We start from the raw sequence: 1153433 nt of genomic DNA, 5'->3' as shown, positions 1-1153433 counted from the left end.
AAAGTTAATGGCAGCCAGTGTAGACTTCTCAGGGCCGGTGTGATGTGGTCTCTTCTCTTTAGTCTCAGGAGTGGTCGTGCTGTGGTATTTTTGATGCATTGTAGTTTTTTGTGAGGCTTTCTAGTTTTCTAACATAGAGACTATTTGCGTAATCTATTCTTGATAATACCAAGGAGATGATTGCAAGGATTCTGTGTTGGAAATTGAGGTAAGGGACGAGGTAGCAACATTATTTGCTATTGCGTTGACTTGTGATTCTGAAGAGAGGATGTTGCCCAGGAGAATTCCCAGTCAATGTCTCCGGATGGGTACCCATTTTCGGTTGCCAGGTCAGGTATGCCTTTTTTTCTACGGTGTTCCGTAGGAGAGACCATTATTTCTGTTTTGGTTGGATTTAGCTTGAGGTTGCTGTTTGTCATCCAGATGTTTATGTCGGTGAGGCATTAGTTAAGGGTGTTGCAGGGTCTCGGTCAAAAGTTATCTTGATGATGAATTGGGTGTCATCTGTCATCTGCACGAGTTTCATTAGGGGGGTCATGTAGATTTTGAAGAGAAGTGGGAAGAGGCTTGATCCTTGTGGTACACCGCAGGTGATATTTTTAGTGTTTCATGTAAATGGCGTTAGGTGTGTTCTTTCGGGTTGGTTGGTGAGGAAAGATTTCAGCCATTGTAGTGTGGTGTTTTTAATGCTGCATTCCTCCAGTTTCTTCGTTAGCATTGTGTGGTGTCTGATTGTGTCAAAGGTGGCTGATATGTGCAGTAGTATGAGGTCCAATTGTGTGCTGTTGTCCATGTTTATTTTTTGGTCATCCCATATAGAGGGGAGTGCTGATTCAGGTCCTCTCATGAGTCTGAAGCCGACTTGGGATTGGTCTAGTATTCTGTTGCTTTGTATATGATTGGGTAGTTCTTTGTAGTCGTGGATCTCTAGGATTTCTGCTGGGTATGGTAGATTTGATATAGGTCTGTAGTTAGTACGGTCTTCTGTATTTCCTGTCTCATCTTTTAGGAGGGGTTTTATGTACGCTGATATTAATAATTTTGGTACCATTCCTGGTACCACAATTATTTGGTATTTAGGGATATATTCATTAGTAGTCAGCGGTATAAAACTGGTGTATAACATCAAGCTTTGTACAACAAAGTGCCTGCCAGTGATTTTTCAAAGCTGTCTTCTGACAGCTTTGAAAGAGTTCATGACTTGATTGGAACCGTAAACACACTACTGGTGTAATACAAATGTATAAACCAGGACTGCCTTCAGTCATTCCATGTATAAACAATATGTGTGTCCTTCACTGAAGACCTGTTAAAAACAAGCATTGGGGAAGCCAACAGTTTTTGCTTGTGTATGAGTATTATACATTTGTCAGGCGAGAGAAGGCAGGAGGAGAGGATGTATTGCAGTTAGTTAGTTAGTTAGTGTTCTTCATCAGCAAAAGCATCCCAGGGATCAGGGGCGTATTCATGCTAGACCCTGAATGCGACCAGTCATCCGGTGACTAGTCCAAAAAAGGAACTATGTCTATTAACGAGTAAGCCAGAAGACACGCTCCAAAGTCTGGTACCTTGAGGCCACCTCTATCACGAAGGAGCTGCAATTTCCATAATTTCAAATGTAGCTGTTTGTGATCCAACAAAAATTCTTGTATCAACCTCTCTATTTCCTTCAGCACTTCTTTCACCAGAAAGAGCAAGATCATGTTTAGAATATAATTGATTTGTGGTATAGTCATCATTTTAATTGAATTGACTTTACTTCAAAGTGACAAACTCATTTATGTCCATCTATCCAGCTCTGTCCACAAGCTCAAAACCAGCCATTTCATATTCTTATACAGGTAGAATATGTTGCACAATTTGGGGAGACAGTGGCGATTGATCGTCAAGACTAATATGTAATTTGCCAGAAGAATGTCAATTGGAAAGAGTTTTGTACTTTATAAGTTGATGGATGTTCTATGATGACAGAAAACTCATCAGCTTCCCATTTTTTGTCAGGTCACCTAACGGATTACCAATCAATCATTTACAATTATAACCACGGCAAATACGAGAAACATAAACAGTAAATAGTTTATGGTGGTTTTGTATACATCACTAACCGTTAGAATTAGGGACAATCACTGATGGTTTAGGTATAGATCCAAATTAGATTATCAACACTTGGTGACTTTTATTTTTATCAATCAGAATATCCAATAACGAAAACAGTTTCTTTGTGAAGTGTTGGTGGCAGACATAGAACTGCGGTGGTATCTTGCTCTCTGCTCTCTCTCTTCTTTTACTTTCCTGGTTTTCCAATTGAAATGCAATATAGCATTAAAGAAGGGAGACTAAACATTCATAATTGGAAGCAGTAGAAGGTTGCAAAGTATGTAGTTTAACAATGTATATAATGATCATGTTTCTTCATTTCTTTCTTCCCTTTCTTTCGTTCTTTCTTTGTTTTTCCCTCACTCTTCATGTGATACATCTCTGGTGCGGTACGGGTTTTTATGTATGTATTTATTACTTATAGTTTTTCATGTATTGATACTGGAGCGGTTTGCATAATTTGTAACTGTAATATGTTGTGACAGCCCTGAAGAAGACCTGAATTCTGAAGGTCGAAACACAAGTTTGTTGTTTACCAGTTGCAACGGCTGAGCACTAGTGAAGAAATTAAAATAATTATTGTACAGAACAAATAATGTTTTTGATAATTATCAGGTTTGGTAGATTGAGTGTGTGGCACATTGGTCTGTTAGTCCTTTTGCATTTATTTTTAAGTTGTTCGTGGGGTTTGGAATCACATTCAGGAACCAATGCTTCCTACGCATTCAAATTAAATGTGAGAATCAAAACAATACGGTAATGTCAGATTTAGAGGTGGTAAGCGCAGTGGAATATCAGCCCCCCAAGTTTTAGTTACATTTCCCAGAGGCCTGGGGCAGTCATGCGCATGTGTGGAGGAGGCAGGCGCAGTGAAAAGCGGGCAGCGCCCAGTCAGAGGTGCCTGCAATTAGCACTATGGCACATACGACTGGCACTGGCAGATGCAGAAATCCGGGCGCAGCCGCGAACTAAGGAGAAGCTGGGTACGATGGTGAGTCCTAGTATGGGAAAACAGGCCGCGGCAGTGAAAATTTCAGAAGCACATTCATTTTTAAGCAGCATCAACTTCAGCCTCTGGACTTGTCCGTGGGTCTGGAGGCCTCAGATAAGTGCCTCTATATTTAGCTACTGTTTGTGTGCAGTAACACAAGTAAATGGAATAGTTGTATCGTTTATTTAGTTTGCCTTCAGTGTTTGAAGCATTAAGAAGAACAGACAAGAGTTGACATGTGGAGTTGCTTCAATATATATTAAGTGTTTGGGCACACATGGAGTTGCTACCCTGAACATTAAGTGTATTGACACAAGTGGAGTTTCAAAGGAATCATAAGTGATTTGGGAGTCAATTCCCAGTGCCTATCCATAACCTCTTCCTAACCCTCTTCCCTCCATTGGTTGCCTCGAGGTGGCCTGTGTAACTAAAGTGGGCCCTTCGTGCCAATCAAGGTGGAAGGGTTTGTGCACATGCAGCTTCAGTGGTTAGCTTGAGAGTGTGGATCACACATGTGACAGAATCACCAGCCAACGGTATATTAGCCACCTGGGTAGCCTGGACAAAACAGCCTTCGCCTTGGCAGACATGAAGGCATTGCAAGAAGTTCAGAGAGAGTTGGTGAGGTCTAGAGCAGAGTTTGCAGTGTTGGCGACACAGTCACAAATGTTGACTGTTCAAGCCACACCATTAAATGCAGGTGGTGGGGCGGCACTAGCTGCAGGGGCTGGTGATGTAACACCGACAGTGGTAGTGGTGCCATCGGCACAAGTTCCACTAGCTGCTCCTGAGCAATTTTCAGGTGACGCACGTAAATTCCAGATGTTTACGACACAATGTCAGTTGGATTTTCTTTGTAAACCGCTGGCCTTTCAAACCACTCATACCAGAACTGCGTTTGTCATGTATATCATATTTAGCAGGTGATGCTGCAGCATGGGCAATTCCTTTGGTTAATACGGATGACCTGTATAACTGAGGTCAGTTTAAGCAAGAGTTTGGTAGGTTGTTTGATAGATGGACAATTGCACTAGCATCAGACAAGGAATTGTTAATGTTAAAACAAGGATCGAAGAATCTGATCACTTATGTGACTCAGTTTAACTGCTTAGTAATTGAAGCAGATTGGCCAACAGAAAAAAGACAGGTACTTTTCTATCCAGGGTTAGAGATGAGTTGAAGGATGCTGTCCCTCAAGTAGAACCTCAGCCACAGTCTTATACTGAATTAATTGATTTGGCCTTACGGTTAGACTATCTGTTGTTGGAGAGGAAGGGTGAGAGGCGTAAGGAGCCTCCCTGTTTTGTATGCCTAAATAAGGCCCATGTGTCAAAGAGTCAGGACACAGAACTAATGCAGATAGGGAGTGTTAGGGGGCCCCCTTAACCGTGAAGAAAAGGATAAGCAGAGAAGAAACAAACAATGTCTGTATTGTGGGATGTCTGGGCATTTTATACAGGACTGTCCCAACACACCCAAGGGAAGCCATTCTTCATTCTGAAAATTCCCTGAGGCAGGTGGAAAGAAGGGTGGGGGAATGGGCTCTGGCACAGGAGGAAAGGTACAAGCCCTGACATATACTTCTTCAATAACTCCCTGAGGGGAACCCGATATCTCGATTCTGGGGGCAATAAGGTTTGAGGACTATACAGTCACGGCTTCTGCTATGATTGAGTCAGGGGTGACAGAAATGTCAAAGATGTAGATTACGCTCAAAGTTTGAAGATTCCAATATAGACAAAGTCAGTCATAGAACCTGTATGGTCAGTAGATGGGTCCATATTAACGTCAGGGCTTATTACCACTCACACCAAAGTGTTAGGCATGGGTTGCTTCCCAATCATGAAGAAAACATTGGGTTTGACTTAATTGCTGCACCTCAGTTCAAGATCATTTTGGAATGCCATGGCTGGTGGTGCATAATCCCACTATAGACTGGCAAGCCAGAACAGTGTCATTTGTAGCAAAGCAATGCATAGGGCACGTGGAAAAGATACAGAGACTGATACTAGGTTTGGTGGCTAGTACAAGTTGTAACCATCAGATATGCACTGTGACTATTGAATTGCCAGCCTGGTGTCAGGATTATGCTGATGTGTTTGATTAAAAAAAGGCAGAAACATTGCCCCCTCACAGGCCTTATGGTTGTGCGATTGTGTTGGAGCCTGTGGCAACATTCCCATGCAGTCGTATTTATGCACTCATAGAACCTGAAAATCAACATCTATGACAATATTTGGATCCAATGTTAGTCATTGGGTTTATTTGACCTACTCAGTCGCCGGCGTGCACTCCACTGTTTTTTATTCCAAGAAAAGAAGGTATGCTTAGAATTTGCATAGATTACAGAGCAGAGAATAAGGTGACAATCAAGAATCATTTTCCGTTGCCTTTGATTTCAGTGTTTTTAGATCAAATTCGACCAGCTTGATTATATACCAAACTGGATTTGAGCGTAGCCTATTTTGTGTGGGTGAAAAGGGGGATGAGTGGAAGACTGCATTTCAGACTAAGTTTGCCTTGTTCGAGTACTTGGTAATGCCATTCGGTTTGTTCAACGCTCCATTGGCTTTCCAATTTTTTATGGAAGAAGTGTTGAAAGGGTGCCTGGATGTGTTTGTCATTGTGTATATCGATGATATTCTCACTTATTCAGAATCAGTTCAGGATCATCAAGAGCATGTAAGGCAAGTGCTACAATGGTTGAGAGAAAATCAAATATTTGTTAGGTTGGAAAAGTGTGTTTTTCAATCAAGTACAGTGGTGGAGGAGTGGTGTGAAGGCATCACGGAGTAGGCACAGACAACTGAATACAGTTTGGGCTATACACTTTTAATAAAATCAAAAGGAGGGTTGGAAAAAGGCCTAAATTGCCCAATTCTAAGGTGGCATTTCCGTACCCAAAGGAAACTAAGGATAGTCAATGTCAGGATGTCCAAAGCAAATATCTGCCTGTGTCCAAAACCTATACTTGCCCTCATATCTAATTGTATTTATTTTATTTTATTTTATTTATTATTTATATTGCGCCGGTAGCTCGCAAGCTTCGGGGCGCAGGAACAGGCACACGAGAAACAAGTGACGGGTAACTAACACAAAGCACAAGACAGATATATATAGGATATCGAACTGGGCCAGAAAGATTCATATGTTTTACTTAAAGATGTAAGTTTTCAATTGTTTTCGAAAGCGTTGATAGTTGGTTTCCATCCTTATCTGGCCCGGAAGATTGTTCCAAAGGCCTGCTACTGTGACAGGGAAGGATTTGCCTGCTCCGTTTTTGAGTCTGAAAGGAGCTTTCGTAATCAGACCATGTTCGGATGATCTTAGCTCTCTGGAGGGCTTATATGGAATGATTTTATTTTTCATGTATGCTGGGGCTTTGCCATATATACATCTGTGTGTGAGTGTGAGCGACTTAAATTGGACTCTTTCCGCGATTTTCAACCAGTGTAGTTCTTTCCTAGCTTTGCTAATATGCTGGTCCCTGGGAATTTGTTTGATGATTCTTACTGTATTATTTTGCAGGACTTGGTAGCTGTGGTAACAGTTTTTGTTAGAGCCTAGAATTAACGCGTTGCCATAATCGAGGCGAGATAGAATTGTGGCTCTTGCAATCGTGGCACTGTTTGCCTCCGATAGATAGGGTCTGATGGCTTTCAATAAACGAAGATGATAGGAGCATGTTTTTTTCACATAGAGGGTTTGAGCCTCGGATCCTAGAGATGCATCCAACATCATCCCCAGGGTTTTAACCTTGTTAAGGACTTGTATTTGAGTGTCTTTGATGGTAAAGGTGTTATATGCGGGGTGGAGCTTGGATCTGACCAAATTGGAGCCAAAAACCATGAGCTCGGTTTTATTGTCATTTAGACACATCCAATTTTGATCCATCCAATTTTCCACTGCTTTATACACTGTGTCAAGTTTTTTGTTGTCCTTTTGATGGTCTCCACTTAGTTCTATTACCAGTTGAGTGTCATCTGCATAATTGGTAAAGAACGTGTTGATGTTATCAAGGACTATGCATAGAAATCTAAGGTATATGTTGAACAGGAGTGGGGACATGCTGGCGCCTTGGGGGACTCCGCATGTAATTACTTTTTCAATTGAAAATAGATTTCCCCAATGTACTCTAGATGTTCTATCTTGTAGGAAGGACATGATCCAGCTTATAGCTTCGTCTGAGCAATTTGCTGTTTCTTTTAGAGCTGACTTAAGTAAGTTGTGGTCTAGTAAGTCAAAGGCCGCGCTCAGATCTAAAAGTATTAGTAGTCCAGCTTTTCCCTGATCAATAATGTTAAGCATCTTAGTCTGTAGGTCCAGCATAGCTGTTTCTGTGCTATGTGCTGGTCGAAATCCTGACTGTTGGTGATGGAGGAGGTCAGAGCTTTCTACATGTTCCTGAAGTTGTGTGGTGGCAATTTTGTCCATGATTTTAAGTATGAAATTGCAGTTAGTTATGGGTCTTAAGTTGTTTGGGTCCCTTTGGTCTAGGTTAGGTTTTTTTACAAGGGGTGTGACTGTTACCCTTTTTATGCTTTTAGGTACATTTTGGTCACGGAAAGATGTATTTATTACTTTGGTTAGAGCTGGTGCAAAAATGGCTGGATGGTCTAGGATCAGGTTGGCCGGGAGTATGTTTTCCGCGCACGTGGTGGGTTTCATGGATGCTAGGGTTTTTATCATATCGCTGGTAGTGATGGGATGGAATTTGAATTGGGTCGTCTGGTGTAGTATACAATTGTTACGCTCACCTGGTATCCACAGGGACGCCACCCAGCCGGGTTACTCGCTGGTATGCTTCTCAGCTTTGCCCTGATGTAGTCTGCGGGGAAGGTTCTGCCTTGTGGTAGAATTAGGCGTGCTCTCCGTCCTGCCTTCTTTGCAGGGGCGCGTTGTCTTTCATGGGCGAGTGCAGTCCAGTTACTTCACTGACGCCGGCCCGTTTGATATTGTTCAGATAGGTCTTATTGCTGTTCTTTAGTTTTGTTGCTATCCTGCATGCCTTTCTTTGTTTAAAATGTCTCTTTTTTCTCCCTTAGGTATGCAGAGCTTCAGCGCGGTGAACTGGCTTGGTTGAGCCCTGCTGGTAAATGATGGTGCATTAAGAGCGCTATTATGCGGTAAGTAAGCGATATGCGCAGCGCTGCGAAGTCTTGCGTTTGCTAACCAGTGTTTTCCTTCCTTGTAGATCGCAGTGTTCTTCAGCGCGAGTGGAATGTCCGGAGTGGTGCCAGCCGAGAGGCGACCAGCCAGGTAAGCCTTTTGAGCAGCTCGTAATTTGTAAATGTCTCTACTGCTTTCTTCAATGTTGCCTCTATCTTCCTCTTTCAGGTCGTTCTGTCCGGGAGGCATGCAGATTCGAGGAAGCTGTTCTCAGGAGCTGCGAGTGGCTAAAGATGAAGACTGCAGGTAAGATGCTGCTGCTAATGATGTTCCTTTTGTCTCCTCGCAGGTTCTGCTTCTCCGAGGTTCGAAGGAATAGCTGGACACAGTGAGCGTCCCGTTGCAAGCTGCAAAGTAACACGAAGCGTGTTGTCTTGCTCGGGTGTAGTTTAAATAGCCCCAACAAAATAGTCCAGGTAAAGTAGTCCCTAGGCTACCACACTCAAAACACTAGACCGCATAGCTTGGTTTTTACGACCCAAGCTATGTGGATGCCTCGATGTTGGCTGACAATACAATAAAGTAGTTCCCAAGCACATTGTTTTTCATGGTGTATGAGCCTGGTGCCATAGGCGCCAGGACTGGCCCCATGAGGGTTTTTGAAGAGGAGGCCAGGCTCTAGAGGCCCGAGTCCTGACTACACCTGGCCAATGGGTTTGCCAGAGGGGGTTTTGGGCGAGGGTCGTGACAGCACTTCCCCCTAAGGCCCCTCCCATGGTGTTCCTTCTGTCTGGCCCAGGTTTGGTTGGGAAGTTCCGATGGAATTTCCTGATTAGACGTGGTGCGTGGATATTCTCACTGGGCTCTCAGGATCTATCTTGTATTCCAAATCCTTTCCAATCGACGAGATAATATAGCTTGGTCCTAGAGTATTTAGAGTCCAAGATATCTTTGACTTCGAATTCTGGTTCTCCGTCAACAAGTATGGGCTTAGGTGGTGTCCCAATCCGTGTGCCGGGTTGCATTGGTTTCAGGAGGGACACATGGAATACCGGGTGGATGTGTGGATTAGGTGGTAAATCCAGTTTCACGGCTGCTCGGTTGATAATTGCCTTAATGGTATAGGGTCCTAAGAATCTGGGATGAAAGGTCCGGGTTCTCTTGATGGGTACGAATTTAGCAGCTAACCAAACTTTGTCTCCTACTTGATAATCAGGGGCCTTTTTCCAGTGTTGGTCAGCGAATCTCTTTTGTTTTTCTTTGGCATGAATAAGGTGTTCCTTTGCCCTTTTGAAAGCCTGAGTAATGGTTGTGTGTAGAGTCTTTACCGCTGGCATTTCAAGCTGGCTGGAGGGTCTAGTTCAGAGGTACGTGGATGTCTGCCATAAAGGGTATAGAAGGGCGTTTGTCCCATGCTTGAATGCAAAGAATTGTTATATGCATATTCAGCTATCCATAGTGGGTCTTTCCAATTCCTTTGTTCGTGGTGCAGCATGCACTGTAAATATTGCTCGAGTGTCTGATTGGTTCTTTCGGTTCGGCCGTCTGTTTGGCGATGGTAACTGGTAGATAGCCGAACGTCAATCTGCGCCATTGCACAAAATTTTTTCCAGAAGTTTGAAACAAGCTGGCTGCCTCGATCAGAGACCAGAATGGAAGGGAAGCCATGTAGCTTAACCACGCCCTCCAGGAACACTTTTGCTAAAGTGGCTGCGTCTGGGAGGCCTTTGAGAGGAATAAAATGGGCCATCTTCGAGAATAAGCCCACAACTACAAGGATGGTGTTGAACCCTTGGCTTGGAGGTAGATCAGTGATGAAGTCAAGGGAAAGAGTGTGTCATGGAACTGGAGGAATGTCCAATGGTTGTAGGAGACCAGATTTATTTTGTACGCAGACACTGGAGGACTGAATATACTGAATGATGTCCTTACGCCAAGTAGGCCACCAAAAGTTCTCTTTCACCTTAGCTAGGGTTTTGGTGATCCCAGGATGCCCTTCGATCAGTGAATCGTGATAGTTTGAAATAATATGCTGTTGTATTTCCTTCTTGGGTACATATAGGAAGGTTCTGCCTTGTGGTAGAATTAGGCATGCTCTCCGTCCTGCCTTCTTTGCAGGGGCACGTTGTCTTTCATGGGCGAGTGCGGTCCAGTTACTTCACTGATGCCGGCCCGTTTGATATTGTTCAGGTAGGTCTTTTTTTTAAAACAATTTTTATTATTTTAACCAAACAGCACACAAAACATTACAACCATTTAGGACAATCATATTCAATATCAAGGCATCACATCATATAATGTTTTCTTCCGTCCTCCCGCCTCCCTCCCCACAAACACGAGCCGTCTTATCCGTGCCATCTGCATGAGCATTTTCAGGTATCTCAGTGCTTATCAACTCGTCAGAGTCTTCCATTACATGATTGACCTGGTGGGGGTTTGCCATTGAGGTCACCAGTTGCCTCCAGGCTATCAAGGGGCCCACTTCCTCCTCACCCCCCCTAGTGACAGCCTCATACCATACCACAGTTTCTGCTTCTGCCCATTTCAAGAGGTCTGCCCACCACATCTCCACTCTGGGCCGCTTTCCAGCCCATTGCAATTCTGCGCTTGGCCAAGATATAGGCCAGGTCCTTCATCCTGCTGATATGTTTTGAGTTACGTGGCCTGGGGAAACTCCCAAGCATGCATGCCCAAGCAGACCTCACATCAAGCACCACTTACCCGCTGGCCATTCTCATCTTTATTTCTTCCCAGAATGTCTGCACCTCTTGGCAAGCCCAGAACATATGCAGCAGCCCCGCCTCTTCCTCCCCACACCTGGGGCATTTCTGTATAGCCGAGCCTCCAAACCTAGCTATTCTTCTGGGGGTCAGATAAGCTCTGTGGGTAACATACAGCTGGATCTGCTTGAGTCTCGCATTCCGGGACACCTTCTTATGGTACCTTTGAGCTCTATCCCACTGTCCATCTGTCATGGGTTCTCCCACCTCCTCCTCCCAGTCTAGCCTCAGCCTTCGCACTCAGGAGCTCATATATCAGAGATATTTCGTGCCCACCCTCCGAGACATCATACATCATTTCCAGGGTGGTATCAGGTTCCTCAGCTAGTACCGTCTCGGGCCACCTCTCCCTCACCCATTTCATGAGCCTGGTGTAAGTGATATATTGGCCTCCATGCACCCCTGTCTCATCCTGCAGCCTCTGAAATTCCAATGCCTCCCCCTCCTGCCATATATCTCCAAGGGTAGCTAGACCCACCGGTTCCCAGTATCTGCGGACCCCTTTGAAGAGTTGGGAGTCTTCCCCGCAAAGCACCGCCAGCAGAACCTGCTGAGAGAGCGGGTCTGGGTTGCCCACCGTTCTCCATGCTCTACGCCAAACTTCCCAGCCCAGCATCAGTAGTCTCCCCTTCCCCGCATTTTAGTTTTATGCAGCCACACTGTCTCTCTCAGGAAGTATGGAGCTGAATCTCCTTGCAAAAGCCTAGCTTCTGCCGAGTCCTCCGTAGACAACCATCTAGCCACATACAACAACTGTCCCGCCAAGTAATACAATTTGAAATTCGGCACGTTTATGCCCCCCTTATCACATGCGTTCTGTAATTTCCATAGGGCTACCCTATTCCTGGAGTTGTGCCATATGAAGCCCCTGCACAGGCCATGAAGTCCTACATAAAAGCGTCTGGGGATCAAGTACGGGACATTCATAAAAAAATGCAAGAGTCTGGGCAATACCACCATTTTGAGCAGCGCTGCTCTTCCCATCATGGCGAGGGGTAATCTAGACCAGAACGCCATGCTATTTTTACTTCCGTCAATTGCTTTGTGCTCTGTCTCAATCCAATGGTAAATGTTTGCGCCCAGATATCTAAACGTCTCGGTCTGCCAGGGTATCTGCAGGATGCGTAGCCTTTCCAATGGGATACTCTCATACCTTCCCAAGGGGAACACACTAGACTTCCCGGGGTTCACCGAAATGCCCGAGAGGGTGGCATAGCGGTCCATCACCTCCAGCACATATTGCAGATTCTCCTCCGATAGCGCAAATAGAGGAGCATATCATCCGCATACAGTGATATCAGGTGTGTGCCTCCTGTCGTACGAATCCCCACCTCCCCGTATTGCTGCCTCAAGCAGATTGCCAGCGGCTCTAATGCCAGAATATATAGCATGGGCGACCAGGGGCATCCCTGTCTGGCCCCTCTACTGAGTTGCCATTTGTCTGAAATTATAGTTCCTGTTTTAACTCTCGCAATCAGGGAGCTATATAACATCTGGTCCCATCTGATGTATCCTGGTCCAATCCCGTAACCTTTCAGGGTCGCCATCAACCATGGCCAGCGCACTGAATCAAAGGCTTTAACCGCGTCCAGCGACACGATAGCCAACACTCCCGGGTCTTCCTCAGCCTGATCAATGATATGATGCAGCCTCCTATGGTTGTCTGTGATATTTCTACCGGGGACATAGCCTGTTTGGTCCGGGTGAATCAGCTTGCCAATTACCCTCTTAAGTCTGTTGGCCAGCACTGCCGTTAGTATTTTGCTATCTTGGTTAAGCATAGACAAGGGCCTATAAGAACCACACTCGACGTTCGGCTTGCCCGGTTTCAGGAGCGGGATAATCACTGCCTCTCGGAGGGACTCCGGCAGTTCCCCCTGCTCGTAGGCTTCATTGAACATGGCTAGCAGCGGCTGGAGTATTTCCTGCTTATAAGTTTTATAAAACTCACTGGGTAACCCATCCGACCCGGGCGCTTTACATGTGGCCAGGTGTTGGATAACCGCCTCCAGTTTGTCCGACGTGATGGGGGCCTCTAGATCTGCGCGTTCTAAGTCATCCAGGGTGGGCAGCCATATATCATCTATTGTGTCCAGTATTTCCTGACCCACATCTTCTCCCGCATCTTCATATAATCGTTTGTATTACTTAAGGAACTCCTCGTTTACTCCCTCCTGGGTATTACAGATTTGACCTCCCTCGTCCCTGACCTCTCTGATCACCGGCCAGGGGGTCTCATTTTTGTATAACCAGGCCAGTAATCTACCCGGTTTATCCCCCCCAGCATGTTGCCTCTCTGTATATTTCTTATAATTTAGCTTACATAATCTGTCCCAGAGTTCGGTACAAGTCACCTGTAAGTCTCTTATCTTAACACTGTCCTCTCGGGTGGTCCCCACCTTCTGTATCAGGCCCTCTAGCTCTCTTTCTGTTTCCTGCAGCTCCCGTTCAATACCCCCTTGGAGCCCTTTGGACTTTGATATAGCTACCCCGCGCACCACCACTTTAAATGCCTCCCATATTGTTCCCATGGAGCGTACACTCCCCATATTGATTTCAAAGTATTCTTCGGTGGCCTCCCTCAAATCCTCCCTGAATCCCGCGTCCTGTAGAGCCTCAGCTCTAAGCCTCCATGTCGGGATTCGCGCCCTCGGGGGTTGGTGTCACCACTCTATGATCAGAGGCGAATGGTCAGAAAGTAACCGAGCCTTGTAGTCCGCGCCCACCATTTCTCCCACTTTCTCTGCGGCGGCAAACACATAATCCGGCCTTGTATGCAGGTCATGTGGCGCTGCGTAATGCGAGTATTGCCTGTCCATTGGGTGAAGCCGTCTCCACACATCCTCTAGGCCGAGGTCTGTCAACAGTGTCCTCAGCGCTTTAGCCGCCGGCGCCGGCTTATCTGACTTGCCATCTGACCTGTCCATCCCGGGGTTCAGGGTGCAATTGAAGTCACCTCCCCACACCAATGCGCCACCCAACAGGGGGCTAGTTTTTCTATAGAGGGACCTAAAGTATGCCTCTGTATCATGGTTAGGGGCATACAAATTTATAATGTTCACTTCCCTGTTCTCCAGGAGTCCCACCACCACCGCCATTCTACCCTCCAGGTCCGTCGTTGATCTGAGCAGCTGAAACGGCACATGCGGTGCCACCCATGTAATCACCCCTCTTGCATATGCCAAGTATGTGGCCCCTATGACATTACCCTTTCATTTTCTCTTGACCACCTCCAACTTCTCCTTGGTGCGGTGGGTCTTCTGTAGCAGAGCTATGTCAATCCGCATCCTCTTTAGGTACATCATCACCTTATTACGTTTTAGATAACTATTGAAGCCCCGCACATTCCAGGTCACGACTCTGAGGTTACCCAATGCCATTGTCTTGATATTCTCCTCCTCCCCCCTTCCCCTGATGTCTTCCTCAATGGCCCGTTTTCCGACTCTTAACCCTCCTGATCTTAACATTAACAACTCCCCCTGCCCCCTTTTCCCAGCCCTGCCCCACTGCACACAACCCTCTCCCTTCCCCCTCCCTACCAACCCCCAACAAATGCCCAGCTCGATCCCTGGATCTCAGGCCCACCCACGTCTGGTTCTGTCTCGTGAACTGAATGCTAGGACCCCGCGGGGCGTAACCGGCTAACGGTGACCTAACTAAGCGTTATGCTATGGGGTTCGAGGCTAGTCTCCCAGGAGCTCCCACCCACCCGATTCGGATTATTTGCTACTAGCAGATCTTGCAAGCATTTATTTTCTGCCACACATTCCCCACAGGCTTCATTTAATACTATACTCTAGTCACAGTGTTTTATGCTATGTCACCAGTGATGACCCAGCTGTGTGCTACTTATCTTCCGCGGCTCCTGTCTGGATATCCGGTTCTTGGGGGCGGCCCTGCATATCCAGCCAGTCCATAGCTTCCTCCGGTGTCTCATAAAACAGAGTTTTGTTCTTGTAAAACACTTTCAATTTGGCCGGATAAAGCAACAAATATCTGTGGCCAGCCTCTCTGAGCCTCCTATTCACCGACCCGAAGTTCATTCTGCTGCATTGTACATGCAAAGTGTAATCCGGATACGCTGTCATTTTCGCCGGCCCCCTTTCAATCGTGCCTCCCTTCTAGAAGAATTTGAGTATCTACTCCCGATCCCGATAGTTAAGAATCTTTGCAATCAGCGGCCTCAGGGGGGTTCCTGGGGGCGGTCTCCTTGCCAAAGCCCTGTGCGCCCTTTCAACTGCAAACCCCTGGGTCAGCGCTCCGCCAGTTATTTCCTGCAGAAGCATGGACTCCACATATTCTGTTGGGTTGGGCCTTTCCATTCCTTCCGGCAATCCAACAATACGAATGTTGTTGCGTCTGGCGCGCCCTTCCGCCTCCTCTGCTCTGTTCTCCAGGTTGCCCACACGCTGCACAAGGGCATGGAGTTCTGATCCGTGTTTGGGGCCATCTCCTTTTCCAGGTTTCCAGTGCGCTCTGCGAGCGTCCTCACGTCCTCTCTCAGCAAATTAACTTCTTCCTGGACCGCTCCGATCTTGAGGTCTAGTCCCACTTTTAGATTGTTCATTGCCAGGCCCAGTTTGGTCTCCCAGGCAACTTTCAGGTCTGCTATTGCTGCCAGTACCTCCTGGATCGTGCCCAGTGTCTCTGCTTCTGCCGTGGCTGTATTGTCTTTGCTTTTGCCCCCTTCTGCCCCTGGAGGTGTCTTAGTGTAGGCATCCAGCATGGGCTGTTTGATCCTGGGTCTGACAATTTTATTAGACATCTTGCCGTGCCGTTCTCTGTCGCGTATGCTTCAGTCGTTGGTGGTCGGGTGCCCACCCTTGCCCAGCGCGATCCCACACCAGCCCCCTGTTAGCCCAAGGTCATCCGGCCTACTGTCTTGCCTTAGGTGCTTTTGCCCAGTCTCCAGCTTGACTTGGCTGCCCTGTGCGATTTAGGGGTCCAGCCAGTGCTCTGGGGCGTGTCTACCCTCTTCTTCCTCCTCCTGCAGCTCTCAGTACGGTTCCACCAAGCTCGGATCCTACTTGTGCAGCCCAGCGCTTTGTGCGCTCAGTTTGGGCTGTAGTGTGGGAGCCATAGCTCCAGCAGATGGCTTAGCACCTATCTGCCTTCACAGGTGTTTCCTAGACAGTAGATGTTCCTGGGCCATTATCCGTGTCTCCAGCTTGCCGGTGTTGCACGCGTGGCTCCACTGTCATTAAGGTGGTGCCCACAATCCCATGTGCATCGTGTCTGCTAGCTCTTAATTGGTGCGTATGCTGCCTTGGGTCCCCCGCCCCCTTCTTTGTAGCTGAGAGTGCTTGCAGTACAGGACTGGACTGTGGTTTCCCACCCACTCCAGCACTTCTGTGGCAGTCACCAAGGCCCCGTCCGTCAGGCCTCCAGCAATTGCTCCCTCTTATTACTCCTGCATGTCCGGGGCTACACGCCTTTCGCCTCCTCCGCTCTACATTTGTGAGGTGTTGCCCAGTACGCCCCGGCTCATCATCTCAAGGGCACAAGGCTACTGCATGCGTGTGCGCTCTTTATAAATATTGTAATGTACATCCGGCGTGTCCTTGCGTGAGGCTTGCTGGCTTGTTACCCAGCAGTGCTCTCTCCTCTTCGGCACCTTAAGTACCTCAGTATATGATCCACAGTGCCTCTGCGAGCTCTCAGCTCTGCTGCTCTTTGTTCATCTTTGGAAATGCTTTCGATCGGTTCGTGCGTTCTCCTGATGCTGGGGCTCGCGTTACAACACAGCGCTCTGATTGCCGGTGCCGGTCCTCCGCGTCACAGTATTCGATTTCCTCGTCGCCTCGGTTCCATATGCCTCAGCTGGGGGTCCCGCTCTCAGCCCAGCCGCTTAGCCCGCTCGTGTGCCCTGCCTGTGTTCCGTGGCCACACCTCGTCTGCACAGCTGACGACGGTGATACAATGTATCTCCTGCTCCTTGATATTAGGTCGCAGCTGCCGTCTGCTCGCCCATTCAGCGCCGCCTTGCCTACTGAAGCTGCCGCTTGCTGCAGGTTTCTTCTTGAGGACTCTGGTGCTGCTCCTCCTCGAGACGGGGCTCCGTTTCAGTTCACTCACGCTGCACAGACAATCCTTTCCTTTGTTCGTGACTCATTTTGTCGCCCTCTCTAGCAGGAACTTCCAAACTTGTTTTCTGCCGCGTTTGGTTCTGCACGCATTTTCCGTCTCAGTCTTTGCGCTGCTGTGTGCCCGGCATATTCATACAGCTGTGGTGTTCGTTTCAAAGCGCATGGCTTGCTCGAAATGCATGTTCAGCATGCGGATCATTGTCGGGTTAACAGGAGCTCCGGGATGCACGTCCTTCTACGCGGCCATGTAGCCACGCCCCCCTCAGGTAGGTCTTATTGCTGTTCTTTAGTTTTGTTGCTATCCTGCATGCCTTTCTTTTGTTTAAAATGTCTCTTTTTTCTCACTTAGGTATGCAGAGCTTCAGCGTGGCGAACTGGCTTGGTTGAGCCCTGCTGGTAAATGATGGCGCATTAAGAGCGCTATGATGCGGTAAGTAAGCGCTATGCGCAGCGCTGCGAAGTCTTGCCTTTGCTAACCTGTGTTTTCCTTCCTTGTAGATCTCGTGTTCTTCAGCGCGAGTGCAATGTCCGGTGTGGTGCCAGCCGAGAGGCAACCATCCAGGTAAGCCTTTTGAGCAGTTCATAATTTGTAAATGTCTCTACTGCTTTCTTTAATGTTGCCTCTATCTTCCTCTTTCAGGTCATTCTATCCGGGAGGCGTGCAGATTCGAGGAAGCTGTTCTCAGGAGCTGTGAGTGGCTAAAGATGAAGACTGCAGGTAAGATGCTGCTGCTAATGATGTTCCTTTTGTCTCCTTGCAGGTTCTGCTTCTCCGAGGTTCGAGGGAATAGCTTGACACGGTGAGCGTCCCGTTGCAAGCTGAAAAGTAACGCGAAGCGTGTTGTCTTGCTCGGGTGTGGTTTAAATAGCCCCAACAAAATAGTCCAGGTAAAGTAGTCCCTAGGCTACCACACCCAAAACATTAGACCGCATAGCTTGGTTCTTAGGAACCTATGGTGCCAGCACTGGCGTCATGAGGGTTTTTGAAGAGGATGCCAGGCTCTAGAGGCCCGAGTCCTGACTACACCTGGCCAATGAGTTTGCCAGATGGGGTTTTGGGCGAGGGTCGTGACAACAATGTGAAGGGATGACAGAGTCAAAATAAGTAGTGTTAAAATAAAAGTTAAGTTCTTCCAGCTCTTGGTTTGTTTAAGGGTTTCCCTTCCCCAAGTACAAAGAAGTTCACAATGCAAAGTGGTTAATTCCCCAAGCTTTAAAGTCTTTCAATGTTACAAAACAACAGAATTCGTAAGGACATTTCACAGCCCTTCTGGTTTGATTACCTTTCACCAATTTCATATAGTTCAGTTCCTTAATTTCAGATCAGACACGATTTCATTTATTCAATCACAAGCTTCTTTCAGGGTGCTTTCAGTCGCTTTTCCATAGAGGGGTGGGCTCATTCTAGGTGCAGTTGTCGAACCACATGATCCACTCATTACAGGTCACACAACCGACAAACCTTACTGGCTTCTTCTTCTTATGCACGTTACCTCTGCTTCAGCTTTACAGTGGTTCTTGGCTCATTCTCATTTCACATCTTCATGTTTTTTTTTTATCATTGCTTGTTTTGCCACCATTCACTTGTTGCATTTTCACATACTCTGAAAATTCATCCAGTGTTTCATGTGTCAGTGTTGAAACCCGCTGATAAGAATGTCAAGACACAGGCATCACCTGATTGTGAGAGAGAGGAAGCGGATCAATTTGAGGTAGAAAGAATTTTGGATTCACAATGAAGAGGTCTGGTGTTGTGGTACTACGTGGATTGGGTGGTTTATGGGCCTGAGGGCAGATCTTGAGAGCCAGCAACCAATGTTCATGCACCACTGAAAGTTCAGCAGTTTCACAGACAGTGTCCTGATCGACCTCGGCCATGCCCTGAAAGAGGGGTTACAGTCAGACACACTCACAACAGAGTTGACTGTAGCAAAGGGGTACTCCAACGCCAATGCAGACTACTGTGAGAAACCTGAAGGTGTCTCCCTGTCTAGTTCCTGGGGGTCTGTCATCCAGATGGCCAGGACACGGCCATCGCTAGTGGATCCAGATCCTGAGGGCGGACCAGTGAGGGAGGATCACCTGGATGGGGGTCCTCGGGGAGTGGAAGTGGGGCACCGACGGGTGAGACATGGTATCCCCCTTCTTATGGCACCTTTTTCCCCAACCTACCACATAGGATACGCAAAACACTTTACCCCCCCTTTTTTTTCCGATGCGAACACTTTCACATTTTACAAAGTACGACAGACTAACACTCGAGCCATTTACCTGACATGTCCCAACACCAGGGTCAAGCAAAGTCAGGCAATTGACCAGAACTGCATACACCTGACAGCCCTTTCCCTTCCCCATAGGGATAAAAGGTGTAGTACGAGAGCACAATACAAGCAAGGCAGACCACACGTCGAGAGAGCTAACTCAGCACAGCAGTTCAAGAGGAGGAAAAAGAACCGAGAGGGTGACAAGAAGAGAAGCGACCTTGCCCTTCCCAACCAAGGCCCGTGAAACCTCTGCAGAAGGAATCGTAAGGCAACGAACAATAGCCAGTGTGTGTTGCAGCAGATGTCAACGGTACACAAGACCCTCCTCCGCTGATAACCAAGCCGGGGAGAGACACTTGTTTCCGTAGTGCCAACCTTGACTCCAGGGAGAAGAAAAGCCAAACAGTTCATCACAGCCGGTGAGTCGAGGGGAGAGCCAAAAAGAAACCAAACTGTGTTGAACGAAAGTAGCAAGCAGCTAATTGAACTGTGAAAGAATACAAAAAACTATTGCTACTAAAAGGAGGGAAACCAGCAACAAAGAAGTTTTGGGCGATTACCTGATTGTAAGAACTGCCAATACAAGAAGGCCTTGGGAAAGGCGAGAAAGGGGTCAAAGTGGTCATACAGAGGTCCAGTAAAATCCTACGTACAGTCAAAAGTCTTTGACCGACAGATGGTTGTGTAACTAGGGTAAGTGAAACCTACTTCAAAAGAATTGCTTGAGAAAATGTGTGATTGACAAAGTTGGGAAGAGTGAACCCGAAGGAGGGATGCCGATAAGAGAGGGCAATGTCTTAAGTCTCGATATACGGTGTGTTGACAAGAGTGAACCTGGCAGAGGGAAGCTAATATTGAGTAGGGTTCGAGCCCAGAAGAGGGGAACCCAGATGTGGAAAAGGCATCACCAAATGTACATGTGGAAAATAACTTTTTGTTTATTATTTTGGATACATCAAGTCCACAGAGGCATGAGACTTTTGGTATAAAAGAGACTTAGCCACCAAAGGCCCTGATTGCTGAGAGCAGAACTGTTGGTTCGTGCTGGGAAAGTTTGAGCGCGTGCTGTGCTCCAGGATCCTACCTTGTCCTGTGCTGAAAATGTGGGGAAGGGAGACCCCGACTACCGCATCCTGACGTACTATTTGTGAACAATTCTTTCTTATGAACATTATCCCACACTTCTTTTTGTATTTAGAGTAGGGATTGGCAAAAGGCTTTTCTTAGTATAGGCCCTTTTATTTGACAAGACGCCACAAGGACTGCCTTATTTTTGCTTGATGGTCGAAGCTTGCTCCCATCTTAGATTTAGGTTTAGATTAGGCGTTTTTACAACCTACTTTTACAGTTTAATAAACGCCCTTGAACTGTGATCACTTGTGCCTGCCTTTACTGTTTCCACCATGAATTCCTTACACTACATATCCAAGAATCCTGGGGCAGTCATGCGCATGCGTGGATGAGGCAGGCATGGTGAAAAGTGGTCAGCGCCCAGTCACAGGTGCTTTGCGATTAGCACCATGGCATGTGTGAATGGTACTGGCAGATGTAGGAATCCGGGCGTGGCGGTGGACTAAGGAGAAGCTGGGTTTGGCGGTGAGTCCTGGTACGGGAAAGCGGGTCACGGTGGTGAAACTTCCAGCAGCACACTCATTTACAAAGCATGAACATCAGCCTCTGGACAGCGTCCGGAGGCCTTAGATAAGTGCCTGTATATTTAGCTATTGTTCGTGTGCAGTAACACGCGTAAAGGGAACAATTGTATCGTTTATTTTGTTGACACGTGGAGTTGCTTAAATTAATATTATGTCTTTGGACAGTCGTGTAGTTGCAAAGGAATCATAAGTGATTTGGGTGTCAATTGGGAAACCTGGTCAGCATGCTCATTACTATTATGTTAGGCTGGGTGTTAGAGAGACATGAATTAGCAGATTATGCAGTGATGGGTCCAGTGGAATAACAAAAATAAGGTGATTCCATATTAAAAGGTGAATTCATGATTGTGCACATGTGGTATAAGAAATGAGAATTTCTTTCAAGTTTTCGTTGTTTGTAGGGTTCTGATATGAGTCTTGGAGATGCATAGATGTGCAGCGTAGGAAGACCTTTCCCTAAAATCCCCCTGCCTAAGCTTTTTCCGGTGTACCCAAGTCCCGGTACCTATCCATAACCTCTTCCTAACCCTCTTCCCCATTGGTTGCCTCGAGGTGGCTAGTGTAACTAAAGGGGGCCCTTTGTGCCAAACAAGATGGGAGGGTCATGCACATGCAACTTCTGTGGTTAGCTTGAGAGTGTGGATTGTACAAGTGACAGCTTTCTCACATCCAGCGAGACGATTGCCACTTCAGTGAACAGCTTTCAACATTCATATAATGTAAGGATCAACCTACGCATGCTGAGAGAGGCATGTTTCTCTTCAATGAAACCCGCCTGGTTTGAATCCAGAAGCTAAGGCAGGATGTCTTCCAGTCGCATCACTAAGGCCTTCACAAGTATCTTATTGTCCATATTAATCAGGCTAATAACTGCTCAAGGAAGTGGGATGCTTATCCTTTTTCAGAAAAAGCAAAATGGACGCATGTCTAGTAGCAATCGGGAGAAACCGTCTCTCCTTTGAACAGCGAAACATCTCAAGCAAACAATTCAAACACAACATCTGGCATTATTCTGTAAAATTCAGCACACAGACCATCAGGGCCAGGACATTTTCCTCCATTGAAGCGGAAGGCTGCTTTTTTCCAGCTCATCCACGTGAAGTTCTAAATCCAAGTTGTTTTTCGTAGACTGAGATTCTCGGCAAGTTGCAGACCTCAAGACATCAAACTAACTCAACATTACTTTCCGTAACTTCTGTCGACTAAAGACTTGCATAATAATCCTGGAATTCCTTATTGATAACTTTAGGATCATAATTGAGTACACCATATGCACTTTCGATGGCACAGATCAACCTCTCATTTTTTTGGACCCTCAAGCGATGTGCCAACAGTCGATCACATTTCTCACCTGCTTCGTAATAGTTGCATCTGGTCCTAAAGAGGAGTCTGTGCCTTTTCGGAGAGCTTCTTCTGTACCAGATAATTTTTCTTCAGCATAGTTGGGCTTATCATATAGTCTCTTTCCAACTTTTGTACTTCCAATTCCAGCAAATTCACCTCTGTATCCCTCGATTTCCATTTTTACTGGAGAGGTTTATTAAACGACCACGCATATAGGATTTAAACGCTTCCCAAGTGTAATCTACACTCACCTTCCCAGTCCGGTTGGTCATAATAAAAGAGCTCAGTCTCCCTCGCTATTGTGTTTACTTTTGTCTATTTCGCTATTTTGTCTATGGTCCCCACATCATCCAATAGTGTAGTGTTCATCTTCCATGAATTAGATTTCTGAATTGGGAATGGCAAGGAAACATCAATCTATATGAGGGCATGATCGGATATATGGATGGACCCAATATCCCCAGCAAGGAAACCAAGAGTACACTGCCCTGCAGTCAGGAGCACGTCAATGCTGGAGACACATCATTACACCCCAAATGAAAGCTATAACACCTATCAATTGGATTAGAAAGTTGCCAAACATCCATTAAATGGGATTCATCTAAACAAAGAAATGAAAGCCCTGCAGTTTCCACCTCCCATTCCAAGTGCAGACCCAATGCACCTGTCCAAAATTGGGTCAATCGTTTCATTGAAGTCACATGCTACAATAATTTTGTTCAGACTAATATTCTGTAAGAATTGGGCCAATGACCTAAAAAGGGACCAGTCTACCCCATTAGGTGCATACACATTACAGATCACAATATCAGAACCCTGTACTTTCACAGTTATTGATCGCATTCTTCCCTCCCTATCTTTATCGGAAGCTGTGGCAGCTGGTGAGTTTTTTAAGTGGTGTGGTGTAAATAGTTCTCCCACATATGCCATAGCGACCGATCATTGCGAGGGAGCCCAAACCAATCAAGGGGAGTTCCAGGGGGTTATCCCCATGAGAAATGTTTACAAATAATGGGTTCAAATGGTGCATTTTAGAGTACACTTTTAAAAGAAATTGGGCAAAAGCAGAACACTGGCTATACCCATACATTTCCATGCTGACTGCTATAGCCTAGTATTCCAATATAAGAACATACTTATGTCGGCTTTATTTAATTTATTTTCAATATTTATACAAGCGTGCATAGGCCATGGCAATCTAGGCGGTGGTTACGGTGTAACAATGACAGGTGCAGAGACGTATGCGGGAACAGGGAAAAAGTGGGGACACATTAATTGACTAGGTGGGTTTTGAGCTTTTAAGAGGCAATGCTTGTGGGCCTTTCTTAAGGGCCTTCCTGGGGTGTGTTTCTTGATTTTCTGGAGGTAGGTAGCGGGGGCATCGTTCGACAGGCAGCAGTGGGCAATGGACAGGATCTTGAACTTGATTCTGCCATTGACCGGAAGCCAGTGCTCAGATTTCCTGGCTTCTGAGATATGATCGTGCTTGCCAATGTCAAGCGCAGCCTTGAGGGCACTGTTCTGTATTACTCGTAGCTTATTCAATTTCTTTCAGACATGCCACATAATAGAGAGTTACAATAGTCATGTTTTGAGCCGATGAGAGCACGGGCTAATTCGAGCCAGTTCTTGGCAGACAAGAAAAGTTTACTGGCGTAAATGAGCTTGGTTCCAAAACCTAATCCATAGGTGCACACCAAAATATTTAATACGTTCAAGATACATATACAGGAAATTACAGTGATTTCAGTTGGTGCAGAGGAGGTAAAAACAGCCCTGGCACAAAGACTGTATAACAAATAGACAACAAAAAAAGTCTCTTAAATTCTAGGACACTCGCTTCCCCTGCACACCCATGTACTGTATGACAGTCAGTTGTATAGGTATACTTCAATCTAGATAACATACATTGGAGGTAGAATATTTTATGAAAAAATTTACTAATACATGAGTGGTAAATTCATAATCAAAATGTATACTTAGACAAAAGAAATAATGCTTTTACCAAGGCCACAGCAATGTGTCAGTTTCTGTAGAGCTCAACCCGTTTCGGGTAACTGCCCTTCCTCAGGAGCAGAAATACAAACAATCTGTGCATTTGTTAAATCAAAACATTAGTATTCTAGTCAATCTTATCGATTATACAATCTCAAAATAAGATAGAATATACAATTGATTCTTTGTCCCAATATTTCAATAAATCATAGCTAAGTTTCCCTGTCAGTATCTCAAAGTCCAGATGCATAGATCTCTACAGTGTTATTAATTAATACGTTAGCTCCCAACATGCGTGATTTGAAAAACCACCACCAATATTAATAACCAATAATCAGACGCCAATGAAAGAAATTATAGGGATGTGTGCATACCATCACCTGTAACCATTATTCACCACACAAGCATACCCAGTTGTGCTTGTTAAGATTTTGACTATGTCTTCAGAAGTGTATCCTTAAGACCAAGAAATAACACCCATACAACATGTGCTTACGTACCTTCTCGTCTGAATAATAATGAGAGCACTATATGTATTTAGTGGACTCAAGAAAATATGAGGCCGATTCATGGAATTAATGTGCGCTGACATTTTCGGCACAAGCGTGCGAATCGCAGTGCAAGCGCGAAAATCGCAGCGAAACCCACGCACAGCGATTCATGGAAGTCTGTACACGTGTAAATCCCTGGATGTGCACTAAAATTCTGCGTGGCGCACGCTGGCGCACATGTCTCCAAACAGCGTGCGCTAAGCACACAGCGAAAGCGCACATAACGCAGCGCACACAAAAAAAAGTAGGCGGAACAGGGGGCGTAACACACGGAATGGGGAACAACGCGTGAAAATGTGGGCATCACGGGGGAAGTACAGGAGGCAAATGCGTGGAACGCCCACACGCGCATCTACAACATGTATTCATGGAATTGAACGGGGCTAATACGTGTGCCAAAAAAGACACGCTAATCTGGAAACACGTACGCCAGCAGGAAGCAGGCGTACGTGGACCCGCACAGCATAAAAGTGCGCGCAAACAACAAACAAGCCCAGACGCCAAGATGAATATACAGTTCCTAGCAGGAGTGGTCGTGGGATACCGCAGGAGGAGGAGGAAGATAGTCAGGCCCAGAATTTTTACACCCAGAACCAGCCTTTTTGGGATGCCTGATGACCAGGTGTATGGGAAGTACAGGTTTCCAACTCACATAATACTCAACCTGGTGAGTGAGTGGGAGGATGACCTCACATCACACACCCTGTGCTCCCAAGCACTCAGCCCCCTGGAGAAGGTCCTCAATGTACTGCACTTCTTGGCCACTGGATCATTTCAGCGGACAAGTGCTATAGTGGGGGGGGTGTCACAGGTCACGCATTCACGCTGCCTACACCAGGTGTTGGCCATCATGACTGCACGCCCATCAGTCCGCAGGCACATATTCCTGCCCAGAACACCTGCAGAAAGACAGGCTGCCGTCCAGGATTTCTATAGGGTGGCACAATTCCCCAAAGTGCTAGGTGCCATTGATTGCACCCATGTGGCTCTACGTCCCCCCAGGGCATCTGAGCACATCTATAGAAACCGCAAGCACTGGCATTCCATCAACGTGCAGGTAATATGTGATGCCAAGGGAATCATCACCTCAGTATATGCCAACTATCCAGGGTCCACTCACAACAGTTTCACCTACAGAATGTCAACCCTAAACCCGGACCTAGAAGCTGGCCGGCATGGCGATACATGGCTGCTTGGTGAGTATAAATGCCTCTGCACATGCATGCATGTCAGATACTGAGTAATGTCACAACCCCACTAATGATAGCCATCACCACCTCCCCAGGGGACAGTGCCTACCCTCTGAGCACCCACATGATGATGCCAATTCGGAACCCCACCACGCCACCCGAGGTAAGATACAACACAGCCCATATTTCAACCCGGGGCATAGTGGAGCGCACATTCGGAGAGCTCAGGTCACACTTTCGCTCCCTTGACCGCTCTGGTGGGCAGCTTTTATATGCTCCCCCAGTAGTGTGCAGGATCATAGTGGCAGCATGTGTCCTGCACAACGTTGCAACACGCCGGGGCCTGCCGGTGGACATGGTGGTGCCCCACCATCCCCAACCACATGCACGCCCACTGCGCATGGGAGGGGACAAGGGCAGGTGGTGAGGCAGCCCGTACGCAGCTGGTGGCTAATTACTTCACATAAAATCACACCCCTGTGGAGTGCACACAGCCCTGGCACATACCAGCTGACAATCAATGATGATGACATAAGGGACACTCAACTGTCACAACCATACCAGCCTGAGATTGGTCACCTGGAAGTGTTACATTGTGTGCATCCCTACCTGCCCAAACACCACCAATGCTGTGTCATCAAAAGACATACATCTATGCTGCTAAATTCATTACCCCCTTGCTAAAAACAACATGAGAACAGCGCCATGTCACCCAACCCCTCCCCAGCTCCATCACCAAGCACAGCATGGCATGTCATGCAATGTGAAAGCAAAAAAAGCAATGCAAAAGACCTGACACAAGTGTCACAAAGTACACTGTCCCTAATGGAAACTGCCCACACACAATATGCTCCCAGTAATGTATAACTAACAGCACACATTACCAAATACTTACCACCAACACAATGCTGCAACACACCATCGAAAAATGCAAAAACATGACAGTACTAAGTTCAAGTAGTAGTAGTCTTACAACCTGAATACGCCAGCACATCGACCCTGTACAACTGTAGAGTGTTGCTGCCACGCAAATGTCTCAGTGTACTGCATACAACATGAACGGCATCTGCAAAGTAGACGGCCTTGTGAAGACATGAGGAAGGAACCTGCAGATTAGGAGGAAGACATGGATGCACAAGCACATATCAATACACCATGCAGTGTACAATACAACAACAATATCCACTAGGGATGTCTACACAGTATTGACTACAGACTGCCCACACAGCTCATGGGAGCCCAACGTCACTGTGTAATTCACTGTCACTTGGTCACACCCTCTGCAAGCCCATGGAAACGGGAAGCAGGAGGAGTGTGTGTCTCACGAACTCAAGCATCTAACCCAAACTCAGGACAAGCCTGCATGTGCCCAGTCGGAATACAGTGGATGCCCACGGGAGACACACAAGGCAACACACTGTAAAAAAAAAAATCAAAAATGGCCATGTGGGGTCAGGGGGGTGGAGGAGGCCACCCAGGAGGTTCGAGGACAGGGTGCACACCAACACCCAACCTCCTTGGGCTCATGGCCTGCACGGCTATGCCATTGTGGGAGAACTGCTGTCGCTCTGCTCATCCTCTGCTGCTGCATCAGGAGGCGATGGCACTATGGGAGGCAGCCCACGCAAAGCCCTGGTATGGTCCTACATGGCAGCAAGCATGCGGGTCTGGAAGGTCTGATTCTGGAGTATTAAAGTGCGGAGATCCCCATGCAGCACATCACGGGTTGCCTGCATTTCTGCATGCATGGCCTCGCGTGATGCCCGGATCTCCTCACGTGTTGCATGCAGCTCAGCTGAGAGCGAACGTGTGAGCTGCTCCAGCTGCTGTTCTGCCCTTAAATTACTGGAAGCCTCAAGTGCAACCAGAGTCTGCCTGAGGTTATGTAGTTCTACCCTCAGGGCTTCCCTGTGGCCCTGGGACTCTATTGATATGGATTTGCGCAGAGTCTCCAGTGCTGCCCGTCTGTCCCTGTTGGACGCCAACATGTCTTCCCTGTGTGATTGGCAAATGGAGTCTGTTGCCTGCTGTTGTTGCTCCATCTGCCTTTCAGGGGGGATAATGGAAGTGGCCACCCTCTCCATTGCCTGAGCCATCATTTCTACTGATGCTGCCTGTTGGGTTGCCATACTGTACATGGAGTTTTCCCATACAGTATTGCCTGGTGGGGCACGGCCACCGCGTCGACGGGCACCACACCTGTTTGGGGCAAGGCGATCTGCACCCTGCTGTGCTGGCACTGCCTGAGGCTGCAGGACTGCATTCCCCCTCTGATCTGCTGGCCCAGGAACAGGATCAGGTGCTGTGGAGTTTGACCCTGCATCCGTAACCGTCAAAGGCGGACCTACCAACACTGACATCCCCATAGAGGGTTCTACCCCTGGTCCAGGTGGGTTGAACAGAACAGAATCCCTGCCAGAAACTGCGACTGCACATAAGTCTCATCATCCGACTCAGCACCTGAATAGAGGTCTGGGGAGGTGCACCCAGAGGCACGCCTGGACAGTATGGTCTGCAGTAACATTGGGTTTTCACCCACCACCACACCACGTCCCCCAATGGTGCCCGGTCTTGCCTGAGATTCCTCCTGGGTCTGCACCATCTCCTCAACCTCAACAGCACCAAGTGCGTCATCACCTGCAAAAACATGAAAGACAACAAATGGAAACAGGCATGAGCACCATAGCACACACATAGGCTGTGACAAGGCAGAGATCCAGTACATGAATTACACATGTCCCACATGACTATAACCCTGCCATGCATGCACTGTCAAAGAGTTGGAAGTGGAGTCAAAAAGGCAGACACTGGGGAGAGCAAGATGGATATGCAACACATTTGCAGCATGTTGGGTAGCACTGGCATCACACATCAGGCTGTGAATGGCATGTCCAATACACATACATGACAAATGCCACCACATAGATGTCATATAGCATAGCCACGGTAAATTACAAAACTACAGCAATATGTCACTGAATGAGTACTGTCACACATCCATGTCACATCGACATGATGCGAAGATTGATGCTGAATAGTGTTGCAAAATATGCATGTGCCACACATTGAAACACATCCCGTGTCCAATAACACAGTCATTGTGGGCTGATAAATGGTTGGTCACTTTAACATTACAGGAAACACTTGTCACCTTCCACATACAAACAGGCCCTAATAAAAAATGTCTGCTGCCCAATACTCCATCGGCCTGAATGGTGTAATCATTAACATAACCAGGTTAAAGTAGTGGCCCAGTGTGGGCTGTAAACAATGAACGAAGCATATCACATATGTTGCAATAGGGCAGAATAATGCGTATCAAAAATGGGAGAGTGGAAACAATCAGCCTGAATGAACACTTACAAGATCTGAACAATGTAGTTGCAAGATGACAGTTCAAGGTAAAGTGCACTAATGTGGGCCTAATTGGAAACTGTGGGCAGAAGGGATACAGTGATACCCAAATCCAAGGCACGTGAATGTATGGGAGGAAGCAAATGGGTGACCCATAACACTCAGGAGTACACACCCTCACCTGGCACTCAATCAGAACCCGTCACCCAAACAACATACACATGGATTACACACACACGCATGGGCACTCACCTGACAATGCGTCGTAATCAGGTAGTTCTCCCACACCTTGGATCTGTTCCTGTGACGAAGGTCCCAGCAACAGACTCATGTTCAGTGAGTTCTTTGTCCTCTTGTGGAGACCCACCGCCAGTCACCAGAGTAGCGGCATGATTTGAGGCCAGCTTGTTCTTTGCTCTGCGTTTCAGGTCATTCCACCGCTTGTAGCAGTCATCAGCTGTGCGCCTCACAAATCCAAGGGCACTTATGCGGTCCGCGATGGTCTGCCAGTGTGCCCTACATTGACCAGGTGTGGTCTTGCACCCTGCAGTCCCCAACATTTCGCGGCTATGTGCCGACTCATAGCTTACAAGTGCATCAAGTTCAGGGTCATTAAATCTGGCTTCCTTGACGTGCCGGACTGTGTAGCCGTGTCTGGGGTCTCAGCCTGTAGTGCCAGAGCACCCTTCTTCCTCTTCTTCAAGGGTGGAGCTGAGCCTGAGTGGCTTGCGCCACTCTGGTCAGTAGGGGCAGAAGCACAGGTGGACTGGGTACTGGGAGTGTGCAAAGGCACAATGACCATAGGTCTTGGTGCAGGCATTGGCTGAAGTGTGATGTTGGCAGGGGCAACGTCAGTTTGATGGACCAGGACCGACACTGTCCTGGCTGGGAGACTCAGAGCTGGGGTGGATAGATCTGCAGCTGCCCTGCAGCCTCCCCACCCTGCCTACTTGGGGCAGCAGATGACATTGCTGCCCCAGATCCACGTGGCCTGGTGACACCAACTTGCACCGACACACGTGGCTTAGACTTGCTGACCTGGAAGTCAGCCTGGGAGTCATCCTGTGCCGGCTCAGGTGCCACAATGGGCTGGTCCAACAAGGGCTGAGCCGGGATGGTGTCAGCCACGTTTCCCTCAACCAGGGGGGGCATGGGTGTCCCTGATTGGTCCTCCACACATGGAGGTCTAGGGGCACCCTGCAAATCCTGGCCACGTCCCCTACCGCGCCCACCACGCCCACCTTTTGGAGGTCAGCCACCTTTGCCTCCCTTACCGCTAGGTCGCCTCCCAACCATGGCGCTGATGTTGTTGTGCGTATGGGAGTTGCAGTAAACAATTGTCCTGGGCAATTGGGGGTGAAAAGGGAAGGGTACTAGATGGAATTCGTACCGTAGTGCTCTAGCAAGGCTGTCTGTGACCCCTGGGGGAAGATGACGGGTCACGCAACGCACAGGCACCCCAAAAACAAAGTAACGTGCACGCAACCCCTCGTAGACCACGTGCGTGGAAAAATGAACCCGCACTACGCTGTGGCACCCAGAAACACAAAAACAAGCGTATGCGTATTACATGCAACCTACAATGACCTCTGAAGGGGTACGTGACACACGGGGCAAGCACAGTTGGTTGCGACTCACCGTCTGCCTGGAAAAATAACGTGAAAAAAAGCGCGTGTGCGTGTAGGCAATACCCCCACCAAAAGAAGAACTGTACGCTGTCTGAGGAGACAGGACAAAAGAAGAAGTGAACGCTGTTTGAGGAAAAAGGCCCAAAAAAAATAAAGAACGCTGTCAGAGGTAACAGGGAGTACGAACTTGAAACGCTGTGAAGTAATCGCGTGTGAACCGACAAGAAGTACAGAATTCACCCACTCGCTCTCCACGAAAAGTACCTACAAGGGAATGGGGTCCTACACGTACCTTTTAAAGCGGCCCACACGTACAGCGTCACTTACGCATGTACGCGCTAAGTCCCTTTCCTCCAATTACACGAGCTGACACTCGGACGTGCAGTTTTTGGACGTGTATGATGAACATGCACCCCTGTTGATGGAAACGCCCGCACGCGTCACGTCACTTACGCACGTAGGCCCTTTCCTCGGATTACACGCATCCACACGCAGACGTGCAGTTCTTCCACGCGCGCTGCCATGTCACGAGGGAAACGCCCGCGCGAGTCACATCACAGAAGCGCTTACGCGCTAAGGGCCTTTGGTCCAATGAAACCGTGTACGTGTGCTGACACGCTTACGCGCGAAGGACCTTTCCTCGAATTACACACTGACGTGCAAGATTTTCACGTACCAAATCACTCCGTATCAAGCTGGCCACTCAACAACACACGGAAGACCACGCTCCTGTCCAGAAGGCCGAATTACTGCCCCCCAGAGCCCCCGAGCACGCTCCCACCTGCCATCTGCTGCTGCCTGACTGCCTGCTGCTCACGTGCCCTGCTATTTGCTGCCTGCACGTCAGCCAGGGGTGAAGTTGCTGTGACCACCCCTGCTGGAACCGAAGACTCCCCACTGGGATACCATCGCTCCACAGCCCAGCCCCAGGACCCAGTTGCCCACCCACTCCTGCCTCTGTGGTTGCCATGTCGGGTACAACACCATCTGGCACCACTGGAAACCCCCAGCCAGAGAGGCAGAGGGCCACCAGCTTCAGTGCCAGGGAAGTTGGTGTCCTGGTGGAGCAAGTCCTGGGCAGTATGATGCCCACTTTGGAAGTTCGCGCGCCAACAGCGAAGGACGGACCAGGATCTGGATGGACATCGTGACTGCCATCAACGCGGAGGGGGTGGCAGTCCGTGACTTACACCATGTCAAGAAGCGCTAGGAGGACTTCAGGACCAGGACCCTCAACAAGGCCCAGTGCCTATTGAAGGCAGCGGATGCCAAGGGGCGCCGGGGCCACCTGTCCGACCACCAGATGAGGGTCCTGGAACACATATGCCCAGCGCTCCACGTCCAGGTCCTTGAGAGGCAGACCCGTCTGGAGTCGAGCGGTAAGTGTACATGCATACTGATTGGACGCTGTGCGTGTGGTGGTGTGCCAGTAGTGTGCAGGTTGCACATGTGTTTTCGTAGGACCATGTGGGGATGTGTATGAACAGGGGCATGAGGCTGCCACATGTGAGTCCTCTTAGGTGTGAGACACATCGATGGTGTACGTGTTGGTAAGCATGCTATGCAAATGCAGGTGTGGTAGCACACATGTTTGAATTTCTGTGTATGTACGTTGGCATGGTTGTGGTGTCACACATGGATGGTGGTTCCTGCTGCATGTATCGGCACTGTGTCCATGTGCATGTGTGTGTATTTGACAAGTGTGCAACTGTGATGCAACATGGATGCACATGACACTGATATGTAGAAGGCTGAATGCCAGATGTGACATGTATGGCGATCGCATCACTGCGACAGTTGGAGGAGATGTAGACATGCATGTAAGTGTGGTGGCAAGTGTGTGCGTGTCTAGTGCACTCCCTGTGCTTCATGTGAGATTCGAGGACAGGGTGCACACCAACACCCAACCTCCTTGAGCTCATGGCCTGCACGGCTATGCCATTGTGGGTGAACTGCTGTCGCTCTGCACATCCTCTGCTGCTGCATCAGGAGGCGATGGCACTATGGGAGGCAGCCCACGCAAAGCCCTGGTATGGTCCTACATGGCAGCAAGCATGCGGGTCTGGAAGGTCTGATTCTGGAGTATTAAAGTGCGGAGATCCCCATGCAGCACATCACAGGTTGCCTGCATTTCTGCACGCATGGCCTCCCGTGATGCCCGGATCTCCTCACGTGTTGCATGCAGCTCAGCTGAGAGCGAACGTGTGAGCTGCTCCAGCTGTTCTGCCCTTAAATTACTGGAAGCCTCAAGTGCAACCAGAGTCTGCCTGAGGTTATGTAGTTCTACCCTCAGGGCTTCCCTCTCCAGTGCCGCCCGTCTGTCCCTGTTGGACGCCAACACATCTTCCCTGTGTGATTGGCAAACGGAGTCTGTTGCCTGCTATTGTTGCTCCATCTGCCTTTAAGGGGGGATAATGGAAGTGGCCACCCTCTCCATTGCCTGAGCCATCATTTCTACTGATGCTGCCTGTTGGGTTGCCATACTGTACATGGTATTTTTCCCATACAGTATTGCCTGGTGGGGCACGGCCACCGCGTCGACGGGCACCACACCAGTTTGGGTCAAGGCGATCTGCACCCTGCTGTGCTGGCACTGCCTGAGGCTGCAGGATTGCATTCCCCCTCTGATCTGCTGGCCCAGGAACAGGATCAGGTGCTGTGGAGTGTGACCCTGCATCCGTAACCGTCAAAGGCGGACCTACCAACACTGACATCCCCATAGAGGGTTCTACCCCTGGTCCAGGTGGGTTGGACAGAACAGAATCCCTGCCAGAAACTGCGACTGCACATAAGTCTCATCATCCGACTCAGCACCTGAATAGAGGTCTGGGGAGGTGCACCCAGAGGCACCCCTGGACAGTATGGTCTGCAGTAAGATTGGGTTTTCACCCACCACCACACCACATCCTCCACTGGTGCCCGGTCGTGCCTGAGATTCCTCCTGGGTCTGCACCATTTCCTCAACCTCAACAGCACCAAGTGCGTCATCACCTGCAAAAACATGAAAGACAACAAATGGAAACAGGCATGAGCACCAAAGCACACATATAGGCTGTGACAAGGCAGAGATCCAGTACATGAATTACACATGTCCCACATGACTATAACCCTGCCATGCATGCACTGTCAAAGAGTTGGAAGTGGAGTCAAAAAGGCAGACACTGGGGAGAGCAAGATGGATATGCAACACATTTGCAGCATGTTGGGTAGCACTGGCATCACACATCAGGCTGTGAGTGGCATGTCCAATACACATACATGACACATGCCACCACATAGATGTCATGTAGCATAGCCACGGTAAATTACAAAACTACAGCAATATGTCACTGAATGAGTACTGTCACACACCCATGTCACATCGACATGATGCGAAGATTGATGCTGAATAGTGTTGCAAAATATGCATGTGCCACACATTGAAACACATCCCGTGTCCAATAACACAGTCATTGTGGGCTGGTCAATGGTTGGTCACTTTAACATTGCAGGAAACACTTGTCACCTTCCACATGCAAACAGGCCCTAATAAAAAATGTCTGCTGCCCAATACTCCATCGGCCTGAATGGTGTAATCATTAAAATAACCAGGTAAAAGTAGTGGCCCAGTGTGGGCTGTAAACAATGACCGAAGCATATCACATATGTTGCAATAGGGCAGAATAATGCGTATCAAAAATGGGAGAGTGGAAACAATCAGCCTGAATGAACACTTACAAGATCTGAACAATGTAGTTGCAAGATGACAGTTCAAGGTAAAGTGCACTAATGTGGGCCTAATTGGAAACTGTGGGCAGAAGGGATACAGTGATACCCAAATCCAAGGCACGTGAATGTATGGGAGGAAGCAAATGGGTGACCCATAACACTCAGGAGTACACACCCTCACCTGGCACTCAATCAGAACCCGTCACCCAAACAACATACACATGGATTACACACACACGCATGGGCACTCACCTGACAATGCGTCGTAATCAGGTAGTTCTCCCACACCTTGGATCTGTTCCTGTGACGAAGGTCCCAGCAACAGACTCATGTTCAGTGAGTTCTTTGTCCTCTTGTGGAGACCCACCGCCAGTCACCAGAGTAGCGGCATGATTTGAGGCCAGCTTGTTCTTTGCTCTGCGTTTCAGGTCATTCCACCGCTTGTAGCAGTCATCAGCTGTGCGCCTCACAAATCCAAGGGCACTTATGCGGTCCGCGATGGTCTGCCAGTGTGCCCTACGTTGACCAGGTGTGGTCTTGCACCCTGCAGTCAGCAACATTTCGCGGCTATGTGCCGACTCATAGCTTACAAGTGCATCAAGTTCAGGGTCATTAAATCTGGCTTCCTTGATGTGCCGGACTGTGTAGCCGTGTTTGGGGTCTCAGCCTATAGTGCCAGAGCACCCTTCCTCCTCTTCTTCAAAGGTGGAGCTGAGCCTGAGTGGCTTGCGCCACTCTGGTCAGTAGGGGCAGAAGCGCAGGTGCACTGGGTACTGGGAGTGTTCAAAGGCACAATGACCATAGGTCTTGGTGCAGGCATTGGCTGAAGTGTGATGTTGGCAGGGGCAACGTCAGTTTGATGGACCAGGACCGACACTGTCCCGGTTGGGAGACTCAGAGCTGGGGTGGATAGAGCTGCAGCTGCCCCTGCAGCCTCCCCACCCTGCCTACTTGGGGCAGCAGATGACATTACTGCCCCAGATCCACGTGGCCTGGTGACACCAACTTGCACCGACACACGTGGCTTAGACTTGCTGACCTGGAAGTCAGCCTGGGAGTCATCCTGTGCCGGCTCAGGTGCCACAATGGGCTGGTCCAACAAGGGCTGAGCCGGGATGGTGTCAGCCACGTTTCCCTCAACCAGGGGGGGCATGGGTGTCCCTGATTGGTCCTCCACACATGGAGGTCTAGGGGCACCCTGCAAATCCTGGCCACGTTCCCTACCGCGCCCACCACGCCCACCTTTTGGAGGTCAGCCACCTTTGCCTCCCTTACCGCTAGGTCGCCTCCCAACCATGGCGCTGATGTTGTTGTGCGTATGGGAGTTGCAGTAAACAATTGTCCTGGGCAATTGGGGGTGAAAGGGGAAGGGTACTAGATGGAATTCGTACCCTAGTGCTCTAGCAAGGCTGTCTGTGACCCCTGGGGGAAGATGACGGGTCACGCAACGCACAGGCACCCCAAAAACAAAGTAACGTGCACGCAACCCCTCGTAGACCACGTGCGTGGAAAAATGAACCCGCACTACGCTGTGGCACCCAGAAACACAAAAACAAGCGTAAGCGTAATACACGCAGCCTACAATGACCTCTGAAGGGGTACGCGACACACGGGGCAAGCACAGTTGGTTGCGACTCACCGTCTGCCTGGAAAATAACGTGAAAAAAGCGCGTGTGCGCGTAGGCAATACCCCCGCTAAAAGAAGAACTGTACGCTGTCTGAGGAGACAGGACAAAAGAAGAAGTGAACGCTGTTTGAGGAAACAGGCCCCAAAAAAATAAAGAACGCTGTCAGAGGTAACAGGGAGTACGAACCTGAAACGCTGTGAAGTAATCGCGTGTGAACCGACAAGCAGTACAGAATTCACCCACTCGCTCTCCACGAAAAGTACCTACAAGGGAATGGGGTCCTATACGTACCTTTTAAAGCGGCCCACACGTACAGCGTCACTTATGCGTGTACGCGCTAAGGCCCTTTCCTCCAATTACACAAGCTGACACTCGGACGTGCAGTTTTTGGACGTGTACGATGAACATGCACCCCTGTTGATGGAAATGCCCGCACGCGTCACGTCACTTACGCACGTAGGCCCTTTCTTCAGATTACACGCATCCACACGCAGACGTGCAGTTCTTCCACGCGCGCTGCCATGTCACGAGGGAAACGCCCGCGCGAGTCACATCACAGAAGCGCTTACGCGCTAAGGGTCTTTGGTCCAATGAAACCGCGTAGGTGTGCTGACACGCTTACGCGCGAAGGACCTTTCCTCGAATTACACGCTGACGTGCAAGATTTTCACGTACCAAATCACTCCGTATCAAGCTGGCCACTCAACAACACACGGAAGACCACGCTCCTGTCCAGAAGGCCGAATTACTGCCCCCCAGAGCCCCTGAGCACGCTCCCACCTGCCATCTGCTGCTGCCTGACTGCCTGCTGCCCACGTGCCCTGCTATTTGCTGCCTGCACGTCAGCCAGGGGTGAAGTTGCTGTGACCACCCCTGCTGGAACCGAAGACTCCCCACTGGGATACCATCGCTCCACAGCCCAGCCCCAGGACCCAGTTGCCCACCCACTCCTGCCTCTGTGGTTGCCATGTCGGGTACAACACCATCTGGAACCACTGGCAACCCCCAGCCAGAGAGGCAGAGGGCCACCAGCTTCAGTGCCAGGGAAGTTGGTGTCCTGGTGGAGCAAGTCCTGGGCAGTATGATGCCCTCTTTGGAAGTTTGCGCGCCAACAGCGAAGGACGGACCAGGATCTGGATGGACATCGTGACTGCCATCAGCACGGAGGGGGTGGCAGTCCGCGACTTACACCATGTCAAGAAGCGCTGGGAGGACTTCAGGTCCAGGACCCTCAACAAGGCCCGGTGCCTATTGAAGGCAGCGGATGCCAAGGAGCGCCGGGGCCACCTGTCCGACCACCAGATGAGGGTCCTGGAACACATATTCCCAGCGCTCCACGTCCAGGTCCTTGAGAGGCAGACCCGTCTGGAGTCGAGCGGTAAGTGTACATGCATACTGATTGGACGCTGTGCGTGTGGTTGTGTGCCAGTAGTGTGCAGGTTGCACTTGTGTTTTCGTAGGGCCATGTAGGGATGTGTATGAACAGGGGCGTGAGGCTGCCACATGTGAGTCCTCTTAGGTGTGAGACACATCGATGGTGTACGTGTTGGTAAGCATGCTGTGCAAATGCAGGTGTGGTAGCACACATGTTTGAATTTCTGTGTATGTACGTTGGCATGGTTGTGGTGTCACACATGGAAGGTGATTTCTGCTGCATGTATCGGCACTGTGTCCATGTGCATGTGTGTGTATTTGACAAGTGTGCAACTGTGATGCAACATGGATGCACATGACACTGATATGTAGAAGGCTGAATGCCAGATGTGACATGTATGGCGATCGCATCACTGCGACAGTTGGAGGAGATGTAGACATGCATGTAAGTGTGGTGGCAAGTGTGTGCCTGTCTAGTGCACTCGCTGTGTTTCATGTGATGTCAGGCTCACCTTCAGCTGTTCATGCTGTTGTATGTGTATCGATGTTGCTGCCTGTTGCAATATTGCTGTGTAAATACTCATGGGTGTGAGTTGAAATGACATGTGTGTCTCGGAGTGTGATGCCATGTCTGAAGTTTGACACTGCCACTCATGTGCAAATGTCATGTGTGTATCAGTCCATTGTACAGTGCCCTGATGTCTGTGTTTCATCTCTCCCTGTCTGCAGTGTCAACTGATGAAGAGGGTGGAGAGGGTGCTGTGGAGCACAGCGGCAGGGATCGCTCCACCAGCCGGAGACGCAAGGCCCGGCTCCCCTCCCAGATTGTCATCTCGTCGGGGAGTGAGGAGTCTGTTGCCACATCCCAGGCCGCAGCTGCCGAGGGTAGGTCCAAAAGGCAGAGGTCAGAGGTGGACTCCTCGGCAGCAGAAGGGGCAGCTGAGACCCCACAGTGTCCAACGGAGGAAGATGGCACAGAGTCATCCAGGTTGGTGGGGGGTTTGGTGGAGTTGGAGGCCGCGGAAGGGACACACACGGGGTCTGGAGGTGGGGATTCCACTGGTACTAGTGGTGCAGTGCAGGGGCAGGGACAGGAGGCAGCACAGGCCGCCGCAGAGGTGCCTGTGTGTAATCCTGTCCCTGATCCTGTCACTGCATCATCTGGCACCAGCAGGGATGCCTACGTCCAGACCCGTTTTCAGGGAGAGGATGAGCGCACGACAACTGGCCTTCCTCTCCCTGTGGACGTGGCTATCCGGGACCGTGTTGAGCCTGTCCTGAGTGGGATAGCGACCTGCAGTCTTTTCGTGGAGAGACTGCACGTCGTCTCGCATGCCTCTTTGACCACGTTGACCTACTGGGATGGGTCACCGGTGCTGGATTCCTCTGTGTGCTGGACCTTCTTGCGACCCCCTCCTCACCTGAACCCCCTACGTGCCAGTTGTCCTCCATGCCATCTTCCCACCCATGTGTCACCTGGGTACCCTGTGGAGCTGCCCCTGACCCAGCGGCCAGGCTGGTGGAGGACACATCCCTGCCACAGCCGGGAGTCGGACATCCAGCAGGGGTGGCCACCACGACAACTGCACCCCAGCCGGAGGAGGACGTGCAAGCAGCAAGAGCCAGGGCACAGACACAGGCACAGCAGCAGCAACATGGTGGGAGCAATGATGGCTCGGGCCTTCAACATCGGAGGGGCAGGCATCGGCCATAGGGCAGGAGGACCCCGGATTTCAAGTGTCTTCCGTGTGGCAACGGTTGGGCCATGCCATAGATGCGGAGCGGCAGCGGGCGGAAGAGGCACGGCTCACAATGGTCAGGGCGGAGAACTCCATGCGGAGGGCCCTGAGGCAGGCCGAGTGCCTCGAGGCAATTCGCAGGGAGTTGGAGGTGAACATGTCGTCGTCCAATCGCGTGTGAAACTTCCCGCGCACCCCAGGAATACACATACCCCACTCGCGCAGGGCCTATCGCATGTGAAACTTCCCGCGCACCCCCGAAATACACGTTCCCCTCTCCAATCGCGTGTGAAACTTCCCATGCACCGCAGGAATACACGTACCCCACTCGCACAGGGCCTATCGCATGTGAAACTTCCCGCGCACCCCAGGAATACACGTAGCCCACTCGCACAGGGCCTATCGCGTGTGAAACTTCCCGCGCACCCCCGAAATACACGTTCCCCTCTCCAATCGCGTGTGAAACTTCCAGCGCACCCCAGGAATACACGTACCCCACTCGCACAGGACCTATCGCGTGTGAAACTTCCCGCGCACCCCCGAAATACACGTTCCCCTCTCCAATCGCGTCTGAAACTTCCCACGCACCCCAGGAATACACGTACCCCACTCGCACAGGGCTTATCGCGTGTGAAACTTCCCACGCACCCCAGGAATACACGTGCCCCACTCGCACAGGGCCTATCGCGTGTGAAACTTCCCACGCACCCTTGAAATACACGTTCCCCTCTCCAAATGCGTGTGAAACTTCCTGCGCACCCCAGGAATACACGTACCCCAATCCACAGGGCCTGTTGCGTGTGAAACTTCCTTCGCACCCCAGGAATACACGTACCCCACTCGCACAGGGCGTTTCGCGTGTGATACTTCCCGCGCACCCCAGGAATACACGTACCCCACTCGCACAGGGCATTTCGCATGTGAAACTTCCCGCGCACCCCAGGAATACACATACCCCACTCGCACAGGGCCTATCGCGTGTGAGACTTCCCGTGCACCCCCGAAATACACGTTCCCCTCTCCAATCGCGTGTGAAACTTCCTGCGCACCTCAGGAATACACGTACCCCACTCCACAGAGCCTATCGTGTGTGAAACTTCCCCCGCACACCTGAAATACACGTTCCCCTCTCCAATCACGTGTGAAACTTCCCGCACACCTCAGGAATACACGTACCCCACTCGCACAGGGCCTATCACGTGTGAAACTTCCCGCGCACCCCAGGAATACACGTACCCCACTCGCACAGGGCATTTCGCGTGTGATACTTCCCGCGCACCTCAGGGATACACGTACCCCACGCGCACAGGGCCTATCGCGTGTGAAACTTCCCGTGCACTCCAGGAATACACATACCCCACTCGCACAGGGCATTTCGCGTGTGAAACATCCCGCGCACCCCCGAAATATACGTACCCCGCTCCAATCACGTGTGAAACTTCCTGCGCACCCCGGGAATACACGTTCCCCTCTCCAATCGCGTGTGAAACTTCCCGCGCACCCCAGGAATACACGTACCCCACTCGCACAGGGCATTTTTCGCGTGCGGAACTTCCCGCGAACCCCTGTTATACACATACCCGCTCCAATCGCATGTAACACTCTCCGTGCAGCGGGGTACGTATATTCGGAGGGGTGCACGGGGAGTTTTACAGGCGTTTTCGTGGTTGGGGGCCTGTGCGCCATGTACGGGATTTGTGCGCTGTGCATGGCGCACGGGGAGGGGTTGGGGGTGTAACTGGCGCTGCTGCAGGGTCGCTGTGCCACTCTGCTCCACGGCTGGTTTTGGAAACTAAAATCCATGAATACGCTGTGCGCGGAAATGGATTTTAGCGCACGCGGCTGGCGCAGAAATTCACACGCGCATACTGTGCACCAGCCGCGTGCGCCACTTGTGCGCTGAATTCTATGAATTACCCCGTATATCTCTCCCAAAAATATTGCAGTTCAATTCTGTAATAGGACAAGGGTATATCAGAAAACCAAGCCCTATTATATTACAAGACTACAGACCTATGAGGGAATAAATGTTACCCACCTTAAATTGAAACTGTCTGTCTTGATGACTGATTCTCTGCGGATAAAAGCGCAGTTTCACTGGCCCTTGCCAGCCTCAGTCTAAATACATGACTGCTTTTTGTTCAAAATGGTACACCAGTGGGGTAAAGAACCCCATGTAAGCGTTGACCATAAAATAAAAACTAAGGCAGTCCTCATCGCATCTTGTCAAAGTAAAAAGGCCTACACCAATAAAAGACCTATTACCAATCCTTACAACTAATTATAGCAATACTGTGTGATAGGGGTTTCAATAAAGAAGGAAGTGTTCACAAATAATAAGTCAGGATGTGATTGCCGGGGGTCTCCCTTCCCTACATTTTCATCACCAGACAAGGTGGGTCTCCTGAGCACAGCACACACTTGAGCTTTCCCTGAACGAGCCGACAGTTCTGCTCCAGCTATCAGGTGCTTCGATGGTTTAAAGTCTCTTTGTAACTAAAAGTCTTTGCCTTCGAGGGCCTAATAGTGCAACAAACAAACACAAAAGGTATATTCCACGTATGGCTTTGGGTGATGACTTCACCCCAGGGTCCCCCTCTTCCTGATGCAAACACCCAAACACAAAGCTCTGTTTCAAGCATGACTTTGGGTCACAACTTTACCCCTGGGTCCCCCTCTTCCGGGCGCAGACCCCTCACAGTCTGGCTCACCAATTCAAAATAAACAGTTCCCTTTTCCTGAACTTTGGTTGATGACTTTTCACCCCTGGATCTCCCTCGGCTGGGTACGGACCCCAAATGCCAAGAGGGACAATGAACTTCTCCTGGTATTATTATACATCTTAATTTCCCCAATCTTAACATCCTTTTAAGCAGCAGCACATGATTCATCTCTATTTGTAGGTATTTCTCTGCTGAGTTCACTCTGGCCACCTTGTAAAACAGTTCACTCTGTACCTTCCTCAGTAGGGTTACTTTCGGTGGTGACTTTCCAACCCTGGATCTCCCTCCTTTTGGTTCGGACCCCTTTTTTAATTGTCTGCCTCCCTCCTTCGGGTTCACAATGGCTTTCCTTGTACTCACAAATCACAATGGCCCTCATTACGACCCTGGCGGAAAGCGACTGACCGGAGCGCCACAGCGTAAATAGCGTTTCCGCCATTGCACGAAGGAGCAAAGTGCGGCCCATTCAGACCCATCGGGCACGAGCACCACGGCATGGCGGAAGTGCAAAGTCCGCGATGGCGGAAATGACCCCAAAACGGCCCACACCGCCGCCGTACGGCGCCCCAGGTGCAATACCGCCACCCCTCTTAGCGGTCACCGCAGTGTGCGCCTACCGGAAAGTACGGTGGCCGGAAATATACGGAAACGGAAGTTAAAACATGGGCCCGGAACGGGAAACATCCCGGCGTACACCTATAAATACACTAAAACCACACAACCACTAAAATCACTACCCTGAAACACACCCCAACCCGTCAACCACCCTAGCGAAACCAAGAAAAATGGGAAAAGTAGCGAAGAAAGCGTGCGACCGCAAGCGGCAGGTCCACTTCTCCCGTGAGGAACTCACCGTGCTAACAGAGATCCTCCAGGAGAATGCTGCCGTCGTCTTCTCCACGCAAATGACCAGGACGGCACTTGCAAACAAGAAGGCCATATGGGCCCTGGTGGCACAGCGGGTAAGTGCGGTGGGGACCGCACCCCGCACCCCACAGCAATGCCGCAAGCGATGGGACGACCTGCGGATACGCGTCCGCAGCATATTCTCTGCCAACCGCAACATTGCCACAGCCACCGGGGGAGGTCCTGAATCACCCATCAAGTTGACCCCCTGGGAAGAAATCTGTGCCTCCACCATCGGAATGGAGAGCATAGAGGGAGTCGGAGGGATGGAGAAAGGAGTGCAGACATCCGAAGATACAGGTAGGTGGGCCAGGAAAAACTATGCCAAATCCACACAGTCCATCCATGTGAAGTACCATGCGTCCACATAGTGCAACAGAAACACATGTCCAGGAGAACGTCCACACACATCGGCCTGATAGCGCACGTTAAAACCCACAATAAATACATAAATAATTAAAAACCCCTAATACACGCACTACACGTGCAGCAGGCACACCCTAACTGCAGGCTGCCAAACAACTGCACCCTCACTCCACACACAAATCAAAGCACCTCCAAGGGCCCGGCCCAAATCACCCTCAGGTACCACCCCAATGCATGTGACACAATGCAATTCCAATTCCCACAGACCCACCAATAACCCTCGCCCTCCTCTACTCCACCACAGGGTCCGATCCAAACGACGAGCTACAGGACACCCCTACCAGCACACCTGCAAAGAGGGCCAAGACCAACGGCCAGAGACCCTCCACCTCAGCTGCACGCATCAAGACACGGCAGCAGCACAAATCAGGTGGCAGCACAGAGGAGGGAACATCAACAGGCACCCCAGCAGCCAGCATGCCCACGACACCACCACCACAGGTCCCCCCAATGGATGCCACAGAAGGCACTGCCTCCGGTGGCAGCAGCAACATAGGTGACACCCCATTGATGGCAGCATGCTCCGACACAGAAAACGGGGATGCCGAAGTCAGATCCATCCATGACCTGTCCCAATCCCCCTGTCTGTCCCATCCCGTACAACATGAGGATACCACGCAGGGGCACCCACAAGACGACGACTGGCCATCCCCCACAAGCCCTGTGGCAATGCAACATGAGGACAACAGCCCCTCCGTGACACCCCCGCAAATGGCCTTGGCCCAGCAGAGGCAACAGTCCCTCGACCAGTTGATCGAACAACAGCAGCAACTGGCCACGCTCCTCAAGGACCATGCTGATGAATGTGGGGGCACTAAGGCAGACATAGAAACATCAACTGAGACACTTAGGGCACAAATCGAGAGTAGCACCGAGAGCCTGAGAGTCCAAATGGAGAGAAGCACCGAGAGCCTCAGGGGGGAACTGCATGCGACGGCCAAGGACGTATGTGCCGAACTTGCCGCAGTGCGCCGTGTGCTCACTGAGCTCTCGCAAACCCTTAGGGACATGCATGGACGTGAGCAGGCAGACACATCATCCGTTGCAAGCTCCGTCCAGGGCAGCCCCCAACGTAGATCTGGAAGGAACCTGCGCTCCACAGGCAGGGGTGCCCCTGATGCCCGCAGAGGGGGCCTGCAATAGCGACAGCCCACTGACAATGAGCATCTTTGGACACTGGTGTTCGGGGGGGAGGTAGGGGGGTGGAGGGGGTGTGTTGGGCTCACTTGGGTGGCGGGTCGATAGGGTGTTCAACATGACATCACATATGCCATAAAAAGTGCACGATCAACCAATGAGATGTGTGGACATTGATCTTTGTGTACTAGGCCATCATAGGCGTACAGTCCATATTGTGCATGTCCCAGACACACGCAGTGCCACGAGTCCCGTGTCCATGTATCAGCCACCAGGCGTGAGTGCTAGAAGCATACATCAATGAGATGCTGACGAATGTCACGGGCCTCCGGTGCCTCGCAGACTCCATGAGGTGCTGCCACATCCCCACCCTCATCATGACCATCATCAGGTGCTTGCAGTTCTGCGTCAGGGGGCATGGGCACATTTCTACGTACGCACATGTTGTGGAGCATGACACATGCCATCACCATCTTTGCAACCTTCTCATGGCGGTACAGGAGTGCCCCGCCAGACCTGCTGAGGCAGCGGAAACGGCCCTTCAGTAGGCCGAATGCCTGTTCTATGACTACACGGGTACGTGAGTGGGCATGGTTGTAGTCCTCCTCATGCTGGTCCCGTGGGTTCCGGACTGGTGTGAGGAGCCATCTCTTCAGTGGATATCCAGCATCACCTGTATGTGGACGAGAAACGTATGATGTGGAATGCCATTGATACGTACGCACACCCCCCCCCCCCTTCCTGCCAGGTCATTGCCAATTCACATACCCCACATCATCATGCATGTAATGAGACTCACCGAGTAGCCAGGATCTGTTCCCTGCGTGTCGCTCCATGTAGCGTGGTATTGTAGAGTTCCTCAAGACCAAAGAATCATGGGTTGATCCAGGGAATCGGGCACAACAATGTGTAATGATCCTGTTGGAGTCACACACCATTTGTACATTCAGGGAATGAAATTGTTTTCGGTTGCGGTACTGGGCCTCCATGGCATGTGGGACGACCAATTCCACATGGGTGCAGTCGATGGCACCAATGCAACCCGGTATGCCGCCAAGTGCATGGAATCCCACTTTCGTGTTTGTAATTTCCTGCTCCGAGCGTGGTAGGCAGATGTAGTCGTCTGCGTGCTGCAGGAGGGCATCGAGCACTTGCAATAGTGTCCGTGAGAACAGTGGCTGAGAAATGCCATGCAACTGTCCGACTGTGTGCTGGTAGGTGCCTGTGGCCAGGAAGTGGAGTACAGACACCACCTTCAGTAGGGGTGGGATGGCGGTTGGGCTATCTATCATGCTGACAAGGTCAGCCTGTGTCATGTCCACAATGGCGGCTATGGTGTCCCGGTCCAAACGGTAGAGGGTGTGGATCTGCTCATCAGTGAGGTTGAACGGATGTGCTCGGAGGCGTGGGATTGCGGGCTGCCTGCGTGGTGGTAGTGGCTGTGCTGGTGGGCCTTGCTGGCCCTGCCTTGCCCTCCTCCTCCTCCTGCGTCTCCTCCGTGCGGCCGGTTGTAGTTGGTGTTCGTCTTCCTCTTGGAGTTGGAGCACTTGCAGCGCTATCAGGTCCCCCAGGGCCAACATCGCGAGTCCTGCCGGTAGCATTTCGGTGTGGTTGTGGGAGGAGACTGGCTGTGCAATTCATGTGTTTTCAGGCTGTATGGCCTCCACCTGTGGTGATTCATTCCACCTGTGCAAACTGCTCTCCCCTTTGGCCGAGCACGTCACGCGCACAACGCTGCAAATCGGGGAATGGTATCTTGCTATTGCTATCATGTATTTGTACCCGATGGGCGTGTTGGATTGGTTGTTATGTTCATTCGGCTATGGTCCCATTGTTTCCCATTCCATCTGTGCAGTCGCGAACAGACTTGTGAAGGGTCAGTGGAACGTAGTACTCGAGTAACGGTGGGCCCTCATGCATCACTGTACCGAGTTGCAACGACGGGCGGGGCGTCCCATTCGTGGGTGAAGGCAGTTGCCATTTTCACACACAGCCGCACTCGATGGAATAATTAGGGATTTCAAACGGCCACAGATGCCTTTTCGACGTGATGTTGCAAATGAGGAATTCGAAGGGCGGCGCTTTCGGTTATCAGCTGGCGGCGAGGAGATGCCCACAGGTCTGACTGCAAATATAACGTTCTATTGTTCAATGTCCTTGTGACAGGGCCCATGGCGAGGGAGCAATGATTGATATGAATAGTTTGGGATGCGCATTAGCTACGTGGGCGATGAGGCCGGCCGTTCCAAAATACATGTTACTTCACAACACTGGAAATACGGGCTGGGGCACTGTGGATTTTGCAGGCTGCATAACGCACAGACTCAATGGATGTTTCTAATGTCATGTGAGTAATTATTCAGGCGTTTTGATCCCGGGATGAGGGAATGATGAATGGATGCATGGGCAGGTGATTTGATACAGAGTTTGCCATGTACAGGGCTTCTTGGGATCTATCCGCCTCCCCTACGCTATGTGATGCAGGCCTGCCATAGTGGGACCATCGTCTATCTGGCCTTGTTGAGCCCTCCCTGTCTCGAGGCGCCCTCAGACACTTGTGTCCATGCACGTTGACATTCCCATCTGATGGATTCTGTTTTGACAGACGCATGCACAGGTACACTCGTTAGTGATGGTGTTTGCACCTCGATATAGATGGTTATGAGTCGCAAGTGGTTTTGGGGTGGTGATGATCCTTTTGAGTGGGCTAGCATGCATATGGCTGTGGATTTCGTGTGATCATTGAAGTGAGTTGTTCGATTGTAGTTCTGATGGCCATTCTGTTCTTTTTCTTTTCTTCTGGTTGACAGGTATCTCCTCCCCTTTTGCCACTGCCATCTGTATGCCACTCCTGCAGATGGATTTTACTCCCGACACCTGCTGCTTCGTGTTAATCGGTGGAGCAGCATTACGATCTTATGGGACGATCGCCAATGGCCCACATGCCCTTACGCAGTACTGGTGTCTCGGAGCAACATTTCGGCCTTTCAGCTGGACTAGTGCCTCCCCATTGGGACAGCCCTGCGGTTCTGTGCGCTTCCATGTTGCCTTTTCGTACGTGAATGTGGCTCTGTGTACCATGGGGGTACAGGGCGACACACAAGTAGTGGCTGGTCATTTCTTGCGGATGCAGCCCACAATGGTGATTAGTGTTTTGGAGTTCATGGCCTGATGGCTGTATGGCCTTGGTGTCTTTGATGTGCATAAATTGCTATTCTGATTTGGCCCGTGTAGCGTTTTTCTTTGCAAGTGATGTGGCATATGCCTATTTGGGGGGCGATGTATTGTGAGGAGATCTGCATTGGGTTCCAGCTTCGGGGTTTAGTTGCGTGGTACTGTACTGGGCGCGTTTGCCTACTGAGCCCGTGAGGTCAGGGATGGGGGCTGCCTATATGACAGTGTGAATGTTGTCATGCTCAGGGGCGGGGGATTGGGTTTTGTGTAACAGATGCCGGTCAGCCAGGTGGACTGGTGGAATGATGTGATTTTCGGAATGTTGCTGGGCACAGGTGCCTGTGTTTGCGTGCGTTTCTTGGTGGGGGACTGTGGGTCATGTCCATTGGGATGGCTTCTGTATTCGTGCCATCTGTGACCTGCAGCTCCCATTGGCCCCTCTTGTGTTGCTTTTGTTCGTTGGCATGCATGGGTGCTTTGTACATTTCAATGGTTGCATTGTGACTTCATTGCACCTACAGGGAGTTGTACTTTGTGGGCAGGGAGCGGTGTACAGGCACTCAGTGGGGCCGTTTACGGTTGATTCGCGATGCCGTACTTCTCGCCATGGCGGAATGGTACATTCCGCCATGCCTGATGGCGTTAGGTACATGTCCGCTAGGGTCGGAATTGGCGTACCGTTGCACCATGGTGGTGTTTGCGGTTTGGCATGGCGCGCGCGCGCGTGCTTGGTGCAGTTAGCGTTGGCGTTCACTACGGTGTCGCTAATGGCTTCGTACTTTGCGGTGACGGGTCATAGTCGCACCGAGCGCTATTCGATGGCGGTATTGCATTTCCGCCATCGTTTTTCGATTTCCGCCAGGGTCGTAATGAGGGCCAATGTCCTTTTACACATATCACTCCGCCAGGTTCACTCTTGTCATCACAATGTTCAGGTACTTTGCATACCATGCGGGATTCGGTTCCCTTAGTTTCCCGTTCATCCGCTGGTCAAAGACTTTCGACTGTACAGAGGATTTGACAAGACCCCCCGTATGACCAGTTTAACCCCCTTTTGCCTTTTCCTAAGGCCTTCTGGTTACTGTAGTTTGGTAGTAGGGTAATCGCCCAGCGTCTCTCAAGTGAACACCCATGTGGTGTTTGGTTTTGTTATGCTGGTATTCCCCTTTCTTTATCTCAATAGTTCTTTGTTCGTTCAAAGTTCAATTAGCCACTTGCTACTTTCGTTCAACACAGTTTAGTTTCTTTATCAGCTCTCCCCTCAACTCACCGACTGTGATGAACTGCTTTGCTTTCTTATCTGTAGAGTCAAGGCCAGTACCATTGAGCCATGTGTCTCTCCTCGGTTTGGCTATCAGTGGAGGAGGCACCCGGGTACCATTGACATCTGCTGCAACACGCGCTGGCTATTGTCTGCGGTTTTACAATTCCTTCTCTTGAGGATTCGCAGGTCTCTGTTGATAAGGGCAAGGTCACTTCTCCCGTTGGTATCCTCTCGACTTGCGCCATCTTTCACCTTCTCTTGAACTGCCGTGCTGAGTTAGCTCTCACGTTGTGCAGTCTGCCTTGCTCGTAGTGTGCTGTTGTGCTCCACCTTTTCTCCCTGTGGGTAAGGGAAAGGGTCATCAGGAGTGTGTGATTCGGGTCAATTGCCTGACTTTGCCTGACCCTTGTTTTGGAACATGTCAGGTAAAAGGCTCTGGTGTTAGTCCATTGTCATTCGTGTTGTGCGAAAGTGTTTGTGTCGGCAAAGGGGGGGTAGTTTTTTTAGATCTCCTAAGTGGTAGGATGGGAACAAAGTGTTTAAATTAGGGGGATACCGCATCTCACCCATCAGTGTCCCACTCCCCCTCCCCAAGGACCCCCCATCCAGGTGATCCTCCCGCACTGCTCCACCCCCAGGAACTGGATCCAAAAGCGATGGCTGTGTCCTGGCCACCTGGATGACAGATCCAAGGGGGACTAGATAGGGAGACACCTTCAGGTTTCTAACACTATCAACTACTTAATCTTGCACAGGGAGCCACCTTTCTACTCATCAAAGAGGGGCTGTTAAAAAGAGTGGGACAAGCCTGCAGTTTTTATCGGCAGAAGTTGAGGGCCATTAAATTAAACCCAGGAGAAACCCTCTTAGAAATGGGTGCACGTGTCAAAAACACTGTGGCCCTGTGGATCAATAACAAATCCTTAGAAGAACTGATGAAGATGTGAACCCTAGAACAATTCACTAATACACTACCCCCTTTTTTGCAGAAAGCCGTTCTACAGTTAAGTCGACCTACCCTAGCCACAGCCATTGAGACTGCACAGAACCACTCAGATGCAGCTAAACAATTCCACTCAGCCCATCTTTCGGAGGAATGGAAGGATCATAGGCTTATCCCCCAACCTCAACCTCAGGGAATAGATAAACAAGGGGAGTCATATAGAATTAAAGAAGGGATGCCATGAGAAAAAGTCAAAATCAGAACAACTGATCCTAAAACCAAAGATGAAAGCAGAAGGGAGGAAATCAAAGAAAGCAGACCACATCCTCCTGCCTGTTTTTCCTGTAGAGAAACTGGACATGTAGCTAGACACTTTCCAAAGAATCTAAGGGACGACCCTATGGAAATAGGCTTTTTAAAGAGTGAAGAATGGGAAGAACCCGAAGAAGAGCTAGAGACCTTTAGTATCTGTCTATGCCAATCTTCTACCGACTTTACTTACGAAAAATGTGGGTAAATGGGAGGCAAGTAAGGGTCTTAATTGACTCAGGTTGTAAGCAAACTGCTATACGGGCCAATTTAGATACAACAAAGGATCTGGAAAATACGACCCTAGTTAGGGTTACATGTGTACACCAGAATAATTAAGTGTATCCCAAAATACCTATACACATTAATATCCGGGGCAAATCCTGTGAAATATCATCAGCGATAATTCCTGGGCTCCCCGAAGAAGTTATTCTAGGGTGGGATTTCCATACCTTCTCTACTCTTTTACAAGAAACTCCACCTCCATTTGGAGATTGTCCACCCCAGAGTTTTTGGCAAGCAGAGTACTACTCCCAAAACTCTCTAACCTGAAACAACCATTAAAAACCAATTCATAGGCTACTGTAGAGAGACCAGTAAAATCACTACACCTCTACCGAAACCGGCCACAGCAAATCAATGGAATATGCGAGAGTTCTTGGACATCTCTCGTCCCTGTTCTCTCACATGGAACCTGGACAAAGAACAGGTATATCCACCTCGCATAGGGGCAGGGTATGTGAGAAACGTGAAGGTTTCTTACTCACTAGTCCCTGGGGATCTTTCATCCAGGTGGCCAGAACACAGCCACCGCTATTGGATCCAGTTCCTGGGAGTGGACCAGTGCGGGAGTATCACCAGGGTGAGGGGTCTTCAGGGAGTGGAAGTGGGACACTAAAGGGTGAGATGTGGTACCCCCTTCCTTATGACACCTTTTCCCAATCCTACCCCATAGGATATCTAGAAACTCATCCCCCTAAATCTTGACACAAACACTTTCTCATAGATCGATTACCATGAAAGAAAATGGACTAACACCAGAGCCGTATACCTGACATGTCCCTATACAAGGGTCAAGCAGAGTCAGGCAAATGCCGATAATTACACACACCTGACTTCCCGTCCCTTTCCCCATAAGGATAAAAGGAAGAGCATGAAAGCATACTCTGAGAAAGGCCAAACGCATGAGGAAGCAGCTATTCCAGGACGGTAGTTCATACAAAGGAGAAATCCGGTGAGACCTGAAAGGACGAAGAGGAGGGAATTACCCTTGCCCTTTTCAACCAAGACCCAACGGAGCCTCCGAGAAAGGTAGCATAAGACCGGGAATTACAGCTGGCGAATGGTGCGAAGGTTGTCAGCAGTACATGGGACCCTCCCGCACTGATAGGCAGGGCGCGGAGAAGCAGTTGCCATCGTGGTACCGTCCCTGACTCCAGAGGCAAGAGAAGCCAACAGAGTTCGGCACAGCCAGCGAGTCGGAAAGAGCTGATAATAGATCGGACTGTGTAGGGCTCAGGGTTGCGACGAGCTACATTATATGAAGAAAGAAGACTAATGGACAAAGGTCCTTTGTAAGACAAATTGGTATCAGAGTTAGAGTGGTCCAGTGCCACATGGGCGCTCATTCGAAGGACTCTAACTGATTTTATTTATTTTTAAATTAGTTTATTGGCATTTCTTAACATTACATTCTCAGCATTTTCATCAGCATAATTCGCCAGCAGTAGCATTCTAACATAAAAGTACAACAAAAACATCACGAACAAACGGTAAAGGTCACCGGTGTGTGATATAAAATGTAGCTTGAAATGTGCAATGAGTGCATGGTAGGTGTGGGTGGGGGCCGGGGGAAGAGGGGGAGGAAAATGGTGAAGTGTCAGTGGTCACTGAGTTGCTGCTCTCCAGAGGGCTGTTCTGGGGTTGCAGCTTTGGTTATCAGAAAATAGTGGTTGCTCAGGGTGGTTTATCATCAGAGGGATGGAACAGGTCCCATGCCAGGGTTTCCCATACATCGAACGCCACACTGGTGCCATCCGGGGATCTGAAGACACCGTCCTCCAAAGCCTGGGTCTCTGCTTCTACCCAACGCTTCATCTCCCCATGCCATATTATGTACTGTGGCCCGTTCACCCGTTTCCAAGCCATTGCAATGGTCCTTTTAGTTAACAGACAAGCCATGTCCATGAGTTTCGTTATATGCTTCACTTTGGCCAGTCGGGGGTACATACCCAACAGGCATTCCTTAGAGGACCAGTCATATCTCGTTATTCCGGCCGTCGTGTAAGTGTGCTCCGCTCTGGACCAAAGGTAGCGCACCTTGGGGCATCCCCAAAACATGTGCAATAGATCCGCCTTTTCTGTGCTACACCACATGCATCTGGGGGGGGGGCTTGTTTGCTAAATTGAGCAATACTATATGGGGTCATGTATGTACGATATAATACGTTGATTTGTACCAGCCGAAACCCTGCGTTTCTGGATACTTCTCTGGGGAACGCTAAAGCTCTGTCCCATTTTCTGTCTGTGATCTCCGGGTCCAGATCTGATTCCCATCTATATTTCAGGTCAATGCTACGGGGATTGGGCCTGTCTATGAGTTGGGCATATATCTGGGATACCAGACTCGAGCCGTCTCCTAGGTTGTACAACAATGTTAGAAGGGGGTGTGCCTCGGGTTCTTCAGGCCACTTGCCCCACTTCATCCGAGCTGTCCACTTGACTCGCTGGTACCACAAGAATTGCTCTCCTGGTATGTCATCAGTAGATTGGAGCGATGCAAAATCCCTAAAGTTACCTTCTTTATATAAATCGCCCCATGTGTAAATCCCTTCTCTTTCCCAAAGTCTGATGTGTGTTAGATCTGTGTTAGATTTTTATAAGTCCGAGATCATCGTGTCTTCTGGAGAGTATGAAAAGGACTCTGACTGATACCCTGCTCCGGAACAAGTAGAATGTATTGAACTGGGGAATCAAAGTGGTCCTGCAGTGGGTTATGTTGAATCCTGTGCACAGTCGAAAGTCTTCGTTGTTCTATAAACTACAAGTACCAAGAGGATCTAGGGGAGGCCGGCATGAGGTGTGAAAGTGGTCATACGAGAGTCAAGACAAACCCCTTGTACAGTCAAAAGTTTTTGGCACGTTGTGGAGGCAAATGTGAACCTGACCGAGGCACACCAAGAGACAGCTAAGGAAAGTGAACTGTGTAAATTGGGCAAGTGTAAACCTGACTGAGGGATGCCTGCAAATTAGGGTAAACAGTGACCCATCCAAGAACACTGTGGTGATAGAATTGTGTGAAGCCTGACTGGAGGCTTTGGGGGAAGCCTGACTGGAGGCTTAAGGAAAAGCCTGACTGGGGGCTAAAACCCGGACTTAGGTAAGGGAAGAACCTAGGGGGTCTAGAATGACTTTCTGTTGAACTATGCTAAAATGGCAATGTGAACCCGGCAAAGGGATACCAGGAGAAAGCTAAGGGAAGTAAATCCTGCATTTGGTAAAGCTAACTGAACTGTGTATTTTGGCAAATGTGAACCCGGCTGAGGGATGCATGTGAATTAGGGTGAGCAGTAATACACCCATGAACATTGTGATGACAAGTGTGAATCACACTGAGGGATGTCCACAGTGAGTGGTTGGTCGGAGCCCGACTAAGGGAGGCTAACGTTGAGAGTGGTTGGTCTGAGCCAGACTGATGGAGGCTAACGTTGAGAGAAGGATCTGAGCTCGGCTGAGGGGGATCCAAGGGTGAAGAGTAATCTCCCGACGTGAAGATTACCAGAAGGAACTTTTGTTTTGTTGTTAATGGCATATCAGACCCTCTGAAGCAAGAGACTTTGCATGAAAGAGACTTGGACGCAGAAGGTCCTGATATTGAGAAAAGGAACTGTAACCTTGTGCCAAAGAAGCCCAGGAGTGTGCTGTGCTCAAGAGTCCTGCCTTGTGCCATGCTAAAATCAAGTGGAAGGGTGCCCCCGGCCATAACATCCTGACTTATCATTTTGTGAACACTTCTTTCTTTTCTTGTGAACATTATCCCTCACTATGTTTGTAGCATAGTGGTAAGGAATGGCAATAGGTTTTTTAGTATAGGTGCCTTTTTATTTGACTAGACTCCACGGTATAACTATTATTTGATGGTCGTAGCTTGCTCCCATCTTAGATTTAGGTTTAGATTAGGTGTTTATCTCACCCATTTTTACAGTTTAATAAACACCCTTGAACTGTGATCACTTATATCTGTCTTACTTTGATACCATGCCTTCCTTACAATGTGAATATGTGTGTATGCAAGGTGCTGGGGGGCCCAGGGGAAAAGCATGATATTTTTTACTGGACATCTGTTATAGATTTCCAGTGACAATATACCATCACTGTCCCTGGGCCCCTCAGGTCCTCAGAAAGAGAGCTGATTTTGGCCGCTGGGGAGGATTATGCAACAAAAGTATTTTTAAAATGCCTTTCTTGTACAACCCTCCCACCCCCCCCACTCTCCAAAATCTGCTCCACGGACAAGCACAAACACACACACACAGCATTCATACAGCAAGTACTCAATCATTCACAACGCACCCATCATCATTCACTCACTCATAACACAAGAATACACGCATCCATACACATATTTAAATAACAAATAAAAACACGTTAAAATAACAAACGTATCTGGCTTCGGTCCAGTCCTGAAGTTTCCTCCCCAGCACTCCAGCCCCTACGAGCATTAACAGGAAGAAGGATGTAAGGGCTTCCTGGTTCCTGCATATGTGTAGAGGGGTCTGAACATGGGTGACAAAATGCCCTGCTCCAGCCTGCTCTGTCTGTATGTGCGAGGCGGCGCAGGAACGACCCCTTGCACAAAGAGACATGCAGTTCCCCAACCAGCATTTCCAATGAGCTATGCAAGGCTGGGGAGGCAAAACGTTTCCGGCCTTGCATGGCTCATTGAGTACGCACGGCTGGGGACCTGAACTTTCAAAGGGGAACACAGTTTCCCTTTGACAACTCAGCCAGCCTAGGAGCGCTCTGTGAGGGGTTAGAAATAAATTTGAGGTGGACATGTAGATGGATATTTCTCACAGGTCGCCATTTTATTTAAATAATAAAGGGTGAGAATAACACCTATCTTTCCCTAGCTTAATAAATCAGAGCTAAAGGAAAATGACCTAGTGTCCAAAATAACTGTCCCTCATGCTAATACGCTGAATAAAAGCAGACAGTTATAACTTGGAAATTAAACTTCACAAAATACAATGTAAATTCAAACATCAAAAGTTATAAAGATAAATTCCTTGTGACCAGGGTTGAATCCCCTTCCCAATGATCATTACAGGATGTTTCAAAACAACAATCAAGTTTAGGAAAGGTCCTTTCACTATCCAAATTCTACTTCGGGTAGAACAAACAGTTCCAATATGTCTTTCACTTGGCAAAGTGCTTTCCAGATTCAAAGTGGGTTCTTCACTCTTGAGACAGTTATTAAAGTTCTCTGCTTGGCAAACCAAAATTATTCTCTCTTCCTATGTCAGTCCGAAAGTCAATATATATGTCCTTTTCTCAAAACAGTGACCACTTTTGTATCACAGTACATTTCTTCTTCATGAACAATACTTTTGTCAGGATGTTTGTATAACAGTTTATGTAAACACAGTAGTGGAATTATTTCTTCGATTTTCCAGCACAGCCTTCTACCACATTACAGTACTTCAAATCATATTCTTCCTGGTCCACTTGCCTGCGAGGACTAACCACTATTTGTCCCTTTCCTGGTAAACTCGCCTGCCAGGATTAAAAAAATCTCCTACCACTACTTCTTGTACTGTCTGGTGAGGTTTGTTCCCAACTTTCCACAAAGAATCCTTTTATGGGAAACTTGCCTCAGCAACTGTTCCTTAATTCAATCTCTGACTTTCAAAATACTTGATTCACAACTTTTTCAACATGTATAACATACAAAAGGACAATTCTTCTCATATTGATCTCTTTGCCATAGGCAATGCAGGTTATTCTTTTCTCACCATTGATCCTTTCTACAAGGACAGCCTTTCTCCCATCTCTTATCCCTTCTTACACAACCTATTGGTTGTAGGAAATGTAGTTTACAATTTTCTCCCACATGGTATCTCGTTCTAGGATTGTTACATTTAAATGGTCTTATCACTCTCAGCTTACTCTGGCTTTGGCAATGCTGGTTATAGTACCCTCTTGTTAGATATCCCTCTTTGGGTAAGTTGAATTCCCTTTTAACCATTGTCCCCTTTTGGCTTTCGCAATGTGGGTTATAGTTTTCTCTTACGTGACCTCTCCCTTTTGGGATATCATATTCTCCTTGCTTAATTATTGCCCCCTCTTGGCTATGGCAATACTGGTTATTGATATTTTATTTCTATCGATATTGATATTTTATTTCTATCGCGCTCATACACAAGTGTTTCAGTGTTCTTTCATTCAACCTCTCCCCTTTATATGTGAGTCGAGTCCAACTTGCTTAAATCAAAAGTTTGGTATTCAAAACTTATATTTATATGCAGCGGTCTGTCCCGTAGCGCCCCTGGGTCACCTATGTCAGGTAAACTAATTGGTCTTTCATGGTGTTTCCTCAGGACTCATTGCTGCTGCTGCTTCTGCTTCTTCAAGCGTCAGCATTTACTTTGCATTTGGCAGCTCCAGTCAGCCTTCTGACACGCACACGGTCTGTCAATGAAGCTTCCAGTGCTCCCCAAGCGTCCAAGCGTCCGGTGAAAACTTCACACCGAATCGATATGCAGGACTAGGAGAACTTCTCTCTCCGTTGGGACAGCTGGACTTCACAATGCTTCCCGCTGCGCATTCTATGCATCTCACAGGAACCTCAATCTCTGCCATGTTTTCTGCACTGCATACAGTGGTTGCTTCTACTTCTGCTTTCTCCTTCTGTGTCTGCTGCACTCACTGCTTTCTACTGACCTGCAACTGAAGGGCCTTTTAATATTTAAAGGTCCTTGCTCAGGTGTGGGTCATTAGAACAAGTAGACCACCAACTACGGTTTAGTAATTCTGTGCTCCTCTTCCTCATCTCAGTACTTAGAGCATTATGGGACTTGAAGTCCATAATGTTATTAGTTATTCTAAGATCATTTAATCCATTCCATTTGAGTGGTTTATAGGACATATTTCTAAGGGAAGGTTTTAAGGGAGGAAATTATTTTCTCTTAGGTTTATCTAAAACCACTGGAAAATCTAAAATCGAAAACTACTAAAAGTATTTGCATTATCTCCCTGTTCCCTATGTACATCCTGTTCAGGTTTTTAAAAAAAGGAAATTCATACTTGGTACCTTGAATAATCCCAGGAGGGGAGGCCTGACTGTGGCAACATGCTATTAAAAACTATAGCATTAAGATTTCTTCATCCTCAGAAGAGAATAAATACTGCGTCTCCTCCGACCGAGTCACCACATGCCCTTGATAGCCTTCTCCCATGTGATCCTTCCCCTTGATACCACACCCAGTGTTAGGATCAGGTAGCATCTGCCTTTCCCTGGCCACATGGGAGGAGACTGTAGGCTGGGATTCTGTGGTGGCTCTGCAGGATTCATCAAAGCTCCCTCACCTGGAAAAAGCAGCTGAGGCAGCACTCCGTGTTTCGCTGGGCTGACTCCTCGGCTTCTCCATAATGGTCGAGGGGCCCGATTGGTCGACGCAACCTCGCCCATTGTGGACGAGCCGCCCCTGATCAGTAGAAAGCAAAGTTAATGACAGATTCTTCCTAACTAAAATACAGACTCCCCTTGGACATGTACAAAAGGTTAAGCAAAAGACCTTGCCACCCATTATTTTCGTAATTTGTTTGCATAAGCTTCAATCAAATAGGTTTCTTGTAAGAGACACATCCGCCCTCAAGTTGTCAAGATGGTCTAAGATTCTCTTCCTTTTGTTAGAACAGTTAAATCCATTAACATTCCAGGAAACCAGCCTTAAACTTTGCTTAGAATGATCCACCATAGTCATATCATTTGATTCCCAGCCTACCACACAACTCAAGAAAGAAATAAACAGGCAACAAATAAACACAAACGACTTGGTACTGTCATTTCTTACCAAGAAGCACCTTGAATCCGTAATGACAACTTGCCAAATTCCCCACCCCTTCCCCAACATGACAAATCCATAAAGTAAAAACGTTCTCTCCCTTGAACCCTCAAATGTAAATCCCAAACAATAGTCGAACTACGAACGTAAACTATGCCCCACTCCAGGATCAAACTAAATGGAACAAACAGCACTTCAGAGCAGCGACTCCGACCATCGATACCACATGCCCTGAACATGATCTGCCACATAACAGGCAAATAAAGCCTCGTATCCCAAGACCCATTCCAGCACCACAGTCATTAGCCTCCAAGAATCCAAGAATGCATCTGTCAGCCTTCCTTTAGGAAACCCAGCGCTGGTTACCAAAGACCCAGATACGTTCGGTACAAACCCCAGACATGTGCTACGCCATGTTAAAGTACTTCTAAAACACATCACCACTAGGGAACTCTTGATGCTGATGCTCCACTGTGGAACTAAACAAAGACTAGCAAGTTTGTAACAACCTGGTGACTCAGCAGCGCCAACCTGGATATGTAGCACAGTGGAGAAGATCGGAGCTGGGTAAGAGAAGGAACGACACCCTACTCTAGCCTTCTGAATACAGCCAACCAGAAAGCATCTGTCAGCATCAGACCGCAAGGAACTGCTAGGATTACATTTCTGAGGTCTCCATGTAAGGAATGGGGGGCTGGTCTCATTAAAAGGCCTTTAAGTCACACAAATGTAGCCCCTGTTTTCTGGCACCAGCCACCAGCCTGGGCCAGCGAGCACACCTCCCCTGCCCCAGGCCTAGGACAGTCCCCATGGGAACCACCACCCCCTCCCACCTGGGGGGAGAGGGGGTGCAGTACCTGGAAAATAAAATGTCTGTAAAACAGGAGAATTCTTAACTTATGCCTTAATTAGACACAGATAACAAGGTGAATTTGCTAGGGATTCCAATAGGGGCACCTCTTTTAAAACCATTTAAACCGTTTATTAAACGTTCCTATTCTCTTAAATCTAATGCACTTCTAAATTCCCCCTGGTGTGGATCCCATCTAAATAGGGATCAGCACCGTCAGCCCACCCTTCATTGGAGGGGTCACATGGAGACACATAGGGTGGAACTGACAAAGCAGACCCCCCCCCTGCTTAACACCTGGTACCAACAACTGATGCATGAGGCCAGAGGATGGCCTCCATGGATGGTTCCATCCCCTGGGCAGCTTCAAGCAGGCTGCCACCCTCGCTCAATTACCTCACGCCAGGGTACATTCCCCTCTAATCCCTAAACGTAATCCTAACAACTCTACATAACATTCCTAATTGCTTCCCCCTCTTAAACATTCCTACTTCACTATTCCTAATAATTATATATACACTACCCTACTTAACTGTACTACACATTAAACAACATTATAACTATTAACATGCATTTAGCTATAAACAAAAATATACAAAGGACACACAATACATACATATCCTATAATATATGATGTCATATATGGGTGTTTGCTGCAGACATCCACCCCTCCACAGAACCTTCATTGGTCTGTCCTTGTTGGAGTGCAGTTTGGGTGTCCTTGTCCACCGCTTGGGGCCATCCTACCTCAGCATGTGCAGCCCAGACCCCTAACTTGTTTCTGGGCAGCCTTCTGCCCAGTTGGGGGCCCACCCATTGTAATCGCTGCAGCAAAGTTCCATCTTCAGGTGGCCCCATAGTTTGGGGTGCCACCCACATCACCAACGTACCCCTGTGGCCACTTATCCATCCATCTTTGGAGGGTCTCATAACCTGGTGCAATGTTAACTTCAGGCAGCGTCCCGTTGTCATGGGGATGCCACCAAACTTACCACCACATCTGCGCTGATCTTCACCTGGGATAACCTGCCATGGCAGCCTGAGACGTTTCTTCACTCAGGCTGCCCCGATGCCAGCCTTTCACTCTTCACCCGGGCTGCCTGACATTGACAGCCTGGGACCTCTCCACCACCCATCCTCCAGGGCAGAGCAGAATTTGAGGCTTTCACCTCCTGACCACCTGGCAGGCACAGCCTGGGAAGACTTTGCTACTGGGCTCACCTCGCTGGCCACAAGACGGGCCAATACAGAGTATGGCCAGGTTGCCCGGTCCGGGCCACCCCACTACACAGCCCAGACAGGACTGCACTTTGGTTCTTCGGCCTGGGATGTACCACACAAGCTGTCCAGGCCCTTTACTGTGGATGGGCTAAACCGGTCTGGCCCCTGGGCAGACCTATAGCCGTCATGGACCTGCGGATGTCCCGGCTGCTCCAGGCACCCATCCCCAGGCAGCGGTAACAATGGCAAGTCACTCAGCACACGCAGCCCGGCACAGCAAATGTTTCTTGGCCCTGGGGGCCAGCTCGAGGCCATCGCCTCCCCAGGGAGTTGTATTTTTCTCTCTCTTGCTCTCCTTTTTTTTTCCTTTAGCCTTTTTCTTTACCCCCTCTGGTTTTCTTCAAAATTCTCCCTAACCCAACCTATTATTGGGCACGGAAGTCTGGTCCTTTTGTTTTCTTTTTTCTTTTCTCTTCAACATTCTATCTAGCCTCGTGGTGGTCTGCTCCCTACACATAACCACAAACAAATACACACTACATAACATAAAGTATTTTAATTACAAGATTGTGTTTTTATTCTTAGGTTTCCCTTATGGGCCAAGCATGTAGCCCTATCTAGCCGGACTCAATCGGGTCCACAGGCTACCCAAAGCACCCTAAACTGGATTTGTCTCTTGACTGGGCGACACGGCAGAGCCCTCAGTGCTGCTGTGATGCGTTCCTGCCATTACGTATTTGATAGTAAACATTGTTATTGATGGTAAAGCTTATAAAACAGGGAACATGGAGGATTTTCATTAATAACAATTATGGGGGCATCCAATCAGAAGATTATTCTACCATCATTTTATGGAGTAGAAAATAGATTGGACTAAGTTACTAACTGGTGTCAAATATTAGAAAGCCAGATTTGGAAGACCACTCTTGGCGTGGCTGGATTAGCTCAACTGAAGTTAAGCTACCTCAGTACTTGGAAGGCTGCTCCGCGTTTATCATCGATATGGGGGTAAAAGGCCCGACAAATGCATCCTAGTGTTTGAGTATAAAATCCAGATGACCGCACTATACGTCAGTGAGATTTGGGGATCCACACCTTGCGGGTGCCCAGAGGTTATGCAGAACAGCTTCATGAGGAAGGTTTCCGGGTTAGCGTCCAGTTCCCCAGGAGATGTGTGGAGGCGCAAATTGGGAGGTCTATGAATGACCTGCCAGGACCAAAAGAGTTTTTGGGAGTTTTTTCTTAAGGTCCAGTTTGACACTTCAGCAAACCCAAATCCAGATAAAGCAATGGTTGAGTTGAGTCGGTCCCCTATCAAGGATCCCATCAGTTGGTTTGCTATCGGGTTCCGCTGATAAAAAGTTGGAGGCTGGAGGACACAGCAGCTCTAAGTAAACCTTCGAATGCACAGCTCATGACCCTTCTCAAACAAAGGGCAGTCAAAATAGAGTTTTGTTACCTAGGATAGAATTTGTACATTGCCATCGTTAAAATACTACACCCACTCCAGCGTGCATGGAAGGGCAGCAGCTTTTATATATAAATAACCAGAATGCTCATGGATAATACTGATGGTTAGGCTATATCTGCTCCTTCTAAAAGCAAGGATAACCTGGCTGAGACCAGAGATGAAGATTTAATACTTTTTTTTAACAATGTGTAGGTTTTTAAAATAACATAAGGACATGCACGGATGCCAAGTCTTTGTTTATGTCTTGTAACAATGCACATCATCGGGAGGATAGCTCAGCGGCAACGTGCTCGCCTTGGAAGCAAGACGACAAGGAGCAACACAGGTTCGAACTCCGAGTCCGCGCTTAGAAACCACTGGGTATTAAGCACGTTATAAATAACCTATCATATCACATTTCATGTATGTTTTATATTATGTTAAGGAAGCATTTACACAATGTATTGAAGTATGAATTTTATGAATACGCATTTTGTTTTATGTGCTGTTGGTAATTTTTGTAAATGGATACATTTCGAAAAAGCTTTTAACTCCTCCAACTGAAGAAGGTGACCATTTTCAGAGGAGGATACTTCAGTATATCCTGAGGGAAGCTTTGGAGTTAATAAGCTTTATATATGCTTTGAGGTGTGCCAAATTCTCCTCAAATATAGACCTAAAAATAGCTTGGTGAAAATATTTGAACATATTGTTGAAGGGGATTAAAAAAAAGCTGCCTTAAAGGGAACCTCTGTACGAACTCCCAGTATCTATTGGGATTAGTGGTCTAATTATATTTTCTTAGAAAAGATTATCTTCGTGATGGATTACAAAACGTTTTCCCAAATTTTAACATGGCGCAAACGTCTGTAAATAGATTTCCCGACAGGCAGGTGTTGGGATTAGCCTTCCTTCCTCTGCATCCATCCTCTGGATGTTGTATGTATGATGTGATGTCACTTGTGGAATGTATGAGGTAAGCTTGGAGTGTTTGTGTATGAATGGGTTCCAACCCAGGCAGTTGAGCTAGGTGAGCCTGGGTAGTGGGAGCCAGTGGGTCTCCCTCATGATTTCTTCCTAATCTCCTGATGGACTGGATGACATCTTATTTGTAACTGACGATACTAATAAAGAAACCGTGAAGAGTACGTCCAGCTTGACAGTGTATCCTTCTATGTCTTAATGACTGAAGGGCAGTCATAACAATTGGTGGCGAGGTCTGGTCTTGGAGAGGACTGGTTGGATGGACCCTGGAGGCAACAGGTACCTGTGTGTGTGGTCCAGATAAAGGAGAAAGGAGATACTGCTGCGAGGGGTCCAGAGCAAGGGGGGAGTTCAAGCGAGAGACTATTGCAAAGGAGAGGGAACCCACTGCTCCCCATGGTCCATAGGAAGTGTCCCACCACCCAGGGCTGAGGCAGTGTGGATGCCCTGGTAGGCCCCCAGAGAGCTGCAAGGGGCAAGTAGAAGCAGTCAGGGTGGAGGCCGTGTTAGTATGTGCCCATGTGATAGCGGATTGCCCCATCAGCCACCCAGGGAGAATTGAAAGAGGAAGTGCTGTTGGAGTGCCAGGAGGCAACAAAGCTGTTGTTCAGCTAAGAATCCAGGGTGGATTATAGGAGGCTGCCCTTAAAATGATTTAAAAGGAGAAGCTGGCCTCCAGGGCTACAGGGGAGAGTTCAGCAGTACAGTCGTGTTTGAGGAACGTGCCCTTTGGAGATGTCCTGGCAAGTGTGCAGAGGATGAATGTAGAGGAAGGAAGGTTAATCCCAACACCTCCTTCCTTTACTGTCACAAGCACACCCTGACATACAACAAGCATCACACCTCACCATCACAAGCACCTCAACACCTCCTTCCCTTAGTGTTTCAAATACATCAGAGAACATACACCAGTTTGAGTATGCATTGTATGGCAGTTTAAGGAATTTTGAGGATTTGCAGAGTGTAGTGTTGTTTCCTTTAATGGACAACATGGACTTTTAGATTCTGTCAGAATTAGTTGCAAAGGTGGCAATGTATATGTTTGGTGTTACCAGGAATTTCTTAGAAATCGTTGCACTTAACTGGTTACCTTTGATAAAATGGTAACGACTGAGTTTATGAAGTTGCACTGTGAGTTGGTCCTGACTCGAGTGTGAGTGTTCATTGCAGGGAGAAGAATGAGTGGTCATGAATGAGGACTGTTCTTGACGAGTATTTTAATTAATTGTTATTTCGTGCTGCCTGACATGTTAGTTTAACAAGTTTGCAGCATTTTAGGAACCTTACGTTGCGACATAGCAACATGGACATTGAGCCTCGCTTTTTGTTGGACGGTGATCACTGTCCTACGTATAATGCATGATGGTCGGGTTTGAGTATGCATTGTATGGCAGTTTAAGGAATTTTGAGGATTTGCAGCTTGTAGTGCTGTTTCCTTTAATGAACAACATGGACTTTTAGATTCTGTCACTACAGCTGTTTCAGAGCCATGTCATATTGAAGCTCTGTTATCTGTTATCTCTGACAACACATGTTATCTTGCTGTGTGACTTAATAAGCACATGTTTTTGATTTGAAGTGTGGGTAGGGTCCTGCCCACACTCCAGAGTTTCCACTTGTGCACATAACCATTGTGAGGTGTGTGTGGTGTTACTAGCTGTGTCTAAGTGTGTTTGGTGTGTTCAGTATGTGCTGATTTGTGCAGCTCTGTGGAGTCATGATAGTGATTTGTGCAGCTCTGCAGAGTCATGATAGTGTTTGGTGCGGCTCTGCGGAGTCATGATAGGGATTTGTGCGGCTCTGCAGAGTCATGATCGTGAATTGTGCAGCTTTGCAGAGTCATGATAGTGATTTGTTCGGCTTTGCGGAGTCATGGTAATGTTTGGTGTGGTTCTGTAGAGTCTTGGTATATATGGTTTTGTGCAGCTCTGCAGAGTCATGATAGTGATTTGTGCGGTGCAGCTCTGCAGAGTCATGATAGGGATTTGTACTTCTCTGCAGTCATGATAGTGATTTGTTTGGCTGTGTGGAGTCATGATAGTGATAAGTGCGGCTCTGCAGAGTCATGATGGCGATCTGTGAGGCTCTGCAGAGTTGTGATGGTGATTTGTGCGTCTCTGCAGAGTCATGATGGTGATTTGTTTATTACACGTTATTTACCTGAAGTGTTTGCTTCTGGCATCATCCTGGATTAGGTTCTTTGATGGGAGTATGGCAACAGAACATCTCAGTGGTGGAGTTCATCCGGTCTGGTTTAAAGAAGTTATGATGGCTCGGGTGTCTGGCCAACACTTAGAGGAAGTTTGGTGGCACGGCTGACCGGTGCGGCCACTGGTTGCCTCTGTTGTGAGTGCTTGAGACAAATGTTGAGTGTTTGGGAATGGGTCAGGTGAGTGTGTTCATATGTTTAATTGTATGCGCCTGTCTCGTCAGTTGTCTTGACAATATGGTCTGGAATAGTAAGTTAGAGATGTTCCTTGTAGGTGTGTAGCGGGCCTCGTGCCAGCCCATATAGATGGCTGATTGGCGCTCAGGTGTGGCAGCCCTGAGGTCTGCCAGTGGCAGTGGTGTACGGGAGGCGTCCAGTCTTCCCAGGTTGTGTATGGTTTGTTGGTTAGTAACCCATAGGGGCAGGTCTGTGCTCCAGCGTGGCAGGCTGGTGACCCATTGGTGGCGGCAGCGGCGGGTGGAAAGTGAAGAGTGTTTTTTTGGAGGGTAGAAGTTTATTGTCATGTTCGTGGGGTGCTGCTATTGGATTGTTAGGTAAGCCTGCTTGTCCAGCTGTTCACCTTCTTGGCTACTTAGAGTGACTTGGCGTTGGAGTTGTGCTAGGTTTGTTGTATGTCTTGTCTGTTTGTGATAGGTGTATGTTCTGTGGTGTGTTTGCGACAGTAAGGGAAGGAGGTGTTGAGGTGCTTGTGATGGTGAGGTGTGATGCTTGTTGTATGCCAGGGTGTGCTTGTGACAGTAAGGGAAGGAGGTGTTGGGATTAGCCTTCCTTCCTCTGCATTAATTCTCTGGATGTTGTATGTATGATGTGATGTCACTTGTGGAATGTATGAGGTAAGCTTGGAGTGTTTGTGTATGAATGGGTTCCAACCCAGGCAGTTGAGCTAGATGAGCATGGGTGGTGGGAGCCAGTGGGTCTCGCTCATGATTTCTTCCTGATCTCCTGATGGACTTGAAGACATCTTATTTGTAACTGAAGATACTAATAAAGCAACCATGAAGAGTACTGTCCAGCTTGACAGTGTATCCTTTTATATCTTAATGACTGAAGGGCAGTCATAACAGCAGGTTACACAGATTTTGTACTACTTTGTTTTATTTGGCTGGAAAGCAATGAAATTCTCGAGTGCGAAGAGGCATTGCGACAAAAAAAGGCTGTTGTAGGTTATGTAAAACACATAGAATCCTTAAAACCTCTCTGCCTAAACGATATCAATATGTTGGCTACAAAAATGTTTTGGAGACGAATATTGTGCGGCTTACAAATACCTGTGATGGCATCTTTTATTGCACTTTGGCAGTAGATATCGCTTCTATTTATAAAAATGGCAAATTCTTAGAAGGGTTTTATTGCAAATAATACTTTTAAGTGTTTTATTCAACTGACATTGAAACATTTTGTGAAAGGTTTGATGTACACACAAATCACTAGTAAATAAAATAAACTCGGGAAATCCTCTATTACCACAATCTAGCTGCTATTGAACCAGTGCCAAAACAGCCTATTTCTGATAAGGTGGGGGTACATTGGGAGATCATCATTTCTTCAACATTTCCAGGTGGAAGAAAGAGACTTTCACCACACAAGCAATTTGGACAGCGGGGCATGGGGAGAAATCTCCTTATCAGTGTTGCTAAATTCTTAATAGTGGCCAAAGATGAGGGATCATCTTTCAGGATCAGTGGTCAAAAGATGCCTGGGGCCCAGTGTCGTCAGACTGGCATGAAAATCTCAGTCTTGATGGGATTACCTTTGGGAAGATTCTGTCCAATAGAAATTTCTAGTGTGAGCATTAGGGCCCGGGAGAGTTTGACGGGAAGTGGTAGAAGTGGCGGCAACAGATTTACTGCCACTTTTACCACTCCGCCGAATCATGCACTTGTCGTTAATTCCACTGGTGGAATTACCACTGAGAATCGGTGGAATTAGCACCAGGGTTAATTCCGGCAGAGGATTTACCACCAGAACCCTAAATGGTATTTCTACCGTATTACAAATTATGTTATGTTATGTTACTTGCCATTTATATAGCGCCTTATGTATCATTGGTATGATCTCAAAGCGCTGGTAGGTTGAACGCCCTCGGGAACCGTAGTTCAAGTAAGTAGAGAGAGAAAGAGTCATAAGGTGCGTGTGTGCACCAGGTATGTGTGCAGCCGCTGTTGGAGTTGCATGATAGCTGCTTATTAGCAGTAGGTGTGGTGGTTGGGAGGTCAGGTATGTGTGTTCGTTCTGGAGGAACGACGCCCAGACTGATTTGTGGCTGCGTTAGGCCTGAGGAGACCCTGAAGCTAGCAGTGTGTGCTAGCTTGCTGTGTTTAATTTAGGATGATGAGGAGTATGTGACGCGTGTTAGTGTGAGAACAGCTATACTGAATGTGTCGTAGTATCGCTGTGTTCTAGTTGAGTGTTGGTGTATAGGAGAGAGTAAGCGTGGTAGTGTGATATGGTGGTTATCAGTTAGGCGCTTGAGATCGAGCACTCCATCAGTACCATTTATTCTATCCGTTTTATTTACTCTATTCGTTCATTCCACTTCGTCCGTTCATCCATTTCATCTGTGTTATCCATTTAATCTATTAGTGTTTCGATCATTTCATCCACTCCACCCATCGACCACATAGCTTACTCCATCCGTTCTGTAGACCTATTTTATCCTTCTCATCCGTTTAATGTGTTCTATCCGTTTCATCTTTCTTATTCATTCGATTAGTTCTGTGAGTTCTATTCATTCCGTCGGTTCCATCCACTCCTTCGGTTCCAATCTGCACCATCTGTTCCATCTGCACCATCCGTTCTATCCACTCCATCTTTTCTATCCACTCAATGTGTTCCATTCACTTCATCTGTTGCATCCCCTCCATCTGTCGCATCCACTCCATCTGTTCCATCCACTCCAACTTTTCAATCCACTCCGCCCATTCCATCAGTTCCTTCCACTCCATCTGTTTCGTCCACTCCATCTGTTTCGTCCACTCCATCTGTTTCGTCTACTCCATCTGTTGCATCCACTCCATCTGTTTCGTCCACTCCACCTGTTTCGTCCACTCCATCTGTTTCATCTGTTCCATCCGCTCCATCTATTCCATCCGCTCTAACTGTTCCATCTGCTCCATCTGTACCATCTGCTCCATTTGTTCCATTCGCTCCAAGTGTTTCATCCACTCCATCTGATCGATCCGCTCCATCTGTTTCGTCCACTCCATCTGTTTCATCCACTCCATCTGTTTCATCCACTCCATCTGTTCCATACACTCCATCTGTTCCATCCATGCCATCTGTTCTATCCACTCCATTTGTTCCATCCACTCCATCTGTTCCATCCACTCAATCTGTTCCATCCACTCCATCTGTTCTATCCACTCCATCAGTTCAGTCCACTGTGTCGGTTTCATCGTTGCATCTGTTCCATCCAGTCGGTTCATTCTGTCTGTTCTATTCATTAAAACTACTCATCCTTTTTATTTGTTCAGTCTGTTCGTTCGACACATCCGTTCCATCCACTCCTTCCATTTCCATCCACTCTTTCCGTTTGCATCCACTCCTTCCGTACCATCCACTCGTTTTGTTGCATCCACTCCTCCCGTTCCCTCCAATCCTCCCGTTCCATTCACTCCTTTGTTCCATCCACTCTTTTGATCCATCCACTCTTTTGTCCAATCCACTCCTTCCGTTCCATCCACTCCTTCCGTTCCATCCACACATCCCGTTCCATCCTCTTCTTCCGTTCCATACACTCCTTTCATTCCATCCACTCCTTCCGTTTGATCCATTCCATCTGTTTCATCCACTCCATCTGTTCCATCTGCTCAATCAGTTCCATCCATTCGACCAGTTCCATCCATTCGACCTGTTCCATCCACTCCATCTGTTCCATCCACTACAGCAGTTCCAACCACTCCATCTGTTCTATCCACTCCATTTGTTCCATCCACTCCATCTGTTCCATCCACTCCATTTGTTCCATCGACTCCATCTGTTCTATCCACTCCATCAGTTCAGTTCACTGTGTCGGTTTCATCATTGCATCTGTTCCATCCAGTCGGTTCATTCTGTCTCTTCTATTCGTTAAAACTACTCATCCTTTTAATTAGTTCAGTCTGTTAGTTCGACACATCTGTTTCATCCACTCCTTCCGTTTCCAACTGTTCTAACTTCCATTTGTCCCGTCTATTCCTTTTGTTCAATCTATAACATCCGTCTCATTCATTCCAACTAGTACGTCCACTCCTTTCCATCTGTTTCGTTTGTTCCATCCACTCCATTTGTTCCTTCCATTCCATCCGTTCATTCTGACAAGTGGATTCAGTCCAGCAAGCTCTCCGTTCTATCCGTTTGGTCCTTTTCCTTCACTCAAGCCATTCCATTTGCTCAATCTGTTCCGTCCGCTCTATCAGTTCCATCCATTGCATCCATTCCATCCACTCTTTTCAATTCCATCCACTCCTTCCATTCCCATCCACTCTTTCAGTTACATCCACTCGTTCCGTTCTATCCACTCCGTCCGTTCCATCCACTCCATCCGTTCCATCCATTCCATCTGTTCTATCCACTCCATCCGATCTATCTACTACATCGGTTCCATCCACTCCATTGGTTCGATCCACTCCATCCGTTCCATTCTCTCCACCCTTTCCATTCTTTCCATCCACTCCATCTGTTTCATCTGTTCCATCCACTCTACATGTTTCATCCATTCCGTTTGTTTTTTCTTTAATGCATCCGTTCCATCCACTGCATCCTTTCAAACCATCTCATCCGTTCTATCTGCTTCATCTGTAAAATCCACTGTATACGATCTATCCACTTCATCTGTTTCTTCCGTTTCCATTTGTTCCTTCTGTTCCAACTTCCATTTGTCCCATCTATTCCACTTCATCCGTTCTATCCACTTCATCCGTTCCATCCGTTCTATTCAGTTCTATTTAGTTCTATTCAGTTTTTATTTTATTTTTTTTAAATTTCTCCAGCATGGTGTCTGGCATAGATTCACGTGCTCATGAATATTCCCCGTCATCAGGCTGGAAATCCTCGGTAAAGAAAAAATCAGTTTCAATTTCGGTTCTGAACTGTCTTTCTACTAGTAACCAATCACTGGTCTCTGGGTCATACTGCCCCCAGCCAATGACTGCCCTCTACCTAAGCCCCTCCTCTGGCAGCCATCTTCAGATTTTTACCGCACGTTCAAGTGTTGTGAGTCCTCGTGCTTAGCTCTCGAGCTTTTACTGCGTATTGCGTTTTTTCAAAGAGTTTACTCTTATTTTTTTGGTCAATTCGAGCCTCAAGCTCCACTGATTCTTCTTCCGATTACCGGGGACCCGTTTCGGAAATTTTGTTACGCTCACCTGGCTCCCACAGAGGTGTCGATCTGAACTGGACAGCTGCGGTCTCCACCAATGTGACGCGTAGGGCCGAGATGACGGACTGGACTGGCCCACCTAGCTTCGTTTGCTTGGCCCTTAGGAATATTCTTCTGTAAATGGAGAAAGGGAATTAACCACCCGTGGGGTTGAGCGTAAATCCCCCTCACCCCCAGCTGTTCTCCACACAGATCACCCTTGATGTCCCCTCTTATAGTCTCACCTGATGGTTTGAAAAGATGAGCTCTCCATCCTGCATTGAGCGCAGGGGCGCGTTGATAACCAGTTGCTTCACTGGCTCGAAGGAATTGGTCAGTTCCAGAACAATATTGACTCCGAAAAGTATGTAGTTCATAAGAGTTCACGTCTGACTTTCACTCTTGTCTGATTCCTTGCAGTTTGCAGCTTAACCCCAGCGAAGAGTTCCTCGTGGTAGCTGACGAAGTTCAGGTAAGGATTTGGCTTATCCTACACAGTTCAATAAAATAAGGCCAGAATGTAACCTGTGGCTTGCTCCCTTATGCAGGTGTGGAGAGAAAATATGAAGTTCAGGGAATAGTGCCTCCGGCGGTAAAATTAGGTAAGTCTATTGTGGTGAGAAGAGTTCCCCTTGTTTGTCCCTTCGTTTCACCTTGTTGTCCTTTTGTTCCCCTTAGGGGCCGGAGTACGGCGAGGATGCAATGGAGACTGCGCCGACCCGTAATGAGGAATAGTACCCCCGGCGGTAATCAGGTAAGTCTATGGGGGTAGTTACTATTGCCTCTGTTTATTCCCTTGGCTCACCTTTGCTGTTCTCGTGTTCCCCTTAGGTGCCAGAGTGCGGCGGGAACATGCAGAAGGATGCGGTGGATCGTGAGGATGCTGTGAAGGCCGGTGAGTTCAGCGTGGCGCTGCAGCAGGCGAGGCGGCGTGCGTTAAATGCTTCTTTCTTCCAGCTCGAAGGCGTGGTGGATCCGGAATTCAGGTAAGGATCAAAGGTTTTGCTCTTATTCTAACCTCTTCTCCTTCTGTTCCTCCCTTTTTCTAGAAGCTGCAGACTCGAGGCGGGCGTGGCAGAGGACTGGATGCAGGCTTGCAGACACGGTGAGCGTTACGCTGCTGGATGCAGAATAACACAAAGTGTGTGCTGCTCTTTGGGCGTGGTTTAAATAGCCTCCAAAGTAGTCCCAAGTAAGTATTCCTCCCCAGCCCCACCCGAGTAAAAAAATAGTCTCTAGGTAAAATAGCCCCTTCCAAGCCTCATTTGGCTTGGAGCTCTGCAGCATGGTAAGCTTGCAGCATGGTCTGCATCAGGTAAGTTCTACTCTATGAGCCTGACGCCTATGGCGCCAGGACTGACTCTCCATATGAGCCTGGCGCCATAGGCGCCAGGACCGCACCCAAACAGCCCCTAGCAGGGGTTTTTGGGCTTGCTCAAAATAACTTGATGCCTGCTCCCGGGGTTGCTGGACCTGGTCTGGTTCCCCGGGGGTAGGCATCATGCCAGCACTCCCCCCCCCAAGGCCCCTCCTAAAGTCGTTCTTCCCCGTGGTTTTGGTTTGTCTGAGAAATCTCGGTGGAATCTTTTCACCAATCGATGTGCATGCACGTGGTCACTAGGTTCCCAAGACCTTTCCTGTGGTCCGTAACCCTTCCAGTTGATTAAAAAAGTTTTGACTTCACCATCTTGGAGTCCAGGATGTTCTTAACTTCAAATTCGGGTTCCCCGTCTATAAGGATGGGGTCTGGTGGCTTGGTTAGTCTTGTCCCTGGTTGCACTGGTTTCAAAAGTGACACATGAAAGACGGGGTGAATTCGCATATTAGCAGGTAAATCCAACTTGACGGCCACCGGGTTGATAATGGCCTTAATAGAGTAAGGTCCCAAATATCTAGGGTTAAAGGTCTGCGTTCCCTTGAGAGATATGTGTTTTGTGGCCAACCATACTTGGTCCCCTATCTGGTACTGTGGAGTATCACTTCTATGCCGATCAGCATCTTTCTTTTATTTCTCCTTCGCCTTTTTTAAATGTGCAGTTGCCTCCTTAAAGGCTTGTGTAATCGTAGCGTGTAGATGGTCCACTGCGGGCATTTCTAGGTGTTGGGGTGAGTCAAGGTCTGAGGTTCGAGGGTGGTGCCCATATAGGGTATAAAAGGGGCTTTTTCCAGTTCAAGAATGTACTTAATTATTGTATGCATATTCAGCAATCCAAAGAATGTTCTACCAATTACTCTCAGTCTGATGTAACATACAACGCAGGTATTGTTCAAGAGTCTGGTTGGTCCTATCCGTTTGACCATCGGTCTGGGGGTGGTGACTGGTCGATAATCTTACATCGATTTGCGCCAATTGACAACATTTCTTCCAGAAATGTGAAATGAATTGACTGCCCCGGTCAGAGGACGGAAATCCATGTATGCGAACAATGTTTTCGAGGAATTCTTTGGCCAGGATTGAGGCTGAATATAGTCCTTTTAAAGGAATAAAGTGGGCCTTCTTGGAAAAAAGATCCACAATAACTAGAATGGTGTTAAACCCATTACAAGGAGGTAGATTGGTAATAAAGTCTAACAATGAGGTGTGCCATGGTGTAGGCTGAATGTCTAAAGGTTGTAAAAGTCCAGCTGGTTTTTTCTTTTGACTTTTGTTTTGGGGGCAAATGCCACAAGACATCACAAATGATTTAATATCCTTTCGCCAGGTGGGCCACCAGAATTGTCTTTTAATTTTAGCTTCAGTTTTTGCAATACCTGGGTGCCCCTCCATTAGGGTATCATGATAACGGGAAATGACTAGCTCTTGTAGTGTCTTGTGTGGCAGAAATAGCGACCCTTGGTAATAAGGCAGATCATTGGTGACAGAGTAGTCTGGGCCTTTCTTTACCCAGTCCTGCAGGGCTGTAGGATCAAAGAGTTGCTGGATCTTTACCTGAATGTCCGCTAGTGTCTGTAGAGTAGTCATGCCAAGAATCCTTTGTTCGGAAATTATAGGTACTGGTTCTGGGTTCACTTCTGCCTCTCCCATCCCTATTCGGGATAAGGCGTCTGCTTTACCATTCTTACAACCTGGTCGATAGGTTATCACGAAATTGAACTCGGCAAAGAACAATGCCCATCGGAGTTGACGTGACGATTGGGCCTTGGCTGTTTTTAAATACTGTAAGTTCCAGTGATCGGTGATCAGAGTAATGGTATGCGTGGCACCGAGAAGTGTCAGAAATTGGGTGTCCGGAACTTTCTGGACCAAGATGCTACTGGGTGAAGTTGGCCAGTTTCAGGGTCCTTTTGAGACAGGACAGCTCCCATGGCTAGACTGGATGCATCAGTTTCCACTATGCATGGAAGTTCAGGGCGCAGGTGCTTTAACACAGGTGCAGACGTGAATTTCGCTTTCAGCTCTTGGAAGGCATTTTCAGCTTCTTCAGTCCACATAAAGCGTTTATTTTTTCGCAAGAGTGCTGTGATGGGATGTACGACATGTGAAAAATCTGCGATGAATCTGGGGTAGAAATTGGCAAAGCCGAGCATGCTTTGTACTCCTTTAACTGAACTTGGTGATGGCCACTTAAGGATTGCGTCCACCTTTCATGAGTCCATTCGGACTCCCTTTGGGGTCAGGATAAACCCAAGGAATTCAACTTCTGTGGCATGAAAAATGCATTTTTCTAGTTTTGCATATAGTTTGTGCTGGCGCAATTTCTCAAGGACTGCTCGGACGTGCTTCACATGGTCAGATTCTGAAGAGGAGTATACTAGAATATCATCGATATACACGACAACACAAACATCAATGAGTTCACGAAGGACATCGTTCATGAAGTATTGGAAGGCTGCTGGTGCATTGCACAACCCGAAAGGAATCACCTGGTATTCGAATAACCCATACTTAGTGCAAAAAGAAGTCTTCCATTCGTTGCCCTCTTTTACACGTACCAGATGGTATGCCCCCCGGAGATCTAATTTAGTGTATATACAAGCGTCCTTCACTTGGTCTAGTAGTGTCACACTTTAACACAACTTGAAAAAGGATACAGATTTATAAAGGATACAGAATCAGCATCCACCTTGGGAGCCCCTCTGCTCTGGGATATCTTGAACGCAATGTTAACAAGACTTTCCCCCCAAGAGCGCAGCCTGTAGAAATAAACTATAACTAACAGGCCAGGGGCTTGAGTGAAAAGGCAGGTGCAGCGACAACAGAGCTAAGGGAACAAAGCAAAAACGATGGTTCAAGAGAGCAGCCAGAGTTACCAAAGTGCAGCAATCACCCACACGCAATTACCCTCTCTTACCTGCTTAGTCAAAAGGAAGTCCCGTAACCTATGTGAGTTCAGCAAAGTGATGACAAGGTGAAGAAGGAAGAAAGTCTCAGTTGAAGGAAGTCAGTGTAATAATCCACCTAACCCGAACGGCACGAGGGCGAAACTAGATAGTCCAAATATAATCCCCAAGGAATTCAGCAAAGCGTCCCCAAAGTGAAAATATCCAATCCAAGTAGTGACCACCAAATCAGGAGAGCGTCCAATCGGTCACTTCGATGTGTAGAGCAATGTTTCTTGTGATGAGAGCAGCGTTGATGATAGATCCAGAAAAGAAGTGTTTTGTGGGCTTGTGAAATACGTGAGGTTGAAGGGTTCAGAAAGCCAGTGGAGTTAGCAGCCAGTAGAGAGAAAAGAAACTTGAACAGAGGTTTAGTTCAGATTTTCCTAATGTTCTGAATTGCGTTGAACTTGAGGTTAACAAATTCCAAGGCGTCACAACAAACAAGGGCAAGAGGGAAAAAGTCAGTTTGGAAAAGCCGTGAGTTTGTTTACCAAGGGAAAATAGCCGAGGGAAATGGCGCCAGAAATCGTAGGGACAAAACGTTCAAGAGTAATCCTAAAAGCACAAGCCGGGTCAAGGAAACACAGGAATCAGGATGTCAATAAATCGGGCACTCAAACTAATTACTTAGTTTAGGAACACCCGTTGCAGGGATACGCCTTACTAAATACTGGTATCATTTCCAGGACGCAAGACACGTTGCGTGCGCTTCACGTGACCGCGGGAAGAAGGAATGCTGGATAATGTAGCGCGGCGTATTCCACGAACTGAAAGCAGTCGCCAGGGCAGCTTCCACATGGAAATAGACGCCCTCGGACGTCTGTAAGCAGGAATGCGGGGCATGACAAGTAGTTCAGGGATCAGAGGCAACGGGTATCGGTTCTTAACAGTTATCTGGTTCAATGCGCGGTAGTCTACTATGCACGTTCTGAGGTCACCTTCCTTTTTGGGTACGAAGAACAAAGCTGAAGATCCAGGGGACTTGGATGGACGAATAAAGCCATTGGTAAGGTACTGTTCTAAGTATTGTCGCATGTGAAGGTTCTCAGGTTCCGTAAGGGCATAAATCCTGCTACAAGGGGGTTGTGCACCGGTATGAGATCGATTTGACAATCATACGATCTGTGAGGAGGTAAGGTGTTTGCCTGTTCCTTTTGGAAGACATCCTGGAATTCTTGGTATTCTGGAGGCAGTTGCATGATTGCTGTGGTTACTGTGGCCAGGCCTGCGTTCTGATTTTTCTTTGGGTAACAGGTTTGTGCACAATCCGGGAAGGTTATTCTCTTCTCTCGCCAATCTATACAAGGATTATGTGTTTCCAACCAAGGTATCCCCAGTATTATTTGGAACTGTGGGGCTTTGATTAGATCAAACACAATAGTCTCTCGATGCCCATCCTGACCCAATAGTGTCATCTCTGCGGTGGAATGAGTTACAGGCCCAGAGGCAATTTTAGTTCCATCGACTGTGGTGATGACATCTGAGGTGGTTTTTCGGCAGAGAGGTAGATTCATCCTGGAAGCCAATTCATAGTCCACATAGTTTCCTATGGCCCCGCTATCAATGTATGCCCTTACTGCGTGCATGCGCGATGGCTGCCTTGGATCTATGAGGACCATTGGTATGATGAAATGCGAGGTCTGAGTATCCTTCTTCAAGCTCGGCTAGCGGACCTCTACGCTTGTCGGGCGTGGTCGTTTCCCAAGTGTGACTCCATATGGCTTTTATCAGCAGCTCCTACCACCTTCTTGGGTGGTTTTACAGGGCAATCCCGTAGAAAATGTCCAGAAGTTCACAATATAGACACAATTGCATTTGCCGTCTCCTTTCTCTCTCCTTCTGGGTTAAGGGTCCTTTAACCCCTCCGATTTGCATGGGTTCTGAAGCATCTGCTCCTTTGGGGTTAGCGTGGGTTTTGACCAACACCCGATTCTCAAACTTGGCTCGATCAGCCTTTCTGTTCTGAAGTCTGTGATCTAACTGGACCACTAAGTCTATATATTCAGCGCAGTCTTGAGGTGGGTTCACGACTTGAGCCAAGACATCCTTGAGTTCTCCTCGAAGCCCTCGATGAAATAACGTGATTCGTTTTACCTCAGGCCATCCAGTTTCCACTATTAACCTATTAAAGGTCGCGATGTAGGATAGAAGGTAGGGAGTGCCGGGCAAATAGTCTTTCCATGCTAGTTTGAAAGCCCTGAAAATCTCGAAGAATTGGGTCATCCTGAGTAACTAGTGGAATTGACCAATCAGCTGCACTGCCGCTGAGATATGACAATACAAAGGCTACCTTGGCTTGATCGTTTGGGAAGGCTCCAGGTCTGCATAAAAAGTGCAAGCGGCATTGGTTCATAAACACGGCGAACCTTTTGGGATCTCCGGCAAAGCGTTCGGGTGGGGTTAATGGAATATTTCCTGGTAGGTTTATTTGCACAGGGTTACTCGATAACACAGGAGCTGGATTTCCCCCGGAACCAGGTAGGGGTGCTTGTCCAGCCTGGCTTTGCAATAGTTGCCTAGCAAGGTCATCAGTTCGCTCCTTTGACAAAATCAGTTCTCTCCTAAGAGCATTGGTTTCTTGACGGGCAAAACGCACTCCAGCCCTCAGTTCCCCTAGTAATTGGGCCAATTGGTCAGTCTCTGAGGTATCCATAACGCCCGGGTGGGAATTTGTGGGTAGGCTTCGCGTTCTGTTACGCTCACCTGGCTCCCCCAGAGGCGTCGATCTGAACTGGACAGCTGCGGTCTCCACCAATGTGACGCGTAGGGCCGAGATGACGGACTGGACTGGCCCGCCTAGCTTCGTTTGCTTGGCCCGTAGGAATATCCTTCTGTAAATGGAGAAAGGGAATTAACCACCCGTGGGGTTGAGCGTAAATCCCCCCACCCCCCGCTGTTCTCCCCACAGATCACCCTTGATGTCCCCTCTTATAGTCTCACCTGATGGTTTGAAAAGATGAGCTCTCCATCCTGCATTGAGCGCAGGGCCGCGTTGATAACCAGTTGCTTCACTGGCTCAAAGGAATTGGTGAGTTCCAGAACAATATTGACTCCGAAAAGTATGTAGTTCGTAAGAGTTCACATGTCTGACTTTCACTCTTGTCCGACTCCTTGCAGTTTGCAGCTTGACCCCAGCGAAGAGTTCCTCATGGTAGCTGACGAAGTTCAGGTAAGGATTTGGCTTATCCTACACAGTTCAATAAAATAAGGCCAGAATGTAACCTGTGGCTTGCTCCCTTATTCAGGTGTGGAGAGAAAATATGAAGTTCGGGGAAAAATGCCTCCGGCGGTAAAATTAGGTAAGTCTATTGTGGTGAGAAGAGTTCCCCTTGTTTGTCCCTTCGTTTCACCTTGTTGTCCTTTTGTTCCCCTTAGGGGCCGGGGTACGGCGAGGATGCAATGGAGACTGCTCCGACCCGTGAAGAGGAATAGTACCCCCGGCGGTGATCAGGTAAGTCTATGGGGGTAGTTACTATTGCCTCTGTTAATTCCCTTGGCTCACCTTTGCTGTTCTCGTGTTCCCCTTAGGTACCAGAGTGCGGCGGGAACATGCAGAATGATGCGGTGGATCGTGAGGATGCTGCGAAGGCCGGTGAGTTCAGCGCGGTGCTGCAGCAGGCGAGGCGGCGCGCGTTAAATGCTTCTTTCTTCCAGCACGAAGGTGCGGCGGATCCGGAATTCAGGTAAGGATCGAAGGTTTTGCTCTTATTCTAACCTCTTCTACATCTGTTCCTCCCTTTTTCTAGGAGCTGCAGACTCGAGGCGCGCGTGGCAGACGTCTGGATGCAGGCTTGCAGATACGGTGAGCGTTACGCTGCTGGATGCAGACTAACGCGAAGCGTGTGCTGCTCTTCGGGGCGTGGTTTAAATAACCTCCATAGTAGTCCCAAGTAAGTATTCCTCCCCAGCCCCACCCGAGTAAAAAAAAATAGTCCCTAGGTAAAATAGTCCCTTCCAAGCCTCATTTGGCTTGGAGCTCTGCAGCATGGCCTGCATCAGGTAAGCATGCAGCATGGTCTGCATCAGGTAAGTTCTACTCTATGAGCCTGGCGCCTATGGCACCAGGACTGACTCTCCAAATGAGCCTGGCGCCATAGGCACCAGGACCGCACCCAAACAGCCCCTAGCAGGGGTTTTTGGGCATGCTCAAAATAACTTGATGCCTGCTTCCGGGATTGCTGGACCTGGTCTGTTCCCCGGGGGTAGGCATCATGACAAATTTCTACACCCCTCAAGGGTGAACTTTCATCCAATTCCACTTCTTGGAGGATTCCGGAAGATCTTTGAGGCCTACCCTGCGTGGACATGGCACAGGACAAAGGAGATTGGACACCTACTGGATCCAAGCTATTTAGGAAATGCCCACGATGTGGACTGCACAACGTCTTTAAGGAGGATGAACACTCCCGGTGCCTCTACTGCCTGCACGCCGACAAGTCGCACGTGGAGGAGGACTGTGCATTCTGCAAGAACATGTCCGTCCGGACCATGAAGGACCGGCGTAAACGACTCGCTGACTGGCTGGAGGCGAAGAGCCCAGCAGCAGGTGAGAAGAAGGAGTCTGCGTGGTCTTCTAAGACCTTTGAGGGCGCTCTGGAGATGGGGGCCCAACAAAAGGCAAAGCACCACAAGTCCACGGGCACCGGGAGCAGCATTGGTTAGGGCTCCTTGGCTGCCAGGCAGAGCGCGAAGTCACTGATACCGTCAACCACGAGCAAACACTCTGGCTCGGTGAAAAGGAAGTCGGAGAACCCGGTAAGCTTCGGGAGAAGCCCCAGTCAATCCCGAAGCAAAGGGGGAGCGAAGCAGTGACCCTCCCCCCACGGTGAAGGCCTCAGATGTGCCCAAGCTCGCAAAGGCCCAGATTCATCCGGCTAAGTCCTCGATTGAGGGAGTCATGGTGGCCCTGGCAAAGCCTATGGTGGCGTCCCAGTGGAGACGACTTCAGGGTCTAGAGTTTCCCTGCCTCCCCGGAGGGAATCGTCTTTCCAGCCTATCGAGAAGACCCCCTTGAAACCCTGGGATGAGAACAAGGGGGTGGGCACGGTAGCCCTAACGGACTCAGATACCTCCTCCGAGGATGAGCTGTCTGGCGTCAAAGCCATCCTGGACAAGAAGTTCGAGGAGGTCAGGACCTACGGGAAGGATCCCGACGAGGCGGACGTAGAGAGTGATGGTGGAGCCGGCGAGGAGTGGTGGACCGAAGAGGAAACGGAGGACACCATGCCCCAGCCGACACCCCCGTCACAACCGATGCCTCCGCTGCAGGACAATTCGGGAGCAATCTTGGTGGCTTTGCAGACCCTGTGCACAGAGATAAGGAGATGGTTGCCCTTAACTCCAGCAGACGATCCAGCAGTGCCTGGACCGTCGGGGAGCCATCCGAAGAAGCGGAGGTGAGTCCATGCTCCCCAGCCCTTCCATCCTTCACCCCCATCCCCTCCGCCGAGGGACGAGATGGGGACGAAGACGGCGACGATGGGGACGGACGACGGTGGCGACGACGGAATGGATCTCCCCTCACCCCCCTGCCCGGGCGTCCCCTCCCGACGAAATTGGCTCCTTTCACGCCATGATCGCCAGGGCCTCAGAGCTCTTCCAGCTGTGCCCCGAGGAACAGAAGAAAGAGGGATTTCTTTACCAACGACGGTAAGCCAAGAGGAAAACCGTACTCTCAGTCCCGCTGTTAGACGACATATGGGACGAAGGGCTGTCCCATTTGAAGAACCCGTCCACGGCCCCTGCGAGGAGAGACGGGTACGAGAAGAAGTACCAGGTCCCGACTCCGCTCCTATGTGCCTCAGGGCACAACTGACCCCGGATTCAGTGGTCTCTGCGGCAGCCAAAAAGAAAGCGGCTGGGGCAATGTCGTCATCTTCCACTTCCCTGACGGACGGCGAGGGGAAGAAGCTAGATGCCATGGGACGTCGGGTCATCTCGTCGGCAGCGCCGACCATCAAGGCGGCCAACGCCCTCGCGATCGTGGCCTGCTATGATAGGGAGCTGTGGTTCAAGTTCGCTCCTATCCTGGACTTCCTCCCGGACGACAAGAGGGCGGAAGACCTGGAAATCCTGCAAGAGGGCCAGGTGGCGTCGGATCACGCCATCACGGTAGCTACGGATATCGCTGATACCGGATTTTGTCAGATGGGAAACAGCGTTTACCTGTGCTGGCGAGGTTGGCTCAGGGCCACCGACTTCCGTCAGGACGTGCAGACCAGGGTACTGGAAATGCTCTTCAACGGAAACAACCTCTGCAGGCCATCAAGGCGGACACCGAGACGGCCTGTGCCTTGGGCACTCTCCATCAGAGATGTCTGTCCTTTCGGACCTCCGGAGGAAAATCTCAAGGTGCCTCCAGAGCATTCAGCAGCAGTTCCGTGTTGTACCGCCAAGCGGCCCGTTCCATTTGCAGGAAGCATACAGAGGCCACAGCAAGGCCGGTGGATACTCTCGCCGTCGCCAAGGAGCCCAGGGTAGCAAAGCCTCAGTGAAACAGGACTGAACCAGCGGGCCCCCACCTGAGCACCCCGGTGGGAGGCCGGCTGGTGAACTTCGTTGGTGTGTGGGAGTCCATCTCCACCGACCGTTGGGTGCTGGATGCCCTGGTCCACAGGCACACTCTGGAGTTCCAAAGGAAGTGCCCCCGTTTCCCACCTGTGGCCAGGAAAGAAAACCACGTTCCACAGCTGCTTCTGGAGGAACGAGCCATGCTGAGAAAGGGCGCGATAGAACTCGTCCCAAAGAGGCTCTGGGGCTCCAGAGTATACTCGCGGTACTTCCTCGTCCAAAGGAAGACCGGCAGCTGGCGACCCATCCTAGACCTTCGCCGCCTCAACAAATACATCAAGTCCCAGAAGTTCTGGATGGTTACCCTTCAGCACGTACTGGGACAGCTGGAGGAAGGTGACTTCCTGTCATCGCTGGACTTGGAGGATGCCTACTTCCACAGCCCCATACACAAAGGACATCAAAAGTTCCTATGATTTGTGGTCCAAGGGCTGCACTACCAGTTCAAGGCTCTGCCCTTCAGGTTAAAGTCGGCTCCAAGGGTCTTTACCAAGTGGCTGGCACCGGTGGCGGTGCGGCTGCGCCTACAGGGGATCCACGTATACCCCTACCTGGATGATTGGCTCATCCGAGCAAAGTCAAGGGAACTTCACACAGCGAAGACTATCCACCTGCTCACAGAACTGGGATTCTCATCAACTTTGCGAGGTCTCACTGGGTACCGTCGCAGGATGCCCTGTTCCTGGGAGCTAGACTCGACACAGTGGCGCGGTTGGCTTCACCGTCAGAGGAGAGGACGAAGGCCATCCTGGCAAGGTACAATGGTTGTTGACCATGAAGTGGCCAGGGTGAGGTCCATGAAGTCCCTGCTCGGTATGATGTATCGTGCATCTACCTCATGCGTCTGTGCAGGTTGCGGATGCGGCCACTGCAGGAGTTCCTCGATGCCCGTTGGATGCAAGTGGCGGGAAGCTTCGAAGACAAGATCTTCCTCAACGAGACTTTCCACCAAGCGATCCAGTGTTGGGACACCTGCGTGCATCTCGCGGCGGGCATGGACTTCCAGACCCCATTGTATCAGGAAATGGTGACGACGGATGGACGCACACCAGAGATCTCCACGCAAGAGGCCTTTGGCTCCAGGAGGAGAGGTCCCTGCACATCAACGTCCTGGAGCTCCGGGCCGTGTTCTGGGCCCTCAGTTCTTTCCTTCCATCCCTCAAGGGCAAAGTAGTATGGGTCTTCGCCGACAACACCACCACGATGTTCTACACCCGGAAACAGGGGGGCACCAGATCCCCAGCCCTATGCAAGGAAGCGCAGGATCTATGGCACTGGGCCGTCGCCCAGGGGATGTTCCTGGTACCTTTTCATCTGGCAGGAGTAAAGAACACCGTCACCGACTCACTCAGCAGGGAGCTGCACTCTTGCCACAAGTGGGAGCTTCGGCAGGATCAAGTGGATCTGCTATTCTGACAGTGGGGAAATCCCCAGGTCGATCTGTTCACGATGGCGATGAAAACCAGGTACCGGAGGTTTGCCAGCAGGTTTCACCAACCAGGGAGCATGGCCGATGCGTTCTCCTTCCCCTGGGATGGCCTGTCCCTGTATGCGTTCCCACCGTTGCCAGTGCTTCTGCGACTCATCAGTCAACTCAGACGGTCCTGGTGCAGGATGATCCTCGTCGCACCGGCGTGGCCGAGGCAAATATGGTTCCCAGACCTTCTGGACATGTCACGAGTGGGAGCTTCGGCAGGATCAAGTGGACCTCCTATTCTGACAGTGGGGCAATCCCCAGATCGATCTGTTCACGACGGTGACTAACACCAAGTGCCGGAGGTTCTCCAGCAGGTTTCCCAACTGGGGAGCATGGGCGATGCGTTCTCCTGCCCCTGTTCCTGCATGCGTTCCCACCGTTGCCAGTGCTTCTGTGACTCATCAGTCAACTCAGACGGTCCCGGTGCAGGATGATCCTCGTCGCACCGGCGTGGCCGAGGCAGATATGGTTCCCGGACCTTCTGGACATGTCAGCGCCCCCCCCAGTCAAACTGCCAACAGACGCGGATCTTCTCGACAGGGAAGGAAGCACCGTCCTACATCACGACCCGGGATCGCTGAACCTGCAGGCCTGGCTCCTGCAGCACTAGAGTTCAGAGGCTACAATATCCCAGCGGACTGCAAGTAGGTGCTTGCAAAGGCCAGGGCGTCCTCGACTCTTAGGTGCTATGGACATAAGTAGAAGAGATTCTCTGTCTGGTGCCGTGCACAGAAGATCAACCCTCTACGGATTATGGCCCCTCAAGTGCTGCCGTACTTGTTGTCGCTGGCCAAGGCAGGGCTGGCGCATGCCTCCATCAAAATCCATCTGGCGGCTATCTCCCGCTACACCAGAACTCCGGGGCGGTCGTCGCTGTGGTCTCATCGCCTGGTGAAGGAGTCCATGAAAGGACTGTCCCGCTCCTTCCCGCCGGTGAAGGCGCCGGCCCCGGCGTGGGAGCTCAATGTGGTGCTGACCAGGCTCATGGGTCCACCATTCGAGCCCTTGCTTTCGGCACCTCTGAAGTTCCTATCGTGGAAGACAGCGTTTCTTGTGGCCATCACCTCTGCACGACAAGTGGGAGGGATCCAGGCCCTCTCCTGTAAGCCTCTATATCTGACATTCCACAAGACAAGGACAGTGCTGAGGATGCACCCCTCCTTCATGCCCAAGGTGCCATCGGACTTCCATCTCAATGAGCCCTTGGTGTTACCTGTTTTCATCCCGTCGCCTTCGTCGCCGGCCGAGAGGACTTTGCACTCGCTGGATGTGGCTAGAGCGCTGAAGTTCTACGTGGTCCGCACAAACAGTTTTCGGAAGACATCACAGCTGTTTGTGAACTTTGGCCCTGTGAACCAAGGAAAGGCCCTCTCGAAGGCTTCCATTTCCAGATGGCTCTCCGGCTGCATCATGCACTGTGACCGGTTGGCAAACCGACCGTTGCCCGGCCGCCCGAGAGCCCATTCAACCAGAGCGATCGCTGCTGCTACGGCGTTCCTGTCTGGTGTGCCCCTGCTGGACATCTGCAGGGCTGCTACGTGGAGGACAACGCACACCTTCACAAGATTCTACTGCGTCGACCAGGTTTCCAGGGAGGAATCCAGAGTCGGCCAGGCAGTGCTGCACAACCTGTTAGCTTGAAGGTGAGCCTGGTGAGGAGGTAAGAGATGCTTAATGTTGAGTTGCTGAAATGCTTAATGTTGAGCCTTGCCACCTCCCGTGGTTGTGCATGTTTGTACTGCTATGTATTCTTGTATTCATGAGCATGTGAATCCATGCCAGACCCCATGCTGGAGAAGGAACAAGTTACTTACCTGTAACTGTTGTTCTCCAGCATGGGTCTGGCATGGATTCACATGCAAACCCTCCCGCCTACCCCTCTGCGGCTCTTCTCTTGGTCCTCCTGCCACTTTATGTGCTACCAAATCTGAAGATGGCTGCCAGAGGAGGGGCTTAGGTAGAGGGCAATCATTGCCTTGGGCAGTATGACCCAGAGACCAGTGATTGGTTACTAGTAGAAAGACAGTTCAGAAACAAAACTGAAACTGATTTTTTCTTTACCGAGGATTCCCAGCCTGACGACAGGGAATATTCATGAGCATGTGAATCCATGCCACACCCATGCTGGAGAACAGTTACAGGTAAGTAACTTGTTCCTTACATTGGTCATTTTAGTTTTCTGTTTGTTCGATCGGGTCTCTATGCTGGATTGTTATCTTTGATTCAACAACCTCCGATTTCTGTTTATTGTGCTTGTTTTAAGGGAAGAGCCACGGTTTCAGTAATTTGCGGAAAGGCATGAGGTCTTTGGTGTGTCGAATGTGAGGTGGAAGTGAGTTCCACAGAGTGGGGGCCAAGGATGAGAAAGATGATCCACCTAACCTGAGTGAGTTGGTGTTTGGTATCACTAGCGGGCAGAGCTTGATCTTAAAGTCTGCGGTGGATGGTAGGGTTTTAGCTTGTCCTGAAGGTAATGGGGTCCGGTTTTATGCATTGCTCGGTGAGAGATGCATAAGGTTTTAAAGGTCACCTTTCATCCAACCAGGAGCCAGTGAAGAGTTTTGAGGGCTGGGGAGGTATGGTCTCTTGGGCCAAGTGCTAGTAGTAGTTTGGCTGCAGCATTTTGTGCTCTTTGTAGTTAAGTCAGATGGTATGCTTAGATTCCGAGGTAGAGGGAGTTAGCATAGTCCAGTCTTGACATTACATTTGTTTGGACCGCGGCTAGTCTGTTGGGAAAGGAGAAGTACGGAAAGATCCGCTTAAGAATTTTGAGGTGGTAGTGGCAGGACTTAGAGACCTTGTTGACTTGGTGCGAGAGGGTTAGTTCAGAGTCGAGAATGCATCCAAGGTTTTTTTTACTGAAGTTGAGGTTGTCGGGGGATTGCCCATAGATGATGGCCAGGGTAGAGGGTGGGGGACAAGTTTGGTGTTGCCACACACCATGATTTCAGTTTTGGTGGGGTTTAAAAGGAGGTGGTTTGTAGTCATCCGGTGATCAATGTCAAGTAGGCAGGCACCAAGGTCAGGCTGGTAGTTTGGTTGAGTAGTTGTAGCACAGGATATTGTACGAGCAGATTATTCGTGGGAGGGTGGACATATAGAGGTTGAACATGAGGGCTGATAGGCACGCTCCTTGTGGAACTCCGGTATTGACTGGTCAGGCAGCGGAGACAAAGGAGGAGAGGACGGTTATTTGTTTCCTATTTTTAAGGAAGGATGCTATCCACTTGAGAGCGTTTCCATGGATTCCTAGAGAGGGGAGGCGATCGAGGAGGATTGAGTGGTTGATTGTGTCGAAGGCGGCAGATAGGTCAAGAAGGATTAGTGCAGCGCATCCCACAGAGTCTGTAGTGTTTTTAAGGTCATCCCAGATTGAGGTCAGGGTGGTTTTGGTTCTGTGTCGGGGTCTGAAACCTGATTGAGCGGTGTCTAGGAGATTGTTGGCTTCGACAAAGGCATTTAGTTGGGAGTAAGCGGTTCGATCGATGAGTTTAGCAAGGAATCTGGTGTTTGAGATGAGGCGGTAGTTTTTGGGGTCGAGAGGGTCGAGGCACGTTTTTTTTAGGAGTGGTTTGACATGAGCAGTTTTGAACACGCTAGGGAAAATTCCTGAGGAGAGGGACTCGTTTATGATGGTTCTTGCGTATTATCCTGCGCAGGTAGATGCGAATATTTCTTTTAGGCTTGAGGCTGGGCAGGGGTCTAGCGGGGAGCCGGAAGGTTTCCGGGCAGAGGGAAGTTTGGTAAATTGGTCTGTTGATATTGGTGCGAACAAGTCGGAAGTGGGGTGGGTTGTAAGTGGTGGGTTGGGCAGGTGGGGAGGGTCGATTGTGCGGTCGGTGAAACAGGGCCAGTTTGTTGGTTAGGGAGTTTGTTCTTTCAAGAGCAGTGGTGTAGAAGTGGAGAGAGAGTGAGTCACAGAGTGATTGAGAAGGGGTTGATTCGGTGGTGGTACATGATGGTTTGCTGAATTCACAGATGATTTTGTGGAGTTCTTTGCTGGGGTTTTCACAGTTGAGGATTCAAGAGGTGTAATGAGCTTTTTTTGCTTTCCGGATTTCGGTTTTGTAGTGGCGATGGTTCCGGGCTAAAGTGGATCTGCTCAGAGTGGTATTATCTTTCCGCCATTTGTGCTCAAGGGATTTATATAGTTGTTTTGCAGTCTTCAGTTCTGGTGTTAACCATCTTGGAAAAGGGCCATGGCGAGCGGATGATTGGCAAGTAGGCGTGAGCGGGGTTAGTGAGGTATTGAGCAATGTGTCAAAGGCTTCGAGGGTTCGGCGTGCATTGCGTGTGGAGGTAGGGGGAGGGGACTGACAGAGCATGTCGGCTAGGTCGGGAAGGATTTTTAGTTTCTTCCAGCATTTGCGTCGATTTGTTGGTCTTTAGTTCGGGTGCGGGAGGGGGGCGGTTGAGCAAATTTTGAAAGGGACAATTAAGTAATTGGACCAGATGATAGGGGTGGGGGGTTTTCGATGTACTTGGTCGTGGGAGCTGAAGATGGCATCAAGGGTGTGTCCTTTACAGTGAGTTGGCCCGTTTGTGTGGGTATGGAGGTTAATTGCGTCTAGGCAGTCAACCATCGAGTAGGTCATAGGGTTGGTCAAGATGTCGAGCCAGATATTTAAGTCTCCTTGAAGAGTGAGGGTTGGATGGTTTAATTGGATGGTGGCTATCGAATCGCAGAGGTTGCTTGAGAATTGTTTGGCGTAGCCAGGGGGTCTGTAGATGATTAGGAAGCTGTGGGAGAAAGTTGGGGGGAGGGATAGTTTGACGAGAAGCGATTCGCACGAAGGGATGGATGGCTGGCTGTCGATGATTGAGGCGGAAAAGTGTGATTTGAAGGCGATTGCTACTCCTCCTTCTCTAGAGGGTCGGTTAAATGGGATGAGGGAGTAGTCTGGGGGGAAGGCTTCATTGGCGATAGGGGCAAAGTCGTTGGAGAACCAGGTTTCTGTGATAAAGACTAGGTATGGTTTGTCTGAGGTGAGGAGGTCAAAGATGCTGTGTCTGTCTCTTGCTACAGATCAGGCATTAAAAAGGATGCATCTTACTTCACTATCGGAGGATGATGAGGAGGTTGCAGAGGTGGAGGTTGGGAGGGGTGGGGGAGTGGGTCGGAGGGGTGGTGGGTAGAAGGGTTTGAGGGGAGGCAGTGGAAACTGGGGGGCAAGAGAGGGGGGATGGTCGATGGTCGGTGGGAAGAGTAGGAGGGCGGTTGAGGTGGTGGTCGTGGGGGGGGTTGGGGTTGGACGGGTGTGTGAGGTTGGTTGGATTTGGGTCAAGGGATGCGAAGGAGGGGTGTAGGGGGTTAGGAGTTCCAGTTGTGTTAGGTGAGAATTCAAGGGAGAGGGGTTTAAGGCAGGTTGAGGAAGGGGGGGTGGTGGTAATCGAGATTGGGAGAAAGAAGTGGTGAGTCGAGACAGGAGTGGCGAGGAATAATTAGAGATTGAGGGAGACCAGGTATGTTTTCTTTTCAGAGTTTTTTTTGCTGTTGGAGTGTGAGAGAGGGTAGGGGGGTCGGAGGGTGATAGGGATGCGGCTACTGCTCTTGCGCGGGCGAGACATGCAGTTTTTAGAGAGAGGAATGAGTGGGGTCGGGGGAGGATGTTTGGGGGAGTTGATGAAAGGATGGGGGGTGGTGGTGGGGCTGGGTGTGCCTGGGAGTATGGGTGGGCTGTTAGTTGGAGGGGCTGGGGGTGTGGCGATGATGATAGTAGGCGGGTGGGTGGAGAGGATGGGAGGAGCAGGGGCTCCTCTGGATTGGTGTTTGGATAGGGGTTGGGTTGGAGGTGTGGTGGACAGTGAGTGGGCTGAGAATGTGGTGGCGGGTTGGATGGTTTGGAATGGGATGTGGATAACACAGCTGAATTACCAGAAATCTGCAGTAATTCAGATAAAACACAGTGCAGTTACCTCATGCAGGTGATAGAAATTAAGTCACAGGTGCACCCAATCCACTCAGGAGGAGTACATAAGGACCATGTCTTCCCCAAACACACATCGAAGCAACATGCAGCCACAAGCAGACATTGACCATGCAATCTATCCACAACCTGTTACTATTCATGAAGCTACAGCAGCATGCAAGACGTCAGCAGGGAAGGAGACGAGCACCACAAAGGCCAAGGAGACATATGCTGCCGAGGGCACCCATACCATGTGTCTGTCCATCCCCATGGACACTGGCAGACAACCAATTAATGATAATCTATTGCTTGGACCGGCAAACCATCACAGATCTGCTGACCCTGATCGAGGCTGATGACCAGAGCACCATCGCTTTCCGAACTGCCACCCTCACCCAGTAAAGCTTGTGTCCGTCCTACACTTCTGTGCCTGTGAGCACACTGTTGGAAGGCTGGATGGGATGGCCCAGCCAACTTTCTCAAATGTGCTTGATCAAGTCCTACATGCACTCATGATGCATACCCACCACCCAGGCGAAGGTGCACACCGCAAAGGAACACTTCTACACCATTGCCCAGTTCTCCAACACCATAGCCGCACTGGATTGCACACATGTGGCATTAGTGGCCCTCCAGACAATGGAGCAGGCATAACGGAACAGGAAACTGTTCTATTCCATGAATGTGCAGATGACATGTCATGTCAACCTCACAATCAGACATTGCTGCACCCAATTTCCTGGTACCACACATGATGCCATGATACTGAGGAAGACCAGCATACATGGGCACACACAGAGGACAGCGTACGTGGTTTGTGAGTAAGTAGTAGTAGTCAATCTGACAAAGACCTAACCCCGTGACACATGGAGAACGGAATAAGAACACAATTGATGCAAGTCATCCACATGTACAGAAGAGTTCACATAGGCCAACGGCACAATAGGTCTATATACATGTACCTCAACAGACAAACGGCCATGTATAACCATGTACATTCAATCTCTTGTAGGTGGATTAGGCTATACGCAGTTAATCTGGTTGATGACACCTGTCGAATGCCTATAATGAGACCCACAGGAGAACCAGGACATGCATTGAGCACACCTTTAGAGTGCTAAAGGCTAGATTCAGGTGCATCCACCGGACAAGTGGTTGCACTCATGTACAGCCCTGAGAAAGTGGGTAAAATCGTTGTCATATGCGCTATGCTGCACAAAATGTGCATATGACCAACATTCAAATGCCTCCAGATGAGGATTATTCCCCCCTGGCTCTGATGACGAAGACATGGCAGGTGAAAACAGGGAACCTCAGGACATACATGGGGTGGTGAGGGAAGGGCGCATGGGCCCCCAGGACCTCATGGATAACTTTTCTTTTACTTTGCAGATATGCACCTCGTGACGACACAGATGATTCACTGAATGCACATGTATCATCACCTTAGAATAAATACTGTAAACATTGACTACACTCAACAGTGACTTAATATCAATTTTACAAACCCTCATCCCCAACACCATCACCCACGCCCTCAACCCCAAATGCCATCACCCACTGCACAGCCTCATCCCCAAAACCATCACCCACCCCATACCTTCATCCTGTCCAATGTGAGAGACCACTAGCGTTTCCTCTTGTCCCCTTTTAGGGCGGGTGTGGGAGCATGAGATGTGTGGCACTGGGAGCGCCTGGGTGGTGTGCTGGCCACTAATACCTCCGTAGGAGTGGCAGACACAGAACTTACTGGCTCACTGCCAGGGATGTGTTGCAAGGTCCTATTGATGCCCCTGACCATGGTCTCATGTGAGGCCAAGATTTGTTCTGCAAGCTCCCTCACCCTCTGGCTGCTGACAATGGAGGTCGTTCCACCTCTTCAATTTGTCAGTGTTCTGTGGGATATGGCCTACAGCGACCATCTTGTATCTTATGTCTGCCCAGATGGCGTTCTTCCGCTGCTGGGTGGTCTTATGTTGTTGTGACTCATACAACAACTCCGAATGGGCCACCAGCTGCTCCACTAGGGCAGTCAGCTCCTGGTCATTACATTTTGGTTTCTGCACCTGCATTGCCCGTACCTTCCCCTGCAAACATGATTGGCCTTTCGGCTGGGGATGGAAGGCACTCCTACAGGTAGATATTAAATGGATTGTGTTTTTAAAGATGGCTGCCGCAGTACTTCCTTTTCTGGCGATGACGCTATTTCTGCTGGTGCCAAGTACACGTCAGTAACAGAAATTCTGCAGATATTCAGAGGATTTTGCATTGCAGTTGAGATTTTCAACGGTAACGGAATTGCCCTCACCGCTGATGAGTATTGCTACTCAAGATTTAAAAAAAACAGACCACCATGGAGGTAATGGTAATTCTGCTAGTCGGAGTTACTACCATCTTTACTGCCGAACTCATAATGAGGGCCAAGGTGTTTAAATATATTCCTCACTTACCCAGCAAAGTGAGAGGATCCCCATCACAATCTGTGCGTCAACCGCATAGTTAAAAAACAGAAACCAAACGAATGGCTTAGCTGAGCAAGAGAGTCGGGATAAACATTAGAGGGGATAACGCTGAGCAATGGGGTGGGGGACACAACACTTCACTTTATATGAATGAGAGTAGTAAAGAAACAAAGTTATAATTTGCTGGCAATTGAGGTTTCCAGCTCCCAAGTGCATGTTCTCATGGCAAGCTCTCCTGTTCTGATGGCCTCATGCCTTGATGCTTGCTTTCTGTGCTGTTCTCTTGTCCCAAGTGTCTGTCCTGGTGATCTCAGTGCCTATTACGAGTGCCTTTCCAAAGGTCCTGAACACCTGCCCTCATGTACTGAGCGCAAACCTGTGGTCCATTTCTGTTCTTATTTGCTCAGTAAATTACATTAGCAGAAGGCCTTTTAGTGGGGCTATTATTGTTATGTGTCTGCAAGGCCTAACTTGCAGACATGGCTATAACGTTTAAAGTAAATAATGGGAATGTAGGACACTACTGCAGTTCAGGCTAAAATGAAGCAAACATCTGCAAATGCCCAAACTATTAGTTTTGCCAATGCTAAACGCCAGATTCTGTGCACTTCTAAGCAATGTAATGATACAGCCTATCTACTGAGGGAGGAGTCTCTATTGCGGGATAATGACCCACAGCCCAAGTCATGGGCTGTTTAATAATGAGTCATACACCCAAAATGTGCTCCAAATTAACTGTGCTTTCATTTTGTAATGTTTAAATAACTCGATTGCCTTTATATTGTAAGCATTTGAATTGTAAACTTGGCTGAACTGGAAACGTTTCAGGTGGCGCTGGCTTTAAGTGCAATTTTAAATTGATTTGATTTTATTTTATTTATAAAGCGCAAAAAACCAGGCCCAGGGGCAACCGGGCGCATACTCTTAAACATGTTACAAAAAGCAGTAGTTACAGAAGTTACAAAAATATACAGCATATGATATGATATGGTATTTGTAACGCGCCTATACACAAGTGTTTCAAGGCGCGACGAGGCAGGGAGGGAGGGAAACAAGGGGAAGACAGACAAACGATCCTACTAGGCCAGGTGTCATTCAGATCGCGCAAGTGCATACATGTACATACTCTTAAACATGTTACAAAAAGCAGTAGTTGCAGTGAGTTACAAAAATATACAGCATATATACATGTACCGAAGGGTACCATTAACAGCGTATAATACAGGGACAGAGCAGAGAGAAAATGTATATTCAGTTCTGTACCCCACATGGAGTCTGGACTGTGTCAAGGTCTCATGAGTCTTGGGAGAGCAGCCATGTTTTAGCATTGTTCTTGAAGGAGTGGAATGATGGTTCAATTCTGATAGGTGTGGGCAAGGTGTTCCAGAGTTTGGAGGCCAGGACGGGGAAGCTCACCCCACCAGCTTTTTGGAGTTTGCATCTAGGCACGATGAGGCTGTGAGTTTGGGCTGCTCTGGTAGGTCGAGTGGAGGTGTGGCGTGAGAAGCGAGTGGACAGGTAAGGTGGGGCGTTGTTGTTCAGACATTTGTGAGTCAAAGCTAGGGTTTTCAGGGCAATTCTCTGTTTTACCGGGAGCCAGCGTAAGTCCAATCTGACGGAGGAGATATGAGAGCGTTTAAGGCTGCCCTTAAGGCATTATTCTGTACAGTTTTTGTACAGTTTGCACTTTATTAAGGTTAGACTGACTGGTCCCTAGGTAGAGAGCACTACAGTAGTCAATTTTGGCCATAAGAAGAGTTCTGACGTGTGTGATACAGTTGGTGGAGTTTAGGAAGGGTCTACAGGCAGTGATAAGTTTGCAGGTATAGGCCGAAGCTGACCTAACTGCATTTATTTGTCTGTTCAGAGAAAGCGAGGGGTCAAGATAGACCCCTAGCGTCTTAGTATCTTTGGAGACTTTAATGTCATTGCCGTCAATAATGAAGGACTTGTAGGTTTGGTCTAGTTTGTTGAGCCGATGATTTGATCCTAAAAGTAAGAGCTCAGTCTTATCATCGTTAAGGCAAAGTTCGTGCTGTGCCATCCAGGCCTGGATGACCGAGTAAACATCGTTAAGGGCTTTGGTGTCAGCTGTGTAGTCTCCTGTGATAGGGATGAGTATCTGGGTGTCGTCCGCGTAGTTAGTGTAGGAGACACCCAGATAATCAAGCACATCGAAGAGGGGCTTGGTGAATATGTTATACAACGTAGGGGATACACACAAGCCTTGAGGAACGCCACAGTGAATGGGGGAGAGATCCGCTGATGCCAGCGGTGAGAAGACCCTCATGGATCTATTGCTCAGGAATGAGTGGATCCAGGCATTGGCAGAGTCGGAGAAGTGGGCTGTGGATTTGAGATGCTGGCAGAGTATTTGGTGGTTGACCAGATCAAAAGCCGCGGAGAGATCGAGGAGAAGGAGAAGAGCTAGCTTCCCATTGTCCTTCAGTGACTCCATCTGAGTTTTCAAGTCGATCAGAGCTGACTCCATGCCATGTTTAGGGCGGAACCCTGATTGTCTTAAGCCCAGGAGATTGTTTAGTTCGAGTTAATCCTGAATCTGCAGGTAGGCTGGGACTGTAGTGATAGGTCTGAAGTTAGTTGGGATATTAGGGTCAAGGGAGGGTTTTTTGAGGAGTGGGATAACCCATGCATCCTTTAGGTTGTCGGGGACAATACCCGTCTTGAAAGAAGCATTTATGAATGCTGTAATGAACGGGGCTAGCTCATGAGATGCTTCCTTGATAATAGGTGCTGGGCAGGGGTCACCTTGGCAATTGGAAGGTTTTAAATTGTTTATGATGTTTTCTACTTCGAGAGTAGTGAGTGGGGAGAAGGAGAAAGGTTTATGCGGATAGGTTAAATGTGTATTAAGTGTAGGTGTGGTAGGTAGTTGGTCAAGCTGCTGGTTGTCCCTGATTTTAGATTGGAGGGTAGCAATTTTACCCAGGAGTGCTGACTGAATATTGGTGCACCAAGTGTTGTCTTTGGAGCAAGAGTCAGGGGGGGCTGCAGGTGTCTCGAGTTCCTTAAGGATATTAAAGAGTTCCTTAGTATTGGACTGGGCTGACATAATGCGGGTATTATAAGAATCTTTTTTTGCCTGGAGTACAGCTTCTTTATAGTTAAGGATGGCTATCAGAAGACTGTCCTTGTGGGCGTTGGAGTGGTGACTTCTCCAGCGTGACTCTGCTGAGCTTTTCTCTTTGCGTAACACACTAAGCTGGGGAGTAAACCATGAGTTAAGGTGTGCTCGTTGTTTGGGTTTCCTCAGTTTGAGCGGGGCGATAGAGTTGATGGCTGCAAGCAGTGACTGGTTATACATGTCGGCTAAGTTGGTGGGGTCTGAGCAAGTGTCAGGAGCATTATTTATTGTGGGAAGGATAAGGGGGAGTATTTTTTCTGTCGTAATGTTCTTTTTATTTCTAGTGAGGGTGGCTGGGGCGACCAAAGGCCTGGGTGGTGGGGCTGCTTCAATGCTGAAAGTGATGACATGGTGGTCAGACCACAAGCAAGGGGCGTTGGAGATTACGCTAATATTGCAATTGGTGTCACTAAGCCAGTCAAGGGATCGCCCTTTAATGTGGGTGGGTTCCTGTATGTGGTGAGTGAAACCTAAATCTGTTAAGGTATTAGCTAGGTCGAGGGCCGCAGGATCATTAGGGTCTTCGTGTCCTAGATTGAGGTCGCCAAGAATGATGGTTTGGGAGTTGGATTTAGCATTGTTGAGTACTAACGTAGAGATATCATCCACAAAGGATGTGGGTGGACCAGGGGGTCTGTATATTAGGTGGATGGTAGCCGTTTGGTTAGCTGAGAGTCCAAGCTTGACAGAGAGTAACTCTGTCAGTTTCCACCTTAGTGCTCGGGATGGTTCTAAGTCCTAATGAGTTTCTAGCGATGAAAGCAATTCCTCCACCTCTCGAGGTGCGATCACATCTGATGATGGAGTAATCAGTGGGGATGGCCAATGAGAGTGCCGGGCCGGAAGCCGCGTGCAGCCAGGTCTCGGTGATGGCGATGAAGTCGAGTTCCTGAGTTTTGATAAGATTGAACACGTTCTTTACACAACTGAAACCACGGTTCCCTGTTTACCTATCACTTTGTTGTGTTAAATTAGATTGGAGTGTCTTGTTGAAAGAAGTCTCTCTGGGAAGTTGCACTGCTGCTTCTGGAATTCAGAAAAATGCTTTCTGTTGTTTACCTGGCTGCTTCTGAATTCAGAATGACTGGAATGCAGTCAGTACCAGTAAGTAGTGAGTGCATTGAAAACATTTTGATTGGCTGAGAGGTGGTCAATAATGACTTACTTGTACTTATATGTGTTATTTTCTGTATGTATTATTACACAATTTCTCCATCTCAGAAGGATTAAGGGTTGAGTTGGACCTTCTGGAATTCAAATCCATATTCCGTAGGCTGAACACAGATCTGGGGTTGAGCTCTGAACTCACTAGCTTAACAGCTTTTTTGAAAGTGGCACATTGAGACGCTTGAGAACAAAAGGAGGAAACCCACAGGCTGGAGACATTTGCATTTGGGAAGATGCACTTAGGAGTTGGAGAAAAACACGTAACCACCAGTAGTACAAGGGGATACCTTTTCTGTCAATGTTAAATTTGACAGGTGGCCCACCCCTATTTCCTGTCTTAACCCTGCCGCTTTACACAACCTCTGAACCCCTATAAATTTGACTGAACCCCACTAATTGTTTATATCAATTTGATTTCCCTAAAACATTTTTATATAAATTTGATATAAATGTGATTGAACCCTAATAATTTTGAAATACATTTTGATATCAATTCCAATATAAATGTTGATATAAATTTGATATACATTTTAATATAAAGACGATATAAAATGTATAGAATTTCAATATCATTTTGATATAAATTTGATTGACCCCCAAAATGTTTAATATACATGTTTATAGGAATTTGATATAAACTGGACAAGAGCATCATCATGGTGTATAAATAGATGATGTGAGGATAGCCCATACGTTTGATTGCACCCAAAATAATCCTACACATTCGAGTTAAATTCATTACCCAGTAACATCAAACTTTGCCTTGCACACGACTATACAAAAACCCAAACCATTGGCTATGGTGGTGGTGAAACACATTGTGTGTAGGTGCATTATAAAAGCCCAATAAATTAAATATGGCAAGTCTTGTTCCTTAAGGATTGGTCCACACCAGCTACTCCTTGGATGCAGCGGGCCACATCCCCATCCCCACCTCAATAACCCCAGAGCTTTAAAATGGAATGGAGCTCTCATGTCTTACCCCCAAATGCCTCCCGAGTCCAGGACTAGGCAAGCCTCACAGCGGTATTCAATTCCAAGCTTCTGCCCTTAAATACACAGTGTGATCTTGAGCAAAAGACCCTTATCTGAAGGGGATCACCATGTTGCTCTCTTTCAAAACACTAGTAGCCAACAAGCAGGCTGTAAATGACCCCTGGGCACTACATTAAGCCGCGGGTGGACTGTGATGAATCCTGTAGAGTCATCGCTCATCCCCAGCCTAAGATCTCCTCTCAATTGCCCAGGGGACGGCAGCCGCTACCTGATCCTGACCCTGATGTTGGTATTATGACGGAGGATCATTTGGGAGGAGATGGCTGTCGGGGAGTTCTGGTGACCCCACCAGGAGTGTTGCAGTATTCTGCCCTTTCATATGAGGAAGACCCTATAATTCCTAAATTCCTGATAGCAGGTTATCATTACACAAATCCTTTCAGTGGTAAAACCCTAAAACCCCTCCTTGCCAAACACCCTAGACAGGGATTGATAGGTCTCCAGCATTTTTTACAGCTTCTAATGAACATTCCAAATCGAATGGTCTTATAATCAATGCAGGGAAAACAAGAATATTCGAATTCTCAAGGAGGAAACAATTGTGCTCACCTAAATGGGTTTTGGAAAATATTACTTTGGGTTGTGCTTTAAGCATAACCTACTTGGATTTTCACATAGTGGCCTAGCAGTCTTAAAACAGAAAACCTTTGCCTTGACCAACCAATTACTCAAAGTCGACAGATAATCTGGCAGTTTTTCCATGAAACCGGCCATAGATTTCTATGAAGGTCAAATTATTCTGAAAATGTCATATGAGCTAGAATTGTGGAACAACGTATCTTTTGCTCTGTTGGCGGCTTCTGTTTGGTGGTGATTCTTGAGAGTACTGAATGCTGTTCCGCTTGCAGCGATTCGTTATGAATTGGACTTATTATCAATTAAGGTTTGTATCCAGTGGAGATAACTGGCTCTTCTCTACAGACTAATTACTGCACCTAAGGGCTTGCTATAGTATGATTTGAATTTGTATAGGAAAACACAGCTTGCACAAGGAAAATGCTCATGTCTAATTGGAAGGTTGGGGGTTTACTGTGTTAATGTGTTGAAAGAGGTCAATCAAGATATAGATACCTTGAAAGGCAACCCAGAGCAAGTGAAAGCTGCTTTGTATGACGGGGCGGCTGGAACGCTTATATTGATCAGTTCCACGGTTATCCCTCACTTTCCTATCTGGCTCATGAGCATAAGAAACAAGGCTTTGCAGTCTCATATTTGCTTTTAGCTCCAAATCGTTTTTATAGACAACTTCTTCTGCGTTTGAAATGGAACTTGCTGCCAACACATGAGGTTCAGTTAAGACAGAGATTGATTGGTTTTCGAGACGCTAGTGGTTAATTTTGTAAAGATGAAACTATTATTCAAACAACTAAACATCTGTTTTTGGAGGGCTCCGCACTGTCTCTTCAAAGAATGGCATATTTTAGGAAAATGCTTCTATTAATTCAGTGGGCAGACATCGAGTATTTATGGAAAAGATGCTTATGCCCCGAGTCAACACGGGTGGGAATTGCAGTAGCTGGATTTGTTAATTCACTGACGTTGGTACATTGGAAGGATGCTGAGGCAGTGTGCATGCATTAATTGATTTTTTTATTTTATTTTCATTTGAAATCAGATTTAGGACAGTGATACATCTATTTTTAAGAAGAAAAGAATTGTAGATCATTATTGGGTATATTACTGGACTGCTGCTGGTTTTTAACTTTGCTCAGTTGTGGTCATATCCGTTTTCAATTTGTATTTACTGTGGGTATCGTATTACTATTCTTATTTTGTACGATGATGAATTGCATTTAATCTGATGAATTGTAAATTGTACCGGCCTTGCAGCAAGGCCAGTAGGACTCGAGCAGTGCTGGCCACAGGAAAACAACGTGGGTGTGTGTGTATATATGAATGCGTCCACCCCTGGCTTAATGTAGTCCCTATGAGTCATTTACAGCCTGCTTGTTGGCTCCTTGTGTTTTGAAAGAGGGCTGAATGGCGATCCCCTGGAGATAAGGGGTTTTTGCACAAGATCACACTGTGTGTTTAAGTGCAGAAGCTGGGAATCGAATACCGCTGTGATGCTTGCCTAGACCTGGACTTGGGACGCTTTTGGGGGTAAGGCATGAGAGCTCTATTCCATTTTAAAGCACAAGGGTTATTGAGGTGCGGGTGGGGATGTGGCAGGCTGCATCCCGGAAGTAGCCGATGTGGGCCAATGAACAAGCACTACCATAGCCAATAAATGTTATATTCATCAAAATGAATATCAAAAAACATATACAATTTACACAAAATTTATATAAATGTGATTGAATCCCAATAATTTTGATATGAAATTTATAATAAAAAAGGTGAGGTGTCAATCAAATTGATAACACATTATTGGGGTTCAATAAAATGTATAGGGGTACAGGAGGTGTTGAAGTGGGCGGGGCAAAGACCGGAAATGCAGGCGAGCCACCTGTCAAATTTAACATTGACAGAAAAGGTACCACCTTGTACTAACACCTGCATAAACTGCTTAGATTTCAGAACAAAGGACTTTTATCAGAGAAATGGGACTTGAGTATGCTAGGTAGCATGGGCTGGTGCGCAGAATTTGCTATAAATACAACCATGCTTCAAAACTGGTTTTACTTTTGTGCAGTGCAGATAGAGCCATGATCACAGCCTTATCCATTATAAGCAGCTCATTAACATGAAGAACAAGCATTGGAAAAGTCAACAGTTTTGGCTTTTGTGTAGAAATGTGAAAGACTCTGGGTAAGACTCCCGTAACCAGGACTAATTTCTGGAAGAGGGACTCCAAGGAACCCCCTTGTTATATGCATATTTTAAGTAACTTTGGTTCTCACCCTAAGTTACATGGGGAAGCCAGATGTGGACCCCTTGCTCACTATTCTTGGAGAGGCACAGCTCCACCCTACTGATAAGGTCCAACTAGACCGAAACACGTGTCTGGGGTTGCTGTTGGTACTCTTGTTCAGAGGAGAACTGCCTAGCATTTCGATGCTGGACTGCCCCAGGGCAGGACAAAGACTGCTATGTTTTGGATATTTCTCCTCTGTGAAAGAGAGTGAGCTAAAGGCTCTGGGTAAGGCTCTCATAACCAGGACTCATGTCTGGCAGAGGGACTCTCAGAACTCCCCCTTGTTATATGCATATTTTACGTAACTTTGGGTCTCACCCTAAATTACTAGGGGAATCCAGACCTGGACCCCTTGCTCACTATTCTTAGAGAGGCACAGCTCCACCCTACTGATGAGGTCCAACCAGATCGTAACACGTGTCTGGGGTTGCTGGTGGTACTCTTGTTCAGAGAAGAATTGCCTAGCATTTTGGTGCTGGACTGCCCCAGGGCACGACAAAGACTGATATGTTTTGGATATTTCTCCTCTGTGAAAGATAGTGAGCTAAAGACTCTGTGTAAGGCTCTCTTAACCAGGATTCATGTCTGGCAGAGGGACTCCCTTGTTATATGCATTTTCTAGGCCCTGCCAGAACAGCACTACCTAGCGATAAGCTGGCATCAAAAAGTAGAGCTTGGAAAATGCCCAATGCCTACATACAAGCCCAAACTGTTGGTTTTGTCAGTGCTGTTTTTGTAAAGGAATTCAGAGCAAGAAACAGTTGCAAGAACACATTTGGTTTATAAATCAAGTGTCTGAAGCCACACTTTGTTAAGACATTTCTATTTGAGCCAGAGTCCCGATGCTCGGGCCATTGCCAGGGATTAGGTGCCTGGAAAGGCCAATTTAATGGTCCTAAGTAAAGCAGAGACTGTTAAGGAGGGTTGAGGGCACCAAATTTCAAGACAATACCGTGTCCTGAAGTCTGGAATTTACATAAAATCCTGATTTCTGATTGGCTGAGACAATAAGAATGTTCAGGACAGGGTGTTCATACACCAGTAATGCATTTACAGCAGCATCTAAGCCATTAAAATGTCAGAAGAATGTTTAAAAATACGACTTGCACGCCGTGTACAGAACAAAGGTTGCTTATACTGCTTTAGACAGTCAGCTCATAGAGATCCCAGGAGAATGTTTTGTGTGGGCGGGAGATAGTAGGTGGGAACGCCCATAGAGACTAGCATGTTCATGCACAGTCAATGGGTGGGTAAAACACCAAACAACATCCACAAACCAAATCTCCCTCCCCACACTCCCTCCTTGTTGTACTTCAATGTGATAGCTTTGGCTTATAGATGGGGCTTAAGGGCCCCCTAATGACCACAGTATCGGAGTATAGGACAGTATGCACCAAAATAGTGATGATTCAGTAATCAAACTCCCACAGAATGAAGAGAGGGTGCGTCCGAGGGACACCCCTACAGATACCAAGAACAAGGACCAATCCCGTCCTGAAGAAAGCTATAAATTCCTGCTGTAAAGAAGCAAGGGTGTTGTAGCAGCTGTAAGGGATGACCTCAGATCGCTGCACTATAAAATAGCCAATTTCTCAAGAAGTGAATGCATGTTGTCATTAAACCAAGTTTATTTTACAATGGCTGCTGGGAGAGAGGTTAGATAACTCCTTGAATATTGAACTAACCTGAGTATCCCAGAACCACAGAACAGATACATTATACATACATTTCCAGAACATTTAGCACACTCCCACCTTTCCCTCATGTTCCCTTACAAAGCCATCTCCCAAAATACAAATGGTTTAGCCCTATACAAGGAAATCTAGTCCCCACAATCTCATTGGCTGTCTTCACTGTGGCACCATACCCTTACATGTACAATTTTATGACATTACAAATAAAAGCCCAACCCTCTTCCTTGGTTCCTTCCTACAGGCCAAACAACCCCAACCTGGGCATAGAATACATTTTTAGTACTCATTCCACTTGGTCACAGACCTGCAACACTAAATCTGACACGCATGGTTTATGTATGGACACTTTGAGGCTATAAAGAAGCTCCTGTGAGAGTGCACTACTCGTTTCTCCAAACACTTTGACAATCTGGATATTTATTCTTGGTGTCCTCTCGCGCCCTTTCATTGTGCGTCCACCATTTTAATCCACCTGGCCTCCTCCCATTATACTCTTTTCCTTGCTAATCTATTTGACCTTCTCATAGGCCCGCTGTCATTTTCACTTCCAGTCACCCTTTTAAAATTTTACCCACTAACCCCAGATTGACAATGCCAGGTGGCAAATGCTTCTTCTGCCACTCAAACAACCATTTCTAAGCGCAAAACCCTGGGCCCATCGCTCTTCATTCTATTTCATCTCCCAATAGCTGTTCCATTTTTTCAGCTGTTCCTCTGCCATCGACATCTTCCCCCTTGGCTAGCCAGTCTTCCGAACAAGCTAGAAATCTGTTTCACAAACCCTGGCCTCAGCTTACACAGCCCAAAGCTGTGGCATACAGTCTCCCCATGTATTTTGCATGTGTGAATGTTTAGATTTATATATGTGTGTACAAAACAACTGCATCCCTTCATAATGGGTTTGTATGAAGCTGTGCGCTTTTAAATCTCATTGTATTAAGTTGCGCCATAGGCTCCCATATTTTATTCGCACAATCTTCATTATGCTGCTACATGTATACAAATCGAAAATGTATAAATAACACCAAAAATAACCTTTAACAAACCTCACTGAACTGTTCTAGATACATGCAAAACTGCAATGTTGTAACAATATCACATCCGTTCTTAACATCAATATGGTGTGCGCAAAGTGAATCTTCTCTCCTTTCTATCGGGATAAAATCCATCTACCCCAACATTCCCCCTTCAGTTAATTAATTGACTAATACATTTCCTGGACCAAAATATGAACACCCAATTACTCCCAATTTATAGGCTGAGTACACACATGGTATGAAATGGCAGTGGCCACAGCCTTGGACAGGTTGGCAGACATCATACAAGCAGTTCTTGGCATCCTAAAGGAACAGCATCTAGAAAAAACTTGACAAAGGCAAAAAAAAGCACAATACAAAAACAATGATTGGCATCAGGATCTTCATTGCAAGGCTCATCCATGACGGAAACCACACAAAACAAGATTCAATCCACAAATCTGATTTAATGACACTTTCAATGGCTGGTTTCAGTTTGTGCACTGTGGTAATAGTCTGTTGAAGTGTCTCATTCTCACCATCATATACAGCTGCGAAGGTGCAACACAAACTACCGATTTTGCTACAAACCCCACATTCTATAGCAGTGAGGAGGTTGAGGACGTAGCGATCTCTGTAATACCATAATCCTCAAAGCACACATTTCTTCCTTAATGGCACTAAATGCTAAATCTGAAGAGTTTACCAACAAAAGCAGTTTGAATAGGGTAATCTGGAGCCATTTTGCATCCTCTATGGCTTGAGCACCTGGAGCCAGGAATGAGGCAAACACCATCTCAGCCTTGCTAAAACGACTATACTGCTCAGGAATCCTGTTAAGTGCTTCTGTATGTGCTGCTGAAACATAATGTGAGCATTTGACCCTACTAGGAAGATCCATCTTCATAAGCTCAGAAATGTTTGATGTACTGTTCTCATACGGAAACCCAAAGGATGCAAGGGGCACAGGGGGAAAGGTAGGCACAGATATAGTTTTTGTTACCATACTTCCAAACGTCAAGTGTTTTTCCACAACAACATAAAAGGGCACATGCAGTGTAGTGAAACTGCACACACTCTGCCAGGCTGGAGGCAATTGCTGATAGGAATTTGCTTCACAAGTCCAGCCTGTGTCCAACAATGCAGATGCTCCTCCAGCCAGGTCAGCAAGGCATATTATGCGACTGCAATTTCCATTAGTGCCCACAGGCACCATGCCATCACCCTTAAAAAACAGAGAAAAATATTAAGTAGCTGATTCTTAACAGGTTTCTCTGACTCTTTGAGCCGTGTCAGACATCTTATGTGATGGTTCCAGATATTCCCACAATCTTCATTAATTTGTGCTACCATTTCATCAGTATAGCTCCTCATTCCACCAGCTCTACAACTCTGCATCCCTTGCTCCCACTGGTTATCTACGACAATAGGGCCTTGGAGATTCAGTTGTACCCTTCTGGTACAACATACATTATTTTTCTGCTCATTAACATCTTGTCTTACACATTCAACTTCATCGACAAAAAAATACTGAAGCTGTAACAGACTGCCCTTGAAACTGCCCTCTAACCCAACATAAGGCTAGATGAACCCAACACAGTGCAACTCTAGATTCTCTTTCATCTGGAATACATAGCCTAGGTATGCCAGAAGTTCAGGGAATGAGTAGATATAACAAGATCCTGCATATTTTGCTCTACCACCTACTTCATATGCCCACACAAAACATTTTGGCAGCAAGCCCATGCATGTTTACAGTCTTAACAGAATTTGGTTCATCATACATCTTTACAGATTCTGTAATTTCCTTTACAGATAAAGGACATTTCTTAGGCCATACTTAACTTAAATTTCTAGCCTTCTCCTGTGTCGGTGGGGGATTCCAGTGTCTCCCCTCATGTTGCTTGGAGCCAACCCTGATGTCCCTCTGCTTTAACCACTGTCAGAGAGGCGAAAACCACCTGCCCCCATCTCCACCGCCGCACAAATGTCTGAATTAAAATGCGAACCCTGGGGAGCAATAGCTGATGCTTCAACTCTTCAGATCCATTGGCACCGCCTTTCGTTGTAGTCGACCATTGATGAACAAACTCAATCTGTGAAGACAGAATTCTGACAGCTTTGGTTAAGGCCTGAAGGTACTCCCTAAACTTGTCGGCCAGAATCTCTGTAGAGTTTTGGGCATCTGCTGCAGTACGTACAGGTGTAAGTGTCATACCTATCCTATGCGCTGTGACTATTTCATGTAGGGGAAAGGCAATTACCCTTTCGCGGCTGGTTCCTCAGATGGAACAATGTCACTGGTAGGCAATAAAGCCAATGTTTCCCCAATTCACTGTATAATTTAGAAATGTTCATCTTTAACAAATCTTTTAACCTTTCCACAATCCCGTTGGCCTGAGAGAACCACCTTGTCTTTTTTGATAATCACAGTCTCTAAAACTATGCTAACAATGATACCTGGTGTTGTCTCTTGTGAATTTGCAGCCGGAAAAATAAATTCAAGTGGTATTAACCAAGACCTGTCGGAATTCCAGGGACCCATCCAAGCACAACCATGACCCCATTAAAGAACAGAGCCGGATGCACAGGCACCCCCATTATCATTGTGTATGCAGAAGTGCTGTTGATCTTACTGGGTACAACCCCAAAGTTGAGCATACAATACTTTTCTCTGTGAATGCAATGGTCATAGTTATTGCTGAGAATGTCTCTTCCCAAAAGATTCACTGGTGTACAATATAATACGGGAGCACATACATTTTGATTACCCACGTTAATAAGCAGATCGTCCGTGTATGTAACTGACAGGACTGCACCAGAAAATCACTGCATGTCTATCATTTTACCTGACAAGAGAAACTTATCTTCCTTGATACAAGATTTTTCAGCCCCTGTGTATATCATAAACAAAAAAGGTTTGATCTCCTATTGTTACACCTACCTGGGTTTCCTCATCCGGATCAGCAGAAACAGAGAGGACTGGAGACACTAGAGATTTCTGTGGGTTTCCTAATCTGGAAACACATTGGCACCCGGCAGCAGGGAAGGATTCCCTCCCAAAATCTTATCTCATGTTTGCACTGAAGCCTGTGCTGGCATGACCGACTGAGGTATATAGTTTGGTGCAGCTTCATTCACTGGGTTCTGACCAAACCAATGCTGCTGTGGTTGTACAGAGCCTGGGGAATACTGCATGGTCAGGGCTGCATCTGTTGCAAATGACTGCATAGAAAACTATCGGCAAGTCACTTTGGATTAACATGTGGGTCGAAACAAACACAGAGGTCTACTTCGACAATATCTTGACACACCTCATTTTCCCACAAGACCAGCATTGCACGCCATACAATCCTCCATACTGACCTCCTCTCGGCCCAATCAACCAGGGCCTCATCCTACCAAACATGCCAAATGCACTACATCCTCAAGGCAATGCTCCTCTTCCCCTCATGAATCCTCCCACCGGTCTTAAATCAGGAGAATACCCATCGGTCCATCCTGATTCAAACTGTCCCAGTTGTTGCAATCGTCCCTGCTGTCCCTGCGTGCAGTCGGTAATCACCGCTCCTTCCAGATTAATTTTAGCTAATTTCTTCTGGACAAGCATAGATTCTGCTTGTTGTACCGGTTCAGCATTCTCTTTTTCTAATATTCTTTTAACAAAAATGAATAATATGCGCCTGTATATTTGGTCACCCATTTGCCTCTGTCCCTAAATACTTGTCCAAATCATGCTGAAGCCCTTTAGAAAATCCCTTTTTCAACATACGATAAAAAATTGCTATGTTCTTATCCCATGCTTCTGCTGTTTCTGCTATCCACATTTCCTGAATTGACTGAATATGTATAGTAGGATCATCTTCCAATTTCATTGTTTTAGCTAAAATTTAATTAATGTCCGGCGTATCGTGGTACACCACCTGTAGTGCCTTCTAACATACGGCCTGCAATTATTAAAATGTGATGCACCATATTCATTCGATTCTAGTTTAACTTTGGGATACCCTCCTTTCCTCCACAGATCTTCTGATTGTTCCCCAATTAAAGCTTAAAATAAACTTAACTTCATTAAATGATTCTGGGCCATGTGCGACCAGGGGACATAAGCTTTTCCTCGTCCTTTCTGAAGCAATGGAAATTGAGTTGCCCATATTTTTCCTGTTCTTCCACTTGTACTTACAACCACCATGCAGCGACCATGGCATGTTATGTCATAAGACCCCATGGTGTGGATTCTGTGACCACTGCTACGGGGAATAGCGGGGCTGCTGTGCCCTGAGAACCCTCTCCAGTCACAGCTTCCCAATCCTCGTCTTCCTCCACTATTGATGCATTCATCTCTCTTCCTTCTTGTTAAAATCCTAGACCTAAAGCAGAACTATTCTCATCAAAGTCTACCTGAACATCTTTGATAGAAGATTTATCTAGTCTTAAAAGTACTTGTCCGTTCCTCCATTTCTCCAATCCAAACTCTCCTTTCTGTCTATTACCTTCTTCCCTGCCTTGCTGTTGTAGTCCCATTACCTCCTCCTCTCAGCAGCCACTGTAGTAGTTGCTGGGGACTCATATTCTGGATTGGAGTATCCTTCAGCGGGCACCAAGGGATAACACCCATATGGTAGTGCAAAGGGACACTCTGCACCTATCATGGTTGACCCCATTTCCTTATCACCATGGGTCTTTCTCTCATCATATATGTTCCAGAACTCTGAAATATTTAATCACTTTTCTAATTTAAAACCATTATACTGCGTAGCTAAAAAAGGTATGCATATTTTCTAACATCTCTTTATCAAATGTCACTTCCTCCCGCCATGATTTAAACATTTTCCCCTTAGTTTCTTGTACCCGTTCCCTGTGGTACTTTAGAATTTTTATTTTATACCTTGGAAGCAGCTGGCACAAGTGATCAACCCACCCTTGATCTCCCCACAAACTACTGCTCCATAGCAACAGTCCCATTCCTTCACAAAATCCTTGACCACACTGCCTAAACCCAAAATCAGTCCTTTCTTGAACACCACAACCTGCTTGGCCCTCGGCAATCCGGTTTCAGACCCAAGCATAGCAAAGAAACAGTCCTTCTGCACCTCAAAATACAACTTGACAGAATCCGTGACTCAGGCAACCTAGCTCTTCTGCTCCTCTGTGACTTATCTGCAGCCTTTGATCACCAGAGTCTCCTTTGGAGAAGCTGCTGCCGACCCCAATGCCTGTCCCCTACAACGTTCCTCAAGGCTCCTGCATATGTCCCACCCTCCATGACATTTACACCAAACCCCTGTTTGACCATCTGGAGAGCCTTGGCATCCCATATGCCAACTTTGAAGACGACACTCAGATACTACTATCACTGCCAACCACTCCCGCGATTCCACCACCATCAATCAGATCTATGGTATCATCCCGAACTGGATTGTCAAGAACCAACTGTGCCGCAATGATGAGAAAACAGAACTCCTCCCTGTGGGGTCTCCCAATAGCCCAAAGAACTTCGATTCCGCCTTCTCATTCCTCACCATACACGACAACGCAATCCCGGTCTCAGAACATGTAAAAACTCAGTCTACCTGGACGTAGACCTCAACATGTCCCAACACGTCAAGGCCTTTGTGTGTTCTGCTGCTTATATGACTAAACTCATAAACATCAGCAGACAATTCCTCCACAGCATGCGTTTCTTGTATCTTTAAAACCCCAGGTCTATGTCAGTCAATGTACGAAAGGAATTTCCTGGCCTTAATTGGATTATTCAAGCTTCGCACATTCCATGTCAAGAGCTGCATCAAAACCCCTCATCGCCTGTCATATCTGGTTTCCGGTCTTGTCAAATATGAAACCTCACCCAGTGTCCCACATTTTGCAACTTTCAACATGACCATCAAACATTTTAACTTTAAACCCGAGCCGGCACTCCAGTATCACCTCCAGCTCCTGATCACACTCACCCGGCACCGACCAGGACCTCCGTGCCAGCCCGTCTCCTGCCACAGTCCAGGCTCACTAGTCAGCTCAGGGCCAAATGGTCAATCTAAAGCCATATCGACTACGAGAAGCCTATAAACAGATAGTGATCGAAGAAGTCAACAAATTCTTGAAAGCCAATATCATTGAGCCCTCCTCAAGTAAATGGTCTTCTCCTATTGTCTTAGTCACTAAATCTGACCGTTCCTTGAGATTCTGCATAGATTTCCGTCAAGCCAATACCATCTCAGACTTTGATGCCTATCCCATGCCGTGCATCGATGACATAATTTATAAACTCAGAACAGCCACCTATTTATCAACCCTAGTTTTAACCAAAGGGTACTGGCAAGTTCCTGTATATGGGCCAGATAAGGAAAAAAAATGTGTTCAACGTCTTAAGGACTATTCCAGTTTAAAATCCTCCCCTTCGACCTACACGGTGCACCGGCCACTTTCCAACAACTCATGGATAGGATCCTACAGCCCTACTCTGATTTTTGTGGAGCCTATATTAACGATATCGTCATTTATAGTAAAACTTGGGAGGACCATCTCTTCCACCTTTATACCATCATGAAAGTCCTCAGAAACGCTGGCCTAACTGCTAATCTATCTAAGTGCAGATTGCCCCAATTAGGCTTCAAATATTTTGGCTTCTTCATAGGGAATGGGAACGTACAACCACAACCTGAAAAGGTAAAAGCTGTCTTAGGTTCACCAACCCCTAAGACCAAAAGAGACCTTAGAGCTTTCCTTGGATTAATAGGGTATTACCATAGGTTTATCCCCATCTTTTCAGACAAAATAGCTTGACTGACCGATAAACTTAAAAATGCCAAAGCTCATAAACTTCATTGGAATGAGGAAGACGAGATATGCTATCACATCCTGAAACAAACTTTGTGTCAGAACCCAATCTTGAAGGTAATCAACTTCTCAAATGGAGTTTGTGTTACAGACGGATGCCTCCGTTACAGCGTTAGCAGCTGTCCTGTACCAAATTTGCAACGGACTAGAACATCCCATACTATACACCTGTCGCAAGTTATTCCCACGTGAAAAAAACGACTCTGTGGTAGAACTAGGGGCCCTAACCATCAAATGGCTATTATCCATCTCAAGTATTAGGATGAAAGTTCACACTTGTCACCGACCACTCACCCCTAGTTTGGATTAGCCAATGTAAAGATTCCAACCCTAGGGTAATGCAATCCTTTCTAGACCTACAACCTTATTGTTTCATGGTGGAACAACGAAAAGGAAAAGACCAGGTAAATGTAGATTTTCTTTCCCGGTTCCCCTGTGAAACAAATGTGACTACAATGCATGGAGGAAGGATATGTGAGAAACCTGAAGGTGTCTCCCTGTCTAGTCCCTGGGGATTTCTCATTCAGGTGGCCATGACACAGCCATTGCTTTTGGATCCAGTTCCTGGGGGTGGACCAGTGCGGGAGGATCATCTGGATAGGGGGTCCTTGGGGAGACGGACACCGACAGGTGAGGCACAGTATCTCCCTTCTTTAAACACCTTTTCCCCATCCTAGCATGTAGGATATTCCAAAACACTGACCCCCCTTTTCCGACACAAACACTTTTGCACAACACGAAAGACAACAGACTAAAACCAGAGCTGTTTACCTGACATGTCCCAATACAAGTGTCAGGCAAAGTCAGGCAATTGATCAGAATCACACACACCTGATGGACCTTTCCCTTCCCCACATGGATAAAAGGTTGGGCACAAGAGCACAGGAAGAGCAAGGCAGGCCGCACGACGTGAGAGCTAACTCGGCACGGCAGTCCAAGAGGAAGAAGACGGCGTGAGTCGAGAGGATACCAAGGGGCAGAGTGACTCTGCCCTTATCGACAGAGACCCGTGAAGCCTCAAGAGAAGGAATCGTAAGACCGCGGACAATAACCAACGCGCGTTGCAGCAGATGTCAACGGTACCAGGCGCCTCTTTGCGGACCACCAAGCCAGGGAGAGACACATGGCCGAATGGTACAGGCCTTGACTCTATAGACAAGAAAGCAAAGCAGTTCATCACAGCCAGTGAGTCGAGGGGAGAGCCAATAAAAATAAACTTACTGTGTTGAAATAAAGTAGCAAGCGGCTAATTGAACTTTAAATAAACAAAGAACTGTTGGTAAAAGAAAAGGGGAGAGCCAGTATAGCAGAATCAAACACCACGTGGGTGTTCACTCGAGAAACGCTAGGCGATTACCCCGCTATTGAACTACAGTTACCAGAAGGCCTTGGGAGAAAGGCGAGAAGAGGGGTCAAAGTGGTCATACGGGGGTCTTGTAAAATCCTCCATACAGTCCAAAGTCTTTGACCAACGGATGATTGTGAAGTGAAGGGAAATGAAACCTGCATGGTGAAAATACATTAAGACTTGTGAGTGTAAGTCTAGCTCCATGAACAGTGTGTTGACAGAAGGGAACCCGGCAGGGAGATGTCCACAGTGAACTGCTTTGCAAAAGTTGACATGAGTGAACCCGAAGGAGGGAGGCTGGCAATTGAAAAGGGGTCTGAACCCGAAAGAGGGAGATCTAGGGGTAGAAAGACACCACCCAAAGTTAGTTGAGAAATGAACGGTTTGATTGAGTTGTCGAATACAACAGTGAGGGGCCTACGCCCGGAAGAGGGGGACTCGGGGGCGAAGCCGTCACCCAAAGCCATACATGGAAAATAACTTTGTGTTTATTTGTTGAAAATATCGGGCCCTCAAAGGGAAGAGACTTTTTCTTATTGAAAAGAGACTGTCGGCTCGTGTTGGGAAAGCTCGAGTGTGTGCTGCGCTCAGGCGATCCACCTTGTCCCATGCTCAAAACGTAGGGAATGGAGACCCCTGGCAATCACATCCTGACATTATTTATGAACACTCCTTTCTTTATTGAAACCCCTATACACACTCTTTTTATAATTAGTTGTAAGTGATTTGGAAATAGTTCTTTTTTTTAGTATAGGCCTTTTTACTTTGACAAGACACCACAAGGACTGCGTTATTTTTCTTTTGATGTTCGAAACTTGCTCACATCTTAGATTTAGGTTAGGCGTTTTTCCAACCTGCATATTGTTTAAATAAACACCCTTGTATTGTGATCACTTGTGTCTGTCTTTAGTGTTGCCACCATGAGTTCCTTACACCATGCACCAGCCAGCCGACTCCACAATTACAGCGAGGTGAGGCCAGAGGCAGTTTCAAAACCAATCAACCAGAAATTCGGTCATTTTACCCATTCCACTGTCAGGAGCAGGATTATGCTGTTAAATCTGTTAATCATGCCACGATTACAGGATATTTTCTGTGACAGATATTTCTGGACGCAGCGCTATCAGCTCAGGCAGCCATTACCCTTGCCCCCCACCCCCATTAAACAGGCATTTCACGTGTAACAGTTCTGATCCCTTAATACGAGTAGTAGCCTTTTTCACAGTGATTCTAAGACAGGCTAGAAAAATGATAGCCACCTACGATTTTTAAATGGCTGAGTAACCCAGGGGCACTAAATTGTTCAGTGCAACAAGCAAGTGCGTTCTAAACCAAGTTTCAGTGATGTATAATAGGTCTAGATTAAACTCCACAATTATCCTTGTGATTGTTAATTCATTTTTTACCGCCGAACAACCGTTAATCAGCATAGATCTAATCTTTTCCAGGGATCATCATTTTGGCGAACAGTGACCGACACGAGTCTACCTGGGGTGAAAACCCCTGCTAAGGTACCCCAGCCCGGGGCTGATTATCTAATACACCAGGTTACAAATACCCTCCTTCTGATCAAAAAAATCGCAAGGATCCTTGAGACTCAGGCAAGCTCTTAATATGATATAGCGTAATGCTTCTTGCCCTAGGCCAAGCTACATCCACCTCGCTCCCTGAAATAATGGCCCTCATTACGACCTGGGCGGTAAGTGAATGACGATGCCGGTAAAGGATTACCGGCATCGCTTACCGCTTTGCACGCTTAGGAAAAGACAACCCGCTATTAGCGGCACCGTACTTTACGGTGCCGAAATAGCGCCATGGTGCAAACAGGCGAACATCACGACTCATGCGGACATGCAATTAACGCCCTAGTGAAGGGCATAGCGTACCTTACCGCCATGGTGCAAATAACAGCATCGCAGACCACCCCTAAACGGCCATGTGCAGTGTTCCCAACTGCCACAGGTGCACACAATCAGCACAGGTGGAGGCAATGCAGACTGGGCAAGCACAAAAGGAGCACACCCCACCCCTTCCCACACCCAGTCGCACTCCACAATGATTCCAATACTACTAGCAATGCTGGGGCTGGAGGACCTGATTGCAGTGGAAGTGCTACAACAACAACAACAACAACAACAGGCAGCACAGAGGAGATGCAGGAGAAGGAGGGCAAGGCAGGGCCAGCATGCCCCGCCAGTGCAGCCAGTGGCACCACGCAGGCAGCCCCCAATCCCACGCATCAGAGCCAGTCCATTAAACCTAACCACTGAGCAGATCCACACCCTGTACCGTCTGGAACGGGACACCATCAACACCATTGTGGACATGTTACATGACGACATTGTCAGCCTGATTGAAACACGCACCGCCATCCCACCCCTACTGAAGGTAGTGTCTGTGCTCCACTTCCTGGCCACAGGTACCTACCAGCACACAGTGGGGCACGTGCCTGGCATTTCACAACCATTATTCTCACGTACACTGAACCAAGTGCTTGATGCCCTCCTCAAGGACACAGATGACCACATTTCCATTCACTGGCCGGCATCCCTGGTTGCATTGGCGCCATCGACTGCACCCATGTGGAATTGGTGCTCCCACATGCCATGGAGCAAGCGTACCGCAACCATAAGTATACCACTCAATCAACGTGCAAATGGTATGTGACCCAAACAGGATCATCACACATTGTTGTGCCCGATTCCCCGGATCAACCCATGATTCAATGGTCCTGCGGAACTCCACAATACCACGCTACATGGAGCGACATGCAGGGCAGAGATCCTGGCTTCTCGGTGAATCGCATGTTATGCCCATGGAAATGTGATGTGGGTAGGTGATTGAGGTATAGATGCATACTTCACCTGGATGAGATGGGGGGGAGATGCATACTTCACCTGGCTGAGATGGGGGGGGCGGGGGAGGGATGCATACTTCACCTGGCTGAGATGGGGGGGAGAGATGTATACTTCACCTGGCTGAGATGGGGGGGGATGCATACTTCACCTGGCTGCGAGTGTCAGAGGGAATGGAGCATGCTCATACCCCAAAACAGCCCAGACTGGACCTGACGCCTGACCACATAATGCAAGATGTAAGCAGCCCTACCATGTAAATGAAGCAGTGTCACAACCATTCCACAGCCATCTGCATGTGCACTGTACCAAATCAGACCAAATCCCCCTCAACACAATGCAGCTACAAACAATGACTATAGCCAATACACAGCACCAAACACCATCAACTGAAAGGACAGTCACCCATTACTGCGTATAAAGGAGTCACATGAGGGTCAAATACATCAATACACCACTATACTGTCACAGAGGCCCAACTGAATTGCATGACACCATCTGTTGTGCTTAGTGAAATCATCATTAGGCTGACATCAACAGGGCCAGGATGAAAGCATACAAATTACTGGACATCTGCCAGATCACAGAAACAACGATGGGGCAGCACCTCAGGGAGGCAGCGATGCACTGGAGGGACGTGACATGCGTCAGACTCTGATCAACCAATGTTTCTAGAGTTCCATGTAATAATGGCGACATTATTGCAGGGAACATGCGGGGGTCACCCCCGCAACCCCCAACCTTTTTTTTTCTCCTTTTTTTAAAAAAAGAAAATGTTTTTTTTTTGCCCCTGTCCCCATATATATGGTCACCCAAATAATATCGCCACAACATTTTCCCGGCGATATTATTTACGGCGACCATATATATGGGGATATTATTACCTGATACCGTTTCTAGCACACATGGACGGGGGTGTTACATGGAGATGGCACTCGGGGCACTGGGTGTGTCAGGGACATGGACACTGTAGACTGAACCAAAAAAAGCACATGTACGCAATAAGCAATGTCCACACATGTGAATTATGAGTAACCAAAATGTGTATTGAAGAAGCCTAACTAAGTGAACAAGCCCTCCACCCCACACACCCTCTCCCCTCCCCCCTCAACTCCCCCACACACCCTCTCCCCCCTCAATTCCCCCACACACCCTCCTCCCCCTAAACTCCTCCACACATGGTGTGCAGTACTGTGCACCAGTGGACCACATGGCACCAATATGCAAGGCTGTGCCTACTGGCATCCCCCTCTTCCAGCACCAGGTGCCCCCTGTCTGATCGGCGCAGGTTCCTGCCAGACCTGCGCATGGGGCTGGTCCTGGTAGAACTAGCAGCTGAAGATGTACTTGGTTGCTCGGATAACTGTGGTGGACGCATGTCCCGCATTGCTGCCACCATCTCAGACAGTACGTGCCGCACTGCGGCCAGTTCTGCACATATGTCCTTTGAGGATGACTCTATTGCTGACTTCAAGGAAGCAGCACATTCCCGGATGTTGTCCCTTACACTCCCACATTCAGTTATGTGCTGCGTCAAGAGGCCAGTGAGCTGCTGCTGGTGCCTTTGAATGTCCTGGATCCCCTCTTGGGTGTTTGGGGCTGCGGTGGATGTTTGAGGGGTTCCCGAAATACTATGTTCCTCAGGCACAGTTGGGGTGGGGCTGGGAGTTGCTGGCCATGAGTTGTCCGGAGACAGCCTGTGCATGCTGGTGTCGGGCAGGTTGCATGGGGACGGGAGTGGGGAATGCAGGGGGCCAGTGGGGGGAGTTGCAACATGCAGCAGATCCCCTTCCTCGTCATCAGAGATTGCTGCTGTGGCAGCTGTTTCGCCAACTGTGCTGCTTGCAGCCGATGCAGTCCCTTCTGCCGCCGACACTTGGGTGATGGTGGCTGTTGTGGGCGCTATAGTGGGGGACGTAGAGCACGTTGGTGCTGTGGCCTGTGGTGTGGTCTTGGCCTTCCGATGTCGTGCCGGTTGGCCTATGCCCCTTGAAGTGGAGGGGCAATGTTGTCCCTCCTCGGCCCTGGCCTTCTTCCGTGGTGTGGCACCGGTGTCCTCATCACCGCTGTCAGAATGTGTGCCTGTGGGGGACCAAAGGAGGGAGAGGGTTAGTGATGGGTCTACTGGCATTGAGCATGCATTGGGGTGGCTGCATTGATATGGATTGGTAGATGAGTCACATTGGGGGAGTGACATACAGGTTGCCTCACTCTTGGGTGGGTGATGCATGGAGGCATTTGGGTTGCAACAAAAATGGAGTGCATCATGCATGTGGACAAGGTGATGCTCTGCACTGCCTGTAGACAGTCTTGTGCTTATTTGTCTGGTGGACCCTGATATACATCATTGCACTGTCAGTTCAGGTGGACATATTCGTGGTGGCATTGACATTGTTTGATTAGAGACACCTACCTGCATCGGCTGATGACGGGGCTCCTCTCTCCATGTCCCCGACTCCCTCTATTGCCTCGGTGCCTATGGTGGAGGCACATATCTCCTCCCATGGTTGGAGTTTTGTGGGCGACTCCGCACCTCCACCTGTCGCCATCCCAAGGTTTCGGTTGGCCGAAAGTATACTTCGCACACGTAGACGTAGGTCGTCCCATCGCTTCTGGCATTGTTTTGGTGTGCGGGGTGTGGTGGCGACAGCACTGATTCTCTGGGCGACCAATGCCCAAATCTGCTTTTTACGCTGCAGCGCTGGTCGGGACATGTCATTTGCAAACACCACGTCTGCATGCTCCTGCAGTGTCTCTGCCAACATGGTGAGCTCCTCTCTGGAGAAGCGCTCCTGGCACAGCCGATCTCCAGGTTTTTTGACAGCTTTTGGCATCCTAAATTCAAACAGGTGGTGGTTGAGGTGTGTGGGAGTTCTGGGAGTCAGATGGCTCCTGGTTGTGGTGGATGGCAATGGATTGTGTTTTTAAAGATGGCCGCCATGCTCTTTCCCGTTCCTGTGTGATGACGTTACTTCCGGTTCCGCTTATTTACGGTCACCGCTGATAGCGGTTACCGCTATTTGAGGTGACCGCTATTAGTGGTGACCGCTAATGCCGATGGCTAGGATGCCGAAGGTGCTATTTCCACTGCAGACGATGCCGGAAAGGGGGATTTTCTGGGCTTTTGCGGCATGGTGGTAAATTCATTACCGTCATGGTGCAAAGCTTGTGCCCGCGAACTCGTAATGGGCTGCTTTTAGCGGTCTATTGCCAGCACGGACACAGTAATTGCGCCATGCCGGTAATGACCGGTACTCACCGCCAGGGTCTTAATGAGGGCCAATATGTTTATGCTTATTTTTTTATATAGCGCTGAAAGTCCACAGGCATCAGATTGCTACAACAGAGTACAGTTTGCAAGACACATGATAAGAACAAGACAAACAAAAATAAAAAAAACCATAGAAGGAAGCATTCCTACTAAAACAACAAATCTTAATCAACTATAAAGTTAAGCTTTGAGAAGCCTTTGGGAAAATATTGGCAGCTGCTAAGGAAATGTGGCAGATTACTAGTCCCACATCGTACCAATACCCAGTCCCTATTCTCCACAGTACAGCAACCGTCTATCTCAAGTCTGCACTGGATCCTCAGGTCAGAGCTTCTAACCACTCCTGGCCCAGTTCTTTGGAAGAGCCATACCATTACTTTATTTCATAAGGCTTCTCTCGGCTCTTTACCACACGGTTTCTCAATATTGGTAATAATAAAGTTTCTATGTTCAATGACAAGGTCTCTGGTATTCTTCTCCATACATGACAGCATTAGGGATTTTCTTATCTGCAAACTTCTAGACATAGCTAGAAGTGCACGAGCTTCAGCAGGACTACAAACCCCTGGAAAAACTAGCTTGGATTTATTTACAGCGACTGGGGGTAAGGTATTTGACACCGGCACTCGCTCACTTGACACTGACACTCGCTCGCTTGCTACAGAAGATCCAGACGAACACAAAGCCATAGGGAGGGAAGCGATTTCAAAGGCTGGCACATTAGATATAGTCTGTGTGGATTGTGGCAACCAGGTCATTTTCCCTAATTGACAGTCAGTCTGACAGCAACTGTCCACTTTATCCAGATGTTAGACTTCCTCAGGTGGAGGTGGGAAATCAGTTTGGGAGGAACTATCTGTTTTAGCAGGACGCGATTCCTCAGCACATTTATCCAATGCATTCATCCATGTACAAAAATCACTAAAACTATTGCACATGTTCAGTTCTTTGGACAGGTTGAACTTTACTTGTGACCATTGATCAGGGGTCAAATGGGGCTGTGGACTGACCTCGGAATCAGATAGCAGCTGTGTTGTTAAGGCAGTATATTGTTCAGGCATAGCCCTAATCCCCATGTCATCAATGGGAGTAGATGTACCATGAGCCCTAGAGAGGTTAGATCCCTGCTTCCTGCGCAAGCTCAACACCAGAGCCTCAACAGTGCAGTCCCTGGTAGGAAATGGAGAGGTGACCACCGGGGGAGTGGCTGGGTTAGCCTGTGTTTTTTTTATGCATAAATTCTTTTTACAGCAGCCATGGCGCCTCAGATACAGCGCACGCTGTATGCTGGATGCAATGCAATTCAGTGAAGATTGTGACAGTGAAAACACGCCGCTATCCACAGAGGCGATACCTGACAGGCTCTGCTTCCTCCAACTGCCAGGTGAGCCTTTCCAGACCGAAGATGCACAACCCTTTTCCCAGAACACCAAGACTGCGCAAAACACAGTGTCAGGCACCAAGATGACGGTCTGCTACAGCCCCGTCGTCGGTGCCAGCTCTTCCGCACAGCCGCCTCCAACCTGCGTTTGGGTTCAGAGGAAAGGACACAGAGTTTCCAACTGAGAAACATCAAGCTACACTGCCTCCTGACAGCCGCTTTTGATGTCAATTGAAGCGCTCAAGCAAAGATGCCAGAGGGGGTTCCCTCAGTATAAGACTGTATGGAGTGGATAGCATGTACCACTGGGTTGAAATATGTGAGATCCTCTGCCAACCTCGGTGGGACCTCTGCCGAGTTTCTCGCCGAGCAAGCTATCACATCGGCCGCTGCAATGCACATATTTATCCAGTACCCTTTTAACTCTTGACCCACCAGTTATATAGCCACTTTTAGAAACCCCACTGTATCTCCAATGTGTTTTACACGACTCAGCAAATAGACAGTGTATCGTGCCCCCAGTCTGCCCAGGCAGAACAGGACAAACATGCTTTGCGTCAGCGCTTTGCGCTGATGCTGACTTTTTATGCCATCTCCCAAAGATCGCCTCAGCAGCGTGCAGCGATGGAGGCCCTCAAAGGAATTGTACTTTCCCATATTAAGCTCAACGTTATGCACATTCAAATAGGGGAAATCAAGACAGATAAAAAAAAACATGAGTCCTACAGTGCTGAGAAAGACAAACCTTTCTACAAAGTCTAAATTCAAATGTGCAGTGCTAAAACAACTGAGATTATTCAATTAAAATGACATGCAGGGAGGTAGTACAAGAGGTTGGTTTCACTTAAAAAGATACATCGACACAGGTTGGCCCATCAGAGTATCCGATCAGGCAGTAGTGTTTGGAGAACACCCTGACTCCAGCTCACTGTTCTGCAGCAGAGGTCTCTTAATGGTAAATTCGCTAGAAGCACTTTTTTCACCAGCTTTCCTGTTCTTCGAATTACCAGTCATCCTGCCTGGTAACTGTCTTTTTCCTACCCCATAGCAGTCCACAATCCCACTAGTTATTGTGGCTTTAGAGACTGGAGGTTTTTTCCTGGCTGGGCAATAGGCAATAACAGTTGCAAAGTTCATCTGAAATCCTTTGTCCTGTCAGCATAGTAACTAAGGCAACTGTTGGCATCTAAAGTACAGCTTGATCGGTCCTGCCATAGCAGGGTCCTTCAAGAAAGTGAGGTCAATGTCTTGGTCAATGTAATTGGCAGTGTGGTCCAAGATCACTTTTGGAAGGAATCAACGATGTGTCTGGAGCAACATTGTCTGCATAAAACTTGTTGTACAGCTCAGATGCCTTTAAATCCTCATTTTACTGTCTGGATGCGGATGCTATCACAACCAAGTGATCCATATTGCAGGTCGCATTCGTCAAGTCCATTGAATCCATTGGGTTGAAGGAGGCTGACATGAAGCTGTACTTAACCATGTTCTGCTTTCAGGCGAGCAGTGGCGGCTTAGCTGCAGCAAACGTACATAGTAAACTCCTCAGTTCTCCAGTTCTAGAGTCAAAGAGTTTCTGAATTACCTGCTCGTATTTCTTTTTGTACATCGAAATGGCTGCCAGGTAGACTATTACTGAAGAGGGATGAATAGCTGACTCTGCTAGATGGATTAATGTTGCATGATGAAGGCAGGGAAGAGGTGGGCACCACTCTCTGTAATTCAAATAATCTCCATCAAATATTGCTTCTGTTTATTGATACATTGTATGCTGATTATAGCCTGGAGCTGTCAGAAAAATGATGGTCCCGTGACACAAGGACCAAAAAATTCAACAAACAAAACAACGAGGTGTATCCAACTCATCAGGTCTGATGCTTCTCAGTTGGCTCCAGAAGGAGCAGAAATTGTTAGTTGTCTTTTTATAAATGGAATTATTCCCAATTTCCTTTTTCTTAGAGTGCGCTTCTTAATTCGTTTTTGGAAAATAAAATAGAGGGAAACGTCAAAAGTACAGGAAATGTTTAATGCATATTCCTATAATCATATTATCTATAGTGGCTAGTGTTGAGACAGAAAAATAGAACAATGGTCAATTCTGTGTACATAAACCAATGCATTTCTGTTTATTTCATGCCTCGCACCATCACCATTGCAACGCTCATTTTTTTGTTTGTTTAATATGGCACGATGTCTTAAGGTAGGCAAGTTGTTGGGTTTAAGCTTGTGTTGCTACACCAGATCCAGAACCTCTTCAATTTACGAATGTATGGAGTGTTGGATTTTCCGGCTCCTGAATGCACCAATATTCCCATGCACTGTTGTGGTAGATGTAGGTGTCCATACACTAGCACCTCAGAGTTTAGCTGCTAAACCAACAGAGGACGGATGTGATGAAGGAACTGGCCTCATTGGTTTGGGAATAACAATAGGTGTGCTTTGAGCCAACTGTGGCCCATTACCAACTGGATCTGCCTCATTACATTGTAGGTGGTAATCATGGCGCTATTAGCGCCATGGCTACCCCTTACTGCCTTCTGGGTCCGGGTTGGCGGTATGGGGATTTACCAGGTCATTCCGACCCTTGGGGACCCGGTAAATCCCCATGCCAAATACCATTACCCATTCGAGCCCCGATAGGGCTCAAATGGAAATGGGGAAAGAGCTAATAACGGTACCACAATTTGCAGTACTGTTATTTGCTCTGAAGTCCCTCAGCGGGTCCCTTCCTTAACGTGTGGTCTGACCACATGTTAAGGACGGGACCCGCTGAGGGACCTTGTAGTAGGGCGGTAGGGGATTACCGGTGCCCTTACCAGTGCCGGTAATCCCTTACCACCATCCGTGTAATGAGGCCCAGGGTATCAGAGTAATTTCCATGCCCATATTGAGGCTATCAGGATCACATTGGTCTCCAGCTTCTGAGCAAGTCCTGCTACCAGAGGTAACAAGCAGAATGCGGAGATAACCTCATTGTTCCAGTATGTGAAATAAACTTCCCTGACATGGCCCTTCTGAGAAAGAAATGCCACTTCAATCCAAACAGTTGAAACTGCCAGTCCACTGTGGTCAGATCAAGCTCCCACTCGTAAATGTATGCAAGTGTCCTACCTGGATGTTTTGCACCTCTGGTGGATGTTCTGCAGACACCATCAACTGATGTTTGGCATACCATATCCAAAAAAACTGTGCTTCTTTGAACAATGTGATTGACCTTATTCCTCCTTGGTTATTTCGGTAAGTCATGGAGGTGGAACTCTCTGGATTAGCAGATGCCTCCTGTCTACGGTTATGTATAAAAAAAAACCTGAAGGACCAGTCTGCTGCTCTCATTCCAAAACATTCATATGAACCTTATTTTCAACATCAGCCCACGTGCCTTTGGTTGACAGGGAGCTAGAATGCTCCTCCCAGCCTTCAAGCACCACATCAGTCATTACCGGGACATCCACAGCCTGTGCAGTATCATGATAAGTCTGGCATGTGACTTGAGCCAGGATTATCATGTCAGTAATTCTATTGACATTGTCCCATTGCTGCACTGCCTGGAGCTCCACTTGCAAGATTCTCATGCTCAGCCTGCACAATGATATCAAGAGAATGCACAAGACCCAGAAGTACCTTGAACAGTCTTACTGTGGCTGAAAACGACTTTCTATTTTGTAAATGCGCTCATCCCTGCAGCCCACTGGTTTGGCAGAGATTGTGCCATCTATCAGTGCTTTTAGAAACATTATGCCATTTTGCTACTCCAAGGAAGATTTGTCCCACTTTACTGAAAGACAAAGGTTTTTGATTGGGCATAAGCATTGCTTGATGGCTAGGTGCAATCATTGGTCACGGTTGTTCCAAAACAGCCAATCGTCCAAGAAAGGGTAGATGTGAAATCATTATGTGAAGAAATGCCACGACTTGATCCAAAACTTTGGTCAACACTAGGACTAAAGAGTAACATAAATGTCATGACCGATAATCGCCAATGCTCTGCTTCCAACAGGAACCTGAGGTAGATGGTGGTTGTAATGAATTGGGCCATGAACATAGGTATCCTGTGGACCCAGGAAGCACAGACATCATTATATTTGTATATGCTTGGTCATATCTGCTGCCATGACCATTTGGATTTACTGGCGGCTGATGGATTTGTTGTGGATTCTGATGTCTATGATTGATCTCGTGCCTTTTGAGGGCACCTTTTTATACTAGAAAGTACCAGTAGTATAATTCCTGTCCATTTTGCTTTCTGCAAGCTGACTCCACTATATTGGAATGGCCATTAGACCAATCAAAACTCGCATTTGAGAACACGTTAGACCATCAAATATAATATCACTGTTGGTAGCATATTCTTTGGAGAATGGACACAAAGAGAACAGTCTCAAATGGACAGTACTAATAGTAATGCATGGCAACAATGTCACACAGAGACTGCATAGATGGGAACGATGACTAATTTTGAAAACCAACAGCCATGTAGCAGATTTATATGAGGAGATAGAATGGACATTGGGATAGATAGATGCATCATGAGATCCAGTATGTTGACAAAGCATCACAAATATTTGTATTCGTCAAGAAAGGTAAAATAAAATGCTGCATCAATAGAAGACTGCAATCTTAGATTTAAAGAAGATGTAATATTATTTGCTATGTAAAAAGATGTATTATGCTGCGACACATGATGATGAGAAACCATTAACAAGTACGATATGTTCATAGATCCAGAAGTTATTCTTTTGATGTCTGTGGTTATAGTAGGTTGATGTAAACAATCACATACTGTAACAAGGGTACTAAGAATAATATTAGAAGTCATGTTCCCAACAGTATGCTCTTTTGATGACACTATGATAATATGTCATATATTCCACAATATATGTATGAAAACTTTGGTGTGGTTGCCAGCGCAATTATCAATGCAAATATTTAAAGACAAAATGTAATTATTTTTCCTATTTTAGAACACTGTGAATCAATGTATTCAATGATGTTTTTGGACAATATATACATTAAAATGTATTTGAAAAGTAGTTGAATCAATGCACAGTTGAAATCAGCACATTCCGTTAAAGTAAGTTAAGATGGCTGCATTGAGCAGCATATCAAAAAAGAACAAAGACTTGCTAGAAGTCTAAATCAAAAATCATTGCCACCAAACTAATGGGAACAGAGTAGAAAACTAGTCACCACAAACATGGTAGCTGCGTTCAGTCTGGGAATGAGCATTCCCACATTCATGAGGTGTCCCCAGACACTAAATTAAGCATCATCAAGAAAGAAAAAAATGACTAGTTAGAAGTCCACATTCAAACTATGGCTGCCATTCTCTGGGTTGTCTTCAGTATCCACATAATTTAGCATCAAGAGGGCAAAAGAACATCTTAAAGCTGGTTCCTAAAAACACGTACGTCGTTCTCTGGGTGTAAATCAGCTAGTAGAACCCTGCAAGGTGTTCCTGCATATTTAACATGAACAAAGATGTAAGAAGGATAACATCTCATTGGCATGCTATACAATAATTATCAGGGCAACATGTGACCTCCATAATTAACAAAAAGTGCAAGGTTATATTTGATCTATTAGTGCTGCAAAAAAAGATTAATTCCTTTGCAAGCTTAGATGTTACGTTTCTTCTAAAGGTGAATTATTTTGTTTAAATGCAATTTTTAAATCAGAACAAGGATTGTTCTTTGACAATTCCAGACCCATTTGCACTACCCTTCTTACTTTTTCATTTGTACTTGAGATTCTTTAAGAACCTACAAATGTCCACCGTTCATAAATTGTTGTGGAAGAAGGTAAAATTATACAATACTATATGAATTGAATATTTTGTATCACAATATAAAAGAATCAAGTGTATTCTGTTATGCCTAGATTGTCATACACCTTTTTCAGACGTTGAAGACCACAGAAACAGCTCCCATTTAGGGGTCAGCTGGTCAAAAGAGCCTAATAAACAGGTAAAATACTTAATATTGAAATCCACATCTTAATGCATCTGATAGAATTCAGATTAGTGGTTAATGTATTTTTTAGACCACCCTTACTTCTCCCTAGAAATAACCTAGATCCCCTGAAGAATGTTCCAAGCACTAGGGAACTGAAACATGTTGTGACAATAGGTTGACCAGAGAGAACCAATTGGAAAACCTTTATAAATATATAATTGTTTTGTCAGAAACGCGTACTTGTATACATTGAATTACACTATGAATTAGTTCTTTAGTGGCATGTTGAGAATAGGTGTTATGTCACGCGGGAGACGGGGGTCTGCCGCTCTCTTCCCCTCCTGGCGAGTCTATCCGCGCATCTGCTTCCGGGGGCTCGCCGGGAGGGGAGTGGCGGGCTACAGGGCTGGCGGCCTTCGGCGCATGCGCGGAAGGCCTCTCTCTCGGCTCCGCGCATGCGCCGTGGGCCGAACTCATCTCCCTAGCGGGGCTTGCTTCTCAAGCCTCGTTATGGGTCCGCCGGCGTCCGGAAACGGAACGGCTTGCGTCCCAGGCCTTTCGGGCGCCGGCGGCCCATAAAAGAGGCTGCAATTCACAGCGAGTCGCGTCGCAACGCGGTTCGCTTCGCTCGCCTCGTTGTTCCTGCCTCTTACTTACCTGCGGCCTGTCCTGGGCCAGCTTGCCTCCTGCACTTACCTGTGGCCTGTTCTGGGCCAGCTGCCTCCTGCACTTACCTGTGGCCTGTCCTGGACCAGCTCTCTTCCAGCCTTACCTGTGGCCTGTCCTGGGTCAGCTTACCTCCATTCCTTACCCGTGGCCTGTCCTGGGTCAGCTTACCTTCAGTCCTTACCTGTGGCCTGTCCTGGGTCAGCCTACCACCTGCCTTTACTTGTGGCCTGTCCTGGGTCAGCCCATCTCCAGCCCTTACCTGTGGCCTGTCCTGGGTCAGCCAGTCTCCAGCCCATACCTGTGGCTTGTCTTGAGCCAGCCTGCCTCCAGCCTTACCTGTGGCCTGTCCTGGGTCAGCCAGTCTCCAGCCCATACCTGTGGCTTGTCTTGAGCCAGCCTGCCTCCAGCCTTACCTGTGGCCAGTCCTGGGTCAGCCTACCTCCAGCACTTTCCTGTGGCCTGTCTTGAGCCAACCTACCTCCAGCCTTACCTGGGGCCTGTCCTGAGCCTGCCTGCCTCCAGCCCTGACTTGTTGTCGGCACTGGGTCTGCCCATCTTCAGACTTACCCGGGACTTGCCCAGTACCAGCTAGCCTCCAGCTGTTCTCTCTCTTCCTGTTTTGCCTACCTCCGAACCTAATCCTGCAAACCTCTGGAACTATCAGCACCAACCGGACTTTTCTATCAACTGTAATACCTCACTGTTACATTGGTTCCGGAAGATTCATGACATCTACAATCGGCTCTACCTGAACTACAGTGTCACCAACCTGAGCCATCAATCCTCGAGTCACGCTCATCTGGCGAGTACTTATCGTGACATTGGGGGTCGGTCCAACCTTCACCCAGTTCCTCTTTTGGGTGGTGGAGGGGCTGATTCCTCGTGCCGCTAATTCATCAGTTCCTGGACTCCAGACTGGCGACCTCAGCAAGACCAACCACCAAGATTACAGGTACGCGGTCCTCTCGGGCCGATCAGCTTAACAGATTGAGACGCCTGCCTTCAGATTCGGAGATGGATGAATCGCAAGAAATGAGGAACGAATTGCTGGCACTCAGAGCTGAGATGACCGCCCTGCATCAAGAGAATCAAACATTACGCCAAATGATAACACAAGGAGCACCCAGTTCTTCTCAGATAGAGGGACCATTGGCTCACACAACACCCATCAAATTCGACGGCGATCCTAGACGGGTGGCAGAGTTTTGTAACCACTGTAGGATCCATTTCCTCTTCAGGTCCACCCACTTTAACAACGATAGGGCCAAGATTGGCTATATCCTGGGGAATCTAACTGGGAACGCATTAGCTTGGGCAACCCCGTTTGTGGTCACGAACAGTCCTATTTTGAATGACTTTGCTGCCTTCGAAAAAGCCTTTCTGGAAGTATTCCAGACGCCGAACCTGGCCTCCGTCGCACAGAATCAGTTGATGGACTACAAACAGGGAAGCAATGACGTCATCACCTACATCAGTCGCTTCCGACTTTTGGCTACCGACTCTCAGTGGCCCGAAATTACACAGAAAACGCTGTTTCGTCGAGGCCTGAGAGAGGAGTACAAAGACGAATTACTCCACATCCCCGAGCCGGAGAGTCTTCAACTCTTGATTGATCAAGTACTTCGTATTGACCAAAGGCTAACCGAACGAAAGGCTGAGAGACGTCGGTTTGACAGAAGCGGTTCCCGGACGACCAACTCGCCTGCTGGTTCATTTGGATCAACCGAGTCCGGATCTGAGCCCATGCAAGTAGGAGCCATGAGAGGGCCTTTGTCGGAAGAAGAGAAGAAACGAAGGAGGTCTTTGCGTCTGTGTCTTTACTGTGGAGCAGCTGGGCATTATCTGAGTATATGTCCTTTACGTCCGCAAAAGAAGAAGTCGGGAAACTAGGAGACCTGTCGTTTATAGGAAGGGCAACGACAGGTCCCATCTCCTCCTCAGACCCTTCGGTTATCTGTTCCATTCGTCGGCCCATGCAACCAGTGGTGCTACAGACCCTAAAGGTCAGGATTAAATTACCAGACAGAGACCTGGAGATATCTGGTCTGCTAGATTGTGGGGCTTCCGGCAACTACATCGACGAAACATTCGTCGCCCGACATAAAATACCACTCGTTTCCAGGCCTACTCCCTTGTCGGTGGAGCTTATTGATGGTACCCCCTTGTCTTCGGGGCCTATTAGCCAGTTCACGGTCGGATTGGCTCTTCAGATTACTGATCATTACGAGGAACTCTCCTTTGATGTTATTAAGTCACCTAACTACAAGATGGTCCTAGGACTACCATGGTTACAACATCACAATCCGTTGATAGACTGGAGAACTCAGACTTTAACCTTTTCCTCCGAAAGGTGTGCTCAAGGATGCAAGCTATCTGTTCCCACCACGACCGTTTCGACTTCCCTAAAGACGGACAACAATGGGGTTCATCTATGTTCCACGTCTCTGGTTCCACAGGTATATGCCGATTACAAACAGGTATTTTCTGAACCCGGCAACATACCCCTTCCTCCACACCGGTCCTTTGATTGCTCCATTGACCTGTTGCCGAACCATGTCATACCTCATGGGAAGTTGTACGCGTTGACCCGTGACGAGAAGCAAGTTCTTCAGGCTTATTTATCTGAAAGTCTAGAAAAGGGGTACATTGTACCGTCAAAGTCACCTGCAGGGTTTCCCCTGTTCTTCGTAAAGAAGAAAGAAGGCACGTTGAGACCCTGTGTCGACTACCGACAGTTGAATGACATTACAGCCAAGGACCGGTACCCGTTACCTTTGATTCGTAGTATCCTTGAAACCCTGCATACTGCACGAATCTTCTCCAAATTGGACCTCCGTGGAGCTTATCATTTGATACGCATCAGGAATGGGGACGAGTGGAAGACAGCTTTCAAAACTTCCTTTGGGCACTTTGAATACCGGGTTATGCCCTTCGGCTTATGTAATGCCCCCGCTGTTTTTCAACGATTTATGGACCACATCTTTGGTGACCTGTTAGGATTGTCCGTTTGGGTTTATCTGGATGACATACTGATATTCTCTAAGTCCTTGGACGAGCATGTGGAACACGTTCGTGAGGTCCTTCATCGACTATCCATCAACAATTTGTTCGCCAAGGCAGAGAAATGTAGCTTTCACCAGACCAGTATCGAATTTTTGGGATTCATTATCAATCAAGAAGGAGTTGGGATGGATCCCAAGAAGGTTCTAGCCATACAAGAATGGAAACACCCACACGATATCAAGGCTCTCCAACGATTTTTGGGGTTCGCAAACTTCTACAGGCGCTTTATTCCACATTACTCGCGGATCTCAGCTCCCCTCACCAGTCTTACCAGCAGCAAGATCGCTTTCGAATGGAGTCCTGTGGCTTCCCAGGCTTTTGGAGTATTAAAATCGGCTTTTATGGCTGCTCCCATCCTACGGCATCCCCAGGAGGACTTGCCCTACATTGTAGAGGCCGATGCTTCCAGCTTCGCGGTCGGAGCCGTCCTTCTCCAGAAAGATCCAGCCACGTTAGTGGAACATCCAGTTGCCTATTTTTCTCGCAAGTTGAGTCCCAGCGAACGAAACTACACGGTGATAGAAAGGGAATTGTTGGCCATCAAGACCGCATTCGAGGAATGGAGACATTTTCTCCTCGGAGCCCGTTTTTCTGTAGAAGTGCGAACCGACCATCGCAATCTGCAATATCTTCGCTCTCTGCAATGTCGGACTCCTCGTCAAGCCCGGTGGGCCTTCTTCTTCTCTCCATTTGAGTTCCATGTCACTTATATCCCGGGAACTTCCAATATAAAAGCAGATGCTCTCTCCAGGTCCTTGGAAAATGTTGATGGGACGCAAGGTCCTGAACAGCCATTGATTTCTCCTCGCCATTTCCTGCTGGCTTTGTCCTCTCACCTTAAGTCCATCGCAGAAGCCACTCGGTTGGACCCCGAAAGAACAACCCTTCTTAGTCGTCACTCAGTTTCTGAACGAGAGGGACTCTTGTTTTTTCAGAAGAGACTTTACATACCTAAAGGAGCCATTAGGAGGGGCATTTTACATGGATTCCATGATTCACCCATAGGAGGACACCGTGGGGTCAGAGCCACTCGAGAGTTGATTTCTCGACAGTTCTGGTGGCCAGGTTGGGCGACTGAGGTCCAGAAGTACATCGACAGCTGTCCAATATGTGCACAGTGCAAGGTTCCCAGAAAACGGCCATTGGGTTTATTAATGCCCACTGAAACAGCTCTCTATCCATGGCATACAATCGCTACTGATTTCATTGTGGATTTGCCCCCATCTGAAGGTTACACCTGTATAATGGTGGTCGTAGACTGCTTCACTAAACTGGCTCATTTCATCCCATTTTGGAAGATCCCTACAGCTACCCAAATGGCTTCGGCATTTCGGCATGACATCTACCGGCTGCACGGCCTACCAGAGAAAATCATATCGGATAGAGGAACCCAATTCCTTTCTTCATTCTGGAAACAGGTATGCGGTCATTTAGGAATACATAGAGCTCTAAGCTCAGGCTACCACCCACAGACCAACGGGCTGACCGAAAGGACCAATCAGACTTTGGAGGGGTACCTCCGTTGTTTTGCTAATGCCACACAATCAAACTGGAAAGATGGACTAGATCTGGCCGAGGTTTCATATAATAACACCGTCCATGCTTCCACCGGAGTCAGTCCATTCTTCTGTTCCACTGGTTTACATCCTCGACTGATGCCCTTTCAACCCATTCCATCTAGTACTGTTCCTTCTGCTGATGATCTGGTCAAACACATTCGGAATCAACAAGAACTGGCAAGCAAGATCCTAAGTGAGGCCAAAGATCGGATGAAGAGACAGGCAGACAGGAAGAGGAGTGTAGAACCCGACTTTCAGGAGGGTGACAAGGTGTGGTTGTCCTCAAAGAATTTGCCACTCCGCAATTTGCCCGTCAAACTGGCTCCTCGATACTTGGGTCCCTTTGTTATTACCAAACGGTTGTCCTCCGTATCCTTTCGCCTACGCCTACCCTCTTCTTGGCATGTACATCCCGTTTTTCACGTGTCCTTGTTAAAGCCCTATGTGGTCGATGCTTATGGCCGCACTCCTCCCCGTCCGGCCTCTGTCCTAGTGCAGGGTGTCCCAGAGTTTGAGGTACACGAGATCTGTGATGCCCGTTTCCGTAGAGGGGTGCTCCACTATTTGGTTGACTGGAAGGGGTACCCAGCCTGTGACCGTACATGGGAGCCACGCCAACATGTACATGCTCCCCGGTTGATACGTGAGTTCTATGTACGGTTTCCCTGGAAACCCGGAGCTCCGGGCCTTCCTGGGAGGGGGCATAGTGTTATGTCACGCGGGAGACGGGGGTCTGCCGCTCTCTTCCCCTCCTGGCGAGTCTATCCGCGCATCTGCTTCCGGGGGCTCGCCGGGAGGGGAGTGGCGGGCTACAGGGCTGGGGGGCCTTCGGCGCATGCGCGGAAGGCCTCTCTCTCGGCTCCGCGCATGCGCCGTGGGCCGAACTCATCTCCCTAGCGGGGCTTGCTTCTCAAGCCTCGTTATGGGTCCGCCGGCGTCCGGAAACGGAACGGCTTGCGTCCCAGGCCTTTCGGGCGCCGGCGGCCCATAAAAGAGGCCGCAATTCACAGCGAGTCGCGTCTCAACGCGGTTCGCTTCGCTCGCCTCGTTGTTCCTGCCTCTTACTTACCTGCGGCCTGTCCTGGGCCAGCTTGCCTCCTGCACTTACCTGTGGCCTGTTCTGGGCCAGCTGCCTCCTGCACTTACCTGTGGCCTGTCCTGGACCAGCTCTCTTCCAGCCTTACCTGTGGCCTGTCCTGGGTCAGCTTACCTCCATTCCTTACCCGTGGCATGTCCTGGGTCAGCTTACCTTCAGTCCTTACCTGTGGCCTGTCCTGGGTCAGCCTACCACCTGCCTTTACTTGTGGCCTGTCCTGGGTCAGCCCATCTCCAGCCCTTACCTGTGGCCAGTCCTGGGTCAGCCAGTCTCCAGCACTTTCCTGTGGCCTGTCTTGAGCCAACCTACCTCCAGCCTTACCTGGGGCCTGTCCTGAGCCTGCCTGCCTCCAGCCCTGACTTGTTGTCGGCACTGGGTCTGCCCATCTTCAGACTTACCCGGGACTTGCCCAGTACCAGCTAGCCTCCAGCTGTTCTCTCTCTTCCTGTTTTGCCTACCTCCGAACCTAATCCTGCAAACCTCTGGAACTATCAGCACCAACCGGACTTTTCTATCAACTGTAATACCTCACTGTTACATTGGTTCCGGAAGATTCATGACATCTACAATCGGCTCTACCTGAACTACAGTGTCACCAACCTGAGCCATCAATCCTCGAGTCACGCTCATCTGGCGAGTACTTATCGTGACATTGGGGGTCGGTCCAACCTTCACCCAGTTCCTTTTTGGGTGGTGGAGGGGCCGATTCCTCGTGCCGCTAATTCATCAGTTCCTGGACTCCAGACTGGCGACCTCAGCAAGACCAACCACCAAGATTACAGGTACGCGGTCCTCTCGGGCCGATCAGCTTAACAATAGGTTTTAGATCAAAGTTTAAATAAATCCTGTAACTATGTGGGTATATTACTATTTAAGTTGCTGATTTGTTTAACAAAATTAAAGAAAATGTAATATTAATAAGTAAAAGTTAAATATCGATCATTAACTATTGTTTAATACAGATGAATTAGTGCAAGGTAGCTTCATGTTCAGTTTGTTCAAATGCCTAAATTGCCCCTTCCTTGCAGAATCAGGTCCCTCTATTAGTTATTTGTATCAACATCTTCTCCCACTTAGAGGCAAAGAGGGATATTTGGCACTTCGGAGGAGATCATCAGTTGGCAATCCCATGGTGGAGTCAGGACTCTGTATATCACGCTGCTTCGCACCTTTTGGCACACTTGTAGCCTTGCTGTCCTCTCATGTGTCTAATGCTGGCAGTGTACTTGAGAGCTATAGTACATAAAAACAACTCCTTTGGGCTAGTGAGACTTTGTGAGAAGTTATTTTAGATTGAATTACACATGTTTTTATTCTGCATAATGTATATGGATATTCAAAAACTGTTAATAAACACATCACAAACATAGAAAAACAATTACATATATTAGTGCCTGTAAACAAGAGTCCACAAATAATTTGGTTCAAGTATCCAAAATCATATTGTTAAAGAACAACAAAGAGAATTTTTCTACACAGTTGAAATGGTGTGCAAAAAACATACAGGATAACACACAGCCAAGAGCACATTTGAACATCAAAAATAATTATAAATCTGTGACAGACAACAAATAACAATAATGCTCTACCAAAGCAAGAGCAGTAGCCCAACCTGGTCCCAATTGGGCTGTATATTGGGACTAACATTACATGTTACACAGTTAGATCCAATATTTGTTTATTTTTGAATCTGAACAATTTGTACATATACTAGATGTTGGTGTGTCTACCTAAGACATTACGTTTCGGCTCCAAGTCTGTTAGCTTGGGAACAAGACTTCATCAGGACACTTGTATGCATTCATGCGCTCTCAGCGGACATCCCATAGATATCGCACAAACAAAAATGATGCAAGAAACATTTTATTTTCAAACAATTTAAGCAGATCAATGTGACTTCTGGTACATGTCCACATGCTTTGTCTGTCCGTTTGGTCAAGCCCCCATCGCACCGTTTTTTTAATTCACCGGCCCAACAAAATGGCGTGTTGTGAAAATGCATCCATTCTGTATTATGTTGTATTGGCCTAAGAACACATTGATTTACGCAGTCGCACTTTCCAAACTCCATCTTGGTTGTTTTGCTCACTTTACCGGGTTTTGATTCTACACGCGGTAAAGGTTCACAAAGTTACCACTCCGAAAGCTCTTTAGCATGCCCCTGCATAGAAATACAAGGAATGTTGAGCATGTTTTGTCTTTAACTTGGGACCTCGAAGAACTGACACAAACATAGCTAATCTGTAAATTAGGTGCCTTCCTGTCTTGTTGACTCTTGACTCTCTGCGGCTAAATTATGGAAATATGCGTCTGGATGATTAAAAGAAGCACAATTCCTGCCATATGTATTTCTGAAAACCATATCTACTGAGTCCAAATGCAGACTGACCTTTTAGTCAAGAAACAACATAGATAAAGGAGCACAAGGAATGTTACCTTGTGTTAGGAACAAGATATACTCCTACAACCTGCTCTTGTCCGTTCCCAGACAGTAATTTGTCTGGGGCATGACGCAGAGCATTGTACCATGTGTTGCCATAGCAAAATGCCCACGTCTGCAGGTCATGAACCGTCTTCACATGATGGACCGTAACAAATTGTAACTGTTCTGTAAATTGTATAAAGTACTTTGATCCCCCTGGCCTTTGCTCATCTTCTCTATGCCTGTACACATACATTGATGAATCTGGGTCCACTTAAGCCATAATAAACTGTTGCTATATATTTGTTTCTTGTGACTGGTGTGTCTTCATTTATTTGCAGTAAGCCATATTTGGAACTAACAATGTCCGCAATTTTTATATGTAGCAGGGTGTAAGGAAGCAGAAAGTCACTGCAGACCACCTTCCGTCCTCTAAGTTTGCCTGCGATTTTCATTTATTTGCAGTAAGCCATATTTGGAATTAACAGATGGCGCCCGGAACGTGGGCTCTTCCGATGATGACCTGTCGCGATTTGTGAGGACATAGTTAACGGACCAAGATAAGTGAGTATCGGGGGCCCTTGCAGCTAGAGATGCGTTTCCTCGCAGACTGCTACTTACGGTCTCTGTTCGCCGCGCTTCGCCCAGAGGTTGTCACAGCAAGATTCCCAAACCAGAGGCAACGTATGTTTCACACTCTGGGAAGACGGCCAGCCACGATGAGGGTACATTCGATTTGATGGGGGAACTTTGATCTGAAATCAGGTGAGTCTGTTTCAAACTGACAGTACTTGATATTGGTTTTGATTTGGAAAATATTCTGTGCACAGCATATTGGCCAGGTAAAACTGTCTTTTTCAGGATGCCTGGTTCTAGTAAGTTTTCATCTTGTTGGGCAATGCTTTGTTGCAGGAGAAGACAACCGAATGGTTTGGAACATAGTCAGCCGGCACCACCCGAAGGGTCACCGTCATATGATATGTATCTAAAATTTGGTTTAGGAGTTATAGTGTTTAATAGTATTTGGCATTGTCAAACCAGACATGAACCAGAACTTCAATGGCCAGAATTGTGAAGTTTTGAGATGGCTAGAATTCAGCATCTAGTATTGTTGAGAAAGAAAGCAAGGCCTGCTGCCTTTGATGTCGTTAGGGATTGGTGAAAGGAAGTCAGCCAATGCCTCAAAAGAAGAGAGAAACACGCACGTAGACACCTTACTCAAGCAGGAAAAGATTTAGCTCATGACCAACAAAAGCAAGAAGAAGCTATTAGGAGTATGAATAGGGGGTTTCAATTAGAAGTGCAGAAAATATACCCGTTGAAAGAATTGCATGCATCCGTGTAGTTGATAAATAAGCTACTAAATGAAAGATGAACATCCCCTACTGCACCGTCTCCATATGTGCTGCCACAACCGCAAGCACAACAAACAAAGCCACCATTACCTGCACCAGCCACACACTCTGAGGATTTCCCTTTGCCACCTAGTGCACATGACTTACTCCTACTTTTGTTACCGACTACTTCAGCTACTCCACTTTTGGCATCTGCAATTACCCTTAGCGAACAAAGAATAGTAACACATAGCACGATACCTCCTGCACGTAAGAAGGAGTTGCGAAATTGGGCAGAGATGTGCATAGAAGGGGGTGACAAAGCAGCCACGTCGGGTTCTCTAATAGATCATGGGGGTATCCCTGAACAGAAAGTATTGATAGAACAGATGGGATTATACCTAGCTGAAATCTTGGGTGATATAACTGATTCAGCTGTTCCACAGCAATTGCGGGATTTGAACTTCCTGCCTTGTACTAGAGATACCACACTGAAGGTGCGAGAACACTTAGCGAATATCATTTTGCTTTAAACATGAACTTGACCGCTTACACCAAATAGAATTGGACCAAGGTACACGACAACCATCTGCACAAAATAATTTTGCCTGCACCAAAACCAGTTAGTGAAGAAATGCGCATATACAGAAGAGACACTCTTAGATGGATCTCAGATGCATCCATTTTGCCTATCAAGGTTCATGACACGTTTAGCCAATTTTCTCCACCTACGCAAAGAAAGGTATTACAAGTTATGGAAGAATATTTACAGGAAAAATGCTTGAGGAAGAAATGGTGTTGTCCCGCTGATATTATGGTAATTTATAAACATGCGTTTTCTGCTGATACCGTGCTAACTTCATTGTCCCTCGATTTGGCTTTACTCCTTAATAAACGTTCAGAATTTCCCACTGTACATTTGCCTACGAGAGAGGTTCCTCCGACTCTTGTACCGAAGGTAGAGATACCTGGTGTCAATGGAGGAGCTGCCGCGACTATTCCAGCATATTATATTTCACAGTTTGTTCATGTTCCATTTTCACGGCAAGAAGTAAACACTCTTAAACAGCCTATCCCAGACATTAGGAAGAATCCTACAGGGTTCTATAAAGAAATAGAATCCGTTTTGAATTCGTCGGTTTTCACTTTAGGTGATATTGATTTATTATTCCCTCTGATTCTGCCAGCAGATTTATGGAAGCAGATTAGGTCCGTAGATGATCAACCTGCTATGGGTGATACTTGGGTTGCATTAGAACTAGCAGACAGGTCTAGGAAAGCTGGGGAAAAACCACCTCAGAGTATATTAAAGTTACCAAACCACATTGTAATTAAACATAAGACTCTAGTGCTAGAAAAGAGAATTACTTGGGATAGACTAACTGCATGCATGCAAGGGAAGACACAGGGTGCAACCACATTTTTTAACAGGTTTGAGCAAGTATTTTCGGATTTCAGTGGCCAGGGCTTGAATACGGAACCGGGAAAGACATTGCTTGTTGACAAATTTGTGCGAGGGTTATTGCCTGACATTCAGTCGCAGATCACTGCCTCTGAAAGTGCATGGCAGGCTAAGTCGCAATCTGAAGTTCTCCATATGGCTCAATATTACGTGAATCGGGTCAACAATGAGAAAGAGAAAATCAAGACGAAAAAAGGTAGATTTAAAGACTAGGGTGCTTTTACAGCAAATTGTGAGAGGACCACAGGGTGGGAATACGCAACCGAGAGGGTCGTTTGTACAGCACACAGGGCCTGTTAATAAGAACCAGTGTGCCTATTGTAAGCAAGAAGGTCACTGGAGGGCACAATGTCCGGTCCTCCAGTAGAGAGCAGCGAATGGTACGATCAGTAGAAGATCGAGAGCATGCAATGGCGTGCCAGGACCGAATAGGGATCAGTTTTCTCAGAACCAACCACATGATAATAATACGAGTAATCAGGGGGACAGCAACAAAATACTGGGAATACAAACACTTATGACAATACTATACATTCTTATTTTACTGAAGATTTTACATCTGACAATGTTTTATTTTGCTAGGACAGCTCAAATCAGAGTCTGGAACCTATTCCTATTCCTGTAGATCAGAAAGGACCCTATGTAGAAATTAAAGTTGGAAATAGAGCGCATACCTTTTCAGTGGACACGGGCACAGAAATGCTCCATTGACCATCTGCGGGTTCAAGATATTCCACTGTCAGGGTAAAACAATCTATCTGTAGGGTTTTCTGGTACTCCAGTAGTGATGCCGGTTTCTCGACTGGTGCCAATAGCTTTGGGTCCATTTACTGATTCTTGTCCATTTTTATTAACTACGAATTGTGGTGAAAATCTGCTGGGATTGAATTTGTTGAAGAAACTGCACGCTGTGATTCACTGCTCGCCAGATGGAGTGTATTTGACCATTTCGGCCAAGCTGAATTCCACCTCACAATTTATGGCTTTGCCTTTACTGAGTGAATTGCACCAGGTGCCTACACATTTATGGTCAGTAAACGACAACGATGTAGAGATATTGAATGTTGAACCTGTACGCATAGTGTTAGAATCCAGTGTTACGTTACCACGCATCCCGCAGTATAAAGTATCTGTTGAGGGTGAACAAGCACTTAAAAGTATTGTATCTGATTTAATGCATCAAGGTGTTATCGAAAAGATTTATGGAAGTACATCCAATAGTCCTGTTTTGCCTGTTTATCAGAAAAGTGACAATGCATTACCCAATTGTTTTGTTATTGATTTTTGCGCAATTAACAAGGTAGTAGCACCACAGTTTCCCATTGTCCCTGACATCACCACCATCTTGACTATGATTCCTGCTACGGCTATGCATTTTTCTGTCATTGATTTGAAAAATGCATTTTTTAGCATTCCCATACAGTAGATACTTGTTTGCATTTTCCCTTGATGGACGCTCTTTCACTTTTACACGCATACCACAAGGACACACAGAGGCCTAGAATTTACAGCAGAGCCCTTAAAGAACAACTCGATATGCTTGAATTGTCTTCCACTTGCACATTGATACAGTACATTGATGACCTACTTATTGCTGCCGATTCAGAAAGCGCTTGCTTGACTGTTCCAAATACACAGAAAGAAGTTAGGGCTTTTATTGGTATGGATTCGTATTGCAGACAATGGATTCCGAATTTTTCACTTTTGATTAAGCCAATGTTGCCATTGACAAGGAAGGATGTAGCTTTACCATTACCTTGGGATACGGATTGTCAGAAAGCTTTTGATCTGCTCAAGACGGCATTATGTTCGGCTCGAGTACTGGGCAGACCAAATTATAAAAAATAATTTGCCTTATTTGTGCATGAGAGGAATGGATGTGATTTGGCTGTTTTGACACAGGAACATGGAGGAAGAAGCAGACCATGCGGCTATTTTTCCTCCACGTTAGACCCTGTTGTATGCACTTTGCCAAAATGTCTCAGGGCTGCAGCTGCTGCTGCCGCCTCAGTGAAACAAAGTGAGGGTATGGTTTTGGGTCACTCCTTAACCGTGAAGGTACATCACTCAGTAGATGTTTTGTTAAATAGAACCCAAACTCAGCATCTCACATCTGCCTGACTCACAAGGTATGAGTTGATCTTATTTGCACCACAAATCTAAATTAAGAGATGCTGTTCTTTGAATCCGGTTGAAACCTTGCCTCCTCTAAATGAGGACTGCATTAATAATGCATCCCACGACTGCCTGTATGTTACTGAGCAGGATACTAAAGGCAGGATTGATTTGAACGATACACCATTGACATTTTCTGATGGAGAGTTGTTCTGCGATGATTCTTGTTTTAAACTGCCTGATGGCACTTCCACTGCTGCCTATGCAATCACCACTTTAGACAGCATTATTGAAAGCAGGAGAATTACTCACAACTCTGCCCAGGCTGCGGAGATAGTGGCCTTGACTAGAGCTTGTGAGATATCCCAAGGGCTTAATGTAAATGGTCATACTGATAGTCAGTACGCCTTTGGAGTAGCTCACAACTTTGGAAGATTATGGGCTGAAAGGGGACTTTTAACATCTCATGGTACAAAGATTCAGCATGGTCCTTTGATAGTGCAATTGCTATCCACACAAGCCCTTCCCAAACAGCAAGCAATAATGACATGCACAGCACACCAGAGGGTGACTGATGACATTGGGAAAGGAAATGCGTTTGCAGACAAAATAGCAAAACAAACTGCCACCAAACCACACTCAAGAATATATGTGTTAGATTCGGCTAGGTGGGTTGTGGAAACTGGGATGATGTAGGAGGGCATTAGTAGTGTGAAGGAGATTCAGGCTGAATCAATGAAGGAACACATTGAATGTTGGGCTTCTGGACCTGCAGGGTTGGATAATAACGGTTGTTGGGTGGACTGCGAGAAACAGAGGTGGATGATGCCCAACGCATATGTAACAGCTGTAGTTACTATGGCACATGGACCGGTTTATAGTCATAAAATCGAATGCAAAAATGTCGAAAGTCAAAAAATGGAAAAAATAATGTCGAAAAAAAATTCGAATTTCTTTTTTAACACGTTTTTTATACGAAATGGGGGGTACCCCCAAACCCCACTTTTTCTTTTGACCTCTTTTTACATGCAGAACCCCAAAAAAATATATAAATAAAAAAATAAAAAATTCAATATTTTTTTTCCGACATTAAGTTTTCACATGTATTGTAATTCGACATTTATTTTCTCAATATTATGACTGACCACCACATGGACCAGCACACATCAGTGCGAAGGCTATTTGTAAGCATTTAGACCCAGTATGGTTTAATGACAATATTCAAAAAAGTGCACAACGATTAGTGCTGAACTGTATGATTTGTCTTCAACACAACATTGGTAAGGGAACACCAGCACCTAAGGGTAGTTTTGGACCTCCCTCCCAGCCATTTGAAGTGATACCCTTTGACTTCATTGAGATGGAGCGATGCCAAAACTACAAGTATGTGTTAGTAGTAATATGTGCCGTCATTAAATGGGTTGAGGCTTTCCCTTTGAAAGATAACACTCCCATATCCACTGCAAAAGTAATGCTGAAAGAGTATTACCCTAGATTTGGGTTACCCAGAGTTATTTGTAACGATAATGGGCCACACTTTATAGCGGCTGTCATACTACAGGTATGGGAGGCGCTGCAAATTGATAATCGATTTCACTTTGTGGGACATCCTCAGAGCCGGTTTGGTAGAATGTCATAACGGTATCCTTAAGAACAAACTAGCAAAGGTGTGTGCACACAGTAAACTGAAATGGCCTGACGCCTTCCCATTAGCATCACTGTCCATGAGAACTGAGGCTCCGACAAGAACAGGTATTTCTCCCTACGAGATTGTCATGGGGAGAACTGCCCAAATATGGAATGCACCTAGACCTAGAAAACTGTCAGAGATAGAGTACCCGTTATTAACTGATTATTGTGACCAATTGACTCAAAATCTGTGTTTGATTCACCAACAGGTTCGAGCTGCTTTGCCCAAGAAATACAAAGGACCGGGTCATCCCATTCGACCTGGTGACTTTGTGCTGATTAAGGACTTCGAAAGGAAGTCCAGCCTTGTGGCTCATTGGAAAGGACCCTATCAGGTGCTGCTGGCTACTCAGACGGTTGTCCGAGACGAGGGGAAGAAACACTGGATACATGCGGCGCACCTGAAACGAGTGCCCTATGCCTTTGAATAAGGGCACCCATTCTGATCCTGAGCATAGTTTTGAACCCAAACAAATTGAGAATTCATCATTTTCTTCAGATTCTGAACCCTTGTTTATAGACCACTCTGTACCTGGAGCAACAAGGTACATTCTTCGACCACGGAAATAGACAGGGAATGACATTTTGGTAGACTAGGAAAGTGTAGTATGTATACTGCACCAACAAGAAACCAATGACTTTCCATCCAATCCCCCTAAAGACGGTTCAAGGAGTTCCAGAGGGGGGCAGGGTAAGAAGACTACAAGCAAGATCAGCCACGTGATCAGGAGCCATCCACGGATGAACTTATAGAGCCTGTTTCAGTGAGGCTTCTTAACGGACACTGAAAACTATGCCTCTACTTGGGGAACGTAGACATAAAGATATGGAAAGCATAACCACTGCAAAGCCGGTATCAAATGGGCTATGGTCTACGAGGGACAAGCTAATAATAATAATAGCAATTGTATCATGTATTGTGATCACACGAATAACTGTGTTATGGTATCTGGAGAGTTCACATCCACTTAGTATTCTACTGCCTACTGTCAGCACAACCGCTTTGTCTCCTCTCTATGTACCCTCTCACACTCTTCGTCCACTTGATCTTAAACACAGAGAAGGATATCACAATAATACACTCATACAGATCATGAATGCCACTCATGCAATCTTGATCAAAACTAACTGCTGGGTATGTTCTCACCTACCACAACACAGTGAGAAAGGTTTAGGGTGGTACATCTATCCACTCCCACTATCAACTTCTTGTTAGACATCGTTTAGAGCTTTGATTTTTGGGAGATGGAACGATAGTGCCACTGTTAACTTTGATGGAACAAACATTAATGAGTTTGATCGACTAGTTCTGTTACCTATAGGGTGTTCCGTTTTTGTGAATAAAAGCACAACCAATACTGCCTCCACTAAGAATTCTGATAAGAATACTAGACCCTATCACCCTATGATCTCATTCAGAATGTTACCAGTAGGAAACAGGGAAACGATTCCTCCATCCTACACCATTAATCGTGATCCTGACATAGTACCATTCTGTATACAAAAGGAAGGTTCCCGGTATATGGGCATGTATGATAAATGTGTAAATACTGCAGTATTGGTAAATGAGAATAGGCCCTTACACATTGGGGGCTGCATTTACTTTGTCTGTGGAAAGGAAGTTTATCCATGGTTACCTAAAGGTTGGAAAGGAACTTGTTATCTGGGGATTCTATTGCCAGGAGTTTGTCACATCCACTGCAGACACAGTGAAACACCGTCCTAGGAGGGGAATAGATGATGATACCCAAGTGCTAGGGGATGTAGCAAAAACTATGGTTCCATTTTGGGGTAAAATAATACATTCTCGAGATATTAGGAGATTATCTAGAGTATTAGAAAACACTATTAATGAAACTACTGACATACTGTTCAACATGACATTAGAACAAAGAGCTGCTAGGCTAGTAGCTCTTCAGAATACAATGCTTTTAGACGTCATGCTAGCTGAAGTTGGTGGTGTATGCAAAATGGTCGGGTCTGCGTGTTGCGTGTATGTACCCAACTCCTCCCCTACTGTGTTTCAAGCAATCAATCAAAAGGTTACATATACTAAGGTCTGAAGTTCACATTCCTGAAGGTGATTGGGACATTGAAATATGGGCCTGGAACATGCTTAGAACTTAGGGTTGGAAAATATTCTCAGTACTCGCTATTATCATTGGGGCGATTCTGTTCTGCTGCTGCTGCTGCATACACTGCTTGCCTGTTTTACGTTCTGCACTAGGTAATTGCTGTTCTAGATCTCTGATGAAGTTGAAACCTGGTCCTCACATTCCTGTCAATATGACTAATGCCTTGATCATGCAAGATTTTGCTATCAAACAGTTTATTGCTATCAATGTATATGACTCTGATGACTCGGGTTGTTCTGATGATGATGATGATATATGATTTCAAAGTATTAGCAATGTGTTGGCGTAAGCCAAAAGGAGGGTTTGTGAAAATGCATCCATTCTGTATTATGTTCTTTTGGCCTAAGCACACACATTGAATTACGCAATTGCGCTTTCCGAACTTCATCTTGGTCATTTTGCTCACTTTACAGAGTTTTCATTCCACACGCAGTAAAGGTTAAAATAAAATAAAAAAGTCACCACTCTGAAAGCTCTTTAACATGCCCCTGCACAGAAATACAAGGAATGCAGAGCGTGTTGTTTTGTCTTTAACTTAGGACCTCATAGAACTGACACAAATGTAGCTAATCTGTACATTTGGTGCCTTCCTGTTTTGTTGACTCTCCTCGGCCTAATTATGGAAATGTGCGTCTGGATGATTAAAAGAAGCACAATTCTTGCCATGTGTATTTCTGAAAACCTGAGCTACCGAATCCAAATGCATACTGACTTTTTAGTCAAGCAACAACATAGATAAAGGAGTGCAAGGAATGGTACCTTGTGTAAGGAACAAGATATATTCCTACACCCCTCTCTTGTCCGTTCCCAGACAATACATCGTATGGGGCATGACGCAGAGCATTGTACCATGTGTTGCCATAGTAAAATGCCCACGTCCGCAGGTCATGAACCGTCGTCACATGATGGACGGTAACTAATTCTAACTGTTCTGTAAATTGTATACAGTATGTTCGCTCCCCCTGGCCTTTGCTTATCTTCTCTATACACATGCATTGATGAATCTGGATCCACTTAAGTGATAATAAACTGTTGCTATATATTCATTTCTCGTGACTGGTGTGTCTTCATTTATTTGCAGTAAGCCATATTTGGAACGAACATTGTCAGCAATTTCTATATGTAGCCGGGTGTCAGGCAGCAGAAAGTCACTGCAGACTACCTTCCTTCCTCTCAGTTTGCCTACGATTGAAACTTGAGAGCGGCATTTGGACATATTGCTGGTTGTTCTTGTTGGATATGCTTATCAGAAAGCAATTTCAGTGTTATAAATCCCTTTTAAAAATGGCTTCCTTGGCAGAGCATAGAATTGCTGATATGCAGTTCCCCTAGCCAAGATGGCAGATTTCCAAATACGGAGAGTGAGGAGAAAACAAACCAGTGTGTCTCCACTTCTGAATCACAATCATGCATTCCTGTGGTCATTCACAAATGAGAAGAAATATTCGCTGAAGAATATTGTGCAGTCTCATGTTTTAACAAGGTAGGTACAGTAGCAATTTGTAACATTTTTTACACAATGCAGACATTTAAAACAAAATCCAACACCACTTATTTCAATATAAAACATTATAAATGCATAGTGTCTGGGAATTTATGATATTGTAAACCTGTTGGCATATACTGTAAAAAATAGTGTCTGTAGCTGCCATTTAAATTGGCAGCCACTATTCTGAAAGTTTTTTTTTCTTATGTTTTTGGCAAAGGACCGTGGGAGGCCAACAAAGAAAGCTAGTGTGCTCTGAGCAATATGCAGCCAATCCTATCAGGAATATTGTCTCATAGCAGAGATTATATACATATCAATTAAAAGTACTGCAGCAGTTTTGCTGGGTTTGGCAGGATCACAGACTAGTCAGAAAAAGCAAAAGGCCCCCCCCGTCCATAAAGCTTTCATCTTCCGGAGCAAAATAAGTAGTGGCTGCATTGCATAATTGCGAATAGCACCTTGGCTGTATCCAGATCTGATTTTACTCGAAGGCTATATACACCTCCTACCAAGTTATTGACCAATAAAGGGAAGATAATGATGTTTGCCTGTGCTTCCAGTATAAAATCAGTGCATCTGAACCAGCACTGTCTCAGGAGAACCTGTACATTGCCATGTGGCTGCCACATCGAATGCTGTGTACATGGCATGCTTAGAAGCAAGCCTGCACTGTTTCAGAATGCTTAGGGCCAATTTCCGTGTGTTCACAGGAAGATGAAGAATTAGTTTAGAGATTTATTCCTACTATCCCCTAGTGTTGAAAACCTAATGTTAAGGGAATCTATTGTCTCTTTTTACGCATGAGCCCCACCTTTTCAGCCTCCTTCTCAGGAATCGCATGTGTCACTGGAACAAAGTTAGATGACCTTCTCATCACCGCGGCAGCCACCACCAAATCCAGTGGGGTCAATCCTCTTACACATATCGGTGCACACCCCATGGCCATGCACTTTTTCTCCATACTCAGTGGTACTGGCAAAGCAGAGGCAGCTCTTTCTCTCAAACGTTGGGTAAAAAGGGTGCAGTTAAAAAATAGCCCTTTCCTCTTCCAGTGCAAATAAACACTGACCTTCTCCTAATTACTTTTGGACCTGGATCCCAAAAATGCTATCAACCCTCTGCAATAGCAAAAGATAAGACACGGAGTACTACTCAAATGGTAACCACCCTAGAAAGATGGAAAGGGGATACCTTTGGGTTTTATATATTTGCCCCAGCAATTGTTCTGACTCCTGAGGTGGTCACAGAATACCCCTGCGGTTGTTCCTGTGGGTGGATTGTGTAAGGAACTCATGGTGGCAACAGTAAAGACAGACACAAGTGATCACAGTTCAAGGATGTTTAATGAACTTCACAATGGGTGAGATAAACGCCTAATCTAAAACCTAAATCTAAGATGGGAGCAAGCTACGACCATCAAATAAAAATAATGCAGTCTTAGTGGCATCCTGTCAAATTACAAAGGGCCTATAATTAAAAAAAAAGATTGCCAATCCTTACTACTAAATGACCAAAAAGAGTGTGGGATAATATTCACCAGAAAATAAAGAAGTTTTCACAAAATTATAAGTCAGGATGGTATGGCTGGGTCGCCCTTCCCCACGTTTGAAGCATGGGACAAGACGGGGCTCTCGAGCAAAGCACACTCCTGGGCCTCGTCCACACACGGTTCACAGTTCTGGTTCAATGATAACAAAATCTTCAGAGGCCAAGTCTCTTCTCGGACAAAGTCTCTTGCCTTAGAAGGCCTGCTGATTCACAATGCCAAACAAACAAAAGGCTTCTTTGGTACTCCTGTACCTTGGGTGATTGCTCCTTGCCCCCTTGGATCTACCTCTGCCGGGCTGGGATCCTTGTTGCAAAAAGGGGCCTCCCTCCGTGGGGTTCACTACGGCCTTTCTTTAACGCAGTTCATGTATTGCTTCTTTACATTAGAAAGCAGGGTCTTCCTTTTCCTGACTTTCTTTCAGCATGCCTCTGTCAGATTCACACTTGCCTTTTCGCTACAATTCACAATCCTCATGGAAAGCAGGGTTCCCTTTCCCTAGCTTTCCTCTGGCCACGGGTCAGAGACTTTCGATTGTATAAGGGATTTGACCTAAGCCTTATAGGTCCACTCGGACACCTTGCAGGACCCTGTCCTAGGGCTTCTGGTTCTTGTAGCTTCAAAGAACAGGTCCTGGTCAGAGTCTTTTGAATGAGTGCCCACGTGGCGCCGGACCCTTCTGCACCTGGACCTCAACTGGGCTTTCTTTAAAGTTCAAAACACATACACTACTTCTTTCTCTTTCAGTTTCCTTGCTTTCAAAATGTTGCTACTTGCAACTTTGGGATCAACACAGTTCGGTTTACTTATCAGCTTGTTCCAACTCACTGGCTGTGCTGAACCCATTGGCTTCTTTGTTCTCTGGAGTCAAGGATAGTACCACGGGAGCCAGCTTGCCTCTCTGCCTGTGTTATCAAAGCAGGAGGTCCGCGTGTACCATTGACGTCTGTTGCACAACACACCAACTGTAATTCCCGGTCTTATGCTTTCCCTTTCGGGGGCTTCGCAGGTTTGAGTTGAAAAGGGCAAGGGCGATACTCCCTTCGTGGTTTTTCCAGGTCTCACCACCTTTTTTCTCTGTGCGGAGTGGATCTTCAATTGTAGTTGCAACATTGTTCTGGTGTCCAAGCAAGTTTCCAGTGGTGCTCAACACCATGGCACAAACCCTGAGCCACCAGATGTACATAATCAATGGGCAGCATGCAGTCATCTTTCCAAGATACAACCTTGCTACTTCTTCTGTTGATCTCAAAATAGTTTCTTGGAAGAGGTCATTCTTAGGCGATGTTATTTGTGCTTTCTGTGTCTTCTAGATGTAGGCCCTTCATTTGGATGGTCTGTGACAATACTAAAAGGCAAAGGGCACCCATTCTTTCTTCCAAATGCCCTTTCAAAAATTCTACCTCAAACAGGAAATTTTGCTCTTTATGGCTTTGGTTTCTCCATTCCTTCAAAGGCATCAGAGTGCTTTCTGCACTGTGGATTTGGGTCGTTAGTTTCTCCGATATGTGATGTTTTATGGCAGATCATTTCCCAGAGCTCAGGATGCCGACTGGATAGTTCACACTTGAACGCTTACTATCTATGTGGCCTTCTGTCCAAAAAGGGTATCCATGACCATTTAGCTGCAGCCACGGGACCTTTGGCTGCTTTGAGGCATGTCTCCTTGAAAGATCAATGCAAAGCGGCTGCAAGGTACCCTCCTCATGCCTTTCGCAGGGAATATTTTCTAATTCCAGAGTCTACGTCCGTTTCTCCTCGATCAGTCTTAAAAACATGTATCTGTTGATCTGGCTGTCTTTGAAGCATTATTAACGAAAAGGGTGCTGAAATCTACACATTCACCCAGGATTGAGGAACGGGGAGGGATACAGAAATAATGAAAAGTTAAATGTACTCCTAAATCCCAGTCACTGTTCTGCCATTCATGCTCCACTAATAAGAGTCCTTTTCAATGGCATAGCGTAGTTCATGCTAAGGAGGAACAGCAAGAGTGAAGTCATTAACTTCAGAGCTGGAGGTTCTATGCACATGAACTCTCTGTAGCTTTTTAAATGTTTTTTTTTTTTTTTTGAGCCTGATGTGTAGATAGATCTAGTTTCGTACACTTCCTGGGAATACTATATCTAAAGTATGTAGGAAAGAGGAAAACAGTACATTAGTCTCTATGGAGGGTAACTTGTCATTTTAAGAGGGTACTATGTTTATAAATACATTTTCCTTGCTGGATCAATTCATTATTCAACCATGTATGTATATAACATTTCCAAAGGTTGTGAAGACATGGGGAAACATTTTGTTTCCTGGAAAAATTCAGAAATGGTAGGACATTAAAAATGTATATAATACCCAGTTTCTAAGGATCCTTTACAGATGGAAATTCAATTTGCTACATTGTATCATGTATATTTTAGCTCTAAATATCAAGAGGTTTGGTATACTGCATATTAATAATCCAAATTGGTATAGTTACCAAAGGGAGAGACAAATAGGTAACTTAATGGCTGGCCTATTTGCATATTATAGAGCCACAGTGGCAGAATTATATAATCTTACATCATACATTCTATTTTCAAATGGAAAATTACTTTCCTCTATAACATTGGAACCTTAACACATTTGGCAAGCTACTAGGCATGTCAAATTTGATAAGAATCCATACGCTCGAAGGAAAGTGATAAGCTGGAAAAAAAGCATTTTTATTCACATTCTTATAAATGGAGATCTCTATGGGGAAATAGAAACTTTAGCACTTGATTTCCCAAAATATGCTACTTGGATTTCCAAGGTGTTTGGCACACATACACTTAGATGCTTGTGCTTCAAATATGCAGTACCTTTATTTTTCACATACCTCAAATGCATGCAATTTTTAGTACCAGGACCAAGCAGAAGCATTCCAATAGGTTAAACACGCTTAATGTTGCACGGGAAGCAGATGAATAAGGAGAACAATGGTAATGTGCAATATGAAAAGCAATTAGAATCATATAAATAAGCTGAAAACGTATTGAAGAACAGAAGAACTCACAAAGTGAGAAGCATAAGAATAAGCTAAACAATTGTGATATTGCAAGGAGACGCATATGAAGAAGCAGAACAAAGGTTATGTTTTATATTATGAACTGTGTTTTGCTTATGTATAGGTTTCCAATAGTGTCAGACGTAAACATACAAAGGTTAACACAAGCAGGTAATTTCCCTTACCAGGGATTTCCTAGTCGCAGACCCTGCCCTGCCCCGCACCCCCCCCCCCCCCCAACAATCACAGTCATTCATTAGACCCACACTGCTCCCATCCTCGCCCCAGTTCCTCATTACCAATCCCAGGTTAAGGTTAAGGTCATAGAAGCTTCTCACAAGAAAACAGATATAACGCAATACTAACAAAAAGATCCAATTCTACTTTCCAACCAATAATGATGACATAAAAAGTGGCAAAAATACATCAGAAAATGTCCCCATCTGTACAATATATCTTAAATGCTATAATTCACAATTAAAACATCCTCCATTACAAACCATCATAGATGTAAAACTCATAACATTTACATTAAAAAAAACACAGGGGTTGTACTGTGCACCGAAATAAAACATCCAATGATAAACCTTGCATTCGAATAGATAACTAAATATAACCATAGAAAACCCCCATATGCACCGAAAAATTAAAATAGAAAATACGAACAAAAAATAAGACTTCAAAACATCAATTAAAAAAGCAAAATTTATCAAATGTAGGGTGAATTAATTTTACACCATTGGTGGTTCTAAAGTGCAATTGCATCTACACATGACTTCTTGTGTCAAGCTTCTTCTAACCTTAACATTGTTATTTTTCATGTTTGTATACTTGAAATGGAACTTTGTAGGTAGCATTCTTATGTAGTCTCTCTCTCTCTCTCTCTCTCTCTGTCTCTCCGTCCCACCTCCCCCCCCCCAACAAAAATACCTCAAACGACTCAATATCAATCTGCCTAAATTCTACGAACATGCCACAAACCTTACACACAACTTGCCAGCTAAGGACTTTGGGAGATCGAACTCATTGAATGAAAAGGTTTCCTATTGCTTAATCATGCCTCGCCTCCCTACACCATATCCTACCACCTTACACTTCTCACTATCAACCCTTTCACGCAGCTCCTAACTGCCCAAAACACACCACATTAACGGAGCAACATTACTGCTCACGTCTCTAGCATTTTGACCTCAACCCACCAGTGGCTAACTAGGTATTCGCAGCACTGACAGGGACATAATTTCACCAAAATGCAGGGGTAGCGGAAGTTCAATCTGTTGCAGTCAGTTCTCAGGGATATCATTTGGGGGTCACTGCGACCCCCAAGGTCCCTGTAGTCTCCCCTCGCTACCCCTAAAAATGTTTTACAAAAATAAATAGGTTTTCTTTTTTTTTTAAAATGGGCCTCTTGGGCTGTGGCCAGCGCTATGTGGGCCTTTGTTTCTGGTGTGGCTCGTGCAGGCCTCTTGAAAAAAACAGGGGTTCCACAAGTGTAACTAATTGAGCAGTGACCCTAAATAAGAAACAATAGGAATAACAAATCGGGCCTCATGACAAGTTTGCCAGTCCGGAAATAAGGGTGACAGTAAGCTCACCTGCACCCTTATTTTCAGAACAGCAAACTATGTTTTTGCCTGCTGGAGCCACTGTGCCCGACAGGTGTGACCTGTGCCGGTGCTTCTGTGTCCCCACTCCCATAGAATCCTATCAGACTCTTATGGGAATGGGGATTAGCAAATTTACCGGCACCTGACTTCCCGGCCACCGGACTCGTAATGGCCAAGTGGCACAGAGAAGTCAGGTGCCGGTACATTTTTATAGGTCCCGCAGCAACCCGCCAGTAGCACCGGCAGGGTTACCCGTAATCAGAGGCGTTGCTAGGGGGCTATAGCCCCGGGTCTTTTGGTTGTAGCCACGGATGGAAGCTCAGGGGTTACAACCAAAAAGGCTAGCTAGCCCCCAGTCCTGACAGCCCCAAAATTAGCATAGCCCCGGATCTTTTCCAGACCTAGCAACACCCCTTCCCGTAATGAGGCACAATGTCTTTCAGGAATTCTATACAATAATTGCTATACTCATTAAAGGTTTATGTTAGGCACACTTCAGGGGGTGAGTCACTGATTTAGTCTGTTCTTAAACACCTCAAATTCACAATGCAGACAAAAACTATGGGCCTAATTCACAGCGTTTTCCAATGGGGTTTTGCCATTGTAAAACGCTTCTCTGAATTAGGCCCTATATGTATTTTGGTTTTCGCAAGTTGCAGTGATAGCATGTTTATTTCTGTCGTCTCTGTTACGATCACCACAAGACATTCCATCTTGGTGTCCTCAGTTGCTTGACTAAATCACTGGGCCTCATTACGGGTTTGGAGGTATTTCAGAGGGAAATCCTCTAAAATACTACCAAATGGGTTTACCGCTACCACCACTTAGTCCTGTGGATTTACCAAGGGACTACAAGTCAGGGTAGGTGGTGTAAATGCCCATTTTCAGGAGTCCAAAGGACTCCACTGGGGATTTTTGGCGGAATTACCAAAGGTGGAATTACAAGTGGTAATTCCACTCATTTTTGAGTGTTGAGTGGCAAGATTTACCTCCAGAGTTTTGCTGGAGGTAAATCCTCCACTCATCACCAAAATTCATAATTTGGCGTAGTGGTAAAATTGGAGGTAACTCAGATAGTCAAAAGTCAAGGATGCCGTACATGCGACAGTCCAAGCTCCACTGAACCCCTAGAGCAGTGTTGGCCCGTTACGAAATATAGCTCCGTGTTTAACTAGCAAATGCAATCCTGCTGAAATTGCCCAGTGTTTTAATGTGCCTACTGAAAAGATGTGATGCATAACCTTGCGGCCAAATGTCAAAATCCCATCTGGGCACACGTATCATTCCACTTCTCAATAGGATTACAATACTTGCCAAGCGACAGTACACATACTTCTCAAAAAGGCTGCAATACCTTAAATTGCAAAGTAGTTTCATTGATCGTTTACATACCACTCAGTATCACCTTCCTGAGGCCTCAGTTTTGTGTACTGGTTATTCTCGGAAAATCTGAAATGCATTGAAACCGGGAAACATAGGCTCATCTAAGCAGGGCTGAAAACGTCTCACAGACAATCGTACTTCCCTGCAGGACGGCTTACTTTAAATAAGATTGGGAAGTTTTTTTTAAACCAGGGCTGCCGTTTGTTTACAGTGTCAGGACTTCGGCGCATAGTTGGTATACACTGAATGGGTAACACCAGTACTTCTCTGCTTATTAAAATACAGCACTAGAATATGCGTGCAGCAGAGATGCTTTACCTTTTCTTTTCAATCTCAGCAGTTCAGATTCCATGTCCAAATAAACATAGGCCCATCTTCTACTCGTAAGCAGATAGGATGCACCCTGCAAAGTGGACACATTTCACAATATTTACCGTGAATGATCCATCCGAGCCCAACAGACTTTTACAGAAATATCCCGTAATGTTACAGTCCAAGCCTGTGCTTCATCTGGAAGCAATATTGAAAAAGATGCTGGATAAATATTCCAAAATGTTTTTAATTTCGTTAGCACCTGTCTGTGCTCATTTGAAAGTAAGGAGTTAAAAGATGCCTTTTGCCACCTCTGCCTCCTGCGGACAGACCATTGACATACAGTGAACCTACTACCGAGTAGCTCTCACCGTTCAATGGCAGTACAAACTCCAACTTCGAAGGATGGTTCAAGAGTCTATTTAAAAAATGTATATATATATATATGGGATACGTTACTCACCATAATCTTATTTCTGATGCTTGTATCTGCTTGGATTGAAATGCTGTGCATAGGCCGACTTCTAGTGGAAGCTGCAGAGTATTACAGTTTGTTTTTTGAAACTCGAAAATGGGCGTCGACACAGGGCGTGCCAGTAATACTATCCCTAGTGTGACGTCCACTGTACCCATGATCCCTCATGCGTGTAGGACCCTCAGATTGTATTTTTTCTGACATGAGGTAGCATGAGGAGTAGCGAGAGTACAGATTATCCAAGCAGATAGGAAGATAAGACTACAAGCATCCATGCGCCTTCTCGCAGAGGGGAGGATGGACGGGTCGCATGTGAATCTAAGCAGATAGAAGCATCAGAAATACGATTACGGTGAGTAATGTATCCCTTCTGAGGCTTGTGGAATCTGCTTAGATCACATGCTGTGCATAGATTAGCGAGCAGTGTTAGAAGGAGGTGGGATGTGAGAAGGGTCATGAGCAAACAGATGTCTTAGAACCGCTTGTCCCACTTGAGTATCTGTCTTGGAATGAGTGTCAATGCAGTAGTGCTGAGTAAAAGTGTGAATAGAACTCCAAGTAGCTGCTTTGCAAATGGTGTCAAGGGGTACATTTGCAATGAAAGACAAAGTGGCCCCAATGCCTCTTGTAGAGTTGGCTCCTGGCGTAAAAGACAGAGTCTTTTCAGAAAGGGAGTAACATAGTTGGATACAATTGACTATCCATTTGGAGATGGCACCTTTAGAGATGCAATCTCCTTCTCTGCCTGTAGCTACGGAGACGAACAGTTGGTCTGTTTTCCTTAGCGGTCTGGTCTTGTCTACATAGTAGAGGACCGCTCTTCGCACATCTAGAGTGTGTAGTTTCACTTCAGCAGAGCTTTTGGGTTCTTGGAAGAAGGCCGGAAGCTCGATGGACTGGTTAACGTGGAATTTAGAAATAAACTTAGGTGAGAACCTAGGGTGTGTTCGTAGAACCAGTTTATCCTTATGAACAGTAAAGAAAGGATCCTGCACCGACAGAGCCTGAATTTCACTGACCCTTCTTATGGATGTAACGGCTACTAAGAAGGCAGTTTTATAGGTCAGGTGTTTGAGACTGGCTTTATGCATGGGTTCAAATGGTGGGCCCATGAGCTTAGCAAGCACCACATTAAGGTCCCAACCAGGTGGTGGGTTTGAAATTGGAGGGTGGAGTCTCTTTACCCCTTCCATGAAGGCTTTAACCACTGGTACTTTCCACCACAAAACCTTGTTGTGGGAAGTGGTGTAGGCCGACAGTGCTGCCAGATGTACCTTTAGTGAGTTAAATACCAGGCCTGCATCCAGCAGGTGGAGCATGTAAGTGACAATATTGGAAGGAGTGCAATCAACTGGGTTGATTTGCTTATTCTGGCACCAGATAACAAATCTTTTCCATTTATCAAAGTAACAGTGCCTTGTGTTTCCTAGATTCCTTTAGGATGTCCATACATCTCTGTGGTAAGTTGAGATGTCCAAACTCTATGGGCCTCATTCCGAGGTAACCACGCCACTATTTGCGGCATGGCTGCCTCCGAACTCGTCCAAACTCCGGCCTGGTGAATGGAGTAATTTCCGGTCCATTCCGAGGTCGGAATGAGGCCCTATGACTTCAGGAGCCATGCTGCCAGGTTCATTGAGTTGGGTTGAGGGTGCACGGTTTGTCCTTGGTGCTGGGACAGTAGGTTGTACCAGCACGGGAGTCTGATGGGTTCGCACACCGCTAGTCTGCGTAGGTGTGGGAACCACGGGTGCCTCGCCCACATGGGAGCAACTAGGCTGAGCGTCAACGATTCCCTGTGCATCTTGTTGACCACTTTCCTCATGAGAGGGGTTGGTGGAAAAGCATAGGCAAACCTTCCTGACCAGTTCATCCACAGGGCGTTCCCCTTGGAGTCTGGCTGGGGGAACCTGGATGCGAATTCTGGGCATTGCCTGTTTTCGCTTGTGGCAAATAGGTCTGTAGTGGGGAAACCCCACTGTGAGAAGATGTCTTCTACGACTTCTCTGAGTAGACACCATTCGTGTTCTCTTGGGAGGGGATCTCTGCTTAAAGCGTCCGCTAGCGAATTGAGATCCCCTGGAACATGTTGAGTTGACAGGTAAATGTTCCATCTGAGTGCCGATCTCCAAATTTTCTGGGCAAGCTTGGACAGATTTGGCGAACAAGTCCCTCCCCGTTTGTTTAGGTAAAACATTGCTATTGTGCTGTCAGGATCTGCACTGACAGGTTCAATATGTGGGGTTCGAATGCCTGAAGCACTCCGAATAATGCCAGAAGCTCTAGCAGATTGATATGATTCTTGGCTACTGTCTGAGACCAGAGACTCTGAGCTGTCGGGCTGAGGCCAGAGGCCTTCCAAGGCCCAACGTCCATCGTGCAGCTCTCGACAGTTGTTTCTTCTCCGGGTCGGCGTCGAGCTTCGATGAATCGACATGGAAGAAACAGGGAAATATTATATTTAGAAAAATATGGCTGAAAGCCAGGGAACTCCGTGAAATGCTTCCGTCAGGTATGGCAGAAAAAAACAATCCGAGGGTCCTACACGCGTGAGGGATCATGGGTACAGTGGACATCACACTAGGGATAATTACTGGCACACCCTGTGTCGACGCCCATTTTTGAGTTTCGAAAAACAAACTAATACTCTGCAGCTTCCACTAGATGTCGGCCTATGCACAGCATGTGATCTAAGCAGATTCCACAAGCCTCAGAAATATATATATATATTTTTTTTTTTGCTGTGGTCAGGTTGTGGGGCCATGGTTCAACAAAGGGTTTCGCCTCTCTCAAACTATGACAAGCTTCCTCCAGCCTAAACCAGGCATCTGTAAAATCCAGGGTTTCCAACTAGAGATCTGTAAGACCTACTGTCCAAGGTTAGATATCAGTTAAGGCCTTGGCTTTAGGCTCTCACCAGACACCCTTAAGGGATCTTCCAAGGATTCCTTAACATACAACTCCCCAGGTCTTAGGCACAAAACTAAAGGACCACTTTTTTGTTGTTGTAATGACAGGCACTGTGGTCCATTCTCCCTGATGTCCTGCCCCTGCTATCCTTTCCACAATGTTATTACTCCCTTTACTCTACTCCTGCTCTCCCCACAACCCTTTCACCGTCACTCGTCTTATTCCTTGCTCCTTCTCTCCTACTGTCCCCATGACATTCACACACTCAACTTTCTCCTCATGCCTTTCCTCTACCCACTCATTCTCCTTTCACTTCCTCAGTTACTCATTTGCTCTCAATCAGCCTTGTACTCTATACCTATCAGGTCCCACTCTCACTACCAACACCTCACCTGCAACAAGCTACAGTACTATCTCCAACACAAGCACTCCTGGGTATTCTGTTCGGAGTTTGGCTCGCGTGACAAGGCAGCCGTTAGTGGGTTGTTTGGGTGGTCCGGTACGGCAGGCCCCGTTTCAATAAACTTCAAGTTTGTACTCATTGTTGCGTCCGCTATTTCTCAGATTGGCGATGAGGATCAAGGGGGCCCGCCACAGCGGCTTCGAGGGTTACGCAGACCTCGACCTGCAGTAAGAGTTTTGCCAGCAAAGCAGCAGCGGCCGCAGCGCCACTGGAGTCCCTCCCGCTCACAGGCCTCTCACGATCTGAAGGGCTCAGGGCGGCATGGAGCAGCGGCGCTGCTGGGGGACGTCTACCCAACCCGTGCTGGGCAGCGGATACAGCCGCGCTCTCTTGGCCACAACACGGATGGGGCCCCGCTCTCCCATAGTGGAACGGGGAGCGGCAGTGGTTACGGCTGCATACGAGGTGAGGAGGGGCAGAGGGAGTCAACTACGGGTGGACGCACGACAAGGTGTGTACATGTAAGCAGCCCATCCCTTGATCCGCCCACAAGCCAGAATCACACCCTAACAAAACAAGCCCAACTGGCCCAGGAAATAAGAATCTCCCAGTCACAGAAATGTTTAAAGACTAAGTATCTTAAAGACACTCAAAGACACGTGGTCTCACGGCGTATGAAAGTGGGTTAATGCATTTCACCAGTAGCAGGAACAATTATAGTATACCGCATAACAGAACATTTACCTAGACAACAGAGCTTCAAGCAAGTTCCGAATTTCACTGCCGTTAGAGCTTGTGACACTTACAATTGATCATGGCTGCGGCCAGCATGGCCCCGCCTGTAACGCTCACCTGGTTCCCACGGAGGCGCGGCGTCGAAGGCGCAGAACTCTGAAGATGGACAGGAAGGTCCCCTCTATTCTGGCTTCCCTGGCTCGTTGGATACCCTCCTGTGCGTGAAAAGGGAGTATTACCAACTGTGGAACAATGCTCAAGCCTCCCACTCCCTTCCAACCCTCCACGATACCTCCTCCACGATTCCCCGTGAAACCTCACCTTAGGGTTTGGAAGGATGAGCTCTCCATCCTGCTTCTGATGCAGGGGCATGTTGAAACCCAGTTACTTCACTGGATTGAGGATTGATGGGAGTTCAGGTAAGCTTGACTGTTCAGGTAAGGCGCTGTAAAAGTTCTGTTCAAAAGTTCAAGCTTAATAATAATGTTCGTTGTCTAATTGCAGCAAGCGCTAATGCTTATGTCTTTTTCCCCTTAGGGGCCGGGGTTCGGAGTGCCGGAGATATGGCGCCGACCCGAAGTGAAACAGTTCTGGATGAGCGCTCAGGTAATGTCTTTGTCTTTTTTCCCCATAGGGGCCGGGGTCCGGAGATGCCAGGAAGCGGCAGGACCCGAAATGCAGTGGGAATAATCCAACAGGTAAGACTTAAAAAGAAACTGAGCTTTCCTTATTCCTTTTCTCCCTCTCACCTTTGTTCTTGTCTTTTTTCCTCTAGGCGCCGGGGCGTAGCTGAATCCGGAAGATCGCTGCTGAAGATGGAAGCGCCTTGCAAAGGTGAGTAAAATGCAGCGCTGCAGCGATCGAAACAAAATGCCTTTAAAATGATGTCTTCCTTTTCAGGGCCGTTGGAGAAATGACTCCGGGATGCAGATTTAGCAGGTAAGGGCTTTTCTTCTCCTATTCTCTTCCTTTCTCCCCTTGCAGGTGTTCCAGGGTGCTGGCAGGCGTGGCTGAAGTCAGGATGCAGGAGCTGACACGGTGAGCGTCCAGCTGCTAGGTGCAGAACAACGCGAAGCACGTGTGGCTGTTCGGGTGGGGTTTAAATAGCCTTGGAAGAAGTTCCTGGTATGTATCCTTCCACCAATCAGGTATGTATCCTTCCCCGACCACACCCGGGTGGTGAAGTAGTCCTACAGGTAAAGTAGTCCCATTCAGGCCTCAAGAGGGCCTGGATGAAGCAGCAAGGTCTGCATCAGGTAAGTGTGCACCCAAGCACTTAAACACATATCCTCTTCTATGAGCCTGGCGCCTAAGGCGCCAGGACTGGGGTCCGCTATGAGCCTGGCGCCTAAGGCGCCAGGACTGAGTCCAAAGGGCCCCGACTTGGGCCCGCTGAGACTTCCCTGGGGAAAATGATGTCTGCCTCTGGGGTTGCTGGGCCCAGCCTGGCTCCTTGGAGGTAGGCATCATGACAGTACCCCCCCTCAAGGCCCCTCCCAAGGTCTTTTCCTCCGGGGGTTTTGGTTTGTGCGGGAATCTTCGATGGAATCGTTGAATTAATCGTGGTGCGTGAACATAGTTACTGGGTTCCCAAGATCTTTCCTGAGGTCCACATCCTTTCCAATCAACAAGATAGAAGAGTTTCGACTTAACTATCTTGGAATCTAAAATGTCTTTCACTTCGAATTCTAATTCTCCATCAATTTGGACAGGGCCTGGGGGCTCAGACAGTCTGGTTCCAGGTTGTACTGGTTTTAGAAGAGATGCGTGAAAAACGGGATGAATCCGCATGTTGGATGGTAAATCGAGTTTAAAGGCCACTGGGTTGATAATAGCTTTGATGGGGTAAGGCCCAATGAATCTGGGATTAAAAGTTTGCTGACCCTTGAGGGGTAGATGTTTAGTTGCTAGCCATACCTGATCTCCTACTTGGTAAGGAGGAGTTTTACTTCGGTGCAAATCAGCGTTTTCTTTATACTTTTTCTTGGCTTGCTGTAAGTGGGTTGTAGCTTCTTTGAAGGCTTGGGTTATTGTGGAATGTAGGTGATTTACTGCAGGCATCTCCAGGGTCAGAGGTGGATCTAGGTCAGAGGTCCGAGGATGGTGACCATACAGGGTATAAAAAGGAGTCTGTCCGGTTCCAGAATGCACTGAATTGTTGTATGCATATTCTGCAATCCAAAGGATGTCTTTCCAATTTAACTCGGATTGGTGTAACATGCACCGCAGATATTGCTCGAGAGTCTGATTGGTTCTCTCGGTTTGTCCGTCGGTCTGGGGGTGGTGGCTGGTGGATAACCGCACGTCTATTTGTGCTAGTTGGCAACATTTCTTCCAAAAGTGGGAGATAAATTGACTTCCACGGTCTGAGACTAATATGGAAGGGAAACCATGTAACCGCACTATATTTTCCATAAATTCCTTGGCCAAGGTGGGAGCTGACGGCAATCCTTTTAAAGGGATAAAATGGGCCATTTTGGAGAATAGATCCACTATTACGAGAATCGTGTTGTAACCACCACAAGGAGGCAGGTCAGTTATAAAGTCCATTGACAAGGTGTGCAAAGGTGCTGGTGGAATGTCCAAAGGTTGAAGTAGGCCGGCTGGCCTTTTCTTTTGACTCTTATTTTGGGCACAGATTCCGCAAGACAACACAAACGACTTTATGTCTTTTCTCCAAGAATGCCACCAGAAGTGGCGTTTGATCTTTTCTTCTGTTTTCGCGATACCGGGGTGTCCTTCCATTAATGATTCATGATGACGGGTAATGACAAGTTCCTGCAATTCTTTACTTGGCAGAAATAACCGCTCTTGGAAGTAGGGTAAATCATCCTTAACGGTGTAGTGAGGACCCTTTTGACTCCATTCCAGTAAGGCAGAAGAGTCAAAAAGCTGTTTTACTTGAGCTTGGATGTCCTCAATGGTTTGCAATGAAGTCAAGCCCAGAATTCTTTGTTCCGGTATGATTGGCACAGGTTCTAAACTTGAATTGGGTTCTTCCATGCCTATCCGGGATAAGGCATCTGCCTTACCATTCTTGCAGCCAGGGCGATAGGTAATTACAAAATCAAATTCCGCAAAGAATAAAGCCCATCGGAGTTGTCGCGAAGATTGAGCTTTGGCCGTCTTTAAATACTGCAAATTTCTGTGGTCCGTAATTACGGTGATGGTGTGTCTTGCACCGAGAAGATAGTGACGCCAAGCCTTGAAAGCTGATTTAATAGCCAGTAGTTCTTTGTCGGTAATTGTGTAATTGAGTTCAGGTGGAGAGAATTTTCTGGACCAAAAGGCTACAGGGTGTAGTTGGTTAGTTTCTGGGTCTCTTTGCGACAGGACAGCTCCCATGGCCGAACTGGATGCATCGGTTTCCACGATGTAAGGGAGATCTGGGCGCGGGTGCTTCAATACAGGTGCAGAGGTGAATTTGGTTTTCAGGTCCTGAAAGGCTTGTTCAGCCTCAAGAGTCCATTCAAAGCGTTTATTTTTCTTTAGGAGAGCTGTGATGGGTTGAACAGTTCGAGAAAATTCCAGGATGAACCTTCGATAGAAATTGGCAAAGCCAAGCATGCTTTGCACTCCCTTCACAGAGCTAGGAGATGGCCATTTGAGAATGGCGTCCACTTTCCGCGAGTCCATTTGGATTCCTTGAGGAGTCAGGATGAATCCGAGAAACTCCACTTCTGTGGTATGAAAAACGCATTTTTCGAGCTTGGCAAATAATTTGTGCTGGCGCAATTTCTCAAGAACTGCCCTAACATGGTTTCTGTGATCAGATTCTGAGGAGGAATACACCAGGATGTCGTCAATATAAACGATGACACAAACATCGATAAGTTCCCGAAGAACATCATTCATGAAGTACTGAAAGGCGGCAGTGCGTTGCACAAACCGAAGGGCATTACTTGATATTCGAAGAGCCCAAATTTAGTGCGGAATGCAGTCTTCCACTCGTCGCCCTCTTTTATACGTACCAGGTGGTAAGCTCCTCGGAGATCTAGCTTGGTGTACACACGAGCATCTTTTACTTGGTCGATAAGCTCAGGTATCAGGGGCAAAGGGTAACGATTCTTAATCGTTATCTGATTTAGGGCGCGGTAGTCAATACAGGCCCTAAGGTCTCCTTCCTTTTTAGGTACGAAGAACAAAGCGGAAGAGACTGGTGACTTTGATGGGCGAATGAAGCCATTGGGCAGGTATTGATCCAAATACTGGCGCAAATGCAGGTTCTCAGGTTCAGTAAGAGCATAAATCCTACTACAAGGTAGTTGTGCATTGGGTACCAAGTCGATTTGGCAATCGTAAGATCGATGGGGAGGTAAGGTGTTAGCCTGCTCTTTCTGAAAAACGTCTTGGAATTCTTGGTATTCAGATGGTAGCTGTACAGGGGTGGAAGTTACAGAGGCTAGACCCATAGCTGGATTCCTTGGGTAACAGGTTGGTTCACAATCAGGAAAAGTTATCTTCTTTGCTCGCCAGTCTATTCTCGGATTATGTGTTTCTAACCAAGGGATACCAAGAAGTACTTGAAATTGTGGGGCCTTGATCACATCAAACACGATTGCTTCCCGATGTCCGTCCTGACCCACCAGAGTGATTTCAACTGTGGAATGCGTTACAGGCCCTGAGGCTATTTCGGTTCCATCAACTGTAGTAATTACATCTTGGGTTACTTTCGGGCGGAGAAGAAGCTTAATCCTGGAAGCCAATTCACGGTCTATGTAATTTCCAATAGCTCCACTGTCTATGTATGCTTTTATAGCATGCAACTGCTGAGGCTGTTTTGGGTTCACAAGCACCATTGGCATGACAAAATGCGAGGTCAAAGAGTTTGTTTTCAAGCTCGGCAAGCGGACCCCTACGCTTGTCGGGCTAGATCGTTTCCCGAACCAGGTGTCAATAACTCGTTATCAGTGGCTCCAACCACCTTCCTGGGTGGTTTAACTGGACAACTTTGAAGAAAGTGACCGGAAGTTCCGCAATACAGACAAAGTTGCATTTGTCGCCTTCTCTCTCGTTCCTTCTGCGTTAATGGTCCTTTAACACTGCCAATTTGCATAGGTTCGGAAACGTCAGTACTCTTGGAGTTAACGTGGGTCTTGATAGGTACTCTGGTTTCATACTTGAGCCGATCTGCTTTTCTATTTTGAAGTCTGTGATCAAGTTGAACCACTAAGTCTATGTAGTCTGCGCAGGCCTGGGGTGGATCTACTATCTGAGCTATAACATCTTTAAGCTCTCCGCGCAGGCCTCGATGAAACAATGTGATCCTTTTATTTTAAGGCCATCCGGTTTCCACAACTAGTCTATTAAAGGTGGCGATATAGGACAAAAGATCCTGATTACCTTGTCGTAAGGATAGCAGTTCGTTGTCAAGGGCCTGTCCCTGCGAGTGTCGAGCGAAGAATCTTTCCATGCTGGCCTGGAAGCCCTGGAAATCCCGGAGAATGGGATCATCCTGATTTACCAATGGAATAGACCAATCGGCAGCACAGCCACTGAGGTAAGATAGTACAAAGGCTACTTTGGTCTGGTCGTTGGGGAAGGCCCCGGGCCTGCATAAAAAGTGTAAACGGCATTGGTTCATAAAAACGGCATATTTCTTGGGATCCCCCGCAAAACGTTCCGGCGGGGCCAAAGGCATGTGTCCAGGTAGATTGATTTGTACCGGGTTATTCGAACCCATTGTTGTAGAAATATCTCCGGAAACAGGTAAAGGAGTGTGCTCTGCCTGGCCCTGCAATAACCTTTTGGCCAGATCATCAGTTCTTTCCTTGGATAGGATTAGTTCCCTTCTGAGAGCATTAGTCTCCTGGCGGGCTGAGTGCACTTCTGCCCGTAATTCCCCTAAAAGATGGGCCAGCTGATCTGTCTCGGAAGTCTCCATAGCGCCCAGGTGGGAAATTGTGGTAAGGCTTTGCGTTCTGTAACGCTCACCTGGTTCCCACGGAGGCGCGGCGTCGAAGGCGCAGAACTCTGAAGGTGGACAGGAAGGGCCCCTCTATTCTGGCTTCCCTGGCTCGTTGGATACCCTCCTGTGCGTGAAAAGGGAATATTACCAACTGTGGAACAATGCTCAAGCCTCCCACTCCCTTCCAACCCTCTACAATACCTCCTCCACGATTCCCCGTGAAGCCTCACCTTAGGGTTTGGAAGGATGAGCTCTCCATCCTGCTTCTGATGCAGGGGCGCGTTGAAACCCAGTTACTTCACTGGATTGAGGATTGATGGGAGTTCAGGTAAGCTTGACTGTTCAGGTAAGGCGCTGTAAAAGTTCTGTTCAAAAGTTCAAGCTTAATAATAATGTTCGTTGTCTAATTGCAGCAAGCGCTAATGCTTATGTCTTTTTCCCCTTAGGGGCCGGGGTTCGGAGTGCCAGAGATATGGCGCCGACCCGAAGTGAAACAGTTCTGGATGAGTGCTCAGGTAATGTCTTTGCATTCGCTCATTCAATGTCTTTGTCTTTTTTCCCCATAGGGGCCGGGGTCCGGAGATGCCAGGAAGCGGCAGGACCCGAAATGCAGTGGGAATAATCCAACAGGTAAGACTTAAAAAGAAACTGAGCTTTCCTTATTCCTTTTCTCCCTCTCACCTTTGTTCTTGTCTTTTTTCCTCTAGGCGCTGGGGCGTAGCTGAATCCGGAAGATCGCTGCTGAAGATGGAAGCGCCTTGCAAAGGTGAGTAAAATGCAGCGCTGCAGCGATCGAAACAAAATGCCTTTAAAATGATGTCTTCCTTTTCAGGGCCGTTGGAGAAATGACTCCGGGATGCAAATTTAGCAGGTAAGGGCTTTTCTTCTCCTATTCTCTTCCTTTCTCCCCTTGCAGGTGTTCCAGGGTGCTGGCAGGCGTGGCTGAAGTCAGGATGCAGGAGCTGACACGGTGAGCGTCCAGCTGCTAGGTGCAGAACAACGCGAAGCACGTGTGGCTGTTCGGGTGGGGTTTAAATAGCCTTGGAAGAAGTTCCTGGTATGTATCCTTCCACCAATCAGGTATGTATCCTTCCCCGACCACACCCGGGTGGTGAAGTAGTCCTACAGGTAAAGTAGTCCCATTCAGGCCTCAAGAGGGCCTGGATGAAGCAGCAAGGTCTGCATCAGTTAAGTGTCCACCCAAGCACTTAAACACATATCCTCTTCTATGAGCCTGGCGCCTAAGGCGCCAGGACTGGGGTCCGCTATGAGCCTGGCGCCTGAGACTTCCCTGGGGAAAATGATGTCTGCCTCTGGGGTTGCTGGGCCCGGCCTGGCTCCTTGGAGGTAGGCATCATGACACCGCCCCCGCCTTTCCTATCCGAGCCAGGAGTACCTTGTTTAAGATGGGACAGGTGGAAAAAGATGTTTGACACCTACCTGGTGGCAATTGGGGGTGAGAAATTTGCTGCATGGAGGAAGGAGGCAATTCTCTTACATAATCTGGGCACTGAAGGCTGTAGTGTCTATGATGGGTTGCCTCAGCCCCCTTTGGAAGGTCAATGAGAAATAGATCAATACACCCTGGCTGAAAGGAAGTTGGAAATTCACTTTGAGGCAAAGAAAAACATTACATTTGGGAGACACAAATTCTTTTAGAGAGCGCAAGATCCCCAAGAGCCAGTGGAGAACTTTGTGGCAGCTTTGAGATCTTTAAGTCACACATGTGAGTTTGGTATGTTGACTGATTCACTCATTCGGGATCAATTAGTACGTCGTACTAATAATATGAAGATACAGGAGAGGTTGTTGACTAAAGATGTGTCCCTGGAAGTGGCGATAGAGACAGCCCGAGGCATGGAGCAAACCCACAGGTACATGTCCACCACAAAGAGTGATAAGCAAGAGGGTGAAGTGGCGATTGTGAGAGGATTTAAGAAGATGAATTTTAGTAAGGAAGCCAAATGTTATAAATGTGGTAGCAATCGCCATATCTCTACAAGCACATTTTGTCCTGCGAGGAACGTCTTCTGCTTGAAATGCAAGAAAAAGGGACATTTCGCTAGGGTTTGTAGAGAAGCAGGACAAGTGCAATGCATAGGATCAGCTACAAGGGTTTCAGAACAAGAGAATTCAGAAATTATCCAAGTAGCTCAAACAAAACACGTTTTGGGAATCTCGGAAGTGTCCAACAAGCGAACTGCTCCGACAGATGTCTTTCTAATGAATGGTATAGTAGTGACCTTGAAAGTAGATAGTTGCTCCCCATGGACTCTGATATCGACGAAGACGTATGAAGTTTGTCTACAAAGGAAAATGAGTGAGTTGAAGGTGCATACGATAGAGCCATATGCCTATGGCAATGTCAAGATCCAACTTTTGGGAACATTTCAGGCTGTTATTAAATATAAGGGTAGAAGTTGTGATTCAGAGGTATATGTGACACAAGAAGGTTCGTCACTGTTAGGCTGGGAAGAGCAGCGCAAGCTGGGCATTAGGATACAGGCAAGTGCCGAGGAACCAGTTTCAGTTGCTGAGGTCCGGGACAAGTGGGAAGAAGAATTTCCATTAGTATTTCAAGGTGATTTAGGGATGCTGAGAGGCTTTGAGCACGAAATTCGCTTGAAGGCGGGAGCAATCCCCAAAGTACACAAAGTGAGACCAATACCACATGTCTTGAGAGACAAACTTAAAACTGAAATTGAAACTTTATTGCAGAAAGGAATTATTGAGGAAAGTGAGAGCTCTGAATGGCTGTCGTCGGTGGTGGTAGCAGCAAAAGCGAACGGAGATATAAGACTCTGTGTGGATATGAGAGACATTAACAGAAACATCCTAGTGGACAGACATCCCTTGCCAATAATAGGTGACAAGCTATCGACTATCAAGGACGCAAAGATGTTCTCTGTGATTGACCTTTCTCAAGCCTACCATCAGATTCCCTTAAAAGAAGAGTGCCAGCATTTGACAGCGTTCATCACTCCTTTTGGTACCTTTAGATATTGCAGAATGACATTCGGCCTTGCTTCGGCAGTGGCCGTATTTCAAAGAGTAATGGACACGATTATGGAAGGAATGGAGAACATTTTGGTGTTCCAAGACGATATCCTTGTATTTGCAAATTCGAAGTCTCAGCATGATGTGGTTCTGAGACAAGTGTTAAGCAGGTTGTCAGAGGCTGGTTTGACTGTGAGGGGAGACAAATGCAAGATTGCGGTTGGAAGAGTAGGGTACCTGGGACATGAGATTGAGGAGTCTGGTGTGAAACCGAGGAAGTGCCTAGTGGAGGCAGTAAAAGAGGTTCCCATTCCTACAGATAAGGATCAAGTGAGGTCCTTTTTAGGTCTTGCTAAATATTACCACAGGTTTATAAAGGACTTTGCCATGGTGTCTGCTCCCATAAGAATGATACTCAAGAAAGGGACAAGGTTTGAGTGGTCTGCAGAGTGTAATACAGCTTTTGGGAACATTAAGGAATGTATCAGTAAGGCACCTTCAATTGGAAGGTTTGATCCCACGGACAGAACGGTTCTGGTGGTTGATGCCAGTTTGTTGGGTTTGGAGGCAACGTTGGTGCAGTTCGACAAAGAGAACAAAGAGAGAATTATTGCTTTCGCATCAAGAGCTTTGAGAGGGGCGGAGTCCAGGTATTCAGTTATCGAGAGGGAAACCTTGGCAATGTTCTGGGCTGTTTTGCATTTCAAGTATTATTTGTGGGGCAGGCGTTTTGTGGTTCGCTCTGATCATAAACTAATAGTTCAGTTTGACAGTGGGAGATGGGCTTTAGGTTCACCCAGAATAAGCAGGTGGGGTTTGGGCCTTCAAGGGTATTATTGTGACCTGAATTTTTTGCCTGGGAAGAAAAGTATAGTGGCAGATTGCCTTTCTAGGATGCCTTTAGCTGAAACAGAGAACATTGAGGATGAGGCAATAGAGGAATTGGTGGTGGCTAAAGTCAGTGTGGCGACTGCTCAAGAGAAGTAGTTGCAGGCAGAAAGTGCTGATGAAGATCTCAAGCTCATTAAAGACTGGACTGTGAGGGGTTGGCCACAAAAGAAAGATTTGGATAAGAGATTTGACGTATGGTGGGAGGTCAAGGAAGAGCTGAATTTGCAGGATGACAGACTAAGGAGAGGACGATGTGTGGTTCCTCCTGAGTCTATCAGGGAGAATCTTTTGGATCTGGCCCATGAGGGGCACCCAGGGGAAGGGGCAATGAAGAGGAAACTGTCAGAATTATTGGTGGCCATGCATTGACAAAATGGCTGAAAGGTGGGAGTGATGGTGTATGTTAAGAATCCAAGGTTGGTGAACAAATGTTTGGACAGCAAATTCATGGGTCCTAGGATAATTTCTGCAGTTAGGAAGAGCGTGGTCATATTAGAAGGAGGGGATGTCTGGTCAAAAGGGAAAATTGCTAAATCATATGGTATGGATGGTAGTGTGGAAGAAGGTGAGTGGTGTGATAACGGTGGGATAAGGGGTGAAGAAGATGGGAGTGTCCAAAACAGTTCCGATAGTCCTCAGAGGTACAGGTCTAAGCCAGTTTGGATGAAGGACTATGTGCCATAAGTGCTCAAAGTTTTGTTTTGGGTTATCGTAAGTTTTTTTTATCTCAGCATGCTGCATTCATAGCGGATATTTGTGCTACACACTTTTCTCAGGCATGTGTGTTCTTTCACTTTGACTTTATTATTTTGCTCTACTGGTGTTCTTTTCTTTTTTCTTCATTGTATGTTGTTGCCTTAGTTTTTGTTTTCTTTAAGGAGGAAGATATGTAGAGTTTATGCATTTAGAACCATGTGGAATGTGAACCATTCTACTGGGTGTTCTCTTCGGAGTTTGGTTCGCGTGACAAGGCAGCCGTTGGTGGGTTGTTTGGGTGGTCTGGTACGGCGGGCCCAGTTTCAATAAACTTCAAGTTTGTACTCACTGTTACGTCTGCTATTTCTCACAAAGGACAACATTGACACCTTTGCTGCTGCCCTTGCTGACTTCTGCAACCACTCCTTTGCCACTGGAGCCTTCCCTTTCCCCTGAAGCCCTCTCTTGTGCACCCTCTTCTCAAGAAACCCTCAGCCGACCTTTCCTGCCCGGCTAACTATCACCCGATCTCCATCACTCCTTTCCTAGGCAAACTCCAGGAAAAGCTGGCCATCTCCCAGCTTAATGTTCACACTGAACCTGTTGGTTGTCTCCATGACCATCAGTCTGGCTTCAGAGCAGCCAGAAGCATGGAAACTGCTCTCCTGAACATCTGTGAAGACCTGCTTTCTAACCTGGATTCTAATCTCCCCTCTGTCCTCATCTTACTCGATCCCTCTTCTGCTTTTGACACGGTCAACCATGCCATCCTGTTCAATTGTCTATGTGATAACCTGGCTATCACCGATCAGGCGGCTCTGGCCTGGCTGACCTCTTTCCTCTCTGATCGACCCTCCTAGGTCTAACTTGGGTCCTTCCTTTCCTCAATCTCACTGTCGACCTGTGGTGTTCCCCAGGGGTCTAACCTCTCTCCATGGCTGTTCAACCAATACCTGGCACCTCTCGCCCACCGCATTGCCACTCTCTGCTCCAACTTTCAGTGCTATGAGGATGACACATAGCTCGTTTTCAGGCTCCCCTCTGCAACCTCTTCTCCTTCTCTCATCTCTGTCTGCTATCCAGAAGTAGTGTGCCGCCAACAATCTCTGCATTAATGCCATTACGACTGAGATTCTCCTCACTGGCACACCTGCACCCTCCTTTCCTGTCACTGGGCCTCATTACGAGTTTGGAGGCAGCCATGGTGCTATTAGCACCATGGCTGCCTCTAAACCTGGCTCCATTACCGGGTTCCTTCAATGAGGAATAACAGGGTCATTCCAACATTGGAGGACCCGGTAATTCCTCTTTGAAGGAACCATTCCCCATTCCGATTTGAGCCCCCATAGGGCTCAATGGGAATGGGGAGGGAGGTAATAATGGGCACATTATGAATGGCCCGTTATTACCTCCCTCTTCCCCTTGCAGGACCCGGAAAAGACGTCTGGTTTTACCAGACGTTTTTTCCGGGTCCCGCAAAGAGAACCTCGTAATCAGCGCTCCCGTAGTGAAGGGTAGCGGTCTCGTACAGGCATCCTTCATTACGGGACTGCAAGGGTCGTAATGAGGCCCCACTCTGGCCGGCCTTCCTTGGCCCTCTTATTGCTCCCACCTGTGAGGCTAAGAACCTCGGGGTCATCTTTGACTCCACTCTCCTTTTCGCCTCACATAGGGGGGAAATGCTTTACCTGCATGCTCCTGTTAGTGTCCTCCAATTGTCAGCTAGAATTGCATTATTGTTGCACTGGCCCTCCCTCAGTCACATATCACTTGATTAAATGGGGATTTCATAAATATAGTCTCACCAGCCATTCAGTGCACCAGAGACTTGAGTATAGCAGGGGAATGCATCAGCACCATCATTAATTTCATCACCTGTTGCCAGTCAGCTCTGCCTCAAAGGAGAATTAGTGCAACTCTTTTCTATGTAGTTTTATGCTGCTGCCATTTTCACGGTTTCTAGGAGCTCTCGGGATCTACAGGTGATAGTTTTTTTTTAATGAGAGACCTACTAATGAAATAATGATGTTCTTAATAGAAAAGTGAATGCATGTTTTTCCCTTCTGTATAAAGATGAAATCAACTACCCCAAAAAACATATTGGTACACATTTCCTTGCTTATGACCACACCACCAACCCACTAGTTCTCGCTAGTAGCCCCCGACTATCTGCCCTCAACAACAAGTGGCTCTTGCTAACGTACAGGTTGGAAACCCCTGGTCTATACGACCCACAGCTAGTTGGCTCTTTACCCATTTTCAGAAAAATAATTTGTTTTGCCTCCTCCATAGACCGTGTGATCGCCCACATGGTCCTGAAAGTGTTAAACAAGCACGTTATCCGAGGCGCTAGTTTAGATCAAGACTTTTTTATAGAACAAAGCCTATGCACGTCTATTCCACATAATTTGGGTATGGAGGCTGTCAAATGGCTTCTGTTAAAGGAAGGAGACCTAAAAGCAATTATAGAATTCATATTGACACTACTCCAATTCATTTCCGAAAACTCATACTTCCAATACAAGACTAGATTCTTCCTCCAGACATCAGGAACAGTGATGGGTGCATCAATGGCCCCGACTTATGCAAACACGTTCATGCACAAATTTGAAAAGGACTATGTTCTAGAACAAACAGAATGGAAGGCACAAATCTCTATGTGGGTCAGATTCATAGGCGACATCTTTGGGATCTGGACTGGCACCAAGAATCGCTACAGAACTTCTTTACTTATCTGAGCAGCATTGATCAACGGATACAATTTACACATGAAGTATCCAGAACAAATATTCATTTTCTATATGTCCAGATTCAGGTACATGAAGGCAACTACCTGACGAACATTTGCAGAAAGGAAACAGACCGTAACAACTTATTGCATCGTCTTCGCTTTCACCAGCCGAGTTTGATAAAGAATCTTCCCTACAGCCAAATGATGAGTACAGCGGATAGTGAGGATCCTACCACATGTGAGAGAGAAATTGTGAATATGGGTCAGAGATTTGCGGCGACAAGATATAAGCCAGGAGAGATAAGTGAAGCAAAGGAACGCTAACAGCCACACACAAGACAACAGTACCACAAAAGCCTACACCATCTATAGCTTATGTTTCTTGCTACTCATTACAGAGTAATAAAATCAAGTCCACAATTAAAAAGAACTGGTGCCCATTGACAAATGATGCGAGAGTGGAACCTCTTTTTAAGGTGTGCAGTCATAATGTCGTAAAAATAATGTCGAATTACAAAAAAGTTGAAAACGTAATGTCGAAAAAAAAAATGTGAATGCTTTCTTTTTTTATTTAATGTCTTTTTTGGGTTACGCATGTAAAAAAAAAAACAAAACAAAAAACAAAGTAAAAAAGACATTCGGATTTCTTTTTTTCGACATAATTTTTTCAACTTTTTGACTTTCGACATTATTTATTTCGACTTTATCACTATAAACCTCTTTTTAAAGAAACCCTGATATTTGCTTACACCAGGAGTGCAAATCTAAGAGACAAACTAGTGAAAACCAGAACAGTGATGAAAAAACAGGTCACTGGAAAGAAAGGAACATACCCATGCCTTCACTGCAGCAATTGCAATTTCATAACAAAAGGAGAAACTGTCAATCATCTCCGAACGTGAGAAAAGATCAAACTCAATAGTTATGCTACATGTGACACACCTAATATCATATACGCGATCAAATGCCCCTGTGGCATCTATTACGTGGGACAATCCAGAAGACCATGGAAAGTTCTTTGGAATGAACATAGATCCTGCATACAAACAATGTGAACTCAGCAGTGGAAAGACACTGGAACCAGATGAAGCACAATATGAGCCAGATAAGAATACAAGTACTGGAAGTTTTCAGACAACATGATGTACATGAAGATCTTGGCAAACGATTGAACCAACAAGAATCTTATTGGATAGACCGTTTAGATGCCCTCAGACCAGGGGGGATAAATGAAGAGATTAATTTCCTGTGCTTTTTGTAACTTGTGTAGCTTTACGTGGACACTCAGCATGAGTAATGTTTTGTTACTTCCCCTTGTAAATATTGTTTTGTTCTATTTGTAGATTGTGCTCTTCTTCTATAGACCAAATCACATCATAAAGGATCATTTGTCCTAGTTGCACAATGAGAAGTATCAAATCTCAGGGTAACATGAATACATGCCACATAGGAAACCTTTCCTGGAAGCTTTCCCCTGTGGGACGTAAGGCAGTGCAACCCACTGCCTGGTCATGTGTACCCGCAGCAGACTATATTAGGTACGTTCAGCAAGAATGTTTGGCGTATGCACAAATGTATCAATACCCTAAACACGTGATCGGAGTGAGATGAATCAGACAGTAGCCAAGTCCAAGGAGTGAGCCCTCGCTCCAATACCATATTGCACCATGGTACTCAGCCTAGGTTAATTGAAACCAGACTAACATATGTTCAGATATTCTTATTATATCCATGCCTAAAATTATCATTATGACATGTTGAATTTCAGACACGCGCGCACATTTGTCGTCCAATCAGCCAAGGTTAATGGAAATCCGCCCACATATTGTTCAGATATCTTATATCTATGCCAAAAAGCGCATATCATTATTACATGCTGAATTAGACACTACCATTAAACAAACACACGCACGCGCATCAGTGACTTACTATTACACTAACTCTGCGCGCATGCGCATATGGATCTTATACTCGTAACCTAAAGTGCAATGAGGTTTAATCTAAATATTGTCATAGATTAGAAAGGTGAATGAAGTATGCTGTATTTGATAAGTACGATGTCTTTTGATTATGTATCAGAGATAGCAAACTAAAAGAAGCGCAGGATCGAAACACGCATGCGCGGAGTAGATCAGCGTTAGTAAACCGCGTCCTTTGGAGCCGGCAACTCCTTTGAGCTGTCACTCGGCATCGTTTTACGGAAAGACTATGGAGGTAAGCGCTCACGCAGAACGGGAATTTCAGTGAATTTAAGGCAGCAGGGCATAACTAATTAGGATACCTTGTGATTCTTCCAGATAGAACAACCATAATGATCTGCACTTGGGTAAGGAAGCAGATGTTTTATCAATCAACTTACGTGTGGTATATCGAGATGTTAAGCTAAATAGATACAATGACTGCACTATTCTTTTGGATTTAACTTTGGACAGTGACATAGCTCAGTGAATATACAGAATCACAGGTAGGAACATGATTCGATTATGTTTTTCCGTTAGCAACAATACTGTCAAGCAAAGGTATTGATCTGAATTTACATTTGTTCTTTATTTGTTGCAAATCTTCTTATGGACTACTACTATGTTCGGGTACGTGCAATTTAAAAAATTGTTCTTGACATCATTGATAATGGTACACTATGCATATGTATAATGATATATATTGAAACCACCCTTGTCTGGACTTTGATGTGAACTTTCATGTAATAGATTAATGTGGATACTGGGTTATATTGACAATAGATGATTAACAATCAGTGCCTAGGAGTCCTGACGATGGACATAGTCTGAAATGCATTGGCAATGATAAAATTGGGCAACGATTTGTGAGGCAAGAAAGAAATAAACTAAGACACTGGAGTGTCACCATAACAATATGTATATCACACTCTACTTTGTTTCATTTAATCGTTTGGAGTAAATTTAAACAAGCATTATCTTGGAAAGAATTAAACATAACAAGCATTAACATACTCCGGAAGGAATATCACAAGTGAGCATACTCAGGAACTGAAGTTTCTCCGTTCTTATTTTTTCGAGTTTGTTGTTCCTAACCTGGTGCCAAGGCTACAGGGTGTGCTCCCATTATTATCAATTATACAAACTATTAATCTGACAGTACTTGAACATTTCTGAATATTGCAGTGCCCACCCTACCCCCCTATTTTTGCCCTTTAAAGGAGACCAACACCGTCGCTCGACTAACATCCAGAGTATCATTTTCTCCGAAGTATTGTTCTATTATTTTTCACCTTCCGGTGGGAACCAGATCCTTTAAGATGTCATATGGGAATCCCCATATTTTCTTCCATCCCTTCAGAGGGGCGTGATCAGAGAGCGACATTGATCCCAATTCCAGATTCAACACCTTCCTCCATTAGGTTGGGAGTAACCCAAATATAATCAATACTAGACATTGTACAATGTATGTGTGAGTAATAAGTATACCCTTTTTCACCGCCCTTCAACACCCTCCAGGCGTCCCAGAGAGTCCTCTCATGCTTATCTTTCAGTACCTTAGACGGGGGAGACATGCACCTTTGCCCACCGAGCTCCTGTCATCCTGAAGAACCCAAGCCAGGTTAAAGTCTGCCGCCAAAATTATCTCCTTTCAGCAAACTTGGCCAGCAAGGTAAGAACGCCCATTATGAAGCCATCCTAGCCACTATCGGGAGCGTACACAGAGGCCAGTGTATATAGCGATTGGTCATTTCCAGCTCCGACAAATGAATATCAGCCTTCCTCGTCTCCCAGGGTGTGTTACACCTGTACATTTAGGGGGTCCTTAAATGAAACAAGCACCCACTCATTTTACCCTGCGCGTTAGCCTGATATACGCGACAATAGTGACTTAGCCACCCCAGAGCTAGATCCCATTTCCTGATGCGTGTCTCCTGCAATATTATATCCACATTTTTCCTCATAAAAAACACTTGTAGCTTTTTCCTTTTGACTGGGATGTTCATCCCCCAAAAGTTATGTTAGACGTTAAAAGATTTCTACATACTTCCTGTAGCCTGTTCCTGGACTGCCCATTAGCCAAACCTTTGTGACCATTCCCTCCTCCTATGTGCTCCCCCATCCCCACTCAATCTCTATAACAACCGTGCAAAAACAAGGGGGCGTGGCTTGAGCAGCCATGGAGTAGGACGTGCTTCCCGTGGAGCTCCGGAGGATCCGACAGATGATCCGTACAAACTACCTTTAAAAGTGTGCCACTGGTTCCAGAATCGATCACACACACGCATGGGAATGGATGCTTCGCTCATTGTATAAAGATAGAGAAAAATCGTAAGCGGGAGTCTGGAGGAATTGCTCGACGAACGACGGCGGCGGCTCGGTCCATTGTTACACAAGATGGCCGACAGCAAAAGAAACAAAACCAGGGTACCCGAAGAGGACGAATAGAGGCGGTGGCCACGGGGAAAGAACAACAATGGCGAGGTGAAGGCGGAATACAAAAACCCCCAGGGGTCGTAAGCCTTGAGTCGTGAAAGCTTGGGTGCTGGCCCGGACGGCAGGGGCCCGAGGGCAGCAGAGGTGTGAAAATGCAGGCAACACCACGACCAGCACGAGAAGCGCTCGCTCGGCATTGAACTAGCAGCAGCGAGAGGAGGTGGAGGTTGCGACTGCCTGGAGACCACCGCGACAGTCAGTAAATAGCGGAAATTGCGGCTGGGGGGGGACACTCGGTCGCTAAATCGCGATAGGGAGACCCAACGGTAACCAGAAAATGGCGGCGCGAGGGGCCGTGGGCAAGAATAAGACCAAACAACCCACAATGGACATTTTTGCGAAAGCGCAACGGTCTCCTGCGGCCACCTCAACCAAAGGCCCGATGGCACAGGCTGAGGGCGCGACAGCGGCTGATAATCGTGAGATTTTGGAGGCCATTACGGAGCTGAAGGAATCTTGGGGGGTTGCGATGATGGACCTACGCACTTCCCTGGTGGCTAAAATTGAAGCAGTGGGCATCGAAGTCTCCCTGCTGAGACAGAATGTCAGGGGACTGGCGGAAAGCACAAGCAGCCTGGAGGGCGAGGTGAAATCTAATACAGACACCGGTGCCAACAATACAAAAGAGATGCATGTCCTCAAGCAACAGGTGGCCAACTTGGAGTCTCGAGCGGAAGAAGCAGAAGGGAGAGTGAGGAGAAACATGTAATAGATTACATGGCAGACCCACCACCTATTTGTGTGGTGGGTCTGCCGGAAGGCGAGGAGGGCCATGACCCGACTGATTATATCGAGAACTTACTCCTACAAGGAATAGGGGCCGGTACACTCTCGCAAGGATTTGTAGAGCCCTCATGCGGAAGCCGAGACCGGGGGCCCCTCCACGAGCGATAATTGCCAAAATACTGAACTATAAAGACCGGGAAGAAATATTTGAGTATTTCCGGAAAGGCAGTACAATCGAGAGGGCCTCGAGCACTATCACGGCATACCCGGATTACACTATGCTGGTCCAGAGGCAGAGGTACAGCTATGTAACCATCAAAAGGAGGCTGCGGGCGGCTGGGATAAAATATATGCTGCTGTACCCTGCGAAGTTGAAGGTCGTGAATAAGGGCAAAATGCACTTTTTTGACACTCTGGAAGAAGCGACAACGTGGTTGGATCTGCAGGGCTGCTCGGATCAAGACACGGAGGAGACACAAAATGGACGCGAAAAGTGACTCCGACACGGTATGCATTTTGCTATGGCGGCGAGCGAATATCCTAGGCGAAGGCTGAGGATGATGGGCCTGGCGGTAGGAGGCTGATATTCGATAACATATTGTGAGAGACTTGATGGACTTCAATATAGTGGCGGTTACATATATTTAAACTGTATAGCAATGTGTAGTTCTTTGATGTGCTATTGGAGCGGCAGGGCGGTAGCACCCTACCCCCCAAATTGTAGTTATAGTAGGTTGGCCACTAGGGAGGCCTCACCCTGCGGAGCTTCGAGTACAAGCGAAAGCCGGAAAGAGCTAGATGCGGGGGAACCTGAGATCCAGGGATGGAGCTGGGCAACAGTTGGGGGGGAGAGTGTTGGGGAAGGGTTGGGAGGCGGGGGGGAGAGGGAGTGGGAAGTTCGGTGTGTTTTTGGTTAACAGGGTTTTAGAAGGGGATGCGAGCCTATATAGATTGGAATGGAACTCAAGGTTACACTGCACCTGGGGGGGAGGGAAGGGGATCATACCAGGCTATGGGGGACCTTAAAATACTCACATGGAATGTGCGGGGGCTTAATAGCTATTTAAAAAGGAACAAGGTTATGCTGTATCTGCGCAGGCAGAAAATAGATATTGCATTGCTACAGGAAACCCACCTTACACGTGAGAAGATGGACACGATTGCGGGAAAGTGGAAGGGGGTGTTGGTGTGCTCTTCGTACTCGGCCTACGCAAGAGGAGTACTTATATGGGTGGCACCACATGTCCTGTTTCCGCGGTTGTAAGTGGTGGCTGAAACAGACAGGAGGATGGTAATGCTGAGGGGATTGGTAGAGAATAGGGAGATAAGTATTGTTAACACGTACGCCCCGAACCAGAACACGGCGGCGTACATTAGGATACTGAGTGAGAACCTGAGCGTGTGTGTGTGTGTGTGTGTGTGTGTGTGGGTGTGGGTAGCGCGGTGATCTGGGGAGGGGACTTCAACTGTGTATTGAACCCGAGGGTGGATAGATCGGACGGGAAATTGGATAGACCAGCCCCTGCAGCCAGGGCGCTACAGACACTGCTTGATGACTTTGGGTTGGAAGATGCATGGAGAGTGTGGCAACCTGGGGAAAGACAATATTCGCATTATTCTGCCCCACAGCAGTTATTAACAAGGCTGGACTATGTCTTCGCATCACCAGAAATGATAGCGGATATTGCGCAAATAGAGTACAGGGACAGGGTCCTCTCGCCCCCGATTCTTGCGTGGCAATATTGCCCCCCGAGGGCGATGATCCCGACATGGCGCCTACGAGCAGAGGCGTTGAGAGACCCCTTCTTTAGAGAAGATTTACGGGAGGAGATAGTAAATTATTTTGAAACCAATACTGGGAGTGTGGACTCGGCCGGGACACTATGGGAGGCCTTTAAAGTGGTTATGAGGGGGCGCCATGGCGAAATCCAAGGGCCTACAGGGCGGGGTTTCAACAGAACTGAGGGAGACGGAAGCAAAATTGGAAGAGGCCTTAAAAGCCGGCGTCGATACAGCGGAGAAACTAGATTTGATACTTAAGCTGCAGCAAAAATGTGCGGATTACTGGGAGAGGTTGTGTAACCTTAACTATAAAAGGTACATAGAGAGACAGCATGCGGGAGGTGACAAACCGGGGAGACTTGGCGTGGTTATATAAGAGCGGGACCCCCAGAGCCACAATCAGAACTATAGAGAGGGAAAATGGTAGTGTAGAGGACACCCAGGAGGGGGTTAATCAAGCGTTTGTGGATTATTATAAAGTGCTATATGGGGAAGACGGGGAAAGTAGCCAGGCAATGATAGAAGAAACGCTTGAGGATATGGGGCTGCCCAAGATAAGTGAGGAGGAAAGAGAGGAATTGGACTCCCCGATTACCCTAGAACTGGGGGAGGTGGTGAGGCAGTTGCCTACTAGTAAGACCCCGGGGACAGACGGGCTCTCAAGCGAATTTTACAAGGTATATATAGAAGAGGTTCCCCCCCCTCTCTGCTAGAGATGATAAATGAGGCGTTTGAGACGGGCCACCTGCCGGAGTCACTGAGAGAGGCAGTTATAGTACCTCTCCCTAAACCAAATAAACCAGGGCGCAGCTGTGGTTCCTTCAGACCTGTGTCAATGTTGAACCAAGACGGCAAGATATTAACTGCGGTCTTGGCGAATAGACTGAAAAAGGTCATTGGTAAGTTAATACATCCGGATAAAACGGGCTATGCCCCTCATAGACACATCACCAACAATCATAGGCGACTTCAGAGGATCATCGAGTTTGGCAGCGGAAGTGAGGAGGAAATGGCAATCGTGTCCCTGGATGCGATCAAGGCCTTCGACTCCGTCAAGTGGCCGTGGCTGCTGGCGGCCCTGAAACACTATGGGTTAGGGCCTGGCTATGTGAGGTGGGCGGAGATTTTGTATAGTGAACCGCTGGCCAGAGTAAAGACGGGATCTATGATATCAGAGAGGTGGCAGCTTAGTAGGGGTACTAGACAAGGATGCCTGTGGTCCCCTATGCTCTACATTTTGGCCCTGGAGCCTCTCGCGATCTATTTGAGGCAGCAATATGACACCATAGGCATCGAGGTGAACGGGGAGCGGCATTTGCTCTCCCTATATGCGGACGACATGTTGCTGTATGTGCGGTACCTGGAGGAGAACCTCCAGTACATTCTGGAAGTGCTTGGGAGATACGCTGTGCTATCATGCATAGCGGTGAACCCCCAGAAGTCTAGTCTGTTCCCGTTGGGGGGGTATACAGGGGTTCCAGCGGAGAGGTTACCGGTTTTACAGGTACCGTGGGCGGTTAGTACTTTTCGGTACCTGGGGATAGATATATATCACACCGTGGGGGAGGAGCATAAGGGTAATACAGAGGTGACAATCCAAAAAATGAGAAATGCATGCAGTTTTGGGCGAAGCTGCCTTTGGCGATGATGGGGCGGGGGAGCGATGCTAAAGATGGTGGTCCTGGCAAGGCTCCTACATTACTTCGGGAATATTCCGTATCCGATTCCTAAAGGGTTTTTTGCCAAACTGAATAGCATGTGTAGGGACTTTCTGTGGCATGGCACGCGAAACAGAGTGGCGTTATGGAAGCTCCAGAACTTCCATGACAAAGGGGGTATAAAGCTGCCCAATTACGAAGCGTACTATGTGGCGAGCCAGTTGCAATATGTTGCCAAATGGCTATCTGATGAAGAGACCTCTGAATTTAGGCTGTTTGGGCGGGATTGTGCACCCTTTTATTTGAAAGAAGTTATGTGGGCACCCAGGGCGGAGATGGTGGGGCACCCTAAAATGATGCTGCTGGGGTGGAAGGTGTGGCGCAGGGCATGCCAATTGATGGGGAACCCGTCCCCATGCTCGCCGCAGATGCCATTGGTGGTATTGACAGGGGCAGACGATCACTGCGACTGATACTCCTACCTGCTGGGGTGGCAACGATTGGGGATATTTGGCAGGGGGGCTCTTGGGTTACCTTTGAGGGGCTGCGGGAGGAGGCTGGGTTGCACGAAGGCCAGTACATCACGTACCACAGAATGGTATAGAGGCTTAAGAGAATGTGGCCCGAAACTGTGTTGGAGGAAGAACTGGACGCCACCATCGACGTTATATATGATATAGCTGAGGGGGGCCATGAGGTCTCCAGACTGTACGAGATGTTGATGTCTAAACTGGGGAAGGAGGTCACGCAGCTGAGATTGGACTGGGAAACGGAGGTTGGGGCCCAAGTGGGAGATGGGATGTATGAACGGGTGCAAAGGTATCATAAGAAGGTGTCTAGAAACGCGAGACTGAAACAGATACAGCTTTACATAACACACAGGGCTTATATGACGCCTTGGAGGATATCTAGGTTTGAGAATGCAGGTCGGCAAGCATGCCCCAAGTGCGACGAAGAGAATGCAGGCATGGTGCACATGTTTTGGTCTTGCCCGATCATAGAGAGGTTCTGGAGGGGTGTAAAAGAGAAACTAGAAGGAAGAGGGGTCAAGATAGTAGTGGACACGGTATGGGCCTGCCTGCTGCGGGGGTTCCCCAGACCACGGAAACTCAGGCATGTAAGCAAACTAAGGGACCTGGCTTATGTGCTTGCAAAGAGAAGGATTGCCAGGGGATGGAAGTCATGCCATGTGCGAAGGATAGAGGTGTGGTGGAAAGACTTGCAAAAATGGGCAGAAGCCGAAACCATAGCATGGCAAGAGGCGTGCAGCAACAGGGGGGAGGAGGAGAATGAGACCCTGATGGCCTGGAAATCACTGATAGCCGGATTGTTTGGGTCGTTAGATGACCCGACTGAACCTGTTGAGGAGGAGACCGAACCACAGGGTGTGGAATCTGATGACTCAAGGTGATAGACTCGCAAGGGGGGTGGGGCAGTGGGAGTAGTGGTTAGGGAATTTAAAAAGTGTAATGAAACTGTTGAACATGCACTGTTTGTTTGGTTTTATTGTTTGTTTAAAATTTAATAAAAACTTTTTTTTAAATAAAAAACGTGCAAAAACAAATGCCACCCTCCTTCCCCAGCACCAACCACCCAGGTCAAATTACTAATCCAATGGACCCCAGGGATTCACACTCCCCAGATGTGACCCTGTTGAACACCCGAGCTATGATACAATGTGGGACTCCATTTCCCCAACCCGGAGACAAAGGTAGCCCCATATCAACCTCCCACCTACCATTGAGGGCCCCCACCGGGCCTCCAAAATCTACAAATCCTTTAAAGAACTTTAACCTCCTTTGCCCACTTAGCCGTCCCTCCAACCAAGAGAGGAACATTAAAAATAACTTCCCATTAGCTTTGTATGTCATCCCCCAAAGTCCTGCAAGTATCGTATGTCTGGACCTTCTTGGTCGGCGACCCCGTCAGCGATTCTCATGGTCATGCCAGGCCCTCACTCTCTCAGTCCTTCCTTGGGACGAGTTCCCATTCCCAGCCCAGTCTGCTCTTCCCCAGCTTCCTGGGAAGACTTCAGTCTTGTTCCCTCATCTGCAAGCTGGTTTCTCCTTCCTCCACTGTTGTAATTCACAATTTTCTGCTGTCTCACAAACAGTAAACCAAATGGGAACGTCCATTTGTATCTGACATTTTTTTGTGTCATAAATTTGGTTATTGGCCCCATTGCTCTCCTCTTTTGTAGGGTAGAATTTGAGAGGTCTTGATAAAGGGAGATTTCCGTCCCATTCACCGCTAGATGCTTCGCCGTTATTGCCGCTCTCAAAATGGTCTCCTTCTGGCCGTATGATGCCATTGCATCCAACTCATCCATAGGTCTGGCCCCCAGTTCGGATCATTTTGGGCCCACCCTGTGGATTCAGCCTATGCCAATCTCTTTGCCTGAGAGATCAGTAACAAGCCCCCAAAGCAGTGCTGAACTGTGTCCTTAAGATCCTTGTCAGTGATCACGTCGGGGAGGCCTTTAATCCTGATATTCAATCTTTGTGATCTGTTCTCCAGAGCCTCACACTGGATCTCTAGGTTTTGTAAGAGTAGTCAAATGATTCAGGGCTTTGTCCATCTTTTTGGTGTCATTCAACAGTCCTGCAGGCCCATTCTCTGGTTTTCATTCTCTCCTCTAATTTCTACTTTCAGCTCCTTTGGGGATTGTTTGATCTCTTCTTTCTAAGCAGCAAACTGGTCCTGAAAAGATTATGTTATTTGCCCTTGGAAATCTTTCAGACATTGGACCAACTCTTCCTTGCTTGCCACCAGCAGTGCTAAGAGCCCTGCATTCCCTTGCTCTGGCTGGCTGTGTTCGGTCTCCAACAAGGCTGAAGTCCCCCTTCCTGTGGTTTGAGCGTTGGGTGCTGCAGAAGGGTATCACACAAACACCCCTGGACTGCCTTCATTTTTGGATGAAGCATCAGCCAGTCCCGCACCTCCCCGGGGCTCCTTTATTTCCTGTGGGGTACTCGCCTCGTACCCCAGGTCACTTGCCATGCCTAAATACACCATAGCAGCTTAACACAAGTCCGACGACAGTGTTGGTTTCAACACTGAGAACTGCGCTTTATCTGTGTCCACACACCGATCAAGGTTGACCACCTCTTCCCAGGGTTCACAGTCTTTTTCCTCTATCTCCCAGGTGCCTTAGGGAGTCTTCTATTGCCCTAAATGCAGGTCGTGACCAACAGAGCTCTCGGTTCTGCCCCTGCACACCAACCTGCTCCTGATGCAGCAATATCCAGGAGCTTCGTACCCACATGTGCCCCAGCAGAAGTACAGGAGCCAGGCCATAACGCATGGCCGTATTTGGACTCCTCTGCCCCCACTTGAACGAGTCACCAGGTGCATCCTCAATGCAAGTCGGGCCATGGCCATAATCTCCTGCGCCCCATGCCCACAGCTTCATGGTAACAGAGTGGTCGGCCTCCCTGCTGGCTCTCTGTTTTCCACTGCACTGCAGCTGCACCTTAAGGCCACCCCATCAGGCGAGTTTGGTCCTCCCTTCTCCAGCAACTATGCTGATGCGTCCCCACGTGTGCTTGAGGAACCAGCAGGCTGCACAGCCAGCCTCTGGTAACATGCTGGGCACAGTGAAACTCTGTGATGCTGCGCAGCAGGTGCCTACGCCATCCCTTCTCCACAACCTTTTACTGCACAGCAGTCTCACATCTGGGGGTCTCCGCCAACACTCTGGGAGTGTTTATGGCTAAGAAGGTGGAAAATTACAGTGCTCATTTGAAGGCCCGGAAGGAGAGCACAGACATTACATCCTCCCCATATAGCTGCCATTGTGGAATATCTGAAAAGGTTTTTATACCCCTTCGTTCCTTCCTTTGCCTTTCCTCCCCCTTCCATTGGTCATCTGACTATTTGGACCAATCTGGACTTATTCTTCCCCCTGGGTTAGCCCACCACACCTGGAAGCTCAAAACCCTCATTTATCTCCCACCCCTTTTTTGCACTTAGTGGTGGAATCTGTCTCTCTGGTGCTGGCGAGTACCCTTTGGTTGTTTGGACATGCTGCTTGACTAGCACTGCCTTCCTTGATGCACTTGTGAAGCCAGCAGCCTCCTTCTGCAGGACCTGGTGACTATCAGCTGCTGCATGGCCTTCCAGGACAGGTAGTACTGTAATTAAACAAAAATAATTCTGGCCAGAACAGGGTTTTGTCAGGCATTAGGCGATCAAGAGTGGCAGCACATTCAACAAGCATGGCACATGAACAAAGGGGGAAAAGGGGGTGAAAGGGTGGGAGCTGGGCATAGGAGGGGATCCTCAACTCCCTAAAACCCATCCCAACCCCCTTCTGGGGCAGGACAGGCTCTGGTGAAAACCAGAAGTTGATGGGTCCCTGCCCCCCCCATACCCCAACAGGGGCATGACCCTGTCACACTAGTTAAGTGCTGGAAGACCGATCAAATTCCAATGCACTCTTGAACATGGTCAGTTCCTGCTAATAGCTTTAGCATGCTTTATAAGGTTTACTACCTGCGTTGGATTTTGCCAAAAAAGGGCCCATCCCAATCTGCTCTATGCCCTATTTATGGGAGAGCCAAAGTTCTGGTTAACAGACATCAATGCTTTTGTGGTGTTCTGTTTAAGAGCAGCAGTGTGAATGTATTTAGCAAGATCATGAACAGAGTCCTGCTTGAGGCAGGAGTCTGGGTATTATCAAGAGAAAGTGCTCAAATGAATGAAGCTGGATGTTGTAGGCAAAACTATTTTTTTAGATATATTCAGGTGATACATGTGAGCGGGTGGGAGAGAAGGGAAGGGGTAGTCTAGGTAGCATTCAGAGTTGCTTCGAGTGTGCCTGTGTATTTTCATGCCAATAGCCAGAGAGAGCCTAGGTATTACCCAGTGAAAATCCAGATTATCTGGAGAATACGGTTTAGTGAGTATGGGAAGAGTACCGTTGACTGAGCCTGGGTCCCATCAGGTGTATGCTTCTGCATGAGCCATTTATTATCGGCTGTATAATTATGAGTGAGCCTGGGTTACTATCAAGAATGTGTATCTGAGTGAGCCTGGGTATCATCAGTTGTATATTTCTGAGTGAGCCCCTGGGAATTCACCATTTCTCAGAGTGACAAAAAATGTTTTTGTATATTACAGGGCCTGCAGTAGGTAGCGGCTCTGTAGTTATAGTTAAATTGCTCAACTCACAGGAGAAGAGCACTTTTTGGGCAGCTTTTAACTTTGCCCCCCCTGGACGAATCCTTACCAAACTTTGCAAAAAAAAAAAGTATATGGCCTCATTTTAATTTTCATGGCAAGTTTGGTGAGGTTTCATTGAGGGAGTGTGGGGGCGGGGGCAAAGTTGTAGGGTGTCCCAAAATTTCTGCTTTTTCCATAGACGCAATGGAAAAGAAATGTTGCTCATGTCTACAGACGAAACCACTAGACGGATTTCCAACAAATTTGCAGCAGGGGCGCTGGCTTGGTCCCGAAAGCATGTCCAAAAGTAGGTCAAAAACCAAACAAAACATTGCAATATTTGGGTTCAGTCCATGAACTAACTTCCCGGTTCAGTCCGCAGATGGGCCGCCAATTGGCGCAGGGGCCGACGTGATGTCCGTGGGCATCAGGTGCGCCCACAGATTGAATTGTAAAAAGCGTGAGGTGCGTCATATTTTCCGAAATGCCCGTAACGGACCGCGGACAGCACGGTGGGGAAAAAGTCTGGAAAACTCATTTTGGGTCATTTGGTGTTGGAAAGAGGGGTTGGGCAGGGTGGGGGGAGTGAAAAAAAGATGATATGTGGCTCTTTGTTTAGTGGAAGAAGAGCATACAGGTGGCACGGTAGTCCGCGGACAGACTCTTGGCCAGGTAGCTTCAGAAACACATTTGAGGTTATTTGGTGACTGCAAAAGGGCTTGGTCAGAGTAGGGGAGTGGCATCTAGATGATATGGGGACATTTGCATAGGTGAGAAATAGGGTTGGTGGTCTATTTCGATGTCTGCAGATGTCAATTGAATTGTGACAGTCAGGGCAAGTTGTGGTGGTTGTGGCCAGATTCTTGGGTGCATGGCCCTATTATGCTGTGGTGGTTGTGGCAAGTGGCCAGATTCATGGGTGCAGCTATGCACCCAAGAATCTAGGCACTGGCCACAACCACCACAGCATAATAGGGCCAAGCACCCAAGAATCTGGCCACAACCATTGTAATATGTGTACAGAAATTGAATGCAGCCATTGGACACAACCACCATAATAATATGTGTATAGTAATTATACATCGTGTGTGGGCAGTGTATAGTATTTGTAACATGGTGACAATACAATTGAAGTGTACTTATGATTGCTGTACCATTGGGGGTACAGGTTGAGCTTGTTGTACATGGTAATGCAGGAGAAATCTTTGCTTCTTTTTCTGTGAAAAAAAACAAAGCATAATATGTTAGGTAGGATAGTTTACAATGTCACATTGAATACAATCTCACATATTCATGTACTTTGTATACCCTCATAATCAGTACATTCTAAGTACTATGTTTGAAACAACATTAATGTGTGTTTTGCACAGTTGCTGTTTTTGTTTGTATAATCATTGGGGGTGGGGGGGGAAAGGGGGAAATCCATACATGATTTTAAAAAACCTACATTTATTTGACATTACATGTGACAGTATGTTTGTTTGAAGTGTGCAGTACTTAAGGGAATGTTGAAGATGCACAAATAAGTGTATTTGTTGTTACAAGCAGTGTTGCACTAGGAAGAATCATAATGCTGGATTTGCAATGAAGTGAATCAAGGGTATTTATGATGCAGTTTGATACCCGTTGGTGTATTAAAGTGTTTTTTTTTTATTACAGTGGGTTGTTAGATGACTTGCATCCTGACATGAACAAAACAATTACATAATATACAAGTTTAAAATACATTCATATTGATAAAAACATGCAATTCATACAGATGTTGTAAGTGTTTTGCTTTTCGAGTGTGCTGGTGGACATTTCTTTAAAGGAATTTTTGAAGTACTTCAATATCTGTGTCAGGCTAAGATTCTGATCTTGCGTCTGCGGAAGCTGCTGAACCCCCGACAATCCACCCAAAATGTAGTACTCAGAGCTCTGAATTGTTTTTCAGCTCAGTTTACCACACTTCTAGGGGAAAGGGGGAAAAGTGGATAAAATAACAAACACCATGCTGGAAGCTATTGACTAGCTGGTTCTTCACCTGTAGTAAAGACATAAGCATATACAACACCACATTCATCGAGTCACTGATCTCATAAGATATATCCTTTACTAAATAGTTTTAAAAACCATACCTGGTACTTCTCCTTAAAATGCCCCGAGAAGTGATTTAGTAGATAAGACTTCCTTACTAGTTGCCAGGAAACTTAATGTTCATTCAGCCTTCTTAGATAGGTCCTTGAATGCTTTAGCAATCTTTTCCTGTAACTTCTTATTCTTCAATTAACTTTAACAACGATTAAGTTTAAGATGAAGTAATGGAAGTTCCAACAAAATCCAATCTGGTAAAGTCTTTGTATGCGAAGATTAGTCTCTTAATGAAGAAGAGCTTGAAACTTGCGATGTGAATTCTCGTAGTAATCACACGCTTGCGCGCTAAAGTTCCACGTAGCCGAAAACACGTACACACGCTTTGGTTCCACGTAACTGAAAACACACGCAATTGTTCAACATAGCAGGAAACACGTACACGCGCTTTTGTTCCACGTAGCAGAAAACACGCACTGTTGATTCACGTAGCAGTATTCGCGCACACGCTGGGCGATTCCCGTAGAAAACTCACGCACACGCGCCGTTGATTAACGTAGCCGTATTCTTGCGCACGCGCACTTGACTCCCGTAGAAAACACTCGCACTATTGCTTTATTTAACAGCTATAACACGCGCCAGCTCTGAAGAGACACGTAGCTTATAAAAAACATGCACGCGCGTTACAGTTTATGCGTGGATAAGATTAACATGCTCGCGCTCGGGAACCTTTTCAATTAAATTAACCTTTTTACAAAAAATTAAGTTAAACTAGAATAGTTCTGTAATAAAGTTTCTCCCACTTGGAAGTAACAGAAAGCACTTATCTCTTGAACGAGTCTTAGAAAGGTTCTTCTCCCTGAAAATGGAATTTTCTCACTCCTGTCCTGTGTCCAAACGAACTCCAAACTCTTTCCCAGTTTAATACTCAAAGAAGCCGCTCGAGTGCTTGAAACTTGAAGCCCCTGATCAAGTTAAGCAGGAGCAGCTTTACACACGTCCTCTCAGCTGGGCTACGACGATGAAAGGCAGTTTAGAATGTTCACTGTCCTTGCAATAAACAATCACCAGCCAATCAAAACTTAGGCTGAGCACTTCCATCTTGGCTTGGGCCTTTTCCAAAGGCTGCAATTAAGGTTGAGGCTAAATTGTCTGCATCAAAATAAAACCAATCATAACACACCAAAACCCTTCCATACTACATATGTGCCACACCTGACCCAATATATGTAGGAATATGTCAATGTATGTAACCCCTGACCCTAGAACATGTCAATGTATGTAACACCTGACCCAATGTAAGTAAGAATGTGCCAACCTGACAGTACCCCCCTCCTAAAGCCCAGTCCCTGGGCCACTTTTAAAAGGAAATTTCTTATGAAATTTTTCTACCAAACGAGGAGCATGCACATCTCTTGCTTCTTCCCAAGTGCGCTCCTCCAGTCCAAAGCCCCCCCAATCAATAAGATACTTCAACTTTCCTCTCACTCTTCTCGAATCTAAAATTCTCTTAACTAAAAATTCTTCTGAAGCATCTTCCTCAACCACAACTGCCGAAGAAGAAGATGTTAATCTAGTTCCTTTAACCACAGGTTTTAACAAACTGACATGAAAAGTTGGGTGAGTTTTCATATGACTGGGTAACTTAAGACGAACTGCCACAGGATTTATCACCCTTTCTACAACAAACGGTCCAACAAAACGAGGGCTAAACTTATTCTTTCCTTTAATTCTCAAAAACTTGGTTGATAACCACACCAAATCTCCCTTACAATACTGAGGACTCGCCTTTCGTTTAAGATCAGCAAACCTTTTGTATTTTTGCTTACTTTCCACCAACACACCTTTACCCTTCTCCAAATTTCTTTTCATAACTTCCAGTCTTTCTTCCACCTCAGGGTTTCCTGAATCACTATTTATCTCAATACTTAAAAAACGAGGATGAAAACCCCATCCTAAATAAAAAGGGGACATATATGTGGCATCTTTACTGCAGTTGTTATATGCAAATTCAGCAACCCACATCAAATCCACCCACTCTTCACCTGCCTGTAGATAGCACCTCAAATACTTTTCCAACTCTTGATTTATCCTTTTCACCTGACCATTAGTTTCGGGATGGTAACCTGATGAAAGACATACCTCAACTCCCAACCTTTTACAGAAAGCCTTCCAAAATTTCGAAATAAATTGAGACCCTCTATCCGAGATGACCTGACTGGGGATTCCATGTAGTCTAACAACTTCTTGCAGAAAACTGTGAGGTAAACTATCAGCGGTAACCTCTCCCTCCATCGGTATAAAATGTGCCTCTTTAGTGAGTAAATCAACTGCAACCAAAACCGATGTAAACCCTTTATCTTGCGGAAGATCCGTGATGAAATCCAAGGACACTGAATACCAAGGCCGCGGTGGAACAGGTAAAGGCTCCAATAACCCAGACAACTTTCCGACGAGGCTCTTTGATCTTGCACAAACCTCACAGGTCTTAACAAAATTAAGTGTATCTTGTCGAATCTTATTCCACCAAAAATTTCTTCTGACCAACTCTAAAGTCTTCCGATATCCAGGATGTCCTGCCAAAACAGATTTGTGACACTCTTTCAAAATCTTTTCTCTCAGTTCTACAGAAGGTAAATAGAGTCGGTTATCGAGATAAAGCAAACCATCTTTAATCTTGCGAGCTGGGTCCAGACGAGCCCAATCTTCAAGTTGCGTCTCAGAGATGCATTCACGTACCTTCTTGAAAAATTCACTCTCCTTTGCAATTCCAGCAAGAACAAAACATTCAGGGCGATTAATGGAATTGGCTCACTCCCCGACTTAACTTCACTTTCTGGAAACTGCGGAGACAAAGCGTCCGCCTTTTTATTTTGATTTCCCCGCTTGAAAGTTACTACAAAATCATATTCTGCGAAGAATAATGACCACCTAAGTTGGCGAGGCGTCAGAGTTTTTGCTGTTTTCAAAAAAAGTTAATTTCGATGGTCAGTTAATACCGTCACCGTGTGACGTGCTCCTTTAGGGAAATGTCGCCATTCTTCAAATGCAACTTTAATAGCAAGAAGCTCACAGTCTGAAATGGTGTAATTTTCCTCAGCTGGTGAAAACCTCTTAGAAAAATAGGCCACTGGATGTAATTGCCCAGTCACATTATGTCTCTGTGATAACACTGCTCCCATTGCCACATTGGAAGCATCCGCCTCTACAAAAAATGGTTTAGATGTATCTGGATGAATCAAGATCGGACTGGAAACAAACCTCTCTTTCAAAATCTGGAAAGCCTCATCGGCCTTAGTCTCCCAAATAAACGGAACTCCTTTCTTCAAAAGCCGAGTAATTGAAGCTACTAAACTGGAGAATCCCTTAATAAATCTTCGGTAGAAATTTGCAGAGCCCAAACAAACTCTGGATCTCCTTTACCTTAGTTGGAGTTGGCCAATCTCGTACCGCTTGCACCTTTTTGGGATTCATTTCTAAAGCACTTGGAGGGATCACAAAACCTAAAAATTCTACTGAATCAGTATGAAACTGACTGTTCTCCAAATTAGCATAAAGATTATTCTCTCAATTTCCTTAAGACCAGTCGAACATGGATCTTATGTTCCTCTAAGTCCTGAGAAAAAAATGAAAATATCGTCAATATAAACGATAACAAAGATATCAAGATATTCTCTAAGAACCTCATCAATAAAGAATTGGAAAGCCGCTGGGGCACTGCAGAGACCAAAAGGCATCACCTGGTACTCATACAGTCCAAACCTGGTCTTAAATGCCGTTTTCCACTAGTCTCCCTCTTGGACTCGTACAAGATGGTAAGCGCCACGTAAATCCAACTTAGAAAAAATGGTGGCACCTTGGATCCGATTTAACATTTCTGAGATGAGAGGGAAGCATACCGATTTTTCACAGTCACTATTTACTGCCCTATAATCAATACAAGTCCTAAGGGATCCATCAGATTTAGGCACAAAGAACTATGGTGAAGCTGCCGGCGATTGAGAGTGCCGAATAAATCCCTTAGCCAAATTTTCCTATAAATATTCTTTCAAATAATCATTCTCTTTTTCTGTTAAAGCATAAACCCTACTGCTAGGTAAAATAGCCCCAGGCTCCAAATCAATCTTACAATCAAAGGCCCGATGAGGAGGCAACTCTCCAGCTTCCTTTTCATCAAATACATCCCAAAAATCCTGATAACAAGTAGGAAGTTCACCCAAAACTTCTCCGATGTCAAAACCTATTGCCCCTCCTTCTGCAAGCAAAAATGAAACTGAATTCACAACTCTTTCTCCCTCTTGTGGCCAAACTTCAGAAAAACAATGTTCCTGACAAAAAGTAGATTCTAAAGCTACAGTTCTTGCACCCCAATCAATTCTAGGATTATGAAGGGTAAGCCAGGGCATACCCAAAAAATATTTCAGGATTGGCACATCTATTAACTCAAAAGAGATATTTTCCTTATGACCTCCAGCCAACTCCATTACGAGTAGCGCTGTAGTATGAGTGATTGGACCTGAAGAAAGATGTTCCATCAACTGCTCTGACCTACTCCACCTCCTTCTTTGCCACCAAGGGAACCCCTAACATCTTTGCCAATCCCTTATCCATAAAATTACCTGTAACCCCAGAATCAATTATAACTGGCCCAGAATCTAAAATCACCTTTTCAAACAGCAAGGATACGTTCATAGTTATGTGAGGAACAGCTGTCTGTATAGTGTTAGCCACTTGTTGCATTCTGCCTGAAGAACTGAAGATCTTCTTGGGGTAAAAGGTCAGTTTCCAAGAAAATGGCCACTCCTACCACAGTATAGACACAAATTATTCTCCCTTCTTCTAGCCTTCTCTTCCTTGGACAGTGGACCCCTCAGCCGGCTCTGCTGTTCAATCCCTTTTGACTTCACTTCTTTGTTCACCATCTCAACCTTAGACCTCTCCATCCTTCCCTGAAACCTTACATCTCCCTGAGAACGTCTACGCTCAAGACGTCTTTCTGTAAGACGAAAGTCTAACTGAACAACCAAATCAATTAGAGCATTCAAAGCAGGAGGACGCTCCAAAACTCCTGCCAAGGCATCTTTTAACTCATCCATTATAACCTCTAGAATAATAAAGAAGCCCTCTTCTCCTCTGGCCACCTACTCTCTAGAATTAGAGATCTAAATTGAGTGATATAAGAAATCAACTCCTTACCTCCCTGACGAAGCTCCAATAGTTCACCATCAACCTCTAAAGATACCCGTCTCTTGTCAAAAATGTTTTTAAATTCAGCCAGGAAAAGGGAATAATTATTCAATGGCAAACTCTTTTGACTCACCAAAAGACTTCCCCACGCAGAAGCTTCTCCAGATAAATAGGATAAAGTAAATGTCACCTTCGAGGCATCCGTGGAGGATAACTCAGGACGACTTAAGAAATGCAATTCACACCGAGTCTGAAATATTTGAAATTTTTTAGAATCTCCCAAAAAGTGCTCCGGGGCTGCCAGAGGAACAGGCATAACTAAAGTTCCTAAACCTCCTACCGCCTCCACTCTACTTGGAAGCCTAGGTTTGTGTTCTTCCCCTTCTTTCACCAACTCAGGAGGAGACCCAGCACCCCCTGAAACTTCTACTTCTTGCATTTGAGTTACCTTTAAGTTTAACTCATTCAACTTTTGACTAAGATTTGAATATTCCTGATGAGCAACCCGTAACTCTTCACGCATTTCTCTAACCATTACTCCCAACGCCTCCATGGTTGTCTCATCGGGGTTCATAACAGCTCGGGCAGACTACTTTTATCGGCCTTTCTTTCTGTCAGGCTGAGATTCTGATCTTGCGTCTGCGGAAGCTGCTGAAACCCCAACAATCCACCCAAAATGTAGTACTCAGAGCTCTCAATTTTTTTTTCAGCTCAGTTTACCACACTTCTAGGGGAAAGGGGGAAAAGTGGATAAAATAAACACCACGCTGGAAGCTATTGACTAGCTGGTTCTTCACCTGTAGTAAAGACATAAGCATATACAACACCACATTTACTCATTGAGTCACTGACCTCATAAGCTATAGCCTTCACTAAATATTTTTAAAAACCATACCTGGTACTTCTCCTTAAAATGCCCTGAGAAGTGATTTAGTAGATAAGACTTCCTTACTATTTGCCAGGAAACTTAATGTTCATTCAGCCTTCTTAGATAGGTCCTTGAATGCTTTAGCAATCTTTTCCTGTAACTTCTTATTCTTCAATTAACTTTAACAACTTATTAAGTTTAAGATGAAGTAATGGAAGTTCCAACAAAATCCAATCTGGTAAAGTCTTTGTATGCTAAGATTAGTCTCTTAATGAAGAAGAGCTTGAAACTTGCGATGGGAATTCTCATAGTAATCACACGCTCGCGCGCTAAAGTTCCACGTAGCCGAAAACACGTACACGCACTTTGGTTCTACGTAACTGAAAACACGCACACGCGCAATTGTTCAACGTAGCAGGAAACACGTACATGCGCTTTTGTTCCACGTAGCAGAAAACACGCACAATTGTTCAACGTAGCAGGAAACACGTACACGCGCTTTAGTTCCACGTAGCAGAAAACACGCACACGCGCGGTTTATTCACGTAGCAGTATTCGCGCACACGCTCGTCAATCCCCATAGAAAACTCACGCGCCGTTTATTCATGTAGCCGTATTCTCACGCACGCGCACTGGACTCCCGTAGAAAACACTTGCACTCGCGCTATTGCTTTATTTAACGGCTCTAACACGTGCTAGCTCTGAAGAGACGCGTAGCTTATAAAAAAACATGCACACGCATTACAGTTTATGCGTGGATAAGATGAACATGCTCACGCTCGGGAACCTTTTCAATTAAATTAACCTTTTTACAAAAAATTAAGTAAAACTAGAATAGTTCTGTAATAAAGTTTTCTCCCACTTGGAAGTAACAGAAAGCACTCTTGAACGGGTCTTAGAAAAGTTCTTCTCCATGAAAATGGAATTTTCTCACTCCTGTTCTGTGTCCAAACAAACTCCGAACTCTTTCCCAGTCTAATACTCGAAGAAGCCGCTCGACTGCGTGAAACTTGAAGCCCCTGATCAAGTTAAGCAGGAGCAGCTTTACACACGTCCTCTCAGCTACGACGAAGAAAGGCAGTTTAGAATGTTCACTGTCCTTCCTATAAACAATCACCAGCCAATCAAAACTTAGGCTTAGCACTTCCATCTTGGCTTGGGGCCTTTTCCAAAGGCTGCAATTAAGGTTAAGGCTAAATTGTCTATATCAACATAAAACCAATCACAACACACCAAAGTCCTTCCGTACTACATATGTGCCACACCTGACCCAATGTATGTAAGAATATGTCAATGTATGTAACCCCTGACCCTAGAACATGTCAATGTATGTAACATCAGACCCAATGTAACACCTAGCCCAATGTAAGTAACAATGTGCCAACCTGACAATCTGTTGGCGTGTTGAAATGGTTTTCTATTTCACAAGGAGAATTGCAGTACTATAGATGTAGTAAGATACCTGTTGGCGTATTCTAACTGTTGATAGTTTTACAGTTCCGAAGGGTATGTTTTGAAGCATTTCGATTCCTGTTGGTGTATTCTAACTATTTTACTATTAAAAAAATGCCCCATTGCAGTACTATGGATGTAGTTCGATACGAGTTGGCATATTCGAACTGTTGATAGTTTTACAGTTCTGAAGGGTAAGTTATAAGCAGTTTTATTGCCGTTGGTGTATTCTAACAATGTTACTATTGAAAAGTAACATTGCAGAATTATGGGTGCAGGTAGATAGCAGTTGGCGTATTCGAACTGGTGATAGACGTACAGGTCAGTGACTAAACTTTGTAGACCCTCATCATCAGTGCATTCTAAGTACTATGGTTGAAACATTAATGTGTGCTTTACACAGTTGTTATTTCTGTTTGCAAAATCATTGGGAAACAAATCTATACAGCATTAAAAAAAAATACGACATGTATGTGAATTTAACTTCCACAGTCTGTCTGTTTGAAGTGTGCAGTACTTCAGGGAATGTCTAAAGTGCACTGTTGATAGTTTCACAGGTCAGTGACAAAATTTAGATTGAAGGAATATCAAGTAGGCATTTGTTAGATTTGCTGGTAATCTCCGTTTCAGAGTATTGGAAGTGTTCTTTCACTCAAACCAATCACATTTTTTTTAAATGTCTGCAGTATAGTGACCTGCAGTGGTTGTGGTAGATTATGCCTACTGTTGTCAAGGTTTTTATGACACGAGATACTTGCCTGTGTGTTAAGCTAGTAAGCTTGCAGTTGTTTTTGGTACTTTAAAAGCATTAATGCTTGCATCACTATTTGAATATAGGAAGTGCCTCATTGTGGAAAATAGGAGGTACCCGCTATCCTTTCCTTGATCAACTGATAAATACTGCATGCGTTGTACACGAATCATAGTCACGTTATACTAACCCCACTATAGAATTTCTGACGACTATTCAAAAAGCTAGACATGCACAGAATTTGTATCTGCACTTTGTTTCTATATGTATTGTATTTTATTTATTTGTATAGCGCTCCAAGCCCTGAGCCAACTGGGCTCATTTCTTGGTACAGGAGTTACAGTATTTACAGATACAGTCATATTCAGGAACAAAGTTTGTACACTTAGCAGGTAATATGGTTATTAAGGTTACATAAACCCCATAAATACACATCAAAAATATTTACATATATGGTTATTAAGGTCGTATAAACCCCATATAGACAAAAATATTTACACAGAAGTGCTAGAGTAACGTGGGATTTCACCAGCCTAAATTGTATGGCAGGGTCAGCAGGATTAGTTTTCATTCATCACGAGCCAGGATTTGGCTTCTTTCCGGAATTTGTTGAATGACGGTTCTAGTCTAATGTATGGTGGTAGTGTGTCCCAAGTTTTGGCTGCGAGGACTGGGAATCTTTTTCCTCCTGCTTTTTGCAGTTTAAACCTAGGAATGATCAGGTAGTTGGTGTCACGACCCTCGCCCAAAACCCCCTCTGGCAAACCCATTGGCCAGATGGAGTCAGGACTCAGTCCTATAGAGCCTGGCATCCTCTTCAAAAGCCCTCATGGAGCCAGTCCTGGCACCTATGGCGCCAGACTCATACACCATGAAAAACAATGTGCTTGGGAATTACTTTATTGTATTGTCAGCCAACATGGAGGCATCTACATAACATAGCTTGATTCCTAAGAACCAAGCTATGCGGTCGAGTGTTTTGGGTGTGGCAGCCTAGGGACTCTTTTACCTGGACTATTTTGTTGGGGCCATTTAAACCACACCCGAGCAAGACAACACGCTTCACGTTACTTTGCAGCTTACAACGTGACGCTCACCATGTCCAGCTATTCCCTTGAACCTCGGAGGAGCAGAACCTGCAAGGAGACAAAAGGAACATTATTAGCAGCAGAATCTCACCTGCAGTCTTCATCTTTAAACACTCGCAGCTACTGAGAACAGCTTTCTCGAATTTGCACGCCTCCCGGACAGAACGACCTGAAAGAAGAAGATAGAGGCAACATTAAAGAAAGCCGTAGAGACATTTACAAATTACGAACTTCTCAAAAGGCTTACCTGGCTGGTCGCCTCTCAGCTGGCACCACTCCGGACATTCCACTCGCGCTGAAGAACACCGCGACCTACAAGGAAGGAAAACACAGGTTAGCAAAGGTAAGACTTCACAGCGCTGCGCATAGGTATGTCGGTGCTTGGTCGTGTATACATTTATGTATGAGAGTGAGGGCCTTGAGCTTCACTCTTTGATTAATTGAAAGCCAATTATTATTGCGCCTCAGCTCCGAGATGTGTTGTTTTCTCAGGAAGTTGGTGGCTGCTCTGAGTGCATTGTTTTGGTAGATTGAAGTTTGCGCAAGTTCTATTCACTGGTGCCAAGGTATAGCGCATTGCAGTAGTCTAGTTTGGTTAGTACTAATGCTCTGGCCAGGGTGATGCAGTTGGCAGGTGTCAGGAAGGATCTGCAGGCATTGATTAACTTACATGTATAGGCAGTGGTGGATGCTGTGGCATTGATTTGTCTTCCTAGTGAGAATAGAGTCGAGGTACATACCTAGTGTTTTGACATATTTTGAGACTTTGATGTTATTGCCGTCAATGTTGAAGGTGTTGAATTTGTTGTCCAGTTTGTTAATTTTAGCTTGGGTGCCTACTAGGAGAAGCTCAGTCTTGTCATTAAGGCAGAGGCCATGTTGAGCCATCCAAGCTTGGATTATGAGATGTCATTGAGTCGTCGTGTGTCTATGACGTGGTTACCAGTGAAGTGAATGAGGACTTGTGTGTCGTCAGCGTAGTTAGTATATGAGATGCCTAGTCGGTCAAGTATGTCGAATAGTGGTTTTGTGAAAATGTTTTATAGTGTTGGAGAGAGAATCGCTATAGTTTTCACTCATTCAGCGCCTGTGCAATTTCCTATGCTGGGATTTACCCCATTGTCTTTTGCTGCATTTAAAAAATGTAGTTCCACAAGGTTTGTGATTTTCATTTTGTCCTCCCAGTGCCAATGGAAACAACTGATACCACACATGAACTGAACCACGGAATCATGTCTTAACTATTCCTAGTAGCTCAGCCCTTGGGCACAAAATATTCACACTAGTTTACCTTAATTCCTTATTCGTAGGTATTAACTGCTAAACCAGGCACTGGGCGGACTGAGCCCTTGCTATTACCACTACCCAGTAACTAACTGACCTACCTGCAATAAGCAGGAACCAGGACAATCCCTCTATTTTACCTACCAGGTGAGATCCCTTGCAAATGAGTCAATCATTACCAAACACTCTAAACCAATTAGGACCATTGCCAACCAAACTTACAGAAATCTCTTCTTTTCTCCCTCTTAACATGTACTCAATACTGTCTATTGATAATTGTTTTTGACTGCAAAACGTATGAACCAATCTGCAAATCACTATGAATCTGTATATATATCACGATCACTGGGAATTAAATAACCCACACATATGTCCAAACACAAATGTCACATGATATACACCCAATCACAAATGGTGAATGCCTGATCTTGGGACCACATTGGCACCAAATATGTATCAAATCCATTGTTATTCAAAATTATGAACGGTAGCCTAAAAAAAGACCTGTTAGGTCGAAACACGCGTCAGCACCATCCGTTATATCAATTGATGAATTTGAGACAATAAAACATTGGAAAAAATGAAAATCACAAACTTTGTGGAACTACATTTTTCAAACGCATCAAAAGACAATGGGGTAAATCCCAGCATGAGAAATTGCACACGCGCCAAATGAGTGGAAACTAACAATTCTCTCTGGATACACACAATAGGCACCACGAGAACGGGCCTTTTTACAAGTTTCCACCAACTGGCTGCTAGTGCACCGATAAAGATGGAGGGACACAGCAACCCACGCTCCCTGGTGCTCTTAACGCTAGTGTTGGGGAGATACATGAGCCTTGTGGGACCCCACAAGGGACTGTTGATGGAGAAGCCATGGCTGTTGGTGCAAATACTCTGGTCGTTCTGTTGTTCAGGAATGATTGAATCCATGCAATTGCATCATTAGAGAAGAGTGCTGCTGAAGAGAGGTGGTTACAGAGGGTTTTATGGTCAACAAGGTCAAATGCCGCTGATAGGTCTAGTAAGAGGAGGAGGGCAAGATTGCCCGAGTCTTTAATCTGTTCAATTTGGGTTACTAGATCTATCAGGGCTGTCTCTGTGCCATGTCTTGGGCAGAATCCAGATTGTCGTAGTCCTAGCAAGTTGTTGTTGTCTAGGTGTCGCTGGATTTGCAGGTAGGCTGCTTGATCAATTATCTTCCTGGAGGAAGGGTACCGTGGTGATTGGCCTGTAGTTTGACAGGTTGTTTGGGTCTAAGGTGGGTTTCTTGAGGAGAGGCATGTCCCATGCATCCTTAAGGTTGGCGGGAATGGTGTTGGATTTGAAGGTGGCGTTGATTAACGAAACGAAGGGGGCAATCTCTTTCGCTGTCTTTTAGAATAGGTGCAGGGCAGATGCTGCCCATACATCTAGAGGGTTTAAGGCCAAGAATAATTGCTTCTACTTCTTTGACGCTAAGAAGGATGAATTTGAATAGTTTGCAATGGTCAGTCGGCTTCGTAGATGATATAGGTGAGGGAAGATAGTTGGTTAGGTTCGCCTTTTTTGGACTAAATATTTCATTGTAGTAGTTCAATTTTATCTGATAATGCTTTCTGGATATTCTGACACCAGGTGGCGTCTTTAGTACAGATAGGACAAGGGGTTTAGTTTTACAAAGTTTTATAGGTGCTATTTTGTCAATGGCATTTAGAATGGTGGTATTGTAGAGGTTAACCAGCTGCGTAGGGTCATTGGTTAGATTGGTGTCTGTGACCACCTGTAAGATAGGTTTCAGTAGTGGGAGTAGCTTAGAGGCTGTGATATTTCTAGTGTTTCCAGCTGATCTAGGAGGGGCTATAGATTTGTCTTGCGTAAGGTTGCTTCTTGCAATGGAGAAGAGGATGGCATGATGGTCACTCCAAGCGAGCGACTGGTTGGCAGTAATGGTGGTATTGCAGTTACAGTCGGCTATCCAGTCTAGCCGTCTCCCTTTGGAGTGCGTGGGTTGTGTGAGTCTTTGGGTGAAGCTTAGTTCTGAGAGGCTGTTATTGATTGCTTGTGCATTTTTGTCATTGGTCTCAGAGGCCTAAGATCAAGTCTCTGAGTAGGAGGGTTTGTGAGCTTGGTTTGGAGTTATTGGAGATCAATAGTGTGATGCCTTTCTTCGAAGGAGGTGAGAGGGCCGGGGGGTCTTTAGATCAGATGAGCTGTGATGGTTTGTAAATGTGATGATGGTAGTTTGAATGATAGGTGCTTTGTGGAAGGGAGAGTTGGGCTAGGGATTTGTCCGAGACCCAAGGAAGATTTGGCGATAATGGTGACCCCTCCATCTCTGAAGGATGTTCTGTCTTGTTTTAGGATAGTGTATTGTTCTGGCATGGCTATCAAGAGGAGTGGGCCTGAGGCTGGGAGGAGCCATGACTCTGATATAGCTAGGAGGTCTAGGTCATTGGATAGTAGGTCATTGATATCTACTGCATGGGCTGCTACTGACCTGATGTGTATTCTTTTAATAAAGAATTGAATAATAAATGTGCACAAAAATGTTGCATGGTTGAATAGTGTTAAAAATAAAACAGTACAAAAATGTCAGTCCACAACAGTAGTGTGGACATAAGGGAGGGGTAAACCAGTTTACACTTTTGCTATATACTTTCTGTAATCTTCCCCCAATTGAACTGGTTCTCGGAGAACAAAAAAATAGGGAAGTACCCAATCACAGACCGCCAGAAAGAGTAGAGGAAATATTTGTGCTTCTACACTTTTCTTCCATATGCCGATGGGAGATCCTTTGGCTTGAAGCATTTGATAGGTTTCAAATGCATTGTCTAGGGTGTATTTGGAGTGTAGTGGGTGCATTGTATACTGGTATAAAATATTGGATGTAATAATAGGATCTACAAGTTCAAATTGGCCAGTTGGTGATGATTCTGGAATTATTTGGGTGGTTTACCTAAAGTTCTGCTCAATGTTTATATCATTGTAGTAGTCATTGCTTTCTTTTAGATATTGTAGGGCTTTTCTAACTTTAAGTCTACTAGTTGTTGCCAAGTTTTTGTGTCATTAGTTGGTAAACCATTAACTAGGATAATCAAAGATTGATCTATTGGTCATTGCACGCCTAGAAATTCTAAATTTTTGTTAAGATCGAACAGTAAATAAACTACTTTGCCATAAATGCCTTTTAGTAATTCAGAAGGAGGCAATTTTGCTGTTTTAGGTTGAAGCTGTCTTATAGCTTGAAATGGGTGTACTGTTTGGATTATAATGGTCTCATACAAATTAAACTGTTGGAGAGGTTTTGGAAGTGGGAATAGTTCCAAGTTATTAGTGAAAGCACATGAAGGCATTTGGTTATTATTAAGCTTTATATTGCAGCATGTGCAAAGTATTGAGGGGTCATTTATTTTGTATTTGTTTCCCATAATAAGATAAAGAGCTCATTGGGATTCCTCACGGTCTTCTATTTTGTAAGTTATACCTACAATTATTTTGCTCTTTTTATAAAAGGTTCTGCAACACACATACTTTGTTTGGTACGTCAGCAGATGTGCTTTTAAACTTTGCTATTTCTTTTTTGCATGTGTGTATTAGAAGAAAGGTGTTTGCAAGGTTTTTACAAATGTTCTCTAAAGTTACTGAATTTTCTAAGTCATCTTCACTTCAAAAATATTTACTTTGGATGTGGCCTATTTGTTGAAGGAGTTCTTTGGCTGTCCCATGTAGGAGAATGTTCTTAAAATGTTGCAGTTGCAAAGTAGGACTTTTCGCATAGTACAGTTTCTGGAGAAGATTTTGTATAGAGGAATGGTGCATTGCAAGCATTTTGATGTGGTGGAAGGTGCTTTTGCAAGTAAGTCCCGAAATGCAGGCTAATGAATGTGCTCACAGTCCAGTGTAGTTGCACACTGGACAGGAGTCCATTGTTTGTAAAGTTTTTATTCTAATTTTGTCTTTTTCACATAGTGATTGAGGAATTGTATAGATTTGAAGGATTGTTTACATATGTTACACATTGAGCTGCATGGCCATTTTGTAGACTGGAATGATTGGTTGGAAGGAACAGTTGATTGTAAGTTTGTTGGGGATGTTTTTTCATTAAGGGTTTCTTGTGCCATAATGGTGTTTTCTAGCATTTCATACCCTCAGCCATTACTATGTATGGCAATTGGGGTTTTCTGTTCTTGTTCATAAGCCTCTTCATTGAAATATGGTTAAGTGCCACTTGTGTGAATCCATTCACCTTCACAGAAGTTGGCAAAGGTATCTATGTTGACATTGCACATGATTAGAAGTACCTTTTGTAGTTTACCGATTAATTTTGTTAGTGGTTTCATTCTGGTTGAAAGTAATATAAACAATTTTCTTTTGAGCAGAATTGCACTGTCAATGAGAGATTACAGGATTAGTCTTCTGCTGTAATTTTTAAGGGTCGAGCAGGACCTTTCAGCTGTTTTCATAAGATTGTGAAGTACTCTACGGTGGAACATTTTGTGTAAAATTAATTTATTCTGTTGCTTAACTGTGGCTACGTTAACATTGGTAGATACAGTGGTAGGGTTATTAGCAGTTTTATTCTTCTTTAAATATTTTCTTCCATTTTAGTTTTTGGAAGAGGGGCCCTAATTTTTATTTTAGTGCTAGCTGGTTCAATTTTGTTGACTGAATTAGCAGTTTTGTTTGAATATTTGCTAGAAATTCTGCTAGAGGTGGCTCAGCATTTTGCATGCTTTCATTTTTATCGGCTCTATTTTTTCTTTATTTTCTACAAAGTTAATTTTTAGTAGGCATTCCGTTCTGTCTGTTGGAGAAAAAAGGAAATTGTGGGTTTGAAAGTTGTCAAACATACTTGCGTGTATTGTGAATATGAAGGCAGACAAATAGAGGGATGTGTGATTTTGGAATGGGCTGCTAGTTCTGGTTGGGAAGGATTTAAGAGTAGTGTGTAGATGTGTGAATGGCTTGGGTTAGTGCTTAAGAGTGGTAGTGTGAATGAATAAGTAAGGCCATTACGATGTTTTCACGATAACAGTGGGCGTTATGATAATGGTGTTCAGATGTGAAAAACAAAGTCTACATGCTGAGGTGCAATGAATAAGAGTGAAGTAAATATTGGTTTGAAAGGAATTTTGCAGGCTACTAAGCAGCTACACTGTACTGTATGAGTAACCGAAAGAATACTACTGCACGGGTACACTTAATTTGTATGAAATGAAGAGTAGTTTTCTTCAGGATGTCTTCCAGGAGGTAGTTATTCACTGCAATTGGGAAAGAAGAAAATAAGTGGGTATATATGGTAATGGCAAAGCAATTTTAGTACAAGACAACATTTATAATGTAGGAGGAGTTTTTGGGACAAAGAGTTAATAACATTGGGCCTCATTACGAGTATGGTGGTAACCCTGCCGTTGCTGCAGACAAGATTCCTATTAATTTTTCGGCAGCTAGCTTCCCTGTGCCACCAGGACATTACAGGTCCTGCTGGCATGTAAAGTCAGGTGCACGAAAATGTTAGCCCCTATTTCTGTGGAGTTGCATAGGACTCTCCGGGAATGGGGACACAGGAGCACTGGCAGTGTTGCAAATGGGGCTGTAGCAAGATAGTGACATTTTTATACAATACTAAATGGAAAATGCTGAGCGTTTAAAAAAAATTGTCCTTTTTGGGAGGATGTACATGAAAATTAAATGTTTTGGTGGATTTATAGCAGCACTGTGCGCAACTTGAAAAAATAGAAATGGAGATGGAAAATAATTGTAGAACACTTCTAAGTGGCACTTGTGTGAAGGTTTATGTTGTCAGTACATGCATACTTGCAAATGGGATGCATTGTAATGTGTACTTGTTTAGTAAACACTGGTTCTTTTGTTTGTATTGTGGTTGCATTAGAAAAGATGCACTATATATCCCAGAATGCAGAGACAAATCGAGGAGCCAATGAGCATGTACAGATTAGAAAGGGGAATGTTACCAAGTATGTATGTGTGGGAAAGTTAATGAAATTGCACACACTGAGTGTTATTGCAATATGTTGTAGAAATAGTTTCTATTTTCTTCTATTTACTTATTAAAAATTACACACAGCACTGTTGGAATACATGAATTTATTTGTTTTACTTGAAATGGTGCTGAAATAAATATTTGTAAACGCATTGCATTTTGCCATCTTTTCATTCCATGTACATGCCATGCTTTGGTAACATACATGCAATTTTCGTTTTCAGTTTGTATTGTGGGAGTTTTAGTGTCACTTTATTAGTGGGCGAAGTGGTGTTGAAAGTGACAATGAAAACAATAACACTTGGTAGATTGTAATGGGTCATATTGGCAAGTATGCATGTACTCATAATATATTGAACTTTGACACAGGATATGGCACTTAAACATACTGTACATACTTTGAAAATGTTTTCTTTTCTTTACCAATAAATACATTGTGCTGCTGAAATTGCAAACATGCGTTTTGAAACAGTCATGATGAAAAAGCTCAGTATTGTAATTAATTGCCAGTTGATGGCAGGAGGTGGGACAAATGAGAGTATGAATTTTGAGTAGGTTAGTGAAGGTAAGTGATAGGAACCCGGTTTATATGCATTTGTAAAAGAGTTGGAAATGTAATTTTAAAAATATATGCATACTTTTACAGTAGTTTTTGATGCAGATGCTTGGGAGCATTAGGAGACATGTACTCAGAGTGGTCAACAGTCCATCTGACGTGTTGAACTGAGATGACTGAGTTACATATACAGTTTTTGGATGGGAGTGTGACTGCTTGGAAATAGCCAGAGAGTGTTACAAAGAATGAAATGGAAAGGGAAGAAGGGCTGTCCTGTGTTATGTGTCCATGGACAGCATGGTAGTCCACAGACCGGGCACGCCACATCCAGGTCTTTTGAGGATGCCTGGAATGGAAAGGGGACTGTGTGGATTAGCCAATGAGATTATCTTATTGTGCTTTATAGGAAGAGAGGGTAACGGTTCTTTTCAGTGTTGCGTTTAGGGAAGATGGGTGTGTGAGCAAGCTTACTATTTGGATGGTGGGAGATTCATGGTGAATTTGAAAAGGTACACAGAAATGTGTGGCATTTCTGCTAACCTTGGATTGTAGGTAGTGGAGAGTTTTTGGTGTGGTGTGCCTGGGAAATAGTGGAAGACTCACTAAATAGGTCTCTTTTTCAATGTCATTGTAGAGGACATGGTTTGGGGTATATGAATGCAATAAGCTTGCAGAATACAGTGAAAGATATGCTGAAGGCACTAATGGAACTGTTTCTATGTGGAAAGGTCATCTTTTCAACTATACCTCCTAGGGCACTATGGAGATGCCCAGATGTCTTTTGCCCTCAACAAGACGCAGGAAGGTGCCTTGTGAACAAAAGAGTACGTTCTTTTTTGCATGTTGTTGGGATTACATCCTTCCCAAAGGAGAACATTCTGGTGGATGTACTTTGTTCAGTGATGGCATCACTTATACGGATTGTGGCAATGCAATCTTTCTTGACAATATTCAAAATGCACTCGGAAAGGTCTTGTGAAAATGATGTAGAGTGCATGTGAGTAGGTGTAGGAAAAGAAATCTCAAAGCCGCAAAAAAAAAAAAAAAACGTAAAAAAAAAATAATTGCACGATCTCTCCGCAGACATCCTGGTAGTCCACGGACAGCACGTGCCACATACAGGTCTTTTGAGGATGCGAGGCGTGGAAATGGGACTGTGCAGGCCAGGGGATTAGCCAATAAGGTTTCCCGGGTGTGGTATGCAAGGAGAGTGTTTGGCAGAAGGTGTGTTTGCTGAGAGGAGTGCAGATGGCTATGTTTTCAAGAGTGTGTGGATTCTGGGGGACTCATTGAAAGTACATGCAGAGAATCAAAGCATCCTTGGAAATATTGAGTTGGCAGAAGTGGACGTTTTCTGGCATGCAGTTTGTGGCGCAAACTGGGCAAGCTTGCTTTCCTTTTGTGAGAGTAAGGCGTATTTTAAAAGTCGTGATATTGTGATTGCCCATTGTGGAGGGGACAGTTTGAGGTTTGTGACTCCAGTGTCTTTGCAAGTTGCGCTGAAGGATTTTTTTTAAAAGCCTTATGCAACTGTTTCCTGCTGCTAAGATTTTTTTTTAGAAATAAATCAGACACACATGGAGATGTCCAACAAATTTTTTCAGTCCTCAAAATGAACAATCAAGACAGATTGTGAATAAAGTTGTACCTGCTTTTTCGTATGGTTCTGAAATGTCATCTTTTGAGAATGTTAATTCCCTGGGTGGATGGAATTCACTGTTCCACTATTGGAAATGCAATTTTCCTTTATAATGTAAGGAATGCATTGAAGAAACACCACTAAAGAGTAAATAACTTACCTTGCATTTAATTTCTGTCCCCATCCCCTTCAATTAGATGATCTATCCATGGACACTGAGGTAGTCTGCCGACGGCACGTGCCACATCCGGGTCTTTTGAGGATGGCAGGCATGGCAATGGGACTGTGCAGGCCAGGGGATTAGCCAATCACGTTTCCTGGGTGTGGTATGTAAGGAGAGAGTCTGGCAGAAGGTTGGTTTGCTGAGAGGAGTGCAGATGGCTATGGTTATAACTTTCAAGAGGCAGAGAGTGTGGATTTTGGGGGACTCAAGGATCCATTGGTTGAAGGTGTATGCAGAGCAGTGTGGAGTGGCTGTAAATCTTGGATTTCATGATGTTCATGTGCAATGGTATGGAGTGTGTAGCATGAAGTGGGTGGACTTGCTCCAATTTGGTCACACTGCAACATCCGGACATTAGCATTGTGGAGGAAACAGTTTAGGGCATGTAACTGGAATTTCACTGCAGTTTGCGTTGAAGCAGACCTTTGGCAAATTGAAGGAAATGTTCCCTAATTCTCGACTGATTGCTTTATCGCATTGCCCAGAGACAGATGTGGATGCACTCAAGTTAATGTGGTCCACAAACTGAGAAAGAGTGGTGCAATGTCAACAAGGCTGTGTGTGCATTTTTGGGAGATGCTAGCATGACGTCTTGCTACAATGAAAATATTAAATTTGACATCACCAATATTTTCAGCAGAGATGGAATACATCTTACAGATGCAGGTAATCCACTTTTTCTGCAAAACATTAAAAATGCTTTGAAGCACTTTTTGTAAATATACACAAAGCATTTTCCAGTAGGTGAAGAAAAAAAAAAAAGCATGAAAGCACGGCAAAAACAAAATATCTACTGTTTTGCAAGTTGAAAGAAAAGGTTTAGTTGCTTAGTTTACTTAAAAACTTGAAGAAAAAAAAGTTAAAAAAACAAAGTAATTTTCAGAGTCAGCACTTTGCCACACAAAAGAGTTAAATGTTTTTGATGTCACCCTCACCTACATTTTTTAGATGGCTGCCGACTACCGCACTGTCCACAGACTTCGCAGGCTGCATAGGGGCCTGCACCTTTTTTTGGTACTTCTATTTTTCCTCCAGTGAGACAAGGAAGGGAAGGGACACCAACCACAGGGACAAAGGGGTAGGTGGAGAGAGGAAGATGTTGGCTGGGCCTTAATCAGGTAGGGGACAGTGTTGCATGCTACTTAAGCACAGCCTCAAAAGCACTTCGAAACTGCTCTCCCCTACAGAGCAGTGTGTCACAGTACATACAGAGCACTGTCACCCTCGAAAGATAAGCGTCAACTGTGTCATGCATGGCATGAGAGGCTTCCGCAGGGATCCGCTGCCCCACAGGAGTGTCTCTTGTGGTGGCAGGAGTGGGTTAGGAGGGTGCTGTAGTGACAGTCAGCCTACTCATACCTTCAAAAGGTACAACCTTTCACACTGCTCCTTGATCTGAGGTGGCGCCGCATGGAAGTGGTCCCGTAGATGTACAGGCCTGGGTTTCCACGACTGAGTACAACCTTGCACTCAGTGCATCTAACCATGTCCGCCCGAGCCTTATGTACACCCCCCCCCAACGGAGGTAAAAAGCTGCCACACCCAAGATTCAAGTCGGTTTTGGAGGGATCAATTTCTGTATCACCACGCCTGTTCCCCTCTCCACACCCTCCAGATGGTGGTGGTGGGGCAGCTGCAGTAGCCATGCAAGCCATTCTCTGAAGAAAAGCAGAGATGGCCAATTCCAAAATCAGCAGCAGGTGCTCCCTCCTGGACAGCAACAGACACAAAGAGGAGCAGTAGTGGCTGGGTCTCGTTAGAGGGGCTGTCTGCAGATTGCGCAACTGTCCGCGGACTGTCGATCCACAGGTAAGGCTATAAAAAGTTGCCAGAGCAAATAGGACACCATCTAGGAGCTCAGCAAGGGTGAAGTTTCAGCTTTAAACACCCTGGATTGGCACAAAAAATGTAGTTTCAAACTGTCCAGGGGTACAGACACTGTCCGTGGATACTCCCGATGTGAAGAGCAGGTGTGGTCAAATGATGACACCGCCAGACGGCTGCAGCCACCTATTGCAAATAAAAAATGCAACACGTGCGACAGACATGTGCAGACAGGCGCGGTGTCCGGGGGCACAGTGAAAACGTGTGAGCATGCACACCAGTGTCCATAGGACAGGGCTGGAGTCCATGAACTAATTAAAAGTGCAACACATGCAAGCAGACATGTCCAGACAGGCGCGGCGTCCGGGGGCATAGTGAAAACGTGTGCGCATGCACGCTAGTGTCCGTAGGACAGGGGTGCAAGTCCCCAAAGTAATTAAATGTATGACAAAACAGAGCAGACATGTCTGAACAGGCATGGTGTCCAGGAGCAGCTCCATTTTGGTTACGGACAGTCACAGTCTGCAGACTCCAAAAACATACAATCAATTAGGAAAGAGAAGGGAAATCAGAATGGGAAACATGGGAGGATTGGGGTTTTTTATGCACTGTTCATGAGGGGAGAAAGGGATTGAAATGTCATCATAGCGTCTTTCATTTAGGGAATTTGATGGGGATGATTGGTTGGGACAGGGTGAAGGGGCACTGGAACAAGTCGGGCAGTGATATCGGATATTTTCTTTGACATGATTTTTAACAAATGTCAACTGCATAAAATTATTTAGTTCATCAATTTTTGCAGATAAGTTTATTAGTTCATTTTGTGCATTTGCAGTTAGGGGCTGTCTGTGGCCTTGTTCAGGTTCATTTAATTGTCATTCGGGCCCACTTTCCTCTTTCCCACTATGTACTGTTAAAAAGCAAACCATGTTTCACTGATATCTGAACATATTACATCACTTTGTCTGCTTGAAAACATGTATTCTGTACCATTAGAGTTGTTTCCTTCACTCATTTCGTCATGGGGGAAGTGTTCCTCCAACCACTCCAGTGTGCTTTCCATTTCTGTTGAAAGAAAACAATACTGTTATTTCTTACAAGTTATGTGTGCATAACAAATTGTAATGGTACACAAAGAAATATAGTGCACTTACTATTTTTGAAAGGGTTTCATCTGGAATAACGGTCAACTGCTCCTCAGTGTGTAAGGAAGGTTCCACTGAGGCGATACTGCTAGGTGTACAGTTGACCTTTGTGCTTGGTGCATTCCATTATGTTGTGCAACCTATGACAACATACTTCTGATTCTTCAAGTACAGAATTTCTATATATATTTTTTTTTGTATGTGGTACATATATCTGTTATATTATTTAATGTAAATGTCTTTGCCCGTTGCAGGGCAGAACAATATTAATATTAACAATATTAAATTCACAAAGTCATAATCGGATCTTTCTTAAAAACAGTCTTTTGAAAATGTCAGTGATTCAATTCTGGCTCATGCTTCTGAAAGATTGAGCTGGCTACCTAGTCATTGGTTTTAGTGAACTTTGTAGCAGCAGGTGAATATTTTGATGGATAATGTGCTCTGTATTTGAAAATACCCCACCGTATGTATGTGTACACTTCGAAAAATTTAACAAGGGCTTTATTTTTTAAAAATATATAATATTTGAAGAGTAAACCACAAATTTGCTATACATGACAGTACATTAGCACAATTGTTCGCAACAGTTATAAGTCTAGTGAGGCAACAACACTAGCCAGTACCACCACATTGAAAATGGTTCCAGCGCCACTGGTACTACTTGCTCTTGGGGTATAATGATTGTAATGTTCTAATCCTATAGTATTACATGAAAGTCTTGATTATAGTTCCAACATTGCAGGGAGTAAAAGGTAGCACTAAAAGTGTATTCATTTTAATAGAAAATATTTTGTAGGATTTGAAACTCCATGGCAACAAAACCGACTATGGAAACCTGCCCATCCGGGAAAATCTGTCTATCCATGTGGGCATTCCCAACGCAATTATTTTCTTTGCGATTTTCTGTAAAGGCAGAATAAGCACACATTTTTAAAAACAGGGGAAGCGTGCTATAGTTTCATTGTGTGACCTGTAAAATTCAAATAGAATCCATTTTAATTTTCAAAGACATCTGTGCTGAAAGCGCTTCTCTGATGCAGAGCACATGGTGGTGGTGACTGGCGTACAGACAGACCTGGGAATTACAGTTGCAGAAGAACAAGTTACTTTCTTACCTGGTAACGTTCTTTCGATGGGATGGTCCAACGACGTATTCCATATCTATGACAGGTAATGTCCACAGCTGTGCTGCTTCGGAAAATCTTTGGCGTCTGCGTCCGACGTCGATGCGCCGTCCCAGAGGACCTCCTCCGACGGCCGACGTCACCCGATGTAATAAGTAGGACGCACGACGCCCAGAGCCTCAGTTATAGTTTTTTCCCAGAACGTGTCCCACCAGTTTTCTGCCAGTCAGACACACAAGGCCTTGCTGAACGCAAGTTGCAATCGCAAAAGAAATTCTGCAGCGGGGAAGGCAGGGCGGAAGCGATATGGAATACGTCGTCGGACCATCCCATCGAAAGAACGTTACCAGGTAAGAAAGTAACTTGTTCTTCGAGGGGATTGGGTCCTCTGACGTATTCCATATCTATGACAGACTCCCAAAGCAGTACCAAGCAAGGAGGTGGGAAAGAATTTAGAATACAAATTTAGCATGCCCAATCAAATTGCGGAATAGAGAACAGCCTTGCCAAAGGCCAGATCTTGCCCTCTGATGGAATCGAGGGAATAGTGACGTACAAAAGTATGTACTGAAGCCCAGGTGGCTGCATCACAGATGTGACGAATAGGAACTCCCCTCTGCAGGGCAGTAGACGCAGCCACTCCTCTGGTAGAAAGGGCCCGCAAGCCAGCCGGAGGGTCCTTACCCGCCAAGCGGTAACACTCGGAGATAGCTAAAATAATCCAACGAGACAGTCTGTTTCGTCACGGCTTGTCCCAAACGCTTTCCAACGTAACCAATGAAAAGTTGATCGTCCACTCTGACCCGGGACATGCGCGAGATATAAAAGCTCAACGCTCTCCTAGGATCAAGCCTATGGAGCCTCTCCTCTTCCTTACCAGGATGTGGAGGAGGATAGAACGCCGGAAGAACAACCTTCTGGCTTAAATGAAATTCCGAAACCACCGTCGGAAGAAAAGGACGAACTCTAAGGACAACCCTGTCCTTGTGAAACACAGTGAAGGGTGGCTTAACTGAAAGTGCCTGTAACTCACTCACTCTGCGAGCGGAAGTAACCGCAACTAAAAACACAGTTTTCAGAGTTAACAGCCTCAAAGGGCAAGAATGTAAAGGCTCAAACGGAGCACCCATAAGAAACTTAAGAACAAGGTTCAAATCCCAACCTGGCACCAAAAAAGGTGACGGAGGGAACACATTAGTGAGCCCTTTCAAAAACTGCAAAATTAAAGGCATCTTAAAATATGAACACTCTTCAACGAGCGCTTAAATATGGACAGCTCCGCCAGGTAACCTTTAATGGTCCCCACTTGCAAGCCCCTGTGGGCCAAAGAAAGCAAAAAAGACAAAACCATGGGAATGTCGCATTCAAAAGGATCCACATTTTGAACTCTGCACCAGTCGCAGACCTTTCACCAACGGCACAGAGACTTAGTTGCCGGCCGCCCGGCCGAGAGCAACACCCCCATCACGTCTTCAGGGAGGTCCCAATCCTTATACCTCAACCTTTCAGAAGCCAAGCGTGAAGATTGAGGGATCTGACCTCTGGCTGGAGAACCTGACCCCCTCCCGTGAGAGCAGATCGTTTCAGTAGGGAAGACGACGTGGAGGGCAGATGGACAAGTCTAGAAGGTCCGGGTACCGCGTCCTCCTGGCCCACGCCGGAGCAATGAGGATCATCCAGGAACCGAACCTCTGTAACCTCCGCAACACTTGCGGGATGATGGGGACTGGAGGAAATGCGTACAGCAGTGTGAATGACCACTCCACCACGAATGCGTCTCCTAAGGCTCCTTTTGGAGGAAATTCCCACGAGCAAAACCTTTCGCACTTCCGGTTGACACTGGAGACGAACAGATCCACTTGAGGGGTCCCCCAAAGGGCGAAGATCTCCAGGAGAATCTCCTGAGCCAGCTCCCACTCGTGAGAGATCGTGCTCTGCCTGCTCAGAGCGTCCGCCGTCTTGTTGTCGTCTCCGGCCAGATGAACTGCCGAGATCGAAACTTCCTGCTGGATGGCCCAGAACTCGAGCTGCATCGCCTCCTGCACAGCGGAAGTGACCCTGCCCCCCCCCCTTTTTGTTGAGGTAGTGCATGGCCACCGTGTTGTCTGTCAGAATCAGGACACTTCCCGCGCACAGTCGGCAGAAAAGCCTTCAGGGCAAGTCTGACAGCCCTCAGCTCCAACAGATTGATATGGAGTCTGGACTCCGACAGAGACCAAAGACCGCTGTCAGCTCGTTGGCATGAGCTCCCCATCCCGTGATGTATGCGCCCGTCACGATCGTCACCTCCAGCCAGGGCAGCCAAAATGGGGCACCCTTCATCAGATTGCCCTCAACGGACCAACACAGAAGGTCCCGGGCTACCGAGGGCGGCACCTGAACAGGGTCCGACAGCCTGCCGGAGGACTGAGACCACTGAGCTTGAGTGCCCACTGCAAAGATCTCATCCGCAGACGAACCTCTGGCACCAGAAGAATGCAGGATGCCATGAGGCCGTGCAGTCTCAAGAACTCGGACGCTGGGAGAGTCTGGGCAAACTGAAACTTGTGCACCATCTGCTGAATGTGAAGAGCCCTCACCTGAGGAAGAAAACACTGCCCCAGGGACGTGTCGAGCACTGCTCCGATGTACTGGAGCCGTTGCGTTGGTGTCAAATGGGACTTTAAATTGTGAGAGAAGCCCAGCCTGTGAAGGGAGTGGCAGGTGACGGACAGATGATCCATGACTTGCTTGGGAGAGCTCCCCCTGATCAACCAATCATCCAGGTAGGGGTAGACGTGAATCCCCCCTTTCCTGAGATGCGCTGCCACCACCACCACCATGAGCTTGGTGAAAATGCCCGGGGCGGAGGTCAATCCTAACGGCAGGACCTGAAACTGAAAGCGCGAGTCGCCAACCGCGAACCTCAGGTACTTCTTGTGCTTGGGATGGATCTGCACATGGAATAAGCATCCTTGAGGTCGAGAGACACCAACCAGTCCTGACGTTGAGGGGCCTGGAGGACTTGAGAAAGAGTCACCATCTTGAACTTGTCCTTCCTGAGGAGTTTGTTCAAACCGCGCAAGTCCATGATGGGTCTCAATCCCCCGTCTTTCTTTGAAATCAAAAAATAAGGGGAATACCATCCCTTGTTCCTCTCTGCTACAGGCACCAGTTCTATGGCGCCTTTCTCCAGCAGGGCTTGAATTTCCTGCGCAAGGAGTGGATCCGGACTCTTCTAAGAGAGGTTCCCTGGTGGATTGTCGTGAGGCCTCTGCCGAAAAGGAAGACAGTAGCCGTGGGTTATGATCTCCAGAACCCACACATCCGAAGTAATGGCTTGCCACTCTACAAGATGCTGCGCAAGCTTTCCCCCAACCGGCGAACCATGGGACCTGGCCTCATGACTGAGTGGTAGCGGCTGCGGCGTTGAGGCAACTGCCCGAGCGGCCTTGGCACCTCGAGTACCTTTGTTTCCACCTCTGGCACTCTTATGATGGCCTCTTTGACTGCTAGCTCCTCTCGCTTTCCTGAAGGACCAGTAATAGCGAAAGGAACCTCCCCTCCATTGCTGTCCCCTAGGACGAAAAGGCGGAGGTTGACGAACTGCAGCGCCCAACGACTTCGCTGCAGCTTTGGAGGTCTGCAACCTCTCAAGGCTCTCGTCAGCCTTGCTGCCAAAAAGGTGTTCACCGTCAAAGGGCATGTTGAGGAGCTGGGACTGCACATCAGGAGAGAACCCAGACTTCCTCAACCACGCAAACCTGCACATTATGGTGCTCGCCGCCATGGACCGGCTGACACAATCCGCCAAGTCCAAACCCGACTGAACGCCTCACACATGGCATCCTTGCCATCCTGAACCATAGCAAGGAAACCATCCTGTTCGTACCCTTCGGGAATATGATCAGCCGCTAATGCAACACAGTTCCACAGAGTGTGTGTGAAACGAGACAAGGCACATATGGAGTTGGCCGCCTGAAGCGCCATACCCCCAGAAGAAAACACTTTCTTCGCCCAGCCGTCAAAACGTTTGTCGTCCCTATCCGGAGGGATGGTAGGATACGACGCCTGCTTAGCCGAGGCCGTAGCAGCCTGCACCACCAAACTCTCCGGGGTGGGGTGCCTAGACAAGTAGCAGGGGTCGCTACTGGCTGGACGGTATTTTCGCGACAAAGACTTGCCCACTGCCGGGAGACTCGCCGGAGCAGTCCAAGCCGCCGCCACCCTTCTCTGCAAAGCCATATGAAAAGGCAAAACCGGGTCAGTGGGTGGACCGAGATCAAGGATGTCCGTGAAATCATCCTGAACGAACTCCCCTGGGGGAGCTGACCAACCCAAGTACTCGGTAACCCGAGACAGAAGACGCCGATATGACAAATTGGCATGAGTGCCAGGCTCCGGCCGACAAAACTCCACCTCCGGAGAGGTGTCCAGTCCACTGGCATCATGCAGTGACTGCCTCAGGTCATCAAACTGACTATGGCCCGAGATAAGGTCATCCGGAACCGTAACCGGAACCAGACCGCCATCAGAGCCTTCATCACCCTCTGAAATGTACTCCAGGCGGGGAGAGGAAGACCTCTGCGGACCAAAGCAGTGCCGGACCTTAGCCATAGCCTTTTTAGGGGCAAACCCCGTGCCACGGGCCCCCTCCGACACCACCGCCTCGAAAGGCGTTGACTGAGTCGGCATTGACAGAAAAGGCGTCAACGTCAGCTGCAACGCCTGCAGCATCTGCGGCGTCGACACAATCCTCGAAGCCGGAGCTCCGAGCGTGTCTCTCAACAACCTGGGCGCCGATGGCAACTCCGAGTCGAGGCGTACCGAGATTCACGAAGCGAACATGTCCGCGGAAAAAACGGAACTGAGGCTATGGGCGTCGTGCGTCCTACTTATCACATCAGGTGACGTCGGCCGTCTGAGGAGGTCCTCGGGGACGGCGCATCGACATCGACGCAGGACGCAGATGCCAAAGATTTTCTGAAGCAGCACAGCTGTGGACATTACCTGTCAGATATGTAATACGTCGGAGGACCCAATCCCCTCGAATGAATATTTAAACCGCAGTAAAATATGACTGAGCACGTCGTGCAATGTTCAAGCCATAGGGATAAAAAAAAAAAAGTAGTTAAAAAAAAAAACATTTCAATGAAGCACTTCCTGCAAGAAAAAATGTAAAATATCACTTGATGTGATCACTTGTCACCCCAAGAGGGGTAGGGGGGAGTAAAATCTTACACCAGGCATAGATCACATTTTTGTACACCACTGTCACATTATCGGGTCAAAAAAGGACACCAACCTCATCCACCTTATCCACTATGTTTTCACCCATTACAACTTGATTTTGACAGCAACCGTGTGATGGGGTGGTGGGAGCAAAACCCTGGAACTGCCAGCTCTGAACCATTTGGTCTGCTAAGGTCAAGTCTACGGGCGTCATTACGAGCTTGGAGGTAGTCACGGTTCTATTAGCGCCATGGCTGCCTCCTAAGTCGTGTCCGGGTTCCTTGAATGGGGACTTACGGGTCATTCCAACCTTGGAGGAGCCGGTAAGTCCCCATTCAAAATACCCATCCCCATTCAAGCCCCCATAGGGCTCAATGGGAATGGGGAGGGAGCTAATAACGGGCCTGTTATTAGCTGGCTGGTCCTTTAGCAGCTCCCGCTAAGGACGGATGGTTTTACCAGATGGCCTTAGGGGAACCCGCTAAGGGACCTCGTAATGCGGCGGTAAGGGGTTAACGGCACTGTTAACCCCTTACCACCAGCCTCGTAACAAGGCCCTACATCTCACTCAGAAGTACTTCAACCAATTTCTAAGTGCTTCAGGTTATGGCAGTATAGCCTTTGTACACTAGCTGGCTCGACCTACACTTCACTGCTCCCTGTTCAGTTAACAGAAGAGATGCTGCTGGTTGCTCCCCTTTGAAGTCCTGCTATAACCATCACTCAATCACAAGACCGAGTCAGAGAAACTACCATCTCTAGGATGTCTGCTCCATACCCAAGCTTTACTTTAATCGAAAGGTAGTTCACAGCAGGCAATTACTTTTTTAAATACACTTGTACACAAAATTCAGACTTAACCTCAAAAGGTTTATTATTAAGCCTCGTCACCACCAAGCTTTGCTTTATTGAGAATAAAAATGGTGTATACTCTGCAGGACAGGTAAGAAAGAATATATTACACATTCAATTCAAAATAGATAAATGTACAGGAATTGCACAAGTAAAAATTAAGCTGCTTACTCCTCCCCCTTTTTTAAATAGCAGTGACGGGTAAAATGACTATAAAAATACTTAAGAAAAAACATTAACCAGATCAAGTAATTTCTCTGATCCACCAGTTGAATTCTCAAACCATATGCATTGAGTCTCGAAATTATTCCACAAACGTTCAATTGCAATCAGGCAGAATTGTTTTTGTTTCTTTTTTTTTTTTTTTTTAAAGAGTCACATTTAAACCACCATTGAAAACGTCACAGAATAAACAGTTCAGTATTACAAGACATGAAATAAAAACAGAGCAGAACACTCCCATCAGCAGCAAAATAGTGGAATGTCAAAGTTTCAGATAGAATGATATGGTCTGCAATGGTTCTCCCTACATCATCTGCAATCGTAAATACCGGGCAAATTCGTGACAGGATGTTAGCATCAGGAACCCAGAATAAGCACATTTCGAAACCTGAAAGACATATTCCATTTCCTGGTGTCTCACCCTACTGTGCACCAGATGTTGGTTTTATGTTAACAATTCCAGTTACAATAAGGCTCCAAGCAAATTAAAATTGAAACCAAACACAAGCCAGCATGTTGAGGATGTATCAGTTACCCATGATCCATTGGCATGCTGGGTACTTGCCATAAAATAAAAGTTGGCCACCTGTCATGTTGATTAGTGTTGAAGTCCTCCAGAGGTGGTAAAGTGCATGCTGCTTTTCTGATCGGTTTGAAATTGCATCCAATTCTTGTTAGGATAGTGTTTGCAGAAAGGCAGTGGGTGGTTATAAAAAGCCAGTGTTCTGGAGACTGCGAATCGAAATACAGTGAAGTCCACAGGCCAATGCCAGGACTAAATTAAAAGCCACTCTTACAAAAGAAAGTCCTAGCTGATACCAAATAGTCACCGTGTAATAGTCACAAGAAACTACTTACTGTAGTTTCCAATCTCATAACTTTGCGGATTCATTTTTGTTTTATCAATGCTTTTCATAGCAAAACCTTGAGAATTACCAAGTCATTTTATACAAAAAGCATGTTAAAAAGACAGCTGTAAACTAATGTGAGAGTCTACAACTGATGTTGGGCACATTACAGTGCCTAGCACAAATCTGCATTGCTGTTTTGGAGACTGTCCGGAACCAAGAGGTGGGCAACATCTGAGTCCCGTTCAAAACTGTCCCTTGGATCTTCTTTTCATCTGCAACTTAAACACCATAAGTGCTCAACACAAGACATCTGTCCTGGTGCATAGAAATAAAGAGCAAAGCACCACGATCACAAAGGAAGAGAGCAAGAACACCAATGTAGGGATCAGCAACAATGTGAAGCGTTCAACATGACACTCACTCTTCATCAGTATCATCATCCTCATCTTCATAACACCGATTCCTTTTGATTAGCTCTTCAACTGACAATTCTTCACCATCTTCACCTTCCCAGAAGCCAACATCTTGAGAGCTGCGATCCTGCCGTGGGGACAACTCCTTGGTAGTGCTCATCTCCTCCATACTCAAAGAGGTAAGAGGCTTGGTGGTAAAATCATTCTTCAGTGAGGTTTCCAGTCCTACAACTAAGTCTCCCTGTGGATCATCTTTCCGGTTTACATTTGCTAAAAAATGGATGTCTCCAGTTTCATTAAGAATACCCCCTTCTTGTGAATCCAGTGGCTCCCCCGTAATTCTCACATCCTCTTTATGAGCCTTCAAGGTGTTAACCGCTCGTTCTTCAGTTTCCATTTCTTCTCTCCTAGTATTTGCTATGTGGTCGTCTTCGTCTCCAGATAAGTTCACTGCTTTCTTGCCAGTTGAGGGCAACCTTTCTGTCTCCTTGTGGTTGCGCACAGTGACCACTGGCTTTAACCCACCCGCTACCGTAAAAGGTCTACTTCTTTCTTTGAGAGATGAGCTTCTTCGCAGCTTTTTCAAGTCTCCATCTTCCTTGGAATCATCTTTGAGGAGGTCATCTCCTGGAGGCCACTTGGGTTTGAAAACCTTGATGTTCTCCTCGGAGATACTTCCAGGGCTGGTGGGCTCTGGTGGAGGCGGCCAGGCAATGCGCAATTTCTTTGTTTCTGGTTGCTTTTCTTTTTCCAAAAACACTGCTGCTTTTGCTTCCATGGATGCTGCCAAAACACCCACTTTTGCTATTGGAGCCTCCTCTACCCCTGGGTTATGAGAGGTCTCGATTTCACTTGATGCCTGGCCCACATTCTCTACAGATTCCTCATTTTCACTTTTGCCAGACCAAAGCTCCTTGTGCTGTTTATGCCCGAAGCCTTCATCGTAATTTCCTTTGGCCTTGAAGAGTTGGTTGAAGTGGGGTTTACAGTAGATATTTCCATGCAGTGAGGCATAATTCACGAGGCTGTTAAAGACAAGAGGAACAAGTCAAGCGATTTTACAGTACAATAGCTAACACAAAACTGTAGTAGGGAAATGAGAGGAAAGGCAGTGGTGAAAGATGGTTGATCAACATCAAGGTTTCAGGAGGGGGGGGGGGGGGGGGGATGGTCCAACCTGATTAGACAAATCAAGTAATTTGAGGTCAATTATTTATAGGGCAAGGCTCCTTCGTACATGCGATATGCACATTATAAAATGACACATAGCAGTGGGGACGGACAGCAGTGGGGCTCATACCTGTTCACTGATGCTGTGGTAGCCCTTCCTAGCGTCTGGGCGACACTGCACATTAACTTTGGATACCACCCGCTTCTTGCCGACAAGGAACTAGGAAAGCCCATTCCCACTTTCAAAGAATCAGGTGGGCAGTCCATCTGGTGGTGATTGAAACTTCTTACTTGAAGTCAGGAAAGGAGGCTTGGTCTTTGATGCAGAAACTAGGCTTGCCAGAGATTTTAGCCTTGAAAAAAAGCAATGTTGAGGGCACAAAAACAATTTGCTACTTCGAAGAGTGAGTGATAGACTGGAATATGTTAGACTGAAGGCGTCTTGAGTTTAGGTTGCAGAGAAAGGCTTGTTTTTTTATTATGCAAGCTTTCTGGCAGAGTGGTGAAGTTATTTGCTAGACCTTTATAAGACCCAGTGTGTGGTCACAAATATTGTTAAAGGTGATGGACCATCATTTATAACTAATGAGGACATTTTTGATTGCTTTAAGGTTTAGGAGTCTTTATATACTGAAAATTTGAATCCAATTTATAGTGACCTGGACAGATTCTTTAATACCAACATGGTCAGGAGAGAATAGTTTATTATTGGAGGGAAAGATATCGGTTAACGAGGTATCATAAACTATCAGTTGCAAGTGGGTAAATCTCTGGGTTTGGATGGATTGCCTGTTGAGTTCGATCACAACTTTCCAGAGCGCATATCACAGATACTATGTGACTTGTATATTTGCCTATTGAACAGAGGGGAATTGTGTGTTACAATGAGTTGCCTTCATCCTCAAGCTTGGTAGAGATCCCTCAAAATTTGAAAATTATCGTCCAATCTAATTACTGAATGTGGATATAAAAATCCTGGCAAAGGTTTATGCAAATAGAATGAGTATGTCCATTACAGATGTGATGCATGCGTCACCGACTGGTTCATTAGAGATATGGGTATGACATCAGGACGTTTTTTCATATATTAGGACATACATTTGATGGCGATCACAAGGCAGCTTTGATTTTATTTTTAAGCTGAAAAAAGCATTTGATCGCGTTAACTGGACCCTTCTAGAATTTACATTACACAAGAGGGGCTTTAAAGACACTTGTGAAAATGGGACGCTATTTGCATAGTGGTGTAGTAGCAAAAATGTGGGTTAATGATGTACTGTCAGAGTTTCAACTACATAGAGTTACAAGGCAGGGTTGCCCATTGTCCTTTTTATTTAATATTGCTCTACAACCCTTGATGGCGCTCCTACGACAGGATCCAAATCTCAGTGGAGTGAGGATTGGAGCTGTAGACATTAAAGTATTGGCCTAGGAGGATGACTTAGTTGTTACTCTCGAAACCCTTGAGAATGTGGTTCTGTTTTACGAGATATTTATGATTCAGTGGAAAAGTTGTAGGGACATCAAATAAACTGGTTTAAAACAAAATATTCCCGCTGCCTGACAGATGTCTCAGAACTTGCTTTGATTGGAGTTGCAAGTGGTATAATTAATGATAGTGTGAAGTATTTAAGAATTACTTTGGTTCATGATTTAAAGAGAATCGTTGAGGTTAAGGTCAATAAGGTGGTAGCTGCTATGAAACAAGTAATTTGTAAATTCAGTCATGCTTAAAACGGCATTACTTCCTAAAGCCCTCTTTCATTCAATCACTGCACCTACCCTTTGTTAAATAGGAAGGACAAGGTTTTTAAAGATTTTTTGTGGAGTGATAAAAAAAGATTTGCACAATATATTTTAGCCCATGATGCAGCAAAGGGGGCTTTGTTTCCCTGACCTGGACAGGTATAAAGGCGTCATACTTAAAAAGCTGAAAATGTATTTTGATAACAATGAGGAGACTTTGCCACTGTGGTTACTGATGGAAGCCCAAACAGTTTTGCAGTTCAAGCTTGCCAATCTCTATACTATGTTTAAACCACTGCATACTATTAGATTACTTTCAACTATATAACACACATTTAAGATATTGGTTGAAGGAGAATGATCAATGTGTGTGACTGCATAAAAATGCCTCCCTGTGGAACAATCCAGCTCCTCAAATACATAAGACGCTATATTCAAAAAGGTGGATCAGTAAAAGGTATTTTAGAGCTAAATGATCTGTTAGATGATGACAGTTTGAGTCGTTTTGATATTTTATGTAACTAATACAATTTGCAAGCAAGGGATAGGAAGGGTTTCTAAAACGTATACAAGTTATTGTCTGAGAGAATTCCTTAAACAGGGGTTCCCTTGGCAGGCAGACCAGGGTTATGTGCGATGTTCGATACTCCGCCCGAAAGGTATGCATGTTTTTTAGGCTTATGCCAAATGGGATTGAAATAACCGATGGCTGGGACAGACCGACAGAAATGGTCCATTGAATTGGGTCATGATTTGTTCCACGGCAAATCAGAGGAGGCAACTAAACGTCCTGCTTCGGCAAAACTGATCTTAATCAACGCATTGTACAGCAAAACATTCGGGGATGGTTCTACTGGACGCCTGAAAAGATGCATTTTTTGGGCCTCCTAGACAATGATCGCTGCTGGGGATGTGGGAAAGTGAGCGGGACCCTCATATGCTATGGGACTGTTCAATGATTGACGATTTCTGGATGGGTGTGCTTGACAGGGCAGACCCAGTGGGTAGCATTACTATTCCAAGAAATCCTGGATGTTCTATGATAATTTTAGGGGGACATGACGTGGGGGTTACTTTTGGTACTACACGTTGGATTGTAAGAGTGCTTGTTTTAGCTCACAAGCAAATCTTAAAACTTTGGAAAACTAGGAAAAAACTCATGACTGGCTGAATGACTCGCTTATCCTTTCTTCCTTTCCAACTATGAGAAAGTCATACAGGAAGAGGGAGAATTCTCCCACATGATGAAATATGGTCAGCGTTCAATTAACTGTATGATTAGCCTCGGTTTGTTCCAAGTCATGTGATGTTCTGTTTTTATTTAATAATTTCTTTTATTATGTGTTCAGTGTTTGTCTTGTACATGTTTGATTCTCTGGATTGTGCTCAGCTGTAGCTTGTTAATGTTAAGGGCTCCATGGAGGTTTGGCATGTCTTGTATTTCCTTCTTAAGCCATAACTCAGTTATGTTGATGCAGGTTATGTCTAAACTGGTTTATGGTACGTTTAAAGACTATGAATTGTGTACACCATTATTACATTGGTTATAGCATTATCTGTACACAAAAGCTATAAATAAAAATTCAGTGGCCGTATGCCCAGATATCTATTTCCTCAGAAAATATATTATGCTAAGGGATATTAGGAGGGTCAATATTTACAGGAACCCGGACAAAACCTCCTTGAACATCTAACTATGTCTAGTATCCCTACACTCAACATCCATGGGAATAAATATTGTACATCATCTTTCCAGCTAAAATGTCATGTCTAGGGGAGGCCCAAAAGAAACGCTTGTTTAAAGGAATTGCCAGTCTAAATACAACTTTTTAGTCTGCCAATCAGATACTCATTGGAGAATTCCCTAGGATGTACAGAGACAGAAGATTGGGTTTTCCAAAATCCTCAGTCCTAAACAGTATATTGTCCCTCAAAAGGAGATGAGCCAGAAACCAGTGTTTTGGGAAACTTGGCTCTGAACCCATTTGTGCACTACTGGAGACCAGAATGTTCGGATAAAACCTTTAGATACAAGTTATTCCTACACTAAAGGTAACCAGGGGGCAGAACACAAATGGAAGCATCTCCCAGTGACGCTGCTTTGTGTGGGAGGCAGTCTACGAGTGCTCTTTAATTGCAGATTTTCTAAAGTGTCGGGTTCTACGATCGGTCGTGGCCAGCCATTTGGGAGCAAGGAGATCTGCAGCCCTTGGACTCCCTAGTGGGCACATAATTTAACCAGCTTTTTGCTAGGTTCCCCAAAGATAGGCTACCCCAAACCAGAAACTTCTTCTGAAGTCCATAAGTGCTACATCTGGTTTAGCATCTCCGAGAACCATAACCAGTATTTGCATTTATATAGCACTTTCAGCAAAGGCAAGTGAACAACTGCACACATAATATTCATGGGTTATGTTCAAACTTTGGGTATCATGGAAATAATTGAACCCAGCCTCGTCATTATTGCTTTATTTTTTAATAACATATGAATAAAGTGGATATTACTTTTCTGCTTCCAATACAAAGAAAACTCAAGTAATTATTTTCTGGAAGCTCTTCTGGGCAACACAGCAGGAAGGAGGAGTCTACTTTCCAATATTTTTTTTGGTTGGGTTGAACATTATTAAAAAAAAGAAGAAAAAAAAAAGAAAGTGTTGCTAAGCACAAAGATTCTGGGGGAAATACATCTGTCAATCAGTATGTCATAATTTATTGATATGCACATATGCAGCATTTCCGCACATGCACAAAAAGGTTCCATGAACTACACATTTGGGACTACCAGTTTTTTCTAATTAAAGTCTAAACATACACACACAAATACACACGTCTGCTCCCCCCTAAGTATACTGACCAATTTCCTTAAGTACAAAACGTAAGAAAATGAACAAATATTGGTCACTATTATTTTACACACAGGATCCACACTAGTAAACCATTTTGATGAAGCCAAAGGCCATTTACCCGTGTGACCAACAAGACATTGGAGTGTTGAAATAACTAAAGCCTCAGGAACAGATGTGAGAAACACCAATGGCAGTAAAAAGGTAAAAGGAAAAAGGACAGTCACAGAATGAAAGGAGGTATGGGTTTCTGCTTGGGTGGTTTGAACATAGCTCTGACCTGGAGTCTTGCTAGGAAATGTGTATGTTTGAAGGACTAAATGCTTGCTCGAGTGAACAGAAGTCAGGACATTGTGTCTTGGAATCACTTGCATGAGGCCCAAGTAATTACAACAAGCTTGGCTTCTTATGAAGGAGGTTAAAGAAGTGGGAGAGGCCATTGGACTGAAGAAGCTGTTTGGCTGTGGCTGGTCTAGATTAAGGGAGAAGTTTCTTACCTGTAACTCCATTTCTCCAGCGTTGGTATCTTTCATGGATTCACATGCTGTGAATATTTCCCATCAGGCTGGGAAACCTCATTAACTTTAACTTAAGAGTTATCCTATGGAAAACTTTGACACTTTAGTGTCCAATCAAGCAACGCTCTTTTTTGGTGCAATAGGCTACACCAATAGGACGTCCGATATAAATAGCCCCGCCCCCCGTTGGCTTCCCTTCAGATTTTTACCTCCAAAGTAGAGGGAACACGACCCAAGGTTTACCTGCAGGGGTGGCCGGCAGGCACTTGTGAATACATGAAAGATACCAAAGCTGGAGACATGGAGTTACAGGTAAGAAACTACTTCCTTCTCCAGCAGTGGATCTTTCATGGATTCACTTGCTGTGAATAGATTACATAGCAGAATGACCAACGTGTGGCGGTGTTTCATAGGCAAACCAACAAATAACACCCTTTAACATGCATGACAATAAAAACCCAGCAAGTGACAGAGTAATATAGAAAACCCCCGAAGCTGCGGGGCCTACTTTACTGAAACGGGCGCTGGAGGACTGCCCGTCCTACCTGCACATCTTCCACAAGTTGCTGCCCCAGACAGTAGTGCCTGGTGAAGGTATGCGGCACCGCACAGGAAGCCGCCTGGCAAATGTCCACAAGTGGTACACCAGATCATAGCACCGCCGATGACGCCGTGGACCATGTAGAATTAGCCTTTGGAGTGCCCCTCAAAGTCTCGCCAGCTTTTGCGTAACAAAATGAAATTGTAGACAAGACCCAACGGGAAAGTCCTCATTTGGAAATAGACTGCCCCTTGTTGGAGGGACCAAATGCCACAAACAGCTGCTTCGACTTCCGGAAGTCTTGGGTACGGTTCAGATAAAATTTTCGCACCCTCTTAACGTCCAGAGAATGAAGGGCCTTTTCTGCCGGTGTGGACGCAGTAGCAAAGAATGAGGGTAGCAGCCAGGAGAACCCTGTCCCTCAGAAACCTCAGATAAGGCGGGTCAATGACCTGTGCTTGCAATTCCGACACCCATTTGGCCAAGGTAATTGCCACTAGAAATGCAACCTTCCACGAGAGGAACTTCAAAGAAGCAGTCGACATGGGTTCAAAGTCAAACTGAGGTTTCATCAGAGCAGAGAATCATATTGAGGCTCCACACAGGTGCAAACCGCTTCTCTGGGGGGGGGGGGGGTAATGTCCGAAACAGTCCTTCCCAAAAATGTTTAACCAAGCGTTCACTAAACAAGAGGAGCAGCATGGCGCCTTCTCGTGAACCTAGAAATCACCACCAGATGCACCTTGGAAGATGCGCGAGGGGGCCTGGCGTAAGAACCTGTGCTGGAGAGACAACCAATGGCTGTACTCCTGGGTGACCCTCACACCAGGCACAGAATCTTGCCCATTTCTGACCATACGATACATTGGTAGAAGGGGCCCTTGCTGCCTCCAAGATTCGGCGACACTCCCGGGAGATACCTAGATGACCAAACTGAGTGGTCAGGAGCTACGCTGCCAGGCTGAGAGATGCTGGATCGTGGTGCCACACTCTGCCATCGTCCTGAGACAGGAGCTCTTGGTCCGCACCTAGACGAACCGGCTCTTCCACTGCTAGGTGAAGGAGATCTTAAAACCACATCTGCCTGGGCCAGAACGGGGCTTCCAAGATCACCCTGCACCGGTACCCACTGGATGGTCCTCCGGATCAGTGGAAACGCATAAGCGAAGGTCCGTTCATGGGAACGAGAACGTGTCCCCTCTTGACTACGTATGAGCCCCTCTGCTGGCAAACTCCAAACACTGTTTTCCATCGCAGCGAACAAGTCTATTGGGGGAAACCCCACCGTCAGAAGATTCTTGCCCCCTGCTGCATCTTCAGCCGCCACTCGTGCAGCTGACTGCCATCTCTGCTGAGCGTGTCTGCCTGAACATTCAGAACCCCTGGCAGATGGAAAGCTACAATATGGATCCCTGGAGCCAGAGACGAATGCCAAAACTCCTGCGCCTCTTTTGACAGGACTCTGGAATGCGTGCCGCCCTGCTTCCTCAAATAGAACATTGTGGTGGTATTGTAAGTCAACACCCTCACCACTGCTCCTCGGATGCGCGGGAGAAACTACTTCAGGGCTCAGTGCACCGCTCTCAATTCAAGCACATAGCTATTCAAGGACGTCTACTCCCGAGACCATAGGCCCCCTACCTGTAACTTGTCGAGGTGCGCCCCCCTCCACCCTGCCTGGGAAACGTGCGTCACGATCATGAACTGAAACTCTGGTTCCAGCAGGGGCATGCCACGTATGCGATTGTCCTGTAAGTCCACCACCGAAGGGCTTCCACCAACCCCTCGTCTACCACCAGCTTGTCTGACCATAACCCTGGACTCTGCGACCACCTCTCTACAAGAAATTCCTGCACTGGTCTTATGAACAGGCGGCAATTGGGAAGGAGCCGGATACATGATGCCATGGCCCCCAACATCGACATGTAACTTTGAATGGAGATCACTGTACCCAGTCCCCACTCGCCAGCTTTGGACGGCAACTTCACCACTCTCTCACTGGCAGGCTTTACCATGTTGTCTTGGGTACGAAACTGCACCCAGAGAAACACCAATTTCCTGGATGGCGTCAAATAGGATTGTTCGAAGTTGACGGCAAATCCCAGCTGTTGCAACAGGCCCATGGTCGCCATGAGAGACTCCCTTGCCCATTCTGGCGACCACCCCCTTACCAACCAATCGTCCAAGTAGGGGTGCACATGATGGCCTTCCCTGCGGAGGAAGGGAAGGCCACCGGAGCCAGACACTTTGTAAATATCCTGGGAGATGACTTCAGGCCAAACGGGCGGACCAGCAACTGGTAATGATCCTCTCCGACCACAAAACGAAGGAACTTGCAGTGTTTTTGCCTCATCGGGATGTGAAAGTAGGCTTCTTGCAGATCCGACGACACCAGGAATTCACCTGGTTGCACCGAGCGGATGACATCCTGAAGTGTGAGCATCTTGAACTTTAGGCGTTGCAGATTCTTGTTTAGTGCCCGAAGATCTAGAATAGGCCTTCACTTGCGACCGGGCTTTTTCACAACAAAATATCGGGCGTACACACCCTGTCCCTGCTCCGCAACCGGAACTGGTTCTTTAGCCCCTTTCACTAGCATGAGTACCACCTCCTGCCGGAAGTCTGGAAGATGCGGCTGTGCCACATACACCCGCGGAAGAGGGACCGGAGGACACCGAAACTTCAAGTGGCAGAGACGTACTGTATCCAGCACCCAGCGATCTGACATAAATTGCCACTCGTCCACATGGTTCACCACACTGCCCCCCAGCAGATTGTCCGTATAGCAGGCTTGTGAACCTTTCGTGCACCGAGCTTGAAAGGCTCTTCTCTTCTGAGCAGACGAGACGGAGCGCCTATAGCCTTGCGACGAGTAGCTGGAGCGCATGCAACTTCGATCTCTGGAGGAGGCAAACCGGGCATTACCAGATGCTCCACGAAAAGCCAGAAAGGAGCAAAAAGGGCAGCCACTCTTCAGGGAACCTAAAGACTTTGCTGTCTCAGTATCCTCTTCCATCCCCTTCAGGGCCTCATCCATCTTCTCCACAAACAAGTGCTCACCCTCACAGGGCATATTGATTACCTTATACTGGACTTCTGAACGAAAATCCGTACACTTCGGCCAGGCCTGCCATCAGAGCACCACACCATAATTGATTTGCTTAAACCCCGACTCCGCCAGTTCCACTGCAATATTGATGCTGTGGTTGGAGGCCTCCTCCCCTTCTCGAACCAACAGCATTGCCTCTTTGCAGTGTTGCTCCAGGAGATGATCTAGAATCGGGGCCAGCCTGTGCCACATCTCCCTATAATACCTGACCAAGGAATTTGCAGCTTTTACTGTAGTAGCCCCCACCATCAGGACCTTCTTCCCAAACGCGTCCTGTTTCCTGGTTTCACTGTCCAGGGCGTGACATTTGTGTAGGCTCCTGGCCTTAGGTCTAGGCGCTGTCGAAACCGACTCGGGCACAGACTGCGACAAGAGACATCTGGGGTGGACTCAGGAGCCTTTAATTTCTTTTCTAGACGGCCCTTCACTGCAGGCTCAGAAAACTGGTGGCTGATCGTGCGCAAGCCCTCCTGCCACACGTGGCCATGAAACGGAACCGAGAAGACTGCCTTCTGTCGCTTTCCCATATGGATGAAGAGAAATCAGTCCTTACTTTCTTCCTCAGAGCCAGACCAAACTCTTCACACTCTTTCACCATCATGGTGTGGAACGCCCCAACATCATCCGGCGCAGGTGGTTGTGCCGGGCTACTGGGCTATTCCACCTCATGATCCGTATCCCAGGCTCAGAATAATGCTGTGTGCACCATCTTTAACCAATCGCGCCACACTCACATTTCCACCTACAGAAAGAAACTACATTTATTCTGTGTTTTACCGGAAGCCAAAGTGTTAAAATGACACAAGTGTGTGTCCTTAAGCGGTCCCTTATATTTGTCAGAACGCATCAAAGTCAAGACAACTGGCAGGAACCCTTGTTCCTCTACTGCTAGAGTACTTGCTTCCCCAGATTCAAAAATCGCTAAATTTAGGAGGTACATCTCTCGATTTCCAGGGTCCTCTCCTATGGAATGTACTTCCACCTGCAATACGCCAGGTTCAGAACTACCCTCTTTTTAAGAGCTATAAAGATTCGCCTTTTTAACAGAGTAATTTTACAACTTTTCCACACTTCCTCTCCTTCAGTCTTTTAATGTTTGACTTGTTTTCGTTTTCTGTGTGCCCTGAGGCCAACGGGCATGTGGTGCGTAACAAGAATTAAAATAAAAAAAAAAAAAAAAAAATCATCCCTCATTGGCGACAAAGACAAGCATCACACGCAGCACTCTGGATCCGAATCAGGCAATTCCCCATCTTCAGGATGACTTCATGGATGGTCCAATCCCACTGGCAATGGCAACCGCACCGGAGGCGGCTTCCTAGGGGCCTCACCAGGCATGCTTCCAACCACCGGAACCGACCAACTGAGGCGGTGGCAACCTTGCATCCAGTTACCCCAACAATGACTGGAGCTTGTTGGGCACCTGCAAGGATAGCAGGGATTGAGGATTTATCAACGGGCAAAGGGGCGGCCCAGCCCCCACCCCATTCAACGTCGACGGCCGTGCACACTGCAGACCAAGAGCTGATGGATCGAAAAGCAGTTCATGTTTCTCCTCCATTTCAGAGGAAACGGAATATGCAGCCGGTTCTTGTTGCAGAATGTTCACAGGAAGCATGGGCTCAAAGCCGGCAGACTGCCACGGTCCACCCGTCAGCAACAAGCCTTCCGAATCCATCTGCGTCGATGACAACAGCGGACCACTGTCAGTCACAGTCCTGGACGGAGCAGACACCACTGTCGACGGCAGAAAAGCAGACTGCACCACCACCGTTGACGAGATAACATCAGTCGATGCTCTCATCGTCGGGACCGTGGCCTCCACGGTCTTAGCCCTCACTGGTGACCCACACTTTCTGGAAGAACCACCGGAACGGTGCTTCGAAGAATCCCAGCAGGACGAGCACCTATGATGAGCTTAATATGACGAGTGCTTCGAGGAAGACTCCTTTGGCTTTGCCTGTCCTTTGTCCGACACCTTTGACTTCTCTGGCATATCACCAGACCCCTTGGACTGGTCAGGCCGATCTGACTTGGATAGCAAGGAACCACTCGCCTCTTCGAATGATGCGACCTGGACGTAGACGATACCTCTCCCCACCTCTGTCATAGGCAACTCCGTCCGTTGCTTCTTAGCGGGGGGTTCTGCCGATGCCGCTAGTCTGTGCTCAGGGGCTTTCTCCGCCCTCACTAAAGACTGGCTCCCCCGGGCCGAACACATTTCCAAAGCCGGGTAAGTGCCCTTGTTTAGCCAACAGTTGAGCCAGCGGTTACAGTCTTTTAAGGTCTTCTGCAAAAACCCCTGGCATATCTTGCAGGCATCGCCGAATGATGGGGGTACAGACAGTCCGTATGGCCATCCCCTTCGAAGACCTTTAGGCCGCAGGTAGCACAAGGCCTAAACAGATTTTTTTTCTGGGCCACAGATTACAAACTGGCCGGATACAGAACGCACATGCAAAACACAAAGAGAAACACAAGGTGATCCCAACAGTTTGGAGATGGTTGAAATCCGGAGAGAAGCCGTGGGCCATTTACATCAGACATCCTAATGGTGTAGCCTAAAGCATCCAAAAAGGGACACTAAACTGTCAAAGTTTTCCATAGCAAAACGTGAAGTTAAAGTTACTGAGGTTTCCCAGGCTGACAGGAAATATACACAGCATGTGAATCCATGAAAGATCCAATGCTGGAGAAACATGGGTGTTGCTTCTGGAACTGCCGTTTATTGTGAGAAGGTTGTATCAGCCAAACTAGTACAGCAGATAATTGCTATAGATGGCCATTATGGTATTGCTAACCTCAAGTGTTCATGTGGCTGATATTGTCTTGCAGTGACATTCCACATATCACTGTCAATATGGGAGGAAAATACCTTGCTGTACTTTTCTTTAAAGCTTTGATGGCTTCACAAAGAGCATTCACTGTAGAAGGATAATCTTGAACATTTGGTGCTTTACAAATAACATTGTCGGAGGAGGGAGGGGGAGGGGCCAGTTACAACCAGATAAAGTTGCCATGACCACAACACACTGAGCAGGGCCATTGCATGCAACTAGAAAAGGGTTCAATAGGAGCACCAATAGTTCATGACTCAAAAGGATGTTTTTCCACATTTCTTGAGCCGGTTTCTAACCCTGAGGCACAACAGTAAGACAGGGTTTAACCAAAGGTATCGTTAAACATAAAAGCAAAGCTCCCGAAATGCCCATTTTGTCAATTGCGTGAGGGTTTACAGACATCACTACCAAGAAAAAAGGGTGGTGGGGAGGAAGTACGAGTTGTAAGATTCATCACACAATCCTCATGTATATATGGCTTGAGTTCCAAGTCCACAACAATGTCTGCCTCCCTGGGACAGAGCACGCAAGTGTTTGGGTCCCCACACTTGGATCTGGAGGAGGTAAAGGAAGTGAGATGCAGTAATAAAAGAAGCCATGTTGAGGATCCAGAACTAATTTATCAATATCCCTGAACGCATCTACGAGGGCCATGAGGAAGTAATGAGAGAGTACATACTTATGGCCATATCCAAACCAGGTCCTTACAATTCAGCTGTGCTGGGGTCCAGTAGAAGACCGTTTTACTGTCACCTTCTAACGGAGACCAAATGATGGAATCCATATGCTTGAAGACGAAGTCTGACTTGACTTGAGAAGCTTATGTAGCATTCCTGATTTTGTAGCATTTGTGGAAGAGTCGCTGCCAAGGGTTTTTCATAATTAAGGTTTGGAGCACTGCCTCAGACTGATGTGGTAAAACTTTGAGCCTAGTGACGGAGACTAGTTTGCTGTGTTTCTTCCTGGTCTTCATAGATAGCAGGATGGAAGAGGTAGTACTGGTTTTGGGGCATAACTTCATTTTTGGGGTTCCTGTTCCCCATATTCAATCCCCTAAAACAGGTTGCTGCTTCCTTGCCTTACCAACATATTTTGTTGCCAGAGGGTCTTCCACTGCAACAATTTGATATGATTTTGATTTCTGAAATTCTGATATGCCTCATTTAGTAGTCAATATTGGTTCAATTTGATCACTGCAAAAGTGTACTTTGGGGTAGGCTGGCAGCAGCAGCAATTACAATTCAGCAACACCAGGGGTATAGTCACTTACCACATTTGTATTCCTTTTCCCCTATGGGGTATCCAAAAGGTTAGAAATACATTTTAAGCTCTGCTCTTTTTCATTTTGCCCAATTCCTTTGTCTGTGGACCACAACGTATGGCCAAAATGGCAGTTTTACAACGTAGGCTCATCCTGAGCCCAAGTCGGTTCTTTTTTCATTTTACATCCTCCAGACTTTCCAAAGTATAATCAGTGAGGTGGGACCAGCTTGCATGGCGGTTTTTAGGGCCCATCTGATTACCTGGCAGCCAGCACTTGTGTGCTTGCCTGTAAATGTCTCTGACCAGGTCCTAAGCTATTATCAGTGCGAAACCCTATGCATTCCTCAGTTCTGTACTGGTATTTGAATATGGGCTGCTGCAGTGCACCCTGGTGAGCCCATATTGGCTAGACCCTCGCTCTGTTGCTCTTGTTCCCTGCCCCTTCTCTGCTGGTGGAATCTACCTGACTGGCCTGGTTGTTGGCTCATCAACATTTTTGCCTCTACTGTGCGCTCTCTCTGGTAAGTCCTTCTGGCCCAAGGAGTAGAGTTATCCTGGCATGGAAGTACAGCGGCATGCTGTTTTCTTGTCTTTGCTCCATTCTTCAGAGGACCTCCATCACCTCCTGCCATTTCCCCCATAATCTTAGGACTGTTTCTTGCTGGTTGGTTACCCCTCTGGGTCTCCATGAGCTGTCCAGGAACCTTGATTGGGGTCTTTTTTGCACGTGCCTCCATTCACCTCAATGCAGATGCTTTTGCCTCATAGGTATTCTGTTCAGGTGTCCTCCTTGTTGCTCCTTCTGCCGGGATCCTTTCTGGGTTGAGGGCTCGAGTACAACCATTGCTACCCAGAGACAAACCAGATATCCAAACTCAACTTTGCACCTGCTATTTCTGGGTCGATTTCTTCAAATCCAGCACCTTAAGTAATTGTATCAGGGTTCAGACATCCTGATTCTAAGTGCATTTCATCTGCAGGGGCACTCTGAATTAGGGAGTAACGGAGTTTCCAGGTGACCCTGTCTATGTGTTTTCTCTCGTTGCTTTCAAGTTGGCTTTAGACTCTTCAACCAGCTCTTCCTGGCGTGCTTATTTGAAAACCCTGGGCTTCAACTCTTCTTGGTGATCCCCTTTATTTCCTATGGCTAGTTGCCCTTCCGAATAGGACTATGGGATGAACAGAGCACAACCCCTACTTTTTCCTGTAATCCTTATGGGATTTGGCACCACGTATTCCTAGGGTGAACAATTGAACACCTAACTCATTAGTGATCTGCTAAAGGTACTTAGCTGAACTGAAAAGGTTTACCTGTGTCCCCCAAAGGACTTGGACATTTCAGTATTAAGACCGAAATGTTAGAATGTACAACTTTGAAAATAGCAATAAGCACCCATTTTAAGGATGTACATGGTACAGCGAGCGCACAATCTGTTGATTCACACAAGGGCATCATCACCCAACATGGCACCATTGAAATGGAGGTCGGGCTCAGGCCAGAGCCCCTCTTTCATTACCGTGGAGGCAGGTGAAGTGCAACGCAGAAGGACAGCAGCAGGCAAGTGGGGTCTGGTAGGGAACGGGGAGAGCAGGAAGGAAGATAGCCAGTGGATGCCTCCTCTGGATCTGGGCTTGGATTGTTTGATTCAGTCCAGGTTTTAAGCAACCTGATTGGTTGATGCACTTGCCAAGAGTTAATTTAACAAAATCACTGTAGTTCACTTGTTCAAAGAAAGTCATCTGTTACAGAAACTACTAGTGGTTACATTAGTTCGACTTGTCTATCAAGGTGAACCCGGTCCTCGTAAGGGCCAGCACAGCAATTCTAATTTTATTGCCTATTTTGGTGGCCCTCCTTGCCTCAATTTTCAGACTTACTGCCCTATTAAGTTAGTCTCCTGTATTTCATGCCCCTCGTGAAACAGTCAATGCTTTGTCCCTTTAAAGTACTTACTGACTAAGGAATCATAATGCAATTCTAAATAAATCTATATGACCGATCTTGCTTTTAAGTCACCGAAAGACGTACTGGGCATCAGTTCTTGGACCATGCTGTGGACCAGCCCCTACATGGCAGGTTATGCAGAGCATGTCATTTAAAAGAGGGCGTCAACAGGGGCACAACTGTGATTTTATCCCTACCCTACACGTGCAAGTATCCATGATTCTCTGCAGGTCAACATCCTTAGATTGATTCCAAGACTTGCGCTCCCCCGGTCAGATAAACAAGGAGTATGTTGTCAGTTAAGTGAAAAAGAGTAGTATGTGGATTGTTTCGGAGCCCCCATGTGGAGAGGATGCATAAGATTCTTAACAGATACGAACCATAGAGAAAATAACTGGCTAAGTAATGTCTGTATTCTGAGGCTTGTGAACTTAGTGTTGTGTAATCGTCTGACCAGACTCCATGAGGCAGCCTTGCAAATGGCCTCTAGGAGGACATTTGCAATCAATGCCAGCGTAGCCCTACCTAGAGTGGGTTGTAGGATTGAAAGAAAGTGTGCTGTAAGCCAATTTGCAGCACTCTTTAATCCAGTCTACAATCAATTGTGTGATGCTTGTTTTGGTTTCCATCCTGCAATTTTTTTTTGGTAACTGATCACTGGCTAATCTTTTGCGAAGTAAACCAAGAACTGGCACATTTTGTGCAATATTTGTTCTATCCATATAAAACGTCAAGCAAATCAAGTGAATATAGCACACCCTCCTCCACCCCCTTTTTGTGAGCTTTGGAAAAAATCTAAATCTGAAGTAGGATAACCCATTTGGACCAAGTCACATTACAACACCACCTAGCAGCCATCTTTGGAAGTTGAACTCCAGTTCAGAGCCATAAAACTGGAAATGCAATAGACTGACATGAAACCTAGAATAAGGTAGGTCAAAAACTGAAATGTGTTCTGAGAACCACTTGATATTAGTGTACTGCTACAAAGGGCAAATCTAATGAGAGTTTGAAATTCACAGACCTCCCGCCCTATGAATGTGATGGCTATTAAAAGCAACTTTGTAGGGGAGTCATTTCAGAGACGCTTTGCATCAAGGTTCAAAGTGGGGGGAGGGAAGGGCCCATGAGATTATACAGCACAGTGTTGCGATCTCACCCTAGACCTAGGTGTGCAACCAGCAGATAGACGTTTTGCCCCTTTCAAAAATGCCTTAAAAAGGCACATTGCACTTTGTGTTGAGGTGGTATATGCTGCTAGTGCACGTTCAACTCTGTGCACTAGATCACTAATGGTTTTCAGTTACTGAAGTAGCAGAATCTTGCATTTGGCTTCCTCACCACAGTGTTCTGTCCATGCAGCATGGAGGTTGGTTCAGATGATGAAAATGTGACCTCACCACACCTGCCTTTATCTATGGTAATGTGGATGGAACAAGTTACTTACCTGTAACTGTTGTTCTCCAGCATGGGTCTGGCATGGATTCACATGCTCATGAATATTCCCCGTCGTCAGGCTGGGAATCCTCGGTAAAGAAAAAATCAGTATCGGTTTCGTTTCTGATCTGTCTTTCGTAGTAGTAAGCAATCACTGATCTCTGCGTCATATTGACCACAGCCAATGACTGCCCTCTACCTAAGCCCCGCCTCTGGCAGCCATCTTCAAATTTGGTAGCACGTGAAGTGGCAGTATGACCCCAAGTGAAGAGCCGCAGAGGGGTAGGCGGGAGGGTTCGCATGTGAATCCATGCCAGACCCATGCTGGAGAACAACAGTTACAGGTAAGTAACTTGTTCCTTCTCCAGCATGGGGTCTGGCATGGATTCACATGCTCATGAATAAAGAATACATAGCAGTACACACATGCACAACCACGGGAGGTGGCAAAGGCTCAACATCAAGCATTACATCAACTCAACATTAAGCAATTCTTACCTCCTCACCAGGCTCACCCTTAGGCGAACAGGTTGCGCAGCACTGCTTGGCCGATCCTGGACTCCTCCCTGGAATCCCGATCGACGCAGTAGAATTTCGTGAAGGTGTGCGTCGACCTCCACGTAGCAGCCCTGCAGATGTCCAGCAAGGGCACACCAGATAGGAACGCTGTGGTAGCTGCGACCGCTCTGTTGGAATGGGCTCTCGGACGGCCAGGCAGCGGTCGGTTTGCCAACCGATGACAGTACATGATACAGCCGGAGAGCCATCTGGAAATGGAGGCCTTTGAGAGAGCCTTCCCCTGATTGACAGGTCCAAAGTTCACAAAAAGTTTTGACGTCTTCCGAAAACACTTCGTGCGGTCCACGTAAAACTTCAGCGCTCTAGCCACATCCAGCGAGTGCAAAGTCCTTTCGGCCGGCGACAAAGGCGACGGGAAGAAAACAGGCAACACCAAGGGTTCGTTGAGGTGGAAGTCCGACGGCACCTTGGGCATGAAGGAGGGGTGCGTCCTGAGCACTACCCTCGTGTCGTGAAAGGTCAAGTACGGGGGCTTGCAGGAAAGGGCCTGGATCTCTCCCACTCTTCGTGCGGAGGTGATGGCCACAAGAAATGCTGTTTTCCACGACAACAACTTCAACGGAGCCAAGTGCAGAGGCTCGAACTGAGGTCCCATGAGCTTGGTCAGCACCACATTGAGCTCCCACGCCGGGGCCGGAGCCTTCACCGGCGGGAACGATCTGAACAGTCCCTTCAAGAATTCTTTCACCAGACGATGAGACCACAAAGACATCCGCCCCGTGGTTCTGGTGTATCGGGAGATCGCAGCAAGATGAATCTTGATGGACGCGTGCGCCAGTCCAGCCTTGGCCAGCGTCAGAAGGTACAGCAGTACCTGGGGAGCCGTAATCCGTAGAGGGTTAATCTTCTGTGCGTGGCACCAGACAGAACCTCTTCCATTTGTGTCCATAGCATTTAAGAGCTGAGGACGCCCTGGCCTTTGCAAGAACCTCTCTGCAGTCGGCCGGTATGTCGTATCCTCCAAACTCTAACGTTGCAGGAGCCAGGCCTGCAAGTTCAGCGACTTCGGGTCGTGATGGAGGATCTGCGTCCACTGGCAGCTTGATTGATGGGGACGCTGACAAGTCCAGAAGGTCCGGGAACCATATCTGCCTCGGCCACGCAGGTGCGACGAGGATCATCCTGCACCGTGACCTCTTGAGCTGGTTGATGAGCCGGATCAGCAATGGCAATGGAGGGAACGCGTATAGAAACAGGCCCTCCCAGGGGAACGAGAAAGCATCGCCCATGCTCCTCGGCTGGGGAAACCTGCTGGCGAACCTCCGGCACTTGGAGTTCGTCGCCGTCACGAACAGATCGATCTCGGGTGTGCCCCACCGTCGGAAGAGGCGGTCCACTAGATTCTGTCGTAGTTCCCACTCGTGGCACGAGCGCAGCTCTCTGCTGAGCGAGTCGGCGATGGTGTTTTTTATCCCTGCCAGATGAAACTGCACCAGAAACATCCCTTGGGCGACGGCCCAATGCCACAGATCCTGCGCCTCCTTGGACAGGGCTGGGGATCTGGTACCGCCCTGCTTCCTGATGTAGAACATGGAGGTGGTGTTGTCGGTGAAGATCCTCACCACCTTGCCCTTGAGGGACGGAAGAAAGGACCTGAGGGCCCAAAACACTGCACGGAGCTCCAGGACGTCGATATGGAGGGAAGCCAAAGGCCTCTTGCGTGCAGATTTTCGGTGTGCGCTCCCCACCCTTCCAGGGAGGCATCCGTGATCACCGTCTCCTGGTGGCCGGTGGTCTGGAAGTCCATGCCCGCCGTCAGATGCGCACGGGTGCCCCACCACCGGATCGCTCGTCGGAAACTCTCATCGAGTGTGGTCCTGTCCTCGAAGCTGCCCGTCGTCTGGATCCAGCGCGCGTCCAGGAACTCCTGCAACGGGCGCATCCGGAGCCTGCACAGGCGGATGAGATAAATGCAAGAAGACATCATTCCGAGGAGGGACTTGATGGACCTCACCCTGGCCGCGTCCGCAACCAGCATCCGCTGCACCTTGCCCAAGATGGCCCTCGTCCTTTCCTCCGACGGAGAGGCCAGAAGCGACACGGTGTCGAGCTTCGTTCCCAGAAACAGTGCGTCTTGCGCGGGCACCAGGTGGGACTTGCCGTAGTTTAAGGAGAATCCCAGGTCCGTGAGCAGTTGGACGGTCCTTGCCGTGTGCTCCACGGCGAGCTCCTTCGTCTTTGCTCGGATGAGCCAGTCGTCCAAGTAGGGGTAGACGTGGATCCCCTCTCGGCGCAGCTGCGCCGTCACCGGTGCGAGGCACTTGGTGAACACCCCGGGTGCCGACCTCAATCCGAAGGGAAGGGCTCTGAAATGGTAGTGACGCCCGTGGACCACGAACCTGAGAAACCTTCGGTGTCCCTTTAGGATGGGAATATGGAAGTAGGCATCCTCCAAATCCAACGACAACAGGAAATAGCCCTCCACCAGTTGACCCAGGACGTGTTGGAGGGTGACCATCCGGAACTTCTGTGCCTTGATGAATTTGTTCAGTCGTCGTAGGTCCAGGATGGGACGCCATCCTCCCGTCTTCTTCACGAGGAAGTATCTTGAGTAAACTCCGGAGCCCCGAAGCCTCTTTGGGACAAGCTCGATGGCGCCCTTCTTGAGCATCGCCTTTACCTCCAAGAGAAGTTGAGGGACGTGATGTTTTTTCCTGGCCACAGGGGGGACGCGCGGGCACCTCTTTAGAAACTCGAGCGCGTGACCCCGAGCTAGGGCATCCAGCACCCAACGGTCCGTGGAGATGTACTCCCACACGCTGACGAAGCTCGCCAGCCGGCCTCCCACCGGGGTGCTTCGGTGGAGGCCCGACCCCACGGCCGGTTCAGTCCTGCTTCGAGGCTTTGCCGCCTTGTCCTCCTTGGCGACGACGGCGGGGTCCGCCTGACTTGCCTCGTCCCCTGTAAGCTTCCTGTGACGAACGGGCCGCTTGACGCTAGGTGGAAAATCCGCCGCTGGAACCTTTGGAGGCACCCGGTTTGCCTCCGCCGCTCCGAAAGGGCGGCCGCCGTTGCTGGAGAACCCCAAGAGCCCGGGCCGTCTCCGTGTCCGCCTTGATGGCTTGAAGGGAATCGTCCACTGTCTTCCCAAACAGGTTGTTTCCGTCAAAAGGCATGTCCAAGACTCTGGTCTGCACGTCCTGACGGAAGTCAGTAGCCTTGAGCCATCCACGCCGCCTAAGGCACACGCCGTTGCCCAACTGGCGAAATCCAGTGTCAGCGATGTCCGTCGCAATCGTGATGGCGTGGTCTGACGCCACCTCTCCTTCCTGCAAGATCTCTAGGGCTTCCGCCCTCTTGTCTGGTAGGAAGTCCAGCAGGGGGGCCAGTTTGTACCACAACTCCCTGTCGTAGCGGGCTACGATAGCCAAGGCGTTGGCCGCCTTAATCGTAGTCGCTGCCGACGAGATGACTCTGCGTCCCATCGTGATTAATTTCTTTCCCTCGCCGAGGTTGATGTAGAGGCCGCGCCCCCCCCCCGCTTTCTTCCTGGCCGCCGCGGAGACGACCGAGTCACAAGGGGGCCGCGTCCGGGACCCGGTACTTCTTCTCGTACCGATCCCTTCTAGCCGGCGTCGTGGATGTGTTCTTTAGGAGGGGGAGGCCCTCATCCCAAATGTCGTCTAGCAGAGGTACAGAGGGGACCGTCTTCCTCTTGGTCTCGCGCCGTTGATAAAGGAAGCCTTCCTTCTTCTCTTCCGGGCAGAGCTGGAAAAGCTCGGATGCCCTGGCGATCATGGAGTGAAACGATCCAATCTCGTCGGGCGGGGAAGCCCGGGTGGGAGGTGATGAGGGGAGATCCTCGTCATAAAACTCGTCGTCTGTACCCGTCGCGGCCGTGTCAGTCCCCGTATCATCCCCACGTGCCGTGGACGGGGAGGAGGGCTGAACAGGGCGCGATGGCTGAAAAGGAGGTGGAGGATGAATCCTTCTCTTAGGGGGAGGGCTCCCAGAAGGGCCTGGCTCCAGGTCCCCCATCGGGAGTGGTTCCTCCGTTGGTGGTAACGGCAGTCTCGTCCTTATCTCCGAGCATAAGGACTGTATAGCCAACAAAATGGCCGCCGAGTTGTCTTGCGGCACTGGTTGAGGGAGATCCGACGGGCGATCAGGAGCCCCGTCGGCATCCTCGACGCCCTCGTCGTCTTCCACGTCGGGGTCCCTCCCGACAGGATAGCCTTCTTCCACGCCAGAGCCGTGGCCTAAGACTTCGATCAGCTCCTCCTCAGAGGTTGAGGCCGAGTCCACGACGACCTCCTGCCCCCCCCTTCTTCTCACGGGATTCCTGTCGATGGGCATGAAAGAGGACTCCCTCCGCGGTGGCAGGGAGATTCTGGGCCCCGGGGTCGCCACCACTGGTGTAGCCTCCACAGGCTGAGCCAGGGCCGCCGCGACTGTCTCGATAGAGGCCTTGACCGGATGGATCAAGGCTTTTACCACCTTAGGTGCGCTCACCGCCTTCTCCTTGGGGGGAGGGTCACCACCTCGCTCCCCCTCCGATGGGGCCTTAGGGCACGACTGGGGTCTCTCCAGGAGTTTCGCCGGGTGCTCAGCCTTCCTCTTACCCGAGCCAGAGCGTTGGCTCGTGGTTGATGGCGCCGGGGAGGATGCGCCCTGCCTGGCGCCCGTAGAGCCCGACCGTTCGGCACTCCCGGTGCCAGCGGACTCGCGGTGCTTGGCCTTCTGTTGGACCCCCGTCGCCGGGGCACCCTCAAAGGTCTTAGAAGACCGCTCGGACTTCTTCTTCTTCTCGCCTGACGGGCTCTTTCCTTCCAGCCAGTTGGCGAGACGTTGATGGCGGTCCTTCATGGTCCGCTCCGACATATTGCCGCAAAACGCACAGTCCTTCTCCACGTGCGTCTTGTCCTCATGTAGGCAGTAAAGGCAAAGGGAGCGTTCGTCCTCCTTGAAGACATTCTGAAGCTGGCATCCAGGGCAGACCCTGAACAGCTTTCCGGGCGACGAGCTTCCCTTCTCCTGGGCCATGTCCGAGATGGGCCTGAGAAACTTCTGGAGTCCTCCAAAAGCGTGGCTCGACGAAATCTTCACCCTTGAGGGGCGTAGACGAATCCGACACGGGTCCCCGTTGATCGGATGAAGAAACGGTGGAGCTTGAGGCTCTTTTGACCGAAAAAAGAAATTTTTCTGAGAAAAAACGTTAGAAAAAGCACTAACGCTCGAGAGCAATAGCACGAGGATCCGAACACTTGAACGTGCGGTAAAAATCTGAAGATGGCTGCCAGAGGCGGGGCTTAGGTAGAGGGCAGTCATTGGCTGTGGTCAGTATGACGCAGAGATCAGTGATTGGTTACTACTACGAAAGACAGATCAGAAACGAAACTGATACTAATTTTTTCTTTACCGAGGATTCCCAGCCTGACGACGGGGAATATTCATGAGCATGTGAATCCATGCCAGACCCCATGCTGGAGAATGAGAATGCATTACTTACCGTAAAAGCATTTCTGATGGTTGTATCTGCTTAGATTCACATGCTGTGCATAGGTCCGACATCCAGTGGTCACTGCGGAGTATTGCATTTTGTTTTTCGTAGTCGAAAAGGGACGTCGACAAGGCGTGTCTGAAACGCTATCCCTATAGTGACGTGCGTTGTACCCACAATCCCTCACGCGTCGAGGTCCCTCTGTTTGTATTTTTCTGCCCTGAGGGAGCCTTCTAGACGTGAGTGAGTACAGAAAAGAGAGATATAAAGGAAGTCTATGTTCCTTCCATCCGAGCGGGGAGGAAGGGTGGGCGCATGTGAATCTAAGCAGATACAACCATCAGAAATGCTTTTACGGTAAGTAATGCATTCTCTTCTGATGTTTGTTAATCTGCTTAGAATCACATGCTGTGCATAGACTAGCGAGCAGTACCCGGAGTTGGCGGTGGGTTATGAGAAGGAACAGTAGAGAAAAGGTGTCGTAATACTGCCTGTCCCACCTGGGAGTCAGATCTAGAGTGTGCATCTAGACAGTAGTGTTTTGTAAAGGTGTGCACAGAACTCCAGGTAGCCGCTTTGCAGATGGACTCAAGGGGAACATTTGCAATGAATGCTATGGATGCCCCCGTGCCTCGAGTAGAGTGTGCTCTTGGCCTAAAGGGCAGTTCTCTCTTAGCAAGAGTATAGCAGAGAGTGATGCATTGAACAATCCATCTAGAAATAGTGGATTTTGAAACCGCATCTCCTTCTCTTCCTGCTGCCACCGAGACGAAGAACTGATTAGTCTTCTTCAGTGGTCTGGTTCTTTCCATGTAGAACATGACCGCTCTGCGTACATCTAGTGTGTGCAGAGTCCTTTCTCCCAAGTTGGAAGGATTTTGAAAGAACGTTGGTAGTTCTATAGATTGGTTTACGTGGAATTTAGAAATAAATTTCGGAGCAAACCTAGGGTGAGTGCGTAGAACCACCTTATCTCTGTGAACTGTAACGAAGGGGTCTAGAATAGAAAGAGCCTGAAGTTCACTTACTCTCCTGATGGAGGTGATAGCTATTAAAAAAGCAGTCTTAAGAGTGAGGTGTTTAAGAGATGCTTTGTGCATGGGTTCGAATGGAGAGCCCATGAGTCTGGTAAGTACCACATTAAGGTCCCATCCGGGAGCTGGGTCAGCTATCGGGGGGTGTATTCTTTTTACTCCCTCCATGAAGGCCTTTATAACAGGTATCCTACACCACGACACTTTGAGTTGGGAAGTGGTGTATGCAGAAAGTGCCGCTAGGTGGACTTTAATGGAGTTAAACACTAGACCTGAATCCAGTAGGTGGGTCAGGTATAGGACAACATGTGTGGGAGAGCAGTCAATAGGGTTGATGCTTTTACTCCTGCACCAGATGACAAATAATTTCCACTTGCTAGAATAGCAGTGGCGAGTGTTAGGTTTTCTGGCTTCCCTGAGGATGTCCATGCATCTTTGCGGGGGCTGTAGATGTCCGAACTCTATGATTTCAGGAGCCAAGCTGCTAAGTTCATGTTCTGGGGGCATGGATGCAGAGTCCTGCCCTTGTCCTGAGACAGCATGTTGTACAGGCAGGGGAGTTTTACTGGGGGATATAGAGACATCTCCATCAAGTGAGCGAACCATGGTTGTCGGGCCCACATTGGGGCTACTAGTATCATGGTTACTTGTTCCTGGTGCATCTTGTGCACCACTCTGTTGAGAAGGGGAGTCGGGGGAAAAGCGTAAACAAATTTCCCTGACCATTGCATCGACAGACCGTTCCCCTTGGATTGGTTCTGGGGGTACCTGGAGGCGTAACTTAGGCATTGTGAGTTCTCCAGGGTTGCGAACAGGTCTATCTCTGGGAATCCCCATTGTGTGAAGACGTCGAAGACGATGTCTTCGTGCAGGCGCCATTCGTACTCTTCGGGCAGGGGGAAATCTCTGCTGAGTCTGTCTGCCAGCAGATTGAGTTCCCCGGGTACATGTAGTGACAGTAGGAACATGTCCTGTTTGAGAGCCCACTTCCATATATTCTGGGCCAGTTTGGACAGGCCTGGAGAGTGGGTGCCCCCCTGCTTGTTGATGTAGTACATGGCTGTCGTACTGTCTGTAAGGACCATTACTGTCTTGCCTTGTAGGTGTTCCTGGAAGGCTTTTAGCGCCTTGAACACAGCTAGTAGCTCCAGTAGATTTATGTGTTTGGATGCTACGTTCGGAGTCCACACTCCGTGAGCAGTTTGATGGGATAGGTGCGCCCCCCATCCTGTGAGGGATGCGTCTGTGGTTAGAGTGGCTTCCGCCGCGGGTGTGGCAAAGGGTTTCCCTTTTTCCATGTTTTCCTTTGTCCACCACCGTAGCGAGAGAACCAAGGCTTGCGAGACCACTACTAGATCCTCCCATAGTCCGCTGGCCTGACACCACTGGCTGTTGAGCCACTCTTGCATTGGGCGCATGCGCAGGCGCGCGTGAGGTACCAAATAAATACACGACGCCATCATGCCTAGCAAGCGCATTGCTTTGCGTAACGTCACCTCTCGACCGGTCGCATATTGAGGGATCTGAAACAGCATGTTTTGAACCCTCTCTTTGGAGGGGAAGACGAGGCCGTCCTTTGTTTGAATTAGAGCCCCTAAGAATTGCTTGATTTGACTGGGGTCTAAACTGGACTTCTTTTCGTTGATGGAGAAGCCCAACTGGAACAAAAGGTCTACCGTCTTTTGGGTATTGGAGAAGCATGTTTCGTAAGAATCCCCTGTTATGAGCCAGTCGTCGAGGTAAGGGTAAACTGGGATGGACAACCTGCGCAGGTGGGCCGCTGCCACTGCCAGCACTTTCGTGAATACCCTTGGTGCCGATGCTATGCCGAAGGGTAGCACTTTGAACTGGTAGTGTTTGCCCTCTATCATGAACCTGAGGTATCTTCTGTGCGCTGGCAACATTAAAATATGAAAGTATGCATCTTTCATGTCCAATGTTGTCATGTAATCTCCCTGAGAAAGCAGTGGGATCACTTCCTGTAAGGTTACCATACGAAACTTTTGGGGTTTGATAAACTTGTTCGCTGGGCGCAGATCTAATACAGGGCGCATGGTTAGGTCCTTTTTGGGTACAAGGAAGTACACTGAATAAATACCTTCCGTTACCTGAGCTAGAGGCACGACCTCTATGGCTCCTTTTTCCAGCAGTTGTTGTACTTCTTGGAGAAGGATGGCAAGATGTTCCGGTGTCATGCGACGTCCCCTCGGGGGTTTGTAGGATGGGGAACTGTTGAATTCGATACAGTATCTGTGGGCTACGGTGGAAAGTACCCAATGGTCTGATGTTATCTCCTCCCATGCAGGAAGAAAGGATGTTATCCAGCCCCCGACCGGTGTTGCATGGGAGGGGACGCGAATCTTCGCGTCACTTGGAGTTGTTGGGGGCTTGGGAGCCTCTGGGGGTGGATCCCCGACCTCTCCCTTTACCCCGGCGTTGGCCTCTTTGGCTGTACTGCCCACTATTGGTCTGGTAATTGGTGGCAGGGTATTGTTGATGCTGACTTTGTTGTTGTTGTTGGCCACGAAAAAAGCGTTTGTTGCCATAGCCACGTCTGGTAGTGGGATTAGAGATTAGGTCAAGAGTCTTGATCGTATCGAACTCTTTTTTTAGCCATCTCTAGAGCTTCATCCACCGCTTTTCCGAAGAGGTTAGAGTCTTCCACAGGTTTATTTATTAAAGACGCCTGTGTTTCTGGTTTAAACCCTGAGTTGCGCAGCCATACATGGCGTTTTAGGAGTATTCCCTGCACCAGGGAACGTCCCGCTGTTTCTGCCGCGTCCAGAGAGTTTTTTTACAATGCTCTGGTTCACCTGGGTTCCTTCGCCAATAGTTGAAAGTAGGCGTGTACGTAAAGGCTCTGGTGCTTCCTCGGCGTCCTTGCGCAGTTTGGCCCACTGCGCGTCTGCATAGCTAGCAAGCAAAGAATTGTTGTTCGCAATTCTTGCTGAGAAGGCAGCCGAGGAAGTTACTCTTTTTGCAAGGGCATATAGCCTTTTGCCCTCCTTGTCAGGGGGTGCCTCACTGGTGGAAAGTGGTACCCCTGCCCTCTTTCTAGTATTAGATACTACTAGGGAATCCGGAATGGAATGTCCCCTAATGTAGAGCGGGTCTGAGGGTGAAGGAGTGAAAAGATTTTCAATTCTCGGATTGACCCCTCTGATCAATGCGGGAGTGGCCAGCGAAGGGATGATTCTTCTCTTCACTGAAGCTAGGAGGGGAATGGTCTGGCTGACCGGGGGTTTCTCTTTAATTACTCTTTCCACAAAGTCTAATTCTGGAGAGAGCTCTCCAGTGTCCAGTTCGAAATGCGCTGCTGCTCTGCGCAACAGGGCATTGAAAGTGGGCTGATCGTCAATTGGAGACGTGTTCCTAACCGGTGAATTGTCAGGAGGATTTAAGTTTAGGACATCAGTGTCGGAATATACTGATGGGGATTGCCAGGGGTGCGAAGGTCCTTCTTCTGGATCTTCTCCGAAGCCTTCCTCTATAATGTCTGGCCTGTCTTCCAGACATTCCTCCTGGTTCTGTCTTTCATCGTCCATGAAATCATCCTCTTCCTCCAAGTATTGTTCCTCCCCAGTGAGGTCGTATACGTTATGGAAGTCTGAGGCTGTGTCCTGCTGGGGATCGACTAGCCTCGGATTTTTGGCCCTGGGGTCCTCCTGAGGCCCTTCTCTAGTCCTCTTGGGAGTTTGAGAGGTCTGGGTATTAATAAACCTTTCCATCCTCTCCATACAGAGGTGGAGTCTTTCCATGGTTTCATGGGGTACCCCAGAGCGGTCTGGCGGGAGAAAAATAGAGTCATCTAGCTGGAAACGGCTCGACCTCTCCCAAAGCGTCGAGGAAAGTGTCCCGTCGCCCTCCGAAAAACCTTCAGGTGTGCTGGGTGACCCCCCGACTGAAGGGGGTAGTCCCTGCCGTTCCTTCGGGCTTTTTAGGCGTGTCTTTCGACTTGTGCGTAGCGCTCGACGTGTCCTTCGGCGTACGCTTCTGGGCGTCGGCTACAGCGATCCTCGCCAAGCTCTCGGCGACTCGTTTGTCGTTGACTCGTTTGTCGGCGGAAGCTTGCGTTTTCGACGCTACGGGTGTCGATCGTTCTACGGCGGTATGCGCCTTTTGTTGAAGCGCGCCGGCCGATGGTTTGGGGGTGGCGCCCTTATTTGCCGAAAGCCCAGTCGCTGGTCGCGGCTGCGGTTGCGAGAGGGGCTTCGAACCCGAACGGTCCGAGGAGGCCGCCGGTGGAACCTGCGTCTCCTTGGGCGCTGAAGCTCTTTTCGTCTTAGACGAAGAAGAGCCGTGGGTTGTGTGCTTAAGTGAGTTTTTGTGTGCGTCAATGTCGCCGGGGTGTTCATCCCCATAAGCAGGGCGTGAGCCGAGCCCGTCAGGGCCGGGGACAGACGACGAAGCGCGTGAGCGCTCCTTAGAGGGGTTTTCGACTTCCGTAGCGGAGGTCGTGTTATCGCGTTCCTCGTCACTGTCGGTGGTAGCAGCGGCGGGTGAACCTTCGGCCTTAGACATCGCGTAGGCCGCCCACCTTTTAACCCTACGGTCTTTAAGAGTTTTAGGCTTCAGAAGCCGACAAGCCGCGCAACCTTCCTCCCTGTGATCGAGGGGCAAGCAGCGGTTACACCGTGAATGCTTGTCCTTCCAAGTAAATTTTCCCTTGCAAAGCGGGCAAAACCTAAAGGGTGTCCTCTCCATAGCCGATGCAATAAATCGCGATAATCACCCCAAGGGAAAGGAAGGTGAAAGTGAAAGGCATTCTCAGAAAAGACCCAGAGATGTCCCACGACCCCACTCTCCCTACTGTATATGGCCTGCGAGGCCAGGCCACGTGTTCGGCAACGCCGAAGGATTTCCTCCGCTCGACCCTCCGTCGAAGATCTTGCTCGGCGGAGAACAGCTTCACAACTGCGTCGAGGGAGGGATTATTTAATATTAATGGGAAAACGACCAAAGGTCTAGGAGTTGCAATGTCTCTCGAGGAGCTCCGCGTGAAGGCGACCAGAAGCTGGGCGGAAAAAAACAATCAGAGGGACCTCGACGCGTGAGGGATTGTGGGTACAACGCAAGTCACTATAGGGATAGTGTTTCAGACACGCCTTGTCGACGTCCCTTTTCGACTACGAAAAACAAAATGCAATACTCCGCAGTGACCACTGGATGTCGGACCTATGCACAGCATGTGATTCTAAGCAGATTAACATATATCAGAAAATGAGTTTCTATTGGAGTAATCCATGTAATACCCTGTGAAGGAGGGGACTCCTGAGTCGGGGGGATGGTGGAGCATACATAAATCTCCCTGACCATATCAAAAGTGCGTTGCCTAGAGATTTGGAATCTGTGAACCTGGATGCCAAGGTTGGGCATATTGCATTTTTCCTTGTTTAAAACAAGGAAAAACGCAATAGCATCATATACCACCTCAACAGAACGTGCACAGTGCCTTTTATTTTGAAAATTAGTTTTTATTGCAGACCAACAAACGCAAAGACTGTTTAATTGCTGTACCCATATGGTGCAGATAGTTGATCCATTTGGACTTTTTATACCCCCTTCCTGAGTCCCTCCCCCCTCCCTGAACATTATACATTTTAGGATGAAACAGCCGACATAACACTTGGAACGAGACTTTTGCATCAAAGACTCATGAGGTGCCACATTGTCCGGGGTTCTTTCCAGGCGGGTAACAGTTCCCGTAGAAACGTTAAGAGACATCATATAGCCACGATCCAGCGAGCCACCACCATTGAACGAGGGACTCGTGTTCGATTTCTTTTCCCATTTGGGGCATGAAAGAGCAATTTGTTCTGCTCCATGTACTCAGGAAATGGGAGCCACATTCAGTCAATGTGTGAGTACGATTCCATGAGTAGCGCAGTCCTGCTTTCCATGCCATATCTCCCTGGCCTTGCACAGCCAATCCTTTTTTTCGTAGGGAGAAAGCTACCCTTCCAACATATCGTAAGACACACCCGGGCTGCCAAAAGTAGATTTCTAGTTAAGTGGGGCAAGGTTGTATATTGATCTTCCACCTGTTCGACCCTTAACACTACCAGGAGTGGGGCTGCAACCCTACGAATTTCCTCTATGTCATGTATCCAACCGAGGATCTCCTTCCAGTAGGTCTGTGCTCTAGGGCACTCCCACCATGGATGCCAGTAGGTGCTCATTTGTGAACATCCCCTCCAGCAGAGAGGGTTTATCTCGTGGGTATATTTTAGCTAATCGCTGTGGGGTGAAGTGCCACTGCATGAGCAGCCTGCAGTTATGCATTTTGTATTGAACAGTGATGCTGGAGTTCCACACTGCTCTTTACACTGCTGCCCACCCCTCTTGGGTGCCCTCTCATTCCAGGGCTTTGTCCCACCGCTCGCGTGTGAGAGTTGGTAAATACCCCCTGTCCAATAAAGCACTGTAAAGCTTTGCAATCAAACCTTTGGTGCCCCTGTGTGTGTTGAGTACGCTTTCGAACGGGGTGAGATGTCTCTGGGGTTGCCCTTTCCACCTTGGGTCAGTGAGTAAACATTTTAATTGCAGGTATAATAGCGGTTGCATCTGCTGACCTTGCTGGGCACCTTCCAACTCTTCCTTGGTCAGGAAATCCCCATCCTAACCAACCCCTGCTCATATTGCGGCTGAAATCGGATTGGATCAGCTATTAGATCCCTCACTGGGGGTGCCCAAATGCAGCTTAGCGCAGGAAGGTCACAGTGACCCCCTCACATGTCTGGTCTCCTTTTACATAAGATGAAACAAATTATGGTGCCAGGATAGCGAGAGCAACTGGTAGAAAAAAGGCAGAAGGTAATAAATCAAATCATAATTTTTATTTTATTTAGATGAGGCAGAGATTTCTGCGGGACCCAGAGCCATTCACCGAGTGTGACTGGTGCGAGGTACCAGTTCTCCAGCTGCACCCACTGCTTGTCCTGATTCCATTAGGTGGTCCAAAAGCACACAAAGTTGTGCCACCCTGTAGTAGTCCTATCTGTTAATGCCAGGCCCCCCGTAGTTTTTGGGAGAATCATTGTGTTATAGGCAATTCAGGGTTTCTTTTCCTCCCACAAAAGGTTTAATAGGACTTGTTTGATCTGTTTGTTTGATCTGTTTGATCTCCAAGTGAAAGGAGTCCAGAAGGATTACCGGGAGGAATTGGAATAGAGAGAAGCCGTGGGAGCACTCATTTTAATTGTCGTGAGCCTACCAGCTCATGAGAGCTTAAGTCTTTTCCATTTTTGGATGTCACCCTTGATTGCCCCCACAGCGGAGTATATATTGTTTGATATAGGTCCCCTAGGTGTGTTGTGATGTCACCCCCAGATGTGAAATGTGATCGAGCCTTTTTTTAAGACCCCATGTATTCAGGAAGCTGTTTGGGGACGGGGACCCCCCCTACACGTAGCGGAAGAATTACCGTTTTACTTCGGTTGATACGGAAACCTTCCGCTAAAAGTGGACCTTTTCGGGTCCATCAGGTATACATGTATGACATCAGCGTACAATGCTAGTTTGTATTCCTTCCCAAATTTTATAATCCCTGAGATTGAGGAGTCTTTTCGAATGGATTGGGCTAGAGGTTCCATTACTAACACGAAAATCAGGGGAGACGAGGGGCAGCCCCGCCCTGCCTAGTCCCTCGACTCAGGGCAAAGGAGGGGGAAGCAAAACCCTTAACCACTACTTTCGCCCTGTGTCCCAATAAAGAGCCTGTGCTCACGTGATCCAACGCACGCCTACGTTTGCCTTCCTCAAGACCCGCAACATGAATGGCCACTCCACCCTGTCGAAAGCCTTTTCTAAGTCTGTTGTGTTCTCTTGCCCGTTGTAGAATTTCATCCTTGTAGTGTTGACATTTGGCCAGAAGCGACCTTGGACCATTTGGGGGGGGGGGGGGGGGGCTTCCTGCCCAATGCATTCTTTCAAATTCTAGATCCGGCATGAGGGGGGAGAGAGCGAGTTTATCAGGGATTTCACTTGTCTTTCCAGGCTCTATGGGGTTTCATTTGGTGATTCCTTGAGGCCTTGTATTCGTATGTTGGATCTCCGCTCTCTATTCTTGAGATGGTCTACCTTTGCAGCTACGTCCGGGTTCCTTTGCTCGAGATCTTGGAAGCGACCCTCGGTTTTCATTTCCACCAAGTGCGGCGAAAGCTGGTAATTCTCAAGGGCTTCCACTTCATCCTCAATGTTATCCACTCTTTCTTGCAGAGCATCAACTGTGGTTGCCATACTGCTTTTCAGTGATCTAATCCCGTCCAAAAGCAGGCAAATAGCCCCTTGTGGAGGGGTCATGATCTGCCCCCGAAATGCTTGGAGGAATTAACGGGGGCTGAGCCGCCATGGCTGGACTTGTGTGGTGATATTCCTGTACCTTGAGAACCGTAGCAAGATCCAATTCCCCTGGCATGAAGTATTTGAATTGTCGCAAGTTTGTGTCAGGCAGGCGTTTCTCCGGGTGGTGTGCAGCGATGTGTTCACCCTTTTTCTCGCTTTAGCACTCTTGGTACCCTGCTGTGGGGGTGGTTGCACTCAACAGGGGGTTTTAATATCCTGAAGCTTAAGTCTCAGCCCCACATCTGCGCACGCATCAACGGCCCACTGTATTAAGAGAGCAGGCTGTGCTAAGCAGGTCTTGCAACCTCTGGCCTTGGTGTGGTGCGCAGCCTGGCTTAACGATGCTCTGGAACTACTTGAGTTGAGATGATCTTGTGCGCAGCATGCTCCTTTGCTTCTGCACCACCTCCCTAATGCTGTCTTTGCCTGCCCCAGGCCTCCCAGAATCAGTGCAGGCGTTCACTGGGGCTGGGGGTGAGATGCGGGCGAGACTATACATCTGGAGTTTGTCCCCTGTGGCTCCTCTTTCCCTCCGCTTCCACATTTCTTTAAAAATATTTTTTTAATATATATTTTTTATTGCCTTTGTTGGGCCTCATGGGATGCTGGAGGCTGGGAGGGCAACTGTGCTGGAATCGCGTGAAGGAAGCCTGTAAGGCCTTGCTTGTTAGGTCAGCAGTGTTTACTTAAGCCTCCGTAGGGAGGTACAGGCAGTAGCAACGAAGGGCCTACAGGGAAGAGAGCTTGTGAGCCCCAGGCTTTTTTCTCGCTTGTATGTTCGGTGTCCTTAACAGGCCTCCTCCACCTTTGGGGGCCTGATGCCGGTGCCGCTCCCCTCCCACCCCAGCATGTGACTAACCATGGCTTATTTTGGCCTGCCTTCCCAGTGGGCCACCAGGACTTCTGCGGGGGAGCAGGGCTTTCTAGACTTGTGTTCTGCTGTGGTACGGGGGTGTCAGGGAAGATTCTCGGTTTGTCCTGTGCTGCTGGAAATCTTCTGCAGGCTCCGGGAACGCGCCACCAATTTCTGCCAGAAGACTGCCTGCTGAATGCCACCTGCTTCACCTTATCCTTTCTTCAAGATCAGCAATTCATGGGCTGATTTTGCTTCAACGCGCTGAGGGCTGCGGCAGAGTCGAAGGCTCAGGCAGCCATTCCGTCTGCGCCCCCTGGTGGTCTCCCACAGTGCAATTTAAAGGCATTTTTGAAAGGGGCAAAACGTCCATCTGCTGGTTGCACACCTAGGTCTAGGGTAGGATCACAACACTGCTATATAATCTCATGGGCACTTCCCTGTATGTATGTCGGATGCTCCCAACTTGTGAAGAACTGTGTGAGTCTGTGTTGAACTTCCACAAATGTTCTTGGACAACCGGTCTATGAAAAATTGTCTGACAATGCTCGAGAGTCATTGAAAGACTGCAGACACAGAACATTACTGTTATGAACATCTGGGAAACTTGAGCTTTCAATTGTGTTTAGCTCTGCCCCTAGGAACCTTGAGAAGCTTAGCTCCCATAGTAGAGTGATCGTCAACTGAGTGTTGGGAGGACATTGCCTCTCAAAAATGAACAGCACCAGTCAATCATCCAGGTAAGGTTACACTGGACAAGGGTGCACGGCTACTACCGCTTGTACCTTTGTGAATACACATGGTACCAATGCATTCCCAAAAAGGAAGAAATTTGAATTGGTAATTACTTTTGCCCACCTTCAATCTGAGTCAATGCTAGTGGCCGTGAAATGCTAGAACATGATGGCATGCATTTTTCATGTCAATGTACACTATGCAGTCTTTTTGACCGTGGGATGACTTCTTTATTCTTTTGTGGTCTTGCAAAATCTTGGAGGGTTTTTACAAACTTATTTGTCATAATTTGAATACCAGCCTCATCGTTCCAGGTTTTGGTACTTCTAGATATACCGAGTAAATGCCTGCATTTCTGTCGTAAAGTGCCATTTCCTCTATGGCCCCCTTTTCTAGCAACCTTTCACAGATCTCAAGAACAAGTGTTGCAAGCACAAATCAGCAAGTTCTTGGGATATGTATATGTTGTGCGGTTTTGACATAAGCACAATACAAAACCCCCTATGTCTGTCTAACACCAAATTGTCAGTGATTATTGCCTCCTATGCGAGGGAGAAACAGGTTATTCTGCCCTCTATTAGGGTCACATGGGAGACACCTACGTTGGTGACTCATTGTTTTTAGGAAGTACTCCTTGTGGATTATCCTCATGCCCATCCTCAGTCCTGCCACGGAGTCTGAAACGGACGCTGAAAAGTCCAGTGGAAACCTTTATGGAGTTTGTCCCCTTGAGCACAGACTAAACAGACCATCCTGTTCGTGTGAAGGGTAGGACTGGTGTTACTCTAGACTAATGGCTCAGTGTTTGCAGAGTACCTCCTTGCTGAAATGGTGCATCCAGATGTGTCTCAATGGAATGCCAAACTGCTCCTTGGCCTTCTCAAAGGGTGGATCTGGACAACAGCTTCAAGCTTTTTTGGGTCCAATGAGCTGGAGGTGGAGGAAGTGAAGAGCCCTTTAGTGGAAGACCTTTTTGCCTCTGAACTCTGGGTGACTAGTCTGGTTGCCTGTATTTTTGATTGTGGTAGTCACAATTCCCTAGAGCTATTCGACCTGGAATCAGCAAGTGACCGGCAAGAAGCCAGAAAGTTCTTTGGTGAGGACCATTCAACAACGTTTTGTTCTCGTCAAGGTAGAAGTCTTTGTTCAGTGCAACAATGGACAAGTGATTGATGACTGTTCCCTCGAAAAGAAGATCCAGAATATTTCCTAGAACATCTGTTGAAATGCACAGTGCTGGCCCACACTGTGCAACGAATACCTACACATAGGTAAATGGCCATGGCAACTGTATCAACATCAATTGAAGATTTGGCTCTCTTAAATCTTGTGCAAGGCGTTTCGCTTCCGCCAAGCCATGTGTAGGCAAATACTGATGAATAATCTGCAATCTTTGTCCAAAAACTCCGATTAGCTGAGTCTAACAGCACGGTATGAGCAGTTCGAGTGAACCGTGTTTTCCATAAGGGTCCAAAAGCATATCATTTGAAAGATAAGAGCAACTGAGCAACGGAAGATGCTGCAGAGGAAGATGTTCTAAAGAACAAAGTAGCCACGACTACCACAGTATCCATCCTCAATGTTCTTGTTCGTTAAAACGTGCAGAATGTTCTACAACTTTGCCACATCTGCCAGTACATCCTTTTGAATCGTTACCCCCCACTTGTCGAAAAAGTTTAAAGAGCTCTCCTAACAGAACACCCAGCTCAGAAGAAAGTTCTGCAGGTACTGGCTGTTTTAGGAAATCCTGCACCCCCTACACAAGGCTGTGGAAAGCTTTAGCACCATTGTCAGCATCTGCCTAATCAGCGTCACCTGCATCAGCTTTAAGGTCCTCCACTACAGAGTGGGTTAGGATTTGTCAGCCCCGGAACATCTGGTAATGGGTATTGTAGGTGCTAGAGGAGAACTAGACCTGCCGGCAACATAGGTGCAGCTGGTTCAGACACCGAACTCTGTGGAAATGGCTCGTCTGTAGGTGCCACTAGGACCAAAGCCTAAGGAGACATAGCAGGTGTGGTTGGCTGACCTGGTTGAATGGGCTTAGCAGGTGTTGGGAAGGAGCCTAGTGCTTTTCTTCATTCCCAACTTGCCAAGCGCTTTAGAATTAGGAAAGACTTCTGTTAACTGTTTCTAGGCACTACAAGAGTCCAGGGGGGAGGAGGGTCACTAAATAAAGATAGGTAGGATTTAAATATAAGGCACAAATAATTATTTAGCTGAATATATTTGTAAAACTGTTAAAGGGTAGTTAGCTTTTTTCAAAGCATGGTAAACGGCAGAATCCTCTGTGCCAAAATGAATGCAGCCTGTGCTAAAAATAGACTACAGGCAGGCTGGCAGAGTACACGAGGTAACTCAGCAAGTGTTCCCTGTTCATCACAAGCCAATGGAGACTAAAAAATATTCAATGCACGACAGAGTATTATGGGAAAAAAGTTTTTTTTTTTTTAGAAATTACTGGAGCAGATAAACTAAATTATATTCAGTGAAGTGTTGAGTATGGCAGGAAGATGTGTTTATGTATGAAAGTTTATAACATAGCAAATGATGCCAAGCAAGAGCTAGAATATATTCCTGCAAAGGCAGCATTATGTTATGTAACTTGTCCCAAACTGAACCCAGCCATGCATGTTTTCTTGGTGTCATTATTCTGATGGACGGACGGACTGTATGGACTGACGCGTGAAAGCGCTGCCACATCAATGCTGCAGGGATTGAACCCATTTATACTTGATCAGAATAATGACACCAAGAAAACATGCATTCAATCTTGTATATATAAGGAGTGATTAGGCCCTGATTTGAAAAAGGCTTGTCAAGATAGCCGAAACACATGTCATCAGCAAGGGCCACTTCAAAATAATAATAAACCTTTGTTTTTGAACAACTGGATTTGGCGCGGTCTTCTACCTGGGTGTTTGGCGGCTAACTCATTTCTTGAAGTGGTTTATTTGGCTTTTTTTTAACCACAACTTGGTAAAACGCGACATACAATTAATTGGGCTAAAAAGAACTGACTAATTTATGTGTCGCCTTGACAGACCGGACCGACAAAGCCAAAACTACTTATCAATTCATATTTTTTTCCACTCGTCTCAGTGCACTGTCTTGAGGTCTCCGATTGTCGCTTACTTAAACTTTTGATAAGTACTGTACAATCTAGACTCGGATTAGTGAGATACCAACGGTATTTGACTATTGCCCATTACAATAGGCCACGTCCATTGAGTACTGTATAAAGTATAGGGATTACCATATTGTTTCAATATAATATAATGCATCACCCCTCAACCCTTAAAATGAACTTCACTTTGCATTTTAGAAAATCGGCGTGCAAGCAGTACCATGTATTGGGCTCCAATTTTCAAAATGAACTCCATTCTGCATGTTCAAAATTGGATATATACAAATCTAGACTTAAGTGTTAAGGTAAGAATATTCTTGATCATCGACTACTCGGTCAAATCACATTCTCTGTTCTTTACCATTTCAGGGGATAATCTCCACTTTTTTTATAAGGATAAGATTAGTTTTTTAAATGAAAATGGCCGTCCTGCATTAAAACACAGGATGACATGATGCTGAATGCGTGATGAGATCATGACACCAATTGCACCATGACGTCAGCCTATAACGCACAAATTGCGCGTAGGAAGAACAAGTTACTTTCTTACCTGGTAACGTTCTTTCGATGGAATGGTCCGACGACGTATTCCATATCTATGACAGGTAATGTCCACAGCTGTGCTGCTTCGGAAAATCTTTGGCGTCTGCGTCCTATGTCGATGCACCGTCCCCGAGGACCTCCTCCGACGGCCGACGTCACCCGATGGGATAAGTAGGACGCACAACGCCCATAGCCTCAGTTATAGTTTTTTCCCAGAACGTGTGCCAACAGTTTTCTGCCAGACACAAGGCCTTGCGGAACGCAAGCTGCAATCACAAAAGAAATTCTGCAGCAGGGAAGGCAGGGAGGGAGCGATATGGAATACGTCGTCGGACCATCCCATCGAAAGAACGTTACCAGATAAGAAAGTAACTTGTTCTTCGAAGGGATTGGGTCCTCCGACGTATTCCATATCTATGACAGACTCCCACAGCAGTACCAAGCAAGGAGGTGGGAAAGAATTTAGAACACAAATTTAGCATGCCCAATCAAATTGCGGAATAGAGGACTGCCTTGCCAAAGGCCAGATCCTGCCCTCTGATGGAATCGAGGGAGTAGTGACGTACAAAAGTATGTAGTGAAGCCCAGGTGGCTGCATCACAGATGTGACGAATAGGAACTCCCCTCTACAGGCCAGTAGACGCAGCCACTCCCCTGGTAGAATGGGCCCGCAAGCCAGCCGGAGGATCCTTACCCGCCAAGCGGTAACACTCGGGAGATAGCTAAACTAATCCAACGAGACAAAGTCTGTTTCGTCACAGCTTGTCCCAAACGCTTTCCAGCGTAACCAATGAAAAGTTGATCATCCACTCTGACCCGGGACATGTGCGAAATATAAAAGCTCAACGCTCTCCTAGGATCAAGCCTATGGAGCCTCTCCTCTTCCTTACCAGGATGTGGAGGAGGATAGAACGCCGGAAGAACAACCTTCTGGCTCAAATGAAATTCCGAAACCACCCTCGGAAGAAAAGCAGGACGAACTCCAAGGACAACCCTGTCCTTATGAAACACAGTGAAGGGTGGCTTAACTGAAAGTGCCTGTAACTCGCTCACTCTGCGAGCGGAAGTAACCGCAACCAAAAACACAGTTTTCAGAGTTAACAGCCTCAAAGGGCAAGAATGTAAAGGCTCAAACGGAGCACCCATAAGAAACTTAACAAGGTTCAAATCCCAACCGGGCACCAGAAAAGGTGACGGAGGGAACACATCAGTGAGCCCTTTCAAAAACTGCGAAATTAAAGGAATCTTAAAATAGGAACACTCTTCAGACGAGCGCTTAAATATGGATAGCGCCGCCAGGTAACCTTTAATGGTCCCCACTTGCAAGCCCAGGTGGGCCAAAGAAAGCAAAAAAGACAGAACCATGGGAATGTCACATTCAAAAAGATCCACATTCTTAACTCTGCACCAGTCGCAGAAATTACTCCAACGGCAACGGTACAGAGACTTTGTTGCCGGCCGCCTGGCCGAGAGCAACACCTCCATCACGACTTCAGGGAGGTCCCAATCCTTATACCTCAACCTTTCAGAAGCCAAGAGTGAAGGTTGAGGGATCTGACGTCTGGATGGAGAACCAGACCCCCCTCCCGTGAGAGCAGATCGTCTTGGTAGGGAAGACGACGTGGAGGGCAGATGGACAAGTCGAGAAGGTCCGGGTAGCACGTCCTCCGGGCCCACGCTGGAGCAATGAGGATCATCCGGGAACCGAACCTCCGTAACCTCCGTAGTACTTGCGGGATGACGGGGACTGGAGGAAACTCCTACAGCAATGGGAATGACCACTCCCCACGAACGCGTCTCCTAAGGATCCTTTTGGAGGAAATTCCCGCGAGCAAAACCTTTCGCACTTCCGGTTGACACTGGAGGCGAAGAGATCTACATGAGGGGTCCCCCAAAGGGCGAAGATCTCCAGGAGAATCTCCTGAGCCAGCTCCCACTCGTGAGAGATCGTGCTCTGCCTGCTCAGAGCGTCCGCCGTCTCCGGCCAGATGAACAGCCGAGATCGAAACTTCCTGCTGGATGGCCCAGAACTCGAGCTGCATCGCCTCCCTGCACAGCAGAAGTGACCCTGCCCCCCCCTTTTTGTTGAGGTAGTGCATGGCCACCGTGTTGTCCGTTAGAATCAGGACACTCTTTCCACGTACAGTCGGCAGAAAAGCCTTCAGGGCTAGCCTGACGGCCCTCAGCTCCAACAGATTGATATGGAGTCTGGACTCCGACGGAGACCAACGACCGTTGACTGTCAACTCGTTGGCATGAGCTCCCCATCCCGTGAGGGATGCATCCGTCACAATCGTCACCTCCGGCCAGGGCAGCCAAAATGGGGGCCCCCCTTCATCAGATTGCCTTCGACGGCCCACCACAGAAGGTCCAGGGCTACCGAGGGCAGCACCTGAACAGGGTCCGACAGCCTGTCGGAGGACTGAGACCACTGGAGCTTGAGTGCCCACTGCAAAGAACTCATCCGCAGACGAGCCTCTGGCACCAGAAGAATGCAGGATGCCATGAGGCCGAGCAGCTTCAAGAAGTCGGACGCTGGGAGATCCTGGGCAAATTGAAACTTGTTCACCATCTGCTGAATGTGAAGAGCCCTCACCCGAGGAGGAAAACACTGCCCCAGGGACGTGTCTATGATGTACTGGAGCCGCTGCGTTGGTGTCAAATGGGAGTTCTTTAAATTGAGGGAGAAGCCCAGCCTGTGAAGGGAGTGGCAGGTGACGGACAGATGATCCAGGACTTGCTCGGGAGAGCTCCCCCTGATCAACCAATCGTCCAGGTAGGGGTAGACGTGAACCCCCCCTTTCCTGAGATGCGCTGCCACCACCACCATGAGCTTGGTGAAAACCCTTGGGGCGGAGGTCAATCCGAACGGCAGGACCCGAAACTGAAAGTGCGAGTCGCCAACCGCGAACCTCAGGTACTTCTTGTGCCTGGGATGAATCGGCACATGGAAGCAAGCATCCTTGAGGTCGAGAGACACCAACCAGTCCTGAAGTTGAAGGGCCTGGAGGACTTGAGAAAGAGTCACCATCTTGAACTTGTCCTTCCTGAGGAGTTTGTTCAAACCGCGCAAGTCCATGATGGGTCTTAATCCCCAGTCTTTCTTCGAAATCAAAAAATAACTGGAATACCATCCCTTGTTCCTCTCCGCTACAGGCACCAGTTCTATGGCGCCTTTCTCCAGCGGGGCTTGAATTTCCTGCGCAAGGAGCGGATCCGGACTCTTCAAAGAGAGGTTCACAGGTGGATTGTCGTGAGGCCTCTGCCTCAAAGGAAGACAGTAGCCGTGGGCTATGATCTCCAGAACCCACACATCCGAAGTAATGGCTTGCCACTCTACAAGATGCTGCGCCAGCCTTCCCCCAACCGGCGAACCATGGGACCTGGCTTCATGACTGAGTGGTAGCAGCTGTGGCGTTGCCTGAGGGCAAAGAGGCAACTGCCCGAGCGGCCTTGGCACCTCGAGTACCTTTGTTTCCACCTCTGGCACTCTTACGATGGCCTCTGACTGCTAGCTCCCCTCGCTTTACTGAAGGACGAGTAATAGCGAAAGGAACCTCCCCTCCATTGCTGTCCCCTAGGACGAAAAGGCGGAGGTGGGCGAACTGCAGCGCCCAACGACTTCGCTGCAGCTTTGGAGGTCTGCAACCTCTCAAGGCTCTCGTCAGCCTTGCTGCCAAAAAGGTGTTCACCGTCAAAGGGCATGTTGAGGAGCTGGGACTGCACATCAGGAGCGAACCCAGACTTCCGCAACCACGCAAACCTGCACATTACGGTGCTCGCCGCCATGGACCGGCTGACACAATCTGCCAAGTCCACACCCGACTGAACGGCGTCACACATGGCATCCTTGCCATCCTGAACCATAGCAAGGAAACCATCCCGTTCGTCCCCTGCGGGAATATGTTCAGCCGCTAATGCAACACAGTTCCACAGAGTGTGTGTGAAACGAGACAAGGCACATATTGAGTTGGCCGCCTGAAGCACCATACCCCTTGAAGAAAACACTTTCTTCGCCCAGCCGTCAAAACGTTTGTCGTCCCTATCCGGAGGGATGGTAGGATACAACACCTGCTTTGCCGGGGCCGTAGCCGCCTGCACCACCAAACTCTCCGGAGTGGGGTGCCTAGACAAGTAGCAGGGGTCACTACTGGCTGGACGGTATTTTCGCGACAAAGACTTGCCCACTGCCGGGAGGCTCTCCGGAGCAGTCCAAGTCGCCGCCACCCTTCTCTGCAGAGCCATATGAAACGGCAAAACTGGGTCAGTGGGGGGACCACGATCAAGGATGTCCGTGAGATCATCCTGAACGAACTCCCCTGGTCTGGGGGAGCAGACCAACCTAAGTACTCGGTGACCCGAGACATAAGGCGCCGATATGAAGAATCGGCATGAGTGCCAGGCTCCGGCCTACAAAACTCCACCTCCGGAGAGGTGTCCAGTCCACTGGCATCATGCAGCGACTGCCTCAGGTCATCAAACTGGCTATGGCCCGAGATAAGCTCATCTGGAACCGTAACTGGAACCAAACCATCAGAGCCTTCATCACCCTCTGAAATGTACTCCAGGCGGGGAGAGGAAGACCCCTGGGGACCAAAGCCGTGCCTGGCCTTAGCCAGAGCCTTCCTAGGGGCTGATCCCGTGCCATGGGGCCCCTCCGACACCACCGCCTCGAAAGGCGTCGAGGGCGCCGAACGAGTCGGCGCCGACAGAAAAGGTGTGAACGTCGACTCGCTAGACGTCGACGCCAGCTGCAGCGCTGCCAGCATCAGCGGCGTCGATACAGGCCTCGAAGCCGGAGCTCCGAGCGTGTCTCTCGACGACCTAGGCGGCGACGGCGTCGACGAACCTCCCGGAGGCGGAGCTTCGAGAGAAATTGTCAACGACCTCGGCGCCACAGGCGTCGACGTCTTCTTCGAAGACGGCACAGGATCACGCGGTCTCGAGCGCGTCGAGGACTGGGACCTGGAACGGGCATGGCGAGAACAGCTACCCTTGTCCGAGCGGGACCTCTCCCGCAAGCCGTGCCGACCACCCGAGCCCGAAGGCGTACGAGTGGTGTCTCTCGCCCAGTGCCGACCGACCCCACTCGGAGGCGCGGACGGACCAGTTCTCTGCGATTCAAAAATCGCTAGCATCTGCTTCCCGAAGGAAGCCCATTCCTCCGGTGTCGCTTGCATGGAGGGATAAGCGACCCGCCGACGGGCGGAGTCCTCGGAAGAGGACGGGGAAGGCGACCGATGCCGGCGCTTCCGGGAATGCTGCGAAGAGGCGGAGGAGTGGCGAGACCGACTCCTGGAAGGAGACCCACTGGACTTCCGACAATGACACGGAGAGTCGCCCCTCCAATCATCCGTCGAAAGCCCCGCAGACCTCGATTTCCGGGGCTTAGACACCCGGCCTACCGACAACTTCTTTTTGCGTTGCCGCAACGCCTTTGCCGTGAGCGACTGGCAGTCGACACAGTCGTCCGTATCGTGGGCCTCCCCGAGGCACCAAAGGCAGGCGTCGTGAGAGTCCGTGACCGACATCTTGGACCCACAGTCCCCACATTTCTTGAAGCCCGGACGCAGGGTTGAAGACGAAGTAGACATCGCCACGAACAGGTCTTCACAAAAAACCGAACAGGTTCAACGAACCGAGAATTGAAAACAGCAAACTCCAAAGAGTCGAGGCGTACCGAGATTCACGAAGCGAACACGTTCGCGGAAAAAACAGAACTGAGGCTATGGGTGTCGTGCGTCCTACTTATCACACGGGGTGACGTCGGCCGTCGTCCTTGGGGACGGCGCATCGACGCAGACGCCAAAGATTTTCCGAAGCAGCACAGCTGTGGACATTACCTGTCATAGATATGGAATTCGTCAGAGGACCCAATCCCCTCGAATACAGATTTTAACTGGGCAAGGGTGTACACGCAACGCCAGAGGCTACAGCCGGGAGAACTAGGATCTGGAATATATAACAGTTGAATGATCTCAGTTATTTTTTTTATTTTTTTTTTTACACATCTTTTACATCTTTTCTATCAGCAAATTGAACAGCTATGAAATATTTGCTGTGTAAAAATTAAAGAATCAGGGGGCAACCCCTTTCTTTTGAACTCTGCAATACTAATTTCAATCAGGTATAGATAGTCTATTTTTTAAATACTGCACCATAATATGCCTATTTCTATAGCAGCTAATTACTCTTTTGAAGACTTCATGTCTAGGTGGTGATGAGAACATTTTCACATGGAACACTAAAGATCAAGATGAATCTTTGTAATTTCTATTCCAGAAAACTTTACCTTCAAGGGGGGCTATTAGTGATCCGGGGTAAAAACAATTTCAACCATGCAACCAATTCCAATTAGGTACAGATTTAACTATGATTGAACTTTGAAATGTTGCACTTTAATGTGGTTTATTCTATAGTAGCCAATGACCTTTTATACTCTTTTTGTAATTCCTTATTGGGAGGTTCTATAAAACAAACTTACATTGAACACTAAAGATCAAGAGGATTTCTTGCAATCTGTATTAAGAAATAATTACCCCCAAGGGGGGCGATTAGTGAGTACAGGTAAAGTTATAATACTTTGCTCTTTGATTTGAATATAGCAATACAAGGCTACTGTGACAATTATTTGATATCCATACCATGCAGGTGTAGAGTGCTGGTGAAACAGCTCTCAATGAGAATTGTTAACTTTAAGATAGCCACTTCGGTTTTGGTGCAGCAAAACTGATGTGGTCTATGGGGTTCCAACAAATCCAAATTTCATAAAATTGTATATGTAAATGTTAATGCATTAACGTACGAGTTTCTCTGTAGAAGTTGCATAAACATTGAAGGTAAGCTTATGTAAGTAGAAGGCTGTTTTATTTCTTATTCGGATGATGTTCTTTGCATTCCTTCTTTCCTCATTCTCTCCTCCCCTTTCGCTTCCCTCACTATTCTGTATACCAGATAACTATCTTCAAACACATGGAAAGGAGTTTAGTCAACCAAAATATTTTGAATGTACCTGTGTAGAATGCATCTTTAACTTTTGATTTGTGTAGAATGTAGCTATAATTTTGGATGATACCTAGATAAAGGAGGGCAAAACACTGGCACGTGCCGTCTAATGAGTTACTGTTGGTTTTGGTTGTTGCTCATTAAAATAGGCTTCACAATCATGTACTGTATAATTTAGACTGACTGGTGTTTAGACTATTGCTTATCCAAAAAGGCCTGTGAATCAAGTACTGTATAAACTTTATGATATACCAATGGTATTGGACTATTGCTGACCACAATAGGTTATGTCAACTTGAGTACTGTATCATTTAGACTTTTGATTACTAATAGGTTATATTAAATATGTATCTAAAAATTCCTTTGGATTGTTTGTGGTTCAATTTAAGTAGTGTTTATTTTCAAATTATTGATTTTGATCCCTAAGCTCAAAGTGTCTGTCTCTTTAAGCTGATAACGAGAATAGTCCAGTTTCTTTTTCTTCCAAATAATATCTGTTAGCATCTTCCTCATACCAGTTTTGATAGATTTTATGGTTTGACAGTTCCATATATTCCATGTTTTCTGGTGTAGGGAGTTCCTCACAGAAACAGAAGTCCTTGTTCCCAAAGGGGGAGTCTCTCCCGCAGAGGTCCCACTTGCCTCGACCCCTAGGGAGGGTGTTGGAGAATGTACTCACCTCCCACGCCTCCCATAGGGGCCAGGAGCTGCCCCTTGGGGAGAAAGGGAACATTCCCTTTGCCAAAGATAACAGGTAGGGTATCTGTTGGGGAGAATTCTTAGAAATGTGTTAATTCCCTCCACCTTAGAGACCCCCAGCAACTTTGCTGAATTATAAGGACTATTTTTTTTACCTGGAGAGAGGGAGATACTTCTTCCCACACTCTCGTATTATAATGTGACTTTTACCTCTGTTTCTTTTGGTTGTGGAGTCTGACAAACTCCATAGGCATCGTCTTTTACATTGTGTCACAAAGCACCATCAGTGCAGTGACACAGGAAAGTCTTCCAGATTTCCCAAAGGTTTAAATACCTTCTCTGGGATAAAATACTGTTTCCCAGAGCAGTAAAGTGAAATTGACTTTACTTACCATTGTAACTCTAGACCCACCACACTATCCTACAATAGAATGCTGGAAGGGCTACCAGTATCCCCCTATGTCTAGCTGCTCATGTAACATTTTATGTTCCCCTGTTCCCACTGAATGGCTGGTGGCAGTGGTTTTGTTTTAACTACCATGGTGTGCATTTACCGCGGGCTGCGTTCACAGCTGCTGTAAAGCAACCACACCACAGGTGCCATCTTTGTCAAAATGGCTGCCGGTCTTTTTTCACAATTTCTTTGTGAAAAGGTCCTTCTTGAGATTTACTCTGCGCGCCAAACCAGATTTGGTCTCTTTGTTCATTTTGCCTTTGGCGGGATTCACGAGTGAAACCCGCCTCTGGCTCCAGAGTGTCTGGGGTAGGCAGGAAGTGAGGGAGGTGCCTGAAACTCCCAGTGCTTAGTATCCTAGGAGACCCAAATACACTCTGAAGTGATTGGCAGGATGACTGGCAAGGACAGCCACCCTGCTGGGTGACTGATAGCTAGGCTGGAAAGAAAGGGAGAGAACTGAATAAAAGGAGAGTTCTTTGGCTTTGAAGGCAGAGTCTACCACTGGACGAAGGAAACGAAGAAGAGATTGAAGAGGACGCCTGCTGCAACTCCTGGACCGTTGGTTTGACCTGTGAAGCCTGGCTGCAGTGCCAAAACTGCAAGTTTGCATCGACAGATGAGCCCCTGCAAGGACGACTTCTCCCTTTGAGTTGGTGGGACCAATCATCCCCAAAGTAAGCCACCTGGACATCCATCTCGGAGCTAGTTGAATTTCCACAGAGTTGCTGCGGGAAACCGTATAATCAGGGAGAGGGACACCAGATTGTGTGCGTTGCTTTTAAGCTGGCCTAGAGCTTTTGGAAGATCCTCCGGACTCCCAGGAAGCAGGACTGACCAAGCCTGAGCCCCCTCAACAGAGTTCAGCAACCCAGAAGCAAGGAAAGTTCATCTCAACAGCCGGGAACAATGGTGTTGCTATTTGCAGTAGACGCGAGGAGCGGAAACAATGAACAGCCAGTTTGCTGGTTGCAAGTTTTGACTGTCCCAGTGCATTGCAGGAGTCCCCCCCGAAGGCCTCCCTCTTGTCCCCACGACTGAGGCTCAGGAACAGCGAGAGATGCACAGGAACAGAAGTCATCGGCTGCATCTTTTCTTCATTTCTAAGGTACTGTAAAACAAGTCTAAGAGAACTTACTTCTTACTATAGAGTTGCTTTGAAACGTCAACAACTCACAAGCCTAATCGGCTTGTGGCCCTACATTTTATTCTTCTTTTCATCCAAGACTCATAAGAACTTGTGCAAAGACTTCCATTCACTTACCAGAAGTGCTTCAACCTATACAAGACTTTTGCCCATTGACTTTGGCTTAGCCTATTGAATTGTATGACTCTTCTTGGAGGATCCAAAAGTATTTGCCTTCTTAAGAATATTGGTGGTCTCGGTCTAGTTACCTTTTCCTTTTACCAACTTCAAAAAGTATTCTAAATGCGAACAGTAAGATACTAATGTCCCCAGCCCCATAGTTATTGAAGTGACCTGTAAGTGTAGGTTGTGTCTGTGGGCCTTCCCAAAAGGGACTTTACTGATTTAGAAACTAAGAGTGTACATTATTGAAGTGTATTTGTGTGTTACTATTATATTGCCCTCTTCTGAAGAAGGCTTTCTAACTGACTGATAAAATAATTGTTTATGCAAGACACCTTGAGTGTAAGAGTTTATTTACAAAGGTTGGGTTACCTATACCTGTACTCAAGAGTTGTGTGTAGTAGCCCCAGAGGGTACTGCATACAAACTTTGCCTAACAGTATCTGAGCCAGAGGGGTACCATACCTCATTGAAGAGGATGACACTGGGTCCAAGTGGAGTACATAGGAGACCAGTCTACTCTAAAAGTCCTCTTTGCTGACTGTTGGCTGCAAGAGGATTGGTGTTCGGCAATGGCCTGAGGTTTCCAATAGTTGATATTCTGGCGATGTCACCTTAGAAAGTAGTTTCAACAGTGCAGGACAACACCACTGAGGCAGCCTTCGGTTTCTCTTGTCATGCTGCCATCTTGTGGGGGCTGTGACAGTTCTTTTAGAGGTTGCTGTAGTACACGTCAAGGACCTTTTCATTTTGAGCTCTTTGATACACTTTGTGAGATGCAAGGAGGGTTGCTGTGAGAATCGTAAGGTGTATCCCTAACTAGTTCCTGGGGATCTCTCATCCAGGCAGCCAGGACACTGCCATCACTATTGGATCCATTTCCTGAGGGTGGACCACTGCGTGAGCATCACCTGGATGGGGCGTCCTTGGGGAGTGGAGCGTGAACACTGATGGGCGAGACGTTTTATTCCCCTTCTCATAACCCCGCTTCCCCATCCTACTACATAGGATACTCAACCTCTCTACCACCTCCCCCTTTTCTAATACAAACTCACACACCATGACAGACAACAGACTAACATTAGGGCCCTTTACCCGACATGTCCCAACACAAGGGTCAGGAAAAGTCAGGCAACTGACCAGAATCATTCACACCAGACGGCTCTTTCCCCTCTCCACAGGGATAGAAGGTGGAGCAAGACAGCACACGGAGGGCAAGACAGGCAGCACGAGGAGTGCTATCCTAGGGCGGCAGTTCAAAAAGGAGAAAGGTGGCGAGAACCGAGCGGGTGACGAGCAGAGAAGCGACCATGCCCTTTCCGAGCCTGACCCGCGATTCCGCTGTGGAAGAAATCGTACGACCGCAAACAAAAGCTAATGTGTGCTGCAGCAGATGTCAACAGTACACAGAGCGTGCCTACACTGTTAAACTGGAGAACAGAAGGTGCTCGCTACCGTGGTACCGTCATTTACTCCAGATACAAAGAAAGCAAAGAGGTTCATCACAGTCGGTGAGTTGAGGGGAGAACCGATAAGAAACCGAACTGTGTTGAGTCAAAGTTGCAAGTTGAAGAAAGTTCAAAGAACTGTGAAGGTCACAGGGGAAAGTCAGCTTTAAAGGTCCGACACCACGTGGGTGTATGGCGACAGACTAGTTGGTTTGCCATTTTTGATTAAACTACCAATACCATAAGGCCATGCAAAGGTCGCAAGAAGAGTGTCAAAGTGGTCATACAGAGGTTTAGCAAAATCCGCTGTACAGTTGAAAGTTTTTGACCAGCAAGTAATGGAAAGCTAAAGGAAACTAATCCCGCATGGCGAGAGCCGATAAAAAGGGGCAAAGCTCGATGCCTCAATGAACATGTGTGCTGACAAGAGTGATCCCGATAAAGGGAGGTTCACCGTGAACAGTTTAATAAGACATTAAGAATTTCGAATACCACATGTGAAATTTAGCTGAGAAAAAGGAGATAGTGAACCCGATAGAGGGAAGCAAACATTTGGAAAGGGTCTGAGCCCGGAAGAGGGGGATCCAGGAGTGAAAATGCATCACACACTGGAAAAGGCCATAGTGAACCCAACGGAGGAAGGCCAACATTCGAGAAGGGTCTGAGCCCGGAAGAGGGGGACCCAAGGGTGCAAAACTATCACCCCCCCCCTGAGATTTGAATGCAACAGAAGAGATCTTTTGAATACATTCCAGTGTGAACCCGACTGAGGGAGGCTGATATTCAAGGGTCAGAGCCCGGAAGAGGGGGACCCAGGGGTGAAGAAGCACCAGAGTGAATTCAAGAAAGGACGCTTTGTTTTGTTGCATCAGACCCTCAGAACCACAAGATGCATAACCACTGAAGGTCCTGATACAGTTAGAAACTCTTTGTCGATCTGAACCCAGACGAGGGTGAAAGGTCATCACCCAACGTACCGAGGAAAAGGAACTCTTATTTTGTATGCATACAGTTTAATAAACACCCTTCAACTGTGATCACTTGTCTGTCTTTACTGTTGGCACCAGAAGTGTCTGCAAGTGTTGACTGTTGGACTTTGGACTGAGAATGCTGCTGGCGCCTGGTCATAACACAGAAAACTATCTGCTTTTTGTTACTTTGGACTCTGCAAGTGGACCTAGTAGGCAAGAGGAAGGACTGCGGGACTCTAAACCCGTGTAGCTGCCGTACCTACTGACCCGGAGAAAGTAAATACCGTAAGCTTTATAGTGACCGCTACTCGCTTGTACTTGCTACACATTGCATTTGCTGCTCCTTCAAACGTCTCTCTATAAGCTAAGCACACCCCTTATTTCGTTTTCTCGCCCTCTCCACAGCCACTCCTCTGCACCGTCGACTGCTCCTCCCCCTTCCCTGATTTGGATTGGCTGCAAACTTAACAAATTCCCCAGTAACGCGTGCGCACCGAAAGTGTCCGCAAGTGTTGACTGTTGGACTGTTCCGCGGGTGGATGGTGGAGTGACGTGAGATTCACCCTACTTGAAGTAATAATTTGTCTACATAATAGTACTCTGCCCACATGGTGAACTTTGCTGTACTCGCTCACTTGAAACGGTTAGTCCTGTGCGGGGATTTTGAAATTTGTTCTATACTAGTCTGAGTATGGTTGGGAGTTTACGCAGTGGGAAAAGTATCTCCAAAACTACATCGGATACAGCACTTGACGGTTCAGTGCCTATCCAATTACATGACTCCAGTACGGAGGAGACTATTCCCACGCTTTATGCATCTCTGCTAAGGGAACGAGAACTGGATGGCAATACCATCCCATATAGCCTTCAATCCTTGTCAGTTGAACCTAATGATAGTGCGGGTACCAGCTGGGGGACCCATTTGGCTGCTAATGTGGGGGCAGGATATACTCATGATGAGGCATCATATATTACACCCTTTAAAGAGAAAGAAATACATTAAATAAATCTATACCGTCCACCCAAAAGGGATTTCAAAATGAAATAATCAGATGTGTCCCTTATGGCCCCCGCTCTAGCCAATGAGTGGGAAAAGCGTTATCGCATTTCCCTGGGACCAAGCCCACCAGCTGTACTTCTCCCCTCTGAAGTGGAAAGCATATAGGTCTACATAATCTAAATGATGTGACGTATGGTATTCCTACTTCAGAACATGACACAGCACCAGTTCCTTCACTCCTGAGGCCTTCAACTAGCTCTCCCACGAATCAGACAGTGGGGGAGCTATCCGGGATAGGGTCAACTATGGACTTACATGACAATGTGATAGTTGAGGAAGAGGATAATCAATCTACTAGTAAAGATGGTACGAACAACAACTCAGGTTCTGATGAAATCATCGGTCCCAATCCAATAGATGGAGATGAAGAAAATGTGTCATTTCCAGTTATAACATCCACCATAAATCTACAGGGTAATGGACATGACTTTACTCACGCCTATCTGAACTCCATAAAGGATAATATGTCAGACTTGTCGGGGAAAATATGTAACAGAGGGCTTTATGTTGGCTTATGTGACATGTCAGTCTTGGAGAAAGAATTTACTAGACTCCCGTATTCTAAAAATGATACAAACGGCAGCAATTGGGAGGCATGATTCAAGCACTCCGACTGAGGAAGTGTCCTATGCAAAAGCTCTAACAGAAGGGGCAAAAATAGAGACTATATCAGTGGACTTATCCTCTCCTGCACTATTAAGGGCTATTCAAGCAAACTCACTAAAATTAGATGTGTTTAGGCATCTAATGTTACATCGTTTTAGTGCTTGGAGAGGTGGAGGAGCATCCAAACAGCCCCTCACCCCTCGTAAAATTGATTGAGAATACCGACATCATTTCTGTCGAGCAGGAGAGTGGTAGTTTGCCAATAAGAACAGTTATGGGACTGTGTAATATTGTAACCAATGCTGAAACAGAGGGAAAAGATCACGAAGATTCCGCCAGTTTTCTATGCACGAAAAATGAAACGTGCACAGGCGAAGGCATTAAAAAAAGTCAACCAAAAAAAGCACACAGACAAGAGATATTTAAAAACGAAAAAACAGAAAACAAGGGAAACCAAAGTATTGCAAATGTTGGCCAAGGGACAAAGATGAGTGGTCAACAAAACGACTCCACCAATGAGCTAGTGATGGATCCAACTCAACGAGCAATCGAAAGCACTGCTAAATTTGGTGTTGCCGCTAGAACAAAAACTAAAATCACCTATAGGGAAGTTCAATGAAAATCAGGGGGTTGGCCAAATTACTGTGGCTCTTGATGTATCAAATTTCCAGAAACAAGGTTGATTATCAACCTACTACCAGACAGTCAAAAACTAAAACAAGCAGAAACAAAAGTATAAATGATGACAAAACAAATACCCACAACGTAGGTAAATCTCGGAGTACTCTGAACGCCGGGGCCAGAGTTGAAAGTGTAGGACTCAGAATAAACAAGTCGCTTTTCAGTGCAACGGTGTTAGTGTCGAATGTAGGGGATGGTATAACGAAAACCTAATAGCAGAGGCAACAATAAGCAATCTATCCGAAAGAGAAAAAAAAAAGTCTGTGCCAACAGAGAATGAGATTGGCAACACAGAAAAATACTCCCATAAACCCCACTTATGAAGGTAGGGACCCTAACACCCAAGTGCAAAATTCACGGAAAAACTCTGAGATAGAAATGGATGAAATCTCCTTCACAAAGGACTCACAGTATATTTTGAGATGGCAAAGTGCCCCTAAACGAATGGCCAGCAAAGAGTGAATAGATAATTTCTGTTTAATGTCCTTTAAGGTAGTCCCCAATTGAGGACATTACATTTTGATGATCTAGAATGGATTAGTCGAGCAAGCCACAACAACCTGCGTACGATTTGTGCCCCATAATCTACAATCCTAACGTGGCTGCTGTGGGAACACAGGAAAGATTTTGAATTACGTGGTTTAGACCTACATCTACTCCTGTCTATAGAAGAGGCTGATGCCTTTCTGGATGAACCACTTGCCACTGAGCAAACTCCACCTGGTGATAAGAATAACTCGTCCAGTTTGGAACAGGCGGCGGATTTCATTACTCAGATTTCAGCACTGGTAGGAGCGGCTTCAAACCTAACTTGGTTGGCGCCGCTGATGACTTCCATCATAGATATGGCAGCAAAACAAAAGCAATCCTAGTCAATCTGAATTTATGTTCATCTCATGGAACTGCTGTGGGATGAAAAACCTGGGCGACTGGCTCAAATGTTCTGAGAGTCTGAGGTCCCCCTTGATTTTACTCGTACAAGAAACCTTGAGTTTGAATTCGTTTGCAGTGGATGGATATGCAACTTTCAGTGCACCTGCATGCCAAGGATTGGCTGGCCGTCCTTCTGGTGGTGTGGCGATATTGATCAGTAACACAATCACAAAATCATATATACTGCAGATGGTATCTTGGCTGTTGAATTCAGCCTAACTGGATGTCCCCGATATGTATACCTATTGATATGGGTTTATTTGAATCCAGCAGATTCTACTCTAGAAAATTATTTTGATGTACTAGATGTGATTCTCCAGGTCGCAATGGAGCAAAACTAAAACTACATGATATTGATCGGAGGGGTCTTTAACTCTACTTGTTTTTGTTCGAGTCTATATGATGTAAACATGAAAACATCCAAGCAAAAAGATATTTTAGCTAATCGAGGGAAGCAATGGAACCAATACTTTGGAGACTGGAATATTGTTCAGGTAGATTTTGAACCAGGTCTGCATGTGGGAACATGGAGTAGAGGCGGAGTGGCTTCTTATTTAGACTATTTCTATGTCTCTGTGGGATTAATGGGGCAGGTAAATAGGGTAATCATAATTGAGACCCCTTTTAGTGATCATGCTCTTATCCTGATGATTGTTAAACTACATTCGGTACTGTTGGAAAAAAAACTCTGTAAAGCTTGAACGGGCCCAAACCTCAGTGGGATGGCACCCGCGTATCTGTAGACAAATGACTTATCTGGGACATGGAGATGTAGGGAGGGTTTCAGAGGGAGGAGACATGAGATACAATGCGTCTAAGAGGCATGGAATGCTCTGATAATCAAAAATCACCTATTTTCTGTAATGAAAAGGGTTGGGTACTCCTCCACTGGACGTCAAGAAATATATAATATGGAAATAGCTACTCCGAAACGTGAAAAAAAACGCTGTTTGAGGAAACTTAAGATCAAACCTGAACTCGGTTTCTTATACATGTTACAAACAGAAAGTTTGTCAAAAGTACAGGAACCGGATCAAAGGCATAAAGTACAGGATTAATCTTATCAACGGATAATGAAAGTATTGATTAAGAAGGACACTCGCTGTTTATGGTCCATTATTAATGACAATAGACGTGAGGATCATGACTTAAGTACTTCACTATCGATCGAATCTTGGAAAAGGCATATTGGTGTCAATTTCAAACTGCCTATTATATTTCATAACCTAAAATCAGAGATTTTTACTGAACACTGTACTGATGACATGATCTTCTCAATGGAGGACATAGTGGATGCTATTGGAACCTTGAGGTCCACTAAAGCAGCAGGACCAGACGGTTTGCCTTCTTGTATACTTAAGGATGATCCAATCTTTTGGGCGGCAATTCTCTATAACACATTTTTAAACATCATGGTAACAAACTCTATACCACAATCGTGGCTTAACGCGATTATTGTGCCCGTTTACAAAAAGGCTGATCCAAAAGATCCTTCAAATTGCTTTAGGCCAATTGTTTTAATGGACGCATCGGCCAAAGGCTTTGCGATCTTGTTATTAAAAAAAGATGCAAAACTTTATTGATTCAAATAGCATCTACTCTGAATTTGAAACTGGGCTTAGGAAGGATATCGGAACATCCCTTAATGCAATTCTAATATCCCATATATGTACCAAATCTAAAATACCTAACACGGGACCAATATAAATTGCAGCTCTTGACCCAACTAGTGCCTTCGATTCTGTAATTAGAGAAGCTTTGGGCTAAACTTCTCCATATTGGGTTTCCAAAAAAGGCTTATACAACTAATTGCTATGCTCCATAATAACACTTCCTTTCAAGTAAGTCAATAAAGAAGGGACCCTCACTCCACCCATTGTCACTGAAACATGTGTAAAACAAGGCTGCAATCTTGCAGCCACATTATTTAACCTGTATCTCTGTGACATGGATATGTTGGGGATTGGGTATGTATCCAGCAAGACCAGGGAGCCTTAGGATAGATTGGTTATGTTTTGCTAACATTGTTCTATTTGATAGGACTACCTGGAGACTACAGAACAAACTAAACATCGAGGGGATTGGGTCCTCCGACGTATTCCATATCTATGACAGTAATCACCACAGCTGTGCTGCTTTGGAAAATCTTTCGGCGTCTGCTTCGATGACGTCGATAAGCCGCCCTCGAGGACCTCCTCCGACGGCCGACGTCACTGGATGTTATCAGTAGGACGCACAACACCCGTAGCCTCAGTTCCGTTTTTCGAAGTGTTCGCTTCGGAGATCTCGGAACGCCTCGGCTCTTTGGAGTTTGTTCTTTATCGGTTCTTCGAACCTGTTCGTTTGTGAAGTTATCCTTTGTGATGTCTACCTCGTCTTCCACCCCGCGTCCGGGCTTTAAGAAGTGCGGTGAATGGGGGTCCAATATGTCGGTGACGGACTCCCACGACGCCTGCCTCTGGTGCCACGGGGAGTCCCATGACATGGATGATTGTGTCGACTGTCAGTCGCTTACGTCCAAAGCCTTGCGGGAGCGCAAGAAGAAACTGTCGCTAGGTAAGGTGTCCAAATCACGGAGGTCTAGGTCTGCGGGGCTTTCGACGGACGATTCGCGGGGCGACTCTCCGCATCGTCGTCAGAAGTCCAGTGGGTCTCAGTCCCGGAGTAGGTCCAGCCACTCCTCTGCCTCTTCGAGGCACTCCCGGAAGCGCCGTCATCAGTCGCCTTCCCCGTCCTCATCCGAGGACTCCGCCCGTCGGCGGGTCGCTTATCCCACCAAGCATGCAAGGCCAGAGGAATGGGCTTCCTTCAGTAAGAAAATGCTAGCGATTCAAGAATCGCAGCGCACTGGTCCGTCCGCGCCTCCGAGTGGGGTCGGTCATGATCGGTCGAGAGACACCGCTCCTACGCCTTCGGGTGGTCGGCACGATTCGCGGGAAAGGTCCCGCTCAGACGAGGGGAATCGTTCTCATGCCCGTTCCAGGTCCCGGTCCTCGACACGCTCGAGACCATGTGCACCTGTGATTTCTTCGAGGAAGACGTCGATGCCTCTGGCGCTGAGGTAGTCGACGGACTCTTTCGAGGCTCCGCCCAGGCTGTTGAGGGACACGCTCGGGGCTCCGAACTCGAGGCCTGTGTCGATGCAGTCGGCGCCGCGTTCGGCGTCGACGCTGATTCACGCGATGCCCTCGACGCCTTTCGAGGCTGTTTCGACGAGGGTATCCCGGCGCACGGTGGAACCCCCTAGAAAGGCTCTGGCCAAGGTCAAGCATGGCTTTGCTCCCATTCTGTGCCCCATTACCGCCATCTTGAGTTAATTTCAGAGGTGGATGAGGGCTCAGATGATGGCATGGTTTCCCGATACGGTGCCAGATGAGATTCTCTCGTGCCATAGCCAAATTGAGGACCTGCGTCAGTCCCTGCACGACGCCAGTGGTCTGGACACCTCTCCGGAGGTGGAGTTCTGTAGGCCTGAGCCTGGCACTCATGCCGACTCCTCGTACCAGCGCCTTATGTCTAGGGTTACCGAGTACTTGGGGTGGTCTGCTCCCCCAGGGGATTTTCTTCAGGATGACCTTACGGATATCCTCGACCAAAGGTCCACCAACTGACCCGGTACTGCTGTTCTATATGGCTCTACAGAGGGTGGCAGCGGCTTGACTGCTCCGGAGAGTCTCCCGGCAGTGGGCAAGTCTTTGCCGCGAAAATACCGCCCAGCCAGTAGCGACTCCTGCTACTTCACCTACTCCGGAGATTTTGGTGGTGCAGGCGGCTACGGCCCCAGCAAAGCAGGCGTCGTATCCTACCATCCCCTCCTGATCTGGACGACAAGCATTTTGATGGGTGGGCCAATAAAGTGTTTTCTTCAGAGGGTTATGGCGCTTCAGGCGGCCAACTCCGTGTGTGCCTTGTCTCGTTTCACGCACACTCTGTGGAACTGTGTTTCCTTAGCGGCTGAACATATTCCCAAAGGGGACGAACGGGATGGTTTCCTTGCTATGGTCCAGGATGGCAAGGATGCCATGTGTGATGCCGTTCAGTCGGGTTTGGACATAGCAGATTGCTTCAGCCGGTCCATGGCGGCGAGCACCATAATATGCAGGTTTGCGGAAGTCGGGGTTTGCTTCCGATGTGCAGGCCCGACTCCTCAACATGCCCTTTGACGGGGAACATCTTTTTGGCAGCAAGGCGGACGAGAGCCTTGAGAGGTTGCAGACCTCCAAAGCTGCAGCAAAGTCGTTGGGCGCTGCAGTTCGACAACCTCTGCCTTTTCGTCCTAGGGGACAGCAGTGATGGGGAGGTTCCTTTCGTTATTACTCATCCTTTGGTAAAGAAAGAGGAGCTGCCAGTCAAAGGGGCCACCGTAGGAGTGCCAGAGGTGGAAAACAAGGTACTCGAGGTGCCAAGGCCGCTCGGGCAGTTGCCCCTTTGCCCTCCAGCAACGCAGCAGCCGCTTCAGCTCCGTCATGAGGCCATGTCTCATGGTTCGTCGGTTTGTGGCAGGTTGGTGCAGCATCTTGTAGAGTGGCGTACCATTACTTCAGATGTGTGGGTTCTGGGGATCATAGCCCACGTCTACTGTCTTCCTTTCTGGCAGAGGCCACACGACAATCCACCGGGGAATCTCTCTTTGAATAGTCCGGATCCACTCCTTGCGCAGGAAATTCAATCCCTGCTGGAGAAAGGCGCCATAGAACTGGTGCCTGTAGCAGAGAGGAACAGGGGATGGTATGCCCCTTATTTTTTGATTTCCAAGAAAGAAGGGGGATTGAGACACATCATGGACTTGCGTGGTTTGAAAAAACTCCTCAGGAAGGACAATTTCAAGATGGTTACTCTCTCTCAAGTCCTCCAGGCCCTTCAACTTCAGGACTGGTTGGTGTCTCAACCTCAAGGACGCTTATTTTCATGTGCCGATCCATCCAAAGCACAAGTACCTGAGGTTTGCGGTTGGCGACTCGCACTTTGTTTCGGGTCCTGCCGTTCGGATTGACCTCCGCCCGAGGGTCTTCACCAAGCTCATGGTAGTGGTGGCAGCACATCTCAGGAAAGGGGGGGAATTCACGTCTACCCCTACCTGGACGATTGGTTGATCAGGGTGCGCTCTCCCGAGCAAGTACTGGATCATCTGTCCGTCACCTGCCATTCCCTCCACAAGCTGGGCTTCTCCCTCAACTTGAAGTCCCATTTGACACCAACTCAGAGGCTCCAGTACATCGGAGCAGTGCTCGACACGTCCCTGGGGCAGTGTTTTCCTCCCCAGGTGAGGGCTCATCACATTCAGCAGATGGTGCACAAGTTTCAGCTTGCCCAGAGTCTCCCAGCGTTCGAGTTCTTGAGATTGCTCGGCCTCATGGCATCCTGTATTCTTCTGGTGCCAGAGGCCAGGTTGTGGATGAGATCTTTGCAATGGGCACTCAAGCTCCAGTGGTCTCAGTCCTCTGGCAGGATGTCGGACCCTGTTCAGGTGCCTTCCTCTGTCGCCCAGGACCTTCTGTGGTGGGCCGTCGGAGGCAATCTGATGAAGGGGGCTCCTTTTTGGCTACCCTGGTCGGAGGTGACGATCGTGACGGACGCATCCCTCTTGGGATGGGGAGCCCACGCCAACGAGTTGACAGTCAGCGGTCATTGGTCTCCGTCTGAGTCCAGACTCCATATCAATCTCTTGGAGCTGAGGGCCGTCAGGCTTGCCCTGAAGGCTTTTCTGCAGACTGTGCGAGGAAAATGTCCTGATCCTGACGGACAACACAGTGGCCATGCACTACCTCAACAAAAAGGGGGGGCAGGGTCACAGCAGGAGGTTTCAATCTCGGCAGTTCATCTGGCCGGAGCGGAAAACGAGACGGCGGACGCTCTGAGCAGGCAGTGCGCGATCTCTCACGAGTGGGAGTTGGCTCAGGAGATTTTCCTGGAGATCTTCACCCTCTGGGGGACCCCTCAAGTGGATCTCTTCGCCTCCAGTGTCAACCGGAAGTGCGAAAGGTTTTGCTCGCGAAAATTTCCTCCAAGAGGAGCCTTAGGAGACTCGTTCGTGGTGGAGTGGTCCTTCCCACTGCTGTACGCGTTTCCTGCAGCCCCCGTCATCCCGCAAGTGCTGCAGAGGTTATGGAGGTTCGGTTCCCGGATGATCCTCATTGTTCCGGCATGGGCCCGGAGGACGTGGTACCCGGACCTTCTCGACTTGTCCATCTGCCCTCCACATTGTCTTCCCTACCGAGACGATCTGCTCTCACGGGAGGGGGGTCAGGTTCTCCATCCAGAGGTCAGGTCCCTCAACCTTCACGCTTGGTTTCTGAAAGGTTAAGGTATAAGGATTGGGACCTCCCTGAAGACGTGATGAGGTGTTGCTTTCGGCCAGACGGCCGGCAACAAAGTCCCTGTACCGTTGCCATTGGAGAAAGTTCTGCGACTGGTGCAGGGTTCAGAATGTGGATCCTTTTTCATGTGACATTCCTATGGTTCTGTCTTTTTTGCTTTCTTTGGCCCACAGGGGCCTGCAAGTGGGTACCATAAAAGGTTACCTGGCGGTGCCGTCTATATTTAAGCGCTCGTCTGAGGAGTGTTCTTATTTTAAAATCCCTTTAAGTTCTCAGTTTTTGAAAGGGCTCACTAATGTGTTCCCTCCGTCACCTTTCCAGGTGCCCGGTTGGGATCTGAACCTTGTTCTCAAGTTTCTAATGGGTGCTCCATTTGAGCCTTTGCATTCTTGTCCTTTGAGACTGTTAACCCTTAAAACTGTATTTTTAGTTGCGGTCACTTCCGCACGCAGAGTGAGTGAGTGAGTTACAGGCACTTTCAGTTAAGCCACCCTTCACTCTGTTTCATAAGGACAGGGTTTTCCTTAGAGTTCGTCCTTCCTTTCTTCCGAAGGTGGTGTCGGAATTTCAGTTAGGCCAGAAGGTTGTTCTTCCGGCATTTCATCCTCCTCCGCATCCTGGTAAGGAGGAGAGGCTCCGTAGGAGAGCTTTAAGCTTTTATATTTCACGCATTATTGACTTCCAGGTCAGAGTGGACGATCAACTCTTCATTGGTTACACTGGAAAGCGTTTGGGACAAGCTGTGACTAAGCAGACTGTCTCGCTGGATTATTCTGGCTATTTCTGAGTGTTACCGCTTGGCGGGAAAGGACCCACCGGTCGGCTTGCCGGCCCATTCTACCAGGGGTATGGCTGCCTCTACTGCCCTACAGAGGGGTGTTCCTATTCACAACATCTGTGATGCAGCCACCTGGGCTTCGGTCCATACTTTTGTACGTCACTACTCCCTCGATTCCATCCGAGGGCAGGATCTGGCCTTTGGCAAGGCGATCCTTTGCTCCGCAATTTGATTGGACATTCTAAATTTCTTTTTCTAAATTCTTTTCCCTCCTCCTTGCATTGGTACTGCTTTGGGAGTCTGTCATAGATATGGAATACGTCGGAGGACCCAATCCCCTCGAAGAAAAAGTTACTCTTACCTGGTAATGTTCTTTCGATGGGATGGTCTGACGTATTCCATATCGCTCCCTCCCTGCCTTCCCCGCTACAGAACTTCTTATGCGATTGCAGCTTACGTTTCCGCAAGGCTTTGTGTGGTCAGACTGGCAGAAGACTGGTGCCACACGTTCTGGGGAAAAAACTACAACTGAGGCTACGGGCGTCGTGCGTCCTACTTATAACATCCAGTTACGTCAGCCGTCGGAGGAGGTCCTCGAGGGCGGCGTATCGACGTCATCGAAACAGGAAGCAGAAAGATTTTCCAAACCAGCACAGCTGTGGTGATTACTGTCATAGATATGGAATACGTCGTCGGACCATCCCATCGAAAGAACGTTACCAGGTAAGAGAGCAACTTGTTCATTTTTTATGAATATGCCACGAAACATAATCTTGTGGCTAACCCAAAAGAGTCCCAAATTATTATCTTTCATAACAAAAAGACTAAATCTTACTTTTGGACTATTGCGGGAACAAGACTAGAACAATCACACATCAGATACCTTGGGTATCCCCTAGCGAATGTGAATTCATACAAATCCTGGGAGAAATATCTAAGTCAAAAAAATGTCCAATGTTGCCAATGATGAAGGTCATATATGGGAAATATTGCAAATTCTCAATATTACCCCTCATTGAATTTTATCTACTAAAAGGTGGAACCCATCATTCTTTTCAGTTTGGCCATGTGTCTGTTGAATGTGGATCCAATCCTGAACAGGATTCAGGGAAACTTGTGGAAACGAACTTGGCTGCTTCGATGCCTAACTCAATTGTTTGCCATGAAATGGGTTTATCTTCATTAGCAGCCAGATGGAATTGGCGACAACTTTGTAGATATGCTAAAATACTGTTGCCTCCAAGAGATTCCCTCTTTCAAGATCTAAATGCTTTATTGATGAGTGGTACACTATACTGTCTGGAACTATTTTTTTTTAAAAATGGATAAAATTCTAGAAAAAATTGATGTTGGTCTATTTAGAAACAATAGAAACTATACGATTAGGATTGGTCTATGACCCTGGACACAAAGAATATTCTACTTACATAGAATATGCATTGAGACCAAGAAAGAGGGGATCTCGCCCTTTATATATCATTCAATATCCTTGTAACAAGGTCCGAAACATCTACTTGAGATTTAAGCTTAATCAGTTTCTCACGTTGGACCGTATGCAACGGTGGGATCAGATCATGTCTCTCAAAGTTGACATAAGCTGTCGATTCTGTCCATGTAAAAAACAGATAGAATCGATAAAACATCTACTGGTCTACTGTCCTCTTTTTGAGGAAGACAGGCGCACGCTCCTTGGAGAAAATTGTCCAGGCGAAACAGATGTACCAAGAACTGTATTCTGGGAATGTAGCACGTGTGGGAATAGCATGTGTTTGATTTTGGCTCAGTCTCGCTTATTATATAAAATGGAGGATGTTTTCATAAACAAAAACATGAGTTTAAGCTCAGGTATAATTACGGAAACATAATGGTCGATCCACTATCGGATAGAATTAGATACCATGAAAGACTTACTTTTGGTGATTCATAAATTCTGTATAGCTCTATAAATGGTCTCTTGAAAAGACTATGTAAATATGATGTGAATCTATGTGCAAAGACTGATAGTATTTTGAGGAAATGTGTTTATATGCCGATTGTTTAATAATGACATTTTATTGTGAAGTAAACACTCGTTATGTTATAAAAGTTTATAATTTATATGTAAACAAACAACTTTTAAATAAAAAAGAAATAAAATAAAGAAAAAGTTCCTTACATTGGTCAGCACAGAGCTCAGTGCCAAAGACCCAGCTGGGCACTCAGTGCTTATCTTGGTAAAATGACAAACCCTCGGAACAAGCTCTGGCAGGTCAGCGACCCTGAGACACAGTTATGTAGGTTTCTGATGCTCAGATGTCACCTTGGGTCCTATGGACACGAAACCAGACTGTGATGGGGTCTTCGATGCAGAGAATGGCGGTCAGCCGCAACAAGGCTTGTGCCTCTCCCACCTGAGAAACCCGAGCTGAGCTTGAGTCACTCTTCCTGGATCTGACAAACTCCTTGATATGATGCGTAGGAGGCCTGTTGAAGATTTCTTCTTCTTAAAAGCCTAAGCTTCTGTGCAGAGTGCACAGAGGAGGAAAAGAAAAAAAAAGTGTGGCACAATAAGCAATTCACCCACCTTTGTTTGGGGCTCAGTCTCAGTGTTTAAAAGGACTAACCAGTGTTGCCAGTGGGCAGGCTCAGTGGGGCTAGCCGCACACCTTACTGTGCAAGTAAACGTTTTTTTTTTTACTGGGGACTATCTTGTGCTTAGCAAAATAGCTCCGGTCCAGTTTCCAGGGACGGACACCCAGACGTATGGGGAAAAGGGGCGAACGTGTATGTGCATTTCAAATGATAGATGGATATTAAAAACCAGCCCACCCTGGCTGTCAATTTATAGAAGGATTTAGAAACAACTTAAAATCAAGTACAATCACTTTTGTTCCATGCCTGCAGGCAGCATGTGTTCATCTCTCCAATGCTTAGCAAACTTCCAGTCCACACCTTACCAAACACCTATCCTGGCAGGTTTAAGACCCATTGCGCCATAATTCCATTGCGAGCTGCTTCCACAATATTTTGTGCAACTTCAACCCAAATCCACCAACACAAATCTATATTGCTCAATTCGCACACACTGTCCACTTCCACTTTGTGCCACTTAGTTACGCCTCAACTCGCCTACTCACCTTAGCTTGCTATTGCAATGGCAACAGCGGAAGCAACTGTTGTGAAACACCTGCTGATTCGCATATAGTCGTTCCATTGGGTATACAGTTTTCTGGCATCCAACACAAACCTCCCTTGCAGGCAACTGGAACTTCTAAGAAGAGAAAATAACACTTAGAATAGGAGACCAAATGTACAAAGAGCTGTGATAGCTTTTATGCATTCCCTTACTGCTTCAAGTGTTATTACATGCATATTTTACCAGCACACAGTTTTACAAAAATATAGGTGAGGCACATTGCTTCACTTTCTCCATTATGAAAAGCCAATGTTCACAAAACTATAGTCCATGGCCCCTGTCCTACTTCCCATCCCTGTTTTCTAGAACAGATTATTATTAGATCAAACATAATCACCCCCTGCCCTTCTACCCCAAATCAAACCCTCAGACACATCTACTACAGATACTGGCAACAAAGACCAGATATCCATTCCAGGGGTAAAGGCAGGTGGAGGATAAAACATCCTCCGTTTATACAGGTGCCCCCTGAAAGCACACATGACTGCTAATCTCTCAGCCTAGTATGCAAGGACAATAAATAGTTCCCCAGAAAGTGTAAGTGATGGTAACCAATTGTTTAACCACTGAGATTAAACTAAGCACTAGAAGCAGGGCTCCCTCCCAAGGTGTTCACAGAGCGACTTATTGCTGTGTGCAGTAACATTAACCAAATGCCCACCCTTGCATTCAGGGGAACTGGGAGAAAAGGAGCTAGAGGCGATTGCCCTAAAAAGCCCAAAAACTATTAACTAAGGAAAGAGAAGGGGTAGAGGTGTAGTGGCAATTACAAGTACAACAAAGGTTTCTGAACGTGGATTACGTTATGTGTAACAAGGGCTGCATGTGTTTTTTATGCATGTAGAAGATAGACACCCAGAACTAAGTTCCATCTCTGCAGGTATGTTGCTCGCTCTTACCAATTCATGAAAAATCCTCATTAGCCAATCAGACTTTGCAATTGACATTTTATCAAATGAAAGCAAAAAGGTTGGTTGAACTTGCCAAGATTGGGATACAAACCTAACATCAGACAGGCTCAGAACTCAAGCAGATACACATTTCTTGTTGGTAAATGTTGCGCATGTTGAGGTCCAACGAGTATAGCACCCAAAAGGAAATTAAGAGCAAGTCTGAAGTGTGAACTGAACTTGTCAGAGAGCCCTTGCATCAGAAGCAGGCGAGTTTGGAAGAAAAGTGTGCGCACAGCGATTTCTGTATATCCCCTGTGTAATAGGTCACTACGCAAGGAGACGGAGGATGTGGACAGCAAAGGGTACCCGAGAGGAAGTAGTGCAAGTTGAATGCCAAAACCGGAAAGGACTCAGGAGGCAAAAGCAGAAAGGTGGTGTCAGGAGCAGGAGACAGAAGCTGGAAGAAAGAAAAGAGGAAATGTAATAGAACAGAAGAAATTCAAATGAGAAAGAAACCTTCCAGCCACAAGATGTGCTGCAACAGAAATCGATGATTGTCTATGCCAAAAAGCTTATCCACTGTTCAGTGCCCCCATCAACTCAATAGGGTCAAGCATATTCACACTGTAGTATCATGCATGCCACTAAAAACTGCCTTAATATCCCACTAGGTAATTCCCAGGGCCCACCGATTTTAAGTATGTACCATCTCATGCTGCCACCCCACCACCCAGCCGCATGCTCTGCACCAAAAAGACCGACCAGCAGATCCACTATTTTGCCACCACACCAACCTATTTACATTAAAAAACCCTTACCTGTTGGCCCTGCAGGCTCCCACTCAACCACCAGTACTTTTTAAAGGGGACTGCTTTCTGATAGCAGCCATGAACACTAGCAAATAAGTAATTTAGTCCCAAAACAGAAATACATGGGAAACAGGCAGATGAATAGATTGTGCATTTTGAAATGCAACAACTGAACCTGTACAGCTATGCTCAGCCCACTTGCACAAATAAAAAGCTGATGTTGGATTTAAAACCAAATTAGCTACAGCAACACTTTCGTACTTTTTAGCTTGCTGTGCCATTTGTAGGAGGATTTTCTATCTCCAACTACTCACGCTCACTGCCTGCACACCCAAAACGACCACAATGCAATTCGAGTCATTCATCCATCCGTGTACCTCAGCATCCATTCAACTGTTGGGCTCCTGGAGACATTGTGTAAACACAATTTATGCTATAACAGACACTGAGCAGAAGATGGTACTAGCTCAAAACATTTCACGAGGCAGAGCAATATAATCGCACATGCAGTTAATCAGGATGGGCTCAGCATGTTGATTTTCAAATCCCAGATGGATGTAATTATTTAACTGCAACTAACTATTCCACAGCTCAATTGTTTTGCTGGTCTGCCACATAACCCATGCATCTCCTGGACCTTCTTTCTCCCATACTTGCACATAGAATGTAGCACCAAATTCAGGACTTCAATATTGATCTGTCCCACTGCAGGACCCAGGATCCATCTTGGCTGTGCTGCACTGGTATCATATACCACAACATTCCTGCCTTTGTCTGTCCTGCACAGAAAGCTAGTAAGTAGGTTCTGCGATTCAGGATAACCTAACTCGTTAATCTCGATTATAGTGCCTGCTGGACATTTCAAGTCACGCAGAGAAGTAAAAGGAATTTTCTTATCCTTCCTGCCACCAAGTAGGAATAGTTCCTCCATGCACTTTTGCCATCCGGCTTCTTGAATCCTCATTGTTTAACAAAACAGGGCACAGGGATTTGTAGAGACGCTGCATGCTTCACTTGCGCTTCCAGATGAGTTTCAATACTGCCTGGCACATGCACACACTCCTGGACCTATTCATCTTTTACTAAGCTAAATATCTATAAAAATGAGCATTGATCACATAAGCCACATGCCCAACAAGTGGCCACCTCCTTTGCAAACAATGAAACAGTTACAATTAGCTACAGGTTTTCATTTCAACAACCAGTCACCATGGCAGGAGAAGGAATGAAATATGGAGCTTCACATATTGCAATGGACGATAAAAGGTGCATCACAGAGAGTGTGGTACAACACGTCTAAGTACTTGGTGAGGTTCTTATCCACTGCTGGACTTAATTCAGGAACCTCCCATTTTGCCATAACTCTTTTTTGAAGCGCAACATGAAATGGGATCCTTCTGTGGAACTTTATCAAGAATATCTGTCAGTTCGTCTTGCTCAAATGCTAGAGCAGGTCTGTCCCATCCCAGAATATCTATAACTTGGGTCATAAGGTCCCTATAAGAGACATCTGCCTGGCCTGCCGGGTCTGGCTTGCCAAACTCAAGTTCTGGTGAGGTGCCAACACCACTAGCAGACTGGAGATTCGCATACAGATCTTTTAACCTGGATTCCTCTGAAATGAGGCAGTTTGGGGCTTTCGGTGTGCCACACTCCAACTCAAATGGTGGAGTGTCATGTTCAGAAGGCTTGTACTACTCATAAATGGAGGATAAAGACTTGAAAAAATCCTTCTTTGGCAAGGGCTTGTAGGATTTTTTCAACTTGTTTTGAAATGGTCACAGGTTTAGTGGGCAAATTGTTGAAGGTTTAGTGGGCAATGGCGTTGACTATTTCTTCGTCGATTTTGGCGTTGCTTGAGCCCTCGAAGCAACTCCATGGAGTCTTCTGCGATTATTCATTGTGCCAAGACCTCGGGGGTTCTCGGGGGTCTCCGGCTTACTTCCCGGGCTCAAGGGTGTGCGAGATTTAGCCTTAGCCCTTTCCCTGCTGACTTTCGATGATGGCACAACAGGAGCATGGCCTCTTTCTCTTTCGAGGGGGTCAGGGCCGCCTCCTCCAAAATGTTAAGCATTTCCTGCTTGAATTCTTCCCACTCAGCTGGAGTGGAGGAGTTGGTTGGGCAGGTTAACATTCCCTCTGGAGAGGAATCGGATGAGGACGAAGTAGGCAATCTATAGTGCCTTTGCGTCACCACCTTCAAAGAGAACAAGGAATGATGCTTCCCGCTCCTGGAGCGAGAATTTTTTCGATATCTTCCTTCGGGGAGAGACACCTCTCGACTCGTCGGGTGATCTTTTCTTTGATGGAGTCGATGGGAATTTAGTAGGGGGCCTTTCCCTTTATGCTCCTTCAGAGCCAGACCAGTCATGGATTGACAGGACTCGCAGTCCGCCGTCATATGCTGCACGGCAAGGCACCACAGACACATTATGAGGATCTGTGTGGGACATCTTGGGGCGGCAGTCACAAAACTTTTTGAACCTGGCCTACAGGGTTCATGGTGTCTAAAATGAGGCCATCGTACTAGAGTATTGAAGTTCTCACAACAACAAAACGAAGCACGCCGTATTTTTCGAAGCATTAGATATCACAGAAAAACAGAACTGAAGCTAACGGGCCCTGCGCGTGCTATATGTACCGATGAGGACATCGACTCAGAGATTGAAGTCATCGAGGGACATTGAGTCGACCGCATCGACACAGCGCCCTCTGCAGACACTGTTTTCCGAAGCAGCTGAAGGGAAGATATCAAAAGATGAGAAGTACGTGGGAGGACACAATCCATTTGAAATATTGATACTGAAGTATCTCCCAAGATGACAGAACATACCCACTATTTTCTCATTACATGATCATTTCAACCTTGCAGATTCATTTTGTGTACAATTATTTTCTTAATATGCATTCCTATTTCATACCTTTCATTAGCCTGCCATTTTATGTGTGGCAAGTCAGGGTCATAAATTATCAAATTAAGAAGAATAAATCAGACTTAAAATATAGCCATCAAAAAATGCATCTTACCTAAACAGTACACGCAAACTCCAATCCCAGAGGAACTGACTAATACTCCAGATCAATTCAAATTCTCTAAAGTCTCCACCCTCGAAGTCGAGAAAATGATCTCCTCGCCGACACCATCAAGATGCCAGGGCGACAATTGGCCAGCACAAATAATCAAAGATGTAGCCATAGACTTGGCACCATTCATCTCCAAACTCATCAACGCGTTCTCTACCAATACTGTCCCAAGTAATCTGAAAGAATCATGGGTCCTACCCTTGCTCAAAAAGCAAACTCTGGACCCATCCATTCCAACTAATTACAGGCCAATCACAACAGTGCCCTTCTTACTCAAGATACTCGACAAAGTAGCGTACCTCCAAATACAGCGGTACCTTAAAACTAACCACCTCTTAGGTGTCCGCCAATCAGGTTTCAGGCCACAACACGGCACTGAACAGCACTAATTGACCTTACCACTCAAATTGAAGTGCTTAAGGACAAGGGGAAAACCGCCATGCTACTCCTCCTTGACCCGCCAGCCGCCTTTGACTTGGTGGATCATGAGGTTTTATGCAAACACCTTGCCCTGGTGGCTCACTTTTCCAAAGACGCAATAGCATGGGTCCAATCTTTCCTAAATAGGACTATGAGAGTCTTCTCCACCTCAGCCTCAGCAGACCCTATCCCCATAACGTGTGGCATACCACATTCCTCTCCGACATCTTTTTCTCCATCTGTGGTGTCCCCCAGGGATCTAACCTCTCCCCCTGGCTGTTCAACCAGTATCTGGCTCTTCTAGCTCACCGCATCGCCGCTCTCTGTCCCAACTTGCTACGCGGATGAAACCCAGCTCATTTTCAGGCTACCCTCGGCCTCCTCTTCCCCTTCCCTCATCTCCGACTGTCTCTCTGCTATCCAGGAATGGTGTGCCGCCAACAACCTCTGCCTTAATGCCAGTAAGACTGAGATTCTACTTATCGGCACAACCACTCACTCCTTCCCTGCAGCTCTCTGGCCGGCCTGCCTTGGCCCTCTTCCTGCACCTACCTGCAAGTCAAAAAACCTTGGGGTCATCTTCGACTCCACATTCTCTTTCTCTCCTCACATATCTGACGTCTCTAAGAAGTCACACTACCAGCTACACCTCTTCAGAGGTATCCTTCCTTTCCTCTCCTTCCCCCAGAAGCTCACTGTCTCCAGAGCCGTGGTTCTCTCGAAGCTGGACTATTTTAACAGCCTCTATCTAAATCTTCCTGCCTCTACTCTATGCCCTTTGCAACTCATCCAGAACAGGACTGCGAGACTTGTCCTTGGCCTCAAGCCCAGGGACCGTATCTCTCCAGGACTGAAATCACTACACTGGCTCCCAGTGCCTGCGAGGATCAAGTTCAAAACCCTCTGCATTGTCCACAAGGCCATCTGGGGCCTTGGGCCAAAATACCTTCAACTCTCTCTTCTGAAATATCTTCCTTCTCGAGCTCTTTGCTCATCCACCTCCAACTACCTCAGGGTCAGCTGCTTCTCCAAGCAACGAGCTGGGGGTAGATCTCTCTCCGCAGCAGGGTCCTCCCTCTGGAACAGCCTTCCTGCTTCCCTGAAATTTGAGGAGAACCATCTCCAGTTCCGGAAGCACCTCAAAACCTTCCTCTTTGCCTCCGCTTTCTCTCCCTCTCTCCTCTGCTAAAATCACTGCACCTGCACTGAATCTGCTACTGGGCCACTCGCCGATCTCGGTCCTTGGCCCAGCCACTCTTCCCTGCACTGCCTACCTGCCCTACGGGACTGTCTCTGTATCCTACAGCCCCTTCTCCCGGCACTTACCTTGCACTTGCCACCAGCTGGCCCTATTATTTATCTTGTATTCTACTAACCATGTACTGCACTTTCCTTGCACTTGCCACCAGCTGGCCCTATTTATCTTGTATTCTACTAACCATGTACAGCACTTCTCCACCTCTCCCCTTCCCCTTGCACTTTTCCCAGTCCCCTCTACCCTTGCGCGATCTGAATGACACCTGGCCTAGTAGGATCGTTGTCTGTCTCCCCTTGTTTCCCCCCCCCTGCCTCGTCACGCCTTGAAACACTTGTGTATAGGCGCGTTACAAATGCCATATCATATATCAAGGTTCTTGTGTCTCGCCCACTATGTACAACATATTCACAAAGCCGTTCGACAAATTGGATAATCTGGGTGTCACCTACACCAACTATGCAGATGAAACCCAGATGCTCATACCTCTTTCAGGCAATTACCTCAGTGAAACCGCTTTTATGAATAGGATTTACCTTCCCATTCAGGCATGGATGGCAACCCATAGCCTCTGCCTGAATGACAAGAAAGAACTCCTGGTCCTCGGAACTTCCGCTAACCTTAAAGAACTTAACACAGACTACCTCCTCCTTCAACATTGACGGTAACACCATCAAGATCGTAAAGGAAGTAAAAACCCTAGGCTTTTACCTCGACTCCACCCTAACCCCGAGTAAACCAGTAAACTCTATGGCATCGGCAACAGCCTATAAATGTAAATTAATTAGGGCTGGTAGGCCTTATCTATACACAACTAGCTGCATTACCCTAGCCAAAGCCCTCATACTCTCAAAATTGGACTACTGTAATGCCCTTTACTTGGGTGCTAACAAATACATCCTAAATAAGATCCAAAGCTTACAGAACAATGCCCTAAGAATGGCACTAAACACTCCAAATAAAGACCGCATATCTGAACTTGGAAGATAAAATCACTGGCTGACAATCAATGACAGAATTCTGCTTAAAACAGCATCCCTGACCTTGAAATGCTTGAATAAGGCCACCCCACTCTACCTTAACTAATCGCATTGTCAGGAAAACCTCTAATCGCCCTTCTGGGAAGGTCAACTCCCTTCTGCCTTCACATACCAAGATTCAACTAAACTAAAGCTGGTGAAAGTAGCTTCCCAGTTAAGGCCGCACAAACTTGGAACTCACCCCCTCTTGCACTACGAGCTGATCGAACCTACTCCAGCTTTAGACGCAACATTGTGAAATGGCTGATATCCAACGACACGCATACTGTCGCCCTGCCTAGTCTCAGAATAACGCAACAGTCAATCCACTTGCTATAGTCACAATACCCAACGATATAACTTGCTGATTGTATCTGTATTTTACTATGCTGCTGCGTCGCCCCCTTTTGACACTTTACAATGTTAGAGTTAGCAAGGTAGGAAATATTTACCAGACACTCTTGCACTATGTAAAACTATCTTTGTTTCATGTACTACGTAAAACTATCTTTGTTTCATGTAACCTAAGCCTAACGCTTTCCTGTACCGTTTGCATCCAGTTACCTTCGGGTTCGGTGTTCCATACAAATAATAAACTAATAACATGTCTTCTGTGCCCATTCACACTCGCTTGAGTGTCTTTATTGGCATTCGACTGCATGCATGTCATCTTGTAAGGCAACACATCCTTACATATATGGTAGAAATTCCCATGCTTTTGAACAAATGGGATACATTAGTTATCAGTTTAACAATACTCCTCCACTTTACCTTCACAACAGAGCAATACCTACTTCCACAAGTGGTAGCCTAGTAGGCCTCTATAAATGCAATCCACTCCAAGGCACCTCCTTTCATTCTTTTTCTTTGTGATCTAAAATCCTGTAGAAGGCCAAATACTATGCAGTTATGGGTGGAGGTTTTGGGTGGGCTGGGGGGAATTTAGGCAGGGGTCCACCTTTGCAAGTCTGCAAAACACCTATGCATATTAATCCCCATTAAACTTAGTGGGGGAATATCAGTCATCCATTTCACCTCTAAACTTGTAGGCTCTTGCTCTTACAAGCAGGATCTTGTGTTTCTGGAATTTGAAACCATTTTATAATGGGAGGATGTATATATCACTCCAAGGTGGTCATTATGCACAGCCAATGTCAATATTAGCGTGTTATGAGTTGCTTTCAATCAGTTATGTTCACTGAGTGGGGTGCAAACCCACTGGAAAGGTGCCTCAGTGTAGAGCACTTGAAATTTACAAAAAGACAAGGGGTGTGGGCTGCACTCCCATATACAATGTTGTGGTGTACATTGTAGTTGATAATTCTCTAAAACAATCTACATTCAACGAGTTCGAAAAATATTTATTTCACAGTATTCTCCTAATTGTATCTCTTCAAAGTGCAATTCAGTATTCAATCGTGACTGGCAAATGCATATTAGGGCCAATCCTCGGTAAAGAAAAAATCATTATCAGTTTCGTTTCTGATCTGTCTTTCTTAGTAGTAACCAATCACTGGTCTCTGGATCATACTGTCCCCAGCCAATGACCGCCCTCTCCCTAAGCCCCGCCCCTGGCAGCCATCCTCAGATTTGGTAGCATGTAAAGTGGCAGTATGACCAAGTGAAGAGCCGCAGAGGGGAAGGAGGGAGGGTTCACATGTGAATCCATGCCAGACCCATGCTGGAGAACAACAGTAATAGGTTAGTAACATGTTCCATCTCCATCATGGGGTCTGGCATGGATTCACATGCTCCTGAATATAAGAATACATAGCAGTACACATGCACAACCACGGGAGGTGGCAAGGCTCAACATTAAGCATCTCTTACCTCCTCACCAGGCTCACCTTAAGCGAACAGGTTGCGCAGCACTGCCTGGCCGACTCTGGACTCCTTCCTGGAATCCCGGTTGACGCAGTAGAATCTCGTGAAGGTGTGCGTCGACCTCCACGTGGCAGCCCTGCAGATGTCCAGCAGGAGCACACCAGACAAGAACGCCGTGGTAGCAGCGATCGCTCTGGTCGAATGGGCTCTCGGACGGCCGGGCAACGGTCGGTTTGCCAACCGATGACAGTGCATGATGCAGCCGGAGAGCCATCTGGAAATGGAAGCCTTCGAGAGAGCCTTCCCTTGGTTCACAGGTCCAAAGTTCACAAACAGTCTTCCGAAAACCCTTTGTTCGGTCCACGTAGTACTTCAGCGCTCTAGCTACATCCAGCGAGTGCAAAGTCCTCTCGGCCGGCGACAAAGGCGACGGGAAAAAGACTGGTAACACCAAGGGCTCGTTGAGATGGAAGTCCGACGGCACCTTGGGCATGAAGGAGGGGTGCGTCCTCAGCACTACCCTCGTCTCATGGAAAGTCAAGTATGTAGCCTTGCAGGATAGGGCCTGAAAATCTCCCATGCGTCGTGCAGAGGTGATGGCCACAAGGAACGCTGTCTTCCACGACAGGAACTTCAACGGAGCCGAATGCAAGGGCTCGAATGGCGGGCCCATGAGCCTGGTCAGCACCACGTTGAGCTCCCACGCCGGGGCTGGAGACTTCACCGGCGGGAAAGATCGAAACAGTCCTTTCATAAACTCCTTCACCAGGCGATGAGACCACAGGGACGAACGTCCTGCAGTTCTGGTGTATTGGGAAATCGCTGCCAGATGTATCTTGATGGAAGCATGAGCTAGTCCAGCTTTTGCCAGCGACAGTAAGTACGGTAGCACTTGAGGGGCTGTAATCCGTGGAGGGTTGATCTGTGCACGGCACCAGACAGAACCTCTTCCACTTGTGTCCGTTGCACGAGAGTTGAGGACGCCCTGGCCTTTGCAAGAACCTCTCTGCAGTCAGACGGGATATCGTACCCTCCAAACTCTAGTGCTGCAGGAGCCTGGCCTGCAAGTTCAGCGACTCCGGGTCGTGATGAAGAATGGCGCCTCCTCTGGAGAGAAGATCTGCGTCCGTCGTCAGTTTGACCGGTGGGGACGCTGACAAGTCCGTTTCGGCCACACCGGTGTGACGAGGATCATCCTGCACCGGGACCTCTTCAGTTGGTTGATGAGCCTGAGCATCAACGGCAACGGAGGGAACGCATACAGGAACAGGCCGTCCCAGGGGAATGAGAAAGCATCGCCCATGCTCCTCGGCTGGGTGAACCTGCTGGCGAACCTCTGGCACCTGGAGTTCGTCGCCGTCGCGAACAGGTCGATTTGGGGTTTGCCCCATCGCCGGAAGAGTTGATCCACTTGATCCTGGTGTAGTTCCCACTCGTGGCACGAGCACAGCTCCCTGCTGAGTGAGTCGGCGATGGTGTTTTTTATCCCTGCTAGATGAAGTTACCAGAAACATCCCCTGGGCAACGGCACAGTGCCACAGATCCTGGGCTTCCTTGGAGAGGGCTGGGGATCTGGTTCCTCCCTGCTTCTGGATGTACAACATTGCGGTGGTGTTGTCGGTGAAGATCCTCACCACCTTGCCCTTGAGGGACGGGAGGAAAGACTTGAGGGCCCAGAACACTGCTCAGAGCTCCAGTATGTTGATGTGGAGAGGCCTCTCCTCCGGGAGCCACAGGCCTCTCGCGTGAAGTTCTCCAGTGTGCGCTCCCCACCCCTCCAGGGAGGCATCCGGTGTCACCGTCACCTGGTATGCTGGGGTCTGAAAGTCTGTGCCCGCTGCAAAACGCGCGCGGGTGCCCCACCATCGAATTGCTTGGCGGAATACTTTGTTGAGCGAGATCTTGTCCTCGAAGCTGCCCGTTGCTTGCATCCAACGGGCGTCGAGGAACTCCTGCAGAGGATACATCTGAAGCCTGCACAGGCGCACCAGATTGATGCAAGAGGACATCAATCCGAGAAGGGACTTGATGGACCTCACTCTGGCCACGTCTGTGGCCAGCAGACGCTGCACCTTGCCCAGGATGGCCTTCGTCCTTTCCTCCGACGGCGAGGCCATTAGCGCCACTGTGTTGAGCTTGGCTCCCAGAAACAGTGGTCCTGCGACGGAACCAGGTGGGACATGGGGAAGCTGATGTAGAATCCCAAATCCGTGAGCAGCCGGACAGTCTTCGCTGTGTGTTAGACGGCGAGCTCCCTTGCTCCTGCTTGTATGAGCCAATAGCCCAGGTAGGAGTAGATGTGGATCCCCTGCAGGCGCAGCCGCACCGCCACTGGAGCTAGGCACTTGGTGAATACCCTGGGCGATGACTTCAATCCGAATGGGAGGGCCTTGAACTGGTAGTGCCGCCGTTGGACTACGAACCTGAGAAACTATCGGTGTCCTTTTAGGATGGGGATGTGAAAGTATGCATCCTCCAAATTCAACGACTATAGGAAGTCGCCTTCCTCCAGCTGGCCCAGCACGTGCTGGAGGGTGACCATCTGGAACTTCTGTGCCTTGATGTATTTCTTTAGCTGACGCAAGTCCAGGATGGGACGCCAACCTCCTGTCTTCTTTCTAACGAGGAAGTATCTTGAGTATACTCCGGAGCCCCGGAGCCTCTTTGGGACGAGCTTGATGGCTCCTTTCTTGAGCATCGCCCTTACCTCCAACAGCAGTTGAGGGATGTGGTTTTCCTTCCTGGCCACAGGAGGAATTCGGGGGTACTTTAGAAATTCCAGAGTGTGCCCGTGGGCCAGGGCATCCAGCACCCAACGGTCGGTGGAGGTGGACTCCCACATGCTGACAAACCTCGTCAGCCGGCCTCCCACCGGGGTACTTCGGTGGGGGCCTGACGCGACGGTCGGTTGAGTCTTGCTTGGAGGCGGCCTTACCACCTTGGCCTCCCTGGCGACGACGGCGAGATCCGCCTGACTTGCCTCGTCCCCTGTAAGCTTCTTGCGACGAGGAGAGGGCCGCCTGACAGTACGTCAAGGAGCCGCCGCTGAATCCTTTGGAGGCACCTTGTTTGCCTCCGGAGTTACGAAATGGCGGCCGCCGTTGCTGCAGAACTCCCAAGGCCCGAGCCGTCTCCGTGTCGGTCTTCATGGCCTGCAGTGACTCATCCACTGTCTTTCCGAACAGATTGTTCCCATTGAAGGGCATGTCCAAAACCTTGGCTTGCACGTCTTAGCGGAAATCCGTCGTCTTGACCCACCCCCGCCGAAGGCAAATGCTGTTGCCCAACTGGCAGAAACCAGTGTCGGCAATGTCCGTTTCCACAGTTATGGCGTGGTCCGACGCCACCTCACCCTCCTGTAGGATCGCCAGGGCCTCTGCCCTCTTGTCGGGAGGAAGTCCAACAGGGGGGCGATCTTGTACCACAACTCCCTGTTGTAGCCGGCCACAATCGCTAGGGTGTTGGCCGCCTTAATTGTGGTCGCCGCCGACGAGTTGACTCGTCGTCCCATGGCATTTAGTTTCTTTCCCTTGCGTCCGGTGGGGAAGTTGTAGTCGAAGCACCCCCCGCTTTCTTCTTGGCCGCTGCCGAGACGACCGAGTCCGGGGACGGTTGTGCTCTAAGGCACAAAGGGGCGCCGTCGGGGACCCAGTACTTCTCGTACCGGTCCCTTTTGGCAGGTATCGTGGACTGGTTCTTCAGGAGAGCAAGACCCTCGTCCCAGATGTCATCCAGCAATGGCACCGCGAGGACCGTCTTCCTCTTGGCCTCGCGCCGTTGGTAGAGGAAGCCTTCCTTCTTTTCTTCGGGGCAGAGCTGAAAAAGCTCGGACGCCTGGCAATTATGACGTGGAAGGAGCCAATTTCGTCGGGAGGAGACGCCAGAGGAATCGGAGACGGGAGGTCAGTCCCATCGTCGCCGCCGTCATCCGTCCCTGTCGTGACCGTGTCTATTCCCGTGTCATCCCTCGGGACCGGGGAAGGTGACGAAGGCTGAGAAGGCCGTGAGGGCTGAGGGGGAGCCGGATGAATTCTCTTCCTCTTGTTTGGAGGGCTTCCCGACTGACCCGGTTCAGCAGGGTCATCCGTCGGGGGTAGGGGCAGTCTCGTCCTCATCTCCGTGCATAAGGTTTGGATTGCCGTCAAAATGGCTGCCGAGTTATCTTGTGGCCCGGGCTGAGACAGGCATGCCGGGAGCGACTGTTCCTCCTCCACGTGAACCGGGTCGTCGCCACCCTCGCTCTTGCCGCCCCCCTCGTCAGGATCCCTCCCGTGGGACCGGGCCTCTTCCAAATTTTCGGTCAGTTCCTCCTCAGAGGTTGTGTCCGTAATGGCCACTGGCCCGCCCCTTTTTCCACTCTGGTCTTCACGTAAGTCTTCTCGATGGGCTTGAAAAAGGATTCCCTCTGCGGAGGCAGGGAAACTCTGGGCCCCGACGTCGCCTCCACTGGGATAGCCTCCACAGGGTTTGCCAGGGCCGCAGCGACTCCTTCAATCGAGGCCTTGGCCAGGATCAAGGCCTTCACCTTAGGGGGAGGGTACCCGCCTCGCTCCCCTTCGGCCTGTTCCTTCGAGATCGACCAGGGCCTCTCCAGAAGCTTAGCCGGGTTCTCGAGTTTTCTCTTCCCCGAGACAGAGCGTTGGCTCGCGGTTGATGGCGTTGGTGAAGGTACGCCCTGCCCGACAGCTGAGGAGCCCGACCGTTCGGCGCTCCCGGTGCCCAAGGACTAGCGGTGCTTTGCCTTCTGTTGGGCCCCCGTCGCCGGGGTGCCCTCACAAGACTTAGACTACTCAGACTTCTTACCTGCTGGGCTCCTGCCCTCCAGCCAGTTGGAGAGATGGGTCCGACGATCCCTCATAGTCCGATCTGACATGTTCATGCAAAACGCACAGTCTTCGCCACGCGAGTTTTGTCCTCGTGGAGGCAGTAAAGGCATTTTGAATGCTCGTCCTCCTTGAACACATTTTGTAGGTTGCATCGAGGGCAGATCCTGAACAGTTTGCCGGGAGTCGAGCTTCCCTTCTCCTGGGCCATGTTCTTCTCGTCCGCGAGGTAGGCCCAGAAACGTCTGGAATCCTCCAAGAACCGTAACTCAACGAAAACTTCACCCTTGAGGGGGCGTAGATGAATCCAAAACGGGTCCCCGTTGATCGGAAGTAGAAACTGTGGAGCTTGATGCTCGATTAAACCGAAAAATGAGAAATCTCTTTGAAAAAGCGAGCCAAGCATGAGGACTCCCAACACTTGAACGTGCGGTAAAAATCTGGGGATGGCTGCCAGGGGCAGGGCTTCGGGAGAGGGCAGTCATTGGCTGGGGACAGTATGACCCCGATACCAGTGATTGGTTACTACTAAGAAAGACAAACGAAACTGATACCGATTTTTTCTTTACTGAGGATTCCCAGCCTGATGACGGGGAATATTCATAAGCATGTGAATCCATGCCAGACCCCATGCTGGAGAACAGTACTCGCATGAAGTGCTATCATCATAACGCTTACCTACTCTGCTTTCCCTGGAAGCGTGTATAATCGCTGTGCTAAATATAAACACAGAAATTTGTTTCATTCAGTGATTCTAAGTTATTAACAAGTGACCAATACTCGCATGGAGTGCTATCATCCTAAAGCTTACCTACTTTGCGTTCCCTAGAACTTCAAAGTTGCTGCGAGAACGCAGGAGCAAAACTTAATGTATAAGCTTCTCTGCCTAGCCATAGAAACCAAGATGGTAGGTATGGTTGTTCTTTACGATCCGCCATCTTGAAATGGCACAACTACACTTCCTGTTGATGCAAAACTTCATGGACTGTTGCAATATCAAGTCTAAAAACCATGGCTGGTGTGCGCTTTCTAGCGGATTAGAGATCAAAGTGATCTCGTTCATTTAATCTGTGCAATACTGGGGAGTGTGCCAACGATGATTAATCTGATAATACTTAGCCTACGTCTAATCATTTTTGCAGTGATCGAAGGTCTACACTGTAGGATATATGAAACGTACCATATGACTTGCATGTCCTTATTGTGTTGTTCTAGTTTGGTGAACATCAAAGGAGTCTCACGATCAATACTATTAAAAAACCTAATGTGGTAGTAATGTGTTTCTTTACGTGGCTATGAGCATACTGCTAACTATCCGCCATGCTCTGTAAACGTGTCCTCTCTCGTGTATGTCCCTAATGTATCCTTCTTGCTTGCTGCAACACGGTCGTGAATAAAATGCTAGTTACTGTTGCTAAGCCATAATGACATGGTGCTATTTTACTTCGCGTGGCTGTGAGCATACTGCTACTAAAGTGTAGTGCTCTTCAAGCAATTTATATATCCAGTGTACAACTAATGTGGGGTTCTTCATAAAAATGTCCATACTTGACAGCAAAGCCTTTATCGTTGCGCTGATATATAGCTTTACAATTAGGCATCATAACATGAATAAATGTCTCCATTGCATAAATCACTATGTTTTTCGCAAAACAGACCAGATTGAACTCCCAAAACTGGATGTAGAGCAGGCACAGATACTTGAGGCCCCTTTAACGGCAGAGGAACTGGAAGCAGTAATAAACAGCCTCCCGACATCCAAGACCCCGGGACCCGACGGGCTAACCAGAGAGTTTTACAAAATATACAAGACCACCTTAGCTGCTAAATTATAAGACTTGTATCAGGAGGTGCACGAAAGCGGCCGATTACCAGACAGCATGCAAGAAACCGTAATACCCATCCTCAAAACGGGAAAACCGCCCCGGGACGCTGGCTCTTACAGGCCCATTTCCTTGATTAATCAGGACTGCAAAATCCTAACAGCAGCCCTTGCTAATAGGCTCAAAAGAGTTACACACGTTGGTTCACCCATACCAAACTGGCCATGTCCCGGGGCGCAACACCACAGGGAATTTGCAGAGGCTACACCATGTGGTGGATCAAACCAATGATAGACGAGGTGAATGAGAAATAACGTTCTTAGACCCGGTTAAGGCCTTCGATTCCGTGAATTGGAATTGGTTACTCAGGGTGCTTTTCCATTTTGGTATGGGGAAGGACTTTCTTAGATGGATTAGGCTACTATATAAAGATCCAAAAGCCAGAGTCAAAACGGATAGGCATATCTCAGAACCATGGAGGATATATAGGGGCACAAAACAAGGCTGCCCGCTATCGCCTTCCTGCGAGCAGCATATGCAGACACAGGGATACACAAAGACAATGTCCAACATCTAGTGTCACTCTACGCTGACAATATGCTTTTGTTTGTCACAAACCCTCGTGAGAACCTCCCTGACCTGCTGGAGGCAATAGATGCATACACCAAACCAATGGGCATTTCCATAAATAAAGAAACATCCAACTTGTATCCCCTGGCGGAACTCAGACAGGTTCCCATAGAACAGTTGCCACACCTGGGCCTCACGTGGCACCATCCACTATTTGGGAATAGACATACATCACGATCCCATAGAGACGCACAATGCAAACACACAAGCGGTCCTACAAAAACCAGACAGTGAAGGCCATGGAGTTCTGGAGGACATTGCCACTAGGTATGATAGGGAGAGCAGCCCTGTGGAAAATGATGGTCCTACCCAGTCTGTTATATTACTTTACGAATATACCTCACAACATACATGGGACATTTTTTTTAAGAAACTGAACACAATAGTGCAGGGTTTCCTGTGGGGAGGCATGAGCAACAGACTAGCCCTACACACTCTACAAAGGGACTACCAGTCAGGGGGAGTCAAAGTGCCAGACTACGAGAGATACCATTTAGTAGGGCAGCTGCAATTTGTGGTCAGATGGTTGGGGGGGATGAAGAATCCATAGACTCACTATTTCATCCAGGACTACAGTACTGCTATTTACGAGAACTCATCTAGATGGAAAAGCCCTGGACCACGAGCCAACCTACCCTGCTCAGGTTGGGGCCAACGCTATGGAAGAGGGTGTGGAAGATTCACGGAATCCAAAACCCACACTCCTTGCATATTCCCATGGCGGGACTGGCGGGCACCTAGCTAGAAGCCCTGGCTGCTTATAGGACACATTGGGAAGCCAAAGGGGTGGCACAGGTGGGAGACCTGTGGAAGGAGGGAAAATGGGTGGACTTCATTAGAGAAGAAAACGAAATACACAAAGGCCAGCTCATGGTCCAAACAATCAGGAAAAGGTGGCTGGACCTCACCTGATAGGACGAACTAAAGAAAGATCTAGACACATGGTATGACATCTCTGAAGGAGGGCACAGAACGTCCAGGCTCTTCAAACAACTTATGAAAAGCAATAAGACCAGTGAACTGCATGTACGAGACCTATGGGAGACGGAACTCCAAAGGCCCTTCACGGATCAGGAATGGTCAAGGGTTATACGATGTACAAAAACGGTCTTGAGAAATGCAAGATTCTGTCACGCACAGAGAGTACCTCACCCCAAAAACAGTATCCAAGATGGGGAATCAAGACACTAACTTGCCCCAGATGTGCAGCAGAAAATGCAGACATGCTCCACATGTTCCGGGAGTGCCCAGTAATACAGACATTTTGGGTAGGCATCAAGACGAGAGCGACAGAGGGCGGATTGCAAATGCAAGAATGGACGCCAGAATCCTACTTGTTAGGACTGTTCCCAAGGGGAGGCAAACAAAAGACATGTAGCCAAGATGAAGGATTTGATGTGCATCCTGGCAAAGCGCTGGATCGCAATGGCATGGAAGACCGACACAAGGTCCAGCATAGAAGCATGGTGGGCTGACCTGAATCATTGGGCACTGGCAGAGACAACAGTATGGACCAGCGCAGTACAGAGAGGGTCAAGGTACAGCGACAAGATAATGGCCTGGAACACACTCCTACAAGATATGCTGGGATCCAGTGAAGACAGTTATACCAAGGCCCCGGATGAGACGAAAAGCATGGTTACGAACCCGATGAACCAAGATGGAAGCCCCAACGAAGGCGTCTAACCAGCCATGAGTGCTATTCGAACACCAGTTTACTGGGTTTGGAGAGAAGACAAGCCGCTGGAAAGGGGTACCCCGAGGATAGTGCACATAGACATGAGAAAGCGCCCCGAAAGCAGTGCCATTCTGTATGTTATGGTGTTTGTTGTTTAGGGTTGAATGGTGTTAAAACACAAAGGGTTTTAAAAAAAATGTTTTGCAAAACTGTTCATGTTGGGCAGTAAAGTATCGCTGCAATGGCATTGATAGTTCTATTGTTATATAGATTTCAAGTAAGATCCATAACTGCAATTGCATAGATAGTTCTACTGTTACATAGATATCCAATAAGATTCATAATAGCTTTAGATGTTAAATTAAATCGGGTCATAGTTCGGTAATTAGTCAAATGTAAAGGTTGTTAGAATCATGAGAAATACAAAGTTTATATTGTTCATATTTAAAGTCCATATATTCAGTTGGTCTTATACAATGTAAGATCTAATCATTTCATAGAAAACAACTTGGGTCGAATTCTTCACTGATCAGCCCCCTCCCCCACCACCCTCCGGCGAGAGGGCATCCAATTTGTCAATCCAGAATGCCTCTTTTTGGGCTCTTTTTTTAATGTCTATGCTGTAACCTTTTGTCTGATTTTTTTCCAATATTAAGAACTTATGTTGGGACACAGTGTCCTTTTTCTTTGAAATGTCTAGCTAACGCTGATATTTGGCTATTGTTCCTAATACAGGATTTATGCTCATTAATTCTTAGTCAAACTTGTTAGAGGTGGCAGATTTAACCGTGATCCAAGATCCTGACATATCCTCCTCACTTGCCCGTCTCTTGATTAGCACCCGCTCAATCATCAAGCATTGCAACAGATATTGCAGACATTTTAGCAAAGCATGTAGACTTGTGCGTGGTTAGAGAGACACTTTGATCTATAGGTCCTCACTCTACATTCTGTACACTTGTCTGTTCAAAACGACTGCACCACTGTATGTAAACTTATTGATGGACCCCAACACGACCATTGATTTTCTTTTGATCTACCGACCGCCCACCCCCATGGCAGACTTTCCTGCGTATTTGGGTGAAATCTTGGCATCTCGTCTTAAGGCAACATCCAAGATTGCACTTCTGGGAGATCTGAATTTGGGACTTCAGTATAAATCAGACTCCTTGGCTTCTGTTACCAAATCAGTCTTGGCTGATTTAGGTTTTCAGCAAAACATAATGGCTGCTACCAATGATCAAGGAAGGACACTGGATTGGTGTCTAGTCTGAATGTCAATATTGAGAAGGTATATATTAGCCGATGCCCCTTGTCAGACCATATGCTGATACACTTTAACCTTGGCTACTCACCCCAGCCAAGGAAAGCATTAGAGCCTCATTGAAACTATGCTGGAAGATCTAGCAAATCTTGACCCGGATGAAAAGATAATCAATACATATACAGACATGTTTCAAATGGCACTAGATATACGTGCGCCAGAAAAAACAGCAGGTATTAAAGACAAAATGCTGGGATAGAGATGACTTTCAAAAATTGAAAGTGGCTAAGCGTGAAGCATGTGAATGTTGGAAAGCCAATAACCTTGAAGTGAATAGACTAAAACATACAATAGCAGCAAAGGAGCACAGAAGTGCCATTATAAATGCTAAAATTGTTTACTTAAGACCAGAGGATTAAGAGTGCAGATTCAAATACTACAGAACTCTTCAAGGCACTAAGAATTGGAGGGTCCTTATCCCTCAATTCCACTGGTTAATAAGGATACAATGTGGTGCAACTCCATCCAGGAAGCCATTAGGAGTATAATTAGTAGGATCTTGGAAGATATCAGTGTTCAGCAAAAAAGTCATGGTAGGGAAAACTCTTGCGAAAGCAATGACCCACCCCCCCTCCCCCCGAGGATGACAGCGTGAATATTCCATTGTTTGAGTTCACCTCGGTTACGGAAAGCTAAACACTCACACCTAGTGCGCCAACTTAAGCCTACTTTCTGTAAAGGGGCTGTATGCCCATCTAAGGTGGCGAAAGCCAGTGCGGAACAGCCGACACCCATAATGGTTTTAAAAAATATATATATATTTTGAGAAGAATAGACAAATAACTGTTGGTCTTGTTACATCAGATACGTAGTGCCATACAAAATAATACATTAACACAAATAATATAAAGGTTAACACAACCTATACACTTTTTCCCCCTGTGCCCCCATAAACTTGCCAACATTTTTATTTTTGACATTTATAAAGCAAATAAGGCAACGGCTGGGCATCATGGCGCTGTTACAAACTTACTTAGTTGCAGAAATGAAAACAGACACGTAAAAGTAAACATAGAGCAGTCCGAGGTTGGTACGGTTACAGGCGAACCTGGCACTGCTAGATAACTGAATAGGAGTTACTTATCGAGTTGGTGCGTGTGTCTCTTAGATGAATAACCTTGTTTTCAAGGCTATGCGGAAGACATAGTGAGAGGGTTCATTCCTGAGGGAGGGTGGCAAGACATTCCATTGTTTAAAGGCAATGAAAGGGAAGCTTGCACTACCCGCCTTAGCACGCTTAACCCTGGGGGTGTAGAGCTGGTTAGCGTAGCCTGGTTGAGACTGATCTGACTATTTCCTCCGACAGGTATCCTAGGGCTGTGCGTGATGGCAAGCGTCTTGAAAAGGATGCGTTCTTTTACAGGGAGCCAATATGCATAACGTCTAGCAGCTGAAATATGTTCACTCTTTGGTATGAGGGCCGCACAGATCGTAATTTTAATTATTTGCAATCAGTTGACATTTTTCACAATGGCAAGACAGTTTTGAGTAGATGGGAATGGTTTGACCACAATAAACATGGAGTACGCTGCCAACGATGCAATAGCATTTACTTGACACGGCATGGAGAGTGTGGTGTCCAGGTGGACGCCAAGAGTCTTGACGGACGTAGAGACTGTGTTTTTGTCCATTCAAACTTCTCTCCTCTGCGCACAATCCAGGAGTATCGCATTAGCTATCTTAGATAACGACTCGTTCTAGGAGGATTCTTGGATCTTAGGTAGTGGACATGCATAACTATCAAACTGATAAACTCCTCATTTAAGAAAGGCCTTGTGCCTTCAAATGTCAAGCAGATATGGGGAGAGCTGAGGTGAGGTTATCCCTTCGGATCACCATTTTAAAGCCTTGGCTTTTCGTGAATGCAGTTTAGCTTGTGATTTTAACAAGTTACCGTAGTGACTACCTTATTCCTAGTCCATAGTACCCTTTCCTCCACACGTGTGGGACATTCCTTCCTTCGGGACGGGACCGCAGCACTTTTGTTAAAAAGCATCAAAAATGAAAATGTTTGTCCTTCTCTTTTTACGCTGTAACCCCGACCTCCTGAGCTCCACCCTGTGCATCGCCCTTCTATTGCCAGGTCTGCGACCATTTAAGCAATAATGGAGGATACTTATTAGAGGGGACGGCGGGCGTATGGAGGAAAGGGGACTATGGACTAGGACTAAGGTAGTCACTACAGTGAGTAACTGTTATGCTCCTACCAGACCTTCCAGGATTTTGCGTCATGAAATGGCAAATTTTGCTGCAAAAGCCTTTATTGCAGCATTTTTGCGGGACATTTTGTATTAACTGGAGGGTGTAAGATTGCCACATTGCGGGAAATAGGCAGAGTGCAAGGCTACAAGAGAGCCAGGGTATCATTATTACGTATCTTTTGTATTAATTTAATAGGAAGAGTCCCAGATGTCTCTGGCTTGGCAGAACAGTGTTCGATTTGGCTACATTTTTGGTTTAATGTGCATGCCTATTTAATAGTATTAACTAAATTGATCATTATCAGTTGTAATGCTGAAAATATTCCCCTTCTATGTTCTCCAATCCCCCAAACACCCACACACCTCTCTCACCAACACACATCTCACCAACTCCCGATCACAACTTGCATTCCTGAACCTCTCACTCTGTCATACAAATACTCACGTGCTATGTCACTGTCAAGTCGCAATTTGCACTGCCCATCCCCTGCCACACTCCAAATCATACTCCCAACTCACACCTTACACTCAATTCCTCTGGCAATATACAGTCCTTCATTCTTTTGTGCTGCTTCGGCATCTTGCATCCTTTCTCCCTTTCTAGTGCACTCTTCCCTCATCCTTTTTCCCAATCTGCAGCTCATTGCCTCTTTCCGGCCAACCGCTTCCTCTCTGCTCTCTGGCTCACTGACCACACGCTCCCTCTACTTTCTGTACCTCTGCTCGCTCTCAGATTTCGGGCCCACTGCATCACTGCTTCCTCTGCTCTCTTGTGTACCGCTTCCTCCTCTGACCCAATGTTCTCCCTCTGCTTTCTTGCCCATCACTTCACATCTCACCCATCACTCACCCTCTCTCCTTTCCCTCTCATAGTGTAAGTAACCATTTTAATTTTTTTAAAAATGTAGATTTTGACCCAGATCATCAAAAATGGGTCATTTAAAAATAGAGCCAAGGATATATTATTTTTAGACAACCCATTTTTGGAAATGAGCAGGTCACCTTATTCTCAAAGGTGACCGGCGCATTGCCACAGGCTTGAGCTGTAGCGCAAATTATGCGCTGGCCAGCTGCCTTGAATGGTGTTCTGGGTTGTTTGACCTAAGTGTAATTATTTGTGGCGGAATTGACCGTAGTCCATTTCACCACGAATTGATTTGCACTTCAGCCAAACAACCCAAAATGTACCTTTCACCACCACCCGCCCCTACCCCACTTAACTGCTTGGTCGCTTCCCCTGCAACCCTGCATTGTCAGACCCGTCCCTCCAACGCAGGTCGGATCCGACTCTGCAGGGTCCCTTTTTCGTTTTCTTTTTTTTCTGTCCCTGACTCCAGTTTTGAGGAAGTGGGGAACACCCCTGCAACCCCCTAACCCAAATAATACTGAACTTGAGGAGCGGTTGACACCACCGCAACACATGTTCGGTATTTATAAAAATCGATCGAATAGTACTGGACGAAATAGGTCAAATTGTACCTTTTGATCGATTTTTGTCATCAAAATGGAATAGAATCGCTCTCCCGACAGTGTTCTGCAAGCTCCCAGTGCCTTTCACAGGGACAGGCCCTTCAGGGGCCTGCCACTGTAAAATGTGACCCGAAAAAAATGCATTTTTATCCTGTTTGAGGAACAGAAATGCAAGTGACACAGCAGCGGTTCATACCTTAAAGGAATGCATGATAGGGTCAGGAAAGACCCAGTCATGCAGTGGCACCCCCACATCCCGTGCGCATAGGGTTGCCTACAATTTCTGCACATTTAAAAGTGCATCTTGCTTGCTTGGAAACGAGTGATGTGATTTTAAATTGGCAGAAACGCCCCCCCCCCCCCGAGTAATATATTTTTTTTAAAACAGTAATTTGTGCAGACATTTTTTAAAAATGTATTTTTTTTTTTTTAAGGTGCTGTTTTTGCGCAAAACTGCTGTTTTCCCGGCATTTTGCGGGATCGCAAAATCGCAATAAGCTGAAGGGTCGGTCCTACGTCCCGTCCCCTTTCCTCCATACTTGTTAGAGATTCCCAAGCACTCCGCACAGGTAATACGGGTGGATGGAAACTCTTACTGAAATAGGTTCTTCAGAATAGCCTGGCCGAATCGAGCATCGGCCCTGGAGCTCAGGTCCAAGCAGTAATGCTTACAAAAAGCCTCCGAGGCCGGGTTCAGAAAAAAGACAGGTGGTGAGATAGATTGATTCAAATGAAAATCAGTCACTACTTTATGAAGGAAAGAAGTATGAGTGTGCAGCACAACCTTGTCCTTATGGAATGTGAGGAATTGATGTTCCACAGACAAAACTTGACGCTCGCTGACTCGCCTTGCCAAAGTCACTGCAATCAGAAATGCAACCTTCCATGAAAGGTACTTTAGATCCGCCGTAGCCATGTGTTCAAATGGTCTATGGAATAAGGCATTGAGGACCACATTTAAATCCCGTTTTGGATGAGGATTGCGTATAGATGGAAAAAGATGCAAAAGACCTGCGAAATGCCTTTTAATGACTGGGTTCGTCAAAGAAAAGGAACAGCCGTCGGTGGACAAGTAGGCGGCAATAGCCGACAAGTAAGTCCTACAAGACAAGAATGCCCCAAGCTGCTAGTTGAGATATGAACAAAAGAACAGCGTCAATCGTAGCGTGCCTGGGGTCGAGCTGCTTAGCTAAACACCAGTGGCAAAACCGGAGCCATTTGCTCATGTACTGAGACCTTGTGGAAGCTTACCTGGGTGCTTGAATAATGCTCATATTGTCCTCAGACAAGTTAAACCGTGCTAAGGTTTTGAATTCAGGCATCAGGCCACTAAACTGAATGATTGTGGACAGGGGTGCCACATCTGCTGATCGCATTGGTGAAGCAGGTCGTGAATCAACGCCAGTCTGATCGGAGGGCAAATGGACAGATGCTGAAGTTCAGAGAACCAGAATCTGGCTGACCACCAAGGAGCTATGAACAGGAGAGTGCAATTCGACATTCCTGAGCTTGCAAAGCGAGCGATGAATCAGAGGAAGAGGCGGGAAGGCATAGGCCTTCATGTTGTGCCACGGAATTTCGAGAGCGTCCCCTAGGGAGGAGGCCCCAAGACCGTTCCTGGATGCATAAAGAGGAAGTTTGCCATTTGTAGAGCTCACAAACAGGTCCACTTCCGGAGTGTCCCACTGCTGAAAGATGGCAGAGAGGACCTCTGTGTTCAGTTCCCACTCGTAGCTGGCTGCTGTTTGCCGGCTGAGTGAGTCTGCAGTCACATTAAATTGACCCGGAATGTGTACCGCCAGTAGCCAAATGCCGTGCTGTATGGCCCATTCCCAAATCTGAATGGCAAGGTCCACAAGAGGTGGTGATTTGGTACCACCCTGCTTGTTGATATTAAACAGACACAGTTGTCCATGCGGATGCAGACCACACTGTTGGACGGTTGGAAATCTTTCAGAGCCAGAAAAAGAGCCAAGAGTTCCAAATAATTTATATGAAACTGCCTGTCTTGCAGCGTCCATAGATCGAAAACCTGGAAATGATCCAGCATCACGCCCCACCTCAGAAGGGAGGAGTCCGTAATAATTGTCACTTGTGGGCAGGGCTCCTGAAAGGAGGCCCCCACTGTCAGACTGCTGGTCGAAGACCACCATAGACTGTCTCATGCAGGATGGAACTGGGATCATCTTGGAATCCAAGTCCAAAGCCTGACCCCAAGAGCTCTGAAGAGCCAGCTGAGTACACCTCATTTTGAGACGTGCAAGAGGAAAAGCAAGTATGCATGAAGCCATGAGGCCCAGAAGTCTCTGGAACCACCAAGCCGCTATGTGCTCTGACTGGATGAAGAGCGGACACGTGGCGAATAGATCCGCAATCCTGTCAGCTGTCAAATACACCCTGGAGTCGACCCGTGTTCCAACGGAAACCCAGGAAAATCAGGTCTTGGGAGCCTTTCATGGAAGATTTCCGCCAGTTCACCGAGAGCCCAAGATGGAACAGGAGCTGGAGGAGAGACTGGAAATTGCACGAGGCTGTCAGAGGACAAGGGCTGCGTTGGAGCCAGTGGTCCGAATACAGATATACATGAACACCCTGTAGCCGAAGGAAACACTGCGATGACAGACATCTCCGTAAAGACACATGGCACCGAGCTGAGACCAAACGGGAGCACACGGAACTGGAAATGCTCCCCTCCCAGGGAGAACCACAGATATTTTCGATGCAGCCTCCATATCAGGATGTGCATATACGCGTCCTAGAGGTCCATTACACTGAGCCAGTCGCCCTTCCAAGAGAGGACTTTATTTGGCAGGGCGCGATCAACCTTTCTCTTCCTCAAGAGAAATTAAAGATGAACTGGGAAAGGTCGAGGATGTTGTGCAGGCCAGCCTGGTTGGGTTTGGGCACTGTGAACAGACTAGAGTAGAAGCCCTCCCCTTGCTCCCCGAGGGGAACAGGTTCCACTGCCCAGAGGTCTAGGAGCTTCTGAACCTCGGCTGAGGGAGGGTGTCCCGACCTGTTGGGAGGATTGAAGGGTGGGGTATGGGGGAGGGGTATGGAGGAGGGGTAAGCAAAAGCCCGCCCAAGCTATGGACAAAACCCACCGGTCTTCGGTGATGGTCTGCCACACCTCCAGATGAGACGAGATTCGTTCGCCCACCGGAGTCTCGTGCAATGACAAAAAATATAATTTGCAGATTTGTCGGCAGGGAGACTGCCCCTGGAGAGGAGGCTGATGGCCGAGAGAAAAACCAACCATGTTTTGCGATGGGTGCCGCCAACCAGAGGTTCATATCTGCGCGCCCGACGGTCCTGAAACCCCCTCAAGCCAGAGAACGACTGAGACCCTGACCTCTGTGTATAAGGGGCCTTAGCTGGGACCTTCGCCAGGACGACAAAGATTTGGCGGTTTGTGTGCTCGCCTTGGTAAATTCCTCATCCGTAGAAGAATGAAACAATTCCTTGCTGTCGAAGGGAAGGTCCAGAACTTTATCTTGCACCCCCCTTCAAAAACTTTGTTGCATGGAGCCATGCCTGGCGGGAGGTGTCAATTCCCACCATAAGGCCTCGAGCTGAGGCATCTACATGGTGAGCCGCAGCTTCTAGCAGATCTTGTGCCAACACCCTGGCGTCCAACAAACCGGCTTTGAAGTCGTCTAACCTACCCACAGGAATACAATCCTGGAAATCAGCCATCTCCTTCCAAAGCTTCATACTAGCTGCAGCCAGGATGAGCTCGGTATTTGCTTGGCGAAGTTGAAGTGCTGAATTGGCAAAGACTTGCTTGCCCAATGAGTCCAGAATCTTGTCGTCCTCCGATAAAATCTGAGCTGCAGCCATCAAGGTCGGCTTGGATTGAAGCGTGGCCGCAGCTACCACCGTCGAGGCAGGGAGTGGACAAGACGCCAAGGCTATCTCCTCAGAAGTGTGGAGCCTATAATGGGCGTTCATTCTCTTATTGATATGTAGGCCGGTGTGGGGCGTATCCCAGACCTTACCAGCCTCAGCCAAGATGTTCTTCTGGAGGAACAGGCTGTTGCGCTCTTGTGGTGACAAGGTCAGCGCTCCTGAAAGTACTCCCTCCTGCGGAGCGGGGGCCTCAGGTACTGGAATATCTAGGAGAGCCATCATAGTCAGGACCCGGTCATGGAATGCTCTGACAGAGCGGGGACGCTCATCGCTATCCTGATCTGCTTGAGGGTCATGCAGTGAACTGGGAGCAGGCGGCTGGGCCGTCACAGGTTTTAAAGTGCTATCCCGTTCTATTGGTGTCTTCTCTATGGGAGACAGCTGGGGTAGGGGAGGAAGAGCTGGAGGCGGACCAGGAGGAAGAGGTGGTACACCCGCAGGTGCTGGTGGAACCACCGGGGTGGAAGTGGAGGCAGAGGCTAAGGGTAGATTTCCTTGAAAAGAACCATAAAGTACTCTCACATAGGGTCAGAGTGCACAAGCCTCTGAAAACTCCCAAAAAATGCATCCTCTGATGAAGGTTTAGGAGCTGGGGCAGGCAGAGGCCTCTAATACGGGGCATACCCTCACAAATGCAATGAGGATGGTTGGCAGGAAGGCCCACCACCAATCGGGTCTGTATAGATCAATGAAGCAGGTGGAAGCGAGACAGTATGAGGCAGCGGCATCCGAGCATGCCAGTCATAAGAAGGGCGGAACAGAGGTTTACCTAGCCCCCCCTGAGGTGGAAACGGCTGCTCAGCCCCAAAATTAAGGTTCCCAGCACCCGTCGCCGAGAACGTAGGTGTAAGGGAAGAATCTAAAATGGCCGCCGTGGACCATGAGGGTTGGGCTGTCATTTTGTTGCCTGAAGAGAACTGTATCACAGGCACCTCGGGCTGGTCAGGGGACTTAACACCTTAGCCTCGATACAAAAATCCTCGGTAGAGTCGGTACTGGGGGTCTCTGATGTTTACTGGACATCATGGAGGTGGCCCCAAAATTAGCCTCCAGAGGAGGAACCTAGGCAGAGCCGGTGACAGAGGGGTTACGGTCTATAACCACCCTCTTTGCCCCCTTGACAGAACCGGTATTACCCTGTCCTTGAGCGTGGCAATGCTGAGGGATCCACCTCACAGACAAGACCTTCAGAGCAGGCCTCTCGGTTTTGTCGGTACAGACATTAACCTCAAAAAGAAGAACCTCTGGTTTCCTACTGGTATGTGTAGCTCCCTCATGAGTGCCTCAAGCCGTGGCTTGGTACAGAAAGCTCCAGAAACTGAGACCTCAGAGCGAACCCCGGTGTCCAAAGGCGCAGATTAACTGGGCTGAAAATTACCACCTAACAGGTGAACCTCAGAACATGGTCCGGTCTTGGTAGGTTTGCTGTGGGAACCCTCTGAGAACACTCCGGTACACCTATTAGGCTTGTGAGGCACCTCAGGGGAACCCCTGGTGGTAGAGCTGCTCAAGCACCTCCTGGACCTGGAAGACCCCAGGGAAGGAGTCCCCCGGCCAGAGCGCCCTAAAAAGTAAGGCGTCTCTTACCGGGCGTCTCTTTTTCGTCAATGAAAATCTGAAGATGAGGAACACGCTGAAAGACTTCCTCCCACCAAAGAAGATGGCGCTGGAGTGCCCGGACAGAGGGAATCGCAGTAGAAACACGAATCCCAGCGATGGTCCGGACCGAGACACTCCAAGCAGAGAGAATGGGGATCCGCCCTAGCAAAGCGACGTTCGCATGAAGAATAGGACAAATCCCAGATGCTCCGGCATAGACCGAGTACTAAGCGACCGCCGATTCGGAGCAGATGAGAAGGACAACGGGAACAAATAAAATCTTTCCCGGTGATGCAAGTGCATCCAGCCCCAACCACATGGAGAAAAGGACTGAAGGGTGATGTGCAGGGCGGAGCTCAGGAGGGCAGGGTTACGGCCGCGTGCGGTACCGCGCATAAAAAGAGGATGACAAAAATGTTCATTTTTGATGCTTTTTGACAAAAGTGCTCTGGTGTAACTTTTGTGGGACATAGCTTCGTGGTCCAGTCCTCTTTGTCGCTGGAGTAGGCGGTCCTTCTGCCTCACTCCCTGATCCTTCCAGCCTCTTGTGCTGCAGGATTCACCCACGCAGCGGACTGGCGTAGCGGGAGTGCTTAAGGCAAGCCAGTCTGTGCCTGTCCATGCTCGGACGGTGCAGGAAAAGCAGCAGTTGCTACTGGCAATTCTAGTAAGAATATTAATTTATCTTGTAACAGTTTGATATCCTTAGCCCCCTGTATTACTAAGTGGCCTAATGGCTTTTTGAAATGTCTCAACACCCCTAGAATGAATGGAAATGATCTCCAATGTGGGCTATGAAATACTCGCTCCCTCGTAGCACACACTATGGAGTGTCATGACCTGATTTCCAACCTGGGACTGGATCTCTTGTTCCTGAGACCTGGTTGAATGAGCTATCTGGCCCCATCATTGTGCAGTCTCTTCCCCCTAATTATGAATTGGTACATGTTGACCGGAAGGTTACCCATCCGGGTGGCGGATTGGCCATCATTCACAATACTAAGTTTAAAGTTATTTATTCTATTCCTAACCACACATGGAAAATGGAAGGTCTCCTCATTTGCATTTTGGTCTCTCCTACATCCACACTCAGTGATGCTAATATACCGGCCCCCTGGAGTAGATAGTGCGTTCTGCGCAGACTTCTCTGCCCCGGAATTGCAGACCCAATATCCCAACTTATTAATCATGGGTGCTTTCAACCATCCCATTAATCATGTCACCAGTGGGCAGGTGAAAGATTTCTTAGACATGAGGCTGGATCTTGGCCTTTGTCAGTGGGTGACAACCTACCCACCAACGTGGTAATATTTTGGACTTGGTTTTTGCATCGGAGAAGTCTATTCTGTCTCCTCCCAGTCCCATTATCTGGTCCGATCATTGTCTGGTACCCTTTGCGATTCCTCAATTTGCTCCCATTCCTTTGCAACCTAAACCGGTCATTCTGAAATGCAGTTGGCACAGGGTACCCAACCCTTCCATAACTGCTGCACTGCTAACCCACTGTGGCCAGTCTACTTTAAGCTCGCTTTCTACACTGGAGTCGGCCTTCTCAGCAGCTGCAGACCAGCTAGCTCCTCTCAGGACGTGCAAGCAGAAAGCTTGTTCTTCTGAGCCATGGTATACTGAACAGATTAGAGCTGATAAGTTACGATGCAGACAAGCTGAAAGAAAATGGAGGGTTAATTACTCTGCAGAGGCCAAATTGTTTTTTCGTCGCATGCTCAATGCTTACCACAAGTCAGTTATTGACACGAAAAAAATATTTTGCTTCCAAGGTTGCAGGAGCCCCTAGTCATCCCAGGGCTCTTTTTCAGCTTGTTCAATCTCCATCCACCACCACTATGGCCGGTGCACAGTCTACGCCATCACAAGCCTTCTGTGATTCACTTTCTTCTTTTTGTGTCTAAGATCTCTTCTATCCGTGCTAACATCAACAATGGAGTGGTACACCCTCCGGCTGTTAATGTGCCGGGTGAGCTCTCGTTGGTTAAGGGGACTTGGTTTTCGTTTCTTACTTTTACAGAATCTGATATTCTGGCTGCTATCCAACGCCTGAAATCAGCCTCCCCGGCTGACGCCATCCTCTTGGCCTTGTTGAAGGAAATCAAGGGCTCTTATCGCGCATATTACTTTTGCAGTTAATGCATCCTTTTTGGACGGAGTGATTCCCTCTACACTCAAACATGCCCTGGTGAGTCCATTATTAAAGAAACCCTCACTAGACCCACAGTCTCTCCTCTGCTGTCTACTTTTCTTGAATCATCTTATTTTGATTCCTTTCATTGATTCCTTTCAATACAGTTTTCGGCCGCGAAGGGGAACTGAATCAGTCCTTAACTTGGTACTTGATGACCTGGCCTGCCTGGTGGACCAGGGGGGTGTTGGCGCAGTTTTATTAGACCTGGCGGCTGCGTTCGACACGGTTGACCATCCCACCCTGATCTCCAGGCTGTCTACCGCCGGGCTATCTGGTAAAGTACTTGAGTGGTTCATTTCCTTTCTTGCCGATCGTCAGAATCGGTCTCTCTTCCGCCTTTTCTTTCTAGTTCGGTTCCACTTTCTTGTGGTGTCCCGCAGGGATCTGCTTTGTCCCCTATTTTGTTTAATCTTTATATTGGGCATCTGCTGTCTCTCATCCAGGCCCATGGCTTTCGCTATTATTCCTACGCCGACGATACGCAAATACTGGTCCGTCTTGACTTAAATCAGTCTTATACGGCCAGTCAGTTTAGGAAGTGTCTTGAGGATGTAGGGGAATGGATGACATCTAATTGGTTGAAATTAAATGGCAGTAAGACCAAGGTGCTGGTGGTTGGTACTACTTCTCTTTTTTTCTGGACCAACGACTGCTGGCCTGCTTCCTTGGGTCCTCTTCCGGTACCTGTTCTATCGGTGAGGAATCTGGGGGTCATTATTTCTTCCTCCTTGCCATGGATGGTCCGGTTGCAGCAGTATGTAAAAGTGGTCATTTTAAACTTTGCATACTTAGGAAAGTTCTTCCATTAGTGCCTGAAAAATGCCAGGCCTGTGTGGTAGCCGCACTGGTTATGAGTGGCTTAGATTATTGCAACACACTGTATCTAGCCCAGCCACGCTATCTGACCAATTGGCTTCAGCTGTTGCAGAATGCTGCTGCTAGAGCCATCTCACGGCCCCCTTTTGGCAACCACATGACTCCACTATTGAGGAAGCTCCACTGGCTCCCGGTGGAAAAGCAGATTCTGTTCAAGTCTTTGTGTATGGTGCACCGTGCCTTTAATGGCCTGGGGCATGAATACTATACCCAGGACAAATTTCCCCACTATACTCCAACTCAGTGTCTTCGATCCCAGTCTGCACTTCTTGTTGTGGTTCCTCAATTTAGATTGACCTATACTGGCGGACGTCCCTTTTCGGTTGCTGCTGCTAAGGCTTGGAATGCCCTTCCTCTGGCGCTGCGCAAGACTGTTTACCACCTTGGCTTTCGACGTCTGCTGAAAACATTTGTGTTTTAATTCTGCGGTTAAGCTACTTTGCTCACGTGTTAGTGCCACGGTGCCTTTGGGCGTTTGTGCGCTCTATAAATTTGCATAACATAAGTCTCACCCTTACGAAAGAAGCTGTCCCTCGACCCTAGCTTGTCTTTCAACTACAGGCTTATTTCTAATGCTCCATTCTTGCTTAAGATCTTAGACTGGGCTGCCTACTTAAAAGTTCAAAATCATATGGAGAAACACCAAATACTCGGCCAGAGAAAGTCAATGGTTCCATAGAGCACATAGTACGGAGTTCGTCTTGTTAGACCATAACAGTAATATGCTGTAAATACTGGATGGTGAACACACAGCGCTACCCATACTTCGACCTTTTGGCAGCCTTTGACTTGGTCGACCACAGGATGTTGGTCACCAGGCTGATGCACTCCACCCATTTTTCATCTTCAGCAGCAAGCTGGGTGGACTCCTTTCTTACAGGTTGTATGGCCAGAGTATTTGAATGCAAGTATAAAGCGGATGAGGTGTTGACCTGCGGTGTCCCACAGGGATCGTATTTGTCGCTGACCCTCTAATATTTTCATCATGTCATTATTTGAGCAAATGGATGCCAAAGGGGGTATTGTATACAAACTATGCTGACAAACTCAGTGTCTCATCCCAGTCAGGGGATTATACCAGAGACACAGAGGCTGTCAACACAATACATTCCATTATACAGAGCTGGATGATGGACAACAGCCTCGTGCTTAACAATGCTAAAACAGATTACGATTGTGGGCACAGCCGCACGTCTGAGAAAACTGAGCCCAGGCTACACGGATTTACTAATTGCTGGTTGTGCCATTACTTCTATTCCATTAAGTCAAAACACTGGGATTGGGGATTGATCAGGAGCTTACCATGAAGGCTCATGTAAGCTAACTGGTCTACACCCTATTTAAAATTGCTTGCTCAGCTGAGGCCCTTCCTGTCCCAGGAAAGCTGCGCGGATGATCAGAGCCAAGCTAGATTATGGATCTAGCCTGCTACAAGACAGACAAAAGGGGAAATTATGCAACTCCAGATTGTCTAGAATAATGGTGTTAGGGTTGCGAGGTATTAACCAGGAGGGATCACATCTTGCAACCAAGAGGAGCATTGCACCGGCTTCCAATTGTCAGTAGAATTTGTTTTCGCACTTGGTGTATCACGTACAAATGCCTGTACGGAGCTAGTCCAGCACATTTGCCCAATAGGCTTGCTTGATGATACGAAGGGCCCTGAGATCCAACAGTCTAGCTTTACTACTTACGCCTTAAAGCTAAATTGGAGATTGTGGCAACAATTTGGAATTCTTCACCCCCGGTCATGAGATTATGTCAGTTTTAAACAAGGACTAAAAACCCTTGCTTACTTGCCATGAACACGGACTCATTGCTATTTTGTTATATTCCCTTGTGTTTATAGCTTTGTTAGTTTTGTCTAGCACTACCATGTCCACAGACTCGTTTTATGTGATATATATCAAAATAAAGATTATTAAAAAGCAACTGGTCTTCAATTGGTAACGAGTCCCTGGGTTGAACGATTGAGGCAGTGTCGAAAAAGATGTTGTCTGGTTCAGGGTCATGGGAAAGGGTAGTGTGCCAAGTGCCCTGATCATCAGCGGGGTCCCGGTCTGGGTCTTGAGAGACAGGGTCTTGGGATGCCTGACCTGTGTCAGGGACATAGTAGATATCCTGGTCGGGGTCATCCTGGTAGTTCAGGAACACAACTACAGGAAGTTCCTGTGGGCGTTCATCTGGGGATGCAAATTGTGCACCTGGTGAAAGGAACCTCAGGGACTTGAGGAATAGGACAAGAATCCACAGGCCTACATCTTTTGAGGACATAAAGGTACTGACCCGATAAAGTTGATAAACTCTGCCATTTTATCCATTCATGCCTCAAATCTTGCTCTAGTTCACCCAGAGTAGGTGGATTTATGTGGGGGGATGAGAAGCTGGGACAGGGTCCTGCTGAAGGGCCTTGGAAAGAGGGGGGGCCCTCCGGTAAAGGGGAGGCCCTTTTAGGGTAAGAATCCTGTAAAGAGGCTTTAGAGAGCCTCTCCTGAAGCTTCCAGGGAGTCTTGGTTGAAAGGGCCTGTTTCAGCACGTCTTTCGACGTTACATCAGGGGCTGAAGATATAATGGCAGTGCTCGAAGAAGACGACTTAATGCTGAGTGCAGGCCGCAATGGCGGGTGTGCAGAAGCTGGCCCTGTCAAAACCTGAGACGGGCCTGTGGGCGTCGAAGACTTCCTCAGCTGATCCGTCGAGGAATGTGTAGGGGTGTGTGTGTTTAGGTGTATGTGTAGCGTGTGTGCCCTTGTCACTGGGGTGTGATCTTCCCATTGCACTGCCGGTGGCATGCTGGTCAGGGCCATGGATGGACAAGCGGGAAAGTATGTGCCACTGTTAAGTCTACGGCTTCCAAATTGGAGCAACGGCTGGCAAAAGACTCCTCATCCGAGGCGACGGTGGGGAAGTGACTCTCACCCTGCATAGTTAAAGCCACCCACCGCTTAGCGCGCCGGTCTTAAGGTTTTGGGCCAAAAAAGATTACAAGCCTGGCAGCGCTGCTAGCCGTGGTCACGAGGGAGGCACCGATTGCACTGGCGATGGGTATTTTTCCAGAGAAATGTGCTGTTGCAAGACTGGCAGGATTTAAGGGGTGTTCACTCCATATCAGAGAGAAAAGGCAGACTAAAGACAAAAGGGGGAAGAAGACTCTTTCTCAGGAGAAAGTCAGTCAAACATGGCCCCACCCTCCCTACTGTGAGGCCGGGCCAGAGGGCCAAGGCCGCAAGGAAATCAGTTGCTGAGTCATCGGCAAGAGGACCGTCGGCAAGTAGCCATCGAGGAAATTAAGCGCAAACTGCTTAAAAGTAGACAAAGCCATAAACTATACGAGCTCCGCATGTGCGACTGACTACATAGCAGAAAAAAACAATCTGTGGGACAAGATGCATGACAAATTTTGGGTACACTACACGTCACATTAGGGATAGTGTTACAGTCACACCCACGTCAACATCCCCGTTCGATCTTCAAAAGAAACATGTACTACTCTGATTTCCGCTAGATGTCGGACTATATGCACAGTATGTGATTCTAAGCATATTCACAATATGGTATAGCTGGATGTAATTACATGATGTCCTGTTTTTTGGCACTCTGCACTCTAAAAAGTGTAACCACTTTTCTTAAACAAGCTATATTAGATACTTTGTGACTACTTACCATAAGCTATACATATCATGGCGGTTCTGCATGACTGATCTTTGGTTTCACAGGTCCAGTTCTGGTAAACTGGCCCTCATGGACGGGGGGGGGGGGGTGTTGTGTGTGTGTGTGTGTGTGTGTGTGTGTGTGTGTGTGTGTGTGTGTGTGTGTGTAGGTGTGTGTGTAGGTGTGTGTGTAGGTGTGTGTGTAGGTGTGTGTGTAGGTGTGTGTGTAGGTGTGTGTGTAGGTGTGTGTGTAGGTGTGTGTGTAGACCAGCTGTTGACCAGCCTCTTGGCCTATGGGCCTTTGCCTTCCTCTCTGCTGCACCTGTGAGTACTACCAGCTTGCTAATTACTGTGCTGTCCCTCCACACTGCAGTAATCACCTCCAATGCATTCGCTCCAGCTGCTCTTCCTACTCACCTCTCCCTATGCTTCTATGCTCTCCCCAATCAAGCTACAACTTCCTCCTTTCCTATCCTTTCCAAAGCTTGCATCTCAAAACTCCCACTGTTCCATCTCTCTTGCAGCTCAAATTTCCAACTAAGTGGACTAGCTAACCATACCTTCCCTAACACGTATCCACCTTGCCTCTTCCTCAGACTCAACTGCTCTACTCTTCCTTAGCGCATCAACTGACCATTTCACTCTGGAATGCTCAGCCTGTATGCAGTCTGTTATCACCGACTTTCACATGAGGTCTCCTCCACTAGACAACCGTGCTACCACTGAACCCGATTTCTCCATCTGACACCGATACCGTGGCAGCCCTACATGACACCAAATTATCCTTCATTCACTCTCCTTGTCTGACTGGCAGAGGTGGAGGCGCACACCTACTCTTTCCATGCCTCACAAATCTCCAATGCCACATCCTCGCCTACCTCTAATTTCCCATCTCTGGTATTGCTCTGCCTCCCATCTCCATTTATAGCCTTTCTGGTCCCACTGGACCATTCTGAGATGAACCTGGGCAACTCCTTGATTCTTTTTCCACTAGACATCACCTCATTCTCTTATGTGATTTTAACCTTCCTGCTCCAACCACTTCTGAGAAATCTGAAATTCAATCTCTTAATGGCCACGCGCTCAACTCTTCATAACCTATCTATCCACGTGGGGGCAACTCTTTGGATATCTTAATCATCTCCACCTCTCTTTCAGCCACCAACTACTGTCGCACCATCCCCATCTGATAACTCCATTGTTTCCACCACCATCCCCTTTCCACCCTCCGACCTCTCCTCATTATTTGCCTCACCTATTAAAAGTAAATGTAAACCTTCTGCCATTCCTCTCTCAGACCTACACAGTGCTCACTCTCCACCTTCACACCCGAGGCCTCTTTCACCAACGCTGCCTTCTCCAGCTTCCAATCACTATATGACTCACCCTCCACAATTCCCACTGCTAACTTCCACCACAAAATCTTAGCATCCTCAACTATGAGTCACCCCATTCATATGCTCTCTGCACAGACATGCGTTGGCTGCTGCGCAAATAAAGGTGTACCAACTCAAATGAGGACCTTAAATGTTACCCCTCTGGCTTGAACTCACTCAGTCCTCTTGATAGAGCAAACACAGATTTCTACTGCAACCTCATCGACGCACACTTCCACCATCCTCACCAGCTACAGGGCACCCTAAACTCACTCCTCCTAAACCTAGGACTATCAACTCCACTCGCAGCTAATGACCTAGCTTAATACTTTGCTGCAAACATTTCCAAAGATAGACTCTCCTGACCGTCCCACTCCCTCCTACATTCTACACTTCGCCTACTCCTCCTCCTCCTCCTCCTCCTCCTCTACCATCACACTTGGCCTCTCTCCCACTGTAGTTGCACTAATACTCAAGAAGTATCATCTCTACTGATTAAAACGAACCCCTTTGTGCCCTATCAGACCTACTCTTGCTGCTCAGCTAATCAAGCCTATTGCCTCTTTAATGGCCTCTCATATCACTGAACTATTCAACCTGTCCCTTAGTCTCGGCTTGCTTTCCCTCTACTTTCAAAATGGCCACAGTCATCCCTCTCCTAAAAAACAAGGGACTGACCCGAATTTAGCAACTAGCTTTCACCATGTCTCTCCTTCTGCACGACTCTAAAGTGTTCGAAAGGGTTGTGTTCAACCAGCTTACCAATTCCTTGAGCATTCACAACTCGAGACCCTCTACAAGCAGGTTTCCGCTCCTGTCACTCCACGGAAACTACTCTCAAGAAGGTCTCCAACTTCATCTCCTCTGCTAAGCACCCCAATCTAACCTCTATCTTATTCTCCTCCATGTGTCCGCTGCCTTTGACAAACACTCGTATCTCCCTAATTCTCTTCTTTCTTGGGGTTCACGATCAAGTCCTTGTTGCAATTGAATTCTACCTGCCCCCCCAATTCTCTGTCTCCTGGAGCAACAACACCTCAACTCATTCCCCCAACTGTTGGTGTTGCACAGGGCTGTGTCTTGGGTCCTCTCCTCTTTACACTCTACACCTCTGCTCTTGGGTCACTAACCGCCTCCTTTCAATTCTTTTACAAACTCTTTGCGGACGACAGCCAAATCTTCTCTTTTCCTAAACTCTCCTCTGATCGTGCCATCAACATTTCAAGCTGTCTCTGCCATTAAATAGTCAATAGCTTCGCACACAAGGGTGGCATGATTATTGCCAAAACATATTTATAGTCAAAAAGAAACCCTCACTATCATCTTCTAAGAAGGGTTTCCCTGCCTCAAACAAGAACCACCTCATTAGCCTGGCACTAGTGTCTGCTCATAAACTCATGCAGGTCAAGAGAGTGGTCCATGATCAATCTGAACTTTCTGCTGGTCAGATAATATCTTAAGTGTGTGATAGTAGATTTTATAGCCAAGGCCTAAAGTTCTGCAGAAGTATACGACTATTCACTGGGAAAAGGTTTCCTGCTGGTATACAATACCGGATGTTCGACAACGTCATGCTCTTGGGAGAGTACAGCACCTAATCCAATCTAAGATGGATCTTTAATCTATTTGTAACAGAAACTAAGTCTAGCATCTTCTGGTTCGTTACAAAGTAGGCTTTTCAATCAATCAAAACTGGCTAGATCTTTCCCTCCATAGGAGTTTCTGGGGTGTGCGTTCTTTAATTTGTCTGTTAGCTTAGTGACTATGCTGGAATAATTAGGTATACATCTTCTATAATAGCCAGTTAACCCCAGGAAGCAACGAAGATCTCTTGGTCTTGGTGGTGGGCATTTAACAGGCTTCACTTTCATTTTGTGTTTCAATCGAGGCGTTCCAGACAAAAAAAATCTGAGGTACTTCACTGCAGATTGTGCAAGATGACATTTCTGTATGTTGGCCATTTTCTCAGAGCACAGGAGATTTCATACGGATGTTGAACGTGTTCAGGTCAACTGTAAACCACAAAATCGTCTAGGTATGCGCCACAAAACGCACAGTATGGTTTTAGCATTTCATCCATTAGATGCTGAAAATTGGCTGCGGCTCCATAAAGACTAAGGTCGGACCTTGAATTGAAACAGGCCTTATAGGGTTGAAAAGGTTGCTTTCTCTCCATCAGATGACTTCAAGGGGACCTGGCAATAACCTTTGGTTAGATCTAGGGTTGATATATACCTAGCCAACCCAAACTTCTCGATCAAATCATCAATTCTCGGCATTGGGTAGTTACCAAGTACTGATATTGAATTTTGCTTTCTGAAGGCAATGCAGAAACGCCAGGACTGATGTGGCTTTACAACTAAAATAGGAGAGGAACAAAGACTGAAGGTCCGATTATATCTGCCTTGAGCATGTTCATTTTATTTTCAATTATTTTCTTCCTGGCCTCAGGGATTTGACCAGGCTTTAAACTGATGCAGGGGTTCTAATATAATGGAAAAATTTAGCCACCCTGCCTGGTGGTTCTGTAAACACCACCTCTGAGAAACTGGGACAGTAAGTCATTAATGTCTGTCTATGGGGAGGGTGATAGATTGGGGTAACTAATATATTTAGCTTATCAGCATCCATAAGGCGAGCGGCCATAGTAATGGTGTATTCTCGCTATGGACCAATCTCCACTCCTTGAGCAAGTTGACATGATAGACTTGCATGTTCTGCGGTCTATCATGTTGGGATATGCCATAGTTCACATGGCCTTTTTTTCCATGATTCTATAGGAACTGTACCACTTGGAAATGTTGTCCGACATGGGTATGAAAACCAAGACAGTGTCCAACTGAGTAGGTACAGGGTACGATACACCTATTATAGGCAGCTTGTTCTTGGGCGTGTCCCAGATGGTCTTTTTACAATTTCCCTTACTGCTGCCATATGGGATCTCAGTTCCTGTGCGGTTTGAGAGATTGGTAAAAGGGCTTCCTCTCTTTCCTCCCAGTTTTATTTGTAGCACATCTAACACATCTCAAGGTCCCTCCCGTAGAGAAGTTCAAAAGGGAAATATCCCAGTGAAGCCTGGGGAGTGTGACTGCGAATAATGTTCAGGGTATCATCACATCCTATTTTTTCCTGTCATTTTCCACCAACTGGCGCAGTATTATTTTTAATACTTGATTAAAATGCTCTGCTAACCCGGTCGGTCTGGAGATGGTATACCGATGTTCTCGGGTTTTAATATTAAGCATTTATTTTACCTCTTGCGTCAAACGAGACAAAGGCGGTGCCCTGGTCCGTAAGGATCTCCTTTGGAAATCCTACTCTCGAAAGGCAAGTTAGTAGATGCTTTAATATTTGTTGCATAGTGTTACGCAGGGGAATGGCTTTGGGATAACGAGTGACAGTCCATAATCACTAGGATAAAGTGATTTCCTAGTCTAGAGGTTTCTAGTGGGCCAACTATGTCCATCGCTATCCTTGAAAATGGGAAATCGATGGTTAATGTTTGCAATGAGGTGGCCGGAAGTGGAGTGGTTGCCTTTATCCGATAGATCTCACAAGTCAGAACTAAATTCTTGATATTGGCAAATACTCCTGCCCAATATAACCCGTGGGTGATCTTATCTTTGGGTCTTCCCGACTACTCAATGGGCTGCATTCGGATGTGAGTGTGCCAACTCTCACGACAATTTACTTATGGCTTCGGGGAACCACTTGTGTTCAACATACTACACTGACTAAAGAGGGTGTAACCTTTTTCAAGAAAAAGAAAGGACTGGCCCGACTATGTCCTGTTTCTTCTGTGGTTACCCTACACGGCGAAACCTAGATCAGGTAAGGGGGCAACCTCTTCTGATTCTTTGGGAGGTTCCTCTCTTGGGAAGATCGGCTTCTCTGAATCCTTTTGATTCCCCAGCGGTTTCCTTTTGTATGGCTACCTCTTGTGGCACCAGGAACAATGCTTTTTCAAATATCCCTTGGGCCACCTTCTCCCCCTCTTATTGTATATGGATAATTTCTGTGATTATATAGGAGATTCTTAATATCTCCTCTGAAGTCAGGTTCGATGACACATGCCAGAACATCAAAACCATATTTTCACGCCAACCCCGATTTTAAAACTAGTCTAATATAGGTTCTGTGGGGAGGGACTCGTATCAGCACAGCGGGAATCAGTAGTCTCACCAGTTGGTATCACAATTTCTTCAGTGCTTTTTAGGTGAAACTTTATGGACTCAGCTGTGGCTAATGTAGGGGCTTTGGCCTTTTAATTCAACTTAGTAAACAGTACAGGTCCCCAACTTATCAGTTGATATAAATCCTATTTCTAACACCATATGTGGAGTCAGAATGAGGACGAGGATACTGAGGACATTTCCAACATGTATTTATTAAAGAATAAGGCCCAACTTTCCCCATCGCTATGGGGTATTCCCCATCTATTTTTACTAAGGTACTCATCAGTAAATGTCCAAAGGAATACGTCGCCTGTCCAAAACTAATGCTAACTGACCCTACCATTATTCTAACAAACTAAGGTCAGGAGAACAACTCCCTTTTCCAGATGGATGCTCCTCGCACTTCCCTTTAAAGGAATGGTTCACCAAAAATGTATTTCAAAAATAGATAGGCAACATAAAAAAAAAACGATTGGCATTTTTTTTTTGAAGTCCATGTAAAATTTTGAGCAATTCAAGCTCAAAGATAGCACATGGGGGCATCCATTTTTTGAAATGGATGCCCGCCGCTGTGCTCGCTTTGGCGGCACTAAAGAAGGAAATGCCAGCCAGCTGTAGTAAACAAAAGCTACCACTGGGTGGCTTTTCCATCATTGGTGCTGTACGCGGAGGACGAGGACCGGAGACTACAGGTAGAAAAGCTGCATCTCGGTAAGTGCTATTTTTTAAATAAAAATGGACACTAGCTGTGGTTTTTTTTCTAAGTTTTCCGGGCTGGAGGAGCCCGGAAAACTTAGAAATAAAACTGCAGCTTTAAAAATGTTGTATTTATGTTTGTGGTATCTTTGGAAGCGACCGCAAACATAAATACAACGTTATTGTGTTTCAAAACGCTGCGGTTTTTCTTTCTAAGTTTCTCAGGCTCCTCTGGCTCGGAGGAGCCTGAGAAACTCAAAGAAAAACCGCAGCGTTTTCAAACAACCGTGTTGCGTTTCTGTCTGCCATGGCTATCACTTTGGGTCTCCGGTTCTCCCCAATGGGAGCACCGGAGACCCAAAGTGAAAGCAAAGGCAGGCAGAAACACAACGCGGTGATGTTTACATGCCGCTGTGTTTCTGCCTAAATCTGCTTTCCCATTTGGGGCTCTAGGGCTCCCCGTGGGGAGCCGTAAAGCCCCAAACGGGAAAGCAGATTTAGGCAGAAACAACGCGGTTGTGTTTAAAAACGCTGCGGTTTTTCTTTCTAAGTTTCTCATGCTCGGAGGAGCCTGACAAACTTAGAAAGAAAAACCGCAGCGTTTTCAAATACAATAACGTTGTATTTATGTTTGCGGTTTCTTCAAAAGCGACTGCAAACATAAATACAACGTTTTTAAAGCTGCAGTTTTATTTCTAAGTTTTCCGGGCTCCTCCAGCCCGGAAAAAAAACCACAGCTAGTGCTTATTTTTTAAAAAAAATAAATAGCACTTACCGAGATGCAGCTGCAGCTTTTCTGCCTGTAGTCTCTGGTCTGCGTCCTCCGAGTCCCGGCACCAATGAAGGAAAAGCCACCCAGTGGTAGCTTTTGTTTACTACAGCTTGCTGGCTTTTCCTTCATTAGTGCCGCAAAAGCCAGCACAGGTGGGCAGCCATTTCACAAAATGGATGCGCCCATGTGCTTGCCTTTTCAATTTTTGAGCTTGAATTGTTCAAAATTTTACATAGGGACTTCGAAGAAAAAAAAAATGGCAATCGTTTTCTTTTTATGTTGCCTTTCTATTTTTGAAATAAAAAATTTTGGGTGAACCATTCCTTTAATGTTTCGAGTTTCTTGTTAATATTCAATTTCCAAATATCCTGTCACTTTCTGTACCAGACTCTGTAGTCCTTTGTAGACCTTTGGCTTTCTTCTCCTCTTTAAGGATTACTTTCTTTGGCCTTTGATTTGGGCTAATATGTTCTAGGTAAGCATGTAAAGTATCTTTTCATGTGTTTTACTTTATAAAATGTTCCCCCTCATGTTCCCCTCAATGTTCCTTGATCCCTCTCGGGATTATTTATGATCATCCTTATATTAACACTGCCCAAAATCAGATTTAGGAGTCTCTGTGCTTGCTTAATGAGTCTCACTCAGCCCCTCCCAGTTCACCCTTTCTCCCCATTACCTTTGCTCTGATGGGGGAATGTCACCAGGGCCTGTACTGGCATGCAACCACCTCCTTTGCTCAACTTTCTTCCGACGGCGTCTTCCGCTCTCTTGGAGTCTCAGTATCTCGATTAGGGACCGAAGCGTTCACCAATTCCTGATCACAAATGTCTGCTTTGTAGGACTGGCAGCCTGCCCACCATGACGTCCCCATGGTCCCGCTACGTTCCACTTTGGGCTCCACCTGCCTCCGCTTCTTGCTTTCTGCACACACTGATCTTCTAGCGTTTCCCAGGGTCAGAGCACTTCGAAAAAGTTGCTGGCGCTGCGGCTTGCTCCAGCTCCACCTCCTACGCTCCCATGGGGCTTCCCCCTGCCTGTGTACGCATTCCTCTCGGCTTCCAGCCTGAATTCCCTCTTCAACCACCTCGTCCCAGTTGATTGGTGATTTTTATTTAAAGAGACATTCTCGTTTTCTTCCTGGTGATGGCATAAAATAGCTTTCTCTTCTGCCAAGTCTCAGGACTTGACAGTACTTTGGATATTAGTTAGTCCCACGTATGGCATGTGACATGGTTTAGGGAGTCTGTGTACTCTAAAGGGGAGTCTAGTATCTCCCGGTGAGGTACCACTTGCATCTAGCCCTAGAGAGGGCATTGAGGAGCAGGCTCACCTTCCTAGCCTCACAGAGTGGGGGGGCAGGGGGCAGGCCAAATTCCCTCAATTCGTCAGAGGTCTCGCAGGAATAGAGAGTAGTAAAGCTGCCAGTGTGTTTAGTCTGCCAACATGGAGGCCTTCATGGAAACCTTTATTAGAGAGATTTTGCAGGCCCCTGCTCTGTCCCCGCAGTGGCTGGTGGAGAGGGCACATAGATCTTTGGTACGTCCCCACAAACCATGGTCCAAACCCTCGATCCACAATTGTAGGCCTACTTAATTATCACGACCAACACGATTATACGCTGGGTGAAGGAGCTGGGAGGAATCAAATATTGGGAAGCCTAGATCTCCTTTTATCCAGACCCAACCATGGCCATCAAAAGCTAGTCGGACTTTTCTTTCAGACAAAGAGTTAGAGACAAATGCATCAAGTACGCTATATTCCCTGCATGGCTCAGAGTGGTATACATCAACAGAACCCCCTTCTTTATGAAGACAGAAGGTACATTCCTTCTTAGAGTCATGCCCTCTACCTCCGGGGCAGAGGCCCCGATGAATGCCCCCTTAATGATCGAGCAGTCACACACACAGCTGGATCTTATAATGGTGGGTTTGCTTGCTGCCACAAGTATGTTGTAACCCCTTTCAGACATGTAACTCATTTTCCCATAGTTTTGTTTTCCACAATTACATTTCTGTTGGTGCCCGTTGATTCCGTCACCTCAGTCAGGGCCTGTAGGTCTGGCTCTTAATACCCCTAGGTAACAGCCACTGTTGTATTGCGTATTTGGGGCTACACTGCTAGTTGGGAAGGGAGAGGGCGATGGAGGGGTGAAAGGGATCGTTATGGAATTCTATTGGGGGATGAGGTTTTGTGTTAAGTTGTGGGTTGTAAGTAAAATGGTCATGGCACGGGACACTAGGGTTGCTGCGAAGTTGGAGTCTGAGCATGGTAACATGGTTAGTGACACTATCGCACGTTTAAGCATTTTTGAGAAATGCAAGAGCAATGTACTATACTGAGCTGGAATGTTCCGGCCTCAATAATGCTTGAAAGGCTAGGAAGGTAAAGGCCCATTGTGACCGGCAACAGGTTACGATAATCTTTATCAAAGAATCGCACTTTGCTGGGCCTGGACCCAGACCATTTGCCAAATCATGGACGATTCTACACATCATACTCCAACTTGCGAGGGGTTCCAACACTGTTCCACAAAACCCTGCGATTTATCCTCAAGGCAGACCCAGACGGCCGTTATGTATTCCTGAGGGGTTCTCCATTTGGAGTAAGGCTAACATTGGTCAAAATCTATTCCCCTATAGTTGGTGATCCCCAATTCTTTTCGGCCATGGCAGATAAATCCCTGAAGTTTGTGGACACACAATTATTAGGGGCAGAAATTTCAACACTATGCACGACAGATAGACCACATATTAGGCCCAGATCACTGACACAGCGCATGCAGCGGGAGGTCCATAGGACTATGTCCTTTAATATCCAAGGCATGTGGCATACTCTAAACACGGACACCGACTTTGTTGTTCTCCAGGGTACACATGTACTCGTGAATAGACCTCATATTGGCTAGCCATGCATTAATACGGAGAACATGGTCTTGCACTAGGTTATCCAGAACTATGTCAAACAACTCCCCAGTACACTGGACATTTCAATTTAATGATCTGTTCAGTAGAAAACCCCTTGGGTTCTGCTAGACAAAGCATTCAAAGGGGAGTTGGGTTTGGCGATGTCTACATTCTTTGTGACCAATGTGGCCTCCACACCACAGACGGCAGGCTTTTAAACAGAGGGATATGCATAGGTCCCTAAATGGGGTCACTGTGACAGGGCGCCATGAAATGACAGGCCTAGAGAAGGAGATAGAAGGGTAGGAATTACAAAGCATTAGCTCTTCAGATGGCAACTCTCCTTTTGCCTCCAAGTACAGACTGCAGCAATTTAGACAGGCAGCAAAGAGAAATTTGTTTTAGGCATGGCTCGTAGATATGGAAATAAATAGGCCGGGCCACGCTTGGGGTGCCTGGTAAGAGGTGAAGCACAGACATTGCTGTGCTTTAGAGTGAGGATGGGGAGTTGCACACTACTCCTGATAAGATCCTGCTGACAATGCGAGCGTATTACGCCAAGCTGTATATGTAAAGTAAAAGGATACGGTTGCAATGCCAGATGTACAGGCCTATGTTCAGGAGTTTCATTCTGGCTGGTTTAGGACGCCCTAGAGGCCTTGCGGTCACTAATCAAAGCGGAAGAAATACCAATTGCCGTTAGGGACATCCTGACCGCAAAGTTCCCCGGCTAAGACTGTTTGCGCGACGACTTTCATAAAGACTTTGTGCCTAGGGATGTACCTCACCTGGTGAAAGACTGGGAAGAAGCCTATACGATACGATAGGAGCCCTGCCTTTGTCAAGTCCTGGCATGGTGCCTCATTATGCATGCCACGCCATACATTCATCTAGATCAATCTGGGTTTCTCCTGGGTAGATCAACTGCCTTAAACCTGCATAGACTTTGCTACAATGGCTCAGTTTAATCCCAGGGCCCAAGCAGTAACTAGTTTCTTCGATGCCGAAAAGGTGTTTGATTCTCACATATATCAATACCCATTTCTGGTCCTGAAGGCAATGGGCCTTTTGGGCTATTTCCTAAGGAGCATCCGATTGCTATAGTCTAGACCGACAGCTACATTCTTGCAGTAGGAACTACTGTGAACCTTTTGAACTTGGCAGGGGAACTAGACAGGGTTACCCGCTACCGCCACTCCTCTTGGCCATTGCGATGGAACCATTGGCTATCAGACAGAGGGCTCCATGCAGAGCAAGGGCTGTCGATTGGTGGCAGGATAAAAGTAGTCTCGTATTCTGACAATGTTCTGCTGTATTTCAGAAATGCTGACAACCTGTGAGTCCACTGCTGGTTCTTAAATTCGGACTGTATTCAGGACTGAAAATTGGTCCAAGTCACCATGGTTTCCTCTGAATGACGGAACTGCTTGCCGACCCGATATAGGGGACTATAACTGGAGCATTCTTTGGTGAGATATCTCAGAGTCGAGATTAGCCGAGACCATGAGAGGCTTCTGGTGGACAATCATTTGCCAACCTCATTGAGGCATAAAGTGGCGAGATGGAAACGGTTACCCTTCTCAGTTTGGGGCAAGATCTCACTAAAATGCTTGTCCTCCCCAAGATTCTTTATTTCAAAATATCCCGGTGTACATTTTTAACATTCATCAGCTGCGATCCCTTTTGGTCCAACTAGTCTGGCACCCTAAAAGACCCTGAATTCAATGAGAGGTGCTCACTGGGTCATTAGAGCAAGTTGACATTTCAGCCCATGACATGGAACTCTTACTTGGCTGCTCAGGCTCACTTTGCATCCAACCCGATGCCGAACAGTCTCCCAGATCCACGGGCTGAACATACCTCAGCAGCCCCTCATAAATTTCGATCACTACTGATCTCTCATGGGGGAACGGCTGAATGCAAATATGATCCGGTAAGCTATACCATGGACGCCTAGGCAAGACTTAATCCACCGCACAGGCATTACAATCCCATGCACTGGAGTTCAGGCTCTGGAGGATCCTGGCTCTAAAACCTGCCAGTGATGAATGGATAGCAGGCTCATGGGCTGAGCTGGGAAGTGTGTGCCTGGGAGACATGAATCCTGAGGGATTGATAGTTTTACACAAAATTTGATTGAAAGGGTGAGTGGGGGATTCGGCCCTATATTTCAATACTGCCGAATGAGAGAGGCCTTTCGTATATGGGACCCTGGTTTCCATGCTGAACCAGTCATTCCCTCTTTTGAAGTACATAGAGTAGTAGGATGGGTGTGGTCTCCACTATATACAAATGGCACAGGGTCAATTGCTGCAACTCCAAATTATTGGTAAGTCTCAGTGGGAGAATGATTTGCAGGTTTCATTTGATGACACATTGTGGGAGAGCTTGTTCTTACATCTGTATAGTAGCCCCAAATGCCAGATATAAATATAGCATAAAATGTGACCTCAGTGTACACAACCCCAGTGAGATGAGCCAAATTCGACCAGATGCAAGAGGGTGCCTGTGTGAAATGTGGTGGGGTCGGTGCAGGGTTTTCCCACCCAATTTGGCCCTATCCATTGAAGAGTTTTGAGTGTGAAGTCCTGGATATAGTAAGATGTTAGGAAAAACTATTCCTTCCAAATTTATGGTGTGTCCTTGGAGAGAGTTGCGACTGGTCTAATACATCAAGCAAACTGCTTGCAATGAGCATTATGGCTAATTGGCATATTCTTTCGGCGTGGTCGCAGTGTATTCTCCCCTCCCCTTCCCTTCCCTTCAGTTGACGAATGGATGAAAGATCGTGTTTGGACTTTGAATGCTGCAGAACGAGGAGACGAACACAGGTGGCATAGTGATTGCTATGGACTTATTAGCACAGAAAATAAAGAGAAAACTTAACTTGCCCCATCTCTGAGGGGTTTTGACTTCCTCAACTAAAATGCTAAAGGGGACTCTCAGAATCTCCTTGTAAACTAAAGAGTCCCCCGTGCTGTGTCATAATCTCTAATTCTGGCCCTTATCCTTATAACTAAACTATAAGGTTGCCGCAACTGTTCTTGGTCCAGGAGAATGATTCCCTTCTCTTGGACTGTGTGGCACAGTTCTGGTTGCAAGTTCATAACCAGGGGGAATGACTGCCTCGCCCTGGTCCTAATACTTCACAAACAAAGAACTGTCAATTCTATAACACGATCGGAAGGTTCCTGGTTTCTGAACTCCAGGGAGAATGACTCCCTTACTCTAGCCTCAAGGTTTCATACTCAGTTCTCAATAGTCAAGAGAAGAACTGCTTATCTGGACTGTGGCTTTTCTCCAACCTGGGGAAATCACCCCTCCTCCTGGCTTCTTGGCTTTTCCCTGTGGATGTAGCACTACCAGGAGAATAACTCCCTTCTCCTTGTATCTAAATTTCACAGTCACTTTACCCTCAGCGATATTCGGGAGGGGGGTAGGCGGGCCAACGACTGACTCCCCTTCCCCTGATGAGTTTTGTTTCACTGCTTCCATTAGTTTTCAACAGTTCACATACAATTATTATCCTTAACCCAGATTTCCCCAGCATAGCCCACTTGGTCTCCTTGTCTACCAAGTACAGCAATGAGGACGATGAAATTTATATTTCTCCTTGTTCAAGTGCGTGTCCCAGACCTGTACCTCCGTCCTTATAATTTGGCAGACTTGTTTCACTCTCCTTGTGGCAGTACTTGTACTGCCACGAGGAAGAAGACTTGCCTCCAACTCTTATGGTGCCGGACCCTTCTCTTGTTGTTTGGGGTCCCCCTTACCTCTCTTACAGTTCTCTTGTGCCACATTAGCACCTCTCTGCCCCTCCAATGAGCCTGCAGCCGCTTACTCACTACTAGGCCATGAGGGAGCTGCCTCTAACCACCTGGCAACTGTCCCAGCGACCCCTCCAGATTTCCCATACAGCCTGTTACCTTACTTTGGGACTCTGTGCCTTACCAGTGCTGCCTGGGGATGGGCTCTGCCAATCTGCTTCAGTGGGCTCTCGTCAGCAGCATCTGCGGTCGTCCAGCATCTCCTGTTCTCGGGCTGCTCAGCTTCCCTTCTTCTGAGTGGTTGATGTGGCTCAGCTCCTGCCCTTCAGGAAGTCTTGCAGCTCCCCACCTGCGTCTTATGTTCCAGGTTCGTTCACGGAAAGGATTTGAATCTCCTGCACTGTAGATTCCTTGCACCTGTTGCCGCCTACGGCTTGATTTCACAAAAAAGGTCTTGTCCTTTGTCGACCTTTATACTTTGTCGCAGGAATATTCTTGGTAAAAGGGTTAAGTACTTCTGATACCTGGGTGTGATCATCGTTCCGCGGTTCCAACTTGCCTCAGTCATTGGTCCACGCGGCTCTAGCATGTTATTTTAAATCTCAGTACTTCCCAAATAGACAAGGTCTTGGGACTTACACAGTACATATCAAGGTACTGAGCTCTCAGAAGAAAAGAGTGAGGATGTGTGGTTGTGGTATGATGTCCCGGCCATACCCTAGATGGTCGCCCCTGTCGCCAGAGGGAGAGTCTCCAGGAGATCCTCCCGCTGTGCAACACACTCAGGGGGACTGTTGGGTAGTGGCCCCACCAACCTGGCATCAACGGAAGGGGCTCCCCTTGGGGAGGAGTGACAACATCTAGGAATTCATCACAGACTACAGATATGGAAATCCATTTTTGGAACCAGACACCACCTGTCTCACGACTGACCGACGTATGATCTGAACTCAGGGAATATCTCAAGACCATTCCTAGGAATGTACGAAATAGTCGAGTGATGAGGAGCTAGTGTTCCTCATCACCATTTCACCTTGAACTTTACCCAGAGTTTTTATGTGGCATCTAGATCATTACTACATTGTTGCTAATGCTCGGTCTGCATAATAAACCCAGCGCCCCTCAAACAAAGAACCGTGTTCCACATCCAAGTATCAGAACCGGTATCAGACTGAAGCAGCACCTCAAAGCACACTGCAGTGTTAGCTGTGTGGTGTCCCTCGATTTATGAGCTGCCTTTAGGCCTAAAAAGCACCTTAGACATAAGCATGTTAGTGAATGGACGAGCCAACTCCTCCACCCCCCTCGTTGATTGGAGAGACACTAGTGTCAGACGAAAAGTTCTAACTTGTTTTCAGACAAATGATTTAAAGAGCTCAGCAAGTGAGTCACAGCGTACACAGTTGGGCCAAAAATTGTCTGACCCAAGGTAACAAGAATCCATGTGGGCAAATTGCCTCTACCAGGTCACACACTTCCTAACCCCCCCATTCCCTCATTAAGAGCAACTAAAGCCCTAGGTAGGGACTTGGGAACAAAATAAACGAGCAACTGATTCAGAATGCTCCTGCACAGTCATGCAGAGAAATACACTGGCAGTTAAGCCTTGGAGTATGTAGGATAGAGGGGCAACAAATGACAGGCATTCGGATGCCTTTTTTGTCTGTATAATTAATGTTGCTTAGCATCATGCTCCTCTCCCATCCTCGAAGGACAAAATAACCTAAGAGTATAGAGACAAGGGGACAGGGTGAAGAAATAATCCCTAGTAGAAAGCACAACATGAACAGTCATACCGGAAATTTAGAAGATGGAAAGATCCCAACACATCCTAGACTACTTCAAGGAATGAATGTTTGAGTAAACTATTCATAGGATACTTTCTGGCAAATACAATTTCTTTTGAGTGCCTGTGTATTTTGACCTGCTAAAAAACCTGTGGAAATGAGAGAAATTTGACCACACGGTTTAAGTAATGCATTTCCAATCAGCAAACCATCAGTGCACTCACCAAATAAGTTAGCTACTATAAACTGGCACAAACATCCCACAATACATACATTCATCTGGTTAAGCAGGACAGATGTGTCTTTGTGACGGCTACTATAGCTAGTCTACATAAACCACATGTTGGGCAGAGGGGCATTCTCCTAAAACTCAAAACCTCTGAGAAACACACTGCGATAAATATGACCAATCAAAACTGAGGGGCTTAAACCAGCCATGCACATCCTTTATTGGCTTTGTATCCATCAAGGCATTACATTTAATAACTTCATAATACCCTAAAGAGGTACACCATGAAAAGGGCCTGCTAACTCTTGTAAAGCCAGAAATGAACACCACCAAAAATCGGTGTTCAACAAATAGTTTGACAACTTTACGCAATGCTTTCCAAAGCACTTTGGCAGTTGATGCCAGTGGTTAAGATTCAGTCTAAATCTTCCAGCCGTCACCCCTTTGTTTTTGCTTTGTCACCCCGAGTGGGACGGGCATCCCAGACGTGGGTCCCGTGCCTGCTGGGCCTAGCGACCCAAGCTACTCCTCACTGATGAGCCCCAACAAGGGTGAAACATGTTTGGGGATGCTTGTGGTCTCGTGCAGAACGGATGTGACATAGCAGTTCGGGCTGGACTGCCCCTTTTGGGGTGGGGCCATGCCTGATTTGCATATGGTCTTTCCCCTTCTGTAATGGCTTGGCAGGCGAAGAACAATGGTCTGGAGGGTTGCCCCGAGCAATGCCAGTGGTTAAGATTCAGTCTAAACCTTCCAGCCATCACCCCTTTGTTTTTGCTTCTTTACTCAAGCCTAGTTCTTTCAGATAAACAATCTGCAAAAGACAATACTGAAACAACCTCCTTGCCCCCTCACCAAAAATCACTCCTGCTGTTAGACCACAACCATCCTCCAAGTCATCGCCTAGACCAAATAAATCTGATAATACTGAATCAACACCCTGGACACCAAGACACCATCATACTATTTAAGACTGTCTCCCATTGCCCCTGGCTCTAGGATGCAACCCTGCATCACTTCCCTTGTTGACAGCAACTGTTTAGTACACAATCAACCCAAAATACTGCAAGAGAAGCAGTCAGCCCCATGCCCGTAAAGTAAGTTGTTTCCCCTGGTCTACTAAACATCACCTCCAATGAGATCAAGGCAGTGACCCTCTTGAGGGAATTTGGATTTCAAATAAACCCTGCCACTTAACAAGTCAGCCACGGCACAAGTCGAGAACATCATAATCATCAGTCCCATTAACAAAGCCTGAATCTTTAAAGCAGCCACTCCTAATTATTAATGACCCTAGAGTCGGAACGCTGCTTCTTACCCAAAAGCCAATAGGATATGCTTGGTAAACCATCAAAGGAGAGCCTGAATTCCATGGAAGCAACTTATTTGGGAAAGGTGCTAAACAAATTCAAAGGTCACCAATGCACGCCTGGGGTGGAAGTCTGCCTCCGCAATATTTTGGGTCGCTCCCTGTTGAAACTTGTAATCCTGCAGGACTTCCACATCTGCTACTGTCTTGTCCACCTTTTATAGCCCCACCCAGTGATTTAACGGTGAGGTACTTGCTGGTCCATATCTGCACTTCACAGCAGGAAGCCAATACTTTAAATGTACTAAGAAGGTACCCTGGGACAATGAGAACCTGCACTTACTGTGTTTCCATTTCAAGCTCTGGCCCCACCCCACCATTCTCGCTATCCAACTATCACAGTGCCTGTGCAACGCCTCCTCCGCTCTCTCAATATGAACTTAACGGTCATCAGTTTATTTTCACATCCATCCACTTTATGGATATTATTCGCTGAGCTCCGAAACCGCTCTCCAAACAGTCACTTCTGCCTGGTGGAGACCAGAGCAGAATATTCATGCTCTGCTGTCCAGGGTGGAAATATGCAGCCCCTGGACAATTGTATGCCTTTTCTGGTGTCACAATGAGCACTTGTATTGATGAGTCTCATACATCACATTCGTTGCAACTGCTTCTTTTGGAAAACAGCACAATTATTAATTTGCACAATTCAGTAGTGCACATGGTTGACCAGACTTGTTCACACAGGTGGAGTCAATTCTCTTGTGAACTCTTCCTCCTCGGACTCTTGTATGCAACATGTTGATCTGTTCTTAACACACTAGTGGCAGTGTATGTATTCAGAGATACAAACAGCAAGGATTACATTACCAGATTTCGCCATTACTGAACCTCATTGAAGGCTGAGTGTTTAGGCATATTCAAGAACTTTTTGACAATTAACTCTATTGGAGTTTACATCATGCTATGCCAGGAGTTCCTAACCTTTTACTCAATGTCACCAACAACGAAGGTGCACATAAAGCATTACAGAAGCTTAATACTGAGCAGAGCACTGGGCTCATGAATCACATTTTCTGGTGAACATATGGGATCATGAGTTCAGGCATCAAAAATCATAGCTCGTTTATCAATGGTTTTTATTTTTAGATAAACAGGGAGTTATGGAAAAAAGAAAGCAACCTGCAACAGACCACAAAGGATTTGAGCTGCCAGCACTGTAAATACATTGTAGCAGTAATAATAACACCTAAACAGGGCGTCCAGCTCACATTACCGGTGCACATTTCAAACCCAGTTCTTTTTCGCTAAATTGGAAAAGAGCAGGGACAAACTAGGGTTAAAAATAGTTTGAGGCTGAAAAAGTGGCCCACATTTCTGAACCGCCTATTTAAACTGATGATGGTTTTAGTTTCGCCACGTTGAGCATGAGTTTGGAAATTCAGTAGGAAATTGCCTTTAAAAGCACATTAGCACAGTACTGCTGGTTTTAAAAAAAAGTACCAGTTGTATAGTCATTGAAGTGGCCTAAATTGGCGCAGAAAACTGGCCCACACTGGTCTGTTAGCCATTGCCCTATTGCGCAAAAACCTAGCTTCAGAAAAAAAACGGTGTGCTGTCCATAGACAGGGACTGTAAGGGGTGGGGAATAGTTTATTACCTGTATACCATTTATGGAGTGGGGAATAGTTTGCATTTATATACAAAGGTCACTGGGTGTAACGGGTGTGGAATGCAGTGTGGTAATCAAAAGGGATACTGAACTGGGTGTGTGCAGAGGGCATATGACTGAGTTGGGTGACAAACATCTGCTATCCGTATATAGTGCCAATACACCCCTGTTGGGTGGGAGAATGGGGTGTGGAGAGGAGCTCTACTATTCTACTGGTTATGTTACAGGGTGTGAAGGAGATACGCCTTGAAAAAGGGTGTCTACTTTTTTTTCTGCATGATAAGAGGGTGGGAGCAAATCTGAGGTTTAGGGAGAGAAGATTCAGCAGACTTGGTACATAGATAGAGAATGCTGGTTGTCTGGCGCTTTATTTTTTGCATTTCTCTCCAGGTGCTGACTCTGGCTGATGCGCCGACCGCCAAAGATTGTGACATTCTGCCAGGCAGGAGAAAGTATGCATGGTGACCGCTTAATTTAAAATGCAACTGACTTTGAAGGTGATGCATGATTGTATAGGTAGCCAAGGTAGGTCAAAGATTGTGGGCATTATGCGGCCATATATGTGGAGAACTTTGAGGAGACAGCCAGAGGAATAAAGGACTATTTTCATTGATACTAGTTCATTGATGAGCCGTGGTTAGATCTGTAAAGGCGAATTACAGCCAGGGCCTGTCCACTGGATGTGAAGCTGGTGATGGGTAGGAAGGAATTATTCCAAAAGGAGGGTTAGTTGGTATCATGCTATGGGTTTTCCTTGCTATGCGTTTTGAAGGGGAGGTGGATGTCAATGTGGAATCGCACAGACTTGCCAAAGTGTCACCTGTAGGGTAAATTCTTTTGTTGGTGAGGAGCAGGAATGACATCTTGGTGGGGTTTAGTTTGATGATGGTGATGGATGTCCATGTCTGGACCATGGCGAGTCATTTGATGGATATTTTCATCCAGACTTGTGCATAGTTTGTATAGTGTTGGATGTGAAAGCTGTGGCTTGCTATGAGGCTTTCCAGGACATTCAATCATGTAGAGTTTGAAGAGCACGAGTGAGGATAGATGTCTGCATCCTCTCACCTGTATCCATCTGATGAAATGGATGGTAGTATTTTAGATGGGCCTTGTGGGCCGGTATAAGCTTGGGCAGCACCCTCGATAAAACACAAAGGTATAACAGATTCTGAACATTGGCACTCCACATGTGAACAGGAGCCCCTCCCCCACTTGCCCACATGCCCCTCCTGCTTCCCTTTTTAATCATACATAGCCAAAAGACAACAAACATCACACAAACCTTTACTGCTTTGGGAGGAGTGGTCTCTGACTGATCATGCTCAGACGATATTGTGTTTTGTGGATGCGAGCCCGGAGACTTCAACTTATCATCCTTTCTTGGATAATAACCTAGGTCGAAGGAGTGCACATGGTTAATAAAGGGAGACTGACTGGTACACTGCAGCACATTTCCATTAATTTAGATTGATCACAACACATTGTCATATCCAATATCAGACGAGATAAGCTAAAAGACAGCCTACGATAGATAGGAAGAATAATTACTAGGTTACTCACCGTAGTGACCACCTACTCCTAGTCCATAGTCCCCTTTCCACCATACTTATGGGGCATCTCTCCGTCCTGTGGGACGGGACCGGAGCACTTTGTAAAAAGCATCCAAATGTTTCCAAAAATGTGTCCTTCCTCTCTTGCGCGGGGCCCGACACGCGGCCGTAACCCCGCCCACTTTGGCTCCGCCCCGCACATCGCCCATCAGTCCTTTTCTATCGCCGGGTCAAAGACCCATTAGCAATAACAGAAGAACCTTATTAGAGGGGATGGCGGGCGGGCGTATGGAGGAAAGGGGACTATGGACTAGGAGTAAGGTGGTCACTACGGTGAGTAACCTGGTAATACTTATACGTCCCGTCCCCTTTCCTCCATACTTATGGGAGATTCCCAAGCACTCCTTACAGGAACTATGGGTGGATGGAAATACCCCTTACGGAAAAAGGGGTTTCAGTACAGCCTGACCAAACTAAGCGTCAGCTCTTGAGCTCATGTCGAGACAATAATGCTTACAGAAAGCAGATGGGGAGGCCCAAGTAGCTGCCCTAGCAATGGACTCCCAGGGGACATATTTCTGAAAAGCAACCGCGGCTGCCTTACCCCGCACCAGATGTGCATGAATACCCTTAGGAGGTTTCAGCCCTTGGACGGTGAAGGACTCCGTGATGCAGGCGGCGATCCACCTAGAAATAGTTGCCTTAGACGCCTGCCTACCCTGGGGGTTACCGAAGGTCACAAAAAATTGAGAAGAACTCCTAAGCTCAGAAGTCCTGTCCAGGTAGAACTTAAGAGCTCTTCGGACATCAAGACAGTGTAGAACCCTCCCAGCCTCAGAACAGGGTTCGGAAAAAAGACCGGTAGGGAGATCGATTGATTCAGATGGAATTCGGTCACCACCTTCGGTAGAAAGGCCGGGTTTGTCCGAAGGACTACCTTGTCCTTGTGAAAGACCAAGGAAGGATGCTCCATCGACAATGCCTGGAGCTCACTCACTCTCCTTGCCGACGTAACGGCGACCAAAAAGGACACCTTCCAAGACAAGTACTTTAGGTCCACCGTAGCCAATGGTTCAAAGGGTTTATGGCACAGCGCCATCAGGACAACATTTAGGTCCCGCGGCGGGTGCGGACTATAAACCGGAGGGTAGAGGCGTGTCAAACCTGCAAAATGCCTCTCAACAACTGGGTTTCTCAGAGAATACGAGCACTGGTCTGTAGAAAGATAAGCGGAAACCGCTGAAAGGTAAGTCCTGCATGACAGAACATGAACCCCTCACTCTGTTAGGAAGGACACGAGGGACAGCACTGTGTCAATCGTGGCCACCCTTGGATCCAACTTCTTCTCCAAACACCAATGACAGAACCAGAGCCATTTACTCTTGTACTGAGATCTGGTCGATGGTTTCCTGGCTGCCTGGATAATGCGCATATTATCCGTAGACAAATTCAGATGCTCTAAAGACTTGAACTCAGGCACCATGCCGCCAAGCTGAGCGATTGTGGGGAGGGGTGCCACATCTGCTGTTTCCCCTGGTGAAGAAGATCGGGAGTTACAGGTAACCTGATCGGCGGATACACCGACAGGTGTTGAAGTTCTGAGAACCAAAACCTGGCCGGCCACCACGGGGCCACGAGTAGAAGGGAACAGTTCACCGAGTTCTTCAACTTCCAGAACGCACGGTGAACTAGAGGCAGAGGCGGGAAGGCGTAAGCTCTCATGTTGTGCCAATCTCGAGAGCATCCCCCAGAAAGGAGCCTCCCAGCCCCCCTCTGGAGGCATACCGAGGAAGCTTCTTGTTCACCGCCGTAGCGAAGAGGTCCACCTCCGGTGTGCCCCAATGCGAGAAAATCCATGAGAGGACCTCTGCCTTCAATTCCCACTCGTAGCTGACCACGGTCCGCCGGCTGAGGGCATCCGCTGTGACATTCAGCCGGCCCGGGATGTGCACTGCAAGCAGCCAGACACCACGAAGCACGGCCCACCCCCATATCTGGATGGACAGGTCCACGAGGGGGGGGGGGGGGGGGGGGGTAAATCGGGGGGAGACTTTGTTCCCTCTTGCTTGTTGATGTAATACATCGACACCACGGTGTCCGTGCGTATGCAGACCACCTTGTTGACAATGAGCGGTCTGAACGCCCTGAGCGCTAGGAAGATCGCCAGGAGCTCCAAGTGATTTATGTGCAGGAGCTTGTCCTGAGGCGACCAGAGGTCCGAGACTTGAAGAAGATCTAACATCACACCCCACCCCAGAAGGGAGGAGTCTGTTGTGATCGTCACCGCGGGGGCTGGGTCCTGAAACCCCCCCCCCCAACAGGTTGCTGAGAGATGACCACCAATCCAGGTCCACTCATGGAATCCGGAATCATTATCCTCTTGGAATCTGGGTCCACAGCCTGACGCCAAAAACTCTGAAGAGCCATCTGGGTCCGTCTCATCTTGAGACGAGCAAGAGGAAGAGCCAGTACACATGAGGCCATGAGGCCCAGAAGCCTCTGGAACCACCAGGCCGACATGCTCTCCGACTGCGCAAACATCTGACACATGGCTAACAGATCCGCCATTCTGTCCCCAGTCAGATACACACTGCAGTCGATCGTGTTCCAACGAAAACCCAGGAAAATCAGATCCTGTGAGACCGTCATGGAGGATTTCCGCCAGTTCACTGACAGCCCAAGATGGAATAGGAGCTGAAGGAGAGACTGGAGGTTGCCCGCTGCTGCCAGCGGACAAGGGCTGCGTAATAGCCAGTCATCCAAATAAGGATACACATGGATACCGTGTAGATGAAGATAGGCCGCAATCACCGACATCTTCGTGAAGACACACGGCGCCGAGCTGAGGCCAAATGGAAGCACCCGAAACTGGAAGTGCTCCTCTCCCAAAGAGAAGCGGAGATATTTCCTGTGTGGATTCCAAATCAGGATATGCATATACGCATCCTGAAGGTCCACAACGCTGAGCTGTAAGGAGGAGCGTATCTGGCTGGGCGTGATCATCTTGAATTTCTCTTGGGGTAGGAAAAGAGTGAACTGGGAAAGGTCTAGGATGGTGCGCAGGCCAGCCTGGTTGGGTTTGGGCACCGTAAACAGCCGGGAGTAGAAGCCCTCCCCTCGCTCCCCAAGGGGAACGGGTTCCACAGCTCTGAGGTCCAAAAGTTTCTGAACTTTGGCCTTGAGGGAGGGTGGGCCCGACAGCTGAAAAGGAGGGTTGAAGGGTGGGGTAGGGGGTAAAGGTAAGCGGCAGCCCGCTCGAGCGACTGACGAGACCCATCCGTCTTCTGTGATGGTCTGCCATGCCTCCCAATGAGACGCAATGCATCCTCCCACCAGGGAAACGTGCAAGAGCGGAAAACCCTAATTTTATAGGCTTATCGGTGGCGGTGCCACCTGAACCTGATGAGGAAGCTGAGGAGCGAGAGAAAAACCGTGTGCGCTGTTGTCTATGGCGGTTATTCCCCGCTGGAGTATCCACTCTGCAGGATTTTCGGTCGAGGAAGCCCCTAAAACCAGAGGAGGGTCGACTTTGTGACAACGGTCTCTGGGATTTGAAAGTAGCTTTGACCAGAACAGAATGATTTAGCCGTCTGAGTGCTATCCTTGGTCTTGGTGAGCTCTACATCAGTATAAGAATGAAAAAGCTCCTTACCATCAAATGGAAGATCCAACACCTTGTCTTGCACTTCCTTAGAAAATTTAGTGGCATGCAGCCACGCCTGCCGTGAGGTATCAACCCCCAGCATAAGGCCCCGAGCCGAGGTTTCTATGTGATGAGCCGCAGCCTCCAGGAGATCCTGGGCCAAGACCCTGGCATCGGAAAGGCCTCCTTTGAAGTCCTCCAGCTTCGCGACCGGGATGTACTCCTCAAACTCTGACAGACCTTTCCACATCCGCATGTTATCTCCCGCTAATATCAATTCAGCGTTGGCCTGCCTGAGCTGCAAGGCCGAGTTGGCAAAAAATGTTCTCCCTAGGGACACAAGGAGCTTGTCCTCCTTTCCCAAGACCCGAGTAGCCATCGTGGAAGAGGATGCTGCAGGTCTGGATTGCAACGTGGCCGCAGCCACCACTGTTGAGGAGGGAGGCGGACAAGACGACAGGGCCACCTCTTCCGAGGAATGTAGCCTGTACCTCGCGTCAATCTTCTTATTGACAAAAAGTCCCGAGTGTGGCTTTTTCCAGACTCTTCGGACCTCGGCCAGAACGTCCTTCTGCAGGAACAGGCCGGTACGCTCCAAGGGAGACAGGCTGAACGCCCCAGAAAGCACGCCCTCCTGCGGAGTGGGTGCCTCTGCACCGGAACATCTAAGAAACTCATGTCCAGTCCCTGGTCATGAAAGGCTCTGATAGAGCGGGGAAGGTCCTCGTTGTCCTGATCGCCTTGAGGATCATCTGACAGGTCAGGATCCCGATGAGCCGTGTCAGGCACTGCCTTGTCCACTGGGGACAATTGAGGCACAGGCGGAAGAGCCGAGGGAGGCACCACGGGCAAGGGAGGTGCCTGCGGAACCACTGGAGGAAGGGGTGGAGCCGGAGGCGCAGGTGGACATATCTCATTGAAAAGCCCTTTGAAATATTCCCTCATGGGGTCGGTGCGCATAAGCGCTTGTAATTTACCGAAAAAGGCGTCCTCAGGAGATTGTTTCGGAACCTGAGGAGGCCTCTCATGAGGTGGACAAATCCAGGGACATAACGGGGAGGGTGCCACACAGGCCCCTCCACCGACTTATCCACATAAATCAAAGGTGACGCCCCCGTGCGAAAGAGGCATCCGGGCGTTCCAATCATAAACCAGCCGGTAAGGATGCGCACAAGGGACCTTAGGTTCACCAAAGGGACCGAGCCCTACACCAGAGGCTGATGGCGTAGTTGTAGGGGTTGCACCTAAAATGGCCGCCGTGGTGGGAACGGGCGCCATTTTGTCCTCATATGAGGGGAACTGCGGCACGTGAGGAAGTGAGGCAGGGGTCCCAGTCGATGGATCAGGGGTCTTAATCTTAGCCATTGGCTCGAATGGTTTGTGCGCCAGGGCGCCCAAGACTATGTTAAGGTCCCACCCAGGGTGCGGTCTCTTGACGGGCAGGTAGAGCCTAGCAAGACCCCTCAGATGTTTGACAGGGTTGGAAGAGGAGAAAATGCCCCCCTCCGACTTCCTGTAAGCCCCAATGGCTGCAAGGTATGTGCGGCAGGTGTCCACCTGCACACCTGAATGAGTGAGGTGCGCCAAAAAGGAGAGCACGCCGTCCAAAGTGCAAACCAAGGGGTCAATACCCTTGGAGTCTGCCCAGTGGCAGCATCTGGTCCATTTGCTTTTGTACTGGGCCCTGGTTGCTTTGCTCCTGCAGCCCTGTACGATCTCCAGATTGGCTTGTGAGAGGCTAAGGTGCCGAAGCGTTACCTGCACAAGTACCACGGTGTGAGGGCTAGTTTACCTAGGGCAGGGTCGATGACTCTGCCCCCCTGCAGTGCCAGAAGATTTGCTGGGCCCGTCTCGGGGGCTCCTCCGAGAGGCTGAGTAGCTCCAAAAACCATGGCCTGGTCGGCCACCATGATGCCATCAGAATAATGAGTCAGCGAGATTCCTTGATTTTGCAAATGACCCTGTGGATCAGGGGAGTGGGCGGAAAGGCATAGGCTTTCATGCCGGTCCACTGGAGGTGAAATGTGTCGCCCAGAGCGCTGGGGATCTGACCTTGCCAGGATGTGAATTGGGGACACTTCATGTTGTGCCAGGTGGCAAAAAGATCCATGTGGGGGTGACCCCACCTGTTGAAGATCTCCTGAACAACAAGGTTGTTTATCTGGCACTCGTAATTGTCCGCTCCCAGCCTGCTGAGCCTGTCTGCTTCCAGGTTGGATTCCCCCGGGAGGTGGACTGCCGTGAGGTAAATGTCGTTCTCCAAGGCCCGCTCCCACATGCTGATCACCAGCCTGCACAGAGGAGGGGGGACCCGGTACCTCCCTGCTTGTTGACGTAGTACATGCTGGTCGAGTTGTCCGTCTGGATGAGGACAACCTTGTCCCTGATAAGGGGTAGGAATGCTCTGAGCGCTAGCCAGATGGCGTTCAGCTCTAACCAGTTGATGTGGTATTCCTGCTCCTGTCGAGTCCAGGTGCCGTGGACCGAGAGACCGTCCAGAGTGGCTCCCCAGCTCTTGAGCGAAGAGTCTGGTGATGGTGGCCTGTAGGGAGGGAGGCCGAAAAGGCTTGCACGTCCATAGGTTGCAGTTCCTGGACCACCATGTTAGGTCCAGGTGGAGAGATGGAGGGATGTTGATCATCTCGGATTGAGAGCCCCGCTCCTGGTTCCATGAGGCTCAGATGTGCAGCTGAATCCTGCTCATCCTTAGTCTCGTGTGCAGCACGGCTAATAGGACCGTTGCTAGTAAACTCAGGAGATGTTGGTACCACCATGCCGAGGTCACCTCTCTGCTGAGGAAGTGGGCGGTGGCACTCCTGATGGCTGAGATTTTGTCCTCCGACTGGAAGACCTTCTCGTAGCACATGTCCCAGGTGAGACCCAGGAATGTCAGTCTGCGTAGGCTGCAGCTGTGACTTCTTGAGATTGAGCAAGAAGTCCAGATCGTGCAGTGTGTTCATAAGGGGCCTGGGAAGAAAGGAGAACTGCTTCCGGATCTGTAGCCCTGACGAGCCAGTCGTCGAGGTATGGGTAGATGTGGAGACGCTGCGCTCTGAGGAGGGCCGCCACAGCATTCATGAGTCTGGTAAAGACCCCGGGGGCCGAGTTGAGGCCAAAAAGGAAAGACCTTGTATTGAAAATGGTAGCCCATGATCCTGAACCGTAGGAAAGAACGATGGGGCTGCCAAATCGGGACGTATAGGTACTTGTCCTTTAGATCCAGGGAGCACATCCAGTCTCCCTTGTGCAACGTCTCTGCTATAAAAGCTGGCGTAACCATCTTGAATTTTTGCAGAGGTAAGGAGAGGTCGAGGGTGGAAAGGTCCAGCACAACTCTCAGGCCCGCCTGGTTGTTCTTCTGAATGGCGAAAACCCTGGAGTAAAAGCCAAAGCTTCGCTGGGAGGCTGGGACTTCCTCCACTGCCTGGCTCTCTACAAGCGACCGGATCGCCACCAAAAGAGTTGCTGTCCCAACCTGTGGGAGCGGAGGGGAGGGGAGGCTGGGATAGGAAGGCAGCACCCCGTGGATACTACGGAAAGGATCCAGGGGTCCGCGTAATTCTGGTGCCAGAAATGTTCATGGAGAGCAAGCCTGCCCCCCACCGGAGGAACGTAGACCTGAAGGGGCGTGTTATGCTTTCTTTCCCTTGCAGGCTGTCGCTGAGGAGGGGGACTGGAAAAAAGCCCTTAATTCCCCCCCCCTTTTGTTGCTTGCACCTACTGTGAGACGGCAAGCGGTCCGGCTGCCTGGATCTGCGTTCCTAGAAGCGCAGAACTCTCCATAAGTATGACACCTTCCCGAGCGCTGCTGAGATTGGGTGTACGATTTGGGTGTGGTCTTTTTAAGGATGGATAAAGACTTTGCTGTTTGTGAGCGTTTTTTCTTTTTGTCCAGCTCCTTGTCCTTAGAGGAGTGGAAAAATCCCCTCCCCTCCCCACCCGCTCGAACAGTAGATCTAGAATGTGCTCCTGGACATCCAGGTTGAATTTCATTGCCCGGAGCCAGGCTGTTCTTCTCAAGTCTGTGCCAATTAAGGCACGGCCAGAGGTATCGATATGAGCCACTGTGGATTCCATGAGGTCATGTGCCACCAGCTTGGCTTCAGCTGGCTCTGCCTTAAAGTGTGATTGGCTCTGGGTGGGGAGTTCCGGGAGGAAGTCTGCAATTTCCCGCCATAATCTCTGGTTGGCGGCAGCCAGCATGGCATCGGCCTGACGTAGGCTTAAAGAGGCGTTGGAATAGAGTTTCTTGCCATATGCCTCCAAGATAGTCTCCTTGCCTAGCAGCGCCGCAGAGGAAGAGGCCGAGGACGATTGGGGCTTGGAGTATAGTGATGCCGCAGCGATTACCAAAGTGTGGACTTCAGCAAGAACCCCCTCTACCGGGGTGCTCGACCTCGGGTTGGGGGAGGACCAGGTACTCCGCCAGACCAGCAAAGACGTTCGTGGAAGGCCCTGGCTGAGAATGGCATGTCCAGATGATGATCCTCATCATCATCCGTATCCTGCGGGTCTGGAGGATCTTGTGGAGAAGGAGTAGTTGGCGCCAGAGGCTGGGGTACAGAGACCGCAGCTGGAGGCTGAGGCGGCAGAGGTTGCAGAGCTGGCTCTGGAGACGGAGGAGGCGGATGCACTGCGGTCTGGGGGCCTGATGGAGGAGTCTGTGGTGCCGCTAGCATGGCGGGAATGACTTCCCTGATGAGTCTTTGATGATAACCCCCATCTGAGGTGACTTCATGAGGCCGAAGCACTTCTCGAAGAGCACTTCCTCGCTGGCCGAAGAGGTGGCAAGGGGGTTGCTGGAGCCGCTGCGCAAACTATCCATATGGACGCCAAGGAAAACTGCCCTGCGCAACTGAGGGGTAGACTGTAGGCCACCTACCTGGTTGAGGCCAGTCCCACCTTGACACTCGTTCTTCGCAGAATTCCTGGAATGCCATTGGATGGGTGCTTCTTTCTGGCACGCCGGCCATTTTGTCGAACTGCCTGCCACATGCCTGCAACGTGGTGCTCAGCCCGCTGGGCCCGGCCTCGTCCAAGACTCTTGCGTGTCAATCACGAGGCCTACTCTGCTTCTCAGGCCTCGGCCCGGGGGCGTCACACCTACCGAGTGTTGCCGGTAATAGGGCGTAGCCCCTCGGACATATTGCCAGTAATAGGGCGTAGCCCCTCGGCCATGTGCCGGTAATAGGGCAGAGTCCCTCAGGTGTAGACCCGGTAAAAGAACCTTCTGGTCCCTCAAAGCTGCGCCTGGGAGGATCCAAGGATCCCTCGACCCGCAGGTCGGTAGTTGAAGCAGCCTCGGTGCACGTGCCGGTAGAGAAGGACCCGGCCGGTCCCTCCCCCGCGGATTAGTCCCTGGGAAGGAGTATCCCTTGCGGGGTGCCCTGGAAACTATCGGCCCTACCTTGGGCCTGGTCCGATTTCACGAAGTTCTTGAGATCCTCTGGAGTAGACTTCTGGAAGAAGTAACTCCACCTGGCTAGTCTGTTCTTCAGTGCCTTCGAGGACAGCGAGTCACACGCTCAACATGACTGCCAACCGTGGTCTGTGCCAAGGCAACATAGTCAGAGGGCATGGGGGTCTGAATTTGGGAAGAGCCCGTTGCAGGATGGACACCTGCTGAACCCTGTAGAAGTCGACATGCGCCGGGGAGGAGCGTGACGCCTGAGGACAGAGTACCTGAATAATAGATAAGACAAAAAGACTAAGGAAGTATCCGCGTGTGGAATTACATGCCCGAAGCCAAACTCAGGAGCGTTGGTGAATTCGGCCCGTCGACGTGGAAAAGGGGACTGGGGTGTGGCGCCGGAGGTCGGAATCAGGGCAGCGCATGCTCCCTAGGCTGCACCCCTGCGCGCCTCTAAATTCAAAGTGGAAGAAGGTTTTTTTCTGGTGAAAAAGGTTCCGTCTCCCGTGCCTTGGAAGGGACGCCCATACAGTATGGAGGAAAGGGGACGGGACGTAAGAGTAATTAAAGTTACTCACTGTAGTGACTAGAGTACTCCTAGTCCATAGTTCCCTTTCCTCCATCCTTGTGGGCTTCCCCCAACATGGGTACGGTACCAGAACCTTTGGAAGCGGAAAAAATAAGCTTTCCCTCTAAAATGCGCGTGGGGGTGTGGTGGCGGAAGGCCCCGCTGAGGCCACTCTCCGGTGCCCCACCTCAACCCCCTTTGAACACATCGGGCACCCATATTATCTATAAGCCATTGGCATACTAACAGGGAAAGGTGGGTGGGACGTATGGAGGAAAGGGGCTACGAGTACTTCAGTGAGTAGCTTTACTCATACATGTCGTCACCTTTCCTCCATGCTTGTGGGTGATTCCAGCGAACAAGAACATATCGTGGAGCTGGGAAGACCTGCCTCATATCTAGGATGAAGCGAAAAGGTTCTTCAGAACCACCTGACCAAATTCTGCAATGCGCCTGGAGCTGGTGTCCAGCGAATAGTGCCTACAGAAGACTGGAGTGGCCCAAGTAGCCACCTTGCTGATGACATCCCAAGCACCAGGTCTCAGAAACTCGATGGCCGTGGCCTTAGCACTGACCACATGTGCATGAATCCCCTTCGGACCAGGTTTGCCCATGGACGTGTAGGCCTCTGAAATGGTCTAGACCACCCAACGGAGGAAACCTAAGAGCCGGGGGAGGAGCCCCCGAAAGTCACGAACAATGCCTCAGACCTCGTGAAGAATTTAGTCCGAAAGAAATATAAACAGGAGAACCCTCTGTTTATTACATTGGTTACTCGCCCAGACCCTTGGTTATCACGGCAAGGTTACAGACAGCTTACACAATGCATAAAATGAATGAAGCATTATTACGTTGGCATTAAACACCACAAGCACAGCAATATACAAATTAAAACAGAGATCATAACAGTATTTACATTAGACTAAGTTCAGAGACCAGGTGTCCAGAGTGGAGTGGTGGCTAGGTTATTGGTACTGGTTAAATAACGTTTTCAGCATCTTTTTGAACCCCGAGAGGGTTTCCTGATTTTTGATGTTGAGCGGGATTGAATTCCAATGTTTTGGGGCTAGGTATTGGAAACTAGAGCCTCCTGCTCTGGACTTCTTAAACCGAAGAGACAGTAGTGACTGTTAGATCTTACTGATCCGGTGTTAGTTTTTCTAGAAATTGCCTGATTGAGGTAGATGAACAAGTTACTTACCAACTGTAACTTTCTTTCGACTGGATGTTCCGCCCACGTATTCCTCATCTTATGATATTCTTATCCTGCTAGCTTCGCTGCTTTGGAAAAAAAAAAATTCCGGCAGAGGGCGCTGTGCACGAGGTTGTGGCGTCGATGTCCCTCGACGGGCTGCGTACCATGTCGACATCACCATCAGTACAAATAGCTTGTGCCGCGCCAGTTGGCTTCAGTTCTGTTTTTGCGAGGAAATATTCAAGGAACACCCAGGCGTGCCTCATGACTGATGAGACTCTTCGTGAGAGGAAAGTGTAAGAAAAGTAAACTGTACTGCAGGGTAGGATGGGAGGGGCGATGAGGAATATGTGGGAGGAACATCCAGTCGAAAGAACATTACAGTTGGTAATTAACTTGTTCTTTGAATGGACTGTGTCCTCCCTCCAAATTCCTCATCTTCTGATAGACTCCCATAGGAGTGGTAATTTTGGGAGGTGGGAGTACTAGTTATTGTTCTCATGGATGGAATGAAGTACCGCCTTCAAATAAACCCTCATTGGAGGAAGAGGCATCTAAGCAATAATGCTTGATGAAGGTATGCATTGATGCCCATGTTGCAGCTGAACACATCTGCTGCAGGGATTCCTCTTCAGAGCCGCAGAAGTAGCCATCCCCCTAGTGGAATGGGCCTCAAGTCCATCTGGGGGATCCTTCCCCGCCAATCTGTAGCACTCAATTATAGCCAAAATGATACAGCAGGATATGGTTTGTTTTGTCACCGCTAAACCCAATTTATGACCTGTATAACCCACAAAAAGTTGGTTATCTTGACGTAATCTTGACATTCTTGAAATGTAAAAACTGAGAGCCCTTTTAGGGTCCAGTCTATGAAACCTCTCCTCTCTGCCCAATTGAGGAGGAGGATAGAATGTTGATAGTATGATTTTTTTTTTTGTGACAAATGGAAGTCAGAAACTACCTTTGGTAAGAAAGATGGTTTAACTTTACTACCTTGTCCTTGCAAAACGTAGTATATGGGGGTTTACATGAGCGAGCCTGTAGTTCACTAACCCTGCGGGCTGATGTTAAGGCTAGAAGAAGGACAGTCTTCAATGTCAGAAGCCTCAAGGGACAAGAATGCAGTGGCTCAAAAGGTATACAAGTTAGAAACTTAAGTACTAGATTTAAATCCCAAGTTGGGACATGAAAAGGTACCGGAGGGTTTACGTTAGTAAGCCCTTTCAGGAATTGAATTATCAATGGAATTTTCAAGTAAAATACCTCTTGCGAGGAGCGCTTGAAAATGGACAGCGCAGCTAGATATCCTTTAATTGTTCCGATCTGGAGCCCCAGATTGGCTGGGTGCCACATTGAAAAGGGTCCACATCCTTATCTTTGCACCAGTTACTGAACTTGTTCCAACGACATCGGTACAAAGATTTTGTTGCAGGCCTTCTGGCCGAAAGCAAAATCTCCATCACGTCATCCAGAAGATCCCAATACTTGTATCTCAACCTCTCAGAAACCATGCGTGAAGGTTGAGTGTCTTGACCTCTGGATGGAGAACCAGACCTTCCTCTTGCGAGAGAAGATTCTCTCTTTGCGGAAGACGTATTGGAGGGCAGATGGACGTGTACAGAAGGTCTGAGTACCACGTCCTGGCCCAATCCGGGGCAATTAGGATCATGGTTTTCCTGAACTTTCTCAACCTTCCGATTACCTGAGGAATCACGCGGACTGGAGGAAATGCATACAGGAGTGGAAAATTCCAGTCCACCACGAACGCATCTCCTAGAGCTCCTCTCGGGAGAAATTCCCTCGAGCAGTACTGTTCGCACTTCCGGTTTACCGTGGTGGAGAACAGATCCACTTGAAGGGTTCCCCAAAGGGTGAAGATCTCCAGAAGGACTTCCTGAGCTAGCTCCCACTCAAGGGAGACACTGCTCTGCCTGTTCAGAGCGTCTGCCGCCGTGTTCTACTCTCCGGCCAGGTGAACTGCAGAAAGAGATTCCTTCTCGTATTGCCCAGAACCAGAGCTGCATTGCCTCTCTGCACAGTGGTAGTGACCCTATGCCTCGTCTCTTGTTGAGGTAGTACATTGCCACCATCCTGTCATCATTATCAGGACATTCTTTCCTTGTACAGAGTGCAGGAAGGCCTTCAGCGCTAGTCTGATTGCCCTCAGCTCCAACAGGTTGATGTGTAGTTTGGACCGTCATCTCCGGCCATGGTTGCCAAAAAGACTCTTCCTTCAGCATATTGTCGTTGCAAGCCCACCATAGTAGATCCTGAGCAACTGCGCTCGGAACTTGCAGAAGATCCAACATACTCCCCAAGAAGTGGTACCACTGTGTTCTGAGGGCCCATTGAAGTCATCTCATTCTCAATATGGCCTCTGGCATCAGAAAAATGCAGGATGCCATGAGGCCGAGTAACCTCAGAAAATCGAAGGCCGGCAGATGCTGGGCATTCTGGAACTTTGTTACCATCTGCAGAATGTGGAGAGTTCTCACCTCGGGAGGCGAGGCTTTACCCGAGGAAGTATCCAAAACTGCTCCGATAAACTGGAGCTTTTGGAATGTCATCATGTGAGACATCTTGAAATTGAGGGAGAAGCCCAGTTTGTGAAGTAAGTGACTTGTGATCGACAATTGTTTGAGCTCGTTCGGGAGAACATGCTCTGATCAACCAATCGTCTAGGTAGGGGTATAGGTGAACCCCCCACCCCCTCTCCCGAGACTCGCTGCCACAACCGCCATCAGTTTGGTGAAAACCCTCGGGCAAAGGTCAGTCCGAATGGCAGAACCCGAAACTGATCTTGAGAACCGCCAACTGCGAACCTCAGGTACTTTCTGTGCTTGGGATGGATTGGCACATAAAAGTAAGCATCCTGAAGGTCCAGTGATACCAACCAGTCTTGGAGTTGGAGAGCCTGAAGAATCTGAGAAAAGATTACCGTCTTGAACTTGTCCTTCCTGAGGAACTTGTTCAAGTCCAAGATGGGTCTCAATCCTCCGTCCTTCTTTGGGATGAGAAAGTAAGGGGAGTACCAACCCTTGTTCTCTCCGCTACAGGTACATGTTCTATTGCACCTTTCTCAAGCAGGGTTAACATTTCCTGCAACAGGAGCGGGTCTGGAATTTTGACAGAGTTGGTTCCCGGTGGATGGTCCTGAGGCCTTTTTAGGAAGGGAAGGCAGTAACCTTGAGCTACTGTCTCCAGTGCCCAAGCATCTGAAGTAATGCCCCACCATTCTTTCAGATGCTGAGAGATTCTGCCTCCCACCGGGGTTTTTTGTTGTAAGGCCTCAGTGATTTCGAGGCGGCTGCAGGAGCAGCTGAGGGCAAAGATGCTGTTCCTGAGGTTGGCTTTGCAGTCTTTCCTCGTCCACATCGAGCAACATTTCTTTTGCCTCCTTGAAAGGCCTGTCCTCTTCCTCTACCAAAAGAGGAGTAGTACCGAAAAGAACGACCCCTCCAAGATGAGGAGCCCAAATAGGGTTTCTGAGGCTGTCGCATGGAGGTGCTAAGAGATTTAGCTGCCGCTTTTGAGGTCTGTAATTTTTCTAGACTTTCATCAGCCTTACTACCAAAAAGCCTCAAGCCATCAAAGGGCATGTTGAGAAGTCTGGCCTGCACATCTGGTGCGAACCCCGACTTCCTCAACCACGCAAATCTGCGTAGCACTGTGCTTGCAGCCATGGATCTGCTGATGCTATCAGCAGAATCCAGTCCAGACTGTAGACATTCCCCCATTGCCTCCTTTCCATTTTAGACAATATTCAGGAAGCCTTCCCTTTCCTCGCCTTCCAGAATATGTTCAGCCGCCGCCGAAATGCAGTCCCACAGGGTATGAGTAAACCTGGCCAGTGTACAGGTGACATTAGTTGACTTTAGAGCCATGCTACTTGAAGTAAAAACGTTACGGGCCCAAGCATTAACCTGGAGGGATAGATGGATATGCAGTCTGTCTTGCGGTTGTTGCAGCTTGAATAACCAGACTTTCTGGAGTGGGATGCCTGTTTAAATACTCAGGATCAGAAGTAGAAGTTCTATACTTAGGAAAATTACTTTTTACTGCAGCAATGTTGTCAGGAGCTTCCCAGTTCTTTTCTACCGCTCTCTGAAGTGCCCTATGGAAGGGGAGAACAGGATCCTTCTGAGAGCCCCGATCTAGAATGTCAGTCATATCATCCTGATCAAAAGTGGGTGAGGCTCTACCCCAGCCCATGTATTCCACCACTCTATTCATTAAACTCCTGTACCCTGAATCTGCATGTTCTGCAGGGGTCAGGTTTAGCAAACTCCAGCTCAGGTGACGTATCAATGCCACTAGCAGAGTGAAGAGTCACACAGGTCTCTCATTTTCGATTCTGGATCAATTCTTCTGGGACCTCTCTAGTACCATATCGTACTCCAAAAAGGAGAAACCTCATCTTCAGAGCCACTTTCTTCAAATATAGAAGACAGACATAAGTCTGATTTTGTTAAAGGAGTAAATCTCCTGTCTTGTTCATAAGTTTTGGTCGAAGGAATCTTCGATGGTATCGAAGGAGTCTTCAAGAACACCGATAGAGTCTTCGACAAAGGCGTTGAAGACACTTTTGGCTTTGATGTCTAAGCCATCGGCGCCGATGGCGTCGACGAAATCGTGGATGTTTTCAACTACTTTTTTATAAGGTGTCAGGGAACACTGGATTCTCAAGGAATCATCAATGACTTCACGTCGACTCAAGTTTTACGAGTTTCACCAATACTACTGGGATATACCACAGTAGTTCCTGACTTCCCTGTGTCATCCGATGGAGCAACCGGGGTCTGGCTCTTTTGAGGCTTGAGGGGGTCGAGGCCGCATTCTCAAAGACCTTCATCTTCCTTCTAAAATCTTCCCATTTTCTTGGGGAATCCGACTTAGTCGGGCATCGTACCAATTCGGTAGATGTATCGGATGATTAAGAGTGAGAACTAGGTCTCCTTTTAACTCTTCCTCTTCAAAGAGTGCCTCGATCTACTACAAGATCAGGACCTCTTAGAGTCTATGACGATCCGATTCTTTTGAATCGCTCGATTTTTTAATGTCTTTTAGACAAGGCCTTCGAGGAGCCCTTAGAAGCTTCCCGCCCCACCGCCAGTTTACCTTTCCTCTCATGATGGGCCTTCTCCGTCATCAACTGACAGGAGCCACAGTCGCTGATTCGATGGTCTGAACCTAAGCACCAGAGACAAATGCTGTGAGATCTGTGATCAACATCTTCGAACCGCAGTCGATAAATTTTTTTAACCCTGTCTTGGGAGTAGAAAGGGTAGATGAAGACGACATTTTCTGAAAACTTCGAAGCGCGCTGCTCGAGAGTGAAGCAATAGGAAAAACGGAACTGAAGCCAACGGGCGTGGCACAAGCTATTTTGTACTGATGGCGACGTCGACACGGAGCCAGTCGAGGGACATCGACGGCACGACCTCATGCACAGCGCACTCTGCTGAAAAAAAGAATTCCGAAGTAGCGAAGCTCGCAGGATACAAATATCATAAGATGAATACGTGGGAGGACAATCCATTCAAAGGGAGCATTTTCATGGAGGCATTTGAACATGATGCATAAAGATTTTAAAATAACTCTGGCTTTAATAGGTAACCAATGGTGTTCTCTTCTGGTATTAGATATATGCTCAGATTTTCTTATTCCAAGGGCGGTCCTCAGAGCTTTGTTTTGTATCAGCTGTAATTTATTAAGGTTGGTGGTGGCAGTGCCCAAGAGTAATACATTACAATAATTTAGTCTTGACAGAATCAGGGCTCTGGCCATTGTGATACAGTTCGCAGGCGTCAATAATTGGCGGCTAAGGGAGATAGGTTTTGAAGTGTACGAGGTCGAGAGTGCACTGATATGTTTGGTTAGAGATAGGTTGGAGCCTAAGTAAACTCCAAGGGTTTTCACATGTTTGAGAACAGGGATGATGGTGCTGTCGTTGATAGCGACGTAATCAGGATGAAGGGCATTTATTTTAGGTTGGGAGCCCACAATAAGAATCTGTCTTATCATTAAGGCAAAGACTATTTAGGGCCATCCAATTTTGAATAATGGAGTAGATTTTATTCATGGTTAGTGTGTCTTGGTCAGAGTTCCCTGATAGAGGGATGAGGATCTGGGGGTCATCTGCAAAATTCGTGTAGATGACACCCATAACGTCCAGGGCTGAGAAAAGGAGCTTAGTGTAGGCGTTGTAGAGTGAGGGTGATAGACAGGATCCTTGCGGTACGCCTATGGGGCCCAGTATGGGATCGGCAGCTTCTTTAAATGGCCACTCTCGAAGTGCGTTCTGCCAGGAATGATTTGATCCACATGGTGGCATTATTGGAAAAATGCCAATCTTTGGCTAATTTTGTGCAAAGTTTATTATGGTCGACCAAATCGAACGCTGCCGATAGGTCTAGTAAGAGTAGGATGCAGAGTTTTCCTGAATCTCTGATGGCGTCCATTTTTATTTTAAGATCCAGTAGGGCTGTCTCCGTGGTATGATTGGGGCGGAACCAGATTGCCTGGTGCCAAGCAGTTGGTTCTGTCCCAGGTGCGCTGGAACTTGATGGTACACTATTTTGTCGAGGATTTTCAATAGGGAGGGGACTGTGGTTATGGGCCTGTAGTTGGTGGGCACAGCGAGGTCAATGTTTTTTTTTTTTAGCAAAGGGGTAACTCAGGCTTCCTTAATGCTGGCTGGCACCTAGTTCTTTTCAAATAAGGAATTTATTAATTTAGTTATAATAGGTGTCAGTGTGCGTGCAGAGGATGTCACAATTTTGGCCGGGACGGAATCACCCCTGCAGTTGGCTGCTTTAAGCTTGGCTATAGTATTGAGCACTAATTCTTGAGACTGGGTTGAACTGGAATTGGGGTTTGTGATTCATTAAGGATGGGTAGGTGGTTGTGGGGAACAGGTATCTCACTAAGAATTTGTTTATCTAAGATTTTGTTTTGTAAAAGGTTAATCTTTGCAGAGAGCGCGTCTTGGATGCTGTTGCACCACTCTTAGCTGGAGTTAGTACAGCTCGTACTAGGTAATTATTCTCCATTTCTTTTAGGATTGCAAAGAGTTCTTTAGAGTCGGAAGCAGCGTTACCGATCCGGGCATTGAGGGCATTTGCTTTGTAGGTGATGATGGCTTTTTTATAAGTTCTGTTTGCTTCCTGGTAGGCTAAATCAGTGGCTGTTGATGGATGTTTCCTACTGGTGTGTTCCAAGGCGTGTTTCGTTCTCCTGAGTGAGACAAGATCCTCACTAAACTAAAAACACGATTGTTTTTCTGACCGTTGATGGTGGCCGTGAGGCATTTATGGTAGCTTTCTGCTGGAGTACTCTGGCTATCGTCGTGGATGGGTAGGGTATTTAATGCCTTATGGCAGCAGTGGCTCTAGGTTTTCTGGTGTGACTTTGCGAGGGTTTCTAATTTCATAAGTGTTGGAGATTTTGGGGGCGGATGCAGGTGGTTCGTAGGTGTTAATGGTGAGCAGGATGCTATGATGGTCTTACCAGTCAAGTGGGGTTATCGCATTAATGGAGGCATCCATGTTAATTGCGAAGTTAATCCACAATGCATCCTTTGATATAGGTAGGCGAGTTTACTAGTTGAGTGAAGCCCATGTCCTTCGGTGGAGAGTGAAGTGCTTCTGCTTGCTCTTGAGAGCCAAAGAATGTAGGTCCCTCTCTGTCTCCGACTGTGGGTTTGGCAAGAACACCGGCAGGCAGATCTCTTGATTCAGATGCAAAGGAGACACCACCTTGGGCAAGAAGTTTGGGTGAGTGCGCAATAGGACCTTGTCATAAAACGTGGGCATGAAGACAGCGCCTGCAGCTCACTAACCCTGCGTGCAGAGGTGACAGCCAACAATAAAACCATCTTCAGTGTCACCAAGTGGATGTTCGAGGCCATTGGCTCGAAAGGCTTGCGTTGCAAAGCTCCAAGAACCCCATTGAGATGCGGCCTGTGCACCGGAGGAAAAAGCCTAGACAACTCCTTAAGGTGGGCCTTAACCACCGGGTTCGCTGCCGAAAACACATGCTATCGGGAATTCTTGTGAGCCCCGATGGCTGTCAAATACATGCAGCAAGTAGCCACCTGAACTCAAGAACAAGTCAGGTGTGCTGAAAAAGCCAGTAGTTCATACAGGACAGGTGACGGGGTCCAGACCCTTGTCGCAAGCCCAATGGCAGAACCTAGTCCATTTGCTTTGATACTGGGATCAAGTCAGACCTTCTGGCCTGCTGAATTATGTCACAGTTATCTGGAAATTGAGCATGCCCAAGCCTCAGTTGATCAGGAACCAGGCCACCAGGGCCCCAAGATGGTAGCGCAACTGAAGCATATCCGAAAAACAGGGCCTCAAAGGCCAGCGGGGGCAACCAGGATGAGGCTGCTGCCCACAGAAGCCTGGAACTTGCAGAGGTTCCGCCAGAGAATAGAATAGAGGTGGCTGGGAACACGCAACACCTGCGGCCATGCCAGCAAATCGGGAAGGTGCCTCACAGTGACCCCCGACCTTCCCATGAGGCAAACTGTGGGCCCTTGCATTCAGGGGAGATGCAAACAAGCCCAGGTCCACGAACCCCCTAATGCTGGAACAGAGGCAACAAGGAGTTGTTGTGCAACTCCCACTCATAGGTGTTGAACCCCCAAGCAACTCAGTTGATCCGCTTCTGCATTGCTGTCATCCGGCAGGTGGACTGCGAAATCCAAATTCTCTCTGTAAGGGTCCATTCCCACATCGAAACCGCCTCCATGCAGAGGAGGGGAGGGGGAAGAGACGGGTGCCACCATGCTTGTTCAGGTTAAACATTGTAGTAGAATCGTATGTCCTGACCAGAGCAAACCTCTCCTTGATTATTGGCAAGCTTGAGCAGATTGATATGCATGAGGGTATCCATTCTGGTCCATGCTCAATGAATCGCAAAGCCCTCCAGAGTAGCCCCCCAGCCTGAAATAGAGGAGTCCGTTGCCACCACCAGAGTAGGCTTGGGCGGGTGAAGGGGGCTCCCACTGAAACATTGCCATCCATCAGCAAAGATCAGCCAATAGGAGCAGTGAAATTGGGATCCTGTCCGAGACCCAGTCTCCTGATACCAATTGGCCGCCAGGTGGAGCTGGAGGTGCCTCATCTTGAGATGGGCGTCCTGTATAGTTAGCACGCAGGAGGCCATCAGGCCAAGAATGTGCTGGAACCATGATGCCGAGGTGGTAGAGTTGACCAGCAAGTGCCCCACTGTCTTGTGGAGGGACAAAAGCCTTCCGGGTGTGGAGGAACACCCGCTGAGCATTAGTGTTCCAATGTACCCTTAGGAAGACCAGATCCTGAGCCTGCATAACTGATTACCTCTGGTTGAGCGAAAACCCCAGCTGATGAAGGGTATCTGCCAATCTCTGGCAGGAGTGCACCAACACTTCGGGAGGCCCCACCCTCAACAACCAGTCATTCAGATAAGGGTACAGATGATGGCCTTCCAAGCAGAGAAGGCCCGCCACTGCATTCATCAACTTTGTGAAGACACGAGGGGCCAAGTTCAGGCTGAAGGGCAGCATTTTTTTTTACTGGAGAGTTGGAGGTATTGCGGTCCCAGGCCCCAGAAAGCCTTGTGGACGATGCAAAGGGCCTTGAACTTGATCCTTGTCGCCACTGGGAGGCAATGAAACGCCCTGGTTGATGGCCTTGGAGCGAGCTCCGGTAGGCTGGAGCCCTCAGCACCTGTGCTGGTAGCCGTGCTCAATCTAGCCGAGGAACGACTATAAGGTGGTACTCAATTATCCCTTAGCCCCCTGGGGGAAGGAGTCTCTGCGCTGTGGAGCCGTGCTGAAAAGAGCCTACCTTGTCCTGATGAGAGGTCCCGGAGATGAAGTCTTTAATGTGAGGCAGAGGATATCTCCCTCCACCGTGATAACTGATTCATCAATGGCCTATGACCGAGAGCGCTGCAGGCTGCACATGAATGCCAGCAGTGGTCAGGCCCCAAATACTCAAGGCAGAGTGCATGGGGGTCCGAGGCCAGGAACGAGTGGTTGCAAGAGGCACATCGCAAGAATCCTCATGTGGCTGACATGCGCTGGGCAGGTGAGGCACCAAAGGGAAGTGAAATAAGAAATAAAAAAACAAACGGAGCAAGCGCAAAGCCAAAAAAGAAAAAAAAAAGTCTCTGCGCTGGCTGCCATGTCAGACACCATCTGTGCGGAAAAAGGGACTGAGGTGGGATGCCGGAGGGCGGTGCGTTCTCACAGCCGAGGCAGCGCCCCCTCATACTATGCTACATTTTAGTGGGATAGCTCATTTTTCCACTGCCAAAGGGTCCGGCACCGTCCCCATGTTGGGGGAATGCCCACAAGGATGGAGGAAAGGGGCCGGGATGTATGAGTATAGCTAGAACACCCCCGTTAATAATTGAAAGTGGGCAATTTGTTAAGTCACAGCAGAAGGCTGGAAGTCTAGATATTTTTAGCCAAAGTTTGTTTAGGTTTTTAATCGGAGAGCTGTGTGGCCATGGAAATCGGGGGAGCGGTGGGTATAGAAGAAATAGTGATCCCGGATATATAAGTCTACACAAGTGTAAAGTACTTTGTTAATTAAGTGATGTTATGCTACCAGTCCTATAAGTGACATGCGCGAGGTTGCATTAGAGAACAAATCAAAAATAGTTGTTAAAAAAAAAAAAAAAAAAAAAAGGTTTTAAAAAAGACCCCTTGGAGCCACATTAGCATTTTTCTCAATGTGTCCATTCTCCTACAATTTGCACATCTGTTTAATCAGTGAGCCTGAGCCTTGCCCTAGCATCATTGGTGGGGGGGGGGGGTGGTTACCTACAACATAGAGGTTGGGGGCTGTCTTGTGTTTTGTGGGAGCGGCTAGAAACCAATTTGTTGTTCTGGCCCTAGGAGGCATGGGAGTGGAATTTCAGATGTGCCACGTTAGGCATTGTGTGGCTATCATCAGCTAATAAGAGGTCGAGTTGGGTCCTTAACAGAGCAATAACTCGATACGCAAGAGGCAGAAGCCAAACAGCAGGAGGGCGAGGGCTCATTAAGATGTATGGACTGGTGCACGCATGATGTTGGCCCCTACCGATGGTAGGGTTTCCCAGGGCAGTTTAAGTAGAGCTCGTAGTAAAGGAAGCCTAAAGATTGTTGTCCATTTGTGAACATCATTGCTCCCTAATGTAATAAGTTATGTTAAAGATGTACAAGGAAAAGTGAAATGCACACACTGCGACTGGTTTAGTTAGTTAAGGATTTTACAGACTCTTTCCCAGATTTCAAAATGTAGTAAAAAGAATTGTGGAAGTCCCAGGAGGCAGGCAAAGTGGAAGACAAAACAGCCTAAATGCTGGCAGATAAAGGGATAGGGCAGGAATGTTTCCACTAGCAAATGTTAGTTTAATGAAGGTATGTGCAAGGATTTAGGGATATCTTGAAATGGTTGCAGAGTACGAGGGAGAAGATTACATAAAAGATTAACAAAGATGGGGCACTTACGGTCATGGTCTGCAGGACTTTTGCAAAGAGAAGGGCCACTCTCCGTTACACCCATCTGCAAAAAAAAAAGTAAAACCTTTGAGACAACTTCACCTTCAAGGGTAAGCGTGCCAGCAATCCAGAAGAAACGAATAAAACATGAAAAATTAATCAGCTGCAGCTGGCAAGGATTTGTATTCACTCGCACCAGGTGAGAAGAAAAGATTACTTACCCATGGTAATGTTCTTTCGACTGGATGTTCCTCCCACTTATTCCTCATTTTAGGATATCTTTGTTTCCAGATTCAGCTGCTTTGGAGAAAAAAAATTCTCGGCAGAGTGCGCTGTGCGTCAAGACAGTCTACCCAATGTCCGTCGAGGGTCTCCATCTCGGTTGACGTCATCGTCGAGACCATATACCACATGCAGCGCCCGTTTGCTTCAGTTCTGTTTTTTCACCACCCATGTGCAGAATTATCACCATTGACAAATGCCTTTAATTTATCAGACCTTAAAAGAGCTGAAAGTCTAAAGCTTGGAAATTCTACAGTGGTGTAGGTTGGGAGAGCGAGGAGGACTACATAGGAGGAACATTCAGTCGAAATAACTTTACCAGGGGTAACTTGTCCTTTGAATGTATAGCGCCCTCCCACGTATTCCTCATCTTATGATAGACTCCCAAAGCAGTATTTAGTTCTTTCAGAGGAGGAAGAAAGAATTTGAGTGTTATTTGTCAAGAATGGATCATAGAACTGCCTTCCCAAATCTTCCCTCATTGTTAGCTGTGTCTAAACAATGTTTTGTAAACGCGTGAACGGTGAACCAGGTAGCTGCCTCGCAGATATCCTTTATCGGAACTCCCCTCTGAAGGGCAGAGGAAGTTGCCATGCCCCTAGTGGAATGAGCCCTTAAGCCTTCTGGGGATCTTTCCCACCTAGCATGTAGCACTCCAAAATAGCTAGTATGATCCATCTGGACAGAGTTAGTTTGGTAACTGGCAGACCTAGTTTGTGCCCTGTATAACCAATGAAGTTAGTTGGGCTGTCGCAACTTTGCTTTTCTTGAAACATAAAAGCATAGAGCTCTCCTTAGATAGACTTTCTGTGCTAAATGGTAATTCGATACAATCTTAGGTAGACAAGAGGCTTTGACCTTAAGGACAAACTTATCCTTGTAAAAGGTCGTAAGCAGAGGTTTAAAGGAAAAGGCCTGAAACTCACTCACCCTGCGGGCTGATGTCATCTCTACTAACAAATAGTTTTAGAAGTTAGCAACCTTAAAGGGCAGAAATTGAGTGGCTCGAAAGGAGCACACATCAAAAACGTTAAAACCAAATTAAGGCCCCAAGTTGGGATTTGGAAAGGTGTAGGAGGAAACATGTGTGAGACCTTTAAGAAATTGAGTTGAGGGTATTTTGAAGTAGGATACCTTCTCTGAGGTGTGCTGGAGTATGGAAAGCACTGCTAGATAGCTGTAACCCGTTTACATCATGCTGAAATGGATGCTGTTGTGGCATTAGGATGTAGTGTATTTGGCCTTTTGGAAGTCTGAAGCTCAGAAGCAACAAAAAAGAAACATGGTTGCAATAATGCAAACATGATCATACCCCAGTGCAGTGGAAGTGGTCATGGACTGGTCTTGGTTACCTTGATTTGTACAATCCAGGGTGCAGAATAACTCCCGACCTTGTAAATAAAAATAATTGCTTGTCCAATCTCTTCCATTGCCTCTGTGCCTGCAGATCCCGCCACATTCAATCTTCAATCATCTCTTCTTTCAACTCACTACTCCATGCCTCCCACCCCTTTACCCCACCTCGGAAAAGCCTCAACCTTTGTTATCCCATCTCAAGTCCCTCCGTTCTTCCTTTCGCAGGGCTGAACTTGGCTGGGAAGAGGGGGTCAGGGGACAATTCTTTTTTTTAAACTGTACCCCGTATCATAACACGATCACTACTCTTCCTAGGACTTCCTAGTACTTCCATCTGCTAAAGGAAAAGAAATAAAATAAACCAGTAATACTCACTCTCCTCAGTTTATCTATTGCAAATCCTTAACTCTATACTTTCACTCAGACCACTCCCGTTCCTCCCATCCCTCTCTTCCACTAAACTTGCCGACTACTTCACCACCAAAGTCTCACCCTTCTGCGCGGCTTTTACCACTCACTCTTTCCACCCTCATGCCCTTGTTAACCATTGGAAGACCCGGCTTCTTAGTCCTTTCTTTCCTCTAAACTTTCCCTACCTTGTCGCCCTCCCCAACACTCTCCTTCCACAGATTCCGATACTGTCCAAATCTTGGGTCGTGCACACCCTACTGCCCCTCCCTTTGATCCTAAACCTCTTCTCTTATTCCGGTCTACCCACAGTTACTTTCCACCTCTCTTTAATCTCTCACAATTAAGTCTACTTTCCCCTCCTGCTTCAGACATGCTATCATTCTTCCCATACCTAAAAAACCCTCTCAACCCTTCGCCTCTCGTTTTCGTCCCATCTCTTCTCCCATTCTTATCTAAAATCGTTGAGGATGGTCTGTTCTCAGGTCTCTTTTTTGCAACTCTACTTTTCTTCCTCCTCTCCAGTCTGGCTTACATCCTCACTCTTGAGATGGCCCTTCTCAATGTCTCGAATACTCTGCTTACTGCATGTCACACCAAGCGCTCCTACATACTTTGAATAAAAATCTGCATAGAGGTTGAGGAAAATGTTGATGACCTCAATCTCTTTACTTTTCTCTTCTCCTGGCTTTTCAAGATCGGTTCTCACTTGATTTTATACTTCGCGATCTAAACAATCCTACTCGGTTTACTAGGCCGGCAAGCTCTCCTTTCATCACCATCTGCTGTATGGTGTCACTTAGGGTTCTGTCCTGGCATCAATACTCTGTTCTCCCGATACTGCGTCACTCTCAGCCTTGATAACATAATTATTATGTTTAGTCCCTGGGTTCGCCTTACTGAAAGATCCAGTTAACATTTTATAAGCAATCTGGATACAAAAGAAGCCTCAACATTTATGATACAGAAGTAACATCATTCGAAGTATTAAAAATCTTTTGGCTATATTTTATTTTAACGTTTTGGACATTTTACTGCAAAATAAAGCACCATATTATGCAAACTGGATCAACTCATTTGAAGGCAGTCTGGACCACATTTTCTTGATCTTAAAACGCACAATACAGATGCCTTTTTTTTAGTTAGGTTTAGGTAATCTACATGCACTGATCTCAACCAAAATAGTCTTGCAAAATGCGCAGTTTTGTTATAAATTTCTCAAGGAAGTCTACTTTCACCACAATGTGGCATCTTGGTGATTATATTGCTACCAATGAATTGGAGTAGTTTACTTGAGAAAAACGTTTTCGCAGGTTTCCTGGACTTCCAGTGACCCTGGACAGAACATGGCTTAAGAGGAAGGATGTTACACAATAATGGGAGCCATAAAAGGTTCATCCACCGAAACCTGAATGTTGGAAACAGTGTAGATCTGCTGGCAACAGCAATCTACAACCCAATGCATTCTGGACTAGAACCATATTAGGTGTGGTGTATCATGCATAATCTCAGGCATTGAATTCTGGCCTCAATGGGGAGTCAAAGGAGTAAAGCCAGAACAGATGAGATGTGGTTTCAACAGAGGCATAAGAGGGACCGCCTAATTCTGATAGCTCTAAATCTTACTAGAAAGAGATCTTGTGAGGCCAAGATAAACCGTATGAACGCAATAATTCATTGCTAGTTGAAGAGGTGCCTAGTTTTTCCTAATGTCCACTCTTCTGGTGGCCACTTAAAAGCAAGGCTCTTAGCCAAATAGCTTCTGTTCATCTTAAGACTATCACATTCTATCCCCGAGAAAATACCTAGCACACAGTTGACCAGGTTAAAGCCTCGAATAGGATGGTTGGGTTATAGCTTCAACAGCTGAGTGTCATCAGCAGAGTTATTTGCAGTGACATTGTACTGGAGAATATGTGGGGCAAATAGATGTTTAATAGTGGCGAAAATATAGCTCTGTGGATATCTACCCATAAGAGTGTGGGTTGGATTTAAAAAGGCCCAACAGTTTTTTGATTACCTGTAAAAACGAAAATAAAAAAACCAAAGCAAGTTTGGAAATGACAATATCTGTCAAACTAACAAGGAGCATCGATTGGTTGAAGAGGATCCAAATACCAGATCCTTCTCCATCTAATTCAAGCCTCATGTCATTTAACAGCAATGTAAAAAAAAGGAGCGTGTAGAGAGCAGAATTCAAGATGTTTTGTTCAATTAATGAAGTCAATTGATCAGTGGCAATCTTCTCTAGTTGTTTGGCTAGCTAGCAGATGCTCGATTTCAGACTAAGATTAGACAGGTAATATGGATCAGGATATGGTTGTCTCAGAATTGGAGTGGCAAAATCTCATTTCAAAATGTCTGGTATGACGCCCTTAGAAACCGACAGGTTTACGATTTTAAAGGGAGGACAAGTAAAAGGTTAAAGTGAGGCCATTTCTTCAAAATTTTTTTGAAGAAATAGATTAAGTGGAGAGCCGTTGATATTACTCTTCTTTAGTTACTGTCTCCATTCTAATACTGAAATAAGCAAAATAATCGTGAATATGTGCATGCTTACAAGCGTTGGATATCAGAGCAGAAAGATACAATATGAGGCAGGTTGTTAGAAGTATCTTGTAAATTGCAAGGAGTTAGCATTAATCTATTGGGAATATATTTCCTTATTACAAATTTTATTTTTCAATTATAATTGATGGCTGAAGATTTTCATCTTTCTGCAACTAGAGTGACTCCATGTTTTCTTGAATTTCCTTTTTTGTGCTTAAACTACTTTAAAGTCCTGGTAGAAAATGTTTTGAGTGAGGCTTCTTCATGCAGGTTTCAGAGATAGGTTGATGGTTATCTAAAGCTTCAGACATCTGTTAGAACCAAGAAGCAGCTGCTACATTAACTATGGAGGTCCCATCAGAAACAGAAAGGGAGGAGACAAAATTTAAATATTTCCCAACTCTGAAGTGTTTTGGCGTATTCCGATGCAGCAGAAGCCAGCTGTTATGGGTTAGTATAGTTTGATCAGTTCATGGGAGAGCTGGCAGTTGTGGGTTCTCTGATCATTCTAACTGAGCTGCAAAGAGATTGGGGTGTTTCTAGCCCACTGATGGGGCGGCTAGTGCTTTGATGTGGCATGTCTAAGATCAGAGTGTGGCATTCATCTTCCTTGGGTTGGTTGAGGATGTTAGTATGTGGTTCAGGCATGCTGGTGGTTGTTGGTTTCAAGTTGTAAGATCCTGCCTGTTCATGATTCAGATATTTTGTTTCATGAAAGAAGGGGGAGGACTGTTATATGGATAAATGAATGCGTCACGCTCACCTGGTCTCCACGGGGGTGTGCTCGTGTGTGTAGGGTGTTGTCTGTCCTGATGCTGCTCTGCGTGGCTGGTGATGCTAGTTTGCGTCTCCCCTTAGTCCTTGCTTCAGGAGATGTTAGCCTGCAAGTCGAAACAAGATATTAGCTACCGAAGGGAGCTGGTCAGTGGTTTCATCTCCTTCCGGTCTATCCTTCACTTCTTCTGGCTCACCTCTGTTTTTTAATGGGCGAGCTCTCCGTCCTGCACTCTCTGGCAGGCGCGCGGTTCACAGTCTTTCCTGGATCGAGTTACGTCACTGATCCGAAGGAAGTTGCTGAAGTAGAAGGCCCGGGAGTAAGCAGGTAAGTCTATTCCAATAACTGCATGGAATTACTGCCTTGAAGTCTTTCTGTTCAAGATAAGTAATGTCCGTTATTGTCTTACAGGTGCGGCGTTAAGCGACCTTCGGTTGATGGATTACCCTCCTGACAATGATGCTCAGGATTCCTGCCGGTAAGTATAGCGCTGTGCTGGGCGCGCGAATGTTCGCCTCTGTAGCTTTCCTTTGCTACATGCGACTAACCGGTTTGTCCTTTTCTGTTCAGCAGGTACGGCGCGAGTCCAGGAAGAATAGAAGATCCGTGTGGCGGTGTCGAGCTGCGGCGCGCTGCTGAGTGAAGAACTGTCCGGTGAAGTTCCTGGAGCGGGCAGATCAGGTGAGTAGCTACCCGAGAGGGTGCTTTTCGTTCTGTTCTGCAGATGCGGCGGTCCGTGGGAAAGCAGGAGATGAGATCTGGATGTACTGCAGGTAAGGCCTTCGATGCTTAAATAACTCCCGTTATTCTCTGTTCGCAGGTGCCGATGGATGGAAAACTCTGCACGGGCGTGGCAGAAGGAAGCAAGAACTGATCTGACACGTTGAGCGTTACGCTGCAGGAGTGCAGAATAACGCGAAGCGGGTTCAGATTGTTGGGTGCGGTTTAAATAGCCTTGCAAGTAGTTCCAAGAAAATAGTCCTCTTCTCCGTATCCCTTCTCTCAGGTAAAGTAGTTTCCAGGTCACACCCTGAACTGAATGGCTCAGCCTCTTCGAGCCAAACTAATGGACCATGTAACTAACACCTCCATGAGCCCGGCGCCCTGTTCCTGAGCTACCTACCTCAGGGCATGAATAAAAGGAACGTATATCAATGTACCTGATGTCTCAAGGATCTATCCTTACAACAGCACCATCAAAAAGGTATATTTGGCACAAGCTCCTGCCCAATTTTGGGGCATCTGTGGCAATGGCTAGCAAGGCCTCAACTACTCAGTTTATAAATAAGATGAATAATATCGGAGCCAGCACACATACCACATACTCCTTTTCCTACATTAAACACTGCTGTTGTGGCACCTCCCAAGCCCCATCTAACCACAGCTTTGTTCTGTGAATACAATAATTTATTTTCATTCAGTAACTGGGATGGATTGCATACTGTTCTTTCTGCAATGGAGTTCTGAAATGGATCTCTGTGTCCATCTTACTGCCACTTCCTCCCTGCACTCTGTGGTCCAGCCCCAGATCCCCCACCTTCATCTGGGTGGCATCCTAAAAATTCCTGACACTCTGATCCATCCAACCTTACCACTCTCCCACCACCCTCCTCTGCACCCCAGTCTGCCTCCCACCTCCTGGACCAATACATCACAGCTCCACACTTGCTTCTACTCTACCACCACCTTTCCCTTCCTGGTTTTTGCAATCAGCTTTTCACACCGTTTACAATCGAAAAACTGATTTTGCAATCCAAGAGCACCAATACAGCACTGTGTAGTAAAGCACCATTATATAAAAAAGCAAAGGGAAAAATTAAAACCACAATGAGAATATTTTATAGATCATCATAAACTGACTACAATCTCTGTTCAGGACCTAGTAATATACACGGCCAAGAAAACCCCTATAATTTCTTTTCTCAGAAAAACCTAACCTATACTGATGGCATAATCACATGTGTGGAAGCCTAGGAACGCACTTTTCCATCATAACAGAGATTGGAGGTACCCCAACCCCAGTTAAATTATACAACTTTTACACATGTAAAGTTGGTAACATAGGGAGAGAACTCGGTTGACAGACCAGTTCAACTACATATTTTCTAATGAACGTTTTTTCTTTTTCCAGTTTTTAAGTCACCAAAATAGATGTAATAAAGTTAATGTTCATAATGAAAGGCCCAATTATTTTGGATTTGTAGTTACAACATAACAGCTGGCTCAAGAATCACTCACAGTCTGAGGTGGTTCATGACAGCTCTCCCTCTAGTCTCATATAGAACCTCCACCCTAACGCAGGTGTTCATATCTACAGAAGGCTGACACCCCCCCTTCTGTCCATGTCCATCTTCACCTAGTGGTGATGACCTAAAGACTGAACATCTTCCATCACTAGACTCCTTCCGTTACTTCAGAACTCTCCCTAAACTAACCAATGACTAGTGTTCTAATGGGAATTGGATATTGCCTGGCAAATGGGCAGTTTGAATCAAGTTCCAACACGCTCACTCTTACCTCTCCCTTTTCTACTCTTACTGTTTCTCACTCTGCCAATTCCTCCCACCAATGTTCTGTCCCTTCCATGTTCTCACTCCTACCAGGCCTTGCCTCCAAACTCATTTCTCCTTCCTAAACACTACTACACTCTTCCCCGCTATTACTCTCTTCCCGCCAAACTACTTGATCACTCCTTGCACTACCTGGTCTATACATTAATCACACAAACACTCTCACTGCAGTACCACACCCACTACTTAGCCAATAACTCACTTGCTCCACAAATCACCTCCACAATCCGACGCTCCTTCCTCCTGGTCTGTTCGTCCACCTCCACCACCGACCATCTCCAGAAATCCACACTTCCTGCTTCCTGGTTTATATTTTCCTCTCTAGTCCTGGATAGGATCCCATTTCGCTGCCTGTTCAGGGTATGCGTAAAGCAGAAAGTCATAAGAAGTATTCTACGCCTGGCTCACTTTTCTTCCGCACAGGCTCTCATGGTATCAGATGGTGACCCGGAAAAATTTCAATTTTTTCGTGTTCCAGGACCCTGCTCCGTGCGGTGTTCCGGTAAGTTGCTTGGTCCCGCGTGGCTAGGGGCATTTGGTTTGTTCTGCGTGCTTGCTTTGTTCGGCATCTCGGGGCTACCCCACTTAGAAGCAGCTTCTTTGTCGCGTAGCACCAGTGTCTCCGTTTCATGTTTGCAGCAGTGTTTAATTTCCTGACGGCTCTATTCGCAGCCGACAATGCAGCAATAATGTGATGTTTCTGATCCCTCTTCAGTTTGATAGTTTTACTTCTGATGTGGGAGCTCTGAAACCAATATAAAAAACACTAACCAGTATCGGACCTTCGAGGTAAGGCTGGAGATGACCAGAGTAGAAACGTGCTGACACTGGGGAGTAGGGTAAAGAAGTTGGGGGCCCTCTCAACTGCCACTATTCCCCTGCGCGGTAGGACCGGCTCTGGATTTCTCCTTGGTAGGTCTCCACTAATGGCAGAGGGGGTTCCCATTCCCTGTTGACAAGGCCAGGTCACTAAACCGGTTAAATGAAAACAGGTTGCTGCCATTGATTTGGTGAATTAGCACAAAACCTTTAAGTGCACATATTTTTTTTCTTGAGGATGGAATAGAATGTTGGTATTGTAAGCCTTAGTACTTCTGTTGCATTAACCGGCATACTGAAATCCACATGTGAAAGAAAGGTGCGATTCCATTCTCCAAGAAATGTGCTAATCTTGTCTGTTAGAATATATTCAAACCCCAGCATTGGTACCCTATTAGCGACCAAGTTTAAAAACGAAACAGCGGAACACTTGGTCTTGTAAAGGTGGAAACTGGGTGACGCTTAATGAGAGCGTGTGCAGAAGGTGTGTGGAAAGCAAGTCAGTCTGCTCCCTGGCATCGAGATGAAGCGGGGAAGTGAATCCTCAACACATTTTCAGAAACTTTGGTTGCCACTTTAACAACTCTAAATTAGACAAAAAACTATGCTCCAACATTCACTTAAAGATACTCACTTAGCACCTCTGTTAACCATTGCATTTCAGGAGGTATCCTTAATGGGCCCCATCTATTTAGGTTCAGTGGTCAAACACTGCACCAAAGTTGAGGCCTTTGTTGCACATTTTCTCGAACGTTCGACCAGTGTCTTACAAATTGATTGCCAACCATCGATCTTGTGGAATCCGAGATTTAGCAGTCATTTTAAAGTATTCTTTAAGTATTCTTTATGCTTTTAAATATCACTCACTGGTAGGCTGTCAACGTTTCACTCAATCTCCCACTTTTAGCTGGGCTTTTATTTCTGTGGATTTACCACCCACCCATTATAACTTGTCCTTTCCTGCAGAGCTTGCAGGTACTATTACAGCACTGCAAGTTTAAAACGAAAACTTGTCAATGTTGAACAATTTGAACTTGCATATTAAGATTGAAAATTAATGCAGCTATTTTTCGAATTCAGATAATCACCCAAAACTATTTTTTGAGGCCCATTCATACCACAAAGCACACTTCTCATCCATAAAAGTAAAACCAGTCTCCTTTTACCAGAGTCTGCCACCCCCGGTCTCGAGACTGCCACTCTTGAGCACAAAACCAAATGTTGGGGTATTGTGAGAAACTAGAGGATATCCTCACTCCTACTCCCCCAAATCCTCTTCTCAGGTGGCCAGGGAAAGGCCATTGCTTTTGAATCCTGACCCGGGCTTGGAGAAGTGATGGAGGATCACCTGGGTGGAGGGTCCTTGGGGATTGGGAGTGGGGTACCCACAGACAAGTCATGCCATCTCCCTTTCCCTATTGAAGACCATCCGAACCCTCCCCCATCCCCAAGCCTTTATGGGCTATAGTCAAACATCTCCCCTTATTTTCCCACAATCTTCCTATGACAGTAGTGGGACGAGGAAGAGGAGACTAGGAGTAGTGAACACCAGTAACTCCTTTCACCACTCTAGTACTGGGACAAGGAAGATGCATGCATAGTACTTTAAAGGTCAGGCAAGTCCAATTGAGAGCCAACAAAAGAGCAGCAGGAGGGCCAACAGGAAGGCCTCTGTAGGAGAGACCAGCAGGGGATCCTGCACGTGAAGAGGCAGCCGTGATGGGTCCTGAAAGGAACCATGACACTGGCAGATGACTTGTGGAGCCTAGGCCGAGTTAGGCCGCCGGAGTCCCACGCGTGCGGGAGCCTCTGTGGTTGAGAAAGAGCAGCTGGAGCCGCAGAGCAAGGAGAAAGAAAAAATGACACTGCCAGCACCCGCAAAAAGGGAGGCAGAGCTGCCGGCGAGATCAAAGAAGCACACGAAGGTGCGAGTGGGGCTCGCAGTGACCAGCAAGTCAGCCGATGAAGCAGAATTGGGGTGGTACAGCTGCCAGAGAGGAAGGCCGAGGACCAGCGAGTGCAGGGGAATGTCACTCAAAGCTGGGGCGCTCCTAGGGTCCATCTATAAAGTGCTGTATGAACCAACTAGAATGCCAAATGAAATGAAACTTTCAGATTGAAATAAACCCAAAGCCACAGACTGAATAAGAAGAGGCAAAGTTAAAGCATGAATATAGAATACCGAATTGAAAGAAAACGTGAGCAAAGCTACGAGCTGATAAGAGTTAAAAAGGGAAAATGTCCATTTGAAAGCAATCTACGAAATGGGAGCACAAGTGTGAAACATTTTACGAAAGAGGAGTGCATGTGTGAAAGAGCAGGACAGAAAGGTGAGGCTAAATAAGACCACCACAAAGTGAACTTTATAAATGAATACAGTGCGGCAAGGCCAAGAGGCTTGGCAGGAGAGTGAGAACCTGCACATAAAGCCAAGAGGCCAACAAGGAGAAGCTAAGTGAAGGTGAATCTGTACACAGGGGCAAATACAGAAGAACCTGCGTGGGCTGAAGAGCATAGGGTTTGTAGTTGCGTGACCTGTGATGTATGGACCCTGTGGTCTGACAACTGCACCCAGACCACGGAACCCACAACAGTGAAAGCCAAAGACATTGTGAAACAAACCAAGCAGCACTGTAAGTGAACTGTTAATGCAATCCAGAAGGAGTGTTAAGTTGAACTGAAGCGGTTTTGAACATTGAAAGACTGAAACAAGCATAAGTTGATACGTTAAAGTCTTGGGGGAGAGAACCCCTGAGACTTGATGAACTGCAATGTTGTCTTGAGGACGGAGCCACAAGACCCTTTTGTTTTGAACTGTGTTGCCTTGAACTTGGGGAAGGGAACCTTAAGGATTCGTGGAACTGTTTTTAATTTAGGAAAAGTAATCTCAAGACCATTGCAGAACTTTCTAGAACTTGGGCAAGGAGAGCTGAAAAGGAAGCTGGGAGCTAGAAGCAGCTCAGAACTTTGTGTTGATCACCCTTTCTTTTATTATCGACATCCCTACGCATTGTTTACCTTTAGTTTTGAGGGCAAGGATAGGTTTTGGACACAGACTTAAGTTCAACCTCCTTAGTTTCGTTCAGGTAGGGAAATCCCACAATAGCATAGGGCAAGTTAGGCCTTCAACCACCATGAGATTTGATTTAATAAGCATTTCATTTTGAACTTTTATTCCGTTGTCTGTCTTGACCAATGATGCCTTTACAGTATGAACACCTTAACATCTGGCCCTACTGCAACCAGAAGCAGAAATTAACAACTGAACAGTCTGCTAAGTGCAGAAGGTTAAAACCTACACAAACCCAGTTAATCCAAAACCTCAACATATTTACACACCCCAGGAAAAAGAGAACATTCACTCCACACGCACACCTCATGCACCACCCCACACATCTCCCCCTTCTTATAACAAAAAGGATACCATGAGGGAGAAAACAGAAATGCTCTAGTCAGGTTGGCTGGAACACACCGCACAATCACGTTCTCCACACTGAGAAAATAAACTTCAAATCCCAATCCTAAACCACTGTCCAGGCAACTCAGGATCCAACAGAGTCAGACTTAATAAGTAGGACACAAACACTGTCCGTTTTGATCTTCGAGTGGGCACACTGCATAATACTGCTCTACCTGCAACCGTAGTACCTCAGCATGAATCTTTCAGGGAGCGGTATCCACACAAGGACGTACTCAAACCTACCAGTGGCTACTCAAAAGTCAACCATCAGGGTTTCCCACAATATCGGGCCCATCATAGAACTCCATTGTAACTGAGATAAGAAAAATAGTTGAGGAAGAACAACCGAAATGCTTTTCCACACAGGGTTTCAACCAAATTACAATTTCAGTAAATTGCCAGCACAACCCAAACTCCAGACCTAGAGTCCCGCTGACCAAATAAACCTTGTTTAACAGAAACTAAACTTCGCATTGTGCTCTCTATAGGTCCTCACTTCAAGATATACACAACACAAACCATCTAGGATTATTAATCCGGGAGGTGTACCAACACGCACGAAAAACATACCTGCATAAAGAAACTGCAATGAATGCAGAAACAAACCTTTAAGCATTTTCTAAAAAAATAATTAAAATGTTGTAAAACAATATTCCTTAAGTACGGGAGACGTCCAAGCCCACACCAGTCTCCCACGCATCACAATGGACGCACTCATAGTCCAAACAAACACGTTAAGGAAATACACTTATACCAGCATATCGCTCTCTTAAAACAAACTAAAAACTCTTGACCATCGGCTTGCAAAGCAAATTACATTAACATTAGAACAGGCACCCTTAATGCGCTGCGTGTTGGTGTAGTTCACTGACAGACAATAATTGCGTTCAGTTCAAACTTACAGTGGCTTGCCCTAAGAGCAAACGTTGTCATATCACTCAAACAGGTCCTACAATGTCCTAAAAGTCTGTAGTATTTCACTAGGTTAACCTGAAAATCCTCCAGATGTTAAACCTACCATCTTTAAATCAAGCCATTCATTCAAACCAGCACAACGTTCATCCAAACAAGCACATCATTCAAATGAACACATTTTCCAAAAATGCAGATGGTGCCTAAAAGTCCATGCTGCTTAGCAGCTCTACCCCTGAAATTACTTTAGCATTGTAAAATCACCTACACAAATTCCAACATCGCTGCCATACAAGTTCTTATAATATACTACTAACAGTACAGTTTATCAAAAGAACGAGAGGCTCCCCCACGATAACGGCAGCCCAGGAGGGAGAAGAACAGGTTACTCTCTTACCTGGTAACGTTCTCTTGATGGGATGGTCCGACGAATTATTCCATATCTATGACAGTAATCACCACAGCTGTGCCGCTTCAGAAAATCTTTCGCCGTCTGCGTCAATGACGTCGATACGCTGTCCTCGAGGGCCTCCGTCGAGTCGACGTCACCGGATGTTATAAGTAGGATGCACGATGCCCGTAGCCTCAGTTGTCGTTTTTTCCCCAGAATGTGTGGCACTAATCTTCTGCCAGTTTGACCACAGAAAGCCTTGCGGAAACGTATGCTGCAATCGTATAAAATTCTGTAGCGGGGTAGGCAGGGTGGGAGCGATATGGAATGTCATCGGACCATCCCATCGAAAGAAAGTTACCAGGTAAGAGAGTAACTTGTTCTTCGAGGGGATTGGGTCCTCTGACGTATTCCATATCTACGACAGACTCCCAAAGCAGTACCAACGTATGGAGGAGGGGAAAAAGAATTTAGACTATAGAAATTTAGAATGCCCAATCAAATTGCAGAGTAAAGGATCGCCTTGCCAAAGGCCAGATCCTGCCCATGGACAGAATCTAGGGAGTAGTGTCGTACAAAAGTATGGACCGAAGCCCAAGTGGCTGCTTCACAGATGTTACGAATAGGAACAACCCTCTGCAGAGCAGTAGAGGCAGCCATGCCCCAAGTAGAATGGGCCCGTAAGCCTATCGGAGGGTCCTTACCAACCAAGCGGTAACGTTCAGAAATTGCCAAGATAATCTAGACAAAGTCTGCTTAGTAACATCTTGTCCCAAACGCCTTCCAGCGTAACCTATAAAGAGCTGATCATCCACTCTGACCCGGGACATGCGTGAAATGTAGAAACTTAAAGCTCTCCTAGGATCCAACCTATGGAACCTCTCCTCTTCCTTACCAGGATGTGGAGGAGGATTAAATGCCAGAAGAACAAGTTACTTTCTTACCTGGTAACGTTCTTTCGATGGGATGGTCCGACGACGTATTCCATATCTATGACATGTAATCACCACAGCTGTGCTGCTTCGGAAACTTTTTCGGCGTCTGCGTCCTGCGTCGATGACGTCGATGCGCCGCCGTCGAGGACCTCCTCCGACGTCCGACGTCATCCGATGTGATAAGTAGGACGCACGACGCCAGTAGCCTCAGTTGTAGTTTTTTCCCCCAGAACGTGTGACATTAGTCAACTGCCAGTCCGACACAAAGCCTTGCGGAACGTAAGCTGCAATCGCAACAGAAATTCTGCAGCGGGGAAGGCAGGGTGGGAGCGATATGGAATACGTCGTCGGACCATCCCATCGAAAGAACGTTACCAGGTAAGAAAGTAACTTGTTCTTCGAGGGGATTGGGTCCTCCGACGTATTCCATATCTATGACAGACTCCCAAAGCAGTACCAAATCAAGGAGGAGGGAAAGAATTTAGAAACAAAATTTAGAATAGCCAATCAAATAGCAGAGCAAAGGACCGCCTTGCCAAAGGCCAGATCCTGCCCTCTGATGGAATCGAGGGAATAATGCCGTACAAATGTATGTACTGAAGCCCAGGTGGCAGCATCACAGATGTTGCGAATAGGAACACCCCTCTGCAGGGCAGTAGATGCAGCCACGCCCCTGGTAGAATGGGCCCGCAAGCCAGCCGGTGGGTCCTTACCCGCCAAGCGGTAACACTCCGAGATGGCCAAAATAATCCAGCGTGACAAAGTCTGTTTCGTCACAGCTTGCCCCAAGCGCTTACCAGCGTAACCAATAAAGAGTTGATCGTCCACTCTGACCCGGGACATGCGAGAAACATAAAAGCTCAAAGCTCTCCTAGGATCAAGCCTATGGAGCCTCTCCTCTTCCTTACCAGGATGCGGAGGAGGATAGAATGCCGGAAGAACAATCTTCTGGGCCAAATGAAATTCCGTCACTACCTTTGGAAGAAAAGAAGGACGAACTCGAAGGACAACCCTGTCCTTGTGAAATACAGTGAAGGGTGGCTTAACAGAAAGTGCCTGTAACTCACTCACTCTGCGAGCGGAAGTAACCGCAACTAAAAACACAGTTTTCAAAGTCAACAGCCTCAAAGGGCAAGAATGTAAAGGCTCAAACGGAGCACCCATAAGAAACCTAAGAACAAGGTTTAAATCCCAACCGGGCACCAGGAAAGGCGACGGAGGGAACACATTAGTGAGCCCTTTCAGAAACTGTGAAATTAAAGGGATTTTAAAGTAAGAACATTCTTCAGATGAGCGCTTAAAGATGGACAGCGCCGCCAGGTAACCTTTAATGGTACCCACTTGCAAGCCCCTGTGGGCCAAAGAAAGCAAAAAGGACAGAACCATGGGGATGTCACATGCAAAAGGATCCACATTCTGAACGCTGCACCAGTCGCAGAACTTACGCCAACGGCAACGGTACAGAGACTTAGTTGCGGGCCTTCGGGCCGAAAGCAACACCTCCATCACGTCTTCAGGGAGGTCCCAATCCTTATACCTCAACCTTTCAGAAGCCAAGCGTGAAGGTTGAGGGATCCGACCTCTGGATGGAGAACCTGACCCCCCTCCCGTGAGAGCAGATCGTCTCGGTAGGGAAGACGACGTGGAGGGCAGATGGACAAGTCGAGAAGGTCCGGGTACCACGTCCTCCGAGCCCACGCCGGAGCAATGAGGATCATCCGGGAACCGAACTTCCGTAACCTCCGCAGCACTTGCGGGATGACGGGGACTGGAGGAAACGCGTACAGCAGCGGGAATGACCACTCCACCACAAACGCGTCGCCTAAGGCTCCTTTCGGAGGAAATTCCCGCGAGCAAAACCTCTCGCACTTCCGGTTGACACTGGAGGCGAAGAGATCCACTTGAGGGGTCCCCCAAAGGGCGAAGATCTCCAGGAGAATCTCCTGAGCCAACTCCCACTCGTGAGAGATCGCGCTCTGCCTGCTCAGAGCGTCCGCCGTCACGTTTTCGTCTCCGGCCAGATGAACTGCCGAGATCGAAACTTCCTGCCGGATGGCCCAGAACTCGAGCTGCATCGCCTCCCTGCACAGAGGAAGTGACCCTGCCCCCCCCCTTTTTGTTGAGGTAGTGCATGGCCACAGTGTTGTCCGTCATGATCAGGACAGCCTTTCCTCGCACAGTCGGCAGAAAAGCCTTCAGGGCTAGCCTGACGGCCCTCAGCTCCAACAGATTGATATGGAGTCTGGACTCCGACGGAGACCAACGACTGCTGACTGTCAGCCCGTTGGCATGAGCTCCCCATCCCGTGAGGGATGCATCCGTCACGATCGTCACCTCCGGCCAGGGTAGCCAAAATGGAGCCCCCTTCATCAAGTTGCCTTCGACGGCCCACCACAGAAGGTCCCGGGCGACCGAGGGCGGCACCTGAACCGGGTCCGACATCCTGCCGGAGGACTGCGACCATTGCGTCTTGAGTGCCCACTGCAAAGATCTCATCCGCAGGCGAGCCTCTGGCACCAGAAGAATGCAGGATGCCATGAGGCCGAGCAACCTCAAGAACTCGAACGCCGGGAGCATCTGGGCATGCTGAAACTTGTGCACCATCTGCTGAATGTGAAGAGCCCTCACCTGGGGAGGAAAACACTGCCCCAGGGAAGTGTCGAGCACTGCTCCGATGTACTGGAGCCTCTGTGTTGGCGTCAAATGGGACTTCTTTAAATTGAGGGAGAAGCCCAGCCTGTGAAGGGAGTGGCAGGTGACGGACAGATGATCCAGGACTTGCTCGGGAGAGCTCCCCCTGATCAACCAATCGTCCAGGTAGGGGTAGACGTGAATCCCCCCTTGCCTGAGATGCGCTGCCACCACCACCATGAGCTTGGTGAAAACCCTCGGGGCGGAGGTCAAACCGAACGGCAGGACCCGAAACTGAAAGTGCGAGTCGCGAACCTCAGGTACTTCTTGTGCTTGGGATGGATCGGCACATGGAAGTAAGCATCCTTGAGGTCGAGTGACACCAACCAGTCCTGAAGCTGAAGGGCCTGGAGGACTTGAGAGAGAGTAACCATCTTGAACTTGTCCTTCCTGAGGAGTTTGTTCAAACCGCGCAAGTCCATGATGGGTCTCAATCCCCCGTCTTTCTTCGAAATCAAAAAATAAGGGGAATACCATCCCTTGTTCCTCTCCGCTACAGGCACCAGTTCTATGGCGCCTTTCTCCAGCAGGGCTTGAATTTCCTGCGCAAGGAGCGGATCCGGACACTTCAAAGAGAGGTTCCCCGGTGGATTGTCGCGAGGCCTGTGCCGAAAGGGAAGACAGTAGCCGTGGGTTATGATCTCCAGAACCCACACATCTGAAGTAATGGCACGCCACTCTACAAGATGCTGCGCCAGCCTTCCCCCAACCGGCGAACCATGGTACATGGCCTCATGACTGAGTAGGAGCGGCTGCGGCGTTACCCGAGGGCAAAGAGGCAACTGCCCGAGCGGCCTTGGCACCACGGGTACCTTGTCGTCCACCTCTGGTACCCCTGCGTTGGCCCCTTTGACTGCCAGCTCCTCTCGCTTTACCAAAGGACGAGTAATAGCGAAAGGAGCCACCCCTCCACTGCTGTCCCCTAGGACGAAAAGGCGGAGGTTGGCGAACTGCAGCGCCCAACGACTTCGCTGCAGCTTTTGAGGTCTGCAACCTCTCAAGGCTCTCGTCAGCCTTGCTGCCAAAAAGATGTTCACCATCAAAGGGCATGTTGAGGAGCCGGGACTGCACATCAGGAGCAAACCCCGACTTCCGCAACCACGCAAACCTGCGTATCACGGTGCTCGCCGCCATGGACCTACTGACGCATTCAGCTAAGTCCAAACCCGACTGAACGGACTCACACATGGCATCCTTACCATCCTGGACCATAGCAAGGAAACCATCCCGTTCGTCCCCTTCGGGAATATGTTCAGCAGCTAACGCAACACAGTTCCACAGAGTGTGCGTGAAACGCGACAAGGCACAAATGGAGTTGGCCGCCTGAAGCGCCATACCACCAGAAGAAAACACCTTCTTCGCCCAGCCATCAAAACGTTTGTCGTCCCTATCAGGAGGGATGGTAGGGTACGACGCCTGCTTTGCCGGGGCCGTGGCCGCCTGCACCACCAAACTTTCCGGAGTGGGGTGCCTGGTCAAGTAGCAGGGGTCGCCACTGGCTGGACGGTATTTTCGCGACAAGGATCTGCCCACTGCCGGGAGACCCTCCGGAGCAGTCCAAGCCGCCGCCACCCTACGCTGTAAAGCCATATGGAACGGCAGTACCGGGTCAGTTGGGGGACCAACATCAAGGATGTCCGTCAGATCATCCTGCACAAACTCCCCTGGGGGAGCAGACCATCCCAGATACTCAGACACCCTAGCCATAAGGCGCCGGTATGAGGAATCGGCATGGGAGCCAGGCTCAGGCCGACCAAATTCCACCTCCGGAGAGGTGTCCAGTCCACTGGCATCATGCAGCGACTGCCTCAAATCGTCAAATTGACTATGGCCCGAGACAATGTCATCCAGCACCTGACTAGGAACCAGGCCATCCGAATCCTCATCCGCCTCTGAAATATAATCCAAGTGGTGGAAAGGCACCCGAGAGTGCCTGCTCTCAACCAGAGCCTTCCTAGGGGGAACACCCGAGACACGGGGCACCTCCGACACGAAAGGCGTCGAGCGAATCGGCGCCGACGTCGAGAAAACCGGCAACGGCGCCGAGAGGATCGGCGTCGACGTCGAGGAAATCGGCGGCAACGTCAGATGCAGCGCCTCCAGTATCGGCGGCGTCGACACAGCCCTCGAAGCCGGAGCCCCGAGCGTGTCCCTCGACGACCTGACCGTCGACGGCTTCGACGACTTCCTCGGAGCCGGAGCCTCGAGAAAGCCTGTCGACACCCTCGACGCCTCAGACGTCGATGTCTTCCTCGAAGACATCACAGGTGCACACGGTCTCGATCGCGTCGAGGACCGGGACCTGGAACGGGTACGGCGAGAACGAGCCCCCTTGTCCGAACGGGACCTCTCCCGTGACTCGCGCCGACCACTCTTGCGAGCGGTGGCTCTCGACCTCTCACGGCCGACCCCACTCGGGGGCGCGGACGGTTGAGTACCCTGCGACTCAAGAATCGCCAACATCTTCTTCCCGAAGGAAGCCCATTCCTCCGGCGTCGCACGGCTGGTGGGGTAACCGACGTGCCGGGCAGAGTCCTCTGAAGAGGACCTGGAAGGCGACCGGTGTCGGCGCTTCCGAGAACGCCTCGAAGAGGCTGAGGAGTGGCGAGACCGACTCCTAGAAGAAGACCGACGAGACTTCCGACGATGACGCGGAGAGTCACCCCTCGAATCATCCGTCGAAAGCCCCGCCGACTTCGACTTCCGGGGCTTGGACACCCGACCTACCGACAATTTCTTCTTACGTTCGCGTAAGGCCTTGGACGTGAGCGACAGGCAGTCGACACAGTCATCCGTGTCGTGGGCCTCCCCGAGGCACCAGAGGCAGGCATCGTGCGAGTCAGTCACCGACATCTTGGACCCACACTCCCCGCACTTCTTGAAGCCCGGACGCGGGGTTGAAGACGAAGTGGAAGACATCGTCGAAGGAATATTCACAAACGAACAGGTTCGAAGAACCAGAAAGAACAGAACTCCAATGAGTCGAGGCTAGAACCGAGAAACACGAAGCAACACGTTCGCGGAAAAAACGGAACTGAGGCTACTGGCGTCGTGCGTCCTACTTATCACATCGGATGACGTCGGACGTCGGAGGAGGTCCTCGACGGCGGCGCATCGACGTCATCGACGCAGGACGCAGACGCCGAAAAAGTTTCCGAAGCAGCACAGCTGTGGTGATTACATGTCATAGATATGGAATACGTCGGAGGACCCAATCCCCTCGAAGAATGACCTTCTGGCTTAGATGAAATTCCGACACCACTTTCGGAAGAAAGGAAGGACGAACTCTAAGGACAACCCTGTCCTTATGAAACACAATGAAGGGTGGCTTAACTGCAAGTGCCTGTAACTCACTCACTCTGCGAGCGGAAGTGACCGCAACTAAAAAAAACTGTTTTCAGGGTTAACAGTCTCAAAGGACAAGAATGTAAAGGCTCAAATGAGCACCCTTTAGAACCTTGAGAACAAGGTTCAAATCCCAACCGGGCACCTGGAAAGGTGACTGAGGGAACACATTAGTGAGCCCTTTCAGAAACTGAGAAATTAAAAGGGATTTTAAACTAAGAACACTCCTCAGACGAGCGCTTAAATATATGTACAGCACCGCCAGGTAACCTTTAATGGTACACACTTGCAAGCCCTTGTGGGCTAAAGAAAGAAAAAAAAGACAGAACCCCAGGAATGTCGCATGAAAAAGGATCCACATTCTTAACCCTGCACCAGTCGCAGAACTTTCTCCAACGGCAACGGTACAGGGACTTTGTTGCCAGCTGTCTGGCCGAAAGCAACACCTCCATCACGTCTTCAGGGAGGTCCCAATCCTTATACCTCAACCTTTCAGAAGCCAAGCGTGAAGGTTGAGGGATCGGACCTCTGGGTGGAGAACCTGACCCCCCACCCCTCCCGTGAGAGCAGATCGTCTCGGTAGGGAAGACTACGTGGAGGGCAGATCGATAAGTCGAGAAGGTCCGGGTACCACATCCTCCGGGCCCATGCCAGAGCAATGAGGATCATCCGGGAACCGACCCTCCGTAAACCTCTGCAGCACTTGCGGGATAACAGGGACTGGGGGAAACGTGTACAGCAGTGGGAAGGACCACTCAACCATGAACGCGTCTCCTAAGGCTCCTCTTGGAGGAAATTCTCGCACTTCCGGTTTACACTGGAGGCAAAGAGATCCACTTGAGGGGTCCCCCAAAGGGCAAAGATCTCCAGGAGAATCTCCTGAGCTAGCTGAGAGACCATGCTCTGCCTGCTCAGAGCGTCCGCCGTCTCGTTTTCGTCTCCGGCCAGATGAACTGCCGAGATCGAAATTCCCTACTGGATGGCCCAGAACCAGAGCCTCATCACCTCCCTGCACAGAGGAAGTGACCCTGCCGCCCCCCCCCCCACCTTTTTGTTGAGCTAGTGCATGGCCACCGTGTTGTCCGTCAGAATCAGGACAGTCTTTCCTCACACAGTCGGCAGAAAAGCCTTCAGGGCAAGCCTGACAGCCCTCCGCCCCAACAGATTGATATGGAGTCTGGACTCCGACCGAGACCAACTATCGATGACTGTGAACTCGTTGGCATGAGCTCCCCAACCCGTGAGGGATGCGTCCGTCACAATCGTCACCTCCAGCCAGGGTAGCCAAAATGGAGCCCCCCCCCCCAGAGTGCCTTTGTCGGCCCACCACAGAAGGTCCTGAGCAACCGAGGGCGCCACTTGAACAGGGTCCGACATCCTGCCGGAGGACTGTGACCACTGCATCTTGGGCACCAGAAGAATGCAGGATGCCACGAGGCCGAGCAACCTCAAGAACTCAAATGCCGGGAGACTCTGGGCACGTTGAAACTTGTGTACCATATGCTGAATGTGAAGAGCCCTCACCTGGGGAGGAAAACGCTGCCTCAGGGAGGTGTCAAGCACTGCTACAATGTACTGGAGCCGCTGAGTTAGCGTCAAGTGGGACTTCTTTAAGTTGAGGGAGAAGCCCAGCTTGTGAAGGGAGTGGCAGGTGACGGACAGATGATCTAGGACTTGCTCAGGAGAGCGCGCACTGATCAACCAATCGTCCAGGTAGGGGTAGATCTGAATCCCCCCCCTTTCCCGAGATACGCTGCCAACACCACCATGAGCTTGGTGAAAACCCTCAGGCGGAGGTCAATCCGAACGGCAGGACCCGAAACTGAAAGTCTGAGTCGCCAACCGCAAACCTCAGGTACTTGTGCTTGGGATGGATCAGCACATGAAAATAAGCATCCTTGAGGTGGAGAGACACCAACCAGTCCTGAAGTTGAAGGGCCTGGAGGACTTGAGAGAGAGTAACCATCTTGAACTTGCCCTTCCTGAGGAGTTTGTTCAAACCGCGCAAGTCCATGATGGGTCTCAATCCCCAGTCTTTCTTCGAAATCAAAAAATAAGGGGAATACCGTTCCTCTCCGCTACAGGCACCAGTTCTATGGCGCCTTTCTCCAGCAGGGACTGAATCTCCTGCGCAAGGAGCGGATCCATACTCTTCAAAGAGAGATTCCCTGGTGGATTGTCGTGAGGCCTCTGCTGGAAAGGAAGACAGTAGCCGTGAGCTATGATCTCCAGAACCCACACATCTGAAGTAATGGCACGCCATTCTACAAGATGCTGCGCCAGCCTTCCCCCAACCGGCGAACCATGGGACAAGGCCTCATGACTGAGCTGAAGTGGCTGCGGCATTGACTGAGGGTAAAGAGGCAACTGCCCGAGCGGCCTTGGCACCTAGAGTACCCTGTTTTCCACCTCTGCCACTCCTACGGTGGCCCCTTTGACTTGCAGCTCCTCTCAATCTACTAAAGGATGAGTAATATCGAAAGGAACCTCCCCTCCATTGCTGTTCCCTAGGACGAAAAGGTGGAGGTTGGCGAACTGCAGCGCTCAACGACTTCGCTGCAGCTTTGGAGGTCTGCAAGCTCTCAAGGCTCTCGTCAGCCTTGCTGCCAAAAAGATGTTCACCATCAAGGGGCATGTTGAGGAGCCGGGCTTGCACATCAGGAGCAAACCCAGACTTCCGCAACCACGCAAACCTGCATATTACGGTGCTCGCCGCCATGGACCGGCTGGCACAATCTGCCATATCCAGACCCGACTGAACGGACTCACACATGGCATCCTTGCCATCCTGCACCATGGCAAGAAAACCATTCCGTTCCTCCTTTTCGGGAATATGATCAGCCGCTACCGAAATACATTTCCACAGAGTGTGTGTGAAACGTGACAAGGCACACATGGAGTTGGCTGCCTGCAAAGCCATACCACCTGAAGAAAACATTTTCTATGCCCAGCCATCAAAAACGCTTGTTGTCCCCATCAGGAGGGATGGTAGGGTACGACGCCTGCTTTGCCCGGGCCGTAGCCGCCTGCACCACCAAACTCTCCGGAGTGGGGTGCGTGGTCAAGTAGCAGGGGTCGCTACTGGCTGGACGCAATTTTCGCGGCAAAGACTTGCTCACTGCTGGAAGACTCTCCGGAGCAGTCCAAGCCGCCGCCACCCTTCTCTGCAAGGCCATATGGAATGGCAGTACCGGGTCAGTTGGCGGACCTTGGTCGAGGATATCAGTCAGGTCATCCTGCAGAAAATCCACTGGTGGCACAGACCACCCCAAGTATTCCGTTACCCTCGACATAAGGTGCCGGTACGAGGACTCAGCATGGGTGCCAGGTGCAGGCCTACAGAACTCCACCTCTGGAGAGGTGTCCAGACCACTGGCGTCGTGCAATGACTGCCGCAGTTCTTCAATCTGGCTATGCCCAGACAAAATCTCTTCAGGCACCTCCTCAGGAACCATACGTTCCTCAGACCCTTCATCCACCTCAGAAATGTAATCCAGAGGCTGGAATGAGGGCACAGAAAAAGGGACACACATTTTTAGCCTTGGCCAGAGCCTTCCCAGGGGGTTCCACTGTGCCACAGGGTATCTCTGACAAAACAGCCTCGAAAGGCGTCGATGGAATCTGCGTCTAGCGTGGCGCCGACAGCTTCGACACAGTCCACTAGGGCGCAGCCCCGAGCGGGTCTTTCGACAGCCTGGGCGCCGATGGAGTCGACTGTTTCCTCGGAGGCAGAGCCGAGAGAGTCCCTCAGCGACCTCGGCACCACAGGCGTCGATGTCTTCGTTGAAGACATGACAGGCTCCAACGGTCTCGAGGGCGTCGAGGACCGGGACCTGGAACGGGCATGTCTAGAGTGACCAACCTTGTCCGACTGGGACCTCGAAGGCGCCCGGTGATCGCGACGACCACTCGAGCCCGAGCACGGTCACGGCCGGTGTCTTTCGATGGTGCGGACGTACCGGAGCCCTGCGACTGAAAAAAATCACCATCTCCTCCTGCCGAAAGGAATCCCATTCGGCAGGAGTGGAATGCTTGTTGGGACAAGCAACCCGCCGACGGGCGGGGTCCTCGGACGAGGAAGGCGACCGGTGCAGCGCTTCAAGGAGTGCCTCAAAGAGGCAGAGGAATGGCGGGACCTACTCCGGGACCGAACCCCCCTGGAGCGACGATGTCTATGCGGAGAGTCACCCCTCATAATGTCAGTCGAAAGGCCGGCAGACTTCGACTTCCGGGGCTTACCTACAGAAAGCTTCTTACGCTCCCGCAAGGCCTTCGAAGTAAGCGACTGGCAGTCTACACAGTCATCCGTTTCGTGGTCCTCACCGAGGTACCACAGGTAGGCGTCGTGCGAATCCGTCAATGACATCTTGCACCCGCATTCCCGACACTTCTTAAAACCCAGCCGCGGGGTAGAAGAGGACATCATAGAAATTCACAAACAAACAGGTTCGAGGAACCGAAAGAACAGAACTCAGAAGAGAAGAGGCGCGCCAAGATCTCCGAAGCGAACACGTTCGCGGAAAAAACAGAACTGAGGCTACGGGCGTCGTGCGTCCTACTTATGACATCTGTGACGTCGGCCCGACGGAGGCCCTCGAGGACAGCGCATCGACATCATTGACGCAGGACGGAGACGCCAAATGATTTTCCGAAGCAGCACAGCTGTGGTGATTACTGTCAGATATGGAATACGTCGGAGGACCCAATCCCCTCGAAATATGAAAATGTCTCAACGCTGTTAAATGCTGCAACAATAACATAGCACATGTTGAATTTATTTATTTTATTTCTACCGCGCCATAGCCCACAGGAACCAGGGCACAAAACAAATCAGGTTCATAGTAGGAGGTATTCAGATTTTTTCTGAACGCAGCATAATTTACCTCAGCTCACAGATACAGGAAGTTTGTTCCAGTTACTAGCAGCATTGCTGGGGAAGGATCTTCATGATCCTCTAACGCTTTTGACATGAGGTATTGACAGAAGATGTGTGGTACTTGAGCTCAAAGGCCTGCTAGGAGAATACTTCCTCAGTGTTTTTCAGATAGTGGGGCGTCTCCATACAGGCACTTCTGCATAAGAGCCAGTGTCTTAAACAAGATTCTTTTCCCAACAGGTAGCCAGCGAAGCTCCCCGCGGTGATGTGAAACGTGATGCCTCTTAGCTGTGCTATAGATTATTCTCACTGCATCGGTTTGAACAGTCTGCAACCTTTGGATGTTCCCTTTGCTTGCTCCGGCCACAAGGGCGTTGCAGTAATCTAGCCGGGGAAATAATGGCTCAAACTAAAAATTTCACAATTTTTTGGGAGCTACCAGAGGGGTTATCTGCCTTAGCACTCTGAGGTGGTACTGTGCATTTTTTGTCACGTAGTTGATGTGTGCGTCCATATTAAGAGAAGCCTCAAAAACAGCGCCCACGGTTTTAACTTTTCAACTACCTTGATGTCACAGGTGCCAATCTTAAAGCTAATATAGGATTGATCCAGTTTTTTTGTAGCCTGATTTGATCCAAATACCACGAGTTCTGTTTTAGAACTGTTTAGGCACATCCAGTTCTCAATCATCCACTCATGGAAGATAGAGTAGATGTGATTAAGTGTATATATGTCCTTTGTAAGGCCTGTAAGGTCCATGAGTTGGAAGTTATCAGCGTAGTTTGTGAAATGGAAACCCATATTTTCCAATTTATCACACAAGAGTCATATATATGTTAAACAGGAAGGCGAAATACAAGCCCCTTGTGCTACCCCATACTTGATAGCTATAGAGTCAGAGCACACATTGCCCCAGCATACCTTAGATGTTCTTTCACATAGGAAGGAACGTATCCTTCCATGGCTTGGTTTGAGCATTTCCCTGTATTTTCTAATGTTTCTAGTAGTCTGGCGTGATCAAGAAGATTAAACACCAGAGAGAGATCCACTAAAACAGGGAGGCCTATTTTACCCTAATCCACACATCTCAACATTAAGAGTCTGCAGATCCAATAACACACTCTGTTCCATGATTCCGACCAAAGCCAGATTGTTTGTAAAGGAACACAAGAGGCAGATCCAAAATGAGCCTGAAGTTGGATGGTAGCTGCTTTATCCAGTATCTTTAATAGAAAAGGGGTGTTTGTTATAGGACGCAAGTCAGAAGGGTCTGCAGCACTGAGCCCAGCTTTTGTAACAATGGGGGTGACAGCTACTTCCTTTATGGTGGTAGGTACACTTTCATGGGAAAAGGAGGCATTTATGAAACGTGTGAGGGAAGGCACGTAGATGTTTGCATGCTTGAGTATAATCTTGGATGGAAGGGGATTTCAATACAAGTGGTGGGTCTGATGTTAGCTCACATTATCAGGGTGTCAGCCGTAGTTATTGCTTGAAAGCTAAAAGTCGGCATGTTATTAGATCCTTCTATCTTGGTTTCGTCTTCTTGTTTTGAAGGAGTTTTTCTGGTCTCTAGTGATTTTTGAAGGTTTTCTCGGGCCAGTAGGACCTTATTTTGAAAGGACCCCTGGACCTTTTCGCAGTCTTCTTTTTTAGGGTTGATGCTTTGACTAAGGGCACCAGATTTTTCCCAAGATCTTTAAAGTTCAAAGAGCTTTTTAGTATTTTGACCTGCCTGTTCTATTTGAGCGTCGCAGAAAGTTTTTTTCCACCTCAAGAATCTTTTTCTTGTAATCTCTTTCTATGATTTTCCATTTATTTATATCATCAGTGGTAGGGTCCTTTGCACATATGCGCTCTGCTCGTCTTTTTCCTTGCTTTAAAGTCTTCCGAAAACCAATTTTGCCGATTAGGGTGGTCACTGATGGTTTTTGTCTTTATTAGCGCAAAGTCTTCTAATAACGTAGACTCTGTAATTTTGTACCTTTCAGCAAGTCTGTCTGGGGAGTCTGAGTCCGAAGTGTTGTTCAGGATATCCTGCATTTCCAAGGTTCCAACATGCTTCCACTATGGCATGACATTAGATAAACAGTACCTTAATTCCAAAACTGCTCTTATAACCAAATGCATAGCTAACCTGGCTTCCCATGACTGTCATGGAAAATGTCTGTCATGTGAAGCAGACCTCTTTCGGCATTATTTTCTTCTGGTTTCTTCCAGACATAAGGGCACGTCATTAAGTCCTTTCCTTGAAGCAAGTCTAACATAATCTCTGGCCTCAAACCAGCAAACGCTGTGAAACATTCAAGCGTTTGCCATAACATTATGCAATGTAAGATGGACCTCGAGCCAACCAACCGGCTCAATGGTCATGGCCCTGTGAGAAACCTGAAGGTGTCTCCCTAACTAGTCCCTGGGGATCTGTCATCCAGGTGGCCAGGCCACGGCCATCGCTATTGGACAATTCCTGGGGGTGGATCAGTGCAGGAGGGTTACCTGGATGGGCGGCGGCGGGTCTATCCTGGGGGAGTGGCACAGGAACACCAATCAGTGAGACGCAGTATTCCCCTTCTCATAACCCTCCTTCCCTATCCTACTAAATAGGATACTCAACCACTGTACCCCATCCCCCCTTTTTAACACAAACACTTTGCACACCACGAGAGAATAGACTAACATTTGGGCCCTTTACCCGACATGTCGTAACACAAGGGTCAGGCAAAGTCAGGCAATTGACCAGAATCATTCACACCCGACGGCCCTTTCCCTTCCCCAAAGGGATAAAAGGTGGCGCACAAGCGCACACCACGAGCAAAGCAGACAGCACGACAAGAGAGCTATCCCAAGGCGGCAGTTCAAGAAGAGAAAGGTGGCGAGAACCGAGGGTGTGACAGTGAAGCGACTTTGACCTTTCCGACCCAGACCAGAGATTACTCTGTGGAAGAAATCCTAAAACCGCGAACAAAAGCCAACGTGTGCTGCAGCAGATGTCGATGTTAAATGGAGCATGCCTATGCTGAAAAGCAGGAGAACAGAAGTCGCTTGCTACTGTGGTGCCATCCTTGACTCTAGATACAAGGAAAGCCAAGCGGTTCATCACAGTTCATTATTGCAGTCAAGGCTGGTACCACGGAGACAAGCGTCTCTCCCCGGCTTATCAGCGGAGGAGGGTCTTGTGTACCGTTGACATCTGTTGCAACACATGCTGGCTATTGTTTGCGGTCTTACGATTCCTTCCGCAGAGGTTTCCCAAAACTTGGTTGGAAAGGGCAAGGTCACTTCTGTCCTAGTCACCCTCTCTGTTCGCACCGTCAATCTCCTCCTCTTGAACTGCCGTGCAGAGTTATGTCTCGACATGCGGTTTGCCTTGCTAATCTTGTGTTCTCATGCTCCACCTTTTATCCCTGTGGGGAAGGGAAAGGGCCGTCAAGTGTGTGCGGTTCTGGTCAATTAAACTTTGCCTGACCCTGGTGTCGGGACATGTCAGGTAAATGGCTAGATTGTCAGTCCATCGTAATATGCAAAAGTGCTCGTGTCGGAAAAGGAGGCGGGTTAAAGTGTTTTGCGCATCCTACATGGTAGGATGGGGAAAAGGAGTCATAAGAAGGGGGATACCGCGTCTCACCCATCGGTGCCCTACTTCCACTACCCAAGGACCCCCCATCCAGGTGATCCTCCCTCACGGGTACACCCACAGGAACTGGATCCAACAGCAAAGGCCGTGTCCTGGCCACCTAGATGACAGTCCCTCGTGTACTAGTCAGGGAGACACTCCCGAATGCCTAATAAGAGCTTAGCAAACTTGTGTTGTCCAGGGCAAAGGTATGTACACCATAAATGGGGTTTTAAAGCTTACCAATGCATCTGCACTTTAAGGTACGTCGCAGTATACAGTGTTTGACGAATCTTGGGACTTGGTCCATTCTCCCCAAGGGGGGACGCCCTCGACCCCTTGTGAGACAAGTGAGGAGAGACCACTCGTCAACACCCAGCATAGGGGGCTGAAGCAAGCGGGACCTCACTGGGAAAGACCCCCCCCCCCCCCTATTTGGACAAGAACTCCTGTTCCATAAAGGTGGCCTACTTGTAAATATCAGACCTAGAAAAGAATATACAATATAGAGATTTGTATCAAGAAATAACTACTGTGTGTTATTGTCAACAAGAAACAGAGCATGTCACGTTAAATGGAAATCCCCATTCAACAGCGACGAGTAGACTGGAGCAGGGAGAGACGCTGCAACAAGTGGAGGGAGTGAGAGCCGAACGTCAGCAAGGGAAGCCCCACAGCAAAATACCACCTGAGAGGGGAGCAGTCTCTGCAACCCGCAGAGCCTGCATGTTTGAAAACTGGTCTGGAGCCGAAAGCAGAGCGCTGGATACACACCTTCCCCTGAGAAGGAGAGAGTGAGAAGCTGATGGTGGTGGAATGACCACAGATATCCTGGTGGACCGGCGGTGAACACCGAAACCAGTAGGTGGTCAAAACCAATACCCACAGAAGTGCCAATCCGTCCAGAAGATGATCATGGAGCGCAGGACACCGGAAAAACCGAGAAAGGAACCCCGAGCGTACAGAGGCCCTGGAGGGAGACGTCCCCGAGAAGCCAAGGTAATGGAGAACAGGAGATCCAGGAGGCCACGAGGGAATCATTATGGGACCTCCTACTCGTCCCAGTCAAACTGACGAGAGCATAACATGCAAAGGAAGAAAGTGGAATGATAAGGAGAGAAACATGAAGGCAATAATTGCAAGAAACAAACTAAGAAACACCTGTGGAGAAAGGGAGGGTACTATTTATGTCAAAAGGCAGACTATATGCTAGAAGGAGAATTCTATGAAGAGAAGAACAAGTTACTTACCAACTGTAACGTTCTTTCGACTGGATGTTCCTCCCACCTATTCCTCATCTTATGATATTCGTATCAGCCAGCTACGGAATTTATTTTTGGCAGAGGGCGCTGTGCGCAAAGTTGTGGCGTTGATGTCCCTCGAAGGGCTCCATACCGCATCGACGTCACCATCAGTATAAGTAACTTGTGCCGCGCCCATTGGCTTCAGTTCTGTTTTTGAGGAAATATTCGAGGAACACCCAGGTGTGCATCATAACTCAAAGACCCTTTCTGTGAGAGAAGCGTAACTAAAACTGTACTATAGGGTAGGATGGGAGGGGCGATGAGGAATATGTGGGAGGAACATCCAGTTGAAAGAATGTTACAGATGGTAAGTAACTTGTTCTTCGAATGAATTGCGTCCTCCCACGTAGTCCTCATTGTGACAGATCAGTCAGACTAGGCAGGGGAGTTGAACAAAAGGTCATTCTTTATTGACTCAGAGGAAAAAAAAAACACAGCAAATCAATTAAGATTCTAGATCTCTTGTTTCAGCAGAAGTTGCTGTAGTTGTAGGTTTTCTGAGAGGGTAAGGCAGAAACCTCGTGTTAGTCCTCATAAGCCCACTCATATGGACTTGTTGCCTCCTCGCTTCCAAAACGGATCTACAAGAAATAATTCCCCGTCAGTCCCTCTTCTCTCTGACTTCTATAGGGGCTGGATCCCCTTGAACCAATCAGGGCTCTCCTTCCCGATGAGGCTTGAAAAACCCTCCCAAGCCTCACCCCTTCCCTTCTGTACCATCGGTCGCCATGATGCATCCCAGCCATGTGCCGCGAGGTGAAGACAGGTTGTTTTGTTTTCAGAGCCCTCCACCCTAGGTAAGGCGCAAATGTTTCGTTTCTCTGAATTATCTGCTTTCAATCTTCTTTCGTGCGGCCGTACATATGGTCCATTTGATCTTCCCCGATCCTCCCCCACGTTGTGGCGCCTCGGCCCAACAACCTCTTTGGAGTCCGGGCCTCGCTGGAATGTGAGCAAACGCTGGTCCTGTCGAGCCGCGTCCACAAGCCCACAGCTTCCTGGCCATTCTCTCGTCTCCCCTAACCCTCGCTCCGGCTGCACGTTCATGCCGGGGTATCCACAACTCTCTCTGCAGCACACCGCTGCCCGTGCACTGGCCAGTCCTCCACCTTGTCACTTTTTCTCGCTGTGGATTCGGGTCGCCATCACCGAATCTCATATGAGACATGACGCGGTCAGCGCCTATGTCTGCCCCCAACCATGGAGATTGATTTCCTCCTTTGGTCTCCTCCTCCGCAGACCGTGCCATCTCCTCAGACTTGGGCTCTGTTTTGCCTGTGGCTCCTTCCGTGCTTTCGGCGGCCCCCTCCTTCGTGTCCTCACTAGTCTTCAGGCTGTCACACTCATCTTATGATAGACTCCCATAGCAGTGGTAATTTTGGAGGTGGGAGTCCTAGTTATTTTTGTCATGAACGGAATGGAGTACTGCTTTGGCAAATAAACCTTCATTGGAAGAAGAAGCATCTAAGCAATAATGCTTGATGAAGGTATGCATTAATGCCCATGTTGCAGCTGAACAAATCTGCTGCAGGGACTACCCTCTTCAGAGCTGCAGAAGTAGCCATCCCCTAGTGGAATGGGCTCAAAGCCCACCCGGTGGGTCCTTTCCTGCCAATCTGTAGCACTCAATTATAGCCAAAATGATCCAGCGGGATATAGTCCGTTTTGTCACTGCTAGTCCCAATTTATGGCCAGTATAACCTACAAAAAGTTTGTCATCCCGATGCAATTTTGACATTCTTGAAATGTAAAAACTGAGCCCTTTTTATGAGGAGGAGGGTAAAATGTTGGTAATATGATTTTTTTGTGACAAGTGAAAGTCAAACTACTTTTGGTAAGAAAGAGGGTTTAACCTTAAGAACCACTTTCCTTGTAAAAACTAGTATACAGAGGTTTGCGTGAGAGCCTGTAACTCACCAACTCTGCGGGATGATGTTAAGGCCACAAGAAGGACAGTTTTTAATGTTAGGGGCCTCAAGGAACAGGAGTGCAGAGGCTCAAAAGGTATACAAGTTAGAAACTTAAGTACCAGATTTAAATCCCAAATTGAATTGGGACATGAAAAGGGATTGGAGGGTACACATTAGTAAGCACTTTGAGGAATTGAATGATTCATGGAATTTTGAAGTAGGAAACCTCTTCTGAGGAGCGCTTAAAAATGGACAGTGCAGCTAGATATCCTTTAATTGTCCCAATGTGGAGCCCCAGATTGGCTAGATGCAATAGGAAAGAAAGCACTATTGGGGTGCCACATTGAAAAAGGTCCACATTCTCATCCCTGCACCAGATACTGAATTTATTCCATCCTTTTATCTCAACCTCTCAGAAACCATGCATTAAGGTTGAGTGTTTGGACCTCTGGATGGAGAACCCAACCTTCCCCTTGCAAAAGAAGATCCTCTCTTTGTGGAGACTTATTGGAGGGCAGATGGACGTCTAGAAGGTCCGGGTACCACGTCCTTCTGGCCCATTCTGGGGCAATTAGGATCATGGTTTCCCCAAACTTTCTTGGCCTCCTGTTTACATGAGGAATCATGGGGACTGGAGGAAACATGTACAGAAGTGGAAGCTTCCAGTCCACCACAAACGCGTCTCCTAGAGCTCCTCTCGGAGGAAGGAAATTCCCTTGAGCGGTACTGTTCGCACTTCCGGTTGACCGTAGTCGCGAACAGATCCACTTGAGGGGTTCCCCAAAGGGAGAAGATCTCCAGAAGGACTTCCTGAGCTAGCTCCCTCTCTGCTCAGAGCGTCTGCCGCTGTGTTCTGCTCTCCGGCTAGGTCAACTGCCGATAGAGATTCCTTCTTTTATTGCCCAGAACCAGAGCTGCATTGCCTCTGCACAGTGGTAGTGATCCTACACCACCTCTCTTGTTGAGGTAGTACATGGCCACCGTGGTGTTCGTCATTATCATTACATTCTTTCCCTGTACAGAGGGCAGGAAGGGCTTCAGTGCTAGTCTGATTGCTCTCAGCTCCAATAGGTTGATGTATAGTTTGGACTCCGATTGAGACCAACGACCGCTGATTGTCAGATCGTTGGTGTGGGCTCCCCACCCTGTGAGTGAGGCGTCCGTCACTACTGTTATCTCCGGCCATGGTTGCCAAAAGAGATTCTCCCTTGAGGATGTTGTTGCAAGCCCACCATAGCAGATCCTGAGCAACTGCGCTCAGGACTTGCAGAAGATCTGACATACTCCCCGAGAACTGGGACCACTGAGTTCTGAGGGCCCATTGAAGGGATCTCATTCGCAATCTGGCCTCTGGCACCAAAAAAATGCAGGATGCCATGAGGCCGAGCAACTTCAGAAAATCGAAGGCCGGCAGATGCTGGGCATTCTGGAACTTTGTTACCATCTGCAGAATGTGGAGAGGTCTCACCTCGGGAGGCGAGGCTTTGCCCGAGGAAGTATCCAAGACTGCCCCGATTAACTGGAGCTTTTGGCATGGCATCATGTGGGACTTTTCTGTAATTGAGGGAGAAGCCCAGTTTGTGAAGGAAGTGACAGGTGATTGACAGATGTTCCTGAGCTTGTTCAGGATAACGCGCTCTGATCAACCAATCGTCCAGGTAGGGGTAGACGTGAACCCCCCCTCTCCTGAGACTCGCTGCCACAACCACCATCAGTCTGGTGAAAAACCTCAGGCGGAGGTCAGCCCGAATGGCAGAACTCAAAACTGATAGTGAGAACCACCAATCGCGAACCTCAGGTACTCTATTGCTTCAGATGGATCGGCACATGAAAGTAAGCATCCTGTAGGTCCAATGATACCAACCAGGCTTGGAGCTGAAGAGCCTGAAGGATCTGAGAAAAGAAACATCTTGTCCTTCCTGAGGAACTTGTTCAAGTTTCTTAGGTCCAAGATGGGTCTCAATCCTCCGTCCTTCTTTGGGATGAGAAAGTAAGGGCACTACCAACCCTTGTTCCTCTCCACTACAGGTACATATTCTATTGCACCTTTATCTAGCAGGGCTAACAATTCCTGCATAAGGAGCGGATGTGGAATCTTGACAGAGTTGGTTCCTGGTGGATGGTCCCGAGGCCTTTTTAGGAATGGAAGGCAGTAACCTTGAGCTACTGTCTCCAGCGCCCAAGCATCTGAAGTAATGCCTCGCCATTCTTTCAGATGCATTGAGATTCTGCCTCCCACTGGGGTTTTGTGTGATAAGGCCTCAGAGTGACTTGGAGGCGACTGCAGGAGCGGTTGAGGGCAAAGATGCAGTTCCTGAGGATGGTTTTGCACTTTTTCCTCGTCCACTACGAGCAACATTTCTTTTACCTCTTTGTATGGCCTGTCCTCTTCCTCTACCAAAAGTGTAGTAGTACCAAAAAGAATGACCTCTCCAGGAAGATGAGCCTGAATAAGATTTCTGAGGCTGTCGCATAGAGGCGCTAAGATTTAGCGGCCACTTTTGAGGTCTGCAGTTTTTCTAAGCTTTCATCAGCTTTACTGCCAAACGGCTTCAAGAAGGCAAAAGGCAAGTTGAGTAATCTGGCCTGCACATCTGGTGCAAACCCCGACTTCCTCAACCACGCAAACCTGCGTAGCAGTGCTTGCAGTCATGGATATGCTGACACTATCAGCAGTATCCAGCCTAGACTGGAGATATTCCCCCATTGCCTACTTTCCGTCTTTGACAATATTCAGGAAGCCTTCCCTTGCCTTCTGGAATATGATCAGCCGCAGTGAGATGCAGTCCCACAGGGTATGTGTGAACTTGGCCAGGGTACAGGTGACATTTGTAGACTTGAGAGCCATGCTACCCGAGGCAAAGACCTTATGGGCCCAAGCATCCACCTTCTTATCTTCTCTATCCAGGGGGATAGATGGATAGGCTGTTTGCCTTGACGAAGTTGCTGCCTGAATAACCAGACGTTCTGGAGTGGGATGCCTACTTAAGTAATCTGGGCCAGAACTTGCAGTTCTGTACTTCTTCGGAAGATTACTGAAGCAGTATCAGGAACCTCCCAGTTTTTTTTTCCACTGTCCTCTGAAGTGCCCTATGGAAAGGGAGAACAGGGTCCCTTCAAGGGGCCCTGGTAGAGTATATCAGTCATATCATCCTGACCAAATGTGGGTGAGGATCTACCCCAGCCCATGTATTGCACAACCCTATTCATCAAACTCCTGTACCCTGCATCTGCAAGTTCTGCAGGGTCAGGTCTTGCAAACTCTAGCTCTGATGACGTATCAACGCCACTAGCGGAGTGAAGGGTATCAAACCGGTCTCATTTTCAATTCTCGATTAATTCTTCTGGATTCTCTCCGGTACCATATTGCACTCCAAAAGTAGAAACTTCTTCTGAGGCACTTTCTTCAAATATAGAAGACAGACTTAAAGAAGTCTGACTTGGGTAAAGAAGTAAATCTCTGTGCCTGAGTTTGGGTGTAAGGAATCCAAGGAATCTTCGATGGTATCGAAGTCGTCGAGGGCTTCAACGGTTTATGTTTTTTTGTCGGTGTCGGGGAAACACTTGATTCTCAATGAGTCTTCGACGATGTAACGTTGACTCGAGATTTTCAATGTTCTCCTTTACTACTGGATTTTTCAACAGTAGTTCCTGACTTCCCTGTGTCGTCCAACAAAGCGACCAGGGTCCGACTCTTGAGGTTTGAGGGGGGTCGAGGCCGCATTCTCAAAAACCTTCATCTTCCTTCTAAATTCATCCCATTTTCTTGGGGAATCCGACTTAGTCGGACATCTTACCAATTCGGTAGATGTATCGGAGGAAGAGGGAGATCAGTGTCTCCTTTTATCCTTCTTTGATGAAGATTAAGAACGTCTCGATATACTGCGTGATCGAGACCTCTTACATTTTTTACGGCGTTCCGATTCTTTTGAATCGCTTGACTTTATATTTTTTTGACCAGGCCTTCAAAGAGGCCTTAGAAGCTTCCCACCCCACCACTACTTTACCTTTTCTCTCACGGAGGGCCTTCAGTCATCAACTGACAGGAGCCACAGGCAGCGTTTCGATGGTCTGAACCTAGGCACCAAAGACAAACGTGCTGAGGGTCTGTAATCAACATTTTAACCCCGTCCTGGGTGTAGAAGGGATGGAAGAAGACATTTTCTTGAAGAAAATTTCGAACCGCGCCGTTCGAGAGCGAATCAATCGAAAAAACAGAACTGAAGCCAACGGGTGCCGTCATACTGATGGTGATGTCGGCACGGTATGGAGCCCGTCGAGGGACATCGTTGCCACGACCTTGTGCACAGCGCCTTCTGGCGAGAAAGAAATTTGCCGAAACAGGAAAGCTAGCAGATACAAATATCATAAAATGAGGAATACGTGAGAGGACACAATCCATTCGATAGAATATTATGAATTAAGAAAAGCAGAAAGCCCAAGAGGGAGAGTTGTAAAGTGTGGATATCACTACAGAGGAAAAAGGGGAAGTACCCCTTTATTGGAAAGAGAAAGGGGGGGGAACTTAAATGAAAGAATGAAATGAGTTGAACTATAAAAGAAACCATTAGAGTTAGTTCAAGACAAGGAAGACGTGAAATGTAATCAGCCGGAAGGCCAATCCCAAATAGGGAACCAATGTTATGCAAAACTCTAATACAGATCAAAGTATTCGTTCAAGGTCAAAGAAAGCAATTCTTGAGAAGAAACCAAAGTCTACTAAAATCTTGAACGAATTACACAATGATTAAAGAAGTCCAAAAAGACCATTTAAAAATCATCTTTTAAGAAGAACCAGGAAGAAGAAATGTGCAAGAAGTAAAGCCCAGGAGACGGGAGCCCTTCTTTCTTTAGTTGTTAGACTAGTGGTAGGGTCAGTTAGGGTTTGTTTTGGACTGTGGAAATATTCTTTAGGACATTCACAGATGACGGACAAGCACCTTAGTTTGACAGGTAGGGAACACCCCAAAGCAATAGGAAAAGTTAGGCTTTATTCTTTGCTAAACCCATCCAGTGCGTTTGTATCCTCCTGACCCACCAAAGGTGCCTCAAAGTCAATCTGATTTTGTTTAATTCGGATGTATGGGCTTAATATCATGCAATTAGATTGCGATTATGGTGGTGACGGATACCCACAAAATATATTTTTAAATATGCATTAACATTTTTATTGCTCTGGTCTTATGGTCTGTTTTATCTGTATTTATAACTAATCTTGCGCTGTTATAGTGCATGAATTGTGCTAGTTTGTACTGTTATGGCTTATGCAGATATAAAGTATTATGACTGACTGAACATTATGCAATGGAAATGTCAACATGGTTAATTTTGAAGAGAGCACATACAATCTGTGTGTTGCCTGTGGGCTCGTTTGCAATTAATACATTAACATTCTACTACACTGCACTTGGAAAACATTCACCATTTGCATGACGTCTTGCAGGCGCTCTGAGTGGGCAAGATTACAATATGCTCAACTGTAGGTTTATCTCAGAAGCAAGCTTCAGAACAGGTGTGGGGAGGAAATGTATGAGCAGTCATTGCCAGCTCTTGAATGGGATTTCTAAGAGTAGACCTATTCCCCTATTGCTTAGATTTATGAAACTTCCATTACAAATGAGTGATGTGTGTAAATCAACAGATTTATCCAGGGGGCTCGAAGTGTGGATGGCAAGTGGAAAGTCAGTTTAGGTTTTTTCCTCAAGGTGTGGCCATTTTACAAAACCAGATTTTATTTTATTGGTCTTCTATTACCCAAGATTGAGGTTTCTGAATGCAGGCCTTTTCCCCTTAGCACAATCGGATTTCTGACTTGCAAGATAGATGAGTTGATAGGTAATGCATCTCTCACATATTTGTATGTGGTTGGGCATGTACACATTTTACCACAGGGTAATCGGGTTAACGGGTTCCAGCACTGACTCAATGTTCGGGAGGGGTCTAGGGTTATCCTATCCTGAATTAGTTAAAATATATGACGGAAAAGGGGGTGTCCCCTTCTCCCAAAATTATAGCTATATCTCCCATGGTGCTTTGCAACAGAGGCCGACGGGCTTTTCAGAAATGAAAAAAATCAGCCATTATTTTCCGAAATTCTATTACCAATAACTTTTGACTTGCTGGATGGATTTCAAATAAATTCTTAAAACAAAAAGTTTTGCCAAGACCCTCCCCCCATCCACACAAACTGCACATTGTGGGAATAAATTATAAAATGAAAACGTTAGGAAAACAAACACCAGTTTTCAGCCCATTCATTTTCCCTTAAAGAAAACGCGCAGAAACGGCTGGGCAGATTAGAACCAAATACGAAACAACTTGGGCACAAAGCGTGGACTTAAATTTGATTTGAGGTAAATCCATCCAGAGGTAGTTAAAATATTAGACAGCAAACAGGTGCCCAGTGCTCCTTAAAACCTTTATATCGGCCTTGGTGCTTTGCAGCAGAGAAGCGTAGAGAGGTTAATAACTTGACTTGATGGATTTGGATGACTTTTTTTAAACAAATATTTTGTGAAGGGCCTCTCTCGCAAACTGTAAATGTGGGGAAAAATTGGTCATGAAAATGAAAGTTAATAAAAAAACAACTGAGTTTTGAGCCTAGTCCCATTAATTTTTCCACAGAGAAAAAACATGCTGCTTTTAAATAGCCTTAGCGCAAAAATCGTTGGGCAGATTTGGACCAAACTTTGGAATTAACCCCCCCCGGCCACTCACAACCTTATAGTCTAATAACTTTCTCGATATCAGAAACACTCAAAACTTTATGTAGTCACTCCTAGGTGGAACAAAGGATGGTTTTCAATGACTGCATTTGGATGGCATGGCCATAGGCGCTATATAAACACTGATAGCAATAATATCAGGCTATAGGTCGGGTGTGGGAAAGATAACGTGTGAAGACCATGTGAATCTCATGAGATTGGAGATTACAGCGGCAATGCCGCAGGGTGCTCTCAAAAAAGGATGTGCGTCACACGAAGTAATGAGTAATAGGGCTAATGGGAGACGGTTAGGGAGGGGAAAAAAGCAAACGACTGGAGTGATCTGAAAAAAAGAAGAGGGACACATTGGGCCTCATTACACGGAATGCGGTAAGGGTATACCGGTAAGGGTACCGGTAAACCCTTACTGACTTACTACGAGGTCCCTTTGCGGGACCCAACCTCAACGGCTGGTTTTACCAGCTGTTAAGGAACGGGCCCCCAAAGGGACCTTGGAGGCAATTACGGTACCGCAATTTGCTACGGGGGCTCAAATAGGAATGGGGAAGTGCCATGGTGAATGGGGAATTACCGCCCCACACACCTTGGAATGTGGCGGTAATTCAGCCATTCACGATGGCGGACTCGGTACAGTACCAGCGGCAACCATGGCGCTAATAGCACCATGGTTACCGCCTACCATGTAATGAGGCCCATTGAGTGTCTGGAAAGACGTGGAAGACTAAGTCTGAGCAATTTTTCCAGTTCTCGTATGAACCGGGGCACCTCCACCGTTATTGGAAATGATTACTGTGCAATTATCACGGGAATAAGGAGTAAAAAGAAAACAGTTTTAACATCTACACAGTGCCTACATCCACTGGGCAAGGAGCAATGGGTGATCCGTAGAAATTGAATGGTGTGACATGGCCAGTGGACCTAAATAAAGATTGGTGTAACACATACACAGGCCATAGCTAGTATGACCTCAAGAAACTATGCAACATGTTTGGCCATGGCCACTGGCCATGGCTAGTGGGCCCAAAAGAACACAAGATAGCAAAACCCTTGAAATTCAGTGAAAAACCATTTGTCAAGAGATAATTAATGTGATTAGATTCAACACAACAAAACCCCTGAAATTCAGCACTCGCATTTCAATAAAGTCCACCTCACAGGTGAAAATGCTTCACACAAACCAAACAGTGATAAGGGGGTAATGGCCAGGAGAGGACCATAGAGGTAAAACTAATGCAAAGAGGACAGGGAAGAGTTTGGATGTTTCAGTTTTATCTAGGGAATACTGGGGGGGGGGGGGGGGGGGAGGAAAAAAAAAAAAAAAAAAAAAAAAATCACACAGGCATTGGTAGTTAACATTTTTTTTAGTTTAATTGGCATTTATTTGCAGCGCACATAACCCGTAGGTATCTAGGCTATAGTAATTGAATTGTGGAACTGCAGACTATTTATAACACGTTCAATGCTGCTGTACATGTAGTTAGTTGCAATGGGTCTGTGCCGAAGGTCATGGCTAGTGGGCCCCAATGAAGCCTATAAGTGCAATATGTACAGAGTCCATGTTTGAAGGCCTTGCCTAGTGGGCTCAGAAGAAACCTACTGGTGCAAGGCATACATTAGTTTTCAAAAAAAGATTAGCAGAAATTGCTAATTCAAATTTCCTTGACTAGCAAACAAACCCAGTTGATTAGTAATGTTACTAGTATGTCCAGAAGTTATTTGTATCCAAGACATAACATAAGCAACAATGCAGCATTTTTGTGCAACACTGAAGACATATGTGAAATGAGTCAGGCCTTGAAAATTCTTTCAAATTCTGCTAGACCTGCAGGTCGCATAACTTTAGCTAGCAGACCTTGGAGAAATGTACTCAACCCATGGTAACTGATGTCAAAAAATGGAAATGCGCTTTCTGTAAAATGGTGCATGTCACCACAAACCCACCTTCTTCGGCACACTGCTGCTATCCAGAGCTCAGCCAAGCACATTACATGTTAAAGATTTTCAAACGTCCCTTGCAAATGGTACCCTTTCCAAAAATCTACTCGACTAAGTGTGCGAGTAGACTTTGAAAGCTCTGAATGTGTATCTGTAAAATGTAAAAGACTTAGCTGCATGTACAGACACAAATGGATATTGTAAAAAAGGGTCTGAAAACAGTTTCCAGCTGTCTCCTGCAGGTGCTAATATATAATGCAATCATAATCTTCGTGCAAAGCAAGCTCTGGAGTGCATGATATAGTATTGTAATGGGTTATTTATAAAGCGCTTAATACCCAGTGGATTCTAAGCATGGACCCTGGGAATGGAACCTGTGTAGCTCTGCGTCGTCTTGCTTCCAAAATGAGCATGTTGCCCCGGAGCTATCCTGCCTTGCAGTAGATCTGTAGATGTACAGACTGAATGGAACTATGAATCACTACTTTGTGTAAACATCTAATTAGCTTGGTGTATTCATTATGTAAGAGGAAAGAAAGACTAAGCAGATTGGAAGGAGTAGCAGGCAGAAAACTGGCCAAACTAGATGTGTGATCATGTACATTTTCTAAAGTGTTCACTTGTCAATATCTTCCCCAACGAAATGAAATATAGTGGACACTATACGATTTAGATCCTGAACCTTAAAGTACAGCATGGAGACAATTCAGTGTTTTATAGAAGTAATACCGTACTTACGCATTATTTAACAGCTTACATTTTTAGGAATGGAACTGTATGACTGTCTTTTAAAAAATATTAAGTTAACACATTGGTCTTAGCCAGAAAGTTAGCTTAATAAAAAGTATCCTCCCAATTTACTTCTGGTTTGCAATATATTAAAGAAAATCTTGCCTCGCACTCAGAGGAGAGGCCTACTATGGCTCTCTCCCTCCATTACCCCCTTTGATCTTGCACAGAGAAAGGAGGGTGGAGAAAGAGCCCTGAGGGCAAGAGACTAATGCAGGGCGAGATGTGCTTTCATTGAACAGGGTAACTTAAATAGTTAGTTTCAAGTCAACTTAATTAGCAACCCTACAGAATTGCATAGCAAATTGCTATGCGACACTGCTTATTTTATGCCTTGTGGTGCAACATGTAGAGTGTCCAAGTGGGCCCTAAAGAAACCTATTGGTGAAACATGTACAGTGGGCATTGCCAGTGGGCGCCAACGAAACCTACTGGTGCAACATGTTCATTGGCCATGGACGAAGGCCATGGCTAGTGGGCCCCAAATAAACCTAAATCACCATTGTGGTTCTACGGTGCGCACAGGGGACACAGTTACGGGTGACGTGCTCAAAATTAGATTGCTGAATTTCAGGGGTTTTGTTGTGTTGAATCTGATCACCTTAACTTTCTCGTAACCAAGGTTTATTTCCAGACTTTTTCGTTTATATATCATATACATGACTCAAAGGTATCACATAGTATCGGACAGTGGTATATTATGTGCATGGCACTAGCATAATCCCAAAACAGTAATTGGCCAATGGGCCCTTGGTACCCCATAAAAACTCCACTATTTGCTTATGTCTGACCACAATTCACCAATAATTGCTCACCTTTTCACATTTATCCGAGATTACACCTGTAGTGCTGGGCAACACACTGTCTTTGTCATGCTGGGTATCTGCAAGCGCCAGTGGCATACGGTTCTCATCAAGCTGGGTTTCTGCAGACATGGAGGGTACACATTCCTTGGAAGGCTGGATGCCAGGATAGCTCAGCTGCACACACTCCTTGTCAGGCTGTGCTTCTGCAGAGCCTTGAAGTGCACTTACTTGGCATGGCAGTTTACTCGGAGAAGTAAGCAACGCACTGTCTTCAGAGGACAAGGTGTCTGCAGACATCTGTGACAATCCAGTGTATGGTGTTGAGGCAACAAACCCAGGCGTTATAGGATCTTTGTATGAAGGTGGGCTTACATACTCTTTTTCTTTGAAGGGTAAGAGGCCCACTGACTCCAACGGGCTATGCTCTGGAGATTGTGTCGGGCTTTTCAATCTCCTTGCTCCATTCTCTTTAGGTGTGAATGAACCAGCAACAGCCGGGACAACCACTTGTGATGGTGCAATTGTCACAGCCTCAGCAAGTGTATTTTCTTTAAATGTTGGTGTGCTGTTAGAGCCTGGGGCCACACTCAATTGTGTATCTGAGGGGACCACTGGCCCCATAGACAAATTCTCTTGGGATGGTGGTGTGACACTCACTTGTGACTGTGAGGTGGGCACTGATCCAGGCCGAGAATTCTCTTCAGAAGGCAGGGTATCAGTAGACCCAGGCGGCACATTTTCTTTTTGCTGCAATTTGTAGCTCCTGATGTCGCTGCTAGATGTCCGAATGTCACTCTAAGAAAGACCAAGGATACTGGTGAAAACTCGTCAGGCCACCAAACAAATATCAGCACAAGACAAAAATGCAACACAAACACACACATCCTCTTGTACAGAACTAGATGTAAGCTACTACCCACACACAGGTGTGGCCTCAGGGTAATGAACTCACCTGACACTAGCATGGATCTAGAATCACCAGAGCAGGTTGAAGCCCTATACTGTATATGTAGACCAGTACAGTCCACCTGGCACAGAAAGAATCCCCAATGATCGCGCACTGGTGGAACAGGAACAGGAGCAGAGGACAGTTCCACTGACAAAAGAATAATGCTCCACGGGAACAGGACCGAGAACAGCAGATGGAGCTCCAGCTCCACCAGTACAGTGAGTAAAAGCTAGAACTCTGCTAGTAGAGAAGCAAAAGAACACCCTAGTTCAGAAACCATATAGATTGACCCTCTATATATTAGAGATCTGCTGACACAGAAAAGAGAACAAGTACCAGGTGTGCTGGTACAGAATGGACCAAAGAGTTGATCACTGCTGGTACAGAAACTGTTACAAATGACAGTGTTCCAATATTAGAGAACAGAATGGAGTTCCACAGGTAACGAAATCGCACAGGATGCAGTCCCTGATCATTAAACAAAGCCTTGAGGAAGAACAACAAAACTAACACGGGGACAGGTTGTGCACTACAGAAACAGAAATGCAAGCACAACCGAGAGTGTACATATTCATATAAGAAAATCAGTTTGTTTTTAAAGCGTCAGGTAGAAAGCCAAAAAAGCTTAAGAAGCCATGATCTAACTTTACAGGATGGGCGTGCTGCACACATCAATGCAGGAATGTTCCCCCATCATTTACAGGAGCAAGCAGTCGGATCCCTACATTTTGATTCCTTAGCCAAGAATTTGCCAGTCTGGAGCAGTGAAAAAGAGCTGCAATAAGCAGAGCCCGATGAAACTAACTGCAACTTTTAACTGCAACTGCATTTCACCAACTGGCCCAGTGTCCCACAGCCGCCTTTCAAATTCCTGCCTCCACTAGACTACAAATTGTTGAGGAACAGAACACATTTTCAATATTACATCAGGTTCAGGGAGTGTCAACTTGACAGACCAACCCAATCACAAACTGCCAACTTTTGAATAGTATCCTATGCCAAGACACCACTGGTGATCTACAACTGTTAAAAACCATTAGTACAATATTGGAAAATTGTGAGTCCCCAACCCCTCCCCCCAAAAAAAACAGTACTATGCAGGGGCATTTTGAGGTGGACAGAAAAAGCAACCCTCACCTTAGGAGCAACAGGGCTCGTTTGCCGCGACACAGCTGCTTGATATTTGGCCATCCTGTCCCTAAGGGAGCCTCTCTCCACACTGTTCCGCGTCAAACCCTTCCCAGGGCTTGTTCTCGGAGCATTGCCAGTCAAGGGCCCTATGAACAGGGGAAAACAGAATACAGTTTAAGTATTATTTGCGGCTGAATGATGGCTTTCATTTTAACATTTATCTACTCCACGTTTCCTGCACTCTGTCACTATAAAGGAATTAATCAAAATGCTCAGACACAAGACAATGCCCTTTCTGGCATTGATTGCAGTTTGACAGATTGCCTTTCCACCACATCCTCCAGACAGTAATGCCTTCCGTATTGGAGGCAGTCACTATATTTCTTCCAGGACAAACCTGTGTAATCTAGTCAACTAACAGGTTTGTCTTATTTGCAGATCCATCACCCATCCCAATACATCCTGCTCCCAAGCAGATTTACCAGTGCCATCTTAATTGTTAAGCGGCATGGATAGCTCCATAGGTTGACTGTTGAAATCCTGCTGCCCTGATGGATAATTCATGACTCTTGCCTTTCTCCCCTTTTGGATCAGGTATCAGTTTCACATTTCGAAATGAAGATCACAACACAATTAAAACCTGCCCAACTCAAGGAGTTCTGCATATTATAGCATGCTCCTAAAGCCAGTCGCCAAACAATGACTTGCCCTTCATTGTTTTGTGAACACTTAACGGGTGGTGTTCACATCATGGAGCAATACCCGCACCCATTCAATAGGTAAAACATTCAGCTTGTCAAACTCATCTAGACGCCACCTTTTCTCCAATCATTCAAAAATCATCCTTTGCGAAAAATATTCCACCGCACCCAATAATCGCGGGCAACCCCTCTTTTAGTTTGTAAAGAACACTTTTCAGCAGACCTAAACATTTTAAGATGCAACGGGTTCTCCACAAAGGTTCAAAAAAAATTCCGCTTTCTTAACCACCCTTGAATCCGAATGCATTGTCATCGACTTCTTGGTTCCCAAGTCAGAGAACCTCACCCCAGCTGGTTCACTCAAAACCCACCTAACAACTCCAAGAAATCTAAATAGTATGTGAATTATAGGTTTGCTCTTCTTGCAATATCACATAAATTGGCCAGGAAACTATACCTAGCTCTAGTAAAATCTTGGAAACCATCAACAAATCCAAACTGCTTTTTCAAATCAAGAATCTGACGTTCGCAAACAGTACTAATCGTCCATTACATATTCCCATGACACCAAAATACATTACACTTCATACTCCTTGACTGATCAGTTGCATTGGATGCAGTGAACCATTCCAGGCTACTGGAATTGCTTAAGCAGGTGGCTGCTGTGCCTGGATGCACCTTTGGATGGCTGCAAGACTAACAGCTATAAGCATTCAAGAAGAAAAAATATTCATCCTTTCCAGCACAGTCTCCCAAGACTCTCCCATCCTCCTCCTTATGAACATGTACATGGAACTTTTAATGTACTGTCTGAAGCTCAGTATCAAATTCCATTTCTGTGAGAATGAAAAGCAAATTTACCTGTTAATCATTACACATGACCATACATTTCAGAACCTGTCCAGTGCTCTGACTGCTCAAGAACTGGAAGAAAACAGCCTGAAGCTCAATGGCAACAAAACTGAAGTTTTCCCCAACGCTGAATAAAACATCTGCTAAAAACATCACAACTTCTGTCTATAACGCACATGCGTTCCATATTTCTCTGCGGATTTTGTCTTTAGAAAATAGGACACTGACCTAGGCATGAACTCCCAAATGTAAACCATGCTGCTTCCTACTACAGGTTTCCTGGGAAAGGCCCACAAGACATTACCCACTAGCCTCATTTGTCAACTCTAGCTTAGACTGTGCTACACCCTTGTCACCAACCTCCCTACCTACAAAGAATGAAGTACCTACACATCCACCTAAATACGGGTATCCACTTCAATAATACGTTTACAACCAACGCCGTGTTATCCATCATTCCTCAGCTATGCAACGTCACCTGTTGCGCCACCACTAAAGAAATAAATACATAAATGTACCCAAGTGTCCAAGATCCCTCTCCGCATCATAATCAAGGTCTTCTGATGACTGACTGTTTTCAGAAATCCTCCTTCCAGGTGAAATCACAATTGGCTCTCGATGAATCTGCAAAACAAAAAAGCACAACACTATTGATTGTATTTGAGTAAATACCATGTCTCACGGCAAAATGCACAGTATTGGCACTGCTAGTTCCCTAAAGCAATGCCAAAGCAAATATCGCTGCACTGAAACATTCTGCAAACACTAATCCACTTCACTACTCACCATGATCTTCAACACCACTCCAATTAATAAGCCAATTCACTCTGCAGCCCCACTTCAGCCAAACTATGAAATATGCTCTTCAGTTTCACCTCAACCCAAGAGCTCCACGACTCAGCTGCAAACATACACCATATTTGCTCTCAAGCAGCCCCAACTATGCTTCACACCCTCTGCTCCAAAGCTCAAACTGCTGTAGAAAAGTGTTTTCAATGAACCACTGCACACTCATATGCTCAAGGGGCGTCAACGCTTCACTAATCTCAAGCATCCCAACTTCGGCTTCCCCTCCTTACCACTATTAGTGCTTTAAAACAGCCTTGCACCAGTATAAAGCACTGTATAAGCCAATATAAAACATTCAGTCATGGGTCACAACTCGGTTTCTCTCAAGCAGATTCCCTCTGATTTGCTTCTCGGCCCACTCCAAATCATGCTTGAACCAAGCAGCCCCAATATTCTTAGCAAACAATTCTGTATTGTAGACCCTTTTCTCTCAAGGACTTGTGCCAGACTGCCATCTGACAAGTAAAGGAACCAATCAGGAATGTTCCCTTTGTGGCTCACTTTTCAGTCATTTCCAGGTTTTTAAATATACAGTGCTACCTCAATTAAAAAAATAAAAAAACAAAAACAAGCATTCTTAAAAAGAAAAGGGCAAATACTAGTATCTACAAGGAAATAATTCATTCTATACACTGGTGATGAGTCATAACAGACGTGGGAGATCAGTACCTGCCAGGGAGAGAAATTGAATTCTTCCAGAAAAACACCTGACTGCCAACTCATATGGTCAACATTTCCTGGATTCTAATAGTTCTGAACTAACCTATACATTGCGGTATACCAAATACTTCTTAATGAAAAAGGGCATAAAAAATCCTTAGGGAACCATGGGATCTAACGCTTTGCTGTGAATAGGCCATTATCGCCATCTATGCGGCAATATTTGATGGGAATAGAACTTTTTTACAATAGAAGATCATTCGGGAAGTGCATCGGAAGTGCTGCTTGGCTGCCCTGACTGTGGAACTCCTGCAAAGACTATTAACACGGCTACTGGAAGGCACAGCTCATTACTAATTGCACATGGTTTCTTTTTATTTTTAGAAGCTATTATTGTCTTTGGTGAAGATTGGGTTGAAGAGCTCCTAAGCCCCGCCCACGTTTACCCAGAATTCAATTTAAAGTCTACCACTCCCTCGCGCTTTTGCGAACTGCTGCTTAGCTGTGCAGCCGCCAGATGTCTCCCGACTTCATTGTTGGGTTATCACCAGCCGAGTCTCCGTCCCTCCTTATATATATCCCTTGCAGTCTTAGAATATTAACAGCGCTCTAGCGCGACTCCTAATTTTATCATGTCCACTAGTATTTACACGTTGAAACCCACCATGCCTCCTCAGAAAGAGATTAGCAAATTAGTAATGCATTTGGAGAGAACTCTACTTAGAAATTCCTCCACACTGAGCGCATCTAAGAACACTTGCATTGCAGCGCAAACACGGTCGAACATTTATACTGTTGACATACAGGATTTTTATCAACCAGATTTTTAAGGACTCAGATTAAGCCAAGCCGTAACTGTAATGGCTTCATCTTCCGTAAACTCACCTAATATGGATTCTCACCCAATGAATCCCACCACTCCACCTGATTCCCTAATGGTGGCAGGCTTTGCAACCACTGTTGGTCATTTAATTACAGTTGCTGGAAAACACGCTTTAAACATATACAGTATGCAGGCAAGTAAAAACCTCCTCCATAGCACCAATTCACAATGAATTTCTCATAAAACAACAGAAAGCTCTCATTGGTATTACCTCAAATCAAGATGCTTCAGCACAGTCAAACATGGAACATTGCCAAAAAAGGGAGATGTCCAAATCACAATCCCTGAAACCGGCGATACCATGGCAGATCTATTGTCCATGGCGGTGCAGGCCGAGTTACCTCTACTTTCTTCCCCGGCGCCCTCGGGTGCGCTTCATCTTTCCCAGTCGCCAATCATGTTTACTCATTCCTCACACAACTCGACAGTATTGTCTATATCCTTTGCAAACCCGAACCCGAGAAAGGTGGTGGCTTCACTTCGCCGACAGTCAACAACTTTGTGCCAACCAATTGGATCCCCCCCCTTTTGGACATTACTTTGACAGCAATTAATACAGCTCTCGTTTCTTTAACCAAATTGTTCGAAAGCTTGGGTTAACCATCAGACGTCACTCATTATGCAACTTTTGCAACAAGAGGCGGAAGCTAATACAAAGTTAAATATTAAAGTAAGGCCAAACTCAATTATGCAGACTCCTGTGGCTGTTCCATGCAAAACCCAAGTAGTCTCACTAAACCCAATACAAGACAATGATGCCTTTGGCATTACACCACTGCAGTCTGAGACAATGCTAGCACCTGAACAAACAACTTGTGATGATAATGCTACTACTAGCACCTCACCGCATGTTGAGACAACTCAGTTACTAGCTCAAACAACAATGGAACTGGTGGTTCCAAACTTAATTGCAAACAAGCAGGCTTTCACTATCTTTGCAGCATCTACGAACAAATTTACTAAATTTGCCCCAAATGTTAAAAAAATGAAAACCATGAAAGCCAACTCTTCGCAAACGCGAACTAGCTCAAAACACTTACGATCCATATCTCCCCCCAATAAACAGATTGAGACAGCCAGAACAGCAGTCATCAAAAAGTATGCGACAATCAAGCAAACAAAAAAACTAATAACATTAGAAACCTGGCAACCAATTTATGTTATGAGCCTCTGGACGATCTCTTATTAGCTGTCGCAGACCAGCAGAAGCGTAACTCATTACTCCCAATTCTTTCTGAAGCAACACTGCCTCGGACCATCGAAACACCTTCTTCTACATCACCCACCGTCTGAGGTAGTAACTTGGTAATGTTAGAACAAAGATTGGCAGAAATAGCAAAATCCATCTCTGTACATTAGCTCGTCGCAAAATGTAGGCAATAATTCCAATAAAGATCTCAATGTATGTTACTCAGACTATTGCATACATCCAAATGCTGGCAATTCTATTCCGCATACCCAATCTTCGTCCAATTTGAACAGTCATTTGCAGTTAGTGGCGAACAGTTCAATGCCTCCGACTCAGTCGATAAATAAAAAGATGGGTTTATCTGCCACACATAGTCAGCACAAAGCAGAACAAGTGCACTATCATCATCTGATTATTCAGTGTCGACCTAGTCCTTATTTCCCCTATGATCTTAACAGATCAAGTATTCTCAATATATTCAATGATGTTCCTAGCTTAGAAGATCTATCATATTCTGACATAAATCAAGTAGAATTTTTGAAGGACTCAGACTTATCCGTAGCAAGACTGTGGATACAGTCAGGAGTTGTCCTCAATACAGTGTGGCAAGCAGGAGCAGATCTATTTGACTTGGGATTTTCTATCTCGCAAGACTCCCTTTTAGACAGATCTATTGAATCCAAACTATATGATTGCTCAAAACGTGCAACTGCCATATTACCATCACTGAAAGTCACATGCACTGCTATGTGGCTGTATTTTGCACTTCATTCCGGAACTATTTATATGCAAACAAAACTATCAGCATGCACGGCTTGTAAGTCATGCATAACAACTCGAGTGAGAAAACCAGCAAAGCTTTAATTTTGCAAGTTGGAACACCCGAGGTTTTGTTCATCTGATGGACGCTTCTGCAAACAATTTAAATGACTATGAAATTTGTGGCCCTCCAGGAGAACTGGCTAATGGAACCACCCATCTGGGAGGGACATGTTTCTTTACTGGCAGCTAACAATTCCCATAAAGGCAGACCCATCTCCGGTCTACTAATTGCTAATAAAAAAATTAAAAAAACATCTGGTATCCACCTGGAACCTTGGGATGCGCCAAACTTGTATATACAGCTGGTAAAGATGAAATTCCCTTCTAAAGACATAGCAGTGTCAAAATGTATTGGAGCCATGCGAGCGTTGAGGTAAACACATTTTTCATGACCTTGAATCAGTACTAGACCTCATCACGAGTGAACCAACCATCACCCACACAATTTTAGCAGGAGACTTTAATCTCCATTGCTTTTCTGACACAGCCATTGCGGACAGGCAGCTAGTAATGCTAAATGGAGATCTTCCTGGTGATGTACCCCCTGAAAGCACATGAAGATATCAGCAAGAAGCTATTACCGATTAGATTAATACAAAAACCTATTTGCAGCTGCAGAGATGTTTGAAATCAAGCCGCAAAAACACAGCGACCACGAGATGCTCTCGGCACCCATACTACAATGTCTAATTACGATGGCCATCTAATTTTATCTCAAGGTAGAAATAGGTTTGGTTGGTCAGAAACATCTTTAAATTATCTAAATGACCTTCATAGATAATAGTCACACCTTGACCTCAACCACGACTCTCACTGGAGGGCATTATGTTGCAGCGCTGCAAATTATTAGTCAACATCAATCTATGTTGACAAAAAAAGATCCCTAAATATAAACAAACTTATGATCTAGAACAGCAGGAAAAATAAAAGAGCCCATCGCAGAAGAGACTAACTTGGCGCTTACCCCGGCAGCCAGATCCAGCATCCTTAAGCAATTGAAGACCCTATATAAAAATTTGATTCAAGCACGAAAAGCATTGCTATTACAAAAAGCTACAGAGCAAATGTTAGCAGCCATCGCTACAAAGAACTCTGCTCAGATATGGGACCTGTTCAATTGAGCTAACCACATCACACAGATTCAAATGCAAATCAGTGCAGTTTCAGATCAACATTGGAAGGAACATTTCACTGTTCTGTATTTTCCTCCCTCACTTACCAACCCTCCTCTTCCAGCAAACTAATACTTGGAAACATCCATCTCAAGTTTGAGGAAGAGGATATTATCCAATACATTCAGAGATCAAGCACTTCCAGAGAACCTGGACCTGATGGTCTCCATAAAGTCATTTTCAAAGAGCAACCTGAAGCATGGACCAAAATTCTCCTTACCATTTTCAAACAGGTACTTACAACGAAAGTCCTCCCACACTCGTGGCAGAAATCAATAATTGTGCCAATTTTCAAAAAAGTGCATTGGCAGTCCCCCGCCAACTAAAGACGAATTGCGATTCTTGATGCTCCAGGCAAAATATTTGCCCAATTGATGAGATTTATAGCTGGCCTGGGCACGATCAACTTGTAGTTGATCCGCACCATAAAAGCACCGTCACTTAATGCAACAACAAATTTACATGTCATTTATTGCTTTAAGGACTGCCTTTGATTCTGTATCTAGAGATTTGTTAATGACAAAACTGCATAAGGCGGATTGTCCATATTCCATCAGTACTTTGATAGATCTCTTGCACACCAACACAACGATACACATCTGTTTGACACTAAATGGTGATCTCACCTCTCTGATTCCAACCTTTAGAGGGCTGAAAAAGGGCTGCATCTTGGCATCAGCCTTGTTTAACTATCTGATCTCAAAGAAAAATTTGCCAACATTATTTCGGATTGGCCCAAATTGGGTCCTTATGCCATTCCATGGCTGCTATATGCGGACGATTTTGTTCTCTTATCCAAACCTCCGAAAGGTCTACAAAACCTATTAAATTCACTAAATGATTATGCTGAGGAAAATCTGTTGCCGATTAATTTAGACAAAACTAAGTGTTATGCAGAATTGCACGCAGTACCCTCTGGGACCACCACATACAATTAGGACTACAGGTGTAAGCAAAAACCAACCTTTGGTGTAGGTCTGTACTACACAGGTTTGTGGTAGCAAGCTGAGCAGCCAGGCTTATCTCAAGAGGGAATGTGAGCAGTACAAGAGGTTACACAGAGGTTTTACAATCACAGTGATTCAAGTAGACACTTACTCTCAAGGTTTCTTGGTAAAACACGCATTAATTTATTACACAATAATTTAGAAAACATTCCCTAGAAGGAGGCAACTTAATATTATACACACACACTTCAATAGCAAGCCAATAAGTTTCTGAACAAATAAGGCTCCCCTGAAATAGGAGCAAAATGGCATTTCAGTCACTTTCAATAAGGCTAAAAAGGCACAAGTTAGCAGAATAGATCACAAATACTTTCTTAGTTAGTGCAAATAGGTATAGTTCACTAGAGGACTCGATTCAGTTCAATAGGCCTAGGCCTATGCCAAAGTCAATGGACTAGTGTCTTGGATAGGAAAGAGCAGTTCTTGAAGTAAACAGTAAAGTCTTTGCCAAAGTTCTCAGAAGTAGTTTGCATGAAAAAGAATCTCATGTTGGGTCACAAGCTGATTAGGCCTGCAAGTTGGGAAAGTTCCACGAACTTTCACCGCGAGAGAAGCGTTCTCTCACTCAGGTTGGCACAGTAACTTAGTATGAAGCAAAAGATGCCGCTGAAGACATTGGTTCCTGGCAGTTCCTGCAGATCTCACTGTTCCTGAGCCTCAGTCATGGGGACAAGAGGGAGGACGTTGGGGGGGCTCCTGCACTGCACAGGATCGTCGGAAAACACTGACAAAATGGAGTCACTTCAGTTCGAGTAGCTGTTCATCAAGCACACAAGCTGGTGTCCTTCCCCCTGGTTGATCCCAACCAGCTCCGAGAATGGTATCCAGGTGGCTTAAGAGTCAATTGGTCCCACCAACTCCAAGGAAGAAGTTGTCCTTGAGGGGGTTTCTCTGTCTAGGTGAATTTGGCCATTCAGACCTGCAGCAGGGCTTCACCGGGCAAACCAACGGTCCAGGAGTTGCAGCAGTCATTCTCTTCCAGCTCGTCTTCGGTTCTTTCGTTCCATTGGTCGACTGCTTTCCAGTCCAGGAGACTCATTTTAAACAGTTTTCTCCCATTCATTCCAGCCTAGCTGCCACTCATCCAGCAGGGTGGCTGTCCTTGCCAGACAGTCAGCCAGCCAATCACGCCAGAGTGCATTTTGGTCTCGGAGACTAAGCACAAGGAGTTTCAGGCACCTACCTCACTTCCTGCCCACACAGACTCTTGGACACAATAGGCGGTCTTCAGTCCTGAAGCCCACCAAAGGCATAGAAACAAAGGGACCAAACCTAGTTTGGCGCGCAGAGACAAACACTAGAAGAACCTTTCCAAAAAGAAATGGCGAAAAAAAGAAGACCAAGACCCATTTAAACGAAGGGGCTTAAGGCGCCATCTTGAAAAACATGGCTCCTGCGATTTTTAGCTACCGGTGTTCGGGGTCGGGAAAAATCATGGTAGTTCGTTGTTAAGCCACTGCCACCAGCCCTTTCCATTAGAAAAGAGTAGCATTTGACTGCTGCATGAGTATTCTAGACACAGGGGATACTAGGTAACCCCTCCAGCACTGTATAGGAAGATAGTGTGTGCTGGGTCTATGCATTTAACTTTACTTTCTCTGGAAAACAGTAGTTTATCTCAGAGAAGGTATTTAAACCTTTGGGAAGTCTAAAAAGACATCCCTGTGTCACTGCACTGAGGGTGCTATGTAAAACACATGAAGATGAGGTCTATGGAGTGGTCTAAAACTCAATAACCAAAAGAAATAAAAACAGAAAACAAACAGATTTAAAAGTTCAAAGCCCCAAAGTTCAGCAAAAGAGCTGGGGCTTCTAAGGTAGAGAGGAATTGGCACATTTTGAGAACTCTCCCTAACAATAAGGTATAACATTGTGGCAAGAGACTTAATGTTAAGAACTCCTATAAATGTTTTCTGCACAAAACAAGGCAGGAAGTGGTTCACGAGTATAGCTATTTGAGTGTAAACATGAATGATCATAGCTCCGACCTCCATTACACGGTGGAAGTCAAGTCTAAGATGCTAACTGCCATCTCTCAAACCTGGATAATATATGCAAAATATGGCAAGTTCTCCTGTGTTAATATTTTATAATCAGAAGGTAGTGCCAATAGTTTTGTATGGTGCAGAGACCAAGACATGGAGACATGAATCATTCTGGCTTAAAATGGAAGGAATATTTTGGAAACGTGTTCTTTCACTACCTCCAAGTCAACTGATGCTGATAATCGGGCACGAACTAGGGTTGCTATCCCTATATAGTTTGCATTCATGGCAGTTGTGCTCCTTGTACAGGAAATGCTTACTGTCGACTAAAATCAGACAGTTGCATATACTATCTAGCTCTTTAATGTCTTCTAGCCACAAGTTTAGATCGACATGTAAGCGTGAAACTTTAAACATACTGGTAGCAGCAGGCATATCTTCTGAGCTTTTGATGGATAATCCTACACGTGCCAAAAAAACTATGGCAACAGGATTGGATTAATACGTGCAAGTGTGCTTAACCTATACAGATTTTAAGAACAATCCCTTTACCCATAAAAAGTATCGTGGCTTGGAGTCTTACTTGGTGAGATTCCCTTCCCCACTCTCCAGAAATGCATTTTTAAGAGTAAGGCTCAATCTTTGGTCCACAAAAGAGATATTAGCAAGATGGACAATCATTGCGAAGTGTGACAATATATGTCGATTCTGTAACTAAAGAGTTCTTGAAACACTGAATAACAGAATATCCCAAGCTCATGTATAAGCAGAACTTTTACTTGGAAAAAACATTTTAAAGATTTCAAAATCTAAGTCCAATAGTATTCTGGCATGACATTTCTGTACTAAATGAACAGTGAGAATTGCCATCAAATTTCTCTTTTCACTAGATATAAGTTAAGCTGATCCATGAAGTTTCTTTTCCTCTCTTTTTTATGTGAACTGCATCTGTATTTAAGAGAATTGAAGAGAGAAATGTGTACTTGATTCGCAACTTTAACTGTTATATTTTGTATTTGTTATTGCTTTTCTTCTTGGATTCCTCATATCACCAAGTATGTTTATGTTTGATGTCAATTTTAAATGTCTTAATTTTTTTGATGTTTAAAATTATGAATTGAAAGGTTGATGTTCGATTATATTCAACCAGGTCAATAAAAAAATAGATTATCAATCTCAAAATTAGCAACTTTATATACTTGACCGGTTTTGAAATTTTCTGTTATTTTATGGAGACTCCTGGATTACAGATTTCCTGCCCCATTGTGAACACTTATCCATTTTTAGGCAAGCATCCAGGCCTCTGCACATGTAAATCATGACTAAGGATGACAAAAGAGCACTCTCCATGCTCCAAGCTCCTACACTATTTAACTCTCTTCCACCAGCATTAAACCTACAACAGAATTTTCATAGATTTGCAAACTAAATTCCACAGTGCCTTTTCGAGGACAACTGAATTGAGGCGGCTACATAAGGACTCCACATAACCAGCAGTCTCAATGTGGTCTGTAGCCGGGTTGATCAGGACCTGTCACTCCGCTGACCTGCCCCAACACCTATTTCACCAGTCCTTTGGCATCCACAGCAAAGGAAGACAAGGACCTTGCCCGTTTCTTCCATAGCCCATCCTCTCTAGGGGTTCACGCAGCCAAGCAGCCAAGGACACCTGGACAGCTACCACAACATGCGCCGACTATCCACACTCACTCTCCTATGCTGACACATTTGACAACCTGCTACCACATAGTTGCAGCTCGCAACATACAGACCGAACAGAGAAATCCAGAGTTGGGGTGGGTGGCAGTAATGCATAAAATAAAACTGGCACTAAACAATATTCCTGGCCATCCACAATCCATGCTGTCACTAGTCAGTCACCTTCCACCTAGACTACCGACGACTTCACCAACCTCCTCTCCTCGGTCAAGATTTCCTTCTCTAGCAACATTTCTCAAGATAGTCAATGTCCCAGTCTCGTCCAGCAAAACATCTGTGTGGCTTACTAATCATCTCACTCTTTGCCCTCACGTCAAAGGGCACATGCTTAATCTATTATTTGCCTCCTCCGCGCTTGTTTCCTGCATCAACCCACAACACCATAATTCCTATCACACACATTGCCATGTAAAGACCAGGCTAAAACCCCTTAGATTAAACTCCACTCTTTCATGAACTTCCCACTAGACACCCTCAAAGCAACCTTTCAGAAACCTTAGTGAGATTCCACACCACAGGGAACGCCCCAGCCCTTCTACAATCATGCAATCACTCCACCAAAGTGGTAGTCAATGCCCATGAGCCTCCAAAGACTAGCCACTCCAAAGACAAACCGTCCACACTGTAGTACACAGAGTTTGCCTTCAATAAACACTCAATCAAAACTTTGGAAATGCAGTGGTGCACAAACAGTTCAGAGGATCACATTCCTCAAATCACTGCACATCCAACACAGACCCATCACCATCAAGGCTAAGACTGCTTACTACACCGCCACTATCAAAGCTAACAGCAGCAAATCCTTATTAAAAGTAGACCAGCACTGTGCCAAGCCCACATCCAAACCAGGGGTGTGCTTCACAAGGAACATGTAAAACAACTAATAGTATACCTCTAACCACTTCTATTGGTTGGAACATAAGCACAATATTTTAATAAGGGTTATGTTGCTTTAAAAACATTACAAGGTACAGGTGTAACTCCATCAATAGATCAAATGATAAAGCTACATCGCATGTGAAAATGAACGCAAGAAAAATAGACCATTACGTTATATACATAATCAGCTCATCCCCATGTGATGCCGGTCACCACATACGCACATTAATACATACACATCAAACATACATATGAACAATTACAAAACACAGCAGCAAGTGGTGTGGGTGATATGGTGGGAAAATAGTCATAAATTAATTGTAGACTACAACAGTCCAGTTTAGAAGAAGTTGCAACGATAAACTGACTGACCGTTCGGTTCAATTAAATCACCCAGCATTAGTATTGGTTCAACCTTCGACATCTCATCAGTATTTGTAAATATATATGCCAACTTAAGTTTCGGCTGTCAAGTAATGAGGTGAAACAGCCTTCTTCAGGGCAGATAAAATTGATGGGGTAATGTATCACATGGTGTGAGGATCTGTAAGTGCATAAGAGAAAATTACTATTATGTGAATCATGCCTTTATTAAGTTTCAACAAACGAAATGCGTTTGTCTATATGCGACATTTAATGTATGGGGCTGGAATGTAACATTTATTAATTTAAATCAATTCATGAGGATGGTGGCACGAGTTCAAAAGAGGACTAGCATCAGGCCTAAAACGATGCCAGGTGTTCAACACCAACATAGGATTGCACTTTAACAAAACATTTGCTCATACATATGCCAACGAATGAATGTATGCATGGGATACACTGACCTGTGTGATACGGCAAGTGCAAAAAGCAATTCTTAACCCGTGTTCCCAGATATGTCAAGAAAAGAAGGTCCGATTTAGGAAGTTGGGATTCTGTATTCAAAATAGAGCGGCATGTGTGTCAAACCCGTCATGACTCGCATGTTATTAACAATTCTATGTTAATAGATGGCCAGGGTTTTTTCTCATGGAGTTTTTTGCTGAAGATTTTTGGCCGGAAAAATACACATTTGTAAAAAATATTTCCAGCAGAAAACTTTGAAAAAAACCTGGCAACTTATTAACCGGGGTAAGCAGAGTACATATCTGGGTCACTACTCAGCATCTGACCTTCTGTAAGGGTGCCGAAGTAAGGCTTGAACATAATGTATATATATTTTTGGATATAGACTTGTATTTATAAAAATGTTGGAAGTGCCTCGCTATCCTTAAAGCTAAGAGAAATAGCCCTACCTCAAAAGAAACTAATGGTTTTGTCAGGAAGTACGAAACTACAAAGACTATCACTGTTGTGTCCCCAAAACCTACTTCTGTCCCAAACACGAACCTAAGATACCGGTGCAAGGGTGGTCTCTTCTCAAAGTAATACGTGTTCACTGTGTTTTCAAACAGAAATGTTGCCAGTTTTCACTGGTAATAAGTGATACAAAATAATATTCAAAAATGCAAGTTTCCAAATGCTAGGGTTGTGCTCCTTTCCCCTAGAGTTCCTCTCATCTTAAATCACAATATAGTTTGAGAGGGAAGTTAACTTCACATTTGTGTCCTACTGGCTTGGCACATCCTAGCAAGTGTAGAACTCCCCTCTTCCCCCGTCTTCTATCACATTGGTTTTAATCATCTTATTTTAGTCGCTTATGTGAGTTCGGGTCTTCGACACACAACTTACGTCCAAACTGATTTACTCTGGTCCATCAAATAATCGTCGTTGAATTGTCTTGGTTTCTCTCAGGCATCCAAACACTTTTTACATACTTGGGTGCAAGCCCCAAACTCGCAATGTTGCGTGGTGCCCACTTGGGTCACTATTGTCAATCTTTCTCATTTGACCCAGTCCCAGACCCTCTTTCATTAGGGTCTCATTTCCTCTGGACTTTGGGTGCAGGTCCAACACTCACAGTTGCGTGGTTCGCTCTCCTGTCAAGTATGCAATTGTCTTAGTCACTTCAGGATCCCAGACCCTCTTTTGCTAGGGTCCCAGTTTTGCACAGTTGTGTTGCATCTGCTTGGTTCACTCTCCTGGAAGGCTCATTCACAGACGCCCTCAAGACAGTTCTCATACAACCCCTCTTGAAGTCCACACTCTACGCAGAGGACCTAGCCAACTACACACCATCACAAATCTCCAGTACATTGCAAAACACACAGAAAAGGTGGTTTCATCCCAGCAATAGCGAAAATAAAATAACTCTGCTTCCTCCAGGACTAGGAGTCTGGCTTCTGCCCCAAATTAAGTATAGAGACTACCATCCAAGGTGTGGCTGGTACATTGCAATTAATCAACAAGTGTGACTTGTGCCTCCTAGGCCTCTTAGACCACTTGTCTGCATTTGACAGTCGACCATCAGACACTCTTACCCGAGAGGATAGGCTTCTCTAGTAATGTTCTAAAATGGTTTGGTTCTTACCTAGCCTGCACATAAGCCACTCTGGTGGATCGGTTCAGATCCAAAAGGCTCCCAGTTCCAATCTCTCCCCAATCTTCATCTTCAATATGGAACCTCTGATGATTTTCATTAAAAAATAAATAAAGACACCAACAGTCAATCATCAATACACTGAAATGAACCCCAGTTCAAAGGACTCACACGACATCAGCCACCTTCACAAGTGCCTGGCCAACATCCAAACCTGGATGCCCTTAAGCTTAACAACCCCCTTCCCTCAATCCCCTTCTCCCTCCCAGGGACTGAATTCATTCTCATCTGCCATCCTATCAAACAGCAGACAAATGGAAGAATTCACCCTGCAGCTGGCCAACTCCACATGATCCCCAAGATTCGTTGTCAACAGCAGCCTGTCCTTACAAAAGAAAAATGGCTAAGAAAGCACAAATTGCCTGGCTACAGATTGCCAAAGTTTTACAGGGGCATGAAGGGTTTGACTTTGCACTCTGGTTCATGATCTCATGATCTACCAGACTGACAGGGGAACTGCCTCTTAACCAGGATCACAGGCACACATCTGATCCCCCTTTAAGGCTGACCACAATATTGCACCCAGCCTCATTACAGGTGCCTGCAAATGTGTCCACAACTCTCAGCTGCCCCTACCCACGCAACCTTCACTTGTTCCTCCTACCAGCCAGGAGTATATTCAAAACAGCTTGCATCATTTTCTAAGCAATCTTGAACAGCACACACAATCATACCTGGCAGCGAAACTCCACAGCTCTGGAGGCACTAGTGCCTTCTGTAAGATATCCATCAAAAGGTTTCAGTCAAAGCTAGCCTGCAAAGAGAAGACCGTAATTCTCTGGCATGGCCTCGAACCTCTGAACAGTACTGATAGAGACTCTGAACTCCCTCACCATCATCCAATTCTGGAAAACGCTCAAAAAAAGTTTCCACCCTTCTGCCAACAGTACTGTGCTACTTCCCAACATTATGCAAATGCTGGCTTCGGCACGTTGAAAAGCACTCTAGCTAGTTTTGCACTAAATAAAGGATGGGCATGTTATTTGCAGAGGGTCCAAAAGGACTGCTTTTATATCATTTGATTTCAGCTGTGCCGCACTCTGGCAACTGTGCCAGCATTCTGAATAATAGGCAGGAGGCACAAACACCAGTTTGTGCTTCCCGATACTCAAAGGGTGTGATAAACAGCTTGCTATCCCCATCCTAAAGAGAATTTCCCTGCCTATCAAAACAAGACTAAAAGGAATCTGTCCCTCAAACGTATACATACATAAAACACAAAGGTACAATCTGGCAATTCAAGTTTAACAGACATAACAGTTCTGTTCAGCATGAACCTGAAAACTTTGTATACATGCAGCCTGGGTCAATTCCCCTTCCCCGGGTTCAAAAACAGGACTTTCAATCAAGGTTTTAAACAAAAATATGCCTCCTTTGTATAGCCAAGTTAAAGTTCTTCTTGCTCCAAAAGTCTTTTACTCCACATTTGGCAAGTTTCCATAACATGAAAAGAAAAGTCAATCTTCTAACTGATAATCAATAATGCAACAACACTTCTCCTCCTCGGATCACAGGCAATTCAACAATTCTTCTTGATTCACAGCAATGGATTTTTTTTTTTTTACCAGAAGTCAAACGCAAAAGTGGTCCTGCCACTTTCTTTCCTTCACATGTTTCAACCACAGTGCAGTACTTCAAGGTCTTCTTCCTGGTCCACTAACCTCTGAGGGCTACCACTATTACCTATCCTGGTATACTCCCCTGCCAGGACAAAGACCAACACTACAAGTACTTTTTTTGTTTGGTTTGCTTCGACTTTCAACATTTATAATCACAATTCCTACACATTGGTGATGTTCATGCCACCGATTTGCTTGCCTATGTGTGCCAAAGTATTGCTCCCTCTTTACTTTGGCAATGTTTTTTTATTGGTCCTCAATGAGCCCCCTCTATGTTTGCAATGCGGGATTTTATCTTGCAATATTGATCCCTTTTCGTTTTGACAGTAATGGTTATAACGTCGCTTTCCTTCTAAGTCAGTATATCACCCACGTAACCTTCTTTAATTAGTTCGGTATTCAAAATTATTACTAACGGTCAGCGTTCGACTATGGAGCGTTTCCCAGTTTCCCAATACAGGCAAACTCACCAGTCACTCGACAGGTGTCCGTTCTAACCACTGCTTCTTCTGTGGACTTCTGCCTACCTGCCAGCCTCGGTCGCATTCCTGCAGCCGGTGCCGCTTGGGATAGGAGCTTGGCTTGCTCCGCCTACACTCCAGTGCTCGCCAGTCACAGGAACGAGGCATACAATGAAGAGAGTCTATTTTACGGGACTGCTTGTCGATCCACTTCCCGACCTCTGCCGTTCAGAGTTTTTACTCTGAAGAGGCTCTCAGGACAGAACTCTGCTTCCACAACAGCGGCTCCGGTGTCTTCAGTTCTCTGCTGCTGTAACTGTTGCTTACAACTCCTACTGCTGCTCTAACACCTAGATCCTATGGCCTGCACCTGAGGGGGTCTTAAATAACTTAAGGTCCTGCACAGGTGTGGGTCATTAGGCTCATTTAACTGTACTATGCAGTTTCGTGCCTGAGCCCCTTTTCTTCGCCCCAGTATTTAGGGCATTGTGGGACTTGAAGTCACCTATGTTCTGATCTTTTTATTTCACAAGTACAGTCTTACATTCTAATTCACTTTATTAAGTAAACACACTTTTACAGAAGGATTTGGGAGGGATTAATGATTGGTCTAGATTCAAGGGAGAATTATTTTTCATTAAAAGTCAGGGTCTTAACGCTATATATTCTGCCCTTGCTGATTACAATGGCTTTCATTACCAACAAAGCAGGTAGGCTTAAGCGAAGCCTTTTTCTGACCGCAACCCATCAGGAAGATAAATACTGCGGCCCTCCTCCTAGGCGATCATCCCGGCTAATGCCACCACCAGGGTTAGGATCAGGTAGTTGCTGCCTTCCACTGGCCACCTGCAAGCAGACTTTAGGCAGGTGTTCTGTGAGGACTCTGCAGGATTCATCTCACAGAGAGACTGCCCTACTACCGCTCATGGACAACACCGCCCGCCCCCACAGCCGTCTGTGTCCCTAGGGAGCTGCCATGCAAAAGGTTAAGGAAGGATACAAATTACTAACACCAATACTCAATTTTTTAATAAGTCATGTGAAGGATTTTGTTTTGTCACAGAATGAAATGGCACATCAAGAAGCTTTTATAACAAGATTTTGGCGAAGTGGGAAAAGGATGAAGGGGACCTCACCATCGCCCCCAGTTAAACTACAACTATGCTCCTCCAAAACCCGAGCTCCTCACTACCCTACTAGAGTACACCCACAATTCAATTGATGTCATGTTGCACCCTGAAACACTCCACCCATCAGTTACCAATTTTTATACAGTACTTATTTTAATTTTTAACAAGTGTAGTACAAATTGCGATCTGTATATTAAACCGGCGCAGTATCAAAATATCAAACAAATAAAATCTACAACTTGCTACTCCAATCATTCCCTGCACCCATTTCACATTCACATTGCAAAACGCAAAAAACAAATGGAAATTCTCCCATCAAAGAAACAGCAGAACAATTCATTTTAGGGCAGGAAAGGAGTGCTAGAAATGGGTTTTAGGAAGATGGCAAGCGTGGGTGCAAATTGAGAAGAAAAAGTTACTTATACCTGGTAACTTTCTTTCGACTGGATGTTCCTCCCACGTATTACTCATCTTTGATATTAGATATCCAGCTTCGGAAACATTTTTCGGAAGAGGGCTATGTGCGTTGATGTGGTCGACTCGATGTCCCTAGAGGGCCTCGGTCTCGAGGATGATGTTATTGAAGGTATATATGGCACGCACAGTGCCCATTGGCTTCAGTTCTGTTTTTTCTTACAGTAGAAACTACCCACATAACCACAGGTTTGACCGTACTAAGATTTGAAGGAGCGAAAGCTCGAATGGGAAATTCTACTGTGGGGTAGGCTGGGAGGGCGATTAGGAATACGTGGGAGGAACATCCAGTCGAAAGAACATTACCAGGGGTAAGGAACTTGTTCTTCTAATGGATTGTGTCCTCCCATGTATTCCTCATCTTTGATAGACTCCCAAAGCAGTGTTTGTTTTGGTGGAGGGAGTAAGAATTTTCTCAATGGTTCGCATGAACCGAATGGAGGATAGCTTTTCCAAAGATTCCATCCTGACAGAGGGAAGACTCAAGGCAGTAATGCTTTGTGAATGTGTGAATAGACCATGTAGCTGCCTCACAAATATTTTTCATCGGTACACCCCTTTTCAGGGTTGTAGAGGTCACCATGCCCCTGATGGAATGGGCCCTTACTCCTCCTGGAGGATCCTTGCCCATCAGCCTGCAGCATTCCAAAACTGCCAGAATGATCCATCTGGATAAAGTCTGTTTTGTCACAGCTTGACCCAATTTCAGACCTGTATAGCCTATAAAAAGCTGATTTATTTTTATTTATTTATTTTTACATTTGTAAAGCGCACTACAGCCCCAAGGCATTGAGGCGCTGTTTACATGAAAGTGTACGTAGTCATGTGTACATTAGGACATGCGGTTACTTGGTTACAACATATGTGCTAGGTTACAGAGTACAGATGGGAATGCGGCGCCTGTCTTTTAGACAAACAGGCTAGTTTTAATGGCCTTGCGGAAAGCTAGGTGAGAGTCGATTACCCTAAGGTGTGAAGGTAGTGCGTTCCAGTGGGTGGCAGCGATGGCTGGGAAGCTGGAGCCCCCTGCACGCACTCTGCAGGTTTTGGGCTTGGTGATCAAGTTGGTGTAGGCTAGCCTGGATGGCTTTGTGGAAGTGGGGAAGGCGATGCGCTGGGCGAGGTAGGGGGGTGCCAGATCATGGAGGCATTTGTGAGTGATGGAGAGGATTTTAAAGATGATTCTTTGTTTGACAGGAAGCCAGTGAACCTGTCTCCTTAGGTCTGATATGTGGTCCTTTTTTGGGAATCCCGTGGCAGCCCTAAGGATCAATACTAAGTTTGGATAGTCTAGATATGTAAAAGCTCCGAGCTCTATTCGTGGATCCAATCTATGTAATCTCTCGTCCTTACTAGGATGAGGCGGAGAAAAGAAAGTGGGCAAATACCAGTTTCTGCCCTACAAGAAAAATCAGAAATGATTTTGGGTAAGAACGAAGGCTTAACCTTCAGTTTATCTGAACCCCAAATATGCACACTTCGAACCAACTATCCCAAGTCCTCCTGTATTTAGGCTAATTTATGTGGAATGGGTTGACCATGTTGCGGTTTAGCGGCATAGCAGTGGTCAAGATCAACATTCTAACCTGCTTGCATTTCTTTTAGGCTAACCCAAGTCCAGATTCCTTACGAGGAATTAAAGAACCTTCAGAGTAGCATTTTTAACTTCTGGAAAAAGGCCTTGTGGGGTGGGATGTCCAGATATTACTAATTAGATCGCTCCTGAAGCTTAGGGCTATAGTAGAGTGGATGAGGCTGGAATTGGAGCCCATCATGAATTCAAATGGATCATCAGTGGTGGGAGCAAGGATATGGGCACAGAACTGGCTTCTCCATGATGGAATCGCCCTTTTACCAAGTTCACTATTAGAGCGACCCAGTTGATAGAACAATTTGAATTCTGAAAGATCGGTGCGACTGGAAGGAAAGGTAATAAAACGAGGCTTCACTCCTGGACCTAGAGTTCTGTAGGGGATGGCAAATCCTTTGAGACTTGCAAAAAGGACTTCAAGCTGTGAGAGTACCTGCTTGAATTCCTTGAGATTAGACATTTGTTTCTTCACAAGTTGATATGGGGTGGGAAGGCAGAGCAACTAGACTTCTCACTGAATTGGATAGTGGATTCCTTGGATTCAAGGTAGGAAAAGCCCAATACCGGATATATAGACTCCTGACACCAACACCTCCGGAACTGGATACACAACTTAAAGAAAGGTATCCGATCTCTGAAGATGGGTTTAAGGATGTATAGAGAGGGCCATTTAAGTGTTACTAGTGTTCAAATAGTAGAGACTGTAAATTGATATACCACTGACACCGTACATCTCTACAACTGCAAACTGCATCCATGGTTCGAAATAAGATTCCATGAGCAGGAGCTAAAACCAGCTCCTGGATGTCGGGCATCATTCAGTAGGCAGGAATTACCACTGGGGAACCAGAAGCAAGTACATGGTGCACTGCAAATCTAACCTCCACAAGAGAGGCAAACTTCTTGCTCATTATGTATAATCCATTAGGTTTGTGACCTAGATGCGTCCAAATTCTTTATTTGTATTCTGTAAAGGCACCATGAAGCAAGACGGACAACAGATTCAAAGTTCAAACAAAAAAGGACTTTATTAACTCAAATGTCAGGATGGTGCAAGGCCTAACTTGCCCTATACCAAGTTGTGATTTCCCTACCTAAATAAACTAAGGATAGTCAGTTTGTAAATTCAATTTGAAAGTTGGTCCGTGTCAAAAACCTATACTTACCCTCACAACTAAAGCTAAACAATGTGTCGGGATGTCAGCAACCAACACATCAGTGTTCAAAAGTTCTGAGCTTCTCCTAGCTCCAGGCTTGTGTTTGCTTCCCGTCCCAAAGATCCACAAAATGGCCTTGGGATTTCTCCCCCCCCTCAAGTTCCACAAAGTTCCACAAAATGGCCTCACTGCCCACCCCCAAGTTCCACACCGTTTCACATCACAAGGTTTCAAATTCACAGTCAAAACCACTTGTGTAATTTGCCTTTTCTTAGCCATCACTTGAACAATTTTAGGCCGACCAGCCTCGGCCTCTTCACTCCTCTTGGTTTCTCCAAGGAAGGGTTCCACGATCTAAGCAGAGTTGTCGGACCACACGGTCCACCCATCAAAGTTCATGCAACCGATAACCGTTGGTGCTTTACAACAGTTCATACTTTCGAATGGATTGTGTCCACATATGCCTCATATTTTGATCTTCAGCTGCTTCGTAAAAATGTTCAGAGGGTGCTGTGTGCTGTCTCGTCGAGTCTATGTCCCTCGGGGGGCCTTTGTCAACGTCATTAGCATAGGTCTGCACGTAGCACCCGATGACTTCAGTACTGTTTTTCGAGCATTTGCTTCGAAGAATTACGGCACGCTTCGGTTCTTCACTGAACTTCGCCACTCATTTTCTATTCAAGAATGTCTTCACAGGAATGTCAGGACTGTCCGGACTGTGGATAGAAAATGGCCATCTTTGACCCCCACCGCATTTGCCTGTGGGGGTCTCAGAACCAAATATCGTACCCCAGAGTGTAACTCTGGTCAGCAGATGACAGACAAGGTTCTAAGGGAGCATAAAGGTAAATTGGTGGTGGGTAGGCTACTTTCAAAGTCTCCTTCGAAGAATTCCAAAAAAAGAAAGTCTGGGCTTCTCCTCGTCAGAATAGGTCTAAAAGCTCTCCATCAAGTAGTCGATCGTGTAATTCTTCATTTTCTTCCAAGAAAGGCAACTGACCTCTAGTGATTCCCGGGCCGAGGTAATCAAATGTCCAACCAAGTTGAACTCTCCAGCAAAATGGGATGCGTTTTGAAAATAAATTTTAAAAACCTTCGAGACGGCGGTTCCGACCACCTTGAGAAAGAAGCAGAAAGACCATGCCCATGTTGATCTACATAAGGACGGCAAAGGGAAGTCAAAGACGAAACCCTATGAATCTTCGAGTCCGAAGCATAAGACGGAATTACATTGAGGAGTACCCAAATCCCGATCCAACAAGAAATCGTTGAGGGCTTCAACAAGTCCAGCCCTTCGAAGGCTCCTTTGAGGATGGGTGCATAAGAAGTCGGCAACTCAGACGGTCTCACAAACGCCATCGGAGCAGTCGACAGTGTCGAAGTAGAGTCCAACAAAATCAAAGTCTGCAACACCAACTTCGAAGTCATTGACGATTTCTTCGAGGTTGTCGAAGCCCACAATAACACAAGTTAAGATTTTCAAATCCCTTAACAAAAAATTTTTTTTAAAATCTTTAACTTCAATTTAGGAAGCCAACAAGCCCTCAGATGACAATACACCACCACTTGGCTTACAATTTGGTACCCCAAATGTGCAAGATGAATCAACTTCTGAAGAGTCTAGGATAAAGATGTGTATGATATCTTGCAGACAGCCAGTGGTTTAGATACCTCTCCAGAACTCTAATTTGGGAAACTAGATCCTTCCGACCACCCCGTCTCCTCATACAAAGACAACTGATTTATTTATAGCTCCAAAGCCTGCAGGCATCAGGGCGTTGAGAGAGGGAAAATAATAACACAATACGAACAGATAGGACAGGTGGTTGAATTTTTGGGATGGAGTAGGCCTTCACCAACATTTGAGCAGGATGACCCAACTGATATACTGGATCAAGGTCCCCAGAGAGAACCAATTTTGCCTTTTCATATCGCCCTACCAAAGAAGGGTCACATCTAATTGGGAAACGCCAGAAACTGCAGCAGCAGTAACAAACTTCTCCAAAAAAAAAAATATAGGCCAACCAGCAGTGACCCAGAATATTTAACAAAAACACCCAACATCAGTGAGTTTGGTGGTTCAGGCAGCCACGTCTACAAAGCAATCTGCGTACCCTTATATCCCTCCCGATAGGAATGACAAGAGTGGATGCTTGGGCTTGAAAAATATTTACTGCTGGAACTATGGCTCTGAAATCAGCTAACACTACTTGTGCCTTGTCAAAATGTACGTTTATCGTGGGATTGCGTTGCTATGGCGGCTGACCACATACCTGAAGAAGAAAGACAGCTTCCTGGCTATCATCAAGGATGGTAAGGAGGCAATGTGTGAACGCCTCCAGTCAGGTCTCGATACTGCTGATAGCATTAGCAGATCCATGGCATCTAGTAGCGTGCTACACAGGTTTGCATGGCTGGTTAAATCAGGATTTGCACCGAATGTACAATCTAGACTCCTCAATATGCCCTTTGACAGCTCAAGGCTGTTTGGAAGCAAGGCTGATGAAAGCCTGGAAAAGCTTCAGACCGCGAGTAGCTGCTAAATCTTAGTGCCGCCATTAGACAGCCTCAGCATTCCTACCCAAGTACATCGTCTTGGAGGGCTAAGTCCTTTTGATTTTACTCCTCAGTTGGAAGAGGGAGAGGACAGGCCAGTCAGTGGTCAGAGAAGATTCCCTTGTGTTGGACAAAGAAAAGGTACTGTATCAGCCCAAGAAGCGGCAGCTTTGCCCACAACCACTGCTTTGGCTGCCTCAAAACTACTCCGACTGTAGCCCACATGACCCCAGTGAGCGGTAGACTTTCTCATCATCTGCAACTAGAATGGTGGGGCATTACTTCAGATGCTTGCGCAATAGAAACGTTAGCCCAGGGTTATTGCGTTCCTTTTAAAAAAAAAAAATAATAAATACATTTCAAAAAAGCAGGGAACAGCTCTTTCAATATTCCACATCCACTCCATGTGCAGGACATTTTCACCCTGCTAGAGAAGGGTGCAATAGAACAGGTACCTGAAGTGGAGAGGAACAAGGGTTGGTACTCCCCATACTTTCTAATTCCCCAAAAGGATGGAGGACTGAGAAACTTGAACAAGTTCCTCAGGCAGGACAAGTTCAAGATGGTTACCCTTTCTCAGATCCTTCAGGACCTTCAACTCCAATTCAAGAGTGCCCAGCGTTTACCGGCCTTCGATTTTTTTGAGGTTGCTCGGCCGCATGGCATCCTGCATTTTTCTGTTGCCAGAGGCTCGCCTGAGAATGAGATCTCGCCAATGGTCTGTCAGGACTCAATGGTCCCAATTCTCAGGCAGGTGGTCAGACCGGATTCAGGTCCCAAGAAGACTAGCACAGGCTCTCCTGCGGTGGGTCTTCGAGGACAATACTCTGAAGGCAGAACCTTTTTGGCCACCATAGCCAGAGAGAACAGTAGCTACGGACGCCTCACTCACGGGTGGGGAACCCACACCAACGATCTGACAATCAGCGATCATTGGTCTGCATCAGAGTACAAACTACACATCAACCTATTGGAGCTGAGGGCAATCAGACTAGCACTCTGAAGAGTGTGGCTCGTATAGACACCTCTCACCCATGAACATCGACACGAAGGTCTTTGCAAAGATGATAGCTAACTGCTTCCTCCTGATCATGACCTATCTGGTGCATGAAGACCAAGGGGGCTTTGTACCTGGTAGGTCCACATCCCACAACATTAGGCGACTTTTCAATGTGATGGCTAGAATCGACCAGGATTAACGCGCCATTGCGGTCACGCTTGACGCACAAAAGGCGTTTGACATGGTCTCATGGAAGTACATGTGGCTGGTCTTGGAAACAATGGGCATTGGCCCAAATATGATTGGATATATTAAATTGCTTTACACTGCCCCATTGGCAAGGGTTTGGGTAAATTCTTTAAACATCTACATTGTTTTCACTCTTTAGGGGCACCCGACAGGGTTGCTCGTTCTCTCCAATCCTTTTTGCACTGGTGATAGAACCTATGGCGGACTATGTACGCATGCGACATGCTCAGAGGAGCATGTTTAAAAGACACCCTGAACTTATATCCCTATACGCAGATGACGTCTTATTATACATTAGAGACCCCACTACTCATCTAAACCCCACTACGTGATATCACCCATGTAGGCACCTTCTCAGGCTTCATGATCAATTATTCCAAGTCCGAGATTATTCCACTCACTAGCTCTACCAAACAGCCTCTTTCAGAGTATCCACTTCGTTGGTCCCCTGGCGGTATCAAGTGCTTAGGAGTTCAGATCTTCCTGTCCAAATACACCCTGCTAACTGACAATTACATTGCTGCAGCACAGCTGGCTGAGCCAAGAATGGCTAGGTGGCACTCACTCCCGTTATCACTTGCTGGGCAACACACAAAACTTGTGCGCAGCTCCTGTGGCACTCAGGGGCAGTCCGTAAGAAGTGGCTTGACATGGCACTCCATATGAGAGGGGGGATTCATGGCTCCTAACTTTACGCTATACTGGATGGCTGCACAGGCCCAATATGCCACACCTGAGCTCACTTATTAGTCCGCATGTCAAGCTGGAAACCCTGGCTGCAGAGGAGAATATTATGACCCTTATATTCCATCGGGATTACGTGCTCTATTCCCCACTTGACCCAGTATCATCTACCCTGTTCGCTTGGGGCCCAATTCTGAACATAACACCAGATTCCCACCCCCATTACAAATGGCTCCATATCTGGGGATTCCCTGGACTTGAACCCACACATGATACAGCCTTAGTCCGACACTGGAGTGCTCTAGGTTACCAGGCATTCGCTGACTTTTTCCCTGATGGGAAATTTATTGATCCACAGTCATGGAGACAGGGCCATTCTGGTTCGGCACTCGAGATGTTACAATACTACAGGCTTCGTGCTGCCTTCCGTGCCATGTGGCCCTCCTTTCCTGATGAACCTCCCGATTCCCCTGTTGTCACCTACATAGCTAACTCGAGTGGTGCACGTGGGGTCGTCTCCTCTCTATATAAAATACTAATTACAGCGACCCCAACCCAGCCTTCCAGGGCACACTGCATGGGCGGACGAATTGGGCCTCGAAATCTGACCACTTGTGGTTAAAAATTTGTTCGCACACGAACAGAGCATCCCTCAACTTCCAATACCGTGTAATGCAGTTTAAATTATTGAATAGGCTGTACTACACTCCCCGAAAAATCTTGTAATGCTGGCGTCCACACATGTAACGCTGTGGCTCAGAGTGTGCAGATCACCTACACATGTTCTGGACGTGTCACGTTCTGGGAGACTTCTCGGATGGGGTCCTAAAGGCCCTTACTGAGATCATGGGTACTGTGATTGATCCTAATCCACTGGGAATCTTGTTTGGAATCTGGGGCACTGATGATGCATGACGAGTGCCTACGTTTCCAAATATAGGCTGCATGGTAGCCAAGCGATGTGTATTTCAGGCCTGGAGGAACCTCGCTCCCCCAACCTTTCAGAAGTGGCTTAACGCTCTTACCTGGTCCCGGACCTGTGAGGAAGAATCTTACCATGCTCCCGGCACGCTCTCGCCCCCGAAATGTGTTGTCTGCGTTCAATAGTTATCTTCTCAACCTCACCGAGAGCGCATCAGGTGGCGACTCACCTAGGCTCTACCCCGTGATATCCTGATGTTGTTTTGTATTGCAATTTAATGTCTCTTCGTTGTGGTGATGCACTGCTCTTTTTTTACGCTGTCCCAAAGGTGTACTGACTGCAATTTTCGATTTGCCATACGTGTTTGCTGTATACCTCTGCCTATAAATAAAAATATTAAACAAATATTGATTGGCTACTCAATCACCTATATAGAGATTGAATCCCCATTATCCAACAGAGACCAACTCATTCCACATGGTGCCAACAAATGCCAGCAGCACCCAGTAACCGGAGATCCACCACTCTCCATCCTGTCCCGTCATCTTCAACCTATACATGCAACCTTTTGGGGAACTCTGGCAAACAGACATCACAATACATCATCATGCAGATGACATGTTTACCAGAAGATTAATTGCTTCAACAACCTCCATCGACTCACAATTGGTTCAGACACAGTACTTGAATGCCAGCACTACAAACAAAATTCGCTCTCCTAGGAATGCTGAACAAAAATGTCCAAGACCAGAATTGGCTGACATGAAGCTGGATGGATTCATACCCATCTCATCCAGTGCACAATTTCTCAGCTTTACTATCCACTCTGACGCCCCTCATTCACAACACACAGCTAAGACACATGCTGCATGGTGCCAGCATGCGCTCCTCTGCAAAGTTAAGTATTTCATCTGTGCCCTGATTTTCAGAATAGCTATCCAAGCTTTTCTCCCATCTGGACAGTGGCAAGGCTCTACTTGTGGCAGTCCAGATGCCACATTGCTGCAGTATGCCTCATCGCAAGACTGAAACTGTTAACACATCAAGGAGCGGCACTGGCTACCCCTACAAGCACAGATCTGCTTCAAGACTTTCTGCATCACCTACAAAGCAGCCACAACTAAAACGTCATTCTACCCAAGAGAAATTTTGACCATCTCCAGCACGCCACTACAAGCCAAAACAAAGCCAAGCTGGAAATAAACAGCAAGAGGGAAAACGCAGGAAACTGGCCTTTGCTTGCACTGCATGTCTGCAGAACAGGTTAACCACACAGAGAAGACCAATCTCTACCATCCTACACTTCTGGAAGGAGCAAATTCCATAATCTGATCGCTCCAATGAACCTTTTGTTTCCCCTCTCGAGTCCTGTGCGCATTTGCTGCGCTACCCATCCCAGGTCCTCTGCTGCACCTACACCCTACCTATAACCTCTATGTGGGTTTCCTTTGTATAGCGCACTGTTGCGTTCCAGCTAGGTATACTCTTTCTAAATCCCACACATACAATAAAACGCTGTGAATACTAGTTGATCTAAAACAGTCGAGAACATTACATTTGGTTGCACTCTACTATTTACCCGAGATAATTAGTGGCTTGTGAAATGTAGGTCTACCAGAGTGCCGTATTGCCGAGCCAATCACATTACAGTTCTTGGTAGTACTGGGATTCACAGCCTAAATAAACATGTCTGCAAGTTCCCAAAACCTATCCGTCCACTCGGGGTCTGCCGTTCTCCGGTAACAGACATGTTCAGCTGCTCAGATCTCGATTCCAAACCCAAAGAATGGCCCTTTCGGCAGTGAAGAGAGCAATATGTATCAGTCTGTGGGCCAATGTGTCCATGTGCCCGTTTTTAATTTCCATCCTAAATAAAATTGCGGTCGGAGCCATTTTAACAGTAATCCCCTGCATACCACAGAACCGCAGGGCCACCTTTGTCCAGAAAAGTGCCAGTCTCGGGCAGTGCCAGAACATGTGCCACATGATCCCAACTGTGCCGCACCCTTGCCAACATTCGGCAGTCGAGGCAATCCCCATACTGTTTAGTCTAGCCGGGGTGAAGTAGGTTCTCTGGATCATTTTAAATTGGATCAGCCTTTGTTTGAAATTGCAAGGCATGCCATTAAGCATAGTGAAGTAATCGTATGTCGCCCACCGTCATCTCCACCCCCCACCCACCGTCATCTCCACCTCCCACTGCTCTGCTCACCGTCCACAGTCATCTCCACCCAAACCCCCCCCACCCACCATCATCTCCACCTCCCCCCGCCCACTCATCTCCACCCAAACCCCCCCCCACTCCCCCCTGCCAAAGTCCGAGCCCCAAATGTCTGACAAGGTCAAATAACTTACAATTGTTGTGCATGCTAAGGACGTAGATAGTTTTGCTCCTCCGGTATTCTGTGGGGTCCCTCATCTCCCTTTCGTATAATGAAGTTTCCGCCACTGGAGTCGCTGGTAGTGTGTGAAGCAATGACCGTGTGAAGGTCTTATATTGCAGCCAATCAGTGTTTAGCAACCCCATTCTGGTTCTAATTTCCGAGAAGGGGATGGGTGTGACATCCACAAAGAGGTCCATCGCTCCACCATTGGATCCGTTGTGTGTGGACCGCTCAGTGATGCCGTACGATAGTAGGGCTCAAAGTAAGATCCACTGGGGGCCGTATGTACTTCGGTCCCGGCTTATCTATGCATCCTATGCCACTGCGCTAGCATGAAGCTAAGTATGGGGTGCCGCGTGAGGATTATTGGAAGGCATCGTGGGGGGCATCGCTAGAATCACTCAGGGCGAGTGGGAGGAGCACCTGCAGGTCTATAGCGCAACAGCTTGTATCCTCTGCATTGAGCCACCTTTTGGCCCAAGCTATCTGGGCTACCATATAGTATGTCTGCCATGAGGTAGTGCAAGCTCACCACCCGGTTTAGCAGCCTGTAGGACATACTTATTTAGCCTTGCCCTCTTGCCCCTCCATATACATTTCATCACCCGCCAGTTCAAATCAACATTGTGCCCTAGAGGGGGGGCATCGTTAGCATAAATGCAAGATATACCAACTTGGCATTGACTTCATCTTGATGAATACCATGCGGTCATGTTGCAAATCTCATCTAGTACAGGTGTGTAGTTCAGGTCGGCCAGGGTTCGGAGCTCCGGGCTGATCCATACCCACAAGTATTTGATAGATTGAGATTGATGCTTAAAATGGGACCACCCCACGTCCCAGGAGATGTCTAGGTGCAGCGGCATGACCTCCGACTTGTCCCAGTTGACACTATAGCCAGCTATTTGACCATATTCACGCAATATCACAGATGCAAGGTAGGGATCTAGAATAGCAACTAATATACCATAGTACGCCATTGGCATACAGCGACATTCTGTGCTCCACCGGTCCCTTGGCTATACCAGACCAACCTCGATCCCTCCTCAATTTGGCAACTAGGGGCACAATCGATAGGGCGTAGAGAAGGGATGACAGCGGGCACTCTGGCGGGTCCAGGTGTGGAAAGGGAAAGGATCAGGTGTTAGGTGTTAGTTTACGATTACAGAGGCACAGGGAACCCTATAGAGAAGCTGCACCATCCGCACAAAATAACCCGAAAAGCCACATTTACGCAGCACCTAGAACATGTAATCCCAGCGCATTTTATCAAATGCCTTTACCACCGTTAAGTGATAGGACCACATCGTCGTGCTGTGCATCCACTTCAACGATGTGTAGGAAGCGCAAAGGATCACCTGGAAAGACGGTCAGTGAGGAAGGAGGACAGCCAGTCCAGTGCCCGCTCCGAGACAACCAAAGGTATCAGAGTTTTTAGGAGGATGGAGTGGTTGACTGTGTCAAATGCAGAGGAGAGATCGAGTAGAATGAGAAAAGCAGGAGAGTGAGTCCAGAGATGCAAGCAATTTTTCACGGGTGTTCAGGAGAGCAGTTTTCATGCCTCTGGATGCTCGGAATCCAGATTGTCGAAGGCAACGAACCAGCTCAGTATGCCGAGTCAGTTGTGGGAGTACCAATATTTCAAGGCGTTTCCCAAGGAAGGGGTTGATCAAGATGGGGCGATAGTTGGCCGGACACGAAGGGTCTGCAGTAGAACAAGTTACTTAACCCTGGTAATGTTCTTTCGACTGGATGTTGTTACCACATATTCCTCATCTTTTGAAATCTCCACAAAAAAAAAAAGAAAAATTCAGCTGAGGGCGCTGTGCGTGGATGCGGTTGATTCGATGTCCCAAGGGCCGCCATCTCGAGGATTATGTAATCGAAAGCATATATAGCACGCACAGCACACGTTGGCTTCAGTTCTGTTTTTTCATGTAGTTTTTACAGTTAAAGCGGAATAGACCATACTAAACTTTGAAGGAGCGTAAGTTGCAATAAAACACAAACTTTGCCCTACTGTCATTTGGGATCGCATGTATATTTTGTATATTTGCTCTGCTCCATTTATCCGTCACATCTGCATTCTTGTAAACTCACTGTACATACTTCTGTGATTTTTTGACACTACATGTCTACAGCATTGTAACCGTAGCTGTACCCCTGTTTGTTTGTAACATTTAACCTAAGTTGAACAACCCTCTTTCTGCCTTCGCACCCGAATACCCTTGGCTCTGGTGCGCAATATAAATAAACAAACAAATGATACTGTAGGATATGGGAGGGCCGATGAGGAATGCATGGGAGGAACTTCCAGTCGAAAGAACATTACCAGGGTAAGTAACTTGTTCTTTGAATGGATTGTGTCCTCCAACGTATTCCTCAACTTTTGAAAGACTCTCAAAGCAGTGTTTGTCTTCGAGGCGGGAGTTAGAATTGTGTCATCACAGGTTGTTGTGGACCGAATGAAGGACTTCTTTCGCAAAGCTTCTGTTGGGCAAGATTGTGTGCAGTACCCTTTGGGAGTCTACAGCAACCTTGTCCTCCTGGCAATAGGAACCCAACCTTTGGTATAAATCTGTACTACACAGGTTGGTAGTGTGGCGGAGCAGCCTGGCTCATCTCAAGAGGGCTCCGGCTCATCAAGAGGGGTCAATGGGTTTTTACACCGATTCACAGTGACAATTATTCAAACAAACTCTTACACTCAAGGTTTCTTGATTAAATAATTATTATTTAACAGTCAGTTCAATAAGCCTTCTTCAGAAGGGAGCAACATAAAGGCAACACTCAAATTCACTTCAAAATACCCAATCTTAGTTTCTCTAAATCAGCAAGTACCCATTTGGGATGGCACACAGATTGTTCCTATCCCCTGAGGTGACAAATAACTAGGACACTGGATATTAATGCATCACTGGTACATTTAGAGCAATACTGAGTTGGTGTCAAAGAAAAGGGTTTGGGAATAAAACAAAGGTTACACAAATATTCTTAAGCAGGTAAGTACTTTTTAACCCACCAATGCAAAGTAAATTAACCATTTCCTGGATGAGAGGTAAACCACAAAGTAAGAGATAAGAAGAGTCTTTCAGGGAGCCAAGCCAGCCAATGTCAATTGACCAAAAGTCTAGGTGAACTGAAGCACTTCTGGTAAGAAAGTCTTGCACAATGTTTTAGAAGTCTTTTAAAAAAAAAAAAAAGAAGAAAAGCCCCAAACGCTGGGAGGCTTGTGAAGAGCAAAGCTGCAAGCAACTCTACAAAAGCAACCAAGGCAAGTCTCATCTAAGAACAAGCAAGGCTAGACAAGTCCCCTTAGCGTTACAGTACCTTTGGTTAGAAGAAATGGTTCCAGCTGGCTTCTATTCCTGTACAGCTCTGCAGATCCTGTTGTTCCTGGGCCTCAGTCATGGGGACAAGAGGGAGGACGTCTGGGGACTCCTGCAATGGAAGGTCGGCGGCAGCAATGGGCAAACTTCGTGGTTTCTGCTCCTCGTGTCTATAGTAAATATCAACACTGCGGTTCTCGGATACCACTTCAGACTTTCCTCGCATATAGGGTCCAGCACTCTTGAAGTGGCTCAGACTTGGTCAGTCCTGCTTCCTGGGAGTCTGGAGGATCTTCCTGGAGCTCGGGTCAAACAAAGACAGACACTCACTCGATTCTGGTGTTCCTCTCGCTGGCACTTTGGTTCCTGCAGCAGCAATGGAAGTACAGCCAGCTCCGAGAGGATTTCCAGACGAGTTTGTCTTGAGGTCGATTGGTCCCACCAACCCAAGGGGAGAAGACGTCCTTTGCAGGACGTCGCTAGTCGAGGCGAATTCAGAGCTTCAGCACAGCAGCAGTGCTTCACCGGGCAAACCAATGGTCCAGGAGTTGCAGCAGGCGTCTCTTCCAAGTTCTTCTTCAGATTCCTTAATATAGTGGTGGATTGCCTTCCGTGCCAAAAGCCTTGCCTTTTATGCAGGCTTCTCCCAATTCATTCAAGCCTGTCAATCACACAGCAGGGCTCATTCCTGTAACTAAGGGGATTAAGCACAGGGAGTTTCGGGCACCTCCCTCACTTTCTGCCCCTGCCTGACATACTGGAGCCAAAGGCAGGCTTCACTCATGAATCCCACCAAAGACAAAACGAACAAAAGGATCAAACCTGGTTTGGCACGCAGAGCAAATCTCAAGTAGGCTCTTTCCAACAACAAATGGCAAAAAAAGATGACCAGGGCCATTTTGACAAAATGGGTACTCATGGGTGTCTTACTGCAGCTGCAATTGCAGCCTGTGCTAAAAACACACAATGGTAGTAAAAAGTAAACCACTGTAAAAATGTTTCAAGAGAAACTAGACAAAGAGGATGCTATAACTCCTCCAGCACCCTATTGTAAGATAGTGTGTGCTGGGTCTAGAAAGTTACAAAAAAGTAAAGTCAATTTCACGTCACTGCTCTTGGAAACAGTAGTTTTACCAAGAGAAAGTATTTAAACATTTGGGAAATCTAAGAGACTTCCCTGTGCCACTGCACTGAAGGTGCTGTTCACAATGTAAAGATGATGCCTGTGCAGTTTGTCAGACTCCAAAGTCAAAAGAAACAGGCCAAATCACAGAAAAATACATGAGTGGGAAAAAGGTCACTCTCTCCAGGTTAGAAATTAAAAGTCCTAAAGTCCAGCCAAAAAGAGCTGGAGGTCTCTAAGCTAGAAGGGAATCTGCACATTTCTGAGAATTCTCCCTAACAGCTTCCATCCTGACTTATAGTGGAATCAAGGCAGTAATGTAAAAATCGCACTTGATTAAGCACAAGTAAATAAAAAAAAAAAAAAAAAAAAAAAGTGTGAATTGTAGACCATGTGGCTGCCTCACAAATGTTATTGGAACACCTCTCTGCAGAGAAGTAGCCATGCCCCTAGTGGAATGGGCTCTCAAGCCTTCTGGGGGATCTTTCCAAGGCAGCCTACAGCATTCTGTACTAGCTAAAATAATCAATCTGGACAAGGTCTGTTTGGTTGCAAAGCAAAAACAAAGAGGTGATGGTTGGAAGGTTTAGACTGAATCTTAACCACTGGCATTGCTCGGGGCAACCCTCCAGACCATCGTTCTTCGCCTGCCAAGCCATTACAGAAGGGGAAAGACCATATGCAAATCAGGCTTGGCCCCACCCCAAAAGGGGAAGTCCAGCCGAACTGCTAGGTCACATCCCTTCTGCACGAGACCACAAGCATCCCCAAACATGTTTCACCCTTTTTGGGGCTCATCAGTGAGGAGTAGCTTGGGTCTCTAGGCCCAGCAGGCACGGGACCCACGTCTGGGCATACCCGAAGTATCGCAAGTCCAAGATGTGTCTCAGTCCTCCGTCCTTCTTGTGGGGTGGGGGGGGGGTGGAAATCAGGAAATATGGAGAATACCATCCTTTGTTCCTCTCCATTACAGGTACTGGTTCTACAGCACCTTTCTCTAGCAGGGTCAAGATTTCTTGCGCAGGGAACAGATTTGGAACCTTCAACGAATGGCTCCCCGTGGATGATTCTGAGGTTTCTGAATGAAGGAGGCAGTAACCTTGTGCTAGGGTTTGTAATGCCCAAGCATCTGAAGCAAGACCCCGCCACTCTTTCAGATGAGACAGTCTGCCTCACACCGGGGTGTCGCGAGTCAAGACCTCAGAGGTTTTGAGGCAGCCGAAGCAGTGGCTGATGCAAAGATGCTGCAGTTTGTGCAGGCTCTACACCTCTCCCTCATCCACCACGAGGGAATCCTCTTTGGCCTCTTGCTCAGCCACTCCTCTCACTCTTCCAACTGAGTAGTAGCAAAAGGATTGACCCGTCCAAGACAGTCAACTGGGGTAAAAGGGCTGAGGCTACCCAATAGAGAAACCTAAAGACTTGGCTGCCGTCTTCAAGGTCTGCAGCTTCTCAAGGCTTTCATCAGCCTTGTTGCCAAAAATATGACTCGTCAAAAGGCATATTAAGGAGTCTGCACGCCTGGTGCAAATCCAGACTTCTGTAACCACGCAAACTTGAGTATAACGGTGCTTGTCGCCATGGCTCTGCTGATACTGCCAGCAGAATCCAAACCAGACTGAAGAGACTCACACATGGCCTCTCTGCCATCTTTCACAACGGCCAAGAAGCCATCTCTTCACCCCCATCGGGAATATGTTCAGCCATCATGGATATACACAGTCCCATAGGGTGTAGGTGAATTTCGCAAGGTCACATATAGAGTTGGCTGATTTGAGAGACATGCTCCGAGCAGAAAAGACTTTCTTTGACCAGGCGTCTATGTGTATCATCCCGATCTGGTGGGATGGTCGAATAGGCAGCCTGCTTGGAGGTAAGCGGTTGCTGCTTGGACCACCAGACTTTCTGTGGTAGGATGTTTTGACAAGTAGCTGGGGTCACTACTTGACAGCGTATTTTTTTGTGCAAATTTGTATTGACTTCCGTACTTGATTCTGGTGCTTTTCAATTTGCAGTTACTCCCTTTTGTATAGCGGCATGAAAGGGTAGGATAGGATCCCTTTCAAGGTCCTTCATCCAGTTTCCAATGGGAGGGCACGCTTGCTCCATCCCAGATAATCGACTACCTTGGTAATTAATTGTCTGAACGAGGCATCTGCGTGTTCATCTGGTTCTGGCTTACCAAAACCAAACTCTGGTGAACTGCCACTCCACTGGCCATCTGTATATTTTCCTGCAGATCCTGTAACCTAGATTCTTCCGATAGCATGCTATCAGGGACATTTGGAGTGCCATACTGCAATCCAAAGGGTGCATCGTTGTCAGATGGTTAATTGGACTGATAAATGGAAGTGAGGGACTCAAAGAAACCCTTCCTAAGCAAAGGTGTGACGTTTTTCTGAATTACTGGCAAAGGCGCCAATGATTTCGAGCCAGATGTCGATGGAGTCGATGTCTTAGACTTGGGTCAAAGAAGGAAAAATCGGGCGAGGAAGACAAAGTAGGCGATTTGTGATGCCTTTTCTTCCATTTCCTAGACGAGGAATGGTGGGAGCCACTCCGAGACCTGGACATTTTAGTCTTCTGTCAAGGAGAGACATCTCTCGCTTCCTCTGAAGAATGTTTCTTCGACGGGGTAGTCGAAGGGGATTTCTTAGGGAGGCTACCTACCGCCAACTTACCCTTACACTCCTTCAGAGCTTTTCCAGTCATCCACTGACACTTCTAGCAAGTCGAGGTTTTGTGTTCCACACCGAGACACCACAAGCCCACCTGATGTGGGGACGTCAGCAACATTTTCACATCGTAGTCTTGCCATTTTTTTAAACCTGGTCTTCAGGGTTGCCGAAGACAAAGACATTGTTTGATAATTCTCGAAGAAATATCTGAAGCGCGCTGTAATTCACGAAGCAAAAGCTTACTGGGGAAAAAGGGAACTGAAGACAACGGCCGCTGTGCGTGCTATATATACTTTAGATTACCTCATCCTTCAGACGGAGGCCCTCGACAGACATCAAGTCGACCGCATTGATGCACAGAGCCATCTGCCGAAAACAAATTCCGAAGCAGCTGAAGCTGGCTATTGGAGATATCAAAAGATGAGAAATACTTGGGAGGACACAATCCATTCAAAGGCTTTTTGAGGCGGGGCACAAGGGTGTGCTTCAGGAAAGATGGGACGGTGATTGCAGAAATCACTAAGTGCAGGGGCAAGGGAGCAGATGTTGTCCTTAATGGTTCTGAAAGAACAGGGAGGGACCCGTTTGGAAGAGACCCTCATAGAGCGGACAACCCTAGAGACCTGATCCAATGTGATATGTGATATGGGAGAAGGAAGAGAGGAAGTTAGAGGGAGGCTGGCAGGCCAAGGGTGGCGGGGAGATGGGAGGGAGAGGGGGGAAAGGGTGGGGGAGTGTGTGCTCAGGATGTCTTGAGTTTTAGCAGTGAAGTGGGTGGCCAGTGTGGTGCAGAGGGCCAGAGTGGGAAGATGCGTGGAGGAGACTGCAGAGGGAATGGCGAGTTCAGCCGTGTTGCTGGAGGCACCAGAGATGCGAGCCTGGATGTGGGCTATCTTGGAGTGAAGAGAGACACGATATTGCCTTTTGAGAAGGCGACAGGCCACTTTGTCAGAGCGTGAGCTTAATTGCATCTTTGCCAACTCGACAATCTTGGACTTTATCCTGAACTTCAGGCGTGTAAGGTCGACATGAGTGATCAGGTTATGCTCACAATGAAATGTAATGCCTCTATAGTAAAATCATATGAAACACTGTCTACTAACCAGACAGTGAATCTACAGGGTAATTGTCTCCTGTGGTCTTCTACTAATATTAACAATTTAAATACCTCCCTAATATTCATCGGGAAGTCTTGTGATAAAATAATGCAGTATAGTCATTGTGATTTGAAGCAGATGTTGAACCATTATTGGCCTTTTGAGTATATACACTTATTCAGTAGCAAGCATACTGGTAAACCGGGGGTCACATTTGATTTGGGCATTGTCAAAAAGAAAGAAATAACTAAATTCCCAGCTGCGCATTATCAGGATGAGCTGTGTTCTGCGGGATGTTGACAAAAGAAAAGTGTCAGCTGCCTCATTACTGGTTTAATGACATCTCTTCTAAGTGGATGTTTGTCAAAATCCCGATTAGAACACACAAACAAATTCTGGCATCTGCTGCCGACTCGCAGAGCTGGCTCTGATGCTAATGAGGTATGTGGTATATTAAAGGTAGAGTGGGGAACCTATATTGGAAAACTGTACTGGAACAAGGAAGAATTGAACACCACAAAAACGTCAAAAACAATTAGTGGGTCTTCTGTGTGGCGTTATCTTTTGTAGGTAGATTAAAGTCCAGAGCCTCTAGGGCCATTGGTCCCGATAGCCTGTGTAATGTTGTAATTAAAAAAGATCACTCATTATGGGCAGGCCTTCCAAAAGAGCTGTTTCTCCATATACGAGACTGGGTTTTTGCCATGACGGAGGGATGTTGCCATTCTTATCCCTGTATACAAACGTAGCTCGTTTACTGCCAGACAGCTACAGATTATTGCCAATGCTAGATTGCAGCACCAAAATCTCTTCAAACCTTTCATTAGCCATGCTCACTAATTGGACTACCGCTAATCGTTTATTATGTGCACAATACATTGGTTTCAGGAAGGGTTTCAGCACCACTCACTCCATTTGGGTCCTCCTTACTTTAATTTCACATACTTATTTATAAACCTGAGAATTCGCATTATTTAAGCTTCGTTGATTATAGTGCAGCTTTTTACTCCATTAGATCCAAATTGTGGTTGAAACTGGAACCATGAGGAATTGACCCCTCCTTGCTATACTTTATAAAATTGCTGTACAACACTAGCATAAGGGTATTCTATCACAGCCTTTTGACACGAACGTAGGCCTTAAGCAGGGCTGAGTTCTTGCGCCCTGCTTTTTAATCTCCAACGTTGCCGACCTTGTTCCGACACTGAAGTCTGCACACATCGTTCTGCCCCATTATGGCACCGAGGATATCATCACCTATGCCGATAGTCATATTTGAAGAATGGCTGTGGGTTTTCAACAGTCCCTTAATGCCCTCTCATATGCAGACATCAATGGCCCATTTATTAATGCTGTGAAAACAAAAATATGACCATAGGGGAAAAAAGCTTATGGTGGCACTTCCTTCTCATGGAGTTTGAGTGATAATTTGTTCCAAACAGTTAATATATAAATATCTGGGCATTCATATCAAGGCCTCTATCACATTTGCATCTTGCTGATACTATCCCCCCCAAAAGCTTGGCAGAAGAGATTTGTAATTTTAAAAAAAAGTAATGGATAAATGTGGCGGTCGCTCTATACAAGCCAAACTCAACGCCTATAAGATCTCCATCATTCCCAGTATTGTGTACGCTCTAAAAGCATTCCCTGAAAGAGCAGTCATGTGGTTATATAGATTGCAGGCAAGAATTTTGCAATCGCTACTCTGCCTCCATGGAACAGTTCCAGTGGAGGCCATCAGATTAGAGTTAGAACTTCACTCGTTAATGTCGCTTTAGAAAGGATCCCCCTGTAATCTAGGGGCAAAGATTACATTTGGTAAAACAGCCAGTCATTCATTACTGAGCCACACGTTAGAACATGTAAAACGGTACTCACGTAGCACTTGGTTCCCGGATTCAGTGAGCCTTGTAACTTCTCATTGTACGACCATTGCTCTTTCCTGCACGTCTGAATCAGAGTTGGCTCTATTTCTATGCAGATTAGTAAATAAAACCAGGGCACATGACTGCATGGAGTCCCTTGCACACGCTTTGGAAATATATTGTGGATACCCAGCAGGGAATGTTTAGCGATATCCTACGTGGCCGTTTAGTTAAATTGTGTAGCTCGGGCATTGATGCGCTTTATTTTAGATATTCGCTTAACATCCTTCCTGTGCTAGCCAATACTAGTGCTTGGAAGGGCATTCCTTTGGAAGAGCGGCTTTGTCACCTGTGTAAGACACGTGGAAACAACACGTCATATTCACGTAATGTAATGTGCTCACCGAGTATTATGCGATGGGTTATTTCAAATTCAAGTCGTTTTGGTGTGATCAGTTCTGTAGTATATCTGGCGCTTAATCACTCACGGTGGCATCTGCTGATCATCACATATGGTTGAGGGCCAAAGTACTGTTCTCTTCCATAACTTATGCACATGCTATTTTTCATACTCGTACATCGTTTTTTCATATACATTTTTATTGGCATTTGTAAACAACTTAAACCAACCCTTACACCCCCCCCAAACAACCCCTGTCCCCCTCTCACCCCCCCCCCCCCCCCCGAGGTCATGGTGCATCTCTTAGGTTCTGTCCTTTGATAAAGTAATTTCTTCGCTCTACCCATGCCACCCCTTTCCCACGCTGCTGGGCAATCCAAGTTCCACCATCTGGGGCCTCCCGGGTCCCCCCTCTGTCTTTCCAACTATCCCCACCCTGAGCCTGTCCCCAGCCCCATATTCCACTAAGCCCAGAAGCTTCACGCTACACGGGCACCAGGCCACCCTGGAGTCTCTTAAGGAATTGCAGCACCAAGTCCCAGTCCAAAAGAAACTGCTGGTGTTATCCCCTTAGCGAGTGCGTCACTTTCTCCAGGGCTGCCAATGTCCAAACCCTTCCTACCCATTCATGTTCCGTGGGCGCTTCTTTCGCCTTCCACTTTTGTGCTGCTACCAGTGCCCCTGCCATCACCAGGATCAGATATACCTTCTTTTGGGCCTTCGTCCAGCGTACCATCCAGCCCCAAGATAAACAGCCCTATATCTGTGCCTCCTTTGATGTCTGCGCCCATCATGTCATGAATCACTTCACGAACCTTGTCCCAGAACGGGGCTACCTTTGGACATTGCCACCAGACATGTCCCCAGGAGCCCTCCCCTCCAACACAGGGTGGTCTTGGACCGATACATTTTAGCTATCCTACAGGGGGTAAGGTGCCATTGGTACATCTTCACCCAGATTTCTTGAATTTGTAGGGAGTTCGTCAATTTGGGAATATACGCCCATAGGGATTGCCATTGCTCTAGCGCAATTGATTGCCCGGTTTCTTTTTCCCAGTTGGCCATAAAACTCCACACGCCTGCCCCTTCCCCCTCCTTGAGCAGCCTATACAGATCCCCACTAGGTGTCTGTCCCCTGCTTTAGTTGCAACCTATTCCTCAAATTGGGTAAGTTCCCTAGTGGCTGCCCCCTTTATAGATGGATGTAGGGCCCAATGTCTTAGTTGCATGTATCGGAAGCGCTCCTCTTCCCCCTCCACCCCGAAGATGCTCTTACAGGTAGGGAAGTCTCTTACCTGCCCCCATCATAGAGGTCCCTTAGGCACCTTAAGCCCCCACCACTTGCCATGCGTCAAGTTGGAGTCAGCTCCCAGCCCAGGTGTAAACTGAGGATTAGCAAAGATGGGTGTGAGAGGTGAAGGAAAGGTGGTAATTCTTGATCTGCGCACCGCTTCATCCCATGACCTACCTAGCAATGCCTCTATTGCGCTGCAATACATCCTCCTGGGCCTGTCCTCCCGGGGAAGCCACAAAAACCCCTCCACCCCATATCCTACTACTGTCCTATCCATTTCCACACCTTCCCCCTGTCGTCCTTCACCCAGTCTCGTAATACCCTCATCTGAGCTGCCCGGTAGTAGTTTACCATGTCCGGCTCCCCCATGCCTCCTCTGTGTCTGGGCAATTCAGCTTACGGGGAACTCTAGGCTTCTTGTTCCCCCATATGTAGGCCTGTGTAAGCCTAACTTTCTAAAGAAGGGAGCCGGAACCCTTACTGGTAGTGCCATAAACAGATACAATAATTTTGGAAGGATAACCCTCTTTAAGGCATTGATCCTGCCCGTCCAAGACACAGCCAGCGGTCCCCAGCCCTGGATCAGCCCCTTGATTTTCCCCAGTAGCGGGAGATAATTTGCCTCGTATAGATGCTCTATTGTCCCCGTAATAACAGTCCCCAGATACTTAATCTTACTCAGTGCCCAGGCAAAATCAAAGCTCTTCCTTAACTCCCTTTCCGCCCCCGGGGACATCTGTAGACACCGCACCTCCGACTTACTTTTAATGATCCGTAGCCCTGCAATTCGGCCAAACTCTGCAAAAACTCTCTCGACCACTTCCAGGGACTCCCGGGGGTTCGTCATGGTCAACAACATGTCTGCAAAGGCAGCCACCTTATGTGCTCTTCCCCCTGAACATCACCCCCTTAATCGCTTGGTGGAATCTGATTTTACGGTGAAGCGGCTATAGATATATTTCAAAGAGTAATGGCGACAGCGGGCAGCCTTGCTTCATGCCTCTAGATAATGCCACCGGATCAGATGCCTCCCCATTGATCATCAGTCGCAGCGTGGGATTTTGATAATTCACCTCTATCTTGCCCATAAATTTCTCCCCGAATCCCATTTTACGCATGTTGGCGAATAGAAAGCTCCATTCTACCCTATCGAACGCTTTCTCAGCGTTGAGGGCCAACACAATAGCCTCAATCCTAGATTTGTTTACTTTCTCTATAATATGGGCAATCCTCCTGGTATTATCATGAGTTTGCCTCCCCCGTACAAATCCGTACGAGTCAGACTCCACTAAGGATGGGAGGAGGGGTTCAAGCCTGTCCGCCAGAATCTTAGTAAAGATCTTCCCGTCCAGATTGATTAGAGCAATTGGTCTGTAGGCACCGCATGTTGTAGGATCTTTCCCCTGCTTAGGGAGTAGCACCACTTTCGCCTCCTCCATAGATTTGGTTATCCTCTTCCCTCCCCCAAATTCATTGTATAGAGCTACCATATGCAGGGCCAAAACGTCCCTAAACGTTTTATAAAAGTCTGCTGTAAATCCGTCAGGCCCTGGAGCTTTGTTAAGAGGGAGAGCCGCAATGGCCTTGTGAACCTCCTCTATAGTTAAGTCATTCCAAAGTTCCTCCCTATCCGCTACCTTAATCCCAGTGAGGTGGCACCCTTCCAAATATGTCCCCTGGTCCCCTTCCGCTGGGCTGTCTGACTTATAAACCTCCGCATAGTAACATACAAACTCCCTTTTGATCTCTTGGATCCCTGTGACCCCTCTTCCCGCTGCCGCCTTAATTCTCAGTATCGTTCCATCTTTCTCCTCGCTCCTCAGCTTTCTTGCCAATAGCCTATCTGCCCTGTTAGCCTTCACATAGAACTTCTGCTTGAGATGCACCAGTGCCCTCTCCGCCTTGGCTGAGATTACCGTGTCAAATTGGCCCTTGATCACCCTATATTTCCTCCTAGTCTCTGCGAAGGATCTAAAGGCTAGCTCCTGCATGACTGCCTTCAAATCAGCCTCCAAATCTTCTAGCTTCCTAATCTCCCTGTCCCTCCTAGCCTTGATCCCAATAATCGTCCCCCTAATGGTGGCTTTAAAGGCATCCCATACGATCCATGCCCTCTATCGTTCCTCTGAAATTATTGGCCAATTTCCTGGCACAGCTCCTCTCGTAACATCTCATCCTTAAATATGTGAGAAGGGTATTTCCATTTCCACAGCCCCGCCGCCTGCGAAGGGGAAGCGAGCGCCATCACAATCTGAGCATGGTCAGAGCGAGATCGCGCCTACTTCAATCTCCCTAAGCCTACCTACCAGTGAACGTGACAACCAGACAATCTATCCTGGAAGCCGACCTGTGCACATGAGAGTAAAAAGTGTTCCCGCTATCTTTGCCCCTCTTTTCCCGCCATGCGTCAACCCAAGATAAATTCTCAATTTTGTTCTGCAGCTCTTTAGATGGTTTAGTCTGGGCTTGAATAATTGTCGCGCTTCTATCTCTCGCCGGGTCCCAAGCTAAATTGAAGTCCCCTGTGAGTATTCTGTTGCCCTTAGCAGCCCTCTCCAATTTACACAACATTGCTTGTATGAAGTGGTCCTGCCCTGCGTTTGGAGCATAAAGGGTTGCCACTGACCACACCTCGCTACCTCTGAAGATTCAAAACCAGGAATCTGCCCTCAGTGTCGCGGGAAAGCCTGTGGCAACTATGTCTAAACCGTTTTTCAGGGCTATTGAGGATGCCACCCTTCTTCCCCTGGCCGTTCGATTGATGAAGGAGGCTAAACCCTTTCAGCCTCAGCCTATCATTCTCTTGTTTCTTGAAAGCTACTGATGTCAGGGTTCTCTTTTGTCAGCATTAGCTCCACCTTTTTCCTGGCAAATTCAAACCCCATATATTCAGGGTTAATATTTTCATAGCGTTACCCATTGCCTATAGAAGCCGAAGTATCCTTCCTGACAGAACCAAGACCCATGGCCTGCTTCCCTCCCACCAGACCCATTTCCTCCCCTCCACCCCCCACACCGGGTATGTACTGCCGGGCTCTAGCCCCTCCCGAACCTCCTTCTCGGGGACAGTGCAATTTCCCAAACCCAGTGACCCCATTGGCAGGTCAGCCCCGACCCTTTGTTAATCCAACCTGAACCTCCTCATCCCTCCCCCCCAGCCACTGCTGCCTCATCTAGACACCCCTCCCCAGGTATCCCAAAACCCACCCTTATTTGGCCATGAAATCAACTTGGCGTCGAGCCCCGGGTCTCCCACACCCCCTCCCGCCTCCCCCCTGGGCCGGAGCCCCACAACTGGGGGAAGACACCCGCCGGGCCCCTTCTCTTTGCTTTCCTTCTTGGCGCTTGCGTCAACCACTCCCACACCCTGCGTCTGGCTTTCCCCCTGTCCGGCGATTCACTCGAGGAGTGGTCCACCTCCATCCCGAGGATGGTGGCACCCTCCTCCACTGATCTAACCCTTCTTTGCCTTCTGTCATTGGAGACCCAAGTCGCACCTTGTGTCAATTGGCTGAGGTGGTTGTTGGGGCTGGACAAACCCCCTGCTGTGTGATTGATAGCCAGGCTGAGTGAATGGGGGATTTTGGCATAAAAGGCAGGACTCTTGGGCTGAAAGTCAGTCGCCACTGGAACGACAAGAACTGAAGAGAAGTGGAGACAACTGCTGCTGCAACTCCTGGATCCCGGTGAAGCCTTGCTGCAGTCCTGAGCTAGTTACCCTTCAACGACAGAAGATCCAGCCCGGAGTCTTCTTACCTTGCGCCTGGTGGGATCAAGCAGCTCACCTTCTACAGCCAGAGAATCCTCTTCTGGGTCGAAATCGCTGCACTGAGCTGTAGTGGTCCGGATAGCCATCAGAAGAGCCCTCTCCTGTTTTTAAGGCGCGCACCTTTTATTAATCATTGCTTTGCTGCTGCGGTCTTCATCCCTGGGTAGTGCAGATTGCTCCAGACGTCGTCCTTGTCCCCATGACTGAAGCTTCAGGAACCGTGAGTCTGCAGGAACTATCGGGAACAACTGTCGTAGCACCAGCTTTCTTCATCCGAATAAGGTACTGTGTCCATTTGGTCGTTCTCTCCGTCCGACCTTGAGGAATCGGGGTGAACCCTTTTCCTTTCCAAAGGCTTGTCCTTTCTTCCTTCCATCTTATAACTTTTGCTTCCCTTTGACAATATCAAGTACTCCTGGCAACGTTAATCTTGAAATATTCTAACCGTGTGATCCTCGACAACAGAGCCCCTGCTTCATTTGACACTGGCGCAGGCCTATTGACTTTTATCTGCCTCTTAGAAAACATACTTTGATTCTATTGCCTTGAAAAAAGTATTGCCTATGATTTTTATCCACTATTCCCTTGTTTTAATTCTGTGTGCTAAGTGTGTTTGACTTCGGGTGCATTTCTTCCCGCGGGTACGCTTTTCTTTCATAAGACCGAACTGTCATTACTGTCAAAAAGTGATCGCGTATTAACACACGGTAACGTCTGTTTCGAAACACCGGTTTGTCAAATCCTAATGTACTTACCTTGAATTGACCTGAACCAGAGGAATTGGTTGTGTGTAGTATATTTAGAGTGGTTTTATTTAATAGAAGTGAAGTGTTTTATGAACAGATGGTTTAAAAATAAATGTACTATTTTTTAACCAGAAACCTCGAGTCAGTGTTTGAGTCACAGTAATTTTAGTCCTTTGTGTAATCCCCATTACTGCTCATTTGCTCTTGCGACAAGTATGGCTGCTCAGCCATCGCTACCACGTTACTGTGTAGTACAGGCTTGTACCAAAGGTGAAATTGTACTATCACTTGTAGTCTTAATTGTATGTAGTGTTCCCCAAGGGTACTGCATATGATTCTGCCTAACAGCGTATATTCATGCAGTGCCACTAACACATCTCGTGGCCGGGCACCGGGCTCATCCCTTCCGATCCCCGTCTACCCTGATCTCTTCAGGGTTTGTAACATCTGCCGGGGGTGAGGGGTAGGCAAACAGCAGCTTCACCGTCTGTTGGAGGTCTGAATCGGTGACTGATTCTGGCAAAAATTTCACCCGAATGTTGGCCCTCGATCTATTCTCAAGGTCCTTGGCCTGAAGCGCCAGATTGTGGGTGGCTTTGGCAAGGCTCTCCATACATTCTTGCACTTTGAGAGAGTCCTCTGCTAGGTCTTGGAGAGCCCTTTCGTTAGTGTCCACTCTTGTACCCAGATCACCCTTCACCTCACGGATCGCCCCCGTGAGGTCCTCCTTCATTTTATCAAGTTGCACTTGAATTACATTGACCATTCTATCGCCAAAAGTTTGGAAACACTCCTCAAGTAGCTTCTTTGTGACCCTTTTATCCCCTTGGTCTTCTCTAAGGTCCGTTCCCTCCTCGCTCCTATCTCCCTCCTTCGGCACTGCTCCCTCTTCCTTTCTCCACAGCTTCTGAAGCATACCCTCAGGGGATTTCTTATCCCCTTTCGCTGGCGTCCCTGGAGCCTTTCCTCTATTCTTGGAAATCTTAATCAGTGCTGGACCCTCCTGGCTCCGCTGTCTTCTTCGCCTGGGTCCAGCTTCTCCTTCCACGGCTTTACCCCTCCCTGGGCTCCGCTAGAGCTCCGGGCCACTGCACACCCCCCAGACCACTGGGTCGCGTGCACTCCTAGCCGTATGTCCCAGCACTTCTGGGCTCTTCGTGCCCTCCCGTTGTCCTAGTTCGACCCTGTAGTGGCCTGAGGCCTTTTAGAACCGGCCCAGAGGTTCCTCCGCTGCTACCCCCAGGGCGGGATTAGGCAACCCGATACTGAAGGTTCCCTGAGCTTTTCACGCAGCCCGGCCCCTGGGGTGGTCTGCCCGTTCCCACCTCTCTCTCCGAGGCGATCACTGTCCCAATTTAAGGTGGCGGGATCGGGGGTGGGGGGTGCAAGGGACAGACACTTGCACAGGATCCTACAGTTTATTTTTTGTAACAATAGAGTCAGGCCGTGCCCTCCCCTCCTACGCCCCTCGCTCACCCAATCACCACTCCGATTGCTTCCTTGCCTCTTCCCTAGCAGTGCCAGCAGGCACCTCCTCGTGACTCGCCCCGCTGCTGCTTGTAACGGGCCCGCTCCTCTGGTCGACCATCTCTCCCCACTGTAGCCCCGCAGGCGAGGCTTGAGGCAGTCATCCTCCAATGTTGGAGCTCTGGCTCTTCCCCCAGAGCTACTCAGCTTCGCCCTTCACCGTGGGGGGGCACCTCCCCCTTCCTCTGCGAGGGCCCGGGGCCACCATCTCTGTATTCGCCGGGGTCGCCTCTGCCTCAGCCTCCACAGCGGCCGCAAGCTGGGGCGGATCCCAGGAGGAGAGGCGGTCCCACACCACAAGATCCCACCCAGGCCTCTGACTCTCCGCCAGCGTCGCCTCTCCGCCCCGCAGTTGTGGCCCCTCCCGCCCGGGGCTGTGCGGGCGTAGCTCCTCCGGCACTCACTGCAGACCGCGCCGACTGGCCACTTTCTCCTTTGCGGCGGCGTCGCTCTTTACCTCAGACAAAGGTAGCACCACCCCCGCTCCACGCCAACACCAAGCGCCACGGCACTGAGGCGCTGAATCCAAGCAGGTAGGAGCACCCAGGGAGGGGAATTGCTCTTATTATCCCACCTGTCTTGCTGGGGGCTCCGTGAGCGCTCCTAGTACAGAGTCGTCTCCACGGAGAACATCTTGTACATTTTTTATGTCTACCATTATTTTGTAATGTATTATACTTCTAGGAGTTTTATGGTGTTTTTAAAGATGCCTTTGTAAGAAACTGTATTTGATTGCAATTGTACATATGTTACAATACCTGTGTTTTAACAGTGTAAAAGGTTGAGTATAAACCAAACATATGCACTTAATAAAAAGAAAAGAAAATAGAGTTGGCGCCCTGTGTTTCATTACTTTTCAGAAGTTTTGTTTCCTTCCACAATAGTGTTGCTCTCAAAATAAGTTTTAGGCACTGGCCAAATGCTCAAATCAGCAGGAGAGTTTAAATGAGGCATGTGGAGTCCAAACAGAATTATCAATAGAGACTCAACCTGTTTGGCCCCAACCTTGAGGAGGAGATTCTGTTCTTGATCAGATAAGAAGTTCAAGGTTGCTACTTACAAATGCATGTGTATCTGGACCACTCAAATATAGGCTCTAGTGGCCTAGCCAAAGTTCTCAATTATGACTAGTACTTCAGCTGTATTCCCCCAATCTATTAGCCCATCTGTGCCCCTTCAGGGCACCCACAGGCTCACATTACATGAAAACATGAATGCACGTATTCTACACATTTTGTAAAGAATTTATTTCCATATACATTTTGTTGCTGATGGAGAAAGAAATGTCTATAAATCACATAACTTCGAACTACTCCAACTTTGGCGACACTATTACACAGGACCGAATTACCCAATGAATTACTCTGGCATCTCACAACTTATATCACATATGCACAATGGGCTTATTTTGTTTTTCGTTTGCGTTTGCAAACCATGGGTCTGTTCTAGAATGGAAACTTTCAAGTGCTGGACAATTGAGCATACAACCATTCCATCTCTAGGACCATGAAAATGTCACTGATGAAGTCCCAACGTGAATGGAATGAGTTGAGCTTTAGAGCAGCTGCCTTTGTTGCCCTTTTACATGGAGGCTATGCAGAAAGGCACGTGTTTGAACATTAGGACTTTGTGGTGCACGAACCCTTGTTCTTTCTTGGATTTGATGGATAATTATTAATACATACACAGCTCTCACTTCACACAGGAAACGTGACATTGTTTACCTTTTGACCCTCTCCATGAGGTTTGCCAAATTTGTCGAGCAACCTTTTGAATACATCCAAACACTTAGGATTAATTTTAAAACATTGCATGTAAAAAAAATTAAAAAATAATGTGTGTAAAAGGTACATTTCCCATACGATATGCCATGCTTTAACTAAAATATATGATTTCAGGATGCACATCTTGAAATTGCCAGCTTAAATGTTTGGCATGCACCTACCACTTACTTGCCTTAAACGGATGCATGTTGTAAACCTTTGAAAATTTCAACCAAACTGAAGATATTCACTTTTAAAGCGAAAAAAAAAAAAGTATCAAGATAATCGTAGATGCGCAGTTGGTCTGGCATCCCCAATAAGTGTGTTACAGGGGAGGCCAGCCCACAGAAACATACAAATCATGTACTGGACACTAGACCATATGCATTAAGAACAGCCGCATAATGAGCAGATCAGACTCCACACAGAATGACATGGAGCACAATAGCCACAAGCAACACTTCCTGTTCCTTTCACATGATACTGCTATATTATCCACGAAACATGCATGTGTAGGCGTTACATTTGGAATGAACCGTAAAAACACACACCGTAACTCTGGGGGATAAAACTAGAGTTAAGGTTACCACTTTGAAAAAGTCTAGAAAGGTTGGAAATGTCAAGTTTAAGGTACTTGGCACTCAGTTTAAATGAATGTAGGCCATCAAACTACAAAAACGGGATGGATACAACGCTTGCTTTAAATATCAGGCAAATGTGTGCATGTACACTATAGCCTGGAGAATGGCTCAAGAACACAAAAACTCACAAATAAAATGACTGTTTGCCTAATTAGTGCAGACTAGTTTTCTTTCGGATCAACACATTAGTCTACCCTTGCCCAACACAATGCATGCAAAAATGTATATACATGAAAAATTACCTTCATGGTCATTCAGGTTCTCTTAGTCCATGCTCTCCTTCCTTCACAACTGGTTGGGAACGCCTGCATCCGCAGCCAGGCCGGAAAGGTTGGCTGCAAAATATAGCGGTCACTAAGAATTTTGAAGACGTGGAGCCCAAGTCACGCATGCGGCCCTCTGCGTGCCGGCCCCACACCTTACCCCTACGGCACCAACGTTCCACACTGAGTTCCTGTGGTTCCACTGGTGGCCGTAGAATTTTAAGTATAGGTTTACTGTAGGGGATCACTGGGTGGGTGTTGAGAAGGAGGGAAACTCTGGACTAAGAGAACCTGAATCTCCATGAAGGTAATTTTTAATTTCTCTTACGTCCTGGCTCACCCACCTTCCCAACTGGTTGGGACCAGACTACAAACCTTTGAATAAGTAAGGGTGGAGGAGACAGCATGTACGGAATTCGGGCAAAAACGTTGCAGAGCATCTCTGGGCCGAATTTTGCCCAATTACTAGAGCATGTATCCATAGCATAGTGTTTGCAAAAGGCAAGTGGGGTAGCCCAGGTAGCAGCTCTACAGATTTCTACAATGGGAATATCTAGTTAAGGCTACGGATGCTGCCTTGGCTCTTGTGGAATGAACCCAAAGTCGCAAGCCCTTTCATATCATAGGCCTTGGAGATGCAGGAGACAACCCATCTGGCGGTGGAAGCCTTAGCTGCTTTATTAACAGGAGATGGACCACCGTAAGTAATGAAGAGCTGGTCTGCTTTCCTGAAGGGGTTGGTCCTTTCTAGATAACGTCTTACAAAATCTAGGTTATGTAATGTCTTCTCGTCCATGAAAGCATGCGGCCTAGGAAGAAAAAACGGGAAGACATATTTTCTGTTTCAAATGAAAATCGGAAACCACCTTTGGTAGAAAGGAGGGGGGACCGTATGGAGGACTACTTTATCCTTACGGAAAACTATAGTAGGTTCCTTTGAGGAGAGAGCTACTAAATGCTGTTTTCCAGATTAGAAATTCTAATTCACAGGGCGCTGTTGCGCCGAAGCCAGATGGCCGCCTGAGTCTACAGCTCCGGACTACGAGGGTACATATCATCCGTTTTTTGACCGTGCAAATGCAGCTGATCCATCAGTTATTGAGGCAGCCTTAAGATCAGGCTACGCTCGACCCGACTTTGGGAGCCGGAGACCCCCTGTGAGCCCCGCTTTTTATAACCAGCTGCGTGGCGTGGCGAACTGCTGGCCCGCACTGAGCCAGAGCCCCGTGAGGCTCGGATCGCTGGTGCCACCCGACACCCCGGTGCAGGCGGCCTGCATGGGGGAGGGGTGGCGAGACGCGTGTGCCGGACCGAGCAGCCGCGGAGCTTGCCTGGTCACCCGGCGGGCCGGTGCTCGCATTATACCTTGCGGGCCGGTGTCTAAGACCTAAGACAGTCCTTTCCCCTACTCAGGACCGGAGCCTTATGTGATCGGGGCTGCCGCAGCTGACTCCGCGCGGGGGCACTAGACGCCTGCCCATCTCCCGCGCTCCCCCTCCAGTGGCTCTCCGTATGCAGCTCTCACTAAGGTAAGGAGGCCGGGGAGCGAGCTGCTCCCCCCCACCCCCCATCACCGGGGATTGAACTCCTGCGGCCGCGGACTGGCCTGGAGCCCTTTCTTCTCTGCTAGGGGGCGGATCCTGTTGCGGCAATCGGCCTTCATTGCCCATGGCGGATTGTGCCGTATACTACCCCGGCGCCCCTTGGGAGCTACTCTGAGCCTGAAGCAAGCACTATGCTGGACGCATTTGGGGCCTCTTCCCCCTCTCCTCCCCCCCATCTCAACTCACCATATGAATTGATATCCACCTGTGGGACCAACGTGGGAATCCTTTGACATACCCCGCTGCTCCCCTCATAGGGCCCTGACCTGTGCGTTGCCGCCTTGACACTGGGGTGGCCCTGCAGGCACCCCCCACGAGTTTCCATGGCTAGCAGGCCAGCACACTCACCTTGTGCACTGGCGCAACTTTGACTTTAGCACCCAGCTCACGCATACCTCAGGGGTGGAGGTGCCGCCTGGTGCCCAGCTCCCGCTTAATAATACACCGATCCTGCTGTGACTGTGCCGCTGCTGCTTTCCTCCCCCAGCATCTCCACCTGTATGGGGCATCCCCGCTGTTGCCGCCACTGGTGTGATCCCGGCACATCGTGAGACACTGGTAAGGCTTGAAGCATACCCTGCCTGCAAATTGGCCACTGACCCACTGCTGCGGAGAGCCAGGCAGCCATAAACCCAGGAATTCTTAGTCTGCAGGCACTGCCTGGGGGGCTGCACCACCTCTAAGCATCTATTTTTCACCCAAGTCTCTTGCACCCAAACCCAAATCCCTCGCCTTGCGATCCCTGCTCTGCTGGAGGACCTGTGAGCAGCGGGGACCCCCCTGATGCTGGTTCTGCTTGGGGGCACCCCCTCTGTATTGAGTATCCGCCAGGCCGACTAACCCAACCCTGTGAACTTTATACAGCACGCCACTTGGAACTTGCCATACCCCTACTTGGTGGGAGAGGGGCCTCCCTGGGCCCTAACACCTGTCCCATGCTATACCGAGCCTGCGGTATTATACCACCGGTGCCATCAACTCTGCTCTAGGGGGTTTTACGCACCGCAGGGGCAGGTCCCGTCGTTCTGAGGGCGCACAAATCACTTAAATTGCTGATGGAGAACATGACCTGGCTTTAACTTGAACACTGTCCTACAGACCTGGAAGGCTACACACTACGGACCCAGGTGTGTCTGTGCTGCGGCTGGAGTTGGGGGAATCTCTCTTCCCCGGAACACCTACTTTTGTCCGGGATCTCGGTCCCCAAGTCCGACCTTCACCATGACCAAGGGAGCTGGTGCTGGGAAAAAACAAAGCTCGTTCTATATGTTTACAAAAACACCGTCCAAGCCCACCCCCGACAACCCCGAGGAGCAACCTGCCACCTCAGCTCCACCGGCTTCTGACAACTCTCAGAAGATGCTGGAATACATACGAGGTTGCTTCACCACACTCCACACAAAACTGGACGATATGAATGGACAATCTCCTCCATAAAAGCCCATAACGAAAGAACGGATTGCAGAGTCGCCGAGGTTGAAACCAGACTGGGAGTTGCTGAAGATGACCTGGGCTTGCTACATGCTGTAGTCTCCATGCTCACCAACCGGGTGGCAGCGGTGGAAAAATGATGACCTCGAATCCCGCTCGAGGCGGAACAACTTGCACATTATTGGAATACCCGAGGACAATATTACTGAGCCCACGGAAGGTTACGTGGAACGCATCCTCATGACACTCCATGATGCCTCTAAACTATCCTCCCAGTTCGCCATTGAGAGAGCACACAGAGCGTTGACCGCAAAGCCCAGGCCAGGTGCTCCGCCGCAGCCCATTATAGCCAGGATCCTAAATTTCCGGGACCGTGATGCCCTCCTGCGGGTGGCCAGGATCAAGGGAGAACTTCTCCTTGGAGCGAATAGAATCCACCTCTACCCCGGACTACTCTGTGGCGGTACAACGGGAGCGCCAATCATTCACAGCTGTGAAGAGGAGACTTTGTGACTTGGGGTCAAGTACTCCATGCTGTTCCCCGCAAAACTTTGTATCGAACATTCCAACAAAACTTTCTTTTTTACGATCCCGGAGGAGGCTTCCAAGTTCCTCGATGAGCACTTCCCTGGCTGACACACGGATGCCACAGGCCCAGTCTGTCATGATACCTAGTATATTGCTTTAAATCAATGATGGTCCGCTTCTAGCCCCATCCACAATGTTTCATGCCATGCACTGCGCCTCTGGTTATTCATCTGGTTCTTCTTCTGGTTGGTTGGATCCTTGGTCTCCCAGTCCTACTGAGGAGTGGGATCTTGCTATATTTGTCTATTAGTAATATCTTACAATTACACCAGTTTTGTGGTTTGTTCTGTTGCGGCCAGATTCCCCCGTTGGAGAACTGGTGTAGATGGAATGTTTATACTTGAGATGTCTCAGGGCTGGAGTCTATGAAAATGCATGAACATGATACTACAGTACGCCTGTCTCCACCATAATCCTCCATACATGTAACCTGAACTGAACACACTTGTTACTCTAACTGTATTTGCACGCTACTTGCCCTCGTCCAGTCCGTCGCACCACAGCTAGGACGGCTAACAGGCCCCCAGGCGCGGATGCAGAGTTGTTTGTTGATGCTTTGTTGTGGGTTGGGATTCATCCCTCTGTTTGGGGGATGGGTGTGGGTGGGGGAGGGGACATTTTGGTTAAAAGAAAAAAGTCTTGACAGCCACCGGAGACGCTACACGCGCCACGGCGTAACACCTTACACTTGCAGACATGAGGCCACATACATTCAGATCGTGCATTTTCCACTTACTGATAACCCCTTTACAGTAATTCAATCATTACTCCCTGAGTTATGGCTAGCACCGACTTAACCTTTATGAGCTGGAATATCTGGGGGTTAGGCAATTACAAAAAGATGCAGCAGATTCAGCTCTATGCTGAGCGCCATGGAGTTAAAATCCTGTATCTACAGGACACCGACGCTCGCTCTTAGCAATGTGAGCGATTCGCTAGACAATGGGGACCCCAGAGGTACTATACCAACTATTCCACCCAAAGCCGTGGCACCCTCACCTTAATACACAAGAGCCTGAAATGTACTTGTCACCACGCCCACATAGATCCACTTGGTAGGTATGTATTGATCACTGCCATACTAAAACATCAGGAGGTGGTTATCCTGAATATATATGGTCCCAATGTTGATGACCCCGATTTCTACCCACACCTGGCCACTCTACTTGAAAGCTACCCCCTGATTCCTATTTTATGGGGTGGGGATTTTAATACAATACTGGATGTTACCCTAGATAGATCGGGCTCTAGACCTCGCCAACTGTCTAAAGCAGCATATGCTGTCCTTACCACACTTCCCCCGTCTGGCACTGGTGGATGCCTGGCATCTGATGAACCCCGATTCTCGTATGTACTCCTTTTACTCCTCAGTACACGATTCCCATTCTAGAATAGACAGATGGCTCATTACAGACATGTTGGTCAGATGCCCATCTCACCTGCTATACTCCCCAGGACACTATCAGACCATTCACCGGTACTTATCTCCTTAAACTGGGGACCCGATACCAATAAAACCAGGCAGTGGAGGATGAGTCCTCATTCGCTTCTCGACCAGGTTTCCGCGTCCAAACTGGAATCCTCTATTGAGGAATACTTTAAGATCAATACAAACTGTCAACACAAGCGGTACTCTGGGAATCCTTCAAAGCACACACGAGAGGGATCGCCATCTCCAAAAGTAGTGGAATCCTGAAGGGCATCCACGCCGATATTGCCGATAGCAAATCGGCCCTGGCTGTCCACGAATCCCAATATGCTGAAGATCACTCCCCTGCCACTCTAGCGGCACTGGGAACTGAGCTGGACAGGTTCTGTGCCCTTGCCGAACACGAGGTTAAGTTCCTGGACTCCCCTCAATCGGCGAGGAAATACGGTGAAGGAGAGCGTCCTGGTCGAATGCTGCTAGACTATTGCATCGTGAACTTGGAGCCCCCAATATTCCAGCCATATCTAGACCTGATGGCTCACTCGCCACTTCCCCACAGGACATCAATTCCGAGTTCCTTTCGTTCTTCACTTCCTTATACTCGGAGGCCGACGGGCCCCAGGTTCCCGAAATTGACTCTTACTTAGATAATCTTCCCCTTTCAGTCCTCTCAGCCGACGCAAGCAGCTTCCTTGAGAGACCCTTCACGTTGGAGGAACTTATCGAAGCTATTGACTTGTTGTCATCTGGAAAGGCCCCTGGCCCGGATGGGCTCCCTATGGACTTCTATAAAAAATACAAAGCTCACCTAGCACTACACCTACTGGCCCTGTGGGAGGAATCATGCGACAGAGGAATACTACCCCCGTCTCTCCGCGAGTCACTGATTACAGTGCTCCTCAAACCTGGCAAGCCCCCCTACTCAATGCGGTTCATACCGACCACCCTTGCTGATTAACAGTGATATTAAAATATACGCGAAACTGCTAGCCAACCGCTTAGCCCCGTACATGCCCCACATCATCCACCCCGACCAGTCGGGATTTGTCCCTGGTAGGTCCACTTCCCTGAATCTATGAAGGCTCTTCAATGTGATCAGCAGTGTCAGCCCGTCTACACAGGCGGTTGCGGCCACGCTGGACATGCAGAAGGCATTTGACTCGGTCTTGTGCAAATATCTATGGTGAGTTCGAGAAATGCAAGTTCGGCCCCAACTTCCGATCCTGGATTAAGCTGCTCTACACCGCTCCGTCGGCCAGAGTCCATGCGGAAGACAGATGCTCCGTCCCCTTCCGGATATCCAGAGGCACACGCCAAGGATGCCCCTTTTCCCCACTCATCTTTGCCATAGCCATGGAGCCCTTTGCTGACATGGTTCGGAAATCCCTCTCGCACAGGGGATTGCGCACTGCCGGCCTATCCGATATAGTTTCCCTCTACGCTGATGATGCCCTCCTATACATCCGTTCCCCTGAAACCAACCTTGCCCCCATACTGGCGGATGTAGCCCGTTTTGGAGACATATCTGGTTTGAAAGTAAAGTGCTCCATGTCTACCTTATTCCCACTCACAGACTCAACACAACCCACGCCCCCCTGGACCTACATGGGTTCAACTGGTCTCCGTCTGGTTTCACTTACCTGGGGTTGGTGGTCTCCCGACACACGGCGCAACTACGCGACGATAACTACCAGAGTTACCTCACTAACCTGGCGTCAAAAACCTCTTACTGGATTAGGCTCCCCATCCCACTAGCTGGCAGAATTGGAATACTTAAAATGATTGTATTACCCCAATTGCTTTACCGATTTACCAATCTTCCTGTGTGGCCGGTGATGCTTTTTTCCAAACACTGCTTTCCATCAGCAACACCTACCTCTGGCACTCGGGCGCGGTCCGCCTCAAACTGCCCACGCTAACCGCTCCCAAGATGCTGGGCAGATTCAGCGCGCCAGATTTGATCAGGTACTAGGTGGTGGCCCAATCTCAATTCGCTGCACATTGGTTCAACACCATCGACCCCCCCCCCACATGTTCGCCTAGAGAAGCGGACTGTCAGTGACCGAGTGATTGGATCTCTGATCCTCAAGCCGATCCCCCCCCCTGACTCAAACTCTGCAGACCCTGTCGCTAGCACATCCTTGGCATTAACCAAACTTTGGGCAATGGTCGACGCTCCTCACCCATTTCACGGGGATCTGCCATTATGGAACTTCCTTCCCGATATCCCACGATCAGTAGTTTCTCACTGGGCGGATGCCGGCTTTCTGATGCTCAGTGATGCCTTTGAACAAGGAATCTTTATTGAGTGGCCTGATCTCCCTCTTTTACTCAAACGCTGACCCTCGGTGTGGCTGCAATACTCTTCACTCAGGGAGAGTCTCAAATCCAGGTATCCCGATTTCCCTGCCTTGCCGCCCGACGAGCCTTTAGTTGGTGAGCTATGTTCCTATCTCTCCTTTAGGGGTAAAGTGTCAAGACTCTATACCTAACTGCAGACTAGAGCAGCCCCGCCCCTTCACCAAGCTGAGGCGCAGGTGGGAGGAGGATCTCGGGGTTGAAATTACTGACGAGATGGTCTCGAATGTGTGCTCGAACCCAGGATGTGTCCTATAACACCAAATTTAAACTAATTCAAGGTTCTGCACAGGTACCACCATACACCAATTAGACTTCATCGCATGTTCCACACCACCACTCCCACATGCCCCAGGTGTGGCATGGATCAAGCTTCCTATATCCATATGCTATGGTACTGTCCCCGTCTAACCCAATTTTGGCTAGACATCTGCTCCACACTGTCGGACATCCTGGAACACACTATTTCCCCCACCCCACTGCACTGCTTGTTCCATGACCTCCCTCAATTGGCCCGCAACTCTAAGAAACTAGCAGGCCTCTGCATGCTGTTGGCAGTCTGCTGCATATTACTATGTTGGCTCCGCCCTAGGGCGCCTACCTATACACAGTGGCTCAGATCAGTCACATGGGCTCACGACACTGAGCAGTCCTGGAACGCAATGCAAAACCCGCATTCCAGGCCGAGATTCCATGAATATATGACCGGCATGGCTTCACCATCAAACTCTACGCCCTCCTCTCCGGTGGGCTCCCCGTAGATGCATACTCCTTTGGTACAGTTGTTAGTACTTTGTATATTGCCTGTTTTCGATGGTGCTTCAGTCTACTCAATATGTATTACTTAATATGTACATTGCTTGTATTTTAATGCTGGCGCCGTGTGGCTCCCTCTGTTTTCTGGTAAACTGTCAATTCAAATTAAAAAAGTTAGAAAAAAAAAAGAAATTCTAATTCAAATGATGCCATAGGCTCGAAAAGGTTTTTGATTTAGAACTGACAAAAATATGTTGAGATCCTACTGAGGTGGAGGTTCACAAATAGGGGGATGCAAACGTAGATGGCCCTCAAAGTGCCTACGTATGGCTTTGTTCGAAAGAGAGAAAGACTTATGTTCTCTGTTTAGGTATGCTCCAATAGCCGATAATGTTTGCAAGTGTCTACTTTGACACCTATGGAAACTAGATAATGTCATGTCCTTCTTTGTCTTATCAATAGAAGCTTCTAGAGGATTATGGTTGCGCTCCAAGGCCCAGTGACAGAATTGTAACAATTTGCTACGATATTGCTTCTTAGTAGAAGCTTTCCTGGAAGTTGACAGTTCTATTTTGCTCAGACCTTCAAGTTCAGCAATTGAGGGGAGGGATGAAGAACCTGCCCTTTCTGTAGAGTTAACAGATCCTCGATGAGATCTAATTTGGAAGTCCCAGCTAATTCAACCAGGTCCGAAAACCAACTCTGTCAAAGCCAGAACGGAGCTATAAGAACGATTGTTAGATTGTGACATTTTGAATTCGAGCAATATTTTGTGCATCAATGGGAGCGGTGGAAACGCGTAAAGTTTTCGATTCGACCAATCCAGGTGCATAAATCATTTCCCAGGGATGGAGACCCTGGCCTTGTCTTGACGCAAACTGAGGACAGAGTGTTGTGCTGGTTGGCAAATAGGTCTACTGATGACTGGCCCCACTTAATTGTCACCCTTGATACTGTTTCAGCTCCCACTCGTGCAGAGCAGACTGTAACCGGCTCAGTTTGTCTGCTGGACATTCTTTCCCTCCAGATCAGACGCCAACAAGAAAATGTTATTCTGAATGGCACAATACCAAATCTTCTCTGCTAGAAGACACGGGAGAAGGGAACAAGTACCACCCTACTTGTTGATAGAACATTGCACTGGTATTGTCGTTAGAATTTTCACCACCTTTCATGGAAGTGAGGGAAGAAACGATTTGAGTGAGAAATATGGCGCTTAGTTCCAGGACAATTATGTGGTCCTTTTTCTGAGAGGACTAGAGACGGTGTGCTGTTAGACTTGGACAATGGGCTCCCCAACCATACTCTGATGAGTGTTGCAATAACTTTGGTGAAGAGGAGGCTGAAAAGGAGACTCGATTAATAGGTTCTCTGGGGAGTTCCACCAGATTAGAGAGTCCTGAACTTGCTTTGGAATTTTCATTTCCTGTGAATGCAACAGCTGGTTACAGTTTCAGGCAAGATGCCACTGGACTGTTCTCATATGGAGCCTTGCAAAAGGAACAGGGTTTATACAAGAGGCAATTAGCCCCAGGAGCCTTTGGAACCACCAAGCTGTTAGAATCTGATGTGTTTTGAACTTTAAAATGGTTTGTTGAATTGTTTCCACCCTTTCCGGGGGAGGAAAGGCTCTCTGTAGATTAGCATCTATAACTGCTCCTAAAATTGGATTATTTGTGAAGGGATGAGCTTGGATTTTGCCACGTTTATTAAAAACGCTAGGTTGGAAAAAACAAAGTGTGCCATGTTAATTGTATCTTTTGAAGCCATTCCTCCAGAGACTGGGCCTTGAGAAGCGAGTCGTCTAAGTAAGGATATAGATGTACTGTTCTTAACCGAAGGTAAGCTGCCACGGTTCCCAGAACTTTTGGGAATACCCTCGGAGCAGAATTGAGTCCAGACATGTGAACTGGTAAGGAGACCTTCCTATGGTGAACCTCAGGAACTGACAGTGATCTTTGAAGATAGGCATGTGAAAATAAGCATCATTCCCCATTTGAGAAGGGCAACGTTGTGGCTCTTCTAGCTTAAAAGGAGAAGTAGAAGAGTCAGCCCTGGTAGGCAGGTGGTTTGGATTGTAGACGTTAAAAAGCACAGGTCTAGATACTCGGATATTGGTTAAAACCAGCCGTGGTCCAGATTGTGCTGGAACCTGAGTTGGTTGAGCCAAATTGTCAGACTGACGAGAAAATGGTGGCAACATTTGAGGTGAATTCACTCACAGGAGTGCTGAATAATTGTTCCAGTGGAACTGGAAAAAATGTTGAATCAAAGTCTTCAGAGTAAGAAACTAGAATGGAGGTACGGAGTCAGAGAAAGATACAACGGGTGATTCTTTCCACTTGTGCTTCTTTGGAGAAGTCTGTACCGCACTGGATCTCGAATGAGAATATTTATGCCTCATGTCAGAGGACATATGCGACTTCTTCGGTACCGAGGAGCTTTAGGGCTCAAACTGCACTTACCAAGGATAAGACTTCCTTCAGTACCAGAGGTTTTACATGCAGTAGCCGACTTGGCTTTAGCATATACAGGGGAATCAGAATGTACCGAGTCAACCCCAGAGGCGAGGGCCACTTTGAAGAAACAGCTGTCTGTTTTACCGAGGCATTTCCCCAGTAGCGTCCAAAATGTTGTCAGATGTAAATAACTCTTCCGGCACCGGGTGGATCTTCTCAGACCCTTTCCCACCTGGAGGTATTAGTGCTTTCCCAACGAGAGGTACTCTCAAGTGAACACGCCCAGGGTTTCCCCCCTGAACGGTCCAGTGAAGACCACGGAACTGAGGAAGTAGACTTCCCGTGGGTACTGAAGGCCGGGGCCGAAACACGTACCTCACATGAAGGTACGGTCCCAGTCTTAATGCCGTCCTCCCTCCTGTTCCGTATGAAGTCTTCGGTCACCTTTGGTACCGGTCCCAGCTGTGACATGGAGAGAAGACTAGTCCGTAGAGACCTTGGGTGAATCCCACAGCAAGACACACAGGTACTTACCGGGTGATGAATACCCAAACACCAGACGCAGGCATGATGGGGATCGGCTGCAGAGAAATGCTTCAGGCAACGGATGCACTGCTTGAATCCTCTTTCATATGGCATACATAGAGGGAGGCACCACGAATTGAAAAATAAAGTGAAGAAAATCGCTAAGAAAAAATATCCATCTGCTGTTAAACTGCAGCGCAAAACGAGAGGGTGTCCAACACACAGCCGATCTGCAACTGCTTCACTAAGTGCTGCCTCACAGTAAATCATGGACACTCGTCAACCATTGTGCAATGAACCCGTTCTCAGTTCTATGTATTGTATTGTAGTGTAGTAGTCATTCATATAGCACCTTTTTCCATTTTTATGGCCTCAACGTGCTTTGTGGTAGGAACGCCCTTGGGAACCAAAGTCCAGGAATGGGAACATTCTAAGAAGAGGCTATAGATGCAAGTGTGCATTTGGCAAAGATTAGGATTTAGGAGAGATGGCTAGGCTCCAATAACCAACCCAAGAGATCAGGCACATGGGTGGGTGCCGAGGGAGGTGCTGGAGGACTCGACATGTAACCAGCTAGACCGAATTTGTCAGAGGTTGACGCGTTATTCTAATGGCAGTAGTGTTGAGGCAAGTCTGGTGTTATGTGACCAGCTAGACTGAATTTTTCATAGCTGCATTCTAGAGTGTGTGATCTGTAATCATTAACAGATCAATTGGGGCAGGCATAGGCCACTTCAAAGGTTAAACTCCTCCATCCGTCACTGTAAAAAAATGTTACGCATTCGTGAAACAGGCGGGCTTTAGAAAATAAATATCCACTGGCCTTTTCCTTTATATGGGTTATAACTTTACCCTTGGGAGGTCAAAATTCCCCGCGCACAAAGCAAAGCTTAGCATGTGGCTTTGGCGTATTTAATTGTTGGGTATATCGACCTCCCCTCAGGGAGCAAGAACATCCCATATGGACCACAAGTGCAGTGAACAGTGCATACATTTAGATTTTTTTTCCCCCACACACAACCCTTTGCACAATCCATCCACCTATCCACACCACCATGACCCACGCTTTGCGTTCCTGAACTATGTCTGTGCAATCCTAACCGACAGACGCACGCACACACACACACAACCCAGAATCTTTTAAAAAGGAACCAGAAACTAGAGACCCGGCATATCGCTCCTCCTAGCCCTCCGAGTCACAGAATCAACCAGAACAGGGGCAGGGGTGTCTTCTTTTTCAGTCCATGCTCCCATTATCTGGCACTCTATGCGGCGGATGCGGAATGGAAGAGAGTATTCCCTCGCTTTCTGGAAGGCTCTCAGGACCAGACTCTTCCCTCCTGCATCGCATCTAACCTAGTCCACCTCCATGAGTGAACTATCTCCCCACAGACAGGAAGGCAGGGGGGGGCACCAGATCTGTCGATGGATGAAACAACAAGGTGGAACCTATCCCACACAAAAAGGATTCTAGTCAAACCTTTTATGTTCTGCATAATCTCCTGCTGACTGGATATCACCCTTTATTCACTGGTAGGTATAGCACTCCATCACAATGGAATATAGCTGTATCCCTCCCGGGGCACCCACCCAATCTGCAATAATCACTACTCTACGTCACAAACATACATCACCACTGTCAATAGAATGCAGCCGAGTCCCACAAATAATATTCAGTCCGCCTGTAGACTTAATCAGTCTGCTTAACTCGCATACTCTCCTGACAGTATCACAGCACCTACCCACTAATCTGATCTCCATGGGTTGCTATCAGGGACTTAGCCACCCCTACCTACCTTTGTACTCGATAAAACGTAAATGTGCATTCTAGAATCCTCCTGCACATCACACATCTCAGCCCTCCAAGGGACTTCACGAACCACTGCGTTTTGAGGCCATACCAATGGCAGTAGGCGCTATACAAATGCCATATAACAGAACATGTCAATATGATGTAACTTTAAAACCAGATATTTTGAAAGTAAAATATCAGCCGTTTTACAGTCGCTAATATTATTGTTTAACGGTTCGATGCAACACGTTTACTGCACTCTAATGATCCCCGGCTGTTAAAAAGTCACTTAAGCCCCATATAAGAGGCGTGTAGATTTTCTATGATCCACAGCAGTTTAAATGCAAGCTTTATTTAGCAATCACTGCAAACAAGGCTTCATTCCATGCATGGTGGAAAGCTAGGTTCTAGCTTTCCGTTTGTGTTTTAAACAGAAGACTAAAGGGCAACACAGATACCCATCTACAGAGATGCAATTTAAAGGCAGATTTAAACACGAGCGACAACGCATAAGAGTTATGCAGCCCACCATCAAGAAACAAATTCAATTAAGACGACAGAAGTCGCAGATATGACAAATGAATAATAACATCTTTCATAGATGTGAACGAGCATGCGAAGAGCCAGCTGTGAATGTTGGCATTAGTCACAACTGCCTACAATGCAGAGTGTGGAGTAATTGTGGACATGGCCAAAGCACAGACAGGTAGATGTATCCATCCAAGAATGTCACCCTCCCCCTTCACATACATGCTCTGGTGTTTTGGTTACATTAGGTGTTGCTTGGTGGCACAAGAACCAAAACCTAAAAAATTTAAAAAAGCCACCTTCCAATGTATTTCAATGGAGGATAAAGGAAGCGCCGTCCAACCTTCCCCAGCAAGCTCTATGCAATTGTATGTTCTACCTTGGAGTGTAGAAGTGCTGTTTGTTGACCAAATGTTAGGGAATGGACTAGAGGGCTGGAAGTACACAGAAAAACAATATCCGAATCGCCATTACCACCAGATATGCCATAGTACAGCATAAAGGTAAAGAAACATGAGCATTGAAGAAACAAGTGTTAGCGAGAAGAACAAGTTACTTCTTACCTTGTAACGTTCTTTCGACGGGCTGTTCCTCCGACGTATTCCTCATCTTTGATTTGTTTCCAGCTAAGCTGGAAACATATTATCAAAGATAAGGAATACGTCGGAGGACACAATCCCTTCGAATTCTCATTTCTGTGCCAATTCCCTCCAACCTTAGAGACACCAAGTTCTTTTGCTGGACTTAGGGCTTTTTCATTTTAACCCTGGAGTGATTAAGACCTTTTTCTCAGTCCTTCATGTGTTTTTACCCGATTTGGATTTTTGGTTTTCACTGTTTTTGGAGTCTGACAAACTCCACAGGCATCTGCGTAATGTATGGCGAGACACAGCACCTTCAGTGGAGTGTCACTGAGAAATCCTTTATATTTCTCTTAAGGTTGAACTACATTTTGTTTTGTGAACTACAGTTCAAGAATAGTAAAGTGAAATTGACTTTACTTACCTTTTCTCTTTGTTAGTCCAGCACACTCCGTCTTATGTGGAATGCTGTGGGGTGACCCAGTAGCCCCTTATCCTGCTTTCTCACCTAAAAAATGTTATGTTACCCTTGCTACTTTAAATGGCTGGGGGCGGTGGTTTACTTTTTCCTACCATTGTGGTCCTCCCACCCAATGTCTCCAAAAGGTCTTTCACAAATACTACCAAACATCAAGCCACTTTGCAAGTTATCAACAACCCTCACCACCTCACATACCTCAGATTCAGCCCCCTATGGAACTCAAACTAGCGCTCATTAATGCACGATCCATAAAAGCCACCTCAAACTAAGAGCCTGTCCCATCGACACCCTAGACGGATATGAAATCCTACTTACAAAACTCGCTAACCAACTACAAAACCACTATTAATATAGTAACTATTTACAGAGCACCCAATAACAATTCTCAGCCGGAATTAGACTTACCATTATTACTAACCCCACTAATCAAACCAAAGACAAAATGTATCATCCTCGGGGACTTGAACCTCGGATTCAATGACGCTCGAGAGCATTATGTAAAGCTTCTGCTTTGTGATCTAAAGGACATGTTATTCACACAACTTGTGAATGCGCCCACCCATATTGAAGGAAGAAATTTGGACTGGGTACTATCCCTCAATACCCCAATATCCATTGAAACGATTACTCTATTGTCCTGGACAGATCACCACAGTATTAACTTTACGATCAGCTGCAATGAACTTGAACCACCTAAACCCTTTACTTGAGAATCCTACGTAACTAGGAATATTCGTAAACTTTCAGCTGAAAATCTGACCCCAATCTTAAAAAGCACCCTCAGAGAAGTGCATCAGTAATGACAACCCATTTTCACTTGCTGATGCGTACCATAACTGCCTCACAAATACAATCGATACTTTAGCACCTAGTGTCACCAAAAGTAGACGATCTGATAAAAAAAAAACTCCTTTTGGTTCAATGAACTAGTTTCACTGAGGCAAATCAAGCGCGCATTGGAACAGACAAACTGCATACTCCTGAGGCAGCCGATGCCTTCAATGCCGCTAATAAAATGTACAAAGCTGCCATTATTGCACAGAAAGCTAATGCGCTCAACAATAGGATTAGCAATGCAGCCGCCGACTCCAGAGAGCTATTCTCTCTCCTTAAAGAGCTAGAAAACCCCATCCCAATTATCAACTCAGTTCAACCTAGTAAAGAATGGTGCACCACCATCGGAGATGCCCTTGCCGATAAAATTAAATTACTACAAAAGAAAATGAATACTAAAAGAGCAACATTAGCAGAGAAACAATCCATGACAGACTCAGTCACGAGTCATAGTTTACAACGCACCCACCTTCCATTTCTCTCCAGTCTCCCAAGAAGTAGTGCTCAATACCATAACTAAATTAAAATCATCCAATTGTAAAGGGCATAACTTCCCGGCTCACCTAGTCAAATTATGTGCCCCCACCCTTACCCCTATCATCACCAAATTTTGTTAATGCATTCTTCAACACTAACTTAGTCCCAGCCAGTATCAAACAAGCTTGGGTCACACCATTATTAAAAATAAACCTTCACTGGACCTGCTAATTCCAACTAAATTACAGGCCCATAACCACGGTCCCAGATCTTCTCAAAATTATTGATAAAATAGCATGTAACCAAATACAAACTCACCTTGAACAACACAATCTCCTAGGATCTAGACCATCCCGAATCAGGCCCAATCATAGCATCGAAACCGCCCTTACAGATTTGAAAATCCAAATAGACACCCTTAGAGACTCAGGAAAAATGGCCATATTGCTGCTATTGGATCTCTCAGCAGCATTCGACCTGGTTGACCACGATAAACATTGCGAGACATTAGCCAAAGATTTCAGCCTTTCAAATAATGCCACTCTCTGGATGAAATCGTTTCTAGCAGAACGTACATCCAGAGTCGCCATTGGTAAAGAGGCGGCTGACCCTATAGCATTCCCCATCGGAGTACCCCAAGTATCATGTCTCTCTCCTACCCTCTACAACGCCTACACCAAACTCCTATTTTCAGCTCTTGATGACATGGGTGTCATCTACACAAATTTTGCAAAGGACACCCAGATCCTTATTCCCCATCACTGGTGACTACGCCCATGATATTCAGACCATACATAAAATCTATGCCATTATTCAAAATTGGATGGCAATGAACAGCCTCTGTCTTAATGATGAGAAGGAGATTCTCATTGTAGGATCCCACTTCATCCAGACTACACTAACATCAATATCGATGGCACACTAATACCAGTACTTAAGCAAGTTAAAACCCTCAGTGTCTATCTAGATGCCAATCTCACTATGAGCAAACATATCTCAGCCCTATCCTCATCCACAGCATACACAGCTAAACTCGTTGCCTTAAGCCGCCAATTCCTGACACCTGCAAATTGCATAACGCTAGCCAGAGCCTTGTAACATCCTCCTACTAGGAACCTCTAATACCAATACAAATAAATTACAAATGCTACAAAATAAAGTACTGAGAGCAGCTCTAGGCATTAAGAAATCAGACCACATCTCTAACATCAGGCGAGAAAACCATTGGCTTCCCATCAAAGCCAGAATAATTTTCAAAACTATGTGTTTTATATAAATGCCTCACAAAGCCCCTAGCTACCTCAAGAATGCATTAAGAAAAAAACACTTAATGGAGCGCTCAGATCAAACAACAAGGCACTACTAGAAATTCTGCATCACAAAAGTACCAAAGCAGGAGGGAGCAGCTTCAGAGTTCTTGCCCCTACTTTATGGAACTCTTTACCACTCAATAAAAATGAGCTAACTATAGCGAGTTTCAAAAAAATTATTGAAAACTTGGTTCAACCAATATTGAGGCTTTAAGACACCCTACCTGCAACTAACCAATTCAGATTTACACCATACCTACAAACTAGGCACAATCTCACTTGAATTAAACATCTCCCGCTGTACCTTGTGTGTTTCGAGTCTGTGGAACTCATGTTATCTTCTATTTGTATCTTTGTAACAATAGCAAATAATAAGCTCTCTGTAACCTCGCCGTGATACCCAAGGGTCTGGGCGTGTAACAAATGAAATAAAAATAAAAAAATTGTGCTTTTCTGCAGGCTGAACCCTGTCAAAATGGCACCCCGTCTTCTTTTTTTTCACCATGTTCCGTTTGTGAGGTCTTTCTTGGCTTTTACTCTGCGTTGAGACAGATTTGAGCCCTTTGTCTTGCCTTTGGCGGGCTTCAGCCCTGAAGGCTGCCCCTGGCTCCAGTGTGTCAGGAAGGACAGGATGTGAGGGAGGGTCCCGAAACTCCTGTCCTTTCTCTCTAGGAATGCAACTAGTCCCGATTGGCTGGCTGTCCTGGCAGGACAGCCACCCTGCTGTGTGATCGACAGCCTAGGCTGTGCATGAATGGAGGCAACCTGCTTAAAAGGCGAGGGTTTTGCGACTACAGGTAGAGCGACCACTGGGAGAAACACCTGACAAACCGTGAACAAAGCTTGCAGCAACCTCCTGGACCTTTGAATTGCCCGGTGAAGCCCTGCTACAGTGCTGAACTCCTTTCTCACCTCGACAGAAGCTCCGGACAGACTTCTCCCCTTGGGCCAGTGGGACCAACTAACCCCGAGACAAACTCCACTGGACCATCGTCTCCGACTTGCTGTGCCTCTCTGTTTCATAAGTCCAATGCCAGGGGTGGAGTGTCCGTGGTCGAGTGAAACGTCAGCAGCTGTAAAGAATCCAGCTAGAAGCTCCAGGGGTCTCCTAAGGACCCTCTAGAAGCAGGACCTCCTGATCCAGAGTCCCCTCATCAGAGTGCAGGACCTAAGGAGAGAAGCGAGTCCACCGGTACCAGTGATCCGCATCTGTGCTAAGCGCTGAAACCGTGAAGTACCGCTGAACCGAAAAGAGCCCATGGCTGCAGACAACCCCTCAAGTACCACCGCAGAAGCCCTCCAGACGTCCTCCCTCTTGTCCCCACGAATGAGGCTCAGGAACCGGGGTCTGCACCGCTGTAGCAAGACAGAATCCAGCTGGACCATTCTTCTTCTAGCCAGAGGTACTGTTTAGGTCTGGGGTACTTACCTCACTGCCTGTAGCTGCGCTTTTCTCACTGCGGAATTGCATTGGCTTACCTTCTTTTCGAGTTGATTCCAACTCCCTCCTCACATGTTTACAGTTTGTGGCCCCTACAGTGATTTTACTGAACCGCTCTAACTTTGTGCAGGACTTTGATCTAAGAAGTGCATCAGATCCATAGACTGTGTCCCAAATAACTTTGGCTGTCCTAGTTCCCTGAAGACTCTTCTAATTCCATTGACTTTGATATAGTTTGTCTCTCATAGGTGGTAGTTGTGTACTGGTACTGCTGGGAAAGGCTTATCTAGATTTCATTGGAAGACTTAGTTGTCCTCGCATTTACAAAGAAACGCTTCTAACCTTTTTACTTACCTAACCTTTTCATTTCTACAACCTCAGATCCTGCAAGGTTTACTAGTGTGATATGCTGTCCCTGTAACTGAAGTCACCTCAGGGTGTAGGAATTGTGTAAGAAGCATATCCAAATATTATCCACTTTGTTACAGTGAATTGCCTTTTTAAAGAATGCTTATTTAAAAAATGGATGTTCTAACTAAAACCTTGAGTGTAAGTGTTACTTGTATTGACGGATTTCATTTGTCGGCATTACAGCTCACATTTACCCCTCTTGTGATAGGCCTGGCTGGCTCAGTCAAACTACCAACTTGTGTAGTACAGACCTATATCAAAAGGTGGGTTACCGAATAGCAAGCAGATAAGTGTTATGTACCCTCACACAGTGTGACTACACCAATTCTTACCCAACATCAATCACGTGCAAAAGTGTAAAATATTAGACAAGCGCAACTGGCATGTTTCGAGATGTCCGGCAAATACAATAAAAATGAGAAATAATCAAGGACTTCGAGCCTGCCACACTAGTTCTTTCATCTATTTTTTTCCATGTTACAATTAAATGTCAAGCATCACAGGATTTTAAGCATCTTTAAATGTTTAACCAAGTGATCTGAACCAACCTTCACCATATTTTCCAAAAAGTCCATTTGGCCACAGGGTTAATTTACAAGGTTTTGTGGAGAGCACTAAAGGGTGGAGAATTAGTTTCACAAAAATCAAGCCTTTGGATTGTTACATCAGATACTTTGCATCACTGCCCATGTCAAAAAATAAAAAAAGGTATACAAAAAAATAAGAATCACCACATTTGCGTTTTCCACAGGATGTCAAATGCCACACACTAGTCTAAATAACCAAAGGATACAAAAAATAAGTCCTTTTAAAATATTCATAAGAGCAATTAGCGGTCAAAAAAAAAAAAAAACAAGTACATGAGCCTTGCATTTCAAACTGTGATGCCATCTCCACTTCATTTGAAGTGGATATTTCAAATGAAAATGTATGATGACATTTTGTTAAAGTGAAAATCAAATCATGGTTTGAAATCGAAGCCATGGAATAAACCCTAAAGCGGGTGAAACTCGCATCATTTAATTACATGGGGCAGAAATATGCCAATAAAAAAAGGAATCAGTGACTAGCCAGGCATGGTTTGAGGGGGACGAGGAATCCTGTAAAATCAGAGCTTTTGATTAGAATGGCAAGGTTTGGATGTGACCGACTATGGAGAAAACACAGAGAAGATTTTTGGTGCCATCTTTCCACTGTTCCCCGGTTATGAAATTCCAATAAAATGATTGAGAAAAAAAAAAAAGAAATAGTCGGTTGAAAGAAACCCAATACTTAATGCCAATATTTCATTATACAACATCCCAGGGTTCGACATTGCTGGGAGCTATTTCGCTCCTGCTTCAAACTTGAGAACCTGGTTAGCTCGTAACCAACAGCAATCAGGAGCTACTTTTGGCTCCCCAGGTCCACTTGTGCCTTATAAACATGAGAATGTAAATAAAGACGCATTCAGGCACATTTAAGCATAATGGCTTATGGATAAAACTATCTTGTGTGGAAATTAGATTTGCGGTGCACTGGGTACTCACTCCTGGCTCCCCAGGGGCAACGCCTGCATACTTGATGCCCGACACCCAGTAGTAGCTGGTTTTAGTTAGAGCTCATCAAATCTTAATGGCAAGTTCTGCAAAGAGACGTTTAAATTCGTCTTTACTGTAGATCTGTTGGTGTTGACTTTCGTGCCAATTCTTTGCGTAATGAGACATTTAAACGTATCAGGAAAAGCCCTCATTAAAAGTTAGTAAAAGACAAAACAATGGTAGTCCATATTTAACTCAAAACCCTTTTTGTTAAATAATGAAATGTCCTGAGCCACACAAGCAATGCATTTGAGGAAGAACAAAGATGGCAATTTAAAAACCCTATAGTTTAAAGCTACTGTAAAGACCCACAAGGCGTGCCATAATGTGGACCTGTCCTTCCAGGACAGATTACCCTGAAGCTGGGAGGCTGAAATTCCGGGAAAGCGACTTATACGCCAACGTTCCGGCTACAAACGTGGAACACAGCAATGGTTCTAGCAAGGTAGCCCACTTGAGAGCTGGACCGTCAACCAGGTGGTCCAGGGACACTTCCGAAGGCCCTGGGCAACTTGAGCCTTGCGAACACAGCGAGACTGGTTGGTCCCACCAGTGCAGACTGAAGCACTGCAGTGGCCCTTTCACATACCAGGTTAGTCCAACAGTGCTTCACCGGGCCAGACACAGGAAGAGATGCTGGGCCTCTTCAGGAGTCTTCTTAGGATCTTCCGTTGACTGTTCTACAAGGGATTCTTGGCTCCAATGCGGGTCTGGAGAAATGGCTGCAGGAGTTCTCTAATCCAAAATCCAGCCTGGAAGCAAGTCCAAGCCCACCAATGGTAAGGATCTGCCCACATTCAAACAGCCAGTAGTTGACCCAGAGGCAACTATTGGTTTCAGTCACGCCCCACACGCAGGCTTTCTGGCACCACTGATGGCGAGTGGGACATACAGTCCCGTCCCCTTCCTAGGCCACACACACACACAAAGGCATCACTAGCCCGTGAAAGCCGCAGCTTCCACAGGCAAGTGCACAACCTTAAATGGGATTTCCTGACCCGCCAACAACAAATTGGGTAAAGAAAAATGCAAACATCTTGTGGTGTGGCCATTTTAGGGCACAAGCCATGTTGAGTAGCCATACACGATAAACACAAATGTGCACACTAGAAATAACACAAAAATTGTAAAAATATAGTTACTGGCACTAGCTCGTCTTTAGGCACATATAAAAGTAATCAAAAATCCCAAGTGGGAAAGACTAAGGTTAAACAAAAGTATCCCCATTGCAATGCTGTGCAAGATGCAGTGTGCAATGCTAAAATGTTACAAAAGGTAAAAGACAAAAAGGGGAAACAGTTTCCCAGTACAAATTATTTATGTCCAGTGGTTCAATCACTCACTGCCAGGACCCAGACTCTTGATGGGTTTCTTGTGCACCAGTCAGCTCTGCCTAGTAGTTCAAATTGACAACTTTTGGGGTTTATCAGAGAACGTAAAGCTGGAAATGGGCACAACTACATTACCATCTTTCCTACCAAGTGTATACATTGGAGAGGACAGCCTTTTTGATTTGATGGGACACAGGCAGCTAGTGTTGTAAACATGGGCACCAACAGTTGCTTTTGCTATGGGGATAAATTACAACACCGAGAAAAGCGAGGGAGCATTATTCATCCCCAGGCCAAACATCTTACAGCACATTTTGCAGCAGGAATTGGGGAAAAATGCACAGCATCCACAGGCAGGTCTGAAATATATATCAGCGGCAGTCCCTAAACTGCTGAGCAGCATATGCCGTTTTAATGCAGTAAGTTACTCTGAAGTAATTCTATAGATGCAATTAAGGGTTTCAGGTATGGGAGGTTTTGCAGGGGGGGGGGTTGGTAAAGGGGGAATTGAGGGGCCACCCCCATTAAAGAAACAAAACAAAAAATGTAATTCGAAGTAATTTCAACAAAGTAAATGACCACAAAGTAATTTACTTTGTTAAATGAAAAGAAATGCCGAGTAGTCTTTGAAGGATACCCTACTTCTCCCATGCCCTTAAACTCCTTTGGTCTGTCCCCTACCCTCGACTCCAATTTATGCCAGATTAGGAAATGCATGCCACTGAATCCAGATCGTTTCCCTTGGTTTATGGTTGCAGAAACTACACAAGATAGGGTGGGGGGGAATTATACCTGTGCCCCCATGAACTCGGCGCCTATGGTTGCAGGAATACAGACTCCGGAGTGTGTGACTCGTCATTAAATGAGAACGGATATGTGACCCGACGGCAAAAGCATTCCCACCCCCCTCATGAACTTGGAAGTCACCTTTTAGCCTGTCCTTGCACTACACCTGCCCTTGATGACTGGCAAACACCTTGAGTTGGTTATGTTTACAAACTGGCAAAGCAGCATTAACGCTCTGCTCGTATAACTGTGGGAAATGGTAATCCAAGCTCCATTCTTATGCAAACGACGAAAATTAAAACTTGTATTGAGTGCTTTCCAAAACAATATTGGGAGTCCGCAGATAAAAGAAGGCAGGTCACTACAAGCACCAGTGATTTTGAAAGAAAAGTTGCGATATACCCTTTAAGTCATATATATGCCTGCATTTTACTGTACACAGCATCACCCGGTTTGCAGATCCAAAAATCGCAGTGTCAAAGTACAATAACCTCACCCTTCCCATGCTTAACATTCCTGCTCTTCCCTGACCAATATTTGAGAGGTTAGTTTACTCTTTGGGGCACACTACACAAATGCAAGAAACAGCCCTGCTTACTGCTGTGGAGAGTTCCCCCGCGGTATAAACACTTATCAGCGTTGGCACCAGGGCAGAGGCCTCAGTACCCAAAGCCAGGCTCTGTATGCGCTGAATATCAGCCTGAGCCCCTAGGCATTAGGGGCGTCACTGTATTGGTTTTATGGCGGTACGATAATCTTCTTGCCAAATTACGGTATATCATGGTTATCGCGGTATAGCAGGTGGAGTTAACTAATATTAACAAATATTTTCTTAAAGGTCATAAATTGTCAGCATTTGGAAACTTCTCTGCACATTTTTAGCTGACCCTCTAGGAAACTAAGGTGGCTGCAGATATGGTCTTTCATGGCGCTCACTCGTTGATCGCCTTGAATGAAAGTGACAGTGGAAGTGTTAAAATGCACATTTTGCGCAACAAGCTTGCTGCTCAGTCACAGGTCGTTTTGAAAATCGGCCTCAACCTGCATTATTTTAGAACCACATGGCAAGGGCATCATGACCCCTTGCTGCAATCAGTCATAAGTTTGTTTTGATAACGCTTTCTCTCATTTAAGGGAGAAAAGTCACTCATCTGAGGACTGAAAGCCCATGTCATTGTGTTTCTTTTGTCAAAATGTCATAGTCAACACACTCCCTGAAGGGTTGCATATTGATGAAATCACTATAGCTTGTTTACCATCTGCCTGGTGTATTATAAAAAGGTCTGATGTTGGCGTCACCACTGACCATGTAGTCCTAACAGGACAGCGTTCAGTGGGAGCTGTTGATGTCTTTCTTGATTCTTGCAATACATGTTCATTACCTTCTTAAAGAAAGGGGCACAACAATGTTGCGAAAATGACAAAGTTAAAATGCATATCGGCACAAATGTGGCCTAGACCACCACCTCACCACAGCCCCATCATTACCATTTTCTCCAGGTCTGAGCGCATTAGGACACTGGTCATGTGAGTTGAGACGGAGGAATGTTTTCATGGGTGGTGTCACAAATCGAGGATAGACCCGAGAAATATCTCACCCCCATTGCTCTGGATACTTCAAATTGAGTGTAGTATCTGACCTGGCTGCTTGAGTACAGTGCCATATGCAGAAGGCAGGTGAAGGATCAAGCGAAGCAACAACTCTAGTGCCAATGTGTAAATCTACACAGCGGACGGGGGGGGGGGCGTTTATATACTAGCACAAAGCACGGACAGGCCCAGTGTTCATACAGTCTACAGAGCAATTTTTTGTGGACATGCATCAGAAGGGCATCCAGTTAATTTCTCCCCCACCCACCTTTGAATTCTGGGATGTGTAGTTCCCCATCTTTCAAATTGGTGGGAAAACTACAAATCAGCTGATCTTTAACCCGACTCTACTGATCACAGAGAAAGAGCAGTGACAGCATCAAAGCTGCATTTACTAATGTGGCCTCACTTTCCCTATGCTCTTGTCTGCCAAACGCCACATCCCACAGTGCAAGATTCAGAATGCACAGCACTTGCTTACTGCAGCCTTTCCAAATCAGATTGAAAAGCTCAATTAATAGATGTAGGCCCTAAAATGGTATACCGGTATAAACAATGTGATGGTTACTATAGTTCAATTAAGCTGTTCACGGTACCTCTAACGGTATACCGTTACACCCCTACTAGGCATGCTGAATTTGTCCCGAGCAGCTAGCCTGCCGGTATCCAAACGGGTGGGAGCAGTTGGTCGCAGTCACCCAACCAAAGGCGGTGCGGCTGGAGCATCTTCAGGTGGCAGTTGGAAGTTCCCATTTCTCCGGGGTGGAGGTTTAGATAGGAAAAGGTACCTGCGCTGACTGCTCCGGAGAATGCTTGGAGCAGTTGCTCTTTTTCGAAGAGGAGTGTGAAGACTCATTCTGGTAGCAGGACTTCTTCAGATGCAATACTTTTCCTTCTGCAAACCGCCCTTTTGAACAAGACTGTGGAGCTTCACTGATCCCCTTACAGATGAATGTGAAGATCTTTGCAGCCCTTTCTATGAGGGTCTTCGGGTGCATAGACGGAAATGACTCGCAAGCCAGGATGTTGTGGTGCTTGCCGAAGAAGTAAAGACAAATCCGGTGCAGATCCTAGACCAACATCTGCCGGATGCAACCTACACACAGCCTGAAGCCCAAGGCCTTAGATGGAGCAGGCATGGGCTACAGAAAAAGCTTGAAGTTCGTTCTCGATTAGCAAAGTGTGCAGAAAAAAAAGAAAAGAAATCGGGACGCTTTAACATAGAACTGCCCCAGTGTCATGTTCAGCGTGAGGGAGCCGACGCGGAGCCACAAGGCACACCGTGGTGGCAGAAAAGTTTCTCAAGAGCTGCACTGGGATTGGAATATCAGGAGGACTCTTTGGGAGGAAGAAATACACTAGACGTACAGCAGTGACACTTATGCAGGATTTCACACTATATTGGACAGACGTAGCCAGGTTTTTGTTACCTGGGGTTGGAGGTCAGTGGTTCACACTTGCCTAATAACCAAATGGGACTAGTGGCATGACAGTACCATGGTTCTATAAGGAGTACACGAGTACACGCATGCACCTTTACCTGTATCAAACTCATATGGGAGTGCTTGAAGCTGTAAATAGAATGCAGCAGTTTTCAAAAACAAAATATTTTCCGCCCTACATGCTGCCAGCTTGTGTACAACATCCAGTTCTAATGAGGCGAACAAAGGGCAATAATTGATAAGACATCAATGCTCACTGAACCCTTCAATACAATCTTAAATATGCTAACCTAAGAGGAGAAGTGTTTTTTCGTTATTTGTATTGTCTAACCTAGTAAATGCACATCATATTACAGTATATATGACGCAACACCTTAATATTGAGAACAAGTCGCTTCACAAGAAAAGCAAGGGAGTCAACTTACTAAGATAGGTCTGTAAACAGCATGCAAATCATTTGCAGTGCCATCCTTTAAGCAGTCCTAGACATGCAAATAGGGGGCGAGTGGGCCATCTGTGTCAGAAGGATTACTCTGGCAGTCAGCCAATGTGTTTTAACATCGGAAAACAAGTGGACCCCAACTCAGAATGACATTACCCAGCACAAAATGAACTTCAAAATAGGAAAATAAATGGCAATATGCAAGTGAAGATGCATAAAGGTGAGGGGAGGAAAAAAAGGCTAGAAAAAATGTAATGGATCGGATCATGTGTGAATCCGAACCTACTTTGATATTTAAGGCATAGATTTCAATGAAAAAGAAATTGGTGTTTAAAGGAGATTACAAACAGGAAAAGATAAATGCAGTATTCAACTACATTTAAAACTTAACCCTGCACCCCTCCCCCCCCCCCCCCATCACCTCTGACTTCCCTTTTCTAGATAGACCTAAAGTTACAACAAATCTAACAATTAATCTTCCTACAAGAAAAGAACAAATATGCAGCAGCTAGACACCCAAGGAGGAGATTCCCCAATAAGAACAGTTTTAATCAAATTAATTCCATTGGAAACATTATCAACTTCCTCAGCAGAGATGGCCATGCGAGCCCCATGCAGTCTTTGGATGTGCATTCTACAAACTACAGAATGAGCTCTGCTCATGTCTGCGCTTGCCCCAACGCGTGTGACACCACTGGGCTTTTTCAAGGCCAACTAAATAAATCCAAACCTGTATAATCTCTAATCTATAAAGCACAGGCCATTTATAAAATTGGATTCAAGTACCATCGTTTAAATTAAATCGCACAGAGATGCTGAAAAGGAAGAAAACATGGAAAAAGAAAAAACTAGTATATGAACAAGGTACGACAATTTTGTTTAAATGGCATTAAAACTATCAGTTCAACACCCCATCAACTGTCACAGCATGAATGTTATCAATATTACTCTATGCGTATGTCATTTCATATATCGGTCTGAAGCACAAAAATATATTCATGAGAGATTTCAAAAACACCTTCAATCCTTTGGAGGACAAGACGCAAACATCGTTTTAGTGAATTCTTGGACAATGTGTTGCTAATGAGAAAACAATTAAAGATGATCAGCATTGAACATTTTCCTGTGTTGATTAGAGGTGAGAGAATTAGCTATGTGCCAAAAGGAAGCTAAAAATATAAATTAAAAAAGGAGTAAATAAGGATTTTGAATTGAATATTTTTCTGAACAATTCATCACTGCATGTCTGAGTTGCAGTAACAATCAATGCTTTTTGTTTCTTATATCCATTTGATTTACACCACCAACGAAGGAGTAATTGTAATTTAATGTGCTTGAATCACAGGCCATGGCAACAGAATAATATAGTCAAGTATAGTCTTAAGTAAGACTATACTTGCCTAAGTTACCAAAATGTGAATTACCATGTATTTTTCAATAAATATTTTTTTTATATCCAAAATAAATTGTTTTGCACCTTTCTCCCCAACAAAGGAAAACATTTTCTACCTGTGCAGCCTAATTAAACATATTGAAATCCTGAATCACAGCTGAAAAATGGTCTGCCATGTTTGGATGAACTTTGAGGTAGTCCCTCTATTTCTAATTAAGCAAAACAATATGCAGCATTGCGACCTCAAATCATCATTTAACCCTTTAAACCACTTTCCAAAATGGCAGACCTTTTACCAGGCTTACTAGTCCATTTGCAAAGTCAACGATTACTTCACATTTTTAATGGTGAACAATCCACAGACGCCAAGCAAAGTGCTGTTGCCATGTTCGGTCAGCATACAAGCACGTATCTTCCTGAAACAATTCCCAAAACCAGCAAGCTTTCTTATCCTAGTTAGTGATCAACCCATTAACTACACTGAATGCTGAAAGATTTTCAATTAAGTTAATATGGCCAAATTGTTTTATCGTTTTGAGGGAATGATTGCCCAAATTGCAGATCTGACAAATGCACAGAATAATTAAATGTGAACAATTAATGAAGTAAGGAAACCTCTAACAAAAGGTGACTTCGCAAATATCACGAAAGGTATCACCCCTATTTAGATGCACTGTCTTTACAAAGACCATCAAATTTACATTGTTCCTACAATTGTTCATTTTTTTTTCCTTTTAACTATACAGTGATTTGTGTTTCCCTACTAAGCAGTGGGGGCTGGATTGTTTTCCTATATCTAAATTCAGCTAATTCAGTTATAGAGATGGACAAGAAGCCCCTGAGAATGTGTTCCCCTATGTTTTTGATCAGAATTGATACATGTTATATTTGGCTTTCTTGATCTGTCCTTTCCACTCCCCAACCCGAACCACCCTCCAAGGTGCTTTATTAATTCTTAAATGATCATACAATCTTAATGCAGTAAACTCAATACAGCATTTCAACAATGGTGAAACATTCTTAAAATTTCAATCGCCTTACATAGTATAGGTCAGGGGTATGCAACTATGCCCATGCTTGGGCATAGGTGCTACACTTTAGTGGGCAGACAAGCGATGGGGCAAGTGCGTGGGGGAGCAGGAAAGCAAAACTGCCTTATAATAACTACACATCAAATGCAAATAATTAAAATGTCCTATATAGCTCCAGGAAGCACTCAGGTTACATTGTATCAGTCTCGTTTGTTGTCCATCTGTGCTAAATGATCTTTGTATAGCAGTCAACCTCAGGAGAACACTGGGCAAGGTCTCTAACTGGGCTTTACCAAGTTTGTTTGTGCATTTTTGTAGCGCTACAAACCCTCAGGTATCTGAGCGCTGCTTATTTCCCTCGGTGTGTGGTGCTCATTTATCGACCTCGGAAGGATGAAAGGCTGAGTTGGGCCCTGCCGGGATTCGAACCTGCGTCAGCAAGCTCTGCACGGATGTGAAAGCGAGCACGCTACTTGCTGTGCTATCTGACCAGCTCAAGTCTTCCATTGTCCCAAGAGGCCCCTTTTTGCACAGGTTGCTGCTCTCAGTATCAATTTTGAAAGGAGATGAATCTTGTTATCCAGAGGTTGGAGACCCAAGTATTACCATGCTTCCATTTATTCTGATGGTATAACCAACAGCCAGAATAATCCTTTGTGCAACTTCCTGCCAATAATTTTTAACTGTTAGGGTCCCAGAACATGTCTTATGTTTCCCTAATGAATCCCACAGTATCTGCAATTATTTGTGGAGTTTATGCATTTTGTCCATAGCTCAATAAACCCTGAAAAAAAATCTTATTTCAGTTTTTATAGGGCGCTACATGCCCGTAGGACTCGGAGCGCTGAGGCCTAAGGGCCAAACCCAGAATTTGCTGCCAGAATCTTATTGTTGGGGTCTCTCCACCCTTTAGCGTTCCTCGTAGTAGCCACCTACCAGGATTGTGATATCTGTTCACCTAGTTCCTCTTCCCAGCATGCCCTTAAAAGTGCTGAGCCTTTCGTCTGTTGCAACAGATGTTTGTATACCCAAGACAGCGGTTTGTGTTCATTGGCTGATATTCTAAGCATTTGTCTTAGAAGGCTAATTCATGTTTGCTCTCCAATGTCTGATTGTGTATTTAAATGGTCTACTTCTGAATACCAGCGATTGCTCCCATTGGAAGTTTTATTTTCTTCTCAAAGACTCACATGGTCACTCCTGCTAGTTCTCCACTCGTCACTGACCCTGCCCCATTGCCTTTCAGCTTCTGTGCCATCGAAACATTTTAAACGCAGGTCTCCAATAAGTGGTCCTTCTGCATGCCTAAAGTCATCCCCACAAAACACTCTGGCAGTCTCCCTCTATGCAGCCAGTGAAAAGTAACGAATTATGTGCCTGCCACTCATCGCCTCCCTTCTGCTCGAAATGTCCGTGAATAGTAGCAGCCGACATCCAAGCCAGCCTCCAGTCGACACATGGTGGGGCTTCTGCTTCTATTACTCGCCTACCAGCATGTTTGGTGCAAGAACTGGTAGGCATCTTTTTCGAAGACAAAGTGGTCCCCCACCCCCATACCCTGCAATGCCTTCCTTTGGATATACACCAGTTCCTTACAGTAGTGACTGGGGAGCTACATTGTACGTTTCTTTCAAAGCCATGGGAGGAACCATCGGCTTGAATGAGTTTACTCTGCCCTACAGCCTAAGAGACAGTCTAACATCTGTCCACAATGGCAGTGTGCTGCAATTATGCCATTCATTCATCCTATTGTTTTCGGCAAGTCTCTATGAAAGCAGGGGTAAAAAAAATTGCAATTTACTAGACAGGTATAAGAAGTCCCTTACTGCATCGATTCTGCCCATATAGAGCATATTTCTTACTAGGAGTCAATTCTCACAAGCAATGGCTAGTGCAAAGTGAGGTCTGTCGGAAAGTGCATATCCAAGTACTTAAAATGGTCTGTCCCCGAGCTCATGGGCAATTTCTGGAGGAGCACACAGACGCCCAAGAGCAGTAGAAACACTGCCTTATGTTACAAAGTTAATCAAGACAAGTGCTCTAAATGGAGGAGAATCGAGAACATTTCTGGGAGTGACCATTCCAGGACACTTGCATCAGCATTCATTCCCATTACTTCTTGTATGTGTTTCACTGCTGTATCGAATAGTAGAGGGGAAAGCTGACAAGCCAGACGTGTTCCATGTCCTAATCTAAAGTGGTTAGATTAGCTGCCAGTCATGTACACACATGCTACAGGTTCCTTGAAGAGAACTTTGATCATCTTCAGATAATGCAGACCTAAAATCATGAGGGCAGTGAGCAAAAAATGTAATTATAATCTATTCAATGTCTCCACATCCAATGTGATAAAGGTATATTCTTTAGGCAGGTCTCTACATAGTTAGACCAGGTCCAGGGTGACCCAGGGAGAATCCATGCTAACAGCCGGGGTAGTCTCTGGAGCTCTCCAGGAAGCGGGCAGAACTGTTTCACACACCTTTGTCGACCGGTTGTAGATGCAGGTGCGGGTCATCAAAAAGTTCAGTGTTCACAGTTGGCCCAAAAAAGTAAATGACCAGACCGGAGGCATTCCAGGCAGAGACAATGCAAGTCGGTGAGGGCAAGGATTCTCCCATTGGTTGCACACCTCTTGATCTCCGGAAAACAAAAACATAACGAATGTGACGTGGAAGACTCAGACAAGCTTAAATCTGAAGCGGTCTGTCAAGTGACTCATACTCTTAGGGGGGGGGGGAGAAGAGAACAAGGGTGGAAAACCAGGCACAATTGTCCCAAACTGCAAAGACAGGCCACATCAAGGATAGATTGAAGATTCTAGGGTCCAGGAAGTCAATACTCCCTTAAAGAGAACCAGTGCAAGAGGACTGTACTTTTGAGAGTGAATTTCAGATTTAGTTCAGCCTGTTCGTTCTTACAATTTATGGACGGGAGACCTGGGCGAGTTACACAATTTAATTGGATACATGTAAAATATATGGAACCAATTCTGTTCTTGGTTATGTGTTGTAGGCACAATTTGAGATTTTGATTAATGGTGGGGTGGTTTAGAAGTCATGAGGTAATTACAGAGAAAGGATAGGGGTGGGGGCAAGTTAAGAAGTATACTGTTGAGACTGGAGATGTTTGCAAAGGAGTCCCTAAATACGGTTGTGGCTTTGTCGGTCTGCACTGCCTTTGAGAGAAACAGCAAGTAACGGTTTCTAGCTAACTTTTACTGTCATTGTTAGGCCCCGAACAACTTTTGAGGGTACACTGAGTTTTGGAAGCAGCACTTGGGGAATGGGAGGGTGTTAAATATTGGACCTGTATTTGTGTCTCACACATGGAACATTTTTCCTATTGCAGTCTCGAACTGTTTTTCATGTATATTAATTAAGGGTGGCTTCCTCTTTTTGGTGAAAGATACTCTAAATGGGCTCCAGCGAGAAGTTAGCATTGTAGAGAAAAGGATGATGAAATATTGCCCCCCTCATTTAGGGCTGAAAATCAATGCATAGACGTTATTGTTGGAAAGGGAATTTAAAAGCAGTCATCTAGAATTCAGTTGTTCAAGAACTTGTTAAAGAGAAGGAGAGGGAACGGAGCTGAAACATGTTTCGGTTCAAGCTTTCTGGGCCACAATCTAAGAAATCAGCAGGGATAGTTGTTTCATAGTCAAGTAATTGCAAAATGGAGTTAAAGTCAAAAGACTAATCAAAAGGTAGACTCTTGATGTTTAAAGGGATGATTGGGCGATTTGGTTGTGTGCTTAAATTGCCCAATTTGTTTATATGTTTGGTAGGCTATGGGTGTCGATTTAAATTAATGCAAATGGTCTCAGGCCTGTACATTTACATGTGCCTGCTGCCAAGATAGGGGTAAACTGGAGCCTGGTTGTAAATTCAACAAAGCTTGTGCTGTGCCAGCAGCAGATGTAGATCAGCTGTAAATTGCTAGGTGGGGAGTAGCCGATTCCTTGTCCAAATCGCATATGTTTAAACGAAATAGTGCTTCGATGTCTAGACCAACTGTGAAGCAACAAGTTACTTACCTGTAACTGTTGTTCTCCAGCATGGGTCTGGCATGGATTCACATGCTCATGAATATTCCCCGTCGTCAGGCTGGGAATCCTCGGTAAAGAAAAAACCAGTATCAGTTTCGTTTCTGATCTGTCTTTCGTAGTAGTAACCAATCACTGATCTCTGCGTCATACTGACCACAGCCAATGACTGCCCTCTACCTAAGCCCCGCCTCTGGCAGCCATCTTCAGATTTGGTAGCACGTGAAGTGGCAGTATGACCAAGTGAAGAGCAGCAGAGGGGTAGGCGGGAGGGTTCGAATGTGAATCCATGCCAGACCCATGCTGGAGAACAGTTACAGGTAAGTAACTTGTTCCTTCTCCAGCATGGGGTCTGGCATGGATTCACATGCTCATGAATAAAGAATACATAGCAGTACACACATGCACAACCACGGGAGGTGGCAAAGGCTGAACATTAAGCATTACATCAAACTCAACATTAAGCAAATCTTACCTCCTCACCAGGCTCACCTTAAGCGAACAGGTTGCGCAGCACTGCTTGGCCGACCCTGGACTCCTCCCTGGAATCCCGATCGACGCAGTAGAATTTCGTGAAGGTGTGCGTCGACCTCCACGTAGCAGCCCTGCAGATGTCCAGCAAGGGCACACCAGATAGGAACGCCGTGGTAGCTGCGATCGCTCTGGTGGAATGGGCTCTCGGACGGCCAGGCAGCGGTCGGTTTGCCAACCGATGACAGTACATGATACAGCCGGAGAGCCATCTGGAAATGGAAGCCTTCGAGAGAGCCTTCCCCTGATTGACAGGTCCAAAGTTCACAAAGAGTTGTGACGTCTTCCGAAAACACTTCGTGCGGTCCACGTAGAACTTCAGCGCTCTAGCCACATCCAGCGAGTGCAAAGTCCTTTCAGCCGGCGACGGGAAGAAAACAGGCAACACCAAGGGTTCGTTGAGGTGGAAGTCCGACGGCACCTTGGGCCTGAAGGAGGGGTGCGTCCTGAGCACTACCCTCGTGTCGTGAAAAGTCAAGTACGAGGCCTTGCAGGAAAGGGCCTGGATCTCTCCCACCCGTCGTGCGGAGGTGATGGCCACAAGAAACGCTGTTTTCCACGACAAGAACTTCAACGGAGCCGAGTTTAGAGGCTCGAACGGAGGTCCCATGAGCTTGGTCAGCACCACGTTGAGCTCCCATGCCAGGGCCGGAGCCTTCACCGGCGGGAACGATCTGAACAGTCCCTTCATGAACTCTTTCACCAGACGATGAGACCACAAAGACGTCCGCCCCGTGGTTCTGGTGTATCGGGAGATCGCAGCAAGATGAATCTTAATGGACGCGTGCGCCATTCCAGCTTCGGGCAGCGTCAGTAGGTACGGCAGTACTTGGGGAGCCGTAATCCGTACAGGGTTAAACTTCTGTGCGTGGCACCAGACAGAGAACCTCTTCCATTTGTGTCCGTAGCATTTAAGAGTTGAGGACGCCCTGGCCTTTGCAAGAACCTCTCTGCAGTCGGCCGGTATGTCGTATCCTCCAAACTCTAATGCTACAGGAGCCAGGCCTGCAAGTTCAGCGACTTCGGGTCGTGATGGAGGATGGCGCCTCCTTCCCTGGAGAGAAGATCCGCGTCCACTGGCAGCTTGATTGACGGGGACGCTGACAAGTCCAGAAGGTCCGGGAACCATATCTGCCTCGGCCACGCAGGTGCGACGAGGATCATCCTGCACCGTGACCTCTTGAGCTGGTTGATGAGCCGGATCAGCAATGGCAATGGAGGGAACGCTTATAGAAACAGGCCCTCCCAGGGGAACGAGAAAGCATCGCCCATGCTCCTCGGCTGGGGAAACCTGCTGGCGAACCTCCGGCACTTGGAGCTCGTCGCCGTCGCGAACAGATCGATCTGGGGTGTGCCCCACCGTCGGAAGAGGCAGTCCACTAGATCCTGTTGTAGTTCCCACTCGTGGCACGAGCGCAGCTCCCTGCTGAGTGAGTCGGCGATAGTGTTTTTTATCCCTGCCAGATGAAACGGCACCAGAAACATCCCTTGGGTGACGGCCCAATGCCACAGATCCTGCGCCTCCCTGGAAAGGGCTGGGGATCTGGTTCCGCCCTGTTTCCTGATGTAGAACATGGTGGTGGTGTTGTCGGTGAAGATCCTCACCACCTTGCCCTTGAAGGACGGAAGGAAGGACCTGAGGGCCCAAAACACTGCACGGAGCTCCAGGACGTTGATATGGAGGGACTTCTCCGTCAGGAGCCAAAGGCCTCTCGCGTGCAGATTTTCGGTGTGCGCTCCCCACCCTTCCAGGGAGGCATCCGTGGTCACTGTCTCCTGGTGGCCGGGGGTCTGGAAGTCCATGCCCGCCGTCAGATGTGCGCGGGTGCCCCACCACCGGATCGCTCGTCGGAAACTCTCGTCGAGTGTGATCCTCTCCTCGAAGCTGCCCATCGTCTGGATCCAGCGCGCGTCCAGGAACTCCTGCAACGGGCGCATCCGGAGCCTGCACAGGGGGATGAGGTAAATGCAAGAAGACATCATTCCGAGGAGGGACTTGATGGACCTCACTCTGGCCGTGTCCGCAACCAGCATCCGCTGCACCTTGCCCGAAAAGGCCCTCGTCCTTTCCTCCGACGGAGAGGCCAGAAGCGACACTGTCGAGCTTCGCTCCCAGAAACAGTGCGTCTTGCGCTGGCACCAGGTGGAACTTGGCGTAGTTTATGGAGAATCCCAGGTCCGTGAGAAGTTGGACGGTCCTTGCCGTGTGCTCCACGGCGAGCTCCTTCATCTTCGCTCGGATGAGCCAGTCGTCCAGGTAGGGGTAGACGTGGATCCCCTCTCGGCGCAGCTGCGCCGCCACCGGTGCGAGGCACTTGGTGAACACCCTGGGTGCCGACCTCAGTCCGAAGGGAAGGGCTCTGAACTGATAGTGACGCCCTTGGACCACGAACCTGAGAAACTTTCGGTGTCCCTTTAGGATGGGACTATGGAAGTAGGCATCCTCCAAATCCAACGACGACAGGAAATCGCCCTCCTCCAGCTGACCCAGGACGTGTTGGAGGGTGACCATCCGGAACTTCTGTGCCTTGATGAATTTGTTCAGTCGTCGTAGGTCCAGGATGGGACGCCATCCTCCAGTCTTCTTCTTCACGAGGAAGTATCTTGAGTAAACTCCGGAGCCCCGAAGCCTCTTTGGGACGAGCTCGATGGCGCCCTTCTTGAGCATCGCCTTTACCTCCAAGAGAAGTTGAGGGACGTGATGTTCTTTCCTGGCCACAGTGGGACGTGCAGGCACCTCTTTAGAAACTCGAGCGCGTGACCCTGGGCTAGGGCGTCCAGCACCCAACGGTTGGTGGAGATGGACTCCCACACGCTGACGAAGCTCGCCAGCCGGCCTCCCACCGGGGTGCTTCGGTGGGGGCCCGACCCCACGGCCGGTTCAGTCCTGCTTCGACGAGGCCGTGCCGCCTTGACCTCCTTGGCGACGACGGCGGGGTCCGCCTGACTTGCCTCGTCCCCTGTAAGCTTCCTGCGACGACGAACGGGCCGCTTGACGGTAGGTGGAAAATCCGCCGCCGGAACCTTTGGAGGCACCCTGTTTGGCTCCACCGCTCCGAAAGGGTGGCCGCCGTTGCTGGAGAACCCCAAGAGCCCGGGCCGTCTCCGTGTCTGCCTTGATGGCTTGAAGGGAATCGTCCACTGTTTTCCCAAACAGGTTGTTTCCGTCGAACGGCATGTCCAAGACTCTGGTCTGCACGTCCTGACGGAAGTCAGTAGCCTTGAGCCATCCACTCCGCCTAAGGCACACGCCGTTGCCCAACTGGCGAAATCCAGTGTCAGCGATGTCCGTCGCAATCGTAATGGCGTGGTCCGACGCCACCTCTCCTTCCTGCAAGATCTCTAGGGCATCCACCCTCTTGTCGTCCGGTAGGAAGTCCAGCAGGGGGGCCAGTTTGTACCACAACTCCCTGTCGTAGCGGGCTACGATAGCCAAGGCGTTGGCCGCCTTAATCGTCGTCGCTGCAGACGAGATGACCCTGCGTCCCATCGTATCCAATTTCTTTCCCTCGCCGTCCGGCGGGGAGGTCGACGTAGAGGCCGCGCCCCCCCCGCTTTCTTCCTGGCCGCCGCAGAGACGACCGAGTCCGGGGTCGGCTGTGCCCAAAAGGCACAAGGGGGCCGCGTCCGGGACCCGGTACTTCTTCTCGTACCGATCCCTTCTAGCCGGCGTCGTGGATGGGTTCTTGAGGAGGGCGAGGCCCTCATCCCAAATATCGTCCAGTAGAGGCGCAGAGAGGACGTCCTCCTCTTGGCCTCGCGCCGTTGATAAAGGAAACCTTCCTTCTTCTCTTCCGGGCAGAGCTGGAAAAGCTTGGATGCCCTGGCGATCATGGAGTGAAACGATCCAATCTCGTCGGGCGGGGAAGCCCGGGTGGGAGGTGACGACGGCAGATCCTCGTCGTAAACCTCGTCGTCCGTACCCGTCGCGGCCGTGTCAGTCCCCGTATCATCCCCACGAGTCGTGGACGGGGCGGAGTGCTGAACAGGGCGCGATGGCTGAAAAGGAGGTGGAGGATGAATCCTTCTTCTCTTAGGGGGAGGGCTCCCAGAAGGGCCTGGCTCCGGGTCCCCCGTCGGGAGCGGTTCCTCCGCTGGTGGTAACGGCAGTCTCGTCCTTATCTCCGAGCATAAGGACTGTATAGCCAACAAAATGGCCGCTGAGTCTTGCGGCACTGGTTGAGGGGAGTCCGACGGGCGGTCAGGGGCCCCGTCGGCACCCTCGACGTTATCGTCGTCTCCTACGTCGGGATCCCTCCCGACGGGCTGGTCTTTTTCCACGTCAACGCCGTGGCTTAAGACTTCGATCAGCTCTTCCTCAGAGGTTGAGGCCGAATCCACGACGACCTCCTGCCCCCCCTTTTTCTTCTCCGTCAGAGGTTTCACGGGGATCCTGTCGATGGGCATAAAAGAGGACTCCCTCCGCGGTGGCAGGGAGACTCTGAGCCCCGAGGTCGCCACCACTGGTGTAGCCTCCACAGGCTGAGCCAGGGCCGCTGCGACTGTCTCGATAGAGGCCTTGGCCGGATGGATTAAGGCTTTCACCACCTTAGTGCGCTCACCGCCTTCTCCTTGGGGGGAGGGTCACTGCCTCGCTCTCCCTCCGATGGGGCCTTCGAGCTCGACCGGGGCCTCTCCAGGAGCTTCGCCGGGTGCTCGGCCTTCCTCTTACCCGAACCAGAGCGTTGGCTCGTGGTTGATGGTGCCGGGGAGGATGCGCCCTGCCTGGCGCCCGTAGAGCCCGACCATTCGGCGCTCCCGGTGCCAGCGGACTCGCGGTGCTTGGCCTTGTGTTGGACCCCCGTCGCCGGGGCGTCCTCAAAGGTCTTAGAAGACCGCTCGGATTTCTTCTTCTCGCCTGACGGGCTCTTCCCTTCCAGCCAGTTGGCGAGACATTGATGGCGGTCCTTCATGGTCCGCTCCGAAATATTGCCGCAAAACGCACAGTCCTTCTCCACGTGCGTCTTGTCCTCATGTAGGCAGTAAAGACAAAAGGAGTGTTCGTCCTCCTTAAAGACATTCTGAAGCTGGCATCCAGGGCAGACCCTGAACAGCTTTCCGGGCATCGAGCTTCCCTTCTCCTGGGCCATGTCCGAGATGGGCCTGAGAAACTTCTGGAGTCCTCCAAAAACGTGGCTCGACGAAATCTTCACCCTTGAGGGGCGTAGACGAATCCGACACGGGTCCCCGTTGATCGGATGAAGAAACGGTGGAGCTTGAGGCTCTTTGACTGAAAAATCGAAGTTTTTGAAAAGAAAAAAAAACGTGAAAAAATAGCACTAACGCTCGAGAGCAATAGCACGAGGATCCCAACACTTGAACGTGCGGTAAAAATCTGAAGATGGCTGCCAGAGGCGGGGCTTAGGTAGAGGGCAGTCATTGGCTGGGGTCAGTATGACGCAGAGATCAGTGATTGGTTACTACTACGAAAGACAGATCAGAAACTAAACGGATACTGGTTTTTTCCTTTACCGAGGATTCCCAGCCTGACGACGGGGAATATTCATGAGCATGTGAATCCATGCCAGACCCCATGCTGGAGAAACAGCGTCTCTAGACTTATCCAGGCATATTTCTATGCTTTGACGAAAGATAACAAGTGTGTGTTATAAAGGGTTGCTTCTAGGACCATAAATGTGTATTAATCTGACAAGTATTGCTGTTCTGTCTTAATGATGCAAAATAAAACTGATCTTGTATAGCCAATTCTGTCAGAAGATAGACATTTGAGAAACCCTGGTACATCTCATTACAGAATGTTGTATACTTCGACCAGCCAGAGAAACACATTTTGCAAGACATTGTAAATATATGAACCTTGTAGACTCTCAGGATTGTTGGTCACTAATTTTGGGATCATGCAATTTACCACTTCAAGTTTCCACTGTTAAGTTTCTGTTAAGCTTAAAGTTAGATACTGCAGAAAAATCTTGATTGCTATCATCTATCTGACTGAGTTATGCAGGACAATTTGGTTACGTTATGAAGCTTTGAGGTATTCATAATGGCAAGGAATGCTAAATCAAGTTTATTATATTTGTGTATATCAAATTATTTGTATATGTATAATTTGTAAACATATTCGTTTTTACCTTTTTATTTTATACTTGAAAGGTACATTTAATTAAGCCAATACATTTTTAGCCAATGTCTGCTGGGGTATTTTGGTGGCCAAAGTTACTCCCATCAGCCCTAGCCATAGTCCATACTGATGGCTCATGGGAATCACAGTCCAAAGAATCTTCAGTTGCAGGTTGCAGAGCCCTGCTTTACTGTAAACTGGTTTACCTGGCGTTTGTCATCAAATAAGGAGCACAATGTCTATACCATATCTAGCAAGATACAAAGGGTGGCAGTAGTGTAATTGCCAGGCAGGACAGTTCCTCTCCAGGAGGACCTAGCTTCCTCCCCTACACTGGAAGCTATCCTAGAATGACTCGGTGGGGAGATAGTCAGATTGTCTTTTTGTTTCCCAACAGCCAACTCTGCGCTCCGACACTTCTGTCAGCAGGCTCCATGTTGCTAGGTTTCTTGCGTACTCCTCGCAAGGGACCGCCTTACGAATACCTGGTTTTGAAGTCCCCACAACTAACATGAATTCTTGCACATCTCAAGGCCATCACTCATCCACAACTCGATTTTAAATACCAACACCACATGATATGATTTATGGCATCTATAACGTGCCTGAACACAAGTGTTTCTAGGCGTGACAAGACACTAGGGGGACACAGAAGGAGGACAAAAACCGTTCCTACTAGGCCTTGTGTCATTCAGATCGCGCAAGTGCAGGGTGCTGCTAGCGGACAAGATGGTTAACTGCCCAATATTGACAGTTCTTAATTCTTTTTTCAGAACCTCTTTTGGTCTAAACCCATACTACTATACATGCATCCCACAAATCACCACTCCGCCTTGTGTTATTGTTACCCTTTTTGTTGACTTATGTCCATCTCTTCTGTTCTCATACTTTCTCCCTCTTTGCAATTCCCAGCCTACATGTTCTCCATTTTCTTTCCACTACCCAGATCGTGGTCTGCTTTACACTCTGGGTGGGCTCATCGTTCACCCAAACTGACAAGGTCTTGGTGTTTTAAGACCACACAGCTGTGATGTGTGCAGCATAAAAGCCAATTAAGATAACTTAACATAGGGTGATTTGCACTTACTCTTGATTTATTTTAAAACCATACTGATTATCAATGATAACACAAGGTAGAAATTTTAACAAAAACAAAAAGATGGCAACACATTCCAAACACCTACAGTACAATAATGGTAGATACAACAAAAGGAGACATAAGTCATTTCATATACATCAGACAGATGTCCCGAACCATTGGAGGCTATTAGATAGGATGTGTAAGGTTCCCAAATTTTCCTTTGTCTGGATGCCAGAGGCATAACAGCACTATATTGAGTCTCAACATCGTGACAACAGGATGTCAGCACTCCACTGTTTGTGTGTGGGGGGGGGGGGGGGGGGGGGACGCCCTCTTCTCCATCCCACTACAACCCTACTTTTAGCAAGCAATAAACCTAGAAGGCGTCTAACATTCTTTGGCAACTCATGTGTACCCAAACCAAGCAACCAATGGGGACAGTGCCACTGCCTTCCCATTTATTCCACTAACCGTGTCAAAGACCTACACCCAGAACAACTGTACACTCGGGCAGAGCCATGCTAAATGCAAAAAAGTGGCAGGCGAGTGTCCCCACCTCAAGCACAAGTCTGGTTTCTCGAGGAAAAGCATATGGAGGTCCACTGGAGTTAAGCAAAACTGATGTAGATATTTGAAGTGAATAAGCGTGAACCTACTTTTGAGAGCAATCCTCCTAGTCTGTATACAACAGTACCTCCACACATCTCGCATGGGAATACCCAAAGCGCCCTCCCATTTGCCACAGAAATCTTACGCACACCCCGCTGATTTATCAACTAAGCCAGCATACAACCTGGAATCTAGTCTGGCTTGATTTCCTGAGCTGATCACACCATGCAGCACCGGGGCCATAGGGACCCAATCTTTCAGCCCAGTACGCAGCCTACAATACATGGATATGTCCAGCGCCGACACCTCACCCTGCGCCTTTAATTCCTCAAGCATCAAAAACTGGCCCTTCAAGTACAAATCGCGACAGCACGAGAAGTGCAGCCTGGCCATACACTGCATATAAACCTTCTCCCCGGTCAATGGGAAACCTGGGACACACGTAATGGGAAGAAGTGGAGAACACCGAACCTCAGCACGTGTCTCACCCTTAATGCACTGCCAGGCACCACATGCAATATCAACTAAATTGAGGGCTTTTGTCCTACATTGCGGCGAGGTAAGGATTACTGCCCACAGAAGTGACAGCATTACTATCACTCTTAATAAGGATGGGATAGGGTCATACCAGTAAGCAAAGAACAAGGCCTGCGCTGCGACCAAGTCGACCTTAAGATCGGGGAGCGCAAGGCCTCCTCTTTCCAATGGGGCCACCAACTTGCAATCGCACCTGCTTCGCTTGCCATAGAGACCTAGTTCTTGAGGCCCTCACTTATTTAAAGAAGGCAGAGGGGACCACTATGGGCACATTAAGTGTGCACATAAACCTGGGCAAAATATCCATTTTTATTAATGCAATCCTTCCATAGAGGTCAGGTTCATCAATCGTCCCCAGGGTTGCTTCAGCCTGAGATAATTTGACCTAATCATTTTCCTGATACAGCACTTCAGTGGACCGCGCTAGCATTACTCTCAGATAACAGATAGAATCAGTGCGACATTGGAAGCTAAGCTCATCCCGGAACACCTCGCTTCCATTGGTCGCAGGGGGGCGGGGGGAAAGGTTTTTTTTTTTTGGAGAGGGGGACAACAACGATTTTGTGCGGTTAATGTTGAGCCCTGAAAAAAACAACCAAAATTCATTAAGTCCAGCCATGACCGGAGCAAGATTTACCTTTGGATCATTAATAAACAGTATTAAATCATCGGCGTAGAGTGAAATCTCTTAGCTCCGACTACTTCCACCAGGGGTTCCACCGCGAGCGCAAATAAAAAGAACGGACACCCTTGCTGAGTTCCTCTTCCCATTGTGATGGGGCTTGATACTCTACCGTTCTCCCGTAGCTGCGCCACCGGGCCCTCATTTAACAGTCACCAGCCATACAAACCACTACCCCATCGCCATGTGTTAGAGAACTGAGAAAAGGGCATTCAACTGCATCAAACGCATCGAAGGGCAGCCACTATGGAATATTGTTGTTCCAGGACTGAAAGGAGACCAAACACCCTGCGCAGCCCATATGATATGGACCTCCCGGGTGTAAAGTCTGCCTGATCTGCCAAAACGCACTTGGGCATTAATGGGGCTAGCAAGCGCCCTGCCCAATATTTTGTTTTCAAGATTTTAGAGGAATAGGCCAATAGGACAATAGGAGAAGCAATTCTCCTAATTTTTCCCAGGCTTTAATTGAGTAACCACAGCATCACTCAGATTCAGGTAAAGAACCTTCCTGCAGCGCCTGCTAATACATGTAGAGCTTATGAGGAACAAGAATCGGAGTGCATGCTTTATAAAAGTCAGCCGAGAGCCCATCTGGGCCTGCAGCCTTTCCGGCAGGGGGTGCCTGAACAGCCACGTGTATCTCCTGTTCGCTCAATGGCCCATCAGCTGCTTTATTTCCTCCTGCGCTACCCAGTATAACCCCACCTGATCTAGATAATCATCCAGTGCCGCTTGGTTTTGGAAGAATATAGCACTCTATAGTAAATCACAATTGCCCCCATAGTTTCCTCATCGTTCTGTAAGAGAACCCCGGTTGGCGACACTATAGCTGCAATATGCGACCTTGCGGTTTCCAAGCTCATCATTCACGCCAACAACCTTCTCGGCCGCTTCCCTCACCCTACTGTCGCACTGTTCGCTAATTGAGATCTCACCTCTCAGCCGCATCCCTAAACGCCCCCAGTTCCTCATGGAAATGCGCCTGTAGCCTAGCATCTGTGAGGAATCCGGACTACGCCTTGAAACCGCTGAACTTGGCCTCACTGGCGCCCAACTGAGCAAATACGCCCCGAATATCCCTGCCTCTTTAGAGATGCATATCCCCCCGATTCACAACTTAAAGGCTTAGTGGAGTAAGATGCCACCGAGCCTTCGTTCACCTGGAAAAAGTGAATGTATACCCTCCCAGACTGCCTCATGAAACATCGAATCATGCAAGCTCTCGTTTTTGAAAAACCAGCTCGTACCCCCTCACCCCACTCCCTGCCACTTCCCTGGAGCAGTGAGTACTGCTGGTGAGAGTATATGGCAGGATATCGCAGCCTGTGACCCACCCGGACCCCCTGCTAGACATCAAAATATAATCCAACCTTGACGCCGAACCATGCACCAAAGATCTGAAAGTGCACCCCTCATCTTGCCTATACTGATCCCTCCTTACATCCACAAGCTCCTTGTGGCAGAGATCTGCTGAAATTTCTGCATGGCCTTAGCTGTCCCCCCGATGGCTCCCCTGACCTGTCCAACTTAGTACACATGATAGCATTAAAATCCCCTGCTTATAGCTCATAGCCCGCTCATAGCACAATGTTCTCTGGGTGCCTCCTAAGCAGGTACCCATGGAGTCCGTATTGGGGCCATAATTAACAAAGGTGAATCCCTGCAACTGTACCACCCCTCTGAGGAGCAAGGCACCCCCCCCCCCCCCCCCTTCGGTGTCTCCCACCACCTCCTGGCACCGAAATCCCAACGTGCCCTAACTATACAAACCCCCCACAAATGACTAGAATAAGAGCTGAGGTACCTATGGCAGCCACACAATTTGGCAAAAGACGACTCCGCAGACTATGAGAGGAGAGTTTCCTGCAAGAAAGCAGCATCTACTTGGTGCCTTTCCATATACAGCAGAACCTTTCTTGATTTAAAGCGGCAATTCAGACCTCGTATACGTCAAGTCATAATTGTAACTCCCTTATTATCCATACGAAGTAAGGAGAGGTATTCCAGAGACCAGTGTGCAATAGAAGCCCAACAGTCCCAGTGAGCCTGGGCCGCCTCCGATTTGTGCAGACATTCCTTCCTCATGACCCAACCCGCTACTCATCCTGCCCAGCAAGTGCTCAGCATTTCGTCCAAGGCCCCTCATCGTGACCCCCCCCCACCCTCCCTCTATGCCACAGTGGTCACAATCCTCTTCTGCATACACATCCCCTTTCCTTCCACACACTCCGGGGACCACCCTGTAAGACCTATCCCCCTTAGACTGGTTAAGGCCGGTGGACTAACCGCCGTCAAGAACAATCCAACACCAACAAAGCAACCAGATTGAAGGACCCCCACCTCCCTTCCACCCCATGGCCCAGCAACCCCAACCTGCCAGTTTAACGGTACCTCTCCCAAACCCCCACAGTTCCAAGAACAGTGCCACGGCATGAGAGCCTCTCTAGGCTTAGCCACCCCCACTCACTGCACAGGTCATAAAATGCCTCGACAAAACTACCCCGCACGAAAACAAGCATCAACAAATACAGGAGCTCCGGTGTGCCACATGAGTTTTAGCCAAGATCTTTAGATCGCTGTTTGCCCTGGCCGCTTCTGCTCTTCGCCGGCCCACCCCCATTGTCCAGAGAGTCCAAAAACTCACTGGTCTCCTCTGGCGATTTGAAAACAGAAGCTTTTCCATTATGTTCGACTCTCAGGCGCGCAGGTAACAGCATGGCATATTTAAACCCTTTTGCTTTGAGCCTCTTTCACATAGATAAAGTTCCTCCTGGATGCCTGCACCCTGTTGGAGATCAGATGCTCCTCTTCCTGGACTTCTCCATCATACCCAAGCGAGCCCAGCTCCCGGGAACGCGCAATGCAAAGTCTGTTGCGTTAATTAAGGAGCCTGGCGATGATGGGCCTGGGTAGCGTGCCCGGAACAGGGGGCACCCCCAGGTATTCGATGAGGCCTTTCAACCACAAACGCTGTGGAGAAACTAGACTCGCCAAACATCTCCTGCAGCATTATCGACCAGCAGCTCCATGGGCCCTTTGTCAGCTGCCTCAGAGACCCCAACAATTCTGAGATTTTTACAATGCGATCTTCATTCCAAGTCGTCCTGTTTCTCCAATAGCTCCTTGACTGCTTTTTTTTCTCTTTTTTATTTGGTCAATATCACGTGAAGGCTTTGCAGCCTCCTCTTCCACCTCGGACAGGCGCTGTTCTGCTTAGTCTACCCTGTCGCCATGCTTATTTAGTCTGACACGCATGTGTTCGACTTTGCAGGTAAGGGTATCCAGCGTCTTATCTAAAGAGTTAATACCAGCCTGCAACTGCATTAGAATGCCCTCGATGTCCTGCAGAGCGTCAGAGGGAGGTTCCACTCTTGACTTCACCTCTGCCTTGATATCTTGAGACCCCCCTAAGCATAGGCCTTTGCTGGGAAGGGGTAGTATAAGGAAGCTTGGACTTTGTCTTGTCTGATTTCCCCCTTCTGATCTCGGCCAGTACAAACTCAAAGGTGACTGAAGCTACTTTTGCATTGGCGCCACGCCACCCAGCTGTGCCATGCCCAACTGCTTATACCCTTCTTCAAACCAACATGCTGGTGGGAACAAGCCCACCTCTGCTACCAGATACACACTCTTTATACGCGGCAGCCTTCACACTACGAAGGCACTAAACGGGACACAGCAGCCAAGGAATGTTGCAGAGCCCTGCAAGACCAAGTATTACATCAAATGGAGTCCCCACCACCTCCTTGCAGCACCATGCACTTTCCCCCGCAGATCTGCTACCCACCCAGTCTTCTGCATGCATTCATGCACCGTACTTTGGCTAGAGGTGCCTCTGATTTTTTTAATGCAAGAGGGTCGGCACATTGATCACATGACATGCATTACTCACCGTAACACCATTTCTGATGCTTGTATCTGCTTAGATTGACATGCTGTGCATGTAGTCCGACATCCAGTGGTAACCGCAGAGTATTGCATCTCGTCTTTCGAGAATCGAAATGGGACCTCGACAAGGGCGTGCCTGCAACACTATCCCCAACGTGACGTGTAGTGGACCCAAAATCCCTCATGCATCGAGGTCCCTCAGATTGCATTTTATCTGCCATGAGGGAGCCTAATGACTATCGTGAGTGAGTACATAAAAGATAACGTGGTAAGACGTCTATGTTCCTTCCACCCGAGCGGGGAGGAAGGGTGGGCGCATGCGAATCTAAGCAGATACAATCATCATAAATGCTATGACCGAGTAATGCAGGTCTCCTGATGCTTGTTAATTGGCTTAGAATCGCATGCTGTGCATAGACTAGCGAGCAGCACCCAGAGTTGGAGGTGGGTTGTGAGAAGGAACAGTAGGGAAAAGATGTCTTAGTACTGCTTGTTCCACCCGAGAATCAAATCTAGAATGAGTGTCTAGGCAATAGTGTTTTGTAAAGGCGTGTACAGAACTCCAGGTTGCCACTTTGTAAAGGACTCAAGGGGAACATTTGCAATGAAAGCTATGGAAGCCCCAGTGGCGAGTAGAATGTGCTATAGACTTGAAGGGCAGTTCTCTCTTAGCAAGAGAGAAACAGAGTGATGCAATTGACAATCCACCTTGAGATGGCTGATTTAGAGACAGGATCCCTTCTCTACCAGCTGCCACTGAAAAAATTGGTTTGTTTTCCTCAGTGGTTTGGTTCTTTCCAGGCAAAACTTGACTGCCCTGCACACATCCAGTGTGTGTAGGTTACTTTCAGCCAAGTTCTTTTTTTTTCTAAACCATTTTTATTAGTTTATTCAAACAAACAATGCAAACCAAACTTACGGTGCATATAATAACATTTCAATTGTGCATCACTTCATTATGTCCACTGCTTTCTCTATCCCACCCCCCGCCCCCTTCGAGCCTACTTTCTCTCATACTCTGTTTCTGCATCCTGCGGTAGGGATGCCTCATCCGCGAGTTCCATCGGGTCCCGCATTGGCCCAAATAACTCTGCTATTAATGATTTCCAGGCCATCAGGGTTACCGTTTTTCTTCCTCCCCCCAGTCCTACTCGATTCCTGCCACACCATGGTTTCTGCCTTAGTCCATTTCCGTAAATCTTCCCACCATGCTTCTAATCGTGGTCTGTGGCATGTCTTCCACCCCATAGCAATTCTCCTCTTAGCAAGTACGTACGCCAGGTCTTTGCTCACGTGTTTAAACTTACGTGGTCTAGAGAACCCACCTATCAAACAGGCCCACACTGTATCCACCTCAATCTTGATATCCCTTTCTGCCAATCTATGTGCCACTTCGCCCCAAAAGCGCCCAATAATCGGGCATGACCAAAACATACGCACCATTCCAACATTTTCCTCATCACATTTGGGGCACACTTGCCACCTTGCATTTTTTAATCTAGCTATCCGCTGAGGTGTCATACGCCCCGTGTGTAATATATAGTTGTATCTGCTGCAGTCTAGCGTTTCTTGAGACCTTCTTGTGGTACCCTTGGGCCCTTTCCCACAACTCATCACTCATTGAGACTTCCACCTCCGCCTCCCACTCTTGTCTCAGTTGCACTACTTCTTTTCCCACTTTGGCCATTATCAACTCGTATTCTAGATATCTCGTGTCCCCCTTCCGCTATAGCATATATTGCATCTATAATGGCGTCTGGGCTCCTCACCTAGTACCACTTCAGACCATGTCATCCTGATTCTTCGCACCACTCTATGATACGTAATATACTGTCCCGTATGTAACCCAGTTCCCTCCCCCAACACTTCGAAATCCTTTTAGTCCCCTCTTGCCATATGTCACCCATTGTTGCTATCCCCACCGGTTCCCAGTGGTTCCTAATCATCATCCTTAGTTGCCTTTCATCTCCCATCAGCGCAACCAGCGATACCTGTGGGGAGCACGGGAGTGGGTTCACCATCATCTGGCATGCCCTGCGCCACATCTTCCACCCGAGTAACATCTTCGAACTCCCTACCATTTCTGCCTTAGGCAGCCACATAACAGCCACATAATTTCCTTTAGGTAGAATGGAGAACAGTCTTGTCTAAACAGCCTGGACTCTGAGGTTGCTTCCTCAGAGAGCCACTTGGCCACATATTGCAGCTGGCTCGCTATATAATAAACTTCATAGTTAGGCAATTTTATACCCCCCTTCTCGTATGGGTTTTGTAGCTTCCAGAGGGCCACTGTTTCGTGTTCCATGCCAAAGGAAATCCCTGCACATACCATCTAGTTTTAATGAAGAATTTCTTTGCCATCAAGTGCGGTATGTTCCCAAAGTAGTGCAAGGGCATAGGTAGGACCACCATCTTCCCCACGCCATTGCTAAAGGCAGCTTCACCAAGAACTTCATGCAATTTTCAATTTTCTTAATCGCTGCTTCTGTATTGTACTGATGTTCCTCTTCCACCGTGTGATATATATCTATCCCAAGATATCGGAACGTGCTAACCTCCCATGGTATCTGTAGCACCGGTAGTTGTGGACCCCTTTATATCTACCTAATGGGAACATACTATGGGGGTTCACTGCTATACCAGACAACCATGCATATCTCTCCATCACCTCCAGAATGTATTGGAGGTTTTCTTCCGGGTATTGCATATATAACATGTCATCTGCATACAAGGAAATTAAGTGCTGTTCCTCTCCGAATGCAATGCCTATCCCACCATACTGCTCCTCAAATATATCGCTAAGGGTCCCAGGGCCAATATATAAAGCATGGGAGACCATGGGCACCCCTGTCTTCTACCCCTACGGAGTTGCCACCTCTACGATATCACTGCCCCAGTCTTAATTCTGGCAAGTGGTTTACTATATAGCATTTTTGGCCACTGTAGGTATCCAGGCCCTATTCCATAGCCAGTCAAGGCCGCCATCAAAAACTGAGTCAAAGGCCTTTATTGCGTCCAATGATGCAATTGCAAGTTTGCCTTCATTTTCATTTCCATACTCAATAACTCGGTGGAGTTGCCTAAGGTTATTGGATATGTTCCTATTCGGAACATACCCCGTTTGGTCAGAATGTATTAATTTCCCAATAACCCTCCTAGTCTGCGGCAGTCCTATGTCCTCCAGTGTTTCCGCTATCCTTGTATGATCACTCATCATCATCCCCATATAGTAGCCTGTAGTACTCTGCAAACTCCTGGTTCACCCCTTCTTGGGTATCAACAGTGCTCCCATCCTCCCTTATTGTTCTAATCGTGGGCCTGGGGGTCTCACTCTTATATAGCCATGCCAAGATCCTTCCTGGTTCATCTCCCCTCCTGCATGCTGTGTCTATTTATTTTTTTATGGTTATGGTTGCACAATCTCTCCCAGTATCCGGCACATTTCTGTTGCAGCCGGAGTAGGAGTTCAGCGTCTTCCTTGGTGTTACCTTCTCCCCTCTGCGCCCTCTCTAGTTCGTACTGTGTTTGCTGTAGCTCAGCCAAAATCCCGCCTTGTAGCCCTTTGGACTTTGCTAGGCTACCCCTCTCATCACAACTTTAAAAGGCTCCCAAAGCGTACCTGCCGAGTCGACACTGCCAGTGTTTGTCTCAAAATAGTCATCTCCTCCCTCATGTCTTCCCTGAAAACAGGGTCTTTCAGCGCCTCTGCTCTGAGGCGCCATGTCGGGATCCTCGCTCTCGGGGGTCGATATTGCCACCTTAGGAGTAATGGCGAGTGGTCGGAGAGGACCCTGGCTTTATATTCCGTCTGCGTAACCTCGGTTACTATCTCTTGCGTAGCAAAGAAATAGTTCAGCCTGGTATGCAGTTGCTGAGGGGCAGAATAGTGTGAATATTGCCTCTCTTGGGGGTGGTGTAACCTCCATACATCCCTTCAGCCAAGTTAGTGGGGTTCTGAAAGAAAGTAGGTAGTTCGATTGATTCACATGGAACTTGGAAAGAAATGTAGGTGCAAATAGAGGGCGAGTCCGCAGAACCACCTTATCACCAAGGACTGTAACAAAAGGGTCTAGAACTGAAAGGGCCTGTTGACAAACTCTTCTAATAGAAGTGATAGCAACTAGGAAGGCCGTTTTATAGGTACAATCCTTGAGACCTGCTTTATGCATAGGCTCAAAAGGAGACCCCCCATAAGTGTAGTCAATACCACATTTAGGTCCCATCCGGGAGCCGGGTTAAAAATGGGGGGATGAATCCTTTTAACCCATTCCATGAAAGCCTTAATAACTGGTACTTTCGAACACAACACCTTCTGTTGTGACGTAGTGTAGGCTCAGAGAGCCGCTAAGTGACATTTGAGGGAACTAAAAACCAGGCCTGAGTCTAGTAAATGAGTCGGGTACAATACAATGTGTGTAGGAGAGCAGTTAATGGTATCGACTCCCTTGGAATTGCACCAAATAAAGCGCTTCCATTTACTGGAGTAGCAATATTGGATGTTACGTTTTCTCGCCTCCCTAAGTAGGTCCATGCATTTCTGAGGAAGTTGGAGGTGCCCAACTCTATGACCTCAGGAGGCAGGCCGCTAAGTTCAGAGTTTGCGGGCATGGGTGCAGTGTTTCCCCCTTGTCCTGAGATAGCATGTTGTATAGGAAAGGCAGTTTCATTGGAGGAGATGGGGAAATCTCTATCAGATGGGAGAACCAGGGTTTGCGGGCCCACATGGGGCCACCAATATCATGGTGACTGGTTCCTGGTGCATCTTGTGCACCATCTTGAGAAGGGGAGTCGGGCGGGAGGGGGGGGGGGGGTAAGAAGCGTAAACAAATTTCCCTCACCATGTTATCCAGAGACCGTTCCGTTGGATCGGTTCTGGGTGTACTTGGGGGCGTAATCTTGGCATTGAGCGTTCCCCAGAGTTGCTAACAAATCGATCTCTGGGAAGCCCCATTGTGCGAAAACATTGGAGACTATGACTTTGTGTAGTCGCCATTCGTACTCTACACGCAGTGGGCAGTCTCTACTGAGCACGTCCGCCAGAAGATTGCGTTCCCCTGGAACGTGTTGGGATACCTGGAACATCCTGTGTTTGAGATCCCATTCCCCAATGTTCTGGGACAGCTTAGATAGCCCTGGAGAGTGTGTCCCCCCCTTACTTGTTCAGGTAGTACATGGCCGTGGTGCTGTCTGAGGATCAGGACCGTCTTCCCTGCTGCTGTGTCTCAAAGGCTTTCAGTGCTTTGAATACAGCGAACAGCTCCAACAGATGTATGTGGTTGGATGCTACTTCTGGGGGCCACACGCCGTGCACGTCTGCTGAAGCAGGTGAGCTCCCCACCCTGAGAGAGATGTCTGGCGTGGGAGTGGCTTCTACTGCGGGGGTGGTGAAGGTCTTTCCCTTCAAGAGGTTTTCCCTCGACCACTGCAGAAAGAGAATGAGAGCTGGCGAGACAACTATCAGATCTTCCCATTGTCTGCTGGCCTGGCACCACTGGCTGTTAAGCCACACTTGCATGGGACGCATGCGCAGACGCGTGTGAGGAACTAAGTAAATGCAGGACACCATCATTCTTAACAGTCGCATGGCTTTGCGTACCATCACCTCTCGACCGGCTACATATTGAGGGATCTGAAACAGGTTATGAACCCTCTCGCTGGAGGGGAAGACTGGGACGTCCTCTGTCAGAATTAGAGCCCCCAGGAACTGTGACTTGACTGGGGTCTAGGCTGGATTTTTTTCTCGTTGATGGTGAATCCCAGGCTGAATAAGAGGTATATCGTCTCGAGTGTTCAATAGGCATGTTCTGTAGGAATTCCCCGTTATGAGCCAGCCGTCAAGTTAAAAGTAAAGCAGAACGGAATCTCTGTGCAAGTGGGCTGCTGCCACTGCCAGTACCTTCATAAACACCCTTGGCGTTTAGGCAATGCCGAAGGGGAGTACTTTAAACGGAATCATACCAAAATGTCGCCCTGACAATTATGACGGACGAAAATGCCGACTTGTTTTTGGGACACCCCCCCTTTACACCACATATATGTGGGGGGTATAGAATATAATATGGGGGTGCTGCGGGGGGTCTCCACAGCATATACATGTGGTGTAAAGGGGTTTAAAAATAAAGTCTGCATTTTCTGCCGTCGCAATAATCACAGATCCCTTTGAACTGATAGTACTTGTCCTTTATCATGAACCTTCAGTATTTTCTGTGTGCGGGCAACATTGAAATATGAAGTATGCTTGCTTGTTCATTTGTTTTGTGCACCAGTCTCGTAAGTAAAAGGGCACAGCAGTATGGAAATGCAAAGTTTACAAGGTTGCGAAATGACGCAATATACAATATTTACATGCTTACAAGATATACATAATGTACAAAGCAAGGGCAAAGAATAAAAATGGCCTATATAATTACATAAAATAGGCCCTATACAAAAATATATATTACAAAAGCAAGGCCCTTCGTATATCACTTGGGCTCACAAGTAGACTAGCTTGTGGACAGGAAGACTAGATTTCACATAGTCTTCAAGTGTAGCACCGTAATACACTATTAATGCAGGATAAGACGGTATCTTCAGATGTGGGCAGGTCCACAGCAGGTACATGGGGACTAGGGGTCAGCAGCGATGATGTATTTTATTAAATCTTTTCTGAAGTGTAGGTAGGGTTGGTCAGCTCTCAGATCTTGAGGCAGCGAGTTCCAGAATTTAGCAGCCTTTACAGTAAAACTGTTACCACCAATAGTAGCGAGCTTGTATTTAGGTATGGTCAGACAATTAACATTCCCACTTCTGATAGGTCTGAGAGAGGTTCTTCTCTGGAATGTATCTTTAAGGTAGCTAGGGGCTGCGTTATTGAGGGCTTTGTAGGTCAAGGTGAGGGTTTTTAGTTGTATTTTATTAGATGTAGATAACCATTTGTTCTGGCGTCTCAAAGAGGAGATGTGAGTTTTTTTATTTATGCCTAGGGCAGCTCTTAGGGCATTGTTCTGTAGTGTTTGGAGCTTTTGGATGTTAGATTTATTAGCACCACTGTATAGGGCATTACAGTAGTCAATTCTCAAAAGTATTAGGGCTCTGGCCAGGATCAAACAGCTGTTGTCAGAGAGGAAAGGCTTACCAGCTCTGAGTAACTTGCAAGTGTAAGCTGTGGAGGAGGGATTTGATCTGTTTATCAAAGGACAATGTGGAGTCCAAGTAGAGCCTCAGAGACTTTGATAGTGTTCCCATCAATATTAAGAGAGGAAAATTCTTGGCTTTGTTTTTTTAATGTTGGCCTGTGAGCCCAGGATTATTAGCTCAGTCTTATCGTTCAAGCACAGGCCATGAGTAGCCATCCATGCTTGGATAATAAGGTAAACTTTGTTCACTAATCCCGTGTCTGTAATGTAATCCCCAGAAAACGGGAGGAGAATCTGAGTATCTTCTGCGTAATTGGTATAGGCGATACCCAGATGGTCCAGATCGTCAAACAGTGGCTTAGTGAAGATATTGTAAAGGGTTTGGCGAGACGCAAGAACCTTGGGGAACACCACATAGGATGGGTATTGGGTCAGCGGCTGCCGAAGAGGAGAAGACTCATGGTTCCCTCACTCAGAAAGGACTCCATCCATTTGATGGCTCCAGTGGAGAAATGGGCCACAGAATCGAGGTGTCGGCATAGGACCTTGTGATTGACCAGATCAAATGCGGCAGAGAGATCAAGTAGGAGCAAGAGTACTGTCCTCCCTTTGTCTCTGCACGTCTATTTGGGACCTTAGGTCGATTAAGGCTGTCTCTGTTCCGTGTAGTGGCCGGAAACCAGATTGTCCGTTACCTAGGAGTTTGTGCAGTTCAAGGTGCTTTTGAATTTGGATATAGGCAGCTTTATCCAATATTTTGAGTAGAAATGGGACCGTGGTAATGGGCTGGTAATTAGTGGGAAGAGGATCTAATGACGGTTTCTTGAGGAGGGGGAGCACCCGTGATTGTTTGAGGTTAGCAGGGATGGTACCTGTGGCAAATGAGGCATTTCATCAGGTATAGCAATTGGGGACTCTAGTTTGAGTATGGAAAAGAGTTCTTTCATACTAGAATTGGAGTTAGCAATACACTCATCGTAGGAATTACGTTTTGCCTGGCAAATTTCCTTCTTATAATGGAGGAAAGTGAGGTTAATTTGGCTTTGTTCTCACTAGAGGGGCACAGTCTCCAATTGGTTTCACTTTTATTCTTTAAGATGAGGAGGTCTTTAAGTTGAGGTGTGAGTGGGCTATTGGTTTGCTAGGTCTGAGTTTGACCGGAGCAATTCTGTCCAGTGTGGTGAGCATAATATTGTTAAATTCCTGAACTAGGATACTTTGATCAAGATTTTCTGGCAGTGCATTGAGGGTGGGCAGGATAGCAGGGATAACTCTCTGCAGTGAGACTTTTTTTAACTTCTAGTTGAGCATGGTGGCGCTAATGGCTGAGCCAGCGGAGTGGGTCTTATAGTGGATAGGTGGAATGACACCAGAAAGTGGTCTGTCCATGATAACGGAAGGATGGAAGAGATAGTAACTGAGCGGTTAAAGTCCACTAGCCAGTCCAGTATTCTCCCTTTTAGGTGGGTAGGTTTGTTGACTTTTTGGGAAAGGCCTAGTGTGTCGATAGTGTTGACTATATCTGTAGCATTTTTATCCGTTTGGTCATTAAAACCTAAGTTAAAGTCTCCTAATAGGAGTAGGTGCAAGGTAGGTTTAAGGTTGTTCGAGATTATGTTGTGCAGATCTTCCTCGAAGGAACCAAGAGGGCCAGGCGGTCTATATATTAGGTGAATCGCAAGTGATTGTGAGTTATTTATCTGCAGTTTGGCAGCAAGAACTTCACATGATTGAGACAGATGGGTAGGTGCTAGTCTATAATGGCAATACCGCCACCTCTGGCGTTGCCTCGGTCTTGTCCAACTATAGTGTAGCCATCAGGGATAGCTAGCATAAGTGCAGGTCCTGCAGCATCATGGAGCCATGTTTCTGTAATTGCGAGGAAGTCCAAGTTGCCTTCAGAGATTAGGTCGGCAATATCGGTAGCATGGGCGACAAGTGATCTTGCATTGAGAAGCGCTCCTTTGAGGGGGGGTGGGGGTTTGAGTCTCAGATGCTTTATTGACTAGGATGGGTTTGTCAGAATAATTATTGCAGGGCTTAAATTTAGTTATTAAGCTGATGGGTATTCAAATTTGAGATGGCCGGTGGAGGAGACAACTTTAAGTGGCTAGGTCTCGGGCTCTATAATTTAGTTAATCTGGCACGAGTGTCATTTCTATTGGACGTGGCACATGGTAGAGAGGTGCAAGATGCTGTCTCAAGAACTCCGTCATATATGGATCGGTTCGTGGGCACAGTATTTGTAGGGGTTGGCAAGCTAAGGTCTAGGAAAGGTACTAGCGACTGGGCAATGTGTTCTTGGCTTCTAGAGTTCACATACATGGCAACAGCCATAGTGTAAAGCAGTATTACTATGTTGAGCATCCTTGCAATTCCAATATCAAAGAAGGTACAGTACATAGGTGACTCAATTACAGCTAAATGACATGGATTGGTAAGTGCAACTAGAGAATGACTTGCATGAATTGGTCGACAACATTAAAGCATAGCATGATGCAGGCTGATGTCAGGGCAATGATAAGGCGCAGGTATGGAGATTGGCAATAGTACATTACAACAGCTAACAAAGGTCAAAGTTAGAACAATGACGGCATTAGAATAGAGATTGTGGCAGGCATAAGACAATCATTGATATAGTTGGGAGTACACCATCTATTGCAAACAACCATGGCAGGCCTAGAAGATGTGTAACTCAGACTAGTTGCAAGTCTATACTAGACACTGTCGGTAGGACAAGTTTCAATGAGAGAGCTTGTAATTAAACTAGCGTCCGTTGCAATAAATATACATGTCAATCACAGTAATGGCAGTACAGATGTGCTAGGTGAAACGTGACCACAAGGCTCAACACAGGCTAAGCCATAAGGGCCTCATAGGCAAATATCAGCATGCCATGTATGTTAGCAGTGCAGAAGGAGGCATTACAAGGCAGGGCAACCTTGAAAGTAGATACGCTTTACAACATGGTGGCCATAGTGCAAATGTAAGTCTCGTTAGACCGAGGTAAGCCGATGATAGTAGGGTCACTACATGGGGATATGACAAGGGGAAGAAGTTCTTACAGGATGCGGGCAGATTGCAATGTCAGAAGAGTTTTATCAGCAAAAAGGTGCAAAGTCCATGGTTCGGGCTACGGAATGCTCCGGACAGGCTCAAGACAAGCGCCTTTGTCCAGCGCCTTCGCCGGCAGGCGTGAGCCGGCTCCGAACGTTGTGGTTGGTGCAGAAGGCAGCTGTGTGCACCAATCCAGCGTCGGGGGCGGGTGCAGGTATGCTGGGCAGATGATTCAGATGAACGAAAACAGGGCGTCCATCTTATAATGCCGGACGCCACATGGGGCACAATGGCGGCAAATTGAGGGTAACTGCACACGAAGTAACAAAGGCAGAACTGCACAACTGCAGGTCTGTGCAATATAAAGGGCAGGCCCAGGTAGGAGGGCGAGATTGTGCCGCGATGAGCGTGGTCGATGAGTCTTAATAGCGTTCACAGAGCCCACTGGCTTAACTGTGTACGCTGGAATTCCGATTCACAGTGGACACTGCTCCTGCAGTGTAGAGAGAGCTCCTGCTACTCTGTAGGCTCGGGAGATGATGGGGGCTCAAGACAGGCGCCTTTGTCCAGCACCTTCGTTCGGAGCTGGCTCACGCCTGCCGGCATTGTTGTTGGTGCAGAAGGCAGCTGTGTGCACCAATCCGGCGCCAGGGGCGGCTTTCATATCCAGTGTTGCCATGTAACCCTCCCCCCCCGTTTCAGCAGAGGGAGTACTTCCTGCAAAGTGAACATAAAAACCTTTTGGGGTTTGACAAATTTGTTTGCTGGGCGCAAGTCTAGCACAGGGCACATGGTGAGATCCTTTGAGTACAAGGAAGTACACTAAATAAATACCCTTGTTTACCTGTACAAGAGGGACGACTTCTATGGCGCCCTTTTCCTGCAGGATCTCGACCTCTTGGAGCAGGATGCATAGGTGTTCCGGCGTCTTGAATTTGGCAGTCTGAATTGAGGTGGTCGGCAAAATTCTATGCGGTACCCGTTTCCTGAACCAAACTGGTTTTGAGGGGAGCGGGATTGCCCACAAAAGGAACGAGAGCCGCCCCCTCTCTGTTGTGAAGGCCTTTGTGTAATCTGGTTTAAGGTCGAGAGTCTCATGTTCCTTCTTAGCTGTCGCAAGTGCTTCGGCCACGGCCTTGCCAAACAAGTTGGTGTCCTCAACCGGCTTGTTTAAGGCTGCTTGGGTTTTAGGCTTAAAACCAGAGTTCCTCAACCAGGTGTGCCGTTTTAGTAGTGTACCCTGGGCCAAGGACCTTTCCGCTGTTTGAAAAGCGTTCAAAGTGCGCTTAAGAATGTTGTGGTTGACTAGCTTGCCTTCCGATACAATCGCAAGCAGTTTAGCCCGCATTGGTTCAGGGATCTCTTGAAGGCCCTCTTGTAGCAGGTCCACTGTACATCTGAGTAGCTAGCCAACAGAGCGGAGTTGTTGGCTATTTGGGTGGAGAATGCAGCAGCAGTTGTAACCCTTTTACCCAGTCTAAACAACTTCTTGCCTTCTTTATCAGGTGGTGCCTCACCCGTAGACAAAGGGACACCTTCCCTCTTTCTCGTAGTGGTAACTACCAGGGATTCTGGAGTGGCATGCCCTCTAATCTAAAGGGGGGTCGGTAGGAGAAGGGCAAAACAACTTCTCTACCCTGGGATTTGGTGCTAGCGCCCTTACTCTTGCACTGCCCGGACGCATGCTGTCGAGCGGGGTTGCAGGGAGGGCTGCCGATCATAAATATCAGCGTGCACTGCCGAAGTATCCGACATGCCAGTTGGTGCTTTGGAGCGCTTAGAGTGGACCACCGAAGCAGAACCGTGGGATGTGTGCTTAGTGTGGGAATCTGGTGCGTCCATGTTGCCGGGATGAATTCCCTCATAGCAGTACTCGCGTTGTGCCTATCAGGGCCGGGGACGGACGATGCGGATCGAGAACTCTGCGGTATGGTCAATGGCTTCCGAAGTGGAGCATTAATCATCTATAATGACTTCGTTGCACTCTGCGGCTGTGGCGGCGGGGGAATTACTCTCGGCCTGCGCCATACCGTAGGCCGCCCACCGCTTCAAACAGCACTCCTTAATAGTCTTGGCCCGCAGGAATTCACAAGTAGCACAGGGCGCCTCATTGTGGTCGAGGGGAAGACAATTATTGCACCAACGGTGCTAGTCTTTCCACAGATATTTTGCCTTGCAGGAAGGACAAAATCTAAATGGAGTCCTGTCTATAGCAGATAGCGACAACAAACCCAAGGGAACAAAGAGGTGAAAAGGAAAGGCAATCTTGAAAGTAATATGACCACCCCACTCTCCCTACTGTAGAGGCCGGCCAGAAGGCCCAGCCACGTGGGCCGGCAGCACCGGCCGCATCAACAGCCGTCGAAATTCCGTCGTCAGTCTTCGACAGTGCTGCACAGGAATCAGCCATCGAAGGGAGCGACAATGAGAATAAACGGCTGAAGGTTGAGAAATATAACAATAACGCAATGTTTTATGAAGAGCTCCGCATTAGGGTGACCAGATAGCTGGGCATAAAAAAAAAAAAAACATCTGAGGGACCTCGACGCGTGAGGGATTTTGGGTACACTACAGGTCATGTTAAGGACAGTGTTACAGGCACACCCATGTCAACGTCCCCTTTCATTTCTCAAAAGACAAGATGCAATACTCTGCGGTGACCACTGGATGTCGGACTATATGCACAGCATGCGATTCTAAGCAGATTAACAAGCATCAGAAAACAGCTTACAGTCCCCGGGGGTCCCCCGCACTGCCCTCAGATTTGGCGCCAAAGACCCTGCAGGGCAGCAGAGCTGTGCCACGCCATCAACAGCCCAGGACCAGTCTCCCACCGACGGCGCATTTAGATGCTAGCCCGCAGCCCTTCCATAATTCTAGGGCAGATCGGCTGCTGCATCTGGCCCCTCCTCAATCTGGGGCTCTGTCACTGCTACTGCGCCAGGCCTGACTTTATCACAGGAGGCAAAGTGACCCAACCCCATGCGGCCCAACAGTCGGCACCCTGCCTGGGTCCCTTTATTCTCTCCTTCCTTCCCTGCCGCAGAGGGCCAGCTGACCCGCCTCCCAAGGCAGCAACAACTGCAGGAATGCCCAAACATCGGAACGAGCCACCACTCCAGGACCAGGCGCCTTCCTCCCCAGTGGGAGCCTTTTCATTTCACAGCGGCGCACCATTGGATGTTGCGTCTGCATTCCGCCTGCTGTTTTCTGCACTGATGGTCCGCTTCACGGGGTGAACTCCACTCCTCTGACCTGGCATGCAATAGCTACGAACATCCAGCGGCCCAGTCCTGCGCCACAAGCCTGTACCTCCCTAGGCCTCACCACCAACACGTCTGCGCTTAGCGCGGTGTGCTGTTCCTAAACAAGCAATGCTCCAGCAAGGTGCACCCCAGTCACTCCAGCACAGCCCCAAGCGTGTTGCAGGGTGCTGCTAAGGAGATGGAGGATTTTGTCCGGATTTATAACGGGTGGCTTGGGAACTCACATTAGAGTGGCCATCTTGGCGCGGCTCTCGAGTGCCCCCTCACAGTTACTCTTTGCTGTTATGTTTCCAATCAAGGATACATTAGATTTATAGAAAACTAGCAAAAGTACCCGTTCTCAAACAGGTTCTTTAGACAAACGTGATGGCACTCACATTTTTTTAAATGAATGATCCTGTAAGTCGCTGTTCCTCCTTACCCTGGCGTGGTGCAGTTCATTGTAGTGCAGATATCTTGGTAATCGTGCATCCTAGGGCCATAAAATGTGGTTTTTGAGGTCCCATAGGGACCTCTAGTTGCGTTGCTTGTGTCGGGACCAGTTGAGAAACATTTTTTCTTTCCCTTTCTGTTGAACATGGTCGGCTTCATCAGCAGGCACCATCTCGCAAAAATCCTCTGCAAAAGCAATTTCACCTAATGTGTCAAAAATCTGGCAACTTCTGGAATGCTAACTGCCTTCCCCTTGGCCTCCCAGGTCCATTCGACACCTACATTTTTTGTTTCTCTTCCTGGTGAACATGCTTTACGGCTTTGTCAGCAGGCCACAAACACATTTTAACTTTTACTGAGATCTGGGGAAAGGGGTGGGGTGTCCAAATGTCATAGCCAGTAATGTCTTGAGGGTCCCGACAGGTATGTATGCAATATTTGGTGCAGATTGGTGAAACAGTGTATAATTGGATAAGGAACAACACTTTGTGCCACAAACCTTTGTCTTTTACATACATATAGATATGTTTTAGAGAATCCAGGCCTGGGCTGAAGGTCTTCAGACTGTAGGAAGGGATTTTAAAGTAGTGCTTCATCAGATAATGGACAGACTTACGCTAAAGTGTACAGTCGAAGGGCAGAAGAGCGAGGATAAGGGAGGATTGTACCCTTCAATTTCTTCACAAGGACGGCTTAGTGGATTCATAGAGGTCTGTTAATTCTCAAGTGGCTTATACATTTTCTTGCAGGTCTACTTATTCTACTATTTTATTGCTTGAAGAAAAACAAGATGCATGGGTCCCATATGCAAGGTTCCATAATGACATGGCGGGTCCAAAGTTGATTCTGGCGGATATAGAGATAGGTAGAGGAGTATGTAACGACACACAAAACCTGTATTCAGAAGCAGTTTGGAAGAGATGGATTAATTTTTTTAACTAAAGTCATGAGGTATAGCCAGGTATTTGGGATGAGGCCAAGGCAAAATTTAGATGCACACACATTGGAGAGGGAGGCAAGTAAAAAGCGAGGTAGATTGTCAAGGGGATACGTGAGTTAGAATTACAGCAAAGATTACGTGAGGTGGATGTTGGTCTAATGGAACGTAATAAAGTCCTAGGAGAGGCGCTTCATGGGCTGTAAATGTCAAAGGTTTTTTTTTTATTTTTTTTTTTAAAATGGAGATTCGTAAAACGAAAGTTGTATGAGAAAGATCAGGCCAATACCATGCTGGTAAGAACATTAAGAAAACAAGAGGTCTAATAGAAGGGCAATGAATATACCGAGTGACTCAGGGAGATCATTACGGGAGGCTGACAGTATTGTACAACTAATTGCAATTATTAAATTATTTACAGAGGCAGAAGCGGTTTTAGAAACTCAGGTAATTCATTATTTAAACACTATTAAATGTGAACATATCTGTAAAGCATCTAGCACAGATTGAGCAGCACCCAATTATGGAGAAATTTGCAAACAGCAATACAGGGCACGGAACCTGGGAAAACACTGGATAAGGATGGACTTGTGATATACTTTTATAAAAAAATGATGGTCTTCTGGCTCGTACATCAGTGGAAATGTTGAAGGGGTATTGGCAGCTCATGCAGTTCCTCCATCTTGTTTGGAAGCATCACTTTCTATTTTGTATGAGAGGGATCCAGCCTTTAATTCCTCATAGACCTACATTACTCCTCAATGTAGACATGACATGTTTGACAAGGATACTGCTCACTGGGCTCGAGGGGGTACTTGTCACTAATTCATACAGACCAAGTTAGCTTTGTTTCAGGCACACTCTGACAAATAACATTAGAAAAATCATGAAATTTCATTTACACCAAGGAGATGCTTCCAGCTGATACAGCGCTTTGTTCTCTTGATGAAAAAGCAGGGGAAGTTTTATTGGATTGGATGGAGCGCTCTATGTGGCCTAGTGCACAAGTGCAAGCTAAAAGGGTTTCCGCCAGAACCATTGCGTGACAGAAGAGAACCTGCCACGGTTGGTATATTTACATTATTTTCTTGTCATTGAGCCGTTGGCAGAAACAATTAGGCAGTGCAAAATGGTAAAGGGGCTCTGTGTTTGAGAGGAGGAATATATATATTTGGAATTGGAGGACGATATGTAAAGAAGCACAAAACATTCAAGAGCTCAACTTCCCTTTAGTGGCATCCTTTGCAGTCAGGATTGCAGAGGCGGCGCGTTTAACGGGTCTGCTGGATTGGACGTCTGGATTGGTTTTTGTACATGTTGCTTCCTGTCTTAGTTCCAAGACAGTTCCTTAATGAAGGGAACATTCTCCTTCGCTTTCTCTGCGATGACAGCCCATGGGTGCCATGTGAACGGCTCAACTTAGAATTGATCTTTTGACTAAAGAGAAAGGGTCTTCTACAGGCAAACGTTCAGTTTTTATGTATCCTCAACTTAAATAACCCCTTTCTCAGGGAAAATGGAACTCTTTGATTTCAAGACCACTCATCTTTTAAATAAATATAAGATATCTAAGTAACAAGGGGCTGATTTTACTTATGAATAAAAGCATAAAAATTGAGGGTCCAAATTCACACAACCAGAGGACAAAGAAGTAGGGTTTGGCGTTTAGGATAGGTTATAGTGCCATCTGTGACAATGCTTACAAGTATTCTAAAAAATCAGCCCAGTTCAAGCTTCACGGTATTGCATTATTGTGTAGATGCAGTAATTACTGGTCAGATTATCAAAAACGCATCCAGCTGTTGGGGGAAAATTGTTGGAGGGACTGCGTGGAGACCAGGACATTTTTCCTTGTATGGCAGACATGCAAATATGTTGAGGTTTACTGGACACAAGTACTCACCTGGTTAAAAGAATTATGAAAAAGAAGGACTGAAAGATCCCCCAACCACTCCTTACTGCTACTGTTAGACTTATATTTGTGTGATTAACCGAAGACCCCGTTTCACATGATTCACTGCATGTCTAGCACAATCCTTGAAAAGGCCGGCTCTCCGTCGCAAAAAATAAATGGTTGTGAAAGACAACTATATCAGATGATAAAGTTGATTGCTTGGTTGAATTAACCATTACGTTTCGGTTTTAGATCCCAGTATGTTAGGGAATCTAGTAAAGCAGATTCATATGAAAGAATATTGTGTACAGATGGTTAGCTTCACTTTCATAACATTCCCTAAGCAAGTTGCAAATCTTAATTTTTATGTGGAGATACGTGGTTTGTGTAGGAGGGAACAGGGCAATTGAGGTTTAGTAATTTGGGTTGTGTTAACCATCTGGAATGATCCATTTAAAAATGCGGTGGTTTGTGTATTGACAGTTACGTATATTTGATTTTCTAAGATACAGTAAATATCCATTACATAACATTGTTTATGTTTGGTGTACGGCTAATAACTGGTGTTCCTTTGTGACAGATATTTGGTGATGCCATTCGACAGTGCGAAATAAAAACATTCAGCTACTTTTCAATGCGTCTTCCCAGTCTGTGCAGAGAAAGGCCCTGGTGGTATGGCCCTGGTGCTTTGTTTAAGTAGTTGGTACATGCCCTTGCTAGAAGGGTATAACGTCCTTTCATCGCCAGGCATTTTTACATGTGCATTTTAAACATGTACAAAATTACAAAAAAGGTTAACAAAATGTTTGTGGGGGAGGGCACATTAGAGGTTGGGGGGTCAGGAATAGTTAACAGGTGGAGGGGGTTGCCCCCTCCAGAAAAGTGGCAATTGTAAAAATGCCTCACAATGAAATAACAGAACTGCTAGACGGTGTTCATCAGATTTTACAGGGGACCCGTAATTTAGAGTCCTTCAGTCAACAATTGGAATATGGTGTGGGGGGAAATCGAAAGTAGAGTTCACAGTGAGAATCTGAATTTGTTGAGGTTCACCAATTTAATAGTCAACACAAAAGATTGTCACGACAGGAAATTGAATCTGAATCAAGAAATTATTTCCTCTGATTTGTAAGGTGTAAAGTATACCAGACAAAATTCAGAGCTAGATGCCTATAGCCATTCTAATATAAATTGACAATATTTTATTTTAGTAATATAAGAAATCACTTCCAAAAGCATATTAATATTATTCTTTGAAGCATACAGCATTATTTATTCTGTGATTATTTTGGCAAAGCATATCTATATATGTAATAAAAAAGGAAACAAAACATAATACATAATGCAATATTCCAAAATGTGGAAAAATCTGCTTAGACATACAGTAAACCTTCACTTATTTGTTATGGACATTAGAAACATGAAGGAAATAAAAGGAGATATAAAAAAGCCAATTCTCCAAAAAACCCTGCTAGATATAAGAGATCCTCTATCTAGCTAATAACATTCCATTGTTTCATAACCCGCCACAAGGGTCAACTTTATATGTAGTTTCCATTATTTTTTTGCGGCAACATTTAATTCTTTTCGGTAACATCACTGGATACTGCGTGTAAGGCTCGCATTTTCCCAGCCACAGCCCCAGTATGTGCTCAGCCCAGGTATAAACCTACTCGTATCCAAAATGTATTTAATGCCATTTGATGTTGAACATGCATTAAATCCTAATCAATGCATGAGCAACAATATATTTTAAGAATCTCCTGCTTTGTTCGTCATCTATCTCTTTCATCCATTCTCTTGCCCACCAGTCTGGGCAGGTTTCACTCTCCCCCCTTAATCCCTTCTACCTGTAGCATATTATATAGATTTCCGTTACATCGACAATCTAAAAAGGTCCAGGGCTCCCATGACGGGGTTTCTCCTTTACCTACAAAAGTAGCTGGGAGAGGAGCGGGAATCTGCCGCTATCACTTTCCTTTTCGATTGTTTAGCTTATAATTGAATTTTACAAACCCAGAATCTTGGGTCTTTCTGCCTTGCCAAATTTTTTGGACTTCACATTAACCCACAGAACAAAAGACACTTGCTGTTCACCCAAAATGTATTGATACCCCAGAAAGTTGATGACACCAAGTTTTCTCATTACCCCACACCCCACTTTGTTTTAGAAATGATAACCAGGTTTCCACTCCATTGCTAATACTAAGAATTAGCCCACCTGGCATACGCACTACACGCATCAGGGTCTCCTCAATTGCCTTTCAAGTCACCTTCTGGTTATTGTCCTAAACATCTAAAAGCTCATTCTCCAGGTCCGGGTAGACAAAGCATACTTTCCTTTGGCAATTCCGATGAGAAGTGAGCTCTCCCTGAGGACCCCCACAGGAATTTTCCCAATTCTATATAGTTCCTATTCAGAGCGCTCTTGGTGGGCTTATGCGGGATAAAGATATACAGGATTTGGGCAACACATTCATGTTAAGATTTACCTTAGCCCAGATGCAAAAGTTCAGTCTCAACCACCAACTCCGTTATCTTCACCAAGTTATCACCTAACATTCCTCACATTACTGCCCATCTATTTCCAGATGCTTAAGATCCATCTCTACACTAGCAGAAACCACAGCCTTCAGTTTTTTCAACATTCACTTTATTAGCTGCATATTTTAACGCTTCACATAGTGAAGACAATTCCTCAGAGGGAACAGACACTAAAATGTAAACCAGACAATGACAATAGGGAACCATTTAGGATGTGTCAGAACTATGAATCTGGTGGACGATACACATTTCCTAGAAGTTATTCAAAATCCTGTTGCTGAGCTACCAAGAAAATGCTTGCTCGACACTATTCATAATCTGTCATTTTACCAACACCATCACCCCATGACAGGCTGGACCAATGCATGTACAGCAGCTCACATTTCTACAACACTACAGAAATGCAAACCACTACCAGTGTTTAGGGGGAGGTGTGGTGTGGGAGGGGAGGGGACGGGGGGTCAGGGGATAAAATATGTGAGCACATAAGAAGCGATCTTTCCTTTTATTCAAAAGAAAACTCACAAAACAGGACAAACCATATTTTTTTTACATTAAGATTAGATTTTATTTCAGTCTTCATCTGTAATTGATGGGGCAAAAGATGGGTAGTCGAATGTCCAATGTTGTATTATTTCTAGCACATACGTGTAGGCTATGGGCACCCGCACAACGCTTGCAAGTGTACACAACTCTCCTAAAGCCCACTCCAATCTTACAGAGTAATAACTTCAATGTTCTATTGTTTACTCATGCGTGTCTCAGAGCACTGCAATAATAGTTTACCAGATGGCATGATTTGGCTAGCAGCCACTTGGCAGCAACTGCTTTTAGTTGCAGAGAGCCTCTCCATGACCTGGAGCCTATAAGCATCAGAATGAGTGCCTAATCGCAGTGGTATAGAAAGAGTCGTTGCACTGAAATTCGGAGACATGGTATCAACTTCCATACTCTAAGAAGAGAGGATCCAGCCTATTAGACTGTAGTATCTGAAGTCTGATTTTTTGGCATCCCCTCACTGGAGAAGTCCAAAACAGGGTGCAGGAATGAGCGGTCCTGCAATTCCTAAACAGTGGCAATACTGGGAAGCTCTGGGATGTGCATTAGGAGTGCAGTGGTCAGAGTAAGGTATTCAGCAGAGGGGAGTAGCATATGTCTCTGGTGCACTGCTGGTTCACTTGGTTCAAAGACTCTGCAGACAGAAGGGAGATCTGGATTAGCATCTAACCGCTGTGGTCACCAGGATCCTTGAGGCGAGTGCCCCATCTGAATTCCAGGGAGTGTGCTAGCACCAATACCAGGCACGAGTGGTTGTGGACTCCTTCACCATCAACCCAGCACCTGAAAGGGATGTGCAGTATTCCTGGTCTAAGATTTGGCCCGACTGATCCCCACAGAGGAACGAGATGGGGCTTTTGATATTGCAGATCAGAGTATTATTTCGGCACCTGGGCCTACAATGAATATGAAAGGGGCAGCTCGAGCCTGCATGGATTTAACCGAAGGTCCGAGGTTTAGGAGGCAGAGATGCTTGGAATTTCACCTCACTCAGCTGCGTGATTACTTGGGGCATGCCAGAGGGTCCCTCCTACCTTTGTGGAAAGTTCAGGAATTGCAGTGTAGTGTTTGATAGTCATCTATCCTTTGCCCCAGAGGTGGATTCAGTTGCTAAAAGTGCACATTACCACTCGTACACTATCAATAGATGCAGTTTCCTTTTGCATAGTACATTTCGTGGCATGTTGATGCCAGGTGAGGCTCTCTCAAGATCTCAATATTGTATGTCGCTATTGAAGCATTACAATGAAATCTGAAGCAGCTTCAAGAGCAATACAGGTGGTGGCTCAATTAAACAAACAACCACGGACAAGGGCAGGCGCCACAAAACCACTACGGTGGTGATGAGTACAGTGTAAATATTAAACATAGGCCAAGCTATTCTTAAGGCAGGCTGGCTTACGGTTATAGATCAAACTAAAGTTCAGCTTCATCTCCATATTACACACGGCTCCAACCTGGACATTAAGATCCAGTTCAAAATGAACCATCTGTGATGGGACAATTAAACAGTGTTCAGTATGGCATTTTAGAAATTGTTCCTCATGACATTTCATGCATAGATTAAAACAGTACATGTTCCTTAAACACTGAATAGAAAGAGGTTAAAAACCTACATCATTTGCCCAAGTATTGCACATGTATATTTATTGTATATAGGGTCAGCTGTGTTTGTATAGCACTTTGATAGTGGTCTGGTGTTGGTGATATGTTTTGCACTTTGCTGCTGCCAAGACTATTGCCAGGATCAGCAACAAAGAACAACCTGGAGTTCGCTTTGGGGATGTTCCAGGAGGTCTGTATGAAGGTGGGGAGCGTCTCACTCGGCAAGGTTCACAATTGGAGACCCCGTCCAATTGGGAGGTGCTGACATCACAAACACTAGTGAGGAGTGACTACAATGTGGGTACATTTGTTAGGGTGTCTTTACCTCTACAAAACTTCCAAGGGTTGCTTCCTGGCCATTTAACAGACGCAGACTGCTTGACGTATTGGGGCCAGTCTGGTTGCTATAATGTGCCTGAAGGAGACTGGCTGTTGCAGGAAAATGCACAGCACTGCGCCTCCTACTCATCCGATGACTGTGGGGAAAGCAAGAGAATTAGAAGTTGTGATGATTCTCATATCATCATCACTCCTTTCCCAGAGATACCCTCTCCATGTTACCAGGGGACGGCAGCTGCAGACAATAAAAAGCTGGATGCTGGAAAATGAGCTCCAATTGAATCGTTGGCTCAAAAAAGAAACTTGAAACAAAGGGGAAGGCGTCCTGCCACTTCCTTTAAGGCTCTTTACCTATGTGCTTTGGTAAATGCTAAATTATTTTGCATGCTAAATATGGCAGTGGCTTTTTTATTTGGCTAACTGTCATATGTGTTCTGAAAGACGAGCAATAGAGCCCTTAGAGAGTGCATTGTAGCATTTTTTATTTTGCTAGTGCTAATAGGTGCACATCCTATTTTATGCATTTTACATTTTTCAAGAAATGTTTGTTTCATAGTGTGCATCTTAGATCAAAATACATTCCTCCTATTCTAGAAATGCATTAGAAAAAAAGGTGACAAACATTGTTGTAACAAAGGTTTAACAAATACAATAAACAGAAACACCATTATTAATGTTTTTTGTCTTGAATGAGTAATACGTGCAAAGCAACATGGTGTCGGTTAGCTCTTGAAGAGAAAGGGACCTAGTCGTTGGTCAAAGTCAAGAATCAGATCGAATAATGGAACGGGATTGTGGGAATGAAGCCCTCAAAGTTATGTGGTCCCGTGACGTTTCGACAAGAAGCCTTCTTCATGGGCCTCGACTTGGTCTCCCCTGTGTGTAGCAAAAGGGAAAGAGTAAAAAATTAGTAAAAAATAGGGCTCATACTTGCTGTAGAGCTCATCTAAAAAGAGGGATAAATCTAGTACTAGTGTGACCGGCATGCATTAAAAACTAATTGGGACCAACTGTAGGTACAACAATGGAGTTGTCCTATGGCTTGCTGGCACTTAATTACTGGCCTGGACGGAAGACCGGGGTTCATGTTAACTTCCCGTAGTTGAAGACAGGGAGTTCTGTAAGACTGTTGTTAAGCGGGTCTCAACAGGGAGATAGCTGCATGTAGATGATACTTCTACTGGAAATGCTGGATGGTAAAATGGAAATAGAGAAAGAACAACAATATATGTCTGGGTGATGTTATAGCTTAAGTAAAAAACTGGTATTGTCCGAACCAAAGTACCAGGAAATACCGGAGGCACAAGGGTATCCAGCCTGTGGAGAGTGCTGGGCTGTGTGCAGCAGGGAAACATTTCCTTTCTGGAAGTGCCTGGTAGATAGCGTGCAGGCAGTGAAACACTGTCGTGCTTCAGGTCTCAGTGGGCTGGGATCTGCGTGGGGCCGTCCCTTGATATGGCTGTGAACCCCTGGGTGGAAAGGGGTGCATGCCGGTCACTAGTACTAGATGTAACCCTCTTTTTAGATGAGCTCTACAGCAAGTATGAGCTGCATTTTTTACTCATTTTTTACTCTTTCCCTTTTGCTACACACAGGGGAGACCAAGTCGAGGCCCATGAAGAAGGCTTCTTGCCGAAACGTCACGGGACCACATAACTTTGAGGGCTTCATTCCCGTTCCATTATTCAATCTGATTCTTGACGTTGACCAACGACTAGGTCCCCTTTCTCTTCAAGAGCTAACGGCCACCATGTTGCTTTTCACGTATTACTCATTCAAGACAAAAATCATTAATGATGGTGGTTCTGTTTATTGTATTTGTTAAACCTTTGTTACAACAATGTCGTCACCTTTTTTTCTAATGCATTTCTAGAATAAGATGAATGTATTTTGATCTAAGATACACATTATGAAACACAAACATTTCTTGAAAAATGTAAAATGCATAAAATATGATGTGCACCTATTAGCACTAGCAAAATAAAAAATGCTACAATGCACTCTCTAAGGGCTCTATTGCTCGTCTTTCAGAACACATATGACAGCCAAATAAAAAAGCCACTGCCATATTTAGCATGCAAAATAATTTAGCTTTTACCAAAGCACATAGGTAAAGAGCCTTAGAGGAAGTGGCAGGACGCCTTCCCCCTTGTTTCAAGTATTATCAGCTCCCAAGTCCTTCCACTTGTCCATGAGCTTACCCACCAGTTATATAGGTCAAAAAAGAAACTAGCAAATGTTTTACATTCGGTCCCTTGCCAAACTCTTTTTGAGATTCCCACCAAATTCACCCAGCCTGAGAAATCTCAGCTGAATTTAGCAGACTAGTATGAACTGCAACTCGCATATCAACCAGACTGTCAAGTCTGTACACTTTCAACTTAAACTTCTCAAGCCCCTACTTCATCTCTGAGAAAGATCGCTCCACTGTAGTTGGCACACTCAACCACTAAATTGGACTATTGCAATGCTGTTCTGATGGGCATACTGAGATCCCAGCTGCAGAGATTGCAGGTTGCTCAGAATTGTGCATGTGATATTTACACTGCCCAAAATATCTGCCATCTCAGGCTTCCGGTACAGAGGATTTAGTCCTCTGCATGGTCTCTAAATGCATTCATGGCCTGGCCACGCTTATTTGTCATCTAAGAGTGTTATTCACTGTCACAACCAATCCTTGCGATCGATGCGACATGGTCTTGGGGGGGATACACTTTTCCTCTATAAGCCCTCGCTCTTGGAACTCCCTCCCTCTGAACCTAGGACAAACAGTCTTTCTGTCTTATGAAAAAAAACAAACAACATTTATGTAAATCCACCTTTCCATCAAAGCAAGCAATTAATAGCTGTATGGCCAGCTCTATTGTTTCATCCGCACCCAGATGAAGAGTCTGCCCGGCTCCCTTGGGATATGTGCATTACACATTTTAAAAATCAAAACCGTATACTGACCGTGGGGGCAGCTATTGGAGGGAGGATCACATGGGGGAAGGTGACCCTCGAGGGGATGACATGACATCAGGTGAGGCACAATATACCCCTTTCCCTTTTAGGGATATTCCCTCCAATTGTCATGCCCTAATGGCATACTGCTATCACCCCCTTCAACAACTTGGCAATCTTACTGACAGTATTCCTCAATATCAGAAAATCAATAGAGGAACAAGAACCGAGACGAGGAAGAGGCAAGGAGCAATGATTACTCCTAATGTGAACAAACACCAGCTGTCCAGTAGCTGGAAGAAGTGTGAAACCAGATAGTATGGCGAAGCCCGGTTTGTTATCATTAGAGAATCATTGCCCATTGGTAGAGAATCAGGACCCATTTAGGGATCCAGTTATCCAGCATTCTTTCCGATTAGTAGTGACATTAGACTATCCACATATTATGTAGCCATTTGCTTTTGCTATAGAATGAGGCCTGTTACATTTGAAGTGCCATGTAGAGACACGTTATATTTGTAGAGACATGTAGAGATATGTTATGCATTATGTATGCATTGTAGAGACACGCATGAGTGTGCACTTAGAATATGCATTGAGTCTGCATTATAGATAGCGCTTGGGAATGTCAGTGAGAGTAAGCACTAGAGAAAGCATGAAGCCATTCCATTGAGACAGAACATAAGCGCTGCGGACTGCAGAAGTTATGAGTTAGTGTGAACGAGGAATGCATAAACAGTTTAGCAGACAGAGATTCAAGGTCACATTTGCCTTAGCAGAGACACGGAGAAGGGCTGGTTTATCAGGCCGTGGGTTGTGCTTCGCAGACAGATGGTGGGGGACATGCAGGGAGTGCTTTGACTCACAGACATGCAGAAGGCTAGCAGGATTTCAATGGAGTGAATGGAGAAATATGAGGAGATGGTAAGATGGTGTTTTGTACCGCAGACAGAAGATATGGTATAGATATGTAGAAGATGTCACGATGACCAGAACATGCAGTGATTGAAAAGTACAAGACATGCACCACAGACTTTTAGGCACTGCTCACATTTAGAAATGCTGACAGACATTTTAGCTTAGAGAGACATGTAACCATGGATATGTAGTTACGTCATTGAACAGTATAATGAGAGGTGAGGCTTTGGGAGTTTCTAGTTCGAGGTGCTAGTTGTTGGAGATGGAGTTCGAGTTAGAGATGACACACTGACACTCAGAGATCAAGAGAGGACTTGGAGAGGCGTTTGGGAGTGACTAGATGTACTTCGGGAAGCGAGTTTGGGTGCAGCAGAATCGGATGGCTATGGCTGATATGCAGAAGGGGAAGCATTCTGATGAGAGCTGATGAGATCGATCTGGCAGAGAGGGCAAGGAGAGGCCCTGACTGGCTGGTTGCAGAGTTAGCTGGAGAGGAGAGAGAGCAACACAGAGCAAAAGGGGAGTATTGCTGATAAGACACGTGCATGGGGAATTAGAACAGACACTCACACAGAGCTTTGGCTGACATGATAGATGGGGTAATCAGACAGGGCTGGTTTTAGAGAGTGAAGTATGGTGTGGAATGGAGAGAAATGGTGTGGATTGGAGTTGCTATTAGATTGCTTGCATTAGAAGCCTGTAAGGCTTATATAGTTATTGCATTGCATTGTAGATTTGCGCCAAAAGCATAAAAGGTGCAAATTCGAGATTTGCATTATAGTAGTGTTTGCATCAGGCATTGCTGTGTATGAATAAAAGTGTTTCCATTGTTGAATCGATTCATGCGTTTTCTTTGTGTCTTATGTTAGTGTGTCCATAGGAGTAATTTAGGAGTGTAACAGTGCACAAAGGCACCGAGACAGAAGAGCAGGGGGCATAGGGATCCACACCCCCCACGAGGTAGAAGGTAGATTTGTTGCAGTTTCCACAGAAGGTCGAATGGCCAGACATGATTTAAAAGCAGCATGGAGTTAAGACTTCTTAGCCAGCTGTGGCAAGACCAGCCGAGGAGAGAGACTGGGGGTACGGCGGCTGGCTGAGCAGGAGGTTCTCTGCTTCCGACAGTGGTCGGAGCAACAGGAAGAAGCAGGCAGTCTGTAGTGGAGGGGGGGGGGGCAGATAATGCCACACAGAAGCTCACAGGTCAAGGCAGTGCCACCAAGATTCCAAGAAGAGAAGCTGCAAAGTGGAGCCAGAGGCGTGGTGGACGCCGGCGATCGAACAAAGCGCTCCGCAAACCTGACAACAAGCTGCAGACCAACACAAGAGACGTGAATGACCCCGAAGATGCTACTTGGAGCCAGTGAGCCTGCCAAGAAGGACGGAGCATATTTGAGGGTGTACTGCGTACAGAAAGAAACAGTAGAAGAGCCGAGGGAGGCCTGAGCAAGATAATGCCCCTGTTACATTTAACTATAACCTAAAAAGTCCACAGAAAAGGGTTTGGAACCCATAGCCACGTTATACAATACACAAAGAAAACAGTGTGGCAGAAAAGACAGGAGAAATGTTAAAGAAAGTCCTGGCAGGAAAGTACACCAGGCAAAGCAAAGTGGATGAAGTTAACTACAGTAAATGTGAAAAGGTACCTAGCAGGTGAGTATACCAGGTGTTTTGCGAATCTGGGACCAGCACCCAAATTGTATCAATGAACTATGTGAAAATAAACCTGTCAGGGGAGTATACCAGGCATTGTTGTGCGAGACAGAATCCCAATGAAGATTCAAACCCTTAGTATTTAAAGATTATGTTGAATGTGAGAAGGACTTAGGGAAGGGAGACATTTCCCCTGGAATAAAGTTGCAACATTCAGAGGAGGGGAGTTATCCTCTTGAGCTATGGTTAATTGGAACCATTTTTTTTGTGAAAAAGAAACCTGGGGAAGAGATCGATTCCCTGGAACTGTAAACTGTTGTTGGATTTACACCTTTTTGTCAGAGAAATTTCCCTTGGCACCTTAGAGTTCCTTTTAGAGTGCGAGGGCTACTATATGATTTCAGACAGGTCATTTTTTGCTTTGGACATCTTGGCATACAACAGGCCCTTAGTTTTTGGTTGTTGTAGGGAAATGCCTCCTAGGTTAGGGACAGTGAGGACAGGGGAGGCATTCTCCAACCACATTTTTATTCAATAAAAGGTTTATGGCAAACACCATGAGACCTCTGTGTCTGTGTCTCATTCCTGGTTCAACACATAGCTCACATTTACAGTAAATAGGAACCATAGGATGGCCACTGCTAGTGGTGGGCAGGCAGTAGGAAATGCCCACAATGAAGGGAGGTGTGCTTCTGCAGTGACAAGTAGTATTTCACAGCTTTCACGCAGAGGACAACACTGGCTGACTACAGTTTCCTACTAGCGAGGTACAGTACGCAGAGCATAGCCGTACCTGCCACAATGTCCATATCAGATTTGATAAAGACCAAGTCAATCAATATCTAGGACCTGATGCAGGTTCATTGAATCCACCAAAAACCAAAAGACACAAAGGAAATCAATTTCAAATGCCAGAGCCTGCAGAGATTACACCAGAACTCATCTGGTAACCAAAGCAGATCTCAGGGCAACCTGAAGCATACACTGAAGTAAAACGTTTTCAAGTCCACTTTGGATACAGAATATTTGAGCCAATAGCAGACCTCAAGAACCACTCTAAAATAGTGTGCAGGCTAATTTTCAGATGGCAAGGAAACTAGGGATTCATACTAGATGTTCCAATCAGTGTCAACTTATAGGTGCAGAAATCATGCTCAAGGTTTGTAATCACATGGTGGTTCTGATATAAAGGGAGCCTATTGAGAGCAATTTAATGAGCTTTCCCTGGGACCATTGGCGAGATGTTACAGCAATCACAGTCCCTCGTATCTCAAGAAACCTGGAATCTCCTACCATCGAGTCTTCCTATGTGAACCGTTGCATCAAAAGGCAAACACCTCATGGGCTAAGCGCAAGGACAATACATAACACAACACAAAAAAGCCCAAGAGGTCGAGAAACTGAAAATGCCAGGCTTGAATAGTAAGCCCAAAGGTGCCCTCCCTTGAACAGAGACAAGTTCACTGATGTTACACCCGTATCCTTCGTGATTAAAATTGGGCCAGGGAATCCCTGTCCTTGTTTTGGCTGGCTGCAGATAAAGCAAACTTTGCATGGTGAGATTTTCTAAACTGGGTATCTGCATTGGAAAGGCTGGTCTTGGTGATTGATAAAGGGGATGGTGTGGGGGATGTGAAGAGTATTTTACGCCCTATTTTTTAAAGTTGGGAGTTAAATGATTTTTTTATGGAGTGAAAATGTAAGTCGAATTCCTCCCAAGAAGTGTATTTTATAAGCATATAAAAATAGGTTTCAACTGAAAAACTGAAGGGTTGAATGAATAATTTCTTTGAACCTAGTTATTCAAGGCTGGTAGACATGGGAGCAGACATCACTATACTGCAGGACATATGAAAGGACTAGTTCACTCAAAACGTATTGGCTCTAAAGATGGGCAATGATCAAAAATATATATTAAATATTTATTAAGAAATTTCCTATGCAAACTTTTGAGCAAATGAGGCTCAAAGTCACATTTCAAGCACAAGGAGGCATCAGTTTAATGAAATGGATGAGCCTCCTATGCTTGTGTTAATCTCTGCACTTGCGGCACTAGTGAAGCAAAAGCCAGACAGCTGTAATAAACAAAAGCTACCAACAGGTGGCTTTTGCTACATTATTGCCAGAGAGCAGAGATTAACACAAGCTGCTGCTGGTAAGTGCTTTAAATTTCATTCTTTTTTCAAAGCACTGCAAAATAAATGCTGCGGTTTAAACCGCAGAATTTATAGCTTTGTATTTATGTTTGCTGTGGCTTCAGCTTTGAGTCTCCTCGGCTCCCCCGGGTCGGGGGAACCCAAGAGACTCAAAGCGAAAGCCGCTGCAGGCAGAAATACAACCTTGTATTAGTAAATGCTTCGGTTTTCTTTCTACATTTCCCGGAGCCCGGAAAACGTAGAAAGAAAACCACAGCATTTACAAATTCAAAATTGTATTTCTGACTGCAACGGCTTTCGCTTCGAGTCTCTCGAAGCGAAAGCCATCGCAGGCAGAAATAAGTGGTTGTATTTATGATTTCCGTGGTTTTCCAACCACGGCAATCACAAATACAACAACGGTGTATTCATAATTGCTGCGCCTTTGCCTTTCATTTTACGTTTTCTGTGCTTACCTGGGCTTGGAGAGCACCGAAAACGTAAAATGAAAGTGAAGGCAGCCACCTCCATGTACTGCTCTGCTCTGGCTGCAGTAAGCAAAAGCTCCCAGTAGGAGGCTTTTGCTCCTTGTTTAGTGCCGACAAGTCATAGCTTAACCTGAGCTGAGGAGGCTGCATGAAATGACAAAATGGATGCTTCCATGTAAACGCTTAGAGCCTCGTTTGCTCAAAACTTTACATAGGAACGTTCTTTAAAAATGTGTATAGTATGTTTGATTATTGCCCATCTTTTGGGACAATAATATTGAGTGAACTATTCCGTTAAAGAACCTTAAGGATTCAAACCCTAACAGCTATGATCCCAACATTACAACTCTGCAGATTAACTCAGAGTAATTTTGTTTAGGGATTTAGTTTGCTTCCAAAATAATTGCAGTATCAATACGACCTAAAGGCCAACACATACTGGTGAAGTGGACGCTATGCAGGTGTCAAGTCTCCTGCTGAGCCCAATGAGAGGAAATACATTAGTCTTTGAAGTGTTCCCCATAACAAGTGACTTTTCCAATGGCTAATCATATGCAAGATAAAGTCATGTCTGGACTCCAAAAACAAAAAACCTGTCAAGTGGCACATGAGCACCGACAATGCTCATACACTCAGAAAGATACAAACCAAGTATGATACACTGTTGGAGGCACACTAACAATAGAGAAAAATATTTCACATGGTTTCCTTGACTACCAGAATCCATTACCTTGTCATTGTGGATCATATGTTGCCTCATTCCATATGAGGCAACATATGATCCACAATAGCATGAATAGAAGAACATGTTACTTACCCCTGGTAACGTTCTTTTGATTGCATGCTCCTCCAACGTATTGCTCATCTTTTCATCTTTAGATATATCCTCTACAGCTCAGCTGCTTCGGAAATTGGTTTACAGTTGAGGGCGCTGTGCGTCGAGGTGGTCGACTTGATGTCCGAGGGCCTCCGTCTCGAGGTTGATGTCATCACTGGTACATATAGCATGCACAGCGTTCCAACTTGTAACCCATGTATCCAACAAAACGTTGGTCATTCTGATGTAACTTAGACATCCTGAAAATGTAAAAGCTAAGTGCTCGTCTTGGATCAAGCCTATGCAATCTCTTCTAATCCTTCCTGGCTAGAATGTGGAAGCAGATAAAAAGACGGTAACACAATTTTCTGGGATAAATTAAAGTCTGATACAATTTGATTTGAAAAGTTAAATTGACTTCAAGTACCTTGTACTTAAAGAAAATAGTATATGGAGGCTTACAAGGTAAGGCCTGTCGTTTGCACACCCTACAGGCTGTTAGTGCAACTAATAGGATGGTTTTAAAAGGTAGCCAGCTTTAAACTACACAAATGAAGTGGCTCGAAAGGCGCGCACAAAGAATTTTAGTACAAGACTGAGGTCTCAAATCGGAACTTGAAATGCAGATGGAACACGTTACCGAGTCCCTTTAGGAATTGTATGATTAATGGCATCTAAAGGTAGGATACCTCTTCCGACGTATTCTTGAAGACAAAGCGCTGCCACGTAGCCTTTAATGGTCATAACCTGGAGCCCCAGATTTGCCAAATGTAACAAAAAAAGATAATACCATAGGTGTACAACACTGAAAAGGGTCGACAGAATTTGCTCCAACGGCAGTGGTACAAGGATTTAGTTGCTGGCCTTCTGGCCGAAATCAAAATCTCCATTACATCAACTGGGAGGTCCCAATCCTATCTCAACCTCTCAGAAACCATGCGTGAAGGTTGAATGTCTTGACCTCTGGATGGAGAACCCAACCCTTCTCTCGCGAGAGAAGGTCCTCGCTTTCTTGAAGACTTATTAAAAGGCAGCTGGACATGTCCAGAAGGTCCGGGTACCATGTCGTCCTGGCCCAATCCAGAGCCATTAGGATCATGGATTTCTCAACCTCCTGATCATGGGGAGAATGACGGGGGCTGCAGGAAACTCGTACAGCAGTGGAAACACCCATGCCACTATGACCGTGTCTTGTAGAGCTCCTCTTGGGGGAAATTCCCTGGAGCAGAACAGTTCGCACTTCCGGTTGATACTGGTCACAAATAGATCTTACTTGAGGGGTTTCCCCAAAGGGTGAAGATCTCTTGAAGGACTTCCTGAGCTAGTTCCCAATCGCGAGAGACTGCTCTGCCTGCTTAGAGTGTCCGCCACCGTGTTCTCCTGTATGGCGAGATGAACTGCGGATAGGAGATTCCTTCTTGAATGCCCAGAACAAGAGCTGCATTGTCTCTCTGTACAGTGGTAGTGACCCTACACCACCTCTTGTTGAGGTAGTATATGGTCAGTGTGATGTCCGTCATTATCAGGATATTCTTCCCCCGTACAGGGGGCAGGCAGGCCTTCATGGAAAGTCTGATTGCCCTTGGCTACAAAAGATTGACATGCAGTTTCGACTGATCGAGACAAACGATCGCTTATCATCAGATCGTTGGCATGGGCTCCCACCCCGTGAGGGAGGAATCCATAACTACCATTATCTCCGGCCATGGCTGCCAAAAGTGTTACTCTTTCAGGATGTTGTTCTTGCAGGCGCACCACAGGAGATCCTGTGCGACTCTGCTCGGAACTTGGATTAGATCAGACATCTTGACCGAGAACTGGGACCACTGTGTCCTGGGGGCCCATTGGAGAGATCTAATTCTCAGGCGAGCCTCTGGCACCAGGAAAAAGCAGGATGCCATGAGGCTGAGCAACCTCAAAAGGTCGATGGCCCCCTCCGCTCGGGTGGTGAGGCCCCCCCAGCAACCCCCCCCCAGCAGGTCTTGTGGGTTAAGGCCTCAGAGGTTTTGAGGCGGCCAATGGTAAGGTAACTGTTGCTTGCGCGGACTTGGCACCCCTTCCACGACGAGGAATCTTCTTTGGGCCCTTTGACTAGCCAGTCCTCTGGCTCATCCAACTGAGGAGTAGAAGCGAAAGGACCTACACCTACAAGATGTACTACTGGGTTGAGTTGACTTTGGCGGCACCAAGAGATTTGGCTGCTGCCTTTCAGGTCTGCAGCTTCTCTAGCGTTTTGTCAACCTTTCTGCCAAACAGCCGAGTGCTGTCAAAGGGCATGTTGAGGATCCTAGACTGCACTTCCGGTGCAAATCCAGACTTCAACCACACAAACCTGTCACAGTGCTCGCGCCATGGCTCTAGTGATGCTGTCAGCAGAGTCCAGTCCCGATTGAAGACACTCACACGTAGCCTCCTTGCCATCTCTTAGAATACTCAGGAAGCCATCCCTTTCTTCTCCTTTGTGTATATGCTCAGCCACCATGGCTATAAAGCAGCTAAATTTCAAGTGGCATTTGCAGACTTAAAAGCGCCATGCTCCCGGCAGAAAACGCTTTCCTAGCCCAAGCATCAAAGCACTTATCCGTGTCTGGCAGAATGGTTGGATAAGCAGGTTGTTTAGAAGCCACCTGAAACACCAGGCTCTCTGGCGTTTGACGTTTTGACAAATATTCAGAATCGGCACTGTAAGGTCTATATCTCTTGGAGAGGTTTTTATTCACTACTGGGCTAGATTCGGGAGCCTCCCACTTTGCCTTCACCCTTTTTTGTAGGGCAATATGAGACGTACGTACAGGATCCTTCTGAGGACTTTTATCCAATATATCCGTCAAGTGATCTTGTTCGAATGGGGGTGAAGGTCTGCCCCATCCTAAGAAATCCATCACCTTAGTCATAAGCTGCCTATAAGAGGCATCTGCATGGTCTGCGAGTCCGGCTTGCCAAATTCTAGTTCAGGTGACTTGTCAATGCCATTTGCAGATTGAAGATTTTCTTTCAAGTCCTTTAACCTGGACTCTTCTGAGACAAAGGCCTAAGGGACGTTAGGGGTACCAAACTGTAGTCCAAAGGGAGGATTATCTGTGTTCTTCATAAACGGAAGGCAAAGATTTGAAAACATCCTTTCTAGGTAAATGTTTATGATTTTTCAACCGATTTAGAGGGTAATTAAGGCTTCATGGGTAAAGGCGTTGATGGCTTAAACACTGATGGCGTCGCCGGTTTCGATGTAAATGGTGTCAACATCCTCAACGACTTTGGCATGGATGGTGCCCTCAAGGGGCTCGAAGTCTTCGACGGCTTTCCATCGAGTCGAGACCTCAATGGTTCTCATGGGGTTTCTGGCTTGCGTTCTGGGCTCAAGGGTGCACAGGATTTAGCATTAGCCCTTTCCTTATTAATAGGTATGACAGGAGCACATTGTTTAATACTTTTCTTTCGAGGTAGTCTGGGTCTCCTTCGCGAATATTTTTAACATTTCTGGTCTTAATGACTCCCATTCAGGAGTTGAGGATTTGGTTGGGCATGTAATACCCCTCTCAGGAGATGGATCAGATATGGAGTTGGAAGGTGATGTGTTGCATCTTCTTCGATGAAGATTAGGAGTGGCGAGATCCACTCCTTGATCAAGAGTGCTTTAGGATTGTCTTTGAAGAGAGTCGCCTCTCTACTCATCTGACTAGCGCTTTTTCAACAGGGTCGTCGAGGGGGGGTTTAGTAGGGGTCCTAACCACAGCTAATTTCCCTCATTACTCTTTAGACTGACAGGACCCACTACTGTCCGATGTTGCACGCTCAGGCACCACAGACTCGATAGGGATCTGTGAGAGGCATCTTAGCGCTGCATTTTTTTTTTTTTTTAAACTTTATTTTATTAACATTTTCATAATATAATATAACAAACAGGCTGAAAGCATTACCATAGATTCAACATGTCATCAGCCCTCAAAGAGGAAGAGCCCCCCCCGCCCCCCCAGAGAAGAAAAAGGAAGAAAAAAGGAAAAAAACAAACCCTCCCCCCCATTAACTTGGATCCAGTAGAACCCCCTTTGCAGGGAGATGCGTTGCAAACTTTGTATGACCGGAGTTCGGGAAAAAAAGCAAGAAAATTCCAACTGCGTGATAGGCTGTATGTCGTCCATTCTCCCCCGGGACGTGGGTCCTCATTTCCATCCACATTCCCTCCTCGAGCCTCAGTGGACCTCCCATCCCCAGATCTGCTGTACTCCGTACCAGTTAGCCTGAAAGGAGTTCATGTCATTGTTCATCATCGCTGTTAGTTTGTCCATCAAGAACATGTTTTTAACCTTGTGTGTCCAATCCTCCTTTGTGGGCATCCCCCTGCTCTTCCATTTCTGGGCCAATGCCACCCTCCCGGCCCTCAGCATGGTTTCCCACATCCTCGGGTATCTGTGTACCTCCGTATCCTCTGGGGGGAGGCCCAGCAGTATTGTTAGGGGATTGTGGGGAAGCGATTCCTCCGCGACTTCGGCGATCCAGCCCCTTACCCTCTCCCAGTATGTTTGCGCTTTCGGACAGTGCCACCACATGTGGCCCCTCGTGCCTGGTTGGTCACATCCCCTTGGGCAGGCGGGGGAAATTCCCGTGAACATTTTTGACAGTTTGATGGGATCTCTGTGCCACCCCTGTAGAATTTTAAAATTGTGCTCCATGTCTGCAGTGAACAGGTTCCCGTGGAATGCTATTTTGAATATCCTCGACCAGGAATCCTCAGATATTTCTTCCCCGGCCAGCTCGTTCCAGAAAGTGCGGAACCCCCTCCTCTTCTCCAGGTCAACCGTGTTGAGGATTCTGTACATTGCAGATACCGCCCCCTTCCTGGAGGTTGCAGTATCGAGTAGTTTCTCGAAGGGGGTCATCTGCCTCTTTAGCCGCTGGCCCCATGCTTGATCGCACAGGATACCCTTCAATCGGAGATACTCGAATATGGGGATTGTCTCCGGGCCGAGGGCGGTCTGCAAATCCTCGTATGGTAGGAAATCTCCCTCTTTGAACAATTGTCCTGCCCATTCCAACCCTGAGTCCGACCAGGACTGTGCATTACGGAACCCCTTGTTTCCCAGTCTAAATGGGTGGCCCCAAAGGGAGGACATCGGGGACGGCCATGATGTCAGGTGTGCCGTTTGGGGGCCCTCCCTCCATATTGCCCAGAGAACTCCCAGTGTTGGGTGGGATTTGAGTCTGTTCGGGATGAATTTAGGTGGGGCCCATAAGAGGTCGCGTACCTTAAGTGGGTGCGCATCCATATCCTCCAGATACGACCAGTATGTGCCCATCCCTTCCCTCATGTGTTCCAAGAGGACGCGCAATTGAGCGGCGCGGAAATAGAGGTGAAAATCAGGGAGCCCGAACCCCCCCTCCTCTCTAGGTAGGGTAAGAACGGCCTTCGCGATTCTCGGGGTCCTACCCTGCCATACAAACTCGCGCACCGCGTTCTGGAGGACCCTGAATGTTTGGTCGGGGACGATGGCGGGGAGGGCGGTGAAAAGGTATAGTAGGCGCGGGAGTATATTCATCTTCACTGCCGTCATGCGGCCATACCAGGACAGGATCGTGGAGCCCCATCTCCTTAAATCGGCGGTGATCTGTGACATAACAGGGTCATAGTTGGCAGGGGCGAGTTTGTGCAGGTCCCTGGTCAGGAGGATCCCCAGGTATCGAATTGAGGTCTTCCCCACCGCTATTCCCCCCAGACTGTCCCGGGAGTCTAGTCCTGGGTCCTGAGTTCTCATAGGGAGGAGGACTGATTTAGATGTATTGATCTTTAGGCCTGAGAATCTCCCAAATGCGGACAACAGGGACAGGAGAGGTGGGAGTGAGGATCTTGGGTCCACCAGATAGGCCAGAATGTCATCTGCAAACAGGGAGAGCTTGAATTCTACATCGCCTCTCCTGATCCCCTTGATGTCTGGGTGTGATCTGATTGCTATTGCCAGGGGTTCCATAGTTAGGACATAAATCAATGGGGATAGTGGGCATCCCTGTCTTGTTCCTCGCGATAGAGGGAGTGGGGCCGTCAGTCTACCATTCACTTGGACTCTGGCCCTAGGGGCCCTGTACAGTGCGGCCACCCAGTCCCTAATGTGGGTCCCGAAGCCCATCTTCCGGAGAGTGAGCTCCATAAACCTCCACTCGACCCTGTCGAATGCCTTTTCTGAGTCCAGGGAGAGGACGCTCGCATCTAGGTCCGACACCTGGGCGTAATGAAACAGGTCTATGGACTTGCGAATGTTGTCCGAGCCCTGTCTCCCCCTAACAAACCCCACCTGGTCCCCATGGACCAGCTTCGGTAGGACCCCCTCCACCCGGCTCCCGATGACCTTGGGCAGGATCTTGACATCAATATTCAGCAGGGAGATCGGGCGGTAGGAGGAACACTCCGTGGGGTCTCTACCGTCCTTGGGGAGCACTACAATGATTGCCTCCATCATGGAGTCCGGGAGTGGACCACCCTCCAGGACCGCATTGAACACCCTGACCAGGTGGGGGGCGAGGGCCGACCGAAACCTTTTATAAAAGTACACTGAGTATCCATCTTCGCCCGGGGAAGTGCCCACCTTCATGCCGCTGATCGCATGTTCCACCTCCTCCTCAGTCACCGGACCCTCCAACCCCTCCGCCATCTCCCTAGTCAGAGACGGGACCTGTATGGAGTTTAGGAATTCCTCAATCTCCCCCCCGTCCCCTCTGTACTCAGACGAGTATAGCCTTTCGTAGTATCGGCGGAAGGCCTCTCCAATGTGAGGAGTGTCATGCCCCAGCTCCCCCACCTCGTTCTTTACTGCCTTCACCATTCTACTCTTCTGTACTTCCCTCAGCCTCCAAGCTAGAATCCTGTCCGCCCTGTCCCCCTTTTCATAGTACTTTTGTTTAATCAGGTGGAGGCTTCTCTCTGTTTTGTGGAGGAGAAGGTCTTTTAGTCGGAGCCTATAGTCGTCCAGGGCTGCCACCCGGTCCCGGTCTAAGGGCTCCGTGGGGGAGCCTCCCGGTTGAAGTTGGGCAATTTTTCCCCTCAGATGCCTCTCCTGGGCTTCCCTTTCTCTTTTCCTCCGGGTTCCCAGTCGGATCAGGACTCCCCGCAGGGTTGCTTTAAACGCGTCCCACAGGGTGTGTGTACGCACCTCACCGTTGTCATTGAATTCAAAAAATTCTGTAATGGCGTCAAGGACTTCCTGGGCTAGGACCTCGTCCTTCAGGAGGGCGTCGTTACACTTCCATCTTCCCCTGTGTTCATTAAAGCCCCCTCTCGCTATGGTGACTCGAACCAGGTCGTGGTCGGACCAGGGGACTGGGTCCACCCTATGGCCAGAGATAAATGGGTACAAGGTTTCATCCACCAGGACATAGTCTATCCGGGAAAATGATGTGTGTACGGATGCGTAGTAAGTGAATATGGGGGTGTCCGTTCTAGGGGACGGGACCGTGTCCACCAGGCCCAGCTCCGAGTTGACCCTCTGGAAGCCCCGTGCCGTGATCTCATCGAGTGCCCTGGGGGCCTGGGGACCGACTCGTTTCCTGTCCCGTATTGGGTCCAGGACCATGTTGAAATCCCCCCCCACCACCACCGTCCCATGGACAAAGCCTTTAAGTTTATCCCTCACCTCTTCCCAAAACTGGATTTGGCCCTCATTTGGGCCGTAGACGACGGCTAGGGTGAGTGGGGCTCCCTGTAGGGTTCCCCGCACCATCAGGTAGCGCCCCTCAGGGTCCATCAGCACTGCCTCTTTCTCAAGCCCCACGTTCCTCGCAACCAGGATGGCCACCCCTCTCTTTTTGTTTTTATGGGAGGCACTGAAGACCTCCCCGATACCTCCTCCCCGGATTTTGGGTTCCTTCCCCCGTGGCCAGTGGGTTTCCTGCAAGAAGAGGATGTCGAGGTTGGCCCTTCTGAACTCTCTACAGACCAGGGATCTCTTTGTGGGCGTATTCAAGCCTCGTACATTGAGGGATCCCACTCCCAGGGCAGGTAGACTGTCAGCCATAGTCCCAGGTTCCCTCCCTCTCAGTCATTACCCACGTGTCTCTCTCCTTCGCATGCTCCCTTGGTTCTACTCTACGGATCTCACCCCCTCCCCCCCCGGTGGGCCTGAAACTCCCCAACTGCCCACCGTGTCCCAACAGTGTCTGAACAACCCCTACTCCCGAATATGCCCCCACCCCCCTCCCCGGCGTCCAGCCAATTAGTTCTGCCATTGCTGGCTTTTGGCCGAACCACCAGCCTGCCCACCTCGGCCAGGCATTTCAACCATAAAGCTCATCCCCTCGAGCCCCTAACGGTCCCCCCCGGTCGTATCTCGACCATGTGACCCCTGTACTTGCTGTTCGTGGAGACGGTGGTAGTGGTACACTCTCCGAATCTGCGCATGTCCGTCCCGGATTCAGTAGGTCACCCCCGTTCTCAGTCCTCGGAGTCGTGCCGTTCTCCCTCTTTTGCTGGAGATGGAGTGTTCATTTTCCGAAATTTCCTTGCGCCGGTGCGCCTTCTCCTCTCCCCTGATGGACCGTGGCTGTTCGTTCTGAGGTTTTCTGGTCCCACTGGACCTCTCCGGGGGTGCGGTTCTGCTGTATATTCTTGAATAGCGTTCCGGATGTCGTCTTCCGTGATCAGGGTTGAGCGTCGGCCCTTGTATTCAAAGCTCAGGGAGAAGGGGTAGCCCCATCTATAGCGCACGCCCTGCTCCTTGAATAGTAGTGTGAGGGGTCGGCATGATCTGCGCTTGGCCAGCGTGTAGGAGGAAAGATCCTGATATATTGAGACCTGGGCGTTGTTGTAGGTGATTTCTCTGGCCTTTCGGGCCTCCTCCAGCACCTTTGTCTTCTCGGAGTAATAGTGGAAGCGGACCAAAATAGACCGGGGGGCCCCCGCTCTGCCCCCTGCCCTATGCACCCTGTCGAATGTTGGCTCGGTTGTCATTGCCTCTGCGAATAGGAGGGTGATGATATCCTTCACTATTCGAGTGACGTCCCTCTCCGTCTCCCCCTCCGCTTCAGGCACACCGAAAATTCTGAGGTTGTTCCGCCTCTCTCTGTTTTCAAAGTCGTCCATCTGTCGAGCCCTTTCCTCGTCCCTCTTCTCCAGGGCTTCCAGCCTCATACATAGTTGTATGTCCTGGGCTGCTGTCGATGATTGGTTGGCCTCCACTTGTAATAGTCTATCTTCGACCTTGTCCACCCTCTGGTCCATTTTTTCAAATTTCTGGGCTATATCTGAACGCATGTCCCTGATTTCCTGCAAGATCGAGGCAAAGCCTCTTTCCATTGCTGCCGACGAGGGGGCCGCATCTTCCTGTCGGGCCATGGTTTCCTTGGGGTCCGCGCTCATGTTGCCTCTGGGGGTCTCCTGGAAACGGTATCCCTGTAGGGCTTCCCGCCAGTTCATCTGATGTTCACCTGCACTTAGCAGTGTCGAGCCCCACCCGCTCCGGGTCAGTATCCGAACTCCCTCCGCGGTTCAGATGGGGGCTAGGCTCATTCCTGGGGGTTGGCCTTTGCCTAGGGGGGGCGGGCACACGCCCCACCCGTTCCTGGGTGGGGGCCTCACACCCCTCTCGATGTCGTTCCCCGTGCTCCGGGGCTTCTTCTGGCCCGTGCGGGTGGAATCGGTATGTCCCGGGGGTCCTCCCCGCGGCGTTCCGGGGGGGGGGGCGGACCCCTCCGCGTTGCTGCTGCTCACTCTTCTCGCCCCCCTCCACCGGGACTCCGCGGTACGCTTCTTCTGGCCCGTGCGGCCTGGGCCCGTGGGCGCGGAGGGCTCCTCCGCCTCGGCGTTGCGCCCGAGGGATCTTGTGGTGTGTGGGGAGGTGGGGGCGGGCACACGCCCCACCAACGGCGGGCGGGGGCCTCTCACCCCGTCCGCCCTGAGTTCTTCCTTCCGCAGGGGGGGGGGGCAGGGTGGAGTCAATGCACCACGGGGGTCCTCCCCGCGTTGTTCTTGAGGCGCGGGTGGTTGTCCCCACCCGCGCCAGCGGGGGGGGGGGGCAGGTCTGGGCCCCTCTGCGTCGTTGTCGCTCACTCCCCTCGCCCCCCTCCTCCGGGACCCCGCGGTCCGCGGCAGCCCGATGGGGGCGGGGAAGGCCGAGCGCCGGACCTCTCCGCTCGAGCGGGGCCAGCCACGGGGGCTCCTGGCCGGTCGCTGTGCCTCCTTTCCTCTGTTCCGGGTGGTGGGGCGAGGGGGGAGCCCGTCTCCCAAGCCGCCGCCGGGCCTCCGGGCCCACGGCTACTCGTCGCGGCGAGGGGGCCTCAGACGCGGTGCTCGCTCGGACGCGTTCACGCGTCCGGGCCGCGTCCTCCTCCGCTGTGCCTTCCTCGGGAACCCCGGGGTCTGCGGGCTCCGTTCTTTTTCCCACGGGGGGCCCTGGGGGTTCACCCGCTCCGTCCGCCGTGTTGGTCCCGCCGGGGGGGTCTCGGGGGGGCTCGAATCCCGCTGGACGCCTGGCTTCGGGGAGAGCAGCACGTTCAGGCAGCCATTGCCTGCGCGCCCCCTGGTGGCCTCCTCGCGCTGCATTTTTTTAACCCAGTCTTCGGGGTCGATTGTGTCGAAGACAAGGACACAGTTATTCGAAAATTACGCAGTTTGCACTGGAACCGAAGCATGCCATTATTTTTTGCTAAGCATCAGCCATCGTGGAAAATCGGGCGCTGTGCGTGCTATATGTACCAGTGAGGACGTTGACCTTGAGACCGAGGCCCTCGAGGGACATCGAGCAGACCGCATCGACGCACAGCCCCCACCAATGAAAAAAAAAAAAATAATCTGAAACAGCTAAACTGGAGAGGATAGAGCTAAAGATGCAAAGATAAGGAATATGTGGAAGGATAGAATCCATTCGAAATTGAGGCTACAGTTAGCAGATCAGTCCCCACTCACAGCATGGACTGAGTTTCAGTAAGGCCTTCTTGAGAAAAAAAAATTAAACATGGAAATTTTCGAAGATGCACCCATGCCTGAAAACTTGGTTGGAGAGCAAGGCTGGGACAAAATATTGGTTGGGGAGAGCTAATCAATTAGCTTGTGTCTTATACAAAGTCCCAGTAAGTAGAAAGGACAAAGATGAAGACATTTGAAGGGTTGCACAAAATGGTGCTGTTAAAAGCTTGAGGTGATTGCAGATAGCGAGGGACAAGATAGAGGCCATTTTAGCAGATTTTTCTTAGACTGGAAGATGGTTTGCCTTCCTTCTAGTTCATCACCTGCACATTGATGGTGTCAAGAAATACAATCTCAAAGAAGAGAATGAGGTACTAAAAAAATCAGTGTAACTACATTATGTTGGTCAAATCTTCAACTATAGCCAAGGAAAAACTCAGATTGAGAAATATATATACTCCCTACAGCAGACTACGATTAATGAATACGAGCACTGCCAACTAGACTGCCTGGTCACTATTTTAAAAAAATCCATCTTGCTATCCTCTTCCTTTCACATGAACAAAGCCCTGGATTTGGATACGTACGCAATAGTCTTTGAAAGGAATTTAAAGGAATGGAGCTGCTGAATTAACCAAAACACACTACCACTTCCTGAAATCAAGGGTAGTGTCCTCACATCGAATCACTCACGATTCTGAAACCATGAAGAGTTGAAACAAAATTTTGTTCCTATTGAACAATTTCTCACCTTAATTCTGATGCCAAGGTGTTTGGGTAAATCCTGATTGATGAAGATTTGCCCATAGCTGGTCTCCCCAAATCAAGCCAGATTCATAAATAGTGGGAGCACCCATGAAACACGCATAGGAATTTATCGCTGAACTCTGCCATGAGAAGAAAGACTGCCTGCCCACCTCCCCCACTCCAAAACATGATTTTGGATGCTAATGAAACATACAAGCTTCAGTGCAACTATCAATACAAAAAAGCAGAGATTTGGTGTTGGCCCTACCTTGGCTAAACTGACCCCACCTAACTGCACTCTCCTGCACCAAGGCCGAAGTTAACAGGACTTTACCCACTGAAATTGCACTATTCAGGGAAGACCAGTCAGGGCAGTCAGTTGTGCTTTTACCTTTGCACTCAGAATGGAAACATTTCCTTTGATGGTTAAAACAGCATCTCGATGCTCTTTTACCGGACACAAATTGCATGTCGACATCCTACTGATCCTTAAAAATACAAACCAATCCCATCCCCTGTTAGTACTGGAGCTCAAGATGGTTAAAGCAGTATCTGGCTTCTGTGTTAACAGCAACAAATATTATATCTCTAAATCTCAGCCATCTACCGATTCTAGGGTTGGGGCACCATATAAATAATCATCTCAACATAAAAGTGGCAGAGTCCCCAGACAACTTATTTCAACAACACTGGCTTCTTAGCCAAACTGATAGATGATCCCCTGAAGCGTACCAATATTAAAGTTTTATGGGCGAGTGAAATTAATGCAATAAAATCAAGCCTAGTACTATCAGTTCTTTACTTGTTCCAGGCTATCCCATTGGGCGTTGCCTGCAAAAGGATACCACTCCAGAAACATTCAACATCCCAAGGAATAAAGTTCACAAGACTCCCATGTTAAACTCATTCGGGTTGCCGCTAATGGAGGGTTGAGGGGAAAATGACATAAAAAAACATGGATGCTGCCCAATTGGCTCTAGTCTGCAACTGGTGTGCCAATATTTTACAGAAGATCCCATGAAAGCACCCTGCAAAATTGTTATTCCTCCCCAACCAGATTAGGAAGGGTCACTCTACTGCAGCCTGGACTCACCCCCCCACCTCCGCCCCTCTACAGCTGGGATCAAATAACCAATGAAGTGAGGATTTGCTAGTCTCGCTTTCCCTTTGAGCCAGTCCTGACACATTGGGAAAAACAGGGCGTGGTGAAAGAGCTGCTTTTTAGCAGGAGACCAGGGATGGTTAGTGGCTTTATGGCCTACTCGGCCCCATTCAACTATCAATCAAGCAGTGATGCCATCAATGGTGAAACAGATCAAGCCAGACCGGTATACCACCAGGCGGTTATACCTCCTTTGCTTTCTGTGGTAGTTCAAGCAGAGGGCAGACTTTACTCTTCTGGAATACGAGGGGGGGCGTAAGTGTGTGGGGGGGGGACATTAGCCTAAAGAACATTACCAGGGTTAAGTAATTTGTTTTTCGAATGGATTGTGTCCTCCCATGTATTCCTCATCTTCGCCATTCTATAGATGTAAAAGCTTGAGGCGCACTTATGATTAAGCCGATGAAGTCTCTCCTCCTCGATGAAGTCTCTCCTCCTCGGAAGGATTCAGTGGCGGGTAAAAGGTAGGAAGAATAATCTTCTGGAGAGGGCGGGAGGAAGAGAGGGAGGATGCAGTGGCAGGTAAAAGGTAGGAAGCAAAATCTGATCAGCCAATCATCCAGGTAGGGGTAGATGTGAATTCTCCCTTCTAATGACACTTGTTGCCACTACCACCTTTAACTTGGTAAAACCCTCAGGGCAGAAGAGAGCCTGAATGGCAGAACGCAAAACTGAAAAAGAGTGCCAATGGTTAACCTTGGGTACTTCATGTGCTTGTGATGGATAGGCACATGAAAGTAAGGACCCTGAAGGTCCAATGATACGATCCAATCCTGGAGCCGAAAAGCGTGGAGGATTTGAGACAGAGTGGCCATCATGAGCTAGAGTGGCTATCTTGAACTGGTCCTTCCTGAGGAACTTGTTCAAGAATCTCAAGTCCAAAATGGGTCTCAATCCTCCATTCTTTTTTGGGATCGAAATGAGCACCATCATCGGTTTCCCTCTGCCACAGGCACCAGATCTATGGCACCGTTCACCTCCTGCAGAAGGAGCAGATCTAGAACCTTGAGGGAGTGGCTCCCAGGTGGGCAATCAGGAGGTCTTAAGAATGGGAGGCAGTAACCCTGGGCCACAGTTTGCAAGGCCCCAGCATCAGAAGTAATGCCCTGCCATTCTTCCAAATGCCGCCTCAGCCTGCCCCCCACTTCAGTCCTGTGGACCAAGGCCTCAGATGTTTTGGTGGTGTTGTAACAGCAGCTGATGGTAAGGAAGCTGTAGCTGTATTCCATCTAAGCCTTGTCCACCGCAAGAAAATCTTCTCTGGCCAGTTTGTGTAGCCTGACCCCTCGTCCTTCCGAATGAGGAGTAAAATCAAAAAGACCAGCCCCGCCAAGATTGAAGAGCCGAGTGTGACGGAACTAGCATACTTGATAGCAGCCCAAATTACCTTTTCCAAATGTACCCAATTGTTTGTTCTTTTTTGGGGGAATATCGGTCAATTTTAATCAAATATAGATATGGGGTGGGGTACGGGAATATGTTAAGGTGGGGGAGCCTCCCCCCCACATTTGCTAACAAAAAAACACAATTAAACAAATTTGGAAAAGGTCAATTTTTTTCGATCAAATCGACCTAAGCCAAGTGGGACTACTGCGGCTGGCAAATTGCCACACTGAGCGACTTTGCAGCCACTTTGGAATGGAGCTTTAAGCTCATCACCTATGCTACCAAACAAGTGGGAGCCATCTAAGGTTATGTTTAAAAATTGTGCCTGAAATTCAGGCGCAAATCAAGATTTCCATAGCCAAGTGAACTTGTGTGAAAGTGCTAGCTGCCATCGCCCCGGCTGACACCTTCAGCTGAATCAAGCCCCGTTTGAACAGACTTGCACGTGCCCTACTTTCAATCTTTAATGAGGTTTACAAAACCACCCTTTTTTCTTCCCCTTCTGGGATGGGTTACGCAGCCATAGCTATGACATCCCAGTTAAGGGAAACTTGGACAGAGCACAAGTAGCATTGATCGATTTTAAAACCATGCTACAGAGAAAACTCTTGGCAAAGGTGTCCAATCTTTTGTCATCCTGGTCAGGTGGTATAGTTCGATATGCAGCAGCCCTAGATGATTAGGTGGCAGCCTGGACTACCAAACTTTCAGGGGACGGATGTTTAGACAAAGTCCAGACGGACACAAGAAGGCTTATACTTCCTCGCAAGATCCTTTCTAACCGCAGGGTTAGCATTTGGGGGTTCCCAACTGGCCCTTAGTCTTTTCTTCATAACAGTATGAAATTGTAGGATGGGATCTTTCTGAAGACCCTGATCTAAAATATCAGTTAAATCATCCTACTAAAAAACTGGAGTAAGTCTTCCCCCAACCTAGATATTCTGTTACCATAATCATAAGCACCCTGTAAGAGGCATCTGCATGAGTGAGCGCACTAGATTAGCAAACTCCACCTCAGAAGAGGTGTGGAGGCCTCTAGCATCCCTCAATAAGTCTACCAGAAACTGCATCTGAGACTCTTCTGAAATGAAGGCTTCAGGAACACATTGTGTCCCAAATTCCAAGCCAAAAGGAGGGGTGTCCTGTTCAGAAGTCTCATCTTCCTCAAACTGAGGAATGGACTTAAATAAACTCAGCGCTTGGTTGAGGTTTACAAACCTATCAAGGTTCTGTTGATGTCAACGGCTTCGACGCCGAATACCCGACCCCAGACTTGAGGTAATTGAAGGCTAGGCCTCGTCTCTCGGGGTTTGGAGTCTTTGCAGGGTTGATGGTTTTGGGCTCGAGGGCGCACAAGAGGAAAGACATCTTTTCAGCCACCTTCTCAAATACTTTCAAGATACAGAGGCGGAAATCCTCCCACTCGGCTTTAGAAGCAGACTTACCTAGCAGACAAACAATATTGCGATTAGGTGAGGAATGTGAGGACGAAGAGGTCCATTTAGGACGCCTCTTGGCCTTTTCCCAGAGGACGAAGACTAAGTGATGCAATCTACTCCTAGACCACGTGCTTCTGAGGTGGTGACTCACACCTAGAGCTCTTCATCAGAACACCTTTTCGAAGGAGTAGTCAATGGGTACTTGGAAATGGGCCTACCCACAACAGGTTTCCCCTTCGTCTCCAAAGACTTTCCCACTATGGATTGACAGGACCCACAGTCTTATTTTGTGATCGCTTCCCAGGCACCAGACAGATGCGGTGTGGGTCTGTAGTGGACATATTCGATCCACACGCGGACATCTCTTGAAGCCAGTTTTTAGAGTCAACATTTGAAAAAGTCAAAGAACCGATCCAAAATGAACTGTGTAATGGGCGCAGTGCATGTCCTATATACATTCAGTGATTTCATACTTGAGCAGGCTGGGGCCATCGAGGGGCATCAAGTCGATTACGCACGGCAACCTCGGCTGAGAAAAAAAAAACACTTTCTAAAGCAGTCGACGCTGGATGGAAGATAAACATGAGGAATAAGTGGGAGGACACAATCCATTCGAAGTGGAGTCTCAAAGGAAGAGAGGTGAAGTGGATAAGTGTCAGGGAGATGGGTTTGCACATCAGCTATGTTTGTTAGAAGTAGGCGGTGCAAGAGGGAGTAGTGGGAGTTTTGGTCGGCAAGTTTTATGATGGGGCCCAAATGACTTTCACAATATACTGCTGTGGCCGGGCATTTTTCCGGGACCCCACAGCGATGTGTACCACCTTTGTCTGGGCAGGTGGTCCGGTTTGAGGTGGACACATTTGCCCCCCCCTTATGAGGGTGGAGGGCTTAATGCCCCTAATCTAGCTTTATATTACCTAGCAGCTCAGACACTATACTACGTATTAGTCGATGGATGATACTAAGCTGCCCAATTTCCTCCTGGAGAAAGTGCGGGTCGGCCCAGTCCTGTTATTGTCACTATTAGCAGACTGGGCATACCAACCTGAACACCCATTGGACCCAGTGGGAGCAAACTTGTGGGCTTGGTCTGCAGTTAGTGTTTGACAGGAAGCTTACACTTTGGAGGATGACAACACTAGCTCCCTCTACTGACAAGGTCATTGAAAAGGCTTGGAGTGCATTGGGCATCCTTGTAGTTGGGGACTTGTATGTTGATGGCCGCTTTGTGAATTGATGCGACCTGAAAATAGCCATAGGGAATAACCTGCTGCAAGTACTACACTATCTCCAAATGCTGACGGCATTTAAATTGAAATGGCCAACGTTCCCGGAGAACCCCAACCTCACATTTGCCCGGCATACATACTAGGTTCGGCGCCTGGTAAAAAGTCTTTCCACATTGTGCAAGCTGGCGCAATCCATGGACACACGTTCATTTAGGAATATCAGAACCAATTGGAGCACAGACCACCAAGTAGATTTTACAGATGCAGTGGAAGGCTGTATGCAGGTTGACGAAGAGGGTGTTTACATTTGAGATACAGGCTTGTTCATTTTAGGACGTTGAACAGGCTACATTACTCCCCATCCAGACTACGATTGTTTCAGACTGATAGGGTGAAGGGATGTACCATATCCAACACTGCGAATGCCACTTTATTACACATGCTACTGTCCTTCTCAAAGTTAAATGAATACTGGCAATCAATTAATGACACGATAAAGGACATATTGGGTGAGCAGTTGAACCTGTCCGCTCGGGAATGTATTTTGGGCTACACGGACAAGATGGCAACTGTTAAACGCAGGTTTCTTAATCTGGGGTCACACTAGCTAAAAGGACGATGCTGATGAGGTGGTCTAGGAAAACCCTGGTCACGCGTGAAATGTGGTTGCAAGAGGCTATATGGGCAAATTATAACAAGGAACTGTATTTCACTCTGCTACCGGGCAGCAGCCACCCTAAGGACATTTTGGTCGAATTTTGTGCATATCTCCCAAGGAACATGGCACCGGCGTGAGTTACTTTGGGTCCTCTGTTAGTGTATCTTCATTGTGAGAACCAGTGCCTGCAGGCCAATCTGATCGCTATGGTATGGATTGTGGTGCACTTTCATTGTTTACTGTATTATGATATTGTCCAACAAATGACTGTATGCTGTGTCTTGATTCATTTTCACCAAGTGTTTATAAATAAAACTTCAGGTGCCAGGAAGCAGAAAACTGGCCTTCAGCACCGTGCGTGCACAGCTGGCTCAACACAGCATCATTGTACTGCAGCACCGTCGGCTTGGGGCTCAAACCTGGTGATCAAGGCAGCAGTGTTGAGTTGGGGACAAGTCTCTGCAGATATCAGGTGTAGAGACTTTAGAGCTTTGATGTTGAGCAGAACTCAAATGCAGGCATGTAGGCATCTAGCTCTGAGATTACACCCGCACATAACACTACGCATGAGCACCTCCTGCTGGGACCTTCGACTATGCTCCAGGGCCATGAACTACAAAGCAAAAGTACTGGACATTTCTAAACCACACCTCCAAAGCCCACCCAAGCCACAGGCCCCCACACCACCTGCCCCCCCACCCCCAGGGCCTTAAACCTCTAACAAGCCCTCACAGCCAACAACCCACAGGCAGAAACCTGCTACAACATCCACCAGCCATGCTGCCACAAACACATTTAAATTGCGCCCTCAACGCCCAATCCATCCCTGCTCATGCAGCAGACCTACACGATTTAATCACTACCCACAACCTAGACATGTGCTGTGACTGAGAATTGGCTCCAGAAAGCATCTGGCCCAGCTCTGGCAATAGCACTCCCCTTACGCTATACCATATTCCACCAGGACCACCCTCTCACTAAGGAGGCAGAGTGCACTCCTAGCCAAAGACTATTGCCATCCGAAAAATTGACCACTCAAACTCCTGCAACTACGATCTTCTATCCCTAAAAATGACCACATCACACAACTGCACCATCACATTTCACATTGTACATCGCCCACCCGGCACTCTAACTGACTTCCACTCTTCCATCACGCACCTTGTCTCAGATAATCTTAAAACATCCTCCAAGGTCATCCTAGCAGGCGATCTAAACATACGGCTTCACGACCCTAGAGACACCTAAAGACACCCAAGCCAAAAACCTGGCAAAAGCTTTAGAAACACTAGGCTTCTCACATTCCATCACCAACCCCACCCACAACAAGGGCCGCACCATCAACTGGTTAGCCCACCACAACTGTGCCCTTGATGTCACAACCAACCTCCCTCTTCCATTGACAGACCTATCCAGTCGGCCTCCACTAGAAGTGCACGCCTCCTCACCAGGGAAAATTAGCCCCCTACCTCAAAGTACCAGCCCTTGAGACACCGTTCTCCAAAGGTCCCGAGGCTTTGGCTCTCTCCCTCAACACCATTCTATCTGAAGCCCTTGGTGCCATTGCACCACTAACGGTCCGCAAAGCCAAACGCGCCAACAACTGGTTTACTCCTGAACTCTCCGCACCAAAAAGCACACAGCCCTATCTAAATGGCAAACCAGACAACTTGCCTTAGACAAACTTGAGTTTAACAAACTATGAATATAAAAAAGCTATTGTCCTCGCCAAAGCTAACTCATTTAGCAACAGAATAGATCATGCCAAGTCCAACTGTATAGACATTTTCTACATTTATTAATTGGATTTGTAAAGCATGCTACAGCCCAAAGGCATTGAGGCGCTGTTGCATGAGATTGTCTTGGTTACAAGCAAGAAGGCTTAGCTCAGGGTTACATGAACGTGCAGCCCAACAACAGGAATTTCTTATGATACATACACAGGTGGTTAAAGAGGAAAGCATAGCTCATAGTTACAATTCACGTTTAACCTAACAGCGAATAAAGTAGAATAAATGCATAGGTGGTTAGAAATGTAGAGTAACATACCGTCATAGTCAGGGTTTCATCACAGATGGTAATAACGTGCAGCCTGAATGGGTGCCAGTGGTTCAGAAGCGACAATAGTAGTACCGCTTATATAAATTGCATCGTTTATTACTTTGCGGAAGGCTATTTGCGAATCAATCCTCCTAAGGTGGAGGGGGTAGTGTTCTCCAATGGGTCGCGGCCATGGTAGGAAAGCTAGTACCTCCTGCGCGTACTCTCCGGGTCTTAGGAGTGGCGACTCGGTTGGTGTAGGCCGATCGGTCTGGCTGAGATTGGCTTGGCTATTCTTTGAACCAGGTAGCGAGGTGCCAGGTTATGTACGCATTTATGCATAAGAGTAAGAGTTTTAAAGATGATCCGCTCTTTATCGGGGAGCCAGCGAACCTGCTTCCTGGTGGCAAAGATGTGGTCCCTCTTGGAAAAACCGGTGGCAGCCCTGAGGGCATTGTTTTGTACCGTTTGTAGGAACTTCTGGCAAAATATCTCCAAAGAGGGCATTGCTGTAGTCCAATCGAGATCCAATTATTGCTCTTGCAATGGTGAGGCAGTTCTGTTCCGACAGAAAGGGTCTGGCTGCATTGAGCTAGAGCATCTTTAGAGAGCCAGAAACTTCTGCCCCTTACACCCCCAAGCTATCCTAAAGAATGAAGCATGGTGCGCCGACATACAAGCAGCCATGCTCCAAAAGCTTGACACTGCAGAACAAAAATCAGAGCAAATCAACTTAACCCAATCCTCTTCAATACGACCCAATCATCCACTCCCAACCAGCATACTACCGACAACTCTCTTCTCGTTCAGAGACGCCAACGAGACTGAAGTCACTGCTATCATGAACATCAAACCAGACATGTGCAAATGGGACATCTGCCCAGCATCCCTTATCAAGGCATGCGCAGACCTGCTCACACCGTTCATCACAGTGCTCATCAACACCGCCTGCTCAAGATTTTGGACAAAGCAGCATACCTGGAAGTCCAGGAATTCTTAGAATCAAAGAACATTCTAGACACCCGGCAATCCGGTTTCCGTGCTGGTCACGGCACTGAAACGGCCCTACTGGACCTTAAAAATCAAATTGACAATACCAGAGACTCCGGCAAACCTGCCCTTCTCCTTGATCCATTGGCAACATTTGACCTTGTGGATCACAATCTACTTTGTCAACATCCCTCATCCTCAGCCTTCTCTCCGAATGCCATCACCTAGATTGCCTCCTTCCTTGAAGAAGAGCCATGCGTGTCTTCTCAGATCTAGCAGCTGCAAATCCAGACACCATCCTCTTCGGAGTACGGCAAGGCTCATGCCCATCGCCCACGTTGTATAATATTTTCACCATCTCCCTTTTCAACCTACTTTACTCCCTCAGCATCATGTACAAGAATTATGCCGACGATACTCAAATCCTCATTCCTCTCGCCGGCAACTATGAGAATGACTACAATACCCTTAACTCCATCTACGCCACCATCCACACATGGATGGCTGAAAACTGGCTATGTCTGAACAGGGACAAGACTGAACTACTACTGCTAGCCCCCCACTGACTCATGCATCATCCTTGATGCTAAATACTAATCATTCATCATCGACATCACCATCCCAGTCTCCCAGTCAGTCAAAACACTGAGTCTACTTTGACACCAACTTAACCATGTCCAGATCAATAAGCACAATTGCTACCTCTGCAGCCTATTATTCCAAACTCCTCAAGGTTACCAGACCATTCTTATCCACCAACAACTGTATCAATTACGCAAGCCGTCATAGGCTCAAGGCAGACTATTGTAATGTACTCTATACAGGCACCTGAGCAAAAAACCTGGACAAAATTACAAACCATTCAGAATAACGCACTCCTCGCAGCACTGGGCATCTCCAAAAGGGAACACATCTCTGCAGCTAGACAACAAGCACATTGGCTGCCTATCCACCAGCGCATCATGTTCAAGACACTCGCTATCATGCATAAATGCATCCACCACAGCGCACCTCCTTACCTATCCCACAGAGTCCTCCTGCCTCCAGCTGCAAGACCCGCTAGAACACCATATGCCAACCTACTGCCAGTCCCAAGAATTAAATGTGCAAGAGGCGGTGGAGCTAGCTTCCCGTTCATTGGCTCTAAACACTGGAACTCATTGCCTCATTCCATCAGAAGTGAACCCTCTCATCTCGCCTTCCGCAAGGCCATCAAAACCAGACTGTCTAAAACTGTACTCTGTGTGACCACAGCTCAAATGTAACTCTGCTGCCTCCTATACAGGTTTTTAACAATGCAACCAAGCCTGCACACTGTAATGAGAGAACCTCTCACTCTTATCTGGCCAATGAAAGGAGATTGTAACCAAGCCACTCACCTAAAGAACTGTAAACAAGACATGTTTTTTGCAGGCTAATGTAACCAAGCCGCCGACTTGTGTGATGCAAATAAAGCATTCCTGTAACAGCGCCTAGATGCCCGTGCACTGCACGAGCGCTTTATGAATGCAAATAAAATAAATTACTCTGGCGGTTAACTGTTCAGCAGCTTTGATAGCGTTGAAAGTGCACAAACCAGAATTTGTGTGGTTTGGAGATGCAGGGAGAGCCATGGGTCACTTTGTTGGTACTGTGGTTGCTGGGAGTCCCAACCAAGAGTCTCCAGGAAAAGCAGAGTCCTGCATTCCACTCTAGGGCGCTCAACTTGTACATACAGGGGATCCTTCCCCCTCCAGTGAACAGGAGCCTAGTTCCAATGCAGCCAGTTTAGACGCTTTGGTCCAACAGCAGTAGCCCCGCTGTTCCCGGTGGAGGTTAGGGGAGAGCACTCTCCTCTGCATTGGATGGCTTTGGTCTTCACTTCCCAGGCAGAGGACGTTGGGATAGACTGTATCCCAAACAGAGGTACAGGTTAATTCTTCTAGTCTTTGTGGAAGTTGAGTAATCAAAAAAGGAGGGGCTGCCCGCACCTTTTAAAGGTAAGATGTCAGAATTCGTACAAAGCAAACTTGCTGTAAAGGATCCAATCTACGTGGTTTGGAGTACCTTGCCTGCAGGAAATGAAGTACACAAGAAAAGGAAGAGCGTCCCAAAATAAATCAAGATGGTGGGACCATTCTCATGGCCTACCTCTTCCTTCAGGCTTCTTTAGCACCGCCCTTTGCCACGTCAAAGGGACTCCAGAAGTCAGCACCCTAGTGTGCGAGTGGATTTATTAGGTCAGTGCTACATCTTACGCACAGGTTCCCAGGAAAACTCCTGGGGGAAGTTTATATGCCCTGGGAGTAGGGGTGGGTGGTGGGAGGGGCATAGAGGAGTTGCTCTTCCTGCAGGAAAATCAAAGGTGCAACATCCTGGTTATTGTTCCATATGGCTGTAGTGGAGACCGACAACACACCAATACATATCAGTCCTGTCATAGCTGCAGTCTTGCTGACAGGGTAGACACTAGTGTAATATTAAATCGCTGAGTAGTATAATCACAGTCACAATCCCCAAACTAGTCGGGGCCTATAAAGATGTACAATTAAGGCATACATTATTATAATTTTGATCGGAGGTGAAGACTATTAAACAAAACACCACTGCTGCAGGGAACTGTGTACCCGCAGCTGTCAGGGATGCTCATGTGACCTTCGAAGCTGCTCTGTACCACAGCAGATCTGGAGCTGTAAATGTCAGGAGAATGGTTAAAGCAAAGGCACACATGCGCACTATAATGTTGGCTTGGAGCATTTATGAGAACAACGGTTCAATTAACAGACCTCCCTTTCCGAAACCGAATTACCGGCATCATGTTACGTTAATAAAATGTTTTTAAAAAGCTTGGGCTATTCTGCCTCCACAGACAGATGGCGTTCGGTCACATGGGTCAAAAGAAGCTCAGACCATAACCTATCGGGAAAAGAAAGATTCGCCTACACACAACTTGCCAATGGATCTCGAACGATGGAATCTAAAAGAGGATCGTTCCGAGAGTCAACCAACAATGAAAAGGTTACGTGAGTGGTGAGGGACAGGATACTGCTGTAATGCTTACCTCTGCCATGACCAGTTCCAAATGACTAAATACAAATCCTACAGATAAGTACCATGAGCCTCTTGAAAATCTGAAAATAAAGTTGTGGAAAAGAAACCAATTGTAATTTGATCAGCTTCAAACAGGTCTGTCAAGTATAAATTCAAACGTGTGACCTGCCGGTTGCAAACAGACCGATTACACAGTTATTAATGCAACCCTACAGTGGTTGCATTAATAACATCGGCCAGCTGACTGAAATTTGAACCTGTGCAGCTGCAGATCAGAACGCTGCTGCAGGCTGAGCTACCTCGTGGTAATGAAAAGGGGCACGCCTCTTTAAAGGAGTAGGTGTAGAGGTTTTTGTACGACCGTATACAGAATCATTCTGCACCAAGTACTACATCCACAAAGACACTGATTTTCTTTGTGGCGTTGTGGTGGCTAAAAAAAAAGAAAAGGGGCGGGGAGATGTACCCGTATTAGAGGGAAGGGAAGAAAAAAAAATACAAAAAAAAATGACGCACAGGTCCCGAGGCACGCTCATAAATCACTGGATTATGTAACTCATTTCATTGCTCAGGAATTCTTAGAAGGCGGGGTTTAAGGAGGGCCTCAAGCGAGGTCAGGTTTCAATAGCAAGGCTAAAGGAACTTTGGGCCCAAGCTGATTTGCAAGTCAAAGCTAGCCTGCAAGTCTTTTTGCTGCTGCTGGAATAACCTTTTGTTTATATAGTTGAAGAGGAAAGAATGCTCCGGTTTCTGCAGAGGAGGGCTGGCCTATGTGAGCATATTAGGGCCCGTGCATTGCCTCTGTCCCGCTATGCTTGATAGACCAGTCCGAGGTGTGTACTTTATATGAAGCACTGTCCAGGTTGGCAGTTCCCTTCCTCAATACGGAGCCTAGTGTAACCGTAGGGGTCTCTGCGTGGGAAGGGACCCACATGCCAAACGGCATTCTTTCTACTTTTTCCCCCCTCCTCACTTGCTCCCATCCACTCAAAATGGTATAACTTGGACAAACGTTGTTCCAAGAAGCAAACTGACATGGGTCAACTTCAGCAAGAACACAGGTTATGTCGTGGTACATGCAGGGGATGCTGCTAAACAAGCTGTCTCTAGCACCAATGACCAGAAAGTTCCTTCTTGGAAGAGGTAAGGAGTTCACCGACCCCTTGCTAGGTATGCAAGAAGAGCGAAGGACGAGATTATAGAGCATGAGTGACATAGGCATTAGATCACCAGAATCAGCCCTTGGTAACGAGGCCTACTGGACATATCCACCAGTGACCGGTAGTGGACAGCCTTAATGTACGACAAGCATCCATTCCATTCACTTTAATAATTCAATTTCTGCCCCAGCGGGGTAGCCTCCCCAATTCGACAGTGTTGCCCAAACTGACACGCACAGAAAACCAACGTGTTGGAAAAACCACAGTGCATTACGTTGCAGACAAACTGGTACAAATGGCTACACTTGTATATCGGCTAAGAAAGTGCAACTGTTCAACATAGGATCGTCAAGCAAGGCCGACCATATCCCATGTTATAGACAAACTAGCTCAGTCACACGAACAAAACTGAGAACAGCACACGAATATAGACAAACAAGTGCTATAAGGACCCATAGCATGGCCAAACAAGCACTCCCCTACTGTACCTAAGAAATGGGTTGCCATTCCCTGCACCCACAAAGTCTATAGCTAACAAAGCAGAACAGTTGGCTAAATTAAATTTAAAAAATACACTGAAACATGGCAAACATCAATGGAGCAGTAAAGCACTTGATAGATTAACAAGGCATATATCTACCCAAACAATAGGCAGGAGAAAAAAACGGGAACAGCCCCACATCCAACTATTAAACAAACAATGCCTGCCACATCAAGACCAAGCAAGCATGGCGTCCACAAAGTCACAAACGAGCTCTACAGACAGATACATTGCAGTCCAAGTCACAACACCCGAGCAAGTTAGTGTGATGTTTGAGACAGCTCTCACCCTGCCTTCCAACATACTAAGGACTCTGAAATGGGTAACTGGGTCCTCAAATCTGAAGCAGCCCTTGCTCGGAACCAAAAGTTGTTTCCTCCAGTTCCAATGTGCTCATAGCTTCTAGTAATTTCAGGAGTCCGACTGAACTTTCCCTAATCAGCCAACTCCCACATCCTTGTTATACAGGGTGAGAAAGTGAAATGCGACTGTAAGAGGCCAGTGGCAGGGGTGCACGAGGACACCAGATTGTTTTGCCTTTTAAAGCATTTTTTCACGTGTTGCTATAACTTCTAAACCTTTGCGATAAACCTTAATGCTAGCCAGGCTCTGGTTTGCCACATGTGCTTTCAAGATTGTCCCCGACAGTTTTGAATTATGTTCTTAATGGCAACCATTAACTCACTACAAGATGGTGTCAAAAACTACTTTCCTCTCATCACGTGCACCCTTTGCATTCCTTCCTACTACCCTCTTCTCCCCGACTGACTAATTGCTGAAATCGGCAAGTGCCTTGCAACACACACACAAAGCCCCTATACACAGCCAACATTACCATATGACGTCAAGCAAGCTATGACTGAGCTTTCCCCTTTAGCCCCAGCACAGTCCTCACACATCAGCACCTAACTAGACCGAAAGCTCTGTAGTGCATCCAATCTTGGGCACTATCCTTTGAATAAAATATTCCCAGGTATTGCTGCCAATCCCATAGAAGCAGAACGGCACTCGATCTCCGATACTTCCGCCTTGCACTCTTCAACACAACAGGTTTCGCATCTGCCTCTCCCAACATGCCCTGGTGGAAGGCTCATCTGACACCACAAGTCACAGCCTAGGGCATGCAGGGGAAGGAGGGGGGTGGGGGGTGCATGGGTCGAGGAAGCTGTACAGACGTATTGCTTCATTACCAGCGTTTTCATAAACTAACAGTGCAAGAACGCACTCGGAGGATCAGTCAGCTCACACATTGGGAGGAGAGGGGGGGGGGGCAAGCAGACAGTGGAAAATATTATTGAAAGGTTCAGGTCGACCACGTCAGAACTAAGGAGGCCAGGAGAAAGAAAGGGCAAACAGCTGCATATCCACGAGCAGCTGAGAGAAAGGGGGGGGGCACGACACAGGCAGACAGGTGCAGATACTAAAACTCTACGGAAGAAGCACAGGCAGACAGACCAGGCCTGGGGCTAGGGAAGGGCGAGTGCAAGCAGTCAGTTGCAGATAGCATACCAGCTCGAGCACAGAAGGGAGGAAACTGCGAGACCGTAGCAGATAACAGACGAGCACAGAACAAGAAAGGAAATGGCATGCCCAGAGCAGCACCGCATATATGGCTCCCTAGCATCCAATACGGACAAGAGGAAACTGCTTTTAGGTTTGCGGGGCCCCAGCGCCAATTCAGAAAGGGATGGAAAGAAAACTCTGGCGGGAGTAAAGCACGCCCCAAGTCACGGATCTTGTCAAGAGAAGGGCGGTTAGGGTAGGACGTGGCGAGCACAGAAGGAAAGGGCTGTAACGAGTGGCGAGCTTTGGTCTAAACAATCCGGAACATTGTTTCAGAGACATCCCTGAACGAGGCTCGGGTAGGTAGGAGGAAGGCATCTATACATTCTGGCTTGTGGCCCAGATGGACAATGCAGGGAAACCAGGCAAACAGCTGCGAATCCGGTAATCCGTTTGGACTTGACAGGAACCCAAAACGTGCGAGGAACCCCTTCCCCCAACACATACACTCTGCAGCGAGCACATGTAACACCCCCCGCCTCCGCCCACCCTCCCCCCTCCCCACCCCCCATCGCGCTCCTTCCTTACCTTGGGATGAGCAGTTTCTCCCTTTTCAAACATCATCTTGAGGTTGGTCAGGGGCACGTTATACTTTTCGATCTTAGTGGCAGGTTCGGCGCGATCGTCGTGGGGCGGGCTCCCGGCTTCTTCCACCCCATTCATCAAGTGGTCCTCCATGCTCGGATAAGAAAAGTGTCCTTGAGCTGGAGAAGTCAGCCCGGAAGCGGGGCCGACAGTCGTTCTCGGGACCAAGCTTACCAAAGGAGCGTGGTTGTTCTCGCCGACAGCCCCCGGGCTGCTGACCCTCGGGCGAACTTCGGAGGGGGCAACGAGGGAGGCTTCCTTCGGAGATTGTGCTCGCACCACCGGATTCTCCCACCGCTTCTTCAACAGGCTCAAGGTCCCCCTTCTAAAGTTTGGTGGGACGTTTTCAGTGTTCTAAAAAGCACAAAGAAGGTAATTACAGTTATTAAGGAAGACACGAAAGCAGCGCAACACCTCCCTGCCTGCGCTATGGGGAAGGGAAGTGGCAGGCGAAAGGGAGCTGCTCAGTCAGGAAGTCTGCCGGCAGCTGGGAATACTTCTGAACCCTGCCACATGTAGCACGCATCCACCTCTTAGGGCAGAAGGAGGAAAAAAACAGGAAGTGGGACATAGGAGATCCTTATAAGGCGAACAGGGGGCGGAGGGGTTTCGGGGACTACCCATCAGCTATGACAAAGGGTCTTGTTTTGTGAAAGACAAAGAACTCACACAAAGCAGAGCACTTACTGGGAGCCTCAAATAATGGACTGCTCTCTGCTCTGTTCATATAGACACATGACTGTGGGACACTGCGTCTTTCAGAATGTAGCTCATCCCACAGCTGAAGGGATGGCTCTTTTTGTCTCGTCTTCCTGCTTAATGAGCAATTAGGAAAGCCGCTTGTCTGCAGAAAGCAAAGTTCAGCGCAGACCGAGTGTGCTGGGTAAAGCATTCGGTGGTCACTGGAGAGCAACAGATGTACATTACAAACACTGGTGGGAGTGGAGAAAAGGAACTATTAGTACTCTGGCTGCATCCAAACCAGAAGGGATCAGGGCCAGGGGACAGAGTGGAATGACGGGGCTTGACGCTTGGTTCGATATCTTCATTGGCACGTGTTGCCTTGTTACTCGACAAGACATTGCCCAGAATAAAAACAATTAAAAAAACTGCACCAGGTTCGTCCCTGACAGAAACGTAAAAACAAATATTTGATCCATCTGTACATGTTAATTAAAGAAGTACTAATTGACACATCTCTTTAGAGCATGTTCATATCTGAATCATCATTTACACTAACACAAGTTAAACATTGTTTTGCCATTGAATAAGAACTGGACAGTCTCAATGAGTAGACATGTAACTTTCCTAAACAATAGTAAAGGAGGTCAATCCAGGTTTGACACTCCAATTAACGTTTTAAATGAGTACTTCTCATTTTCTCCCAATTAGTCTTACATATTCTCTCTTCCCCTCCCCACACAGACACGCACACAATTCAATACTTAGTGCAAGACAGTATACGTATATTAAACTCAATTACTGCAGTTGGATGACGGTTGGGACCAACAAAGTGTATGAACTGAAATCAAGCATTGGAAAAGAAACCAGTGTTGACTTTTGTGTAGGTATGGGATAATCGTTTGACAAGCACTGCCATAACTACACTACCTGGCCAAAAGATTTCAACAGCTGGAAAATGGTGCGATTTCCTAGACATAGGAGTGGTGGGGGTAGAGAGAAGCTGTTACTACACACCTGCACCATAGGGGTCAAGTGTAGCCCGCTACATAGGACACAAAGCGAAGGCCCCAAATGTCAATGGTTTTACATTTTAGAAAAACAGTTTGTATTCATCTACCCATGGTTTACTTGTATGCAAATTCATTCAATTGTATTGATTCTTGCTTATTGAGTAATTAATTTTAAACAACGGTCTCAAAAGACTGATGGGTAAAGAAGAAAGCTTCCAGTACAATATCTCTTACTTGAACATTCTTCAAAATTGAGGGGAGCTGGGAGCCATTTAGCTCCTGCTTCTCGCATAGTAGAGCCTGGTTAGCTTGAAACCAACAGCTACCAGGAGCTACTTTTGGCTTAGGGCCAACAGGTGCTTTACAAACATGTAAATGTGAAATTAACTGAATATTTGAGAATGTTAATAAGGAAGTATTAAAACACATCTAATACACATATAAACAATGGTTCATACAAAATGGACACAAAGTTAGAAAGAGCATCTCTGGTAGCTCCTGGTTCCCGTGCGGTAGCTCCTGCCTATAGGGTAATAGGAGCCGATTTTAGCTCTTGCTCATCGAATCTCAATTTCAAACCCGGCTGAAGGTCAATAATATGAATAGGTGCCGGGGGCCAACACATGTTTCACTGAAATAGAGCTTCCTCAGACCCATATTGTTTGTGATTCGTTTTGATCAATGTTGCATCAAATGTTGACACATGATCATACATACACAAATAGAACAATGAGCCTCATTACGAGGCTGGCGGTAGCCGTGCCTGTGCTACAGGCACGGCTGCCGCGGGTATTTTATTTTTTCCGGCACCCAGAAATAGGCAATTACTGGGTGATTACGGCCTTGCCGGACCTGGTATTTGCCCATTCCTGGGCGCCGGGAAATATTCTTCCCCATTCCCAATGGGAATGAGGAAGCCAGATGCACCGGCACCGTTATGAACAGTGCTGGTGCATCCGACATGCTTTGCTCGTGGTTGCCGCTCTGCCAGTTAGGTCCGACCTGGTGGGCAGAAAGGCACCCGCAAGCACAACTCGTAGTTTGCCGGTCCGGGAACTACAGTACCGGCAAGCATACCAGTACCGTCGTTCCCAGAACGGCAAACTTATAAAGAGGCCCAATGTCTGTATTCTTCTGCATGCGATTTGTGCACGGACTGCCTCCAGTGTTCGCAGTCCTTGGGTTAACTGTTTAATCTTGTTGGTGAACTGTTTGGTTGAATCACAAATTGCGGAGACCACTAGGGAGTGCGAAAAAAGATGGCCACCCGAGTTCGAAGCTCCCAGTTAAGACGCTGAAAAGGGGACATTGCTGCGCCCACACACACTGTGCTTTGTGCCCCCAATTGCTGCAGTACTATTTTGATGACCTGGAACGGCCGGTGGGCCCTTTTACAGGGATACATTAGGACGCAGGAGATATGGGGAGACACTAAGTTGTGCCTTGGAGGGCCGTCGCAGACCCTTTGTAGCGGGCCAACACCTGTCGCGCCATATACAGAGTACGGCAGTGAGCCGACACCCACCAGGTGCAGAATTGGTGGGATGTGGAGTGCCAAGCACACCGCCGCAGGTGGCAGAAGCCGGAGAAGGGACATGGGGAGGCGTTCCAAGCGCCAGTGAGAGCAGCCGTGGTGTGAGGAAAGGACCCTCTGGGTGGCGGTGCTGAGGCAGTGACGACCTGCAGGTCGGTGACAAGTTTGCTCAGGGAGGCTCGGTATGGGATCCCTGGGCCTTTAGGGGAGATTGGCTGTGTGAAGAGTAGGCCCATAGATATTGTATTGGCAGAGCAATCCACAGCAGCAGGACACCACTACTCACTCCTTCACTGATTTTGAATGGAGTGGAGGAGGAGCAGGATGGTTGTTGGGAAGGCGGGAGGAGCAGGTTCAGCAGGGGAAGCCTGGCTCTCAGGTGAGGGTACAGGTTGGATACTGGGATCTTGCCAGACCTGTGGGCTCAACGCCTGGGCACCCACCCCCTGGTGTAGCAATACTCTGCTGGAAGCACATTTTGGGAATTGACAGAGCAGGATACCCGTGGTCTGTACCTTGCTGGTGCATCCTTCTTGGGGATTGCAGAGACACAGCATGGAGGGGGCCTTGAAGCCTTACAATCGGATATTAATAGTTTGCTCTCTGAGATAAAAGCCCTTCAGGCTGAGGTACACTCTATGGTCGCGCTCAGAGAAAGAGTGGAGAAGGTGGAAGGAAGAGTGGAGGCCTTAAAAAAGTAAACATCTCTCCACAGCGATCCTTGAGACTCCGGGTTAAGGAATTGGAATTCAGAGAAAAATTAAACACAAGATTGAGGATGTGGAAAACGGCGAGCGGAGCAACAGACTCTGGGGTCTCCCTCAGGGCACTGGGAAAACAAAAGATTTGGAGAGGAAGGTGGAGGCCAGGTTTAAAGCCAAGCTAGATGCAGAGGACTTGAGAACCTTTGTGTTTTCTAGAATACATCAAGGGGCAGGTGCTTGTGATGGGCCACGATCAGCGGTGGTTAAATGTCACTACTTTAAGGACAAAGGAGAACCTGCAAAAGGTGCGTGCAGTGTTCACCTTTGCCTGGGAGGGGGGAGGGAGGGCTCGTACCAGGACCTGTCGACCAATACTTTAGAGCAATGGCGCAAGTACAAACCGTTGTTGTCATGGTTGCAATCGGAAAGGATTAGGCATTGATGGAGATATCCATTTGCGCCATCTTTTGTAGTGAGGGAGCTGGGGAACAGTATGATAGCAGGGATGTGGAACAGTTACTGCAAGCACTGATAAACGTCCATGTGGAAGACCAGCCACAGATGAGGGAGAAATTCAAGCAGGCCCTTGCCCAGCCCTCAGGGTGAAATAAATTGACTGGGGCCTGGAAATTCAAGAAAACCAACCTTCTGTCGCCAAAGTCATTGATTGGGCTGATTCTCATGTAGGAGGTGGATGATATGATGTGCTGGTGACTCTGGGATTGATCCGCTGCGGGGGAATTTAATATACCTATGGTGGAGTGTGTGGGGCAGTGATGTGTTAATGTTTTTCTATCTGGAAACGTTCTGGGGTTACAGTCTCATACTCCTTAGTGGCCCGGTTTAGTTTGGGTGTCTCAATGGTTCTAGGACTGTGTCGCCACTGTACTAGTTTGTTGATTTAAGTTGGGGTAACAGGAATCCCAGTATGGGTTGAGGGAGAGTGTATGGGGTGGGTTTCTTTTTCTAGGTCTAAGTGTTTGCGTGAATGGATCACGACAGCTGCACAGCATTTGGTATACGCTGCTCGATTTGACCATTCTAGACCATGGATGAGATTAGGGTAGCATTGAACGTAAAGGAACTGAATACACCTCATAAACAGTCCCTGCTGCTCAGAGTTTAAGAGGCGCTCTGCGTTTGTACAGGAAACATTTTAAACAGGGGGAGGAATTTTCGACTGCTGGGAAAACTTTCTGGGCCTCTGAAGGGGTGCGAAAGGGAGGAGGGGGGAGTTGATATTCTACTTTACTAAATCTTTGAACAGGGACTCAATGGTCGGATGTTGCTGGCCCGAAAGGCTTATAGGGGGAAGATCATGTAACTTTGGCCATTCTCTATGCCCCCAACAAGGGCCAGTTGCCTTTTCTGGAGTCAGGATCATGGGGCGAAAGGGAGTCCGGAAGGGATGGATCAAGAACCATGTGGCCCTCTCAGACCTTATTGAAGGGCAAGGATGGGTGGATATTTGGAGGAGTACGCGCAATACACCTGGGGGTCACATTTTATTTTCCTCCGCATTACTCATACTAGGATTTCCAAGGAATGCCTGGAGGTCAGTGACTGCCGTATTTGTGGAAACGACAGCATGGTTGGACCACATGTTCCTCGCAGTGCTCTTGGAATAAAAAAAAAAACGCTAGGATCAATTTCGCTGGCGCTGGAATGACTCAAGGTTTAAAGAAAGGGTGGTTAGGTAATTTATGGCAAAGGAGATGGAGTGTTTCTTTGCAGTGAACGACACAGGGGAAGTCAATGGGAGGTGTGTGGGAAGCTGCAAAGTCTACGTTTAGGGAGCTCATTATCCCCGATGGGGCAGCAAATAAAAGAAAGAGGTCTCATGGAATGCAAGTTAAAAAAGGAAATGGATTCCCTTAAAGCCAGGTTGACACAACCGAGGGAGGACACGGTTGAGATTTCGATGACTTTAAGGGAGAAGAGCCGAGGTCTTGAATGATATTAAAGATGAGGGATATTCCGCTGTCATTACGGTCATCCCGAAGGAAGGGAAAGATTTGATGCAATGGTTGGCTTATAGACCAACCTTGCCATTTAATGTAGACATTACCATTTTCACTCTGGTACTTTTGTCACAACTAGATGTCTCCCCAAGTTGGTCCATCCACGCAAAGCTGGTTTTGTGCATTATAGACAAGGTTCTTAGAATTTAAGACATTGGATCTTCCAGAGAGGTACATTCAGAAGGGGCTTTGGTATGGTCTCTTAATGCCAAAAAGGCTTTTAATCGGGTTGACTAGTCATTCCTGAAGGCAGAACTAAAAAGGGCTAGATTGAGGAATAAGTGGATGGGATGGGAGGTACACTCGATCCTGTATGCAAATATGTCGGTTAATGACAAGGAAGCGAGGCCCTTCACTCTTCATAGAGGCACCAGACAGGGAGGTCCTCTGTCACAGCTGCTCTATGCCCGGGTGCCGTGGGCAGTGCGTTTTACGAGGCAATGGGTCCATAAAAAGGCATTGATATCAATGGGTCGCCCTATAGTGTTGGCGGATGATGCGTTGCTGTATGTGATGGACCCGAGGTGCTCACTACCCCATCTTTTGCAGGCGTATGGCAGGTTATCAGGGTTCAAGAGAAATCAATAACTTTTCAGATTAGAGCGTTGTGCAATTCAGAGAGACTATATACGAGACGTGCCCTTTGTATTGAGGGTGAAGGGATCTTAGATATCTAGCAATGCATATTCGAAAACAGCTGGAGGATATATTTCAAGTCAGCTACTTACCCATACCCGATAAGATACGGACAGATGGACACAGAAAGGTGGAAGAAGATGCCACTCATGGATGGCCTGATTGGATGCTTCTCCACAAATTAGAGTTCCTCTAACCAAATGATGCCGTGCCGGCCGGCTTTAGACTAGCGTACCTGGCGGCTAAGCTCCACATATCTGGTGGCACAAGCTCCTCGCGCAGCAAATCGTCCAACCGGCTTGAATCACAACTCGGCCGCAAAGAGGTCACGCAAACAATCCTTCACTTGTTATGCAGCCACCCTCTGGAACCATCCCGGTGTCGGCTCGGACTCCCTCCCGCCGCCCGCAAATTATCCATTTTAGCAAATCTCTCAAAACATGGCTCTTTCAACTTCACCATACCAAGGACTAATTCCAGTGGACGCACATACCGACGCACACAGACCCCTCAGTACTGTGCTTCTCTTAAAAGATGCCAGCCCAAATGCCAGCTACCGACACTCTAAAGCGTGGACTCTGCTCAAGAGCAGTGAATCGCTGGATAAACAAAAAAAAAACGCTAAAGCGGGCTTCATTAATTTAATTGCATAATACAAATTTGCAGAGTAAATCACCAGGACAGCATGTAGTCTTCACAGAAATAGCTGAAGCCATAAGAAAAATCGGTGTCCAGTCAAAGTTACGAATACAAAGTTTCGAAATGCAATATGTGCGAAACAAAAGGATTGAAAAAAAAAATGTGAATGCCTTTTAATGTTTTATTTTTTGGAGGTTTCGTATAGGAAAAATTAGTGGCATTTCCCCCCCAAAAATTTCTTTACAGAAAAAAACCGGCATTAGAATATTTTTTTTTTTTTAGATCCTTTTGGTTCGAAAGTATTACATTAGATCCTTTTCTATTCTAAACCTCGACTATAAACCGAAAAATCATTGTAGCTTTATTTTCCACTTACTAAATGGAAAACTACAAGTTCGGTACAAGGCAGCGTTCGGCTGTCAGAATTGTACCAAAGTATCAACTGAAAAGGATACAATACTCAAAAGGATACAGGAGGTAGGGTCTTCCGGATCCCTGTTCACCCGACTTGATAGTCGTGAAGTCAACAAAGACCTTCCAAATGATACAACCCTCTGGCTGATAAAACAGGCAGAGCGATGGATCACTGGAAAGGGCGTGGGTAAGGTATAGTAATCCAGCCTAGGACAAATTAAAGTATCATGAATAACTGCTCCAACCTGAGTATGATGAATTAGATAATGACAGGAATGATCACACTGACCTGTATCTCTGGGTAGAACAATCCAGAAGTCTCTTGATGGATTTGAAATGAAGAACAAAACGACAGGGAAGGGTAAATTAGTAAGGGAGACTTATCCCGAACGGAACGAGGCTCACGCTAGATACGGGTTGAATTCACCACAGGATAGCGTCCAAAGTTCAGTTCAAAGTCACTTCCAATGATCCTTGAAAGGCTTCCTTCCCATTTTAGGGATCAATCCTTCTGTTAATTCCACAGATGCAGGAGTTAGAAGAAAATAGCGTATGAAGACAACGTGCGCGTGTGGATTTACACGCGGGCAGGATTCGCGCAGCCTGGGCCAGCCGCGTGTGAAGACAACGTGCGCGTGTGGATTTACACGCGGGCAGGATTCGCGCAGCCTTGGCCAGCCGCACTTGAAGATGAAGAGCGCGTGTGGATTTTACACGCGGGCAGGATTCACGCAGCCTTGGCCAGCCGCGTGTGAAGACAACGTGCGCGTGTGGATTTACACGCGGGCAGGATTCGCGCAGCCTTGGCCAGCCGCACTTGAAGACGAAGAGCGCGTGCGGATTTTACACGCGGGCAGGGTTCGCGCAGCCTGGGCCAGCCGCGTGTGAAGACAATCGTGCGCGTGTGGATTTACACGCGGGCAGGATTCGCGCAGCCTTGGCCAGCCGCACTTGAAGACGAAGAGCGCGTGTGGATTTTACACGCGAGCAGGATTCACGCAGCCTTGGCCAGCCGCGTGTGAAGACAAAGAGCGCGTGTGGAATTACACGCGGGCAGGATTCACGCAGCCTTGGCCAGCCGCAATTGAAGACAGAGAACGCGTGTGCATTATCACGCGAAGGGATAGATCCAGGAATCAGCGTGTGGCGGAACACACGCAATCGAAGGCCCAAAAGTAGCTGTAGGATTATGCCAGGAAGTAGATCAGAGGTTCAGCTACACAACGCCAATAGAGACGATCAGAAGCAGCGAGTGAAGTTTCTACGCTGCTTAAATACGTGATACCGTAGTTCACGTGACGAAGCAAAAGTCACGTGAAGTTAGCGACGTGAAAAGTGTAAATGTCGTTTTCCCGGTAACGTATCGAATAGCCTCCATTTGGAGTAGAACGGTCTCGCTGTCCTACGAGCGTAGCGACCAGCATGCATGACATCGGCAGGAGAGTTGGCAGTCTACGGCGGGAGATGGCATCAGGACGAAACCACAAGGAAGAAGGTAGACTTCTCCGCAGCCAGAGGCATTGTGTGGAAGAAAACGGACTGGAACATCATAGTCCGTTGAAACAAGCGCCTTCCGGTGGGAGTGCCTTGAAAAGAGCCAAGACCTCTATAGAATACCTTTCCCCCATCTGATCGACCTGACCAACGACCCCCCCCCCACCCCAGGCTCCCCCTCTGCCCCAAGATCCGACTCAACGATCTGTATATGCCTTGCATACTGCAAACCTTAACTCTGGCAGTCAAGCGTGTCAGCCATGGCCGAGCAGGAGTCTGGCCGTGGAGAGATCGAGGAAGGGGGAGGAGAGGTGATTGGTGGCTCCGTGGACTTTGGTGCGGGAGGGGCTCAGGTGGTCTCAGATTCTCATGGGATGGACACAGAGCTACGGCAGCAATGTGAACCTGCACCCCAGCAACACCAATGCACGAACTTGGGGGTGGTGGGAGGCAAATCTGATAAATCAAAACAACCCCCCCAAACAAACGAAGAGCGGGTTCAAACCCCAAAAGGGCCAATTGATCGGAAAGCTCTAGGGACACCTGTACTGGAATCAGAAGCGGAATGACCTAGTGGTAACAATTTGACAATTGAAATTGACAATCACCCAAAGCCAGACTCTGAAAATCTTCAAAGGCCGCCTTTGCGGGTTAACACAAATACTTCTCAAAATGAAGAAAGATTGGGGCCGCCACAGACCCACATGGAAGCATGAAACGTGACAGACTATTTTGGGCCCCGACAATGAACTGGAGCAAATGAAAGAAGGGGATAACCCGTTAACTCTACTAACCTGGATGAACAACATGGTAACAAAAAACAACAGTCTAAAACCAAAGCCATCACCCAGAAGAAAACAAAATCAAAGGAAAAGAAGACCGTAAAACTGATGAATGGCTCGACGCAACCTTTGACACTTTCAAAGAAAAAGGGGGCTCTTGAGAAATTAAATGACAAGAGAAAATAAAACGAAAATACATAAACTCATTGACTAAAATTGGTATACCAAACCAATCTATTTTTTCACAATTATTCTAAAAAAAGTGTCATGAAAAGAACTCCTCTGGGCGAGTTGTCGGATGCCGAAATTCTGCTAGGGGCGGACATAACCCCAGGGATACAGCTTCCAGGGATACAGCTTCCAGGGCACCAAGTGTTCTTGTGGGCTCCAAGTGTTCTTGTGGGCTCCAAGTGTTCTTGTGGGCTGGCCTGTCATCAGAAGCAAATAAGCATCCTGGGCAGGATCCTTGCCTTCAGAATGAAAATACAGATCTCCAAAAACCGGGTGCGCCATTACCTTGCCTGGATGGTGGCAACAAGCTGATGCAACAATTCCAGTGGTGGGAGTCCACAACTCCAAAAGTGACAATTTGAACATAGCTCGGCTGAAGGTTAGAGTCCTTGAGTCTCTACCTGAATCCCAAGTCGTGGTTCCAGACGGGGGAAACAACCCACTTAACAGCTGGTAGGCAGACCCGAACATGCACAAGGCACAGCCCTGGAAGCAATTACGGAAATTGCCAACTCTCGCACCTGTCTAAATAGTATCCAAGCGCAGAGAACAACTTAAAGGCTGCAAGTCCTTTTTGCGGCACATCGCCAACACAGGTATCTCATAACAAGAATTTACCATCGGCTACTGAATTAAATGTAAGCCTAAAGGGTTTCGACAACATGGAACTGGGACAGATTCCATTTCTTTCATCAGTAAGAAGGCGATCATCATCAAGATTTGCGGAAATTTGACAAAAGAATACTCCTGCAAAAAAAACAGACTTGATGGCAATTATACATTGAAGGATCATACCTCTTTGCTGGCTATGATGTACACCAAGATGACTTTTCTGGAGGGATTCATCAGTGCTGCACCTAAAATCAGGAGAGTCACTGGGACGTAGCCCTCTTAAAAAGTTGATTACAAGTACTCTCATAGGATCAAAGCACGGAAACAACAAAATTGGAAACATCAAACTACAGTTCCCAAACATCTCCGCTGAAAGGAGGGCAAAAGGATGTACTAAGGACTCTCAATAGACCATTGGTAGAAGACGACGCCCCAAGAAATAAAGGACAAACCGAGTCGGAAAAAAAAATATCACTGCTAACCGAAGTCAAAAACAACTTTGCCAAGCTGAGAGCCAGGTCCAAGATAAAAGCAAAGGAATGCAGAGACAGCCAAGACCTCCAAGCAGCAGGAGTCAACAAAGAAATCCTTGAATGGTTGCGTTGTCTTGGAATTGCACACGGCAATTGAAAAAAAAGTCTCTTCAAGAATTACAGCCCCTAAAATGTCAAACCTCTTTAAACTTTATGGAAGATCTGTACCCAGTGTTTTCTCAACCACTGGGCAGGAACCCTTTAGAGAGAAGGCGGGTAATATTTGAAGAACCTCAGTTAGAGGTAAACATAGGGTCCGAAGAAGAGACCGATGAGGAAGCAGCCCTTTCTGCGCTAGCTCAAAGGGTGTCTTCAAAACGTTCCACTCAAGAACAGACACCTAGAGCTGAAGCCCTTAATCCCCTAAATCCACCGATAAGTAAGCATATTGTGATTGTTGATTCAGGAGAAAACGGACTTGATGGATCTATCACAATACTCTATAGAGGAGGTAGACAGAAATGGTAGCCCCAACGGTCAATCACCTCCTTTTATGTTGCTGGCTGTCAGACGAAAAAAAAAAAAATATCGAAACTGATCGAAGGGGGCTTGCTGACTCTAAGAAATGACACGGAACTCCGCTTCAGAGAGAACTAATAAACATGCATTCAAGAAAGCAGGATAAAATAAGAAGAACTCACTCTTGAGAAAAGTTGATATAGTAACATGGGATAAAAGGATATAGAAGGGCAAATAAAATTTGAGACACACCCAAGCCCCTAGAAAGTCAGACGAGAGAGAAAAAACTAAAAGATGAGCCACTTATAAGGACAAGATAAAAAGCAACAGACACTTTCATCTTGAAATAGGAAACTCTGATGGAACAATTCTGAATAGGAAAAACGTTATGACCCTATTTCATTGTATACCCACTTTAAGAGCAATCAATATGGACGATATCAAAATTGTTTAATTCGGAGTGAGCGGAAAACTAGATATTGTCTACCTTCATATTCCTTCCCCAATTGTGAGGGTGATGATATCACAGGCTGCTGAAAGTTTCCCAATTCTGGTTAATGAATTATCCAACTATCGAGACGCCAACAGGAAGTCAGAGGAAAAACCCAGAGATAGATCTAGGGAGTTAAAATCGGGTGAACTGTCAAGGAAACAAATAAAAACCTGAATGGGAGAAAGATACCTAGCCAACAAAGAATATGAAACTCGTGAAACCTGCCAAAATGAAAAGCCTGTGGAACCAAACCTCAATAAGGAGGCAGGCGGGGTAGGTTAAGCACAAGCACCAAAGAAAAATAAAAAAAAAAGACAAAATTTTGAAAAATCTCATCTTTAACGTCACATCAGTATGCCTAAACCAGCAGGGCACGTTGTCCAGGCCCATACAAGCATCAAGAGGAGTCAAGCAGGGGTGCCCTCTGGCTCCCACCTTGTTTAACGCATACCTATGGGACTTCAAGGACTCTGAGAATTTAGTCACATCATACCTCACCTAAAATGGGAGGAGAGGTGATTTCTCGTCTGCTCTATGCAGACAATTTAATCCTATTAGGCCAAACACGCATAGCTCTACAAAGACAGCTGGACAATTTGAGCCTGCATATTGAAAAGAACAATTTAGAAATCATCACAACTAAAACAAAGGTAATGTCTCTCCAAAGAAACACTAGACCAAATATCAACTTTATTTGGCACCTGGAGGGCGTGAAACTCCAGACGGTCTCTGAATCCAAATATCTCAGTCATCATGAGTAATGATCCAACTGAACTAAAGATGCAAGAAAAGATGCAACAAAATCTGTCGGACAAAGTCAAGAAGTTGACCTCTCAAGCTAAGGCTATTGAGAGGAAATTCTGTCGGTTCTCAATGAAGGCAATTTTTCAATACTATCGGGCAAAATTGATAGCATCATTAACATACGGGGCTGAGACTTACTTAAACTTACCAGAAGGCCTGTGGCTGAAACTGGAAAGTTATTTCTGGAGAGAGCTATTAAACTTACCATCTTCTACCCCAATGGCTCTAATAAGAAGGGAACTATGCATTGGATCTTTGCAAACGATTGTCGAGAGGAATAGACTGATGCTCTTTAGAAAGGTGATTGTACCAGACCGTTCACCTATTTTCAATATTATACATAAAGAAACCTTTGACTCAAACTCCAAAGCATTAAAGGTTTGGCGAGAGAGAATCACTTTAACTTTGGAGGAAATAGGATCCTCAGAAGCTGAACGAATAATCCAACAAAAGTGGCCACGAAACTGGAAACCTTGGATTGGATAAAGACACAAGACCTAGCTGGGTCATATAAGTTGGCAGCTCACATAACATCAGTAAGTAGAAAACTAAATGACAAGGCAATATTTGAAGATTTCCCAGAATAAACAATATCGACAAATGTATGAGAGCATACCTCAATATTCTGACAACGAATGAAATAAGGGCAATTAGTGGTACATCAAACACAAACGGATGTAGATTCTGCGAGACATCTAAGGAAACCTTGAGACATCTCCTTTTGAACTGCAAAGGCCTCACGAAGGAAAGAACTATCCACATGATCCATCTATTCAAAGACCATCAGCTCCTATGAAGAAGAGGTCTGGTGGAATAGTTTAATGGAGGGTGAAAGGACAAGCGAAACCATTGCAGTGACTCCATTTCTGCACCACATCGATCTCGCTAAACCATCAACTGAGGATGGTGTAGCTAGAACTACGAATCACTGGGCCAATGGCTGATGGATCACTCTAAGGAGCCCCCGCTTGTCTTTTGGGCTTTTCCTCACCTTGTTTGTTAATGCCCTTTTTTCTGACTCTTATTCTCAGTACACTTACCAGATATCTTTTTTGTTATGTGGAATACCGGGATAGACTATTGTGTTATTCTTCTTTTCATTTTTTCATATGTACCAGACCATTATGAGACGAATTTGGAATTTAGACAGAAATTGTAAAAAAAAGTGTGAACATTTTAAAATCAATAAAAAAAGGAAAAAAAAAAAAGAACTACGAGTCCAGTAATGCAAATCAAGGAATCTGAAAAATCTATTTACCACTATTCTTTCCGCGCTTTAAGACACGCAATTGTGCAATAAACACAGATAGGCATGGAGGTTATTTGTCACAAACTTCCAGCTCGTCCTTATGAATGTTAACATTTGACCAACTACATGAAAGCAAACATTTTCTGCATGTCAAGCTGCTAGAAAAGAATATAAACCAATCTTTAAAAGGGTGCTTTATTGCATTAATCACTTTGGCTGCCAGATATTTGCTAGGTAACTGGTGCTACAAGGGGGTCTTTCAGTTGAAAATGTCCAATCATGCCTAAGCAAGGCTCTTCTGACAAAATAAATGTTTTAGCAAGATCGTTAAGGTGTTGGCTACAAAGCCCTGGACGCTGTGCGTTTCTGCCTGGGCTTGGCCCCGACTTGGGAAACAGACAGTGCTTGATCGAAAGTAAATGTGTCCAGGCCACTATTCATAAGCCTTTCATCTACAAGGTACGCACTCTAAAAAACAAATGAACTAGTGATTATAGCATACCAATGATTCAAATTACACTGCCACCTGCGATTACTTCCCCAGCGTGAGGGTTTCGCTGTATAAGTAAGTCTTTCAAGTCTGTGTGCGCCCCTCCAGCCACACCACTGTCTTCTTACTTTACTAGCACCCTCTCTCTGTTGGTTTCTCTCCCGCCTATATTTTATGCATCTACCCTAGCCAGCAATAGTTCTGTTTTGCCGGGGGGAGTGGTTTCCCACGTGTGTACCCTCCTTGTCGATCTCTCCCATAGTAAGTGTTTGGGTATGTCTGCAGAGGCGTAGACAGGGTAGGGCCTGAGCGGGCAAGTCCCACCCAAAACCTGTAAATGCCCACTCAGTAGCACTTTGTGGGCATTTACAGATATTAATGTCACTGCCGCGGGCCCAACTACATTAGCTTCAGGCCCAACTTGTTAGACAATCCTGGCTACACCTCTGTATGTCCTCTAATGCACCTCATCTGTGCACACCTCTGCGCGTCCCTGCCTGTGCACACCGCCGCGCGTCCCTGCTCGCACCACATCTCTTGCCCACCGCCGCACATCTGGCCATATACACGTGTCTACAGCTATACATATCTTTTGGTCTGCATGTGCCACATGCCTGCATGCCCATTGTGTGCATTTGGTGCAGGGGGGGCGCATGCACAAATGAAGCCTTTACTCATGTGTGCATGTGGCCGTTTATCCATCCCAGATGCAGATTTGTCACTCAAACATGCATGACACATTTGTGCACCTGCGCAGGTTCATCACGTGTGCTTACAAAAGGTGTCTGTATGGGACTACGCTTCAAACTATCTGCATCATTCTTTGTACAAATCAGTCACTGGGACTCAGTGCGCCAAAATGGCCTACATACGGGAAAACAAAACACGGCACTGCTCGAGCAATGTTGCCACACAGCACAATGTTTTTGCTCAAAGATGGCTCCAAGTGTACAGCGCAAGTTTGAAAAAACAATTCCATAAAATTTCAGTCTAACGATAATCAGCGCCGACTTAGCATAATGTTTCTGAACAGAACACTGCAGGTTCTGCACCCTCGGACCCAAGATTTTGCACAAACCAACCAAACACGCGCAAGTTTTTTGTGCGTTTTCGTTTATTAAACATCTTTTCACAAATTGATATAAAACGAATCTTAAGAACATTGATAACATGAAGGTACATCTCATAACAGTACAGACTGTCACAGTCACTGTCACATCTGCAAAAAATAAAAGCCGATCTTAATTTATCTGTTATAACCCAAGCATTCATGAATCTTTCATCTTTTAATCTTTGAAAAACCTTTGCCTAATATACTTCCTGTGATTTGGTAAAAAGACCATAGTCTTGGTTTTGGACTTGTTTATAGTAAGGCCAACGACTTTGCACGTCCTCAAAAAGCACGAAAGGTATTGCTGAAGAACCTGGGGCATGGTAGCAATCAGGACTGAGTCATCCGCAAAAAAACAGGGCCGGGAACCTGGTTGAGCCAGCTTAGGGCAGTCCTGATACCCACTTAATAGCGCATCTATGATCTCCTGAATGTAGATGTTAAATAGTAGTGGGGCCAGGACACATCCTTGCACGGCATCCAAACCGATTCAAAAGAAGGTTGTCTGTTCACCTCCCGGACCGTATCGAACACAAGCTTCCGTGTTAGAGTAAAGAAGTGATAATATAGTAATAAGGCACTGGGGCATCTTTCGCTTCATCAATACCCTCCACAAGAGAGACAATCAAATGCAGTCCCCAAGTCCAAAAATAAAACATACATGTGCATTTTACGAAAGCCAGTGTACTTTTGGGCTATGAAGCATTGGTCCACTGTTCCCCGACCCTTCCAGAATCCAGCCTGATGTACGCCAATCACATCATTGCCATCAGACCAGAGTTGTAGACAGTTCAATATGACTTTCCCCAACAACATCCCGGCCCAGTCTAATAGGGAGATAGGTCTATAATCACCCAGAATGTCCATTCCACCCTTTTTATACACTGTGACAATAACAGCTTTTCAGCAGGTATCGGGAATCCTCCCTGTGCCCCATATAGCATTAATTATTTGACAAAGCGTAGGGGTCCAAATAGAGATCTGTTGGTATTCGATCCAGTCCTGCCCCTTTGCCACTGTTTGCTGCATCAATTGCATGCTCAACTTCCTTAAGAGTGATGTATTGCACATCTGTGCCTGGTGTGCAGTGGATGGCTACTGGGGGAGGAGAAAGAGTACAAATTGGAGAAATGCACCATCCACTCTTCCTTACCAATGCAACAAGCCACTGATTGGTCCACTTTGAGCTCACCATCAGACAATAATTTCTAAAAAAGGACATGGTCCCTGGCATGATGAGCATTAAATAGTCCCTCCCATTTCCCTGACAGAAATGTTCTTTTTTTGTCAGAATTAAGTTTTTATAGTGGAGTCTTAGGAGCCTCGGTTTATGGGTCTCCAATACATTTTACAATGGCTTTTTTTGCAGCTCGACAGGCCCTAACGTACCATGCAGCCCCACCAGCCGCTCTTAGTTTATTGCTATTGCAGGGACTGATACATATGGTAAGAGGTTACCTTTGAGTTTTTCGAACTCCACCAGAATTGTAGCATCCTCGTTTCCCAGATTACAAATACATTCTATATTGTCCAGGATCTAGGCATACATTTTTTGTTTACACACAATTTTGGCCCAATTGAAAGACTTTCGAGTGCCCTCAGCCTGAAGCTGTAGTGGTCCTGAGGCAATAACTCCAGAGCTAGGCTCCACTAACCAAATCCCACGAAAGGATGGTCCACACAAAATCTGCGACGACTCTTCACCTTGATGCACAATGTAAGGGTAGAAACCTGCTTAGTGGTGGCAGCCCTGGATGCTGAAAAGTCCTTCGACTGTTGAATGGCCCTTCCTATATGAAATATTGCATCGATCGGGTCTGGGCCTCCGGTATATCCAATGGGTCAGTTTGTTGTACACCTCACCTCAGGCCTCGATTCTATCGAACCAATTGCAGTCGGACAGCATATTCCCTACAAGAGGAACGAGGCAAGGGTGCCCCTTCTCTCCAATATTTTTTGCCCCAGTGGTTGAATCCTTGGCATGCGCCAGAAGGGAATTCCACTCACACAGAGGGGTAAAGATATTCCCACATTGCAATAATCTCACTTTAAGCAGATGATATACTCTTGTACATTACAGATCCTAAACTAAATTTACAACCACTGGAACATGAAATATTTAATTTTGGGGAGTTCTCAGGGCTAAGCATTAACTGGTCAAAGTCCGAGATACTACCGATAACCCCTATGGTGCTCCCAACAGATGTCGGAACCGAGTTTCGATGGTGTTTGGAGTGTATGAGATATCTAGGCATAGTGGTTTCCACCTCCCCGGCCAGGATCTTTGAGGTAAACTATCCAACGATCCTTGAACATTTGCAACAAAAGGTTCTGGATCGGGCTCCCGCTGTCTCAGGCGGCACGCCTTGCTCAGGCTAAAATGGTGGCAGTTCCTAAGATGCTGTACATCTTCAATATCGTCCTGCTAATTCCCCCTTCATGGTTCTGGAGACACGTTCTGTCATTGTTAACTAGGCTGGTATGGGCTGGAAAACAACCACGCATTGCGCTGGACACTCACTTAGCCATACGCGGCCGGGGGCCTACATTACCCCGATCTGCATATATACTTCTATGGCGGCACAAATCCAGTATGCAATATGGTGGTGGCACCCCTCTGTGGAGTTTCCACACACCAGCTTGGAGCGGGCAGTGACCTACCTAGACGACCTGAAGGGGACGTTGTGGGGTTCCATCAGACGCATCTCCAGAGATGGAAATACAGCCCATTGATGTCACTCGCTGGGTGTGGGACCAAGCCCTCTGTGACACGAACACAAAGGGAAATTACCACACTGATTATGCCATATACTTGGTGCACATGGTCTCACTTGCCTCAGAGGGAATATTCAGAATGCAATTTACGAAACTGGGTGTTCATGCTCTTGAGGATATAGTCCTGAATGGCAAGTTTATCCAATGGGACACACTGAAGAATCGTGGTCCCTAGAATGCAGTCACCATGCTATGTTTTAGACTGCGGGAGATGCTCCGCATGCAGTGGGAAGAGTTCGCCCTCCCTCCAGCTTAACCCCCCTCCTACAGCGTAGTTACAAACCCCCCCAGCCTCTACAGCATAGTATCAGCACAATATAAACTTATGAAATCACTCTGCATGGAACCCCTGGGCAGGTTAATGGCCAGATGGGACAGAGTGCTACAGGATCCACTAACGGAGTCCCAATGGCAGATCTGCACACTGACCCGGATGATATCTCCAAACTCCATGTTCCACCTTACACAATTTAAGTTCATACACCAGTCTCATCTCTCTCCTGCACTACTGCACAAATATTACCCTGAGAGAACTGCTTCCTGCCCGCGGTGTGCCCTTGACTCTGCCGATTATATGCATATGGTTTAGAACTGTATGCATGTACAGACATTTGGGAGAGGAGTATATGGTACAATGGGTGGAGTCATCCCAGGTTGCCCACTGGACTCTCCTACAGCATGGTTACTTGCACTTTTTGAAAACCCCAATAAATGGAAAGAAACTCTTTGCAATGGCCTCAGTGGTCGCCAGGGCCCTAATAGCCAAAAAGTGGAAGAGAGCACGGCCTCCCACGGCAGAGGAATGGTTTGGTATGTTGAAAAGTTGCGAGTCCTGGGAAGCAATGCATGTGGCATCCCTCCCAGGGAGAGCAAAGCCAGGCAATTATTGGGTCCCCTTCTGTTCTTATATCTTTAGCAATGGCAGCCCCACAGGGTCATGACAAAATCCCGGCAATATTGTACATCTACGTTAACTCTGGATAGGACCAGCACACCAGTGGAGATTTGAATAGGGCCCCCCACAAACTACATGTAAACCTGCATCAAGGTGGGCGACTGCTATTGTAATGCCACTGTCTTGTAAAACGAACACCTTCAATCCAGTGTTCCGACGATAGTGTTGTGATGTACACTTTCTTATTGCACTGATTGTTTTGAGTTAGCGGGTGGGTGGGTTAGGCTGGGGGACATGGGAACGGTTATACCGACCAAGGTCAGCCTTTGTATTGACCGAATATCATGAAATAATACTAAGATAAACATTAAAAAAACTGTCCAATAACATACCAATCTGTGTGGTGGAGTAATGTATTTCTGATCAACTACAGGAGAACACCAACAAAATTGACCTAGGCCCAACTTCAGTGCACAGTGAATTAAGTACTGATGGAGAGCAGGATCTGGTTTACATGGCAAAGACCTACAAAACTGGACAGGATCACATGGCAGTTTCACAGACAGGTGTGCTATATAGAATCAAAGCACAAGAGAGGGGCCTAAGAAAGGAACCGTCATGACACCTACCCAGGTGGGACCAGCTGGGCCTGGTAGCATCCAGATCCAGAGGTGCTTCTGCAGGTATTTGCCACGGCTGATAACATTGTGATAGGGAGAAATGTAGTCTTCTGGCTGGAGATGCTAATGGGTCCTGTATGTGACAAGGGGGGAGGATGCCCACTCTCTGGTTCAGCAGTTAGATAAGCTATGCATGTTATGTGTTATTTGGCATTTGTATAGCACCTTATGTATCATTGGTATGATCTCAAAGCGCTGGTAGGTTGAACACTCTCGGGAACCGCAGTTCAAGTCAGTCGAGAGAGAGAGAGAGTCGTAAAGTGCGTGGGTGCACCAGGTATGTGTGCAGCTTGTGTGGTTATTGCATGATAGCTGCTTCTTAGCGGTAGGTGCGGTGCTGAGGAGATCAGTTGAACATGTTCAGTCTGGAGGGTGGACACACAGACGAAGTTCTGGCTGCGTTAGGCCCGAGGCAACGCCTAAGCTAGCCGGTATGTGCTAGCTAGCTGTGTTTTACTAGGATGATGGGTCATGTTAGTATGAGAACAGCTTCACTGAATGTGTTCTAGTTGAATGGTGGTGTATAGGAGAGAGTAAGCATAGTAGTGTGATATTGTGGTAATCAGTAAAGTGTATGCGACCAGGCCCACTCGATGTTGGGAATACCTTCCAAATTCAGCTTTTAACATAGTGACGCTATCTGGGCACATTCAATGATGTTGGGAATACCATCTTAATTCAACTAATACAGGGACGCTATTAGGGCACACTTTCTAGATTCAACATTAACACAGTGACGCTATTAGGGCACACTTTCTAAGTTCAACTTTAACAGCATGGTCACCTTCCTGTTTCAGCTGCCCTTGCTAGCAGGAAGACGGAGTATTTGACCCCTGCCTACATCCGGTCCACCAGTTCTAATAGCAATTGCAAAGGGAGGAATGAGGGAGTCCCTTTGTGAAACTGCCGATACAGTAAGGATTTGTTCATCGCAGACTGCCTCTACTTCAATCTCTTGGCAGTCGGAGGAAGTCGTTTTTTGAAGGCAGACGCTGTTTTCTTTTTTAATGGAACAATACAGAACATATTATACACATACACTAAATATTTGTAACCCAAATAGGTCAACGTAAAAATAAAAGAAATCCTAGTTAGAAGTAAAATGTGCTTGATGCCCGTTTCCCCAGCATTCGCTCAAACATTAAGTTCATCTGAGGCAAAGTTTGTGAATGAATGGTAAGAAGTTAAATATTTAACTGAGGAGTTGGGCTTGCAAAGGTTGGATTGTGTGTTGAATTACACAATCTGTTAATGTTTATAGTGTTTGTCGGAGTGTGCCTGAACTCAAAGTGGTTGTCGCAGTGATAAGGAAGCCACCCCACAGCAAAAACCCAGCTAAGAGCTCCACAAGCCTATTATTTTGACACTCCTCCTTACTAAAACATAGGTAACTGTTTACAGAAAATTATTTCCGAAAAGCTGGAAACAAACACAATGTTACACTAATTTACAAGTGGAGTTGCATTGCTTGAACTGCCAGGGCAGAATTCCATTTTAGGGGTCTTTTCCAACAGAGTCCCTTAAAGCTTTTGCAGATTTCTGACTGACCAGCGAAGCTCCCCTAACCCCCAGTCATTGCAAAAGTGTGCTTACATGTAGCCCCTACTTGATTAGGGACCATAGTCCGATGTCAGGCTAAGGCGGATGTCAGCAGTATTTTTATTTCAGGCAGGCAATTGTGGAAGCCCTTTTTGTTGCATTAGTTGTCCAATATATATCCATATATGGGGGCCACTGGGGGTACTTTTAAGTCCTCCTGCCACCAAACCATTTTGTGGCCAGTGTGTGTGGGCCACGAGTCATGGCCAAAAAGTAGTTTTGCTGATGTAGGATCATCTTGGACCCACAAAAGCCACGATGGTTCGGTTTTAAGGCAGTCTAAACTGACCCTTCAGACATTCCAATCGCAAACGTGTGGATGTATATGAGCATTTGAAAGCTTAGCTGGTCTGTCCAGATTTGCTGGCCACTTGTGGGTTGGCTTAGACAGCATCTGAGTGAATGCGCTTAATACTGGGAGACCTTGCCAATCCTCAGCTTGTTCCCAGACCTCACCTGAAGAATTCTGAAGATATTAGTGTAGCCATAGTTTGTTTACCCTAGCTTGTGTAAGGAACTCATGGTGACAACAGTAAAGAGACAAGTGTATGCATGGGTGAGAAAAACACCTAATCTAATCCTAAAGCGAAGATGGGAGCAAGCTACTATCATCAAATAATAAGGCAGTCGTAGTAGCGTCTTGTCAAATAAAAAGGGCCTACACTAAAAAAAAAAAAAATAAATAAAAATATAGGTATTGCCTATCCTTACCACCAAGTTACAAAAGAGTGGGATAATATTCACCAGAAAAGAAGTGTTCACAAAATGATATGCCAGGATGGTATGGCTGGGTCTCCCCTCCACATGTTTTAAGCAAGGGACAAGGCGGAACTCCTGAGCACAGCACACTCCGGGGCCTCTCCAGCACGGCCTCTCCAGCACACGGTTCACAATTCCATTCAACGATACCAGAACACCAGGTCCCCTTTCTACAAAGTCTCTTGCCTTAGAAGGCCTGCTAGTTCAAAACAACAAACAAAGGTTCCTTCAGTGGTCTTGCACCTTGGGCGATTGCTCTTCGCCCCTAGCATCTCCCTCCACCGGGCTCAGATCCTCCTTGCAACGTGGGCCTGCCTCCGTCGGGTTCACTACTGCCTTCTTTAACACAGTTCATGAGTTTTTAACATAGTTCATGCTTTGCTTTCTCTCATCAGAAAGCAAGGGTTCCCTTCCCCTAGCTTTCTTTTTGCATCCCTCTGTCGGGTCCACATAGCCATCTTTAACAGTTCATGGTTTGCTTCATTTCATCCAAAAGTGTTTTTCCCCTTCTCCTTGCTTTCTCTTGGCAACGAGTCAGAGACTTTCGATTGTACAAGGGATTTGACGTGACCCTTGTAGGACCACTGACACCTCACGATGCCCGTTACTAGGGCCTTCAGCAAAACAAAAAGGGGCCTGCAAGTGTCCTTTGAATGAGCACTCCTGCATCGCCTGACCACTCTGCAGCTGGCCCTTCGCTCTAAGCTTTCCCAAAAGTTCAAAAACACACAAGTTCTTTGTTCCCAAGTTCCTTGCATTCATATAATGTTGCCACTTATAACCTTGGGCTGAACACAGTTCGGTTTGCCATCAGCTTCCTCTGACTCACCGGCTGTGTTGAACCCGTTGGCTTGTCTTGCTTCTGGAGTCGAGGACGGTACCACAGTAGCCAGCGTGCCTCCCCGCCTGCGCTATCAATGAGGGAGGCACCCGTGCACCATTGACATCTTTTACTCCGCAAGCCAGCTCTAAATCCGGTCTTATGATTTCCCTTTTGGAGGCTTCGCGGGTTTGAGTTGAAAAGGGCAAGGGTAGGCCCCTTCCCCCCCCAACCTTCATCGTTCCTCCAGGACTCGCTGCCTTTCTCCCCCGTTTAACTGTTGGTCCAGCATAGCTATTTCAAGCGTTTGGCCTTGCTCGTAGTGTGCTCTCATGCACCGCCTTTTATCCCGGTGGGGAAGGTAAAGGGCCATCAGGTGTGTGTGTGGTTATTGTCAATTACCTGACTCTGCCTGACTGTGTATTGGGACAGGTCAGGTAAACTGCTCTGGTGTTAGTCCATTGTCTGTTACAGTGAAAGAAAGAGTTTGTGTCAAAAAAGGAGGGCGGGGGGAGGAACAGCTTCAAAATATCCTACAGGATGGGGAAAAGGTGTTACAAGTAAGGGGGTACCGCTTCTCAACCTTCGGTGTCCCACTCCCACAAGACCCCTCATCCAGGTGATCATCCCCCACTGGACCACCCCCAGGAACTCTATCAAATAGCGATGGCCGTGTCCTGGCCACCTGGATGACAGATCTCTGGCAACTAGCAGGTGAGACACCTTCAGGTTTCTCATACTCCTTTGTCCTCAGCATCCCTGGTGAAAGGTCTTGCAGAGCTCTTCTCCCGCATTACACAGCCTTTCAGGCTTCAGTATCTGGCCGTTCTTGCTGGACATTTTCTCACCTGCAGCTCTGTCTTCTCCAGGAAAACTCCTTCAGATTTTGAAGAACCTGAAAGGGGGAGCCATCTGTGTTGCAGTGGCCTGGAGCAAACTACTACTCCGCCTCAGCTTCTTTTATTGTTCGCAATAAAACAAAAGGAGAACTAAACACAATCGAAATAAACAACATTGCTTGACATAGCAGCACAGAAGAATGGACCAAAATTAAAAAATTGCTGACCATACAGCAAAGAATCTGTCGAGAATATCAGTTGCAGCAATGACCAATGTCAGTATTTGCCCCTTGGACTCTACAGAGCCACCACCCGCTTACTCCCATTTACCACAAACCTTCATGAACTTCACAGAGCACCCCCTTGCATTATACACCAATCTTTCCAGGGTCATGCACATGTCCACCTCAGTCTACTATCGAGCAGTGCAGTGGCGATCCGTGGACCCCCACGACAGGATAACTTTCTTAATTTATCCCAAGGCAACAAATCTTCTCATATTTAGAGAACCACCAACCTCCGCACAGTTGACAGGTTATCAATACATTTCCCCCCACAGAAGATGAACTTTAGAAGAAAGTATGGTAGGACGTGCCACCAGGCCTCCTGCACCATAGGCAGCAATCATGGTCTGCCCTTCCCCACCCATACAGCTTAGCACGGGAATAAGAGACCCTGTGTAGAATCTTGTACTGCATAAGGCAAAGCCTGGCAGATATGCCAATCTCCTGAGGGAACATCAGCACCTTCACCCATTCCTTGGGATCCAGGGGTCCCACATCCCCTTCCCACTTATCCCCAAGGTGGGACAATTCTTGGGCTCCGAAAGCAGAGAACACTCGATATAGCGTGGACGTAATCTTGGTCTCGATTTGTGCTCAGAGTAGATTCGCCTCTAGCGGGGAGCACTGTAGAAGTTCGTCCAAGACAGGGAACTGCAACCTCATTGCATGCCTCAGCTGTATGTACCTGAAGCACTCTAAGCCCCCAAGCGCGATTCTCTCCTATAGTACTTTAAAATGGGACGAAGACCATCCCCCTCCACCAAGGTCAGGATCCCTGGACTCTTCCAGTTCCCATCTTAAGGAGCTCAGGCAGATGCAAATGACCAAGGGTTGACTTAAAGTTAGCCTCCCCTTCCATCCAATATGCCCGTGTGCATCAAACCATAACTGTCATGAGAGGGAGCGCCCCCCCCACCCCGTTCCTTCCATATAATACCTGTGGGGCGGACCTCCAACCCATCCAGCCCGTTCAAATGCAATATGAGGTATCCCTCTGCAGCCAATCGTTCACCACCCCAAATGTGCCACCAAGTAATATCTTTTGCAAACAGGGAAGGCCGACCCCCCCCCCACACAGAATTATGCAGGGTCGTAAGGGCAATGCGTGCTCGCTTACCCCCCCCACAGACGTTACCCAAGGACCCCCTCAATCCTTCCAAAGACCGCCCTCCCCCTTGGAGATCGGGAGTGGGGCATTCTGTAGCACATACAGGAACCTCGGCAGAGATAGCATTTTGAAGGAGGCCACTTTGCGCATCAGACTCAATGGAAGGGACTGCCAGTGCGAGACATCAAGTTTGAATTCGTCAAGTATGTGGTGTGAATTTAAGCTGAGGAACTCCGAGGCGTTTGCCTAGCTGGATGCCCTAAAATCTGAAGCCCGACAGACACCTGGTACGGGCGATCCTGTGGGACCACTGCTTCCCTGTTCTGTATGGGGAAGAGGACTTATTTATGCCAGTTGATCTTAAGGCCACTGAAGCCCTAGTAGTCGCTCGAAATTCTCGTCACCGCACTGCAGGATGTGGATAGATTACCCATATAAATCAATAGGTCATCTGCATACAGAGACCCCCCACCCCACTCCTCACTGCCACAGGGCCACTTGAAGCCCTCCCACTCCGGGCTCGACCTGAGGTTCCACTGCCAGCAGAACCACTGCAAGAGTAAAAAGTAGGGTCGAGAGCGAGAGAGAAGATAGCCCTGCCTCGTCCCCAGACTCAGGGGAAAGGTCCTGGAAGAAATCCCATCGACCCAAACTTCAGCACTGCCGAGTTGTACAATAGGCACACCCAGTTTAGAAAATTCTCTCCGAAGCCCATACTAGTTCCCCACAATGAGTCCCAGTACACAATCGAATACCTTTTCAAAATCCACCAATAGTAGAGCTAGCAGACCCGGGATTTTGAAAGCCTGACCCAGAGACATGTGCACCCCGAGTAATTTATGAGAGTAGACTTAAATGGCATGAACCGGCATTGGTCCGGGTGGATTAAGCACTCTATAACCCCTAATAAGTGATTCACCAGGACCCTTGCTAGGATTTTTGCTTCCCCATTTATTAGCGATATTGGCCTGTAGGAGGCACAACATTCCAGCAGCTTACCCTGCTTGGGAAGAACCACTATGCATGCCTCTTAGGTCTTCTGGCAGTATACCATCTCTCCTGCTCTGCAAAAATAACCGGTGAAGCGGTCCGACCACCACCTCTCCCAGTCTCTTCCAGACCTCCACTGGGTAACCATTCGAACCTGGGGACTTTCCTGACTGCAATTTGCTGATAGTTCCACCTCTGTTATGTCTGCTTCCAGGTCCTTTCGCTACCTTGTCAGCTGTGGAAGAATCGCCGGGTCCATCACCCTCGGCTTTCCAGCCAAGGCTTGTCTCAGTGTGGCACAGAATAGAGACTCCCAATACCCGGCAAACATCTGCACGATATCCGCTTCTCTCGATAAGGCCTCCCCTGTGCCATCCTGCAGCACCCTAATATATGTTGACCCCCATCCCTCCTTTCCAGCTATGCATGCATCTTTTCTGCCTCATCACCCACCTCATGGATCGGTCTTCGCTTGAGTCAGTGCGCCTGTTCATTATCTAATGCTACGTTGCAGAGTGTTTCCTGGGCCGTCTGCAGCGCTATCTGCTACGATAAAGTCGGCCTCCACCTCTTCTGAAGCTGCTTCAGTTTCCCCCAGCACTAACATATGCTGCTTCAGTTGTCCCGCAACTAGTGAAATGCCTCCCCCCACCCTGAGAACAGTTTTGTATCCATCCCAGAACGTGACCGGGCTATCCACCGATCCTTCGTTAACTGCGAAGTATTCTTGGGTGGCATGTGCCAATGCCTCAGAACTCGGGGTAACCCAGGTAATCGGAGTTCAACCTCCATGTGGGCATTGGGGTTTCACACCTCTTCTTGATCTTAATTAGTAACGGAGAGCGGTCAGAAATCCCCCTGGCCAGAAATTCTGCAGAGAGAAGTGTGTGGCAGTCACCCAGTGGGATAAAGACGTAGTCCAACCTGGACATGGAAGAGTGAGCCACAGAGAAGAACGAGAACCCAGTTACCCCATTGTGCAAGCATCTCCGAGTGTGTAACCAGCCCATTGCCTTAGCGAAGCTGCACAATTTGGTGGGTAGCTCCGGGTCCCTACCGCCTATGTGAGATCTGTCCAACCCCGTATGCATTACACCATTAAAATCTCCTCCCAGGATCCACCTATCCACTGGACCATGCACTATGAGCTTCAGGAATTCGAGTAGCTCCAGTGTGATGGGGTGGGAAGGGTGGGGGGTGGTGGTGGGGGCGACTAGGAGTGCATAGACCACCAAAATCCCCCATGTGGCACCCCATAATTACCTACGGATCAACACAAACCTCCTACTGGGGTCTGCTTGCACCTTAACTGAAAATGGCACCCTTTTGTGTACAAGGATCATGGTGCCCGCGCCCCTGTAGTGAAGTTGGCATGAAGGGCTTGTGAAGAACTTGCAGTGCAACCCTGCCAAATGGGTTTCGGTGAGAAGGGAGAAGTCCGGATAGTGTCTGTTGACGAACTGCAGTACGATCATAAGAATTAAGTGAATTTTGCCAAGCTGATGTCCGGTGCTGCCACTTGTCGCCAGTTCCTCCGTCAACCCCTGCAACCCACTGCCCACCCCCCCCCGTCCGGGGCATCACCAGTGTTCTCTGAGATCATCGGCTCCTGTGAATACAGCGAGGCAGACTACGGTACTGGTTCTGGCGCCAGTCAGGTCTCCTCCTGTGGTGTGGGGGCCATTGCTGGCTGAATATTAGTTTCCAGCAACTCCCATGCCTCTCCCGGGGTGTGTTGAAGAGGAGCGCCTTCGCCCTGTGGTACACTTTCAGCTGTGAGGGGAACAAGAGGGCATACTTGATGCCGCTGGAGAGAAGCTTTCATTTGATGCTGCTGCACTTTGTATAGTCCGGGAAGAATCCAATGCGGGAGCCATTATATGTGATTGGGCCAGTCGCCCTTGCAATCTGTAGGAGAGGGTCCCTGTCTCTGCAGTCCAAGAGAATTGAAATGAGATTATGCAGTGAGCTCCCAGCACGGGCCTGCCTGTTGGCACCCTGTGGGCTCTTTCTACTGAAAAGAAGTGAAGTTGGAGTTTCTTTGGCGCCATGAGATTGACAGGCCACTGCTCCAGAAAGAGCTCCACGCTAGGCCCCTCTGCTTTCTTCGGCAGCCCCAGGATACAAAGGTTGTTTCGCCTCGACCTCCGTTCACGGTCTTCCACATCGGCTCTCTAAAGTCTTGATGCTTCTGTGATACCAAAGTTAATTGCTTCTCTCCCCCCCCCTCACCCCCACCCCCCAACTTCATCGCAGCATCTGCGGTATCTGATAACTGTTGCTCTTCCTCCCCCACTCTCCAGGACAACATGCGGAAGACCTGTCACAGGAAGGAGACTTCCGATGACAAGTCCATCAATTTTTCCTTATACAGAGGACCAAGATTCTGCAATGGCCCCCATGATGTTCCTGAACTAAATCGTCTGGTCCTGGGCCGGGGTCGCCATCCCAGAGGTGCTCAGAGTAGTGGGCTGCATGGCAGTGAGTCTGAACCGCAAACTGATCCATCATGCTCTGCTGTGATGCTACCTTGCTTTCTTCTTTGGCCATGTTGTTGTGGTGGTGGTTTATGTTTATTGAGCTTATATAGTGCTTTACTCCAAAGCACTTTACAGAATAACAGTACATAAGAAAGAAGCATATTTACAAACTTGAAACAAACTAGTGGTACAGTATATGGAACAATTAACTCAAGAGGAGGGGGGAATTGACAGGTGAACTTAACACCCTTAGGTGGTTACAGCTTCCTGTATGAGGTCATCGGGATGAGGGGGAGGGAGGGGAAGGGATGGGTAGAGGATAGAGGGGAAGGGATGAGTAGAGGATAGGGGGGAGCGGTCGGGAAGGAGAGTCCGGGGGGGGGGTGGAGTGGTGAAGGGCTTTCACAGAGGTGCGGAAAGATGGGTAGGAGGGGGAGGAGCGAATAGAGAGGGGTAGGGAGTTCCAGTGGAGGGGGGGGGGCAAGAGTTGGAAGGAGCAGAAACGTGAGAGGCACAAGGGGCTGGGAGTACAGTGAGAAGGTGCAGGTCAGCTGAGCGTAGAGAGCGGGAGGGAGAGTAGAATGAGAGGGAGGAAGGAAAGATATGGGGGCTAGGTCATGGAGAGATTTGTAGACAAGGCAGAGGAATTGAAATTTCAATTGTGAGAGGAATGGGAGCCAGCCGAGTTGGGAGAGTGAGGTAGAGATAGAGTCTCGAGGGCCGAGAAAACAGAGTGCGGATAGAGGAGTGGTAGATGGCTTTTAGGGGAGTCAGGTGAGAATTAGGGAGGCCAAAGAGAAGAGAGGAGCAATAGAAAAGACAGGAGGAGATTAGGAGTTTAGAAGCGTGAAAGGTGAGGAAGGGGTGGATCTTGCGGATGTTGAAGAGGTGGTGCCGACAGGCACGAGAGGTTAGAGAGATGTGGGTGGAGAAGGAGAGAGGAGTCGATGTGGAGGCCAAGGTTGCGGGCATGGGTAGAGACGGGGGAATTGGAAGAGGGGGGGGTGTGGATGAAAGGAGGCGGGGAGGGTGAGTGTTAGGAGGGAAGAAAAGCACTTCAGTCTTGTCAGAATTGAGGGAAAAAGTGGGATGACATCCAGTTTTTTATGGCCGTGAGGCAGGAATAGAGTGTGGTGGAGGTCGGGGGTGAAGGAGAGAAAGAGTTGGGTATTGTCCGCGTAGAAGTGGTGGGAGATGCCAAAAGAAGAGATGACGGGAGCGAGAAGGGAGGTATATAGACAAGAAGAAAGGTCTGAGTACAGATCCCTGGGGAACGGCATAGTTCAGGGGGAAATTGGAGGAGGTGCGGCCACCCCAGGAGACAGTAAAGGAATGGTTGGAGAGGTAAGAGGAGAGCAGGAGAGGACAGAGCCTTTGAAGCCAAGGAAGAGCCAAGGAAGTACAGAGTGCCAAGAAGTAAGGGGTGATCAACAGTGTCAAAGGCTGCAGAGAGGTCGAGGAGGATGAGGACAGAGGATTGCTTGGCGTGGTGAGCGGTGAGGAGAGAGTGGAGTACATATGTGAGAGCAGTTTCAGTGAAGTGTTTAGGACGAAAGCCAGATTGAGAGGAGGGCAGGAGGGATTGAGAGGAGACGAAAGCAGAGAGTTGAGAGTATACTAAGCGCTCGAGGAAGCTTTGAGAGGAAGGGGAGAAGGGAGATTGGTCTGAAGTTGGAGGTAAGAAGAGGGCTAGCGGAAGGATTCTTCAGGATAGGGATGATGGTGGCGTGTTTGAAAGCTGATGGAAAGGTAGCAGAGGAGAAACCGGTGTTAAAGAAAGTGGTTAGGTAGGGGATGAGGAGAGGTAGACTTTGGGGATGATTGAGGTGGGGATAGGATCAGAGGGGGCAGCGGTGGGATGAGTTTTGGACAGGAGGCGGGAGACATGCTGGGGTGATAGGAGAGAAGGTGGACATGTTAGAGGATGAGGGGGGAAGGAGGGGATGAGAAGGGGAGGAGAGGATGTTTGGGCGGAGAGAGAGAATATTGGATGAGAAAAAGTTGGCAAAGTCAGAGGGAGAGGAGAGAGTTTGTGGAAGGGTCTTGAGTGAGAGGGGAAAGAAGGTGAGAGGGTTTGGAAGATACGGCAGGGATGAGAAGTTTGTGAGTGGAGGAGGTTGAAGTAGTAGGAGCACTTGGCAGATGTGAGGCAGGAGTCAGGAGAGAGATATGTAAAGTAAGAGGATTGATTTGTCAGAGAGGGGGATTTGAGCCAGCGTTGTTCAAGGCGACGAAGGAGGTGACGCATGGACAGAAGGTGAGAGGGGAGTCAAGGTTGGGAAGGTTTGCGAGAGGGTGAGAAGGGAGTGAGAGGATAGAGTAGGTCAAGACTGGAGGATATGGAGGAGGAGAGTGAGAAGAGGGCGGCGTCGGGTGAGAGGGATGAGAAGACAGAGGGGAAGAGAGAAGGGTTGAAGTTGGTTGGGGGGCTCCCTTGGCAGGGTGCATCTCAGTCTCCCACAGCACCCTCCTATTGCAGTCCTCTCAGTGTCCTGTTGCCTGCGTGGGCCCCCTTCTGTTGCACACCCACACACAGGCTTACCTCCACTTGCACAAGGCTGCTGTCACCATGCCTGGCGCTACTCTCTACCCCTGTCAATCTGTATTTGCTAGTACTTCTGCACTAATCACCGGTCCTGGCAAAGCTGGTGCTCCCCACGGGTTCCCTCAAACACTCACATTGTAGCCAACATAGCTCCATACCACTGCTGCCCCTGTTCACCGTTTTCGACCACTGCCCTCTCCTCACAGCAGCATCCTGGTTTCTGCCGGGGGCTGCTGGAAGGGAGGCCTGTGCAGGGCCCCCTGCAACCTCTGTGCTGCTGTTCTCCATGCTGCCACAAGGGCTGCTGGGGCCAGGGCACTCTGCCTCGCCTCCTTGCTGCCCTGAGGCTGCGTTCCACTCCAGTCAGGTGTCCCCTCACTAGGGGACCCGACCCCCTGCAAAGGGGTGGGTAAGGGGGGGGGGGGACTCTCCAGGTGCAGCAGCCGCCATCTGCACAGTTGCTTTCCTTGTATCCTGCACCTCCAGAGCCCGCTTCTACCAGGGCGATCCTCTTCAATGTTGCTGCCCATGCCGCAGATCTGAGCCGCCAGGCTCCGGGAGCACTCTTCTCTCCCCTTCACAGCACCCCACCAGCTTCCTCCAACAGGCTGCCCGACCCACCGACCACTCCCATTTCTTTCTAACGCTACCAGTGGCTGCACCATGGGTTCACATCCCCCTCAGAGGAACTCCAATGCTCCCGGTTCACATGCTTCAGGCCTCTAGACCCCAGTCGGCCGCAACACCTCATTCACTCCTTTCCCAGCCACAATTCTGGGGCAGGAATAAAGCTGGTGGTTGCCGTCATCTTCCGCGGCACAAATATGGGATTTGCACCTTGAGTTGTACTCTTCAATCAGGATATTATACATGATATTACACAGGATATTTTCAGCCACACGGAGCACCGGGATTTTAGGTCCACATCCTTCACTACTCGGCAGCACCCCCACCCGCCTCAGCTTCTTGTCGAAGATATTGGGCAGCCTCTAGCTGTGGACTTCCTCATGGAACAGTCTTTCTGGATGGCTTGACCGTTTATCTCAATGGACCTCTATAAGCCACTGGCTTATGAAGAAAACCGGCAAGCTAGGCCGGCGGATGACAAGTATGACACCTTAAAAATAAAAAATTGTGTGTTATGAGGTAACATTTGACAATGTTAAACCAATACACTACTATGAAGAAATCCTTTCACTATCAAATGGAACGAATGTAAATATGCCTGGTGGAATTCTCCTGTACTTTTAACGTGGGCTGCAGCGAAAAGAAAGGAGGAATGGACCCAGGCAGGAAGCAGCATAGAGGGTCCTAGGCACTTGTAGGTGGACAGAGAGCCTCAGGACTACTCTGAATTAGAGGCTCATGGGGACTTCTAGTTTTATCAGAACTCGGACCTTTTTGTTTGACGAAAACAAAAGGGAAAACAAAAAGTTTAAAATGTGAAATGCTGCGAGTTGCAGTATTAAAGGAAAGTAAAGCATAATGCTCACCTCCCGTCTTGACATAGATGTTGGCACTCTGAAGTGATTTGGACACTAGCTAGGTGTTCATTTAGGGGCCAGTAAGTGGCACTGATCCTGTAGTGACACTACCCCGGCCCCCAGGAGATACCTACCATGAATAGTTTGGTCTCCATACATGTGGCATAATCCACATTCACATTCAGGGGATTCAGTGGCTAACAGTATCCACTCACAAGGTGACTGCTCTTTTCCTTGTGAATCTTTTATCTTGACCGTGTCTGACTTTTTTCAGCAAGACTTCTCTAGGCATTATAGCATCCCCTCCAAGCGAGGTACACCATTGCCACTTCAATAGATGGGGGTGCAAGGTGGTATTGTCACTGGAGCCACAGGGAGGAACACAGGGTTGAGAGACCCACCCACAACATTCTGAACTCGCTCCACCACAGTACGCAAGCCTAATGCCATCTACCGGATGCCACCAGGACGCTACCCAACAATGCTCTCTCCAGACCACACGATCTTGCTCAGCACCCTTCTGCGCCATACTGCCAAGCTCCCTATCCAATTTGAGCTGGTCTAGTTGCCCCCCCGATCTCCATGGGCTCAGCCAGTTCTCATGCTTCACACTACACTGGTTGAGATTCCCCTTCACCACGACAGAGACAACTTTCATGACAACAGACCACCGGAAGCCAAGTACAGGTTAACTCTGTGGACCCATCTTGAAAGGTCTTTCACAGCAGAGGGTGGGAGGAGAATAATTGTATTATTAAAGCATGGCACCAACATTTTTGCAAAGCACTGGAGATGCCTACCAACTGCCCTATGCTTCCTTTAAACCTCTGCTGCGTTCGGGTTTCCCCACGCCCAACAAGTCAGGAAAAGCACAGTTGGCAGGGGAGCCATGCCAGAGCCCTGTAGAGGTGTGCCCTCCACCAAGGAGAGATCGCACCAACCCACAATTGAGGCGGAGGTTACCCCCCCCCCTCAATGCAGACATTTGTTTGTCTGCTTAACTGCTTTCACTCACACCACGCACAATTCATTGAGGAAAGTGAAGTGTCGAAGGGTGGACTGGACATTGGGTGCAAAAGTTCCATTTAGTGTTGCTATTTATCATCAAGCTGTTTAACAGGGTGTTAGTTTACATTTCTTTCCAGATTATCCAGAAGCAAAAGCTCCTATTCTTGATAATCGAAACACTCAACCCACAACTCGGCCCAACAAAAACAAAAAGAAAACGTTTGTGTAGCAGAGTCACAGCATTTGAGCTAAGTCTTCACTGCGCTGTTGCATCGCATTCCTTGGCCAAAGGGAGGCAGAGAGGGCAGTATAAAGAGCGGAAGCAGGAAGTGGCCCAACGGCCAAGTAAGAGAATTCGGAGAGAAGAGTATAGCGAGGTACAGTGTTGGGGGTGAGGAGGAATGGAGCAGCAGGCAGGATAGCCCCCCCGCCCCACTTCCAGATCAGAGGGAGTGGATGTGTGTGCACACTGGAAGTCTGTCCATGGGGGAGGAAGGGGTAAGCCAATGGGGTTAGGAGCTGAAGAACCCACCCACTCCTTCGAAGTGGCATTAGTGGGGCACAAGAGCCCCAATGATGTAAAGGTCTGAGAAGGTAATGCGCTGATGCAAGGACTGGCTGGCAAAAACGCTTCGCTAAAGACATGGAACCACCAGACTATGTGGAATACAACAGACATTTCTGTCCAATATTAATATAGTAGTAAGAATTAAAAACAGAGGCGAGACAAAAGCAACTTGCGTGCTAAAATGGTGTTGCCAAGGCGGAAAACAATTACAACCCAGCAAAGGTTTCTCATGGCAAACCTCAAAGAATGTGCAGGCAGAGTAAGAAATAATGTTGTCTGAGCATTATCATTACACGACGGCACAAAAAAAAGCAGAACATGCAAAAGGAGTAAAGGAATGAGAAGGCATTTCTGTAAGAGCATCAAGGAAAAGTGATCTTCACAGGAGAGCTGAAGATCAAGTGGAAGCCACAGTGCAAATCGCCACAAGCACAACCAGCATTGCCAATGCCAACGGTTTGGGCTTGTGTGTAGGCATGGGAAAGTCACTTGCCAGACACTGCGATAGGGGTATTAACGGACCATTCATGTTAGCAAGTACAAGTACATGGGCATCTAATAGCAGTGCCTAGCAAAAGCCAACAGGACTTCAGTGAAGGACACTCCTAGTGCTTATAGAGGGGCTGACGAAAGCTGGTTAATACATTTTTATTAGACTAGTAGCGAGTTTACAGCTCCAATTAAGTCCTCAATTCTCAGAAGACTGCTTTGAAAATACACTGACAGGCACTTCGAGTGCAACTTTTGATGGTGAAGCGAGCTCAAAGAGTTACAACGAGGTGGGGTTTTGGGAGAGGCAGGAACTGGGTTTTAATGTCCTTCGGGGTTAGCAGAGTCAGGGGCAGTCAATGGGTGGGCAAACAACCAAACGCCTAAAAGCTATGTGCCCCTCCTTATACGCCATTTCCCCCTCCGACCCTTATGCAATAGTTCCGGCGTATGGTGCCACCTAATGGCCTAAGCTAAAATAAATAATAATGCAATGGCCCCAGAAGAATGCATGCAAAGGCAGAGGCTGCAGGTCCAGGAGCATAGCACTGCTGAGGCAGCAGAGTTAATTCAGTAAACGTGTTGAGGCAACAAATCAGAGCAGACGCCAACCGAAATACATTTTAAAAATAAACCTATCCCCCACCCCACTTAAAAAGAAAAACAAAAGGGACAGCAAAGACCCGAAAGGAAATTGATGCACCGTTTATGGATGGAAGCTGATCTCACAAAGAAAAAGTACTGTACGCTGTATCCACAGCCGAGTGCAGTCTCGTAAGAACTACTTCTGCATCAGTCTCCGCACACTGCCACGCTCACAGAACACAAAAAGTACCTGACAGTGTCTTTGCATGACTGCTCTGCTCATTCCTCGCGGAGTCAACACGTCCAGCAAACGACGACTATTAACGTACAGAGCTTTAAGGAATTACATGGGATTAGGAGCTATATTTGGTTTTAAATCTCACCACTTCTAGACGTCTGGCTACAAGAAGCAGAAAAGAGCTCAACCTAATACATTTTCCCACAATGTTTATAGGACTCAAACGATAGCATTTTCCTTAAAGACAGCATGGATGACTATACACAAAAAACACATGCGATGCAACGGAAATCTGTATCAAATTGTGTTAATTGTATGAAGAAACAGAAATACATAATTTTTTAGGACCATCTATGCAACCATTTGCCATGGTATGAACCTCCTGCCAATAAGTGCAAGAGGATTTTCTGTTCACAAGGACGTTATTGGCTGCGGCAGCATTTGTGCCCTAAATGAGGGACCAGAGCCACCTCAGGGGCCAACAACTGGAGCTTCCTGGCCCTGCTATTTTCAATATCATCTATTCTTCCAAATGTAGCACTATAGACTAGAATATGCTCCATTTGCTTCCGCCCATAGTAGAGGGCTCAACCCTCTAACTTTTGGAAGGTTTAAACCACCCCTCCCAGCCACCATCCCACTACTCTCATCCACCAACATGCCCAGGGGGAAAGAGTTGCAGCAGCCTTACTTTTTGAAATTCAACTCCTCTTAGCTTTCGCTCTGCTTTCTGAAGGACAGTCTCACATGGAAACAAGAGCATTCTGGGGTTATTTAGAATATAAACCTTTATATAGGATATGCAAACGTCACCTGAAATTAGAGACTTCAACTATTCCAGCAAGGTAATCTATAAACTAAATTATCTGAACACGGAACACCGCCAAACGGTGAAGCCCAAGACAATGCTTTTTTGTAGTTCCTTGGAGTGAAATAATTACTAGCTATTCGACCTTGCAAGTTCAAGCACTGCACGGCAAGCGGCACACCTAGATCCTATTCATGGAAGCAGGGTCGGACTTGGACAAGAAATAGGCACGGACACTCAAAAAAAATAAGAAGTGGGCCACCCCACGCCTCCAAAAAGGCGACCCATCCCTCACCTTCAAAAAAGCGGCCCGCAAACCATCATCCATGAATCGCATCAATTCACGACTTTACAGAAAATGCTACTTCTGTAAACAACTGGCATGCAGTCCGCTTGCAGGCCTCAGTTTCACTGCTCCAGCCACCCCTGTCGTTTTTCATTGCTTGATTAATTCAACGGCACGTAGACCGCCTTGTGCTACCGAATTGGGCATTTTAAACCCACAAAGAAGGTAACGTCAAGCGCCAACGTGAAGGCGGTAAGATCCCCGCACTGACCAATCACTTGGCCCAGAGGCCGATTTACATTTCACACCGCCGCTCCCACTGCAGACATGACCCCAACCCGCCCCGCTCTCTCCCGAGCCCGTTAACCATTGTTCCCTACACGCATACCGCATGTGCTTAAATTTCGAAACTGCACCCTTTTATGGCGAGCTAATGCATTCCATGTGCCAAATGGCATTCCAGGTGACCAAAGTTGGCTGATTCGTAACCTTCCCGATATACATATGCCTCACCAGCTCTTATTCGCTAACATACTCCGGCCCTATCGTCATGCAAGTGGTCACACATCATTTAAAATCAACTAATTATCGAAACAACCCCGCCCATATCATAGACATACGTGACACAGACCACTAACTGCTGTACCAACTGTTAGAGAAGCAAACTAAGCAGGGTGGCGACCAAGCAACCAGGTACTGTCAATTGACCACTAATTTCCCAAAGCTACCGATTTAACCCTTGGCAGGACCATAAACACGGTTTGTAATTGGAGGAGTGATCCCAGACGCAGCCCCCGTCTGGATGCGTTCCTCCACCCCCGCTGCCAGACCCCCGCATCCTGCATCTTTGCAGGACCTCCTACAAGGCACTGTTCACCACATTGATCTAAGCAACCGAATGCAGACCACACTGCGATATTGGCTGGCAATCACAAAAAGGTGCTTACTAACCCACCCCACTCCCAGTACCGCTTTACGGATCCGCCACTACACTTAGTGGCTTCCATTTCACCATTACTCGCCCAATACGTGGGCCCAAGACACCAGCGGTTCTTAATTAGTTCATAATGTACTATTGCACAACATACAAGAACATCATGTCGCAGCCTGCACACTTCCCAGTGACTTAACATCTTGCACTCCACAGCACCTCAGACAATCGCCCAACCCTGTATACTCCTATATTCCCCAACCATGCCTGTGCCCATAGCATTATTGCAAAAGGATGCGACCCACGGACCGCCTGCCTTGAATCTCTAAATTGCACCCATGTTTGGCGACCCAACGCATTCCATGTAACCAAAGACAGCAAAATCATGCCCGTACCGACAAATTGCCCCCACAAGCTTTTACTCGCAAAACAGCAGGCTGCAGCAATAGGACTTCGGTCTTGTCCCCGTTCAATTTCAGCCAATTGCTGCCCATCCACCCACTCACGGCTGCCAGGCAACTCCTAAGCTGAGATGCGAGATCCGGCTGGGAAGATTCCAGCCGGATGATGATCTGGGCATAATCAGCATAGGAGTAACACCTGAAGCCAAAGGAGCGGATGAGCAAAACAATACGCTGAATATAGATGTTGAACAAGGCCGATCCCTGGGGGACCCAGCAAAGCAGCATCGTAGCTGCTGAAAAAAAGAGGCAAGAGTCAGTATTTGACTGCGATCAGCCAAGAAAAAGGCAAACCATGTCAAGACCTGGCCGGACAGCCCAGCCACAGTCAGACGATCCAGTAGCACCCGATGGTCTACGGTAAGTTATGCGGCCGAAAGATCTAATAAAATAAGAACGCCTGTTCCACCCTCATCAGCCAATCGACAGAGGTCGTCATACACAGAAGTCATACACAGAAATCAGAACACTATGTCCACTGACCTGGATGGAACCCTGACTGACAGGAGTGGAGGAAAGACGAAGACTCAAGAAAAGACATGAACAGAGGGGATACAAGGGATTTCAACAACTTCATACAGAATGGGAGTAAGGAAAAAGGTCTGAAGTTAGCCAGGGATATGGAATCTAATGAGGGCTTCTTCAAGAGTGAAATAACGACTGCCTGCTAAAGCTCCAGCACAATCGAGGCGGATCCGCAGGTGTCGTTAACCGCCTCGTCAGCCAAGTAGATATGTGAGGGGAGATAGCTTTCAAAATCTTCAGAGGAATGGCATCAGAGGGGGAAGCAGATTTAAGTTTGCTGACTGCACGCTCTACCTCCTCAACTGAGAAGGTGGGAGAAGTTGACGAGGTGTGATTCGAGGCCCGCTGCAAGGTTTGTTGCTCAGGGGCAGGAAAGGCAAATAAGACAATCTTATCACGTATTACATTTACTTTATCAATAAAGAAGGCAGCCAGAGCCTCACAGAACGCCTGAGAGGGGTCAGCCTGCGGAGTGGAATCCAGGGGTGGGGGGGGGGGGGGGTGATGGAGGAGAGAGAAGCAGAGAATAGTTCCCGAGGTTGGTTAATAGCACTCTCAATTTTGCCCGTATAATAGGTACTTTTAGCTGATTGAATAGCCAGATGGTAGATACTACATATCGAGGAGAAAGCCAGTTTGCACCAGCAAAGTAGGTTTTCCTCCACTTTTGCTCGGCCTGCCGTTTTTTTGCTCATAGTCTCTTCAACTCATCCGAAAACCAAGGCTTCTTAGCTTCCGAAGGGTATCTAAATAACTAAAGATAAAAAGGTGTTGTCCCCCCCTAAACACCCACTACATCCCTTCTAGGTAAAAGGTTGTGCCATGGTGGACTTTGACTGCTACACTGCGAAATATGACCATTCCGAAACCGGCTACTCCCACAAGACCATCTAGCGACCTGCATTTAAAGAGAATTGGATTTAGAATTTAAAAAGATGCCACACGTGTTTACATAGTAACACCCCATGAAACATAGCATGTATGTAAAACACAATGGCAGATCCGGAAAATATCAGAAAGATGGCATTCACAGATGACGGTGCAAGGACCATGCCTGTATTAGGAAAGGGACGTCTTATGTGAAGGTATCCAGTTTCATCCCCAGACACGTCTTCTCTGCCACTTCTACTCACGCAAGCCCTTTTGGCTTTCAGGTTTTGATCTGGCTCAGGGAATAAAGAGAGGAAGGCTTTGGGAAGGCACAGCCTAATGGAAATGTTTTACATTAGTACTTTTATTGAAGGACAGGAAACGGTACTACTACACACCACCCATCACTCAATCATGGTAACCGGTTGCTCGAGGACTCGTTTCAGAAGAGTGCCTTGTGTGTTAAACCACTTTGTGCACAAACATGGGCTCATGTGTTCACTGCACATCCTTCTCTGTACGTCACAGAATGTGTACTGCTATGGTGCTTTGTGCCGATTTCTCCCACTTTAAAGCACTACAATCGAAGTAGACCCACCAGGAAGGATGTATGTCTATTGCTCATATTTAAAAAAAAAAAAAACACATTTAGAACCCCAGAACGGAAAGGCAGATTGGTGGGGATGTGGGCAGGAGGGATTGGGTGGAGGTGGTGAGAACCCTGCACTCCTCTCCACTGTCACTACCCCCCCACCAACACTGCCTAACCCCAATTCACCATCTACATTTTTTGGGGGAAATTCGAGCCACAACAATTTGACAAGAGGTTCATTGAGCAATAGACCTACATACCACCAGAGACCGTGCAATATTGATTACCATTGGGAAAGACACGTTATATGTAATCATTTTGCTCGTGAACATAGTAGTGCAATGGATTTAGCTATTGTATACTTTAGCTCATCAGTCATTACTAGAAAAATACTTTCTGGCCAAGTGGATTTCAGTGCACTGGCCCTAGCCTTTTTGGGATTAAGATTAGATGACCGGTTACAGTTTGTCAAATAAATCTGAAGGGGACAAGTGCTCACCTGAAAAGGATAGGGCAAGTACACTGAAAACCCCTTGGCTGGAAAGTATTGTTTTCCATAAATGACTCCTAAGAAATTATACATTATAACCACCAAATCTTATCAAAAGCTCCACAAGGAGCGAAACGTGTGCGGACACTTCATCCCGGTAATTCAAAAAAGGGACATTTCTTTAATCTGACCAATGGTCAAATAGACCAATGTTGTGACTTGAAGACAAAAACAGAATAAATGGAATGTATACTTTTTTGGGTGAAATCCCAATTGGGAGGATGTACATTGTGATGACATTTAGGGACAAAGCCAAGAATCAACAAACGGCATAACATTAATCAAAATATGCGAATGAAAGACTGAGAAGCATATTTTACAAGTATCAAAATATACAAATGAAAGGGCAATTTATTGATGTGCTAATAAAATATATTTGAATGCCGGTGAGTCAATCAAAAATAGTGCTTGTATTAATCTTTTACCGCATTTTTTCAAACAAACTTACTCCCGAATGGAGCGGCACATGCTACACAATAGTATTATCAGGGAAGCCCAAAATAAATCTATGCGAGTGTGAAGGAAGATCAGCTGCCATCTGTTCTTGCTCCACCCCAAGACAGGCTGCTTCCGGTGGTACCATAGCCAATTCATAGATCACTCAAGAAGGTGGAATTGACTTGCCAAAGTGGAGTAACAAAGGCTCAAAGTGTCAATGACGGCTACCTAATGTGCAAAAGATTCCTTCACTGGTTGATTTTTTGGGGTAGGAATTAATGCATTCCTTTGTGTACACAGATAAACGTAGACTACCCCGCCCTCCCAAACTTTCAAACTGTAGCAGTGCTTCCTGAAAGGGATTCATCCGTCTATAGTTAAGGCAGAAAAGACACGGGTCCTTTTCATTGGATTGGATTCTGTCAAGGGTCCTCCCTCCAACCCAAGAGCCCACAAATGCAAACACATTTTATCCTCGCAAACCCCCATGCACCCCACACGCCTGTCACACAGAGGCCAAGCACCAAACTCCAGTCAGCGGCCAGACTCCTTAAAGTGTTCCTGGCCACATTTCATCCACACAGGGCCACAGCCTCATGCAGTTCCCCCAGAACCCATACACCCAATCCATTCCTCCTGTCTGTGGCCTTGCATATGCTCCCATCTCCATGTAAAGAAATGGAAGCCTTTAGTACAATTGCTAGAATTAAGAAAGCTAGATCATTTTGGCAATCTCAGGATACCTGTACATCAACAAGGAGGACTGGTTACCCCTCCCTCTGTCCACTTGAACACCACCACTTGCAGGTAACAACACCTTCTTCAAAGACAGTTTTCAAAATAGTGGCCTAGAGAACAAAAAAAATCAACAAGTCAGTCAATTTTTCGTGTATGGAAGACCATTAGGATGTGGCCTCCAACATAATAAGGCACTCCATTCGGACCTTACAGATGGTCTACATATGTTTCAGCCTCAGGTCTATAGGTCTATTGGGCGTTATCTAACACTTATTGACAATGTTTTTAGGCCTTCTTCAGGATGTGATTATTCCTTATATGTGACTAAATCACTGGACCGATTGGATTCATCTTTTTGGATTCATTGAACACAGATTTTTAGTGTGCTTGGACTCGGGCTAGTAGGTCAAGGCATTTACTACTTCAGCCGCGACGGGACAGATCTCTTCTTTAATGTTTATCTGGTCTTGCACATTGCATCTCGACCAGGATGTTGATCTGTTGTCCACACTGTTTAGATTCTTTGTGTCGCGTTAATTCTCACTATTTATCCACTTTATTGCAAAGTGTTGTAGCCCGATCAGGAATGCAGCCTGTATCTGTTCTTTTGACTCACTCTGTTTCTGCATTTTCTTTTAGAATTAATGTGTTTTGTTACTACAAAGTGAAAAATTATAAGTTCACAAGTAGAAGTGGTGTTGTTCAAGTGGACACAGGGCGGGGTAACCAGTCCACCTTATTGATGTACATGTTCTGCTTTCTTCCCGCAATTGTACTGGTCCCCAACCACAAAAATAGGGAAGTACCTGATTATAAACTCCAATCTCAGGATACCACCATTCTTTCCATATTCCAACACAGTGGATCACCAGTAGACACCAGTAGAGCCTACTCTGTGCTCAGATGGGGGAACCACAGTATGACAGAACCACCATCATTTTGTACCGTCATGGTACCATCGCAAGAAATACTAGAAACACCAACCTGCAATCCAGCATACATCCGCAGACCATACAGTAGGTCTTCACAGCACAGTGTAACCATGGGTTTGAAAATCTCTCAAATATTAAAGAAACACAAAGTGATGCAATCTGCTGCACCACCATAAACTGGGGATACAAGTACATGGCATGATCTCTCAGCACACTGCATGCAAGGAATCAACACTTACTGCTTTCTTCTTGTCTGTATTGGCATCCTCTGCAGCCTTTTGATACCTTAAGGGGGAGCAAATAAAACCCATTAGTACCCTGTGTATGTATGCAGACAGAAGGTATGTTGATAAAGCTTACTATGTATTACACTAAGAGTTGCCCATTTCAGGAGTTTCTCAGCACCTCCAAAACAGTACTTTACAAGAAGATCAGTGTCCGGCAACTTCAGGCGAGCTGAGCTGTGTTATTTCCTCATCTTTCTCCCCTCCCGCACACCAAGACTGCAATTCCAAGGGTGCAGTGAAGCTAATCACAAATTGCAGCTGCCCACTTTGACTGAAAGCAATTCCCAACAAGCAGCCTTTCTGGAAGATCATTCTGTTAGGAACTGTGCATGCCTGAAATCTCACACGGCTCCACAGAATCAGCAGTGTGTGGAACAGGCAAGAAGTAGACAAGGAGAGGAGGGGTGGGGGGGGGGATTTGGGGTTAGTGGACAAGCATAGCAGGTGTAGCATGGGCACAGGGGTGGAGAGCTGCTAAGCAATTGGATGGGGTCCAGAGTGAGACCAGGGGCTGCAGGGGTGTCCTCTGATTGAGAAGAGGGATTTGGGCTGTGGGGTTTGAGTGAGGCAACAAGACTAGGGTTTGCAGAGGTGCCACCCCGTATCAGAGCTGGGAGGGGCGACTTCTGTCCGAACATCGTTTTTACCAAATTATTTTCGTGAAGTGTGGCTGCGTGCTTCTGGGATCATATCACATGGATGTGCCAAATAACAGTTCTGAAGGATCAGGTCTTCATCCCTTTTCAATAATTAAGATATTCTAGAACTATACACCTGTTCATATTCCCCACAACGTCAGAAGTAGACGAAAGTAAAATGTAGTTAACTAACACTGCTTTGCATCCCCTTTCCCAGAGTCTACCATTTAGGAGTGCACCAATGAGTGATCCTACGAGTGCTGTTTCGCTGTTGATCAAGCAATGTGGTGTTTAAACAGCGTTTGAACTTGCATAGTGGAGCAGGTATTCGGGCAATGACCATTTACAGTGACAGACTTCTTGGAAGCCTTTACATGAACTGATACAATTTCGATTCTTCATAGATGGATTATTCTGCTGTATATACATCATCTACTCGGCACAGGTTTTAGCCTGCCACCAGCCCGCGAAAAGAGGATTTAAACAACCGGGCATGCGTACCAAGGAGTGCTCCAACTGTTTCACTTTTTTTGGTGGTGGGCCTTGAATGCTTAGTGCTGGGCTACTATATATGACCTTCTTGATCTAAAACTACTAGCTGCTATTTGTGTCTGTATTTCCACGCAGCACACTCTAGGAAAACCCTTTCTCCGAGAGCTGATAAGGAAATATATGGTATGCCCAGACACTCAGACAGTTTAACGCCACTGGCCAGGCATTTAGGTCTCAGAGCGGTCAGGGAACCAATATCATCCACCGCATCTGAATACTGACCCGTTTCTCCAGAATAGTTTGTGTGGGTGGTGCCATCTATTGGGTAGATTATAAACAGTTTTTACTTAGCTTTGGTTATACAACTGTTACATACAGATGGGTAGTTGGTCATGTGTACAAGGTGAAGACATTTAAACTGATTGTTATATGTTTTTTTTATTTCATTGCATATATTTTTGTATTGTTTGATGTAGTATATTCTCAACTACAGGTGCAGCTTGAATTGACTGAAATATTCCTCTGGTCTTTGACCAAATAAGAATTGGAGAATGCCCCTGATTTGTAAGAAGTACCAATTAAGAAGTGCCGTCAGAATGACTTTGGAGACTTTCCCCGAGGTAGTACATCTGAAAAAGGAAGGAAAATTATAAACAACCTATCAATAACCATACAAAAATCAATTCAAAATTGATGAAGGGTGCAGAGAATAGTGTTATTCAAGCTGGGACAAGAAGAAAAAAAAAAATCACTACAATTATAAAAGCAGGTCGCACCTTTGCTTGGTAACCTGCCCCAGGTTGCCGTCCAAAATGTTTCTAGGATGATGGAGGACTCCTTAGAGGTGGACCCTATAGACAACAACTCTCTCAAATATGTGCTTGAACCTATGGGATACTAATTGATCGAGGTACATGGTACAAATAATGATGCTGAAGATTATGTGAAAAGTCAGCATAATATTCCTCAAACTAACCTTGAGAACTCCTGACCTGGCTACGATTGCACCCACAGCCCAGCCCTGGCGAGGCAGAATTCACTCATCCTCCGATTATTCCGAGGATGACATATGAGCTGGATCATCCAATGATTCCAAAAGCACCATTTACATTATGCAATAATCTATTTAATGAACAAAAAATTATTAAGGAGGGACTAACACTGCTTGTGGATGTGGTGCTAGATAGTACTAATACAAAGGTTAATCCGATACCGCGCGCTAGTGGTTCCAATACCCACAGTGAACTGGAAATACAGAGCGCTGCGGATAGACCTATAGAGAGGCTAATAAATGAAGACGATTCCATCCTCACAGTACATGATGAGGAGTTGGTGGATTCGACTCCATCAGTGGATTCCAGAGTTTTGGTAAATGTGATGTTTGATTACCCACCCCCCCCCCTCGACCTCCCTAAAACAGACAACGATTTCTAGCATCCAAAGCATATGAAATGTAAACAAAAAGAAGAAACATCTGAATATCACCCCTACAAATAATGGTGGACATAGAAATTCTGGTGCCTCAGCGGATACATCGACCAAGAGAATCGGATGTGTTGAATCGGATAAGGCATTCCGATTGATCAATTAAGATGAAACTAATAAATATCAGCATTATAGAAGAAAAGAAATAAGTGGAAAGATGGGTTAAAAAAAAGAAAATACAATCGGATTACATTGACACATGGTCACATGGTTAAATAGTAAAACCAATGAGAAAAAAAAAACAAAGTTACATTAGTCCAAAGTAATATAACTACAGAGGTACTTCCACAATGGGAGTGCGCTGAAGTTCATGAACTGTCAGACTGGGAGCCCATAGAAGCTGAGGAAGTCAGTTCTAGAGCCCCAGCTAATAGGATTTAAAAAAGGAATAGTCCTAAAAAGTGTACTCTCTCACTTTTAATTGAATACATCTTCTATCAAGATTATAGACAAGATGAGGGAATGCTTGTGGTGAGGGGTCTAAGCCTAGGCAGTTGGAAAGCCCCCGACTGGGTGATGGGAGCCAGTGTCTGTTCCTAGTATCTGTTCATACCAAGATAACCTAATGTAACCAGAGTATATATAATAAAGTAACCAGAACTTACCTATGAGCCTAAGGCAGACACTGTTTCACTGGGGACGACACAAAAGGCATGAAAAGAACCTGAGTGGCAGAGAAAAGAAGTTGAAAGTAACCAGTCTGCTGCGGGGGGTGCAAAAAAGAAGAGGAACCACTGCACCCAGAAGTAAGTCCCATCAGCCAGGGCAAAGAGCGTGGTAGCTGCAGAAAGCCCCAAGGGTAAAGAAGCATGAGTCCCCACAGCCCCAGAACATGAGAAAGGGAGCACTTCAAAGAATGAGAAGCCGGGAAAAAGAGTACACAGTGTGATGTGGGTGCAGAGGAGGACGATCAGAAGTCCCATGACCAATTAAGTGATGTTCCCCACGTTGGCTGCAGTAGGAGGCCAGGTCCTGGTGAAGTCATCCGGAGTGAGCAGTGGAAGGTGCTGGGACAGACATCCGGTGATGCTGGATGTCCAGTAAGAGGACTACTTCATCAGATTAGATCGCAGGGTGCCCAGAGACACAGGGGAAGACTGAAGGCTGAGCGGGAGCATGTCCGGAGGCTCCCAAATTAGAGAGTCACTTGGAGTTTGCTGCGTCTCTGAAGGATTGCCCCATTTCCATATGCAATGCGAAGCGTGCAGAGTGGATGCCTTGGAGCGGGGCTACATGCCAAGCAGGACAGGTGCTCCTGGACTAAGAACAATGAGCGTCTGCTCTGTGGGGTGCTGTTTCAACGCTGCATGCAGCAGTGGCTGTTGGACAGTTGGCGGTGCAGGAGCCCTGTCCTCTTCAGTGACCATCGGAGCGGTGGTGACATCCTCCCTGCTGTGGGGAATGGCGATGGTTTGGAACTTCACAGTACATGGAGTTCCGAGATTAGCTGCGTAGCGAGAAGGGGTTTAGAAAACAGCACCCTCAAACATTCCGTTGTGCACGATGATGAACGCAGAGGATTATCGTCATCTGATCATTCGTAAGGAGATTTGGAACGCATTGAATTAACCTTATCGCAACGTGAGAAGAGTTAACGTTGCATTACTGCTTTTGTTTTGTGCGACTGCGTAAGGAAGCAGAAGGTGGTCTGGATGGTTTGAGGCAGAGGAGCAGAAAGTTGTGCGGCTCACATTTTTTCCGAAGTTCCAATTGAACTTCTTTTGTCTGCTGCTTGCTAACTAGGAGGAACTAAGGTAGTGTGTGAATACACATGTTAAGGGGGAAGCTGAAGCGGTGGGCCCAACGCACGGCAGATATCCCCGATGAGTATTATATGTACGAGCGCCATTCAGTTGTAATAGCCCTTAGCAAGCCCCGCCCATTTGGTGCCTTCCAGGTTGCTGCTCTTTTTCCCCCACTTAGCAAGCCCCCTCTCCTGCTCTCCCTTTTTCTAGCTCCTCCCCTTACGTTCTTCTATGCACTTACTCTATCAGAATTGTCCCTGGACCTAGTAGGATAGCAACCTCGTCTGTCTCCTCCGCCCTTCCCTTACTTGTGCCCCCCCTCCCCGCACTATCTAAAATGTAGTTGGGCCTAGTACGATGGGCTCTTGTTTTGTTCCTCCCCTCCCTTTCTGCAACCCCACTCCCTCACCTTGTTTTTCTCCGGCTCACCAAAAATGTCATCAAGCCTAGTACGGTAGTCGCCTGTCTGTTTCCATTTCCTTCCCACTCTTCCCCTTCCTTATCTAGGTCTTAGCTCTTGCACTGAAATGTCATCAGGCTGAGTACGATAGTTAATTTCACAGCCTTACTGTTCATGGCCTGTAAGAATGTCATTGTATTTTCTCTTGTTCCCTCCCTTGCCTTGAAGCGCTTTGTAACACATCGTGTATAGGCGCTATATAAATAAAACTATCATATCATAGAGGAAGTGAATTGGCAATTTTGAAGTAAGTATAAAAAGGGCACATGTGTGCGTTACCGCATTGAGTGTGAAAGTATAATCATTACTGCACTCATACGTTTTAGTTTAAAATGTAGGAATGTTAGCCTGGAAACAGCATGACCGATAAGACTTCAGTACTACAAGATGTTAAAGTAATAAGAGTAATGAGTGTAAGGACATTTGTGAAAAATTAGATGCAATCTCAGTTCAGAAATAAGTTTGAGGCATTGCAGCTATAGAAGTTGTTTTACAATTATGGACTCTTAGCAATGAAAACGTAATTTTAAGTGCGATAATGTGAGAGCTTAATATTTAGCATGGATGGAAGATTGTTCGATTTTCAATTTTCCGGGTCTCGTACTGACATGGTAAATAGTTAAATGAGCTTGTGTATATGGGGGTGGAGCGGCCTCCCGCTCAGTGAGAGTTGTGAATGGAGTTGTGTTCCAACCAGGGTGGATAAGGGGGTTAAGCCTTCCGGGCAGAGTGGTTGTGAGTAGTTTCACAACCAGGGTAGATATAGGCGGAGGGATTGGGGGGGGGAGGGGTTAAACCTTCCGCTGTATGTGTGGTTGTGAATTGTGTTGTGCTCCAACCAGTGTAGATAGGAGTGTGTAATTCCACTCCGCTAAAGCGTTTGTGGTGTGGTGCACCCCAGCCACAGTATTGAGGGGGAATCATCCTTCGTGACAATTGTATGCGTCAGCCAGAGTAGATCGGGGGATTCGTACAAATTGAGTGGTTATGCATTGTTGCACCAACCTGGTTAGATAGGGGTGTGTTTGCATTCTGCGATAAGTGTGTGCCAGTGGCATGGTTCAATCCAGCCATATTATAAGAGTTGCTGCTATGTATTATCGCCAAGAATAGAAAGTGGGGGACATGTTACAGATTGAGTTAAAAGGGGGGGGGAGGCCTCCTGTGTGTTGCGCCTCATTAAATAAGGCGATGTGTGTGATGAATGTGTGTAGTATGGGAAGAAAGGAGATGTGTTATGATGTGCTTGTGGGTATGTGAGGATATCCTGAAGAAAGGGAGATTTGTTGTATTGTTCTTGGGGTGAATGTAGAAGTATGTGATGTAAGACAGAATGGTGTGCGAGTAAGGGAATGCTTGTGGTGTGGGTCCTAATCCTAGGCAGTTGAAGAGTCCCTGCCTGGGTGATGGAAGCTAGTATCTGTTCATACTAAGATAACCTAATGTAACCTGAGCATAAATAAACCAGAAGTTACCTGTGAGCCTAAGGAGGTCACTTTGCGTCATGATCCATCAATGGTCACAAGCAAAGATATTCTATTGGTTAAGATCCCTAACGCACCATATAAGACAAGTTGGGCTAATATAAAGCTTGTTTCCCCAACAATTGTGGAACAATGGCTTATGGAGCCGACTGCTGAATTAAGATATGATTTTGATATAATTACTTTCAGTTCCTCCAAGGATCCATCCAAGGATATCAAAACTAAAAAAATAGAGTGATGGGTACCGATATGGACAATCTAAATCTAGTCAAGCAGATTGTAGGAGAACGAACCAAACACTCTACAATTAGTAAGGAGAAGAGTTGGAGATTGAACTTCATGGATAATTGTGAGGATGTTGATGAAAAAGCAATGTACAGATACATTGGATTTACGGTCTTGGAATGCCAGAGATTATCATTCCTTTGTATCCAATCAAGAAGGCCTTAATTACATCCTCAGTGATGATGTAGTCGTCCTACGAAACATACCTAATTAAAGAATTTAAATTGGATCGTTATTGTATTATTCAGAAAATGGCTATTTTGGGAGTTAAAAAACAAAACAACTTGAAATGTATGATCCATGACATTGCTTCAGATCTGTATAACATCTTAGCTGGTATATTGGAAATCAAGAGCGTAGATAAAGAGTGGAAGCTTCTTATTTTAAATGTCTATAATCCTCCAGAAAATGTGTATGTGTGGAGATTATTCAAGAGCTTCAAAGAACTACTGATCTATGAAAGGATGAGACTCCAGAGTCCTTGCTTTGGATACTAGGTGATCTTAATTTTCAAACAGCTGAGAAAATGTCATACCTGGGGAGAAAAATATCACATGGTCTAAAAATATACAGAGTGCCACGATTATACACTGCATTGCAGAGGATTGCATTCCTCATGATCCATGGTCATCGTTTATTGATATTAATGGTTTATTCCAATTGTTTATGAATATGGAGGATTGCTCCTCTCACACTACACATGGTTGGTGGGTAAAAGATCTTCAGGGATTGACTATATATTGTCAAAAATTTCAATATTTCTTCTTATGGTAGAGATGATTCAGATGTTAGTGATCATGTGGTAAAAACAGAAAATAAAAAATAATTTCTGACATTCAATACAGCCCGCCCAGTTGGTACAATTGGTCAAACCAGGATTAATTTGGTGGGTAATAGGATAGCTTGGCCACTAAATAATATGAAGATGTATATATTTTGTTTTCAACCCCTGATCTCAGGCCAGGGGGTATTGTTAGGACCGAAGAATTTGAACAGTGATCTGGTGGCCTAACCGTTTGCACAACAAAGACATTTTCTAAAAACTCATTTGAAGGAAAAACGTTTGATAGAATAATAATGACAGCAAAAAGAACATTATATAAACTATGAGCTGGAATTGCCTTTACAAAAAAAGAAAGAAAAAATAAAATAAAAGTGTTGCTAATCTCAAAACGAGGTATGGAAACTTTAAGAGACAAGACCTCTGTTTTTGCTAAATGTTTTTTAGTCTTTAATTTGACATGGGATTTTGATGCATGCTGGTTTTGGAATTTATTTCAAATAAACTCTGGTTCCCAAGAGACTGCGAAAACTGACATCAACTGCATCTCCGAACAGCAATGGAAATTTTATATAGGTCAACTGTATCATAAGGAAGTAGATCTCTATACCGGTTGGAATATCAATTGGATACGAAAGCCCTATGGGATACTGGTGATATTCATGGGATTATATTGAAATAAAATTGAAGGGCTGCTGGACCTGATGGGATTCCGAATTCGATCTACAAAAGATCCATCCTACTGGGCTAAACCCCTGGGGAATATTACGACCATAAAAGTAAATGGTGTAATCCCTACGAGCTGGCAAGAATCGATCTGAATACCTATATTCAAAAAGGGTGCAAGGAACAATCCTGTGAATTACAGGTTATTAGCCATGACTGATGTGTGTTCCAAAATATTTGCTAAACCTTTGCTGACGGAACTGAAAGAATAAAAAAAAAAAAGAGCGTGTTTTCGAATCAACATCAGGCTTTGGAAAGGGTATGGGTGCCATTTCTAACCTATGGGCATTGATTATGTATCTTATTCAAGAGTGTCTGAATAACACTGAAGGATCACTCTAATCTGTTATTGATTATTGGGGGGCTTTTGATACAGTGGATCGCAATCTTTCATGGTCAAAACTGAATAAATTGATTAATCCAATGTTACTCTATTTTATTAGTGAGTTTTATGAGAACACAAAGGTTCAGATTAGATTAGACCAGGAGGGCTCCTTGAGCCATTCCATTCACACCAATTACAGGTTAAAGCAAGGATGCCACCTGGCCCAGACGTCGTATAACCTATATTTCTCGGACAGTAAAACTAAGATTGAATCTCATGAAATGCGCCGTACAACTGTTAAGATTCAATACATTGGATCACAAACCAGAAAATTAGTGAGTAATTCACATATGGTGTAAGACCTCCTTTTGTAAGCAAATGACTGTTTATTGATTCACAATAGAGGCCCAATTTTAGCCGACACGTGTTTCGACCGGCTTCAGTCTTTCTCAAGGCAGGGCCTGATCCTGCAACTGCATGTGGGTAGTCTTAATGAATGAAGCTTTAGAATTAAATCCGTCGCTAATATCAAGTCTTGTAACCCTTCAAACGCTCGCATTACGTGTGAAACTCTCCAATGTTATAAAAGGCAATTACGTATAACTGTGCAGTATGACAAATCAGTTCATCAGTGTTTGTGGCTGTTTTCTTCGTACTATGTTTGCAACGTTTCCTCAAAGTGTGACGCTATCCCATGTGCGCTCCACTTCACATTGCCAGGGAAGACAACTGGCAAAATGTTTGATTCTCAGAGTTTCCTTACACAAATTGTAATGGCATCATTGCCTCTCGAAGTCAAACCTGTGCGCTAGGTTGGTGCATTTCTCTATATTTCTCTGACATGGGCCTAAGATTAGATAGTGCCCACATTTTCCCTCCTAAAATAGGTTAAACATATATATATTACGTGGCTCGCTTATGCAGACGACACCATGTTACTGGATAAGACACTTATAGGGTTACAAAGGATTTTGGATGCCCCATGTGAATATTTTGCGAATAATACATAGGTGGTTAATTATCAAAAAACCTAAATTATGGCAATTACACCACAAAAAAAGGGGCACAACAGGAAGTGGACAATGTGTTCTGAAACAAAATCGACATTGTCCATTCATAGGTCTATTTCGGTCTCATTTCAGATAGAATGAGAGTGTCTCAAAGTGAAGAATATGTTGTGTTAAAAATGTAACGATATTAAGCAATGAAGAGCTTCATTAGATATTAAGGCAGCTTCTCTATTGAAAGGTTCCTAAAATTGTATAAAGCCAAGTATAGGTTATGGTTTGGAAGGGTTTATAATTCGAGAAGTTGCCTGGATTTAAAAAATGGAGAGCAAAATGTGGAAAAACGTATTGAGCCTCCCAAAGTGTGCCCCAATTGTAGCTATTAATCGTGAACTTGGGCTGGTATCACATTTATACAAAGAAACATTGATATGGGCATCCTCTATATAAAGAATGCTAAGCAAAAGTACTTCTCCCGAGTCTTTGTTTTATCATTTGAAACAAAACTATGCTGATGGAGAATCACTTGTAAGGCCTTGGCCGATTGGTTAAATGATGCAAGAACCTTTTTGGAAAACATAGGCTTTAGTCTTTTAGATACTAGAAATATCACTCAAAAAATGAAAACCTAAAGGAATGTGCTTTTACTTGGGATAGAGAGTTTAGCATTTCCAGTCCAAGATATAGCTTATCAGTTTTATAGCTCTCAGCTTTTCGCTAAGGATACACCTTGTCTATATTTGCTAAATCATTTTAAATACAAAGTCAGAAGATTTATACATTATTACTAAGATTAGAGCTTAGAGCTGCTTCCGACACTATCGAGAGTTGGAGCTTGGTCCAATAAAAGAATATGCTCAATGAATTTGTAGACAATGTGGCCAGGAAATTGAAAGATCTCGACATTTAATAAATAGTATAAATTAAGTGAGGATCATAATAGAGTATTTGAATTTAAAATACCTTATTACCAACTATCAGATGGAATAGAAAATAAGACTGGTGGTTTAAAGGTTTAATTAACCATAAACGAACACTAACTTTTTAAAATCCATTTAGACTGCAATCCAGATTAACACGAGCCTCAGGGGGAGGTAAACCCAAGCACTGTATAAAATGGAAGTTAAAAAATACCCATTATATATGAAGCTTCTAGACTATTTGATCAGTCAGCTTCTCCCAGCAACCTCAAAAAGGTGGGCAAAGCAAGAGGCAGTCGCAAGTCAGCAGCAGTTGCAGTTATGCTTCTAGAGCAATGGGAAAGGCCTCTTGATCTCTGCTCCTCCACCTAGAGTTAGGGGCTTAAAGGGGTGCTCAACCATTACCCTCACCACAGTGAGCTTTGGTAGGAGGTCCTCTTTTCTGCAAAGGTGAACCCTCCAATTCTTCAGCAACAAACAGCCAAAGTCTGATCTATGCACACCACAAAGTTTCATGGAGGAATTCAAGTAGGTCCCTACTATTCTGACATTGAAAGAGAAACAGGGCATGTGACTAGAAATAGAACCCTTCTCGTACCAAAACCAGGGACCATGGTTTGTGATCAGTAATCCCAATTTACGAGGGAAAACAAACCTTGAACCAGGGATACAATATGTAAGCTCCAAGCTACTAGCCAGTCATTTAAAAAAAAAAGGGTCACTCGCACGCACATTTCTTACTCGCCAAGAGTGGATTATCACTTGCCATTGATTAGTGGTACGCGCACATTTGGAGGCTTTCTTAATACACACACTGACTGGGGCAATCAGCCAATGCAACAAGACATTAAAGAGTACACAGGACTAATGCAACAAGACATTAAAGAGTACTCGGGACTAGCTGGGCAAGGAACGTGAAATCTGAGCCAGCACTTTCCCAGACTGGACAATTCAAAATCCTGCCTTCCTAAGCGCCCCTTAAAATGATTCAGGAGTTCTATAAAATTCAGAACCAAGCTGCCAAGACTAGGCAGCAACTGAAAACAGATGGGCCATACCCAGCAGGTATTTAATGCACTTTACTGGACATCAGTTTTGGGTAAAACAGGATTGTAGCTTCAGAGTTCAATGCTACTGGGAACAAGGCTCTTGTTAGCTACAGCCCTTAGTTACAATGTCCAGACCTGCTGAAAAGTGCCATTTATTGTGCATTCCAGCAAGCAGGTTTGAATTCACAACAGCTGCATGAAGAAGGTAGTAGGATGTGTACTGGCAATAACAGGCCACAGAGAAGCATACAGTTAAACGGATCACTAGGAAACCCAACTCATACTGAAAACCATATTTTTTGTAACAAGGTTCTGAAGCATGCCACACATTGGAAGTCACAGTAAAACATTGCCCTCTAACAAAAATGTTAAATACAAACGTTTTCCACAGAAAGAAACATTAGCTCTTTTGCACAACTTCTTGCCCACATCAGTCAAGTATTCCCCTCAAGACATTCCCTTTTCAAATTATGGACCTACGATTGGAATAACGAAGGGTCTTCAGGCACTCAAAACGCTCCCGCAATCAAATAATTATTTGGAGATGCATTGGGCTGCTACTTTTACGAAGAGTAAAATGTACTAGACGGAATAAGATTGCAAAATTATTTCCAGGAACTCCAAACGAGGGTCCAGTTAAAGATTTCTAAAATCTGGCATGGTAGACAGATAGGAGGCCACCCTAGTTCTAGTGAGCAGGGAACTATCAGAGGTTAGCCAAACTCAAACAATGTAGCAATGGAGAGCAGTCCAGGCTTATTCTCAGGAGAGAATGCATTGGACCAGGGGCCCGCAACAAGTCCACCCAGTATGGCACATAATTCAATGTAGACATTTATTGTAGGCCTTTTGACACCGAAAAATGAGACGGGTAGTATTATTGCACAATACAAATATATACATTATCATAGGTTTACAGATGCATTAAACGTTGGTTTACTGTGGCATCGTATATTTTACTGGACATCCGAAGGTCAAGCCATCACAACAAGTCTTTTTACGTGGTACTGTCCCATATTGGGGGTGGGGGGGCGGAGGGGAAGTCCAGCGCAGACAAATCTTCACATGGCATGGAATTATTTCTATCTAAAAAAAAAAAAAAATTGGGTGGACCCACAACCCGAGGACCCAAAAATCCATATGAATAAAATGTGACTTTACTGTTAGTATTTTATGCACATTTGAGTTGTATTATCTGTAGATAATGAAATTAAAGCAGTAGGGCCTGCCTTCATTTATGAATGCTACTACGTGGCATATTCATGATCAGAATTTGGAACAATGTATTCAACAATTCACTAATACGAAATTCGTGTGCGTAACATGGCAAAAACAAGTTATAACTTAAAGTTAATCACGATTCCATGAATTAAAGTGCAAAACAAAAAGGTGATGGCTGGAAGGTTTTGAATAAATCATAACCACGGGCGCCGCTAGGGGCAACCCTCCAGACCATTTTTCAGCCTGCCAAGCCATTACAGAAGGGGAAAAACCATATGCAATCACCCCTTTGTTTTTGCTATGAATTAAAGTGCACCGTGAATCCCAACGTCCCATGAATTGATTGAAATACATTAAATGATGTGCATAACGCTCCAAAAGCAAAATTACAATCTTTGAAAAAATTGTGTTCATGTCCCCCACACTCCACGCTACCACCTACACTGAATCTCCTCAAGTACCACCAAGAACCAACACATTTTTCGACATGTGGAAGTTGTAGACACAATGTAATCTAATTTAGTTTTCGGATGACTAAATGGTCAAACGAAGAATCATTGAGCTGTCCACCATCTGTAGTAATTGGTTTTTGGGATTATGAGCCACATTTCACATGTTGTTTCAATCAAATCATTTAAGTTTTATGTTGATTTTGTTATAGGTCACGTACGAATTGTGGATTCATGAATTGGTAAATAAATTGTTCTGGGGGTGTGACCACACCTGCTACTAGCATCTAAACTTTCTATTTTGTAGCTTTGGAGGAGGCCTGAGCCTCCCGCCATTAATCGGTGGCTGGACAAAGTGTGGAACATGTTAGCCATGGAAAAACGTACTGCCAACATGAGGAGCTCTTAGTGACATTTATGGCGGACTAGTTGCATTTCATGAACTATGTGCAGAGAGACTTAAATGCTCAAACAGAAACAGGCACTTCTTTATCAATTGCATTAACTCCAGATAGTTAAAATGTGTATAAAATAGCAGTGAATCAACATTTTTTTTTATCAATATGCATTTTCTCTGGGCATCAAGGGTGAAGGCAGCATGATTTGTTCCTACATGGTATTGGCCCACATAAATGGGTCCAGTACGGACATTTTCTTACTGGGGCATGGCATTTAATACTGGTAGTTCTTACATGGGAATACTAGCATATGTTGGTGCAGCCTTCTTGGACGTGTATGGGCGCAGACAATATGAAATCATTTTTTCTACTTGCACATAGTGTGCACGAAGGCATCATGAAATATAACTAAAAATGCTTTTGCGCAATGTTGATGACTTGCATCCATTAAATTTTCTCAATGTGTTACCCTACAAAACCAATGGAAAACCGTTGTTTTTGCCCAATTGTTCCCAGAAAGTGCGTTGAAAATGCACAATTTTAACCCAATACTTTATACTTTCTTTTTGGAGGTAAGAGGCAACACCTCTGAACACCTCTTGCTTGGTTCAGGTACCCTCACTAGGCTAGCTCGCTCCTGTATAATCAGGGGGGGGGGGGATTTATGCCCCTCCAATTAAAAGAATTCACCAGCCTCCACTGGCTCTGGGGGACAATAACTGAAAGTAATGGTGTCGTTTGAGATTTAATTTTCTTTCAAGATTTTTCAGCCTTTGTAGTGAAGCTGTAGAAAGGTCGGACCCAGGTATGGCATTTATATTGCCGGGGAGGCAAGCGGAATGTGAGGATGGGTTGGTGGAGAGCAGTTTAGAAAGGAACATAGTTCGACTCTTTATTTGCGCACCTTCACCACTGCTTAATGCCGGAAGTTAAAATGGTTTCCAACCAGCTGCGAAAACCCACCACTCAGATGCACCTAGATTTCCCGTCACGTTTCAAAAGTCACTGATCACATGAAGATCAGCACCACAATGATGTGTAAAATCAGAGCTGCACTTTACAAGTCTCACATAGTAAAACAACCCTTCATTCCTCGATCTGACCCTGACCCCTTCATCACTTACCTCGTGACTTTCCTCCTGTTCTATGAGATCATGGATAGATGCAAATCACATGCTTTGCAGGGCAGACAGAATTTCATGTGACAAGAAAGAACGCCAATATAACATGCCGAAAAGACCAAGCTACTGTTGTACGTGTGAAAAAGTGCGCAATGAATGGGGCGTATTGTTGAGTTATTTGTAATATAACCCTGGGATATTCCCTGACATTTGCATGCTGGAAGCAGAGTTGTAGGGATGTAGACTTGAATAATACGGTGCACACAAACGAGGGAACTAAACTAAACCGGAACCAAAATATTCTAAAACGAGTGGCACGCAGGGAGCATTAGGGTGGGCAGAAGCCGATTTGGGTCTGCAAAGCAAAGTGGTCACAAGAGGCGCTTACCTAAAAAGCCGTAAAAGAAAACGAAAATGTGACTCGAAGAATTTAGGGCTCAATACACACAAGCACTGAAAGGACCAATACGTCTACTTTATCATTTGCGCAGATACCTTTCCTTTGTATGCTAGATTAATCCATATATGCCCGTCTACTGCCATGTATGCCAAGGGAGGGGATACATTAACAACCGTTTCTCACTGCACATTTCTGCCACATACTGTGCTGCTGAAGAGTACCAGCACCTTAGAACAAGGAAGTACATTTGTAGGAGAGTTCTCATTGCACAAACTGTCCTCTGGGAAGGTAAAGTAAGCCTTGATAAAAGGCCCAACTGCTATTCCGACGTATATCAACTGCCAGATACTAGCGAATTTGGTAGGTACAATCTCACTTGTTTTCAAAAATTATCGGACATTTGTAATCCACTCATGTAATACAAGTTGTCCCTTTCGAGTGCAAAATGACAAAAAGAAGGTAGAATGCAAATGATCTGCGTTGGAGGGGAAGGAAGAAGGTTGATTTTTGCTGTTTGCAACTGAGATTGCGGTGTGCAGTATTTTACGGTTAGGAAAGATTTCCATCATTGTGTAATTTCCCCTCCAGTTGTGAACCCCCACCCCAACTTTTTGTGTCGTCGGACCATCCCAGCCTGACTTGCCAGTGGAGCCCAGCCTTCTGCTGCACTCCGCTGGGCTTTTGCTCATTTTGTTATGAGAAAACTGACATGCCCTTAAGACAGTCAGTACGGGGAGACCTTGTTTCCCCTAGTCTTTCACTTTGTTGCTATTCTTTAGCAACATTTTATCAGTGCACAAAGTACCTTACAGTAACAGTGCGCTGGGGTCCCCTTTTCATTTTTAAGGCCCTAGACACCCTCAAAAATAAATTCAGTGAATGTACAGATGTGCCTTGGACAGAGCTGGTGGCAGTTGTACGTTTCATGTATTTAACAATTTTCATTGGTCCATACTGCATTTGGCGCAGGACAGTGGCCAGTGCCTAAAATGGCCATGCCACGAGGAGCTTTGTTCTGTCCTTTGGCCATCTTGTCCCTTTGCCTTCCCCAGATCGAGCAGACCCGGGAAATTCCTTATTTGGTCATGCAGACCCCTGCGTAAACGTGTGTGTGCGCGTGTGCCTGTGTGTGATCTCTTGAGTACATACCCAATTTAGGAAAGGAGCCAAGTATCCTGAAACCAAGGAGCAGAGGAACCTCTAGTGACCCGCTGTTGTCCAGTTGGAACGCCAGTTTCTGATCGAACATATGTCTGCAAAGGCGCTTCGACCCATTGGAATAGTGGGACAAACTATTATCGGCACCTCCAATTTAACCTGTAAGCAAGCCTTCTCTAAAGTGTTCTGGACCACACAGTGAACTGACCAGCTTGCACTGGACCTTTGCCCTGGAACCGCCACTGTCTTAAATTGACACTTTAGCATTTGGAGACGGTTAGCTCCGGGTACAAGGCACTCTCCCGCTGAGTTGCAGACACCTAGCATTCCTAGGTCTAGAATTAGGAGAGTTTTGCTGAACCAGAGCATACACGGTCACTGTGTGGACCAGCTGTGGTGATGAACTTTGTGGGTGCCTTGCTGCTGTGACCCCCCCCCCCTGTCCCCTCAGCAGAATTGGCCCGATCCCTTCATCAGGAGCATAGGAATTGCCAGTGTCCCGCAACGGAATCATCCCTGGAACGCAGCCACTGAAATCCGCAGAGCCGCACAACTGCAGGATTTGAACCTGCGACTGAAGTGGACTCGACTGTCGAAGTTTGGTCCAGAGTGCGCAGAGGATCGGCGAGTACTTGCAACTCTTACCGGTGGCCCCTGGGGCATCCATCAATTTTTACGCACAAGTGTCCCCTGATGGCCACTCTTCTTTATCAAGGTAGCCTGTGCTACCAAGCTATTCCCAACTCTTGGATCCTGTTGTGCCCTCTTGAGGAGACCCGCATTTAAAAGTAGTAACGTATTCTTCACTGCCTGATCCACCTTCCTGAGTCACTACAGCCCCTGCAAGAGAACCTGTTTTGGCTCAACCGCACAATCGCATGCACCAGCACCAAAAGTACTTTTGAGCACAAGGCTCCACTCATCTTAGGGATTGGACTGCCTCTCAGTTAGGGTTTGAAAAGTGAAGGACAGCCTAAACGATATGTGCACTGTATGCCCCCTTTCTTTAAAGGTTGTGGACCCTTACTGTGTACCATTCCTTTAGGCCAACTGTAAATATGTTGAATAGTAGTGTTGTGCTGGTTTAGTTATTACTGCTGAGAATTGCTTTGTGTACGATTTAAAAAGGCCTTTAATAAATGTATATGTATTTTTGATATATACACTTTGACATAGTAATTTGTAGTATCATTTACTGTGTGTGCTCATTGTGGGCTTTCGATCACCCTCCACCCTCCTGAGACCTAGTCTTGACCGTCGCCAATGCTACCTTGATTGGTCTGGCTTGTCCAGAAGGTTACCCTGTTCCAAGAAACTAGGCTGGCCTTCTGAACCTCTGCCCACCAGGTGGAAGGTCTTCCGTGTAAGGAAAAGTTATCAGAATTATAAATTAACTTCATATATACAAACTAGGATGAATTTGAGTAAAGACAAATTAAATGGTACCAGTTGGTGTAAAACAAATACTTCAAATGTATTTCTCCTATGAAAAAAAATGAATAAAAATAAAAGCTGGGATTCCAAGATGGCGGCTGAACTGGGCAGACGTGCGCGAGCGAAGCTCCGTCTCCCAGCTCTGCGCCGTAACATTAAAGATAATCAGTTGAGCGGATCATCGGTTCAGCGGCAGCCCCAGACCCACCGGATGACAGAAGAGGGTACACCGACCGGCTTCCACCACAGGAGAGACCGGGGAAGACTGTTGGCTGCCGACCAGATTTGGCGCGAGTCCCCTGCGGCCTGCATCCAAATGCACTGGCACCGGAAACGCAAGACCAGCGTTCATGGTGGCCAGGCTCAGGGCTCCCAGACAGCAGAGGCGGGGGTCCCCAACAGAGGAGGGGAGCTGCCCGAGAGGACCCCCAGAGAGCAACGAAGGGCCACCTGGGGCAGGCTGAAGCTGGGAGACCCAGAGAAGTGACACCAAAGGGTCACACAAGCAGCCACACTGTCAGAGACAGGTTGGGGAGCAGGGGAGGCCCTCTGGCAGAAGCAGGGACGCTACCCCCCACCTGCCGAGGCGATCGGAAAACACAGAGGGAGCTCCGGAGCAGCAGACAGCCCAGCACTGCAACACCACAAGGCGAAACGGTAAGAAGGCCTCGTAAACCGAACACCCCTGCCCATCTGCATCCCTCCAGCCCTAATGGACAAAGGGCCCCCCCACCACCTAACCCGGGGCGGGGGTGAAGCACAGCAGGCATGCCCGGACGCCATATATAAGACATATTGTCGGACGAATGGTCTGACCAGAGACATCTCAACACACGCAACAACCCCCACAGCTAACCAGGCCACATCAAGGCACAAGGACTATCCGGCACACAAAGCAGAGAGCAGTCCCATAAGAGAGCGGGACGCTAGCTGCCCCCAACCCGCCGAAAATAGTTAAACACCATAAGAACCAGGAGGTTTGGAGTACAGGGACACACTGCGACACTCCGGGGAGATTCCTCCCCCTGATATAGGGCTCACAAGGCTCTTCCAAGAGTGGCACACATGTCAAAAACAAAGGGGCGTCAAACAAGCAGCAATTCAAGCATCAAGCCAAAAATCAAAGCAAGACCAGAACCTGGTGCAACTCTGGAACTCAGACCTACGGCCACTCACTAAAGCCACACGTCAGAAAAGTAAAGAGTCCAACCCAAGCTCAGAGAGGGAGGAGATGGCCACTAAGGAAGATATGAAAACCTGGTTCAGCGAATTCCAAGGACAGTTCATGGACTCCATGCACACCCACTTTGAAACAATGAAAGGGGAGATGAAGCAGGAGATGCAAGAGTTGAAGACGGAAATAATGAATATAGGGGAAAAAACGGACACTGTAAAAAAACGTCCAGAACCTGGATGAAGACCCACAGCAAAATGCAGAGTCGCAGGAGAGGCTTGTGTGCCTAACCCACAACTTAGAAATTCAATGCGAAGACCTAGAAAACAGATCCCGAAGGTCAAACATTCGGATTAAATATATGGTACAATCTGTTGAGGATAAAGACCTCAAAACCGCAGTGCAGCAAGTTTTCAAGGACATCCTCTCAGAAGAAGGACACTGAAGTCCCGATAGACAGAATTCACTGGGTAGGCCCACGCAGAGCTGGGGAGCCCGGGACGCATTTGTGGCAATGACCTCATACACCCAAAAGGAGCAGATACTCTGAAAAGCCAGAACAATGGACCGAGGAGGAACAAACCAAATACTTAGAAGGTATCACCCTCCCGTCCATTACGGAAGATGAAAAACAGCAATTAGACTGCCCAATTACCACAGAAGAGTTATCCAGAGCAATACGGGAACTCCCCCAAAAATAAAGCCCTGGGTCCAGATGGATATACTGCACACTATTAGGAAATATACAAAGAAACCCTAGTTCCGATCCTGGAAGAGCTATTCAACACGTTCAAAGAAACGGCAACATAATAGTCCATGAATGAGGTGAAGATCTTGGTGTTCCACAAACAAAGAAAAGATCCGGACATTCCGGGCTAGTACAGCCAGATCGCCTTAATACACTTGGATGCAAAAATTGTACACCAAGGTCACAGCCAACAGGCTTTCTAGAGTCCTCCCGAATCTGATAAACAAGGACCAGTCGGGATTTATCCCGAACAGACACATGACAACATACGAAGGATAACCCACCTGATCGAGAAGATAGGGCTGACACACACACACACACACACACACAAACACACACACAGGCCATACTCCTAGCACTAGATGCGGAAAAAGAATTCGACCGAGTGGAGTGGTCCCTACTATTTCGCATCCTGGAGAAAATGGGGCTAGGGAAAGGAATCATCAATGCGATACGTGCCAATTATAGCACACCCACAGCGCGGATAGGAGTTAATTGGCGAGCTGTCGGGCACAGTCAGGATAGGAAGGGGAACCAAGCAGGGGGGCCTTCTTTCACTGCTGCTATATGCAATATTCTTAGAACCCCTCCTGGCGAGGATTAGAGAAGCCCCTGACATCAAAGGCATAGATATTGGGGGAAAAGCGCACAAAATCTCAGCCTAGGCCGATATGATGGTGGCTCAGACGGATCCGATGAGCTCTCTTCCACTCCTTCTGCGGGAAATAGAGGCCTTTGGATCCATCTCGGGCTGAAAATAAACAGAAAAGTCTGAAATTTTGATACTGGTTGGAAACAGGGACGTCATCCAAAGACAAGCAGCAGAGCTACAACTGAAAGTGGCAGTAAAAGGGGTCAATTACCTCAGTCAATCTGACCAGCAGTATAAAGGACCTTTATGGAGAGAACTTCCAACATCTTCTAGAAAGGACCAAAAGGGATCTGGAAAAGTGGAACCCCTTGTCAATCTCCTGGTGGGGTCGAATCACTGCGATAAAAATGACAATACTACCTAGACTTAAGTACACCTTTCAGGCGCTCCCCATCAGGCTTCCGCCCTCCTTCTTCAAAGCCCTAACCAAAACCGTTTCAAGGTAGATATGGCGGAAGACCCCAAGGCTGTCCAGTGTGGTCCTCACGGCACAGAGAAGCTCCGGCGGCATGTCTCTTCCCCACTTCCGCAAATACTATGAGGCGGCCCAGGTATAGGTCCTAAAGGAGTGGATACCTTCTCAGAAGATATGGGCAGCCCAAGATAAAGCAGTGGCTACGATTCGACTCCACCACCCTCTATGGACAAAAAAAGAAACAGACACCCGAATGTACAAATTGGCGAAGTTATTAAAGCAACGCTGGAGATCTGGAATAGGGCAACACAAAATTAAACTTGGACAATAGATCCAGCCCCATTCATCCCCATTCATCCCAATGTTCAATAATCCAGAATTCCAACCGGGCATGGAGAAAGGCGCTAACCATAAATGGGAGGAGGCAGAATGCACAAAGATTGGCGCTATATTTCTGAACCAAGAGATCAGAACCTTTGCAAAATGCCAAACACTACTAGGCCTCCCTGCTAAGGACAGATACAAATATGAACAACTTCACCACGGGCTGTCCTCCCCACGGATTACTGCGGCAGCGCTGAGAAAGCTAACCCCGTTTGAAACCTATATTATGACACACGATGGGACGAAGAAGTTTGTCTCAGATGTCTACAAAATCCTCAATGTACAGACCGAAGACATCAAGTGGCAGCATATGAAGAGATGGGACAACACTCTCGGGGGCAACATAACAAAAGGTCAATGGGAATATGTCTGGCGGGCCATGCCCAAATTAACCAGAGCAGTCCAGACAAGGGAAATGTGGATAAAAATCCTGGTTCAATGGCACTACACCCCCTGAAAGACTACATGCAATGTATAATTCCACCCAGGACAAATTCTGGAGAGACTGCGGGGCAAAAGGCAGCTGGAGAAGAAAATGCTGAAATTCATATGGAGAGGCAAGAAGGCCAGAATCCCCCACAAAACTCACTGGCAGCTCTAGACTGGGGGCGGGGGGCAGGGTGGCAGCACAGCTAGCACACGTCTGTGCCTTGCGGATAATCACAGACTGCCCTAGATGGGTAGAACTGGAGCAAGCGCAACTACCGCTCCCCCTGCGATTCCTCCCACACATCCAGCCCTCCCCGAGAGAACACTGGAAAAACCTCTTACTAACAACCAAACACACACTAAGCTCCTGGGACTGGGCTCTGAAACAAAGGGAATCCCGAGAGGACAAAGCCCCCTCTCCCCAATCTTTCACAATCCAAACTTCTCGCCGGGGACGAACCCACGTAATTTCCAGAACCTGATTGACGGTGGCCTCGAGACCCTGGATCAACTTTACGATGGGAACACTCCCTGCAACCTCGAACAATGCAAGGCAGTGTTCCAACTCCAGGAAAATGACAGATTTACTTACTGCCAGCTGCGGCACTGGTGCTCGCATCTCCAGACCCTCCAGGCTACCACTCGCCCTCTTACTCCCCTTGAATTGATGCTTAATGATTTACCAGCCCAGGGCAGGACCTCGTCACTGTACAGACGCTCCCTGGGGGACTTTCTAACAACTAGAACGCGATGCATGGCCCAATGGGAGGCCGACCTAGGTCACCTGATTGACGACCAGACCTGAGTGGACATCTGGACACGTACCCACTCCTCATCGACCTGCATTACCAATAGAGTATGCGCATACAAGCTTATGTTGCGATGGTACTTCTCCCCCCTTAGACTACACCACATGAACCCACGGGTGAACTACTTCTGCTGGAGGGGATGCTCCCAGCCTGGCTCCTTCTTCCACATGTGGTGGGCCTGCCCAAAGATCTGGCAATTCTGGGAACGATGCCTGGCGACGATCGGACAATTTACCGGGATGACACTCCCCCTGGAACCTGGAAACTGTCCTTCTGGGGATCCCGACCCCCAGGGTTTACCCCCGCTCCGGAAACAGAGCGAAACTGGTAACGCAATCCCTCCTGGCAGGTAAAACTGTGCTAGCTCGCTTCTGGAAGTCCCCGGACGGCCCTTGCATGGCCCACTGGTGGGGAAAACTATGGGACATCCTGATCGCGGAAAAAGGGACCGCAGCAAGGGCTGGATTCCTGCACCGCTTCCAGAATGTCTGGGCACCAGTGCTGGACTACGACAAGCAATTCCCTGCCTTAACATTTAAACCGCTCAACACTCAATGGGCCCTGAAGGATAGGGAGCCCACCTGAGTAACAAGGGCAGCGGACGAGCCCACTGAGCGAGAGATCTGGGAGAAGGTGGCTGGAGACCAGAGGGGGGAGAGAGAGAAGGGGGGTGAGGTGTATAACCTAAAGTGAACTGTCAAGAGTGAAATCCTTATGCAATGTTGTTGGTAATTTGTCCTGCCTTGGTTTAAAATAAACAAATACATTTTTTTTAAAAAAGGCAGCTGGAGAAGCATTTGGTGGGACTGTCTGAAAATTCACCAATTCTGGAAGACGTGAAAACACAAATGCAGGTAATGTTTAAGGGCACAGAAGAGCTAGGAGAGGAAGTGTGGCTGAGCTGACTGAGTAACCCCAGAGATAAAACCTTGAAAAACGATTCAGAAGAGGAATTTCATGGGCCTACTAACAGCAGCCTGGCTAGCCATAGCGCAGAAAATGGAAAGACCAAAACAACGCCCACAATATACGAATGGCTACAAAGAGTATGGTCTCACTACTCGATGGAACGCATCACATACATAATACAAGGAGACCGGCAGAAATTCAGAACGGACTGGGGGGCGGCTCTGGAATACATCCACAGCGACAACATGGAGCAATGGTGCCCGAATAATATAAGAATCCTTGACATATTCACAGAGGCTCCATTGAAGCTCCCTTGCTCGCATCGACTTGAGAACAGTGACCTTCAGCGGGGTTGGGGAGATGAGGAATGTGTTTGGGTTGGATGTACCTCGGTTATTGTGAAGAAATGCAATAAACACATGTTTAAAAAAAAAAAGAGCTACACAAGCCCATCGACAGGTTTTTGAACCCATATATACAGTTTACTTGTATAACCTCGAAACATGGTTTATCCATCTACAGATATCTACAGACAGTATTGCAGGTTTCTTTCAATTTTTTTTGGGGAATATTCAAAATTGTTCTCCCTCTCTCTGGATAAGCAACCTATGTATGCATCCGATTAAGTTGGTCCCAAAACAAAATCTCAAACCTGGATATTGTGTGAACTTAAGACTGAACTAACATGGAGTCATACACCTCACCTTTGGCTTCACAACTCAAAACTCACATCGAAATATGCAGTAGCTCCAAATCTAGTCACAATTTGATGGAAAACCCTCCAACATGGCTGCCCCTCAATGAGATTTTCATAAAAGACAACAGTAGCAGTGGGACTTATGGGCGCTGCAGAGGTCAAGGCCTAATCAAAATGTGCAGTACTTTTCATTTCAGTTTCAGAAATTAGTTGGTCTTAGACTTTTGTGCAGTTTATGAGCCTTATATTGCAGTTACAATAGCGGCTCTGAAACTAGGAGTCAAGCATGTAGATTTCTGCATCACAGAAGTACGACCCTTGCAAGTACTGGGTATAAAGCTGAAAGTCAAGATTTAGCACAAAAGTCCAGTGCTCCGATTCATACACATTTTAGACTCTTGGTTCCCAGGGCCAGTATGAAGCAGCTGCAAAAGGCACTCAGAAAACACCAATCTTTACAGATACTATGTTTTCTATCATTGTTACGCTAACCTGTATCGGCTGTCTTCCCCAGCTGCTGCGGAGTATGTTGTTCTGGATGCTGGTATTGCCCCAGGGAGGAGATGTGAGGCAATGAGGATGGCGTGAAGGTGCTACGAATTCCCTCGCCCCTTTCGTGCCAAAACATAAGGCGCAAGAGTTTTCCCATGCAAGCTCACCTGTTATTTGGCAATGCTGAGCTCTCCGTCCTGCTTCCTTCAGCAGGGGCGCGTAGAATGGGCCTAGTTGCTTCACTGGCCTGCGAAAGTGGCGATCCAGACCAGCTGCGACCAATCCACTTGGAAGGTAAGTCTTTGGTTTTGGTTATTGTTCGTTTATAATAATGTCTTTGGCAGTGAGTCTTTTGACTGGATGGTAAGTAATAATTCTTGCAATGTCTCTGCTCTTCCCTATAGGTGTGAAGATGGTAAATCGGAAGCGTGGAGCGGACCCCGGGATTCCCTCGAGGATGATGGACTCTCAAGTCAACAGGTAAGCTGGCCGTTATAAGGGAATGCAAGACTCGGGTATGGTGCGGCCAAGAGCTTGTTATTTATAAGACTTCTAACCTGTTGTGCGTCTTTTCCCTTGTAGGAGCGGTCTGATGACGTGGAGCAGAGCCTGGATACTTGAAGGCAGTTCTGCGGCACCGGATGAAGATACCGCGATGAAGAGGAGAAGAAGCAAAGCTCCTGCGTCGCTAGAAGTCCGGATCGGGTGAGGAAAGGCTCCGACGGCAATGGAATGCAGGTAGGATGCGCGCACAGCAATAGAGAGGCTGGAATCAGGTAAGGTGCAGTTTCAGCGATGGAGCTGCAGGATTCGGGTAAGCTGGTCTTCAGAGATGGAGTCACAGGAGCAGCGGTAAGCGCCATGCTGCCAAGCAGCACACGCTGCCAAGCAGAACGCCCCGAAGCGAGGGCATGTGGTTGGGCTGTCCTTATATAGGCTGGCTCTGGCCCCTCCCTTTGGCCCAGCCCTGTGGCTCCACCTTGCCCCTCCCAAGGACTCCGACATGTGCCTCCCAATGATGTTCTATGGCCACGCCCGGCCCTGATGCACGTGCCTTGGGCACAGGGTGTGCAAAGCGCACCTTTCTATGAATCTGGTGCCAGAGGCGCTAGGACTGGGTCCATTTGGACCATAGGGGTGATGAAGGACTGGGCCCTTGCCCAATGGCCATGACAATCATACAACAGTCTAAAATAAGCTAGGAACCACAAAAATGAATGCCGATAGAAAATGCTGTAATGTGACCGATGTGCATGCCACTCTCTCATTAGGTGTGCCCCCAATACTTTCATGTCCCTTCGGGGCAGACCTACGTTCTGTACTCGAGTATCACTGTAACACCATAGACCAACTATTAGCAGCAAGTGGGAAACAGCAATCTGCACCTCAAAGGATCAAAGGCACGTCCATTCTGCAAAGCACCCGTCACACTACAGCTACAACACAATCTTTGTCTCGCATGAGCACACACTAAACCGGCTGTAAGTGATTACCTTGCAGAACCAAAGGTCAGGCAACCATACCGAAGAAGATAAGCAGCAGAGTTTATTCTGCCACTGCAACAGTTCAGAGCTGGCACAGCAGTCCACTTGAAACCTTAGACTTCACCTTCTCTCGACAAGACTTGTTGCAATCCCACATCTCAGACAAATGACGACTTTCCACACCACAAGAAAAATCGGGTCATGGTTGCAGTGCGGGTGCAAACATGAGCTAAATAACATGGCGCCGGCGCGTGGCCATTTTGGACACTCACTTCCATTACTGCAATGAAAGCCTACGTTTTTGTGGGCTTAGTAACAAACGTGAATCTTGCAACGGTTGCAAGGTCACAATGTTAGATGAGCTACCTGTGGAGGATAGTTGTTGCACTGCCCGTTCAAGGACGAGCCAAAAAGGGAGTTGGAGCTTTGCAGGTGCAGTGATAAGGGGTGCTGAGAACAAGGGAGAGAAGCAGGGTTTTTCCACATTTTGCCCCCAATGCTTGCTGTCTGCCCTTCGGCCGAGGGCAGTCTGGTGACCATGAAGGGGTGGGGATCTCCCCATAAAGAGAAGAGGTATTCCTCATGGAAAAGAGAGAATTGGACACCGGGTGATGCAGTCTCGCTGAGAGGGAGGACGCTCTGCTCCAGACACCGTTAGCATGAGTGATCTCTCTGCCTACCTGCTCTGGGACTAAGCAGTGGTGTGGTGGCCGAGATGAGCGTCTTCTGCAACCATACTAACGGTGATGCTTTTTCTATGTTTATGTATAATCGACTATATGCCATGTTTTAGTTATGTGTATGTGTATTGGGTGTGAATAAATGGCCTGCAACAAGCCATTTATTTTTCCTCCAACTAGTGGTTTAAGTGTGATTTATTGCCTCCCTGAGTCCAAGAACGTTTTGGGTCCGTATTAAAGGGCGCAGGAGTCTAAGGCACCCCCCCCCCGGTGCGTGGCGGAAAAAGCAAATCAATGGTCTACTCTCCTCCCACTGCTACATAACCATCAAACACTGTGGGGATTGCCCCACTTTCAAACTCACCACAATGCCAAAATAGTCAGACAAAATCTCTAAGACTAAACACTTAAGCAATAAGCCCCAAGCAAGGGTGTGGGGTGGTAGCATTACCGCTTCAGGTAATGCCCCAGGGCCCATAGTTACAATTAACGCAGGCCCCAGGGCATTACCTGAAGCAGTAATGTCCCCCCCTTATTGCCCGCAAGACCGGAGTACTATTAGAAATATTTTTCAGTTGCGAGACTCGCAACTGAAATAAATAAATAATAATGGCTGCCACGTAACAGGGAGAAGGGACCTCATGTAGTCCAGTCTCCCTTTTCCTTGGCAGCCATTGAACAATATAATGATAAAATAAAAACAAAGAAAATGGCTTCCATGGAAAGGAGAGATGGGACTACACGTAGTCTCATCTCACTTTCCATGGCAGCCAATCCCGGAAGGAACCCGGGCCGTGGCAGTGAACTGAGCCTTGTCGGCCAGGTAATGCCCGGGTGATGGCTTGATTTTTATAAGCTTATTGACCCTCTCCGGGTACTAATATGCAGTAGGCTATTGCCATCACTCTTGGCCAGGACATAGAAAAGGTTGCCGACCAGAGCGAAAGGTTAACACAACAGAAGATCACACTGTGGGAGAAGATACAGCGCAGATAGTATTTTAAAAATAAACTGAAAACAATGAGTATCTGAAAAGAGCGAGAGCGCCATTGCCTAAAAGATTGTTGTGTAGGAGATTTCTGCCTCTTGCTCGCTGCCACAAAGAAGAGCCCCTGTGAATGTGAAATGCAAATAAATGCATGCGGGCCAAAGAACATTTTCCAACAAAATTATAGAAACTTTTGCAGGCTGCAACCATTTCTAAGGCACTTTTCCATACACTTTATCGTCATTGTAAAGGACATGCAGAGAAATGCACATTAAAGTTGGAACTACGACACATGTTGAGTGTGCTCATCACATCCAAGAGAATTTAGCAGGCCAAAGGGCATTCAGAGCTTGAAAACCGCTTGGACAATTTGAGGATCTTATCACAAGTGCTATGTTCATGGATCCCCAATATAGGAGAAAAGTCCACTTTTCTATTGCAAACCTGTCATTTGTTTAAATTATTGCGTTTTGCTATACATTTCATGTAACTATGAATAATACCGTAGATCATTTAACTAAAAATGGGACATGCCTGAAAAGTAACTGAATTCACCACACTCCAGCAGCCCCAACCTTAGGAATGGTCGTCATAACCCTGACCACGAGCAAAGGCGGTTATTGTTTTCAAGTAATAATCACATGCAGAGCAAGGCTTGTTTTGTTCAACTTTTTTCCAGGCTGTAGTTATAAAACCCAGTTTACTTCGAATCAAGTCACGTTTAGCTTCCTATTTCCGTAAAAATGAAAACACCCAATCTCTAATGCCCCAGCAGTGACATCTGCAGGACTATGTGAATTTTTTGTAATCCAGATAAAAAAATGTAATCATTTAAAAATTCATAACTTTAGAAAGGAAGGTCCCAACAACTTAAAAAAATAGAAGGTACATGGGAAAAATATTTTCTCAGTACAGAACGCACAACAATAGTCAGCATTTTCAATTGCACCCATTGACAGTATAGTGATCATTTTATTAAACTAGCACATTTTAAATAAAAAGTTAAGTCATAAAAATGAAATTGCCATTTTACATTAGAAGTGACATGCCCTTCCAGGGCATTGCACTGGCAGAAGGCACACCCCAGTCATAAGATCAGGGGTGGAACAGAAGAATATAGCACAGCCTGCTCACAGATAGGGAGGAGGAATTTTTGGGAGAGTAATATTGAAGAATACTTCTGGAAGGAGGTCGCTGGGGGAGCAGAGACAAAACCATTTGGATGACTATTCTAGGCAGGCTGGAGAAAGAACACTTCCTGAAAGGTGATCACAGCAGATTGGAAAATGTAACAGCCAGCTAGCTGAAAAGAGACCCTGCCAAGGAAGCAGCTTGAGATTGAGGGTCTAAGCGGTGTCCCAAAAATGTGCATCTACCTTCAGAATGCATGTTTGTGAACCCCACTATAACCCCAGATTGCCCAAAGCTTTCGATGGTAAAATCTGGTGGATACAGGTGCCATATTAATATGGTGCTTGTCTCCCCTCCCATTTACATCAAGTACTAATTGAGATGCCCTTTTCTGAAAACCCTATACATTTTTTCAATGAGACAACATAATATTTTGTGCACTTAGGTACATATTACTTTTCTAGAATTATAAAATCTAATCCTTGGCTAATGTCGGTGTAGAATAATCCCGACCATAGTGTGTTTACAAAATTGTCCAATGTGATAATCAGCATACTTGCAGCCGGTGTGAGTTTTATCAATCATATGTTCGTGCAAAAGAAGTGAATACAGAAATCATCTTTTTCATAGAAAATCGTAGTGTTACACCCCTGGAGTCCCTTATCTTGAAATGCACATGCAGATCCATGTGTAATATAACAGGAAAGGGGTGCTTTAACCTGGTACCTTTTACTGGAGAAGATGATATGCCCAAGTCAAAGTTGTAGAGCTGAAGGCCAATAAATACTAGTAGATTTAAAGCTACACACATGCTCTGAGAAAGCAGCACATACATATGCGGAGAAGACTACACGTGTTAAGAGAAGAGTGCATAAACCTGAGAGTGTTATTTTCATAATCCAAACAGGTAGGAGTTAGATGCCATTGGTTCTGGCCTACATTTAAATGACGTGATCATAGCCATTATATCCACAACGCAACATACAAATACATATAATATATACACACAAGTCAAAAAGTCCATTTGAGCCAAGTCACACATTACATGTGTCACTTACTAGCCATCGCTGGAAGTTCACCTCCAGTTAGCCAAAACAACAAGGCATTGAGGGTATGCAAATTAGCCCACAGTGCCTTGCTGTTGTGGCTCACAACTGGAGGTGAAATTCCACCAATGGCTACTAGGTGGCGTTGTGAAATGTGCGACTTGGGTCAAATGGACTTACCGATCTTCACATTTCAGGTGAAGTTTTTTTTCAAACCTTTTTAAACACACCATAACTTTCTTGGTGTCGTGAAAACATGGCCAAATGCTCCAACCACCAGGCTGTCAGGATTATACTGCATGGATGATCCCTAATAAGAGTGAAATCAGGTATGTAGTGGTCCTGGAAACTTGCAAATGTCGGTCTTTGGTTGATTAAGCTATGTATGAAGTAGCACTGCCCTCTTAGACAAAGACAATTTCCTGGAGAAAAATGTTTGCATTTGAGCTAATTTGCATACCCGCAATGCCTTGCTGTTGTGGCTCAGACTTGGCGGTGAACTTCCAGCGATGGCTACTAGGCAGTGTTGTGGAATGTGCGACTTGGATCAAATGGAAAATTAACAAAGTTACTCACCGTAGCGACTACCTTACTCCTAGTCCATAGTCCCCTATCCTCCATACTTCTGAGACATTACGTCCAGTGGGACAGGACCGGAGCACTTTTGTAAAAAAAGCATCCAATTTAAAAATGTGTCCACCCTCTTTACGTGGGGTCCCGCACGCGGCCAAAACCCGGCCCTCCTTAGCTCCACCCCACGCATCGCTCTTCAGTCCTTTTCTATCACAAGGTCCGAGACCTTAAAGCAAGCAATAATAGAGGATACTTATTAGAGGGGCCTGCGGGCAGGCGTATGGAGTAAAAGGGGACTATGGACTAGGAGTAAGGTAGTCACTACGGTGAGTAACTTTGTTATACTCCTACGTCCCATCCCATTTCCTCCATACTTTTGGTAGATTACCAAGAGTACAGGAAAACAGGCGAATGGAATTCCCTTACTGAACGAGGTGTTTAAGAACAGCCTGACCGAACTGAGAATTGGCTCTGGAGCTCAGGTCTAAGCAGTAATGTTTACAAAAAGCCGATGGGGAAGCCCACGTGGCTGCTCTGGCAATGCTTTCCCAGGGAACATATTTCTGGAAGGCAATGGCAGCTGCCTTGCCGCACACCAGATGGGCATGAATTCCTTTGGGAGGCTGAAGGCCCTGAACGATATATGCCTCTGAAATACAGGAAGCAATCGATCAGGAGATAGTTGCTTTCGAGGCAGGCTTTCCTTTCGGATCTCCGAAGGTCACAACAAGCTGGGAAGAGCTCCTAAGTTTAGATGTTCTGTCCAAATAACTTTAGAGCTCGTCTGGTATCCAACTTATGCAATACCCTCTCGGCATCTGAGACCGGGTCTGGAAAGAAGACGCGTAAGGAAATAGACCAGTTCAGATGAAAATCTGATACCACCTTTAGAAGGAAAGAATGTTTCGTCTGGAGGACACCCTTATCCTTACGAAAGGTGAGGAATGGATGTTCTACTGATGAGGCCTGAAGCTCACTTACACGCCTTGCCGAAGTCACTGCAGTCAGAAGAGCCATTTTCCACAAAAAGGAACTTAAAGTCCTCCATAGCAATGGGCTCAAAAGGTTTATGGCATAAGGCAGTGAGGACCACATTCAATTCCCACTTTGGATGCGAGTTGCACACAGGTGGATAAAAATGCAATAGACCCGCAAAGTTTCCTTTAATGACAGGGTTTGTCAATGAAAAAGAGCAAGAGTCCGTGCACAGGTAAGCAGCGATGGCCAACAAATAAGTCCTACAAGACAAGAATGCCTGAAGTTGGGAGATGAGAAACTAATGACAGGACCGTGTCGATGGTAACTTCTCTGGGGTCCAGCTGCTTTAGCTAAACACCAGTGACAGAACCGTAGCCACTTGCTCCTATACTGAGGCCATGTCAAAGGTTTTCTAGCCACCTGGATAATACGCACATTATCCGTGGACAAGTTAAAACTTTCTAAGGATTTGAACTCCGGCACCAGGCCGCCAATCTGAATGATTGTGGGGAGGGGTGCCACATCTGCGGATCGCTCTGCTGAAGCAGGTCGGAATCAGCGGAAGCCTGATCGGTGAGCAGACTAACAGACGCTGAAGCTCCAAAAACCAGAATCTGGCTGTCCACCAAGGGACTATAAAACGGGAGAGTGCAATTCGTCGTCTTCCTGAGCTTGCATAGCGCTCGGTGAATCGGAGGAAGAGGCGGGAAGGCGTAGGTCCTCATGTTGTGTCATGGAATCTCGAGAGCAACCCCCAGGGAAGAAGCGCCAAGCCCGTTCCTGGAAGCATGAAGAGGAAGTTTCCTGTTTAATGACGTCACAAAAGAGGTCCACTTCTGGAGTTCAGTTGCCACTCGTAGCTGACCACCGCTCGTCGGCTGAGAGAGTCTGCAGTCACATTCAGTTAGCCCAGAATGTGCACTGCCAGCAGCCAAACACTGTGCTGGATGGTCCATTCCCAAATCTAAATGGCTAGATCTACAAGGGGAGGTGACCTGGTCCCCCCTGCTTGTTGATGTAAAGCATGGATACTGCATTGTCTGCGTGGATGCGGACCACTTTGTTTACAATCCCTGGCTTGAAAGTTTTGAGCGCCAGGAAAAATCGCCAGAAGCTACAGATAATTTATGTGAAATTGTCTGTCCTGTGGCGACCATAGGTCAAAAACCTGAAGATGATCCAAAGTCGCACCCCACCCAATAAGGGAGGAGTCTGTCGTAATGGTCGTTTGAGGGGAGGGCTCCTGAAAGGAGCACCCACCAACAGATTGCTGGAAGATGACCACCATAGGAGATCTGCCATCATGCAGGGAGGAACTGGAATCATTTTGGAGTCCGGGTCCACTGCCTGAAGCCAGGAGCTCCGAAGAGCCACCTGCGTGAGTCGCATCTTGAGACAAGCAAGGGGAAGAGCAAGCACGCACAAGGCCATGAAGCCTCTGGAAACACAAGGCTCACATGCTCTCTGACTGAATGAAAACCCGACATGTGGTCAACAGATCCTGACTGTGGACAGGATGGCGGTACACTCTGCAGTCGATAGTGTTCCAACGGAAACCCAGGAATATCAGGTCCTGAGAGATGGTCCTGAGAGATCGTCATGGAGGATTTCCACCAGTTCACCGACAGCCCAAGGCAGAACAGGAGCTGGAGGAGAGACTGAAGGTTGCTCGAGGATGTCACTGGACAAGGACTGCGCAGAAGCCAGTCTTTCAAATATGGATACACATGAATATCCTGTAGCTGAAGAAAAGCTGCAATGACTGACATCTTCGTGAAGACACGCGGCGTTGGGGCGCACTCAGATTTGGAAGTGCTCCTCTCCCAGGGAAAACTGCAGATATTTCCGATGCAGGCTCCAGATCAAGATATGCATATACGGGTCCTGAAGGTCCACAACGCTGAGCCAGTCGCCCGTCTGAAGAGAGGACTTTATTTGTCAGGGCGTGATCATCTTGAATTTCTCTAGAGGAAGAGAAAGGTTGAACTGAAAAAGGTCTAGGATGGTGAACAGGCCAGCCTGGTTGGGTTTGGGCACCGTGACCAGACTACAGTAAAAACCCTCCCCTCGTTACACTAGGGGAACGGGTTCCACCGCCTTGAAATCTAGAAGCTTCTGGACCTCGGCTCTGAGGGAGGGCGTCCCAGACTGCTGAAAGGGAGGATTGAACGGTGGGGTATGGGGGCAGGGGGGCAAGCGGAAGCACCCCCGAGCGATGGACAAAACCCACCGGTCTTCGGTGATGGTTTGCATGCCTGCAGATGAGACGAGATTCGTCCTCTCACCCGAGTCTCATGCGAGTGCCAAAAAATATTATTTTGCAGACTTTGGCAGAGAGACTACCTATCCCTGAAGAGGAGGCTGAAGACCGAGAGAAAAATCGACCCTGTTGCCATCTCCGACGGGAGCTACCTGTTGGAGGATCAGCTCAGAGTGACATGCGGTCCTGGAACTCTCTGAAGCCTGAGGAGGACCGAGACTGGGATCCAGATCTCTCAGCTTTGAATGGGGGCTTCACAAGCACCGACAGACTTGGCAGTCTGCATGCTCGCCTTAGTCTTTGTAAGTTCATCTCAGTTGAAGAATGAAACAACTCTTTGCCATCAAAAGGCAGGTCCAGAACTTTATCTTGGACCTCCTTCAAAAACTTTGTTGAATGAAGCCAAGCGTGATGAGAAGTGTCCACCCCCCAACATGAGGCTTCGAGCGGAGGCGTCGACATGGTGCGCAGCAGTCTCCAGCATATCTGCGCCGATACCCTGGCGTCTGACAAACGCCTTTAAAGTCTTCCAGCCTGTCCCCATGAATTCATTCCTGAAGTCTGCCAAATCCCTCCAGTTTCATATTCGCCGCCGCCAAAATGAGATCCGCGTTAGCCTGACGCAATTGCAGCTCCAAGTTGGCAAAAAACCTCATGGCCAGGGAATTGAGCAACTTGTCTTCCTTGGCCAGAAGTTCAGCCACGGCAGCAGAGGCTGCAACAACCGTTGAGGAAGGGAGCGGCCACGATGCCAAGGCTACTTTCTCAGAGGTGTGAAGCCTGTAACCGGCGTCAATTCTCTTATTTATATGTGGCCCAGTGTGGGGTTTATCCCAGACTTTGCAGGCCTCGGCCAGAATGTCCTTCTGAAGGAACAGGCCGGTGCACTCCGGCGGAGACAAGGTGAGCACCCCCAAAAGCCCCCTTGCGGAGCGGGTGCCTCAGGTACTGGTATGTCAAGGAGTTACATGTCCAGAACCCGGTCCTGGAATGCTCTGCTGACAGAACGGGGCTGGTCCTCACTATCCTGGTCTGCTTGAGGGTCTTCCAGAATGCCAGGATCCAATGGTTGCGATGAGACTGGCGTCAAGTTAACATCTTGCTCTGCTGGAGTCTTGTCAACCGGAGACAACGGAGGTAGAGGTGGAGGCGGGCCTGGAGGTAGAGGTGGTACTGCTGCCGGGGCGACCGGTGCCATGACTGGAACTGCCGGGGCAGTCTGCGGCACCAGAGGGCAGATCTCCCTAAAAAGACCTTTAAAGTACTCCCTCATGGGATCAGCGTTCATAAGACTCTGAAACGTCCCCCAAAAAGGCATTCTCTGCCAAAACTTTTAGTTACTGGAATGGGCCACTCATGAGGGGCATACCCCCACGAACATAGTGAGGAAGGCTGCCAAGAGGGCCCGCCACCAACAGGGTCTACATAGACCAGTGGGGAAGGAGGAAGTGAGACCGTATGCGGTAGTGTCATCCAGGAGTCATAGGAGGGGCGGAACGGATTCACACTGTCCTGTGGACAAGGTTGTCCACCAAAAAGAAGGTTCCTAGCACCTGCCGTCGATCGCGTGGGTGTGAGGGAAGAATCCAAAATGGCCGCAGCAGACCACTCGGTAAGGCCCACCATTTTGTGAGCTTCTGAGGAGAACTGTGTCACATGTGGATGAGGCAGGTAACTCCGACTGGTCAGGGGACTTGATCGAAACTTTAGTCTTGACACAAGGATCCTCGGCAGAGCCAGGATGTTTACTGGCCATCCTGTCGTGACCCTTTGAATTAGCCTCCAAGAGAGGAACCTCAGCCAAGCCGATAACAGAGAAAAATGTTCAGCGAGCTCTCCCTGTGCCCCCTCAACACCCGTATCACTGAGAGCGCGGGAATGCTGATGAATCCACCTCACTGACAAGACCTTAACAGGTCTCTCAGTTCCATCGGTACACCCCTTAGCCTCGATGAGAGGAACCTCAGAACGGAGTCCGGCCTGTATAGCTCCCCCGAGAGGGGCCTCGACCGTGGTTCGGTACAGAAAGCTTCAACTGAGGCCTCTGGACGCACCCCAGTGTCTGTATGGGAAGCTAAAGACAAGGATACCTCGGAGCGAACTCCGGTACCCAAAGCCTCAGCACGACTGGGCTGGCCATTAGCACCTGGCTGGTGAACCTCGGATCGTTATCGGGTGTAGGCAGGCCCCTTGTGGAAACCCTTGGAGAAAACCCTGGTATGTCCATTAGGCCTGCGAGGCACCTCAGGGGAACCCTGGTAGCAGAGCTCATGAAGCCCCTCCCAGGCCTGGAGGACCCCAGGAAGGATGCCCCCTTGCCGGGGTGCCCTAAAAAGTAAAGAACTTACCGGGCATCTCTTTTCGTCGATGAAGAGTTGAAAACGCGGTGGAGGAACTCGCTAGAGGATCTCCTCCCACCAACGAAGACAACGCTGAAGTGCCCAGACCGAAAGGGAGTCACAGTAGAAACAGAGTCCAATGGTGATCCGGTCCCAGACACTCCAAGCAGAAAGAATGGGTATCCACCCTAGTGAAACGATATTCGCAAGAGACACATCCCAAGCGATCCGGCATAGACAAGAGGACTACGCGACTGCAGAGCAGGAGAGAAGGACAACGGGAAAGAAAAAAGGTCTTCCCTGTGATGCAAGTGGGTCCTGCCCAGACCGTGTGGAGAAAAAACTGAAGAGCGATGCGCGGAGCTAAGGAGGGCGGGGTTACGGCCGTGTGCAGTACCATGCGTAAAAAGAGAGGAAGGACACATTTTTCAATTTGATGCTTTTTTACAAAAGTGCTCTGGTCCTGTCCCACTGAACGGAACGTCCTCAAAGTATGGAATAAAGGAGATGGGACATAGGAGTAAGAAATATATCTATCTCATGTTCAGGTAATGTTTCTCCATTAAACATACTTGCCTTGATACTGGAGCAGAGAAGTTTTTAAGAGTTTTGAAAACATTCTATATCAACATATATATGCTGGGCGAATAACGGCAAACTCATTTCAGTAACAGATTCATTTTCTTTGGACCTGTAACATTGTAGTGATTTCCTTGGTATAAAGCTGGAGACAATTTATTTGACTCATTTCAAATAAGTGATCAGGTTTGAGATAATCGCTGTTCATTGCCCAGAATTTTAGAGTCGGATTGTACATCGGGAATATTAAATTTGCGTCACCCTTGCAGAACTCAAATAATTCAAACATCTTTCTACAATACCATAGCTATAAATAAATTGTGCCAAAGCTGGGGTAAGCACCACCACTTTCAGGGTACCACTCCATGTCAGCCAAAAGCTTACCAGAGTTTTGTTGGTCCTTTACACAAATTGACTCCCATCCTCGCATAAATCTCCCATAAAATGCAAACTGTCTCTGACAATCAACTACATCTTCCCGAGTACTTCTAGGAAGATAGTGACTTAATCTACAGCTATCAGACAACTGCCTGTCTAACAGGGGCACACTGGCCATTAACAGGTCCGACGTTCTCGCAGTGGCATCAAGGACTCCCGGGCTGATTTGTTCTGTGGGAATCTTTTTTTTAAAAACACATGCATTAGCTACCGGACCTGGGACGCTTTCTGCACCACATCTCACCAGCAGTCACTGGTGTCTGGTCATTAGTCATCTATAGCAGCACAGGGTTTGCCCAACACCAGGACAGGTGGCTCGCACTACTGGATGCTTGGTTCTGGGATTTGTGTTTGGAATGGGGGATATAGGGGAGGATGGGCACAAGCATGTTCGGGTCCAAGAGGGGCCGAATCAGTTTTCCTTTCTGGTGTTTAAAAGAGGTGCACTGTTGAGGTCACTAATGTGAACACTGGTTCTGTCCATTAAGTTGGGACGAAGCCATTTTGGCAATGGGTAGGCAGGTCTTACTTTATTTGGTAATGTTTGAGAGCATGGATTCATTTGTGATGTTTTGTGTAAAGGAGAATGTCTTTGAACTGGGCGAGAGGTCCATTCTGTCCAGGCTGCTGGTGGGCTCCCAGTCCGCCCATGCAGCCAAACATACCAAAAGCCTACCCCAAATGCCTACACACCCACTCAACCCCTGTACAAACCATCAATTGACACCTTCACAATCAGTCATGAACCTGCTGCCTAGAAATAGTAGCACCAACCCTCATTTGCACTACCAGCTCCACCAAACCAAGTTATGTTCTACATTGCAGGATAAAATACTGTGTGTGGTTCAGTGGGCACCCTATGGTTTGCCATTCTGTAGTTTCTTCAACCTCAAATCTAGGGCACACCGGTTCTTCTTGATCACACAGCATTCTGAAACGTGGAGCTTAGAACATTATCCTAACATGCCACAAACTAGAAGGGCCTGGTGAAGGGCCAGTTCAGTCTTAAGAAGCAAAAAGTAACGTGACAAAATCTTGGGTGACAGTTCTGTCACATCCAGAGGAATAAAGCTGAACATCAAATCATAAGGACTGGGCACAGCCATTTCAAGCCATTCCACTTGTTGATGTATAGAATGTTATCCTATCGAACTCCGGCACAGGAATGATGATGATAATCCCATGCACTCAAACACAAAATATACTGAACTTGGAACACTAACCTATATGACGGCAAGTATACAGGAAGGAAAATAACCAATTACTTACCCCTGGTAATGTTCTTTCGACTGGATGGTTCTCATGAATTCCTCATCTTTGATATTGTTCGATGTGCAATATCCTGCTTGCAGCTTTGGAAAACCTTTGAGCAGAGGGCGCTGTTTGCCGCCAACCTAGTGTCCCTCAACAGCCTTTTAGTCTCGACTACGACGTTGGCATCAGTATAGATGGCACGCACCGTGCCAATAGCCTCAGTTCATGTTTAACCTCTATCCTCACAAGCACAGCAGTTTCGAAAATAAAAAAGACAGGAGCATTAACGGAGAGAAAGGTGTAAATCACCTAAATGCTCCCAGATGATAGAGGGGTAGGTTGGGAGGCCGATGAGGAATACGTGGGAGGAACATCCAGGCTAAGTACTTCATTCTTCAAATGCATTGCGTCACCCGACGCAATGCATTTGAACGTATATTTTGCACGTATTCCTCATCTTTGATAGACTCCCAAAGCAGTCTGTAGCAGGAGGCTGGAATGGAGAATTTCTTTCCGATTCAGGCTGTGTAGAACAGCCTTCCCAAATTTTGTGTCCTGACCCGATAAGTGTGTCTAAGCAATAATGCCTCATGAAGGTATGAAGGGAAGACCAGGTGGCAGCACTACAAATATCCTGTACTGGTACCCATCTCTGGAGGGCTGAGGAAGTAGCCACCCTTCTAGTGGAATGAGCCCCCAGACCTTCAGGAACTTCCATTCCAGCCAGATTGTAACATTCAAAAATTCACAGGATAACCCACTGAGACAGGGCCTGTTTCATAACAGCCTGCCCCATCCTCTGGCCAGCATAGCCCACAAATAGCTGATCATCCTGTTTTAATTTAGATTCTGTTAATATAAAAGCTTAACACTCCAATCTGTGGAGTCTTTCATGGTAGAAAGTAGGCAAGCATCTTTTGCAACAAATGAAATTCTGAAAACACCTTTGGTAGAAAAGAAGGACAAACCCTCAGAATTACCTTGTCTTTATGGAAGACTAAACGGTGGCTTAGACGACAAAGCTTGGAGCTCACTAACCTTGCGAACAGAGGTAATGGCTGTTCAAACATAGTTTTTAAAGCCTTTCGAGAGGACACGAATGAAGAGGCTCAAAAAGGAGACCCCATCAGGAAAAGACCAAATTGAGGTCCCAGACCGGAACAACCTCGCAGAAAGCGATTAGTCAACCTATTCAGAAATTGGATGACAATAGGAAGTTTGAAGTAGAAGCCCCGTTCAGGTGGACGCTTGACAATGGACAGTGCAGCCAGTTAGTCCTTAGCCATAGAAACTTGAAGCCCCTGTTGGTTCATGTGCAGAAGAAATAAAACAGATGGTGTGTCACAAGCGAACGGGGGTCCATTTCCTCATCTCTAAACCAGCTTTAAAAACTTCTTCCAACAGCAGCCGTCTAGAGCTTTTGTCGCTAGTTTCTGGCCGCAAGCAACACCTCCATAACTTCTTCCAGAAGGTCCCAATCTCTGTATCCCAACCTCTCAGAAACCAGACGTGAAGGTTCAGATTTCTGGGTGGAGAAGGTAACCTCCTTCCTCTCAGGAAGGACTAAATGGATGACAGATGGACATTTCCGGAGGTTCCCGGGAACACGTCTTCTGGCTCAATACAGAACAATCGTGATCATCGACTTCCAAAACTTTCTCAAACTCCTGACAACATGAGGAATGACGGGGCCAGAAGGAAATGCATACAGGAGCGTAAACTCCCATTCCACTACAAATGTGTCTCCTAGAGCTCCTCTCTGAGGCAATTCCCAGGAGCAGAACAGGTCACACTTCCTGTTGACACTGGATGCAAACATATCCACCCGAGGGGTTCCCCAAAGGACAAATCTCTCTAGAAGGACTTCCTTAGCCAATTCCCACTCGTGGGAGACTGCTCTGCCTGCTCCGAGCATCCACCTCATGTTCTCTCCGGCTAGGTGAGCAGCCAATAGAAATTCCTTCTTGCAGTGACCAACTCAGAGCTGCATTGCTTCTCTGCACAGTGGTAGTGACCCTATACCTCCTCTCTTGTTGAGGTAATGCATGGCCACTGTGTCTTCCATCATTATCAGGACACATATTCCCCATACAGATGGCAGAAAGGGCATGCACGCTAGTAGATTGCTCTCAGCTCTAAAAGGTTAATTTGTAGTCTGGAATACGGAGACAAGCAATTGCTGATGGTCAGATCGTTGGCATGTGCCCCTCAATCCTCGAGGAAGGAGTCTGTAACCACAGTCAACTCCGGCAAGGTTGCCAAAAAGGTTCTCCCTTCAACACGTTCTCCTTGAAGGCCCACCACAGGAGATCCTGTGTGACCCTGCTCGGAACCACCTGAAGGTCTGTCATCCTGCCAGAGAACAGACCTCTGGGATCGGAGGGTCCACTCGAGAGGCTGCATCTTCAGGCGGGCCTCTGGCACCAGGAAAACACAGGATGCCACAAGGCCGAGCAACCTCAGAAAATATAAGGCCAGTAGACGTTGGGCACTCTTGAAATGCGATTACCATCCGTGAAATGTGTCAAGCTCTTACCTCGGGTGACAAATCTCTGCCCTAGAAAGAGTCCAGGGCCACTCCGATGTACTGAAGCTTTTGCAAAGGTGTCATGTGGGACTACTTGAAATTGACGGAGAAGACCAGCTTGTGGAGAGAGTGGCAAGTGCCGTTGAGATGTTCCAGAGCCTGTAGGCTCTGACCAGTCACTTGTCCAGGTAGAGGTGGATGTGAATTCATCCCTTCAAATTCGCTGCCACCACTGCCATCAAATTGGTGAAACCCTTGGGGCGTGGATGAGCCTGAAAGGCAGAACTCGAAGCTGATAGCGAGAACTGCCAATCGCAAACCTCACGTAAGTAAGCATCTTGGAGATGCAATGACACCATGCAATCCTGGAGCTTAAGGATCTACGAAGGAGCAACCATCTTGAACTTGTCCAAGATGGGTCCCCAATCCTCCATCCTTCTTGGGGATCAGAAAATAAGGCGGGCACCAGTTTTGATTCCTTTCTGCCGCAGGTACCAATTCGACTGTACCTTTCTCCAACAGAATTAACATCTCCTGGAAGAGGAGTGGACCTGATCGTTCGGAATGGCCTCTTGGGGGGATAGTCTGGAGGCCTTTTTAGAAAAGGAAGGCAGTAACCATTAGCAACTGTTTGCAGTGCCCGTACATCGGAGGTAATACTTTGCCACTCCAGATGCTGAGATGACCTGCTTCCTACCACAGTCATGCGTGTTAAGGCCTCAAAGTGGTTTTGGAGTTGCAGAAACTGCGGCTGGCAGAGAGGCAGAGGGTGTTGAAGCAATCCTGCTCCCACGTCCTCACGAGCCACAAGGCTGTCTCCTCTGTCCTCTCTGTGAGAACAGTCCTCTCGATTTTCCAATAAATGAGTGAAGAAAGGGCCGCACGTTCCTGTTTTCACTTGCACAACATTCGGAAAGCCCGTCCTTTCATGACTTTCAAGGCCACTCAACTTCTGGTGTCTGCCTTAATCTTTTCCCAGCTCTTCTACCCTCTTTGGACTTCCCTTATCTCGCCTGGCCCCTCTGAAATCTGTATTCAATACCTCCATTTGTGTTCCATTTCTCCTTGCTCCTCGTGACTATTTCATCCTCTCTGGTTGATCTGGAAGGGCTTTCTTTCCATCACCGTCTAAAATGTTCTGTGCTTAGTTTTTAAATCTGTTGCCTCACACCTCCATATCCCTCTTATCTTATGTCACTGTATATTCCTGCTCATTCACTCCGCTCCTCTTCTCATTCCCTTCTGGTTGTTCCTTGTCCTCTCTGTGCTCAGTCTCATTTTCGCCAATTTTCTCTCCTTGCACCCTTTAACACTGGAATGCTCTCCCTCTTTCTCTTCGTTCCATTTCTCTCTATTCTACTTTAGTCTCCGAGACCTTATCTTCTTTCTTCTGGTTAATAAGGTTACTGTAGGGGGGCGCTGCTGAGCAGCCAGCAAGGTGGCTACCTAGTAGTCAAGCTCTGCCAACAGCACATCAGAAATTCGAAGTGGTGGCGTCAATACCAAAACCCGTCCACTCCAACTTGGGGCATTGGTGCCCACTGCTGTGCAGACCAACTGGTCCCCGGCGGGGAGAGAAATGGGGGGGCTGTATGACCCGATATGTTGTGGACCTCGCCGCTCCGAGGGAGGAGCTGCGGGAGTGGTGAGGCACGTGTAGGAGACAGCGGACGCCTAGGAGACAGCGGACGCCGTGGCCTCTGCCTCACTCCCACGCTTGTGGCACACCAGCAACCTGAGACACCTTTCGCCTGGAAGAGATCGCTGCACACGACTGTGGTTGCATCGCGCTGCAACCCGGACCGGCGACAAGAGGAGGCGTTCCACATGCTAAAAAAAATAATAAAATAAATCACTCCTGTGGGCTCCCTCCATACTCCTGCACCCAGGTGCCAGTCCTGTATCGCGCTGCACGGCAGACCTCCGGACCTTCCAGCCTTGGGTGAGGGACTGCACACACACAGCTGGAGACCCAAGCCAAGGAGTGAATGCCACCACGGAGAGGCTACCAGCAAGCCTGCACTCTTCCGCCCGGGACTGCACCCATCCCGCCCAAGCCAACGGCCTCCCGGGCAGATCAGCGGCAGAGATCACTACACTGGCAATGCCAACAACAGTGGCATTCAATGGCTATTATGCCGCCCAACACCACGGCCTAGAGGACCTCATCCCTGCACCGGCTTTGGCACAGGGGCCAGCAGCCACTAATACCCCGTCCGGTCTACAGCCTGGAACGACCCCCTCCCACACCAACTCCAGGCCTGAAACGGCACCCACATCCACCCCCTCCTGGCCAACGTAATCCCCTGCCACGCAGATCAACCTGTGCAATCGCCTGCATCTGGAAGGGGGCAAAATATGGCACAGTTACCAGCCATACAGGGCGGAAAACAGGCACAGTCTCCAGCCAAATAAAGAGCAAACCTACGCAGCCTCAAGATGGGCAGCAGAAACGTGCACAATCCCCATTGCCCGCTCAACAAGAACCACCAGGACGGCAGAAGTAACAAAACCGGGCCAGAATCGAGGCCAAAACCGGCAGTACACGCAGGACCTTCTGTGCCGGGACCAAAGCAAATCACACAGAATTAGGGGCGGATCCAAAACCACCACCATAACCAGAGTCCGAGGCAAAATCAGGCCTGGCCGCAACTGAGGGACGGCGCACGCCAGAACTAACAGCAGCATACCCACTTATGCGACACTGTTGCACTGGTGGCCCCCTTTGAGCGGGCCCAACATCACTTGTTATACTACTGGCAGAGGGAGCGCAGGGGAGCCCTGGCCAGAATGGACCTACGGCACCGTGACCCTTGCACCAGCCTACAGGCACCCCCCACCCGAATACCTGTGGGATTGCAGAGTGATGGGGCAGAGTTGTAATCCCATCCCCTCGCCCACCCACTGAAGCTCCCAGTTACTGCCAGCCCTCCTTGCAGGGCCCCAGACCAATAAGGCCCGGCACATACTGGACTGTTCCAGCTGCCCCCACACCCACTAAAGGGAACCCCGCACCTAGTTTGGGGCTTTGATTCGAGTTCAAGGAGAAGTGACAATCAGTGGAGCCTCTCAATCCGAGATCCAGGTGTCTCCCCAGTGCGGACCTACCAGCCCAACCACCATGACTAGAGTCGTAGGTGGTGGGAAGAAGCCAGGGACCATGGACAAATTCGTGACAGTTGCTCCCCGTGAAACCCTGGAGCCCTCTACTAGCTCTCATTTGGATCAAATGCACCCAGTCATGAACTCACCCCCTGACCTCACTCATAGGATGGAGGCCATGGCCAAGGGTTTTACAGCCAATGTTGCATCCATGACGTCACAGCTTGCCAAGGAAGCCGTACGCATCACAGAGGCTGAGACAAGGATTGGGGCAACGGAAGATGCTGTGCAAGGCCTCCACAACACAGTGGCAACTCTTGTGAAAGACATGAAAACCGTGAAATCCAAATGAGAGTTAGAATCACACTCCAGGAGAAACATCAGAAAGGTTGGGGTTCCCAAGGATGCACTGGAGGCATGGAACAGGCTGTGGAAAACCCTACTCTTCAAGGATCTCCTGGGTGCCCTGGTGCTGACCCCATTCTTTGCGGTGGAGCAGGCCCACCGGGCACTTGGCCCCAAACCTAAACCAGGCGACTTTCCACAACCAGTCATGGCGAAGACCCTCAGTTTCTGCGACAGAGATCAACTCCTGCGCCTCACCAGAGAAAAAGGAACTACGATTGGGCTCCCAGACAATACGGATTTTCCCAGATTTCTCAATATCGGTTCAGCCTAAGAGACGCCAGTTCAGTGGAGTCAGGAAATTACTCCGAACCTGCAACATTCAACACGCAAAGCTGTTCCCAGCCCGACTAAAAGTTTTATTCCGAGACAAAGTGTACTTTTTTACGGTTCTGGATAAGGCAGTTAAATTCATAGAGGCTAAAATACCGATCCCAGACAGAGAAGATGACGAAGACCACCCACCACCAATTTGAAGGAACTCCTTAGAACTGCACCATCACCTACCCTTACTTCTATGACGAGCACATAGTACCCGAGATGTAACCTACCACCACCACAAACACATTTGAATTTATGATCCTGCAATTAACTTGTGGAGCTGGCCACAGCAGCAGCAGTTTAATGTTGTGTGAAGATAAAGAAAGGTGGCCGTGTTGGGGTAGGCCATGGGTGGGGGCCGAAGAGGGATTTACGCTGCTAGGGGGGGGGGGCAATGAGGGCCGGAGGGGGGCGATGAGCCGTGCTACCACCGAACCCATCCAGAAGTTTAAGGGCCGGTTGCACTTCTGACTCTAACGGGGGAAGAAAATGGGAACATCATTTGGCAATAGAGGAATGGTCGAATTTTGAAAGACAGAACTTGTGACCAGAGGTTGGCGAGGCATTCACCCAAAATGACAATATTACCACAATGGAATTGAAAGTGATGACCTGGAATGTTAGGGGGACGGGAATTTCACTAAATCACACAAAATCATGGCTTATGCGAATAGGCATGAGGTAAAGATTCTTCTCCTACAGGAAACATGCCAAGGAAGGGGTATCCATGGGCATTGCACCAACATGGAGGACAAATAGGTTTTTCACCTCATACACTACCCCAATCTAGGGAGGGGTGGGGTGGTGGTGGTCATGTCACCAATTCACAAATCTGGGAAATTTTCCCAAAAAAGAAATACTTAGACCCCGGCAGATGCTATGTTATTCTGCACTGCATTATTGACGGAATCAAGTTATTAAATGGTCAACACCTACTGCCTCAACATCGACACCCCAGAATTCTTTGATGAAGTAATATCAATTCTTATGGAGTACATTGGGATACCGATCCAGGGGGCGGGGGTGGCTATGTGAACTTGATCCTGGATCAGTCTATGGATAGAACAGGGGTGGCTCCCAGACCTCAAATCGCGCGCAGCTCGCCAGCTTCGTACACACATGGAACACCTGGAACTGAGGGACACATGGCAGACACTCCACCCACAAGAGCGACAATATATACGTTTTACTCATCAGTGCACGACAGGTCATCATGCATAGACATGTATATAACCTCGGGCTCGTTAATGAACACAGTAAAGAACGCTGTGATACTACCCCACACCCTGTCTGATCACTCCCCAGTGGTACTGACCTTAACCATAGGAAGGCCCCCCCGGGCTAAGCAGCTCCTGGCGGTTCAAATCGGAAGCACTCCGACATAGTATTCAATGCAGCGATTCGATCAGACAGAGACATACTTTGCCTCTAACAAAGTGGATGCTACTACCGCTAGAGTACGTTGGGAGGCCTTCAAGGTCTACATCCGAGGCACGTCCATCTCTAGGGAAGCTGGGGTTCAGAAAACAATAAGCAACTACCTCCGGCGCTCCGAAGAGGAGCTTAAATCTCTGGAACAAGAGTATTCCGAGCACTTGAATCTGCAAGTTCTAGCTGTTAGGCAGAAACCTATGCAGTTCCCTTAGGGAACACTACAGAAGATTAGGACTACAGGTATATGCAATAAATACCCTTTGGTATCAGTCTGTACCACACAGATTTTAGTTGGTAGCTGTGGCTGAGCAGTCAGACTTATCACAAGAGGGAGATGAGCAGTATTCAGGGTTTACACAATAGTGCTACAATACTATGGAACAAGGAAACACTGACCAAAGCTTTGTATCAAAAAGAATATATATTTATTTTACACACTCTTAATTCCACACACAAATCACTATCATTAAAGCAAGTTAAAACAGTCGTGAAAAGTATACACAACTCCAAGTTAATTGTAGACAAGTTTGAGCAAGAGTGAAAACTGAGCAAAATGGTACAGTGTAAAACCAAGCAGAAATGACACTAACAATATCTTCAGAGGGAGGGAAAGGTCAAGTCGTACAGGGTTACACTCCTAAACACACCAGCAATACTTCAATTGGATTGTGAACAAGTTAGGAAAGGCAGTACTTTAAGCAATACTTGGGTGAAAACCGAGCAAAATGGCACTTCACAATATTAAAAAGGGGGAAGGAAAAGGTTGTTATAAGAGTTTAGGTGCACAAATACATTTCTGATGAAAAGCAATCTAGAAAAGGCAGTTGTAACAGATTTAGCCAGAGTCAATAGGCCTGTGCCAGAGTCAGTGGTACAAGGCAAAGTGCCCAGGATCAAACTGTTCTAGTAGCTGCAGTGAAGTCTTTGTTTAACGTTTGAAAAGGCGGTTGCAGAAAGTAAGAGACAATGTTAGACGAAAACACCTTTAGCAGTACCCCACGAAATGGAAGGGTTGGCGGAACAATGTACCTTAAATGTGGATGAGTCTCCTGCAGTGGTGGTAGTTCCTGGCAGTTTCTGCAGTTCGGGGGATACAGCAGAGGAAGAGAGACTCTCGTGGAGGAAGGTTTGAGTCGCTGCACTGCCCAGGGATGAAGCCAGCCGCGGTGATGCCGAAACGGAATAAAGGTATGCTCCTTTAAATCGCGGTCGTGGTGGACGGGTGCCTGGCTATCCGGTCTCCTAGTGCTTGGCACTGGCTATTCGACCACGGCAGGTCCTGGAAGGCGATTGGCGAACTGGTTGGCCCCACCATCTCAAGGGAAGAAAACTCTTGCAGGTGAAGATCTTCTCGGGTCGTTGGAGAAAAGTGCTGAGGATCTGCAGCAGGGCTGCACCGGTGGATCAGTCGTTGCAGAGGTCTTCGGCTTCTCTCCTCTTCGGATTTCTTAGGTCCAGTGGCGACATCCTGTCCCCAGTCTTCAGAGCCCTGCTTTTATGCAGAAAAACCCCCATTCATACAGCCTAGCTGTCACTCGCACAGCGGGGTGGTTATTATGGCGGGATAACCCCCAAGCCTATCAGGGCAAAGGGCGACTTGGGTTGCCTAGGTAAGCCTGTCCAGGGTGCCTATTCCCCCTCCCACACATCCGGTCTACCCCAGACTCAGTGGCACCGAAAGGAGGGCTTCTGTGCAGAAGCCCACCAAAAGGACGAACAAAGGATCCCCAGAGAAAGACACGAGAAAGACACGAGAAAGAAATATGATAAAAGATCTGGAAATAAAACCCTACCGGAGTAAAGTTAATAATAAAATAAACAGGCAGTTTGTTAGAGGCTGTCAGTGAAAGTGGTAGCCTCGAACAATGGGAAAATCCCATAGGAAAATATTTGCGGTCGAATATTTATGGTAGTAACCATTGCCACCAGCCAGAAACTTGGAGAGAGGGACTGGACGGTACCCTCTCGAAAATGAACACCAAGGAAAAACTATTAACCCTTTCCAGTACTTCCATAGTAAAATGGGTTGTACTGGTTTTGTTCATAACTATTGACTATTAAAGTCAATGGGTACTTTACATGTCCTGGGAGACAGTAGTCAATCCCAGGGTATGGAGTCTATGTTTGGGGGCCACTAGAACACCCATGGGTTACTGCACTGAGGGTGCTGTGTAACACACATGTAAAAGAGGATACCTACGAGGGTGAGAAAAACCCCATAGACCATAAGCACAAAAATAGCCTAAAACACCAGCCATCTTTCTAAGAGTGGTCAAGAGTCTCAACTCTTAGCAGGTGATAACAATAAACCCTCCAAATCCAGCAAAGCTGCTGGGGGAACTATATAGGTAAGGGAAATTAGCCTTTTAAGAGAATTCTCCTTAACACTAGCGCTGATACACTTTGTGCTGGAGTGGTTTGAGGCGCACACCCTCAGGGAAGCACCCCATTTCTCACACCCACAAGCAGCTAGGAAATATTGGAAGGGGGAAAGACAGGGCAGAACCCTAGCCATACTAACCAAACTTGAGGGCGGACGCACCTAAGTTGACTGCATTACAGATGCGCTGGGAACCCCCAATGGTTGGACCAAGAAATCATACGAGTGTTCTCAGACTTTTACAGTTCACTGTACACTTCCGAGCAACAGCTTGATGCACCTGCCGTACAGTCCCTCCTCGAAGAGATCCCCTTACCATGCTTGGTCACACAGGCCAGGGAAGATCTTGTGCCCCCCCCCATGTCATTAGAGGAGATTCCAACAGTGATAACTGATCTGGACGGGAGTAAGGCCGTGGGCCCAAATAGCCTCAGGTCCCAATTCTACCAAGAGCACATAGCCCTACTCTCCCAGAGCCTTCTTGAGGCATGGAACGAATCACTTTGTGACACCATCCTTCCTACTTCCTTGCGAAATGCTACTATAACTATTCTCTGCAAACCTGGCAAGCCAAGTAATGAATGCGGGTCTTACAGACCCCTCTCCCTTATAAGCATGGACACTAAAATCTTTGCCAAAGCTCTCGCTAACAGACGTCTACCGCTGATGCCCTACATTATACACAACGACCAAGGGGGCTTTGTCCCGGGTAGGTCGGCATCACTGAACATTAGGCGGCTATTTGACGTCATGGCAAAAACTGATGCGGCGGAGGCAGGGACACGACGATCAGAAAGCCTTGGACATGGTCGCCTAGGAGCATCTGTGGGCGATCCTTGAGAAAAATGGGAATTGTCCCCAAAATGCTTCGATACATTAAACTTCTTTACACATGACCCACAGCCAGAGTCTTAGTCAATTCTCACAAGTCGTTAGCTTTTGAGCTAAGCAGGGGCACACGACAGGGATGCCCACTTTCCCTGATCCTCTTCGCTCTAGCCCGTTGGGTTCGAGAAACAATGGCCGACAGGATTTCAATCCTATCACGGCCGGAGATGGTATATGCATACGATATCCTGCTATATGTAAAGGAACCTAAAAAAATCTGGACCCCATCCTTCGGGATGTGATGCGTTTGTGAGGTTTCTCCGGGTTCACAATAAATTACACCAAGTCATTAATATTCCCACTTGCTAGCAAAACCAAGCAACCGAGAGGCATAGTCCCCCTCCGCTGGTCCCCCCCATGGAATTAAATACATTGGGGTACTTGTGTCTGGGGCAGGTGGCGTGCACTCCCAATAACGATGACTAGTAAATTATCTCTGGTGAAGACGATGCTAGTACCAAAACTTCTATACATATTTGCCAACAACCTTCACCCATCTGGCTAGGAAAATACTTTTTATCCAAACTAAATGGACTTTGTGCACAATTCCTCTGGCATGCTGAGGCAGTACAGAAGAAATGTTTGGCTACGTCTCTACCATATGACAAGGATGGCTTTTCAGCCCCCAACCTCGAATTATACTGGTTGGCGGCACAAGTCCAGTATGCCTCCTACTGGTATTGGGAAACTCAAAAACCTCCACATGTCAAACTTGAGTGCCTAACAGCTGGCGGATCTGATCTTAAAACACGCATAATGAAACCGCACATATAACTATGACTGACCGTACGACCCAGCCTCCGCTACTCTACTAGCCTGGCGCCACATACGAACACCAAGTATCGAAGTACGTCCATACTACATCACACTGGCTCGGGACTAGAACGATTGCAATACTACAGGCTGCCCGCGGCTGCACACTCACTGTGGCCCTGCCTCCCATCCGAACCCCCTGAAACTCAAGAGGTAATGTACATAGCTAACTCCTATGGCACCCGCAAGATAATGTCAGCACTATACAGAATGTTGTTGAACAGACAATCTGATTCCACTTCAAGGGCACGCACTAGGTGGTCCGACAATCTGGGGGTGGATACATCAATGGAAGAGCATACACTGCTGAACAGACTGTACTACACCCCGCAAAAAGTCAACGAAATCTCTGAGGGCACAGAACACCTCTGTCCCAGATGTCGTGCAGACTCAGTTGACCATATGCACAGAGATGGAAGTCTGGATGGCCACACTAACCTGGGCCCAGAACTGCAAAGAATAATATGTGAATTCACTGCCCTCCCACCCCCATGTCCCGCCCCAAGAGTATAGGGTCTGAGTTTCAAACATACCGGTCTAACCTTCCCCATTGAAGGTCACTAAACAACTGCTGTAAGACCACACCGCTAACCTAACTCTTCAGAGTGAAAATGTGATGTATACATGATGGATGCCCCTCGCTCGAAACCTACTGTGAGGTAATCCATCTGTTGACCTATGTGCTTTAAAAATGACATGTAACCCGCTGTACCTTGATACATTTGTCAAATAAATGTTTTTAAAAAACAAGGTTATTGTAAATACAGATTTCCTCTGCGTTTTCTATTTTATCTCCATTTTATTGTACCGTCCTGTTTTCATGTACAGCGCTTGGTGTAAAATCAAATAAATACAAAAATATAACCTACAAAGTATATCATGGGCGATTAGATCACAAATGCAGCCGAAAGGCCAGGTTGCCAGAATCACAGATCTTTTCCATTTTGATTTTTAAGTCCAATAAAGCAGTTTTTGTGCTGTGCTTGAAGCCAGATTGCCTGCCCCCGACCCCCTGCAAGTAGGTGGTTTTCTTCCAGGAATAACTTTGAAGTCGCATGCCCGCTCTTGCTACTGAAGACATAAGCAGAGTGGCGTCGGGAGAAAAAAAAAAAAATACTGAACTTTTCTGAAACAGATATGAAGCAACCAGCTGGCCACAGTCACACACGAGCAAAGACACCACCACACTGCATGCCAGGGGAACACGAACCGAGCAGAAAGGCTTGCTTGCATCACCTGGAGAAAAACCCCGCCGGCCAGAGCTACATTAAATTATTGGAGCACTGAGGACGGAGGCACCGCCCCATCTGTTAAAGCGGATGATCTATGTAGTGACGCCCAAGACAAACCAGCCAGTCCTGAAGTGGTCATCGAAACCGGTCGACCATAGGGTCATGAGCCATCTCATGACCATGATGATGTTTCTATAAGTTAAATTGAACACGCTAGAATAATTACCTTCCCTAGTACAGCTCATTGCGACTAAGAGCTCACATAATTATTGGGTATTGGTTTGTTTTTACTTATCCAATATAAGCTATGTTGTGAGGGAAGCCTCTCCTTAATTGGTGAATAAATATCAGAGGGAAATTCCTGTAAGAAGTAACCTCCCACAAAAAGAAGATCTAATGTTAACAGTCGCTACCTATACCTGCACAGGTGTTTTAATTGTCTGATCAATGTTAGTGTGGTTTCTAGACAAGGGAGAGATCTCTTGCTATTCCTAATAGATAGGCGGTACACCACCGGTCTTCTAGGGAGAGCTTGCCTAGACAGGGTCAGGGTGTGCTTCTGAACAGGGACAGTCTGTAGGTGTGCTTTTTTTTGATGGATACGAGTTAGTCTCATTACAGATATATACTCCATTGTCCGTTCTTTTGTGATATAAAAAAGGACCTGCGCATAAGCAAGGAGGCCAAGAATTTTAAGCAGTAAAGGGACTCTGGTAATGGGGCAGTAGTCTGTGGGAATTGAAGAGGCTAGCAGATGTTGGATCCTGTCTTGTTGGAAGATCTTGTGTCACCTCTCCGCAGCAATTTTAGTTTACGCGACCACTCCCAGGGGTAACTCTTAAGGGTGTGCTTCAGCGTTGACATCTAAAACATCCTCTTTCAAGTGCAGCAAAGTAAGAGCTTCACTTGGGGTGGTTATATGGCGTTGAGCACCGTCCGACTGGAACAGCAACCCAAAGGTAAAAGTCAAACAGCATCAGATCTCTCCGAGCAGTGCTCGAGATAAGATTTTGAGGTGGGAGTATTTTACTCCCTATTGAGAGTAAATGTGATTTTAAGAGAGTAAAAATGTATGTGACATCCAGCCGACGTGTGCAAAAACTCTATGGAAATCATTACTATGCAGCAGCTTTCTGCATTGTGACAGAATACACCTTTCATTCTTTTTCCAAGGTCCGGGCATTTGATCTCCCCTGTATATATTTAAATGTTGAAATCACAAAGACTTAGCCAATTGCATAGTAAAGCAAACATGAATTGTATTGTGTGTTTTGAGGTTCGATAGCAGAATTGTCTTTTGAAGTTTAATGAAAGTCCTAATTTCCTGGAGCTATTACTACCAAATGGTATGCCAATGTTATCATACAACAGTGCAGACAAGCAAGGACTCCATGCTGAATTCTAGATTTAACCTAATGGTCAAATGGTAATTTATATAGCGCTTTTGGTAAAGCGCTGTACATAGAACATATTTATCACAATTATCACCAAACCAAAGTCTGTATTCCTTTATCGACCTGGAAAGGATGAAAGGATGAGTTGGACTTGCCGGGATTCAAGCCTGCAACCCACAGATCACGCACAGATTGCAACGAGTGCTCAACCAGCTGAGCTATTTTATTGGCTAACATCCTTCAGAGGTCGGTTAACTGAGTATTGACTGCGGTATAATAATTACAGTACATGGTTGTTGGACGAACCATTTATGAAGCACTACATAAAGTTAAATACCTATCTGGATTATCAAAGGCACATGTTTTGCTGAGTTTCTATTTCAATTACCAATGTAACTTTCATTTGTTTGTTTTTGAACAGTGCTTGCAATTCCCAGAGAGTCAGGTTTTGGATATTTTAATTGTAGTCTTGAAGATTTGAGAGGCTACGCTGGTGTAATGACAATCATTCACCCTTGAGCAAAGATTGCTGCTACTGACCATTTATAGTAATGTACTCCATTGACGGCAAGGTTGAATGGATGTAAACTTGATTGTGCATAGTCATCTTGCACACTGTTTTTATAATTGGAGTGTAAATTAAATTATAAGTGTAAAAATGATGTGCCTCCGCATGATTATGCACACAGCCCCGGAACAAAATGCAATTGTGCAATTATGGGTTGCTTTCACTGGAAAGCAAAGCATAATTTGTTACAAAATATGAATTATCAATTGCAACTCGGTTTTCCATCTTATTAATTATACAATCCTAAAATTCTAGCAAAATATGCATAGTGCTTCTGAAGCTGAATCGAAAGAAAACATTCCTTTTATCACAGTGTGCAGTTTCTTTTTTTGAAAGGCTTCAGAGAAATACATTCCGTTTCAGAAGTGGCTTGCAATTACATCCATGCATATAAAAATCAAAAGAAACCTTCTGGTTTCTGTCAAGTAACCTGACCTTTGCTCTGTACTCTGCTCTAAACCTGTGTGTAAATGTACACAGGAAAATAATAAGGCTGTCGTATTTACAAGATTTTCATGCGTACAAAGGCCTAGTACGCATCTTATCTGGAGGCCTGTCTCCGAGTGAGTTTTGGGGGGAGTGCCTAGGGCCAGGTCTTGGTATAACAGCCGGACCACAGGCCTCACTGCCAGAATAGGGCCTTTCTCCCTGGCTATTGCTAGTAAGCGGTCAGGCTGCAAAAACATGTCTAGGCCTGGGATTGGGTCATCCTCTCTTTGGGCCTTTCCAATGAACTATCGTAACTGCTTCCGGTGGAGTATCTCCCAATAGGTTACAGAAAATAGTCTGGACACATCCCTTAAAGTCCCTGTCCCCCACACCCTACGATAGGTTTCTTATCCGGATGTTGGAGCACCTTGAGCATTTCACAAGGTCTTCACACTGCAGCTCTACGTTATTGATTGTTGGAGATCCTCCTTCAGCAAGTACAAAGTATCCTGGACGACTTCATGAACGTCTCTTGAAAAGATGAGACATTGCACTAATTCAGTCTTTGTCAGATGTTCTTTATCGTCTGTTCCACGAGTACCCCCTGAAGCCTCCAGTCTACCACCCCGAGTGGAGGCTCCCTGGCTACAACAATGCTGCAGGCTACCCTTGTCCAGTTGGTTCTGTCACCTTGGGAGAGCATTAGGCTCTGTGCTCGTGGGTTTGGCATCCAAGGCGGCCCACTGTTAGATTGCAGCTGCCCTTGCCCCACTCCCCAATCACTGCTACCCTTCGGACTTTCTGAATGAGGGGGTGGCGAGGGGTGAAGCAAAAACCTCAGTCTCGAGCCAAACCATGAGAGGGCGAGAGGGGACCACATCATTGCATGTGGACAGAACTGACTGCGGGTCTGTTTTCTTCCCCATGGAAATCTTCCTACTGTTATGTTTCTGGGCCGCATTGCCAGATCGGAAGTCTCCACGGAGACACTGGGGCAGACGCGACAGGGGCTAGCCCCTCAGATGTTAGTACCTCATGGTTTACTGGTAGCCCCTAGGGAGTTTTCCTCCTTCAACTGCACCACCCACACGTTATGAGGGCAGGTTACTGAGCGACACCACGCTCCTGTCTCCAGGTCAGCGTCTGCTCAACGTTGCCCACAGCGGCAGCTGGATGCCACTATTAGTCGCTCGCCTCACGTAACTGTTCAGGGACACCCACTTTCACGATCTTCGTGAACATAGGGACCTCCTCAGGATGCACCTCCGCTCTGGGGAATAGGATTTACTGTTCGATCATGGATCAGCGTACAGGTATAGGGTCAGCAAGAGAAAAGCCGTGTTGCTAACGGTTCCCCGACAGACCACTGGCTAAGCTCCGGAGTCAGTGCCATCTTGGATCACAGTAAAATTTTTGGGCAGATTGGTCACCCATCCTTTTTTTTTTAAAAATTAATAAATGCATATTTTTTTTAAAGGCACAATAATGGATCATTCCCAGCTACCTGGTTATTTGCAAATGCAAGTATTTGGTAAATACCGGAAGCATCATCAACCCATATTTCAATTTATTGCAATCTTGTCCTATCAAACGCTTTCCCATTGGGTGCCAGAGACGAAGAATTCCACACTTCATCCAGGTTGAAGTTAACAGATGACATTTGCTCTCGACTTGTCGGCACATTTATTCCACGGCAGACTTGCAGAAATTAAGCTGTAAGGTTGCTCTGAGGGATTTTAGAACCAAGTGAAATGTTGTACACATTTTGACAGGGAGTCACTTTCAAAAACTACTGACTGCCAGTTAAGGGTGTTTATTTTCTCAATATCTGTTGTCCCATATTACCATGACTTATTTGTAGGTCTGGTTTAATGCACGAGATCTCTGGTGGGCTACTGGGGCCCTTTATTTATTATTAAAAAAGTTCCCAGGTGGTTTAGTGGGATTCTGTTAGTCCTATAGGCCTTTGTTTATTATACAAAATCGCTGGTAGGCTAGTGGACTTCCCTTAACGCGGGCTCCAGCAGAGACCCATCTGCTACAACCAGGTTTCTTCCTGGGACGCCGTCAGGTCCTGATTATTTCCATGGTGTCCTCCCTTCATGCTACCTATGCCCCCACTCTTTCTCCTGGTGCAGCAGGAGGCTGGTGCTTCTTCCTGCATCGTGGCTCCATGCTGCTGCGCTGGGTGTGGCCCAGTTTGTGGAGCTGCTGCCGGTATCCATCCGTCGGCTCGTCCACATACTGCTCCAGGATACTATCGTCCTGCTGTGGTGCCAAAGCAGGTAAGAAGGGTATGGGAGGGGTTGGGGTCTCTGCAGTCTGGCACCTAGGAAAAGCAGAGCTCTGGTCCTCCCTGGCCGCTCCTCCGACAGGACCTGGAGACAGGCCCAGTCACATAATGCTCAGGAAGACTGCTCAGCACCATCAACACTTTGTACATGCACGAAAACCACTAGACACTGTTTTCCAAAATATGTTTTTTTTATTACTGGCTGCACCTTCTAGATTTTGCTCCGGCCTCAAACATCCAGGCTCTTTGGACTATTCACGTCAGAGTTGTTCCTACATGGGTCCTTTAATATGTAATAGAGTTTTTATATTTCTGCAGTCTGGAAATCATTTGAGATTTGTGTGTTAAGAACGTCCATCAGTGGAGGAACTCGAGACACAATTACATTCCTGATAGTGTGGCAGGAATATCGATTCCCCTCACTGAGGGTTGTGGAGGTTAAACGCTTTCATCCAAGAGGACCATCCACTATTTGGAGCATATGTAGTCCTGCATTGTGGATTATTATGAAATAAATGCAACATCGATGGATAGTAAAATGACACAGTGGGAGGCTTATAAGGCAGACTGAGGCAATGCCAGCAGTCCTTGAATGAAAAGAAAGGTCTTAGCCTCCAAGACAACTATGTTATGAGGAAATGGTTGAAAATTAGTAAAACCCTCAGGACCGAATTGTTGGATTAGACTAAACAATAGTTTGATGTTCTAGAGTATGGAAACAGGGACATTTAGATACTTGCTTGGCTAAGCCAAAGAGAATAGGGGATGAAGCCTGTGGCAAAGGGAAAGGATGAAGACTTGGGTAGAAGGGAGGAAACCTATGAAAGGCAGCAGAGACATTTCCACCACCTACTATGAGAAACTACACAAGAAGCATAGAGCACGTTCAATTAGCAAGCTTCATCAGTTATTTCAGGGTTACAACACAGTCTCAAACGTCTTTGGAAACTGGGCAGATGCTTACAAAACCAACTCTTCTGGATCAACTCTCAAGAGGAGGAACCCAGGTCCTAAGGGACTCCCGGTGAAGTTGTGAAAAAAGTGTACATCTCATCCAACAGACATGACGGAAAATCTAAACAATTGTATCAACAGGACCCGAGGCCTGCCCAAATTGTCAAATCATGAAACGATGAATATGCCTCAAAGTATCCTCTCTTTAACAAATAAGGGGGCCAAGGTGCTTGCCAAAGCTCTTGCTCATTGGCTTATCAAAAGAATGCCAAATATAATACATTCAGAGCACTGTGGCTTGATCCTGGATTGTTCTACCGGCTACAATTTACAGTGCACCAGTGGCATTGGAGCTTATGGGCCACATATAGGGACTGCTTGACATAGCATCTAGGTTACTCCATCAATACCTTTTGACACCACAGAATAGATCTTCATGATCAAGATGTGGTTTGGCCACAAGTTTATGACAGAGCTAGTTTAGTTAATTGTTAAACTTCCAGACGGATCCAGCTTCTGAGGGGTGCAACAGGGAGGTTAAAGTCAAGGGCAGCTCCTCATGCCCCCATGTTGGATCCATTTGAAAACGCTTGAGCGAGGCATTTGAGGGTACAGGGATAGGACAACAATTCCAATATTCAGAAAGCCAGTTGCAGTGGCTTAGCAGAAAGCAACCCAGCGAGATGGAGGTTAGCAAAATGCAAACTCCTGTGGAACTGGTGGGCAGTCACATCTACATGAAGGTTTCAAAATTAAGGGCTCCTAGGATTCAAGAACGGAGAGAAGAAGTGGGGGGCGAGAGTTCTGGGGGACAAAAGCTAGAAAATCTTTGCTTTCATACAATTGGAGTTTCCTTAAAAGGGGAAGTATTTCTGTAAATACTTGCATCACAGGTATGACTGTAACCCCATACAGGAAGTGAGTGGACCTGCTCCCCAGTATTGAGGTCTAGCTGCCCTCGACTATTGCACAGTAATCTCAACCTCCTTCCAGGTTACCCTGTAGATTAACAGAATCAGAACCATGTATAGTAACTCCATCCCTAGCACCGCCCACCTCCTGCATTTTGCAGATCAACACCAACGTTACTATACTGCATGCACATGTTAGTTCTTCATTGTATGGATTTCCTATGCATTCCCTATGGTCCAACAAACTGTATATATTCTGTGCTACTGTGTACGTGTAGATTTCCTTTTATTGCGTATTCACCATTGTGCATCCAAATGTATATATTCCTCTCCCTGTGTAATCCTGTGCATCTAAACTGTATATATTCCTTTTTCTGTGTGTAATGACTTACTGTGTACTGCCCATTGTGCAACTAGGACTATGCATATCCTTGTAATGCGCCCAAATACATGAGGGTTTGGAGCGCACTATAAATAAACGCGCAGATCCCAGCAACTTCAATCTCAATGCTTTTGGCCTGCCTCTCAATCACACGTTTGGATCAGTATTTGGGTGAAATACAGTCCGAGGGATGGCGAGGCGGCCTGGAGTCCCGAGAATAGCAGCTAAATCAACTCTCAACTTAAACTGGTGCAACCAAGTATCTGCACCAAATGCACTATTCGATATACGCACTTCTCTCCCTCCCTGCGCATGCTTCACTGTAAAGCCGGGATCCTATTCAAAACGGTCTTGAACACCACACCAACACACCTTGTGGCTAAACTCCACATCTCTGAAGGCTCTCGCACCTTCCATAGCAAACTCATCAAAAATGTTGTATCAAAAGATATCCCTCAAAGAGAAGACCTGCAAACAGCCACGCCCGACACCCTGGAACTATATCCCGCAACAAATTTGGAACACCCTCACCATCCAGTTCAGCAAAACAAAAAGTTCCTCCATCAATGTTTTTCCACCATACTTCCAACAGTACAACGCTAGTGGGAAAAAAATACAAAGCGCCCAACGCTGGCTTCCACACATTGTAAAGTGCTGTGCTACCCTCATGCTAGGTTTGCACTACAAACTATATATTAAAGGTGGTTACGATTGGGAGGCGTGCGGCTAGAACAGTTTACAGCGCAAGACTGCAACAGTCCTACCACATAATATGGTAATGTCAGACAATAAGATGTGTGGGTTAGCCACGTAAAGTGGTTGTTTGGCAGGTGGTGGCATCCCCAAACCCTTGCTATTGTTGGGAGAATGGGAGCTGGACCAAAAGCAACAGAAGAGGGAAGGCCTTCATAGGGCTTGCATCAATTGTTGGCAAAAGGGATACTACTACTCTCTGGGAAGCCCACAAGGATTTCTGAAATGGAGGGAGGTACTGGACATGCTGAAGAAATTGCCTAGCGTATCAAAGTCTTTGCAGTTTTTTATGACTATCAGATTTGGGACAGGATTCACTTCATGACATTTAAGGTAAGGCAGGGCGTTAGGGGCGATTTGTCTGGATAAAAATTTGGTACAAACTGGAAATCAAAACATTCAGAAAACCTTGTTCGGCTAAGCCCTCAAGTGTGGTCATATTATGGAGAGATGGCTCTTGCACTCTGTATTTGCAATGAATCTTATGTGTGCTGAACATCTGCTCTGGGGTCATCCCTCTTGCTGTTCACCAATAAAAAACAATTATTGGTTTGTTTTTGCCATGAATGTCAACACTAAAAAATAACCTACAAAAGAGATTTTTTTGTGTACATTCTTGAACACATGTTTTACCATCATTATTACTAGGCAAAAAAAATCAATTGAAATAAGGTCTGTAAAAACACCACAAGTACCAATAAAAACAGGTCTGTAGGAGAAAAAAAATAAATATCAACTTTTGCTGTAGCTTATATATAACCTACATTTCACAAGAGACCATGTGAGATGAAACATCAAGTGGAAGCGTGTCTGCTAGGAGTTTCCACAGAATGTTAAATGAACCTAAATTTAAGATTCAAGGTGCAATTATATAGACATGTGCTTTTCATGCGAGAGCCCTCGGTCTCAGGGCATGCGAGTGTGGCTGATATTATCTTGATCTCGGGTGTTCCCTATCGGAGGGTAAAATTTGTGTTTTGCTACTTCTAGGATTTTGGCAATGGCAACTACTGTAGTTTTAAGCCTAAATAAGTTTCTTGCAATCCAGCCTTTGTTTACCAGGCTTTAGATTTTTCAGGAACAAACGCCACTTTGTAATCAGCACAACTGTGCACTTCTGCCAGAAGCACTGATCGCGGTTACTGGACAAGCAATAACAGGTCAATGAAAGATCAGATACAAAACAGCACGTTACCCTTAGCAAAAAATGTAGCAGACATTCCCCAACCATCATGCAAAAAGTAGCTGCCAATCGGAAACAAGATCACACAGATGCTTTGCTTCACAACTGGTTGAGAGAATACCATTTTCACTGTCATGGTAACGGAGGAACAGAAAGCAGCTTACAGAAGTATGGCTCCTGAATGCTGTGCTGCAACAGATCTTGCTGTGGAGAAGAGCATGCCAAATTAAGGTAGAGCCGTCCAATGGAAGTGGTTTGTGTGCTGGGCATTCGCTTGACAAAGTTGGGTCGGGGGCATGACGTGAGCTGCAGCACCAGAGAATGTAGGAGAACAGGGAGTGTTCAGAGATACAGTGCAGCTAGGCATCACTACTGGGGAGCAGGTACACCCAGTTCCTGTATTGAGGGGGATGGGGGGATTCAGTCTTTGCTGCTGGACCAGCTGTTTGCAGTGGTGTTACCTACATTATTTTTCATCCCAAAGTACACACTATGAAAGTTTAGCCTTATCTGGCAGACGTTTCAGGCAGGGTACCAATTTGCAGGATTATACCGTCTTTACATACCCACTGCTGCTGGAAGCGGGTATGTAAAGATGTGGTCAACTTCCTATCAAGAGACTTCCTTTGGACAGCAGAAGTTGTTGAGTTTTCCTTCCTTTTGCCTAATAACACAGGTCATGTTTCCTCAACCTAGTATTATGGGCGCATGGATAAAATCTGCACAGATTTAGGCTCCCAGCTGGACAAAGTGGCTTCGCAAATTGTGCCTCACTCCGACATCATGCTGAACACAGTCCAGTTGGTAGGTGTAGTAAGCCCTTTGTTGATCTATCCTACTCTATTTTCTGCTGACCATTTTCTAACATCCGCCACAGTGCCCCTAGGCTGAATTGTATGCCCTCTAAATAAAATTAGAAACAGATAGATTTTTAAAATAAACATGGTTGGAGGGTGGGCAAGCGGAGCAGATGCACCCGCTGTGAGCTCATGCAGCCTCGGGCCAGAAAAACCCCTTTCCCACGGTTGCCACAGTGAATTCCCTCCCCACCAGAGAAATAATGGAGGGGAGATGCTAATGACCCTCCCTGAACCCCCAGAAATCAGCCCGACCCGATGAGCCCCCATTAATGCCAGGTTTAAAGTTGATCCATTTTAAGTATATTCACCAATTTTATTATACACCAGCCAGAATCGAGGAGTTTTTCCCAGAAACTACAGGCAGATGTACTAGGTGTCAGTCGCAAATGGCTGGATTTCTACATGTTGCATGTAGAAAGGTGCCCCAATATACAAGTTTTGGGTTGGAGTGTTTGAAAGGATAGGAGGGATTGTAGGCCAGAGAATAAGACCTGATCCGATGATGGGACGGCTGGACTATATACAAAAGGAGGTACCCAAGGGAGAGAGGAAATTGGTCACCCTGCTCCTCCTATTGGCTAAGCGGAGAGTGGCTATGCTGTGGGGTAGCAGGAGATCTCCCAAACTCCCACAATGGAAAGATGACATCATGTACTGTAATGACATGGAGAACGGATGGGGATCGATGTACAGATATCGGTGCAATGATGCTGGCATGTGGGATGCATATACAAACTATCTACTACAACAAACTGCTATCAAGGACACAAAGGCACCAATTGGCGGCACCAAGCAATGCCTTAAATGCACAGGCGGGTGGGGCAAGAACATCTTCATGTGCAATGTCATTTATTATTTGGCTGTTCCTGGAAGAAACTGAGTAATAGTCTAATATCAATGGCGAACAATTATCTAAGCAAGATATGCTTGGGGTACTGATGTAAAGTGTCCGGGCATGATGGGTCCGGTTGAATATTTTTCTTGATTTTAAAATCTAATAACTTTTTTGTTTAAAGAGTAAATCGCCTGAACGGAGTACTTGTAAGAGGAACAGAACTTTTCGTTTGGTTTTGGTACATCAGGCCTTCTGAATGAAGAGACTTTAATAAGTAAAGAGACTTGGGCAGAGAAGGCCCTGAGGCTGGTACTTGAACTGTATCCTTGTGCCGAAGAAGCCAGAGATTGTGCTATGCTCGCGTGAACTGCCTTGTCCTGTGCTGAAAACGTGGGCAAAGGAGGCCAACAGCCTGAACATCCTGACATATCATTTCTTGTGAACACTTCTTTCTTCGTCATAAACACTACCCCACACTATTTGTATATAGAGGTAAGGATTGGACATAGTTTTTTTCTTTTTAGTATAGGCCCTTTTATTTTGACGAGACTCCATTAGGACTGCATTATTATTATTTGTTCATAGCTTGCTCCCATCTGTAGATTTAGTGTTAGATGGGCGTTTATCGCACTGTTAATGTTCAATAAACACCCTTGAACTGTGGTCACATGTGTCTGCATTACTGTTGATACCACCACCCACAGTGTCAAACCAGATTAAAACAGCTACTGAAATCTCCCTGTCAGGCGGGGAAAGTCAAAACTATTGGCCCACCTCTCCCTTACCGTTCCCACTTGAGCGCTGGTGTGCATCCTACTGACATTTTCAAACCAAACCACAACCCAACCAACAACCCTCTCGATATATCCAAACCAGGTAATTGAATGCTTCAACATGGAGGCAGGTCCTCCTCTCTCCAGGGCTGCACTGCCCCCTCCCTCTACGGCCAACCGAGACTGTTCCCTTTCCCCAACAACTTGATCAAATGTCAGGAAACTCAAACTCCAATCCTGTGACTCTTTTGTGCCCCCCTCTCCCTCCCTCCCTCCCCAACCCCTCCCTCCTGCACAGTTCTCTTGGCTCTTTCCCTCCCGACTCTCGTCTCTCCCCATCAAGGCTGCTGCGTCCTCTTCCTTAGCCACAGTATACTTCTCCCCTTTTACCTTGAAGAGCAGCGTGCATGGAAATCCCCATCTATAAAGGTATGGCTGTATCGCGCAGCCAGGCCGTCACTTTGTTCAATTTCTTGCACCTGATCAGAGTGGTCTATGAGAAATCCTGGAACAGCAGCAGGTCCGATTCCCCTGAAGTGTACCACCTTCTGCTGCCGGGCTTCTCTCATTACCCATTCCTTCTGGCCAAAAAAATTAACCCTGGTAAGCGTGTCCAGAGACACAGCGTTTTTGATCTGAAACGCTGTGTATACTTGTGTCTGGTCCAGAACCAGCATCTCACCCTCCAATAGATCCAGTATAGTGCGAAGCAGGGCTACCACGTACGAGGGCAAGCCATGATCTTGTACTGCTTAGGGATGTCTGGTGTCCTAATGTTGCGTCTTGAACGATTCTTGGCATCCTCTTGTTTAACCTTCACCCACCTCAAGCCACTGTTCCAGTGCCTCCATCCTCTCCGAAAGTACTGCTTATACATGGGCCTGATTTACCGGCATGGTTTCCAGATCCACTATCCATGATTCCACCCCAGTTATGCAAGCTTGTAGGTCCTTGAGCGATCCCGCTAGCTTATCGCTACACCCCTGTATTTCTTGGGTCAGGCCACGTTTCAGCTCCACCGGCATTCTAGGGTTATCTTCGCTCCTGGAAGGGGGCGAAGCTGGTGCATGGACTTGTGCACTAACCTGCTGGGATTTCTTGGCAGCTCCCTCTTGGGCAGGTAACATTTGCTTTGTTACCTGAGGCTGGTGCTCTGGGTTTCCCTCTTCCCGATCTCATCTTTTCCTCACAGGTAGAGGGGGAGGAGCCTCGCCTCCCATACTTCGGGGCCACTCTCGCAGTGTTCAGGGCTTTTACTCCAGCTACACCCCTCCCGCCCACCCCCCCAGGGGAGTCCTTATATCTGGATGGGCGGGGGACTGCCCATCTCTTTGTCTGTGCTTCTGCCAAGTTTCCTTTTATTCAGTGCTACCCCGGTTCATATCCGACTTCCCAAGGGTAGCACTGCACCTTCGCCTCCTTCAGTCCCCACACGACAGGCTTCTAATGAAGTATTATAGAGCCACCTCCTGATAGGCTCTCTGCTGGAGTCAAACTGAGCAGAGCTGCCTGCTCCAGCCTGGATATTTACCTCCAAGCTCAATTCCTTGGGGGTCCGGTAGTGGCTGGCTAATAGCCACAGGCAATGAAGATCGGGGTCCACCGACTCAGTTCACCCTTCCCTTGCTCATGACTTCCAGGGTTTCGCTTCAGAGTTCCAGCCTCCTGCACCGCCACTTGTGGCAATGGTGCCCAACGCGATCTTTGATCAACTTTCCCTGCCAAGGTTCCCCTCTGCCCTGTTCCCCCTCCGCGCAGCGCTGCTGTACTCCCACGACTCAAAGCATACTGCTGGGGGAGGGGTGAAGTGACAGCACACCAACATGTTTCACAGGCTCTAGGCTGTCGTTGAAGCAACATGTAGAAATCCAGCCATTTCCGACTGACACCTAGTACATCTGCCTGTAGTTTCTGGGAAAAATTCCTCGAGTCTGGCTGGTGTATAATAAAATTGGTGAATATACTTAAAATGGATCAACTTAAACCTGGCATTAATGGCTCCCTTCCTTATTCCCTCACAGCAATATTTCCAAGAGTCCCCTGGAATCTCTCTTCCCACCATTCTCTCCCAAGTCTCTTGCGGGCATGTAGACCCAATGTCCCTAGATTGGATACACAATGAATATAACCCCGAAATTAGAAGGCATCCCAGCAGGCCCTGAAGTGTTTTATCCAATATGGGGGATAACGGCAGATGTTCAGGAAAGGAGCTGAACACCAAGCGGAGACGCTCCTTAAGCCTAAAGATTAGAAATACATCTATGGCCGTTCGTGTCCCTCTCCCCCTCAGTTCCTCCAGGGTTACAAACCTCCCTTTAGGGAAAAGATCTCCAAAACATGTAATACCCAGCTTCTTTGTCATATCCACAAAACATTTCTGGGCAGTGACAGGTATGCCCGGTGTATGTATAACTGGGAGTCGGGGTGAGTAGAGAACTTCACTCTTCCTCCTCTGTTCTAATTTAACCCAGGCCTTGCACGTGACATCCACCAAATTCTTTGGAAAGTGTATACGGCTCGGGGCTAGCAGGATGAGCGACCTCAGCATATTGGGGCGGCCACTGCTCTTTCCACCTCTATATGGCTTCTAGCATGCTGTAGCCTGTGCCAGTACATGAAAAACCCAGCCTGCGCCACATTATAGTATGTCTCAAACTAGGTTAAACCTCGTCCACCTTCCATCACCGGGGCCACCAGTTTATACCACGATACCATGGCCGGTTTTCCTACCCATACGATTTGAACAATTGCATCTTTTAAGCTACGAAAGTAATCTCCGGGGACTGCCACTAGGGCATTCAGGAAAATATAAAGGAACCTGGGAAGCAGTGTCATCTTGACAACAGATATACGACCATATAGATTTAATGGAAGCAACCTCCATCACCTCAGAGCTTCCCTGGTATCATTCAAGGCCCCGAGATAGTTATGATATACCACCAGCAGGTCCCTTGCGATGATACCTAGAGATACCTAAATAGCGTGTATAGGTCATGTGCCATTGAAATCCCCATGCATCTTGAAATTGGACCGTCGCTTCCGTTAACGGAAAAAGCACTGATTTGGACGCGTTTACCCGTAGCCCCGACACCTCGCGAAATCCCTGAACCTCCCACATCACCGGGTCGATTGAACACCACTATATCATCAGCGTACAGAGAGATTATAAATTTATGATTGAATAGTTGGATCCCACGGTGTAGGTGCGCATCTCTAACCCCTTCACCTAGTGCCTCAATGACCAAGGCAAAGAGTAGGAGTGACAGCGGGCACCCCCGTCGCATGCCCCTTTCTAGTGGAATGATCGGTGTCAATTGACCATTTAACCCCACCCTAGCAGTCGGCTGCATATACAACAGCTGCACCATGTTTATTAAGTGGGCCCCTAATCCCATCCGGCGAAGTACAGAAAACAAATGGCCATTCCACACAGTCAAACGCTTTGGTGGGGTCCAGCAGGGCAGCCACCAGCGAATCCTCTGGAGGTACCGCCGCCATAAGCCTACACATTCTCCTGAGGCCATAAGAGGTGGCACAACCCGGGATAAAACCCGTCTGATCCGCCAACACCCTTTCTGGCATAATGGGCGATCATCGTGAAGCCAGGATTTTCGATAGTATCTTATTATCAATATTGATTAATGATATTGGGCTTCAGCAGCACCACCACCAGTGCCTCACGTATTGAGTCCGGTAGGATACCTACTTCTAAGCTGTGTCGGAACATCTCCAACAAGTGAGGACCCAAAGTGTCCACAAAGTGCTTATAAAATTCTGCCATGAACCCATCGGGCCCAGGTGATTTCCCATTCGGCAGAGATTTGATTGCATTTAATACTTGAAGCGACAATGGGCGGCTCAGGTGTTCCCTCTGGGCATCCGTACACCAATATAGTGCAACCCGATCTAGGTAGCCCTCAATATCCGCGCGGGACCCATGTAGGTTCGAGGAATATAGGAGACTATAGAATCGGAAGAATTGTTGAACTCTCTCTACATCCTCAAATCTCCCATGCTCGTCGGCGATAGCCTGAATCTTCCCCGTCGAATTATCCATCCTGGTCACCTGCTCCAAGGTCCGGCCAGGCTTATTCCCCTCCCGGTATTGACGTACCTTAGCCACATGTCCCAAAAATGTTACTTCCCTTAACGCTAGCGTTTGGAAATCCTGAAGGTTCTTATGGATCTCAGCCAGAGTATGGTCCGAAGGAGCTGGGTCAGACCCCTGTAACTTTTGGAGGTTGTCTTCTGTGGCCGCTATTTCCTTCCGGATATGTTTAAGGATACCCACTTCCTTAGAAATACATTCACCTCGAATCACACATTTCAGACTTTCCCAGAGTGTCCCATTGGACTGCACCAATCCTACATTTAACTCAAGGAAGGTGTTAAGCACCCCAGTCACGCCATCCCTGAATACCACGTCAGAGAGGCCTTCACTCTTAAATCGCCCAGCTATTACCCCTCTGGCCCGACCCTCCAGGCTCAGCTCAAAAAGCACCAGAGCATGGTCCGAGAGGGTACGAGCAAGAATCTCGCCCCCCCTGACCCTGCCCAGCAATGATTGTGAGATAAAAAAAAAAATCTAACCTTGAGGCCGACCCATGGGTATCAGAATGACAAGTGAACTGCAGTGCCCCAGGATTTCTCACCGTCCACACATCAACGACGTCCCACAGGAGCGTTACATCATGCAACCGAATCGTCCCTCTGTTCCCGCCTCACTGTACACCACTGGACCAGTCCAAAACAGGCTGCATCACAGCATTGAAATCCCCAGCTCAAATCAACTCCCCTGGCGATAAACCTTCGAGCTGCCGATCTATCCAGTCAAGGGTGTCCACTTTATCTTTCCGCTGTATGGTGCCCTGCACTATAAGGCCCCTGCCCTCTTCATCCTTTATCACTGCGGTCTGCTGAAACCCCGACCCTGTGGTGTACCAGCGTGCCCACCCCCCTGGCATATGTGGAGTAGGATGAAAAATACCTATGGCAACCCCATGTAGCACCGAAGGCGTTTTCATTGTCCCTTGTTAAATGTGTCTCCTGAATAAATGCTATTTCGACCTTGTGCCTCTGCATATACAGCAGAATCTTGCAGCTTTTTATGGGGCATTTCAATCCTCTAACATTCCAAGTGCAGAATTTAAGCGACGCCATTCATACTCTAATAATATTGCTGCCCCCTTGCCGACTCTCCACTCCGTGGTGGGCCGGGATACCGACTTCAAGAACCTCCAACTGGAGCGCCTCCATCCCACCCTCCACCCCCACCAACAACCCCAACTTGTCAGTGAACATATGTCCCCTTTGATGAACCCCACAACTACCCAACCGAAATCTGCGCATCAGACCTTATAGCTTCCGCCTGAGGAGCCACTCGTAGTCCAGTCTCGGCCCCACACACCACAGATAACTGTTGCGGTCAACTCCCCCCCACCCGCAGGGCCCTCAGTAAACCATTGTAACTGAAAAGGATATAAAGCACCCATGACTTTCTTAGTCATTATTCCCTCGCTGCCGAGGATGTCTTGGATGCATGCTCAAAAATGTGGTGGCCTCTTCTGGGGTATGAAAGAACAAGGCTCTGCCATCGTGCTCTATCTGGAGCTTCGCTGGGAACAGCATAGCATATCGAATACCCCGCTTCCGCAGCTGCTTCTTCACATCCAGAAATGTTCTCCTGGAAGCTTGGACCTTGTCCGAGAAGCAAGGAAAAATCGGATAGTGTCCCCTTTTAGTCACAGTACCCTTTTAGCGGGCCACGCGGAGGGCAGCATCTCGGTCCCGATAATTTAGCATCCGCGCAATGATCGGCCGAGGGGGCGCCCCAGGGACCGGCTTCTTTCCCGAAGGTATTCAGTGCGCTCTTTCCACTATATACGTATTTGAGAAACCTTCCGCACCAAGCGCCTCCCTGATCATATCTTCCACCAAGGGTTCCATGTTTCTCTGATCCACTGTTTCCAGACTATTCAAAGATTGTTCCGTCTGGAGCGTGATTCCAACTCATCCTGCTTATCAGTCAGTTCTTTCAATGCCCTTTTCACCAACGTCATGTCTCTGACGAGGGAGGTGGATTCATCTTCAACAGTCGAGACCCTTTCCTTCCAATTCATCTAGCCACTCACCATGTTGATCTAGCCTAACTTGCATGTGATCCACTTTACAAGTTAGCATGTCCATTTTCCCCATACAAAGCCTGGATACTAGACTGGAGCTGGTTGAACATTTTAATATCCTGAAAGGCACCCGAGGGATCAACCCCGGGTGGGGTTTGTGATTCACGAGTTCCATATGCTCCAGAGCTGTAGCCGGGGCCAGTCGATCACACTGTAGCTTAGACTGTTGCCGTCGACCTCCTTTACCAGCCTTGGACATCCCCTTACTTGCCAAGCGGGGGTCTTCGCCTGGCTCTCCTCAGGGGGACGACTCCCGGGAGCCCGGCCTCCAAGTGCCGTGGATTAGATATTGCCATAGTGTCCGCACCAGGACGGCCCCGTCATGATATTAGGAGAATGCCAACAAGTTATGTTGATCCCATTCCTCTCTGCGCAGCTGGGTCGTGTGAGGAGTTGGGCCAAAATGATGTGTGTTGCTCCTATATTGTTGAAACAGGCCGCGTTGCTGGGCTGCGCCCGGATTCACTAAATTACTGTGCCGCCCGGAGGGTCACTGCATTTTATATCACCTAGGTGGTCAGCTGTGGAGCCAGGCGCTGGACAAGGACCTGTATTGCCCCCCCCCACCCCCACTTCCCGGCTTCAGCATATGCCCCACAGCCTCCACAGAGCTACTCCTTTCCGCCCACAGCCTTGAGTGAGCACAATTGCCTCCTGCAGGGATGAGCAACGCGCCGAGAGCTCCCTCGCCTTCAAATTGTTCTTTCTTTCCGCGGGAGCTCCCTCCGAAAAGTTCCAGGGCACTTGACACCTACCGGATAGCGGCCACAGCGGGCAGCGCAGAGGAGCGGGCAGCCGAGAGGGGTCGGATTACCCTTCTCCCACGCGGGCGCTCGCCCCGGAGCCCCGCAATCCACGGGCGTCCTCTGCTGCCGAATACCTCCGCCAGATGAAATCTCCCAAACTGCAGCCCCAGTCTCACGTTCAGGATCTTGCAGCAGTAGCCGCCCGCAGGCACCGGCACACAAACAATCACCACCAGTGCGCGGGAGGACCGCCCAGTTCCCAGGGCAGTCCACGTCCTCTCCCAGCAGCAATCCACAGGGCAGGCCCAGCCGCTCACAAATGGGTCCCCACAGCACGAGGGACCCCAAGACTCCACCCATACAAGGGCAGTGCCTTCAGACAAAAATACACCGTTCGTGAGGCCAAGCACAACAGGGAGTGGGGGGGGGAGAACAGTAAATATTTTCCGGATGTTTCAGGGTGTCGAGAGCTCATGAACACCCCTCCCCCCCAGGCGATTTACTCTTCACCCCAGAGCCCCCTCCGCCAGGCACAAATCCTTACACTTACACAATTAGTCTCCCTCAGCCAGACTCGGACCATTTTCAGTTCATATCAACTATTGAAGACTTTTGAATGTGCACAGGGTTTAGCTTGACCCGTTGCAGGACCACTTTGATTTCACAATTCCACGGTGAGCTGTCCGTGAGAAGGTGTTTGTCGGGAAAAGGGGGGTAAGGGGGGGGGGGGGAGGGGGAGGGGTTGCGTTCCCAAGTATCTTACCTGGTAGGCTGGGGAAAAGGTGTTAGGGGGGGGGGGGGAGGGTTACCGCGTCTCACCAACCTGTGTCCCACTCCCACTCCCCGAATACCCTTCACCCAGGTGATTCTCCCGCACTTGTCCACCCCCAGGAACTGGATCCAAAAGCAATGGCAGTGTCCTGGCCACATGGATGACAGATCCCCAGAACTAGCGGGTGAGACACCTTCAGGTTTCTCACAGTGGATACATGGAAAGTTCAGGCCTCAATGCACCCATGAAGCGCAAGACAATCTTGTGACACCTGGGGACGATGGGATGTGGTGATACTTCAGGAGACACTTGTTACCCCAAGATGAGAAGAGACTTAAATACAAGGGTGTCCCACATGGGTACTTCAGTAGTGCGGGGGTTAAAAGGAAAGAAGTGGGGGATCTTGTTCAGAAGAGGGCTTCCCTTTAAAGTGGGTGCAGTCGAGGCAGACCGATCAAGGAGTTATTTAGACTTATGGGGCTCGCTGGAGGGATTCCCATTGACTATTGTGGGATTGTATGGGCCAAACGACAATCGGGACCAATTCTACCGTGATCCCGTCCCAATAATTCTGGGGTTCAGAGAGGGTGCTCTGATCATGGGGCTGGGAGGGAAGACGGGTCAACCCAGTAAAGGACAAGACTTTCCCACCCGCTCAGGCGGACCACCGAAATGTCAGGACCATCACAAGCAGGTGACGGGAGTTGGACGTGATCGAAACATGGCGATTCCATCACCGGGAAGGGCGGGATTTCACATTTTATTTATTGGTGCACAAGTTGTTCTCTAGGATAGATCTGATTCCAACGTCCAAAGTCCTTGTGAGCCACACTGAAGCCGTAAGGACACATGCAACACACCGACCATGCCCCAGTAACACTCTACAGGGTCTCACAATACCGCCTCTAGAGCGTGCTCCTTGGCAACTAAGCAGCACAGTCCTGCGAGATCCGTTGTTGAAATGTGCGAGGTAATTGAGAACCAATGATATCGTTGAAGTGGGACGTGGGAAAACAAAATCGTTGTTTCGAGGGGAAAGGCGAAGGCCCATGTGAGAGAGATGTTAGAGGCTGAGCTCCGGGCTAGAGAAAGGCAGCACAAGCAGGGGACACATTGAAATCACTTAGAACCCTCAGGGTGACCCGGGCTAAGATAGAAGCGCTTCAGGCGGGTCCAGCGCCAAATTCCCTTTTACATTTAAGCAATATTATTATACCAGGAGAGACCAGGAAAACAAGCATTTTAGTAGCCAAGTTGAAGAAATTAGCGCAGGCACGTAACGAGATTGGGGTCTTGAAGAATCGGCAGAGGGTGGGGTGAGGGAGAAAAGAAATGTACTGCTGGGCTAAACTAGCCAAAGTCTATGATCAGGGCCCTTCCCAACACGCTCCAGCTTCCTAAAATCTTGGATGCGGATAAAGCTGAATTAGAAAGCCAGATTCCAGCCTTCGAAGACGACGCTGTCATTATAAACCTCCCCAGTAACAAAGCCCCAGGGCCTGATGGGTTCCCCAATGCCTTCTACAAACGCTTCCAAACTAACCTACTCCCACAGCTGGTGAAATTGTTTAACTCTTTCTGGAAAGGTGGGCATGTCTCAGGAACTATGGGGGAAATCTAGGAGATTGCTTATTTTGAAACTGGGGATGGACCGGACCAAATGCTCTTCCTATATGAAGATCTTTATAAAATTATTAGTGAATAGGTTAACGGGGATCTTCGCAAAATTGGTTAATGAGGATGAGGCAGGTTTGATAAAGACATAGGGATGCGCATTAAATAGAATGGTCCCTAAACGCAAATAAGGCCTTAGACAGTGTGGCATGGCCCTACCTGCAGGAGGCCCTAGGGAAATATGGCTTTGGACCACAATACTGCAAGTGGGCAAACAAAATAAAAATGTCTAGGAATTTAACAACCCCACCCGGCACACTTTACAAGGCAAACTTCCCAAGCTTATTCAGGGAATGCGAGGAGGACTTGGAAAGGTGGGAGCATCAGCACATTTCTTGGCTGGAGAAGATAGCAGAGGTCAAGATGTCCCTCATCCCTAAGCTGCTGTATGCGTTTCATGCCCTGTCAGTCAAGCTCCCAGTAAAGCTCATCACCCAATTATAGGGGAAGATCTTTTTATTTAGAGAGGGAAGAGGACCTAGGTAGCCATAAAGGTGATGTTGCGATCACCCTGGCAGAGAGGCTTCGGGATTCCCTCACTGAAAAAGTACCTCATTGCAGATCACATTGAACATACGTGTGACTGGAGAGGGGGATCTGGAAAACAGCGATTAGAACTGGAACAAGAGGCCACAACAATACCCCTGGGCAACATCCCATTTCTCACACCTACGGTTCGGGAGGATAGGGGCAAATGTTTAAACACGACTAAGACTTCCCCCTAGGGTAATGGGAATTGGATGTTGGGGAATTCCAGTAGGACTGGGTACCCAGTCCCAGATACAGGAGAACCTGGATTTCAGTCCTGGGAAAGAGAGTCGCCCCTTTGCAAGGTAGGGGGCCACTGGGAAGCTTGTTTTGGGCCACATGTATGCAGGCTCAATCTTGCTGGAGTTCAAAGCGTGTAGGGCTAGATTCATGGTTGAAAGAGAAAGGTTCCGGTACAGCCAAATCCGCCATTGGGTTACAAACAAGGACCCAAGCGGTAGGGGGGGGACCAAAGGACGCCAAAGGGATTGAGTTGACTTTGTCAACAGGGCCATAGCTCAAAGTGTACAGCCATTTTTTATAGGCTGCTTGACCCGACGGAATACTCAGATATCCTACCCTAAATCTCGAAGTGGCAGAATGAACTGGGAATTGAAATACAGGCGGAATCCTGGTCGCGCACATGGTAACGAGCCCCCAATGCGTCCCGATGCAGAGCAATGAAAGAGTTTGGGTACACAATTCTATGTAGATGGTGTTTGTCTCCCAGCCGTCTGCATGAAATCAACCGTAGGAACGCTGACAGATGCTGGAGGGGATATGGGGAGAAAGTAACTATGGGACATCTGTGGTGGTCTTGCCCCATTATCAATTGTATTGGAAGGAGATACTCGCACATCAGAGAGCTTACAGAGATTAGCCTTCCATTGGACCCGAAAGTAATAAGTCTTAGGGGGACTCGGCAGATGATGCTGGATACCCACTGCGAGGCCAGTCAGCACGGGTGATCGCTAATGTTAATCTGGCTGCTACCAGGAGTAATGTCCTGGAAGCTGGCTGAAGGCCCGGAAGTTGCAGAGTTATGGGTCAGAGTGTGGACATTAGTAGCACTGGAGAAAATAACTGATCCTCACCGACTCATGCAAAACTTTCTACTCAGCCTGGCTTCCAATTGTACAATTCCTGGGATCCAATGAACATTGTACCCACAAACCGCAGCTTCTTCAGCACTTTTGAGTTACTGTGATAACACGGATACATACGGTTCGCTCTGGATGGTGGCACTTTATTACTGTTGTATTATTGTTTAGTTATTTGATGAAATGGTTGGTTAGATTTGTGGATTGAATTCCAGAAGCTTGCTCGGAATTGTGATTAAATAAGAAATATGGGTATTTCCAGTTTGCCATGATAGATCTTCAGGTAATTTCCTGAATGAATCACATTATGGCAGGAATCTTGCTACGTGGACTCTGCACGTAGCAACACATGCAGAAGGCAGAGTCCAGTTTGATGTGCTGCTCTATACAGTAAGTGGAAGACCTTGCATAACAAAGACATCAACAGCAAGGAAAAGCCATGCATGCAACAACAAAAAACTAAACCCAGGTCCCTGCCATGTATTGGAGGAACTACAAATCTGCTGGAAGCAGGGAATCTGCTCCTGCGACATTCAATGCCATCTCCATCAGTAGTTAGAGAGTACATGAAAATGCTGCAGAAGTAGAGAGGGCACATTAGGAGGATGCAAAGGTGGGAGGGAGGCATTTAGCAGGCAGTTTGCTAAATGGCAGCTCCTTCATACCTCTGCAACTGGGAGCAGTGAAGAGGCGAAAAATATAAATAAATAAAAAGCCTCTATGATCCTTTAGCCAACCCATGTTCTCTGCAACAGACCTCCCCAATGGTGACAAGGATGAGAACTCTACAGAGCCCAGTAAAGCAGCGGACCGGGTGTAGGAATCTGCAACTGGCACAGAGGCAAGTGAAGTAATCCCACATGTAGACACAAGGAGTGTGGTAACAAAGGTTTGGCCCACAAGCAATCCGTTGCGACTTAAGTACAAGCATTAGCGTTTACTCAGCGGCGCTCTAAAGCAGATTATGCACCCACACAGTCAGCATGACTACTGGTAAATGCACTGAAACAAAAGTGCACAGGTTCCAACTCTTCTATAAAACTACAACAGGTATATGAAGCCTATAAAAGAAATGAAAAAAGGGAGGGTTCAAATTAAGCACACCCTTAATTTGCACAACAGGAGGCAAGGGATAGAGGAGACAATTGTTGAGCTGCTGGCAAACCTTGGAGTTAGAAATCACTAACTCGAAGCAACAATAGACAGGAAACGGAATCCTCGTAGATAGCAAGAGTCCCTGAATTCAACAAACGCTTGCAGAGTAAAAACACCCAGCTTTAGAAGAGGCCACAAACATAGCATGGATCCGCAGGACAGCAGCCAGAAACAGAGGTATGCCAAGAAAGAGGTTCCTGCGGGCATATCCGTTCACAAGACAGCTACTTTGGTGACATTTGGAAGCATCAGTAACCCAAAGATTAATGTAACAGGCACTTATTGGGATCAGGTGTGTAAAGTACTTCCAGGACGGCATTCTGGTCGACTGTATAACCAGAAACAGAACAGAATTTAACAGTGAACAAAGTATTGACCAGACTTGAAGCAGGTGGTCTTGGGCTCAAGAAAGGAGCGCATTTTTCACAATAAGCAAATTGACTGGGCAAATCCATCTCTGCAGAAGGTGTGCAACCATGCAAGAGCTTATAAAAGGACATCAGAAAGGTCTGTGCCCAAACCTTCACAGGCAAAAGGTGACAAATATTTCAAGTTTGTTTTTGTAGAGGAGGTTTTCAGAAAGTGCCATGGAGTGCTATTACGAAAGCAGCTACAGTAAATCTATACAAAGCAAAGCAGTATTCAACATAGCTAAGGAGGAAAATGTCAAGTGAACGTTTTTTAACCCCATTTGACTGCATTAATTGGCTCCATGCATAAAAGATCATATGTATGCCACAATGATCATTAGAGCTAAACACAAAATTGCCTTTTCATGAAAGTCCCTGAAATAGACCGAGAGACGTTTCTTTATTGAGATGGAAATGCAAGCATGCACCTGGACAGAGCAATTTCAGTACGTGCCTAGGACAACAGACTTTCATGCCACAAAGAAAATCAAACCCTTGGTACACACTTTGGGCACCACATTTCTTGGGCTCTTGAAACAACTTGCTACAAAAAGGCAGGCGTCACACTGCTCCATACAATAGATCACCCTTAGCGGGCAAAACAAATGCATAGAGACAGTCAGCTGGGAAGGGAAGGGAATAGTACTCCACATTGCTCATTTGTAAACCCACTTGAAGGAGAGACACTCAAGAGGCCTTGAAGGAATGTCAGAGTGGACAAACTCTTGCTATACTAATCCACAACACAAACAATGAATGGCCAGAAGAAAGTTGCAGCACAGCATTTGTGGCCAAGTTGCAATTCAAAGGGCACAACCTCAATAAGGGACAACCTTGAACTGGCACACAGAAGTCACCGTGGGAAGGCACAGGGGGATGAGGGGGTGAAAGAAAGCTCCTACAGCACCATTAATGTTAGCCAAGCATTGACTATGGAGGTGGGAAGGCAAGTGGAACACTGCAATAAAGATTCCAGGAGTAGAAATAGGGGTATTTGTATTTATTTAAAAAGAACAAGGATGTCAATTTTAATAAGAAATTGTTAACAATATATTTAGAGATTATTTATTTGTAAAGCGCACCTAACCCGGAGGTAGCAGGGCCCAGCAAGAGGATTGCATAGCTTAGGTTACATAAGGCACTGTAGATGGGGTCCAGTTATGGTTACAGTACTGGACACCTCACAACATTGGAAACGGAATACAGTAAATCATATTTACATAATATATACAGTTTGCAGATTTATATTATAGCTGAAACAGAGAGGAGCAAAATAAAAACGTATTTACATAAGATATACACAATTTACAAATATATTATAGCTGAAACAAGGCGGAACAATGATTGCAGAGGCATTCCCATGAAGGGTGCCCGTAAAATAGTCCAAAAATGAAAACAAGTCGTGAGCTTGTTTATGAGGATGTAAAAAAAAAAAAAAAAAAAAAAAGTGTTTCTGGGTGCCACAAGGGAGGGGAGAGAGAGGGAAGACAAGACAAACAAGCCTACTAGGCCTTGTGTCATTCGGATCGTGCAAATGCGACAAAAGTGCAGGGGGGATGGGGGGGGGGGGGGGGGGGGGGAGTGCATAGCAGACAAAACAGATACATTACTTACTGTATTAGCATTTCTGACGATTGCATCTGCTTAGATTCACATGCTGTGCATATAGTCTGACATCTAGTGGTAATTCGCTGAGTATTGCATCCAGTCTTTCAAGGATCGAAAGGGGGCATCGACATGGACGTGCTTGTAACACTATCCCCAACGTGACGTGTAGTGTACCCAAAATCCCTCACGCGTCGAGGTCCGTCTGGTTGCGTTTATTCTGCTGTAAGGGAGCCTTGTGAGTACAGAGAGAGAAAACTAAGAGGTCTATGTTCCTTGTATTCCAAGAGGGGAGGAAGGGTGGGCGCAAGTGAAACTAAGCAGATACAATCATCAGAAATGCTATTACGGTAAGTAATGCATGTCTTCTGATGCTTGTGAATCTGCTTAGAATCACATGATGTGAATAGACTAGCAAGCAGTACCCAGAGATGGTGGTGGGATGTGTGAAGGAACAATAGTAAAGAGGTCTTAGTAACGCTTGTCCCACCTGAGAATCAGACCTAGAGTATGTATCCAGGAAGTAGTGTTTTGTAAAAGGTGTGTACAGAACTCCAGCTTGCTGCTTTACAAATGGACTCAAGATGAACATTTGCAATGGAGGCTATGGAAGCCCCAGTGCCCAGAGTAGAGTGCGCGCTCTAGGCTTGAAGGGCAGTTCTCTCTTGGCAAGAGAGACACAGAGTGTGATGCAGTTTATGATCCACTCTGAAATCACCAATTTAGAGACAAATACCCCTTCTCTACCAGCTGCCACCGAAACGAAAAACTGGTTTGTCTTTCTAAGTGGGTTCTATCGATTGGTTGACCACATCGAGGGTGAGTGCGCAGGACAACCTTTTCTTTGTGAATCATAGCAAATGGGTCTAGACTGAAAGAGCCTACAGTTCACCAACATCCTACTGAAGCGACTGCCACCAGGAAGGCGATTTAGTAAGTGAGTCTTAAGGCTCGCCTTATGCACAGGTTAAAACGTAGATCCATTAGTTAATACCACATTCAGGTCCCATCCGGGAGCTGGGTTGGAAACAGGGGGGTGAAGTCTGAACCCCCTTCCATAAAATCCTCGATTATTGTGATTTTCCACCACAAATCTTTTTTGGGACGTAATGCAAGCTAAAAGTGCAGCTAAGTGGACCTTCAGGGAATTAAAAACCAGACCCTAGTAGGTCAGTCAGGTACAGGACAATATGTGTTGGTAAGCAGTTAATGGCATTGGTGCTCTTGGAATTGCACCAGATGACAAAGCGCTTCCGTTTGTTGGAGTAGCAATGTCTGGCATTAGGCTTTCTTGCTTCTTTAAGTATGTCCATGCATCTCTGAGGAAGTTGGAGGCGTCCGAACTCTATGACCTCAGGAGCCAGGCCGCTAATCTGAGAGTCTGCAGGCATGGATGGAGTGTTCCACCCCACCCTCCCTCTGCCCCCCGTCTTGTGATAGCATGTTGGCATGTTGTACGGGCATGGTAGCTTCCTCACAGGGGAGGCAGACATTGCCATCAGATGAGAAAGCCATGGTTGGCGGGCTCTATGGGTAGTGCAGAGTCTCTGCTGAGCACATCCGCAAGAAGATGGAGTTCCCCTGGAACGTGTTGTGACGGGAGGACCATCTTGTGTTTGAAAACCCATGTCCATATGCTCCGAGACAGTTTTGATATCCCTGGAGAGGGAGTGCCCCCGTGCTTGTTCAGGTAATACATGGCTCTGGTGTTGTCCGTGAGGACTAGGACGGTCTTTCACTGGAGGCGCGTTTGAAAGGCTTTCAGGGCTTTGAATATTGCTAGCAATTCCAACAGGTTTATGTGATTGGACGCTACCGCTGGGGACCAAACCTGTGTGCCGTCTGATGAAGGAGGTGAGCCCCCCCCCCCCCACCCAGTTGGAGATGCGTCCGTGGTGAGAGTGGCTTCTACTGCGGGGGTGGTGAAGGTCTTCCCCTGCAAGAGGCTTCCCTTGACCACCACTGCAGAGAGTATGAGGGCTGCCAAGACAACCACTAGATCGTAAGGATAGACTGGAATGGACTGCCTGCGCAGGTGAGCCGCTACTATCACAAGTACCTTTGTAAACACCCTTGGGGATGAAGCAATGACGAAGGGAAGGATCTGTAACCGATAAAGTCTGTCCTCCATCATGAACCTTAGGTACTTTGTGCGCTGGCAACATTAAAATATGAAAGTACGCATCTCATGTCCAATGTTGCCATGTAATCACTCCCTGCAATGTTGTCATTCTGAACTTTTGTGGCTTGACAAACTTGTTCGCTGGGCGCAAGTCTAACATAGGGTGCATGGTGAGATCCTTTTTGGGTACAAGGAAGTACACTGAATAAATGCCCTGGTTTACCTGTAGAAAGGGACGACTTCTATTGCGCCCTTTTCTTGAAGGATCTCCACCTCTAGTAGCCGAATTTTCAGGTGTTCTGGCGAAAGGCATCTGGATGTTGGTGGGTGGTATGAAGGAGGCCGGTGGAACTCGAAATAACTGTGGGCAACAGTCTTGAGCACCCACTGGTCTTAAGTGACCCCCTCCCATACGCGAAGGAAAGATGTTAATCGTCCCCCGACCGGGGAGGCATGGGAGGGGGACCCCATACTGGCGAATCATTTTTGAGCAGAGGCCGGGGAGCCTCTAGGGGTGGAGTTCCTAGCCCTGCCTTTGCCTCGTCGCGGACCTCTTGGTTGGTATGGACTTGTGGCAGTTGCACCCTGTCCCATACGGGTTGTGGGGCGGTGAGGGGGAATTGGCCCTGAGAGGAACAGCGAGAGCTACCTCCCGCTGTTGAAAGCATCTTACTGTAATTTCAGAGACTTTAGAGTCTCGTGCTCCTTTGCTGTTTCTAAGGCATCATCTACTGCCTTCCCAAACAAATTAGGTCTCCTCCACTGGTTTGTTTAGAAGGGAGGTCTGTGTCTCAGGCTTAAAGCCTGAATTTTTGAGCCAGGCGTGATTTAAGAAGGGTACCCTGGGCCAGCCCTGCTGCTTCAGCAGCATCCAAGGTGTTCTTCAGGATATTTTGGTGGACCCGTCTCCCTTCCGAGACAACCGTCAGCAGGCATGATCGTACTGGTTCCGGGAATTCTTGTAGGCCCCCCTGAAGTAAGTTCCATTGTACGTCACTATAACTTGCCAGCAGTGCGTTATTGGCAATCCTAGTGGAATATGCCGCTGACGTAGTAATGCACTTTCCGAGGGCGTACAACTTTCTACAGTCCCGTCTGGTGGTGTCTCTGCCGTAGACAAGGGTACTCTGGCTCTCTTCCATGTAGTAGTGACTACCAGGGAGTCGGAAGTGGCATGGCCCGGATATACAGCGGGTCAGTAGGGGAGGAGCGAAAAAGCTTTACTACTCTAGGATTAACAGCTCTTGTAAGAGATAAGGCCAACAAAGAGGGAGCAAGCCGCTTCTTAATAGAGTTAAGCAGTGGGATCGCCTGACTTGTGGGGGGTCTCTCTTTTAAGATATCTTCCACAAAGTCTGTGTCCTATACTGCCTCTTGTGTGACAATTTGAAAATGTTCTAGAGCTTTCTTTAGGATTGCGTTGAAGGCCATTTGCTCGTCAATGGGTGAGGCTTGCCACCGAGGAGGAGAGGAGGGAGGGTCTAAACAATGGGCATCTGGATCCAGAGTTGTAGTTGGGGAAAGCCACGGTGCTTCCTCTACCGGCTGTTCATCACCCCAGTTTGGGTACTTGTCTGGTGTCTCCTCAAAAAGATATTCAAAATTATAGGGGTCCTCAGAAGTCCTCAGGTTCTGAGAATTCTAAAACATCCTCCTGGGGAAATTTACTGGACAGTTTTTGTACTTAAGAGTAGGGCAAGGATCCTCCTCCCTAGGTCTTTTTGGGGGTAATACATTTCTCAGAAGTCAGCAAGTTTTTCCATGTACCCTTCAAACCTGACCCTGGTCCATACTGATGAACCAGGGGGTTCTGGAGGGGCGAAGTGCTCTCATGAAGGACAGGAGTCCTTCGGAGGTCGAGATTTATCAGTCATAGCCTTAGAGAGGGGCAGCGACCATTCTGAATACTCTTAGGTTTATTTGCCGCCGAAACAATGCCTGCGAGACTCTCGCGTAGCTCTGGCAGATCGGTGAGTGTTTGACGTGCCTGTAGGCTTTGTCAAGGTTTGCGGCGCCGCCAAAACCTTCAGGGCTGACCTGCTCTTAGCAGGCGCGTCAGCGCTCATGTGTTTGGTAGAGACGCCCTTATGGGATCAATGCCCGGACGCATGCCGTATCAACGGATGCGGGGAGGGTGGCCGATTATGAGGTGTCTTGTGGGGTTGTGCGCTTTTCTTTTTGTGGTGCGGGTGTGCCCCTGTAGCGGGGATGTTGTCTCCCCATAGCAGTACTGGTGGCCTGGGACGGGCACTTGGGAACCTGATGGTTCTGGAGGGGTTGGGGAGTCGATTGCCTCCACATCGGAGCCATGGCTTGAATACTTGTCTTTCAAGGCGCCTGCACCGACCGGGGAGCCATACTCTGCCTGCATGGTGTAGGCTGCCCACCGCTTCATCCGCCGATCTTTTAGCGTCTTTGGACAAAAAATGTGTCAAGACTCGCAGGATCGCTTGTCGTGATCACAAGGCAGCCACGTGTTACACATTCGGCAAGTGCCCTTCCACGGGTATTTGCCGCTGCAGGACGGGCAAAACTTAAAATGGAGTCCTCTCCATAATGGAGGTAAAGGTCGACAGCAAGACCAGAAGGGAAAAAAGAAATGCATTCTAAAAAGAATCAAACCCCAGGGCCCCACTCTCCCTACTGTATAGTCCTGGCCGGAGGGCCGAGGCCACTTGGTCAACAACGTCAACCGAAGCACCAGTCGCCGAAATCCATAGTCATCTTCGGCGTAGGGTCCAGAGGCAGTCATCGATGAAGAATGGTGGAAGACTATACGACCAATGGTGGTGGATAATAAAGTAATAACTTTGCAATGTACGAGCTCCGCATAGGGCAACCAGCTAGTTGGGCGGAAAAAAACAATCCGAGGGACCTCAACGCGTGAGGGATTTTGGGTACACTACACGTCACGTTAGGGATAGTGTTACAAGCACGCCCATGTCGACACCCCCTTTCGATCCTCGAAAGACAAGATGCAATACTACGCCAATTACCACTAGATTTTGGACTATATACACACAGCATGTGATTCTAAGCAGATTCACAAGAATCAGAAATCTATATGTCGCCATTTTCCACTTCCCAAAACCAATATATCCACCATATCAATATAGCCACCAGACGTTTGCTGGTGTTTTTTTTAAAAAAAACATACCCAATGCTGCTTAGGACTGACTTAATTTTGACACTGGGCTGAACAACCCTGCTGCGCACTGACGTTTGCCAGTGTACCGACTCTCCACAACACCCAAGACGCATACACCACCACACAACTATCAACAAACCAGCACACAGTGACCAGTTTTTCGGTACTGAAGCTACCGACAGGACAACAAAGCACTCAATCCAACTAACTAACCCATCCCAACCCCCTTCCTTTTCAGATCTGCCTCGGTAGCTGGAAACGATGAAAATGGCAACAGTGCATGGTATAACTATACTACACAGATGCTCCCTAATAAGGGTGAAACCAGGTATGTAGTGGTCCACAGTCTTGGGAAATGCCCGTCTTGGGTTGATTAAGCTATGTGTAAAGTGGCAGAGCATGTAAGGAAAGGCAATTGCAGGGAGCAAACAAGTTCAGATTTGAGCCAATTTGCATATCCGCAATGCCTTGCTGATGTGGCTCTGAACTGGGTGAACTTCCAGCGATTGTTCATAGGCGACATTGTGGCACATGCGACTGGGCTCATTTGGAATATTTTACTTTCACATTTCAGGTGAAGATTTTTTCAAGCCTTTTTAAACCGACCATAATGCTGATGGGATTTGATATACATCACATCACAACAGGCGACTTACAAAAAAAGGTAACATTAACCTCAGAGGACAACTGCTTCAAATTAAAGAGTACTATATAAGTATAAAAAAATGCATTGTTAAGCGTCACAGGAGGGAGTTGTGGAGTCGGGTAGGAAGGATGGCAAAGGGGCAGCACCCTCTTTAACAAGTAAGTGAAGTTTAAGGCGAGATTTGAAGACATCCAAAGATGGGCTGGCTTGGACTGTAATGGGCAACGGACTCCTGAGGAGCAGGACAGGTAGGTAGGGAGTGAGAGCAGAAGCCACAGGAGGCACATGGAGTAAACGTGCAGGGGTGAGTGAAAATCCCACTGGTGAAACAGAATTGGCAAAATTCTGCAACAATTGCGTTCGCTGGCTAGGCGATCTTTTCTGCTGCATTTCTCTTTTTAGCAACACTTTTTTTGTAAATAGAGATTTCATTTTTCGTGTGGTCTGGAAAAGGAAACTGGGGCGAAACACCCTTTACCCCCCCCCCGTCACAAGATTTAGTTTTTTTTTAAAAAAAAAAAAAAAGAAAAGAAAAGACATTTCGGGCAGGAAATTAGCAGTTTACATCTACCATTTAGATCTGCCCCTAGCTTACTTCAAAGGCAGCTGTGAGGGAATGAAAGGTCGAATAAGCAGACATACAATACAACACAACATGTACTGAAGACGATTGATAGTTTTGTAGAATAGATGGAAGCACAAAAAGGGATCGGGTGTGCATGAAGACCCAACTAGCATGTTGTCGCCACGTAGAAGTGGGGAGGATTGCGGTAGGTTCTAGAGGGTCCAAGCTGAGGAATCGGACTAGAGGGAGGAAGGAGTAAAAGAGGAAGGCCAAGGAGTAGGCTTGAGCAGTATCCAAGTTTGCTTAAAAGGAGGATGGAGATTAGTTTTCATAGATTGGTTAGCAAGAAAAGAATGAATTTTCCAAATATTGAGGAGGTTGATACACGCATGAGTGGCAGTGCTGAAATGTTTCAGTCGAAGATCGCTTTCAAAGAGAAGAACAAGTTACTTCTTACCTTGTAACGTTGTTTCGATGGGATGTTCCTCTGACGTATTCCTTATCTTAGATATCTCTTTCCAGCTTTGCTGGCCTCGGAACATTTTTCTCTAGAGGGCGCTGCGCGTCGATGTCCGCTGAGTCGATGTCCCTTGACAGCCGCCGTATCAACGTCATCCTGCCTATAAAGGCCGCGCGCAGCGTCCGTTGCTCAGTTCCGTTTTGTAGCCCACAATGATTCTTTCTGGACTAGACTAATCACCCTGAAGTAGCGTAAACTGCAACAACAAGGGAAGTAGTACTGCGGGGATGGATGGGAGGGTCGATAAGGAATACGTCGGAGGAACATCCCATCGAATGAACGTTACAAGGTAAGAAGTAACTTGTTCTTCGAAGGGATTGTGTCCTCCGACGTATTCCTCATCTTAGATAGGCTCCCATAGCAGTATTCTGTTATTGGAGGTGGGAGTACTGACTTCATGCTTCCTTTTATTGATGAATAGAGTGCAATACTGCCCTTCCAAACCTAGTCTCTTGACTGGAGGAGGAATCCAAGTTGTAAAACCGTGTAAAGGTATGGACGGACGACCATGTGGCAGCCGCACATATGTCTCTAACCGGCACTCCTCTTTTGAGGACGATGAAGCTGCGATACCTCTGGTCGAATGAGCCCTAAGATTTTGAGGGGGCTCTTTTCCTGCCAGTTTATAACATTCTAGAATGATCCATCTGGAAATGGTCTGCTTAGTTATCGGTAACCCTAGTTTGTGACTTGCGTAGCCTACAAATAGATGGCCTGCTTGTCTTATCCTAGCAAGTCTACTGATGTAAAAACTTAAAGCCCTTCTTGGGTCCAGCCTGTGTAACCTCTCACTCTTTCCCCGGATGAGGAGGAGGATAGAAAGATGGGAGGGTAATCTTCTGAGTGAAATGGAATTCAGAAACCACCTTTGGGAGGAAATTAGGCTTCACTTGCAGAACAACTTTGTCTTTGTGAAAGATTGAATGGGGGGGGGTTTACAAGAAAGAGCTTGTAACTCACCCTTCTAGCAGATGTAAGTGCTATTAATAAAACAGTTTTAAGGGTAAGAAATCTTAACGAACAAGAATGGAGTGGTTCGAAAGGTGTGCCCATCAGGAAAGTTAGGACTAAGTTTAAATCCCATAGGGGAACCTGGAATGGTCTTGGGGGATAAACATTAGTTAACCCCTTTAGAAACTGTATTACCAAGGGTAATTTGAAATAGGATGGTTCTTCCGCAGTGCGCTTAAAGATGGATAGCGCTGCGAGATAGCCCTTAATGGTGCCAACTTGAAGGCCTGAATTCGCTAAATAGAGTAGGAAGGACAAAACCATTGCTGTACCACATGAAAAGGGGTCGATATTCTTTTCTCTACACCAGCTGCAAAATCTGTTCCAACGGCAGCGGTATAAAGACTTTGTTGCTGGCCTCCTTGCCGAAAGCAACACCTCCATAACATCATCAGGGAGGTCCCAATCCTTGTACCTCAGCCTTTCAGAAGCCAAGCGTGAAGGTTGAGGATTTTGATGTCTGGATGGAGAACCTGACCTCCCTTCTGTGAGAGTAGATTCTCTCTGAGTGGAAGTCGAATTGGAGGGCAGATCGACAAGTCTAGAAGGTCCGGGTACCACGTTCTCCTGGCCCAATCCGGAGCAATTAGGATCATGGTTTTCCGGAATCTTCTCAACCTCCTGATCATTTGAGGAATGACAGGGACCGGTGGGAACGCGTACAGAAGTGGAAACTCCCAGTCCACTATGAACGCGTCTCCCAGAGCTCCTCTCGGGGGAAATTCCCTTGAACAGAACAGATCGCACTTCCTGTTGACATAGGTGGCAAACAGATCCACCTGAGGGGTTCCCCAAAGGGCGAAGATCTCTTGAAGGACTTCCTGAGCTAGTTCCCACTCGTGGGAGACTGTGCTCTGCCTGCTCAGAGCGTCCGCTGTCACGTTCTTCTCTCCGGCTAGGCAAACTACCGATAGAGAGATTCCTTCTTGGATTGCCCAAAACCAGAGCTGCATCGCCTCTCTGCACAGAGGTAGTGATCCTACGCCTCCTCTTTTGTTGAGGTAATGCATGGCCACTGTGTTGTCCGTCATTATCAGGACATTCTTCCCTTGTACAGATGGCAGGAACGCCTTCAGCGCAAGTCTGATGGCCCTCAGCTCTAACAGGTTGATATGTAGTCTGGACTCCGATGGAGACCAACGACCGCTGATGGTCAAGCCGTTGGCGTGGGCTCCCCACCCCATGAGTGAGGCATCCGTGACTACCGTTATCTCCGGCCAGGGTTGCCAAAACTGTTCTCCTTTCAGAATGTTCTCTTGACAGGCCCACCACTGAAGGTCTCGAGCCACCCTGTCAGGAACCTGAAGAAGATCTGTCATTCTTCCTGAGAATTGTGACCACTGAGTTCTCAGTGCCCACTGGAGGGATCTCATTCTCAGGCGAGCCTCTGGCACTAGGAAAATGCAGGATGCCATGAGGCCTAGCAACCTCAAAAAGTCGAAGGCTGGGAGACGTTGGGCATTTTGGAACTTGGTAACCATCTGTAGAATATCTTGAGCCCTCACCTCTGGTGGCGAGGCTTTTCCCAGGGAAGTGTCCAGGATCACTCCAATGAACTGGAGTCTCTGCGATGGTATCATTTGTGACTTCTTTAAATTGAGGGAGAAGCCCAGTCTGTGAAGGGAGTGGCAAACGTGATTTAGCTGGATCTGAGCTTGTTCCGAAGATACAGCCCTGATCAACCAATCGTCCAGGTAGGGGTAGATGTGAATCCCTTCCCTCCTTAGACTTGCAGCCACTACCGACATTAACTTGGTGAAGATCCTCGGGGCGGAGGTCAGCCCAAATGGCAGCACTCGAAATTGATAATGAGAGTTGCCAATTGCGAACCTCAGGTATTTCCTGTGTTTGAGATGGATAGGCACATGGAAATAAGCGTCCTGAAGGTCCAGAGATACCTACCAGTCCTGGAACTGAAGGGCCTGGAGGATCTGAGAAAAAGAGTTACCATCTTGAATTTGTCTTTCCTGAGGAATTTGTTCAATTCTCGCAAGTCCAAGATGGGTCTCAGTCCTCGGTCTTTCTTTGGAATGAGAAAGTAAGGGGAGTACCAGCCCTTGTTCCTCTCCGCTACAGGTACCGGTTCTATGACACCTTTCTCTAGCAGGTCTAAAATTTCCTGCAAGAGGAGCGGATCTGGAGCTTTTTGAGAGCTGATCCTCGGTGGATGACTCCGAGGTATGCGTAGGAGAGGCAGGCAGTAACCTTGGGCAACTGTTTCCAATGCCCAAGCATCTGACGTGATAGCCTGCCATTCCGCCAGATGTTGAGTTAACCTGCCTCCTACAGTTGTCTTGTGAGGGAAGTCCTCAGAGTGGTTTTGGGACGGCTGATGCAGATGCCGATGGTAAAGAGGCACCTGCTGTTGCTGCGGCTTTTGAATATCTACCCCGTCCACCTCGGGTAGTTCTTCTTTGTCCCCTTTGAGCCGGTCGTCCTCTACCTCTTCCGAATGCGGAGTAGAAGCGAAAGGACTTGCCTCTCGCAGAGGATCCTGTGGAACGAAAAGGTGTGACGGATTGCAGCGCCTAGGGATTTTGCTGCTGCCTTTGATGTTTGCAGTTTTTCTAAACTGTCATCCGCCTTTTTCCCAAACAAAGAAGAGCCATCGAATGGCATGTTCAAGAGCCTGGCTTGCACATCTGGGGCAAAACCAGACTCTCTCAACCAAGCGAATCTCCTGGTTGTTGTACTTGCCGCCATTGCTCTGCTGATACTGTCAGCCGAATCAATGCCCGTCTGGAGGGATTCGCACATAGCGTCTTTACCGTCCTGTATGATATTTAGGAACGCCTACCTTTCTTCTCCCTCCGGGATGCAGTCAGCCGCTGTAGAAGCACACTCCCAAAGTGTATGGCTGAATCTAGCAAGGGTGCAAGTAGCATTAATAGATTTTAACGCCATGCTACATGCCGAAAAAAACTTTCTTTGCCATAGCATCATATTTCTTATCGTCCCTGTCCTGTGGGACGGTAGGGTAAGCAGTCTTGATGTCAGTAGAAGATGCTGCCTGTACCACCAGACTTTCTGGGGATGGGTGTTTGGACAAATACTCCGGGTCTGCAGAAGATACCCTGTATTTTTTTATTTACTGCCGTGACATCTGGGGTTTCCCAGTTCGTCATGATTTTCCTTTGAAGAGCTTTATCAAAAGGCACTACAGGATCCTCCTGTGGACCTTTATCAAGAATATCCGTGAGGTCATCTTGTTGGAAAGCCTGTGAAGGTGTTGACCACCCCATAAATTCTGTGATCCTGGCCATTAAGGCTCTGTAGGGGGTTTCAGCATGCTCTCCCGGGTCTGGCCTAGGGAACTCCACCTCAGGGGAAGTGTCTAACCCACTTGCCTCATGTAAGGAATCATGGAGTTCCTTTAACCTGCGTTCTTCTGAGGATAACTCCTCTTGAACTGGGGTTGCAGGTCCCTGCAACTCAAATGTCTCTTCTTGGTCAGATAGTTCTCCCTCTTCCATAATTGAGGACATAGTTCTCAATTGGTCTGAACTCACAAAGGGTGTGAAACCCATCTCCAAGGCAGAGGGTGCCAAACTTGTTGTAATCTGCCTCGAAAACGTCAATGTCGTCGACGCCGAAGGCTTCGAGCGTGGCGTCGAAAACAAAGGCAGAGGCCTCAAGGACCTCGATAGAATTGGGATTCTGCTCGAGGAAGTCGACAATCTCGACGCCATCGAGGACCTGGGGATAGCCACGGGGTGCGCCGCAACCGTGACTTTCCTTGGCGTCGACACCGGTGTCGAAGATGGCGTCGAGTCGACAGACCCGTGTGTCGAAGGTCCCTTCGACAACGGCGTCGAAGACACCGACTTCAGCGTCGACGGAACCTTCGTCGATGGCACCTTCGAAGAAGGTTTCGAGGTCATAGCTTTACTCGAGGGTTTGTGACGCGCTCGAGAAACTTCCTTCGCCGGGTACTGCGACTCGCAGCGTTTTTGACCTTCGGGTCTTTCGACCAGAGCATCGCTCTCGGCAGTCTTCGAGGGGGTTGAGGCCACTTTCTCGCAGACGCTCATCATATTTTTGCGGAATTGCTCCCATTCAGCCCGGGAACTATGTTTCGTGGGGCAAGTGATTCTCTTAGGAGAAACAGAGGAAGGGGAGGACGAAGAAGGGGATCTTCGACGTCACCTCTTCGAGTGCTTCGATCTCGAGGAGTGATGGGACCCACTCCGAGACCTGGAGCGCGAATGGTGACGAGGAGACGAATGTCTCGACTTCGTCGAGGAAGAAGAAGCTTTTGAAGTCTTACCTTTTTCCAGCTTCCCCCTATGCTCCTTCAGGGCCTTAGCTGTCATGGACATACAGTCCTCGCACTCCGAACAATGGTGTTCAGCTCCCAAACACCACAGACAAACTCTGTGAGGGTCAGTCAGCGACATCTTTTTCCCACAGTCTGCATTTTTTGAAGCCGGACCGAGGGGTCGTCGGTTCCGACGAGGAAGCCATCGAGTATGGATCGAATATCTCGAGGAAATAGGATAAATTCTCTACGAAACTGAGCAACGATATTCCGAGGCACTGAGTAAGCGTGGAAAAACGGAACTGAGTAAGCGTGGAAAAACGGAACTGAGCAACGGACGCTGCGCGCGGCCTTTATAGGCAGGATGACGTCGACGTCGATACGGCGGCTGTCGAGGGACATCGACGCGCAGCGCCCTCTAGAGAAAATTTTTCCGAGGCCAGCAAAGCTGGAAAGAGATATCTAAGATAAGGAATACGTCGGAGGACACAATCCCTTCGAAACCCAAGTTTGTGAACCCTGGGCAAGGGTGCAAGAAGTTCAGGTGAGGAGATAAGAGGGAAGGGATGGCATTGGAAGCCTAGAGAAAGAGAAAGAGTTCAGCATGAGGCAGCAGAGAGTCACCCAGTAACAAATTGCAGTTGGTAATTCATTCCAAGATGCCCGAGGTGAAGGAGGTAAATGAGAAAAGGATTTGAGCGTCATCAGCAAAAATGTGATTGAGAACACCCAAGGATGAAAGCCTTCCTAGATAGTCTGCCTACAGCAGAGGTACATAGGGTGACAGGCAGAAGACTAAGGAGTGATCATTGGGGGAAACACAAATGGGGAAAGGGGTGGGTTTGAGGTTTGCTAGTTCCAGGAGATTTTAAAGTGTCGAATTTACAGGTAGGAGGCAATACAGGCGAGAGCAGATTTACAAAACCTAAGATCCTCTAGAGAAAATAGTTGTCAACTGTCTCAAAAGCAGCAGAGAGGTACAAATGGATGAGTAGAGAAGACAGTTTGGAGTGGTGAGCATCAGAGATGTTGGAGACATCCAGGAGTACAGTCTTGGTGTGGAAGCAAGATCTCCAAGACCATCATTCTCAAGGTACTTCGTGATCCCGTCAGGAATGGAAGCTTGGGGCCAGAGAGGGCCCAGCAGGCACTATAGGAGGGGGCCGGACAAAGGCAGGACTACATTACCCAGGTAACTTGGGAAGGGTGTCACAGGGTGCACAGCATGCAGCTGCAATCGGAAATATAGTTTGCTGCCCACCCGTTCCAGGTGCAGCTTATTGAGAAGGTTACAGCACGGGCAGACATGGCAAGGTGTGTGTAAGGAGCAGCAGCGGGAGACCTGGGCCAGAGGCAGTGACGGCGTGTAGTGTGGGTGACTTCCTGAACACGAAGCGGGAGACAGGAGACCCGGGCAGCGGTGATGCGGGCCGTTTGGTGTGATCTTCCCGACTTACTCATCATTGTCCTGGTTGCCTTACGGGGCTCCCGGACCTTCAATTAAGTGGTTTGGTGCAACTCGATGATCTTTGTTGTTTTTGCCAATCACACCTGTACGTTTTCAGTATGGGTTATGGGCCTCGATACCTGCACCTTTGGCATTAAGGAATTATAACGAAATTCTGTGTGAAGGGAAACACAGGGTTGTGAGCTCTGAGGGGTTATGTGGTCCAGGAATATGAACTAGTGAATTCAGTGTGAAGGAAACACAGGGTTCCAAGGGGTGAAGGAAAAACATGTTTCACCTCGCAAAAAATGCAAGACCATAACACGTGTAGGCGCTCCAGCCTTAAGGACAAGACTGCTTGCTCGTTTTATGCATTTGTTGCTGGTTTTTCATACATCAATTCGCCTATCGGGCCATGAGTGTATTGTTTATGTTGGGAAGCGACTCCCAAGTGTGTCTTCCATTTATTCTTGTGTGCTCATGTTGCTAAGCAGGTTACCTGCATATGCATCATGCTCAATGTTGCTAGGCCATTATGTGCACGGCTCTGTATCTGCTAACTCCCTCATTATATGCTCTTGGGGCATACTATGCGTAAAGGTTCTGGTGGCAGAGGTTCTAGGGGACAAGTGGGAAAGGTATTACTAGAGGACAGTAGAAGGTAGCAAGCAGGGTAGGTGCTCGTAGGTCAGGTATTCTAGGATGTTTTACTATGCGTGTCAAGTTATGTTTGCTCCTAAACTTCCCTACCTATCCAATCAGGTTACCCCCAACCCTCTTTCCGATGTTCCAAAACTCCCCCTTCCCAACCACAAACTCTCCCTAATCCCTCCTCCCCCCATTGGCTGTTGCGTGGTCACCTGTACATTCTACCATCAGGACACTGTGGGTACCACAGTGGGAGGGTCGATTTAATTCGGCTTCTGTGGTTTCAGGAGTGGGCGTCAGTACCCTTTGCCATCGCCTTGACATAAACCGCCCCCACATAAGGGGTTATTTCGCCACCCAAGCCAAATGGGCGCAACCAGTCCCCCTTTAGCAAGGTCTTGGCGGCCTTACAAGAAATTCAGTCTGAATTAGCTCATGCTAGACAAGAAACCGCAGTGTTGAAGGCCCAAGTTCAGGATTTAGTGGCGCTGGGAACTCCGTTACAAGCAGGAAGTGCAGGGGCATAGGGGGGGGGCCCAGTCGGTCTCCCGCGGTGATAGAACAACCAAGTACCGTTTGTCTCCCCGGAGCGGTTTGCAGGGGATCCTCAGAAATACATGACATTGTTCCAATGCCGGTTGCATTTTTTTTATGTAAACCTATAGCTTTTGAGAGCACACAGGCACGTACCGCCTTTGTTATTTCTTATTTGACTGGGGTTTGCCACAGCATGGGCCATGCCATTAGTACAAAAAGATGATCCTATGTTGTATGATTAGGATTCATTTCTGACAGAATTTGGGCAGTTATTTGAACGGTGAAAAGTGTCATTGGCACAGGATAAGGAGCTTCTGGCATTACACCAGGGAACTCGAGATTTGGTTACTTATGTCGCCCAGTTTAAAATCGCTTGGTGATAGAGACAGAGTGGACGGGACGCAACCAAATAGTGTTATTCTCTCAGGGTCTCCGAAAGGAGCTGAGGGATGAGATAGCACAAGTGGAACTGCAACCTACTACTTGCACAGCAATGATTCATTTAGCCCTGCGCCTAGACCATCGTCTAAATGAAAGGAAAGGGGAAAAGAACCTTTTGTGCGGTTGGATAAACGAAGAGGGCCCAGACCGTCTGGGGGTGGGGAGACATGCAGATTTGAAGTGTAAGAGGGCCATTGTGTACAGAAGAAAAGGAAACGAGGAAGATAAACAATATTTGTGTATACTGTGATAAGTCAGGTCATGCCATTTGAACTTGTCCAAACACACCTCAGAGAGGAACAAGGTGGGGGTGGGAAAAGGGCAGGCTCTACCTTAGAGGGAACGAAGGTGTCGAGCCGAATCCCATATGAAGTACCCGAGTTGGGCAGCAAACACCAGGCACGGTAAAACCAGTCACTTGTACATTGTGGTGACTGTTTTTTGCATTTACTAAGCATGTTGTGTCAGCAATGGTGGGCACAGGTAACTTTGTAGACATCACATTAGCGGAACGGTTGGGGCTACCTTTCCAGGACAAGCCAAAGGCAGATGGAGTACAATCTGTAGACCGATCCCCATTAACATCAGGCCCCATCACAAGAGAAACGCAACCTATACGGATGGTGTGTTCATCAGGGCACGAAGAGGAGATTACGTTCGATTTGATAGCAGCTCCTCTGTTTGGGACCATCTTGGCTGAGGAAACAATCCGGTGATGAACTGGACCAGACAGGATGCGACATCTGATTCGGGAGGTGTGTAAAACGCATGCCCCGGAAGTGACTAAAGCAGCTACATTTTTGGCGGAAGGGGCTAGAGTGGTACAGTTTGTAGGGGCGGTAGAAACAAATTTCCCTTCTCAGTATAGGATGTATGCAGAGGTTTTTGAAAAGGGTGGAGCTGAGAAATTGCCTCCACATCAAACATATCACTTCGAACCAGGAGCTAGGTTACCGTGTAGTTGGATATACGCTCTCACTGAGGCAGAGAATAAGCATTTGAGGGAATATCTGGATGACAGGTTGAAAAAAGGGTACGGCACTCTACATCACCGGTATCCTCTCCTCTATTGTGCCCAAAAAGGAAGGCACGTTGAGTACACGTATGGACTACTGTGCTTTGCCTTTAATCTCAGTCCTTTTAGACCAAGTTAAATCAGCAGTAATCTACAACAAGTTGGATTTACGGGGGGCTGACCATTCGATGACAGTAAAGGCGGGTGATTGAGTGGAAAACTGCTGTTAGGATGAAGTTTGGCCTTTTCGAATATTTAGTTATGCCATTTGGTTTGTGTAATGCCCCTGCAGCTTTCCAACACTTCATGCAAGAAGTACTAAGGGCATTCATTTACATTTTTGTTATTGTATATATGGATGACATTTTGATTTATTCTAGTTCGGAGGAACAGCATGGTTAGCATGTTAAGAGCATGTAAAAGCTGTACTGCAGAGGTTACAGGAATATCAGCGTTATACCAAACTGGAGAAATGTGTTTTTCATACCAGGTAGAATTTGTGGGTTTTATTCCGACACCTGCAGGCATTACTATGGATAGAAGAAAGGTTCAAGCGGTAACAGTGGCCTTCTCCTCAGTGTGTAAAGGACACCCAGTCCTTCCTGGGTTTTGCCAATTTCTACAGAAGATTCATTAGTAATTTTTCATACATTGTAAACACGTTTACTTAGGTCAGCACAGTTTGCGTGGGATGAAGAAGCGAAGAAGGCATTTCAGGAGTTAAAGAAAGCATTTACGAGTGCACCTCTGTTAAGACATACAGTTCTGGAGAGGCTGTTTCTGGTGGAAACGGACGCATCCAAATTTGACACTGGGAACAGTGCTGAGAAGGATGAAGAGGGTATATGGCATCCAGCGGCATATTATTCTCAATAACTCACGGGGTGTGAACAGAATTACTCCATCACAGACATTGGTAATTAGAGCAGCGTTTCAGGAATGGAGACATTACTTGCTGGGGGGCAGACATCAGGTAACAGATCACAAGAACTTGCAATATTTTATGACAGCACACACCCTTAGTCCAAGACAACTGAAATGGTCTCAGTACTTTAATGAGTTAGATTTTGTGGTGACCTTTAGGCCTGGGAAAAGGAACGGTAAAGCGGATGCACTCACCAGCCAGCAACATCTGGAGACGACGGTTCCAGGAGGTAAAAGCGATTATTCCTCCCGAAATGATTGTTGGGGCAGTAACCGAGGATTTGTTAGAACAGATACGCAACAGTATGAGGAGCAAGGAGTTTGCAGACTGGGTGACCATTCATATGTCCGACTGTGCAGGAGGGTCTTCGTTATCATGCAGGACAGTTATACTTCACACACTAAAGAATTGCAAAGGAAGGCCCTCTTCTGGGGTCACAAATCACCTTTGGCTGGTCATTCTGGGGAGCGGAAAACTAAGTATGTTGGAGAAATATTTTTGGTGGCCCGATATGCAGAAAGATTTACATGCATACATTCAGCAATGTGAGACTTGTATGCGGAGTAAGGCAGACCATTCTAAGAAAATGGGACGGTTACAACCATTGCCTACTCCAGAAAGGCCATGGACACACATCTCCATGGATTTTATTACCAACCTTCCAAAAGATAACAAATTTGACACAGTGTGGGTGGTAGTGGATTACTTGTCCAAGCAGGCCCATTTTATACCGTGTGTGGGAATCCCTGGGGAAAGTCAGTTGGCTGAATTATTTTTGCAACATATTGTGAAGTTACATGGGTTGCCAAGAAGCATCCTATCGGACATAGGACCACAGTTTACTTCAAGGTTTTGGCATGCCTTTTGCAATATGTTAGGCATCAGATGTGCATTGTCCACCAGTTATCACCCCCAAACGGATGGGCAGAGAGAGGGTCAACCAGACAACGGAGCAATACATTCAGTGTTACTTGGGGGATGGGATGTCTTCATGGGTGCAAGCCTTGTGGTTGGCAGAATTCACTAATAACACAGAACATTCATCCTTGTGTATGGCGTCCAACGAGTGCATTTATGGGCAGGAGCAGAGTATGATCCCAGAAAATGCTCCTGAAGTAACTCAGGTCCCGGCTCTGCACGAGGGTCAAAAGATGCTCCTTGACACTAGGCGAAAGGCATGACAAACTCTGGAGGAGGCTAAAGTAGCGTATACAGTTCAAGCGGATAAGCAACGTCAGGAGGCACCCAGGTACATGGGAGATAGAGTAGATTTGTCCACTCGCAATTTACAACTAGTGGGTCCACACAAATTTGCACCTCGTTTTATAAGACCATATGAAATTGAGAAATGTGTATCGCCAACAGCAACGTGGTTAAAATTGCCTGAACTTGAAAGTACATCCGGTGTTCCACGTGTCTTTGCTTAAACAAGCAGCTCCAGGGGTCCGAACCAAGAGACCACCGGCAGTAATGAAGAATGGTTAAGTGGAGTATGAAGTAAAACTGATTCTGGACTCCAAACGGAGGCAGCAATGTTTGTTGTATCTGGTGGAGTGGCGGGGTTATGGGCTGGAAGAGTGTTTGTGGGAACCAGTGTTGGTCAGACACTTCATAAAAGTAACCCGGATAAGCCAGGTCCTTGGGGAGCACCTGGGAGAGGAGGTACTGTCAGGAATGGAGGCTGGGGACAGAGAGGTACCCAGCAGGTGGTGCAGGAGGGGACCAGACAGAGGCAGGACTACGTTATCCAGGTTTCCTCGGAAGGGCATTGCAAGGGTGCACTTGCCGCCCGCCCATACCATGTGCGTCTTATTGAGAAAATTACAGCACGGGTGGACACAGTGAGATGTGTGCATGAAGCAGCAGCGGGAGACCTGGGCCAGAGGCGGTGACAGCGCATAGCGTGGGTGACTTCCTGAGCACGAGACAAGAGACCAGAGACCAGGGCCAGGCCACAATGATGTGGGCCATTTGGTGCGATCTACTCATCAGTGTCCAGGTTGCCTTACGGGGCTACCGGACCTTCAGTTAAGTGGTTTGGTGCAACTCGCTGATCTTTGTTGTTTTTGCCAGTCACACCTGCACGTTTTCAATATGGGTCATGGGCCTTGATACCTGCACTTTTTGGCATTAAGGAATTGTAACGAAATTCTGTGTGAAAGGAAACACAGGTTGTGAGCTCTGAGGGGTTTCTAAGGATATGAACTAGTGAATTCAGTGTGAAGGAAATACAGGGTTCCAAGAGGTGAAGGAAAAACATGCAAGATCATAACACGTGTAGGCGCTCCAGGCTTAAGGACAAGATTGCTTGCACTTTATGTATTTGTTGCTGGTCTGTCATGCATCGATTCGCCCATCAGGCCACGAGTGTAGTGATTATGTTGGGAAGCGACTCCCAAGTGTCTTCCATTTGTTCTTGTGTGTTCATGTCATTACGCAGGTTACCTGCATATGTATCATGCTCAATGTTGCCATGCCATTATCATGTGCACCACCCAGTATCTGATAAATCCCTCAATATATGCTCTTGGGGCACTCGGTGTGTAAAGGTTCTGGTGGCAAAGGTTCTAGGGGACAGGTGGCAAAGGCATTACCAGAGTTTGAGTAGAAGGTAGCAAGCAGGGTAGGTGCTCGTAGGTCAGGTATTCTAGGATGTGTTGCTATGTTTCATGTTTATCAAGATAGGTTTGTTCCTAAACTTCCCTACCTATCCAATCAAGAGAATTCCCACCAGAGTTAGTAGGCTGGTCGGGTAGAGGGTAGAGGGAGAGGTTGGATAGAAGGTAGTTCAGTTCAAGGCAGATGGCTGCAGGGGACTTGGGAAGGTGCAGGTCTCCCAGCATGACAATAGGGATGTCTGTAGGAACTCGAGGAGAGGTTCAGATCAGAGAAGAAGTTAAGGGAACCAGCGGGTTGGCAGAGTCAGAACAGTGAGAGGAGTAGGAGAGAGCAGCTGAATAGTGACATATTCAAAAGACGAAGAGGTCATGTCAGATGGTGGTAGTGGGGCAGTGTTAAGGGCCTTATTGATGAGGAACCCCACACCGCCACCTTTCCCAATGTGTCTGGGAGAGTGGGTGAAGGTCCAACAGTCAGTGTGGAGAGCTGCTAGTGTAGCAGAGTCAAGAGGGAAGATGCAGGTTTCTGTGATAGTGAAAGTTGAGGGTGATCAGAGTTCAAGTGGTCAGCGATGTAGGAAGGCTTGTTGCAGGGAGATTCTGCATTGTAGAGGATGTGTTAAAGAGCGACAGAAGATGGTGGATAGGAGCAAGTCTTGTTTGAGGGCTGCCGGAGAGAGAGAGAGAGAGAGAGAGAGAGAGAGAGAGAGAGAGAGAGAGAGAGAGAGAGAGAGAGAGAGAGAGAGAGAGAGAGAGAGAGAGAGAGAGAGAGAGAGAGAGAGAGAGAGAGAGAGAGAGAGAGAGAGAGAGAGAGAGAGAGAGAGAGAGAGAGAGAGAGAGAGAGAGAGAGAGAGAGAGAGAGAGAGAGAGAGAGAGAGAGAGAGAGAGAGAGAGAGAGAGAGAGAGAGAGAGAGAGAGAGAGAGAGAGAGAGAGAGAGAGAGAGAGAGAGAGAGAGAGAGAGAGAGAGAGAGAGAGATTAAACTGAGTTGAGGCTGAAGGCTGTGTGAGAAGGGAAGGAAAAGAGTGAGTAAAGGGAGGAATGTAGTCAAGTCAAGGTGCATGATGAGGTTAGAAGAATTAGGCAAGTGAAGACAATGATGAAAGGGTGCTGCCCGGGATAGAGAGGGTAGGTGGGTGAGCGGGAAGGGGTTTATGTTGCCTGAGAAAAACCAGGTTCAGAGAGGAGCTGGAATGGGGCTATCTGTAACAAAACTAAAACAAAAAAAGACAGTGAACCAGCGCAAAACAGCAACGTTCCTTGGCTCAGAGGTAACAGAAGCTCCTTGGTGAATGGTTAGTCAATGGGTGGAAGAATCCCTATGCGTAGGAGTCGTCGTCTGGTGAAAGGCGAGCTCAGCAAAGTCCTTGATTATGCAGTGGGCCCTATACCCTTTCCGACCCAAACCGGGACTTGCACTTTGCTGCCCATATCAGAGCTGGCCACCAAAGGGAGATTGAATAAAGGAGACAGCGAGTCCATTGGCCCTCCGGGAGCCTACGTCAGTGCCCTGAAAGCAGGCTGTGGCCAACAAATAGAAATGAACATCCAGTCATTCACATACACCTTTATGAGCATATCACAGAGCTTCAGATGACTTTCATGCAATATCCTGGGTATTGTAGGCATAGGGAGCTTCGTTTTTCAGGCAAGACCCTCAGATAGTGCATCAGTCCTCTTGGAAAGTAGGGCTGTATACATTGGGCTGCTAGAATACCTGCCCGGTCCGCAGCATGTTATTGTCCTTACTGCCTACACTTCCAAATGGAAAGAACTAAGATTAAAGGGTAAACTCAAAAAAAAAAGGTAGCAGTCGAAAGACTTGTGTGTGGCTCTATATCACCCACATATTAATGTGAAGGTGGAGAGCATAAGCATTTATCAAGTGTACAATTCAAACCACCATAGCCACACAGACAGTAAAGAAGCCAAGCACAATGACTTGCCTGCTCAGAGGAATTCCAATCTCGGCAAAAGTAACAAAACGCAAAAAAACACTCCCCTCTCCCAAACATGAGTCGCACAGGAAATGCAAGAATGAACAGCCTTTGCACAGTGAATTTGGGGATAAAGTGCAAGAGCAAGAAACGATGATAAAAGAAAAGCAACAAGACACCATACCCTGTAGGGAGACCACTTGATTAAGGTAATGCTGGTGTACAATGGCAACGACAATGCTGGTGTACAATGGCAACGACAAAATCCAGGTACAGAACACTAATGGAGATGGTAGAGTAAACCAGCAGATAGTTACAACCTTATGAAGCAGAATTTGAACATAGAGAGGGTTGCACCATGCTGCAAGAGACAAGAAGAGGGAGATTAAGAAATGAGGGCATGGGTGCAAGACAGTCACATGAAGCACCGGAAGGGAGTGTGTTACAAGTAAGGACTTGCTACAGAAAAACAGACTTCAGGTGGAAGAACTAGAAGATGCCAGTTAATAAAATGGGGGACTAATCTAGGTAGCAAATTCCCATACTGTTCCATTGGTTTTGACAGAGTGGGGCTGAGGTGCCATACAAGCAGAGTAGTTCAGAGAGGACACTTACAATTTGGCAAGTGAAGACTCTCTGCTTCCCCTGCAACTTTGATATTGATATTTTATTTCTATCACGCTTGTACACAAGTGTTTCAGATCGCAACAAGGCAAGGGAGGGGAACAGGGGAGAACAAAACAACGATCTTACTAGGCCCAGTGACATTGAGAACGCGCAAGTGCATGGGAGACGGGGGGGGGGGGGGAGGGAGAAAAGTGCATGGAAGGGGGGAGAAGTGGAAAGTGCGGAGCAAAGGAGAAACAGAAATAATGAATAAATAAATAATAAAGGCATCAACCGGTGGTAGTGCGGACAGCAAGTAGCAAGTGCTGGGTTTAAGGCAGCAGACAGGGTAGGTCTGCTAATTGCAGGAAGAAAATGGGAGGGTGAGGGGGGGGGGGTGGGACTGTATGGGTACAGATACAGACCCCAGTGCAAGGGGTGGCCCGGAGGCAGTGTGGCAGGGTGAGCAGGTACCTGGGTCCCGAGGACAGAGTGGCCAGTTGCACGGTGCCAAGAGAGAATAGATAAGCGGGGGAGAGGGGAGCGAAGGCAGAAGTAAAGAGTAAGGTCTTGAGGTGCTTCCGGAACCGGAGATGATTCTCCTCAAGTTTTAGAGTGGCAGGGAGGCTGTTCCAGAGGGAGGCCCCAGATCTACCCCGAGCTTGTTTCTTTGAAAAACTACTGACCCTGAAGGAGTTAGGAGGTAGAGGAGCGAAGAGCTCCAGTGACGCCAAGACCAGAATGTATCAAGTTCTTGGCGTCACTGGATTCAAACCCCATCCTCTGTACCATGAACTCAAAACTCCTAGGAAATCATAAGCTAATGATGTAGACAAGAAAGGCATGCAACCACTATGGTTCGCTGGTGGGGCAGTCAGATAAAGTTCCAGAAGATTTAAAGCAAGAAAGCTCAAATGTCACATATTCGCTTCAAGAAAGAACAGTGGATGGTACGGAGAAAAGCTGCATCTGCCATTAATAATAAATAAATGGTGGGCAAGGTAGAAGGGGGCAAAAGAAACCACTCACGAACCGGCTACCTGTAGCAGGGACTAACTGGTAGCCCTGGAATGGCAAACATTTCACTCCAAACTAAAAATTGCAATTGGTTTTTCTGTAAAACGGATAGATTTGTTGTCAATCCTGGAGGCATCTGTGCATAATCAAAATCTTAATCCTAGGAGCCAAAGGCTTCGAATAGACAGTAACCAATCAGAAAGATTTCACCTGCATAGTCGGGGACAGAATGAGGCAAGGGAACGGCAGTCTGCTACCCACATGGACAGCTGCATGTTCTGGAGTTTCAAATGGACTCCAACTAAAACTCAGAAAACATTGAATTCAGTGAATGCAGTGCCCTATGCAGGGACCATTATCCAGATAGTTTGGCAGTTCAAACCCCAATTAACACAGACCAGCAAAGTATTAGTACAATGACACCGGAGACCAGCTAAATCGCCAGCAATGTTTTTATTTAATTTTTTTATTATGAATTTAGTTTATTACAAACTTTTTCCTATTATTATTCACATTAAGGAAAGAAAAGTAAGCAGAAGTCCAAGGAGGAAAAGAAAAGAAAGTAGCAGTCGGTGAGTATGCAAGTTAAGCAGTAGTCTCCCATTTCTTCGAATACTACATCTCTAGCAATCAAAACTGAATAGTTTTCAAACACATAAATAGTAGAACATTTTGGTGATGGAATAGTTTGTGTTTCAACCTTACACTTTCTGATTCAATAGGATGATTCCAAAAAAGTAGCTGCAAAGGCCGAGATGCACAAAGTGTAAAACAACAAACAGAATACAAGAGAACATGGAGGACCACTTGTAACCGGAGATAAGTAGCCAACAGCCAAACAACGCTGATACACAAACTGTCAGCGAAGAATTGATGGGCATCATATGCACAAAACTATGCTTGGATTCATGGGCTTGACAGGTCATTTATGATGCACAAAACACTGCTCTGGGTAGAAGATAGGACCAGAGGGACAATCTGCAAGAGAAAGATAAGAGGGAGTAGCAGATGGCATGATGTGCAATACATCCACCAGCACCTACATTTCCCTACAACAGATGCTGCTTAACTTACATCTGCCGTGCCAATCCTAAGCAAGAAATGACAAGTGTCCTATATTCCATAGCTTCTGGCATGTGTGAAAAAGTATGATGGTAGCCACGGTTCAGAATGAATTTCACCAACAGTGACTTTCTCCCATGCAAGAGCATTGTGTAGGAGTTGATTTGACAACCCGGAGTTGGCGTTAGGCAGGGTAATGTGTACTGTTGGCCCATGCCGGTTTTGTTCCGACCTATAACGACAATGGTTTTCTTGCAACTCTTCTGCCGTTGTGCTTGAAGGCAGGGTCTCATTACACAATTGGAAAGACCATACGGTAACAGCTGTCAAAGGGGTGAAGGGTGACTTTACCAGTACATGCAGCATGACCCAGGCCTCCCTTTTAACACTGGCAATTTAAAAACATTTTTTTTTTTTTAAACAAACTGCAAGCTCTCTATTGCAACACAGCTGTGGAAAGAAATCCATACCTGGAAGAAAAAAAATTAAATAAATACCTGCATCCACCCCCTCTCCTCACAATGCTTGGAGCAGCAGCTATGTACTGAATAGACATGTGTTATATGGTAGGAGCATTCACTAAGACTATTTTTAAATAGCTGTCGAGCAAGTTTGTTCCACAGTTTAAAATATGTGTAGTCTTTCACCACTTTGAGCCACCAACGTCAAAGAAGGCGACCTTTTGAATCAATATGCCCCAGGTTTTTGCTTGGGCCAAATGATGCAATCACGGCCAAACACCTTCACTTACCTGTAATAAATGTGGCCACAGCTGGCCGACCAAAGCGGATTAGCAGCGCTTTTTGATAAAATGCTCTGAACTAGTATCATTACAGCATACCAGGCTTTCCGTTCAGAATACCAATGTTTTCGAGGTTTACCTGACATTTGCCTTGCATTTGAACTTTTGCAGAAGCCTTCGTACATCAGAAAGACTGCAAACATCTAGAAAGGCATTTCTTAGAGTACAGTTACGAAGTTCGCTCATTGTAGACACTTTTGTAGGACGCTCCCTCCCCTCCCCACAAGAATTTCGTACGCCTACAGTATAAAACGTGCTTTTGACGTCACTACAACTCTCAATAACGTACTGCGGTTGATGGCTCTGTTGCACACTGTACTGAACAGAGAATCACTGGGAAAAGAATTACTCATAACTATGCTGTTAAGAGAAGATGCCTAGACACAGTATGTCCAAAACCATATGCTAGCGAGATAAACTAAAAGAGGATGAGAGCAGCGGGGAGATAAACGCAGTAGGACATATGGCACAAAAGACTTACTTTGAAAAGCGCTCAAGGAGGGAGGAGGACTTCTTGTTTACCAATGAAAGCTCCTTGGCAGTGACTCGTAAAGACTGGGAGTTCCATTGCCCCCTCTTGAAGGGTGAAGTCTCCATTACTGGCACTTACGTGGGACCTATATAAAGAGAAAAAGAATGGGATTACAAGAAGGAGATGGGCATACAAGATAAGTGTCTATTGAACTGTACAATCATTCATGTGTGGTATGTGCCACTGTCCACCCTCAGAGAGAATAACTGGTTTCCCATACAACACCACCTCCTCCCCATGAACAGCTCTAAACATCCCACCTCATGGACCAGCATTAACACACCCATCATGGTCCTGCGACTCACACAAACTTGAGCGCAGTTGAAGCACAAGAAAGTACAGAGGGAAAGCAGCCACAGTAAAATGCCCTCATTTTGTTGCCGTGAAAATCGCAAACAAAACCCAATCAGAATTAAAAATCGGGGCCATTGAGAGTGCCGACCCTCCTGCTAGCCAAGCACTGATTTAACCATTTGAAAATAAACATCGCATTATCCAGCAATCAATCATTCAGCCCCCGATACAAAAGGAATCAAGAGCTCACACACTAAGCAGATGGTTACGTTGTGAAACACAAATGAGGTGGAGTGGCCTTATAGGGCAAGGCAAGCAAATGAATGGGAATACAGAATAATATTGATTTTATTTTTGGGTGATCTTTGAAAGGCGTTTTGTCTTTTAATCAATGTTTAAGCTTACGGTGTACAGAGCCCTACTGACACAAGCACTAAAGAGGCACTCAATTAATTGATTGAGATAAATATTATTAAAAGCAACAAGATTTAAAGAATATATTAAATAACAGGTCACGGAGGTGAGTGGTGTTGCGTCCTCGGGCATTGCAGTTACCATGCAATTGAAAGGGCCCAAGAAATAAAAGGGCATGAAGGGATGAGGGATAAAGTGTAGTGTAGGCAAATTTGCAGATGGGCACCATCCTTACTTAAAGCAGAAATGTAACCCTTAGCTTGCTAGGTTATGAGCTCATCAAAGGCGAACCACGCCATTTCAAAAGGGTACCTTGTTTCCAAAACGGAGCTTTCAATTAAACTAAAGAACGGTATTCTCGGTTCACATAGGGTCGCAAATGGAAACTCCAGGACTGCCAGAGATATCCACGTCCCATATTGCTGCCCTACAAGATTACAGAGCATCGACAAGCTACATAATGCAGGGCATGTGAAATATTTGCTGCGGGGAGGGGGATGAGGGAGGAAAACATGCGAGAAGCGTGTTGCAATGGTAAACTAAGAAGGTTGGCACTGTTGCATAGACATAAACAGAAGAGTGATTTAGGTAGGTGGCTAATCTTTTTTTGAAATGGGCAATGACACAAGCAGGACATCAATGTTACAGGGGCAAATATTGCAGACTTGCTAGAGTAACAACCAAGTTGCAACGCAGGCACTGTAGGCAGGCTGAAGCCAGTTTGGACAATGACATGGCCCATAGGGAGGAGAAGCGTCTTTTGGGGATTACTGCCTCACAGGGTATGTGCCCCACAACGAACTCCAATAAGGACTACCAGATGATCCCATGTCCCAAGATACCATGCTTAAATCCGGAGCTTTTGCTTAAAGGACCCAATGTGACTGCAAGCACAATCGCTTGCAAAAGAAAAGCGACTAGATATTACTTGGCGACTCTCAGAAGTATCCCTACTCGAGCATTCTAGGCCCAACATACACTGTAAAGTTCCAAAAAGTATATTCAAACGAGAAAGAAACCCTACACACCTTTGGTGGTGGCACATGACAATAGGACTTCAAATAGGTAAGAAACTGGTCTGAAACGTGCAGGTCACGGGTTAAAAATTTGGATCGCTAAAATGGAGTACGGAAAGGTTGTCAGGCAGTTGGAGCTAAACGAAAAGGGGATATCAGAGGCCATAATACCATTTTATTATAAAGTTTAGTATTACAGTCCATCAGCCAATACATCACGCCCAACTGCATCTTGGCTCAGTTATTGACTAAACAATGAAGACAAGTTCATATACTCACAAGCATCAAATCAGAAGGGGAGGGCAATGCGCAATCAAACAAAAAGAATAATGCTCAAGGAATTCCTTTGTAGACCAAAGACAATCTCTGTTAATTGAATGAAAAAACGAGATATAGCCAAGTAGAGTAATAGACAACTAATTTAAGTTTCTTAACAGAGCATTAACAAACGCACAGTGATCCACAAACAATGTACAGATTTCCAAAGGAGGCGAGCACCGATGCTCTGAAAACTTGCTCATGACACCAACTCACTCAAATGTGCGGCAAGCAAAGTCCCTCTGATTAGAAAGGCAAATACACTGCCAACATATCATAGAAATGCTCACCCTCAACATCTGCGAAGCTTATGCTACGAGATTGAAGTGTAACAGACTTTTCATAACATCGATTGAACCCAGTCTGTGAGGAAGGTCACAACATTCACCAGGCTGGCAACTGTATACACCAGAACAAACTTCCTTTGCAAATGGAACCTTCTTCCAACATTCATGTTATTAACGGTAACTCACCATGGAAGCAAAGTGAGCGATAACCAAAGCCAATCTACAAAAACAAAACTCGCCAACCACCAACACAGGGACATGGTGAAAGGAGGACAGTAGTGTAGACAGCAAGAAACACGTAATAAGTGGAATGTAGACAGAACCCGGAGACATGCGTAGATCTTTTGCACAGGTACTCTGCAGAGACACGGTTTAAACAGCAAGATTAACTGAATTATAACTGCGCTCTACACAATGCAAATAGATATGAAAATGAGGGACACAAATAATGCAAATAAACATAGAGACAAAGATATTTGACAGGAGGCATCCTGCAGGTTAATACTACGTGTTTTGAAAGGACTTCATTTGAAAGCCTGTATTTTGTTTGTGCACTTTTAGCCGACCTTCATTCGACCAGGTTTTTTGTTCAATAGTCCATCATCACCCCACCCCCCTTACATGTAAATTAGTCGATTAGACTAAAAGTACACGAACAAAATGCAGACTTTTTTTTTTTTAACCTCAGTCATTCGAAATACAAGTCAAACAGAAAAAAGGTAACACATTCATAATATCAGAGGCATGCATTTGAATAATAGACTACAATATCCAAATACCCAATTCTTGCATTATTAAAGACTAAGTCCAATCCTTAACTTGCTACTACAAACTTCTATTTTAGAACAGTACCTCAGATATTTAACAACATTGGACAATACATCACTGACAAACGTATACAAACACTGAACAGAAAATTCCAGTAACCTCTCTTATTGCATGTAATCTACTATACACTCAGTAAATCAACATTAGCTATGTAACTCGTTGAACAATCCCAAATTTTAAAATAATGTTCCTCTCGTTTTTGTTTCTTTAGCAGAACTTTTTCAGCAGATAAAATACGCACATCCGGCTTTTTCCTTGATTTACACACTTTTAATATTTGTTTTGCCACTACTACATGTACCCTATTTATCCATTCTTTACTCATATTGGCCATTTCACCTCTCCCTTTGTTTGACAATAGAATTGTTGAATAAAATGTTCTTGGAAGTGTGTTCCCCAGCACAAGGTCTAATCTACTCAAGACTCACTCCCGAAATTAGCCACCCTTGGGCATGCCCATAGCATGTGTGGTAAGGTGCCCCCACTAAGACCACAGCCCCAACAGGTGTCATCATCGGTCAACCCTAGCCTGGCTATCCGTGCAGGGGTCCAGTATAGTCTACAAAGGATTCTTTGCCTTATATACACCTCAGGCCCAGATCCACTTTTGACTGCATGCCCATACGCAGCAGAATGTCCCATTCCTCATTAGGAATAACAACCATACCTAGTTCTTCCACCCAAGCCTGATGCAATTTCTCCCATGCTTCCACCTGCGAGTTGTCCATCAGCATCAATTTCATGTACGTCGACACTGTGCATGGAAAAGAACGGATATAATTGCAGACCGTAGATCCCTCTCGCAGGGGGCTTCCTAGCATTCGCTGCCGTTCAGCTAGAAGACACTTTAGGTCCCTGTAACGTTTATGTTCTCTGCCCCATAGCCCAAAAGTTTTTTTAAGTCGTTCGAATGAAGCCATTTGAACACCTTCCCACACATCTCGCATTCTCAGAATGCCTCTTTTGACCCAACACTGCCAGCATAAGGTCTTGTTTGCAATCTGCAGTCCCACATTATGCCATAGAGATGCATCTTAGTGAATCCAGATGTTCTGCCCCTCTGGCGGTCATAAAATCTTGTAGGGCCTCTAGCAGTTCCCATTGTGGGTAATTTTATGGCAGAGTTCCTCATCTTATACATTGTGAATATATTGTGCAAAGCATACAGCAATAATTGTTCTCTCTCAATCTGCCAATAGGGCATGTCACTGTCTATTTCAATGAACTAGAACGCCGATTTTTTCAGAACAAACCCTCTGCAATGAGGATGGATACATGACAGAACGCCAACAGGAATGTAATGGGAGGGAAAAGAAAGGAGACATGCAGACAAACCATCAAAGTCAGATCACACAGATCTTTGACATTAGTACTCTTCCCAAGTTCAGTGGCAGATTCAAAAGTTAATGGAAATGACAATGATATTCCCTAGAACGACGAGGGAGGTGGCAGTATATGATGGTAATTGGCTATATGCAAGGGAAAATTAGACTTACAGATATATACCCGAGATCTAGGGCATACATCTTTGGCAGAGTTACTCCAAGAGTACAGTGGGAGGTTCCAAGTGTGATATTAACTAGAACTACAAACAGGGATATATATAACAACAAGGGAAAATAGTAGCATAGAGTGTGAATGCCTCAATGAAATATGGCCACTAAGTCCTTCCATGTAACAGCGCTGTAATTCCAGTAACTTTCACTTGTAAAACAGGATTTCACCAATTAGTGTTGGGAGTTTTGTGTGCAAGTCACTTTATATTTGCCCTTCCATAAAAAGATTTGGTTATTCTATTCTGCGATTCCCCTATTTGTCATTCTATGGAAGATGACATTAACTGGTTAATATCACTATTCGAAACGGTCACTTTATTTTGAAATGGCGCATAAGTCTCAGGGTTATTATCCTCAAGACACGTTTTGCTCTACCATATACTCAATTAACAATACACTGTCGTGCATCTATTGTCATTTCTATTTAAAAGGTGAATGCAAGTCCAAAAAATAACACTCTTATATCGCGTTATTGTACTGCGGGAGTACTGCAAAAGACCAGTGGAAGTTTCAGGTTTATCTGCAGATCATTTTTTCCTTTTCATATCGTTAACTGGCCTCATACTCTCATTCACTCGTCATTCTATATAACTCCGCTTTAATTCCTGTTAATTTCATTCTGAAAACCTTCCACTGCACGTGAGGAGTACTGCAGCTCAGTATTTATGTGATACGTCACTTTATTTTCGCTCCAATGAAACCCATGGGCATTCCATTCTGTCACTCTATAGAACACTGCCAGTTACTATCACACTAAGAATCTGTCCCTCTTCTCTGGGACTATTGATGCCAAAGATATGTGCCATACACCTCAGATCTACCATCATCAATTCACGCCCTCCCTAGCCCCCTGCATCAAATGCGGTCATTCAATGAACCAGAAGTGCGATTCCAGTTAATTTCACTCGTAAAACCTTCCACTGCACTTGGATAGTTCTCAGTCTCAGAACCCCCCACCCCTCCAAGTCAGTTTTCATTCCTGCACCGCCCTCCAGAATTTTTTTTATCGGGTTGGTCTGCCAATCACCTTTGCCATTCTTCTATAGAACACTACTATAATTCCCCAAAGTACCTATACCAAATATGTATGACCGATGGAGATCAGGTTTTTGTCTGCAAGCCAATTTTTTCTCTTCCAGTCAATCAACACCATATACTAGCATTCTGTGCAACAGCTGTAATCGCAGTTCACTCTTAGAGCCAGTCACTGTGGACTGCCTCTGCAGAAGATCTGTGTGGCCAGTCTCAAAGTTGCATCTGCAAATCAGATTCTATCCCATTATACTCAATTGGCATTATATTCAGTCATTCCCACGTGTCATTTCATACAACACAGCTGTAATTCTGTAATTCTAATTAATATAACTCCTAGAAACTCCCACAATACTTAGGTATTCCTCTGCAAAATATCTTTGAGGTATATCTGGGGGTTTTATCGACAAAAATCACTTGTGTACCTGCCATTACATTCTATTCTATAGAACACAATAGCAATAATAATCATTCGGACCAAACTGGCAATAATTGCTATGAGCATTGTGACAATAGCATTTTTTGCTCATTTTTAACCCTGGCCACATTGCTTCGTTCCCATGTCCGGGAGCGATGTGTGGCAGTGTGGTTGCCAAGGAAATGGAAGATGTGGCTCCACTCCGAGCACCATCTTCCATTTCCATGGTTGAATTAGGAAGCCTGTGTGATGCAGGCCTGGGGGCGTGGATCAGTTGTATTATGGTAATGAGAGGGGGCGTTAAAAGGGCTTGGGATGGGGTAGGAGGCAGGATATGCTGCACTGCCTGGAGGGCGAGTGCGCCGAGCATGCAGGTTGCGCAGAACCCGGGCGTGGATCGTTAAGATTCAGCCTGGGTTTGGAGGAACCAGATTGGCTCACGCAACCAGCGAGGGTGCCAATTCCAGTTAACATCCCTCCTCGGACCTGCAATCCTACTATAAGATAACTGACAAAGATCTATGTGTGAGTCTCAGTGTGCGGCCTACATGTCACTTCCTTTCCATTGTAGTCTATTGGTTTCCATTCCGTCATTCCCTTTAGTATGACCAACAAATGCATCAGTGTGCCAAGTTAGTGTGTTTTATCAAAAAGGCAAAACTGTTGCTCTGTGCGTTTAGGGCAAGCCACAGAGAACTACGGCTAACAAGAAGGGAACAAAAAGCAGACTTCACAAATCTGTTTATCCGGTTGAGGTCACTTAAAGGAGCGCCTTTGAAATGGCCGATAGTAAACCCTGTTAAGCTCAAAACAAGAAATAGAGTTTGCGGTGTGCATTAATTAGATATTACAAATACGTATCTAATTCTGCAACACCGTTGGAGCCCAGAACAAACCGAGAATTACGGGCCTATGTTACTTCAAGTACTGGCGGAACACAAAGGATACGTATAAAAGTTCAGCTCTTCTCTGGAATCCCACAACCAAGCAGCACCATCCAGTGACACTAGTAGATGTAGTTTGTTACAAACATGCACCAACAAGTCCAGGTGGTGCTGGTGTAGAGTAAAGAAGCTTAATAAAACCAGGATCACAGAAAGAGGAAAACAATTGCATCAATAAAATAAACAAAGCCCTCGTTGGTCCGTGATCAGCTAACAAAAAAAGTGATCACCTCATACAGACCACTGCACATAATCCACAAACAATTTATCATCTCAATCCCAAAATAATATAAGAGAACGGATGCCTGGCAGAGGAAGTAAAAGGATTAAATGACCCCACTGACGCTGCCACTACAATTTATAGTGGTGAAGAACAGGCCTTTGCCTTTAAAATCCAATGAGGACCCCAGGGGATCCACGGGTAGACAAAAACAGCATGGGTTTCCCAGGCCACCACACCAAAACAGAACGAGAGAGGGCTAAAGATCGTTGACTGACTAAAAAGCACAAGGATACCCTGTGTGGCAGATTGAACATACGAGGTTACAGTGAAATAAAGGTCAGGTTATAATTTTGTTCCAGTTAAGACATTCAGGGTTGGCCCTTTTACCTTCAGGGTTGCACTTCTCCAGTGTCTTTTGTTCAGACACTTTGAGGTCTGACTTCTAAAGCAAACATCTCACAATTAAGGTTTACGGTTTTATGGTATTTAGTTTTCTGCCATTTCTGTCTGTATTTATCCATATTTATGTTTGGGCCTTTTTATATCTTTGTCATATAAAAAGATAATTTGCAACCAGTATTGTTCTGCATTCATTCTCATTAAACAAAATGCATTTATTAAAGTATACATGCAGACATATAGGAAAGAAATGTCAGCAACAGGTTTTCACTAATGGTTGCTCCGGTGACTGCATTAAGATTTATGCGTCAACAATTTGAAAAACTAATACTATCCATGCTGCCAATCTGCAATGCAATTGGCTTCCGATGTATGCGTGACATCATAGTGAACCAGACAGACGTGTTTTTCCAATTTTAAATAAATACAGTGAACAGAAAACTGAAAGCCTTAATCATAATCCTTCCAAGACTATTTTTTCAAAGATAATTGCAGAGTTATGACTTCTGTAATCCATCTTGTGTGAAGATCTTTCAGTGTATCAAGCACAATGCTAGAGGGGTATGTAGCTTTTCAAAGCGCTTTGGAGCTTGTTATGTTGATTTATACTGCGCACCACTACCACCCAGGTCAGTCTCTGGGTGCTAACGTGGCTCTGCAAGAAGCGCGAGGAAAGTGGGCAGGGTGTGAACATAGTATTGGTTCTCTGTTTATGTGTAATGTGGCTAGTCCAAGGTCTGGTGTATTGGCGTCAGTTATGCTGGAGGAGCAAGAATGGGAAAATGGGTTAGTAAGTCGTCAGTTTGTTGGAGCCTCGCTGAACGGTATCTAGACAGGTTCTTGTTTGTGGTTTTTTGGCCCATCTCGTCTCCTCTCTTGCTGTTGGTCTGTGGTGTTGTTGCCGGCGTCCCTTCGAGGTTGTCATTGTCTGCTGAATAGCCAGGTTTTGAGCAGTTTCCTGAAGGTGGTGTGGTCTTCTGTGGTTCGAATTTCTTTGTGCATTTTGCTCCAGATGTTAGCAATTAGACACGAGAACGCTGTTCCACCGAAATTCCTTTTTTGTAGTGTTTTGCCTCCATTTGTAGGTCGTTGCTGGATCTTACTTCCCCTTCCTGTGTCAATACCGGCTAACCTTGTCCTGGAGGAATTCTGCTCCTCATCTGTGCAAGGCTTTGTGGGCAGTGCAGGGTGCCTTGAATTTGATGCACTTTTACCAGTGAAGGCTTCTCAGAGATGGAGCGATGTGGTCTCTTCGGTTTAGTCTTAATAGGATCCTGGCTGCTGTGTTTTGCACCCTTGAGTGTTTTGATAAATCTATCAAGCATTCCTAGGTAGAGGCTGTTTGCGCAGTCAATTCTTGTGAGCATCATGTGGTTCTGTGGGGGAAGGAGAAGTAGGGGAATAATATTCTGAGGAGTTGTAGGAGGAAGCAGCATTTTGTGGCGATTTGAGTGGACTTGCAGTTCTAGGGATAGTCCATTGTTCATGATAATTCCTAGGTTATTTACTAAATTGGTAGTCTGGTTACGTTCCCATGCCGATCGGCCAGTCCTGTTGTGGGTTCCCACCATCCAATCCTACAGGGGAGAGCATTATTTCTGGTTTTTCCGGGTTCCTTTTAAGGTCGTTCATGGTCACCCAATTGTAGATGTCAGTGAGGCAGTTGTTGATGCTGTTATTTTGTTCCTGGGTTCTGTTTGTTTTCACGATTCGTTATGAGTCGTCTGCGTAGTTGCAGACGGTAAATCTGTGGGTTCCAATGATTTTCATAAGTGGGCACATGTAAATGTTGAAAAGCAGAGGAGGCTGGATCCCTGTGGGACTCCACAGGATAGATTTGTGGCGTTTGATGTGAACAGTGGTAGGTAGGTTCTTTCGGTTTGTTAGGAATGAGTTAAGGCACTTTAGTGTTGATTCCTGTATGCCACATTCCACCAATTTTTTTATTAGTGTTGCGTGGCCGATTGTGTCAAATGCCACCGATATGTCCAATAGTATTCCGTCTGCATTTATTTTCAGGTTGTCCCATATCGATAGGAGTGCCGATTTTGTTACTCTCAGTGGTCTGAAGCCAACTTGTGACCAGTCGAGTATTCTGTTTGTTTCGACGTATTTAAGAAGGATTTTGTACATGTGATGCTCCAAGATCTTTGAGGAGTAGTGCAGGCTGGATATTGGTATGTAGTTGCTTGTATAGTTTGCGCCGATATCAGTGGGTTAATGTATGCTGATTTGAAGGAGGATGGCATTATTCCTCTTTTGAGCGATAAGTTCCGGATGTGTCAACAGGGTTCTGGGGTTGAGGATTCCTTTGAAGATGTCGGGGATCCTTTAAGGTTAGCGTCCTTGATCAGTGTGGCAAAGCTTTCTTCTGTGATTGGTTACAGGCAGGTAAATTTTGCGGTAATCTGCATTTCGGACGGTGTCTGTGGTCCGGCAGTCATGGTCGTATTTCCCCAGGCTAGGTTGATGTCTCCTGAATTGCATCCATTCAGGTGGTTGGTGATGTTGTCACAAAGTGTGTGTGTCGGGATGATGGAATTCTTGCAGGAATACATTTTTTTTTATTTTAAAAAAGTAATCTTGGACGAGTTCTTTCTGGGGATGGTTTGCGTATTCTATTCTTGTGGCACAGAATAACATTTTTTGCTTGCAGACTGGATTTGTGTAGTTAAGAGTTGTCTGGTATTTTATTTTGTCTCGTCTGGTGTATTTGTCTCCCAAGTTATTTTCCATTTCGCGGTTGTTAAGAGTTCCCTCAGTTCTTCTGTGAACCATTTTACTGCCAGTTTTTTGGGTGTTGGTTTGAAAGTTGCGATATAGCTGGTGCGAGATGGTCATGGGCCTTGGTGATCTTATTATTGAGGGTGCCTGGTTATTACTGTGGGTTCAGTTTTGCTTGTCAAGGCGGCTCTTCCAGTTTCTTTTCTTGCTGGTATACAGCATTTCCTTTCCTGCCAGTAAGCGGGTTTGGGATGTGGTGTAGAAGGGTATTAAGTAGTGGTCACACCATACCATTGGTGTGGGTGGCGCGGAAACAAATAGTCCTTCCCTGCAGAAAATTGCAACCAGCGTTGTGGGTGGATCCATTTACCATTTGCTTGATACGCAAAGTTTCCAGGAGTGCGAAGAGTGAGTGCCCTGTGTACTCGGTTTCTACTTCAAACCACATGATGAAGTTTCCCAGTATGACTAAGTTGTCATAGTTGGTTGATAGGAAGGAGGCCACGTCCATTCGTTTTGTTGCAAAGTTGGGGGTTGCAAGAATGTGGTCTGTAGATCAGGAGGAATACTATGTTGGTCTGGTCATTGAGTTTTATCTTCATGAAAGGGGGGCTTAATAGTCTGGTGTTGGTTGCGACGAGTTGAGATGCTTGGGTGTGTTCTTTGTGTAGGATTGCAAATCCGCCTCCTCTTCGGTTTTCACTGTTGGCATGTATTTGTTTATAATGGTCCGGTATTGCTTCATTCACAATGGCTTTATAGTTGTCTGATAACCAGGTTTCTGTGAGAAAGAGCAAGTCTGCAAGTATGTGCCTCCTTCACTTAGAAAGTCATGGTTTTCTATTGAATGAGTTGCCATGGATCTAACATTGAGAAGGCTTCAGTGTATCTTGTTTTATTTTCCTTTGGGGTTGCTGTTTGCTCGGCCTGGTGTGTTTTGTTGGTTGGGTTTCTGTTGGATTTTTCCTGGCTGAACCTGTTGAACGGTGGGGTTCTTTGGGTCATCAGTCTCTTCGTCGAGTAGCCTGATCAGGTTTATGACTGGGTTGGTTGGTTTGGGTTAGTTCCAGTGAGGGGGGGGGGGGGGGGAGAGAGTAGCCTAGAGGCGCAGTCCTCCCGGTCACATTTGTTTGACAGGTGACAGCGAAGGATGCACAAAAACATGCAGAGGAGAAGGGCAACACCTCTCCCATGGCCAGCCTAATTAAATATCAAATGCTCCATGGATCTGCCCTGATCTATTGAAGTTCGTGAGGTGGCGGGGCATTATGAATGACAGTTTTGAAGCAACCCTGCCAACAGGCCTGGTAACAGAACTTAACAATGGGCAGGAAAACGAAAACCTCTTTGATATGCAATGTGTCACCTTGAAACTATCTCCCACCCCTCTGTACGAAGGGAAATGAATGTCATGTCTGGGACAACTGTTTACAGTAAGCACACTGTTCCAGACGGATAAAGTATGTGATTTGAGGGAGACATCTGTTCTCACCACAAACTTCAAGGGAGACCTGCGCTTTGATCAAGAGCCACAGAGGGCTCAGTTAACCAGAGAGACACCTTGATCTACAACAGACAGGAAGATGGGTGGGACTTATGAGTACAGTTGCGAAGCACTGTGGTGCTGACCTCACGCATAACAGAAGATTTTTGGCAGGGACCCCAGATTGGTTCATAAAGGTAGGCTTAGCCTGCACCAATCACTGGGCCCATTTGGCTTTAAAAGAGGGCTGAGTCCCTCACTTGGGAGATCTGAAGGCTTCACCAGAAGCAGGTAAGAAGAACTCAGTATTGGACCCTGGCTGAAGGTACACTCTACCTTACAACTTCCACCAGTGAAGAAAGACCAGGATTTCCAAGAGGGAAGCAAATTCCCACCCCTATACATCTCCAAGGGAACAGAGGGAGATACCGGACTCAGAGGACTCCCAGCAGCTCCAGAACCGGTACAGTCAGCACACAGGGTGTCCTGCTAGGTTCTGCCAGCAAGCTTCATAGGTGCGACATGCCAGAGTCTCTGAACAAAAGGACAAGGCCATTGCCTGCAAGCAGTCTCCTCAGCTTGGGCCATCCCCTTTGAAAGGATGCCACGAGCCCTGCGAAGAGGCTAGGAGGAGTGCCACACAAGCATGAACCAGCGTCCATCTTTAAAAGAAAATTTGAGGCAGTCAAGCCCTCAAACCGCGACCAGCTGCACCATTGACTGTCACGCTGCAGTCACAAAAGCCGCCCGAGAAGCTTCAACCAGCGTTCTAGATCCGCCAACCAGCACAGAGACAACAATTATTGACCCAGAGCAGTGTATCCCAGCCTGCAGCCTTGCATCCAGCCTCACTTGCCGAACTGCCTCCTGTCCGATACCCGCAGCCGTCTCCAGTCTTGAACTCTGTCGCAGGAGCTGCAACAGCTCAAGCACCAGGTACGTTATGATCCTTTCCCCCGGGTCCTTCTCCGAAGGCCCCTAGTGACATTTAAGACCTCTTGCTCCCTTGGTGCTGAAACCAAATAACCTTGAACAGTTAGACTGATTGCTTTACCAACTACCCGCCTATCAGTATCCATAACGCATCCCTTTCCTTCGTGAAACTGTCTGTCCTCTGTGTTGCTTTACAGGGTGGGTTGTATTTCCTAGTGTGCTAGAACTGTCAGTTATAATAACAATAAAGTAGAGATTTGTATACAACCATGACTGGACAGTCCCTTCCATCATTGGGTAATTGTATTTTTGCTGTTTTGCAACTTGCAACTAACCAACAATTCACAACCATGCGGAGATAAGCCTGCCATTCCGTCCACGTTACCATAATTGGACATGGAGGTTTATAAGTTACTTGTGTTCTAATCTGTATAGATTCCTTCTGGTGTACGAGAGGTGTGGGGCTAATTGATGGTTTAGAAACAGATATTCATCCCTGGACTACTGGTGTCTCGGAAGTGGATTTGTCACAGTACCCGTCCATTGTCCAAATCTTTGGTGATGTAGGACGTGTACAGGGTGATGGATTCCAGCTTGTCCCCGACTCTGGTTGAGGTGTTGTCCATGGTGTAGACCGGGTTGGGGTGGTTTTTTAGTTGAGTTGCGTTGGGTTTCCTGGTGAGGTCTATACTTGTAATGCTTGTTGGCTGTCGGTTCGTTGATGCGGGGCTGTTGTTACTTACCATGCAGTCGTACGTGGAGAGGTAGCGAGCAATGTAGTCCATCTTTGCTCTGTTCTTTCTGTATCTCCTCAGGCTATCTGGGCTGTTATTTGTCCAGTTTTTCGGAGTTGTGGGTTCATGCTGGTCTACACCTTCCTGAGCGGTTTGGGTTTTCTTATTATTCCCGTTGTCTGTTCTGGCTCCTTTTACTTACCCTATAGTGGATTGGTGCATTTCCTGGTCCTTGGGGTTTAGTCTTTGCGGTTAGTTGGGGGGGGGGGGGAGGCGGGGTGGAGTGGTGTCAGGGGAGGGTTGAGACCTCGGTTGAAAGACCTTTGTGGTTCGGTTTGTTTATTGCTCTTTCCTTTCTGGTTTTATTTATCTTGGGGGTCCTTTGGTTGTGGTTTTTGAACCAGGGGTAGTGAACCCTTGTGGTCTTTTCTTTCTGGCACTGACGTACAAAATCCCTCACGGTGGGAGGAAATATCTGGGTGAAGATACAGCAATTGTTCAAAGGGCACCTGTACCGTAGCTACCAGGGATTGTGGGCACCTGAAACTTAGCTACCAGCGAGCGTGTGGTAGCAAAACAATGCGGTAACATCTAGAATTGGAACACCTGGACAGAGGGAGAGGGGCCTAAAGAGCGGCTAGAACTGTCAAACAGTGGTAGAGAGACTTGGGACACCTGTCTAGAGGGAGAAGGGCCTAAAGAAGGGGCACAACAGTCAATGCAGTCACACCTAGAATTGGGACACCTGGATAGAGGGAGAGACCCAAAGAGGGACAACCATCAACGCAACAGCACTTCGATCTGGGACACATGGATAGAGGGAGAAAGGCCTAAAGAGGGGCACAACAGTCAAGGCAATAGTTCTTTGATATGGGACACCTGGATAGAGGGCCACATCAGTAAATGCAGCACCTTTAGACCTGGGACACATGGACAGAGTGAGAGGCCCAATGAGGGGGCACAACAGTCAATGGGGTAACACCCATGAAAATATGTTACCAAAACCATCCGTCTAAATGCGGGACATTTCTGGCAAACACAATTGTGTACATTTTTGATATGGCTGACTTACAATCGGGCTACAATGCGAGATATGGCTAACTTACACGATCAGGTTAAATGCCATTAGAGAAAGGATAAGATTGGGTTGGGCAGTGTAATGGCGAACAGTGATTGATGTTCCCCTGTCCAGACCACAGCTATCTTATCTGTTGCTGCCGGTTGGGGGCTACCGGGTCCTCAGGCTAAAATGGGCCAATGCGGTCTGGGGCTGCTTCTTCTGGAGCTGTCCTTTACCTCAGGGGGCTGCACAGGCAGAGGGCCTGCCCTGGGGGGTTGTGTGATAAGGAGATAAAGCCCAATCACAGGGAAGGGGGGCAGGTGAGAGCAGGGAGTGTTAACAAGGAAGAAGGCAGAGGGACCCGGTGAACGCTAGTGGGCAAAGCTGGCTGGATGCCTAACAAAACCACAACAAAACCTTACTTTGAAGGGGGTCAGAGACCCAGATGCGACTTTACCCGAGAGCAAGAAGCTAAATGAGGCTACCCGAGAGCAAGAATCTAAATGAGGCTATGTGCAGGTTGCAGAGTCCAAGAACCTTGCTGGTACCAACAGAAGGCCCAATTACAGGGAAGGGGTGGCAGGAGCAGGGAGGGTTAATAAGGAAGAAGGCAGAGGGACTGAGTGCACGCTAGTGCGCAAAGCTGGGCTAGATAGTCAAAAACCTTGGATGCACTATGGACCCAGGCCTACCCTCTCCAGTCAGATCAATAATGTATTGAAATCCTGTCACTACTAACTCAAACTCGAACGCATTTTCCCTTACCTCACCTATCCCAACAGACTCTCTGCTGTTATGTCTATAGTTACCTCGAGACTATAGTTACCTCGAGACTGGATTAAGATAACGCCCTATACCTGGGAGCACCAGCATACGAACTTAAACAACACAGCCCAAAACGCTGCCGCCAAACTTCTTCTCGCCCTTGGACACACAGACCACATCTCAGCCGCTCTCCGCACTCTCCAGTGGCTCCATGTGGGAGGTAGAGCCACCTTCAAAACCCTATCTATTACCCACTGAACAGTGCACAAGACCGGCCCAACGTACCTACAAGAGAAGATAAAACCCCATCTCCCCCATGCGCACCCCAAGATCAAGCACTGCCCATTTACTAGTAATTCCTTCCTCCAAGTCTACTAGAATTGGAGGTTCCACCTTCTCAATCTTGGCCCCAACTCTGTGGAACTTACTGCCCTCTCACATTCGACACACCCAAGACTACATGGCGTTCTGCAAAGCTCTAAAAACCTGTCTCTTTCCGTAACACTGATTAAGACCATTGAAGGCTGCGAAGACCCTACAACCTGCAGTCAAATTCTCAATGAATTTCCAAGCCGTGGCACCTCCGAATTAGACTAATAAGTCACCAATAAAGCCCTGCGAACGCGGCAATCTCAAGACGTATAACAAAACCCTAAACATTGGGCTCTTAAGAATAAAACATCCACTCCAGACACTCGTCTCTCCCATCACACTGCTCACTCTCTACTCTACACCAACACACAATAGAGTGCTGCTACACCCCTAGATCAATTTAGGCATAGCTGCTCACATACGACCACCCCACCACCCCACGAACACCTCAACATCCTGCTAGAACGCAGTTATTCGAAACAATACATTGGCGTAGCTGCACACAGAAGTGTCCTACACAGACCTAATGCAGCCAGAATCCAGTCTCGGAGACCAACCTCCTGACTGCACACATCCAACTGATCTCAATACCACCACACCTATTGCCAACATGCAGCTTCCATCAACCAATCGCATCAGCTGAACACATAAGAGTGCACTCAAGCACCCTATGATACCCTAATCTCTCTACTGACCTGGAGACTACGTTCCCCGGGTGTTCAACCCACAAGCGCTTTGAGGTCATACCAATGATATATAGAGTCCTATATAAAATGCCAAATAACATAACAGATTTATTTATTTTGGATTTGTAGAGCGCACTGCAGCCCACAGGCATCGAGGCACTATAACGGATGCTTAAGAAGGCTTGCTTGAGAGTTACAATAAGCGGCCCAAGAATAAAGCTTGAAGACAGTTGCTTACAAGGTTATATTACATAGTACAGTATTCTGCATAGCATAGTGTGTCATATTAAATGGTTGATGAGAAGTAACATATGCACACTATAGCTCATCGGGATAAGAAGCCTTGCGGAAGGCAGCATGAGAGTCGATTGATCTGATCTGGGGTAGCAGCCATTGTTGGGAAACTCGAGCCCCCAGCACGCACTCTACCCGTGTGAGGAACCATGATGTGGTTGGCATAGGCAGACCTGGTGGGTCTGGATGCTGTTTGAGATCCTTTGCGCTAGATAGCTAGGTACGAGTCCGTGAAGACATTTGTGGTTTAGGGCCAGTGTTTTGAAGACAACCCTCTCCTTGATAGGTAGCCAATGTACCTGCCTCCTGACCACTGAAATGTGCTCCCTGTGTGAGATGCCTGTTGCGGCCCTTAAGGCATTATTCAGGGCTATCTGGAGTTTAGCCAGGTTTCTTTGGGAGGTTCCAATAAAGAGGGCATTGCAGTAGTCCAGTCTGGAGCCAATGATGGCTCTGGCTATGGTAATACGGTTCTGTTGGGACAGGAATGGCCTGACAGCATTGATTAGTTGAGAGCGATACTATGCAAGAGGCAATTGCATTGACCTGCCTGTCCATGGTAAGGTTTGGTTCAAGGTACACGTCCAGTGTCTTAATCGCTTGGGAGACTGTGATGGGGATGCTGTCAATAGTGAAAGCGTGATGCTCCTTGGCAAGTTTGCTCAATGTGAATGGAGACCCAATCAGCAGGAGTTCGGTTTTCTCAATATTTAAAACAGAGCCAATTGTCTGCCATCCAAGATTGAAAGGTGGCATAAATAAGTTGAGGGTGTTCGTATCAGTTAGATAATCCCCCGAGAGAGGTATGAGCACCTGGGTGTCATCTGCATAGTTAGTATATGAGATGCCCAGTGATCCAGGATTCTGAACAGGAGTCTGGCGGAGAGGTTATACAGGGTGGGGGCTATGCAGGAGCCCTGTGGGACGCCACATTTGATAGGACTGGGGATCGCACTAGGAGCCCGAAAAGACCTTCATTACTCTCTCCTGAAGGAACAAGTTAATCCATTCACACGCCTTTGGGGAGAGTTTGCTGTGGAGGAGAGATGGTGGCATAGGGTTTTATGCTCTACGAGGTCAAAGGCCGCAGAGAGGTCTAGGAGCAGAAGGAGCGCAGGTTTGCCTGCATAGGTCATCTACTTCATTTTTTAGGGCAAGTAGAGCCGTTATGGTGTCATGACGAAGACGAAAGCCGGACTGGCTTAGTCCAAGAAGGTGGATGTCTTCGATACATTTTTGAACTTGCAGGTAAGCCGCTTTGTCCAAAATCTTTAGCAGGAAAGGGACATTAGTAATGGGTCTATAGTTCCCAGTTATCAATCGGTCGAGATTATTTTTTTTTTGTTTTTCTTTTTTTAGTAGTGGTTGGACCCAGGGTTCTTTAAGGGAAGTAGGTACATGTGACGATTGTCACTGCCTTCATCAACTCGTCCTTCCAAAGGGGGCATGGGCTGGAGCACAGTCTTTTATGATGCGAGCCGGGCAGGCGCCCCCTTTGCAGTTGGAGAGCTTAATGGACTTTATGAGGGCAATGACTTCGGATTCGCTCATGTCAGAGAATTCAAATTTTGGTACCTGGTTGGATGTATTACATGTAGGGGGTGCCGTGGGGGAGGCTAATAGGGATGAGAGAGCTTTTTGGTGAGCTAAAATTTTGGTGTGCAGGGAGTCGAGTTTGTCAAAGCATAGCTGCTTGAATTTGGTTGCACCAGGTCTCGTCTTGGACGACGGTGGATGGGGGAACTGAGGGCGACTCCAGTATCCTGAAAATTGCAAAAACTACCGTTGTCCCCGAGTTTGCATTGTTAATCATCGTGTTGTAGGATTCAGCTTTGGCATGTGTGATAGCTGTTTTATATATTCTCACAGTGGTCTTGAAGGCAGTTTTGTTAGGTTCGGTAGGGTTTTTCCCCCCCCATGTGGCAAGTGATACCCTTTTTTTTGGAGCGAAGATCCATGAGAGCTTGGGAGAACCATGCATTGGAATGCTTTGTTTTCTTAGCTTTTTGGCTGTAAGGGGGGCGATAGTATCTACTGCCGTAGTTATGACCTGGTTGAAGGTGTTAGCTAGGAGTACAGGATCATTGGGGAATGGTGGTTGCAGCGCTGGAACATGCAGGTGAGGTAGGAGAGTATCTTTTGTCAGCTTCTTAGAGCTCCTTGAAAGTGCGGCAGGGAGAAGGATGGTGGGTTTAGATGGTCCGGTGGAGGTGTCAATGTGAAAGTTAATACAGATGTGGTCTGAGCAAGGATGGGGGAGATGGTAGAGAGGAGAATGGGGCAAGTATGTTGTGCAACCCAGTCAAGGGTATGCCCTTTGATGTGAGTAGGCTTGGAAAAATCTTAGTGTGGCTAGCCCTTTTCTTAGGACGGCGGCATTGGCATCATGGGTGTCATCTAGCCCTAGATTGAGGTCACCCAGTACTACTACTTTGGTTGTTTTTTTCAGGTTGTGTGAGAGCCTGTATGAGGGCTTCTTGGAAGTCGGTTGTGGGGACTGGGGGGCGATACACAAGATGGAAAGCGATTGTGGAGTTGGGTGAAGTTTGGAGTTTGACGAGGAGGCATTCAGTGTTGCGTTCTAGTGCCCCTTGAATTCTTCTGATGTCAAGAGTGTCCTTGGCTATGATGGCCACACCCCCCCCCTTGTCCTAGCCGATCCTGCCTAAATATGGTGTAGCCAGATGGGACAGCCAACGAGGGGACAGGTCCAGAGGTGTCTTGTAGCCAGGTCTCACAGACAAAGAGAAGGTCGAGCTTATCCCTGGTGATAAGATCATGCACATCAAGAGTGTGCGCTGGGATAGAGCGGGCATTCACCAGGGTGCAGGTAAGGAGTGTGGATGCGAGGCTAGAAGAGTTTGGCTGCAGCGGGTAGTGTGGGCCTTTGGTTAGTGATCATGGCAGGTGAGGCGATATGCGTAGGCTTGCTATATTCAGTAACAGAAATGGTTAACATGGTAATATTGGCATCATTGACCAGCATAACATCATTTGCATCATTGACCAACATGGCAGTGAGGGCACCATTGACCAACATGGCAGTGGGGGCACCATTGACCAACATGGCCCCACTTTCCCCTACGCTTTGCAAAGGCTTCTAACAAAAAACACTAACCCCTTGGTTTCCTAGGCTTTTTCAGGCCAACGCAGGCTGGGTCACCTGACTGCAGCGAGGGACAACAGCCTCCATATTCAAGTTTTTAGCGTCATTTGTGGATGCCACTTCCATCAGTCCGGACACTCAAACTAAAACTTTGCCAGAATACATCTGAGCGGGTAAAACAGTGACTCGCTGATGTGATTATAGTATTTGGAACGAGAGAAATTAAATGGGTGCTTATCCATTAGTTCCATTTTCTTTTCCATACCAGAGACTACGGCTCCAAAGAAAAGGGACATGGTGATTGCTCAAGAAGCATCTATTGGGCCTCCAGGGTCCAAGATGTGTCTATAGCAGTAGTCGAGATACCTTTTGTGTGCCTGTCTCCCTGGTTACGCCCGTCCCTATCAGACACCTTCAAACATTTCCTGAAACTTGTGAATTTATTTGCACTAGCAGGAAAGAAAAGTCAATATTGCCTACTCCCTAATTGCATACGCCTTGCCAGACAGTACAGAGCGCACTTTCCCTGCTACACCTCTCGCTCGTTAGACAATGCGATGTCTAGTAACGATAGATCCATCCATGATAAAAGGTGGCGTTGTTTAAATGATACAGGGATGGTGGGCTATATCAGTAGAAGATATTGGTGGTTATGTCCAATTTTCTTAAAAGCCGGTGTTGCAGATATAGTCAAGGCAGATCGTTGTATGCAAAGTTATTTCCATCCATTGCAACGCTGTTTGTGCAACACAATAGTCCCATCAACAGGTGGGAAAACAAAGAACACATGAAAGAAAACCAAAGCCTATTACTATGTGGATTCTACTTGGATTCCTCCTTAACGTTGGACAGGTTAACGCAAATGCTTCGGCCAATACCTACACGTGTAAAATATACTCGTGCAGACCCTTCATGACATCTGCCAACTGCCTGACCCTGGCCACAGCCCTCATTCTCGCTAAACTTGATTATTGCAACACACTTATCTAGGAACTTCCAAAAAGAATCTAACCAAATAGCAAACACTTCAAAATAACACCCTCCGATCGGCCCTCAACATTCCTAAATCACACCACATCTCAGCCTAGAATGGATGTCCATCAAGAGCAGAATCTCTGGCAAAATACTAGGACTTACTCAGAAATGCTTGGCTAACATATCTCCCAAACATCTGACATGCACAATCTCTAAAAAACACTTCTGCCCGCCCCACTAGAACGACCCATCAGAATTGTCTACGAATCCCAAGATTCAACCTCCAGAAATCAGGAGGCAGCAGCTTCCCTGTACTAGCCCCTAAACTCTGGAACTCATTACCTACTGACCTTAGGGACATACATTCCTCCTTCTGCTTCAGAAAAAAAAGATTAAAAAAGACTGGCTTCCAATTCAAGAGCAGTCAAAATACACCTAGAGATGCCACCATGTTCTCGCCGGTACATATCCGCATTTGTGCCTCATTCTGCCAACAATACTTTACCTATCTGTATTGTATCTTCTTATTTGCTGTTGTATCATATTGGTTTGTATCAATGTATATATTGTTCCTTTGTGTACATATTGTATATATCAGTGTACCCACTTGTAATGCCTGTACTGTTATCTACGGTTTGAATGCCTGTGTAACCTGTGCACCTAGATACCCGAGGGTTTGGTGCGCTTTATAAATGAATAAACTAAACAGCATACCAGTTTGAAGCACTAGCTTGGCACACAGCAGGACAGCTCCTACTGCTTGTACTCGGGTACGAATTGAAGACCCCACTCTTTCGAAGAATGCCTCAAACAAACATCGGGGACTCATTGAACTATTTGTGACTTCGGCAAACTTTATTCCATCTTCTCTTATCGTGCACAGTGCAGTTTTGCCTCCCAGCTAGTTTTCCCAGTCTTACAGCAAAAAAAGAATTCATGCTGTTCGAAATCAACTTCAGCGACTTCCTCGTGGTACCCAAAATTCACGGAAAGAACCTAAAAGATAGAGGTTTGGCAAACCAAAAGGCAAGCAAAAAAATGCCTCACTCAACATCATGACTGTACTTAAACCTCCAGCCCTACCTTTGCTCACTCTATTGGAATTCACAACCCGAGGTTCTCTCAAAAGCACCAACATTCTTACAACCGAGAAGTCCCAGTTAGTGAGCAAGCACACTTCATGCAAAGGTTAAACTGCCGGAAGCAGGTAATCTGGTGTGCTGTTGCACTTAGAGGGGACAACTGAAGCCCTAAGGTGAGGCAAAACAGTATATGTAATCAGATGGCATTGGCAATTAAAGGAATCCGGAATAACAGTTTTTCCTTCGGGCTCCATTTAGAGTAGCAGACCTCCAAGAGGACAAAAAAAAGAGCTCCAGAAATTAGTCTCAGCCAAGCTCGGACTGGCTAATAGGGCTAGGCCTGAAGAGCAAACCCAACTTGCTAGCATAGGCTAGCTTTTTTGGGCCAAAGTGGGTCTGTTTGAAGTTATTTATTGCATTGTGCAGTTCATAGTTTTAACCAATATATCCCTTGATTGTAGTGATTTGCGATTGTGGTACACTTTTTTTTAATTGTTAACAGTGCCTGTGTAATGCCCCCGTCGGACCCTGGACTCTGCACATAAAGCTAAGGTATGGGATTCAAACGAGAACAACATTGAGGAGTTAGCCAGCAGCGAAGGTGGATGTCAGAGAGTTAGACATTTGCTTGACAGGGTACAAGTCTATGTTACACATAGGTTTTCAATGAATTACAAACAAAACGCTGCCCTCACTTGCACTACGGGGATTCGAAATAAGCCAGCAAAGCCTTGAGAGCAGCCAGGGGTGGACTGCAAACCAAACGGGGCCCTGGAAATAATTTTCAAATTGGCCCGATATCACACTTTTCAGCAAGCCCAACCCTTTTCCTATGAGAACATTTGAAAATAAAATAGGTTACCTCACGAAAGAGGCCCAGGGTGCAGAGGCCTACCAGGAAATCTCCAGAGTTCCCTATACAAACATACATTGGGTTTAAGAAAATTGATTGGCAGAATTTGCTTATGAAAATTGTCTTGATAATCAAACCCATTTGATTGGCAATGGTGTACTAATATAACGTCAGCCGATGTTATTTGTACCCAAAACATAAAATGAGCAACATACCGCAATTTTGTGTACCACAGAAGACATTAATGAAAGGAGTCGGATCTTGCAAATCCTTTAAAATTCCACTCGAACCATGGCAACGGATGACAACACAATTAAATGTTCTGTAAAATGTTAACATTACCATAAACTACTTTGGCACATACTGCCAGCCATGCACAGTGAAACCTGCCATTTACTTGCCCTTCATAAAGTCTACGTGACAATTCATGTGGGCGAAAAGGAGTCCTGGTTAAGGGTCTGTAGAATATAAAAGGTTAGCTGCATGAATGGACAGACATGATAAAAAAAAAACAGTTTGGCAAGCCCTCCCACAGATGCTAATACATAACAATCCTAGAGCAAATCGCGCTTTGAGGGCCAACTACAGTGTACGGTATATTGATTGTTACTTAGTTAGCTTTGTGTATTCATTATGTAAGAGGAATAAGGAAAGAGACTAAGCAGAGTGGATGGCATAGCAGGGAGAGAACTGGGCAAACTAGGTAGAATATTGTAGTTTGCGTCCATCTTACTTTCAGTATAGCTTGTATAAAGAAACAGGGTGATGAGATTGAATTTCAGGAGTATGGGATCATCTCGTGGGTTGAGCACCAGCTGCACAAATGAATGCAACCAGCAGGTTACAGAACTAGCTTTGCCATCAAAATTATTTGGCTGAGTGACCATGTACATTTTCAAAAGTGTTCACTCGTCAATATGATCTTCCCCAACAAAGTAAAATAGTAGTCTACACAGATTTAGATACGCTAACCTAAACTTAACTGTAAAGCATGGAGACAATGCAGTGTTTTACAGTAGCAATAAGGTAATTATAAATAATGTAACAACTTACATTTTTAGGAATGGAATCATACGACGATCCTTTAAAATAATAAAAATAAAGCCAACACATGCATGCCTTTTCCAGACAGGTTATAGTTTGCTAATGAAAGTATTGTCCTGGTTTGCTATTATTTGAATGAGAAAAAAATAATCTTGCCAACCACTCCCACACAGGCCTTTGGCACTTAAGAGGAGAGTATTACTGCTGCACTCTCTCTCCATTAGCCCCGCTGGACTTGCAGTGAACAGAGAAAAGAGGGTGGAGAGAGCCCTGAAGCAAAGACAGGAATGCAGGGCGAGCTGTGCTTTCATTGAACAGGGTCGCTTAAATGGCTATCTTTGCTACACAATAGCCTATTTAATTCGAAAACCTACAGATTTGCTTAGCAAATTGCTATGCAAGACCGCATATTTTATGCCTTGCTATAAGTCAATCCACCCCTGAGAGCAGGCACTTACCCACAAGAACACGAAGCTTTATAGGCAGGAATCTGTAAATCTCTCATAATGGTAGTTTGCTATACAGGACATGTATCTATTTTAATTTAAATAGTTTTTTATAATGCGCCTAATACCGAACCAGAGTTTGGGTTCTAAGCACAGATCAGGGGTTCAAACCTATGTTGCTATGCATGGTCTTGCTTCCAAGACCAGCGCGTTGCCCCTGTGCCATCCTCCATTCTATAGTCTTAGGTTTGAAAGGTGCACACCTTTTATACTTTGCCAGTAAAGTTATAGGACAATGTATTGTCTATTTGTGTATTTCTCCTGTGCACTGTCAATTGGCAAAGAAAAATAGAATGCATGGTTAATATTTCATCTTAGGATGTGTTCACAAACTGTGACGGCACTTCGCATTGTGTATGCCAGATCCCCCCCCCAACCCCTTTTTATAGAATGGGAGCCCTAGCTAACCTCGTCCTCATCTCGGGGGGAGGGTGATACAAGTGCAGGTTTAACAGCACCTTCTACTGATTCTCCTGCCACAGCTTCAATCCACCTATAACCTTTTACCCTATGGCATTATTGTTCCGTAGACCAGGTAAGGGTGGTGATGACCATTGGGAAACTAAACTTGCATAGACGGATATCCGCCGTGAGGGGGATAAGCACTCATTAGGCGTGGGTGTTATGCAACAGAGGCCTCCATTTGACCAAAAAGAAAACCCTTAGTACTAAACAGTCCCCGACTACCCAGCAAAATCCGGAGACGCTAGAAAGAACACGGACTCACTTGCGATAACGCCTGGTCATCTAAGAACAACCTCAAACCCACAACATACAACTGGAGTAAGAAGATACCAGACTTTTACGTGCACCAGCCGATGATATTCGTCTCAAGTCTCGCGGGTTCTGCGAGGTCGCACTCTGGACCCGGTACTGATTCGAACCACTCAGAGACGACTTTTCGGGCTCTGAACACCTGAACCACCCTTTCGACTTCTATAAAGTTTACAGAAACTCACGCGCCATGGTTAAACAGGTCTACCATTAAGTAGCTGGTCTAGAAACAGGTAGCAGTGTCCTCCCTACAGTGTAGGGTTCTAGGCACCGGTGGCCACCATCGCGATAGCTCAGGACCTACATACTTCCTATAGTCCTAGTTGCACCCTTTCTCTCTTTGGTTTGGGATTCTACGGGTTGACACCTGCAGCCTCCATCTACTTTCCACGATCCTGATGCTTGGCGCCCGCGGTTGCCTTTCATCCGAGCCTGGACGAGGCTGCGGATCGTGTTATAACCCCGGATACCTGCGCCAGCTCGAATTCGCGTAACTCTTGTACCCGCTCCCTGTCCTGTTCTAGGCTCCATGGTTTCGGGTAACCATTAAGTTCCAAAGTCCTGGCGCCGACTGCCAGAGGCTAGTTAGTCGGTTCGCGGCACCTGACTGCTTTGACCACACAGTCGTTTTAGACACCTGCTGGAGCCCATCCCGCGCGGGTTCCGGGATATACTTCAGGAACGAGGGAAGCTCTGGATGCTTACTCTCGGTGATCTAGGCTCTTTGGTTCTGAGCACCACTTGCTACGTAGAGTTATCATGCCTGCTCGACGAGTGCCCGCTCCGTCCCCAGGACCCCCGTACCTGGCTCTAGGCGCGCCTCTGGTTCCGGTCTCCTCCTGGCCTTTCGCACCTGCTGCAACCGGTGTTAGTTTCTCCCCTCGGATTCAGAGCTGAAAATCTGACTCCAAGTCCCGCCCCCTACTCCGTGACGCAAAAACGGGGGCGGGTCCATAGACGCGCGCCGCTACCGAAGCTCGGTCTTTAGTCACTGAGCGCGCACCCTGTTCCGAAATGACGCCACGGGCGTTTTCTCTTTACATTGAGTGAGCTAAGCTTCCACTCTGTAGTCGACCTGGCCACGCCACAATTAGGTTGTTTTGATTCTTGCTATGAAAGGATAAACGCTTTTGAAAATGTACTTTAGGTTTGTTGTGTTGACATTCAGTGTGAAAGAGTGGCCACTGCAGTTCAGCTTCAGTTAATTTTTGTCACACTGAGAAGTCATAAGATGCTATGGGTGCAGGCAAAGTATTTTGACTTCCAAAAACATGGATTGAACTACTTACAATGTTCAGACTAAATTATTTAAAAACAATAAAGGCAATCATTAAAAAATGAAAAAGTCCATCTGAGAGCTCAGCCTGGTTATTTAAAGCTCATAATTAAAATTATATATGTATTTGCTTAAATATTGGTCTATGTTTTGGAATGTGTCCAGCCAGCACCCAGTCTGACTTCTTGCCCCTATTAAACTAATATGGCATTTTAAAGGAACTGGTAGCACATACACGCTCCAGATCATTAGCATGTCATTTTGCTGGGCTTCAAAGCCACAACAATGGTAGTAGGCTATATACGAATATCAAATAACATAAAGAACCTACCTACTCAAATCGCACTTAGTAACTTTTCCGGCTTGGTCTACCACATACCCCATCATGGCACACCAGGTGAGTGTGAACATGCTTGAATTGCCCTATCCTTGGTGTTAGCGGTGTTCCGCTACCGCTACCCGTGAGCCCCCCACCCTCCGTTGCACAGAGACACGGAGACAGAGATGATACTCGTATGGGCTCCACGGTGGTTCTGCCGCCACCGGGAACGCCCCGTTTATTTATACGAGGCACGCGACGGAGTGAACGTCAACCCGTCGCGTGCACGCCCTTACAGGGCCAGCGCCACACTCCTCCTTTTCCATAACAACAAAACTTGAAAAAGAGAGGATCTAACTATCACAAATTTCACAGCACACAATAACACCCTCATAGTCCCGCATTTATTGACAGCCACCCTGGATCTCCCGATGGTGCTTTCAACAGCATAGACATGTCCATCAACGAGACTTCCAGCTCAGTCGGTCACATAGTCCGTGAGACAGGCAGGTTTCCCACGCCCTGTTCGCAGGGGGTACCTCCTGCCACCGTCTCTGGCCGGTGTGCCATCGCCTGCTCCTCCACGAGCAGGAGAGTCCATGGCGGGGGCTTGACCCCCACCTTCGTCCGGTGCCTCTTCACACTCTCTGCTGTCTGTGCTTTCCATTCTCGGCTCACCCAGCCTCTTGAAGAAGCTAGCATTTCGGGTCACCGAGGACATCCCGTCAGAGGCGGTCACCATAGATACCTTCACCGCCACGACATCCAGGGGAGCAGGTTCATACGTGAGGGACAGTTTGCCCTGTGGGTGGCAATTCCTCACTAACACCTCATCCCCCAGGGCAATACTTGGGGGCCTCAGACCTCTTCGGATGTTTTCCATCTGTGTTCTTGCCCATCTGTCCTCCTCCACTTGTTCATTGTCAATGAAAGCCGGCTCCTGACCCCCCACCTCAGGTATGACGTCTCTGGGACATCGTTGGAATAATGCCTCTGCAGGTGCCACACCAGTTGAAGAGTGTGGTGTGGTCCGGTATCCCCGCAGAAACACATACAGCGCCCTCTGTAAACACTCGCCTTTCCCTTGAGCGATCCTGAATACTTTGTTAAGCGTGCGCATCATGCGCTCTGCTTCCCCATTGGCCCGAGGCCAGAGCGGGGTGACCCTTCTGTGTTGAATGCCATAGTCCATCATAAGATCAGCGAAACTGTCGCCTTGGAATGGTGCCCCATTGTCGGAGCACAGAACGGAGGGTAGGCCATGAGTAGCAAAAATCTTCTCCAGTGCTATCACCACCTTATCAAACGCCACCGACTCTATGAATTCGAACTTGGGATATCGAGACCATTCGTTCACCACCGCCAGGAAATGAGTGCCCCTCGAGGTGGACCCAGAGTCCGCATGCACCACTTCCCATGGTCTTGTCCCTCTTGCCATTGTTTCGATGGACGGTTTGCGCTGGCCGGTGACGCGGCCTGGCGCCACACGCACAATGCCACAAACTCCTCCACTCTCCGCTCCAGCTCCGGGAACCACACATTCTGGCGGAGACGAGCCTTTGTTTGGGGAGCTCCTTGATGACCCTGGTGCGCCAGGGCGATGACCTGTGGGATTTTGGTCTGGGGCACCACGATCCTTTCCCCTCTCAGCAAGAGCCCTGACTCCGAGAATGTTAGTTCTTCGCGCACTCGCCATAGTTGCTCCAGAGTCACTCTGGCCTCACTCGTTCTTCGGCCCAAAGCTTCCAGCACCGTCTTCCAGACACCTTGTTCCATGGCCGCCCTCAGTATGGTGAAGCACTCGTCGTTCTTCGACGCCAGCTCCAGCTCCTTCACCTGCATGGAGTTAGGGGTGGCCGTTTCTACGACCAGGCGAACGTACTCGTCGGCCTCTTCTGCTGACGTGGATTCGTGAGAGCCACCTCTCGGATGTCTTGAGAGGTAGTCCGCAGCGTTGTTGGCCCCGGAACAGTATATTAATGATACGCCATACTCGAGTAGTGCGAGCATCCAGCGCTCAATTCTCACAGGTGGCCTGGAGGAACACCCAGCCATGATTGGCAACAGAGGTTTGTGGTCCGTGACCACAGTTACAGGTCGCCCCAGAATGTAAAGGCGAAAGTGTCTGCAGCCCCACAGAACCGCCAACGCCTCCCTCTCGATTTGAGAATATCATTGCTCGGTATCGGAGAGCACCTTGCTTGCATAGGCAATGGGGCGGACTTCGTGGTCACTCCCCACTTGCGTGAGCACCGCCCCCAGGCCATAGGGGCTAGCATCCACGACAATCTCCGTCTGTAGGCTCGGATCGAAAAACGCCATGGTGTCCTCCGACACCAAGGCGCTCTTAATGTCATCGAACGCCGCTTGCTCAAGGGGCCCCCACTGCCATCCGGTGTCCTTCTTTGTCAAAGTTCTCAACGGCTCTGAGCGGGACGCCAGGTTTCGGATGAAGCGGCCACAATAAGTGACCGTGCCTAAGAAGCTCCTTACTTCAGCGACATTTTCTGGGGGCTGAGCCTCTTTTATGTCCCTCACTTTTCGGGGGTCAGGCGACACCCCATCCGCCTTGAAGACAAATCCGAAAAACTCAATCGTGGTTTTGAGAAATTCACACTTCTCCTTGTGTAGGGTGAGCCCCAACGAACAAAGGCGCTCGAAGGTCTTGCCAGACGTGCCAGGTGTTCCGTTTCTGACTTGGCGTACACCAGGATGTCATCGCTGATGTTAAGGACTCTATCTAAATCCGCCAATGCCCCTCTGATAATGTTCTGGAACACCTCCGCCGCAGAAGATACCCCAAAACTCAGCCTCTTGTAGCTGTACAAACCCCGATGTGTGGTGAAAGTCGTTATGTATCGGGACTCGGGGTGGAGGACCACCTGATGATACCCTGCTCTTAGGTCCAGTTTAGAGAAGAACTTCGCCCCCTGTAGTTCCGCTATAATGTCATCGATGGAGATAAGTGCCGCTCTCTCTTTATTGCCTTGTTGGGGAGTCGCATGTCCACGCAGATCCTCACTGTGTCGGGCTGTTTGGGCTTGCGTGCGATGACAATGGGCGAGACCCATGGAGTGGGGCCTTCAACTTTCTCAATGATGCCCAAACCTACGAGGTTGTCCAGCTCTCGATCCACCAGATCCCTAAGATGAAACGGTACTCGCCGATGCTTCAGCGCCACTGGTTGGATCGACTCATCAATGTGTAGCCGTACAGGCTCACCCACCAACTGTCCAATGCCTTCAAACAGGGAGATGTGCTTGGCGAGGAGCACTTGTATATCGTCCAGGTACACCGAATACGCGAATGTCACAATGCCAAGGGCCTCTGCAGCCGCACAGCACAGCAGCGTGTTGTTGCTCACCGGTGTGACATAAAATCTGGCACGCATTTTCTTCGTCTTCTTCTTCCTCCTCACCCTCCTGAGGTACCCCTTCTTCACCCTGGTCCACCTGGGCAACGTTAGACGCCCTCTGAGGGCGGAAGAAACCGGCCTGGACAAGCCCCCTGGGAACTACCTTCGGAGCTGTCGTCCTGCACATCCTGGCGAAATGGTCCGCACCCCCGCACCAGCCCCAATTTGCTCCCGTAGCTGGGCACTCCGCTGGGTGCGGGAGATCGTACCCGCATTTTAGGCATGAGGAGTGTGCCGCTTGTGGTCGTGGACCTTGGGTATTCATGGGGCATCTAGATCCACGGCCTCTGCTGACCGCGCAAACCTGACCGCGCAAACCTCCTCCACCTTGCCGATGCGCACACCCGCTTCCATTCGAGTAGCCCACAACTCGGACACTTCATGGCACCGTCCAAGTTCCAGGATGCGGGGAAGGGTGATGCCAGGCTCTCGCAGTATCTGGCGCCGCAGTTTGCCAGAGACACACCCCTGTATGAGCTGATTACGAATCATAAAATCCGGGTCGTTCCACGCACATGGCGCCGCCAATCTGCGCAGCCGCCATAGAAAATATCAAGAGTCTCATCGTCCTTCTGTCGAGCAGCCCCCATAAGGAAGCGTTCATAATCTGCATTCGCCATCGGCAGAAAATGGTTGTGGAGCGCATCCTTTGCTGCCGCAAAAGACCCATCCGCTGGCTGCAGGGACAGAAATATCTCATGTACCGCCGGACCTGCAGAATACAGGAGAGTAGCTAACTTACTGTCGTCGTTAGTCTCCATCGTGGCCCTGAAGTACATCTCAAGTCTGTCCATCCACATCGTCCACCTCTGTCCCAGACTTGATGGTGTGCCCGAGACATCAAACTCAGGCATCGGATGTAGGGAGCCAGGTGGTTTGAGCAGAGGTCTTGGCGGCAGGATGGGCGAAGGCTGAATTGCGGGAGCAGCCTGTTGTTGTGCCGCAACCGCCGCCGCAGCAGCTTGGCTCATGGTCGCAAACGCACAGGCACCCCAACGATCTCCGAGTGAAGGGTCTGAAACTCACCACCAGACCCAGCTAAACACCTTCTTCAGTAGATGGTCTCTTGACACTATCCATAGGCCGCCCACAGATGTTACTGATCTTCCAATGTAGCCAGACAATCAGGCAGAAATGGAGAGTCCAAAACTTGAGCAGGGTAGGCCCCAATCTGCATCCAGCGGGCCTCCTTGGGAGTCTCACCCACCGACTTGGTGAAAAACAGTGAAACTGTCAATAAATCGTTCTGAAACGACACGTGCTGCTTCCAGTGGCTGTCCACCACTGGATTATCCAAAAATTGGGCTTGGATGGCTCACGGGAACTTCGTTCCGAAACAGTGGACATCCGAGGCCTATTCAACAAAATGGCCGCCGGCCGCGTGTGTCTCTCCCCTCTCCGCGGTCAGATTTCGCCTGATTCGCTCACCTTAGATGAACTGCGCAACGGGCGAACTTCGCCGCCTGTCCCAGGGAGTGATCCGGTGTTCGTCGCCACTGTTAGCGGTGTTCCGCTACCGCTACCCGTGAGCCCCCCACCCTCCGTTGCACAGAGACACAGAGACAGAGATAATACTCGTGTGGGCTCCACGGTGGTTCTGACGCCACCGGGAATGCCCCGTTTATTTATACGAGGCACGCGACGGAGTGAACGTCACCCTGTCGCGTGCGCGCCCTTACCGGGCCAGCGCCACACTTGGGAGGATAGCTCACGGGCAAGGTGCTCACCTTACAAGCAAGACGACGCAGAGTTCGATCACCATGTCTGTGTATGCTCGTTATAAATAACCAATTATAACAATATAATAATATTAAGGAAGTGTACCATTTAGAAGAAAGATGACAAGACCACCGATCTTGGTGTTATGTTATGTTATTGCATTTCTACAGCGTGCATTTGCCAGAGGCATTTTGGCACTAGTGATCCAACCAGGGCAGGCAATGCAGACACAGTGATCCAACCAGGGCAGGCAATGCCGTGAAAGAGCTAAAATACAACGGTTTTTATGGCCTGCCTAAACAAAAGATGGTTTTCTGCAACTCTAACATCTCGTGGCAGTGCATTCCACAGCTTGGTGGCCGGTACTGAAAAAACACGGCCGCCTGTTTTGACTAGCTTATAGCCTGTGGTGTCGCTAGGAGCGGGCCTGTGGGGGCCGTGCCCCTGCTCTGAAATCCTCAGCCCCCGCTTGTGCTGCCCTACCTAAGGCGAGCAGTGACCGTGTTCTCTGTTTGTGGTGTTATTTGTGAAACTCACTAAGCCAATATCTGCATATCACACGGCAGACACTCTCTTTTTGTCTCAAAGCTAGCAGTGATCTTGGTATGCATTCTGCCATCGGTGGGAACATGAGCACAAGCCACTTCTCAGGTGTTCCTGCCCGGTTTATGCACAGCGACCTCCATAGTGTGCAGAGCAGCTTGCAGCCCCCTCCCATCAGAATGTAGAGCACAAAACTGCTAATGATGGGCCATTAGTCACTGAATGGTTTCGTGCCTGCATTCTGATGGGAGGTGCAGTGGGGTGTGGGTTGTTGGTGTGCACAAATGCCTCTCTGCAGGAGTGCTTGGCGCACCCCACCCCAGTTTTGTCTGTGGCCCCCCTACTTTCGTCTTTGGCCCCCTGTTAGGGTTGGTCTTCCTCCTGATTGTATGAGGTGTGCATGGACTTAGGCTTTCTGTTGGAATGTGTGTGGTGAGCTTGGAATGGTGAGTGTGAAATGTTTCTGTATAAAGAGTTCCAGCCCAGGCAGTTGGAAGATGCAAGCCTGGGTGGTGGGAGCCAGTGGGCTCTTGTCCTGATTTCCTCTTAGTCTCCTTATAGCTGATGACACCTTATTGTAACTGAAGATATCCTTAAAAGTAACTGTGAAGAGTACCTGACAGCATCCAGAGTATCCTTTAAGTATGAACCCAATGACTGAGAGGCAGTCATTTCACACTCCCTACTTTTGTCTTTGGCCCCCTCTGTGCCCTCCTAAATTTGATTCCTGGCGACGCCACTGCATAGAGCTGACATTTAGCCCTTAGGTATTCTGCTCCCAACCCATATACAGCGCGGTCAACGACACAGAGTGATTGAAACTCGATGCGTTTTATCACCAGGAGCAAATGGAGATCCTGTACAAAAGGTTTGATATGGGTGCATTGAGGGGAACCAGTGGCTAAAGGCGCTTAATGAGATATAAACGCTGTGCCAAGTACAGCAAATTACAATAGTCGAGGCAGCTCATTACCAGTGAGGCTATAACTGGGGCACGGAGATGCCTCGGAAGGCAAGGAAGAACTTTCTGAAGTATCTTCAGCTGAAGGAGTCCTACCTGGCAGTTAGCCCCAATTCGAGCCTCCATTGAGAGTGAAGATGACAGTTTCACTCCCTAACAACCACCACTGGGGTAGGACAAAGTCCAAGCAAGGGAGTCCAGAAGGTTCTCTCTCTCTCATCACTGGTGTTACAGGGTCCCATCGTAGCACCCACTGTGCAGGGGGCCCATGCTGCCCATGCCCAGCAGGGGGTTGGGGGACGGGGGATGGCCCCTCAGCACAGCTTGCAAGAGGGTCCCCACATTTTATGTTACGCCACTGTCTCTCATGCAGCATGTAAAACTATAATATTCTGATTCATGTATCCTAAAGAAAAAACGAACAATAAAACAGTGATGGTCCTCCATAGTGTATGTAAAGAATATTGTACACCAGAAAAATTGCACTTGTCCATAGGATTTAAGATTGTACTTTCAATTTACAGTTTGAACATAACGTTTGTGATACTCCTTTGGCGATAAGTCAAAAGTATTTAGTACAAAAAGTGAAAAGAAATACTTAACAATCTTGAACTTAGATCATAAATTGACATTGTACATCATGTACACAGGGGTCCTCTGATCACACCATACAAAACTTTAGTAAAAAAAGAGCATACACTGAGCAACAAGTAACACTGTTTATTATTGCTGGGTAAGCACAAATCAAACAGGGCAGTGGACAGGCACTAGATGATGAAGGCTGACCAGAGGGTGCACAACAAACATTAATTTTATAGGATGAGTGAAATAGTCCAAGAATTTGAAACCGTTACGGTTAGAATGTACCTATTTTCCATTGTTCCCAGGACAGTCATTGGCTATGTTATGTCATATCCTTTGTGCTCTGCCTATGTTATTGAGACATGATTGGAGCAGCCAGATCAACAGTATCCGAGGACATCCCTCCCGTGTGGCGTCACACCAATTCTCACCCCTCCCAGCAACAATTTGTAATTAGTAATATAACATTTGTGCTGACCGCGGGGGCTTTATTATTCTGCCATTGGTCAGAACTGTTGCGACTGAGACATGAGACACCCTGCTTCTGGTGGGAAGGGAGACAGTCACACAGTACCTTTTGAATATTGACCTTCACAGTGTTTGTAGTTGAAACTCTGAGGGCTGGCCAACTCCCAGGACACAAAACGTACCGCTTCATTGGTTCTTCCAGGAACGTCACTCAGTTCAGTTCCGTTCACATAACCACCTGCTGATCAACATTAGTAGCCCTGTGAACGGATTGCTGGCTTGGGTACACCTCCCCTACACCCGAGTGCCTGCTGGATTGACTTGCTGCCCTCTGTTGACGTCACCCAGTGAGGGTGAAGCTGGCTCAATCTGCCAGTCAGGTGCTGCATGAGCTCTGCTCACCCGTCTCCCTGGCTCAGGGAAGGCTGATCATGTATCCCACTTCCGCAATTCCCCATGTGGTCTCTTCCCATACTATGACTACATTCTAGTTGTCCCGTGGTTTCCGCACCCCCCTTTTAGAATGCCCTATTCTCCCCTTGCTCACTCCCACAGGTTGAAGGTCTGACCCCCTACATGGCACTGGTTCAGCCGCTTCAATACAATGGTATGAATCAAATCGAAGGTGCCACAGTCGACACCTGTTTCAACCTATCTGGTCCTTATCAAGGCTTAACATGGGAAAGTAGTTTGTTAACACTAGTCTGTAGTCATATATTTTATGTCACCATCAAGTCAACAGAAGGAAAAAAAATAAGTAAGAAGAAATAAAGAGAAGGGGCTTGGGAGAGTTTAGAAAAAATAAATATATACAAATATAAAAAAATGATTAGTACAAAGCAAATGGTTACAAAGTATTTTCAAGGTGTAATTCAATAGCATTGTGTGACATCTCCAAGCCAGTGTCACATTAAAATTCCATCATTGCACTGATCAACCATAGTGATGTGTGTTGCTTTAACTATGAGAGCAGCTAGACACCCACACTTCCAAGTGAGTCATGCAACTAATTGTGAAAGGTAAGTAATTTTGCATGCTCAATCATCATTGTCGTATTAGTACACTTTCACAGTGTGCATTTGCCTTGTTCAATTCATGCTTAGTGCATCTTCCAGTGTCTTGTAATACTCAATATGGGTTACAATCACCCTAATACATCAATGTGCCTCTTAATTGGAGTGGTTTATGCTGTAGGGTGTGTTGTCTTCAATTTTTAAATTCTAAAGAATATATAAATGTAAATATACATCAATTCATCACCTACTGGCCATACAATCGATTGACTTCACATTCACGGATTTTTCAGCATCTAATGTAGAAATGATCAAGGAGTTCCTCAGATTTACCTTGGAACACAACTTCCTTTTTTAATAAAGATTACTATCTGCAGACCAAGGGAGTAGTGATGGGTGCAAAATATGCTCCTTCGTTAGCTAACTTGTTTATGGGCCAGTTTGAAAAAAACATTGCCCTGAACCTCAATGAACACACACAAAAGTAATATTATGGAAGTGTTTTATAGATGATGTGATTGTGATTTGGAATGGCACTGAGGACAGTTTCAGAGACTGTGTTGACTATTTGAATAACAATATATTTGGCATTGACTTGACAGGACAAATTTATGGTACAGCTATATATTTTTTGGATCTACACATTTATGTTGTAAATGATAGACTGGAAACAACAACATACAGAAAACCTATGAAAGTTCATTTCACATTGTACATCACAAGCGGCCATAAAAAATACCTACCATAACAAATCCACAATTAAAACCATGCATTTAGGAGAATTCTCCAGGGCACGTATAAATTGAAGCAATGACACTGTTTATGAGCAAGAATGGGAGTTGTTGACCGACAGGTTTTGTAAAAGAGGCTACTCAAAGGAATGCGTTATTAAGGCATGTGACAAAATCAGAAACGTTTAGAGAAAGAACATAGTGAACCCAATAGAGAAGGCCAAATCTGTACAAAGATCAGGTGTCAATTTCATTACCAAATATTCTAAAGACAGCAATGTGCTTTTTAAAATGGTACAAAAACACTGGCATATTTTGCTATTGAACACAGACTTAAAGGAATATTCAGCATGCATGCCCAGGTTCATATACACTGGGGCACCTACAATTAAAAACGAGCTGAGCCCATCTTTTCTAAAACCAAGCGACGAGAAAGAAAAAAGTGGTAGGGATAGATTGTGACCTCTGAATAAAGGCTTCCATAAATGTGGAAACTGAAGCATGTGCAGATATGCACACCATGACAGTGACAATTTTGTTTGTAATGGAGGCATGGAAGGGAGGATACAGGATTTCACAAATTGTCGTACTAAGTACATGGTATATGCCATTATTTGTATTTGCCAGAAAATATATGTGGGGAGTACGATACGTGAATTACGTGTCCGCATAAGAGAAAACATGTCTAGTATGAACAATCAGGACCTGAGACTACCACTGGCCAATCACTGGCAAGAGAAGCATCACATGGGAGACAAGGCCAATATACATTAATTGGACTCCAGAGGGCAAAATGTGGGAGAAGAGGAGGTGATTTAAAACTGCTCCTTAGACAACTAGAATCAAGACTGATTTGCAAACTGCGATGTACTACTGTTGGTCTGCATAGAGAGCATGAAATTAATGTTTATCTGTAAAGATTTGACTTAACATTCTCGACTTGGTTGATAAGAATTGTCATAAACTGCATGTATTAACTTTATATTAATTTAATTGAAGGAATGTTTACCTGAATAGTAATTTAATAATATGGTTCCCACCATATAGCGAGTTTGCATTAGGTAGTCATGGCTGCTAAGAAAGAAAACATGTTTTGAAATGTTTAACATGCCAATACCAATTACAAATGGAATTGTTATTACACCGAATGTTGAAATATACATGTAGAATGATCTGTAAACAAATGGTGATCCCCAACCTCATACTATATGCTTGACATAACTGTGAGGTTAGGCTTACTAAATGCTAGTAAGCAATAATATTGTTGCATACCGATGTATAATGGTTGAATAAGATGTTTGATACTATACTAGAATTTCTTGTTTGAAATTATTAAGAGGATATACCATCTGGATGTTAATATTGAGGAATACAATGGTTCAAAGCAAATTTAGGAGGGCAGCTAAACACCCGTACCACTAAGTTCCTAAAGAAGTTATTTTGCAAATGCTAGGGATACCCTCGATAATTTAACCAATCTTGAGGCAAGATACACCATAAACATTGTAACGTGCTCAAGCAGCACAAGATTAATGGAATGACACAATCTGATTATATGCTCATAAAAACATGCATACTTTATAACGTAATGGATGGCAACAATAACCAATCTTTTATAAGATGTACTTCACATGATTAATGTTGTAACTATATCCTCAGAGTTTGTTTAGATTAATAATAAGAATAGCAAGTTCTATACTGGAACAATATCAGTAGACATGGAGGAATATTGAAATCACAGGCAATGCAGTGGACAGTCTTCTGTTTAGCAACAAGAATTAACAGATGTGACGTCACACATTACGTATGCTTGAAGTCACGCGTATAATATAAATAACAAACAAATGGCGGCTGCAAGAAGAATGCACGTGGATGATTCTTGACAGGACAGACCAATTAAGGAAACTAGGTGAGCATAATGGCTTGTAACTGATGTTTACATTACTGTAACATCCACATATTTTTACTTTAACAGAAACAAGTATATTATGGAACACATAAGTATAATTAGCCTCAAATTTATAATTACAGCTATACTGAACAGGACGACCATAAATTAGGTCGTTTTAACAAAATTCTCAGCGCTAGATATTGTGTAGAATCCTCCGGAGCCCCCACTAAAACCATGCCTAAAGTCTCCACCCAGGTGTCCAGGAGAGGGCAAACACCTCCTTATCCAAATCCTGAGGGTGGTGTGCTGCGTGAGGATCACCTGGATGGAGATGGTGGGGAGATTTTGCAGAGGGAGACATGGTATTTTTCCTTGAATGCATTTAAAACTGTTCTGAGAGAGGTTATAGCCCAGGGATCAAAATTGGGATTTGTTGACCAGGAGCACAAACAAAGTAACTCCTGGGTATCCGGCATAACCAGTTGGGCAGGATCTAACTTTGGGGAACCAGGAGCTGGTACATACTGCACAGCAAATCTAACTTTGCTCAAGGCAGAAACTCTAACGTTTTGTCCATGTCATGTTGTCCAATATGCTCTATGTGTCCCTTAAGTGTGTTCTTTATCATCCTTTATATACATCCCCAAACACACATAGTTAACATCACATAGCTATGCTTGTATGGCTGCACCTGCCCCAGGAGTCAAAAGTAGCTCTTGGAAGCTGTTGGTTTCAAGCTAACCAGGCTCCCATTGGCTATAACTAGGACCTAAATATCTTCCAGCTCCTAGCAATTTCAAACCCTGTAGTCTGTTGTTGTACTGATGAATTTCTGCTTATTATGAAGCTAAGTTAAGAAAATCTAGGATGCAAAAGGCTGAATCTGTCACAATTCTTTGTTATCCCTAAATGTCCTCCTCAATATCAAGAGCACACTACCGAGATTAGTGAAAGGGTTGCACCTTCTATTTGTATTCACAATCCCTCTTCCAACAATATCAGGGAAAGTGAAAGCCCTATGAAAAGTAGTAAGAAAATAAGAAAATTCAATTTCCTTAAAAAGAACTACATGTACTAGAAACTCTCAGGGACTGTGACGAAGAAGAGAGCTGAAGAGGCATGCAGAGGTAAAGAACAGTCAGACAGGCCTAATAGTCTTTGGCAGGGTCAGGCAATGAATAGGAACAGCCTGCACTTGAAGCCAATTAAACCACCTGAGGGGCATAAAAGGCTGCAGCTGGAAGGAGTAGCAGAAAAAAGCTGGAGCAGGAGCTGGAAGGTCAGCGGCAGGAGCAGAAGAAGAAGCAGAGCACAAGGATGGCAGTTCACTAAGAAGTGTGACCACAGAGGGGACGCCAGAGCAAAGGAAGAGCAGATTTCACTTGCAGGCTCTGAGTTGGTACTGTGCTCGCAAACCCTGTTTGGCTGTGGCTGTATTAGAAGAGACTGGAAGAAACTGGCAGTCTTTCCAGGTGCACCTAATTGCTGTGAATGCAGAGCTGAAGCCGTGCATTTACGGGAGGCCCAGGTGCAGAAGCAAGCCGAAGGGAAGCTGGAGAGAAGGAGACTCTCCCTTATCAAGGTCGGATCAGAGACGCCGTACTGTGGAGGGGTGTGGGTCCCAAGAGACCCTGTAACAGCAGTAGCAGAAGTCAGAAGGTCGGGAACTGGACGCAGCTTGCAACCGTTGTGATTTCGAAGCCAGTGAGTTAAGCTCTGTACTCCAAATCACTTAAAATACCTTGCTGATAACTGTAACAAGCATAGTTCACACTCATGTAGTGAGTGAAAGTGTTCACAGTATTGGGAAGTCTTGGTTAACAAAGAGAATTGTAGCACACGTGTTCAGCGCTAAGAAAAGTCTTTGTGTAAGAAGAAATCTTTCCTTTTCCCATTGTTGCATAACACGCATTACCGGAGAGGTCGCGTGTCTCCTATCAAGTTGGAGAAGAATATTAGTAATGATTTAAGAAGCCAAAGTCGACTTTCCCAAAGTGTTAAAAGAACATTCAACATCAAAGAAATGTCGCTTATAAGATAGTGTGTTTCCCCGTACATGTTAAATCCGGATGCTGCCTGAATCAAAAGGGAATGCAAGTTTATAAGGTGTAGTTCTTCATCAAAAGGAGATTGTGTATACCTAAATCTGTTTCTGAGGGGAAACCTGAATCTTGTAACACTCAGAGCAAACATTTTAATAATTGCAGAAGTTGGTGAAGTCACGGAAAGAACAATCACTACCCAAGCCAGTAGGCAGACCCTTCCTAAGGTTAAACCAGCCCCATTAAGAACTGAAGACTGTGGTTTTGAAGTTGTTGAAGCTGTTGTAAACCCAGGGTCCTCTGTAAGAAGGGTGACAAGGTTATCCAAGGCTGGAAGAGTGGCAGTACAGCGATGGGGTAACTACTGGAAACAGAAAAGTGTATCGAAAGCTAGGGAAGGTAGCTGGGTGCTTGTTAAAAGAACTAATCGAGAATCTGTGAAGCTGCTACTGGTGAAGCAGAGAGAGAGAAGCAGTCCCAGAGCTCAGACAGAATTTTGTGGTAGCTGCAAGACTGAAAGGAAAGGCAAAGAGGTTGCCCTTTCTTATAACACAGATAGAAGAGTGCCTTGCCAACCTGTAGAGGTCGAAGAGTCTTGTATAAAGTTGCCTAATACATTTTTAAAGCAGGTTGCAGTAGAAGCAACAGAACTGTGGTTGTTTATCATTTTGTCAGAACATTTTCAGTTGAATGTAGTTGAAGTAGTAATAGACCGTGAGGCAGTGGAGCCTGCTTTGACAGTATCATTTGTAGAAGGGAGTTGCACAGGAAAAGCAACCCCCTTAGACGACGCATCCTGACAAATTGTATTGATTTTTTAAAAACTCTTATTTCAGTTTTATTTCAGCAATTTATCCATAGACAATTAGTTATACAATCGACGTATCACTTCCTACCTTCTACCCCCCTCCGTAATCCCATCCAAACAACAACATAACGACACAGCTTGCAATCTGTTCGTAATCACAGAGAATATTGTTGGTACTGGACCACGAGCACCTTTCAAATGTCTTAATTGTCTATTTTCGGCTTCCAGTTTCCTTCAGGGAGGTTTGTCATCTGGTGTTTCAAACAGGTTGTGCACCAAAGTATTCCAGGTTGCTATATCATCTGAGGCTTCCCCACACCCCTGCTGGATTGCTCTATACCACACTGCTACCTCTGCCATCAACCACCTTCCCAAATCTTCCGACCACCTGCTTATGTATGGGCACTCTTTTTTGTCTTCCATGCCATGGCGATCCTTCGCTTTGCCAGGACCCAGGCCAGGTCTATCAGCCTGTATTCCGGTTTGGATGATTCCGGTGTGTGAATATACCCAGTAAGCAGGTCGCCGGACTCCATCTATATCTAGTTAGACCCCCTTTTCTCATGCGCAATTCCATTTCCTTCCAGATCCCTGTATTACTATACATCCCCTGAATATGTGTCCGATTCCTGCTTCTCTCTCCCCACATCTCAGACATCCCTTCGCTTCCAAGCCCGGGAAGTGTGATAGTAGCTGCAGCGTCATATAAGCCCTGTGCAGGACATAGAATAGGGTACGTTTCAGTCTGGCGTTTCTTGAAACAGTTTTCGGGTGTAGAAGAGCTCTAGACCACTCTCTAGCTGTCATCTCTTTGCCCGTATCCACTTACCATGCGCCCTTCCCTTTGGTTACCTCTGCCGGCCTAGCTTCCAGTAAACCTTTGTACAGCCTTGAAACCTTGTGGACCCCCTCTGATTCTTCATATGGGATTCCCAGCACTTTGTCCTTGTTTGAGACATCTGTGGAGTCTGGCCATCTTGTATGTATTTCGTGCGTCATTGCGGAGCATGTCAAAAATTGTCCCCAATGCACCCACACTCATCGACTATCTCCTGGAAGCCCTGCAGTCTATCCTGGGACAGGAAGTCTCCCACTGTTACTACCCCTTTGCTTTCCCAGTGTTTTCTGAGATGTGCCAGGTCTTTACCCGTGGTCCCGCAGATGTGGTATCTAAGGTGAAAGGGGTTCTCCCAGTTTGAGAATTGCAATGGTCCTGGACTAGATTTTCCTTCACAGTTGTAAAATGCTGGGGGAATCAGCAATCATACTGTTGTCTAGCCAGAGCACCTCCTTTAATATGTGTGGGGTAATTTTTTGTACGAATAGGGTATGTTCTATGGTTTCATGGTCGGCCAACCATCCCGCTACATGTCGTAGCTGTCCCGTTAAATAATAAAGTTCAAAGTTTGGTACTCTTAGTCCTCCGTCCTCGTATTCTCTCTTTAAAGTGTCCCGGGCTACCCTCCTTCTACCTCTACCCAAGATGAACCCTCCTATTACTGTATTTAATTCCTTCAAGAAGGGGCACGGTATGAGGAAAGGGACGTTTGTGAAGTGGTACAACAGTCGAGGGAGGGCCACCATTTTTAGGAGCGCAACCCTTACTGTCACTGAGAGAAGCAGCCTTTCCCAAAATTTGATTGAGGCCTCCAGCCCCGTTCGGGCTCTGACTGTGTTGTGCTGATGGGTCTCCGCTACGTTGTGGTGAATGTCTACACCTAGATACTTAAATGTTTTAGTTTTCCATTGCAGGCTTAGACATGGGAGCTGCGACTCTTCTACTGCTGCCCAGCCACCCAGGGTGAATATACAGGACTTTTCTTGACTAATTGAAATACCTGATAAATTGGCAAAGTTTGTCAATACCTCAAGGTACGCCTCCAGCGTATCCTTCGGGTTCCACGCATACACTAGTATGTCATCTGTGTATAATGATAATGTCAAGGAGTTCCTCCCTTCTCACTTGAGTCCGATCTTTGCTGGATTTCTTGGTCGATGCCTTCTTGCGGACGGATCGGGTCTTGAATAAGGCTGCACAAGTCTCTTCCGACTCCAGCGTGCGTTCAAAGTTCCGGGATGCAGCGTTGAGACAAGGACCAGGAAGTCCAAAAGGGTGCATTCTGTAGGTCATGACAGCATGCCCTTCCGAAGACCCGTTCCTCCAGGTTTGCCCGGGTGTATGAGGTGAAATCTTCTGAGCAGTCGAGGGGTCTTGAGATTAGAAAGTGGTTCCCAGGTTCTTTCACTAGGAGGATATCCCTTCCATTCAACAAGGTATTGAAGCTGACCCCGTTTATAGCTGGAGTCGCAAATTCAGGACACTTCATATTCCAGTTGGTTGTCGACCAGCAGAGGAGGTGGTCTACAGGATTTCTGAGAGGATTGGAGGTAGGGTTTTAATAAGGATGTGTGAAAAACTGGGTGAATTTTCTTCCAGGAGTCAGGTAGTTTGATCCGGTATGAGACTGGATTTATAATTTCCTTGATGGGAAATGGACTATAGTACCGAGGGGCCAATTCGTTTGGCCGTAGATGTTGGGGTAATAATTTCAAGGACAACCAGACTTGATCACCAATTGCATAAGAAGGCCCTGGTCTTCTTTTGGAATCCGCATACCTCTTAGTCTGTGTTCTGGCCTTCTCTAAGTTTTCTTTGGCCTCCTGGTGTACGTTGATGAGGGTTTCGATCCAGGAGTCGACAGTAGGTACCGGTGTAGGATGAGGGAGAACAGAGGGTAGAACTGATGGATGGAAACCTTGGCTACAATAAAAGGGACTGGTCTTAAGTGCTGAATGATCAGAATTGTTGTAGGCGAATTCAGCCACGGGTATCAGGAGAGACCAGTCATCCTGAACCTTGGTGGCGAAACATCGAAGATACTGTTCCAGGGTCTGATTAGCACGTTCTGTGGCCCTGTTGGTTTGGGGATGATAACCTGATGAGAGGGAGCGTTGGATTCCCAAAATGCGACAGAGATGTTTCCAGAAATGTGAAACGTATTGAGGTCCTCGATCAGATATGATCTTGGAAGGAAGTCCATGCAGACGGAATATGTGTTCCAGGAAGATTCCAGCAAGTTCGGACGAGGATGGTAGCTTACACAGGGGTGTAAAATGAGACATATGAGAGAACAAGTCAATGGTAACCATGATGGTCGTGTATCCTCGGGAAGTTGGTAATTCCACAATGAAGTCCGTAGCAATGAATTCCCATGGCCTTGTTGGCAGTGTAGGTTGCAGTAGAAGACCCGCCGGTCTCTTGTTATCATGTTTATTTTGACTACAGATAGTACAAGCTTTGATGTACTGCTGTATGTCGGTCTTCATTCCAGGCCACCAAAACTGTCTTTGTATGAGGTGGAGGGTGTTGGTTATGCCACGTTGTCCGGAGTGAAGGGTATCATGACAGAGGTTTATTATTCTTTGTTGTAATTTCTGTGTAGGAATGACCAGTGCATTGTCCTTGAATAAATATCGTTCCTTGACGCTTAGGTTCCATTGATTCTTCCTTGAAATATCCTTCCAGAGATCAGAGGATTGGGTTTGCACTCGAATTTCTTCCAGGAGATTGACTGCTTGAGCAACAAAGATCGTGTGGGGAAACATCTTAGGATAGGCCCTATCTTCAGTGGCTACATAGTCAGGACGTCGAGATAAGGCGTCAGCAATCAGGTTTTGTGATCGGGAACATGAGTGATGTGGAACTGGTACTGGGCAAAGAAGTAGGCCCAACGCGCCTGACGCCTGTTCCTACACTCCAATGACTGTAGAATTTGAAGATTCCGATGGTCCGTGTGGACCTGAACTTGATATCTAGCACCCAGAAGTAGATGTCGCCATTCAGTGAAGGCTTGGTGGATGGCTAACAGTTCCTTTTCCAGGACGGAGTAGTGTGTCTCATTGGGAGTCAGGGTTCGTGAAAGGTAAGCAATGGGGTGTTCCAATTTATCCTCAAATTCCTGCTTCAAGACCGCTCCTATGGCATAGTTAGAGGCATCCGTTTCCACTAGGAATGGTCAATTTATGTCGGGTTGGGCCAAGATGGGGGCTTGCGTGAACTCTGCCTTTGAATGTTGGAATGCCTTATCTTGCGGTGTAGACCAGATTAAGGGGGTGTCTTTCTTCAAGAGAGCAACGATCGGCTGAACGATCTCGGAAAAGGTGGATATGAACTTCCGGTACAAGTTGGCATGCCCCAGGAAGGATTGAACTTGTTTCACGGATGTGGGAGCGGGCCATGCCAGTATGGCCTTTACCTTTGAAGGGTCCATACCAATTCCTTCTGGGCTAAGGATGAATCCTAGGTAGTGAACAGAAGTAACGTGAAACAAGCATTTTTTGGTTTTGGTAAAGGTTTGTGTTCACAGAGTCGTTGTAATACTGCCTTTACATGTTCTTCATGCTTTAGAAGATCCTTGGAAAAGATCAATATGTCGTCCAGATAGACAATGACAAAGAGGAATAACATGTCAGAAAACACCCTATCCATGAAACGTTGAAAAACTGTGGGGGCATTAGCTAGTCCAAAGGGCATGACGAGATATTCATAGTGACCAAAGGGTGTTCTAAAGGCTGTTTTCCATTTGTCTCCTTCCCGGACACGGATCAAATGATAGGCACCCCAGAGATCCAACTTTGTGAATATTACGGCGCCTCTCACAGCTTCCAGGATATCCGAGATCAAGGGCAGTAGGTACCGATCTTTGATGGTGCATTGATTTAAGCCACGATAGTCGAGGCAAGGTCTGAGTTCCTTGGTGTCCTACAACGAAGCACCCGCTGGAGATTTTGAAGGTTTTATGGTGCCATTTTCAAGGTTGGTATCCAGGTATTCTCGGAGGGCCTTTTTCTCAGGTTCGGAAAGGATGAACATTCTGCCGAAGGGAATCACTGCTGAGGGATCTGTATATATGGCGCAGTCTTCAGGTCTGTGAGGGGGTAAGGCCTGGACTATGGCTGTTGAAAATACATCAGCATATCCCTGATAGGCCTCAGGGACTTGTATGATATTGGAAACCATGAGTGGTGTTTGCTGGTCTCTTGGTGGTTCTTTAGGGGGTGTCAAGGAGGGATCCAGGACTAGACAGTGAGACATACAAAACTCTGAGCCTAGGAATAGTGATCCTGCTGTCCAATTGATATACGGATTGTGCTTCTGTAACCAGGGCATACCCAATACCATGGGCTAATGAGCTGACTTCATGATGTCGAATCTAATCCGCTCTTGGTGATGGTTTATAGAAAGCTGGATCTCTTTTGTCTGCAGGTTTATGGGTCCTGAAGTAAGGGGTCTTCCGTCGATTGCTTCCACCGGCTGCATGGTGCTTCGTGTTTCGTATGGAATATGATGACTAACAACCCAGTCTTGATCAGTGAAAATTCCCATAGCTCTGCAGTCTACCAAGGTCAGAATGGAATAGGTCTTATTCTTGAGAGGGCGATAGGAAGGCCAGTAGTATCACCAAATTGTTTTGTCCAGGAGAGTTCAAGGATGGAATTGATGTGGAGCAAACATGTCTCTCCCGAAGCTCTGCTCCATCTAGGATCGGGAGGTGGCATTTCCCGAACGCCGAGGAGGGGCTAGAGGACACTCCCTAACCAAGTGTTTGTCTGAGGCACAGTACATGCACAACCCCGTATGAATCCTTCCCATCCTTTCTTGCGGGGATATAGGTCCACGGAAGGCTCCTATCTGCATGCATTCTGGTTCAGTGACTGAGCATGGGGTTGTGTCCTTCTTGGTGGTGCTCTCAAAGGACACTTTCGGAGGATTTCCTCTGGATTTCTTCTTCTCTGCCTTCCTTTCCTGGATACGAAAGTCTATTTGCATGGCGAGGTCCATTAGTGCCTGGAATGAGTTTGGGCGAGCCACTCTGGTCAACTCATCCTTAATCTCCTCATTCAGTCCTCTCCTGAAAAGGTTAAAACCCGCCTCAGGGGACCAATCAGGTTCCTTGACTAATTGCTTGAATCGGGTTACATAGGTGAGCATATCCTGGGATCCCTGCTGAAAGTCTAACAGGCGTTCCTGGGCACTATAGCCCTGCTCTGGGCGGTCAAACATGGTTTTAAGGGCATGTATGAACCCATAATAGTCATCTAGGAGAGCATCGCCGGAATTAACGAGGGGCGTAGCCCAGGTTAAGGCATTTCCTGAAAGGTGGGAAATTATGAAACCCACCTTAGCCCTGGGAGTCAAAAAGTAGTAGGGCTTAAAAGTAAAGTGGACCAAACATGAATCCAGGAATCCACAAATGGTTTTTGCCGACCCATCGTATTTGTCCACTATGCCGCCCAGCAAGACACTTTCTTTTGTGGCAGAATCACGGGATAGCACTAATTGTTTGAGAGCAGCGTTTTCCGCCTTTAGATTCTGTACCTCGGTTGATAGCTCTTGCATGCCACGCATCAGGTCCTGGACGGCCGCTTCCATGTCCATATCGAGTTCGGTCGGATGGCGTCTCAAACTGTCAAGGAGTTCCCCCCTTCTCACCTGAGTTCGATCTCTGCTGGATTTCTTGGTCGATGCCTTCTTGCGGACGGATCGGGTCTTGAATAAGGCTGCACGAGTCTCTTCCGACTCCAGCGTGCATTCAAAGTTCCGGGATGCAACGATCCAGGAATCCGGGAAATTAAGAGAGAGCGCTACTCAGCACACGAGTCCAGGAAGCAAGAAAGAAGGGAAAGGGTCTAGGAATGGGGTTGGTTGGGATAGAACCAAGGATAACAATACCGCGAGCTACGGAGCACACGTCTGGTCGCTACTTCGCAATAGCATTGAGACGCGTGGAGCCGCGGGGGGAGTGGTCTATTAATAGAACACGCTACGTCCAACGTGTAGAGCGAGGAAGGTGTTTCACGCTGGAAGGCCATGTTGGGAGTACCAGGGAGTGCAAGCCCCGTTGAGCCAAGGACCAGGAAGTCCAAAAGTGGCACATTCTGTAGGTCATGACAGATAATACATGGTGATTACATGGTGTATTCCATTTACCAGTATCCCTGTGTCTTTGAATTCCTTTCTCAGGAAGACTGCAAGGGTCTCTAAGGCTAAGATGTATAACATGCGAGGCAGTGGTCACCCTTGCTTTGTGCCTCTCTGTATGAGAAATGGAGCCGAAGTGTGTTTACCTGTCCTCACCCTGGCTACGGGTTGAGTCTAGCAGATCTGGACCCATCTTATAAATCGTTTGCCGATTCCAAAACTCCTCAGCGAGGCAAACAGCCATTCCCATCGGACCGAGTCAAAGGCATTGATGGCATCTAGTGCTATCACTGCTCCCCCCTCTGACCAGTCTCACGTGCCTTCAATGATGGCATGAAGTCATCGCAGATTGTCTGTCGTAGCTCTTCCCGGAACATACCCTGCCTGGTCCGGGTGTATCAGAGTTCCGATCACCCTCCTTCGTCTTTCCGCCAGGATCGTCGTAAGGCTCTTAGGGCCTCATCACGACTTGGGCGGTAACCCTTATAATCGGCGGTAACGCTCTTAGCGCCGATTTTAAGGGTCCTTCGGATCACGACTCCAAATACCGCCGGCACCATTACAGCCGGCGCAAGTACAGCCGGCTGTACACGCGCCGGCCATAACAGCGCCAGGAACCGTTTGCGCTAAAACATCACCAATCACGAGTACGGCATTGGCGCTATTAGCGCCATAAAACCGGTGGACAATCCGCCGAAAATACCTCCAGCAAAAAGCTGGAGGTCACAGAACACAGGCCACAACAATAAGGACCCAGGTGGACCCACTGCAAATCAGAGGCCTACAAAGGAGCCACCCATGCACAACACACCATAACACCAGCAGGAGCAGGGAGGAGACAGCAATAAGGACCCAGGTGGACCCACTGAAAATCAGAGGCCTACAAAGGAGCCACCCATGCACAACACACCCTCCCCAACACCATAACACCAGCAGGAGCAGGGAGGAGACAGCAATAAGGACCCAGGTGGACCCACTACAAATCAGAGGCCTACAAAGGAGCCACCCATGCACAACACACCCTCCCCAACACCATGCTGCCATATTGAGCTGGGAGCCTTGAGGTTGACTACTAGCTGCTGCGCCTGGAGCTACAGAGGCCAGCCAACCAGGTCAGACCCCTGGGAGTGCAGGGGTCAGTGGGGATGAGGAAAATGAGTTGGAGAGCAGCACCAGCAAGGCAGCCAGCCATCCCCAGGGTCAGGGCAACAACCTGGGCCCTGACTGATGGCCAGTTGGTGACAGATCATCGGCTGGACAGGGCGACCATTACCCAGTAGCTGGACACAATCCAGGCTGACATTGGCAGTACCTCCCCTAGTGAAGCTCGTGTCTGTGCCACAATTACTTGGGACTGGCAGCTACCAACATACCGTTGACATGATGCATGGAATGGCCCAGTCCACATTCAGTGCCATGCTTGGACAGGTGCCTGTTGCACTGTTGAATCATGTGGACGTAAACATTGCATTGCCAGCCACACAGGCACAGTTGCACCAGCTGAAGTGTCAATACAATGCCATTGGCCAAGTCATGAATGTAACAGCAACCCTGTACTGCACACATGTGGCACACGTACCACCCCGGGCACATGAGGCTGCCTGCAGAAACCTGAATCAATACCATTCCCTCAACGTGCAGATGATATCCGACCATACCTTCATCCACTGCTCTGGCCGCTACCCAGGATCCACCCACGACTCTATGGCCCTGCGTAACAGTACCCTGCTGGCGTACATGAAAATGCATCGAGTGCAAAACACATGGCTACTGGGTGGGTACAAATGTATTAAAAATGCAGAAACAAGGCAACTCTGCCTTATTATAACTGGCGCATCTCAGTTGGCCCCTCTGTAGGGCTGCAAATTTTCCAAGAAGTTCAATTTCTTCTTCAATATGGAAGAACAGCTTTTTTAGAGAAAGGCAGAGGCGAACAAGAAGGGGGAAGAGAAAGACAAAGAGGGAAACCGAATACAAGGTTACAACAAAAGAAAACATCGTGATAAACCTATCAACAAGAATATTGACGACTCAAGAACTACAGACATTACAAAAAGGCCTAAGCTTTGTGCCAACATATGATAGCACTTTATTTGAATCCAAAATTGAACTATACAAACTTATTAGGAAAATGAAGCTAAAAGTGTTTTTTGAGGAACTAGAAACTGAAAAAAAAAGGAAGAAGAAAAAAAAGAGGATCTGAAAGAGTTCAGAAGTAAAAGCACTTTTATCCCTCCAATTAGTGTTCCATCAATAGATATTTTTCAAAAACAAGTAACAAGAGATTTTGAAAAAATACATTTCAAGTCTAAAACTGGACGCAATATGAAACCACATGAATTAAAACTAATAAAAGATTTATATGGTGATTCAAACATTACAATAAGAGCTGCAGACAAAGGTGGTGGTCTAGTACTGTTGAATACGACGGATTACAACGAAGAATGCGAAAGGCAACTCAGAGACAGCAATACCTATGCACAACTAGTAAATGACCCAACAGCAGAAATTAAACAGAATTTGGGAATTCTTTTGGATAAAGCAGAGGAACTGGAATGGATAAACCATCACACAAAGAAATTCTTGACAAACTTATATCCACAGATACCACATTTTTACACTCTCCCAAAGGTGCACAAGGATTTAGTAAAACCACCAGGAAGACCAATCGTTGCAGGGATAAACAGTATCCTAGAACCCCTTGGTAAATATGTGGATTACTTCCTACAACCTCTTATTCAAAAAACAAGTACATATATCAGAGACTCCACCTATTTTTTGCAACATCTTAACTCAACACCATTTGATTCCGGAAACATTTGCTTTACAATCGATGTCAAGAGCTTATACACGTCAATCCCACACGATCTAGGAAATGAAGCAGTTGAGTGGATACTTCTTAGAGCAGATGAAATAGGAGCACAAAAAGAATTTATAATGGCACTCCTAGAGTTCATTAGCAACAACTCGTACTTCAGATACAAAGATAATTACTACCTACAGGTAGCTGGCACAGCGATGGGGGCTACCATGGCCCCTTCTTACGCTAACTCATTCATGCACAAATTTGAAACTGAAAATGTTCTACTTAACCAACGGTGGCAGCAACAGCTAGGGATCTGGATAAGATATATTGATGACATATTCGGAATATGGAAAGGCAGCGAATCTGAACTACTTGAATTCTTTGATTACCTAAACAGCATAGACACAAGAATACAGTTCACACATGAATACTCTCGAGAAAGTATACATTTCTTGGATGTACACATTAGAATAACAAACACAGGATATCAGACCACTATTTATCGTAAATCCACAGACCGGAATAATTTACTTCAACGGCTAAGCTTTCACCAACCAAGCCTCATCAAAAACTTACCATACAGTCAGATGCTTCGTGTGAAAAGATTGGTGAGTGATCCAATAGAGTATGAAAAGGAGGTCAAAGAAATGGGAAAGAAATTCCTTGACCGTGGTTACATGCAAGAAGAAGTGTCGGCAGCGGACACACGCATAGCGACACAGACAAGGGAAGACCTATTGAAAACAAAAATCAAAAAGGATGAAGAATCTCCCCTAGTATTTGTATCAAAATACTCAAGATAGAGTAACCGCATTAAGACAATCATTAAAAAACACTGGAACACAATGACCTGTGACCACCGAGTAGAACACCTATTCAAAGAGGCCCCGACATTCGCATATCAACGAAGCCTCAATCTGAAGGATAAACTTGTAAAAACCAAACCAGCACAGAAAAAGAAAACTACGAAAAGATGTGGTACTTTTCCCTGCCTGAATTGTAGCAACTGTGGCTACATAATGAAAGGTGATACCTTGAGACATCCGTACACAGGAGAAACTATAAAATTAAAAAGCTTCGGGACATGTGACTCTCAAAACTTGATATACACTATAAAATGTCCCTGTGGTTTACATTACGTTGGTCGAACTGTGAGAACAGTCAAAACAAGATGGAATGAACACAGATCCTGTATACGCAATAACAACAAAACCTCGGCTGTGGCCAGACACTGGCAAGACAAGAAACATAACTTGGCACAAATACGCTTTGCTATCCTAGAGATAGTGGAAAAGAGAGATCCACATGAAAACTTCCAAAAAACAATGGATCAACGAGAAACTTTTTGGATTGACCGTTTGAGTTCTCTGATGCCTAAAGGAATGAATGAGGAGATCAACTTTATGTGTTTTTTGTAATTTAGAATTTCTGACTTTGCATAAATACCCACAGATGTTGGATAACCTTGGATGGATTCCAGACATTGGTGCATAAGATTGATAGATTTAGACACTTGGATTAACATTCATGCTTACCTGAATAATCATTGCGTGTTTTAATTGTTTAAAAATTATTTTGGGTGAATGTCTGCTGCTTGCACCTGTAGATGAAGTACCTTTAACACTATACACTATTTAAATCATTATTTAGGTTAACTGTCTTGGGTTGCACTTATGACACACTATTGACGCTCTTTATATTCATATTGACACTCACTGCTCTCAGCTAACTACATTAGTACCTAACATTGGTCGAAATTTAGATAATGAGCTCTAGGCTGTGTACTTAGTGCACACTTAGCTAATTTTTGCTAATAGTTGCCAATGAGGCAGACATACCTCTCATAATAGCCAAGAGAAATAGTAGGAATAGCGTAGTTCATACATCATGAAATACATGGCGGACATACCATTTAAAAGAGTAAAGAGAAATAGTAGGAACAGCAGAGTTCATGCATCATGTGAAATAGGTAATACACCAGAGATACTCATGTGTAATGACACATAATGTATTTAACAGAGAGTATGTTCATATGAAAGGGTTTAACACACGGCAGACACACCTTTCAAAAGAGCTTAGAGAAATAGTAGTAATAGCATAGTTCTTACATCAAGTAATACACGTAATGCACCGTAGAAACCCATGAAAAATCACACATAGTGTATCTAACAAATAGTATGTTTAGCTATCCGAATAAAGAGTTAAACACATGAGTAAGGCACTGACAGCTCGACTTATCGCACATAGTGGAACAGAGGTTGCCATGGAGACATCCCCGCCCCAGGTTAACACCCGGGGGTGGGGCGCGAGGCGTACGTGCTCCAGCATTCCGGTTGGACCACGGCGCCTCGCCACCGTCTCCATGACAACGTTTAAATCAAACACATAGGCATGCGCGCGCACGTCTCTCTTCAGACGGCAGGACAACGCTGGAACTCTAGGTAAGCATCGGCGAATACTCGCCGCTCTTTACAATAGATACAACAATATGAGAATGGCTGTTTAATTGCCTATCTCTTCAACAGAGGCACGATGGACATATGCGCTTCGTTACGCATCTAAACATACGCAGCCGTGAGGCCGCGGGGGTTACAATACGAAATAGAGGAACAGAAGCCCTTGGGGCTTGTAAACACTAGAGAGAAAAACGCATTCAAAGCGATCAGGTAGGTCTCGTTTTTGTCCTAAAAATCAATGCATATAGAGCTCATAATGCTGAAACTAAATGGCTATTTCTGGTTGTTTATTTTTCATCTGGCGGAACTATTGAATATACGTGGGACAAACCAAATGGTATGCGTGAATTCGTTAATATACTGTATTCAAACCACGCAATGCATTTAAACTGATGAATATATAATTATGATTAGCTTGATGATGTAATCAAGTGCCTATATACAGCCCTGACGAAGGTTCTAACCGAAATGCATTGGCAGAATGTATATTGATGGCAAAATATGATCGCCCAACACAGTATAATGTGAATCAATAATTATGCAAAAACGGGAATGTGAATAAACATTCCTGGCTAAAAGTACATAGATACATTTGAATTTTTTGTATTTAATTTGAATAACATATTGAAGAAGAAATTGAACTTCTTGGAAAATGTGCAGCCCTACAGAGGGGCCAACTGAGATGCGCCAGTTATAATAAGGCAGAGTTGCCTTGTTTCTGTATTTTTAGTTTATTAAGGTCCTTGTGCTATAGGACTAGGTTTGAACTGGTAGCTCCAGGTTAAAATCAATTTAATCTGACACTGAAGGTGAAATTCATATATTCAATTGAAGCAAAGAAAAAACTTGTGGTGCCCACCTCTCCGATACTTCTGGGTACAAATGTATACCATGAAGCATGTCAATCGACAACAGATGGCGCCTGTCACAGAATCCATCATACCCAATAGTCAGCAGGATTACTGCAGAATACACAATCAAGCACCTTACACGATAAACCACGGACACGTGCCACACAGCAGAACACACCCATGGAGGATGTAAGACATGTGGTGGCACAGTGACATTTGCAAAACCCACCACAATAAAACTCACCTGTGTGCGTTACACCATGGCTCTGAACACTGACACAGTACAGAATTCCCAACCTGGCCACCCGACAATGATTCTTTTTCAAACAATAAGCTGGCACAACCACAAAAGCACCCCGCATAAGTAGGCCGAGTAATGACGATGTTCATCCCACTAACACTGTCACCAAAATGTGCAGGGAAATGCATAAGTAGGCCGAGTAATGACGATGTTCATCCCACTAACACTGTCCCCAAAATGTGCAGGGAAATGCATGGAGAAAAATACAGAGCAGTGACAACCAGCAAATGCAACTGTAGCCAAATGGATTTGCAATGACACATGAGGCAGCCACTTCTGTCATGCAGAAGTAGATAGAAGTGCCCCCTTATCCTGCGCCAACTGAATGAGTACTCTAGCATACAGATACATAGGCGTACCAAGTGGAGAGTACCCCATTGATTCAATCGTGCCCGTAGGACAGCACACTCCACAATGTTATAGTCCAAATGATATGAAAGGCTAAATGACACTGATGACAGAACCCCTGTAAACCCACTGGACTTACCTTGTCCCCATACCGTCTCCCTCTCACCTACAGGTGATTCTGCATATTCCCAGTACACGAGGCACATGACCCCTGTGTGTCACCCACACATGGCGGTGGATCGGGCATACAACCTTGCCCATGCCCGTACACGTATCTGCGTGGAGAGTGCATTTTGACTGGCATAGGCACACGTCCGGTGCCTCAACCGTACGGGAGGGGCAATGATGTATGCACCGAAATGAGTTGGCTAAATTGAACTGACATGTGCCATGCTGCACAACATCTGCTGTTGCAGAAATGTGCCACTGACCCCTGATGCTCATGTGCATCCACCTGAGGATGGTAGTGAGGGCGAGGAAGTGCCGTAATGTGTTGCACATGCACAAAGGATTGGAATGAGGGAGGGGAGGTTGGCCAGACAGGGATTGATTGATGGATTATATTAGTAATGGGTAATGGGTAAGTCGGAAATAAGTCACTTCCACATTGAATTGCATCAGTGAAAATCACTACTGTCCATGCATTTTGATTTTTCTAACGTGATTTATTTAACATCCAACATTCTCCCTTGCCCCAGTTAACACCCAGCACACAATACCCCGTCCCCCCAGTTAACACCCAGCACACAATCCCGCCTCCTCCCCGTGAACACCCAGCACACAATCCCCCCTTCCCCCAGTGAACACCCAGCACACAATTCCCCCCTCTCCTCAGTGAACACCCAGCACACAATCCCTCCTCCCCCCTAGTGAACAGCCCCCAACTGTGCAGTTGTCTCATCAGGCCAACAACAACGATGCCATGCACCACTAGCATGGGCGCGGGCGCTTCCCTCTCCCAGGCCCCTCCAGTGTGCGTGCCCTTAGGTGGCACATGGACTGGCGCCTCGGAGATGGTTCTAGGGAACCCTCCGTGGGTGTGGTCAAAGTGGAGGGGACAGAAGCGGTGGCCATCATGTGCTGTCGCATGAGGTTGTTCGATTTCAGCAAGTGCTGAGACTGCCTCTGTGAACTCCCGGACTCGTTGGCCAAAGCCTGTCAGGGCAGCGGTGCATTGTTGGACAACTTGGCAGGTACGCGCATTGTCCCGCACTACGTACTTGCACCCATGTCTGATGGATTGACTGACGGCCTTTATGTGCCTGCTCTGCACCTTTGCCATCGCTTCCACACCGGCCTGTTTGGCCTCAATGATGTCCAGTCGGCCCATGACTGCTGCCCCAGTGACAAAGGGCTCCCCTGGTGCGTCCCGTGGTGGACTGGGCTGCCTGGCTCAGAGTGCTGCTCCTCTGGGCTCCCATAGGATGGTGTGTCCACATCCGGCTGCAGTGTGCTGCAACGACGCACAGGCACATGACGACTCCCTGCATGCTGTCCGCCTGGGCTTGGCCTTCCCTGGGGTGTTGACACCCCTTCACCATCACTACTACTGGGAGAGTGTTGTCCTGCGGCATGATGGCCACGTGGAGATGTTGCTCCCACGTCGGGCTCCGATGCAGACCTCTCCCTCAGCATCGGGGCTGTGGATGGTGGCTTGGGGTGAGCTGGCGGTCGCCTCCCTGCGGCCATGTGGCTGCCGCTGCTGTCTGGCGGGGCTGCGTTGGGGTGAGGTGGGTGTTGGCCTGGGTTGTGTCCCTTGTGTGCAGCGTTTTTGTGGGGTGCTGGTGGAGGCCCGGTGTTGTGGGCGCGGTGTCGGTGTGGCCTCCTCCCCATCATCTTCGGGCCGTTGGGATCGACGTGTGCCTGTGGGGTACATAGGGGGTGGTTTGAGTTCAATACTACATACATTTGTGTGATGCAGGTCACGCCAACAAGTGTGATTGAAGACAGTAACAATGACGCATTCAACTTGCATTCTGTTTACTCGCCATGTGGTGCTTGTTGTGGATGTGCATGGAGGTACACTGCATGGGAATGCGTGGTTGGGGTGGACTGTGCTCAGGCTTTTGTGGGTGTGTTGATGCACACTACAACTCTACGTAGCTGTCCTATGGCTATGGAAGTCTATCCTCTGCCCCTGTCATTCATGCACTGCACGTACAGGGTCATCTAGGCAGCAGTACCGTTCTAGGGATGTGGGCCTCACTTACGGGTGTATGCAGTGCCTCAGACACATGTCTTCACTTTCATTCAGCTGCATGTATTTGGGGATGGGACTCACCTGCCGTTGGGTTGATGCCAGTCCCTGCCTCCGCTCCACCAATGCCCTGGATGGCTCTGATGTCGATCAGGGCTGTCAATTTCTCCTCCCATGATGTGAGTCGGGTGGGGGTGGTGGTGGGCCTCCTCCAGTGCCCCTGCTTGCACTCCTGTGCTGTGACAGGATACCATGGACTCGCGCGCGCAGGTCATTCAGCCGCTTGCAGCAGTCCTCACCATCCCGGGGCACGTGCCCCACAGCACTGACCCTTTGGGCGATGGATCGCCATATTTCGCCTCTGCGCTGGGCACTGGTTTTCCGCTGCTGCAGCTCATCATGGTATATGAGTGCCTCCTCAACAACTACCTCGATCACTGAACTTGGGTTTCCTCACCCTGTCCAGTGCAGACTTGCCCCTAGTGCGCTCCTGAGACATTTTACGGCCTTGGATAGCGTGGATGGCTTCCAGTAGCTGTGATATCTGACGGATTGTGATTTCCAAGATGGCCGCCGCTTTATTTCCCATTCCGGCGGTTACGCGTTTCCCACGCACTGAAAGCGTGCACGCTCATAGCGCGCGCGCTCATAGCGCGCGCTATGAGCGTGACATGGAGTTAGCGCACGGTGCGCCGGATTTAAGGGTTCGCGCTATTCGCGCTAACGCCATGGACTGGGGCGCGTGCACGATGAGTCGTGATCTGGCGGATTATCCGCCGGGGGCCTTGGCGTTAGCGCTAATTAGGTCCGGCGGATAAACCGGCACATTTACCGCCCAAGTCGTGATGTGGCCCTTAGTGTCCTGGTTTATTAAGGATATTGGGCGATACGACTTGCAATGCTTCCTGTTTTTCCCAGGCTTCAGCATACTCTGGGCTAATCTCCCTGTCTCATATGCCTTCTCGTAAATACGCAATAACTTTGCCACCAGTTCCCCTATGAATTCTTTATAAAATTCCACTGGAAGGTCATCTCTTCCTGGGGTCTTGCCCATGGGAAACGCAGCTACGACATCCTGCACCTCCTCGAGCGAGAAGGGTTCTTCCAGCATATCTTTCTGTTCTGCCCAAGGATAGGTAAGTCTTTGGCTGCCAGTGTCTCCTCAATTTCCCCCATTCCAATTTTCCCTGGGCCTTCGTACAGGTGTTGGTAGAATGTCCTAAAGGTCTTATTGATTTCCCCCTGCACCCTCCACAACTCCCCACATTCATCTTCTATTTCTACAATATTCTCACGACTGCCCTTGCTCTTGCATATCCATGCCCTGTTCATGCAGCCTTTCCGTATATCTTGGAAACAATATTTGCCCAACCTATCCCACTGCGCTAGGCATACTTGTCTAAGTTTCAGGAGCTCCCCCTCCATCTTTCTGTCCACCCATGCCATACCCTCTGCTTGTTTAATTTTCGTTTCCGTGCTTGACAGGTCTCACTCCAACTCTCTCTGTACCCCCCCAACCTTGACTATGGTCACTCCTCGAATCACCAGCTTAAATGCATCCAACAGGGTCTGCTCCTTTACAACATTGCCCTCATTAAGGTCAAAGTAATTCTCTACTTGTTGCTCCAGCTCATCCCTAAACGGTCTATCTCGCAGGGATTCCGCACAGAGCCTCCACGTGGACATCGGGGCAGGTGATCGATTTACAATCCAGTCTACTAACAGTGGTGCATGGTCAGAGATGGTCCTTCCCCTGTGAGGAAGTAATCTATTCGAGTATTTAACCTGTGTACTCCTGAGTAGTACTCCAGCCATCTCATCTCCAGATTTCTTTTAATTCCAGATTCCTCATAAGTTCCAGTAGGACCCTTGTTGGGGGGGGGGGTGGTTGCATATTCTTGCCATCAGATCTATCCAGTTTCAGGTCAATCGTGCAATTAAAATCCCCCTCCATATCCAGGTCATACCTCCTAAGGGGGTCAAGCTACCATATAGGGATCTGAAAAAGGTGGCAGCGTTGTGGTTGGGGGCATATGTGTTAATCAAACAGAACTCTGTCTGCTCAAGTTACCCATGTACCAGCACCATTCTGCCTTCATCATCCTTATGTACACCCACTACCCTGAAAGACACTGATGGGGCCACCCAGATAAGGACTCCCCGCGCATTACTAGAATACGTGGAGCCGAAGCCCATCCATCCCCATTTCTTCACCACTTCCGCCTGCTTCTATCTCATGAAGTGTGTTTCCTGGAGCATTGCAATCATTACTTTTTTGCGGCGCAAATATGTTGCTACCCTTATTCTTTTTACATAGTTATTAAGGCCCCTTACATTCCAAGAGGCCACTTTTAGCACCTCAGCCATACGGGTTGCTTTCCTCCCTCCCTCCTCTGCATATTTTTATTTGCATACCTCATGGATTCCAACCTCAGCATCATATCCTTTTGTACCAGCATTCGGTGGTCTCCCATCTCTAGATTCAAGCCTTGCTGTGATAAAACCCCAACTGTGTCCAACAAAACTAAAACAATAACTAACTGTCCATCAGTTCGGTCCTGTAGAGGTGTAACCACCATGTGTTCCCACGCCTCCTTCGGGTCTTGGTGGCCGTGTACCTCCTGGTACCCTGGGTAGTCCTTTAAACAGCGAAGACGGTAAAACAAACAGATCACCTTAGAGGTGGACTATATGGCTCGCGATAGATAGAGATATTCCAACCTGTACTTGTTGACTCTCCTCCTCCTCCTCTACTTGCGTCTTTTAATGTTCCGTGCATCCTAGGGCTTCGCTTTATGTTCCATTCTCTTTTCAGCCCACTTCACCCCCTATGTGCTCCTCTTTGTCCGGCATTTGTTGCATTTTATTAGCATCCATCCATGTGTTGACATCTTCTGGGGTATCAAAGAAGAGGGATTTCCCTCTGTATAGTACCTTCAGTTTCGCAGGGCACAGGAGCATGTATTTTATGCCCTGTCTTCTCAGCCTTTCCTTTTGTGGGAACAAATTGTCGTCTTCGCCTCTGAACTTGTATGGTATAATCTGAGTAGATTGCTAGGGAGGCCAAGCCTCTGCGAATCAACCCCCGGCCCCCATTATGGAAAATGACATCTTTTCTTTGTCTCAGAAGTTGAGGATTTTGGCAGTAATTGGCTGGGGTGGGGCCCTCCTGGGGTGCCTTCTTGTGAGTGCTCTGTGGGCCTGCTCCACCGTGAACCCCTGTGACAATGCCCCTACGAATGTGGTGGGGTCTCTTCCTTCTTCTCCCACCGATAGCCCCAGGATATGGATGTTGCTCCTTCTCGCCCTTCCTTCCGCATCTTCTGCCTGATCCTGTAGCAATCGCACTTTTACCTCCAGCACGCGGACCGTCTACTGTATTGTCTTTTCATTTTTGCTTACTCTGTCAGTTAGGTTGCGCAGGTCCTGCCTCAAGAGGCTGACATCGCTTTTGACCTTGTTGATGTGTGTTTCCATGAAGGTTCTCAGGGCTGTTATTGCCGCCAATATTTTCTCATTTGTGCAATCTGCTGATAGCTCCCCACCTTCCTGGGTACTCTCTGCTCGCTGCGCTCTGCTGTCACTAGGTGTTTGCTTGGGTTCTCCTTTCTTGGTGAACACCTCCATCTTGGTCTGCTTCGAGTGTGTTGGACCCTTCTTCCGTCCTCCTTCCGCCATTGGTCTGCTTCTCAGGTTTTCCCCAGGCCCCGGCCACTTAAGGTCTTTGGATTTCTGTCAGTATTGATGCTTTCGCTAGAAACGGCACCTTCTCTGGCCATGGTCTTTTCTTCTGTTTTGTTTCACGTCCCTCACCTGTAGCTGGGACCCTGCGATATTTGCAAATTCCTCCACTATAAATGTTCCCGGGGAAGAATGTTCGGGGCGATTGGCCCGGCTTGATATCACCCTGCGCAGTTGCTGGCTGTATTCTGATTGGATCTCTGCCTTCTTGTTTGCCACCATGTGTATGTGACGGCTCTCAGTGGCTCCCCTCTGCCTTAGGTCTATCGACCGTGTCTCCCTCTTTCATCCGATCTGGTGCTGTGATGTGCAGGGGCCCCTCAGATTATGACTTTCCTCCTCCTAGGTGTAATCCTAGTGACCCTCTAGGGTCTCCTTAACCTTGTATTTCCTTCCTTCCTTGGGGACACACCGACAGCCTTCGGCTCCTCCTCGCTGCAAGCACTTCCCTGCAAAGGCAGGGGCGTACCTCCGGGTCTCCACTGGAGCAACAGCACTTTTCACTCTCCTCGGCTCCTTCTCCTTTCTGCTTCTTGGACATTCACCCAGAGCATCTCGAGCTGCGGGGGCTTTGCTTTTCACCACAGCCCAGCTGCTCGTCCCTCACTGCTCCTCCTCCTACATCCAGTCTTCCTGCATATTTCCCACAGAGAGTGTCCACTTGCTTGTCGGTGGGGGGGTTTGCTGGGTGGGGTGCTCCGATCTGTGCTGGACTCATCTGGGCCACTCTCCGTCCTCTTGTTCTGCTCGGGAGTGCACGCCTCCTCGGCCTGTCCTCAGGATGTTAAGCCCACCATTTTGAGTGCGGCGGACGGATACGTTTTCCCTCTGTATCTTCGCTCAGCAGGGGATTAGGCTCTTCTGTATGGATCAGAGGGATCCTTTGCCTATACTGCTGCTTATGGGCTGATTGTTAGGAACTTTTAGTGCCCCTGGATGTACTTACAATTTGAGTGGAAAGGATCTGTGTGGGGAGCTCACAAGAAACACAGATTCCTACATCGCGCGTTGGCTACACCCCCGACAAATTGTATTCATGACCCTGCAGAGGCTACACCAGAATAATTGTCATTCAAGTTGAAGTGGAACCTCTGTCTTGACTGCTATCCATTCTATCCTTGAAGGAGGCTATCCAGAATTGCCATTGGTACTGTGTTCTTTGGGGAACTTGGATATGATATGATATGATATGATATAATATGATATATGATATGGCATTTATAACGCACCTATACACAAGTGTCTCAAAGCGCGATGAGGCAAGGGAGGGGGAACAGAAGGAAGACAGAGAAAACAATCTTACTAGGTCAGCTGACATTGAGATCGCGCAAGTGCAGGGGAGGGGGGAAAGGCAAAGTGACGGGGTAGAGGTAGGGTGCAGTGCAATACATAGGATCAACAGTAACAGTAGGTAAAAGTGCAGCCAGCTAGTGGCAAGTGCAGGGGTAAGTGCAGACATCAAGTGTTAAGAGCCGGCAGGGACTGTAGGGATACATAAACAGCCCCCAAGTGCAGGAGTTGCCTGGGAGGCAGTGCAGGAGTGCAGCTGGTGGAGGAGGGCACCTGGGCCGGAGATCAGAGGGTAGCCAGGTGAAAAGTGCAGTTTCAGTCAGGAGTTCAGCAGGGGAGAGGAGCAGAGAAAGTAGAAGCAAAGAGGAAGGTCTTGAGGTGCTTCCGAAACTGGAGATGATTCTCCTCAAGTTTCAGCGAGGCAGAGAGGCTGTTCCAGAGGGAGGCCCCAGCCGAAGAAAGAAATCTACCACCAACTCCCTGAGGGAGTTGGAGGTGGATGAGCGAAGAGCTCAAGAAGGAAGATATTTAGGAAGAGAGAGTTGGAGGTAATGAGGCCCCAGACCACAGAAGACATTATGGACAATGCAGAGGGTTTTGAACTTAATCCTTGCAGCCACTGGGAGCCAGTGCAGAGATTTCAGTCCTAGAGAGATACGATCCCTGGGCTTGAGGCCAAGGACCAGTCTCGCAGTCCTGTTCTGGATGAGTTGCAGAGGGCAGAGAGTAGAAGCAGGTAAATTTAGAAAGAGGCTATTGCAGTAGTCCAGCCTAGAGAGAACCAGAGCTCTGGAGACAGTGAGCTACTGAGGGAAGGAGAGGAAAGGAAGAATACCTCTGAGGAGGTGCAGCTAGTAGTGTGACTTCTCAGAGACGTCAGAGATATGAGGAGAGAAGGAGAGAGTGGAGTCGAAGATGACCCCGATGTTTTTAGCCTCACAGGTGGGAGAAGGAAGAGGGCCAAGAGAGGCCAGCCAGAGAGTTACAGGAAAGGAGGGAGCAGGTGTGACGATGAGGAGAATCTAAGTCTTACTGGCATTGAGGCAGAGATCGTTGGCGCCACACCATTCCTGGAAAGAGTATCTTTTCAGCAACCGAAGAAGGGACTGTTGTTACCTGTGGATTTTTGTTTGGGCGAACCTTTGTTTCTCATGGACTTTGCACAAACATATTTAGAACTTTCGTTTTCCTTGGAAGAAAGACTTTGGACATTCATGGGGGATTGGTATCTGCCCAGGACAAGTAGAAGTCATTGTAGACACTGGTTATTTGGTAATCTTTTATTTATGTTGTTTTTTTTGTTTTGATTGTTCTGTTGTTTAAAATGAGGGCCAGTTTTGTTATGTTTGGAGATTTTCCCTTAGATGCTAGACTAGGTAGGGAATTCCCTGATAGAGTAGGCATAGTTAGGTTTTATTTGCACTTTTTCTTTGAAATAAAATGTCAAACACTGAGAAAACTACAAGCAGTTGTCCGCCTTGCATTACTTATCCCTCAGAATATCTCACCAGGACTTGTGGTGAGTAAACTGTCTGAATCCCCAATTTAAATGCAATAGCTGAAGATAATTGTATATCCTTTAATCAAGGGCACCTATTTACATATTCTTTAGAATGTAAACATTGAAGACAACAGACCCTACAGCAACAAACACTCAAATTAGGAGGCTGAACACAGACAACAGATTCACTTTTCTAATTAAAATCTTTATTTCAGGACGGAGTAAGGCCTAACTTGCCCTTTGCTAAGGTTGGATTCCCCTACTGTGAAAAACCAGAGGGTGTTTCACAACCTAGTTTCATCCCTAGATAACATACTCAGGTGGCCAGGGAATGGTCATTGCTTTTGTATCCCGACCCTGGGGGTGGACAAGCTAGGGAGGATCATCTGGGTGGGGAGCCTGCGGGGAGTGAGGGAGAGGCACCCAATGGTGAGACATGGTATCGACTTTTTCCGCAACCCATTTACCCCCCCTGTTTACATTATGGAAACTACAACTCCCATATTTCCTCCCTATTTGTCCTAACAGAAGTACTGCACCTGGTCGCGAATGTGCAGCAGAACAGCAAAAGTCTCCATTACATGCCAATACAAACTGGACGGTATCAAACTACGCAGGTGGCAATACGACCCCAACAGACTTGTAAAGATGTACCGCGGTGTGGATCCCCAATGTTGGCACATATGTGGTGTAAAAGCCAATTATTGGTATATGTGGTGGGATCGTCCTGCTGCCCAATCCATATCCAGGGAAAAGGCCCTATGTTAATAGTGTTCAGACTTGCGGAATGCGGAGATGACATCTTTCAACTGCCAAAAATGGTCAATGGCCTTCTCCTGGTTGCACAAGCCTGTCTTACCACCTCCTGGAAAAGAGTATCCCTTCTGACGAAACTTGAGTGGGTCACCGTAGCCAAAAATATATATCGCATGGCCAGCTTGACAGCAGCCCTTCACGGAGACGGCTCGTCAGTCGACATGGCCTGGACTGATTTCCGACCCAAATATGTGGATCCACCCTAAGTGTTATGGAGCACACAAGTCACTTGACAACGTTGATGGACTCAACACAGCCACACCTACTCTAAAATGCTAACTAAACCTGCCATCATCTTGTTCTTTCTCGTAGTATCATACACCTCTTTAAACATTGCTGTGACTAACATGTACTGTAATTAATGCCAATTAGTAACAACATGTTTGAGAGGGGTTGGGGGGATATGGGGTTAAGGGAGACAGATGTTACACTTATAACTAAACTTACAACTACACATCGTTTTGACATATATGTCCTCCTTCACTGTTGTATGTTTATCCACATAGTATATGAAGCAGTTATCTGTTGTATCTTACTAATTCAATAAAAACCAAGTTTTAAAAAGAAAATGCACTGACAGGCATTTTTTAATTGCTACATTGGAATTAGAAATGGCCATTGTCCAAGCCCTTTGCGAGCTATTTAAAGAAAGGGACTCCCCAGCAGCAGTAAGGGTAGCAAGGCCAAATTGCTTAAGAGCCTCCAAGCCTTTGAGGCAGCTAGTGGGGTGAAGGCCCAGGGGAACAGCAGTGATGTGGAGCCCCCGGCCCAGGCACCCAATCGACTAGGAGTCATAGAGATGGAGGGGACAGTGATAGCAACTCCCGCCATTCTTCCCAGAGGGCTTAGTGTGGTCTCTCATAAATATCAGGTCTCAGTTAGGTCCCCTGTTTCAGTTAGGTCCCAGGCCTCGGCCAGGTACCAAGGTAGTCTCACTGGGGATGATCTAGCTGCTAGGATGCTGCTTCTAGAGGAAGGAGGCTGGCCCCAGCAGAACAGAAACAAAGAGATTTAGTAGCTGTAGCTGAGCAGAAGCAGAAAAATAAAGTGATGCTGGAGCTGCATAGATCAGAGTTTTTACAGACAAAAAGGAGACTGGTAGACAATCTTTGTGTGAGGAGTGGAGTTCTTCCAGTGATGGTATCACCCAAGGGAAGCTTAGGCACCACATCACCAGGGACCTAGTCCAACCGTACAACCGTACAAGGTGGGAAAGGACACTAGAACTTGCCTTCCACCTCTATGAAGTGGAAGAAGAATTGTAGGGAGAATTGTGAGACGCCTACCAACAGCTGGAACTAATGTAATTATTTAATTGGCTCCTGACAAGATGCCCATTTATACCAAAATGAAAGCCGCCATCGTTAGGAAGTTCAACAAAATCCCAGAACAATACCTTAGGAGTTTTAGAGAACTCACCAAGAAGAGGAATCAAACTTTTGAGGAGATTAAACATCTGCCCCTGACAAATGTGAATGGCCGGTCAAAGGTAACAAACATTTCAAGGGAAGCATAATTTGGTCACATGCGAGCATGTCCTGAAGCATTCAGAAATTAAGTTACATCAGCATCTAGTGGAAAATACTATAACTTTTTTTATTTTTTTATTGTGCTTTAACCAAGATTAGGTTTTTTACACATATTAACAACATTTGGAAAAAAAAATGAGATCCATTCATTTCCATGAGTACATATTTAAAGAATAAAACTACTTAATAAATAAATAAATAAATAAATTCTTCCTAAACAATTCATACTTTCTTAGAGAACAATAAGGAAGAAAAGCTCATTGCCAAGGAACAAGAAACAAAAAGTAAACTTTCATCCCTTGCATTCAGCATAACTCCAGTAGCATTACAAAGAAAGACAGAGTATTTTTTTTTACTCACCAAAAAAGAGGTTACCTATTATTATGTACGATACAGCCAGTCTCCTGTAAAACTCTCACTACATTCAGGGTTAATCCAGTCTCGTGGCCTGAAATCATTCTTTCCCAGAAACGTTTTGATGATAAACAATCACTGGAACTAACAAATGCTACCAGGAATTTCAGCCTGGCATTCCAGTTCCCCCGACAGTACCTCAATATATGTTCAATAGTTTGATATTTGGCATCTATACATTCAGGGCATAAAGTTTGTGCAGCCTCTCGTTGCCCCCATTTTTCCAGGACTGAGCCAGTCCTTACCAAGTTGAGTCGTACTCTAAGGAAATTCTGCCTCATTTTTTACATCAGGAAACTTCGTTAGATACCTGGCTAGATAGCCCTGTTTTTTTACCATATCTAAAAAATGAAGCTATAGGTTCTGAGGACTTAGCGTTATCTCCTGTCTTAATCCAGTCCATTTGCAATACAGCTTTTTTAACTTTCATAGTATTAGTGATCAGTGTATGTTTGTCCCGGTCACAATCTAGAAGAAGCTCACCAACTTTTTCCATGAGAAGTCTTAAAGTACATGAAGAATCAAGATATAGTGAGTTTCGAATTGGGTCTTTAATTAACCTAAACAGGGACAGTAGCTTCCAGTTCATTTGAGATTTCAAAGATATCAGGCCCAGTTCGTACCTCAATATGGCCATCGGCAGGTTTTTAAGCAAGCCCAAGACCTGCCTCCAGATCACTGCTTCAATTTTTTGCCAATCGATGGACCAGAGTAAAGGTTTGGCCTCAATGGCATAAAGTAAGACTGGTACCACTTTAGCCGAGTAGAATCTTATTAACGGTACAACGGAGAATTTACAATAAAGGCCTGAAATCTTTTTCATTTGAGCGGTCATTTGTGAACTTTTAGCTAGTGTCTCAGTTTGTCTTAGCACAATGGTGGGGACGGCATGTAATACATAACCCAAGTATACTATTTTACCATGGAAATCGGTCTCCTCGCGCTCCCTTATCTCCAAAAATAACCACTTTGACTTCTCAGGATTGATGACTAAATCGTTTTTTCACATATATTGCTCTAGTACTCTGAGAAGCCTCTGCAGACTGACCAGTGTCTTGTCTAGCAAGTCTATGTCGTCTGCATACATGAGCCATTTGATGGTTGTTGAACCGAATCTGGGACTAGCAAGGGCTGAAGAATCAATCGCCTCCCTAAAGTCTACCAGATTAAAAATTAAAGAGAAACGGTGCTACCCTTCTGTGCACTTTAATGTGGTCTGATAGTTGGCCTTCTAGATTTAATCTAACTCTCACTGTGTTTTCATTGTGGAGACTTGCTAGGGTATCTACAAGTGGCTTCGGGGCTCCCCGCTTGATCAGCTTACACCAAAGCTGATCGGGGTTAACTAGATCAAATGCACTAGAAAGGTTGATAAAAGCTCCATAAACCCTATCTGTATTATTTCCTCCTTTGTTATTTGTTAGAGAGGCCATAATTATGCAATTTAGTGACGTAGAGTAGCCACGTCGAAAGCCTGTCTGTTGCCTTGGTAATATGTTCTCTTCCTTGACCCACGTTTCAAGCTCCCTCAATACTAACCCTACGAAGAGTTTACTCTCGACGTCCAACAATGTAATTGGCCGGTAGCTCGCTGGATTTTTCCGGTCACCTTTTTTATAAATGGGCACTATTATGGCAGATTTCCAAGATGGTGGAATTGTTCGTTTAGCTATAATTCCTCTGAAGAGAATAAGTAAAACATAGGCCCATAACTCAGCATACTTTTTAAGGACTTGGTATGTAAGGCCGTTTGGACCAGCCGATCTTGATGCTGAGGATTTTTTAATTAAGTCTAGGATGTCTTCTTTGCTAACGCTTAATTTCCATTTACATTTTTCAACTTTAAAGGAAGAATCCCCTGCTGGTTTTGAATATTTAGCTGCAAAATGACTTATCTAGTCCAACTCTGTTCCACTATTAGTTTGGGCACTCTTCTCGTCATTATTAAGTTTATTAATTAATGCCAAAATGTTGCAAGTAGAGTTATTTCCTAATGTCTGCAGCATTAATTCACCATCATTTTGAAGGTGAATAGCTTTGTGATGTCGAGACCAACTTCTGTAGTTATTTTTAATTACTTTTGTCTTTTCCGCCAATTTGAATTTATTCAATCCCTACTTTGTTGCCAATCTAAGTAATATACAAGTTTCTTTTTTTTTGGACCATACCGCTTCATCGAACGCATGTTTATATATGCGTTGGTGAGCCTAGTTCATAGCACGTGGGGGATCAATTGACCATAAGAAATCATGGAAAGACAAGGGTTTTAATAAATTCCCTAAGTCATTCAGCACCATCTCATTACACAGTCGGTTCAATCCATCATTCAAGATATTGCCTTCTCTATGATATTTTACCTGCCGATTTTTCTGGGGGTTAACTGCCACTTCATTTTGCCATTGTTCAATGTTTCTAGTAGTGTGCCAAGATATTAATGCTTCTCCCCGCATATGATCACTTGTGCCCCCCTCTTTTACTGAGAAACATTCACATCTTTCAAACAGATTACTCGATAAAAAGATGTAATCTAGTGTTGATTCTATTTACACACGCCTCCATGTCGTGGTGGGTAGGATATCCCCCTTCAGTGAGCCATTCAAGATCTTAAAATCCCATTCTTCGAAGAAATTCAACCATTTTTTACCATTCGTTGCAATTTCTTTCGTTATTCCTTTGGGCCCACAAGATTTAATTTAAACACATTGGGAATTCAGATCTCCCGCTACCACAACAAATGCATTGGGAAAAGACATTTTAATCTCAGTCAAGATAATTAGAAGGGATTCTAGGAATTCTGACAGTTTTCCTCTCACAGGGTTCCAGTATAAATTTATGATGATGATCTTTTTAAGCCCGCTGTGGGGAGGTGTGACCAACTTCACCACTAAAATGCCTTCTTGGCTACAGGAAAGCCTTGTTATTTCTCCAAAGAGGACACTTCGACAAGCTATTAGCAGACTCCCTAGTGGTCTTCCTCTTGCTGTAACCGTGGCTGGTTGAACTATCAAATTAAAACCTCAATTTCTGGAGCATTGACCAACCAGGATTCTTGTAGCAGTATTAGGTCATAACCCCCAAACAACAAAGATCTTATCTCATGATTTCTAAATGAGCTGGAACCCAGTGTATTCCAGCTAACAATTCTAAGCTTATCACTACTAAATAGATATCTGGCCTACACCCAATTTCTGGCATACCTGAAGTATTATCTCTGGCAGCATTGGCCATGATATTGATTCAGCCACTCTCTTTGACTCATGTTTCTCTATCTTATTGGGTGAAGACACTCCTACATCTTTGGACCCCTCTTTTACTACCGGGCCCCCAGTACTGACTTGTGAGCGAGGTGTGGATTCTGACATTTCCAAGCCTTGGAGACGCAGTTTATCAACTGCATTTAAAATAGCTTGAGCTCCAATTTTGGAAGTGAACCCAACCTCTGCAAAACATGTCCTACCCATGTCCGGGAATTGTACATATTCAATATCTTTAGTTGAAAATAAGTAAAGATCTGGTATCCTTTTGAAAATGGAAAGTAGAACCCCCCGATTCAGTGGTTGTTTAGTTTGTCTATTGACTTCACATGTGAACCATAGTCTGGGTACCGCATAGGGTGTGGGAGTCGCTTGACTGCTCCCTCTCCCATTTTTGAATTGGTTCATATCCAAAGTAGGGTTCCCAAGAATTGGTGTTGCTGAATTATCTGCTGAATACATCACTTCTTGACTTATTTTTGATTGGACTTGATGTTCAGTTTCAGCTGGTGTCAACAGTCCCTTGTCTTTACAATTAGGAAGTTTCTGCTGTTTTTCGTCTGTGCCTTGAGCTTTTGGCACGTTTTTCCGTACCAGTTCGAAAATTGGGTCTTTTTTTACCCCAGTTTCTTGCTTCTGAGGTGCCTGTAGTGAAGACTTGTGGTGTGGGAGGAAGATCGGTGCCCATTTAAGGAGTTGCCCTGTGATCGTAGATCTAGCTCCGTCTTGTGGCTTTAAAATTGTGTTGATCTTTTCCTTACACCATACGTCATCTGTCTGGACTCCTATGGTAATTTTCGGAGCCCTTGTTTCATCTGGTGCCAAAGAAACATTTTGCTTTCTATTTTTTTTTACTTGGCGGCTGAAGTTGTTGTCAAATCCAATAATTCAGCCTAAGGTTCTTCGACTTGTATTTCAGGATTTCCCTCAAGTTGTTTTTCATGTCCGCTTAATTCTTTCACAAAATTGTTTATGTTGGAATTTTTTGCCTTTTTCCCCTTAATGCTTTTTGACTTCTTCTTTTGGGGAGCTTGGGACCTGGATGCTGGAAGGATAGATTTTTGTTTCTTGCGCCTTTCCCTCCTTAGTCTGGTATAGGTCTGTTGTGAACTAGACTTCCATGGAATTCCATTACAATTGGCTTCCTGTGCAGGTATCTCAGTTGTTTCACCAGGAATGACTATTGGTTGTTCAGTCGTCAAGTCAGCTACCTGAGCCAGATGACAGAATTCCTTCATAACCGACTGTGAAAGTGAAGTATCATCCACTAATTGGGCTGACCTGGGTGAGATGACTTCGACTGGAGAGTCCCTTTTCTGTTCATGAGGTCTCTCTGTTGCTTGCTGCTGGATGAGCTCGGCCAAAGACCTCTTTGTGTCCTGATCTGCCTTAAGCAGGTCAATCAGAAGGTCCTTTATTCCAGTCAATTCCCCACTTTGTTTTCTGAGTCCTTCTTCCAATGTTGCCAAAGCTGGGACCATCAAGCAGTTGATAGCATTGCTCTGGCCCACCATGGCAAACTCAAATTGTTCTATGTCCTTTGTGATTTCCATTAGGATTCCTGTGTGGATTTGTACATCTCCCTTCATGAGTTCAAAGACTTTAACCAAGGAGTTTATAACAAAGTTCAAAGCTGAAAGTGTAACTTCAACCTCCATGTGGTTTGAATTTATACTCCGTGAGTCACTTCTATTGATTTTCAATATGGGTTGATTTGGCTTCAATTCCAATGATGCCACCGATTCCCTCCTTCATTCTTCTGTTGAGTTTAGCACGTTCCTTTGAGAGACAGAGTTGTGCATAGTATTGGAGAGATAATTAGAAGTTTGTGAGAGATCCGGTCCTTGCCTTAGGTTTCGTAGTTGATTGGTCTCTACAGTAATATTTAGATCTTCAGAATTAAACTGATAAGCGCAAGAGCTCGATCATGCTTTTATGTCTCTGTCTCTGGAAGTAACGATCTATTGTTCCTTTCATATTGGTCATTGATAGAGTAAAGTCATGTACATTTGCCAATGAAGGATATACTGTACTTTCCACCAACTTATCATCACCGGAAGCCGTTAGACTGACAGCTACCTGATGGATTTGTGCAGTAACTTGTGCAGCGTCTCCAGGCAATGTGCCTATGTTTGATGGTTCTAATAGAACAGCCTGAAGATCTCCGGACTTTTCTGCATGTGCTTCATTCCAGTGTTGAACCGGAGAATCATCTGTTAGTGGGCCACTCCTCAGATTTTACCGGGTTGACATTCCAACCTTATTTTTTACCTTATTTCCGAGAGACTGGCAATGCCTCTGTATAACACTCTATGAGGTACTGTCCAAAAATGAGTTATTAGCCTTAGGACTGAATCACGTACTTCAAAGATTTGTTAGGACTAAGTTCAAGATCATATTGGGCAGATACAGGGGGGATCATAGGGGTTAAACCCCGACAGTCTCCAGCCCCACTTTCTCCTGAAGTTGTTTGTCGGCGGCTCTGATTGGAACCAAGCTCAATTTCAGTTGACCCCAAGAGTATAGATCGCAAATTTTGTTTATACTGCAACTGTACCCTTAATTTTCACTCCAGAGTCTAAACAAATTACAGGGAGCATGTACATTTATTGACACTTCAATTATTTAACTTACAGTTTCGCTCAAACAGTGTCTCCAGCCCTTTGCTCTCCAGTCTTTACGTTGCAAGGGCGGAGCAGACTTGTTCTTCAAAGAGCCCGTATCAACGTGCCTGATCAGCTGATTAACGACAGAGATCGGATTCAGCTTCTTAAAGGAGCCGCGTTCCTGACACGCTCCGTCAGCTTCTTACAAAGTGGAGCAATAACTTGATAGTGCAAAGTCTGAAACGACACAGACTTTGCTTCCTCACTGCCAAACAGTGTCTCCAGCCCTTTGCTCTCCAGGACAATACTATTACACACTCTAGGAAGCTTGCAAAAGCTGCTGACAGGTATGTGAATACTCGAGTCCAGAAGAAGGCTCAGGCGAGCACAGCCAGCAGAGGCATCTGATAAAAGTATACACAAGAAGTACAGAGGTTCTGATGTTTCTTCCAGGAAAAGCCCACAAAACATGAAGGGAGAACCAAAACACTTGGCTCATTCACCACCACAGAAAAGAGGAGTGAGGTTCCCTCTAGCACGGAGGCCCCCACAGCCCCAACACCCAAAGGATATTTTCTGTGTGGGGGCCTGCCACATAGGAAGGGAGACCTGACTTGCAATCTGAGTGGGAACAGTCCATTCTCCGGGGAGGCCTTAGTCCCTGCCAATATTCAGATATCTTTGGAGCATGTCTTTATAAATGGGGAAAAAGCTACAGTTTTGCTTGACTCTGCTGCTAGTGTCACAGTTGTCAGGTCACAATGGGTGAAGGGAGGGCAGTTTATCTCAGTATCAAACCATCTGGTGCATGCGTTCAATCAGCCCTAAAGATAAGCGATGTACCAGCCACTCCTGCTCCCAATAAAGAGGCAGATACTCCCAAAAAAAATAGGCAGTAAAAATACTCCCAACAAAAAAAAGGAAATGGACACGTATGACCTTGTGCCCCTGCTTTCAACCACACAGCTCCATAGATATGTTTGGAACAGTAGTGCATGTTGTACCACAGGAAGAAACTATTATTAGTGACTGATCAGAAGCAGTAAGCATGTATCTTTTTATGTGTATTAATAACCAGGTGCAAAGGAATAAATATTACAAAAACATTTCTGTTTTTCAGTTAAAACATATTTTTACTCTCTTATAAAATATACTCCCATTGGGAACTGGACTTACATTTTTACTCCCCAAAAAAATCATTTTACTACCAACTTCAAAAAAGGGGCAATAAAATGCTTGCACTTCAAAATCTTATCTGGATCACTGGGTTCAATGGTTTTAGCTACTGTCCCTTGGCAATGGCAGAACTTAGTTGGTGGGGTAAAACCTTCATGCATCATGTTGCCATCAAAGGGCCTCATTATGAGTTGGGCGGTGCGGCCAAAAACTGTGGTAATGCACTGGTAAGAGAGTTTCAACTACCTTACCGCCACATTATCACATGGCCCAGCTAAGGCATTGGCGGTGGGGTGGAGGAAAAGCCTCCAGCAAAATGCTGGAGATAATTCTGCCATTTTATAGCCAAACGACTGTAATCCCGCCCAAATCCCCATGGAGTCCTAAGGACTCTGCAAATGGGGACTAACACCACCATACCACCACTTGTAATCAGTAAATCCACCTGAATACCTCCAAACTCATAATGAGGCCCAACAACTCCCTTTCAGTAGGGTGACTGTTAGGTAATGATCTCCCTGATGCAGACACGGTCGCTGTAATTACTAGAATGAGAGCTTTACAAAGAGCAAGGGAAGAAAGGCTTGAGGTCCTAGATCCCATGGTTCTTCCAGCAAGAGAGTGTGAGAGATCGGTTTTACAGGTAGCTCCCAGTACAGGCTAAAAGTCTGCAGGGGCGCTTACTCCTGTGGGAGTGGGCCCCTTTGCGTTTTCCATGTAACTAAGACACTTTCTTGCAACAGCGCCTCGATGCCTCCGGGCTGCCAGTGTGCTTTACACATTCAAAAAGTAAAAATAAAAATAAATAACGGCTATTTAGGTGTCTACGGACGTAGCTCAGGATTTAATCATGGATAAGGGCTACTCGTACGTACCCCATCCGCCTTGAGCCCGCTGCTTCATTCAACACCGTCAACCAATGCATCCTTCTCTCTCTCCTCACCAACAGGATGGGATTACTGGTACTGTCCTAAATTAGTATAACCCCTACCTCTCAGGCAGACACCATGCCGTCCATTTGAACAAGTTGCGTTCTAACTGACTCTGAGTCTCTTACGTAGTCTCCCAAGGCTCCAGCCTTTCACTGATCCTTTTGAACCTTTAAATGATAGAGCCTCTGGGCACACTCCACAAGGATCTCGATACAGACATCCACCAACACACAGACTATACTCAGTTGTTCATGAGAGTAAAAAGCCCACAGGACACCAGCTGTGTTTGTGATTAACTAGCCAACATCCAGTCCTGGATGTCAACTGCCTACCTCAAACTTAATCTATCCAAAACTGAATTTGTCCACATCAATCCCCTGCTAAACAAATGTGTCCTCATTGGTTCCCCCCTGCTAAACCACAACTTGTTCAACCATGGCTCAGTGGTATGTGCTTAGAAGCTGGGGATCCAAAGTGGCCCCTTCCCAAAGGTCACTTTGGCCTCCGCTTTGGCTTGCAGCAAATAAGGAGATTAGACACAGACTGAAGGGTAAACCAAGCTTCTTGTATTAGATAGAAAATACACAGCATACAAAGTGATCCTTGAGGCCTACGGGCATGTGGCGCTTTATAAGTAATAGAATATTTGTACATGTATTTGTATTTATTTTAATTTATATAGCGCTTTAATCCAAGGCAGTTTACATGAGGAACAAGAAAATACAACAAGCAATACATGACATTAAATCTAAACCAGAAAACAGCACAAGGAACAATTTACATTATTTATGAGGTTAATTGCAAATGGAGAGGGACCAGGGCGAGAGAGGGGGGGAATAGATAAATAAATTCAGCTGATAGCAGGAAAATACAGCAGAACAAGTGGCGGGCAGTCAGCACTCAGTGCTCTCAACCGACCACCATTAGAGTGCAGGTTATATAGCATATCCTATGCAATCACTAATATATTATAGCATTTGCACAATGGTGGGAGGGAGGTACTTGGCATGACATTGCAGACATTTGGCAACAGCTGTCAACATCTCACTTGTGCCCTTGTGACGAAGACTTGCGGGGACATCGGCTGGGTCCATCGTGTTGTACTATGGATAAGCGGCATTTGCAGAAACTCTACTGTTATCTACCATATATGGTGCCAATGCTATACTTGCAGAGAGCAAGCAGAAGAGAAGGTCTGACGTGTCCCTTTGCTTTGTTACAGGGTCTTGGTCTAATATGCTCCAGGAGGAGCTTAGGTATGTCAGAGGAGGCAGAGGGAAAGGCAAAATGGAGAATCTGAGGGCTAAATGTATGAGAGAGAGGAATGTAGCATACCATAGAATAACCTAGCATAGCATAACAATCCTGCCACATCAACCCCCCCTTTGGCCGTCCAGGAGACAGGGCGTAGTCCACAGCGAGCAGGATTGGGGCATAGCATTGATCAAAGATGCCAAGGTACAAAGGTGACATATGGATGGGGTGGATAGGCACAGAGATTGTCACAGAAAGGATGCTGCTTCAGAGACATAGATCATCAGCCTCTAAGGTCCCAATTCAACAAATCATAAAATTCAACATCGGACATTTGTCTTTAACACATCTACCATTTCCTGTTCATTGGAAGCGACATTGGAGGCGTCCGCCTAAAATGGAGGTCACTCTATTTCAGGGGGCAGCAGCCTGGCCTTGGCGGCCAAGTGAGACACCTATTTAACACAGCATGACAGAAGACAACGAATAAGAAAAACTATCATTGCAAAGGCGACAATTATAACAACAATGATTAAAATATCATGCAGAATGGAAAAGCCTAGTGAGCACAAAAATGCAATAGCAGCGTTACTCCTAGCTTTAGCAGTCCAACCCTACGGAGATTGGGGCCTTGTGTCCAAAGGTTCCATAGAGTGTCATTACAGGACCCGGTAGACAGGAAAGTTGATGATGCAAAAGTTCAGGATCCCCGCAAAAATAACGATGACAGACGCATGGAGCTGGAAGAAATCAGCTGAGGTGCTGGGCACATTCAGCTGTCCCCCAAACACATTGGGCTGGAGCACCTACACTCCAGGTGAGCAGCGTTATTGTAGCTGCTTGGTGACAAAAACCTTTGGGAGCGATGGGCCACCCGTAGGAGACATGTATAGCAAAAACCTTTGAGAGCGATGGGCCACACGTTGGAAACAGGTGTAGAAAACCTTTGAGAGTGATCGACCACCCGTAGGAGACAGTTAGCAGTGGCACGCTTCTGGTAGGTGTGGTTCACCTGCTGATGTCAGGTGAGATGGTGGTCGCACTCCGCAGTTGTACCTTGAGACAGGTATCGGAACTTCGTTGTTGAGGCGTGCTGGATGTGGAGTTACCAGGGTTTTAGCTTCTGGGCCGCAGTGGGCAGCTGAAGAGGGGTGTCGTTATCCTGTACCCCTGCAGATTGCAGCTTTGCTGTGTCTTTGGTGCTGGCAGATGGCGGATGGTTTTTGTCCTGGACCTCTTGCTGTTCTTCGTCATTGATGGAAGGTTCTATTTCCACACACTAGCTGGCGTGAACCCAGGAGTCATGGCCTCTACAGCATACTGTGCTGTGAGTAGTCAGCTGGAAAGGACCCTTCCAGCGAGGATGCAGGGATGATTTTCGCTGATGCGCTTTCCGGACTATCCTGTCTCCTGGCAGGAGGCCGTGGCACAGCGTTTTAGGCAGTCGAGGCAGAGCTTCTTGGATTTGCTCGAAGTGAGAACTGACAACAAGCATTAGTCTTTTGCAATATGAAACAACAAGATCATCATTCAGTTGTAAATCACAGAGTTCAGGAGAGGTGGCCGAGTAATTGGCATTCTCATGGCCCCCCCCATGAGTATCTTGTGGGGGAAGAGGCAGCGTACTCTATTTACAATGTTTCTTATGTCCATGAGTACAAAAGGGAGGGCATCAGGCCACTTTAGGCCTGTTTCCTTTCTGACCTTGACAAGGCGTAGCTTCACGTCGAAGTTTTGGCACTCTACTGCCCCTGCCAATTGTGGGTGAAAACTACAATGAAAGTTCTGATAGATCCCTAAGGCATTGCAAATGTTCTGTACAATTTGTCCTGTGAAATGGGTTCCCCTATCAGAGTTTATGGAGACTGTGAGGCCAAAACGGGGGGATGAACTCTTTGAGCAGTTTCTTGGCCACTGTAATGGAATCAGCATATTTACAGGGGTAGGCCTCAGTCCATCCCGAAAATGTGTCTATCACCACCAGGATATAGTCAAAGGAGGCATACTTGGTCATGGCGAGGAAGTCGATTTGGAGATTGACAAAGTGTCAATAATGGACTTCATGTGACCGTGGAGTGGTTTTCACAGGCTTTCCAGGGTTGAACGTGAGACTTGTTGGTTAAATGTGATTTTAACGAATCACAAAACAAATTAATTTTTAACGAACCAAAAACACCTAAAAAAATAACATTTATTTTTCATTGTTGGGGGGTGGGAGGGTTCCCTCCGAAACCACCTTGCTTTTTTTATTAATACTTTCTCCCTACCCCAAAACTGCTATTCCCATCCCAAACCACATATATATAGTTTTAACAAATTAGTTATTTTCTTTAAACGTTTTTGGTTCGTTGAAAATTCCATTTGTTGTTTTATATTTGTTAAAATCACTGCATAGCAGATTTGTTGCCCAGTGAGTGCAGTATTTCTGGGCAATGCAGGAGAACTTAGGAGCAAATCAATATCTCTGGACCTCTGAGGTCATTTTTCCCTTGCGTGAATATGACACAGAGTGAGCAACACGTGCTACATATGATAATAACAAGAGTGGGGCCACTAGCCGGCCCAAGTTATCACTCCATAGGCGATCAGAGCAACAAACACATCCTTTACTTTTCCAGCCCTGTTTATCAGCCTGGGGGGCCGCACCTTGAAGGTCCGCCAGGGCGGAAAGTGATGCTAGGGGGTCCTCAAACAAGAGGAGAAACAGCAGCACATAATCAGGAGCCTGAGGGCCATGGAGGGCCGCATTTTAAACATAGCCATCAGCCAGCGCGTTACCCGGCGAGATGCTGTCAGAAAGTCGAGTGTGGGCCTTACACGTCACAATGGCCAACTCGGTAGGTAGCAAGATCGCATTAAGCAGGGCTTCAACATAGGGTGCTTTGAGAATGAGAGTACCATGTGCAGTTAGCTAACCTCTCTGTTTCCATAGGGTCCCATAGTCGCGTGAGATACCAAAAGCGTAACGTGAATCAGTGTATACAGTGGCTGTGCGTTCTGTGTGCGATCGTGCAAACCCGTGTGAGCGCAATGAGTTCAGCAATTTGTGCTAATCTTATTGATGGGAGCTGAAAAGCTTCTAAAACTTCAAAGGAGGTGCCAATGGCAAAAACCTGGCTGGAGACTACCTGTTGAATGTCTAAGACAAGGCTCGTCAACAAAGAGAATGAGGTCTGAATTGGGCAGGGGGATTTTCTTGAGGTCGGTTCTTGGTGATGTTGCAATATCAACCGCTGCACAGCAGTCATACAGGTGACCGTCATCAGGTTCGGGTAGGAGGGAAACAGGGTTGAGTCATTTAAGGAAAGTGATGTTGGTGGCAGAGAGGAGCAGTTTTCTATAATTGGTGACACGTGCAGCAGGTAGGTGTTGTGTTTTACCGCTGAGCAGGAGTGCTAATACATAGTGTGGTACTGCTATGTTTATGTGGTGTACTGGGGCGATGTTGTCAGATTTTGTAAGGAGTAGGACAGCAGCAGCTACTGCTCTGAGACATTTGGGAAAGGCAGAGGTTACACGGTCTACCTGCGAGCTAAAATAGACTACAGGGCGTTGTAGGTCCCTGTGCTTTTGTGTGAGTACGCCAAAGGCATACCCCTCTTTCTCATCACAGAACAGGGTAAATGATTTAGAGTAGTCAGGAAGGGTGGGGGCAATGGAGAGGGCTGTCTTGATCTTGGAGAAGGCTGTGGAAGTGTCAGGGGACCATGTGAGTATTTCGGTTTAGGAGTCATGTAGCATCTTTTGCATAGGTGCGACTGTAAAGGCATAATCAAGGATCCAGGGGTGGCAAAAATTGTTCATTCCTAAAAAGGAGGGTCATTGTCTTTTAGTGGTGGGCATGGGACATTGTCAGATGCAGGGCACACAAGAGGGGGCAAGGCACCTAGCGCCATGGGAAATGTTGTGTCCTAGGTAACAGACAGTGGGTAGGCAGAGCTGCAATTTGGCCTTGTTCACTTTGTGACCTTTTGCTGCTAGGGTAGTGAGGAGCACTTTGGAGTCGGCGAGGGAGACCTGAAAGGAAGGTGATGCTAAAAGTAGGTAAAAGTAGGTCATCCATGTATTGGATCATAGTGGAGCCCCCCAGAAAGGTGACATCCTGGAGGTTTTCCTGCAGAATCTGGGAGTAGAGAGATGAGGTGTCAAGTGAAACACATGGCGTCGAGCAGGATACAAGAGAGAATGGTCAGGGGGTCCACGACCACCAGATGTGAGGGTATTATCACCTTATTAAGGGACGCGCAAATTGTGAGCAAAACAGAATTTGCCTGTGCCCTTTTTCTCAATTGGGAGCACAAAAGTATTGCAAGGGCTAGTGGTGTAGTAGAGGGTGCCCTGATCAATGAGAGAAGAGATGACAGGCTTGATAACGTCCTCTTCTTCAGGAGATATTCTGTACTGCGGCACAAATGGGTGTCGGACCTCCGGATGGAGAGTGTTGCGGACAGGTTTATCAGAGAGAATGTGGCCTACCTCATTGGCATGTGCTGCCCAGAGGGTAACTGGCAATGAGTCAATAAGGTGTTGTACCTGTGCAGCTTGTGTGGGTGTGAGGAGTGAAAGAGCCTCTGTAGGATGTGCCGGGGGAGTGGGTTGTTGGTGAACAAACAAACATTCAGCTTGCCTAGATTGTAGATACATACCATCAGGAGAACAATAAATGGTACAATGCATTTTTCATAGCAGATCAATACCCAACATATTTGCAGGTTAGCAAGGGCTCAACAGAAAGCCATGATTTTCAGTGATGGCACCAATAGAAACAGACAATTCATTTGATACCGGGTGTGGAATAGAGGTGCCAGATATCCCAACAGCATTGACAATGCCCATTGAAACATCAACTTTTAGAAATTCAGCAGCTCGCACCCTGGAGCACTTGGCACCTGTGTCAATTAAACAATTCACCCTTTTTCCCTCAATGTCACATTTGAAAAAAAGACCAGACCGGTCCAGTGGGAGCAAAGCAGCAGACAGCATGGAAGGGTCCCTCTGGCAATATCATTGTGGACCATTGAAGTATGCATATCCTGGTAGACCCTGTTAGGAGAAGGAGATGACAGGGAGTGGTGGCAGGGGTGGAGGGTAGAAATTAAAATTGCCAGAAGGGAGGAAATCATTGCAAGGAGTAATGGGACCATATTTCCGCATCTGGCGGGTTTGGCAGGACATTGCTGGCTGAAATGGCCTGTCTGCCTACAATATCTCCAGAAAGGTTGTCCCGGCAGAGGCTGTTGGGCAGGTAGAAATGGATGTGCAAAAGTCTGTTGTGGGTGGTGTCCCTGGTGAAAAGGGAACAGTGGATTCTGTTGGGCATAGGGTTGCCGTGAAGTACATGGGCGTCCCCGGGCCCCCAGAGGCAGTCTTTTGTTGAGCAGGCTGTATCTGCAAAGCCATGAGGCAGATAGCACCATCTTGCTCCTAGTGTTTGAGCTTGTCAACGAAATGATGAGCTGCTTGCAGCGCTTTTGCAATAGATTCAGCTTGCCACTGTGAGACAGGCATGGTATCAAGAGAGACACAGACTCCAAGATGTTACTTTCAAAACTTTCATTTACTAATGTTCCTGGTTTGGAGTAATGCCTGACTGGCCCTAACTCTAAAGGGATGGTTCCCTTAACTGATGCTTCTAAAGACCGTTGATGTGTGATAGTCCAAAATAAATATCTGTCTGTATCTAAACCTATGCTTGCTCTTACTCTTTACAAAAATGTGGTAGGAAGTCTTTAAAAAGGAAAAATAGGGGTTCAATAGAAAATAGGAAACCAAGGTTGGTTTCAGGTGGTCAACTCACCAGGTGTCGTTTAGTCAATATCACAAACATGTGTTGAATCAAAAAGGGCTGTTCGTTAGACCTTCTCCACAGGGCCCTTGCAGTATTCTCAACATACCTTCTGTGTCTTTGATTCCTTGGGGTTCCCTTCACCAAGCTTTAACTTGTCCAAATTCCAAATACAACAAACAAAATATAAGTTCCTTTTGAAACTTCTCAAGGTTCCCTTCCCCAGTCTTCAATCCTTTCAACTCTACAAAACATTAGGTCTTCAACTTGGTTAGGACTCTCAGGGTTCCCTTCCCCAAGCTCAGGCCCCTTTCAGTTCCCAACACAAATTCAGTTCTGTTAGAATGTAATTTGCCTTTTCTTCAATATCATGAAATAGTAGGTCTTCCACTTTGCTAGGCCTCTCAGGGTTCCCTTCCCCAAGCTTAGGCCCCTTTCTGGTTTCAACTTGTCAGGATGTACCTCTCCTTTTATACACAGTTCTTTCACACACACTTCACTTGTGGGGTACAGTCAGAGACTTTCGAAACAGCCTGATTCTTCGCTCCTCCTCGGCGTGACCACTCTGATCTGTAACCCCTCTCTCTTTATTCCTTGGTCTTCCTTTGAAACCTTTCACATTCAGGTGCTTCCTCCATCCCTTCTTGTTTTCCTTGGCTTCTTCTTTTCCACTATGTACTCTTGCACTTTCCTTTTGCTTTCTTATCGTGCCTCTTGCATACCTCACATACTTTTTCTTCTCTTAATGTGCACCCTTGCACCTGTCGGTTTCATTCTTGTCGTTCCTGCACACTTGACACACTATCCTCTCTTTACTGTGCACGCTTTGTACCCTTTTCACTCTTCAAATGCCTTTCTTTCACTTTACTTTTCTTCGCTGCCGCTAGCGCAACTTCCTTCTTTCTATTTCTCTTCATTTGCTTATTTCCAACAGTTTCTGTTTTTCGTACTCCCTCTCTTACTTTCCGCTCTGTGCCGCTTTGAAAACTGTGTCTTTCTCCTGCTCTGCTTCAATCAAACGCATCCTCCTGAGTTTCTCTCTCTCACTCACCGGGCAGCATTGCGTTGACAATCGGTCCTTCTGGATATAGAGTGTTGAGCTCAGGGTCTCACCAGCTGCCTTCTCAGACACCCTTGGGACCGAACAATTTCCTGAACGCCACCAGCAGGACTCAGGCTGCCTTACTCCGGCTCCTTGGGGGTACAGCTCCCTAGCCACGCTGCAGCCCTCTCAAAACTGGGCCAGCGTCTTGGCACGTCGTTCTCCTGAAGGCTGTAACTCTAGCTGCTCTCTGTTCCTTGCCTTCTCTGGTCCAGACAGCATCCCCAGCTCGCTCTCCTCCTTGTGAAAAACCACATCTTGTATAGTTGAAAAAACAGTCAAGTGGAGTCAAGTGTGAGTGGTCATTCTTAAATGCCTGACCCTGCCTGACTCTATTAGTGGGACAACTTGAATTCTTTCTGTAAAAGGTTTCCCTTAATTTCCCCATGTTGTTTATATGAGTAATATTTACTGCTCTTAGTTGCCTCCTCCTCGTCTCAGTATTTGTTGGAAATGGGGAGGTGAGATGGAATGAGATTAAAAATACCCCATGAAGGCTGAGGGAGAGTGGGTTGGGGTATCATTAGGACTGGGGGAATACCATGTCTCTCCCTTGGGTAGCCTCCTCCCAATCCCTTGTGACCCTCCACTCAGGTGATCCTCCCTCGCTTGCCCACCCCCAGGGTCGGGATCCAAAAGCAATAGCCACCTGAATGGAAGGGCATAGGTGGGAGAATACCATCAGGTTTCTCACACCACCCAGTCTGAAAATGTTGAATGTTGTTTGAAATCTCAGGAAAGAGACCATTCACAAAATGAAAGACTAATGCAGGTTTAGCTTGTTTCCCATCTTTTGCAATACCTGAGTATTTAGTGAAACAGTTAGTCAGTGTAGATAGGTAGTCAGAGGGAGTTTCAGACTGGTTCTGCTTGCATGCTGCTATTTTTGACCAGTCAGATTTGACTGGCTATTTTTCTTTGATGAAGGCGATAAGTGCAGTAATATTTGCAATAATAGCCTCACCTTCTGCCAGTGTGTCAGTCCATAGCAGTTTGTCCATAATTTGTTTGCATAGAGTGTCTTTGAGCACAGATCGTAGGAGTCGTTTAAGGTCCCCAATGGTGGGATCATAACAGGCTATCACTGTTTTCCAATGTTCCATGAACTCAATGGGGTTGTCAGACAGCATGGGGAATTGTTGTGCCATATGCTATAAATCAGTGGAGCTCCAGAGAGTGTGATTTCTCATCGGCACAGCATTGGTATTGGCCTGAGGATAGGTGCGCATAGGCACAAGAGTGGGGGCAGCAGCGGTGCATGATGAGTCATCCATAGCGTGCAGTGACGGGAGTGTAGACATGCAGACATGTGAAAACTGGAGTTCTTGTCTAGTTAGTTCTTGCAATGCCTTGTAGAGTGGTGAGCCTGAGTCTGCTGCAGTGAGAGATTTTTGTAAATAGTCAGTAGTCCACCTGTTTTCCAGGCTGTGGTGACGGTGGCTATGTTGTGCAGGAGCAATGGGGTGGAGGAAGCTAGAGGTTTGGCTCTTGCTATAGAACATAAAAAGTGAGGTGGCGAATGGGGTTTAGGGGGTGGTGTGGGAGCCAGAGGAGGGCTCCTGGGAGTGGGTGCAGGTGGCTGTGGTAGTATGGCAACTCGCTGTGACATGAGGGGTGGAGGGTCGCTCTGGTGCAGAATAAATGGTGTGCAGGCACTCAGGAGAGGCGGAAAGGGAGGTAGTTTGTCTAACAAGTCAACAGGTGGTGCTGTAGGTGCTTCTGAAGGGCAGTCTTTCACAATGTCTGCAGAAACACTTGGGTAGAGGTCTTTTTTGCGAGTGTGTTTACTGTTTGGCCGGCTGGCCGGTCTTGGAGGGATGCTTGTATTGTTCTAATTCTTTCTCTCGGTAGGCTAGCCTGATACTTCCTAAATGATCTAGTCTGACTGTCACATAATCTGATCATTGATTCATTGTACCAAGCAAAATAGGCTGACCAATGACCATCAGAAACCTTAGATTTCCTTTGTTCAAAGCCCTGCACAGGATAACAAGATGATCCACATGAAATGAGCCATGAAGTGGCCACTGAAACCCCTTTTGAACCTGAGTCAAAACATTCCAATCTTTTAAATATTTACAGGTGAATGCCTCATACTTTGAAAACATGAAGAAGGCATTGGTCCCTACTGCAGGAGGAAGTGTTGTTGTGGATAACTCAGAGCCCATCGCTAAGTCTAGGCATGAAAAGAGCAGGGAGACACAAAGGGAGCTGGGCCTGCAGGAAGCGCAGGTCAAGACGGCTAAAGCAAACAACCTTCCGGCAATTGGTATTTACAGGTGGTGATAGCGTGAAGACAAACCAGAGAGGTGGTACAGAAGGGGAGATAGGAACAAGCAAGTATTGATAGAGGTTGTGGAATATAAAGATAAAGTAAGACACCAGATGTACTAGAGGGACCGCTTCAGGTATAGCTCAGCAGTAACATTTGGTACTTAACTCCCAAATGGCCAACTTCCATCAGCATTGACTCTTTAGTGAAAATAGAACACAGATATAGACTGCAAGGCTCTGAGTGTTGTAATTGATATGATTTAAAAAATGTGATCTTGCCAATCAAGGCCTACCTCGAGCATGGTAGCAAAGCATGTAGGTATTTCTGTGCACTAAGTTGTCTGTAGCATGAACAGGGCGTTGGTGTATGGTAGCAAACAAATCTTGACAATGCCCACAATAAATCAAGAAATAAAACACAAAGTCAATTCATCAACCAAAATCACAATGACAAGTAACCCTAAGAGAATATGGAAATCCCCAAAACAAGGCAGGCCTGTAGGCAGCAAATGAAAGACATCTGGTGTAGGTCAAAGATATGTGTGGTGATGGCGTACCACGACGACCCTCTAATTGAGTGGCAAAGGCAAGCCACGGCGCACGGAAAGTCAAAAATAACACAACGGCGAGGGACAAACACAAGGCAACACAATCAGCTGCAACCATAGAAACGGCAGACCCAGGAATGCCTAACACTCTTCAAGCGACAGCACGCTGAGAAAGGACACTTAATAGACAACAAGGGGCAAATGCATTGGAACCTTCGGCCAATCCTGGGGGCCATGCAACAGCATATTTGGACCCCCAATCTGTACACCCACTCAGGTCACAAATCGTGGCTATTTGGTGACACACATTAACCACAGGCGCAGTGACTCTGAAACTCACTCAATCAGGAGATAGTAGCATGTCCCAATAGTTTGCAAACCAGAAATAGACTGTGATGTCACACAGGGCCATATGCCTGAACCAGAAGAAAATGCAATGAGAATCAAAACATCATCTTTGAACAGTGTGAGCTGCAAACCGAACAGCAACATAAACGGTTAAGCCGAGCACGACAAACCAAAAATAGAAATCAGAACATCACTGGCAGAAGTGCAAAGAAAAAGAAATAAACTTCAGCAGCAGCAGAAGCCTTTTTAAAATAACATGACAAATAGACAGTGACAACATGTACAAGCTGTTTGCAAGAAAGGCCCTCTAAAATGTGCAGATCTTCATTGCGGGAATGGCAGAAGTTAGTGAACTACGATACCCAGATTAAAACTACCGAGTAGAACTACAGAAAAACTGTGATTTGTAATTCAGTGCTTGTCTTTATCTTTGTTTTATGTTTGGCGAAAACATTAGCTTTGATGTGGGCTGTGGCAGGCACCCTGCCAGTGCTTTCCACATCTGAAGGAGCTGCTCTGATACAGGGAAGTTGGGGGGAGTCATCGGCTGTGGCCCCCTGTCAGTGCTTCTGCGACTGCAGGGACCTGCTCTAATACAATATGGGAAATCTAACTGTCTTGAACGGGCCTGCCAATATCCCTGTACACAGACTTGTAACCCTAGTGGTCCCTCAGATAAGGCAAACAAAACCTACGCACCGGGAAGCCTGCAGCACTAATTTCATCATGGGCACTCCATTTTTAGCATTTGTCTACACTGGAGCCAGCAAACAGCGCATAGAAACAAGACAGACAGACAGAAGCAAGATAGACACAATGAATGTGATGGACAGAGCAAAACATATCTGCGGCGCAGCTATCTCCCCAGTTACAGACAAATACAAAATATACCAGAGGGTGTAGATAGAGAGGCAGTGCACACATGACATGGCAAATCAACGTTTAGTCAAAATATAGTGAAATGCAGAGAAAAACAGAGTGACAGAACAGGGGCCAGAAAGGTTGTATTTACCGATCAGCCAGAGGGGAAAAGGTTCACAGCCGTACGCTGTGCTGGAGATCCTCTGTGGCCCACCTCTCGACTCCGACCGCAGATTTAGCAACTTCGCAGTCAACAGATGTGCCACGCTTATAAAAGCAGCCTCTGGTATGGTGAGGACCTCAGTGTGTATTTGGCCGTGTGGTCGTGGTCGAGGGAAGTCCGCAGAGAACCACTGCATAGTTAGGCCAGAGTCACGCGCATCATCTGTGGTATCCAAAGCGGACCCTCCCCCAGGATCACTTTGGCCTCAGCTTCGGCTTGCGGCAAATAAGGAGATTAGACACAGACTGATGGATAAACCAAGCTGTTTGTATTAGTTAGAAAATACACAGCATACAGAGTGATCAGCTGATAAGCAGGAAAATACAGCAGGACAGGTGGCGGGCAGTCAGCACTCAGAGCTCTCAAGGGACAGCCCCTACAGCGCAGGTTATATAGCATACGCTATGCAATCACCAATATATTATAGCATTTGCACAATGGTGGAAGGTACTTGGCATGAAATTGCAGATATTTGGCAATAGCTGTCAACATCTCACTTGTGACCTTGTGACAAAGCCTTGCAGGGACATCAGCTGGGTACATTGTGTTGTACTATGGATAAGCGGCATTCACAGAAGCCCTTCTGTTATCTACCATATATGGTGCTAATGCTATAAGTCTAGAGAGCAAGCGAAAGAGAAAGTCTGTGTCCCTTTGCCTTGTTACAGGGTCTTGGTCTAATATGCTCCAGGAGGGGTTTGGGCATATCAGAGGAGCGCAGTGAAAAGGGAGGCATAGGGAAACAGAGGGAAAGGCAAAATCTATGAGATAGCATAATGTAGCATACCATAGCATAGCAAAGCATAGCATAACAATCCTGCCACATCAGAAGGATTTGATCGACAGCCCTCCGATTCAGCTAAATCCTTACGTTTTACCATTGACAACAGCCTTTCCTTTCCTTCCAGAAACACATAGGACCTCATCACGAGTTTGGCCTGAGCCCGTAAATGCGGCGGTAATAGTATTTAAGGGCTGGCCGAATCACAACTTGGGTGGAAAATGGCATTTTACCTTCAGCCTTTTGCTCTGGTATTGAGATGAAGAAGATGCCTGCAGAGAGTCAAGCAGGTCCCTTTAATAATGGTCAGGTAGACCTACATAAGGACACACACCTGCAACCTGTTAACTGGTTGCAGGTGTATAAAATGAGGGTCAGAGAACAAGAGAGACAAGCAACAGGGAGCAGCCATGGCTCGGACCGGAGCAGGAGAAAGGTCACCGGCAGAGAACCTAGGGAAATTGTGTGGCCCAAGACAAGTGGGTCGTATCGTGTCCACAGGTGTGGGAGCCTCCAGCACAGAGCGTAAGCAGCAGGAGCTGTGGGAGAATCCAGGAGACAGAGGACGCCATCCGCGTCCAGCGAAAAACCACTCCAATTGCCGGCGTGCAGAGAAAAATGCAGGGCTCGCATCAGAAGGCCCGCCGGCCTCGCAAGCAGAGAGGAAGAGGCAGGGGCCGTCGGAGGGGGCCGCAATCAGCCGGTGAATGTCAGGGAGAACACTTGGGCACTGGGGCACTCCTAAAAGACTGGGAATAAGTAACCGTCTTTGGAGAACAAGTTCAACAAATGCCTATTGAATGTCGAACCGAACAGAAACTTAAAAACTATATATAACTGATGCATCATAAATACCGATCAGCAAGAAAACCTACAGTTAAGCATAACACATGCATCGTAATTACTGAACTGAGTGGAAACTTAAAATGAAACCTAATGAATGTACTTTAAACACCAAACTGAATGAAAAGGTGAAATTAAACATAACAGAAGTATATTGAATACCAAACGGAAGGAAACCTTGAAGTTAGATATATTGAATACTGAATACACTAAAAATGTTATGGTCAAAGCAAATCTCGGAGGACAACCAAAGTGCCCATCTGAAAATAAATTAAGGAAAAGGGCATAGGTGTGAAAGAGTGCCACAGAAGGTGGGATAAGAATAAAATCCCACAAAGGTGAACTTTTATGAATGAATGCAATGCGGCAATGCCACAGACTGGCAACAGGTGTGTGACACTAAATGGCAGAATCAAAAGGTTGACAAGGAGAAGCCAAAGAAGTGTATACTTGCACATAAAGCCAAGAGGCCAACAAAGTGGAATTAAGTGAAAGTGTCTTGGTACACAGTGCAGGAGCGGAAGAACCTGTGTGACCTCAGAACCTAGGGATCCTGGTTGTATGACCTGTGATGGGTGGACCGTGTGGTCTGACAACTACGCCTAGACCAGTGAGCCCTGAATTAGGAGAAATCAAAGGACTTGTAAAACAAACCAAGGAGAAGCATTGTGAGTGAATCGGTGAGTCAAATCAGAAGGAGGGTCAGGTTGACCTCGGGAGTGAAATAAACTTGGCAGAATTAAAGTCTTGGGGAAGGGAACTCCAAGACTTGAAGAACTGCACGTGTTGTCTTGAGGTCGAAGCCTCAAGACCCTTTTGCTTCTTGAACTATGTAGCTTGGCGCTTGGGGAAGGGAACCCTGAGGATTATTTGGAACGGTGTTGCCTTGAGCATGAGAAAGGTGATCTTGAGACTTTTTATGGAACTTTCTTGCACTTTGGGAAGGGTAGCTGAAAGAAAGCTGAGGGCTGGAAGAAGCTAAGACTTTGAGTTAAGCACTGTTTATTTTGTTAGTAACATTCCTACACATTGGTTAGCTTTAGTTGTTTGTGGGGGCAAGAATAGTTTTTGGACACAGGCAGACTTTTATGTTCAACTCTTTGACTCAGACTTTCCTACATTTTGTTCAGGTAGGGAAATCCCACCTTAGCATAGGGCAAGTTAGGCCTTCTACCATCCTGACATTTAAGTTAATAAACATCTTTTGTTTGAACTTGAAGTCTGTTGTCTGTGTCTTACTTCATAATGCCTTCACAGAACTCAAGTGTGTCAGACATACATATCTATTTTAAATAAAACATTAAAAAGGTTGTCTTGACCAAAGATGTCACAGTAGTGTCATTGTGGGATCAGTAAGGCTATGATACAGAGGTCACCCACATTTAGAAATGTTAGGGTAGTCAGAGTAACCAAGAAAGCCAAGCTCCTGACTAGCGGTACTTCTTGAGCGGCAGGATGGGATCTCTATAGTGACAAGGAAGCCATGGTTCCACTCTGTGGGGAAAGGCTCTGGTAAAGTTGGGCCTGTAAGTGGCAGTCCCCAAAGATACATGTAGCTCAATCACCCCTAAGTATAGTCTCTGCGACAGGCCTTACCTGAAGAATGCCTTGGGAGGTCATAGGGAAGAGGAAAGACTAGCTCCCAGAGAAGCCACCTCGCCATCTGTGAATGAGACAGAAGGTCAGCGGCTACCCTAGAAATGCAGGTCCAGAGAGGAGGAAACCCAAGGTCTGGGAGAAAAACCTCATATTGTAGCCAGGCAACCCCAGGTGGAATCAGGTCCCTTGATGGGAGTGATGGGCCAAAATAGCCTAGGGGAAGGCTGGATTGGCACAGGGATACAAATGGGAGAAGCAGGGCCCAGGAACGGAAGACAGGAAAAACACAGGGGAAAGTAGGAAAAGTGCTCTAACAGAAAACAAGGAAACAGGCAAGTAACTAGCGTAAGACAACTTGAAGGAAGGTTGTGACGCATTGCTTACCTGATCCCCTCGGCTATTGCTAATCTGGTGTCTGTGTGCTTCTGCTGCAAATCCAGATGCCGGGTGTTGTTGTGATATCACAGCATCCAAACGTCGCCAACATCATCGCCATTCTGTGATGGGCTTTTTACCCTTCCACCATTGCCATTCAGAGGTGGATGCTGAGATCTGCCAGAACTGGTTGCGGTTTTGAGTGGATCTGACATCATGCCTCAGATCCAGTGACACCGGTTTCCACAGAAATCGTCAATGAAAACTGCAAAGCAGTAGAGGGGCGTGAATATTCCTTTTGGGCTCCCAGGACCTCTCAGCAGTGGTATATCCTTTCCAGTCAACAAGATATTGTAGAACTCTACAATACTACCTTGAGTAACAAATGTTTTACACTTCCTACTCTGTGTTGTCGCTGTCCATGATGGGTGGTCAAATCCTGTTGTTCTGCTTACCTATAAACGGCTTGAGTAATGTTGTATGGAAAAGAGGATGCCAGGAAGGAGGTAGACAGATCCTGTATGCTATGGGATTAACCATTTTCATAGCAGTTAATGGTTCAAAGTACTTTTGTGGGAACTTCCCTGGATTCAAGTGGCTGGGTAAGTACTTCAAGGATAATCAGACAAGATCCCCTGCATTATACTGTAGAGACAGTAGCCTCTTGTGGTCTGCATGATGCGTTGTCGCTTCTTGAGTGTTGCAAGGACTATAGAGCTTGCTGATGCGCAGCATGTACTTCTTTTAGATTTCTTCAGCCAAAGATATGTTTGTTCCATGATATGATATGATATGATAAGGCATTTATAACGCGTCTATACACAAGTGTTTCATGAGAGGCTAAGGCAGGTAACCATTTGGGGTGTTATCCATAGGTACAGTAGAACAGACTCATCTTGAGTGCTGTGTGTTATTGTAGGAAATCCCAGCTACTGCTAAGAGAGGTACACAATTATCTTGTGTAATGTTCGTAAAATACTGAAGGCACTGTTCAAGGGTTTGTTTGACCCTCTCCATCTCAAAATTATACTCTGAAGACAGAGCTCTGTCGATACCCACATTTTATATACTGCAGTCCAGAATTTGGAGGTGTATTGTGGGCCTCGATCAGAAAGGATGACATCAGGTAAACCATTGAGATGGAAAATGTTCATGAAGACTTTACTCATTTCATATGTGCACTCCATCTTTAATCGTCAATGTCCTTTGTAACTCTTGGTCTGGTGGAAATGTGAGAGCGTCTTTAGTAAACCTTTGCAGGAATGTGTCCACTACCACAAAGAAGTTGACCTTAGGTAAAATCTTCCAGCATAATAGTGGTATCTCCAAATCTGGGAGACGATTTATGGATAGAGTGTGTGCTACTAGGTTTGGCATTTCAGGGATGTAAATCTGGTAGGGGGAAATAAATGGGCCAATCTGGCTTGATGACTATTTTGGCAATCAGAGTTTTGTAGTAGTTGAAGGTTGCAGTGGTCAATCCTTATTTCCACCACCCATCTGGCACCCACCAGCATGTGTCTCCATTCTTGGCATGCCAATTTTATGGGTAATAGCTCCTTTTCTAGCACCGAGTAGTTCAGTGCGGCATCAGTCAAGAGTTTTTGAGTAATAGGCCACAGTATGCTTCTCTTGTCTTTTCTGTTTTTGTTTTAGGACTGCTCCTACTCTATAAGCCAAAGCATCTGTTTATAGTATGAACGGTTCTTGGAAATAAGGTTGCTTCAAAGGGGACAATGGTAAAACCCTTCTTTAGCCCTTCAAAGCCTTCACCCATCTCGTGACTCCAATGGAACGGTGTATCTTTCTTCAACAGACTTGTTAGAGGTAAGACCAATTTAGAGAAACTTTTGATGAACTTCCTGTAGAAATGTGTCATCCCCAAAAACCTCTTGATTTCCTTCACTGATCGAGGTGCTTTGCATGCAAGATCGCTTGTACCTTTCTCAGGTCCATAACCACACCTTGATCCGAAAGGATGCACCCTAAATATGCTAAGCAGGCTATGTAAAATAGGCACTTATCCAATGTTGCCTTTAGTTGATTCTTTTGAAGATGTAGAAGTACCTCACAGAAATATTGAAAGTGATCTTTGGGATTCTTGAAAACAAAATTAGGATATCATCCACATAAGCAACTGATGAATGAAGAAGGTCTGTAAATAAACAGTCCATAAACCTTTGGAATATGCATGTGGCATTAGCCAATCCAAAAGACATCACTTGGTACTGGAAATGTCCAAACAGTGTGCGAAAATCTGTCTTCCACTCATCCCTGGCCCGTATCCTAACCGGATGATGTGCTCCCCTCAGATCCAATTTTGTGAGTACCTGAGTTGAGTGAACTGCTTCCAGTATGTCAGGGATGAGCATACAGTTTAAACCTCTATAGTTAATTCAGGTACGTAACTCAGAGGTATCCTTTTTTGGGAATGAAAAACAAGGAGGCTCCTCCAGAGGATTTTGATTCTGTGATTAATCCATGTTTTAGGTTTTTGTCGAGATATTCTCTCAGGGCCTACTTGTCATTGGGGTATAACATAAACATTCTACTGAAGGGTACCGTAGGGCCTGGCAACAGTCGATGTTACAATCATCTGGCCTATGGGGTGGTAAGGTCTTTTCTTCTTCTGTGTGGAATTCTTCTTGGACTTGTAGATACTTGGTGGATATCAAGGTGGATACCTGGGCTAATGGTCCGGCGGTTTCCAAAAGGCTAGAAAACTCTGCCACTTCTGCATCATGGTTTGTAAGACATCTAGCTACGCATCTCTCTGAACCAAGGAATATGGTTCAAGCAACTTGTTTTATTTAAGGGTTATGTAACTCCAGTCAAGGAATTCCCAAAATGACTGGATAGTGGGCTGTGGTGATCAGGTCAAAGGACAGAATTTCTGTATGTAAGTTGATCTTCATTACAAGGTCTTGTGGTCATTGGTGTTTTTGACGATGGGGTACTTATTAGTGGCCTGCCATCAACCCCTTCAACTGGCAGGGCCTCAGTCTTGGCAAACAGAGGAACACCCATCTTTTGGGCCCATGACTTTTCCATAAAAATACCAGCAACACGAGAGTCTACCATTGCAGAGGTTTCAATAAAGCCTTTCTCTTGGAAAGATAGATTAACCTCAGTGACTAACAAGGGCACTGACTTCCATTCCAGAAATTCAGCTATTCCATGTACCTGGGGACAGGGGTCATTCTCCCAGACTAGTGTCCCTTCTAAGAGGGGGAGCTAGCGTTTCCCCCTTTTCAAATAGGTGTAAATGGGCAAAGCTGGACCAGGTGGTTGGGAGCCACAATACATGCACTCTGTAACGCTCACCTGGCTCCCACGGAGGCGCTGCTCTGCTCTGGGTTGCTGTGGCCTCTTCAAGCGTGATGCGCAGAATTCGGACCACCGATTGAACAGGACCCCCAAATCTTGCTTGTCTGGCCCGTAGGAATATCCTTCTGCAGATGAGAAAGGGGATTAACTGTCTGCTGAATAGTGTGCTAGCTCCCCCCTTCCCCCTTCGTTCTTCTCTGACTTCCTCCAAAAACCCCCGGTTTAAGCTCACCTTATGGTTTGGAGGGATGAACTCTCCATCCTGCGTCTGGTGCAGGGGCGCGCGTTCGTCCAGTTACTTCACTGGTTTTCAGAAAGGCGCTGGCACATCCACTTGACTTTTCTGAGCGATACGCCGTAAGTATGAAGATGCAAAAGTTCAAGTGTGAGCCTCCTTTTATGTTGGTTTTTTCTGTCCTTTATTTCAGGTGCAGAACAAAGGCGATGCGTTGAGGGGTTAAATTGCCGGTGGTAAAATCAGGTGAGTTAGTGATGAGGGTGACCCCTCTAAATGTCTTTATAATTCCCCAGTAATGTCTTTTGTCCTTTCCCCATAGGGGCCGGGGTGCGGTACCTGCCAAAGATGCAGCGCCGACCCGAGATGTGGAATGGTTCACCAAGAAAAGCCGGTAAGTAATATGGCTGAAAATTCGGCTTTCCTCTTATGTTCCCTTGCTCACCTTTTGTCTCTTCGTCTCTCCCCTAGGTGCAGAGATGTGGCGACCGGTGCTGAGAGCCGCGATGGAGCCGGGCGGCGTCTCGGGAACAGGTGAGTGAAGCGCGGCGCTGCAGCGAGCAACGCGGTGCTTTCAAATGGAAGTCTTCCTTCAGGAATGCTGGCGTGAAGATTCCGGATGCAGGTAAGAAGGTTGAATAAGTTCTTGGTTTTCACCTTTCTCTTCTCTTATTCCCTTACAGGTGTTCCAGGTTCGAGGCGGGCGTGGCTGGAGTCCAGGTGCAGGAGCAGACACGGTGAGCGTTCAGCTGCTGGGATGCAGAACAACGCGAAGCACGTGTGGCTGTCCGGGCGTGGCTTAAATAGCTTTGGAAGAAGTTCCAGGTGAGTATTCTTCCACAGCCCCACCCAAGTAACAAAATAGTTCCTTCAGAAAAATAGTCCCCCCTAAGCCTCATTTGGCTTGGTTCTACATGCAGCATGGTCTGCATCAGGTGAGTGTGCAGCATGGTCTGCTTCAGGTAAGTGCACCAAACACTTCCCCTTATGAGCCTGGCGCCTATGGCACCAGGACTGATGTCCAACATGAGCCTGGCGCCAACGGCGCCAGGACAGAGTCCAAAGAGCCCCTATAAACGGCCGCTGGGCTTCTACCCGGGGGCGTGATGGCTGCTCCCGGGGTTGCTGGGCCTGGCCTGGTGCTCCAGGGGTAGGCATCATGACAGCACTCCCCCGCAAGGCCCCTCCCAAGGTCGTTTCCCCAGGAGGTTTCGGTTTGTTCGGGAAATTCCGATGGAACCTTTTTACTAGCCGAGGTGCATGTCCGTGGTCGCTGGGTTCCCAAGATCTTTCCTGAGGCCCGTACCCCTTTCAATCAATTAGATGGAAAAGTTTTGATTTTGAGATCTTAGAGTCCAAAATGTTCTTCACCTCGAATTCAGGCTCCCCATCTATCTGGATTGGTTCTGGTGGCTTTATTAATCTGGTTCCTGGTTGCACTGGTTTCAAAAGCGACACATGAAAAACGGGGTGAATCCGCATGTTAGCTGGTAGATCTAGCTTGACTGCCACTGGGTTAATTATAGCTTTGATCGAGTAAGGGCCTAAATACCTTGGATTAAAAGTCCGAGGTCCCTTGAGCGATAAGTGTTTGGTAGCCAACCATACTTGATCCCCTATTTGGTATGGAGGCGCCTCCTTTCGATGCAGATCCGCATTCTTTTTGTATTTCCCTTTCGCATGTTGTAAGTGTGCAGTAGCATCCTTGAAGGCTTGAGTAATCGTAGAATGCAAATGGTCCACTGCGGGCATTTCGAGGCTCAAAGGTGAGTCCAAGTCTGAAGTACGAGGGTGATGTCCATATAGGTTATAAAAGGGGCTCTGACCAGTTCCAGAGTGTATCGAGTTATTGTATGCATATTCAGCCACCCATAAAATATCCTTCCAATTACCCTCCGATTGGTGCAACATACATCGTAGATATTGTTCAAGGGTCTGGTTCGTTCTCTCCGTCTGACCATCGGTCTTTGGGTGGTGGCTGGTTGAGAGTCTTACGTCGATTTGTGCCAGTTGACAACACTTTTTCCAAAAATGAGAAATAAACTGGCTTCCCCGATCGGAGATTAGTATGGACGGGAATCCATGCAGACGGATGATATTTTCGAGGAATTCCTTGGCAAGAACAAAAGCTGAAGGTAATCCTTTCAACGGAATAAAATGGGCCATCTTGGAAAATAAATCCACCACAACCAGAATAGTATTGTATCCATTACAAGAGGGCAGGTCCGTGATAAAATCTAGTGACAAGGTGTGCCAAGGTGCTGGTGGAATGTCTAAGGGTTGAAGAAGACCGGCGGGTTTTGTTTTTTGACCTTCGTTTTGGGCGCAAACTCCACAGGACATCACGAAAGATTTAATATCCTTTCGCCAGGACGGCCACCAGAATTGTCGTTTAATTTTTTCCTCTGTTTTGGCAATGCCAGGATGTCCTTCCATCAGAGTATCGTGATGACGGGAAATAACCAGTTCTTGCAATTCCTTTTCTGGCAAAAATAAACGTCCTTGGAAGTAAGGTAAGCCATCGTTGATTGAAAAGGCAGACCCCCTTTTGATCCAATCCTGCAAGGCTGAAGAGTGCAGGAATAGTTTTACCCATGCTTGAATGTCTTCAAGGGTTTGTAAAGTGGTTATCCCCAAGATTCTTTGATCAGGAATTATCGGCACAGGTTCAGAGTTTGTGTCCATTTCTCCCATTCCAATTCGAGATAGCGCGTCCGCTTTGCCATTCTTACAGCCGGGACGGTAGGTGATTACAAAATCGAACTCAGCAAAGAATAAAGCCCATCGGAGCTGTCGTGAAGACTGAGCCTTGGCAGTTTTTAAATATTGTAAATTTCGGTGATCAGTGATCACGGTGATGGTATGCCTGGCGCCAAGAAGATAATGCCGCCAAGCCTTAAAGGCGGACTTAATGGCTAATAATTCCTTATCAGTGATTGCATAATTTATCTCCGGCGGCGAGAACTTTCTGGACCAAAATGCTACGGGGTGCAGTTGGTTGGTTTCGGGGTCTCTCTGAGACAGGACAGCTCCCATGGCTAAGCTGGATGCGTCGGTTTCGACTATATATGGGAGATCAGGACGCGGGTGTTTCAAAATAGGTGCGGACGTAAATTTAGCTTTTAATTCCTGAAAGGCCTGTTCAGCTTCCTCGGTCCATTCAAAAAGTTTATTCTTCCGCAAGAGTGCAGTGATGGGTTGCACCACCCGTGAAAATTCCGGGATAAACCTGCGATAAAAATTGGCAAAACCAAGCATGCTTTGGACACCTTTCACCGAACTAGGTGATGGCCATTTGAGGATGGCATCCACTTTCCGTGAGTCCATTCGGACCCCTTTAGGTGTCAGGATGAATCCAAGAAACTCAACCTCGGTGGTATGGAAAACGCATTTTTCCAGCTTTGCAAACAGTTTGTGCTGGCGCAATTTCTCAAGGACTGCCCTGACATGTTTTCTGTGATCAGATTCCGAAGAGGAGTACACCAGAATGTCATCGATATACACGACAACACAGACATCGATGAGTTCCCGAAGGACATCGTTCATGAAGAATTGGAAGGCAACAATTGCACAACCCGAAAGGCATCACCTGGTATTCGAATAGTCCATATTTTGTACGGAAGGCCGTTTTCCATTCGTCGCCTTCTTTTACTCGTACCAGATGTTAAGCCCCCCGGAGATCTAACTTGATGTATATGCAAGCGTCCTTCACCTGGTCAAGGAGTTCAGGGATCAAAGGCAGAGGGTAACGATTTTTAACAGTTATCTGGTTCAATGCGCGGTAATCGATACAAGTTCTAAGGTCGCCTTCTTTTTTTGGCACGAAGAACAAAGCCGAGGATGCCGGAGACTTTGATGGGCGAATGAAACCATTGGCTAGGTATTGATCTAAATATTGTCTCAAATGCAGATTCTCCGGCTCAGTAAGGGCATAAATCCTGGTACAAGGGGGTTGTGCACCGGGCACCAGATCGATTTGGCAATCGTACGATCTGTGAGGAGGTAACGTGTTGGCCTGTTCCTTTTGGAAGACGTCCTGAAAGTCTTGGTATTCCGGAGGTAGTTGCATGGAGACAGAGGTTGCTGATGCTAGACTGATCTTCAGATTTTCTGGGTAGCAGGTTCGTGCACACTCCGGAAAGGTTATTCTCTTCGCTCGCCAATCAATTCGAGGATTATGTGTCTCTAACCAAGGGATTCCGAGAATAACCTGAAACTGTGGAGCCTTGATTACATCAAACACAACTGCCTCCCGATGGCCGTCCGGACCTACAAGTGTCACCTCGGCTGTGGAATGTGTTACCGGTCCCGAGGCAATTTCGGTTCCATCAACTGTGGTGATGACATCTTTGCTGGTTTTAGGACGCAGGGGAAGGTTAATCCTGGAGACCAATTCACGATCCACGTAGTTTCCTATAGCCCCACTATCGATGTATGCCTTTATTGCATGCAACCGCTTAGGCTGTTCCGGATCTACGAGGACCATTGGCACAGTGAAATGCGAGGTCTGAGAGTTTGTTTTCAAGCTCGGCAAGCGGACCCCTACACTTGTCGGGCGGGGTCGTTTCCCGATACAGAGGTTTCATGGATTTTATCAGCGGCTCCTACCACCTTCCTGGGCGGCCTTGCCGGGCAATCTCGTAGAAAGTGTCCAGAGGATCCACAATAAAGACATAAGTGCATCTGCCGTCTTCTTTCACGTTCCTTTTGCGTTAAAGGTCCTTTAACTCCTCCGATTTGCATTGGCTCAGAGACTTCAGCCCCCTTGAGGTTAGCGTGGGTCTTGACTAACACCCGGGTCTCAAACTTGGACCGATCTGCTTTTCTGTTTTGCAGTCTGTGATCCAATTGGACCACTAAGTCTATATATTCTGAGCATTCTTGGGGCGGATTTACAACATGGGCCAGGACATCTTTAAGTTCTCCGCGTAGACCTCGATAAAATAACGTGATTCTTTTATCCTCTGGCCACCCAGTTTCCACAATTAGTCTATTAAAGGTTGCAATGTAGGAAAGGAGGTCTTGATTGCCCTGTCGCAGAGATAGAAGTTCGTCATCTAAAGCCTGCCCCTGGGAGTGACGAGCAAATAACCTTTCCATACTTGCTTGAAATCCTTGGAAATCACGAAGAATCGGGTCATCTTGAGTTACCAGTGGAACTGACCAATCGGCAGCACTGCCGCTGAGATATGACAATACAAAGGCTACCTTGGTCTGGTCATTAGGGAAGGCCCCAGGTCTGCACAGGAAATGCAAACGACACTGATTCATGAATACGGCGAATCGTTTGGGGTCCCCAGCAAAGCGTTCGGGTGGGGCCAGCGGCATGTTTCCAGGTAGATTAATCTGCACCGGGTTACTGGAAAGCACAGGAGCGGGGTTCCCTCCGGAACCGGGTAAAGGAGTTTGTCCAACTTGACCTTGCAAAAGCTGTCTAGTCAGGTCATCAGCTCTTTCCTTTGTTACAATCACTTCCCTCCTGAGAGCATTAGTCTCTTGACGAGCGGCGTGTACTTCGGCCCGTAATTCCCCCAGTAGTTGGGCCAACTGGTCAGTCTCGGAAGTTTCCATAGCGCCTGGGTGGGAATTTGTTGGAGCGCTTCGCGTTCTGTAACGCTCACCTGCCTCCCACGGAGGCGCTGGTCTGGTCTGGGTTGCTGTGGCCTCTTCAAGCGTGATGCGCAGAATTCGGACCACCGATTGAACAGGACCCCCAAATCTTGCTTGTCTGGCCCGTAGGAATATCCTTCTGCAGATGAGAAAGGGGATTAACTGTCTGCTGAATAGTGTGCTAGCTCCCTCCTTTCCCCCTTCGTTCTTCTCTGACTTCCTCCAAAACCCCCGGTTTAAGCTCACCTTATGGTTTGGAGGGATGAAATCTCCATCCTGCGTCTGGTGCAGGGGCGCGCGTTCGTCCAGTTACTTCACTGGTTTTCAGAAAGGCGCTGGCACATCCACTTGACTTTTCCGAGCGATACGCCGTAAGTATGAAGATGCAAAAGTTCAAGTGTGAGCCTCCTTTTATGTTGTTTTTTTCTGTCCTTTATTTCAGGTGCAGAACAAAGGCGATGCGTTGAGGGGTTAAATTGCCGGTGGTAAAATCAGGTGAGTTAGTGATGAGGGCGACCCCTCTAAATGTCTTTAGAATTCCCCAGTAATGTCTTTTGTCCTTTCCCCATAGGGGCCGGGGTGCGGTACCTGCCAAAGATGCAGCGCCGACCCGAGATGTGGAATGGTTCACCAAGAAAAGCCGGTAAGTAATATGGCTGAAAATTCGGCTTTCCTCTTGTGTTCCCTTGCTCACCTTTTGTCTCTTCTTCTCTCCCCTAGGTGCAGAGATGTGGCGACCGGTGCTGAGAGCCGCGATGGAGCCGGGCGGCGTCTCGGGAACAGGTGAGTGAAGCGCGGCGCTGCAGCGAGCAACGCAGTGCTTTCAAATGGAAGTCTTCCTTCAGGAATGCTGGCGTGAAGATTCCGGATGCAGGTAAGAAGGTTGAATAAGTTCTTGGTTTTCACCTTTCTCTTCTCTTATTCCCTTACAGGTGTTCCAGGTTCGAGGCGGGCGTGGCTGGAGTCCAGGTGCAGGAGCAGACACGGTGAGCGTTCAGCTGCTGGGATGCAGAACAACGCGAAGCCCGTGTGGCTGTCCGGGCGTGGCTTAAATAGCTTTGGAAGAAGTTCCAGGTGAGTATTCTTCCACAGCCCCACCCAAGTAACAAAATAGTTCCTTCAGAAAAATAGTCCCTCCTAAGCCTCATTTGGCTTGGTTCTTCATGCAGCATGGTCTGCATCAGGTGAGTGTGCAGCATGGTCTGCTTCAGATAAGTGCACCAAACACTTCCCCTTATGAGCCTGGCGCCCTATAAAGGGCCACTGGGCTTTTACCCGGGGGCGTGATGCCTGCTCCCGGGGGTGCTGGACCTGGCCTGGTGCTCCGGGGGTAGGCATCATGACACACAAGCCTTTGGTGCATCTATGGAGCCATTCTTCCTCTGAGCGAGGTTTGCAGGCTGTTCTGAACTGCATAGGCTTGACATTTTGAGAGTCTTCGGTAGGAATGGGAGGGCTGAAAGCTACTTTTTTGTTCATGCTCTGCTCTTTCGTCTTGCTTGTCTTCTTTCTTGAAATCTGTAATCCATTTGTAAAACAATCTTAATCAATTTATCAAAAGTTAGATGGGGCAGAACTCATGCTAGCTTATCCTTGAGCTCATCCGATATCCCTCAACTGAACTATGTAAAGCAGGCTCCTTCGGGCCTGGCCGTCTGCCGGGCCAACTGCTTACATTGTGTTGTGTATGTCAAAATATCCATACTTCCTTGGACGATAGTCCAACAGTTTATCTTGTTTAGTATAGGTTAATTTGGGCCTGTCAAAGATCCCCAAAAAGGCAGTAAGAAACCCACGATAGTTGTCCAGAAGGGCATCACTCCCTTCCTGGGCAAACTCCTGAAAAAGCTGGCCATCTCTCCGCTCAACCTTCACCCCAAATCTGTTGGTTATCTCCATGACCATCAGTCTGGCTTCAGAGCTGGCAGAAGCACGGAAACTGTTCTTCTGAACATCCGTGAAGACCTGCTCTCCAACCTCGACTCCAACACCCCCTGTGTCCTCATCTTACTTGATCTCTCTTCTGCATTTCACATGGTCAACCATGCCATCCTGCTCAAATGTCTCCGCGATAACCTGGGCATCACCGATCAGGCCCTGGCCTGGCTGACCTCCTTCCTGTCTGATCGACCCTCCCAGGTCCAATTTGGGTCCTTCGTCTCCTCTATCTCTATCTCTACCTGTGGTGTTCCCCAGGGGTCTAACCTCTCTCCCTGGCTGTTCAACCAATACCTTGCACTTCTTGCCCACTACATTGCCGCCCTGATGCACTCTGCCCCAACTTTCAGTGCTATGCGGATGAAACCAAGCTCATTTTCAGGCTCCCTTCCGCCACTTCTTCTCCTTCACTCATCTCTGACTGTCTTTCTGCTATCCAGGAGTGGTTTGCCACCAATGGTCTCTGCCTTAATGCCAGTAAGACCGAGATTCTCCTCATCGGCACACGGGCTGCCTCCTTTCCTGTCACTCTCTGGCCGGCCTCCCTTGGCCCTCTTCCCGCTCCCACCTGTGATGCTAAAAACCTCATGGTTATCTTCAACTCCACACTTTCTTTCTCTCCTCATATCTCTGACGTCTCTAAGAAGTCGCATTATCAGGTGCTCCTCCTCAGAGGTACTCTTTCTTTCCTCACATTCCCCCAGAAGCGCACTGTCTCCAGAGCTCTGGTTCTCTCTAGGCTGGACTACTGCAACAGCCTCTTTCTCAATCCACCTGCCTCTACTCCCTGCCCTCTGCAACTCATCCAAAACAGGACTGCGAGACTTGTCATTGGCCTCAAGCCCAGGGGTCTCTCCATGACTGAAATCTCTGCACTGGCTCCTGGTGGCAGCGAGGATTAAGTTCAAAACCCTCTGCATCATCCACAAGGCCTTCTGGGGTCTGGTACCTCAATACCTTCAACTCGCTCTTCCTAAATATCTTCCCTCTCAAGCTCTTCGCTCATCCACCTCCAACTCCCTCAGGGCCAGTCGCTTCTCCAAGCAGCGAGTTGGTGGCAGGTCTCTTTCTTTGGCTGGGACCTCCCTCTGGAACAGCCTCCCGGTCCCTCTGAAATTTAAGGAGAACCACCTCTGGTTCTTCCAGAAGCACCCCAAGACCTTCCTCTTTGCTTCTGCTTTCTCTCCTCCCCTGCTGATCTCCTGACTGAATCCAAAACTGCACTGGTTACCTGGCTACCCTCTGATCTCGGGCCCAGGTCCCCTCCCTGCCAGTTGCACACCTGCACTGCCCCCCTGGCAACCCTGCAATCACGGACTGTCCTGTACCCCTACAGCCCCGACAAGCACTTGGTCACCTGATGGCTGCACTTATCCTTGCACTTGCCACCTGCCAGTCGCATTTTTATTTATTTACTTAGTGCCTTTGTTTATTTATTGTCTTTATTTATCTTACTGTTTACTTATGTACTGCATTATGTCCTCCCCTTTCCCGCCGCACTTTCCCCCTTCCAACCCTCCCCTGCACTTGTGCAATCTCAATGTCACCTGGCCTAGTAGGATCGTTGTCTTTGTCTTCCCTCTGTTTCCCCTCCCAGGCCTTGTCGCGCCTTGAAGCACTTGTGTACAGGCGCGTTATAAATGCCATATCATATCATATTCCTGGAGGTAACTCAAGGAGTTGCCAAGGAACTTCTCGACAAGTGAGAAACCATAAATCCTACTTTGGCTCTATCCATAGGGAAAGAGGCTTGTCGAAAGGTAAATACAAGGGTACATGCATCTACAAATCCCTTAAATTAATTTGGATCCCTGTGGAATCTTTCAATAGCTGCTCCCTTGGTACTCAGCAGCTTCTAGGGCTACTTCACGGGTTGCCATGGCTTGTCTTAGCACTGCATTCTCTGCCTTGTGGTTTTGTACCTCATTTGTCAGGCTTTGAACTGCAGCAACACATTCCTGCAACTGCTTCATCCTCTCCCGCTGCAGGTAGCGTCGCAATCTCTCAGCAGCAGGCCTTACCTAAAAGATACCTCAGGAGGTTGCATGGAAGAGGAACGGCCTGTCTCCCAAAGAAGCCATCTTGGCGTCTATGAATGAGACAGAGGGCCGATTGCTACCCCAGGAGTGCAGATCCAGAGAGGAGGAAGCCAAAGGTCTGGGAAACAAACCTACTATTGTAGTCAGGAAATCCCAAGTGGAACCAAGTCCCTTGTTGGAAGGGACAGGCTAAAGTAGCAGAGGGAAAGGCTGGATTGGCACAGGGATAGAAATGGGAGAAGCAGGGTCCAGGAACGGAAGAACACGTGGCAAACAGGCAAGGAGATAACAGGAAACAAGGAAATAGGCGAGTAACTAGTGTAAGGCAACTTGAAGGAAAGTTGCAATACATCGCTATCCCTATATCAGCTGCTTTTGTAGCTCCGGTGTCTGTGTGCTTCTGCTGAACATCCCAATGTGTGAGGTCACGGCAGTGAAACATTGCCAATGTCGTCGCCATCTTGCAATGGGCTTTTTACCCTTCCACCGTTGCCATAGGTAGGTGGGGGCTGAGATCTGCCAGACCTGATTGTGGTGGTTAGTAGATCTGACATCTAGTCTAGCCAGGGGCCAGGCTGGTGGATAGGGATTACATGGGAGAGGTGAAGGAGGTTTTGTTCATACTAAGCAACAAAAGCCTGCACCATCAAGCCAGGCCATCACCCAACTGATTTGTGAGCAGATCCTGGTCCCAGAGTTGGAGTAGGTGGAAGACCTAGAAGATATGGAATGAGATGGGGGATTTTGGGGAGATGACCATCACAGGACAGGTTGACCAAGGCCCCTCAGGAGTGTTAGACCCTTCCTTCTTAGAATTTTTGGAAGCTCAATGACTAGACCCTCTCTTGATACAAGCCTGGAATAATCTTGTCTGCGGAGAAGAAAGTAAGACGCTGAAGGAACCACAGTTCATAGACAGAAGGGGGCTGATCTACAGAGTGGATGTTAACTGCATGGGGGACAGAGTAAACCGCTATCTGTTACTGGTACTGAAGCAATTTAGAAAGGCTGTTGTAGAATTGGCCCATTCATACATCATGGCAGGATAGATGGGTTTTGGAGAAGATTCAACAAAATGCCCTAAGAAGGTTTTACTAGCCAGGCATTTGCCCACGGATCAAGAACCTTTGCACTTTGAGTGCTCGTTGCAAGAAGACCTCACCAGCTGATGTACCTAGGCCCCCTCTTTAACCCCTAACAATCATCAAGGTACCCTTCTTTCGATATGGACATTGCGGGATCCCCTGGAACCATCATGCAAAGGGAACAAATACATCCTTGTAGTATGTGGCTATGCTACCCGCCACCCAGAAGTTTTCTCACTAAGAAGCAATAAGACCAAAGCCATTGCAAAGATGTTCATTCCCTTTTTTACTCAGGTGGGGTTTCCCAACGAAATCCTAACTGATCAAGGAAGCAGATTCATGTCAAAGAATATGTAATAAAATGAAAGAACTGATTAACACAGACTCTTTGTACATCCATTTACCATCCCCACACAGATGGAGTGGTGGAACATTTCAATCAAACCTTAAAGAAAATATTTAGGAAGCTGGGAAGCTAGTGGACACAGATGGAAGGAACTGGGACAGCCTTATCACATGTGCGCTCTTAACGGTCCGGAGGCCTCCTCAGGCCTCAGCCAGGTTTATAGCCAAAGTCTACAAGAAGTCCTGTACATGCTTAGAATGGAAAGGCATGGAAAACCAAGGGAACACACACGCTAGTCACCACCCCCTTGTCCAGAATACCAGAGAACACGTGCAGCGGGTCAAACGTCTATTCAATACTCACATGGAACAAAAGAAATATTATAATAACAAAACACAACAAAAAACTTTCTGAGTTGGAAACAAGGTGATGGTGGTAATCCCCATGACACAGAATAGGCATTTTGCTCATTGGCATGGACCTTATGTTGTGACAGAAGTGGTATCCTACCTGATGTATACAGTACAATAGGCAGACTGAATAAAATCTTCCCGGTTGTATCACATCAACAAGCTACAGGCATGGAAACAAAACAGAAATCCACTCCTGTGGTCTTGCTACGAGAACAACACTAGAGAAACACCCATGCTACTCCAAATCAACTGAATGATGCTCCCACCAGGGTTGCGGACCCAACCACATAAGGACTTAGTAAATCTCCTATAGTCTTTTCCTGATGTCTTCTCAGGGGTTAGCAGGTATTATCATAAGATCTGGACCCCAGAGGGAAGGATCATCTGACTGAAACCTTAAAGCCAACCAGAAGCCAGAAAAAGATTCTAGAAGAAGAGTTGAAGAAAGTGCTTGACCAAGGGGTAATTGGGAGGTCGCACAGCGAGTGGTCATCAACCATCGTTCTAGTAAATGTGGTCTCTGAGTTTGAAGCATATTCCATACCCCAAATTGATGTCCTGGTGGAAACCTTGGGCAAGGCAAAATTAATTTTAACCCTCGACCAGATGAGAGGGTACTGGCATATCCCACTGGATGAAGAGGGCAAAGAGAAAACTGCCTTTATCACACCTTAGGGGCTTTTCTAGTTTACAGTTTTGCCTTTGGGCCTCCAGGGACCCCCAGACACCTTATAAAAGTTCATGAACACAGTCCTGGAACAATGTTGCAAATTATCCAGGAATATCTATATGATCTTGTAATCGAGACCTGGGAACACCTAAAGCACCTCTATGCTGTCTGTACCCTTGTGAGAGAGCCTGGTTTAACAGCGAATCCAACAAAGTGTCACCTTGCACAAAGCTCTGTAAGGTAGCTGAGTTTTCAAGTCGGGAATGGTTGCCTATTGCCTCATGAAACAAAACTACAATGCACCTCGTCCGCAAACCAAAAGGTACAGTGGAGCATCTGTGGGCTTAGACGGCTAGGACCGCAAGTTTGTCCCCAATATTTCAACCCTGGCAGTGCCCTTAACTAAGAAACAAACTGGGCAAGAGCCAATCAAATCCAATCACCAAGAATGAACAAGCCCATGAAGCCTGTAATATCTTTGTCCGGTCAATTGGTAGGCATTCAGTCCTACGCAAATCTTTTATCTTTGAAGAGAATTTCCTTTTACAATAGTCGTCGCCACCTCAGATACCATTATTGTGACCATATCAATGATAAAATATACTTAATTTGTTTGTGGTATCTCACAGATGTGCGCCAACTTCACTCCGATAAGTTCTATCATAAAGTAAAACTACTTAGCATTTTCCATTTGGAAAACATTTTTTCTTTTTATTCATCAGTTTTTTCTCAGAATAGTAATATTGACTTTGTTTTCTTTCGTATGGCTTCTTATAACTCCTAGGTATAATTTAAACATTCACAATGATGTAATTTTTCCCCTTACATGGCTTCAAAAGTGTGATTTAAACTTTCATAATGATATCATTTATCTCATTGCTTAGCTTTTTGAAGTTCTTATATAACCTCTCTCCTTAAATACTACCTATGAGTTATAAGAAGCCATACGAAAGAAAACAAAGTCAATATTACAATTCTGAGAAAGAATTGATGAAAATAAAAAGAAAATATTTCTTCCAAATAGAAAATGTGAAGTAGTTTTACTTTATCAAAGAACTTATCGAAGTGAAGTTGGCGCACATCTGTGAGATACCACAAAGCAAATGAAGCACAAGAAGCTTTTGACCAACTGAAAGTTCAACTTTGCCACAGCCCAGTGCTGATGTCATACTTCTTTCAGGAGATCATCCTTTAGACCGATTCCTCACTCATTGGGCTGAGAGTCGTCCTCTCCCAATTATTGAATGGAAAGAAGAAGTGCATCCTGTTTCTCAGCAGGAGACTATATCCTCAAAAAAGGAATTACCTGACGGTGGAGCCGGAATGTTTGGCAATCAAGGGGGCCGTGCACAGCCTTCGTTATTTGTTATGTTATGTTATAAGAATGTTATGTTGTAAGAATGTATTAAGTGCAGCTTTCACCGGCAAGGGCAGGGCAGCTTGTTCCATAGCACAGCAGCCGCAACAGAGAATGCCTAGCCCCCCCCCCATCTGCTCAGTTTAAACCACAGCACACAGATCAAGACTGCATCCACAGATTGAAGAGCACAGGAAGATGCATAAGGCTGAAATTTGGCTTGCAGGTATTCAGAACCAGTGCTAGAAAAGGCACGGTGCACTATACACAAGGTTTTGAAATCAATATGCTTCAGAACAAGAGGCCAGTGAAGCGTGCACAGTTTTGAAGAATTTGAAGACAGTGACGAAGATAGAGAGGTTGAGCAAGATAAAGAGAATTACAGTGATCCAAATTTCCCAGAAGAAAAGAAGGCACCTCAATAGCAGATAGTTGAGTTGGAAGAAACGGAAGAATTGTTCTCAGTAACTTCAACTTGAAGTACCCTGCCTGGCAAACCACACTCACAAGTGCCTCAGCAGAAAGAGAAAAAGAGAACTTAAAACCGAGATTTCTTTTTTTTAACAACTTTATTTAAATCAGTTACAGCATAGTAGACATACAGGGCCTCATCACGAGTTGGGCTGTATGTCGGCTGTAGTACATCCCAACTGTAATAGTCCTAGCACCGACCGGTCTGGCGGTATTACCGCTGGCTCACGGATTTGGTGTTAAATCCCCATTCCCCATTTGGTCCATTGGATTCAATCGGGCATTTTCAGCGCTAATTATGCGGGCTAATACAGCCGGCGGTAATACAGCCGAAAACAGGGGATTTTCACCTCCAGACAAAGGCTGGAGGTAAAACAGCCCATTTAGCGACCAACTCGTGATACGGCCATCCCTTAAATGCGGCAGCAATACCGTTACCAACGCATCTAAGGGCTACAGCCCAACTCGTAATGAGGCCCACGGTGTTACGACATGATAACAGCAATTCATAGTGATAAACAGATGCCGAGTCCACCATCCACCCCCGCTGTACTACATTTCCATGAGGCCCCTCGAAAGGAAGGCCCATTCTGGAGCCACTACTGGGGGTGCAGTAAAAATCTTGCCAGGTGCCATTGGAAAGTCAGCGCAGGGAAATGGTGCAGTGCTCCCTCTTTGGCCGCCGGGACCTTTTCCGCAACTAGGATGTCCCAGACCTTGACCCACCACAGAGGTAGTTGGGGGCCCTCCTGGGCTTTCCAAGTGTGAGCGAGAGTGATTTTCGTGGCTGGGAGGTGCTGAGCGTGTAGCTCGGCTGTAGGCCCAGTCTTAGGATAGTACTCCGGATGCAAGATCCCGAGTAGAATTATCTCCAGGTCCATTGCAACCTAATGTGAGTGATAGCCTCAATTGTATTGACTGTTTCCTCCCAGAAGGTACGCGGTTGTGTGCATTCCCACCAGATATGGAGATAGGTTCCCAGGGCCCACATTGTCTCCAGAATTTGGCATCCAGTGAAGTCTTGAAGTGATGTAGGTGTACTGGGGATAGTACCAGCGATATATAGAGATTAAGAGCACACTCCTTATTGGTGACACATCTGGTGGCTGTATTGTTCGTGGACCAAATATCTACCCACAATTGGCCATCCATAGGGTGACCTCGGTCCGCCTCCCACTGGGTCATGTATGTGGCTCATAGGGATAGCATATCTTCTTGGAATCATTTATATAGTCTCGTGATGAGTCCACATCAGGGGCCCTCTAGCTGCGTAAGTTATGAGGAGTTGAGTTCTCTTGTGGCCCCTCGTCTGATGTGTGGCTGGGTGATCCAATGTCGGATCAGTCTGTAAGAGAATCTATCCGATTCTGAGTGGGTAAAGCCGATTTTTCATTTCTATTTAGTTTATTTATTTATTTCTAGAGCGCAGCCAAGCCCTGGTTACATAAAAAAACAGGATTGAATACAAAAATGATACCAAGGTTGTATACAAAAATGTACACATGTACAACAGGTAACGAAGCATAAATTGGCAGAGGTAGCATATGTACAGCAGGAGGTGAGGATAAATCCAGTTATTCTAGCCAGAACTCTTGCTATATAATAGCCGGGTTGAGGTCTTGCTCATGGAACCAGTTTTTAACCTTCTTTCAGAATAGAAAGAAAGAAGGTTCCTCTCTTAGCGATACAGGGAGTGCATTCCATTTCTTTGCAGCAAGCACTGGAAAGCTGACTCCCCCTGCACATTGTTGGTTGAAATGTGGAATGGAGACACAGTGTGACTGAGCAGTTCTAGTGGGACGTGTCGAGGACTGCTGTAAAATAGTGTTGGACAAGTAAATAGGCGCTTGGTTGTGGAGGCACTTGTGGGTGAGGGAGAGTGATTTCAGGTCAATTCTTTGCTTAATATTCAGACATTTTATTGTATGTCTGGTTGCAGCGATATGCTGCTTCCTAGGGATGTTGCATGCTGATCTGATGGTGTCATTGCATTACTTGAATTTTGTTGAGGTTTTGTTGAGATGTACTCAAGTATAGCGCGTTACAATAATCGAGCTTCGATAAGACTAGTGCTCTGGCTAATGAGATACAATTAATTGTAGACAGGTCTGGGCGGCAAGCCGTAATAAGTTTACAGGTATAAGCTGTAGAAGATGCCAAGGCATTAGTTTGTCTCGTTAAGGTGAGAGCGGAATCAATGTAGATTCCAAGAGTTTTCACAACGTTGGCTACTTTGATAATATTGCCATCAATGTTAAAAGAGGTGAATGGGGCACCTAGTTTGTTTAGTTTGGTAGTGGAGCCCAGGAGGAGCAGCTCGGTTTTCTTATCATTAAGGCAAAGCCCATGCTTTGCCATCCAGGTTTGTATGATGCTGTAAATGTCGTTGCTGTCTACATTGTGATCACCAGTAATGGGGATGAGTATCTGGATATCATCCGTGTAGTTGGTATACGTGACTCTCAGATAGTCAAGATTATCAAGAGGAGACTTAGTGAACACGTTGTAGAGAGTCGGGGACACACAAAATCCTTGAGGGACCCCGCAGGTGACTGGAGTGGGTAAGGCTCTATTAGGATCTATTATTGAGGAAGGACCCTATCCACGCGTTTGCTTGGTCTGAGAAGTGCGCCGCAGATGAGAGGTGTTTGCATAAAATGTTATGGTTGCTGATAGGTCAAGTAACAGGAGCAAGGCTAATTTACCCTTATCTTTTAAATTCTGGATTTGCATCTGCAAGTCAATGAGCGCGGTTTCTGCCCCATCTCTAGGTCTGAATCCTGACTGTCTCAGACCTAACAGGCTGTTAGATTTCAAATGTTGCTGTATCTGCAGATAAGCTGCTTGGTCCAGAATTTTTAACAAAAATGGGACCGTTGTAATAGGTCTGTAGTTTGAGGGGTTATTAAGATCTAGAGAAGGGTTTTTTTAATAGCGGGAGTACCCAAGCGTCTTTCAAATTATTGGGTACAGTGCTGGTTTTGAATTAGGCATAAATGAAAGCGGTAATGAAGGGGGCAAGTTTATTAGCAGCCTCCTTGATAAGCGATGCTGGACATATGTCTCCATGGCAATTGGAGGGCTTGAGTTTTAGAATAATAGTCTCCACCTCTTTGATAGTGAGGGGTGTAAAATTAAATTGTGGCAAATTGGTTTTTGACTGGGACAGAAGGTCCTGAGTAGGAGCAGTATCTGAGATAAGGTTTTTCTTGGTTTCTATTTTGTTTAGGAGCATGGTAATGTTGTCTTGTAGGGCATTCTGTATATTAGTGCAACATAAGGTGTCTTTAATACACGTGTCAGGGGCAGGAGATTCCAGCTCTTTCAGTATGTTGAATAATTCCTTCGTACTGGAATAGCTTTGGCTATACTGTCATTGAAATTGTCTTTTTTAGCTTGGATAATGGTTACCTCATAGTTAAATGAAGCTGCAATAAAAATGTCCTTTTTTGATGTTGATGGGGAGTTTTTCCAAGATGTTTCAGCTGATCTTTTCAGTTTTTTGAGATTTTTAAGATGAAGAGTATACCAGTTCTTAAGGTGGGCGCGCGTTTTGGATTTGCGAAGTTTGAGGGGCGAATAGTATTAATGTCCTTCAAAATGGTATCGTTGTACAGGTCAACTATTACTGAAGGATCAGAATGTATTCTGGTCTGGTGAGTGATAAGTTGAAGTAGTGGTAGGAGTTTCTCTAAAGTGATGTTACGTTTGCTTCTTGTCCTTGCGGCAGGTACTGTGAGTAAAGGTGAGTGGAGAGACTTGCTCAAAAAATTGAGAAATTGTCTCACGCCTCCCCCTACCCCGACTCCAATTCTTGAAATTAGCCGGTTACAGTCCTGGGGTGAAGTCACGGTTCCGAAGGACTGGCGAGCATGGGCTGATAACCTTGGGAGTCCCCTTTTTCTGTAAGGCCCAATCCCAGATTTGCAGGGTAGTTTTGGTGGATGAGAGAATGGACGTCCAATATTTGTGTGCAGCCACCGATATGTGTAGCAGGGAGCAGAGCGGGAGAGGGCATCTGGCTTGTTCAGTGAGTAACCATTTTGGGGGTTTGCAGTGTCTGACCACGCAGCATTGTTCACCAATTGTGTCGTCACATAATAGCAGTGGCGATTAGGAGCGCCCATCATAACTTTTTGTGGGATCCTTGCTTTTCCCCCTTTGCAAATGAGCCGGGAGACCTGTCTCTGGAGCTGAAGAAGGGGTTTTAGATGGATTTCCACTGGGAGGGCCAAACACAAATATAGGAATCTGCGCAAAAGGTTGATCTTGCATGCCGTGACTCTTCCCATAAGTGAGATCTCCTGAGCTGCCCACCTCTTAAGGTCTGCCTCCAGGTCACTGAAGTCGGGGAGGAAGTTAGCTGCATAAAGACTTTTAGGGTTTGCTGCGATATGTACCGCCCGGTATTTTATCGTGTTGGTGCTCAATTCCAGGGAGTAAGTTGGTCAGAGGAGGTTGATTGTGTTACTAGACATCTCCACCCCCAGGGCCCAGATTTAGCATAGTTAATGGCAAAACCTGCGCCTTTTTAAAAAGAGTTCAGTTCTGACAATACCTTCGGCAACGATGATTGACTGTTAGTAAGTGAGAGCATTACATTGTCTGCATAGAAAGATACTTCATAATGATCGTCTTTTATTCGCACACCTTCAATAGTCTCGGGAGGATAGCTCAGCGGCAACCTGCTCACCTTAGAAGCAAGACGACATGGAGCAACACAGGTTCGGTCCCTGGGTCCGTGCTTAGGAACCTCTGGGTCTTAGCGCGTTATAAATAACCTATCATATCATATCATAGCGGTGTTGTTACGGATCCGTTGAGCAAACGGCTCCATAGAGCGAAAATTAACACGGAAAGCAGACATCCCTGACTTGTCCCGCATGATAGTGGGATGGGGCCGACAGTTTCTGGTTTACCTTGAGGACTGTTTTCGGGGACCTGTAGTTAGCCAGACGCATCTTGCTAAAAAGGAGGCCAAAACAAAATGCTTCAAGGGCCAATTGCATAAAAGTCCAATCCACCCTGTCAAATGCTTTATTTGCATCCAGGGTAAGTAAGGCCAGTTCCCGGTTTTCCGTCATTGCCACATCTGTTAGAGTGATGGCCAGTCGAATATTATCCCCAGTGCTTCTTCCCAATATAAAGGCTGTTTGATTGGTGTTAACAATTTTGGGGAGAACCTTCAACAGTCTATTAGCCAGCGCCTTTGAGTAAATGTTTGCATTTATATTAAGAAGCGAGATAGGCCTATATGAGGCACATTCTCCTGGGTCTTTTCCTGGCTTTAAAAGCAGGATAGTGGTGGATTCTTGCATGGGGGGGTTGTGATGCCAGACTCCCAAAATGAATTCAGAAGCTCCGTCAGAGGGCTTGTGAGGGAGGCCTTAACAAGTTTGTAGAATTTGGGGGAGACACCATAGGGACCAGGGGCCCTAGCTTTCAATGGTTATATAACTGTCTCCACTTCCTCTGCAGTGTTAGGTAGCTCCAAGGATTCACTATCTATCTCTGAGAGGCCAGGGAGAGCGGCTTCCTCAATATATTGCTTCTGTTGAAATAATGTTCTGAGGTGGCTGTTATAGTGTCAATTAAGTGTGATGTTGCTAGTTGTAGCTTGGCTTCTTCAGAATATTGGGTGGCGCCATTGGAGTCTTTTAAGCCTATAATCAGGATCCTCATTCGGGCTTTTGTTAGCTTCCTGACCAGGAATGTATTTGCCTTATTGCCATGGGCATAATAGCTTTGCTTAATTCTTATAAGAGTTTGGGCTGTGTCTTCTGTGTAATGAGCTTCCAGTTTGTTGTGTGCAATTCACTGGGTTCGAGCTGCTTTGGGAGACCAACCCTTCTCATGATTCAGTTCAACTGCCACTAATTTGTTTTCCAATAACTCTTTTGTAGAGAAGGAGCCAAGTACCCCCATCTCATTCACCTCGCCCATATTGCCTATATGTTGGGAGCCAGAGTATGAGACACATATAGTGCCATTGAAACTACAGATACCAAGGAGAATCATGAAGGCAAGGTTCGTATTGAGAAAACCATAGCTGCATATGAGACAATGTGACGATCATTTGAATGAAATGCTGAAAGAAACAGGACAAATAACTGAACGAAAAAAGTGATGATGTCATACAGAACAGAGCTGACGTGTATTGAAGAGATGCAGGGATGAGAGAATATAGGCAATTCTATAAGGCATCAAGAAAGTATCGAAGATAAGTGACATTTTGGGATCAAGATGAAAAAGTTTATGCAACGAGATGGATGAAAATATTAAGCTGTTTTACATGTGTACAGAGTAATGAAACGCAAGCAGGCGAAGTATTCTTGAGGCTAGCTTTATAGTGAATAGATTGCGGCATGCGCCAATATATACATATATATGTGTCAGTAAAGAATGGATGTTTCCACCACGTACAATAGCAGAGCTGAGCAAAAGAAGTAAGGCTGCTTTTCCAGTATGTCGCAGTTAGAAAAACAAGTGAAAGTACAGGCGAATCTCAGAAAGGCGAGGCTGGATGAGCCAAGAAGCCAAGGCCGCATCAGGCTGGGGTGAGCAGACATTGGTTTCAAATCGTGTGAAAGAATGAAGCTCCTGTTCAGAAGGAATGGACGAAAACAAGAAGATGTCAGAGGTCTATTAGAAAATAGTATTTTTAGTACACTAGAAGCTCGATTTCGTGGTCTTCAGTCACGTGGGGAGAAGAAGTTGGACGCGCATGATGGTCACACCTACGCACGAGGGCAGAGCGTGCCTTCACTCCCCTGAATTTCCCAGAGTAAAGAACACTCCCAAGGACAAGTTTAATGTCCTAATTGACAGCAGACTTCTGAGGTGATGATGGATGGATATGCTAATTGGTGGGAAGCTATGGTTAAGACGAGCTCACCAGCACCTGGCCGCTTTGCCTGCGTGCTGTCATACATAGGTGGGAAGGTACTGACGGAGATTAGAAGCCAACCAATGATAGGAGACTGCACGATGAAGGGTCCTATAGTTATTTAGCCAATAGAACGTCGTATATTTACTGACGTTCATAGTGACCTGTTTGAAGGGAGGGCTTTGTTACCCCACCTGATGTTAAGAAGCCTATCACTTTATTCCACTGCCTAAACGAGCATGAATGGTATACTTAGATGTTTTTTCAGACCCTACCACACTTGCCACTAGATTTTTGTATTTTGTCACGTAGGATGACGTTAGTAATACGCAGGTTAACGTCACTGATGGCGATTTTCTGTTATATAAACATGCTTTTTTCTAAAATGCTTGGAGAGATTTTGCGCTGAGACGTCCGTTGATGTCCGTTGTACTCCCCGTTTTAAATAATTGATATTAAAACAGTTATCCTTTTGGCAACTATCTGAGTTGTGTCGATTATTGATGTTTGAATAATTTCTGCATCCCCATCCATCTCGAGGGTATTGTTATCTCTTCTTAAAGGACTGGGAGCTCCAGTTCACATGGTAGCTGAGAGGATGGTTAGATATCCATCAAGGTAAGTACATTTTTGGGTTCCAGAAATATCGCACAACCTCTGCCATTCGGCTGAAAGGACGTGAAACTCCCTGTAGATAGCGGTTTAGTGTAATGCAAAGTCTTGCAAGACAGGTTAGAAGGGTCTCCTTGTTTTCATGCAGAAACCCCTCCCGGCGTCTACAAGAAGCTGAGGAACGGGAAGTTGGAGAGGCTATTGAAGAGGCGTATGATCCCGAGAGTCGGATGTTCAAAAATTTGAATGGTGAGTAAAACTGAGTGAGGTGGCAAAAGTATGAAAGGGCAGTGGGTGAAGAAAGTGATAAAGGTAAAACGAGTAACAGAGGGAGGTGGGGATAAAGCAACTTGAGAATATTGAGTGTTATGAGAATGAAGTGTGTTCAATATTGAGTAAAAATGACTTGAGAGGAGGCCAAGCAATTTCGAAGTATCGTGAGGGAGTCCACGATAAAGAGTACATCTAGATATCTGCGTTTTAAAGAACGTAACAGAAGGAACAGCACCTAAAATCCCATAGTGGAAGACGTAGGAGATTAACCCGGTTAAAGACGGGTTTAAGGAGGGCAGTTCAAACTCTGCAGGAGTATTTTTAGAGGCAAGAGAAGTCTTGAGGAGCAAGGCTCAGATATATGTGGCCGGCCGAGTGTGTTTGTTTTGTCTGTTCATTTTATGTGATTGTATAATAATGACAAAATAATAGACGAAATTGAGAAAAGAAAAGAGGATAAACGCGACATAAAAAAACTAAGCGTGTATTTTAACGAACTTGATTTGATTATATTTTTATCATATTAAAGTAAAAAACGTGATATAGAAGGTTTGGAGCTGCGACGATTGGTACAGGCTCATATTGTTTTATTTTTCTTGAAAAAGTATTTTTGAAATTTGCAAAGAGTAAACGGTGCGTATTGACGGTCAAAGAGTGACGTGTCAAAATTGAGGATATTACTCCGCTTATACACCTTTTCAAACAGCTGCCGAAACACGCACCTAAATTTAGACAGTACAGTGAGAATGGGTTAAAGGAACTGCAGACAAAATGGTCATGCCGTGGCTACAAGGGGGATCGCTATCAAAGGCAGTTTTGCAGCATATGACGAAATATTTGCATGCTGCATATACAGGGAAAAAGTTAGACAAGCGACTAGCGAGCTTAGAGCTCTGGAAAATGTACCTGGCGGAGAGAGAGGACCCATCTCCTGTAGATTGGATACTTAATGTATGCACAGAGGGGGGTGCGGAGCCTTCCACTCCACCGGCCACGCCTGAAGCAGACAGCGATACTAAAAAGGATGAGGGCCCAGAGAAAAATATTGAGAGAGATGTAATCTCTAAGGTCCTGAGGGACAAAGAGAGACATAATAAGGAGAGAAGTGAACGACCAAGTGCATCCTTAGATATAGGACGAGCAATAAAGAGACGGAAAGGGGAAAAGGATAAGGCTGATGAGTTAGCGCTTATACAGAACGAATGGATGGGTGGTCAGATTTTGCTCAAACTCGATGGTAAAAGCATTGAGGACGTAAAGCAAAGGGAAGATCGAGACAAGCAGGATTAAAAGGATAACGTAAGGGAAGAAAGATTGAAAGACGATGGGGCAAAAAGAAAGGATAGACAAAGACGGGAACAGTTGTATCAAGAGGAACAACTGAGGAAACAGGCAAGAGCAGAGGAACAGAGAAAGTATGACAACAGACAGAGGGTGATCGAAGAGCAAGAAAGACTAGAACAAAAAAGGAGGGAAGAAGAGGATCAGAAATTGAGGGACAAAAGAATGCAAAGACGTAGAGATGAAGAAATACGAAGGGCAAATGAGAGAAGGGACATGAAAAAGAAAGAGGAAGACAGGATACAAGAGGAAGCGAGGAAACAAAGAGAGTTTGATGATGAAATAGAACGAAAGAGAAAACAGAGAGCACACAATCTTGATTGCATGGAGAAGGAAGTAATGGATCCTGATCCAGTAGTATCATGGGAAGATTTGGAAGAGTTCTTCCCAGAAAATGAGCCAATAGCAGGTCCGTCTAGAGCAAATCTAGAGGATGAGTTTGACTCTAGAAGCATTGGGTACGCAATCGATAAAGTCTATCATAACATGAAGACTAAAAAAGTATTGCAGGGAAAGGGTAAAAATGATCGACTTGAGAGTACACAGCTGTACGACAAAGAGGGAGCCCCTCATGTAGTTTTGAGCCAAAACAGTTGTCACTAGATAGACTGACTCTGGATAGAGACGAAGAAGAGAGAGGTCACACAAGTTGGGCACAGGAGATGTCAGACGAAGATAGAGAAGCCTTCTGTGGGGAGGAGAGAGTTGATACATATGGACCTGAGGAATGTTTTATGGACCTGAGGGATGTTTTACAATAGATAAGGAAGTCCGATGGTCAGATTTAGACCTACCTATATCTCGTCCATCAGAATCATTGAGGCGGCTAGATCCGCCACCCAAAGTGCTGCCAGGAAGAAGGCGGCGCAGAACCATTGTCCCTGTTATGGATAGGCAAACAATGGAAGATGTGAGCGAATTTGGGGTCTCATAGTTTCCTTTGTTAGAGAAGGGAAGGGTCAGACCACAGTACATACCTTGGCCGCAGATGGATAAGGATAATTTAAGGTGTAAACTCCCAAGTTTAACTTCTAGAACCACGTTAGCTATAGGGGACATTAAGGGTCTCCTAATGTCACAAGTCTAGGCGGAGGCTATCTCTCACTGTATGCAAGTACATTAAAGGAGATTCCAGAGACAGTGCTAGCATATAACAGATTAAAGGTACATACCAAGCTGTTAGTTGAAACGGGTATTCACAGGAGCAGGCTGTAAACAAAGAGATAGAGAAAAGGCAAAGACAAGCAAGTACACTGGGAAACTTGGATAGATCAGAAATAAGGGTGTACTGGAATATGATAAGGGGTCTCCAGGGATTAAGGAAAGCACTTGAGATAGTAACCAGCAGATTACTCTTAACAACAGTCATACAGCAACGTCATGACTTAGGCGTGCCGAGGAAACTGTTGTACTCAGTGCAAGGGTAAAACTGAAAGACCATATACTGAGGCAGGTACGACTTCAACGGACTAGGTGAAGGCAACAGAAGTCTTCCCTTATCTGATCTGAACAGAGACCAACCCAGGGTCAAACTGTAAAACGGATTCAAGTGGAGACACCACAGTGGACCAAGATGTATACAAGTAGAGAGCAGCGTTGAAATAAATAACCAGGTACAGGACAGGATAGGATATCAGAAGTTAGAACAGGCAGGTTGCAAGACAAGGAGCCCAGAGGAACAGGGCAGAAGGCAGAGGAGTGTGGCAAGGCTGCCAGGCAGGGAAACCCAGAAGAGAAGAGCAGAAGGCAGCGGAGTGCGGCAAAGATGTCAGGCGGGAGCCCAAAGGAGCACCGCGGAAGGCAACAGAGTGCGGCAGCGCCGTCAGGTGAGAGCCCACAGGAGCAGGGCAGAAGGTACAGTTGGGAGCCCAGAGGAGCAGGGCGGAAGGCAGCGGAGTGTGGCAGAGCCGCCAAGTGTGAGCCCAGAAGAGCAGGGCGGAAGGCAGCGGAGTGTGACAGAGCCGCCAGGTAGGAGCCCAGAGGAGCAGGGCGGAAGGCAGCGAAGTGTGGCAGAGCCGCCAGGTGGGAGCCCAGAGGAGCAGGACGGAAGGCAGCAGAGTGCGGCAGAGCCATCAGGTGGGAGCCCAGAGGAGCAGGGCAGAAGGCAGCGGAGTGTGGCAGAGCCGCCAGGTGGGAGCCTAGAGGAGCAGGGCGGAAGGCAGCGGAGTGTGGCAGAGGCGTCAGGTGGGAGCCCAGAGGAGCAGGGCGGAAGGCAGCAGAGTGTGGCAGAGCCGTCAGGTGGGAGCCCAGAGGAGCAGGGCAGAAGGCTGCAGCAGACTGGAGAGGGAACTGCAAGCATCAACAGCAACAGGAATCAAAAGGCCAAAAGAGGATTTCCAGGAAAGGTCAAAAACTGGTAACAGGAGCACCAGCAAGAACTCCCAGTGGAAGCAGTTGACTGACAACTGCTTTTGTTCAAAGTGAGCTTATAAAGGCCCTCCCAGCCAGCAGGCCAGCAGGGTGGAGCTGATTGCAGACTCTGGCAGCTGTGTTCAATTAAGTCCAGCCCTGGCTTCAGTAGCCTGGAGCAGTAGCAGCAGTGGTTTCTAATCAAGTGCTCTCGAGCTCTCTGCAGCCTAGCCTGCAGTAGCTTGGAACAGGTGAATGCAATGAGGCCCTATGCAGCTCTTAGTAGCTTGCTGAAAACAAATGGACAAATGTATTTAGTATGCGTCCTCCAGCCCTCTGCATTTTGGACAGCATACATGTCCCAGAATGCATCTGCTGGTTTAACCCAAAAGCCGTAATGGAACATGCAATTAGATTAGTCCAAAACTGCAGCGGTAAAAAGGGAAATAAAGGAAGAGGCGCATGTAGTGGTGCTGAGTGGCAGGCGAGCAGGATCGTGACACCTAATTTCTATCCTTGGGGAAAGAGCTGATGATGTTTGGTCAAGAGCAGGATATTCTGTTGTTACCACGGTAAACACTGCTCATGATGCAGCACCATTCAGTAATTGTAGAGCGGCAGTTTGGAAAGTGATTAGAGTGCAGTATCCGGACACGTCGGATATGGGAGTTATAATGACAAAAAAGATGCAGGAAGGGGATGATCCGCTTTTTTACATTCAGAATTTTCAAGAGCAGTGGAGCTTGGAGACACTCAAAGCTTGGGGGAAATCTATATCTGTGTTGTATCATATACTATGTCAAGGGTTGCCAGATCCAGTACAAAAACAGCTCAAGAGGTTAGTGGGCATGGAAGCAAAGCTATGGTCGGAGATTCAGCTGACCATTGCACATTATTGCAGGCTGTTGCAAGAAAAGAATCGTAAGAAAGACGACATTAGAAAAAGCAAAGAGGCAAAATGAGTGCAGAAAAATCTCTCCAAGTATGCCATTGAAGGGGCAATGTTGACTAGTGGGGATGGATCAGGTCCACAGCAATCAGCAAACATGCCACAGACAAATAACCAAAGGCAGGTTGACCAAGGTAATAATGGGTTTACATCACGGGGACGGGGAGGTTTTCAAGGAAGAGGTTTTCAGAATAATCAGGGGTATGTTCAGAACAATCAAGGTGGGCTTCAGAACAAGCAGAATGATAATTAAGGCATGCAGTGAGGATAGATGTCGAGACCTCCGCCTATATGTTGGACATGTGGTATGACAGGTCATCAGGCTTGCATGTGTAAAAGTCAAGGATTCGTGCAGAATAGTCAATTTTCGAGAGGGGGGACTTCAAACCCGTCTGCATATTTGCAGCAGAATGGAGATGGGTTTTCTCAGAATCAGACAGTACAGCAGACTCAAGCACTGAGAGTACAGCAAGACTTTCAAACATAGGAGGCACAGCAGTCACCTATGCAAATACAGCAAAGCACGAGCACAGGACAGTTAATGACTCCTAGAATAGGAGGTGACACTGTTGATGGAGGGATCCCTTTCACAGCTACGAGGATGAGGCTGTACCCACAATAGGACAGCTCACTGGGAGACTTTATGTGATCAATACTATCAGTAACGCCTAATCCTCAAGAGGAACCAAGGGTTGACGTTAATATAGGGGGCAAATCTTTTTCTTTTTTTAGTAGACACGGGTGCAACACGCTCATGTATACAAGAGAGGACATTTTCGATGTCTGAAAATGCCATGAATACTCAATGGGTTTACAGGAGCTACAGGTAGAGTTCCTTTTACTGACGCACTACCAGTCTCTATAGGAGAGTGTGACATGTCTGTACCGTTACTATATTCAAGAGAGACACCTGTCAATATATTGGGTCGAGATTTAATGACCAAATTAAATATGACAATTTCATTTACTGATGAGAGCATAGTGTGCTCAACACCAGGAATGTATTATTTAAACGTGAGTGAGTTTGTTATGGCATTTGCAGGACAAATAGCCATACGAGGAGTGCCATTAGAGCCAGAAGTGTTTCACTATGGTGTAAGCATTTTGCTCACATGGCTGCCAGGCTTAGTGGGTAAGACTGTGAGGATACCTGATGAATTTTTATTCAGGCCAAAGATACCTATGGTTGAAGAGGAAGGACGAGTCTTTCCTTTAGAGTTACAAGCTGCTATAGTAAGAGGAGAATTAGCTATCCTTGATGGAGTTGATTATGATGGCAGACGATGGGTCACCATGAGTGCCATTGGGGAGGGTTATAGATTGACTGACGTCAGAGATTAAGACCTGTTTCGAGATGATCCATCAGATGACTAAGTAATCTTTGAAACAAATATTACTTATTGGTGAGAGCAATTAGAAGGGAAGTTCCTCAGAGGATGATGTTAGCACAGAAACGTCCTGAGTATTACGATGCCGATATTATGATTAGCCAATCGGCGAGCACCGGCAGGCGAAGCCAGCCCGACGAAGGCAACCGACAAAGGCTGCATCCTGACTGAGCCTGACCGAGCTTGGTCGTGCTCGAGTGTGCCTATCGTCTTACTTCAACACAATACGGTGAGATCCCAGAAGTATCACCCTCTGATTCGCCGCCTGTGACACTGAACTCACTGTCGTGACTCTAACGGTCAACCCACGTACACACAGCCTCCCGCCTACCTCTCGCTATTAATCTGCAATCCCTGCTTACTACAGTGCTTTCCGGCACCCGAACTGTACCACTACTTCTTTCAACCAATTGTACTCTTCATAGTCCTCCATGTTTGAATATACTGCAATAAGTCGATAAATACTGCCCGTGTTCACCACTGTAATGAGTACAAAGGTACTGGTAATTACTAATGTCAGCTACCCGTTGACATGCACCTACCGAATCTATCTGCCATTACTGCATGCCTCCCTAGTTCTCCTCTCACCGGTCTAAGATCTTCATCCTCTCAGTACTGTCCTTGTTTGACTTGCCTAGTGCTTGACTGTCCTTGTTTGACTTGCCTAGTGTATGACCTGCTTCATACTCCTTATCTGCTCGCGTTGTTACGCAAGTTACTCATGTTAACTTGCTTACTGCCTCACTATCCTCTGTGCCTATCCGATTCGAGTTGTTGCTATCTAACCTCACCCTAGCCCAGTTCCTAGATATTGCTCATGTCATGCTGACCCATTGCCTTATTTCGATTTTTGGTTGTACATGATGTATATCTATCCTGCCCCAGAGGTTCACTATTGCCTGTTAGCCAATACAAGTTGTTGTCATCCAATTTCAACCTAGTCTAGATTCTAGATACTGCTCAGCTCATATCATGTTGGCATATTGCCTTATTTCGATTTTTGGTTGTTCATGATGTATATCTATCCTGCCCCAGAGGTTCACTATTGCCTGTTAGCCAATACAAGTTGTTGTCATCCCATTTCAACTTAGTCTAGATTCTAGATACTGCTCAGCTCATATCATGTTGGCCTATTGCCTTATTTCGATTTTTGGTTGTTCATGATGTATATCTATCCTGCTCAGAGGTTCACTATTGCCTGTTAGCCAACACAAGTTGTTGTCATCCCATTTCAACTTAGTCTACATTCTAGATACTGCTCAGCTCATATCATGTTGGCCTATTGCCTTATTTTGATTTTTGGTTGTTCATGATGTATATCTATCCTGCCCCAGAGGTCAATATTGCTTGTTAGCCCCCTGCTCCTAGACTATCTCCTAGTGCCACCTATGTGCATCCCAACAATCCTCTTCCATAGTCCAAGAGCCTGATCCTGCATCGGCTCAAGTCCAAGTATCTCTCCTAAGCGCCAGGCTATCTACCTTCTATCAACACACTTGCTATAACCACTTAGCATGTCTCCCCTGTTCATCAGTCTGTCTGCCTGCTTCCTGCTCCTCCTAAATAATATAACACTGTTCAGTATGCCACCTCAACATCCGACCACTTTGTACTCGACCATACCTAATATTAAATCAACTAGCATCTCATCTTTAATTATAAATGACTCACCTCCAGTGCTACCTACTAGCTCCCCTTGCCCTACCACAGACAGGAACTCAAGACTCAGAGCCAGACTAGCTAAAATCTACGAGCCACTCGCCCGTTCAACGCAGAGACTAAGATCCACGACTACCAGCTTAAACACCCCCAAACCTAAACTATCTCAGAACTACCACACTAAACCTCCACAAAATCCCACTAACCAGAGCAGTACCAAAATAACACAGGAATCTACTCCCACTACAACTACCACAACTACAGTGAGCCCCCAAATTAAGGGAGCCCTGATTAACGCCAGATCGCTAGTAGCTCATGCAACAGAAATTGCAGACTTGATTCTTCAAGAAGACCTTGACTTCCTTGCTATCACTGAGACATGGCTTCATCCAGCAGCAGGCCCTATGCTCATGCTTGCAGTCCCAGAAAACTATACTATCCTGAGACAAGACCGACCCAACTCGAGAGGAGGAGGTGTCGCCATTATTCATAAATGCAGTCTTACTGTGAGATTAGCTACCACCATCAATATCCCCTCTTGCGAACTACTCTCAGTCAAAGTTCCCATTACTAATGCCCAAACTCTCATCATCCATGTGATCTATCACCCTCCAGGCCTTATAGGCACATTTGATAAGGATTTTAATACTATCTTATCCACCAACCCTAAAAACTCCACTCAGGTACTCACCCTTGGAGACTTTAACATGGGTTTCAATCACCCTGAAGACCAACTTGCCATCACCACGCTCAATACCCTTACCGAATTAGGATTCACCCAAAGAAGTATGAAACCTACCCATGACAAAGGTAGAATACTTGATTGGGTGGCTGACTATAATTGTCTAGCTAACATTACCGACATCTCACCACTCGCCTGGACTGACCACCACCTGGTATTGTTCTCGCTTTCCACTACTAGACCTCCACCCATGCCGACCAGTAGGGCTCCACCTACACTTACGAGAAATAAAAAGAGTATCACTGTGGAGAGACTCATCCCAAACTTACTCCCCACACTCAACATACTCCCTGACAATTGACCCTAAGACTCTGGTCAAGGAATACAATAAAATTATGTCCACCTCCCTGGACTTAATCGCCCCTCTCAAGCTCAGACCAGGTAAGCCCAAAATGCATCTGAACAAATGGTATACACCATGCCTTAAAAACCTAAGACAGCAAAAAAGAAACTCTGGGGCTACTTGTAAGAAAGCCCCATCAGTAGCCAATAAAATCAAACTCACTAAACTATCGGCCCTGTATAAAAAATAAATCTTGTTAGCAAAACGTACCTCCTTCGACTCCCGTATTTCCCAAGCCAATTCAAACATGAAGGAACTATTTTCTATCTTCAAAGAAGTAGAAACTCCCATAGCACCATCAGATACCTGCATTAAAGATAAGAATTGGTGTACAGAAATCCAAAATGCCCTAGCCAACAAAATTGCTACCCTACAAAACAAAATCTACTGCAAAAAAGCCTCCTTGAATAACCCCTACCTGTCCAAACCACCTGAAAAACAGACCCCAAGGGAAACTACCCGCTTCAACTTCACCAAAGTGACCATACTCGAAGTTGAAAAAATCATCCTGTCTTTGAAACCCTCCAACTGCCAGGGAGACTTGTGCCCGGCACAGGTGATTAAAGACGCTGACCGTGACCTCTCCCCATTCATCACAAAGTTAATCAACGCTTCCTTTTCTACCGGATCCATCCCAACCAATCTAAAACAATCCTGGGTATTACCCCTACTAAAAAAAAAACACAGTTGACCCAGCCACTCCCACAAACTACAGACCCATAACGACTGTGCCATTCCTTCTAAAAATCCTGGACAAGGTCGCCTATGTACAAATACAGAAGCACTTGGAAGAACATTGCCTACTAGGAGCCAGACAATCAGGCTTCCTCCCCCAACATGGGACTGAGACGGCTCTTATCGACCCGTCTTGATATGCTCAGAGATAATGGCCAAGCAGCCTTACTCCTCCTCCTCGACCTCTCTGCAGCATTTGACCTGGTTGACCACTCTGTCCTATGCACACACCTACACACATCTGCCCACTTCTCCGCTGGGGCCATTACATGGATCAGATCATTCCTTAACGGCAGAACCATGAGGGTTTTCTCACCTACAGATGCAGCAGACCCCATACCTATCACCTGTGGCATACCACAGGGATCCTGTGTCTCCCCTACACTGTACAATATATTTACTAAGCCCCTTTGCGATGATCTGGATCATCTCGGTATCATCTACACCAACTACGCAGCTGATACCCAGATCCTCCTTCCGCTTTCTGGAGATTATGAGAAGGATTTGGCCTTGGTGAATGGAGTGTACATCATCATCCAGGCATGGATGGCCACACATGGACTATGCCTGAATGATGATAAAACTGAACTCATCACTTTGGGAACTACTGCCAACCTAAAGAATCTAAGCCCTGCCTACTCATCTTTCATGATTGATGGCAACACTATCAGGGTGGGACATGAAGTTAAAACATTGGGCTTCTACCTAGACTCCAACTTCTCCTTCAATAGACAGGTGAACTCGTTAGCCTCCTCCACGGCCTACACGTGCAAATTGATCCACACAGCCAAACCCTTTCTATCCGACACTAGCTGCCTGACCCTTGCCAGAACCCTTATACTGTCCCGTCTGGACTATTGCAACACTCTTTATCTTGGGTCCTCCAAAGCTACCACTAGCAAACTACAAATTCTCCAGAATAACACTCTTAGAGCGGCTCTGGGCATCTCTAGAAGAGATCATATCACAGTATACAGCCAACAGAACAATTGGATCCCCATCAAAGATAACATTTTCCTAAAAACTGCTTCACTCACCTACAAGTCCCTCAATAACGCTGCTCCTATTTACCTGATCGACAGATTTCACAGACAGAACTCTCTGAGACCCACAAGAACAGCATATAGAGATTGCCTCTCTGTCCCCAACTACAAACGCTCAACTATAGGAGGGAACAGCTTCCCAGTGAAAGCGGATAAACTGTGGAACTCCCTACCACCAACTCTCAAAATGGACTTACCCTACCAAAACTTCTGATCCAAGATTATTTCTTGGTTGAAGACGTAAGTTCTCTAAACACACCGAGTCCTTAAATCCTGCATCTCCCTGCCATTGGACATATTGTACCCACCTGTATTAACCTGTATATATGTATATATCCCTTGCTATTATTATTGTGCATGTGTATGTATATATCATTATTGATGCAACTAAGCTTCGCAAATTCATGTAACTGCTGCGCCTTGTTACACCAGGGTATTCTGGCACATTACAAACAATAAACAAACAAACAAACACAAACAAACAAACATGGCAAAGATACCAGTTTCTTTATGGACAAAAGGTCCATATAACGTAGGCCTATTGAAGGGTGCTGGGGAAGTAAAAATTAAACTGAAACCAGGAGCAATTTTGCCTCCAGCACGACATTATCCCATGCCTCAAGAGGTAGATGAAGGTATTTTTAAGATTATATCTGCTATGATGGAACAGGGTATATTAGTGATGTCAGAGTCATTGTGCAATACCGTGATTTTCCGAATAAAAAAGGGAATGGAGGGTTGTGGTGTTTAATTTAAGACCGATTAACCAGATTGTAGAGGTTGAGTTCCCTCTAGTTCATAATCCTGCGACAATCTTATGTAACATACCTGTTGAAGCATGATCTTTCACTGTGATTGACTTGAAAAATGCATTTTTCTAAATCCCATTGCACAAGGATCCGCAAGATTTGATGTCATTTACGTTCAGAGAGAGACGCCTGAAGAGCACTCGTTTAACCCAAGTGGTATTGTGAGTCTCCATTGATTTTCAATAGGGTCCTACAGATGGACTTAAGCAATATTGATTTAGAAAGTGTTGTGTTGCAGTATGTGGACGACATATTGGTCTGCAGCACCACAGAGGAAAAGTGCAGACGTGATTCTGTTCAGTTAATGATTATTCTTGTGACAAAGGATATAAAGTTGACAGAGAGAAGTTGCAGTATTGTCAACAAGAAGTGTTATACATTGGCCAGTTATTTTCACATGAAGGAAAGAAGGTTACTCCTGAAAGAGCTGAGGCTATATTGAAAACAGTAAAGCCAGTTACGATAAAGCATGTGCAGAGATTCTTAGGACTTTGTAACTATGTAAGAGCATGGGTCTTTGATTACAGTTCATACATAAGGCCCTTATTGCAAGCTTTAATGAAAGCACAGGCAAATCAAGAGAAAATGGTTTGGACAGAGGAGATGGAAGAAGGGTTTGATGAATTAAAAAAGGTAATTTGCACAGCTCCAGTTTTAGGGATTCCTAATTATGCTGAGGAATTCTTTTTTTTTTGCATAGGAATGGCACTGTCATGACAGCAGTACTCACGCAGAGAACCACATTGGGGTACAAGCTCTTTGCATTACAGTGGGATTTTAGACCAAGTAATGAGGGGTCACTCCCTTGTGAAAAATCTCTGGCAGCCGCCGCCTTTGCCATTGAGAAGGCTGACAATATAGTAATGGGATGTTCTTTGACGTTATTTGTTGAACATGCATTATTTGCCATCTTAGAGAAACCTAAAGGCACGTCGACATCTCAAAGGGCTTCTGCCTATGAGGTGGTCATATCGAAACCAGCGATTAAAATAGTCAGATGCAGGATAGTGAATACTGCCATGTTTGTGGCGGAACCACTGGCAGAGGGTGAGCACGCACATGATTGTTCAAACCATGAGGAGTTCTATGACGAGCTTCCAAGGGTGAAGGAAAATGCATTGGCAGCTGGGGAATTCTCTTTATTGATGGTTCTTCAAGAATCGGTCAAAATGATGGACAAAGATATACAGGTGCTGCTGTGGAAAAGCACACGGCCAATGGAGGGTTTGAAGTACTGATAAGTGTACGACTACCATCTCATTTTTCGGCACTAGCTGCAGAATTAGTGGCACTGATTGTCGCGCTCGAGAATCATGCAGACCAGGAAGTAACAGTGTACAGTGACTGTGCCTATGTGACGTCAACAGTGCACGCAGGACTAGCACGTTGGAAAAGGAGGGGCTACCTCTGAGCGGACGACACTCCAGTGCAGCATGCAGCCTTATTGTATAGACTCATTAGAGCACTACAACTCCCAGTAGCCATTGCAGTCGTAAAGTGCGCAGCTCACACGAAAAGGGCAGATTATATTTCACATGGAAATCGAGGAAGCAAAACGTATTGCATATACAGAAGTAATTATGTCATTCGATACGCTTGATGTGAATGAAAGCATGGTGGTAATGATGAGTGTGTCAAATTGTTATAATAATTTGTCCAAAACTCAGTTGGGAGAAATCCAAGGGGAAGCGCCCCAAGGCGAAAAAGACTTGTGGATGTGGAGAGGGTGTTCTTTAAACCCCTCTGAGAAATTGTGGTGACAAGGCAGCACCGGTAAACAGGTGATGCCTCTATCCTTATTAAAGGTGGCGTTTGAACAGTTGTACTACCCTGCGCACGTCACTAGAGAGAGCCTCACTGCAACAATAGCAGAGGATTGGTTTGTTCCAAATATAGTAGACCATGTTGCATTTTATATAGTAAATTGTATCATGTGTCAAAGGTTTACTGCTGGGCACACATTGCGCACAATTAGAGGAGTTATTCCGAGACATAATGGTCCCTTTCAGCATATTTACATATCGACAATGTCGACATGTTGGAAGTCTGTAATTGATACAGATATATGATTGTGGTAGTATGTCCCTTTTCAAGGTGGATTGAAGTTGGACCGTGTACACACCCATACGCCACTTGTGCAGCTAAAGTTTTAGCACAAGAAGTGTTTGCTAGATGGGGAATATGTGAAGTATTAAGATCAGATAATGGCCCTTATTTTGTCAATTAGGTCTTTGAACAAATAAGCTTGTTGCTTAGTATAAAGCACAAGTTTTCATCGGCGTATCACCCGCAAGCAAACAGTGTCTGTGAGAGACTCAGCGGCTTGCTTAAAAAGAGAATAGACACATTGAAGTTGACTCTGAAGACAGGATGGTTGCATTGTCTACCACTGGCATTGTATTCTTTGAGAAACCAGCCAGGTTCTGACCACCATCTTACCCCGCACGAGATAGTGACAGGGAGGCAAATGAGGACACCTCTAACACCTCCATCTAGGGTTAGAAGTGATGCCCAGCCAACAGCAGAATTGCTAGGAAAGAAGCTACGTGATTACCTTACGTGTATGACTTCAAGTATCTCTGTCATTTCAGATCAGCTCAAGTGAAAGGGGTGTAGGGCAACGCAGAACACAGAAGGAGATGCCACAACAGCCTTAGTTGACCAGCTTTGTCTTCCTAAACATTTCCCCAGAGATGCAGTCCTAATCTGCAATTTCACTAGGAAGTGGCACAAACCTTGTTTTAATGGCCCTTTCATGGTAGAAGACATTACGCCGCCTGCAGTCAAGGTGCAAGGCAGACGTGATTGGATATTCCTCGGCGACTTAAAGTTTTATACTGGAAAACCCGAATAACCCTAACCCCGACCCGAAGAGAGCATCGGGGAAGAACCACAGCATGTGCAGACTAGGTCTATGATGAGGAAGAAGGACGCAGAAGTTTCTGAATAAAGACAAAGGCCCTCATTCCGAGTTTGGAGGTACGGGAAAAACGATGCCGGTAAAGGATTACCAACATTGCTTACAGCTACGGGCTATTCTGACCTACCAGACCACTATTAATGGCACCGTAAAGTACGATGCCGTTAATAGTGGGCTGGGCGCGTGCACGCGACCCACCATGACGGCATTAGCAGCATGCCGTAAACCCGAGTAGATCATAAGTGAGGCGGACTTGCAAATAACGGCCTCATGAAGGCGGAAAAAGTACCTACCGGCATGCCGTAAATACCGGCATCGCCGACCTGCCGTAAAGAGGCCTGAGCATTGATTCCAAGTGCCACAGGTGCACACAATCAGCACAGGTGGAGGCAATGGAGTCAGGCCCAGTACAAAAGGAGCACACCCACACACCACACCCTCTCCCACATCAAGATGATTCCAATAGTAGTAGCATTACTGGAGCTGGAGGACCTGCTTGCATTGCCTCAACATCAACAACAACAACAGCCACCACCACAGAGGAGACGCAGGAGGAGAAGGAGGGTGAGACAGGCCCAGCATGCCCCACCAGTGCAGCCACCATTACCACGCCGGCAGCCCCCAATCCCTCGTATCAGAGCCAGTCCTTTCAATCTAACCCCTGAGCAGATCCACACCCTGTACCGGCTGGACCGGGATACCATCACTACCATAGTGGACCTGATACACGACGACATAGTGAGCCTCATTGAAATATGCACCGCCACCCCCCCTCTACTGAAGGTAGTGTCTGTGCTCCACTTCCTTGCCACAGGCACCTACCAGCACATAGTGGGGCACATGCATGGCATATCACAACCCTTATTTTCCCGGATTCTGAACCAAGTGCTGGATGCCCTCCTCAAGCACACAAGGGACTACATATCCCTACCACGGACTCCTCAGGAGATATTCGATACAAAAGTTGCCTTCCATGCACTGGCAGGCATGCCAAATTGTGTAGGTGCCCTCGACTACACCCACATGGAGTTGGTGGTCCCGCATGCCATGGAGGTGGTGTATCGCAACTGCAAGCAATACCACTCCATCAATGTGCAGATGGTATGCAACGCCAGCAGGATCATCACACATTGTTGTGCCCGATATCCCGGATCAACTCATGACTCTATGGTCCTGCGGAACTCCACGCTACCACGCTTCATGGAGCGACATGCTGGCCAACGTGCCTGGCTGCTTGGTGAGTTGCCTTACTGGGCCATGGCAGTGCATCAGGGTTGTGAGGTGGGTGGATGCATACTCCACCTGAGCGGGAATGGGGGGGATGCATACTCCACCTGGGTGGGAATGGGGGGGTGCATACTCCACCTTGGTGGAAATGGGGGGGTTCATACTCCACCTGGGTGGGAATGTTGATGTGACTGCACGATATGCACATCACCGAACACTGTGCCCCAAAGCATCACAAACGGTACATGACACCCAAATCCCATAGTAATGAAATAAGGTCGACACCTAGCACAACATGACTAACAGGAAACCACCCCACATCCCACAACACATGCACCACTTATCAGCGGCCCTCACCCTCCGTAAGGCCATCCTGCACCATGCAGTGCATATGCACTATGTTGCTGTCTCCAGCATATCACCACACAGGACAATCATCCCTGGGAGTGCATTGAACTGAACCAACTTGGGAATCCACATTGTGTCACCGGGTTGGCACACCCACAGGAGTGCTGCATATCACCATGGGAATGATCAGCGATGAATGCCCAATATTGCACAGACTACTGCCAATGCTCCCTCCAAGTAAATCTCACAGAACACAACACATCACTAATATGACTCCAACACTGCTGTATGCATACATGATGCATGTGTAACAAAATGTCAGTGCACACCATGTATCATCTTGAAGATGCGACCCACACCATTAGTCCATGGAACAGGACACATAGAGGGACTTAAAATGGGGTCAATGCATCCAGGGACATGTGCATGTGGGCAACGATTACCTGCAGGCATGTGTGACTAGTACAGCTGTCCATCATGATTTGGCGAACATTTACCTTCATTCCCCTCTCATGCAGGTGATGGTGGCTATCCCTTGAAGCCATGGCTCCTCACCCCTGTCCGAAACCCACAGAACAGGCATGAGGAAGACTACAATCGTTCCCATACCCGTACACGTGTGGTCATCGAGGAGGCCTTTGGCCTGTTGAAGGCATGATTTTGCTGCCTCAGCCGGTCGGGTGGGGCACTCCTCTCCAGGCATGAGAAGGTGGCCAAGATCACCATGGCATGTGTAATGCTGCACAATATGTGCATCCGCCGGAACATGCCCCTGCCCCCTGACATGGAACTGCTACCACCTGATGATGAAGATGTGGCAGGACCTCATCACGGTGCCGATGCACAGGAGGGACGTGCTGTGCGGCAGTCAGTGATTGCACAATATTTCTGACACACATGTCAGCAGAGGGTGACATAATGTTTGGATATAGGGCACTGGGTGTGGGGGTACATGTACACTATGCACTGTGAATGATTAAATGACACATGCGCAATGATGAATGTCCACTCAGGTCTTCTTTTTCACACAACTGGTGTATTGAATGTAACAATATTAACTTAAGTGTCAAAACCCTCCACCACCCTCACCCCCTCCCACTCCCCCCACAACTTTGGTGGAACAGGTGCTATGTGTCCCTGCAGTGACTTGCTTGCTGGGACACGGCGCCCCCTGGCTTGTCCCCTGGAAGTTGACAGACAGTTGCTGTCCTCCTGGGACCTCTTACTGGGTGTGGCCTGTGCAGAGGTGGTGTCCTGCTCCTCGCTATCATGCTCACTGGCTGTGGCGGTGGAAGAGAGGGACGGCATGAGTGATGTTTGGATAGGCATCATACATACATTGGGACAATTGCTCATCCACACAATTGTGAGTAACAGGCATTTGTGTTGGGAAGGGCATGTCAATTTGGTAAATGCAGCCATATGTCGGAGTCACTCATGTTGCCCAGGAACAGTGCTGTCTGACATGCTCACTATTTTGGTCATGCATGCTATGTGCCTCGTGGAATTTCCTACTTTGTGTGGTATGTGTCATGTACGATATGCAGCAGGCATCAGCATGTGTCTCAGTTGTTTCGGCCTACTTTACAGGGAGTGTGTGTGTGGCCGACCATGGCGTGACTCTTTGGACAGACATTGGCATTGACTTTCATCAGATTTGGCTAACAGTGTTTACTTTGGACACTCACCTCCATCAGCATATGTGTGGCGCCACACTCCATCTCACCTACACCTTCAATCGATTCCGAACCAATCATGCTTGCACCTGTGTCCTCCCACAGGGTGAGCTTAATGGGTGAACTTGGTTCTCCTCCAGTTTCCACGGCCTGGGTCTGATTTACCGATAATATGTTGCGCACACTTAGGCGGAGATCATCCCACCGCTTACGGCAGTCTTTCACCGTGCGGGATGTGTTGCCCACTACACTAGCCTTCTGGGCAACAAGTGCCCAGATCTCCTTTTTACGTAGCACTGCCTCCCTCCTCATGTTGCTGCTGAAGACTGTGCCTGCATGCTCATGCAAAGTGTCCACAAGCATCTGCAGTTCGTCCTGGTTAAATCTCTCTTTTCTGAGGCAGACAGATCCCTTCTTCAGAGCTTTAGGTATTCCTGGCTTGTAGGGGGTACTTTTCAGTCGATCAGCAGTGTCCCAGGGGTCCTGTGTGCTGAGGATGGCAATGGATTGTGTTTTTAAAGATGGCCGCCGTGCTTCTTCCCGTTCCTGTGCGATGACGCTAATTACAGTCACCGTTATTTATGGTCACCGCTAATGACGCATTGCACTATGTCGGAAGTGTAATCTGCGCCTAGCTTCATGCCGGTAAAGGCTTTTTGGGAGCCTTTTGTGGCATGGCGCTAGGTACCTTACCTGCATGGCACAAAGTTTGTGCCCGCAAAGTCGTAATAGTCCTTTATTAGCGGACTGGTGCCAGCACGGACATGCTATTTGCGCCATGCCGGTAAGGGACGTTGCTTACCTCCAAACTCGGAATGAGGGCCAAAGAGTTTATTGGACTGTGGCTTATTTCGGGACACTCTTTTCAGTCATTTAAAAAGGAGTTAAGGGAAGTTATTGTGTTCTTTAGCCACAGGAATTTGTTGACATTGGACTGAGGCATATTTAAGCCTTGATTAAAAAGAAGAAGATATGCCAAATCTGGAGTTCCTTTACGACAATTGGAAAAGGGAGCAGTACCCAGATTCATTTCTCACTGAGTTCCTGTTTAGAGGCACGCATGGTGGTGCCTAATGATAAAGTTTCCCAAATCGTTCTAACTGCTTTCTTGTTCATCTTGCGCGCCTACCCTGCTCTGGTGGTGAGAACTACTAACGTTCATCTTTTTCTGCAAAATCCTAAGAATGGTCCAATTGTGAGACAATTGCTTGCAGCTATCATTGAACAGATCCTTCAGCTTCCTGAGTTCAGTCTGGAAAACACAAATGCCCCTGTTACCGGATAATGCATATAGACTGGCCGGTTTAGTATTCTGTGTTCTGATAGAGGAATGTCCTCATCTTGTTGGGAGACAGACCAACGTCCGAACTTTCCTCAGAGGCTCAGGAAACAATGCAGCGCTCAATGAAATATTGAGGGACATCATTATCCAAGTGAGTGGATACTCCGAGAGAACGCTGAGAACTGAATGAGACTTGCGAGAGGGACAGATCCAAAGGTCTACTAAGTAAGGAACTTTTGTTTCATGCTGAAAGAAGATCTTCATGTCGTCTGGTCAGACGCCAATTTGTGGCATCCATTGGGAATTTGAGTTCAATGTTGTATAAATCAGCCTGTTGAAGCTGATTGAGGAACTTCTTGAGCCGACTCAGCAGATTCCAGAAATAGTGCGTGATGTTGCCCCATTAAAAATGATCTTTTCCTTCCTTAAAAGTAAAAATGAGCAGCATCAGTAGAACTTCGTTATGGCAGATCACGAGAGACGTCCACGATGTGCCAAAAGTTATTGCTATAAGTGGTCATGTTTATGTTAAATTTACACGTGTATTTTGTTCATAGTAATACTGCTCTCACTTACAGTACGAACGGCTTATTATGTAGACGTAAATAGAGTGAAGATTCCTGCGTATCCTCCTACACAAGGGAAGGGTACAGATGTGGCAACTACAATGCAGCCCAGACCTCTAGAGGTCCACACAAGAGGTGCTGTGATGAATAAACCTGTATCACCCTTTAGAAGGAGATCACGTGTGGAGATTATGCGAGATATTTTTATGCCTAAAGTTTATTTTGATAAGATTAAACTTTTGGAACTTTCTACTGCACAGGTAGCACATGTAAACACACCTAGTCTACTGATGAATTAGTCTATATGAGGGCTAGTAAAGAACTATGCTGACATGTTACATAAGATGGTTAAAGAAAGAAACGAGATCCAAGAGAAGTGCTAGAAAAGATGATCATGAGCTAAATGAATACCTGGACAGAACAGCACATTTGGGAAATAATATTTGGTATCAGCATATGAAGGCAGTAGGAAGGAGGACCTCGAAGGAGGAATGCTTTGTGTGTGCACTCCTGCCTTATGGCATGGGGAAGTCTAAGATCTTCATAGCTATTGAAATAGATGTCCAGACAGCACATTGTCTGCCACACATAGCACTCTGCAGAACAAGAGGCCAGTTCATGGGTTGAGCTGCCCATCTCAAATGGGCAACTCAATGGACAGATCCAGATGAAGATGACTATGTGCAAGACACAAAGACAAGAGAAAGAGCTCATACCAAGAATCATGTGATCAGATATGAAAAAACTGGAATAAAAGGAAACGGAATCAGATGTGAAATAAACAAAAGACTTGAGAGTCCAGGAAAAACTGAAGAAGACATCCGACATTGGAACGACAGAGGCCAAATGCAGATTTCGGGATCAGTGCTATCACCTAATGGATGGGAAGAAGGAGTGGTTATCTGCAGAGCCTGGATGATATATGACTGTCCTGAATCAACTGTTTGAAATGCACAGGTGCTGTGCAAACCATTGTGGCTGAGACTTGCTAAACTACTGACCTGGGTCGAAGACAGAAGAGGACCCTTGCAGATAGTGCCTTTGGAAGTTCAAAGCTGCTCTTCAGAAACAATGGCACAAGAAAAGTCAGAGAGAATCAAAACTGTAGTTGGATCTTTGATGGACCAAAGATGAGTCTTGGAACAGCAGTGATCATGGATCACTATTGGGCCTGTGGAGCAAGGGCTTATATGAGACTACCCGCAGACTGGGGAGGAATATGCACCTTGGTGAATGTTCATGTTCCTGCCTTGTTGATTCAAAAAAGTATCTTGAACATTGACAGTTTCCCGAAAGCAGATGCTCACCTGAGGAAGAAGAGATCTGTGGAGCTGATAAACCGAATGAAAAGGGAGAACTATTTCTCTGCCAAGTCAATAGAAGCTTTTGACTCCATCCCGTATGAACATAGACTGTTCAGCCACACTTCATCAGTTTTCACATTGATCTTTATGCCGAGAATCCAGGTTGAAGCAAACACCAAATGGCTGCAGATTACCAGATGGGAATTGCTGCAGACGATCAACACAACCATAAAGGGATTCAATGCTATCAGAGAAGAGATGAGAGCCATACACCTGATGACTCTTCAGAATAGATATGTCTTGGACATGATCACAGCTATGGATGGAGGCGTTTGTGCAAAAATCGGAGACTCATGTTGCACATTCATACCTTCTCATGATGACGAAAATGAAACTTTGACAGAGGCCATAGAGATGCTAACGGAATTACACATCCAGATGATAGACGAAGAAGACATTGGTGATGACAGCTGGTTTGGATCGCTCTTTTCTTGGGTTCCACAATGGATGGCAGACATGTTTAAGTTCCTTGGAGCCCCGATCATGTTACTGTTGCTGGGATTCTGTGTGATCAAGATAATAATTACACAGTGCAAGAAGACAGCAAAGAAAGCTATAGGGATGAAAATCATGATCTATGTTGAATCAGGATGGAAGGCCAGAGATCTGACAGATGAAGAGATCAGGGACTTTGTGAAGGCTAGTATCCATGCACCTGAGGGAATGAAATTCCTGTATCCAAAAAATCATTAAAAGTATGTGGGAAGATGGATCTATTGTAGTCCAAGTGGACAGTGCATGCTCATGACTTGGAACAAGGATGCGCATGTGAAATCAGCTGGATGCCTGAAGGGGGTCATAAAGATATGGATCCCTAAGAAGCATTTCTTTGGACAAGGATGTCTAGAGGTGAAGAATAATGGAAGAGTGGTTGATGATTCGCCCAGAAGGGGGAGTGTAGAGAAGGAGCCAAGTACACCCATCTCAATCACCTCGCCCATATTGCCTATATATTGGGAGCCAGAGTATGAGACACTTACAGAGCCACTGAAACTACAGATACCAAGGAGAATCATGGAGGCAAAGTTCCCATTGAGAAAACCATACCTGCATACGAGACAATGTGACGATCGTTCGAATGAAATGCTGACGGAGATTAGAAGCCAACCAATGATAGGGGACCGCATGATCAAGGGTCCTATAGTTATTTAGCCAATAGAACGTTGTATATTTAGTGACATTCATAGTGACCTGTTTGAAGGGAGGGCTTAGTTGTCCCACCTGATGTTACGAAGCCTATCACTTTATTCCACTGCCTAAACAAGTATGTATCATATACTTAGATGTTTTCTTAGACCCTATCACATTTGCCACTAGGTTTTTGTATTTTGCCACATAGGATGACGTTAGTAATACGCAGGTTAACGTCACCTATGATGATTTGATGTTATATTAGCAGGCTTCTTTCTAAATTGCATTCAGAGATTTTGCGCTGAGACTTCCGTTGATATCCATTGTACTCCCTGTTTTAGAAAATTGATATTAAAACAGTTATCTTTTTGCCAACTACCTGAGTTGTTTCGATTATTGATGTTTGAATACTTTCTGCATCCCCATCCATCTCAAGGGTATTGCTGTCTCATTTTAAAGGACTGGGAGCTCCAGTTCACTTTATTTTGGGCTCAGTGTTTTCTTTAAGCCGCCGTATGGGCAATCAATTCCCCTCTGATAACCGCTTTCATTTCCTCCCATCTGTTGGCAACCCAAGTGGGTCCTACTGGCTTTTCTTTAAAGTGGTTATGAATGGCTTTAGTTCAAGCATCTCTGAGTGTCATTTCATTTAGAATTAGGTTGTCTAGGGATCATCAGGGTTTAGGAGGTGGATCAGGGTTGTGAAAAGGTCAATGCGGGAGGAAGTGAGTATGTGCAGAAAAAATTTCAAGTCCCTCATTTCCGGGTGTAAAACCCTCCATGAGGCTAGCACTGCCAGGGATTTAAAGAAGTGAAGCAGGCCGAGGGAAATTCTGAAGTCTCTCAGTGCTGGTTGGTTCTATTTATTGATCTGGGGATCCGGGACCCCATTAAAGTCTCCACCCATCACCACCTGGCCCTCCAGAAAAGGGAGTAAATTGGACTCCAAGTCTAGCAAGAAGGCTTCCTGTCTCTCATTGGGAGCGTAGACGGAGACCAGGGTGTACAATTGGTCAAACAGCTTACCTTTTATGCCCATGTATCGCCCTTCGGCACCCATGAGTACCTCCAATTCTGTAAATGGGATGCCTCTCGCCAATAATTGCTGTGCCACCTTTTTTGGAGCCACTGGATGCCAGATATTGCCTATAGGCCATTTGGCCAATGAGTAAAAGCATACTATACGCTGGTGTATGCCGTGTAAAGTCGATCCCTTCAACATTGCATCATGGGGATCCAAGGGATGGCTTACTGAAAAATGTGGAGCTGAGGCCTCAGTGGGTGAGCCCGTTGGAATTGGTCATGTCTGCTGTGGGGAGTGCCCTGGTTTCCATCCCTTTTCCACTTTCGCACAGGTGTTTCATCATGGCTTCGGGGCTACTCCTACCCCATCCCCGGGAGATGCAATTTTGAGCTCTTCCTCCGGAGTCGAGAGTCATCCCATCAGGATGCCCTCAGCTTCTTCCATGGAATGAATAATTCGAGTCTGGCCCTTGAATGTGAATTGGAGGGTGGACGGGTACAACCAGCGATATTTTATATTGCGGGCCTGGTGGAGCGAATTCAGAGGCTTGAGGGCCCTATGCCTTTGCACCGTTGCTGTTGCAAAGCCTTGGTAGATTTGTATTGGTGTCCCTTTTTGTTTTTTAATATATATTTTATGAACATTTACTTAACCTACATTCTCATGTAGCAGCCATTACATGTACAGATGTTAAGTCCATATCTCGGCTTCCCTCCCTCCCAAATCACCCCTCCCACCTGCCAGCCTGTGCCATCACACTGTTTCGTCATCAGTCAACATTAACCTTTACAGTGCATTCTTATCTTCGTTAGACCTCCTCTGGGGACGTTAAAATGGGTTCTTCCGCCTGGATCATAGTATATTCAGAGGCAAACAATTCCTGAAGCAAAGTCCTCCAAAGGCTAGGTCTGCACTTCCCTCCCTGTAGCCCTGACAAGCTGCTTCCTGCCAAACCGAGGTCTCTGCATGTGACAATTTCTGAAGATCTTCCCACCACCCTCGTGCTTCTGGGCCTTGGTGTGACTTCCAATGCATTGTTATTCTGCGTTTCGCTAATATATAGGCTAAATCCTTCAGTTTGTTAACGTGTCTCGCTCATTGCGGGCGTGGAAATATCCCCAGCAGGCAGGCAGTGGGGGACCTTATGTCTAATGTTATGTCTGCTTTTGCTAACATTTGTGCTATGTTCTCCCAGTATTGTTGGATCCTTCCACATACCCAGAACATGTGCACCATGTCCTCGTCAACTGGACCACATCTCGCACAGCACAGTTCTGGTGCATTGTTAAACTTCGCAGTTCTCTGGGGGGTTAGGTATGCACTGTGGGTTACATATAGACACTGTTTTACGATATGTTGCTACTTTGTCCCTGTCCGTATCAGTTAACGGTTCCTGCAGTTCTTCTTCCCAGCATTGGGGGTTCAATGCTATTACATTTCCCCGTTGGGCCATAATTAGTTCATATGATATCGATACTGCATGCCCACCTTCCGACATATCATATAGTGTTTCTATCGCTTCGTCTTGCTTAAACTCTCCCGACTCCTCTGGCCATTTCTGTTTCAGTTTTGCGAGGACAGAGGCATGCCGTAGGTGTTGGCCCACCTGCAAAACTGTCTCTGCCATAAGCACTTCGAAATCTACTGGCTCACTTTTCTTTTGTAGGTCCCCGATTGTTGCCACGCCCCAGGGCTCCCAGTACTTCCTTACCATTAACCTAGTTTGTCTATCGTCTGCCTGTAGCGTCACTAACGGTATTTGGGGAGGATAAGGTATTTTATTTCCCAGTAAGCAGCACCCTCTATACCAAAATACTTTTACCCAGTGCCAACAGGAGCAGGGGTTTTACCAATTGTGTTGAGTGTATCCATATAACCTCTTTCATGAAAAAGGGGGTACACGCGGGTTGCAACAGGGGTGTATCTTGTGTCTGCTTGTCTGACAGCCAACCCGTGTCAAATTGGATTTGACTCGCCACAAAATAAGTTTAAAAGTTGAGGACTTTAATCCCTTCCTTGTCATAAGGTTGCTGTAGTTTTGTGAGTGCCATTCTGTATCTGTAGTTTCGCCATAGGAACCCCCTGACACATACTATCTAATTTCTTAAAAAAGCTCTTGGGAATATCATTTGGGATATTGGTGAAGTAGTGAACGAACCTGGGGAGGACCACCAGCTTAAGTAATGCTGCTTTCCCCAGCAGTGAAAGTGGTAACCTAGTCCAGACCCATGGACTTCTCCACTTTGTCAACAGCCTTTTGTGATATATGTGTTTGTTCTGTTTTGTGGTCATGATAGATATCAACCCCCAGGTACCTAAATGTGGTTACCTCCCATTGTACTGGAAGCTCTGGTAGTACATGCTCTGGCCTACACCTGTACCCTGCCAAGGGAAACAAACACGATTTCGGTTTGCTGACTGTGATACCTGATAGGTTAGTATAACGCACAAATACCTCCAGTATATATTGTAAGTTGGTCTCTGGGTGTTGTAAATACAGAAGCATGTCATTCACGTATAGGGAGATCAGATTCCACCTACCGTATGTATCTATACCCGCCTCTTGGTACTCCTTCCTAAGGTATGCAGCAAGCGGTTCTAGGGCTAGTATAAACAGCATGGGTGACCATGCACATCCCTGCCTCGTGCCCTTCTCTAACACCCATTGTTCCGATATCTGATTTCCTGTCTTGACTCTCGCAACTGGCTTGCTGTACAGCAGCCGTGCATCTGACTGAGTCAAATGCCTTGACTGCGTCCAGTGAGGCTGTTGCATAAAGGTTGTCGCTACTCACCATTTGGTCAATGACGTGGTGCAACCTGCGTACATTCCATGTAATGTTCCTATTTGGGACATATCCTGTTTGGTCCGGGTGTATGAGCTTATCTATCACCTCCTTAAGTTTATTGGTCAGTAGGGTTGTGAGTATTTTCCCGTCTTTATTTTGTAGCGACAATGGTCTGTATGACCTAGAGTCTGTGTCAGGCTTATTGTGTTTTAGCTGTGGTATTATAAGAGATTCCCTCAGCGATATTGGAAGGATTTCTGTGTTAAATGCTTAGTTCAGCATTGTCAGTAGTGGGCATGTGGTATCTGCAATGTATTCCTTGTTGAACTCACTGGGCAACCCGTCCGTTCCGGGCGTCTTGCCAGTCGGAAGCCCTCTAATAGTGGTTTCAAGTTCTTCTAAGGTAATCGGAGCCTTCAGTCATTCGACCGCCTCAGGATCTAATCTCGGCACGTCTATCTGTGCTAGAGCCTCGTCTTTCACAGACGGTTGTATTTCAGTCGTCTCTATATATAGGTTCTTGTAGTAGTCCAGGAAGCATCTATGTAAGCTTTCTTGTGTTATGCACTCTGCCCCATCTGTACCCTTGATTGACCTTATCACGTCTCGTCTGGATTCATTTTTATATAACCAGGTGAGCAGTCATCCCAGCTTGTCCCCCTCTGTATGCTGTTTTTTTCTATATATTTTGTATAATTCAATGTCCTGAGTCTGCCCCAATGTTTCAAGCATTCCCATTTCAACCGATTAGCCTCTCGCGCCCGGTCTCGAGTCAGGCCCTCTATATCATCTATGTCTGCCAATTTGGCTTCTGCCTTGGATAAATCGCTCTCTATCATGGCCCGCACACCCCTTGCTTTTGAAATTGCAAGTCCTCTAATAACCACCTTAAAGGCTTCCCACACTGTCCCAGCGGATGCTACGCTGCCTACATTGTGTTTAAGGTAGTCCCTAATGCCCACTCAAAGGTGCTCCCGGAACAACTCATCCTTCAGTGATTCACTACGAAGCTCCCAGGTCGGTATACATGCTCTGGGAGGGAGCGCGTGCCAAGTAACTATTAGCGGTGCATGGTCTGATAGTACTCGCACTCTGTATTCCGCAGTTGTGAATTCACTTAGAGTTTCCTCACCCGTGAATGCATAGTCTGTTCTGGTGAGCAGGTCTTTTGGGGCTGTGTAATGTGAATATCCGCGTGTCTGGGGATGAAGGGCTCTCCATATGTCCGTCAGGTTGAATGCTTGTAGCAGGGTGTTCAGGGATTTATCCGCAGTGGCTGGGTGTGTGAGTTTATTATCTGATCTATCTAAACTTGGATTTAATGTGCAGTTGAAGTCTCCCCCCATATCAATATGCTACTTCTATGCGGGCCGATGCAAGGGTATAAGGAGCGGAAGTATGCAGCTGTGTCATGATTTGGTGTGTTGATGGTGCATATTTTTTCTCTAAAAGGCCTTGCGCTGCACCATCCTGCCTTCTTTTTCTTTAACCATTTTAAGGACCCGGAAAGGTACCGACAGTGCGGCCCACATCAACACTGCTCTAGCGTACACCGAGTATGACGAGCCCAGGGTGGAGCCAGACCATTTTTTGTTAGAGCAGCTACCCTCTCTTCTGTAAGGTGCATCTCTTGTAGGAGTGCTGTGTCTGTCTTTTGGTGGTATAGGTATGTCATTATCCTATTCTGTTTGATGTAACTGTTAAGCCCCCTGACATTCCAGGAGGCTATCTTAACTTCTACCATCACCGGTGTCTTCCTCTGTGTGTCCTGATAGGCCGCTGTTTTTCTCCTGTGTGTACTGTATGGCTTTATAGGCTGACCCCCAATGCTCCCCCCAACTTCTCTCCCCACACCCTCCCCAGCAATTGCCCAACTCTGTACCTTGTACTCAGGCATTCCTGCTTCTCTCTCCGGCCCCAGTTGTCCTTCCGCTGGTGACTGGAGTGCAGCGAGTGGATACATAACTGCTAGTATCCTAACACAAAAACTTGTCTTGAGTAAAGGGCACTCCTGCGCAACGTGCTCCTTGTTCCTTGGAGTCTATGCTGTCGCTCCTGTTGCTTACTATAAGAGGTTGACGTCAGAAATTCCCTTACAAGTGGATTCGCCTTTGCTTGTGGCTATTCATCGTCGGGCCTCTGGTGTTCCCATTGCCTGTAGCGTGGTGTTGCGTTCATGCATCTGCAGTGTCTGCCGGGTTTTCTCCGGCACATGTCGGCAGGTTTTCTTTGTCCATCCACTTGTGCAGTTCCTCCGGGATGTCGAAGAAGATAGCTTTGCCATTACGTATGATCTTCAACCTTGCTGGACACAACAGCATATACTTGAGATTCACTTCTCTGAGTCTCTTATTCACTGAGGTGAAGTGCATTCTTTGTCTTTGTACCTGTAGGGTGTAGTCTGGGTATGCTGTGATACTCGCAGATGCTCTCAAAATCGTGCAGCCTTTCCAGAAGTATTCTAGGATCTTCTCTTGTATCTTTATACTGCTTAAGTGAACATAGTCGGTTTACCATTAATGCAATTAACCCCTTACAGATGATACTCTTTTTAAGAAGAGTTTGAGAAGATCATGTATTGCTGATTTGTTGTGTACCTTTGTAATCGTCCTCTCTCTCTCTCTTTTTTAATTTTTCTAAATTGGTCTTAAAATAATAAATTTGTATGGACTAATTTAAGAACGGTAATTGTGTAGTGTTTTTTTAATGTTTGTAAACACGATGGTTCTTCTTACTTCAAGAGTATGTGGCATTTGTCACATGAGGTAGTATGTAGATTTACCTTGGATTGTCTCATCCACCTGGAAGGTGGTAACTGATAACGAAGACAATACCATAGATCACCAAGTCTGCCCTGGATTGACATTGAGTGGGGTAGTCAGTTGTCTCTTTTTAGTATAGTGCTTTGATCCCTGTTCTCCCGTTTTGAGATACTGACCCCCCTTTAACAAAAGATTGGTGGGAGATTACCTTTGTAGAGGTAACTGTTTAATTCAGCTGCCTGATCGTCACTGCAGAGTTGCTCCGCTGCCTCCACTTTTACACAGCGGGATGATCGTGCTCCACCTCCCGACTGCTGCTATAACGCCTGCCACGATCCACGTGTCTCGCACACCACCGCTGGGTCGGTGTCGGCTGCCACATCAGCCGCTGCCGCCCTCTTGAGTAGACATTCATGCTTTTGGATTCTTGACTCAGCATGCTCGTTCTTTGTTTTCTGGTGTCTGTTTACTCTGAAATTGCGCCCACACACGTTCCACCAGTATTCTCCGCTAATCCACTTCAATTATAAGTCTTAAGGTTCAGGATTTATGATACTCTGATGAGGATCTTGCCGCATTGCACGGTAGCTCTGCAGGACATGTCCTCACTGCATGGCTGCTTGGCCACACCCCCCCTTATATTGGTGTGCCTTGGTAGGTTAAGTAGCCCTGCATCTAGCCTGCCATCATGATCTTCTTTGTAGGGAAAAAGTTAACCCAGGTAATCACATCTGGTTGGTCCTTTGAGGGGGCACCCGTGCGGACCCGCAGCCTGTGGGTGCGATCTAGTAGCAGCATTGTTTTATCACAATCGGGGTGGGGGGCTTGGAAGAGGTCGCTCACGTAGTTTTGCAAGGCTTGGTCAGTGATTGTGGCCGGTACTCCTCTGATCCTCATGTTGTTTCTGCAGGTCCTGTTTTCAAAGTCCTCTTGCTTGATCATTATGCCTTCATTTTTCTCTTGCAGGGTCTGGAGTTTCCTACGTAGGTCCGTCAGCTGCATTGCGTGGTCTAAAGCCTGGTCTTCTGATTCACTGACCCTATGTTCCAGCTTCTCCACTGTCTAGGTGCTCCACCTTAGAGGAAATCTCTGTCATGCAATTCCGGAATTCAACTTTTATATCTGGCAAGAGAGATTAAATGTCATCTTTTGTAGCCCATTGCTCTGCCGGTCTCTCGGGCGAGTGGGTCAAAGAACGTCCAGTCTCTGCTTTTTTGCTCTTGTCATGCGGCTGTACCAAGGTGGCTATATCCACCAATTTGTGGGGGTTTGGATGCTTGGACATGGTGGAAGGAGCGAGTATGCCCTACCCTGGTCAGGTGATCCAAGGGGCTCTGCAGCTGTGATTTAGGCCTTTTATCACGGAGTGTGGTTAATTTCACCCTGTTGTGGGGTCTGACAACCCGCTGTATGTGTATCTTAGCCCGGGCCAGCAGCTTGTCCGATTAGCCTCCGGTTGTTCCCGGGTGCCTGTTGGATTTACCTCCTGGAGGGAGGAGTAAGGCATTCCCTGTCAACGGCTGTGCATCGGGGAGGGCAGCAGGTGAGTCTTCCTTCTGTGGCTCTGGTGGGGATACTGCCCCATATTAGCCGGCCTGGAGCTCCTCCCAGCTCAGACGCGCCATTCTGGAGGATCTTCCCTCATGGTACGCACTGAGACTGCTTCCCCCTGACCCCGTCCAAACTCCCTCTAAGTGTCCAGTCCACTGCCTCGATGGGCTGGGACCACCGCTCGGGCCGCTGCGCACTTCTGGATATTATCTGAGCCGCCTTGCTGTTGTGAGCAGGCAGGATCTCAGTCCCCGTCCTCCTTGACGTGCACCATTTTAGGAGACGCTGGTGCAGGCTGGTTCCAACTCCCCTTAGCTGTACTGGGGCATGCAAACCCCGTTCTCCATCGCAACTCTCCCCAAACTGTCTCTGGGCATTCCACTGCTAATTGCCCCAGTTAGCAGTGCAAATTCGGCTCCATACCGCGCTAACTTCACGGGATTCTTGGACTCTACACGGAGGCTCTCAGTGAAGTGACCGCATTGCTGGTGCTTCAAGCTACTCCCCCAAAAACCGAGATTCTTTACCACAGTGTCAGGGTTGGCCAAAGAGCCCAAAGTGGAGAGCAAGAAGGCAGCATACGGGGGACCCACCAACTACACCTCTGTTTTTGCTCCATTAGACACAGCCAATTTTCACTCATCCAGATGTTTACATCAGCATGTAGACTGGTGCGGCAAAGCTCAGCAGTGACAGAATGGGCCAGATCAAAGTGCATGATGATTTGAGTAACATGAGCGTATGAATAGCAGCGAAAGCCAAAAGAGTGAATACGTTTCACTAAAGGTTGGATATATACATTAAACAGAGCAGGGGACAGTGCTGAACCCTAGGGGGCCGCACAGAAAATAGGAGCCGGCATAGACCGATAGGGATGGAGTGAGAGAGTTTGGAAACGGTCAGAAAGAAAAGAGTGAAACCAGGCAAGGACCGAGTCGGAAATACCAGCTGAGCACAATCTGCTGAGCAAGATGGAATGATCAATAGTGCCGAAGGCAGCTGATAGATCTAATAAAATCAGCCCTCCAACACCATGTTAATCAGTAGGCCACAGCAGGTCAACCTGGGCAGAGACCAGAACAGTGCCACGGCCCGGCCAAAATCCAGATTGAAAAGAATCAAAGAAATCAGAATTTTCGAGAAAGGAACTCAACAGCGGAGAGACCAGAGATTCAAGAAGTTTCATGAGAAAAGGGAGGAGGGGAATAGGGCGGAAATTAGATGGAAGCGAGGGATACAAGGAAGGCTTTTCCAACAGATGTATCGCCAAAGAATGTTTAAGAACAGAGGGAATAGACCCAGACAGAAAATAGTGATTCACCGCAGAAATAACAGTAGTAGCAATAGCAGACATAACAGGTTTTCACATGAGAAGGGAAATGGCATGAGCCGGAGAAGCAGATTTAAGCTTATCAGTGGCAGTGACAATAGCAGAGAGCCCAAAAGCAGGAAAAGACACCCATGAGTGTTCCTGATTTTCCACCGCCACAGAAGTGACATCCTCAGACTGAAAGCCGGAAACAGAAATTTTTGATGGATTAGAAGAATGTTATCCCAAAAATAAAGATGAAAAAGAATCACAAAGAGATTGAGAAGGACAGACAGAATTAGCAGAAGAATAGTCAGTATAAGAATAGTCAGTAGAAAGTGTGAGGGGGCTTAACAGTTACAGCCCATTAGGTTGATTCGTTGCAGCTTCAATATGGGTGGTATATAACAACTGCTTAGCCTAACAGATAGCTTGGTGGTAAATAGCTGTGGCCTTGTGCAGAGATTATCTATCTAAAGGTGACTATGAGAGGCCCCATTTATGCTCCGCCTGCCTGTGAAGATGCAGGCTATCCAGATAAGGAGTGAATCATGGTTTGGATGGCCGAATACGAGGTGTAGACTTTTTATTTTAAGAGGGGCAAGTGCATTTGCCATAGACTCAAATATGGCAGTAAGTGTTGAAAGATCAGTCACAGGCAATAAGCTGCAGACATAATTAATATGAGACGCAATAATAGATGGCTGGACAGGGCGCAGCCCCAAAAAGGTAGACAGTCAGAACAGACCAGAGTTGGGAGAGGAGACTCAATATGGAATGGAATGATGAAATGATCTGCCTATGAGCACTGCATAGGAGAAAATACTGATACCTGTGCAGATGGTGCAAACATCGAATTCCCCAAAAGGTCAGTAGCACCTGTAGATAACTGAGAAAGATTAAGATCCTGCAATGCTGAAACAAGACGGGCTGGCTGAGAATCAGACATATCACTGAGGTGCAGGATAAAATCACCCACATTAATAAGCTCGGCAAAACCCCGTTTGAGGTCTGCCACCAACTCTAAAAAACTAGAGACAGATAGATTTGGTCACGGACAAAATCACTGCAACCAAAAGAGCCTCCATCTTAGAATCAAACACAAGAGGCACAGGGGCACAACTATAGCCAGACTGATTAATCAGAGCAATGCCTCCACATAGATGAAGAGAGGGTCTATCTGCCTTAAGAATGGAATACTGGCCAGAAGGTAGACCCTGGCCCAAGCAGGGGCTGAAGGTATCCCCCCACCAGGTCTCAGTGACTCTGAAAAGATCAGGATGATGTTCATGCAACAGTTTGTAGCAGTCAAGAGCGTGGGCTGAATACAAACAGGACTTAAAAAGAAGGCAGCTAATCTGGGGGCAAAATACAAACAGGACTTAAAAAGAAGGCAGCTAATCTGGGGACAAGAATAAGACGCAGGGAGAGCCAAAGCAGACAGATGTTTAATCCAATTAGTAGGCAGGAGGGTAGATTGGGGAACCAAAATAAGTAGCCTCTTTCGAGAAAAAGTCAACATACCAGGGGAATGTTGGATTCATGGTCCGTCTGGAGCCAGGTGGGTACAGATGGGCTAGATTTAGGCGTGATGAGAACGCCTCTGCTGCGCCTGTCCACTGCGCTTCCTGGGAGGGAGATTGTATCGGCAGACGCCAATCAGGCCGAGTCTGCCAGTTGGCAGAGAAGAAAGACTCTGCACGTGTGAGCAAGAAAGAAAGAAGCAGGAGTGGCCTGGCACCCTCCAGCCAGGGAGTGCTGGCTGCAGCTGCAACGAAATCAGCAGGGGCGATGTGCGCGAAGCACACAAATGTAACACAAACAAATTAAATGCTGAAAGGCTAATACCCCTAACCGAAGTCAGTCACAAATACCTATTCTGTTTAATAAAAAGTTGAAAAGGTCGTCATTGTCTAGCGTTTCTTTGACCAAAGATGTCACATTCCATCGTACTATTGTTGTTCGTCCTGCTTCTGTGCTGGCTCGCATCATTTCTGAAGTGTATAGCCTGACCTTTCCCAATATTACCACAAGAGAGGAAAGAGATATACCTTTAGGGCTGTGTCTGTTTCACCTTTACGATGGTAAACTCTGCTAGTTTATTGGCAGTGTAGGGCTTAGTAAGAGTTGTATCCACTACTCATACCCATGCATGTACTCTCTTTTCTGTCAGAAAGAGGGATAGTAAAATGTGGCCACATAATTGCACTGGGATGAGGGATACTTTCGGAGAGAGAAAATAGAAATCTGTGAAAAATAGTAATAATTGTCCCCAAAAATTGGAAGTCTCCTTCATAATAGGGACGATAACGCAGGCAGCCACTCTTCACTTCTGGTGCCTGTGTGCCATTAAGCGCTTTAATGCAGGGCCTGTGCCCTCGATGCTGTAGGACATGTTGTGCAATGCACATAAAGAAAATATTTCCGACCTCAGGCAAAAATAAAATGCTTGCTATACTTCTCATCTTAGTTACAACACCTTTGTTCCCACTCCCAGGGTTAACACCCCTGGCTGGGCAACTTCCGCGCTGCACTGCCATCTGTTCCCTGGCACCGCAATGTGTCATCGTTTGTCAACAAGACACACCCTGGATTCTGTAAGCGTCTAGGACTGAAGCAGCAATTTATGTCACAAAACACGTCCGTTGAGTGCTTGAGACTCAGGGGACTCTAACCTGCGGCTTTCCAGATGTTCTGGACTGCAACTCCCAGTATCCCCCACCAATGAATATGGACGATAGGCATGATGAGATTGTAGTCCAAAACATCTGGAAAGCTGAACGTTACAGGCCCTCCACCCCCTACCCCCCCTCGACACAACTAAAATGTTAAAGCAAGCTTTTGCTTGTATTTAAATTGTGTTTAATTTGACGCGGAGAAAAGTTTAAAAGAATTGCATTAAAAAGGTTCTCAAGAACATGCTGCAAAGTGTAGCGAGAGGAGGTAAACATTATATCACTCTGATTGTTTTGCCTACTGTCAGGGGTGTTAAATGTTAAAGGTATTTATACCACGCACCGTCACCAACGGAATTGGTCCCTAGGTGGATCTGTGAAACAAGAGGCGGGCGGGTTAGGTTAGTCGGGTGAAGGAGTAGGAGAGTGAGAGAAGTGGTGTGCTGTTGGCGGCGTCAGTTAGATTTTCACAGCGCGCTGAGCTTTGGTGTGAGTATTGGACCGATGCGAAACCTTGTGTGCTGTTGGTGCAGTTTATGTGTTGTTTGCTTCTTGTTGTTGCAGTGTGGTGAAGTGCGTGTAGTTTGCTCTGCTAGAGATGGTTGTGTGGATTTCCGGGTGACTTAGGTTTGCAGAGGTTTGTGCTAGTGTTAGTAGGTTATATGTCCTAGGCCATTGCAGGATTTGTTCTATATAACTGGCATTCCTGTAGGTAAGCTGTTTGCCACTTTCCTTTCTTGTCCATCTAGTTGTTGAGTGGTGGCGTGGCGTGTTCCGACTGTGTAGTGTTTGGACTTAGTGTAATGGGATGGGGTGTGTCTAGTCCCCTCCTCTAGTCCCCCGCTCCCTTGCTATCTGTTTCTGTTGATGGTCTGCAGGTCCTAGTGTGTAATTCGGGGCAGGGTGCTATTGGTGGTCGTCCTTATCCTTCCATCCTGGTCTAGCTGTGTATTCAATCTTTGGTTTCCTGCTGTCATACCTATCTCTCAGTCAGTAAGCTTGGTATGTTGTAGAATGTCTTCCTTCGATTCTGTTTATAGTTGATTGTTTAGTGGGATCCGAGATCGGTTCTTCACTCATCATTGTTTTAACTATGTACATGCCCCTGTGGGCGTTCTTCTAGTTATGCAGCGAAGAGCCAGTATTTGAGGAGGTTTCTGAATAGCAGGTGATTTCTTGTGTTACGTATGTTCTTTGGTCAGTCGTTCCAAGTTTTTGGTGCGAGGTGAGAGAAAGAAGATCCTCTGAGTTTCCTTTCATCATAGGGTTTCGATTCCAGGTGTATTTCGTTGCTTGATGTGAACGTCCTTGTTGGGTGAATTTGTCTCTCAGGAACTCTGCGCCTTGGTTGTGGATTGCACTGTGCGTGATGAATTTTGATTTGAATTTGATTTGCTGTTTTATTGGTAGCCAATGTAGTGTTTGTGGAGATAACGGGGTACGCTTATCTAATAAGTTAAGTAACTCAGTATGTTAAGTATCCTCTGTAAATGTCTGTTCTCCGCGCTGATCAACATTTTGGAATTGTAACCTCAAGAATCCATTGGCCACATAGCCGATGTGCCCCATTCCCCATGTAGCCCATACAACTAACTCCAGGTCAGAAGAGACCAAGCCGAGACTTAAATCCAGCTCAGACCTTTGGAAGGACAGCCTATCCTGTTGGGCCTCTTCATGGCTATTGGGAAGGGGAGCAGGAGAGATGTGGGCTACATTATGTTATGTTTTCACTTTGCAGCGGAATATTAAGGGAGTTTTACACAAGTCGGCAATGTGATCGCAATACTAGAATATTTATTGATACACTACAGAATGGGGTAACAATGCCCCTTGTACTGTTATTGCATGTGAACAATAAGGTTTGCACGGATGCATGGAATGTATGCGGGACGGGTAATCCAATCAAAGCTAGGAAAGTGCTAGTTTATCCAAGTGGTCACCAGGTTAAAATCCTTATCCAGCAGGAGACACACTTACCTGATATTCTGGGTTTGCCAGAAAGTGGAGTAACTCAGCTGTTACAGGTTCATTGGATCAGAGATGTTGATGTGTGGGGCCTTTATCATGATACTATACGATCGTCAACAACTCCTGGCATGCTAGGGAATACATATATCACTCATCAGTGCATGACTGCTCCTTCAGGACTGATTTGTACCTATATTCTACAGGTCTATGCTGTGCCGTTTCAGACTGAATTCTATTCCCACAGATCCTTTATGATCCCCCCTCAGTTATATTCCTGCAGACATTTTATGATCACTCCATGGTGATACTGGCGCTCGCACTGGGAGGGATTAATTGCAAACTCAGGGCTTTTAAACCGGATGCTCTGCCAGGCTTGGCATTGAGCACTTCTCTGTCGGAATATATAATGTTGGAGACTGACTATGATACACATAGTGGGGTTCATCTAATTCCCATCATTAGAACTTTCAGTTTCGAGTCGTGGGAGAACAGGAGACGAAATAAATGTTCTGCAGAGTCCTGGCCCTAAGTATAGGGAGAATGACCATCCTGAGCAACTATTAGCCTGGACTATCCGGGAAGAGAAATAATGGAAGAATGCAAGTTGGAAGGTGCTGTATTTTGTATTTATAGTTGGGATTTTATATTTGGGTTCTATGTAGCACAACTCTAGCTAGGAAGCAACAGAGTTCTATAAATATCATTGAGGGTACCATATGAGGTAAGTAGTGGGGACAGGGACATTAACAAGACCTTTAGGACTTAACACAATGCTGTATTTTCCAAGAAAACATAGTATCCATGCTGCCCAGATAGACAACTACTTAGCCCGCCCCATACAGAAGAAACTGAAACTGCTGACGGGATAAGCAAGTTTGCTTCAAGCAAAGCACTTGGGCTTGATGGCAAAGCTGCTGGATCCTATAGAGAGTTCTCAGATCTGCTCACTTCCAAAGGAAAACATTGTCAACCAAGAGCCAGTCTTGGAGGAAAGACGCCCCCACCCATTGAGGGAAGCATTAATAACGATGCTGTCAAAACCAGGCAAGGAGCGAATGAAGTGACAGTCATATACAACTCTTGCTCTTCTTAGCATGAGAAAGAAAATATTGGCCATAATCCTGGCAAACTGCTTTCTCCCCTTTCTTTCGCAGATGGTCTTGCCAAACAGAATATGTTTTATACGGGAGAAGTCTGTAAAAGGCAATCTTCGGTGCTTCTTGGATCTAATTGCCCTCCTCGACCCTCAGGTCCCACAGGCCACTATGCTACTGAATGCTGGAAAAAGCATTTGACTCAATTGAATGGCCATTCCTATTTTATGTTTTGAGGAGTATGGGGGTTGGCGACGGCTTCCTCTCTCTCCTAGAAGAAATTACATTATCAAGATCTATGGACTAGAGTACTGGCAAATGGTGATGTTTCCCCTCCATTTCTTTTTATCAGGGCATAAGGCAGGGATGCCCATCTCCCCTAATTGTTGCATTAATTAGTGAACCTTTGGCGTGTGTAATCCACGCAGCACACCCCAATAGGGGTCTTCAGTTCCGCAGTCAAAATTTTCTGACATCCCCAATATGGATGACCTCTTTCTTCATCTACATACGCTTCCTTGGTAATTAAATTGCTATAGTGCAGGAGGTTAAGGACTTTGATGCCTTTTCAGTGTTACAAATAAACTGGAGAAGATCTGAGCTGCACCCACGTGCAACGCCCACTTGGCAAGCTGATGAAATTTTGGGATTTAGATGGCACCAAAATGTACTGTGCTACTTAGAGATTCATGTCACTAGATACATTGTCAACCCATCAGACTAACTAGGCCCCTGCATACGGCAGGTAAATTAGAGGGATGGATTAACCTTTCTGTATCTCATATTGGTAGCCCTCTGAAATCAATGGTTTTCTTTTCTTGACCCTGTGTTCCCATCTGATATGATTAGTTTGGGCGGGTGGATGGACATCTCCAACTTAAATGCGAGACACTAACTTTGCCATTGGAGAAGAGCGGGTTAGGCTTACCTGACATGTAAGCATGGTACCTCGTTGCCCTGCCATGTAATGCTATATGATGTAGCATTCCTTCAACAGGTGTACAGCATGTAACACTTGAGACTCCTGGGCGCACCTAGGCTTCAAAGGGATGTACTAGACCCTGTGACGGTAACATTCTGAGCTTGCGCTAAATTATATCCAACATTTCATCAGGCTCAGTTATATAGCCTTTGTTTTCATCTGGACAGCAGCCCTGATCTGCTCTTTACCTTTCAGCAGGCAATCATCATCTTTCAGGCACGCCAGAGTGGCTACCCAACATGTGCATCTCTCAATGCTAAATCACTGTACAAAAGTAGCATTTTTTTTAAATCTCTGCATTTCTCTTAATCTTCTTGTTGGTTCTTTTCTATGTTCAAGTCATCAATTAAACATACACTGTCTTGAGAACTCATTTGTGACACTTGAATAGGGCCTGGGTCACAATGAATAGTTCTTGGTTAGCAGAAAATCATAAAACCCAAGAGATAGTTCAAGCTCCTGCTTCATGATTTCCATGTTTGACCCCTGGGACAGCCAATACCACTCCTCCCTCAATTACAACTCACAGCTGCAGACCCTTACTGTAAAGCCCACCAAGGGCGAAGGGGAGAACCCAGCATACAGCCACCCAACCCCAGTTACTAGTTGTGGGGTGCAGGAGGATCCCTTTTGGAGAGGCTGGACAAGGTGCAAAAGCAGAACTTGGAGATACAAAGGAAACTGAATAAGTGACAGCAGTGGAGGGCTGGAAGAGGTGGTGACATCAGGAGGGGAAGAGTGGTGAGAAGGAGGAAGTGGTAGTAAGAGACCCAAGAGGAAGTGATAACATCAGGAGGGGAGAGTGAACAGATGGAGGAGGTTGTAGTAGGAGAGACCCAGGATAAAGGGAGCAGAAGGAGGGGGTGGCCACATTAGCTGATGAGAGTAGACACAAGTCGAAGGTGGTGGTGGGAGAAATCAAGTATGAGGTGGTAAGATCAGGAGACAAGAGTGAGATGGCAGTGGTAATGAAGACAAAGACAGAGGAGATCATTCTGACGGTGAGAAGTGGTAGTAAGAGCGGGAAGTAAAAGATTGAAGGCTACAGTGAAGTAGGCAAAAGAAGTGGAGGTAGTGAGGTAAGAAGCAAGGGAGGTCCAGGAGGAGGACGAGACAACGCTAGGAAGCTCTCACAGAGAGGTGTTGGAAGATAGGAACAGAGAGGAGGAAGCAGAATGCAAGAGCGAGGAGGAGGTACAGATATCAGGGCAGATATCAGGCAAAGAGAGTGAGGAAGACCAGGACCCAAGTAGTGAAAATAGGAAGGCTCTGACGGGTCACATCGTCCTTAGGAAGGACCAGTCAGTGGGTGGATGTACAAGACAGAGAGGATATGATCAGATTAGAGATGCAAAGGGGAGGAAGTCCATAATATGACCCTCTGTAGTTCACGGTTCCACCTACATAAAGAAAAGGATACCAAAATGAGTTCTGGGAAATGAGACCCCGGAAAGCCCCATCTACAGCAGAGACGAGACTGCAATGCCTCTCCCTGAGAACTCTAGCGATTTGGACATTGACTTCAAAAGCCCAAAGGCCTGACTACCCGCATTCAGCGGGAGAGACATTGTCCTGGGGGAAAAACATGTTTCTTTTTGGAAGCTCACCAGTTTCACCTTTCAGTTGGCTGCACCTGTACATAAGCTCCAAATAAAATACTGAACTGATAATACTTGGTGTTTGTATCCTTCTTGATTCCCGGAGTCCTACGTGACCCCTCAGTCAGTGTTGCGTTCTGCATTCTTGCGTCCAATTTATTTTTTTAGTAAAAGGACAATATGATTTGCTTAATTTTTCCTTAATAGCATCCTGGTTTTACAAACAATGATTTTACATCACTTGTCAATGTTTTGTTTTAAGCTAACTTTGTTTCCCTCTAGAGATTGGCTGATCTGAGGTCATGAGCCTGCTTTTTCTTTGCCGCTGGATGAGCCTCAGTGCCGACCTTTAGGTGCATGGGTGTTTGCTTGTGAACGGAAATCTTCCTTCCCTGCTCCTTTGCCCTGTGCGCTGGGCTTACTGAGGTATAATGCGCAGTACAGAGTCTATCACAGCCTTATGGTAACAGTCAAAGCATAGTAGCATAACATGAGAAAAGAGTGACAGTCTTTAACTGCAGACAGAAGGAGAGACACCTGGCCCTGCTCACCCCACCAACCCTGTGTGGTCAAGCATCCACCGCCGCCTTTCACATAGTCCAACACATTCTGCATAGGGTGCTTAGGCTATATTTTCTCACCATACAAGGCCAAGTATTACTATACGGTGAAAGCCTGCTTCATAGTAAGACACTGCCCTGTCTCAATGGGAACTAAAATAAAGTCTAGCACGACATGCCATGGAGCACATTCGTAATAATAACCTTTTTGATATTAAGGTGGCAGACCCTTTTCATTTGACCACACCATTCCCTTACCAAACAACCTTCACATTTACACACAGTCTGTCCTTGGCTATGCACCACTTGGATCAGGCATTTTGGAGTTGGCCCTGGCACAGACACAAAGTATAGACAATCCCTGGCAAATACGCTACCAAACATCCAGGATTGCGCAAGCATATTCTTGAGCCCTGCACACATCAAACATTAAATTGTGTACTCCTTTACAATTCTCCCAATCTGCCTTGGAATCACAACCCTATTATCAACTTTATGACATATCTGCTGCGTCCCCTTTGAAGAAGTATGGTCCACCGCCTAACAGGACCGATGCGCAAAAACATTCTTACCCCGATACAAATCTCCCTCCCTATGTTCGTAGCATGTATTTCCCTCTTTCCCATCCTCTTATTTTTCCCCTGGCTCATTTTCTTTCTGCCAATAGACCAAGCTCTGGATACTCCTGTACGGGGAACAGTACACCACTCCACTGAGAAAAGCCTTGGCGTACCAGTACCACTAGAGTGCTGATTTGGCACTGTATAAAAGCATATCAACATAACATGAGTACATGAACAATAGTGGATAACTCTGTCTCAATGTATTTACTAGAATCTGTACCCCCACTCACAATAGTGAGGGAATTAACTAATAAGTAGCCTCATCCGGGAAAAGTGAGCACAATTGTTCATATCTGTGGAGTTGTATCATACATTTGGAACGGCTGCACATTTTAGGATCAAGAAAGGAACATAAAATATGGCCTTGCGCTAATGACATAAAAGTGCTTAGCTTGAGACAGTGAGAATGGTCTCTTTGGTCCCCACTGCGCACTGTGGTGTGTTCGAAGGAGTCTCAGCCTCTTTCCCACTTGCCCCCCTCACACACACACACGAAGGGCAGTTGCAGTTGGACTCCGACAAATACAGCTTGGATGAGGTAGTGGGAACCTTTGCAGGATATGCGGGTGAAGTGCAGGACCAGCGAAACAGGAAGCAATGTTTAAATTCGCCGAGGCCAAAGGGCACGGAGTTATTGTTCGAACGTTAGGATCTGCTGATGTGTAATCCATCTACATAACAGGCGCCTTGTTGGCTGGCCACTTGAGGAGAAAGGCCCAATTCATTCACTGATCCGATTTGGAATTCTTAACTCACCACGAACTCTGCCTGTTACTGAAAACCAATGAGATATAGTTTTGTCACATCTGAACTACTAGTGTGTCTGGAAGTTTGCAGGGTTGGTGGCAGACAGCCTGCCTCCGAAATAATGTCGAGGGCAGCGAGGTTGGGGTCGGGACGCTGTGTGTCCGTCGTGTGTCAGGCTACGCTTGGTTGTGACTAGCCTGGCTGCACGGCTAGGGAACGAACACTCGGGAAGGGCAGATGACTTCCAGAGCTTGGCAGAGCAGGCCCGTGGGTGTAAACAGCCAAACCTTTAGCACAGTCTGAACATCGTTGATACTCGCTGGGAGGCCGCACCCAGGAGCGATGTGGTACAGTGATTCTTATAACCCAAACACGCCGGCCAATCTAACTAGCCTTATCTCATTATGCCGAAGGGTTAAAGTCGAAGTACGCTTCCCAATACCCATGAGCGCCTCGTGCTGCGCCCCTGCCCCCGCTCCGTGAATTCGGCGGTGCAGTGGGTGCAGGTCCATGGACAAGTCAAGGCAGAGCTGTAACTTCCTGTCTGTTCCCAGTTCGTTTAATTTCCCTGAGTCACCATTGCGTCACCTGCGGTTCTGCACAGGTGACTCACCAGTCGCTGACTGCAGTGGTTCACACAACTTTCTGAGATATCTTAGCAGGAGCGCTGAGCACACCCAGTCCTCGAGAGTTATCTCCGCATTCTCCTACCAGACCAGATATTTTAAATCATGAGTATTTCATCCTTGCGTTTTGTGAATTGTGTGCTGGCCCAGACATTCGACGTTTAGGCGTGACTATCATTTTTACATGACTCGTTTTAGTACTTCTAATTTTTCTTTTCCCAATATAAATACGCGTTTAAACACACCAGAATGCGAAAAAAACCAGTATTGGATACGCTAATCACTCTTTTCATGGGTTATCTTGAAATCTCGGTTTTACAGTAAACCTGATAGGCACCCTAGTTTTGGCCGCTCCCATTGTTTTATTTTTATTTAATAATAAAACACATCACAAACTGCACATCCTATCAAAAAATCTTGGCGCATAGAAAGCGTGCGTGAGCACTACAGCTTTCTGATACATGCAATCGACAATTTAGGGAGTGCGCTAGAAATCAAGAGACATATTCCTAAATAAAAGACTGGAAATAGTGGGATTCCAAGATGGAGGCGATGCTCTGAACACCGCGGCCACCAAGCTCTGGCCCCTGAGACCCAGTTCCTTGTGTGTTTTTCCGGCCCAGTCCACCCCAGGCGACGGATTACGGTGGCGGGGGTCCCCGGTACCGGAGGAGCAGCACCTGTGATACCTGCGCCTTCCCCGTGCATATGGAGGCGCAAGCTCTGCTTGCTGGCGCCTCGTAGCTGCGGAGCACCCCAGCGGGGCCCGGCAGCTCGCGGCTGCTGCGCTCCTGAAGCCTGGGGCGTGGTGGCGGCAGAGTGGGGGGCGCCCAGCGGCCAGAGCTCTGCGGAGCAAGCAAGGTGAACGCACCTCGGGAGACTCATGCGAAGCGCTTTGGCTGGGCTCCTTCTTGTCCCCCCGCCGGGCTGGGAGGCTGCGTGACTGCCGTCGTCAGACCTGCTTGGAGGGGCCGGGAGGTGGGCCCACAGTGATCTGCCTGGCCTGGCCAGACTCACACCAGCAGACACGGGAGGGAGTGCTTGGTGGAGGCCTCGGAGAGCAGAGGCACGGCCCGCGGGGAGCCCCCCCTCCCGTGTCAATTTCAGTGGTAACGGCTATCGGGCTTAGCTCGGCTTGCAGAGAGGGAGCTGGGGAGGCTGTCGGGCCCCCCTTGAGATCAACATCGCAGGTACGCTTGCCATCTTGGTGGGGGGGAGAGGGTTGACCTTCCACCTCTGGCAGAATTATCGTCTCTGAATACAGAACTTTTTGCACTGGGATCTGCCTGCTCCCCCCCATTTATCTCTCTGCTGAGCACCTGCAATCTTCTGTGACCCTCTTATTTGAGCATCTCGGGACCCCCCCCACTCTTTGTGGGTGAACTGCGTAGTTCGGAAGACTATATGACCTGGAATCTGTTGGAGAGGCCCTTCCTGCTGCCTAGCACCTTGGAAATCCCACTTAACTTTAGCTTGGCAGTGCAATCCGCGGACCGCCATTCATCCGGGCCGCGGCTGGGCCTGGGAGGTCGTGGTGGGATGCTGGGGCCAGTAGCAATCATCGGATCAATCGCTTTCTTTGAGCTTTGAATGGCACCCAGATATATTCGTCTGGCCCCCCGTGGACCCCGGTACCCCAGGTGCTGATCAAGTCAACCTGCACATTCGACAGCATGTCCAAGAATAAGACCAAGGACCCCCAGGCTCCTCAGAGGCCCCTGAGGCGGCCGCAGGAGAATGCTCTCACCAAGCTCTTGGCTAAGGAGATGGAGGACTCTCAACTAGCATCCCCTAGCGAGTGCCCCGCAGGGGACTTCCCGGCAGACACGAACTCGCTGGAACAACCGGTTAGCCAGGCAGCGCTGAAGCTTCTGCTGGCTGATATAGTGGACAAGATCGCCACTGCGGGGCAAAAGCAAATGGACGCCCTCAGGGAAGATTTGGCGGAGGGCCTCCAGGAGATTAAAAGGGACATTAACAAGATAGAGCAAAGGGTTGACACAAACAAGAGGGCGATACAGGATATCGCAGAAGATGCAAGGAAAGCCGAGATCCTCCTGGACACGCTAGCGACTGCCACTCACAACTTGGAGCTCCAGGTCGAGGACCTGGAAAACAGGTCTAGGCACTCGAACATCCAGATAAAGTCCCTTCCAGAGTCCATCTTGGATCAAGATCTCTCCCAAGCAGGGAAGGGTATTTTTGCAAACATCCTGGAGGAGCCGGGGTCAGACGACATGGTTTTCGACAGGATACATTAAGTGGACCCCTAGCGTGCAGACCCAGGTGCCAGGCCCCGGGATGTTCTGGTAGCTATGCATAGCTTCACGGTGAAGGAGCGAACTCTAGCCACTGTGCGGAGGGCTGGACGAATCACTTACAATGGTACGGAGATCGCGCTTTACCAGGATCTGTCACAAGTAACGTTAAACAAACAATGGAAAATGGGCCTGGTCCTTTCCCATCTTAGAGCGCAAGGGGTGCGATACAGATGGCTCCACCCCTTTGGCTTGGCGTTTGAATGGCAAGGGACTGCTCAGAAGATTACCACATGTGACCAGTGTCTTGCCGTGTTGGGGCATGAAGACGAGGCTCCTTTGCCATCGCCCTTGCTGTCATCCCAAAAAGCTGTTCGGAAGGATTGGAAATGGTCCACGGCCCGCCCTAAGAAGTCGAAGAAAAATGTTGCCCAATCGCTCCTGAGAACCAGGAATCGGGGGGTGGTCGGGGCTCATAGAGCTGATTTCACAGTATGTGCTAATGCTGGGGGACCAGAAATATGATGCCTGGGGTGGGCATGACAGCAGAGTAGGTTCAACTGCCTAGGCCGCTTTCATGCGCCTAAGTTAGCGGGGGGCCTTGGAGGTTGGGGGCTGGGGTTTCACCTCTTGGAATGGGATTGGGATATCCCGCGTTGGAACTGTTGGGGACCATTCAATGGGATGACTTGAGGATTTAATTTGAGGGGGGCTGAGGTCAGTCGTCCCATTCTGCTACAGGGAAGGGGGGGTGGGGTGGAGGTCTGGGAGAGTCCTGGGTCTGGAATGCTACAGGGCCCCTGCAGAGCATTGGAAAACACAAGCCCATCTGGCGAGTCATATCTGCTCTATTGAGAGAAGGGGGGCATATTCTTCTCTGATTATGGATCTGCTATGTCTACTCAGCGAACGTTGACGATCCTCTCTCTCAACGTCAACGGCCTTAACTCGCCGATCAAGCGTAAGAAAATGGAACGCTTCATCAGGCGAGAACGGCCAGACATTGTCACCCTCCAAGAAACCCATATCAGAACGGCTGACAGGGGAAGGGTCAGGTTTAGGGGCTATGCTATGGCGCTACAGGCAACGCAATCGGTAAATAAAGCAGGAGTCCTGTTGGCTCTCAGGGATGGGCTGGATCTACGCAAAGCGGGGAACACATCAGACGATCAAGGGAGGTTTTTAGCGGTTTCTCTTGAGGGCAATGAATTCCCTGTTACGGTGGCAACGCTATATGCCCTCAATACCGCAGAGGACAGCTATCTGCAAGAGGCCCTGGGTTGGTTAGATAAGTTTGCTATGTCCCCTATTGTCCTTACTGGCGACTTCAATATTGCTTGGGACCCGGCGAAAGATTGATCCCCGGGAGGGGTGGGTATGCAGGGGGGACCTTCTCAGGCCCTGAAGGAGAAAATCACTGGTCTGGCCCTGGTAGACGCTTGGCGGGAGGTACGGGGAGAAGCTGCGGGGCATACCTTTTTTTCTCATGTCCACAGGTCCATTCAAGAATAGATTACATCTGGCTATCACTTAACCTGCAGGGGAGGGCGCAAGACATTTTGGTGGGATCTACAACGTTGTCGGACCATACCCCTCTCTCTATATCATTGAAGGCGGGCACTAGACCCGTGGGGCTGTGGAAATGGCGTTACCCTGATTCACTTTTCAGGGATCCCGTGCTGGCCCGCGAAATTGATGAGGAAATAGTTTGCTTCTTTGTTGAAAATCCTGAAGGGGACACAGCTACACAAGTTAGGTGGGATGCTTTTAAGGCTACCCTGCGGAGCTCAATTATAGGGATCAAGGCGAGGCGCGACAGGGAGCTGAGCCTGGAGGAAGCGCGTCTACAGGAAGCTTTAAGGGGGATAATGGCCCCAAACCAGTCTCAGGCCACCAAAAGGGAATATAGAGCAGTGCGCAGCCAACTAGACCTGATTCAGACTCGGGCAGCGGAGCGGAGCTTGCTGTATCTCTGGTAGAAATATTACATCAAGGCCAATAAGGCCGACCGACTGTTCTCGAGAATGCTCTGAAAGGAGCAGGCAGCCAAGATAATAACCAAGATCAAGGTGGGGGGCGGGAGTGCCACTACCAATACTGATGACATTGTGAGGGAATTTTCTAATTTCTATTCCGCCCTGTACTCGTCTGAAGCCCTGGTGCAGGCGGACCAGCTGAGGTACCTAGACAAGGTGCATTTACCCTCCATAACGCAGGAAGAGAGCGGAGCTTTGGAAAGGGATATCTCAGAGGATGAGTTAAGGGAGGCGATAAGAGATCTGCGCACTCTAAAGTCCCCGTCTCCGGATGGCTACATCGCAGAATTTTATAAGCGGCATAAAGAGCTACTTATCCCTAGACTAACCAGCCTATTCAATCAAATGGGTAAGGACAGTGCACCCGCGAGATCTATGGAAGAGGCGAAAGTTGTTCTCATTCATAAAAAGGGCAAGGACCCAACTGAATGCGCCTCCTATCGCCCCATAGCCTTAATTAATGTTGACTCCAAAATCCATGCTAAGATCTTAGCTAAGAGACTAGACCATCTGGTGCCGAAGCTGGTTCACCCGGACCAATCGGGATTTGTTAGGAGCAGACAAACCAGCGATAATGTCAGGAGGCTGGTCCACCTGGTGGAGAAGGCTCACAAACGAGGAATCCCTGCTCTCACATGGCAATAGACGCAGAGAAAGCGTTTGATCGGGCGGAGTGTGGATTCCTTTTCGCAGTCATGATGCGGATGGGCTTTGGGCGCAAATTCATGGACAGGATCAGAGCTCACTACAGAAGCCCGACCCTCAGACTGGTGGTGAACGGTCAACTGTCGGAATCGATACGTGTCGAAAGGGATACCAAACAGGGATGCCCGCTCTCCCCGATTTTGAACACGCTTCATCTGGAACCATTCCTCGAGGCAGTACATTCCAACCACCTAATAACAGGAATCCCCTTTGTAGGTGAATCGCATAAAATCGCTGTAATGCTCACCTGGCTCCCACGGAGGCGCTGGTCTAGTCTGGGTTGCTGTGACCTCTTCTAAGGTGATGCGCAGGGTTCGGAAGACGGTCTGGACCGGGCCCCCAAATCTGGCTTGTCTGGCTCGCAGAAGTATCCTTCTGTAGGCGAAAATGGGGGATTAACTGTCTGCGGGGTAATGCAATCGGCCTCCCACTTTCCCCTCTCACCCTCCTCGAAACCCTTCTGTGATTCCCGTAGCGTCTCACCTTAGGGTCTGGAAGGACGAGCTCTCCATCCTGCTTTTGATGCAGGGGCGCGTTGGTATCCAGTTACTTCACTGGATTTTCGGATTGGTGAGAACCAAACTTGCTTGGCTTCCAGGTAAGTTTTTTGATAAGAGGTTCCCCTTGTGTCCATGCATTAATGTACTAATGCTAGTGTCTTTTTCCCCATAGGGGCCGGGGTACGGAATGCCGGGGAACAGGCACCGACCCGAGATGAGAGGTGAAATCCTTGTAGAAATCAGGTAAGTCTTTAATGAGCGTTTTTTGGGAATGTCTTTTTATTTGTTCATTAACGCTGATTTCCTTTTTCCCCTTAGGGGCCGGGGTCCGAAAATGCCAGGATGCGGCGCGGACCCGAAATGAAGAGGGAATGAATCAACAGGTAAGTCTTAACATGGAGATTTAGCTTTCCTTATTCCCTTCTCTCTCTCACCTTTTGTTCCTGCCCTTTTTCTCCCTAGGTGCTGGGGCGTGACTGCGAATCCGGATGGTCGCTGCTGAACATGGAGGCGCCCTGTAAAGGTGAGTGGAAAGCGGCGCTGCAGCAATCGTCGCGATGAGCTTTTAAATAAAAGTCTTCCTTTTCAGGATTGTCGGCGAGATGTCTCCGGGATGCGGATTTAGCAGGTAAGGACTTTTCCTTCTTCTGTTCTCTTCTTCTCTTCCTTTGCAGGTGATCCAGGATGCTGGCAGGCGTGGCAGGAGTCAGGATGCAGGAGCAGACATGGTGAGCGTCCAGCTGCTAGATGCAGAACAACGCGAAGCACGTGTGGCTGTTCGGGTGAGGTTTAAATAGCCTTGGAAGAAGTTCCAGGTATGTATCCTTCCTCCAATCAGGTATGTATCCTTCCCCGACCACACCCGGATGGTAAATTAGTCCCACAGGTAAAGTAGTTCCCTTCAGGCCTCAAGGAGGCCGGGATCCTGCAGCATGGTCTGCATCAGGTAAGTGCACCCAAGCACTCCCATAATGAGCCTGGTGCCTATGGTGGCAGGACTGATGTCTTTTATGAGCCTGGCGCCATAGGCGCCAGGATACTGTCCAAAGGGCCCCTACATGGGGTTGCTGGGTCTTTCCTTGGGGACTGGATGTCTGCTTTCGGGGACGCAGGGCTTGGACCGGCTCCCCGGGAGCAGGCATCATGACAATCGCAGCCTTCGCTGACGATGTAATTCTCTCTCTTACCTGCCCGTCTTCGGCCATACCTGTACTTGAGGTGGAATTGGTGCATTTTGGGAGGGTGGCGGGTTTGAGAGTCAAACCCTCCAAAACAGAAATCCTCAATCTCACTCTATCGTCAGGCGGGTACCATAAGGAAAACATTATAAATGCTGCCTGCTATGCATACATGGCAGGCAGTGTTTACTGTATTTGCACTGCAGAGTGCAAATAGAGAAGTGTAAAGAGGCTTCTGCCATCTCTTCTCATTTGCACTCTGCAGTGCAAATTAAGAAAAAATGCCCTAAGGGGACCTGTTTGCACATAAGTGCAAACGTAAGCACTCCCCTTTCGGGCAATTTAAAAATTAAACGAAATGAGCTCCAGTGGTGTGAGAATAAACTTGGTCACCAAAACCTTGACAATTTTCAGAACTAATGTTGAATAACCCAGTTGGTTGCCCTTTGGAAAAGCTGCACTCCTTAAATACACAATAATTGACACATTTGTGGCACATTCAAAAATGTTACAGAGGAAGCCTCTGCATTTGGAGGGACTGTGAGAAACCTGAGGGTGTCCTTGCTTCTTCCCCCCCTGAATCCTCCTCTTGGGTGCCCAGGGAATGCCATCGCTTTTGGATCCTGATCCTATGGGTGAATATGCAAGGGAGGATCACCCGGGTGGAGGGAGCTTGCGGAGTGGGGAGAGGATGTCCTTAGGTGAGATATGGTATCCCCCATTTCCTTTTCATAATGAATCCCCCATCCCACAAGCCTTCATAGGCAATTGGCATCCCTTTCCTTGTTTTCCCCTAAAACATTCCCCAAGAATCAACAGTACTTTACTGAGACAAGGAAGAGACCAACTAGAACAACACATCCTCATTCTAGTAGTGTACACACATATATACCTTAACTGGGTACTGAGACAAGGAGGAGGACAGCAAGAGTAAGACAGGACTACTGCTTCAGCAGTGAGAGGTCTAGTCCTTGTTTGTCCAATCAGGATGGCTGGAACTTTAAAAGGCAGAAACTTGCAGAAATAGAGACCAAGTTGGAGTGGCTGAAGCCAGCAGGAAGAGCCAGAGCCACAATCAGTGATGTGCATGTAGGAGAGAGGATTGCAGGAGTCCTGAGGAGTGCAGAGCTGGGGCAGCAGAAGGAAGACACAGAGAGAAATGGAGGTCACAGCTGTGCTGCTGGAGTGAAGCTGACGAGAGCTGGAGGGCCTGCAAGGAAGTCTCCGTCCCGTTGACAGCCTGCCGGTGGGGAAAGCAAAGCCGCTCAATGCCAAGACACCACAAAGGCAAGGTGCCGTGGAGAGAACTGAACCATGGCAGGCAGAGACTCACCCTGTATGAATTGTTAAGTACTTCTGAATACCTAACAAAGCAATTACAAATACATTTGAGTGCCGAATGCAATGACAAGCATTATAAGTACTTTTGAATACTGAACGAAACAAAAGCCATAATAAGTACTTTCAAATACTGAACAGAGTGAAAGCAAGTTTTGAGCATTTGTGTATATTGAATGGAGTGAAAGAAAGGTGGTGAATTGGGCTGATACCACGAACTGTATTATCTTAAAAACCAACAGGCCGATTCATGGAATCAATTTGCACCGAAAATTCCGGCGCAAGCGTGCAAAAACATGCGATTCGCAGTGAAAGAGCGAAAATCGCAGTGCAAGTGCGAATATCGCAGGGAAACCATCGCACATCTATTCATGGAAGTCCGTGCGCAAGGAAAATCAGGGATGTGCGCTGCAAAAGTATGCGGCGCACGCCGGCGCACAGGTCATCTAATGGTGTGCGCCAAGGCCACAGCGAAAGCGCACATAGTGCGGCGCACATAACAAAAGTAGGCGGAACACGGGGCGGAACACTCGGAATGGGGAACAACTCGTGAAAATGTGGGCGTCACGGGGGAAGTACAGGAGGCAAGTGCGCGGAACGCCCAAACGCTCGCCTACAACACAGATTCATCGAATTGAATAGTGCAAACCAGCGCACGGGCAAAGACGTGCACTGACCCCAACCCGTCCGCCACAGGAAGGCAGGCAGTAGCGTCCCTGCGCAGGAAAAAAATGTGCGCCAAAATGTGCGCTAACAAAAAGCACGAATAAACAGCTCTGATGAATGTCCCATATTGTGGCCCCCTAGGACAAATGACGTGCAAAGGTGTACGCGACAAACAGCGACACCCGCTGTGTGAGAAATTAGCTTGTGCGTGTATTTCGTGTGTGCGCGTGAAGTTTCACACGCGATCGGGCATGGGGGGCGGGGTACGTGTATTTCAGGGGTGCGCGTGAAGTTCCACACGTGATTGTGCCTGGGGGAGCGGGATGCGTGTATTCCAGGGGTTCACGGGAAGTTTCAAACGCGATAGGCCCTGTGCGAGTGGGGTGCGTGTATTCCTGGGGTTCGTGTGAAGTTCCACACGCGATTGGGCTGGGTACGTGTAAATCTGGGGTGCGCGGGAAGTTTCACACGCGACAGGCCCTGTGCGAGTGGGGTACATGTATATCTGGGGTGCAGGGGAGTCCTACACGTGAATTGGCAGTGTGGGTCCTCCCAGGTGTTCCCTCTACACCCTCCACGGCCCCTGCAGGCAGCCCACACCACAGGGGACTTCATGTTCCGCAGGCAGCCCATCCACCATGGGCCTGCCCCCCAGGCAAGCCACATGTCAGCTTGCGCCACTACTACTAATGATCACCAACGCATGACCCCCTGCACGCCCACACCCAGCCGTGCGGGGCACCTGCCAGCAGGCCCCCACTCATGTCCCCTTGCACCCCCACCCCCCAGCAGTGCGGGGCACCTGCCAGCAGGCCCCTCTCATGTCCCCCTGCACCCCCACCCCCCCAGTGCGGGGTACCTGCCAGCAGGCCCCCACTCATGTCCCCTTGCACCCCCACCCCCCAGCAGTGCGGGGCATCTGCCAGCAGGCCCCCACTCATGTCCCACTCATGTCCCCCTGCATCTCCACACCCCACCAGTGTGGGGTACCTGCCAGCAGGCCCCCACTCATGTCCCCTTGCACACTCACCCCCCAGCAGTGTGGGACACCTGCCAGCAGGCCCCCACTCATGTCCCCTTGCACACCCACCCCCCAGCAGTGCGGGGCACCTGCCAGCAGGCCCCAACTCATGTCCCCCTGCACCCCCACCCCCAACCAGTGCGGGGTACCTGCCAGAAGGCCCCCACTCATGTCCCCTTGCACCCCCACCCCCCACCAGTGCGGGGTACCTGCCAGAAGGGTCCCACTCATGTCCCCTTGCACCCCCACCCCCCAGCAGTGCGGGGCACCTGCCAGCAGGCCTCCACTCATGTCCCCCTGCACCCCCACCACCCAGCAGTGCGGGGCACCTGCCAGCAGGCCCCCACTCATGTCCCACTCATGTCCCCTTGCACCCCCACCCCCCACCAGTGCGGGGCACCTGCCAGCAGGCCCCCACTCATGTCCCCTTGCACACCCACCCCCCAGCAGTGAGGGGCACCTGCCAGCAGGCCCCCACTCATGTCCCCCTGCACCCCCATCCCCCACCAGTGCAGGGTACCTGCCAGCAGGCCCCCACTAATGTCCCCCTGAACCCCCACCCCCCAGCAGTGCGGGGCACCGGCCAGCAGGTCCCCACTCATGTCCCACTCATGTCCCCCTGCACCCCCACCCCCCACCAGTGCGGGGCACCTGCCAGCAGGCCCCCACTCATGTCCCCTTGCACACCCACCCCCCAGCAGTGAAATGGCTATCCCACGACACAAACCAAAAGTCAACTATGTACATCAACACATGTCCGCCACATGAAGGTAGGCGGTAGCGTCCCTGCGCATTAAAAAAATGTGCGCAAACGAAAAGCCGTATATGCAGATGATGAATGTCCCATACTGTGGCCCTCTAGGACAAATGACGTGCAAAGGGGTACGCAACAAACACGGACACCCGCTGTGTCAAAAATAGCGTGTATTTCGGGTGCTCGCGGGAAGTTTCACACGCGATTAGGCCTGGGCGAGCGGGGTACGTGTACTTCAGGGGCTCGCGGGAAGTTTCACATGCGGTTGGTGCACCCCCACCCCCTAGCAGTGCGGGGCATCTGCCAGCAGGCCCCCACTCATGTCCCCTTGCACACCCACCCCCCAGCAGTGTGGGGCACCTGCCAGCAGGCCCCCTCTCATGTCCCCTTGCACACCCACCCCCCAGCAGTGCGGGGCACCTGCCAGCAGGCCCTAACTCCTGTCCCCCTGCAGCCCCACGCCCCACCAGTGCGGGGTACCTGCCAGAAGGCCCCCACTCATGTCCCCTTGCGCCCCCACCCCCCAGCAGTGCGGGGCACCTGCCAGCAGGCCTCCACTCATGTCCCCCTGCACCCTCACCCCCCAGCAGTGCGGAGCACCTGCCAGCCGGCCCCCACTCATGTTCCACTCATGTTCCCCTGCACCCCCACCCCCCACCAGTGCGGGGCACCTGCCAGCAGGCCCCCACTCATGTCCCCTTGCACACCCACCCCCCCAGCAGTGAGGGGCACCTGCCAGCAGGCCTCCACTCATGTCCCCCTGCACCCCCACCCCCCACCAGTGCAGGGTACCTGCCAGCAGGCCCCCACTCATGTCCCCTTGCACCCCCACCCCCCAGCAGTGCGGGGCACCTGCCAGCAGGCCCACACTCATGTCCCACTCATGTCCCCCTGCACCCCCACCCCCCAGCAGTGCGGGGCACCTGCCAGCAGGCCCCCACTCATGTCCCACTCATGTCCCCCTGCACCCCCACCCTCCACCAGTGCGGGGCACCTGCCAGCAGGCCCCCACTCATGTCCCCTTGTACACCCACCCCCCAGCAGTGAAATGGCGATCCCACGACACAAACCAAAAGTCAACTATGTACATCAACACATGTCCGCCACATGAAGGCAGGCAGTAGCGTCCCTGCGCATTAAAAAAATGTGCGTAAATGAAAAGCCGTATATGCAGCTGATGAATGTCCCATACTGTGGCCCTCTAGGACAAATGACGTGCATAGGGGTACGCAACAAACACGGACACCCGCTGTGTCAAAAATAGCGTGTATTTCGGGTGCTCGCGGGAAGTTTCACACGCGATTGGGCCTGGGCGAGCGGGGTACGTGTACTTCAGGGGCTCGCGGGAAGTTTCACACGCGGTTGGTGCTGGGCGAGCGGGGTGCGTGTACTTCAGAGGCTCGCGGGAAGTTTCACATGCGATTGGGCCTGGCCGAGCGGGGTACGTGTATCACTGTGGTGGGCGTGGAAGTACAGGAGGCAAATGCGTGGAACGCCCACACGCACACGCAAAAAAAGTCGCGCTAATCCGGAAACACGTACGCAAGCAGGAAGCAGGCGTACGTCGACCCGCACAGCATAAAAGTGCGCGCAAACAACAAACAAGCTCAGATGCCAGGATGAATATACCATTCCTAGCAGCAGTGGCCGTGGGATACCGCAGGAGGAGGAGGAAGATAGCCAGGGCCAGAATTTTTACACCCAGAACCAGCCTTTTTGGGATGCCTGATGACCACGTGTATGGGAGGTATAGGTTTCCACCTCACATAATACTCTGCCTGGTCAGTGAGTGGGAGGATGACCTCACATCACCCACCCTCTGCTCCCAAGCACTCAGCCCCCTGGTGAAGGTCCTTAATGTACTGGACTTATTGGCCACTGGATCATTTCAGCGGACAAGTGCCATAGTGGAGGGGTGTCACAGGCTGTCCCCATCAGCGGACTGATGGGCGTGCAGTCATGAGGTGTTGGCCATCATGACTGCACGCACATCAGTCCGCAGGCACATATACCTGCCCAGAACACCTGCAGAAAGGCAGGCTGTCGTCCAGGATTTTTACGGGGTGGCACACTTCCCCAAAGTGCTAGGTGCCATTGATTGCACCCATGTGGCTCTACGTCCCCCCAGGGCCACTGAGCACATCTATAGAAACCGCAAGCACTGGCATTCCATCGACGTCCAGGTAGTATGTGATGCCAAGGGAATCATCACCTCAGTATATGCCAACTATCCAGGGTCCACCCACGACAGTTTCATTTACAGAATGTCAACCCTAAACCAGGACCTAGAAGCTGGTCGGCATGGCGATACATGGCTGGTTGGTGAGTATAAATGCCACAGCACATGCATGCATGTCAGATACTGAGTAATGTCACAACCTCACTAATGATACCCATCACCACCTACCCAGGGGACAGTGCCTACCCTCTGAGCATCCACATGATGACGCCAATTCGGAACCCCACCACGCCACCCTAGGTAAGATACAACACAGCCCATATTGCAGCCCGGGGCATAGTGGAGTGCACATTCGGAGTGCTCAAGTCACGCTTTCGCTCCCTTGACCGCTCTGGTGGGCAGCTGCTATACGCTCCCCCAGTAGTGTGCAGGATCATAGTGGCAGCATGTGTCCTGCACAACGTTGCAACATGCAGGGGCCTGCCGGTGGACATGGTGGTGCCCCCACATCCCCAACCACATGCACGCCCGCTGCGCATGGGAGGGTAAAGGGCACAGCATGAGGCAGCCCGTACGCAGCTGGTGGCTAATTACTTCACCTAAAATCACACCCCTGTGGAGTGCACACAGCTGCGGCACATACCAGCTGAATATCAATGATGATGAGTCAACTGACAGTCAACTGTCACAACCATACCAGCCTGAGATTGTTCACCTGGTAGTGTTCCATTGTGTGCATTCCTACCTACACAAACACCACCAATGCTGTGTCATCAAAAGACACACTTCTATGCTGCAAAAATCATTACCCACTTGCAAGATACAACATGACAACAGTGCCATGTCACCCAACACCTCTCCAGTACCGCCCCCCAACACACCCTGGCATGTCATGCTATGTGAGAGCAAACAAAGGAATCCCCAAAACATGACACAAGTGTCACAAAGTACAGTGTCCCGATGGGAAAATGGCCACACACAATGTGCTTCCATTAATGTAGAACTGACAGCACACATGACAAAGACTTACCACAATACAATGCAGCTAGCCACCCCAAACAAAGCATTCACATGACAGTACTAAGTTAAAGGATACGTAGACTTACAACCTGGTGATGCTAGCACATCGACCACCCCTAACTGTACAGTGTTGGTGCCACGCAAATCTGGAAGTGCACTGCTTACAACATGAACTCCATCTCCAAAGTAGACGGCCTTGTGAAGACATGTGGAATGAACCTGAAAATTAGGAGGGAGACATGGATGCACAAGCACACATCAATACACCATGCAGTGTAGAATACTACAACAATATGGACTAGGAATGTATACACAGTATTGACTACAGACTGCCCACACATGTCATGGGAGTCCAACATCACTGTGTAAATTACTGTCACTTGGGCACACCCTTTGCAAGCCCATGGTAACGGGAAGCAGGAGGGGTGTGTGTCTCATGAACCCAAGCATCTAACCCAAACTCAGGACAAGCCTGCATGTGCCCAGCCGCAATACAGTGGGAGCCACACAAGGCAACACACTGTAACACAAAAGCAAAAATCAAAAACAAAAATCCAAAAATCAAAAATGGCCATGTGGGGGCCAGGGGGAGGTGGGGGAGGCCACCCAGGAGGTCCGAGGACAAGGTGCACACCAACAGCCACCTGTGTGGATGTTGCGAAAATAAACACCTCCATGGGCTCATGGCCTGCACGGCTACGCTAATGTGAGAGATTCTGAATCGCTGTGCTCCCTCTCATTACCCTGTGCTGCTGCCGCCACAGGAGGTGGTGGTGCTATGGGAGGCAGCCCACGCAAAGCCCTAGTCTGGTCCTCCATGGCAGCAAGCATGCGGGTGTGGAAGGTCTCGTTCTGGAGGATTATGGTGCGGAGATCCCCATGCACCACCTGACGTGATGCCCGGACCTCCTCCCGAGTTGCCTGCATCTATCCTGAGAGCGTACGTGTGACACGCTGCAGCAGCTGATCTGTCCTCGTGACAGTGGAAGCCTCAAGCTCCACAAGAGTCTGCCTGAGGTGACGGACTTCTACTCTCAGGGCTTCCCTCTGGCCCTGGAACTCTAAAGAAATAGCCTCCCGCAGAGTGTCCAGGGCTGCCCGTCTGTCCCTGTTGGATGCCAACATGTCGTCCCTGAGTGATTGGCAAATGGAGTCTGTTGCCTGCTGTAGTTGCTCCATCTGCCTCTCCGGGGGGACAATGGAAGTGGCCACCCTCTCCATAGCTTGAGCCATCATCTCAGATGCTGCTGCCTGTTGGTTTGCCATACCGTATATGGATCTCCCCCATGCGGTATTGCCTGGTGGTGTACGGCCACCGCGTTGGCGGGCACCACACCTGTCTGGGGCAAGGCGAACTGTGCCTTGCTGTGTCGGCACTGCCTGAGGCTGCAGGACTGCATTCCCCCTCTGATCTGCTGGCCCAGGAACAGGATCAGATGTTGCGGAGTGTGGCCCTGCATCCGTAACCACCAAAGGCGGACCTACCAACAGTGACATCCCCATAGTGGGCTGTACCCCTGGTACAGGTGGGTCGAACAGAACAGAAGCCCTCCCAGAAACACCTACCTGCGAAGCTACATAGGTCTCATCATCCAAATCAACACCCGAAAAGAGGTCTGGTGAGGTGCACCCAGGGACACCCCTGAAGAGAACGGTCTACAGCAAGAGTGGGTTCTCACCCACCAGTACACCCCGTCCCCCACTGGTGCACAGTTGTGCCTGAGATCCCTCCTGGGTCTGCACCATCTCCTCACCCTCAACAGCATCAAGTGCGTCATCCCCTGCAGAAACATGAAAGACAAAAAATGGAAACAGGCATTAGCACCATTGCACACAATTAGGCCTCACGAGGTACAGAACCAGTACTTGATTGACACATGTCCCACATGACTATAACCCTCCCATGCATGCACTGTCACTGAGTTTGAAGGGGAGGAAAATGTCAGACACTGATGACACCAAGATGGTTTGGCTGCATGCTGGCTAGCAGAGCCATCACACATTGGCCTGTGAGTGGCATGTCCAATCCACATACATGACCATGCCATCACACAGATGGCATGTACCATAGGCATGTCACATATCGTTTGACAATAGGGCTCAGATATGCGTAGTGAAAGTGGGGGGATCCAAATAATCAGCCTGAATGAACAATGAGAAATACGGAACAATGTTGTTGCAAGATGCCACTTAAAGGGCAACTGGCGTGATGTTGCACAAAAAGTCTACTGTGGGCAGAAGGGATACTGTAATACCCAAATCCAGGGGCGCAGAATGTTTTGGATGAAGCACATGACCCAAACCACTCAGGGACACACACCCTCACCTGGCACTCAATCAGAACCCCTCACACACACACAACATACACATGGATCACACACACATGCATGTGCACTCACTGGACAATGCCTCGTAATCTGGCAGATCTCCCACACCTTGGATCTGTTATTCTGTGACGTAGGTCCCAGCAACAGACTCATGTACATGTACTCAATGTCCTCTTGTGGAGACCCACCTCCAGTCACCAGAGTAGCGGCATGACTTGAGGCCAGCTTTTTCTTTGTCCTGCGCTTAAGGTCATTCCAGCGTTTGTAGCACTCACCAGCTGTGCGCCTCACTGATCCAAGGGCACTTATGATGTCCGCGACGGTCTGCCAGTGTGCCTGACGTCGGGCAGGTGTGGTCTTGCACCCTGAAGTGATCAACATTTTGCTGTCGTGTGCAGACACATACTGCACAAGTGCATCACGTTCGGCATCATTGAAGCTAGGCTTCCTTTGTGTGCTGGACTGCGTAGCCGTGTCTGGGGTATCAGCCTGTAGTGGACGAGCACTTTTCCTCTTTTTTTTGGAAGGTGGTGGGGATCCTGAGTGGCCTATGCCGCTCTGGCCACTAGGGGCAGGAGCATCGGTGGACTGGGTAGTTCGAGTGTGGGAATGCACACTGAGCATGGGACTTGGTGCAGGCATTGGCTGAAGTGTTACGTAGTCAGGGGGAACGTTAGCAGGATGGACTGGGACCAACAATGCCCTGGCTAGGAGAGTCAGAGCTGGGGTTGATGGAGCTGCAGCTGCCCCTGCAGCCTCCCCACCCTGCCTACTCGGGGCAGCAGATGACATAGCTGCCCCTGATCCACGTGGCCTGGCGACACCAACTTGCACCGCCACACGTGGCCTAGACTTGGCAACCTGGAAGTCAGCCTGAGAGTCACCCTCTGCCAGGTCAGGTGCCACAATGGGCCGGTCCAACAAGGGCTGATTAGAGATGGTGTCAGCCACGTTTCCCTCGAATATGGGGGGGAGGGTGATTGTCCCTGACTGGTCCTCCACACATGGGGGGCTAGGGGTACCCTGCAAATCCCGGCCACGTCCCCTACTGCACCCACCACGGCCACCTCTTGAGGCTCGGCCACCTTTGCCACCCTTACCGCTTGGTTGCCTCCCAACCATGGCACTGATGTTGTTGTGCGTATGGGAGTTGCAGTAAACTATTGTCCTGGGCAATTGGGTGTCAAAGGGGTATTGTACTAGATGGAATTCGTACCCTAGTGCTCTAGCAAGGCTGTATGTGACCCCTGGGGAAAGATGACGGGTCACGCAACGCACAGGCTCCCCAAAAACAGAATATAACGTGCACGCAACCCCTCGTAGACCACGTGCGTGGAAAAATGAACCTGCACTATGCTGTGGCACCCAGAAACACAAAAATGAACGTACGCGTGTTACACGCAGCCCACAATGACCTCTGAAGGGGTACGCGACACACAGGGCAAGCACAGTTGGTAAATACGTGCGCGACTCACCGTCTGCCTGGAAAATGAGCGTGAAAAATACGCGCGTTGGCAACACCCCGGCCAAAAGAAGAATTGTACACTGTCTGAGGAGACAGGACAAAAGAAGAAGTGAACGCTGTATGAGGAAACAGGCCCAACAGAAAATCGGAAAAAAGCTGTCAGAGGTAACAGGGAGTACGAACTTAAAACGCTGTGAAGTAAACCGCGTGTGAACCAACAAGAAGTACAGAATTCACCCACTCGCTCTCCACGAAAAGCACGTACAAGGAAATGACGTCCTACATGTGCCTTTTGAACCACCCCACACGTCCCACGTCACTTCTGCGTATACTCGCTAAGGCCCTATCCTCCAATTACACGAGCTGACACTCGGAAGTGCAGTTCTTGGACGTGTAACATGCACCCGTGTACAGGGAAACACCTGCGCACACACGTCACAGACGCGCTTACGCACTAAGGGCCTTTGGTCCAATGAAATCGCGTACGCGTGCTGACGCACTTACGCGCTAAGGGCCTTTCCTCGAATTACACGCTGACGTGCAAGATTTTCACGTGCCAAATCACTCCGTATCAAGCTGGCCACGCGTAAGCACACGGAAGACCACGCTCCTGCCCAGAAGGCCAAATTACTGCCCCCCAGAGGCCCGAGCATGCTCCCACCTACCATCTGCTGCTGCCTGCCTGCCTGCTGCCCACGTGCCCTGCTATTTGCTGCCTGCACATCAGCCAGGGGTGCAGTTGCTGTGACCACCCCTGCTGGAACCGAAGACTCCCGACTGGAGTACCATCTCGCTCCACAGCCCAGCCCCAGGACCCAATTGCCCACCCACTCCTGCCTCTGGGGTTGCCATGTCGGGCACTACACCATCTGGCACCACTGGCAACCCCCAGCCAGAGAGGCAGAGGGCCACCAGCTTCACTGCCACCAAAGGTGGTGTCCTGGTGGAGCAAGTCCTGGGGCAGTATGATGCCCTCTATGGAAGTTCTCGCGCCGACAAGGAAGGACGGACCCGGATCTGGACGGACATTGTGACTGCCATCAACGCGGAGGGGGTGGCAGTCCGCCTATTCCATCATGTCAAGAAGCGCTGGGAGGACTTCAGGTCCAGGACCCTCAGCAAGGTCCGGCGCCTCTTGAAGGCAGCAGATGCTAAGGGGTGCCGGGGCCACCTGTCGGAAGATCAGATGAGGGTCCTGGAACGCATATCCCCAGCGCTCCACGTCCAGGTCCTTGGGAGGCAGACCCGTCTGGAGTCGTCGAGCGGTAAGTGTACATGCATACTGATTGTATGCTGTGCGTGTGGTGGTGTGCCAGTAGTGTGCAGGTTGCACATGTGTTTTTGTCGGGCCATCTATGTACAGGGCCGTGAGGCTGACACATGCGAGGACTCTCATGTGTGACACATGGATGGTGCATGTGTGTGTGAGCTTGCATGCAAAATGCTGATGTGTGGGCACACATGTTTGGATGACTGTATATGTAAGTTGGGATGGTTGTGGTGTCACACATGGATGTCGGTTCCAGCTGCATGTGTCTGCACCGTGTGCATGTGCATGTGTGTTATTTGACAAGGGTGCAACAGTGATGCAACATGGATGCCTGGGACCCTGATGTGTAGAAGACTGATTGCTAGATGTCACATGGGTGCAAATCTCATCACTGTGACAGTCGTAGGAGGTGTACACATGCATGTGAGTGTGGTGGCGTGTGTGCGTGTCTAGTGCACTCCTTGTGTTTAATGTGATGTCAGGCTCACCTTTGGCTGTTCATGCTGTTGTATGTGTATGGATGGTGCTGGCTGTTGCAATATGGCTGCGGAATAGCTCATGTGTGTGAGTTTAAATGACATGTGTGTCGGGGATTGTGATGCCATGTCTGAAGTTTGACAATGACACTGGTGTGCAACTGTCATGTGTGTATGAGTCCATTGTACAGTGCCCTGATGCCTGTCTCCTATCTCTCCTGTCTGCAGCGTCAACTGATGAAGAGGGCGGAGAGGGTGCTGTGGGGCACAGCGGCAGGGATCGCACCGCCAGCCGGAGACGCAAGGCCTGGCTCCCCTCCCAGGTTGTCATCTCGTTGGGGAGTGAGGAGTCCGGTGCCGCGTCCCAGGTCGCAGCTGCCGAGGGGAGGTCCAAGAGGCGGAGGTCGGAGTTGGACTCCTCGGCAGCAGAAGGGGCAGCTGAGACCCCACAGGGTCTGACGGAGGAAGATGGCACGGAGTCATCCAGGTTGGTGGGGGGTTTGGTGGAGGAGGAGGCCGTGCAAGGGTCAGAGACCGGGTCTGGAGGTGGGGATTCCACTGGTGCTAGTGGTGCAGTGCAGGGGCAGGGACAGGAGGCAGCACAGGCCGCCGCAGAGGTGCCTGTGTGAAATCCTGTCCCTGATCCTGTCACTGCATCATCTTGCACCAGCAGGGATGCCTACGTCCAGACCTGTTCCCAGGGGGGGATTGGCTTACACCAACTGGCCTTCCTCTCCCTGTGGATGTGGCTATCCGGCACCGGGTTGAGCCTGTCCTGGGTGGGTGGCATTGCGTCAACGTGCCATGCGAGCTGACCTGCAGTCTTTTCATGAGGAGACTGCACGTCTTCTCGCATGACCCGTTGACCGCGTTGACCCACTGGGTCAGCTCACCAGGGCCGGATTCCTCCGTTTTCTGGACCTTGTTCCGACCCCCCCCTCAACTGAACCCCCTATGCCCCAGTCGTCCTCCATGCCATCTTCCCACCCATGTATCACCTGGGTACCCTGTGGAGCTGCCTCTGACCCTGCGGCCAGGCTGGTGGAGGACGCATCCCTGCCACAGTCGGGAGTCGTACGTCCAGCAGGGGTGGCCACATCAACAACTGCACCCCAGCCGGAGGAGGATGTGCAGGCAGCAAGAGCCAGGGCACAAGCAGCGGCACAGCAGCAGCAGCAACAAGGTGGGAGCCATGATGGCTCGGGGCCTTCATCATCGGAGGGGCAGGCATCGGCCGGAGGGCAGGAGGACCCTGGACGGGAAGTGTCTTCTGTGTGGCAGCGGTTGGACCATGCCATAGATACAGAGCGGCAGCGGGCGGAAGAGGCACGGCTCACGATGTTCAGGGCGGAGAACTCCATGCGGAGGGCCCTGAGGCAGGCCGAGTGCCTCGAGGCCATTCGCAGGGACCTGGAGATCCGAATGTCATCGTCCCTGCGAACCCTCTGGGCCATGGAGGAGGACCGCCTCCAGGACATTGAGCAGGAGTTCGATGATGCCCTGGCACGGGACATCAACCAGTGAGCCGTTGGACTTGCCCGCTGCATGAGTGGGGGCATGCTGGCAGGTGCCCCACACTGCTGGGGGGTGAGGGTGCAGGGGGACATGAGTGAGGGCCTGCTGGCAGGTGCCCCGCACCACTGGGGGTGGGGGTGCAGGGGGACATGAGTTGGTGATCAGTAGTGCAAGGTGACATGTGGCTTTGCTGGGGGGCATGCCCATGGTGGATGGGCTGCCTGCGGGACATGACCAGTGGTGCAGGGTAGTCCCCTGTGGTGTGGGCTGCCTGCAGGCGCCGTGGATGGTGTAGAGGGAACACCTGGGAGGACCCACACTGCCAATTCACGTGTAGGACTCCCCGGCACCGCCGTAATACACGTACCCAGGCCAATCGCGTGAAACTTCCCGCGCACCCCTCAAATACACGTAACCAGGCCAATCGCGTGTGAAACTTCCCACGCACCTCTGAAATACACGTACCCAGCCCATTCGCATGTGAGACTTCCCGCGCACCCCTGTAATACACGTACCCAGCCCATTCGCGTGTGAAACTTCCCGCGCACCCTTGAAATACACGTACCCAGCCCATTTGTGTGTAAAACTTCCCGCGCACCCCTGAAATACACGTACCCAGCCCATTCGCGTGTGAAACTTCACACGAACCCCAGGAATACACATACACCACTCGCACAGGGCCTATCGCGTGTGGAACTTCCCGCGCATCCCTGAAATACACGTACCCAGCCCATTCGTGTGTGAAACTTCCCGCGGACCCCTGAAATACACGTACCCAGCGAATTCACGTGTGAAACTTCCCGCGCACCCCTGGAATAGACGTACCCAGGCCAATCGCGTGTGAAACTTCCCGCGAACCCCAGTTATACATGTACCCCGCTCGCACAGGCCCTTTCGCGTGTGGAAGTTACCGCGAAACCCGTAATACACGTTCCCCGCTTGCCGTTTGCTGTTTGGCAGTCCGGTAAACTGGTTTTGGGTTGGTGCAGACCTTTGCGCTGGATTGGGGATTTTGATGCCTTTTCCTTGCGCAAGGGCATTCTTGGGGGTGTAACTGGCGCTGCTGCAGGGTCGCTGCACCACTCTTCGCCACGGCTGGTTTTGGAGGCTAAAATCCATGAATACGCTGTGCGCTGAAATGGATTTTATCGCACGCGGCTGGCGCAGTCTATCGCACGGGAACACTATGCGCCAGCCACCTGCGCCACTTTTGTGATGAATTTCCATGAATTACCCTGCAAGTATTGGCTAAAGCTAATAGAATTCAAGGAATTGCACGGTTTCAGAAAACAAGCATTGGCAAAAGCCAAAAGAGTTCAAGGAACTGCATTTTATGAGGAAACCTGTTTTGGCAAGAGCCAGAAGAATATAAGAAAGTATAACACGTGCATGGTGGCCAACCAAACTACGGTACAATGTCAGGAGAGTGTGAGACAGGGAATAAAGCAAGTATCACTTTCAAATGGAATCAATGGAACATTGTTGATGGAAAGCAATCAAGAAGGGGTATTGGTTGCGTGACCTGTAATGGGTGAACTGTGTGGTTCGACAACTGCACTTAGACCGAGGGCCCTATGTGGGAAAGCCACTGAAAGTCTCCATAAAGAAGCTTGCGTGATTTTGAAGTCAAGAAACAGAACTGCCTGTGTGAATTAATAAAAAGTGCCAATATTTAAAGTACCAGGAAGTGTCCCAAGGAACTTTGTTGCAAAGTTGGAAGATTGAACTCTTGTGGAAGGGAACTCCGATACCTTGTAACTGTTTTGAACTTGGGGAAAGGGATGCTGATTGTAAACCAAGAGCTGGAAGAAGCTCTGAACTTTATTTTGACACTACCCATTTTGATGCTGACATCCCTACACATTCTATACAGTTAGACGTGAGGGCAAGTATATGTTTTGGACACAGCAGACATTTGATTTGGACTTCCTGACACAGACTATCCCTAGTTTTCTCTAGGTAGGCAAATCCTACTTTAGCATAGGGCAAGTTAGGCCTTACTCCATCCTGCCTTTTAAGTTGATAAAACGTTGGCGAACCAAAACTTGAAGCTGTTGTCTGTCTCTACTTCATGATGCTTTCAAAGGACTGCTTGAGCGAATGGTATGTTCATGACCTCAATATTTGTTTGAGCCACTTCCAATGATTACACATGCACCTCTACTACTGCAATCATTCTTAACTCTAATCCCTCTTGTACCTTCCAATCGTTTGTATTTTCATCTCTATTGTAATCCCACGCCCACCCACCCACCATTTCCCTTCTTCCTTCGCCTACAGGCAATAGTCTGGGTTTCTCTGGGTGGGCGCACAATGTGACAGTCTACACTCTCCAGACAGTCTACACTGTCCAGACAAGCTTCTTCTTCGTAAGACCACTGCAGTAGTTACGGGTGCGATGTAAAAGCTTAGCATGACTTAACATTGTTTGAAGAAAAGAATTTCACTCAGAGCTCTAATATTTCCAAATGCGTGAGAATGATGACCTCGTCCTTGTGTTTGTTTGCATTTTAGGACTTATAGTCAGGGACATCATTTGGGGGTCACCAGGGGATGCAACTGCTATCCCTGTGATCTCCCTTGCTACTCCTAAAAAATTGAATGGAAGCTTCTGGGCTGTGGCCAGTGCAATGTGGCTCTTTGTTTCTGGAGTGGCTGGCTTTCTTGTTCAGGCCTCTTTAAAAAAAAGGGGGTTCCACAAGTGTAACACTTTGAGCAGTGACCTTAAATAAGAAAGAATAGGAATAACAAATAGTCTTTCTGGAATTCTATACAATAATTGCTAGACTCATTAAAGGTTTCATTTAGGCACACATCAGGGGCGAGTCACTGATTTAGTCTGTTCTTAAACACCTCAAATTCACAATGCAGACAAAAACTATATGTATTTTGCTTTTTGCAAGTTGCAGTTATAGCATGTTTATTTCTGCCGTTGTCTCTGCTACGATCATCACAAGACATTCCATTTCGGTATCTTCGGTTACTTGACAAAATCCTTGTGCCTAAAAGTTTGTGTACAGTGTAGAAATGTTTGACCATAACACATCAAGCGGCCCTTGATTTCATTGTGCCACAATTAATGCTTTGTTGCAATGTGTCTATCTTTCCTATCTCCCTGGCATGCTGTTCAGGATGTTTGTTTGCATGTATTAGGTAACGAGTGCCCAGAGCACAGGATGCCCGTGTGAGTGTGCTGCTTTCCCTGCGCAACTCTAAATTCTTTAATACACATTTATGAACCCTCCCAGTGGTATGTATTTTGCCAACCTCTCAAGCCTGAAAAGTAGATCCACGCAGGCTTGAAATGTGGTCAACTTTGCACAAGACCTGCAGATGAACTGGCCTGCTGTTATTATTGGTATCCACTACAGAGTGTAATTTGCTTTCTGACTTTGAGAACATTCAGACATGTAATTGCCAATTTTACTGTAGCCAGGAAGATAGCTATAGCTGGTAAGATAGCTCAGTGGGTTGAGCGCTCGCTACTGGGATGTGTGTGATATCTGCGGGTTTGAATCCCAGCTACTCCAACTCAGCCTTTCATCCTACTGAGGTCTATAAATGAGTACCAACACAGGTTGGGTGATATTATGTATATTTGTTCTATATAAGGCGCTTACGCGTAAGTGCTATATAATAACACATCGCCATACTTGCCAACCCTACAGATTTAGGCAGTAGGCTGCTGCTTTTGAAGCAGCCCTACCACCTACAGATTTCAGTGACAGATCCTACTGCTTTTTACAGTGCCAAGTACTTTATGTGATTCTAAGGCAGACTGCTTGAAACCAGCTCAGGACAAAGCATGCAACGCATTAATTAATCCGTCTCTACAGTGGGCTAGTAGGTGATTAATTTGATTGGCTCAGACCAGTCCACTGACCTGTCAGCTATGTGACTCTCTCCTGCACTCTTGCCGGTTCAACCCTTAGGTGAACCAGCAGTGAAAGCAAGTGACAGAGTGTAACACCATCACACAGCATCTGCCGACAATTTGGTGTTAGCATTCAGAATTATACATTTTTAACATTTTAACATCTTTCTATGTGGTACTGTTTGTATGGTTTTATTTTCCTGTAATGCCATTGTTATGGGAATTACTATTTTTCAAAGTTGAAAAATCCTACATCTTTTTGGTCACAGAATGTTGGCAAGTATGCATCGCTATCTTTTGACCGTGGACATCTCCTTGCATTCACAGTAATTTGGTAACATGCGCCTATACACACTGATTTTAATGATACATATGGTGATTCATTCTTATATGAAATGTAAATCACATTACAGTGATATCGTAACCATATTTTTCGTAGTGTACTTAGCAACAATGCTATGTGTTGCTACTTCCTGTTTTGTCAAGGGGTGAAAGGTTGTGTTCCATCGCTTCCCGTGAAGCCAATTCGGAGTGGGGTCATATGACATCACTTCCTGTGATGTCATCAGTGGTCAAGGGTCGTGTGATGTCAAATCCGCTACCCCTGGAATTTTGGTCAAATTACGTCTCTGTTTACAGTCCGGAATTTTAAATGGGAAAAGCAAAAATGCGCATATCCCAGAATACATAAAGGAAAACCAGGACTGGATATCCCACTCACACGTGGAATTGGGCAACTTGGGAAGTCTGCTTTATTTCAAATTCATGCCAACCTATGTAATGGCGAGGTAAAACTCATTTTCAAGGTGAGACCCTCATTTCGCTCTTTTAGTACAAGAGATTTCCAAGAAAAAACAGCACTGGATGACTTTTGTCACGGCATGGGGAACCTTGAGGACTCTAGATCAGAGAGGTGACGAAGCATGACGCACTATCAATAAAGTGCACAAGGGACAGTCAACAGGAGAGAATCATGCATTGTAAGCGGTGCAGTGCACTAGTGGTTTATCCGTTTTGACTGACTGGCAATATAAGGTGGTAAGTGTGGTCTGTACACTTGTGCAAAAATACACGAGTCTGGCGATAATTCTGCTGAATTACTGCCAAACTCAACTACCGTTACTACCACTTGGTGTTGTGTGGTTACCCTTGCGATTACAAGTGGTGGGAACTCCCCATTTTGGGAGTCCATAAAACGCCATGGGGATTTTGGCAGATTGACCGGCCAAAAAATCTGCAGATTTACCCTACGGTGTGGGAAAACCGGCACTAATTCTGTTACGTCAAATAAAGTGGCGGTAGCAGAATTACTGCAACGTTTTACAGGCACCGCCAAACTGAGGCCCTATATACTGACTTGGTTTGCTGTTTCTTTCCTGGAGTCCACTCTGCGGTATCCTGTGTTGGTATTTTACACTTATTTACAAAAGAAATCCAATGGTAACAAAGTATTTACACTTCTGCATGTAGCGTGTTGAGCATTCTCCCAATGAGCTTTTCCATATCCTGACACGCTGCGTTGGGCAATACCTGGTAGGATAAATCAGCAGGATAGGCATATCAAGAGACACATTTTTCAGTTTTTGGATTTGCTGGCTTACATGCTTATCTGTGGAATAATCATTTGCCAACAAACATTTTTACTTTGCAAGTTACAGAAATGTTGTTTTCTCTGTGAATGGGCCTTCTGATTTCCTGTGTTCTCTGCAACCACATGATTGCCAATACACATTCTTTCTTTGCAAGTTAAGAAAATGTTGCTTTTCTGCCCACACTCTGCCACAATAGGGTTATTGAGCCTTGAAAGCGTTTCCCTATGTCGAAAAGACTTTTATTGTACTTCAGAAGTGCAACTGTAATCCAGCAACTGCATTCATACTCCAGTCCTGGTTCTTCATTCAACTCCAGACTTCTTATTAAACAACAACAGTGCAAGTGTTAAGCAGGCAAAGTTGCCAAAGCGTCTCTCCACGCAGTGGTATGCCTGAATTGTCTGCAGGAAGGTATGGCTGCCAAATGGCCCCATGTCATGCGTGACACCTTGAGCAAGTCCTTGCTTTTCACTTTGTACACTGGGACTTTCAGGAAATTGCCATCCTCGCGGCCCAACTCCTCCCACCCTTTTGTGTGCGGCAAGGGGACGTGTGGGGTCAGTGAAAGCGGGACGGAGAAGGTGATGAGGGTTGGGGATGCAGCACATATGGTATGAAAGGTACATGCCAAATCAAAGCAAAGAAGAACCATAGGGCTCCTTACGGGGCTGCTGCAAAACCCGCTGGTAGGCGGCGGGTTTCCGGCAACCCTGCAACAGCCATACCGTCGCCTGATATCTTGGTGCCACTGGGACACCGGCGGCCCGGGATGTCAGGCGGCGGGAACTGTAACGTTGCCGGTGCTTTTGTGAAAACCATGCCTGCAGGGGCCGGTGCTCCCGGCAGCTCAGATGTGCCAGGAGCACCGGCCTCTGCAGGCATTGTCGTAGTCTGGCGTTCCGGAAAGGCTCCAACATACAAGTTCCACAAACAGCTACCCCGCTTTTACATACGGATCGTTGCTACCGACACCCTTATTTCCAGACTGCCAGACTTGCAATGAGACTCATAGAGACAGAAGAATGTGGTAGAGTATAGGTGGACCCAGCCAGGTGAAGGCCGCATTGAACACCTAAAGAGGCATCGCAGAGATCAACCGAAATTCGGTTGAGGATAAGTGTGGTGCCATCTGGAACTTGGGAATGGTGTGTGCCATATCCCTGTAACCCATGTAATAAAACTCAAGTGTTCTTTTTGTGAACACCTGTTTGGGATTTGGCCAATTTTCTGCATTGCTGAAGATAGGGTCGTTTTATAAGAGGACTGTCAGGATTTGCATATTTTCATGCAGTCAGTATTTAGATTCATTAGTTCATGGTTTTGTTTTGCCTAAATGAAAATGGACTACATCAATGCGCTGTATTAACAGTTGCCTGTGGACCACACACAAACGGGGTCATTACGAGTTGGGCGGTAAAACTGCAGTAATTCCACCCAGCAGAAATACCGTTAACGCTGTGGTGTCTGGCGAAATTACTGCTGCATTACAACCTGTTGGGAGCACGCACACACCATCGACGGAAACAGTAATCCCGGCCGGCAGAATTACTGCCAAAACGGGGCTCCCCAGATGGATTTACCGTTAACGCCATCCAATTGGCGCCAACTCTGCTGGCAGAATTACTGCTGGCGGAAATAGCGTCATCCTCGGAACAAGAAGCACAGTGGCGGTCATTTTAAAAACTCACTCCGATCTCAATCCACCACTTCCTGTAGCCATCCACAGCAACAGGACACAGGAACCATGTCCCAGGACAGAGCAAAGGCCAAGGTGCCTGAACACAGGCTCTAAAAGCCTAAGTTCAGTGAGTGGGAGCTTCAGGCCCGCACAGATGAGGTGGTGGCAAATGCAGACAAACTGTATGACAGCTGCCACAGGAGAACATCAGGCCCGGGCCATATGGGTGCATATGTCCCAGAAAGTGACAGCTGTGGGCACAGTCCCCTGAGATGAGGAGGACTGTAGAAAGAGGTGGAACAACCTCAAGGTCAGGGTGTGCAGCCTCCTGTCACAACACCGGCAGGCGTCACTGGAGGCGGCACCACAGAGCGGCTCGTCCTGACCCTGTGGGAGGAGAAGGCCTGCATGTAGGGTAGGTGGGCAACTGTGCACGGAACCATGCCCAAAAGTATGAATGTGCACCACCAGGGCTGGCTTCAGGGCCAGGGTGTGACATTAGCACCCCCATATATCCCCATGCAAAGGAGGCTCGGGGGAATCATTTAAGGGCTCCCGCAACTTGCATGGTGGGTGAATGTGCCCGCTCTCATGCTGGCGCTGGGAGTTTCAGCACGGTGGCAGGGCGCATGTCATTACAATAGGGTGCTGGTGCCAGACCAGCATGGGGCAGCTGCCCCATGCTTGTGTAGCAACAGCGCCCTATTGAAGTGTTGTACTCCCCGCTCAAGCATGAGAACGGGGAGTCAAACACTGAAATTGAGCGCTAGGTGCACAGTCACCTCCCCCTCCCCCAGGGTGTGTTGGGGAAGTGGGGCACAACATCACTGTTACTTTGCCCCGGGCGGCATCACAGCTATGGCCGGCCCTGTTCAGCACCCATGTGTGCTGAGAAAGGCTAAGTGCCATAGTGGACACCCCCAGCCTAGCCCATGGAATGGCCACCTTGGCCACCTTGGCAGCACGAGGTGGAAAGGGCACCTGTCAATGGGGTCTACACCCTCAGCAGACACTACACCCACTGTGCTGTGGTAATAGGCAATGGCCTGCAAACGAACATGCACTACATTGTGCTACAATCCACATGTGTGGGATGTCCCTCAACTATGTAGCATAAGTGACTAGCAAGCTAACGTATCAGTATGCATGTTGACTGACAGCATGTCATTGTTCACCCAACAGGGTTGCAGCCAACTCAGGAGGAGGAGAGGGAAGGGCTATCAACCTCCCATGCAGTGGTGTAACACAAGATCTGGGGGGTCTGGGCCGCCCTAGATTACCACGCTTGCGCAATACGCACAAACGTGTTGCTGAAGGGGTATGCCACACACTGCACTAGGAGAAAGATATAAATATGTGTTTTAATGCTCACTATTCTTAGAGAGGCACAGATCCACCCTACTGATGAGGTCCAACCAGACCGAAACACATGTCTTGGGTTTCTGTTGGTACTCTTGTTCAGAGGAGAATTGCCTAGCATTTTGGTGCTGGACTGCCCCAGGGCAGGACAAAGACTGATATGTTTGGGATATTTCTTCTCTGTGAAAGATAGTGAGCTAAAGACTCTGGGTAAGTCTCTCGTAACCAGGACTAATGTCTGGCAGAGGGACTCCCAGGACCCCCCTTGTTAATTTGCATATTCAAGTAACTTTGGGTCTCACCCTAAATTACTAGGGGAATCCACACGTGGACCCCTTGCTCACTATTCTTAGAGAGGCACAGATCCACCCTACTGATGAGGTCCAACCAGACCGAAACACGTGTCTGGGGTTTCTGTTGGTACTCTTGTTCAGAGGAGAATTGCCTAGCATTTCGGTGCTGGACTGCCCCAGGGCAGGACAAAGACTGATATGTTTGGGATATTTCTTCTCTGTGAAAGATAGTGATCTAAAGACTCTGGGTAAGTCTCTCGTAACCAGGACTAATGTCTGGCAGAGGGACTCCCAGGACCCCCCTTGTTAATGCAATATACAGCACATTTTCTGAGAAAAAGTGGCTAAAAACCACAGTGTTTGCTATTGTTGTGTAGGGTAACAGCAATCAAATACATGCAAGTCACCAACAGTGCACATGAACATTAATGCTTTGCTATTAAAAATGCCATGCCACAATGAAAACATGTCCAACTGGCTGCACAATGTAGACCAGTGTACACACGTAATAACATTACAGTAAAGAATGCCAGGCCAAATTAAGACATGCCTAGACTGGTTGCACCATAATGCCAGTCGAAGCAATAAGACTCATCAAGAAGAGAGCACACATTCAAGCCTGCATCTCTGCGGCCTCTAACAACACAGCCAAACTCTTTAAAATCTGCAAGGAACTGGCCAATCCTGTTGCGGTTTCTACCTCTCATGTTCCCTCAACAGGCCCTCTGTACAGTTTTGGCCTCTCGCTTCTCTGCTAAAACTCAGGACATCGTGTCCACTAGCTCCTCTTCCTCTCCCTCTCTTTTCCTCTCTCGACCCCTTTGGGCCATCTCTCCCTCTCCTCCTCCTTTCTCCTCTTTCTCTCTAACATCTGACGAGGTTTCTAGACAATTCCCATCTATGGAAGTGTCGTAGAAACAGGTGCTCGCCTGCTCCTCCAGAACCATCAAGGACCACATTGATCCAGCCTTGGTCGATTTCTGTAATCATTCTTTTGCCACTGTAACTTTCCCCTCTCCCAAACTCTTGGAAAATCTGGCCAACTCCCAGCTTACTCTCCACACTGAATCTGTTGGTTGTCTCCATGACCATCAGTCTGGCTTAAGAGCTGCCAGAGGCACGGAAACTGCTCTCCTGAACACTTGTGAAGATCTGATCTCTAACCTTGATTCCAGCATTCTTTCTGTCCTCATCAAACTAGAACTTTCCTCTGCTTTCGACACGGTCAACCACGCCATCCTGATCATTTGACTCTGTGAGAACCTGGGCATCATGGATCAGGCCCTGGAGTGGCTGACCTCCTTTTTCTTGGACTGCCACTCCCAGGTCCAACTTGGTCCCTTTCACTCCGCCACCTAGCGTTCCCCAGGGTGCTATCCTGGTTTTTTAACCTCTACTTGGCCCCTTTGACCCACCTGATCGCTACCTTCTCCTCTAACTTACAGTGCTATGCGGATGACACTCAGCTTTCCTTCAGGCTCCCCTCAGCCTACTCTCCTCTCTCGCTCATTCCTGGTGTCATCTTCAACTCCACTCTCTCTTTCTCTCCTCATATCTCAGACGTCGTCAAGAAGTCCCACTACCAGCTGCACCTCCTCCACGGGACTCTTCCATTTCTCACTTTCCCCCAGAAGCTCACTGTCTCCAGAGCTCTGGTTCTCTCTAGGCTGGACTACTGCAACAGCCACTTTATCAATCTGCCTTCTTCTACTCTCTGCCCTCTGCAACTAATCCAGAACAGGACTGTGAGACTTATCCTTGGCCTCAAGGCCAGGGACTGTATCTCTCCAGCCATTAAATCTCTCCACTGGCTCTAGGTGGCTGCAAGGATCAAGTTCAAGACCCTTTTCATTGTCCACAAGGATTTCTGGGGGTGGGATCTGCACTACATCCAATGCTATCTTCCAAAATACCTTCCTTCTCGAGCCCTAAGGGTTAGATGCTTCTCCAGGCAGAGAGTAGGGGCGGGGGTCTGAATAACACAAGGGATCATTTGTCTTGTACTCCCTCAGTTTTCCTTCCCTTGTCTTGCCTAAAAACACTTGTGTACAGATGCGATATATATGACTTATCATATCATAACTTATCATTTTATCACAGATGCCCAGAAAAATATACAGTGCCGCAGTAAGAAACGGCTAGACTGGCAAAAGCCAAATGCCAGTCTAGCCAGGTAATTACACTTAGCAGGACTGCATTATCAGAAATGCCCAGTTGGAAAAAGTCATACCAAACTGAGGAATGACTACACTGGCTGTACCAAAATGCCTCTCTAGCCACTAATACCACATATCATGCCTGCTTAGCATGGACATGGATGGCCATTATAATTTATTGCACAACCCCACCCCCCCACACATCCCTTCTTTCTCCCATCCCCTACCCCAACCTCCAAAATCGGCTCATTGCCCAGAATTACCTCCATGTCCCTCTTCCTTGTCCCAGTGCTTACGTACGAGGCTCCTTGCCTCACTGGTAAGTACTGGGATGAGGAAGAGTGGGACTAGGAGTAATGAGGATTACAGGTAGCTAAATCAGGCATTACCTTCATGTACCTCTACCTTATCCCAGTACTTGTGTATGAGGCATGCTGCCTCATAAACAAGTACTGCCTCATACACCAGTACCTGGATGAGGAAGAATAGGGCTAGGTGTAAAGAAGATTACCAATAATTAATCAAGGCATTAAACACAAGTAGTGGTGCAACACCATTGAGCTGACTGGGCTTCAGCACTCCCCCCCCCCACTGAAATTGTGGGCTATGTTGACTTGACCTGGCTGACCTACAGAGCAGTTGCCGGACAGAAAAGGACACAGATGTTAAACGGCACCTGGGTTTTGCCGTTAACAAGGGCCCGGCCCAGCATTTACTAATGTACAGCATTTCACTGTTAGTACCTGCATTCAAATGCCACATTTTTTAAGCAATTGAAATTGTGATGTGGGTTTAGTACTTGCATGCCAGGGGAGTGATTGGAAGGGTAGAGAGGAAACAGGAGACCAGTCATTCTCATAGCAACTCATAAGTGGGTGCTTTCAGACCTAAAGGAGAGAGTTAACTGCTTGTAACATTGAAGCTGCACTAGAATAGTCTCATTAAAATGCGTAAAGAAGTTAGATGACCCCACACAAATAAATTTGCTCGTGAAGTTAGCACCTCTCCCAACATTTGAAGGGGTAGCCCCCATGAAATGTAGGTTTTGCTGCGCCCCTGAACACAAGCACACACACCATTCACCATATATACACACGCACACCCAGCCATCCATATATTTAAGAGTACACTCTTTCACTATACAGGCACACCCAGGCAGCCACCCATACATTTAAGTGTGCACCCTTTCACCATACAGGCACACCCAGGCAGCCACCCGTACATTTAAGTGTGCAACCTTTCACCACACAGGCACACACACCCAGGCATCCACCCATACAATTTAAGTGTGCATACTTTCACCGTACACGCACACCCAGCCACTCATACATTTGTGTGCACCCTTTCACCATACCCTCACACAGACAGTCACCTATACATTTAAAAGTGGACACTTTCACCATACAGGCACACCCAGGCAGCCACCCAAACATTTGTGTGCACTATTTCACCATACACGCACACATGCATGCGTCATGGGTTGAGGGGAGCCATAATACTTCAAAAATACACTGGGCCTCATTAGGACCCTAGCGGTGACGGTATGAACGGTGGGGGTAAGGCACCGCCACCGTTCATACCATCTCGCTGCATTCCGAGTTCAGCTCGCGGGTTCCTGACAGCCCGCCAGGTCTTACCTGGCGGGCTGTGCGGCACCAACGAGCATAACTCGTAATTGCGCCGGCACCGCTATCAACGGTGCCGGCGCAACCATGCTCCCCACCCCCATTCTGCCCTATGGGGCAGAATGGGGATCGGGAGCCCGGCAATACCGCTACCCGCGAATGGGCAATTACCGGTCCATTCATCTCGTAATGGGGCAGTTATTTCCCAATCGTGGGAGGCGGTGACGGTAGCAAGCATGGCGGTAGCTGTGCCTGCCATACAGGCACGGCTGCTGCCATGCTCGTAATGAGGCCCATTGTTTCTTTTTGAAGTCTCTCTGACTTCATAAAGAAATTATTTCCGTTAAGTACTGAGTGACTTCAAAAATAAACTATTTATTTTTAAAGTCATAGGGCTTCCCCCACCCCATGACATGGAGTCCTCCAGCCTAGGGTCTTCATATCATGAGGTGGGGGTAGCCACCGGACTTTTTGTATTCACTCTGCCTTAATAAAGAAATTATTTCTGTTACAGAAATAATTTCTTTAGAAATGCAAAGTGAATTCAAAAAGAAAATGTAAAAAAATAAAAGTTGAAAAAATAACTCTTTTTTTACTCCAAGTGGGGCCCCCTTCCAGAACATGTGGTCGCGGGTCCCCCCCCACCGTGCAGTGTGCGGGGGCCCCTGTTACCCTAGTGCTCCCATGGCCAGGCCTCCAGGTTAACACCTTTGGCCACCACCCCAGCACTGGGCAGCGATGGGATAGGCAGGCGAAGGGGATGGCAAATAGCACCAGGGGTGCAGCTGCACCACACCTGGCAGTGCCAGCACAAGCACTGTACCCATTTCCAGTGATGGGGACACACCCACATGGACTGCACCCCTGGCACCTGCGACTCTCACCCAATAACCGGCCAATGTGGACGTGGTAGGGAACCAGACTCTGGTAGGCGTGTGGGAGGCATGGTACATCACACCACCCAACAGGCTCATGATTTGATTCCGACACCTGAGCAGGGCAGCCATCGTCATGGCCAGGAGTCAGAGGGTGACTCGGACATAAGGTCCTATAGGTCACCATGCCTCAACCCATTCCCCAGGTCCCACAGTATGATGCAATTGTGAGGAGACTCGTTGCGATGGAAGAATGCCAGGTGCACCTGGAGACACTTGCAGAGGCGCAGGTCCTCCACCTCCAGACCATCTAGGACTGTGTCCATGGTGCCACCCGCAGGATTGTGAGGGCCATGGACTGTGACTGACGTCAGGTGGCTGCGACATCTGCCATCCTGACTGCCTATGGACAGTGAGTGCAGGAGCTAACAGAAGGCATCTCCGTCCCTCAAAAAGGCCAGGCAGGCCAACATGCAGTTGACCATGCAGCACATCCGGGGGCCAGGGCCTGAGCAATTCAGCTCCATCAACCCCACAAAGGGCTCGTAGGCCAGCACCCCATGGCACCACTTGCATGCATGCTAGCCCCAAAGGTGTTGGAGGACACCAGTAAGGGAAAGAGGCCCCGCAAGTGACTGGACATGTGTTGTTAGGTAAAAGGGTGTGTTGCGGATGGTGTTGTGGGTAGGGGGGAGCGGGGCGCGTGTGTTGGGGGTGAAGGAATGAGGGTAGGATGTATGCACACTTCCACAGTAAATATCAGTTCACTTGAAGCAATGCTTGGATGTTCCTTATTTGTGTGCATGTGTTTAATTCTTGATGTGACAATCTGTACAGTGGTGCATGACATGTGGTCAGACTAGTCCTCAGAAGAAATTGTCAATGAGTTCTTAGTTGAAGCATACGTCCATCCCTGGCCTCTGTCTGGCCACTGTGTGGCAGTGCATCATCCACAGGCAGGGTGTCAACCACTTCAACGGTGGCATGTCCACATCAGGGGAAGAGGCACATTCTTCTTGAGGCCCATGTGCAGCATGGCACAGCCCAGCACAATTCCCCCAACCTTTTCTGGCCTATACATCAATGTCCCTCCAGTCCGGTCCAGGAAGCGGAAACATGCCTTCAGGAGGCCAAAGGTCTGTTCAATGCAGAGCGTACTCTATATGTGGGCCTCATTGTAGGCCACCTCCCGTGGCGTCTGTGGATCCTGCATGAGTGTCATGAGCCATGGTAGCTGGGGATATCCAGAGTCACCTGCAAGTCAAAGGTCAGAGGTGTAAGTCACAGGGCATTGTGAATATGAGCTATTTTTCTACGGCATGTTGTGGGCATTCTGTGAATGCATTCTGAGTGTCGTCGCACAGCGTGTCTTACATTCACAGTACTTGCATGTGGGATCATTCAGTATTTGCATTGTTCTGTTACACCATACACTGAGCTCACAGCCAGCAGTCAACGCTTAGAGGGTCTGTGATTGTCATGGCAGGGTGCCATGGTGCCTGTTTAGTGCCTGTGCATTGCTCTCATGAATGTACCCTGATGGTTGTTTAGTTGTACCTCGGCACGTTTCTGTTGTCTGGGTCCATTCTGTGATAGCGTCATCTACCTGAGTACATTGCATTAGTACTTCCAGTATTACTTTACCTTGGTGCTGTGTTTCACTTTGTGGTTCAATGAGTATAGATGTATCATGTTGCATTGTGGTACCTGCAGTCGTGTGTGTGCTTCAAGTATGCAGGGGCAATGTGATACAGCATTGTCCATCATGTCCTAGTCTGTCATTAGTGTGGAGTGAGGACAGGGGCTTGACAGAGCATGCATTATTCTGGTGTGACTATGCACCCTTACACCCTTCACATTGCTGTACAATGGAATAGTGTGATGGCAATAGTACTCGCCCAGTATCCAGATTCATTGACCTCTGTGGCTCTACATGTATCAGGTAGTGTACTGTTGAGCAAGACCATGACATTGTGAGTGGAACCAGGGGAGCAGGCACAGCAGTGTGTGATGCAGAGGCCAGGATCGCATGTGACTTGGACGTTGAGGGAGTGAAAAGGCTTCCTGCTGCAGGATACCTATTCATGGGCCTGGAAGGCCACCAACGTCACATGTTTGCAGTCCAAGAAAGCAATGACATTTGGCATGTGGGCAACTGCATAAAACTGTGCCTTCATAGCATTCACCTGTGCTGTGGTGGTGGGTAGGGAGATATATTGGGACACATGGCACAGGCGGGCTTCCAGCACCTCTGTAAGCACCTTAAAAAATGTGGGCTGTGCAATGCCGTGCAGCATGGCCATGGAGTGCTGAAAGGTGCCAGTTCCCAGGAATTGCAAAAGAGGCACTAGCTTCAGCAGTGGGGAACAGCTGCCTTGATGGTTATCATATTCTCTAGGTCTTCTTTGATTAAGGTGTGCAGCTCACCTATGGACTCCCTGTTCAGCCAGTACAGGGTGACCAGCTGGTTGTCATTGAGTGTCCATGGTGAGCACCTAACCTGAGGTATGGGCATTCATTTTACATAGCATGTCTTCCTCCTCCTCTTCACTTCGCCCTGTGCCCTGTGCTGGTTTTTGCGCCTGTGTAGGTCAATGCACAGCGGGAGCAGTTGCATGTCCTATGTCGCAATGGCTAGTGGCAGCATGGTGTTGGGAAGTGTGGTTGGGGAAGGCGTGTGCCTTATGTAGCCCTCTTGAGTGGATTGGGCGCACCTGCGGCTTCATTTGTGGCACCTGTCTGCGTTTACCTCCTCCTGAAAGGTGGCAGTAACTGCGCTGTGTTTTTGGCAGTACTACTGCCCAATTTCAGCAGTATTACTGGCATATCCCAACTTCTGACATAATGGCAATACAGCTTTAGTGCTATCGGCAGATATACTCTCAATGGTAATACCACCAACTGTAATCCTGTCGACTTAACGTCGATGGCATTACTGCTGACTCATAATTTGATGGTAATCATGGTGTTAATTCCGTTACCGCCACTTTTACCATATAGCGCCCAAGTCGTAATGACCCCCACCAAAGTATGAAGCCAGTTTGGCAGGTTGCTGCTGGAATACCTCAAAGTGTTTCATGCTTTGATAATCTTTATCCCATCTTGCATGACCTGTGGTTTTCATTGAAGTGCTCATTGGTGCAGTGCAGGCTTTCACACCTAGTAATGCTTGGCAGCCCAAGTTGATGGGATCAAGTGAAGCAACAGCCTTGGCAAAGGGCTTAGGTCTATTAGTGGCTGTGAAAGCCCTACGTGCAAGTAATGCTATTGCTGATGCTATTGCCCCCCCCCCTTGTATGCGGCAAGGGAACGTGTAGGGGCAGTGAAAAGGAAAGGGTCATGGGGATGAGGGACAGGGATGCCTCACACATGGTATGCAATTTACGTGCCAAATCAAAGAAAATAAGTGGCATAGAGACAGACAAAAGTGGAGAGGTATAGCTGGATCAAGCAAGATGAGCGATGGTCGCATTGAACACCTAACAAGGCATCACAGAGAGATATGCAGAGAGACTACAGGCTGTGGACAGACATGATATAAGCACAGAGGGAACATGTTGGACAGCACAGAGTCAGTGGGGAAGGGAACACAGGATGATGCCTGGGCCTGCCTGTGTTCCCTACATCCTTATTGTCTCTGACGAGTTCCAAGCATACTAATATGAAGTGTGAGTTTCCATTTCATCTGCCTTGAAGGATCCTCTATAAACTAGGGATAGCAGAGTCCCTTCCACATCATGCTCAACAAGAAACGCACAATACACACAGCATTTTATATCTGCTAAAAGTGGCCGAAACACACCTGTGTCGACGACTCTCATATACAGTGCTGTATGTGCATACTGTTAATTTAGCTATTTGAATCAGCCAATGAAATAACTGTTAGCCCCCAATAGACTAAATGGGATCCATTCATTCTGTACAACATGTTATGTAAAAAGTCTTTGTTTTTTCCCCCACTTGTGCATTTATACTGCCAATCCAAAATATCAAATATGGATATTTGTGTTTGTCCTGTGAAGATATCAAACTTACACCATTGTTCAAGACTATGGTGACCTTTTCACATGCAATGTGTTATGTTATGTTCAATTTCTTATGCAACTTTGTCATGAGTACAATTGAACTTAATTTTCTATAGTTACTGGAATTCTTCATATATTCGGGACGCCCTGATCAATTGTGTTTATTATCAGTTTCCATTTCAGCCTTTACAGCTCAGTAGGGAGTCAGACCCACTTATTTGAAGGCATCAATGGTGCATCTTTTGGAAACCGTGTAATAGCTGAATTAAGAAAATCTTGCGTGCGGCAGCAAGGATTAAGGGTAAGTACCCATGATTTATCTACATTTAACTTATAAACAGATATAGAAGAAAATACAGCATTAGAGTCAAAAAGGTGTCAGAGATTTTTATCAGGATTGTTCAAGAAAATTAGAATGTCATCTGCATAGGCAGCCAAATTAATCTCAGTATCATTATATTTGATGTCCACAATTTTTTCATTACATCTGATTTGTTGCAGAAACAGTTCTAATGAAAGGATAAATATAACAGGATAGAGGGGGCATCCTTGCTTGGTACCCCTAAATAAAGAAATAGAGCTAGACATATGACCAAATATTAAAAAAAATAGAAGAGTTAGGATTTGTGTATACAAGCTTAATTGACAAAATAAACTGAAATACATGCCATCTCAAAGGGCCCATCCAATGAACTACGATCAGAACCCAGATATGCAATTTGTCAAAGATCTGTGAAAAAATAATCACAGTTACTATTACAAAAGGTATGATCAGATTTGTACAAATCTTTATAAAATGTAGAGAAGATGTTCAGAATATCTTTATCCAAAGATAGCCTTACCACAGCTTAATATTTAATGAATGGAGGTCTGGATGGTTGATTTTATAAACTTGAGATATTTATCCAGGGATCTACTCAATCTGATAGAAGATTGACATATTGTATCCTTAGGTTTCAAAATGGTTCAACAAGAACGTTCAGAGAATAATTTCTGAAAGGAAATATGGAGAGCAATAATATGCTTAAGTGTCCAGTTATCAGGTTTATCATTACAAACTTTCTCAAGGAGTTTAAGTTGTTTTAGTATTGAACCCAAAATGTTCTTGGCATCTTTCTTTTTATTAGCAGCAAGCAAAATAATAAGTTGTTTAAGAGCTGCCTTATAGCAATACCAGCTATTTACCACAGGAGTATCTCCATGTTTATTACATTTAAAAAACAATGTTGATGAAATGCGAATGTATATTGAACACAAAAATACGAATTTAAAAGGAAATGATTAATAAATCTCCTTCTGTTAGAAAATATGATTTATGCACAAGCCCAAGAGATATATGTACTGGTTCATTTTCAGAAAGTGTTATACAGCCAAACTGAGAATCAGTTAAGCAGCAGAGAGATCTAGAAATAGAAATATAATCAATACAAGATAGCCTGTTATGTGGAAGCGAGTGAAACATACACTCTATATCACTATGGGGAGCCAACCATCAAGAATCCTATACTCCTAGTTCTGAAATGCAACATAAATATTCTTTAAGATGTACTGCTTTTAAAGATAACTTCACATTTTGAATCTATACATCCATTCTCTCATTAAACACTCTTTAATGGGCCTCATTATCACCCAGGCACTAAGTGTTTAACGGCGCCGTAAAAGGCTCCGGCGCTGTTAAACACCTAGCGCCTAATTACGAGGTCCCTTTGCGGGACCCGACCTTAACGGCTGGTTTTACCAGGCGTTAAAGAAGGGACCCGCAAAGGGACCTTGGTGCTAATTACGGTACTGCAATTTGCGGTACCGTAATTAGCGCCTTCCCCATTCCCATTGAGCCCTATGGAACAAAAATGGGAATGGGGAAGGGCCACGGCGGCATGGGGAATTACCGCCCCACCAACCTCGGAATGGAGTGGTAATTCCCCATTCCGCCATGGCGGACTCCGGCATGGACCATGGTGCTAATAGCACCATGGTTTAGCGCCGGAGTCCAATGTCTTAAATTACAGATATCTCATTGTAATATGTGTGTTTTTTTTAGATTTACCCAAAAGGAGGGATCAGGCAGACTATGACCCTAAATAATTATATAGAAATAATTTCAGAATCAACTAATAATTTAATAAGAACTCACTTACATTTTTCATCAGATTCAGTATGTAATAATGGGCCTCATTCCGAGTACGGCGCTAACCAATGGCGCTATTAACGCCTTGGTTGACGCCGTACCCGGAACGGCAGCGCCTTGGTGGATGGCGGAATCACCGCCCCATTCCAAGGTTGGCGGGGCGGTAATTCCCCATTCACCAAGGCTCTTCCCCATTCCCAAATGAGCCCCCATAGGGCTCAATGGGAATGGGGAAGATGCAAATAACGGTGACCGTTCATTACGGTCACCGTTATTGGCTTGGAGGCCCCTTTGCGCCCTCGACTTTAACACCTACTCAAAGCAGGCGTTAAGGGCGAGGGCGCAGAGGGAACTTGGAGTATGGCGGTAAGGGAATACCGCCACCGGTCTCGTTACCGGTGGTCGCTATCCCTTACTGCCATACTCGGAATGAGGCCCAATGTATACTTAAATGATGTATTCATTAGAATAGAAACACAATTTTTCTTACCACCAGCCGCACTCGACACAACGTCACCCACCCAAAAGCAGCTTCTTGTAATGAAACCTGTGTTTGTTGTAAGCAAGCAATAGTTGGTTTAGATGTGATAAGATACAGTAAAACTTTATGCCCCATATTTGCACTATTTAAATCTTTTACATTCCATGAAATACCTTTTAGCAACTTTTCATAAACAAAAGAAGGCTTACCTTATTTAGCAATGTGAAGGGGCTTTGTTGCTGGTGATAATACACACAAGGGCTACTTTATTCCACGGGTTTGTTTTAATTCAGGACCCAAAATAAGAAAATAAAGGTTTTAAACCACCTGGGCTGGAGTTTGCAAGCTCTAAAGAAAACAGGTTATGCCAGTTGGCAGAGCCAAGACTTCCCCCAGAGGAAAGGAACCACCATAAAAACTCTCAGCAGATACTAACACCCCAATGATAATTACCAGGTTGGATAGAATCTAGTCTGGGCTGAAACCCCTGACAAGGGTCCAGTGATGGACAAAGGATTGCCATTTGCTCCCAAAGACTATTTTATAAATAAACTTTAAAGACCTTTATCTCTGCAGCAAGACCTTGTAAAAATGCATAAATGTTACAGTTTAAATTTTATTTTATGGGCTTTCATTGAAGACATGGTAGAATTCACTGACTCCTTGGGAATAGAAATGGCAAAGTATTGCGGATTACAAGAAAAGCATCCATGTTGCCAATGCACATTTTTATACTTGCATCCCTTATGATCATGCACACATGTGTATAAAGTTATGGAATTTTAGGCTGAATCTTTCATACTCAAAATTACTAAAAAGTATTAAACGGACCAAACAATGTCTCACAGATTGCATGATTGGACTGCTATGCTCTACATAAATATGTAACCTGATTATGTCATTTATTAAGGTGCTGCAAATGTACAAATGTGTACATTCTGTTATGACCGATGTTTGGCAAAAAGGTCTGTGGGAAGTCTTTTTACACCATAAAATGCAACCTGCTAAACTGAGTCACATTTTAGGGGAGGCAGCCAACATTGATTGTCCAATCCAGTTGCTTAGAGGCGTGCTTAGCTAAGCCGGTCCACCAACATAGTTGATGATGTCACTATGCATTATATAAAGAGCCCCTGACAGGACTCTAGACACACACTCTTCCTGATTTTCCTGCGCCGGCCTCCTGTTCCATTCATCCTGCTGAGTCCAGATCCCAACTACAAGGCCAAAGCATTGCTGACCCTATTCCAGACCCCACCACAAAAAGCATTGCTGATGCTATCCCAGCAAGGCCTCAATTCTGAAAACCCACTAATCTCCCATTAAAAAGGGGAAAGCTGTGGTATTCTTTTGGGAAGCATCCTGAACCAGCCTGGCTTGCTGCCCACTAACTGCATGCCCGCTGCAATCCTGCCATCCAGCTGACCTTTAGTATCCAGTGACCAGAATTGGCATTCTGTTTTCCTTTGACAGGCGCGCAGCCGTGTGGTGACCAGAATCTGTTGACGGTCCAAAATCCCAAACTAAAAGTGGACTGTGAGTATAATCTCTACCCCATAGAAACCCATAACCTATCTTGTCTTGCCTTTGTCCTTATCCCACTCTCTAAGCCACCCTATCCTTATCCTGATAAACTTGTTAAAACTGTTAGAAATATCTGTGCACTCTGCCCGTGACTTCCTAAAGTGCTAGCGCCATCTCTTTTCCATTTTGTCTTGTGTAATCCTAAACCCATAGTCAGATTTCAAGTGATCGGACTGGTTTCTGCCAGGGTTGGGCGCTGGGGTGACAGGGTTGAATTCGCAAATCAACCTTGAATCTTACTGTGTCCATCTTTGGTGGTCTAGTCTGAATACTCTAGTTTAGAGTAAAACTGTTCTTGTCAAAACTGATTTCCTTTCCTATTTTCGCGGCTTCATTTTGCTCAAAGCGCATCTTTTTATATCTTGCATAACTCATCCAGTTTCATAGCTAGAGACCTATTTTCAACCCTAGAGTGTCCCTGTGATATATATCTATGCCCCAAACCAGAGTATTTCACCCGTTTTTATTAAAAACTGTTTGGGTAATTTAAAATGGGAATTAAGAAAATGCAACTTTTACACGTGTAATTTCGCTGCAACATGTTTTAAATTTTGCATTCATTTTCGAATTATATGCTCTTGGTCATCCATTGCTTGTGGTTGTTAGTGTCTATGCATTGTTGCTTTAGTGAGAAATTGTATTTACCTTCAAGTTTTAACCGCACATTAATTAATTATTTGTCCATTTCCGAGTGTCATTTCATAACATTGCAAGGGGTTTAAAATCCGTTTTCCACTTTTATTTGGTGAGGGAAGGTCAGATTTGGATTCCGTTTTCTGCCTCTTATTCCTGATTACCTGCCGTGTCTTTCTATCCATTCGGAATTCAATTAATTGTGGGTCGAGGGAACATTGCAAGGGGAAATCCTAACTTGGGTGCTATCTTTCCTAAATCAAAAAGTGTTCCTATTCCCTGGTGTTTGGTATATGTTCCACCAGAAGGTTAAACCAAGTGTATTGCTTACATCCTCATTGTAATTATCACCCCATTGGTGATTGCTGCCCCATATTAAAAACTGTATGATTTCTTTTGAATTTTAAAATAATTAAATAAATATTGCATTTTACCAACCAGCCTGGTTCATGGTCCATTGTGACCCGGGGTATTTGAAAAGGGGGTGTGATACGAGTTGTGTACCATCTCAAATTGAATCTGCATAAAATAAGGAGAAAAGCATCTCAGTTGTGCGCTACATTCTAGGCCGAGACCAAAGGGTGTGTCGCCTGATTGAAATCCTTAACATGGTGGTATACCTATGAAAATAATAAGCTCTGATTATATTTTAGAATTAAAGAGGATAAAGGGGGGCTGCTTTTTAATACATTGGGGAAGATCTAACAGGAGCCCAATGATGTGTCCATGATGAACTTTATGGATGTATGTGAACACATTTTAAGGAATGCATTGATAGACCCGGAGAAAGATAACCTGGCATTAAAGAAAAAGCTCATATATTTGGAAGTCATTGAAAATTGGGAAAGTATACAACATTGAAAATTATATATCTAGGTCAGAGGGAGGAGACAGTCTATCATGTGCAATGTTAACTTGCTTTTAATGAAAATGCCTCACTAACTCTAGTCTATGGGATGCCCTACCTAAAAGAACTAAACTAGGGTGCTCGTTGTCAGGTGTGAAGTCCAAACTTAATAGTCTGTCCTCTGTCAGAACTAGCCTAAGCTGACCCTATCACTGTTAATACAAAACAAAAAGGCCAGGAGAATGACTCCCTTCTCCTGGGGGATGCTTCTCAGCACAAGTTTCTTCAATAGGATATCTTCAAATAGTCGCTCTCTATTCCTTGTAATAGCTCCTTCAATTCTTTCAACAGGTCTTCCCAGACATTTGGGTATTTCTTCCCCATGTTTCTCCAAATACTTTTCTTCTTTTTAGGATGTAGAAACAGAGTCTCTGTCTGACTGACAATGGTACGTATCACATATTCCTAAGTGGTTACTACATTTTGGCCACTAACTGGGTCAAGTATATCTGCGCCCTGGATGATCTTCAATCTTCATACACTTTTGCCAATCACTGGGACTAGTATGCAGGATCCTCGAGTGAGCTTCACTCTTTATATATATTTTAAAAAACTAACATAGTCACTGCAATGGATTTATTTTTAACCATTTGAGGTAACTAAGAGGTGCTGCACTTTCAGGTGTTCATGCAATTTGAGAATGCTAAAAGGATATACTACACAGCCTAAGTCACTATTCTAACTACTAAATGTGTTACAAAATATGCTAAAATGCTATTTCATATGTTATATTTTGTGTTTTGTTTTATTACTTGTTACGCTTGCATTCAGCCCGGATTTGAAAAAGGCGCCAATGAAACGCCGAAACACGTGTCATCCATATGGGCAGAACATATATCAAATAAATTAAGAAAATATACTTGAAGAAACTTGACTACGTACTTTTATTCATTTACATCAGAAATTTGGCGCAAAGAGGTGTAGGCACAAACAAACTACTGCTTACTTTACAAACGGAGCTGAGGGACTCTATGTCTCCGTGTTGACCTACATCCTTGCGACACAAGAATAAAATAATAAAATAAGAAAACCATTGCCAACCTTAATAGCACTAACATACGGGTCGCGAGAGTACACCTTATGAGATCCCCACTCAAGAAGTTCCTCACTCAGTAGATTGTTACTAGGGGATACAGTACCACGCAGACCAATTGGGAAAACGAATTTAAAAAAAAATGGCAGAATACATGGAGAATAGAGAAGAAGAAGCAAACAAACTTTTCTCTGCCAAAGGGAATAACACCCATGCTTTCACTTCAAGTTTTCCGAAAAGAGAGGACCTCAGATATAAATTTGTAAAACTAGAGAGGGCCTCTCGCAAAGAAATTGATAAGTATTGGGAAATAATCTCTCTGAAAAACTATGTATCAAAGGACCAGATCCCAAGAGGACTTCGCATTTTGATCTTTCCAGATTTCAGTAAAGACGATGATAAAGATTTGGCTAACAATTGGGAAACAAACCTCAATCAATGTTCAAAACACATGTTAGAAATGCTAATTGAGCGTGCACAAAGAGAACACAGACGAATAACTGATCAAATTGAAAATATAAAAAAGGAAATTAAAGAGGCAAAAGCCTTAGAAGTGACTAAAGAAAAGAACTTTTTGAAAATGCATGAAATTCTCAAAGAATATCAAGACGAGATAAAATTGAGAAAATTGAGAAAATTCTATCGTGATGACAGAGATTACCAAGAGGATAGAGCATACACTTTCCAAGAGAAATATAATAAAATCAAACCAACATCAAGAGAGACTACTCCCAACACTTCACCGTCCAGTTCAGAGGCAGAGGAAGAACCCGAAAATGAGAATGACGTGGAAACAGTATTAGGAACTACAAAACCGAAGGGACAAGGATTTCTAAATCAAATCAAAAGATACAAACAAGGAAACAGAAACATTCAGACGAAACAAGTCCGTTTTCAGATCAGCAAAGCACCAGACACCTCACAGAAACGAGTCGGAGAAGAGGTAAGAGAGGATCATGAGGACCCAGAAAATCCAGACGGCTCAGACGCCTATCGACGATTAACACAGGCGGCGTCGAAAGAAGCTGCCAAAAAACAACAGAAATAAATAACTTGGTGATGAACATATCGAACCAAATACTAACTGAAGATGAAATTAATGTATTGAATAAAGGCCTATCATTCGCCCCGACAACTGAGTTTGAACCCATAGAAATACATGTGGATCTTTTCAAATTTGTTCGGAAATTAAAACTTAAAAACTTTTTTGCGACTCAAGTTGAAAAAAGGAAAAAAACATCTGAAAATATAACTAGAAGTGATATAACCATAGAAGAACTAAGCGGTATTCACATATTACGATCCCTACAAGAACCAGGAGACTATCCAATACATCAAACCATTCATGAGTTAGAAATACAGCCAACTCCTTTTTCCTTGAAAGAATTGAAACCCAAATCCAGGTTCACACCCCAGCTATCACCAGATAACATGGTGGACGCATTTTACAGAGCCGTCACACAAGATTTATACTACTTAAGAAAAAGACCACAAATAAAAAACAAGACTAATCTCAAAAATCTTACAGCAAATGAAATTCTTGCCATAAGAAAATTACAATCAAATCATCAATTGGTTATCAAGGAAGCGGACAAAGGTGGCAACATTATAATAATGAATAGAGTGGATTACATAAAGATGGCTATGAACCACTTGGAAAATCCAGAATGTTATGAGAAATTAATAGGAAATCCAATACCGAAAATAACACAAGATTTGACAAGCCTTATTAATGCCTGGCACCAGCAAGGACTAATAACTGATGAAGAGCAGACACACCTACGGGTAAATAAACCTACAATTCCAACCATATACTTTCTTCCGAAAGTTCACAAGAAATATGACACTATCCCAGAATTCTCAATGAAGTATCGGCATTATTGGATAAAAGTGGAATGACTCCAAAAGCAGAGAAATGTACGTTTGGAGTTAAGGGGGTGGAGAATTTAGGTCACAGCATTATGGGAGAGGGTGTCAAACTCAAAATCACATAGATGCTATACAAGGGGCACCATCTCCTGTGAATGTCGAGCAGTTAAGTTCGTTTCTCCATTTGACTGAATTTTATTCAAGATTTGTTGAGCAATTTGCACACAAAACAGAACCTTTAAAGAGATTACTCCCAGTGGGGCACTGAGTTTGAGTGGTCAGAAGGGGAAGAAAGATGTTTTAATGAGATAAAGGAGGAAATAAAAGTGGCAGTACCATTTAAATGCTTTGAGAGTGGGAAAATATGTGTTTTAGGAGTGGATGCAAGCAGTTATGGATTGGGGGAAACCCTATCGCCAGTGCTCCATATCAGATTTTGAAGTGGGAGTATTTTACTCCCTATTTTTTAAAGTTGGGAGTAAAATGATTTTTTAGAGAGTAAACATGTAAGTTCAATTCCCAATGGGAGTATTTTATAAGCAAGGCCATTTTTTTAACTGGAAAGCCGAAATGTTTTTGTAATAATTATTCCTTTGCACCAGGCAGTAATAATAGTACTTTCTTCCTGTGGTACTATGCGAACTACTGCTCCAAACATACCCATGGAGCTGTGTGGGTGTAAGCAGAAGCACAGGGTCCTATGTGTCTGTTTCTGTTTTTATGTTCAGAGTATTTGTAATCCCTATTTTTATTTTTGGGGAGTATTTGCCTATTTTTAGGGAGTAAAAGTAACCGATGCACCCCTTATCTGTAGGGCTGCCTATCACACAAGGATAATGATCAATTACTAGTGGTAGCACATGCATCAAGAACCTTAACAGAAAGTGAACGGAAGTATTCTGTAATAGAAAAGGAGGCTTATGCCTGTACATGGGCATTGGAGCATTTTAGAATGTTTTTGTTGGGGATGGAATTTACAATAAAAATGGACCACAAGCTGTTGATACATGATGTATTGGCACCAGGTGGAGGCATGAATTTAACAGCGAGATTGCAGAGGCCAGTATCTAAACTACAAGGGTACCGATTCAAGATAGAATATATACCAGGTGAGATCATCTACAAGCTGATTGCTTGTCAATGTTACCAATGAATAAAAGTAACAATCAGAATGAATCAGAAAGTGAAGTTGCTTCGATAGAAAGTGAGGATCAATTAGATACAGAAATTGGGTGCTGAAAAGGCAATTTCGAAAGATGAATGGCCTGAAGAAGGAAGGCAGGTTGAGGTATTACTTTGAGTTAAGGAATATTCTGCCAGAGGTTAGCCACCTGAGAGTATTGAGAGGGGGATTGAGGTCAATTAGAAAGATTGGTGATGAAATGTGTGCACAAGGAGAATGCATAGTGAGAGGTGAAGTGTTGATTCCGCCAAGGTCTTTGAGGGCAAGATTAATAAAAGTTCCACATGAAGGACATTTTAATATATCAGCTACTATGAAAAGAATTAGAGCAGATTTCTGGTGCCGAGTTTGGATTTGGAGATAGAAAGTGTGATAAGGCTGTGTGTGCCGTCTCAAAATAGTGATAAACTACTCAGTACAAGGATGAGTCCCATGATTCCTGTGGATTTGCTATCAGAACCATGGAAGAAGATTGCGATAGACATAACAGGATCATTCCAGGTTTTACCAGAAGATTGCAAATACTTGGTGAGTGTGATGGATTATTATTCTAAGTGGCCTGTTGTTCTACCTATGAGAGAGATGAATACCATGAATGTAATGATGTTTTTTGAAAAAGTATTTGATAATGAGGGAGCACCGGAGAAAATAGATTTGGACAATGGGGTACAACTTAAATCAATCAAGAGAGATGGTGGAGTTCTTAAGTGAACATAATGTGGCACATGTATGTACTTCTTTTTATCATCCACATTATCCACAATCAAATGGAATGATTGAAAGATTGAATAGAAGATTGAAAGAACTAGTACAGATGGGTGCACAAAATAACTGGAACTTCAGGAGAGAGTTGGTTAGCTTTCAATTAATGTGTGGTAAGTTTCCATGCAATAGGATGTGTCTGGGATGAGTGAGAGATGAAGGAAGACAACAAAAGTGGAATGAGGAGACGCAGATAGATTTGCGGAATAGAGTACAGGATAAACAAAGTGAGCAGAAAAACTATACTGATGACAAATAAGGAGCGAAGATGTTTGGTATACAAAGAGGGTTAGATTGAAATTGCCTGGACAGACTGTGAAGGTGTTGCCAAGATTTTCAAGTCATAAAAGAGTGACAGAGTGTAGGGGAACTTGTGTGTATTTGTAAATTGTAGATGGAACATGAATAGGATTTCATTGTGTCATGGTGGAAGGAGTGAGAGTGGTGGTGGTATGTGTGGTTCATGGCAGGATTTGGTGGAAGAACAAGGAGTAAGTGAACAGAAGAACTTTGCGGTTAATGTGGAGGAACAGGGACAAGGAGCCAGTAATGAGTGTGCTTAAGATAAGTTATGTTATGTTATGTTATTTTGCATTTATATAGCGCCTTATATACCATTGGTATGGTCTGAAGGTGCTGGTAGGTTGAACGCCCTTGGGAACCGAAGTTCATATCAGTAGAGAGAGTAGAGAGTCAAAAGGTGCGTGTGAGCACCGGGTATGTGTACAGTTCGTGCGGTATCAGTGTAATAGCTGCATTCTAGCAGTAGGTGTGGTAGTTGAGAGGTCAGGAGTATGTGTTCGTTCTGGCAGGATTTATCCAGAACGGATGTGGCTGCGTTAGGCCTGAGGAGAACGCCTCGCTGGGGGGTGTGTAATCAGCAGTGATTACTTTAGAGTGATGTGGAGTGAGCGGCGAATGTTGCTATGAGAACAGTTATACCAAATGGTGTGATAGTATCTCTGTGTTCTAGTTGAGTGGTGATGTAAGGAGAGAGTAAGCGTGTTGGTGAGATATGATGGGATTACATGCCCTTTCAGACATTTCTAAATTCACAGAGAGGCTATTTGCAGGGAGGCTATCGGGCACAATTCTAAATTCGCAGAGGCTATTGGGCCAGCTTCTAAATTCAACTTTTCACAGAGATGCTATTGGGCATACCTCTAAATTCAATTTTTCACAGAGGGGCTATTGGGTACACTTCTAAATTCACTTTTCACAGAGAGGCTATTGGGCACACTTCTAAATTCAACTTTTGACAGAGAGACTATTGGGCACACTTCTAAGTTCAACTTTTCACAGAGAGGCTATTGGGCACACTTCTAAGTTCAACTTTTCACAGAGAGGCTATTGGGCACACTTCTAAATTCAACTTTTCACAGAGAGGCTATTGGGCACACTTCTAAATTCAACTTTCACAGAGAGGCTATTGGGCACACTTCTAAGTTCAACTTTTCACAGAGAGGCTATTGGGCACACTTCTAAATTCAACTTTCACAGAGAGGCTATTGGGCACACTTCTTAATTCAACTTTTCACAGAGAGGCTATTGGGCACACATCTAAGTTCAACTTTTCACAGAGAGGCTATTGGGCACACTTCTAAATTCAACTTTCACAGAGAGGCTAATGGGCACACTTCTAAATTCAACTTTTCACAGAGAGGCTATTGGGCACACTTCTAAATTCAACTTTTCACAGAGAGGCTAGTGGGCACACTTCTAAGTTCAACTTTTCACAGAGAGGCTATTGGGCACACTTCTAAATTCAACTTTCACAGATAGGCTATTGGGCACACTTCTAAATTCAACTTTTCACAGAGAGGCTATTGGGCACACTTCTAAGTTCAACTTTTCACGGAGAGGCTATTGGGCACACTTCTAAATTCAACTTTTCACAGAGAGGCTATTGGGCACACTTCTAAATTCAACTTTTCACAGAGAGGCTATTGGGCACACTTCTAAGTTCAACTTTTCACAGACAGGCTATTGGGCACACTTCTAAATTCAACTTTCACCGAGAGGCTATTGGGCACACTTCTAAATTCAACTTTTCACAGAGAGGCTATTGGGCACACTTCTAAATTCAACTTTTCACAGAGAGGCTATTGGGCACACTTCTAAGTTCAACTTTTCACAGAGAGGCTATTGGGCACACTTCTAAATTCAACTTTTCACAGAGAGGCTATTGGGCACACTTCTAAGTTCAACTTTTCACAGAGAGGCTATTGGGCACACTTCAAATCCAACTTCTCAATGCATTTCTAAATTCAACTTTCACAGAGGCTATTGGGTATAATTTTTAAGTTCAACTTTCACAGAGAGGCTATTGGGCACACTTCTAAATTCAACTTCTCGCAGAGAGGCTATTGGGGACACTTCTAAATACAACTATCACAGGAGGCTATTGGAGATTCCATCTAGGTGTGGCATATGCTAGTAATCACATTTCTGCCTAGATTTGGGCAGGCTAGTCTGTGTGGTTTCTCGGGCTATGGTACTGGTTAACATTAGACTGCAGCCCATTGAGAGGTAGGTTAGAGTGGCAGGAGCTTTCTGGGGTGGAGTAATTGCTCTACCCCCTACTCATGCCAGCACTTACAGTTTTGTTGGTGTCTGGTGGCTTCCTTGGCTTCCCCTGCTGACACCTGCAGACACATCTCGGAGTCGCCAATGTAGGAGCCGCCCTTGGCCTTGGGCCCTTAGCCGCAGGTCTGCCGGGCAGAGGGCTGCCCTGGGAGGACCAGTGATGAAGTGTAGGTGGCCCAATGAGAGCGGGCCTGGGCGGGTCGGGAGAAGGGAGAAAAGGAGGAGGATGCGCGGTGGGACGGGCTGCAGGGGGAGCCTCCAAGATTTCACATTCAAGCCGCCAATGGAGGGCGCTTGCTACTGTAAGGTCCTCTGCAAAAGGGCTGCAAGTGGGCTGGGGAAGCCAGGAAGAGGCTGCGGCGGGGAAGGGGACGCAAGGGCCTGCTCCTGGGCACGGGCCCACCAACACATGGACAAAATTAAACAAAAAGGGGCTTTCTGGCCCACACACTCACCGCGCTCCTCGGATGGGGAATGGAGGCGGTGAGCTCGATGCCTAATGTGCCTGGACCAATGGAGGGAGGGAGGGCGGATCGGGAGGCGGGCGGGCGGGTAAACCAGGAAGCGGCTGCGGCGGGGAAGGGGATGCAAGGGCCTGCTCATGGGCACGGGCCCACCAACACGTGGGCAAAATTAAACAAAAGGGGCTTTCTGGCCCACACACTCACCGTGCTCCTCGGATGGGGAATGGAGGCGGTGAGCGCCACTCGAGTCGGTAGGCTCGATGCCTAATGTGCCTGGACCAATGGGAGGGAGAGAGGGTTGGATCGGATTTAAACCAGGAAGCGGCTGCGGCGGGGAAGGGGACGCAAGGGCCTGCTCCTGGGCACGGGCCCACCAACACGTGGACAAAATTAAACAAAAGGGGCTTTCTGGCCCACATACTCACCGCGCTCCTCGGATGGGGAATGGAGGCGATGAGCGCCACTCGAGTCGGTAGGCTCACTGCCTAATGTGCCTGGACCAATGGGAGGGAGGGAGGGCAGATCAGGAGGCGGGCGGGTAAACCAGGAAGCAGCTGCGGCGGAGAAGGGGACGCAAGGGCCTTCTCCTGGGCACGGGCCCACCAACACGTGGACAAAATTAAACAAAAAGGGGCTTTCTGGCCCACACACTCACTGCGCTCCTCGGATGGGGAATGGAGGCGGTGAGCGCCACTCGAGTCGGTAGGCTCGATGCCTAATGTGCCTGGGCCAATGGGAGGGAGGGAGGTCGGATCGGGAGGCGGGCGGGCGGGTAAACCAGGAAGCGGCTGCGGCAGGGAAGGGGACGCAAGGGCCTGCTCCTGGGCACGGGCCCACCAACATGTGGACAAAATTAAACAAAAGGGGCTTTCTGGCCCACACACTCACCGCGCTCCTCGGATGGGGAATGGAGGCGTTGAGCGCGACTTGAGTCGGTAGGCTCGATGTCTAATGTGCCTGGACCAATGGGAGGGAGCGAGGGAGGGAGGGCGGATCGGGAGGCGGGCGGGCGGATAAACCAGGAAGCTACTGCGGCGGGGAAGGGGATGCAAGGGCCTGCTCCTGGGCACGGGCCCACCAACACGTGGACAAAATTAAACAAAAGGGGCTTTCTGGCCCACACACTCACCGTGCTCCTCGGAAGGAGGAAATAGAAGATGTATCTCAAACAAGAGGAAGAACTAGATCTGTGTTCGAATACAAGAATTATGTAATGCACTAAGGTTTTATTTCAGTATGTGTAATTAATGGCTTAGAGAAAGATGTGTTGATACCTGCGCGAGCGCCTAAACGTTGTATGTTTGACATTGGGGCAGACAGGTTTAACGGCTTAGTCCACGTTGGCCGCCTCTCTCTCCTGCTCCACTTTAAGTTTTATAGAAGTTAATTATACCTATTTAAATTGCCACTTGCAGTTTCTTTTTTATCCCCAAACTGCCGAACCGAACAGCTCACCCGTCACTACTGGACTTACCCCAATCACCAGAACCTCCACTGCCCTCCCATTTCACACACGATACCGCCAAGCTTTTCTAATCATCATCGGAGTGGGAGGCAGCAAATTAGGCAGCCATTGCGTGTCGGGCCAAGCCACGCTCCAATTGTATAGTTTTATACACCCCTTCCTATTCAGCATCTACGTAAACAAAAGCATCTCCATGTACAGGAATACCTATTCTGTCAAAAAAGTCTCTCATCTTGTTTCCCTTAACAAACTCCAAAGAATCCAAAACGCTGCTGCCAAACTCCTTCTCGCCCTGGGACACAGAGACCACATCTCGCCCGCTCTCCGCACTGTTCGCTGGCTCCTTGTAGGACAAAGGGCACCTTCAAAATCCTATGCATTACACAACAAGCAGTGCACAAGACCGCCCCAACTAATCTACAAGAGAAGATTAAACCCTACCTCCATTCACGCACCCTAAGATGAAGCACTGCCCTTTCAGTAGTGATTCCAACCTCCAATTCAGCCAGGATTGGAGGATCTGCCTTCTCAACCTTGCCTCCAAGACTGTGGAGCTCACTCCCTCCCACACATTCGACACACCCATGAGTACATGGTCTTCGGCAAAGCTTTTAAAACCTGGCCTTTTCTGTAAAACATGACTAAGACCATCTAAGGCTACTAAAACACTACAACACTATAGACCACGACTCCAATAACACTACATCGGAATGTAAATACAACCTGCAGACAAATGTTCGAGTAGATACCTAGCAATGATACCACTGAAAGTGACTAATAAGTCACCAAGACAGAATCAGAAAACAGTTACCGTTGATGACAACCACAGAGTACCGCAGGCGCTAGATATAGGACCACTAACTAGCAGCTTCCTGAGTCCACTACATGTGACTAGCTACCCCCTGTCCCATCTGTCACTGAATGCAGCTATCGTGAAGCTCATGAATGTAATCAAGAACCGCGGGCTCGCAAGAACAAAACATCCATTCCAGACACGGACCTCTCCTATCACCATGCTCACCCTCTACTTTACACCAACACACAATAGAGCACAGCTACCCCCCGATCAATTTCGGCCTAGCTGCTCACATAGGAACATTACTCCACGAACACCTCAACATCCTGTTAGAACGCAGCTACACCCCACGAAAAAAATCAGCCTAGCTGCACACATAAGCATCATTCACAGCCCTAATGCCGCCAGAATGCATTCTCGGAAACCAACCACCAGACTGCACACATTCAACTGATCTCTCAATATCAACGCACTTAAGGTTTTGATGCAGCTACTACAAAGCAACCACATCAGCTGCTCACATACTGAGTGCACCCAAGCACCCTATAACACTACTCTCTCGACTGACTTGGACTGCGTTCTCCGAGGGTTTTCAACTCACAAGCGCTTTGAGGTCATACCAAATGATATATAGAGCACTATATAAATGCCAAATAACATAACATAACATAACATTGGAGTAAATAGTCTCACATAAATACATTTAGAATTCTCAATCTTTGTAAACATATGGGTGAGTTTGAGTGCAATAGAAGAAAGTCAGCTGGTGGCCTCCATGTTCTTAGAAAATATGCATGGCCAGAGGAGAGGGGGAAAAGAGACTTGTGCCATCAGTTCCCATATTTGGTGTAATCACTGTGTATAAGAGGGGGAGATTCCCTTTTCCACTAGGCAGCTATCAGCATCTTCACTGCTATGATTAGATTAAAGAGAAATAAGACAAGTCTGTAGTTTCTCTAGTATGGATCTTCCAGCATGTATTTACTAACACTCCAGATACCAGGGGGTCCGGCATATTGGTCAAAGTGAAATGTTAAGGAGGTGGGAGCATGATCAGAGATTATATAGGCCTCCGTCACCCGTCTAACGCTTTGGGAGCTAAAAACAATGATACTAATTTGCAAGATATCAATACATCGGACACACCTAAAGACAAGCAAATTGATCCAAATGTTTCCAACAACCAAAGCCTTATGCTGAATCCAAATGTACCCCCTTCAAACAGGATGTATCCTGTCTGCGCACGCAGCTTTTCAGCATCAATCAGTGTTTTAGTTGAGACAAACGAAAACACTGATTGACACCGAAAGGCTGCATGTGCAGACAGGATACACCCTGTGGATTAATTTGCTTGACAAGATTGGAAGACAACATTGGTAGTGACTGGATTGCATTAGGATCGACCTAGAAAAAGAATATGTTTGGACAGTAAATATATGCATTAGCCATGAAGAAGCTCCTCATCCTCTGTTGAAGTAGAATCAGGGGCTGTGTGAAACATGTGTCGGCTTTCTTTTGGATGAAACCCATGGATAAACATCCAATGGATTTTCAATAAATTGTGTCATGATTTTGTAAAATACGTCTGTTTGACAATTGATTGTTTTATTCACTAAAAGGAATTTGTAGGAGAGTTGTCAATGTTATGACTATATTGTTTAAATATACTATTGACTCAAACAGAATTGTAGGTGGCGCAGTAAGAGGTGTCAGTGATTGGGAGATTTATTTGTGTATATTAGTCGACCTAACAGGTCAGGACTTCACTTCACCACTGCAGCCCTGCTGATAATTAAATATGACCATGGAGGACTAATTGGGATCAATTAGCACTATAACAAGGCGCAGGGGAATCTATATATAAGGAACCTGTATTTTGTTCGAACTTAAAGACACCCATGAGAAGGATTTTACCTTTTATGAAGGCTGCCAAGGTATTTAGGAAGTTGAGGAAAAACTGTTCTTGGTGAACATTTGCTGAATAAACTGTCTTTACTGTTAAACTTCAACCCGTCCATGCAATCATTATCATAAGAAACATGCCATTGCTACGAAGAGAGCTGTCCCCCCAGTGAAATGAGAATTGTTTTGAAACACCAGTTCTACTCCATTTGTTTTGTTAGGAGCAGAGGACTGCCAGATCTGGTATAATATCCACTCCAGAGTCTATTTGGATCCTGATAAATCAGTTGAGACTCTTGTCAACAGAGGATGTTTGGGTGCTTTTTTGGTATTGAAGACCAGCCCTTGATTCTCTTATTGTGCACATTAAGTCTATGTACATTCCTTGACATAACCTGCATCATGGTGTGAATATGATGATGTGCAGGAGGACCCAGAAACTGAATATCAGCATACAACACAACTCTTGTTGAGGGACGCAATGTAGTAGAAGACACATGATCTGGTACCCAGAGTGAAGATTTTTCGCATGTATATAACACTGAGCACATCAGTATATACCTGTGTGGTCTTCAGTGAACATTGAACACACACCCAACATATATAGCCTATAGCCCTGTGTTAGCAAGCAGAAAACAAAACAAACCCCCCAAAAAAACAAAGATAACCTAGCAAATAGCATTGGGTTTTGCAACTCTACCCTCGTCTACAGGGGCATTCATCTCTGCTGCCATCAGTACACACACAATGTCCAACGAGGCAGGTGAGTATGGCATTCAAAAGGGCACTCAAACGATGCTAATTAACATTTCAATTTAAATAACAATTGTTAGGAAAAGACTTTGCGAGAATCATAGTAGACCCTTAAAGTACCAGAGTACTGACTGCAATGGTTAATAAAAACAGAAACTGTCTGCGTATAAACCAAGAGACCAAATCGTAAGACACTATTTCAGCCACCCGGCCCTCAGCACCAGAAAAATTACAGTTTGTGACATTATTAGACTAAATTGACAGCGGTCTAGAGGTAAATACTGAGGAAATCATTTGGTACTCCTAGTATGGACTACGTGAGAACTCATTGCAGATCTGTAAAAAGCTGACCACTGTCATTTCGTTCTCCTAGTGATCTGTGTCATGTTTCAAGGCTCCCAGTGGTCTGGCGAGAATGGACTCTTGTCTTGAACACAGGAACTGCCATCTGAGTTTAGGGTTGCATGGCCATCCTAGGAATAATGACAATGTGGGTCTTGTTATTCATTTGGAGCTGTCATCTGCAGCAAATTTAACCTCTGTTTAATTCTGTGGTGACTTCCTGCAAGTACCTTTTGTGAAGTGTAGATCGAACCAAATCTTGACAGATATGGGCCTCAGATCTGGAGGATCGTAAGAGAATCTGTCCTCTCGCCTCTTTTCAAATACATTATTTCACCGGAAATGAAACCCACTAAACCACAACCTATCTGGGTGTTGCTCGTGCATCTTGTCTAGGTCTCTCTACTTGGGGAGCACAGCGTTATGACTGTGGGCCTCATCACGACTTCGGCGGTAACCCTTAAATCCGGCGGTAGCGCTATTACCGCCGGGTTTAAGGGTCCGCCAAATCAGGGCTTCAGCGGATTTTGCCCCAGCTCTGAGCTGGGGGGGAAATCCGCCGAAAATTTGCGCTATTACCGTATTAGCGCGAAGATTCCCCATTGAGCCCAATGGGGAATGGGGCATTCCCGAATGGGCTCAGTGGGGAATGGGGACTTACATTACTGCCGAACTCGTGATCCAGCGCTATTAGCGCCGGGGAGTTCGGCGGTAGGGCTAATACCGCCCGCGCTAATAGCGTTACCGTTACCGCTCAAGTCGTGATGAGGCCCTGTGTCTTTAGGATTAGCAAGATTGAGGACCTGTCTAAATAAATCCTGGACACAATTGTCGATGTCTAACCTTCCAAAGCTTATTTTGGTTTTTCACTCACAGATTCTCTTGTGCAAGCAATTTCAAGGTCCTTGCATTTCATTGCCAGATTCTGCAAGATGTATTCCAGTTCTTCTATCTTCTTGATAGAATAATCTTACCAGAATCTGAGCTGCTGTTGGCACACCTCGTTCATAGCGACCCTCTCACCTAATGAATGCACTTCTGACTTAATGTCAACTGCCATCTTTGCAAGTGCCTCGGTTAGTTGTCACAGTGGTGCCTGAAATGATGCTGTTAAAGTTTCTTGGAATGCCTGGCGACATTGTAGGAGGAAATCCTTAATGAGATGATCCAGTTGAGTCAGAGAAGTCTTGGCTGTTGCTTCTGTGTCTGGAATGGAAGATAATCATTTGGCTTAGCTCCTGGTGTTTTGGCTCCCACTAGCCTTCAAATCTCTTTGCCTGTGTGCATGCTGCCACCTCTTCATACAGTGATGGTAACCCCAGGTGGTTCAAGGACGAAAGACAAAACCCTCTATAGATGAGTCTCGGTTGTCAGTTGGGGCTAAGGGTGTTGACAGCTTTGAGACACAGTTCTAGCTTGTCTAGACTGGATAGGTTCAGCCACAGAGTTTGGAAGGCAGTGGCTAGTGATGTGGCGGATCCCACTTTTCAGCAATCAGCTCAAGTTGTGTAATAGAGCAATGGGAGAACATGGGCTACTTTGGCAGTGCTTGTGCAGCCCCCCGGTGACTCCAAGGAACTAAATTAAAGCAGCAGGACAGGCAGATAAACAGGAGCAAGATGTCAGTAGTTGTACAAAGATCATAATGTCTAAGTGTGGTTGTATCCGTGTGCTCGGTAGACAATAAAGGGTGATTGTATGGCTAAATATTCTAAATATTCTAAACAGGATTTCATTAGTGTGATTGCCATTTATTAGCATGGCACACATTCCAAGATATACAACTTTCCGTGGAATGGTGTTCATGCTCAACATAATGCAAGACTACTATATCCAGCATTGAATCTTTGTCCTCCTTAGATAATGGCACCATCAGAGTTGAGTTGAAGACTACCAAGACGTACACTGAGGGTTACACAAGCACAAGGATTAAACTAATATAAAGAGAGGACCATAACAGTGAGAAGAGGATTATACAAGTATAAGGATCACACTAATAGAAAGAGAGGATTATAACAGTGAGAAGAGGACACAAGTATAGAGGATATAAGTGTGAGGTTGAACACCTGAGGACCATACTAATGGGAGAACCATACCAGTAGAGCATTAACCAAATATTAACGGAAGATCACAAAAATGTGAACAAGAAGATTGCTAAATGAACACTAGAGGATTTCATATATGTGAAGAAATCAGAGGTGTAAATAGAGGATTTAAGAAGTGTGCAGATTAACAATTGAAAGTTGTAAATCTTGGAATGTGTGCTATGCTAATAAATGGTAATCAAGTAAACAGGGAGAAGGGGGTCACACAGGACAAAAATCGCTGAAGAAATCAAGCGAAATAAGTAACCATCGAATTGAGAGTCCAATGAGGGGATAGGCCAGGTCAAGGATAATATAAAATCAGATAATCTTTATTATACACATATTGAATTACATAACACATACTTCTGAATCCGTAATAAATCAGCATAAAAACAGACAATAAATATTGAGTATGTACAGGTAAAGTGCATGATAACCAATTGTGCACCCTGTGGTGCCTGGACCAATGGGAGGGAGCGAGGGAGGGAGGGCGGATCGGGAGGCGGGCGGGCGGATAAACCAGGAAGCTACTGCGGCGGGGAAGGGGATGCAAGGGCCTGCTCCTGGGCACGGGCCCACCAACACGTGGACAAAATTAAACAAAAGGGGCTTTCTGGCCCACACACTCACCGTGCTCCTCGGAAGGAGGAAATAGAAGATGTATCTCAAACAAGAGGAAGAACTAGATCTGTGTTCGAATACAAGAATTATGTAATGCACTAAGGTTTTATTTCAGTATGTGTAATTAATGGCTTAGAGAAAGATGTGGTGATACCTGCGCGAGCGCCTAAACGTTGTATGTTTGACATTGGGGCAGACAGGTTTAACGGCTTAGTCCACGTTGGCTGCCTCTCTCTCCTGCTCCACTTTAAGTTTTATAGAAGTTAATTATACCTATTTAAATTGCCACTTGCAGTTTCTTTTTTATCCCCAAACTGCCGAACCGAACAGCTCACCCGTCACTACTGGACTTACCCCAATCACCAGAACCTCCACTGCCCTCCCATTTCACACACGATACCGCCAAGCTTTTCTAATCATCATCGGAGTGGGAGGCAGCAAATTAGGCAGCCATTGCGTGTCGGGCCAAGCCACGCTCCAATTGTATAGTTTTATACACCCCTTCCTATTCAGCATCTACGTAAACAAAAGCATCTCCATGTACAGGAATACCTATTCTGTCAAAAAAGTCTCTCATCTTGTTTCCCTTAACAAACTCCAAAGAATCCAAAACGCTGCTGCCAAACTCCTTCTCGCCCTGGGACACAGAGACCACATCTCGCCCGCTCTCCGCACTGTTCGCTGGCTCCTTGTAGGACAAAGGGCCACCTTCAAAATCCTATGCATTACACAACAAGCAGTGCACAAGACCGCCCCAACTAATCTACAAGAGAAGATTAAACCCTACCTCCATTCACGCACCCTAAGATCAAGCACTGCCCTTTCAGTAGTGATTCCAACCTCCAATTCAGCCAGGATTGGAGGATCTGCCTTCTCAACCTTGCCTCCAAGACTGTGGAGCTCACTCCCTCCCACACATTCGACACACCCATGAGTACATGGTCTTCGGCAAAGCTTTTAAAACCTGGCCTTTTCTGTAAAACATGACTAAGACCATCTAAGGCCACTAAAACACTACAACACTATAGACCACGACTCCAATAACACTACATCGGAATGTAAATACAACCTGCAGACAAATGTTCGAGTAGATACCTAGCAATGATACCACTGAAAGTGACTAATAAGTCACCAAGCCAGAATCAGAAAACAGTTACCGTTGATGACAACCACAGAGTACCGCAGGCGCTAGATATAGGACCACTAACTAGCAGCTTCCTGAGTCCACTACATGTGACTAGCTACCCCCTGTCCCATCTGTCACTGAATGCAGCTATCGTGAAGCTCATGAATGTAATCAAGAACCGCGGGCTCGCAAGAACAAAACATCCATTCCAGACACGGACCTCTCCTATCACCATGCTCACCCTCTACTTTACACCAACACACAATAGAGCACAGCTACCCCCCGATCAATTTCGGCCTAGCTGCTCACATAGGAACATTACTCCACGAACACCTCAACATCCTGTTAGAACGCAGCTACACCCCACGAAAAAATCAGCCTAGCTGCACACATAAGCATCATTCAGAGCCCTAATGCCGCCAGAATGCATTCTCGGAAACCAACCACCAGACTGCACACATTCAACTGATCTCTCAATATCAACGCACTTAAGGTTTTGATGCAGCTACTACAAAGCAACCACATCAGCTGCTCACATACTGAGTGCACCCAAGCACCCTATAACACTACTCTCTCGACTGACTTGGACTGCGTTCTCCGAGGGTTTTCAACTCACAAGCGCTTTGAGGTCATACCAAATGATATATAGAGCACTATATAAATGCCAAATAACATAACATAACATAACATTGGAGTAAATAGTCTCACATAAATACATTTAGAATTCTCAATCTTTGTAAACATATGGGTGAGTTTGAGTGCAATAGAAGAAAGTCAGCTGGTGGCCTCCATGTTCTTAGAAAATATGCATGGCCAGAGGAGAGGGGGAAAAGAGACTTGTGCCATCAGTTCCCATATTTGGTGTAATCACTGTGTATAAGAGGGGGAGATTCCCTTTTCCACTAGGCAGCTATCAGCATCTTCACTGCTATGATTAGATTAAAGAGAAATAAGACAAGTCTGTAGTTTCTCTAGTATGGATCTTCCAGCATGTATTTACTAACACTCCAGATACCAGGGGGTCCAGCATATTGGTCAAAGTGAAATGTTAAGGAGGTGGGAGCATGATCAGAGATTATATAGGCCTCCGTCACCCGTCTAACGCTTTGGGAGCTAAAAACAATGATACTTATTTGCAAGATATCAATACATCGGACACACCTAAAGACAAGCAAATTGATCCAAATGTTTCCAACAACCAAAGCCTTATGCTGAATCCAAATGTACCCCCTTCAAACAGGATGTATCCTGTCTGCGCACGCAGCTTTTCAGCATCAATCAGTGTTTTAGTTGAGACAAACGAAAACACTGATTGACACCGAAAGGCTGCATGTGCAGACAGGATACACCCTGTGGATTAATTTGCTTGACAAGATTGGAAGACAACATTGGTAGTGACTGGATTGCATTAGGATCGACCTAGAAAAAGAATATGTTTGGACAGTAAATATATGCATTAGCCATGAAGAAGCTCCTCATCCTCTGTTGAAGTAGAATCAGGGGCTGTGTGAAACATGTGTCTGCTTTCTTTTGGATGAAACCCATGGATAAACATCCAATGGATTTTCAATAAATTGTGTCATGATTTTGTAAAATACGTCTGTTTGACAATTGATTGTTTTATTCACTAAAAGGAATTTGTAGGAGAGTTGTCAATGTTATGACTATATTGTTTAAATATACTATTGACTCAAACAGAATTGTAAGTGGCGCAGTAAGAGGTGTCAGTGATTGGGAGATTTATTTGTGTATATTAGTCGACCTAACAGGTCAGGACTTCACTTCACCACTGCAGCCCTGCTGATAATTAAATATGACCATGGAGGACTAATTGGGATCAATTAGCACTATAACAAGGCGCAGGGGAATCTATATATAAGGAACCTGTATTTTGTTCGAACTTAAAGACACCCATGAGAAGGATTTTACCTTTTATGAAGGCTGCCAAGGTATTTAGGAAGTTGAGGAAAAACTGTTCTTGGTGAACATTTGCTGAATAAACTGTCTTTACTGTTAAACTTCAACCCGTCCATGCAATCATTATCATAAGAAACATGCCATTGCTACGAAGAGAGCTGTCCCCCCAGTGAAATGAGAATTGTTTTGAAACACCAGTTCTACTCCATTTGTTTTGTTAGGAGCAGAGGACTGCCAGGTCTGGTATAATATCCACTCCAGAGTCTATTTGGATCCTGATAAATCAGTTGAGACTCTTGTCAACAGAGGATGTTTGGGTGCTTTTTTGGTATTGAAGACCAGCCCTTGATTCTCTTATTGTGCACATTAAGTCTATGTACATTCCTTGACATAACCTGCATCATGGTGTGAATATGATGATGTGCAGGAGGACCCAGAAACTGAATATCAGCATACAACACAACTCTTGTTGAGGGACGCAATGTAGTAGAAGACACATGATCTGGTACCCAGAGTGAAGATTTTTCGCATGTATATAACACTGAGCACATCAGTATATACCTGTGTGGTCTTCAGTGAACATTGAACACACACCCAACATATATAGCCTATAGCCCTGTGTTAGCAAGCAGAAAACAAAACAAACCCCCCAAAAAAACAAAGATAACCTAGCAAATAGCATTGGGTTTTGCAACTCTACCCTCGTCTACAGGGGCATTCATCTCTGCTGCCATCAGTACACACACAATGTCCAACGAGGCAGGTGAGTATGGCATTCAAAAGGGCACTCAAACGATGCTAATTAACATTTCAATTTAAATAACAATTGTTAGGAAAAGACTTTGCGAGAATCATAGTAGACCCTTAAAGTACCAGAGTACTGACTGCAATGGTTAATAAAAACAGAAACTGTCTGCGTATAAACCAAGAGACCAAATCGTAAGACACTATTTCAGCCACCCGGCCCTCAGCACCGGAAAAATTACAGTTTGTGACATTATTAGACTAAATTGACAGCGGTCTAGAGGTAAATACTGAGGAAATCATTTGGTACTCCTAGTATGGACTACGTGAGAACTCATTGCAGATCTGTAAAAAGCTGACCACTGTCATTTCGTTCTCCTAGTGATCTGTGTCATGTTTCAAGGCTCCCAGTGGTCTGGCGAGAATGGACTCTTGTCTTGAACACAGGAACTGCCATCTGAGTTTAGGGTTGCATGGCCATCCTAGGAATAATGACAATGTGGGTCTTGTTATTCATTTGGAGCTGTCATCTGCAGCAAATTTAACCTCTGTTTAATTCTGTGGTGACTTCCTGCAAGTACCTTTTGTGAAGTGTAGATCGAACCAAATCTTGACAGATATGGGCCTCAGATCTGGAGGATCGTAAGAGAATCTGTCCTCTCGCCTCTTTTCAAATACATTATTTCACCGGAAATGAAACCCACTAAACCACAACCTATCTGGGTGTTGCTCGTGCATCTTGTCTAGGTCTCTCTACTTGGGGAGCACAGCGTTATGACTGTGGGCCTCATCACGACTTCGGCGGTAACCCTTAAATCCGGCGGTAACGCTATTACCGCCGGGTTTAAGGGTCCGCCGAATCAGGGCTTCAGCGGATTTTGCCCCAGCTCTGAGCTGGGGGGGAAATCCGCCGAAAATTTGCGCTATTACCGTATTAGCGCGAAGATTCCCCATTGAGCCCAATGGGGAATGGGGCATTCCCGAATGGGCTCAGTGGGGAATGGGGACTTACATTACTGCCGAACTCGTGATCCAGCGCTATTAGCGCCGGGGAGTTCGGCGGTAGGGCTAATACCGCCCGCGCTAATAGCGTTACCGTTACCGCTCAAGTCGTGATGAGGCCCTGTGTCTTTAGGATTAGCAAGATTGAGGACCTGTCTAAATAAATCCTGGACACAATTGTCGATGTCTAACCTTCCAAAGCTTATTTTGGTTTTTCACTCACAGATTCTCTTGTGCAAGCAATTTCAAGGTCCTTGCATTTCATTGCCAGATTCTGCAAGATGTATTCCAGTTCTTCTATCTTCTTGATAGAATAATCTTACCAGAATCTGAGCTGCTGTTGGCACACCTCGTTCATAGCGACCCTCTCACCTAATGAATGCACTTCTGACTTAATGTCAACTGCCATCTTTGCAAGTGCCTCGGTTAGTTGTCACAGTGGTGCCTGAAATGATGCTGTTAAAGTTTCTTGGAATGCCTGGCGACATTGTAGGAGGAAATCCTTAATGAGATGATCCAGTTGAGTCAGAGAAGTCTTGGCTGTTGCTTCTGTGTCTGGAATGGAAGATAATCATTTGGCTTAGCTCCTGGTGTTTTGGGTCCCACTAGCCTTCAAATCTCTTTGCCTGTGTGCATGCTGCCACCTCTTCATACAGTGATGGTAACCCCAGGTGGTTCAAGGACGAAAGACAAAACCCTCTATAGATGAGTCTCGGTTGTCAGTTGGGGCTAAGGGTGTTGACAGCTTTGAGACACAGTTCTAGCTTGTCTAGACTGGATAGGTTCAGCCACAGAGTTTGGAAGGCAGTGGCTAGTGATGTGGCGGATCCCACTTTTCAGCAATCAGCTCAAGTTGTGTAATAGAGCAATGGGAGAACATGGGCTACTTTGGCAGTGCTTGTGCAGCCCCCCGGTGACTCCAAGGAACTAAATTAAAGCAGCAGGACAGGCAGATAAACAGGAGCAAGATGTCAGTAGTTGTACAAAGATCATAATGTCTAAGTGTGGTTGTATCCGTGTGCTCGGTAGACAATAAAGGGTGATTGTATGGCTAAATATTCTAAATATTCTAAACAGGATTTCATTAGTGTGATTGCCATTTATTAGCATGGCACACATTCCAAGATATACAACTTTCCGTGGAATGGTGTTCATGCTCAACATAATGCAAGACTACTATATCCAGCATTGAATCTTTGTCCTCCTTAGATAATGGCACCATCAGAGTTGAGTTGAAGACTACCAAGACGTACACTGAGGGTTACACAAGCACAAGGATTAAACTAATATAAAGAGAGGACCATAACAGTGAGAAGAGGATTATACAAGTATAAGGATCACACTAATAGAAAGAGAGGATTATAACAGTGAGAAGAGGACACAAGTATAGAGGATATAAGTGTGAGGTTGAACACCTGAGGACCATACTAATGGGAGAACCATACCAGTAGAGCATTAACCAAATATTAACGGAAGATCACAAAAATGTGAACAAGAAGATTGCTAAATGAACACTAGAGGATTTCATATATGTGAAGAAATCAGAGGTGTAAATAGAGGATTTAAGAAGTGTGCAGATTAACAATTGAAAGTTGTAAATCTTGGAATGTGTGCTATGCTAATAAATGGTAATCAAGTAAACAGGGAGAAGGGGGTCACACAGGACAAAAATCGCTGAAGAAATCAAGCGAAATAAGTAACCATCGAATTGAGAGTCCAATGAGGGGATAGGCCAGGTCAAGGATAATATAAAATCAGATAATCTTTATTATACACATATTGAATTACATAACACATACTTCTGAATCCGTAATAAATCAGCATAAAAACAGACAATAAATATTGAGTATGTACAGGTAAAGTGCATGATAACCAATTGTGCACCCTGTGGTGCCGTGTGAGCATCAAATGCTGTCGTACCCCAAAAGAAAAAAACAATTGTAGGGGGGGACCCGAACAATTGGAAAGAAGAGAGAGGCAAAGGTGTGGGGGGCACAGAGACGTAGAGAGGGATATCTTGTTGAGGTCCTAATGTTAGCCCCAGTCTCAATCTACATGCACAATCCACAAGTCAGATCATAAGACTGACTAAGGCTATTCCATGAATTTAGAACAAGGGATAAGAAAGTTTCAAAACTTGCAAAGTAATAACGCCTCTCCAGCCTAATGTTCTGGGGTGGCATCAAATTTACAAATTGTCGGACAGGCTTGTAGTGCAGAGTTATTAAAAAGTACAACCTACAGCACTTGTCACCATTTCGACCAATGTAGTCAACCACCGGTACCTAATGTGGCTTACACCATTCACATGTGCCACACTGATATCACGAAGAAGGTAGTTTCGACGACCTTAAAAGGTGTCTAAGGCATCTATCTCTTAAGAAAGAGGGAGATGGCTTGACAGTCGTCTTCCTCAGGACAGGACAGAAATCGTTATAATATAAAGGACAACATAGGATATATATGATCAATAGAAGGACATTTTGATGTTATTCCCTTTGTCCTTTCAGAGCTTGATTCTTCTTCCATTTCTATATATACTCCTTGCGTTCCTCCTTTATCCAGTTCATCACTTCGAAATTTGAAGAAACCAGCTCTTCCTGGGTAGAACCACAGGAAGGAGAAAAGAAGACCCCTCAGTTCTGGGGCTAAAATGTCTTGTTAGGATGGCGCTCGCTTCATTTGTAGAGGAACTCGATATTGATTCCACCAGCTAGATTTCAACTGGCTACATTGTGGGGTCCCGGCCAGGTGGCGGAATGGTGCAGGCAGTGGGGAAAAAAACAGGAAGCCAGTTCCTTCGGCTTTGTCCCAGGAGAGAATAAATGGCAATCAGACTACTGAAATCCTGTACAGAAACATTTGAACTATACACTCACCCTTTATTGTCTACCGAGCACAGGAATACAACCCCACTCAGACACTATGATCTGTATTGGTTATTGGGCAGGCACAATATCTGGGGAAAAAACCTAGCAATGGCCCTAGCAATGGCTTTCTGCACAAAATAAAGATTTGTTGCCACAACAATATGGCTGCTAACCTTTTTCACACGTTGTCTAAAGATGTCCTAAAACGTCTCTGTCATCATCTAAGACATTAAGCAGCATTTGTAGACCTGGCATGTAGATGTTGTAATTAAGGGGTCCACGTGATATAGAGCACTTGGGGGGGACACATGCACTTGGATTTGTTTTCTATGTGGCCTAGGTCAATGCAAAACCAATAGATGTGCTTGTTGCTTCTGTTTCCCACATTCCCCATGCTGCACTGCTCAACTCCCAGACTTCCGGCCATGTAAAGCAGGCCAGCATCTGCCACTATGCGTTCAAAACAGCTTGCAGGGCCGTGGCACACCACGGACATCTCCTCCCATGTTGTGATCTGTCACCTGACAGTGATGCGTTTTGCCAGATCAGGGTTCAGGGTACATCCTGTTGCCCCTCAGGGAGTGCTGTCACCAGCTCTTGGTGTGCGGGGCTCAGTTCGAGCATAGCTTTGTGGCCCATGTCACCCGGATTCATGGCCACATTCAATGCCAAAGCGCAGGCGGTATAAGGCTCCCAACGTATTGGCAGTACTTCAGCAGTCTGGTGGTATCATTTCACCATGCTCTAAGAGCCTCCATCCAGGCAAGCAGGAGCTGGTAATGGATTATCTCAGGCACCATGCATCCTCCACTGGGGCTGCAGGCCACACCCTCTGCACAGGACCCAAACGCACCTGGGATATCCAGAAACAACCTGATGATATAATATGATGCATTCAAATCTAAGTACCATAGACAGTAAAACCTGAAACACAGCAGCAACCTTTCTCTATTGCTGATCCCTGCTTCTGGAACTCTCTTCCTGTTAATGTGAGATCGGCCCCTTCACTTTTGGCCTCTCGAAGTTTCCTAAAAACCCTTCTCTTGCCTAAATAAGTGGCATATGATTATTGTTGCCTTTACCCCTTCGCTATTCTTGCTAATTTATTTTGCTTTGAATTGTGGCTGTGGTTTTTGTTGTTGTCTCTCTAATAATATGTACGCAGTTATCTATTATTTTCAAATTCTGCTCTGTATGCTCCTGGGGCAATGTTCACAATCTACCAAATACTCTAATTCGTTCATAAATACAATCGTTTTGTATAATGTAGAAGAATATCTTTGGGTAGAAACAATGTGAAATGGGATATTGCTTGTAATAACCCATTTCTGCCCGGAACACAGTCTAAACATCACCAAAATGCTAAAGTCCAATATAGATGTTTGGATCTAGATGAGAGTAGTGAAAATAAAGAGTTTTTGTAGATGGAAATATGGAAGATGGGATATGCAGCGAGGGGTGCCTGGAAAAACCAGAGCAGCATGGTAATGCAAATGTAAACATTCCACTCTACGTGAGATAGCTATCTGCACTTGTGAAATGACATGCTGTCATTTACCCATTTCGGTACTTATACCATTTTAAACAACAGAAAAGGCTGGAAAATCATTGTCTTCACAGTTTAAGCATCTGCATTTAACCGAGTCAGGTTTTAGCAACATGTGAAATTAAGTAATTGATTGTGGACATCTTATAATGTGCTGAATCACGATCGTATTGGGGTGAAAGCCCCTATCCTTCCTTGTCCGAGATTTAGGGCGTATTGTGTCGCGGCCCCGGGATCACCGGACCTTAGACTGTAGAGCTAAGGGGAAACAAAGGGGGACATAAGGCAGAGAAGGGAAAGAGAAGTAGAAGGACGCTTGAAATGTGTGAACATATGAATAGAAAGGGTGTAAATAGTGACACGTGGGTGTGTTGTAGGATGCACGAGGGGCTGTAGAGGTGTGGCTTGAATATACAAGCTTTGGAGAAAGGGTACAAGGGGATTTCAAGGAGATAACATGCTGTATTTAACCCATTCTAAACAGCAAAAGGAGCACAAACAACCAGGAACAGCATGCTTATTCCAATGTAAGCCTTCACATCCAAGTGAAATATATAGCTACATCTTAGGAGCACTTGTAAAGTGGCATGTGTTTATTTATCCATTATTATCTAAATATGTAAGATGGGATGTTTATATTCATCTGTTTCCATCTAAAGTGAGAAAGGTGCCCGGAACAGCATGGTAATTCCAATTTAAGCACTCACATCCGGGTGAGATATAACGCTACACTTTAGGATCACTGCATGGTTAAGAAATATGTACGGTGGCATGTAATTATTTACCCATTAGTATCTGAATATGTAAGATAGCAAGTGCATATGGCCCCATCACTGTCTAAATATGTAAGATGGATGTCTTTATTATCCTGTTTCTACCTAAACAGTGTTAAGAGCGCTGGACAAAACAGTAATTCTAATTTAAGCATTGAAATCTTGTTTCGATAGGTATCCATACTCTAAAAGAATATTTTGGGATACAAGTGCGTGAGATGAAATGCTTTATCTTAAGGGTTCCTGTTTAGAACCCATTGTAAACAGCGCACCGTGCTTGGAATTGCCAGGACAGCATGGGAGTTCTCATTTAAGAATTGAAATCTAGGTGTGGGAGATATCTGTGCTTTAGAAGAGTATGTTGCAGTACCAGGCTATTCTTTAACTGTTCTTGTCTGGCACCCTTTCAAAACAACAAAAGGTGCTGAGGCAAGCGCAGAACGCATGATTAGTTGCCGTCATAGCTATCTATTCCTTTTAGAAATACTCGGGGATATGAAAAAGAATATGTAGAACGGGAGGCTTTTATGAACTTGCTCTTGTTTAGATCTAATGATAAATGTCAAAAAGTGCCAGGGTTAAGCTTGGAACACATGATAATTAATGTAGGCAATGTGACCAAACCTCCAGCCTGGGATGGCACACTGACTTCAATCTAATCATTCAAATCCTACAGCGTGGGTGCCTAAACTTCAAATTAATATTTTGGAACAGAAAAATGTGAACTAATATGATGACTTAAATCAGTTCCTGTGCCATTTGTTGTAATAGATGGCTCGGTGGAATAAGTGGTTCCCCAATATTCTGATGACAACTAGTATAATGTCTGTAAATTTGTCTTGCTTCAAAAGAGGTTTCAACTGTTAAGAATGCCTCACCAGTCATGGCGAAACACTGTAGTCAAATGATATGCTAGGGAACTCCCTAGTGCTTACACATTAAAAATATATTGTGTCATCTTGTGTTACAAAAATAAGAGTTATAAGAGAATAAGGTTATATGTATATACACATGCCTCTCCCAACTATTTAAAAGATAAAGCGCTATCCTTTGGATACATAAGCATAGTTTCAGAATATATAAACTTTGAAAAAACTAACGGCACCAAGTCTTTCACATTGCTCGAGTTCATTTTAAATCCCTGGGTTGCGTGCTTCTTCAGGACCCGAAGCAATGCTAGGAGTAATGATGCCTGTGGGTGCGTTGGGCAATCAGTAGCATCTAGTGGAGATGGGCAGCTACGCAGTAAAGGGATATACTTTTACAGGTATCTGACCAGTACTTTACCTGGTGACTGTTATACAGGGATTTTGGTTTTGTCCTATTGCACTTTTGCTGATGCAATTGTACTCTGTCACTAATATTTCTTCGGAGCAAGCTATGTCTATTAGGATTGGTAGTTCGGAGTTCTTTTCAGTGATAGGTGTTTCCACTCTAAGGGGAGCCTGGGCACTAGTCAAGGAAGGTAGAAATCTTCACTCATTACTTTGTAACTGGTTCAGGGGACCTCTGCAGCTGCATGCTGTTGGGCTCCTATCTTCATCTTGATGCTCGCTGCTATCTTTACTACCTGTCTGAATCCCGCTGATGCATGGTTCTGATATCTGCCCGATCACTAGTCTGGCTAAATGTTTACTCGTTAGTCTATTGCAAAGCCAGTGTTGAGTGCTTGGCTTCAGTTGCAGTATTCCTTGCCTCTACCCTTGCGGCTTTTGAACCTTGCACTGTAGTATAGGGAGGACCTGCATTCAACATGGCTCTCCAACCTCAAACTTACATCTGCCCATCTCTGCGGTCACGGACACCATTGATCCATTCCCCATTGGGGCACAGAAACTCGAACAAAGACATTATGGTAGTCCTGATCTGCCAGCCTGACACTAGAACAGAGTGGTCATTCTCAGGTTAGCATTGAAACCAAGGTGGGATAGGTATCTATACTTCAGATGAATATCTTGCGATTGAAATAATGGAGATGGGATACTCTTAACCCATTCCTGGCCAGAGTACATTCTGCTCAATTATGTTCTCTTAAGTGATAAAGTACTAGCTATCCAGTGGATTGCCTGTTTTTTGTTTTTTTTCAAAGAGTTGGTATGCATTAGTGCATGTTCAGGTTTTCTCAACCGATTAAAGTTTTGGGAATAAATGCTTCTTGATATGTGTCCCAATCAAGGAACATTTACAGATGCAGAAATTGGCCAATCAAGCTCATTTACCTGTGGTTAACCCTGCTATTAAGGGAAATAACCTGACCCCGATCACTACCCTTTCTCAGCAAAGGATCTTTCCATATTTAAAGTATTGTTTTTTGCATTGGCAAAGTTGATCCGATCCGATTGTGAATGCACTTGTTGCCTGGATCCCATCGAAACTCAGATTCATTTCTTGCTGTTTTACAAAGGTTACACAGATCAGAGGAGTACAATTTGACTCCCTCTTTTAAAAACTAGATGATTCATCCAGTGCATGCCAGTATATGTTCCTTCACTTTGAACACCAGTTAAAGGCATTGTCTAATTGTATGTAGCAAGCATTTAGAGACAGGATGGTTAATTTATGATGGATTTTATATTGCATTTTCGCAGCAATTGCTTATCGATGGCATCTTTTGGGATACATAGATTTTAATTTGCCAATTTTTTCAGATTTGTTTTAACATATTTGGTCATCTTTATTTATCACCAAATATTGCCACAGGATAATTCTGCCGTTGCTGCAGTATTTTATACTTCAGTTGGTTTTAATATGTGTGTCGGCTCCCTGGAATTTGTTGAAAAATTGTATTTGACCATTTTAAACATTTTTAATCTGGATTCCATTGTGTGATAATGTGATTGATATAATGCATGTTCTGGTGATGTTTTTATGGAATTTCTGAAATTCGGGATTTTTGCAATTGATTCAAACGATTCTAACAGCAAAAACTGCATGAACAAGCCGGAACAGCTTGGTAATTGCCTTTTAAGCATATTAAATCTAGGTGAGATTGACATCTGCTTTAGTATTTTGGGCTTGAAATATGCACGCTTAGATGCTTTTATCAACCCATTTCTTCCCAGATCCTATTGTAAACACCAAAAAGTCCTTGGGACAACTCAGAAAATGTTGATAATTCATGTTCAAGCATTCACGTCTAGATATGATTGGTCTCCTTACTTTATAAAGTATTTTGGATTAAAATATCCATGATGGAATACATTTAATAATCCAACAAGATCAGAACACTCTTTTACATATACCTTTTAATAGATATTTATTTTATTTATTTGTATATAGTTCATAGAGCTTATACAAAATTAAATATTAAAATAGTACTTCACACACGTCATCTGTCATAATACAATTCAAGTATATAGTTCACAATTCAAAAATTCAAGCTTCAGAGTTTTAATCTCAAGATTCAGAGCCCAAATCAGACCAAAGACCCAGTCAAATAAAAGGGGCAAAGTACACCTGCCAAATAGATACTAATACCACTGCCCTTCAATTATTAACCAAAAGTCCAACTCCCGTCAGATAAAGTGAGCGAAGATATGTGTTCCAAGAAAACCACCACAACAGACTTAAAACCTAAAAATCTCTGTTACATAGTGTTTTGATTAAAAACAGCGAGGGCACCATCATGTGTGCCCTCAATAAATACATAAATATTTAATCAATGTGGGGTGGAAACACGGTAACACCTACACCATTAAAAGGGACAAGAGAATTTAGTAGCTCATTGTGTACCATTCAACGCACTACCATCCAAACCTTTGGACTAAGATTCGTTAGCTGACTTTTCCCCACTAACATCAGCAAGGCTTGTGGCCACCAAACCCCATACACGGAACAGGGCAAGCTAATACTTTCGGATTCTGCATTTAGACAGCAATTCCATAAATCCTCTTCTTTTATCGCTTCGTAGCCATGTTCAAAGCCCTCCAGAGCAGTCATATGTGTGACTCCTAGTTTTTTACACTGGGTGAGGATATGTCGAGGGGTTTCAAGCGCCCCCAGAACGTTACATATACAACATATCCTATCTGCTTCCCGGATTTTATACATGGCACCAGAGAATATAAGCAGCGGTAGTTGGTTAGTACGCAATTTCAGATAAAATTACTGCATTGCTGGGCATGGGCATTGCCTCAGATAACTTTGTGTTTAGAAGTAGGCGTGGGTCACGTTTACAGCATACTTTTAGTTCTTAAGGGTGGACAAGTGCAGGTAATTATGTGTCCAATCCCACTTCCTCACTCTATTAAACAATTGGTTAAAGGTATGTGTCCCCGTGCCTCGTTTCTCCTTATGTGCACGTAATTTCCAGAGTGCAGCATAAAATATTGCCAAGTTTACCAAAGTAATGTGTAGTAATGGGAGTGTGTGTGCAGCTGGTGACATCGGAGGTGTCTAGCTGGTAGGACGTGAGTTTGTCCTTGGTTCTGAAAGCTACAAAGTGAGAGTAGCTGGCTGGATGGGTGTGGAGGACCAGTGTTTGACATACATATGTTCCTGTCTTCGTGTTCCCTACCTTCCTACCTGTGTGCACATGAACCTGGAGTGTTAAGCTGACCAATGGACAATAGAACTTGATTGTAACTTACCGTGTGAGTCGACGACCCTCTATACATCATAATACAACAGCTACATGTCTGCTTGCTTGTGCCATGATCGCATTACTCTTTTTCCTTGTCTCTAACCCAAATCAAGAAAGAAATTAACAACTAGACAATGTGCCTCATTACGAGGTTGGAGGTAATGGAAAAACGATGCCGGTAAACGATTACCGGCATCGCTTACTGCTCCGGTGTATTATGACCCAGCAACCCGCTATTAGCGGCACCCTAGATAACGGTGCCTCTAACAGCGGCATGGTTGCGTACACGCGCCCTTTCGGGGAGCAAATACTGGCATGCCGGTAATAGGAGGTCATCCCAACCCACGCGGACATGCAAATACTGGCATCCAGAAGCCAGTAATCACGGGCTGCACGATGCCAGCCATACAGGCATCGAGGACCACCTGCAAACAGCAATCAGCAATCAAGCCAACTGCCACAGGTTCACAGAATCACCACAGGTGGAGTCAATGGAGGCTGGGCAAGTATAAAATGAGCACACCCACACACCACACCCCTTCCAACACCAAAATGCTACCACTAGCTGTTGCAATCATGGCGCTGGAGGACATGCCTATACTACTACAACTACAGCAACAACACCAACTACAACAACAACCACAGCAGCAACAACAGGCAGCACAGAGGAGACGCAGGAGGAGAAGGAGGGTGAGACAGGCTCAGCAATTACCACCAGAGCAGCCAGCAGTGCCTCATAGGCAGCCACCAATCCCTCGCATCAGACCCAGACCCAAATCAAGAAATAAATTAACAACTAGACAATGGGCCTCATTAGGAAGTTGGAGTTTGTTGCATTTAGCCTGCCACTACAATGCGTTTTTAGTTGCATTTAGCCTGCCACTACAATGTGTTTTTAGTTGCACTTAGCCTGCCACTACAATGTGTTTTTAGTTGCATTTAGCCTGCCACTACAATGTGTTTTTAGTTGCATTTAGCCTGCCACTACAATGTGTTTTTAGTTAAACTTAGCCTGCCACTACAATGTGTTTTTAGTTGCATTTAGCCTGCCACTATAATGTGTTTTTAGTCACATTTAGCCTGCCACTACAATGTGTTTTAGCTGCATTTAGCCTGCCACTACATGGCAATTTGATAGTTGCATTTAGCCTACCACTACATGGCAATTTGATAGTTGTATTTAGCCTGCCACTACAATGTGTTTCTAGTTTCATTTAGCCTCCCACTACTTAGCATGCAATTGATAGTCGCACTTAACCCACTAGTACATCGCCACCTGAACTGCCTCAGCACTAGGTGAATATCTAATGTACTGTGCACTATGCCTGCCAATTAGCTCCATAGCTACTGACGCCACTGTGCCACCCCTAGGGTACTAAGTTCTCAGCCTATCTATCACATTACTGTATTTAGTACAACTTCCTCTACTTCAGCAGAATGCATTTTAGCACGACTCTATCTACATACGCCCCACTGCTGTTATTACAATTAATACTGTTAACTATGGACCAATTTAAATATGCACCCTGCCCTACTCTCTATAGAAACGCTAGGCTTCGCGCTAGGCTCTCCTCCCTCTACGAACCACAGGTACCTAGCAACGCCTACTTGAACCGTCGTACCATTCCCAAAAACCAGACTAGGAACTCAACGCATCTTAACACATAATTACCTGCTAGCTCCATAACGAAAGAACCCATCCTGGTTACCTCTGACACCAATTGTCTTCCTAAAACAACTTCCATAACAGGAGCACTGATCAATGCTAGATCAGTCGTGGCCCACGCCACTGAAATAGCCAACCTCCTTACATTAGATAACCTCGACTTCCTAGCAGTCACAGAAACCTGGCTACATGACGCAGCAGGTCCAGCCCTCTCCCTAGCAATATCTAAGGAGTACCAAGACTAGACCACCAGAACGCCAGAGGCGGTGGTTTAGCCATCATCTCTAAATCCAACCTGAATATAAGACTAACTACCACCTACCCTAAAATCCTGCAAACTTCTCAACGCTAAATTACCGATATCCCCCTGCCAAACCCTAACTATCTATCTCCTTTACAGGCCACCAGGGCTCTTAGGCCTATTTGAAGAGGAATTATCCAGCCTCTTAGCGAGCAACACAAAAAAGTCATCCCGAACAATGATCCTTGGTGATCTTAACTTAGGTCTTAACGACCCAGATGACAAACAAGCACAACTTTTTGCCACTATGCTCGAGGGACACGGACTCACCCAAAAGGTTCTCACCCCCACCCACGACAAAGGGAGGATATTAGACTGGGTAGCCACTTCCAACTGCCCTACCACTATTACCAAAATTACACCCCAGCCGTGGACTGGCCACTTCCTCATTAATTTCTACTTAACACTCAACAAGATGCTCAGATCTGAAAAAATAATGGCACCTTCGGTCCCCACTAGATCCAGGAAAAACATCACACCAGACAACATCTTACCCCTGCTCTTCCCAACCATCAATGCCCTGCCAACTGATTCTGACCCAGATACCATGGTCAAAATGTACAACGACACCATGGCCTTAGCCATGGATACCGTTGCCCCACTGAAGAACTGTAAAAGTAAACACAATCTCACCTCAATACTTGGTTCACCCCCCACCTAAAAGAACTAGGATTGGAAAAAAGGAAGCTTGAAACTGTATGGCAACACACCCCTACAGCTGATAACAAACTTAAACTCAAACTATACGCTACTAACTATAAGAAAGCAATCATCCAAGCCAAAAAAGATGTCTATAACGATAGAATCTCCAATGCATGTTCCAATACAAAGGAATTATTTGCGATCCTGCGAGAACTGGAATCTCCCATACCACCACCAGATAACGTACCCAAAGACAAGCAATGGTATACCAATATCCAAAATGCCCTAGCAAATAAAGAGAAAACACTACAATCTAAAATTACCATAAAAAAATCCTCGCTCCCTCTCAGCGAAACCTCTAGTACGCCCACGCCCATGCCCAAACCTAGCCTAACACCTTTCAAATTCACCAAAGTTTCCACCCATGAAACTGAAAAAATCATTGCCTCACTAAAACCGTCCAATTGCAAAGGCGATTACTGCTCGGCCCAGATAATTAGGAATGCCGCCAGAGACCTAGCCCCCTATGTCACCAAACTCATTAACGCTTCCTTATCATCTAGCACAGACCCAAGTAGTTTAAAAGAGTCCTGGGTTCTCCCCCTGCTAAAAAAACAAACCTTGGACCCTTCCATCCCCACTAACTATAGGCCCATCATCACTGTCCCTTTCCTCCTGAAGATAATTGACAGAGTGGCCTATCTCCAAATCCAAAAATACCTGGAGACTAACCAACTCCTTGGCACTCGTCAATCGGGCTTCAGACTTCAGCACAGCACTGAGACTGCACTCATAGGGCCCAGCCCTATAACAGCTTCAGGCATCGTACCTGCACCTGGCTTCGAAGTAATGACCTCTGAAACCTGAGACCACGTGCATTGATCTGTTGCCACACGCACCCCCCCACTCTCACATGTAAATGTACATAATGTATTTACTGTTTATAATATGTTACCCTCTACCCTACTTGTAAAGAATGTATATGATGTAAGTACTGTATATAACTTATGATACCAACAACCTGTAATCTGTAACCTGTAACCATGTCCGAAGTATTCTTGTTATTCTGTGTGTCCAGCTACCTAAGGGTTTTCTGGCACCCTATAAATAAACAAACAAACAAACAAACAAACAAACAAACAAACAAACATTCAACCTAACCCCTGAGCAGATCCACACCCTTTACCGGTTGGATCGGGACACCATCACCACCATAGTGGACATGATACACAACGACATTGCCAGCCTCATAGAAATACGCACTGGCATCCCCCCGCTACTAAAGGTGGTGTCCGTGCTGCACTTCCTGGCCGCAGGCACCTATAAACACACAGTGAGGCAGCTGCATGGCATTTCACAACCACTATTTTTTCGCATGTTGAACCAAGTGCTGGATGCCCTCCTGAAGCACGCAAGCACCCACATATCCCTACCATGGACTGCCCAGGAGATAGCCGACACCAAATTAGGCTTCCATGCACTGGCAGGCATGCCCAATTGTGTTGGTGCCCTGGACTGCACCCATGTAGAATCAGTAGTCCCCCATGCCATAGAGGCAGTTGTATTGCTCTCCCCAGAGTGCACGGAAAAACATAAATCACCAATGCAATTATAGAGCCAATACTTTGAACGCAGAAAGACGCAATAACTCACAACCACACACTCTTAGAAGATAATCAGCACTTATACGGCTATTTATTCAAAGTTTAAAAGCAACCAGTAATAACATAGAAATAACTCATAGCAATAACATAGACATAAATCACAGAAGAAGCAAAGAATTCAAAAGGAAATACATCACCGTGAGCTTAACTGGATTCCTCATCTCGCCCAGAAGCGGCTGGAAGACCCCGGGAACAGCCAGGCCGAGAGCACCACAGCTCACAGTAATGTCGGACGTAAGCGTCCTCCTCTGGCTGAAGTCTCACCTGACCACCTCCGGGTTTCCGCATATATGCACACTCCGAAAAGGGGTGGCAGTTCTCGAACCTTCTGGAAATGGCACTTGCGCAGTTGATGAGCAGCCGTCGGTTGCCAGCTGGGTCAATCGACAGCCACCCTCAAAGAGCAGAGTGCCTCCCTTCTCTAAAAACACGCTCATAACAAACCATAACAAAGTTAGCGTTCCCAGCAGAAATGTCCTTGACCGCATACCAGGTTTGGAAAGCATGTTTTCCTCAGCACCATGAATCTAACACTTAGCAAAATGTGTGCAGCTTTTCACTGCGGCATGAAGTAAATATCCATCATGGCTCCGAGCGCTCCCAGAATGCACTGCGCACCAGCGCCATTTTAGTTCAAGCATAACAATTCCACCCTTGGATATTTACCTTCCATAGCCCGGTGGCAAAGGAGCCGGTCTCTGAAACCTACGAAACATTAAACCTAAATTGGGAATACATTGAATACAACAACAACAAGCTATTATGATAGCTAATATAATGAAAATGCAAGCAAAAACATAACGTAGTGTACCCCCAATATCAGGTATCCATGAAAATAAACAATCCCACCAATTCCCAGTACAATCTTGAGACACTTGAGAAATGAGATCCCTCAAACCTCGAATATGACTTTCAATGGATCGTGAATGGTCACTTAAATTGAAACAACACATACCTTCAAATGCGTTACACCCTAAATTATGCTTTAGCAATAGATAATCAACAGCAGCTCTGTTCTGCAAAGTTGCTTTTCTAATAACTTGACTATCAAGGAGTAATTCTTCTAATGCCTGAGAAGTATGATTAAGGCTTTTCACTACTAAACATGCTAATTTCATCAAAGATTTGTAACCCCCAGCAGCTAAACCCCAAACTTCCACTAATGAAACGGTTAAGGCTAGAACCTCAGCTTCTAATAACAAGTGTACATGTGAATCACAATCAGGAGATAGACCCACAGATTCGAAAGTTGACCTTTTACCTCGAGTTATCGCTGGGTGTAAAGGAAACATCATTAGTCCTAATCGAGTTAAAGCACATGGACCTCCGGAAATGTTGGCTGGAATATAAGTGTATGTGATATTGCCACATGAAAAAGAGCCATCCTGTTGGAAGTTTCACATGATTCAAATGACTGGCAGCTATCACTGTATGATTACAAGACATAGGCCCTCATTACAACTCAGGCGGTAAGGGGTTTACGGCGCCGTAAACAGCGCCGACCCTTACCGCCTGAGTACGACGTCCCTTAGCGCCATGGCGGACTTAACACCTGCTTTTAGCAGGTGTTAAAATCCATGGCGCTAAGGGACCATGGAGTTAATTACGCCACCGTAATTTACGGTGGCGTAATTAACGCCTTCCCCACTCCCATTATGCCCTATGGGGCAAAAATGGGAATGGGGAAGGGTAAATGGGGATTGGGGACTTACCGCCCCGCCAAGGTCGGAATGGGGCGGTAAGTCCGCCAACCACCATGGCGTAAACGTAGTTTACGCCATGGTGGTAAAGTCACGGCCCAGGCGGTAACTTACCGCCTGGGTCGTAATGAGGGCCATAGTATTATTTACACTGGTGCATGTGCGTGGCACTCGCGAACACAGTCGCTGCTCAAACAATGTGTGATTGTGCTGTTTGGTTAAATCAATCTGTTGGCATTTGCCAATTTCTTGTGCATTGCATGTCATAAAATACCAGACATCACTTTGGGTTATATTATAAGTAATAACACGTGTCAAATTTCTCCATTTGCGATCGGTTTCTTGGCAAAACCTACAGTACTCATAAACGGAAAAAGCTTGCCTAATATCAGAATCTTGAACCAAAGAATCATTGTGTGTGACGCCGAAGATATGCTTTAAAACCGGAACAGGCATCGGCACTGCTACTAAACACGTAGTCAGTAAAGCTTCAGCATTGGGCACATCAGTAAGACAGAGTGCGATATGTTGAGCACCTGCTGTGCCAGATATATCCACATATTCTCCGTCTGGGTGATCATAGGAGAATGTTTTCGCCGTCCTGAAAATGCTTCTCGCATGACTGGCATCAAGGTTGTTTTCACTTGCTCCTGACGTGTCTGCCGCATTTCACAAATTCATGTCTTCGGTCTGGCTGGCTTTTCGGCATCGGCATAAGGCTGCTTTGGGATAACATTATTCATCACTATCAGTATCCCCTTGATCACTGGCACAGATGTGACATTTTTCGTTGGTAGCAGCAGGCTGTTTAACTCTCCCAAATGAAGTCCATTTAGTACCACAATTACACCAGCCAGACACAGGATCTACAAGCCAAACCCAGAAAAGAGATATCAGTGTTGTACATCACTCTCTCAGGTAATATTTGTCTTCGGGCACATATTGCCATTTCTTTCTACCAGGCTCCATGACCAGAACTACTTAATCTTTGCCTGATGCAATGACATCTGCGGGCACTGGTGGGCCACTTGGCTTTTCTACCCACACCTTTGCACCCGGTACCATACTGTCTGAAGAGCCAAAACCGCGATCCCCACGGGTAGTTAACACTGTAGGAGGCTCCCCCTTCTTAGGCAAAACAAAAGATGGGTAGACCTCTACTTCGCTGACAAAGAGGAAGTAACAAATGTAGTGAACAGAGAGTGTGTCAGCGGAAACAAAATTCAAGTTAAAGTGGTGACCGGCAATGGGTTGGGGAGAGAGGGGGCCCCCGAAATTCGGAATCACAGATCAGACCATATAAACCAAACAATAATTGAAAAACATGAATATTTTATTTAAATTCCATTTGTTAAAACATACATATTAAATTTTAAATTTTGTTACGAGCTCATCTCTAAATAGCAGCAGATTGTTGTAGAATAAAGTGCATAGTGAAACAAAGTGCCAATATAAAACCAGACTGAAAATTCAGTCAGTATTAACTTCATGTTGCCAAGCTGTCTGAACCTCAAGTCGGCTGAAGGGGGTCACCCGGCTGGTGGTCAGAGGCTATGGCTGCATTTAACAATATAGAGAAAACCCCAAAAATATGTGGACAAGGCAATGGTAGTTCCTAATTAGAAAAAGGGGTGCCATACGTCTCGGCTCCCCCTTCTTAATCATAGACAACTTAATAGGAATAATGAACAATTGGGCCACTCGATCACCCTTGTGGATCGATAACAATTGGTCCCCACTATTCATCAGGATGACTTTAATCTCGCCTTGGTAATCAGCATCAATTACCCCTCCCAACATTTGAACTCCCTTCAATGCTAGGCCAGATCTAGGGGCAATCCATCCCATATGCTCTGGGGGAATTTGTACTCCAATCCCTGTTTCAATTACAACCATCCCTCTCGGGTCTAATCTGATTTCTTCATGGGAATGCAAGTCTACCCCTGCTGACTCTGGAGTTGCTCGATAGGGAGCTAAAGAACCCGGAGTAATTTCCCAGTACAATAGTGTTTTCTGACTGAATTGGGTTGAACCTGTAAAGTAGGAGTCATTAGTCGCATCAAAGGAGTTTCATGCTCATTCACAGGTCTTTTGTTTAATACTTGCACCGCATCAAACACAATATCACGCCAGCCTGCCAGATTGCCGTCTCCAGATTTGCTCAACTGTACTTTCAATAACCCATTCATTCGTTCAATTAACCCTGAAGCAGCTGGATAATAAGGTATGTGATACAACCACTCAATGCTCTTTTCCTGACAATACTCCTGAATTAATTTGCCTTTGAAATGTGACCCATTGTCACTTTGAATCTGCAAAGGCACTCCATAATGTAGTATGATCTGATCTAACAACCTGATGGTGTTCAGTTGTATTGCACGTTTGCACGGCAAAACCATCAAATATCCTGAGTATGTATCCACAATAGTGCATGCATTATGACAACCTCTACTGATTGGCATGGGACCGATATAATCAATCTGCCAAATTTGACCTGGTAATTTTCCTCTTCGCAATGTACCTCGAACAATCTGAGGGATAGGTCTATGCAGTTGGTGTTGGCACACCGGACATTGCAAAATGATCGTTTTCACTACTTCTAAAGGAAGACTGATTCCTCGAGCTTGTGCCCACCTGATAGTAGCCTTTTCTCCAAGGTGCCCACATTTCTGATGAGCCCATTTGGCCAAACCCTCCAAATCGTCTTCCTGAGCCTCTGCATCCACAGATGAAATCTTGGTGTGTTCGTCTGCAACAGAATTAAACCAACGTTCTAATGAGTCTGTGGCACAATGCGCGTCCACATGATATACAGTGACTTCACTTTGTGATAACATTTCTGCAATATCTTGCCACAGTTCTTTTCCCCACAACTCTTTTGAATGAATCTTCCACCCATTCTTTTGCCAAGTTGGCAACCACACTGCCAATCCATTCGCCACTGACCATGAATCTGTGTACACATAACATTGACCAGGGGTCTCTTCTTTCAATGCTTGGTAAACTGCGTAAAGTTCTACAAACTGACTGCTCTTCCCTTTCCCTGACGTTGTCAACATCTTTTTTGTCTTGGGATTGTACGACACTGCTTTCCAGTACCGCTCAGTTCCCACATATCGAGCTGAACCATCCGTGAACCAAGCATGCTCTGTTTGCTCCACGGTCAAATCGCTGTAAGGTACTCCCCATTTCACGGGAGACTCACATTTTTCAGGCACTTCCGGTGGTATGTAATCCGAGGGCGGTATGTTGGCTACTTGCTCATGTACTTTCTGTCTGAATTGGGTTGAACCTGTAAAGTAGGAGTCATTAGTCGCATCAAAGGAGTTTCATGCTCATTCACAGGTCTATTGTTTAATACTTGCACCGCATCAAACACAATATCACGCCAGCCTGCCAGATTGCCGTCTCCAGATTTGCTCAACTGTACTTTCAATAACCCATTCATTCGTTCAATTAACCCTGAAGCAGCTGGATAATAAGGTATGTGATACAACCACTCAATGCTCTTTTCCTGACAATACTCCTGAATTAATTTGCCTTTGAAATGTGACCCATTGTCACTTTGAATCTGCAAAGGCACTCCATAATGTAGTATGATATGATCTAACAACCTGATGGTGTTCAGTTGTATTGCACGTTTGCACGGCAAATCCATCAAATATCCTGAGTATGTATCCACAATAGTGCATGCATTATGACAACCTCTACTGATTGGCATGGGACCGATATAATCAATCTGCCAAATTTGACCTGGTAATTTTCCTCTTCGCAATGTACCTCGAACAATCTGAGGGATAGGTCTATGCAGTTGGTGTTGGCACACCGGACATTGCAAAATGATCGTTTTCACTACTTCTAAAGGAAGACTGATTCCTTGAGCTTGTGCCCACCTGATAGTAGCCTTTTCTCCAAGGTGCCCACATTTCTGATGAGCCCATTTGGCCAAACCCTCCAAATCGTCTTCCTGAGCCTCTGCATCCACAGATGAAATCTTGGTGTGTTCGTCTGCAACAGAATTAAACCAACGTTCTAATGAGTCTGTGGCACAATGCGCGTCCACATGATATACAGTGACTTCACTTTGTGATAACATTTCTGCAATATCTTGCCACAGTTCTTTTCCCCACAACTCTTTTGAATGAATCTTCCACCCATTCTTTTGCCAAGTTGGCAACCACACTGCCAATCCATTCGCCACTGACCATGAATCTGTGTACACATAACATTGACCAGGGGTCTCTTGTTTCAATGCTTGGTAAACTGCGTAAAGTTCTACAAACTGACTGCTCTTCCCTTTCCCTGACGTTGTCAACATCTTTTTTGTCTTGGGATTGTACGACACTGCTTTCCAGTACCGCTCAGTTCCCACATATCGAGCTGAACCATCCGTGAACCAAGCATGCTCTGTTTGCTCCACGGTCAAATCGCTGTAAGGTACTCCCCATTTCACGGGAGACTCACATTTTTCAGGCACTTCCGGTGGTATGTAATCTGAGGGCGGTATGTTGGCTACTTGCTCATGTAGTTTTGCAACTCCACCCTTCCCTGATTTGGCTCTGTCTTGAATATACCATTTCCATTTAATTATGCTGGCTTCTTGAGCATGTCCTATTCTATGCGTTTTAGGAGAGCTCAGTACCCATTGCATGATTGGTATTTCTGGTCTCATTAATACATCATTGTCCACCATCATTTGCTCGGTATCAACAAGTGCCCAATAACACGCCAGCAATTGCTTCTCAAACGGAGTGTATGAGTTACCAGCATCAGGCAACTTACGACTCCAAAACCCCAATGGCATACGTTTCCTGTCTTGTTTCTGCCACACACTCCAGTTAGCATAATTGTCTTGTACAGACACATTTAATTCCACGTCGCCTTCCTTCAATGGCCATAAATCAAGCACCTGCTGCACGGTGTCTTTTGCCAGCTCAAAGGCTTTCTGTTGCTCCTCCCCCCACTGAAACTCATATTTCTTTCGTCTCACCTTGTAGAGGGGGGCCAATATCTGCCCTAAATGGGGAATGTGCTGTCTCCAAAACCCAAACAGCCCTATAAACTGCTGAGCTTGTTTTTGTTCATTGGAGTGGTGAATTCAAGTATCTTCTGTCAGGCTTTTGGCACCATTTCTCGATGACCATGATGCCACTGAATCCCTAGGAATATCACTGTTTCAGCTGGACCTTGAATTTTACTCGGGTTAATCTCCAACCCTTCCTTCTTCAATCCTTCCATAATGACATCTAACTGACTTTGCACACTGTGCTCATCCTTGCCCTGAATCAAAATATCATCAATGTAATGAGAGATTTGTATGTCAGGTTTACACGGTATCATGTCTAAGTGCTCTGCCACCAGCCGGTGACAGATAGTCGGGCTATGTATGCACCCCATAAGTAGCCTCATGAAAGTGTACTGCCGTCCACTCCACGAAAATGCAAACTGCTCTTGACACTCTTCAGCAATTGGCACAGAGAAAAATGCATTGGCTAAATCGATCACTGCATACCAGGTCCCCTCAAACTTTTGGACATTCTCAATCAAGGTAATAGCATCTGGGACTGCGGGCACTAAAGGAGGAGTGTGTTTATTCAACTCCTGGTAATCCACCGTCATCCTCCACGACCCATCTCCCTTTTCAATAGGCCAGAGAGGATTGTTCCATGTGGTGGTAATAGGGTTCAATACACCCGCCTCCACGTACTCTTTGATGGTGTCTGAAATTTCCTTGTGCCCCCCAGGAATGCGGTCTAGTTTCATTGCTACCCGCTTGGTTGCCACCGGCACTTGCACTGGGGGCATCTTCAATTTGCCTACGGTAATGGGTGTACAGATCAATGCACTCACCCCAAACTGGTACGTTTTACCACTAAGTCCCAAGGTTAACCCTTCCAAAATGTCAAAGCCAATTATATATTCAGGTATGGGGACAATGAACACTTGGTATTTTTGCCTATTCAAATTGCCTATTTTCATCTCCACTTTCGTTTGTACTGCGGGGCCTGTAATAGTAAACTGTTTGCCTTTAAATCGTGTTGGATTGCCATGAATCAAAGAGGCCTCTGCCCCGGTGTCTATCAATGCTCGCACCCTTTGTGTATTTCCGGGCCCCCAAAAAATCTTAACATCAACATGGGGCCGGCTATCAACTTTTATACGGGCAGACGCTGCCGGAGCTTGGCCGAAACCCTAGTCAAACTTCGAATGAGTGTGACTCGACCCCGCCTCTAACATTGCACTCACCACCTTTCTCAAGTCAGCGTATGTTGGCTGGTAAGGGGAAGGTGTCCCCATAGACCCTTCGTCTTGTTCTTCCGCAGGGGGAGCAGAAGGTGAGGTATCCCCCTGTGGCGTGGTGACTACCTGTTTCTTAACCTGTTTAAAGCGCTCCTTGGCTGCAAGTCCTTGTTTTTTGTATAATTCATACATTACTCTGGTTTCAATGCCATCAATTTCTTCGTATGGCACACCATCTTTTAACAACGCCAAAAACATGTCTTTTCAGGACACTCGGGGGTCTCTGCTATCTTGCCGCCTGCCTTCGGTTCTTCTCTCACTACGCCCCTCTCTCTCCCGTGGCTTGTTATCGCCCTTGTCCCACTCCCCTAAATCTGCAAGCTGCCGAATGGCATCCGCTACCTCATCAGTAGCTTTGCCCGTCATACCTACGAGCAAAGTCATAATGACACTTTTGTATGCAGGTGGCGCGGTTCTAATCACCATGTTTCGAGTTGAAACTGAGAGCGGCACGGCTCCCATGTGACCAGGAGCATCTATGTGAATAGCCTCTTTCATAGCATGCTCTCTGACTTTTTGTATTGCTTCTCTCAACGTATGCCACTTCGTTTCTTCGCTAGGCCAATCTGTGGTAATGGGGTATTTACGGTTACATATTTGGGCTACCAGGTGCAACAAAGACACCTGAGTATCTTGACCATTTGCGTCAGGGGGCGGTCCTGCCCTTAAGACCTCCTGTACATTGGTGTCAATTGACAGGGGTAAAAAACGCGGTGAATCCGTAGAATCTACCAACAACCCTGCAGCACCCCCATCTAGCAATCTCACCATGCATGTCAATAAGGCTTCCCCTGATTTTTGCCTCAAACGGGTAATAATTTCCCCAAACTCCTGCTGTGTGTAATCCTCCAGCGTGGTTAAATCCAGCATTCTGCCAGCAGGATTCTGCGGGTGGGGTCCGGCTCGCCGTCTTCTAACGGGCTTAGCCGCCACTTTTTTCTGTTTCACTTCCATTTTGGGGTCAGACTCATTTGCGGAACTACTTTCTAGACTGGTTGCATCAAAAATATCACCATCCCACTTATCAGGATCCCAGTCCACACCAGCGGTAGCGATTACAGTTGCCACCTTTCTTTTGTTGACCCCTCCCCGTCTTTTCCTATACTTATACCGGGCTACTCTGACTGCTGCCCTCTCGGCCACAGCCTGATATGTGTCAGCCTTATCTTTAAACAGTTTCATTTGAATATGCTGCATTAACACAGTCTGCCTTTCTGCAGTCAGCTCTCTCTCTAATCGCAAAACCTCATTTTTCATTTCCACCTTCATTTGATGTATTTTCCTATAAGCATGCAAAAGAACCTAACCTTGCCTACCTAATGCCGCACATTCTCTGCCACGTTCTACTGGAACTTGTTGCAAGCATGCCATTACATCAGATGGATCGGCATCTCCCAATCCTTGATCCCATGTTTCACTTAGACCTGCACCACATGCCCACGCCTGGGCCACCCTATCATATGGACTCTTAGTCCAGCCTGGAATAACAACATCAGAACATTCACCGCCAGCGGTAACGCTCTTTTCCTGAACAAACTACTCATTATCGCAAACAAAACAAAACCTCTTTATATCTATATTTATTTTTTCTCTCCACACTGCAATCACTCCCACAGGCACGCACACACCGGCAAAGGAAAAAAACAACAACTTCACTACCCACTTACTTTCACTTGCAAGATAACCGAATCCTATCTACATTCAAACAGATTCTTGAATACTCGGAACAACTCATCACAAGTATCCTGTTCGTGACGCCAAAAATGTATTGCTCTCCGCAGAGTGCACGGAAAAACATAAATCACCAATGCAATTATAGAGCCAATACTTTGAACGCAGAAAGACGCAATAACTCACAACCACACACTCTTAGAAGATAATCAGCACTTATACTGCTATTTATTCAAAGTTTAAAAGCAAGCAGTAATAACATAGAAATAACTCACAGCAATAACATAGACATAAATCACAGAAGAAGCAAAGAATTCAAAAGGAAATACATCACTGTGAGCGTAACTGGATTCCTCATCTCGCCCAGAAGCGGCTGGAGGACCCCGGGAACAGCCAGGCCGAGAGCACCACAGCTCACAGGAATGCCGGACGTAAGCGTCCTCCTCCGGCTGAAGTCTCACCTGACCACCTGCGGGTTTCCGCATATATACACATTCCGAAAAGGGGTGGCAGTTCTCGAACCTTCTGGAAATGGCACTTGCGCAGTTGATGAGCAGCCGTCGGTTGCCAGCTGGGTCAATCGACAGCCACCCTCAAGGAGCAGAGTGCCTCCCTTCTCTAAAAACACGCTCGTAACAAACCATAACAAAGTTAGCGTTCCCAGCAGAAATGTCCTTGACCGCACACCAGGTTTGGAAAGCATGTTTTCCTCAGCACTGTGAATCTAAAACTCAGCAAAATGTGTGCAGCTTTTCACTGCGGCAGAAAGTAAATATCCATCATGGCTCCGAACGCTCCCAGAATGCACTGCGCACCAGCGTCATTTTAGTTCAAGCATAACAGCAGTGTAGCGCAATCGCAAGCAATACTACTCCATCAATGTGCAGATGGTATGTGACTCCAGCAAGATCATCACACATTGCTGCGCCCAATTTCCGGGATCAACACATGATGCCATGGTGCTGCGCAACTCCACGCTACCCTGTCACATGGAGCGACATGCTGGGCCACGTGCCTGGCTGCTTGGCGAGTTGCCCAACTGGCCCATGGCAGTGCTTTGGGGCACTGATGTGTAGGCATGCATACTCCAACTGGGTGGGAAAGGGGGGGATGCATACTCCACCTGGGTGGCATATGTCGGTGATTGTAGAATGCATGCAGAGCTAAACACTCCTTACCTGAACCTCCCAAACAGAACATGACACATCACTGGCACACATTTTACCATTTATGCATATCGAAGACAACAAGTAAGAGGCACGACCACGACACCATGGGTATGACAAGCAATGCACGACTGAACAGGATTGCCACTGTGCCAATGTGGCTAGTGTGACCATGCACAGTGTAGAATACACAGCATGAACGGGAGGCTAAACATTGTCGTACAACCACAGTACATCCGCCTCAGCATGCATTATTACGCCCTATATCATCTATTGAATTCCATCCAGACTACCACACCTCATAACAGTATAGTATGCATCAATGTAACAATCTTGCACATACGTACAGGGACATGTGCATGTCCACACCAAATAGCTGCGGCCATGACTGTGCTTCCTGAAGGTGGCAGCTCAGAGTGACACACACCTATTTGTATTTTCTTGCAGGTGATGGAGGATATCCCTTGAGGCCGTGGCTACTTACCCCTGTGCGGAACCCGCAGAACAGCCATGAAGAGGAGTATAATCGTGTGCACACCTGTACCCGGGTTGTGATTGAGCAGACCTTTGGCCTGTTGAAGGAGCGTTTCCGCTGCCTAAGCAAGTCTGGTGGGGCACTCCTATATAGTCCTGAGAAGGTTGCAAAGATCACCATGGCCTGTGTCATGCTGCACAACATGTGCGTCCGGAGAAATGTACCACTGCCACCTGACATTGACATGCATGCACCGGGTGAGGATGATGAGGATGGAGACGGAGGTGAAGTAGGCCCCCTGCCAGTACGTGATGCACGGGATGGCCATGCAGTACGCCAAGCACTGATTCACGAATACTTCTGAACCACAGGGACTATGATAGACATGTGTCACTGACACACTGGGTCCATGTGGACATGCACACTGGGATTGTTGGGAGTTGGCCACTGACCACCGTCACACATTAAATGGATATACACAAAATGAACAATGTCCAGCCGAGACATTTTTTGCACACAACGGGTGTATTTGTTCAAACAGAGTAAAATGTGACCAAACCCCAGCGAACTCCCAAACCAACCCAACAAACCCCAAAAAACCCCAGTGAACTCCCAAACCCACCCAACAAACCCCAAAAAACCCCAGTGAACTCCCAAACCCACCCAACAAACCTCAAAAACCCCCAGTGCACTCCCAAACCCACCCAACAAACCCCAAAAGCCCCCAAATGTACTCCATGAAATGGTCCCCTTCACCCACAACCATGTGTCCCACTCCCATTGTCTGGCCACACTACTTCCGGGACTTTTTTCTGTCCGGGGGTGGCATCTCGGAGTGCCGTGCACTCCTCCGGGTCGGGCGCACTGGGCTTGCAGGGACTGAGGATGCAGGTGTGGTGGCAGTGGATGAGTCCGAGGCAGGTTCCACGCCTGCTCCAAGACGTGGCCGCTGCATATGGAGCAGGATGGAAGTGAGGACTTGGGTTACTGCCCCCAGACAGTCCCTCATGAGCACAGCCGACGCATTCACGGCACTGTGTTCGCTGCAATGGCCGCTGTGGTCCCCGCAATGGCAGTTGCAATACCCCTCCTTGTGTCCTCACCATCAGCAATATACTGCCGCAGGAGATCCAACATGGCCTACTGTCGGGCCTCCACCCTCGACAGGCGTGACTCCAGGGTGTTGGTGGGAGCTGGAGTGGTGGGAGCTGGAGCGGTGGGAGCTGGAGTGGTGGATGGTGCATGCACGGGGCCTACATCCTGGGTGCTGTCCTCCTCGAAGGGGCACAGGTCCGAATCCCTCAGGTCAGAGTCATGGTGGCAGGGATCATCACTGCTGTAGGTGGTTGAGGCCTCCATATGGGGTGGGGGGTGGGCAGGGGGCTTGGGTGGAGAAGTCACTACTGTGACTCCCTCAAGGTCCACATTGCCAGCCAAGACGTCCTCGGTGGTGGGTGGCACATGGAGGGACCCCCCTCCAACTGGTGTTGGTGTGGGCTGCTGGGCCTGATGTGTGTCCGGCACACTGGCAGCAGGTGTTGGTGGCTGTGTTTCCACACGGTCAGGCACACTGCCTGTGGGTGTGGCCTGCTTGTCTGCCAGGGGTGTGGTGGTGGCGGTGGCCATTTTCTTATGGTGTGATGTGGATGCCCGTGCAGTCTTCTCCTGACTGGCATCTTCCTCATCGGTGCCTGGGGGGGTAGAAGAGATGCAGGTCATCAGTGATGGTGTCACATGCCAGAGGCATACAATTGTGCTGTTCAATATTTATACATACATGCATCCATGTCTTACAGGTGTGTCACACTTGGTGTTCTGAGGGGGTATATTGGCATTCAATGCATGGCAGATGGCATGCTGTTGATTTGGGGTTTGTGTGATGTGTTACATGGGCATGGTCCAGGTGTGTTGGCCGTGTGTTGGTTATGGGATTGTCACTCAGCATGCATTTCTGTGTGGCAGGGTTTGGCCCGCAATCTGGACTTGGATATGTTGATGTGGGTGTAGGGACATGCATTGCCTTGCCTAGTCTCTCTTCCACATCACTTGTGCTACGTCATGGTTTCCCCTACTGGGATGTGCACAGTCACTCACCTCCTTCTGGGGATGATGCTGCACCCATCTCCATCTCCCCGAATCCCTCAATCGACTCAGGGTCAATGAAGCTGCTAGCAGTCTCCTCCCAGGGCATCATCTTTGCAGGTGAGTGGGGACCCCCTGCCTGTTGCCATGGCCGCCCTCGTGTTGCTTGACAGGATGTTTCTGACCCTCAAGCGGAGGTCGTCCCACCTCTTACGGCAGTCACGGACTGTACGTGGGGTGGTCCCCACGGCCGACACCTTCCGGGCAACCTCCTGCCAGATTTCCTTTTTCTTGAGCTGGTCCTCACGCTTCATATCATTTGCTTTCATGATGTCTGCATGTGCAGCGAGAGTGTCCGCCAACATATTCAGCTCTGCGTCCGAGAAACGATGTTTCCGCTGCCGGGGGGTGGTCATCCGGGTAGCCTTGGACATCCTCTGGGTATTTCCACAGGGCACAACAGGATTCGACTGGGAGGATTGCAATGGATTGTGTTTTTAATGATGGCCGCCGGGCTGTTTCCCGTTCCGACACGATGACTTTATTTCCGGTTCCGGGTTTACGAGCCCGGTATTAGCATGTTGGTATTACCGGGTCGGTATTTAGGGGTTCCTCCTAGGCGGTGGCGGTATCGGCCGGTCCCTTGATGCCACTATCTGGGGGTTGGAGGGCCTTTAGCGGCATGCTGGTATGGCCATTACTGGCATGGGGGTTTGCGCGTGCTCGCGCACTCGTAATCACCCGCTATTTGCGGCGTCATACGAGCACGGACCCGCTCGTTCTGCAATGCCGGTAATGACCACGGTTTTACCGCGCTACTCGTAATGAGGCCCAATGTTTCGTGCCCTGCTGAACAATCATTAAACCCACCTTACCTGTACTCGGCTTTGAAGATCAATCTTCCCCCACGCAGGTGTCCAGGGTGCTTGCTGGATACATTTGTGATGCCTGCAACCTGCCCCAAATCTTCATGTGATTTTGTAAACATACCCTTTATTCAAGGCGCACATATCACTCCACCCCTTCCATGTAGACACAAATATACGGGAGTAAGGGTGGGTCCACCTGGTGCAATGTCTCTTTTAGCGACCCTGAATGCTGTGACTACAAATGATTTATCATACTTTGTTAATAAATAGTCCGTAAAAATCCCAGTACACATAATTTGGGGGCAAGTCCACTTCTGCCTGCATATCCCTCAGTAGACGTTGCCAAACAGTGTATGCTGCTTCTCCTATGGGTAAACTCCCCTCACGTGGAGTCCTCCTATGCCCTGTACCTTCAGGATCTATGGTTGTCCCACGTCCAGTTACTGCATGTGGACATAATCCTCACCTCGGTCCCAGCACCAGTACGCTAGCATTTACCAGGTCATCTTTCCAAAAGTACAGAGCTTATTTCCCAATTATACTTCGCTTTGGTCCCTGTAGCGCATCTCAAGCCCCATCCGCCATTTACGCACAAAGATTTTACTTCCACCATCCCAGAAGCCACAAAGCCTTTTTCAAGGGTCCTCCATTTTGCCACACTGGGGTCGTTACTTGATTCCAGCTGTTGCATCTCTGGGACTGAGTCCATTTCTGCAGTTCATGCTGATCCACTAACAGTCAGCTTGGTCTTCGATGTTCCATCATGCCCAGTTCCCTGGGGCCGTTTTCCTTGCAGGGCACCAGTATCTCCACATCCTGCCTGTTTCTTTTCAGCCGAGTCCCATGCTCCATACAGCATGTTTTTTACAGGACTTAAGTGAAGGACATGTACAGTGGTTGACTGGGTTAAGACAGTTTTATTACACCCCTAGCGGGTTTACAACTCCCATTAAGCCATTAACTCTGAGAAGACTGTTTTGAAAAATCACTAGCAGGCACTTCGAGTGCAAAGTTTGATGGTAAGGCTTGTTTAAGCGAGCTGAAGGAGTTCCCAGGAGGATGTGTTTTGAGCAGAGAAGGGCAGGAACTGGGTGGGAAAGGCCATGGATAATATACGACCATGGGCAGTCAATGGGTGGGCAAATAACCAATCAAACAACACCTACAAACTAAGTGTCCCTCCTCATTTGCCATTTCTACCTATCTATACTCTAATGCAATACTTTTGGCTAATAGGTATCGCATGCAACACCTAATAGCCAAAACTAAAATGTTTTATCACCAAGAACAGCGGTGGGAAAGAGCAGCCTGTGTTTTATCCCTGAGCATATTGTTGATATTATCATATGAATGCCCTTGCCTTTGATATGATATGACATCTACAAACAAAGTGCCTGCACACCATTTGCATAGTCCAGAAATAACATAATCATTGATAAGTCCAATTATTTCTGACCTTTTTACTGGGCCTCTTACCGGAGAAAGTCCATTTCCCTGAAGTCCATTCCCCTGGCTGTTAAGGCAGAGGATAGATCCGCATAATCCTGGGTGCTCTCTCCATTATGAATCATAATGACAGTCCTGTTATGGAAAAGTTGTCTTTAAACCATCCCTTTAAAAAATGTTAAGGGTTTGTGTCCTCTTAGACCCACCAAGTTCATGATATTCTGTCTTGATTACCAAGTTTGCATCTTCTACTCTGTATTGCAGATGTTGTTTTTATATCTGAAAGGCACAAGCCAGCTCATTCAGTTCCAACAAGGCGTTTTTAACCACTTAAATCCTGTCAACCTCCCCCAAAATGATTTTTATTTCACAGTATTTTGTGGTCGCTTTTATCTTATTCAGAATGTCCAAGGATGAGGTCTCTTCCTTTACTTCCTCTGAGTGATCGCCTGAATCTGGGATGCATCCCCCTATATGTGGTTTACTTGCTCTTCGGGTTGAACGACTTTACCCAATTCTGCTCAGTATGTCCCAGAGGCTCCCTATGTTTTATCAGGATCCAGGACCCTACTCTGTGCTGGCCTTAAAGCAATATTAATTGGTGTCCGTCTCTCTGGGATTATTTATAATCTTAGTTCATCCAGAGGCAGCCCTTTTCAGCAGAATTCCAAGGCCAGATTCACAATTCCACAACTAGAGCATGGCCCGACAGCACAAAGGCCTGCATTTGGTGCCTCCTACCAGCACTTTTTAGGGAACACAATATTGTGATGCAGTCGGGGGGAGCCCTATCCGCCTCAATAGATGCAATGTCACGACTTACAATCCGCATTGCGGTTTCCAGCACCGAGAGAGCCAGTCCACACCACTGCAACTCCTATGTTGGAGAATGTAACCGTTCTTTAACCAAGCACTGATGGCACCAAGACAATGGTGGGCGCCCCTACCAAGGGCCCAGTCCTCTGATCTTTGCAGTCTCTCATGAGTGATAATGTCAAGCTGAATGCTCTACCCAAGGCTTCACTCCATGTTTCTCAGTTCTAACCTAACTAATCCAGAGTTTGGCCAGAGGGATCATCATCTCCCCCGTGCCTAACAAGCCACCCTGGACCCCAATGGTGGCCGCCGCTCAGCGCTCCTTATAACTAGGCCAACAGGATCCAGCCACCGTTTCCAAGTGCACAAGTTTCCAGAGGAATAATTTTTGACAGTGACAACCTTCATTGCTTTCTTACTACCATCTCTACAGTGGCCAGGGTATACCCCTGTATTATCAGAACAATCTGTCCTTTCTACAATGCCAATGTTGCTAAAACCCTTATATTAACCCTTATATTATCCCTGGTATTTAGTCGCCTCGGCTACTGTGCCAGTCTCCTCCTTAGCCTCTCCGTCTACTCATTCCCACTATTTGAAGTGGTAAGCTTTGTCACAAATACTCTCCATAATCTTCCCCTTTAAAAAAAAATATTAATTTGATTTAATTGCATTTAGAAAAGAAAGCCCCTTCCCTACTGCCTCCCTTCGTAGTATACATTTACCATTACTTCAAAACAAATTCAAAAACAAAACAAGATCCTGTTAATTTCCTGTTAAGTTCTGATTTAAGGCAGGAGGTAGAGCTGGTGGTAAAACGGGTAGAACTGGCCAGACCCTAAAAACCAATACTACCCCAGCTTAGATTGAGCTGGCTCTGGTAATATAGATACCGCTTAGTCTCTTTCCTGTAACCTTATTACTCAGTTTTCAGGTGGAAAAACCTTCCGTATAAAAGATATTGCTGCTATAGTGCAAGCTGTGTTGTCACCAGTAATCAGGGCCGGCCATCGGGTCTCATCGACCATTGTTCTAAACTTTTTCATAAACGGTTTAAACAGAAGATCACGCTCCGTGGCCAGGACAGGTCATCACTTGATTGTCTCCACTTGGTTAGAGTTCCGACAAAATCTTCAAGTCCTGGAAGGGCTAAGGCCTCGAATTCCCCTTGATCTTGTTTGTCAAAATCAGGTTAAAGCACATTCTCATAAAGGTATCTCTGAAAGTTCTATTAGGAAACTTCAGGAGGTAAGCATGTGGGTGATTTAGCTTCCTGGTGTTAGATGGCAGGTCCCTAACAAGCTTATAGGCCCCTGCAGTCTCCTCAATGTTGATCCAGTCTAGCTCCATGAGTTTCCTTTTAACTCTCATAGGGTTCGCCATCAAGACCTTCTCGTTGCAGCTGACCACTTCTAGTTTCTTCCTGTTTTTATTTGCCCAGTTTGTTAGCAGGGATGAAGAGCAGGTCATCATTTCTCGATTTATTAACTTCAAGATTGTCAGGCTAGTCGGCATTGACACTTTACTGAACAGAGCCAAACCCTTTCCATTCTACGGATGCATAGAGAGACGGAAGGCCTAGTTATCTCCGGATTATGGAAATAGGTGTTGTATTTGGCAGATTCAAACATGTGTTCCATTTCAAGCCTTCAAGTTTTTGCCATAGCCTCTTTGGAATACCGGGAAATGTCTGTGCGCCATATGTAAGTGTGGGCACGACTTTGCCTTTGTAAAATTTGATGGCTGCCATAAGCGAGAATCGACCATATTTCTTGGCAATAAGTTTTGCCTGGCTCGCCAACATTTTTGCTTTTCTTATCAGTGCTTTTTGCAATGGGGTCTCCACTTTACTGTTTTTAATGATTACTCTCAAGTATTTGAATGTTTCAACCTTTTCAATTCTGTTTGACCCTTAGAGTCCATTTAAACGGTTCTTTCTTCGGATTCCCTTGTTGAAAAGACACTATTTTCATTTTCTCTTGATTCATCTCCAACTGATTTAAGTTTACGTATCTCTGTAAACTGTCCAACTGCCTTTGGAGGCCTATTTTGGTCTGATCGATCAGTATGAGATCCTCTGCATATAGCAGTCTAGTAACTTTCTCTTCACCGATTGTAGGTGGAAACGAACTCAGATGAGGTTCAAATCGTTGAATGTCGGAGATAAAAAAAAGTTCTAAATCGCAGGGGCCAAAGGGTCGGAATTGCTAAAGAGAGAAGACCAGCTCGGATTAAACAGACTCTTATCTTGGTGTCTGTATGAAGGGGCGATTAGAGGATCCATTACTTCTTTCGGACAGTTCCTTTCCTCTAATTTTGCCCACAACAAATTACGATCCACCTGATCAAAGGCCTGCACGATGTATACAAATGCAATAAAGATCTTTCCTTTGCCATGGTGGGATTTGTCTTTCAAGATGTTAAGTAGGATGATGTTTGGTATGGTTCCTACCGATTTTACAAATCCCATTTGGAGTGGATCAATTGATTCAGACGTCTTGGTCCATGCAAGGAACTTCTCCAATAAGAAGGACCCAAGAACCTTGCCTATTACGTCCAACAACGAGATAGGCCTATAATTTCTGGGATCATCCTTAGCCCCTTTTTTAAAAATAGGGACTATTATTGAAGATTTACATGATTCTGGCATGGCCCTTTGTTGGGAAACATTCTTAAATACTGCATGTATGAAGGCTGACCATTCTTCGTGATTTTCCCGCAGCATTACGTTGGTAAGGCCATCAGGACCCGATGCTCTTGATGGATTAAGCTTACAGATTTTTTCCAAAATGTCGTCCTCATCGCATTGGAATGGCCAAACCTTCACCTCCAACACTTTTTTTGCAATTTCAGATGTAGGTGGAGAGCCTCGGTAGAGATCTGAATAGTGAGTGTTTTAAGCCAGTTCACTCACGTGATTTTGTTGAGTGCCGTCAATACTAGTTGACGTTTGTTTGATCAGTGACCAAAAAACCTTTGATTTTTTTCCCACTTAAAACTGTCAACATTTCATCTGAGTACTGTTGGATCATAGTATGTCTTCTTGCCATAATCCAGGATTTCTAGTCCTTGCAAACCTTAGCTGCATGTTCCTTGATGCTTCCCTCATTCGAGAGAGTTGCTCTTCGCTTTATGCGCCTCATGTGTCTCCTTTTCCCCACCAGTATAGGGTCGTATGAATGACGATTGACCTTTTTAGCCTTAAGGTTCAGTGAGTTCTTTCTGTTATACGGGAACAACAGGGGACTGTAATCCACCGGATCAAGTATGTAATCTGCCCCTTCTGTACTTTTGATGTATTTCCTTGTTAAAGATGATATGTCTTTAGATTTTAACCTCAGGCGGTTTCCCCCATTATTCACATCCGTTACCGTCTTCATGAGTTGGTCGGGTGATTTTATGTCCCCAGTCACCACCATACTGAGGAGATTGCGATCGCTGTTCACAGTTCTTATTACCTCGGATCCTGTGGTTATCTGTAGCAATTCACTCGAGACATAAATGTAGTCTAAATCAGCCGATTGCTCTCCTCTTTCCCAAGTCAGGACCAGGTTTGTGGCTTTACGGCCTTTCACCTTTAGTTGATGTGTATCCCAAGACTTAATTGCTGCAAACCACAACTTTCCTCTCTTGATCGCCGAGGAATTGAGCTCTTGCTTATTCCCACTTGTGTGTGGGGACAAACATGCAGCATTCAGGTCTCCACAAATCACTATGTATGTGGCGTTGATGTTTTCCAAAACATCTTCCATGATGTTCTTGATTATCTCTAGGAAGCTTTCGTTTGTGATGGCCTGGGGGTTCCAATAACAAGTTATTATGACCATGTTCCCTGTGTTTCCTCCACCAGACCAATTGGGATCATAGGTCCAATTCACTAGAACTGCCAGACAGTACAAGTCTGAAAATAAGATTTTCAATACGTTCATCCCCGAGCCTGCTTTTAAGGCTATCAACAGGCCTGAGAACGGACAGCCCTTTTCAACTCTCGCGGCTGGAGCTGTGAGCACCTCGTATCCTAATAGGAGGGGTGCGTTCAGCAAACAGGTTTCCTGTAGGCATAGTAAATCGTATGAACCAAGGTTAACATCACTAGGTCTTGTCAAGTTGTTCATGCTTGTTCCAGCATGCCATTTTCAGATCTTGTTTGCTGTTCTCATTCTGGGCTAAGGGATTCACCAATGTCTTCTTTTTTAGGCGTTCCCAAGGCTTCTGCCACCCAACACCAATCTTCCTCCCTTTGGGGTTGTGGCCCCCTCTCCTCATCTGTCTTACGTAGGCAAGTTTTCGTATTATCCATATCAAATGTAAATTTTATGGAGGTTTTGGGTCCCATGGGTATCCAGAAATGGTTTTGGCATTAGCGGTTTACTTGATGTGCTTTCGGTTGGTGGTACAACTGTCTGGTTCTCGCTAGAATAGCTCTCCTTTTCCGGACAGGGGGTAATCTCATTATGGATCAACGGCCCCTTTGGTTCTGTACATTCGACTAACGTTAAGTGAAATCCAAGAATGCAGAGGTTTTCCATGGAGTCAGTCAGCATTCTTTTCACAAATGATGATGAAATATATAAGAAGACAATATCAGGGCAGTGTTTGATTCTGAACTCTACGATTTTTAAGTCGTACGTGGTCAACAGACGCAAGTTAGGTATACAGTGGAATAGTTGCATCACTGTTTTCCCATTGAGAATCAGTTTTTCCCTTTTTCCCAAAAGGCTTTCTAGTTTGAATGTACGCTCACTCCTTCGGGTGTCACTCAGTGACTTCTGACGTTTATGACCCAAGTGGGAGCTAGGCTCCTTCGGGGACTTAGGACTTCTTTTCTCTTTCCTTTTGTTTTCTTCACGTCGATCACGATACTTGTCTCTCTTATTGGTCAGACCTATCTCCAGTCTCTGGTTTGCGGCAGGCTCGTTGCTTGTGGTCTATTTCTTTACTCCTATTGCTCTTAGGAGAGTTGTATGTTTGTTGCTTTCTGACCAGAGAAGTCAAGGGTAGCGCCCTTGAGGGGCTCAACCAAATGTTCCTTACAGTTCTCCTCCTTTTTTCTGATAACGTCAGAAAGCTGTAACTCGGCACGCTCGCCTTCTTCACTGGGCTGGTGTTTTTTTCCCCTCCTTGTACTGGGGTCATATTTGGCTCTCCTTCTTTCTTCTTTTCCGGGATTTCCAATTCCAAATTTTTTACTGAGTACACTGACAAGTCCATTAGGTCTATTGAATCCTCAGCCTCAGCAATTACAGTCTGAGTAGTATTTTTTGCCGGATCAGCTTTCTTTGTAGCTTCCAGTACTGTGGTTTTTTGGTCCCATTTAGAACTAACTTTGACTGTTCGGGTTAGATTTCTTACTTCAACCTTTTCCTTATCAATAGGGGTCTTGCCTTCTTGCTCTCGTTTTTTATTTGTTTTCTCTTGTAATATCCGAGCGTTTGTTTTCTCAAAGATCGAGTAGTCTTTATTACCAACTTCCCGATGACAATTCTCAGGGGAGGTTTCTCTTGAGTAAGTTATCGATGATGTGTCTTTTATTATACCTGTTGATTTTAGGAGAACGCATCCATTAACTACCCTATTTTGGCTTGATTCCAGTTGACAAACCAAGGCAGGCCCCAATGATTTATTTCCCTTTTGGGTTCTTGTTTCGGTCCCCTTTTTTTCTTCAGATGTAAGGTCAATATGAGCGTTTGGAATAGGACTTCCAGCCATTATCTGGCACCTTTCTTCTATCAACGTTTCCCTTGAGGTCTGACACCCGATTTCCCTACAATTTTGAGGGGACTTCTTTAATGCCAGCTGTTTTTCCATGGCTGTCACAAAACCCTCCAGGAAAATCAATTTGGTGTGGATCATAGCTATTAAAGTCGTGTTATCTTTCATTGAATCATTCAGGGATTCATATACTTTAGAGAATGGAGCCAGAGCGATCGTCACAGTGGACATTATTAAAAGCAAATCAGATTTCCTTGCTGAATCATTTGATCTTCTATCCTGGGAATCGTCCAGTCTTTTTTCTCTTGGCCCTGGCGTGTTAGTAGGCAGTTCTTGGATGTCACAGTTTAAGCCTGTTTGGGAGTGATGGTAGTTATCTCTCGATTGACGTCTGGGGTTGACTAATTCCAGGGTTCACGATGATTGATGTGGGAGCACCCCACCTCTATAATTCCCTCTTGTAGTATCATTCCAGACATTCGGGATGTGAGAAGTGCAACAGGGAAATAACCACCAGCCTTTGTAGAGCCTTCATGTATAGACATTCTGGATACCCGGGGCCTCTGCCCCTCCTTAGAATCAGTTGGTGTTATATCCGTATGTTGTTGAATAAACACCTCTTTTTTGCCTGGAAGCGGTCCTGGTACCGGGTCTATTATGATGTTAGACCTGGCTTTATCATGGGATTGCCCTCCTCCCAGCCCGATATTTATGGTTCCATTTGACCCGCCAGGGTTTTACTCCTCCAACCTTTTTTCTGGGTAAACTCTTGTTCGCTCTAACCACCTCTTGTTCTAACTCACTATACGAACAAATGTTCTTTGTTACAGGTGGCATCCGTTGCTCGTGGTCTGGACCCGCTGATCTTTGTTGAGACTGGTTGCCCCTAAATGGTTGTTGACCCAGATCCGACTTTGTTCTGCTGTACTCCATCGCCAATAGCTCTTCAGATATACCAATTGCTGGTAGGCAATCATTTTGTAGTCCACTCACTGCCAACAATGTAGTGCAAGTCTCGACATCCAAAGTGTCACCCGCTCCCTCCAAGAGTTCAGCATCTGAGAATTCATCAGGTGACTCCATAGAAGCCTCGTCTGCTTGAATCTTCTGTTTTAAAAAATAGTTCCTCAAACTCTCTGAAAAGAGCGGACCCTTCGGTTTAATTTTCTGATAGATTCTATTGTTTCGTGACTGCGCTTTTGTTTTGTGCAACAGTGGATTCAGTTTTTGTTGGTTGGTCTTGCCGACGCTTTTTCCAAATTTGTTAGATCTTTGATTTCTTTCGCCCTTGGGAACCACCCACCTTGGCACTCATTTTAGACAGTTTTTTTTTCTTCTGGAAAGTTGGGAGTTTATTAACATTAATTAGGACTAGAAGGCTGAAGTAGGCACCGGTTTCATAGGCGGAATACAAACAGCTCCTGGCGGCGAGTCAGCACTGCCCAAGGGACATGAATCCTCATTTGTGATGGCAGAAGGCGCTGGACTCTCCTATAAAGACTCAGCTTTGTTCCCCATCATCAGGGGCACACCTAATACTTCTCTGGGCTCCTCATCAACGATTCCGATCTGTTTCAAATCCGAAAGCTTTCTCTTAGTGTTTGGCGTTTTGTCTGTGTCGATAAGTTATTTGTTGTGGGTGTTGCAGCATGTATTTGAGTCATCACTTACACAACAGGGTCCGTTACAGTGTTCGTAGCATTTTCGCTGTGGGTCAAGAGGGCTCTCACCTCTAAGTGTGAGCTATTACTGTTAATCACTGACGCTGTTGGATTGATTGTAATTGGCTGGTTGTTGTTTGATGTAGATCTCTTGTCCATTACCTCGCCAACCAGATGTATCTCCCCCTCCAATTCAACCTGGGAGCTCTGTTGGCCATTGTCACTGTCCGATACATCAACGAACAACCTCGCCCTACAGTACGCCCCCTCATCAGCACCACCAGCATGCTGAATCGCATAACGCGGGGACACCGACGGACCATTGCTGCCCCTCACTGAATCTCGTGGGTGCGCAATGATTGGTGAGGAGCATGTGACAGGGTGGGGTTTGGAAGATGGTGTAGGTTTCAAAAGGTTTGTTGTAGCAGCGTCAGAAGATGACTTACCTTCCGCCACCCTCACAGTCCTCTATGTCTCTCTAAGTTGTTCCAATGCACTCTTATCAAACTTCTTCAAATCACCCTCTCTTTTCCAGTCGGGGTGATCAGGGCTGTCTCTCCCCATACACTGAAGCTCTGAAGCACCACTACCCGAATCCTGTAGAGAGAGTGATATGTTGGCTCTTTCTCTCTCCTCCTCACGCCGTCTAGTACTTTGTAATGAGCGCCCCTCATCCATCTTGAATGTCGGTTAAGGCGGAACCAGATGGTTGTAGCAGAGAGCGTATACAGTCCAAGCAATCCTAGCAAGACTGCAAGACTGTCACTCTCTGTCACTCCGCAGCCGCTTTGCGTCAGGTCCAGGCTTTTGTGTGTTGAGGTAGGCAACAGACTCACAGGGGAAGGAGTCAATACTGCAAGACTGTCACTCTCCGTCACTCTGCCATCTCCCACTTTTACTGCCCCCATGCACGTTGAATTTCCATAAAAAATTGTCCCTCTTTAAATTCTTGCTTCACATCTTCAAATCAATGCATGACACAGGGTGCAACATCTGCACTCACCACTAGCTGTTGGCTAGTGGTATTTGCCTCTTGGGGAGAAAGAAATGGTTTGCTGAGTGCATGTATAGCAATGAGGTGGCAAGTGAGTTTTTATGGTTGGCTAGTAGCTTGCAACTTGAATGTTTGCTTGACATGTCTTCTCCACTCACTTTCCGCTTCACTACTCCCCTAATCTCTCTGTTCCCTGTCCACCTTATGCTTCCCTTGCTTTCTGTCTTTCTCACTCCTAGTCCTTCTCCACTGGAACTCCCTGCCTTCCCACTATCCACTATATTAAATCTGAGTTAAATTGTCACCTGCTCAACCTGGAAGGAGCACACCCCTTATTCTCACATTACTCCCCTCCCTGACTACCCAGTACCTAAGCGCTCTGCAAATACCACACTGTACATAGCATATCCCAATCTACTGTTGCATGTCATGTGCATTGTCCCATCCCTGGTTTCTGTAACATGCATTCCTCCTCACACACTGGTCAAATACTCACTACCTCTCCTTCTTATATAAGACAGCAGATTCAGAATGACTGTTAATTGCTGATTTGTACGTGTTTATGGGGGAAACATATGTAACCTCAATAAATACAAATACTCAGGGCACAAGTTGAAGGAATATGTGGATGGAGCGCGCCCGCACCCATTTCTCAGCACGCGGACGCCATCCCAACTGTTTGTTTAAAATGAATTTAATTTAAAAAAATCAGCACTCACTTAAAGTAAACAGTGCTGCGGCTGGGATACGAAACCAGGTAACAGGGTTTGAGGCGAAACACTTAACCACAAGACCACAAGCCCTTACCAGGAAGCTGTGAAATGGCTCATATTGACATGTTGCTATACATGATATGCATTGTGTAAGACAGGCATGGTATCAAGAAGGACACAGACTCAAAGATGTTAGTTTCAAAAACTGTATTTACTACGGTTCTTGGGTTCTTGGGTAATGCCCAACTGGCCCTAAATATAAAGGGATGGTTCCCTTACTAATATATCTAAGGGCCGTTGATGTCTAAAAGTCAAAAACAATAATCCTTCTGTGTCTAAACCTATGCTTGCTCTCACTCTTTACAAAAATGTGTTAGGAAGTCTTTAAAAGGGAAAAATAGTGGTTCAAAGAAAAGGAAATGTAAACCACAGCTGGTTTCAGATATTCTTACCAATCAGTGTAGTTCTGCCAGTGCAAGATAGTTCAATTCAAAAGGGGAGGCATTAGAACCTTGCACGCAGGGCTCTTGCAGCAAATCAACAAAGTTCACAATATCCTTGGGATTCCCTTCCCCAAGCTCAGTCTCTTCCAGTTCCAAACAAAAAAGAATACACAGTTCTGGTCAGGCCTCTCAGGTTTCCCTTCCCCAAGTGTAGGCCTCTCGTTACACAGTTCAACAATGTTATCTGCACAACTCTTGTTAGGCCTCTCATGGTTCCCTTCCCCAAGCTTAGGTCCCTTCCATTTTTCAACAAACAAATTTTTTCTGGTCAGGATGTACCTTTTGTTTCTTACACAATTCTTCTTAGGCTTCTCAGGGTTCCTTTCCCCAAGCTTTAAACAAACAAAGTTCTCCTAGTCAGGATGTACCTTTCACTGTACAATTCTTACATGAGGTAGCATCAGAGACTTTTGAGAACGCTGGGCTCTTTGCTCCTCCTAAACACAACCACTCTGACCTTCAACACCTCTCTTTATTCCTTGCTCTTCCTTATAAACCTTTCACCTTCAGGTGCTTCCTGCACCCCTTCCTACTCTCCTTTGTTTCCTTTGCTTTATCGTGCACACTTGCTTTCTTTTCTCTATATGGTGTCTCTGGCACACGTTCCTCTTTACAGCATGCCACACTTCCACCCATCCATTTCTTTCTTTCCAACCTTTCCCTTTCAGATGCTTCCTGCACCCATTCTTGCTTTACCTTTGTGACCTTTATTTCACTGTGCACACTTGCACCCTTTTCTTCAGCGTGCACACTTGCATCTCCCTTTGGTTTCTTGTATTTATATCGTGCCTCTCGCACACTTCCTTTCTTTATCATGTGCACTTGCACCTGTCCGTTTTGCTCTCGTACCTCTTGCACACTTCACATGTCTTTACTCTGCTTTCCTTTCTTTCAGTGCTGCATGCGCCTTTTCCTTCTTCCTGTTTTACCTCTTTCTGTTATTTCTTACACTTTCTGTACTCCTTATGCTTTCTCTCTCTTTCCGTTCCGTGCCGCTTTGAAAACTGTTTCTTTCTCCTGCTCCGCTCCAGTGAAATGCACGCTCCCGAGTTTCTCTCTCTGATTTTCACGAAACTCACTGGGCAGCGTCGCGTTGACAGGTGGCCTCCCCCTGGATATGCGGGGTTGCGGTCAGGGTCTCAACACCTGCCCCTCAGACACTCTTGAGACGGGCACAGATCCCAAGGGAATGAGCACTTCACCGACCGTTGCAAGCAGGATGCAGGCTGCCTCTCTCCTGCTCCTTGTAGGCACGGCTCCCTAGCCACGCTGCAGCCCCCTTACAAACACTGAGCCAGCGTCTTGGCACGTCGCTCTCCTCTAGGCTTCAGCCCCTGATAATCCCTACTCCTTGGCTTCTCTGGTACGGACAGCATCCCTAGCTTGCTCGCTGCTTCTGGCAGAATGCCACCTTTTATAGTGTAGGGAAGAGTCAAGTGGAGTCAGGTATGCACAGTTGGGATAAAGTGCCTGACCTTGCTTGACTCTATTAGTGGGACAGCCTAGTGGTAGGTTGTAGTAGTAGTAGGCCCTGTCTTGTTTCCTGATGCTTTTCTTATGGGCAATCCACATTGATCTTAGTTGCAACTTCCTCGTCTCAGTGTTTGTTGGAAATGGGCAGGGGGAGATGGGGTGTGATTGAAAATACCCCATGAAGGCTGAGGGAGAGTAGGTTGGGGTTTTATTGGCAATGGGGGAATAACATGCCTCGCCCTTGGGAATTCTCCTCACGATCCCTCGTGACCCTCCACTCAGGAGATCCTCCCTCGCTTGTCCACCTCCAGGGTTGGGATCCAAAAGTGATGGCCCTTCCCTGGCCACCTGAATGGAAGATCCTGAGGGAATAGGTGGGAGAATACCATCAGGTTTCTCACAATTGTTACAGATTCTTAAACATAAAAGGAGCACAACATGTATACTTAGTGTAAGGGTGCAGTAGTACGAGTCTGACACAGAGAGGCATGCTTGTTGGCAAATACTTTTATTACAAGCGTAAAAGAAAGGAAAAACCTGTCTTGTCCTATTTCTGTGATGGGTTGTCCTACCTCAACAAAAAAACTAAGGATTCTGTCAGGATGTCTTTAACATAAAATGTCCACCGTCCTGCGTCCAAACCTATTTCAGTCCCTTACACTAAACTAACTAAGGAAACACTGGGCGTCTTCTTGATTGTGAATTGAAAACACAATGAGTAACGCAGTTCCCAAATATAAAAAAGAGGAGCAGTCCCTTCTTCCTCCAACTCAAAACTGCAGTGCCAGGTATGGTACACTATCCTGCCAGACTGGACTGTACAATTCAAAACTTCAGCAATTGTCTCTTCCTTCTAAAGTGGGTCCTCGCCCACTTCTTTTAAACTTTTGTACTTTTTCTTATTGTTCCTAGATCTCTCTGGTCTGTCTCGGGTTCTTCCGGACTTTTCCACATGGGCCCCAGATCCATCTCGGCTGTCTCGGGTTCTCCCTGACTCTTTCACCTTGGTCCCACTTCTCTCTGGGCTGTCTCGGGTTCTCCCCGACTTTGTCTGCCGCTTCTGTGTGAGTGCTAGACCTCTTTAGACTTTCTTGGTTTCTGACGGACTTGCTTTGGGCTTCACCCCCTTGGAAGTGTCTCTCCCTCTTGTATGGGTCCCTGACCTCTGGGCATTGCTTCTGTGGGGCTTGCCCACCTTCATATGGGTCCCCGACCCTGGTGTGTCGCTATGTCCCACTGAACAGATCTAGTGTATTCTCCTGACAGGTACTGTTCCACATAGTATATTTTACACAGTTTGTTTCAACTTTTCTTTCCCCTTGTACTTCTTTCGGGTCTCTGACCCTCCTTTGTTTCTGTGTTGCACTTGGGTCTCAGACGCTTTTACATTGGCCTTCCAGGACACTTGGTTCTCTCTCCTGCCAAGTGTTTACTGATGTGGCATATCTGTTTCTCCTTTAGGTTCCCTTTGTTCGGTTCCCTTCCCCTCCCATTGGACCCAGGCAGCACCCGTATCTTGATTGCGGGTTCCGGCTGCGTGGTGGGGTCCTGGTCTGGCTCCTCTGACTCTCTGGGCGACCTTCCAAATTTCCTGCTTCTGCTTGTCCTTTCTTCTGCGTCCCTGCTTCGCCTTCAGCGTATCGGGCTGCGCAGATTCACTCCAGGAGGCGTCCCAAGTGTTCCACTCGCTTGGATTCTCCTCCGCTTCTTGGGTCTACCAGCTCTTGGCAGCACCTTTGAAGACGTGCCACCGTCTTTCTGGTCCACAGCTTCTTCCCTTGTTACTTGCACTGAATCCTAGGGACTCCTCACAAATTCCCTGCCTAAAGTCTCCTTCTGGGTGGCCAGAGAAATCCAGACTCTTTCTGAACCTGACCTTAGGGGCGGTGTCCTGCGGGAGGACCACCTGGGAATAGAAAAGGCCCAGGGGAATGAGAGGACTCTGAGGGATGAGACGCATTATTTGTCTTCCTCTGGGCAGGATGGCTCTGCAATGCCAAAGTATGTAATGGCTTGTAATAACCATCTTGCTATTCCACAAGATACACATGTACATAGGGCTGAACACACTCACAAAGTCCTAGACCTTGGAAGTAATCGAACCCAAAGGTACAGTGAAGGGAAATTTGCGAATAAGAACAGTTGAAAAGAATTGCATTTCCTTCTTAATCAAGTTAATCATGATATTCCTTTAAAGAACATTATAAGCAACCAACTTTAGTTTAAAAGTGAGAATCAAACTCAAAAACCTAACTTTGTCATTAGACTCTTCAAGTCCCAGAATTCCCTAAGTACTGGGACGAAGAAGAGTGCTAAAAAGGTACAATGTTGCAGGAGTGGTCAGATCATTAATTTAGATGACCCACACCTGAGGGAGATAGAGAAGCTTAAAAATCCCCCTCAGGTGCAGGCCATAGAGGAAGGGAATAGCGGAGGAAGCAAGAAGCTGAAGCATTGTGGTTCTTGCAGGCAGACCATGCAGAAGCTGGGGGAGAGAGAAGACGCCGGGACCACTGTGTTTGGCAAGAATTGGTGCAGTCACACTGTGTGAGACTACACAAGACTTATCTGCTTCGTATTAAGTAACCCACCTTTTTAGTATAGGTCTGTGCTACACAAGTTGGTAGTGTGACTGAGCATCCAGGCCTACCTCAAGAGGGGTAAAGGTGAGCTGTAGAGCTGTACAGATGAAATCAACCAAAACAAGTAGCCAAGTAACACTTATACTCAAGGTTTCAGTTATAAATAGTTATTTATTTATTTTAAATCGGTTTTAAATAAGCATTCTTTAAAAAGGCAATTGATTGTAACAATTCAAGTAAACTTTGAAATTACTTTTCAAAATTAGTAAAGCTAGTGGATAATCTTTGGATATGCTTCACACACTTCTCCTACACCCTGAGATGACTTCAATCACAAGGATAGTATTTGTATGTATATATCACACCAATACTTTTGTAAATTCTGAGTTGCAGAAAGGAAGGGTTAAGGGAAGTAAAAAAAGGTTAGAACAATTTCTCAGAAAATGTGAGGACAACTGAATCCTTCAATGAAGTCTAGATAAGCCTTTCCCAGCGGTAACAGTATTCAACAAGCTACAACCTATGAAGGAAAAGCAATATCAAAGTCAATGGATTTAGAAGAGTGCCTTTAGGGAGCCAGGACGCCAACGTCATTCGGACAAAAGTCTATAATTCTGATGCACTTCTTTGATGAAAGTCTTGCACAAAGTTAGAGAGTTCAGGAAAATCACTGGTAGGCACACAAGTTATTAACCTTGTGCAAAAGAGTTGAAATCAACTTGAAAAGTTAAGCAGGTGAAAGTCTCAAGTGAGACCACACGAATTAAGGCGGGAGGGTAAGTACCCCCAAGCCTGAAAAAGTACCTTCGGTTAGAAGGAAGGAGTTCAGCTGGATTTCGTCTTGCTACATCCAAGCAGGTCCTGGTTTCTGAGCCTCAGTGGTGGGTGTTGGGGGTGTCCCCATAAGCCCCCCAGCACACAAGGACTCACACCGCACACGTCCTTCTGGCTCGGGCTTCCCGGTCGCATTGTCGCGGCCGGGAATGCCCCGTTTATTTATGCTGCACGCGGCAGAGTGCAACATCACGCCGCCGCGTGTGCGCCCCGTCATCGGGCAGCGTCACACTCCTCCTTTTTCGGGAGGACAACAACAAACATTTAAAGACTACACACTGCAAACCAACTAACACTACAACGATAACCACATCTCTGACCCAGTTCCAAAACACCCCTTTATTGACATCCACCCGGGTCCCTTTATTTAACAGTTCTCACCATCAGGATGCGCAGACAAATGTCCCAATACGTAGTCGCTGAGGTGAGTGGGTTTCCCTCGCCCAGCCCTCTGGGGGTACCTCCCGCTCACCTCCGGCACGGGTGATCTGTCCATAGGCGTCGTCCAGGCTGGGGACGCAGGCAGGCAGGGTGTCTCTCCTTGGTCCTCCGGAACCACCTTTAGGTCCGGATCAGGGGGCGGGTCAGGTCTCGGATCCTCTAGCTTCTTGAAGAAGCTCACATTGCGGGTTACCGCAGACCTTCCGTCCGAGGCAGTCACCATGGATCCCTTGACTGCAACGACGTCCAGCGGCTCAGGCTCATACGGAAGGGAGAGCTTTCCATGGGGGTGTCTATTTCGAATGAGGACCTCATCACCCGGCTCCAGCCGCTGCGGGCGAAGTCCTCGCCGGATGTTTTCCTGCTCGATCCACACTCGCCGGTCTGCCTCGACCTGTTGGTTGTCGATTACCCCCAATTCTTTCTCCCCCACCTCTGGTAACAGCCCCCAAGGGCACCGTTTGAATAACGCCTCTGCCAGGGCCACTGTGGTGGAGGCATGCAGGGTGGTGCGGTACACCCTCAGGAATTGATAGAGAGCTCTTTGGAGGGATTGCCCCTGGCCCTGGGCGATTCTAAAGGTCTTGTTCAGAGTCCTCATCAGCCATTCGGCTTCGGGGGTTTGCCCTTGGCCATATGGGTGTGATCTTCCTGTGTGGAACGGCGCCCTGTTGTCCGAGCACAGTGTGTGAGGGAAACCATGGGCTGCAAACACCTTTTCCACGGCCACCACCACATGCTCAAATGCCACCGACTCCACGAATTCCACTTCTGGGTTTCTTGAGTATTCGTCGACCAGCACCAGGAAGTGGGTGCCCATCGTGGTGGAGCCAAAGTCCGCATGAACAACTTCCCAGGGTCGCGTCCCCCGAGGCATCGCTTTTATGGCAGGCTCACGCTGCAGGGGAGACGCCGTCTGACACCAGACGCAGGCCACCACAAAGTCGTCCACCTTACGTTCCAGTTCCAGGAACCACACTTTAGGTCTTAGGCGGGCCTTAGTCTTGGCGGCGCCCTGGTGTCCACGGTGGGCAAGGGTGATCACCTCCCTCACCTTGGATTGGGGCACAACAATGCAATCTCCCCTGAGCAGAAGACCGGATGCCGAAAACGAGAGCTCCTCTCGGACCTTCCACTGCTGCTCCAGTCCGGTTCTGGCCTCCTGAGTGCGCCCCGCCAGGGCCTCCAGCACCGACTTCTAGGAGCCATGCTGCATGGAGTGCCTCAGGTTTTGGAAACACTCATCTTCCGCTGCAGCGGCCTCGAGCTCCTCCAGGGGCATTGCATTCGGTGTGGCCGCCTCCACCACCACACGTACATGTTCATCGGCTTCCTCCGCACATGTGTCATGGTCTTCCTTCCCAGGCGCACCCGGGTTTCTTGAGAGATAGTCCGCTGCATTGTTCGCCCCTGTCCGATACACCAGGGTGACTCCGTATTCCAGGAGAGCGAGCATCCACCGCTCAATCCTTGCCAGCGGCTTGGATGACGACCCGGCCAAGATAGGAAGCAATGGCTTGTGGTCCGTCACCACCGTCACCGGGCGTCCGAGGACGTAGATCCAGAAGTGCCTTCAGCCCCAGAGCACCGCCAGCGCCTCGCGCTCAATCTGTGAATACCGTTGCTCCGCATCCGACAGTGCTTTGCTGGCATAAGCCACTGGGCGGACACCCCCATCACGGTCAATCTGCGTCAACACGGCGCCCAGGCCGAACGGGCTGGCATCGACAATGATCTCCGACGGCAACGCTGGATCGAAGAAGGCCATGGTATCCTCTGCTGCCAGGGCACCCCTGATGTCATCGAATGCCGCTTGTTCAAGTGGACCCCAGTTCCAGGTGGTGTCTTTCCTTGTAAGTGCTCTGAGCGGTTCCGACCTGGATGCAAGATTCTGGATGAACCGTCCACAGTATGTAACCATACCTAGGAAGCTCTGCACATCAGACACGGATTCCGGAGGCTGCGCCTTTTTAATGTCCTGGACCTTTTTGTGATCCGGTGATACACCACCCTCTTCAAATACAAAGCCAAAGAACTCTATCAATGGTCTCAGAAACTCGCATTTCTCCTTGTGGAGGGTGAGGCCCAGGGACTGCAACCTCTCAAACGTTTTCGCCAGCCGCCTCAGATGGTCCGACCTCCGTCCTTGCAAACACCAGGATACCATCACTGATATTGAAGACACCCTCGAGATCTGCTAGGGTGCCTCGGATGATATTTTGGAACACCTCCGCCGCCGAAGACACACCAAAGCTCAGTCTTTTGTAACGGTACAGCCTCTGGTGTGTAGTAAAGGTGGTAATATACCTCGACTCGGGGTGGAGAACAACCTGGTGGTAGCCCGCTCGGAGGTCCAGCTATGAAAAGAAGCGAGCGCCTTGTACCTCGGCAATGACGTCATCAATCGTCGGGGTGAGGTGCCTCTCCCTCTAGATAGCTTTATTCGGCAGCCTCATGTCGACACAGATTGTGACGGTATCTGGCTGTTTGGGTTTCCGGGCCACTACAATTGGGGACACCCAGGGAGTCAGACCCTCCACCTTCTCAATTATGCCAAGATTGACCAAGTTATCGAGCTCCTTGTCGACATGTTCACGAAGGTGAAAGGGTACCCTGCGATGTTTCAGGGCGATGGGCTGCACAGATTCATCAATATGCAGCCTCACTGGGTCACCAGCCATCTGTCCGATCCCATTGAACAATGCGGCATACTTCTCAAGCAAGTCATTGATGTCCTCCAGATAGACTGAGTATGCAAAGCTGACGATGCCGAGGGCCTCTGCCGCTGCACAGCTAAACAAGGTGTTGGTGCTCACCGGTGTCACGTAGAAGCGTGCAGTGATTTGCGAGCCGTCGTGCTCCACCTTCACCACAAAAGCACCATCCAGTGTGATGGGGTCCAGACCACCGAAAGCGAAAATGCGGGCTTTCGGTGCTTCCAACTTAGGAGGCATGTCCATAGCGTCATAGTGTCCCCGGGCCATCACATTGACGGACGCCCCTGTCTCCACCAGGACCGGGACTGGAGACCGATTGACTTCCACCACGCACCTTGGCTGCCTCCTGTTCTTCCCTTTCAGGATCCCCACGCTGGAGATGAAGAAAATGTTCCCTTCCTCCTCTTTGTCTGCCTCTTCCACTTGGGCGTCCTCTTCACTCTGGTCCACCTGAGCGACGTTAGGCGGTCTGCCCTGGCGAAGGAGACTGGACCGGGCCGGGCCTTGCGGCACCATCACAGGCATGGCCGCCTCGCACACCCTCGAGAAGTGATCTGGCAGCCCACACCTTCTGCATGTCCTTCCGGTCGCGGGGCATTCCGTTGGGTGGGGCAGGTCGTACCCACACTTTTGGCAGGATTCCCCTGCCCTCCCAGGTCTGTCCCGGGGTCTTCTGGTGCCTCTGCCACCGCACCACATCGCACACACCTCCTCGGTCTTGATGGAGCGTGACCCAGCCTCCATTCTAGCTGCCCTCGCCTCAGACACTTCATGGCATTTCCCCAGTTCTAGGATGCGTGGCACCGTGATTCCGGGCTCCCTTAACACTTGGCGCCTGTGGTTGCCTGAGGAGCACGCCTGGATGAGCATGGTGCTGATCATGTCCTCCGCATCACCCCAGGTACAGGCGAGCGACAGGCGCCTCAGGCGCCCATAGAATGTGTCCAAAGTCTTGTCCTCTTTCTGTTTGGCGGACGACATCACAAAGCGTTCATAGTCCGCTTTGGCAAGAGGCAGAAAATGGGCTTGAAGCGAGGTTTTCGCCTGGCCGTAGGATCCATCCCCCGGTGGAAGTGATTCAAAGATGTCCTGGACTGAGGGCCCTGTCGAGTACAACATGGTTGCCAGCCTGCTGTCATCATCAACCACTTGAGCGGCCCGAAAGTACATGTCCAGGCGGTCAACCCACCTCTTCCATCTGGGCCCCAAGCTAGAAGTCGGGCCCGAAACATCAAACTTCGGGATGGGCTGCAAGGCCGCATGTGCATGTGCCTGGGCCATGGCAGGAAGGATTGGCTGGGCAACAGGTGCTACCACTGGCTGCACTGGAGGCAATGGGCCTTGAGGCTCTGCTTGACTAATTGGAGGTTGCTTCACGGGCTGCACTGGAGGCAGTGGGCCTGGAGGCCCTGCTTGACCAATTGGAGGTTGCTTCACGGACTGCACTGGAGGCAGCGGGCCTGGAGGCCCTGCTTGAGCACCGCTACTGGTTGTGCACCGTCCTGATCTTCAGTATCACTCATGAGTTGGAGCGCACAGGCACCCCCAGCATGGAAAATGGAGGCCGCAACTCAAACTCTGATTCACCTCCAGGCACAGGAAAGTTCACCCTGGGAACGAAGACAGCAAGAGCACACTGTCCCCTTTCCACGGGCAATCATAAACAGCCCAGTCTCAGCCACCAGCCCTGATGATTCCAGGAAGGAGAATGAAGAACCACTGCAACACACCTCCGTGATGATGAAGAAGGTGAAAAAGCAGCAGGGCCACCAGTCTGATGATGAAGAGGATGAAAAAGGCCCCAGCCTACAGCTGTTCCAGAAATTGAGTCAAGGAAGTATTAGGGGCTATGCAGGCCCAGCCATTGTAGCCCTCCTCCTCGCTTGCACTCGACGTAGAAGACCCAAAATTCGAAAAAAATCAAAGTTCGGGCATAGGCACGCAGACCAACCTGTCTGCTAGCAGTGTGTCCAAAAATTAGGCCTGGATGCCACTCATCGCCCAAACCAGAGCTCTGTGAAGTCCACGGCCTGATTATTCAAAATGGCCACCAGCCGCGTGGGTGAAGCACGGCTTAAGGCATGAAACGAAATGTCAGCAAGATTCCGTTTCAGGAAGAAAAATTGCATATTCATCACCGCCGGGCCCAGGCATCATTCCCCACTCGTCACCACTGTTGGGGGTGTGTCCTGACCCCCAGCGATCCCCATAAGCCCCCCAGCACACAAGGACTCACACCGCACACGTCCTTCTGGCTCGGGCTTCCCGGTCGCACTGTCGTGGCCGGGAACACCCCGTTTATTTATGCTGCACGCAGCGGTGTGCAACCTCACGCTGCCGCTTGCGCGCCCCGTCATCGGGCAGCATCACAGTGGGGACAAGAGGGAGGATGGCTGGAGGGCTCCTGCGGCAGCACTCAGGATCATCGGCAGCTACAGGTTTTCTTTGGGTCAGCAGCACTTTGCGGTTCCAGCGCTTCGCAAACAGCACTGATGTGAAACAATGGACACTGGTTGGACTTTCCATGCTCTGGTGAGGGGACTCTGCATATGGAGGTCTTTGTTCTGGGGGGTCCTTAGGAGGCTCCTGGAACTTTTAGCCAGATTTGTTCCGAAGCAGACGTTGCCTTAGACTATAGACACTCGACCCCTGGCATTGAGCTTCTGCAGCAACTGAGAGGTACAGCAAGTCAGGGATGGTGCACAAAAGGAGTTTGTCTCAGGGTTTGTTGGTCCCACTAACCCAAGGGGAGAAGTCGTTCCGTCTGGAGCTACTCTGTCGAGGTGAAAAAGGAGATCAGTACAGCAGCAGGGCTTCACTGGGCAATTCAAGGTCCAGGAGGTTGCAGCGGGCTTCTCTTCTCAGTTTCTTCGTCGGATGTTTCTTCCAGTGGTCGACTCTGCCTGAAGTCCTAAAACCCTCGCCTTTTAAGCAGGTTTCACCCATTCATGCACAGCCAAGGCTGTCAATCACACAGCAGGGTTAGCCAGCCAGTCGATCATGACTAGTTTCATTCAGGCATTCCTAAAGACAACAGCCCGAGGTGTTTGGGGACCCTCCTTCACATCCTGTCCTTCCAGACACACTGTAGACAGGGGCAAGCTTCAGGGCTGAAGCCCGCCAAAGGCAGAACAAACAAAGGGCTCAAACCTGTCTCAACGCACAGAGTAAAAGCCAAGAAAGATATCACAAACAGAAAATAGCAAAAAAAGAAGACAACGGCCATTTTGACAAGATGCAGCTGAGTGTTCAACCTGCGGTAGAAAAGCACAATGGTAGGAAAAATTAAACGACTGCCACCAGCCATTTAAAGTAGTGAGGGTAACATAAAAGTGTTACATGGGAAATTAGGATAAAGGGCTACTAAGTAACACCCCAGCCCTCCACATAAGATGGTGTGTGCTGGACCTACAAAGAGAAAAGGTAAGTAAAGTCTTTTTCACTTTACTATTCTTGGGAACTGTAGTTCACACAAGAAAAGTTATCTAAACCTTAGGATAAATCTGTGCTGTGTGTCGCTATATAAAAGCAGATGCCTATGGAGTTTGTCAGACTCCAAAAAAGGTGAAAACACTACATCCAAATCAGGTAAAAACACATGAGTGAGGGTCCTAAAGTCCTAAGTCCAGCAAAAGAGCTGGGGGTCACTAGGGTGGGAGGAATTTAGCACAGAAATTAAAATTCTCCCTAACACACTGCATGGCAGATATCAGCTGCTGGTCCTGAGGGGGTATGTGTCTCTAGAAGTCTGAAGTGCAGAGACTGAGCAGCGTGAAGCAAAAGTGAGGGAAGCTTTCCTTCCCAGGAGGTTGTCTCCGGCGGATGGCGTGCATCCGAGGGCCTCGAGGCTGTCTCTGGTGGCTGGCGTGCACCAGAGGACCCCAGGAGCAAGATGAGCTCAAGTGCAGGTGGCGTGCGCAAAGACAGACTAAAGGAAGCAGATTGCCGGGTTTGCGAGGAGTCGCAGAAGTCCAGAAAGCGGTGAGGGGAATGGATACGCACGCCTTACCCTGTGAGCTCACAAGCCAGTAGTGACCCCGGAGCGCTCTATACCCTCTTGCGTGTCCCAGGCAGGTGTTCAGTGAATAAGCAACACTTGCGTATGAGTGAAAGTTGTTCTGAAAGCAATTTTGTATGCCAAACTATTGTAAAGTAGCGGAAGCAACACTCGCGTACAAGTGAAAGAAGCTTTGAGAACAATTTAAAATACTGAACTAGTGAAAAGGAGTGAAATCCTATCGTCCCATAGCAGGCCTGTTATGGCCTGCAAAAATTCTGGAAAAGGTGGTAACAAGGCAACTTCAGGCATAGATAGATGAACATAAGATCCTTGACTGTTTTTAGTCAGGATTTAGACCAGCTCATGGAACAGAGACTGCCCTGGTGACGGTTTGGGATGATCTGCTGGGGGCCGCTGACGATGGTACTGTCAGCATGCTTATCATGCTGGACCTGTCGGCGGCCTTCGATACGGTGGATTTTAATATTCTCACCACCAGACTGTTAACAGTGGCATGCTTTTCGGCAGAGGCTTTGAGATGGTTTGTGTCTTTTCTATCTGACCCTACCCAACAGGTAAAGATGGGTGACTGCCTCTTTGATACAGTGATGGTTGAGTGTGGGGTACCCCAGGGGTCCTCACTCTCACCCCTACTGTTCAACATATATCTCCGAGTCCTGTTAAACATTCTGTTGGAATTTGGGTTGTCATGGCATTCTTATGCAGACGACATCCAGATCTAAGTCCAACTAAACCAACCTATAGAAGCCATAAACACAGTGTTGTCTTATGTAGCCAAAATCAAGGACTGGGTGTTAGAAAATAAGCTTAAGTTAAACCCATCAAAAACAGAGGTCATAGTACTGGATGCTAGGAAACTGGTACACGACATGATGTACACTACTCCGTGCCCCTCTCTTTTTGATGCCCCGACAAAGTACGTGGACACTGTATAAAACCTCGGTTGTATCTGGCAGTCCAGCATGGACTGCAATGCACAGATCAGCCAGATGGTAAAATTGGTTTATTTTCAACTGAGAATCCTAAAACCAGTACTGCCATTTATTTCAGTGAAGGATCGGCCAACCGTGGTTGAAATATTAACCAACGCCAGGTTGGACTACTGAAACGCCCTCCTTATGGGGGTGCAGAAATTCCAGGTAAAGAAGCTGCAAGTGGCTCAGAATTCTGCCGTTAGGTTGATTTTCTCATAAAGCAGAACAGCTGTAATCTCTCAATTGAGAAGACAGATACACTGGCTGCCAGTGTCCCAGAGGATCCTATTTAAGGTGGTTTGTCTGGTGTTCAGGTGTATTCATGGTGTAACACCGGCCTATCTGAGTGCAAAAATTCAGCCATACTGCCATTCGAGACAACTACGTTCTCTAGACCAGCGTCTCCTACAGATTCCAAGGGTTAGAACAAAAACTTGGGGTGAGTGAAGGTTCTCTGTTTTTGGTCCTCGAATGTGGAAAGAGCTTCCCTTGAATCTCTGGTTTCTCGAGTCCTTGACAATTTTTAGAAAAAAACTAAAAACCCATCTGTTTATATAGTGTAGACTCTACTGCTAGCTTGAACTCTGTAACACTGCTATGAATCATGTAAGTAATATTGCTGCTCCTGGATGCACCTGTGCCTGGTACCCTCATGGGTATGCGCGTTACAAATGTACAAATCAAATCAAATCATTGTAACAAAGCCAAATTACTGTAATCTTAAAAGTGTGAGCCGGTAGGAAACCCAACAACCCAAGGTGACAACTTTGCTAAGAGGTAATACCTACAAGCATTGCCCAAGCCAAGTGAAACTAAAAGCAAGGCATATACAATCTAGCCAACATTGCCAAAAACAGAAGGGGGCTAATGAAAGGTCCATAAGCTGTGAAACGTGTTGCCCATACTTTGTACAACATAGGGTACAAGCTGGTATCAACTCACATTGCCAAAGCCAAGAGAGAAGCAGAAAGAGACCCTATCAATGTCAGCCTCTGTTTACTTGTGTAGTGAGGAAACAAGAGTGGCAAAAATTGAAAGGGTATGAGGAACTGTTTGTGGGAGACCAACATGTGAGCCTCAGCGCCTTACATTCATTTGACGTTCAACAGCGGTGTTGCTTGGATATGGAAGATAAAGCAGAGAAAAAAGTCCCTCCACTATGCTTAGCGAAAAAGTGAAACTTGGTTTTCCATATATTACCATGCGCCACAAGAGGTAAGGTTGAACAAAAAGGTTTTTCTTTGAATAATTAGTTTGTTAAAAAAATGACCCTTAATGGTAACACGTGTTTCGGCGTCTTTGCGCCTTTCTCAAATCAGGGCTGTAATTAGCAAACAAGATTTATATTTTGAAATCCATTTCATTTGTCTACCAATTGAAAATTGAACATATTACATTGCACATATGATTCAACAAAGTAATAAACACATATGGGTTATAATCACCCACAAGACCACAATACATTGGAAGTAAAAATTTCAATCAAACCAAGTACAAAACACATAATTGGTTATAATTTAAAAACATCATGCATTCACCAATGCGTAGACCGTACCCATTACGCGGGTTGAATCACAATAGTCATATGGTTCAGTAATGTAAAAAATGATGACAAAATGACCCAAACACAGAGATAAGAGGTGGGGAGAGGGATGGATGTTTGGGGATAAAATATTGAGAAAACAAAGCATCAAATGCATAGGGAGACATAAGAAGGGAAGAAAGAAAAGATTTCATGAGAATAGGTAATTAGTTGTTTCTCAGTTGATACATTGTTCATGAAAAAGTGAGGGTTAATCTTACCCAAAATCTGTATTTTGTTTTATTTCATGGGTTAAATCCCTCCTATTAGGTTAGAAGGATATATTGTCAACATCATCTCTCTGTATACCTCGTAACCATTTTGCCTATTTGTTCTGTGTGCCAATACATTAATCACTGTTGTATTCAAATTCAATGTTTAAACGGGTTCTATTCTTTCGAAAAATAAAGTGTACTCGTTTAACATGTATGCCGCACTGCAAACCGTGTATACTGTAAGAAACTACACTATTGCCAGTAATCTTTTCACTAAGTAAAACCGCCTTTTTAGGGCCCATATTCATTTTAAGTGAGTCGGAATGGCAATATTATATCCCCATACATGGTAACCAAAAGGCTGCCCTTCTGGGAAGAGATATCCAGAAGGAGAGAAACACCATTTACAAACGAGTATTAAAGAGCACCAATGTGAATTGTGTTTTCCCTGAGGAGTTGTTGAAAGTTTTGAAGCTGCAATTTGTCGAATAACTGTGAAGCTGTTGTGAACCTCTTGTCAGTTGATCTTAACCTCAAAAGCACCTGTTGTTGTGAAACGCTGTTCGGGCAGGGGAGTATACCCAGATGGCAAACCTTTGGAGGAGTCGGCATGTCATGGGAGTACACCAGGTGGAAGTTGAAGTAAAGTGGTCCTAAAAGACAATTTATGTTGTTTATGGTGCTAAAGGAAGAACTGTGTAAAGCTGTTACAAAGAAGTGATAATAGTTTAAAATTGACCATTGTGGCAAATCATCCTGACCAATACAATTATTGTTGCTATTGATGAACTGAGAGCTTTTTCAAAGAAGAAGGAAAGTCTTCTATTTTGCGTGCCGGATCATTCTGTTGACAAGTTGAAGTTACACAGAACTCTGTTGGAACTTTTGTTCCGAAGCAGGATTTTCTTTTCTTGAACTGTGAAGCAGAATCCAGTTTAAACCTGGTGAAGGGGGGCTCGCCCAGGTTACAAAGAGAGACTGTTGTCACATTACAAATTAAATCATTATTGTTTTGAAATGCCATGCATATCCATGTTTATTTAGTATATGTACAAGTGTGATGGACAGATATCCTTTGTTAGAGTGTTTCCTTTATTTTATTTTAGGCAGGGAAATCCTCGTCAGGGTAGCAAAGTGAGTCATTCATCCAACCTTATAATCTAATAAAATGGCGTTTGTTGAGAAATCTTCAAAAAGTGGTCCACCTCACATTTCTGACCCCTCACATACGGTTCCATGTGTTAATATCCCCGCAAAAATATTGCCATACAAAAATATTACCATATTTTTGCGGCGATATTAAGGCATGGAACCTGCGTGGGACACCCCCGCAAACCCTGCATTATTTTTAAAGGAGCGGGGGACACACCTGCAACCCCCGCTACCAAAACCCCCCAAAATTGTCCCCCCCAAAAATATCGCCTATGGCCGTTCCCGACGACCATATATATGGCAATATTTTTGGTGGGGATAATTTGTAGTGATACCTCACATACACCATCGGCGCATTTAAACTTCACTCTTGGTTCCTCCGGTGCAGGCTGAACCAATGACACCAACCTCTAATTTGTATTCTGATTAGCCAATAGGAAGTCCCCAACAACTAAACTACCCTTCTGTTTCCCATAGATAGTCCTCATTGCTCCATCCTTCCTCCTCATCACACTACTGAACTGATGATGTCTAAAGAGTTCAGTATCACTCCTCTTGGTCTCAGTATTTTCTTGGGACCTGGTTTCCTCAGCTATACAAAACGAATAGAAGTGTGAGGAACTACAGGTTACTGAGTGGTGTTAAAGGAAGGAGGTGGCAGACAGAAAGCAGGGGAATACCAGGTTCTCCCAAGGTGATTGTCACTGGTCCCATGGGGGCCTCCCTCCCCATGAGATTCACCCACTGAGTACCACCCCCAGGGGAACTATCAGGGAGCTGCCTCACCTACCTGGCCTCATGGGAAGGGAGTTCCCCCATGGAAGCAGTGTCAATACCCTGGGATTCGTCACATTACCCAGCAATGTTCTAGTAAAATTGTTAATGTGGCCTTACCAACCACAGAGTGGTAAATTTCGTCGCGGACTAAACACGATTTGGGGGGGGTCCCCCAAACTCCCCATACTGACCCATTTTAACCCCTTCCCCCACTATCCTTGATTCATTTAATCCATGTTTGCACTGTTTTTCTTTGTTATTGTCTGCTCTGAAATTTACCACTCTGTTTTGTTTGCAATAAAATGACTGGATAACTAGTAAAATCCGTTCTCTTAGCACATGTTAGTTGTCCTGGGCACTTTTTTTAAATTGGGAAATTGCAGGTGGCATGTTCCTCCCACTTTTTAGGTGTTGGCTATTAGGTGGCGCCAGCCATCTATAAACCATAAACATTTGATATGGGAATAGCAGATATAGGAGAGATGGCACACAAGGAGGGACACACAGCCTGTAGATGTTGTTTGGTTATTTAAAATCCCTGTCAATGTCCATGTCCATGCTAAGGCCTATGCGATTTCCCTCCCCGCTCCCTGCCTCACTCCGCCTAAACCCCAGCCCTTGTGGACTCTTTTAACATGTTGTCAATCCGATACATCTCCGATACATCTCTCACAGGCTTATCAGAAAGCATGTCCTGTGCAGCTGATTGACAATAGAGGAACTATTGGTTTTTCATTTACTTCCCACTATGAGGTCTCTGTACATCAGCACCTATACCTAGAAGCAGCAGCGATCGGGGAAGCTCCAGTCATTACTTTGTTTATTCTTTTTTAAAATGTTGTAGCCTGTTATTTCGTTTAGCCCGTCTGGGGCTGTGTAGATTCTGGCGATATAACACACACACACACACACGCACGCACGCACGCACGCACACACACACACACACACCACTCCCCCCGCACCCCCCCCCGAAAAAAACACACATTGGGCCTCATTACGAATTTGGAGGTAGCCATGGTGCTATTAGCGCCATGGCTGCCTCCAAACTCAGATCCGGGTTCCTTGAATGAGGAATTACCGGGTCATTCCGCCCACCTCGTAATGAGGCCCATTGTCCTTGTATGCTTTTCACACAGACACAAACTAGACAAACACATACCCACTTCACACACACACAGTAACATTCCCCACAAACACACTGCCCAAGTACACACCCCCCACACGCACACTGCCATCCAAACACTGACCCTTTCCACATACACATTGCACTCACACATTGTTCCCACACACCCACTCACTGTCCCTTCCACACTCATCCCACACATGCACTGCCCCAAACACTGCCCACCCACACTGCCTCTCAAATACAATTACCCCACTCATGCTGCCAACCACACATATTGACTGCCCCCACATATATTGATCCCATGCACACTGTAAACTGCCCCAAGCACATACTGCCCCAAATACTAAAATCCCCCTACACATGATGCCCTTAAACACACACTGCCCCACAGGCACAGTGCCAAAGACTTCCCCACAAACACACACTATCTGCCCCCACACATACACTACCACTTCCCCCACACATACAACCCCACACTCTCGGCACACGTGCATTAACTCTCCAGTCACACACACAACCCCCACACAGTGGCCACACACACTTTCAACACACATTGCTCCCAAACACTCCCCACGCACATCCACTGCCCTTACACTACATCTGCCCCCACACAGAGCTCCCACACTGCCCCACAACACACCTGATCCCCACACACTGTCGTCACCCACACGGCGCACACACACACACATTTCACACTGCATCCCACACACACTAGCACGCAATGCCACCACAAACAACATAGTTGCCTGGCTAACTATTGCCCTATCTCTCTCACGCCTTTTTGGGCAAACTCATGGAGAAGCTGGTCATCCGCAACTGACAGTCCATACCAAAATGGCTGGCTGTCTCCATGACCACCAGTCCGGTTTTAGGGCAGCCAGAGGCACGGAAACTGCTCTCCTGAACACCTGTGAAGACCTACTCTCTAACCTGGACTCAAACACTCCATCTGTGCTGATCCTCCTCGATCTTTCTTCTGCCTTTGACACAGTCAACCACTCAATCCTCATCCATGATACCTTAGGCATCCCGGACAGGGCACTGGCATGGCTGACCTCCTTCCTTTCAAACAGACCTTCCCAAGTGCAAATGGGTACTTTTCTCTCCTCCACCTCACTCTACATGTGGCGTCCCTCAGTGCTCTATCCTATAGCCATGGCTCTTCAACATCTACCTGCCTCCCTGGCAGAGGCAGATTCAGCACTTATATGATGAACAAAGAGCAAGCAGGCCCTTGAGTGTCATGGTGACACCTTCCAAATCTCTTCACAGGAGCCACAACACACACACCCTCATCCCTCTATGATGGCAGTCAGGTGAAGTGGAATAACAAAGAGCCATTTTAAGGGCTCGCTCACAGGGCCCACGCTAAATATTTGTCATGGCTAGTGGGGTAATTTCAATATGAACGGGACCCTCTTGCTTACAGTTAGAGGGGCAGAGTCTGTGGCACCCTTTGGTTCCTTACATAAGAATGCTCTTTAATTTTAAGAGGCAGACAGCCAGAGTGAACCTAAAGTGCCACTAAAAAAGTTAGTAGGGATCCACCAGGGGGCGCCGAGATGTGTTGAAGCATCTCCGCTCGTCTCCCCACCAGGGCGCTGTTCGAGGGACCCGAGCCCCCCCCCGACACCCCCGGAGCGAGACACCGACACCCCCCCCCCCCAGTACGAAGGTGCCGGGCACCCCTGGCCCAAATCTGAGACCCGGGAGTGGAGCAGAGCCGGAGCTGCGAGCCAGCGGATCCTGAGGGCGCGAAACCCCTCCCTCCGGCGGCCCTGAGGCTCCGCGAAAAACAACAGCGAGCCCGGGCCCAGAGAGGCCTCGCAAAGGCCCAGGCGCCCGAGGCCGAGGGATCCTGACGAGAACCGACGGCAGTTCGCGGCAACGGGACGGCCCAGGAGGTGGACCGAGGAGCGGGAGGAGGAGGCGCCGCAACAGGACGAGGAACCCCCCCAGCGGAGTGCCAGCGAGGGAGAGGCTCCCCAGGAGGGCGCAGAGTCTTGCGAAGCCCGCGCGGGGCGAATACGAGTGGCGTGGGAGAGGCCCCCCCGAGGTAAGGAGACCCACCCCGGGGCTGGGCACCCACAGGGGGCAATAAAACTCACGGCCCCCAACACAACGGTGGGAAAAAAAAAAAATAATAAAAAATAAATAAATAAAGAAAAACGGAGAGAACCTGTGAAAGTGAATCCACCGCCCACGACAAGTGAACTGCTTGGGGCTCCAGCCCCCCCACAACCTCCTCCCCGCCCCTGGCCGCAGAGCTACCAAGGGCCCCCGCCCCCCCTAGGACGCAAAGGAGACAAGCAGGCCCCGGTGGCCACAATCATTTGGGGGCAGACACCGGGGAGCAAGAGTGCCCAGGGAAGGCCTATGACCTGGAGGGAAACTCTGCAGAGGTTTCGGCGCCCGTCCCTTGAGCCCCAAACAACCCCTGAAATGGCCGCCCAAACGCAGCAAGAAGCGGCAGACGCAATCTCGGTCTCCAGGGGAATGGCGGCCCTGTTGGATGAAATTAGAGGATTCCGCGCAGACATCACCCTTAGGCTGGACACCCTAGACAAAAAGGTTGAAAACATAGAAGACAGGGTGCAGTCACTGGAGAACATCACCCCTTCGAGTGACATTCTCGAATCGCATTTTGACATGCGCCTGTCTGAACTAGAGAGAAGAGAAGAAAAATGCTCATTGAAAATGGATGACTTGGAAAACAGAGAAAGGCGCTGCAACCTACGTTTTCTGGGCTTCCCGGAACAGGACGGGGAAACCCAGGCAGACATTGTCAAGGCAGTCAACGCGGTGGTGAGAGTGCTTTTCGACGGATCTAACACCAACGAACCCACCATCGACAGGGCCCATGGAGCAGGGGCAGCCTCCAGAGGCCCCAGATCCGTCTTAGTTCGCTTCCACTACTTCTCTGAGAAAAGCAGGATCCTCGAACTAGCTCGCAAGAAGGGCCCGGTGGAATGTGATGGGGCCCAGATCTCAGTATACCAAGATTTGTCGGCCTTCACTTTGGCGAGACGCCGTCTGTGTTCCCCTCTGACGAAAATGCTCCAAGCCAAGGGAGTCCGATACAGATGGGGGTATCCTTTTTCACTTTCTTTCGAGCTCGAGGGATACAAGTATACCCTGATCACCGAAGACGACATCCAACGAGTGACAGGCGAACTCCTAGATAACTCGGATTTTGAACCGGGAGACCGCGATCGCGAGCGCTCCCCGAAGGGCCCAAAAAAGATCAACGCTCCGAAGGAGAGGCGCAGAGTACGAGGCCAAAGGAAATTCAGGAGAGTGGCACCAGCGTCGCCGGACCCTCAGAATAGCTGAAACAAACTACTAGAATCGGATGTAAACTTTCTCCACTCGACATTGCACAGGGGGGATGTTGTTACATTTCAAATCCTTGCACCAAGCCTGAAGGGGCAGGGGGGGCTCGAATGGGTGTTTATAATGAGGTAACGAGCCCGGAGGGGGGAGACATGGTTGGCCGGTTGTGTGACTTTGGGACGATGCCTCAACACAACCAGGCGATCTGGGGGGAGGGGGGTGGGGGGCGTGAAGAGGGGATGTTGGAATGTTGGGGAATTTGTTATAATACGCCAAAGTTTGGGGTCTTGATCGCACCCTGGGGGCAGTTCCTAACCCTCAGCGAGGTGCTGAAACATAGAGGGAGTAACGACGCTTGCATCCTTGAAATTGGAGTTAGGTGCTTCATAACGCATCCTAATGGATGATTCACTCCAATCCTTGTCAGTGGGGTCTCTGAATGTTCGGGGGCTCAACTCACCCACCAAGAGGTCACTACTCATGCGGGAATTTACGAGGACGAAACTACAGTTTCTCTTTGTGCAAGAGACCCACTGGGTTCGGGGGAAGGAACCCAAGCTCAAAGCTAAAAATATAGACCAGGTATTCTCAGCCTCTACCCAGTCCAAGAAGAGGGGAGTAGCTCTGCTGGTGTCCCCCGGGGCTCACTTTGGGTTTAAGGTGGCACAGGCCGACCCCGAGGGTCGGTATCTCATGGTAAAAGGGGATGTGCGGGGACGCCTGTTCACCTTGGTTTGCATATACGCCCCAAACGAATCACAGGACGTTTTCTGGGAAAGCATGAAGGGGACAATAATGTCATTTGCGGAGGGGACCCTCCTGGTGGGAGGGGACTTTAATATGGTACTCTGCCCCGAAAGGGACAGAAAATCTGTGAACCCTTGCCCCAACATCCGCCTCCACAAAAAATTGGCATCAACCTTCCAGGCAGTGAATGGGGAATTGGGGTTGTGTGACACGAGTACACCCAAGAAAGGTCTGAACCCCGACTACACTTTTTACTCTAAGCCTCACGATGCCTTCTCGCGTATAGACTACATTTTGATAGATTCAGCAATGCAGGGTGAGATCACCAGCGCTGGGGTGGAAACCGTCCCCTGGACGGACCATGACATGGTGAAGATTAGGATCGGCCTCCCCCCTACTCCTGTAGCCAGCTCCCGATGGAGTTGTAACGACCTCCTACTACATGACAGGGAGACGCGCCAAACCCTTCTTACAGCCATAGAAGATTATTTCTCCCTGAACGACAATGGGGAGGTAGGCACTATGGGAGTATGGGAGGCTTTTAAGGCAACCATCAGGGGCACCCTAATTGGCATAGGGGCGGGGAAAAAAAGAGAGAGGGACCGGGAAGAGAAAGACCTGAAAACCAAGATAGAGGCCATACAACCGGGTGGTAAACTGAAAACACAGATGTTCCCTGGGCAGTGGGAGGAATTGCAGAAGCTGCGCACTAGATTGGCTCACCTCCAGGTAGGGCAAACGGAAAGGAAGCTCTCGTTTCTGAAACAAAAATATATGGAAAAAGGGGAAAAGGCCGACAAGATACTGGCCTGGAGACTCCGCGAACTTAGGAACAGCAGGAGAGTGAACTCAATCCGCTCTGTGGACGGTAACTCGACCGCAAGGGACTCCAAAATAGCGGAACAATTCAGGCTATACTATGAAAAATTATATTGCTCAGAATACAAGGGGGACGGGATAGAAGTTGATAGGTTCCTGGATTCCCTCCCTGTCCCGGGCCTGCTACCAGACAAGGCCGACACTCTGGAAATCCCCATTTCCCCGGAAGAGGTAATTGACACTATCTCCTCCTTAAAAAGTGGCACGGCCCCGGGGGACGACGGCTTCTCAGTCAAATTTTATAAGACCTATAGATCTACACTCGCCCCCTTCCTGGCCAAGTTATTTAACTGTGCAAAAAGCCATGGGTCCCTCCCTCCCACAATGATGTCAGCCTTAATAGTGGTCCTACCGAAAGACGGCAAAGACCCAGCCCTATGCCAGTCATATCGCCCCATATCGCTCCTAAACACTGACGTCAAAATACTGGCGAAACTCCTGGCAAACAGACTGGTAAAATTCCTCTCCACTCTGGTACATGGTGATCAAGTGGGCTTTATCCCGGGGCGCCAGGGGTCAGATAACATTAGAAAAACCCTCGACCTTATGCATGAGGCTACCGAACAGGGAGTGGAGGGGTACCTCCTTTCACTCGACTCTGAAAAAGCCTTCGACCGGGTCGAATGGCCCTATATGATCAAGGTTCTTAGGAAAATGGGATTGGGAGATAATTTCTGTAGGTGGGTCGCAGCTCTATATAACTCGCCCTCGGCGAGAGTATCAGTTAATGGGGGCACATCCGAACCCTTTTCCCTTTCCCGAGGCACCCGGCAAGGCTGTCCCCGTCACCTCTCCTATATGCCCTGGCCATGGAGCCCCTGGCTATAGCGGTTAGGAACGACCCGGAGATTAGGGGTATACGATGTGGGGAGTGCGAGTTTAAGCTCTCTCTGTTCGCTGACGACATACTGGGCTATCTGACCAGCATTCACACTTCCCTACCGAGGCTGTTTGATCTCATAAATCTTTTCGGCTCCTTTTCGGGGCTGAGAATAAACGCATCCAAATCAAGTATTATGCCAATGGGCCCAGGGGAACAAGATATTGAGAACAAAACCGACATTCAAGGGGTTAGAATCGAGCGAACATCCACAAGGTATCTGGGCATCATCATCCCCAGAGATCTGTCTCATCTATACCAAGGGAATTTCCCTGGAATCCTCGCCCAGGTCAGTAGCGATCTCAAAAGATGGGCCCCCCTCACGCTCTCCTGGCTTGGACGCATGGTCTCGGTTAAGATGAACATCTTACCTCGCCTTCTCTATCTCTTCTCAGCTCTCCCTGTCGTGATACCTGAGGCCTTTTTCGAGGTGCTCCAGTCTCGTGTCCTTCACTTCATTTGGAACGGCAAAAGGCCCAGGGTTAAAACTTCTACTCTGACCCTCCCAAAGTCTCATGGTGGCTTCGGACTCCCCGATTTTAGGCTCTATTATAAAGCAGCTCAGCTCAGGGTGATGTTGGAGCACATGCGGGACGACATGCGTACATTCTGGACGTATGTCGAAGACATCCACGCACATCCGAAGAAGGTCAGGGACTATCTATGGGCCTCTCCCAGGTCACTCCCCCCACAACTCAAGGCACATCCTACCTTAGCAGTCCTTTGGTCACTGTGGAAACCCAGCAAAGCTAATAATTTGATATCTACATGGCCTTCGCCTCTGTCATCTCTATGGGGCCCGCCCATCGATCTGGACATGAGGGGCTTTCGGGACACCCAGGCATGGTCTGACAAAGACTGGAAAGAGTCTCCCAGCTTACACGAGAAGAGGGCTTCATTGAATACGACAGCTTGGCAGAGGCTCTGGTGGACAGGCCCCCCACGGTTTTTGAATTCCTGCGGCTGAAAGGGATACTTACCCAACCGCGGTGGTCCGACCAGCTTAGTCGCCCCCTCACCCCATTCGAACTAATTCTGGCCAAAAGTAAATCCCGCAAAGGTTCGCTATCTAAGTTTTATAGTGTGCTGATTACAGCCGACCTAGAAGGCAGACAACCCTTCAAGCGCATATGGGAAGAGAGGATGGGGATGCCAATAGAGGACCACACCTGGAGGGCTGTTTTCAAGTGCATTTTCACAGGCTCCCTATACACAGCAGCTATGGAACATAACTTTAAAATCCTCCATTCATGGCATCGCCCCCCAGCGCTATTGTCTAGAATGTTCCGGGATGTTTCCCCCCTTTGCCCCAGGGGATGCCATCAACGGGGAACCTGGTTTCATATGTGGTGGAGTTGCCCGTCCATACAGGTATACTGGACGGAGCTTCTAAGCTGGATCAAAGATATCGAGGGTTACGGCCCATCTTTGCACCCGCTGGAAATCCTACTGGGCTCCCCCATGCCGGATTCGGAGGTGAATGCCTTCCCCAAGGTCATATGCGCCATGTTGCGGGCAGGGAGACTGGCGCTTGCGCAAAAATGGAAAAGTGTCCAGGCCCCCTCTAAAGAGGAATGGCTCTGCAAGCTCAGAGCGATATTCAGCTACGAAAAACTCTCGGCGATAGCAAACAATACTATGTCTGATTTTGTCCAAGAATGGACGGCAGTGCTGCTGCACGATGATTGTATTACTATGCGATTGTAGAGGGGCGATTGAACAAATGTTTAAACCAATGGTTGCTATGCGCTGGTCCCCATGCCCCTCAGAGGGTTGGTCTTGCCCTGGCCTAAGCACCACATGGTCTTACCCCACTGTTTCAAGGATCACATTTCTCTATCGCTGCGCTATGCAAGTGTTCTTCCCTATGCTTAATATAGTTGCATTTTCCCTAAAGTTGGCGTAACAATTGTTTTGGGGGAGGGTTCGGGAGGGGGGAAGGGGGGGTTGGGAGTTAACCAGAAAATGTTTCTGACAATGTGTCTTTCTTTTTTTTTTTTTTTTTGCATCTGTTGCGGGTGGAAAAGGCCAGTAGGCCCACCCTGTCGTGTATGTTGTCAATAAAAATAAATTTTAAAAAAAAAAAGTTAGTAATCGCTCTGTCAGCAAGGTGCAATGCAGATGAAACCAGAGTAAATGTGGTGATGACTCTGCTGGAGCCTGGGTGCTATCATAACCATAACCTGCTGCAAAGCTAGGGTGATCAGATGTCCCGGTTTTGCCGGCAATGTCCTGGTATTTGGAGCTCTGTCCCCCTTTCTCAAGATTATGTTCCCATTGGAAACTGCAGTGGTCCCAGTTTTTTGTAGTAGGTCTTCATAGCTGGCAGGCAGGAATGCACAATCTCACACAGAAGAAATGCAGCATTTTATAACTTAAGATAGTGTTAGTTTGTAATACATTAATTATAAAATGTTTCTTTGAACAGTAACACATAATCCCACTTCTCCTCCAAACGCTACTGAAGTGTAGGGTATCCCTTCAAAATATCCCCACCAAAAATATTGTCGTACATATGGCCGTTTGTCTCGCCATAGGCGATATTTTTGGGGGGATATTTTGTAGGGAGCAGGGGTTGCGGGGGTGTCCCCCGCACATTTTAAAATTATGTGGGGGTTGCGGGGTGTCCCCCGCAGGGTCCATGGTTCAATATCGCTGCAAAAATATGGCGATATTTTTGTATCGCAATATTTTTGTGGGGATATTAACACGTGGAACCAAGTGTAGTGCCTTGACAGCCACTTTCAAGAGTTAGTCCTACTTTTATAATTTTTCATAACCTATCATCACATTTGATGCAATGAAAGTAACAAATATGTTGCTGTCTAATATCCAACATAGGGGCAGCTGCTTGCCCTCCCCCTTCCTCTCCGAGGCTTTTGAGCACATACAACAAAATCACAACATTGTGGGACTGGTAGGCATACAAAGCACTGATATGTTCTAATTTACCTTCTGGACCTGTCCAGCAAAAGATATGCAGAACCCTAATTTTCACTATACGGATTGACATGATCAGAAGCAACACCACAGTAAATAACATTACAAGCAGTGGCACCAGTCTTCAGTGCTCTAGGACACCATTGGTAAAGACATTAAATGAAGTTTTCAAGTGTAAGCCAAGAGAATAATGTGCTGTGCAAAATATAAATATTCACTATTATTAATATGCAACAACTCAATAGTTTAGTAAATGATGAAGGTTTTTCTTTATATGAAAAATTGCAAATGAAATCACTTCTAGCGACACCCAATGTCAGCTGATCAGGCACAGTGAGAATAAATGATTTGCCCAGGATCACACATTTTGTTAAAGTGGTGAAATCAGTATTTGGACCCATGCTGTGATTTAAGCACTTGACTACATATCTACCCAGTGGCAGGTAACAAGTACTTTTAAGGTTGGGTTTCCAAAAACAAAATAATTCGTTTTTCTATCAATACCTTCAAAAGTGCTTAAATCACATAAGAAATCAACCTGACATTATATACATTGTTATAAAAAAATAGGTCAAGAAAAAAGACATTCATAGCTTTACATCTGCCACCCTGAACTCATGATTGCAAAGGAATGTTAGCCTAAAAACAATTATCATTTGATTTTAAGAAAGGTATTTACTGTGAAAGAGAATACAATATAAGGTAATCTGCTTGAGCCATTAATTTACACAGCATGCAGCGCTATTCCATTTATTATCACCCACCAATTGCACCTTCTAAGGGACAAAGGTCCTTACCCAGGTGCCCCTGTGTCTGGGTCATCGACCTCTAATCAGTTTATTGAAATGAGGTTGACACAAAGCTGAACCTGGGTGAACAGTGGGAAGGGTGCTGTGCTTCCCTGTGTTTTTAACTTTTACATGAAAGGTGTGAGCTGTGAAGACTTTGGACAGCTGATACTACATCAAAGGAGAAAGTTCAGGCTTTTCTCCTGTTCCGAGCTGGCTATGTGCGAGACACGGGACGCGGCCCATGAAATTGGGACAGTCCTGCAACTGGTTGGCCATCCTACAGACCCAGCCAGCCCTGTTCCCCGAACTTGGGTGTCATCTGAGCTTGTTTAGCTGGCAACTTGGTATAAGGTGAACACGGAGAACTTGCACAAAGGGGATTTTCATCAACCATGTGGATATTTTTGGCCCATTTCAATACAACCTTATCTACGTGGCTGCATTTTAATTGTTTGCCTGTTACGTGATCTATTGCAGCTGTGACTTCATATAGGTGAGCAGCCAGGGCAAACACCTGCCCACCTTGCATCACAAATATGCTCCCCTTTTACTCCTTTTTATCCTGCTTCCTTTTTCTCCCATACAGCGTTCTTTTTTCCTTTTGAGCTATTTTTTTCTCTACTGTCCTACTCTGTCCTGCTCTTTTTGAACACTGTTGTCCCCTGTTCTTGCCTCATTCCCTTATTCCTTCTGCCTTTTTCTTTCTCCATTTATGCCAAAGGTTATTTGTTATTAAGATCCCACTCTCTTCATCATTTTGCTGCTATTCACATACTCACCTGACTTCCTTCACTGCATCTTTTCCTCCCTTATTTACCGACATCACACACCATTTGCCTTTACATTGCTGCACCCCCGCTCCCCATTCCTCACTCACTTGCCTCCCTTTCTCCTACCCTCCCTCACTCTTCACTTCTCCCTGACTATTTAGACCTCCATTATTCCCCATTCTCCTTACACTCCTGAACCCCCTGATCTCTATTTCATCTCCGTTATTCCTCTTTGCCGTGTATTTTCCCCACTCTGGAGCCTCGTTAACTATTGCCTCATTCTCTTGCCCTTGTTCATTCTCTGAACCCTTTCACCCTTTTCCCCTCACTAGCTCCCTTCAATCACTTTATCTCCTGCCTTCTCTCACTCTCAATCTTCCCCTCACACTTCTGCCTGCCTTCATTCTCCAATTTTCAGTCCCATCAGTGTTTGTTACCTGCTCTTTCTCTACTTTTCTCCCTCAATATCCTGCCCTTATTCCCTCTCCATTCCCATTTACTGCCCTGCAGCAGGGCCATGTGGAGCTGGAGGAGATATGGAGGTGGTTGGTTGGAGTTAAATGGTCTTTCAAGTGCCACAAGCAGCACCCGCCAAAAATGTGCCCTGTGGTATATTTTGAGATTAAAAGGTTAACTCCTTTAAGTCTGTAATGTTCAATGAGATTTCAAGTGTACGGGGACATGCACAAAATGGTTCTACATGCTGTAGAAATTATCCCGCGATATCGCCTCCTGTAATGTCCCTTCCCATCGCATTGAACCCCGATCATTTCCAACATTAGCGGCAGGCTTCATCATTCAATATTACCACCATTGACAGCACAACCTGGCGAGGAGGCCCAGCTGTCTCTTGCTAGAGTCAAACCCCATCCCAGAAAACCGTAAAAATAAACACACAAAAATGAAGCAAAAATGACCCGCCCACCTGGGGTCCTCTGTTATTTTTGCCCACAGGGTCCTTTGCCTTCAATCTGCCACTGCCCTCTGGCCCATGTGAATGTTCACTTTCTGCCCCCATGTCCAGTGTTACGCAGACGACACACAGCTCTATTTCAAGCTGCCTTCCTCAACCTCCTCCTCCCTCTTACCTGACTGCCTGACTGCTATTCAGGCATGGTGCTCTTCTAATGATCTCTGCCTTAATGTCATGAAGACAGAGATCCTTCTCATTGGGATGCCTGTCCTTGTTTCCCCCGCAAATCTCTGGCCAGACTCCCTGGGTCATCTCCCCTCACCCACTTATGAGGCAAATAAACTTGGGATTATCTTTGACTCCTCTCTCTCTTTCTCTCCACACATCATGGACCTTGCCAAGAATGCAAATTTTCGGCTGCACCTCCTCAGAGTCATTCTTCCTTTCCTCGCCTTCCCCCTGAAGCTCAATGTCTCCAGAGCCCTGGTTCTCTCTAGGCTAGACTACTGCAATAGCATCTTTCTCAACCTGTCTCTTTCCTCCCTGTGGCCCCCTTCAACTAATACAGAATAGGACTCCAAGACTTATCCTTGGCCTCAAGCCCAGGGACTGAATCTCTCCAGCCCTAAAATATCTTTACTGGCTCCTGGTGACCTCAAGGATCAAATTCAAGACCCTTTGCATCATCCACAAGGCTGTCTGTAGCCTGGGGCCTCTTTACATCCAGCTTTCCCTCCCTAAATACCCCCCAGCCAGAGTTCTTCGGTCTACTGGCTCCAACTCTCTGCAGATCAAACGTTTCTCCAAGCAGAGAGTGGGAGGTAGATCCCTTTCCTCGGCAGGCTCCTCCTTCTGGAATGGCCTCCCTCAGACTTGAGCCAGATCTTCTCAAGTTCCGGAAACTTCACAAGCCTTTCCTTTTGTCCTATTCCTTCCCTCTCCCCTCCTGTGCTAGCTCTCCATCTGCCGATGTGACTGGGGCCTGGTCCCTTCAGAGTCATACAGGGGCCAGACCACCAACTACCAGCCTGCCCAGCTTCCTTTCCCAGCACTTGCCCACAGACCCCCTTTCCCGGACTTCATACATAAAAAATGAGGTAGGGATAGTCCCTTAAAGCATTGTGTGGATTGGGACATGCGTAAAATATATATATTGTTATACCAATAGTATCCACTATGCTGTTGTAGAGAAATCTAAGATGAGTTAAATCGATTTAATTTTGTGTGTATCCTAACAGCGGATATGACAATTATTTTGCGCCACTATAAATACTGAAAACAGTCCTTCTTTATTGAAGCAAATTTTAATGAATTATTTTGTGCTTAAAAAAGAAAAAAGGCATATTTTAAGTTGAAAAGATAAGCAACCATAGATAGTACACAATTATTGAAACAAATTAAAAAAACTTTGACTTAAATCACATAAAAGAACATATGTCAGATTTTAAACACAAATGCAAAAAATGCTGAGAAGGGAGATTTGGCAGAGTTCGGTGAAATCAAAAGGTCTTCGAAACACATAAATGCAAAGAAGATTTGAGAACTAAGAAAAACATTTTTTTAAAAGAACACCAAATCTTTGAAGTGAATAAATGCAAAGAAGATGAGCAAAGAAAAAGGAAGAAGAAAAGAGGATCATGCGGCCTAAATTAGTATTACAGGTTCCGCAGTTCCATAAACGCAGGTCTGCCGACGTGTTAGTGTTTGGAAGACAACCTAAAACATACAAGTTGAACAACAATATTTTCATAACAATGGTCTTTCCCACAGTTCATCAAACAAGGTTAGTGGTCTTGCCACTTTCTTTCCACCACAACCTTTCATCACAATGTAGTACTTCAATGTCTGCATCCTTGTTCACTAACTGGTATACTTGCCTGCCAGGGTAAAAACTCCTGCCACTATTATAAGTACTCTATAATGAGGTTCATTCTGCAAAAGTAAAGTAGTTAGCTTTCAGCAACTTTGAGATTCACAACTTCTTTTATAAAGATACAATACCCATTGATGTTTTATTCCACTTATTCAGATGCCATATGTCCAACTGTTTCCCCTTTTCCTGTAATAGTTTAGCCAAGGTCTGCTGTTGTTGATCTTCAATATTGCCCCCTCTTGACTTTGGCAATGTTGGTTAATAATAATAAAATAATTAGGCTTTTATATAGCGCTACAAACCCTCAGGTATCCGAGCGCTGCTTATTATTACCCACGGTGTGTGGTGCTCATTTATCGACCTCGGAAGGATGAAAGGCTGAGTTTGGCCCCGCCGGGATTCGAACCTGCGTTAACAGGCTCTGCACGGGTGTCAAAGCGAGCGCTCTACTCGCTGTGCCACTTGACCAGCTAGGTTGTAGCTAGGTTTCAATATTGCACCCTCTGGGCTTTGGCAATGACAGTCCAATATTACCCTCTCTTGGCTTTGGTGGTATGGGTTACAGGTAGGTGTCTCTATTGCCTTTTCTTGGCTTTGGCAAAGTAGGATACAGTTGACGTTTAATCTTGCTCCCTCTTGGTGTTGGAAATGATAGTTATAAACCTTTTCCTCTTGGTCTTTACATGTGGATAGTAGCAAATATGCTTGTTTTATTTAGTTTGGCATTTAAAAACAATTAACATTTTCCTCTTGGGTCCTCTTTACATTTGGGTAGTAGCCAATATGCTTTCTTTCATTAGTTTGGCATTTAAAATAATTACACACAGCATGCAGTGTCTCACAGAGCGCTCCAGGGTCACCTCTGATAGGCCAACTCACCGGTCTTCCCTTGCACGTTCGTGTTATCTGCTGCTGCTGCGACCTCGTCGGTCCTTGCGAATAGAGCCTTTGACAGCTTCCGGTTAGGAGCCTGCTTTGCTCCTGGCGTTCTTTGATGCTCGCCAGCCACAGCAGGGGAGACCAGGGAAAGGGAAGATTCTTTCTTCCACAGGGCAACCTGTCACCTAAACGCTTCCCACTGCGCGACCTCTGCAGCTTGAGGTCCTTAATCCTTCAACTCTCTCAGCACCATTTCCCGCTATATAAACAACGGCGGTCCCAGCGTCTTCATTTCTCTGCTCTGCCTGCATGCATGGCTGCTCACTGCTTCTCCAGCTACTTCTGCCACAAACACCATGATTTGTAATGGCCTGCACGTGGAGTGGCTTTAAATAATCAAAATTCCCACTCTGGTGTGGCCCATTAGAAGCACTCGTCTGCACATTGCAGTACTGTGCCTCCAAGCCCCTCTTTCTCATCCCAGTACAGAGGACATTATGAGACCTGAAGTCCCTACTGTTTGGACTTCTTTTTATTTTATGGGACCTAATTCCAACCTTATTAAACTCACTTTGTGTATGGAAGGTATTTTTAGCAACGGGCCTTAAAGTCATGGTCGAATGATTCTTAAAAAAGGGGGCATCCCATATATCAGGAGTAATGGTATTGAGGTTCTGATCCTGATGTATTCAGTTCTCATGTTGATCACAAGGGTTCTTTCTACTAATGCCTTGGTTTCTTTTAGAATGTGGAGCCTGGCTCTGGCAACATGCCATTAGGTATTCTACTATCTGGGACGTCTCACCCTCCAAAGGAGATGAATACTGCGTATCTCCTATTGGAGTCACTCCATTCCCTTGGTGGCCTTCTCCTCCCAGATGATTCACCTGGCAAGTACCACCCCCAGGGTTAGGATAGGAAGCGTCTGCCTTTCCCTGGCCATCTGGGATGAGACTTTAGGCAGGGATTCTGTGAGAACTCTGCAGGATTCATCACACCACTCACACACACACACCCACCCACCCACACACAAACACCTCTGTCACACACAGACACCCACAATGCCCTCCAAACACTGAGCCTTTCCACATAAACATTGCTCCCACACACTCACTCACTGCACCCATCCCACTCAACACACATGCACTGCTGCCACACACTGCCCCACACATTGCCCCAAAACTCACTGCCCACACTCAATAACACTACCACCACATACACCCCACACACAAACTGCCCCAAAACACAGGCCGGGCCCCCTCACTCACAATATGCTTATCCCACCACAAATACCAATCACCACCACCTACACTGCCTCCAACACACACACACAGTACCCAAAACCCACAAACACACTGCACCCTCACTGTAAATCTGATCACCCCTCACACACACACATGCACACACTGCAACCCCCACACAAACACATGTCCCAACACCAACACAAGGGTCAGGCAATTGACCAGAATCACACACACCTGATGGCCCTTTCCCGTCCCCACGTGGATAAAAGGTGGAGCACAAGAGCACAATTCAAGCCAGGGAAACTGCACAACGAGAGAGCTAACCCAGCACGGCAGCCCAAGAGGAGGAGAAAGACGGCGAGAACCGATGGGGTGACAAGGAGAGAAGCGACATTGCCCTTTTCTGACCGAGGCCTGTGTAACCTCAGCAGATGGAATCGTAAGACCACGAACAATAGCCAGCATGTGTTGCAGCAGATGTCAACGGTACACCGGGCCCTTCTCCGCTCATACCCAAGCCGGGGAGAAACGCTTGCCACTGTGGTACCGACCTTGCCTCCAGAGACAAGAAAAGTCAAGTGGTTCATCACAGCCATTGAGTCGAGGGGAGAGCTGATAAGAAACCAAACTGTGTTGAACAAAAGTAGCAAGTGGGTAAATTGAAGAAAGTACAACTAACTATTAATGTGAGATGGGAAAACCAGCTACAGAGGAGTCAGGCACCACGTGGGTGCTCACTCGGGAAACTCTGGGCGATTACCCTGTTGTTAAAACTACTGTTACCAGAAGGCCTTGGGAAAGGCGTGAGAAAGGGGTCAACGTGGTCATACAGGGGTCTAGTCAAATCCTCTGTACAGTCAAAAGTCTTTGACCGGCAGATGATTGTAAAGCTAAGGGAGTTGAATCCCGTATCGAAGAACTGTTCAAAGAATTGTGTGATTGGCAAAGTTGGCAAGAGTGCACCTGACCAAGGGATGCCGCTGAAAAGGGGGTGAAGCCTGAAGTCCCAATGAATAGTGTGTTGACAAGAGTGAACCCAGCAGAGGGATGTCCACAATGAACTGTTTAAAAAGACATTAAGATTCATGAATATCACATATGAGATTGTGTTGAGAAGCAGTAGTGAACCTGACTGAGGGAGGCTGATTTGTGAGAAGAGTCTGAGCCCGGAAGAGGGGGATCCAGGGATGAAAAACCATCACCAAATGGCACGTGAATATGACAAATTAAATCTTTTGAATGCAAACCATATCTTTTGAATACAAGCCATAGTGAACTCGACAGAGGGAGGCTGGCATTCGAGAGGGGACTGAGCCCGGAAGAGGAGGACCCGGGGGGGTAAGCATCATCACTCTAAATACAATCAGAAAGGAACTTTTGCTGGTAATTATGAATATATCAGGCCCTCAGAAGCATGAGATTTAAACATTGAAGGTCCTGATATTGCAAGGAACATTTTGCGGATCTGAGCCCGGAAGAGGGTGATCCAGGGGTGAGAAGTCATCACCCATCAAGCATTTATTGTACTTATTGTTTTATTTATTTACTTCTATCCTATGTGCTGCACTTCCCCTCCCCCTCGCACTTTATATGCATAAAGTTAACAAACTGATCTGGCTTTTGCCATCCTCGTATTAGAAGTTGTCGTGGCGTGGGTGGGCCTCGGTCACTGCGCGCTGCGCACGTGGGAATAAGGACAGACACTGAGGATTACACACGCGTCTTCCTTTATTCAAATCCAGTGTAATACTAACTCTTTCTCCTCCCACCACCCGTCATATCCCTTCTCCCCAACGTCACTTCCCTTCCCTCAACCCGCCCCCCTATAACCATGGAAACGTCAAAGTGATATCTCCCCCCTTTTAAAACAGTTGCTAGGATGTCCACAACAGGCGATCATCCACAGCGGGCTTCCTAGCCCATCTCTTCAATGCAGCAGCGTGGCCTGTTCAGAGCTCGCTGCGGTCGTGAGCTTACTTGTTCTGGGGTTTGCTCAGTGCCCTTGCATTTCGGGGGACCCTCTAGGTCTGAGTCATCTGTATCTCCATGATCCCCTTGATATGGGTCATCTGAGGCATAATCAATGGGGATGACTACGCGCCCACTGAGCCGATGCGTTCCCAGTGCAGGAATGTTCTTGAAATGTGAGAAGTTGCTTGTAATAGGGCCTCCAGAGCCCTCCGCCGTAATCATGGACCCCTTCTTTTGGGTGACCAGCAGTGATTCTGCCTGAAAGATGGGATTGTGCTTGTGGGTTTGTGTCTGTTGTACGGCCACAACGTCTCCTACCTCTATCTGTGGTGGCCGGAAACGTCAACGTGACACCAAGGTTACTAGATTGAAGGTATCCCAGGAAACATTTTTAACATTGCCAAAATAACCGTGGTGTCCTTAATACAGCGACTCAGCACAAGAACAAACGACTGCAGGTACTGGTCTATGTATTTTGACGTATGATGTATATTTTAAAGATGAGGCAGTGGATCTTACAGGAAGGTTTACAGGATGACCAGTGGCCACGGCTGACCAATACATTTCTTTGGGGCCCACTGGCCATGGCCTTTGGCTCTAGCCACTGTACATGTTGCACCAATAGGTTTCTTTGGGGCCCACTAGCCATGTCCTTTGGCCTTAACCACTGTACATATTGCACCAATATGTTCCTTTGGGGTACACTAGCCATGTCCTTTGGCCCTGACCACTGTACATGTTGCACCAATAGGTTTCTTTGGGGCTCACTAGCCATGGCCTTCGGCATTGACCACTGTACATGTTACCCCAATAGGTTTCTCTGGGGTACACTAGCCATGGCCTTCAGCTTTGACCACTGTACATATTGCAGGCTTTTCTCTTGGAGAAAATGAATGGGCGCAGGCTGAAAACAGCAATTTTGTTTGTTTTCTTAATAACTTTTTCATTTAGTAACAAATCCGTTTCCAAAATGTCCAGTCTGGGAAGGGGGGGGGCGTACATTTAGTAGCAATAACTTTTTCTGAAAAGTCTATGTAAACAGTTTTCACCTTTACCATACGACGGCCCTATAATTACAGGGTCAGCTACAACGACCCTGTAGTTATGGTTAAGTTGGCCTTCTCTTAGGAAGAGATGTTTTTGGGCGGTTTATATCTTTGACGCCATTCGATGAATCCGCACAAAACTTTGCAAAATAAAAGTTTAGTTTTAACTCTGTAAAGTTTCGTGCTATTACACGAAGGGGGGCAAAATGTTAGGGGCGTCTCAAAACGTTTGAAATCCAGATAGACATTAATGGAAAAAAATGTGCTCGCTGCTACAGCCGAATCACTGGACGGATGTGCACCAAACTTGCAGTAGGAACAACGGGCTGGTCCTGAAAGTGTGCTTTTGCTAATTTGGTGTTAATCCGTCTATTATTTTAAAATGGAAAAAAGTAGGTACACAAAATATTGTGATATCTCATTCAGTCTGCGTATTCTCTTCCTGATTCAATGTCCGCGGATGGAACTGAGCCGGTCAGGTTGCGGCATAACATTCGCTGACATTGTAGTTAGCCCCTGATTGGTCAATTGGGGCACATGAGGTGCATCAAAACCTTTTAGATGGACACCATGTTGAATTTAAAACGGCACCTTTAGTCTGCGAACATCATGGTAAACACATACTCAATAACACATTACACTTGTCAAACAAATGCAAAAATCTCTGGGTAGCTGAGGAGTGATGAGAATGGGATGGGATATGTCCAGAAAAAGCCAAACATCAGGTGTTTTTTCGTCTCTGATATCCGCAACATTCTCCGAGATTGCTGTGATGTTTGCGAACTTCACAAATGTTCAAGGACATCCATGCATGTGCAGTATGCATTACAGGGTCAACAAAGAGCAGTTTTAGGACAACTTATAACTTTGGCGCAGTTCAACAAAACTGCACAAAATTGTGCAATAAAAATATAGGCCCAACTTTAAATGTTTGTGCAAGGTTTGGTGGTGTTTCGCCAAGAGGGGACAACATTGGAGGGTGGGTCCCAAAATGTTTGGACGCCTTATAACTTAGGCACCATTTGATAAATTTGTACCAAAGTCTGCAAAAAGATCCCAACTTTTAATGTTTTTTGCAAAGTTTGGTGGGATTCTGTCAGGAAGTGGGATCGGGATAGGCTTGAATGGAAAACAAATTCTGCTTGTGGCTACAGCCCAAAGTGCTGGATGGGTTGCAGCAAACTTGCGTGAGGAGCATCGACATAGAACCAAAAGCATGTTTATGCAAATCTGTCCTGTGTTTTATTTTTTCAAGGTATCAAAATGTAGGTAAAAAAACAGTGACATAACTTTGGTGCCTGGGCCGGCAAAAAACAAATGTCTACTCTGATTAGTTTAGTGGGGACTGCAAAATGGCTGAAGCCCATGCCCCATAGATTATGGACACTGGCAAAGGGTGCAAGCCATGAACACTGTCCATTGGTCACATTATGGGGTTATAGTTGACACTGGACCAGAATGCAGCCTAAGTCCAGTGGATAATGAGGGTGGTTTGGTGGGGCCATGGTCATGGTCGAGCGTCATGCCCTAGACAATTCAACCATGACTTACATCCACTGCATGCACTGCCAAAAATGACACACATCAGTATGTGCTGCAAAAAATATGTTTGTTAAAGGAGCGTAATAGTCCTTTCATATATGTTAAAATAGGAATTATTAATAACCTATATATAGTGCTGGAACATCATAACACATTTTCAGTTATAAAGACCAAATTCACTGAAAAATATTGTTAAAGGGATGTTATGGTTGCAGTTCAAAATCTAAAAATCTATGAAATTTGCCAGTTACGGTAAGCTATGCAACCATAATCCGCGACACAACCATGCTTTGCTGAGACTAACACCTGGACATCAAATGGCATCACTGATGACATCACATGGCAACATACACTGGGCGGATTTACATTAAACTTGTGAGAGAAGATGCCACCTTGTCACATTCACCTAGTATGTATTTGTATTTCTTCCGTTGGCCCAAAGTCAAAACTTTATTAACGAATTTAACTGCCTGAAGCAGGAATTAAATTATTTGTTTTTCAGCCATCTTGGATCCTACAGTAGAAAATATTTTAATGGGAGCATATTGCAGCTCGCTGACCCCGGAGCACTGTTACAGCATTTAGAAGAAAAAAAACTGGGGGTTTCAAATGAATGGAGATATATTATAACAAAATTGCAAACTTCAATTCAAATCAGGATGTACTTCTGTGATTGGTGGATGCCAAAATGGAAATGTTCAGTCTGGCAGCCATTTTGGGTCTGTGAATTGGTGTCTGTGTTTGCAATCTTGGTGATGCAAAAACATTTGAAAGGGCCATATTTCAAATTACTCCCTCGCCGCCTTATCCTGTGGGAGGCAAAGATATCCCCTGGAAAGGTGAAACATGCTCTGTAAAGGAAGAAAAGAAAATGCACAATTTGGCTGCTAAAGTCACACACCTAACGGGTGGGTTTGTGCACTTAGCGGCTTGGCTATGTAAATGTTTGCACCCCCTAAAAGTAGAATGAAATAAGGCAATAGGAAAAAGCTATTTTTTGTAGGCCTGTAACTCTGGCACCTGTGGGCAGAACTGTGTGAAGATTACCGAAAGTAGGCACACACTTCACTTTGGAAAGGTTTGTGACGTTTCATCCCAGGACAGCAAAGTTATATGGTGAGTTCAAAAAGAAACCTTTCCAAGTTAACTTTGGCCCCCATGGATGAAAGATGCAACTCTCCCTCTGTCGGCGGTGAAAGGTCATGAGAGAGACCCAAAACGCATTCCCCATTCAAATTCTCATAGGGATATTTTGCCAAACTTGAGAACAAAACCTGCTAGATGGGTTGAAATCAAATATGATGAGGAGTTGGCAGGTAGAGTCACTTTGCCTGAGACATGGCAGACGGCCATTCAGCTGGCAGGGTGCTCGCTGGGCATGGCTGCAGACTGTACACAAAGGTGTCATGCAAATAGGGTGACTTGTCTAGAGCATTTCCTGAGGTCAGGCCTCAGTCAAAGTGGGTGCCGGCAATGGCTGCAGGCTATGCCCTAGGCACAGTACCTGGATACTGCAGGCAAAGTTACGTTGCCGGAGCGTGACCAAGGCCAAAGTCCATACCCCAGGCCTAGTGTGCACATGGCTTGGCCAGAGGCTACGCTCTGCAGACAATGGAGGAAGGTTCCGTGCACAGGTGATGCTGGTTCTGGAAAAGATCCGGGACTCCGCTAATGTCGGGACTGTCGGTTCTTGGAGCTAGCTAGCCTTTTGCTTGTAGCCCGAGCTTCTATCCGGGGCTACAATCAAAAGACCCATCTACCCCCCCCCCCTTACCCCCCAGAAACGCCTCTGGTTGCATGGTTAAACGGTGTCTGTATAAAAAAAAAACGTTGTGTAGTTGTGGTTCTCTACTATTGTAACCCAATTAACTATTTTAAACAATTTACAAATTCTCAGAAAAAAAATCCACTTGAAGGGTGTTTTGTTTAAAACTAGGGCTCAAGATAAGAATTTGCAGTAAGGTACTAAAATAGACAGGTACACGGTTTATGTGGAGAACTGGTTTTAATGCTGTACTTGGGTCTGCAGAGGTTTAATCTCCATAATGTTAATGTGGACTAATTGGTTGCCATGATATAATAGATATATGCATAGATAGCAGTGAGTGGGCATGCAGGGGCGAGGCAAGAGGGCTACATGGTGGGCAGGGTGGGGGAATTAGAGTAAGGGGGCCCCAATTAGAAGGATGAAGAAAAGGATTATAGGGCAACAGTGAAATTGCTACGACCAAAACAGTTCATTCGTGAAGATGAAACCATGCAGAACTCTAAACATAAAAACCACTGAAATTCAAGAGGTATGGTTACTAATGCAACTATAACTTGCTCCCACAATGCACAGCTCATGACATCATACATGCCATTCCAGCAGGCTCTTTGTCCGGGCCTGGCTTTGGGACAAGGAGTCCCATGAGTACACAATTTAGCTATCATATTTTCACTCAGGGCATGTGAAAAAATAGCGATGCTATCAGCAATGCAATCATTGATCACATTTTCAATGTTGTGTGATGTCATCAGCAGTGCATTGCAGGTGGCCAGGTATGAATATGTTGGTAACCATAGCAATCGTATTTCAGTGACCTTTCGGCCGGTTTTGTGTTGTAATTATAACGTCCCTTCTAATCAAGTTTCTTGGGTAAACCTGGCAGTTTTATTTTATTCAGTGTATATATTTTGTTAAGACAGAGGTAGCTGATTTACAGGAACAAAGCCCAATAATTTGGTGGGTGTCGGATGTGATAAGAATCTTAACTCAGAGTCCACCCCATTATATCTCTCCGGATGTGGTTTTTATCTCCTTGTTGGACCCTACTGTGACCGAATTTCATGGGGTTTGTTGCAATACATCTTAACTTTGTCTTAACTACAGTTTTTGCACTGAATTTCAAGGCTTTTGGTAGGCTATATCTTATCCAGGACCCACTACACATGGCCTTTGGCCATGACCACTGTCCATGTTACACCAATTACGCCAGAAACTAGATGGTCTTCAGCCACGATTCCTAGCATATAACCAGTTCTCACTGGCCATGGCTTTTGACCACATTCCACATTACATCAATTACGCTAAGGACGGTGGCCAGTGGCCACAGACTATGGTTGTGGCCCATACCAACCCCAACAGTAAACTCACTGTCAACTGCAGCAATTAGGATAAAAGGCTCTGGGCCATTGGCCATGGCCTACAGCTGTGGCCCATATCGCCCTCACTTGAAAATAACCAGGTCCCACCAGCCATGGCAATCAGCAACGACTAGGCTAAAATCCCCTGCACCCCTCTTATTTTATTGCCCTTACTTCTCTTTTTCCTCTGAAATGTCCTGAGTAAACATAATCGCGATCACCGTGGTGCCACCTTGTATTTCTGAAAGAACTGTTCCTGCGGACCGTGGTAATGCGCCAATGCTTGGAAATTAAGTCTTCATCATCACCTCTGCCATTGTACATGTGTCTGCCTCCACCTTATTAGGTCCCCTCATCCCTCCCCCACTGGGTACATCCTTCCTGACCCTCGCCAGTTGTTCTCTTTCCCCCACTCGTTCCCATGAAGCACTTTTTTATTCAGAGGTAGTTTTCCATTTTTCACTAGGGAATACCTCAAGATTCCTGCGATGATAAGACTAAATTGATCTGACTCCAAACGGGCTTTCCAACCCCCACAACGTGCCCAACTAACCTTTTGGTTTTCTTTCACCCTCCCCACCCCTAACCTGATGTCAAACGACCCATTTCCCGCCTAGAAATATCATTTTGAACACCTTTCCAGCAATACGACTGGATGAGAACAGGAATCGTTTGCATTACTGAAAAGCCTCAATTTTACAATGACCCATTGAAGATATATAGAATATTTTTGGGACCCGGCGCACACCCTTCTCATCAATATTTTTTAAAACTACTGGGTGGATTTGCATCAAAACCTAATAAGGAATATCTGTGACATATTGTGCCCAACTTGTTTCTTTTTTGGCACAAATCCGTCCAAACGCTTTCACTGAGCGCACGTTCTATAGAAGCACCTATTCCTCTTTGGAAAAATTGATGGGAATAGTCCAAAATAGTTTTCTTTGAAAATTATGGGTAAAATTGTTCAAGAGTTCAAAGGTTATTATGCAGTTTTGGAGGGGACCATGCCAGGCATTTTCTTTGGAAAATGTCATCCAGATCTGTACAATGAGACAAAAATATGAGTAATAGAATTTTGGAACAAGTCAACGCACCCTATAATATATGTAAATATGTTCATACATAAAAGCTATATGGACACTGTAAGGAAGGCATGGTATCAACAGTAAAACAGACACAAGTGACCACAGTTGAAGGTTGTTTACTGAACTTCAAAAAGGGTTGAAAAACGCCTATCTAATCCTAAATCTAAAGATGGGAGAAAGCAATGACCATCAAATAATAATAACGCAGTCCTAGTGGTGTCTTGTCAAAAAAAAAGGGTCTATACTAAAAAACCTTTTGCCAATCCTTACCTCTAAATACAAATAGTGTGGGAAACAATGTTGTGTAAAAGAAAGAAGTGTTCATGAAATTATATGTCAGGATGTTCAGACCGTTAGCCTCCTTTCCCCACATTTTTTGCAGGGGACAAGGCGATACACTCGAGCTTAGCACAGTCTCTAGCTTCTCTAGCACAAGGGTGCAGTTCAAACATTAGCATCAGGGCCTTCCTTGCCCAAGTCTCTTTGCCTTTCAAAGTCTCTTCTTTCAAAGGGCCTAATGCGACAAACAATAAGTTGTTTTCCTCTTAGATTTCACACATACTCAATTTCTCAGGTGATTCACTATTCACCTCCGATTGTTACGCTCACCTGGTATCCACGGGGACGCCACCCATCCAGTTGGTCGCTGGTATCCTTCTCAGTGATTCCCTGGTATGGTTCTCGGTGGAAGTTCCGCCTGGAAATACAGGAGGACTGTGTTTAGGACTGGTCGACCAAGGTAAGTTTTCCCCCCACTTCCCGTATGACTTAAGCCTCTCTGGGCCCTCTTCTCACCTTGTTGTAGAAGTTGGCGAGCTCTCCGTCATGCTTTCTGGGCAGGGGCCCGTTGTCTTTTGTGGGCGTCTGCGGTCCAGTTACTTCACTGACAGCGGCCCAAGTAATATCTTTCAGGTAGGTCTTATTGCTGTTTATTGAGTTGTTATTCTTGCATGCCTTTCTCTGTTTGATAATGTCTCTTATTATCTCCCTTAGATGACGAACTGGCTAAGCTGGGCCTCGCCGGTAAATGATGGCGCACAATAAGCGCTAAGATGCGGTAAGTAAGCGCTTTGCCCAGAGCTGCAATGTCTTGTCTTCGCTGACCTATGTTTTCTCCCTTTTTCGTAGGTCACGGTGTGCTCCCAGCACGTGTGGATTCCCGGAGCGATGCCGGCCGAAAGGCAATCAGCCAGGTAAGTCTTTTAAGCAATTCGTGGTTGAAATGTCTCTAATACCTCCTTTAATGATGTCTTTTCTTCCTTTTCAGGTCCTTTGGCCCGGGGCGGAGCGCAGATCCAACGGAGCTACGCAGGAGCTGCGAGCAGTGAAGGATGGAGATCGCAGGTAAGATGCTGCTGCTAACGATGTTCTTTTGTCTTTCTGCAGGTTCTGATTTCCCAGTCTCGTGAGTAAGCTGGACACGGCGAGCGTCACGTTGCTAGCTGCAAAGTAACGCAAAGCATGTTGTCTTGTGCTGGTGTGGTTTAAATAGCCTCTGCAGAGTAGTCCAGGTAAAGTAGTCCCTAGGCCACCACACCCAAAACACTATACCGCATAGCTTGGTTCTTAGGAATCAAGCTATGTGGATGCCTCCATGTAGGATGAAAGCCTAAATAAAGTAGTTCCCTGAGCAGATGTCTTTCACTGTGTATGAACCTGGCAAAGGCGCCAGGACTTGCCCCAAGAGGGCCTGAGATGTGGATGCCTGGCCTTATTTGAGATCCGAGTCCTGATTCCACCTGGCCAATGGGCTTGCCAGTGGGGATCAGGGCTGAGGGTCGTGACAGCACTCCCCCCCAAGGCCACTCCCACTGTGTTTCTCCTGTCTGGTCCAGGTTTAGTTGGGAAGTTCCGATGAAACTTCCCGATCAGACGTGGTGTGTGGATGTTCTTACTGGGCTCCCAGGATCTATCTTGGGGTCCAAATCCCTTCCAGTCGACGAGATAATATAACTTGGGTCTGGAGTATTTAGAGTCCAGGATGCCTTTGACTTCGAATTCAGGTTCTCCATCAATAAGTATGGGTTTTGGTGGTGTCTCAATTTGTGTACCGGATTGCATTGGTTTTAAGAGGGACACATGAAATACCGGATGGATTTGTAGATTAGGTGGTAAGTCCAATTTGACGGCTGCCAGGTTGATACTTGCCTTGATGGTCTAGGGTCCTAAGTATCTTGGATGGAAGGTCCAGGTCCCTTTGATGGGTACAAATTTGGCGGCTAACCAAACCCTGTCTTCCACTTGATAGTCTGGGGCCTTTTTCCGACGTTGGTCGGCGAAGTGCTTTTGCTTTTCCTTAGCATGAATGAGATGTTCCTTCGCCTTTCTGAAAGCCTGAGTGATGGTTGTGTGGAGAGTCTTTACTGCAGGCATTTTCAAGCTGGCTGGAAGGTCGAGTTCCGAGGTGCGTGGATGCCTGCCATACAGGGTGTAAAAAGGTGTTTGGGCCTCATTACACGGACGGCGGTAAGGGTTAACGGTCACCGTTAATGGCAACGGTGACCGTTAACACTTACCGCCGTACTACGAGGTCCCTTTGCGGGTTGGAGGATTTAACGCCTGCTTCTTGCAGGCGTTAAAATCCAACCCGCTAAGGGACCTCGGAGCTAATTACGGCACCGCAAAATTGCGGTGCCGTAATTAGCACCTTCCCCATTCCCATAGAGCCCTATGGGGCAGAAATGGGAATGGGGAAGGGCAATGGCGGAAAGGGGATTTACCGCCCCTCCAACCTTGGAATGGGGCGGTAAATCCCCTTTCCGCCAAGGCGGTGCCGGTATTTTACCGGCATGAGCCATGGCGCTAATAGCGCCATGGCTCACCGCCTACCGTGTAATGAGGCCCTTTGTCTTGTGCTAGAATGTACAGAATTGTTGTATACATACTCGGCTATCCAAACTAAGTCTTTCCAATCTCTTAATTCATGATGCAGCATGCACCGTAAATACTGCTCGAGGGTCTGATTGGTCCTCTCAGTTTGGCCGTCTGTTTGGGGATGGTGACTGGTAGATAACCGGACGTCAATCTGCGCCATTGCACAACATTTTCTCCAAAAGTTGGATACAAACTGGCTGCCTCGATCAGAGACCAGAACTGATGGAAAGCCATGTAGCTTAACAATGTCCTCCAGAAACACTTTTGCTAAGGTGGATGCGTCTGGGAGGCCTTTGAGAGGAATAAAGTGTGCCATCTTAGAGAATAAATCCACGACTACAAGAATGTTGTTAAACCCTTGACTGGGAGGCAGATCAATGATGAAGTCAAGGGAGAGAGTGTCCAATGGTTGTAGGAGACCCGATGGTTTTTGTTTTTGTGATTTATTTTGTGCGCAGACACCGCAAGACTTAATATACTGGATGGTGTCCTTACGCCAGGTAGGCCACCAAAAGTTCTGTTTCACTTTAGCTAAGGTTTTGGCGATCCCAGGGTGTCCTTCGATCAGAGAGTCATGATAATCTGAAATAATATGCTGTTGTAATTCCTTCTTGGGTACATATAGCCGGTCTCTAAAGAAGGGCAATTGATCCTTGATGCAATATTGTTCTCCTTGAGTTTACCATGCGAGGAAAGCATCAGGGTCTATCGCCCGTCGAATTTCGTTTCTAAATTCAGCTTGTGTTAAGGCTGTCGTGATACCCAAGAGTTTGTTTTCAGGTATGATGGGTACCAGGTCCGGGGTTGTATATACCGTTTAATTGATGCCCATATGAGATAAGGCCTCAGCCTTTCCAGTCTTGACCCCTGGTCGAAACGTGATTACATAGTCAAATTCGGCGAAGAAAAGGGCCCACCGCAACTAGCGCAAGGACTGGCCCTTGGCTGGTTTGAGATATTGCAGGTTTCGGTGGTCTGTGATGACTATAATGGTGTGTCTAGCCCCTAGAAGATAGTGTCGCCACACCTTGAAAGCAGATTTTATGGCCAGGAGTTCTTTGTCCGTGATGGCGTAATTAATCTCCGGAGGTGAGAACTTTTTTGACCAGAAGGCCACAGGATGCAGCTGGACAGTTTCTGGATCCCTCTGTGAAAGGACAGCTCCCATTGCCATACTGGAAGCATCGGTTTCCACGACATAAAGGAGGTCTGGACGAGGATGTCGCAGGATTGGGGCGGAGATAAATCTTCGTTTCAGTTCCTGAAAAGCCTTTTCCGCTTCTTCGGTCCAAGCGAACCTTTTATTGTTTTTTCGTAGCAGTGCAGTGATCGGGTGCACAACCTGAGAGAAGTCTGGGATAAACCGGCGGTAGAACTTCGCAAAGCCCAGCATGCTCTGTATTCCTCTCAGAGACGTTGGTGATGGCCATTTTACAATGGCGTCTACTTTGTGTATGTCCATTCTGATGCCTCCTGGCGTAAGGATGAAACCAAGAAACTCTACTTCGGTGATGTGAAAAAAGCATTTCTCAAGCTTTGCATATAAACGATGTTGACGGAGCTTGGTGAGGACTGAACGAACGTGCCTGATATGATCTTGTTTCGAGGCTGAGTACACTAAGATGTCGTCTATGTACACTAAGGCGCAAATGTCAATCAATTCTCTCAAGACGTCATTCATGTAATATTGAAACGCTGTGGGAGCGTTGCACAACCCGAAAGGCATGACTTGATATTCATACAAGCCATATTTGGTACGGAAAGCGGTTTTCCACTCATCTCCGCTTCTGACTTGGACCAGGTGGTATGCTCCTCGAAAGTCCAATTTGGTATAAATCTGGGCATCTTTGACTTGGTCCAGCATTTCAGGGATAAGTGGCAAGGGGTAGCGGTTCTTCAAGGTGATCTGGTTTATTGTGCGGTAATCAATACAGGTTCTCAAGTCCCCTTCTTTCTTCGATACAAAGAACAAAGGACTGGCTGCCGGGGACTTTGATGGGTGGATAAATCTGTTTGCAAGGTCTTGGTCTAAATAGGATTTTAAATGAAGGTTTTCTGGTTCGGTGAGAGCATAGATCCTGCTGCAAGGGATTTGTGCACCAGGAACAAGGTCAATCTGACAGTCATATGCCCTGTGCTGCGGCAATGTGTTAGCGTGGTCCTTTTGAAATACGTCCTGAAAATCGTGGTATTGATGTGGTAAGGTATTAGTTACTACTAGGGTAGATACTGCTGTTCTGGGAGTCTTGGAGATACCGAAGTCGGGTTCCGGCTCCGGATAATAGCAGGCAGGGGAGCAGTCGCCGGGGAAGGTTAATTTCCATGCCCGCCAGTCTATGAAAGGGTTGTGAGCAACTAACCATGGCATCCCTAGTATTAACCGGAACTTAGGTGCCTTAATGAGATCGAACGAAATACACTCCCGATGTCCATCCTGGCACAGCAAGGTAACTCCAGCTGTGCACTGTGTTACTGGCCCGGGGGCGATTTCTGTTCCATCCACGGTAGTTACCTTGTCCCTGGTTGACTTGGAACATAAAGGAAGCCCCATCTCTGCTGCCAGCTCTTGATCAATATAATTGCCAACTGCTCCACTGTCGATGTACACTTCTACAGCATGCATCTTTGACGACCGTTGGTGGTTTATTAAGATCACTGGTATTGCAAAGTGCGAGGTCGGTGGCTCTTTCTTCTCACTCGACAAACTGACCTCTACGGTTGCCGAGCTTGGTAGTTTTCTGATTCCTTAACTTCATCCTTTTCTGTGGCCCCGACTGTTCTCCTTGGGGGTTTTACTGGGCAGTCCTTCAGGAAATGTCCTGGTTTTCCACAATACAAACAAAGTTGTTGTTGTCTTCTTTTATCCCGCTCTTGTTTTGTTAATGGAGGTCATATCCCTCCGATTCGCATGGGTTCTACAGCGTTTTCTGGCACCCGTGGTGCGTTGTCCCTTGATCGAACATAAACCACGCAAGAGTCTGTTTTGGACCGGTCTGCTTTTCGGTCCTGGAACCAGTGATCTAGCTGCATGACCAGATTTATGAATTCGGTACAGTCTCTGGGGGGATCAACTACCTGGGCTAAGACGTCCTTTAATTCGCCTCACAAGCCTCGATGGAACAACGTGGTTCTTTTGCTTTCTGGCCACCTGGCTTTGGCAACCAGTCTATTAAAGGTAGCAATGTACGTCAACAAGTCCTGATTCCCCTGCCAGAGGGATAAGAGTTTGTTGTCAACTGCTTGTTCCTGGGTATGGCGAGCAAAAAGTTTTTCCATTTCTCTCTGGAACCCCCCACAGTGCTCTATCAGTGGATCATCATGGGTCACCAACGGTACCGACCAATCCGCTGCGCTTCCACTCAAGTATGATAAGACAAAAGCTACCCGAGCTTGGTCGTTTGGAAATGCTACAGGGCGACAAAGGAAATGAAGGCGACACTGATTTATGAATGCTGCATACTTCCGTGGGTCACCTGAAAACCTTTCTGGTGGTGCCAGGGGAACTGTTCCAGGTAACGTGATCTATACTGGATTAGGGGTAAAAGATGAGGAGGTTGGATTTTGCATCGATGGATTTCCCCCAGGCAGAGGAGTCTGTCCTGTCTGTGATTGCAAGAACTGTCTACCAATCTCCTCGGTGCAATCTCTGGTCACTATTAGGTCTCTTCGGAGTGTATTAGTCTCTTGTCGGGCAGAATGAACCTCGGCACGAAGGTCCCCCAACAACTGGGCCAATTGGTCAATTTCCGATGTCTCCATGGCGCACAGGTGGATTAGTTATGGTAGGCTTCGCGTTCTGTTACGCTCACCTGGTATCCATGGGGACGTCACCCAGCCAGTTGGTTGCTGGTATCCTTCTCAGTGATTCCCTGGTATGGTTCTCAGTGGAAGTTCCGCCTGGAAATACAGGAGGACTGTGTTTAGGACTGGCCGACCAACGTAAGTTTTCCCCCCACCTCCCGTATGACTTCAGCCCCTCTGGGCCCTCTTCTCACCTTGTTGTAGAAGTTGGCGAGCTCTCCGTCCTGCTTTCTGGGCAGGGGCGTGTTGTCTTTCGTGGGCGTGTGCGGCCCAGTTACTTCACTGACAGCGGCCCAAGTAATGTCTTTCAGGTAGGTCTTATTGCTGTTTATTGAGTTGTTATTCTTGCATGCCTTTCTCTGTTTGATAATGTCTCTTTTTATCTCCCTTAGATGTGGGGAGCGTCCGCGTGGTGAACTGGCTAAGCTGGGCCTCGCCAGTAAATGATGGCGCACAATAAGCGCTATGATGCGGTAAGTAAGCACTTTGCGCAGCACTGCAATGTCTTGTCTTCGCTGACCTGTGTTTTCTCCCTTTTTCGTAGGTCGCAGTGTGCTCCCAGCGTGTGTGGATTGCTGGAGCGATGCTGGCCGAAAGGCGATCAGCCAGGTAAGTCTTTTAAGCAATTTGTGGTTGAAATGTCTCTAATACCTCCTTTAATGATGTCTTTTCTTCCTTTTTCAGGTCCTTTGGTCCGGGCGGGGCGCAGATCCAACGGAGCTACCCAGGAGCTGCGAGCAGTGAAGGATGGAGATTGCAGGTAAAATGCTGCTGCTAACGATGTTTTTTGTCTTTCTGCAGGTTCTGATTTCCCAGGCTTGTGAGTAAGCTGGACACGGTGAGCGTCACGTTGCTAGCTGCAAAGTAACGCAAAGTGTGTTGTCTTGTTCGGGTGTGGTTTAAATAGCCTCTGCAAAGTAGTCCAGATAAAGTAGTCCCTAGGCCACCACACCCAAAACACTATACCGCATAGCTTGGTTCTTAGGAATCAAGCTATGTGGATGCCTCCATGTTGGATGAAAGCCTAAATAAAGCAGTTCCCTGAGCAGATGTCTTTCACTGTGTAGGAGCCCGGCGCCAAAGGCGCCAGGACTGGCCCCAAGAGGGCCTGAGACGTGGATGCCAGGCCTTATTTGCGATCCGATTCCACCTGGCCAATGGGCTTGCCAGTGGGGATCAGGGCAGAGGGTTGTGACACCGATCCCCCCTCAGCCGGGCTCAGATCCCCTTTAAAACAATGCTCGTAGGATTTCCATGTATACAGTTTCTCAGGTGTTTCTCAGGTGTTTCACAGTTCACCCAGGAATCGCCTCCGTCGGGCTCAGATTCGTTTTAACACAATGCTAAATTCACTCTAATTTAATTTAATTCAATTTAATTCACTCTAACACAAACTTGTTTTAACCCAAAGCTTTCAATTGATCTCCCTCGTTCGGGCTTTGGACCAACTTTACTTTGTCATCAACTTTCTTGGTAGAGTCAACATCAACATCAAAGGCTTTCGATTGTGCACATGATTTTGCTTGACCCGTTGCATGACCACGATTCACAATCCTTTGTCACACTTCGCTTTTTGCCACCTCTCATTTGGATACCTTACAGAGACCCTTGAATGAGCATGCACACAGTGCCGAACCACTTTGTCAAAGGTATTGTGTCTTGGTTTCAAAGTTCAATCACTCACCTGTTGTTCAATTTTACTTGCGTTGGCTATCACATGCCTTTCATGCAGTGTTAGCTTCAGCGCTCATCATACAATGTTGCCGCTTGCACCTTGGCTTCAACACAGACCGGTCTGGTATGTGGTATCGGTCTCCCCAACTCCTCGGTTGTGTTGATTTTACTGGTGCTGCTTCGTTGTAGGAGCCAAGAATAGTACCACGGCAGCATGTGATTTTCCCCGCCTTGATTATCAACGCGGGAGGGCACACAATGCAGGATTCTTCAGCCTGGTTTCCTGGTCTTACGCTTTCTATTCTCAAGGTGGTTTTGTGAAAATAATGGTTCTTTGTAGAAAAGGTCAAGGGAACTTCCCTCTTTGTGTTCTCATTCAGTTTCGCTGTCTTTCTTCTTGTGTTAAACTGCTATCTTGGAACTGCTGTTTCCTTGTGTGTTTTGCCTCGTTCAGATTGCTCCATCTTTTATCCATGTGGGGAAGTGTAATGGGAGTAAGGTGTGTGTAATAGTAATTGCCTGACCCTGCCTGACCATTGTATTGGGACATATCAGGTACACTGCTTGGGTGTTAGTCCATTTTCTTTCATAGCGAGCTGTACGTGAGAAAGTGTTTGTGTTCTGAAAGGGGGGGGAGTTGAGTTCCTAAGTATCCTACCTGGTAGGATGGGGTAAAGGTGTTACAGGGAAGAGGATACCATGCCTCACCATCCAGTGTCCCACTCCCACTCCCCGAAGACCCCTCACCCGGGTGATCCTCCCACACTGGTCCGCCCTCAGGAACTGGATCGAAAAGCGCTGGCACCGTCCTGGTCACCCGGATGACAAATCCCCGGGGACTAGCGGGTGAGACACCTTCAGGTTTCTCACAACACACATACCCACACACACAACAGAGATAATCATATGTAATTAAGACACTTCTCACAAGATACTCTTCCTGGAGCACAAGCTGTTGACCCCAAAATATTGTACCTAGAGCTTTCCCCCAACTCAAGTATTGGCCCGCTTGGACTGTAAAGATTAATCCTTAGCGGTTCCATGCTTACTCTTAACCCTGTTGCATTACAACTGGAGGGCAGTGCAGAGAAGTCATTTAAATGTAAAAAAAATAAGTGCAGGTCCTCACCAATTTGGAATGTAAGTGCACTGGGGTTCAGCCCCGGCAGAGTTATAATTGCTCTCATGCCTTGCCACGGCTTCCTGACCTGATTTCTATTGATCCCACTGTGTGCCTTTCCATTTGCATAGTTGTCTTTTCGTCTCACTGTCTATGTATGTCTCACTCTTCGTGCCTCACTCTCTTTCTGTGTCTCCCCACCACCACCCCAGTCATGTTCTCACCTCCTCTTCAACTCCCTGTGTATGTCCCTCTTTTTCTTCTGAGCCTGGGTATTAGGCGAAGGATGCGCTGTAACATCTCAGTCATGATTCCAAACATAATCTCAACATATTGCGGTAATCCTCATGCAGGACCATTTCAAGCATGTTTTTGGCGTAGGGCACAGACAGCTTTGGGGGCCACCTTCCACAAAAGCAAAGAAATGAAAGGATCCAGAATACCTGGTTGCGGTCCCCTTTCTGCAAACACAAATTATAGCTTGGTATGCTGCCTCATTGCAATCAAAAAAAGGTGGGCACTCCCTTTCAGTTTCCTTACCCTCTTCATACTTGTGCATTTGATGGGCAACATTAGCATGAACACAATGAGGGAATGTGTGTTCCAGCATAGCACATGACTCTTTTATCAATAGAAGCCACGAAGATGGTACACGAGAATAAATGAAGGACACTGATCGTATAAAGGTGCACTTAACCCAGAATAGAGGATTCAGATTAGCAGCTTCACAGAATGCAAAATTGACTGAGGAGACCAATTGGAAGCAAGACGGAAACTACACATACCATAGCATAGATTGTAGATGCAGATTAGAAGCAAGCTGGAAGGTCTCCATATACCCAGACTGACCAGAACAAGATAACAAGATGGGCATGGTTTTCAAGTGGTGTTGTCAATAAAGAGCAAACAAACAAGTGGACCTGGTGGCAATATATCAATGCTCATTATTATTATAGACGAAGCAACAGTATAAGCAGTACAACCATGAGTGAGACATTTTTGAAGATCATACCCCGAGAATGAAAACACTCTGAAGGGTGACAATTTTGAAAGGTTTAGGAACTGGCAATTTTGACATGTTAGGCAATCTGCGATTAAATGTGATGCCCTGGATCACACATTGGTTAAGAGGTGAAGCTTGATTCACACCTAATGTGCAGTTTCTGCACTTTGCCACTTTCTTTCCCAGTTCTTCCCATAAGCAACGTGACATTATTTGATAATGATTGACTTTCATGAACTCAAATCCCATATTATAGAACTCACTGGGAAAGTACACAAATCACATATCCAACATGATCATTTTTTTTAAACAAAACATTATGGAAGTATATTATGCTAAATACGAATGGTTCTAGCTTCATTGTCTCCATCATTAAGTATACAAGTACCAGAATACTAACTGGTGTGATTTAAGTGTCACCCGGGGTTCTTCATTTTCATTTTAAAGCTTTATATACATGCAGAACACAGACTTGTGGAATGTTATTTATGATGTGCAGAAGAACCTCTGAATTGTACAAATAAGTACAAATAAGCAGACCTTAAAGTATGCTTGCCAGAAGCCTGTGATATCTGGTGTGACGAATCAAGGGTATTCGTCCCTTCTCCCAAAGAGGAGCCTCCACATTTGAGGCCAGGGAGGTGGGCCTGCACCGCAAAACCCTCCGTAGGGGTCTGGGCAATTGGGACCTCACTGGCAGAGACTCTTCCTTAGGTGACAAGGATTTCCGTTCATCTGAGGAATTCATATATGGGACTGTCCTATATGAAGAACATTGTAAGCGCCAAGGACTTTTTTGCTGAAGACAAGTCTAAAATATCCCATTAAGCACAGGAAAGAGTACCTGTTTGATTGTCGGAGGCGGCTGACGTTGAGCTAGTGTCAGTGGGGCTTGACGATCTGTTACGTATGATACGATACGTGAGGTCCTTTACTCATACCATCGTACCATCGTAGGAGCTTGGCTGGACTTGGTCTGATGATTTACTTGGAGACCCTCGGAGTTCCACAGAGACCTGTGTCCGTCCAGGCTACCCGGGTTGCTTACAATTGTGGAGCGTAAGCGGATCTGTCCTGTCAAGTTGGCTCGATTGCAGCAACAGGCGCAAAGGCAAAGGCAAAGGCGAAAGGCAAAGGTAAACATTGGCCGTTAGCGGTCAGCGGCTCAGTGGCAGAAAGCCTCGCCCATATTGGGGGAAAGAGGCTAATTCACACAACTTTTACCTTTACTCTTACTCTACTACTCTACTATCTACTCTCCATACCTCTCACAGCCGGTAGCTGGTTTTGGTTGCTGTTGGTTGCTGGCTGATTTGGCAGTCCGTGCAAGCCCTGCACCCTCCTCTACTCCTCCACTGTCCTACAATTTGGAAAACACTTGCCATCTTCCAGAATGAATGGAAAAACGCATGCTCAACAGCGGCTGCTTTCGGTAACGATGCAGCAGACTGAACAAGTGAGTGTCCTTGACAAGAGAGGGTTGTGGGCTCCTGGGGCTTCTGGGTTTTCTGGGGACACCGAAGTAGATGGCGATATTAAGGAGCGCGCGGCTGATATGGATGAACTGTGTGTTTTGGAGCCGCAGTGGTGCCCTGCCCCAGTGCTTTTTCCACCCAGTCTCCCCCTAACCCCTCTAGGCCTCAAATGCTGGACCACATTAGCACGCTTAACTTGCCTGTTTATGACGCGGCAGCACCGACTGGTTGCTTTGCAGATGTTGTGGTTGGCGCAAAGACACAAGATGGGGTATCTTCTGAGCTGCCCGTGTTGTCTTCGGCCATGAACGGAGCGCCCAGGGCGGTCGCACAACAGTCATCGTTACGGTCAAACGTAATTCCTCAACTAAGAGCACCTGCGTGGGAGTCGTACAAACTGCTGTTGCGTAGTGCTTCCAACCAAATTGTTGGTACTCCCTCGCACGAGTCGACAAAGGAAATGGAACTTCTCAATCAATCTACCTGTCCCCCCTGTGCTTGACAACATACATGATAACAAAACAACCCCCAAGAAACAAAGGAGATCTCAATACTTTAGTGCCAGCGCATTCTCGGACACTTGTGGTGAGTTATCTCCTTCAAGGAAAACAGACGCTGACACAGAGGATAGTGTGTTTACACAAATGTCTGACATGGAGGGGACAGCGGGCTTCACGGGAACCATGGAACCGTGTGTCTGGGGTAACCTCACAGCTGAAACACCTGAAGAATGTACAGAACGATGGGCGCGCAGATGGCAGGAGGAACTCTTTGGATTTAGTGAAGAAACTACTGCTCAACTTAACATGCTTAAATGATTGTTGAAATCAAAAGAGCATGAACTGTTGGACAGTGTGGCGCAGGCTCCAGTTGATCAATATGTTGATCTTGCTGAAACGCAAACATATCCTAAGTCACCTGGTGTAGCCAAACGTAGGAGAAAAGAGATGAGCAGTTCACCGGGCATTGGCTGTTCTCAATGGAAAAAACCAAAATGGGGTACTCTACTCACAAATCCATCTGAGTCTTTTCACTCCGGGTTGAACTCGAACTTTAACAAGTCCATTGAGAGACACGTGGTTTCACTTTCGGATTGTGCCTCTGTTGAGTCTTCTTTAATGGAGTGTTCATATCGCAAAATTAAGAAATTGAAAATGTATCATCATCAAAGGAGAAAAACACAAAAACCTTTCAAAGGAGACGAGATAACAGGAGATGTTAATTGGATGAGGGACCTACAATCTACCATAATCTCGTCAATAGCCCTAACAATCGCTCCTTTTACCAAACTTTCTCAAACTTTATGAGCATCTGAACGAGTCCATAAATGATCTTTCGAGCTTAGTAGCTACTCTGAATATAAAGATTCGTGACCTTGATATCACCAGTAATTATCTTAAGGAAACACAAGTGTTAGGTAAAAAAATGGAGTCAACAGTACTTATAATTACTGAACAGACTAAAAACAACAACGCTGAAAAGAAGCTACTAGCAGAGGTAGCTAAAGAGGCCTTGGGTCTATTCATGAACAAAAAATGGGACAAACTCTGACAACATCTGCAAATGTCCGGTGTCAACATTATAACCAACTTGAAGAACAACAAGCTAATCCCACGGAACAACCGGCAGCTCTTGAGTTGGACTTAAGCAAGCAAATGAACCCTTCTAGGCCACACACAATAACACATCTAAAGTGTCAGTGTCCAAAGAAGACTGCAGTATGCCTCAAATGAACAGTAATATCAACACAGACTGTACATCTATAAAAGACCCCAGCAAAGTCCAAGAAAAAGAAACCGTGGTACTTAACAAGGACTTGACTGTTGTAGCTACGTTTGCTGAGATTCTATTGAACACCTTATCTTCCAACAACGAAGCGATTTCAAATCCACAAACTGCTTCGACTTCGAATTCTCCGGCATACAGTTGAAATGTGGGGTCTTCTATAACAGATAGCCCCTTAGGCTCAAAACCTATAGATGAACTCAATCAACTGGAACTGTTTGGCATTTTTAAAAGTGCTCAGAAGAATTCTAAAGTCGTAAAGCAGAAGACTCCAACGAGACCGGGCCCATTGAGAAAAACAAAAAACCAACCTTTAAAAAAAACTAAACAAGGAAACAACTCACGAAAATTTCTTAGAAACTTAAAAACAGTCAACGTAACTGTCAACACCAACAATTTGCACGAAAAAAACAGTTCTCTAAAAACACAGTCGAGCGGACGCATCCGAAGACGTAATCGACTTGATAAATATGTCCACTTATGAAGATGATGACATTGTAGTCTCGACGGTGTCAAAAGTGCTAACGCACAAAGTACCACCAGTTTGCTCTGGCAATAATCCAATCAAATTGGTCGAAGTCGAAACGTCTGAGGCTCAGGAAATTGAAAAATTGAAGAATTGTCCAATATCTAGGCTACTAGCACAGGTTGAGCACATTGATGTAAGTTCTAAAAAGGGTTCTACTACTTCATTTTTGACTTTAGAGGACAAAAGAAAAAAAGCGCCCCATGATCCTATCAAGGACGTACACACAAAGTCAGCAGAGACTGGAAAAACAAATGAACAGGAAAGTCGTGAGGGAGTGAAGGGCCTAAAATTATGCGTACAAAATCAACTAACGCATACTGAAGGAACAAACAAAACTGGAGTTAATCCTTGCCTAACCATGGATGATAAATGTGGAAAACCTAGAAATGAAGAAATTGCTGATAAACAAATGAGGATGGAGGACGATGTTTCACGCGCTCGGGATATTCACGATGCGTTAAAGCCGTACAGAGTCTGCACTTTGATTCAACCGTTGGTTGCGGCTGATGTGGTCAACATTGAAGTAAACCCTCCTTTTTTGTTACGCTCACCTGATATCCACGGGGGCGTCTGGAAGGCTCTGAGATCTGGAACCCTGGATGCGTAGTTGCCCAGTGCTGAATAATGAATCTTAGTTATTTGTAGGGTGAGCTATCCGTCCTGCGTTTCTTGCGCAGGGGTGCTTGACGTTTGTTGGCGAGCTGTCCGAGTTGTTTCACTGGTGCAGTATGCCTTCCTTGGGCCCAGGCCTGCTGTGACCCCGAATCTGCTGGTAGGCAGGTAGGTTTGTTAATTATATGTCTTTGTTCTGTTTATGGTGGGAATTCGTTAATGTCTTTATCTCCTTCTTTTCAGGTGCAAAGGTCCTGATGCTGGCGTGCCGGATGGAGAGGCACGTTTTCTAGGTAGGAGAAAGCGCAAAGCGCAGCGCCTTTATTGTCTTTTAAAGCTAACCTGTGTTTTCTTCTTCTTCTCCTCACAGACCGCTGTGGTGCTGCGAGTGGATGAGAGCGCGATGAAAAATAGGCCCCTGAAATCCGTTAAGGTAAGTACAGCGCTGTGCGGTTGTTTAATATTGAAAGCAAACCTGAATATGTCTCTTTTCCTTTGCAGATGTTGCTGTGGTGCTCCGGATGGGAGCGTGGCGTAGCGCGATGGGATTCAGGTAAGACTGTTGAAATTCGATGTTTTGGAAGCGCGCGTTCTAATATTGTTTTTCCCTTTCTCGTTATTGCAGGTCGCAATGTTCAAACAGCAGCTGCGGTAGCGGTTCGACGGAAGTCCTTAAGCTAGTACTCCCAGGTAAGTGATGTTTCTTCTTCTCTCAGTTTCCATAGATTGCAGCCCAGTTGAGATGCTGAGTGCTGGATGGTGTTTTCTCAGGTAAGACAGAATAATGTTGTTCTTGTTCTTGCAGGATTACAGGAAGATGCTGAAGACCAGGAGCTCGACACGGTGAGCGTCACGCTGCGGATTGCAGAATAACTTGAAGCGTGTTCTGCAGTCAGGTTGTGGTTTATATAGCCCAGGTAAAGTAGTACCAAGGAAAGTAGTTCCAGGCCTGCCACACCCAAAACACTAGACCACATGGCTTGGTTCTTAGAACTAGACTGTGTGGGTTGGATTTAAAGGCCCATGTACATAAATGGGACCTGCTTTGAACAGCCTTCCTTCCTACATATGAGCCTGGTGCCAAAGGCGCCAGGACTGGCACCAGGAGCCCTTTTGCAGTGGTTTTAAGGCCCTCAGGGTTCTGGTGGGAGCCTGCTTGTGGCACAACTTGTGCCCCCTCACAGTGGTCATGACAGCACTCCCCCCCAAAGCCCCTCTCATGGTATCCTTCCTGTCCAGTCTGGGTTTGGTGGGGTTATCCAGGTGAAACCTCTTAATCAGACGTGGTGCGTGAATATGTTCACTTGGTTCCCAAGTTCTGTCTTGAGGCCCATACCCTTTCCAGTCCACTAAATATTATAGCTTAGATCTGCTACGTTTCGAATCCAGGATGTTTTTAACTTCTAATTCAGGCTCTCCATCAACTAGCTCAGGTTTTGGTGGTGTTAAGACTCGGGTTCCTGGTTGTACAGGTTTTACAAGTGACACATGAAACACCGGTTGAATTTGCATGCTTGGTGGTAAGGCTAACTTGACGGCCACCCGGATTTATCACCGATTCGATGGTATAGGGTCCTAGATATCTTGGACGAAAGGTCCGGGTACCTTTTATGAGCACATGTTTTGATGCCAACTAGACTTCGTCTCCAACTTGGTAATCGGGAGTTTTCTTTCGATGCCGGTCTGACAATTATTTTTGTCTGTCTTTGGCTTGCAGTAAATGTTCATTTGCCCTTTTGAAGGCTTGGGTTATGCTTGTGTGTAGAGTCTTTACCGCTGGCATTTCCAAGGTCGTGGGGGAGTCTAGTTCAGAGGTACGTGGATGTCTTCCATATATTGTGTAGAATGGGCTTTGTCCCGTGCTGGTGTGTATGGAGTTATTGTATGCATATTCCGCTATCCATAACAAGTCTTTCCAATTCTCTTCCACTTGATGCAGCATGCAACGTAGATACTGTTCTAATGTCTGGTTTGTTCTTTCTGTTTGTCCATCCGTTTGGGGGTGATGGCTAGTGGATAATCGAACATCGATTTGTGCCATGGTACAACATTTCCTCCAGAAGTTGGATACAAATTGGCTTCCACAATCTGAGATTAGGACCGAGGGGAAACTATGCAGTTTAATAATCTGTTCAAGAAATGCTTTTGCCAGACCGGTAACATTAGGAAGTCCTTTGAATGGAATGAAATATGCAATTTTAGAGAACAGGTCTACAACCACCAGAATGGTATTAAAACCCTGACAGGGAGGTAAGTCTGTAATAAAATCAAGAGAAAGAGTATGCCAGGGAGCCAGTGGAATATCCAGTGGTTGTAGGAGGCCAGCTGGTTTCTGTTTTTGTGATTTATTCTGTGCACATATCCCACAGGATAGAACAAATCGAGCAATGACCTTACGCTAGGTTGGCCACCAATAATTCCGTTTAACATTGGCTAGAGTCTTAGCAATTCCAGGATGGCCTTCGATAAGGGAATCGTGATAATGAGACATGACCAATTCTTGCAGATCTTTACTTGGTAGATATAGTCGTTCCCTGAAGTAGGGTAATCCATCCAGAACCGTGTGATGTTCATTTTGGGAATTCCATTTCTGCAAGATCTCGGGGTTCATTAAGGTTCGAATCTTATCTTGAAGTTCACTCAAAGTCAATGTGGTGGTGAGTCCCAGTAGTTTATCACTTGGGATGATGGCAACAGGGTCCAGGGTACTGTTCGTTTTCTCTTGAACACCCATACGAGACAAGACATCGGCCTTCCCATTCCGAACTCCCGGTCGGTATGTTATTATGTAATCGTATTCTGCAAAGAATAAAGCCCTCGCAACTTTTGTGACGATTGGGCTTTTGCAGACTTTAGGTATTGAAGGTTTCGGTGATCTGTGATTACTGTGATGGTATGTCTGGCACCTAATAGATACTGCCACCAGGCTTTGAAGGCTGATTTTATTGCCAACAATTCTTTGTCTGTAATTGCATAGTTAAGTTCTGGTGGTGAGAGTTTACGTGACCAAAAGGCCACATGCTGTAATTGGCCTGTCTCTGGATCTCTTAGAGAGAGAACTGCTCCCATAGCTACACTGAAAGTATCAGTTTCCACTACCTAGGGGAGATCAGGCCGAGGATGTCGTAAAATTGGCACGGAGGTGAATCGTTTCTTAAGTTCTTATAAGGCCTGTTCTGCCTCTTCAGTCCATTGGAATTTTTTGTTGTTTTTTCTCAGTAATGATGTGATTGGGTGGACTATCCGTGAGAAATCTGGAATAAATCGGCGATAAAAATTTGCAAAGCCGAGCATGCTTTGGGTTCCTTTAAGTGAAGAAGGTGATGGCCAATTAAAGATTGCATCTACTTTGCGTAAATCCATCTTGACTCCCTTTGGCAAGAGAACAAAACCGAGGAACTCAACTTCGGTGACATGGAAGGAGCATTTCTCGGGTTTAGCGTACAGTTTGTGCTGGCGAAGTCTCGATCTATTTTTATCTTTTGAATGTACGTACATGGCACAATTTTTGAGTCTACTTTGGTCTGTTCTTCGATCCTGTAATCTGTGGTTCGAACTGAACTACCAGGTTGATAAACTCTGCACAGTCTTTAGGTGGGTCTACCACTTGAGCAAGGACATCCTTCAGGTCTCCTCATAGGCCCCAATGAAACAACGTGGTTCTTTTATATTCTGGCCACCCCGCTTCTACAACCAGTCTATTAAAGGTGGCAATATAAGTCAGCAAATCTTGATTCTCTTGACGGAGGGATAGGAGTTCGTTATCAAGAGCTTGTCCATGCAAGTGTCGAGCAAATAACTTTTCCATCTCCTGTTGAAAACCCCGAAGTTCTGCAGTAATGGGCCATCCCGGCCCACTAAAGGTACAGACCAGTCTGCGGCACTTCCACTCAAATATGATAACATGAAGGCCACCCTTGCTTGGTCGTTTGGTAAAGCCCCAGGCCTACAAAGAAAATGGAGGCGGCAATGGTTCATGAATGTTGCGTACCTTCTGGGGTCTCCATTAAACCGTTCTGGTGGTGCCTGGGCTACTGCTCCCGGCAACGTTATCTGTACTGGATTGACTGATAATGGTATAGAGACGGATGGGGTGAATCCGGGCAATGGAGCCTGCCCCGTCTGTGTTTATAGTAGCTGTTTGCTTAGTTCATGAGTACAGTCTTTTGTGACTATTAACTCTCGTCCTAAGGCATTGGTTTCCTGCCGGACTGCGTGTACCTCAGCGCATAATTGTCCCAAAAGCTGGGCTAGCTGATCAGTTTCAGATGTCTCCATGACGCCCAGGTGGATAAGATTTAAATGCTTCGAGTTCTGTTACGCTCCATGATATCCCCGGGGCGTCTGGAAGGCTCTGAGATCTGGAACCCTGGATGCGTAGTTGCCCAGTGCTGAATAATGAATCTTAGTTATTTGTAGGGTGAGCTATCCGTCCTGCGTTTCTTGTGCAGGGGCGCTTGACATTTGTTGGCGAGCTGCCCGAGTTGTTTCACTGGTACAGTACGCCTTCCTTGGGCCCAGGCATGCTGTGACCGAATCTGCTGGTAGGCAGGTAGGTTTGTTAATTGTACGTCTTTGTTCTGTTTATGGTCTTGGTTAATGTCTTTATCTCCTTCTTTTCAGGTGCGAAGGTCTTGATGCTAGCGTGCCGGATGGGGAGGCACGTTTTATAGGTAGGAGAAAGCACAAAGCGCAGCGCCTTTATTGTCTTTTAAAGCTAACCTGTGTTTTCTTCTTCTTCTCCTCACAGGCCGCTGTGGTGCTGCGCGTGGATGAGAGCTCGATGAAAAACAGGCCCCCGGAATCTATTAAGGTAAGTACAGCGCTGTGCGGTTGTTTAATATTGAAAGCAAACCTGAATATGTCTCTTTTCCTTTGCAGATGTTGCTGTGTTGCTCCGGATGGAAGCGTGGTGTAGCGTGATGGAATTCAGGTAAGACTGATGGAATTCGATGTTTTGGAAGCAGGCGTTCTAATATTGTTTTTCCCTTTCTCGTTTTTGCAGGTCGCAATATTCGAACAGCAGCTGTGGTAGCGGTTCGCCGGAAGTCTTTAAGCTAGTACTCACAGGTGAGTGATATTTCTTCTTCTCTCGGTTTCCACAGATTGCAACCCAGTTAAGATGCTGAGTGCTGGATGGTGTTTTCTCAGGTAAGACAGAATAATCATGTTCTTGCAGGATTACAGGAAGATGCTGAAGACCAGGAGCTGGACACGGTGAGCGTAACGCTGCGGGTTGCAGAATAACTCAAAGCCTGGTCTGCAGTCAGGGTGTGGTTTATATAGCCCAGGTAAAGTAGTACCAGGGAAAGTAGTTCCAGGCCTGCCACACCCAAAACACTAGACCGCATGGCTTGGTTCTTAGAACTAGACTGTGTGGGTGCTTCCATGTTGGATTTAAAGGCCCATGTACATAAACGGAACCTAGTTTGAACAGCCCTTCCTTCCTACATATGGGCCTGGTGCCAAGGGCACCAGGACTGGCTCCAGGAGCCCTTTTGCAGTGGTTGTAAGGCCCTCAGGGTTCTGGTGGGAGCCTGCTTGTGGCACAACCTGTGCCCCCTCACAGTGGTCATGACACTTTTACACCTTAGAGGAACGAAGAATAAAGTTGGCTGCTTCTGGTGAAAGTACTGCCTCGACCAAAAAATCGTCGAGTACCTTGAACGGACCGCAGAACCAATTGAGGGATGACCAAAAATCTGAGTGTGGGTACCAGGAGCCGCTCCACAATCGACAAGTTGTACAACAAGGAAGACGCACTCAACTGTCAGACACGAATAACAACAAACTGAAAAGTACTTGTAAGAAGAAGGTTGTGGGTTATAAACTAACTCTGGAGCGTGTGGACGATGCAGACGACTTAATTCTAAATCGTCGAAATGTTCTCCGACTTTTTTAGCTTGTCCCAAGCTTGAGAGTGATCACTTCCGATGATCTAAAAATTGTGGAATTTGCTGAAGAATCACGAAATGATAAAGTGATTTTTCATGTTCATTCAACAATAATTCCTGGCATTTTGTTAGAAGCATACCCTATTCTACTTTCTTTGGGTTTTGACATTTACAAATGCGCCAATACAACCATCGAAGACATCTACAAACATAAATTGGAGATAAATAAGACATTGCAGGAAACCTCACAATGTATAAAGAAAGTGGCTTGGTCGAACTCAAACATTGACTCCATGTCCTCGGTTAGATTGACTTTGGAATAATCAGTCAACCAACTAGGTGATGGTGGTCAACTAAAGATAACCACATCGGGAGAGGAACGCTGCATGAATACCACATGTAGCCCTAAACTACTGGCTTCTGACAAACTAGCCAAAAATGACTGGAAGTGGGTGGCGTCTGCCTTGAACATCAAATCAAGAAAATAATGCCAGAAATTGGAGGACAAGACTTCAATTAAGCTGGGATCCTGGAATACCAATGGATTCACCCATTTATTCCAAACACCATGGCTTAACGACCTTGATATGGTGTATCTCCAAGAAATTTGGTTATCTGTTTGCCCTACTCTACAGGAATTTGAGGTAGTTTTAAATCCTGCAATTAAATATTTGAAAGGAAGACCCATGGCTGGGTTGTTGACAGCAGTAAGAAAATCAGCTGGTCTGAGAATTGTCGACTCCCTTACCATTTCACATTTTATACAACTTGTATCAGTTGCAAGATGTTAAAAGGACACGGGCTTACGACATTTTTCACATCTTCAATCTTTATTGGAATCAGGCCATCATAGGTAATCTAGCCTTTATTGACCAAGTAACAACTGCCATTGACAAAGTGTTAGAAGATTCAAAGTCGTCGAACTTAATTATTTGTGGTGACCTTAATATAAACTGTGTAAACCCTGTGAAAACAACGAATGGCAAAAAACGGAACACGAAGGCCCAGGAGCTGGCAGCTTTCAACTGGGGGCAAGAGATGGACGCTAGAAGGTTGTCAATGCTAAACGGTAATCTGGCAGGTGACATAACCACTGCAAACCACGTAGAAAAGAGAGGATCAGAGTTCAACTCTAGATTATATCTTTGCTTCAGAAACTATGCACATATGAGCCTTATGGCTTGAAGTCATTCCTATGGCCAATAGCGATCATGACATGATAAAGCTGACATTTAATGGCCAAGCTTGCACAGCTGACGAAATGTGGGTACACCCTGTACGCATCGGCTCTGGCAGAATAAGATTGGAGCTAGAGGACAAAGACATTATTAACATTGTCGACAAGCTGAATGTTGCAACTGGGTTGATTCAATACCAACAGTTGTTCATCCAATTTTCTGAACATAAACAGGGCTTGAAGCATTCGAAGTTTGTACACAGGCACAAATTTGATCTACAAGTTCAACTGAAGAAAAGGCAGATGCGTCAAGTGATTAGAAATCTTTCAAGATCTGACAATTAAGTCTCTTTAGCAATGAAAAAAGATGCTAAACAAAAGTTTAAGAACTGGAGTAAGGCATGCAAACCAATATTACTTCAAAACGATTCTGAAGAAATGATGACCAGAATGGCAAATAAAAACTCCTCAAATTTTTGGCGATTTATCAATGATAAATTCGCACCACAAGACGCCTTACAGACAACTCAAATCCTAGAAGCAACTTGGGTTGAGTTCTATACTGAAATGTATAGCATGAACGAGGAAGTTATCGATCACAGCTTTCCTAGACCTGATGTTTGGGAGCTGGAGTTCGATTATGATGACATCTTGAACACAATAAATAATGTCCACGCGTCAAGTGCCCCTGGACCAGATCGGTTAACCAACTATACCATAAAGAAAAATCCAGAATCATAGGCAGACTTTTGCATGACACTCTTCGAAAGAATAAAAACGCAACGTACTATCCCTGCATCTTGGAAGAAAGCCATCATTGTCCCTGTTTTCAAGAAGGGGAACAGGGCTAACCTGAGAGATTACAGACCTATTGCCCTTCTTGACGTTGTGGGCAAGATTTATGCCACTCAGTTACAACATAAACTGTCGAAATGGTCTGTTGACACCAAGCATGTAGACCCAAGACAAGCAGGGTTTGTGAAGGGTGTCGGATGCAGTCTCAATCTTCTCCTCTTAAATTTACTCAAGATGGAAGCTTTAAGGACAAATACTAAAGTTTACTTAGCCCTGATCGATTTTTCTCATGGTTTTGACAGTATTGATAGGGGCATTTTGTGGAAAAAACTGTCTGCTTGCCAATGTCCATTAAGTTTAATAGAGGCAATTAGAGAACTCCACACCAACACATCTATTAACATCAGATTGGACAGCAGTGGAATTTTATCTGCCCCTATACAATCTTTTAAGGGTGTCAAGCAGGGATGCCCTTTGGCAGCTATCATCTTTAGCTTATTTCTATCCGACATTGGGGAGGCATTCAGTGGAATTTTGTCATTTTCACCAAAGATAAACAGAGCTCATGTGGGGTGGCTCCTCTACGCCGACGACCTGATCCTTTTGGATAAGACCCCTATTGGACTACAACGGAAACTTGACACATTAGAAACTTATGTGTCAAATAATGGTTTACAAATCAAAAAGAAATGTGAAATATTGGTTCTGCAAAACCTGATGCCTGTAAATAAGAACCAACGCAAATATGCTTGTTTGGACAAAATTAGGATACCAACGACTCGAAGTCCCAAATATCTAGGAACTTGGCTGAATACTAATCTAAACGACGATCCTTGGGCACAGTCGATAAAAACTAAATGTCGGATGCTAGCCTGTCAAGCCTCAATAATTAACAAACAATATGGGAACTTCTCACTAAAACCTACCATTGCCTTTTATCTTCAAAAGGCGATACCAGCGATGATTTTTGACACGGAAAATGCCTTCGGTTGCTCCTATGATCTATGGGGAACGTTGGAGAACATATTTTGGAGCGAGGTGTTACAACTACTGAAAGGAACGTCAACCGTATGCATAAGACACGAACTTGGCCTTACATCGATCCACGCTAAAATATGTTGGAATGCACTAACCATATTCAGAAAGATCATGATTCCTGATCCAACGTTACAGTATGAAATTCTAAAAGACTCTGATAGAGCTAATAACAATATGATGTTGGACTTGTGAAAACACCAATGTAAGGAAGTCTTAAAAACTCACGACATTTCCATATCTACATTGTTGGAAAACCCTAATCTAGCCAAAAGACAGCTGTGGAGATCTGATTGGTGCCAAACATACGATTTAAGAGCCAGATCTAAATCAATGAGTGAAGTGCCCTTTGAAGCAAGACAATTTGGCAAGTTACAACCTTATTTACAACAGTTTCCGAATTGGAACTCTCAATCATTATATATGAAGTTCAAACTAAATTTATTTCCTACTAAAGAGCGCCCAGGATCTCGGTCTCAAATCACTGAGGATATAACCTGTCAGTTTTGTGAGTCAAGCAGTGAGATATTGAAGCATTTGACTCTATTTTGTATAAAACTGTGTAATTTGCGTACTCTGACATTGGGTACTGTAATCTGTAAACATCCTACGATCAGTGCTGATGAATGGTGGCATCGCATGTTCAATGGTGTGGATCGGAAACTAATGTTTGCTTTGATAAACTTCCTTGGAGAACTACAGGCATGCTTGACTCCTGCTAATTTAGAGATGTAACATGAGCATTTCAAGGTTGATGACATTTTGGGACAAATAAGAAGAACTGTGGACGTGGATGGATTTATGTTGTACTGTTGTTGTAATGTTTTGTCTGTTAACTTTTTTTAAGGTTTAAATAAACCAATAAAAAAAAAAAAGAGATGTACATTTAACCGAGACAAGTAGGCTGGAAGAGGAGAGCGAACACTGTGCATTAAGCAAGAGCACGTGAATGAGAGAGACGAAGCATGACCCAAGATAGAGGAACGTAAGCAGGTGACGCCTGGAGGAGTCCAAGCCAAGGAGAGACACAGAGCCTGTGACTTTCATAGTAGTCCTGAGCAGCAGAGGGAAACGCTGGAAGCCTGGCATTTCCAAGAAGAGAGAAATGAAGGAGAAGGGAAACATGATCCTGGTAGTAGCGCGGCCACAACTTCGTGATGGGCAGTGCGCTCTTTGAAAAGCACCGAAACTGCCCGACAAGGGAGTCCACGAGGCACCCTGCGAACTGCAGTCAGACGCAGTAGCACCAAGGAAGAAGACCGAGCGTGAGACACTCACAAGGAGAAGCACGAGATACGGAGCAGAAGAAGAGGACCCCGAGCGTGTGACGAACCCGAAAGCATACCCCTACAGATACAGAGGTAACAGAGAGAACAGGAATACTGGGAGGCCCACGGGGCATCGCTAGAAAGCAAGAAACACTCGTCCCAGTACAATTGACGAGATACTAAAGATAAAGCCTTTAAAGTTGAACTGCATTAATGTAGTAACAAGAGTAACGAATAAACCCGAAAGAAAAGGCATTAAGGACTATGCACCAAGAGAAACTCACCCCAGTGAAATTGATGAGACATTAGGTATAAAGCCATTAGTACCCGACTGGGGCATATCTTAGGCCTCCAAGCCAATGAGGAGGCTCAGAATAGGGGCTTTCTACACGGTAAAGCCCCCGCTCAGAGCCTCCTCAGAGCTGGAGGCTGACATCTTACCCTACCGGATAACTGGTAAGTGCACGCTCCCTCTGCATCACCTTCCCCCTACCACCACCCCTATTTTCCACATCTCATCTCCCTCCTGCTCCCACCCCACTTACCCACGCTTCCCTGTCCTTCTCCTATCCTGGCGCATCACTGACCCGGCAATGGCCACCATGGAATGGGAGAAGGGACTACATGTAGTCCCTTCTCCCATTCCATGGCGGCCATCCTGTTTATTTTTTTGACTTTTGAATTACCGCCATGGAAAGGGAGAAGGGACCAAGTAGTCCCTTCTCCAGATCCATGGCAGCCATTTTTTTGCAGCCTTGCTAAAAAAAAATGATTAGTATTCAGTACATTGTGCCAGATACTAATGGTGAAGCCCTTGCTTCGCTCGGGTTTCTACCTGGCCCAGGGCATTACCTGACCCAGAACCGTCCTCCCTGCTTGGGTAATATTGCTTTATTAAAGTGGACTGTGTTGACTCGATATAGAGAATCATGATTGAGCCTGAGCGAGAAGTTTCTAAATATGAATGGGAAGTGAAATCAAGTGAAACAGATAAAGGAAGAAGTAGTCCAACTGAGGAAACCCAGGAAAGGGGGAAGTATACGTTACTACAAACGATAATCAGTTTAAGGAAGTTGGGCTTTTGAGAGTCAGAAAGACACATACATCTAGCTCAAAGTACAAGAAGCAGAAGATTGCATGAGACTATTTGAAGATATCTTACTCAAGAGAACTATGAACTAAGTAGAGACATTTCCACAAGAGAAAGCAAGAAAAGGGTAGACATTCTCATAGTGCCATCTCAGTTATTTAAAATAAGGTAGAATTAGTTTGGCGATAGAGGACATATTCTTTTTGGATTTACTGACGAGCACCTTGAGTTATTTATATAGGCTGGGAAACCTCACTAGCAATAGGGAAAGCGAGGCCTTATTATTATTATTTCCATAAACAGTACTCATAATAACCTTCAAGTGTCTGCTTCCTTCTTCCGACCCGCCACACTAGTCAGACTACTTCTGTCTAGAACCCCCTCCACTCAAATGGCTCACATAAAAAAAGATCTGATTATGGGCTAAACAATTCCACCCACCGCGATTTGAGAAGGCAAACCTTTTCACGGAAGACAGCACAGTACCACTTATTCGAGGGGGTACGCCTCGACTCGTTGGAGTTACTGTTCTCTTTCTCGGTTCGTTGAACCTGTTCGGTTTGCTTGTGGCAATGTCTTTCTCATCTTCGACCCCGCGTCCGGGCTTCAAGAACTGCGGGGACTGTGGGTCCAAGATGTCGGTCACGGACTCGCACAACGCCTGCCTCTGGTGCCTCGGGGAGGCCCACGATACGGACGACTGTGTCGACTGCCAGTCGCTCACTGCGAAGGCCTTGCGTGAACGCAAGAAGAAACTGTCGGTAGATCGGGTGTCTAAGCCCCGGAAGTCGAGGTCTGCGGGGCTTTCGACCGATGATTCGAAGGGTGACTCTCCGTGTCGTCGTCGGAAGTCCGGTGGGTCTCCTTCCAGGAGTCGGTCTCGCCACTCCTCCGCCTCTTCTAGGCATTCCAGGAAGCGCCGGCAGAGGTCGCCTTCCCCGTCCTCTTCCGAGGACTCCGCCCATCGGCGGGTCGCTTATCCCTCCATGCAAGCGACACCGGAGGAATGGGCTTCCTTCGGGAAGCAGATGCTAGCGATTCTGGAATCGCAGGGCACCGGTCCGTCTGCGCCTCCGAGTGGGGTCGGTCGGCACCGGTCGAGAGACACCGCCCCTACGCCTTCGGGCTCGGGTGGTCGGCACGGCTTGCGGGTGAGGTCCCGCTCGGACAAGGGTAGCCGTTCTCGCCATGCCCGTTCCAGGTCCCGGTCCTCGACGCACTCGAGACCGCGTGATCCTGTGCCGTCTTCGAGGGGGTGGTCGACGCCTGTGGCGCCGAGGTCGTCGACGATTACTCTCGAGGTTCCGTCTTCGAGGGGGTGGTCGACGCCGTCGGTGCCCAGGCTGTCGAGAGACACGCTCGGAGCTCCGGCTTCGAGGACTGTGTCGACGCCGCCGATGCTGGAGGCGTTGCAGCTGACGTCGACGCCGATTCGCTTGACGTCGACGCCTTTTCTGACGACGCCGGCGCCGACTCGCTCGGCGCCCTCGACGCCTTTTCTGTCGACGCCGGCGCCGACTCACTCGGCGCCCTCGACGCCTTTCGTGGTGGTGGTGTCGGAGGGGCCCGTGGCACGGGGTTTGCCCCTAAAAAGGCTATGGCTAAGGTCCGGCACTGCTTTGGTCCGCAGAGGTCTTCCTCTCCCCGCCTGGAGTACATTTCAGAGGGTGATGAAGGCTCTGATGGCGGTCTGGTTCCGGTTACGGTTCCGGATGAACTTATCTCGGGCCATAGTCAGTTTGATGACCTGAGGCAGTCACTGCATGATGCCAGTGGATTGGACACCTCTCCGGAGGTGGAGTTTTGTCGGCCGGAGCCTGGCACTCATGCCGATTCGTCATAACGGCACCTTATGTCTCGGGTTACCGAGTACTTGGGTTGGTCAGCTCCCCCCGGGGAGTTCGTTCAGGATGATCTCACGGACATCCTTGATCTCGGTCCACCCACTGACCCGGTTTTGCCTTTTCATATGGCTTTGCAGAGAAGGGTGGCGGCGGCTTGGACTGCTCTGGAGAGTCTCCCGGCAGTGGGCAAGTCTTTGTCGCGAAAATACCGTCCAGCCAGTTGCGACTCCTGCTACTTGTCTAGGCACCCCACCCTGGAGAGTTTGGTGGTGCAGGCGGCTATGGCCCCGGCAAAGCAGGCGTCGTATCCTACCATCCCTCTGAATAGGGACGACAAACGTTTTGACGGCTGGGCGAAGAAAGTGTTTTCTTCTGGGGGTATAGCGCTTCAGGCGGCCAACTCCATATGTGCCTTGTCTCGTTTCACACACACTCTGTGGAACTGTGTTGCAATATCCGCTGATCATATTCCCGAAGGGGACGAACGGGATGGTTTCCTTGCTATGGTTCAGGATGGCAAGGATGCCAGGTGTGAGGCCGTTCAGTCGGGTTTGGACCTGGCGGATTGTGTCAGCCGGTCCATGGCGGCGAGCACCGTAATGCGCAGGTTTGCGTGGTTGAGGAAGTCTGGGTTCGCTCCTGATGTGCAGTCCCGGCTCCTCAACATGCCCTTTGACGGTGAACACCTTTTTGGCAGCAAGGCTGACGAGAGCCTTGAGAGGTTGCAGACCTCCAAAGCTGCAGCAAAGTCGTTGGGCGCTGAAGTTCGCCAACCTCCGCCTTTTCGTCCTAGGGGACAGCAATGGAGGGGGAGGTTCCTTTCGCTATTACTCGTCCTTCAGTAAAGCGAGAGGAGCTGGCAGTCAAAGAGGCCATCGTAAGAGTGCCAGAGGTGGAAACAAAGGTACTCGAGGTGCCAAGGCCGCTCGGGCAGTTGCCTCTTTGCCCTCGGGCAACGTCGCAGCCGCTACCACTCAGTCATGAGGCCAGGTCCCATGGTTCGCCGGTTGGGGGAAGGCTGGCGCAGCATCTTGTAGAGTGGCAAGCCATTACTTCAGTTGTGTGGGTACTGGAGATCATAACCCACGGCTACTGTCTTCCTTTTCGGCAGAGGCCTCACGACAATCCACCAGGGAACCTCTCTTTGAAGAGTCCGGATAAGCTCCTTGCACAGGAAATTCAAGCCCTGCTGGAGAAAGGCGCCATAGAACTGGTGCCTGTAGCGGAGAGGAACAAGGGATGGTATTCCCCTTATTTTTTGATTTCAAAGAAAGACGGGGGATTGCGACCCATCATGGACTTGTGCGGTTTGAACAAACTCCTCAAGAAGGACAAGTTCAAGATGGTGACTCTTTCTCAAGTCCTCCAGGCCCTTCAACTTCAGGACTGGTTGGTTTCTCTCGACCTCAAGGATGCTTACTTCCATGTGCCGATCCATCCCAAGCACAAGAAGTACCTGAGGTTCGCGGTTGGCGACTCGCACTTTCAGTTTCGGGTCCTGCCGTTCGGATTGACCTCCGCCCCGAGGGTTTTCACCAAGCTCATGGTGGTGGTGGCAGCGCATCTCAGGAAAGGGGGGATTCACGTCTACCCCTACCTGGACGATTGGTTGATCAGGGGGAGCTCTCCCGAGCAAGTCCTGGATCATCTGTCCGTCACCTGCCACTCCCTTCACAAGCTGGGCTTCTACCTCAATTTAAAGAAGTCCCATTTGACACCAACGCAGCGGCTCCAGTACATCGGAGCAGTGCTCGTCACGTCCCTGGGGCAGTGTTTTCCTCCTCAGGTGAGGGCTCTTCACATTCAGCAAATGGTGCACAAGTTTCAGTTTCCCCAGACTCTCCCAGCGTCCAAATTCTTGAGACTGCTCGGCCTCATGGCATCCTGTATTCTTCTGGTGCCAGAGGCTCGTCTGCGGATGAGATCTTTGCAGTGGGCACTCAAGCTCCAGTGGTCTCAGTCCTCCAGCAGGCTGTCGGACCCTGTTCAGGTGCCGCCCTCGGTAGCCCGGGACCTTCTGTGGTGGGCCGTCGAGGGCAATCTGATGAAGGGGGCCCCATTTTGGCTGCCCTGGCCGGAGGTGATGATCGTGACGGACGCATCCCTCACGGGATGGGGAGCTCATGCCAACGAGCTGACAGTCAGCAGTCGATGGTCTCCGTCGGAGTCCAGACTCCATATCAATCTGTTGGAGCTGAGGGCCGTCAGGCTAGCCCTGAAGGCTTTTCTGCCGACTGTGCGTGGGAAGAGTGTCCTGATTCTGACGGACAACACGGTGGCCATGCACTACCTCAACAAAAAGGGGGGGGCAGGGTCGCTTCCGCTGTGCAGGGAGGCGATGCAGCTCGAGTTCTGGGCCATCCAGCAGGATGTTTCGATCTCGGCAGTTGATCTGGCCGGAGACGACAACGAGACGGCGGACGCTCTGAGCAGGCAGAGCACGATTTCTCACGAGTGGGAGATGGCTCAGGAGATTCTCCTGGAGATCTTCGCCCTTTGGGGGACCCCTCAAGTGGATCTCTTCGCCTCCAGTGTCAACTGGAAGTGCGAAAGGTTTTGCTCGTGAGAATTTCCTCCAAAAGGAGCCTTAGGAGACGCGTTCGTGGTGGAGTGGTCATTCCCACTGCTGTACGCGTTTCCTCCAGTCCCCGTCATCCCGCAAGTGTTGCGGAGGTTACGGAGGTTCGGTTCCCGGATTATCCTCATTGCTCCGGCGTGGGCCCGGAGGACGTGGTACCCGGACCTTCTAGACTTGTCCATCTGCCCTCCACGTCGTCTTCCCTACCGAGACGATCTGCTCTCACGGGAGGGGGGTCAGGTTCTCCATCCAGAGGTCAGATCCCTCAATATTCACGCTTGGCTTCTGAAAGGTTGAGGTATAAGGATTGGGACCACCTCCCTGAAGACGTGATGGAGGTGTTGCTCTCGGCCAGGCGGCCGGCAACTAAGTCTCTGTACCGTTGCCGTTGGAGAAAGTTCTGCGACTGGTGCAGAGTTCAGAATGTGGATCCCTTTGAATGCGACATTCCTATGGTTTTGTCTTTTTTTCTTTCTTTGGCCCACAGGGGCTTGCAAGTGGGGACCATTAAAGGTTACCTGGCGGCGCTGTCCATATTTAAGCGCTCGTCTGAAGAGTGTTCCTATTTTAAGATTCCTTTAATTTCGCAGTTTTTGAAAGGGCTCACTAATGTGTTCCCTCCGTCACCTTTTTTGGTGCCAGGTTGGGATTTGAACCTTGTTCTTAAGTTCCTTATGGGTGCTCCGTTTGAGCCTTTACATTCTTGCCCTTTGAGGCATTTAACTCTGAAAACTGTGTTTTTAGTTGCGGTTACTTCCGCTCGCAGAGTGAGTGAGTTACAGGCACTTTCAGTTAAGCCACCCTTCACTGTATTTCACAAAGACAGGGTTGTCCTTAGAGTTCGTCCTTCTTTTCTTCCGAAGGTGGTTTCGGAATTTCATTTGGCCCAGAAGGTTGTTCTTCCGGCATTCTATCCTCCTTCACATCCTGGTAAGGAAGAGGAGAGGCTCCATAGGCTTGATCCTAGGAGAGCGTTGAGCTTTTATATCTCGCGCATGTCCTGGGTCAGAGTGGACGATCAACTTTTCATTGGTTACGCTGGAAAGCGTTTGGGACAAGCTGTGACGAAACAGACTTTGTCTCGTTGGATTATTTTAGCTATCTCCGAGTGTTACCGCTTGGCGGGTAAGGACCCTCCGGCTGGCTTGCGGGCCCATTCTACAAGAGGAGTGGCTGCGTCTACTGACCTGCAGAGGGGAGTTCCCATTCGTCACATCTGTGATGCAGCCACCTGGGCTTCAGTACATACTTTTGTACGTCACTATTCCCTCGATTCCATCAGGGGGCAAGATCTGGCCTTTGGCAAGGCAGTTCTCTATTCCGCTATTTGATTGGGCATGCTAAATTTGTATTCTAAATTCTTTCCCACCTCCTTGCTTGGTACTGCTTTGGGAGTCTGTCATAGATATGGAATACGTCGGAGGACCCAATCCCCTCGAAGAACAAGTTACTTTCTTACCTGGTAACGTTCTTTCGATGGGATGGTCCGATGACGTATTCCATATCGCTCCCTCCCTGCCTTCCCCGCTGCACAATTTCTTTTGTGATTGCAGCTTGCGTTCCGCAAGGCCTTGTGTGTCTGACTGGCAGAAAACTGGTGGCACACGTTCTGGGAAAAAACTATAACTGAGGCTATGGGCGTCGTGCGTCCTAGTTATCACATCGGGTGACGTCGGCCGTCGGAGGAGGTCCTCGGGGACGGCGCATCGACGTCATCAACGCAGGACGCAGACGCCAAAGATTTTCCGAAACAGCACAGCTGTGGACATTACCTGTCATAGATATGGAATACGTCGTCGGACCATCCCATCGAAAGAACGTTACCAGGTAAGAAAGTAACTTGTTCCTCGTCTGCTTGCAAAGCCAAGATACAAACATGAATACTTTGGTTCCACAGTCCTGAATTGGGGATTTTGCGACACCACCATCAAACTGAAGGAACCGATTTCTAGACCTTCACCATACTGATGCTATGTTAGTTTTTATAGCAACCGCTATCTGATGCAAGTACATTGGGGATAACAGCACCAATTATGCTACAAAACAAAGTACATATGCATGCACTTTCGATATAGGAAAGGCTGAGTCGGCCTTGCTGGAATTTGGTATTATAATCTTGCATATAAACACAAATCTCTCAAATGTATCAATATGTATTTCAACTTTGTGTATTGCACATGATCAATGTAATCCTTACAGAAAGATGAGAATGCTACAGGTGTTATGCCGTAGTGAATGCACAAAGTAAGCACACCACAGTCAAAACAGAAAGCACTGCAGCATTCATTGATATGAGAAGCAAGTACTTTTGAACAACAGACAGGCAATAGGTTTTGAGACCCAGCAGCATGACAACACATATACTGACATTGGAAACGGACTGTTTTAGATCAGACCGCTTTATATCCCCTCCCTAAGTGGGTGCCTCGGGCACGTGCCCCTTCTGCCCTCCAATAAAGGCCTCTCTGCTCTCACTTTCAAGCTTGGGCTGCGATCATAACAGACTGCCAGCTTGAGCCTCAGAAGGCCCTAGCGAGGTTATGGCCTTTGTGAGGGCTGAGCGACGTTGAGTGGCCGCCCTGTCCACCCCGGAACATGGAGGTTATCGCTACCTGGGCTTTACAATCAGGATGCTAATCGTGGTTTCAATTTTTTTTTTTTTAAAGAGAATTGGCTCCATATGTTTGTGTGACCACTTTGCCTTAAAGAATTCTCAGTTGTATTTCCATGGTGTCTATTGGTAAGGAGCAAAGTAGGGGTGGTCTAAAAGCAGAAAGTCGGGGGAGCCACACAGGTGAGTGGCAGAACAGTGGAGGTCACTGATGGATTCTTCCTGTGTGCCTGGCCACTTCACCTGCCAGAAGCGTCCCCGAGATGCTAATAATGGTTCATTCCTAAGCCCTTAACCTTCATTTTGATTCTGTCAGCTTTATACAGCCATCTCTCATAGAAGCTGACGGATCCCACTGATGTGCCTTCTTTTGGCACCAATATTGCTATGTACACATGTCGGCAGTCTGTGCAGATCTGGCACAGGGAGATGACATTATTTGTCCTTGATCACATCCTAGTGGAGTGGGAATGTTTACCCACTGTTCAATTTAGGGGCTTAACCAGATGCTTTCTGGGCTCTGGTTGGTACACAAGGGTTCAGGAGCACAGTCCTATAGAGTTAACTTGCAAAGTATGCAAAACCACAGTAAAGAAAGCTGATAATGTACACAACGGATAGAAACGTGGTAAGCCAAAACAAATGTATCAATGTATCTTTATTTTACACACCCTGAATAGATTCTACAAGTCCCAGATACTAAGCATGAAAAATATCTGATTTACATCACTTTAAATGCAGAAAGTAAAGACACATGATAAAAGACATTTTATGATAAGATCACCTGCCTTAAATCATTCTTTGACACACACTTCCAGTTTCTTGCTATGCATGGTGTTAATATCCACGAAAGCAAACCCTTTTTTTGCATTCCAAACTAGCAGACTTCATAGATATCGGCTAAGCGTTAAAAGGGTCGTTTGATTATTTTTCGCCCACTTTCATTGTCTAGTAAGAAAGGCCATATTAGTTAAATAACTGGAGTGGCGTGTTGGCTTGTGGTCCAAAACATCCCATCACGGTTCCAATCAGCTAAACAGTTACACATTAGAAAAGGTGCTTGAATTGACAAATAGTGTTAAAAGGGTAATTGCCATGCCCTTCTTAATGTGCTGGCGGCGCAGGGGTGTCCATCACACTGTCACCATCAATCAGTCCTCCATATGAAAGCCCTGGAGATATCAGTTAAAACGCAATTAGCCAAATGGTGTCGCACACCTGGCGAGCACGCTGGTGAGCCCGAAGCTGCTTGTTTGGCTCTGCTTTTGTTCTGCAGGGTGCGGCAGGAAGCAGGCAGGCACACTACGGGTGGGGGAGAGAGGAAGAGGGAATGGGCAGCATGAGGCTGCACTACAGTCAAATGAAATGCATTCAATTTCACCTCGACCCATAACTGAGTACCAGCATGGGCGGAGAGGTACACCGCCAGCAGAGCCTAGTTCAAATAGTCGCTCCAGGCTCCACTCACCGAGCAGATTGAACACCGCTATTCTCAGAAGCGCTGCCACAAAAAAGAAGACTTCTAAACCCATCCATAACATGGCTGTGTGTCACACCGCTTCCTACTAAGTCAAGGACACGCCCCTCTGCGTCTACCTCTATCCGCGCTCCCCGGCACACACGCTCAGATTCATGTACTTCGTTTCCCATTCACGTTTCACACAACAGGGCACGGCATGGCATGTTTGGCAGAGCTGGCGTTTATCGCCCTTCACGGCTGTGGCAAACCAAGTGGAGACTCCTTCACTCCAGGAACTCACATCCTTCGCGGAGACCGGCGCTGCCCGGCGCGTCACGGATCACGTGACTCTTAGTTGCCTAGCAAGGCTACAACGCTTTCGGTTCACTTCTCACGTGATACTGTCACGTGCGTCCCTTCCAGGGATAAAAGGAGTTTGAAAACTGAAGGCGTTGCTTCACAGCTGTTTCAACTAGGATCACGTGACGCTCTCTCTTCGTTCAAGGACCTGTTCTATTCTGACCGACGCTTGCTCCACGGATCGTCTTTGCTTAACCCTTCACTGACTCTGGAACTTTGAATTGCCTATTGCCGACTTACGCTTGCTCCACGGATCGTTTTTGCTTAACCCTTCACTGACTCTGGAACTTGGATTGCCTATTGCCGACTTACGCTTGTTACACGGATTGTCCTTGCTTAACCCTTCATTGGCTCTGGAACATTGAATCTTCTGTTTTCTGACCTCGGACTGCCTGGAGTTCTCTACGGATCACGTGTTTCATTAGGACCTCGGTCCTACAATAGGTGGTTACCTGCTCTACCTTACAGCCTTGTCCAGCCACAGTCTGGAGGTTCACGCCTCTTTCAGCCTTGGGAAAGACACAAGTCCTCACAGGTATTCCAGTGTTTTGGTATTTGCATTTGGGAAGATTGTGTCCTGCTTTCCTACTTACATAACCATTGTACCTTGCCTTACAGCGCTCAAGGGGTTCTTCCGGCTGTCCCGCGTCCTGGCTTGGGGACTTCCACCTGTGGCCTTAATAATCACGCTGACAGTATTTCTGGTGTTGTCAGGGTGTTTCTTGGGGACAGAGGGGTTGTTCATACTCTACACGACCAACGAACTTCGTAACAGACTGTGAAGCCTTTTTGGTCGTCCAGAGTATGAATCCCTCCGCCGGGGATCCAGTTACCGCTTTGTTGCAGGCAGTGGCGGCCCTCAGGACCGACATGGCTACCGCCACGACAGCCATACATCACCGTCTGGACGCCCTACAAAGCACACGTTTCCCATTACCCACGGATGCCGATTTCGGGGACACAGTTCCCCCAGCCCAACCAGCACCTGTCACGGCCCCTGCACCCACTCCTGTATTGCTTCCTACACCTGTCCCTCTTGCTGAGCCAGAACGCTACCAGGGGGACCCTCGGAAGTATCGTACTTTCGTTAATCAATGCAAATTACATTTCTTGTGCAGGCCATTAGCGTTTCCCGATTCTGTTACAAAGGCCGCGTTTCTTCTGTCCCATTTGTCTGGGGTGGCGGCCACCTGGGCGAACCCAATGCTGGAGAACGATCATCCCGCTCTATATGATTTTGATCTTCTTGTATCAGAAATGGCCAAAGTCTTCGATACACGCTATAAGGCCCAATCAAGGGATCTCGAACTCCTGGATCTAACACAAGGTAAACAATCATTGATAGAATACATTAGTAGGTATAACCAACTCGCTGCTGAAACATCCTGGCCAGAGGAGAAAAAGGCAATCGTATTCTATCGTGGCCTATGCAACGCCATGAAGGATGCACTCTCAGTGGTTCCTGCCCTTCCCTCGGTATTTTCGGATCTGGTGGATCTTGCTTTACAAGTTGACGCAAGGAGATCCGAGAGAAGGGCCGAAACAACGTTCACTAGTCAATCTGGACATTCCGTTTCTACCACCCCTGCTGAACCCATGCAAGTAGGCGGTATCCGTAGTCCGATAACACCATCCGAACGAGAACGTCGGAGAAACGATAATGCCTGTTTTTATTGCGGGTTAAACGGACACTTTGTAAGGGAATGCCCCCGAGGCCCCAAGAACAAAACCTCGGGTTTTCAGAAGGCTCGCCCATGATACAGGGGGCACTGGTGAGCCTGTCTATGACCCCCTCTGAACCCACCTTCGGGCCTGTCAGACCAGTGGTAGTTCATGCCCTACTGAAGCCCACTAGGGAGATCGCACACATAGTTCATATGGTAGTTGATTCTGGGGCCACTGGTTGCTTCATCGATATTCCCTTGGCCCATCGTCTCAATCTGCCCCTGGTCAGGAAAGAACACCCGGAACCTGTACACGCCGTGGACGGCACTTCCCTGTCTTCCGGCCCAATCAGGTTCCAGACTGCTCCGATGGACGTGGTGATACAAAACATCCATAGGGAAACCATGTCGTTTGATCTTATCAATACACCACAGTTCGGCATCATATTGGGAATACCCTGGTTACGGCAACATAACCCGTTGATCAATTGGGGAAACGGACAAGTCACGTTCGAATCCGAGGTGTGTCAACAGTTTTGTCTCATCGAAGCTGACCCGCTGTCCACTCCTGCCACGATCCTTGGTGCCATGGCTGCCACCCATATCGATGACATTGTTCCAGACCCTGTGCTTTCGCACGCCGTGGGGGCCGTTACAGCTAACATACCCGTTGCCTACCACGATTTCCATATGGTTTTTGATAAAGCCACTGCTGAGGGTCTACCCCCACATAGACCATACGATTGTCCGATTGACCTGGTTCCGGAGGTTCCCATTCCCAGGGGTAGGGTCTATTCGTTGTCACAGTCAGAGGAGCAAGCCCTTAAGGAATACATACATCGGGCTTTGAAGTTGGGTCACATACGGCCTTCTTGTTCTCCAGCTGCCAGTCCGATCTTCTTTGTGCCAAAGAAGGAGGGCGATCTTCGTCCATGTGTGGACTACAGACGGTTAAATTCCATCACCGTAAAAAACAGGTACCCGCTTCCGCTCATATCCACGCTGCTGGACAGGTTGACTAAGGCTTCTGTCTTCACCAAGCTGGACCTAAGAGGAGCGTACAACCTGATTCGTATGCGGCTTGGGGATGAGTGGAAGACGGCGTTCTGCTCCCGACAGGGTTTATACGAATATACAGTAATGCCCTTTGGGCTTTGTAATGCTCCCGCGACGTTCCAACGATTCATCAACGACGTATTCTCGGACATCCTGGATACGTTCGTGGTGGTATATCTGGATGATATTTTGATCTACTCATCCTCCCTGGAGGAACACGTCGGTCATGTTAGAGAGGTACTCTCTCGCCTCAAGGCAAACGTCTTGTTCGCCAAACCTGAAAAATGTTTATTCCATTCAAAGGAAGTGGAGTTTCTGGGTTTTCACATCTCCCCTGGGGGCTTGTCCATGAACCTGTCTAAGGTTTGTGCTGTCACTGAATGGCCAACTCCCGTTAACATCAAACAACTCCAGTCCTTTCTCGGCTTCGCTAATTTTTACCAGCGATTCATCGCCGGCTTCTCTTCTATCGTTTCTCCTCTGACCGCTTTGACCAGCCCTCTTGTCCCGTTCTCTTGGACCCCTACACATCAGAAGGCTTTCGAGGCACTCAAGGCCAGGTTCGTTTCTGCCCCTGTTTTGCAACACCCCGATCCCGACCTCCCCTACATTCTGGAGGCAGATGCCTCCTCGTTTGCTCTAGGTACGGTACTGTCTCAGCCTTGCCCCACCACGGGTTGTTTGCATCCGGTAGCCTATCACTCACGAAAATTCTCGGCAGCCGAATCACACTATACTGTAACCGAGAAAGAGTTATTGGCCATCAAGGACGCTCTACAAGCGTGGCGACATCATCTCATGGGGGCAAAGTATCAGACGGTGGTATATACAGACCACAAAAACTTACAAGACTTGGCCTCCCTGAAATGTGCAAACAGCAGGCAGGTGCGTTGGCATTTGTTCTTTGCCGCCTTTGATTTTGTAGTCAAACACAGACCAGGTCGCATCCATGGCAAGGCTGATGCTTTATCCCGTTCTCCTGGCGGGGAGTCATTGTCTCTGTTCCCCGACACACTACTAGGAAAAGGCCATATTATCTGTATGTGTACGCCATCTCCCACCATGCTTACCGACATTAGACAATGGGTTTCCCAAAATCCTCATGCACTCACTGAATGGGACTTTGCCCTTCACGAGGGGTTACCATTCATCCAAGGCAAATTGTTCCTCCCTACATGCGATGTACGCAACCAGGCACTAGCCTGGTCACATGATGCTGCTATAAACGGCCATCCAGGGCAACAACGCACTTTAGACTTGTTACAACGTTGGTGCTGGTGGCCCTCCATGAGGAAAGACATTGAACATTATGTTAACACGTGCTCCATATGTGCTCAATGCAAACCACGCAGAGGACGGCCTTTAGGGCTACTCTTACCGTTACCGGTACCTCCCAGGCCTTGGCACACCATCTCTATGGATCTCATCATCGACCTGCCCCGCAGACAAGGCTACGATACCATATGGGTTATCGTCGATTCGTACACCAAAATGGCCCGCTTTATCCCCTGCACAGGCATACCGTCTGCCCCAACCCTGGATCGCTTGTTCTTTAGAACTATCTTCTGTCTCTTTGGTTTACCGCAGGTCATCATCTCAGACAGTGGATCGGAGTTCACGTCCTGTTTCTGGCGCGCTCTCACTAAACTCCTGGGTATAGATGCTCGCTTCTCTTCGGCTTATCACCCTGAAAGCGACGGGCAGACCGAGAGGGTGAATCAGGCTCTAGAGCAGTACTTGCGGTGCCTGTCCCTTCAGTACCAAGACTCCTGGTCCAAACTGTTATACCTCGCTGAATTTGCGTATAACAACTCCCGTCATTCGACCACTGGTTTCTCCCCCTTTTATGCTCTGTATGGACAACATCCGCGCACCCTGCCGCTCCCTGATTTCCCCTCTGCCACTCCTGCTGCTAATGCCTGTGTGCGCGATCTGGCCGGTGTGCATGCCCAGACACTGGTCCATCTCCGTGAAGCCCAAGCGGTGATGAAGACTAAGGCTGACCGCAAGCGGGCGAAGGCTCCGGAGTATCAGGTGGGCGACCGGGTGTGGCTGTCGACCAGACATTTGCGGATCCCTGGTTGTCGCAAACTGTTGCCCCGTTTTGTGGGCCCTTACCGGATTACCAAGGTCTTGAATCCCGTGGCTCTCAAACTCTCTGTTCCCCTTTCCTGGCGGATCCACCCGGTGTTCCATACCTCTCTCCTCAAACCGTACCTTGCTCCCACTCGTGTCCTTGTCCCGCCTGTCCCTGTCTCTGTGTCTTCCCAGGACGTTTTTGAGGTTAGTGCTATCCTTGGTTCCCGTTACCATCGGGGTCGCCTTCAATATCTGGTGAACTGGCTGGGCTATGGTCCCGAGGATCGCTCCTGGGTTCCCTCCCGGGATGTCCGGGCTCCGCTTCTGGTGTCGCGGTTTCATAGGGACAACCCTGCTAGCCCACGTGGTCATGGGCCTTTGAGGGGGGATTCTGTCACACTGCTTCCTACTAATTCAAGGACACGCCCCTCCGCGTCTACCTCTATCCGCGCTCCCCGGCACACACGCTCAGATTCATGTACTTCGTTTCCCACTCACGTTTCACACAACAGGGCACGGCATGGCATGTTTGGCGGAGCTGGCGTTTATCGCCCTTCACGGCTGTGGCAAACCAAGTGGAGACTCCTTCACTCCAGGAACTCACATCCTTCGCGGAGACCGGCGCTGCCCGGCGCGTCATGGATCACGTGACTCTTAGTTGCCTAGCAACGCTACAACGCTTTCGGTTCACTTCTCACGTGATACTGTCACGTGCGTCCCTTCCAGGGATAAAAGGAGTTTGAAAACCGAAGGCGTTGCTTCACAGCTGTTTCAACTAGGATCATGTGACGCTCTCTCTTCGTTCAAGGACCTGTTCTATTCTGACCTACGCTTGCTCCACGGATCGTCTTTGCTTAACCCTTCACTGACTCTGGAACTTTGTATTGCCTATTGCCGACTTACGCTTGCTCCACGGATCGTTTTTGCTTAACCCTTCACTGACTCTGGAACTTGGATTGCCTATTGCCGACTTACTCTTGTTACACGGATTGTCCTTGCTTAACCCTTCATTGGCTCTGGAACATTGAATCTTCTGTTTTCTGACCTCGGACTGCCTGGAGTTCTCTACGGATCACGTGTTTCATTAGGACCTCGGTCCTACAATAGGTGGTTACCTGCTCTACCTTACAGCCTTGTCCAGCCACAGTCTGGAGGTTCACGCCTCTTTCAGCCTTGGGAAAGACACAAGTCCTCACAGGTATTCCAGTGTTTTGGTATTTGCATTTGGGAAGATTGTGTCCTGCTTTCCTACTTACATAACCATTGTACCTTGCCTTACAGCGCTCAAGGGGTTCTTCCGGCTGTCCCGCGTCCTGGCTTGGGGACTTCCACCTGTGGCCTTAATAATCACGCTGACAGTATTCTGGTGTTGTCAGGGTGTTTCTTGGGGACAGAGGGGTTGTTCATACTCTACACGACCAACGAACTTCGTAACACTGTGCCACCAGGAAAGCAAGTAATGTTCTCGCTCATATACCTTGCTCTGGAGCAGTGTACAAAGGCAGTGTGTGGAGGCCCTGGTCAACATAAACGTAACTGTTATTGTTCAGTTTTATATAGTGCTTCTTGCCATGCTTCAAAGCACCAGTGTTCATGCACAGGTTATATACAGTGTGAGCACAGACCTCAGCAGCGAGCACCTAACAGAGTGAGCTATCTGTCCTGTAGGCAAACATGAGCTGTGAAGAGGAGGCTGACTAGTGACCAGCCCTCTGTTTACATTGGTAACGGCAGGAGGAAGGTGCTGCTGAAAGCCTCACAGGCTCGTTAGATATGCTGAGGTTTGTTTTAATTGTTTTTTAGTTTGGGCTATAGGTGGCAGAGCCATTTCTGTGAGACACTCCCTAGACCATCCACCATGGTAGCATATATGGGACTATCAGATATGAAGAACATTATAAGATCCAGAGACTTGGCTGAAGACAAAAACTAAAATACACCATTATGACCAAGGAGGAGGATCTGTCTCTTTAAGAAGAGATGTACATTTAACGGAGATGAAGAGGCTGAACGAGGAGAGCACACCGAGGACAGGCGAAGCACCGAGCCAGGGAGAAGAGTGTAAGAAGGGGAAGCCCCTGATGATGTGATGTCTAGAGGAGGCGGAGTAGAGGAGTGACGCGGAGCACGTGACTTTCGGAAGAGTCATAAGCAGCAGAGGGAAATGCTGGAGGCCTGGCGTTTCTGAGTAGAGGGAACTCGAGGAGAAGGGGATCCTTATGCCGGTGGTAAAGTGACCACAACGACTTCATGGTGAGCTGTGCGCCCGTTGAACCATGCCAAAACCACCCAGCTAGGGAGTCCATGAGACGCAATACGACCCGCATCCAAACCCAGTCACTACGAGAGAGAGAACCTAGGGTGAGACAATGACAAGGAGAAGCCCACAACCCGGAGCAGATGAAGAGAACCAGAGCGAGTGACAAGCCAAGTAGTGTTCCCTTGCAGACACAAAGGTAGCAGGGTGAACCGGAGAACCGCAGAAGCCTTTGGGGCATCGTTACACAGCACGATGAACTTGTCCCAGTGAAACTGACAAAATACTAAATACAAAGCCATTTAAGTGGAACTGTGGTACTGTGAAAAAGAGAATAACGAACAATCCTGAGAGAGAAGATATTAAGAACTGGGCACAAACACCCTGGAAAGAGGGGAAAGTATCCCATGGTTTAAGAAATAAAGGTTGGAGGAAACCAGAGAGCGAAGTATCTATATCTGGCAACCCCAGGAGAGGGGGGAAGATGTAGTTCCTACAAAGGATACCTAACCTAAAAAGGCCTGGATTACAAGAAGCAGCAAGGCATATGAGCTTGGATCAAAGTACAACAAAGAGTGGTAAAAAGAACTTTGGAACAACTGTCCCAAGAGGGGATCTTAAACCTGCGTGCATTGTAAAAGAATTACAAGACCTTGTACAGAAGGTGGCAAGATACTATTTGAAGATATCTTACTGAAGAGAACCTTTGCCTGAATAAGAGACTTTGCCATAAGGAAATACCCAGATAGGGGAGATAGTCTCCTGGTATAATTTAAGTTTGTTAAAGTAGTGGTAGGATCAGTTAGAACTAGCTTTGGACTGTGGACATATTGTGTTTGGACGTTCTGATGACTGGCGAGCACCTTTAGTTATTTATATAGGCTGCGGTAGCCCTCTAGAAATAGGGAACGATAGGCAATATCTTTATTCTTTTAATACATACTAGTACAATTGTGCTTTAAGTGTCAGCCTGCTTCTTCCCACCCACCACACCACTCAGTGGGCCTCATTACGAGGTAGGAGGTAAGGGATTACCGGCACCGGTAAGGACACGAGTGCCGGCAATCCCTTACCAACCTATTCCGAGGTCCCTTAGCGGGTCCCTTCCTTAACGCCTGGTTTTACCAGGCGTTATGGAAGGGACCCGTTAAGGGACTTCAGAGCTAATAACGGTACCACAAATTGCGGAAACGTTATCAGCTCCATCCCCATTCCCATTGAGCCCTATGGGGACTCGAATGGGAATGGGGAATGGTTCCCGGAATGGGGATTTACTGGGTCCTCCAAGGCTAAGTCCCTATTTCAGGAACCCGGACCCGGAATGCAGTAAGGGGGTAGCCATGGTGCTGATAGCACCATGGCTACCTCCTACCTCGTAATGAGGCCCATTGACTGCCAATGGCCATGCTAGTCCCTATGGCCATTCCCACCCAGTTCCTGCCCCTCCCCACCCAAAACATCTCCTCATGGGAACTCTTGAGATAGCTTAATTAAGTCTTACCATCACACCTTGCACTTAAAGTGCCTGCCAGTGTTTTTTCAAAGCAGTAATCTGTGAGTTAATGACTTAATTGGAGCAGTATTGTCGTGAGATACAAAGTGCCATATTTTCACATTAGGGCCTTAAATGGCTGCATTACCAGCTAAAAAACCAATAGCTTATTCAAAGTATGTGCTAAATGCTGAAAGTGATGTGTTGTAGCGCCTCCATTATGCAGTAGTGAGCTACAAGGAATATGCAGGCCTAGTAGGAGTGGTAGGTCACATTATGCATTATGCATAGACAGGCAGGGTGGAGGCCCCAGTTCAGTAGCTAATAGAGACATTATTGGAGGGTTTGGAGCATTATAGCACCTATATAGCGCTTAGATAGTCAATCTCTGCTCTGAAGCGCTATGGACACTAAGCTATGAGTGCAGGCCTGGTAGAGCTTGCTCACATGGGGTTAATTGATTTCAGCTTCTCTGTCTTTGCAACTGTAGCTCTGCATGGCTTCGTAAACAAATCCTCTTTCTCTGAGAAGGCCTGGTACGGCCTTGCACACACACTGATAAGACATTCCTGTGCTTTCGCAGATGGGCTCCAAGTAGAGAGGGGGCAGAGAAGGGAGCACGTTGGAAATTCACTCAGCTGGGTTTTTCCATGGGCAAACCTATTTTTTGCATGGCGAAGGTTCTGGAACTGTGCGTCATGTTGAATTGACGGCACGAGAGCACAAAAGGTGCACGCACCCAGAACTGGGGGGAGATTCATCCGCGGACCGAGCGTGTGTGCCCGGAACAGGCTTTTGCGGCACCCTGCAGTGCTGTCATCTGAGCGGGGCTGGCAGCAGTTAGCTTAAGATGACCAGGGTCTCCAGAGCTGATTAATGATACCATCTCAAGGGGCGTAAGACTGTGTTTCTCTAAGTTTTGTGTTTTTCTAAGTTTTGAGATTTCTCTAATGAGTTTTGCACTCTTCTTTAACTTGAATACCACATTGCTGCTAAATTTACTGTTCTGTTATATTATGCTTTTTGTCTAATAAATGCTACAAGAAGTGTGCACGTATTATTACATGCAGGAAAGTAGTGAGTGATGATAGGGTAAGGTCCCTGTTTTTCTCCCCCTCATTTTAATAGGTGGAACATCAGCGCACTCGAGGGCAAGCTTAATCCCTTCTGAGGGAGGGCAAGTCATTGTATAGAGGGACATTTAATTAATTGGAGTAGTACAAGAGCTACTGGTGTAATAAAAGTGCCCAACCAGGTCTGCCTTCAGTCCATCGATGTATAAGCACTATGCGTGTCGTTCACTGAAGTCCTTTTAAGAACAAGCAATGGGGAAGCCAACAGTTTTGGCTTTTATATATGTATTAGCAATTAGCTAGGCACTGCACTTAGATGCCTAGGTACTCACACCCTTTTGCACCTGCTACCATCAGTGGCCAGTTAATACCAGCTCCTGGCAAGGGCCTTTCTCATGCCTACATAAAAACCCAAACTGTTGGCATTGTCAATGCTTGTTCTCTGTTGCGGCAGCCGTTGAATTGAGGAAAAGGGGGCTGATGGCCTTGGGATCACATGCCGAGAGGCAGCCCTAAACCAACAGGGGATCAGCCCATGGATCTTTGATGCTGCTGGCCCACCAGCCAAATGCCCAACCGGTTTAATTGCTACTTAACGTCAAAAATGAGAAGTACAGGTACTGACTTGCAAAGTTATACTATTGTAATGCCCTTTTGATAGGCATTTCACAATATCAGCTCGAAAGACTGCAGGTCGCCCAGAATTCTGCAGTGCTACTGATTCTTTTTTTTAAAACATGTTTTTATTAAGAGAGCAGTTCACAAGCACGGCATTAATTTATACACTGTCATTAACATACAAAGAGGGAGCATTCAAAAGTGGGACATCACAGTATTCATAGTATAAGTACAAAAAACATCACTGGTAAGATAGGCAGATAACACAAATCAGGGTGTGTGTTCAGATGCTGTGTCCGAGTCTGAATCCAGGTCACAGAGATAGAAGCGCAGCAGTGACCAGATGTCCTTGGGGCGAGAGGGCGACGGTACTGATAGTATAAATAATTCTTCATCATCATTTACCATACATAGTTCCTTCAGGAAGGAGGCCCTAGTCGGGGCATTGGGGGATTTCCAGTGTTTAAGGATACAACGTTTTGCGATGACGCATGATATATTGAATAGCCTCCTCGTAGTTTCCTTCACCTTCCCTATGTCGCCCAGGAGATATTTCAGGGGCGAGAGGTCTGCCGGAATGGCTGTGATGTCTTCGAGGAGCGTTGCCACTTCCCTCCAGAATTCAGCCACCCTGGGACACATCCAGTACATGTGATAAGGCCCAGCAGCAGGGGAGTCGCATTTAGGGCAGGCGCCCGTACACGTATCCACAAATTTAGCTACCCTGGAGGGGGAATAATGGAGTTGGTTCAGTACTTTAAATGGGATTAGACGTAGTCCAGAGTTCATAGACACCGATCGGGTTAGTTGACAGTACCGGGCCCAGCGGACCTCATCTATCTGGGTGCCTGTGTCTCGTTCCCAGACCTCTCTCATCATGTTACGTGATGGGGAGTGGGCTTGAACCAGGGTGTATAGTATGGAGACCCCCTTGCCACAGCTATCCGAAGACACCATTGATCTAATACATTCATGGGAGTGGGGTTCTTGTGGGAATGTTGGCCATTTCGCCGAAAAGGCCGCCCTCATTCTGTAGTATTGGAGGTGTTTAAGTTGACCTCTGCCCACCACAGCAACGAAATCTATGAGATCACAGAATTCCCCCTCAGGGAACATATCGCCCAGTGTAAAAAGCTTGTTAGGATCCCAGGATTGCTGGAGGGCCCGATCAAACGTGGGGGAGATGCCAGGGAAGTCCCATAAGGGAACCTCCGGGTCGTAGGGGGATTCCACGTCGATTCTTCTGTATATCTTGGCCCAGGCCTGCGTCGTTGTATATACCGGGTCAAATGGGCATATGCCACCGTAGCGTGGATTAAGGAGGACTGAACGTATGTCGTTAGGGCGGACAGAGTGTTTTTCAATAGATATGTGTGGAGCGGTGTCCTTAGGATCAAACCAGTGTTTTACGAATTGTGCTTGTGCACATAAATAATATAACTCAAAGTCTGGTGCAGCAATGCCACCCTTAGCGAAAGGTTCCACCATCTTATCCCACCCCATCCTGGCCGTCTTCCCAGACCAAATGAACGAGGAAGCAAGAGATTTAAGTTTAATGAAGAAAGGTTTACCAGGCCAGAGAGGGATATTATTGAAATAATAAAGGAGCTTGGGGAGAACCACCATCTTTAGTAACGCCACCCTCCCGTATAGTGATAGTGGCAGGTTAGCCCACATCTGAAGCTTAGTCACCAGAGTTGTCAGCAATTCCCCATGGTTATGTGCGTATAGCAGGTCTTTGTCTCGAGCAACTAATATCCCCAGGTACCTTACTGTGGAGGGGGCAAAACGGAAACCCTCTATACCAGCCAGGTCCCCTGTGCCATCCGTATGGGGGAATATTTCGGATTTAGGCACATTGATTTGGTATCCAGAATGTTCCGAGAATTCCTGTATGTCTGCCATGATGTGTTTTACGTTCTCGATGGGGTCTCGGACGTATAACAGGGTATCGTCAGCATAAAGCGAGATAATCTGAGGTCCAGACATCCTAAGCCCTCTATGTGCGTGGTGTTGGCGTATGAATTCCGCCATTGGTTCGATGGTTAAAGCAAAAAGTATGGGTGAAAATGGGCATCCCTGTCTAGTCCCCCTGTATAGGTGGAAAGCGGGGGAGAGAGTGGCGTTAGTCAAGACCTTAGCTGTCGGCTGTGTATATAACAGACGCACACAGTTGATATAGTAGCGACCCAGGCCAAACCGCTCCAACACCAAAAAAAGGTAGGTCCAGGACACCGAATCGAATGCTTTCTCGGCATCTAGTGCAATTACAGCCGCCTTGGCATCCGGGTCTAACTGTGCCATGACATTAAAGAGGCGCCTCAAATTTAGGGCAGTAGATCGGGCTGGAATAAAGCCCGCCTGGTCGGGGTGGACAAGGATTGACATAAACGGGAGGAGTCTAGTGGCCAGCACCTTTGCAAAAATTTTTGCATCAGTGTTAATTAGGGATAAGGGTCTATAGGACGCCATGTCGTGTGCTGGTCTACGGGGTTTCAAAAGAACAGTAATGATTGCCTCCCTCATTGACTCCGGAAGCACCTGCCGGTCCATAGCCTCCCCCCATACCTTCAACAACAGCGGGGCCAATTCATCACTGAACTCTTTATATAGCTCCGCGGGTAGACCATCAGAGCCAGGGGAGCGACCATTCGATAAGGCCTTTATGGACTCAACAATCTCTTCAACAGTAATGGGACTATCTAGCGCCTCCCGGGTCGCACCGGTTAGTGTGGGAAGGTCAAGGTTGTCCAGATATCTAAACGTGTCTTCTTTATTTTTTTGATCATGATTGGAATAAAGAGTGGAGTAAAACTCCATGAATGCCGAGTTAATGTCCCGTTCTCCATTCACCAGTGCGCCGTCAGGGGCGTATATACTCGGGATCGGGTTGTGGTGCCTGTCAGATCTAAGCATGTTGGCGAGGAACCTCCCAGCCTTATTACTCTCCCCATACCGTCGTGCTCTGGCCGGTGCGGCCATGTACAGGACCTCTCTATGAGCTAGTTTATGGAACTCGTCCAGTGTTGTGTGCAGTTGAGCAAGGGTTTCCTTGTTCTGTGTGATACTGTATTCGGTCTGTAGTAAATCAAGCTTCGTCTCAGTAGAACCCAGCTCCTCCCGCACCGACTTCAACATACCTGTCGACTTCCCCAGGATATTACCCCTGACCCAGACCTTAAATGCATCCCACAGAGTCGCATAAATCGGGACTGAACCCTCGTTTATTTCCAAAAATTCTGCGATCTCCACATGCAGTGACTCACGTACATTGGGGTCTCTAAGGATTGTGGGTGGCATTCTCCATCTTCTCGCTGGGGGGAGGGCGTCCCTCAAATTTATATCTAGTGTTATCGGTGAGTGGTCAGAAAGGGTACGGGGGTGTATATCACATCTAGAGATAGCCTCGGCCAGGGATTGACTAATGATCCAGTAATCAATGCGCGAGTGTGAATCGTGCACTGACGAGTAGAAAGTATATTTCTTCTCTTTCGGGTGTAGTGCTCGCCATGCATCAAACATGCCCATCTGTTCCATCAATTGTTTAACCACCAGTGCCGCCCTAGCGGGGGCCCTAGGGGCCGTCGATGAGCGGTCTAGGGATTGATCTAGTATCATATTGAGATCTCCACCCCAGACGACCCGCGCTTCCCCGAACGAGATTAACATATCTGCCAGGGTACTATAAAACTGTGGATCATCTAGATTAGGGCCATATGTGTTGATCAGGATCGTCTGATGTCCCGCCAACTCCCCCACTACCAACACATATCTCCCCTGTGGGTCTATTTTGCTGGACTGATATTTGAAACATAGTTTAGGGTGTATAAGGGTCAGCACTCCCCTGGATTGTGACGAGTAATCAGTGTAATACCTGTGGGGTCCCCATTTAGGCAAAAATTTAACATTGACCTGTCCAAGTGCGTGCGTTTCCTGCATAAACAGTATTTGGGGGTTATGTCGCACCACATACGCTGAGATCTTTCTTGCCTTAACTGGGTTATTCAACCCCCGGATGTTCCATGATAGGAGCTTGATGTCTAGTCCTTTATTGTCCCGTGTCATGTTCATACCACAAATCAAGTGGGAGCCCACCCTCTAGTCCCCCGTGCAAGGGAAACGAAGGACCTGCTATAGAACTGCTCTCAAGTTTAAACATAGCAACACTTAACGTACAATCCCCCAACAGGGCCGGCATAACAGCTGGCCTAACCGTGCCATTTTCCCATCCCCACCCCCCACCCGCATCATCAACCCCAACTGGACGATGTACCCTTAGAACCATAACCTAGGATCACTCCTGGGGGGTATGAGCGACACTCACGCGGCCTCCAGCCCAAGAGATCTGCGTGGCCTCGTTAAACCAAACATTAACATTCAGGGCCGCCCAGTGGCCAGCAGGCCGCAGCATTATAGTAGTGCAACATCAGGAGAATCACATCAACCCTCGGGGACACTGGGCTCCGCCCCACCCCGGGGCGGCGGGGTGCAACCCCCAGCCCGGTCCCGAGCTGGCAGCGGGATGGAGGCCTCAACATACAACATGGCTTCTGTTGGATTCTCGAAAAAATGGTGTATCCTCATTTTCGCCGGATAAACAAGTGAATACGGGACCTGGCGCAGCCTTAGCTGCCTCTTGACGGGTTCATAAGATCTTCTTAGTGTTTGGACGTTCGTAGAAAAGTCCGGATATATGTGTATTCTGTTATTCTCGTGTAGCAAGGTGCCCTTTTCCCTGGCCGCTCGCAGGATAGCGTCTCTGTCCCTGTAGTTTAGGAGACGGGCGATTATCGTACGGGGCGGAGCGCCCGGTTTGGGCGGGGGTGCCGATGTACGGTGTGCTCGTTCAACCAGAAAGTGGGCCGAGAATGTATCCGGGCCCAGCAGTTCCTTCAGGAGGGTTTCTACTTGGCGCTCCATAGCTCCTTTACCGAAGGTTTCGGCCACCCCGACCAGCCTTATGGTATTTCTCCTTGAACGAGATTCCAGATCTTCACACTTATTAAGAGTTTTCCGGAGGTCCCCCTTCAGTTGGGCAATGTCACGGTCATGTTGTGCTATCGCCTCTTCGTTGGTGGCGATTCTACCTTCGGCCTCAGTGGTGCGGGCACTCTCCTTGTCCACCCTCGCCTTGAGGGAGCTAATTGTTGCCCCAATGTCATCGAGTTTTGTATTCACCGCCAAGAAGCCACCCTGGACCATAGCCATCAGTCTATCCACCCTCTCCTCCATTGGCAGCTCGGGCGATCCAGCTGCCCGCTGCGTTGGCGGATCCGCGGACCCGCCGGGCTGAGCACTTGCAAAGGAGTCCATTGGACCGGTTTTCCTGGAGCGCGCTCCCTTCAAATCGTGGCGGCCCATATGCAATAGGGAGCGAGCCGGGGTGGGGGCGAGTCCAACGAAGCCGCAGTGGGGACCAACCAGGCAAGGTCGCAGTGGCCCTTATAGGGGAGAGTTACGGATAGGTGACCACAGGGTCAACAGCACACTGCATGCCGATGCGTGTAACCGCCAAGTTTAGGCATACGGGTAATATTGTGTCGCGTAGTCCAACGCCCCAGCCGCCTAGGCCCGCACCAGGGGCGCAAGGAGTCTCGCTATGTGTGTGGCGGGCTCCGTAGACCCCAACAGGATTATTGTCCGGGGGGGATCTCCCCGAGTGCGTCCACACCCTCCAGTGCCAGTCCCTAGTTGAGGACGGTCCTCCCTCCGCCAGCCACCACACCGGACCTACTTGTGGCGGGAGCCGTCCAGCCAGACCCCGCAGATGTCGTCGCAGTAGTCCTCCACGGGCTCCGCGCAGGCTCAGGAAAAGCAGGGGAGACGCACGGGCGTTCCGACAGTCGCCCCCGTCAGACCCCCGGTCCACAGAACCAAGACACCAGCAGGGAGCCTCCGCGTCCACCAGGTCTAGGTGGGCCACACGCGGACAGGATGTGTATTCGCACGCGGCCCCTCCCCCCGCGGCTCCGGATGGGTAGCGCGCGGAGCCCGCAGGCGGCCAGCGACGCGGCCAAAGGCCGCCGGATTTTCTGGGCGGTGTATCTTCCTCACGGTCCGGTGCCCAAACCCCAGTTTTGGATGAGTGGGGGCCGCGACCGTACGCCACACAACGGCGTGTTGATCGTGCTGCTAGGGCGGCCCTGAGCAAGGATGGTCGGTCTTCAGGATTGATCGAAGCCGGAGCTCACGGGCTAGTCGGCCATCTTGTCGTGCGCTAGCCACGCCCCTGCAGTGCTACTGATTCTTGAGCTACCTAGAAAAACTGCCATCTTTCCTTTCGAAGGAGCCTTCATTGGCTCCTGGTGAAGCAAAGGGTTTTGTTTAAAATCTTGTGTATGATATGATATGATATTATATGGCATTTATAACGCAGCTTTAGACAAGTGTTTCAAGGCACCACGTGGCAAGGGAGGGGGAACAGAGGGACGCCAGAGACAGCGATCCTACTATGCCAAGTGTCATTCAGATCGTGCAAGTGCAGAGGGAGGGGGAGGAGGAGAAGTGCGGAGTGGGAGGGGAGGTGGGGACAGTGCAGTAAAAGGGGTAATAGAATAAATAAAACAATAAGAGAAGTAGGGCCAGCTGGTGGCAAGTGCAAGGGTAAGTGCAGACATCAGGTGTCAAGTGCTAGTGTGGGACTGTAGGGATACAGAAACAGTCCCCAAGTGCATGGGTTGCCAGACAGTGCAGGTGTGTAACTGGCGGGGGAGGGGACCTGGGCCTGAGATCAGAGGGTGGCCAAGTTACCAGTACAGTTTCAGCCAGGAATTCAGCAGGGGAGTGGAGGAGAGAAAACAGAAGCAAAGAGGAAGGTTTTGAGGTTCTTCCGGAACCGGAGATGATTCTCCTCAAGTTTCAGGGAGGCAGGGAGGCTGTTCCATGGGGAGGCCCCAGCCGAAGAAAGAGATCTACCACCAACTCGTTGCTTGGAGAAGCGACTGACCCTGAGGGAGTTGGAGGCAGATGAGCAAAGAGCTCGAAAAGGAAGATATTTAGGAAGCGAAGGTTGAAGGTATTGAGGCCCCAGAAGGCCGTGTGGACAATGCAGAGGGTGTTGAACGTAATCCTCGCAGCCACTGGGAGCCAGTGCAGATATTTCAGTCCTGGAGAGATACGATCCCTGGGCTTGAGGCCAAGGACAAGCCTCGCAGTCCTGTTCTGGATGAGTTGCAGAGGGAAGAGAGTAGAAGCAGGCAGATTTAGAAAGAGGCTGTTGCAATAATCCAGCCTAGAGAGCACCAGGGCTCTGGAGACAGTGAGCTTCTGGGAGAAGGAAAGGAAAGGAAGAATAGCTCTGAGGAGGTGCAGCTGGTAATGTGACTTCTTAGAGACGTCAGAGATGTGAGGAGAGAAGGAGAGTGTGGAGTCGAAGATGACCCCAAGGTTTTTAGACTTGCAGGTGGGAGCAGGAACAGGGCCAAGAGAGGGTGGCCAGAGAGTGACAGGAAAGGAGGGAGCGGGTGTGCCGATGAGGTGAATCTCAGTCTTACTGGCATTAAGATAGAGATCACTCCTGGATAGCAGACAGACAGTCAGAGATGAGAGACGCAGAAGAGGTGGCCGAAATGAAAGCCTGAAAATGAGCTTAGTGTCATCCGCATAGCACTGAAAGTTGGGGCAGAGAGCGGTAATGCGGTGGGCAAGAAGCGTCAGGTATTGGTTGAACAGCCAGGTATAGAGGTTAGAGCCATGGGGGACACCACAGGTAGAGATAAAGATAGAGGAGATGAAGGAACCAAGTTGGACCTGGGAGGGTCGATAAGTGAGGAAAGAAGTCAGCCACGCCAGGGCCTGACCGATGAAACTCAGGTTATCACGGAGATAGTTGAGCAGGATGGCACGGTTGACCGTGTCAGAGGCAGAAGAGAGATCAAGTAATATGAGGACACAGGGGGTGTTGGAATTAAGGTTTGAGAGCAGGTCTTCAAGGATGTTCAGGAGAGCGGTTTCCGTGCTTCTGGCAGCTCTGAACCCAGACTGATGGTCATGAAGACAACCAACAAATTCAGTGTGAACATTAAGCTGGGAGCTGGCCAGCTTTTCCAGGAGTTTTCCCAGGAAGAAAGTGATGGAGATTGGGCGATAGTTACCCGGGCAGGACAGGTCAGCAGAGGGTTTCTTAAGAAGAGGGTGCACAAGGGAGTGCTTCAGGGGGGGCGGGAAGACTCCAGTGGCGAAGGAGTGGTTGCAGAAATCAGCCAGGGCAGGAGCCAGGGAGTCAATGTGGTCCTTGATGGTTTTGGAGGAACAGGGGTTTCATAGATCGGACTTGTCTAGAAACCTTGTCTGGGGAGAAAAATGGAAAGGAAGAGAAGGAGGGAGGAGAGGTGGCCAAAGAAGGGCCAGAGGAGGAGTAGGGAGTAGAGGGGGCAGAGGGAGAGGAAGAGAGAGAGGACAGGATGTCCTGAGTTTTAGAGATGATGTGAGAAGCCAGAGCCATGCAGAGGGCCTTGGAATGGACAGGAGAGGTAGAGACTGCAGCAGGATTGGCTAGTTCCTTGCAGATTTTAAAGAGTTCGGCCGAGTTGTTAGATGCCGCAGAGACGCGGGCTTGGATGTGAGCTCTCTTCTTAGTGCGGACAGAGAGGCGGTATTGCCTTTGGAGCAGGCAGCAGACCAGTTTGTCAGAGGATGTACCAGAGGCACGCCATTTCCGCTCAGCCACCCTGCACTTTCGTTTGAGGGTGACAAGGTCAGAGTCGTACCCGGAATTCCACTTGGCTTTGGGCTTCAAGCGGATCCTCATGACAGGGGCAAGAACATCGAGACTATCAGATATAGCAGAGTGGAGCATGGAAAGGGCTGTGTCATGGTGTGAGTCAGCCAAAGGGGGAGGAGGGAGGTGAGAAAGTGGCATCGAAAGCCACAACTGACACATGCTTCATGGGTCGGATAACCGAGAAGGTCGGTGGCAGTGCTGGAATTGGCTTAGCCTGGGGGGAAGAGAGGGTGAGCCGGGAGGAAAGGAGAAAGTGATCACTCCAGGAGAGAGCAGTGGTGAGAGGGATAGAAAGGGGAAGGTCTGAGGAGATCAGAACATCCAAAGTGTGCCCTGCAGAGTTAGTAGTGCCAGAGGGAAGAATAGAGAGTGAGAGAGAGTGTCGCAGAGGTCACGAAAGAGTCCAGAGTAAGAACAGGAAGCATCCAGGTGGATGTTAAAGTCTCCAAGAAGGAGGAGTTGAGTGGTCGAGACCAGGAGGCAAGAGGAAAGGTCCGCCCATTCAGAGAGGACGGAGGAGATTTGATCAGGTGGACGATAGATAGTAGCCACAGTAAGGGACTGGCTAGGAGATAGAGAGCCTGCAGACGGGGCGTTCAAAAGAGGAGTAGGCCTGTGTAGGAATGACAGAGGCAGGAATCCACTTGGGGAAGATCAGGCTACACCCCCTCCGGAGCGGTTGGACCTGTGCGCGGAGAGGATCTTGTAGCCGTCAGGGAGGAGAGTGTCAAAGCTCATGGCAGAGCTGGCCGTGAACCATGTCTCTGTGACTCATGGTTGGTTTGGTATGGTTTTTAAATGTGACCATGGTGTGTGACCATGCTTTGGCCCCAACTTTTCTATCTTCCAAGATCGCTACCTACTGTCCAAATCATACTTTGCTATCGATGGCACAAGGTCTTTTGGTGGTTCCTTCCTCAAAAACCTTGACATGGGGTGATAAGCGTATTTTCCCTTATTGGCCCTCGGGCCTGAAATTCCCTTCTGCAAAATCTGCGATAAATCTAATCCTTGAATGCATTTATGAAGCAACTGAAAACCTTATTCAAATAACATCACTGTCTTTAGTGCAAGTATTTAACCTCTGTGCGATTTCTGTTCTATATTAAGGTTCATCTGCCCCCTGATGCAGGTTTCTGCTGGGATCCCTTTGGGATACATGCATGGTACAAATTCACAAAACACTTAGATAGAATTGTGAACATTAGCCTGCGTCGCGTCCGGACAGAATCGTGAATGTTAGCATGTCCGCCCTTAGATAGAACTGGTAAATATTAGCATGTGCACACTTAGATAGAATTGTGAATATTAGCATGTCCACACTTAGATAGAATTGTGAACATTAGCCTGCGCCGCATCTAGATGGAACTGTGAATATTAGCATGTCCACACTTAGATAGAATTGTGAACATTAGCCTGCGTTGCATCTAGATAGGATCTTGACTGAAGGATAGCATGCCCGCACCTACATGAAACTTGAATGCTAGCATGTGCCACACCCAGAACCGTGAACACCAGCCTGCACCGCATCTGGATGGGGCTGTGATTGTTGGCGTGCCCACACCTAGATAGAACTCTGAACATTGGCCTGCGCCGCATCTAGATAGAATTGTGAATATTAGCATGTCCACACTTAGATAGAATTGTGAACATTAGCCTGCCTCGCATCCAGATAGAATTGTAAACATTAGCCTGCGTCGCATCTGGACATAATTGCAAATATTAGCTTGTCCACACTTCGATAGAATTGTGAATATTAGCATGTCCACACTTAGATAGAATTCTGAACATTAGCCTGCGTCGCATCTAGATAGAATTGTGAATATTAGCATGGACAATACTGTGAATGTTAGCATGCAAAAGGGCAGGTAACCAACTAACCAGTATAACCTCAAACTCTGCATATTTATCTCCCTCAAAAACTCACACAACCATCTCTCGCACCACAAGCCGCATGCACTTCACAACACTGCAACAACACATAAGCCGGAGCAACAGCACACGCGGACTGACACCGATCCAATACCCGCACCAAAGCTCAGCACCCGGTGTCTACCGAGTTGAAGCTGCCAACAGAACACCACTCCTCTCACTATCCTACTCCTTCTTCACCTTACCAACCCATCCCCCCTTATCGTTTGCAGATCCGCCAGAGAGCCTGGGGACCAATTCCGTTGGTGACGGTGCGCGGAAGAAATATCTTTAACATTTAACATTTAACAAAAAAAGAAAAAAATCACAAAAATATCTGACGGCTGGGTAGGACAGGCCCAGTATTTACAGCACTGAGCTTGCCTAGTAGCTGCAACACCCTTTACACACACACATTCCTTGTCATGGTATCTGTCCTTGTTTAACATGGGCGAATTATCTGTACTGTAGGATTGTTTAGCTCTGGTTTCTAGGGAGTCGACCAGATTGAACACCAATACATTAAATAATGCACGCCGGGAGGACAGCAAAGGCACACCTCACATACAGTTATCATGTATCTCAACAGAGAACAGATAGGAAGGCTTGAGCGAATGTCCCTAAGCCACTCTGGGATACCTCATGCAGCAACTTTTTCAGCTCGTCTCGGCCATTATGTTTCTCACTGTGCCACGAGACTGAAGTTACGCTGCACTGGCGTACGCCCAATGAGCTCGAAAAACACCAGGGCATGGGCGTTGTCTTGTGCTAGAGGGCGTGATCAAACTTGGATCAAACTACTCCTCTGGGGCAGGGTTCGCAGAAGGTTTGATGCATTGTTTAGTGGCAGAAATAAGTTGAAAACGAATGAAGAATACACTAGTACAATAATTCACATGGCATTGTATGTTGAAAATGTATTTTAACTCGCAATCTACTACACACAGAGGGCCTCATTACAGGTTTGGCGGAATTCCAATGAAAATACGGCCACATGTGGATACTGTGTTACCGCCAATCGGCCCGGCGGATTTACTGCTAGCTTGCAAGTGGGTTAAAAGCGGCGTTCGTTGACTACACGGGGAGTTTGCAGGAATTACTGCAGTTAGTAATTCCAGCCATGATAAGTCCTCCATTTTTTGGAATTTTTGTCACTAAACTTTGTGTGTGTGTGTGTGCGTGCGTGCGTGCGTGCGTGCGTGTGTGTGTTGAAAAGTGACAGTAAAGTGGCAGCAATCGAATTACTCTTTTACTGCTTCGTCAAACTCGGAATGAGCCACTGTTCATTTTTACAGCTAGTTTTACTTCGGGCACACCTGCCCAGGTTACACCCATTTATGAGAGGAACGTGCCCAGAGCTGGCACAATAATGGTGTTCTGAATGATAAGGTTTACCTAAATTGCACAGGTGCTTTGATCCTCCTGCAGTAGCCATCGTTTGAAGGCACTGACAGTATCAAAGCAAACATTGGAGGAAAGAACACCAACAGCTTTGCATAGCCAACAAAAGAGTATTTTCAATAGCTGTGTAAAACAAAGTGCTGACCAATTGTCCAGGCTCTTCATCTTTGTGCCAGCTTGTACAGTGGCCAGGATATTACTTTCATGTGTGCAACCAGACGGAGCTTAGTGCATATTACCTGGCCGCAGGTGGCCGCTACCTGTCCCTTTAGCTCCTAGTCTATGGGAAGCCGTATGGGAAGCCGTTCAAGTCAAAATTACACCTTTGTGAATGTGACATATTGAAATTAATACAACATGCAGTGAAATGAGCAATGCATACACTGAGATGACTATAACACGTATCGAAATGAGTATAACATGTATTGAAATGAGTATGACATACACTGAAATTCAATGAATAAGACATGCATTGAAATGAATAGGGCACACATTGAAGTGAATATGACACACGTTGAAGTGAATACGACATACAATGGAATGAATATGACACCCATTGAAATTAATATGACACACGTTGAAATAAATATGACACCTCTTGAAATGAATATGACGTTGAAGTGAATAGGACATGGAATGGAATGAATATGACACCCAGTGAAATGAATATGCCATGTTAAAGTGAATATAACATGCATTGAAATTAATAAGACATGCATTGAAATAAATATGACACTCATTGAAATGAATATGAGACACGTTGAAGTGAATATGACACACTTTAAAGTGAATAGGATATGCAATGGAATGAATATAACAGCCATTGAAATGAATATGACTCACATTGAAGTGCATGTAACATGCATTGACATTAATATAACATGCATTGGAATTAATACGACATACATTGAAATAAATATGACACCCATTGAAATGAATATGACACACGTTGAAGTAAACAGGACATGCAATGGAATGAATATGACACCCATTGAAATGAATATGACAACCATTGAAGTGTATATAACATGCATTGTAATGAACAAGACATGCAGTGAAATGAATATGACACCCATTGAAATGAATATGACACATGTTGAAGTGAATAGGACATGCAATGGAATGAATATGACACCCACACAGGTTGAAAGAGTGATAGTAGAAAGAAAGGACCCAAGTTCCACCTGGGATGGACAGTCAGAAAGGAATGAGGTTACCCACGCCAGAGCCTGATCTGTGATACCCAGGGAATCACGGAAACGTGCGATCAGAATGTTGTGGTTTACTGTGTCAAAGGCAGAGGAGAGGTCAAGAAGAATGAGGACAGGGGGGTGTTAGTGTTGAGGTTTGAGAGCAGGTCTTCACAGGTATACAGAAGAGCAGTTTCCGTGCCTCTGGATGCTCTAAAGCCAGACTGATGGTTGTGGAGGCAACCAGCAGATTCAGTGTGGAGAGTGAGCTGAGAGATAGCCAGCTTCTCTAAGAGTTTGTCCAGGAAGGGGGTGATAGAGATAGGGCGGTAGTTTGCCGGAATGGAGGGGTCGGCAGAGGGTTTCTTAAGTAGAGGGTCCACAATGGAGTGCTTAAGAGAAGATGGGAAAACTCCAGTGGCAAAAGAGAGATTGCAGAGATCAGTCAAGGCTGGAGCAAGAGAGTCAATGTTGTCCTTAATGGTTTTGGAAGGGCAGGGGTCAACCTGTTTGGATGAGGCCTTCATAGATCGGACTTGTCTGGTGACCTCATCAGGTGTAGTGGGAGTGAGAGAAGAGAGGAGAAGTGGTGGAGGGGCAAAGGCAGGCTCCAGAAGTGTTGGTGTATGATGTGGTGTGGAAGTGAGAGAGAAAAGGATGTCTTGGGTTTTTTCAGTGAAGTGTGCAGCCAGGGCAGAGCAAAGGTCCTGGGTGGGTGTGACAGAGGAGGAGGAGGATGAATAATGAAGATTACCAGAAAGTAATCTGAGTATTACCTCCACGTCCCTCTTTCTTCTCTGGGTACATACCTTTGAGTTAGGAAGGACGCCCATGCCCACCACAAAAGACACAGACACCAAGGGTAATGTAAAACTCACCCAGCAACAATTTATTCATACAGCAACAAGCAAAAGGCATGCTGACCATGACTCCTATCACCACCTCAACCAGACACAGCCTCCAGACCACCCACACCACAGGAAGTATACTGGAGCACCTCCACGTTGAGTTGGTAATGCAGAATTAATGTATTAGATGTAGCCCATATGGCAGCTCGGCAAATGTCCAACAAAGGAACCCCCCGCTGGCATGCCCAGGAGGCGGTCACCCCTCTTGTGGACCGACCCTGGACCCACCCTTCAGCCCAGAGGCCCACAGACTCATAGAATCAAAGATTTAATCCACCGGCTAATCATTGGAGTGGACACCCAGCGACCATGGCCCCCTGCCCCCTGATCAGTGAGACAAAAGGACTCTCTCTGGGACAGATAATGTAAGACCGCCCGCTTGACATCCAGACAATGCCAAGCCTCCTCCTTAGGAGAGGATGGAGCAAGAATGAAAGCCGAGAGAACCACCTCCTGAGACCGATGGAACCAAGAGGCGACCTTGGGCACAAACGAGGGGTCACAGCCCAGCACCAAAGACTCCGCCTGGACCACCAGAAACAGTGGCCTACGCAAGAGGGCCCTGATTTCCCCCAAATGCTGAGCCAAAGTAATGGCAATCAGGAAATTAGTCTTCAGCGTCAATAATTTCATCTCCACCTCTTCCTGGGGCTAAAATGGAGGCTTCTGCAATATGGACAGGACCAGAGGAAGGTCCCACGGGGAACACCAACTGGGCCCAAAGGATGAGTATTTGCTACCCCTTTCAAGAGCGTTGAGCCAGAGCCTCCCCACGTACTGTAGGGGACCAGGAAACCTGGAAAGCCCAAATGGCCAACCACTGAGAATGGAGAGTAGAGACCACCAACCCCTTCTCCGCCCCTTCATGAAGAAATTGCAAAATGTCTGGGAGGCCACACTCCAGTGCCAGAACACACTTCAGGGAACACCAAGCCAGAAGATTAGCCCAATGACAGTCAGAGGACTTAAGTGTAGAGGACTGGCGCACCCTCTAGATCATCCCAGCCATTGCAGCAGAAAAGGCCTAATGCCAGGAGATCCCTCCTATCAGTTTCCAGACCCCCCCAATGGATGAGAGAGGAGAAGGGGGACATTGACCAACCGCAATGGAGACGGCCATCTGAGCAACACCCAAGGGGAAGCTAACTGCATCTCCAGAAGGCCCGGGAACCACCCCCTCTGAGGCCAGTAAGGGACCACCAGGATAAACACACGTGGAGATGATCTGATTGTGCTGATGACCTGCAGAATCAGGGGACTTGGAGGAAAGGCATAAAGAAGCTCTGAGGGGCCAAGTCAAGGGAAGAGTGTCCACCCCCCCACAACTCCTGGGGGCAGAGTCCTCAAGCAAAACCAGGAAAGTTGAGAGTTGCAAGGGGAGTCAAAGAGGTCCATCCAGGGATGCCGAACCACCGACACACATCCTGAAAAACCTTGGGACAAAGAGACATCTCCCCTGAGACCGGAAACACCCTGCTGAGCCGGTCCACAGTCACATTGTCCACCCCCCGGATATGGACCGCTCTCAAGGAGACCAGGTGTGCCATGCCCCAGGTCCAAATGGACAAAGCCAGATCCTCCAGGGAGCGGGACCCTGTAGCCCCCTGATGGTTGATGGAAGGAAGAGCCAAGGTGTTGTCTTTCCGAACCATAACATCATTCCACTAGATCGAAGACCTGAAGACCACCAAAGCCCTAGAACACCTGATAACTCCTTCCAATTGGAGGAGGGCAGCTTGAAAAGAAAAGAGTTCCAGTGAGCACGGAACGTACTCAAAGGTAAGTACTGGGAAGAAGAACGGGGACATGGAGGTAATGACTTATTCATTCAAATGGATGTTAAATTAATTTTAATACATATTACATTCACTTCAATGTGTGCAATATTCATTTCAATGGGTTTCATATTCATTCCATTGCATGTCCTATTCACTTCAACATGCGTCATATTCATTTCAATGGGTGTCATATTTATTTCAATGCATGTCCTATTCATTTTAACGCATGTCTTATTCATTCCAATGCATGGTATATTCATTCAAATGCATGTTATATTCACTTCAACGTGTGTCCTATTCATTTCAATAGATGTCATAATTATCTCAATGCATGACCTATTCATTTCAATGTGTGTCTTATTCATGCCAATACATGTTATATTCACTTCAATGTGTGTCATATTAATTTCAATGGGTGTTATGTTCATTCTATTACATGTCCTATTCACTTCAAAGTGTGTCATATTCATTTCAATAGATATCATAATTATCTCAATGCATGACCTATTCATTTCAATGTGTGTCTTATTCATGCCAATACATGTTATATTCACTTCAATGTGTGTCATATTCATTTCAATGGGTGTTATGTTCATTCCATTACATGTCCTATTCACTTCAACGTGTGTCATATTCATTTCAATGGGTGTCATATTCATTCCATTGCATGTTCTATTCACTTCAACATGCGTCATATTCATTTCAATGGGTGTCATATTTATTTCAATGCATGTCCTATTCATTTTAACGCATGTCTTATTCATTCCAATGCATGGTATATTCATTCAAATGCATGGTTTATGCACTTCAAAGTGTCATATTAATTTCAATGGATGTCATAATTATCTCAATGCATGTCCTATTCATTTCAATGTGTGTCTTATTCATGCCAATACATGTTATATTCACTTCAATGTGTTTCATATTCATTTCAATGGGTGTCATATTCATGCCAATGAATGTTGTATTCACTTCAACCTGTTTCATATTCATTTCAATGGGTATTATGTTTATTTCAACGTGTGTCATATTTATTACAACATGTGTCATATTCATTTCAATGGGTGTCATATTTATTTCAATGTGTGTCATATTCATTTCAATGGGTATCATATTTATTTCAACGTGTGTCGTATTTATTTCAACGTGTGTCATATTTATTTCAATGGGTGTCATATTCATTCCATTGCGTGTCCTATTCACTTCAACGTGTGTCATATTAATTTCAGTGGGTGTCATATTCATTCCAATGCGTGTCCTATTCACTTCAACATGTTTTATATTCATTTCAATGGGTGTTATATTTATTTCAACGTGAGTCATATTTATTTCAACGTGTGTCATATTTATTTCAATGCGTGTCATATTCATTTCAATGGGTGTCATATTTATTTCAATGGGTGTTATATTTACTTCAACGTGAGTCATATTTATTTCAACGTGTGTCATATTTATTTCAATGCGTGTCATATTCATTTCAATGGGTGTCATATTTATTTCAACGTGTGTCATATTTATTTCAATGCGTGTCATATTCATTTCAATGGGTGTCATATTTATTTCAACGTGTGTCATATTCATTTCAATGGGTGCCATATTCATTCCATTGCATGTCATATTCACTTCAACGTGTGTCATATTCACTTCAATAGGTGTCATATTAATTTCAATGGGCCTCATTACGACCCCAGCGCTAAGCCTTGGTGCTATTAGCACCATGGTCCATGCCGGGGTCCGCCATGGTGAATGGCGGAATTACCGCCCCATTCCAAGGTTGGCGGGGCGGTAATTCCATATTCACCATGGGCCATTCCCCATCCCCATTTTTGCCCCATAGGGCTCAATGGGAATGGGGAAGGCGCTAAGTACGGTGCCGCAAATTGCGGCACCATACTTAGCACCAAGGTCCCTTTGCGGCACCCTACTTTAACAGCTGGTAAAACCAGCCGTTAAGGTCGGGTCCCGCAAAGGGACCTCGTAATCAGGCGTTAAGGGTTTAACGACGCCGACACCTTTTATGGCGCCGTTAAACCCTTAACGCCAGGGTCGTAATGAGGCCCAATGTGTGTCCTATTCATTTCAATGCTTGTCTTATTCATTGAATTTCAGTGTATGTCATACTCATTTCAATACATGTTATACTCATTTCGATATGTATTATAGTCATCTCAGTGTATGCCTTACTCATTTCACTGCAAGTTTTATTCACTTCAATATGTCACATTCACAAAGGTGTAATTTTGACTTGAACGGCCTCCCATAGTTCTGACAGATAGGGAGTAACCTTACACCAGAATGATCATGAAAGTACGACACGTCGGACACCGGAAAATCAAATTTTAAAATGTTTTCTCTCACACCAAACACACCACACATCCCTTCTTAGTCCGCATATTTATAGAGATTTTCATCCTCTTTCACACCTCTCATGCAGCACATATCTAGAGCACCGCCCATACGTCTGCTATATCAAGAGCTATCAGGTGGCCATTCCCAGGGTCCTTTTCTTTACATGACTACAGGGAACTACAAACGTTAGCACTTGTGTGCTGTTGGGTGCGATCCCTGCATGCAATGCTAAAGGTCCACGAGAAGAGTGGACAAGTAAATAGTAAAAAGCGAGGCAAACTCGCTTTTAATCTTCTGTTTTCCACCTTTTCCTGTGGAAATGTAAATGCTGTCCGCAAATAAGATAATAAGCTTTGCAGGTGGTGTTTACTAATGGATTCCTATGGAATCTGGAGCAAATCCCAGGTGGATTCCATAGCAATCCATTTGTGGAATGCCTGCATGAGACTCTCATGGAGCTGTACAACGAGGCACACACGACGAGACATGGGGGGGACTGCTCAGCAGAGATCTTATCTCATCTCCCTGCCCCTTCTATGTCTCACCAGTGCTCCAAAATGAGGCGGCGCGTTACATTAGGCATCAAAGCATTATGCCTCTCTTTTTCTGATCCATTTAATGTACTGCCCCATTTAAAATGAAGCTGTATGTGTTTACAATGGATTAGAAGAGAAATCTGATCTTTTGCGAATGCATGTAAAATTACACTGTTGGGTGCGTTTACCTAATCCCCCCACACACCTTCTGGACAGGCCCACACAATCTATGCACAACCCTGTGAATGTACACTTTTTCTAGTATACTATTCTGTTCTTGCTTTGTCAGTTTGCACACGTTCATAACTTTATAACATCTGCACGCTTGCCCCACAGGCACACATGCTTTTGAGAATTGAGTTATAACTTTTGAGAAAATACGTAATTTAGGCAGAGTTACTACTTTTTGCAGGCCTAAATCTTACTTACTCCTAGATACATCTTTGTTAATCTACGGTGCCCAGGGCCAGGGGTGTTGCTAGGTATGGAAAAGATCCGGGGCTATGCTAATGTCGGGACTGCCAGGACTCGGTAACCTTTTGGTTGTAGCACCTGAGATTCTATCCGGGCTACAACCAAAAGACCCGGGGCTATAGCCCCTTAAGCCCCGCCCCCACCTCCCCAGCAACGCCTCTGCCCAGGGCCTCACTGGCTACACAGCAGTAGTGTGTCCCTGCTCTTAGCTCATTGGTGAACAAGTCTCCCCTGGCCTAAAGGAAGACAGTCGAGGTGGAGATGAAGGCTGAGTGATGATCTAGTGTGTTGATGTTATTGTTTCCCTATACTTTGGCACTCTAGCAATCCCACGATGGAGGCCACCACAATGGGGCTCATTTTCGAGTCCCTCGAAGAGTAAATTTAAATCCTAAAGACAGCTATAACGGTGTTAACGCACCCATTCACATTCCGGGGGACTTTTGTTGTTTTTGAGGATGAAGGCGGAACAGTTACATTTCCACCTCCTGTTTGCCATGTGCCTTCAAAAACAACTTGGTTTTATACCAGCATGAGATTTTTATGCTGGCATAAAATCAATGATTTCCTATCATGTTCTATAGGAAATCATTGTAAACGCTGCCTGCCAATGCATACGTGCCAGTGCAAACTAACGGCAACACTGCAATAGAAGAGGATCTGCAGGGACCTTCAACCATAGACCAGGGGGGCCCTGAGGGTAAGTATCTCAAATAACCCACCAATCCAGGGCCCAGTGATAAGTACTGTGATGACTCCTGTGGAGTCATCACTGATTCCCCGCCATGGAGCTCCTCCCATGTGACCAAAGGACGGCAGCTGCTGCCTCTGACCCTGGGGGTAGTACCATAAGGGAGGATCACGTGCGAGGAGATGGCTGTTGGGGGAAGGTGGTGACTCCATCAAGAGAGACGCAGCATTCTTCCGTTTCTGGAGAAGAAGACCTCATAATTCCGAAATTCTTGATGGTTTGTTGCCGCCATACAAATTACTCCCCTTTTAAAATATAGAAATCCATTCCTGTAAATCACTCTAGACAAAAGTCCATTCATAATTCCTGCACACATAACACACACTTAACATCTCCTGTCTCTAATGTGTTTTTAAATAAAAATCCTAAACAATATTGCTTTGGGAATCCTCTAAATTCTATGGACTCAAACTCCCATAAAACCTCAAACACTGAGACGAGTTGGAGGAGGACGAAGGAGTTAATGCAGACTGAAAGAAACCCAAAGTAAAACGTGAAACTAGTTGTTTTGATGCAACACGAGTGTGTGGGACATGTAAAAATGGTGTCCGCACTCAAGAGGAGAGAAGAGCCAGAGAGGAAGGCAGTGCTGGAGAAGGCAGGCATTTTCAAGCAGCCACTCGCAACTACATGCTGGCATGGCCGGAGACCAGGAAAGACGCAGCTGGCACCGTGGGAGGACTGTCGGAAGAGTCATGGTAGTTCTGCATAGCTACCAGAGTCACGGTAATGCTGAGAAGCAGCAGTCTTGCCGGCGGGTGAGCATGGAGCGGCCAAGAGCGCAGTTGGAAGGTCTGCAGTGCGAGGGAGGCTGTCCAGAGAGGACCCTTTGTCACAGCAACGTGCCATGGGTCGGAACACTGCAGACACCAGTGTGACTGCCCAGAGCGATTGGGGACGCTGAGGCATACCGACAGGCATGTAAGCAAATAAGAATATTTGAAAACCGACCAAGTAAAGTACAGAGACAGAACTTGAACAACTCCCCATGTAGAGCTGTCAATGTGGGGAAAGTTGGAGCAAGTATTACCACAAGCAAATACATTCTAAAGAACATTTTAAAGGCAACACTTGAACAAGTCCCCATGCATGAGATGTCAACGTGGGGAAAGTTGAAACAAGCATTAACTTAAGCTAATGAAGGGAAAGCACAGTGAAGTAATATAACTGAGCTATATTGAAGGATGATGAAAACCAAGTAGAAGACCTGGTGAAAAAAACACATCAGGCAGTGAGAGATACCTAGGAAAACAAGCATTTGAAGTTGTGAAGTTGAACAAAGACCTTTTTTCATTTCGATCTTTCATGGCAGAGGGGTATACCCAGAGACCTGAAGAGCTCACAAGAGGATTCCTGATAGACAAGTGCATCAGATGATCCATCAAGATACCCAAAGAGGTTAAATAGACTCTTATGTGTAACATCTTATTTGAACAAGATCCTTTTTTTATGTGTGAATTCAAAGAAAGTATAGGAAGAGCTAAATGGTATGGGTTTGCACAAGAAATTGCAGAGCCTGATATAAAGAACCAAAGGAATTGTTGTTTGAAAGAGACACTTTTGCCATCCGTAAACAATCTATTGTTTGAAAAAAAAGACACTTTTGCCATGCTAACTGAAATATCTAGGGGAAGGTAACCACCCCTAGGATCCAAGGGGTTTCACCTTGGAAACGACTGTTTCTGTTGGAGTTATCTACTTGCTTTAATTGTGAGTACTTTTTGCCGAACACAAGTCAGAGACGTTTCCGTGCACCCTTAGTTGTTCATTTTTAGTGGGAGGGTCCGATTCGTATGTTTTGGACACAAGGACAGTTGATATGTTTTGACGACCTGACACAGACTGATCTTTAGTTTTAGTTTCCTAGGCAGGAAAACTTTCTTTAGGGTAGGGACAGAAAAGCGTTTATCCAACCTCTTTTATTTTAATAATAATAATTTACTTTATTGTGATACAATCCTAAATTAGGATTTAACACAAACCCATAAATCATAAGTCATAAGTTATAAATCACACGGTATCAATCCACTAATCAGTGTAGCAATAATACAGCGGTACAATAGTACAATAGTACAAATAGTACAAATAAACAATTAAACAGTAGGGCAGTAAAACAGTAAGGTAGATAAACAATATGACCAGATGTATAAATTTGGATCCCTCTCCATGTTATCAAATGCCAGATAACAGATGCCAGTCGGCCAGGACTCTTTGCTGTTTCGGACAGAATTGTGTCTGGTAACAAGGCTTTAACATGGGACCATACCCTAAAGAGAGCAAGCTGAAATCCCAGAGATTCAGAGTTTAAACATGTATCCCAGAAGGTTTCCCCAGTTATTGCCTCGTAGTTGTGGACCCATTTCCCAAATGAGCACATCTATAGTGATCCCAATATGGGACAAAGAGTCAGGACATGCCTAGTTGATTCCAGCACTCCTATGGACGGGCAAATTCGACAGCACCCAGACTGGGGAGGCACCCTCAAGCGTGGCCCAATAAAAGCCAGGACCGGGAGCTGATTTATCCGTAGCTTTAATATTAACTGCCTCACCTCTGGTTCCCGGCACAGCAGCAAGTAGGGTTGGGGTTTGCGGAATCTGTGGTTGACATGGGACACAGCCTCATATACACTCAACTTGGACAGGTGGTTAGAGTTCATACTTTAATAAAGATGTCTGACAATGAAAACATTACAACTTTGTGTCCACCTCTCATTTCTGACCCCTCACAGTCATGGTGTGTGAAAAGGTGGTTCAGGAGTGGTGAAACAACCTAGTGAGTAAAACTCATCTTTACAGGTGCGAGTTACAGGATTTGGTCACCCATGAACTTGAACCTGGGGCTAACGATGACCCAGATGACCAAAAAGAAGAATACTTGATCTTTCTATGGGTGGATTACACAACCAGAAGTGGAAGCAATGGCAAAGATGAATTCTAAAAGACAGAAGAAACTGTGCAAGTAGATTCCGACGGGTCTAAGGGCTAAGAGTGTCAGCCTATCAGCAGAACAGATTCCCCCAATGAAGATGATGGTGGAGGAGTACCAGGACAGCCGCAATAAACAAAGAGGAGTGTGATATTGGTGTCCCAATACTCTTTTGGGCAACAGCAGCTACCTACATCAAGACGGACGACCAAGGTGGTAAAACAGGAAGACAGCAGTAAAACGGCCCAGAGATGGTACAAGCACGACGGTGCAGCCTAGCTAATGAGGGGGAGGAAGTGGACAGCCCAACTAGGGAGTCCAGCAACCAAAAAGCCATACTGGAGCCAGGGTAATAAGACACAAGCCCAGCCAGTATGGCCAAACCTGGTCTGAACAATCAAGCACAACTGAGGGCAGGATCAGGGACTCCACTAGGTAAACATACACATTCATGGGCTGCTCTAAGCCAGCCCTCCAATCACACACCGGAGAAACTAAACAAAGGTTTTGGTGGCCAGTCAATCAGGTTTGCCCCAAAAGTCGACAAATACTCAGGTTCAACCACACAGTGCAATGGCTAGTGTTGGGCTAGGCACTAGTCTAAACCAGTCCAAACCACAATTAAGGGTGCAGGGCTCGGCTAAGGGTGAGCCCATCTGTGCACAGAGGCTGATTTAGGCCTGCCTCCTGATTTCGCAAAGCAAAGAGAAGGCACAGAAAGATAATGGCAGAGAGCAGGACTTAATAAAATACATTAGTCCCCTAATGGCTACCAAAAAGGTGCATTGGACTATTAATGCAGTAAATCGGCTTGCACCCCTTTTGAAGCCAAAACTAAATTTCAGTTGCCACAAACGTATTCATTAAAACCAATGGAAGGTGATATAATCAACCTATGCCCAAAATGGGGTGCTTAAGACTTACCCTGGTCCTAGGAGCCATATGGCCTATCATAAAACCATATACATACAGAGCATTGCAGTGGCAGGGGGAATTCTGTAGAAACCCCTCTGGCCACAAAAAGGTCAGAGATGCTAAAAATCCAAAGGTGAAAATCAAAATCTTTAGGGGTCCCCTAAAAGGGAAAAAAATTGGAATCCAGCACTAACACTATTTTTGCTTGGGCTTCAAATGACCCACGTTCGCTTTACGATTTGTCCTCACAACACTGATCATATTGTCCCACTAGACATACCGTAAACCATTCTGCCCTTCTGTCAACACTACCTCACCTAGGCATAAGGGACAAGGCCCTTTCTTGGTTTGCTGCACTTCAGGTGTCCTTGAACAGCCTTACCTCCCCACTCACTTCCATTACTGTTGGTGCTCCTCACGGGTCAGTCCTGGGTCCACTACTCTTCACTCTCTATACCTCTGCTCTTGGCAGCTTGATCTCCTCCTAGGCCTTGTCCTATCAACTCTTCACCGATGACAGTCAGATCTTCTTCTCCTTTCCCTACTTATCTGATGAGCTACGGTCCAAAATGTCTAACTGTTCATGTTGAGCTCATGCTCAACTCTGTTAAAATGGAAGTTCTCTACTGCCCATCCAAACAGGCTGTATCTCCCTACGCCCATCTTCTCTTCTTCTCTCCTGACTACCTTCCCTAATCTGCTTCAGCTCGCAGCCTTGGTGTCGTCTTTGACCCATCTCACAACTTCCTGCTCTTTATCTCCAAATCTGCCACTGTAACCAGTGTATTCTACGGCCTTCCCAACTATGCTTTATGACCTCTCGATAAAGCCCTCAACTTTTCCGTCCCTACACTCTTCAACCTTCGCTGCTTCACCTCCACCTCACAAGCCTGTCGTCAGTTAGGCTGGTTATCTATGAGACAGAGGGCAAAGTATGAACTCATTCCCATCATCTTCAAAACCATACACAGACTTGCCCCTCCACACCTAACGAAGCTTCTCACTCCCTACTCTCCTCGGTGGTCAGTCATTTTTTCGAGAAAAAAAATGTCGAATGACAATTTTTTCGAAAAAATAATGTAAAAAAAAAAAGTTGAATTCCATTTTTTAAAATTATACTTTTATTTTGGGGTCCGGGAGTAAAAAAAAATGGGTAAAACAAAAAAAAATGTTTAAAAATGGGGGTTGGGGGGGGAACCCCCCCATTTCGAATAAAAAACGTATTAAAAAAAATGTGACTTTTTTTTTACATTATTTTTTCTAAAAAATTACTTTTGACATTTTTGCATTCGGAAAAAATGACTATAAACCACTCTCCCCATCACTCTCTCTGGTCATCCTTGGGTCAACTCCTCTCGTGCCCCTTGCGCTCCTTCTCATTTCCTTTCTCTTCCTCTCCTTTTTCCCTTACTCTGAAATGCTCTTCCTCTACCTCTCTGAACTACTCCCACTCTATCTCTATTTAAATCCAACCTCCTAGATCGCCTCCTTTCTGAAGAAGCACTTGCATAGCATTCTATGCCACACCTCCCTGTTCTCCTGTCCCCACACCTCTCTACGACGATCCCCACAGCACTTATCCCTCGCCCCTTTATCTTAAAATGTAGCACTTCCTCCACTATCCCGTTCCTATATAATGCTCTACTGTTCTTGTCCCTAGTTCATTTTTCTGCCTCCTCTGCATCATCTGATCTTACATCCACATCCTCTCACCCAGTGTTAAGGCCCTGGCCCTCTGCTCTGTAATCAATGTTAAAAGGTTTTGTAAGCATTAGTGTGCCAAAAATGCATTGTTTCCCATATAATGTTCATAGAATAAATAAATAAGTAAATACATATATAGAGTGAATGTTCTTTTGCAAACCTCTGGAAAACAGTGTACTTGGGGGAAGTACCACATATGTAGTATTTATCTGTAGGCTGTATCAGAAGCACTCTGATAGACATGTGCTAAATATAGGGAGAAAACTCTTCAAAGTCAGAAGAAAGAGGGTTAAGATCCTTCTTGTCAGATCAAATACAAAATATTTTCTGTCTTCCCTGAGCTGCCCTCCCCCGCATGATCTATGTGACCAGACACTGACAGCAGTGCCTAATTTGCCAAGGCCCATAATGTTCATGAGGTGGCTGTTTGGCATCACATGACGGAGCCACCTACTCTGGTCGCGGGAAAACCTGCCCCTCAATCTCGCTAATGTTGTTCTCATTCCCAGGCTTCTCGCTTCCTTATGCTTTTTCTTCATAACATTCAGGACCAACAACTTTTATTCTTTTCACTTGCCGTCACTTTCATTTTTCTCTCAAAGCACCTATCCCGGAGTTTCTACTGTACTCGCTAACTCACTTTCTCAAACTCAGCCTATTTCTACTCCTTAAATTTGTTCATCTCCATATGGGCAACTATTTGATATTCAGATGAAGTATTTTACTAGTGGGATCATTTAGGAAATATTCTTATTTTCCAATGGCTTTGGATACTGTGACGAATCTGAGGATGTCATGCCTTCTCCTCTAGGGGGAGACCTTTCCCATGGGACATGGGCGGTGCCTCCCCAGTACAATAATACACCACCACTTCAGTATCACCAACCCCTTCTCCAGTAGTAACTTCTCCTCTCCCCCTTTAGCCAGAACCAATATGTTATATTGCCAAATAAGTCAGACTAATACACTTGACAGGACTGAAATATCAACCAATTACTTTGTATTGGGTGTTAAAAGAAATACTGTGAAGAAGAAAATGACCGAGAGCCCAAAAATCACTTTGGTAGATCAACGTGAATGGTATAGATTTTCACAGGATGTATTGGCCCAAACAAAAGCAGCAAACCAGCATAGGAGTTCAAAATGAGCTCAGCTGGGACGCAAAGAGATAATGATCCTCCGAGGAGGAACTGCAGGAGCTGTGCACTGGGCAACCGGACGAGACTCGAATGGGAAAACGTGAAGAGAAAGAGAGAGAGAGAGAGAGAGAGAAAGAGAGAGAGAGAGAGAGAGAGAGAGTAGAACACAAACCTGGTCCATGCTGGACGGGCCACTTGGGCTGCTGCCGAAAACAAATCTCTAGGCAAACCAGATCCTGGCGAAGCATCAGTGAGGAGAGCCGCTGCAGATCCTGCCTCACACCCGAATGCTTCCGGAGCCTCAAGGAACAATGCAGCTACTCGGTAAACGCTGGTATCTACAACAGAGAAGTTAAGAAGTACGCTGGTTACACGAGAGGTGTTGGAGGTCCAGAGAAACAAGGGGGTGAAGAGAGAAGTTGGAATAAGTGGGTCTGCGACCCGCAACTCTTTGAAAGTCACGGAGTAAGAAGTGAGTTTGGGACCCGGAAGTGTAAGAGGGTCTGGGACCCTGAAGGAACATTACAAGTCCGGGATTCGCACCTCTTTGAAAGTCAAAGAGTAAGAGGTACTAGGACCCCAAGAGAAGCCGAGAGAGAATACTGCGTTGAAAGTCAAAGAGTAAGAGGGCATAAGACCCCGACAGAAGCCAAGAGAAAAGACCTCTTTGAAAGTCAAAGAGTAAGAAGGTATAGGACCCAAGAGAAGCAGATAGAGAAGGCCTTCTTGTAAGTCAAAAGTAAGAGGGGCTGGGACCCAAAGAACAGTTAAGAGAGAAGAGGTGTATGTTGGGCAGGAGAGTGAACCAAACAGATACAACAGCGAAGTGCAAGTCTGGGAACTTTACTCAAATGAGAAACCAAGAATAAGAGGGCATGAGACCCTAATTGAAACAAGAGCAAATGAGAGTTGTATTCTTGGCAGGAGAGTATACCAAGCTGTTTATATCTTTGCGAGACTCGGACTCGCATCCACACAAGGAGTTGGGAATAAAGGGGTCAAGGACCCTGGTTGTGAAAAAAACATAATCCTAAACTTGGTAAAGAACTGTGCCAAGTTGATGGGATAAAAGAATGGTAAACTGGAGAAGAGTATCCTTGTGAATTACCCAGTGTCATTTACCTAAAAGGATACAGGGCTCAGAAGCCCAAAAGGATTGAAAGCAGAAGAAATCTAGGGGAAAGGAACACAACCCTGACCTTGGAGTCCTATACTTATAAACATTGTTTATTTCATCACCTTTTTACCCGAGGGGCTGGTAACCGTTCTGTTTGTTTGAACTACCATGAACACTTTACTTTGGGAAGAGATCACCCTTGCACAGTTGGTTTAGGTTATTAGTGTTAGGGACAGAAGTAGGTTTTTGAGACACAATAGAGACAGACCTTTTACTTTTCGACATTCTGACAAGTTTACTAGTTTTCACTGATGCAGGAAAACCACTTTTAGCTTTAGGGATAGAGAGACCTTTTTACAACCCTTTCTTGATTAATAAAAGTCTATACCCAGAAATATGCCACCATTGTGTCTGAGTCGTACTCGTGCACCATTAAAATAGGATTCACTTGTATTAGGGACACAGAAAGCAAATAAATATGAAATTTGAAATGTGTGGATAATTCTGAGAACGTCTATGAGATAAAACATTGTACAGAAAAACGTTTTTCTTGTCGAATAAACAAGCCTGAAAATAAGCTAGCTATAGGCCCGTAATATTTGTATCTATGACCCCTTCCACTCAAATGGCCTAATGAAATGAAAGAGCAGCCAATGGGCTAAACAGTGGCACAGGAATATGAGAAGGCAAACATTTTCACAGAAGGCAGCACAGTACTATAAAATGAGATAAGAGATTTGTCCAGGATCACAGTACTGTCCCTTGCCAAGGCTGGGATATGAACCTCAACACTTCGTTACCCTGGTCTGGAATTTGGCTACCTAATCACCTAAACTGAATAACACTTTATACTCTTCATTACAGGTGGCTGTCAATCTTTAAAACCATTGTTTTGTGGAACCAAGCTAAAGACCTGCCTCATACTGCTATGTTATTTTTGATAACTGCCGCTATCTGGTGCTGGTGCGTATTCTGTAGCACAGTCAGTGTTACTGTCACCAAAGTATACATGCACTCAAGTTATAAATCTCAGACAGAGGGAAGTGTGAAGAATCCTATGGATCCCTCACTAAAACCCTACCAAACGTCTCCGCCCAGGTGGCCAGGGAAAGGCAGACACTTCTTGATCCTGATAAAGAAAAAGGTGAGGTGGTAATGCGCTTTACACCCAAAACAGTAAGACACAATGATGAAATTGTCGATGCTTTAATTGACACAGGAACAGCCGACACGTGTTTCGATACGCAGGTCGTTCTCAAGGCAAACGTAAGTCAATTGTATTAGTGTATTCTTAAGCACGCTCCCTGTGCTAATGGAGCGTTCGAGTAATCAAATGGGAAACTGGTAACCCGTGTCAAAAAAGTGTAGAAGCCACAATGGCAGTATCAGTATGTAACTTGTAAATTTGAGCATTCAATTGTATAAGGGAATTCCCAGAAAGCCTATCTGCTTCTTGATCCTGACCTTGGGGGTGGTGTGCTGCGGGAGGATCACCTGGAAGGAGACAAGGCCCAGGGTGTTGAGGAGATCCTATGGGATGAGACATGGTATTTTTCTTTTGACAAAGAACATCTTTCTAGGTTACCAAAACAGGTATAGGCGCATGTTCATTGTAATGTCCCTAACCTACATATAAAACCTGTAGTTCTGGCTGCAAGTATCACAAAATCTGAACAAGCCTTACCAATGGAAAGATCCTTCAAGGGATTTCAGGATAGACACCCTCTTTACTCCCAAAGGTATAATGTAAAGGAAACTAGAAATGTTGCTTTAAATAAAGTGTCCTCCCCTGTAACAACAAATTCTAAAGGATCACTTTTAAAAAACCTTAAGGGAACAACATCTACCCTTAAAGTCAAGCAAATACCTAAAAGAACACATTTTGTTGTTGAAAACTGCATGCCGCATAAACCTATGAGTACTGGGATGAGTAAGAGGTCCGAAGAAGCATGCAGTCGCAGTAGTCAGACAATTGAGCCTAACAGCCCACACCTGAAAGAATCTGGGAGGCATAAAAGACCCCTTCAGGTACAGGCAATGAGAGAGCGCTGGAACTGTGGCTGTGGCTGGAGTGAGCGCTATAGTAACAGAGGCAGAAGGAAGAAGACTCCTTGTAGGCAAATCAAGCAGAAGTGGGAGAACCAGAGGGACACCAGAAAGTGGATGCAACAGATTTCACCTGCTTGTTCTGAAAGGGTCCTGTTCCCCCAACCTCTGAAGTGCAGAAACTGCACAGTGGAAGACGTGCAGGGAGGCTGTCATTCCCCATGTGAGCCTGATTGCCATGATTGCGGTGTAGGAGCTATGTTGGAGACCGAAGCGAGGAGCTGTGGACGAGTCACATGTCTCAGGAGCAAGAGGAGCTCCAAAAGAGAGTGGCCGGACTGAAGACACCTAAGCAGAGGAAGGGTGCGGGTCCCTGAGAAGTCAGAAGCAGTAGAAGTTATGCCTGAAGTTGTAGAAGTTGGGCAATCTGCAGAAAAAGGATCACAGAAGCCGGTGAGTTAAACCTGGCATTCTGATTCCTTACGCGAACATTGCCAGCATCAGTATTCAGTTCCAATATTCACTTGCGTATAAGCTAAAGTGAGCTAAAGTGTTAGTTGAAGTCTTCAAACAAAGGGACAATGGAAAAGTAACACTTGCGTGTGATTGAGTAATTCACATGAACAACGCTACAAAGACCATTGTTAAACTCTTAAAGCTCATAAACTTTATGAAGAAGTGGTTGCGTGCCTTCCATTACACAGAATAACACTGTGAAAGACATTGTTGAACCTCTAACCTTTAGAAAACGTATTAGAAAGTGCTTGCGGGCGCCTAATTTCGATTTCTAAAGAAATACTGACCTCTAATCCTTTATTCACATGAACAATCACAACTCGTGTAAGAAGTCAAGTGGTTAAACATTGTATCATTGCATATGCGCCTGAAGAGAAAGAGCAAGCATTGCCCAAGAGTCTTTCCCTATTTGACACTGAAATCAGCCTTTTGCAGAGCCAGAACGCAATCGTATCCATACTGTGAGGCCAATAGAAGTACAATCTTGCTTAAGACATCAATGTGCACATTTTACCTGAAGCCAAGAAAGTAGCACTAAGGTTTTGATGTCATTGTTTGGCTAACAGTTGGCAGAGAAAGTGAAGGCAAAGTAGGAAAAGGGGAACTTGCTGCTCATAAAGATTGTTGAAGTTGAAACAACCTATCTTGCCAAAGACTGTGAGAGAGAAGTGGGTCATAAAGGCAAACGTGGGTTGTTATTGTGGCAGACAGACAAGAGAGGCAAAGAGGCTGCTCCTTTTTTTTTTTAATTTGTTTTTTATTGACAATATACATATAAGGATGGGCGGGACAGCCGACCCAACCAGCAAAACAATCAAAGTGAACCAGATCGTCAATGATATTTTCTCTTTTTTTTTACATTAACTCCCCTCCCATTTCACTCCTCCCACCCCACCCTCCCCCAATAGATCAACATGCCAAGTTTTGAGGTGTTGCAAACTTATTGAGACTTAGGGGAGAACACTTGCATACCACATGATTGTTAGAGGTACCACTTGAGACAGTGGGGTCCGACCAAAAGACAATTGAACAGGAAACATCTCGGGTCCTTAGGAGGTGTAAGAACATGTACCATATCAAAACAGCTCAGTATTCATTCTACAACCGCCCAGAAATACAATCATCGTGGAGAAGAACTGCAGTCCATTTCTGTAGGAAATCAGTCATGGTACCGTTTGTTATTGCTGTAAGTTTTTCGTATACAAAAGTCAACCTAAGTTTGCTGAGCCATTCCTCCTTGGAGGGGGCAAGAGCGCTCTTCCATTTTTGGGCTAGTGCCAGCCTCCCCGCTCGTAGCATGGCCCCAATGACCTTGGGATAAACATTCGATTCTGACTCCGGCATAGGAGTGCCCAGTAGAATTTCCAATGGGTGTAGGGAAGGGCCAAACCCCTCGATATCTTTAATCCAGCTGAGTAGTGTAACGCTCACCTGATTCCCGTAGAGGCGCCGGTCTTGACTGGGCGTATACCGTATCTTCAAAGGTGATGTGTAACACACGGCTGGCTCTTTGGGCTGGACCTCTGTGCACTGTATGTCTGACTCGAAGGGTAAGATGTCTTAGGTAAGTGAACGCCGTGCTCTCCATCTGCCTCGGGGCAGGGTGCTGTAACCGGTTTCTTCACTGGATAAGGGGAGCAGGCCTCTTGACTTCAGAGGACTGCTGTCCGTCGTTTACTGCACGAACGGTAAGTTTCGAGTAATTCTAATGTCTTTAAAAGTCTTTAGTAATGATGTCTCTTGTTTTGCAGGGTTCCGGCGATGGCGGATGACGGGCTGAAGTGAGTTGAAGATGTAGCCCGTGTGATGAATAGAAGCGCCTGGAAGCACGTAAGTAGGCGCTTGTTGCCTGCTTCACGATGCGCTCTAACTGTCTTTTTATTTTGCAGGTACAAGTTCGGAGCGGCTGCAGGGTGCCGGAATACCCACTGGGTTAGATGTGGAAAGGAGTAATGGCATGTGAGTATTAAAGTTCCCCAATGTCTTTAAACGCACCTTGTTTTGTCTTTCAGATGCGGGATGCAGCGCCGAAGGCCTCCGGAGCGTGCGAAGAGTTGGTAAGCTTTTGTCTTTCAGATGCCGGAATGCAGTGCGAAGACCTCCGGAGCGCACGAAGAGTAGGTAAGCCTTTGTCTTTCAGATGCCGGAATGCAGCGCGAGGCGTTGGTGACAGCCGATGGACCAGGTAAGTGAAGCGCTGTCACTGAAGACCGTAATGCTAACCTGTTCTTTCTTGTCTTTATAGGTGTTGCTGAAGACTGGATTCAGGATGGTAAGCCTTTTTCCTTAGGCCCAGGATCAGATGCAGAAGACACGATGAGCGTTCTGCTGCAGAGGATGCAGAATAACGCAAAGCAAGATTCATCCATCGGGTGTGGTTTAAATAGCCTCCTGTAGTGCTTAGGTGTCTCCTTCCACAGCCACGCCTAGGTAAGAAAAGAGTTCCTGCTTTCCAGAAGAGTTCCAGTGTTCTGAACCTAGGGAGTGGCTCCTGCCCCACCCAACAGGAAAAGTAGTTCCAAACAGAAGAGGATCAGAGGCTCAACTGGCAGGCAAGTAAGCAGCATGGTCTGCTGCAGGTAAGTCCACCCAAGCATTATGAGCCCGGCGCTTCCAGCGCTGGGACTGGGCATATTTATGAGCCTGGTGCCACTGGCGCCAGGACTGGGTCCAAAAGGTCCCAATTGGGACTGGTTGGCACTCGGAACCTGGGTTATGGATCTGCTTCCAAGGGAGTTGGGAAAACCCTGACCTTTTGGAAGCAGAGATCATGACAGTACCCTCCCTCAAGGCCCCTCCCAAACCGGGCTTCTCCGGGGGTTTTGGCTTGTCAGGAAATGTTCGGTGAAATCTTTTGATTAGGCGAGGAGCGTGGACATATTCAGCAGGTTCCCAGGATCTCTCTTGGGGGCCGTAGCCTTTCCAGTCAATTAGGTAAAATAGTTTAGATTTGGAGATCTTGGAGTCCAGAATGCTTTTGACTTCAAACTCGAGTTCTCCATCAACTAGGATGGGTTTTGGAGATTTAGTTAGTCGGGTTTGAGGTTGCACGGGTTTTAATAGAGAGACGTGGAAGACCGGATGTATCTTCATGTGCGGGTTCAAGTCCAACTTGACCGCTACTGGGTTTACTATGGTAGTGATGGAATAGGGACCAAGGTATCTTGGGTTGAATGTGCGTGGCCCTTTTAGAGGTAGATATTTGGTGGATAACCAGACTTGATCCCCTACTTGATATTGAGGGGCTTCCTTCCGATGTTGATCTGCTCCTTTCTTGTATTGTTCTTTAGCCCTTTGAAGGTGAGAAACAGCTTCCTTAAAGGCTTGGGTGATTGTAGAATGCAGGTAGTCTACTGCTGGTGTTTCAAGATCTTGGAGGGGATCCAACTCCGAGGTTCGAGGGTGACTGCCGTATAAAAGAAAAAACAGGGTTTTCCCAGTTCCCGAATGGACAGAGTTATTGTAGGCATATTCGGCTATCCAAAGGATGTCTTTCCAAGTTCTTTCAGTTTGTTGCAGCATGCAGCGTAAATACTGTTCCAGAGTTTGATTGGTCCTCTCGGTTTGTCAGTCGGTCTGAGGGTGGTGACTGGTCGATAGTCTCACATCAATTTGAGCCGACCGACAGCAACTTCGCCAAAAATGAGAAATAAATTGACTACCTCGATCCGAAATTAGAACCGAAGGAAAACCGTGCAGTCGGACGATGTTTTCGAGAAATTCTCGGGCCAGAGTTGCTGCTGTTGGCAAGCCTTTGAGCGGAATGAAATGCGCCATCTTGGAGAATAAGTCCACGATTACTAGAATCGTATTGTATCCGGAGCATGGAGGTAGATCGGTGATGAAGTCCATAGAAAGCGTATGCCAAGGGCGAGGTGGGATGTCAATAGGGCGTAAGAGGCCTGCTGGTCTTTCCTTTTGACTCTTGTTTTGGGCGCATACTCCACAGGACATTATAAAGTCTCTGATATCTTTTTTCCAAGACGGCCACCAGAAGTAGCGCTTGATCTTTTCTGAGGTCTTGGCCATACCGGGATGTCCTTCCATTAAAGAATCGTGATAACAAGAGATTACTTTTTTCTGTAAATCTGTGCTGGGCAGGTATAATCGTTCTTGGAAATACAATAAGTTGTCCTTTACTGCAAAGTCCTTTCCCTGCAGATGCCAATTCTGTATGTCTGCTGGAGTTACAAGTAGCCTGGCTTTATCCTTAACTTCCTCTATGGATTGTGTGGCGATTACACCCAGAATTCTTTGTTCGGGAATGATTGGTACAGGTTTAGGGTTGATCAAGTGTTCTTCCACTCCCATCCAAGAAAGGGCATCAGCTTTACCGTTTTTTGTACCAGGTCGATAGGTAATTATGAAGTCAAACTCGGCAAAGAATAATGCCCAACGGAGTTGTCTAGAGGATTGGGCTTTTGCGGTTTTCAAATATTGCAGGTTTCGGTGATCCGTAATCACAGTAACGGTGTGTCGGGCCCCCAGCAGATAATGCCGCCAAGCCTTAAAGGCAGACTTGATAGCCAGAAGTTCCTTGTCAGTAATCGTGTAATTGATTTCAGGAGGCGAGAATTTGCGGGACCAAAATGCCACGGGATGCAACTGATTGGTTACCGGGTCCTTTTGTGATAGAACTGCCCCCATGGCAAGGCTTGAAGCATCAGTTTCCACGATGTAGGGGAGTTCGGGGCGAGGGTGTTTTAAGATTGGTGCAGAGATAAATTTAGTTTTCAAATCCTGGAAAGCTTGTTCCGCCTCGGTAGACCATTCAAAACGTTTGTTTTTCTTTAACAAGGCAGTGATGGGCTGGACTATTCGAGAAAATTCGGGGATAAACCTGCGGTAAAAGTTAGCGAAGTCTAACAAGCTTTGCACACCTTTTACGGAGGATGGTGATGGCCATTTGAGAACTGCATTGACCTTCTTTGAATCCATACGCACTCCGCTAGGTGATAATATGAATCCCAAGAATTCAACTTCAGTCACGTTGAAAACACATTTTTCCAACTTAGCGAAAAGTTTGTGTTGATGCAATCTTTCGAGGACCATTTTCACGTGTTTCCGATGTTCAGATTCTGATGAAGAATAAACGAGGATGTCGTCAATGTAAACAACAACACACACATCTATGAGCTCTCTGAGGACATTGTTCATAAAATATTGAAAGGCGGCCGGGGCATTGCAAAGTCCGAAGGGCATGACCTGATATTCAAATAGCCCATATTTGGTGCGGAAGGCCGTCTTCCATTCATCGCCCTCTTTTACTCGTACCAAGTGGTAGGCTCCTCTAAGATCCAGCTTTGTATATATGCATGCTTTTCTGACTTGGTCCAGGAGTTCAGGGATCAAAGGTAACGGATATCTATTCTTGACGGTGATCTGGTTCAGGGAGCGATAATCTATACAAGTTCTAAGGTCTCCTTCCTTTTTTGGAACGAAGAACAAAGCTGAAGAAGCAGGGGACTTGGAAGGACGAATAAACCCATTTGCCAGGTATTGATCCAGGTATTGTCGAAGGTGAAGGTTCTCAGGCTCGGTGAGGGCATAAATTCTACTACAAGGAGGAGTAGATCCAGGTATCAGGTCTATCTGGCAGTCATAAGACCTATGAGGAGGTAGAGAGTTAGCCTGATCCTTCCGGAAAACATCTTGGTATTCTAGGTATTCGGGAGGTAACTGGGGAGTCTCTGAAGAAATTGCTGCCAGTGCAACACCAGGTGGAGGGTGACAAGTAGAGACACATTCTGGAAACTGAACCGTTCTTGCTCGCCAATCGATCAGAGGATTGTGTTTCTCTAACCAAGGTATTCCTAGAATAATCTGAAACTGAGGAGCCTTGATCACATCGAACACGATCTTCTCATGGTGTCCATCTTGACTTACTAGCGTCACTTCTTGAGTGGTATGCGTTACTGGTCCGGAGGCTATCTCTGTTCCATCCACCGTAGTAATGACGTCCTTTACAGCCTTGGGACAAAGAGTTAGATTCATCCTCAAAACCATTTCATGATCCACATAATTGCCGATGGCACCGCTGTCGACGTAAGCTTCAATTGCATGTAATCGATCCGGATTATCAGGGCTAATGAGGACCATAGGTATCACGAAATGCGAGGTCACGGAACTGGTTTTCACGCTCGGCAAGAGGACCTCTATTCTTGTCGGGCGAGGTCGTTTCCCTGCTCAGAGTTTGTAACTTTGGTAACTGCAGCTCCTACTGCCTTCTTGGCAGGTTTCACCAGACAGTCTCGAAGAAAGTGCCCTGAGTTTCCGCAATAGAGGCATAATTGCAACTGTTTTCTCCTTTCCCGCTCCTTTTGTGTTAGAGGACCTTTCAGGCCCCCTATTTGCATGGGTTCCCCGGAGTCTACTCCTTTGGAAGGAGTTGGCGGTTTGGAAAATACTCGAGCATCAAACTTGGAACGATCGGCCTTCCTGTTCTGCAGTCTGTGATCTATTTGAACGACTAAGTCTATATAGTCCGAACAATCTTGTGGGGGATTCACTACTTGGGCTAACACATCTTTGAGCTCTCCACGTAGACCTCTATAAAACAGCGTAATCCTTTTGTCCTCAGGCCATTGAGTTTCCACTATCAGTCTGTTGAAAGACGCAATATAAGCCAAAAGGTCTTGATTACCTTGTCGCAACGAAAGAAGCTCATTGTCCAAGGCCTGCCCCTGTGAATGTCTTGCGAACCGTTTTTCCATACTGAGCTGAAAAGCTTGAAAATCATGGAGGACCGGATCATCTTGATTTACTAGAGGGATCGACCAGTCTGCCGCATTGCCACTAAGGTACGAAAGCACGAAAGCTACTTTAGCTTGATCAGTTGGAAAGGCTGCTGGCCGGCATAAGAAATGCAACCGGCACTGATTGATAAATACTGCAAACCTCTTTGGGTCACCAGAAAATCGTTCGGGCGGAGCCAGAGGTACATTCCCAGGTAGGTTGATCTGCACTGGATTCATAGAGGATGTAGAAGGAAGATTTCGCCCAGATGCGGGTAACGGGGTCTGTCCGGCTTGTGACTGTAGCAATTGTCTAGCGAGATCATCTGTTCGCTCCTTGGAAATAATCAGTTCCCTTCTTAGAGCGTTCGTTTCCTGACGGGCTGCATGCACTTCTGCCCTTAGTTCCCCAAGTAACTGGGCTAGCTGGTCGATATCCGAGGTTTCCATAGCGCCTGGACGGGAGTTTTGCGGTAGGCTTTGCGTTCTGTAACGCTCACCTGATTCCCATAGAGGCGCCGGTCTTGACTGGGCGTATACCGTATCTTCAAAGGTGATGTGTAACACACGGCTGGCTCTTTGGGCTGGACCTCTGTGCACTGTATGTCTGACTCGAAGGGTAAGATGTCTTAGGTAAGTGAACGCCGTGCTCTCCATCTGCCTCGGGGCAGGGTGCTGTAACCAGTTTCTTCACTGGATAAGGGGAGCAGGCCTCTTGACTTCAGAGGACTGCTGTCCGTCGTTTACTGCACGAACGGTAAGTTTCGAGTAATTCTAATGTCTTTAAAAGTCTTTAGTAATGATGTCTCTTGTTTTGCAGGGTTCCGGCGATGGCGGATGACGGGCTGAAGTGAGTTGAAGATGGAGCCCGTGTGATGAATAGAAGCGCCTGGAAGCACGTAAGTAGGCGCTTGTTGCCTGCTTCACGATGCGCTCTAACTGTCTTTTTATTTTGCAGGTACAAGTTCGGAGCGGCTGCAGGGTGCCGGAATACCCACTGGGTTAGATGTGGAAAGGAGTAATGGCACGTGAGTATTAAAGTTCCCCAATGTCTTTAAACGCACCTTGTTTTGTCTTTCAGATGCGGGATGCAGCGCCGAAGGCCTCCGGAGCGTGCGAAGAGTTGGTAAGCTTTTGTCTTTCAGATGCCGGAATGCAGTGCGAAGACCTCCGGAGCGCACGAAGAGTAGGTAAGCCTTTGTCTTTCAGATGCCGGAATGCAGCGCGAGGCGTTGGTGACAGCCGATGGACCAGGTAAGTGAAGCGCTGTCACTGAAGACCGTAATGCTAACCTGTTCTTTCTTGTCTTTATAGGTGTTGCTGAAGACTGGATTCAGGATGGTAAGCCTTTTTCCTTAGGCCCAGGATCAGATGCAGAAGACACGATGAGCGTTCTGCTGCAGAGGATGCAGAATAACGCAAAGCAAGATTCATCCATCGGGTGTGGTTTAAATAGCCTCCTGTAGTGCTTAGGTGTCTCCTTCCACAGCCACGCCTAGGTAAGAAAAGAGTTCCTGCTTTCCAGAAGAGTTCCAGTGTTCTGAACCTAGGGAGTGGCTCCTGCCCCACCCAACAGGAAAAGTAGTTCCAAACAGAAGAGGATCAGAGGCTCAACTGGCAGGCAAGTAAGCAGCATGGTCTGCTGCAGGTAAGTCCACCCAAGCATTATGAGCCCGGCGCTTCCAGCGCTGGGACTGGGCATATTTATGAGCCTGGTGCCACTGGCGCCAGGACTGGGTCCAAAAGGTCCCAATTGGGACTGGTTGGCACTCGGAACCTGGGTTATGGATCTGCTTCCAAGGGAGTTGGGAAAACCCTGACCTTTTGGAAGCAGAGATCATGACAGTAGTTCCGACCAGTGAGGCTACTCCTTTTGAAGAAAGACATTCAGAGGAAGAGTGCCTTGCCTATGGGAAGGTGTTGAAGTACCGTGAAGGGAGTCTTGTCAAAGTCTTTACTACTGAGGTAGTGGTGGTAAATCTGAATGTCAGTGGGTGCAACTTTCAGTGACCCAAGTGAAGTGGAATGCTATGAGGCAAAGAAGAAAGTCCTCATGGTAAACTATATCAGAGGTAAAGTCATTGAAGTAGAAGTAGTAGTAGTACTGTGAAGTCAACCTGACAAATATACCTATTGGGAAGTCTAATACTGAAACTGTGGTTGTATCAAAAAGAACTGAAGGCATGGTTGTATTCCAATTTCAATAGAAGAATAAGTACTGCTAACCAAGACGCATGTTACACTAACCTTCTAGAGGTTGTATTTCTTTTGAACTGTATCAAGTCTTCTGGAAAGTGATGAAAAAACATTGTGGCTGGGAATAACATTGATGCTATTCTTAGGAAATGAAACATCTGTATTTCTTCAAGAAGAAGAACTCTGTTGTTGGAACTTTAATTAACAAAACTTGACCTTGTCATTGGAATTTCAAGAAGTGAATTAAGACTTAGCTACATATGTGGATTTCCTTCTTTTCTTTTTGATGAACAGTAGAGTGAACTAACCTTGAATCCTGGGGAAGAGAGTTCACCCAGGTTACTGAAAAGGTTCACAAGAAACTGTAATTATCCTGGTTTATGTTGATTGAATTGCCATATATTTTATCTTTGTATTGTATGTTTAAGTGTGAGGGTCAGACATCCTGTGTTACCGTATTCTCCCCTTAGTTCTGTTAGGCAGGGAAATCCTCAGCACAGTGAGGCATTTACTATTATTTTCATCTTAATAAAATGCAAATTGAACAATCATCAAACAGTTCTCCGCCTCGCATTGCTGACCCCTCACAGAAGGCTAAATCGGCCTTGCCAGAATTTGGATCTTTAACACTGTGAGTATCTTCAGTACAAGAGTGGCAGGCACATTTCTTAAACAGGCCAGTGGATGAAGTGTATGAAAAGAAGTAGTGGAACTATGCTCCCTGCTGGCCTATCCCCGTTTCCCACAAACCCCATCACAAACCCCCGCCCCTACGCCATACAAACCCCTAAACAAATGCGCCTGCTGTTTAAGGGATCATACAGTGCAGTGCACTAAAGTGCAAGTTTCAACTTCTTCCTACACTTTTGTTTTAAATTGAAACTAGAACGTTTAAAAATAAATATATCAAAGTATAGGAACAGTTAAACTTAATTTAAAAAAGTAGAGGAGCACCGCTCCTGACCGCTCCTGCCCACTTCTACCACTGAACAGGGCACTAGGGTAAACCTATGGTAAACACAATGAGAACAATAGAATGTATCCAATATGTTTACTCATTTCCTTCACTGCAACCTCTTCCAATCAGGACACTGGCAAGCCAACAACAAGGGAACTTGTCTATAGTTTATTGCAGGCACTGATAGCCAACACAGCCAGCTAGACAATTGGAAAATAGAAAAAGGGACATTATTTCCTCCACATTTCAGTTTTGAAAGGGCAAAAAGGTGTTCTAGATTGAAATATGAAGATAGAGAATTAGGTTTGCAAAGCAGGGCACTAAAAATAACGGCCAGTTGCCATAATTACCAAGGTTCCTCTGGATGGACAGGAATGACATATTAATGACTGGTTTCATGAGGAAAAGGCCAGAAGACAACAGTGACCAGCTGGCAGTAGAACAAGGCCCTTCACACAAGGGCAGATCACAGCAGCCCCTGCTTAGCTTTAAGGAACACTTCCACTTTGCGCATTGCTCCACCATGCAAGTAGAATCCTCAAAGTCCCATCTACTATGGAAAGAAATAGAAGGCAAAATGAGTCAACCATGCAACTTGAGACCATCTAAAACCAAGAGGTACTTGAACTCTTAAAACTATACAATACTGCAGTGAACATCATCATCGTCTAGACAAGTGTTCTTTGGAGAGCTGACTGAAATCAACAAGAAAAGTGCCTCTCCAGAAAGCAGACAAAACAGTTTGCAATAATTGACGACCCCTGATATTCTCCCCATCTGTGTGCAAATTAGGCCATTGATCTAGTGTACAAAATGGACCAACCAGGTGTAAATGCCTGGCAACAGATGACATGTAAATACCTGAAAAGGAACTTAATTGGAGAACACATGAGGTTAACACAATGATAGCTCTACATGGCATGAGTTGGAAATGAAAATGTCAGTCTCACTCTTATATAAAAACCAATAAAGGTACCATTCGCAAATGAATGGACTGCACTGAACTACCTCAGACTAAGATCCCAAAGGTCTGAATTGCAGGATTAATGGATCTCAAACCACAGAAACAGCAAGGGTACTAAAAAGACAAAGGCCAACAGTGTAGGCTCAAATTATGAAGAGTTTCTGGTCTTAACCCAATATAAACAATCTTGTCTTCATAATTGAAGATATTAGACTTAATGGAGGCTTGACAGCAGGCCTGACGAAATTAAGACAAGGGTCATGTAAAATAAGACACCAGGTATAGCGTCCCTGGTCATGTCTGAACTTGTGACCAACCTCCAGCACATGACTGTTTCCAATACAAAATAATAATGTACTCACACATCTTTATGATTCAGGAAGGTTGGAAGGCAGAATCACTGTTGCCAGCATTCATGCAACCTGCACATTGAACACTGCAGGTTTAGTAGCAAGTGTTCAAACCACTTAGCTACATTCTCTGACCTGTGCAATTCACTTTTCAGTGAGTTCTTTTGAGCTCTTACATTTCTGCTGGTGTTGATATCCATCTGCACTTGTATCTGTTTTTCCCATGCTCAACTGAATCCAGCGAAGTAGGATGCACAATTTCAAGATTCAGCTTTATGTGGGTATTGAGAACCCCCACCCATGGCGCTCATACTCCAACGCTCTAACCACTGTGCTAGACAGAGTTCCTCAAATGTCAGCCACACAATGATTTACATGGAGAACTCTCAAATTCATATGCAATTGTAAAAAGGGTTTTCACTGAAACCAAAACCTTTATTCAACCTTCATGATTGCATCACATTAACTTTTTCCTTCATAAGCATTCATAACCTGAAACGGGCACAGGGGGTCATTACAAATCTGCCAGGGATACCGCCCAACTCTATTAGAGCCGGATTGCAGGTAGCAGTGGCGGGGTAAGTTCCCATTTTTTATTGGACTCAATGGGCCATTTTCGGCCCGATCCTACAGGGGTAATTGCGCTGCGGTAATTGTGCCGAAAATGGGGGAAAGTCGGCGCATTCAGGTCTAGCTCAGAGCTGGAGGTGAATGCTCTGATGTTTCCCCAAACTCGGGATTGGGCGGAGCAGTAATACAACACTAATAGCGTTGGTCATCCCACAGTTTGATTGAATTTAATCTATAGTACTACCTGGGAGTAGCTTGATTCACAGACTCCTGTCAACCATTGGAGTTGCCAGGTCACCGTAGTAACCACTGAGAAAGTTCCTTCACAAGGATAGGAAGACCTGATAGCACACACATAGGGCATAGCCTTTATCTGGTGCGAGGAACTTCATTCCTCATGCGTGATGCGCTGGAGAGGAACTACAACCAGCTCCCTCATGTTACCTAGATCTACCTGGGACCGGCTGTAAAGAAATACAGAACAGGGGAGCTGGGGTGGGATAGAGGGTAAACTCCTTCAGAACGGTAGGATTTATATATATGTATGTGTGAAAGGGAGTTCAAAAGAACAGGTTTGCTCAGCACTGCCAGCCTCTATTTAGCAAAGAAGGGGGCCCCCATGATGCATAGGAGATTCAAGATTCAAGAGAACAGATTTTTCCAGCAATACGTGTTCCTGAGTAAGCAAAGGATCCACAAGATTTACATGAAGTACACGCAATGAGGTGTGCCCCTCAGAGCTGGTTTCTGAGCAAGCAAGTGATCCCCAAGATCTATGTGAAGTACAGGTGAACAGGCAGCCCTGAAGTCATGCAGCTCGGTAACGCATAGCGGTGGGGTGTCTTCTTCTGCAATGTAAGCCAAGCAGCCAGAGTTTTCTCTGCAACAGCAATTCTCCATCAGAGTAGACATAAGCTCACACCAATGGCAGGTACACCAGGTGGAAACATGCTCCATACAAATGGGTCAGGCTCCAGTGATTGATCCTCATGACTTTAATCTGATTCCCCATTGTCTCAAGTTTTTTCTCTTTGAAGGATTTTCTCTTCTGAATATTCGGGCTCGTACAGGTAGGGCTGAATTTTTGCCATAGTTCCTGAATAGTGAAGAAGCACAGAATCAACAGTGAGGTAAATAAAACCATTTTTGTTTCTATACAGTAAAGAGAAGAGGTTTCCCATTATCATTGAATGTTAAAGAAAGACAAGCGAAGAAACAGCCATGTTACAAAAACACATTGTGAAAAGACAGGGTTTATAGGCTCAAACTATAAAAGTTCGCAAGGACACATGTTTAAATATGGTTTGGTAAAGACATTTGTCCATAATATAAGAAATGAAAAGCAACTACTGAGTTTAATTCATTTTAGGCAGTTTAAGAACCGGTTCTCAGTGTGTCGTACTTGGCAGATAGCTGAACAGAGCAGAAACAAGTCAGGGAAGCTCAAAATGAATTACACTGACACAAAGAAAAAAGAAACTCCAACGTTGTGTGATTAGAAAGGGTTTGTTTAAACTTGTCGAGGAATGAGACGTCTTGGCATTTTCATGGAGACACGTCAAAAGATCGCGCACAGAGGACATTGACATGAGACGTGCTTGGGGTTGTGAAATTGGGCGTGAGCGTCTAGTGATGTCAGCGTTAGGGGTGGGTGATCGAAATTAGTGCCGCAAGGGCACTTGAATTAAGAGCGATGGATCAACGTATAAGATTAGCATAAGATGGTGGTACCTGACCGTTGTTTTTGCATGTGTTAAAGTGAGAAAAACTCTGGTAAATTGCATTGGAATTTCTTTTGAGAATGATCGATGTATGCTCGGAAATACATGCCAGATCGATTCGGCCAATAACATTTCTGACCAAACTACCCCTTTAAGCTAAACCTCACTAATGAAAAAGACCTAACCAGTTATTTGCCCTGAGTCTTGTGCTTGAAACATCACTTCCTCTGATGTCACTTCCCATGACATCACCTGAGACAAAGTTTGCGCCATAAGGTGCGGCATCCCTCTGTTAATTTAACAGCTGGAACCGCCGGGTTTTGTATACCATTAAAAAACGGTCATCTTCCTCAGCATAATTTGTCATATGCAGTCTTTAATGGCCTATCATATTGATCTTTAGGTGGGGTTTTTGGAAATGTAGAGGAGGACATACCTGTCTTCTCCTTAGTCCCTGCCCCTTGCCATCATCATATTGGGATGAGAGACGAAGAGCCATGATGGGGAACCCATGCCTGAATCCTTGCAATAATTCTGTGCCACGTAGAGTATGTGAGAGGCGATATGCACTCAGACAAGCCTTCATAGTGTACCCGCAAGCTGACATAGTGGAGGAAAGTTACCAAGAAGGATGTACTTTGCTGAACTGTCGAAATGCATCCATGAACAGAATGGATGAGCGTTAAATTTAAGTCAGAAGAAAGCAAAAGAATGTCACAAAAAGATGTGACAGCCTATGCTGAAACGATACGGAAATACTTAAGAATGACGATGTAACTGTTGCACTAATAGAAACATGTACTCCATGATACAGTACCTACGAACACAAAGAAGAATGAAGTGACTCATTGGTCAATAACTGTAAATACGCTGAAATGCAAGGCATAAAGAATACATAGATGCTTGCTCATGAGAGGTATATATTCAGCATTTATGACGATCTTTAGAAGAAGATGGATGATGGCTTATGTCAATCAACCGGCTATCTCAAAATATGAGCCCAGGATCTTAACGTGGAAAGATGATTAAGAAGCTGTTTCCCAATGCAAAATAGAGGAGTACATTGGCTTGGAAACAAGGATGCTATTTCGAGAGATGGAGGAAAAGCACAAAGGGAGTCTATGAGCAGACCATGTGCAAGGACATATTTCCCAAAGATTAGGAAGAACAAGAACATTTACTGATGCCAAATATTGGCCAATTAAAAAGTCAGGAAGTTAATATGGGATAGAGTGAGCAAGTCTCTAAAGGCCAAGAGAAGCAACTGCACCCAGCATAATTGAATCAAATTGTGTTAAATGCACCGTTGATATGGAAAAATTCATGGTCTTATAACACGTGACAAAGAGCCCGCAAACAAGGGCTAGTGATTAAGTCTGAAGCTAAGATAATGATGTGCCTATGCTCCCTTGAATGTCCCGAGACAGTGCAGAGTGGCATGGTCAGCCTTCAAACAGAAGACACTGGCAAAAGGCCTACCGATGAGAGAGGGTAGACAAATTGGAAAAAGAAGGGGAAAGCTGTCGTATCTCCAAGCACCTGGGTTTCGTTTCTCTGTACGTGCTGCTAGCAATCCAAATGTCCAAGATTGGATTTCAGTTGCCAAACAATTAGAAAAGCCTGGTATGCACTTTTACATACAATGCTGCAAAGTATTATTCTGCTGCCACATTTTCTGCTACGACCAGTGTATTATACCAATTGTATAGAAGTACCTCAGGGGGTGTTTTACAGATAAAGGGCCGCCAATGAGAAACTAATATTTATGCATTCTATATGCAGACATGTTCCCCTAATCCAATCCCACCCCTCGATAGATTTTACGGTTTGCCGTGTAGGATGACGTCATAGATGACAGATCTAGCATTATATAAACAGAGTATAATCGGAAAGACATTGTGATCCTGCATGAATCGATTTGATGAGTGTTTATTTGCCCTGTTTTACTTCGTTGAGATGAAAGCAGTATTTTACCATTTCCTGTGAGTCTGAGATATTTTATTGGTAATTCCATCTAGCACACAGATGTTTCAAGGTGCTAGAGCACATATGATAGCAGAGGATGGTTCAGGTATAATCGAACTAGATCCCAGATCTAGAGCCCAGACCTAGATTCCCGGACACTCTATGACGCCCGCCATAAGCCAGATAAGCGCAGAGTTTCCTGCGGTGAGCGGTGCGCAAAAGTATCACGTGTTCAACATATGGTCAACAGGTTCCCCTTTGAAGAAATTCCTGTTTGGTCCCCGTAGTTACCCCGCGGACGAAAGGCAAACTGGTTGATTGTGGGAGGGTCGATGCCGGAGGACTCGAGCTGAGTACCAGATGTAAGTAGACCATCATAGCTGGTACAAACATAAGAGGGGAGGGATTGTAATTGTGTTATGTTGTAAATGAAAGAGACATAAATAGTAACTGGATTTTTGGAGATTGCAAAAGGAAGAGAGATAAGGATACCTCGTATTCACGGGCACAAGAGAGACGGAAAGGGTATATATATATATATATATATATATATATAAAGGAAATGCACATTTGTAAAGGGTATAACATGAGTGTATAAAAGATAACATGTTTAAAACGAATAACAAAAAACAAAGGATCATCGTCGATCAAAAGTCTAGAATTAGATGAAACAAAAATAAAAGTAAAAAAGACAGTTTGAAGATACTGAAAAACCAAGAACGATATAAAAATAATTCACGAAAAGTGTAAACGAAGGAGCTAGAAAAACAGTGTCATAAACATTTTGTTTAAAAAAAATTAAATAAACAAAGGTAGGGATAATATTCAGATCTTCTGGAATACGAGTGGCGATTGATGGTGCCCACTCAAATATATTGAAACGATATATTAAATTAATTTGGAGGTAAGAGAAAAATGTGAGTAATTATTGATAGTCTAAATTGGCTTGTCGTAATGGAAGAAACACCTCTCACACACCAATGCAGAACACTACCAAGATATACAGCCAAGTGAATGGCTTAAGGGCGCGACCAATAAGACATTTATGCCCTGGCCTCCAGGAGGTTCGTTGTCAAATACGGTATTACGAAATCTGACAACATATTTATATGCTCCGCACAATGGAACAAAGCTAGAGAAAATATTGCCAGTACTAGAGCTTTGGAAAATGTACCAGAACAAGAAAGAAGACCCAGTCTATAGGGAGTGGATGCTCAGTCAGCATAAAGGGGAAGATGTAGCACCTTCAGCTCCTCTTTCCCCTCCCGAGAAACAAGACATAGAAGATAAAGAGAAGGGATTTTATCTCCTGAAGGAATTGAATGCAGCAGCTGGGTATGTTAATCCACCATACAAAACACCTGCCTATACTAGTGAAGAGACTGAGGAAGAGAGTAAAAGTAGAGAACACAAATATATACAGGCACGCGATGAAAGTAAACAGTGTGATGCGAAAAAGGATAGACAGAAAAAACAAATAGAGATAGAGGAAGAGACAGAGAAACAAAGAAGAATAACAGATATAGCTAAGAGCACGACAATAGTACAGAACGAATGGATGGGAGGACAAATATTGCTCAAACTGGATGATAAATGTATTAGTGGAGTTCAAGAAAGAGACGAAAGGGATGAGCAAGATAAGAAAACAAAAGAGAAGGAAGAAGAGAGGCTATACAAACAAGAGACAAGGAGTGTAAGCAAAGGGAAGAGCGAAGAAAATATGAGGCAAAAGAGAGGAGAGACTAGAAGATGAGAACTGAGAAGAAATAGAAGCCCAAAGATTGAAAGTACGTAGGTTACAAAGAAGGCAAGAGGGATTAAGGGAAATAAGGTCAAGGGTGGAAGAAAAAAACAGAAGTAGGGTATTTAAAGATGATGAGATTGAATATACTGTAGAAGCATGACACCCATAGAAATGCAAGAGCAAACCGAAGAGGGGAGAGAGTCACAACCGTCCCGTGGAGGGTGGGAAGGACCATTAGATATGCCAACATGGAGAGAAGATACAGAGACCATAGGAACAGGAATGGAAACTATATAGACAAATGAGGGATACAGAAGGGTATATAACTCAAGAAGGCGAACAAGGAGCATCCGTAGAGGAACAGGAGGAAGCCTGGATGACATCATAGAACTATATCCTTAAGTGGGTTAGATGTTGAGGATGCGGAAGAGGACAATAGTCATACGAGTTATGGCATAATAATGTCAGTCGAGGAAATGAAACAAAATAAGAAGACACAAAAAGAAGGCGCATATGGATTTTCAAGAGAATCAAGCATAGATAATGGGGTAAAATGGTGAGACCTAGACGACCCTATAAGAAAAACACTGGAACCAATACCATATACTGAACAACCACAAGTACGATCGCACAGTACAGGGGATGCGTCCCCACCCTACGTAAGCAGCCTAAGGGCATTGCCTGGGATAAAAAACAAGCAGGCAATGATTATGCTGCCTGGAAGAGAAGGAGTGTGGGTTGGTATGATGAAGGGTTAGGGCTTTCACAGTTCCCACTATTAGAGAAAGGAGGGGGTCGACCACAGTATATACCATGTCCCCAGATGGATAAGGATCATAAAATGCACACTGCCGAGTTTTACTTCTGGTGCAGGAAAATGGATTAAGGAATTAGAGAAAAGGATGTCAGGAATGACATTAGCTATAGGTGATACAAAAGTCCTATTATCAGCCATCCTAGGGGAAAGATCTGATGACATTTGGAAAAGAGCAGGGTATACAAAAGTAACTGCGCAAAACACAGTGCACAATGGAACACCATTTAATAACTGTAGAGCAGACCTATGGCCAGCGCTTACAGTACAATATTCATACACTTCGGATATTGAGGTGATAATGGCTAGGAAAATGAGGGAGGAAGAAGACCCCAGTGCTTTGATTCGGGATGTTCAGGATAGATGGAGTTTGGAGACGCACAAACCAGGGGATAAAACTGTAGCGTTATTTTACCACATATTATTATATGCTATGATATGGCATTTATAATGCGCCTATACACAAGTGTTTATGTCAGGGACTGCCAGAACCAGTACAGAGGCAGTTAAAGAAACTGGTGGGAATGGAAGCAAAACCATGGCCAGACATACAATTGGCAATCGTGCATTATTGTAGAATGCTAAAAGAGAAAGACAAGAAGAAAGCTGAGGGTAGGAAGCAAGAAGAGGCGAAGTTGGTGCAGAAAAAAATTATCAAAGTTCGCCATAGAAAGAGCAGTATTGACAAGCAAAGTAATGCATTTCCCACAGCAAAATAATATAGTCAGTGCCCAAGATCAGAGTGGGTATAATTTATGCCAAGAGGCAGAGGGAATGGGCCTTGAGGAGGAGGATTTCAAAACCCTCAAGGAAGGGGAGGATTTAATGGCAGACAACCCATGACATGTTGGAATTGTGGAAAAATAGGACATATGGCTAGAATAAGCAGAAGTAGGGGAGGCATGCAACAACAGAATTGGCAATCTCCAAGAGGGGGGACAGGATATGCTCCAGAATATAATACAGATTCACAAGGATATGCCCAAGATCACACACAGAATCAGGCATATGTGCCACAACCACAGCAGTTTTAGCAAGTGGCAATACAGACATAATTCCCACAACCACAGAAATTCCAACAAGCACCAATGCAGACACAATCATTACAGGGGCAGCAAAGGCAAAAACCTATGCAAATGCAACAGACACCCACCCAACAAATGCAATGTATCCCAATGCAACAGACAGGTGCATCACAATGGCAGATGGACATGGGAGCTACACAAATAGCAAAACCTAAATTAGGGAGTGTGACTGTGGTTGGAGGGAATCCTTTCACAGGCACAGGAATTCCTTAATACCCATAATAGTATAGCCCATACGACAACCGGATGGGTTCAGTACTATCTGTAACACCAGACCCCCAAGAGAAACCAAGGGTCGAGGTGACGATAGGAGGCAAGACATTCTCATTTCTTGTAGACACAGGAGTGATTCTTTTCCATGTCCATCAGGGAAATACCCAATGTCAGGCATTGCCATGAATATGCAGGGATTTTCTGGGGTGACGAGTTTAGTTCCATTTATAGACGAATTACCCATTTCTCTACGGCAGCATGACATGTCCATGCCATTACTATAATCTAAACAGACACCAGTGAACATACTAGGACGTGATTTAATGACAAAACTTAAAATGCCAATATCTTTTACTGATGAAGGCATTGTGTGTTCAACCCCGGGTATACATCATATAAATGTGAGGGAATTTATATTAGCCTTTGCAGGGAAAAAAGCCTTAAGGGGAGTCCCTCTAAATGAGGAAGTATTCTTATATGGAGTGAACGATTTATTATCAGGGTTACCCAAATTGACAGGTAAAAAAATAAGGATGCCTGATACATTTTTGTTCAGGCCAGAAATTCCCATGGATGATGAGGAAGGACAAGTTATTCCTCTGGAATTAGAAGCAGCAGTGGTAAGAGAAGAAAGGGTGATGCTTCATGGGACAGACAATGAGGGAAGAGGATGGAAAACAGTGATAGCGCTCAATGAAGGATATATAGTGATAGACTTGACAGATGAGGAGCTATTTAGGGATGACTATTCAGATGACAAATTAGTATTCTTTATAAGTCTCACTTATTGGATTAAAGTTGAGAGCATAGAGGTACCACAGAGAATGGCGTTGGTAAAAAGGAAGCCATCATTTTTTCAAGAAGACATGGAAAATGTGCCAAGTATCTTATGGACCGCAAGCAGAGACGTCTTTATGGGAGGGCAAACGTGGCATGTGCCCTGGGCCCCCACTCTAGGAGGGGGCCCCCGCCCGTCACCAAATCTGGGGAGGGCGGTAGGTGGTCCAAAAACGTAATTGCAAAATGTAGTTGTCATTTGTTTGCCCAGTATCTTTAACAGAACATCATACTTCCTCTTTGATTATGAGGCTGTAAGCAGCACACGTTAACCTGTGAGTCACATTCACTGAAGGGGCCTGGTTTATGGGCCTAACTTCTGCAAGCATTAGCATGGCTTGCATTGCAGCTTGTAAGAAAGCACAGACCATAGATCTCCATGATTAGCTTGTTTTTCTTTGGTGGGGCCTGAGTTCAGATTGGCTGCTTGTCTTGGAAAGAGCAGGACACGGTAGAAAGATACTTACAACAAAATCAAATAGTATTATGTGTAATTAGATCACTAAGGATACCTACGTGTTGTTAGAAGCTGAGTCCCCCAATCCATGGCAATACATACCTGTGCAATGTTTTAACTCAGAAACCTATTTATTGATAAGATAGCTCAGCGGGTTCAGCGATTGCTGCTGCAATCTGTGTTTGATCTGAATGTCGCAGGTTCAAATCCTGGCAAGGCCAACTCAGCATTTATCCTTCCGGGGTCGATAAATGAATACCAACTTCATTTGGGTGATAGTGTATGTAAATATGTTCTATTTAAAGCGCTTTGGTGAAAGCAAAATGTAAATAACACTTAATTATCCGTTGTTTTTGTGCAAAGATGTATATTCTCAGTGGTAACCTATACAGATCAAAGTTCTCAAGAGAGATATGTGTGTGCTATGTAAGGACAGTTTCATTGGTATTCAGACTCTGACTTTCATCTGTTTTAGGATGTTACAATGAGCTGAGCTAATTTGTTGAAGTGCTTCTTGTGTACTACATGCAGATGTATTTCTTCTCACCTTATCTACTTGCAGAGCTTTGATAGGTGTGGATTTCACAACGCGTCCTCTTTTAGTATGTGCACCGTGAATAGCTGCACCACTGCCCCCACTCTCTGGGATTTCCCACTGTCTACTGTGACCTTTAGGATGTCTGAGAAGCATTTCAGTAAATCTTGAAGTGTAGCGTGGGTTTGCATTCCACATGGGTCACATGTATCTCCCTAAACTAGAAAGGAGTGTCCTATTTTCCCTGTTATTCAATTGCAGAACAGAACACTGACATCTTATTAATATTTCAGTGAGGCTTGTATGCTCCTTTATGTTTCTCCTCTTAAACGTGCATACTTGGGCTTTCCTCACTGACACAACAAAAAGCCTTTGTAACAAAGTGACATCTTTGACAACCCCAGCTCCACCTTCATTTCCCACCCATATACTCTCTCACCCACCTTTCTCACAAACATACTCACTGTGTCTCCTCTTGGACACTCCTATCACACCTTCCAGATCTTGCAGCCTTCCATCTGCCTCCTCTGTGTTTCTCTCCTACTATGTTACTTCTCTCTTAGAAGCCCTGCACTTCTTTCTAGCTCTCCTTGTCTTCCCTCTCCCTGGTCACCTTTATTGTCTAGCTTACCTCTTTACTTGTCCTCTAGATTGTCACTCCTACACATCCCTCATTGGGCTAACCTTTTGCTTCTCTCTCAACGCACAGTCTCACTAGGTATATCCTCTCCCTGCTACCCTGCACCTTCTTTATCACTCACTCATTCCATCCTCTCTCATGTGTCTATCCCTTCATTGTACAGTATTTCCTCTACATGATAAGCTTATTTGTCACCCCTCCCTGGTTTCTTCCTCCACTGTCTCGCCATGTCTCTTCTCTCTCATCCTGCTCCCCATCCCCTTCTCAGTTCTGTCCATCACCCCCCACTCACCTTCCTTACTTCTCCATTATTGACTCACCATCATTGTTCTCGCTTCCCTTCCTTTTCTTTCCCATATGCTCTGTCTCTCCTCTCTATCTCCCTCCGCTTGGAATATGTGCCCTCTCTGTTGGCTGTCGCCTTTGACTGTCACTTCTGTTGTATGCACCCTCTGTTGTCATTGCCTCATTTTCACTGTTCCTTATTTTTCATCCCCATGTTTGCCCCGCTCCTCCCGTGCACCTTCCTTGTCTCTCTATTCTGATCCCCTGATTCACCTTCAGTATCTTTAACTATTGTCTACACTCTGAGTTTCGCCTCTGTCTCTCTCTGTCTCTCTCACGCTCCCTATCGCCCGTTGACTCTCCCTCTCTCACTCTCACACTTCTACTCCCTCACATTCACTCCCTCTTTCTCTCACCCTTCCTCTGACTTACACTCATTCTCTACCTTGCTCTTTCCCTTCCTGCTTGCTCCCTCCTGCTCTTATGATGTCTTAACCTCCTTGCCTATTCTCCCAATCTATGTTTATCTCTTCCTCTCTCTGCCATTGATCCTCTCTCTCTGCTTCTCTATGATTGTCACCAGTGGTGTGCCAGTGCACTAGCAGAATGGCTAAAATTGTTCTTTGATTTCCATTCCTGCCCTCATGACAGTGTTTGCTGCAGGATATAGACGGGCAAGGGAAAGCATGTGCTGATAGTCAATGCCCTGGTGACACTGACTTCTGAGGGCAAGATTGTTGAATAAGGTTGAATAAGGTAATGCATCTGAAGCATATTAAACATAAAAAGAAGCTGCATTCCGGTGCTAGGTAATAACTACAATGAGTCGTCTTTAATACACAGACTCTTCTTGGGTCCGCCTAAGTTATTCATCATGTATGTTAAACAATGAGTGTGGCTTTTTCGAAAAGCATACACTGTAAAATGAATCACTTCTACGGGCTCACACATTTTGCAGATATGGCCGGGCAAGAAAAAATAAATTGCCCAGGGTCACACACTTTAGTTAAGTAACGATGCTGGGATTTGAGCCCAATCTGCCATTTAGGCACTTGACCATATATCTTCTGAGCATCTGTCTAATTAAAAAAATATATATAATACAACAACCTGACAAATATATAAATCCTTATAGAAATATGTTAAAAATAAGATTCTGCAGATTCTGAAGAAAATGTGAAGTTCCTAAAGAGCAATCGGACATCACATAAATGCACTTAACAGCTTGGAAAGGGGGCAAGAGATTTATTTGCCTTGAGATAAGATACAGATTTCAGTCACCATTTGGAGCTCTGTGAGAGTTTTTTCAGATGCAAAAGCCAGGGTGCTGCCACCACATCAATTATTATCACTCAAGCATTATTGCAGATATGAGGGGCACAAGTTGCATATAACCACTTGGCTAAAGAGCTACTTACTCCATTAAACAAGGAGGATGAACATATTAAAACGTGTATTTGAAGCTATAATCCAAATGCCGAGGACAGGAGCAGACACACTACTACCCACTTTTCCCATCAAGTATCGCTACTTCATGCACTCTTGTTTCCTACAAATATGCTAAAATAGAGTTTCAAAATATGTTAATGAGCATGTTTAGCACATCATTTGGAATTTCTGTTCACCTAAAAAATACAGGATTACAAGTACCAGAATGCAATGTGATATGCATATGAAAGTCAGGTCTGGTTTATGCCTCGACTGATATGAGATAATTTGCGATCTCTACAAACTGTCATATGTATTGTTAAACTTTCAAGACAGATTTCAAGACATGATTCTATGTGCTTGTGTAAAGTAACCACCACTTTATTCTAGGTCCATGCTGAATGCAGCTACTATATTATTTCCAGGTGAAATTAGAATGTATAGAATGTATAAAGGTAGGAGGTAGAGCACTAGAAAAGGCAGAACACTGCACTGATCATGGTACTTGGGGAGTGGATCCTGCTGTCGGATGATGAGTTCTCAGGAGAGGGTGCTCTTCCATCTCAGTTAATGTTAGGAAAAAGGTTTGTGACAACCGCGTGCACCAGGGCACTGGATTTGTAATATTGTAGGATATTGGATTAAGCTGAGTATATAGAGCAAAGAAATAGAAGTCTTGTCAGTTCGGTTTGGTTTTTAGTGCTGGTTGATTGACACACTAAAGCTGACACGTGTTTTGACCCAACAGGGGTCTTTATCAAGGTGTGCGTTTAGGGTTCAATAAATGTGGGTTGGATGATGAACTCCTGCGTGGTGGCTCTGCTGAGTGGCAAGCAGTCAGGCCTTCGCTCATCTTGTTACAGAGGCCTCGCTGGCCTGACCGTTTGCTACTCAGCAGAGTCACCATGCAGGACTTCAACACCTATTTGTATAGCATGCATTATTTGCAATTCTAGAGAAACTCAAAAGTATGTCGACAACTCAAAGAGCATCGGGGTATGAAGTCATTATCTCAAACCCTGCGATTAAAATTGTAAGGTGTAGTATAGTGAATACTAAATATGTTTATAGCTGAACCAGTGGGAGAAGATGATGATGTGCATAACTGTGTTACATATACCGAATGTTATAATGATATTCCCCATGTTAGAGAGAATACTCTAGGAAGAGGGTAAGTAGTTTTCATCGATGGTTCATCTAAAATTGATCAACAGACTGGGGAGTGACATATGGGATCAGCAGTAGTATAGGTGACCCGAGAGGGCACATTTGAAGTATTGATGAGCAGAAGATTTCCATCAACCTATTCAGCACAGGCTGCAGAATTAGCTGTGCTTATTGATGCCCTACAATGTTTTGAGGGTGAGAAAGTGAGGTATTCTGACTCCGCCTACGTGGCGTCAACTGTACATGCATGTCTGGCACATTGGAAGAGGAGGGGCTTCCTCTGCGCAGACAGGACTCCTTAAAGCCTTAAGCTTTCCAGAAACCATGGCCAATGTGCAGCACAATAAAAAAGAACATAGTTTCTCTCTCGTGGAAACGAAGCCGCAGACTTAGAGGCCAAACATGCCGCATATTATTATTTAACCATGTGTGAAGATGAGTTCAAAGATTTGAAGCAATCAACAAGGTTATGCATGTTGGTAAAAGAAGGATTTAATATGACGTCCATTGTACAACTAATAGAGATACATGGGTGAGCATTGCTAGAGGGAAAAGAGCTATGGAAAAAGCAGAGGTGTTCTTTATCCCTACTGAGACAATTTGGAGACAGGACAGTACAGGAAAGCCAGTTATGTCTCTATCCTGTGCATGTGACTCGAAAGAGTCTAGCTGCTACAATAGCAGCATGTTGGTGTGTACCGAACCTCAGTGAACATGATGCACAGTTCATTGTAAACTGGATTGTGTGCCAGATATTTACAGCAGGGCACACCCTGAGAATGGTGAGAGGAGTAATCCCCAGACCTAATGGCCCCCTATCAAAATTTGCCTATAGATTATATGGATATGTTGCACTACATGTAATGGCCATCGATATATGATAGTTGTAGTTTGTCCTTTTTCCAGATGAACTGAAGCAGGTCTGTTCATAAATCCTGATGCTGCATGCGCTGCAAGGTTTTTAGTCCGCAAGTTATTCCCAAGATGGGGGGAGTGCAAAGTTTTGCGATCTGATAATGGACCGCACTTTGTGAATGAACTCTTGAAAAATATAGGGCCTCATCACGAATGTGGTGGCCACAGAATGAACGGTGCCGATAAGGGAACTGCACCATTCATTCCGGGCCACCACATTACGAGTTCTGCAGCGGATCCCGCTCTGGACGCCTGGCCAAACCAGACGTGCAGAGCAGGACCCGCTAGCAGTACATGGTGCTAACAACAGGTCCGTCATTAATGGGCCCGTTGTTAGCATTCTCCCCATTCCCATTGAGCCCTATTGGGGGTCAAATGGGAATGGGGACGTACCAGGTCCGTGTCCCGCGAAAGGAAATTACCGGGCCCTCCAAAGTCGGAATGGCTCGGTAAATCCCCTTTTGCGGGACCCGGACCCTAAAAACGGCATGGCTACCTCCAAACTCGTAATGAGGCCCATAGTCTCACTTTTAAGCATTAAGCCTAAATTTGCTTCGGTCTATCACCTGTAAGCCAATGGAATATGTGAGAAATTAAATGGTCTTCTGAAGGAAAGAATAGCAGAGCTTTAAATTACATTTAAGAAGGGATGGCTGCATTGCCTGCACCTTGCATTATATGCACTATGATCACCATTTAATGCCCCAAGAGCTGGATACTGGACACCAAATGAGAACTCCTCTCACCCCCAAATAAGGGCAAATACAGACACCCAGAGTGTAGCAGAGGCATTAGGCGATGAGATGCATGATTATTTGAAAATGATGACTCAAAGTATGTCTTTTATTTCTCAATGGCTCCAATAGGAGGAGTCAAAAGTGAGTGAAACTAACAATTTGCCTAGTAGTGTGGAAGACTCATTAAAGCCTTCAATATTATACCCAGGAGATCAGGTGCTAGTACATCAGTTTGTGCGTACCTGGAATACCCCACGATTCAACAGACCTTTTGAGGTTGAAGAAATAAGCCCTACTGCTGCAAAGCACAAGGGCCGACGAGCGTGGATTCACCTGCATGATATTAAGTCCTATAAAGGTGAAACATTGGCCTCCCCTGCACCTACCTACAGTGAAGAAAGTATCCCCAGTGAAGCAAGTGCCTACAGTGAAGCAAGTATCCCCAGTGAAGCAAATACCCACAGTGAAGCAAAATAAGAGCAACAAAGAATGACCATGTGATCGAAGGACAAGAACCTGGATAAAGAGGGTGACTTTTTTTTTAGATTAGGGTTGATTTATGGATTCATTTATTTGCAGTAATCGTGGAACATTTTCCCTAGAATAGGTTTAAAGGAACAATGAGAGAAAAGCTGTATAAGAAAGAAAAGAAGAAAACAACATTCTATCATTATATTGGTGTACACATTCTTCGTTATTCTTTGTTCTCACATTTCTGAAACATATCCTGCTTCCAGCAGAAGAAATGTAAACATTGTTTCATTTTTAGAGAATCACAAAAATAGTTAGATCATTTGGAGAGTGATAATTAAAACAGTACTCCAATTTCTGGTATAGAACTAATTAAAAAGAAGGTGATACATTTGCAAATCCATACAATGGAGAATCTTCAACATATTACAAATTCTTTGCCTTCTAAGAAATCTATAGGCTTTCATGTGATATTAATAATACTCTCCATCGGTATTATGATCTGTGATTTCTTCCTTATTATAATGGCTTTTAGAAATGTTATAAAAGATGATAGCATAATGAATGATACAGAAACATCTACTATTGTCTCTGCCGAAGATATAATAGGCAGATTTCAAAATATAACAATGCACCAGTTTCGACATAAAAGAGAGAGTGGGGAGGATCATGAAAGTATAGACTCTTCTCTAGACAATGCGGTACATTTAAAGAATAACCTATGGTATCAACACATGTAAGAAGTGGGAAGGAGGGCGTCATGCAAAAACTGCTATGTATGTTTCTTGATCACGTACGCCATAGGTGTGACGAGAACTTTCATTGCAGGATAAAGGTCACCATATGATGCCAAATGCCTCATTCATCTTGCAGCACGCACAACCAGAGGACAATTTGAAGGAAAATGGGTGATGTTACGATGGCGAGCAATTGCCATGTGAAGATACCTATGTGAAGACAAGAAAGATAGAAAATGGGTTAGGATAGACAACTAAGAAACTCATGTATCCATTCCAGATAGGATAATGGATAAGGGTTCTCCAGATGGATACATTTAATTGCTCAGATCCATTGAAAAACGAGGAGAGCCAAGATGTGGAGAAAGACCTCAGCTTGTGGTATATGGATGTGTTCTCACTAGTACTGGATGGGAGGAAGAGCTATTGGCCTGCCCTGCACTTTTACTGAGGGAAGAATCAGCCAGTATAGTGAAGATAGTGAGTGACAAATGTCTGGAATCATGGGCCAAGTACTCTAAGTTGCTCACATGGGTCGAAAATGAAGCAGGACCAGTTTCTATAAGACCGCAAAAAAATGCAACAGCATGCTTCAGGAACTATGGTCTGATCCTGGTTGGGGCGAATAAAGGATGTAAACATATAATCGAAGTCCCTGGAATGGATGGAGGAACTGCAGTGTTAATGGATCGGTATTGGGCCTGTGGATCCAGAGCTTACATGCAGTTGCCTAGAAACTGGGTGTCATGATGCCTACCTCCAAGGAGCCAGGTCCGACCCAGCAACCCCAGAGGCAGGCATCATTTCCCCCAGGGAAGTGCCAGCGGGCCCAAGCTGGGGCCCTTTGGACACAGTCCTGGCGCCTTAGGCGCCAGGCTCATGTTGGACCCCTGTCCTGGCGCCTTAGGCACCAGGCTCATTAAGCTAGACATGTGTTCAAGTGTTTTAAGGTGCACTTACCTGATGCAGACCATGCTGCTACATCCAGGCCCTCTTGGGGACTGAATGGAACTACTTTAACTGTGGAACTACTTTCCCCTGGGTGTGTTCGGGGAAGGATACATACCTGATCGGTGGAAGGATACATACCTGGAACTTCTTCCAAAGCTAATTAAACCACGCCCGATCAGCAACTCACGCTTCGCGTTGTTCTGCTCCTCGCAGCTGGACGCTCACCGTGTCAGCTCATGAATCTGGACTTCAGCCATGCCTGTCAGCATCCTGGGTCACCTGCTAAGAGAGAATTGGAGAGAAAGAAGACCTTACCTGCTAAAGCTGCATCACGGAGACTTCACACCGATGATCCTGAAAGGGAAGACATCATTTTAAAAGCATTTTGCTTCGATCGCTGCAGCGCTGCATTTCACTCACCTTTCCTGGGCACCTCCATCTTCAGCAGCGATCATCCGGATCCGCAGCCACTTCCCAGAGCCTAGAGAGAAAAAGACAAGAACACAAGGTGAGAGAAGGAAGGGAATAGGAAAAGCTCAGTTTTCTTCTAAGTCTTACCTGTTGGGTCATTCCCATTTCATTTCGGGTCCTGCCGCTTCCTGGCATTCCGGACCCCGGCCCCTATGGGGAAAAAAGACAAAGACATTGAATGAGCGAATGCAAAGACATTACCCGAACGCTCATCCAGAACTTACCTGTCATTTACTGGAACTGCACGTTTCACTTCGGGTCGGCGCCATATCTCCGGCATTCCGAACCCCGGCCCCTAAGGGGAAAAAGACATAAGCGTTAGCGCTTGCTGCAATAAGACAATGAACATTATTATTAAGCTTGAACTTTTGAACTTGCTACAGAACTCTTACAGCGCCTTACCTGAATAGTCAAGCTTATTTGAACACCCATCAAACCTCAATCCAGTGAAGTAACTGGGTTTCAACGCACCCCTGCATCAGAAGCAGGATGGAGAACTCATCCTTCCAGTCCCTAAGGTGAGACTTCACGGGGAATCGAGGAAGGGTATCGTGGAGGGTTGGAAGGGAGTGGGAGGCTTGAGCATTATTCCGTCAGTAGGTAATACTCCCTTTTCACGCACAGGGGAATATTCCTGCGAGCCAGTGAGTCCATCTTCAGAGTCCTGCACTTCATCATTGAAGAAGCATCAGCACTCGAAGCCAGACCTGCACCTCCGTGGGAATCAGGTGAGCGTGACAGAACGCGAAGCCTACCCACAATTTCCCACCCGGGCGCTATGGAGACTTCTGAGACAGATCAGCTAGCCCAGCTTTTGGGGGAATTACGGGCAGAAGTGCACTCAGCCCGCCAGGAGACTAACGCTCTCAAAAGAGAACTGATCCTATCCAAGGAAAGAACAGATGACCTGGCCAAAAGGTTATTGCAGGCCCAGGCAGGGCACACTCCTTTACCTAATTCCGGAGATACTTCCACATCAATGGGTTTGAATAACCCAGTACAAATCAATCTACCTGGACACATGCCTTTGGCCCCGCCTGAACGTTTTGCGGGGGATCCCAAGAAATATGCCGTCTTTATGAACCAATGTCGTTTACACTTTCTATGCAGACCCGGGGCCTTCCCTAACGACCAGACCAAGGTAGCCTTTATACTATCTTTCCTCAGTGGCAGTGCTGCCGATTGGTCTATTCCATTGGTAAATCAGGATGATCCCATTCTCCAGAATTTTCAGGGTTTCCAGGCCAGCATGGAAAGATTGTTTGCTCGACACTCTCAAGGACAGGCCCTTGATAACGAACTGCTATCCTTACGACAAGGTAATCAGGATCTCCTGTCCTACGTTGCCACCTTTAATAGACTGGTTGTGGAAACTGGATGGCCAGAAAACAAAAGGATCACATTGTTTCATCGAGGCCTGCGCGGAGAGCTTAAGGATGTTCTAGCTCAGATAGTAGATCCACCCCAGGTCTGCGCAGACTACATAGACTTGGTGGTTCAACTTGATCACAGACTTCAAAATAGAAAAGCAGATCGGTTCAAGTACGAAACCCGAGTACCGATCAAAACCCACGCTAACTCCAAGAGTACCGACGTATCCGAACCTATGCAAATCAGCGGTGTTAAAGGACCATTAACACATAAGGAACGAGAGAGAAGGCGGCAAATGCAACTTTGCCTGTATTGCGGGACTTCCGGTCACTTTCTTCGAAATTGTCCGGTTAAACCACCTAAGAAGGTGGTTGGAGCCACTGATAACGATTTATTGACACCTGATTCGGGAAACGACCTAGCCCGACAAGCGTAGGGGTCCGCTTGCCGAGCTTGAAAACAAACTCTTTGACCTCGCATTTTGTCATGCCAATGGTGCTCGTGGACCCAAAACAGCCTCAGCTGTTGCATGCTATAAAAGCATACATCGACAGTGGAGCTATTGGAAATTACATAGACCGTGAATTGGCTTCCAGGATTAAGCTCTCTCTCCGCCCGAAAGTAACCCAAGATGTCATTACTACAGTAGATGGAACCGAAATAGCCTCAGGGCCTGTAACGCATTCCACTGTTGAAATGACACTGGTGGGTCAGGATGGACATCGGGAAGCAATCGTGTTTGATGTGATCAAGGCCCCACAATTTCAAGTAATTCTTGGAATTCCCTGGTTAGAAACACATAATCCCAGAATTGACTGGCGAGCAAAGAAGATAAGTTTTCCTGATTGTGAACCAACTTGTTACCCAAGAAATCCAGTTATGGGTCTAGCCTCAGCAACGTCCACCCCTGTACAGCTACCGTCAGAATACCAAGAATTCCAAGAAGTTTTTCAGAAGGAACAGGCTAACACGTTACCTCCCCATCGGTCTTATGATTGCCAAATCGATCTGGTACCCAATGCTCAACTACCTTGTAGTAGGATTTATGCTCTTACGGAACCTGAGAACCTACATTTGCGTCAGTATTTAGATCAGTACCTAGCCAATGGTTTTATTCGCCCGTCCAAGTCTCCTGTCTCCTCAGCTCTGTTCTTCGTGCCGAAAAAAGAGGGCGACCTTAGAACATGTATAGACTATCGGGCCCTAAATCAAATAACGATTAAGAATCGTTATCCTCTGCCCCTGATCCCTGAGCTTATCGACCAGGTGAAAGACGCTTGTGTGTACACCAAGTTAGATCTCCGAGGAGCTTATCACCTGGTGCGTATAAAAGAAGGCGACGAATGGAAAACTGCATTCCGCACCAAATTTGGGCTCTTCGAATATCAGGTGATGCCCTTCGATTTGTGCAATGCACCTGCCGCCTTTCAGTACTTTATGAATGATGTTCTTCGGGAACTTATCGACATCTGTGTCATTGTTTATATTGACGACATCCTGGTGTACTCCTCTTCAGAATCCGATCACAGAAAACATGTTAGGGCAGTTCTTGAGAAATTGCGCCAGCACACACTATTTGCAAAGCTCGAAAAATGCGTTTTTCATACCACAGAAGTGGAGTTTCTCGGATTCATCCTGACACCTCAAGGAGTCCGAATGGACTCGCGAAAGGTGGACGCCATCCTCAAATGGCCATCTCCTAGCTCGGTGAAGGGAGTTCAGAGCATGCTCGGCTTCGCCAATTTCTATCGAAGATTCATCCCGGAATTTTCCCGAACAGTCCAACCCATCACAGCTCTCCTAAAGAAAAACAAACGCTTTGAATGGACTCTTGAGGCCGAACAAGCCTTTCAGGACCTGAAAACCAAATTCACCTATATTGAAGCACCCGCACCCAGATCTCCCTTACATTGTGGAAACCGACGCATCCAGTTCGGCCATGGGAGCTGTCCTGTCGCAAAGAGACCCAGAAACTAACCAACTACACCCTGTGGCCTTTTGGTCCAGGAAATCTTCTCCTCCTGAAATCAACTACGCAATTACCGACAAAGAGTTACTGGCTCTTAAATCTGCTTTCAAGGCTTGGCGTCACTACCTTCTCGGGGCAAGACACACCATCACTGTAATTACGGACCACAGAAATTTACAGTATTTAAAGACGGCCAAGGCTCAATCTTCACGACAACTCTGATGGGCTCTATTCTTTGCGGAATTTGATTTTGTAATTACCTATCGCCCTGGCTGCAAGAATGGTAAAGCGGACGCCTTATCCCGGATTGGCATGGAAGAACCCAATTTGAGTTTAGAACCTGTGCCAATCATACCTGAACAAAGAATCTTAGGCCTAACTTCATTGCAAACTATTGAGGACATCCAAACGCAAGTAAAGCAACTTCTAGACTCTTCAGCCTTACTGGAATGGAGTCAAAAGGGTCCTCATTACACCGTTAAGGATGACTTACCCTACTTCCAGGAGCAGTTGTTTCTGCCTAGTAAAGAATTGCAAGAACTTGTTATTGCCCATCATCATGAATCATTAATGGAAGGACACCCTGGTATCGCTAAAACAGAGGAAAAAATCAAACGCCACTTCTGGTGGCCTTCTTGGAGAAAAGACATAAAGTCTTTTGTATTGTCTTGCGGAATTTGCGCCCAAAACAAGGGTCAAAAGAAAAGGCCAGCCGGCCTACTTCAACCCTTGGATATTCCACCGGCACTATGGCACACCTTGTCAATGGACTTTATAACTGACCTGCCTCCTTGTGCTGGTTACAACACTATCCTTGTAATTGTGGATCTATTCTCCAAAATGGCCCACTTTATCCCTTTAAAAGGTTTGCCTTCAGCTTCCACCTTGGCCAAGGAATTTCTGGAGAATATAGTTCGCATACATGGTTTCCCTTCCATATTAGTCTCGGATCGTGGAAGTCAATTTATCTCCCATTTTTGGAAGAAGTGTTGCCAACTAGCACAAATAGATGTGAGGCTATCCACCAGCCACCACCCCCAGACCGACGGACAAACCGAGAGAACCAATCAGACTCTTGAGCAATATCTTCGGTGCATGTTACACCAATCCGAGTTAAATTGGAAAGACATCCTTTGGATCGCAGAATATGCATACAACAATTCAGTGCATTCTGGAACCGGACAAACTCCTTTTTATACTTTCTATGGTCACCATCCTCGGACCTCTGATCTAGATCCACCTCTGACCCTGGAAATGCCCGCAGTAAATCATCTGCATTCCACAATAACCCGAGCCTTCAAAGAAGCTGCAACTCATTTACAGCAAGCCAAGAAAAAGTATAAAGAAAACACTGATTTGCACCAAAGTAAAACTCCTCCTTACCAAGTAGGAGATCAGGTATGGCTAGCAACGAAACATTTACCCCTCAAGGGCCCGCGAACCTTCAATCCCAGATTCATAGGACCTTATCCCATCAAGGCTATAATCAATCCGGTGGCCTTTAAACTGGATTTACCGTCTAACATGCGTATTCATCCAGTTTTTCATGCATCACTTTTGAAGCCAGTACAACCAGGGACCCGACTGTCCAAGCCTCCAGACCCAGTTCAAATTGAAGGGGAATTAGAATTCGAAGTTAAAGACATTTTAGACTCCAAGGTGTTAAAGTCCAAACTCTTCTATCTGGTTGACTGGAAGGGATATGGACCTCAGAAGAGATCGTGGGAGCCTAGTAACCATGTTCACGCACCTCGATTAATACAAAGGTTCCACCGGAGATTTCCGAACAAGCCAAAACCCCCGGAGGGAACAACCTTGGGAGGGGCCTTGAGGGGGGGTACTGTCATGATGCCTACCTCCAAGGAGCCAGGTCCGACCCAGCAACCCCAGAGGCAGGCATCATTTCCCCCAGGGAAGTGCCAGCGGGCCCAAGCTGGGGCCCTTTGGACACAGTCCTGGCACCTTAGGCGCCAGGCTCATGTTGGACCCCTGCCCTGGCGCCTTAGGCGCCAGGCTCATTAAGCTAGACATGTGTTCAAGTGTTTTAAGGTGCACTTACCTGATGCAGACCATGCTGCTACATCCAGGCCCTCTTGAGGCCTGAATGGAACTACTTTACCTGTGGAACTACTTTCCCCTGGGTGTGGTCGGGGAAGGATACATACCTGATCGGTGGAAGGATACATACCTGGAACTTCTTCCAAAGCTATTTAAACCACGCCCGATCAGCAACTCACGCTTCGCGTTGTTCTGCTCCTCGCAGCTGGACGCTCACCGTGTCAGCTCCTGCATCTGGACTTCAGCCACGCCTGTCAGCATCCTGGGTCACCTGCTAAGAGAGAATTGGAGAGAAAGAAGACCTTACCTGCTAAAGCTGCATCACGGAGACTTCACACCGACGATCCTGAAAGGGAAGACATCATTTTAAAAGCATTTCGCTTCGATTGCTGCAGCGCCTTACCTGAATAGTCAAGCTTATTTGAACTCCCATCAAACCTCAATCCAGTGAAGTAACTGGGTTTCAACGCGCCCCTGCATCAGAAGCAGGATGGAGAACTCATCCTTCCAGACCCTAAGGTGAGACTTCACGGGGAATCGAGGAAGGGTATCGTGGAGGGTTGGAAGGGAGTGGGAGGCTTGAGCATTATTCCGTCAGTAGGTAATACTCCCTTTTCACGCACAGGGGAATATTCATGCGAGCCAGTGAGTCCATCTTCAGAGTCCTGCGCTTCACCATTGAAGAAGCATCAGCACTCGAAGCCAGACCTGCGCCTCCGAGGGAATCAGGTGAGCGTGACACTGGGGAGGAATATGCTCCATAGTAATTATACATGTACCCGCATTGGTGATCCCACAAAGTGATCTCCATATCGACAACTTTCCAAAAATGGATCATCATTTAAAAAAGAGATTACCTGAATTTCGTAGATTAAGGAGAAGTAATTACTTCTCAATAAAAGCAACAAAGTCTGATGATAATATCCCACAGGAGCATAAATTGTTCAGCAAGACAGCAATGATAATGGCATCTATATTCTTACCAGGACTTCAAGCGGCAGTACATGCTAAATGGCTCCAGATTACTAGAGGGGAGCTGTTGCAGACAATTAATGCAACAATAAAAGGATTCAATGCAATCAGAGAAGAATTGAGAGCACTTGTGGGGAGGAACCTTCTTCATAATCCCCCACACTCTGGCAGAACAAACGCAGAGTGTTGTGGGAGTGTTTTGATGCCGTACTGCTAACATTTGGGAACTGTGAAACACACACAGCCTCAGCACTAGCTGGGCGGCAGCCCTTAAATGCAGTGTTAACGATATTACCGCTGCATTTAAGGGTCTGCCCAATCACGAGTCTGGCAGCAAAGTGTTTGGCGGTGCTGGGTAGGGGTTGAAAAGAAGTTTCCATCACAGCAGAATCAGCTTTCTGGGACCTGCGGTGTGGGACCCTTTGTACCACCACCCCCCAAATCCCCTTCCTACGGAATCTTTAGGCCACTCTAACTGCTGTTCTTTTGGTGGTGGGGTGACCTTCATTGCTTCCTGCTTACTACGGTAAGATCTATGCTGACATTGACTTTTAGGATTCTAACTTATTCACTGAGTTCTGATTTGTGGCTATTGATGTGCTGGTGGGGACTAGTCGATAGCTTGTTCTGCTCGCCCCGTCCACCGCTCGTCCTGTGGAGAAAAGGACCGCTCAGGAGGAGCTAATCAAGGTGTGGAGCCTCTGCCTGGAGATGCCTTTAGGCTTAAAGCCTTTGAACCTCTGAAGTTTGCTGCTCCATACTTTCTTTCCACCCTCCACACAGGACAGTTCACGTAAGGACCGCAAATTAGCGCAGTCAGTGTTTATTCGCAAAGTCACGTTCTCAAATCTCTTTTCTTTGATTCTAACAAACGCCTACACACCCATGGCCTGGTACTGATTGCCCCAGGATGCCGACAACCAGCCGTAGCTAAGCGCTTCGCTCAAGATCAAGCTATATGTCCTTGTGTACCTGCAGCCAGTCACACTTTGAAAAAGAATAATAATAATAATAATAATAATAATAATAATAATAATAATAATAATAATAATAATAATAATATAAAGAAGCTTAATACACAATCAAAATCTCTGCTAGTGGGAGTTACTCGCTCTATTTTGGACATAAACGAGACTGAAAACTCAGAACGTGGCAAAATTACAGCCTTTATCAAAACAATTCTTTTTTTTACTGAATAGTGATCTTGCCCCGGTGATCCCTTCAAAAGAGTTCATTAGTTCCACCTCTACTGACCACAATTTATCATTGGAAAACCTTATTGATAATAACTCTTTACTAAAATTGTACTTAAATCCACAGGTGGGATCTAACCTGCAGAATCAAGTGCCCATCATGGCGGAACAGACCATTGGTAGCATAGATCCCTGCCCTGTTCCATCTACGGATCTGACAAAGTCACCCAATCTTACTATAATCACTATGAATGTGTATGCCTCCTCACCAAAACCACCCTCAAGCTTTTCTTCCAGTGATGCCTCCTCTCTGGTTGACCCTTGCATTGAATCGGAGTTCATGAACCTGCTTAAAGCCTTGTTTGCCCTTTGTAATAATATGTACAAAGATCAACAGAGAATAAAACCGGACCTGAATGAGATTACTGAGATGCTGCTCCCACTGCAAATTTCAACTGTACCCCTAACAAATGAGAGATCAATAAATGAGGTAAATGCAGCTAACTTACCATCAGTTATCATCCACTATATGTGTACAAATGAACCCAGAAATGCCTCTGTACGCCTGGTCGATATTAATACTTGCCAAACACTCCTAGAATTACCTGAGTCATAGCCGCACCTCATACACCCTAGACCTAATAAAAAATGCTTGGCTAAAACTAAACATTGTGCGGCTACAAAAGGAACTAATTTGGGTAAAATAGGGGTGGCTAAACTAGGCTAGGCCACAGCATTCCCTAGTAATTTGGACTGTCAGGAAAAATCCAAAGGTTTCTCAATCGTGCCTAAGAAGGCTCTGGGTGCTAAAAAACCACCTAAGTCTGGGTATATTCCTGGTCTTGGGATACAAAATCTAAATAGCCCCATCACACAAAGAGGGGTGGTTCTGGAGTCAATTAGAGATAACTTCTTCTCATATGTGTCCAATACAGGAAAAGATCATAAGGAATCGACATCGTCTGTTGGGACACATTGCCGGAACCGTAGGCCCCTGGAGGAGGAGGAGGTTATTGACTTCCTTGATATTTCAGAGGCTATAGAGGCTGAGAACTGTAACATGATTGATCTTGATCTTTTTTCATCCCAAACGTTGAAAGTATTCTCTAATCGGATAAAAATCATTAGCCTATATGCCACCTCAGGTAGCCCATTTTTGAATTGCTCAAATGTGTGCAAATACTTAATCAAATTTCTCAGTTAAAAATGATCATCAGTCATGATATTAAATTAGTTGAACTGCCACGGTTATCATGGGAGCCCAATTGGGTGGTGATCCACCTTGTGTCCCCCATTTTAACAGAGCTAATTATGACACAAGCTATCGTTTTTTTGCAGATGGGTTATGAACTTATAAAAGAGATAAAGGTGAAGCAAAGACAGGAAGTTTTAAGAGAAATTCCTATCTTGGCGAATATGAACCGGAACATGTCATAAGGGACATTGTGGAAAAAATATGTTCCTCTTCGGCAAAAAAAGGGAGAGGGTTTGGAACATTTTGCTGAAGGTTACACTTATGGTGAAATTGAGGATGTAGAGTGACTACGGCAGTCTAGGAAACTATCCATTAGGTCCTGGAACTCAAGCGATTTTGGTTCATTCCTTGAAAACCCTGAAGGATCTTATTATCTTACAATAACCGACATGTTCCTCCTCCAGGAATCATGTTTAATGCAGGATCTTTTTTTGGATGGTTTCGCTATATTTCAAAGGAAGGCTTGCAGATCTGAGAAGGGTAGACCCTTTGTGGGGGCTGATTATAGGAGTTGCAAATCATTTTAAGGCTATGGAATTTCATCCTGTACAGCAAATAGATCAGGTTCTAGCAGTAATGGTGCAATGTGTAGGGTCTGGTGGTAATGTTCCTATTTTGTTTATAAATGAGTATAACTCCACAGTTAATGTTAAACTACTGCAGATAATTGATCACCTAGAAGGGTTGATTATTTACTGGAACACTGCATATCAATGTGGATTATATTAAATTATAGGTGATCTTAACTTTCATCAACCGTGATACAAATAAAAATCTGTTACCATCTCCCAAGACTATTTCTATGTTACAAACCAATTTGAATTGGGGGCTTTGGGATCTTCTGAAGAAGAAATGAGAAATAATACTAGCTGTTGGTTATTATTCTTTCAAGCTTACCAACTTTTGCAATTGGTGAATGTGGGGATGGATGACATATTATATCTGGTCTAACGGAGTGCAGCATTCATGGATTGATTTTATACTAACTATCTATGAGGGTTTCAGTATGGTGCACACTTTTACACAAATTCAAAGGGCCTCATTACGACCCTGGCGGTACGGCATAAATGGCGCCGTAAAAGATGCCGGTGCCATTTACCCCGTACCGCCTCATTACGAGGTACCCTCGCAGGACCCAGGAAGCAACGCCTGGTCAAACCAGGCGTGCTTACCGGGTCCCGCGAGGGGAAGAGGGAGCAAACAACGGGCCAACTCGTAATGGCCCGTTGTTTGCTCCCTCTCCCATTCCCATTCAGCCGTATGGGGGCTGAAATGGGAATGGGGAAGGCCCGGGTCCGGGTCCTTGGAGGGAGGAATCACCGGGCCTTCCGAACTCGGAATGGCACGGTTATTCCTCATTCTGAGTACCCGGACGCGTTTTTTGGCGGCAGCCATGCCGCCAATAGCGGCATGGCTACCGCCAAACTCGTAATGAGGGCCAAAATGTCTTGAGTGATCATGTGGTAATGGAGGCCACTCTTGACCTTAACTCGTTGTCTCCATCTAAACAACTATTTGGAAAATTCTCTATCTGCAATAGGGGAAATAGAATTAGATGGGCAGAAGGTAATCTGCCAGGAATAGGTCTCAGTCTGTTGTCTTTGATAATGAACAGTAGTGCTATGAATTCCGAAAATAATTAATCATTTTATTTGATTATCTTTTATCTCCAACCTCGCAATTACTCAGAGGAAAAGGTTTCACTCATCAAATGTAATACACCGAAAAGTATATGATCCTAATGTAGCACTGAAGAAAAAACTATTATCTAAGGACATTCGCTGGGTGAAAACAAATGTGACGGTTGGTAATGAACAATATTGCGAGATTAAGAAACTAAGGGCCTCATTACGAGAATGGAGGTAATGAAAAAAGGAAGGCGGAATGGTGATACCGGCATTGTTAACAGGTCCGTTACGACCCGACAACCAGCCAATACCGCCACTGCCTGTACCGTGCCCCTTCATACCGGCACGCGTGCGTACAATCGCCCTTTCACGGAGTAAATACCTGGATGGCGGTAATAGGAGGACATCACAACTCACGCGTGCATGCAATTACCGGCATCCCGAAGGTGGTAATTAGGGCCTGCACGATGGCGGCCTTACAGGCATCGCGGACCACCCGTAAACAGCAACCTGCAGTCAAGGCAACTGTCACAGGCGCACACAATCACCACAGGTGGAGTCAATGGAGCCTATCCCAGTATAAAAAGAGTACACCCACACACCACACCCCTTCCCACACCAAAATGATACCACTAGCTGTTGCAATCATGGGGCTGGAGGACATGTCTATATTGCTACAACTGTCACGACCCCCATCCAGAATACCCCCTGGCAAGCCCATGGGCCAGAAAGGGTCTCCACTAAAACCAGGCATCCTTGGCCTAGGCCTTCTTGGGGCCAGTCCTGGCGCCTTTGGCGCCAGGCTCATACTTGATAAAGGACTTGTATTGGGAACTACTTTATTTCAGTGTCAATCAACATGGAGGCATCCACATAGCTTGGCTCCTTGGAACCAAGCTATGCGGTATAGTATTTTTGGGTGTGGTACCATAGGAACTATTTTACCAGGACTACTTTCTTGAAGCTATTTAAACCACACCCGACTGGGATAACACGCTTCGGGTTACTTTTCAATTCTGCACATGACGCTCACCGTGTTCAGCTGCACCCGTGAACCTCGGAAGAACAGCATCTTTTAAGGAGAAAAAGGACATTGTTAGCAGCAGCAGCTTACCTGTAATTTCATCGTTAGCTATCCACGGCTCTTGAGATCAGCATCCTGGAACCAGCGCTCCTCCCGAACCGACGGATCTGCAAAAAAGGAAGAAACAAGGCATTAGACATTTTTACAATTTAATGAACGGTGCCAAAAAACTTACCTCGCAAGCCGCTCCTCGACCAGCATCGCCTCAGGAATTCCATGCACCGGGTGAGCACCGCGACCTGTGGGAAGACAAGACAACAGGTTAGCAAGAGGCAAGGCATCATAGCGCTGCGCTTAGCGCCTACTCACCGCATCAAGGCGCTCTAAAAACACCATTACTTAGCGGCGAGACCCAATTCAGTCTATGCCACATATTGGACTTCCGCGCACCTAAGGAAGAGAAAAGACATTGGTTAAACCAAAAAGGCATGCAAAGACAATAATATAGCACAGCAATAAGACCTACCTAAAAGACTCAAAGCGGGCTGGCATCAGTGAAGTAACTCGATCGCAAACGCCCACCAAGCACAACACGCCCCTGCCAAGAAGGCACTAAAAACAAGGTGAGGAGAGGTCCAGTGAGACCGCGGGTATATGGGGTTGTGGGGGACTGTTTACCCCAGTTGCCGAGTCTTGAACATTGCCCACCTGTATTCCAGGCAGAACCCTCCCGCTGGTCACACCTGGGAACCGCAGAGAAGGATACCTGAGTCCCAACTGCTAGGTGGCATCCCCGTGGAACCAGGTGAGCGTAACAACAACTACAGCAACACCATCAACTACAACAACAACTACAGCCACAGCAACAGGCAGCACAGAGGAGATGCAGGAGGAGAAGGAGGATGAGACAGGGCCAGCAATTACCACCAGTGCAGCCAGCAGTACCTCGTAGGCAGCCACCAATCCCTTGCATCAGACCCAGTCCATTCAATCTAACCCCTGAGCAGATCCACACCCTGTACCGGTTGGACCGGGACACCATCACCACCATTGTGGACATGATACATGACGACATCATCGGCCTTATAGAAATACGCACGGCCAACCCCCCGCTACTAAAGGTGGTGTCTGTGTTCCACTTCCTGGCCACAGGCACCTACCAGCACACAGTGGGCTAGCTGCATGGCATTTCACAACCACTATTTTCACGCATGCTGACCCAAGTGCTGGATGCCCTCCTGAAGCATGCTAGCACCCACATATCCCTACCACGGACTGCCCAAGAGATTGCCGACACCAAAGTAGGCTTCCATGCACTGGCTGGCATGCCCAATTGCGTTGGTGCCCTCGACTGCACCCATGTAGAATTGGTTGTCCCCCATGCCATAGAGGCGGTATAACGCAATCGTAAGCAATACCACTTCATCAATGTGCAGATGGTATGTGACTCCAGCAAGATCATCACACATTGTTGCGCCCGATATCCCGGATCGACACATGATGCCATGGTGCTGCGTAACTCCACGCTACTCCGTCACATGGGGTGACTTGCTGGACGACGTGCCTGGCTGCTTGGTGAGTTGCCTGACTGGCCCATGGCAGTGCATCACGGTTGTGAGGTGGGGGATGCATCCTCCACCAGGGTGGGAATGGGCAGTGCGTGGAGAATGCACGCAGAGCTAAACACTCCTGACCTGAACCTCCCAACCCGAACATGACACATCACTGGCATACATTGGACCAATGCCGTATATCAATGACAACATGTAAGACGCACAACCTGGCCACCATGGGTATGTCAAGCAATGCATGACTAAACATGATTGCAACTGTGCCAATGTGGCTAGTGTGATCATGCACAGTGTAGTATACACAGCAATAATGGGAGGTAAAACATCGTCCTGCATCCACAGTATGTCCGCATCAGCATGCAAGAAATCACCCTGCATCATCTGTACAATGCCATCCAGACCACCACACCATATTGCAGTATACAATGCATATAAATAATATTTGTGCATACGTACAGGGACATGTACATGTCAACACCAAATTGCTGTGGCCATGGATGTGAATCCCGAAGGTGGCAGTTCAGAGTGACTCACACAGACCTATTTGTATTCGCTTGCAGGTGATGGAGGATATTCCTTGAAGCCGTGGCTACTTACCCCTGTGCAGAACCCGCGGAACAGCCATGAAGAGGAGTACAATCGGGTTCATACCCGTACCCGTGTTGTGATTGAGCAGACCTTTGGCCTGTTGAAGGCGCGGTTCCACTGCCTAAGCAGGTCTGGTGGAGCACTCCTTTATAGGCCTGAGAAGGTGGCAAAGATCACCATGGCCTGTGTCATGCTGCACAACATGTGCGTCCAGAGAAACGTACCACTGCCACCTGACATTGACATGCATGCACCGGGTGAGGATGATGAGGATGAAGACAGAGGAGAAGCAGCACCCCTGCCAGTACGTGATGCACAAGATGGCCGTGCAGTACACCAATCACTGATTGACGAATACTTCTGACCCACAGGGACGTTGATGAATATGTGTCAGTATGTACACTGGGTCCATGTGGACATGCACACAGGGAATGTGGGGAGTTCGGCACTGTGCACTGTCATGAATAAAATGTATACACACGAAATGAACAATGTCCAGGCATTGAATGATTTTTCACACAACGGGAGGTATTAATATCTACTACAGAAATGTGCTACCCCCCACCCCACCCACAGCACCAAAACACCTCATACCCCCAATGAACTCCCTATACCCCCAATGAACGCCTCATACTCCAATGAACTCCCCATACCCCCAATGAACTCGCCATACCCCCAATGAACTCCCCCTAATACACCTATACACCACCAACACCATCTGACCCACTCCCATTGTTGTCCCACACTATTTCCTTGCTTTCTTGTTGTCCCGGGGCAGCATTTCTGGCTGCCTCGCACTCTGTCTTGTTGGACGCACAGGGCTGGAGGGTGCAGAGGAAGCGGGTGTGGAGGATGGGAGTGTGGTGGATGGGGTGGAAGCCGTGGTGATTGGCACGGCTGGTGCAGGTTGTTGCTGCTGCATGTGCAGCAGGATTGAGGTGAGGACCTGCCTGACGGCCCCCAGACTGTCTCGCATCATCAACGCAGAGGCATTAATGGCGGCTGTGTTCGCCACTATGGCCTGCGCAATGTCACGCCTCGTGTCCTCTCCCTCCACAACATATTGTCAGACAAAGTCCAGTCTAGCCTCCACCCTTGCTAGCCGTGCCTCAAGGTTGGTGGGAGCAGCAGTGGTTGAGGGTGCTGCGACCGGGCATGCATTGGCAGTGCTGTCCTCGGGGGGGGGGGGCTGCTGAGGTCCGAATCGCAGAGTAAAGGATCTGCAATGCTTTTGGTGGGTGTGGCCTGAGTGTGGGGTTGGGGGGTGGACACAGGGCTTGGGGAGTGTGGACATGCCACATGGGTTAGTCCATCCTCGTCCACATACTCCTCCACTGCAGATTCAGTGTCGCTCAGTGGGGCAGTGGCTGCTGCCTCGGCCACCAAACTTGTTGCTGCCGAATGTGTGCCACTGGCCTCGCCTTCCACTGGTGTTGCCAGCTCTGTGGTCCCGGTCTCAGGCGTAGATGTGGGGTGCTCATGTGCGGCCATGGCCTGGGCACTCGCCCTCGGTTTTGGTGTGGCCTGCGAGGCTGCCCCGGAGGTGGTCTTGCCTGTGGCAGTTGTCTTGTGCCGGGACGTGGATGCCCTTGTGGGTGTTTCCTCACTGGCATCCTCTCCATCGGTGCCTGGGCGGGTAGAAGAGATGCAGGGCATCAGTGATGGTGTTACATGCAAGATGCATTAAATGGTGCTATGGAGAATTTCATTTATCATGCATTCATATCTTACAGGTGTGTCACACAGGGTAGTATGAAGGGGGCATTTTGGCATTTGCTGTGACGTCTGAATTCAGGAATGCTGCATGGCAGGTGACATGCCATTGTATTGGGGTTTATGTGATGTATTAAATGGGCACGGTCCGTGTGTGTTGGCTGTCTTTTGGTAATGGGATTGGCACTCAGCATGCATTTCAGTGTGGCAGGATTTGGGCCTCCATCTGGACAAGGATATGTTGATGTGTGTGTTGGGACATGCATTGCCTTGCCTAGACTCTATTCCAGATCACTTGTGCTACGTCATGGTTTCCCCTACTGGGATCTGCAGGGTCACTCACCTCCATCTCCAGATGTTGCGGCACCCATCTCCATCTCCCTGAAGCCCTCGATGGACTCCATCATGATGAAGGTACTGCACGTCTCCTCCCAGCGCATTAGTTGTGTGGGTGAGTGGGGACCCCCACCTGTGGCCATGGCCTCCCTCCTATTGCTGGCCAGGATGTTCCGTAACCTGAGGCGGAGGTCATCCCACCTTTTCTTCCAGTCTTTGACTATCCGTGGGGTGGTGCCGACTGCCGAGACCTTGTGGGCTACCTCCTCCCAAATCTCCTTTTTTGCTGCACCTCCCTTTTGAGGTTGTGCTGGTTAATCTCCTCAGCATGGGCAGCAACGGTGTCCGCAAACATGTTGAGTTCTTCCTCCGAAAAACGCTTCTTGCGCAGGCAGGGGTTTGATTTCCTGGTAGCCTTAGACATATTGAATAGATTGGCACTGGTCGCTCCTGTACACAACTGGTGGTTTGGGAGGATTGTAATGGATTGTGTTTTTAAAGATGGCCGCCGGTGCATTTCCCGTTCCGACGCGATGACGTTACTTCCGGGTCCGGTATTACGAACCCGATATTAGCATGATGTTATTACTGGGTCGGTATTAAGGGGTGCCTCTTAGGCAGAGGCGGTATCGGCGGGTCCCGTGATGGCGCTATCGGGGGGTTGGAGGGCCTTTAGCGCCATGGCGGTATGGCCATTACCGGCATGGGGGTTCACGCGTAATCGCGCACTCGTAATCACCTGCTATTAGCAGCGTCAAATGAGCACGGACCCGCTAGTACCTCCATGCCGGTAATGACCCCGTTTTTACCGCACTTCTCGTAATGAGGCCCTAAAACTTTATTTTAAAAATTGGTACAAGATGCATAAAGGCACTATGGCCTCCATCCAGTGGACAGTTTTGTTCTCTATCTTAAAAGGTATTCTGCCACATTTATCATAAGCATAACATTAATCATTTAACAGGGAAAGAAATTAAATCTGTCTTGAGTAAGGTATGGGAAAATTATATTCTGAAACTATACTTTAGAGAGAGGGTCTTGGAAGAAAATGATAGTTATGCCAACATGCAAGAGACAGGGTTCTTTAAGTTCTCCTTGAATGATATTGAAAGAATTATTAAAGGACTAAAACCTTCCAGGGCGCCGGGACCAGATGGCCTCTCAAATGCTTTATTAAATGTTCATCCTAATTTCTTAGCTCAAATTCTGTTTGTCATCTTTCAGAATATTGTGGCCACTGGTCGGATACCTAGCTCTTGGAAACAGTCTCAGCTAATCCCAATTTATAAAAAAGGACCCAGGGATTCTCCAGAGAACTATAGAATCCTTGCTATGATAGATTCTAGTGTGAAGATATTTTGCAAATTACTTTTACAGTATGTTAATATATGGATTGAGAAGGAGAAGATGTTTAGCATCATCAATCAGGGTTTAGAAAGGGTTTTAGCACAATCACTAATTTATGGATTTTAATCTTTTTTATTCATAGTACGTTGCTGGAAGGAAATAGGACTCTTTATATGTGTTTAATTGACTTTTCCAAGGTATTTTATACTGTAAATCGCCACACTCTTTGGGATAAAATGAAGGCTGGAAATCTGAACAACCAAAATCGGTATTTTGTTAAATCCCTTTACCAGAATAATACGGTTCACAATAGAATAAACAAGGAAGGTGGTTTAAGTGATGTTTTTGAGGTTAATCATGGATTAAAACAAGGCTGTATGTTAGCCCCCACATTTTTAATATATATCTAGCAGACGTAGGTTTAGCTTTGCAGAATTGTAAGAATAACCCGCCAAGCATTCCGCGATGCCCAGTGGCTTGGCTCTCGTATGCAGACAATATTTTTTTATTTGACCAAAATAGCCTAAAGGCGCTAGAAAAGTTCGCATTGGAGAATGGATTGATCATAAATTCAGCTAAAACCAAGATTATAGGCCTCATTACGAGGTGGGCGGTAAAGGTTTCCCAGCACCGGTAAGGGCACTGGTGCCGGTAATCCCTTACCGCCCTACTACGAGTCCCCTTTGCGGGTCCTCCCTTAACGCCTGGTTTTTCCAGGCGTTAAGGATGGGACCCGCAAAAGGGACTCTGTAGCTAATAACGGTACTGCAATACGTTATTAGCGCCTTCCCCATTCCCATCGAGCCCTATGGCGACTCAAATGGGAATGGGGAAGGGCCCTGGTGAATGGGGAATTACCGGTCCCGCCAACCTTGGAATGGACCGGTAATTGCTCCATTCACCAGGGCGGAGTCGGTAGGGTTTTGGAGGCAGCCATGGAGCTAATAGCTCCATGGCTACCTCCAACCTCGTAATGAGGCCCTATGACTTTTAAAGTTAATAGACGGAACATAAAAAGATTTAATTGGGCCATTCAAAGGGAGAAAAAATAGAGGAAAACTCCAGCTACATTTATCGTGGATCATTCATCACTAATAACATGAATACAGAGATTTTCACCAAATCTCTTATAGACAGAGTATCAACAAAGTTTACGGCAATAAAATCTTTTATTCAAAAATCGGGAGGTTACTCGATTGAAGGATTGATACACCTATACAATACATGTGTGGTGCTGGCCGTTTTATACAGTCTAGAGGTTTATACCTCAAAAGAAACAACTTGGTTAAGCAACTTATAGGGAAGAATTTGGGGAACTTTGTTAGGATTATCTCAGCTGTGATTAAGGTATTATTTCTGTAGCCACTAGGAAAAAGATTTTATCAAGTAATCTCTTTATAAAAATCCCGATGACTCAGGATAAAACTAAAACTTTACATGCACATTTGTTGACTAGAGAAGGCACCTTTGAAAGCTTTGCGGCTTTCAAAGAGTGGAGAAATTACATTGATACTTTTTGGGAAAACATAGGATGTACTTGTGTTTCCACTGATAATCTGGCTAGTAAATGTAATGAAATAAAAAACAAAGCAGCAATCTGGGACAGAAATGAAAAATTGGTCTATTTATCAAAGAAGACCAGATATGCTGAATACTCCAGACAACCCTTCCCTGTGAACGCCCTTTGTATTTGTATTAAAAACATGCAGGTCAGAAGATTTTTAATGCTTTTAAGGTTCAATCAACTTACAACATTTATGAATTTAGGTGCTTTGATTAATGTACCTTATGAGGAGCGGCAGTGCAGGTTATGCAAAAGAGAAGCTGAAACCCCAAGACATCTATCAGAAGCTAAATGTACTATATGAAAGAGCTTATGGTGATCGGGTAAACTCCTGAGATTTTAATCATACTGATGAATTGTGGTCTAATATTTGTATGGCAGGATTGGTGATTAATTTTTATTTGTTCTATCTATGGAAAGAGATTTTAAAGAAATTGAGAGTATGTACTTGTTATTGATTTTGCCCTTTTTAAATGTCTCCTTTTTTAATATTCCCTTTTTATCTGTATGAAAAACGTAATATGTATTATTGTATGAAAATTACTATTTCTTCTTGTCTCCTTTTGTGTGTTGTTTGTGTGAAAGGTTTTATTTAACCAATAAACACAATAAAATAAAAAATAAAAAGAATTAAGAGCAATTCGGGTGATGACTCTCAAGAAAAGGTATGTCCTGGATTTGATTACAGCAATGGAAGGAGGCGTGGGCCCAAAGGTCGGACCTTCTTGCTGTACAAACATACCTTCTCATGATGCAGAAAATTGAACCTTATTTGAAGCAATAACTTAATTAACAGACCTGCACACGGAGATGATGGTGGAAGCAGAAGAAATTGAAGATGATGATTGGTATATCCAGCCGGTCCGATAGCACAGCGAGTAGAGCACTTGCTTTGACATCTGTGCAGAGCCTGCTGGCGCAGGTTCGAATCCCGGCAGCGCCAAACTCAGCCTTTCATCCTTCCGAGGTTGATAAATGAGCACCACACACCGTGGGTAATAATAAGCAGCGCTCAGATACCCGAGGGTTGGTAGCGCTATATAAATACTAAATTATTATTATTATCATATCTCTGTTTTCATGGATTCCAACTTGGCTGGCAAACGCTTACAAAATGCTTGGAGCAATATTAGTGTTCGTATTGCTAGTATTCTGTCTCATAAGGATCATCGTGAGACAATGTAAGAAGACAGCCAATAAAGTTACTGGAATGAAGATAATGGTTGATATTGACGCTGGAACAATTGAACAAACTGAAGCCAGCACTCGGCCGCTCATGAAGAAAAGTACCCTTGCACCTACAGGAACTAAGTATCCTTATCCCAAGGATCAGAAGAAAGTATGTGGGACGATGGATAGTCTGTTCACCAACAGGAGATTGCCAATTCATGACCTGGAGTGTGGATGAACATATAAAAATGCTGGTAACCTGTGGGGGTAACAAAGATATGGGTTCAGAAGAAAAGAAAATAGGATAAAATGGTAGAAGAAGGCATAGCAGGGGTGGCAGAAGAAAAAGCAAAGAGTTTGGTTGAGAACTCGACCAGAAGGGGGAATGTAGAGGAGGAGGCACCTGTCTTCTCCTTAGTCCCTGCCCACTTGCCACCATCATATTGGGATGACAGGCAAAGAGGCATGACGGGGAACCCATGCCTGAATCCTTGTAATAATTCTGTGCCACGTAGAGTATATGAGAGACGATATGCACTCAGACAACCCTCCCTGTTGTACCTGCAAGCTGACATAGGGGAAGAAAGTTACCAAGAAGGATGTACTTTGGTGAGCTGTCGAAATGCAGCCATGAACAGAATGGATGAGCTTCGACTTTTAGGACGACCATTAGAAGAAGATGGACGATGGCTTATGTCAATCAACCCGGCTAGCTCAAAATACGAGCCCAGGATCTTAACGTGGAAAGATCATGAGGAAGCTGTTTACCTTGCAAAATAGAGGAGCACATTGGCTTGGAACCAAGGATGCTACTTCCAGAGATGGAGAAAAAGCACAAAGGGAGTCTATGAGCAGGCCATGTGCATGGACATATTTCCCAAAGATTAGGAGGAACTAGAACATTTACTGATGCCAAATATTGGACAATTAAGAGGGCAGGAAGTTAATATGGGATAGAGCAAGCAAGTCTCTAAAGGCCAAGAGGAGCAACTGCACCCAGCATAACTGAATCAAATGGTGCTAAATGCACCATTGATATGCACAGATTCATGGTCTTATAACACGTGACAAAGTATTTGCATACAAGGGCTATTCATTAAGTCTGAAGCTAAGATAATAATTTGCCTACACTCCCTCGAATGTCCTGAAACAGTGCAGACTGGCAAGGTCAGCCTTCAAACAGAAGACGCTACTGATGAGAAAGGGTAGACTAATTGGGAAAACAAGGGGAAAGCTGACCTATCTCCAAGCACCTGGGTTTCGTGTCTATGTTTGTGCTGCTAGCAAGCCGAATGTCCAAGGTTATATTTGGGTTGCCAAACAATTAGAAAAGCCTGCCATGCACTTTTACAATGTTGCAAGTATTACTCTGCTGCCACATCTTCTGGTATGACGAGTATTACCAAGTGTATAGAAGCAGCTCAGAAACTAATCTTTCTGCATTCTATATGTAGACATGTTCCCCTAATCCAATACCACCCCTTGATAGGTATTATGATTTGCCACATAAGATGATGTCATAACTGACGCATCTAGCATTATATAAACTGAATATAATCGAAAAGACATTGTGATCCTGCATGAATCGATTTGATGAGTGTTTATTCGCCCTGCTTTACTTCCTGAGATTAAAGCAGTATTTTACCATCTCTTTTGAGTCTGTCCGGTTATTTGGTCTGAGATATTTTATTGGTAATTCCATCTAGCACACAGATGCTTCAAGGTGCTGCAGTACAGAATAATTCAGGTGGCCTGGCTCACGTGGCACAATATGAACTTGCGGGCTGTATCTTTGTGAAAAGAGCGTGCTGCTGTGGTATTTCCTACTGGCCTGGGCAGTATTCAGAGAAAAACTTTGTACCCATCTCAGAATTTGGAAGCAGAAGAGCAACACATATTCTGGGCACAGGACCGATTTAACAACCCTCAGGATTTGAATGTGTGGTGAGTACTGGGCAGGGTAGCCATGGCGGCCAGGAGAATAGGTTTGGCGCCAATTGGAATGGGACTCCTTGAGGAGGGAATGGGCAGCGTTCAGCTTCTTTTTTTTTTATCAGTGCATCTGTGACTCCAGATTTTATAGGATATTGATTTATAAGGCGCTTGTACAACACATGGTGTTTCAATGCTTCACAAGACAAAAAAAGGAGGGGGACAAGGGAGAAAGATAACATTAGCAGTTCTAGTAGGTCTTGTGACAAGTGCAGTAACACGAAGTATGGGTGGGTGGGGAGTGCCTGTCTGCGTGAAATGCGAAGTGCTAGGGTGAGAAGGGAAGTGTAGGGTAAAGAGGAGAGACTACAAGTGAAAAGGGGAGGGTGGAGGAGGTGGCGGAAAGATGGCCAAAGGGGCTAGGTGAGTGCTAAGGGGAGCTCAGGATGGTAAGTGCCAGGGATTTCATGGGGTGCATGGTGTGAGCTTCCACATGCTAACTGCGAGGATGGGTGGACTGGGTGGGAGGTCTGGTCCCCTGTTGAACTCAGAGGGAGCCAGGCAGCCAGTCACTGCGGCAGACAGGGATGTTAGCAGGGGAGGGGTAGAGGGAAGGAAGAAGAGAAAAGAATGGTCTTGAGCAGCTTCCAGAACTCAAGGAGATCCGCCTCAACTCTGATAAGGGCTGGGAGACCATTCCAGAGGGAGGCTCCTGTGGAGGAGAGGGATCTAACCCCACTCCCTGCTTAGAGAAGCGTCTGATCTGCAAACAGTTGGAGCTAGAAGACAGAAGGGCTCTAGCATGGGGGTATTTAGGGAGGGAGAGTTTGATGTAGCGGGGTCCCAGGCCCCAGTAAGCCTTGTGGATGATGCAGAGTGTCTTGAACTTGATCCTAGCATTAACTATGAGCCAGTGGAGACAATTTAGGGCTGGAGGCATGTGATTCCTAGGCTTAAGGCCAAGGATAAGTATTGCAGTCCTATAGAGAGCGGCCAAAGAGAAGGAGGGAGCTGGGGTCCCAATGAGAAGAAGCTCAGTCTTACTGGCATTAATGCAGAGATCATTGGCAGCACACCATGCCTGAATAGCAGTCAGACAGTCAGGGATGAGAGAGGAGGAAGAGGAGACAGTAGAGGGAAGTTTGAAGGAGAACTGCGTGTTGTCTGCGTAACACTGGAAGTGAGTAGAGAAGGAGGAGATCAAGTGGGCCAGAGGGCGAGGTAGATTTTGAAGAGCCACAGCGAGAGGATAGAGCCTTGAGGGATGCTTGTAGTGAAAGGGGGAACCCGCACTTCCCTGGGGCCATCCCTTAGTGCAATAATATCACTCCTAATCACTCTCCCACACGAGTAAGAATCTATGCAAGGCACAGTGAACTCAGTCTGGAAGAAAGCCAATCACACAAAAGCTTTGAAGCTTGCATTTATTACTACAGTGTCTAATGAGAATTAAGCAGCAGTTTACAATAATATGGGAATGAAAGTGCAAGCTGACTAATACAAATTATCATTCACAGGTGAATATGCAATTATGGATCTTACGCTCCTAGGAATCCTGGATGGAGATACGGTTGAATCACACCCAGGACCCACGCCACTCAGTGTGCCCGGCACCCGTCAGGAAGGAGGGGGGACTGGCCTAGCCCCCAAAGGCCTGCACCAGAGCGGGGATATGATGCCAGGAGACTCGGCCCTCTAGTGCACGACTGGTTGTCCAGGCGCTGTTTCTCTCCGTGTGCGCGTTTCATGAACAGCCCACGAAGAGTCCTCTCCTATCTGGCCCAGGTAAAGTTCTCTTATTTGGGGCTGCATGTCAATCACTATGACGTACTAGCTCTTCGAGAATCTTCTGGGCCCAACCTTTATGGAGCAACACATGTTTTCGCCTGGAAAGTTACAACTAGAAACGGCCAGTCTTGGCTCTCAGGCTCCGTGTATGTTGTTTTGGGAAGGCTTACTACATGCCTGCGTTATCAGTGCACCTGACTTGCAGAGCGAAGAAGAGAAAGGCTGTGCCTGGCTCCTAGAAGCTGCGCAGTGCTTCATGCAAAACGAGATGTTTATGTCTTGAAGGGCCTTCGCAGTTAACCCCTCGCAAGCATGCTGACTCACTCAGTGCGAGAGGCCTGGCTGGCTCAGCATTTTCCTCCACGCTTCGAATAAGCTCTAAATACATGCAAGATAGCTCAATTGGTTAATGCAAGTCCAGGTTACCGCAAGCGCCTAGAGGCTTTTCACGACAACGCTACAGGTGGAGAGTGTGATAGGGGAGAGAAAAGGGCCCAAGTTGGACATGGGAAGGTCGATCACAGAGGAATGAGGTCAACCAGTCCAGTGCCAGGCCCGTGATGCCAATGGTGTCACAGAGCTGATTTGTCAGGGTGGCATGATTGACCGTGTTGAAGGCAGAGGAAAGCTTCAGAAGGGTAAGAACAGATGGCGAGTTGGAATCTAGATTTGAGAGTCATCAGGGGTGTTCAGTAGAGCTGTGCCTCTGGCTAATCTGAAGCCAGACTAGCATTCGTGGAGACAACCAACAGATTCAGTATGTTGGATAAATTGGGAGATGACCAGCTACTCCAGGAGTTTGTCGATGAAGGGGGTAATGGAGATAGGGCAACAGTTAGCCAGGCAGGATGGGGTCGGCTGAGGGCTTTATGAGGAGAGGATGCACAACCAAGTGCTTGAGGGGTAGCGGGAAGGAGACAGTGACCAAGGAGTGATTACAGAAATAAGACAAGGCTGGTTCAAGGGAGGCAATGTTATCCTTGATAGTTCTGGAGGAGCAGGGGAGCACCTGTTTGTAGGAGGCTGTCATAGAAAGGACTTGTCTAGAGACCTCATCCGGTGCTACGGGTGAGAAAGAGGAGAGTAGAATGAAAGGGAACAAGGATGCAAAGGGAGACCTGAGAGCCAAGGAGGGAAGAGAGTAGAGGAGAGTGAGGACAGGATGTCCTAATTTTTGGTTAAGAAGTGGGAGGCAAGTGAAGTACAGAGGGTCAGGGATGGCAGGGGAGAAGAGAAGTCTGCAGGAGGATTGGCAAGTTCCTTGCATATTTTAAACAGTTTGCCCATGTTGTTAGTGGCCCCAGAGATGCGGGCTGGGATATGGGCTCTCTTCTTCAAGCGGATGGAGAGTCTGTATTACCTTTGGAGCAGGCGGCAGGCCAGTCTGTCAGAGGATGCGCCTGATGCCGTCACTTCCACTGAGCAACTCTGCACTTGCGTTTCAGAGAGGCTAGTTCGGAGTCATTCCGCTTGGAGGCAGGCTTCATGCGGATCCTTATGACAGGGGCAAGGATGTCCAAGGCATTGGTGACAGAGGGGTGAAGATTAGCAAGGGCAGAGTCAGTGTAGGAGTCCGTGGCAGAGGTGGGAGGGGGAACGAAAGTGGCAGCAAAGGCAGCAACTGACACTCACTTCACTGGCAGCTGTCAAGGATGGCACTCTGTCAAGAGTGGCACAGGGCCCCCAGGTAGGGTTTGGGTGGCTGTGTTGATGTAAGGTGACATATAAGTACACACACAGCAGGAAACTCATCAAGAAATAAAAGTAGGCAACTGTAGTTGTGAACAGAAAGGGGCAGGAAATACAAAGATACAAACAAACTGGATTCCTTCTTTGGGTGTATGCAGATATGGAAAAAGAGTGTTCCGCGGACCTTTGGAAACTCCAGCCTTCTGCACGGATTACTATTACAGAGGCCCACTCTGTCTGCTCATGGCTGGGAACAACAGCTGTGGGTGTCTGTTAAACAGAAAACGAGACAAGGGAAGGGGCAGAGGTTGCCTGCCAGAAACCAACAGTCATACTCTGTACAAAGGAACATAAGACAAGAGAGACAAGAACAGAAATAACCAGGGACAAGGAAGTCTAAGAGAAATCTAGCAGAAGGGAATGAAGGAAGAAACAGTACAATAGAAATGGGTAAACTAAAGAGGACAGAGGATTCAAGGAAGAGAAGGACAGGGATCAAGAGCAAGGGGTTGCACACAAGGAAGAGAGCAAGGGAGCAGCAGCCAGGAAAGAGGGGGGCTGCAAACAAGGAAGCAGGGCTGCAGTACCAAATGGTTCAAGGTACAGAAAAACTAGTGGATTGCAGAGGACTGTAGTAGGCTGCTAGGCAGGGAGTCCAGAGGAGCAGGACTGAGAGCTTCAGTAGGCGGCAGACAGAGCCCAGTAGGGCAGCAAGGAGCGAACCCAAAGGAACAGGGTGTAGAGGTAGAGAGACCCGAGGGTCAGGGCTGAAAGCAGAAGAGAGTAGCAGGCTGCAAGGCAGGGAGCCCAGTGGAGCAGAGCAGCAAGGAGTGAGCTCAGAGGAGCAGAGCAGCGAGGAAGGGAGCCCAGCGGAGCAGAGCAGCAAGGAGCGAGCTCAGAGGAGCAGAGCAGCGAGGCAGGGGGCCCAAAAGGCTAGGGCTGTAGGCAGCAGGGTGTAGCAGGCTGCAAGGCAGGAAGCCCAGAGGAGCAGGGCTGTGAGGCAGGGAGCCCAAAAGGCTAGGGCTGCAGGCAGCAGGGTGTAGCAGGCTGCAAGGCAGGAAGCCCAGAGGAGCAGGGCTGTGAGGCAGGGAGCCAAAAAGGCTAGGGCTGTAGGCAGCAGGGTGTAGCAGGCTGCAAGGCAGGGAGCCCAGCGGAGCAGGGCTGTGAGGCAGGGCGCCCAAAAGGCTAGGGCTGTAGGCAGCAGGGTGTAGCAGGCTGCAAGGCAGGAAGCCCAGAAAGAGCACTGGAACAAAAGCAGGAAAATGCAGCAGCAGGAACAGCATACAAATTTGAGACAAAAGGCAAAAAGGGGCTGGGAGGACTCTTGATGCAAGAGACTGAGCTCCTGCAGGCAGCTGCTTAACTACCGCCCTGCCCTGTACTGAGGCAGGCTAATTGGCAGTACCTGGAGCAGCACACCTGAATACAATCTGCCTCCTCCCTCTCTGGTCCTGAGATGGTGGAAGCAGCACTGATCCCTAGGGCTTCTGGGGATTGTGGTTCCAATGCTGACGAATGGGAATGGCCAGGAATTGATAGCTGTTTCAAGGTGCATTGTGGTACATGTAGTTAGTTGAGTTATATAAGAAGGCACCAAAGTCACGCAAATGGGAATTAAGCACCAAAGTGTGAATAGGGGTTGTTCCAAGAGTATTCTGAAGATAAATGAATAACAAATAGTCCATGATGGTTGCCAATGTGTGCGCCGATGGCGCAGGCATGATAGCAGCGCAGGCAGAGGCTTGGCCAGGGGACTTAAGAGATCTAGGTGAGGGGACAGGAGAGCATGGTCAGACCAGGAGAAAGGTGTAGTGAGAGGGTTGGAGATGGGGATATCAGCTGAGATGAGAGCATCCCAGGTATGTCTGGCTGAGTGCATCGGACTGGAGGGATGCATGGTAAGGGAAGAAAGTCACAGAAGCTTCAGAAGAGTCAAAGGGCCGAGTCAGGAGAGTCAAGGTGAATACTGAAATCTCTGAGGAGGAGAAGCCTGGTAATGGAGGCAAGAAGAGAAGAGTTGAGGTGACACCAATCCGAGAGGAAGGGGGAGACCGGAGCAGGAGTCCTGTAGATGGTGGCGAGAGTCAAGAGAGGGTTGGAGAGACACCAGCCTGCTGACAAGGCATTCAAAGGACGAGTAGGTCTGCATGGGAATGATAGTAGCAGGGACCCATTCAGGGACCTATTCAGGGACGATCAAGGCCACTCCACCTCCAAGCCGGTTTGCCTAGGCTTAGGGAGGATCTTGTAGCCCTCAGGAGGGAGTGTGTCAAAAGCACTGACATAACTGGAAGAGAACCACGTCTGAGTGAGAGCGAGAACGTCCAGGTCAAAGTCTTCAATATGGAGACAGATATTAGAGGAGTGTTTAACAGCAGAGCGAGAGCTGAGGATAGCTAGGTTAAGCTGGTTGCCACCTTTGAAGGTCTTGTGAGGAGGGTTACAGGGATGAGGTACACCCGACAGTAGTGGAGAAGGGGCAAGAGGGGTGGCAGATAGAGGAGTGGCAGGAGAAGGAAGGAAGTTGAAGAGAGATGGAAGACGCCTGTCAAGAATGAGGAGGTTGGGCTGAGAGCCCTGACCATGAAAGTGCCATTCTGATAGACATTAATCATGCACCTAGAGAATGAGAAGCATGCCAAGAGTACTTCCCATCTGGTGCCACCATTAATGGGCGACGAAGAGAAAGGGGAGAGGACAGAGACGATGTGGGGAGTCCATAGGTCCCGAGAGTTAACGACAAAGAGAATGTCTGTGACAGTCTGCCTGGAAGAAGCACTGAAGTAGGTGTCAGCGATGGGCAGGCCTGGATTAGAGACCAGGAGATCTTCTTTGAACTTTTTCCTTCCAGGCTTCGAGAGAGAGAGGTAGGATAGGTGATAGTGTAGCAGTTAGAATAGATAGGGGAGAGGGAGTGCACCATGGAGGGAAAGGGATAGAGATTGGAAGGAGGTTAGAGAGAAGAAACAGAGAATCTGCACAATGCACCCTGAACTCACCAGGCGGCCTAGCAGCAAGACAGGTACAGACGAATCGGGTGCACAACATCACCCAGGTCGCCGACGGGGGGTTGCACTTCCCCAGCAGCAAAGAAGGAAGGAAGGTGACTCATGTGGGATGAACCCTTCTCCGGAATGCGAGTAGCAGTGCCAGGCGGCCTTGCAGCAGGACAGGCACAGACGAATAAGGTGCACGAAGAAGTGCACTGGAGTACGAGCAAGGCTACAGCCTTCTAAACAGCAGTCCTCACCACACGGAAACACCTTGCTCACCATTGGGTAGTAAGGCTGAACATTCAGGCTATATTCTCACAGCGACGGCTGTATCCTCACATCGACGGACATCCGTAGCTCCTCAACCAACCCCCATGAACAAATCACAGTTTCAACATGTAGTGGCAGTCTAACTATTGAACCCAAGTGGGCGCACTATCCAGATCAGCACCAGGTCACCTCCAGAATGGAATCACAACTCAAATGTCAAACGTCAAACCACAGTCCATTCTGGGTAATGGGTCATGTCGCTAGTCCGCCTGCCAGGCCGCACACGTAGATGTCTCACCATCTGCCGTTGGCACGCAGGGGAAGATGGTACCAATGTGCATGGTGATCGGGGCGTTTGGGCTAAGAGGGGTCGGAGGGGAAACATTTGTGCTTAATGTTGATGTTTATTTATTAAAAGTGTGTATGTGCTGTGCTGTGCTGTGCTACCGGGATCAGATTTTGAAAATAGATTTTGGTTTACGAACCGACTGGCATCAGGCGAGTATTTAAGGCTTGGGGAATCACCACTGGTCGATTTTGCTTCTAGAGCTTGGAAAACTAAGGCCACTTAACACTATGACAAATGTGCTGCTGATCGGGCCAGTAATTAGTCCGCTGTTTCTAAATGGCCGCTGCAGAAGTCCGGGGTGTATGTTTGATTAGAGAAAAGGTGGTAGAAATAGAAGGGGTACAATGTTGGTGCTGCAAGCTTCTAGCCAAGCATACAAGTCACCTCCACACCCCCGACATAAATACCAGTTCACCCTATGCCAACCACAGCGCGCTATTTCCTACTCACCAAGAGTGCTCACTTTCCATTTCTCGTGGTGCTCCATGCTGACCATTTTGCTTTTCCCTTTCCTAAAGAATATTTTGTCCCTGGCAGGGTCAGATGCGCCGCCAGGATTGTCTAAATAGTAGGGCCTGAAGCCAATCTATTTGGGCCCACCGCAGTGACCAATACTCCACTTCTCAGACAAGGTTCAGGCACCTGCCGAATGACCACTTTGGTGGTGATGGGCACAGTACAAATATCTAATAGGACATCATTTACGAAGCTAATTTGTAGTGCTACAGTTAACCAACTGGATTCAAACATGTGAATTTCTAAGCAAAGACGCAATTGGCGGTGGCCATGTAGCCACGGGGGGCATTGGTAGTCATTCGCAACCTTCTTCATAAAACTGTTCTTCGGCATACCCCCGGCGGGTTGCTGCGCGCTATACTGCAGGTGAGGAGAGGCGAGGAGAAGGCAGGCAGTGTGTAGCTGGAGTCCTCGCCATCACACGTTGGCTCCACGCGGCCGTGGAGGAAGGAGGAGGTGGAAGGCGGGGCCTGGGATCGGGCGCTTCTTGTGAAGAGGAAGAGGCGGACAGCATATAGCTGCAGACCCCGCGTGTACGTGGGGACATAGGAGGAGGAGGAAGGCGGGGCCCGGGATCGAGCTCTCGTTGAAGCCGGCCGGGATCGGCTGGTAGCACACCCTAGAGGGGGATCGCTCGTGCGAAAGAAGGAGGAGGAACTCGGTGGTCCGGGAATACACTTATCGCCAGTTGTTAGGTCTCACAGACCTCATACAATAATCAGAAACACGCCGAGTGCACTTGTTCTTCTTCTTGCTGACAGATTTTTATCCATCCACGGTGATTTTTGGATACCGAGGCTTGAGCCTCATTACTCCATCTTCTCGGGTTGAGTATGAAGTCATGGGTTTGTTTTCTTCTTGGTCTGTGTGGTCTTGTCACAGCAGAGCTGGTTTCACAGGGTCTTCGCAGTGATGGGCCGCGGGTAGCGGTCGAAGAGGTTTGCAGTGGTGTCAGTGTGTCTTCTGATCAGAGGGTTGGGGTTCTGATCCAGTCCTTGGCAGAAGTTCTTAATCAGCTTCGCTAGATGTTCGTCCAACATCTCGATGTCCAGGTCTCTGTGAAGGTCTGCTATCCTTGTGAAGATTGGAGCTCCAGAAGATATCCGCAGGGCCTTGTTCTGGACTATCTGAAGACTCTTCCGGTGTCGCTCATGGCAGGTCATCCATGCTGGGGAGGCATACGTCAGGGTTGGTCTGATGATCGCCTTGTAGACGTTGATCTTTGTCCGGAGGGGCATGGACTTGCTCTTCAGGAGTGGGTACAGCGCTGCCATCTTTCCTGTTGCCTTCTGCTGAGTATTCTCGATGTGGCTTTCCCAGTTGAGTTTGCTGTCCAGGGTCACACCGAGGTAGCAGCTACTGCTCTCCCATTTGATGGTCTCCCCGTTGAGGCTGATGTGTGGGTGCTCCTTGATCTTCTTTCTGGTGAACAGCGTTGCGGTTGTCTTGCTGGTGTTCAGTTCTATCCTCCAGTCGCTGTACCACTTCGCAATGGTATCCAATGAAGCTTGCAGGTTCTTTGCCACTTCTTTTTCGCTGAATGACTGGGAGATGACTGCAACATCATCTGCATACAGTGCCAGGTCGGTCTCGAGTGGAATCTTAACATCCGCTTTATTTAACATGCAGGAAGGAACTGGCCAAGGAGGGCCACGGCCATCCTTATGAAAACAATGCCCCGCCCACTGGTCCTACTGCCGTTTATGTGCTTGTTTTGGTGTGCCACCACAAGATTTCCAGTCGGCCACCCCTATGCAAAACGTCTGGTGGGGCGCCACTGTAGGCAGTTTGCCAAAAAGGGACCTGTACTCTGCATCAAAGTCGAGCGAATGTAATTTTGCTCCCTATTAGAAAGGAAAGAAGCAAAACAGGCTTCAACCAGCTCCTGAGTGTCGGCATCAACAAGTGGGCAGGAGCCCTGGAGCGAGTACACAGCGCACTGCAAATCTAACTTCTATGCAGAGGCGTTGCTAGAGGGGGCTGAGGGGGCTATAACGCCGGGTCTCTTGGTTCTAGCCCCAGATAGAAGCTCAAGGTCTACAACCAAAAGGCTAGCTAGCCCCGAATCCCAAATGTCCCAATATTAGCATAACCCCAGATCTTTTCCAGACCTAGCAACACCCCTGCTTCCACGTGAGATGCACACTAACTTTTGGCCAATTATGTATGAACCATTATATTTAAATGTGTCGTAATTCTTCTTTATTTACATTATCAAACAAAGTGAATGTCACCTATGCGTGTTTGTAAGGCACCGGTTGGCCTGGGGAGTTAAAGGTAGCTCCTGGTATCTGTTGGTTTTAAGCTGACCCGGGTCTCCTAGGATAGAAGCAGGGACTAAACAGTTCCCAGTTCCGAGCAATTCAAACCCTGCAGCCCAATGCGACATGAAGCAAAACTCTGACAAGGGGGGAGGCACAAGTTTATAATGTTAACCATTTGCATGTCACCTTACTGGCGCCCCCTCGGTGCTGCTGTTTGCCAGATGGGGATTGTGAAGATGGCCATTTGGCTCTGTATCAGTGATCTGTGATGACTGTCTGATTGGCCTATGATTATATTGCCATTGTCGCGGGTCCAAAGGAGAACAAGCGATCTTTGATGGGGTGGAGGGCTGGGCACCTCAGCAACAACGGCAAGGGGGCGACCGTCAAGTCCAGTCTACTAGGGGCAAGGGCTGTATCTGGGAAACCCCTGGAGCGCTTAGAAACAGGCTTACTGTCAGTGTTCGGTGCTATGCAAACTGAATCTCAGGGGAGGGGGGATGGATCTGAGAAGACCCTAAGAGCAGAGAGTAAAAATGACACTGGTACTACTAGAATAGTTTATTGTAAAAAGTCACACATTGAAACCTATGAATACATACCTGGCCATGCCTGAGCCGGTTTGGAAAAAAAGAAATTGAAAAAATATATATTTTTCTTAGGTCGATAAATGAGTACCAACACAGGTTGGCTGATATTGTATGCATATTTGTTCTATAAAAAAGAGCTTAAGCGTAAGTGGTATACAATAACATATTATCATTTGGCCTTGGACGTCTGCTTGGATTCACAGTAATTTAGTTTACTTAGGAACAATGCTATTTGATGACACTTCCTGTTTTGTCACGGGGTGAAAGGTCGTGTTTCGTCACTTTGGGGTGGGGTCAAATGACATCACTTCCGATGATGTCATCAGAGGTCAAGGGTCTTGAGGCGAGGGGTGGGCCACTTTTCTTTGGGTGACCGGGCCTATTTGTTGTCCCAGTCTGACTCAGGTGGAGCTAGGGGGACATTGTTAAGGTGGACGTTCCAATATCCGACCGATGTGTTCCTTGTCTGACTGACTAGTGGTTATATTGCCAAGAATTCAAGGGAGTGTGCCTAGTGGAGTGGATTGCTTGCCTATAGAACAGGGGAGTTTTATGGAGGATGTGAAGATGGGTCACAGCTAGTATATAAGGACATGGTGCCCCCAGTATCCAGCTTACTTGTTCACACCCACCAATCCCGCTGTAGTACAAGAGAGCAAGGGCTTTTAACAGAGGTATAGCTGGGTTTAACTTCTTTCTTTCAGGAGTCACTGGTTCAGCATATAATTACTAGAAGGCGTTGGACATGCAGCTTGATAACCTTTCTTGCAAAAGAAAATGGTATTACCTCACCTGGCAAAACGGAGCACCAAATAGAGCCCATGTGCCACAAAGGTTAGCTATTAGGGTCTGTCTGGGTACCTCGCATTGACAACTCCAAACTAGAGCACAGCTGAATGGCATTGAGCAGCTGGAGGAGTTGGCTTCCTTTGTTTCAGGCGGGCTGTCACTGGCACCGCCCCCTCCCAATCGCTGTAAGGGAACTGGTCGTTTCCACCCAATTGCCCCCGACATTACAGGCCCTCTCCACGATCCCAAGAAGGGTCTCATGCCTGTATATTTATTAAGGAACCCCAACAACCCTATTTGCATATCAGCATTCTCCGTGGAGGGCAGTCGTGATCTTTTCCATCAAGTAAATATCTTTGGCTACGATAACCATTCTCCATAGTCTGGGAGCAGCTCTATCTTCCATTGAGTTGCCAAGCATGCTCTAGCAGCCAGCAGTAGAAAATGCACCATATGCGGTAAGACCCTGAATTCACTGTCGCCCTCTTCGAGACCAAATAGTACAAGCATAGCCCTTCCACCTCCTTTATCCATCCCAACACTTCTGACCAGTATAACTGCACTCTATCACACTGCCACCACATGCGCCAGTATGTAGCACACTCTCCACATCTGTGCCAACAATACGGGCTCACTCCAGCGAACATCCAGGAAAGGCGAACGGGGTCATATTGCCACCTACGAAGTAACTGAATACCATGGAGCTTGTACTGACACGGTATTGAAGTCTTGAAAGCTCTACCACACTTCCTGCGACAAAGCCCATTATTCAGTTCCTTCCCCAGATCTATCTCCCATCTGGCCCGAAGACCATCTGTACCATACCGTGATGCGGAAATCAGTGATCCATACAATAATGAGATTAAGCCCCTCATCACCAAGTGTGTATCCAAAATGTTCTTTGTCTGGGCGAGCTCCCTTTGTACACTTTATTTCAATTTTTCTGCAATAATTCCCCCTTTAATCTGTAGGTCAGGGAATACTGAAAGTTTCCCTATATGCAAAGTCTCCTCCAAGTGCTGAACCGAAGTGAATTCTTCGCCCTTCCACAGTTGGCCCAATATGGCCAACCCACCCTCGAACCAGGTCTTGTATCTTTCTATATCTGGGATCTCTTCCCTTATCCTTGGAGCCTACAAATGACTCATGGTAGAAGGCCTTGAGGTGGTCCCCCACATCCCAGGTCCTGAACACCAAATGTTCCAATAAATATCCTTTGGCAAAACAGTGGATAACAACTGCAAACAAACAACAATGCTCTTAAGCAGAATCTACAGCAATGTAGACAAATTTAACCATGACCTACTCCTTGATGTAATTTCAGATAATATAGAAGCGGCCAGATAAAACAACAATAACCCCCACATCTTAGTGTGTGGTGACCTAAATATGAGGTTTATAGATGACCACAGATCAACCATCAGTAAAGAGGCTTTGGCTAACAACGCACACAAATGGTTCACCGTAACCACTGATCGGGATCTTCACATGCTAAACGGCCAGACTCCTGGGGATATACCAGGGAACAACACCTGGTACAAGGGAGACTACTCAGCATGCATATATTATGCCTTTGCTTCTCTAAACCTCTTGCAAACCATATCCACGCTCAAAATCAGACATATGCCGGTTTATGGTCATAATACCGAATTTACAAATCTCGAAAAAAAAAATCTCAAAAAAAGGCCGAAAAAAAAAGAGTTGTATTCCCCCCCCCAACCCCCCTTTTTTTAAATGTTTTTTTTTAACCATTTTTTTTAATCCCGGACCCCAAAATAAATATATAATTAAAAAAAGAGAAATTTGACTTTTTGTTTTCGAGACTTTTTTTTCGACCTTTTTGTCATTCGAGATTATTTTTTCAATATTTTGACCGACCACCACATATGCCTCCTAGTGACCATAATCTCCTTGAAATATCTTGCGACATCCCGACGCAGAGACAAATGAATACATTTGACCACAAACTGCAGACGACCCAAGAAAGAAACAGACTACATATTAATGCTCAAGACATCAATAGCATGACCCAAACATTAAAAAGACATATCAAAAGGAATTGCGCCAGTACTGAATACACATGGCTCCTTGAATTATTCACCAAAAGCGGGAAACAAAACTCCAACTCACCCCTTAAACCGCAGCACTTACACAACCCCCAGGTATTACAAGCAAAAAATATTTCTGCAGAAAGACCCGATTGTCATCAAGAAAAAGAGGGCCCCTGTTATGCTTCAACAAATTCAAAAAAGGAATCAACAATACAGAAATTGGCAAATTGCAACCAAAGCGTTGAGAGACCAACATGACGCAGAGACAATGTTAAAACTTAACAATGATGGCAGCTTTCAACCAGATACCCAATCTACCAACGTCTCTGAGGGATCCTGGATAACACATTTTACTAACCTATTTGCCCTCCCAGCCTCGGCCTGTCCGCCGACAATCTCAAAAAGTGTGGGACTGCAGGCTTTTGAATGTTTCCTCTCTGACACAGACAAGGCCATCAAAAAACTAAACCCATCACGTGCCCCCGGCCTCGATGGCTCACAAATACCATGCTAAAAGCCCACACCAGCGAATGGGCTAACCTAATTAACCTACTTTGTAACCGGATTAAACGCCTAAAATTAATACCCTCATCATGGAAAAAGCAATCATCATACCCATTTTCAAAAAGGGGAATAGAGAGGACCCTCGAAACTACTGCCCAATAGCACTTTTAGATATCATAGGCAAAATATTTGGAACCATTCTCCAGCGCCACCTTAGGAAATTGGCTTCTGAAAGCGAGAGGTTTGATTGCAGACCAACAGAATTCGTGATGGGTTCACTGCGCTGGACCTCTTCATCCTGAACATACTAAAACTCCAGGCGATCAAACAAAACAAAAATGCTATTACCCGGCATTTATCGACCTGGAACAGGCATTTCACTGTGTTAACAGAGAGAAACTATGGGCCAAGTTAGATGCATGGGTTGCCCAAAAGACCTATTGAGCACAATCATGGCCATGTATTCCGACACTGCTATAGAAGTCAGACTTTCGAAAAAAGGAGAATTGACGAAAACAATATAAATATTCCGAGGGTTTAAACAAGGCTGTCCTTTGGCAGCAACCTTATTTAATCTATACATATCTGATCTCCAAGACAACCAAAAAGAGGCTAGAGCATTTCCCCCAAGAATCCAAGACAAAGAGGTGCCCTGGTTCCTCTATGCTGACGACCTGGTCTTTGTAGATAAATCACAGCTAGGTCTACAACAGAGAATAAACAAGTTTCTAAATTACACCGCGGCCAACAACCTAAAAATCAACGTCCGGAAAACCTATGTTATGGAATTGTCTAGACTGGCCAAACAACCACGGGCGAACAAGAGAGGATTCACATGGAAATTAACCGATGACTAAATCTCCAAATCCAACTAGATAACATACCTGAGTGTGATATTTAACAAATTAAGAATCGACAAAGACTTGCAGACCCAGCTATGATCCAAAATTAAAAATCAAACAGCTCAAGCAAAAGCTATCCTCAGTCGATATGGAACCTACACACTAATACCTGCCCTTACCTTTTACAAACAAAAGGTAATAGCAATCATCACATATGGTGCCAAGAGAGCTTTAACGCTCCCATGGGAAATCTCGCCCCCACTGGAAGGCCTATTTTGGAGAGGTCTGCCACATCTCCCGAACAGCCTACCCAAAGCCTCAATTTGATACCAGCTTGGTCTTCAATCAATGGAATCAGTTGTTTTATGGAAACCTCTTTCTCCTTACAGAAAGGCTATGATGACCAGTCATGATAACCATTGGAAATCATCAGAAACGCAGGTTTCCCGAACATTGACCCTCTAATTCATGAATGGGAAGATAATTGTGCGATCTGGGTTGATGCCACCAGAACCACACTCAACACATTGGCCCTCATTACAAGGCTGGCGGTAGCCGTGCCTCTACTACACATTTTTTTCTGGCTCTCGCAAATGAGCGATTACCGGGTCATGCCAAGTTTGGCGGACACAGTAATTGCCCATTCGCTGGTGCTGGTAATAAGGGACTCCCCATCCCCATTTGGCCCTATAGGGCTCAATGGGAATGGGGCGGGTGGTAGCACCGGTACCGTTAATAATGGTACCGGTGCTACCTTCATATTCTGCTCACGAGTGCGGGTACGGCCACCAGGTCAGACCTGGTGGCTGCAAGGGCACCCGCGAGCAGAACTCCTGGTATGGCGGTACGGTAGCAACAGTGCCGGTAGCAATACCAGCGCCGTTGTTGCCTTACCACCTGTAACACTCACCTGATATCCACGGGGATGCCACTCAGTGTGGTTGGACCACTTCTGACCTCGAACCCCTCCCTTGGACTCTTGTTCGGATGAGGAGCAGGTCTGAAAACACAGGAATTTGGGTTTAATCTTATTGCCTCTTCCTGCTTGGAGCCCACCTCCCTTGTGGACCCAACTTCCCCCTAGTGCTCTCCTCACCTTGCTTTATTGTATGGTGCACTCTCTGTCCTGCTTTTCTGTGCAGGGGTGCGTTGTTGGTATGGGCGCGTCGCAACCTAGTTGCTTCACTGGTGCGGGCCCCTAGAGTCCAGACCTGCTGCGACGCCAGTTCGTCCAGGTAAGTCTGATGGTTTTACATTTTGTCCTTTACTTTGCAATTGCCCCTGTTAATGTCTCTCATTCTTCCTTAGGTGCAAGAAGAGCTCTGGTGTGGTGCCGTGATACTTGGGGCTGTGCACAAGGTGGTAAGTGAAAGCGCGATGCGCGGCGCTATGTGCCTTTTCTTGTGCTGACCTATCTTTCTCTCTTCCTTGCAGGCCGCTGCAATGTCCCAGAATGGATGCTGCTGAGAAGATGGAGAGCTGTGAGTAATGCACAGCACCCGCCGCCTTCTTGATCTTTTGTATGATAATCAGTGTTTCTTCTCTCATGAAGGTCGTTATTATGGCCCGGAGTGGACGTGGGCCAAGGGCGATTCAAACCCAGGTAAGCGTGCGATTGATTAGTTATTTTCGGTATTGGGGTATAAACGCTTAATAATGCTGTTTCGTTCTTTTTCTTCTCAGGTTGCGGCTTTTTCAAGATCGAGGGTACGTCGCCAAGATGCTGTGTTCTCCAGACCCAAGAGCGGTGAATAGGAGAAGGATTCACTCACAGGTAAGTGTATACTAATGGTGTTCTTGTTCTTGCAGGTATTCGGCTCTGGAATGCTGGCGAAGATCCGAGCAGAACGTGGTGAGCGTCACACTGCAGAGTGCAGAGTAACGCGAAGCGTGTTTCTCAGCCTGGGCGTGGCTTATATAGCGCCCAGGTATCCCAGGTATCCCTAGGCCTGACCACACCTAAAACACTAGACCGCATAGCTCGGTTCATTGAACTGAGCTATGTGGGGGCATCCATGTTGTGCAAAAGTCCATTGCCAAGCCCAGTTCTCAAGTTCTCTTTACTTCACGTATGAGCCTGGCGCCAAAGGCGCCAGGACTGACTCCAAGATAGTGTTGGGTGAGATGGCGAGGCCTTTAAGGCCATGATGGAGGGTCGTGACATAGCCCAAATGGCTTGCCTATTAGGGTCAGGGGCAATGACACCGCCATACTTGTAATGAGGCCCATTGATTCTCAATCCTGATGCAGTAAAAATGAAAGTAAAAGAATATGACTGGATAGAAACACAGGAACAAAGACTTAAATACAAACTGGCCATCAATCACAAGTTGGAAAGGAGACCCATAAATTCAATCCCATCATATCTGTCGAAATTTCTCTCTCGTCATTACAGAAATCAATGTTTACAATTCCGGCTCAACATCTTGCCCACAGCGGAAGTCCTCCAATATAGGAAACAAATCAATAAATACACACCATGGTGCGGCTTCATTAATGATGGGACCACCATAGAATCTCTATTTCATCTGACAACAGAATGCAAACATCTCTGCGAGAGCAGAACTAAGTACCTTGCTAAACTAGTCTAGAATGGTGGGACTCCCTCTGTCTCGGGCAGCACATCCCTGCGATTCTAGCAACAATGACATTTCTGGAAGAAAACATCCCTAACCCAGAATCCGTCTTGCCACCCGCAGATGGAAAGTGAAAAGCCTGGCCTAATCTATCAAGCCACTGGAAATGGATCCTGATTGATAAGAACTGCAGCTTGAATGTTTCACATTGAAAGGTTTAATATAAACTAACGAATAAAAAAACATGTTCCATTTAACCCCTTCAATAGGATGTTCCTGATTCCTCCATGGCATTTTCTCTCCAGGGACCCACAACCATTCCCCCACCGTAGCTGGTCTCAAATGAAAAGCTGAAACCCACTGCTTGCCCCTGTCCTCCCTCAAATGAGGAAGCAGCACCCACAACTGTGATGCCTTATAATACGTATGAAGGTCAAACCCGCCCCCCCTCTCTCCTTGGGCAGCACCAGAGTGTTATAAGTTTCTTCCCCTGCCACAAAAAAGCACATCATACGTACCTTAGCTTCTGTAAGCAGAGCGTCCCGCACTGCTATTGGGAGCATCTGAAAAAGAAGCAAATTTCTAGGGATGAAGTTAATTTTCAATGCGTTAAGGTGGCCCATCCAAGATATAGTGAACTTCTTCCATTTTGACATGCCACCATGCAGTCTATGAAGCAAGGATGGGTAATTGGCCTCACATAATTCACTCAGTCTGTGGGTGATGACGAACCCCAGATAGTGAAACATCTCTAACCGCATCTCCATCCCTAACTGACCCAGTATCTCAACATCCCTAACTCTGTCGTCATCAAAAAGGAACAGACTTCACCTTATTGATCTTAAACCAGGACAGCGCCCCATACTGACCAATCACTGTCATTGCTCCCAGGACGTAGGTGTGCGGATTCCGCACAAGCAACAGGACATCGTTAGCGTACATCCCCAGTTTAAATTCAGACGCCCCAACCTGGATGCCCTCCACCCGCCGGCAACTCCTGAGCCTCTCGGCCAGTGGCTCCATTAATAGTGCAAAAAGCAAGAACAAATTGACCGCTACCCTAGCCGACGGGCCAGCATTTAAGGCTTGAATAGAATTAGTGATATTCTTCCCAAACCCTTATTTTCCCAGAACCCAGATAGGAAAGCCCAATCAACCCTATCAAAGGCCTTCTCTGCATCTAAGGCTGGGGGTATTGGATTTCCCCCCTTCCTGCGAGCCCAGTCCACCAGATGTAACGTCTTTCGCAAGATGTCTGCTGCCTGTCTCGCCGTGATGAAGCCCTCTTGATCTGCATGTACCAGCCAGGGGCATCAAGTTTAAGAGTCTAGAGGCCTGCACCGTAGTGAAAATCTTTGCATCCACATTCAACAAAGATATGTGGCGGTAGGGCCATGTAGCCGAGGGTCTCTCCTCCCCTTAGAAATCACTGAAATCAGGGCCCACAACAGAAGGACTCAGGAGCTCTCCCAGTTTCTCATGTGGTCGTTTTTTACCCAAACCTTTGTGTCCTTGCTTGTTTTGGTGTGGAGGGAGCAGTGGAAGGTCGCTCTGGTATAAACTGAAGGGCTCATGTTGGTCAGTGGCATTACAGGATTGGAAGGTGTCAAAGCCTTAAATAAGGCTTTAACACCTTTCAATCACACCACGCCACACTACCATGAATTTGTATGGTGGAGAGGAGGGGCGGAACACAACTTGCGTTTTCACTGTTTCTTTTCCTCTCAGCCATACATATGCTCCAGCATTTGCACTGGCATTGATTTTCAAGCCGGCACAAATGCGGGAGATCCCAATGGGGTCCACAAGCTTTATGCACCAGGATAAAGCAGGTGGACCCCATAGAGATCAAATGTACACTCTCCCTGCCATGCTTGCGTGGCAGAGTGTACAATTACAATCAAATGCTGCCCGAAATGCTTGCATGTCAGGCCGGGTTTCATTGTAATTTTTAACACTGCTCACCGTGCTTGGCGTACACACTGCCCTTCGCCCTGCACTTTTGCACTCTGTCGTGAAAATGATTAAACATTGGAGACGGGGAAGGTGCCTTCGCGTATGTCAACACGTTACAGCTCGCTGCTGCCAAATTACTAATTTGATTAAAATGACCCCTAATGGAGCACTTGCAAACAGGCAAGAAAATAAACCAACCAATATTACACACGAATAGAAACTTCACATGCGGGGAGAAAGAAGCAATGTCGGTGATCTCCCGGCGATATACTACCCCCCCATAGTGCTCTTTCCACCTTTTCAAGCAGCATGGGTTACCTTACCTTCCTGCGCACCGTCTACCTACTCTCAAGGGTGAATGGCACCGAAATGGAGTTCTGGTATTACACATCGGAAAGGGTGAAATTCCCTTTCGTTTTTTAGGCCACTGCTCGCAATGTTAGCTGGGCGGCTTTGGGTCCTTTAACTACGGGTCTACTGAGCACGCTACCTCAAACTGGGCTTCTTGGCAACTCGTGCGTTCTGTTGGAGCCCTTTATGGCGATGGCTGTAAGAGGTGGGGAGGCCTTGTACCTCGCAGTGCTAGGCTCCTCTGGGTGTTATTTCACAATCCAGTCGTTGCCCCCTCCCTTCCTGGGCTGTACTTGCATTCTTCTGCTAAAAACGTCAGCAGGGTGAACGCGGGCACGTCGACTCCTGAAGTCAGCTTAGTGAGAGGCCTGCTATTTTTGCTGTTCTGACCCCGAGCGCTCTAATGCTGCTCGAGAAGGGGAGGAGGACTTGAGTGGTCATCACTCAAAATATCGAGTAAAAAAATGTACAGTAGACAAATGTAGAGTTAACTATGTTGGGCTGGATTTAAAAATAATTGTACTTCACTCCGAAATCCGCCATCACACAAAGAAGCGTTTGCGTTCAATGAAAAGGGAACATTAAACAAGGGTTGTGAATGGCAACAGTTTTGGCTTTTGTGTAGGCATGGCATTTGCCAGTCACACTGACCGTTGATGTTAGCAGCTCCAAAATGGTGCAAGCACCTGGGCTTATAATATCAGTGCTTGGCACATGCCTAATACAGTATCTGGTCATTGCATCTAATGCCATTCCATCGAAATGTTTCCATCTAAAAGGTGTCCATCGAATGCAAAAGGGTTAATTTTTGTTTAGGTGCACTATAAATGGTAAAAAAAGGGGGGGGGGGAATTCCCCCCCCAAAAAAATGCATTAGATGAAAATTTTGATGCAAATGCATGTCGATGCAAGGAATTTGATGCAATGACCATAAACCGCCTAATACTTATGCACAAGCCAAAACTGCTGGCTTTACCAAAGCTTGTTTTTAACAGGGCTTGATTGAAGGACACGCATAGTGCTTATAAATCGAGTGGCTGAAACAGACCTGGTTAAGAAATGTTTATTACGCCAGTACCGCCTTTACAGCTCCAACTAAGTCATTGGGCATCATCACAAGTTTGCATGTCTGGAATTAACGTGCCGGTTATTCGTTTACTGACACGTTTCCGGACCGGCAAACTACAAGTTTGCTGGTGGGGTGGCCTGATTTACCTCCAGCTAAGAGCTGGAGGTAAGTCAGGCACCCCATCGGCCAAAAACAGCCGGTATTACTGGTGCCTATAGTACCAGCAATCCCACCATGGAATCCTATTGGACTCCATGGAATTGGGATTTACATGCCAATACTGGCACCTGTAATCTGCCAGTAATTCCGGCTGATCAGGCGCCCGTAATAGTATTACTGTCTGGTGGTATCCCACCAGATTTACCGGCGGGATATCACCAGACGTGTAATGAGGCCCAATTAATTTCAGAAGACTTCTTTAAAGAAACACTGGCAGTCACTTTGAGATCAAAGTTTGATCATAAGGCTCGTTAAACCTAACTCAAAGAGATCCTAGGAGAATGTGTTTTGGGAAGGGAGAGGTAGGAAGTGGGTGAGAACGTCCATATGGATTAACATGGCCATGAGCAGTCAGTAAGTACCCAACCAACACCTAAAAGTGTCGTATCCCTCCTCATATGCCATTTCTAGCTCTACTGTAATGCAATAGTTATGGCTCATAGGTGCATCAAAACTAAAAATAGAATGTGATACAAATGTATGTAGTGCAATGTTGTGTGGTGGCTCATGAAAATGGCTGAAGGAAAGCCATGCACCAGACAACATTGCGCACGTGTTGCTTTACAAAAGCATGCAGTATCTGTCAATGCACGTATACTTTGCAAATCGTGAATGTATTAGTACAAATAGTACGTATCTGCATAGAGTGGAACTCATTTTCTATTTAAATGTAAAATGCCCAGAAGGGACCGCTTACGTTTGCCTGTGCAAACAGGTCGCTTCAGGGCAATTTTCGTCATTTGCGCTGCGGAAGCAGCAGAAGCCTCTACAATTCTCTAGGTGCAAGTAGAGTAAACTCGCCTGCAGCGTTTACAATGATTTCCTATGACAAGCTGGTGCAAAAAGAAGTAGTTTCCACAGGGAATCATTGTTTCCACGCAGCATGAAAATCTAATAGTGGCATGAAACCAAGTTATTTAGGAAAATGGCAGGCGGAAATGTAAATGCCCCTCCTCCCCCTCTGCCTTCAAAAACAATGAAAACAATGAAAATCCATCCTGGAGCTTGAAGACTGTTAGACCTGTTTTTAG

General features: G+C 46.9%; 1 protein-coding gene across 4 annotated transcripts; it reads right to left on the bottom strand.

Annotated features, from left to right (window-relative positions):
- Positions 1 to 213549: 213549 nt before the first annotated feature.
- Positions 213550 to 727215, bottom strand: LIMA1 (LIM domain and actin binding 1). 4 transcript variants are annotated; one of them, XM_069653458.1, is made up of 11 exons: positions 727106 to 727215; positions 701131 to 701266; positions 598632 to 598677; positions 555159 to 555569; positions 403146 to 403251; positions 401081 to 401220; positions 399004 to 399789; positions 356552 to 356606; positions 333977 to 334086; positions 278461 to 278594; positions 213550 to 216042 (listed from the first exon to the last, which is right to left on the bottom strand). In XM_069653458.1, the coding sequence occupies exons 2-11, from the start codon at positions 701244 to 701246 to the stop codon at positions 215022 to 215024; spliced, it is 2925 nt and encodes a 974-aa protein (XP_069509559.1). In that variant the 5' UTR covers positions 701247 to 701266; positions 727106 to 727215; the 3' UTR covers positions 213550 to 215021. The 4 variants fall into 4 exon arrangements, with proteins under 4 accessions (XP_069509559.1, XP_069509560.1, XP_069509562.1 ...); XM_069653459.1 differs by lacking the exon at positions 727106 to 727215 and adding an exon at positions 727007 to 727025; XM_069653461.1 differs by lacking the exon at positions 555159 to 555569.
- Between the last annotated feature and the right edge of the window lie 426218 nt (positions 727216 to 1153433).

The sequence above is a fragment of the Ambystoma mexicanum genome, chromosome 3q (assembly GCF_040938575.1).
Source record: "Ambystoma mexicanum isolate Mex_15411 chromosome 3q, UKY_AmexF1_1, whole genome shotgun sequence".
Lineage (NCBI taxonomy): Eukaryota > Metazoa > Chordata > Amphibia > Caudata > Ambystomatidae > Ambystoma > Ambystoma mexicanum.
This window is presented reverse-complemented; position numbering and strand designations above follow the sequence as displayed.

What these genes read in the sequence shown, in the direction of transcription:
- LIMA1 (XM_069653458.1), bottom strand. Translation starts at nt 701,246, where the DNA reads ATGGAGACTTCACCCTTCAAGAGGGGGCAATGGAACTCCCAGTCTTTA. An exon ending in CTCCTTGAGCGCTTTTCAAA is followed by an intron (nt 598,678 to 701,130) that starts GTAAGTCTTTTG and finishes CTCCCCCTTAAG; the next exon opens with GTATCAAAAGGCTGCAGAGG. An exon ending in CGAGCCCTGTTGCTCCTAAG is followed by an intron (nt 399,790 to 401,080) that starts GTGAGGGTTGCT and finishes GGTCTTTCTTAG; the next exon opens with AGTGACATTCGGACATCTAG.